General features: G+C 33.2%; 20 protein-coding genes, 2 long non-coding RNA genes, 2 other non-coding genes and 1 pseudogene across 39 annotated transcripts; 11 read left to right on the forward strand and 14 right to left on the reverse strand.

The window, feature by feature from the left end:
- Positions 1-254: 254 nt before the first annotated feature.
- Positions 255-203,818, reverse strand: N (neurogenic locus Notch protein). The gene is made up of 34 exons (XM_085946764.1): positions 203,477-203,818; positions 145,537-145,615; positions 49,537-49,811; positions 48,953-49,151; positions 40,371-40,504; positions 27,260-27,422; positions 26,838-27,031; positions 25,676-25,831; positions 25,073-25,255; positions 21,756-21,870; positions 21,523-21,644; positions 21,195-21,362; positions 20,047-20,185; positions 19,409-19,561; positions 18,684-18,790; positions 18,457-18,570; positions 18,162-18,318; positions 17,138-17,370; positions 16,484-16,629; positions 16,210-16,358; positions 14,974-15,123; positions 14,594-14,733; positions 12,434-14,506; positions 12,075-12,316; positions 11,293-11,531; positions 10,732-10,932; positions 10,417-10,585; positions 9,965-10,175; positions 9,658-9,838; positions 8,963-9,074; positions 7,604-7,735; positions 6,468-6,606; positions 5,335-5,517; positions 255-5,199 (listed from the first exon to the last, which is right to left on the reverse strand). Exons 1-34 carry the CDS (start codon positions 203,571-203,573, stop codon positions 5,003-5,005), a joined length of 7,452 nt encoding a protein of 2,483 aa, XP_085802890.1. The 5' UTR covers positions 203,574-203,818; the 3' UTR covers positions 255-5,002.
- A 7,450-nt stretch (positions 203,819-211,268) lies between these two features.
- CCDC151 (Coiled-coil domain containing protein 151) lies at positions 211,269-222,613 on the forward strand. Its single transcript, XM_085946416.1, has 12 exons — positions 211,269-211,338; positions 213,254-213,465; positions 215,067-215,237; positions 216,561-216,649; positions 216,740-216,830; positions 217,898-218,075; positions 218,424-218,618; positions 219,036-219,213; positions 220,060-220,204; positions 220,298-220,462; positions 222,234-222,375; positions 222,495-222,613. The coding sequence occupies exons 1-12, from the start codon at positions 211,269-211,271 to the stop codon at positions 222,611-222,613; spliced, it is 1,755 nt and encodes a 584-aa protein (XP_085802542.1).
- A 6,806-nt stretch (positions 222,614-229,419) lies between these two features.
- Positions 229,420-260,487, reverse strand: Pcl (polycomb protein Pcl). The gene is made up of 10 exons (XM_085946779.1): positions 260,188-260,487; positions 257,492-257,802; positions 253,659-253,846; positions 252,777-253,013; positions 251,671-251,801; positions 251,074-251,246; positions 246,191-246,386; positions 244,310-244,557; positions 241,955-243,593; positions 229,420-231,385 (listed from the first exon to the last, which is right to left on the reverse strand). Exons 2-10 carry the CDS (start codon positions 257,755-257,757, stop codon positions 230,891-230,893), a joined length of 3,573 nt encoding a protein of 1,190 aa, XP_085802905.1. The 5' UTR covers positions 257,758-257,802; positions 260,188-260,487; the 3' UTR covers positions 229,420-230,890.
- On the forward strand, positions 233,106-234,856 carry LOC147071846 (uncharacterized). The gene is made up of 3 exons (XR_015070607.1): positions 233,106-233,191; positions 233,540-233,745; positions 234,170-234,856. It is a non-coding gene; the product is annotated as an uncharacterized LOC147071846 (long non-coding RNA).
- Positions 249,058-632,588, forward strand: LOC147071847 (uncharacterized). The gene is made up of 4 exons (XM_085946786.1): positions 249,058-249,176; positions 611,008-611,152; positions 625,617-626,871; positions 632,387-632,588. The coding sequence occupies exons 3-4, from the start codon at positions 625,719-625,721 to the stop codon at positions 632,464-632,466; spliced, it is 1,233 nt and encodes a 410-aa protein (XP_085802912.1). The 5' UTR covers positions 249,058-249,176; positions 611,008-611,152; positions 625,617-625,718; the 3' UTR covers positions 632,467-632,588.
- Positions 267,374-270,000, reverse strand: LOC147071848 (ribosomal RNA small subunit methyltransferase NEP1). Its single transcript, XM_085946917.1, has 3 exons — positions 269,680-270,000; positions 268,821-269,064; positions 267,374-267,751 (listed from the first exon to the last, which is right to left on the reverse strand). Exons 1-3 carry the CDS (start codon positions 269,830-269,832, stop codon positions 267,426-267,428), a joined length of 723 nt encoding a protein of 240 aa, XP_085803043.1. The 5' UTR covers positions 269,833-270,000; the 3' UTR covers positions 267,374-267,425.
- Positions 271,916-342,859, forward strand: LOC147071849 (homeotic protein female sterile-like). Of its 6 annotated transcripts, none has more exons than XM_085946777.1 (23): positions 271,916-272,226; positions 281,403-281,569; positions 282,279-282,339; positions 284,320-284,394; positions 284,833-284,925; positions 287,204-287,398; positions 287,838-288,191; positions 288,932-289,033; positions 289,365-289,544; positions 291,575-291,778; positions 292,321-292,568; positions 294,878-295,031; positions 298,516-298,693; positions 298,804-298,905; positions 300,351-300,632; positions 302,864-303,034; positions 320,716-320,841; positions 320,950-321,072; positions 336,829-336,887; positions 337,580-338,902; positions 339,984-340,123; positions 340,224-340,707; positions 341,306-342,859. In XM_085946777.1, the coding sequence occupies exons 3-23, from the start codon at positions 282,301-282,303 to the stop codon at positions 341,369-341,371; spliced, it is 4,698 nt and encodes a 1,565-aa protein (XP_085802903.1). In that variant the 5' UTR covers positions 271,916-272,226; positions 281,403-281,569; positions 282,279-282,300; the 3' UTR covers positions 341,372-342,859. The 6 variants fall into 6 exon arrangements, with proteins under 6 accessions (XP_085802903.1, XP_085802899.1, XP_085802901.1 ...); XM_085946773.1 differs by having other exon boundaries at positions 282,283-282,339; XM_085946775.1 differs by having other exon boundaries at positions 281,420-281,569.
- Positions 365,420-527,981, reverse strand: LOC147071850 (guanine nucleotide-releasing factor 2-like). 7 transcript variants are annotated; one of them, XM_085946767.1, is made up of 25 exons: positions 418,360-418,472; positions 414,670-414,802; positions 397,133-397,322; positions 395,720-395,816; positions 395,436-395,544; positions 394,674-394,864; positions 393,967-394,135; positions 393,532-393,661; positions 393,336-393,419; positions 392,965-393,104; positions 391,810-392,788; positions 391,177-391,298; positions 389,679-389,702; positions 387,364-387,694; positions 387,082-387,259; positions 385,400-385,603; positions 384,724-384,861; positions 382,662-382,800; positions 378,974-379,139; positions 377,956-378,091; positions 368,894-369,126; positions 367,194-367,472; positions 366,511-366,642; positions 366,225-366,409; positions 365,420-365,755 (listed from the first exon to the last, which is right to left on the reverse strand). In XM_085946767.1, the coding sequence occupies exons 2-24, from the start codon at positions 414,719-414,721 to the stop codon at positions 366,274-366,276; spliced, it is 4,359 nt and encodes a 1,452-aa protein (XP_085802893.1). In that variant the 5' UTR covers positions 414,722-414,802; positions 418,360-418,472; the 3' UTR covers positions 365,420-365,755; positions 366,225-366,273. The 7 variants fall into 7 exon arrangements, with proteins under 7 accessions (XP_085802893.1, XP_085802894.1, XP_085802891.1 ...); XM_085946768.1 differs by lacking the exons at positions 414,670-414,802; positions 418,360-418,472 and adding an exon at positions 527,805-527,966; XM_085946765.1 differs by lacking the exons at positions 414,670-414,802; positions 418,360-418,472 and adding an exon at positions 432,339-433,120.
- On the forward strand, positions 439,460-825,895 carry LOC147071851 (uncharacterized). The gene is made up of 3 exons (XR_015070608.1): positions 439,460-440,693; positions 824,432-825,027; positions 825,214-825,895. It is a non-coding gene; the product is annotated as an uncharacterized LOC147071851 (long non-coding RNA).
- Positions 529,996-536,685, forward strand: LOC147071852 (uncharacterized). The gene is made up of 6 exons (XM_085946571.1): positions 529,996-530,210; positions 531,744-532,371; positions 534,044-534,212; positions 534,930-535,024; positions 535,955-536,133; positions 536,227-536,685. The coding sequence occupies exons 1-6, from the start codon at positions 530,082-530,084 to the stop codon at positions 536,443-536,445; spliced, it is 1,419 nt and encodes a 472-aa protein (XP_085802697.1). The 5' UTR covers positions 529,996-530,081; the 3' UTR covers positions 536,446-536,685.
- LOC147071853 (ADP-ribosylation factor-like protein 16) lies at positions 541,489-542,566 on the reverse strand. The gene is made up of 2 exons (XM_085946332.1): positions 542,207-542,566; positions 541,489-541,689 (listed from the first exon to the last, which is right to left on the reverse strand). Exons 1-2 carry the CDS (start codon positions 542,564-542,566, stop codon positions 541,489-541,491), a joined length of 561 nt encoding a protein of 186 aa, XP_085802458.1.
- Positions 545,490-552,196, reverse strand: LOC147071854 (uncharacterized). Of its 2 annotated transcripts, none has more exons than XM_085946736.1 (6): positions 551,712-552,196; positions 551,377-551,562; positions 549,354-549,679; positions 548,676-548,781; positions 547,589-547,728; positions 545,490-546,426 (listed from the first exon to the last, which is right to left on the reverse strand). In XM_085946736.1, the coding sequence occupies exons 1-6, from the start codon at positions 552,072-552,074 to the stop codon at positions 546,102-546,104; spliced, it is 1,446 nt and encodes a 481-aa protein (XP_085802862.1). In that variant the 5' UTR covers positions 552,075-552,196; the 3' UTR covers positions 545,490-546,101. The 2 variants fall into 2 exon arrangements, with proteins under 2 accessions (XP_085802862.1, XP_085802863.1); XM_085946737.1 differs by having other exon boundaries at positions 545,520-546,426; positions 551,662-552,196.
- On the forward strand, positions 552,613-560,189 carry MKP-4 (dual specificity protein phosphatase MPK-4). The gene is made up of 7 exons (XM_085946789.1): positions 552,613-552,652; positions 552,814-552,971; positions 553,110-553,241; positions 554,084-554,180; positions 556,499-556,734; positions 557,618-558,208; positions 558,702-560,189. The coding sequence occupies exons 1-7, from the start codon at positions 552,618-552,620 to the stop codon at positions 558,803-558,805; spliced, it is 1,353 nt and encodes a 450-aa protein (XP_085802915.1). The 5' UTR covers positions 552,613-552,617; the 3' UTR covers positions 558,806-560,189.
- Positions 560,899-563,492, reverse strand: LOC147071856 (uncharacterized). The gene has a single exon (XM_085946788.1). It carries the CDS (start codon positions 563,293-563,295, stop codon positions 561,055-561,057), a length of 2,241 nt encoding a protein of 746 aa, XP_085802914.1. The 5' UTR covers positions 563,296-563,492; the 3' UTR covers positions 560,899-561,054.
- On the forward strand, positions 595,211-598,523 carry LOC147071857 (uncharacterized). Its single transcript, XM_085946344.1, has one exon. The coding sequence runs from the start codon at positions 595,299-595,301 to the stop codon at positions 597,552-597,554; it is 2,256 nt and encodes a 751-aa protein (XP_085802470.1). The 5' UTR covers positions 595,211-595,298; the 3' UTR covers positions 597,555-598,523.
- On the reverse strand, positions 602,432-608,535 carry LOC147071858 (uncharacterized). 2 transcript variants are annotated; one of them, XM_085946519.1, is made up of 3 exons: positions 608,401-608,535; positions 603,996-604,136; positions 602,432-603,472 (listed from the first exon to the last, which is right to left on the reverse strand). In XM_085946519.1, exon 3 carries the CDS (start codon positions 603,454-603,456, stop codon positions 602,953-602,955), a length of 504 nt encoding a protein of 167 aa, XP_085802645.1. In that variant the 5' UTR covers positions 603,457-603,472; positions 603,996-604,136; positions 608,401-608,535; the 3' UTR covers positions 602,432-602,952. The 2 variants fall into 2 exon arrangements, with proteins under 2 accessions (XP_085802645.1, XP_085802644.1); XM_085946518.1 differs by lacking the exon at positions 603,996-604,136 and having other exon boundaries at positions 608,401-608,534.
- On the forward strand, positions 696,266-726,029 carry LOC147071859 (O-acyltransferase like protein). Its single transcript, XM_085946782.1, has 13 exons — positions 696,266-696,367; positions 707,808-707,968; positions 708,336-708,505; positions 712,997-713,157; positions 714,278-714,379; positions 716,736-716,997; positions 718,450-718,581; positions 719,535-719,700; positions 720,315-720,394; positions 721,847-722,072; positions 723,477-723,651; positions 724,538-724,680; positions 724,971-726,029. The coding sequence occupies exons 2-13, from the start codon at positions 707,882-707,884 to the stop codon at positions 725,097-725,099; spliced, it is 1,833 nt and encodes a 610-aa protein (XP_085802908.1). The 5' UTR covers positions 696,266-696,367; positions 707,808-707,881; the 3' UTR covers positions 725,100-726,029.
- On the reverse strand, positions 730,429-749,980 carry LOC147071860 (uncharacterized). Its single transcript, XM_085946333.1, has 15 exons — positions 749,977-749,980; positions 748,912-749,061; positions 739,908-739,993; positions 739,721-739,817; positions 739,344-739,483; positions 737,946-738,145; positions 736,023-736,813; positions 735,760-735,853; positions 735,423-735,551; positions 735,172-735,337; positions 733,719-733,894; positions 732,939-733,068; positions 732,567-732,741; positions 731,503-731,645; positions 730,429-730,648 (listed from the first exon to the last, which is right to left on the reverse strand). The coding sequence occupies exons 1-15, from the start codon at positions 749,978-749,980 to the stop codon at positions 730,505-730,507; spliced, it is 2,625 nt and encodes an 874-aa protein (XP_085802459.1). The 3' UTR covers positions 730,429-730,504.
- On the reverse strand, positions 753,289-759,980 carry LOC147071861 (zinc finger CCCH-type with G patch domain-containing protein). Its single transcript, XM_085946283.1, has 10 exons — positions 759,821-759,980; positions 759,269-759,526; positions 758,555-758,671; positions 757,545-757,688; positions 757,160-757,254; positions 756,865-756,979; positions 756,042-756,213; positions 755,403-755,572; positions 755,118-755,288; positions 753,289-753,793 (listed from the first exon to the last, which is right to left on the reverse strand). The coding sequence occupies exons 1-10, from the start codon at positions 759,866-759,868 to the stop codon at positions 753,320-753,322; spliced, it is 1,764 nt and encodes a 587-aa protein (XP_085802409.1). The 5' UTR covers positions 759,869-759,980; the 3' UTR covers positions 753,289-753,319.
- Adat1 (Adenosine deaminase, tRNA-specific 1) lies at positions 760,212-763,463 on the forward strand. Its single transcript, XM_085946785.1, has 2 exons — positions 760,212-761,463; positions 761,611-763,463. Exons 1-2 carry the CDS (start codon positions 760,436-760,438, stop codon positions 761,930-761,932), a joined length of 1,350 nt encoding a protein of 449 aa, XP_085802911.1. The 5' UTR covers positions 760,212-760,435; the 3' UTR covers positions 761,933-763,463.
- P5CDh1 (delta-1-Pyrroline-5-carboxylate dehydrogenase 1) lies at positions 764,814-768,057 on the reverse strand. The gene has a single exon (XM_085946783.1). The coding sequence runs from the start codon at positions 767,368-767,370 to the stop codon at positions 765,643-765,645; it is 1,728 nt and encodes a 575-aa protein (XP_085802909.1). The 5' UTR covers positions 767,371-768,057; the 3' UTR covers positions 764,814-765,642.
- Positions 770,546-773,264, reverse strand: LOC147071864 (delta-1-pyrroline-5-carboxylate dehydrogenase, mitochondrial pseudogene; annotated as a pseudogene). Its single transcript, XR_015070573.1, has one exon. The product of XR_015070573.1 is annotated as a delta-1-pyrroline-5-carboxylate dehydrogenase, mitochondrial pseudogene (transcript).
- bif (protein phosphatase 1-binding protein bifocal) lies at positions 778,007-885,375 on the reverse strand. 2 transcript variants are annotated; one of them, XM_085946781.1, is made up of 6 exons: positions 885,063-885,373; positions 874,245-876,552; positions 829,173-829,391; positions 784,058-784,175; positions 780,576-780,728; positions 778,007-779,894 (listed from the first exon to the last, which is right to left on the reverse strand). In XM_085946781.1, exons 2-6 carry the CDS (start codon positions 876,492-876,494, stop codon positions 779,725-779,727), a joined length of 2,910 nt encoding a protein of 969 aa, XP_085802907.1. In that variant the 5' UTR covers positions 876,495-876,552; positions 885,063-885,373; the 3' UTR covers positions 778,007-779,724. The 2 variants fall into 2 exon arrangements, with proteins under 2 accessions (XP_085802907.1, XP_085802906.1); XM_085946780.1 differs by having other exon boundaries at positions 778,053-779,894; positions 784,058-784,178; positions 885,063-885,375.
- A 1,292-nt stretch (positions 885,376-886,667) lies between these two features.
- On the reverse strand, positions 886,668-886,739 carry TRNAE-UUC (transfer RNA glutamic acid (anticodon UUC)). The gene has a single exon. It is a non-coding gene; the product is annotated as a tRNA-Glu (tRNA).
- Positions 886,740-992,371: 105,632 nt separating this feature from the next.
- Positions 992,372-992,443, forward strand: TRNAH-GUG (transfer RNA histidin (anticodon GUG)). Its single transcript has one exon. It is a non-coding gene; the product is annotated as a tRNA-His (tRNA).
- The last annotated feature ends 153,323 nt before the right edge of the window (positions 992,444-1,145,766 follow it).

Genomic DNA, 1,145,766 nt, shown 5'->3' on the forward strand with positions numbered 1-1,145,766 from the left:
TACACATAAAGTACACAAACTTCAGCATTATGCCTGATTTTAAAGGGCATGTCAAGCTTCAAATTGCAATTATTACTCCATAACATAATTTCGAGACTTACCAACTATTATTTTTTTATACTTAATCCAAATACCAACTGAGGGACTACTTTTAGTTGGGCGGGGAAGTGTAGTTGTGTGAGGGAAAAATCTTATGACAAAAGGGTTTATTTTTACCGACATTTGATTCAAAGAAAAAAACCACATGTTAAAATTAAATGTAGTACTTTATTTTTCATTTTTACTCATTCATAAAAATACATAAACAAATATTGATTTTAAATGTTTTAAAGATTTTCAACCGCAATAATAACCATAATACTTATCTCAAAATGAAATTCATATTTTATTGACCTAAAAAATAAACTTAAACCTAAAAGTAATCAATTAATAAAAAAGGTAAATTACTTTTCAAAAAAATTTGAGATATTTTACAATCCTGACAGAGTGAATTTATTACTTTACCTAAAATAAAATTAATCATACTAAAATAATGTACCTAGCCTACAGATTCATGTAAAAAATGACAGGTTACATATTTATAAAAACTAAAGCCAAACAATTACACGATATTTAACATTGTAGGAAAAAATAATTTGATCATGATTTCACTTTGTGATGAGAGAAATTAATATTGCCAAAGAAATATTTTAGTTTGAAAATTTATTAATTGTTTTTTTTATATACAATAAAATGAGGAACTGCATTTAATAAAATTCAATTACATAGGTACACCAAAGATCAATTTAAATATTTTCATATAAAATCTCTTAAATATTTACTACCTGCTTGATGCAAGTAAATCTCTCGTAAAATACGAATGGCAATATTTACTTCAATACATTGTATAAATTAATAATCAATTCAATTAAATTTGTAGAGTAATTACAAATAAATACGAATTCAATGTGAAAATTGTCATTTTTTATTGCTCAATACAACATTAAATTTAAAGTTATCAGTTCTCTTCTTGATCGAAATATTTTTTTTTTTTTTTAAAAATCACAACTTTGCCAAACGAAAAACACAACTTTAAATAATTAAGATTGTCTTTGAAGAATAGACTGATTAAAATTTTATGTTAATAAATATTTAAAAATTTGTACCCTTAAAATAATACAATAAATGCAGATTTTGTTACATTAGCTATAATCAATATGGACCTCAATATTATAATACTATTGCTGTTATTTATTTATTTCATAAAAATACTTGTCAAATATATTATTAACTATTTATCAGACAAATTATTCCGAGGTTGATTCAACGACTCAGTGTCCAATTTATTACTCAGTATTAAAACGTCAATAGGTAATCCATATATTTATTAATTCATATAAGTATCCATTTCTTTGAGAGAGATTAACCTCAGTTAATAAAAATATAAATTAAAAGATATTCAGATCATAGTAATTTAGATCTCAAGTTTTACAAAAGCAGTACCATCCAGTGTGTAAGATAATTTTGATAACACCTTGATTTATATTTTACCTTATTTAGAATTCAACTAAATAATGATTCGCTTTAGTAGACAATATTTTAAATTCTTAATCTGAGAAATCGTAAAAAAATTCTTGATACAAAAATTTAAGTCGATGTAAAACTTTTTTTTTATATACTTAGGTAGGTACCTTTTGAAAGTTAGCATCCAAATTACACTAGGTACACCAATCGATCAGATCCCCAACGCATTGAACATTGGATATACCTATTGACATCTTATACATCCCGTGTAATGAATTGTTTACTAAAATTGAAAAAAAATACAACATTTATTTGAATATAAAATCATAGAAGAGGCAATTACAATAATCAGTATAACTAACACTAGCATTAATTTAACAAGTGCTATTCTCTTAAATGTTTAAAAAAGCTGCTTATTTTTGACACTGAAAATTAAAACTGAATTATTGCATTTATACATTATATAAAAAAAAGTGTCTGTAAACATTGTCATTAATTAAACATTCACCTTAATTATAGTTCGGATAGTTCATTTTGATCTAGAATTAAATAATTATTAATTATTAATTGAAATAGGAATAAAATTATTATTGTTTCTATACATTTCAGTAAAAAAAAATCTGTTGACAGACCGACAAAGGGCAATGTCCAATTCAAACAAAACTCATGCATAAATACAGTTATCGAGTAACCAAAAGTACAATTGCGACTTTCAATCACTTTATTGTGTCCTTAAAATATAATTTTAAAACTAAATTATACATTTATTTTTTTAAAAAAACCTATGCGATACACTATCACAAGAAACATTTTTAATAAAATATTTTTATTTACAAAGGAGCCGTTGATTTGTATTTTGATTTATAATATTCAGATCTTGTGAGATCACTCAATTTTTACAATGTTAGGTCTCTACAGTCTTTAAGAAAATGTATTGTATTTTCTTAGGAAAGGTACACATTCAACTATAAATGTGCAATAGCATAAAATAATAATATTGAACGTTACGACATTACGTTAATCAAAATAATACAATCATTCTGTAAACAATGTAGTGTAAATTACTAAAAAAATATTAGTAGGTCCATTTTCTTAAAAATCCATGTCAATAGATCATATTTTTTTCAAGATAGAGAGGATATCGAAATACCATAATTAACGTAATATTATATTATACAGGTTAATATTAAGTATTGTCAATATTATTAGTTTATCCAGAAGTATTTTTTTTTATCATAGAGATTCGAACCGGATTAAAAAATATATTTTATTTACACAGTCTATGGTGAGTTATATATTCTGGCAACACCAGACAGCTTCCAGCGTACGAAAAAGGCACAAAATCTATGGTCGCCGTGATATAGCTCGATTAAAAACTATATACTATAAAAAAAAAAAAAAACATTAAAGCCTAACCTTAAAAATATGTCAAAAAACATGAATGCATAATATACATAACAAAAGAATATGATTTTAAAATGCTGAGAGTGTTTTAAGACTGTTTATGAATTTTGATAAAATTATGAGTGAACAAATTATTTGTATGTATTTTAGTCATCAATAAATGAATTAATTGGGAAAATGGACAAATAAATTCATAATGCACAAACTTGTTATGCTATCGTCCGTTTGATAAATTATCCAAAAAATGTATTATTGATTACCAGTGATTCATGGCACTACTTCGCAGCATTTCTTATTCGACTTTCTTTGTATGCATAGTATGCCTCCATGTAGAAAATTTATTAATTTATTTTCTATTACGTTACCTTATTAACAGGAAGCACACAAATGTCTTTTTCCAAGACACTATTTTTTTTAAAGTAATATCTGATATACAGAATAAAAACATTAAAAAAGTAATAAATGATATAATGTACTGCTACTATAATCTGTTGATATAATTTTAAAGATATGTTCAAAAAGTTAATTCGATTATTTAAAAATTAATTTCAATACATTTTCTAAAATTCGCAATAAGTTAAAAGAAAAAAAAAATGATTACATAAATCAGAATATAAAAATTACTTTTGATTAGAAATTATACTGATTTTTGACAATGTAAGTAATTCATGAAAAATAATATAATGTAGTCTTTACGACAACTTAAAATTAATATTATAGGAAAATATTTTACAGAAAAAACTGAGACCATGTGACAATATAAACTAATCATAATTATTATAAAGTATATAAATGTATTTTAAATATCACTTAATGTCAGCGTATGTCAATTTTAAAAAAATTGATTACACTCCAAGTTGTATATTTTTCATATAATAATAATTGCCAAATGCATGCCATTTAAATCATTAGCCGTGCAGTCTTCAAAAAATATATTTTTATCTATTTCATCCCCCTTAGGTATGTGTTGATACTCAGATGATACTTGATTTTGCACTATCAAATATTTTTGAAATGACAACAAATAAGTATTTTGAGAAATGTCTCAAAAAAAATTATTTTTGCAGAATAATGACCAAAAAAAAACATTTTAAATATATAGAATTGTTATCTAAACGCTATACGCATCAACAATTTGTATAATTATCACACTGTCAGATCACTCTCTACGAATGTCAAAAATTTGTAAAAGAAACTATAAAATGTCATGGCGTTTTAACATTATACTTTGCTATTACATAATAATAAAAAAATTGGCAAAAATCAATATTATACATTGATTCAAAAATGTCCAAATTACAAAATGAGTCTTCATTCAGATTACAAGTGCGTTACAATCAAGTGCTTTAAATTATTGCTATTCATAAAATCATGACACAGTTAAATGCATAGTGAAACCACGGCACTGTCAACAAAGTGAACACATAATGTTAACTTATACACAACACGTATGTGCGTCTGTTTACCAAAGTCAATTATTCATCTTCTGACAAATCAAAACATAATGGGAGATTAAAACCAATGAGCAGTCTGGCTGTTTATTAAAAACACATTTCACTGACAAATGCTTTGTTCCCGATTGTCCTGTTTAACACGCAGACTTATTTTCAAAAAGCTATATAGGTTTATCCAATTGCATTATTGTAACGTGGAATAATTTATTTCTAGTAAAATCATTTCTCGAAGAGTAGTTTCCTGGTCTACTTATACCAATGAAATTTATAACTCCAGTGAAAGTAAAAAAAAATACACTAAAAATGCATCACCACAAATCTAAAATATATATATATATAGTAACGTTTAGCAATGTTTAACTGATAATAAATATGTAATAACTAATTAGTTACAACTTTCAAGTTGTCAAATTGATAAATGAGGCAAAAATTCATGACAATAATAAAAATAATTTTAATTTTATGTACTGTGTGTGTATCTAGACTTGCGAGTTTTTCAATGATTCCATCATACTAGCATACTAGTTTATATATCCAAGCACTTACAAGTGAACACAAAGCATGGACAGTCAATTGAACCGGGAACAAACACATTGTTGCACTGTCAACTTTTATTTATGTGATAATCAGCTGTCTCCTTGTCAAATGTATATCGCCTCTGTGGGTCCTTTATCTGTCTGTCTGAGGTCAGTGGGCGAGAGGGTGAGTGCGAGTTCGGACCAATCGGAGTGCGGGCTGCTCTGCGTGAGCGGGGTTTGTGGACTCGGCGATGACCAGTGGCCCGGAGATTCTGGAGATGGCGTTGGATATGTGTCAGACGACCATACTCCGTACAATCCTGTAATAAAATAATCATATTAAATTTTGCAATATCAAGCATGCGTGAAATAATATTTTTAAAAATTATATTCATAAAAATTAATAGTCATAAAATATGCTAGAAGCTGAAACACATCACAGGAAAAGTACAAACCTCCAGGTGTAGCTGCAGCAAGGTGCGTTTGTGAGTGGCTGTGCGTATGATAAGGCTGCTGAGTGTTGTGCAGTGGCGGAGGGGGCGCGGGGGGCAATCTCTGCTGCGCGGCTCCCCTCAAGGCGGCCATGTGTGCCGGGCTTGTTGGGATTGACGGCCGAGACTTACCCGGAGAAGGAGATCCTGCACAAACCACCAAAATGATAATCAATTATCTGGTACAAATATATCAATATGAAAGTAAATTATCATTTTTGTGGAGACTATGGAACTCCACAGGGTGTAGGTTAATATTACCGACTTTTTTATGGGGAATGGTTGTTAACCGAATTTTCCCAAGCCATTGGGTCAAATACACATTTAAAAATATACAGGCGAATTGAATTGAAAGTTTGAATTTATTAAAATAGATACTATAAATAAATATACATAATGCCTGAAGATACCTAAAGGGGAAACTGTTTGGTAAAACCGATTATTATGGAAAATAAGTCCCGAAATTATTCTGACATGTACCACATAGTACTAGGAACCGTCATGAGGAGTGGAATCACACACAAATGATCAGATTATTTGACTGTTATCAACAAATTTTACACAATAAGTATACAGTGGTGCAGGGTAAACTATGTAGATTCTATTTTGCAATGCGAAACAAAATGAATGATACTTTTAGAGTTTATTGCAAAGTTATATTACTTTTATTTTATTTATGGACATTTGGTTTATTAATTAATAGTGTTTTCATATTTTAAATTGTTTCACTTTTCAAACCCTATTAATTGCAAAATTTCCCAAATCAAAATAAATAATAAAACCCCGTCAATATGAACATGATTAATTCGGAAATAAAATCTATTCTAGCGATTTCGAACAATCAAAACTTTACTTTTAATTTTACTATATTTTTACCATCCATTTTGCATTTCGTAGTTCGAACTTTTTTACGATTTCCAGTCCCGTAACTGAGTTTTACTGTAAATACAAAATACAATAATGTATGAAGACAATTTCGTAGATTAGACATAATATTTCTGGACTGAGCTGTGTTGCCAGAGTCTACCTACTGGGGAGTATCGTATACAATAATCATATGTGACAGTAGGTACTGATAGGTGAGAAGAACAACTTACCAATATACGCCTGCGGAGAGTTGGTATGATTGGAGTGGGTGGGTGAATGATTTGAGTACGGCGGCGACAGAGTTGTCGGTGGAACACCTCTCGCACCCGCATTGTACACTTCTAAACTCAAACCAGGCAATTGGCCGGGCTGAAAATAATAAAAATCACATTATTAATAAACATTCAGTTAGTGCAGTGGTCGGCAAACTCTTTAGTCAATAGAGCCAAATATCAACAGTACAACGATATTAAGATTTCTTTTGAGAGCCAAATTTCTTCAACTCAAACTACATAGGTAGGTACACTGTTTATGAACTAAATAAACTTTAATTAAAGTTTTTAAGTCTTAATTAAACTATAGGTACACTGATATCATACGTAATAATGAAATAATTTATTGTTAAAAATTAAATTGTAAGTATTTTTTTTTTCTGACCATGTCCGATCCTAACAGGATCATATGGGCCTCCACAAAGTAGAGGTTTATATTAACAGATTTTGTTTTTTACGAGAAATGGATGTCAGCCACTTGCTCAACCTACCATACCCTGATTCACACACAAATTGAAAAACAATATGTGTACTTGCCAGACCCAGGATTCGAACCTGAGACCCACGGCGTGATAGTCCAACGCTCAAGCCGCGCGGCCACCGTGGGTGTAAGTATGGTATCCATAAAATTAAATCATGACAATGACTGACAAACACTTAATGTGAGTAATGGCCTTGCATCTCCGTGGAAAGTTTGGGTAAGTCAGGTTTATATGTTGTTGTTTACGGTTCCAGGTTCTCATCAATAAGACGACTTGTCAATTTACTCTTGATATCCTCTCTTAGAAATCTCTTTACTAACTACAAAACTTGCAATATTAACATTGTTGGAAGATTGCATTCAGTAATTAAATACAGAACTTGTTTTTTCTTGACTCTTATAAAGTTCCTAAACTGCACTCTTCTTGTATCACCAACAGGATATTTAGTGCTAAATGACGTGACAGGACGTGTTTAGTTGTAAAGTGTCTCTCCAAATTTGACTTCTTGTTAAGCGCCAATTTTTCCCGACGTCGGTTTGCCGACCACTGAGTTAGTGCATTGTTTTATTTGGTAACAAGAAAAGTCATTGATAATCTTATAAAATTTATCACCTTGATGCAATCCTCATAACTGGGCGGCTGCTTGTTACCCATCAAACTCAAATGGTCCAAATGAGCCATGCTTTGCAGCTGAGCTCGCACATTCGAGTAGTATGAAGCTGCTTCAAATTGATTGGCAAAATACTGAAATGAAAACAATCAAACATTATTACATATTTTGACATATTTCAATAAATACATTAGGAATACATAAGAATATATAAGGCCAAATGCAAAAATCGATATGTTAAACAAACTAAATGTCATTCTATCTTGCAAAACTCACCAATCCCATGATAAAAAAACTAGTATTTAATAAAAATTACCCTCCTGCAACACATTTAATCATTTTAAAAATCAATCCATAAAAACCTTCTAAGCTGTGTCCACCAATCATTCTAGCTTGTTCTTTGTTTTTATTTTTTGAATTTCGAAACAATTGTAAATCAGAAGGTTTCTTTTTATCTGTCACCCGAAAAAAGGTTGTTTGGGATTGTGTGAAGTTTACGTTAGAGGATGATGTAATTATAATCAGTGGCAGTTCGTCCATATGCACTGCGGAACTGCAGCACCCCCAAGCAAATTGAGAAAAAATGTAATATTATAATATACATAAATTTATGTATATTATACAAAAATATCAATATTATTAAATTTAAGTGTGTGATAAGCTCGCCCTCGCACCGATACATCCAATGTCCAATAATATTATCATACACTGCGGCAGGTACTTGATTTTGCACAGCACCGTTTCCGATAGATTTTGCTAGAGTTGACAAAGGGGGGCGCGAGGAGCGGGGCTCGCAGCTGCAAGCTTCATCAGTACTGCGGGTCAGACAGTCCAATTTCAGTATTTTGCCCATAGACGAATATACTTTCGCCGTTTCTGCATCGCACGTGAGCACGCCCGCCACAGCGAGGAAAGAAATATAGCTATAATGATTTATTAACATTGTTAAAAATTATTTCTGCAAGCAATTTATGCAAATTTCTTTATTATAATTATTAATAATTAATAATTTATATTTAATTTTGATGCTAATAGTAAAATATAATCCAAATAAATATTTTTTTTATTTTTAATCAACCGCAGCACCCCCAAATATCTTATCTATGAGCCCCCACTCATTATAATACTAATACTTGTTGCATAATTGGCAGTTCAGGAAAACAATACATAATACGGCAACATTGCTACTTTACATTCATTACATCCAGACTATACTTTTTGAAATGCAACAATATGTCAAACCACTGCATTTTATAGATTTACTACTATTCGTTTTGTTCAATAAATGTCAAACTGCATTAATAATCTTTTTATGTTGGTGTTTGCAATGATAAGCATGTGGTTACGTTTAATAAACTTACAGGAATATTGTTAAGCGGTGATTCGACCGGACTGGGGCTCGACCCGATGGATTCTCCGCTTTGAATAACTTCTTGTCCCGTCTTCTTGTTATTCTTCTTCACACTGGGTTTTCTAGAGAAAAAAAAATGAGTAAGTAAGTCAACATTTATTACACAGCTAGTCTGACAGTAGATATCTACCTATAGATGACGAACGTGAATTACAATATTTAAACAAGTCAAAAATACACACAGTATGATATCATGCAAATGTTCATAAAGTTTAATGAAAACAGTGGAATTTATATAAATCAATTTCTTTTTCACATACTTAAAATGAACACAACGGAGCATGTAGCAGTAATAATTGGGCGAATGAAGGGAAGAAGTGTAATAAAATCAGAAACAAGTTTGCAACACAATTTTTTTTATATCTCACTAAAAAATATAATTCTGAAATATGCTAAATATGTAATGAATATCATATTCACGAGATGTAAGCAAAAATAAAATGCCAGTTTGGGTGAATGTGCTTGTGTTCAGGACAAAAGAGGCGAATATGTAATCTTTTCTGTCAAAAGAACTAATTAACTATCATTTATTGCCTTCCAACATCGCACTGCATTTGAGTTAGACAGTTGTATTCATAAAATTATGAAGACGATATAATGAATTTAAAGATACAAACTTCAAACAAATAAACCAAGAATAAGTACCTTCTAATCTGCTGATGCTGAACGGCTGCAGCAGCATCCTGCATAGTCATCCCTTCCAATGGACTCGTGGGTGACGCCTTGGCACCCCGGCCCTTCTTCGACTTGTTCTGTTTACCTCCCGTCACCCCGTTGCCTCCGATCACCGTCGGGTGACTTATCAACTGATGATGATTAGGAGACGCTGTAAAAAATAAAGCAACATTAAAATAAAGAAATGGGGCACGTTTGATTGAGACTCTTGTTGGTATTTCTAATTGATCGAGGGTTTTGAATAATATACACAAAATAGTTTGATTAGTGGACTCACCGACTAGCGCGTGGTGGTGATGATGGGGAGGCGCCCGTGGAGCATGTTCATTGAGGAGTTTTACGATGTCCTCGTGAACTCGCTCAGTGGCCACGTCTCGGGGCAGGCGCTCCATGTGGTCCGTGATTTCTCTGTTGGCGTGCGCGTCCAATAACGCTCGACACGCACTATAGCTGCCTTCTCTGGCCGCTAAGAATAGCGGCGTCTCATCCTGAGAACAAACAAACATCACGTCAATTAGCTGTGATCAATATAACAAAATAGGAAGTCTTTTTTAAACTAAATAATTAAACTTTCTTCGATGAAATGTCATACTTTTATAGAAAATGTACAAATAAATACTTACTGTCATATAGGACAGCATATTTTATTGGTGAACAAAGTTTTTTTTGTTATAATGATTCAAATGGGTGAATTTGAGATAATGGAAAATAAAGAGTTGACATAAATACCTTATCGTCCTGAGCATCCCGATTGGCCCCATGGACCAACAGGATGTTGACGGCTTCCACGTTGTTGACTGCAGCAGCCCAATGAAGAGCCGTCTTTCCACTGTTATCTGCAGAATTTATATCTGCATCCGCATTAATCAAGTCCTCCACCATTCCCTCAATTGCCAATCTGGAATATGAGAATATCGTTATAAGACACTAAGATAATATGAGACTCTAAAATATCATTACAGTGTACCTATTAAAAGGAAATCCTCGAGTAGTATTAATTATTGAATATTGGTCAAACCAACCAATACTGTATAAGATGCTTACCTAGCTGCCAATATGAGTGGTGTTGTGCCATCATGCATTCTTGCATTGAGGTTGGTAGCCCTGTTCCGGAGGAGGATTTGGAAAACTCCAACAGCGTCCGCGGCCACTGCAGCGTGAAGCGGAGTTCTGCCCGTGTTGTCTTGAGAGTTGGCCTCGGCCCCTGCATCCAACAGCCTCTTTGCTGCATCAGCTCTGGCGTATCTATGTAAATCACAAATATTTAGAATAGTGTAGTTATTAACACAAGTGAAATAATCACAAACACCCAGGCTTTGAGAAAATCACATTATTGTGATCTGACCAGGAATCGAACCCGAAGCCCCCGGATGAAAGGTCACTGCCTTACACACTGGACTATGAGGGCTGAATAATGAATTATCTACCAATATAATAAACTGACAATCAAACACGATCGTCGATTTATTAATACTAACAATAAAACCAAGAGAGACAGAGTTTTATTCTATTTTATTGTAAAGTAATTACATAATATGACTTCATAAACTTTCTTTCAAACTTCATAGACAATATTATTTAAAAGAAATGGAAGGAATTTGATACCTTGCAGCGAGATGCAAACTGGTCTCTCCAGTCCTATCAGTGACTGCGTTCAGCTGCGCCCCTTGTGCCACCAGATCCTGAATGGCCTGAGCCGTCTGCTCGTCTTCTGCGTCAGATGATCCGGCATCCAACCCGGAAGCCCCTCCCGACACCAGCCCCCCTCCTCCGTGCATGGCCGCCACCATTAGCGGAGTCATTCCACAAGGGCCACGAGCATCTATGTCCACACAACCATCGTGCTGTTAGAAAAAAAAAAGAACAATGAATATTTTTATGGTAAAAATAATGAATATGGTATATTTCATTTAACTGGTAAAGGGTAATAAATTATATAATAGTAATACTTCAAGGCCTCGAGTGTAGATTATTCTGGAATCTCTGAGGGATGTTTATTAGCTATTCACTAAACCCATTAACACCATACTCTGGTTGGAAACACACATTAAAAAATAATATGTCAATTTGATCAAGTTGTGGTATTCAAATCTGTGGCTGTGATTTAGAAGCATTCATTCCGTGTACTACTCCACTGCGAATGCATCAATTATGTACTGGTATATAATAAATGTAAAACTGATTTTATCGTAAATTTCAAGACATTAAACCAATCAACCAGAATATCCTTAGATTACTTTGTACATATTACCTGCATAAAAATTGCATTAAAAATTGTATAGCCATAAAACAATTTTCATAGATAGGATTGACTTCATAAAAATGCAAAATACATTAATTTATATCACAATGAATCCATTTTGAAAAGCATAGGTGATTGGACTCACATTAGCGGGTGGGGTCATCATACTAGGCGGGACCCTCAAATCAGCCGCATCCAGATGCTGTTGAGTCCAAACCCTGGATGGCCCAGTGGCGCCGGTGGGTTCTTCATATTCCGTAACAGCCGTGTGGTCAGATGCATATCCTCCCGCATTGCCCATGTTGTCTCCGGGACCGCGAGGTCTCTTTGCTCGAGGGGCTCCATTGCTCGCTGAATCTTCCTCGTCTGACCATTGCTGACTGTGACCTGCGCATTGAATTAATAGGATTATTTTATGTTATAGTCCAGGTCTAATGAAATTTAAAAATAATTCAATAAAGATTTCGTTGCTAAAATGCATAATAAAAACAATGGCATGCTCACCAATATGTCCTCCATGTCCACCGTTGATGTCGACGTCCATGCAAGCGATGGAGTTATTCTTGTTTAGATTTCTCATTTCCTGGCCATCCGGCCCACGTCTCCTGGAATGTCTCCTAGTGCCAGAATCAGCGCTCCGGAACCCTTCCGGGAACCAGGTGATTCCTGCAGCTCGCTTCCTTTGTGAGATGACCAGCACCCCGGCGATGACAGCAAGCACCAAGAAGCCGATAACCCCTATAGCCACGTACGTGGGATTGGCTGGCTGCTCGAAGTTGTCATCTCCGGGAGGCCCGACAACTCCTCGCACTTGGTAGATGGGGAAATCTGGCAACAGAGAGTGTCGAGCAGCAGAGGCGGCTAAAAATTCAGCCGCTTCGTTGGCAGACGCAAAGCAATCGGCATCAAGATTCTCAGTACATTTTCTATTGTCAATTTCAAAATAGGCTTTTACTCCGGATTGGCCGGCACGTTCAGTGGAAACGATGTTATGTTTGCGGCCAAAGACGGTGTCTTGGAGACCCGTGCCAGTGGAGCCCTTCCATGGGTAGATCATATCGCTGCCGAATTCGTCCTGCTTCACTCTGATGGTGGTCCTCAACTGCAGGCCCACCTCTCTCAGGAAAGACATGAGGCTTGCTTTGAAAGTTCTCATGTCCATCAGGATGGTCATAGAGATGGACCCTTCGGCCAGATCTGGAGGTTCATTAGTTGCGCAGTCAAGGCCGTCCCAATTGCATTCAGCGTTATTGCACCCATAATCGCAGTGGCCGTTGGCGTAATGCTTCCGACAGTAAGCTTCATATGTTGGATTGCACGGCAACAGAGACTTTTCACAGTCTCTACCGTCGAAGAGGCACTGCGCATTGTTGCACACATGATTGCATTTTCCATCCATAAACACCTCCCAGCAGTTTATGGGAGCTGTGCAATTCCTCCACGGGTTGATTCCAAGAGAGCAGTCATTTCCGTCGAAGTTGCAAGCATATGTGTTGCACTCTTCGTCGCACTGCAGATTGCCTTGCTTTTCGCGACAGCCTCGTTTGATACACTGCTCTCGCTGATACTCTAAGTCGGCATCATAGCTGTTACCTACGGACGCTCCTTTAGAACCCGCGATGAGGGGTCTTCCGAGGCCACCTCTGAACTGGGGATCGTACACTTCACAGCTTTTTCCCGACCACATGGGTGGACAGTAGCAGATGTAATCTCCGAGCTTATTTTTGCAGACAGCATCGCTGTTTTTGCAAGGATTTGAGTGGCAAGCATTTGATGTGTCGATTTCGCAATTGACTCCAGAGACGCCGAGAGGACAGTCACATGTGTAGCCCCCTCCATCAGCTATTCGGCAGCCTCCTCCATTCAAACAGGGATCCGAATCACAATCATAGCCAGAAAATTCACAATTTTTACCATAGAACCCATCAGTGCAGATGCAATGATCTCCGGTCTGCACGGCTGAGCAGGCACCGCCATTTTGGCAGGGCGAATTAGCGCACAAGTTGACTTTGGTTTCACAATGTCTGCCCATGTGTCCCATTTTACAATTGCAATGATAGTCGTTGACAAGTTGAACGCAATCTAGGGTACCGGGATTAGAGCAAGGATTGGACAGACACTCGTTGATGTCACCTTCGCATCGCGGTCCAACAAAACCAGGCGGACATTTGCAAGCGAATCCGCCCACTTTATCTACACATGTTCCGTTATTATGACAAGAATCCAGAGTGCAATCGTCGACATTTATCTCACAGATGATTCCCAAGGTACCGGGAGGGCACGAGCACGAGAAAGTGTTGACCAAATCGTGACAAGTTCCTCCGTTCTGACAAGGATTGGGTTGGCAGTCATCAACATTCAATTCGCAGTTCTGTCCTTGGAAGCCCTTGGAGCACTGGCATTGATAGGATGCGATGATGTCTTTGCAGTGGGCACCATTTTGACAAGGCGCTGAATCACACTCATTGATTTCAATGCGACAGTACGATCCCATATAGCCGTCCAAGCAGTGACATCTATGAGAGTTTCCGATATCTTCACACGTCCCATTGTTACACAGCTCTTTTGGTTTCACAGCTGTAAATAAAACATACACATTTATAATTCTCGCAGAATAGAAACTTGCCATCATTCATATGACTGATTAATTTCAATGACACCTACCTTTCCGAATAGCAGCATCATTGCACGAGACCATCTCCACATCGCATAGCTTTCCAGACCACCCCGGAGCACACGTGCAATGATAAAGATGTCCAGATTGAATGCAGGATCCACCATTCTCACAAGGACTGCCTTCACACCTGTAAACGCACATTATTGTATTCTTCTATGTCAAGATACACAGATAGTAAGTCTATACAGTTTGTCACGCATATTTAATTTTAAATGTAGCCAACCAATAAACTTTATATGGAAAACAAACACTCCATTGAAGTAAAATATCATAGCTTTCAGCTGTTTAAAACAGCAAACAATCGAATCTTGAAATTATAAATTAATATGGATGTATAAAAAGAATAGATATTATTCATTGGTCTTACCAATCCACATATGCATCGCAGTATTTTCCCGTGTAGCCATAAGGACAATGGCAAGTGTAGTATTTGCCGTGGTCAAGACAAGTTGCTCCATTCAAACAAGGTGCGCTGTCACATTCATTGATTTTGTACTGGCAATTGGATCCAGTATACCTAAAGAAAACAACTCACATTAGTGTGTACTCAATAGATACATCAAAATTATGCAACAAAGTTTTCACAGCTAAGTTGCTAGACACATTATTTTCATATTAAATGAATCTGTATATAAAATAAGAGTAACACAGTAAGCAAGCAAGTTAAGACAAGAGTAAGGCAGTAGAAACGAAAAGGAGGTAATTATTAAATTAACTTTGATATCACATATATCAGATAACTTTGATATCACATAAATCACAAAATGTATCGGGTTAAAATGAAAACATTATATATGTACTACATTTTAAAGCTTCTAAAATTGATCAACAGACATTCAAATTCATCAAAATAAAATGATTAGCATATTTCTATGTATGTACTATATTTTATTACTACAGTTGATATATTTTGAAATATAAACACTCATTATTTATAAAATATGATATCACCAAGAAAAGTCCACCAGAAACCTGATATGAGGCGTCTAATTACAAAAACCAACAAGTCCACACTTCAATATTTTCGGGAAACGTTTTTATGTTTCAAGCTTCAATTATTTGTTTTAACGTGAGATTACTTTTTCCGTTGTATTCTATGTCGAAATTAGAACCAAATGGCAATTACTTTCAGCCGATAAAGCCGGCAAAATAAAATTGGACGTAGCGCTACTTGTACCTCACTTTTTAATTTATTCCGCATAAGGCACATATTTCCCTGGCACTGTCATGAGTTTACCAGATGCTACAGCATGGGAGACGCCCTTCTCAATATTGAACGTTCCCTTATTGGTTGACTTAAACACGTGCGAAATCAACCAAGCTTTAAATAATATGAAACACTGACTTGGCGCTTTTTGTAATAAATCAAGACTTAAAATATTTTTTTTCGTAGGGTTATGTCGCGTTTTGGAATTTATAGATCAATACATATTGTGTAAAATTATACAAAGAATATTTGCGTATTTTTTTCTCGATTTTGACCAAATGTGGACTTATCGCTTTTTGGAATTAGATGCCTCATATTGATATCTCAAGGTATTTTTAGCAAAGTAAGCAAAGCCGATATATCGGATCTGTGGTAAGTGTTAATCGATAAACTTACCCTGGTAAACAGGAACAATTGTATGAATTAATCCCGTCAATGCAAGTACCACCGCTCATGCAGCTGGACTCAGTGCAATCTTCGTCATTTGTTTGGCAGTTCATGCCCGAGAAACCGAGAGGGCATGTGCACGTGTAGGAATTAACATACTGCAAAATAAAAACAATAATTTGAGTGATAATATCAATAACAGATATTGAGCTCACTCCAAAATAATCATACATAATATATTACAAAGTAAATATAAGATTGATATGAATATCTTTTAATTTACCTGATTGCAAGTAGCATGGTTGTGGCAGGGCATAGACAAGCACTCGTCGACGTCAAGTTCGCAATGCTTTCCTCCAAAGCCATCCACGCAGAGGCAGGTGTAGTCGCCAACCCCATCCAGACAAGTTCCGCCATTTTGACATGGATCTATAAAACAGTGAAGGTATAATTAATATTTCAAGACTCATTAGTCCACCCATATAGGAGGAAAGGTGTAGAAAATAGAAAGGAGACGAGTCACATTGTCACAGAAAATAAAAAGGTGGATCCTCAATCCATCCCAGCACCATTAGAAGATTAATGTACTACATGTAAAACTGCCACATGTTTTTCTAATATTTTTAAAGTGTTTCAAAGTCAATTTATATCACCATTATCTATTTTAATTCATTATTTACAAATATTTTTGCAAATCCTCATAATTCATTTACAGTCTTAAATGTGCTTGGCCGTTTTCTTGTAAATAACGATAGTAAACATGAGTATTATAAAATTTCATCTAGCTGATAAATAAAGCATTTTTGTAATTGTACATCCATGGTTGATTCATCTTAGAGACACGCATTTGCGTCGACTGCATATTACAAATTAGTTCACATCTAGTCGACAGCTTTAAGAAAATCTTTTATCATATTAATGTTGAGTAAATACTTACATGTAGCACAGTCATCGGTGTTGATGGCACAGTCCCTCCCTTCGTACCCCTTTGAGCAGACGCAGTGATATCCTCCGGGAGTGTTGGCGCAGGTGGCCCCATTGCGACAAGGTGCCCCTGCCGCACATTCGTCCACATCTCGTTCACACAATCGGCCCGTGTAACCGCCGCCGCACGCACATGAGTATTCTGAATAGGACTGGCTTGGAGAACATCGAGCATTGTTTCGGCATCTGTAATATTTAAAAAATGGAGGATTAATTAGAGTCTAGTTATCGCTAACAATTTTATTGCCTTCGTTTTAAGAATAAATACGAAACATCCAAAAGACGTATAGGTACATATTATATTGACTCGAAAGAAATGAATCCAATGATATAGCCTCCCAATTGGTGCGTGCTGATTGGGAAGTGTGCTGCAAGATATTGTGTACAGTAAAATTCAAACATTTATTAATGTCGTGAGATTCATTGGATTTGGAGAAATTATTAAAACTATGATCAGACCAAATACGGCAAATGTCTCGGTCTCAAAAATTGAATCAAAATCAATAATATTTAACACAGTGTTTTGTCCATAAAAATCTCACATGGCATCAGTGTTGTCATCTTTTTCAATGCTGATTATAGTACAAAATTGTAGAAATTATAGTATTTTACTTTTTTCACAGAATCAGAATTATAGTATGTATTGTACAATAATTGTAGTAGGGTTGATAACACTGCCGGGCTTATACTTTGCCACCAGAAAGAATTTAGTTATTAAATGATATCATAAAAATGATCATTATAAATACTTCATCAAATCTAAACCTTAACAGGTGACTGATCTAATGTGAGGTCTCGGAACGTCACTATTAAATATTTAATAATGTTGTTTTTTAATTTATTGCTATTATAAAATTCGTGAATTACAAACTACTATGTATGTAATAATTATAATGTAGGTAAGTATCCTTCGTTGACTCCGTGACTCGAAAAAAGTTAAGAAGCAGAGATTTGAATAATTCAAAAGAATGACTTACTTGTTTGGTGTACAAGGATCCAATGTCTCTTCACAGTTTCTTCCAGTGTGTGGCAGATCGCATACGCACTTGTAATCGTGGACCAAATCAATGCAAGATCCTCCATGGAGGCATGGGTTCTTAATGCAGTCATCTATATTCGTCTCACAGTTCGTTCCTGATAAATAACAAAAGTGTATCTCAGTATATTAATGCATATTGGAAATACAGGTAAAAATGTGAAATAACATCATTACAAGAGGTTAGTGATAATATCAGTAATCGGTTATTAAATTACATAACGAAATATTCTTACCGACAAATCCAAGGACACACTCGCATTTAAAAGCATTTAGTCTATCATGACAAGTGCCTCCATGTTGGCAAGGATTCGAGCCGCATTCATCAATGTCCGTTTCGCAACGTTTACCTGAAAAGATCACAAAATATTTAAACAAGGATAACATGAAAAGTGAGATATTTAACGTGGTTTATCTTCGAGTATCGAGTAGAATCAAAATAGGTAATCTAAATAAAACGCACCTCCATAACCAGGTAGGCAATGGCATATAAACTGGTTAACTCCATCTTCACATGAACCCCCGTTTACACAGGGGTTCGAAGCACATTCATCCACATCGGAGAGGCACCTGGAAACAAAAATATATTTATTCGAATCATTACTTGTATTAATATTACCAAGGCACAACGCCATCATTCACAAAACTTTACTTCAAATTGTGCAAATAATTCAAAATCAATCTAAAACTCGTACGCTTCCGTATGCATCGTTGTTCGCGTCCCAGATTTTTGCTGAAGACAACTTCATGCTTTATATAGGTATGCCTGGTAGGTGAATGACAGTTTTGAAATTATGATCAATTTCCATTGAGTATCCCTGAGCATCATCGTCCATAATATTAATGCAATTTTCTACACAACCTTCTACAATAATTTTATTGTGGATAATAAATAACCCATTTTAGACAATATTTTCTTCAAAGGTACCTACATCATTTGGTTACATCACAAAATAATATATTATATTATATTCCATACTGCTCAGCTAAGTAAAAAGACAGTGTTTATGGTTTTAGTTAAATGAGAATATAAGTTTTAAACTACATTTTCAGATTTCAGATTCGAATTATTGGATTGTTTTGACATAATCCCTAATTAATATACACTTCACACTAGACGTATTATTACTTAGCAGGGCAACATAGTGTATACATGATCAAATAGCAAGAATTGCTGTCATTTCTCACCTAGCATCATAATATCCCCTAGGGCAGTCGCATCGGAATCCGTTAATTTGATCAATGCAGTTTCCACCGTTGGCACAAGGATTGGAGAGACACTCGTTGATATTGGTCTCGCAATGTAGTCCAGTAAACCCGGCTTTGCACTCGCATGTATATCTAGATTCAGAGCGATAAAAACGTAAGTATATAATTTTGAAACTATACCAATGTACAAAAATGAAACAATGTTACGACAAGCATGCAGACTATTGTAAATAATTGAATAAGAACATCACTGCATTTTTTAAAAGAAATTATTATTCAATACAAAATGAATTTTTTGAAACATTTGTTCATGCATTTTCAGTCAATTAGGGCAATAAAAAGATTGTATTATTTAAAAATATACTTATTAAATCTTATTAATCTACCACAGATCAAATATCAATAAACAAACAATAACTGTAAACCAGCATTCATATTTTATCTCACTTACACTCGATAATCGCTGCGTGAAATAAAGATAAAAGACAATATAAGAAAACAACACGTAAATACATAACGGAGCACCCACCATGGAGCAGTGGTTCCTGATTATAACATTTGCTTGTTTTTTAATTAATATTTTTAAGATACAACTGAAATAAAAACACAGTATTTACCTATTAATCCCATCAATGCAGTGAGCCCCGTTTCTACACGGATTAGAGTAACATTCGTTGACGTTGATTTCGCAATTCTGCCCAGACGTTCCAGATTTACACCGACACTGATAGCCATTTATCATATCCTCACAGTGGGCTGCAAAATAATTCACATATGTATCACACATCGTCAGTAGGTAATATTCAAGAAAACATAAGACAACTACTTTACACAATCTTTTGATCTGCAGGATCAATGTAGTATCGATTACGGAAAGTACAAATATCATGTAATAATAAATAATATCCTCTATTTTACAACGTTTTTATTAGGTCGTATTCTTATTTGTCCGGTGGTTGTTTGTCCGGTACAAATCTTGCAATCGATTTTTAACTAACTTCCCGACTAGCCAGACATTTGAAACTTTTAGAATATATCAGAACAAGAAGCCAGCCAATGCATTTTTTTATACTTTTAGCCATTTTTAAGTAGAATTAAATTCATTTTCAGTTAATTCTGTTTTGTATGAAAAGTTATTTCGGAAGAAATCCGTAATCCAATCCACTATTACTGGTTGCTAGGGTAAATTATTAATATATACATACGTTACTATGGAAATCAATATGAGTGCCAAAATGACATTTCAGTATTATTTCTATCAAATACAATTTTCTTTGATCGTTTAAGCTAGTCAAGTCAAGTTTATATGATTCAACAGAAAATTTAAAAACGTTGTATATAAAAAGTTCTTTTTATCTTGTAATTATTTAGTCTCTGGTTTGATACACAAGCATACAAAACATGCTATTTATTTCAGTGAGATCATTTCATCATGTTTGTTTATAAGCTTGTCTGCCCATGCTTTTGATTTCTTTGAACTAACGTTACGTTTGAAGCAGGAAGGAAGCAAAGAATAAAATTTGATACGCATTCATCATTATACGAGACGTACCATTCATTCACACAATACATACGTCTTAATGATCACTTATTGTGGATATTAAGAATAAGAATAGAAAGCCAAAAAAGTATGGTCTATTTATTACTGGACGATCAAGAGGAATGTGGATAGGAGTACAATTGATGTAAGTGAACACAACTGGAATGTAATGTCTATATCCAACATTCCACAGAGAATGACCGATAAAATTTATCATTATCTAACCTCCAAACTGACAGGGATTCGATTCACACTCGTTGATCTGTGTCTGACACAAGTAGCCGGTGTATCCTGCATGACAACTGCAAGTAAAGCTGTTCTGTCCATCGATACATTCTCCCCGTTGGCACGGTGACGATTGACAGTCGTTGATATTTGTCTCACATGATGGACCTATAAAAGCAAACAAAAATGTATAATTTTAATACACAATAAGAAACATTACTATCATAATCATAGCCAGCAAAGCGTTACTCGCCAGAAGCAAAAAAACTACCCATACATTCAAAGAATATGAATATGTATACATTATTTAGAAATAATAATAGTTTACCTGTATATCCTGGTGGACATTCGCAAGAGTAACCAGCAATGGAATCGTGACATATTCCTTTATTACGACATGGGTTCGAGACACAGTCGTCTATGTTCACTTGACACCGGAAACCAGTAAATCTGAAAATTTTACATAACACATTAATTACCATTTTTTTTGTTAGGTACCAATAGACATATTATTGTGTTATTATTTTTAGGATAATATTAAAATTAATCTTGACAACTTACCCTATAGCGCAATTACACCTGAAGGTATTGATGAGGTCATTGCAGATTCCTCCATTGAGACAAGGGTTGCTTGCACATTCGTCAATGTCCACCTCGCATTGAGTCCCAGTAAATCCTATGAAAGGTAAAACATAAACATCAATTAAACATGAGTACTTGTATTCTTTTCTATAAATAGGTATCTACCAAAGATATTGGAGAAAACCTTCTAGTTTCAAGATGAAGCCTAAACGTACGAAACGTGAATCAACAAAACCACTAATTTTCATATAAACTCAAATCAGGAAGTGTAAGCGCAAATTTTTCAATTTTTCGATTTAAATGTGAAACAACTTGTAGATAAAGAAACGAATATTGCATAATGTACCTGTAAATCAAATATTGCCATTTTAATTTAGAATCTCCATTTTTCTTGACTACATGATATCTTTAAACCCTAATATGTATCTCCAAACTATGTCGTTTGCTCATACTATTGTTTCACACTCACGATGCAATATGACATAATATATTGAGTTCCATAGAGAGGAGCTTCTTTTGTATCTTGGTACAATCAGTATTGACGTATGTACTTGATTGATTATTTTTTCTCTCATGTTATTTATAGAGAAAGTAAGACAATTTTAGTATAATTTTAATAAACCAACGAATAATCAATCTACTAGAATCATATTATCTTGGCTATGATTTTGGTGCTGTATGCAGTATTAATGACAATAGTGGGGGTCGGAGGCGTCGATTTATTCCGCGGCTATCGTCGGTATATTGGTAAGATTGGTAAGGCTATAATTGTTATAAATATATAGCCAAAAATACTATTTATTTTCAGACAATCAGACTCATTTCATAACAATCATACAAATGCCTATTCCACAATTTAAAAAAAACTCACACGATTCACTATTCACATTTATCATATACAAAAATTGAAATGCAATATCAATTAACCAATAATAGCCAATTAATACATCTTGATTTGTAGCATTTAGCAACACTTTTTTTGTTCATATTAAAAATGTCTGAATCTTAATAAAACTGCTAATGCGCAAGAAATCATAGTGAATATTCCCACGCCACAATTTCAATGGAGAATGCATGATTTATATAAGCAACTGTTATGGGTAAATGTAACTTTTAAAGAAATTTCATTATAATAATAAAAAAACAAAACAATGGAGATAGTATGGGCAAAGTCTCACAGCACACCTAATGAATTGCATGCAAAACAGGCTGATGTAATGTCTTGATTGGGAATATATTATATCTCATATTATTATACTTTCTTACAACATTTTTATGAGTAGTTTTTTATTTAATTTTATGGATAATCATCCCATTAATGAAACACAGTAGGCAATGAATAATTTTATTCTACATAATATGTTAACTAGATAAAAAGTGTAGTTATGTCATTTTCAAACAATACAATAAATTTATCTTTCCTTTTTTCCTTGTTTGATAAATAGTTCGTAAAATTTCATTTCATACCACTAAAAACTAAATAAAGTCAGCCTTTTATTGTGTGTTTTTATACTAATAGCGCCTGTACTTCAATTTTATTCTACATAATATGTTAACTAGATAAAAAGTGTAGTTATGTCATTTTCAAACAATACAATAAATTTATCTTTCCTTTTTTCCTTGTTTGATAAATAGTTCGTAAAATTTCATTTCATACCACTAAAAACTAAATAAAGTCAGCCTTTTATTGTGTGTATTTATACTAATAGCGCCTGTACTTCAATTTTATTCTACATAATATGTTAACTAGATAAAAAGTGTAGTTATGTCATTTTCAAACAATACAATAAATTTATCTTTCCTTTTTTCCTTGTTTGATAAATAGTTCGTAAAATTTCATTTCATACCACTAAAAACTAAATAAAGTCAGCCTTTTATTGTGTGTATTTATACTAATAGCGCCTGTACTTCAATTTTATTCTACATAATATGTTAACTAGATAAAAAGTGTAGTTATGTCATTTTCAAACAATACAATAAATTTATCTTTCCTTTTTTCCTTGTTTGATAAATAGTTCGTAAAATTTCATTTCATACCACTAAAAACTAAATAAAGTCAGCCTTTTATTGTGTGTATTTATACTAATAGCGCCTGTACTTCAATTTTATTCTACATAATATGTTAACTAGATAAAAAGTGTAGTTATGTCATTTTCAAACAATACAATAAATTTATCTTTCCTTTTTTCCTTGTTTGATAAATAGTTCGTAAAATTCAGTCATTTCATACCACTAAAAACTAAATAAAGTCAGCCTTTTATTGTGTGTATTTATACTAATAGCGCCTGTACTACAATTTTATTCTACATAATATGTTAACTAGATAAAAAGTGTAGTTATGTCATTTTCAAACAATACAATAAATTTATCTTTCCTTTTTTCCTTGTTTGATAAATAGTTCGTAAAATTTCATTTCATACCACTAAAAACTAAATAAAGTCAGCCTTTTATTGTGTGTATTTATACTAATAGCGCCTGTACTTCAATTTTATTCTACATAATATGTTAACTAGATAAAAAGTGTAGTTATGTCATTTTCAAACAATACAATAAATTTATCTTTCCTTTTTTCCTTGTTTGATAAATAGTTCGTAAAATTCAGTCATTTCATACCACTAAAAACTAAATAAAGTCAGCCTTTTATTGTGTGTATTTATACTAATAGCGCCTGTACTACAAAACAGTTTACACGTAAAATTGCTGATTGTCTCACCAATCTCATTCTTCAAGCGTAAGCGAGACGCGTTGTTGTCATTGTATGGTGCTATTTGATAGGTTGTGAAAATTGGTAAACGTCAAAATGTTCTGCACATTCATGCATGCAATCTTGCAACTTGCACGATAATAAGTGTTCATGCATGCATTTTCTTGTTATGGCCGCGATAATAACGTACCGTCAGCAGTAAATCCATGCATGTGTAAACAGGCTACATATCTACATTTACAAGTCAAGCGTTTGATTATACCATTTTCTATATTCTAGAGACGTAGGTAAATAGTACATCGAAGTTGATTTCTCATTCTATCCAAAAATTACTTCATACAACCTACGCCCACGATTGACAAGTCAGTGTTAAAAAGTGCCGGAAGTTCGTACCGGAATTAGATGGCCGTATAGCATTGAAATCAAAAAATGACACATTCATGGAGAATTGCAAACAGTAATGTTCTAATTTTATTAGATTCAATAAAAACATTAAATTTGTTAGGTACGAATTGATACTTCTTATGGTTCTGAAAAAAAATCGGATGTAGCCTCTCTATTTAGACACTATTTTAAAAGATAAATCTCTTACCGGGCATGCAGACACATCTGAAGGTACCAGGGTCATCTAGGCAACTTCCGTCATTGTGACAAGGATGACTCTCGCATTCGTTAACGTTGGTCTCACAACGCGGTCCGGTGAAACCCTGCGTGCAGTTACATGCAAATGATCCAGGAGTATTGACGCAGATACCATCATGCTCACAAGGAGAACCTGCAACAGATCACAAGAAATGTTAATATCATGACATAACTATTATTTATAACCAAACAGTGAACTACCATAATAAAGAGAGTAATAAGAACTTTTTGTAATAAGTACAACACAGTAGCAATTTTAGTAGGGTTGAATTGGAAAGTACATAAATTAATATTTTGTGTCTGACAGCATTGAGTGCATCATTAGTCAACAAAAAAAGAAAGAAAGAAGGAGGCATATTGTTGACATCTTGCTGTAGTTGCTCACTTAAATATTATTATTTACATTCTTCAGTGAGTATTCATCTAAATAATGACAGTTCATCATAAAGAAAGCTTCTTTTAGGCTTGTAGCACTAATGCAGAGCGTTTTTATTTCAGTACAGCCCTAGAAAAAAAAATTCATAATCTAGCACAATGTATAAATTTAGCAAACCTTGTTCGCACTCATTGATATCCTCAGAACAGTCCATTCCCTTGTATCCGCTGGCACAGGAACAGGTGTAGGATCCGTTGATGGGGCTGGTATCGCAGATCGCATCCATGTGACAAGGATTAGAAGTGCAAGCATCATCCAAATGGCAGAGGAGACCTTAAAACAGAATTTATGATGAAGTTTATGAAACAAAATATCGAATAACCAAACCATTAAAGTAAATTTCATGCATCTATTGTAAATTTAATGATGCTGGATATCTGCTTCTTTGATTGAAAATAAATATCAATGATCACATGAGATGACAATAATATAATTTCAATGCGTTCCTGGTCAATATCAGCTGAGATCGGTCCACTAGGCCTCCCCTAGTTCTTTCCACTCTTATAGATCCCTAGTTCAAAACTGCCATATACATCCACCAAACTTGATAACTTTTCCAATCCGTCAAGTTTTAAGGTATTTGAACATATATTACATTGTAAGCCCATGTTTTACATACATGAGCATTAGTAGTACGCATTGGTTGAACACTATGCTTTAGACACAATAACAGGTAACTATTGAAGTTACAATTCTGCCGCCTAAATGAAGTCCATGCTGACTTATATATTAGTATTACAAGATTAATACAGTAATAATGCTTAGCTAGACCAAGAGGTTTAAAAGAGGAAGCAGTATATTATCTCACAATTTGACATAAAATACTTACCTACTAGAACAAATTCATGGTTTAAATTGTAAAAATATATAATATCTCACAGTGAATGTAAAGGCTACATTGGCAGATTCTCAAACCGATCGTATGCGCCGAACGTGAAATGTCACTTTTAATCGTTACCTAGGACTTTCGAGTGGTGGCCAGAAAAGTTTAATTTCTGTTTTTCGCAACGACTCACTCGACAGTCGTTAGCAGTTAGTTAGGTTAGGTTCCGTTAGGTAACGATTCCCTAGAACGTACGATAATTGTCGACCCAACCGTCAACGATCGAGCAAAAAATAGGGATTATTCTATTTACTACGATCCCAGGAAACATTTCACGATCAGGAACAATCAAAGCAGACAATCAGTGTGAGTAGTTGGATCTGATTGAATCTGCGAGTTTTACAGTGTAATTTAAGCTTTATGCGATGTTGACTAATATGAAAAAAAAATTGTTACCTGTCTTCCCAGGTGTACATCGACAGTAAAATGAGCCGACCCGATCGATACAAGTGGCTCCGTTGAAACAAGCTGCACCAGCACAGTCATCGATATTCACAGAGCAGTCGGGTCCCGTCCATCCATTCACACAAATGCATGAGTATCCTCCGAGAGAATTTGTACACGTGGCGCCGTTTTGACACACAGAAGGTCTGAAAATACATATCATAAATTAAAGAGACATTATTATTATTACTATTATGACAGTGATAATGCTAGCTTCCTTTTTATTGACAAGGCAGGGAAGATATTTATTAGGTAGAGATTTTATTGGTAATAAAAGATATTCTATAACAAAAGGCGCGGACATGGATAAAGAAAAAGAAGAAAAGATATACTGTATATGTGAATGTAATATGTATGTGTTAAAGTTTACACACCTCATAGAGCATTCATCCACATCGGTAGCGCAATGGCCTCCAGAGAATGTGGGCGGGCAACTGCAGCGGTACTGATTGACTTCATCTACACATGTTGCCCCATTCTGGCACAGATTACCGGGGCAGTCGTCGATGTTCTCTGCACAGTCTTTGCCTCGAAAACCTGGTGAAAAAAATATCGACGATATTAAAAGGGAATCATAGATTTAATTATAAAGAAGGAAAGGTTCTATTATTGGTGACAGTCACTAACCATAGTTTACTGATTGATGTATTTTGGCTATACAGTAAAACCTTGGATTATGAGTAAGTTGGTCTACAAGTTTTTTGCAGGAGCAAAAAATTTTAGAAAATTTAACTTGATAATGAGCGATGTCTTCTTACAATACAAGAAGTATATATACGCTTTGTCTCTGTCTGTCTCTGTTTCTCTCTCTCTCTCTCTCTCTCTCTCTCCTTGCTGAGATATCCTCAAAGGGAAGCCAAAAGAAAATTTCATTGGATAGTGTTCTCGTTAAAGTAACACAATAAGATTCCAGTGAGCCGACATTTTATAGCAGTGATTCAGTTAGTAGCAGTGAAAGTCGTCCTACACAATAATTATACATAAGGTAAGTCGGGGGAATATGCCTAATGGGGGAAGACGCCAAAGCTCAAATAATTTATTAGTCCATCGCCAAATATCGCTACAGTAACCATTTTTAGGATCGGTCATTAGTACCGGAGAACACATGCTAGGCGTTGGTCCTGTTAAATTTTAAATAAAAAAATACGCTTATAAATGGGGGAAGATGCCATTTCGACTATTTTTGGTCATTCACTACCACATATTTTAGTATTTTGCAAAGCCTCATTATTGCGCCATTTGCAAGGGATATTACATTGATAAAGAAGGTCATACGGTTGATTGGATTGCATGTGTAAGATGCCAACAATGGCTACATGCAACAAGCATGTCCAATTCGGACATTTGCGACCTGTGTTCGAAGTCTTAATTTTTTTTAGTTTGTGGCATCTTCCCCGACAAAGTGGGGGAAGACGGCATTTTTAGTTTTATTATTTTTTATATTTGTTTTTATTGTTCCAGTTAACTTTTTAATAGTATTGCTGCTAAAAAGTATAATTAAGTTTTTTCTAATATACCTGTTTTTATTTTGAATATAAATATATTATTTTACAATCAGTAATCCGTCAAAGTAAAAATTAGGCGTATTCCCCCGACTTAGCTAACATACTTTATATTTAATTTAAATAATAAAAATATAAAAAGGTATTTTATATATGAATATATTTTGGGTTTGGAACTAATCATCTGAGTTTCAAATATTTCTTATGGAAAAATTCACTTTGATATTACGAGGGTGGGTCAATAATTCCTTAGAAAAAAGCATTAAAACAGTTTTTATTTTTGTATTTTTTTTTATTTCTCAACATAATCTCCTTGGAGCTCAATACACTTGGTTAGACGTTTCTCAATTTTTTTTAAACCGTCAGAAAAATAAGTTTTCGGAAGGTCCTCAAAATAAGCATTTGTCCGATCGATGACTTCTTCATTTGAAAAAAAACGTTGTCCACTTAGCCATTTTTTTAAGTTTGGGAAAAGGAAAAAGTCACTGGGGGCTAAATCTGGCGAATACGGTGGGTGGTCGACCAATTCGAACTTCAATTCTTCAATTTTAGCCATTGATCGTAAACATGTGTGAACACGGGCATTGTCCTGATGAAAGAGGATTTTTTTCCTGTTTAAATGAGGCCGTTTTTCTTCAATTTTGTTTTTTAGCTGGTCCAATAAAGATGCATAATAATCCCCTGTTATTGTTTTTCCTTTTTCCAATCTCGGGAGTATAGTGGTGTATCCATGTTTCATCTACAGTCAGAAAGCGACGAAAAAATTCATCCGGATTGCGTTGCATGAGTGACAACAGGGCTTTAGAGGCCACCACCCTATTGCGTTTATTGTCGACTGTGAGCAAACGCGGCACCCATCTTGCAGAAATATTTTTCATGCCCAATTTGTCATGTAAAATAGAAATGACGCTACCTTTTGAGATCCCTGTAACCTCAATTATCTCACTCAACTTTAATCTTCGGTCACTTAACACCATATCGTGGATTTTATTGATCATTTCTGGTGTAGTCACCTCTACAGGACGTCCTGAGCGTGGTTTATCCTTTGTTGATGTACGACCACGTTTAAATTCATTTAACCAGTTATAAATAGTTGCAAGTGAAGGAGCAGATATGCCGTGAACTAAATCCAACTCATTTTTTATTTCCTTTGCTGTTAACCCTTTTATATTAAAATGTTTAATAACAGCTCTAAACTCAATTTTCTCCATTTTCCATTTTTCCATTTTCCACAAGCAAATTTTTTTTTTAAATGTACGAGAAACACACAACAATCCGACCAATCTGATTGAAACTTCGCAGCATACTGAATCGGTAGTACCGCTGCATGAAAACAAACCGCTTACAGTACTAGTCGCGCCACCTGTCGGCTTTTCTAAGGACTTATTGACCCACCCTCGTATATGAACGTTTTGGAACAGTTTAAATAATTTTATGCTCGCAATTATTCATATTAAGCCACGTTGCCACGATCCAAGTACACTTGGACCGAGTGCCATCCAAGTGTACTTGTATGAGACATCTTCACACTAATTATTCCTATCCAAGCTAACTTGGATGAGTAGGACGCGGTCCAAGTAGCTTGGATAGGAATAATTAGTATGAAGCTGTCACTTGGATGGCACTCGGTCCAAGTGTACTTGGATCGCACTTGGACCATGTCAAAGCGGCTTTATGCAACCTATATTTAAAAGACTTTTTAGTATAGTGTCGGATACATACTAATACAATTAAATTTATTTATTTAAACACATCAAAGTGAACATGTATGTCATAAAACTATGAGGAGCATACCAAGTGAGATCAACAGACCCTATTTGTAAAAATCGGTGTGTGTACTTATGTACGCGCGAAGTTATTTTCTTTGGCATAACAAAACAAAAAATATTATCCTAAACTGAAAAAATATGTATTTTTGTGTATGAAGTGTATTGTAAATTTACAACATAACATTGTTTGAATTATTTACCAACTCAACATTCACAAAATTTATTTATATATAATTTTACTCTTAAATAATACTTACATAAATATAGCCTGAAATCTTAATGAATAATCATAATAATAAATTGTGTTGCATCAGCGCGCGCAACTTCCGTCACACGCCAAATGCGTTACATCGGCGTCACACGCCAAAAATACACTGATCTGTTTTCCCAAACGCGCCAAAAGAAGTATAACTTCAATAAATTATAAAACAATGGAAATATATTATTTGGATTATAAATAAACACAAAATGATCTCACATACTTAAGTGGATATATCAATATGCATTACGAGAAAACAAAAAATAATTACTGTTGCTCCCAATTTCTTAGATTAAGAGCCACACAGATTAACACTAGCAAGAAAGGGAAAAGTTCTCAGCCATTATCAACCAGCTGCAGTAAATAATATTGCAGGCAAGATAATTTACTAGGTAAGAAAATTGTGTCACAGAATTAAAATGACTTGTGGTTCCATGTAATTTTATTATTCATAGGCCATAAAAATCGAAAATAAAAAAAGAATAGATTCTTCCCATAGGCGGCATAGACAAAAATTATGTATCACATTAAAATATGAGTGGGTGGGTAAATACATAATTCGAGGCATGTGTTTTCGAGTTCAAAATTCAAATTAAAAAAATAGTCATCTCATCACTAAGGCCTGACATGACAAGCGCGTACATTGTAAAGAGCAGTGGTTTACAAAATATATTTATTTATTATTATAATAAAATTGAAGAAACAAAATTATTTCAACAAACGCAAATGGACTGTACCCGAGAGGTAGAGTGAAATTGTGCAAATGTTTTCGTCTGTCATTCGTTTTTTAGCTATGAATTTATTTGAATTAAAATCGCGTTCGTTAAAAAATAGATAATTTCGTGATTTGACACGGCTGAAAAAGTTGCTAATTTCGATTAGGTAACCCAGATTACCCCTCAGCGGGACTATTCTATAAACAAGCCTCCTTTCGGTCCGCTACGGCAGCTAAATAGGGTAGGAAAGTATCGAATTATGAACACTTATTGTAACAATTACAATGAGTAAACCGTCTGAACTGTCAAAACTGTCTATCTCGGTCTAAAATTTATCACAGCCAAGAGAGGTGCTGTTGAAACATAGTACTTATGGTAACAATTATAACTAAATTATTGTAATTGTTACAAAAAGTGTTAATAATTTGATACTTTCCTACCCTATTTAGCTGCCGTAGCGACCAAAAGCAGCCTTTTGTATAGAATAGACCTGCAGGTAGATATACGCAGAAAATATATAATCACATTGACAAGTTGTCATTAAGAATAGGTTTTCTATTCAAATTTCAGAACCATACACCTGGTTTACAACATGATCTGCAATAGATATAAATTACCTAACTTTGTCAAAATATTAGTATTCTCAAGGTAGTAAGGTGGTTGTAGAACTTGTAGACCCCAAAGGCAAAAGAACACAAAGCAATCATTGATCTCTTTGAAATGTGGTATTGGCGACGAGTACTTCGAATTCCTTGGACAGAGCTCTGAACTGAAACACTCTTCGCTGTGGCCTGAACCCCTGAGGGAAGGTTGAGGGCCGCGAGGGGTGGATACTTGGTCGCTTAGATTGCTTAGAAGATGGCTGTATTCGGGGTGGATCAGAGTGGTTACGATCATCAGCAATGAGGAAACGACCGAAAAGAAGAAGAACTTTTTAATCTAATTAGCAATGGGCTGGTGGAAAATTATATTGTGTACATGGGAGCCTTATTTAAAAAAACACTTTCGGGAATAAGCAATTTATGATTTTTTATGTTGTTTTAAGAATAATTTTGTTGTGAATATAGAAACAAAGTGTCAATTGGGCAGACATGATAATTTAGATACGAAATCTGTACCTAACTCATTTTCGACAAATTTGAGCTTTGGTACAAATATTGATGTTTGACTTCATACTTTGAATGAGTTTTTAAAAAAAAAATAGAAAAATAGGTTCCCAATTTCAAAATGGTATGTGGTTACACTTTCAGATAGTAATCTAAGAAATATGTTACGAGCTGTGTCATAAATGGACATCATATCCCACACTTTAGAAACAGTTGCGACAACATAAAAAAATCCGTATGAGACATTTTATAATATGTTTTATGGGACACTTATATTATGAGAAACATTTTTTTGTGTCCCTTTCCTTGAGAATGAAATTTCAAATTCACGGTTCAGCAAACGGGTCCAGAATACGATTTTAATAAAATTACAATAAAATCAAACTCACGTAGTTACGTTAAGATCTAATAAAGATTACGGAAAAAATCATTCGCAAATAAATCTAACTGAAAACAAACATCGAGAGAAATCTCGAGGAAAATTTACATATTTGGAAGAATTGTGTGTGGGCGTTAAGACATAAAAATCACTTTATGTAGTAAAAATGAGGATTCTATGTCGTTTTTTTTATTAAAACTAAACCGCCACGATTGGCAATAGCCAATTAAATTAACAATTCAACTTTGGTTGAAAAACTTAGGAAAAGTAAAGTAGAAAAAGGAAATGAAAGAAGAGAGGTATGGGTAACAAAGAGATAACATCCTCCGGTTGCGTTTTCGCGCGAGTTGAATGCACTACCGAAATTAAACGTAGTGTTGAAAGGTATAACAAATTTGGACGGCAACCATCGTTCATATTTAATTCAACTAGTACAGGCCAAGATGAACATTGTACAAAAAATGTTCATAAATTTAAAATGTTTTGATACAAATGCTCACGTTTTTATGTATTCCGCCGTGGATGGAAAACGTGTGTAAAAATACAACCAAATGTGGCCATACTTCGAGGAAACTTATAAGTGTTTCATCGAAAAGTTATACGTTGTTCACTATCTATATCTAAACATTCTAAACTACAATATGGCAATGTTTGTAGGTTTGGATATATTGGACGATAGTTTCAAACAAATAATTTAGTACGAACATTTGTAGTTGGAGAGTTTTAGAGATATTTAGAGATATTTGAATAATGTGTGCACCGACAGATGTATCTTGGTGTTGGGCATTACGTAAGACATTGAAATCTCTAAAATTTTGGTTTTTTGCGCACGTACGTTAATAATGTTTTTATGTAATACTATTTTAAACTGCGATTTTTAAATAAATACTAAACAGGTAGGCGATGTCGTCTGTTCGTAAACATTAACATCATTAAAATATACCTATAGCATGTATGACAAAATCGCCGGAGCACAAAATCCAAACTACGTAGGTACCTACTTCAGAACGTCTTCATCGAACAGTGTAGTATTCGTGTCATGGTGTGGTATGATTATTGATTACAGTGAGCAATAGATACAGTGATACAATGGATGGACTATTTTCGAAGCAATTGATTGAAATTGAAAAATTCTGGCAGCACGAAATCGGGACCCGTGTTACCCCTTATCGGACAGAGCTAGACTAATACCGGTGCAGCGCTGAAACAATGCGGTAACGGGCCCTGTCATTATCGGTAATAAACATTACACACGTTTCGAACACAGGTAAGATCGGCTAAGCTCTGATATTAGAACAGGTAAAGCTTTGTTATTCTAATGATAACTATTCGTATTGTATTGTGTATGTAAAATTTCCAAACCTCAGTTGATTGAGACGCGATAAGAAAAAAATACGCGGATTTTACGTTTCTCTTTTCTACTGTTAAAAAAAGATTTATGTTAAATATTTACAAAATGCATCATGTTAGAATTATTATCGAAGTGCCCTGTGCTCCTCTGATCCTATTTTGAGCTAGTTTAGTAAAGATTCTTGGGCCACTCCGTGGTAAACTGCAGTGTCTGCAATGAGCTGGATATCGTGACAATTATAATGATACAGAGACTTCGAAGGGTGGGATTATATAGAAAAAATGTACAATAGTTACATAGTCGTCCGTTGCTCCTGAGATACTCTCGTCACAACATTCAAGAGCGCATAACAATCGTCACGCCACAGAATACGTGGCGGTTGGTAGAGGGAAAACGACGGGGGACCACGACTCCGGTGGTTGACGAACCATAAATGGACCTGCAGATTCTCGATGTGCCCAACTGGTGCTCCAGGGCAAGTGAGAGGAGACTGCGGAAAGTAATATTGGAAGCGACCAGAGCTTACACCAGACTGTAACGTCATTGATAATAATAATATTATATCTGTCAGATCTAGTTTCCGGCATAGAATTTAAAAAGATATCCATCGAATAGTGGTTGGCGACAATGATCATTCTATCAATACAATAAATAAATAGGAGATCATTTATATACTGAAACCGCATGTGGTTTTAAGCCGTGTGCCATACTAAACTAATGATTTCTGTTCATGGAAATATATTCACTGAGTATATATATACGAGGACACGATAAGAAATAAAACTATTAAAAGTTTCAATGAAATTCCTATTGCTGCAATTTGTCGGACATTATCATGTGGGAGCTTCTCTGTGAGTTGAGAAGTAACTTTGAGTTAGACGCGTTGATGTAACTCTACCCAGTAGTGATGATTTGAAGCGTGTTATCACACAGCATCCATCAAGACGGCTTCATCGCGGCATGTGATGATGAGTCGATAACTCGTCTGCACGCTGGAATACACTGGCATCTTTGTTTTATATCACTGTGGTAAATCCACGCGCATCTTCGCATTAATGACGGGTGGAAGGGTGAGAAATATTCAGTATATAAATTTGAGTCGCAGGCCAATAAAATACGGCTGATAATCAGTAATAAAAGGTTTGTTTTTGGGGATATCTGTATTAATATAATAAACTGTACCTATCTAAATTTACTCGATCGAACATCGAGATTGCACATTTGAGTAGGGTAAATAATACGCACTTAGTATTGAGTGAATTAAATGTCAATAATCAGACAAAATCATTATAATAATGTAATTAATTGAGGTAGGCATTTACTTAATAGAATTCCAGTTCACAATAATATAATATTGATAATATTAAACAGCACAAATTTATAATTAACAATTGAAGAAGATTTAAGAATGTAAAATTCTGATTATTGAACATACATAATTTCGAAAACACTTCTGTGAAAATATATTATAACCAATAGAAAAAATCTTTTTGAAAAAAGTAAGACACCACGCATGAATCGAACCTGCATCTCTCGGGCACCCATGCACAGGAGGTTCGATTCCTGCGGGGGTGTCTAAACGTCTTATTTGTTTTTGTTGAATTTAACTGTCGCGCGCAGGACAATCTATTTTTGCTTAAAAGTCGGGACGTCTGGCAACTCTAGTAGGTAATGTACCTACATTACATAAAATATAAGCCTGTGCAATACGACACCTGTGATTAGTAAAGACCCCACAGTAAAGATGGTTTTTTCTAACTAAACAGTGATTATCGGTACATAACTAATTTACTATACCGTACAGTAAATTAATGTAAAGAGAATCGGTACAAATCGAGTATTTAACGGGGAAGACAGACTTTAATTATTTAAAGATAGGTATTCAGTGTTTTATTTTTAGTTTGTAGAGCATTAGCAAACGCAAGACACGGAGTATTAGAGAATCGATATATTTATACGGTGGATGTGAAGCAGTTTCGATCGGACAGAAGTGGGCGTAGTTGCGTCGTGTCTCGCCTGGGGACACAACAGACCGAGGTTCGATTCCCGCCCGGAGAACATCTCAACGGTTTGTATAATACAACTTACCATTACCTACCGACCGGCGACTGAAGCGCTGATCAAACTGCGAGGAAAGTAGTCTAGATTAATATTCTGACTTCATTAATCATCTATTGATCCACTTTGATTCCATTTTACAATAATTATGTACCTATTCTATTCAGTATTTATATTGTTATTCACTCTTCGGCACAGTGTGACATCAATATTTGACTGGCAATGAACATAATATACAATTCTCAATCAAGGACCGCAGTTCCCCCACAAACTCGTCTCCGTCATATCCTTTTAACCGGCATGGCTTCCTTTATGAAGTTGACTGATTGGCCAATGTGATTAAAAAACTGAAAGACCCACAACAAGGTTGTAAGCTTCACGCGGCTGGTGTTGACAATTTCAGGTATTCGTATGCGTGATTATTGAGGCATGGTTAGATTCACAAACTTATTAGAGACCCTATTACCAACGGTTCATCGATAATCACAATACTACAAAACAATAGGTACTTGTATATTGGCGACTCTGTTTCCTCACAAATAATTCGATTTAGTGTCTTCTTCGTAATTTAAGTTTACCCACAATTAATGAGTTACAACAAATCTTGATTTTTCTTTTTGTCCTGAATTAAATATAATAAATAAATAATACATATTTTTTTAAATCCTGGAATTAGAATTATCGTCTGAGGCCAATTAACAACGATGTGAACCATTCATATATCGCGTTGTCCCTGAGATTCCCTGTAAAAGTCTATTTCAGACAGTACACTTTAAACACTTGTTCCGTTCATAGTTAATCTTCACTTTGGTATTGTTATTCTAAATTATGTATTACTATTTATTAAATTATTATGTTTTACTATTGTATAAGTTTATTATTGTTTTGGCACACATAATATTGTCTGCAGAAACAGATAAATAAATGGTAGCAATGGAGCCGAGTATTAGAAAACGAAATACAATACATCAAAAATATAGTCAGGGATCATCACACTACATCAAAATCAACTAAACATCACCCCTATGGATAATGATTTCTTTATATCTATAACAAGCCTACCATGGTTTCAAATAGTTAACCAAGTTTACTTGAACGCGTACCATATATTGTTTTATCTCAAATAATATTATATTAAGCAGTATCCATTTTAAAAGAAACTGTATCGCTTATATCTTACGAAACGACAATGGAACTGAGAGAAACAATAAACTAAGGTAACAGAACGGATAAAAAAATCAATGAATATAAGAAACCGACATTAAGTGCTCAATAATTCATTCAAGTCTTTTTCTCTTCATTATTTTATTATTAGTAACAAATAGCGTTGTTGGCCGCAAAGGTTGAAAGTCGCTGGGAGAGCTGAACGCTGCATAGTAAAACGATCCCCGAGGCGATCTCGAGCAGCAAGTCAGACTTGCAGAAAACAGCGGTGCGCAAACCAGGGCTCGCAGAATGCCGATAAATCAGTGTACCTATCTTAGTAATTAATATACATAATATATATTTTTTTAGTTATCCATATTCTATAGTGACATATTACGGCGATATTTAATTTAAGAAACGAGCAAACGATCTGTAAGTATTGTAACAAACAACATATCCACATGCCCGACTGACGATTATTGGATCGGCCATCAAATGTAACCCTACATCACCCGATTAAATAATGTTATGTGATCAATGATCATTGACATAAGTACATATTATTATTGTAATAGAGTAATAGACGAAATGATATTAAAAGATAAAATGGCTACAAAATTGCAGTCTATCCTGAAGTTTAGTCTGCCAGAATCATTCAATATATTTTTTATTATTTCCTAATACTATAGTAACGGAAAGATGAACTCCACCAGCATTGTAATAAGAGCAGGGCGTAAGAGCTGAATGTAACTGCGTTAACATAGATATATGTCAATTAAATTGCATCATTGGGTGTAAAACAAAATAAAATAATTTATATATTTTAAAGACAATTATTGTTATAAATACGTATTTTGACAATATTTTGACGTATTCTGCAAAACGTAGATCGCCTGGCATTGAGGTTAATCCCTCCAAACCAAAACACGCCCCGCACCACACTCGGTCTTAATCGAGCGTATCACGGGACCCTACAGTGGCAATGTGAAGCATATATTTCAATTTTGCCTGGGATTGCCCTGGAAGAAAATACCCAAGACTGAGGTTACTACGCTGAAAGTGAGCTCTCACTGAGTTTAAAGAATTTACTCTAAAAAAAGCACATGGATATTATGAAAAAGAAAATGAATTCAAGGTATATATAACAAAGAAAACGAAGCTAATCATACGGACAGCAAAAAAATATGTGAAGAGATCTTCACGCCCGCAGAAAGACGCCGCAATTTTTTTTAAATGCAAGATAATTGGCCTTAGTAGCAACCAAGTCGGACGGCCTGATGGGCCCAACAGGTCCTGATACCAACCAAATTGGAAGTCTGACTTATTAGAATGTAGATCAGCAGGCATGGCTAGTCAACAGTTTGGCATTCGTGCGGCGGAAGGCAGACATGGCCAACAGGCCGGTCCCCGCGCGTATGGCGAACGTGAGAAAGCATTGTTACGGAGAGTGGAGGGATCCGACCCGCCCCGCCCGAGCGACAACTTCCCAACGGAGCAGCGGACTTCTTGCATGCTCCTATTACTATTAGACGCTAATGCAATTATTATTATTATTGCTGGGATTGCAACAATGGACGGCGGAAAGTGGACTGGCTGCCAATGCGGCGAAAGGGCAGACACAGTTGCGGAATCATTATTTATTATTAACACATTTTTACAAGTGTGAAATTTTACAGCGGCTGTTATAAACGAACGGACTGTATTAGCAAGTACATAATACATACACAAGCCATCGATGGTTTTGCGTCAATACAATTAAATGTCCGTGCGAATATACTATACTAATTGGACGCGTTATGTATGCATCAGGGTTTGTTTACACGAGATTAGTACTAATCATTAGTACGTACTCGCTAGTCGCCCTAATACCAACACGTGGTAAACATTTATTTTACAATACAAATAATAAACTATAAATAACTTAATGATGACTACTCGAACTGTCTCATTTACTAATAAAACGGAATCCAAAACCTACACGCGCACTGGTTAAACCTAGGGCGGCAGGTTATATGAAAGTATGGTGAAGCAGGCAAGTATGGGGGAAAAATATGGTGAGGCAGGCTGGTAATCAATTTGCGGCAAAATTTCCACGTTAACATTATACTATATGGGTACGTTATAATGACCAAAGGAAAACCTCCGTGATGCCCTGAATTGTTTATTATCGTGTAGCTATGTCTCGTAAGTTGTCGGCTATTATTGGCCGGCTTCATTCAGTTGTATGTGAAAGCCGATTCCTTGCCCCTCTTTTTTTTAAATACCTCTATGGGTTAAGCCATAGAGGTATTAAATAAAGGTTAAACGTATACCCATCGACATTACTATGTCAACGTTGTACGTGCGTGTGGTGAGTATACGATTCATAACTTTGCATTCCGGCTCTAGAATAAAAATTATGTAATATATTATTATAAAAATAATTGTATTACAAATTTATTATCTATTTATTTATTTGTTACTACATAAAATAATCTTTTTTTTACTTTCTTTCGACCATGTCCGATCCTAATAGGATCATATGGGCCTCCACAGAGTAGAGGTTTGTATTGACAGATTTTGTTTTTTACGAGAAATGGATGTCAGCCACTTGCTCAACCTATTAGGTCCGTACCCTGACACACACAAATTGAAAAACAATATGTGTACTTGCCAGACCCAGGATTCGAACCTGGGACCCACGGCGTTATAGTCCAACGCTTGAGCCGCGCGGCCCTACCACACTAATACAAGTGAATATCATTTGATCTAATTTTATGCGAGGTAATCAGGAAAAGAGGCGTATCAGTGTAGTAAAAAGTGCAAAGTTATAAAACGTATATAGGTATATTACTCAACATTAGACTGGAACAGTAAACGCTACTTCTAGAATAAAACTGGACCGCTGGAGTGAAATGAAATACATAAATTTAAAAAAAAAAACTTAAATGCCAAAGACCTTCACTAAGAGGTATCTGGAGGAGAAAAAAGAAACTCATAATAAACGATCAATAAAAGCTAATGATTGATGACACGGTGACAGCCAACATCATTAGTACCTAATATATATAATACTGCTTCTAGCAATCACGCTAAAATATTTAGGTGAATGACCACAGACGATTAGCGCCACAACTAGAAGCAGATACATACTTTGTTTAAAACTAGCTAGTTATTTTGAAATTAGTTTAATAGATTCTGTAGTGGTGATGAGGCTTACCTTCAGGACACTTGCATTCGTAGGAGAGAGTTTCCACCGTCCTGCATTTGCCGTTGTTCATGCATGGAGATGGGTCACAGGGAACGTACTCACTCTCGCAGTCTTTACCGGTGTAGCCTGGGTCACAAATACACCTGTAAAAAAAATATTTAAATTAGTACACAGGTGATCAGAAGAATTATACAAAATTAACACCAATCATCGGAGAGTTTGTATGAATAGTAGTGGTCTATCTTTTGCCTCACTTTTATATTATTATATTTAGTTCCACATTATGGATTGAAGATTTCCGTTAACATCTTTGTACATAAAGATAAATTCAATGACTTACGAATTTAAGTTTTCGTAAAATCTTCACAATCTGATTTATATTACTTACGGTTAGTTAGTTATCTTATTCAAAAAGTGCGTAACATTCAAATAATGGTCGAAATAAAAACTTTAACCGTAGTAGGTAACTGTCGTAAGTAAGTATAAAATAATAGAAACACAAAGATTCATTGGAAGTTCGTAAATAACCAACAGCAATTAATCAGTGTAAGTAGTGACGGTAGTTTTCGTTTTAGATATCTACTATCAATGTCTTATTTTCGTATGGAAATTACGACAATTGGGATATATTATATTATAATATACATATTAGCATATAGGCTCATTGACTGGAGTAAAAATTTAATAAATGCGAAATCGTGGCATGTGCAAACTGACATGTGGATTTTTGTAAGTGGTTCAGCTTACCCTCAACGAGTATAAATATTTTTCTCTTATAGTCAATTATAGTGTATGGATTTACATATTCCATTTCTAACTTCATTCAATCATGCCAGAATTTTAAGTGAATATCGTGCCCTAAAATTGATATTTCTCGGCAGAATAACCAAATGGTGGTCGAAATAGTTTGTTTCTTAAAGTATAATAGGTATACGAAATATCTGCATGACGTGTATTGTTCAATGTTGTTTCTTCATCAAAATATGTTGATACGTAGGTACATTTTTATCATATTATGTATATGCTAAAAAGACGGATATATTACTTTATAATTGCATAAAAAAATATTTAACGGTTATTATTTTTAAATCACTAATTATATCCGCATAAAAAAAATAGATAGCAGTAAAGGAAAAGAAAACAAAACCTTTCGGCCATCCATTATAATCATTATGTACACTTCCATCAGATAACTAGATACGATACTTAAACTAAAAATAATAATTATTATTGCCATGAAAACTTTGCGATGCTAATTTATCACTAAGCATACTCATATAGCTAATGAAAATAGGTGAGAAAACAGCCCAATAGAGGGATCAGCGATATGTAAGTATCAAAATAAATGTGCAAAACAAGGCTTAAATCTAAATGAGAACCTTTATGGCGACAACCGTATCTTTGACTGTCTCCCCGTCCGGTCTCGTGTACCGAACATGGAAATACGTCAATCGACTGAAAATCATGGTATGGCACACCCAACGTGGCGAAATGCAAAGCATAGGACACAAACCATGCCTATTAAAATGCAATTTTAATGAGATACTAGGTACAAAGTACGAACTGAGGAAAACGGTTGCTTTTTCTAACTTCTGGAGAGCCATCCTCTAAGTATTTAAGACCCGCATCAATGAAAAACAGATTATATACGAAGGTATTTTAACGACACCTTGGTACAATTGGTAGAGCGGCCGTCTTTGTGTAGATAGATACGAAGCCGTGGACCCGCGGCTGGTCAAAAAAAATGCATATTGTGTTTTATGTGTATGCAAGGACCCGATGGGTTGAGCGAATGGATAATTACTATGTATTTAACGTAAAAAAAGTCTGCTGATACAGCCTCCATTGTGTGGGTACTGGATACCCATAATAATTATATTATGCTCTGCTTTGTAGCGAACATGGTACATAATTTACTTGACTTGCTTTTAAGAAAATGTGGGTGCCGTCAATCCTGATAAGATTGACTTTATACCAAGTATTTAGCTACTTAAATTAGTATACAAAACGAGAAAGTAAACTTTACCTTATTAAAATAACTGTCAAAATATAACTACCATATTTATAATGTTATATTGATATTGCAGTATTTTTAGTAGGTATACCTACAAGAAATTGTATTAAATTTCTCCATTGGAACCTTTGCTTGGCAGATATTATTATAATATTAATAAGGCAACCAAGTAATATGTGTATCGTAAAACTTACATCAATAATTTGAAGTTGAAATGGGCATAGCGTGTCCTGAACATTGAATTAGTGCCCCACAAGAAACCACACATCCTGTGATTCAAAACGGCCCAGTAAAGGTCGTCGAATGCACGCTTTCCATGTTACTAATATAATACAATGAAACAAAAATAAAAAAGCTGGTTTGTCTCGTGAATTAGGAGGAATCCCAAATAGAAAAACCATAATGGGCCTATCCGACTATATCAACCAGGGAGGTATTTGAAATTAAATGATCGGTTTAACTGAGGGATGCATTTTGCGTATTTACAAGTGAGTATTAATTACATGAGTGAATATTGTTAAAATGTGATTATTATGCATGCATAGGACATCATCCACACATAATGCCGGGTCCACATTGGCAACATGTCGCCGACAACCTCGTTAAATTTTACGATAATTATCATACTTATCGTAAAATTTAACGAGGTTGCCGGCGACATGTTGCCAGTGTGGACCCGGCATAAGACGGCGACTCCAAACAAGGTATTTATTTACTTCATTGAAATCATTTTTGGTCTTTAAATAGTATGATTTTAAAACCCCATTTCTATATAAAATAACTCGATTGATTCCACAAATTGAATTTGTAAAAAAAAAATGTTTACTACTTTGCAATTACTAGTCCATTTTTATAACTGATATCGCCTTTATTGGATTTAACAATATTTACAAAATTCTATATTTTTTTAGTCTGCATCTATTTTGGCTTACCATCATTATCAAATCAAACACATTAAAAAAATCTAAGATTGATGCATAGTCAAAACAAAAAAAGTCGAAATAATGTTGTTTTACCTACATACAAGAGGTTGAGCTGTCTAAATCACAGCACACAAAATTAAAGTGTAAAATATTTTAGCAACATATCAATTAATTGCTGTATGTGTTACGAATCAATGGCGTAAAATTTTCGCAAGGGATGCGTTGTTGGGATGTGTGTTGCAACCTTCAAATACATCAATATTGAATGAGCGTCAGTGCATAAAGTGAGAGCAGTTGTCAGAACGAAGGATAAGCGTATTTTTGACACGTGTTTAAGTTTATCCCATATTCTTCCACACTCGAGATCGGTTGCCTGTTACTCCACATCCGTTAGGTATTTCAGTTCCCATTATTTCTGAGTTTCTTAAATTGATATGGAAAAATTAACAATAAAAAAGGTTTGACAATTTCAATGAAATTTTAACTATTTGATGTTTGCTTGGCACAGTGAGCGCGTGAATTATCATGGAGGATGATATTGAAATGAAATAAATTTCGGAGTCTTCATACCATTTATATAAATATACGTAAATATTACAAGAACAAGCAAACAGAAGCATATTATTTTTACGCTGACCATCAAGATACCAACTTCTGCCCTGACGCGGTCATCGCAACCGGTAAAGCCGAAGCAGTAGGAGGAGGAAAGGACAATTAACGGCACGCGATGGACGAAACGAAGACGTGGAAAGTGGCGTCGTTACCTGGAGGGGCGGATGCGGCAATGGACCCTCTGGCGATAAATTTGGATAGTAAAATAATACCGTATCCACTCTCAGGTGCAACGACATTTTCATCTTCACCAATACATTTTTATTTCCTAGTCTTCCTGCACATGTACAATAAAATAATAAAAAAAAACTTTTAAAAACCTAAGTTAAGATAAAAAAAAATACTTAAGTAGGCATGTAAAAATGCATTTTAAAGATAAGTCAGTATAACATTTTAATGAGGATTTTAATACACAAAAAAAATGTTGACATTTATGTTAATTGATGCGCCGGTAGTCTTAATAAGGTCGACGCTTCGTTAATTCGGAATTATCACTACTCTACGTAGATTATAAAATAATTATTTTCTCTTCCGTTTTAATATTTAGATATTATAATATCATGCCGTATAATATTTAAGAATGGGAAAGAATATACATTGAGATGTCACCGTAAGATATAGGTATACCTGCATCATGGTAAATATATATTGCACTTATAAACTCCAATAGAAATTTAACCATATATTTTTAAGTAGGTACCTAAGCATTAAATATTTAATGCGCGTGTTAACAAAAAAAAGATATTTAAAAAAAATGATATAACCACGAATATCTATCTAATCATTCTAATGAAAAATATGGATATTTTCAAAATGGTGATTCGCATAAGAAAATATAGAACATCATAACGAAACAAATATCCAATAAACCATTTCTTTTATTCAAATGAATAATTCACAAGATTTTGAGAACATATATTGAACATACATAACATAAAAGTGAGCTAGTTCAAGTAGGCATTATATAAAATATTTGACGAGAGCCGGGCGTTGGTTAGTAATTAAGGTAATTAATATTCCTTGATTTAGTACACAAAAATCGATAGTCAATAATAAAGCAATTTGATAAGCATTTCATGTCATTAGATAGGAGGCTCGTAGCATAATTGCTTAATGCACAGATTGGCGTGACACCAATGGTTGGATATACGGGTTCAAATCCCGTCGAGTTTCGTATTTTTTTCAAATATATTTTTTCTAGTGGGTTTAATATCTGAGGTGTTTTCAAGTTATGTATGTTCAATACAAATATCTTTCTTACAAAGTTTACCAATTCTTAACAAGATCTACGTTTTCGACCACTTGCCCAGAGTGTATTCATTTAAAAAAAAAAAACTAAAATTGCACTTTCATTATTGATGCTAAATGAGTAAATACAGAAGTAATTCTTTCATTGAGGGTTTGTAACGCTGTGCTTATAAGTACGCCATTGGACGTGCCCCTCGCATGCGATACGAGAAGTTGTGATATTTTATGATGAGGCGCGAGCTACCTTTCCGTTTTATACCTGAGCCTTTGAACCACGAGATCAAATGGAATAAAATAATCTACCTTGCCGAAGGGATAACCAAGTAAATAAAAGAAGAATTCCGTTGTATCATGCGTACAAAAATAGTATAAAAATAGCTGAACAATGGCGTAAAACCAATAGTAATAAATAAAACCAATAGTATAAAATAAATGTATATGTATTATAATCTATGTCTTCTTTGTATGTATTGTATAAAAGAGAAGAGAGAGACGATTATAAAATGGGACACAAAAATAATTAGTTAAAAGAAAAGTTTAAGCCATCCATAAATCTATAGAGCATTACATCGATCGCCTCCGGCTTATAAAATCGAGTTTCTTAAAATTACAGGATTATCCAATACAATACCTAGATATTCCTTTTAATTCGTTTAACAGATTACTAAAAATAATATTACGTCAATTACCTATTATAAACACAAATTTAGCTTATGTTCATGGCAACAAAACGAAGAGCGAAGACAGCATAGAGGCCTTCATTCAGCAGTGGAACGAAAGTAGCTGAGATGGTGATGATGACATTGAGTGATCAGTTGAAAACCAATAACGCATATTATGTAAACGCCATTTGCATGTATCTAAAATTTATAACTCGATGTAATTGAACTTAACTCGAATATAAGTAGTCACTACTTTAATATAGACTAATGTACCTACTTGTAACAAATGTGTCAAATAGAATTTAACCAAACATCAGTATGCATCAAAGTAAACCTCAATATTTCCATGTAATAACATAATATCCTTCTGCGGATAATCATTCAAGAAAAGATGTCCGATAAGCGAGACACGGGCAGAAGAAGAAAGCCCTAATTCAAGAAAATCATAGACTGGCTTAAGCTCAGTTATTAGTAGTCCATCGTTTAGTTTACAGGGAAAAGATAGCCAGTCGTCGCCGACGTCAGATAACGAATATTTTTTTATTTTTTTGTTTCTTTGATAAACACCACAACAGGCCGTGAAGCCCAATTAGAGTGGAAAAACTCCCAGGCTTGAGGAATTTACATATTAGATTATGTAAATATATTTTGACCTCACCGGGAATCGAACCCGGAACTCCCGGATGGAAGGCCAGCGCCTTAGGCACGGCACCACGAGAGCACAGAAAGAAAGAAAAATATAGTATAATCTCCATATATTAATAATTACATCTCAAAAATATGTTAAATGAATGTGTTTAATGCTAAAAAAGAACAGCTTATAAGAAAAACATGGGTAATTAATACCAAGGGTATTATAAAAAAAATCATTCGAAAAATGGCCAAATAAACCCACATGTTTTAAAATCATTGGCATGTTTTACACATAATCAATAATCGGATGTCTTCATACAACATTATCTTAATGATAACGAGGCACCTTGCCAATAAACCAAGTTGGACATTATAATAAATAGTCCAATCTGTTTTTCGATTTTAATTGACACATCGTTACAGTGTTTCACAATATCAAAGAATGGTGCTAGTTATTTTTTTTAAACATCTCCCTAAGTATCCGTATCCCGATAGCAGGTGCGCTTAAACCGGTCAAAAATCATCTAGGTAAGTACTTCTTTTTCGATAACCTAACTTGCTCACAAATTGAGTAAACTACCGTCTAACTTGAGCGATTAAACGTGGCAGCATTTCGGGATTAACATACAGACGAAGGCAATAAATAATTAATTGGGAAAATCCGGACGGGGGGCGCAATCGTTAGGCCATATATCATTGAAATAAATGCATCTATCTAATCCAAACGGAGGAGTTTAACACTGTGATACTGGATTCGGCGTCATAAATCTTATTTTTCATTTAAATATTAATAGTAATATTGAAACAAGATGTATGCAGTACGCTGACGAAGCTTAAATAATTAGGTAGTTTCACGGGATAAATGGTATTGGAAAACAATTAGAAGACAATTTTTTGGTCTACAAAAATATGAATGAAACGATAATTAAATCAAAGACAAAAACGCCAACCGTATAACTGGCATTCGTCAGGTGATAAACGGATATGGTATTTGAAAATGCGAATTGATGCTTTAAGTTTAAATAAAACATATTTCTACGGTAAAATACACCAGTTTTACGTAGAACTAAATTCGACTACCATACTAGTGAACACTAGATGATTGCAAAACTTTTAAAATATGGTTAAACATGCTTGGTAACATTAATTGCATTGTTTCCAAATAAACCAGGCGGCGGTCCCGATTGCATTTGCTTTGACACCTACATACTTAGGTAACGATTTTTTTGTGATTTATCATCCGAATATTCTAAACTTAATGGTTGATATTGTATTTAAAAAAAAAAAAGTTTACGCCAATAATTGTAAGATGTCTTTATCTGACTGCAATAAATCTACTGAAATAACTTGCAGATAATTTCACCTAACATTAGTTTTTTTCAGTTTCATATCATTCTACCTAACTTCTGATAGAATAAGGGCTTTTCAATGTATTGGGGAATATAATATTATTATCAGACACCAAGTCTAAAAACTAAAGAAATGGGAGAAAAACTATGATTATTCTCCCATATAACGGACGACGGATCATACTACCAAGGAACACAAAAATTGTATTAATCTGTTCTGTGCATATTACACACAACTTTGGATGATCACTTTAAAAGTTGCAATTTCAGTAGAGACATCGATTGACCGAATTACGAACACACATCTCCCTCACTTATTATTAAAGTACATTTTATCACGAATTACCTTCGAGGTAACTTGACTCGATGTCACTATAATAATTAGAAATGATAAATATAAAAGATTTAATTATTTAAATACATTGTATTTTATTTCAACGGCGCTTGCTTTTTGGCATATTATTTTAAATTATGTGGACATAGCCATGATTAATGTTTAAACTGGTATATTAAAAAAAAATACATAAATGACTGTCTTGGATTAATCATCATCAGCTGGGGTCGATCTACAGTTAGATATGACGGCCTCCCTTAGCCGTGGGACCTCTCTTCTCTTCCCTAGTTCTTAATTACCACGTATAACTTTATTATTTCGTCTATCCAGCGGGTTTTAGTGAGTCCCTTTGGGCGTTTAGTGCCCACTGGGTACCACATTAATTTTTCAGTGGTTGTCCATTGCCATTTCACCTACCTAGTGACCTCTATCACATCGCGTAGTCTTTTCTACTTTCCGTATCCATTGGTTTCTTTTGAGATCTTTCCGCGTTATGCCCAACATGCACCTTCCCGTGCCATGTTACGTTACTCGTATTTTTTCATATCTATTACATTGAGAATCCATGTCCCACACGCATACGTGAACGTTCCTAGCACACATTTGTTGAACACTTTAAGTCACTTTTGAAGATGCTATACAAGCGCCCAAATACACTCCATGCCAGTTTGATTCTGCGAGCAATCTCGTCACAAATACCACTGTCAATCAACATAATAGCGGGAGTATTATGGCTTAGGAATGATTTTATTGTATACGTATTATTTTTGTCAAAACGAGATAGCAGATAATATATAAATCATGAAATTCACTCACTTGTAGCTGCCATGGGTGTTGACGCACTTCCCCCGTTGGCAGGGGTCAGTCGCGCACTCAAAGACGTCATTCTCACAGGCGGCACCCGTGAAACCAGCGGCACACGTACATGTGTAGGTTCCCTCCTCGTTCGAAGCGCAAGTCGCGCCATTCTTGCAAGGCTGAGACGCGCAATGGTCTTGGCTTTCGCATCTCGCCCCTGTGGGAATTCGATAACATTTAAAAAAAGAAAAATCATGATGTAAACAATAAATAAACATAATATTTTGAAAATGTCCTGCGATTAGCAAAAAAAATAATTATACACGTTGGTTCAACCATTAACCAAGTCCATCTAATGATATAATTGTTTTAAATATTAAATACTTCACCAATAGGATCATATGAACTTCCACAGACTGGAGAAACACATTGTTTTTAATAGAAATGAATATCAGCCACTTGCTCAATTATATTAGATTCAAACTCTGGGTCCAAACACACATTGAAATCTACATATGAATTTGAAACACCAGGATTCCAATACGGGACACAAGACATTATAATCCAACACGTTACGGCTCGGAAAAATATTGTAAACTCACCGGTGAATCCTGGAGCACACGTGCACTGGTAGTCGGTAAGACTCCTGAGCACGCATGATCCTCCGTTCTGGCAAGGCGAGGAGTCGCAGCTGTTCTCGACTTTGATCTCGCAAAGGGACGCGCTGTAGCCGAGAGGGCACTCGCAGACAAAGGCTGGTGACGATGCCGGCGCCTGCTTCACCCTACACGACCCACCGTTCTGGCATCGTGGTCCTGGGCCTGTGTAGCATGGGTTCAGATGTTGACAGTATTCTCCTACAAAGCGGGCAGTGCAACTGTGAAAGAAGAAAAAAATGTATTAGTAAGCAATTACATAATATATTACAATACCAAAGACATACCTAATGAATGATAAAGTCTTTATAAGTTTTTGTTACGATTGTAGGTACCCACTAAAATGTAAAATATATTACTTCGATCAACAAATTTCACCACGAATATCATTGTCGTTTTCCCTCCACGGATAACATGTGTAGACGTAAAAATATTATTATTTGAAATAACCCATTGTATTGTATTACCTATTTAAAGATGCTCTCTTTGTGAACGACAGATAGAGCATTCGTTAGGATGAAAACGATCATGGGGTGTATTATAATAATTATGGAATAAATACTAATATAATAACTTAATAACACACAAAATACTTTGAAGTGTTTGTTTTTTTTTTCTAAGAACGAATGTTGCGAAATATAAAAAAATAAGCTAGATCAATTCATTACAAAATGATCATTTATAATTCATTATGTCCAAATATGATCGTCTCACGAAAGCCCAAATAAAAGTTCTCGTATGTATTCAATGACAGCATTTTTCTAGGAATATTTTGAACAGAGTTTTTTTCTCTCAGATTTAATACCGTATAAATAATATGTTATCATGTTGTACAATAGTACTAATTATAGGGATCGTGGGATCCTTAGACGTCCGTGATTAATGAAGAATGCGACGATATCCTGAAATTATTTCTTCATTAGCGAATGCGAAATTTCTCAGAAACATGTAATCATAGTTAAAACGACGCAGTTGGTGTACCATGCCTATAACGAAAATGTCTGTCAGAATAGTCAACACAAACTAAAGCTAACCACAACATGTCAGACTCACATTAGATATGAAATAATAAGACACAAATAGTATAACATATTTACAGCCATACAGTTGTAAAAGTGATGAGATTAGTAATTATAGGTATGTGAGAAACAGTTACGTTGGATATGTTACAATAATGCTGTGATATTTTTCATCCAAATAGTGTTTAATACCATCATTATTACCTAAAATTAATAATTCTAATAAGTTCTAATTGATTTGAGGCGGGCTATGTACGCAAGCCCCGATGGCAAGAGAAGATCTGGATGGCCGAAATTGAGATAGCTGGACTGCGCCACGGAAGATTTAAAAATGCTCGGTCAAAGCAACTAAACTAGTGTCGGTACTGGATCGTCCAGGATGGAGGAAGTTTTTGAAGGAAGCTATGACCCGCCAAGGGTTGCAGTACCATAAATTGTGATGATTGATTTCAATTTTGTACAATTCCATTTTGAGTATTTTTTTGCATTGTAAATAAAATAGTGAAAAACTCGAATCAATTAGAATTTAAATTCAAATTCCATCAAGTATCCTCGGTCGTTAGTATTAATTTAAGAAGTACTTCTATTATGTTGGTCTGGCTGCATAATATTAATTCTTAAAAACGCCATCTGGCTATCGTTGTAAAATATGTTTAAAAATTTAAGACGAGATAATATAAAAATAGTCTATCTACATATCTACAATAAGTGGGTATATATTATTATTATATGTTTTGCATCTCCGGCTCTAGGAATAACAGTGACTAGGCAGCAAAAAACCATAGTCCACCATTTATTATTATGTAGACTTGACTCATGCAAACCGTTATGATTTTCGTGTAATAAAATAGGCGTTGACAGTATTTAGAACATGTCACGATTCTATATGGCGATACAAAGAATATATTTTATAATAAATGACTGCAGATTATTTTATTCCATGTTGGTCAATTCCGATAGATAGAACATAGATAAATAAACAACGTTCATCAGAATATTTAATGCTAATGGATTGCAGTGGCAGAAAATTATGTGGCCACCACAATATGACAATTCTAATAGATTTAAGTTTTTTTGCGACCCGGGTTTCGCATTTCGGCGTCTTCGGGCACTATACGCACTCAATAAATAAATACACACGTTAATTCTAACTTATAATAGATTAAGACAGTAGGTAAAAACCAGTGTGTGTTTACCAAGGTAAAAACACACTGACAAAACGACTCAAATGGAATAGTACAAAACGTAAATCCATTAGAATTTAAATTCAAATCCCATCAAATGCCTTCGGTCGATGGTATTAATATTACAATAACAAATTATCGCACTTGAGATCACCGTTTGCCGTGCCGTACATCTAGAACTAAAATTAAATTGTCCTTGTCTGTGATTTCGAAATATTTGCTTTTTGGTCAGCGTTTTGAGTATTTCCATAATACTTATAGCCGACATGTAGTTTTTTTTGTTCCGTTTTGACTTTAAAAAAAATCTATTGGACCGATACTTCCACAACGTATATATTATGTACCACCATGTTAGTTCCAATTTAATAAAGTTTCATCTCGATATCTCAAAAGATTCCGCAGTTACTAGATATAACGTCTTTAGAATAACGCAGTTAGTCCGATAATAGCGGGGGATCATGGGGTGAGATGCGGCTAGAGGGGTGCGAGCCTTTATACAAAAAAATGTTGTCTATAATAAATAATTAAATATCGTATAAATAAGCAATGGACTATTATTACCTTAAATGTAAGATATATTTACACATCTTAATATCCATTTTGATAAGAACACGTCATCCCATAGCTCATAACATAACATAAGGGTAGATAATAGAAACAGATGAAGCATTCATTCTTTCTGCAAACAATTTAATATACCTACTATGTATTTGAGAACCACTCCCGAATTCACTGAATTTAAATATCCGCTCTACGAAAACCATGTATTTTACAAAATACCTGCCTAAATAAAAAATTTAAAAAAAAATGTATTTTCTTTAATTTTTCTTCTTAATTCCATTTAAATAACCGTAAGACAGAGCAATAGAGGTACCTACTTATTATTTTATACATTCGCCAATATTATAATAATATGTCAGAGTAAATTTTCCGGATTTTTTAACCACTGGGCCATATTAACGTAAGTATGAATGATTTAGGTAGCTCTATAGTCTATAGCTTAAATCGTATGCAGTGAAAGTAAAGGCTAGAACGCTCGCCTTTTACCTTACCCCATGCGTCACAGGTTCGAATACCGCAGCTGGATCATATTCATTTCCTGTTTTCTAAAGCAACATATGTGTTTGGCTGTTCATTACCCGCCACTTCTCTGCAAATGGGAAGCGATCTTTAAAGTTGTGATGGGAGTGACCCAGGAAGAACTTCCCAGACTGTGTGTGGTTGTGATTGACGTGCGTTAGACTGTGCGAGATTCCTAGCTTGACTACTACTTAACTTAGTTGAATCGAGCCCAGAAGAGACCTTCTCCCTCATTGCAAGATATAGAAAATTTACTACTATCGCATGACCCCAATACATAACTAGGCATTGGTAAGATAACGCGCAGGGAAAAATAGAAGCAAAGACCAAAGCGTAGGTAGAAAGAATGAGATTATTTTGTCTACGCAGCCTCCGTAAGTGGCACAACACCAAAGGCATTGGCGATCTGATACGAATGGACCATGATAGGAAGGTGTACCTACTTCAATTTGGTAGCAAACCTTCGATAGGAAACACTGCCCTATATAAACTACAACTACTGATAGTTACATGAGTTCAACCAAATGATAGACATGTCTCACACGTTTTTTATTTCCATCACACACCTTTATTTTCATAGTAACAAATAAAAACAGCAATTTTTGCATTATTATATAACAGACCAGTAATCCCATCGTTTCTTCACACATAATTTATACGACAATAATTATTCATCTTGAATACATCGAAATATATAGTACCTATATTTGGTGTAAAATTATGGTATAACTTTTACTATTTAATTATACTTACGGTATGAAACATTTATACATACCGATACAGTAAAACTTGAGTACCTTTGTATTCAACGAAAATCTGGCGTCGTTGTATTGCATGAGTCTATCGGTTGACTTGATGTTTACGAAAGGCATCAAAAGTCAATACATTTTTGTTAGAAAAGCACTCAAGAGCAACAAGTACTGGGGGTACAGGGCATCACCTGCCTATCGTTCAAACAACGCGTCCTTTCATATTATTTGCCATTGTAATTGTCAATATGTCTGCGAGAACAGGTTATTTCAACCCAAACTGAGATTTGTTACTTTAGTCGTGTTAAAGAATGTGGAATGTTGTATAAATCGTCTAAAATTTCATATACTATATTATACCCATTGACTTAATAATATACGCAGCGTCGAAGTAGCGCTCATGTGTTTGACATATTCTGCTAACATGTACAAAATGGGAAGGGCTATATAAGGACATGTCTTGTATAGATCATACGTAATAAAATAATTATTGAAAACGATTTTACGGTAGGTAATTAAATACGATCAAATGTTTATCCATGTTGATCAAATATTATATTGGTTGTGTCGCGGTTATTAAGGAGCCATGAACTTCTAAATACGATCATTGCCAATGCCAAATTATCATCGATTATTTAATTAGAAACAAAAAATGGATAACTACATTAATCGCTTCAATCGTATTAATTAAAGGTGGAAGAGGAACATTGCAGTGGGTAATTGAAATAAAACACGTAAGTACCTAATATATTATATTAGTTGAAAATTGCATATCGTAGCGAACGAAACCTGTCCTGATTTTATATAATTATGTGGAATTGAATTAGCTGTCGGTAAATGTTAAAGGACCGTAAATAATGTCATGGCTTGAGGATGAATATTAATCCACCAGTCGTAGAAATCAGTTAACAATAAATTATTGTTATTTCTTTGTGCACTTGTACAACCAAGTAAATGAATGCACAAGCACAATTGTTGGTACATTTGTCAAATGCACGAAGGATTGCGCCGAAAGCCGGCTACAAACGTGGTTGCATACTTGTGCGGTATATCTGCGCGTTTTTAGCACAAGTATACATGATGGTCATTATAGCCTCCAAACGATACAAGTATTACACGTCATTTACACTATTGTACACTGTCAGCATGGTTCAACCATGTCTTCCAAAAATAAAACGAAAAATACGCGATTAGTTCAGACTTGCGCAAGTCTGCTACACACGTTCAATTATACCTGCACAAGTATACCTATAAAACAGAAATTCAAAAATTGTCGATCATTCAGTCAAAAGATTTGTGCAATATCTGCTTGTGTATACCTACTTGCGCCAAAAACTATTCAGCTGGCTTTAACAAAATATAGTGTTTTATGTTAATAAATGATTCGTCAATACAATAGATATCTAAATGGAAAAATGTGTGTTTACGAAAAACAACAATATAATCGACGTACTATTAAATTTATTTCAGTTATATTTAATTTATTCTCCACAATATCATTCTTGACCAGCGAATCGACAGAGATTTAATGGAAAGTTAATAAGCAATACTTTGTGATGTAAAACAGAACGCTTAAATCAAAATAATCAACATGTCAGTTGCCTACATTAAAAATATAGTTTTGCATAGTATAATATGATGCAGCGCATTTATCGGTATATTCAATTAGTAATGTGTACTTGTCTTCAGTTCCAATCGAAAATCAGCAAAGCTTGAGTGCAAGAGATTAACACGTAAAAAGCAAATAAATTCTTTTCGCTCAATACTAAATTCACTAGCTCATCATTTCGTTCAAACATCCTGTTAAAAGTTATAGATACACACTTCGACTACGTGAAAATCGGTACTTTAGTTACAATACACAGTGCCACAGTACACGTTTAGCATACGAAGTTATGATTTATTTTCATTGAATGCTACACGGACGAAACATTTGATTACAATAAGAACATAATAATTATATGAAAACGATATACCATTACATACCGTATGTGTAGTAACGTACGGCAATTATGTAGTTAGTTTTGGCATTTTCCACTTGACCATAAAATTTGTAGAATATATTGTTATAATTATTATATGATCAATTTGTTATAAATATTATTTTTATATGAAAACTTCTTTATTTCTCCAATATTATGCCAGTTATGTTCATACACAATTAGTTATGATTACAAACTAATGATTCCTTAATACCTAGGTACATATTACGTACATCGTGATGTCTATAAATAAGCTGTGGATGTGGCACATGCCTTAATTATTCTAAAATATGATAGAAATAATATCAATAAGCCAATAAAAAATTAAAGGCTTACCAGTTACCCAGTACTGCTCCATATGATACCAAATATGCAGTGGTATGGGACTTCCTATTTGGTAATATCTTTTTAAAGTCTTCAGTAAGGTCTTTTTCAAGGTAACAGTTTCCCATTATATTAAGACAGCGTTGTCAATGCGTAATTTCATTATAAAACAACACTACGTTCGTTTTTTATCTATCAATAATGTAAAAGGGTTCTCAAAATACGCCTTGTGCTTTAAATATAGTTAGGTATGTGATTTTAAAGAGAATGCTCTCAAAAAACACCGCAAGCCATTGATCTTCATAAATTTCATTGAGTTCCATGTTGTACATTGGTATAATAAATAAATTCGCTATATTATGTAATAGTTATTGCATAGTACCTATAGTATGTAGGTATTTAATTTACTAAGGAAATTATCGTGTAAATATTTAAAATATGTTTTGAAATAATTTTGTATCGAATCTTCGTCACTTCTACAAATGAACAAAAAAACATAGGAATACATTCAAATGCCGTTCATTTGTCGCGATACGGGGTGAATTGGAAATATTCCATGTCATGTAGACTGCGCACATGATGACAAAATAAGTGATGTGCAAGCCAGCCGATGTTGGTTTAAAAAATAATTTTCAAAGCACACATGTCCGCTTTTGAACACATCACGTGTGATCCATATATGGCAGGATTTGTTCAAGTTGTCACTAACCATTTATGAATTGAATTACACGACATGTATTCTGATTGTTTCTAATTTCGCGGGCGCGATCTGCTTTCTGATCTAGAGATACGTGAATAAAAAAACAAATAAGTACTTAGTATTATAACAACATCATTTTTTTGTAGAAAACTATGGCACAGTTGGATTGTGCTGTATGTCTCATGCATATAATATGTTAAATCAACCAGTCCCTCTAAATCAAAAAATATGCTTAATTATTAAGCTGTAATGTATTTTTTGAGAAATCGTCAACGCTTTGTATTCATTGAGAGAACAGCTAAATTAAATGAATGAATTTGCAGAATTACATTTTTTTATAACTTTATACACATTTGGTATCCATTATTATATTATATAAGTAATTAATTTACGAGACGTGTTTCGCTTACATGATAATCTTTGTCCGGGGCCAAGTGAAGATATATTTATAAATTATTTTACCAAATAATACCTAAATGTCTTAAAATGTTCAGGCATATTAAATTCCGTAATTAGTTCGTTCAGTTTTACGATTTTCGTACCATTATTATGAATGAAAAAACTTGTGTCTGAAATTCAATATTATATTATTGTGAATCTTTTGGATTTTAATCTGTCTTGGTCATAGTGATCAATATAAAATTGTGTGTAGATCAAGCTTTATCAAAATTATTAAGTGGGGAAAATATTAAAAATGTTAGTTCATGTTTATAAAACTATTCTGCATTATAATATTGTTAAATAGTAAAATTATTTAAAAATTACGAGTACAACATTTACGTATTCAAAAGTTGTCTGTCACTGTCGCAAGAAACCAGGCCGTCGCTGGCATAAAGCGTGTAAGTATATGAAATTCATAAACAAACATTTTTTCAAGTCCTTGAAGCAGCAAGGATCTGCCTAAACAAATAATATTATTTTTAATAAAACACCGGCGTATATGAACAAAAAAAAACGATGGGGCTTTGCTTTGCCAGACAACGTTGAAAACCAGTAGATAATGAAAGGATATTCCGCGCATTTTAAATATCTTAAAAAACATTCAAATAGGTATAATGTCCAATATTCAAGACGCAAAAAGATTTCTGTCGGGGGATAACCTATTTTTTTTAATAACATTTATTATAACTATTATAAGTTATGACGAGATAACGTTTTAGAGATGAGAAGGTAGGTAGGTACTAGGAGAGAATCGTAATAGGGGAGAATCTGTTAATTTCGCCCAACCAACCATTAATAACTGGGACTTATATTATGTTATACATATAGAATTTAAAGCGAGTTTGCAATATACACTATTATTGCAATATAGTTGTACTTACCTATATATCTACATGACGTGGCAATATTACACGTAGAGGTTATAATCGAAAATTCTCGAGTAATATTGAAAAAATTTAATTCTCGTTTCTCGAGAATGTTTTTGAATGAAATTTCGAGATTATCATTTCGCGAGAAATGGTGACCGACCTTAGGTAATTGGTTTGAATAAATTATAGAAAATTTATATTCTCGTACATATTTCTACTTATTTGTAGCTTAAATATAAATGTAACAGTTTCCCGGAATACCTGCATTATACTTCCATCTGTAGATGTTTCTCTAGGAATGAATAAAATATGTAAGAGCAAGTCTATGTGAAATTTCGTTTTATATATAGCATGGCCCTTTGTTGCATCTGCTAGTAATTCAATGGGCCGCATTTATATTGTAAATTTAATGATAAGCCTTATAAGCTAATGACCTATAAACAGTGTAAAAATAATCAATTTTACAATATTTTTTACCGTCCTTTTGTACTGGTTAATGATGACTACAATACATTGTCGTAAAAAATGTATTCCGTTATATGAAAATAAAATACGACCAAATCAAATCATTCTCATTCAAGTTTCGCAAAAAAACACCACTCAAAAGAGTAAAATAAATGCTAGAATATTAACGAAACAAAGTCGTGACTAATGTGATACAATTATTTAGGATTTACGTAGGTATATCATTATTTTCTAATGACTCGTCTGAAAGAAGAGACACGGCGTGGAGACGAACGGTGGTCATAGGCGACCGTTGTCGAGTCGTTTGTCACGCGATACCGGTGAGAATGCGATTGGCCCCGTAATATTAGAGGATGTAATATACCGCACAAGCCTACTAAGCACTTTTTAAAAGTATCAATATTGTTTTACAATGAATATTTAAATGTTGAACTTACCTATTTGTAATAATTAATAATGTAATAAAATAATTAACGGCAATGTTTTTAAAACGTTGATTACAATACTGTCGTAATAATTATGTTTTTAATCTGAATTTGAGTTCGTATATCCAGCAGGTTTTAGGCCTTTAGGGCATCCCTGTGGACATATAGTGCCCCTTGGGTACCACTGTATGAAGCCATTTGACCAGCGGTTATCCTCTCCACAAGCGACATTCCAGCTCATTGCCATTTCATCTGGTTAGTACTATATCGATATTAAGTATATTGCTAATATTCGAACTGCATGAAGTGTACTGCATCAGACAAAGGATTTACTTTAATGCTGATATACTAATTATAATGTTCAAAATAATCAGTATATACATAAAGTAGTGGGTACTTTGACAAAACCACGAAAATACAATCAAGCCCGGATAAGTTCCCCCGCTGTCCGAAATATACCATTGCGTTCCTGCGGCCGGAATCCGGTTTCCCTCGATAGGCCGGACGGGCATTATTCACCACGGTAACAAAAAACGAAAAAATCAAATGAAAATAATCGAACTGGCTCAAAAGACGCCCCGCTCAATCGAAGTGACGTCGATCGCTCCGGGATTGTTCCATGTTCCTCGGTTGACAGATTTCGGTCTTAAACATTCTTCAATGGGTCTGACAGAGTGACTACAAAAAGCTATCCTGTATATTTAAAGATTGCCAATAAAGTTTTTCGTGTGTTATTAAATTTGGTTGCATATACATACAGGGTAATATTTATAATGCATCAACTAATGCATTCAAATATTCCCATTGCACACATTAGGTAGATTTTTGATAACCAATAATTTTACACGTTCAGTCAGTTTTTTTACGGTACTGAATACTCATTTGAAGCATCCATACGTTTATGTATTAATATGTATATCGATTAGTTGATATATTTCTTATCGTTGAGAATCGTGGTTCCATTTATAAGACTCTCCTCGTTAGATTTTCCCAGGAGGCCTTTCGTTTTCCGCATGACTGAAAGTAAATGGATTGTAGCATAATTTACGTAGTCGTATGGATCATCGAGTAGACATTCCTCTTCCGTATTGATTTCGACATTTTCACCACCAATAAACGTCTTTAATTATCCAGATGTTTGCCAAAGAAATACAGAGCTATCAGAATATTGTGTAAAACTGATCATTCATCTTTATTTTCTCTAATACTGTTCATACGGAAACCCTTTTCCGTGTATCATAGTATCTACCATGCTCCTACAATATCATCATATCGTAATCAATGAATACAATATCATAAAATCTCCAATACACGTATTATCACTAAACCGTGATACCATTCCCCTTGTGCATTGTAAGTATATGAAAGCAATCAATAAATTGAAGCAGAGACATAAGGCATCCAATTATTGGGAGATGGTGCTGGCCAATACAATTTTATAATTATTTTTTTTTTGCCTGGAGCGTCCGTGGTATCCGTTGGAAATAACCACACGTGCTGAGACGATTTTCTTTTTCCAACGATTATTGAAAAATGCGCGGCCAATTTCCCGAAAACAAAATCTACTCGCCTCATCTTCTGCAACGAAAGAAAGAGAGATGGATTTCTGCAACTAAAATACCGACGATTTTTATACTTACATTGTGCGAAAATTGTTTCAATGGATACCACGTAAGGCCGCTTGCCGTGTGTAAATTGGAAAAGAGATAAAAGTAGATTTAAGACAACAGCGTAAAGAAGGCTATTCGAGAAGCGAGGCGCTTTATATTAATTAACATAAATATCGCACTTTGTGACATTAACGAATAGGGACGGTTATAAATCCTCCGCGTGTTAATGGTAACTCCTAGCTTGCGCTATTTCTAGGGACAATGTTGAACACAGATAAAAATACTTCATGAGAAAAAGAACAATATATTTTTTACGTAGGCAGGTACTTGTTTGTAATACTAATAATCAATGGTCAACGGTAATTGTGATAAATCCGTGGAAAATAATAAGGCCGTACCTGTATTAAATTCAAAAGAGTAAGCATCACATATCCATTTACATAATTTTAATTCTAGGAAAACATCAAAAAATACAATAAAGAATCGTATAAATTTTATTTTTCGAAATACTTACTAATTGAAGATAGAATATAGCGATCAATACAAATAGGTATTTAATTACTCAATAAGTGTCAATATCAATGATATTTTCATAAATCTATTGAACAACGAATTTGTTGTGCCATTAGAGATGGACATAAAAGTTTGCTCTGTTGTTTTTCCAGTACCTATGTGTATAAAAATGTAATGTAATATAACAATTCATACGAAATCCTTCACATAAAGATTATTTATATTATTATAATTGAGTAGGTACCCCCGAGAAAACAAATAAGTACCTACGCAATAAATTCTAGATTCAAGCCTTTTTTGAGAAAATATTTTTTTAAATCTTCAAAATATCAAGATGAAAAGTAATATTGACAGTAAGTTGCATTTTACATTAAGACGAGGATTACCGTACATCGTTTACTAATTAGAAACTATCACTTTCTCTAAGGTTATAACGTATATTATATATAACGTTTTATCAAAAATTCCGAAAATTTTTAATATATAGGTATGTTACGCCGAATGTGTGAAATTGCGTATTACATAAAATCGGCAAAATTTTGCCTATTTCATGAAAAATGCAAGCCCGTTGTCTTATTCATGAATTAGGCAAAATATCTGCCGAGTGCGTGAATTCGGCAGTAGTTTTTCTGCCTAGTTCATGCATTAGGCAAATTAAATAGTACCGCTACGGTGGTGTTTTTTGCAACTAAACCAAATGTGTCAAATGCTTTAGCATTGGTCAAAATAGATGGTCGCGCTCCGGTGGTGTTTTTTGCAACTAATCAAACTAACCAAATGTGTCAAATGTCATTGATTATATAAAAATATACCAATCAATAACTACAATGACGTTCATAACCATTTATAATGCCCAAACAAAATCTAGAACTATAATATGATAACGGAAGAGTTTTATTAAAAGGTATTTTCGCGATTTGATTCGTGCTTGGGTATCAGGCAATGGTCGATTGTTTGTTTGTGATAGTATGATAAGATAGTTTGTTGACACTTGTTAGCTAACCTCAAAATGGACATTCAGTTGAACTCAGAATTAAAAAACCTAACATAATAATAATAACAATATTATATTATGTCCAATTACAACTAATAAAACCATCCGTATTAAATTTACTTTTTTTACTGTCATGTTGACAGTTTAAGAATTCCATACCCTGCCGAATTCACGCACTCGCCAGATAAATTGCCTAATTCATGAATAAGACAACGGGCTTGCATTTTTCATAAAATAGGCAAAATTTTATAAAATATGTCTACTCAGATATACCTATCTCTTTTTTATGTAATACTGTTTTATATTTCTTTGTTTATAAATGTCATGTTGTGAACGTCTTAAACTTATAATTTGTAATGTCCATAATATTATGTTAAAAATAAAAAATAAATTGAAAATTGAAATTGAAATTAATTCATGATAATGCAAACCCGTTCGTTGCCTTATTCATGAATTAGGCAAAATATTGCCGATTTTGTGTAATACGCAATTTCACACATTGGGTGTAACATATATATAAATAAATATATAAAATCAAATGTGAAATCCCAGAATTTCACAATCAAGACATCGAACGATATTCCAGAATTAGCAAACACTAATACAAATGATAATGTTTGCTGAAGCATTAAATCCTTTGAAAAGTTGAGGGCATTTCGAATGCCAACAAAGGTGTTCCACATCGACTGAGGAATTATGGTTTCCATACGCATCGCCCATACAAACAAGATCAGTAGTCCCTGCGACACATAACTCAGTCTCTGATAACATCGCGCCAACACGTGTAATGTCTAATATTATTTTCTTTCGCGAAGTGGTTTGTGGCTATTGGACGTCGGTACAGTGATAGCATAAACTGCAAACCAGTAGCGTCATTATATTTTCATTTGGTCTTAAACATACCATTTGAGAAGTAAAGGGATAGAATATTATATAAAGCATGTGCCTACCGAATTTACAGTGGTAAGATGTTTTAATAGTCATCCGGGACTTGCAAAAAAATACAGAGTACCTAATAATTTGCAGATGGATTGTTTCGCAGACGGCCATACAACAAATGAGTCAGTCATCAGCTAGCTCCAAATTCTAAACAGACACGCATTCGCAGGCAGACGGATGTCATATACGTTTCAATCTTCTTTCATGAGGGACGAAGAAGAAATAATCAAACAAAATGAGTTTCTCGTATCGTAACAATAACACTACGGGACGATGGACCCGGGTAGGATGCAAGCTATCTCTGACACATGTGCCTGAAAGAGTCTAATATGTATTCGGCAAAATACATGAAAAGTAGGTAGGTAGGTGTAGGAGGTAAGTGATTTGAAATTATGAGATATTGATTGTTGGTATAATAATATCCATCTTAATAAAGGGCCACGTTATGAGTAAGATGATGGAGACTTCAATGGATAAATTAAATTTAAAAAAATCGGTTATGTACGCGCGTTAGAAGTTATACTTCTTTGGCGTAACAAAACAAAAACAAAACTTGTGATAAACTAGATTCTTCGACTAGCTCTTAATTATCTTGTTAAATTACACACTCAAGAATGGGCTTATGGGAACGCCGTTAGTTTATTTCTATACACTTTAACTTATATTACTAAATTATATAATTATTTAACATTGTTTTTATTTTTAAAGTAACAACTGCCACTATGACGTTTAATAGTTTGTTTACGTAAGGAATTGCAAATGGCGGACAATAATAAATTCGCTGCCTAGCAACGGAACAATTCTAAACTATAATATTATACTGTGTAATCATCACGATTGCAGTATAATTCTGTGGCGTAATGGTTGTGCGTTCGGCTGATAACCGAACAATCGTTGGTTCGAATCCAATCGAGTGTGTTTTTTTGTGTGAAAAAATAAATTATGTGTTTGTCACACGCCAAAAATAAAATCTGATCTGATTGTCCAAACGCGCATAAAGAAGTATAACTTCAAAAATTTATATTATTTTTCGCTTTCATAATATGATATATTTTTTGTTAATCACTCCATATAGTACCGGAATAAGAAAATATATATTTGTTTGCATATAAATTAATTTTTATTGATAATATCGTAATAGTATTAGTATAGAGTTATTTTCCTCCTGTTACTTTACTCCACTGGCGACGGCGTTGTTACACGATGCGGCGAATAGACGATATACATTTTTAATCGCCATATAAAGTCTTGTCGTAATAGTCCCCATGTAGGCTTTGCTTTCAAATGGTGCAAATGATGCTGGCTACAGGGTATTATTGCAAATAAACTGGATTTTCAGATCCTATTTTCAAATTTATAATTACCCGAGAATCGTTTTTCGAATCCACCGCCAACCATCGGTTATCAACAGATTACTGCGGATTGTCTTACAATATTTGAAATTAAAAAGACGTGTGTTTGTAGTAAAAAGCAGTGTAATTTTGAATAGTAATTTGAATAATAATCATGAGGTTAGCTATGTTATGGTTTCACCAAAAACTGAAAACAACCGAAACGACTGACTGACCGAAAATTGCTCAAATAATCAATATTTATTTTTAATGTTACGATTATTTATAATCAGTATCACAATACATATAGAAACGCTGCGAAAATAATACGGTAATTACAGAGCTGAAGATTAAAGAATCATTTTTTTTAAATAGTTAGGAGCAGTTTACATACAGTTTGGATTCAACGTAGGTATACAATGGATTTAGCCGTGCAACTGCTCTATGTGAAAAGCTAATAAACAACATATTCCTATTGAATTACATAATATCGTCAACGCTTATGCATAACATTTTTTTCATAGCAACGTATCTAATTTAAATGTTTTGTGTTGACATAAAGGTACCTATACAAAAACACTACAAATACTATTAGTAGTAATAAGCGTAAAGAAATATTATTTGTCATGGAATAGTCATAAGGGATCATCATTTGAGAACAATATACCACATGGCATATTAAAGAATTTAAAGAAAGCAATAATTGCTATGTAATGGTCTGTAACCGATTTTCACTTTCGATTCGATTTACGTAACTTCACCGTTTAAACATTCATCAATTATATTATGTACTATTTGGCTAAATATAATTTTATTCTCTGCGTCGCCATGTAACCGTTAATGTGGGATTAGGTTCTCCTGCACGAGCATTGCTAACTTCACTTGTGTGCCGGATAAAGAGCCAGTCGCACGGTCAATTTATAATAATTCAGAAGTGAGATAGTGTCCCAGGTAATTCGGACATGTCAGTATGACCTTTACCATACACATAATCTGATCACAAATTGATTTTAATATAAACCTATAAATAATCTGAAACGTCGTGGATTTTTCCTATGCGGACACGAAGGCGAAGCTATCGAAACCGATATTGCGTCACCCTATAATAATAATTAATGCACGACTTTATTGCTCATATTAAAAAGTCTAAAAGCCTTTTTGGCGACACATTAAAATATTGATCAAAACTACATCAATATTTTTAACGAGCGTTGAATAAATTAACGCCGTTAAAGGCATTAAATGGCTCTATAAGTTTTACTATCCTACTTTCATTTAAGCCCCGATACAAGAAAAAAAATTAAATCTGCGCGAGTATGCAGTAACAATATTTTCGAAATTAATATACAAAAACATAATAATATCTACATGTTTATTTGACTACATGAGGATTGGTGAATACATTATTAACCCACGTTATCGAAAACCTTGCTGACCTATGAACGGTGCATTATTAAAGCGAAAATATTTTGCATTAGTAGAGCCTAAGGACAAAAAATAACAATGTATATGAGATATCGATGATATTTTGTTCTGTAAACATGCATATCCGGAAAATTAACGCGGCGAACGAATTCACAGGCTTATCCAAGAAAACTTTTACGTAATCACTGCGGTATTGAAGCAAATTAATAATCACTATGAAATTGTCTACAATTGTGTATTGATCGCGAACGAGTACCTATGTCTTCCTGGATTTTGAATAATTCGAGCTTACAGCCAATTGAATGTGAGTTACAAACAGTGCACTTGTATTAATTTCTAAATAACCCAGTAACCCTAAAAGTAAACAAATGGTCAAAATATTATGGAATTTAAATACGCCTACCTAATTGAGTTTTTAGTCCGCGATCAATTGACCGATTCAGATGAATTTTCTGCCAGATATAGCAGATATTTTCTACATATCTATTGGATACAGAAATCAATAATACTGTCATGTCTTTCAGATAATGAAAACGAGTGACATTCTTAATTTGAATGCCATCGGAAGGGAGGTCTTTCTCGTCCTCCCCGACCTTCAATATGACCCTTGACCCACAAGTTATTCCAAATAATTGTCATTCTCCCTGCCGACTATATGACCAACAAAACAGGAGAGTCTTTGGTTCGTTCTCTCACGGGGTTGGTTCTCAGTATCAACCCCAAGAATCACATTTCAAAAGTATAGGTACATAAATAAATAACTAAAATGTGAATACAATTTAGATGAGATAACAAAGCTTGTCACAGTAACCAATATTAAATTAATTAATTATATTTTACAAGATGATAAATTATATTAAATTCTACAGGTGTTTCTCAAGTCAATAACTATTTCGGTTGATCAAGACTACAAAAATAACTATATTACTAGATACTATTGTATTGCTTTTACATTTTTTGTAAGACCTTAGCTATGCCCTCCATCCTCTTCATCTCTTGTGTGCTGGGTGAATAAGCTTTGGCTTTACAGATTTGAATTATACAAATGTATAATATACAAAAAGATTTACAATATACAAACATATGTTAAGAGTTTTTACAGATCTTCGCTCAGTAGTCGGTTTCAGTCCAGAGTCAGACTGCTCCGTGCTACGTAAGCGGTTGATGATGAAGATCTCTGATTGATATCTTTTTCTTTTCTTTCGACCATGTCCGATCCTAATAGGATCATATGGGCCTCCACAGAGAGGAGGTTTGTATTAACAGATTTTTTACGAGAAATGGATGTCAGCCACTTGCTCAACCTATTAGGTCCATACTCTGACTCATACACAAATTGAAAACCAATATGTGTACTTTGCCAGACCCAGGATTCGAATCCGGGACCCTCGACACTATAGACCGGCGCTTAAGCCACGCGGCCACAGTGGGTGATTGATATCAGCAGGGCGATAACCCTTGAGAAGTATTTTATCTTTTAAATATAACGATTTCGGTAGTAGAGATGGTAGGTATAATCTCTCTCCGTCACCATGGGACCATTTAAGAATAATACCTACTTAGATTAATTATCACCAATTTCAATCCTCATCCATTTCGTTTGCCAAATTCTGTAATTGTGATGCAGTAGGTAATTGATTTAAATATATATATATTATATCAAAATAAACAATCTTGTGCATAATTCATGTGTATTCCATGCATCCACAGATAGATGCTACAAAAATACGTAATTTATAGTGTGGGCAATGGATAGATAAAGGTTCCAAGGTTCCAATGCGTTAAACGCGTTTTCAACATTCAAGCGAATACATTTTTCAAGTCACCTTATATTTTTAGCTTCACTGTAAAGGGGGGAAATAAGAAAAGCGAATCTGAAAAGACATCTCCGGATGGTTTTATCGGCGAACATCGCCTCCAAGAGACGGTCCCGATTCCCGTGGGTGTTGGTTGGTGACCATCCCAAGCACTCCACTCATTAATCGCTATCTAAGGATACTAAATGAAATACTATATTTCAACAGAGATAATACATTTTAAATGATAAACAGAGCCTTGCAAACACGCAAACAATATTATTTTATCGTTAAAATGTGATTTAAAATTCGATTTACCTTAGGGTAAAAATTATTAGAATTTTAAGCTGTTAAAATTTATATATTTTCACGTTGAGGATAAAAGTTGGTAATAACTATTTATGTATATTCAAATCATTACAATATACACAAATTTCAATATTATATTGAATATAATGTATGTAATGTAGTTATATTTATATTCAACTGCAACCATCAGTAAATAAGGTATCTCATGTTTATATTAAAAATTCTCGTTAGTTGAGTTTTTACTTTTACAGATAGGTAGGTACTATCTTCCCACCAGTAGCAAAAACAATATCACAAAGTGTCCATTGCATTTCGAGCATTCCATATCACTTACACTTTGTAATTTAAATTAGACATATTTTTTAGAAATGAATGATATGCAATTGTTTACATTGTTGTTGCAAACAATTTACGTTAAAATTCGTTTATATTTCAACTTGACATTACTTCGAATACCATGTCAGATACTAATAAGATCGTATGGGCCTCTGATTGTATAGACTTTTTTTGCTTCTACGAGAAATAGATGTTAGCCACTTACTTAACCTATTAGGTTTATACTCTGGGTTCAAACACACTTTGAAAAACAACATTTGACTGTTTTGCCAGACCCGCGATTCCAACCAGGGACCCACGACATTACAGGCTGACACGTTACCCGTTCGGTCATTGTGGGCGAATAGGCGGATGGTTAAATAATTAGTATAATGATTACATTGCTTTAAGACTTAGTTTAAGTCATGTCAATGGTCTTTTTTGTGTTTACATCAGCAACCATTATCTATAGAAGTAACCAAAGTAGAAGTGTTGCCCATCGAGGTCTAGTCGGTAGCGTTGCGCTCTACCGATCTGAAGGTTCGGACACCGGCTACCGGGTGAAATGAATATGTCATTAATTCAATCAACTTGTAAATTTGAATCCAGGACATGGACATGGATATCTGTGATGTTCTTCATTTATATCTCTTAACTAAGGATTGAAAGAATAGTTAACAACAATTAATAGCTAAAAATTATATTACATTGTCCATTAGGTATGTTCTATCTATATGAGGTGAACACGATAATTTATATAAATCTACAAATTAAATAAATGCCAACTCAATTAAGTACAGATTAAAATTATTTTTCTTAAAAAATGAGGTTTCGGGAATAGAGAGAAGGTTGTCATGAGACAAAATACTAAGTTATAAAGACAAATGTACGTTTATTACGGTTGTATGTAACATCAATTAATATACGCCTTTATATTATGCGTAAGCTGATTAATAAGTGCGAGAGTAGTGTAATATTATGGACTGAGAATAAAATAATTATTGCAGCCACATTTCCATATCAGGCAGACCGGTCTTCGGGCCAGCAAAGGCTGGCTGAGATGTGCGAGAAGCGAAGGGGGGCAAGGATCTATCTTATCTACTTCGCCATATAGAAATATATTTATCATTTTCTTTGTATAATACTGGTCTTCCGTTCTGATTCACAGTATCATTAAATATAACTGCGCCACAACATATTTAGCTGGCTTCTTCCATATATTTGATTCGATAAGTCATTTCAAAATTTAACTCGGTTTGTGTAAGGCAAAGGTTGATAACAGAGGAGATTGTTGACACAGTGGATGGTGACTATCATGATAATCAAACGGGAAGCAGGCATAGAACGGAATAGAGAATACTTAGAGAGGCCTACATCGGAAAATGCATGGAGATAAGCTGATATTAAAAATTGTACTGCTACCACTTATTTGAAGAATAATATAGAAGGCGTTTGCATTAACCCAAGACCGAATATATTCAGGCCATAATCTGTGAATAGCGCAAAAAATGAAGATTTTCGATTGCATATTTCGTTCAAATTATTCTCATTTATTTCAATATGCATCATATTTTTACACAGTTAACCATATTGCATTTGAATTGAAGTATGAACAATAACTAGCACTACCATTTCGTATCACGGCCTGCCTATGGTGGACCTTGACATAAACCTCAGTCGTTTATATTAATAATTATATAATATTCGTCTTAAATTTAATAAGATTAGGTAGTAGGTTTTGATACATTCACATGTGTTCTTCGCCAAGATTATTTTACATCCACATTTAAACAATAAACATTTTCAAAGTACCTACAGTGTATGTTCTGCAAATAAAAAACTATGTCTAGTGTCTATCTATAAGAGAGATAGACGAACCTACAAATTCTACTAATATTTATCACAGTATTGATTGTCCAGTAGACAAACTGGGGGCTACTCCATTCGCAATATAATATCTACTGCGATATAAATGTACAATTTATTATTCCGAATCCGACTGCGTTTTCTCTCTATGGTAAGACGACTTACCACCACCAAATCGCTCCAAGAAGTCGCCGATTCATAATGGAGTCCATTTTTTTCTATATTCCGCATAAATACATGGTCGAATGCGAAAATTCTACACCTGTATAAGGACCAATAAATTCATTCAATACATGCATACTCATGTGAAAACTGTAGAGATTGTATAAAGAGGTATTTATTTCAAAACGTGCATTGCATTACGCTTCTACCTGTGGTAAACTAGACAAATTGTCACCCGAGCTTTAATCTTCGACGTTGGTATTTTTAGAAGACAGAGCAGAAACGAATCGATAAATTTTATTAAATCGATACTTCTACAAATAACTGAGTTGCAATAAAATGCACATTAATTTTCACAAACACCGCAAAATAGTTTTCATGTGTAATAAATATATTGCACAGAAATAAAAATATCTCACCACATTTGAAGTGGTCAATCAAACATGCAATAAAATATTGAACAATTAAATCAGATATAATAAATGTATTATACAGCAAATAAACATGAATATTATGCACATAATATTATGTGTACAGTGTAGAGCAGTATTTCTCAACCGGTGGTCCGCAGAAATTTTCTGGTGGTCGGCGAATTTTTGGCGTCTAAATGCCTATGATAAAAATTCAAATTACATCTTCAAAACCCGTGCAACTGCAAGTATTTGTGTATTGTGTTTTTGTTCTTAAAATCAACTACGATCAGTCGCTATTATACATTGTGTTACTTTATAAATAATATATTTTTATTTCTACGTCAGTGGTCCGCAAAACGTTTCTCCTATTATCAGAGGTCCGCAGGTGTAAAAATGTTGAGAAAGAACTCTACACTCTAGAATACTGGTATAAACACGCTTTGGCGTTATCATTCGATCGTAGTTCCTACCCTTTATTAATAAAATGAGAAGCTTAACTTAACCTGATGTATTTTTTTTAATAATAATAAAATTGCTGGTGAAACTAATAATGGTCGAAGTAACGTGTGTTTAGGTAAGTTCAGTTTAGTATAAGAAGATGGATTTCGTTAACTAGAGTCTGATTTATCTATTTACATTATAATTTTTAAAATAGCTATTAAATGACAAGGACGAAACCGGTCCTGACTAAAATAATGGGAACTATAGTTATACATATGTATTTTATTAATATTTCATGAATTAGGTACATTATCGTATGTCCACGTCATGTATACCTACTATATTCTACTTTGAATCCTTATTCTAGTTCCTTTCTTACTGTTGGTTAGATATCATCGTATAAGTAGAGTTGCCACGCTCTAGGATGAAAATGATGTAATATATTCATATAATTAATTTGTTTACCTATTACTACATATTATTTTATTACAAATGAACATCATTTGATCTAATTTTATGCGAGGAAATGAGGCGTAGAGGCGTATCAGTGGAGAAAATAATGCAAAAAAGTGTAAAGTTATAAAGCGTGTACTCTATACCTATAATAATATATTTAAATAATTTGGGTACTTATTAAAGATCACAATACTTAATAATTGTGAAGTAGTATATTAACGACCGTTTTTATGGTAGTTTCATTGCCTGCAAAATTAAATCTACTGCTGTACTGAATAATTGCATTCGTTTTATGTATTTTTTCATTATAATGAAATCACAAAGACATGGGCATATAATTAACAGTAAAAAAAACTCTAATAAAAATATTAAGCTAACAAATAATTTTCATTAAAAACAAACCGTTCTTTAACTATAATAGTCGATCGTTAATAATCCTATAAATGAAAGATGAAACGTCATGTTCAGTTTTGCATCAGGTTTGTCTTGCTTTTGCGTACTTATATGGTTTGTTTGCAAGTTGATGATAAGTGTTTTATGCAATGTTTTGATACATGCCTTCATCGATGAGTTTGAATTTAGTAATAATTGTTTGTGTGAAAAATACTATGAACTCGATCATAGTATTGAGAATATTTTCTTGTCTATTAGCTTTGGTCGTGTGATGCCTATGGCCCTTGTTTAATTAGGCGAATTTTTGCTGATGATCCATCATTCTGTTTCTGTGATCAAGATGAAACCTTGTCTGAAGTAGGTATGCGGAAATACAAAATAATGACAAATATTTACTATATATCAGACATAATAAATATAATGTTAAATATTCACAACAACATTGCATAATGTTTAATCTGTGAGGTCCAATTAATCAAATAAAATTCGTCAGAATCGCTCGAACAATTTCACATAAATGTTTGCCCGTACATTCTTCGACATTTGCGCCATCCGGAAGATTTACAAGCGACATTAAATACAACTTTTTAATGTGTTTCTCCTTAAAAAAAACACAAGAATTGACAGGTCGATGAAATTTATCTAGGCATGCATAATGTGTTTTACAGCGTTCAGCCGAAAACTGGTTCGGTCGACGACTATTCAAACATCCAACACACGACCAAGAAACGACGACTCATACTAAAAAATAAAATATTGATATTAAAATTAATTTTAAATCCGAGATGTGTAACTACTGGCCCGCGGTCCATAGTAGTCCCCCGATTTGTCCCTGTTAAACTTTTCATAATATGTCACGGTAATTCGTATCGTTATAGTAACTATCAAACATATCGGACTATGGATGACGTCTACGATTATAAATTCAATCGAAACGTTAACACAAAGCTCAACTGTAACTTTTGCAGTTACATATGAGTCTGGAAAATTGTACGCATGCAGTTGACTGTATAACAGTTCACTGTGAGCTGTTATATCGATATCGAAACCGGTGGCCATATAGTAATGACATCAAATTAAGATGTAAAATTAAAAAAAATACGTAATACAAGAGAAGGACAGAAAAATAGGTAAGTACGTAAATAAATTAGAAATATACGAATCATATCGTTTTTTATATAAATTTATGAATGATTCAAAGGTTAGGCCCGTTACAGACGGGACACCGGTGTCGCGCTCGATATAATAATTCACTGTGAGCTGTTATAATCGATATCGAAACCGATGGCCATATAGTAATGACATCAAATTAAGATGTGAAATAAAAAAAAATACGTAATACAAGGGAAGGACAGAAAAATAGGTAAGTACGTAAATAAATTAGAAATATACGAATCATATCGTTTTTTATATAAATTTATGAATGATTCAAAGGTTAGGCCCGTTACAGACGGGACACCGGCGTCGCGCTCGATATAATAATTCACTGTGAGCTGTTATAATCGATATCGAAACCGATGGCCATATAGTAATGACATCAAATTAAGATGTGAAATAAAAAAAAATACGTAATACAAGGTAAGGACAGAAAAATAGGTAAGTACGTAAATAAATTAGAAATATACGAATCATATCGTTTTTTATATAAATTTATGAATGATTCAAAGGTTAGGCCCGTTACAGACGGGACACCGGTGTCGCGCTCGATATAATAATTCACTGTGAGCTGTTATAATCGATATCGAAACCGATGGCCATATAGTAATGACATCAAATTAAGATGTGAAATAAAAAAAAATACGTAATACAAGGGAAGGACAGAAAAATAGGTAAGTACGTAAATAAATTAGAAATATACGAATCATATAGTTTTTTTTATAAATTTATGAATGATTCAAAGGTTAGGCCCGTTACAGACGGGACACCGGTGTCGCGCTCGATATAATATAGGAGGCCTTTGTTTTCGAATAAATGGACCTTTGTATTATGTTTATGAACGCCCCAGAGCTAATGAGTCAACGCATAATTTCGCTTTATAAATTAGAACATAAAACCAGCTGCGGTAATAAAAACAAGTGTATCGGCGGCTTGATAATGTAGCGGCCGACGAAAAAGTGTACCGGACACGCGTTGACTCATTAGCTCTGGGGCGTTCATAAACATAACACAAATGCCCCTTTATTCGAATACAAAGGCTTCCTATATTATATCGAGCGCGACACCGGTGTCCCGTCTGAAACGGGCATTAGTATTAAGTCGTACCTATCAAATATATAATTATAATGACGGCGTTATTTGATATCAACCAATATAAAATGAATGTTCTCATTGAATTTAATAAGATTGGAATATTTTTTTCATATCGATGCTATCTATGACATCTCAATAATACGTACAATTTACGTGTCACCAAAGGGCATCTATTTATAAATTATGAAATCAGTTCTTACTTCATAGGTAAGTATTTCATCCATTTTATATTTCATAAATCTGCACTTGACATGCATGGCAGTGTGTGTAGTGTAGCACGCATACAGAAAAACCAATACAAAATCACTTGTTCAACAACATAGAGTAGGTAATATAAATATAAAAACATAAGTAGAGAACGGTCATATTATGTGTATGTTAATGAAATTTGTGAAACCAATATTATTATTAATGCGGAGTGGACCAACTGCAGGCCAACTACATTATTAACAAGTGTTTTGGTCATCTTGTGTCCATCGATTTATAAGTATTATGTAAATAAGTAAATGATAAGTATTAATAATTATATTTTAAATGAATAATACTATCCAATCAACAACAATGGCGAGGGGTGGGGGTAGACTGTTAAGATCCGACATAAATAGTGCACACTAAGCTTTGTCAGTCATACCAATTTGTTTTCATTGAACAAATGCAATTTTTAGATGGTTACTGGTTAGATTTAAAGAATCCATTAACCTTGCCTAAACCAAACTATGATATAATACATAATTTTGAAAACACTTCTGAGAAAATATATTATAACAATAGAAAAAATCTTTTTTTGAAAAAAGTAAGACCCCCCCGCAGGAATCGAACCTCCATCTATCGGGTATAGCGCCCAAGCACATATTCCACTATGTTAAAGGAGTAAATGGGCGTGGGCGCGATTCCCGATAGATGCAGGTTCGATTCCTGCGGGGTCTCACTTTTTTCAAAAAAAAAGATTTTTTTCTATTGGTTATAATATATTTTCTCCTCAGAAGTGTTTTCAAAATTATGTATGTTTAATAATTAGAATGTTACATTCTTAAATCTTGTGAATTATTCGTTAAATAAAAAAAATAGTTAATTACAAACTAATATAGTCTAATTACATACATAAATAGGTAATTACAAACTAATAGTTTAGGTGTGCTATGGGCGATTCGATAAAAATAGTGCATCTTTTTAAAGTCATAATTAATATAGAAGGTGTTAGTTAGTCTTGTTTAAATTCATTAAGCACTGCTTAAACCAAACCATAATAAATAAAAAAAATATTCTTCCATCCATAAAATATATAAAATTGTGTATGATTTAATCAATTTAATGGCATAGTTTTAGATATTTTATAGATAGACGAATATTTTCTAACTATTATAATTATTATGGCTTGGTTTACGCAGAGCTGAATTTAATTTAAAAAACTAACCAACACTATCTGCAATTTGTAGTCTTAGTTTAATGAAAACAAATACGTAAGACTGATACAGTTTAGTGTACACTATTTATGTCGGATTTGTCATAAACCAATACAGGCTTTCGTATTTCTATCTTATCTATTGTGTTGCGTTTGTTACCTACCACTATATAGATGTATTTTAATCTATTGACAGTAAACTTGTGATACGTCATCAAATCAATAGACAAACATTAGGTACACTAGAATATATACTTATAATATGAAAAAGAATCAATCTACGAAATTGCTCCGGACATGTATTATTCACTACGTTTACTAATACAAAGTAAATAAAGCAGGTAATCTAAAATACAAAGAAAACAATGCCACGCCACATTATGCCTTCCAATAGAACAGTCCACCATTTCGTGATGGCGTCCATTAGAATATCTAAATTTATTTATATTTTCCTTGGTATTATACTTATTCCCATCGAATACAAATACTGTGCGACGTAGTGGTGATTTGATTCATCTCGTTTCTGTTCGGGGAAGTTGTTTTAAATAGCGTATCGAGAGATATAATGAAACCGTCCACTTTCAATCTATGACGGATAAGTTGAATATACAGTACGACTTATATCAAGTCTTTTAAGTCACCACGGTCGTTTTTGGAAATAAAACCCTCCCCCGCATTTACTTTCCCGCAGATACATTCTCCGCGTCCATAATTAAGTGTGTTCGATAACGCATGGAGTTTTATTGCCTAAACCTTTGCGGAAGCAGACGAAAGGCATTATTTTGAATATATAAGTATTGAGATGAGAAAAAGAAAAAAAGCTTTTATCTCCTCTCAATAGTGCCAGCGATAGAGTATCCGATATGACAAGTCAACACGGAAAGAGCACGTGACGTAACAGTGTCAGTGTATGCAGCGCTTTGGCGTAGACGACTTTAAATATTAGTAAATACCACTAGCCAAGTTTTGTAGCACTCCACAATAAAATTCAATAGATAAAGAAGGTGTGCTATCGGTGCTCCAAAACGAGGCATGGAATATATCCATCGGCGAGTGGGCCACAACTGATAATAAATAACCAAAGGGGCATCCTAATATCAACTGGAAGAATTAAGGATGATAAGAGTGGAAGAAGTTAAAGGAAGCCTTCATCCAAAAGTGGATTGACCCGAACGATGATGATGATTAAATAAGGGCTACTGGTACATCTCATTATCTTTTTTACACCGTTTTCCTAGTTTTATAAAATTTTAGAGAGAAAATCTCACTTTCAACTCAAAGGGGTAATATCATTATAAACAAAATAATACTTCTATCATGGGGTAATCGGTACAATAGACATTGAACATAGATAGGTAATAAAAAAAAAACTAAAAAGTTCCCCGAACAATATTAACATAGCAATCTTAATAAATGTGTATTAAACGAATTGATAAAAGAGGGTATAATCAGTTTCGCTCTTACTCCAGAGTGTAGGTTATAATAACAGAATTGTATGTGGAACGGTTGTTAGCCATCACCCCAACCCATTGGATCCTTGAATCACATTATAAAACACGTATTTTTTAAATTAATTATTAATCCTATTGTTGCATAATCCAATTTGTCAGTAATTTCTATTTCCATATAAAATACATCACTTATTCAGTTTACATACAATTTAATATTTCACTGGTACCTTCCATGTTATTGGTATACCTACTCCAGAACAGTAACAAATCAAAATATATATGTGCCTATTAACAACAAGGTACGAGCGGGGTTATTGCGCCGAACAGAAGCCGGCAGTATAAACAAAATTGTCTTCTCATTGTTGGTGTAATACAAATTGTGGAATTTGTATTGGCCGTGTACGATTTTGAGTAAATAACGTCTACCGATCGTATAACGTGGCGTAGCGAGAAGATTATTCATACCCCGGTAGTGCTTCTTGCCTACTTCGAAGGCGGTGGTTAAATTTATTATTGACTATCTCGTCGGTAGGAAATCAAACAAACCGTAATTGATTCAAAACAGGCAGAGTTCACACGGTCGGGATTTGGTATTATCCGACGCTTCTTGGATTAGTTTAAAGGTGGGAAAATGAGAGCAGAAGCTGATGAAATAAAATTATGCTGAATTAACAGAGAAACGCCGCAAAATATACACAAAATAATGATCGACCATACAAATTATAAATCATTGGATTAAGTTATAGATACTAAACATAATAATTATATCATACAAAAGGTCAATCAATAGGGTTGAAATTCCACTATTAATTCACCTTAACTACATTTTAATTGTCACGAAAATTAATTTAATTTGAGGGGTTTGTTTGTCTTCTACGGATATAAAATGCTGCTTAACAAAAATATTAATATTATGTCCGTTTTCGCGACTTTTAGGGCGTAGGTTATAAATTACAAATTGATATGAGAGCAATTTAAAATAAGGTTATATTCTTCATTATATAGCTATTTTTCACCAACTACTTACTCCACCAAAAAAAACATTGCGTAATATACAGTATATATAAATCAGTAAATAACCAAATCTTCACATCAACAACAGGCAATAGTTTTCTTTTTTATTTACAAACAGTATAGTGAAGGATCCCATAGACTTGTCGTATACATAATATGCGGAACGCATTCTGACAATTGGAATAGGTTTTAGGGGTCACCAAGATATATAATGTCGATGTTGCCAGGCGATATTAGTGTATGTTCAATTGTTCTTGCTGACCCTGCTTCGGCATAAATTTATTTCCCAAAATATTGAATTTAGTTTAAATGTGTCAAGAGTGATATGCACATATGATTCATTGTGTTTACACTGTTTAAAGGCTTCAGCATAAGTTTATTTATGGAAAAGCTCATCTGTTCCACTATTTGAGCCTCTTGATGTCCTACAACTTGACTATGAGTTACGAGAAAATAATTCGTATCCAAGACAAATGACGAATGAACCTCTACCAAATTATTTAATTAAACCATGCAAATATAATTCTAACTGCCGTACATTATCACGTAGTTATAAGAAATCGGCTTTGACATGTATATCATTGTGCAAATGTGTAAGTAGTGTTTGTAAAAACTGTGATCATGATACTTAAAGGAGTTTGAACACTTGACTTGTTGTTTCTTTTTTTTTAATAAATGTGTAGGTACTTAGTGTGGTTAGTGGTTATCGTTATTTCATTTATTCACCTACCTATATATGCAACCTACACTGTTTCTGGATTAACCATAATACTAAAACGAATGTCATATGCATAGATATAGTAAAGAAACCAATTTAGGTGATTATATACAAAAATGCTACTAAATAAAATAATTTAAGCCAAGAAGGGTCCTAAGAATCGATAATTTTGAACACATTTCACTACCCGCTATTTTTATTTTTTCAAACGGGACGGACCGTTCTACGACCATGCCGATGGCATGGTACAATTATTGCATTTTCAATCAATCCCTGATTCGTTCATGGTTTTATTGAAGAACTCAGAACAATTTTAGGTGGGTTATAAGAAAAAAAATTAAAACCTCAATAAAAAAAAATTGACCACTAATATCGCCTGGCAACATCGACTTTATATATCTTTGTGACGCCCAAAACCTATTCCAATTGTCAGAATGCGTTCCGCATATTATGTATACGAAAAGTCTATGGGATCCTGCACTAGTAGTTGATATTACTATGATGCCAACAGAGTATAATATTATTCTTTCTGTAGTTGCTAATTCTTACTCAAATTGTTCATGAGTCGCTATTAAGGATGAACGTAATGCCTTTGCGGTCGAATAAGGAAACTGCAAAAATACATTTTATTGATAATTTCCATGTTAAATACTCAACACGTAAAAACGTTAAAAACATGTAAATAGGAAACATTTTTTTTATTGCACAAAAATACGTTAAATCACCCTCTAAAGAACTCATTTACAAACTACATTTAAATGATAAAAATATTCATAAAACACGATGTAGGAAGTTAATTCTTAATTTTTTTTTAATATTTTTATAATTTAAATATTCTTACATGTAAAGTAGAGGAGTAACGATTACTTAAAACAAATTAAATCTATCTATTTTTGCTAAAAACGTTACTCTCACCCTTAAGTAGTGTTATAATCCAAAAGTTGTTTCTGCTCCCTCTATTAGAGTATTTCAATCTCTATGTTATTTATACGATTTTCACCTCTAATTCGCTGACCTCTCGAGAAACTACGGCCGTGCTAAGCATCTCTCGATCCAGATTGTACGGTTCACGGCATTGAGGTGCGTCCATAACAGCATGATGGCGTTGTGACGTAACATGACTTGCCGAAGCGGATACACTAAACGGCGATACATACCTCCATACTACATATTTGCATAGAAAATAATGCAATACATTTATATACATAGTACATACCATAACAGTCGTGGTCTAACTCGTGTCTTAGCGACCGCGCAAATATCAGCGCAGCACCGCGATTTCCTAACTCTCGTCTCGTGTGGCACCAGACGAGATGACGTAATTGTGTCGTCACGCTCGAGGCATGCCGACCGCGCACAGAATAACCATAGAAAATATTATTATCATACACCTATATGTGTATGGTGACAATGAATAGCGCCGCTGTCTGACCACTCGCTATTTTCTCGAATGCTATTATCACTCCGGTAGTACGTCATAATGATGTCATATGACGTCATCTCGACCGGGAAGCTTGCACTCGCAAGTTCTAACATAGAGCCCCAGGGCGTGTATGCCGACATTTCCATACATGAGGACTTGGGAGATGTCAGCCCTGAATACAATACCAATAATGATTAATGGTTGAATTTATTCAGCTTGAATATAACTATAAACCATTTTAACGGCACTGCAAAATAATCAGATAAATTACCAACAATAGCTGCATGACTATTAATTACTTAATCTATGCAAGTTCAAATAAATTTCTACAATTATTGATGAAATATTTTATGTATTTCAATTCTATACTTTGATCTAATTTCACATTAGACAAATAGATATGCATATATTGTGATTATAATATACATAGGTAACCTAAGATTAAGAGAAATAATATATAATTTAATATTATTTGACTTGTTAGATAAAAAGACGTATCTTTGTGAAATGCATCTGCCAAACCTATGCTCAGGGATATGACATTAACTCGGTGTAACAGATTGTCATGCGTTTGATTGTAATAATATTAATTGATAACTGTAGTGATGTTGTAGATGTTACGCTGTCAACCTCTGGAGTCTAGTAATTTCCATCTTATTTCGTTAACCGGATAAGATAGCAATTAAATGAGCACTCGCAGAATGATGGAAGTTTTATTTTTAGAAGTACACTATTTGAACTCAAATATGCCGTTTTCGTCATTTGCATCGATTCGCCTATTATCCATAATAAAACTATAATAAATGTATATTTCTCTCTTAGGGAGATGCAAGAAGGTTGGCGAGCAACAGAGATTATCGGAGGGACCATGTGGTGTCTATATGCGGGAGCATATAGAAGAGCGGGTTTGAAGAAAATACTCCTCCCATGAACTTTGATAATATACCTATTACCAACAAATTTCAATTGGAAAGTCAGTTAAATTGAAATAAAATGGTCCTCAGAGCAAGACATTGTGTCGATTGCTACTGTCCAAAATTACAATTTATGTGAAAATTCTCATGACTATACATTTTTAATTATTCAAACTACTATCACAAAAAATCGACTTTTTAATACCAACTTAATTTTAAATAGACATATATATTATAAATTTCAAATAAATTGATAATTCACAGTCGGAACCACAGTAAAATAGCTAATCGTGGGAAATACAAAATGATTTAAGAAATATAGTGAACTTTGTAAATATCGAAAATATTTTAGAATTCATTTGGACATATTTGTAATGTTTATAAGTATATAATATCTCGTCAGGATAGTACATAGGTACAAGTACAACGATACAATATGCGTGGCAGCAGAAGTACTAAGCAACCCTATGAAGTTTTTCAAAAATAAAGCACGATCTAAATATTTTTTCAACGGTCATGGTACAATCCACATGGTCACTTATAAAAGTTTCTCGGTCAGCAAGTGTTTTTTTTTTTACGAAATTAGGTACCAATGTAAATGTAACTATGTAGGGTACAACAAGATGGAACAAAAAATATGTACTTGAGAGTACTAGAAATAAATGATTTATCACTGTCTACAAGGAAGGTGCACAACACAAATAAGAAGACGATAAACACATTTAATATACGTATGAAATAAACTACTTTCTAAAATCTAAATAATCTAAAATAGTAGCAAAGCAGATAAGCGTATTTTTTTAATATCGCAGACCACATATTCGACAGCTAATAAAAAACTATAAATTGTAGTTAATTTATGTCATATGGATAAATAAAACTTCATGATTTCACACAGATTCACACCATATTATGAATAAATTAATAATACGTTACAAAATAGATTAAGATATGTACAGTTAAGATGCTGAGTATCCCATTAGCGAGATTATAACGTTTAATTTGGAAAGACTTGTGAATTAACTACAAAAGGCTTATCGTGAGCTTTGACTCATTCTGGTAATTTTAAGAACATACAATAATAAAATATCACAACCAAAGGAAGCATTTTTTTAATCTGTCCGATCCTAAGATCATATTGGCCCTCACAGATTGGAGGTTTGTATTAACAGATTTTGCTTTTAGGAGAAATTGCCACTTGCGAAACCTATTTGGTAAATTCTAACTCCAAACACAAATGAAAAACAATGTGTATTTGCCAGACCCAGGATTCGAACTTGGGACCCACGACACTATATATAAAACGACGCGTCAGCCGCTCGGCCATCGTGGGCGTTATGAGCAGCATAATAGGATTATCGTATAATTATTTGAAGCTTTTCTTTGAGGCAAAATAAAACTATCCAGCGCTATCTGTGGTACAGAAAAATGTCGAATATTATAATAAAAAAGTGAAATTTGAAAAAAAAGGAATTATTCTGAAAAAAAAGATTCTTATTATTTTTCGGTTATGCGAACTTTACGTTATTCAGATTCTCTTCATCGTCATTAGTCTGGATAATGACGATTCAACTGCATTATACAAACGATGTGGCAAGTCATTTTTCTAACTTGTAAGTGTGATTTATTAATTTTAAATTAATCGAGTATGAAAATTCAACGTAATGAACGCGACATCGGTATATATGGCAGAATAAATTCGGGTAGCAAAGACTTAAAATAAAATACATATTGCAATATTACACAGACAAAAACTACAGAAATTCGAATCACAATTCAAGAAATATATTTATCCATTTAATCTTAATGCGTACAATTAATACCATTAGTATGGTATAAAATAAATGTGTTCATATTATTTTAATATTAATGAGTGAGATATTGATGAATAAGAATATTGATGACGTAAATTCAGGGAATAACGTAAAACCGTAAAATAGTACACTATTAACGCTTTTCACTCCTTAGAAATAAAGTCCCTACCACAGCCTAGGTATTATGTAGGTACAACAGTTTTTTTCCGACATTTTCATCAAAAAAATTTAACTATTATCAAAAAAGATTTTCTCACCAAAAAAATTCCTTTTTTTTTTCATCCATTACTTACTACCTAAAAGTTCAGTAAAAATAAAGTAGACTTCTCACAAAAGGGGGGGGGGGGTTATAGAAATAAAGAAAATATTGCAAATATTGCAAATACACGTCATGTTCTCTACGGCAAATTATCCCTAAGTGAAAACTATATTTAAAATATGCCCCTTACATGAATAATTAAATATAAAACGTCTATAATGCACTTAATCACTAACATTTTAATACTATTATGATGTACAATATACATATTGAAGACGGATATGAAAGTATTCAGCATCTCGCTTCCGCTTTATTACTATCTATCTGACTATCTCATTTGCAGATTACTTATCCGATGAGAAGGGCACTGAGTGCTCGACTGCCCCTCCCGACCGAATATAAAAAGCACCTTTTTCCATCATTCGATACGCAAAAGTTGAACAATGACAAATACACGAAAAGCCTAACTAATCAAAACACAAATTTAATAATAATAGGTAGGTAAGGTACCTATTGTTATAATGAAATGAAGATTTCAAGATTACCAACCTAAAGAAACGTACCAACTAAAAAAACATAGCCTCTTGATTAAAGTGACCGCTAAGAATATATACACATTCACTTTTATTAATACAAATAATTTAGATTAGCTTAGATTAAATTAATGTTATATTAATACATGTTGGAGACCCTCGTAGTGCACTGTGTCTTGATTATCAGCCGGAGGCTCCAGGTTCAACCCGGTGAGGTTACATGATGTGATACTCGTATCTTCAAAGCCTGAGTGGTTATGCGATTGTTTCGCAGCTAATACGAAACTACTGTAATAGTTCATATTATTGTAGTATTAAAAAATGGAAAATTTCTATTTTAGGCATATTGTGTAATTTAACAGTTGCACATTGAAAATCGTTTCGACTCAGATATAGTCATAAATCAAAACTGGAACAATACTGCATCTTTCTTCCGGGCGCATATGCGAAGCCAAAATGAATGACGAAGTGCGACATTTTTTTAGTATACCTGTGCCACAAGTCAGTTGAAAATGTCGCTTTCGAGCTGTATTCGGGGGTACATTAAATTACGTGTGTTTTGTGAATAGCAACAAAATCATATCGACATACCTATTCGACTTTTAGATTTTTATCTGGTTTATTTATCTGAGTTTCGCACTTGGACATCTCATTAGGCATATTACCGTTTATAATTTAAATATTTAATCCATCGTAAAAATAGTATAAAAAAGCAAGAATCACGTTTTTTTTTAAATATAAGATTATCGCGTGACCAATTATATTCTAAATAAATTAATTAAACTTCTTGAAAATGTTATCAAATCAGAGGCTGCCGTTCGTGGAAAGAACTAGGATTTTGTAAATGAGAACAATTTATGGGCATTTTCGCCAAAGTTTGTACATGTTTGAAATTTGGGTAATATTATTTTTTCACTCAAATTAACCATTTTTATATAGCTAGCAGATTCCTTGTTCTATTGCTGAATTGGTGATAGCAATTTTTCAGCAAAATATTGATTAATACAATATTTATATCATTTTTATTATGAAATTGGGCATAATAAGTTTCCGTTCCGTGACTACGAAACTTAGCTTTTAAAACATGAATGAAACACTTTTTATCACTTAAAAGAGCTCTATTAGATTAAAAAAACCATACACTTCAAAATAAAACTACAAATAGTCAAAAAATATTATTGAATTTTAATTCTTGGGCACATTTCGTTCCCCTCCGTTACCCTATGTCTATAATGGCAGAGCATTTTTCCTTTAGTATTTGAAAAAACCAATCAATGTTCGTTCTGCTATTTTTTTAAAGACAATAATCACTTTTACTAAATTTTATTGGAAAAATAAATAAGTTTCGTTATTTAATAATCAAATGAAAAATAGTTAACGTTCAACTTTTTTGGGGACATTTTCGGAATGGAACGAAATGGTAACGGAGTGTAATTTGTAAAGCTTAAGTTACATGTTACCATAAAAACAAATTTTTGTTTTATGAAATTTATTTGAATTTTTTGATAGACAGATAAATATTCAACGTGCGTCAAAATAACAAAACAAATCAAACTTAATCACTAAAATAGATATATTTTATAATAAATTTCACAATACTTGTAAAATAAGGTAGGTAATAATTTTGACACACTATACATTACCATAACTTTATTTGGCATTTATATTATTTGTAACTCAGATAAAAAATATTTTTAAGCAAATTAACAATATATGAAAAAAAAATCAGCAAGGGATTCAGACGCGAGTTCCTAGCGCGGCACGGAGTATATAACTTTTACGAAAATAATTATAGTCAAACTCGGTTATTACGATCTCGGACATAGCGAGATCTCGGATGTAATAACGAAACATTTGTTGACAATTGGTTTATGATTTTCGCCATACATTTAATTTTTTCACTGTTATAACGAGCAACTTATCGGATATACCGAGCTAAAATACTGTTAATGTGTCGACCGTTTTAAAACATTTCGACCCTAAGCAATAAAATCCGATTGGACAGGATGCCGCCGGGGTCGGATTACGTTTATGACACTAGTAAAGTGTCTAAGTACCTACCTTATTGGTGTTTCACCGACAATAATAAAAAAGTATCCACGCATATGGTTGAAAAATCCAAGGTTTGTGAAGTCCGTAGGTACCTACCAGCGTTAATTACAATAAACAACTTCTTTTGTAGTTTATGAATGCCATGCTCGTTTCGGGGATTTTTACGATGGTTTCCAAATTTTTTATTTTCGACTTTTTGTGTAATGTGACATGCTCATTTAAAAATACCTATTCTCTGATATAACGAGTAACGCTTATAACAAGCAAATTCAGTCGGTCCCATCTTCCTCGTAATAACCAAGTTCGACTGTATGTTGTCTTGAAATTTAATTGTATTCATCAACATAAAATGTAGCTATACAGGTTGATTGTAATCAAGACGTACTTTTCTGACATTTCGTGAATACCTACAGTTCTAGGTATTAAATCTAATCGAGTACACATTTCTGTTAAACGTGACAAAAAAATACTTTTTCATACATTTTTATAAATTTCTATGCCTAAAATGTATGGAGAAGTTTTAAAATTTTGGTGGCGTATAACAGAAAGAGTATGACAGAGCCAGTGCCTGTCTCGCAATTATTTCAGTCTGGTGTTTTTTCTTTTCCTTCTGTTGTTTTTTTTTATCTCCATACTTTTATGTGCGCTATTTTTGCGTATTCAGATATATCACATACTTTTTTAATCTTTATTATATTATTATATTATAGTCAGGTTATTTTCTATATTTTTTAATGAAAATATTTTTGTTTTTCATACGAACAGACAAAATAAAATTTTTATAATCTATGAAGAACTAAACACACACTGTAAACCCAACTTTATGCATGCCATTTCGTTACTTTTACATTCCACATATACGTTACCACCAATATAGTTTCGGAATGGAAGTAACGGATTCTGTTTCAGAAGTGTTTGAAGCCAAAATTTAGCTTAGTTTTATTGTTAAACCTGCGATATGTTTTATTATATCTGTAGTATGAAAGATAAGCTCCATATGTGTAGTATGTGAAATAGAAATATGTGTTTTCTTACCTTATAAATCGTGGTAACAGTAGTGGAACTTCTTAAATGACCAACCCAGAAAGCAACCTGTTCCGATAGCGATACCGACACACACCAACAATTTAAAGTGTACATGGCGATCAGTGTTATACAAAAATGTTGCTACATTAAAAAAAAACATATTTATAGTGAAAATTTTTCGCCTTCATGCTAAAATCGTGGTAACGGAATGTGGAGTTCCACTTTTTCAAATATCCTGGGACACACTTTAAACGTGATTTTTTTTCAATATTGGTACAAATTTACGAAAAAACTATATATTTTCCAAAAATATATAATGTAAGCTGTTGAAAACACTACGAATTTAATTTTACACACTCAAAATTAATGACGAAATTAGACTTTGTTTATTTGAATTTATGGGTGGGACATGGTAAAAACGCACTACCTTTCGATCTAAATAATCAATTAAAAATATATACAGGTCAGATAGTTGTATTTAACTGATTGAATAGAGTAAATTAATAAATTTGCATGTTAAAAGTACATAACTTTCCAACATTTTATAATATAATAACTATGAAAAAATCAATCAAAGTCATGGGACATGCCAAAAACGCAATGTACAAACTTTGGCGAAAATGCCCTTATGCGAGCGCGGGTTATGGCCGAAGCCAACGCGAATGCACACCAGCTAAATTGAAGAGCTCGATCAGAACTAGAGTAGAATGACCCTGGTCCTCAATTAGAGAAAGATGAATATTCGATATGGTACTTACTGTATTTTTTGGCTTTTGGGGTGTCATCGTGTGTTCCTCCTCCTTGTTTCCTCGCCGTTGCGGGATAGTGGAAGACAGTGACGTCTCGTAGGGGTAGACATGTCATACGTTGCGTTGCATAGGGACGGCACATAATAAATGGTGGCGAATGAAGAAACGAATAAAAATATTACAACTTTTGAGAGCAGTGGCTGTTTTCCATGAAGCAGACGATGCGGTGGCTGCATTATAAAGTTTCGACAGCTTAGTTTAAAAAAATAATTGAAGCATAAAATATCCCGACAACATAACAATTAATTATTGTACTGTAATACCCACTGCGTTTACCCACAAATTTTCACAAGGAACCTCCCCTCCAACTCAATCAGCACCACAGATTTCCACGGAGGTATCTAAAGCCACCACTGTTGGAGAGCATGTTTCGTGGAAATGCTGATAATTCTCAGTATATAGATGGTGTATGTGTCAATTTAAGATTTTCTGTGTATTCATCTGTTTAAGATAGCCGAAAACAAATAATAAGATAGATAATTAGGTACCTACCTAACTATTTGAAATTAAAAATAAGAGAGGACAACATTCAAAGTCTGCTTAAGGACGTCACTTAGCCTAGGGACGTCACCAAAGAGGTCACTCTCAAGAGACAGTGTAGTAAAATGTACGTAAACTTAAACGGAGACCATAGAAAGACAATATTAATAGGGAACGACGACCCAAAAATCAAATACAATAACAACCAACCGCGAAAGACGCAAGCAAGATGACTTTTAACCTAGTTTTAATATGACGGTCAGTCCATAAAACACAATAAATACCAAGACCGCTGATTGGTCTTCAAATATTACCAATATTGAAGCGCGTTGCGCTTACGTGAAACTTTAATGCATGTTATGATACAGACGTAACTACTGAAAATAAAAAAATCTTTATTATGTTTATGTTTAACATCCGAAAATTGTACCTTTTTACACCCACACCCGGAAGGTAACCCACTTTCCATATGTTTGTAATCACTCGGTGCAGTGGTAAGGATAACAGGAGCAGAGCTGACTGATTGCAGAGACCCGGGGCTAAAAATTGGCGTTTGATTTCAAACAGTTGGAGAGGTGCCAAAACATGAAGTTGCTTTATACAATAACTAACCACATTCCGTAGTGGTTGACTTTGTATGTAATAAGTATAATATAATATGGCTGTCTTTTCTTTACAAGGAAGAAGGGCTCGGCCATTTAAGAGCACCAATTTTTTCGCCAACATCAGACTTTTTGGATTATGAAACATAGAAACCAAAAACAAGTACAATTTATGAGAGATTGGAAATAATGCCTATCAGTTTCTTTGTCGTGAGTGCGTCAAGTATGAGAATCATGACACCGATGATTTGAACGTCAGCTAGCATCCTCTACTGGTCGGTATTAAGTAACGAGCACCTCATGTATCTATGCCGTCTTCCTCATTGCTTCGTAAACACCGTCAGTACCGTTATGCCGACGTATACGTAACGAACGTTATGCGCCCTTCAAATTCGCTAAGAGTGATCCAGAAACAACCTCTAATTTGGTTAACGTACGGGATTCCTATTCAGATTTAATCTATAAATCCTTGACACGTTCAACATGAGCATGTGGCTTGTAATGCAAGATGCAAACCACACCCTCTGAGAGAGTACAAAAAGGAAAGAGTTAATCAAGTAGATCCAACCTGCTATTGGGACCATCGGACCGTCAGATCTGGTTGCAATGTCAAGCCGTGATTTAAAAGTCATGTAAATTCAGTAAAAGCACACTTGAGTGCATGGCAATTTCAGTCGTAAGTAATTGCTCCTGAGACATAACAAATACTGGTGCATCACACCAAACGCAGGGTCCCAAGATACACCATATTAAGACTGGGTGTCACGCGGGGTAGCTGTGGTTTGGTGTTCGATTTAAATATTAGTGAGACCATAAGAGACATTCTCGCTTGGCGTAAGATTTTTTGAAAGCTGGTCAAGAGAATCTATCTCAAATGAATTAACTCGTTTAGTTCTATAGCAGCAGTGGTGGTTCTAAAAACTAGATAAATGTCCAGGCATGACTGATACGATAAACGCCCCTCCATTTAATGCAATGTAAAATGTGTTGGTCAATAAATTAATCTGGCATAGAATCGTCTCGTCAGGCGAGTAACTGCATGGTGTATGAGCAAGTATTACGGAAACAAATTGAATGTATCTCAGTAAACACCATTGGAAATGGTAACATTTGGTGGGCATGTGCGGATGCTTGGTGCTCGCTCGCTCGCTGGGGCATTCGAGCCCTGCCCAGGTGGAGCGGCCGCCGGCGTTCAGTTCCCACGTTACGACGTCGCACTCACACACCCAACTCGGATACCAACACCACGACGTAAAAACTATCTCGTGCAATGAATGTAACAGCTCGCACACATTCGCGGACGGGTCTACCAACACTGTCAGCGAGGATACAGTCAGTGAATCTCATCTAGACAGATTCGTGACAATTAGATGATAAAAGCATCATACTATTCAAATGTATTTATTTACATGAGCGAACATTACAAATAAGTTAGAAGACTTATAACATAAAAATAGAAAAATTAGCAACAAAAAATGTAAGAAAAAAATATATAACAATGACGTGCAATGCATAGATGCTGTTGATGCGGAGCATCCCTATAAATAGTCAATGAAGTACTTTGTAATAATAGTCTGCGTTTATTGTACAATTATATAGTAAATTTAATTTAAAAGTACTTCTTATTAAGGTTATATATTATTATTACTAGCATGGGCCCCACATCGTGAAGCGGGCCCCCCTACCTATCGCTTAGGATAAAGGCAGTGTGACGCTTTACAGTAGCGTTTTCCAAATGGTATATGCGGAAAAAATAATGTGTATATTTAGTGTTTTATTGTATATTTTAATACATCCATTTGAATTATGGAGATGTCGAGTATTGATACACAATTAAAAATTGTATCGTACAACCACATAATTTAAAATAATAACAGTGTTGAAGGAAAATAGCGCATAGCATATAGCAGGCGACTTTTTTTTCCTATTAAATTAAATTTGTGATGTGTGTTTATCTCACTTATCTGGTCGACTCGCCTCGCCGGGCCCCTCCTGAGCCCGGGCCCCCAGGCTAGAGCCCTGTCACCCCCCCCTTGTGGGGGCCATGATTACTAGTATTATGTAAATATTTTCCGACAATCACTGAGTTTTCGCAATACCACCACACACCATATTACTTAATTGGCTTGGCTGTCTGCCACGACTCAATTAATTATAATAACGTAGGTATGATATTATGAATGTACCTAGCAAATAGTGGATGTTTATTTTTGAAATGCATCCCTACAAGCAAAAATAACTGCAGAACACTGATATATTATTATATATAACTACAAGTAAGTACCTACACCAAGTAGGCAAAATAAGCATTGTGGAAGAATTTCTAAAGCTGTCTACTCAATATAAGTGACATATATTGATATCTAGACCATTTTGATTAAACACGGCAGTTGCCCTTCCAATTGGCATCACCAATGGAAAGTTAGTTCTTCATATTGGGAGAATAGACAACTAACGCTTCCGGTTATGCCTTAACTCTGGTGTGATAATGTGCATTCTTCTTTCATTTGTTATTTTATAACGAAGGTAAACTATAGATTTCTTTCACCGAATATACTGTAAACATTTTGACAGCTAAATAAACGAGCCATAGATCACCTCTTGTGTGTCCTGTTATGCATTCAGCCACAGCATAAGGACACGCACACACCGAAGGAGGACGTACGCGCGAGGAACACAATCACAATGAAGAATGAGATAGGACGCGTGCGAGAGGGACGAACAATGCGATATAGAAAAATGAACATACTGGATCAGTGATTCTAGAAATTTAATCCAAGCATGATGATGTATCAGCACCTATTTCAGAAATTGGATGACAATACTCATAGGTATTTTTCGATGCGATTATGGAAATATTCAATAAGTAAGTATGCACTTAAATATAGGGTTAACATAAAAAATTGGATTTTGCAAAGATGTTCAAAGTCGGAAATAACAACAAAAGGGCAACCATTAGAAAAAAATCCTGGAATAGGCTAGAGCAGTCACCCAGAAGTTAGTTCGAGACCCGCTAGATCCAATTTTTTCCAATACTTAGATATGTTTCAGGTTTTTCAATTATTATTATAAAATATCACATTGTCGCCCACCGTGGTTCAGAGTTTAGTGTACGGCGTTGCGTTGCTCGTTTATATAGGTCGCACAATTCGAAACCCGCTTGCTGGGCCAAATTGACCAATTGTTTTCTTTTAAATCAATACCAGTATTTGGACCCAAAGCATGAACCAGATGGGGTTAAGAAAACAACCAATCCTCGTAAAAAATCTGTTATTGTGTCTGTGGCAGTGATCTTTTTTTAATTATATACAAATACCTACCTCACTCAATGCAAAATATATTCAATTTAATTATGACAACGATAGAGCCATCACTCAATTATAATAAATAATGTATTTAATAATAATTACGCTGTGAAAACTAGAACATATTTTTTTATGCAACTGTTTAAAAAAATAGTTGAACGCTCTCTTCTGTTATGTAAGCATGCAAGTCGGTAGTTAATTCACAGAAGGAGCAATTATTTAAACTTAAAAAAATACGAACGTTATACAAATTTATTCACGAGAGACACGCGGGATTCGAACATGCGCTCCGCAAGTACGACATGTCAATAATTAAGCGACATTGTCTATCCGTGCGTATTCAACATTTTTACACGTACGGTGACATTACTACACACCAGTGTGATATTTACATAATATCATTGGCACCCATACGTAACACATTCATCTTAATTTTTGCTGTAATGTTTATTATTCATCGATAATACATTACTGATATTAATAAAAAAATTGACACATTCTGACAAGAAAGCTGCGCAGCCAACTAATAAACGACATTAATCAATATGACCATGATCTTTTGAATATAATTAATGTATGTTACGTAATGTTACGTTTGATTTTTTTTAGTCTATTAATCTTAATGTAATGTCACTATGTGCCTATTTATATGATTACTGCACATACGAAAATTAATTATATAATGATAGTAAATACTTATTCCATCAAATATTCTCGGTTGATAGTATTAATGAAAGTAGCTGTGTGCTGATGACTGATAAATAAGTGAGTTGTGTCATTGTTTAGTTAATGATGTCAAATGGTTCTAATTGTATGAAATAATATTTTTTAAATAATTGCGTATCAAAAATCACTTTAAGGGCTTGCGCAGACAGAGAGCGGTCGGAGTTCTGCGTTCAACCGACCGTTGACCGCTAACGTTCAGGGACAGCAGACAGGTGGCGGTCAACAATAAGCGTTCCATTTGTTTACAAACGTTGTACTGACACAAGCGCTGCATAATGCTTGACCGCTATATTCCGACTGCGAGTGGAAGTGAGAAAGCACCGCTGTTGCGTACTCACTCCCCCGTGTGGTTTCGCTCTATGTTGTGTGACTGCTCAGCGGAGGTACGGCGTTCTTTGTAATTCCGGGCATAGAACTCCAGAACTCCAGCGTTCCAATTGACCGGCGCGGTCTGACTACCGGCTGTGTACCCATACAGTATGAAGTCCATACAGTACAAAGAACGCCGAACTCCGAACGCGGAACGCAGACCGCCTGACCGCGCTCTGTCTGCGCAAGCCCTAAATCATGCCAAGCGGGGTTCTTAGATGATCTAAAACACCCAGGCAGCAGGATTCAGGGAGCTGCGAAAGTCTGAAATACACATTTTTTTAAATGATTTTAGTAAGGGTATATTTTATTTAATTAAATAAACTCAATTTTACGTTGAGATTATGAAATGCGTTGCCTACTGCCGGAGGACAGCGGTTACCACAGGGCGGAAAATCCAAGAGTTAAAACTAAATAAATAATATATGAGCAAAGGATATTCTTATTTAGGCGTATGCAGAAGCGTACCACACCGAAAAGCATTCTTTCAAAGTTTCAATAAGATGGACCAGTCTCGTTTAAGTCATAAAGCGTTTCTATATTTGTTGTAGGTTTCATGGCGACAGAAAATTAACGTGCCATAATGGTACCTACTACTTTATTTTCAAGAAAAGAAATTTGTCTCTTAAGCTTTTTTCACAGATAGTAAATAAAGTGCTATTTATTATCCTTTACCTCATTAGATTTTTTTAAATAACTTATGGTCTATTTAGTTATGTTACATGTTATACCTAATATAGAATATAGATATAGAATGTAAAATACACCAAATTGTGTTATGTGAGTATTTTTTTAATTCGTTAATGTTTCCACTAAGAATATATATTTTTATTTGGTGAGGGGTGGCAATTCTCGGCCGGCATTCGGGCGGCTAGCACCATTGGCGCGGCTCTTTTCATACAACACAAAAATTTTCAACAATAAAATTTGAAATATGCGTAACATTATGTATAACACATGTAAGAAGAAGGGAAATAATCAGTCCTTCCCGGTGCTATACAGAAAGAAGTACATATGTATTATTTGCTTTATAGGTAACTACCCAACTGTATCAATAAAGATTACAATATAATATGATAAATACTAAATTCGGTACCGTACAACCAATGAAGACTCAAAGGACGTCTTTGTTTGTTATATTTACACATAAAAATATATTTAAATATGTTTGTAACGATTATTAAATTTCTTATCATACTTTGCAAAGTTATCCAAAATTGTTGATATCGATTGTAGGCTGTGATGTAGAATACCTATATTACACAAGACGAAGAGAAAAATCAGCCATTTCCAACGCTGCACGGAGTGAAATATTTATTATTTGTTTAAAAAAAATTTAGTTTTAGTATATCAATAAAGATGTAAGTAAATATGTACATTATTATAATGTTGGTGACGTGCAACCATGGGAATTACAATGAAGAATCAAAGGACTTCTTTGTTCGTTATTATATGTTTTATTTTTTAAATAAATATAATATACCTATTTGCATTAGTTATCGAACTCCTAAATAATTTAAAATGTTGATATCTCCTTCAAACACATCCAAAAAAAATCTCCAATAATCCATTTCTCACATTGATTATACCTACTCAGTAAGGCAGTGTTTAGACATTTTAAACGCCATTGTGAAATTGTAATAAAAAACAAAGAAAAAATAGCCAAATTAGCGCGACTTTAATCGATTCCCGTCCCTGTTTATTTATTTAGGCACTAGAGACGATGTTTCTTTTTTTTGTTATTTAGGTACCTGGCCAATGTGCATTAGCGGCGAAAAACTATTCATTGTATTCAAACTTCTCTTAAGTGACCGTTTATGAGTATAAAAATAAATTATTGATTCATGGAATTCAGATAAAACCAATGGAATGGGTAAAATACAAAAACGTGAATTTGTAATATGCAACCCACCCACATAGGAATGTACGTAAAGATCATTTTCCAATCCACCTGTGTTACGAAACAATTATAATATGTGTAAGAGCAGAGCCGAGTACCTATGAGCACGGTTGTTTACAGGGGCAATTTTAATTTCAGGATCATGTGCATTAATAGGTAAAAAAAAACAATTTAAATTGAAAAAGACAGACTGATAATTATGAGAATATTCATAATTAATTGTTGTAGATATAAAAAAGATTCGGTAGGTAGCTACCCCGTTACTTATATCATTGTATCGACCATAATAGGATTCGTTCTCGTCCTTCCAAGTATGTATGTAACAATTATTGTTGTATAAGTTGAAGGCATCAGACCACGACTTTTAATAATAATTACGACTAAATAAATATGATGTAAAGTGCTACCTGTTAACGTTTTATTTAAAATTACACGATCATGAACTTCTAAATATTACGAGTGGTTTACAAAGTAAAATGAACCGAAAACGTGAGTTCTGTGAAGGTAATTATTTATCGAAAGCAAAACGAAAAAAAATACAAATATGCGCACAACCCAACGCGCAGGACAGAAGCTATTATCGTGTAAAACTTTCGAGTGAAGAAGAGTGTTGAAGGGAGGGAGGCTGCGCGCGCATTGGCGCATGCGCACACTTCTCACGAAGCCGTGATCTATGGGTCCGTAGATCGAAAGCGGATACAGTTTTTTTTTTTGTTACTTTTATTTGATGGAGTGAAAATAGTACGCTTTATTATATAAATAAACACATAGTTCAGTCGACTTCTGCACTCTGATGTAATAAAAATATACTGTTATGTATTATGTTATCCTCGAGTGCATTGAGGTCAATAATGTAGGCAATTCGATATGTAACAACCGTAATATTCCAAATAGAATTAGGTACATCGCACATAATATGGCCCACAAGCATCACTGGTCGGTGAAGCGAATAATATAAAAAGATTTTGAAAGACCTCAGATAGCTTAGTTATTAGGAATTAAATGGGCACTCACCGGGACAGTGAAAGATATCAGTTCGAGTCCCACTTGGTTCAAATTTTTCTACGATTTTTTCTCGTAACTGTGTTTCAGCGGATTTTTAAATTATAAAAAAAACAACAATTGAATGAACGACAAATTGAACAATTGAATGTACGACTGATATACATTTTCATAAATACTATCGACTCATAGTGTTGCTCCAGAAGTTGGGCTTGTGTGATCTCATTGATGTTGCAACGTAATGGACAAGGCTTGCATGAATACAGGTCATTCATTTTCCCGTGACGTCTTGAGTACACCCCACCATTATCTGTGCTTTTATATTTGGCACTTGCTGGAGACTCTCTCCGGGAGGTAAGTGCTCTACTGGTTTTACCAATTCTTGAAGGTCCCTAGATGTTCAATCCACTTGCCATGAGGAGATAGATCTTATTTTTAATTAATGTAGTAATCACATATCAGAGTAAAAAAGATAATGTAATTATTGTATCATACGGTTGATTTGTTTACGATTAGATGACAAAGGGTCCAGTGTTGCCATCTTTTTCTATGCTGATTATAGTACGAAGGCGTAAAAATTATAGTATTTCTAAAAAATATATAGTACAGGAACATTTTTCGTCTTGAATCCTTTAAAATTATAGTATTTTGGTATATTTGGCGTAAAATTATAGTATTTTACATTTTTCGCGAAATTAAAATTATAGTATTGTACTATAATTATAGTACGGCTGGCATCACTGAAAGGGTCTGAAGATGAGACCTGAACATGTGACATCACAGTTGAGCTGTTTGACTTTGGAAAGTTTTCTGTTTGTACTAACAAGAATCAAGAATGTTGGTACGATGTGTGCGCTAATTGACTTCATATAAAAAATCTCAACCTGCAACGTAAGTACCTATTTCATTTCTAGCGTCCGCCGAAGTCTCTTCGGCGATATTAGGAATAAAATAATATTACCTTTCGATCGTTTTAAAGTGGGCGTGGTAGCCGGCGGACATTCATGGCATCGAAGCACGAGCTCGGGTCTTGCTCCCACACTCACCTTTTGCCCCCTCTCCCCCAAGCCTCGCCACATCTCACCTATTCTTGTCCGTTCCTCAAAGCTTCCACCCCAGAACCTGTCTCCAGGCATTTTTATTTCGTAGAAGTTTATTTCCAGGCTTCATGCTTATACTATTTATCGCTTCTTTCGCAGAATACAGAAGCTGCAATCGCTTTAATCACCGTCGGCTCTGGGCACCTGTACCTATACTTCATGAAACTCGTGTAATGATAAGAAACAAATTTATAATAACTATATTTATAATAGTGTACAATACAAAATGGTATGGATATATTATAATAGCTCAAATTTGTTGTGAACATAATATAAACACACAATAATTGATTTTTTTTAAATATACCTATAGGTAAGTATATAAAATTAACAATTATAATGGAGCATAAACGTATATAAATACCAGTTAATTTGAGAGCCCAGTATTAAAATAAGAACCACAAATTAATTGCTTCAATAAAATAAGTGTTAACTTCACCAGAACAGGTTTATAATAAAGTTTTAATGTGATAATTTGATTTGTCAAAATAAGCTTTTATTTATTACTAAGTATGTACCGTTTGTATTATTGTAATAAATCTAAATAATCGGTAGGTATATAGTTATTTAAAATTAGGCACAGGACCTGTTTCTGTTCCGTCCACTCCAAAATACAACTAAACTACATAATCTACCAATTACTAAATAAATACAAAGTTGCCAAAATATCGATTAAGTAGGTATGTACACACATCAAAGGTGCTAAACCTTTTTCTAGGTGGAGCCTTCTGTGGTGTCCCTATTAAAATAACCGAAGCGTGTCCCAGTTTGACATAATTATCATTTTGTAAGGAAGAAACAAACAGCGGGCTGTGTAATAAACAAGTATTTGTATGAAAATTAGAGGTCACAGAAGTTATTTTTTTTTGTCTCACTTTTATACGTTCAGACTCCAACTCTATACAAGAATATTTTCTTTAACATTTTGTATTAATGTTAACAAGAATTGGCAGTTATTATTAAGTACCGTTGAAGTGAGTTTTATTTGTTTATTTTGTTTTATAAAAATATGACGATCAGTACTTAACAATAATTAATACGAAGTTATGAGCAGAACTAAATACGCACTGAGAAGATTCTAAATCAATTACCACTAAAACCGTCTGCATTCTAGTGAACGTATGTAGGCAATTATTGCGTTATTTTGAATGCGTATGTCCCAACATGCCTTCGTTTAATTTCACTCGAGACTAAATTAAACCGTCAAAATTTGATATGAGAAAGTGACGAGATATACTCATCATTCCGTTTCAACGTTGTCCGCAGAACAGATCCAACGCAACCTGCGGTGAGAGAGGAATGCGTGTTGACAGCGTTGAGAAATGAAAATGTAAAACACTCAGCTCAAAACAAAAGCTAAGGACGCCGCGCCGCTATTTGTAGTACCTATTCCGGAAGATTGCAAACACGGTTAATTAGTAAGATAATAATATTCTTTTTGAGAAAATTTAAATTTTAAAGCCACATCAATTTATAAGTTTTTTTTTTTTGAATAATTGTCATAAAAGTTAACCAGGTGTCAGTTCAAATGTCAAATGAACCTATTCTGAGAAGTGATAATGATAACTTTTGATAAGAGTGGTTATCTGATAAGACGCATGAATAAATTACCAAATTGTAAGATTTTTTAAAAAGCTCTACGTTACATTAGTGTTGATTTATTGATGAAGATTTAGTAAATATTCGGAAACTACAACTTTTCAACAACATTTTTAATACAATATTCAATGTTTACCGAACCGGTGTATCTTGAACCGGAATAGGCATGAAATCTCGTTTTAAAATAGTCAACGAGGTTAAATACATGTAATATTAGGTATAGATACAATAAAATGTTGCGAAATCGAATAGGTACTAGCTCAATTAATAATATCATTTTTTTTAGTCCAAAAAAATGTTGGTGTCATATTATGTACCTTAATAATTGTGTGCGCAATTAACAATATTTCCAAATATTTTTTTTTAATTGAAAAGAGCGATGAACTGAGATAAATAAAAAACGGTCCGTAAGAATTTTTTTAGTATAGGCATATACATAGATTCATTATCATCTTTCATACGATTATAATATAAGAATAATATTTTTATTTCTGATAAATCGACACACGACAGCACCCATCAAGTCTTGCATTGAATACCATAAAAAAACCTTACAATATAAACAGATGGGATGGATTATCTCAGGCGGAATGTCGATCCTAAGTGCAATTTTTTATAGTTCTTTTTATGCAAACCTTTTTTCATCCACTATAAAATAATCTTCCGAGCTAAACATATTATGAAAAGCTCACAAGAACATCGTGATTTATGAATTTCAAAATAAGCTGAGTCAATAACATTTTGAGTAGATACTAGGTACTAATACCTCATCAGAAATCATCAAGCTACATGGCAATTAGATGAAAGCTTCTACGAGTAGGTACATTAATTCCCTTTTGTCCTCCTCTAGGTTATCAACTTTTATTTTTTTTAGAATTATTAATAACCATGCCCTTGCTTTTTCGTACAAGGTGGTTGTTAGTAATTTTGAACAATCACAAACACTCAGGCTTTGAGAAAAACACATAAATGTTTTTGTCATGACCGGGAATCGAACCCAGAACTCTCGGGTGGAAGGCCAGCGCCTTACCCATTGCACCCCGAGAGCCGCCTTTGGTTATCAACTTGACGTTAGATAAGAAGGCAAAAGATAGTATTTATTATAATAATCAAATATTACAAATCTTAGATAAATAACAAGGTGCATCAATAACGAATAAACGATAGTAAGCGATTATTTTATGGTCAACTAATACCACATAAATTAATTATTAATTTATTATTACATTGGTAAATTAGTATAAATTACAACGAGAGGAACTAGTGACACATTTAATTTAAACATATCACTTAACTCCAAAATAAACAAAGTGATAAAAATGGTATGTCGTATAACGCCGAGGGTTTATTATCTCGGGATATGAACTGTCAAGCGTGACGTTTTAACGCGGGAAAGGACGACCGCTCTACCTATTGAGATGCGGGGATTTTGAAAATTAATATAACACACGTCGGTTAGCTGTGGAATATCATTAATTACGCGAAATATTTTAACAAATTACAAAGGCAATGGCAATATAGGTACTTCTTTACAATGTAATATATACTATAAACGCCATATATAATACAACAAAAAAAACTAACTGATTTATAGCGCGCATACATAATTACAGTTCTTTTATTTAGGTTAAACATAGTCAATGTGACATAATATTAAAATGTCAGTGACATGGCGTTTTGGATAGCCGCTTTATATACGGGAATTGACCCAGCGATATTTGTGTTATATCGGATTAAGAAAAATATCGGACGTGTTATCGTGATATCCATGTGAAATAACCCTGTAGAAGAGGGAAATGAGGGTTCGGAGACTTAAACTGCGGTGGTTGGAATGTCAAAGAGAAGACGGCGTAAAGAGCTTGCGCAAGCGGAAGTGAAGACGGTTTCTGAAAGCAACCAAGACCCACATTGGGTTGTAAGTACCGATGACAATAAGGATAGCCGGTAGTACCGCTTAATGATGATGCATGGCTATATTCTTAAATGCAATTAGAACACCACACTGATAAAGTCAAAGAACCAGATCCATTAACCGCCAGCGAATTAAGTGATGTTATGCTGGTGATAGATAAACCACCAACCTCTTTTTTGCTTTATTTTAGTGTAATGGATCACACGAAATATATCTAGTCTACAATAATTAAATTGGGCAGGTAGATAAAGTATTAGGAAGGTTCTCTCCAGGATATGATAAATTACACCTGGTGGATTGGTCATCTCTGCTGAGTGAGTGAAGCGGCGCCCGCCTACGATGACTTGGCACTATTACTTCGAATACGATCAACCACTCCGACATCATTATTTTAAAGCCTAGTCCAAAATAACAACATATTGCCGTCCAACTAGCCTTCCAAAATAGTTCAAAAAATTACTAACCATATTGCTCTAAATTTATTAATACCTACCTACTTCTACACAACATAATGGATTAAAAAAAAACAGTCTAATCAATCAATATGCAATTGTGGTTTGAAAATCTTGTGTTCATTTACACGACGCATAGATAAAATAAAATTATAAAAAGTGGATTGTTGGTTTTATACCCATCAGCATCACTAGTATGATGCATTTCAATGGGAGAGATACCTTTCAAGCGGCACTTACCACCTTGAAAAGCTTTGAAATAGGTCTCAACTCAACCACGTGGGAATAAAAGAATTAATAAAATATATTAATAAATAATAATATGAGTGGCTTTTGAAATGCACCAGTAGTAAAACCGGTATAATTTTAAACTTATAAGAACAATACATTTAAATGAATGATGAATTAAAACGATGATTACACGACAACTGATGTACCTGACACGATTAATAAATTAAAAAGTGTAGACGACCAGCTGATAATATCGATAGGTACTCGGATCGAGTCATCGTTAATTGCTGGGGTCGATCCACTGCTGGATAAATCCCTCTCTAGATCATTGCTCTCTTCTCGGTCCCTAGATATTCGCTGCCACATGCATCCGCCAATGCATTGATTCAACGGATTTCACGGCGTCCTTATGGCCGTTAAGTGCCCCTTACGTACTAATGTGTGACTGCATTTATCCAGCGGTTGACTAGGTAAATAAATATCATCAACTATATAGGTGTGAGCACGGGTAGCACACATTGGTTGAACACCCTACGCTTAAGACATAATGGTAGGTCACTCTTGAAGACACTATTCAGACGTCCGAAAGCACTCCATCCCAGCTTTGTTCTTCGAGCAATTTCATCGTGCATGCTTCCGTCTATGGACACCTGCTGTCCGAGATAGACGTAGCTGCTGACTTGCTCGAGTTGGGTGCCAGAAATACAGATAATCGCAGGGTCCGAAAAACAGTTACTCATCACTTTTGTCTTTGAGACATTTATCTTTAGACCGACCGTTTGACTGACATCCGCGAGTTCTTGCATTCTACCTTGGAGGTCTTTCGGGTCCTGTGAGAGTACAACAATATCATCTGCAAAGCGCAGGTGACTGAGGTGCTCTCCATTAATTGGAACACCTTTTTCCTCCCAATCAAGTCTCCTAAATAAGTCCTCAAGAGTAGCGGTGAATAGTTTAGGTGAAATGGTATCACCTTGCCGGACACCTTTGTTAATGGGGAATTTAGACGACCGTTTGTGGAGTTTCACGCATGCTGTGGCATCACTGTATATACTGTTCAATATGTTTATGTAGCGTCTGGAAATTCCTTGGTTGCTAAGGGCGTCTATAATTGAGAATTTTTTGATGGAATCAAACGCCTTTTCATAGTCTATAAAACCAAGATATAATGGCAGTTTGTATTCCTGGTAGCGCTCTATGATTTGATTTCCCTGACGACCTGTATATGATCCATAGTACTGTAGCCTCTTCTGAATCCGGCTTGCTCTCTTGGTTGGTTCTCGTCTATAACTGTTTCGAGACGGTTTGAGAGTATTTTCGTGAAAACCTTATACAGAATTGGCAGTAGACTAATTGGTCGATAGTTTTTCAGATCTTCAGTGTCTCCTTTCTTATGGAGAATAATAATGGAGGCATTTTTCCATGACTCTGGGATGTTCTCTTCGTGCAGACAAGACGTGAACAGACGTGCGAGCACTTCGCTCACCGTCCTCCCGGCCCGTTTGAGAACATCGATAGTCAGCCCATCTTCTCCCGGGGCTTTCCCACTCTTCATGCACATTATAGCATATTCCACCTCTGTGGTAGTAACCTCGGGAAGAGGATCTCCATATTCTCCGTTCACCGGAAGATCTGAATTGATGTCAGTGTCATCTTTGTATAGAGCGCTGTAAAACTCTACAACAGTGTCCAGTAGATGATCCCAGTTACGCACGATACTTCCATCTTGCGCTTTTAGTGTCGTGATATGCCGTCTCCCTATTGACAGATGCTGCTTGTTCTTATGTAAGCTCCTTCCTGACGCAACAATTGATTCAACAAGGTTCATATTGAACTTACGAAGATCTTCTCGTATGTTTTTACGTAGAGTTTTGCACAGCGTGGAGTACTCGAGATCATTTTCTACTTGTTGCTCGCTTTTTGTACTCCTACGCAGCTTCATAAGATCCAACGTTTCCTTTGAAAGTTTGCTTACTCGTTCAACCACAGCAGCAACTGTCTCTTCCGAAGAATCTATAATGATTTTTGTTATTGCCTCGGTGTTTTGTAGGGAGATTGGGTCATTTTCAGCCTGGAAAGCCGCTAACCTGTTCTCCAGCTCTTGTTGGAATTCGACTCTGCTTCTCAAGTCTCTGCGGACTCTGGGCTTCTGCATCAGTTTGGATCTCTCACGTTTGATGTTAAATCGTACTTTACACCTTACCATTCGGTGGTCGCTGCCAGTATTAAATCTGTTAATGACTGTGCAGTCTAGAAAAATATCCTTCTTGTCGGTGAGGATGTAGTCGATTTCGCTGGTTCGTTTTGCTGGGCTTCGCCATGTCCATTTTCGGGAAGGCTTCTTTTTGAAGAATGAGTTCATGATGTAGAGATTGTGGTTTTCCGCAAACTCTACTAACATGTCTCCTCGGCCATCCCTGGAGCCATGTCCGAAGTGCCCGACCGCTACATCATCCTGGTGTTGAGATCCGATTCGTGCATTAAAGTCCCCCATGATGATAGTGAAGTGACATTTCCGTTTATTTTTCAACGTACTGATTTCTTCATATACATCCTCCACTTCTTCATCAGGTGAGTTTTGAGTGGGCGCATAAACTTGCAAAAGCAGAATCTGGTATCTTTTGCTGAGCTGAAGTGTTAAACTTGCTACTCTATCTGAGGAGAAATCAAATTCAACTATGCGATCTTTCCAGAGTCTGTGGATTAAAAATCCGACACCGCTTGTGCGTCCGGTCTTAGTCCCATTATAACAGAGTACATGTCCGCTGTGGAGATTGACGATATCGTCTCCTTGTCGTCTTACCTCGCTGAGCCCGACAACATCCCAATGGATTTTTTCGAGTTCTTCTTCGAGCTCTAGAAGTTTGGCGTTGCTGGATAATGTTCTCGCGTTATAGGTGGCAATGGTCATCGGTAGGCAGCCGTTACCGTCTCTCCGGGGATTCTTAGCACCCTCTGCCTTCCCTTGCTGATTGCTGCCGTGATCAGTGTCAGGTTGGCCTCCGGAGAATAAGGGCCGAGATTTTTGTTCTTGTTCCATGGGGGTATTTGGACATAACACACCACGCTGTCCAAACGGGTTGGTGTATGGTTTTCTGTCTGGGTTTTCCTTCCCGTAGCCAAGGGGTCTCTCGTTTTAAGGCGCCAGAGTTTCGCCTTTCACCCTTCTCTATTAGCTACAGATGAGTTATACTGTCACAAGACACACCACATCTGCATTGCCCAGGGGACGCCGCGTGGAGGCTAGAGATAGGATTTGTTGGCCATCTGTAGAGTAGCGTCTCAACACTTTATAGAAATGTACCTATTGGCATTAGTGCATTTCATTGAGGCCCTAGCCAACCATTTGCCCACGGCTGCGAGACGTGGACCCTCAACACGAGAGATGTCCAAAGGCTAAGAGTCACACAGCGAGGCATGGAGAGGTGCATGTTGGGCATCACGCGAAAGGACCGCAAGAGAAACGAATGGGTTAGGAAGCAGACAAGAGTACGCGATGTAATAGACGTTGCCAAACAGCTGAAATGGAGATGGGCGGGGCACATTGCTCGCCGAAAGGACGGCCGCTGGACAAGTGCCGTCATCCAATGGTACCCAAGGGGTACGAAACGGCCACAGGGTCGCTCTAAAAGCCGCTGGGTTGATGAACTGGTAAAGTTCGGCGGAAATACGTGGCAGCGAACGACACAGGACCGAGAGAGTTGGAGAAAGCTTGGGGAGGCCTTCATCCAGCAGTGGATTGACCCCGGCTGATAATGATGATATAGGTGTATAGGTACATTAATATTAATATAACCTAATTATGAAGCGACCCCATGGAGGAGTGATAAAGTGTATGCTTATGAAGTCGTGCATTATTGGCATACGTGGCAAATTCATATGTTGTTTTATGGATTTTACTCGTTAAGAAATCTGTTTGGGAGGCGACTGTAGATCGACTCGAGATTGTTAAAAGAGTAGAAAACAGCTATGTAGGTAACAAACAAACGAGAAACACGGCCCATAGAACTTCAACTATCAAAAACAACTCGTATTTTCACAAAAATCAAGAAGTTATCCTACAAGTTATTCCAGGAGCACAGAATCGTTAGGAGGTAAAAGACATGATAATGCGTTCAGTGTAAATGTGTCGATAACAACAAACAGTGCTCTGACACGAAATCACCGTCTCCGAATGTATCAGGGTAACAGAAATTTCAAAAGATCGGTAGAGAATGCGGGCGTTATACGCAGGCAAGGGTCGTTAGTCGTTACATAAATCAATACACCTCGCGACTTTACGATAATGCATATATCGCTACCGCAATAATAATGACAGTTTACCTGCAGAATAAAAACATTATGCCATAACATGTATTATTGGTTGGAACCCGTGGTATGTTAGTTGCTCAAATTTAATTAATGGAGATTTCAATCAAAAGTGATTAAGGGTTACGGAAGATTTTATTTTGTGTATTACATATTATAAAAGTTAAAAAAATAAGTTTTCAAAATACTAATGATATAAAAGAATAAAACATCAGAAAATAGAAATTTGTTGAACTAAAAGTAACAATAATTGTTTATTGAATCTATTTCATAGATTATATATAAAAAATATAAAAAATACACTTAATATAATAATATAAATCCAACCTAAATACGCCATCATCGTAGATTAGAACTTTCCTTTGCGCATTGGATCCGTTTTGCATAATATACGGTTGTGGCATTTTTATTAAATTCAAAATCTATCAAAAACGTACTGCAATTCAATTAAGTACTTGTCAGTCGTCAGTAGCACTCGTCAACAATCTCCTGACGATCTGACGTGTTTTCCAGCTTTTCAATCAAATCGCCGTAAGAGAAGAAAACTTAAATATTGATGTTACTCTTAAGGTAGGTACATAAGGATGAAGGTTCGTAAGAAGGCCCCTCAACACGATGGTCTTATCAAACTCGCAGAGATGGTACCGTCTACATTAAGTGTAATTTCTTCGTAGAACGCCATGCTTGGGAACACAGTTTGGGTAATCAATGACTTCATAAAAACTAAGAAAACACTCATCAAAGGAATCTCAAACAAATATGTAACAAACACAAGTCATCTGAGGTCAGGTATTTAAAATAATGTATATTGTTTCAAACTACATACTAGACACTTTGGAAAAGTTCATTAAAAAATAACGAATATTATTGTATCAAAATGTATCGGATGACATTTATCAATCAGCACGATCGACTACTGTGTAGACATCTTATAATAATGTGTAGTTTCGAGTACAGTGCCTAACTACAATCTCTGTGACTGCTGAATCCAGTAAAGCCTACGTTTTAAGTGCTCATGTCTCAAGATATGCGTGCATGGGTTGTGAATTGTGATATAATATCAGCAAGAGGGTACACAAGGGGTTGAACCCGCATGCCGACCCAGCGACCTCCGAAAGAGATGGCACTTAAGCATGACGATTCCCAAAACGTCTCCCTCACTCCGTCGTTTAAACCTATTCATGTCTGATAAATAATTTGGTGACATAAGAAAATAATGAAAAAAGTTTATAAGGTATCGACCGTGACACATTAGATATTCTTTAGTTTTTTTGTCAATCAAACTTGTAAATGAAATGATAGGTACAAGGAAAACGTTGTTACAGGTAAGCTGGGAGGGTTTTGCAACAACGCACATTCTGTAGGACGTCAGCGATGAAAAGAGCCCAATAACTAGAATGGCGGACGTCTGTAGTACGTCCTACTTTATTGGAGTACCTACTCTTTAATCTACGAGGGTGGGTCAATAATTCCTTAGAAAAAAGCATTAAAACAGTTTTTATTTTTGTATTTTTTTTTTATTTCTCAACATAATCTCCTTGGAGCTCAATACACTTGGTTAGACGTTTCTCAAATTTTTTTAAACCGTCAGAAAAATAAGTTTTCGGAAGGTCCTCAAAATAAGCATTTGTCCGATCGATGACTTCTTCATTTGAAAAAAAACGTTGTCCACTTAGCCATTTTTTTAAGTTTGGGAAAAGGAAAAAGTCACTGGGGGCTAAATCTGGCGAATGCGGTGGGTGGTTGACCAATTCGAACTTCAATTCTTCAATTTTAGCCATTGATCGTAAACATCTGTGAACACGGGCATTGTCCTGATGAAAGAGGATTTTTTTCCTGTTTAAATGAGGCTGTTTTTCTTCAATTTCGTTTTTTAGCTGGTCCAATAAAGATGCATAATAATCCCCTGTTATTGTTTTTCCTTTTTCCAAATAGTCAACGAAAATAATTCCACGTGCATCCCAAAATACAGTAGCCATAACCTTACCAGCTGATTTTACGGTTTTCGCCTTCTTTGGACATGGTTCGCCTTTCGCAATCCACTGCTTTGACTGTTCTTTCGTCTCGGGAGTATAGTGGTGTATCCATGTTTCATCTACAGTCACAAAGCGACGAAAAAATTCATCCGGATTGCGTTGCATGAGCGACAACAGGGCTTTAGAGGCCACCACCCTATTGCGTTTATTGTCGACTGTGAGCAAACGCGGCACCCATCTTGCAGAAACTTTTTTCATGCCCAATTTGTCATGTAAAATAGAAATGACGCTACCTTTTGAGATCCCTGTAACCTCAATTATCTCACTCAACTTCAATCTTCGGTCACTTAACACCATATCGTGGATTTTATTGATCATTTCTGGTGTAGTCACCTCTACAGGACGTCCTGAGCGTGGTTCATCCTTTGTTGATGTACGACCACGTTTAAATTCATTTAACCAGTTATAAATAGTTGCAAGTGAAGGAGCAGATATGCCGTGAACTAAATCCAACTCATTTTTTATTTCCTTTGCTGTTAACCCTTTTATATTAAAATGTTTAATAACAGCTCTAAACTCAATTTTCTCCATTTTTGTAAACAAGCAAATTTTATTTTTAAAATGTACGAAAATAAAAAACAACAACCCGACCAATCTGATTGAAACTTCGCAGCATACTGAATAGGTAGTGCCGCTGCATGAAAACAAACCGCTTACAGTACTAGTCGCGCCACCTGTCGGCTTTTCTAAGGACTTATTGACCCACCCTCGTATTAAACAATATGTGTAATAAGAAACGAGTAATGGATGAATATGGCATATTACCCGTACATGACATGTCGTATGTACCATATCGCATGGCCGAGGGGTTAGGCATCAGGAATATAATGTCGTGGCTCCCGTGTTCGAATCCCGGGTCTGTCAAATTCACATGTTTGTTTTTCAATGTGTGTTTGGACCCAGAGTATGGACCAGGTTGAGCTAATAAGCGAACACCCATTTCTCGTGAGAATAAAAAAATCTTAATAGGTAGAACCTCCACTCTGATGGCTCCCAAATGATATTATGGTCGGATGTGGTTCAAAATATATATTCTACACACATCAGATATTCTTCTCTAAACATGCTTATTACTTAGCAGCAATTCTTACTATTCTAGTAATTCTAGTAATTAATAATATTTTATCGATAAAATACTCATATATTTTTTAAGTTTAGTAGATACCTAAATAATACATCAAATTTGTAAATGCGCTTTATATCTACTAACGTGACTTATAATAAATTAATACTGCTTAGTTGATTGGATATTTTAATTGATATGACCACGCACTATAATAACCTATTAATGTGCCCAAGGCTTCAAACAAATTGGTTTCAGAAGTGTTATTCTTTGGCAGATATTTCAGCTCGCGGTCACAGGCACACACATCGTCCTTTTGTGAATGCGCGCGGATGAAAAAAAAAAACAAATCAACAACAAGAATAAGACGAAAAAACACCATCTCGAAGAGTAAAGAGGACAATATAATAAATAAAAGGACACGGGCCTATTGTCCTGCGAGAGAGATTGTCTTCGGATTGCGAGACTCTTCTGATTGTGTGAAAGGTTTTGCTTTTTTACGACTGTCGTGAGTTTATTTTTATTATCTAAGTATTTTTTTTATATTATCGGTGATTATTGAATTCGCAAGGCGCTCAAAAAAGAGTTCCCAAGTTTTCATTAATCGTAAACCAACAACGAATAAATCACAATTCATTATAAAACTATATTTTTTCAAACAAATGCAGTGGTAGGTAGATACATGCCATTTATGTCAGTGCACAGATTTAAAAAGTTTTTTTATCGAGATTTAATTATTATACACAATATGTCTGCCTTCTTTATAACACTATCAAAAATATTGTACGTTAAAATAGACTACTCACTGTTGAGAACATATTAATTCATATAAAAATAGATAAATATCAAATTCAATTTTGATTTTCAATCGCTTCAAATCTACCAAATTAGATTGTCGCAAAACATAATATTAAACTGGCATACAACATAACATAAATATGTATGGACCTACACACCGAATAATTAGTCGACGTTAGATCAAAGAGGAAATTTTATTGTCCATCTATTACATATATTTATACTACATGTTTCTTGTGAATGAACAGGTGAACAGGTTCACACATAATTCAGTTTTAACATAATTCTCAAAATTAATTTAAAATGGCAAATCTGAAAGTAAATAGATATGTGATAAATTCAAATCAGCACATTAAATCAAGGTACTAATCGAATGACGAATATTAATTTGACATTTCGTAATATTAATAAGTATTAAGTATTTACTTACTTTTTTATCAAAAGAAAAAAGTAATACCTATGACCTTTATCAAGGTTTTTTTTGTAAAATAACTTACAAGATGACGTAATGATTGCAAGTGCGTGTAATATTTAATAAGTATAAGTAAAACCAATTAAATAAAATATAGTAAACGCACAATTTTATTTGTAATGTAATAAACTATTTGAACAGATCTGAAGACCAATGATTCATGTTGATACGTAATTTAAAGAAATAAATCACGCATATTATTGCAATTGACGACAGCGCTTGTAATCCAAGGTGACAAACAATGCAGCCACATCTGACTTATTTCTGCATGTAGAAGAAGATCGAGTGTCATTACGAGCTGTAAAAATTAGCACACATTACAAAAGATCGGGGATGAAAAAAATGAACGCGGTCTCGACGATTTTCCGAGAAACATTCTGGGAGACATCGACGAGCGGTGACTATCGCAACCCGCCGTCTCGGATTCCAAAACAGAGATTTATTAATACTTCGGAAATAAGTCCGCGCAACCAGAAAGCGGTCCGTCAACGCGATTCCTAAATTTAATGTTAAAATCGATGTCACATTTTTATAAAAAAATAACGAGGAGTAGGAATGGTGGTGCCTGTTTACCACAGTAAATAACTGTCGGAAGTAAAGATAATACCTACAATTGAATGCGATATACATATATACTAAACTAAATTTACTAAATTCATTACTAAAAATTAAAAACATAAGTAGTAATTGACTAATAATAAGTAATATTAAAAGTACGAATTAATATGACTGAGACTGACACTTTTGAAGATCAGTAACAAAATAAACGAGGATTCGTATGTTCAAACAAACTAAATTAGGATAGTATTTCATTCGGACATAACGTAAATATTAGTCAAGTGTACCTACATACATATTTACTAATAATTTGTTTATATTATAATCTATTACCTGTGACATGGTATTCCCAGATTACATCATGATTTTTGGGGCCAACTTAGCCGAAAGTGTTAAACTACAAGAAGCAGAAATAAAGCAAAAAGCGATCGCATAAGAGACGTCGTAATGGGGCAATTAATAAAGGCGACATTTAATTTATAAATTGCGAAGACCATTTGTGCATACACACTTCATTCACGGTACCAGCTGCGGCCGTACGCTCATGATTCATAATATTACCGCTGTCTTACAAACCAATGTTAACCGGCCGCAATACTAACTGTATCAATAATTGAATACAAAAGATTTATTGAAGTGACAGGGTTCACTAAATGTTTTACTATTGACAGAAAGCGCATTAATTATGATTAAATTCATTGAAAATTGGTAGACTACTGATTGTGTAGGTTTACTTACTAATAATTTTATTGGTATCATTTTAAACAAAGGCCCAGCGCTCGAAATGGAAAAGTTTACGAACCGGAGCGCCCGATAATTTATATATATATGTTAGATATTTACATAGTTATCAAATTTTATGTGTACTTCATAAAAATAAATGTGTTAAATTTTCTATTATATGGCCTATCTAGCTCAGACGGTCAAAATATTTTTTCCACGAGACGGAGCGATACTTGTATCGATGTCACGAACCGGAACGGCGCTCCGGTCCATTTCGAGCCCTGAACAAAGCATTTAGGTAATTTGCACCATTTGAACATTACTAAGGAGCTTTGCTGGTGGAGGCGAGCAGCGGATGATTGAGTGCTGGGTAAGGCGGAATATTGAGGTGGTAGCGCTATCAATGAAGAAACATTAACCAACGTACAACGACAATCTTCAAACATGAATTCAACAGAATTTTCAAGAAAAATTCGTCTCATTTGCATTATTTTCTTAATTTGCTGCCTATCCACTAGTGACGTCACCGCAGCTACCCTCATTTTACCCAGACTATAAATCCAGGGGATTTTCGCAATATTAGACTTCTTATAAAATAAATAGTAGGTAGGTATACCTCTAAGATAAACATTTTTATCTGAATATTAATGTAGATTTACGAACATTAATAAATTAACACGTTGTAATGCAAATGACCTTGGATTTTTTTCCTATTCGGGTGGAAAATGAAGTTTATATACCTACAGTTGATGTTCCTGGTTTGGACTAGACTTACGATAGGTGATGTTCAACTTATACATATCGTAAGGGGAATCATTTTAGGTCACAAAGTGGTGCAATAACGGAATCTCTCGTGTGACCTAGCGAAATTTTTGATTCGGGGCGTGATCAAATTGGAAAACGAAAAATAAAAACCTGTCATCAATAACAATTCAATACATCCTAATTGACATAGCTACCAGTAAATAATCTGGCGTTATCACACAAAAACACATTTGCAAAGAAAATAAAGACGCTGATTTATTTAGATGTGAAGTATTCACGCACAGATATTTATTGGATACTCAAAATGTATTTGCATAATTACACAGACGACATCAAAGAGCCGCCGTCGTGTGAGAGTAAAGAAAATATCGGTAAAACTGGATTCCAAAAGAATAGATTAACCGTCTAATACACACCGTTGGCCATAAGCCCACAATCAATCAAAGGATTCGTGTTCTTATAGCTACTTCTATCGATAGTGAATGCACGACAAGAAAAAAAGCTTCAATATTATAATACCCGCAAAGAGAAGAGGCGAGGCGATCGCTAGATATGTGCATATATGCAATAAACGATGTAATATAATATTAATTCATTGCTTTAATACGTGTTTGCTTTCAAATATCCAATAAGGCAAAGCGAACATTTGAAAATTATAACTTATAGATAATAGCAAATTAATCAATATTAATCCGTTAAAAACAGTCAATGCATAAGTAAACATTAATTATGTGCTTGCACTTTTGAATATAATAGAAAGAGGGAATAAAGGTATATTTTATTTTCAAAAATCATCTACATACACAAAAAAATTAACCAAAACAAAATAGGTACTTACAATAAACATATAAGTAAAAATCATAATCAAACCTTTTAGAGGAAAAAAGCTCAAATTGGATTGCGTGCGGGTCTAATTTTAAAAACATTATTTTGAAGTGAACAACAGATGAATAAAACAAATAAAAATAGCGTTCCTTACATTCGCATTACGCATTAGTTTCATATTAATTAAATTTATAAGTCCAAATTAGATATTGCGGTGGTTCCTAGTAATAATGAGGAGAAGGGAACATTTTGCAAAGTTAGAAAAGATTTATTAGAAGGTTTCAGAAAACATTCCGGCCATTTGGATGACTCATTAATTGTTAATAATTATTGTGGAAATAGTACTTTTACATACGCAAGACATTTGGCAGGGCCATGGTAAAAAAAATGGTGATGGAATTAGTTAGGTACTAACTAATAGATATTTTTCAGTCATCTTTGGATGAGCTTTACGCCTAATTAATTACAGACAAACAAAGAAAATATGATAGCATATCCACACAGTACATACCTACGCCCTACGGCATAAGAGTCAGCTTGGGAATAAAACTAATCATGTGGATACATCACAAGAGGGTGAAAAAAGGTTCAAGTATCACATTTCGTAAATCGGATGTGCAATGTGCATCATATTATTTAACCAACGGGGAATAACGCAATTTGGCATACGGTCGATAAAAAAAACTGCGACATTTAGGAAACTCCGATAGAGCAATCAACAGCAGCCGACCAGAGAATAGACGTTTCACACGGCACGGTGGCGAAAGAAGTCGGTCAAGTGTGCGGATGTCATCTTCGAGACGGGCTACAAGAAAGGCAGATAGTTAGTTGCCAACGGTGTGACCAAATTAATGGTATCCAAGTACGAGCCCACTCCGTACTGTCATTTTACCTACATAAAATCTGTCATGATCTCTAAGCCTAGTTCCGTTTAGTTATATATGAAATATTTCACTTATTTATTTAAGTAGGTACCTACTGATGTTGCATTTTTTACCTTCATTTACATTTTACATGATAGCTAATATACAGTCTTCGGATATTGATTTATATCCAGTTAATAATAATATATTTCAACTACAAAATAATATTATGCAAATCTAATGATACATACATATCATAGAACCTTGAAAATGATCTTAAAGTAAATCAATATTTTTATGAGTATACTTCAAATGGCGCAGATCCTGTTCATTTTATACGAATCAGATAGCACGTTATCTAAGAATCAACAAAACCGTTATGTTTTATATCCAAATAAAATTTAAACCAGATCAATGATATATCGCACCACACAAAAATCTAGACATTTTATGGTAATGTGGATTCTTGATTAGCACTGATTTAAAAAAAAATACCTAGTACGTATTTAGAGAACAAAATTAACATTCAATAATAAATCGACTAAAATACGTAGGTATTAAAATATATTTAAAATAACAGTGCCAAATATTTATAATTTGATAATGTTACCTACCAAAAGATTTCACGAATCAACGTTCATTCTGATTTTGATGATGACGTAAAATAAGTAAATCACATGGGGGTCTCCATAGAGTGGAGGTTATATTAAGTATTTTATTAATGGGAATGGTAGTTACCCATTCACTAGATCCATTGGGCCATTGTTTTGGATCAAAAGCACGTTTAAAAACAACCTGTAATATTTGCCAGAAGCTGGATTGAAGCCGTACCCATGGCTCTGGAGACTGGCTCTACCAACAACACTACGATGGGGCATGCATGTAAGGAATTTGCATATTATTACATGTAGGTACACAATGGAAACATATTCGGGCCTAATTATGTATAATGTGAATCATGACTTCAAATGACTATCATGGTTATTATTATAAAATATAGGTTATTAGGGTTAGATACTTTGTCATAATTATTATGTACGTACCTACTTCACATTAGACGATGGAAATTAGCACTAACCGTCTAGCGACCCTATTAAATAGTGGCAATATAATCAAGTATACCATACACCAGCGGTTTCCAACCTGGGAGGCGCGCCTCCCAGGGGAGGCGCGATCTATTGCCAGGGGAGGCGCCAAAATTTTTGAATAAATTATTTTTTATACCATAATATCTACAAATAAATAAAAGTTCATATCTTAACGTAACAGTGAAAATTCAGTGCATGAATGTTTATTTTAATATATAATACATATATTTAAATCCTATTAAAAAAATATTTGGAGTGGAGAAATTTAAAAATGGCGCTTTTGCAAACGCTGTTTCGGTTATGCACAAAACGACCGCTGGTTGCATGAAAACAATAACCTCAAATTTAAATGTCACTCGTAGCTAAAGTGTCAACTGAAGCGTGTAGGCAGGGTGTGATATTTTTTTTTTAAATTGTTTTTGACGTGATTTCTTTAATATAATATAACAATAATACATGTCTCCACTTTTAAATGATTTCTACGCCAGATATATTGAAGCAAACAAAAATCTATTTCCTGAGTTCTTGGTTAGTTTGCTAATGCATTTTTCATATGATTTTATTAATAGTAAAAAAAGTCGCCTGCGGCGCAGCTTTGTTTCAGGGCTATTAAATATTTTTAATATATGGGTGAAAGATCCTGGCCTGTGGGCCCTATTCACTATGTAGAGCTCATGATAGAATCCATTAATTTTTGTCAATGAACGATGATGAATTTGGTTGACTTCTTTTAAAATTGATTGTGGTAATAAACAAGCTCATTCGTCGCATGAAAAAAAAATTAATTAAAAAATGAATTTGATATAAGTAAGTAGTAAAAACTTGTGTGTTAAAAAAGTGTCTGTATTATTTAATGAAATAAAGAGGGGGAGGCGCCAAGATTAGTTTTTTTTTAAAGGGAGGCGTAGTAACATAAAGGTTGGAGACCACTGCCATACACAGAATTCAAGCAAATGTGGTAGATTATAATACCATAATGACTCAGGATCTCAGATTCACTCTATCTTTCGTATGAAATACAACACTACATTTATATAATAATTAGTTCTGAATATGATAGTATAGGTACCTAAATATGTTGACAGCTGCCACTTACGTTTCTCAATTCAACCACTACTTAGCAGCGACGCCACTTGTGTAATAATTATGACATGTGGTCCTTACTCCTTACTCAGGTTAATTTAACGGTGACATGTCTGTATCTGACACCTACGTGCTCCTCTCTCACATGGGTAATCTAAGCCTAGTCATGTAAATTCAGTCACAGCAGATTCGAGTGCATGTGGGACCTGTCTAGGATAACTTCTCCTGAGATATTCCCAGTCATAAAAAAATGCTTAATATAAAACGTAGGGAACCTGATACGCGTGATCAAGACCGGGTATGGTGCGGAGCACCTCTGGTTTGGTGGGTCCATTAACTTCAATGTGTCACCTAAGTTTGGTTGAAGAAAATACGACGACATGAGAAGATGAAGACTAATACGCAACACGACTAACACGACAGAGAACATCAATCTATTTTTATTTTATATAATGAGATGCACAGCACACGTTATTAACCATTGTAAAACACTGGATTGTATGGTCACAGCTAGGGATTGCAATACCGGTTTTAAAAATCGAAAATACCGGAACTTTCGGTATTAAGAAAGCACACTCGTTTACGTTTTTGAAAATGAATTATAAGTTATGTGCTGGTAAAATGCAAATATATTGAGTTAATCCAACAAAGGTGAAGAAATAATAAAACAAATTTCAAACAGTAATATTATTTCTAACCTAACGTAATTGTGGCGATGAATTATCATAATATTATTTCGAAATAGAAAACATCCGTGACAAAAATGTTCAGTTATTTAATAATAAAATTATTGATTGACTGTACCTACAAGCGTAAAATTTAAGAAGCTTTTCCTAGAGCCGGACTTATTTGCATTCAATATATTCAAATTATTTGTAAAAAATCACTAGTGTTCTACAATTATGATCAATACATATTTTGTAAATGTCAACCTAATAAATGTAGGTATGTAGGTTTTTGCTATTAAATAATATTTTAAAAAGATTTTAATATCTATATTTATTGATAAGCACCTACTTCTATTATTTTTAATGTTTAAGAAATACCGGTATTCAATAATAAATACCGAAAAACCGTTATTGAAATTTTCATTCGGTATTGCAATCCCTAGTCACAGCGCGGTCAAGTACCGCTGAGACTGGTTTTTCGGTTGATTTTTTTCGCGACTCGTCAGGAGTCAGTCACCGGCACAAAGGCCGGCCGTCACTCACTCAATTACCCGACGATGCCGACGAGAGCACCGGTGCACCGCCTAATTCAATCAACGAGATCGGATTTTACATTTGTAAGCCATCAAATCGTATTGTGTTGCTGAGGCCATCCTACGGTCGCGCCTCCAACAGCACATGTCTGCGTACAAACAACGTGGAGCAATTGAATTAGTAATGCAGACAAAACTTCAATATTAAAGTGGACACGGTAGTACCATAAGTCAAAGCCACAAACGCACCTTTATAAAATTTATTTTGTATGTCGCAATATTTAAGGGTAGAATATGACAACAATCGAGTGATTCACAAGCATAGTGGAACCAAGTCCATTCTGATTATTTTTGAGTAAGCTATGTTTAAACATAATATTTGAGTATTGTATGAGACAAAGAAGTTGAAGAAAGCCTCCTTGTATGTAGATGGAGCTTGAACATATGAAAGCGAGGCGATAATGACCCCTTATTGATTATCTTCGAATGCAATGCGGTAACTTCGCAATAAATGAAGATTTTCTATTGCATACTTCGTTCAAATCATTACAATTTATTTCCATAATATGCAACAATAATCATTTTCTACAAACAGTTTACCATATAATTGCATTTGAACTATGAGCAAAAGAGTACAGTTTCGTGTTAATATAGCGGGCCTTGCACAAAACCGTCAAGATTTGGCATCTCGTTTGTTTCTGTCATACATATAAAAACGGAACGTACGTCAAACTGGAACTTGTTTGAGTGATCATTATAGAGAAAGAAAGATTAGGAAGATTCGACGTGTATGGTACGAGCAGAACCATTTTATGTCTGCAAAAATGTAGCCGCATACCTATTATGTAAGATTTTGTATAGATATCAATAATGTTTTGTCAACAGCATAATTTTCACGCATTTCTTAATAGGTAGGTAGATACTAAAAAATATTATTTACAATATCATATTATGGTGATATTCATGAAGTAAAATGTGCAGAATTATCGTTTTATTAAAAAAAAAAAAACCCCCCACAATTATACCAGATAATAATAGGTATGTTCTTTATTAGTTTGATATATTGTTATAGATATATTGTGAAATGTTTGTTATATAATGGTTTACTCTGTTTAAATGTAGGTACATTTAATATAATAATAATATGTTACGTAGACTGCGACTCTATATCGAGACATACACGTCATCGCGGTTGTTTATGGAACTAAAACTGTTACAATACCGCCAGAATGGAAAAACTACGTGGCATAATACTGTAATCATACACAGCGCCATGACGTAGATGTCAAATATAGAAAACGCACAATACTTTACGCCATATGAGCATAAAAGTCTATATATTAATAAGAATTATAGATTTTTGTGATTAGGTACTATTTTAAAATTAACCACTTTTACGAGAGAAAAACTCGAATGAAAATTAAGTAAAGCAGCTATCTTAATTTGTGAAATTGGGAACAATGTCAATTATTAATCTATTACGGTCAGTGAAAAATTAATCCATTTTCGAAAATTAAAACTGAAGTATTAATTCAGCATAACAAGAAATCCGGCGAAATAAGAAAACGGATTCCGTATACAAATACCGCAGTCAAAATATTAAATAAAACGGAATTTATTTAGCACCCATCGAGAAGCGAATCGACGAGGACTTAATCGATTTCTAAATAAAAAAAATAATCAAAACAAATTACCTTGTTATATATTTGCAGTTCGATTTTTAACACAATGCCAATTATCTCGCCCGGGAGTCGGGCAAACGGTACGGCTTACTTTTTGCTGATAAAATAATGTTGAATCTTCGCTGAATTTGAACAATCAATTATTATTGCATAGCATTTCACACTAATGGAGCGAAGCGCGTCCAATGTTTCAATACTACTAATTCTTCAAATGGAAGCATTAACTAAGCTATAAACATTGAGTGGCAAAAATCACTTTTGTTTCGTTAATTTTATTTAAGGGCCCGCTGAAGAGGCCGCCGTTCAAATATAATTCAGTATAAAAAGGACCTCGGCGTCGTAACTACGTCAATTTAAATCGATCTTTTCGCAAAAATCACTAATCATCGGAGATTTTATTTCAAGAAATATTATTATTATTACTGATAATTTCTGCCGCGCGGAGAATTATTATTATTTTATGAACACCTGCGAGATGAAGCCGATCAGAAAACAGGGCTGTCAAAATAATATTAAGCATTCATATTTTTTAAATGTTAATTTCATCATGGTTTTTAATCAAACCTGTGCAAGTACGTACTGATAACTTGGGTGGATTTTGTAGCAAACATACTATTGATATATATACGGGTATATTATTATTATAACCCAATTCAAATTGAACATAGGTTGATAATACTATTATAGTATGTTTATGATTTCGAGAAAATAATACGATGGTATAATTAATCCATATCAATTATTTGAAAACATTACATTCGCACTTTGCACAAAATTACAAACACATTCGAAGTTTGCCGCACACGTACAGACCACGTGATATTTGTTTACGCAAAATCGTCGCTTTTCAAAATGGCGAATTTGATTACCAGATTTTACTGCGATGAATCAGTATGTTCCTTTTTGTCTTTTTTTATTCGTAGGTTTGTTTACTATGTACACCGAGAAATTTCCATTTATAAACTCGGAAACGATTTTTACAGAAGAGTTTTGGAATATAATGCAACCAAAACTGGAAAAAATTCTATCATGGGTGTTGACTTCCTGAATTAGCTAACCCCAGGTCCATGCCACTACGTGAACCACAGTGGATATTAAGCCATTTCCACACTGGCAACAAGTTGCTGGCAACCTCATTAAATTTTACGATACTTACCATAATTGCTTAAGAAATTTTACAATAATTATCGTAAAATCTAACGAGGTTGCCAGCAAATTAACTTGTTGCCAGTGTGGACCCGGCATTAGATGCACAAAACTTAAATAATATATATTATAAATAAAAATTTAAAATTATAAATATATATTATGATTTATGTCTTCGACAGCCCTGATGAAATAAATGTGAAATATGAGTCGGATCAGTCACAGAGCAAATTTATTAACACAAACAACTTTGACACGACCTTTTTATATTAACTAGTAGACCAGATATTATGGACCACATGTTAAAAAATCATATTTTCAATTCTCAAGGCCAATTCTGTAGAACGTCCTCTTGTAAGGTACTTCCTCTAGAGACGGCAATGACAATGAAATTTGTTGTATATTGTATCAGACTTTAACGGCTTTTATCGATTCCTCGACATTGTTCAGCGGGTAGAAAGAGGGATGAAGAATAAATAGTAAACTATAGTATCCACAACATAGCTTGTCATTTCGCGAACACGAATATCGTTGTCGCTTTCCCGACCACAGATTGTTCGACATGTCATGGACTTACGTAGATAGGTACTATATTATTTGAAAGCACATAGTATTTTATTATTTGTAAATCATTCATTTCGGCAAGTGACGACATGATAATTTAGACTTTAGATGAATAAACTACAAACAAATTTTACCCTGCCTACATTTCGTACCCGATCCTATGTAGTTCAGAGTATATGGATTCCAGATAATCTATATTAAAAAAAAACTTCGCTTCCAGTCGCAATGTACGGTACATTCATTGTAAGCCTTTCAGTCGACACTTTCTATATAATTTAATAGATTAAAACATGTAAGTTGCGCCCCCGATGGCAGAGTAACGTAACGTATCCAATTGGCAAGTCGGGGGACTCGGGTTTGGTTTGACAAAATTCACTTGATGTTTTTCAATGTGTGCATGAACCCAAAGCATGGGCGTAGGTCATATATTGAGCTGGTGGCTAACATCCATCTGTCGTAAAAAAAAAATGTTACGAAACCTCTTCGTTCACGGGATTGTAGAGCCAATAAAAAAGGTTGTTCCTGATTCTTGTTAATTTTTTTCTTAAACAATGAATTTCTTAACAGAGGTTTTCCAAAACAGCCGTTGTTAACTAACTAATTGAGATTACAATACATTCACAAAATAATTAAGTCATTTAAAAATTTTGAAGAGTGGTAGACTAGACGCCCGCCTATAAATAAGGGGCTGAATGAAAATATGTAGATGTTGCTTCATCAATATGTGGTTGGATCCTGATTATTAGTTAAGCCGGTTGAATAGCTAACAACCATTATTCCCTAAAAAGAATATTAAATACCTACACCACACAGACATATTGATAAACAAATAAAAAAAAAAACAGCATACACGGACATCATAAATAATTAAATAAGATTAATTTGAATCATCCGGGTGCGTTACTGCACCTGGAGTTTTCTTTCAGGTCCCACTTATTTCATAAAGCTCACGACCGAGCCCAATATAACGTTTATTTTCAATATCAAACCGTTGTATATTGACTGAAACGTGTCGTGTAAACTGCGAGACTCGCCCGACCATTATAAATCCCATCCGATGGACGGCCACAGCCTACCTCTCCGTCATTAGCCGGTCCAATCAATTCGCAAAAACGGCCGCGGCCTGCTCGTATACCTGTGCTTGATGACTACACGTGATATTTCGACGTTGCTGTTCGTGTCCTGAGTATTAAATGACGGTGTATATCAGAATTCTCTTCGCCGGGCACTATACTCTATCCGGATACCATCTGACCGGGATGTACCGAATTTGTAAACGTTGTCTTATCGATCTTATTACCAGATGAGAATTAATGTAAATTTATCAAAAGCTCTTTATTCATAATATTTAGAAATAGCTTTCAAAGCACAACGTTACCAAATGATAACATTTCTTTACAAGTCTCAAAACACAGTAATTAACTAGGCTGAATAGTTTCGACTAAACTAGAGGATAAACTTTTTGTATTATAAGAGTTGACACGGTGAGCGTTTGTAGTGTGGTTGAATAAAATTGGTAGTCAAAAATATATTACATCCTATACGTTACACGCAATGGAAGATTGCAAGACAGCTTTAGACTTTTGCGGTATATTTATTATAAATAAAAGACAACTGATACTATTAATAAGGGGACACAGATAACTGGAGTCTATGAAGTATAATGAGGTAAATATTCGAGTGAGTTAGGTAGACCCTATTTTAATAACACTGGTACTACCGCGTTACAATCACTCGAGTTCGTGTGGGACACGTCAGACCTCTGCGATTGAAGTAGCCACGAAGAGACATTTTACGTGGCTTATTCCAGATGCCGCCAGAGATAACGACCCTCCTCGTACCCTTATGGCACAGCCTCAAAGATTCAGTCACCGCACCCGACCCTCTTTAACCATGTAGCGATGCCACAGAAGCGATTGAATTTAATTAAATCTTAAAAAGTAACCAATACCAACTGCAATTTATATTCTTGGTTTAATGAAATTAAATAGGTTTGACAAAGATTAGTTTGCATTATTTACGTCGGATCTCTAGTAAAGCCTACCTCCACCCTTCGCCACCGGTAGACACACACGGCACTCACATGGTCATTATAACCGGTGGCAGCAGTAAAAATGATTTATATAGCCGCTAATCATAAGCGGACAAATTCGTCCACGGCAACTGCGGAAGCAATGTGCGACTCCCGTGGGAAGCTCTTTGCATCTCTCACCATCTTTGATTGGTAATTAATTTACCGGAAATATTAACTGGTGGAATCCAACGTGTTTTGAATGAAATTAATGCCACACAAGGCAAGCTTTCGTTCGCTAAGTATCGTATTAGTAAGTCCAATGTACCCGACGTGTTGTATTCAATCAGAGTCAATATAATTCTATTATATTTACTCCCTAATTTATATAATCAAACTAATAATTTATTTGAACCACTATTATAGAAAATGACAAAATTTTTATTAAAGATATGTCAATGATTTAACATAATATAATATTAATACATTAATAGTAAATACGCGTGTTTATTAATAAAGATCAACAACATGATATAATGAAAGAACAAACTTGTACCTACATAAAAAGGTACCTACATAAAAATTTATAATAAGTATATTATAACTAAAAGCCAATCTAGGTGTAGATACCTACTATTTTGACCTTGCTCACTTCATCCATATTGTCCTAATATATAATAAATGTTATACTTCCACTCATCTCGGGACTTTTATTTAACCCATGAAACACAGTGATTTTAGCGTAATTCCAAGTACCTGCAACACGGAAATATAGTACAAAATTTAATTTCACAAATTTAGTTTCTTTAGCAATATCAAAGCATGTATTATAAAATTTAATTCCACTAACTAAATGCTATTGGCAATAATTGTATAGTAACAAAATAGCAAATTATACAACACGAAAGCTGACGAATTAATACAATAATCATAGAAACATTAGGAAAATACTATTTATGTCCAAATACGCCAGACAAATTTGTAATATATAATTGTTTCCATCCAAGTTATGAACTTCTTATGAGAGTAAAACAAAAATATATTGCGTACGATCGTAAAAATAATTACAAACAAAATCATCCGAATTAAAATTCATTTACGAAATTATTTTAAGTAATTTGAGCAATGTACATACACTCGAATGTTACTCAAAACATCGGGCAATCAAAACAATCTTGCAAAAAAGAAAACCTCATAAAAAGAGACAAGGAGAGATGAATTAATGTAAGAGAAGAACGTATTACACGGATGGGGTTAGAGGAGGGATAGAATGTGAGAGAAACAAGGCATGAGTGGTCAGAGGGAAAGGGAAATAATAGCGTGCAAAAGAGACGGCTGCCACGCAACATCGTCATCATAATAATAATCGGTGCACTTTTTACAATGCATTCAAGACGTACATACACAATTCCGCGAAAGGTGACTAAGCGACATATTAAAATATAAATTGTCAATATTATCATGTAAAGATAAAAAAAATGAGAGGTATTTACATTAGAATTTGAAATTTAAAAAACGTATAAATATTTACAAACCAATAAGGTACAGTAGGTTTAAAATGGCAACCCCCTCACTCGATGGTCAACATATACAGGTCGAGCATAAATCTTGTGAGGTCGCTACTAGTGACGTCAAAATAATATGGATACGAGTAGTAGGTATCAAAACTTTAACCGATACTTCGATACTTTGGTAGCGATCTTTTACATGAAACTTGAAACTCGATACTTTTTCTTTCGATATGACGTCCCTAGTTGTTACTATAATATGGACATTTAAGGGTTGGATCTGTGTGACGTTTTACTATTTATTTATTTGATTTTTTATGCATTCAATACTTACTAAATATCCACAAGGTTGAATATAAAATTATTTTTATTGGAAAATAAATAATTTTGAAAAACCTCAAAATCATACCCACTAGAAATCATCACGAAGAAACATTGTTTGTGGGTGGGTCGGCATCAAATTGTCAGGTAAAGATTTTTCAATAATAAAATATTAATGTAACTACTACAGAACTGTACTATTTTAATGTTTTTAATAAAATAAGGCAAGTCTCTGCAGTCAGCATACACACGACAACTTTGCCCTGGGACACGTCGCAGTGGCTTGGCTCTGAAAAAAATCAGCAGAAGTTTTCGTCGCACATTTAACCCCACACACAGCTCCAAGTCAACGCAGACCAGTGTTGCCATATTTTTCTATGCTGATTATAGTACAAAGGCGTAAAAAGTATAGTATTTCTGAAAAATATATAGTACAGGAACATTTTTCGTCTTGAATTCTTTAAAATTATATTATTTTGGTATATTTGGCGTAAAATTATAGTATTTCACATTTTTCGCAAAATCAAAATTATAGTATTGTACTATAATTATAGTACGGTTGGCATCACTGACGCAGACACAGATAGCTGCGCGTCAATCAGGGAACTCAATCTGTTTTGTGTCATCAACCACGTCGAGGGATGTGCTGTGTTCAGTATGCATTACTTGTTTCACCGACTACCTGTCCTAGTGGGCGAAGACACTAATATTCTAGGGAAATTTGAAGATGTATACTTTTCCAATACATTTAAGCTACACATAGCATTGTTTGACGGTTTTCATAATGCATGATCCTGTTTACTAGGTGTGTCACAACCCTTAACACGTTTACACCGACCGGCTAGATAAACGATCGAAGATATTGGCGACTAACGTTTCCATATATTTCAAAATTAGTGTAGGTATATTAAGGGGTGTTTTTATAACTGAATTAAACCAATAGCGCGACAGTCATACCTCATGTTTCATAAATGTTAACATTTATACAGCACGCACACTTACATCAGCGATGGTCCACTCTGTCAAGTAACTGCTTATGGGTACTTTGCGCTTATTCCCTGTGAGAAAATTTTACCAACGTATCGTGTTCGGGGAACGTTTATAGTTGAGACTCACAAAAATGTCATATTATACAATGTATTAACCATTATTTTTCTATTACAGACATCTACCACTTATACACGATGAGAGTATCATATTATTATGTACACTAAATTATTATAAAAACAAAGTATGCAAGAAAGTAGCAAAAACCCATAGTTTCTTTCGTACAAAAGTACCTGCATTCCTACCTGTCACTTAATCATAGATTTGCTACATTTTTACCACGTTTTTCATAGCTCGTATTCTTGTTTGTCCGGTGGTTGTTTATCCAGTACAAATCTTGCAATCGATTTTTAACTAACTTCCCGACTAGCTAGACATTTGAAACTTTTAGAATATATCAGACCACGATGCCAATGCACTCTTTTAATACTTTTAGCCATCTTTAAGTAGAATTGAATTCATTTTCAGTTAATTCTGCTTTGTATGAAAAGTTATTTAAACACCATTATTGGTTGCTAGGGGTCTGGGGTCTAGCTACTAAATTATTAATATATACGTGCGTTACTATGGAAATCAATATCACTATGATAGTATTATGTCTATCAAGTACAATTTTTTTTGATCGTTTAAGCTAGTCAAGTCAAGTTTATATGATTCAACAGAAAATTTAAAAACGTTGTATATAAAAAGTTCTTTTTATCTTGTAATTATTATCTTTGAGTTTATATAGATCTGAGAAGTAACTGCCTTCGTATAAATTACTAAACACGAAGCCACGTGAGTTCTCTGTATGGAAGTCTGTGAAGATGTGAATATATTTGGAGACAGTTAATATTATCATTCACGAGTAACGAATTCACCACAACACAAGTAACAGACGGTGGCACGTGATAAAATTATAACTCTGTAGAAGTTGTAAGTGTAATATACGTAAAAAAATCTTTGGTAACGAAATGAGTTTTCCCCTGCAGCGTCTGCTGTAAAAATATGTCGATAATTGTCAAGTCAAACACGGCGTGGTATCTCGGAGGCGAGGGAGGAGTAGTGATCAAATAAAGAAGTCACAACGGTAGTTGCTTGTTGGCTGAGTGACAACAGTCCAGCGATCCGGTTAGGCTCGGTTCAATGCCTACAGCAAACATCGACACATGAATAATGACAACAAAAAACGTCTACACTATACAAGAACGATACGGTCGAATTTACTTCACGAATCGATTTATTCTTCTGTACGGATTTTGAAACGTGTATAAATTATAAATGCATGGTGATATCGTAATCAATTATGTCTAATCCCACGGAACAAAACGCGGGCATTTTAAAAAAAACTGCAATCAACGATCCCTGTAACGCAGTTACGTCCCGTGGGGGTACGCAGATTGAGCGTCGCTTGGGGGCGGCAGTTACTCAAAGGGCGGCAAATCGAGGATAGTCATTTGGTATATATAGAAATAGCTACCTAAACTTAGTAATATCGAAAATATCTCTCCATTCAAAAATTCAGCTCACTGGTTGGAAACAAAATGTAATAAATTAACATAGAAGGTTCAACAGGACTGTATTTTTTTAATTTCTTTTATTTTGTTAACTGTCAATTCATGGTGGAACTGCATTGTATTGTTGTTTTTATTTAATAAAACGCAATGGTACTGTTCGGTTATACCGGAGGCAGCGGAAAACGCATTTTGAAAATAGCCGATAAACTGGATTATTTGTTAGTTTGGGTTAGTTTAGGTTCGGTTAGGTTGGGTTAGGTTAGGTTAGGTTAGGTTAGGTTAGGTTTGGTTAGGTTAACCTAACAAATAATTCAGTTTATCGGCTATTTTCAAAATGCGTTTTCCGCTGCCTCCGGTATAACCGAACAGTACCAACGCAATTTTTTTTATAGTACTTATAAGTAGTAATATTATAGTAATAATTATAATTATAGTAACAGGTAGGTACATATACATTTTTTTTTGATCCATAAGTTTTGTAATAACAATACCCTGAATATCATGTCGACAGGAATCAAATAGGCCTCAAATAACCATAATATCTATGGAGGTGTGGACAGTCGAAGAAAAGATTGTTGTATTTTGAGTGCTCATGATTTTATCATTGAACATTATCGGTCACACATTGTCTCGACGAGGATATTTTAGACATAAATCAAAACTGGGTGCAATAAGTTACGTGTTTTGTGAATATCAACAAAATCAAATCGACGAAATCAACGTGTTGCAGTAGAGACGAGTTTGTATGTGAGACCCGGCTTAGTGTAAACATGTTAGATACTTCTGAATATATGTATGCCAATGTATATTGATTGAAGTGGCATATATCCGGTAGAAACCATTAGAGTAATTAGTAACTACGGATTCTGATGACAAATACGTCGAAATAGCGATCAACATACCAAACTTAAAATGTCATTATTCGAATTCGGATCCATGTTGATATTTCACCTATGCAGTTTCAAGCTGGCCAAATGATAGCTTTAATGCGTAAAATGATAAACCACTGATATGGTTACATACATATAATACAATATGTATGCGCACCAAATTATCACATTATATTCCTACTTGGCCTATTTTAAGTGTTTTTAGTAATTTTTTCTAGTAGATATTGATTCTTTTAATGATTGCAGGTATTTATCTTCATGGCGTACTTATACTTATACTACTTACATCGCGCTATGTCAATACGAATGTAAGCTTTTCATTTACATCAAAATATATGCGGAATGTAGCCGTTTGTTAAATTAATTAACACTTGAGATAAATACATTGTAAGACTCTCACAAATTACCACTCAATTAATGGAAATTTCAAACGCTTTAAAATAATACATGTTACAAATGATTTTTTGTATATGCAATTACATCAGAAAATATAGAGTCGTATGTTTTAGGTAAATACAGTAAATATTTCAAATGCTAGTAAAACTAATTCACGAGAAAATATGCAACTGCTTGAAATGCTGCACTAAACACATTACTATGAAAAAGAAGGTTTAAGAAAGGTATTTTTTTATGCTTTTTCCTCCAACAGCCGCCATGTTTCCACACCCGTTATACAAGCGTATGCCGTGGCGTAACGGACTTTAGGCTCCCTTGAAATTTGTGGTGAGAATGTCCCAGAAGCAACTTCCTAAGACCTCGGTTGGCCTGAACCTGAGTGTGCGTGATTCCTGCTTTGATAATATAGTAAATTACCGTCAATTCTCAATCAGGAAATACTTCCAGCTCGCCGTAAAATACCGCAAACTTTTTGAAAACTGATACATTTTCCCTCGCAGATACCAAGCCGCAATGGCTGACCGGTCCAACTGAGGTTACTTAACAAATGTACTAAATATGAGTCAGAGTGTATATACCTATGCATAAGAATATAATTAAATAATAGAAAAGTCATTCAGCGCTGACTATTTTATATGAATTGTGTGAAATATAGCAAAATTTGATTAAAAATAATATTTGCTTCACATCAAAAATATTGTAATTTCGCCATGGAATGACTCTTAACGACTGGACTTTTTTAAACAATTTAACATCATAATATGTAGCTAATAATAAGAAGCTAATTTTCTCCGCAATGTCCCTTGCGCCCTTTTTGGTCTTCGTTTTTTTTATTTTTACAAAAATGGATAAACGGATACACACAACAGCATCTTTTGAACCGATTAATCTCGAGTTAATCCGGAAATCTCCGAACAGAAAAAAGGCACCAAGAAAATACTTCCATCTAGCTACGCAAGCGTTGTTCTTCTCAGTAATGGAAATGTGTGCGCATTAAAATAATTATTTTAATGCATTTGGTGGACGGGGTAATAATGTGAGGAGTAAAAAAATAATTACGGGTCCGTAGATAGCACATTCACTTTGACGAGTAACTAATGCTTATGAACTTCTTTTGACAAGTTAATACAGTTAATTATGAACATGATGGTGCATAAAGCTTTCTACTTCTAGCTATTAGTGACACATAAGTACGTGTCATGTCAGTAAAAGCAAACATAATTATTTTCTACCTAAATCAAAACTATATCAATTTTGATAATATTCTGTAATACCTTTTATTTATAGGTACAATAAGAAAATAGTTATCTGGCGGTAATAATTAAAAGGAGCATTGGTATTTTATAAATGACATGGTATCATGATAAATGACATGATAACTGGGATCATACCACTGAAGAGAAGTGTCAAGTCAAAGGTCATGGGACGGAGGACACTATAAAAAGAAAACAATGGTCTAAAGCTTAAGTCTAAACCTAGAAAACAGAACGAGAATTACGGAATGGAGACTTGGAAACAACGCTCAGAAAGCTTTCAAAATGTGGGAGTAGAAAACATAATATTATATGCATCCTCCATACCTACCAACCGGAAGGATTAAGTTGCAAACGTCGAAGTGTGATGACGAGGATGGAAAAGGCCAAAGAAATAATAAGTCAAAAAATATTAAAACTTGGCCACATCTTGCGATATAATATATAATACACCGAAATAGTTATATATTAAATTTCAAATCGCATTTCTGCATTTGCAGGCTTCAAGTCTGCACACAATAATATGTTCTGATACAATTGACGCTTTTACAACCTATATTCGGTTTTAACTCTACGCCTCAATACCCACACGAGCCCTTTTAAGGTGGCGCACGCAAGAAATTGATTGCCACAAATCATAATCTAATCGAGTTAAAAACCCTGATAATATAGTTTGTGAATTTAAGAATAAAATTTTAAATACAAGGTATTTTTATGCAGTATGTACTATATTATATTTTGTTATATTATATGAACTTTGTACAGTGTGCGCGCATCCAGATTTCTTCCCGCACACATGCAACATATTAGGATAAGAGGAAACATTGATTTACGTACCTATAATATATCATATATTTTTTTTAAATCTGAAGATGCCAAAAGGTCGTAGCTAGGTCGTAAATAACGATATATTCATATTGAGGAAGTATTGAATAGTTTTAAATCTACAATTAACAAATAAATTTAATACTCAATAAATTTGACTGTACCAACATGTTTATATTATTATTAGGTAAATACTTACAATTGACAACATATTCAATAAGATTTGGGACTCGGGTGAATTGCTTATTAATCTAATCTTGGGGTATGTTGTTTACAATGACAGACGATTTGACTTGTGTTATCTGTTATGTCTTATACTATACTATCAATCAGTCGATTATTATTGAATGATTTTTTAAAATATATTTTCAATGAGTTCAATTACGTATATAGGTACAATTTATAACATTTCCAGATAATGACTCAACTAATTTAAATCAAACAAGAAATAACCATAAACTCTCGACAAAAGCCATTGGATCGCCATCGACACTCCACAAAGTTGCAGATTACAAGTGCATGCATGATGCATTTTTTTTAAATAGCTTGCACTTGTTCTAGCCCCAATATATTTTGGGGAGATAATAAATTACGGTGTTATATTATAATACGAGGAGCAATCCTTTCCCACACTTTAACCCTTATTTATTAACAGTGGGTGCTGTGGTTTCGGTGACAGATGTAATGCATCGTAAAAATGGCTTCCTATAAATAGTCTGAAGAGTTCTTTATCCGTAAGAAGTTGTATATGGTAAAAAAGTACCCAAATATCCAACAAACATAAGTCGATTGAAATTTAAATAACTTAACGGCAATCCCAACAATGCCTTATAAAAATGCAATAAACCAGCTGATAATCAATTAAAATGACATTGACAATGATTGAGTCATTGACAGTTAGTATATACGGAACATAGTTTTATTTAAAGTAGGTAATTTAAAAGCATTTATAAATTTACACGACTAAAGTCCAAGTTTTGGTAACAAAACCGCAAATAATCTTTACGTATCTACATATTTGCGGTGCTTTAAAATTAGTAAGGACAGGTACAGGTATTTTAGTGTTTTTTTTTTTTTAATTTATTAAATTGAACTATCTCAATTTATAGTCGCAGTATTCAATAAATTAAAATAACACTATAAAACAACTTCAGATCAAACTATCTACACATCGGTTTATTATATTAATCGATAGATATTTCGTACAATTTAATTCAAGTTACTTATATTATCATTTTTGTAAATGAAATTCTACCAAATACTAACCCAGTTTATAATAAATGCAGATTATGATACATTACCTTAAAATGATATCTACTTTTAGCAAGATCTCAAATTTAATAAATTAAGTATATAACTTTGCATTGTACTGAAAATTGTATTTATGCTGAGGTTCTCGTGTGAAGGAGTCTTTATAACTTGACAAAGGTACAACTAGAAAATTACCATTAACCATATAAACTAAAGCTTTTGAAAATATTACTAATAAATACCGCACATTACAGATTAAAGTAGTATGTAGGTACAACACGAGCACTGCACGTGAACTATACCCATGTGCCAATTAATAGTAAAAATAGGTTGAAAAAATTAATGCAACAGATTGGAAACATCACGTCGCGTCCATATCCCTGAGTAGGTATAGGTATCATAGCTTCGCGGTCGGTCTAAGTGTCTCGTATGTAAATCACTCTACCGAATTGTGAATAAATTGTAATAAGTGGGGACGGGCCCAATTGACACACCCCACTCACTACTCCATACTATTTCGCGGCGGGTTCCTAATCTGGGTTACGTTAGCGATAATAATTTTAAATTATATTTCAGATTAATAAGAAAATCATATTCCTACAACCACAAGAAAAATCATTGTGTCAAATCGTTAATACGTGGTTTATTATTGAAACATCGTAAAACGAGATAATCTTTTTGATCGAAAGACTGCTGTCGATATTTTCTTATCACGGCTTTAGCAGTGTAGTCATAGATATATTATATTATTTTCGTAGTAGCTTATAATCATAATGTAAATATTGCACAAAAACATTGGGTCAGAGTAAACTAACCAAGTGACAACACAAATGATTTTAAAGACCCTTTAACACCTTCGAAATAACGATAAATCTTTGCGACTTTTGTAAACAGCGCCCAATGACAACCCAGAAAATAAACTTTATGTGGCAGCGAAGAATGGGGAGAGAAGTTAGGAGGATTGAAACAAGCCAATGGTGTAATATATTAAATAATCATAATATGAAAATTTTACAAATAAGTATTTGCTGGCTGAAAGATATAATATCGGTTGTCAAGAATATTGTGTCGGCTAAAAATATTTTAGAATTAACTATTATTGCTATTCGACTACTGTAAAATGGAATTCTATCAAGTAGCCTACTTATTAATAGTGTAATGTAGGGAAAACATAGAAAATATTTTAAACGTGTGAATATCATCGTAGATTTTTTTTATCACAATCTTATATGTAAATTAAACATTAACCAGGGAAGAATAAATACTAAGGAATAGATCCGACCGATATTCGATCCGTAAAATCAAAATAATGATACGAGTTATAAAAATATGATAAATATATATATGATAAATAAAAACTGTTTTAATGCTTTTTTCTAAGGAATTATTGACCCACCCTCGTACGTTAATGGATGTAAGTCGTTGGTTAGCAAAGGGGTTAAGTAAACTAAACGGTTGAGAGCCATGGAACTGCTAGATGCCCCATCCATGCATAATCGTTACAATTTAACAGCATTCACTCAAGCGCGTAGTTTGTATGATCAAAATAATTTTATTATCATCGTGAAGTGGATTGTTCCTACGATCCTGGCTTCATAATAAAATATGTCATCTCAACTCATCCATACTCCGTGGTTACAAATTATTTGTTTCACGGCTCCGTAGTTAACAGATTAATGGTAAATATGTTTTCAATATAATAATTTACGTTAACTCTAAAAATGGATCCATATGGTTCGCACATAGATTAATGTGAAATCATCGCGAAAAACTATCGAACAATGGCACATCCTGTGACAACCAACAAAAAATAAAATCTTATATAAAGACCATAAATATGTAACTGCCTATTTTAATTATTATATCTCAAATGTACTACCACCACCACTTATGTGTTAAACAAATGTGTGCATCCAGCGCTCACGAATGCATGTGAAACATGGACTCTTGCGTGGAAAGGGAGCAAGAGACAGTTAAGAGTACACGATGTGATAGAGGTCGGTTATCAGATTAAATGGCAATGTGCTGGATGGACACGTCGCGACAACCGCTGGACAAATTCTGTCATACAGCGCTACCCAAGGGGCACTAAACAACCACAGGGACACCCTAAAATCCACTGGATATACGAGCTCATATAGTTCGGTGGATGTACGTGACAGCGAATAGGACCGGGAAGAGTGGAGGGGGCTAGGGGAAGCTTTCATCCAGCAGTGAATCGATGGTACTACCACCATATTACCAGCCAAAATTTCGTAGCACCCGCCATAACTATAATATCGTACCATGGTCAATATAAAAACCCCATTATGACTTTATTTATTGAATTTAAGTTTCAGAGTATTGCCTACTAAACTATTGGGAATATAGTTTCATTCAGGGAACAATCTGTTATGTGGTTATATTACTGTCATCATTGACCATGTCCAATCCTGATAATATCATGTAGGCCTCCATAGGGTGTTGGTTTGTGCTAACAGATTTTTGTTTTTACGAGAAATGGATATACTGACTCCAAACACAAATTGAAAAAAAATGTTTATTTTGCCATACCCAGGATTTGAACCTGGAACCCACGACATTATAAGCCGACGTGTTATAATGACCAGCGGTTGAAGAATAAGCCTACTCCTCCATGTCCCCAATGGTCCAAGAGGTATACTATGTCAAAAAAGTAATTCTAGGGGTATATTTATTAAATATGTAGTACAATTTTTGCGGAGGTAGATAGGAAGGCAACGCACAAGACCGAGAAGAATGGAGCCGAAGAAGCATTCATCCAGCAGTGGATTGGTCCAGACAGACGGTGAAGACTTTTGAAATATTGTTAACTCGTAATGAGGAAGTAAACGAAATGTACGTTCTGAAATAAATTAATTTATAAATTTGGGGGGAAACCAGCAACACATACCGTTCGATACTCGTCGGTAAAATATGTAAAAAAAAAAAAAAAAAACTATTTGTACAAAAAATACAAAAGTGGCCCCTCGTGTACTACAACACAAGGAGCAGATTCGTTTAATATAAATGAACACTAGGGGAATGGGCCACTTGAAAATAATAACCGACAATTGGCCAACTAACCCGATACTCATTCAACATGCAAAACTTCATGATAATATACCGCACGTTTTTTTAATTGACTATATTCGATCTTAATATTATTTGTAGATTAGTGATAATAAAATATCAATTTTGCTATAATCCCAATCGGTTAATTAATTAGAACATGGAATACTTTTTTTCTAACAGCAACGTTACACTTGCGCCCTTTAATAGAGGTAATCCAAAAATCATGTAGGGTGCAACCGCGAGCGGAAAAGACAGATTATTTTGTAACAAAATGTTAGCAGTGGTTACAGAATGAAAATTTAATTGTTTGCTTATTGTAACAATTGCAAACTGCGAAGGGTGAACATACTTTTAAAAGATATAAAAATATATCATTAATCGGTCAATATATTGTGTAGACAGAGTTCACGTGCAGTTTACACTTAGGTCAATTCTTTAGGGGAGCTATGTAGTTATAATAAATGTTAGTATGTACATATTGTGCGTGGACATTACGCTCGCATCGGAATCCATGAAACGTGAGTTCGAATCCAACGATTAAATTTAGTTCACCGTGTATGGATGGGTTGAGAGAATGTATACATTTCAAATGATATTTGTCATAAAAAAGTCTGGTTGTGATACTTGTGATAGTGATTTACTTTCCTTTTTTACTTATTATTTAAAATGATATAAATGCGAGAAATTACTGGTGGCACGTGGATACCTTGTGCATTATAGATGCAGTATAAAAAAAATACAATCCAAAAGTAGTGCTTAGGGGCCATATCTCACCGGGAAGCTACGGCGACGTCGCTTAACATAATGTATGAAATTGTATGACAGGTATCCCACCTGGAGACGTGACCAATTTGGAATTTTTCATACATTATGTTTGGCGATATCGCCGTGGCGTCCCGGTGAGATGTGAAAAACACTTATTTTCAATGAATTTGATTAAATCTTGAGCTTTCTATAAAATTAAGATAATTTTCAAGGCCCATTTGTGTTGATCTGCCACAAATTTAGCACATGATTTTAAAAACAACTCCCTACAATAAAGATTGATTTGAAATGATTATAGACATTTCAAAAGGAACAGCGTTTATTACCATTTTATTCAACGAATATTATAAAATACAAAAGTTAAGCTTAACTCGACGCTTACTACAATATTATAACAGTACCTATATATTAATCACAATATCCAAGCCAATGCGTTATATCAACATTAAAAAACGTTCGCCGACTGACAGCAGTGTGACAAACAAAAATTATCACCCCCTTTTACCATTAACCCTCCCCCGTGATACAAAATGAAGGGTAGGTATGTGAGATATAAAAAAGTCCATCTGACAATGAAACAAGTGATTTATTCCGCCGAGCAAATGCGCGGATATTTTTTTTACAATAACCACTCTGTTTGCAGGAATACAATCGAAAGGATTTCTATTCAATTAGACGTAGGTACGTATCAAAAATGGTTCTCCATAGTTTATAGAACAGCAACAAAATATTGAACTAAGTAATATGTACACTGCTATAAATAAGCTCGAATATGTATAACATGTTCTTTAATACATTACTCGGTGATAGTTAACAATAATGTATAAAATTTATTTATCATTTGGAATTCAGTATCTACATATTCGGTAGAAAAATATGTGTGGTATTTGATGGAATTTATTGTATGATCACTACAATTGATCTGCGACTATCTATAAATACAAAAAAATGTTTTGATTTATAAGGCGGGACACCTGCAACGGGTAATCAACTCCCTCTTTCCGAAGAAGATTCTCGATGGATTCCCATGGAGGAAAAAACTCGTAAAAAGACCAATATTTCACTGGAGATGCGATTTATTTTTTTGATGGTGGATGACTGGAGGATAGCAGTCGTGAAGGCGGAGGATTGATGACGCCGGGTTCTGTAAGGTACCGTCATTGAAGAAGAAACATAATGTTCATTTTTTGCCGAGCGCATGGTCGAACGGCCGCTGCTCCTTCAACTCGACATCGAACATAAAAACAAAAATGTTTTGGAAATTGAAAAAAGAGAGCTGAGGGAACCGCTTGAAACCGTCCCTCGTGAAAAATACATTTTAAAAACAGTGCACAATATGACTACGGTATTTTTTTAAATTATGTTTATCACAATAACTGACTAACGGTAACTTATCGTATTGATTCATAATATGTATTCGCCCGTATTAATTAGTTAAGCGGAGTACATGAGCACCATACGGAGCCTCCAAGAACCAATACCAAGGCTGACTACCATCAGCAATTGCTACGACAAAAGAATTCTTCAATTTATTTGTAAACTTTCTCCTAGCTCCGGGGAGGTTCTTCGAATGATATTGTTTATTTATTTATAATTTATACCATTCATCCCTCACTGTAGACAGTTCCAGATCAGCGCACGAAGTGAAACATGTAAAGATTTATAGTTTAATTTCCTCGTTCGTTTATTTTTCCTAATCTATTTCCGTCAGTAAAAGTTTTAGAATCAGTGGTTATGATAACGCGAACAAATGCGTGAGATAGACAGATTTGCGAAATCGTCAACATCTGGCGGCCGAACTGTGTAAGTATTATTTATTTGTGCTTTTTGAGGGTTTTATTCTTATTGTGTGGCAAATGTTTATGCTACAAATACAATTCTAGCATACTGATAACGATAACAAAAGACACCCATAAATAGGGCATCATTATTATACGCATGAATAATAAATAGGTAAGTACTTATTACTGTTTTTTTTATGAAATAATCCACAAACGAGGAAATCTACGGTTTGTTGTGCACGTTGGAAAAAATATGAAAAAAATGTTACCCGTCAAGAGAAAACAATGTCACGATAAATCAGATACAATAATAAACTCCTACCAGGGAACACAAAAATAATGGGAAGTGCGTTACCCTTTGGGTGTGGTTGTAAGACAAAATGTAAAACAATATGGGATATAGTTTAAATACGTGTTAAAGAATATGTTATTTTCAATATTTACGTGTATGTCCAATATGCTTGTCACATAAACGAAACATGCTTTTAATATTAAAGGCGTTGAGTGAAATTTCGTATACATAATTATGAGAAACTCAGTTTTTTGTGAATCGTATATCTGAAACGACCACAGAACAGATAATAATTATTTCTGAGTTCCCTGGAAACGACAGTAGTATTTGAGGACATTCAGGGGGTTTACATTACTCTTGGCGTTTAATTGCTTCCTCTCATTACGTCATAAATCAAAACTGCCATCAAAGTGTTGGTTTACGCCATACGGCGACTGGTTTTCGCATTTTTACCTTATTAATCTGTTCTATCAAGCATTCTCATTTTATTATGAGGAATCTCATGATGTTATGTGTTCAGTTAAGTTGTCTATACATTTAATTAAATTGATCTGCATTCTGAATGTGTCTTTTGGAGGACGTCAAAACCGCCAGAAGTTGTACTGTGAGAAAATGGTTGTTTGGTTAAATCTACCGATTCAATAAAATTATTAGTATTAGTTGAAAGGGAAGAGCTCTGTCGGTCCGTCCATCAGTCAGACCGGTCGGTCATTGCGACCTAATATCTACGATGGAAAGTTTCTCAACTTTCAGTTTGCGGCATTAACCGCTATATATTATATTTAAATATGAATCACGCACACTCTAGTGCACGCCAAAAAAGGTCTTGGGAAGTAGTACTCTCAGCACGACTTTGAATGGCGCTCAACGTTCATTACGCCAGGGTATACGCCTGCATAACGGGTGTGAAAACATGGCGGATGGTGGAGGGAAAAGCGAGTAGGTAGTGAATATATTTTACAAGCTACGAACCAAAAACTAGAATGTTCTGTTATATTTATTCTCGACAAGCTTTCGTTGATTTTTACGAAAAATAATGATGGAAGGGTTTTGAATATCACAATCAAAATCATTACTTTATTAAGTCGACGCAGTATCACAGGAATATACTTACATTATAGAAAAAAAAACATATACAAAAAATCTTTTAATGTATCTGACACAACCCAAAAAAATGATAAAGCTTATTATCTTGCAAACAAATACCATCATACAAGCGAACAGGTAATCAAACCTCATTTGTATTCGAAATCAATCTGATTAATTTATTCCGCTGACTTGATGATATAATTAACAGCGAAAAATGGCGGCGAAGGCTAACTTCACCTTTCGATGAATAAACACCGGCGGATATTAGGAGAAGTGGATTAATTTGGCGTTCAATTCTGTAAGGTATTTAATACTAAATCAATCTTTTATATTGCTTACTAATAGAATTATTTTCATCCGAAACTACTATAAATAGGGAAATTGAAATTAGTCACTGTAGTAAGTAAAAATTACTTCAAAGAAACTAAATAATTAGTCACAACAAAAACACCCTGCGAAAACTTAGCAATCTCTGATCATTGAAAGATTCTTGGTCGTTTAGGAAATTAATGTAAAGATCAATACTCAATAAACAATATATACCTATATACCAGCATCATCAGCCGGGGTCGTTGACCCCACTCTTCTCGGTCCCTAGTTCTTTGCTGCCAAGTAGATACATCCACCGAGCTTAACGAGTTCGTCTATCCATCGGGTTTTAGGACGGCCCTGTAGACATTAGTGCCCTTTCATCTTTTTAGTGACCACTATCACAGCGCGTACCCTTGTCTGCTTCCTTATACATTAGTTTATTTGTGGTATTTCCGCGTTATGCCCTACATTTTCATGGCACGTTGCGCTACTCGTAATTTTTGGATTTATTTTATACTAAGTGGTCCATGTTTCACACGCATACGTGAGCATTGATAGCACACATTATGCTTAAGACACAATGGGAGGTCACTTATACATATATGTCCAATTTATATATATATGAATATTTAATTAAATTAATTTGTATTAAATATTTAATACACAAGCTATATTATAGCTGCAATAGCAAGGTAACATTCTTCATTGAAAGTAAATAATTTGTAACAGTCCTCAAAACATACCAGTTAAACAGTGGGATTCGAACCCACAATCTATCGCAATTCGGGCGAGTGTTTTTACCAATTAAATTACTGACAATACATATGTCCATAAATTTCCTAACTATATACAACGATTCGAGTATAGGATGTCTCCTTCCTATCATATTATAAATAGTGTTATGATGACGAATGAAAAATACGCAGTATATAATACCGGCAGGCGAGCATTCTACCACTGAAACACCGATGGACCCAATAGGTTGAGCAAGTGGCTGACATCCATTTCTCGTAAAAAAAAAAACAAATCTGTTAATACAAACCTCTACTCTGTGGAGGCCCATATGATTCTATTGGGATCGGACATGGTCGGGGAAAAAAATATAATACCGGTGTAGCTAATTTGAATTTTAGTTGTATGATGGCATTAAACATTTGCCGGTGGTAGGTACTTAGGTACTAACTATTATAGCCAAATTGATTAATATGAATCTAACTATGTATATGAATATATGCCTATGAAACGATCTCTACCTGTATGATTTGTAGTTATGCAATGTACTATATTGCGTATCTAATGTACGTACTACGTGTTTTTTTTCAGTCACTACAAATTTCCAACACTACATATACTCGCTTCTTTACTTAGTAATAAGATGTTCACGTATTCATTTTTTATTTAAACGAGAATTTGTAACTGTAGTATGTGTCAGTGTGCATCTGGCTGAAAATACCGAAAAGCGAAACCAGGGCCGTAAAAAATGATTCAAATAGAATAGTACAACACTTATTCAATTACAATTTAATTTAAAATTCCATCAAGTACCCTCAGTCGATAGCATTAATTTTATAATAGAATACCTTGTTGAATAGAATTTTAACTCCAAAGGGTCACAAAATCAACAGAACAGACATGCATAATATATTACATAGATTTTTGGAATCTAAACAGACAAGTCCATCAAACAAATCACAATATTGTATGACGTGATAGTCGTTGGTTTCATTCTCTCCCATTCAAAAAAAGTAAGTAGAATCGTAATACGATCATACTTAAATAGTCACTGGTCTCGATCAGATCAGAATTCAAGTTGACGATAGCATAGGTCAAGTTTATGCATACATGTGTGAAATGAACCATCATAGTAAGTGCTTACAGCATTTTTAAAAAGTCAATGCGGTTTTAAAAAGTTACTTTTCAATTCGATTGGCACAGTTCGAACAATGGCCACATACGCCAGGGCGTGGCGGGCCTCATTTCACAAATATATTATGAGTGATCCATAAATGCCAAGATGGGCTCAATATTATGCACGTTAGGGTTTGCGATCTCGGTATCTCACTCAATCCCGGGATTGATAATATTCTCTTGATCCGAAGAATTCTGGATTAGTACATGATAAATTATCAAAAATAGTGTACTGTCACCAAATTAAAGAAATATCTATATTCTATGACCAGTTCCAAAATAAACAAATATTGAAAGTATTTACTTAAATAGCTTTATAATTCAATATGTATGGCAAAAAAAACTCGGCCGTATCACATTATTTAGAAGTCAGTTTTCTATTGTTTTGTCTCCTCCCTCGTTGCATAAAATGTATTGTATTATTACTTAGTAGGGATACCCAAGGGCCAATAAACAGCCACATGACCGCCCTAGAACTGAACAGCTGAAAACCAAGAATCGGTAAAAATTGAAAGACCTATTGGTAGTTCTTCTTTCAGTGTTTAATAAAACATGGCTGATGATTATTTTTTATAGTTTTCTTTTAAAAATCATTAGGTAATCAGGCATAAGTATTTATTTTACATGACGACATACCAGCAATTTATTTTACCATTTTCTACCATTTTTTACCTACAAGTCAAAATATACAAGTATTATTATTTACTTTTCAACTGAAGAAAAAAATATACGTAGATAAAACTTCTAAAAGGATTATTATATATTCAGGCATTATAATTTCTTTGAATGTGTGTTTTTGTATGGATGTTTGTCTAATCTGTTTTGTTAAAAAAAAATAGGTTCCAACAATCCCGGAATCCCGGTATGGAAAAAACAATCATCCTGAATTGCCGGTATTGAATTCATTTTGCAATCCCTAATGCACATGTGTAAAAAGATAATGGCACTAATATAATGGGTGGCGTTGTAAAAACGAGAATTTTGGATCGACCGCAGAATCAATCAGCATATTATACGCGGACGGCCAATTATTTCTATTGCGGATTCGATCTCGATCACTCTGGGCTAAATTAAAGTTTTGTGTATTTTATTGACGTGAAATAATGAGGGCATCTATGCTCAGAGTAAGTGTATGATATACGCGTACGAAAAAACGCAGACCTTGCTTTCATAAGCAGGTAGAGACATAATAATATGACCGTGACGGGTAAAAAGATTACTCAACCAATGATAATTCCCATGACAGGTGATAGATGGAAAAAAGCGAATGAATCATGGACCTTTGAAGATAAAGAAATGTTTAAAGGCACTATTGCCCGGTGAGGTAAATGGAATCAATCAATTTTGCAACATAATATTAAATAAAGAATCAAACATGTTTTAGAAGCTTAATATTACAGCAGTCAAAATAATCGAATTTAATTATATAAGATAATAATATTATGGTAATTCTAGCGAATCATTTGTCTTGAAATAATTTAACACACCCACCCTCTCCTCGTTTTATACTCATTTTATAAGTCAAGTATAATAATAGTCTTCATTTCAATAAGTACCACAAATAAATAAAATTTACGTTTTACCTCTTTATGGCAAAAAAATGGACTTAGGAAGGTGCATGCATGTTGTTGACCATATCGCGAAAAACCCAGTACGCGATGTGATAAAATTAAGATTGGGTTTGACATGTATCTCGGGGAGTGTATGACTGCTGGATAAACGCAGCCATATATTTTTAATACAAAATATATAATAAACGACCACGGGGCTTCCCTATAGTCAGCTAAATCAACGAATGATTCAAGTTCGGCGGAACTACGCGGCAGCAAAGAACTAGAGACCGAGAAGAGTGCTATGGTATACTTTAATTTAGGATGCAAGATTTGATGAGGTGGTGACAGAACTTTTCTTTGGTAAAAATATTTCAATTATCAGTAGCGCACTAAAATTATAGTAATTGTACTATAATTTTTGTACGCGAAGATACTATAATATTATTATATAAGTATTACGCCAAGACAATATAAATTTGCATTTCCATGTCAATATAGTAATATTTTTAATGAAAAGAATGCTTCCGGAATTTTCACAGCATCATTCATAAAAATGACTAATAATTTATCTTTAAAAACTGTTAAAATGTCACTGTACGGCATGTTGTAAGTTTGGGAAACAGTGAATTGTAGCGGATTATTGTGTGTACAATAAAGTTGCCGAAACAGAAGTTTGACCTAAACCCATTGCCAAACTCTGCAAAGTTACTACACGTCATATAAATAAGTTGCTCCAGAAATACCGTCATCTCGAAACCACGGCGTAATAACAACATAATAATCGGCAATAAACCTACGATGAAGTCGAAGAATCGAACGCGTCTCCCCGGGGCGGTTTCCCAAGCTTCAAGAAACAGACGTTCTCAAGTAGATAATAGACACGCCTTTTATACCTAACTGAACCTGATAAATAATTTAATACATGACTCGTTAATAATTATTCAGTAACAGTTTCTTTCTACTGTCAGTAGATAAACCTAGTTGATAAATAATGAATTCATAAAATAATTCATGATAAATACGTTTTATAAATAAAACCTAGTTGTATCATTATTTTTAGTAACTGTTGTTGTATGTATGAAACCGGTTTCAATTGTTTGTTTTATTCGAAATGTATTCCGATCTTTTGGATACCGAAAGGAAAGTGGTAGGGAGCAACAATAAAATTGTTTGCAGAACTAACCTACCACTGGTGATGACGATTGGGAGGACAATAACTGTGTTCAACCAAATTGCTTCGGATATTGAATGTAGGTGGCCGTTGTTTTATAATGCCTATTTGGTATATTTAGCTCAGTTAATGTACTTACTTTACTTCCGTTTACTTTTTCATCATATTGTTATTTTTAATGCGTTGTCATGTTGCGAATGTCTTGAATTTATAATATGCAATGTTCTCTCGTGTAATTAAATAAATTTCGTAAAAAAATACTTGAAAAATTAAACCAATCAAGCGGTTTAAGGTGGCCCCAATTCTGATTTTTAATAATAATTGTGGAAAAACAAACGTTAAGTATGAATAATAATATTATATTGATCATAAGAATACATGCAATTATGCCTAAAAGGGAAGAGATGAAAGAGTCAAGAGTCATAGCACGCCGCTGATCATAATAGAAAAATATAGATTAACATACGAATTTGTCAAAGTAGACTTTATGACTTATTTCCCATTTTCTTTCGCACACATATTTAACCAACAATATCGATGTAGAAGAGTTAAAGCAGAAGAGGAACCTTTTGTACAAATTTATTTACACAGAACATACCTACGCATGATTTTCAGTTTTTTTTTTTTTAACTAAGTTTAATATTTGGATTAGTGGGTAAATGGCCCGGTTAGCGGACGATTCTCACCCTGATTGCTTTTTAAGTTTGTATGTCTTACTGTATATTTTCTTTTATACATATTTTTAACAAAACCCGAATAACTCGGTACCTATTCGTCGCTATATGAGACTTTTCTGAATACATAATACATTATGATTCCCACGAAATAGGTTACAATATGCTAAGCATTTTTTATTGGAAGAGTCATATTACTGATAAAAATGCGAATTGAAAAAAATGATGAATTCAACTTTTTAACGACTACATACTGGAGTTGGCAACATTATAAAAACAGCAACTCAGCTACACAAATAACGTAGGATAGAATAAATGATAAAAATATTTTATGGGGTTGCGGGAGTAAAAATAAAACTGCATGGGTATATACACATCCGAGTTCCCTGGGTATATAATATTATTATTTCGAAAATATTAATTAGCACCAAATTTATTTAATATATTGGCTATATCTGCCGTGTAGTAATGGACCCTTACAGACTTCTCGCTGGTTGAATGGTAGATAAACATTTACATGAACAAAATCACGAAGTGCTTCGGGGGTTCGGAATAATCTATTCGGCCATTTCCGATCGAATCCGGGTATAGATCACAAAATGATTTAGTAAATGTCATGGTGTAGGACGATCCACAAAAGCGAAACATTTCGCTGGGATCAACAGTACAATTTACCTACTCGGTATAATTCCAGTTCACAATAGTGAAATATATTTTTCAACTAACTTTTAACTAACTTTTAAATAAGTTTTCAAAACAGTTGAGATAATTGGAATCATTACTTATTGAATCAAGACGTATGATTATGAAGACACAATCACAGAATGTGTTGACTATAGATTAAAATAGATTTAAAATATAAACCCAATCTAAATGCATCGTTATAGATGAGAGCTTTTCTTTGCGCATTGCATCCGAGTTGACTTAATTTAGCACGAGATTGTGGCGTTTTTATTTACGTAATTTAGATTTTATCAAAAATACTCAAATATTGACTACGCTGGAAATCAAACAAGTCTCGACTGTCCGGGGACAGCGAATGTAGCAATCATGTCTCGTGGATTGACGATGAAATTGGATGTGTAAAAACTTGATCAAATAATGCTTGCATACAATCCTGATTTTATAACACATCATAAATCATAGTTATCTTAACAGATCTCATTCGCTACAGAAAAGTTCTCAGGGGGTAATTTTGAAATTTGGTCAAATCCACTTTTTGACAAAGTGAGAAAATGCGATATTTTCTCTCCTCCTTCCTAAAAGGTTTGTGTTTACTACCAACAAAACAAACACATCGTCACATTCATAATGTACGGCATTTAGCAAAATGCGATGACGTGATTGGATGAAATCAATTTGACATTGTTTGAAAATAAACATGCTGTGTTTATCCATTATTGAAAATTATTCCCGTATTTAGTAAGTTTTTTAAGTGATTTAATGTTGAATTTGGTGAGTTCTAAAAATCACACAATCTCGAACAATCTTTAGAATTTAGAGGGAAGTCTAGCATTAGCCAGTAAAAAAATGTTTTTTGGAGTTGAGTTAATTTTCAAAATTACCTCCTGTGAGGTAGGTACCTAATATAATGAAGGTATGAAACACTTACTTGCAGTATGACTCGGCTCTTGGTGATGAGACACAAGTGCCCCCATTCTTGCAAGGTGATGGTGAACAGGACACAAACCCTGAAAACAAAAATAAACGTACATTATAACCTGATAAGTAAGGAGTAAAAACAATAAATTAAATAAATAAAAACACAATTACTCGAGTAGAAAGTGAAGTATGTGCTATAAATGGAAAACAATATATTATAATAACTTTGAATTAGTTAGTGATTCCTTTTTTTAAATACACATCGCATACACCAAATAAAAAAATATGTAAATATATTAAATTTGAAAGATTGGTATCGGTATTAAAATTTGTGTAACTTACAAACGTAAACTTGGATATCAGAAAGACAAACTTTTTCTACCAAGACACTAAATAAAACACACTGGTGGACAAAAACAATAAAAATATATTATTTTTTGCCTCGACTGCAAACTTTGCGTTTTCTCATGTTACCTCGCGAATTCAGATATAATTCATAAATAAACGCGATAGCATATATAGTTTGATTAAATCTACGATATCAAAATGCTGACTGAAGTTTTGAAGTGAGTGCGTGTATGAAAATAGTTTACTGAAAAATAATGTACCGGTATTATAGCAATTGCTCATTTATTTTAAATGCTTTATTATTTAGTTAATATGTAAGTGTATCTAAATACACTCGCCGTTTACAACATATTATACAGCTAATCATAGCTGTTAAGCCACCACTTATATCAAAGGTACAATAAATTTGATAGAATTTTATTTTAAATCATTCAATTAATCGGTAATACCTACCCCGATATAATATATTTAATCGTGATACGCACTTAAACATACAACAAATACCCAAAAAACTCATAATTTAGAAGAAAAGATACATACAAAGGCAGCCTTTTAGAGACTAATACTAATATTATTAATAACGTTTACTTGATCCGGGAAACTTGTGAAATATTGTGTGAACTGCAAGTAGTGGATGTATAATAAAAAAAAGAGAATGAGTTAACGTAATTAGCGTGTTACCTGGGATCAGCACAGTAATATAACCGGAGAGTGATGACAACTCAAATCACTAAGAGAGGTGAACAATGATGGATTGAAATAATTAGTATTATAATATAATATTATGTACTAATTAGAACTATTCTCTTATGGAGTTTAGGCTTTGGTAGTACCGAGTCTCATATTAAATACTAAATAGAAATTCAAATAAGGAAAGGTGCAACATATTTACTAGACGCTGTACATTTCGCCGTAGCACATTTCACCGTGAGCTGTCCTTACCAGAGAGAGATGACCGTATAGAATTAAGATCAAAAAATATGCTTTGTTCATGGAGTATTGCAGACAATACGAACATCAATTTGATATTGATTGGTACCAAATATCTGATTAGAGACCGTCACTGCCGCGTTGCCTCACGTTAGACTTGACGGTCTCTAATAACGCTGTCATTGTTATCAGATTTTTGATAGGTACAACTTGATACTTAGGAGCACCCATCAGAATTTTATATAAATTATACGATATGATTCATTTATATTTCCTATTTATTGCAATATCTCACGGTGAACTATGACACGGCCAACTGTATACGTGTAATTTTCCGAATACGCAAAATGTATAGAATAATATTATAGGAAAAAATGACGCCGAATTTAATATTACATATTTAGGCGGTGCAACTTTAACGATTATGTATACAGGAAGAAGTTTCACCGTACGACCTAATAATGAATATTTTAATCCTTGAATTAGGACTCTAGAACAGTGGTTCTCATGTGCGGCCACCAGAGGATTTTCCTGCGGCCACCAACGCTTTACACTTTACAGAATATTTCAATTTTTTTTTTAGAAAATATTGAAATTGGCTGAATACACATGACTTGTATTAAATTTCCTTCCACGCTCAAATGATCCATAATGTGTTTTTGTGATTAGATCATGTGTGAAATAGTCCGTTTCTGAGAATAAAGTAAATTCAAAGAATTGGCGACAATTGCTTTATTAATATCGTCGATTTTTCCTACTACTGTATACTGTGAAAGATCATTCAGCGTAATGCAATTCATAAAAAAACAAATATCGACGCCAGTTTACAGATGTAAACTTAGAAGCAACCATGTGGCTCGCATTTGAAAAAAGGAGTAGGAATTGAGGAATTTCCATTTGCATTATTTTTTAAATAAATAGATATGTACTAAAATGTGAAAATGTCTTTTATTAAATGGACTTGGAAGGCAACTATGCTGACCATTACATGGACTTGTCTATAAATAAATCGATCCATTTTTTAGTAAATAAAATTTAGCTTTAATTTCTTCAATCACAACAAAAGTTTAATTTGGTGCGGCCACCAGACGTTTCCATAGAACTGTCAATGTCAATAATTGTGCGGCTACAGTTAAATTTCACGTGAGAACCACTGCTCTAGAACCAGAATGATACTCAACCACTTCATCATATTATTATCTCTGATGGACGGTGCCACAGTACCTACATACAGTAAGTTACCATGGCATGGCGGTTGCTAACCTGCGGTAGGAAATAGTGAACAATGAAGAAGATTTGATAAAATCATCATTCGTAAATCGCACGGTATGAATAGCACAGCACCACTTGCTTCCGAATTTCTGGCAGAGATGATCGATTTAAATTTCTGTGTTGACGATTGTCTCGGTCGCGGAGGATGATAGCGGATGGACCGCGGCCAATTTCACACAAAACCAATGTTCTCCACGCCTGTGTTGATTGAGACGCTCCAATGCTAAGTCAACAATAATTCAATGTTCAGGGAAGCGCAAGTAAAATAAACAAACGGACCATCTTTACAACCAAACATTATCGTTCGCAGAGATAATAATGAGAAATTTTGTATACCGAAATAATGGCATGCTGTTATTAGGTATTTTTTAGTCGCTGTCTTGAAAGAATGGTTCCGAAACGTGGAATGGGCAACATCGTAAATATCATTTTTCCAATATGGCAAGAATGTTTGTAATTTGTAATAAGAAAAAAGTTTGTATTAAGATGGAAACGAGACTAAATATATGAAAAATAAATTGAAAAAGAGTTACTATGGCCAAAGATTAAATTAGTTGCATTTTATTTTATTTGTACCTAATCCTTTGTAGCAAAATCACTCTTATATTCCGAGATATATGTAGCAAATTTATCCAACACGCAATGGTCAAAAAGAATTATTAATAGTCATTATCATAAATAACACTGGGTATGTAAGTATCAAATTAATCCACTTTTTGTAGTCCAAACTATTTGTTATAACGTTATAACGTCTACAGAAAAACTAAATATATATTTTTTTCTAACAAAGCCACCGACACTCTGAGCTGCATTTTTATAATATAATATACTTAGGTACACACTACACAGGAACTGCACATACAGAGAGTGGATCCAACGTAGAACAGTAAACCAACGTCCATAGTCGAATTGAAGGACCGCGATGGTCGTATAAAACAAGTCTGCAGTTGTAACCAAATCAAATAATGTGGCATATCACTTCCAAGCACGACGAACTCAAAAGCACTCTTCGGCCAATATCACAAGCACGACTGATTCGCACCGGAACTTAACAATTAAGTAAACAAAAAGGTATCAACGAAGCTTCGAACTCTTCAGTTTACTTTGGATTATTATTCCGATAAAATCTTTGTCCGTGAAAAGCTTGCAACTTTGTTTCCGCAATAGAACGAATCCTTGCGATTCCACGCAGCGAAATATTCATTGAAATGCCAATATTCAGTATTCGTATATTAAAGTATAATTGATTTAAGTTTTATATTATTCCACTTGAGTCGTTTTTACGATCCAGGCTTCGCCCTTCGGCATCTGCGCACTTAACCAATACACACGGGCATAGAATATAAATGTAGTTAATTCTCGTTTATAGAACAAATTAATAATTAATACTATACAAAAAACATGAAAACTAAACAAATAAAAAAGAACTATTAAAATCTAGTATTGGATAAATGGAAATGCCAAAGCAACACTTCCAACTTCCAAACACTCCAGCAGGGTAAAATGGGTAATCAGAATATTCCATTTTCACCTAATTGTCATTGAAAAACTAGGTTCGTGGACTCGGTATGCCTATCATTGTAATATAATAACAAGGTTTATGTTTATAGTCTCATTCTTGTATGTACTTTCAATATGGAAAAGGTAGAGTATATATGTATATAAATTAAAAAGTAAATATATTGCACAATACAAAAATGCAATATATTGCACAAAAAATGGTATCCGGGAATAATAAACAATAGTTTCTGTAACTGGCAGACCAAATTTACAATTTGAATAGCTTGATTGTCCCAATTCCCAATATATTATGTATATGAATATACTATTCAAAATACAGTGGATATTGAGCGTGTGTGGAATGTTTATACCCTATAGTAATTTTTCAACCTACTCTATTTATTACGGGATGAAACCCTTAAACCCCAAGATTCTTTTCGATTTTTAGTTTGTCTTTTTACATTGTTACACGTCTCTATCGAATATGAATAAGTCTTATTATCAACACCACTTATTATGTTTAGAGACAACTCCTTCGTGTCGTCATGAGACAATGGACAATAATAAATGATGTTAATCGAATGTTGTGATTGAATAAAAGAGGGTCGGTTAGTAAGCCGCGGGAAGTGAACAAAGTTACCGCATCGTTTCCCTACGGACTACCATGCTTCCTGTCAACCTTAACCGAGCTATACGTAGAATGGTGTCAATATTCTTGTGGCAGTACGGGCGACTCATTTAGGTGTTGGTATCGTTACTTTCAAATGACAGTAAAACCGTTCCAAAGTGATTTCATCGTGTCCGCAATGCCAGAAGAATACGTCCTTCCTCTGCCTATCTACTGACGAACATAATAAGTCATAATATGACAGAATGTACAATATGTATGTACATAATTGTTAAAATAAATTACTTTGCTAAGTATATAATTTTTGGACAAATCTTTTAAATATTCGTGGAAAACAACGTTCACTTAATAATAATATCATTAAATCTAACTCGGCGCTATCTCGGCTTTCCTTCATCTGTCTCAGTATTCAGGACCCAGGACCTCTTCAATATGCACCCTTGATTTGGTCTGTCCAACTAGACGGAGTCCTTCCCCACCCTCTCAAAAAAATGACGGCAAAAGCAAACCGAGTAGAGTCTGTAGATCTCTATATTGTACACCTTATATTACACGTTTGGTTTTTATCAAGGATTTTTTTAAATGACACTATCTGCATTTAAGTGCGTTTAAAATTAGTGTCATTCCTCATTCACATGAAACACACCTGTAGCCATTCTATAGACATTAATTGACCCATGATTTCATATTCACCTGCTATATGCCCCATATATATACATACATTGGAAAAAAATTAAAAGCTAATTAATAGCTGAGAGCATTTGGAATATGCGTAAATATCAATACCACACTACCACAATGTTGTATATTATTATGGTAGGTACTACATTATTGTATATATTCATACGCTGTCAGAAGGTAAGCAAGAACCGTGTGAAGATACCATCGTTAGGTATTATGACAAAACAATGAACCGTAGATGAATGAAGTCGAGATTCACGGAAACGACTTGACGATCATTATTCCACTCTCGTATGAGTCAGAACAATACCTAACACATAGCAAGATTTTAAACACACTTGGTAATATTTTCTTACAATTCGTTTACACAGGTAACAAACATTACGACAACGGTATTTTTTATTATTAAAAGAACAATTTTATACTATTTTCGGTAAAAAAAAAAAAGATTCATAGGAATTTAACTATTAATAAATTTTAGGATTTTTTTATCATTTTTATACGGTTTTTTGTTTTGCACTGTGGCCTTTGGAACGTTCCTCCGTGCAAAAAGAGAATCAATTGTATTTATAATAGATCATAGTTTACAAAAATGACAGGGTGGTGTTCTCAGTGCCATAAAGTGCACTGCTTACGGATTAAGATAAGTACCTAGTTTTAGTAAGTAACTACTTAATATTTTTTTTAACCATAGTGCATGTGAAATACTGACCCCACAGAACAGATAATAAATAGAATACCGATAGGCTATATTCAATACGCCGCATGCAGGGTTTTGAATGTGTGAGTGTCCTACGAAAAGCACGCATTATGCACGTGCAATAGTGTGTGTAATACACCAACAATAAATGAGCGTAAATGCATAAACCGAGAGCAGTTTTCAGTATTCGACGTAAAACGTATTCTTGACACGTGTGTAAGTTTAACCCGGATTCTTCCTTACTCGAGTCGGTTACCTGCTATCGCCTTACCCGTCATGTATTTCAGTCCCCATTATTTCTGAGTTCCCTGACTGACCCTCAATAAAAGAGAAAGATAAATAATGCGGAAAGACAACAACCGTCAATACAAATGGGCACGACACATATTATCAATGAAGAGACAATCGCTGGACAAATCTAGTCGTCTGGTAATCTGGTGGTACTGAAGAGGTAGAAAATATCTGATAGTCCAAAAGGCTGTTATCGATGAGATAGCTATAAAGTTAGAGTATACGTGTTATAACTTTGCTCTTGTTTGCACTGATACGCCTCTTTGCCTGATTACCTCATGTCAAATTAGATCAAATGAGAACAAATAAGAAAATAAATAGATGAAATAAGTAAAATAAAAAATTGTAGAATATAACTAGGTATCTGCATCATTTTCATCCTAGAGCCGGAGTGCAAAGTTATGAAGTAGCAACTCTACGTGGCTATGCAACGCATTGTATTGAGGTCGGTCCGAAAAGAATTAAATCAGCTTGAAGAGGTCTTCATTAACAGTGGATTACCACCCTACCCAGGTTGATAATGATTTTAATGAATATATTGAATATAATTACTTAACAATATTACTTACTGTATAAGTGTAAATTCACTGCGAAAAATCTACAAGTTGGATGCATTGTCAATAGTCATCAATGGAAGTGGGTAGGTACTATCCATTATTGAATGGAGCCGAAAATAAATTCATGTTTTATTATTTTTGCATAATATCCGCTACACATATCCGATGTAGGATTAAAAATATATTTTTATAATTTATTATTGAATGCCGATGGACATCCACCTACATAAATATTAATAATTAATAGAAAGCAGTCATTTATTTTGTTGATACGTGTTTCTTTTATGCAAAATCGCTGTTAATAGAGAAAAATGTTATATTTTAGGAGATCTCAAGACATTTTGGTAAAGAAAAAAGACTTGTAATGGTATGTCAATTCTTGGTGGAAAGACATTTTTTAATGGATAATAAAAATGTACATTGATAAATAATTTTTGATTTACACATATATTAATTACAGAAGTGTATTAATAGAAGTAAAATAATCACAAACACCCAGAAATTGAACCCAGAACCCCTGGATGAATGACTGGCGCCTTGCGCACTGGCCTGCGTTGGATTCAACTGCTCACTTGACAATGTCCTATTATATCGAACAACGCCGGTATGGATTATCATAGTGAAATCAGTTTTCAATATTATGAAGGTATGAGCTTTTTTTAAATAATCATTGCGAGTTTTACAATATGTACGATACAAGAGCATTGTTTATTTTATAATATTGTGATTTTTCCAAAGTATATAATATGCTTATATTGCCGTTAAATAATTGGGTAGGCACTTCATCAAATTTACAGTAAGTTTCCAGTTTGTGTGAAAACCGAAAATGCCGGATGTAACTGTCTCTCCGCTGCCGTCGTTATTATAATATATTGTGTTACGTATTACAACTATTATGAGAGGACATGACAATAATATTATATGACGAAACAACACCATTGACCAATCAGTGCGGCGATTGACAGTTTCCGTCATGATACATTTATAACATGAAGATGATTTTGAATGACAAAATAATAATTATACTCGTACTTTCAGAAGTTTAACTCACACATAAAAAAATATTACGAGTAATGCGATTTACTCATCAGTATGTAACTATATATAAGTACCTACTAGAATTTTTTGCTGGACCATGTCCAAATAATAGTCAACTACAATCCAATCTGAATGAAATTGAACAATCATTAAAAGAGACAATACGTGTTATCAGTTTTTTATTGACATATTAACTTGATAGTATTAAAAGTGTTTTTTGTGTAATCTCGGAGGAAAGAGAAACAGGGGAAGAGCGTCAGAGCGCTAAATGGGACCAAGTGAAAGACGCTACTGAGAGCGGTCTACTCTTTACTCTGAGAGAAGTACGGGACCGTTAGACGTGGAGTCATGTTCAAACAGAAAATTACTCCATTTCAGGTTGTTACAATCCTAACTAAGTCATGACAGAACAACTGAGACGATAGAGAAGAATTAACTAACACTAAATAAACTATTATCGAAAAAAATACATTTTCTATTATTAAGGCAGTGACCACCAAGGTTTCAGGAAAATAGTTCTTTAGACCTGCTATTTTATGTGTGAAGAGTATGTTTGACAAATCGAAAAATAGTATAAAATAAGTGATACTACATAATTTGTGTTTTATTTTAATTAATACTCAGGACTCAAATGGAATAGTAAAAAAATAAACATAAGTATATCCAAGCAATAGCAAGAAATTTACGGCACTTACAATGCAGATGCGACAAAGGTAAAAAAAAAACATGAGAAAATCTCAAATATCAAAACACTTAAATCTTCCCATGAAAATGATGCAGCAGATAACATTGCAAATGAATTTATCTCAAACATTAAAAAAAGTGTAATAACAAAATACTTAAAAATGCATAAAAGCATTGAGATCAAGGAACTAATCTGCATGAACGAATTTTTAAACTCAGCGTGGACGTATTGTGCGATTCAACGAAGACGAACTATGTACAATTAACAAAATACTCCTTATTCAATTCGTCGGTACACTCGGTACTGCATGCGTTTCTTCCTGAGATATCGCTCAACTCAGATGATGAATATAGCTAATCTCAAACAACTGACAAAATAGTAAGGCCGTGACACGAGGAATGAACGGAATTCTACAGTTCAACATTACTATTTGTTTAGCATTAGCTATGGCGTTTATTTTTTACAGATGCTTTTCCAATCCATCTTCGATACAAAAAAATGTTTATTTGAATTCGTCATACAAATTCAGGTATATAATATTCTCATTAAACAAAGAAAATTAGTGCAAACGCTCGACATTCGTATAATCAATTTCACCTTTTTAATTATCGTAAGATTTTGAGTAATTTTAAACAATGATTTTCAATCGAGACCCAATGAGAGAATCGCTTTTATTGAAATTAATTTAATTAACAAATTAATAATGACAAAAACCATCGTGACTTCTGATGAATTAAAAATAAACAAACGAGTCTACAAGAGACAATGATTGCATTGAAACTAAAATTAAGAAAACATGAATTTTCTAAGCTAAGATTTCATTGCTTGTTGAATTAATATATACGATTAGGAATCAAAAGCAATAAAATAAATAACAAGACTAATATAACTAGAGGAAATCACACAGTGATCTTCAGTATTAAAATACATAGCGATTCGAGAAAATTCTCAGTATGGTAAATTGATAGACATAGAAACATTAACCATGTTCACTGAAACATGGATACGACAGTAACTGTAAGTATGATTTAGGTACGTGTTGTTGTTTTAAGATTATCTTATGATTGTAAATCTATAATATTTTAAATGAGTATTGTGTTGATTTTTACACTTGTGACGCTAATGGACGGGCGTTTACATCTAGTGCAGACCTCGGAAATAAACAACAAAACAAGTGAGATGTTTCATATTATTATACATAAATCTACAAAACAAAATGTCATAGATATACAGCCAATTTAATCATTTACCATATTTCCAGCTTCGCTATAATATTTCTAGCATCTCTTGACCATATTTTCTAATCTCCCTAAATAGTATTTTCAACGACTTTGGTAAAGAAACATGTAAATGTAAGTAAACCAATAATAAATGCAGTGCCAATACACAATTTTCAGACCCGATGGAAATAAAACGCAAGCACTGCATACACATAGAAAATTAAAATAAACAATGAAGTATGTATGCAGATGGTATGTATCTACTTTTCAGCACATTGTATATTCGTCTCGTCATCGCTCAGTAGATAGGTTCCTTACATCAATTTCCATTTAGAAACGTCAAATTAATAACAGCAATTAATATGAAAAAAATCTGACTACTTTGTTGCATGTGTGCTTATTGTTAGTACATTTTAAAGCTACTGTAAAGATATCCATGTTTATGCGCACAATTGCCGGTCTATTCATCTCAATTGAGCCAAATTACTATGTAACGCGATGGTTCCTAATACTGTGCATAGAACGGTTATAAACTGTACCTCCGTAATTATCGTTAACAAAACAATAAATAGTATACATAAAATTTGTATACAGATGCGCATAATAATATTTTTCCTTAAATCTTGTAAATTTTGATATAAAGTATTAGGTTCATTTAAATATACAATACAATAAAAAAATGGTTTGAAGATACTGCATATTATTAAAATTTTAAATCGGTCACTAAATGTCTTTAGGATTTTCAAATTTTGTATTGATTTGATTGTATTGATTTTGTAGAAAACAGAGTGTGTGGAGGTACACGAACCGAATTTAAGCTTGTTTTCTTCTTCAGTGTTCATAATCTTTAACATTGCTGTCATCAGGACGGTTTCCGTGACTACGTAAAACTTAGATATTTACCAATACTTTTGAATAACGATGTGCCACGGATTCGTTTTGCAGAGCCCATAGTCGACATCGTCAGGCAGACCAGATAAGGCTCATAAAGTAGAAGAAGAATACCTATATAAAGTGAGTGAGTAATCCCGAAATCAAATCGGCGAGTCAGTGATAGAACGAACGCAAAGAGCGAAATTTTGCATTGTATCGACGAGCGGCAGCCGTTCAGCTAACAAGGCAGACGAAACCAAACCAATTAAAATCAATTAGGGTGTCCAGCGACGGAATTGAATACTGGAATAATGTGTAACTCGGGCATCATCCATCCGTCCATCCCAGTGAGCAATGATAATAATAATTAAAATTAGTCAAAGCGTATGCAGAACGCGTGCGGATAATTTAAAAATAGCATGTGACTTAGAACCATTATCAAACGTTGTACTATTTTACTCAATCGCATGGTGGCAGTGTATCAGTGGCGAAGAGTTAAGGTAGGCTGTGGAAATCCTACTTAAATATTACCGATACACTAAACTTTGTCAGTCTTACGTATTTTTAGTTATAAATAATTACAAGATAAAAAGAACTTTTTATATACAACGTTTTTAAATTTTCTGTTGAATCATATAAACTTGACTTGACTAGCTTAAACGATCAAAAAAAAATGTACTTGATAGAAATACTGAATAATGAAATGTCATTTCATATTGATTTCCATAGTAACGCACGTATATATTATTTAATAATTGAGTTGCTAGGACCCCCTAGCAACCAATAATGGTATCGAAATAACTTTTCATACAAAACAGAATTAACTAAAAATGAATTCAATACTATTTAAAGATGGCTAAAAGTATTAAAAAATGCAGTGGCACCGTGTTCTGATATATTCTAAAAGATTCAAATGTCTAGCTAGTCGGGAAGATCGTTAATAATTGATTGCAAGATTTGTACCGGAAAAACAACCACCGGACAAATAAGAATACGACCTAAGAAAAATGTAATAAATAAGTGCATATGACTAATTAACTGCGGTTTATTATTTTTTCGGGTCTTCATAGCCTACGTCTACTATGGTGGTTTATTCTAGGCAGGGTTCAATTGATTTTGAAAAACTAACCACTACAATCTGCAATTTGTATTCTTAGTTCAATAAAACCTGTTGTTACACGTGACTCGAAAATGTGTAATTTTTCATAAAATAATAATAAAACGTAAGGTTGGTGTAGTGGCGTGATACGCGTGAGGTGACTTCGGGTGGTTCTGATACATTTGAATAGGAAGAAAAACGATATTGCTCACTTTTTGCGGGGTCATGTGTGCTCACGTGACGTGACGGTAATGTGTACTTATGTAGCTTCACGTGTCACTCCATTGCATACATTTGGGCCGTTAATTTATTTATCATCCATTGAGCCCGTGTTATTTATTATTGCTTTACATAATGTTGCATACCCCGTGTACTAAGTAGGTACATATTATTAATTTAATATATTCCAAAACAATCCATTTGTTAAATTATATTATATGGATGAAAATTAACAAATTAATAATTTCTGAGCAATATAAAACTATGTTTGAAGGGCACTGTTTGGCGTGATGATTTGCACATTCCTCTGGTTCGGAGTAAATTCGTGACATAACCCCGGCGGGCACCAAAAAATATTCTTCCTTTCCCAGCCGTTTGTTGACTCTGGCCCGTTGTGATTCACAGCCCGACTACAACGAAACGAAGCTGATGATGATTCATTATAAAATTATAGAATTTTAAATCATCTAAAAACGGACTCGGAATCCTAATACGGAAATGTTTGCATTCTTTGATAACATTACGGAACCTACTTTCTTTCGAATTCGCCGTTTAGGACGACTTCGTGAATACGCAAAATGTATTATGTGCACTATTTTATAGGTACACCATCATAATAAACATAGCTACTTAAAGTAATAATGATATGATATGCATAAAGCTGTGGCGTGCGATCTATTGCCTAATACTGTAGATGCAGAGCATCCCCAGAAATCTTAAAAAAAACTTTCAATAATGTTTTAAATTTGTTGAGCAATTTTATGGTAAACTTTACTAAACCATACTGCTTAGAATTATTGTTATATAATTTATACATTGCTTGCAATGACATTATTAATGGACGACGCATTCAGTACAGTATCTAGCAAGTAAATTCGCCCATAGTGACATTCGCACGTTTAGAGGTAGACATCACGCAGTATCATTATGCGATATCACGCATCGGGAATTTATAGCAATATCACCTTTATTTTAACGGCGTTAGAACAGTGTTTCTAGTATCAATGTTCGTTTGAGCGAACCTGTTCGAACCGAACTATTCGGCAGACCCGACAAAAAGTTTCGGGAATTTATAGCAATATCACCTTTATTGTAATAGCGTTAGAACAGATTAAATATTATATTTAGAATATCGGATAGCTTCATTGACTGCTAGCCATGATCAAATTAGTAGATAATATTTATATCAAATAGTAGGAAATAAAAATATGTATTTTTCAAACAGAATTCTTGCAAGCAAAAATCACCGCACGCCGCTGGTATACAAATAGTTTCATCTTCGCAGTAGTACCTAATCATTATCCTCACTGTTGAGGATACTCAGCTTATTTCCTTTTGTACGCCGCCGCTCTGAGAGTTATTTGTAGATAAAAAACCCGCGGCGTACTTTGGCAGTCCTTGGTACACGACGGTGCAAAGATTCAAGGGAACCGAGGTATCCTATTGGAATCAAGTAAGAGACCAGTGGTCAGTGTTGCCATATTTTGAAAGTGGAATTATAGTAAAGAGCCTCCAAAATTATAGTATTTGGGGATAAAATATAGTACGCGTTGTCATCTGTTGAAAATGAAATTTTTCCCAATTTTTCATAGTCGGCTCGTTTTTTTTAGGAAAAATATTTCGCCGCGGGCCGCAGGTTCCCAATTTTTCATGGTCGGCTCGTTTTTTTTAGAATATTTCGCCGCGGGCCGCAGATTTCAAATTTTCGAAGACCACTCGATTGCGAGCGAATTGGCAAATGCGAAATTATAGTACTTTTATATTAAATTATAGTACGATATTCAAAATTATAGTATTTTGGGCGTACTATACCTATTTTATATCGTACATAGTACGCGGACCAAAATTATAGTACAAATACTATAATTATAGTACGGTTGGCAACACTGCCAGTGGTGCGGTGACGAAGTCTGTGTAAAATTGCAGTAACGTGTGGAGTGGCTCTAACTCGGACTATTCACCATGTTTACTAAAGATTAAAAGCTTACTAATATCGGTGGTACGGTATGAGTGTTTACTATCTGTTTATCAAATTTTATTAATTATTAATTAAATTTAAAACAAAAATAGTAACTAGTAACTAACTGAGTTTGCAGAATTACGTTTAAACCTAGGTACGTTTTTTTAATATAAAAGATAACTTCACTAAAAACTATTTTACCGTCCTTATTCAAATCACTTTTACTAGAATTTAGCTTTACGTGTTATTATAATAGTTAATTAATTTACACTTCTGAAATCAAACAGCATATTTATGAAGGAATGCTGAAAGAAAATAATTTATTACGTTATTAATATTACTATCTTCGTGTGAGAAAGTATGAGACTTGAGATCGGGAAAAAGATAGTTGTTTTTCGGAAATGTATTTCGATTGTGCATAATCAATTATTAATTAATGTAAATACGTGCATATTATTACGATGCATTTAAATGTAGTGGTAAAAATTTGCAAATATTGGCCACTGTAAAACTGGATACTCTTGTCTTGACTAAGTATGCAATCGAGTTTTTTAAAAGGAGAGAAAGCTCATTTTTTTTATTCTTAGACAAAGCGACGAGGTATTTTTTTTAAATAGTCATCTGCATACTAATATTGATCATCAAAAGATAAAGATCTTAACGTGTTCCGTAAATGTCTTCAAAAAACATATAAGTATGGCATACTTAATTATTCATAAATTCGTTTTATTGCGTTATATTAGAGTATAGACCAAAGAATAATTAAATTTATTTTTAAAATAATTTACTTATGTATATTATTATATTTCATGGGAAATTTAATTTTCTTTGACTACTTTGAGCTACTTCTAAGAAAAACTTAATAACAAAAACATAAAACGCCAATATCTTCTGAATTGCAATAATAATTATTGACTTTAAATAAAATGCCCATTGCCGATCATGTAACAAAATCAATCGAATATTCAAATAGCCGTGACTAATGAAAAACCTCAATAAAACACAAGTCTTTGGTCAGCTTCACTGCTCCTGAGAATAGACGTTTCTTGCTATTTATTTTTTGTTATTTCTAATATCCACAGAAGTAACTTTTTATGACAGAAAGTTTTTATATTAAGTATTGAAATGAGATTTTATGAGATAAATAAATCGATTTTAATGTGTTTACTGAACATAATTTAAAATAGCATATCATTAGATATATTAAATTTTATTTTATTCATTTTGATTAGGTGTCGTATAATATTACATAAATTAATCAGTGGTGGAAGATTTGCCCTACATATATTATAAATATTAAAATTTATACCATTTTTAATAGACATTATATTGAAGGTGTTTCAAAATTAATATAAGTATAATGTTCAATAAATAATATCACATTCTCAAATCTTGTGAATTATTCGTAGAACTTTACTTATAAATAAAGTACAAGTCATTTCGCATTGCAGATTAGCTTGTATAACTTTTCACAGTTACGTGCTTAATATCCATGATGTAATAATTTAATAAACTATATATTAAGTACTTGCTGCGGATAGAAGTCAATCGAGTGTCGTTACGAGCCTAGATGGCTGATTTAGTATGTCATAATATTTGTTTTTCTTTCGTTGTATCTAGTCATTCCATGTAAAACGTAACTATAGACGATATGAAGTTCATTGGTTCACGTATAACAAAACAAAATTGCAGAAGTAACGAACAAAGAAAGCTGACTAGGATCACAGAAAGAACACTGATTGTGATTGCGATACTAAATTTATTCGTAACTGTGCGCCACTATCGCTTCAACAACACAGTAGCGTATGCGTATATCTAGATAAAAACAGCAAAGCACGCGAATTTAATTATAAAATACAGGAATATAAAGTGGCTATAAGAATAAATTAATACTAGCTACTTCTATAGATTTCTTAGTCATTTGGTGGTACATATACTGGTTTAATCATAATATTATATCGATGTATTAAATTCACCACAAATGAAATAGTTTGAATTTCCTTTGATTAAAAAATATCTATACAAGTTGACAAACTTAATAATATTTAATGACTACGTAACAACACGTGTCATGTTAATTGAAACAATAATTATGAGTGGCATTATAATAACACAATAATTCGATAAAAACGCTAAATTCACTGAAAAGCTTTGTTTGACAGTTGTTCATTTGCCCCCCTTCATCAGTTAGTGGGTTTATTCTATAAACAAGGTGGCTATCGACGGTAGTTTATCATAGTTATGTATTGAGGTGTTTAATTAAGTTAACCGTCTCTAAACTTAACTGTCAAAAAGTGCTATGTTTTAACAGCCCCTCTCTTGGCTGTGTTAACTTTTAGAGCGAGATACACAATTTGCACAGTTTAGACGGATGACGTATTGTAACAATTATAATCCTCAATACATAAATATGACAAACTACCGTCGAATAGACCCACGACAGAGCCGATTCATCAAATCGATATTGACGATGCACTAATGACAAAATAATCGAATATTTAATACGTATAACATTTTAATACTTACATATGTTTGCTTTACCTCACAATACATACTTAGCTATATAAATTACCTATAGTTCAGAGTTGCATGTAAGTGTTTTATTTATAAATGAATTCACGATAAGCGGTGATACAGCCAACTGCATACGTACAAATTTCTGGACACGATAGTTTCACGGGTGGGTCAACGTGTTCGTTGGTGTGATCGACTTATAGCAAAAACATAATAATATGCATGGGCATCGGGGGTCCCGAAAATTGATTTCATTTTTGTTTTATATGTCACAATTTCAATACACACACCACATTCTTCATATCCACTGCACGCTACATTGTAGGTGAAGGGACGCCAATGCTAAATCTGTAAAAGATTTGAATTCAATACGTAAGTGTTTTATTTATAAATGAATTCACGATAAGCGGTGATACAGCCAACTGCATACGTACAAATTTCTGGACACGATAGTTTCACGGGTGGGTCAACGTGTTCGTTGGTGTGATCGACTTATAGCAAAAACATAATAATATGCATGGGCATCGGGGGTCCCGAAAATTGATTTCATTTTTGTTTTATATGTCACAATTTCAATACACACACCACATTCTTCATATCCACTGCACGCTACATTGTAGGTGAAGGGACGCCAATGCTAAATCTGTAAAAGATTTGAATTCAATACGTTACGTGCCTGATGAATGTTATAATAATAAATAACAATCCATTGTGCAATGGCGAGCAGAAGCCATTACGCTTTTCGGAATAGATCGAGTACCATTTCCATCTATTTCTACCACTGTGAAAATATAAACTTCCTGGTAAGTACGTACCCAAAATGACTTTTCATTCGTTCTCTCTGAAGTCCAATAACTACTCTCTTGGTTATGTGTAAAGATCACGTGTGCGTGTTATACCTTTTCATGTGTCATGTTATTTTATGGCTCACTTAACATTTAAAAAATGTAATCAATAATGAAGAATGATATGTTGCTAAGATAGCTCACAACCATGTACAAATGCAAAAAAAATACATGTAAACAACAGCAATGATGTCGTAGCGACTCACGACAGCGCGTCAAGGCGTCTTTACCATAAGCACCGTGTAGGTCGTTCGTGATTTTGTCACTGTTTCCACGCGCTCACTCCACGGAGAAATTCACATACCTCTTCCTCTTTATGTATGACATATTTCTGATTGTCTTCATATTTTTCTGAGATTTACTATATGAAGAGTTTACACATCATAATCTTCTTCTTCTTCCACCCTGTCACGACCCAGCATCGGGGCATAGGGCAAGCACAAGTTCACGCCACTTCCCTCGGTCCATCGCCAACTCTTGCGCCTCCCGCCATGTCAGACCTGCAGCACGTAGGTTGCTTTTGTAGCACCGCTGCAGGGTGAGGGAGGGCCGGCCACGGCGACAGAACCCTCGAGGCTGTGCCACAAGGGTACGAAGTGTCGCACTCTTTGGCGGCATACAGAACAAGTGTTCCAGCCACGTAAAACGTCTCTTCGTGATTACCCCAATCACCGAAGGCTGCTGTGTCTGCTCACGAACTCGGGTGTTTGTAACGCGGTCGAACCAATGTACCCATAATATAGTCTTAATAGGATATATGAAATGTTGTTTGATCCTGCGATCAACTGAAAATAGTGTTGAGTGAGCTCACATGACAGGACAGGACACGATAATCAATCCGGATTTATATTATGTATTGACGAATCGTACTGTTTTAATAGCCAACAATACAGAATATAATATAATCATATTATTCGACGTGTAGCATATTAATTGAACAATGACAATGGAAAAAAATACATGTTATCATATGCTAATAGATCTGACAGCATAATACCTATCACAATTATATATTTTTTTTAACATTTCGTACCTATTCTTATTTAGTTATATAATAAGATAATATTTTTAAAAGTATTAAACACATTCCTACTACATAGACGATGACTATATAATGAGTCAAGACAAACCTGCCAATAAAATACTTAACTATTTTTTGCGTTCGTATTTGACTTTATCAATAAAATCGATCATTATTGGAAGAGGATTTTCATCGGATTGAATAAAAAAAAATACTGTTCTTCGGTTCGAGCGAAGCCTTTTAAGCAAATAAATATGCAGTCTTTGGCAAATCGGTCACGTTTCCTAATGCGGTTGTTAACCCTGCTAGAGATGTTGAGCGTTTTCGAAACGGAACTGCGATAGATCATTCGGCCAATACAACCACGTTGTGATTTATGCTGCCGAATATTTTGAAGATAACAAGATGCACCACATCAATTAGACCCACATGTATGTACACAGTATTTGAGTTACATTCAAACGAATATTTACGTATACCAGTCATTCGTGAATAATACATGCTTTTTCATTCTAGACCGATACTGTTTGGGTATACCTACCGAAATTACTGTCGTCAAAATGCATCGTAAGAATCGACAAATTATTTTTGGTATTTAAATGAAAAAGTTATTTTTTTACAATAAACATCGATTGTATCGATCAGCGAATCAGATATTGCACCTCAGTGTTGTCCCAACTGTCTGCTATGTCCAGGGAACTCAGAAATTATCTGTTCTGTGGCTATGTCAGAGGTCGGCAAACCGTGGCTCGCGAGCCGCATGCGGTTCTTGGGGTATTGGCGTGCGGCTCTTTTTTGCCAAGCTCCCAATTCACGATTTTTACAAAAACATTTGCAAATTTTATAATTTTTATTTTTGCCATTGAAATGTACACTTGTCTTATTATATTATACTAGCTGACCCGGCGAACTTTGTACCGCCTCAGAATCAATAATCTTGTGTTAACTTATTAGCTAAATTAAATTCAGTTTTTTATTAAGTTAAAATGAATACTCAAAATGAATAAGTTCAATAAATGTGCAAAAATCTAATTAAAATAAAAAGTATTTTAATTAAATTGAACTGTACACCCACGATGGCCGCGTGGATTAAGCGCCGGTCTATAGTGTCGAGGGTCCCAGGTTCAAATCCTGTGTCTGGCAAATTCACATATTGTTTTTCAATTTGTGCATGAGTCAGCGTATGGTCCTAATACGTTGAGCAAGTGGCTGACATCCATTTCTCGTAAAAATAAAATCTGTTTGTACAAACCTCCACTCTGTGGAGGCCCATATGATTCTATTAGGATCGGACATGGCCAAAGAAAAAAAAAGAATGTAATTCACGTGGCAGCAAGGCATTTGCTTTATTGAAGCGAATCGAAATGATTCGCGTAGCATTGTTGCACTACTTTCTGTTAAACTGGTTGCTGGATGGGTTCCACTCAGGTCGATTCCCTTTATTGAAGCACCTTTTGATATACGAAATTTTTCGTTTTGTTGTCAGGTACGAAAACGAATAAAGCAGATGGTTTGCCGACACATGACCTTCAGCGATTGTCATATCCCAATGAGTATCGTTTTCAGGCAAATTGAGCTGTTAACATGAAGCACGAAATGTTGGGCACACTACACCATTGACAGTAAATTTCGACTATCATTTTTTCTTTTGTTTGTTTGTTTCTTGTTTCTGTCATGTATCAGATATGGCGTTGTATACTGATTTAAATTTTTTGTGATTTTCTTTTATTTTCGAATGCGCGAGTTCATTGTTCAAAATGTCAAAATGTATGACAAAATTAATTTTCTTCATAATTTATTTTTTCCGTGATTTATCCGATGTTTTAATACTTATTCTGCTATTCGGGGCTAAGACAAATCCAAAAAATCAAAGATCGTGAAAATCGGTCCAGCCGTTCTCAAGTTATAAATGGTGTAACTAACCCGACTTTCTTTTATATATCTAGATAATGACATTATCTCGAGCCTAATTATTCCTCCGTGATGCTGATGCAAAAAGGTAGGTACTATGATTTTTAATACCTTCCGAACTCATATGACCTGTTGAAACAAATTGCATTTGGTATTTTTACTGTACATATTTGAGTCTACATATGAATGTAAACAATCATTTTCATACATGAACAATATAAAGAGCATTTAAAGAAGCCAAATAACCGATAAGAATTATTGTCGTGCAAGAAATTAAAAACTACAAGTTACATACCAAACATACAGAGACTGTCGAAAGAAATACAATGAAGATCATTCATTGTTCACATTAGTTTTAAGGAATGCGTGAAAATTGTGTGTAATTCATAATCTGTAAAAAATATATTTATAATTTCAATAATAAAAAACATATATTTATGTTAGTTTTATTCGGGAAATCTTATATCCAATTATAACTAACATGTGATTAATTCACTTAAATAAATCATATATTTTATAAAAATATATGTATGGCTCTCGATTTTTTTTTAACCGTTGTTCTACTCATATTTGGCTCTTTTGGTCCATGAGTTTGCCGACTCCTGCGCTATGTCATAAGGGGTAATAAAATAATCAAGTTAGAAGAAAATAATGCTAGATTGTTTTTTTTCCCAAAAGAAAGCTAAATTCTTCCAGCGAAAACAATGCACGTACGAATTGAATAAATTCCGTCCTAAATACTGTGTCGCCTTATAACTAAACAACTTACAAGATTATATTATGAAGATATATTGGAAAGTTATTATTTTTGTTTTATGACATGAAACTAGAACGCTTGACTCGTACTCCGTCGATCCCGGGTTCGAATCTCGCGTCTGGGAAAACTGTCGTCCATGTTATCTTACGATCAAAATGTGTATATGCATGATTGCATATAAGACGCGAATATAGAACAACCAACAGTCATCAAATAATACACCTCCATTGACCCGTCTTGGACCAGACCAGACAGTGATTTACCGTTACCCGGAACTATATTATGGCAAAACGATCTAGTAACAGCAAGACTGCCCAAGTAAACGTGAATGAACTTCAGTAAAATAAATGATGATTCCTAATAAGTAAAAAAATATATGAGCCGTACATTATGTAAGGGCATCGGTCGAATTATTTCCTGGTGCGCCATGAATCATGATGGACCTAAGGTTACTCCTTAGATAGCGTAGAAGAGACCTGAACGATATTCGACCGATTTGCACGCTTCGATCTATAAGCCATGCAACGTTTGCTTTGGCCGATTTGGTGCGGTCTGTGTATTGATTTAGAATTTAGATTTACGAAAAACGTTTAATCTCGGGAATAAATAAATAAATTATTTCCGAAATGAAGGCAATAATAAACCAGTGGCGTGGAGTCATGGGTACCACAACTATATTGTACTACAATTAAGTAAATTCAATAGTTTTTTTTAAGTACGATTAAATTTACAGGCTGCAAGCTATAATTCAAGACGTTTATAACATGACACGTACTGCCTGGGACATACCAAGATAGATCTACGCGTAGACAAATAATCATAAACTGTTAATTAAAAAATAAAACTCTTTAAAAAAAATATAGTAGTGTTTTTTTTTTTTAATTCCGCTATGGATTGAAAATATATGCAAATAGATGTACTGACAAACAAGCATATGTGACCGTGTTTTTTACCGTTTCATCGGAAATGGTCTCAAGTCTCGTCGTATACTGTTTCGATTAAATCGCGAAAAATTGTACGATGTGTACTGGACTGTCCAAACTATATTTAATTTGACAGCAATGTTTGCAGGTGAGAACATGCAGTGAGTTTCGAAACAAATGTTTTGTGCACCTGCATTTGCGTAGCGGTGAAAAACTTAGATGAAGAGGGTATGTTACAAATACTAAGTTTGGAGTTTATTGAATGTAAAGTTTTTCTTTTGGATTCTTTTCTATAAATATTTCCATTTTTTTTATTATTCTACATGAGAGAACAGGGAGATTGAACGTGATATGATAAAATTCCACATAACATCTTCATTCATTCAAATACTATCATTCAAGTACTCATAATTAATAGTATATTATGTTCATTGTCAAAATAATATTATGTATTGCAACGTAATTTTAAAATAAACGGCACATTGCTAATTTAATGTTGGATGTTATTTTTATTACACTACCACTACGTATTGCAGTAAATACCTACAATAAAATTATTATGTACCCCGAGATTTCGGGCACAGTAAATACCACAAAAATAATGTTGTTTTTTACTGCGAGATAAATGATCTTTGATGTAAAATAGTTTAAATTAATTTATGTATCCAGCGTTCGGCTGCACACCGCCGAAACGACGGAGGAAGTGGTTCGACTCATTAAACAACTCTATCAAAGATAAAACAAAGCGAAAGTACCTACTGATAATTAATTAATTTATTTTTTATTCACATATGAAACCCACGGATCCGGTATACGGAGCAATAAAACAAGTGCCTGTGATTGTGACATGTTACTAATCTCATATCAGCGGCATTGTAAAATGATTCTCAGCCATCGGCGAATTGATCTGGTAGCCTTAATAAGTACCTATAGTCATATATAGGTCCACGTGCTTAGAATATCGAGATTATGTTGTTAAATGGAAATAACGACGGAACCCATGCATGGTATTTTTATTTAATTCCAATTTCCCGATACAATTTTTAATCGACAATACAAGAGTAAAAATATAAAAAACTGCACAATATAAATTGAATAATTATAATCTTATTGTTTATACTTTGAATAGTTTAATGTTTGCTCTATCAAATAATTATATAATTCAATAATTGGATAGGTACAATTTATCAGGGATCCTGAAGCAATATTTCGTTGATCGCAGTCGTATTCATTATTCTTGTATTACAATTATTATTACACTGTACGTTTGTATACTCTACATATCTGACCACAGAACAAATGAATAATATAAAAATTGTATTAGTATAGACAAAGATTTTGTCGAATTTTGTGGATGACTTAATATCGGTCAGCCCCTGAAATACAAAGCCTCCGGAATGTCCTTTAACGTTACAAATATTGAATTCGCATTTCAGTTATGTGACAACCATACAGACACAACTAATGAAAATAACATATTCTTTAACTTTAACACTCTATAAGTGTATCCCATATTTTCCTACACTAGATTTAAACCTTGTTAATACTACAACCTAAAGATAAGGCACTTCCCATAATTTCTTTGTTCCCTTATTCTAACAGAGCGTTTTGAAAACGCAACGAAGTTAATAAGACAAAAATTAAGTAACGTACAGTAGTTTGAATGCTTATAAAATTCAATACCTACTTAATATTATTAATCTAACTAAAATATCTTGTGTTCGCCTTAATCATGTCATTGTCCTTCGTGCAGCGCATAACATCAATAATATACAAAAACATAATATTCATAATAATATTACAGTTATAATACGGTGTATAAATCAGAATATGATAATTGAGTAAACGTTGTTTATAAAAAACGGTACCGTTTGTACCAATGTATAATGGTACCATGATGATCACTAAAGGAGAAGTTATGTTGTAATTACGGCGAAGCATTATGCGAGATTGAAATTAGCCTTTTGGAGGCAGGCGAGCAGATCCGGTACGATCTCAAAACCACTAATTCAATTTCAAAACTAAAATATAAAAAATGACTTCAGCCACGTTCGAGTGCTCAGCTGCGATAGTCCATTCATCATTAGCTAACAGACCTGTTGAAACAAGTTCTGACTCCAGCCTCTCCCACCACAGAATCTTTCTCTCGTCTAAATGTGAGGATCGCTCTATAAAGTCGGAATCAAATGTTGATGACAGGTCAGTAACTGTTTTTAAATGTCCATCAGAATATTACTAGGTCTGTTATTTAGTACAGTTTATATTGTATAATGTATAATACCTGCTCATTTATATGCAACCGCTAAAAATCTTCAGGTGCCTAACTAGCAGAGATGTGTGTGAAGTCGTATTCAAAAAAGACGACGAAATCTACCTCCGACACCGATTCCTCCTCCATTTTTAACAATATGTCGAACACACATGTGACTATGTCAATCCGTTTTTTAAAAAATCTCGCCTCTTCGGGTACCTACTTTAAATAGAAAAGACTGTCACATTTTCAAATCTAGTGTGTAAAGAATAATATTATGTCGAACATCAATGAATATGCCAGTCGGCCAAGAAAAATAGTTTTTTTTTAAATTATGGGTTCTGAAAAAAAAATATAAATATTTAAACAATGGTCATAGTCAGCTACATGATAATATATTCGAATCTAGTGGATGCAATTAACTGAAAATAATACACATTGATTAGGTATACGTATACATACCACTTAAAAAAAAAGGAACTAACTAATAACAAGTCCCTCAACGCGTTGCCTTTTATCTGTTCAAGTTATATCAATATCTCGCTCATAAATCCGTTCCATCTCTTTCTATAAAACTACTACTACCACATTATAAAGTGCACGCAAAAAAAACAAAATAATTCGTATAAATAAATTTGAATAGAATACAATTATAATTACATTTTTAAAGCACAATATGTTATTTAGACTTAAAGGCTATAGAGAGGCATATTCCCCAGATGAAATCCTAACATGGTGATTTCATCAGTCAATAAGACGTGTAATAGGTATGTATTTCGAATCAAGTTAGGCAGGCATGTACTAAATCAATTTTCTGAAATAGAAGCAATATTATTTAGTTAAAAAGTACAAAAATTATGAAGTACCTACACAAAAGTACCTACGTCGAATAGTCCAAACGGTCCAAAACTTTATGTGCTTCGTCTATCCTGAATCGATAATGATGATGGGTAAATAGTGTTATTTTAATTTATAAAATGCATTCAATAATAATTCGTAGTCACCACATATAAAGTCTAAGGGTCGAATTCGTATTTTTAATAATATTGCACTTCATTAATAATGACACTATAGTGCACTGAATCACTCACATTTCGGAAATTAAACCTCTCTTACACACACATTCTCAGATGACGATATCTAGTTAAAGTCACGTGGCCAATAATTTTAATGCCAAATTTGAGACAGGTTAATAAATCAAAAGATAAATAAATAAATAGACGCCAGCTAGCTAGCAAGCTTTGCCTGCGAATGAATATATTACCAATGCCTTAAGTTTGTACTAGGAAGTTTAGAGATAAATAAAATTTTAGCTTTTGTTAGAGAATGGTTTGTAAATGAAACGCCCGAACATATTTTAAATTACATTGTTATGATTCTAAATACACAATATTTCATTTACAGAACATTTTCTATTAAAAGCAGAAAGACGACACCTAATTACTTATATTACTTTAAACAGACGATTATAAATGATTCAACAATGGATTACATGAAATTGCAAAATATGGCTCCTACCAAGAATTGCTTGGGATCAGGTTTTAATGTTTAACGTGAGATCAGCGACCAAGAGAGAAATCTGCATGTATGGCAATTACGACACACAATGACTGCGTGGGGAGGCTAGCAGTTTCTCCCTCCGGAGCCAGCCTTGGGTACCGAACATTAAAAGTTCTTAGAAGACAACAAAGCATGGTAAGGGCGTATTCTAGACAAAACAGTGATTTCTAATGACCAAACCCGCATGTGCAATGACAAAAACCGCGAAATGAAATGGATGTAAGATACCTTTTTCATGAAAAGCATGCCGTACCTACTAAAATTCAACTTCCGACAAGATCGTACAAGCTGAGAAATTACGGAGTTATTGACGACGTGAAAAGAAGATGAACATGGAATGTGCATATACAATATCGCTATGTGATATAACAAAAAAATACGATCAATTTCCTAAACCGCTAATAATATGATCAAGTCTATAATAGTATAACCTGTCGTAAATCTGGATGTTTTAAGAGTGAAAGTAGCACTTCATTATCATATTGACGGGACCGTACATTAGACGAGATGTATAATAATTATTATCATTAATTTTATTTATACCGAATGGTGTACAAACGTTACATAATCCATATTTTACACGGCACGGGTTTTGTTTATAACAGGGATTTGTAGCCTGCGCGTCACGACCCAAAATTGGGTCGCTTGACATACTGAATAGGTGGTCGTCGAACATTTTTAATAATAGATACAATGATAAAATTGAAGTCTCCCCTCAATAATGATAGATACATTTGGGCATTTTGAGATAATCAAATGAAACTATTTTGTTTTGTATAATTAAAAAACCTCTCCTGAATTCCTTAATCACTTATTTTTATTCCTCTTCAAATTTTCCATGTGAATTTTTCTCTGTGAATTCTTGTGCATCCTCCGCAGGGTTAACAAAAACTTTTGTGCCATCCTCCATTTTGACAGAATATGCATATATCATTAATCATTATCAAAACAAGAGACTTAATCTTGCTAGATCAAAAAAATAAATATGCCAAAACAGAGGCAATGTGATGTAGATAATTGTTGCATAAAACTGCCAAAATGTAACATAGATCATTATTGAGGGGGAGGCTTCAATTAATGAGATAATATAACGCATAATATTGTGTTGCCATGATACACTATAAATGTTAAAACATAGTTTTAAAAACTTTTGGATTTTTTTTAAAGAAAATTGTTGGGAAAGTCGATAATTTTTTTTTTGTCGCCGCTTAAAAAGTTTAAGAAACCCCAGTGTATATTGTTATGGAATAATTAAAGCTGACGGCAGAGGAAGAAAGAAAGGGCGAAATAATGCGAGAAAGAGATGAGTAATAATGTTCATATCGATAAGTAGATTCCAACAAAAACGCATCAGAAGGTACCTACCTACTGAATTGTGACACATCCCTACGCGGTGCGGTCATTCTAATAATTATATAAATAAAAATATGAACAAAACATTTATCAGCCCATTATACAAAATAGAATAGATATGAATTACTTACTTACTTACTTTTGAATGGGTAAATCTTATAAATATGAAATGGTCGTGGATGGCATGGCATTATGGTAAGGTGAAATTCATTGAAATATACACATTTTTTTCGAATATCGATCACATTAGGTGGACCGAACCATAATAATTGCCATTGCATATTGATTGGAATTAAAGATTTTTGGTTAATTGCTAAGTGTATTACAATTTACGAACGATGAGTGATTATTTTGACCAGCCCACTATTGAATATTGTAAAAACTGGTTTATTTTGACCTATTGATGCTGACAAACGAAATTTTATTTTATTGGAAGTCTGTAGACGGTGTGAACCGAATTTTTCTTCCGATACTGACAATGGTTGTTACAATTACTACACTAGATAGTACTTAGGTAAGTACATACATGATTGAAGAAAAAACGACAAATTATAGATACCTATATGTTATTTTATTATTATTGTTTTTTCAACATTCTTTCACCAATCCTCTGGTAAGTAGTATAAACCATAATATTGAAATAAACACCAATGTACAATGATTACGCACTATCGTCCACCAGAGGGGTGCTGTCTACGCAGTATCGAAGGATATTATTTCCTCCGGCGATTGATACTGCACCAGTTACCAGTACCATTGATGACCAGGACGCTGTATATAGCATATACACTATAAAAAATGTACACAATCGCGATAGACTTAAATTAATTAGTAATATAATATAATTTAATCATTCATTCGAAGGGAGGATGTTTGGGTTGGCATACAAAATATGTATACATATATGATATATTATTACTTAAATTCCGAATGATCTGCGTAAACGTGGATTCACTTGGCACGTTCGAGAAGGTGAAAAAAGTTGTGCAAGCGCTTGTAAATACAGATACTTTTTCATAACTTTCATAAGTAATTTATTATACACCGATTGCTATTTAATATGACTGCCAATAATAGTAAATATCATACTATGTATTATGAAAATCAGATAACACAAGATTCATAGTTTTATTATTATGCAACTGATTATTGTGAATTTCGACCTCATGATTCAGAGACTCAACATTCATAAATTAATAATCACAGTGCCTACAATAATTATTTACCTATGCATATTAATCATTTGGCCGTTTATATCAATTATAAATTAAAGTATGCGATTTAGAGTTTAATACATTCACTCAATTAAACTAATTGCTATTGAAGTCTTGTGAATTGATTACTTCAGATTAGTTAGTTTGGTTTTCCAGTTATTGGAACAATCGAGCGATTACTACAACTGCAGAGTAATATTGTATTCAATTTAAAATTATCATTACATACTTTGAGAGATGCCCAACAGTTCTTACTCTGGTCTTATTTGGGTCGCCGTTTTGGACCCATTTCGAACTGGAAGAGGTGTTAATTCTACATACCTAGGAACACGTGAGGTTATTATTTATATCATTAATTATTAAAAATATATACTTACTCATTTTTTTTCAATTTACGTATGTTTGGAAATATTAACTGTCCTTTAAAAATTGCAGACTACATAAATTTCAATTCAGTATACAATTTGATTATTTAAATTAGCATTTAGTTACTCTATTATTCCCAACTTGGAGTGCAGAAACTATGGTCAACCAAATATCTTCGGATATCGATATATTCCACTTGCGTGGGAATAAATTTGGGCGGGCGTTGTTTTACACATTCTCAAATATATATTGTATTTAGTACTTTCATGTAAAAACACCATGATTTTAAATATTGTTATGAACGTTTTAAATTTCAAGATTGTCAAGATCATTATATAAAATAAACTTTAAATTCTAATGGATTTATGTATTGTACAATTACATTTGCGTCGTTTTTTTGCGACCCGGGTTTCGCCTCTCGGCATCTTCAAGCACTTAATCCATTAGAATCTAAATTCAAATTCCATCAAGTACCTTCGGTAGATAGTATTAATAAAATAAACTTTAATTGGGTTATACTTACTAGAAATGATGTAGAACCATTGGCATTCTCAAGACGGCGGATACATACTTAATTCTAATATTGAGAATTAACAAAATACGAGCGTATATCACCTAATTAATATGAAAGAAATCTTATTATTTGATAATACAAGATAATGTGTTTACGCCTAAATAACAGATGACGTGCCAAACGTCGATGTCAAAACCATAATAATATATATGTTCGACTTATTCTTTTTTAATATGTTTTCAGATTCTATTGGTGGAGATGTAATTAACAGACTGCCGACAAATAAATGAATAAAATAGGTTTATAAAAGTAAAAGTGCCAACAATGATGATACCGCCAACTACGTCAACCGTCGTTTGAATAAAAAGCGTTACATTCGACATAGAGCAAAATGGATGCGTGCGCACACATCGTTCAGCATAATACGCGGGTTCGACTCCGGCTACGGGCAGGTGTGCCCCGAACGCCGTTATTTGGGGTGAACTCATAGCACCAGACCAATGCGAACGCATAATAAAAATAGGGAAAACATTACTGAAAGCCAATCAGCTGTTTAGAGCCAAGGGTCCCTGCCCTAATATATTATTAATTACACATACGTGTATACTTGCGTGCAATTTAATTGTGCACAAGACATAAAAAACCGTTGTACAAAGAATGATCAAAACATACATATCTTATGAGATTTAGATATACTTACGACGATTAAATGTTGAGCAGATTATTCTTCTAACACACATTAGGTATATCGCTTGCCGGGCCAGTAATCGAAAGTCCGAGACAAATTAAGTTACAGACTCATTTTCCCAATATTTTTTTTGTCGAGACTTTTTTTTCAACTTTACTTGACAGAATGTGTAGACTACTCACAAGTTAACTGTCTTATTAAATAATGATAATTTTAAAAAAGTATAAAAGTAAAAAAGTTTTTTTTAAATAGATACTAAGAAATTTACTGAAACCAGAGCAATTGGAAACAATATGAATTTATTTATTATACTTACTTATTACTTGCATAGTAGGTACCGACTTATCTCCCCATTTATCAAATCAAATCAAATTTATTTATTATACATTATAATGAACATAACAAATTATAAATTCAAAGCGTTCACGACAAGGCATAAAATAAGTGTTAACAATTTTTAAAAATGCAATGAATAAATAGCAATGAGACAGGCACAACCGAAAATCACTATTCTTCAATCAAATTAATAAATACCATTTTAATGAATGTTCTGAACTGAATCACAAGTAGGTATAACATTTGGTAAGTGTTTCACATATTATCCATCATGCTTTTCGAGAATATGTACTGAAGCAACTTTCCTACCCCTGCAGTCCAACCATGAAAGTTCCATATCAGTGACTACAAAACAGCCGTAATTATGAATGTTACTCATAAATATTTCAATACAAGTAGGGGAAATACCTACACAATATACTCATCGACAGAAAATTGGCATAAAATAGAAAAGGTAAGTTTCTCAGCAACGATTATTGTTGATATTATTAAACTTTGAAATAATCCTCCATTCAGTTGCGACACAATATCCACAAGCAAAATATCAAAATATAATATTGCCGCCATGTCTACATACATAACGGAAACGTTTATCTCAAATAGGAATGTATCTACCGGACATCTTTGAAACTAACTGGCGTATGCATATAACAGCAAACTGCATTAAAGCTATTTAATGCAAATTTGCATGCATAAACCTAAATAGAGACCGTTGAATAATGACGTCTCGTTGCTGACGTAATACGCGTCATGCCGTGACTAATGTTACCAACTTTTAAATTTTGATTCCCCGATAATTAATTTAAAATTTTGAAATTGTGAATAGGTGTAAAAATGTGCAAGTACCATATAAATTTAATAATTATCATGAACTTTAAATAATTTATTTGCTATAATATCATATTTATTTTATACTTCAATCAATGACATTAATATCGACGAATCATCTGGAAAAAAAATGACACTCACTTTATTGTCGGGTCTGCCGAATGGCATAACCTGTTCTAACGCCATTACAATAAAGGTGATATTGCTATAAATTCCTGATGCGTGATATCGCATAATGTAAATTGCGTGACATCTACCTATACATGCGAATGCGCGAATTTACTTGCTAGCTACTGTATTGAGTGCGTCTTCCATTAATAATGTCATTGACTTCAATGCACAAAAGGATAAACTATACCCAGTAAACATTTCTATAATATGGCAATACAGCTTCGCGGGCTCATTGACAATATTGACATTTCCATCGATCCTCGATATCTGTATACATTTTTACAATTTTAGCATTTTTACCATTATGAATCCATCTTTAGCCCAACGACGACGGCAGTTAATTTCAATCAAGACAAACTAAACCTACTAAACGCTTGTTGTGATGAACTCATTTTAGATATATATTAAAGTGACATTGACAGATCGCGCAGATCGCCGCCATTTTAAGTTTGGTGCGCATTCCTGTACGCATCTTCGTGACGTATGCATTTTTTATAGTTTTCTTATTCGGCCAATAAACCACCAACTGCGTTGAGTGCGGTTCGAGATTGTATGAATACGGCTGTAAGATACTGAGAATGGTTTTCAGAGCTGCGTGTGAAGCATGCGTAGCATGGCGATCCTTTCATCGTTGACGAATTGTGAAATTGTAAAGAAAATTGTGTTAAACATAATATTATTAAAACCTCAGTAACTAAAAAGGAGTTAACTCAATAGTCTGTATGTACCGACATGTGAAGAGGACATAATAATGGGGGTTATTACAAAGATATAAAAGGATGAGGCGAGCATGGATCAAATTGCATGTGAACGAACATCCCTCTATGAAACACGTGTGATTACTTATTTTATCTGAGAGGACCAGATCAGGACATTGTAAATACGTGATTTTATTATAAATTAAGTAAAAGTAATAATATTATTACGTATTGAATATAACTAATTTCTTTTTAATTGATTAGTAGTAGAGAAATCTTCTAAAAAATAAACTCAATAGGTGCGTACCTATTGGATTATAATAACTAAGTGTAAAATCAACCACAACAAACCTATAATATTAGAGTGAATTAGACTGTCTCTGTATTATTATATAATACATATTAATTACAAAGTGTAGTGTACCTATCTACCTGGCTACTGTATAATCATACTTAAAATGTAAATTATAGTACAGTAGTAAACATATAATAAATCCTAAATATGTACATAAGTACTACATAGATATTTGTAGTCAGTATTGCATGCACCTATTACCTACCTATCCACCTACCATTGATAGGTATCGAACGACATATCGATCAGCTGTTTCGCAATCCATTGATAACCTCGTTGTCAATGTGAATGAAATAGGCAGCATGACAACCTGTTATTAAAGTAATTTGAAGTACCTACGTGAGCATTTACTTACCTTCATGGTCAATAACTAATCTATAATCGTTGCAACAATCAAGGCAAATAATAATACATATTATTATTGGTCTTGTCATATTGCATATATTTATAAAACCGACTGAATGTAACTAAAAAAAAATTAATTGTTTGTTTTGGTTATATTACTTAATTGTGATACTTTAGCAGAGGTTTGGCAATACCTTTTTGATATTATTTTGTAATCCAAAATATTGACCAAAAAGGGCATGGTTGTTTTAAACATATCCGCAGTTTAGATCGGAAAAGATCACACACCAATTCACAAAAAAGGAATATTTTACTTACGCCAAAATATTTCATAATAAGAAAACACGATGCTAATAAAAAGTTTAGATATACACAGGGTATGCCTACCTATAGGATGGTATATTTAAAATTATGCTCTTCCAGGAAAAGCATCTGCCTTAACTATATATAATTATTATAACAGGTGAATCCATCTGCATACCTGGATTTAAAATATATTTATGCAGATGGATTATCCTAGATACGAAGAAATTTGATTTAATAACACTTCACGTAGTTAAAAAGATACTTAGTGTAGGGCTTAGTATGCCTGAATTATGATTATGGCAAGCAGGTGTTGAAATTTTGGGTACTCCTAGAAAAATAACAGGTAAGCAGGTATATTATATGGGTGCAAAAACATAAATATGTAGGTACATAAGCCATAGGCGAATGATAAACTTTACTATTCGTTTGAAATAGCATTATAATAATATAAGTAGCAATAGTCTTGGTAGTAATCAATAGGGCAGTGAAATCTAAATTTAGTGTGTAATTAAAAGGTAAATAACCATTTTCGCTCATAAACAGCATCCACAGACATTACATTAGCAGGCATTATTATCAGCCATTCACCCAACCTACTGGCTCCTTCCCCTGGATCGCATCCACGGATTCAGCGACGTGCGATCTACCAACTAATCCACGGTGGGGCCAAAAATACTGTACACATACATAGTGTTGTTCGCGATACGGACTTCCCCGTTCCGGATATTTAGGATGATGAATAGCTCCTTCAAAATGGACAGACCAAACCAAGAGTGCCACAGGTTTCACATTGACAAAGGCCTGCGTGCCGCTGAATGCCGAGAAGGTAGATCAAAGCCGAAGGCTGTCATGGGGTCCCCATGAGGATGAAGACGAAATAATACACTTGCAAATACATTGGGAAAAAACGAGATTGATAATAAGGATGAATTTAAGCTAAATAGTGTACCACCGAGCAAGTGCTATAGCCTCATGTCGCCGTTTAATATTATTAGCTTTGTTACTTCAAAATACGTTGCAACCCGTCACGATAAGTAAAAAGTTGAAGTCGCCGCCATCAATGAATCAGTAGTAGGTACATAGCACCTGCATTTTCTATGCATTACAATAACATATTATCATAATAATAATATCGTAGTAGGTGAGTACCTAATCACAACACTGAGAAAAGCTAGGAAATAATTGATTCCACAATAATATTGTTAACTGTCAAAACATATTATACACACATAGCAGTGGCTAGAGGTGGAGGTAGGGTGTGAAGATTCGACATAAATAGTCCAAACTACGCTTTGTCAGTCATCCGAAAACAATAGTGCACACTTTTTCAGTCATACTTATTTGTTTACGTCAAATTAAGAATACATTTTATTATTACAGATGGTGTTGGTTAGTTTTTTTTAATTCATTGGGCCCTGCAACGCCAAACCATGAACGATAAAAAATATTCTTCTATCTATTTAATATTATCTAAGTGTGGTTTAATGACATAATTTTAGATATTTTATAGATAAACGAACATTTTTTTACTATTATCCACTATGGCTTGGATTAGGCAGGGTTTAATTGAACTTTAAAAACGAACAAACACTATCGACAGATTATAGTATTAGTGCAATGAAGTCACTGAAAATGTTATTGAAAATATCACTATAAGGCATAAGCGGACGAAACCGGTCATGATGGATATAAATTTTGAGCACAGGTAAACAGCGTTCACAATTACGTCGACGAGACCAATGATAAGTACCTATTCGATAAATATGTTTACGATCGGATTGGTCCGGAAATGAAACGTGAAAAAGGAGTTTTTATTCATTATGTAGTTACCATTTCAGGTTTACTGGACTGAATGCAGTTAAGCGCTTTTTTATATGTATTTAAAGATTGCGACCGGTTTTCGGCTGAAATAAAGTTAGTAAGTACCTACAATCCAACACTTGCAAAAATGTATTTAGTGTATAATTGAGACACTAAAATACTTATGTACCTATGTGATACAGTAGATACATAATATGTATATCATTTTCATCACTTTACCAATAGGTATACAATTGAAGTGAACAATAATAATCAAGATTATAATCTGAATAATATAATATAATGTGGTTAGAGATATTTAATTAGATGAGTTGAGAATAAAATTGATAAGGACATGAAATAGTATAAGCTTTCTAGATGTGGCTAAGAAGACAATTTTATTATCACTGTATGATGCGTTTACTGTCAAGTCAGGTTGAAGTAATCGCCTTGGCTGTTGTCACAATTAACTCTGTTTAATATCTACTTTCTTCAAGGGTGATCTAAGACAATTCCCAGTAAAGTTTCCCAGGTAAGTTTTAATTATCAAGTCGTCAGTGTGAATTCTGATAGATCAATAAAATCATCATCACTAATGAAAATAAATACAATGCACGCTTTACTCCGCAGCATCGGAAAACATAAAACGTTAGGAAAATTACCCGTCGTAATCAGGGTAACATATTAATGACAACTTAATACGGGGAGTTTTTTTACACGAAAAAGCAAACGTTATTTTCGGAGAGCAGAATATCGTTCTGGCACAGAGAGAGCTTAGGTATCCGGATCGCAGAAGTTGGATTATTAAACGTAATTCATTAGCACATGTTCAACAAGTGGGCATCACTACTAACTTACACGCTGTTTGTTGTGTTTAATTTAGTATGCCGGCAATAAAACAATGTCATGCGTGGCGGTGTGTGAAAATCTTTTAAGACTACACTCTGTAAGACAGCGTTTTTTTACCAAGACAATACATTTAATAGGATAAATAAATGCTATTTATTTTATTCCATGTATGTAATTATGTACATAACCCAATCTGGTTGGATTCAGATGATTCAGTGGATGGTATGCAGAATCTTTATTTAATTGTATGAAGATAATACAATTATTGGCAATGGAATTAAGGCCACAAATTTTCTATTTTTATACGATATATAATAAACGATGTTAAAACGTTCTTTCAAGTAAAAGAGAAAAGATTTGAATATGGGTGGTTCACAATAATTATGGATCAAGTCCAATTTTCATAAAATTCGATTTTTTTATTTCAGTGGCTAGATAAAACAGATTTCTATATTGTTAATATCACAATCGTAGCTCTACAATTTTCCGAATAAATGGCAATACTATAAACATGATGAAAACGGACCGATACCGTGTCAATCACCTTTTTAAAAATACGTTATACTATACTAGGTATACTGTATTGGAAAAAATTGCATGAGTGATGAGTTAGTTCTAAATTTTAAACAGGAAAAATAACTGTAAATGATTGCCATTTTAAGGTAGGTTTTACAAAATAACGTGGTCATTAGGTATTCATTCATTTTAATCATGACTGTGAGATACGCGTCTTCTTCAACACAATGAACAAAAGGGAGCATTCCCTTAATAATTGTGAAAAAGCAACATGAAGACATCTGACAGCGAGTAAAAAATATACGCAGGCGGCATATAAGATGTGTTTGCTAATAAAAGATTGTCCTAAATTTATAATTAAACTAAGGCACCCACCAATTTATACTATCCGTGAGATGTCGGTGTTATTAGTACACGTAATAGGCGTGTAAAACTTCATGAAAAGAGTAATCGCACCCGTGACTGTCGCCAGTAACAAGTCTTTAGTAACGAGCCGTAAATTGATGATCGGTTGGTTTTGCCTGGTGGGTGGTGGCGACCTGACTGCCCACGCGTTTTCACTCGAGGAGTCGTAGCGTCCCGTGTAAGTTAGTGTGCCGGTCTCCGGATCGCTGGGCGAGGATATAGATAGGATAATATTATTATAATCACTATGGACTCGTGTCTCTACCTGGTCGCAAAGCCGTTGAACTGCCTTGAAATCGAATAACATAATATTATAAACATATCATAATGCGAGATTTTTTACATTACAAAAACGCCCTTGTAATAAACCTTGCCGGTCGAAGAGAGTTTGTGTGCTTCATGAGTTTGCAAAGTTCAGTGTGTTGTAGTAGATATACTTGGCTAGTATGTTTTACGAATGCCCAATCCCACTTTGCATAGAGACATAATTTCTAATTATTCTGCGCAAATACGTAATAATAATAACACATAATTGTATACGTTTATGACGGCTGTCACATGCTGCTTCCACCGAATATACAATATTACAGACACAACTCGTATATTAAAAAAACAATAAAAAAATCCGGTGCTCTAAATTTTCCACGATACTTATTGATCATTTGCATACTTGTATATCCGATACCCGTAGATAAGTAGTTTGAATAATAATATCGTCATTTTGTACATACTTACTAAAATGAACAAAACATGTGTGATTTAGAATAAATAATGTTCGCACAATCGGTGTAGCCATCTAAAAAAAAAAAAAAGACTAGCAACAAAAGCTGTAGTTAACTATGAAATACCGAAGATTCTCATATTGTACCTACCTAGTGCCCTACGTCATTGGTTCTGATCATTAACGTATTATGGGCGAAATGAAATAAAATAAAAATTTTAATCGGGCCTGATATTTACTCTGCCCGAATCATTCGATAAAATCTTTATTTTTTCGGAACAAACAGATAAATAGTGCAGGATCCCATAGACTTTTCGTATACATAATATGCGAAACGCATTCTGAGAATTGGAATAGGTTCTAGGCACAGAACAGATAATAAATAGGTCTGAGTTCCCTGGTTCTAGGGGTCACAGAGATATATAATGTCGATGTTGCCAGGCGATATAAGTGGTCAATTTTTTTTTATTGAGGTTTTAATTTTTTTTCTTATAACCCACCAAAAATTGTTCCGAGTTCGTCAATAAAACCAAGACCGAATCAGGGATTGATTGAAAATGCAATAATTGTACCATGCCATCGGCATGGTCGTAGAACGGTTCGTCCCAATTAAAAACATAAAAATAACGGGTAGTGCAATGTGTTCAAAATTATCGATTCGTATGTATATCATTGTGCAAACGTGTAAGTAGTGTTTGGAAAAACTGTGATCATGATACTTAAAGCAGTTTGAACACTTGACTTGTTGTTTCTTTTTTTTATTAATGTGGTTAGTGGTTATCGTTATTTCATTTATTCACCTACCTATATATGCAACCTACACTATTTCTGGATTAACCATAATACTAAAACTAATGTCATATGCATAGATATAGTAAAGAAACCAATCTGGGTGATTCTATAAAAAATTGCTACTAAATAAAATAATTTAAGCCAAGGAGGATCATAAGAATCGATAATTTTGAACACATTGCACTACCCGCTATTTTTATTTTTTCAAATGGGACGAACCGTTCAACGACCATGCTGATAGCATGGTACAATTATTGCATTTTCAATCCATCCCTGATTCGGTCTTGGTTTTCTTGAAGGAATAAGAACAATTTTTGGTGGGTAATAAAAAAAAAATTAAAACCTCAATAAAAAAAAATTGACCACTAATATCGCCTGGCAACATCGACATTATATTTCTTTGTGACCCCTAGAACCTATTCCAATTGTCAGAATGCGTTCCGCATATTATGTATACGAAAAGTCTATGGGATCCTGCACTAAAATTTTAATATAGATGAAGTAACGGAAAAATGAAGTCTACTACCTGGGTTGCAATAGAGGTCGGTCAATTTCTAAACTGAGCTGTCTTGTATTCGTCAATTTTATGATTACTTTAATTAAAAACAAAAGAACATAATTATATTTTATCAGATAGAATATTGTTATAAATACATAGTGTACTCTACCTACATTGCAATAAGGACGATTCATACAGATTTTTATATGATGTATATTTGTAAATTTTCTAGGAAATGTACCCATTCTGATATTGAGTGTATTCTGTCGGTTATAGGGAAGCCAGCGGCTAACACATTTTGAAAAAAGTCGATATACTGGAGATATATATATATATATATATATATTTCACAAGGTTTAAGAGAATTAAAAACACCTCAGATATATAGATACATACTAGAAAAAAAATTTGAAAAGGGTACGACGCCCGACAGGACTTTCCTAATTAAGCCACGGGCGTCCTATCTAATTACGACGAAATTAACTAGCAGTTTTACATCTTGAGGTGCTCAAGATGCGTTCATTTTTGGCTATCAGGTTTTGTGTTTAAAATAAAAGGTATCAACCAATTACCTTGATTCCTAATCATAAATTCATAAATAAATTATGTATGTACCTACAAATAAATAATTCATAAAGCAAGTCCCAAAAGCATAAATTATGATACCACGAATACCACGAACAGAATATCAGACATGTTTGGAAATAAATTATATTGAAAAATAGTACGCTTTGCTCAAGACGTCGCATTAGCATAATATTATTACCCGTTTTCTGAGCTTATAAAGAAATAAGTGAATATGACACTGTAGCCATAGCACAAAGGACGGGGTTAAAAACGCCCCGGGCTTGCCAGCTTATAAAAACGGCAACAACGCTTTCGCTATAATAGGTTGACGACTACCGCAGTGATAGCGAACCCTCGCGTGGATTCGGCATGTTTTTTATCTTTCGAATTACTATTCTTGTCCAGCTGATAACCCATCCGACGCGTAAATAATTGACCCAAGCGAATATATAACAGAAGTTGCTTCAAAATCGAGTGAATGAAATTAAATAATAGTGTTTAATAATGCGGATTGGAAGCTCTCGTTTAGGAATAATTCGAATATACAACTACTACTAATACTAATAATTAGAATTTTTTTATTTTACCGATTCTTGAACCATGCAAACGCAAAAATTTATCAATTTACTTACTTGGAATTAAAATATTAGATAAAAAAAACGTTGTTTCATCTCAGAGATAAAGACATCCATCAAATCAAACCAACAGATATCATCCATTGCATCGCGAGACCTAAGTAACCGCCCACGTCAGTGAAGGGGATGAGTAGTGGGGAATAAAGGTTACAGAATAAGGGCCTCGAACAGGACATAGAAGTAAATATTGGAAGACCGCCTACTATATGAACCGAAACCATGTTCACATACAAGTAAGCATTCTCGATAAGTATATTTGAAGGTCTGCACAACAGACGCAAATAGGAACACATTGAACACAAATACCTACTTGAGTAAGTTGTTTAGTATTCATTATTGCATATTTACAAAAATACATGAATAAAAAAATATTTTTATGTAGCCCCTCTACCTATATAAATAAAAAAAGCCTTTGTATTTCTTACAAAGAAAAGTAAATGACAGTTAAATGACTATATCTAATGAATATATATATATCTATCTATGATTGTATTATATACTTATTTTCTAGTTTATATAATATTAATTATTATTATTTTTTATATTTTTGTATAATACATAGGTATATAGGTATATTAAGATTTTTTATTTTGTATATATTATAATACTATTAGATAATGTTTATAAATTAAACAGTGATAATATGTAATTAGTTTGTTTGGTTTGTAAGAACCCCTCTTCGGGTGAAGGCCTACTCCAAAGTGTTAATCTCTGGCCTCTCTGGTTTCTTTCTCCATACCCGTTAGATTTCGTAACTAAGTATTCGTCTTGTCTGGGTTGGCCTATTTTTCCATATAGGTCGCCCATTATTATAAAAGTTTTATGTGCTTGGTTAATAGCTTTGTTAACATTTGTATAAAAAGTATCAATTTCTTCTTCTTTCGCTATTTCTGTGGGTGCGTATACTTGTATGATAGATAATTCTTTTCCTTGAAATTTTAAATTCAATAGTGTTACTCTATCTGTTATACCTACGAAGTTTTCTCTGTTATTCTTGTGTTTTTATGTATTAAGATTCCGACGCCATACTTTCCAGGTGTAAGTCCTATGTGACATAGAATATGATTGTAATATTCCTCTATCGTTGTTCCTTAACGTCTCATTTCAGATATTCCGATTATGTCGAATTTTATATATATACTTACTATATACTTAAATAAAATTATCGACATTCAAGTAAGTACTTATAACCTAGAACTAAAATGAGAACCTACTTATTCATTAGTCAAGATTTTTTCACGTGCCAGATGTGAAGGATGGCTGCTTTACCAACAGCTATCGTTGATAATGCCATATTCGGGTAAATAACAACAAAAAACCGTCATATAAAATATGTAAACACCATACAAGTAGAAACGCTGAGTCACAGTAATACCACCTTTATCATATTGTTGCCGTGAGATCGTATCGGCAAGACAACGTATATGGCATTTACTATGATCGAGCCCATACAAAAACATTGAATCCGTCGGCCGCTCGTTGCAGCTGCCGGTGTGACGTCACGCATAGGATTGTGCCGGTGCGGATAGATGCAACCGGTGTTAGTTATCAGGAGAGATAAAACTGCGAGGAGGTATATTATTATATTGACAAGTATACATTGGTTGCAATTTATTGTTTTGTCAGGTTTCATCTAATACGGTTTTATGATTGCCTGATTGGTTGAAAACACGTTATTTTTTTTTGTATCAAGAGAACAGGAATAGCAACTAAATGAATATTCTCTAACAAACTCTGCATATTACAAAAAACGAAAATGTAGTTAGGTACCTCAGTCATTTTATTTTATTAGTATATAAGCCAAATTAAAGATAAGTAATTACAAATAAGTACTTACTGAACATTCTGTAACTTATCGCCTAATAATTTTAGTGCATCTAATAAATAGTATAGATACTCGTATGTTTGTTTTGTAAAAATTAATACCCTAATAAGTAACTAAGTTACTAGGTATGCGATTTTATAAAAAAATATCAGTTTAAAATTAACATCGTTTAATTAGAAATATTCAATTCAAGTCATTTTTATTCAAAAGCAACCATTCAATGAAACCATTGAAACCCAGAGAGATTATACAATGCCTTCATTTGGTATGTTTAAAAGCGTACTAAAATATTCTTAATTTATTTCGGTTGAAAACAACTGGAAGCAAAAATTCTAACAAAGCAAAAAAAAATCTAGAACAGATTTCAAAGACTCCCAAAGATGTGTGTTTATCGGAATGCCAAACACGAGAATGCTTCCTTTCATGTTATATACATGTATATTTATAATAATTTATTATACCTAAAACCTAAAATACAAATAAAATCTAATACACTGCATCCTTCAGATAATGAATTAATAATTAATCAGGTATTGAATAAGTACGTATTATTACTGGCGCAAACTTAAACACTTCGATAACATTAACAATAAATTGTGTAAGTACTTTCCTAAACACAAATTTAGATAAATAATTGTGGTATAAGTACCTAAATCTCTGTCGAGTACGTTATCAAATTCATGTTTTGCAATATGTAGAGTTTCTGCAACTGCAACTGATTTAAAACATTACACTCGACCCTCCTCCAAAGCAAAACAAGAACTAAAAACACATAGGTACTTAATTATTACAACGACGTAAGTGGTGTCAATATGATTTTTTGACAGATGGGATAAATGTGAAAAATATACAGTAGGTATAATGAGATATCTTCGGCTGGGTTAATTTCTTTAAAATGGTGTAATGATCTATCGAAAACTCTAGCGGATGTACTTAAATAAAATGTAAGTGAAAATGTGGAAAAAAATTAAAAGTGCTAATTGCATGTGAAATGTAAAATAATATTTTAGCAATACTTCTTTTTGGTAGTGTTGTTCCCCTCAGATATACTATTATGTAGTTCCTAAAACAATCGCGGCATTATAAAAATATTACGATTTTAATAATACGTACGTATATACCTAACCTTAATTTCAGTAGGTATATCATTGCAGTAATTTTTAAATTGCGATAGCGGGATCATATCAGCACAGCAGTAAAGTAGTGTGTTCATATTGTTACGAAATATTGTCTCTACATGGAGAAAATGTTGCTTTGAACTGTACTAGTAATTACATGAATGATAGAGAATGACACTCATTTTATGATGTAATACCATAGAACAAATTAATAAAATAGAAATACTGTGAAGGCCAGTCACCACGGACAAAGGTTTTGAAGCAGGGTTCGCTTACGTGAACTTTTATGCACATTATGATACAGACGTACCTATTGAACATAACATATTCTTAAAGTTAAACACGTGTTGAAGTGTATACCATATTTCACAATACCCGAGATCCGCACACTGTTATATTATTATTATAGGGAAAGCTCTATGTATCTATAGTCTAAGGAAAAGCTAGTTCCAATTCATTCTGTGTTCCCTGGTATTAACAGTTTGTCTCGAAAAGGAGTTAAGATCAGGATATTCTTTGTTTTCTAGTTGTATTTACGAAAAATAATACTATTAGACACGCTTTTACATTTCTTTAAAACTACTTGTGTAAAATGGAATACCACCTATTTGTTATAAAAATAATAAATAATTTACTAGTAAGTACCTATACTATCAAAATTTAATTACATCACTGCTGTAGATATATCACATAATATTGAGGTTATTTGTTTTGATAGGGCAGAATACACCTGTTGATATTGCATGTGATCATTGCTGTGACATATTTCACAACGTGTGGACGAGTACAACACTAAAAACATTATCTACATTTTAAGGAGTGAAAATTGGTGCTTTCTTCGTCTAGTTATAGTAATTCACGTTCTAAACTTCTACACAATATTTCATGTAATGCGGACAGGCTGCTAACGTAACGCTGTTTATATTGTTCTGGATTTATTTTAACTGACTTCCGGAGGAATAATTGGATCTTTTCTCGTGAGAATTTAGTTATTATTGTTTCAATAATGTAGTTTAATCACTGCGCGATAGTGTGATATCAAAAGCGCTAGGAAATCCAGCGGAAGGACGAAGGACCGAACGGACGCTGTTTTATAACACGTGGTCTTTGTGTTGTACGCTTTTATATTATCTACCGCATTAAAAAAAGGGCTCGGAAGTGGCCGGCAAGATATGAAGCCCTTATCGGGAGTCCACAGATAGAAAATTCCCAGGCTAAATAAGATGCTGTATAAAATGATATATAGCTAAAAATAATTAAATATTTTGACGAATCAATCATCATTCATCGCGTGATATAACATGGACTCCTCCTATCGCTATCATCTTCCAATCGGAGAAGCCGATCAGTCGCACATCCTGGGCCACGGCATCCAGCCACCCCAACTTGGGTATAATCATTAATACTCCTCCGACGAAACGGATTTATAACTTTCTGGGCTGGTCCATCCACACCTACTAATATTATAATATAGATCAATTATTATTAGATGTCGATCTCGACCGTATCGTTATTTTACATCATATTTCTGTGAACAATATAGCCAACAGATTATAATTTACATAAAATATTAAGCATTTTAATGTTAAACCTATCGAAGAAATAAGACAATAACAGTAAGATGGTTATTAGCTTAAATATGAACTAACAAAAATCAATATAGTATCAGTAAGTAATGTTTACCAAAGATGTCCACCAAATAAACCTATATCACTTTCCAAATTAATAAGTAGGGAATTAAAAACGTTACAGATGACGAGATTAAATTTAATAAATCTAAGATATTATTCAATATCTACATTAAATGTTTCCTTTTGAAAGCATATACAAAACATATGCACGAAAATATTCTGATTTTAAAACCATATCAATGTCATTCATCCGTTTCATTCACAACAGTTCATTCAAATGTTCGCATTTCGATAATCTGGAAAAAACGTGAAAATACATAGTCTAGTCTAGACTCTAGGCCCTAGGGGAAAACCACAGCAATTCCATGTTTCCTCACTTAATTTTTCGCAGTTTGCTTATTTCAAAACACAAAACTACTGATAAACCCCATATAAATGCGATATTTGCTTATATAACTATAACTTATATACAAAACACGTAAAATGTTTGCCGCTTGGTTATCCCAAAAACACAATACAATACTGAAACACTATATTACTTACATAATTCGATGTTTTCTCATTTAAATGCTCATATCTCGGAACGTTTTAAAAGTTAAAAAAATATCACATATCGGTATAAAACCTAAATTATGTATACCAATTCATTATTTTGATAGACAACCATATTTTTATGAAAAAAGTTAATCGCAACAACAAGCAAGTTAGCCACCGCTGCTACATATGCACCTGCATAAATATATCAAAAAATTAAAATGGGGTTTATATGGATTTTGATTCTTATTGCCTCAATTCTAGATACCTACCTACCCAGTACCCGCCCATATTTATTTACAAGAAGGTGCACGTCAGTGAGTACAAGAGGCTTAACAAGCCAAGCAAAAAACTAACTGCTAACGGAATGGTAAAAACAAATGTGCAGGTAGGTAGTTAGTAGAAGCGGAAGGCGTGTACCGTGTAATGCAAGTCATGTATTGTTTAACGATTGTAATTGCAACCAATCTAGATTGCAGTTGTTTGCATGCTAATTGTACAGATAAAGACACAAATACGAATGTACACATAGGATATGATAGTGGGAGAACCCTGAAGATCGGTAGTACACGCGGAAATCATGAATGCAAACATAACGTGACACCAAAACACTAGAATTACACATACATACAGCAAATATATGCGGTATATGTATCTAAACTCTAAGGGTACGCTATTCTGCAAAATATCTGAATAGAAAAACGAGAACTTTCCAGGAAAGGCAGAAGAAAACTGACAAAAATCACCCTTTTTGCAATGTGGGTATAGTTCGGTTTTAAGTACATGCAATATAATATAAGACTAACCAGACACATAGTGAGCAAAAAAACTATGATGGCGTAAGTATACAAATTAAGTACCTAATACAATTTGGAAATTGACCCTTGCAATTAATATACTAAGGTTTATTGTTTTTCAAAATAAGTTTTTGTTTTCAAAATAACTGTCAACGAGCTCGAGTAGACTAGTTTACGACGGACCTTTTATTTTTCATATTATAATTCATTCAGTTACTATAGCAATAATTATTGATATCAACACTGAAAAACAACCGTCTAAATCAGGGGTGGCAAACTTTTCAGATGAAGGGCCAAAATTCATGAATTCAAAATGAGCGGCGGGCCGCATGTAAAATACCATTTTTATATGCAAACTATTTGTTAACAAAAAAAAAAACAATCTAATGAAAGGAATGTAACTGTTTTACGTCTTTTAATATTTATTTAAATTCTGGTGTTAATTTTGTAGTTGAGAAAGGCGTTAAAAGATAAAAACGTGAATCTTTTTCAAAAATATAATATTGCTCGCGGGCCGCGGTTTTCCCGTGCCTGATCTAAATAAATGTAAGTATATTTACCTAACAAATAATATGAATTATTGTATAGTAGAAGACGTGTTTCGCATGAAAAGCAGATATTATCAAGGAAGACTATCATGAAGTCAAGTTACGTCTTATAGATAGTCACATGGTATTTGCTGTAGCAAACCCACAAAAATGCTAATGTGTATTTCTAGTAGGTACTAATTCCCACTTGATAATGTCGTATATACAAACGAAATACGTGTCGTAATAATCACCGCATTGCATCGACTATAATACGCACCCCTATTTGTAAGTATCACAAAATAATGAAAACCCTATCATGAAGATGAAACAGTAATGCAATAAAAAGCAATATACATATTTACTGATAATTTTTCAAGTTAGATTACTGATTTTTCTAAATACGATTTTGACTCAGGGTCTTTGATCCCTGCGATTTCCAATAGAATAATGTTTTGGACAGCGAATATAAATAAGACACCATCGATTATAACACGCATCATGAATAATTCAGAGACAACAATTAGGAAAAAAACCATGCACCTTATAATCGATGCATTACGAATTACGATAATACACATTTATTAAACACAAATCTACTTAATCAATATTGAACAAATTAGTACCGAAACATTGAGAACAACGGTCTTTACGATTCAAAAGACGTTTAGTAATACGAACCAATGATATCGCAGATAAATAAATGTAACTTCTACAAAATCTACAATATAACTATATTATACTGTGTGGGATGTAATAATTTTTCCACATCATAGCCATTATGATGATTATTAAAATGATGTCACTAACCTGACTCAATTGCAATTTGCAATGAATAGTATGCATATTCAACTATGAAACGAAACAAATAGCAAAAAACTAATGATAAAATGCACGAAGTAGAATTAGAATGTCATTTCAGCATGCTTTGTATCGTATATAACGTGTAATAAAAATCAAAATCGCGATACATAACATTCCGGAAGTAGCTTTGAGAAAATTTTCACAATTCCCGCTGCTAAATGAAAATGTATGTATCAGGGAAGCATGAAAGCTTGCAGGTAAAAAACAGATCGCATAATATTATTAATTAACGGACAATGCATGGAGAGTTTAGTTCTGAGAGCAGATTTTTCTTTTTTATTTTATAATACCAATGACGTCATATTTGTCATTGTAACGTCGTTAGTCGTTACAATGTAAGTTGTTGTTGACATTAACTGCAGCATAGGTAGGTTACTGTAAATTGTACTTACTTAGTATCTAATAAAGAAAGATATTGTCAAATAAAAGAATTCCTACTAGTAGGTACTATTCATGGTTCATGCCTCTCTATGCAAACTGAATTTTGACACTAAAAGAACTGTAAACTATATATAGATTATACCTAGATACTTCGAAGTCACAGCTAATTTACAGATCATGCAGATGATAATATATAACTTTACGTACGGTGTGTCTCAAGATATCCTGAAGCATGGCATACCTTGAAGTGTCGATATAACATATCGATTAGTGATTAGTACCTTGCATGCAAATTGCAAACCTAAATATTATTATGACCGATGATAACTTGAATTGAAAACATTGCTGATTTCATATTACAATATCTATATCCACAATGATTGGCACAACCAGTTCAGTGTAGTGTAGAAATTACTCATGATGCGTGAGTTCGTTAAAACGCTTCGAAGCCGATTGCTGAATGGCTCTGATTGATACAGAGCGTGGAGCATTGAACGAAATTATTAAATGAAAGCATTCGCAGATACATTTGAAAAAGCTGTCGACACTGCTGTTATTTGAATATTAAAAACACGTTACGAGATGTGACAGATCGAAAGTCGTGAACTGGAGTGGTGAAAAAGAAATGTACATTGCATTGTAATCTCAAGATTTATGTTAGAAAGGCGCCACGCATGACTTGAAGAGTGCATAGAATAAACACTCTTACGAGATGATTTTGATAAAGTGATAGGTATATATTATTAACAGTCAAGTCAGTCAGCCAAACAGTCGGTTATTCAAAACAAAATCAACGGTCAGAAAGCAGCTGGTATCTTCAGTCAGTCAAATAATAACTACAGGGGATGCGCAATAATAATATTATGATGTATGGCAAATGTCCCTCCGACTTCAGTCGATGTGGCATCAAATTATTGCGGCAAAACTTCATTTCCGAAGATATCTCGCGGTTACGTCAGCGCCCTATCCGCTATCGAAAACCAGGAGCACAGAAATCTGAAGAGAGATCAGTCCCCCTGCGCGACGTTATAGATCAATTCATATGACGAGACCGTTGTAGATATGCCTCGGTGGGTATAATATTATTAATTCAATGGCAGATTTCAGAGAATTCAGAGACAGGTTTTTAATGTGTTCTCGTATGGAACCCCGCTTGAAGATTAAGGGCCGTTGCGATTTCTTAGCGTGCGCGCAGTAGAAGGAAGTGGAAGTAGGTAGGGCGAATGTGCATAATTATTTATGTTTGCCATTGCGAGTTTTGATAAGATCGCGCATATTGTAGCGCCTGTGCGCCCTGCCCTTTTGGGGTTAATTATTATTGTTGTTTAGGACGCCACAGTTAGCGTCCCAAGTGCATCAGTAATAATTATTAAGTGACGAAGTTACAACTCATTTATGGTAAAGTGGTAAGTGAAAACTTAAAATTCGGACATTGTAAGTAAATACTGACTCGAAATATAAACGAAATGAAATTTATGCTATGTGGCGATGAGACTGTCTATAGATAGTATATTTTAGGAAGTATTACAAAAGTTTATGAAGAATAAATAGACTTCACGTTAAATTGATGTGGTTGCTTTAAAAAAATATACGCACCCACCTGCCTGAATCATTGAAGGCATCGAGCAGTACTCGCGGATCACTCCATAAGTCTGCTCCAGCGACGACCACTCCCTCGCACCCTGCCAGATTTCCTCTCCCCCTCGCCCAAACGCTACATCGCGCGCGCGCGGGCGTGGGAACTGACGGACGTTGTTGCGACACGCGGGAACAGATAGAATAAAACGTATACCTCCTGCAACATTATGCGGCCCTACTATCGGGAAAGGCGCATGGTCACACGTCACGGGACTGAGGATATTCTGCGCAAATGACTCTCGCGTGAGCCATTTCTTCCCTGAATGTGTATGCGCGCCTGGTAGCTTTTCCTTCAAAATTCACAAAAGCGCCACTGGCAATGAAGAAGAAAATTTATTGCTGCGCTGCGCTGCGCTTGCTGCTGTCATTTATGCATACGAGCTAATTATTTATCAAAAGTTGTACGTACAATTTGGTAACAGAATGTTTTTTTTACCAATACATATTAATAAAATTATTATCAATATTTCGAGAAACACAAGCATTATTTGGCATTAAAAAAACCAGCTCTCTGAGATTCCCGGTATTTCTAAAATAATTTACAAAAAATAATGTAGGTACAATATGCCACGATATGGACAGATTAATATAAATGCTCCATACCAGTATTTCCCAAAGTGTGGTGAAAACTACGCATAGTGATACGCAAAAAAAAATCAAAGGGTAAAAACAATCGTCTCAAAGGGGTAAGTACGCTAAGATTCAAATTTGGGAAACACAGATAAATTGAAACATCCTATTCCTTGATGAAAACATTATCTCAATACAGATAGATAATGATGTAGAAGCGAAACGTTAATATAGATGTGCGGCAGCTTGGTGTACTAAAATCCCTTCTCGCTCCCCTCTCATTATTTTGACGTTTCTTATTCGCGTGTGCTGGCGCTGTGTCGTTTAGATGTTTTATAATGCAAAACGTTTAAGTAATGGTAGGAAGATTTTAGTCGGCCAATAAAAAGTGCTGACGAAAGAATCGAGGGGATGACAAGATAAATCAGTTGATATTTCAATGTTGCCATATAACTCAATGGAAAAAAATAGCCGGATGTCATTGTATTTTCTATTTCTGTTTGTATCAAGGAAGTGGGGAATGATATTATATTCCTATCCTGGCAATAAACTCACAATACTTCGATAACACGGGCACCGCAGCCAAACCTCAAATTAAACTTTCACATTCTAGTACGGCACCGAGTACACATGGATATATACCTACACAATAAATTATACACATCTTTTCATCAGGGTAAATATGAAGATAAATACTTTATTGTGATTTCGTCAAATTCCGGAATAACCAGTAATCAAATCGACTGTGTTTAGGAAAAAGGGCGTAACCCACACAGAACAAATTTTACAGGAGGCAAAAAACGTTTTTTGAATGATTTTGGTTCAATATTAATAAAAAAAAAGTCACATACATTGGGTGCATGATGATTGATGATTTGGTGTAATATCTTTTCGATCTACTAATAATTAAAGAAGTTATTACAAAAAAATCATTGAAATTGAGGGTAAATGCTTTTTTCCTTAAATTAAAACTTAATTAAAACTCAATTAAAACCTGAATTTAGATAATAGATCGGCATTTGCGGCTTACTTCCTTTTTACAGAACGTGTATTTAGTTGTATACATTGTTAATATCTAATAAAAGCATTTTTTGAAAAATCGAGGGTTACGCCCTTTTTCCTAAACAAGGTCGAAATCATCTTATGTACTTTCTTACAAATCGTTCGCACAACGCAAACAGTAAAGTTGTACAAAATGCAGTTGCACAACAGGCAGTAAAGTTATATCTATTACTTTTAGGATCATGTTAAAAACACAAATAATCATAATCATGCACAAACTTGCGTGATTAAGAATCATTGCAATAGTAGAGTTCCACAATAAATTCATTCACGATGCACTGATTGCACCAACGAAAAAAAAACATTTAAAATGATACATCGATCGGTATTCGTGTTAATCGGGCTAATTTACATTTGCAATGATAAAGAATTAATAAAAAACTTTTATCCGCAATACACTATATTGTATTCCTGGGCGTGTTTCCCCGGTCAAATTATGATGTTGATTTAATTTATGCGATAAGTATTAGAGCTAAGCAGAAAAAAAACATGGAATTGATTTGAGAAAGTAATTTGCGTACGAGGTGGACCGGTTTGACCAATGGCCGGCACATTGACGTACAATTTTGATGCCACATATTAATATTATCGTATAATCTCTCAAAATGACCCAAAGCATCTTATAATCACTACTTGGCACAAAATCAAATTATATCTTTATATTGTGCATATAACATTATCAAAGAATTACCGAAATCACAAATAAACAACTATTATCTAATAATTTACTATAATACCATAGTGGGTTTAGGCCCAAGTTTATGCCGTTTAGTGTATTTAAGTGACAATCGACATAGATACGGCATAACATTATTCGCACCGCGTCGGTTTGAAGTTAAAAAAGGTTAAAAATGAAAAAATCAACGTTTTGTGCAATAGCACCTGTCCCAATTAAGAGTTCCTCCTGATAGAGACGGGAAAATATTGAGAGTGACCAAAAGCTTTAAATACATGGGGGTGCACAACACGGGAACTGGCAAAAATAGCTGGCTCTCCGAACGGGAATGCCTTGACTCTGGAGCAACATTCATTTCGATAAAAACCAAATGCCGCCTGTTCCACAACTGCATTCTGACGGTGCTGCTTTACTGTAGTGAGTAATAGCGCCTTACAACGTTTCAGAGTAACCGTACACCTACCCAGCTTCGAGAACAGATGATTGCAGCAGATACTGGGTGTTATGAATTTAGAAGTAACCCGGAGGTAAGAATTTAGACCGCATCATTTCGAAAGTGAAGAAGAGACGTTGGAGACGATTGCCTCAAAAGAATTTCAACCTGGCCTGCCTGTTCTTCAAACGAAGTGGATTCCAACGCCCACAGAAGGCAGCTAAATACCATTGATATGGTGTATAATACTGCAGAGTTACGAGATACTGGTATGGCCTGGGAAGATGCAAGAAAACTGGCGAGCGACAGATTCTTGGATGCTCCGCGTGGTGTTCATATTATGCTACAACTAAGCACCGTACATGATAAAAGAAGAAGTGGTTGTCCATTATGATATAATTTAAATTAGAACACTGAAGAACCCGCTAATTTCAATAAAAAGTGGATAGTTTACTAAAATTAATAAATGGACATTTAGTCACAATTATTATTGCCGGATTGAGTATGATCGACCACACAAATCATATAACATCATGAGGAATATAGATTGGTGCTTAGGTACAATGACATCATTATACACATTTCAGATAACATCTAGAAAGAATGCAAAAACTTGCAGAAGCAAGTCTGAAAGTTGAATTAAAGATTAAAATGCCTATAAAACATAGTATTTGTATATCTGAGAGTCAATTTACTACTTATAGGTGGAGGAATTTCAGGCGTGATTACCCTGCGATCTAAAGATGCATCAGATCATGCAAAAGTACATCATAATTATTACGAACACTTGAATAAGATATTCAAAGGTGATCTCCAACTACTTAATAATTATCATCGAAGAAATAAAAAGTGTTTAACCAATGTATTTTTCTAGTTCATGAGGGTAAACATGTAGGTACCTACTTAAAATTTCTAAAACTCAGAATAACACAGAGATGCATGGCGAGGACAACGCACGAAAAATAAATAAAATTGAAAAATATCAAACAAAACAGGCGTAATATAACATTGCGTCAAGACCTCGAAGTGGAGATTGACAGGACACATCGGAAGGACAGAAAATCGCGTCACCCACCGGTGGGTACACATTATATACTAAAGGAACTAAATATCGAGCGATGTGTAAGATAATTAAAATTAAATTCAGCAGTGCAGGTAAGTGGTAACGCATGAGTAAGAAGCGGAAAGAGTGGATACAGCGGGGGGAGCTCTTCATCCAGCAGTTGAGAGTATCTGAGATACTGATAATCTATGTCATACTTACTTAGTTGCAAGCTTTGTAATGGGTTATGTTTAAAAACATCACCGTTGGAGAAATAGTAAAAATACCAATCTACCAAAAATGTTGAAGAAAACCTTCTCATATAAAGATAGAGCCTAAACGTATGAAAGTGATAAAAAAGGAACGCAACTAATTTTCACATAACTCTGAAAAAAATTACATCTTTACATCAGATAGTACATGTCATGAAAGTGGTAGTTAATAATGTGGTTGCGGTTTCAGAAATAACACTTGATGATAATTGATAATAATTATTAGTGAGGCAGGATAACCACTGCGTGGGACCGACAACATAAATAATACGTACTCATGCATAGTATTATCCTATAGTTACATATCGGACGAATGATTGTTACAAACCCGTAAAAGACTCAAAATGCGACGTGACAAAGATAATATGCAGTCATTTTGAAATCTGGCGGCTTGTTAAAGATTGAAAAATATCCTAAAAGGAATCGAAAACTTTGTATATAGCTATTATGTTTCTGCGTAATTAATTGTTGATCAAAACAAAGATTCACTGTAACCATATTTTAAGCATGGCACACTACTTAATAAAAGGTATTTTTATCTCTCTCAAAACAAATTGACATGCAACTAATATACTCATTAGCCTCAGTAACAGTTTTTGAGCTACGCTGAAGAATGTTTTCTTCAATATAATATTTAGATAAGTACTTTGTAGTATAATTGATTCAAGTATTATGTATTACAACTGTGGCACAAAATGGAAGGGCTTCTGTGCAATTTTATTGTCGAAGGATAGTAAAACGCATTCAATATTGAACTAGAAACACCTTAACTAAACAAAATGGAAAATACAATCTCTGACACTCTAAGCCCAATCGTAGTGGTTCACAACCAGCAGCATGTGCTTTTGATTGTAGTGCACTAGTTCCAGTAATATAAACCAGTAGATAATGTCGCTTTGAACCAGACGAAACCGGTCCCGATCATTATTAAACTAAGTCGGATTACTTAGTACAACATATAACGTTTTATTTTAATTTATGCAATGCATTTCCACCAAGAATTAACAGTTGACACCGTAAAAGAAATGATAACAAAACATTCTGAATCACATTTTTGTACTAATAATCATTACCAAAGCATTTGAACTATAAATAAACGGAGCCTTATAACGTATATCTGTTATGGCATTTGAAATTATTTAGTAAACGCAGTAAGCATGGTTAAATTTGTTAACTCCACAAATAAAAACATCACTCAGTTGCCATTCAAATTTTCTTAATTCACGTAATATGATGGTCATGATTTATATTTATTGTGATCACTTAGGTACTCTCGTGCAGTTATAAACGTTTTTACACAAATTTTACAGGATTTTTCAACTAAATAATAAAGCCGAAGTGTAGTGTTACTGGCTGATTATCTACTCATCATGACGGATTGTCTTTTTATATATATACTCCCTGCAAATAGGCAAATAAATGACATAGCAGTGGTGTGAAGTTCTCTACAAATGAACTTGCAATGCAAAGGTATTTGCAGCTAACGTAATCAGTGGTCCTTTTTATTCTTCAATTTCATACATTTAGGCTCATATCTCTATAAAAGGAGGTTTTCAACATCTTTGATTAATACAAATAAATGTTATGGATAGTATTGAAAGTGTATGTAAAAATAATGTATATATATATATATATATCTTATGGTTTCAGTTATCGCCGCTATATAATCAGTGTAAGCATGATTTGGGTTACCCATCACTTCTTTGCGCCAACTGTATGCAGACATGTATTAATTATTTCAATCTGAGATTATACAAAAACAGAGCTGCAAATCAAAGTCAGTACATACACAAGTACGTAGTTAAATTGGCACCTGACAATACGTTTTACCTTTCCAGATTACTTAAATATCACGTTTGTACGATAAGAATATACATACCAACTTATAGTAAGTACTCGTACTTACGTGTTATGGGAGGAATCAATGACTCTAAATTTAATAAACAAATGAAACTATTTAATTCGTGATTGACTATTTTATAAATAGGTGTGAAGTTATGAATGTAATAAATACCAATCAAAATGTATTTTGTACATAAATTTATAGGTATTTATTATCAGTTTATAAATCGAATGTGACGTCAGTCTGCCTTACATCTGTGGTGAGGGTCGGAGGTAGGCGGTTAAGATTCGACATAAATAGTACACACTAAACTTTGTCAGTCAGATTTGTTTGTTTTCCTCAAACTAAGAATACTTATTGCAGATGGTGTTGGTTAATTTTTAAAATTCAGTTAAACCCTGCTATACCAAACCATAATAGTTTAGGTGTGTTATGGGCGATCCGGCAAAAATAGTGCACACTTTTTTTAGGCATGCTTATTTGTTTTCATTGAATTAAGCATACATATTATAATGATGGTTAGTTTTTTAAAATTCATTATGCCCTAAGTATCTAACCAAACCATAAAAAATATTCTTCTATCTATAACATATCTAAAATGATGTATAGTTTAATGGTATATTTTTTAGAGAAACGAATATTTTTTTACCATTATCTTCTATGGCTTGGATTAGGCAGGGTTTAAGGGGGATAGGCATGCCAGCAGAGGCACCTAGAGGAAAAATAGGTACAAAGCTTGCAATTTAAGACATTTTTTTGATAATTTACAATTTCAACTGTATTCATTGATAAATATGTATCTGAAAACATTAAACATTTTTTTTAGTCAAAGATAAACTTACAATTGTAAAAAAATGTGAATGTGTTACATATTTATGTCATCCATAACGTTAGTCATTATATTTATGGTCATATTTATTATTAAAATTTAGTTTAAGTTTTCAATTTTTGACCGTGTAGATTTTTGACTAATTCATCGTTTTAATATTTTTTTATATTTATTTAAAAAAACATCGATAAATGCGTATAACTTGAAATCCTTTTTATTTATATCAAATTTTATTTTAGGTGTGGTAAGTATGTATTAATATTGAAGCGAGAGTTCTGGGTTTATTTCCCGGCGAGGACATAATATTTATGGGTTTTTCTCAAAGCCTGGGTGATTGTGATTGTACAAAATTACCAACAACCACCTTGTACAAAAAAACAAGGACATGGTTATTAATAATTCTAAAAAAACTGGATAGGTATTAAGGTAAATACATAATCAAAAATATCTAAGAACATCAATGATAACTGATTCACATTAAGTACTTTCAGAGATTGGAATTGGAAGAGAATCACAAGCTTTTGACACTGAAGATTAAAATGTTGGTGAGACGAATTTTAGATAATCGATAACGACAAGCACACCATCAATATTTTCGTCGATTCTACAATTTTTCAGTTGGTCTCATTGACAACTATTTCTAGCTATAAATCCTTCTTCATAGAAATCAGTCACAAAAAGGTTCCATAGCATTATAATGGATCTTCGACGTAAACCCAATTTGAACCACAATTCAATTTCAATCAACACCATCAAGAATTTCAACTATAGTTTCAACAGCTAAGACGTAAACCCAATTTGAACCACAATTCAATTTCAATTAACACCATCAAGAATTTCAACTATAGTTTCAACAACTAAGACAGGCGGATTACTGACACCAAAAAGATTGATAGAAATATTATGTATCGACAGCGTGAACATAGCAATATACGGACACAGTTATTTTCACGTCATGAAAGAAATTTAATATAATGTGGCATTAAATACGTATTTGGTGGTAGTGTAACAAGATAATGTAAGTATGTGTAGGTATTAATACTTACGTTTTTATGTATTGTACACGTTAGTGCATTGAAATGTTTTCTTTGACTAAAAACATTAACATTACCTACAGTCGCAAAATAGGTAGGATCAAATTAATATAGGTTTAGAATTAAGAGTATGCAGTACATATTATAGCATTATTGTATATTAAATTATTCAATACTTAATATTTTTGGAGGGAAATATTATTTTAATTTCCTACTTAGTTACTGCCACGATGGCCGAGCGGCTAACGCGTCGCCTTATAACGTCGTAGATCCCGGGTTCGAATCCTGGGTCTGGCAAATATACATATTTTTGTTTTTCAATGTGTGTTTGGAGTCAAGAGTATGTACCTAATAGGGTGAGCAAGAGGCTATCATCCATTTCTCGTAAAAACAAAAATCTGTTAATACAACCCTCCACTCCGTGGAGGCCCATAATATAATCTTCTCGGGATCGGACATGGGTCAACAAAAAAGGTACAGTTATAGCAAGTATCTATATCCATCCATAACATAATATTACTTACTATTACTAATTACTATATTATTATGTAGACAGACTGCATCTTACACAACTTCAGCGTATGTATACACAAATAGATGGATAGGTAGGTACTAATAAAATTTAAGGTAGATACGCTAAGTTAGTGTCAACACTGTCAACAAACATAATATTATTATTATTAAATTCGTCAGTTACATAACATAACAAGTATACACATTCATTTAATCGAGTTAATGATAACATAAATTTATTGGATCATTACGAAATGTAGGTACACAATAACCACACACAACAGATTCTCATGGCTAATCTTTTGATTACATTACACACAAACATAAAACTCGTCGAAACGAACGACAAATTCCCACGCTTTCTATAAATGAAGAAACTTTTTGCAAGAAAATAATATAACAATCTGTCCAACATGCGATCGAACAGGAAGTTTTTAAAACAACACTTTCTGCCAGCGTTGAAATCACTGAAACCACGAAAGTTCAACTTGAAGCAACCACCGACTTGTTGCAAGACGAAGTTTACATACCTACTCAAAAGTTTACCATAGAAACGGGTTGAAAGCAAACTGTCAAAAAATTGGTGGAGTATGGAAACAAGTTATTCTGAAGGTACTTACCGGATGCTGAATGCAGTGTCGTCAGGAATACCAGCAAAACCAAGCAATGGAATCGAAACATAATCCCATAATCAGGTATAAATTTTCTAGACCACATTTTGTACTTCGCACACACACATGGGGATATCACACATTTATCCTTTGCTGTAGAAGCACTTTTAAACACTTTATATATTACACTAAGGAATAAGACGCAGAAATAAACACTTCATTTTGGTTTTTTAACACTTTAACTAAACTTTTCAATATGGTAATAATTTGTATCATGTTTCTTTAAGTCACAATGTTTCGGCGTAAACAAGAAGCACCCGCCACATGCGCGCTCGCGTCCCGCTAACATCTGAGGCTTTGTTCATAAAAATAAACTAGTCCATAAAATCAAAATGGCCGCCAATTTATTACTCCGCGCGCTATAAACAAATTGATAATTTACCTTTACCGAGGACGGTAAGTTTTCAGAAACAAACTTTTATCGGTAGATAAAAAATGTTTCTTTAATTTTCAATCACTCAATATTTACTTTTTCATTAAATGGAAAGTTTCCAGACGTGAGAAAATATACTTGGAACTACTTAACTACCATACGTTGAGGAATGTTGATGTCAGTGGCAAAACCACTGACTATAGCCGTTTTCAGAGGTAAGCGCTGACGGCAATGCGAAAAGGATGCATGTATTCAAGAAAGCTCTGTTTCATTCTTTCATTTTTACCATTGGTTTAGTAGTAGAATTTGAATCTTCAACCATTTCTCAACATAAACGCAAAGAAAAATGGGAAAAGTTTAATATAAAATAAAGCCTTTTGAAATATAAATAAAATAATTTTCTTAGATACCGACTTGATTTAAACCTTTTCATAAAAAAATACTTTTCAATTAGGTACCTACAGTCGATAATTTTTTACAACGCCTTCTGTAGCTAGCATATTTGTACATTGTCAACTTTAGAAAATAAACTTTGAAAGATGGCAGCACTTTCCATGGATAAACTTAAAATTTTGCACAACTGAAAAATAAATTAACTAAATAAAATACTTATGACTTTTTAACTATGTACCACGACAATTCAGAATTTTTATAAGATACTTCCTATTGTTTTACGTAACGTTATTTCTACCTGACATCTTCGCTAATCACTGTAAGTTTTAAATGTTTTTTTTAAAATGAACACTGAGCTTTATTCACTTCTACCTGTTTTCTTCGCGCGCCTACTCATTTGAATAGTTATGTTATCGTTATCAAATAAATACTTATATTTATGAGAACATCAAAAAGGATTCAATAAAATAAATTGTAATACCCACTAACATTATAATATTATATTACATGTCATGATACCTACAACACACAAAATATTGTTTTTCTGTCGTGTTTTTTATTCCGCTATAACTAAAAAACTACTTCTTCCTGGTGCTGAAAACCTAGGTATTTCCGTTTTGATTTCCTCCAGCATCTGCCTCCCTCGACACTCAGTGACGTCCCGTGGGGGTAGGCAGATTGAGCGTCGCTTGGGGGCGGCAGTTACTCAAAGGGCGGCAAATCGAGGAGAATCATAAGGTATATTTAGAAAGCTACCTAAACTTAGTAATAACGGAAATATCGTTCCATTAAAAAAATCAGCTCACTGGTTGGAAACAAAATATATATAAGTATTAATTAGATAAGTATGTAGGTACTATACAATTTTCAACAGGACTTTTTTTGTCGGGTTCGCGATGTCTAGTTTACTTCCGTTGTCCTTGGACGTCACGTTCTTCACAGTCACTCGCGAGTTATGGAAGTTGTTAGGTGTATTTTTAAATGTACTTACCTATCTGAAACAGTAGACTCGCAATATTGTCTATTGAAGCAGAGATGGCATTTAAGTTAGATTTAGTAGTATAGGTACATACATATATCTTGTTAGTAATGTATCCATACAACACAATTCTTAGATATTGGAGTCATGAAAGGATGATAAAAAGTACTGTATAAAAAAATGTGGCGGCATTTTGGCACTGCCTATGGGCGGCATTTTGTCTAGGGACGCCACTGTCGACACTAGCCCTCCATCTTGTACAAGGTTGACCAGGATATCGTTTTGCCGCCTTCCCGAACGACAGTTTCTTCGTCATGTGTGACTCGTCCATTCTGTGTACATGGCCCAGCTAATTAAGAGCGGCCCAATTTTATGGACTGTACAATGTGCAATAGGTACAGCTCATAATTATATTCGTCTCCACTCCAACTCAAAGAAAATCAAATGACAAAATGTCATGCACCAGATCTCCGAGTCATACAATAGGTATAACAACTGGTAGGTATTATTAGTATTTTGTAAAAGATAAATTTCCTGTGTCCAATTCATCTTTTAATTTCGATTTCTAGGCTACTCCACTGTTAATAGAGGACCCCTGGTAGGTACACGAAATTTAAATATAATAATTATTGATTTAAAATATCAAACGGTGGTGGGGATGGATTGTTCAACGCTAACTGGTGCCACAGACTTCCGCTCTCACCTCGTCTATTGCTTACCGCGCCTCTTTGCTTCAAACGCGGACTCCCGCACATTTCCGATCACTCCGCGCAAAAGCGCATGCATAAGTGAAACGGAAAATAATTTTCAACAATAGGTGGGACGAAATTTCGCGCTCGTCGCCAATCGGAGAGCGGTAGTCGAGGTGTGCGCACGTCAATTTGTTTTGTGATGGCGTCGGAGGAATATACTCGTATATCGTCTAAAGATGACTAAAAAATGTTACTCATGTACTTACTCGAAAAAGAGAACATGTCAATGAATATATTATTATTACTAATAGAACAATAAACATAACATTAAATGGACGCATGTTGAATTTTTATGACAAATTATATTTCCTTCGGCATTTACACAATCCGCACGTCGCATAGTCACGATCTTTTTAGCCCATGCCTCAGCTGAAGTATAGCCTTAACTGCAGCTATAACCACTGATGGGATGCTCACCTACGAGTCGCTGTCACCTGTCCCATCTACAAATGATTACCCCCGTTTTACTCGCAGCGACAATTATTGCTGAGTATGACACGGGAGGTTCGTCTCGGGAGGCGTTCTATTTCTTACGTTTAAAGGCCTGATCGTCATTAAGTCATAAACCAAAACTGACAAGTCTTGATCAATGGTGACTGACTTTCGCAAATCTATATTCTTATTAATCTGTTCTGCGGTCGGTGGTTTGGTAACTTCGCTGGCGGGCTATATGAGCTTGGTCTTGTCATCCGTCTACCATGTCCATGCGGCAGAGAAATATAAGATGAAAACCACACCTTCTGGGAATGTTCTAAAATGTGTATGGAAAGGAAGTGCTGCTTACTGCCAAAATATTTTTAAATCAGAGCACACCTAATTTGAGTACATATTTGCCGACCTTAATTTTGGGTAACTACTCGTGAGACATCTCCAGTCATCAACAAGCTGAGCTTCACATCTCACATCCAAACTTAGAGTCCTAAATACGCCTTATTGAGACCGTATTGTGGAAGGCGGGTTTGGTGTGATGGAGCCATAAATCGCGGACCGGCGGACATAGATCTTTAAATTTAATACTGATAAGTATCGAAAGACATTAGTATAAATTCCTACTTTCTTTCGATATAACACCCTTAACCATGGACTCCACATCCTGGAGCGGTGTTTGAACGATGTTTGCCAGCCCCCCCCCCACTCATCGCTAAGATTAAGGCCAGTGTGATGTTCTACAGTAGCGTTTCCCAAATGGTATTGGTATTCTGCAGAACCCTATGGTTCCGTCAGGTAAAATTAAAGATATTTTTTGCATTTAAAATAAATTCAGTTGAATTATTAAGTTGTCGGCACTTGGCATCATATGAAGCAATGATCGCGATCCCCTTTTGTGGCAGCCAAGTAACATGCGACCCCTCGCCATATTGGATAATTAGCCATTTTATTATAATCAGGAAACACACTGAAAATAATTATAAAATACGACATATTTTCAAATGTTAATTATATGTGAAGTAAAATAGCGTCATAGGTGATTTTTTTTTAGCAAATTTGTGATATGTGTTTATCTCACTTAGCTAGTCGACCCGCGACGACAGGGCCCTCTGCGCCCGGCCCCTGTCACCCCCTCGTTTGTGGGAGCCATGCTCCTAACTATGTGACAGCGACTTTGTGGAAGTAAGGAAATTAATTGATTAATTTTGCCGAAGACTGGCAAGCGACAGACATTCTTGAAGGCGCCTTGCAGTGTCCATATGATCCGATTAAGGATAGTACATGAACGAAAAAGAATTTATAAAAGGCAAAAGAAGACCGGAAGACGCATTAAATTTGTTGGTTGAAGAATCTGCGTCTATGATGGCGCATGGTCACTTTAACCGCAATGAATAAGACGGAACATTCGCAATGACCGCCATTTAGAAAGACACGAAGAAAAAATAACTTGGTCAATTGTATTGTCAGTTGAATTGTACATTGCCAGGACCTTTATACACTACCACTTACCTAGTATCATTTGTGATATTTAATAACCCTCCAATCCAGTGACGTCCCGGGGTAGGTATTTCATGCGTTGCATATGGACGGTACGTTATACAAGCCAGCGAATGAAGTAACGAATACAAATAGGAATTACAATTTTGAGAGCAGTACCTAACGGTTTTCAATGAAGTAGACGATGCGGTTGCTTCGTTAGAAAGTATCGACATCTTAGTAACCATCATAACTATTGTTGTAGTGTAATGGCAGTTTATCGCATAGGGAAAAAATCATAAGGGTGCCTCCAAACCTGTCCTCCACGTAGGTACCTAAAATCAGTAATGTAAATGGATTTTTTTAAATTGGGCTGTTTAAGATAGGTATCCGGAAATAAATATTATAATAGTTAAGTAGTTAGGTACCTACCTAACGAATATTAAAGTAAATGTGAAAGGGGGTGGCATTTTAAGTCTACTTAAGGGCGGCAGTTTGTCTACAGACGTCACTGCACCCCTCTCATATTGTACAGCACAGAGGCATAAAAGTTTGATCAATATTATGTTTGCGGACGACGTTTAAAACGCACCAGAAAAATAGCTGTGTTCATTTACTATAGGAAGTGTTAATCTTGTTAAATTAATACGCTTATAATATACCCAATATTCACAATTTTACTAACAGTCTGTGACGTGAGATATCCATTTACAAAACATGACGTGCTTTCAAAAACAGCCCATAGGACTAGAAACAGAAAACAGCTTGGCCACTATCAATAAAAAAATATTTGAAATAAAGAAGAAAATACAACTCTCAGGTCTGAACCGACTATTTTTTTTACCACATTTTTATTAGCTCGTATTCTTGTTTGTCCAGTACAAATTTTTTCTTGTTTTTCCAAGATTTGTATTCATTGGACGATTGAAGATTTTTAACTAACTTCCCGACTAGCTAGACATATGAAACTTTTAGAATATATCAGAACACGACGACAATGAATTTTTTAAATAATTTTAGCCATTTTTAAGCAGAATTTAATTCATTTTCAGCTAATTCTGTTTTGTATTGAAAGTTATTATTGCTAGTTGCAAAGGGGGTCCTAGCAATTAAATTATTAATATATACGTGCGTTACTATGGAAATCAATATGAAATGTCAAAATGACATTTCAGTATTCTATATTATTTATTCAGTATTTCTATCAAGTACAAAAAAAAGTATTGTCAAGTTTATAATTATTATGATTCAACAGAAAATTTAAAACATGGTACTTATATAAAAAGTTCTTTTTATCTTGTAATTATTTTATAATTAAACCCGACATCAAATTGTGATAAATTTTGACTGCTGATCAATGCTCATCAAAATAGTAAGAAATAATAATAATATTATGAATCGGCATGCTTGAGCAAACACGAAATTGTCTTGACTCTTGGCTGTGATTTTTTTATAATATTAATTTTAAGTGCTGCATCAAAAGTACACCACACGTTATCCAAGAAGTCGTGCTGATTTTTTATGACCTAGACATAATAATATTATCTAAGGTTACATTTTACATGTCGGTACTTTTAAAATGTGCAATATATAATAAATGTAAATCCATTTTTAATCTACATACAAGATTTTAGTACCCTACATATAGGAGATTTGAAATATTGTGATGATGCCATTAAAATATCGCCAAGATTTTTTCATCTCAACATTGTGACAGTTCAATTTTGCAACTTTATCGTGAAAATTAAATCTCGCGGTTTTTCAGAGTACTGAGTCTCCTGTTTGTTTGATTAATGCAATGAGGCCATAGACAAAGTTTCGCGCCAAAACTTTGTAGAGCTATTTCGTATAATTTGTCAACATCAAAATATTTCTAATTATGATGGAAAATAAATAGGTAATCTAACCTGATTTTTTGTATCATTATAAAATCACATTGTATGAAGCACAAATTTGGGACTTTCGTAAAAACTATTTGAGAAGAGTTGTTGCTTGGCATCACAAAACAAATTAATAAACTCGCTATAGACAGAGTAAAAAATTTTCTTATAATATACCTAATAGTTTAGTAAAATTGTTATATAATATCAATCAATTTATTTTCGGTAGAAACAAAGAGGACTCCAATCTCTTTGGGTAGAAAGACACTACATTAATTAAAATAAAATATTTAATAATAATATTTAAGTAAGTATATTGTATAAATAAATGGCTATAAAAATATTTTGTCCATATATACTATGGGTTCCCAACCTTTTTCAACTGGCAACTCCTTTATAATATAACAGCCAGTGGCGAAGGGTGATTTTTGGAAACAGGTAGGCTGTGGAAAAAGCACACTTGTTAGATGTATTTACGGGACATATTAATTATATAATGTTTGTAGACGTTTTAAATAGGATAAATTTATAATTGTATATATTATCATATTTCTTTAATATTTACACATGCTGTCTTTTCCACTTTCTTGTCATATTAGTTGTTATTTGTAATTAAGATATTTTTATATATTTGTATGTATTATGTATTATGGCGCATTGGCCAAAAGCTGTAATGCCGTAATACTCTTTTTTATAAATAAATAAATAAATAAATAAACTACTGATGAATAGGTAGGTACACAAAAACCGATGAAATTTCAAAAGCTCATTGATGGTATAAAATAAGACAATTAATTTGAATTATGTATTTTCTTAAATATAAACGCAAGATACGCTCAAAATATATTGAAAATATCCGTTGTTGTGAATCTGTTCCATAACAATTTATAATTTAACCCGTAAAATACTTCTATAGTTAAAACACAGACTTAGATACAATATCAGATTTCAACTTACATAATTGGCTGAATAAATTGTCTTAGTCTATGAATAAACTAATTGACAAATAAAAATCAAGAGATAAATTATTTATTATTTTTAACAACAATCAATATTTATATATAATTGAATCCCTAGAAATTATTTTGAATAAATGTGCAACTTACGTAAAATGTAAGCGCTCCTTAAATAGCTTACCAATTTATATGGGCCGCCACAGACGTCTTGAAATTATGAGAAACAAACTTCATATAAAAAAAGTTTTCGATTCACGCGAACGTAATCCATACAATATGTGAAGCGAAACGAGATGTCGCTTATTTTTTTTGCCTTCGAGATATGCCATAAATGGTGCTTATTGAAATATTGGAAAACATCGTAAAATTATTATGACAATTATACGATAGATGTCGTTGGGCATATTGAATATATTATTATGTGATTATATTATTTAATATAATCAAATAATAAATTAAAAAATATTTTTCTTAAGAAGGTAGGCTTTAAATAATCACCTAGTATGGAGTCTTCGCCACTGATAACAGCACACGTCCACTACAACGTTTGGCAACTTGACCCCGCTGAACCCCGTACAGAGCTCTCATAGATATTTGGCATATGAGGTTTGCAGGGTCAAGTTGCAATGGCGAGACATTCTAGGAGGCATGTGCTCTTATTGGCAAATAATGTTCAACCTCCCGTCATATTTTTCATAGGTACATGGTATTTTTATAGAATCATGAAAATAATCCTAACATCAAATTTTTTATGTTTTTCTCTCATTTTCACATCGCTGATTTTCAGTTGATGATGTTAATCGAGTGTTGATTTTCTGAGTATTTTTCAGGTACGCATACAGAAGAATGGTATGGGTGGTCCATTTCGAAAAATCTTCCATAATAATGTATTATTGATTTTTTAAATCAGCGAGATAATAAAATCTAACAGGTGCCATTGACTTCCACATTTACCCCGTGGGACCCCTTTTTCCGAGTATATCCCTCATACCCAGACACTCCGCACTTTCAGTCTGGCAATGAGCACCACGCATGCAGCTATAACTGCAGGTGCTCACCTACGAGTTATTACTACCCGTCGCATCCACAAGTGATTATCGAATGCACTTGGCGATTATTAGTATCGTTAGTCTCCGTTTGTGTCAGCCGCGCTGTCTTATTTTTTAGACATTCCACGTGAGAATATTGAATGAAACATTCGATGCCCCAGATGATTGTACTGACACAGGTTTTGCGTGACGTAGAATATTGAGAGGAGTGAGGCCCATTCTTTAAGAAGGCTGTTCGACAGCGAAGTCATCCGGGTCATCATATGATCCTCAGACATGAGGTCTTGATGAAGATGAAGAAGAAGGAATATTCCTTTTGTCTAAATTATTAAGTTAAGCTACAACATACGGCCGTAGCCATAAATTGACAAACTATAATTGAAGTAGGGAGTAAAATGATATTGACGCGCGTGTTTGAACATGACCGTTTAAAAAAAAAATAAAAAAAAATTCGGTTAGGTACATGTTCAAACATGCGCGTTAACATAATTTTACTCCCTACTTTAATTATAGTTTGTCAATTTATGGCTACGGCCGTATGTTGTAGCTTAACCACTAGGGAATGACAAAAGAAATGGCGTATTTCAAAAAAACACTACCTTATTCTTAGTTCAATAATTATTATAAAGCAATCATTATTCATAAGATGTTTATCACACTTGAATGGTCAAAGACATAGATTATAATAAATATCTTTAGAATTATCTTCAAATGTGTTAATCTTGCCGATTTTTTGAATAATAAAATGCCTAATTCTTGTCAAATTTGGGATCACAGAGATTATCAATATAATTTTTTATCGTGAATATTTTACAAAAATTATCTCGTAATAAATTATACTAATGGTTTTATAAATGCGTTTAAAAATTAATAAATGTAAAAAATCTTAACACCACTGCACAGTTATGTACCGAAATATGACTATATTCTAAAACATTAGAGCGAGAGGTTTAAAAGAATACTATTTTATGTAACAAAAATACTTTATGCAGTCATCAAATGTTTAAAATAACTATAAAGGATAATAAGGCTTCAAAATTATATAAATAGATTATCTACAACGTTTAAGGAGTGTTCAGGATCATGGTTTGAAAATACAATAAAAACTCAATTTTGACCTTCGACGAGCATGTCCCCCCTTAAACTGAAGAAGGTTCATACTATTATTATTCAAGCATTGAAACACCAAAAAAAAAAAAATTTTCCATCATAATTGTGAATGTTTTCTCTGGTTTACTATTTAGTGGTTGGCAACTTCTTAGAAAACACGCTTCGGTTCCCTTGGGGTTCGCAACCAATGGGTTGGGATCCTGTGATCCAAGTGGATGTAACTGGCTCTAATCATGATTTAATTATGTGAATTAAGTACCTACTACATTTTATTGTTTTAATTTAATTAATAAAATTATTTCATCACACATATTATTGTTGATGAGCAGAGGGCCAAAGAAAGGCCCATTACGAGGAAAATGACACCGAGACAAGAAACAATTCGGAGAGAATCAACAAGCTGAAAAAGGAAGTAAAGATCCTCACAGAGCAGTTGATGAAAGCCAAAAGTGAACTTGGAGGAGAAAAACAATTCAGACTTGTCAAGTATCTCCATGAGCTGGGACCCATTGGTAACAAGAATCACGATCAGGTAAAACATGCTAAATTTTCTTGTTAATAAATATAATTTAATATGGGAAAAATAAAAGCAAACCTACGACAAAAAACACTAAAACATAATAGTGGCCTAACTCCTGATAGAAAATAAAGAAGAACCAATCCATAGGCCAGTGGCGAAGGGTGACTTTTTGAAAGAGATAGGCTGTGGAGACAGCACACTTACCAATCAATATTTATATGTGATTTAATCCCATAGAAATTATTTTTTTAAATTATCTTATTAATTATTTTGAATAAATGTGCACTTAGAGTCCGACTGCTTTACTTAAGCGTGTGGTGCGAGGCATTGTGTGTATTTCATGTTTGAACACGTCACGGAAAAACGATTTCAAGACTTATAATTCTTACTTATATGTACTTGACTTATTTATAATTCCCTAATACTCAATAAATAAAAAATTCAAACTGTTAAAATTGTCTTTCTTTCATCTATAGTTTCAAAGGTCTACACAACTTCCGGGTGCACTGGTTAAAAAGTCAGACCATACCTATGTAGGCTTCAGGTCAATAGCTTACAGATTTGTATGGACGACTGTAGACATCTTGAAATTATGAGAAAAAAAGTTCATACTAAAAGCACGCCAAAATCATCTTGAAGTAATCGATATTTCAATGCTCACTAGAGGCGCTTTGAGACTTATTTTTTATTTATTCTAAATTCTAACAATAGATGGCTGGCTCCAATGACATATTAAATGGACGACTCACTTCATACCCGGCGAGCACGAGAAATTGTGCATGAAAGTCATTCACTGATGTATAGGTAGATGTCACGTGACCATTGATGTATCCGTTTCCATTATGCGATACAAGCTTCGAGAATTTATAGTAATATAACCTTTATTGTAATGGCGTATTAGTGTCATGACTCATTGCGTTAGAAACAGATTCTCGGTTACTTACGACTTCTCGGAGATTATACGCAAGTGAGCTCAGCGAATCACAGGCGACTGACTGTCCAATGGTTCCTGTCATTCAATTGCATTGAATAAACATTCATCATTATCTTAAAATGGCATTTTATAAATAATAAATAATACTAATACATGCAAAGTGATATCCCATCTTTCTTGGAGTGTTTAGTAGATTTTTTTACAATTTTTAACTAGGCACATTGGCATTTTGTAACACAATAATAACGGTGGAGTCGAAACCTGACAGTCAGAAATTTTGTATGGGCAGACCCAGCGGTGTCGCCAGACCGCTTGCAAGCAGAATGTTCATTTGAGCGTAGGATACCGATATTAAAATATGAATTTCGCCATCCGGCAGACCCGACACAAAGTGAGTGTCATTTTATTTTCTAGATGCTTCGTCCATATTAATGTCATTGGCTGGCTCTCATTTTTATTTTTTAAATATTAATTAATTATTCTGAGGATAGATTGGTTCCCGCACATTTTTTTATTTATTTGAATTTGTATACTTTCTATCTATTTTTCTTAGAAGGTACGCTTCAAATAATAGCCTACTATGGAGCCTTCGCCTCTGCCATGGGTATCATACAAAATATATTGATAAGATTCCACTCCATTTTTGATCCAGCTATGTTTTTCATTATGACTATCCCAGTTAAAGGAGATACTCGACTTAAAAGTGATCGATATGCATAAACAATTGGATATTGCACGATACAAACGAAAGAAGAAGAAATCAGAATTAGATAAATTGGAGCAGGAATATCAAAGACTTGTCGCTGAGAAGACTAAGGCCGCTGGAGACAGGAAGAAAGCAGAAAAACCCTCAAAAAAGGTCCATATAATTGTTTTCTTAAAACTTAAACTTTTAAAATCTCAGAAACATACCTATTAGAGTAAATTCTAGAAAAAAGTTGGGTTTAATGGGATTTGAGTTCACAACTTTCATTGTCCAGATGAGTGCAGAGATAAAGATCTGTAAAGTTACGGATCCGTCTCATGTAAATTATTTTTTAAAACTGTGCAACCTTCAAGAAAAGAGGTTTCAAATTTCCCCAATAATAAGCAACCAACTTTTTTATTTAATTGAGGTAATAATATTGTGAAACTAACATGATCATAGATGGTGCTAGGTGTCAATCAAATTCATTTTTGACGTCTTTCTTGTTAATATTTTTTTTATTCAATAGAGGTAGCTACCATAAAAGTGTATTACTTGAGAGACTTTTGGTGAATCTATCTATGGTCATAACTTTTTTAGTTAAAATCATACTAAAAATTGTATTACTTTGTTTTATGGCTAGAAAACTAATCACTAATCTATACTAATCAATAAAGTTTTTTAATTTTTTCATTTACAATTTTAAAAAACTACTTATCTCAACTTCTCCCCCCCCAAAATATTCTAATACTTGACAAAAAATGCTGTTTTAGCACTAAAATTGAAGAATTTCAAACAGTTATATTACTTAATACATTGAATGCAAAGTATAGGTTTGGAATGAAGTTATTTTGGGACTATTTTTCTATCTCTACTTTAATCAAATTACTGTGACTAAAATGTCTTGGGAAAATAGCAAATGAGAGGCACATAATATTATATTATACACTATTAGTCAGTCTATAAATGAAAAGCCACTGTGACAATAAAAAAAGTAAAACAAGTTATTTTGTCTCAAGTTACCCTAATGCAATGACATTATTAATTGATACAGTAGCTAGCCAGTAAATTCGCGCATAGCGACATTCGCACATGGATAGGTAGACGTCACGCAATTTCCATTATGTGATATCACGCATCGGGAATGTATAGCAATATCACCTTTATTGTAATGGCGTTTGAACAGTGTTTCTAGTGTCAATGTTCATTTGAGCAAACTCGTTCGAACCGAACCATTCGGCAGATCCGACAAAAAGCATCGGGAATTTATAGCAATATCACCTTTATTGTAATTGCGTTAGAACAGATTATGCCATTCGGCAGACTCGACTTAATGTCTCAAATAATAGAGTTTTACCGGTATTGAATTGTATACCTACATAAGATTATAAATATTTAGATTCATATTAATAAAAATACATAATTTTGAATTGGTACATATTCTTCTTTATGATTGATTACGTTGCTTCTTTTAAGAAAGTTTTAACAATATTTAAGGCAATATCTCACTTGGAAAACGATATTCATCGTATTGCTGTACAATGGATGGAAGCTGAACACGTCAGAAAGAAATACACTGGAATAAGGTAGACTAACATTATTGTACACAAAGTAATTAGAAAATGTATCAGTATGTAGACAATAAATTGTGATTAATCTATCTGAACTGTCTGCAGATATTCATTATTGAATGATTCAGTGAAGTTCGAAAGTGCCTTGGCTAATGTGGAACAGATGATTAAACAACAAAATGAAGAAATAAAAAAACTACAGGTAAAAAGGATAAAAAATCAATATGCACAATGTAACTTGGAATGAATGTTATGTAATTACGGTTGAAAGCGGTGATAATAGTTACCTAACATCAATACAATATATTATATCTTATTAAATCTACATTTTGTTTTAATGGTTATCATTTTCTGTCTTCAAGTCTTCCAACTGGTTTTTGATTATAAGTACATTATTTATGCAGTGAGACTTCTATTATAATTTCCTATGTAAGTAACAATTTCTAAAAGCTACCATCCATTTCAAAAGATTGAATGACTTTTATCGAAAATTTTTAATATTTGAGTAGGTGCTATATTTTTTGATTGAACAAGTTATGATGAAATATATAAAGCTTAGTATCTACCTACGTACGTTGCCTACTGCCCAAGCACAGCACTTACCACAGGATGGCAAATCGGAGATTCAGAGTGAATTATACAAATAACACGTATATTATTAATACTATCGACCGAAGGTATATACTTGATGGAATTTGAATTTAAATTTCTAATTCTAAATAAATTCACATATTCTATTATTCGAGTGTACTTTGCTTCGAAAATTGCACTTTTGTAGATAGTGTTGTTTGACATTAAGCCCTCGTATTATACTCTTAGAAGGTTAACCTTCTCACTGCCAGCTAATTTTTACTAAGTGGACACTTGTAGGCCATTGCAGGCCAGCTATTTTTTGAATAAAATAAATCCCTTAAAAAATATGAAATAGAAACAGAATGATAAATATTTGTGAAAACTTACCAAAACAACATGTTTTTGAAGTTTATCGTGAATATTTTCACACTAAAATGATGAATATTGTTTAGAAAATACACACAAACAGTTTATTCAGAAGATATGACGTTTACAAGTATGCACAAATTAATTCGTCCATGGCCTGACGCGATATACATGCTTCGACGAGTTAACTTGGCTCTGGCAGTGATCAGGTTAAAGACTTTAAAATCTCTATGACTAGTGCCACAATTTTTGGTTGCCACCCTTATTTATTAGTATTAGATAGTATTAGATACCTACATAATTATTTTTATTTTATCTTGTCAGGAAGTGAATGGTTCTGCCCTAGAAATGCGTGACTTTGCGATGAGCTCGCTACTTCGACAAGAGAGTGGGGCGGCAGGTGCGGCAGGAGTTCGCGAAGAAAGACTCACCAGAGCTAAATTGCGCTTGTCCGATAGACGAAAAGAACTCGATAAACTAGAGAGAAGAATGTTTCCTCAGGGTTAAGTATTTTTTTAAATTTACACTATTTCCAACACGCCCTTCTTTTATCAAAGGTTGGCTAACATTTTGCAGTACATCTTCATATTTCGGGCCAGTCTTATAATACCACCAATACTTTGAACATTGCGCCTCTTACATAACTAAGAGAATCTATTTTTACTTATGTCTCTCCTGTCCTCTACTTTTCACTGCATTGCCTATATTGTGACTTGAAGTAAATCATATTCCTCATCGCTGAATATACGCCCGAACTACCCAGCTTTTCTATTTGACGGTAGTTCTTTCAGCCTATTAGCTCATCTTAAACCTCCTCATGGCGACATAATCGGTCCATAAAATTTTCATTATACTCTGATAGAGCTACTCCACAGCAACATTAAAATATCAAAAATTACATATGTTATGATTGTAGCACGGCCAACCATTGTTCAGCAAGATTCTGTCGGCTCTGTTGATCTTACTCCGGTAGAAGAAGAAAATATATCGGTAATCGGTGGAGGAAATATGGAAGATGCCTTCCAAAAACTTATGAAAATAACAGGTAGGTATAGGAAACATGTCTTCATTATGACGTTATGAAATAATATTATTTAAAAAGTACTTCTTTCATATATCTTTCTACAAGAGAAAGCATCAGGACTTAATATAATATGATGAATTTGGACTCTTTAAATTGTCACTTTACTTGATGATTGATAATAACTAAATTTAAGCTCTATCGATGAACAAATGCAAGAAAAATACATCTATCCGCATTAAAAACACAACTATAATTTGAAAAAACATACTATTAATGCGGTAAGACATGGTGAAATGGGATGCTTGAGCTTTTAAATCCCATTAGTATGTGACAAAGTCTTTATATTATTATTTTTCAATCCTCCAGTCTACTCTGGGAAAGTTTCTGGACGTGTCAAGTTATTGCTGGCAATGTGTCATAAACTTTGCATTATTTCAGGTGTGAGTGACCCTGAAGATGTTTTTGACCGTTTCAAAGCACAGACAGCTACCACAGAGAGACTCTTCTACTTGAAGAACATAAACGAAGAGGAAAAAAAGAATCTGGAAACAGATCAGAATATTATGATTGCTGAACTCGAGGCATACAAATTTGCCCAAGTAAAGGATAAAGAAGAGTAAGGATGTATTGCTTCTATTCAGGGAACACAAAAATAAGGGAAGTGGGATGGTTACCTTCTGGGAGTGGCTGTAAGAGGGTACAATTCTCGGGTGTGGAGAAATATAGGATAAACTTAAGCATGTATTAAAGAATATCTTATTTTCAATAGTCATTTGTATCATAATATGCATTGCCACGTAAACGTAACGTGCATTCAATGTCGGTTATATTTGAAGAAATTGAGCGGGCTTTCTAATTCTTGTGTTTTATGACCTAGTCATCGTTAATTCATAATCCAAAACTGGCTTGGTGTATCTATGGTGACTGGTTTTCGCATTTATGTCTTTTTAATCTGTTTTGTGCTTTAATCTAATGATTTATAATCTCCTCTGACAGTAGTCTATGGATCATTTTTTTTGCTGATATTAAATAAAATATCACCTCAGCTAGAGAGTGGGAATCACTAGAATATGCCCGGGAAAACTACGGCTTTTGTGTTAAGACTTCCTTTATTTTTTTTACTGATCTTAACCTTTTTACTGCAGGTGCATGTATGGCGGTACCTTGCACGCTGCGAATTTTATTGCAAAAATAAAAAATTAAAATCAATTTACGTTTCAAGTGGTAAAAACGAATTCTGTTTCAATTCTGAGTATGTGACGATATTCCCAATATATGTCGTTGTGTGTTGGACATATTTGTATGTTTAAAATAATTGATTTTCGTTAGTTAAATCCCGTTTAAGGCGGGACGTCCAAAGACGTCATTTTTGTATGAGCGGCGTTCCGTTCACGGAAAAGATCGCATCTTAAGACGTCATTGGCAGCCATCCGGTTAAGCTAACGGAAATAAATTTTTACAGTAATATTGAAGAGATGGAGAAGTTGAAGGCGGGCATCGAGGAGGAAATTGAAAAACAAAGCAAATATGAAGCCGACGAGAAAACTGTTTTGGATGTGTTACTTGATATCAAACGATGTTTCTATGACTGTTGTATGAAATTGGAGGTAAGCAAAACTGTCACTCTGTCAGAACACATAACCAGTAAATTAAAATAAAAAAGTTTACTTTTTGAAGTGTTGATATAAAAAATGTTTCAGGATGCCGATGATGTCGCAGTTCCCGATTGGTCAGACGACACTTCTAATTTGGAAGACATCTTTGAACTGCTCAAGAAGAAATTCTTGGCTGCTCGAATGATAGCTGAACCGGCTGTAGATAAAAATCTTGAAGAATACCTTGGAGCAAAACCAGTAGAAGAAAGGGTAAGCTGTGCTAATTTCTTGATTTAGATTCCTACACAAACTTGAATGATTATTAATCAATATTCAAGAGAGTCAGTGTTTACTTGATAGTAATACGTCACGATGGTCGAGTGGTTCAAGCGTCGGCCTATAGCGTCATTAGTCCCAGGTTCGAATACAATTTTAAAAATAAAAAAAACACTAATAATAAACTTATTTACAAGTTTATTATTAGTGATGAATGATGAATGATCAAATTTAAATGTTCAATTATCCATTCCTAAGTATTTGCTCCTCCAAAGTACACCCGATCCTCTTTTTGCACTGTTTAAAAAAGTACCGATTATTTTTTATTTACACTGATTTTTAACAGTTTAAAAAAACTAAAAAGAATAAAATTACGTATATTGTATGTACGTATTTATCAAAAATTGCGTTGCAATGGACTGCACGCCACTGGTGCATACATATCATGTAGTCACCGGATATACATACATGGTGCCGCTAGTCAGTCACTTCGGGATCGATATTAGAGACGCGCCGCGCTGCGTGCTTCGGCATCGGCATCATTAAATATTTCCAGCAATGTGTGATTTTTCGCCAGCGAAAAACATCAGTAAACGGGCACCTTTATTCTCAAGTAGCGATACTGAATGAATATATTTCTCTTTGATAAATTTAATTTAAATCGAAAATTATGTATTGTTATATATTATGTTACGCCGAATGTGCGAAATTGAATATTACATGAAATGGGAAAAATTTTGCCTAAATCATGAAAAATGCAAGCCCGTTGCCTTATTCATGACAAAATATCTGAAGAGTGCGTGAATTAGGCAGTAATTTTTCTGCCTAGTTCATGTATTGGACAAATTAGATAGTAGCGCTACGGTGGTATTTTTTGCAACTAAACTAAATGTATCAAATGCTCATAATGTATTGGTCAAAATGTACATATATTATCTATGGTCAAAATAGATGAACGCGCTCTGGTGGTATTTTTTGCAACTAATCAAACTAAACAAATGTGTCAAATGTCGTCCTACAATGACGTTCATATCCATTTACTATGCGAAAAAAAATCTAGAACTATAATATGATAACGGAAGAATTTTATTGATAAGTATTTTCGCGATTTGATTCGTGCTTGGGTATCAAACGTGCAATGGTCGATTGAATGTTTGTGATAGTTTGTTGACACTTGATAGCTAACCTCAAAATGGACATTCAGTTGAATAGTTTAATTCAGAATTACAAAACCTAACCTAACATAATAATATTATATTATGTCCAATTATAACTAATAAAACCATCCGTAATAAATTTACTTTTTCTTCTGTCATGTTGACAGTTCAAGAATTCCATACTCTGGCGAATTCATGTACTCGGCAGAAAATTTACCTAATTCATGAATAAGGCAACAGGCTTGACTATTACATGAATTAGCCAAAATTTTGCGCATTTCATGTAATAGTTAATTTCGCACATTCGGTGTAACATATATAAATAATTAATAAATTCGATTTATTTTTATGTTCAAGAATTTCGTATTTTGAGTTGATAAGTAATGGAACCTATCTACCATTTTTGTATGGGCACCTTATCTTCTTTTACACGGTTTTGTTTTGGATGGTAGCTAGTCTTTGGAACGTATCCCCCGTGCAAAAAGAGGATCGGGTGTATACAATATACCTTAATTACAAAGAGAATATAAATAATTTACTAGAACATTATTAAGATGCCAAATTACTGAATATGAAACGACTAATGTGTAATATCTTTTCCATGGCAGAGAAACAGTCTAGATAATGCGCCATTGGAAAAGAATCCATCGGAGGAACGAAACGTCCTTCCAGCCGCTTATCAGGATTTAATGGCACCACGTACCAAGAGCCGAGGCACCGGTACACCTTCGGGACCCCAAAAAGCATTAGGTGAGAACAATTTATTTCTAAACAATGGATAACTAAATCCCAAAAAATTGTCACGGTTTCGGACACTTCTATAATTTGTGAAAAGGAATAAAACAGAAGTTACAATTTTTTTTTTGCAGCATCTGACGAAGAAGAAGAAATACCATCGAGAGGATTTCTCAAGAGGCAAGCACAACTTATTGTCGACACCAAATCAAGAAGGAAGGGGTACCGAATACCCCCACTTCCAAAGAAGTAAAACATAAAAACATCACTATGTATCTCTTTATCTTAAATTGCTATATTCCATTATAACCATTGGGTATTGGTGGTTAATAAGGCTGACTATATTTGGGCCATGGCACTAAATTGTGAATTACGATAGTGGTGCTAGTTATTGATTATCTTCGTATACAATGCGGTACCCTGATCGCAATATATGAAGATTTTCGATTACATATTCGTTATTGCCATTTATTTCAATACACAACAATCATCATTTAATACAAACAGTTTACCATATTACATTCAAAGTATGAGCATTAAGTAGCACTACCGGAAGTTTAAGTTTCATGTCGCGGCTTAACTACGGTGGCTCTTGGGTAGTTAAGTATAACTAAAAAATGTAGATTTACTATTTTATGTGATGTTTAACAAATTATATTTGTGATCAGGTTTGGTGACTGAAAAAATGTTTTAGTCTAGTATGTAGCATGTTGTGTTGTGGTTTGGATTGAACAATGGGTAATCAAATAAATGAAAAATGCATTTTATAATAAATCAGTTTTATTTATAAAAAATAACTATTTTATAACTCAAATAATAAACTTGTTTAGGATTTAAAAAAACACTAAGTAATTATACTGACCACTGAATTTTATATTGAAAATATACATGAATATCATCTAAAATACATATTGTAAGAGTATGCCAGTCAAAATAATTAATAGTCAATACAGAATGATACTTATAATACAATCCTTTATTATTAAGAGGTATACAACTTTTGTGGTGAATCTGGCAACTTATCATAGTTACTTTAGTTTTTACAAAAGATTTGATATCTTTATTATATTGACACGTTTTCTATGGTTTTATGTGTAGATATAAAATCATTTAGATCAATTTGAATATGGAATACTTCCATCAGTATTACCAGACGATCCAAACATAGATTATGAAAACGTGAGAAAAATGGGAGAAGAAAATGCAATTCGATATGAAATAATAGTTTGTCAACAAGAGATCCAGGAACTTCGAATAAATATATTTATTTATTTATAAACGGTGCATGCACCTATGAAACATGAGAAAAATGAAATTAAAAAGGAAGAATGGCTTACCAAATCTGAATTTTAATACTGTTATTAGCTTCTTTCTTCAACGGGTAAATAAGAAATAAAAAAAACATCTAAAATATATGTGCAGAAATAAAAATAGATTTATTTTTAAGCTATGCAAAATTTCTCACCCATCTTCAGTGTTACCTACATAAAAATAACAAGCACCCAAGTAGAACATATCAATATATCATATTATAAACGGATATTTTCTTTCACCTTGAATTTCCGGATACCTTGTATCAACTGCGGCAACATAGAACATTCCAATTGAATAAATAGCAAATTATATAGAAATGAAGAATACATGAAATAGACAAAAACTTCCGTGTTGATTAATTTTCTCCAACATTATTCAGTGTTGGCAATAAAGTCATCAACGCTTTTGCGAACCGGCTGAAAATGAATGCCATGCCAAGTCTATCTGATTGACTAAATTAAATGTTAGATTTTTCATGGCACTAAGAATATTGACATTCAAATTCAACTCAGAATTCAAAAGCTACAAAATTTAAAAAAACGAGTTTCATTTTTTGTTTCGTAAAAATGAAACGCCTTCTGTAGAGTGAGAGCGGCCTATGTTACGTTTTATTTTATCAATTTGATGGCGCAAATTAGATTTTAATTCCCATTTCATTCCCGCGTCATTTTATCGAAAGCGTTGTTTTCGTAACATAAACCATTCTTCCTCCGTAGAAGCCAAATAATACGTATCCCAACAATATGGAATAATAATTCATTACAGTCACTAGTTGAACGATTCGGGAATAAGTCATTTCCCCTGTACAAATGATTAAATCTACATTTTTTACAATTGTCGATATTATTTGGTGCTGAAAACACAATGGTGTCAGTCTTTCAAACGCTTCCATGACCCGTCAGCAAGCGTGCCACGGAGATGCATTGTAATTTGACTAAACAATCTTCCTTTATTACTTCCCGCGTCGACGGGAAAGTATACTTAAAATAACACACCTTGGATGGAGAATATCATAATATGGTTATAGACACGATACTATTATTACGATTCACTTGTTCTAATGTTAGACAAATAAATGCATAACACAGAGACGACTCTGTGAAAACTGATTCACGCATCATGTATATTAATTATATGTAAAATCAAAAACCCAACACATTTACATAATACCATATAAGAGATGTGTAAAATATTTTAATTTGTAAATACTTTTTCTTAGAACTTCATTAAGAAACATACTCGGTAGGTCACCAAGCTTCATATTGGACACAACCACTTGTGACAGGTCGCACAACAGTGTTGCCCATCTTCCTATTTAGAATCTCTCAAAATCGGTGTAGTATTTTACGCAAAACCAAAAATATAGAAAAATAATACAATAATAATTATAGTACGGTCGGCAGCACTGTCGCATGTCAAGTCTTCGATATTCCGATGACCGACCAGACGCGTTGCAGTGACCAGTCAGTATGTATACGCGACGATCTCAATGACTATTGTAGCAAATCACACATGTTTGACGTGGCATGTGCGAACATCCCATACAAACAGTATGGGAAATGTAGCTACAATGTATGGCAACCACATGTGGCTATGGTTACGTCTATGTGTGGATTTAGAACCATTAATATAATACATATTTATATATTGGAAAGGTAATAAATATCTTGCTATTATCTAATACTTTGCTAATCAATTCAAGATTTCAAAATAATATTTTAAACTTAACATTATAATAACATAATATTATGTTATGCATAATATTATGCATTGTAGACGAAAAAGTATTCCAAATTTAGAAATTCGATTAAACTAATATGTAAATTTATAAAGAACAGAAATAGAATGAGCATTACACTCAACAACCGGGTGAATTTTTCTTTTCTGGTGATGGAATAAGTTGAGTTAATCAGACTCTACTGGTGCAAAATAGGGTAGTAGTCAACTTGTCACAAGTTCAAATCCTGTGATGCAAACATCAAATTGGTGCCATTTTTAAACATGTGCATTTCGATATAGGTTCATCAGGCATGGACCCTATAGATAGAGTGAATGGCTAACTAATCCTCATAAAAATCTGTTAAAATACCTCCACCTTAATCTGTCTTGGAGTGAGAAATATGGTGATTCCAGAGCGTATTTAACGTCATTGAATTGGTAACTATAGAAACACTAATATTCACTGCATTGTTTGTGAAAAAAAATATGACAGCCTGATGTTTAGTCCTTGCTTTGGTCACTTGTTATTTGGAATTTAAAGGAATCATTCATCTAAATCAGGGGCAGCCAACCTGGTCTCCACCGCCCACTAGTGGGCGTTTCAGCTTTCGTGATGGGAGGTAGGGGTTTTAAAAACATTTTCATTATGTTTACATAAAATTCCCCATGACAATTTAAATTTCAGAAAATATACTATTTGTATTGCCCTCGCATAATTTTAGTTCATGTTGCGTACGTGAAACTCAGCCTCTGGGATCTCATTAATAATTTAATTAATTAAATATAATGTAAGACTTCATGCTTCTATGTATGCAACTATAAATAAAAAGATAGATTTAACTACAGTAAGTTGTTTTATAAAGATTTATTCTGCCAAACTTAGCGAAAGTCTTACATAAAGACATTTGGTAAGTAATAATTATTATTATAATATGATTGATGATATGGGTGATTTATAAAGTAGGGAAGTAACTTTACTTTATAAAATTTATGAAGTTAAGTTACTTCCCTACTTCATAAATCACCATTACTGTGGAACCGGTGGGCGGTTAGTAAATTTTACTACTAACAGAGATACAAAATTGGGCGGTAGGTATAAAAAGGTTGACCACCCCTGATCTAAATAATGGTAATTGATTTCATAGAAAACTTTTTTGAGGTAACTGAAATGTGAAAAGTGTTTATCTCAGCGCAGCCTAGGCGAATAAGTCTCAGACAGTGGGAGAGTAATGCAAAATGATTTGCAACCAATTGAATCACTTTAGAAAAAAAAATCTACTTTTAAGGGGGGACATCATGCTCGTCGAAGGTCAAAATTGAGTTTTTATTGTATTTTCAAACCATGATCCTGGACACTCCTTAAACGTTGTAGATAATCTATTAATATAATTTTGAAGCCTTATTATCCTTTATAGTTATTTTAAACATTTGATGACTGCATGAAGTATTTTTGTTACATAAAATAGTATTCTTTTAAACCTCTCGCTCTAATGTTTTAGAATATGGTCATATTTCGGTACAGAACTGTGCAGTGGTGTTAAGATTTTTTACATTTATTAATTTTTAAACACATTTATTAAACCATTAGTATAATTTATTACGAGATAATTTTTGTAAAATATTCACGATAAAAAATTATTTCGATAATCTCTGTGATCCCAAATTTGACAAGAATTAGGCATTTTATTATTCAAAAAATCGGCAAGATTAACACATTTGAAGATGATTCTAAAGATACTTATTATAAGCTATGTCTTTGACCATTCAAGTGTGATAAAAATCTTATGAATAATGATTGCTTTATAATAATTATTGACCTAAGAATAAGGTAGTGTTTTTTTTAAATACGCCATTTCTTTTGTCATTCCCTAGTGGTTAAGCTACAACATACGGCCGTAGCCATAAAATGACAAACTATAATTAAAGTAGGGAGTAAAATTATGTTAACGCGCGTGTTTGAACATGTACCTAACCGATTTTTTTTTTAAACGGTACATGTTCAAACACGCGCGTCAATATCATTTTACTCCCTACTTCAATTATAGTTTGTCAATTTATGGCTACGGCCGTATGTTGTAGCTTAACCACTGGGGAATGACAAAAGAAATGGCGTATTTCAAAAAAACACTACCTTATTCTTAGGTCAATAATTATTATAAAGCAATCATTATTCATAAGATGTTTATCACACTTGAATGGTCAAAGACATAGCTTATAATAAATATCTTTAGAATTATCTTGAAATGTGTTAATCTTGCCGATTTTTTGAATAATAAAATGCCTAATTCTTGTCAAATTTGGGATCACAGAGATTATCAATATAATTTTTTATCGTGAATATTTTACAAAAATTATCTCGTAATAAATTATGCTAATGGTTTTATAAATGCGTTTAAAAATTAATAAATGTAAAAAATCTTAACACCACTGCACAGTTATGTACCGAAATATGACTATATTCTAAAACATTAGAGCGAGAGGTTTAAAAGAATACTATTTTATGTAACAAAAATACTTTATGCAGTCATCAAATGTTTAAAATAACTATAAAGGATAATAAGGCTTCAAAATTATATAAAGAGATTATCTACAACGTTTAAGGAGTGTCCAGGATCATGGTTTGAAAATACAATAAAAACTCAATTTTGACCTTCGACGAGCATGTCCCCCCTTAATCAAAGTCCATTTACAAAAATTTTCTTTGAAACATTTGTAATTTTCCCTTTTTTAAACAATAATTTATGGTTTACGAAATATGCATGGGATTGCTATAGTATTGGTGGATATTACATATAACTGCCTCCTTGAGGTGACTATTTTATACATTATGATGGAATGTGTAAATGGTACGATATATTTTTAAGCCCTTGCCGAATGTTCTGTTTTACAGAACATGGGACATTTACTGATTTCATAATATCCTAACTAGCTATCTACAGTGTGGCAAAGCGAAGGATATGTGGTCATTTCTGATGAGTGCGAGATGTAAAAGTATTTTTTTCTCCTTTTATAACAAATGCGATAGTATTAAAATTAATTTTAAAAAATTATGAACCTGACCAAACGCGTCCGACACTGCCCCGCAGGAGTACTTGTCTCCGCACTTTGTGCAAGTCATTCAGCAGAAATGGGAGTAGTTAAATTAATGTGCCAATGGATTCAGAAAAAATACTCTCACAGGTCAAGGTCACTAAATGAGGCAAAATACTGAAGCTGACCAATCATATTATAAAAAGCATGCAAAAATATTAATGCCTTTTATATATTTTTAAAGTTTTAAGAATATTAATGATTGGCACTACAATTGAGTGTGGGTCTTGGCCGCTTCCAGGAAATGTCTGCACTCCAGTCAGTCCAATGTTTGCCTCACTTTCGTGTGTAAGATGACGATTGTATATATCATGGCCGTACCTTCCTCACCACGTGCCACCTTCTCAACAGCTTCCTCTCATCTCTTTTGATAAGGCCCAGCGTTCCAATCCATAAACTTTCAAAGAGTAAAAATTATTTTTCAGGTGATGGTGACTTTTGCTTGAACGCCGATGATACGATCGGGAGGTTTTTTGGTCAAGTATAAATACCAATTAGGATGATAATGTAAAATAATGTTTCTTACATACACAATAAATAGAGAAAGTTACATTATCAGAGTTGACCTTAATTTATTAAAAAAAAAACAGCTTAGCTAAGAATGAAATGATGAGTGACATTTGTATAATTTCTAAAATTCAGTCGATACAATGAGACCATTATAAAAACGAGCGGTCTCAGTGCATTACTAACAAATTAGTTAGGATATACATTCAAGTTACTATTAATATAATTACGTTTAGTGAATATTCTTTTTACAAAGTATTAGGTATTATTACATCGACAACACTGCAAAGTTAGGAACAAAAACCTTTTATAACTTTTCATTACGTGTTAATAGAAATTATTGTTTACAACTAAACGTATACAAGATATGGCTAAATTCAGAAAATTTTGAAGACTGTCAGAAATGAAAGAAAGACAAATATAAATTTTATATTAGTTTGTGCCGGAATTTATTCTTGTATGTAATACACTATAAACATACCACAGTACATATTAATAAGGTTTACAACTTCGGTACAGTTCATTTATGTTGGACAAGTGCGAATGTGTGGAGCAACACATTATAACCCCCGTATTGCACCCTTATTATTGCAATCTAATACATATGCCACTTTCATTTGAGGCTGACTGTAATTTACTAAATGTAGGAATAACTTTTCACGCAGCGAATTGCTCCTTTACAAAATTCACCTACATGAATTCATTAGGCATGTGAAGTATTATGTATTGCCTTTTGGTTTACTAAACAACGAGTGACACGTTAACCTAACCCTTTTAAATATTCAGTAATATTAAAAACAATTTCTCGCGCTTGTAAAGACTTTCCATAATCCCCCGATCGAGACAGTGTATTGATTCAAAATAATTTATAATATTGGATTGTGCACAATGAAAATCGCGTGCACTGTGAACAAAATAAACATAGTCAACGCCAGCGATATATTAATTATAGCCCGCCCAACCTCGGAGAAATTGGATATGCGCACCTTATTAAATACTGGGATACCACATTTCCACGTATTATTTCAATACAAGATACAATTTGACAGAGAGGTTAATTTAAATAAATGCATATGAAATTTTACTTCTGGAAAATGACAACACGGAGGTTATTCATCAACAAAGGGTGTATAATAATCACTAATAATTCATCAGACAGTTTGAAAAAAGGACAGCTCAAAGCGTATCACATTTGAGGAGAGCCATTCAAAGTTGTTGGCAGTTGTTTTTTGAAATAACTTCTTTTTTCTGCAGCCAGATTTTGAGAAGTTTTTGTGGAATTCTTTTTGCTTTATAATAAATGTTATATAATAATGTATACACATTTAAAACAAAACCATCAAAATTAGACAGGTGGGATTTTGAAAAGAATTAACTAGACATAATGATAGATTTCTTCAATCCTCCCACTTTATAAAAATAATTCCAACTCTCGATTGACACGCTATCTATTTAGTCTATGTGCAATTATTATATTAATATAAGATGGTCCAACGTTTTATATCCAATGCCGACTATGGAAATCGCATAGGAAAGACATATGCGCCGCTTTAAACAATAAAAACATTTGTACATTACGACACTGCGTTCACAGAGTCCGTAAAACAACCATACACAATAATTTAACCGTATTACATCATCAGCGGACAACAGAATATTATTAGGACACTTCCAAGCGAACATACACAACAATATTACTACAAAACAGTCAACGGAATCAAATTTAATAATGTATTTCTCTCCCTGTATTCCGCAATCCCCAAAATGAAAAATCAAATAGACTTTGGAAAACTCAAACGGACTCCCGCTGTTCGCTGATCAATTGGGAACAGTCATCGGGTGTCACCACTCATACGCGAAACGAACGAATAAGAATTATTTAAAAATAGTTTCTAAAACGCTAGGAGGCGTGCGCCTCCCAATCGATGAGGTAGTGCAGGCCGCCACTGTCGGTGATGCGTCTCGCCAAGACAGAAAACTTCTCCCCGCTAGAGATGCGGTTGGCCGCGCCGAAGTAACTGCGCACTGAAGTCTTGAGATCCTTCATAGCATCCGCCTGAGCTGCTTCCCCTACACTCGCCCCGCTACCGCTCTTGAACGGGCTCATCTTCTGGGGCGACAGATTCAGACTTCTCGGTCCGCTCCAATTCAGAGCGGAATTGGAATTAGCTGGAGAGTTAAGAGTGCCGGCGAGCATTTGAAAGTTAGCGTTCGGGTTGGCTGTAGAACCCCGCCTGCCGTCCGAGTAGTTCTTCTCTTGTCTCTGGCGGAGGCAACGTCCGTTCTGAGCGTGGTTCGCATGTGCCGCTGCTTCTAATTTGGCAATTTCTTCGAGACCCAGGGATGAACGGAGAGATTTTTGTCGTTCGAAAGCGCCATTGGCTACCGATGGATTCTGGAAAATATAATAAGATATTTTTCATGATTAACCTTTTCTACTCAAAATTTTTTTTATAGGTACATACCACTCACTCGAGACTTATTTCCGTAAAAAGCATAATTTCAATATAAAACATTTAATTGATGAAAAAAATGTAAAAAAAAAATTTTTTTTTTATTATTTCTGTAAATTAGATTTATAATGAATATACTGTACTTATTTTTAGTTTATTTATAATTCTTCATTGTGTAGTATTTCACAAAGCAATCTCCAATATGTAATCCTGGCTTATCACAGAATCGTAATGAAATAGCGGTATGTGGAGAAGTGGCTATAAAGTGTAATCGCCCATACATATAGTTATGACTGTAAATATGATCCAAATGAATTGCCTTCAAATACACATGTAATATAAGCGGCCGTCTCGTAAATTTCCTAAATTAGTTTCGGGCTCATAACAACTCATTCCCAGTGCGGTACATATTATCAAAAGATTTCTGAAAAAATAATAAATCGATACGTAATAATTTTCATTTGACTCATTAGAGTATTTCACATTATATTTGTAAGGTTCCGAATCGGCATAATATACTAGTAAGTATTGTCATCAAAAACAGTCTATTCAAATATAAAACTGTAAACTATACGAGACGCCCCTGCGCAAGCGAGAACCAATAAAAAATATAAACACACTTCAAAATCATGTGTGACAAACACTTCAGTTCACTCTAGTCTGGGAACGTTCAATAAATAAAATTTATGTGACAAAAAAACATTGCTTGCAAGCGACGACCTACGAATAAAAAAACGAGAAGATTCCGATAAAAATACTATGTTGAAATTACGCACGCAGTATTCTTTTGCCGACTTCTTTCTCAGATAAATGTAATAACCTATTATTATTCATTCTAACTTGATTGATATCGCATTATAAAAATTTCTGAAAATATTACAAAAAATGACTTTATAGATATAGTATAGTTTATACTATATCTATAAAGTCATTATATAACTATATACACATATAGTTTTTCAATTTGTGTATGAGTCAGGGTATGGACCTAATAGATAGAGCAAGTGGCATCCATTTCTCGTAAAACCAAAATCTGTTAATACAAACCTCTACTCTGTAGAGGCCATAAATGATCTTATTAGAATCGGACATGGTCGAAAAAAAAATATATGTAGAAATATAATTTATTACTGACACATCGACTGTTTAATCTGCAAACCAGCCAACTGCACTTTTGACAAAAATTAGATTATGAAGACATTTTGTTATAAACTCACACAAAATTTGGAACTCTTAAGGGCACACATGCTTACCTAGAGTTTCTGTTTTTTCATTTAAAGTTGAACTATGACATTGAATACTAGGTATGATTTTTAAAGTGAAAGTGATATTATGTTACATCTCTTTTACGCATGCTAATATGATTAAAAAGTTTTTCTTTCTCTTTCTGTCACATTCGAATTTGATTACCAAAGTTTAAACATTTACTATGCGTATTAGCTGACGTGCTTCGTCGTTTACAAATTATAACATGAATTTAAAAAATATATGTATTTATAATATTAAATATATTTTATAATGTACACAGATTTTTTTAACAACTATATTATATATACTTTTATTTATTTGTCGCATATTCAAAATGTTCTTGCTATATTAAAATCTTTTTTTTAGCCGGCCAAGTAAATCCGTATTTTTGGCCATAGACTAATAGAAAAAACTCTCTGCTGTCAGATTATGTTGATAGCAAATTGCAAGATACCTAACGAAGGAATTGTGTTTTATATCAGGAATAAGAAACACTATCTGTAAGTACAATATTATGTTATTTATTACTGTAGTAGTATTCTGTGTGTTTTGCATATATTATTCAAGTGTTAATTTATTGTTTTCTTAGTCTACATTAGTTGCGTGGTTAGTTTAGAGGTTATTGCGAGAATGCCTGTGATTTCATATTTATTTGTTTGATATAATCTAAGGCGTTCTAGTTGTTATTAAACATGTTACCTACCTGATTACTTTATTTTAGTTAATCAATCTTTTTTGATGCTTTGTATTATCACTAATCCGTTTTAATTACCATTCTTCAAACAGTCGCACACTATAAAAGATTAAAAATCACACTATTAACAGTTCATATGTTATGTTTTTTGCAGATGGAGAAAATGTCTACCGAGATCTTTGCTTGTCGACGGTTTCATATGAATAAGATGGAATGAAATAAATCTTTTAATTAATAATGAAATAAATCCAACTTTCGGCGTACGATCCGAACATGGCGTGATTCATATAATATTATTTATGACGTAGACCATCAAGCATATATACCCATTTTATAGATTTAATAGTACAATTACAAAAGGTAAATATAAAGTGACTAATGTTTGTAACCTATAGCTATGTCTATCTCGCATACATATTTAAAAAATAAAACAATTTTATAATTACATTTTTGCACTAAATTTATTATCGATAATGATATAAAAGTTGCTAAATTGATTCATAATATTCTAAAATATAATATAATTTTGCATATCAGTTACTTGTATCATATCAGGTATGTCATTTGGTAGAGCTTACTCTCCAAGTCTTTTCTTTTTCATCCTCAATATCACTTTGATATTAGAAACATTGTCTTTCTAACACCATTTCAAAGACTTTAAGTTTTCTAGATGCTGTATATTAATTCTTCTCTTCGGCTATATCTGCATCTTAGTTGCAGCATATGGATACAATGCGGCGCCTCCAAGAATCTCTGTCACTCTAGTTTTTTTGCATCGTTCCAGGTCATACTAGCAGCCCGTAACTCCGCCAGATATGCTATATAGATAGTATTTAGCGGCCATCCAGGACGCCGGAATCCGGTTGGCTTGAAGAACAGGCAAACCAGATTGGGATTCTCTTCAGGCACTCGCAGCACGTGGCCGGGCCAGGTACAAAGTTGCGTATTCACTCTCAACGTGATGCGAGGCTATTTGGTGCGTTCTTTTATCTCCCGTTACTTCTAAAATTACCGCACACCCAGTATCCGTCGTAAACATCTGTTCTCGAAGCTCAGTATACGGTTGCTCGGAGCCTTTGTAAGGTGCCATGACATAAAAACTAGTAAGATATTTAAAATAGCTGCTAGAATGAATACATTGTTGAAAGGAAATGAAAACTGATAATATGATATATCAATTAATTTGTCCATCTGAAGTTGTAGATATCAGTTAATAATTATGTGTTATACCAGTAATTAAATGCTGACTTCAAATGAAAATTGACTATTAAATATTGAAATAATATATTACCAGTTTTGATTTTTTTAAGTACTATACTATATCCATGGTTCATATTACAATGTCATAGTAAAACTTAGAAGAATAAAATATGTCGTAAGACGAAATCAATCTTGGGGTTTTAATATAAGTTAAATAAATAGTACACAGCTAATTTGTTATTACTTTGAATACATGCCATGTCTTTACATCAATAAAAAACAGAAAAACAATTTAATAATGTATAAATATTTATATAAGACTTAACAACGTCTAGTTAGACATCTAGTTAGACACGATGACCTCCATTTAATTTCCTCTTATTTTAAAATTCACCAAGATATATCCTAATAAGTAGGTAAGTATATTACATTTGTACATATAATAAGTAAATCAAGTACTTAACATAAATAATTATACTGTAAAATTAAATTACAATTGAAGCAGTATATATGGACCCCACAGAGTAATTAACAATATAATAATTTATATAATTATATCGGGTATATACTATATTGACACATTTTAATGAAGTCTATTTTTCTTGGTACCTACGTTCAATGATAAATGTTGTTTTATATTGTAACATAAACAATGGTAATATGCATTGATCTTTCTGATTTTTAAACTGTGATATCTATTTTATATATCTATTGATTTCTATGTGTATTATTGATACATTATTTATTTCAAATACAATAATTTCAAAACTAACAGTAAATAATATATAGAAAGCGTCATGTTGTTTAGTTGGAACATCTACTAGGAAATTCCATCCAATCCAAATTCAATTTTTACCAGGTGGGTACTTGTAGGTCAGTTATTTTTGGAATAAAATGAATCCCTTAAAAAATATGAAATAAGAATAGAATGATAAATATTTGTGAAAATTTACCAAATCAACATGTTTAACGTGAATATTTTCACACTAAAATGATAAATATTGTTAAGAAAATATACACAAACAGTTCATTCAGAAGTTATGACGTTTAAAAGATCCCGCGAGTTAACTCGTGCGTGGCACTGATCATGAGGTGATATCAGTTATAATCATTTATGAGGAATGGTTATAAGCCATTGGCACAACCAATTTGGTTTTTGACCTTGAGAACAAAATGTACTTTTTACACGGAACCAAAACTCACGGCTGCAGAGACGAATGCTTATACAAAATATGGCGCAGTGGAATCGCCAGCAAGATCAGGTATCATTATTTAGATGTAAGTATACATATTATTTTGAATTTCATAAAATTACACTCGTTCTGGGTGTCTCGTAACAGTAAACTATATTAGTAAATTAGATATATCTTGATGAACTATAAAATAGTGATGTAATATAGACTTGTTGAAAATATATTAAGCATAATAAAATTTAAAATAAAAATTTAGAAATTCAGCCTTTCTGGTTCTCTAATATTCATAGATCTACTGGTTCTGGGATCTACTATTTCTGGCAGTAGACAATTCATATAAAAGTGATATATCTTTTTTTCAATCTTTTCAATCCAAAATGTCTCGTCTTTTTTGATTAATTCTATTTTAACAGGAAAATTATGTCCCGTCCAAACTCCAAATAAAGAGACATCTTTCTTAGTAATATGAAGCTGCCCCTGAATCTGGAAGTACCAATCGTGATTTTTATCTATTACCATATTCCTGTCTTTATCTACTTTCCAAAATTTAATTTTTTTCTGTACAATAGCTTCATCTGCACTTATTCCAGCAGCTGAGAAAGGACATTTTATTTCAATAATTGTATCATCATCGCTGATGCCATCTGGCGTTGCACCGATAAAATCATACACATCATCGATAAACAATCCACATCTCTCAATCTTAATCCGTTCTTGTACACTAAGCTGTTGTAAAGCTATTGATTCATTTTCTTTACCATATTTTACCGCTTTCACGTTGGCTAATGATTGGCTATATAATAAACGTTTTACCAAAGGCCCAAATTTTGTATTTTCTCGCCGCTTACACACCTTACCAAAAACAGAGGCAGTAAGAAGGTTTCGTCGCCTTTCTAGCCATTCTGCACATTCAGATTGTAATACGGTGCGTCTTTCTATATCCCTCCTCTCATAGTTTGTCAGTTTGAGTTTTTTCAAAAAAGTTTCTTTTAACAATTGATATTGATTTTTGTCCATATCAGGTTTTTGGCAACTCTCTCCATAATCTGGATTAGATAAAGGAACAGTATGTATTGGTTTTCGCCAAGATTTTCCTATTTTTTTTTTATTTATTTTCAACCTTCTTGATTCTAAGCGATTTATGAAGGCTTTTGGGCTATTTTTATAAACTTGTTTTTGAATTGTGCAATGTAACTTATTTGTATTAAATGCGATTACCGCCGCTGCACATCGTCCCATGTACGATTGTCTTTGAGAGTAGTTAATTCTCTTGCCGCCTACAAATTTTGCAATCATGTTATTAAAAGATTCTGAAATATTAGTAGAAAAATTATAAATTAAACTTTTTGAATTTAGCACCAAACGAGAATTATATATCATTAATTGAGAAAATAGACTGCATTCTTTTAATGCTGGTACATAATTTACATCAAGCATGTCCTCTGTATTTGGTTCATTTGTACAAAAATATGGTAGACAAGAAGTATGGTCTCCAAAAACATGGTGCGGTCCATTAAATAAATCTTTTTTCAGAGCGATAACCTTTTCTTCGAAAGTACTATCTTGTAGTTTTCTATACTTGATTGCACCTATGACGGCTTTCCGCAGACGTCTTTTTCTTGACGCAATGATTTTTCTTACATTCAAGGGATATCTTGTGTCTTTGGTTAATGCCTCTATTTTGCCACAATAATTTCTAATTAAATGGTTTTTACATTCAACTTTCTCGACAGTTACATTCGGATAAGGGTGACAATCAAGAATTTTTTTGTATGTGCTGGAATCTCCATCAGCAATCAATTTTGAATAAATCAATCCATGTGTATTAATAGATTCTTTAAAGCCTTCTAATATTGCTGTAGATTCCATTCCACCTGACGGACCGGTATAATTTAAAAAGCATTTATGTTGTTGAGCAGGGATATTTTTATTTTTAGCTTTGGCGCACAAATCGCAATATTTATTTTTCACTGACATGTACAAAATCTTTCCGGTTCTTTGACCAATGATCGTGGCAGCGCCAGATGCTGCGGAATAATTGCATCTGTATGAACGTTTCGACCAACAGCCGTCTGCAACAACTGATATCATGGGAATACCAGAAGAATCGACGTCACCATTTTCGATTGCAAGTTGTCGCTCTTCTTTCGCAGCGTTTTCCATACTCTTATTTTTGGTTTCTTCAAACCACTCGTACACCTTCTGTTGACTCTTTCTGTATGTTCTTGCTGTAATCGATGGTACGTCAATTGCTGAACACATTTCTTCCAGATTTGAAAATCCACTGCCGATACTGATTATACTGGATACAAATGCGTCACACAGATTCATTTTGTTTTTGTTCATTTCAGTGGTATATAATTTTAATTTTTTACCACAAAGTTTACATTGAATAAAAAATGTACTACTAAAGTTATCCCGATTTTCCCCAAAAATTTCTAAATGTGATAAATTACAATTAAATGGAGAATCATGGTGGCTAATTAATTGAAGTTGTTGGAAAAAATATGAAAAGTCTATAATTCTACGGCCTTCTACACGGAATTTAGGGCTTGAATCTTCAATTTCATTTTCTATAATAAATTCTTCGTGTTCGTGTTCAAATGTGGGATGAAATTCTGGTTCAGGTAGTATGCTTTGAGGATTTCCATGCTCAGGCATAGTCTTCGGCAATATATCAATACTATAATACATTCAAAAATATTAGTTTAGTAGATAGTTAACAGAAAACAAAATGTATAGCTGCTATTAATTATTGTACCAGATTATAATTTTTGTCACAGACACACTAATTTCGAATAAGACATGGCACAAACATAATATAAAAATAATATAAGTACAAATGATCATTATACTTAATTGTGTGTATTAATAAGTAATACGCAAAACTTCCTTTTGCAAGATAAATAAATATTGTGAACCAAAATTTTCTGTGAAATGTGGTTTTTTCAACTATGTATAATTATGTCAAATTATAAAATAATAATTTCAAACCTTTGTGTTTTTAATGTATTAATATTTCCATCTTTTCTCCTACGTCTTTTTTTGGAACTTCCAGCCATCGGATAGTGAGTTCGTGGCATTTTTTGTAAGTACAATCGATATAAATAATTGTGATAATATTGTTAGGTACCTATGTCAAAAACCGAGGATGAAAATTTCGCATTCCCGCTGAAATAAATGACGTTCATAGTATTGCCAGGCTAAACTTTCGAAATTAAAGTTAGTTTTTAAAAAAAAAATTACATTGGAAAATATTATGTAAGTACAGGCATCCATTATTATGTTATTTGATGAAAGTATTCTTTAAAATCATCTGTATTATTATAATCTCGCAAATTCATAATTTAGTAAAAGTTAAATTTTCTGTAATATAAACATCAGTAGGTACCTAACCTATGTTGATTCATAATTTTGGCTAAGTAAAAAATATAGATATTTTTACTTCGCGATGTGTTTGGGGTGTTCTAAATTATGTAAGTATGTTTAATAACAAATGTGAAATTCGTAAAACCTCATGTGTATTATTTATTAAATAAAAATAGTAAAACTAATAGTAGATACAAATGGTGAAAAACTTCATTCTCTTATTTACTAAAATATCAATTCAATAATATTTTAGTAGATATGGCAATACTGGACGACCCGATATATGTCACTGAAATAAAATAAAATCTATCACAATTTATAAAATACATACCTACTACAATCATAATTATTTTGAATGTAGAGGGAGATAGTTATAGAAAGGGACAGAAAACTGATTGCTATGTTGCAATATTAGGCAAAATAGATTGCAACAGTGTTAAAAATTATAATGTATGATTTAGTATGACATAACGTAGAATTGACGCAAATACAAATTTCTTCAGATTTTTTTTTGTTTTGTCCTCAAATGTCAAAATATGTTTTCCTTTTGAATAATATGTTCGAATTTGTGTTTGTTTCGCCTATTTTTGTGTTCAATTTGTAGCATTCACTTTTATAAACATATTTTTGTACAATACTTGTGTGTTGGCGTATTTTTTTGGTCATATAAAGTTAAAATAATACCAGCTAAAGATTCCATACATCATACACCAATTCGCAGGTGGGTCTGGCGGATATCAAGATGGTCGAATATTTCGTGGAAACAGTTGTTTTAAAAAGGTCTCTATTTAGTATTACAAATTTATAACTAACAAGATATTTCATCATTTATTCAATGATTAATGATAAACCTTCTGATACGTAGCTTTATATTATTTCGTATGTCTATAATTGTAGCATATTTAAATAACAAAATGTCCACTCGCTTCCATTAGATTTAGAACCAATAGAAACTGCAAATATTATAATTATACTGAATATATTTTACTACATTATGTTTTATAACATTACAACTATCTATAATAAATCGTTTGAGATAATAATTAAGGGAAAAATTTGTCATCATCACAGCCTATTAATGTCACAAAAATATGGCTTCGTTCTCAATTATCACGTTTCACGGTTTCAAAGAATATTATTTTACGTCATAAAAATACTTTATGTAGTTATCAAATATTTTACATAAATATTTGACGATGAATAAGCTTCATAATGATATAAATAGTTTTTCTACAAATCTTACGTACTATTCAGGCTTAACCTCTGAAAATACCAGAAAATAGCTGACATGGAACACCTTCCCCCTTAAACCTATAAATAAATGCGTTATTGTCCTTCACAACAGGTGCAAAATTTCCAATATTGTAAATGGAACTGGTGGTTTTGGGTGGCCTCCAGGGAAGGCGAAGCAGAGGAAGAGCGTCTGCATGCTGGAGTGACCAAGAGAAAGAGCTGACTGGGGTACAATTCATTCTGCCCTGAGAGAAGCGGAAGATTGAGAAGGATGGAAAGTCTTGGTCGCTCAAAGGATGGCAAAATTAAAAAGTCGTCACGATCCTTAAAATTTTTTTTTTTTCCGTTCGGTACATGTTCAAAGACGCGCGTTAACATGATCTTACTCCCTACTTCAGTTATAGTTTGTCAATTTATGGCTACGGCCGTATGTTGTAGCCTAACCACTGGGAAATGGCAATAGAAATGGCATATTTCAAAAAAATACCTTATTCTTAGGTCAATAATTATTATAAAACAATTATTATTCATAGGATGTTTTATCACATTTCAATGGTCAAAGACATTGCTTATAATTAGTATCTTTAGAATTAACTTCAAATGTGGTAATCGTGCCCATTTTTTGAATAATAAAATGCCTAATTCTTGTCAAATTTGGGATCACAGAGATTATAAATATAATTTTTTATCATAAATATTTCACTATAATAATGTCAACATAAATTTTACTAATGGTTTTATAAAAGCGTTTAAATATAATAAACCTAAAAAATCTTAACACCACTGCACATGAATGTACTGAAATATTACTATATTCTAAAATATTAAATCGAGAGGTTTAAAAGAACACTATTTTATGTAATAAAAATACTTTATGCAGTCATCAAATGTTTAAAATAAATATAAAGGATAATAAGGCTTCAAAATTATATAAATAGATTATCTAATGTTCAGGCTAATGCTTTGAAAATACCATAAAAGCTCCATTTTGACCTTCGGTTCAAGTATTGACATAAGAAATCTGACGTTTATCCAGGGTGAGCGGTCGTAATATAGAGCCGAATAAGGTAGTGTTTTTTTGAAATACGCCATTTCTTTTGGCATTCCCCAGTGGTTAAGCTACAACATACGGCCGTAGCCATAAATTGACAAACTATAATTGAAGTAGGGAGTAATATGGATGATAGGATGATAATAGGGATGCTGGTTTGACCTGGAACGAAGCAAGAAGACTGCCGTGCGACAGGGAATCTTGCGCCGCGTGGTGTCCATATGCTGCAACTAAGGGGCGGATATGGCTTTATTCACACCGGTTTGCAGATTAAGCAGTCGACATGTTGTGATAACAATATAGGTGCTGAAGAAACCTTCCCTAAAACTTCTTACACATACATACCCTAAAATTTGCATTGAAAAAGTACTGTAGTGAGATGTCATCAGAAAACTATAGCACCGTAAATCAAACCTCTCTTCCCTGACAGGTATAAATGCTGCTGATTCACGTGGAGCTATAATATATTGTAGCTTCTAATAAAGTATGGTGCACAGGTAAAAATATGAAATGGTAAATTTACCTGGGCGGCTTTCCTGGGTCGACGGTAGCGCCTTCTCTTGACCACTCCGTCAGGGCCAATGATTATGTCCTTCTCGCTCAACTGCCTCTTCAATGGTCTGATAGGCTGAGCGATAATGCCATTCGGACCATTCGGTTGAGAAGTCCTATTGGAGAGGGCTTCGTTCCTTTTGAAATTGCCGCCCTTGCCGTTGAAAGACTTGGTAAAATCGGCACCCCTGGCAGAGCCACGGTCTGTCTGTAAGTGGAAGGGGTTGTTCCTGCCTCGGAAGTTAACCGGGGGAGGGATGATGGAGTCCAGGGTGCCCCGGCTGGAGGACTCATCTCCTGAGGAGTCGCGCTCTCGGTTCCGGATGAGGGTGGAGTAGGCGTCTGCGCCGCTGTCGTGCCGAAGTGACATTATCTTGGAGTGCTCGATGATGTTCTTGGTGGAGAGTTTGGAGATCTCCAGGTTGATAGCAGCTTTGGAGGGGCGGGCGTCAGATGCGGTGGGGCGGGCGTCGGATGCGGTGGGGCGGGCGTCGGGTGTGGTGGGGCGGGTCTCGGATGCGGTGGGGCGGGCGTCGGGTGTGGTGGGGCGGGTGTCGGGTGTGGTGGGGTGGGTCTCGGATGCGGTGGGGCGGGCGTCGGGTGTGGTGGGGCGGGCCTCGGATGCGGTGGGGCGGGCGTCGGATGCAGTGGGGCGGAAGGCAGGCAGACAGTTACTCTTTAGAGGAGACAACTTCACCTGGAGGAGCCGATTGCACAGGACCATCGGATTCTCAGCAGGTCGATCTTTAGCCTCCTTGCGATTACAATCATTGACAGGATCGACTGAAACCTGAGACAGTTGAAAGCGTGGGAGAGTGTCACCGGAAGAAGACGCACAGGACGGGGGCGTTGGCGGGATGGGAGGAGTGGGGGGGGTGGGAGGAGTAGGTGGGGTGGGAGGAGTGGGCGGTGTGGAAGGAGTGGGCGGGGTGGGAGGAGTGGGCGGGGTGGGAGGACTGGGCGGGGTAGGGGGGGTGGGAGGCAGGAGGATCTCTTGACTTTTCATTGTCACCTGGTAGGTGCTGCTCATGTCTTTGGAAATGTTTCTGTCGAGCAGGACAAATGCTCCTCCCTCCTGTGAGAGCGGGGTGTTGGTGCCCTTGCATGAGACACTCTTTACGCTCTCCGCCCTCTGCCGCTTGGCCAGGGTGTTCCTCAGGAGCTTTTTGGTTCTGGCGAATCTCTCGTTGTCCTTCCGGTTGAGCTTTCTCTTTTTGCAGCGTAGCTTGACGACCTCGCTCGCTCTCTTCCTCTTGGATGGCTCGGGGAATGGAACACTCTTTTTGACGAAGCCTCCACCCTGGTAGTCCATCTCGTAGAGCCGTAGCTCTTTTCTTTTATGGGGAGGGGCCTGCGGAGTGGCTGGTTCTGAGTCGAGGGGGTCATCATCATTGAAGCAGTATGGAGAAGAGGAGCTGTCGAAATCAGACATTCGGCTGGTTTTGTAGGCATAGGAAGGGCCGGGGACTGTCTCTGACGGAGAGACAGAGCCCAAACTCTCGTTGTCGGAAGAATTGGAACTGGACTGGAATCTCTTCCCCATCATAAGCGACAGCCACTCACCATCTGCTGACACGATCATTCTCTGCTGTGCCTGCTGCGAACTCGGGCTGGCGATTTAAAACATGCGATGATGAATGAATGCCAATATCAATACTTACTGTCACTTTGTAGTGGACATACCAAAACAATTCAATTATAAAAGGTACATATTATTATGTACCCATTATGATTTTCTATCTCATTAGTTTGAGATATTCCAATGAATTCATCCCTAAAAGTATTATAGACTCATCCGTGGTTTACACTGTTTTGATCTTATGTGGTTTATTATATACATTATATCCTAATTATTATCGGCGCCTTCACCTTCCCTGTTCATCAGTTCTAAGACTGAGCAAAGTTCTTCAATAAAGTGATAGATATCGTACAATATCGTCATCAATGATTTCTTCGTTATTAGGGTGATGAAATAAAACAAAATTACTGGTGAGTATTTATGATCGTCTACTAACACACGAACACCACTAGAAATTATTTACGACCGACCTTGAAAATTCAAATATTGGGCGGCGTGAGTCAATTGCCAATACACTCACTAGCACATTTAAAATAGGATATAGAATTTATTTTGTATGGCAAAGTTCCTGTGTCCAAACACGCCAATGTGGCATGTACGGTTCGTTATACTCGACTACAATAACACGTACATTGGCGGCAGCGGTAGGTAGAGTTAACATTACACTGCATAAATTGTGAGATAAGTGTAGTAGCAAAAAATTAATACATATTTCCGTAGAGATATTATTTTTGCTCCAAGTCATACCTGTCAGGCTCAGGTATGAAGGCAATCCTTCCGGTGGTAGCCCATCTGGCGGCAAGGGCATTTTCGGTGAGTGGTCCGCGAGGGGTCAACGCCAAGGGTGTGGAGGGGGGAGGCGGTGGCGCTCTCGCTCTAAGGCCCCAAATGTTGGCCCTCTTTTTAATTTCTTTACCGCATTTGAAACGATTGCGATGGTTTGTCAAAACCGACAGAATATATTCACGTCGCTCCCTTGGAGTCGCCATTTGCATCTACAATATAAATAAATAAGATATTTGACAGATAAAAAATGTGATGCGGTAATCTTGTTCAGTCAGTATTCTAAGGTGGAATTTTTGTGAAAGATTACATTTTCTCACATGAAAAAACAGCATATTATTTGTGGCTCAATATATAACTTCAGTACTGTTCGGATGAAGTCACAAATATCAACTTATATCATATGAGATTAGTTTTTAAAAATAAGCGGCATTTAGGCTACTTGTACACGATAGCCATGTGTGTGACATGTTCACTAGTGCACGGGTTTCCAACCTATGGGTCGCGACCCCGTAGGGGATCACGACGGGTTATCTGTGGGGTCGCCAACTTATAGTCAACTAAAAAAAATATTCACTATATGCAATATTTATTTTTAATGGTGTCTTGATGTTTGAATAGTTTTTTAAGAAATGTTGTGAACCGTGTCTTTGAATTGAAAGATGAAATCAAGTTGTTCCTGGAAATGTAAGGGAAACATGACCTTTTGGTATACTGTAACGACAAAGCTTGGTTGAAAAGAGTAGCATATCTAGAAGATATATTAGAACAGCAAAATAGGCTTAACCTGAAACTTCAGGGAAAAGAAACGAATATTATCGCATTTCACGATAATCTCGGGGCATTTTTATCCAAGCTTGCAAAAAAAAAAAAATCTTAGAAACATTGCCATGTTTGAGAAACTCTGCAACGTGGTAGATGAATCTGAAGGTGAAATAAATGAAAATTTGAAAGAGGAGATTACTGGGCATCTCGAATCCCTTGAAAACGAACTGCAGCGTTACTTCCCTGAGCTGAAAGAAGAAGAAACTACATTGACACGAAATCCATTTTCTGCTTCTCTTGAAGTAGCCAGCATTCCCAATGAATTACAAGATGAATTCTTGGATTTGCGGAATGATTCCTCAGCACGTAACTTGTTTAATGAAAAATTGCTCACAATTCTGGTGTGGTATGTATCATTCATACCCAAATGTGACGAAGCTTGCCTTTCGAGTTTTAGTTCCATTTGTGTCTACATATTATCTCTGCGAGAGTGGATTTTCAACTCTTCTTCGTTTAAAAACAAAAGAAAGAAATTAATTAAATGTTGAGAATGACATGAGGTTAGCGTTAACAAAAACTCACCCGCGAATTTTGAGGCTGCTGATACACAATTTCAACCATCGCATTAAATTGATTATTAAACATAATTTAAAATAAAATCATACTAAAAAAACTACTTTGGTTTTTTTTTTTAATTACTTTATTAAAAATGCCTTTTTCAATTGCATCGGGGTTGCGGGTCACATCGCTTTTATAAAAAGTGGTCGCCATCCGAAAAAGGTTGGGAGCCTGTGCACTAGTGGGATTGTGAGAATCATTACAATTTACAAAGGAAATTTAAAAAAAAAAATTTACTTCACAATATTTTTTTCTACTATGATCTAGGTATTCTTCCATGATCGTAAATGATATTGATGAAAATCAAAAAAAAAATTTAAAATTTTAATATTTTCCCCCATACATTTCATAATTCGTAATTCAAATTAATTTTCGATTTTCGGTCTAGTGGAATTCGTATTAACGAGGTTTTACTGTATCCATGTTCTTATTAACAAGGTTTTACTGTAAATGTTAAAGTACCTTCTGAGGTAATTGGAGAGCATGCCAGTTGTCCATGATGTAGGGAATGATGACGGAGTCCAAGTCGTAATACTTCTTGCAGTTGTAAGCAGTGAGGTTGAACAGCATCAGGTGTACCAAGTCTACCCACTTCAGTTCAAGACGTCGGATGAATTCATTACCGTAATTGCAGAGTGAACATACAAACATATAAAACCTGAAAATATATTTATGAACTATATTTAGCACATCCGACAAAGTGAAGAATATAATTATGGGTGGTAAAAAAGAATACATTAGTGTTTAACCTCTGGCGGAAAAAATAAACTTATCATCTCCGCCATTTCAGCTTTATATAGACATTAGGTGCCCATACACGTACAGTTTGAGTAGCAGATTGAACCTGGCACAGACAATAATGGTACGTTAGTGGGCACACCACAGATCAGTTCAAACTAGACCATTTAAATCTGTCAAACTATCAACAGACGTGTCCATATACGTACAGTTATTGTCTGTGGCAGGTCAAACGTCAAACTGGGGAGGTTAGGTTCGCGGAGACAAGGCGGCCATATACGTACAGTTTTCGTAAGAGGTTGAACATGCCAGTTAATACGTAATGGCGGCCATACAGTTATCTTTAGTAGATAATCTGCTGCGCCCATAGATGGGCACTTTTCGACCTGCCAGATGTGTGCCAGGTTCAAACTGCCAGCGACCCCCTACTCCCGTGTTTTTGTAAAACTGTTGGAATTTCAACTAGCCGAAAGTTCTCGTTTGACGTTAGATGTTGGTAACGTAAAGTAGAATATACCGCACGTTACAACTGCGGCTAGTGTTGCTTGTTATAAAATACAAATTCATTTATTATTAAAAATGTAATAATATTATGTACGCGGAGATCGCAAATATTATATTTTATTTATTTTTACGAGAGTAAAACAAAGTAATAGTTATTTTTGTAAACATATTATTTTATACAATATAATTGTTAAATATTTAGAGAGCATTATAAATATTAAGTTATGTGAAAATATAGACTAATAACTCAGTACTCAAATTTTATTTATTGTATGTAGTGAATATTACATATTATTAATTTAAGACGTTCACAACATAAATTAATATACCTGACAATGTCGCTAAATCTAAATAAAATTTAAGTATATATATTAATAATATCATAGTAATTAATTATTATACTGATGATTGATGTAAATATAATTTTGTGGCATGTTTAAATTTATTGTATATAAAATCAATACATTTATAAATATTACCATTAAGCAGGGAATAATTTATTCAAAAGAAAAGATTATATTTTATATTTACACGAATGTGAATAATATTGTTTCGGTGAATCGATAAAATACACAATCCACTACCGAAATCATGATTTATTTTACCAACGTCATAGGTGTGTATTTTATGTCAATTTGTTTCTAATAAAAACAATTATAACCATAATAAATTCAAAGTAAAACAAATTATTCATGCATCAATATCGTTCAAGTATACTCTACCTAAAACTAATTGAAACAATACCCCTGTGTAATATCTCCGCGAACCTAACCTCCATAGTTTTTGACACTTGCTCTGCCACAGACAATAACTGTACGTATATGGGCACGTCTGTTGACAGTTCGAAAGATTTAAATGGGGTAGTTAAACTGATCTGTGGTGTGGCCACTAACGTACAGTTATTGAACAGTTATTGTCTGTGCCATGTTCAACCTGTTACGAAAACTGTACGTATATGGCCACCTATTGATACACAGGAGTACCTGGTGTTTAAATTGGTTTGAAGTAGGGTATACTTGAACGATATTGATACACGAATAATTTTACTTTGCTAATTATTATAACTATAGTTATTTTTATTAGAAACAAATTGACATAAAATACCATGATTTCACTAATGTTGCGTATTTTATCGATTCACCGAAACCGAAAATCATAATAATCGTATGAATATAATATGATCCAGATTCTTTTATTTTGAATAAATTATTCCCTTTAAAATGGGCATGAGTCAGCATTATTTATCTATTTGGTCATATTATTAGAATACGGTAATATTTATATGTATATTGATTTTATAAGTACACAATTTTTAAACATACCTACCACAAAATTATATTTAATAATTAATTACTATGTTATTATTAAATATACATAAATTTTATTTAGATTTACCGACATTGCCATTTACGATTATGTATATTAATTTATGTCGTGAATTAATAATTTGTAATATTCACTACATAAAATAAATAAAATTTGAAAACCTACTCGAGTTATTAGTCAACAGCTAAATATTTATAATGCTCTCTAAGATTGAAACATTTATATATTGAATAAAATAATATGTTAACATAAATAATTATAACTTCATTCTACCCTCATAAAAATAAATAATTTATATTTGCGATCTCCGCGTACATATTATTACATTATTAATAAATGAATTTATATTTAACAACAAGCAACACCAGCCGCAGCCGTACACGCGGTATCTTCTACTTGACGACACAGCCAGCTTACGTCAAACGAAAACTTTCGTCGAGTCGAAATTCCAACAGTTTTACAAGAACACGGGAGTGGGGGGTCGCTGACAGTTTAAACCTGGCGCAGCAGATATATCTACCAAAGATAGCTGTATGGCCGCCATTACGTGTTAACTGGCATGTTCAACCTGTTACTAAAACAGACCGTGTATGGGGACCTATTGAGATGACTGGATTGCGCATAATCAGTATACTATCAGGTTCTAGATAGATTAGATCCATGACATTCACTCATTGTAAATGATAATAAACTATTTCTTTTATTTAACGAATAAGATACAAAATATCAGAATGTAACATTCTTTTTATACTGAATACCGAGGGTATACTGACAGAACGCATTATTTCAGTTTTTGCTGTTTTTCTGTTTTAAATGCCAAAATGTAAACAATTTTACGTTCTACGTCCTGGTAAAACGCACAAAGGCATAGGATATAATGGTGAGAAAATAGAAACATTATTAACCCTTTTACTCCCATTCGGCCGATATTTCGGCCCACCATACCTATGCGAAAACTCCATCTGGGCCGATCCATCAGCCGAAAGTTTGGAACCAAATTTACGATTTATTCCAAATTTTTTCCTGTCCTATTTCGTCTGGTATAGACAAAGCACTATATTCACTGTGTGTTGGGTGTGAGTAACATTTATTTTAGTGTCAGCATTGTTTATAAATTATGTCATACCCTAATAACTCACAAGTCATAATTGCTCTGCTGTCGAACTTGAGACCAAAGAGGGTCATAAAAATACTAAAACATTATTTTTATGACACATTTTAAATTCTGATATTTCTTTTAGTTGTTTTATGATTCATATATCACATTACAAAATGAATTTTGTAATTTTTATGAACTGACCGGAACAAACAATGGATGCCACTGTACTTTTGGTAGGATGGTGAAAAAATACATGAATAAATATTATTATAAATGATTTAGTGCTTTGAAACTTATTTTTTGAAATTACTTCATTCCCATATCAGTTAGTCCTCGATACTGTATGAATTCTATTGCGATTTCGTGAATTGAATAATATTCTTGAATACCTTGACACTATTCGATTTTTTTTGATTACTTTATAAAAATTTCATAGAGAAATAATGTTTATTTTTTTTCTGTTACTAGATAAGAATAGATTATATTATAAAATTTGATATATCAATTATAAATAAAAAAATGTTGTCACACTTGTTTTGTAGTTCAAACATAGTTTTATCCGTTCATTTCCAAATAAATATTGATACATTATTTTTTTCTTTTGTTTTATTGATGTAAACTTATCAATATTATTACTTATTATTGCTTTATACACCATTGAGAACACACAAAAAAAGTTTCAAATTTTTAAAACATGCGTAGAATTATTTATTTAAAAAAAACTAAATCGACGATTTTTTGTCAAAAAACCCTTGGGAGTTTTCACATATGCTAGGCTAAATCAGCTGGGAGTAAAAGGGTTAAATCATATTGTTATTTTTTTATTCTGATAGAAAGCATGATAATGACTTAATGCATTCTGCGTATACAAAATACAGGACTTGTAACATGTCGTATGTTGTGTTTGCCATAAAGGTTAGTCTTTATAATGTAAATTTAAATCTTTTAAATCATAAAAAAATCTACGTGGGAGAACGCTTTGAAAAAAAAATTAAAGTTCTTTTTGCGATCCATCTCAGAACTTGTTTTAATGAGTTAATGCTTTCTGTCAGTATACCCTCGATATACATAATTTGAAAACAACTCGTACATATACACACTAGAAAAAAAACATTTTGTAGAAAAAAGTATGACATCCGACAGGAGTAAATTTTTCTAGAAATAATGTTATGTGGGTGCAGGTAGGCTGTAGCCTGACAAAGTTTAGTGTGCACTATTTATGTTGGATGTCAACAGCCTACCTCCACTCTTCGCACTGCTACTGGCCTATAGTTCTCCACAGATGACTCTGTATCACTCCTATGAATTTGAGTACTCTTTGAGTTTCCACGTTTCCGGAAAGACAGTCTCCATTGTAAGATTAAAATATATATATGGGTATTTATAAAAATCATTACATCCCTTTAAATAAAAATTGAAGACATTATCCAGCCCCAAAGAGATACCCACATTAAACACATTACCCTGACAAATTGGAAGGATTCTCTTAGCTGAACATTAACATTGAGAAGCAAACATGTCACTTGTAATTTATCGTAAAAGTGTTGTAAAATTTCATCTCATTGTAATTCAATAAACACCAATATGTTGCGTACATCATATCCATTCATTACTAGCTTTAGAATGGTTTGTTTTTTCCAAACAATATAAGCACCGAAAGATGGAATATTATCCTCACCTATCGCCGGTATAAAGGGGAAATTTGAGACAGGAGAGACATTTTTGATGAAACCACTGCCTGCACCGCGCACACTGCAGCATCTGGCCAAACCAATCGCCCTCATCTCCGCAGTAGCAGTAAGTGCGTTCAGCGTTTATTCGATGATGAGGATCCCAATGTAATGTGCTTATCTGAAAGACAGACATACACACTTTTAACTAAGAATACCTTACAGTCACTGGAGATCTTCTTTGAAGCGCAGGAGGCGCTCACTTCGTCAGACACCAAAATCTTAAAATGGTCTATTTTTCAGAATCTGAGATTTTTAAGTGTAAAAATCATTGAAGCACAACTATATTATCCTAGTTATAATCGAATGGTAAGTTTAAGTGGCAGTAAAATTATGTTATTTATCAAACTATTGATATATATTAAGTTCACAACATTAATATGTGTAAAACAGTAAGTAATCCACCCGGCCATAGCATGCGCTAAAATATGTACACAAAAAATGAGAGTTCTTCACTTCTGAGCCTTTGTTAAAACTACAGTACCTACGATTAATTTAATGATTTGTTAACAATGTAAACAAACTTTTAAGTCACTAATACTCACATCGTAAGGTAAAGTGTCAGGCGGCCTTAAAATCTTTTTGGTTTTAAGCATTTCTCTACGGCTAGCTTTGTTTTCAAGGGCGGCAACTCTGTATCTCTGATGCACACACCGCTGACATTGCCACGACGCCCCTGTGAAACACAAATAATAATTTTATGCAAATCACCTTTTAGAAAATTTCTACTGAAAATCAATTTTGGAATTAGTACTGTTATCTGTAAGTATGGTCTTTTGTAATGTAAAATATAATGACTTCTCCCATCAGTATATCTTCCTTGACTTTGGCTAGATGTTGATTCATTATGACATACATAAATTAAAGTAGTCAAAAGGTTTTTTTAATCAGATAATTTAAATAATATGTTGTATGAAACTCGGTTAACAACTAATTCAACTTATGTTCAAAGAGTAAGAAATAACATCACAATGTCATCAGATGAAAATGTTCCATCACATGTACAGTAACATATCACTTATCTCTCCGGACATCCTTGAAGCTTTTTAATATATGACAAAAAGCTTGCTATGGGTAAATATTATTTTCAAAAAGCTAAAAATCAAGCAGAACTTGTAGGCACCGCTACCACACCACTACCTGAGTTCTAACTTACCATAAGTTGTGACTTATTATGTTTGGGTTAATTGGTAAATATATCGTCGTTGCGCCTTCAAAATCGGCTGTGTATTTTTCAAAATTTTACAGGAAAGGCTAAAAACAATGCAAATTACAATGCCTGCCACCTACAACATCGAAATATTTTTTCAAAGCAATTCCTGAATACATACATTGAATCATAATCATTATATTTTTTCCCTTGGTATAGAAGGAATTAATATAAAAATTTTGGTGCAAAAAACCTGTTTTGTGAATATGCACATAGCCGATTTTGAAGGCACAACGACGATATGCAATGTTGATATACATAACACAAAGTAAATTTCCAGTAGCAAAGGCTAATATAATATAACTACCTACTAAAGAGAAACAAATAATATATATATTTGTGATAACTGATGGGAAATTAAAGTCATACTTCCCTTACGGCAAGTTTAAAATGGAGTGTGTAATTGCCAACATTTATAATCCGAATTGCTCATTAACCAACCTTGAATCCAAGACTGTGGCGTGGGAGAATGACACATCCTATGGTAACCCCGGCCGCATTTATCGCAAGCCAGAATCTCTCCACCCCTCAGCTTGCAGACGACGCACATGGCAGGGGCGTCCTCCGAGCCAGGGGCGGTCAGAGGCCGCAGTTCAGACCCGCTGGCCCATCTTTCAGTCTCATCACCAAATCGGACCAGCCATCTTTCATTTTCCGCATCGGCCATTATTACTGTACCTATTGATGGATTTCAATAAAGATAAGCTAAAAGACTGAAAGCCATTTTCAATAATAATGTATCACCAACAATTTAACAAACCAGAGACAAAAGTTTAAACAACATGAATTATTTTAAAACTCAGTTAAGCTGACAATATATTACCAGAAACTGACCTCCATATAAACAAAATATATCACTGTGTGCTTAGTTTTTGGAAATGGTTCGATATCCATAGATGATTACACTTTAGAAACTGTAGAAAGCTTTGTATACCTTGGGTCAATGGGTACACATGACAGCTATATCAGCCAGGGTAAAAAGGCATGTAATATAAGTATTCAGAGCCATAGAAGAAACTGGCGTCTGACAAATGAGGTACAGCTTATCGCATGTGTACGACACTCGAAAATAACACAATTTATTAAAATGGGATGCTTACAATGGACACAATCCCTAAAAATACTAATGACAACAAATCCAGTAGAAAGAAGAAAATTGGAAGATGCAAGGTGAGATGGCTTGACTGCGTTAATAGACGCCACCATACTGGGTCTTCAAGAATGGAGACCCACAGGTCAGGTGAGGCAGGCAAGAGAGATATCTTGGTGGTGAGCAAGATCCACATGGGATTGTAGAACCAGAGATGATGATCATTATCTTACCCAAGTAATATCTGCCATCTCTGTGCTTAACAAAGACATCATCGCCGCAGTTAAACCTAGCTTTTCCGTCCAGCTGATTTGTGGTAGAATCTGGTACCAGTATGTGCTCATACTCAGCATTCAGCAGTATGGAATTCCTGCGTTCAATCAACGGGCCATCGCCATACATCAGCACCATTTCTTCTAAGCTGTAACAAATACAATATCATTACCCAGAGCTTTTCTCTACTAATTACCACACAGAACACAAATGGCAAAGGATTCAGAAAAGGATGCCACTCTCAATTTCTTAATCCTGAAAATCTGAGATTGCAAATACTGGAATTACCAAGTATTTCGAGATTGGTTTTTTAATCAAAAATACATACTTCTGTGAACTAAACATACATAATAATTGCTAAATAAAAAATAGCTTCAGTTATAGATTTGATATTAGTAAGTGTGCATAGTGCCTGAAGATGCCGAAAGGCGAATCTGGTATCATAAAAAGTTACTCAGATGGAAAAGTACAAAACTTATAATAATTCATTATTTATTTATTAATAAATAATAATTATGCATAAAAATTATATTATGCAAGACCAGGGGTGGGACACATGCACATGGGACGCATCTATCAATTTACGTAATTTGAAGCTTTTTATATTCAAAAGATGTCTAAAACAATACGAAGTTACGTTCGAATTATTATTAGTAAACTTTTGATTTATTGTGAAGAAAAAGAGTCGCATTTAGAAGGCGAGCCTATACAATACCATATCACGGGTTGCGGTCATTGTCAGGTATGTCAAAATTCAGTGTTGTAATACTAGAAATATTTCCCCAAATTCTGGGAAATATGTTTGTATATTATGAAGTTCAAGCATCATAGAAAGCGGCCGTGCATATCCACGGCTGTGTATATAATATGACGGGTGGTGGTGGGAGCTTTAACGTAGTTGTGTGTATCGTAATCTATATTAATAATATTTTTAGACATATAATAATTAAGTATAATTGATCATTTAAGTACACTGGCAGTGTAATAATAAATTGGCAAGAAGAATATTTTCAAGAATAAACATTACTGTCATTAAATCAATTATTACGGAGATGTAAAATTTACAAAAATGCTTAAAATTACGAGGGTGGGTCAATAAGTCCTTAGAAAAGCCGACAAGTGGCGCGACTAGTACTGTAAGCGGTTTGTTTTCATGCAGCGGCACTACCGATTCAGTATGCTGCGAAGTTTCAATCAGATTGGTCGGGTTGTTGTGTGTTTTTCGTACATTTAAAAAAAAATTTTGCTTGTGGAAAATGGAAAAATGGAAAATGGAGAAAATTGAGTTTAGAGCTGTTATTAAACATTTTAATATAAAAGGGTTAACAGCAAAGGAAATAAAAAATGAGTTGGATTTAGTTCACGGCATATCTGCTCCTTCACTTGCAACTATTTATAACTGGTTAAATGAATTTAAACGTGGTCGTACATCAACAAAGGATGAACCACGCTCAGGACGTCCTGTAGAGGTGACTACACCAGAAATGATCAATAAAATCCACGATATGGTGTTAAGTGACCGAAGATTAAAGTTGAGTGAGATAATTGAGGTTACAGGGATCTCAAAAGGTAGCGTCATTTCTATTTTACATGACAAATTGGGCATGAAAAAAATTTCTGCAAGATGGGTGCCGCGTTTGCTCACAGTCGACAATAAACGCAATAGGGTGGTGGCCTCTAAAGCCCTGTTGTCGCTCATGCAACGCAATCCGGATGAATTTTTTCGTCGCTTTGTGACTGTAGATGAAACATGGATACACCACTATACTCCCGAGACGAAAGAACAGTCAAAGCAGTGGATTGCGAAGACAAACCATGTCCAAAGAAGGCTAAAACCGTAAAATCAGCTGGTAAGGTTATGGCTACTGTATTTTGGGATGCACGTGAAATTATTTTCGTTGACTATTTGGAAAAAGGAAAAACAATAACAGGGGATTATTATGCATCTTTATTGGACCAGCTAAAAAACGAAATTGAAGAAAAATGGCCTCATTTAAACAGGAAAAAAATCCTCTTTCATCAGGACAATGCCCATGTTCACACATGTTTACGATCAATGGCTAAAATTGAAGAATTGAAGTTCAAATTGGTCGACCACCCACCGTATTCGCCAGATTTAGCCCCCAGTGACTTTTTCCTTTTCCCAAACTTAAAAAAATGGCTAAGTGGACAACGTTTTTTTTCAAATGAAGAAGTCATCGATCGGACAAATGCTTATTTTGAGGACCTTCCGAAAACTTATTTTTCTGACGGTTTAAAAAAAATTGAGAAACGTCTAACCAAGTGTATTGAGCTCCAAGGAGATTATGTTGAGAAATAAAAAAAAAATACAAAAATAAAAACTGTTTTAATGCTTTTTTCTAAGGAATTATTGACCCACCCTCGTATGTAGATACTTATATGAAGTGTATCATTAATTTACAGGAATATCCCCAAGGACAGTTTCTAGAATCAAGAAAGAAATGACTACAGCGAGTGCCTCCTTTTCAAAAATCGTAACGCCTGGAAAAAACGCCGCGGAAAAAATAAGATTGCTTTGGACAGTATGGACTTATGTACCATACGTCAAAAAGTGCAGGAGTTTTATACTGTCCGCAAACAAGTTCCGACGCTGCAAAACTTACTGGTTTCTTTAAGAGAGTGCATGGACTTTCAAGGAAACAAAGAATTTTTACCGTGTGGTTACATAAGCTAGGGCTTAAATTTAAAAAAAGCCTTTCTAAAAGAAATGTTATCATAGACAGACACAACATAGTTGCGTGGAGAGGTAGATATCTCAACACTATGCGAAATAATCGACTTGGTGATAATCGTCCTGTATTCTATGTAGATGAAACATACTTTCACGCATCCTATGTTATGAATAAATGTTGGCATAGTGATGATATTAGAGGAGTTTTGAAACCGGAATCCGCTGGTCCTCGATTATGCATAATACATGCTGGGAGTGAAAATGGGTTTATTAATAATGGATTGGTAGTATTTAAATCTCAATCAAAATCTGGAGACTACCATGATGATATGAATACAACTACCATAGCGTTAAAATAAATAACTGTCCTTGTATTTTTAAACCGATAAGTAAGTACATATTGTTTTAAAATTTATAAAAGTCAGGTGGATATAATTTAATTTATAGAAAATTATTTTCACAGTATGTGTTTTTTTTTTACTAAACACTTTTACAATTTTACTAAAAATACGATATAAAAGACATCATTTGTAAATTATAAAAAAATGTGATTGGGTCATCAAAATAATATTGAATATGTTATATCTTTCGCTTCTACTTATTTAGTCATAATTTGTGTTCTCCTAATTATTCAATTAATAAATACCTGCAGCAATATTATCAGTTAATGTGGGTTCAATGATATATTTCCTTCCAAATTTAATAATTAAGCTGTATTAATTAACCTAATATAATTGTAATAATTAAGGGGTGAAATTATTTGAAATTATTTTTCTATTGATACTTATCGAACAATAATTACATTTCTAAATAATTAATTACTTACTGAGAATAGAATTGATACTTATAAATTAAAAGCCTAATTTCGCGGGATTTGTTTTCTCAAAAAATGACATCACTGAGAAATATTCTATACGCGACAAGGGCGACTTCCTGTTGTCGCCTAAATAATGTTGTCGTACAGTACATAGTAGTTAAATATATTAGATTATATATTTAACTAACTATATATTAGATAACTTAACGTGACCTTTTCCAACATGGAATGGTTCCCCACCCGTATGTCGGAGTATAGGAATGCCCTTAAAATAAAATGGATACCTTGATTTCTTGGACACATCATCAGTCTTTTCTTGCATAACAATTTCAGTCAAGTGTCCAGCCAGAGGCATCACAAGTTTACTGCAATGCACCAGAGGCAGCCTGTCGAATGGCGCAACCATAACCGGATTGGCGCTGGCGCTAACTGAAGTGTTTCCCAATCGGGGAAAAGTATTTTGAGCCACCACTGCCATCTGAGAGAAGTTGGAAGGAGTTTTCTTTAAAGGCCCGTGAGAGGATTCCTCTTTGGATGTGAACTCCGACATATTGTCGGTTCAGTCCTGCAACCGATGGGGAGTCGTACATTCACCCTGAAAGCGATATGGAAAAGTGAAAACCGTATTTTTGCAAATAACTAAAAAGATTTGTGAGTCCCGTCTTAGTCATGGCAACTTGTATGAAATTACCGAAAGCAGGATGATTTTATTCATTGTAAAATAATAGTCAATCCATCCATACAAACCCCCAGACGCTCCCAGAGAAAATTTGTCAGTTTTAATAGCTCAATGACGTTATGTATCATAATTATGACAAGATATGGTGGGATATCATGACAAATTTTCAAAATTTATGAATGCTATGCTTGTTTCGGGAATTTCTACGATGGTTTTCAGATTTTTTATGTTCTATGCTTAAATAGAACGTGCCGCGAAAAATGTTATATAACGATATAACGAGTAATGCTTATAACGAGCAAATTCAGTCGGTCCCATTTTCCTCGTAATAACCGAGTTCATCTGTAGTAGTAGCACAATGGGTTCAGCATTGTCGATTCTTGGCAAAATACTTAGTAATATTTCTGTCCATCTATTTATTTAATACATCTATGATCAGAATTGCATCCATGGTTTATTTTCTATTTTGTGGGTGCTAAAAATTTAGGCAACTTTATTTAATTACACATTAAAACGGAGCCTTGCAATTAATTGTAGACTATATTGTACAGTTATCTGAACTTTAAATGGTTCTTAGAATGGACCAGTGGCCAAGGATGAAGGTAGGCTGTGGAGATTCAACATACATGTGCACACTAAACTTTGTGAGACATACTTATTTGTTTTCATTAAACTAAAAATACAAATTGCAGGTTGGTTAGCGTTTAAAATTCAATTAAACCTTGTCTAACCTATAAACTATAATAGATAAAAAATATTCTTCCATCCACAAAATATCTAAAACTATGGCATTAAAACATAACAATATGTATGTAATTTTTTTTAAATTGAAGATTGATTTTAAAAATTTAAAATCTGACCTACACACCATCTGCAATTTGTATTCTTAGTTGGATGAAAACAAACAAGTATAACTGATAAAGTGTGCACTATTTTTTTTTTTAATCTATGGTTTGATTTTGGCAAGGTTTAATTGATTTTTAAAATCTAACCAACACCATATTATGCAATTTGTATTCTTAGTTAACGAAAACAAATATGTATGGCTGACAAGTCTCCATTATTTTTGTCGGATCTCCACAGCCTACCTCCACTATTACGGTTTGGCTTAGGCAGGGTTTAATGGAATTTTATAAACTAACCAATACCGGTACAAGTCGGTTTACGGGAAGCCAGGCGGGAACCTCGCTAATATTCATAGCCGATTTTGACAAAATTCATGAATTCAAGAATGAAAACCTAACTTAACCTAACAAATAACCCAGTATATCGGCTTTCAAAACTTGTTCGCTGGCTTCCCTTAAACTGACAAGAACCCCAATAGCATCTGTAATTTGTATTCTTAGTCCAATGAAAACAAATAAGGATGACTAACAAAGTTTAGGGTGCACTATTTGTCGGTTCTCCACAGTCTACCTCCACCCTTCGCCACTGGCATGGACGTAATAAATGGAACCAGGGCAATCCTTCGGCATTGTTTGGATGGTACTAAAGGCCAAAGTACACCCTCCCTGTCAAATATTTCAGCATACTCACTGAAAATTTATTTTATGTAGATGTATACTGTGATGACATTTTACACTATTCGAGGGAATAGTCTGTTAAAATATGTTGACTTCTGTTTAATTCAACTGCAAACAAGAAAATCACAGGACTGCTGACACATAAATTCTACCATGGTTTAATTTAGATATTCAGGTAGGTAAGTTAACACAATTTTGGTGAGTAACGATTACATTACCATCGAATCCCTATTGAAGTACCCAGGTACCTATGTAAAAAGGTTTGCCTCCATTATCGACGTCAAGTTTATCATCATAATTAAGACTAATATTCTTGTATAAATAAAATAAAACGGGAAGAATCCAACTGTCGATAAATGACAAATTATTAAGCAATCTTAATGGTATTTATTTAGTCTAGGGAAAATATTTACATAATAAACAACCCAATTTAATGTCAAAAAGGCATTGCTGCCGCGAAAATTCGTTAACAGCTGAGCGATCAAATAATTATACTATGTGGCAGATGGGACTCGATGTTGTAGCTATTTAAAAAAAAATAACCATTTTTAAATCAATGTAAAGCCATATAATTATCGTGGGCCAATGTATACCGCATATACTAAAATTTTCTACCAAAATAAATGTGAAATCCGCAAACAAATTGTAAAATTCTGTCTTTGTTTTCGATATTGGGTGTGGAGTTTACATAAATTCTTGTCATTTTTCCGATAAATCAAAACACGTAATGAGTTATTTCTAGATATTCTTGCGCTCATTCGCAACACAACTAACTCACCGATTACTTAGTAAGGCTCGAACGTACACCAAATACCAACACCGTCTGATAACATCGCGGCCATTAAAATATTTTCTAACAGGCAGTCAGTCAAGTTTCCCGCGGCACAGTCGACTTGATAATTTTCATATAGTTACGACATTTATGCACTGGATTCATCTTAAATTAAAACCGGGATATTAAAAAGTTACGCTGTCCCGTTCCTATATTAAATATAATCCACATTTTTCTTCATTCTACACAATTTACTATCTATCTTTTGACGGCGATTCAAACGCTGTCGCCTACCATTTTGAAATCGTAGCATAAAGCATAGATTACAAAGTTGTCAATTCTTGATGGCTGTTTTGTATCTGAATAAAAATTATTAATGTCAAATATTTTCCATTCCATTTAAAATATAAAAATTATAATATTTTAAAAACTTCAGTCTCGTTATAAATGAATAAATCAGGTAATCATTCTCAAGAAATTCAGTACACCCGTAATATTATGGCAACACATTAGTTCGAAACTACTGTTGAGTGAAAACCAATCCAAAATCCAATTCAAGTCAACAGAATCATCACTGAAGACATTACAAGACCGATAATGTTACAAAAGTGAATGACATTGCTTATTTTTAGTTGACATCAGGGCTCGAAATCATGAAATCCACAAAAATATAAGGAGAGTCGGGGTAAGTGTAACATATAAGTCAATGGGATGAATTTCAACCTGGTTCATGATGAATAGGTGTGTTTTAAACACCTGAAAACTTTACCGTAGAGTCTACAAAAGCTTTACAATTAATATGTACAGAATGAACCCACTGTATTATCTTACTTTAATACGACATTTTAATATTTTTTGATCACTAGTCAGTTTGTTACACTTACCCCAATATTGGGGTAAGTGTAACTAAATTCATCTTTATTCCAAAAGTACTTCAAAACCATTAACCTATGTATTATTTGCATAGAAAAGTAATATTTCACTTAATGGATATTGAGTCTTGAGTTAAAACTACAGTATAGAATTTCAACAAAATGGACTAAAACATTTTCTTTTGGGGTAAGTGTGTCATACTAAGGTATGAAGCGCTAGTGATGTCCCGAAAGAAAAACGACGTATTTTTTTGTTAATTAACGTAGGTAGTTGACGGAAATACGATGACACTAACAAGTTTACTTTTTGAAGGATCATGGGAAAAACTTGTTATGTCAAGTTGACAGTCAACATTATATATCCTCAATCTTTTAAATTCAGGTTGATGATTGTACTGTTTAATAAGACAAGTTATAGTACCAATTGACTACAAAAGGATCGCAAACTTTTTTGCGAACATATTCTACGGCTTGCGGTTTTTAGCATGGAACATGCTTTTGTCTAGACCACCCGGGCGGATTCGTTACAAAAACATCGCAAAGGCAGCGGTAACGAAAACAAAATAATAAAGTCACAAAAGAAGCGCGGCGCCGGCCGGAGTAGCTTCAGTCGGCCGCCGGCCGCAAACGGCGGTTCGGGAACGACGTGTGACTTTTTGCATTCCTTTCGAATTTGGACAACCAGCATTCAGAGAATCAGTGGGCAAAGCATGTTCTATATTTAATAATTTTAGTCGTCAGGGTTTAAGTAACCATCACATTTAAATGATAACTTATTTCCTTTAATAAAACCTATAAATCAATTGTGTCCGGGTACTTTTTTAAATGGTGTGTTAATATTATTTTCTTTAATATACTGTTCAATTAATTCGAGGACTACCTACTTTTTTGTGAGACATGCTTTTCCAACGTATGCAAATTTTCTGCCAAAGATGTTTCAATCTCTTTGGGTAATATTATACTTTTGCTAAAACTGTCTTCTCTTCTTTCGTAAACATGAGCAATAATTAATTGTAGATCGTGGATCCTGTATTTTCTCGCAGCTTCATATCCTGTCAATAGATTATTTTTTTACACATTCAACTGTTTTTTGTAATTTTCCTTGGTCGTAAGCTCCTTTATCTGTCTTTCGTTTATATTTACATGTGGAAAAAATGCACATTAATTATTATCACATGTTAGATGAGTACTTATTTTAAAATCTAATGTATTAAAATTAAACACATGCACTTTTCCGAGTACCTACCTACTTAGCTAACATAAAACTATAATAATAAAATTATAAACCTTTTATTTCAATTACGAACATTTTTTCGATCGATATAAATAATGCGTCGTGTCCCATCACTAGTTAAAATAATGACTATGCGAATTCATAGAAAATATATGGAGGAAGTGTGACACAAAACAAACGTGCACTTACCCCACGCGTTTACTTTCGTGGGGAAAGTGTGTCTACTCGATTAAAGCTTTAAAATGCTTATCAATAAGTAAAACGATAACAACACGTGAAGCAGGGTATCAAAACACATATATTTACCAAATTTTACAACCATAATGTGCAGATTTCCGTGTTTAAAAAAAATAGTTTAGTAACAGCTACCATCTCACTCGTCGACTTCAAAATGTCGTCTGGAGAATAATCTATGTAGTCACCTCAAAAAACATGGTATCGACACCATTTATGATTATTTTTATAAATCAGTGACTCTGCTATCACCTTACCATACATGGCATCATCCAATTTGTAGTACTGATATATCTTAGTAGCTACACTTACCCCAAAGTTACACTTGCCCCGAATCACCTTATATATACATTTTTTTACAAAACCGTATTTTGAAAATAGTGCATTTTTTATATATAGAATAGGTAGGTATATAAAATTTAATAATGTAATCACTGAATGTTGGCCATTCGGAGTAAAAATCTCAATCTATTTGTTTGATTTTGATAATCATGCCACTCGATTACTAAGGGTCTATTGGGGTCTATGCATTATCTTCAAAATAACGGTTTTGTAAAAAAATGTATATAATATACCGAATAAAAAGTTGATGATTTCGCACCATGAGTGTAAAACCAAGGCATCTGAAAAAGACATATTTTGGATATATTAGGGTTTGAAGTCTTCGTTTTGTTGGGAGAAATATAGTTTCTAAAAAAAAACCATAATATTTGGTTTATATCTAGGTACATTATATTGCATGTTCTTTCAGTTACTTCACTTTTACATTATCAAGTTCACGACTTTTGCAGTTGTTTTGCATTTAATCTCAAAATCGAAAATTTGCAGATGCCTTGGTTTTACACTCACGGTGCGATTTGTACTTACTTATATAAACTTAATTTTTAAAAATTTATTATCATATTATTAATTCTTAAAGTATTTAATTAATAAATAGATTCCACAAAAATGAATGTTTTATATTTCCCCTGGCTGTTCTGTTTTGTCCGGTTGCCGGACGCTACATACTACAATGCAATGCTTAAACCAAATAATTTTGGCTTTAAATAGAAAGTCTTATATAGCACGGTTAAGTTGGTAAACTCCACCAATATTAAGATCGCTCAGTTGCCATTCTGATTTTCTTACATAGGTACTCAATGGCTGCCATTTTTTATGTTTGCTGTGATTACTTACTCGAGTGGAGTTGTAAATATAGTACTCTCTCAGTAATCTGCCGCTCGATTATCCGACAACTACTAGTTAAAATCACAAAATCAAGCTCTGTAATTCGCCGGTATTCGTATTTAAATTCAATAGTCTGCCACGTGCCTATATCAGCTATCCGTCGTTGTATTTAACGTAGCAGAGGCATGGAACAACCTACCGGGACGAGCAACACTTTAATCGTGAAAAAAGCTGTGGCCCTCCATGAATCAAGATGATGAAAACTGGGAACCGGAAGACTTAGTTCCATTAGAAGAATTATTGATTCTGAAATATTTAGAAGAATGGATAGCAGAAAGTTCTGAGGAGTATGCGCAACTTCCGACTGAAGACGAGCTCGTAAATACATGAAGAGGCTTGAATTCTAAGGATGAAGGCAATAATAATTGTCAACCGACCGCAGCTCATATAGTCAAATCAGAAGATGCACTAGCCGGGACTGATGCGTTACCGTTAAATGGGCAGAGGAAAATAATGCAACCGTCGTTCATGTTGCATAAATTACGAGATGACACAATCTTCCAACAATATTCAGAAAAAAATAAACAACACTGAACAAGTGGTTTACTGTTTGATATGTATGTAGTTAATAAACTTAGTATATAATTAATATGTATAATTTAATACATAATTGATTTTGATCATAAAAAATTTTCTCAATAAAAATTATTTTTACGAAATACCTGTCTTAATTTTTATAATATTTCGTATTTATGCACTATAATCTGCCGTTTTCACTAATTGGACACTTGTCCGGTTTTTGGGGTGGCGGATTACTGAGAGTACTGTAGTTTTTCACAAATTTTACATGATTTTGAAACATGGTAATCCAGAAGATTTGAATTCACACAAGAGCCATGTTCAGACTGAAAACCAATGATTTTTCACGATAATTGAAGTTTGATTGTGTTTCCAGAACGATTATAGTATAATTGGATTGGTAACTAACTATAGAAACATTGAGGCTGTACATTAGTCGCATGATCTGAAATCCTTCACGGCGACCTTAACTCACCATAGTCACATGCACGATATAATAATGCAGTTTCTTCAATCCAGCGCTCGAAACAAACTGGACCACAGCTCCGGTTCATGAAATCCTCGACACTATCTCCAATGGCTTAAGAGCATACTTCAGTGAAACGGCAAATAATTTTCAGCAATAGGTGGGACGTAATTTCGCAAGCGTTGCCAATCGGAGAGCGATAGTCAACCTGTGAGCACGTCAATTTGTTTTGTGATGGTGTCGGAGGAATTAATTCTTAAATCGTGTAAAGATGTTACGTTTTTACTCGAAAAACAAAACATGTCAATGAATATATTATTATTATTACTTAAATAACAATATACATAACATTAAATGGACGCATGTTGAATTTTTATGACAAATTGTTTTGTTCGTCACGCGTCGTTTGCACAATCTGCGCGTCGCGTAGTCACGATCGTTTTAGACCATGCCTCAGCTGAAGTATAGCCTTAAGACTCAGCTGAACAGGAACAAGGTCATTCATAGTTTAGTCAGAAATAAACCTCAGCGTTGAAAGGACGTCATTTTAATTCAGTCTAACCTCAAAAACCTCTAACCATCGGGGATTTATTTTAAGAAACGCAATAATTATTAATTACAATTCTCGGTCGAACGAACATCATTATTATTATTCCCTTCAAACATAACATGTATGCGACGTTACCTGAAACCGGCCGAACGAATACAGGGCTGTCAAAATAATATCAATCTAATTTTACGTTTTAAAGAGTTACAAATTTAAAGTTAAAAATAGCTTACTGTACAGATGGAATAATTACATACTTCCAAGCGTCAAACGGCATACAACATTCATCTAAAATAATTATGAAAAGACTAGCTGATTATGTTATGTTATTTTTGTATTGTTCTTATTTTTTTGCTTATCAAAATATTTCACATATTATCTGATGATGTGTATTTTGGATATATCGTAATATGTATCTGGTCTCATTAAAATTGCTATTAAGTTGATATAACATAGGAAAATCTGTAAATCATTAAAATGTTAATTTCGTTATAGTTTTTAATTAAACCGGTGCAATTACATATTAGATTTAAACACTGTTGTACTGTGTGACTTTTATAATATCAGATAAAACTGTAGGATGTCAGCAAAAGAGTAAACAAAACCCAGCTCATGGGATAACCGAATGGTAAGCAACTGTATATATTATATTTTCCCGCCAAATTGCACACAATTAAAAACAATTTATCATAAAAACAAGTAAGACGTCTTCGACAGCCCTGGGTGATTGATTCGATAAAGTCGGCAGTTTTTTTTGTCTTGCCTTGTCTTGTCTTTGTCTGCGATCGCTAGCTTTTAATAAAAAAAATCTATGGGTGACCACGTTAATAATCATTTTTTATGAGTATAAATTATTTCTTGCATTGGCTTTTATTAATTAATAATTATTGTACCTACCAACTAAAAGTAAAGTTGCGTTACTTGTTTGTAAAAGTGTCAGACTAAATTAATTAAACTAATCGGGTAAGTAATAAAAAGTCATTAATTGAGTTAGCATTTACTTGGTAGAATTCCATTTTAAAAGGAATGAAAATATAATTAATTATATTTTCATTTCTTTTAATAAAAAGTCACTTTCTTTTATAATAAACAGACATCACTATATTATTTTTTTTTAAATATGCATTAGAATTAAACAATATGTACCTATTTTTTTTTAATAGTTATGTAATAGGTCTTACATATTCAAAATAAATACTATTCATTAATAATGTTTTTTGGATAGCACATGAAATAAAAATGTAGGTAGATATGTATTTCAACATCCTCTCGGACAATTTCAGGTTAAAACGGTATTAATATATTATTATTAAGTTTATATCGTGGCTATCCATCATATTGGTTGCAATGTTTTCCACCAAACACCTGATTAACAAATTGAATTTAGTAACATTTACGTATATTAGAAGATATCATTTTTTGGTCACCCCATATTTTATACACTTTGACAGTGTTATGATTTAAATTAAATAAGAGATCATTATTATTACTTTAGACCAAAGCATTGTCGGCGACCTTTGCATATTACCAGTAGAGCAACAATTCCGGACCACATGTAAAAAAATCATATTTTCAATTCTCAAGGGCAATTCTGTAGAGCGTCCCCTTAATAAAGTAGAATAATAAGATTTTATGTCGTTTTGTCAAAAAGTTTTGTATCATTCCATAGGATTTGGGTTTAGTATTCCAGGATTCGCTTACCGAAATCTTCAATGTCTGGATATTGTATATGTATTAGTAATTGAACAATCATAAAAAAATATGTCAGTACAAAACTATGTCGTCTGTCAAAGTTAGGTAGGTAGGTATATAACAAAAGTAACTTACACTTATATTTTCTGAAAATTATCGAACGCACTAGTTCATAAACTTATTTAGATCGCTGCTTCAATCTTAATTTTGTAATATAAAGTAAATTTCATTTTCGTGCTGCGTGATCCAATTAGCATGTTATTTTTAATGCAGTAATTAAAAGGTACGCAGCGATTGTGTTAAGGAGGCCAGGCCAGCATGAAAATCTAGCAAAAAATCAAGAAAAGCAAAATGCTTACACTTTAAATATGTATATTTCCAAGCACATAATTAAAACTCACTTTGTAATATTTTTATGAATACTTTTATACTTGATAATTAAATTATTATAAATTAAACTACGCCCCATTCCTCTTCAAATGCGGAGCACAATTTTGTACATGCCAATGCAGCAGATAATGGATAATTACTAATAGACATTAGGGTTTCTGAGTAATCCACATCGACCTTTCCGTGGGCCATGGCTCCAATAATAATAGCGATTGGCTGGTCATCTTTTGGAACAACGTCTTTCGGTTTGACCACCTCTTTAGCACTGTAAGACATTGTTACTTTCTGTACTCCAACAGGCAGATGTTTGGTGATTGGGTTTGCAACGACTTTCAATAATTTTAAGGAACCATCTGTGGCCCTTATTGAAAATTTGTGTAAAAGTTGAACTGTAACAGAAAATGAAACAGATTACGATTATTAAGAGTGTTGAAGGACCACTCATAATATTATAAATATGACAAACCAAATATAATATTAAATTGTGGATTGTAAGCTCTAATCTAAAATTAGCATAATGTGAGTTACACTAAAGCAGTGGTGTCCAGGCCAGTTAAAATAAATTGTATGTATAAAAAACAATAGCATAAAAAAATATAAAAACATAGAATAGGCAGGCCTATAGTTTCCCATAGGTTTGACATATATATAATTTCTCATATTTTGCAATGCGATCGAGGCCATTCATTGGACAGCCTGATTGATATGAAGCAATTTGCAGCCAATGAGGTTTTATATCTTGTGAGGTGTTATATTTTAAGAAGAAAGAAGGTGAAGGTGAGTCCAAACTGAAAATAAGCTGTGAGAAGTGAGAAAAATAGATTTGTGAAAATAATATTATTTAGTGTTGCCAAAAACAAATTTTGAATAATTGTATGCTGAATTATTCCTAATAAAAATATCTAAACCAATATTTCAGATTGAATTTTTACTTTTATTATGATTTAGCAATGGATATTTTTTTTATTTAAAGTCAAAAAAGAGAGGGAGGAGGTGGAGATTCAACTAAACATTATTAATTGTTTTGAAATTTTCATCAATAAGTACAGTAGAATCTCGATATAACGGACAAAATATTCAATCAAATGTGAAAATTTAAATCCAATTGTCATCGCTTGTAAAAAAATGTTCTGGGCATGATCAAATAACATTCATCAGATAACAAAATTCAACTATATATTACACGCATTTTCGTAATTTTAGAAAGTTGATTATAAAAAAACAGCAGACTTCAAAAGTGAAAACAAAACTTGATTCTTTTTTCAAAACAGAATTACCAATAGCAAGCACATCGACATCGAACATTAACGTCACCCCACAACGGGTGTGTCTGGATATATCATACAAAGAGGATTTTGTTTGTTTTTATATAACTGACTTTTCAAACTGCCTTAATCCCTAATATGTCCATATAATCGAGGTTCTACTGTATGATGAAATGATTTCATTGAGACTCACCCATAAGTCCTGAAAACCTTTTGAACGTTCTAGGTATTCTGGTTTGTGGATTAATTTCAATGAGAACATTTTTCTCTGTATGAATATACACTTGCAGAAGACCAGCTCTGTTCAAAGGTGAGTCCATTAACATCAAAAGACATTGATGTGTGATGTCGGGTCTACACGAGCCCGGATCTCGAGCATTTTTCTTTAAAATATTGGCATGATCGTCACAGTTCAGAAGCTCAAAATTCTTGCCCACCTAGAAGAAAAAGTAAAATATAATTGAAATTCAAGATTTTAACAGAAGTTTTATTTGAATAGAAGTAATTGCTTTAATTGAATTAGCGTTTACATGGTAGAACTAGTAGTATTATGATAGTATCAAAATGAAGATTTTTGTCAATGCTATATTGGTTGTTTGTTTGATGTTGGTTGTTTAATTACCTTTAAAAAAATAAATAGGATGCGGATACATATTATAAAGATCATCTCTAATGAATTGTTAATATATTAATGGAATATTCGTGATGCTGTCTTTCCTACATTATTTGATGTAAATCTACAACCAAATAATACTACCTACCTACCTATATATTTTTCGGTTCATCGATATAACTTTATGTCACTTTTTAAATATATTATTTTAATCTGAAACTAGGCACCTGATGCATACATTTGTTTTGTCAAAATATTGTTTAACATCATTAAAGCTTTTCATAGTGTTTGTATTCATTTATGATTAATAAGTTACAATAGTATATTGATATGTGAAGACTACTTTTTCCATTAGTGGAAATCGATCATTTGAAAGTAAGTTTGTGAATATCATCCATTTCATCATTTCGGAGCATTATTCAGATTATTAATGACAAACCTTAACACTTTCCAATTGGGCACCTTCTAGAATTATTATAAGTCGTTTTTCCTGGCTTTTAACGTGTTTTACTACTAAATGTCGAGGTGTTGGTTCGAATTCACTTCCATTTTCAGTTTCATCACCAAGTTTGCGCTTTTTTCCCATTTTCATATGGTTTTGTAGATCAAAAGACTAAATCACGCCAGACTCTTAGAATACATCGAATGTTTAAAGTTGTCAGTGAATAAAACTATACGATATTTACTGTTGATGAAGTAAGTGTGATTTACTGTTGACGAATAAGTTGAGTGTTCTACTAGGTATAACTAAACTGTCACTATTTTGCTACACGTGCTGCCTCCTGCCTCCCATATTATCTATAGTTCAGCCATAGACTAACTCAATCATAGACATCGATATAAACCATAGATATGGTATCATTATTTTAAATTTAAAGGTACCTAGGACATCTTATTTGAACAGTTATAGGTAGGTAGGTACCAATCTAGGGTGGGTACATTTTACTTCAGGAATTAGTAAAAACTTATAGTATTCCCACAAAAATAGTAGTTACCCATTATCTGTGTTTATCTTTGGGATTTTTCCTTTGTTTTCTTCTGAAATCAATTGAAAAATTTCTCTTCGGAGCAAGATTCAATACCTATTTTTAAATAGGGACAACAAAATTTAATCGAAATTTTCATATTCAAGCCACAAAGAGTTTTTTATTAATTTTTACAACCGACCAAAATTAATGAATAGAATATCAAGCGTGGTTCAAATATAATATTACTAAATATGCATCTATGTACCTACCTAGTCATTTTAACACACATACCTATTCCATATGGATGTCGTTATATTTTGGTTTTCTAAAAAGGTGCCAATGTGTGCTAAAGTCTTTAATAACTTTGTTATCCGTCTATTTAACTTGTATAATATTGAGACGCTTATTCAGAACGGGTAAATAATCTGAATTTCTTATAAAAGTAGGTATCGGGAAATTTTTGAAGTAAATTGACATCATTCCTATTATTTAAAACATCAACCAATAATGAGGAACAACGAAACCTTCAAATGACGCAGATTGCAATTTCTTGTACCTACTGCACGCGAGTACACGAATTATATTTGGTAAATTTAATTATTGTTACCGTTAAGTCTATTGCATTGTTTTCTCTCGCTCGGCATCGCTCTACTACGTCATAATATATTCTATCAAAACTTTCACGCTTATGAGTTATTTTTAAAACAAGAAATTAATTGTTATTTTTTTACCATGCCTGTTCCTAAGAAGATCATAAATATGAGCTTCCACAGACTGCATTTGATTTCAACCCGGGACCCACGAAGAGAAAAGCCGACACGTTACGACAGCTCACAAAAATATGGTTTGGGGAGGGGTGCATTTTGAAAAATTATCCATATTTTTTTTTAAGGCGGTGGGAGGGAATGGGGTTAACAAAATCTATCAGAACAGGTGCCATGACTTCTATACTTATCTATGCTTCTATATCTACCAGCCTACTACCCCGAATACCACACCTTTCCAGGTAGGTACATTTTTCACCTAGGTAGTACCGACGAGATAGGATACTCGTTATAAAAATGTGCTTTTATTTCTCATCAATTTATATGTAGGTATAATATTGTGATAGGTATTGTTCTTGTAAGACATTTCTAAATAAAATCTATCATGCCACAATTTCACCCCAATTTACTTAGTCGTAAATAGCCATAAAATACACAATCCAAAAATGTGCATTTTATAATAAATCTTATATATGTATGTATGCATGCATAATAAATACGTATCTGTACAATGTTGTATGCATAAAATAAATTTGATTGCGCATGCTTGCCGCGACGCGCATGCGCAATGTACGTATGACGGCACATCCCTATGCACGCATACAGCCAAGATCTGTATACACGTCATGCTCTTCCAGAAATTGTTTGTATGGAATTTCTGAATGTGTGAGTGGTTTGTCTTGTGATGTGACATGACGAAAAAAAGACGAATGTGTGGTCGATACGCACTGTAAATTTGGGATGCTTTGATACTATAATGATATTACTCATAATGACAAAAATCTCAGTCTTGACGAATATCCGAAATGTTTAGGGAATCCGATGAATCTATAATTGAACTTGTAGTAATATACGAACATTATAATCATTATTTTAGAAAATATAAATTCAATGATGAGAGTTTAGTAGTTAGCAAAATTGCCGAAAGGCGGCACTATTGTCTGGTCGCCATTTGCCCTTTTGTTTGAGGCAGTCCGGGTTTCCTCATAATCCGTAAAAATATAAGATTTCACATGTCATCCTGTCATAAAAATACTCGTGAAACGTTTTTTAAGTTATGTTGAAGTACCGCATATTATTATTTTATTTATAAATGATCAGGGGTGATTATTGAGACATTTTCCTCAGGACGCTGGTCACATACGTCCGCCATCACTGAAGCCAGTCTCTCGGCTAGACACGTAAAGTGCTCTGTGTTGTGTCTCTGTGTGTTTTTTCTAGTTTTTATGCAGATTATCCCTCAAAGAAACTCAGGTAATTTGAGAAAAAGTATTTCTACTGCTTAAATTACAATTAAAACGTACTATTGTCCTATAGGAATGGCTAAATTGTCAAAAACCAAAGTGTTTGCATGCAAACCTTGTATTTTTAGCGCTTGTTGGCCCGCCATATTGGGTTAAAACGCTGTCTTAATCATTTTTACCACTTAAAAATGTCGTACTGGCGTTATTTAGGATTTTTCTACCTAAAAAACGAACCCCAGGTTGCATTTTACTTGGCGGCGTAGTTTTTCCCGCGTTCTTACCGCTGGTAAAACGAGTACGTAGTATTTTTTGTAACCGACCAAGTGACCGTTTGTGAATCTTACTTTGGGTGTTTGAATAGATCTGAAATACGGTGTTATTTTATTATTACACGTTATCCCCTCTTATATATAACCGTTTAATGTATCCTTATTGAGATTTTATTGATGACTTATCAACATTTTCACTAATGTTTCCCAACGTCCAATGCCCATGGATTTCTGCTCGTCCCTGAGGCACACCCACAATATCCAGAAAGCTGCGTTTTTACCGGAAAAATAGGTCTTTGCTTCGTTTTACATTATTTAAAACATGTTGACCCGAGGGTTTTACAAAATATTTTTTGACATTACACTGATCAAAGTAGAATGATAACCTCTTAATCCTGTCAATTTTTATTTGAAGGATTTTATGTTTTCATACAAAATTAATACAGCGACTTTCGTACTCATATATCATTGTTTTTAAAAATAGTTTCTACATTTTTTTTTACAGGATTTGGACTTCAAAATAGTATTGTGTTTGACATTCTTGATTTTGTACCTGTCTTTAAGTATCCAACAGTTACCTTTTTAAAATTGATATTGCAATTAGGGATATATTGATGTTGGTAATGATCATTAGGGGTCAATTGTCCTGTTAGTAAAGGATTTTATAATGGAGACTTAATTATTGTCAAGCGGGAAGTGTCATAACCACCCAGATTAGATTGTTAATTTAGTGCCATTTCTGGCTTTCTATTGTGAAGTTGATGTGAATACCATTATCGTCTACAGAAAAGTACACCACTGAAGGTTATCTGACCTCAATTATTAGTGTTTCTGAATTATAGGTAAGTAGGTAGGTACCTACACATTTTTGTTATTCCTGTTTTTAGAATTTTTCTGCCAGGCAAGCTCAAATAAATCTTAATGTTAAGATATTAGAATCATTTTTTCTTTCAAAATAAATATCCTGTGTAATATATAATATATTGTAATATGATGTTTATTGCATTTGACATAATGAGGATTATTGTAATATTTATAGATGGTATGTCAAAATATAAGAAATTATTTATCTTTAAAATTTATATGTTATAACATTATGTATTAGAGAGAATGTCAATATGAGAAGTTAATCGGTCAATGGAATTAAAACAGGAGTTGTACTTTTACGATAGTATTTTATGTATGAAAAAATACCTACATGGTTATTTGTTTATATCGTTTACATGTTTTTTTTTATAAAAAATCAATTACCAATCTTTTATATTTATTTATTTACCTTTTGTAAATTTTTTAATAATAATTTACTGCCCGAGCATACAATGTAATAATAAGTTTAATATTATAAACATTTTATGAAAACTGAAATTAAACTAGATTGAACGAAAGACTATTTTTTATTTATTATACTGTGCATACACACATGAGTGTCATAATTTCATTATACCTAATGGTGTACCCTACCCATAGATGAAAAAATATGTCAAATAAGTCTTAGGAACTTTAATTTAAAGATCATTTTTACAATTGAATAATGATTCGGCTTGTAAAAATTATTAATATAGGTACCTAGGCATATCATGGAATATTGGGGTATCTATTTAAATTGCCAACATAGGTGGATTACTTACCGAATCATTAATAGGTGTTATCTGAAGCATAGCATCTGGGCTCAGATCTTGGAGGCGGCAACCTTTTCTGTCTGATTTAACTACCAGCAATATACAATTGAATGATTTTATAATTTCACCATGATGCTCTGAATTTAGAATGAAGTTTTTTTCACTGCTTCCGCTTCACACTGGAATGCATATGCATTGATTTCCTCAATGAGGAGGTATCTTAACAGATTATACGATTGGTTGTTAGCCAATCGCTCAAACCGGTGATAAGGACTCATTGGGTCTGGAAGAGAGAAAATCAACCTGAATTTTGGCCCAACTGCCGGATTTAAACGCCGCTTTCCGCCAATATCAACATATACTCACACTCACTCAGTGGCCGCAAGGAATACTAAAAATCGATAGTACACGATAAAATAAACAAAATCATGTTTAGGCTTCCATAATTCTCACATTTTTGCGAAGCAAAGTTTTAACCTATTTTTTTGAGTTATCTCTACTTATTTAGTAGAGTCTGTTTTCTATAAGCTGGCGTGCGGTTTCCCCCCCCCCCCCCGCTTCAACATCATCTCATTCCCTCCCATTGAAAACCTGCAACAGTTGAACACGGTGGTACAAAGCTTTCCGTGTGACGTGTACACCAGTTTATAGAATACAGACTAGATATCTACAGTTTTGGTTAATTCGACTTGGATATATGTAATTTGATTTCCATGAAAGAATTATTTTTCATAAAAATATCCTTGGCATAAATATGATATTTTATTTGACTGAAGTTTAATTAAATAAAAACAGAACAGTAACAGTGAGCCTGCTGTAATAGATTTGGTTGTCAGTACATACGTAGTTTCATAAACATTGAATGCAGAATGGCCCATTCCTTATACATGATGAAAATTATTATTGTGATAACTAACTTTATTTGGGATTCAAACCTGGGAGCTAAGTAGCAGTCATGAATAGTCTTATTTGGCAACCGAGCTTGGTTCTACACTACCACAGTTTTCTTGAAAATTATAAAGATACCCAGCCCACAATAAACCATAAAATAACTGTTATTTCTTAAATTGTTCGACATAATTACAAAGTATTGCATCGCTGGTTGAAATCTATCAAATATAATACTCATTAGTTTATAAAACTTATGTCGCTCAATTTTTACCGATCTTCCACATTTTAAGCTTTAAATTAGATCTTTGGAACCCACTGCGTCAACTGTTTACACTTGTACGTCAAATAGTTTTTAATTTTTCACAGAAAGCAGTGTTGGTCATATTTTTATACCTAATGGTGATTTTAATACAATGATGTAAAAAATATAGTATTTTGAAAAAACAATAGTACACATAACATTTTTCGTTTGTAATCAATCCTTCACAATTATAGTATATTTGGTTTATTTTATATAGTTATATAGTTCAATTTGTGTATGAGTCAGGGTATGGACCTAATAGGTTGAACAAGTGGCTGACATCCATTTCTCGTAAAAACAAAATCTGTTAATACAAACCTCCACTCCGTGGAGGCCCATATGATATTATTAAGATCGGACATGGTCGGAAAAAAAATATAAATATAATACATTTTTCACTAACTCATTCGGTTAGCAACGCCGATGTGATGTCCAAAAGAAGTATATCGGTGATCGAGCTACGTGTGCTGGCACTTTCATGATGATAGACGTCCGTTTTGAAACCGGTTTGAGACAGGCGGTGCAAATGCAAATGAAAAAAATACCCGAATGGAGACAGGGTTTATCCAGCGAAAGACATTTTTTTTATGTTGCAAATACCAAAAGATTGATTAATTTTGTAAATTATGAATTACCACCAACTAAATGCTTGAAGAGGAAAACTTATTTTCTCCTATAGGTACATACGAGGGTGGGTCAATAAGTCCTTAGAAAAAAGCATTAAAACAGTTTTTATTTTTGTATTTTTTTTTATTTCTCAACATAATCTCCTTGGAGCTCAATACACTTGGTTAGACGTTTCTCAATTTTTTTTAAACCGTCAGAAAAGTAAGTTTTCGGAAGGTCCTCAAAATAAGCATTTGTCCGATCGATGACTTCTTCATTTGAAAAAAAACGTTGTCCACTTAGCCATTTTTTTAAGTTTGGGAAAAGGAAAAAGTCACTGGGGGCTAAATCTGGCGAATACGGTGGGTGGTCGACCAATTCGAACTTCAATTCTTCAATTTTAGCCATTGATCGTAAACATGTGTGAACACGGGCATTGTCCTGATGAAAGAGGATTTTTTTCCTGTTTAAATGAGGCCGTTTTTCTTCAATTTTGTTTTTTAGCTGGTCCAATAAAGATGCATAATAATCCCCTGTTATTGTTTTTCCTTTTTCCAAATAGTCAACGAAAATAATTCCACGTGCATCCCAAAATACAGTAGCCATAACCTTACCAGCTGATTTTACGGTTTTCGCCTTCTTTGGACATGGTTCGCCTTTCGCAATCCACTGCTTTGACTGTTCTTTCGTCTCGGGAGTATAGTGGTGTATCCATGTTTCATCTACAGTCACAAAGCGATGAAAAAATTCATCCGGATTGCGTTGCATGAGCGACAACAGGGCTTTAGAGGCCACCACCCTATTGCGTTTATTGTCGACTGTGAGCAAACGCGGCACCCATCTTGCAGAAATTTTTTTCATGCCCAATTTGTCATGTAAAATAGAAATGACGCTACCTTTTGAGATCCCTGTAACCTCAATTATCTCACTCAACTTTAATCTTCGGTCATTTAACACCATATCGTGGATTTTATTGATCATTTCTGGTGTAGTCACCTCTACAGGACGTCCTGAGCGTGGTTCATCCTTTGTTGATGTACGACCACGTTTAAATTCATTTAACCAGTTATAAATAGTTGCAAGTGAAGGAGCAGATATGCCGTGAACTAAATCCAACTCATTTTTTATTTCCTTTGCTGTTAACCCTTTTATATTAAAATGTTTAATAACAGCTCTAAACTCAATTTTCTCCATTTTTGTAAACAAGCAAATTTTTTTTTTTAAATGTACGAGAAACAACAACCCGACCAATCTGATTGAAACTTCGCAGCATACTGAGTCGGTAGTGCCGCTGCATGAAAACAAACCGCTTACAGTACTAGTCGCGCCACCTGTCGGCTTTTCTAAGGACTTATTGACCCACCCTCGTACAATATACATGGTCACTTCAGATCTACCTGGCTGTAGATGTGGTTTATTAGTTTTGTGGTAATCGACTTATTGAATTGATATACAGTACTCACTCTCAGTAATCCGCCACCCTAAAAACCAGACATGTGTCCAATTAGTGAAAGCGGCGGATTATAGTGCATACATACAAAATATGGTGAAACCTACCTAACATAATTTTTTTTTTTTTAAACGGTACATGTTCAAACACGCGCGTTAACATCATTTTACTCCCTACTTCAATTATAGTTTGTAAATTTATGGCTACGGCCGTATGTTGTAGCTTAACCACTGGGGAATGCCAAAAGAAATGACGTATTTCAAAAAAACACTACCTTATACTTAGGTCAATAATTATTATAAAGCAATCATTATTCGTAGGATGTTTATCACACTTGAATGGTCAAAGACATAGCTTATAATGAGTATCTTTAGAATTATCTTCAAATGTGTTAATCTTGCCCATTTTTTGAATAGTAAAATGCCTAATTCTTGTCAAATTTGGGATCACAGAGATTATCAATATAATTTTTTATTGTAAATATTTCACTTTATTAATATCGATATAAATTATACTGATGGTTTTATAAATGCGTTTAAAAATTAATAAACGTAAAAAATCTTAACACCACTGCACATTTATGTACTGAAATATGACTATATTCTAAAACATTAGAGCGAGAGGTTTAAAAGAATACTATTTTATGCAATAAAAATACTTTATGCAGTCATCAAATGTTTGAAATAAATATAAAGGATAATAAGGCTTCAAAATTATATAAATAGATTATCTACAACGTTTAAGGTATGTCCAGGATCATGCTTTGAAAATAGAAAAAAAGCTCCATTTTGACCCACGCTGAGCACGTCCGCCCTTAAGACGATTGATAAATTATAACAATTTCCACTGAAGAGATACAAAAATTACAAATAGTTCTGCTAACTCAGCAATTCAGGTAATTTTTCCATTTTAATTGGATAGAAATGGGGTGATGAAGTGCACCATGCTAAATAGTGAATCATTGTTGTGCCATAATTTCAACTAAAATATCCAGGATTGGATGTGATATCATGAATTTTTACCTTTAATTAAATAAAAAAAGTAAAGTAAACTTGATTACTCGAGAAACAAGTATTACTACTATAATTACATATTTTATTCACATTATTAAGTGTTTCAATATTATATGACAATCCAATTATTTACTTAATAATAGAAGGAATTAATACTAATTTCAGTATTTAATTTTTTAACCTATTTTAAATCCTTTGAAAGAAAAATATGCACACAGAAAGAAGTTTTTAAAAATTGATTACATAAATGCAAGATTCATACTTGATAAATAGGGGAGGGGGTTGTTGCTCATACAATATTAGTTAGATGTTGTGATTGAGAAATAATCAGAAAAGGCCGATTTAGAATCACAAGAAATTAATTTTCCAAATTTTTGAGAATTCTCATTTCTCAAGAAATAATCGAGACATTTTTGATAAATTTTTACTAAACGAAGCTGCTGACTGCAACTGGAATTAAAAAGAAATAATTACAAGATAAAAAGAACTTTTTATACACCACAGTGTTGCCATCTTTTTCTATGCTGATTGTAGTACAAAGGCGTAAAAATTATAGTAATTCTGTAAAAAATATGGTACAGGAACATTTTTCAGCTTAAATCCTTTAAAATTATAGTATTTTGGCATACTTGGCTTAAAATTATACTATTTTACATTTTTTGCAGAATCAAAATTATAGTATTGTACTATAATTATAGTACGGTTGGCAACATTGATACCATGTCACTTTTTTAAATTTTCTATTGAATCATATAAACTTGACAACTCTATGTACCTATTAATAAATACTTTTACTACTTGATCGAAATACTGAATAAATATAGAATACTGAAATGTCATTTTGACATTTCATATTGATTTCCATAGTATCGCACGTATATATTAATACTTAAGTTGCTAGGACTGGACACACAAGAAAGAATGTGTACTGGACAAACATGAATATGAGCTAATAAAAACGTGGTTAAAAATGGAATGAAAACAAAGATTTAAATGAAAAGACAATAAACTGATTTTATTAAAGTTCTCTCAGTAAAAATTTCTTTGTCAGAAGCGCTAAACAAAAGGTCTTGACGCTCACCGGAACAGAATTTTTAAAATTTGTTGGTAAAAATGGTTTTGGCCATAAATGCTTCGTAAAAATATTTGACTTTCATTCACATTCACATTCGCAAGCTCCTCTACTATTAATCAAATAAATAGTATCATGTACCTGTCTAATTATCATATTATAATATATTCTTGTGTTAACCGGATCTGGAGCACCACCGTTGTTATGTTATACAGAGACGGCTACTGTTGCGGCGGAAATAAAATGGAGAAACATTTTCCAAGTGTGTATTTTTGCCATTAAACAAAAGAACGTTTGAATTTGAATAAAAATTCTTGTAAATGGTTAGTCACTGCTGGTGGTCATTTTAAAATGACTCATTTGTAAAATGCGGAGTGCCGACGTTATCGACTTTTCAGCAGCATCTTTAACTATAATAATCGATAGACATAACATTTCATACTGACGATTATAGGACCATATGACTTTTTATTTCAAACTTGCTTCCATTTGGAGACAAAAGTGTAGTGTAGTGTCTATTATTTATTTTAATGCTCAAACTGTATGCAGTAGCAGTAACAGTAGTTATCCAGATTTCATTCATCAATTTCGTATGAAAAATTGTAGGAAAAATGTACAATTCAAAATATTATATTGTTAGTGAAAAAAGTGAAATTTTCATATATTGCTGTTGACAATTTATTCTGGGAGTAAAATAAACGTTTTATTATTTTTTCGGTTATCCAGATTTATTGTTATTCGGACTATCTTCAAACCCCGATTTGTCTGGATAATCGAAGTTCTATTGCAATTAACAGCCTAGTTTAAATGTGTCACTAAATTTCAAAACCAGCTATAACACTTTTTTGAAATTATTAAGATATATGTTTATTAATGGTTCGTTATTAAAACAATCTCTACACGAAAATTTTATCGCCTCTTTCAAAATCCGCTATGAAACAAAATCAATTCTTTGTTTACCTTTCAGATTCTCAAATCTCAGGTTGTCATGCACAATTCGTTCATCCTACTTGCATGACCTAACCACCTAAGGCAGCCCAATTTGATGTTCACTGCTATATCTCACTCCCTCGACTGCGTGTCATTGACGAGTCCAAAGATACCATGCAGCAAATTCTGCTCAAGTGAACCGGTTCCATATTTTTGATCAATGCATTCCAATACATGCAGTTGATTAATGCCCAGAATTCGTGTTTTCTTGCTAATTATGTGTGGTGTAGTTCCTGCAGTCTCATTTCATTTTAGTACATTAAATATCCAATTTTACATTTTTATTTCAATTCAATTTCAATTAAATGCACGGTGATCATTGAAATGAAAGTTAATGTGCAGATGCATGTGTGCAAGCCTATGTTTACACAGCAGGATTGGTGGTCAATATTTTATTTTAGCTAATTAGGGGTGGGCACACAGTATTGTTCGTCATTTTGTGTTTTGGCTCAAATGTTATGGACGCGTGTTGCTGATATAGTTTTTATTGTTTATATCGTTACGTTTTTTTTTTTGTAAGAAGTAAAACATAGTCAGTTCAAGAGAAAATGAACATTCTCGAATGCATGAAATAATGTGCTGAAAAATTAGTTTACATAATATATTCATTTTGTCAGTCCCTTTAAAAACATAAAATCAGGCTTTCACTGTATAGCGAATCTACTATATTCATCCACCATACTCTCAAAATCAGAGGTTTTTTAAAATTTGATTTACTATTTATCATTTTATCCTATTTGTTGGAAATATTCATGTTTAGTGTAATGGTCATATAACAATTGTCCCTGCGTTTTGTAATAACATCAGTACATACGATAAGCCTTGGGGCATTGTGAGAAAAAGAAAGAACATACTTAGTCTTGGCAGTGTGAAGACATTTTCCACATAATAGCCACCTTCGTTTGGAAGACATCATGTAAAGATGAAGAAGTCGGTGCTTCTTGTTTGTTATGGAATCTGTTTAATGCAGCACAGTGTTCCCATTGTTCCAGGCGCTGCTCGTAGCGTGTGAGTGGCAGAGGAGTCGACGCGAGTAGATGTGAATAGATTATGTTGGCGTTGGCACTGACGCAGGCTGAAAGAGCGGAGGACAGCTGATGCCGCTCAGTCAGGATTACGACGAGCCGCTCGTTACTTTTGAGGTGTGTACCATATCATTTTTTTTCCATCATCATTTCATCTGTTACACTCCAGCTGAAATCTTGACAGAATGATTTTATTTCATTAATATATCGATGTTATGTTAGGTATTAATATTTAATACAATTCCTGATTATTTACGTGATAATTCGTTTTGTACCAATATTATATCGAAGATTTCTTGTATTTGAAAAAATATCTAATATTATTTATGCAGTTGTAATGTATGTATTCTATTTACAATTTAACACCTGTTATTGAAGTAGGGAGATATAAGTTTCATTTCATTGGTGTTACAATAGCGATAATCATATTGAGCCGTGGACAGACAGTATTCATACTATTTTGTTATGCAAAGGCAGTGTTGTTCTGATCGTAGTACGCTTGATAGCGGTGGCGGAGGGTAGAGGTAGGCTGTTAAAATCTGTCATAAATAGTGTACACCAAACTTTGACATTTGACTATGCAAAAACTAACCAGCAACATTTGCAAATTGTATTCTTAGTTCAATGAAAACACAGAGAAAGTTTAATGCTCACTATTTATGTTGAATATTACCAGCTTACTTCCACCCCTCGCCACTGCTTGACAGGGTTGAGGACTCACTCCATTAATCCATTTACATGAAATTGATAATACGAGAGGAATGGATTTTGTAATGTGCAATTTCTTATTATTACCGCAATGAATATGGCAGTATGCTTTTGACAGGTAGATTGCAGACTCTAGCACCATGCAGCAGGCGGTGGATCCTTTGGCTACTACCAGCACGGTGAGACATTCATTTTGCCTTTTCATTGTATCATTCAATAAGCAAAACCATCGCTACTACGAGAAGATTAAAACTAAAATATATTGTGTAGATAGCCCTATTGGATTATTCAAATATTACTAATGCTTTATTTGAAATTTGCAGTTTATCAGAGGAAAAATATGACATACACCCGATCCTCTTTTTGCACGGGGGATATGTTCCAAAGACTACCGTGTAAAAAAAGATAAGGTGCTCATACAAAAATGGTAGATAGGTTCCATTACTTAAAATCAAGTCAAAATACGAAATTCTTGAATTCAAAAATAAATCGAATTTATTTATTTTTATACATAAAAGTATTTATACGTAAAATTTATTTATTATTATTTTCGATTTAAATTAAATTTAGCACAGAGAAATATATTCATTCAGTGTCGCTACTTGACAATAAACGTGCCCGTTTACTGCTGTTTTTCGCTGGCGAAAAATCACTCATCGCTGGAAATATTTAATGATGCTGACGCCGAAGCATGTGGCGCGTCTCTCGTATCGAATCCGAAGAGACTGACTACAGGCGCCATATATGTACATATGTATGTCTGGGCGGCATCCGGTGAAAATATATTTATGCACCAGTGGCGTGTGGTCCATTGCAATGCATTTTTTCATAAATACATACATATTTTTATTCTTTTTAGTTCTTTTAAACCATGTTAAAGCAAAATAATCTGTGTAAATAAAAAAATATTCGGCACTTTTTTAAACTGTGTTATTTCGAAACCGTGCAAAAAGGGGATCGGGTTTACTTAGCACTAGATCAGTGATGCACAACATATTTGAAAAAGAGCCAATTTATCCATTATTTAATTTTTCACGGGGTGCAGTGGGTAAAAGTGTTGTAGAATAATGATTTATTATTCTAGTAACTAGACGATGCATGCATTTTATTATTTTAATTTTAATAGTTACATAGTATCATCTACTCCAATTACTCTGCAATCTGCATTACGTACACAATTTTGTGCGACTAGAGACCAGGGCACCAATCTCAGCTCCTTCGGAGTTGCCTGGCGCGGCTTAAGCATCGGCCTATAGTCTCGTGGGTCCCAGGTTCGAATTCTGGGTCTGACAATTACACCATATTGTTTTTCAATTTGTGTATGAGTCGGAGTATGGACCTAAAAGGTTGAACAAGTGGCATCCATTTCTCGTAAAAACATAATCTATTAATACAAACCTCCACTCTGTGAAGGCCCATATGATCGTATTAGGACCGGACATGGTCAAAAAAAATAAAAAAAATATATAGGAAATATCAATGACAAATTGGGTGAATTCTCAAGAAATAATCATAAATAGGTCAAATTCCGAATCTCTAGAATAGAAATGAGAAATCATCAATGAGAATCTCAGGAATTTAATAATTGTCACTTGGCAAAAATTTAAAAAAAAGTTGAAACGGAAAAAGAAAGCTGCCAACTAAGCTGCTGAGCTAAAAATCGTCATTAAAAAAATCATTTTGATTCTGAACTTAGGATATTCTTATTTAACTGAATTGATATTCCAAATTTGTTGGCCTGAAAAGTAAAAAAAAAAACCATTATGAAATTCCATTCAGAATCAAAGTCAAGAGTTTTCTTTATGCCTTTCCGCCCAACAAAATTTAACATATTCTGTTCAGAATCAGAAATTCCATTCAGAATCAATTTTCCAGTAATTTTTTTTTGGCTGGAACGGCTAAAACGTTTGAGAAATTAACATTGTAATCTAATTTCTTTGATTCTCGAGAATTCAATAAACCAATCCCCAATTTTCGAGAAAATAAATATTCTTGAATGTGAGAATTCTCAAATCTCAAGAAATTAGGATTTTGAACCCAGAACCTTCACCACGGTTGGTAGTCTGATGCACTACTGACATTACTATCAATTGTATGATAACTTGAGTGTTTTGATTGTGGCAATGTTAATCATGATGGTTGTTCGTTTATTCCATCAGCCTGGAGTTGAGGCTGTGAACGGCACTCCAAATGCCACTCCGCACCGACAGGGGCGGATTACCAATCAGCTTGCTGTAAGTATGATGTATTAGTTTTAATTAGTTATATTTATGTCATTTTCAACTAATGAAGGGGTTTTTTTTATTATGAAAATGATTCATTTTCGGAGATTTAATCATCTTCTCATTGTGTTGTATGTTATCAACGTAATAGTCGAAATGACAAGATGGAGACTTACTTCATAACTAATTGTTTGATTACACTTGTTCGATTAAAAGTGACAGGAGTGAAAGCTAATGCAAACATTTTTTTTTTATAAATAATCAAGTTTCAGCTAGAAATTTTCAAACTATCTCTGTTTTGTTTTTGCTAGTGTTGGTGTGTATAGAAATGCCAAAACAGTTGTAATAGGAACAAATCTAATACAAATGCCATTTGTCAAGTATTCACTGTGTATCTTTACTGCCATCCTACTTACTTACTTATTATGACATTTTTTTGATTGCTAATAGTTTCTTCAAAAGAACGTGATGAAGGCAGTATGGAAACACCAATTTGCATGGCCGTTTCACCAGCCTGTCGACGCCAAGAAACTCAATTTGCCGGTATGCTATGATCTCCGCCACATTTATTATGACACTTGTCAGTATAAGGTCCAATTTGCGTGCACTTACACTTTTGCGTACAAAAATTTTAATCCGCACGAACGTTAGTACGCGTAAATCATTCGTGCGCGCAAATTTCCTAAAGTCAGTACCGACCCTAATGTTGGACGTGTTAGATATTTTGCATTATACCTGGATTAGCTGGCATCTTTTATTTTGAAAATTGATTTAATTTAATTCGTTTATACTTGGTATATTTTTTGACAGAATTTGCTACTGTAATATGTATAATAAAGTTTAGCTCCGAATCATGATAATCATAAAAGTTTACAATGCATACATATTTTTTTATCTTTGTGCCAGAGCGTTAATTTTACAATAGCTTTTGAATGAAACAAAGTCCGCGTGTTATTAATTTTATACATTGTATGCATTTACAAGGTCAATTGATAAGAACAATCATATGAACCTCTTTTTCACCTCTTCTCAGTGAAAAGGAATTTTGCCTTATTATGTTACCGAATATTATATCTTTCTATATTGAGTATATCTTTTTAAATGTATTTTATCATAGAAACTTACTTTTAGAGCCGAGCCACACCGGGCGACTCTGGTCTCGAGACCAGACCGATGTATGCTTGCTTGCGCGACTTCTGGATGACCAGGTGTGGCATGGTCCATATAAATGCATACATCTGTCTGGTCTCGGCGACTGGTCTTGAGACCAGAGTCGCCCGGTGTGGCTCGGCTCTTAGTAATGGGGTAATGAATAGGGAATCCAATGCCGAGCAAAAATTTTGATCCCGGGATTTCGGGATTTCTATTTGACAATCCCGGGACTGGTCCCGGGATTGGGGTTTTTTAATAGTTAATATAAAATTCTTATATATACAAATAATATGATAAAATCGGTCAAAAATAAATTAGTATAATTTATACTATTTAAGACATTTATTGTTAATATTTTTACGTTCAATCTTGGAAATACATAGGTTTAATGGAGTAAATAATATTCTAATATAAATAATTATGTCAAAGTAAAACAGTTTCCTTTATGTATGAAAAGATAACAAACACAAATACAGTTTCAATTAAAATTAAAATAACATATTATGTTGACAATAATGACAATATAAAAAAATAAGTATTTAAGTAATTAAAACATTATTCTGAATAATATGCCCGAAGTAATCTCCAGAATAACATTTTGTGGTAGTGGCGCAATGGTTTACTAGTTTACTTACTAGACTGCTTAGGTGTCAATGGCTGAAACGTCTAACTAGTAACTAAATGTTTCTTGATTTATTTATTCTATTTCTCAAATTCACTTCACCGATAATATTATGTGGAATTTAATTTTAATTTATGTTAAAACTATTTACAAATCTAAACGATTTTCATTTATAAAATGTCATAGAATCAATATTGTGTTTAGTGTTTACATTTAGGTATTATATGAGATTGCTGTTTCTAATAGTAGAGACTTAATGAATGGGTTAGCGAGATTTAAAGTAGTAAAGTAAATAATCATGGTTTATGGCCTTTTCCGTTTCATAAATCTAATTAGTCAGCCAAATATGAAACTGCCGTAAAATGTATGAGATTTGGTGGAATCACTTTATTAAAAGTGCGTAGCATTGTTTTTTTTCCAAGCTTTCTCATTTTTATTAATTTATGTGAAAAAATAAAATGAATTAGCAACACAAGGGTGAATCAAACTGCACTCTGAATCAATGTAGTTATTTGTTATTAAAAGTATTTTTTGATATATTTTCGTTTTTATTTTATTTTTCGTAAACATTGATAAAAAAATCAATCGGGATTATGTTTACCAATCCCGGGATTCATAGGTATCGAAAATAGTTCAGGATCCCGGGATTGGAATCCCTAGTAATGACTAATGTTGATTAAAGCGTCAATTACAATTGAACTACTTTAAGAGCTGTTTGTTGGCGAATTTACAATCTGCCTGTAAAATCGCCTAGTGTAATCATCGAACAAGCTAACAAGCAGATTGTAAATACTCTACCTAGAAAAGTTGAAAGCCGGTCAACTTTACACGCTACACGCCGGCGTGTGGGCCTACTGCGTCAGCGCAGTAGCAACCTCCCGGTAATAAAACGAACTATGTTCTGTCAAAATAGTCGCTGGCTTGTGGAAAGTTTTGTGTGTCATCATCATAATCGCAGTAGCTGAATCGCCCGCTATTAAATTCGCCAACAAACAGCTCGTAAAGTAGCTCAATGTAATTGACGCTTAATCGTTTGAACGGTTGCAGGATTATCACAAGATAATAAAGCAACCGATGGATCTGGGCACAATAAAGAAGAGGCTGGAGCAGAACTACTACTACACGTCCAAAGAATGCATTCAGGACTTCAACACCATGTTCACAAATTGTTACGTGTACAACAAGCCTGGCGAAGACGTCGTCGTCATGGCGCAGACCTTGGAGAAACTCTTCCTCACCAAGGTATCACCTCTCTCTTGATATATTATTATTAATGAAATCTTCATTACTGAGGGTAGTTTTATTTAGTTAATTTTTTTTTTTTACCATATCCGATCCTAATAAGATCATATGGGCTTCCACTGAGTGTAGGTTGTATTAACAGATTAACAGATGTCAGCCACTTGCTCAACCCCTTAGGTCCATACTTTGACTCATACAAATTGAAAAACAATATGTGTATCTGCCAGCCGCGGGATTCGAACCTGGGACCCACGACGCTATAGGCTATAGTGGAAATAAATTTTAAGCCTTGGAAGATTGATTAAGGCGGATTGTTATCTATAGTGAGGGAAGAAGTAGTCATCATATACTGTTTATTGTAATATTACGTTTTTATGTCATTTGAGAATATCCTCTATTCTTAAAAATGTAACATGAATGGTGACAAATTGATTAACAGGTGGCGCAAATGGACAAGGACGAGAAGGAGGTGGAAACGCCGGGGGCCAAGAGCACGAAGAGCAGCCTGGGTGGGGGAGCGGGAGTGACAGTGGCCGGGGGAAAGAAGCGGACGCCTGCTCCCCTGCCTCCGACTCCCCGCCTCACCCCCTCGCCGTCACCCGTGACCCGACCACCCCGGCCCACCCCCTCGCCCTCTACACCTGCCGCCACGCCTGTACCCGCTCATGTGGGTTCGACCAATACCACCACTACGGGCGCCAACTCCGCCACCTCCTCCAGCAGTCACTCACACTTTGCGCACGCCAGCTCCACTAGTGGCGCAAGCGTTACGCACTCTGGTCTGCCGCAGCAGGTTTGTAACTATTGTAAATTATATCAAGTTTGTAAGCCAAAAGAATGTTAAGGTTGTAACAATGAAAATGATTATTTATTGGGCTAGATTATTCAGCATCACAAAAGTCCATCCTATGGATTAGCAGCACCAGCAGGATCATGGCAGCAGGATTTATTTCATGACAAAGTTACAATTTTGGCATGAAAATAAAATGCTTGTTTCTAATTGCCCCTCTGTTGTATATTGTCTCGAATATCCTTATGGCTCAGTCGCTAGCGCTCTTTGGCTATTGCAGTCAATATTATGTATTTACATGCTCGCCTTTCTTCATGGATCGTGGATTTAAATCATCCCAACTGCTTTTAACGGTTAGTTGGGAGAATGCTAATAACACAATATGCACAATAAGGTTCGCTGGCTATCCAGAGGTAATGTACTGTAACGCTTTGCTTCATGTTTAGAAGAAATAAAATTGTTCCTACGTGAAGAAAACATCAAACATCAGGAATTGGAAGACGACACGTGGCTACAAAAATTACATTTTATGGTCGACATTACTTCACATCTTAATGCTTTGAATATATTGTCGCAAGGGAAAGGAAACATAGCATATACATTATTAGAGTACTTTGAAAATAAACTACAAGTTCTCACCTGCAGACTGCAGTAATGATTTATGATTTACTTCATATTACAATACATTAATCCCGACAGAAGCCGTAGAATTTTGTTCTTATTTGGAGTCTGTATGGTTGTAGGTGGCATCGCAACCCACCGGTTTCCATGTCGCACAACCCGCCTCGCAGCACGCCACCCCCACCATCACCACCGTGCAGCTTCCTCAGACGCAACCCGCCAAGGTTCGTATCTATGTCAGCCCTTTATCTTGTCAACTTGTACATCTCAAATCCACAATAACCGAATTGCTGACCATATGAAAACATAATTTAATATACCTTATTCTTCACGTTACATAAATATTTGAATGGATGATTAGAGCTATAATGGCTAACTTTGGTCAAATTAAAAAGTACAGCGCTCACTGAGAGAAAAATTCAATTTTGTTCCGTCGGGCGTTCGGTTTGTTCGATAGGTCTAGTTTGGTCAAGGCGCACCCATTTTTTGGCGTGCGTCCATTTTGGTGTAATGCTGTCTGACGTATTGTCTGTGCATCTGTCCCACCTGCATAAGGTGAAAAAGGGTGTGAAGAGAAAGGCGGACACCACCACCCCGATGGGCAGCGCGTTCGACGGAGCCAGCGGAGGCACCGCGCCCAACACTTACCACGCCACTCAGCTCGCCCACCCCCACCCGCCCCCCAAGTCGGCTAAGATCAGCACCAGACGAGAGAGTGGACGACAGATCAAAAAGGTAAGTGACCCATTCCTCCCTTTCATTGATCCATCTTGATGATTTTTACAATGTTGATTTGTCAGGCCTGTGACATGATATCGCCGGAATCCCTGTGAAACATGATCGGAAGAGTGTGATTATTATTTTTTGAAGCATGGCTGTCGTCGATTCTGTAGTGGGAGAAACCAACTCATTTCAATTTTTCATTCGAGAATCTTTTCTTTACTTGGATTTCATTTATTTAAAAATATCCAGTCTTTGAGCTGAATTTTATTTTACAAAAGTCAGCATAATATGAAAAACAGTATTATAGTGCCTGTACACGTGCATGGATTTACTTGCACCAATAGTGTGTGTTTTAAACTATCGCGATAATAACTGTTTAAACGTAAAAGTATTGACTGTCTTGCCAATCTCATTCTTCAAGATTATGGTTTAAAATACACACTATTGCTACAGGTAAATCCATGCATGTGTACAGGCGCTACAAGTTTTGTCAATTCTGCCACAGCAAGACGAGAGTAGTTCAAATTGTGATATTGTGAAGGGAGTTAGGTTGTGCCACCAAAATTAGAGCTGACATAAAATTCAATTTAATTCAAATTCACTAATGTGTTCAATGTAAGTCTAATGTGTTCAATGTAAGTCTTGTCAATTTTGGTGGCTTGTACAAAATTCACTTAACGTCATGGCCCCCACAAGGGAAGGGCTGACAGGGCTCTAGCCTGGGGACCCAGGCTCAGGAGGGGGTTAAGTGAGATATACATACATCACAGATTGCTTTAATAGTAAAAAAAGTATTAGTAAATACTAAGGCGCTATGATATATAAAGAACACTTACATGATGTGTGATGCAATTTGATGTGATATGAAAATTGATATAGTTAAGTGATAATTCATGTGTAGAATTTCATTTTATAATTATTTTTAGTGTGTCCTGACTAAAAATGGCTATTTATCCAATATGTCGAAGGGTTGCATGCAACTTGATGCTGAGTGCCGACAACTCAATAAATCAACTGAATTTATTTAACAATACAACACTCGCTAAGAATACACCGAACACCCTTAATTTGACCTCAAAGAACCCTGGGGTTTCGCGGAATACCATTTGGGGAACACTAATGTAAAAAAAATCACACTGCCCTTAGCGATAGGTAGGGGGGGCACACCAAATATCTGGGTCTGGGGGCCCGCTTCTGGAGTGGGGACCATGCTTTATGTAATATTATTATGGTTTTATATTCTTTCCAGAGTTAAATTTGTAACATGATAAAGCACCATCTGAGGTGGCTAAAGCGATAAATTATATTTGTATTAAAAATTGGCACTAGAATCTGGTGTGGATTCAAACATACATTGTAAAATAATATGTGAATTTTGTCAAACCTGGAATTTGAACCCGAGACCCACGATTTAGCAAGCGGATATGGATATATTACCACTCGGCCATCGCGGGCATAACTGGTTGATTTTAACGTTAGTTTCTTTTTTCATTTGTATTTGGCCATAACATTTATTTATCACTTTCAACGCTATTATTATTTTAAAATACTCTGTATAATTTTGGCGCATTTTAGAAGATGTGATGTTGCACTAAGAATGTGAACATATTTTTTGTCATCTTTTGACCATACGTGTGACTTATCGATTTCTGTTATTAGATACCTCACATATATTATTTATTATGTGGACATGCCATTTTAAATTCCCTAAGGTCCCTATCTCTTTATTATTATTGACTCTTTCTTGGTTATCTAACATGGGCTCCTGAAAATGTGATTTCCTGTACAGCTGTGGATTTAAATAAATGCTTATTCACGAACTACATAAACATTAATTTATTTCGCTATGTGGTTTAAAGTCCATTACTAAATATTATATTGTTTTTTATAGTATGTACATACAAACATTGACTGAGTAAATTACTAATCAATTACAAATTACTAATTTAGTCGACAGAGAATGGAATTTAGATAAGTAATTTTTATAATTTAAATAGTGGCGTGTGTTATTTTTAATTTGATGGAATGTTTGCAATTTGCAGCCGGCGCGGGTTCCCGAGGAGGGTTTCGTGGGGGCAGGTGCGCTGTCGCCAATGCTGGTGGGTGGGGCGGCGGCCGGCGCCTCCACTTCGCAGTCATCCGCCTCACACCAGAACCACGCCCAGAAACTGCTCAAAGAGAAACTCTCCGAGGCCCTCAAGTCCTGCAATGAGATCCTCAAAGAACTCTTCTCCAAGAAGCACTCTGTGAGTTTATGTTATATCGTTCGTTTTATTTTTATTTCACATTTTTGCTGATGTCTGTAAATTAAGCAACTGAGTTTGATGACGTTTATCGTCAAGGTAATAATCCGTACTGAAAGTTAGTTAAAGATTATTTGACATGGTGATAAATAATTTTGTGAATACGTTTCACGAATATTTTTGTCAAAGATGATAGTATCTACATAGTTCTATAGTTTGTCATGTCTGAGAGACAGCCTTTTTAAAAACGGCCTGCAACCTCCATATTTTGTTTTAACCTTTACTCAGTTTTAAGCTGCTTTTAAAAGAATTCATGTATCAATTGAAAAAATATTATTAATATTGATAAGATCAAAATCCAGAATAACATGAACTGAACTAAATGAAAATAAAAATGTATTCAAAAAAACAGGTTTATTATGAGAATTGTGAAACTGTTCCTTTCCGCTGACAATATGACAATGTAGTGTGGTAGACTTTCTAGTGAGGGTTAAAGATGTATCTGTAGGTATATTTTTCTTACAGTGTAGATTTTTGTTCTCCAGGGTTACGCGTGGCCGTTTTACAAACCTGTGGATGCGGAACTCCTCGGGCTCCACGATTACTTTGACATTATCAAGAAGCCTATGGACTTGGGCACGGTAAAGCAGAAGATGGACACGCGGGCGTACCGTTGCGCAGCCGAGTTCGCGGCCGATGTTCGCCTCATCTTCACCAACTGCTACAAGTACAACCCGCGGGATCATGACGTTGTCGCCATGGCTCGCAAATTACAGGATGTTTTTGAAATGAGGTATTTTTTTACATTTTTTCTTTTAAAACAACAAATATTGCTCTCTTGAGCGATATTCGCTGTTTTTTATTATTTATCGTATTTCCTTTTTGATGGGATATGCTTTTATAGGAGATCTATAACCTGTGGTGACCGAAAAATACTTTTGTTACTACTAGGCTGGTCAATATTGGAAACGTGATTGTCGTCTGGCGGTAGGTGGCTGAAATTTGATTGGGATGTAGCCCTGCGAATAATACTGCTCGACAACAAAATTGTTCACCGACGGAGGCAGATCAGGTGCTTTCACATTGAATGGATTTTACTAGTTTAGGCACAGTAACAAACAATCATGGTAGGTAAATAAAATAAGTGAAGGAGTAACAATTACAAACAAATTGGGTAAGGTAATTCTGTAAGAAGTGTGACCATATTCGCTGTGTGTGAAAGTGCTCATTGGGTCACTTGTACCGACACACTAGTAGTTAGAAACGGTTGAGGTTTGTGTGACATAAAGTCCCCTACTATGTAATCATATTAGTATCATGTAAAAGCTTCTACACGGTTTCCACGCTTTAACATTTTAGTATCTAACTATTTATTTAAAAATAATGCAAATGGAAATGGAAACTCAATACTCCTTTTCCAATGTGAGCCGCGTGGCTGCTTGTAAGTTTACATCTGTCTACTGGCTTCGATGTTTGTTTTTTATGAAGTGCATTACACTGAATGATCTTTTACAGTATACAGTAGTAGGAAAAATCGACAATATTAATAAAGCAATTGTTGCCAATTCTTTGAATTGACTTTATTCTAAGAAACGGACTATTTTACACATGATCTCATCACAAAAACACATTATATGAGTGTGGAAAGAAATTTAAGACAAGTTATGTGTATTCAACCAATTTCATAATTTTATAAATATTATTCTGTAAAATGTTGGTGGCCGCAGCAAAATCCTCTGGTGGCCGCACATGAGAACCACTGCTCTAGATGGACGTAGAAGATGCAGTTATTATTTACCTCTTATGACGATACATCAGTGAAATGGCAAATAATTTTCAACTATAGGCGCGACGAAATTTTGAACTCGCTGGCATTCTGAGTCAATGAATATATTATTTATTGTTACTAATACAACAATAAACAGAACATTAAATGGACGCATGTTGGATTTATATGACATGTCATATTTCGTTCGGCATGCGCCATTTGCACCCGCGACCCGCAATCCGCGCATCGCCTAGTCACGGTCTTTTTAGACCATGCCTCAACTGAGTATAGCCTCAGGGGCCCACATGCCCAACGAAGGTCAAAATGGAGATTTTATAATATTTTCAAAGCATTAGCCTGAACATTCCTTAAACGTTGTAGATAATCTATTTATATAATTTTGAAGGCTTATTATCCTTTATATTTATTTTAAACATTTGATGACTGCATAAAGTATTTTTATTACATAAAATAGTATTCTTTTAAACACGTCAATTTATGGCTACGGCCATATGTTCTAGCCTCCTAACCACCTGGAAATGCCAATAGAAATGGCGTATTTCAAAAAAATACTACCTTATTCTTAGGTCAATAATTATTATAAAACAATCATTATTCGTAGGATGTTTTATCACATTTGAATGGTCAGACATAGCTTATAATCAGTATCTGATATCTGGCCGTTAAACATAAGGGGAAAAAAAGGAACGTTATTGGATTCACCCCCTACTTCTCGAGCGGCACTCAAAAGGTGTATTTGAAAGTTACATTAAAGATCTTAAAAAACACCCAGAATCTTTTTTAACTATGCAAGAATGTCAGTGCAGTCGTTTAACAAGCTGTTGGACATATATATTGTGGATACAAACTGATACTTGAATGCGAGCTTGTATAGCTCCCGAAGAAAAAATATTTGAATCATTTTACAAATTGTATATATCCCGATATTCCACTTCTCTAATCAAACTCTCTGTATCAAAAGACATCATACAATTTGTCACAAAATACGAGAAACACCTGGCTGCCGCGACAAGTGCGCGAAGATTTAGACAGCCACATATATTTTATCGTGTCGTATTGGCTGCCTGTGTAATCGGCATGTTTCGACTGGCTCCCGCGGCCGATGATATTTGGCTGCCTAGTGCGTTTGCTTGAATACATTTTAATACAAATTTGCAGATCGTGTTGGCTCCCTAGTGCGCTGGCTGTCTAATTCACGCTTTATACAGTTTTTCTCATTAGTTGTGATTATTTTTGATTGCACAGATAAATCCTCATAATATTATGTGCACGTTATGTAATTCTGTATTTATCGCTTGGTTTGTATTGATCAGGTATGCCAAAATTCCGGATGAGTCAATCCACTTAGGAATGGGAATGGAAAAAGGCAGCTCTGCCTCCAGTTCTGAATCCGGCTCCGAATCCGAATCTGAATCCGATGTCTCCGAGGAAGAGAGAAGCAAAAAACTGATAGCGCTGGAGAAAGAGGTTGGTTGTCATTATTTCACTATTTATTATTTTGAAATATATATTTTAGCCAGGGTTTCGAACCGAAACTAAACCGAAAACTAGAAAAACCATTACTTTTGTTGGAACGAAAACCGGAACCGAACCGAAAAAAAATACGGTTTTTTTGATTCGGTGTCATGTTTGGTGCGCATTAACATGATCTTACTCCCCACTTCAGTTGTGATAATTGTCATAATTTTTAATATATTATTTTAAAAATTTATGTTTACGGCCGTGTGGTGCAACATAACCATTGGTTTCGGAGCATGGCGCCAGGCTATCATACCATAAAATGTTCTAAATTACAGTAGAAAATAAATTTTTAATATAAATAAAAACAATTATTAAAACTTAATCAGTCGGAGCTGAACCGAAAACCAGAAAAACTAATTTTTTTCAGAAACGAAAACCTGAACCCAACAGAACCGATTTATTATACAATCGAACTTGGTTATTACGAGGAAGATGGGACCGACTGAATTTGCTCGTTATAAGCGTTACTCGTTATATCAGGGAATAGGTATTTTTAAATGAGCGGTCATCGGAGGATCCCATATGCCAACAGAGAACCTACCAGAAAAATACGAAGCTTGCAATTTGAGAATTTTTTTGATAATACACAATTTCAACTGTATTAATTAATAAATCGTACCCCCGCAACTAAACCGCCACAAGTCCAAAATTACGTGTTTTGAGTTAATTACTACGTTTCATTGTCTACGTTCATAGTATATGTACTGAAAATTTCATATCTCTAAGTCATCAAATACAAGTCAAAAATTTATTCAATATCTACGATATATTTTAAAAACACTACAAAAATGTGAATGGTAAAAACTTCAAAGCCGATTTTCTCTGACGTTTTTTGGATTGTGGCAGTTTAGTTGTGGGGGTGCGAAATATGTATCTAAATACATAAAAATATTTTTTTTTATTAAGTAATGATAAACTTACAATTGAAAAAGAATGTAATAAAATGTAAATTTGTTGCAGGGTCACATCTTATTATTACATTATATTTTATGGTCATATTTATTATTTAAATTTAGTTTATTAAGTTTCCAATTTTTTAACGTTTAGATTTTTGAATTCATCGTTTTAATATTTTTTATATTTATTTCAAAAAACATAAATTTTTATAAAAATATAAATGTGTATAACTTGAAATCCTTTTTATTTATATCAAATCAAGCATCAATATTGGGACCATACCTAAAATAAAATTACTGATAATTCGAAATTCGCCGTAATTCGAAATTTTCGCGAAAAAAAAGTCCCCTGAACATTATTTTCGTATAAAAACCATAACTTTAATTCGAATTTCGTAATTCGAAATGATATTTGAATCCTGGCATATAAAAATATTCAATAAATCGTAATAAAGTACTAATATTTCATGAGCCAGGCATTGAAAGTTGTGACAGACTTTTCTTAAAACATCAAAAATTACTTATTTTATGATGGTAATAAACATAACAACGATATGTCAAGAGAGGCATAACATAACTGCGGAGAATCGATGCCAAACAATTGTGTTGACTAATTGGAAAAATTATATTAATATATTTCGTATTTTTCTATAATTCTAGCTACTTGGTAACTTCAATTTATGGATTTAATGACACATGGTTTTTGCACAGATTTTAATTTGAAAGAATTGTATCGGAAATTTAGTAGGCACATCTATGGTCAGAAACGAAATTAATGAAAATCATGTTTTGAAGTTATACTTCTTTAGGCGCGTTTGGAAAATCAGATCAGAGTGTATTTTTGGCGTGTGACATGTAAGACATAATTTATTTTTTCACACAAAAAAACACACTCGATTAGATTCGAACCAACGATTGTTCGGTTATCACCTGAACGCACAACCATTACGCCACAGAATGATACTGCAATCGTGACGATTATACAGTATAATATCTGTACCTCAGATGCAGACGGATGCAACTCCATTTTTGGGGAAAATGAGTTTTTTTATGAATCGTCATGCTAAAGGCTTTATTTATTAGAGGCAGAGAGATGGAAATCCTAGTCCAAGATATGCATAGCATAAAGATGCAAATGCCATACCTACCTTAGAAGCAGAAGGATGCAAATCCAATAATCCACTAAGATAAAATTCTCTCAAACCGTCTACGATATGTACTAGACGAGAACAAGCTTTAGAGGAGGATACAGCACTATGGACCATATCCAAGTCATCAGAGAAATCAGAGCGGTAACAGGAATACAAGCTGCCGCTATCCATGTGTTTTATAGACTATGAGAAAGGGTTCGATTCCATAAAGCAATTTTCAATACTCGATGCACTCAGAAATCAAGGAATCCCCGGGCGCTATATAAATATTTTCAATAATATATACCGTAGCGCAACAACATCTCCATAAACCATCGCACATTTCTTATCAGCAAAGGAGTCCGACAAGGTGATACAATCTCACCTAAACTATTTACAGCTACACTTGAAGACTTATTTAGGCAACTTGACTGGAATGACACGGGTCCCTATAAATGGGGAATACGTGAGTCATCTGCGCTTTGCCGATGACAATAAATAGTAGTTTGCAAGACTCGGAAGATCTTCAAAGCACAGTGCAGGAACTCGCTGGAGTAAGCAACAAAGTAGGCTTGAAAATAAATGTATCAAAGAAGAAAGTCATGTTCAACTGCTTTGCGTGCCAAAAAAAGATCCTCATCAATGGCATTCAGCTCGAACAGATGAAAAACTACATCTATCTGGCACAACAAGTGTCTATAGATGGATGTATATTTGATGAAATTGTTCGCAGAGTAAAGCTAGGCTGGAGTGATTTTGGCCGCCTGAATAATTTCTTCAAAAATGACCTCCTTCTGTGCCTAAAGTGCAAAGTGTTCAACCAGTGTGTACTTCTCGTAATCACATGCATGTGAAACATTGACCCTAAGTAAAAGAGAGATCCAGAAACTTAGAGTAGCACAACGTGGTATGGAAAGGTGCATGCTGTAAACAAACTATTAAACGTCAGAGTGACAGTTGTTACTTTAAAAATAAAAACAATGATAAATAATTATATAATTTAGTAATATAAGTTAAAGTGTATAGAAATAAACCAACGGCGTTCCAATAAGCGGTCCTTTTTCTTGAGTGTGTAATTTAATCAGATAATAAGGAGCTAGTCGAAGAATCTAGTTTATCACAAGTTTTGTTTTGTTACGCCAAAGAAGTATAACTTATAACGCGCGTACATAAGTACACACCGATTTTTTTTTTCCAAAATTTTAGGTTTTTCGGTCCCATGGAATTCGTATTAACGAGGTTTTACTGTAATTATATAATATTATATTACAATGGTACATTATCATCGGCTTGAATGTAAAAGATTTTTGAGTTTATATATGACGGTTGTCTGTGATGTGCTTATAATAGGGATTTGGTAATTTTCATGTCTTAAAACTCAGCTTCAATATTATTATGCTGCAGTTGTCTGCGATGCAGGAGAGGATGAGAAAGCTCGTAGCGGAGTCTGGCCAGAAGAAAAAGTCAAGTAAAAAGAAAAAAGAGAAGCCGAGCAAGAAACCTTCGGCCACCATGGTGGGCTTAGGGAAACCTAATGCCGCCACCTATCAAGGAAAGACCAACTCTATCGGAGACAGTATAGGTACCATATTTTATTAGTTTTAATGTAATGCTAGTATCTATTAATGATTATTTGTTTGTTTGGTGGTATTTATTTGACGCCATCCAATATTAACCGGTTGCATTTTACAGGAGCTCCGATGGCGTCAGTGGCGATCAGCGCGGGAGATCTCAAGATGGTGGACATGAAGCAGATCAATGCTGGCACGCCCGCCACCAAGAGCAAGGCCAAAAGTACGAGTGGTCTCATTTATGCATCCATTTATAAATAGTCAGCTCTTGATGTTACAATAGCTTTTATTTATCAATAAAAATTATACCTGTTCTATTGAAACATCACGAATCTGTCTTTTGAATGATCTGACACTAACTAAAATCAATTAAGACCAAAACAGAAAATGTGTATTCCTGGTTCAGATGGATGACCCATCTACTATATATACTTCTATAGTGTATGCAGTGTGGTAAGCTACATAGGGAATGGAAACACATTTGTTTTGTCCATTCAATTTAATGGTTCATGGGTTGCACCCGAAAACAGCTACCGATGTCACTTATTGTAATATGGTTATATCCCAACTTAGGCGAAGAGTTATGCGGTTCTTGATTTTTTCTTTTGGCAACACTGCCGCTCACTATCATAAGAGGGCTCGCACATCAGAACTCGCCGCATGCGTCTTACGACGAATTCGTCGATGTGACGTCATCGTAAACCAAGAAACAAACGTTATCAAATGGAGCTTCGCAGATTGGCCGATGCAACTGCAACTCTGCGACCCTGCGACATTCGTCTAGTTGCATTGGCCAAAGCCTGCATGTCGATGTCCGGCCAATATCGACTCCGCACATGCACACAGCTGCAGAATCGGGCGAATCGGCCATTTCTCTCCAGACTGTCGCTGCGTTTGGTAGAGCTAGAGCTAGCAGCGCTAGACAGATGTGCGAGGTTGTGATCGTGCAACATTCGCCGGCAGTCTCGAAGGTTTTAATTTATGGCCGTCAGGCACACAAGGCGAGTTGTGATGTGCGAGCCGGCTAAGTGTTTGTCTTGATAATACACATTGGACCCGTTTCGCATGTCGTTACATGTTTTCTAAACCCCTAAAAAACTATGTCGTCCAAACAAAGTAAATCTGATTCTCCTGCACCTAGTAAGATAAGGAAAACGATATCTTTGGAATTTTAGATGACATAACATTATCGAAGATTTTGATGGCAGAATGAAAAGGTCGAGACGAGTTTTCTGAATTTTATGAAGCCATCGATGTCGAAATAACTTTTTTATGTAACTCATTTATTTATTTAATATTTAAATAACTGCAATTTTTCTTCTAAACCTGTGTTTTTGTTTAATCCTTAGTCCCAATTAAACAAAATTTATATGTATTTATATGCAAAGTTGTCACCTACTTAACGCAAATTCGACTTTCGCGATTTTCATTGGACCCACGTACTATCGCATAACTTCGGGTTATTACTGTATTAACTAAAACTTCAATGTAATGGAGTTCTACTACATATACGCCAGTTAAATTAATAGAATAAAAATTATATAATGAGATACATAATCTTTGTCAAATTAGGATTGTTTTGGAATTATGTTCAATGTATTATAATATATTCTAAGTGAACCGATTTGAAGGTAGGAAAAGAATAATAATTGGATAATTTATGTTCAGGCGGGAGCGGCAATGCTCGCGGGGCGAAAGGAACAGCCGGGGCAAACAAAAGAGGAGCGGGCGGAGGGGCGGGAAAAGGGGCAGGCGGCGCAGGGCTTGCGGGAGCGGGCGCAGGCGGGGCCAGGGGTGGGGCGGGCGGAGGTGCCGGAGCAGGGGGAGCCAAGAGAAAACAAGCTCCGCCTCCGCACCCCCACCCTCCCGATTCTGAAGAAGAAGACACCGCTCGACCCATGTCCTATGATGAGAAGAGACAACTCTCTTTGGATATCAACAAACTGCCTGGTGAGTTTAGATCTCTTCATCATGCTATATAATTTCACTACTGGTATTGTAAGATGCAATGAATATGTAATATTTGGTGTTAAAATTTTGATATCCTGATCCAGTCACTATCACCACTGATTTATGTAATTTATTTAATTGGAAGTTCGAGAAACAAATAGTTTTGGTTCTCGAGATTTTTTTTTTTTTTTTTCGACCATGTCCGATCCTGATAGGATCATATGGGCCTCCACAGAGTGAAGGTTTGTATTGACAGATTTTGTTTTTTACGAGAAATGGATGTCAGCCACTTGCTCAACCTATTAGGTCCATACCCTGACACACAAATTGAAAAACAATTTTTGTACTTGCCAGACTCAGGATTCGAACCTGGGACCCACGGCTTTGTAGTCCAACGCTTATGCCGCGCGGCCACCGTGGGCGAATATTTTGTTATAAAACAGGCATGTGCAGTTCGTAACACTTAGGCCCTCCTCCCACCTAGCAATTGAAATCCGATGGAACTCTAAACTGGCCTGTGACTGATGCTTCGGGGCACGGGGCTACTTAAACCTAATAATCTCGTAACCTCAAACTGTCAAACCCATTGTCTTTCCTACTTAATTCTAAGCTTTTTCCGTAATTTCTTTATGGGAGTATTTCACAACATTGCCACATACAGGCGGACCTCGACTTACGAACGTTCGACTTTCGCACAATTCGCTATTTCGCACATTTAAAAAAAAAACGTTTTTTTAAAACGTCGCGCTGGCCGTGGGGTTAAGACATAATAAGATTTATAAACAAGAGTGAGAAACAGAAAAACTGCAGTGTTGATAGGTACGAACAAAGAGAAATCAAGGACTTATAAACTTCGCACGACGTTCTGATTGCGGAGAATCTTTTTCTTCAATCGGACGTTCGTATGATACAAACAGGTCTACTACTACATTATGTTCAATTTTGAAAAATAAAATAAAAATTAAGGAATACGTTCAAAATTGTGGAAATATATCTTTAAAGGTTGTTTCCAAAAGACACGGCATAGTTATGGATGAAATGGAAAAATATTTGTCATCATGGATCGACGACCAACATCAAAAAGATGTCCCTCTGAATATTTCAATTATTCAAGCGAAGGCTCTTAGTTTGCACAGAGATTGGAAGGCTAGATTAAAAGAAGATTCTAACACAATTTTCAAGCAAGTAACGGTTGGTTTATATTAAATTCACTGGAGAATCGGCTGATTTTTGCGGAGAATTTATTTCCTCATTATCCAAAATTATTGAAGATGGAGAATATTCCTCTAGCCAAATATTTAATGTAGATGACACAGGTTTATTTTGGAAAAATGCCTAGTCGTACATTCTTATCTAAGGAAGAATCAGTTGCCCCTGGGCATAAACCTTCTAAAAACCGATTGACATTGCTTCTTGGTGGAAACTTGGCTGGTGATTTAAAATTGATGCCAATGTTAATTTATCAACCAGAAAATACCAGGGCATTGAAAGGGAAGGATAAAGAATTGTATCCAGTTATCAAATAAAGATAAAAAAAAACCTGGGTTTACTGCGTTAATATTAAAAGATTGGTTCACTTTACATTTCGTGCCAGCAGTTAAGCAATATTGTAAAGTTAATAATTTACCACTTAAAATAAGAAAAAGAATAGTGGCAAACAGTTAACTCTTGATAACTTTTTAAGGGAAACATCCGCAAACCCCACTTAAACATGTCTCTTAAACATCTTATATTTACTTGATAAATACATATTTCAAAATACACACAATTAAATTTTTTTTTACTTCCCTCTACTTTCGAACATTCAACATTCGCACACCTTTTCAGGAACCAATTATGTGCGAAAGTCGAGGTCCTCCTGTATTTTAAATTAAAAATCGGTTCGCCCATCTTTAACTTTTGTCGTCTTGGCTTGTTATCATCTTGTTTGTCTTGTATGAAAATATGATTTTTCATGAAATCTACTGATATTGGCTATTGGCTAAAATCTACTAATATAATTATATTAACACTGTTTAATGGCTGACTGGCAACTGAGAGACTGGGAGACTAGCATGTTGCGTCTCCTCTTAGCTACATAAATACTATACTACACACTGTGTTGGCGGGGGAGCCATAATATGTAAAGTGTTACAATAATTTATTTTTTGTGTAAATAGAATCAAACAAGATGTTGGGAATCCTTAATATGTATGTTAATAATGCAATGTTTTTTTTTTGTTTGGTGGTAGGTGATAAATTAGGCAGAGTGGTTCACATAATCCAGTCAAGAGAGCCTTCGCTGCGAGACTCGAATCCAGACGAGATCGAGATTGACTTTGAGACGCTGAAGCCGTCCACGCTCCGGGAGCTGGAGAACTACGTTGCATCCTGCCTCAAAAAAAAAACCCGTAAGCAGTACTGTAAGTTCCACATGACATTTTTATGGAATCCGTTGATCCCCCTTTCCCCGCTGTAAATCCTCCGCCCGCCCTGTCTCGCCACTACACCACCTTCGCACGATAAAATTTGACTTTGAATTTTTGTTATTTCCCTGTATACTCATTTAAAACTTCCTTCGATAAATGCACGAATTGATTATAATAAAATCAAATTAATGAATATGCTCACCTCAGAATACATTAATTTTGCGTGTTGATTTCCCGTGTCTCCTGTCTTATTCGTTATGAAAAATGTTGTGTGTGCATTTTGTCTCTTATTTTCTGACCCTACAGTCCTAACAATATAATCGTAATTGAAACAATATTTGTTCTGGTCTCTATAAAATAATCCTAATATTTTTTAATGATGCTGCATAAACTGAGTCAATGGTTACCGAAAATTATTGTCGTGTATCCGGTTAAATTGGGCAATAATTATAACAAAATTGCACTGCAAACTGAGTGTTTACTTGAAGCTGAAATTCATCACGCTTTATTGCACGCTGAACTCTTTAACAATCATCTCCTTGCATCGTCATCGCTTTTATGTTGTGTTACAGAATAAATATTCATTTACGTATACGCATTTCTCAAATCAAAACATATAATGGTCACTTTTCCCCCTCACAAAACCTCAAATGTTCATTTTGCTTCACAAGTTGCTGTGAAATACTTACCTTCCCCTCAATCCATAAAAATGTGAATGTCATTGGAACTGAAAATTTTTCTTGGCATGCTAGATTTTGACTTTATTTGAAACTGTTGATTTTAATTTTGTGAGTGATAATCGCCTGTTTTCTTTTTAATCCAAACAAGATAATGCTACGTAATTTAATACCTATGAAGTAATTTTCATCACAAATATGTCCCATCTTTTCACAGTTACATCCGACCATTTCAATTTATAATCTCAAAGAGAGTGTACAAATTTTCAATAAATTGTAAATCGAAATGGTTGAGAACTAACTGGGGTTGGATGCTTATGTACTGTGCGTCCTATATGATTCTATTTTACCTACAGTGAAACCCGGATTTTATGTTTTTGAAGGGACTGACAAAAAAATAAAGGGAAAACATATTCGGGGTATTGGCCATTGACATGTATTTTCATCTATTCGATAATTCTCTTCAACTGATGAGACATTATTTGACCGGATATCAACATATCACTAATCAACAACAAAACTTATACAGCCGCATTGTGTAACCTTGGTCTTGTCACCCACCCATATAATTGAATGTGTTCAATGAGTTTTGAATATTTCAGAATATACAGTTTGGAGAGTAAGGTTTTACCTTATTTTGGAAAATACAGTACCAAAATTTAATACTAAATAAAAATAATAGTATGGTAGGATGGGATGGACTTTCATGTTTTTCTTTAAAGGTTTTGTTGTGAGTAGAGTATTTACAGCCTCGTTCATCTTTGTTTTCCTAATAATGTTTAATGACTACACACCATTTTTAACCACTTTTATTATAAATTTAACACAAAAAACATTTTCTTTTCAGAAATAATAAAATAAAACATTAGTAGCTATCTACTTAAAATAAATATCTAGAATGTAAAATAAAATTGTGCGAAAATATACAGTAAAACGTCCGTAATACGAATTCCATGGGACCGAAAATTGAAAAAAAATTCGAATTACGAATTATTAAATGTATGGGGGAAAAATATTCAAATTTTGAAAAAAAAATATTTTTTTATTTTCATTAATTTTGTTTCCGATCATAGATGTGCCTACCGAATTGGGTAATAAAATGTCAGGATTATTTTTATTACCTTAAAATAAGAATTTTTGATGTTTTAAGAAAAGTCTGTCACAATTTTCAATGACTGGCTCATGAAATAGTGTACTTTATTACGATTTATTGAATATTTTTGTATGCCAGGGACTCTGAAATCATTTCGAATTACGAAATTCGTATTAAAGGTATGGTTTTATATGAAAATAATGTTCAAGGGACTTTTTTTCAGGAAAATTTCGAATTACGGGGAATTTCGAATTATCAGTGGTCTTATGGGTTAACCCAGTGGTCGGCAAACTCATTAGTCAACAGAGCCAAATATCAACAGTACAATGATTGAGATTACCTTTGAGAGCCAAAGTTCTTAAACTGACATATAATATGTAGGCACACAGTTAATTAATATCATAAACTTTAGTTAAAAAATGAAGTATTAATAATTAAACACTGAATAACACTTGATATCATACTTAATAATGATCTTATTTATTGATAAAAATTAAATTGTAAGTAAGATACCTATCCATAAAATTAAATCATGACACTGGCTGACAAACACTCAATGGCCTTGCATCTCCTTGGAAAGTTTGGGTAAGTCAGGTTTCTATGTTATTTTTATTTTAAAGCACGATGCAGGTTCTCATCAATAAGACAACTTCTCAGTTTATTCTTGATTTCCTTCTTCTTCTTTCTTTGGCCATATCCGCCTCTTAACTGGAGCATATGGACACCACGCGGCGCCTCCAAGAATCCCTGTCGCTCGCCAGTCTTCTTGCTTCGTTCCAGGTCAAACCAGCATCCCGTAGCTCCGCCATATACACTCTGTAGATTGTATTTAGCGGCCTTCCAGGTCGCCGGAATCCGGTCGGCTTGAAGAACAGGCAAGCCAGGTTAAAGTTCTCTTCTGGCATCCGCAGCACGTGGCCGAGCCAGGTCCAACGTCGCCTCTTCACTTTCAGCGTGATAAGAGGCTGCTTGGTGCATTCTCTTATCTCCTCGTTGCTCCTAAAGTCATACCACCGCACACCCAGTATTCGTCGCAAACATCTGTTTTCGAAGCTCAGTATACGGTTGCTCTGAGCCTTCGTAAGGTGCCATGATTCGCTACCGTCAGAATGCAAGCGTCAAATAGGCGGCATTTGGTTTTGACCGAGTACAATCGTGAGTCCCAGACATTTCGCATCGAGTTGAATGTTGCTCCAGTCATTCCCATTCGGATAGCAAGCTCTTTCTGCAAAATGCCATCTCCCGTGATGTGTACCCCCAGGTACTTGAAGCTGTCGACACTCTCGATGTTTTGTCCATCGCTAATTAGAGGGAAATCTGGATCAGGGCAGGTGCTATTGCACAAGACGTTGGTTTTCTTCGCATTGATTTTTAAACCAACGCGAGAGAAGTTGTTATGCAACCTGTCGATTGTTTCTTGAATGCCCTCGATTGAGTTGTCGAATAGGACAGCATCATCGGCGTATTCCAGGTCGCATAGCTTCACCGTGGGGGTAACAGGTATGCCTTGGTTGGGTGGTATTGACTTCCGTAGTATGAAGTCAAAGAGAATGATAAAGAGAAACGGTGCAAGGACACAACCCTGTCTGATTCCGGTCGTGACCCCGAACCATTCCGTGACAGTGTCTCCAATTCTGACACAGGTTTTGTGTTTTTGATTTCCTTACTAACCACAAACCATACAATATTAATAATCTAAAGTTCCTCAACTGCTTACTTCCTTGCATCACCGACAGTGCTAAAAAATGACGCGTGCTTAGTTGTAAAGTGTCCCTCCAAATTTGACTGGTTATGCGCTAATTCTACCCGACAAATAATACAGGTCGATAGGCCATTTAAGTTTTGAATAAACGCGAAAATCTCGGTCCATTCAACTTTAAATTCACGGTTTGCGTTATCCATTTTTCTTTGCTTTTTCTTTGTAGACATTTCAAATAGGGCAGAAGGCATTTGTGGCAGAGCCGCACTCAAGGGGCCAAAGAGCCGCATGTGGCTCGCGAGCCGTGGTTTGCCGACCACTGGGTTAACCTATTGGCGACCAAACACGAGAAATTCTCGTGTTTGAACATGTACTTCGTAATGTTTTTATTTTAGTATATTAGGGCATTTATTGAAGATTTCTGGATTTAAATGTGTTAAGAGATAAGTTCGCTACAGGGCGAATATATTAGATAGCAGGGATTCTTAGCAACCAGTATAAAATATTGCATTTTAAAAACATCATACAAAAATAATTACAAGATAAAAATAACTTTTTATATACAACGTTTTTAAATTTTCTTTTGAATCATATAAACTTGACATGACTAGCTTAAATGATCAAAAAAATTTGTACTTGATAGAAATACTGAATAATGAAATCTCATTTCATATTGATTTCCATAGTAACGCACGTATATATTATTTAATAATTTAGTTGCTAGGACCCCCTAGCAACCAATAATGGTATCGAAATAACTTTTCATACAAAACAGAAATAACTAAAAATGAATTCAATTCTACTTAAAGATGGCTAAAAGTATTTAAAAAATGCATTGGCATCTTGTTCTGATATATTCTAAAAGTTTCAAATGTCTAGCTAGTCGGGAAGTTAGTTAGAAATCGATTGCAAGATTTGTACCGGACAAATAAGAATATGACCTAAGAAAAACGTAAAATAGTACAGCATTTTAAGTAATTTTTTTAATTTTGTGAATTCTGGGCATGTAAAATCGGAGCCTTCAATTCATTAATTCGGTTTCCTGTCTATTTCTTAATTCAAGGTTGAATAATACGTATCAGAAATAATTATTCATCTGTGCTCTGGAAAAGTTAACAGCGACTGGTAGTTTTCGATAATGGGAACTGTGCAGTCTGTAGAATAATTAATGTTAGTTTCAATATTGTCAACTTCCATTTTTACTTTTGTGTAATATTTTTCTTGGGTTATGTAAGTAGTTTTCCATCATAATAATAACATGATACATAAATTATATATTGTTAACCTTTTTACTGCCGGTAGGTGTATGTATGGCAGTACCTTGCACGCCGCGAATTTTATTGCAAAAATAAAATCAATTTACGTTTCAAGTGGTAAAAACGAATTTTGTTTCTATTCTGAGTATGTGACGACATCCCCAATATATGTCGTTGTGTGTTAAACATATTTGTATGTTTAAAATAATTCCGTTTCCCGTTTAAAGCGGGATGTCCAAAGACGTCATTTTTGTATAAGCAGCGTTCCGTTCACGGAAAAGTTCGCGTCTTAAGACGTCATTGGCAGCCATCCTGTTAAGGAAGGCGTTTATGTCAGAGGGTTTGTTTTGATTTTAATTAAAACCACTGATCCGGGGCAATTGAATGTTAGGTATATTTTTCTTTTCACACACAATATAAAGACATATATGTTGATGGACAAAAATATTGGTGAAAGTTTGTGTAATAATTGTCAGTATGTCACGGAGAAGTTGTCATTATTAGTATTTCGTCACTGCACGCGAAATACCTCCAATGTACTAATTGTGCAAAAATGAGTTTTTGGTGTCATAAAATTCCTTGATTTTTTCTTTATCGTTGACAAAAACATCCAATATCGTCGTTGCACAAAAAAAACCTCCGATGTGCAAAAATCTTGTTTTGAGATAAAGACAAAAAACAGTAAAAAATCAAGAGAATGATTTTTAATTTAATAGTACTGCAGTTTATCGGAGTAATATTAATTACATTATTTCAGTTGTTAAAATGATAATGTTCATCAGTTTTACAATAGAAGAAATAACATGTTTACACTGTCACATAGGAGGTAAGTGTTGCACAGTTTTGGCACATTGGAGATATTTATTATGCGTTGTCATCGTTGTACAACACTTTATACCATAACTTTATAAGAAGAATCGATGAGAAAATTGAAAAAAGCCATACTATTTTTTAAATTGTATTATTCCATTATCCTTATTTATTCGATAATTTGGAAAGGCTCATTGTTAGTGGAAATATCGAGGGTCGACACGGGAGAGAAATGTCGCCAACAAGATGGTCCGACCAAGTGTAGGACACTACGCGGCTTTCAATACCTTCAACTATGCAAAGCGCAGGGATCGCTGAAGGGATATTACTAGGACATTTCCAAAGAGTTACGATCTTAAACAATGAGGGATACGAAAACGAAGAATGTGTTACCTATTCAAAAGTATTGCTCTCGTTGCTAAAATTGAATAGATACTAAAAGAAAAATTGAAAATGTGAATTTGAATATTAAAAGAAAAAATCTAATATTAACGGGGAATACTGGAAGTTATCTATTTTTTCTTATCTGCCTTATATTTTAGAGTGTCATAAAAGATGTGATGGTTTCTATCAATTACATCCTTCAACTCTTGAAGGTGCTTATATTTTGATTCAGATATGGATAGAGGCTCAGTATACAATGCAGGTGACTCAACAATTGGACATAATTTGCGTCTTTGAGATAAAGTTTGCCACTCTTCAGAGTAATTGAGTTTAAATAAAATGTCTCCACTCGGTAGATATTTTAAGCCACGAATGTCAATAACTGCTGGATCACCAACTTTCATTGCTGGGCGAAGTGAAGATAGATTTGTTTTTAATTCGTCATATTTTTTGAAACAATCGTAATGTGTAGAATTTACTTTGTATGGCTGACTAGGCCGAGCTAAATGCATTCTCGCAATGTAATCGGAAGGTGAGAAAATTGGTGGCTTAAAATAATGTTCTAAAGTTGAATGCACAGCGTCTGCCTCCATTATAGTGTGCCCTTTTTCTAGATACAACTGTTCTATCACTCTATTGTGGGATTTTGCGAAATCGCTCAATGCACTCCCAAGAACATTGTTCCTATTTTGATAGTTACAACCATCCGACATCATTACAATTTCTTCGTATTCGTTTGACAATTTCCTTAAATAGTCAATAATGCAAGATGTGAATTTGTTACATCACCATCTGCTTCATGCCAAGCATAAAGAATTACATCTGCATCATTTAACTGATAGATGGTAAAGTTGTGAAGAAATATGCGGATTGCAATATGGATGGTTGAAATATGCGAAATATTTGTAATATGCGGATGACGCTAATATCTTCGGACATAGCAAAACACTGCAAATCCATGGTGATAAACATTCTTTTGCTGTTGGCACATTCTTTGGCCTTCACCTTTGGCAATACGACATTCTTCCTTTTTCTTTATGTGTAATTCATAATCTTCTTCGTTTACATTGCCGAGCTTGAATCCGAAACATAAATTACACTGGTCTTTTCTAGGCCTGTGGATTGAAATTTTTTCTTCATGTAGTATTTTACTAAAAACATTTCGATTAACGGGGTCAAGATTATTCTCCAAACACCATTCTTTATATATGTTATGCGTATGCAGAATGGATATAAAATTTGAATCCACATACTTTCTATTGGAAGAAGCTCTACAATAGTGGCTGGGTACTAATGGTATTAGATTGAGCCATTTCCTGACGTCCTTGATTTTATCTTGTCGATGTCCCTTGGTAAATGATACTTCATATACACTGCTTGGAGTACTTTTTTTCTATATAGTTATTTGGAAGACGTATTATATCATTATGTTTTGTCCATCGTTTATAAATATCTTCATTTATGCCAAGTGTGTTAAGGAAAAAAATCCGATACACTTTGTATTTTTCTCCTTTTTTGTTTGGAAGGTAATTGTCGTGCCCATCCTGTTTGTTTTGCACAAGGATGATGACGTACCCTTCGTTTTTTTATATTTCGAGTGCTTACAAGACCTTGGACATACGACTTTTTTTCGGGCCATGATTTAATAGCCCAAAAGAATTTTTTTATGCTGTTCGTCAGAAATATTTCCGCAAAGTAAAGAATATTTACTTTTAGGTGTGGTCATAATACGACCACAACGGCCCACAAGCCTTCTTCACGGTATATCTTCTGTTTTTTTCCCTTCTACAACCTTCTGTCCGGTATACGATTTTCCGAGAAGTCTTTTCGTTTGGTTTTTTTTTTACTTTTAATGTCCAAATTAAGCATTAAATCAAAAAGAAGGACTACGAAATTGATGAATAATACATGTAAATCATAAAAATAACTTACTTCAAAGTATCTCTGCAATAATATCTAGAATAACAGCTTATTTATATCACGAATAACACACATTTAGCAACTGAAAGTTTACCGGCGCAATGTTAGCGTATAACTCATTAGCTCCGATGTGCCGAGTGCGTGCACAACAATACCTCCAATGTGATAAGTCAGCACATCGGAGATTTATCCACTTTTAAATATGAGACCCATCACATTGTTTCGAAAATAACTTTAAACCAAAAAGTGATATCACATTGGAGGTTCTTGTCAACGATGCAGAAAAAATCGTAGAATATTTCTGCATCAAAAACCAATTTTCGTAAAAATGGCACATTGGAGGTTTTTTTTGTGCAACGACGATATCGTCGGTGTTTTGTAAAAAGGGCGAATTAACCAAAATGCTACTTTACAGGAGGAGGATTTTTAACTTATGACATTTATTCGTTTTTTACCTGTAGATGATTATAAATATCTAACAAGTTTATAATAAAGCTTAGAAAGAATACTCCCATTATAATAGGTATTATTATATAATATTTTAAAAGGCCTAATATGTCACATTTGCTTTTTATTTCGTAATTTTAATTAATTTAATTTTAGTCGATTATCGTTTTTAAGTACTTTCCTGTCGAGATAAAAATTCGCCGTTTTTACACAACAAAGCTAGTGGGGTACATTTTGTATTTTCATTAAAATCTCGATTTCGCCAAAATGGTTGATTCGCCCTTTTTACAAAACACCGACGATATGTTGTCATTTTGGTTAAAAGTTATAAATCTCCATTGTGATGTATTCCTACCAAATTTTATGATGAACATAGCTAAGTAACTCAATTGTGCGCATCGGAGAAGTTGTGCACGCACTCACGGTGTTCAATTGTGGCAAAATATATATATAGACTGTGTGAAATAAACCTCCAATGTAAACGTGAATATGTTTTCTGCAAAACTTATGAAAAACTTCTAAAATTTTAATATCCAAAATAGTGTGAATAATATTACTCCACTAAACTGCATTATTATTTATTTAATTACAGTAGAACCTCGGTAATTCGAAATCCAAGGGACCCTGAAAATTTGATTTCGAATTAGCAAAATTCGCTATAAATCGAAATTTTCGAGGTGCAAAAACCCCAAAAATCTCAAATGTAATTTTGGCAGGCGAAATAAGAGTGATATTTAGTATTAAGTAATCTAGTATTAAGTATTAGTAACGCGCCTACGCTGGACAGGGCCTAACCGTAGATGTATAATAATGTACTAATCACTGATTTGCCCACAGCTGGCGGGAATATGTATGAACATTTTGCAAACAACAAAAATTAATTTCGATTTATATGAATAATAGTTGCTCGTGCGACCAAAATTCATTTAGAATTATGAAATAACGAATATTTCGATTAATAACGAACCTTTTGTATGATAAAACAATTTTGGGGGGTAAAAATTGGGAAAATATTCATTTTAGAGCGAATTTCGATTTGACGGCGTTCGAATTACCGAGGTTCTACTGTATTATGCTCTAGATTTTTTAAAACAGTTTTTTGTCTCTTAGTTCCTTAACAGTTTTGTCACATTAGAAATATTTCACGTGCAGTGACCTTTTGTTTATGCACTGGTTTAATTAAAGGCTTTATGTTCGGATTACAATTTTTTTATTAAAACTTGGTTTAGTAGGTACACACACTTTGGCACGAAAAAGGTAGCATATTTTCTGTTTGAGATGTACCTTGACATTCAAGGGCTGGTTACCGACTGCCAGTTATCTTTGTTTTTCATCCCCGCAGGGGTGACTAACATAGCGGTATTATTTTCTATCATGATGAAATTCGAAGAATTATTTGTCATGTTGTGTCAGACAATTATATTTACTGGTCTCGGACTTTTCAATCGTTTGGTGTAAACTGACAGATTTGATTAAGAATTAGAGCGCGATGTAGAACCATACTTAGGCGTGTAAGTCCCAAAGATATGCACTTATCTTAAAGAGGTCATTATCGGCATTTTAGATTGCATCACCTAAATTATTCAAACATAATAAGTCATTATTTGAGTCGCTTACTCGCTAAATCTGCTCTGGAGGTTTTTTTGAGTAAATCACAAAAAACTGTTTTTGAATTCATGATAATATTGATGCTAGTAGTGGTGATGTTTGTATAGCGATTAAAACGTATGCTAAAAATTATTTCAGATTTCAAATTTATTTATTCAGAGATTTAGCGATTTATTAGGCTAACCTTCCAACAGCCCAGCTGATGATACTAGGTATTATCTCCAGGGCCCAAGAATTAAATAGAATATAAAAAAATTAATTATCAGTGGAAAATTTTATATCTAGCACTTATTATGTATTATGAGCCATCATTTGACGTTTGTCGAAAGGGTTTTTCGCTCATAATTTCATGAAAATGTCGGAAAATTTGCAACAAGGTTTACGAATTTACAAGAAATAGTTAACAATATTTACAAAAATTCAAAAAAAAAAGTTTGAAATTATAAATTTAACAAATACACTTATCTTATTTTGTATTTTTTACAATATTGTAATATTGTACAATGTATAACAAAAAAAAAAAATCATTTATTTTTCAACGTTTATTTTTGCTAAAAAATTCGCGGCTGCTCACTTGCCGCCATACAAAACCTCCCGGCAGAGATCAGGTTAATTAAATAGAATGTGACGCGAAAAATGTTATAACGAGCAAATTCAGTCGGTCCCATCTTCCTCGTAATAATCAAGTTCGACTGTAAATGCTTAAATTATTCCCAAGATATCAATAAAGAACGTGATAGAATATTAGAAGCTTACCTTATATAGTTTTTTTTAGATACAACGTGAAGTCTTGAGAAATCACTCTCCACTCTGGAATGTAGACGTTCATTAAAATCACAGTAAAATCGTGTGAAGTAAAACAGTTTGCCATATTAATTCCTGCGAGCGTTGAACCCTTTATAATATCATACATGAAACATTGATATATACATTAAAATAAGAACTTTGTGAGCAGTTTTATAAAAATAAAGTGGACTAGGCAAAGACACCCATGGGAAGGCAGAGTAACCCCATTTGACGGTACTCTCAGTAATCCACCGGTCGATTATCCGACAACTACAGTAAAACCTCGTTAATACAAATTCCATGGGACCGAAAATCGGAAAAAAATTCGAATTACGAATTATGAAATGTGTGGGGAAAAAATATTAAAATTTAAAAAAAAAAATTTGATTTTCTTTAATTTTGTTTCCGATCATAGATGTGCCTACCGAATTGCGCCATAAAATGTCGGGATTATTTTTATTACCTCTTAAAATAAGTAGATAATTTTTGATTTTTTAAGAAAAGTCTCACAATTTTCAATGACTGGCTCATGAAATAGTGTACTTTATTACGATTTATTGAATATTTTTGTATGCCAGGGACTCTGAAATCATTTCGAATTACGGAATTCGAATTAAAGGTATGGTTTTATATGAAAATAATGTTCAAGGGACTTTTTTTCGGGAAAATTTCGAATTACGGCGAATTTCGAATTATCAGTGTTCTTACTAACGAGGTTTTACTGTACTATAATCCGCCACTATTTTTACTAGCAGAAAGCATAAAATCAAGGTCTATAATTCGCCTGTATTCGATTGTCAAATTCAGTAGTCCGCCGCGTACAAGTATACAATGCAGAAGATGGGTTTATTTAGGAAACTTCTCCTTCGTAAAACGTACGTTCATCGCGAAGAAAGTGATGTACCAGGGTGGAGAGTGCCCAATGACCACATCACAATAATTATGCCGTGCTCCGATGCAACTGGGACACACAAACTGAAACTTTTTGTCATAAGGAAAGCCAGGAACCCTAAGCCATTCAAGAATATCTGCCTCACTGAACAACTAGTTTTGTCAAGTGATTTACTGTTTAATATTTAATAAACTTAGTTTATAAATATGTTAATATCCCGTTAATAAACTGTTTAAAAAAAAAAAATTCGGTTAGGTACATGTTCAAACATTCATGTACGCGCGTTAACATCATTTTACTCCCTACTTCAATTGTAGTTTGTCAATTTATGACTACGGCCGTATGTTGTAGCTTAACCACTGGGGAATGCCAAAAGAAATGGTGTATTTCAAAAAAACACTACCTTATTCTTAGGTCAATAATTATTATAAAGCAATCATTATTCGTAGGATGTTTATCACACTTGAATGGTCAAAGACATATGAGGCGCTGAGTCGCTAAACTGGCTCCTGGCGATTTTTTGATAAAATTAGTTTTGAATGTACATATGAGCTATATTGATAGATCTACCAACTTTTCCAGTTGAGAGTTTCAAATTCCTTCCAATTTCGTCAAAAAATCAAAATAAATATTGATGTGAGTCGCCAAGCGCGCTCTTTGAAAAAATAACGAGTCGCTAAATTGTCTCTTCATAACCGACCAATCAGACGCCGCCATTCAAATGCTGATTTTAAACGTACTTATTCTCTATACAATCGTGTCACACTGGTCACGTGTGTACAGTGAGAAAGTCGTGATTTTGCTTCGTCTATTTGATTGTTTTTATTAATTCATTAGTTAGTGTAAGAGAATCTCAACCAGGAGAAACCAGCTGGCTGGAGATGTAATGCGTTACGCCAGGAAAAGTATTTGAAAATGGGCATTCCAAACATTAATTTTTGCCATAGTTTGAATAATCCAGTGGTGTCACATATTAATTTTTACTTTCGTATGCGTTTTTTGAAGTATGCCGTAAATATTAAGCGTGATGTAATTAAGATTTTTAAATAAAAGTTTTTAGTTTGTGTCAAAAAATATTATTATTGGGACCCTTATTAATTTAATATTATTTTTGAATCATTTGACGACTTTCTAAGCGAATCCATAATAATTATGACAAATTAATCAACATAACCGTCTTAAAGGTCTTTATGTAAATATTTACATATCTATATTAAATGCTGATAACCCAACCTGTGTATAGGTTTGGTTGGGCACTGCGCTACCCTAATATTGGTTTATGCCATAGACCAGAGGGTGGCAAACTGCGGCCCGCGGGCCGCATGTGGCCCGCCGGGTATTTTTTTGCGGCCCACCATCATTAATTGTACTTCTGATTACGAATAACTTTTTTATATATATTTTTTTAATATTGACAATAGATTAAAATTTGAAGAATTTGTTGTTTCGTAAATGTATTATCACAGTACGTCTTCCTTGCGTCTCGTCTCACACTATGTAATCACTAATTTCTACGTTGAAAATCGATTTCAATAGATATTCATAGTGTGCCGACAGAGCTGCAACTTGAGATTCTTGATCTGCAGTGTGACACTGATTTAAGAGAATTGCATCGTCGCGAAGAAATCTCTAAATTTTACAATGCCCTTAATTCAGACAAATTCGACCAACTTAAAGATTATGCAAGAAAAATGTTCGTTATTTTTGGATCAACCTATATATGTGAACAAACATTTTCGATCATGAACATCAATAAAAATTCTTTACGATCAAATATCTCCGATGCTCATTTACAAGCAGTTTTGAGAATATCAACTACAAAATTAACACCTGAATTCAAAAAAAAAATTCAAAAATGGTACAACAGTTTCATTCTTCTCATTATTTTTTTTTAATGTTTGTTTTTCGTGATAATAAATAGTGTATATCTAAAAATGGTATTTTACTTGCGGCCCGCCGCTCATTTTGAATTCTTTAATTTGGCCCGCCATCCAAAAAGTTTGCCCCCCCCTGCCATAGACCAACTCAGATAATTTCAATAAATCATGGGAAATAACTTACATGTTGATGTGATTACTCATAGGATTGCGTTTGGTTTAAAAACATACTTTTTGGGATGTATTTATTTAGTTAAAAGTAGACACATGTTTCGACTTACATCATCAAATTCGTTTTTTGGCTTTATTCCAGCAAACACTGATTAAAATTATTTTTCGTTACCTACTTCATACTTAATAGTCCCCATACAAGTTACGAAAAAAAATTATAATAATAAGTACAGGAGGACCTCGACTTTCGCACATAATTGGTTCCTGAAAAGGTGTGCGAATGTTGAATGTTCGAAAGTAGAGGGAAGTAAAAAAAATTAAATTGTGTGTATTTTGAAATATTTATTTATCAAGTAAATATAAGATGTTTAAAAGACATGTTTAAGTGGGGTTTGCGGGTGTTTCCCTTAAAAAGTTATCAAGAGTTAACTCTTTGCCACTCTTCTTTTTCTTATTTTAAATAAAATATTTTAAATGGTAAATCATTAACTTTACAATATTGCTTAACTGCTGGCACGAAATGTAAAGTGAACCAATCTTTTAATATTAACGCAGTAAACCCAGGCTTTTTTATTTGATTACTGTAAGCAGTTCTTTATCCTTCCCTTTCAATGCTCTGGGATTTTCTGGTTGATAAATTAACATTGGGATCAATTTTAAATCACCAGCCAAGTTTCCACCAAGAAGCAATGTCAATCGGTTTTTAGAAGGTTTATGCCATGGGGTAACTGATTCTTCCTTAGATAAGAATGTACGACTAGGCATTTTTTTCCAAAATAAACCTGTGTCATCTACATTAAATATTTGGCTAGAGGAATATTCTCCATCTTCAATAATTTTGGATAATGAGGAAATAAATTCTTTTGCAGCATCTTTATCCGCATCAGCCTATTTTCCAGTGAATTTAATATAAACCAACTGTTACTTGCTTGAAAAATCGTGTTAGAATCTTCTTTTTCTAGCCTTCCAATCTTTGTACAAACTAAGAGCCTTCGCTTGAATAATTGAAATATTCAGAGGGACATCTTTTTGATGTTGGTCGTCGATCCATGATGACAAATATTTTTCCATTTCATCCATAACTATGCCGTGTCCTTTAGAAACAACCTTTAAAGATAATATATTTCCACAATTTTGAACGTATTCCTTAATTTTAACATATCGTAGTAGACCTGTTTGTATCATACGAACGTCCGATTGAAGCAAAAGATTCACCGCAATCAGAACGTCATGTGAAGTTTATAAGTCCTTGATTTCTTTTTGTTCGTATCAACACTGCAGTTTTTCCGTTTCTCACTCATGTTTATAAATTTTTAGGGTGAAATATTTCAAATGAAGAAAATTAGCAAAACGCACAACATGACACGCCCGCACGCGCTTCTGCGCAAGCCACCTATCCTAGCTAACTCACAAGTAAAGTGACGGGTGCGAGCAGGATGCAAGTGACGCAAGAAATGCACTTGCTTGTGAGCGAGCAAGAAGGGGATATCTTAACCCCACGGCCAGCGCGACGTTTTAAAAAAACGATTTTTTTTGAAATGTGCGAAATAGTGAATTGTGCGAAAGTCGAACGTTCGTAAGTCGAGGTCCGCCTGTATATGGCAATTATTGGAAATCAAATTTTTAGGGCCCTGTAGTTAACGAGATTATACTGTACTAATATTTTATTTAATAAACTTTTTTCCAATCATCCCCAGAAATCACTTATTCTTTTATTTTATATAATTCTGTAATTTCTTGCTTGCTGCTCCTTGATAAACAACGATTCATTATTCCGAAAAAATGCTTTTTTATGTATGTATGTGTACATGTATACCACTTTAAAAGCTAAATAGATGCAATGTAAAAAAAACCTACCAACTAGTAGGTAAGTATGGCTATGAAATATTTTTTTGGCAAAATAAATTCTTAAATATCTATATTTAATTGAAATAAATACAGGCCGTTACCGAGCTGTCATTTCCGGCCGACCATGTTCCCGCAAGTGCCAAATTCGACTCTATTGACATGGAATGTCAAAATGTGAGTAACAAATTTTGCTCCTTGCGACAGCGAGTGACTCAAGTCCGCTCTCCGGACAATTAAAATGCATTTATTTGGAATATTGACACATATAAATTGAATTTGAGGTTTTATTTTACTTTTAATATTAACCTGGAAGATACAAAACCAATTAAATTACACGTAAAGTTAACACACTGTCCATAACAGTTTTTCGTGATTTACTCAAAACTCAAAAAACCCTCAGGAGTCACTTTAGCGACTCAGCACCTCATATCTTATAATTAGTATCTTTAGAATTATCTTCAAATGTGTTAATCTTGCCCATTTTTTGAATAATAAAATGCCTAATTCTTGTCAAATTTGGGATCACAGATTATCGATACAATTTTTTATTGTAAATCTTTCACTATAATAATGTCGACATAAATTATACTAATGGTTTTATAAATGCGGTTAAAAATTAATAAATGTAAAAAATCTTAACACCACTGCACATGCATGTACTGAAATATGACTATATTCTAAAACATTAGAGCGAGAGGTCTAAAAGAATACTATTTTATGTAATAAAAATACTTTATGCAGTCATCAAATGTTTAAAATAAATATAAAGGATAATAAGGCTTCAAAATTATATAAATAGATTATCTACAACGTTTAAGGAATGTCCAGGATCATGCTTTGAAAATACAATAAAAGCTCCATTTTGACCTACGCTGAGCATGTCCCCCCTTAACTCCTGGCACGAAATGTAAAGTGAACCAATCTGCAAATATTAACGCAGTAACCCAGGCTTTTTTATTTGATTACCAAATGACTGGAAGCAATTCTTTATCTTTCCCTTTCAATGCTCTGGGATTTTCTGGTTGATAAATTAACATTGGCATCAATTTTAAATCACCAGCCAAGTTTCCACCAAGAAGCAATGTCCAATCGGTTTTTAGAAGGTTTATGCCCAGTGCCTTCCTTAGATAAGAATGTACTAGGCATTTTTTCCAAAATAAACCTGTTTCATCTACATTAAATATTTGGCTAGAGGAATATTCTCCATCTTCAATAATTTTGGATAATGAGGAAATAAATTCTTTTGCAGCATCTTTATCTGCATCAGCCGATTCTTCAGTGAATTTAATATAAACCAACCGTTACTTGCTTGAAAAATCGTGTTGAAATCTTCTTTTAATCTAGCCTTCCAATCTTTGTGCAAACTAAGATAAGAGCCTTCGCTTGAATAATTAAAATACTCAGAGGGACATCTTTTTGATGTTGGTCATCGATCCACGATGACAAAGACTTTTCCAATTCATCCATAACTATGCCGTGTCTTTTGGAAACAATCTTTAAACATATATTTCCACAATTATCACATCATATTGTAGACCTGTTTGTATCATAGGAACGTCTAATAATTTCCATCTTTGTCTCGATCGTGTGAAGTTTACGAGTCCTTGATTTCTTTTTGTTCGTATCAACACTGCAGTTTTTCCGTTTCTCACTCACTAAACCTATCCTAGCTAGCTCACAAGCAAAGTGACGAGTGTGAGCGGGATGCAAGTGATGCAAGAAATGCACTTGCTTGTGAGCGAGCGAGAGAAGGATATCTTTACCCCACAGCGCAAAAAATTTTTTTTTTTAAATTTGCGAATGTCAAACGTTCGATAGTCGAGGTCCGCGTGTATTCTAAAACATTAGATCGAGAGGTTTAAAAGAATACTATTTAGTGTAATAAAAATACTTAATGCAGTCATCAAATGTTTAAAATAAATATAGAGGATAATAAGGCTTCAAAATTATATAAATAGATTATCTACAACGTTTAAGGAATGTCCAGGCTTATGCTCTGAAAATACCATAAAAATTCCATTTTGACCTACGCACGTGGGCTGTTAATTGAGCTAAACTGAATGGATTCAAAACACCCAGATTCTGCATTTAAAAGTCCGTATGCCAGAATCACATAAATTCTATGTGTAGTTGAATTGTGACGATACCGTTAGGGTTGCCCGGCTATCAATTCAATGGATGATGATTTGTTTATTGTTATGTTTCAGACAAACGAGTGTCGGGAAAGTCAAAAGATGAGCAAATGCAAGAAAAGAAAGTAGAATTAGAAAAGAGACTTCAGGATGTTGCCGTTCAATTGGGCAGCTCCAATAAGAAGCAGCAGCCTAAAAAAGGTTTGTCTGATTGTTGTTTATTTTTTAAAATGGATGCCCTCATTCCATAAAACTTAAAGTAATAATGTAAACAACAGGTTTTAACGGTGCTCTGTGGTAACTGTGCAGATGGCGCTAAAGAGGCAGTGGCCGCATCGGGAAGACTGTCATCCAGCTCCAGTTCGTCCGACTCGTCCAACTCCTCCTCCAGCAGCGACACGTCTTCCTCGGACACCAGTGACAGTGAAGCAGGTTAGAACAGAACAGAACTAGTCTTCACATCACAACACCAACTACACCCCCCTCCCTTTCGCGATTACCATAAGTGTTTTCTTTTCGTTATTGTACAAAATTGAGCCGAGTCTCCGAGCATTCATTCCCTCGCGACTCGTTTTATTTAATAATAATGATTAATTTTCGATGTAAAATGTAAAAATCAATTTTAAACTGTGAATAGTGAATGTCGACTCCGTATGCGGATAATAAATTAGTCGAGTGAGTCGTTTGCCTGCGCGGTTCGGCCGGCGTGTCGGTTTCGGACTCAGGCGATCTCGTTTAGACATCCCCGTCGCCTGGGAGGAAATAATATTTATAATAATTTTAAGTTAGATACGAAATGTAGCTGTAAAAAAGTAGGAAATTTTTTCTTTATAAATGACGTAGCTAGAGTAATATGAGGCGTGCGCGCGCGTTCAAATATGGCCTTTTTATCAGTTTTATATTTAAGCCGATCGAAAATCGACGGCTCGACGAAGGAGGCGGTCCGTCGCAGTATCGTCGAGAGTTTTCTTTGCGGAACGTCAGCCTCGGGACGCGCGAGGTTTTCGAAATAAAAAATTTTAGCCGATAAGTTATATTATAATATATTCTACCTATTCTACAATACTAGGCCCGATTCGTTCTGAATAATTTTTACTGTAAAAAATGACAAGTGACGTTATAGTCTCGACATTTCTTTATGCTTTTCGTAAGTGATATTTAAATATTAGTGATTTTTTTAGTCGAGTATGTTTTTTGTATATTTAGCTCCGTCGATAAATCTTTTGTAATATTGTTCTATTATTTCGTTTAGACTATGTTTTGACCGTACATAATAATATATAAACATAACATAATACTTTCGTTGTTAGTGTCTTTAGATCGAAGGAATATCTCTAAGATGCGAACCATCAGTTTGTTGTTATAAATTGACATGTACTATGAATCGATTGTTTTAATCCGGGATAATGTAATTAAGAATCATGATCTATTTCTGATTCGAATCAAACAATTAATAAATTAAATGAATAATAATAAAATTTTATAAAAGAAATCAATAAGCAGTTTTTAATAATAATAATAATGGAATGCTCTGCAATTTTGGAATTATAAAGTGCATCATGATTACTGTTATTTTTTTAAACCAAAATAATTTTAAACTAAAATAAACAAAACCTTAAGAGAGGTTAGAGGTGACCGAAATCCTAATGGTCGCCTCCCGACTGATCAGTGTGATCACTGGATGACATGTTCCTTTGAAATCATCTCATTTATTTGTTTTCATCGTGTTACATTCGAAATATGTATCAAAGAAAGCTATGTCAAATTTCAGGTGTTTGTTTATATGTATATTTCCCAGCCAATTTATTGTTCTTCCCTTTAACGCTTATTCAATAAAGGTATGTGTGTTGTCTACTGCCGATTTGAATACTGCAATCATCGTAATAATAAGTACACTTTAATATAAATGAAGGATTGCGGGTTAAGTGTCAATTTTGTGCAAACCGTCAATTGTATTTGACAGATGAAACAACTGAAATATGGCAAAGCTATCGACTCTGTGCATGTTCTTATTGTGATCATTGTTGAAAAAGTTGCTTTGGTACATATGTGATCGGCCAGTGCAGAATGTGTCAATGACAGAGGCCAGCTTGAAATCCACCGCCACCCTTTTGTATGTGCTGATTCTGTTCAATATTAGTCTGTAAGACTGCTCACCATCCGGGAAGTGACTCCTCAGCCGTATTTAGGGATGCAGTTGTAACCCGCTCCGCCGCGTATTTACGGAGGCCGGGTAACAGGTGGCGGTCAGTAGAGTCCTAAGAGGGTGTTATTTTGGAGCTGACAAACCTTTTCACCTTGCGTTCATTATTTTAACTATATCATGTCCTCTCTTGTCGACTTGGTGCTCATCCACACATATATGTTTATATATCAGTATGGAGAAACTGAAACCCGACAAATTTTCTTTACACGAATTGATAAAATCGCAAATGAAATAAATACCAGATCTCTACCGCTCTCGACCAGACGGACCCCGATTTGTTTTGTAAGATTTTTTTTTGCATCCTGTCTGCGGACAGAAATATCTGTGATTCCTCATAATGTATTGAGGTGTGCGAGTTGATGCGAGGCGAGATTGCATGCGTGCGAGTGCGAATGAAGAGTGGAATAATTATCATCACGACGTATGGAGGTTTGAATCTTTTGGTTGCAGCCGTGTCAATGACGTATGCAATGCAAACAAATGTGTAAGGACGGTCGCTGTTTTGTTTATTTTCACTCTTTATCTCTGTATTAAACGATTGGGTTGTTGGCCCCCCTGCGCCCCCACCTGTCCATCAATGGACGGGGCGACGGGAGCTTGCAGCTGAGACTTTGGCGTTTTGAGGTGTGCGGGTCGGTCCCGGCCGTGCGAGTCATCAGGTTTTTGAGTGAGACATGTATAGTTTGAAGCTATGGACGCGTATCAAGGCAGAAAAGGTTTATTACTGCTTCATTTCTGCCCGAAGACGGTGAAAATATTCACATCGTGTTTTCCTGTTGTTTTACTTGATATAATTTAAAATTGATTTATTAATGTGTATCTATCGAAAGCTGGCCTTCCTCCTTCACACATTGTTTGCACTCAGGTCTAGTGGTGAAATGAAATGTATGTAGAGTATACACATATGGATATATGGACATGTGTATCTATAAGCGGAGTGTTTGTCGCCCTCGCAATTTGTATGAAGTGATATGTCGCACATTTTTTTAAGTGAAATAATTGTCAACGATAAATTGATGCATTAATTGTAAAGAATGTCTCTTAGACTTAAGGTTGACTCGGTCGATTGTAAGACTGCTGTCGACGGTTTATCATTGTCTTATTTGAAGGGTAGTTTTAATGGCCGCAGTCTGCTGATCTCTGATCTCATCTTTTCATCTTTGCCGAATACATGATTACCGATTACCTTGTCACTACCTTAGTTACTCTCTTACTGTGTTACTCTGTTTTGGCATAGAGTAGCGGCTAAATGATTTTAAATGGACAGACATTCTTGTCAACATTATTACAATCCTGAAATATGAGAGTTTTAAAATATAAAATACCAAGGAAGAAGGCATGCGTGCAATTGTCAATTTAAATATATGTATACATAAAGATACAATTCTCTTAAAGTCATATTTCTTCTCAATCGTTAAAATACAAATACACAGCATCTGTGGAATTCTTTATTTATTAAAACTGCCCTGAAATTTAAAGAAACAGCTTGCTTTTTATATTGTGCTCTATTCAGTTAGTATGATGCTATTCTGTCGATATTCCTTAAAAATCAATTTTTGTCAATTTGACAATTCTATTACTTCACTTAATTGATATGTAAACTCTTTCTCTCATTCCGATAAAAAAACGTTATAGAAAGCTTTGCAATTTGACAGCTCATGTCAATGGAGAATTATGTACCTATTTATAATATTAAATAATCGGACTGCTTTGATTAATTATTATTACTCTAAATTGAAAATTTAAATTGGACTTGACATCTCTTTTATCTTTTCCTAAAAATGTGTGCAATCCACTCTTCATCAAAACTATCAAAGCCACATGCCATGGTTCAATTCAATCATTGATTGACCCTAAAAAAATTCTTGAAAAGTAAAAAGTTTCATTAGGATTTGCAATTTGATAGTTATTTTGTTTATATTATGTCATTTGACCTGTTTATGCATTGTGCTGTCCAATTGATCAAATTACTTACATACCTTAAATGTAAAACTTTTTTTTACATTGACTTTTTTATAAATTATGTATCTAGCAGCGCCTTTATTCCATTGTAGCCAGCGCGAGTCGAATGTGTCACACTGGGAATTATTGAGTTATCACCTCAGTTGCTATAATGCGACTAGGCCATAGTTAGCCTAAGCTAGATATATTGGACTTGCAGTGGGTAGAATGGAATAAAGGCACTGTGTAATCAATCACAAGGCAGATGCGAAGCGTACTATTTATAACATTAAATTTATAATCTATTATTGCCAATCTAAAATTATTTTTCTACATTCAACATAATTGAAGTATTTTCAGTAATATTGTGGATTTAATTAATACCAAATTAATTTATCGTTAATAAAAAATATTATTTTTGTGTGCATTAAGTATATTATAAATCTTTTTTTGTCAGTAAATGGCAGCTTTGCATTATATTCTATAGAAATCACATCCTCAGAATTATCAAAAAACATTGATCTTCAATAAAATTCAACAATCTAAAGCAGCTGTGTTATTGTATTATGTATTAACAATCTACTTGGTCCATTTATCATTTTCAAAAGAATAAATCACACTATTGCATTTAAAGAAATCTGATATTTATATTTACATATTAGTTCAATCATAAAATCAATTGTATTTTCTCATCAATGAATAATTTAATTCATTGATATGGTTTCTTTTAGCTCTGTTCAATCATGCTCTGAATAAACCAAACCAGCTAGTCTATGTAGACTAGAATTTTTTCATCCTCACCTCAGTGCATTGTTCAGTGTGTGTGCCGGGTTTACTTGAATCATATTTTTAATATAGTATTTTCCGCCTTTCGCATGCACACCGAAAAGGACTAAAATACTACAGTATTACATTTCATCAAATTTCTCCCATTTAGCCTATATCAATGATGGCAGATCCATGACCTGCTGGCAATTCCAAATGAACAATGACAGTTTTTCCATTAAATAAAATATTTTTTCCATTATAATCATGTTATCATTTTCTTTTCACTTTTATAGTGTATTATTCTTATAAAAATTTAAAAATTAAAGAACTTAAAATCTCTGCATTATAATTTCTTTTTTAATCACTCAAATATTGGAAACGCCGTTTCGTGCAGCAAAATTTTGAACCCGTCTGCGGAAAAATGTTCGCCATCGCTGATCTATAGTAACCATTATGTAAATATTACTATGTTCATGATCTTTTCATTTTCACATTGCAGCCTAATGAATTGATTTACATATTTGCTATATAAAGTTTTAAAAAATATGAATCATGTGAATATTTCAAGTATAATTTTTTTTAAATGTTCAATGTGGCAATTCAATCCATCACTGAATCTGTTTATTTATGTTGAAAATATTATTAGCAGCTTCCCATTTCTAATGCAATTCCTTGGTTATATACAAATTAAATAATTGCAGCTAGTCAAACCTTGTGTTTTCTTTAATCATTTAATTTTTTTTTATCCAGTTCTCATATAATACGTCTATGCCTATGATTTCATTATTATGTAAACGTATTTATTGTACTCTATTTTATTCACAAATAGAATTGTTGGTTTGAGGTATTCGTGACTTTCAACAACTGGTGATTATGAGTTGTGAAAGATATTGCGATTACTGTTAACGAGAACACTGCTGCCAGTTTCACACACTTACAGTAAATTATCATATCAAGTAAAAGGTTCAACATCAAAAAATTGTGAAAATGTTTTATTTAACAGCAGTATGGCCATAAGTAAATATTTTTCTTGGAAAACCAAATTTGTGATTATACCTACTCATTATTGCTACTGTCAAAGATTCAATCGATATTTTCCTGATGGCATTTTATATGCAAAACGATAGAAATGTATACCATATATTTTTTCCATTTATCACAAAATCAAACTGCATTTCTTTTATTAATCGTAATTAATTTTGTGGGAATACAAATGCTGTTTATTTCTATATAGTAGTAAGTGGTAAATGATGGATTATGAAATTATTTAAGTAAATTGGCCATATTAGGTTAAAATTTCAAATCTATCTTGTGTTTAATATTTAATGAGTGGATAGTGAACACATTTTGAATATCACGCACCCTTTGCCCGAAGCGTATAACTCTGTATTTACATAAAATATAAATAATTTTGTGTCACTTTTATGTGTATTTTGCTGTGCAAAAGAATACATCCCTCAGGGAGGAGGCATACGGTTAATGTAAATTACAAACTCGACGGTTACCTGGAGAGCAATAGCATCTCATGTTAGATAATTTCATAAGTTTACTGCTATTTGGCAACATAAATACATATTTCGGAGAAAAGTTCAAATCAAAATTTAAATTAACCGATACAGTTAAGAATCAGTAATCGATAAATGAAACTATTATTGCGATACATACATTGCTACTATTACTATGGTCACACTCAAATTACACCTATTTGGTATCGGTTACATTTATTTTGTCAATTGATTTTTGAGACATGGAATATTAATCCTATATGATGGCATTATTCATAAAAACCATAATATGTTGACCATTTTCAAATTCAAAATTTATATCTGTATTCATATTCTATATGAACTGTTTCAGGTTTTTGTCAATGAAAGATTTTTTTTTGTACATTATAGGCTGAAATATAATGGTAACAGGATGATTCATATATATATATATATACATATATTATATTGTATTGTACACACACTCATGTAGTATAATAATATATTGATTGTTAATTACATACAGTGGGCAAACACTACTTTTTGTTTCAAATCACTTCAGATAATTTCTCTGCTACATACATTAGTGTATAAAATTGGTTTAATTTTATAATTGCGATATACAATTTGTAAATTATGAATTATTAATAATCGTTACTTGAATGAACTTTAAATAGTGAAAAATGAAGTGAGAATGGAGGACTGCATGAAAATAATTTTTATTGTGAGAAGTAAAGGGAAAAGAAAATGACAAGCCTGAATTTGTAATTTTGCTTATTTCAAGATGAAAGTAAAAACTATGTTTTTAAATGTACATAATTATGAAATATAAAAGTATGTAAGTGTAGCCTACATATTCTGAAATATCTGTGTTTTATTCCAACCAAATTTGGTAGCTAAAAAGTTTATTGGAACTTTTTATTTCCGTGTATGGAATTTGACTACATTCATTTAATAGCATACGCAATCGAATCACTCCTCTTGAGGATTTCTCTGCTCCTGAGTTTCCAGTTGATATGAAGGTCGTTGATATTTATTGTGTTATTGTCAAAATGCTTTATCTGAAACTCATAAAATATAGCAACATTTGTCTTCAGTTTTGTTTACCCAAATATATTTTAGGGGCAACAAATGTATGTACATACATTAATAAGTTAAGTTTACTGTTAATAATTTACAATTTTGATTACAAACAAAATGTCAATCGGTAGAGATCTGGTATAACTAGTATATTTTTGCGGTAAATAAATAGTACATAGAGTTATTCTAGCCAATGAAGGGGTGGAATAATCAACATGCTGTATACATCACAGAGTGGTTTCATAAAATTATTATATAATATTGAACACAGGGTGAATTCGGTGTTCAGTGAGGAATCGACTGTACGGTTTTTAAGGTAAGTGAAAATTTACACATTCTGCATATTGCCAATATCAAAAATCAAGAAATACTAATATAACAAGTACCTAACTAAGTAGGCATCCTGATATGACACAATGATTACAATTAAAATATTTTTTTTCAAGTGTCAAGCGGTGGCGTGCGGTTTATAGATGCTGTCGATGATTAGCATGCTTATTCAACGGAATAGTTTGTAATAACAATATATTGTTTATTTATTGTCTGATAGTCAACCAAGCGATTCGCATGATTGCACAATATTCTAAATTGTCCAATGGATCCATAAAAAAATTAATTCAAAAAAATCACATATCGGAAGTTGATGCAAGTTTATCCACATATAAAATCTTCGATTTGGTGGGATTCAAACACATCTTTCACTTCGCGGGCGAGTGCTCTTACTATTGGGCTACCACCGACCCGAGTGTCCTTTATGAATATTTCGTAATACTGACATAACTAGTCATGTATTTTCAATGAATGCTACAGTATCAGGCTATATTTGACTTGTCTTGGAAGAAAACATACATATTCCAAGCATGATTAAACCAAACTGATATACAATTTAGTCATTTTATTTTTTAACCTTTTGCACTCAAAACAATTTATGGGTATGCATTACCGGCAACTCGGAAACAATTTTCTATAAAAATTGCTTTATAAGTGACATTAAAAATTCTTGTAAAAATTGTTTAAAAAAAATGGAGTCTTTTATACTTAATTACTGTTTTAAGTATTTTTTCATCGTATACTATTTCTCAAAATTGTATTCTCCAAGATGTAGTAGGTTTACGTATGCAGTTATCGCAATAGAGTCTCGTTTCTTGCATTCCACACACTGTCTACCAGAACATACACTACAATCTTTTTTTGTTCCAGAATCCGGAATGCAATATATCGATGGCTTAATTCGCAAATTTGCTAACTCCACTTTTGAAAACTTTTCAGGAGAGAGTAAAAACATGTTATTTTGTTACTTTTTAACCTATTAAGAAAATTTAAAATGACAGATTGTTTATTTTATCAAAACGGACATTACTGTCTCATAAAATTAAAAATATAACCATTCGTTTATTTTATATGGACGTATTTAGGAGTTACCAAAATTGCAGGTTAAAAAATTTAAAAAATAATTATGTTCAATGGAGTTATCAACTTTTATTCTTAATTTTTATTGTAATTCAAACATGTTATTTTGTTACTTTTTAACCTATTAAGAAAATTTAAAATGACAGATTGTTTATTTTATCAAAACGGACATTACTGTCTCATAAAATTAAAAATATAACCATTCGTTTATTTTATATGGACGTATTTAGGAGTTACCAAAATTGCAGGTTAAAAAATTTAAAAAATAATTATGTTCAATGGAGTTATCAACTTTTATTCATAATTTTTATTGTAATTCTAAACAACATAATGAGTATTTTGAATAATATGTACTTAATTAATTACAAATATTAACTTAACATAACCTATAGGTAAGTAACACATCAAAATCTTATTTTTTTTAAGTTATTCATGAGGTATTTTGAATACGTAATCTACTACAAATTTAACTATATAACTTAAAATCAACACAATATTAAAAATAATTAAATTAAACATTAGGTATTTATTACAAGGGATAATTTCATAAGTTCTTCATGTGGAAGATTATCATAGAACTCGTGGTTATCCCCATGAATCGTCATTTTTAAGTCTTGCAGGTCATTGAATTTTCTATTTTTAATTTTCAATTGTGTCATGTGTAAACAGGCCAAAGTATCAATAGGTTTTGATAGTATGTTGATATTCCTCCATTGGGGTAAAATTTTCCAGGCCTCGTTAAATCGTAATTTATAATATAATATCGCCGCTGGATTTATATTGAAGGCCACGTATGTCAGTAACCTTAAATGATACAGAAAATTATTAGAAATAAAATGGTAATATCATTACAATATGACGCAATATTGAACACGTAAAGTAAGATGGAAATATAACAATTCTAATGCACTATGTACCTTTGGATCACCTTTCTTTCCTGGTTTTATGGTTGTCTGATACTGTACTTCATCGAAAGTTTTGAAAAATGTGTGATTCAAATACTTAACTTGATATGCTGGATGTTTTTTTGCTGCTTTACAGATGTTGTAATATTCTGCAGGAACAGATATATCTTTCTTTTTTAGTTGTCTTTCAATGCATGCGTGTATTGAATCGGCTACCATTTGGGTGTGGACTACCTCTAAGTATTTCTGCTCTATGGTGATTCCATTCACCATCGCAATATTTAACAGAGCATTAGCCAGCACAGAATTCTGGTTTTGGTAGATGCATCCAACCTCTATTTGGCATAAAATATTGTCTACAATAAAACTTCATATGATACTGGTGAACTCCTCTGCGTTGAGGTCACCTTCAGTCTCATTCAATAAATAGCAATATCCTTCTTTGGATTATAAATTGAAGAAACAAAAATTGTGTACGCATAATTTAGTTTTGTAATATAAACTTGAGACATTAGATTTAGGAGCCAAGAGAACGGACCGAAGGTCCATTGTAAAGACATATTGTTCAGTTTCTTTTTCTTTATTTTTCCATCTCTTTCGTCTTCTTTCTTCACCGAATGTAGCTGATGCTTAATATCCAACACATGGCCGACTTTGAAAGCTGCTCATTTTTCACACATATCTTTCTTAGGCTAGAATACAATTTTCTCTATATCTAAGTATTTATGGAAAGAACCGGTTGAAAACGCTTTTAAATTTTTTGTTACACACCAATCAATCTTATACAAATTAAAAAGTGTAGTTTTTGAGGTCCTTTTGAATTTTATTTGAACACAACGGAAAAAGAGTAACTCTGTTAGTTGATTTAGCAAGGATATTATCTAACACATATCTATAAAAAGCGTAAACATGTTTATGGAAAACATGGTTTGTACTCAAAATTACAAGTTGAGAATGTTTTGTTTGTATTATCGACAGAAATAAACGATTTATTTGTAGAGTTGCTTACTAATGACACGCTTCTGATAGATCTGGGTACAAAATGGCGGAGTTATACATTTTGCAGTATAGGTTTTGGAGCCCGATGGAGTTGACAAATTTTCTTGTAACGTTTTTTCGATGTATTAAAATAACTTGGAGTTGTCAAACTTATACAGGACATGCGCAAAGCATAATACAACAAGATGGCATCATTAAGTCATTTTCAGCAAAAAGTGGAGTTAGCAAATTTGCGAATTAAGCCATCGATATGTAGCATCTCACTTGGTTATTTGACATTTTTATTATTCAGTTAAAAAGTAAATCTCGGGATGAAACAGAAATTCAACACTGACCATCTAATGTTTCAAAGTAATCTAAATAATGATATTTACATACTAATGTAATGTAAAAAAAAGACAAAGAACTGAACTGTGATTGGTGTAGATGTTACCTTTGTTCATAAAGATATTGAAAAATTAAATACATAATATAAAAAATAATAATGTAATTCACACCCAACCAATTTGTAAACAGGTTGGCGGCATTCGAGTACAAAGTTTTGTATTTGTGAAGCGTATTATTCTTAACCTGATAGCTGCCCGTAACGTAACGAATACGTCATGGCCGGCCACGATGTACGATGTACGTCGCATGAGTCAAATATTTATTTATTCAATTTTAAAACTTGTAACTACATCTATGATCAAACCTTGCAAGCAAAAAACATTTGTAAGACGCATACATCGCGAGAATAAGGGAATTTCCCGAGAGGCCAAATCAGGGTTACCTCAAAGTTCCCCTGTACACTGGTATTTCTTGTACTGTAGGTATGATTCAATACTGACACAATCGGCGAGTAGTTATCAATTAGTAATGTCGGAATGCTAATTTTCTTATTCAGATTTGCGTTATAATTGAACTGTTTTCAATGTTTTTATATTGAAATTTAATTTCTGTTGAGTGAGTTTTTATTTATATTTCACATACAATTTGCTTATAAAAAAGTGTTATATTTACGAGTTTTGTTTTAAATTGTACCTACTGAAGTTGAATGAAAAGAAAGATTTTCGATGTTTTTAGATAGAAATTGATGAAAGACCAAGTGTTGTGTGACTATTTTTTATTTGTATTTCGGATTCAATTTGCGTATACGGAGTGTTTTATTTACGAGTTTAGTTTTACAAATTTTATGATTCAAAATGGATGAAATGACGATTTTGGTGAAATCAATAACCTTATCGATACCATATCTTGAGAATTTACAGACATTTTCACGAAATTGTGTATGAAAAACTTTTTCGCCGAACTTCAACAATTGAGGTCTCATATATAAGCTATTTTTCTTCTTATTCATTCATTGGCAGGGATCAGGGATTGCAATACCGGAATTTGAAAACCGTTATTCAATTATTTATCGATACCGAAATACCAGTTTCAAAAATCCAAAATACCGGTATTTTCAGTATAAAGAAAAATTTATGTTTTTCGAAAATGAAATTATTTTTAATAAATCATTCTTTACTACTATATATCGTCGCCCTCAAGGAAGAACTCACCAAATACAGTTTTTGCTCAAAATGAGTTATTTATACAGAAAATCTTGCAATTTTTAACTCTATCTTAGAAAAAATCACCAAAATTCTATCTATAGGTTTTATGTTAAAAATTACAAAAACAAAAATTCACCAACTACATAGAAAACATATTTGTGTTATGGAAAAAGTCAGGAAAAAGGTTACATTTTTTAATGTAATGTACATAAACATAAAAATAACCAATCAAACAAAAAAAAACGTTTCCTTCTATGTATTTTCGTTTTCTAATGAGAGCAATTTAAAATTTTCAAAAAGTTTAAAAGTCGATTATCTCAGGATTTTACTTTTGTTGGTTGGTGAGTTCTTCCTTGAGGGCGACGATGTATATACTTATTTTATAATAAATTTAGTGTAAGTTTAAGTTTTATGCTGTCAAAACGCAAATTGACAAACCAAAAAAAGTTATATAAAACTAAAATAAAATCCCTCAAATATACTGAATGAATTGTCGCAATGAATTAACAAATTTTGAAAAAGAAACCATTCATGACAAATATTTCCAATTATTCAATAATTACTATTGATTCAATGTTGGTAGTACATCCAACAAACATGAATGTGAGAGAGATTTTCCTGTACCAGTGGGTCTATTAGCAGCAAGATAGGTGCTGTTAAAATATAGCACTTATTGCAACAATAAAAACCAACTTCGTCTAATTGTTACAATAATTGCTAATATTTTGATACAAACCTACCCTAAGTTTGATAATATTTATCACTTTATCACTTAAGCGGTCGATAAGTATAGAATAGACCCACAGGACTTATAAATTAGCAGTTTTATAGTATTATGATCTATACAGTAGGTACAAGTTCAATTTAATCATGCTTGGAAAATACACATTTTTACTTAGAGAGTGAACAAATTACACTACCCATAAGTTTTTAATAAGAAAAGATTTAACAAAAATGTTTACCTACTATTCCATTGTGAATCCACACAGCGTTAGGTATGAATATAAATTACAGAGACAGTAAGTTTTGGTCAATAATACAGCTGAAACTAGTTTTAATTGTGTAATTTAATTTTATCGAGCGATTTTTATCTTTACATCTTTCAACAATTATTAAATGTGTAAAATCAGCAATATTCATTTAGCTTAATTAAATAATCAAGTTAGGTAGTCATAAAATTGCGAGTAAGTATATTTTTTTTAAATGCATGCCCATAATCGAAAGTCATCGCACGCACACCACTGATGTTGATTATTGTGTATGGGACTAACATAATCTATAGACATCAATCGCATGTGGTTTTGAACTGTGTTCCATACTAAAATTATGATTTCTGTCATGAAAATATATTTTTAGTATATATATTATTTATTCCGTAAATAGACGGTTAATCACGTATATAATAGAAATCACATGTTTAGTATGGCACATGGTTCAACCCCACATGCGGTTTCAGTCTATGGATGGTCTTTAAAAAGGAAGCATGATGATTGTGTCGAAAAATTTATAAACAAATTGTTCTATTGTGCTGTATCCAGTGGCGAAGAATGGAGGTAGGCTGTTAAGATCTGACATAAGTAGTGCATACTAAACTTTGTCAGTCAAACATATTTGTTTTCATTGAACTTAAGATTACAATGTATCGATAGTGTTTGTTAGTTTATAAAATTAAATTAAACCCTGCCTAATCTAAGCCATGGTAGATAATGGTCAAAAAATATTCATGTATCTATGAAATATCTAAAGTTATGCCATTAAACGATACATCATTTTGGATATTTTGTGATAAAAGTGTGCACTATTTTTGTCAGATCGCCCATAGCATACCTGAACTATTATGGTTTGGTTAGGCAGGGCTTAATTGAAATTTTGAACTGCAAATTGTATTATTAGTTCAATGAAAACAATTGAGTATGACTATTAAAGTTTATTGTGGACTATTTATGTCGAATCTCAACAGCCTACCTCCACCCTTCGCCACTGGCTGGTATCCTTTATCTGTCTAATTTTGTGGTATGGACGGATTCGTTATTTAAAATCATTTCAAAATAAGCACCAAATCCACGGAATTCACTATACATAAATCACAGTGAAACCTCGATTTTATGTGCCCGAAATTCATGTTTTCTTGTAACATTGCGTGTAATTTCTGCAGTCCTGTTTTATTTTAATACATTTAATTCCAGCAATTTACATCTGAAATATTACATATTCCAAATTAAACTTATTTTAATACTTTCAATTATGTATGTGTGTAAATAATGCACAGTAATTATTGAAATTTTAACTTACAGATGCATAGGTCCGTTTCTTTTTATAAAAAACGCCTACAGTGTCCAAGACCAAGTTTACATTGCGCTCGATTAGGATGCTAATTTTTCATTCATGTTAACATTTTTATGCTTTGTTGAATTGTTGTCTTGAACACAACAAATAAAGATGCTATGAGGTACATTGAAGGTGTAAAAACTATATTACTAGCACCAATGATGGAACAAGTCATTTTATATAAAATATGTTTATATCCCTCATTTATGTTTATCGTCAGTGCCTTAAAAAACATAAAATACGGGGTTTCACTGTATTTACCTCAAATCTGTCATCCGTAAATTGTACTCGTAGTGGAAGAAATTAAAAAAAAATAGTTTGGTACTGAAAAATCTTGCTGAATATACAGACATGACATGATAAAAGTACTCAAGAGAAACCGTTACCCTACTGTACCAAAGGTAATATTTCTGTACCTGAGAGTCCAAAAAGAACACTTTCGGTGAAACTCAATTTAAGATTTTTCATGCCAATCCAATTCAATTCAAATGCAATCCAATTGGATTTGGATGACACTCGGAGGAGGTACAGATTTTTAAACTGAAAATGCATAACTTAATGAAGAGTGGCAGTTCAGCAATCAATTAATTGGCAATAATTGCATTCCAGTATAAGTTGGAACCTAAAAATGAAATACAATCGGAACATGGTTATTACTATCACGGAAATAGCGAGATCTCGGATGTAATGAGGAAACATTCGTTTAGTTTATGATTTTCTCCATACATTTATTCACTTTTATAACGAGCTACTTATCGGGTATACCGAGCGAAACTGTTGAAGTGTCGATCATTTAAAAACAAGATTTTCAACCCTAAGCAATAATATCCGACCATGAGTTAACTCGACCGTTGCCGCCGGGATCGGATTATGTTTATGTCACTAGTTAATAAGTACCTAATGGTATTTTCGCCGACAACATTGAAAAAGTATCCATGCGTATGGTGAAATTGCATGTAAAAAATCCAAGCTTTGTGAAGTCAGTAGGTACCTACCAGCGCCGGCGTTCTTTTGTAGTTTATGAATGCTATGCTTGTTTCGGGGATTTTTAGGATGGTTTTCAGATTTTTTATGTTTGCCAAAGCGAACATGTTCGCGGATGTGGCGGGTGTACAGTGCCGGCCATACAAAAAATGGAAACTTATTCGCCTGTCTTTGGAAGACAGAATGCCAGTCTCAGGCTTTTGTTTTGAATAACTTAAAATTCGGAAGAATACTGGTCCGATAATGAGACATTTAGCATATTATGATTGGTAAGTGTTTATGATAAACTTTCAATATATTTAAAAAAAAAAAAAACAAGGTTTATTTTTGCTAAAAAATTCGCTCTCACTTGCCGCCATACAAAACCTCCCGGCGCAGATAAGGATGGAATGTGGCGCGAAAAATGTTATAACGAAATAACGAGCAAATTCAGTCGGTCCCATCTTCCTCGTAATAACCAAGTTTGACTGTATATCTTATTTTTATTATCGTTTATTATTATATTCTGGTGGTTTTTTCGTCCTTTTTAAACTGATCCATTGTTTGTTTAGGTTCAGGAAAACCGGCCAAGAAAAAACTGAAAAAAAATTTGATTCTTCCCATAATAAATGTGAGTATCGCTTCTTATTCTCCAATTTATGCATCAAGTTTATAAAGAAGTTCACAATAAATTCAATATTTTTAAATTTCAATGTTTTTGTGTTTCAAGTGGTAGTCGTATGTCCATTTTTATTAGTCAATAAGCCCAAGCCCTTTATTGTAATGAATATAATATGCGGAATAAAATTTGGACATTCAGTAAAACCTCAGTCATCAGGATTTTCGATTATCTAGATTTTTTTTTAATCAGTTTCGCATGATTACAAGATAAATGTATAATTTAAAAAAATGATATTTTATAAGTAAAATTTTATTGATGTTTTATTGTTTATTCGATTATCCAAACTATTGTCATCCCAATTAGTCCGCATAATCAAGATTCTAATGTATTGACATTTTAATTAATTGATTTCTACAAGTCTTGAGTTTACAAACACTTTTCTCTGATGTTTTGACATCTTTTATCATGTGAAAATTTCACAAAAGATTAATCTATTTTTTGCTGGCTTTTGACCAAATTTTGAAAATAGACACTGCTTGATGAAAAAAATGATAATAATATACTTACTTGGTGGGTTAAGTTTCATATCATTTTAAATTACTCTAGTCTCTGCTGCATTATAATTCTTGACCTGACAGTCAGTTTCCTACTTAGTTACAGTGAAAGAATATTCTGTTATTTTGTACGCATCATCTTTTCAGAAACTACCAGCGATTCAGGTTTCCAAAGTTCCCACACCCGCCAAAAAGCAGACACCCCCAGCTCCTCCGGCCCCAGTCGTTCCTGCAACTCCGGTTGAAGTGCCCCCGAGCCGACCACAAGCACCCCCTCCGGCTGCGCCCCAGCCTGTCATCACCGCCGTACCCACATCCTCCCTCCTTGCCGTGCCGCCTGCGCTCCCGTCGCCGGCTCCCGCCCCGGCCCCTGCGGTCTCTGCTGTTGTCGATCCGGTTCCGGCAGCACGGGTACAGCCGCCTGCGTTCGTTCAGGAACCCGCCGAGCCTCCCATCGGAGCCGCTGCTCAAACTGTCCCGTTGACTACAGCCAGCGCGATTGTTACCAACGTCGTCCCGACTGTCACCGCTCCCTCTGATCAATCGCCTGCTCTCGGAAATGTCCTCCATCACAATTCCCACTCAGGAGCCGCACAGAGAGTTAATCATGGCGCTCTGCCGCAGCAAAACGGACTGAAGAAAACGAATGAGGTCCAGGCAAGTGGACGGCAACAGTCTTACACTGATCCCCTTGAGCAGTCCCTGGCCGGCCTCGAGCGCAGCCTCTCCAAGGCTGACTCGCCTCTCTCCGTGCCTCACCGCGAATCTTCCCAAGGCCCCTTCGGGTTCGGGCCCGACCTGGCATCTGATCTCAAGCCCGAGTTGGAAATGCAGCACAATGCTCTCATCGCTCAGCTGCATGACTGGGCTCCAGATGTGCCTGGGTTTCTCCCTGGATTCAACTCGGACAAGCTGGATGGCTACCTGCCCCAGAACGGGTACATCAAACCAGACGGAGTCCATGATTCAGTTTTGATGGGTGGGGCCCTCTCAACTATGGGCACGACGGGGGCGGGGATGCCCTCCGTGGTGTCCATCTTCGATCCTCTGCCTACCCCGCCGCCCCACCCCGCTTCCAACCGCCCGCCCTCACTTGTCATGCCTGGTGTGGGTGCACCACCTTCCGCCAGAGAGGAGAAGCCGCTGCTCACCCCCAAGCCTATAGAAGACTTGATGGGGATTCCTAATGTCAATAGTTCCTCCATGGAGCGAACAATGAAGTATGACATGGAGAAGAAGCCCGCTGCGGCCGCTCAGCAGCAGCAGCAGCAGCAACAGCCGCCGCCGCCGCAGACAGAAGAGTCAAAGAACCCCGGCAGTAACTTTTTCCAGGCCTTCAAACCAAAGCAGGAGCAGAACCTAAAGAATGCAACGTCGTGGTCGCTGCTGGCCCAAGGGGGAAGTCCTCAAGGGGCAAATGTCGCTGCGGCCGCTCACTCCAAGCCAAAACCGGTCATGGATAGTTTTCAGGTGAGATCTTGATCTTAGAATACTTCATATTCTAAAACCTACTTCCTTTATTCATGTCTTCTATCTTACTCTAACATGTATTGCTGTGATGATAATGTGTGCTGAATGCTTTCTCACTCACACTTATTTTGTCGTCAGTTTTTGGTCAGGCCAGGCAAATGTTTCAAAACATCTATCGATATTATTATTTCAAATTTATTTAATATTGACAAAGAAAATATTTCAAATTATGAGTTTAAGACATTGACAATGTGATGAAATATGGAAAATATTGTACACACAAAACAAAATTTGAAATAAAAATAGCATAATAAGAAAGATATAACTTCTACAAAATTGTAAAAAGTACAAATACACCTAAACTTACCCTCATGCGAATGGAATACATCAATATAAACAAAGCTATCCAGTTGAACAAGGTTATTGTTTTTCTGACCGTCATTGTCGATGACAAATAAATTCTGCATTGTTTTACAAACAGCTAAATTTAATTTATGAGAATTTACTTCTTGCATCATATTTAAATAGTTAGGTAATTACTACGTATACGTATTTTAACCAACTTGCATACGTGAGATGTTTGATTTCATGGTAGATTATGTCATACATGATAAATTGCAATAATTATTCCATTTATGGTTTTCGTCAGTATGGATCATTTTGTGTAATTTCATCCAATCAGATCGTGCACATGTGAAATTACATTTAAAGAAAAAATATCTAAGAACAGTTATCTGGGACATATTAGCAAACATAATTGGCATGTGATGTACATAGATACAATGTTAACGAGATCTGGGACATATTAGCAAACATAATTGGCATGTGATGTACATAGATACAATGTTAACGAGAATGGCAGAGCTCTTATTTACACCACTTCAAAAATACTTACCGAATAAACATCTCTTTTAACTGCAGTATAAGCATACCTAAGAGAAAGACAGTCGGGTAAAGCCACGGGTAGTATCCATACGGCCTGAAGTAAAGAATCTCGGAAATTTCCTCTAAACTCTCCCACCGGAAGGTGTAATACCTTAACCCGGAAAAGACCCAGAACTAAGACTTGCGGTTTTTCCAGGCTTTCAAGAAACAAGCCCGTGAAAAGATGGACAGGCAACGTGCGTTTGCTGAGATGCGAAAGAAAGAGCAGGCAGACAGACAGAGGCAAGAGAGTGAGAGGAGAAGAGACCCCGCCGAAGACGATGCCGACAAGACCAGGTAACAATTATCAACTGTCCTTTACAATTATCCTGAACTAAATTACTATTTTGAGGTTCGAAATCACTCGTAATACTGATTGATTTTTTTTGTCGCACAGAAAGCTTTCATTGCCCGGCGGGACAAACTCATCGGAGCCGAGCGTTCCCGCTGAGCGAGGGGCTTATGACAGCTCTTCCGTCGGAATCCCCCCTGCACTCGCTCCCGGAACGATGGTATCCGGTTTGCCTGCCAGAGTTCAAGTGTCCCTGCCCGCTCCCTCTCCCCCGACGCGGACCCTCGCCCCTCCCCCTGCAGTTCTCCCGCCGCCTCAGCACCAACATCAGCACCAGCAGAGGGAGAGGGATCGGGAGAGAGAGCGAGAAAGGGAGAGGGAGCGGGAGAGAGAGGCGGCCAACAGCGTCGGCCCGCCTTCCGTTCTGGTGTCGGCCCCTCCTCTCTCTTCTCCCGCTCCTTCTCCTGTGCAGCCTCCCCTTATCAACTCTCATTCCCACCCGCACCCGCACTCTCACCAGCCTGATAAGGCTGCTGCAGAACGGGAGAGACAGAGGCAGAGAGAGCAAGAAAGAAGGAGACGTGAGGCGGTGAGTCATTTTACCCATTTCTTCTTTATATGTGCACCTATTCCACTATTACTCACTATACTTTCTAATATTCTATGACTATTATTCGTATATGGGTGATCTCAGACCATCTCTTTGGCATTTTTTTTTTTTAAATACTACTGTTATGTGCTGCAATTGTAATCCACAGAATAATTCTGTGTGAGAAAGGGAAAGGGCAATCTTAAATCACTACTAACTAGTTCATTGAGTAGTAAATTAGATTGTGCTTTGGACAAATTAGTATGGCAACATGTATTTTTCTATGTGAAATTTACCAATTCAACAGCATCAATTTGACTCTTCTCTTTTTCCTTTGTGCATAATATGTGCATTTGTGATTAATTTGGCATATTGTCAATGATTTTTCAATATTTTAGACATATCACCATCACACTTTTCCTTTCGCTCATGAAAATTATTGTGATAATGAGACTACTATGACCGATATTCATTTTAAAGATAAAAAAATGATTTGTTCTTACATATTATAATTATTTCATCAAAATTATTTATTCTTCAGTTTATTCTAATTTATTTTGAATATGTTAAGTGTTTAACCTTTTTCTCAATCCTACAGATGGCAGGGCAGATCGATATGAACATGCAGAGTGACTTAATGGCCGCTTTCGAAGAGTCCTTGTAAATTTCTTCTGACGAAGTGACAAATTTTAAATATGAATGAATTATAACGCGAGTGGACGTTATCGTTAACCCCGCGTTCCGCCGCCACGACCCGACGCCACGGCTGTGCCGCGTTTTTGTAAAAAGTTACTTTTAATGTAATATAATGAGTGGAATATATAAATTTTATTTAATTTATAAGATGAGATTTTTTTGTACAAAATCGTTTGTTTCTTTTTATACGTGCGAACAATTCGACCGCAGAATTCTCACGGTGGCGTTATAATTTTGCGGGGAACGCTCGTGTGAAGACTTCAAAATTCCATTGGCGGGCGGCAGCCGCCCTGCGGATAAACAAATGAGTTAAGTGTTTTACTGTTTTATTACCGATGCGGTTATCGTGATATTGAAAAAAAAAACACTAAAGTTTAGTTAAATGTGGTGAATTGACAGGTTATATTTATATATTATACATACTGAACTGAACACTAACTTATATAAATGTGAGTGGAGGATTGTTGTTACTGTTCTATGTTATTTGACGAGAACGTCGCACGCCTGTTGTTGTGACACTACTGTCTATTTTTCTATTTATGATTTTTTTTAACGGATTCAAACTAAAAAAATAATGAAAGCATTTTTGAATTTTGTAAAAGAAATAGTGACTGAATTGGAAATATCTTTGCCTGTTCAATTTTTTATATTTGTGCAAAGCTCGTGATGAAGACCGACCCACACTTATTATTGACCTCCACCAATCCCAATAAGTATAATTAAAACTTGAATGAGCTTTTTAAAATGGACAACAGATCGGAATGATGCAGCCAGCCAAGACAACTTACAGAATTGTAACACTGCCATTCCTTTTAAAAACCACACAAAAAAAATTATCTCGTAATACAGAAAATAATTGTACAGTATTATGGATGTTTACTTTCAGTTTTTTAACATTATGCCTTTATCTTAAGTAATTGACAATGGGTTTCGATAGAACACAATTTGTAACAACTAATAATACAGTTATTAGTTTATTAATTCAGTTGACATTGTCATATCTTCAACCGATGTTTTATAAGTATTGTGTTGTAACTGTATTTCTGGAGATGATATTTTTGAAACTTTTAATTGACATTTATATGACGTCCCATCGTTGCCGTTGAGGATTTAATGCATTATGAAAATTGATATACATTATGACATTTAATCACTGAACCAAACCGAACTGCATACAGTAAACAGCAATGGTAACAAATAAATAATTTGATGTATTAGTTACATTTGTATTTAGCCAGTATTATGTAGGTTCATAATACTGTACCTCAGAGGCAGACGGATGCAAATCCAAATACCCAATTGTTCAGGAGAGCCAAAAAACCATTTTTATTTTAAACGAATACTCATAACTTCTAAGAAAATATACATAGAATGATCATTATTTTTATTATTCTAATTCAATTAAAGTACTTCTGGAATATGTAAGAAAGGAATAAATATAATACAATTTTATATCTAAAAAAAATAAAATAAAAAACCTAGTGTGGATTTGCATCCTTCTGCCTCTCAAGATATTTTGTTAATGTGGATTTGCATCTTATTTACCTAGCCAAAATAAAACAATTTATAAGTTAAAAAAAATTATAGGTATAAATATAACAAAGCAAAACACATTTTCTTTTAAATTTTTTATTATGTCATCTTCATCATCACCAGCCTGAATCTATTCACTGCTGGATGAAGGCCTCGCTAATCTCCAAGCTGATTCCACTTCTCTCGTTCCTGTGCGTTGCGTTGCCAAGTTTTTCCGCAGAACTTTATCATTTCATCGATCCAGCGGCCTCTAGGTCTACCTTGCGGATGTTTTTTACCTCTTGGATATACCACTGGATGACTAAATTTGTCCAACGATTGTCCTTTCTTCGAGCCATGTTCCAGCCCATTTCCATTTGAGGTTTTTAGCAAACTCTATCACATCATTAATCCTTCTCTGTTCCCTTATCCACTCATTCCTTTTTTTGTCCTTTTGCGTTATGCCCAGCATGCACCTTTCCATACCACGTTGTGCTACTCTAAGTTTCTGGATCTCTCTTTTACTTAAGCTCAATGTTTCACACGCATGTAGTTACGGGAAGTACACACTGGTTGAACACTTTGCACTTTAGGCATTTTCGAAGAAATTATTCAGGCGGCCAAAAGCACTCCAGCCTAGCTTTACTCTGCGAACAATTTCATCAAATATACATCCATCTATAGACACTTATTGTGCCAGATAGATGTAGTTTTTCACCTGTTCGAGCTGAATGCCATTGATGAGGATCTCTTTTTGGCCCGCAAAGCAGTTTAACATGACTTTATTCTTTGATACATTTATTTTCAAGCCTACTTTGTTGCTTACTCCATCGAGTTACTGCATTCTGCTTTGGAAGCCTTCTGAGTCTTGCAAACTACTATTTATTGTTATCGGCAAAGCGTAGATGACTCACGTATTCTCCATTTATGGGGACCCGTGTCATTCCAGTCAAGTTGTCTAAATAAGTCTTCAAATGTAGCTGTAAATAGTTTAGGTGAGATTGTATCACCTTGTCGGACTCCTTTGCTGATAGGAAATGCGCGATGGTTTATGAAGATGTTGTTGCGCTACTGTATATATTATTGAAAATATTTATATAGCACCCGGGGATTCCTCGATTTCCGAGTGCATCGAGTATTGAATTTTTTTTTATGGAATCGAACGCTTTCTCATAGTCTATAAAACCCATGGATAGCGGCAGCTTGTATTCCTGTTACCGCTCTGATTTCCCTGATGACTTGGATAATATGGTCCATAGTGCTGTATCCTCCTCTAAAGCTCGTTCTCCTGGCTGGTTCTCGTCTAGTACATATTGCAGACGGTTTGATAGAATTTTATCTTAGTGGATTATTGGATTTGCATCCTTCTGCCTCTAAGGTAGGTATGGCACTTGCATCTTTATTCTATGCATATCTTGGACTAGGACTTTCATCTCTCTGCCACTAATAGATAAAGCCTTTAGCATGACGATTCTTAAAAAAACTCATTTTCCCCAAAAACGGAGTTGCATCCGTCTGCCTCTGAGGTACAGATATTATGCCAGTGCAATTCGAGGTCTTAATGTCAAACAACACTACCTACAAAAGTGCAACTTTACAGTAGAGCCAAAAAATGTTTTTTCAGTTTCTTGTAACTCAACAAAGGGGATGTTTATTTAAAACCTAATGTTCATATTTTATAATTTTTTGTGTATTGTATCTTGCTTATGGTGATGTTAAAATTTATATGTAGGTAAGGTTTTAAAAAATATAAAAACAAGGGTAACTTTATACAGTTAACGTTAAATTTTACTGACGATTTAAGAAGAAACTAGACAAGATTGACATAAAGTTGTTTGACTATCATGTAGCCGAGAATGTAAAATAATGTTATCTAAAAAACCAACACTTTTGTAGATAACGTTGTTTAATTTTAAGCACTCGAATTGTTTCTATGATAAACAATATAGGAAACACAAGACTGCAGTGATTATTTATTTATTGGCTTGACAATGTCTCACGATAAACTCATTCTTGGATATCTATTGTATAGTACTTTTATATCTTTATTTATTCATTATGTTTGGAAATTGGAAAAAAATCAAATTATGTATTACAATTTCTTTATAATATTTATTTTTTCTGTTTTCGATTCAATTTATTTTAAAATATAATCAGTGGCGTAATTATCATGCTTCAACAATAAAATTGAACATTATGAGAAGGTATCAGAATAATATGTACGTTCTGTAATTTGTAAAATGTGAAAATTTGGCAAAACAAAGTTTTAATAATCTTATTCAATAATGGCGTAACAAAAATATGGATCAGTTCCATTCCAGCATTCTATAATAATTATTATAATCCCTACTGAGAGTTTATTGTGAGCATAAATAATATCAGCAGAAACAATTTTGGAATAACAAATAATAATAATGGGAAAAATGTTTAAAGGCATAATATTAATAATTAAGTTTTGAAATTTTGGCTCCGATTGGTCAGCTTCAGTATTGTCCCATTTAGTGTCATTTCACATTCCACGAGTACATTTTTATCTATTGGTATGTACTTAATTCAAAACCGCCATTTCTGCTAACGGTTGTGATGTCAGTATAATCAGGTAGTAAATTTTCTTCTGCATGGGATTTATATCTACACCAATTGTATAATGATTTTCAGCTGACACGGTCAATGGTTTATGCTTGCTGTACAGCCGTTCTTATGAACCCTTTGCACATTTTACTTGTTAAGATAATATTTTTTTGTAGGATTAATATTAAATTGAATTGAAAAACTCTCTGTAATAGTCATATTATTTTAAAACTATAATGTCAAACAAAGATGTTTCCGATTTAGTTGTGAAACTGTATTTTTTTTTTATTCAATATTGAGGAGGGAGGAGTGCAATGGATTGTGATGATTTGGCATGAAATTAAGCAATAAATATTTTTTTTACAAAGCTAAAAATTGACTATTATTTATTTTTCACTTAATTTTTTCAGCCATCTCAAATTATTTCCAAATCTCACGATGATCGTTTCGCATAGACAATATTAAATAAATAACTCTACAGAATCCAAAAAGAAAGGATGACTGATTGACGGCACTTTTAGTGCTATTTCAAAATCTTGATTACATACCATGCAGTTTGCTGTGAGTAATATCAAAAACTGCCGATTACCCGTTGATTTGTTTTCGATTCACATATAATTTCATGCCAATACATTTGAACATGTTTGAGGAAACTCTCCCAAATCAGTAATGAATATTTTATCGGTTTTATCCATCGGAAGCTAATTACATAATAACATAATCATACCATTGGAGTCCACTGTCAAAACAGAATTCTCCAGCAATCCTTTTGAAAAATCTTCAATCATATCCTTATATTTAGCGATAGTTTAAATCATATTGAAATTCTTTGTAATGCAGAGGCCATCCGTACACGGAAACCGAGTGCAGTCTTGTACCGTGTGTCATACATACTTTACTTATGATTTCTGTTCATGGAAATTTACAGTCAATTTACAGTCTGGCGCTTATATACTTGGTGAAAACATATTTCCATGAATAAAAATCATGAGTTAAGTATATCAAACGGTATAAAACCGCATGTGGTTTCAGTCTATAGATGGGTTCAAAGTATTTTTACTTTATTTATTGTCTAAAGATATTGGAAATCACATATAGGTGTGGGTAAGAGAATATACTGAAAAAGTATGCAATTACATATTTATCAATTGACCTTTGTTACACTTCGAGTGCTTAAAGTCAGACAACGTTATCTACAAAAGTGTTTTTTTTTTTTTTTTTGAGATAACATTATTTTATATTTACGGCTACATAATAGTCAAACAACGTTATGTCAATCTTTTCTAATTTCTTATTAAATCGTCAGTAAAGTTTAACGCTAACTACATAAGTTACCCTTGTTTTCATATTTTTTTAAAACTATCCCTATAAATTTTAACATCATCATAAGCAAGATAAATGTACAATACACAATAAATTATAAAATATTAACATTAGGTTTTAAATAAACATTTCCCTTGTTGAGTTACAAGAATCTAAAATAACGATTTTTGGCTCTCCTGTAAAGTTGCACTTTTGTAGATAGTGTTGTTTGACACTAAGCCCTCGACTTTACAGTATCCTCAGATGTGCCATTTGTTGTAAAACATCAATGGGTGACATCTATTGATTGTTCAATAAATGATACATAGTACATATTGCAGCATTATTTTATTTATGTTATGTCATTTCCTACATTTCTCTATATAGATCTTTTAATTATGTTATGTTACGTACAAAAAAATCCTGCAATTTTGTTTATCATTTTTTTTAATTTCACCGTATTACCGAATCAGTTTTTAGGGATTGCTCACTTAGTAATTAGCCGAATAAACACATACCTACTATAATTTAGAACGGTTGAAATTTATATGTGAACCATGTATAGTTTTTGCATTACTACAGTTGCATTACAACGCTTATGCCGAACGGCAGTGGTATGTTTGGTGTGAGCGTTTAACAAGCTCTGAGAATAAATGTTGATATTTGATTAAAAAGAATTAAAAATCCTAATGCAATCTTCACATGAGGAAGTAATTAATTCTATAATTTATACATTTAATAATAATACCTACACGGAGTAGGATTTAATTTCTTTAATGGTATTTTTATTTTAGAAAACCGTATTGACACACTCGCACAACGAATTGGTCAATATTATGGATAATGTTGTGAGAGAGATGACCTGTTTTAATAAAATGCGATAGCTTCTTTTTATTTACATTTACAAAAACGGCGAAATCATATAAATACTTATTTAGTTAAACCGGACCCTAAAATGTTACCATAGCACCCACCGCACCTGTAGCAGTTTCTTTTATGTTTGGTAGAAAATAAATTAAAATATCAGTGCTTAAAATGCACTAAAATGCACTAGAACATATTGTAATAATGACCAAGAGGCGGAAGTTGTTTTAATGATCATAATAATTAGTAAATTTCCCTACCTTTCTAATATTTTTTATATTTTATTGCAAAACGTATAGCATTAGTACCTATTTAATGTAATAGTATATTCTTATCATCATGTAAAACATTAGTCAGTTTGACTTACTCATCGTATTCATACATATTTAATGGTGCTTTCTTTCACATATTGTCTCCATTTTTTTGTATTCCATTACATTACATTGGTATTATTTTTATTACCTATCTAACTACCATAAGATGATTTTTTTTATTAATTGTTTTACCAAAAAATTACAAGGTATTGCAATGTATTTAAATGGGTCACTGAAAAGTCAATCCAATCAAATTCTTACATTATTTTGTTAACAATTTAAAAACAATTGTTTACAACTTTCATAAGATATCACACAAAACAATAACACTTATAGTGATTGACATATGCCACCACATGGTGGATTAAAATATTAATTAAATGCAATTAGCATATCTCATTACTTGTTTAATTTATTCCCTGCATAGTCACATAATATTACAGTATCTTGTAATACTTTTTTGGTGAAGTTAATTGGATTATACTGGTTTCTCTAAATATATCCTAATACTATTTAGGGTATTAGGTTTTCGTAGTGTAGGTTAAAGGACAATTCAGAAAAATGTGTACCAAAAAAATAATAGATTTCCCAAGCTAAGCTAATCACGATAATTTAAATTTTCTATATCTTTATTCTATTTTTATACTACGGCTATTTGGGAAGTAGGATTTTAGTTAAAAATGGGATTTTGCCGCGTCGAAATGGTTACCAACAAAACAAAATAACTCCGTTTAGCAATTAATTGATCATAGTAGTTAAACTTTATATTGATAGTCAACGAGTCACCGTGGATGGCAACATTGTTTTAATTGGCAACTATTTGTTAAAATGCCACAATTTAATTATTATTGTACATAAACCGGATATCTGTATTATATTATTATATGTATTGTATTTTTATTTAAGTAGCTAAGATTTAATGCATTGCGTTGACAGTGATGATCATTTTTAAATGAAAAACAATGGCAGAGCAAATATCCAACATATTTTTGGAACATTTCTTGAAAGTGTTTTTCATTCTAGCGATTTTATACAAACATAAATTTTTGATTATGCTTTGAAATCATTTAATCATCAATCCTAGAATTGATAACGTGTATAATATCTTATACGACTTTTATGTAGTTTTGTCGAAGTGTGATTTCTTTCAGTTTGACTCAAAAGCTTTTGTTTATGTTTAACTATTTATTTTCTGAATAATTTAATTTTTAAACTGATCACCACGGTACGTTCTTGAAACAGAAGTGTAATTGGTGGATATTGAAACATTTCAACACATGCCACGGTGCCAGAACAAAAACTACCAAAGTCTTCAGCATGTACAAACTTTAAAACTGGACATTCAATTAATTTGAATGCTTTCCTTTGACGTGATAGATTTCTTGTTTATCGCTCCATGGATGCATCGCAAAACCCACTTTAGTATTCCATGGAAATGAATGAGGGAAATCCAAATACATTTGGTGAATTTATATTGGGAGCTTCGCAAAAGGTCAATTTTATAAATAATTTAAATCTGCTCAATCAATTGTCTTATAAAATGAAAATGATAGAAAATAATCTTACAATTTTTTTTTGCATATTTTAGAATAGTCCACTCCGTAATTTAATCATTTGAACACTTTGCTGAACAGTAGTTCACCTCTTCAGAAATTGGTTTAATAAACTTATTGTTTTATTACGCTGTCTTTTACAAAAAAAAATTAGATGCCTTATGTTTTGCAGTTTTAACAGAATCACTGCTGACCTTTTAATTACCACATTTAAATAACACGTTAACTATATCTAATGGCCGAGAACTCCAAACGCGCCAGTCGCGGTGTTAGCACTAACTAAATGGATTAATATATATATTTAATGCATATTATAACTTACCCCGGAATCCTGCCGTGAAAATTGAATGGTGTGTAGATTTGAAAAGATTTCCCCATTCAATTTACTGCTTAACATAATACAATATTGATATCGAAGATGTCACCATACCTAGCCTTACGCATCTCAGCTTTTTCAATTTCATTTATAATATTTTTATAAACAACGTGTCTGTGTTCAATGAATAGCCCTAGCAGATAGTTCTACCTTGTCGATCAATCCTGCAGATAAAATTAAATGCCATTTAATTAATTGTTAATTACACATTAAATGATAATTTGTTAGCTATTTGATAATTTTTGGCACAAGAGAAATGCCCCGTCTGTTAACGATACTTTATTGACAAATCGAAGATTAGTATATAGGAAGGAGTTTACTCGAACCGGATTGGTGAATTAGTTAAAGTAGCGTGGAGATATAATATATTCTAAAATTATGACCGAAATGTTTGGAAATAGTTTAAAAATGTAAATTTAAATTGTGAGTGCTGTGTTTTAATTTAATTTTTGAAGATTAGAAGACACTAAACTTGTACATTATAAAAATACCTATTACATAAGTTGAACATAAAGGATTCGTAAAATTCGTAATAGGTCAAATTAACAAATTTTACTATACCTAGTCGAGGACTATTTTTTTTTGCAGGAACAATGAGTATTTATTGTAGGACATGTTTATAAGCAAACTGTTACAACCGTTGAATGTAAATCTTTTAACTTTATTTCCGGTTAGAAAAAGTAATATCTCATTCGGATGTTGGAAGTGAATAATATTATGTATAGTTTCTTCATCTCACTTACAAAATGTGACATCCTGAACATTTTTTTTGTAAATGTAAAGAACTGAAAACAAAACACTGTTATTGTTCATTTAACTTCTTTGTGTTGTCAGAAGTGTTTCCGTTGTAAAAATATTTTTTTTATATGAAAATAAATTTATTTATTTTAAACACTGTTTTGATTTAAACCTCTTCCCATACCTACCTTATTCCGTGTATGTGACCATAATATTATGTTAAATTTAATCTTGGAATCCGAGCATTTTCATACTACGGTTTAAATTTTAAGGACTTCAAACAGTATCTATAACTTTGTATAAAACAAGTTAAACTATAGTGATTTTGCGCCTTTCAACAAGTCAGTTATGTTTTGTGATCAATAAAATCTGGAGCGAACTGTCATTGCCATAAAATTTACAGGTGTTTGTTTAATATGCGGAAGGATAATTATTTCAGTTGCATAGACCACAAAAAATCTCAGGTGAAAGTAATAAAAGTTGTAAAACAAGGAGATAATTAAAACAATATTGGTAGTCATTAATTATTTATTTCATTTAGAATTACATCTATACATCCATTAGGCCTTTGGATTATTATTCGCTTAAAAAGATTTATCATTCCAAATAAGTATGTTTTCCATTTTCTTTCAGACACAAAATTAAAGAAAGAAGTAAATTATATATAATATTAATTATTGAACAGACATTTCAACTAAGTAAACTTAAGCTGCATAAGTATGAATGTGTTTAGATTTTAGATGATCTGTTTTACAATACTATTGCTGTATTGTTTTTTTGAGGTGGATACTATCGACACTACAGAGTGCAATAAATACAGTGTCAATTGAAATAGTTTCTAGTATTGTCAGTAAAATTAAAAAATAAATATTAAATTATTTAGCGCTGTACAGGGTGTAATGCTAATTCCAGACAATGTATTCATGTAACCTTTTCCCTTCTGCAATGTCAAATCACGTTACACAGGTTCTTAAGTACCTATTATACTTTTAAGTGCACAAAATTATTTCCATCCATTTCAGATTTTAAGGATTCATAGAATCGTTGACAAATAATGATGAAGAATTATTTATAAGTCACCAAAACCAGCATTTCCATTTTAAAATAGTGTCATATAGTGGAACTAGTACTGTTGTACCATACAGAACAGAATTTAATAGTACAGTAAGAAAAAGGTTGAATGAATATCGCGTCGTAATGACAACATGCAGAAGATACTCGTCACACACTCATCAAGTACATCGTACACATTGTCAGGATACAGCATAAAAATATCAGTTCCGGGCACACTAATATTCCTGTATATAAAATCAGATCTTTTGGATCCTGAAAATAAACAGGGATTTAACTAGACAGTCAATTAATTATTGGTCATTTGAATGAAATAAAATACATTTTCTAAGCTCCACTTCATGCCTAAATAGTTGGCCACGACTGGTCAGTGATATTACACAGATTTCATTCTCTACTCTTCATTATTTACAAAGACAGGAAATTTTCTAATTTTTGGATTACACTTTGGATCTCATCAACCATATCGGACATAATAGTGATTTTTTGAAAAATGTGATTTAATTTGGCCATTTTTAGATTTCTGTGAATAAAATAATGACATTTTCTGAAACATCGGCAATAAGAAAATCTTCTTTATTTATTAACATTATTGGATAAAATTTTATTGATAAATTGTGTGGTTCGATTTCTATATGAAAAAACATTTTGTATTTCAATTTGACTTTCATAATAAAATTTTGTTTTATTAAAATGTCAATCAATGCCTAGATGTTTTCACCAAACTGTTATAACAATACCTAGGTATGATGCAGAGTAAAAGTGAAGACTCTTCTTCAGTCACATAGTAAGAAGAGATAATGTTAATATGAATGGATAACATTGTCAGCAAAAACATCTAGGGTGTACATAAGAGGCAGATCACCTACTCAGCGGTCCGACCTCAATACCTTCAGCTATGTGGACAGCAGAATGTAGGGATCTCTGGAGAGATATTTAAAAAGAGTCACGATCCTCAACAGTGAGGAACGCAAAAATGAAGAATAAGAATGATGCAGAGCATTTTAGTTGCGTCATTATAGAATCTAGATCACGTCATCGATACAAGGTAGGTGGTTGGTTATCTACCAAAGATATTGAAGGAAACATTCTATACAGATATAGATTTATATATAAAAGTGGAGCCGTAAAAGAAGGCATCATAATTAACTTAATTAATCACACTTGAATCTGATATATTTTCGAAAGCCGCACACATAAAAACACCTTGTTAGAAGTTTTTTTTACAGTGGACCATCATTATTTAATTTAAATGAACACACATGAAATTGTGAACACATGAACAACAGGTAGGTACCTAAAGTAAACCATAGGACGTCAAAAGCATGACACCATTTTATTTTTTGATGACAATACAGAAAATAATAATTTTTCTATAGTATATTCAACCTCACTAAAACAAATTCATATAACTACCTCCTTTTCAGGAGTTCAATATCTTTGCTACCTACTCATTTCATTGAAGTGATCTAAACAAAATGGCGTGAATTTGGTACAATACAAAGTTTTGTCTCTGCTGTATCAAAAAGCTGTAATGATAATGATGATGGTCAATCTGAATAAGGATTTATAAAAATACTGTTTAGTGTTTAGCGTATGCGTTCGCACACAAAAATTGGCAAGTCAATTTCTAATGTCAGTTTGTAAATCGTCTAACACATTTTGGCTTTAAGTTGTATGTATAAGACCATAGAAAAATATGTAATATTCAATTGGAAATGATAATAACTTATTATATTTGAGGTTGAAATGTCATTTTATAACAAGATCAAGACGTATTCTCCACGTAATCTTCCTCAAGATAGCAAAATACACGCAGCATTCATAATATTTTATAATTAATCGATTTACAAATGGATAGATTAAAAATAACCCATGAATAATTTACAAAGATGGCGTCAGCCAATATTCACACTGGTGAATAAAAACTGCACGTGAAGACAAAAATATATAGCAGAGAAAAATATTTAGATTTTATAAATATTAGATAAATTTAGTAATAATTATGATACATTATGTCATTCACTTAAAATAGGATAGTCCGTCCATACGATAATTTCAAATCTTTCATCTTCAACTAAAAGATGCACTTAACATATTTTTCACAATATTTAAAAGTTTCACAACATTTATAAAACACATACAAGAAAATTTCTTTACCATAATAATTACACAATTATTAAACTAGCGCTACATATATTTTTTTACATAATATTACTATCAATTAAAATGATAGCAATAAACTACGGTAAAGCATTCTCTTTATGGTAGTATTAAATAGCCTAAATTATTAAACATATTTATTTTCATAAGCAAATTGTCTAATTAAGTAATGATACATTTATCATAAAGAAGCGATTGCACATTTATATATTGTGAAACTATTTATACTAAATTCTAATAAAAACAGTCAATTTTCTAGGTGAACCTTGACAGCTCTTGAATGGTATTATTCCTTTTGATTCGTTGTGCTAAATATTACCTAAATAAAATTATTATATAAGTACTATATACTAGGTGTACAAGTACAAGATAATCAAAATAAGACAGACGGAAATTCGTAGACAGTTCCACCGGTAGTTTGATTAACATTATTATATGTTTAATTGAATTTGTATCTTTTACTAAACAGATATCCAGTTCACGGTCAAATCATCAAACGTAGCAAAGAGTCGGAAAACAAAAACAAACAATCAAATTTTAATAATTTTAGGAACTACGAACATAAAATATTTTTCAATAAAATTCATGTCACTCATGTATTATTATGTTTTGTATGAGAGCGTCTTACATAATATTATAGTCAATCCAAGATAATTGTATCGGTTTAATTAAATGATGGGTTCAAATAAATACATATGTTATAAGAATACCATCATCTATCATTGGTTCCGCAGGTGTCGTGCAATGACATCTTTAATTCTGAAATACAATATTTAAAATAAACCAATAAACTTGGTATTGCTGCATTTTGGAAAAGAGCTGTGAATTGAACCTAAACTACTTAAAAATATCAGGGGTTCATTGTTCACTCATGTCTCTAGTTATTCCAAAAAATATTAAGTAATACACATATTATAGACAATACATAGTACTCACTTGCGGTTTGAAAAAACGTCCATAATATACAGCCTAGGTAGGTAAATAAATAAATTGATTGTTTAACGGCCCACATGCCCAATGTAGGTCAAAATGGAGCTTTTATGGTATTTTCAAAGAATTAGCCTGAACATTTCTTAAGCTTTGTAGATAATCTATTTATATAATTTTGAAGCCTTATAATCCTTTTTATTTATTTTTAACATTTGTTGACTGCATAAAGTATTTTTATTACATAAAATAGTAATCTTTTAAACTTCTCGATCTAATGTTTTAGAATATAGTCATATTTCAGTACATCCATGTGAAGTGATGATAAGATTTTATAGATTTATTAATTTTTAAACGCATTTATAAACCATTAGTAAAATTTATGTTGACATTATTATAGTGAAATATTTACGATAAAAAATTATATGTATAATCTCTGTGATCCCAAATTTGACAAGAATTAGGCATTTTATTATTCAAAAAATAGGCACGATTACCACATTTGAAAATAATTCTAAAGATACTGATCTTTGTCCATTCAAATGTGATAAAACATACTACGAATAATGATTGTTTTATAATAATTATTGACCTAAGAATAAGGTAGTATTTTTTTGAAATACGCCATTTCTATTGGCATTTCCCAGTGGTTAACCTACAACATACGGCCGTAGCCATAAGTTAACAAAACTAAAAAATCTTAACACCACTGCACATGGATATACTGAAATATGACTATATTCTAAAACATTAGATCGAGAGGTTTAAAAGAATACTATTTTATGTAATAAAAATACTTTATGCAGTCATCAAATGTTTAAAATAAATATAAAGGATCACAAGGCTTCAAAATTGTGAAAATAGATTATCTATAACATTTAAGGAATGTTCAGGCTAATGCTTTGAAAATACCATAACATCTCCATTTCGACCGTCACTGCTTACCTTTTAATTAATTTTTATTACCACATTTAATTAAATAACATGCTAATTGCATCTAATGGCCGTTTAACGGGGACACAGCAGCCGTGTCGTCCGTGTCGAACGAGTTAAAGAACTGAAACTATTTTAATTTACTAATTACAGTGAATTCAAATAAAGAGCAAGGATCAAAATGCTACATTTTTACTCACTTTATGCATATTTAGAAAATTGAGACATGAATAAAGATTGAATATTATAATGCTCAACTCTTCATGTTCTCTTAACTATTTCACTGTCATACAAAACATAACATCGCCAGACAAAATTCAGTACAGACCTGTTGCTAAATGTGCGTACATTTTGTTAAAATAAATCAACCCACAAATATACTGTGAAATACATATTCAATACTATCACCTTAACGAAATGATTAAGATTTTTCCACGTATCAAATTAATTACACTATTCATAAATGAAAAAAAAAATGTTCAATGCTATTTAATCCTATTTTTGTATTTCAACGACCCTTGAAATCAATTATTATGCTTGTAGATAAGTACAATAGAATCTTACTAAACTGAGATTTGTTTTTTAGACCATGTCCGATATGGGCGGGCCTCCACTGAGTGGAGGTTTGTATTAACAGATTTTATTTTACGAGAAATGGATGTCAGCCACTTGCTCTACCTATTAGACAAATACAAATACAAATTGAAAACAATATGTGTACTTGTCAGACCCAGGATTCGAACCTGGGACCCATGACACTATAGGCCGTCGCTTAAGTCACGCAGCCATATCTATATCAAACCAGATCACGGAACGTGACGGACTTCAGAAGCGCCGGATAAGTGAGATTCTACTATATTATGATCTCGCGAGACTTCTTTCAATCTCGCAATGCTGTAAATTCTCAAAATAACTTTTATATAAACTACATTGAAATGGTAAAAATATGTTTAATAGATATTGTATAACTAGTACCTACCTACATGAAATATTACAAAAACATCAACATCATAAGCATCTTTGAATGGTGTGTCTGTATTGCAAGATTTTATTATTTAAAATAGTTTGTAAATTTACTTTAGCTATTATAATTAATAGTAAAACTACTGATTTTATTTTAGTTTTTAATATTGAATCTACAACATTAAGATGTAAGTTTAATTCAGTCATCATAAAACGAGCACAGATTCTTCTAAGTTTAACAATTATGTAGTACACAACATATACTGGAATACTTCTGGTGTTTAATGTAAACTTTGCAAAGTAAATTGTACACAAAGAATGGATCTTTAGTGCGGGAGGACACGTATAAAGGTAAAAAATCAAGAATTTTACATACCTAAGACATGGGTCTAAAGTCTGAACAATCTGTATACTTTGTATGAGAATTATTTGTGTCATATTATTTTTATACCATAAGATAGTATGTTTTAAACATTTCAATTCATAAGATATCCGTGGTTAATGGCAGTTTCTGAAATATTATTTTGTGAACACATGCAATTTAATTCAATGTTAACTTAGCAATAATATAGAAAAATATATTCAGTAAAACCTTCTATCGGTGTTTGCAATTGTTTAAAATTATATTATTATTGAAACCTGCTTGTATAAGAACAAACAATGCAATTTGACTGACATTGCGTGGGTGGTAGTCTGAAAATGTTTAGGAGACTGGTTTATTGCATAGTGCAGTCAAATTGATTTCATGTTTAGAATGTTAAGATCGATATCTGAATAGACTGGAGCTCGCAGTTCTAATTAAAAAACAAACTACATTCAATGAAATACCTATTACATGTTTTTATTACGGTGCGTTCCTCTGTTACAATTTACTTTGCAATTATTTTGATTTAAAAATGGTATCATCACATAAATTTATTTATTATCGATACCGGCCTCAAACATGAGATCGATACTTGTCATTTACCTGACATTGTACATAACTAGATTATTACAAGATTGCGTTGTACAATCTTAATCAATTGAATATTGTTTACTTTTACTACATGCATTGGGATGCATGCAGATGTTGATATGTTACTGAACCAATATCATTCTAATTATTTATGAAGTTATTATTATTATGTAGTTGGGTACTGTCTTAAGAATAAAAACATAACTGTCATCCGAGGCTGAAAATTTGATGGAGAGATGCAACAGATAAGCATGGGTCGCAATTTGCAAGGATATTAAAACACGTGTAACTCTCAAGATGGTGTGGATGGAAACACAATTTATATGTCATTTCTAAATTGCAAATACTAAAATAAATATTGACAATACATTATTATTTATACAGTCAGTATACACTTGGGTATCTTTTTATGCGGTAGATGCGAATAATAAAAAGACAAACAATTAAAAATTAAACTTCACGGACTCACACTTAAGGTGATACATCAGTGAAACGACAAATAAATTTCAACCATAGGCGTGACGAAATTTTGGACTCGCTGCCATTCGGAGAGAGAACGTCGAGCAGGAAACACGTCAATTTGTTTCGTGATGGCGACGGGCGTATTAATTCTTAAATCGTGTAAAGATGACTAAAAACGTTACCCATTTACTTTAAAAAGAAAACATGTCAATGAATATATTATTAATGTTACTGATAGAACAATAAACAGAACATTAAATGGACACATGTTGGATTTATATGACAAATTATATTTCGTTTGACATGCGTCATTTGCACCCGCGACCCGCAATCCGCGCATCGCCTAGCCACGATCTTTTTAGACCGTGCCTCAACTGAGGTATAACCTTAATAAAAAGAGTCAAAAAAGCTGTTCATATACGTCTGGTCTGTCCGGATACAAGTGCTGTTATGTAAAAAATATGTTGGTCATTTATCTTTAGAAAAGAGAGTGAGCGATATCGCTCAGGGACACCCGATCCTCTTGGTTTTAGCCACATTGAAGTGGCTGCGACCCGTGTTTGCATAAAGCGCTACCAGTTGGGCTTGTCTGCCTCAACATCGAAGGCAACAGATTGTTCAAAAGATTTTAAACAACGTACTAACGTCCAAAATATTTATTTTTTGAGAATTTGCATTGAATTGATTGCAAAACCTGCACAAAAAAGAGACCCGAGTGTATTGTGTAATTTTTGAGTTACATGGAATACGTAAATTATTATTAGGTGTGTTACTACTTTACGTTTCTTCCTGTAAGAAGTCTGTATTATTTAGAGAAAAACAAATATAAAGCGAGCTAGTAGTAAAATAGCTTGTCTATACAATAAATTGCCATCATAGTAGCCAAGATATGAATGCTAAGTGAAAATTTTCTAGACGCATTGTGTAGTATTTCGATCTGAGATAAGCAGTCATGAATGGACCCTATTATTGAAATTTAGGTGCATCAAAAATACACTTATACAAATTAATCTAACAATGATGAACATAGTGTTTCCTAATGCACACTTACATAATAGCGAGGCCTACATTGACAAACATCCAAAACAGTCTTATGTTGAGATATTTCTTTAGCATTTTTCTAATAACATAGCTTTCGATTCAAACCGCCCTTTTCTCACCTATTAAATTCCTTAAATCGTTAGGACAATCACAACCCTAAGAGATTGCCACAAAATAATCTCAGAAATTCAATTTATAGAATACTATTATTCTCTAGCTTAGATATCCCATGAAAGTTGGTTCTCAAATACATACAACTTATACAAAATTATTGTGCATACGTAATACAGCTCTACCTATTAACATGTTCGCAATGTATATATCTTTTCTGTCAATAATAATCATGTTTATATCTTTGATGCGGTCTTTTGAACAATATTAAAAGGTCCTCACCATTTAAATCCAGTCGATGTCTAAACTCATTGCCCGCCTGTTATCCATCGATTAATTTTAAAAGTAAACTTTACAAATAATCTAGCACTCACTATTCCTAAACATTTAGCACAATTTGTACCTACATACTGTAGACACCAATTTGCGAGATTGTGTTTCATTTTGTTTTTATATTTTAATTTGTTTTAGGTACTGACTGATCGGAATTTTGAAAATCAAGAAAATTTAATACAACGTGCACGCAAGTTATCAATTTTTATGCAGAGCAGTTATGTAGCACATAGAATCGATAAAAGCATGCAAAAACCTTATGTTAGACATCCATTTAATATTATAAACATTTAGTTCGGTTTGAGTTTGTAAAAAAAACGAAGGCATAACCGAACCCACTCAGGATTCTACAGTAATAATTACCAAAAAGACAAACTTGTATTGCTTTAATTCTCTTAAAATTTGGTTCTTTTTGCACAATTATTATTTATGTTTTTTTTGAACATTTAGATTTTCATAATGTGATATCATACCAAATAAGATTTATAATAATTATAGCAAACAAATAATAATTATTAACATTACATAAACAATATTTACTATTTGGACCTATTTATCAATGAGTAGGGATAATTAGAGTAAAAATTAGGATATTATAATATACGAGGGTGGGTCAATAATTCCTTAGAAAAAAGCATTAAAACAGTTTTTATTTTTGTATTTTTTTTTTATTTCTCAACATAATCTCCTTGGAGCTCAATACACTTGGTTAGACGTTTCTCAATTTTTTTTAAACCGTCAGAAAAATAAGTTTTCGGAAGGTCCTCAAAATAAGCATTTGTCCGATCGATGACTTCTTCATTTGAAAAAAAAACGTTGTCCACTTAGCCATTTTTTTAAGTTTGGGAAAAGGAAAAAGTCACTGGGGGCTAAATCTGGCGAATACGGTGGGTGGTCGACCAATTCGAACTTCAATTCTTCAATTTTAGCCATTGATCGTAAACATGTGTGAACACGGGCATTGTCGTGATGAATGAGGATTTTTTTCCTGTTTAAATGAGGCCATTTTTCTTCAATTTCGTTTTTTAGCTGGTCCAATAAAGATGCATAATAATCATCTGTTATTGTTTTACCTTTTTCCAAATAGTCAACGAAAATAATTTCACGTGCATCCCAAAATACAGTAGCCATAACCTTACCAGCTGATTTTACGGTTTTCGCCTTCTTTGGACATGGTTTGTCTTCGCAATCCACTGCTTTGACTGTTCTTTCGTCTCGGGAGTATAGTGGTGTATCTATGTTTCATCTACAGTCACAAAGCGACGAAAAAATTCATCCGGATTGCGTTGCATGAGCGACAACAGGGCTTTAGAGGCCACCACCCTATTGCGTTTATTGTCGACTGTGAGCAAACACGGCACCCATCTTGCAGAAATATTTTTCATGCCCAATTTGTCATGTAAAATAGAAATGACGCTACCTTTTGAGATCCCTGTAACCTCAATTATCTCACTCAACTTTAATCTTCGGTCACTTAACACCATATCGTGGATTTTATTGATCATTTCTGGTGTAGTCACCTCTACAGGACGTCCTGAGCGTGGTTCATCCTTTGTTGATGTACGACCACGTTTAAATTCATTTAACCAGTTATAAATATTTGCAAGTGAAGGAGCAGATATGCCGTGAACTAAATCCAACTCATTTTTTATTTCCTTTGCTGTTAACCCTTTTATATTAAAATGTTTAATAACAGCTCTAAACTCAATTTTCTCCATTTTCCATTTTTCCATTTTCCACAAGCAAATTTTTTTTTTAAATGTACGAAAAACACACAACAACCCGACCAATCTGATTGAAACTTCGCAGCATACTGAATCGGTAGTGCCGCTGCATGAAAACAAACCGCTTACAGTACTAGTCGCGCCACTTGTCGGCTTTTCTAAGGACTTATTGACCCACCCTCGTATATAATATATTTTTTCCTATCATAATGCAAACCTGTGAACCTATTCTAGCAGTCTTGTTTACTGTGAAAACAAAATCTATAACATGCACTTTTCATAATAATAAAAAATGGGCATATAATTTTATGTCAATGCAGATGTAAAATTCTGCTTCAACAGTAACTATTAACTAGTAGGATAGGTCCACTGACTATATTAGGACATTAAGCGAACACTATATTGGGTAATAGTTCGACGATGTGTCTGTCAATTGGTGTCTTCAAAAGTACCTGTTATCATTATTGCGCCTGTACATGTGCTTAGATTTACTGCCATCATTATAACATACAAATTCAATTTTTACAACAATAACTGTTTACACACAAAAATGCTGATTGTCGCGCCAATCTCAGTATTCAAGCATCAGCGAGACGCTTTTGTTATTGTTGCATGCTATGTACTGTGCGGAGTATTATGTATATTTTGTCACCTTTATTAATTGTTATACCATGAATGCGTATATATCGCGAAAATCATAACTGTTGCATGAAAATTCAGAATACACTAAACTTTTTTGGTCTAGTATGCAATATATTGCAACTTGCACAACAATACGTGTCTACATTTGCCTTTTATTTGTATGGTGGCGACAATACGTATGCACCGCCAGCAGTAAATCCGCACACGTCTAAAAATGAGCTACAAATCACATGAAAAATGCATGCCTCTAAAGTACAATTTTGGTGGTAATCATATTATATGTATCCAAAAAATCCACACTAAAATATTTACATTTTCAAATTAAGAGTAATAATAAGTCTAATATAAAATTAGTAACTTTAAAAGAATCAATATTGGTGCATATGAAAAAATTGTTCATCTAACAGTGGAAGTATAATATTGTGACGTTTAGTCTGATACTTATGTATTAACCTTATCAGGTAATAATAACCTTATGATTTTAAAGCCAAAAGCAAAGCAATATTGCATTGCCATTGTTAACAAGCACAGTGTAAAAATCATTTTTACACCTCCATAATTAGTATTATCAGGGAAGGTTTACTGACACCCACATTCTATTTATCATACATTTCTTTCTTCTGTTCCTGTCTCCTACAAGTATTCCTGTCCTCGGCAGCTTACTTCTAGTATCCTGGGCAGCGTTGGCAAATGCTTGAAAGATGTGGCATATAATTCAACATTTTTTTCATATCATGATTAGCTTCGATGTTCTTATAAAAAACTATTTGTTTTAAGGAATTAACTCACTGGCACTGACAAATTATTAAGTCTTAAAAATGAAATTAAGCAGTAATTTTTTACAAAATAGTAAATTTTAAAATAGTTACGTGAAAAATAATGTACTTCAAAATGTCATTTTTTTTACAGGAATATTTTGGATTCACTGTGGACTTTTCTCGAGCGAAACTAAAAAAGGTTCTCACATTTCTTCTTGAGCTCTCTGCGTCATTGACAATTTTTCCCCACTAGAGCCGAAATGTTTTATGTCTGACTCTCCAATCTTTCCACAGAGATTTTTGACCTTGTATGACCGACGATAATTGCTATTTTTCTGTTTTAGAAAATCTAGCATTTTCTAATGCCGATTCTTCATACCCGATCTGACATTTTTTTGACGGGAAAGGCAACACTGATCCCGAGGTTGTGTTCAACATTATCCATCCATATTGATACAGTCAGCTAATACTTCTTCTGTTTTTTGATTAAAAACAAATTTCGAATTATTTACATGAATTTTACTCGCTTTGTGGTGGCAATAAATTTTCCCTGATGTTATTGCAATCATCAAACTGTGATTTTTAAATGGTAATAACTGTATATTACTCAAGGTGATATGTATGACATCTCTCATACAACCTACAATTGCTAATGTTTACTGTGCCCATTAATACTTTGTGGATTTTTTAACATACAAGATACCACAAGTGAAACTAGGGAAGTGAATATTTGGTGTTCGGGTTTACAAGCTATCCATTCTAAAGGCTACGGGGTCGAATAATTGTGACTTAAATAAGTCTGTAAACATCCGTGAACTCATAGCCGTACCGTCCCGGTGATAAGATAGGTCTTTCAATGATACACATACAATTTATAAACATGCATTACTAGCAGCTAGTGATGATTATGATATGTGTGCCTAATTAATATTATACATCAGAGGTTAACCAACAAGGAAGAACATAAAACAATGAAAATAAAAAAAAAAAACCAAAAATAATTTCTAAAATAATTAAATTTATTGATAAAAAAATGTAAATAAGAATAATATACTCAATATACATAAATAAAATTAAAATCTCGTCTAATAAATCAATAATAAATATATGTTTCAAAACCATACTCTGCATACAATGTAAAAAAATCTACTAAATTTTTCTAATATAATACACAAACATTTTTTTATTTATTTCGATCTATACCTAACTTACATATTAATAATCATGATAAATGTAAATTGATAAACAAAACAATCAATAATTTCACATTACCATAAAGTGTACATGTTATTATGACAAATGGTAGGTTTAAACTAGAATATAATGTACTACTTCTACGCATGTACAACATAATATTGCGTACATTCGTTTAGTATCTTACTCGATCACTTCCTGCGCGTCTTATTCTCTATTTTTATAATACAATACACGGGATTGATGAACCATATTCAAAACCAGTATTTATCACAAGATTATAACGCTATCTCCTCATTTCTATGGTTTGACATTTCACATATATATTTAATTATAATATGATCAAACAAGAGATGTCAAATCATTCAGTAAAATTCCTGTCATATTCAAATGTCTACTGCACAGTTTCTATACATAGAATTTGATGAAGTCAGTTTCAATTATATGTATAAGTACATTACTTAGGTTTTCAAAGATTTGTTTTTTTGATAATCTCACAATGGTCCGGCGACGTCAAATATGAGAATGTATTAAAAATAAATCATATTAAAATGACAAAACTAGATCAGCGAGTAGTAAATAGGCACATCAGTTAGTTGTCACTTTATATATGGCACAAGAGTCTATTATTGTATTTTACACAATATATATAACATCCTATAAGCCAAATGAATAATCTAACTACAGACTGATGCAACAATTTTTAAACATTATTTTCAACGAAGGCAAACGGAAGTTCAATAATTAAAAAGAATCATCGTCTTCCAAAATGTTGAAATAAAAGTAAGGACTAATTTTACTGTATGGTTACGGTCATATTTCAACATTAGCGGAAGGAAACATTATTGACCTATATATATATAGCTGGTAGAATATTTGGCAATATTTAAAACAAAAATCCTTCAAATTCATTGATTTAAAATAGGTTTGGGTACATCTATATACATACATAACACACCGGATACCTCAAATATTTGGATAAAAATAACATTATAAAATAGATTTAATAATAATATACTCTTTTTAAACATTCAGGTCAATGATATTATCAATAGACTGTTTGATCAAAAGCTCAGTAGAAAGTCATATCCCTCTATTCTATGTTTTATCGAGCATATTAAAATAATACATCTACAATATACAATAATATAATTCTTTAAATTTAATTTCAATCCCTATTACTTTTAATGTTGCCATTTATAAATTAATATAAAAAAAAAAACAAATCTTCGGAAAACATTGAAACAGACAGGATAAAAACATTAAAATTAATTTATCCTAAACGAAGAAGCGATTACGATTAAATTTGAAATTATCTACCTATCGATAAAAAATCGTTAAATTGTATCATAATATAATTAGACAAATTTGTTTCAATAAAAATATAAACACATATAAGCAATTAATATGGAGTTCAACTCGCGGCTGTCGTGCATCCTTTTACAGTATATTGTGTACATTTGACATAATATTATAATAAACATACTATTAAAAACAATTTGGTTTTTTCGAATACTAAAAATATGTCCCCATCCGGGTGACAAAAGTTTATATTTACACAAAACAAAATATATATAACAGTAATTGAAAAAAATTTAGAAGAAAATAATTATTCATTGTAAATACTGGTTCTCAAGAGGATACATCGTTTCCTATCACTTGTGAGCATATAATCATAATCTGATATGTAGAACAGCAGAAGGGTGACTGACCATGAATTGGTTCACGTTCTAACGTTTCACATCAATCTTTCAAATCTTTTAATATTTTTTGGTTTATTCTTATTCAAGTCCCACGGGACATCTTGAAGCCGTTTTATTCACTGGATAAAAGCTTGCAAACAACCTGGAAATTAATCATCATCTATTAGAACTGATGTGACCAATAAAGTTGACAGTGATTCTATGAATAATGTGAAAAATAACATATCATCAAAATAACATTATTTATTGTTAATCAAAGTGCTCCAATCTTATCAAAAAGATTTAAATAGTTAAACACTCTATAGTAGCCCTACGGTGGAATACTGCTAAAGTGCATGGGTGTCTCTGAAACGGTGGTTGCACGTTCAATCCCGCATTTGGCAAAAATCATTGGCTTTTAACGTGTTTTTGATCCAGCAAAGATTCTGCACGTACAATAGGTTCGCCATTGACTGCGGAGGCCCATACACTCGGCATAGGAGCAGTCAATATTTTTTTTTACTGTATCAGAGACTATGCTATGCTAGATTTTTAGTAATACATAAAATAGTTTAACAATGACACTTTTAATGTATTATGCTTATGTGTAATCAATATAGAATTGCGTTTACCAATTTTGCCATGGCAAGCGATCCGGCGAGTGCGCGGCTGCTGTGTCAACTAAGTGCTGGTGGTCTTCTTTCCGCCTCGCGGCTTCAGGGATTCGGAGATCTGCCACATGGCCTCCTCGTTTAGCACGTCATCGAAGCCGTTGAACATTGATATAATGCGGTCGTTCTTCTTGAACGTGTATTGTCTGCAAGAGATAAGAAATAAGAAGCAGATCGTTGACAAAGTTTCATATGCGCAATTCAATAATGTGAAATCACAAATTATGTAATTGTTATAAGTACTCACGCTTTACTGAATCGTTTCATATTTTCTAAAATGTGATATTGTTGCCACCGCTTTGAAAAATTAATACTGCCGTCAGGTAAGAGGTCTGTATTGCCGATGTGCACAAACGTCAGATCTTGCAACACCAGTCCACTGAAAAGAATTACAAAATAGAAATTGATTAATTGAAATCAGTTATGCATTTCCTATTGTAATACACACTGTATAGAGACAGGTTGCATAATGCTTTTCCAGATGGTGCTGTTATGCCAAAGCAAGTAAATGGTGAGTTACAGCAAAGTATTAATTCTTGCACTCCACATACTCAAAGCAGCAGGATGTGCTTGCAGCAAAATGGAGTTTTCGATCCTTTCAAATTGAAATTCAAAATTCCTTTTTATTTAAACAACATTTGAATCTTTGTTTAGTGATAATGTGTTAACAATTGTGATTAACCATGTAAACCTAAAAATCAACACTGGACAAATAAATTTTCTAAAATAAAAATAAAATATTCTAACAAACCTTCTAATGGCTGGCTATATATAAAATATTGAAGATAACTGAAGCCAAATCTCAATTTACATACGCATAAATTACCTAACACTAATAAATGATACTGATTGATGCTTAAAAATGGGATTTTTTGTTAAGAGTAGATAAATGAGTTGACATAAAAATAAAAGTGAGTTGGTTTTACTCACATGTAAGGTATACACGGAGGCTGCGTTTCACCCAAAGCCAGTCTGTAAGCTCTGAAGCTGGAGCTGCTGTCGATGAGGGCACAATATTCCTTGAGACTATCGGTGATCTGTTTCTGCCATTCCAGGCGTCTGATCGGTGCTGAGTCCAGAGCAGACAAAAGTGCCAGGTAAGAATTGAAATTGTTCATTTTTCTAAGGTGTTTCATGACTTTTATGAATTTAGTGACATATTTCTCTCGTTCACGTGCCTCCTGTTGCTCCAGTATACGCGAGCGAGCCCTGTTGAAATAAGTAAGTAAAATATTAGATGTTATGTTATAATTTAATTTGACTAGGTTTTATTTAGCACAATAGATAAATCTGATGAATGATTGAATGATATACTCATCATAATTACTATCAACGACTATAAAATGTGAGACTTACACTATTTTGATAATCAATTTTAATATAACGTTTGCGGAAGGTTTATGCGAGAGTCTATTGTTATTCTCATGCTTTGGATTAAAAAAATAACATAATTACGATCTATATAACAGTGATAAATAGTAATTCATAACAATCTAATACTCCGTTTACACGTGCATCGATTTACTACTGACAGTACCGTATTATCGCGGCTATAACAAGAAAATGCACGTGTAAACATGTATTATCCTGCAAGTTGCAAGATTGCATGTGTAAATCAAAAAAGTTCGGAAACTTCTGAATTTTCACGTGACAGTTGGGATTTGTTTGATATCTGCGCCTGCGCAGTAGAACGATGGTGGCGAACCTACCGGAAAAAAAGAACTAAACCGCGCACTCATATTGAGGTTAACTGATTTTTACGACTGTCAAATAGTACCATAAAATGAGTCGCGTCTCGCTTACTCTTAAAGAATGAGATTGGAGAGACAATGATTCGAGTTGCCCCATCTCCACCCGCCATGTATATGCAGCCGAGGTTTGTGCACGGCCGCCTTCCATGACGCTATAAACGTGCCAGAATGAAAAGATTTTAGTGCCACACTCCTTGCCCCGAAGCGATGCTGCACAGAACTGATGTAGCAACCATGCACCTTAGTGCTTAAAGAGAAAGAGTTTTAGAAAATAAAAAGAATCTTGACTTGCTCTGCCGTCATTTATCTTTAATGGAGACATGATTTGAGTAGCCCCATCTCCACCCGCCATGTATGTGTGGCCGAGGTTTGTGCATGGCCGCCTTCCATGACGCTATAAACGTACCAGAATGAAAAGATTTTAGTGCCAAACTTCCTTGTCCCAAAGTGATGCTGCACGGAACTGATGTAGCAACCATGAACCTTACTGCTTAAAGAAAGAGTTTTAGAAAATAAAAAGAATCTTGACTTGCTCTGCCGTCATTTATCTTTCATGACATGATGTGTCCTCTGTATCCGTGTACTGAAACTCTGCCGAAACAGAGGAGTCAGGAGTTGAAAGTGATGAGTCTAAAGAGGAGATCGGAATTATTCCGTCCTCCATATGACGCAGCAAAATTTTTTTCAAATGCCTCAAAGTTGGCTTTGGTTGTGGTCAAGTTGGCGTGGCCAATCGGGCCCGTGTGTGGACGGACCCTGGCAAACAGACTTTTACGTAAAGAGTTATTATCGCGATAGTTTAAAATACACACTTATACACAAGTAAATCCATGCACGTGTACAGGCGCTATAAATATATTGTTTCGGAAGTGAACAAACCAATAGCTCATCTTGTTAAAGTGTTCGGTGAATCTTGTAAGGTTTGGACTTCTCTCCTCGCACTGATCCCTGGCCCACAGCAGAGCCTCGGGCGCAGGTATTCTGGTGAAGAGTTCTGCGTCCAGGAGAGTCATCTGTTCGGCCACGGCTTCCGCTTTCTGCTCTAATACTGAGTCACGCCGCGCCGACAGGACATTGTTTTGAAAGGTGCTGTCCAGGTATGCCTGCTGTTGCTATCGTAAAACAAAGAAAAATCATCATCTCTTAAGTACGAGGGTGGGTCAATAAGTCCTTAGAAAAGCCGACAGGTGGCGCGACTAGTACTGTAAGCGGTTTGTTTTCATGCAGCGGCACTACCGATTCAGTATGCTGCGAAGTTTCAATCAGATTGGTCGGGTTGTTGTTTTTTATTTTCGTACATTTAAAAAAAAAATTTGCTTGTTTACAAAAATGGAGAAAATTGAGTTTAAAGCTGTTATTAAACATTTTAATATAAAAGGGTTAACAGCAAAGGAAATAAAAAATGAGTTGGATTTAGTTCACGGCATATCTGCTCCTTCACTTGCAACTATTTACAACTGGTTAAATGAATTTAAACGTGGTCGTACATCAACAAAGGATGAACCACGCTCAGGACGTACTGTAGAGGTGACTACACCATAAATGATCAATAAAATCCACGATATGGTGTTAAGTGACCGAAGATTAAAGTTGAGTGAGATAATTGAGGTTACAGGGATCTCAAAAGGTAGCGTCATTTCTATTTTACATGACAAATTGGGCATGAAAAAAGTTTCTGCAAGATGGGTGCCGCGTTTGCTCACAGTCGACAATAAACGCAATAGGGTGGTGGCCTCTAAAGCCCTGTTGTCGCTCATGCAACGCAATCCGGATGAATTTTTTCGTCGCTTTGTGACTGTAGATGAAACATGGATACACCACTATACTCCCGAGATGAAAGAAGAGTCAAATCCGTGGATTGCGAAAGGCGAACCATGTCCAAAGAAGGCGAAAACCGTAAAATCAGCTGGTAAGGTTATGGCTACTGTATTTTGGGATGCACGTGGAATTATTTTCGTTGACTATTTGGAAAAAGGAAAAACAATAACAGGGGATTATTATGCATCTTTATTGGACCAGCTAAAAAACGAAATTGAAGAAAAACGGCCTCATTTAAACAGGAAAAAAATCCTCTTTCATCAGGACAATGCCCGTGTTCACACATGTTTACGATCAATGGCTAAAATTGAAGAATTGAAGTTCGAATTGGTCGACCACCCACTGTATTCGCCAGATTTAGCCCCCAGTGACTTTTTCCTTTTCCCAAACTTAAAAAAATGGCTAAGTGGACAACGTTTTTTTTCAAATGAAGAAGTCATCGATCGGACAAATGCTTATTTTGAGGACCTTCCGAAAACTTATTTTTCTGACGGTTTAAAAAAAATTGAGAAACGTCTAACCAAGTGTATTGAGCTCCAAGGAGATTATGTTGAGAAATAAAAAAAAAATACAAAAATAAAAACTGTTTTAATGCTTTTTTCTAAGGAATTATTGACCCACCCTCGTATGTTACGAAATTTATAAACAGTCGAACTTGGTTATTACGAGGAAGATGGGACCAACTGAATTTGCTCGTAATAAGCATAACTCGTTATATCAGAGAATAGGTATTTTTAAATGAGCGGTCACATAACACAAAAAGTCACAATTCAAACAAAAATACAGAATTAGAATTTTTCCCCAAAACAAGCATGGCATTCATGAACTACAAAAGAAGTTGTTCATTGTAATGAACGCTGGTAGGTACCTACTGGCTTCAGCTTGGATTTTTTACATGAAATTTCAACCAAATATGTGGATACTTGTTCAATTATGTCGGCGAAATAACCACTATATAGGTACCAATTAGGTACTTAGACACTCAACTAGTTTCATAAACATAATCCGATTCCAGCGACATCGGTCTACGGTCGGATTTTATTGCTTAGGGTCGAAAATGTTTTTAAACGATCGACACATTAAGGGGGGACGTGTTCAGCGTGGGTCAAAATGGAGCTTTTATTGCATTTTCAAAGCATCATCCTGGACATTCCTTAAACGTTGTAGATAATCTATTTATATAATTTTGAAGCTTTATTATCCTTTATATTTATTTTAAACATTTGATGACTGCATAAAGTATATTTATTACATAAAATAGTATTCTTTTAAACCTCTTGCTCTAATGTTTTAGAATATAGTCATATTTCAGTACATGCATGTGCAGTGGTGTTAAGATTTTTTACTTTTATTAATTTTTAAACGCATTTATAAAACCATTAGTATAATTTATGTCGACATTATTATAGTGAAATATTTACGATAAAAAAATATATTGATAATCTCTGTGATCCCAAATTTGACAAGAATTAGGCATTTTATTATTCAAAAAAGGGGCAAGATTAACACATTTGAAGATAATTCTAAAGATACTAATTATAAGCTATGTCTTTGACCATTCAAGTGTGATAAACATCCTACGAATAATGATTGCTTTATAATAATTATTGACCTAAGAATAAGGTAGTGTTTTTTTGAAATACACCATTTCTTTTGGCATTCCCCAGTGGTTAAGCTACAACATACGGCCATAGCCATAAATTGACAAACTATAATTGAAGTAGGGAGTAAAATGATGTTAACACGCGTGTTTGAACATGTACCGTTTTAAAAAAAAAAAAAAACGGAAAAAGTGAGAGGTTTAACCCGGCCGGCGCCGATGTCACACACCTTGTACAAATCGGCCAAATTCGCAATGCGCATGTGTATAAATCGATGCCACCGCGTCCATATTTATCATACGGGACTGATTTTTTCACGTAAATTTGGCCTGATTTGTCCTTCTCCTGCCACCTATGACATATTTTAAAAGCATTGGTTCTAAATATAAAATAATCACCAAAGTTTCGAACCAATTCGTACGGCCAAGTTTTGCCGGTCGACAGAAATCAGTTTGAACTGCGCGCCGCGACTGCGCAGTATACGACAGACTTTCAACCGAGCGGGCCATTGCGCGGGATTGTATTTATCGCATACAAGTTGAATATTTACCGCAATCGTTGATAAATACTTTTTTTGCTGTCTGGTGTACTTATCACATTAAAACTGGCATGATTAACTATTGAACGTATGATTTTATTTTACCGCGATTTTTAAAATACTTTTTGTACTGTCTACCGTGTCCCATTTTAGTGAATGTGAAAATTAATACTGATATCAATAACTATTGTGTGTGAGTTTAATGGTTTCTGTGATTTGGCGTTCCCTAATACTGTAGTTAAACATTTTAAAAACATTTCATAGTTTTATAGTGCGTAAATATGGAGGAAGAAAATGTGCGTACTAATGAGGAATTGGACTCAGATTATGATATGTCGGAAGAGGAATTGGAACAGCATGAGACTGATCATGACGTCGACGATACGGACTCTGACGAGCCAATTGAATTTTTGCGGTCGTGGAGAACTGGCCCGTATATTCCAATAGTTCACGAATTCAATGATTGTCGATCTGGCGTGACATCGAACGACTTGAACGAATCCTCTCCCGAATGTCTTTTCTTTGAACATTTTTTGAATAAAAATATAATGTCGGAAATAGTGAACCAAACGAATACATTTTTTAACCATTCGTACAGTGCGGGAGACCTTGGACCGAAATCGCGATCACACAATTGGACAGACACATCAGTGCCGGAGTTGTATACATTTTTTGCCGTATCAATGCTGATGACTCGAAATAAGCACACGTCGATAGAGGAACATTGGAGTACCGATCCTTACCTGCTTGCAGACATTTTTGGGAAAATAATGGCTAGAAATCGATACCAACTTATTTTACAAATGCTTCATTTTTCTGATCCTAGTGTGACCGCCTCAAATGATAGACTAGCTAAAATTAGATTACTGTTAGAACACACAAGAACAATTTTTAGGGAAACGATGATACCGTATCAGAATCTTTGCATAGATGAGAGCATAATCGTGTTTAAGGGTAGATTAATTTTTAAACAATTCATTCCTTCCAAAAGACATCGATTTGGAATAAAAATGTTTGTGATGTGTGACGTAATGACAGGATATATTACTGACTTTATAATTTATTGTGGGGAAGGGACTGACATACAAGACAATGAAAATCTCGGTATTTCCGGTGCGGTAGTGACAACGCTAATGAAAGACTATATCGGGAAAGGTCACACCTTATGGTGTGATAACTGGTATTCGAGTCCGGCGCTTTTTAAATACCTTCACTCTCACAAAACGAATGCTTGCGGTACAGTGAGAAAAAATCGTAAAGATATGCCAGAGTTCAGCAAACTGAAAAAGGGAGATACCGAGTCTAAGTACAATAGTCCACTTTTGGCTCTGAAATGGCACGATAGGAGGGATGTTCACATGCTATCCACCCTCCACGATGCATCATTTGGACCAACGGGAAAAGTGAACTATAGAACTGGCGAAAACATCGAAAAACCAAAATGTGTTATAGATTATAACAAAAATATGGGTACGGTAGATAAGTCCGACATGATGCTTAGCAACTTGTCGTGTATGAGAAAGTCGATCAAGTGGTATAAAAAGGTCGCATTCCACATGATCGACTTATATTTATTAAATGCTTTTTATTTATATAAATTTATTAAATGTGACAAAAAAACATTGGGCGATTTTCAACTCTGTGTAATAAAACAATTAGTGAACAAATATTGTGTGAGAATTTCAAATGCACCCCTGCCCAAGCCGACAGCGTCAACTAGCGATAATCCCGTACGATTATTGCCCAAAAGTGCAACGGGACATTTGCCAGAATACATTTTACCGACACAAAATACCGATAAGCCTAGAAGGAGATGTTTCGTATGCGGGAATTCTAAAAAAAATCCGAAAAAAACAAAACTCTCTCGCTATATGTGCCCAACGTGTGATGTTGCGTTATGTCTGTCACCTTGCTTTAAAATATATCACACGTCAAAAGAATTTTAAAATAGGTTTATTATTGTATTTGTTTTTTTTTTAATATGTGAGTTCGTGTTAATTTATCAATAATATTCAATAAGTTAAGTGTTTGTGTAGTTTAAATATATTAAAAGGGTCCCCTTTATATTTGTTTACGACTCAACCCGAAGACATTAATATGTGATTTATCGATATGCACTTGAAAATTAGTAACACTTCAATTCGTGGGAACGTAATGCACAAGTGTCGAAATAGTACACACCGCGCAGAGCTCTAACTATTGGCTACAAAATGGCGTCTTACGGTGAGTTCTTTCAAATTTGGATAGCATTCGTTTGTTCGAGTGTTTCTGATATTATAACTGATTTATTACGGTTTTTTAGTGTGTCGAAATTATTTTAATGGTTTTGGGTTCTCGACTGGAGCTGTGACATATTTTTTATTGCTTTTTTTAGTATAGAACAAAGACGATAATGAAATTCATGCGTAGTTATGGTGCGTCATACGATTTTTGAGGCAGGTGCCGGGTTAAAAGAATACTATTTTCATCATCATCATCAGGGGCGCGACGACCCGGTGTGGGTCCTAGCCTCCTCCAACAGCTCCCTCCACCTGTCCCTATCCAGTGTGGCCGCTTTCCAATTTGGTACCCCGAGAATACGGCAGTCACTGACAACTCCATCAAACCAGCGATTCTTTGGCCTCCCTCTTCTTCTACGTCCTATTGGATTGCTGGACATCACTCTCTTTGCCGGTTCATTGTCATTCATACGGTGCACATGACCTAGCCATCGCAGTCTCCCAATCTTAATTGATTGAACTGCGCTGCAATCTTCGTACAGCCCCTAGAGCTCAGCATTGTATCTTCTCCTCCAATTGGTGCCATCCCTGATCGATCCATATATACGGCGGAGAATTTTTCTTTCAAAGATGTTCAGGGCTCTTTCATTTCGCAGAGTTAATGTCCAGGTTTCCGATGCGTAGGTGAGCACTGGCTTTACAAGTGTCTTGTAAAGAGAGCTTTTAGTTCGGCGAGATAGTAAGCGGGACTTAAAATGTCTTAACAGACCAAAGTAGCATTTATTCGCAGACATGATTCTCTTGTTGATTTCTTCTGTAATATTATTATGTCGAGTTACAAGAGATCCAAGGTATATGAAACTGTCGATCGTATCAAACTTGTATGCACCAATATCTAACTTTGGTGCGACTTCTCGTGGTGTGACATAGACAGGCATGTATTTAGTTTTTGCCTCGTTTATTTGTAAACCCATTCTTTTGGCAGAGGTTTCTAGTGCTGTGAATGCCTTTTTCAGCGCCAATTCTGATATGGCAATGATGTCGATATCATCGGCATACGCCAGCAGCTGCACAGGCTTAGTAAATATCGTGCCACTGCCACGGGCATCAATCTTTTCATCCCGTATCGCCTTTTCTAGCGCAATATTGAAAAGAAGGCATGCCAGAGCGTCACCTTGCCTCAGGCCATTCAGTGATATAAATGGCTCGGATATTTCCGCTTGAAGCTTTACCCGGCATTGTACTGGTGTCATTGTCATCTCTACAAGTTTAATTATTTTCGTCGGAATTTCAAATTCTCGCATTGCTTCGTATAACCGGTATCGATTAATGCTATCATAAGCTGCCTTAAAATCGATGGACAGGTGATACGTGTTAATATTGAATTCAGTGGTCTTTTCTAGAATCTGCCTTAGAGTGAATATTTGAGTAACACATGATCTCCCTCGTCGAAAGCCTCCTTGGTAGTGCCCGAGTATTCCTTCTACAATGGGTTCCAGCCGCTGGAATATCAGAATCGACAATAGTTTATATGCAGAGTTAAGGAGTGTCACCCCTCTGTAGTTACTACATTCCAGTTGGTCTCCTTTCTTGTCTAGGGGACAAATCAGCCCATCCTTCCATTCCTCTGGCATCTTTTCTGAAGTCCATACTTGGTGGATTAGGCAATGCAAATGTTTGAGCAGGCTTTCTCCCCCACATTTTATCAATTCACTCTGTAGGTTATCTATTCCAGGCGATTTTTCTGTTTTTAACCCTGACATGGCACCTTTTACCTCATTTAATGTCGGTGGTTCTTCGTTATCATCCATGCCACTTTGTACTGATTCCTGGTCATGAGTATTAATGTAAGTGTTGCCGGCATCATTATGGGGGGTATTTAAATGTTGATCAAAGAAACCCACCCACCGGGCAAGAATACGGTGCTTTTCTGTGAGTATCATGCCATTGTCATCCTTGCACATTGTGATACGAGGCTTGAAACCCTTCCTAACATTATTTATCTTTCTATAGAACACCCGACTTTCTTGGGCTTTTTCTTTGAAGTCTACTACTACTGTTCTACTACTGTTCTTGGAGTAGGATCATTTCCTTTTTTAAATAATCATGTTTCTTTTTCTTGTGTAGTTTCTTTTCGTCACGCCGGCGCTTTTTATACTCATCGTCTGATGCCCGTGTTTTCTTCTGTAGCATCATTAAGTAAGCCTCATTTTTTCTCGTAGTGACTTCGCGGCAATCTTCGTCAAACCATTCTGATCGTTCACCTGTTTTTCGGCGTCCTAAGGTATCATTAGCTGAGGATACTATGGCAGTCTTGCACTCTTCCCAGTGTTGATTCACCTCTTCATGGTCTCCAACCTCAACATTGTCGCTCAGGTAAGTGTTCAAGGTCTCCTGGTACCGAGCCAGTTCCTGCGGAATCTTCAGTTTCTCTGTGTCAAAGGGTATTGCTCTAGCTCCCATTTCCTTTTTGGTGTTTGAGATCTTTGCTCTAACTTTTCCACACACTAGGAAATGGTCTGAGTCTACATTAGCCCCTCTGTATGTCCGGACGCTCATTAGATCCGATCTGTGCCTGTTGTCTATCAAAATATGGTCTATTTGGTTTATTGTGCACCCATCCGGGGATTTCCAAGTTCTCTTATATATATCCTTACGGGGAAACATTGTGCTACCAATAACCATATTTAGTGACGCTGCACAGTTAATTAGTCAGGTACCATTGTCATTACTTTCATTGTGAAGACTATGTTTTCCGACAATGGCAGTGTAGATCTCCTCCCGTCCTATTTTGGCATTTAGATCACCGAGTATTATTTTCACATCGTGATTTGGGCAACTGTTGTACGTGCTTTCTAATGCATCGTAGAAGTCCTCTTTTTCCTCATCCGACTTATCCTCTGTAGGGGCATGTACACTTATAAATGAGTAATTGAAGAAACTTCCTTTAATTCGCAGTCGCATGATCCTTGGGTTGACTAGTTCGAACCCAATAATTAAATGTTTCACTCGTTTGCTTACGATAAATCCAGTCCCAAAGTGATGTTCACTATCATGGCAGCTATAGAGTATAGTGCAGTCTCGTTTCTCCATCACTCCTTGACCTATCCATCGCATCTCCTGTAGGGCCGTAATATCACATTGGTATTTTATGAGTTGTTCTGTAAGGAGTTTAAGTGCTCCTGGTCCATAGAGTGATAATGTATTCCATGTTCCAAATCGTAATCGTAAATCGAATACTATTTTATGTAATAAAAATACTTTATGCAGTCATCAAATGTTTAAAATAAATATAAAGGATAATAAGGCTTCAAAGTTATATAAATAGATTATCTACTACATTTAAGGATGGTCCAGGGTCATGCTTTGAAAATGCAATAAAAGCTCCATTTTGACCTACGCTGAGCATGTCCGCCCTTAACAGTTTTAAGAAAATTTTTGACGATATTTGTGCTCGGTATATCCGATATGTAGCTCCTTATTAAAGTCAATAAATGTATGGAGAAAATCATAAACTAAAATGTCAACGAATGTTTCCTCATTACATCCGAGATCTCGCTATGTCCGTGATCGTAATAACCGAGTTCGACTGTAATTCAAATAAAATTATTGACGGATTAGTTATATTATGCCGGTAGTTCAATCAACATCGAAAATTTTGGTAGAAAACCAAATCTTTAAGGTTTTAAATATAGGTGCTAAAAAGGTTAATCTTAATAAAATAACAGATACATATAAATTAGAAACATTCAAATGTTTACTTACCATCAATTGCTTGTTTTTGAATTTGTCAATAATGATCACCCGCAATACTTTAGCCATGGCGAGGTCTCCGGAAGCAACGAGACCGTAGATAAACTCAGATGTTAACTGGAGAAGATCACTTTCTATATCTGCCATGCTGAAAACAAATATCAACAATTTCATTCTCAAATAGCATCAATGTAATACAGTAAAACCTTGGATCGCGAGCATAATTCGTTCCGGACACATGTTTGTAATCAAATTTTCATTGCTCACACTGCTATAGCTTTACTCGGATTGTGATTTTCTACAAAATTTTGCTCATATTACAAGACTTCACTCATTTATCAAGTTAAAGTTTATTTAAAAAATCGCTTGTCTTGCAAAAAACTCGCAACCTTTTACTGTAGATGACTCATACAGGGGGGTTTATTCAGCACAATGTAATTTGATTAAAATTAACAATTTAACAGTAGGAAACTAAAATTAAGTGAACGAACAATACCACGACAGATCACAATTAACCGAAGCATTACTATCAGTCATTATTGACAATGATGGCAGACAAGCCACTCGAAATCCACGACTCATATTCTAACATTTGCCAATTGGTGTAAGATAAAAGTGAGCAGAAAATGTAAGGGTGTCATTAAAATCTGAATTAAATTCAAATAAGTCCAAACAGGAAATTTTAGTTGGGAGTGATTAAATGATAGCAAACCTGGTAGATTCTGTTGGGAGCATAAGGCGCTGGTCTTTCATCCAGGGGCTCCGGGTTCGATCCCAATGAGGTCACAATATATATTTATGTGATTTTTTCAAAGCCTGGGTGCTTGTGATACTTCTACATATTATTAATACTCATTAATACTTGAGCACTCCGGTTCGTTAATTTTTCCATTTCTTGTTGTTATTATCGTTATTGGGCCTCATGGCCTGTCGTTGTGTTAAAAAGAATTCAATTTATTATATACACAACCATTATTCATCAATGATGTGATCAGCTCGGTAGGTAATCTTATATAATAATTGTACTAACGTGAGATCGCCAACAATCCTGGTGAGCAACGCTTGCACTTCTCTGGCTTTGGTATGTTTACCTAGGCGGGCGAGGAGTGCGTGCCGCCGGCTCAGTTTCTCTATCAGCTGGATGGGCGGCACAAATGTGCGGTATGTTGTCAGGAATGCCTCTTGGTATGAGAAATCTACGCAATCAATATAACACGTTACTACACAATCGATTAAAACAGATTAACAGATTAAATAACAAATAATGTACAAACTTATTATTAACAATGACATGTCGACAAAGTCCCATGTCAAAGATCGCAAATTCAAACCCCGTGTCTGATAAATTCATGTGTGATTTTTTCATTGGGTTGACTGAGTAGTTTATCATTTTTAGTAAATTCTAGAAATCGATTAACCTTTATGGGAGGCGGCCAAGATCTATATTGGTTTGTAGAGCCACTACGTATAAAGAGAAAGTCCTGATAATGGCTTACAAAGTCTACACACGGCTCAATAAGTATAGTGTAAGTTGATTTAAAATATTTGGGTGCACAGAGTTGAGACTTTTCCATTAATAATATATACTATACTACTATGCAATTCTAATACTTATATGATATTCTCAAATTCATCAAACATGTACATACAAAATAATGATCAACATCTTAACTTAAATAGAGTAAAACCTTGTTAATACGAATTCCATGGGACCGAAAATCGAAAAAAAAAATCGAATTACGAAATATGAAATGTATGGGGAAAAATTTAAAAATATTTTTTTTTTTGATGTTCATTAATTTCGTTTCCGATCATAGATGTGCCTACCAAATTGGTAATAATTATATTACCAATAAGTAATTTTTGATGTTTTAAGAAAAGTCTGTCACAATTTTCAATGACTGGCTCATGAAATAGTGTGCTTTATTATGATTTATTGAATATTTTTATATGCCAGGTCTCCGAAATCATTTCGAATTACGAAATTCGAATTAATGGTATGGTTTTATATGAAAATAGTGTTCTTACTAACGAGGTTTTACTGTATTAGGTTTTGGGAAGATAGATAGATAATTTATTAAGAAAGTTGAAGTACAAAAAAAAAATATTTTTAATGTAAAACAGTAATTATGTTAACATAAAATCAGGAGTAGTTTGATTGGATAATTCAAATGATTTTCGAAAATCCACTATTTTATATCACTCTCCTGATGATATTTGGAGGTATAGTAAACTATTGATTCCCCAAGTGCGGATTGATTATCTGTGCATGAAAAATGAACAATTTGATGGCAGTGGCTGAGTGTTACTTATCCTGAAGGGAAAAAGGATGAGGATGCATTTGAAGAAGAAATTATCAGTCCAATCGCATTAGTCACAAAATGACACAAACTTTTCTTGATACTTAAATGGAGTACATTGACCGATGGAGATACCAATTAGGGTAGGGTGGTACAAGAGCGCGCAGTGTGCAAGAGTACGCATTCGATTTAAACTTACCGTATTTGATGTTAGCTGATAAATTCAGTCGCTATATGTTAGCATGAAGTTGTGATGTGTCGCCGTCGCGAGCTGTGTGTAACTAGGCGATTATTTACGATTCCAGGTAACAAAATCGTTTTTTGCTTGTGGAAACTATCTCACATGGAGGTTCATTGCAATAGAGTGTTCTTGTATTATTATTTATATTACAAATCTACTTGTCACACGACAAAAGTTTGACAGTTTGCCCTAGATGGCGATAGTAGTATGTTTTTGACGAAATGTTTGCCTGCTGTGCATGAGTGCACTGGGACGAAATGTGCAAGAGTACGCGCGCACTCTTGCACGATACGTTAATTGCTACTGTTATTATTGTTTACTACTTTGATTTCAGAATGTCCAGAAGATGAAGCAATTAAAAATACTAAGCCGAAGAAGAAGCCCTGCGCCTTTAAACAACATACTCCAGAGAAGAAGATCTGGATATGCCCAGCTTGCGGAGAAATATTTAAGGAGCCAATGCTGGAGGACTGGATTCAGTGCAAAATATGCCAAGAATAGTGGCACGAGAGATGCACTGGTTATTTGGGATCTGGAGATTATATTTGTGATCTTTGCCACTGATTATCCCATCATATAGTGTGTGCGCACTGGTGTACACCCTCCTGCGCACTCTTAGACTGCAGGGTGCTCACGGGTGCACACATTAAGTTTTTTTACTTTTTTTATTATGTGTTGTAATAGGTGAGAGTTCGACGATTCGTATTTTTTCTTGTAACAGATAGATAACCAAGAGTTGAAATAAACTTACTTTTGTTTTCCTAAAATGTATAGTTTTATTTGCAAAAATTCCGAAACACAAAACTGCGCGCTCTTGTACCACCCATTGTACATGTACCTGTACATGTACCCATGTCAGTGTTGCCATATTTTTCTATGCTGATTATAGTACAAAGGCGTAAAAATTATAGTATTTCTGTAAAAAATATAGTACAGGAACATTTTTCAGCTCAAATCCTTTAAAATTATAGTATTTTGGCATATTCGGCGTAAAATTATAGTATTTAACATTTTTTGCAGAATCAAAATTATAGTATTGTACTATAATTATAGTACGGTTGGCAACACTGACCCATGTACATATAAAATAGATCTTTGGAAAATTCATACTTTAATTAGAAAAAGTTCTCAAAAACTAACAAAAATCACAGATTTACATATTACAACATGTAAAATAATAGTCAGGATTAGAAACGTGCTCCTTCCCCCTCTTAAATAATTTAGAGTTTACAGTATTACTGTTTTTACTCTAGGTTATTAATTACATAATTTTATTAAAATACAGTAAGCATCCACAATTAAATGGACGGTTATGCTATATGGTTGTTTAATGCATTTCTAATTTAGAGCCACAATAACAAAAGCATTTTAAACAACTGCATGAATTACACTTTAAACTAAAGCTAAAACATTAAATATAATATTCAGAGATAATAAGGTTTCATGTATAGAATTAGTCCTTGATGAAAAGCCACTATGTATAATAAAATAAAATGCTGATCACACATCATTACAAACAATAAATTCCAATCGATTCCGCCTACTGTATAAGATTTGTTCGCATGATAAAAACAAAATGTTTGTCGATTGAAGAAGAAAATCGGTTAGGTTTTATTACAATGCGATCTCTCGATCATTACGATTAGTACTATTTACAGCATTGGATTACTTACAGAAGGGAATACATAATTAATATAAAGAAAAAGCATTGTGAAATATTGTCAAAGTCAATACTCACTCGAATCCTTGTCTATAAGGTGATGGCATGAAAATGAAAAAGAAAATAAAACCATTATGCCAATGCGATGAATGAGTGTAAAAAGAAAAAATCAATTTCCAAAAACCGACCACATTGCAACACAAACCAAAATACAATATTATACATTATGCATGAAACAAAATGTATCGAAGACTAAAATGACAGTAAATACCCAGATAATTGACGCATATAAATATAAATGCATAAAAATATGTTGATATTACGGTGTTATATTATGATATATTATGTAGGTACTAACTAACATACTACTTTTTGTATCTGAAGAGCAAAATGGAATTAAAGAAAAATAAACAAAATCGCAATGTGAATGCATGTGTTATGATGAATAATGTTCACAAAAGAACCAAACTACACCATGGCAGAGTTAAATAGTATAAGAATTGAAGGAAAAATGTACCTTTGGTTGACTTAATGGCGTGCACGACGAGAGCATCAGGGTGCCCTCCTCGGATGTCCGGGCCGTCTTCTCCGCTTCTCTTGTAAACCAAGCGCGTTGACACATCCATCTCCAGCATCACGTCAGGTTCACTATCAGTCTGGAATCATTTCAATAATAATCCCCTTATAAAAAATCCAAATATTTAGTGGTTGGATTGGTGCTATTGAAAAGTTAAATATTCTATTGGCAGTATTGAAACATAGTGGCTTGTTTTGACATTTGGTTACAATGTACGTACGACCTACTGTTGGCGGTTCTTAGTGATCGATCAAATGCATTCATGTGGTCCTCAACTTTACTTTAGTACAATTCACAATTTTGTGCATTTATTAAAATTTATATTTTTGTCGATAATGCAAAAAAAAAACTGTATGCTTCCTTCCATGCAGTTGCTCCCTGAAATATTTCGCCTTTTATAAATTTATATACATGAGTGAGAAATGGAGAAATTGCAGTGTTGATACAGTCAAAAAGAAATTAAGAACTTTCTTCATACAATTGAGACAACGATGGAAGTAATTAGTCATTCTGAAAGCGGCGAATCTTTTGCTTCAATTAGTCATTCGTACGACTTAAGATGGTCTATGATAGAAATATATCTTTAAAGATTGTTTCCAAAAGACACACCATAGTGATGGATGAAATGGAGAGATCTTTGTTATCATGAACTGATGAGAAACACCGAAAAGATGTCCCTCCGAGTTTTTCAATTATACAAGCTAAGGCTCTTAGTTTGCATGGAGATTGGAAGAATCGATTAAAATAAGATTCCATGATAGGTTGGACAAATTTAAGCTGAGGTATTCTTTACATAATATTAAGTTCATTGGAGAAGCTGCCAGTGTAGATAAAGATATGTACTGCAAATGAATTTATTTCCTCATTCAAATATTTAAAAAGACTCTTTTTGATAGTTTTTTTTTTTTAAATTACTCTACTTTCGTACATTCAACATTCATACACATTTTCAGGAACCAATTATGTACGAAAGTCAGAGGACCTTGCCTACTCTAAATTATAAAAAAAGTTTTTTACGTTTGTTACATTAACGCTTTCGCTGCTGAAGAGATAATGAGATTTTAATTGCCACCTTTAAAATGCACGTTAATTACATCGATCGGCCGCCTGGTCATTACGCGCCGTATGCGTCTTCCGCGTCCAAAGTATTAATAATATAAGGAGCTATCTTAAATTATTTCAATAAAGCCCTGGTAAATATGTCAAAGAGCACAAAAGAGTGATTTTGCTACAAATGAATCTGTAATGCAAAATGACTTGCAAATAATTCAATCATTAGCCTTAATAACCCCTTTTCAGTTTCACTTCCATTAAATCTCCAGGCTCCATTCAAGCTCCATTTCAGCAATTTGAGCAATTCAGGCTCCATCTTTATAGAAGAAAGTTTTTTGCAATGTCTTACATTCAATGCTTTTAAATAGATTTGTTTACTTACGCACTAATGATTTTGGGTATTTATTTTGAAATTTGATTATTTAATGGCAGGTCCAGACGCCTGTAATGTAACGCAAATTTGTATGGAAGGCACATGATTTCGACGCCAATATTTATTCGAGTTCTTGAGCACTGCAAGTGCCTTTGTGTTCATATTAAAAACCGACAGTCGATGGATCAGCGCGAACGTCGCTACGAGCATTACATATAAGGATCATTGGTCCATACGACAAATTCGCATTACATTACCTGATATTTCTGGTTATAAGCATTTTCCTTTAAAAAGTGACGTGTACATATTTCAGTGTCAAATAAACAGTGATTATTCAGCAGTATGGATATGAGCAGTTGCAGGCTTTGCAAATAAATAATATTTCAAAAGCCACAAGTAAAGAACAGTGACATTCAAATCCATGATAGACCGATGTTGTGAATGCAGATGCTTAGTATATTGCTGCCTGAAATTTAAGTTTCATATCATAGGACTATCAAACCCGGAGAGTATTGATTGATTTGTAGTGTCATATATCATGAAATAATAATTTTTGCAAAATGCAAATGTTTTTACCTCATTTTCGAGTGGCGGTTCAGCATCTCTACTTCCAGGACTAGAACTAGCGTTGGTCGTCAGTTCCGAGTCCAAATCTTCAACAGGGAATTTGCCCAGTTTGTTCGGAGACGATTGCCAAGATACATCTTCCATATTCTGAAAAAAACAATTGAAATTATATATCGAATCGTCTTTAGAACATAAATCCATAGGGAATTTAGATGGGAAAAAAAAGAGATTACATGCCATAGAGTTTGACATGGGAGTCCCCCACCATAATTAGAGGACCTCTTATGTCTCCTTGAAATTGGCCCATGGCCGGTAAATGTCAGCCACACTTCAATACTGTATCAGTGTTTCTACACACATCGAAGGGCGCCAATATTTGCGGTGCTTGGCCTAACGTGTGGTTAAATTGGTAGCCGCAATAGAAAAATTAACATAATGTACGTTGAAACATTAAAAGATGGCGGTTATAAACTATTACTTATACTATAGCTCGCAATCTTTGGCAGCAGTCGTTTTGAGTATTCAGGAATTATCTTGGTAATATCTACACATTAAATAATTTACGGAGACATTCTACAGTTGTGTTGAAATGGTTGCAATTTTCAGCAGATGTGGGAAACTGCAATATGTAAAGAGCACATGATTTTATTATTATATTTAGTAACCTATTTTCACTTTTACTTACAGATAGTAAAGAATCTTCGGTGATTGGTGGCGGGTCAAATTGAAACCGGGGGGCGGGACTAATGGAAGTGGGTCCCGCGGCAGGTGTGGCCGCCGAACCTGGCGCAGTGATGGGGCCAGGGGTGGACGGCGTACTCATAGCTATCGGAGTTATCGATAAATTTTTCGGGCTCAGCGGTGGCTTTGCCGGACTGTGATTGGGAGTCTGAAAATAAATAATGATATAACAATTAAATAGGTATTTAATTTGTCTCAAATAGGGTACTATCTATACAAATTAAATTTGGTAACAAAGAATCAACCACTTTCAGTAATGCAGTATATTATAGCAGTGCTCCGCAACCTTTTCTCACCCAAGGCACACCAAAGGTCTTCTCAGAATTCCACGGCACACCACACGTAAAACAATTTATAAACAAAAACATAGACCCCATATCCTGAAAGAGGACCCCAAACCAGGATTTTTGGCGGGCCCCCTACCTATCGCTAAGGTTTAACACAGTGTGATACTCTAAAATAGCGGTTTTCAAATGATGTTCGTGGTAAAATTAATGATATTGATTGTATGTTTAGCCATTTTTTGTATTTAATAATACATCCACTTGAATTATGGATAGTTGTCGGGCTAAGAATAATTTTATTATTTGTCGAGTATTGACATAATAATAATAAATTGTATCCTACAATTGCATGTTTTAAAATATTTATACCAGCGTAGTAAAATACCGGACTTTTTTTTTACTATTAATGTTTATTTGTATTTTGTGTTTATCTCACTTATCTGGTTGACCTGCCATGCCGCCCCCCCCTGAGTCTGGGCCCACAGGCTAGAGCCCTGTCAGCTCCCCCTTGTGAGGGCCATGCACCAAAATTACTGAGGTTGTTTCAATGAACGTAAAAGTTGTATATATTTTGATTTGATATTTGAAAGAGTAACCCGAAGTTTTCGGTCAAGACCCTTCAAGCAAGACAGCTAATTATTTTTAATTATAACTTGAGTTGAAAAACTTTGCCCACCTAGATATGTCGTGGGAAATGGGAGCTGAATTGCGATAGCCTTGTCGGAAATCCGAGGATATTCTTTATTAACCGAAATCCAGAAAATAGCCAATGGAACATCGGTGAAGGTCAGTTTTAGCGTCCCGTCGTTGTTTCTCAATCCAACTAATTACTCTCGAATTTACAGGGAAAGCGCTTCTATAGAATTTTCAGCATTGATTTCAAAAGCGTTTCGAATCCAGTCAAATTGATTGTATGAAAGTAATGATAAAATTTATTTTGCACCAAAGTTAAATGTTTTTGAGACAAATCCAAAATTAATTGTTTGTTTTCAATGGTGGTCTGGTAGGTCCTTTGGTACATTTGTAGAGATCCTTGTCTTAACTCCTTCTAATTTATCACAGCACGTCAATATATTTTCATTCTGACCTTGCATTGTTTTATTAAGTTAATAGAGGTGCTCAAATATATTACCAGCCAAAAACGAAAATTTGGCTATTAAGTTAGTATTGTATAATATATAGTATAGTATAGTATAATAATTTGTATTTTTTTGGGAGCAATGCGCCGCGGCACACCTAGCATCATCTCACAGCACTCCGGTTGTGGAGCACTGTCTTATAGTATAAGATACAATGAATTTTGTCTGCAGAGTTATCAGTATTGACTTTCATTTGTTATTACCTGTCGGATCTTGGTTCGTTTCGGAGGCAAAGCGGGTGGTACTGGAGGTCCCGGCACCGGACTGGGTGGAAGTTGAATGATGGGGCCACTCGTCGGCACGCTGCTTATCGAAGATGCATCAGATTTGATGGAATCTTCACGGGCTAAGTGCGGTGATCTGAGAGGAGACGAGAACCCGCTGTGCACAAGAAGTTTTTTTTGAAGAATAATCAAAATATTTTAAACAAAAGAAGTTTGCAATTTGAACATAGGATATTTAGAGTGCAAAGACAGTATTATCACCTCAAATTCTGTTGGCTTATATTGTTTCCGACTGCGGTGGACGGCAGAGTGAACTGATGCAGCGTGTGACTCTGCGTCAAGTGTTGGCTGGCGTAGCCGAGCATGCCGCCCGACCCGGTGAGAAGCTGCCCGTTCTGTGCCACCATCACCTGACCCTCCATAGCGCTGGTGCCCGTCATCGTTCCGCCGGCCAGCTGGTGCAACTGGGACGAGGAGACAAACGCGTGGTGATGTTGGCCCGCGTTGTACGCGTGCACCGAGTGACGCAGGAATTCCGTCGAGCTCTGCGGCGAATGGCTGCAGTTGCCGAACATCTCCATGTACGCCATGACTAATTTATTAACAGACAATACATATAATAAATGAATGGTTACCGAATACATGCAGACAATTTGTTTATAAGAAAAATTCTAAGTTTATTTAAGAACAGATCATAGGTAAAACAAGTGTAAAACTAAATAACATTACACACAACAAAATTGCATGACTTTTATATTAGGAATATATTCAAGAAATATATTTTGATTATGATTTGTATTTGTCACAATCTGAAACTTTCACAATCATACTGATTGATAGATATAGAGAATGTTCACACCATAATGACATCATAGACCTATAAATTTATAAATAGAAAAAAGTGATTTTTGTGATACCTTAACTGAATTCAAAGACACATAACTATTTTCATTATGAATATTACAAAAAAAAAATGTCCATCAATAATGTTTAATTGGCATCATATTCTATTATTTGTAAAAACACATCAAAAAACATATTACTTACATATAATTAACATAGATATTAAATAAAACAAAACATGTCGACAAATAATGAAAAAAACTCTTCTGATAAGTACTTCCATATAAAGTTTTGATTGATGTATTCATTTTCATGCTAATTATTATAAATCAGTGATTGCTTGAAAGTGCATAAGCAATTAAAAAAAAAATAACCAGGCGAAAATGCAATCCTGAAAGGGTGTCTTCAAAATTCTTATCACTAAATAATTAATATTATCACCATTGTTCAGTTGGCTCGCATCGACTGATGTTTTCGTGAAACTGACATGGGATAATATACTAAGTTTTCTCAATGTGAAATTAATGATATTGTGTGTTAATAACCAAAATAAAATAAAAAAACAAGCAATACGGCTTAATAATGTGAATGTAAGCGCATAAGTGTTAGTCAAGAAAACGATATAACATAGATAGGTATTTTCAAGATTCACCGTTTACAAAAAATTTACATGTTAACCAGTGGTGTAGTGCTGAATGAAAAAGTTCTGGAGCGTTGATTAATTGAAATATTTTAGGAACCCGCCTGCCTTTCATCTTAAAATTAAGTATTTTATGAATTTTAAAATGATGTCAGTCAGAAGTTGGCCATGTGGTCAGTGTGTCAACATAACATGAGTTTGAATGACTGACTTGGGTAAAGCGCTTAAAGAAACATATTTTTTGTATTTTTATATTATATTTTTTCCCATAATTACTTCAGAATTAGACTATTTAATCGGTTTTTTGGCAGTTTCACACCCAGTTTATTGGTTATGAAAATATATACTTACATTCTCAATCTAAGCTAAAAATAGCAACAACGCAATTTTCTATATTCATGTGATTCATCATTACTGTATGTAACATAATATTGATCAGAACTGTTGATGTGCCGGAGTGCCAACCCTACACCACTGATGTCAACCCTAGTCAGCAAAGTCAAAAAGCTAAAGATAAACACAGTAATCAAATTGTTAGGGTAAAATTAACCATTCAAAAATCATGCAAGGGTGATAAAATCTCATTACAACATAATCTAACAGTAAAATAAAGCAAAAACTTCATGTAATCGATAATATAGAAACATAATTTTTAATAAAATTACTTACATACTCGATTTGAATGTACATATTACAATAAGAATATCTCAAACCAAAAAATATTAATTTATTGTGATTAAAACATGAATCGAATTGATTACGCATCGTTATATTATTATGGTCAATGGAAAAACTTCTGACGATAAATGAACACCAGAATACAATTATTTCAAGCACTAAAATTAATTAGATTAGATACAACACAAGCAAAGTCCCTGCTCAATACAAAAATCCCTTAGTGCGAAACACAAACATGATATGACTATAATTCCTGTGATTGTTTAAAAAAAAAACTTATGCATATTAAAAAAAATCAAGCCATGCGACAAAAGCAGTGTGACAGGTGGGGGCAGGCGGCGGCATTTAGAGAGAAAAATAAGAGAATAAAAAAAATTATAAACAAGTCTTGTCTGGTTTGTAATTGTGGACTCACCCGAGTAAGCGACACTTTGGAACACTGAAGAGGGCACAGTAACGGTAATGCAGTCGGGCAGGGGGCGGTGGAAAAGGGGGCACAAGATACAAAACATCTAGGTTAGCTCACAACTTATTATATCCAGTATTAGTTAAGTATGTATATATCAAGTAGTACGGTGACACGGTACAACCCCGATCATATTGATCTGAAAACATCCACTCTTATATAATCTGAAAATGTTGTATCCAGCATAGGTATCCTTTGCAGGCTATGTTGATATTAAGCATTAATAAGACATGAGACAATCAGAAACATTAAATTATATACGCTTTAGAGTGTTTATGGTGTGAATATACACAGGTTTTTGAATTGATAATATGGCCAAGCGGCTTCACGTCAGGCGTATATTGTCTTGACAAAAAATTCACATGTTGTATTTGGACCCAGAGTATGGACCTAATAGGTTGAGCAAGTGACGTAACATCCATTTTTTGTAAAACAAAAATCTAGTAAAAAAACCTCTTCGTGAGGCGGCCGAGATCCAGATTGTAGAGCCAATTAAAAAAAAAACCAAATTAATTAAATATAAATCTTGACCATATTGTATAAAAGAATATTTTTTTTTTAAATTAATCAGGAAAAATATAATAATATGAGTAAGTTACTATCAAATATTCGAGGTTGCACACAATGTGACATAGGGGGGAGGTTGATTAATCCATGTAAAAATAAATACGATAATGAAACGAAAGATATCGGGGAGTATCGGTATTGAAATCACAAAATAATTAATTGCCTTGCCGCAATTCAATTAGCAGCCTTAGTTGAATTTATTGGAAAATTGAAAAATTAATCATGGTAACAAAATAACACAATTAAAGCAAGGTGATGTTTTATCTTTGTGAAATCAATACGAAATCTAAATATATATGAGGTACCAGGTCACCATAGATATTTAAACATGAAAATGTAATATTAACATTTAGCGTTAGACCCTTAACCAAAGAACATTTACCCTCAACAATGAGTTAGATATTATTGCAATAAAGAGTAGAAATGCCATCAGCTATAATTAAAATATATAACACTGTGGTGGTAGGTATATTTGAGTAATAAATACAACTGCTATTTATTACAAATACAATCTCAATCAGCTTATCTCATTTTTACTCTTCATCAATAAGTAATAAATGCCTTCCCGATATGAAATAGTTAACAAGATATGTAGATTAAAACTAAAATAATGATATATGGCTAAATATTGTACAAAAGTATTTATTCCCAACCAACCAGTATTTAGGGTAGCAATACTTTGTAGAATAACTCCTCCAGGAATTTCAGCAGCCTTCGATTAGATATCGCGAAACTTTGATTTACAGATATCGAAAAATTCAACCAATATATTGCTGTAAAAAATATGCCAATTTTAATGGGAGATTTATGTGGTGTTCTTTAACGCCGTAACCGAGAGAAATTGAATATAATAATATAATTTAGTGGAGAGTGGACTGACTGTGTTTTTTCTTCATGGGGAGCGGAGGAGGTTGTCCGCTGGACTGGTCCATCAGAGTGTGAGGTCGCTGCATGAAGCCTTCTATCGATGTTCCATGTAAGGCGCACGTTGTGCTGTGCTCTCTGAAAAAATTATATTCCAGATTTATAAATAACATGTATTCATTGTAACACAGCTGTCATTGTGTTTTGATCTACGCAACATGCGGAGAGTCAGTCAGTTCAGTCATACAGCACAGGGTTTAAATTGAATTTGAAATCTGAAAACGTTCCTAATCATCCCGTTTTACAGTACCTACTTCAAAAATTATCGTTGTTAGTGTTATTATTATATAAAATTACTGTAATTAATAAATACCTTAAAAATATAAGTTTAAATGAAAAATTGTATGTGTGTTTGTAGGGGAGGGGGGGTGTGTAAGTTTACAGCACCGGGTGACACCAACCCTAGTTACGCCACTACTCAGACGCGTTGATAATCCGCACACACAATAGAAAAATTAGAGGGAACGTTGCTTGTAATCATTTAAAGTTCAGCCCAAAATTATTACCATAACAATCTAAAATAAGTTCATTGGATTTACGAGTAGTATATAATGTAATAAAGTATATAATTAATTTTTGAATAATTTACCTGTATTCAATGGTTTGATCATCCACCGACGGAAGCAAACTGTTCAATCCGATTTCATTGAGATTATCGTATTGAGATCCCATTTTCATTTGCTGCTTCCTCGTTTTCACAGGCAGAGCCGGAGGAATCAAACTGGATGCGTCCACCGTATCGTTTCCCACATTGTTCACATCGCCAATCGACAGATCGGCAATATTGGATCGCAACGAAGCAAAGCTGGCAACACTCGATGAATTATTGCTCACACTGGAGGAGAGATTACTAGTACCCAGCGATGACACCGTGGTTTTAGAAACTTGCGTCGAACTCTGCGTCTGCGTGAAGCTCTGCACTGATGATGACTCCATTTTGAATGCGGACGCCGACTTCTGAGCGTCGAAAGCCGACGATTCTATGCTGTGCTGCTGTTGTTCTATGCTGCCTTTGGTCAGAGACGATAGGTGACTGAATGCTTGCGCCGCTTTACCATTTGACGCCATCATCTTTGTGGAGTTTTCGAAAAAATTTGTCGATGACGAAATCTGCTTCATGGACTGCTGGACTACGTTGGACATACTGGTGAGGTGTTTGGTTTGGAGCGATGCTATTTTGGGGGTCTTGTCATCCGCAAAGTCGGTGATGATCAACGGCGGCATGTCTCCGGGAGTGGGTGTGGAGTCAATGAATGAGAATGATGCTTTTTGCTGCGTACTCATGCTGTTGAAGCTCGAATAGGAGGTCTCGGAGCAGCGAGCGTTGCCCATCGATTCGAATCCGGACTCGTTGGAAAACCTGTTATTGTTTGTAGTCTGATTGGAGTTGATTTCATTCGAAAGCCTATTGTTAGATTGCTGCGTTTGATAGGGTGCGATGACATTTGAGAATCTATTGTTGGAAATGCCAGCGCTGGAATTGGTTCCGATTGTGGAGTTTGATTCCATGGAGAGTCTATTGCCATTCGTTTGTGAGAAGCCTTCTACCGAAGGACAACTGCAAATGCCTGAAATCCCAGTAGAGAAAAATAGATGACTATTAATTAACGATCGTATGTGACCAGCAAGCCGGATCGAGAAATTGAAACTAATAAAATATATGCAAAAATGAGTTATTAAAATTTACATTTAATGAATTTAATGAAAGTATGCCGTCTCATTAACTAAATTTTGTTGTTCTTACCCATAATATCAGAAGCAGTATGTTGAACTGAGTCCTCCAAATTGGTAGAACTCCGATCCATAATAGCTCTTATCTCCTCGTCATTGGAAGTGTTCAGCATGGAGTCTAATGAACCACTGCTATGGGATTGCAATGAAACCCTACAGAAAAAACAAAACATTACAAGGTATTGTTACCCTTTTCATAAATTAATCTAGATTAAGTATTTTTTTTTCCGACCATGCCTGATCCTAATAAGATCATATGGGCCTATATTGGAATGATGAACGTAAAGAAAATAATTGGAATAGCAGATAGTAAAATCAATTGAAAAGTTACCTAGTTAATGATAATATAATATGTTAATAAAATACTGACTAAATGGGACTTACCTATCGATGGCTGATAATCCAAGCAAAGAATTATTATCATTAGGTTTTCTCTTTGGCGGTAAAGGAGGTGCGACATCACACGTTCTGAAAATGTTAAAAAGAATTAGTGTAATACATTTTCCAGTGACAATGCAACCACAGCAGTGTCATTGTGCCGTGTATTGTACATAGTAAACTAGCATAATATTTTTATTACCTGACAGGTCTGGGCGGTTTGGGAGGAGGGTCTTGGTGGCCAGAAGATGTGACGCTATCCAGAATAGACTCCGTTGAATGGGAATTTCTAACAGTCATCCCGACGCCGTTTCCCTCAGTGAGGGAGATATCTGGAAACATTCAATGCGCAAATTAGTAAAAACGATCTTGAGTAACACACTCGCCTGATCGGATTTTAAATAATTTAATTATTATTATATTTTTCTATTCTTCATACATGAACTTTCTATAGACTGACAACGATAACTTGAGGCGCAGCCTTGGCGTAAGTGTGGAGATGTGAGTATTGCGCCACAAACCGCCACATATCAAGTTATAGTTGTCACTACGTGCTGGTTATGATGGGTAAAAAAGTAAAATTAGTATACACAGCAGATTCTTTAAAAAAATAATAAGTGTCGAAATATCTCCTTACCAGGTAAAGAGTTTCGTTGTCCTTCATTAGCCGAGCTTCTAATTCCATCGACAGCGGGTCTGACTTGGAGTTTCATGTTTTTGGATTCTGTTCCCGAGGTTCCGTTGGTTTTGTTCGATTCTCCATTTGAGCCGCCTGTCATTTTTTCAGCTGCTATTGCTGCCAGATTCTGTAAACAATTGTCAGAATAGCGATTTAAATATGATTTGATTTATAACATAGATAATTTTATTAATCATTAAAACGACTCTTTTTTCTTATGCTTCTTTTGATTTAGTTTCAGTGATCTAATTTATGTGACACATTTAAACACTATTTATAATATGTCCATTAAAGTAAATAGTTACGATTTGTCATTGTTTTATGTGGTTAAAGTTACTATGATTTATATTCACTTGAAATTTAAACGAAATGTTAACAATGGCATTCTCAGTAAGCGATTCATGATTCTTCAGTAATAGTGGTTTTTAATATACCATACCTAAATAACAAAATGATCTTACATAACGATTCAGAGGCTTATTCAAAAACTAGCACCTACTGACTGTGATAATAAAGAAAATCAATAAAAAATGTATTGATTTTATTTCACCACATTTCTAATATAACATTATTTTATAATTACGTATTTATAATCTTGAATTCGTTTGAGTTCACTTAAAGCGAAACAAGAACGAACAGTTTTTATTTATATATGATTTTGTTACCTCGACAGCTTTCTGTACATCATTGGTGACGTGTTCCACCGTGACTTGCAAAGTGGGAGAAACCTCCCCGGCCAGCATGACCTGATCGCACACCCTGATCAGCTTGGCGAGGGTCTGGCAGAGTCGGTTTAGAGCAGCATTGAGGGATGCCGAAGGTGATGCACCCAACGGTGAAACATACGGCCTGATGGCTGCAATGTGACAACACACAAAGGTATATTTCCATTTGAATTATCGTAAACTAGCTGGATAGCCCATCCAAAGTTGATTTTATACAAGAGATTGTTGTTAGCCATTTATACTCAACCCATTAGGTCACATGATTTCAAAGATGCATTAAAAAAATGACATCAGAGGCAGAGGGGTATGAATGCTATACTCACAGCTTTGGAGACAAACATTCTGCCACTACTCTGCCACAGGACGATATATTTGTGATTTTTCTGTCATGGTAACTCACCAATTAACATAGTATTGTAATTATTGTAATGTCTTATTCACGATATGGGTAAAAATAATTATTCATACGCAGTTTAGTTGAACGTCAAGAATTTTAGGAGTCTCTTCTAATTTGGTTGTCCAAACCGAGGATAAAATGGAGGTATCATACTAAGCAGTTAGGGTTTGTTGTGAAAGAGACTTTCTGGAAGGCTTTAAGATGAACATAATCAATACTGCCATAATGCCATGTTGATTTTTATAGGAAAAAATGTCCTATAATAATTTTAAATATGTCTCATATGAATAAAATACTAAATTTACCTGTGTGTATATTAGTAATTGTGTCCAACATGATGGTTCCATTTCCAGGTAACATTTCCAATTTATTCTTTGATATGACATCACAGAAATGCTTCAAGTCAAATTGTACCTGAAATTTATACAGAAAAAAAATGCATGAGACACAATGACAGTAAGTTTTCATTGAACATTCATTTTTTTTAAATAATAAATTGTCATATTAGGCAAAAGCATTTAGCGACATGTCATTCGAATTGTGCACGAATTTAACATTATCAGTTGACGATTGTAACTCAGTTCATTACCTGTCGAACTAATATTTCTAGATCTTTGGCCGGGTTGGTTTCCAGATCGTCCCCTTTCGATTGACCGCGTGACTTTGGATTAAGAGGGGAATGTGATCTGAAATTATAACACAATAAATATATTAATTCAGTGTTTGTTGACACGGCTGGTGTTATGCTGCTGAGCCTCAGTCGAATGTTTGAATGACTTTTGGGGCATCTTCGACTTGGTATGTCGATCGGTGAATATTGAAGAACATCGGCTTTACTTTAATTTCAAGACTGGGATTTTTTTTGTGCATATATTATAATATTTGATGACACAATGATGCGATAGTTAAAAACAAAACCAAAAGAACTTATAATTAACGTCTTTAATTTTGGTGAGACTGTCGAACGTCGAACGTCGAAAATGGGTGGCTAATGAAGTGGTTGTCGAATGCCGGTGGAGTATAGAAGACATCTTGTTGTTGTGGCGTGCGAGTACGTGTTCATACTCTTTACTTTGATGCTATCAGTTATTATAGAGCAGACTGATTTTTTGTAGACACGATGACCATTTTCAATGTGCACTTTATGTGTCACTGCGACACAATGATTTACCTTTCTTTTAAAAAATCTTTTGAAAGGGAATCATCTGTGCGAATATCATGTGAAATGTGTTATATTAAAGTGACCGTGTTGATATAGTTAATAAAAAATCGCAATTAAATGCATATACCACTTCATTATTAATTATTGTCAATCAAATTGAATTTGGCTGATAAATGTGTTGCTGAATTCAATTTATTAAGATTTATGCTTTTATGTATGCAAAGTATAAAATAAATAAAAAGATGGGTTTAACTACTGTAAGTTCTTTTATAAAGATTTATTCTGCCAAACTTAACAAAAGTCTGACATAAAGTATATGGTAAATAATTATTATTATATGCTTTAACTTGCTGTAACTCTGATTTATAAATTTTATAAAGTAAAGTTACTTCGCTACTTTATAAATTACCATTAAAATGGAACCGGTGGGCGGTTAGAAAATTTTACTACTAACAGACATACAAAAGTGGGCGGTAGGTATAAAAATGTTGACTACCCCTGTTCTATAGAGATGGATTCTTTATTATATTATGAACTTGACGCTGAAAACTACCTAAGGCCAATGATTAAGTTGCTGCAAGTCATTTCACATTGCAGATTCATTTGTCGCAAGCTTCACAGTTGTGCTCGGAGGTTTAGTTGTCAATTTTTTTACAAAATGAACTAAGTAAGTACTTATCATTTTTTCAATGAAAAATCGCAGAGTAGCACAGTTGTGTAAGTAAAGAAAAAGCTTCAGTAGCAGGCAATCGTTTGTATTTTATTTATAAACAATGAATTCAGTTGTCACATTATTTCATGTCATAATCATATTGTTGAGAAAGATAGGTGGATGTTGACCTGTTAGTGAGGAATTGTGTCTGTCCCGAGGCGGCCGACCTGAGCGACATGGTGTGGATGCGCTCGAGAAGGTCCTCCTTGAAAGACTTGGCCCGGCGAGCCAGCTTGTTGGCCCCGCGGAAGGACGCCTTGTGACCGCTGCTCCCGCCCCCGCTCGACTGGGATACGCCGCCACTCTCGCTCTCGCCGCCTACGATAAAGAAATACACAATCAATTATTATAGTAAAGCAATTGGTTTTCCTTTTTAAAACTAACTGTGAAAATTTCATATTTTAAATAATGTGCAGTGACGTGAGAAAGATTAGGAAGCACTGTGATAGGTGACTTAAGATAAATATGGCTATTGACTGGACTGAAGTCACATCATAGAACTGCATTACCTATAACTATTTGCAAATTCTTAGAACTCAAGACGAAACCGATTTGTTTATTATTATCGTTCATTGATTAGGTTAGAAAAAACCCAGTCCAAAACGAGCGTGATCATCATAAGTGTGTAACTACTGTATTATATAGAACCAATATAAAAAAAAATCAATCCGGATCCAAATAGATTAATTATTATTATTAACACCATAATATATAGGTTATTTATAAATAATGTTAATATTGCAACTGTCAATAATAGTGTCAGCCGAAAGACATAGTATCTAACCTACCGATTGTATGTACCACCAAACAGATATTTTCAAGCATGACGTGTGTTCATACAATATCCATCAAATAATAAATAAGGCTAATTAGTTTTCTTTTCCGTTAGGCTGTACTTTTTTTTTAGGAAAATTATAAATATTCAAACCGGAATCGAGATAATTAAGTATTAAGCGTAAAATAAAAATGTTACTGAAAATTAACGACGCATCGTCAAATACGGATCTGTAAAGAGACGCTGGCGAAAATTTTAATTGAATGTATACAAACTGTCAAACAATAATGTTAATTTTGAGGTCGTATCAAAGAGGGGGATCCCGCCGCAGCCGGAAAGAGCGCGCGCAATGCATTGGCGGGATTATCATTACGGAAACGGAAGTTAACCTATTGAGCGCTCGGAACACTACCATCATGATTCAGAAAATCTTATAGCCTAAAATTGATTCGTTGGCTATTTTGAACGAGGCAGTAGCAACAAAAATAGCAGTAAAAATTTTAGTGATTCGGACAGTCAGAATAGAGACAAGATTTAAGAATGTAGCATTATTTTTATAGAAAATACTTGAAACGGCTCGGAAATATATTATTATAGGTATATTTATTTGAAAAATCCTGAAATAAATCTTAGGAAGAGTGGGATTTGAATACACATGTTTCACTTCCCAAAGGTGTGTGTTCAAATTGCAATCTGTACAAGATTGTATCTAGTATTTTTATAATAGGCATGTTTCCGAGGCTTTTCAAAATTATGCATTAGTTTACATGTATACTGTATTTAGGTAAGTACGTATTTTTTATCACAATTAAAACTCTACTCACTAAAGAAATCATATTAAACAAAATGGTTATTTGATTAAATAAACAAATAAAATTAATGAAGAGAAAAGATAATCTTGGTCGATTAATCACGTTGGTATCACGATTCAATATATTTTATTATCATTCGATAGATAATCCACCCATATAATAATTAGTTATTTATGGAAAATGATTGACATTGTTTTTGTGATAGTTGGTATAACCAGAAGAGGAAATAGATAACCTCTTTATAAATAGGTTGATTTTACTAATAGAAATAGCAGTGCACTGCATGTCCGATATCAATGAGTGACGTAGTAACGCTAGCTGCACTATTGAACCGTCAAACCGGAAAAACACAACTCATTATAGCCACAGAAAATGACGTAAATGTACTTAGTACCTATTAAATTGATCGGTCACAAAACCAATAAACGTCGCAAAAGCGATAACATAGATATTTACCTACCTATCACTCGATACCGGAATAGAATAATAATTATTATAAATAAATAATAATCTTACATATTGATGGCCATTATTGGCAACAAGTACACATTTTTAAAACAAATAACATCAATGGATTTAATTTTTAGACAAAATGTTCATATATTAGGTATATATGTAAATTAATCAACTCAGTAATGGGATAAAATTTAATTAAAGTATAAGACAATTCGTATTATGTTGATAATTCATTTAGTCTAATAATGATCAGGACAGATTTTTTCCGCCTACTTCCGGTTCCAGAAAGACATTTCCAGCATCTATAAAAAATCGTGACAACATGCCTACTATAATAGTAAATCAAAACTATAAACAAACAACTTCCCTTATTTCTTCACTAACTTTGTTAACTATGTATGTATATTATACGAATGACGTGTGTTGACTCCATTCATGTTATGAGAGCATTATATTAAATAACATTGTGATAGCTTGAATTATAATATAAGATAGTATAGCTTGTAGTAGTGGAATCTTGAATGTCCATAATTTCGTAAGTATGTAAAACATCAAAACCACAAAAAATCCCGCGCAATTCATACACCGAAACCATAGATAACATTGATTCATAAAATTAATATGTTTGGCGCGTTAGAATTTCAAATATTGCTTCCCAATTTGCATACAATAGCGCGGGGAGCGTGCCCACTGCCCACTGTTCATCTCGTAGCGTAGAGCTACTTCGTTACATTCAAGCAACGTATATGCAGATATTGTAATCATAATGATAAGTAGTTAGGGTTATATTCAATCGATTGACCATAATAATAACAAAATAATAAAGAGTTATTCAAAAGATACAAAGATGACAAGTTGATTGAAATGAATTGTTTACACTTTTGACGTAAGGCGACATGCGATAACCGCATCCGTCGACCGCGGCGCCACCTCGACGTCATTTTCAACATTTTCACAATCGCATACCCTAGCATTTTGTTTATTCTTCTGCACATGTTTAGCTATTTTCTGGCATATTAATAAGGGCTTAATCAACCATGACATCGAATTTGCATATTATTGTAATATAATAATATTTTAGCAAGTTCCAAGTTATTTTGCTACTTACTCTACATTTATTCTGTCAATATGAATATTCAGTATTCACTCGATGTGCGATAGCTGACATTGCTCTCTCTAGTAGTCTACTAAATCACCTTTAACCTTATCTTATAACGTTACAGACGCCAAGCGAATAGAAATGTTAATATGTATACATAATTTAATGCCGAACACATTTGAGGCATAATGAATTTTAATTCAATCTTTAAAAGCACTATACATCGTATCAAAGAAAATAGAAGTAGGTATAGTATAGGACATAGGTAATAAATCGAGCAATATCATACAACATTCAACATATTATCAACAATAATTATTCCATAATTATATGTTGAACTAATACGCCAGGAACAGAGTATGGTTGTTTGTAATACATTATTCAAACTTCCAGCAAGGCGATTGTATACATGGAAATCCCCACAAGATGATGGCAATAACATTGTAAGAAATCAAATAGACTATATATTAATTCGCAATCGTTACAGAAATAGCGTAACATCTACTAAAACTTATCCAGAACGACAACTCATCTGACCACAATCCTGTTGTAGCTACAGTAAAAATTAGATTAAAAGGCTTACTGAGGGAACCACGCTCAACCCAAAGCCCCATCCCCATGCATACATAGGGCAGAAATAATAAACGCAATACGAAATTCTAAAAATGGTAAAGCTGTCGGCCCTGATAATATTTACAACGAAATGATAAAATTATTAGAAGAAGATCAATTAGAAATTCTCGTTGATTTGTTCAATAAAATTTACGAAATGGGCATAATTCCCGATGATTGGTTGAAATCGACATTCATCACTCTACAAAAAGGCGAATGCAACGGATTGCAGCGAGTTTAGAACAACAAGTTTGATGAGCCACATGTTAAAAGTTTTATTAAAAATCATCCATAATAGGATTTCTCGAAAATGCGAAGAAGACCTAGATGACACGCAATTTGGCTTCAGAAGTGGTTTGAGCACTCGCGAAGCACTTTTCAGCTTGAATGTTCTAGCGCAAAGATGCCTAGATGTTAATGTTGATGTTTATATGACGTGTTTCATCGATTACGAGAAAGCATTCGATACTGTTAGGCATCGTAAACTTCTCGAACTCTTACAGGAGAAAAGCATCGATGCAAGAGACATTCAACTGATAGCTAACTTATATTGGAATCAAACAGCGAATATTAATATCGAAAACGAAATCGGTGGGGAGGTAAAAATTCGTCGCGGTGTAAGACAGGGGTGTATATTGTTACCTCTGCTATTTAACATGTATTCAGAAGCTATTTTCAAGGAAGCCTTACAAGGTGAATCGGTGAGTATTTTGGTTAATGGCAAACATATTAACAATATACGATATGCCGACGATACTGTGCTGATTGCTGATGGTTTAAAGAGTTTACATCAATTAGTAGAAAAGGTTAATGAGGTCAGTAATTCTTATGGTTTAAAAATGAACCTCAAGAAAACAAAACTATTACTAGTATCAAAAATAGCGACACCAGACACCAACACAAATTTTGTCATTAACAGCGAATCAATCGAACGTGTGACCCATTATAAATATATAGGTACATGGGTCAATGAGAAATGGGACCAGTCTCAGGAAATAAAAACTAGAATTGAGATCGCAAGGAGCGCGTTTCTCAAAATGAGACGCCTCCTTAGCAATCGAGATCTTAACCTAGGTCTGAGACTGCGTATGGTACGTTGTTATGTTCTCTCAATTCTTTTCTATGGTATGGAAGTATTCACGCTAAACGAAGAGATGTCACGGAGACTTGAAGCTTTCGAGATGTGGCTATATAGACGCATCCTCAAAATTCCTTGGACTGACCGGGTGACAAATCGTCGCTATAGTACTTGTTTTCCGAATATCCATTTTTGTCAAAATCGACATTTTAATGCAGTTATATCTCTTTTGTCTAACTACACCGAAATCATTTATAAAAATTGTATATTTTCATGTAGAAACAGAGATATTTTTTTAAAAACTCCGAATACGCCATGTTTCGCAACGATTGCTTTGTGCTTATTTTCCGAATGTCAAATAGAATAGCTCGGTCTCACTCTCGCATATCGCTTTCATATAGCGCTGTCTACTTCTAATGTCGCTCACTTCATATGTGACTGATGTCAGTTTTTCGTCTTCCAAAGCGCGCGATCTTGACTACTATTGTGTTATTTTAAGTTTCTATCGTTTAAATAGTGAATTTATCAAATTTAACGTTATCAATCTTGTCTGGTACATCACCAGTTCGCTCTGAACTTACAGCGGAGTTATGGAAGTAAGTATTTTAACCTAAATTACTGTATTTTGTACTGAGAAACAGAGATAATATCCCAACGGTCATACGAATTGTACAGTGTGACTCGGTAACTACTGTCATAAAAAATAATTATTATTAATGTCTATAATCAAAACTTTTTCTGTTTTTAATTTACTTTTTATTTATTCATGCTAAAATGTACGCGAATATTTAATCTCATTTATTAATAAGATGTATGTTTATACCTATTTTTTTTTTTTTGGTGGATTTCCATTGAATAGTACATTTGATTGTATTTTCATTATGTATAATTATAATACTATTGGCTATCCAATAGATATTTTAGTAAATGTACGATCTATTAAGATTAATTCTGGTTTCGTGAGTGAATATTTTATATAATAATATTATACTCAGGATAGAATATTCGCAATCAATGGTTATTAAATAACACATGCCCCTATTTTTTGTTCCATGCCAATAAAACATAATACCTAATATGCAATATATGGTTTGTAATAAGTTTAATTGTATCAAGTTCGATTAAAATCCATGATGAAGCATTATTTGTGACCAATAAAAATATCATTGCCACCATTTTAATATAGAAATTAGGAAAATTTTACTACCTACATTATTATTAGGTAAATCTATGGATACAGATTTTTTATAACTATAATTAGGTATATAATTTTATGTTGATTCCCAATTTTGTAAACAGAAAATGGTGAATGGCATATTTTATAATTACCTATGAAATTAGGTAAAAACGATCATTGATACAACTTGATCACTTATTTACAAAAAATCATGTACCTATCAGTAAATTTATTAAAAATTACGTAAATAAATATTAAGTTTTTAAGTTTGTACTTTTTGACCACACGGTATACCGTGGTCCATGCAACGATACGCTACGGTCTTACATTCCGAATGTCCTTGTTTTGTTCCGAATATCCACTTTTCGGAGCCAGTGCTGAGAATGATCCGTATATCCACATTGCTTACTTGTAAATAAAACGTATTTTCTCTTAGTTTAATGAATTATACTAATATATTATTCATCAAATCTCTTCTTGGATAATGTGGCAATCATAAAAAGGAGACAGAGTGCTTGATATATAAACTGATATTTAAATATAAGACAGGGAACTTTGTTTTTCGTTTCCTGAACAATCGACATTTGGTCTATAAGGAAAACAAGTACTATAGCGACGAAATGTTGAAGTTCTCAATCGAATGGGGAGGGACCGAGAAGTTCTACGTAGTATCAAAACCAGGAAACTACAGTACCTCGGTCACATTATGAGAGGACAAAAATACAGCATTCCCCAACTTGTCATTCAAGGAAAGATCAATGGGAAGCGTAGTAGAGGACGGCGCCGCATTTCGTGGCTTAAGAACCGTGACCAACGTACGTGATTGGTACGAGTGCAGTTCCACTGAACTGTTCCGGGTAGCAGACGACAAAGATAAGATCGCCTTGGTGGTGACCGACCTCCGCTAGGGGATGGCACAATAAGAAGAAGACTATACATACAATGAAGAAAGAATAATACGTAGGTAGGTATCCGTATTATTAACCGTTCCTTTTGATATTACTTGGCATATAATACATAGTTTAGGTTTTACAGCACCAAAGAAATAAACAATTTCACAACGATATCCTACAATAATAGATATTATCTTCTTACAGATGGATGTTGACTACCACTGTTTTAATCTCAGTCACATTTATTGCGACTCTGAAAAGTGACGATGTGCTTTGGTCGATCGAACCCCTAAAGCAGGGGTTCGATCCCCGTGCCCGCGGGCACCATGGCGCCCGCGGAACGATTCGCATGTGCCCGCCACTATTCGACAGAGACAGAATTTTCACGCTAGCCTGACACACGCAGAAAACCCGAAGTGAACGAACGCCACGAACTGAGCAGATGAACGCCGAAGCAAATTATGATTATGATTATAAGAAAATAAATTATGGGAAAATGAGAAGTTATGGAAGGAGTTTGTCGATTAAAAATAGGTGGTGCCCGCCACCCTACCGATATTTTAGAATGTGCTCTAGAGTACAAAAAGGTTGGGAACCCCTGCCCTAAAGAAACGCGTCTGTTCCGTTATCTTTTTTTCTCTTCCAATGACTTCGCTGAACCAGCATAGTTCGGAAAATTCGTGTTTCCGTTCCATCGCAGTCACGTCACGTCAAAAGTCACTACCAATATACTACCACTTAGTATCAATAAAATTCCGCCCCACAAGAAAATGTAGAAGACACAGCTCCAATATAACTAAATTAGTGTAATTTACTTGAATATAGTTATACCTAATAATATTTGCTGCCTTTGCAATAGTGTTTCCTGCTATAAATTATTGCAACACCGACATATTATCACTGATTGAATTGATTATCGGACGAAAAACATAAAATAACTATCGGGGGCAGAGGAAAATATCGAAAGAAAAAATAACTGAAGAGAGAGGGCACATAAGGGCCAATTGGGGAAAACACACATCGATAAACATTTAAAAAAATAAACACATACATATTGTTGTGTTAATATAGCAATTTAAATGTAGACAAAAGTTAATAAAAAAATAGTTCTTACATTCAAGTTATTAATAAATAGATTTGTATCTTGACATCGGTACGAAACTATGAAAAAATATTCATAACAAGCACAAACAAAGCTACCAGCGAAAGTGGGATTGAAATGTCGAAAGTGAATTCTTGTCGTGTCTGAAATATGAAAAAAAAACAAAGACAATAAGGTGCAAGCGAAATTATTGTTATTTTTTTATGACGCTGGACTTTCTAGTGGGAAACGTAAAATAGCATAATGACGTAATATTAATTATTGTGCATTTTCTATACGAACAGGGTTATTTATTCCGTGAACATAGCTTGATATGAACTAAGTGAGATAAAATTGTTCAAAAATAGTAGCCAAAATTTGCTAGAATTATTTAAATATAGTACACAAAAAACTTCTTCAAACAACACAGTGTCTTTTTATTAATCCACTGAGCTATTGCTACCATGTTAATGTGGGAAATTTTTTACGTCGATTTGTGGCTAAACTTCGATGTGTTTTCGGGAAATGGGGAAACTACCAAACGTTTCGTCGTTGGTTTTCGAAATACGAAACCACGGTCATAAATGATAAATAATATTAATAGCGGATTGTATCAAATTGCAAACGCTGGAATTTAGATGGTAATGAAAATGATGTACCGAATGCATTGTTGACGGGCGAATGGAAAATAAGGGACATAAATGGGTTAATGAAGCGGTCGGGGCGAAAGGGCAGCGTCCGAGACACGTCTCCGAGTCTATTTCCGTCCCTCGCGACGTCTGATGCGTCTGGTAGGCGAGGCGTCGGCGGCGTCGGCCGGATATCAACGATCTCCACAGACGCCTGTCAAACGCCGCCTTCGCGCCGAAGAGAAAGCTATTCGTGACAGTCGATAAGTTTGAGGAAAATTCACATAAGTACACGATTATCTTTTGCCGGTATCATTACTCGCAAATGTGAAAGATGCCACAGAAAAGATTTACGGTAAGTAAATATTTTTTTATTCGATATGAATTAAGAAGGAAATGTGGTTTTACTAAACACCCTTATGCATGACCACGTAGTCGTAACAAGATAGAGAATGCCTGCTATAGAAATTTACATGTTTAGAATACCTAGTGGCCTGCTCAGGTAAAGTTAGTCGTTGTTTTGAATATGTTGTGGAGTGACTATCGAAATACATGGGTATCTACAGATATATGTACCCAACAACATCTACCAGGGATTATCCATGCAATTTATATTATCTAATTGGGGTGAATGGTCGAAATTAATTGAAGTCTCGCCTTAATGTTCTGATTGCCCTTTTGCTCTTCTTTACAGCATTTCGGATGTACACCGTGCATGACGAAATTGAAAAATATGACAATTCAAAGATGTACCGGGAATAAGCTGGTTGTGAATGTCGTGCACTAAAGTGTGCAAGATTTCTATCGTCATTTCAATCTAATCCAGTTGATAAAAAAGAGACACGGTGGAAATAGCCGATCGGACCAACTGAGTTTGATACATAGCATTGTTATGATTAAAGCCTGAAATGCATATTAAATGATTTAAATAGTGGCAATTATAATTATTTTAATAATAGTTATTCCAGACAGGACTAAGTAGGGAATAATAACCAAATATGTGCCTATAACAAAGGACTTAGCTACGCAAACCATACAAGGATGAACCGGTCTTCAGTCCGCCATATGAGGAGTGGATTAGTGACTGGTGTAAGGAGATCAGTGCATTATAAATCCGGCAGGACAGCCTGACTCAGCGTCTTAACAATCACGCTCCGATGCTGTTGTCATGTTTTGTGTCTCAAGTGGCGTGGGATACGAACTTTTTACTAAGGAGCGATATGCATGGGTGTCGTATTTACATTTACCGGCGTGCCTTTTTATTTTACATCGTGTAATATGACCTGTCGATGTACAAAAAATGCGGAGAAATATTGCATTGATATTAAAATCTAATACAACTTATTATTTAAAGCTTATTCATAACTTCACGGTAATGATAAAAAATGGTATTAAATAAAATAAATCGAATTTACCCAGCATAATGACATTTGAATACCGAATATTTAAAAATCATTATACGGAAACGGGTACGAATGAAAGGTTTTTTCATGAATTATAATTATATTATCAATGGCGATCAATTATAAACGATACAAAAAATATACGTTCAGCTAAAAGGGTGAAAAAATATAACAAGTGAGCTCATTGAATCAATAGTTTCAATCATTACGATATAAGAATTATTTAAATAAACCCGATATGATAAACAATGATAAACCTGTCAAACATAACCATGGTACCTAATTAGGGATGATCACGATTTCTCATGTCAAGAAATAATGAGAAAATATGATTCTTGTTAAACGATCATTTTTCTTCAGACGTTTCGATATTCGTTAGAATATGATTTTTCTCGAGATGCCATTCATAAGAATCTCGACAATTCGAGATTTCTATATCAGGAATATATTTTTTTTTGGTAATGATTGAAATTGATTTATTTTCTTAAAGGGAGATAAAAAATTCGACTTAGGATTCGGACGGGTTTTTTCCAACAGCTAAAAAGGTCTCGACTTTCATTTCTGGAAGAAAATTCACAAAAATTTGCTCGCGTAAGTCGCGTTTAGTCAGAGCACTCGCCCAGTAAGCGAAAGATATCTACTCTAATCCCACTCGGTCCAAAGGTTTTCCAAATTAATTGTGAAATTGCTATTACATACTTAACATATAAAATACTTAAATTGCATTAGCGTATCATTTTCGCAGGACGAGAGGTATCGTTGTCAACAATGTCAACACGGCATTTTTGGAAAGGTAGTCATTTAACTCCACAAACAGCATTTGGCATACGGCGTTAAATCTTATATTTCTTGGCATCACGTCCAACTTTAAAGATATCATAAAAATGGCTCTGATTTTAAATGTAGTGTGCGAGTTTCATGTAGTAAATTTAAAAAGAAGGTGGTTTTGGTCTACGGTTCTAAAAACATTGAGGATATCGCCGATTTACCGATGATTTCTTTCTCTCAGAATTTGTTTATCTGGAGACATTAAAAAACTGTATTTTCATTTCTGGAAATCTTTATAATATTTTTCAGCCAAACTAGCTTGTTTTTATAGCTTGTTAATATTTTTGTTGACGAGCGTTGACACTACTGAGGATGGGTGAGTTAGTGTGACAGCAGAAGAGATCTAAATTTCGAGGATAATGATAATGCACCTACGGGTTTTTTCGATTCAAAAGACAGACGCGAACTGCTGTCTCGTATGACGTCACTACTGATGATATCACGCATACTGATTTGACAATTTATTACACACCACAACACAACACAACACTGTATTGGCGATATATTTCTGCAGCTGCTACGCGCTTAATGGTGGCAAACTTTGTGATACCTACTAAAATAAAAAAAAAAAATATACGGACCAAGTTAGGATGCAGTTAGGACGCATTTACAAGGGTCACTTTGAATGATCATCGCAGATGAATCATCCAACTTCATAAGGAATTCTTTTTTGTTAACACGTCGCATCGAAAGTGAAATAAGTACTCATTGAATGCCTTGCAGGTTGAAATTCAAACATTTTTTTTACTTATATTTTATATTAATGTAGAAATTTGGCATTTCATGAACTGGCTGCATTTCTTTCATTGTTCACGACAGAAGATCACTTCCAATGATTTATTGTTTAAGGTGCATTTACACGAGACGCTTTGAGTGGTATAATACGCGCTACGATCATCCAAAATGAGCTGTATAAATATCAATAAAAAATAACATTGAAGATTGGCTTTCATATGATTTTAGTCATTATTCAGATTTTTTTTTAAATTACAGAGTACAGTCATTGTCAATAACATTATGTCCATACGAGTTATTTAATAGTTGGTCGTAAAATCTTTTCGCTATTTGCATCACACGTTCGTAGCCAAATCTATTTTTTTTTTACAAACTACTTGTGCGGCCATAGGCATCTACAGACTAAAATTACAATTCATGGATATACCTATAATATATAATTAATAATTATGATAAGTTTTCACACATTCGTTAAAGTACCTATACCTATAATGTGAATGTTGTGAATTCTCACAAGAACTATATAGCGTTGGAAGACCGCAGACGACCGGACGTAGTGGTAAAGAATCTAAGAAGTTTTGAGAGTTAATATTACTAATAACAGCGACATACATGCCGCGTCGTCACAAATTTAGTTGGAGGTGCAAGCTATTTTTCCTTAAACAACGATATTACGTCTACTCAGTGCAACATTACACGTGTTTTGTGAAAGATTAACCCGTAATGCAGATTTATCGTGACACCATCATGATTATAGGAGGTAAAGATAATTTATGAAGGCAATAATAGGAATTTCCCACTATGTTTTCTCAAGTCATTCCAAAGTATTGTAGTTTTAGGCGCGTAATGACATACAGACGACACCATAAAAACTAGCAACTGGTAAATATTAAAGTTTGCGGCTAGATCGAAATGTGGTACGACGATAACGAGCCGGGAATCGACTTACACCAGCTTCAGTGGTAATTATTTCAAACATAGTAACGGGTCGGTCGACTGACCAGTGACCACACCGTATATTATGTTTTAATGGAAAGTCCACCACAAAGCCAGTCTTGCCTATTCGCAGTCCGTGGTCGGTGTTCATGGCAAATTATAACTTTTACCAAGTAGGTTGAAGCGGTAGCGGAAACATAAAGTCAGAATGCTTAACATAATAATACAGGTTGATCAATAAGAACTAAGTTTTGTTTTTTGGTTGAAATTAAAGTAACATGAAAATTTGTGTTTTTCTTATCTGATGCATGGGAATTATGTACATTATGTAACACTGATCAAATAGCCTTCTCCGCTCCCATGACAGATGCGCATTCTTTTGTATACGTTTTCCATGACTTTTGCGCATAAATCCAGCTATATATTATCACCGATGAGGTGCCGGATATTATGTTTCAGACCAGGAATTGCATAGCGTCGCAAATTTGCGACATTTCAAACTATTTCGATATAGCCAATGCCATCTGTGTAAATTATCAAATAATATATCCTTTTTCGATGCCTAGTAAACTGTTTTACCATAAACATCATACTTTACCGATTTTGTTTGGACATTTCAAGAAATAAAGCATTTCTGCATTATAGTCTATGCATTTCTGCTTTAACAGTTGACGAATTCGTATGTAGGTACGCGAAAATCCGCATTTGTAAATAAATAAATAAAAAATGCACAGAAGATTGAAATTGGTTAAATAAAAATATCTACACATCAAATAAGTTGTGTACATTAGTTTTTTATGATTGTTATCATTTGGTTTTATATTTTGACATACTGAATTCTTAATGTCGTAAATCTGCGGCACCACGCAGTAACATACAAAATTTAATGTAATTTTCGAAAAAAAATTTTTTATTATTTTTCCATCATTCACAAGGCACTTTGACACTAAGAAAAAATAAAAATTTTCAAAAAAAAAATCATGCAGTGAAGGGTTAACATCGTAGAGTTTAATTTTGAGAAAAAGACTCCAAAAGAAGAAGTCCGACAGTGTTAAGTCACACGATCTCGGAGGGTAGTTCACGTCGTCAAAATGTCAAATACACGACCAGGTAACAAGGTCTGCAATAATTCGCGTGCACGATAAGAGCCTGCTGAAACCATATTTTCCATATCCAATATTTCCGCCCCATTGGTGCAAAAAATAAATCATATCACGGGAATGGTTGCCATCCAACATTAACGCAATTCCAGTAGCATGGTCCGATGACACCTCCTGTCTAGAAGCCACACTAAGCCGTAAACCAATGTGTGAGTATTAAACATATATATCAATCAGCATGGCGGCAGTTTGTCACTGACAAAAAAACCGAAACAACACGGCGAAAACGTCATGACACACAGCATTACATCAAACATCAGTCAAGCTTGGCAAGACGTCTTTCCTACGTATTATTGATTCGTTTATTTTTTATACAAATTATTTTATAAGTATTTCTGTTTACAGAACAAAAACCACGAAAGCTTTAATAATCTTCGTTGCTATTATTTAGCATAATTTAATATAAGTTATCAGAATAAATCAGGTACCTACCTAACCCGCGATCAAATACGAAAATCACGCCGAAATTTGTAAGTACATGTAGTACTCTATATATTGTGGAACTGTGACGCACTGACGAGGTTAGTCCATGTGTATTTCGTCACTGTTCTGGCAGAAAACACTAATTCGAAAAAATTACATATTGAGTTAGTACCAAAATGTTCCTTATTTCAAACTTTACCCTCTGGAAACCTTCTTAATAAATAAACAGTCTTTATTTTAAAGTCATCCTTTTTACGATTACTTAATAAACTCACATGATAGACCATTATTTCAAACATTTTAACAACTTCAAAGTCAAATTACTCAAAACCAATATTCTCCAGTTAGTGTGTTCTGCCAGAACAGAGACGATTTATGAAAGATTCAAAAATACACAATTGCAGTGGTTAACTTTACACAATAGTAGTTGTTTTTTTCAGTGTGTGACATGTAATGTAAACAAAATAATTATAATTGCAAAGGTGGCAGCGGCAGTGGAAAACGGCCAAGGCAAACCGGCGAACGTCTGTATAAAGAAGATCACGAAATGGGAGATCAAACGAACGTGTGTTTCCCACAGCTAAGCGAAAAAAAAACCTGTAAGTATAATATTTTATTGAACAAGGAAAATATTTTCAATCGATTAAATGTCTTTGTCATGAGAAATACATAAGATCTATTGCATTCATAAGAACATCGGAAGACGTGTCAAACATTGTACGGTAAATCTGTAACTCGCCAAAATAATAAATATCTTGGCATGACAATCGATATATAAACTGTACAAGTCTAACAAACTGATTCAATTTGGTAATGCATATTAAAATTTTGACTCATAAAAGTATTAGCAGCGAGACGTTGAAAATTAAGATAAGGTTTAATCTATCATTTGTAAGGTATGAATGGTACTTAACGACCTGGTTGATCTTTGATTTCACATTTTAGTTTCAGACCAACCAGTGACACATTATACGCCGCAGAAATGAATCAACAATTATTAGATAATCAATGTATAATGCAGGATCACACTCTCGTTGAGTCGCTTGGCGAGACTTTCCCTGATACTATTTGGTGCAGAGGGGTGCCACGCGCGCCTACGACACTGTCGTGTTCGGCCTTGCACGGATAGTCTCAGCGAGAGTGCGTACGGCATAATATTATCTTGTCAAAGAAAATTATCTTACCATTTTCACCGAACATGGTAATTAACGGAGTATGCGTGCAGATACATGTTATGTGCTGTGCAATTTTATGTGATTGCAAGAGTAGTAGAGTAGAGTAGAGGAGTAGAAGAGACGAAAATATGATAATATAATAAAATGGAATGTTAACTATTACGAATGTCCTGCACTTCACCGATTGCATATCAATTTATTATATTATGATTCCCAAAGCAGAATCTTGGGTCCCGCGAGAATTAGCTCTTGGTAAAAAGTAAAAAAGTATAAGTTTACCTATTTTTACACAATGAAGTATTTTAAATATTATGTTTGATTATAGATATCGCATACAACGTATAACTGAAGTACCTAACGAGTGTTTGTACTTAGGTGAGGAAATTTCGTGATAACATTTGGATAAAGGAATAATACGCAAATATACACCAATAAGAGATGAAATAGTGGTTTGTTTTGAGAGAAAGATCCTGAGGCGGATATACGGACCCATGAATGATGGTGGGGAGTGGAGAATTAGGTACAACACGGAACTACTTATAGCGCTTATACCAAGATTCAAAACTCTCCACCTTCATAAAACTCCAGAGGCTAAACTGGGCAGGCCATGTCCAGCGCATGCCTGAGTCACGGATACCGAAGAAGATCCTCGAAGGAAACCCAGGGGGGAAAAGGCCAGTCGGAAAGCCACGCACTCGATGGGTTGACAACATTACAAAAGATGCCAACCAGCTGCTAAAAATCATGAACTGGAAAATACGTGCGGAGGACCGTTCCGGCTGGAGGACGGCGGCGGAGGAGGCCAGGGCTCGACTTGAGCTATAGCGCCATCGAAGAAGAAGAAGAGATGAAATAATTTCATCAAAGAAATTCTTTTAAATTTAGTAACGAGAGCGACGTTAAATCGCTGTAGACTTGTAGGTACCCAACTACTTCGAGATTATGGGTAAGCACTGCAGAAGCTGAAAGACTATTCAGTTGCGAGTGGTTTTATCGTGATTTAGTCACGTAATTTTATAACAATGTTTTGTTACAGTGATACAAAAAATTACAATACATATAATTTATTATTAATCAGAATCACCTATCTTTGTTATGTTATGTGGACTGTTGTGCTACGCATTTAAATCGTGCAGAATAGCTTAATTATTCCTTTGATTAATACGTTTGAATCACTCGACCGTGATACTATTACAAAATACGATAATAATGACATTCTTGTTTACTAAATGTATGGCGTGCAAGGAAAATAATTAATAAAATAGATAGGAAAATACGTGTAACGAGCATGGAAATCCACAATCAGCGTAAACTGCAATATAAAGGCATCATCAATCACCTCACTAAAAGAAACTAAATAGTCAGTAATCAAGTTTGCCAACGATATGATCATTGATCGCCATTACGGAGAGAAAATATTGTAAGAAAACTCTTAATTACTTCGGCTCGAAAAGTAAGCCATGTTACTACTTTTTTTCTTATGAACCAATACTTTTAATGAATGATACAATTAAGATATACCAAATCGGGTAAATAGGTACATTAGGAGAAATTAAATGCACCAACAAAGCCAACATATCGACTGAACTTGATTTCATATTGGAAATTATCTGAAATGTTTAAAGATAGGTACACCCCATCAATTGATTTTCCCAACCGGGCTTTCACCTTTCGCTATTTTGAGGGGTTATGCATACAGCTCTTCTTTTAAAAAAATCCAGATAAAAAATATACTTATTTAATTTGTAATGTTATTGATTTTCTTATACATAAAATACACGAAGACGCAGAGGGGCGAAACTCGTTCCTACAAATTCCAAATAATTTTGAAAATGATACTTACCATAAGTAGATCGGCGTAATTGATTATCTGTTCATTATATTATATAATTCTTATTATCTGCGTAATCTTATTTTTTAACATTAAACCGTAGGTACTACATAATAAATACATTTTATATAGGTACAACATGGTAATGAAATGCATTAAGAGAAAAGTACCTAAAGTAGTTAAAATAATACATTAGTACTAAGTACTCGCACTAATACAGCCATGTGAAAACAGATACTTTAGGACGGCATATAGCTGGAATATACATGCTATCCCGCTTTCACATTTCTCTCGCGCAGTGACCAATATAATTTAGGGCAGTACCTACAACGTGGTAGGTAGGTACCTAATATCAATAATTTTGTCAAAACGGTGTAACATTTTCCAAGCGAGATATCATATTAATTTAACGGTTTCTATTTAGATTCGTAGTGTTCTTGATCTGTGCTCTGATAATGATATCAATTAAGAAAAACCAAGTTATTAAATTAATAACTTCTTATGGGGTATTAGGCTGCTATACTATACATTTAATAACTTAGCTGTTTTCGGTCTTACTTACCTAAGTCTTTCTGTATCTTCTCGAATCCAGGTTTTAAAACGTCTATATACATGAAAGAAGATCTTCGAAATGAGCTAGAGATGACGGAGCACACTGCGAATATACGATTACACTTTCACTGTGAATAACACATCTATAATACAAAATCTATGAGTAAAAATATTTTAACAAACTAATATAAGAAGTAAGTTATTGCTTTAACTTAAATTGTGTGGAAATTGGTTGTTTGGATAGGAGCAGTTTTGGAGCCAAGAGTGTGAATTTTCTAATTTAATTAAGCCGTTTAGAAATCCATGAATTAATGTCATCCATTGGAAGAGAAGGTACGTGTTGAATATATATTTATGAAACACACATAATAAGATGACATAATATGATTATGATATTATGTAAGTATATTATATAATATAAATATTAAAATTCTGATGGATTTAAATTAAAATTCCATCAAGTACTTTCGGTGGATAGTATTAATATTATTAACATAAATATTATTTGCATAATGATCACGAGATTTTAAAAATACCACTTATTTCTAACTGTTAACTTGTTTTGCAAGGTTATCAGTTTGGTAAAAAAGAAAACATTATTCGAGGCTTTGGTATTTTATTTATGCATCATCGAGCCAAAGTCATCGCGACTAGCGTTTCTCAACGTTTTAATACGTACAATAACAGATAAACGACTCTGAAAAATACATTCTAAAATTTGTGCTAATCCAACTAGTTTACTGGTGAGAAGGAAGGAGTGTTTAGTTAATCGCCGTGTTCTAATCGAAATAACAAATTTGAGTTGAATGTTTGTTATGTAACCTTTTATATAGACTTCTTTAGGTAGGTACCTACATAAATGATTGAATACGTAAAATGTCATCGATGACACAATACCACCAGTAACTACGTAGTTAAATGTTTGATAGAGATTCTAACTGTAATAACCCAAAATAAAGCAAACAGTTGAAAAAAATATGTCAATCTTCCGGATATGCGAGTATTATCAAGTAATTATTTTATCATTAAAATAGCCGCCATGACATTTTATTACTACTATTGTAATATGCTTTCCCAGATGTGACTGAAAGATAATATACTATGTATTTATAATTAGACGTATAGGTACTAAAGATCAATAAGCTACTTTCAAATATATGTACCTATTAGACAGGTACTTAATTATTGATGGAAACGAAATCAACTACTAGTCAATAAGGGATAATATTACAGGAATGTATAAGAAGAATAGAAACAAATTTCCAACAACCAGTAAAATATATTCAACATCAATTTATTTAAAATATTGGTGTAGGTGAAAAGTGTCACATTAAAAACCGCAATAATGATAATATGTACTATGGATTGCTTAGTTATTTTATTAGTAAGAAGTTTAGATAGTAGGTACCTAAGTATATATTACAATTTTATTTACTCGTAAGAAAATGACGCACTGATGTAGTCACCATCCTGCAGGCATAAATAATGGTATGACTAATCATATTTTGTATTAAAAATAAAAATAATACATATTTTCATTGTTTACTTAGTTTTGGGAGTGATGGGTCAAATATCTGTGCAAACATTGATTCTATTCTATCGATCTTATAATAAATAATTTGTAGTAGATATCGTTTTCCAATAATCGCCATCGATTATCGATCTCGATTATTGGAAAACGATAGGTAGGTAGGTACTACAAATTATTTATTATAACGATGACTAAAAATTTAATTTCAATTAGAAATGGTAAATATTGAAAAATGATTATTACATTATAGATTATATTAAAATATAATATAAACATCTGGGTGTAAAACATGGGGTATAAAACATTATGTTTAGTTGAAAAACGCAATTTAATTGATAATTCGTAATAATATATAAACGTAAAGAATATTATATATTAAGATACAATAGTGTACCTACCTAACTACAATTTATTTGTGATAGTATTATTTATTAATTCAGGATATAGACATTACGATAGCTACGAATGTTCGTATGATGTAAGTGCTTTTAGAAAGGATGCATTGACATCCAAGGATTTTATTATTCATAAAAATAAACATGATTTTAGAAAACTTGTTTTCAATTTGACTGGCGACTTTTTATAATAAAATTTTATAATTTTGTGCTATACCTACGTATACCAAATACTGATCGAGCAAATGAATGTTTTTAATTTTAACAACTCAGTTTCGAACATTCAGAGATTATGGAAAATTTTCATTATACCTATGTTTAATAACTAACAAATACGGTGGATTCTCGATTATCCGGATTATTCAAACCAAACACAAGTTAGTTTTCTAAAACGTTTATTTTCGCGATTTAAATATTTATTGTGAATAGTATCGATATGTCATCGAAAAGAAAGCGTGTTGTACTGTATTAAAACACAAAGTGGATATGTATAATTAATGCTTTGAAAAGGGGTAACTCAGGACGTTTTTTGTCTAATAAATATGGCATCGGCACATCAACGATCTCGTATATATATATATATATATACATAAAAACAATATAAGAATTGTACATTGTCCAAGGGTGGCACCGACGGCAGCATAGTGCGGAAAGTTATGAAAAAATCATGATATGAAGAAGTTGAAGAGTGTATTTTGATGTGGTTCATTCAAAAGCTATCATCTGGACAGCTAATATATGCTCCATTATTATGTGAAAAAGTGAAGTTTTTTAACACTAGTTTGAATGGAGATTTAAACTTCAAAACATGTTCGGTTTGGCTGGAAAATTTAAAGGGCAACGTTGGTATTGGAGAAATGGAAGCCTTCAGCTGACACGTTTAGCAAAAACTTTTATAGACATGTTAAAGGTGTTTTTGGAGAAAGAAAAATACGACGAAGAGATTATCTACAATGCTGACGAAACAGGATTAAGTTGAAGAAAAAAACCACCCAACAAATCTTTTGCATCAAGAAGTGAAAATACTACTCTGGGGTACAAATTGTGAAGGGAAGGTTCTGGATTCCAAATTTGGAATGATGAGGAAATATCTGCCTCGGAGGAACAAGATCAAGAAGAGAAAGAGAAGATTCCCGAGGAAAATATTGGTCATACACATTATAAAGCTTTTAAATGCTTATACATAATATGTCGCCATGAAGTGGTTTGAGAGCCTATAAGAATGTAACTTAAGACAACTTATAATGTCTTAAAAGTATTCGTGATTTGGTAGCTTCGAAGAAGGACAACAGCTACCTTTAAGCAAAAATCAATGGATAATTGAATTTATTACCAAAATTTTTTTTTTTAATACAAAATGTACTTTTCTTTTTTTCCGATTGTCCGGATTTACTACTATCTGGACTACCTTCATCCCCAATCAGTCCGGATAATCGAGGTTCTACTGTACATCAAAATGTTTAGTTATTAGTTTATTGATATGTACTCCATAATGTTATTATTACTTCTTTTGGCTTCATCAAAAAGGATATTTATTTTTAAATAAGTATCATATTATACACAATTAATAACAGTCAGAAATAGTTAAACTCAAATGTATATTACGACTAGAAAGGCATGCAAGAATATATTTATGAATTGGGTTTGACGACTTCAAAATATAAATTCATATGGTGGAAACGGGAGTGGGGAAGATTTTCTCAACAAGAGAATAATATTAAACATTGCACGTATTTTAAACACCAACGATACATTAATGGTAATATCTTCTTACACTATGCACTTTGAAGTAAAAATGTCTAAACAGAAATACTGCACAAAATAATATGTTTCAGTAAACAAACGCGCTTCGGCACGCCCGATCTGTCGCGTTGTCGGCCCGACACTAAACGACCAAACCTGGTTAAGCTAAACACAATTTATTTTTAATGAATACAAGATGCATACAATAATATACAAAGCTTGCACAAAAGTCGAAGCGAAACGCAGGCTTGTGGTGAGGTGTTAATTGAAACCGCAAACAATAATAAAGTGATGATTACATTGGAATTTCATGGATATCATCCACATAGTATAATTCAACAAAATCTTAAATTTTTCCCGACTTTTACGAGGTGTAAGTGAAAGATCAAAGACGTGTTCACCAGTGTCCCAAGTCCCTGAGAGCCATCTAAAAAATCGGGATAATCAGAGGTGTTTGTTCTCGAACCAATCTCTTGTCCGTGATGTCACGGGAGGGCTATTATAGATGTGTCAAAGGGTTTGGGTTTTGCACTTGCGTGCGGTGAGTTTAGGTGGGACGTGGATTATGAAATCTATGAATTCTTACGGTATATTCAGTTTATTATGTACTTAAACCTCCCTGTACACATAAAATTGTAATACACTTGTGTCACACTGTATTTATTGTAAAAGTATGTTAATCTCATCGTATTTATGTAAACGTAAATATGTAATTTTCAGACTGTGTAAATAATAATATATTATTTAAAAGTAAAGCACGAAAACTATTATTTGTCCATACTTTCTTTAGTATTTTCATACAGAACAATATAATATAATATTTTATCTTGAGGTTTCTGAGAAAGTAATACTTACAAGTAGATAATAAAAATGTTTTTATTTAATTTACGGCCGTGATCCAACATTCTTCGATCTAGGTAGATCGTCCAATTTATAAATTTAAAGTACCTATGTAGTGTTTTTTTTTATAAATAAAGTCATAAAACCAATAAATTGACACTGATTTAAATTTATTAGAAACCGACTGTAAAAGATACGGTTCAATTTCTGAACAAGGTTTACCCAGTAATAGAAATATGAAAAAATGTAGATAGCGCAGCGAAACTGTTGATAAAGAATTAGCAAGAATATCATCAGGTTTGATTTGGCGGAATCAAAATATCTTCAAATAGCTACGGTAAAAATATCACAACCGTTATCGTAAATTATATGATTGTTAGCATTTTAATCATGCTATTATAAAATTGCTAAATACCTATTAGAAATGCAGAAACGAAAAGTGAAATTAGTGGGATTTAATACAATAATACGAAGTATTTAAACACTACATACACGGCGAGGTAGATAATATGGGTGTTCTATAATTAGTGTTCTAAGATAAAGTTGTCATTTATCGACGTTACAAAGTGAGGCGAAGTGTCGCTTGAGCTATTTATGCGCCGCGACGCCAAGCGCCGTGCGTACCAACATCAAGTCGCTGAATTTGGTGAATAAGATGTTTTTGAAGCGATTCAACAATATTTATACATCCCAATTAAAGCATTCCCCAGGGGTCAAATCAGGCGCGCGGAACATTTTCATTTCACCAATCAATTTCACCGTTATTTTCCCATCACAATTTGCTAGTAGGTAGTTAATTCAAACACGTGAATTAAGCGAACATTAAACATATTCTACGGTTAACTGTGTACGTATACTCCGACCACAAAACCGACGTGTTATCATAAGATAACCATCAGTTCCTGCCACGTCACTTGAAATGTAAATTGTCTCATACGAATTCACCTCAAGTTTAGTTTATGATACAAAATAGCGAATGGAAAATATCACAGTTGATAGTGTTGATACCTTGAAAAAGTATTATGTACTAAGAAACCGAGTTTCAACTTCCGTAGCATCATTCATAATTCATAAAACATGCGGTCATAAAAAATAAATTCTCTCATAGAAGACACAAGTATAAATACATTTTGAAAGTGCATGTAGTTATTACATCGGAAAATTTGGCTTAATGGTTATTTGAGCATCTTTTAATGCAAAATATTTGCTTGAATCACCTGCTTAATTGAGGTTTTAGACAACATAATTCCGAAAAAAATGTAATGAAACAAATAAATGCCTATTGTTAATTAGTGACTATCAATTTATCAACGTGTGTTAGTGAAACAATGTGTTTTAGCAACCTGCATTGTAATGCAAAACAGCTACGGGGTCAAACGATGTACTCTTGCTGTTGTCTGATATTTCATAAAATGTCGAACAAAGGTGAATCCAAGGAAAGCAATATTATTTAGCATAAACAAACAAAGGGCAGTTGCAAATGCCTCCACTTGATAATTAATTATGCGGTGAGAAATGCGGCAAATAAAATTGACCGGGTCAAATCGTGAAATGAAAATGCAGACATTAAGTCACTGGAGCACGGGTAAAAAATCAATATTTTTGGCAGGTTTCCAATGAGATAAACACAAATTTAATGTATGTAATGTGATAATATAGATGGAGCACCTACCCGCAAATAACTTGATATGAAATGGCGCCAATATCACTATTTATAAAAGAAATAATTGTAAACGTAGGCGCGCACACAATCCCCCTTCCCCGGTTGGGCTTCTGGACCAACCAAAGGAACAAAAAAAATACTAATCTATTAAATGAATGGAATATTATTTCTTCTTCTTCTTCGTCAGTACATAACTATCTCAACGGCTTAGCCCCTCTCCTCGGTATTCTACGCCACGCCCGTGCCACCCATAAATTGGTGCAACCATCTGAGGCATCAAATGTTCGTTTTAATATTCTGGCGTGGCATGTCTAAAAGACGAGACAAACGGATCTTAATAATAGTGTTAATGACCATTAGGCCACGTGCATTCCGCCACCACTTGTGAATGCAACAGGTCGCAATGACTCGTACGATAACATCAATAATAATTGCTGAAGACCAGGTCTTCATCGCTATAATCTATACTGAATGCGGAGTGTCTGGGCATGGGGAATATATTCTCAAACGTGTAGGAGTCCGCGGTTAAAGCGACGAGAAGATACTTCTCGTATTTATACGTAATAGTCGGGGTAGATGCCGAAGTCCGTGGCCCTGCCCTCTACCGCCGTCTTAAAAAATCAATAAATCATTATGAATATTTCTTCGAAATGGAGTGTATTCGCCGATAGTATCTAATGATGTGCTTTGACCTCATTGTAAAAGGAAAGGATGTACATACATAGATAGACGAAAATAAAATAAATAGTATTGTAAAAGCTAAAAGGAAACTAATTCACTTCTGTGTTCGTGGGTTGCGTTATGATTAAGTTATATCCGTTCTATTTCCCGCAAGACATCATTCACACTATTGTCCATATTTCAACAAGGATGTGGAGGGCGTTACAGTAAAAACTCCAAATATGGTATCAAATAAAGCATATGATATTTAATTATTGCAACATATAAGATGGTTAGAATAGTTTTCGATAAAACCAACTTTTCCATCGCTGCACAAGACAGTATAGGCCAGTATTTCTCAACCGGTGGTCCGTGGAAGTTTTCTGATGTTCCGCGAATTTTTGACGACCAAATGCCAATGCTAAAAATTCTAATAAAATCTTTAAAACCCGTGCACTTGCAAGTGTTTGTATAATGAGGATCCTCGTACAGGCAATGTATGGACTATTATTCGACTACTTCATGGAATACATAAATTCATGTGTAGGTACTCAATACTGGAGAGAAAAAAAAACCTAATCGATTTGTCTTCTGATGCCACTCTGGTTTCCAGATATAAAATAAAAACATTGACTCAGTGTTGGATGACACCGGAAGAGGAATATCCATATCTTAGTTACAAAACCATTGTCCTCATTTTCGACTACATATTCATGTGAGAAGACTTTTTCAGTCATAAAATGCGAATGCAGCATTTCTTCTCCCCGAAACAACGCTGAAGCCACGGATATCAAATAAGCAGCAACAGATTTCGCATTATTTTTTTAAAACCGCTTTTTAATATTGTTTTTTTCCTTGGCGGTCCGCAAAACGTTTCTTCTATTTTCAGTGGTCCGCAGGTGTAAAAAGGTTAACAAACACTGGTATTGACAGTATCATGTCGATGAATATCATCTTATAGTACACAATATAAACGGACTTGCAAGAAATTATTAGGATGGCTTCTGCATAAATTGATCAAGTATCAAATGTTTCTGCGATTTTGTTGAATTATTCAATACACGCATTCCGCAACCGAATGAAAACGACCAAAATAGACACATTGTATGGCGTGCAACACGGAATTTACTGAACCGAAATTATTTAACTTATAGTACTATTTTATTAAAATGTAAATGTAAAATGTTATTGCGCTTGTACCTATATAGGGAGTACAATTCCGAAAAGAATTTTCAATCAGGCCCTTCGGGATTAGATAAGAAAGTAACATTTTGCTATTTTTGTGACTGGCATCGAAATAATATTAAAATGTGCACTATCAAAAGCCATAAATACTATGAATTTTTAGGACAATCGGAACCGAACCGATATAATTATATATGTAGGTATATATTTTTACTTGAATCGGAACGAAAACTGAAACGAAAGAAAATAACGGTTCGAAGCCTTGGTTATAATCGTTTAAAAGTTTTATAATAATGTTTATTTTATTAATTCAAGTTTCAATTCATGTAGTTTCGTGAAAGTAACAGTGAGATTAATAGATTTCAAAAATTTTATTTGTAAACTGACCTTGTGTTATTTTAGAATAATTAGATTTCTTTATCTTAAAATATTTCCACATTACTGAAAAAATGTAAACTCTAAGGTCTAAGCTGTATGTGTGTATGTTATATAGGTATATTCCAAGAAAAAAAATCAACATTGATATTGTCTATGATGATAAATGAGAATTAGACATTTGAATATTAACTTGCTTCTATTGGTAGGTATAAGCGTTTTTATGGATAGATTTTATCAATTTAATAATAAAGATATCATTCATCTAGTAAATAGTAGATCAAGTAAATGTAGGAAAATACTTGTCACAATTCCTGCCAGTGAATAATACAAATGGGCGACGTAGCGTCAAAAGACCCCAACTTCTTGGATCAAGGGTACAGCCACACTATTATACACCAATTAAAAATATTTAAATGAAATTGACATCTCTGCTTGATGAGACTTCGAACACATTAAAAGGGGGAATACTTATTATACTTGTCAGAATTTTTTATATATGAATGGATTGCATTTGAGTCAATGGAATAGTACAAAATTTAAATCAATTAGAATTTAAACTCAAATTCCATCAAGTACCTTCGGTCGATAGTATTAATAGTAATTTTTATATTGATTTCGAACACCTGATCGGGTACAGACAGTTGCGATTTTCTTTGACGCAGATGACGCAATCGATTAGTCAGAAGATTTAAAAGGGGTCTTAAAACAGTTCAAATCATACTTAACATTAATAACTTATACATAAATCATACAAATTAAATTATACCTACCTATCAAAATCTTAAAATATGCTTATTTCTCACAAATTGAGTGTACAATATTATTTCCAAGAGCACAATAACATCAATGAAATTAATATCAAAGAGGTTTGTAACATAACTACTCAACCTGATAAGTAGCTACTTGTATACAAAAATAGACCACTTCTATTATTATGTGTCATCTCATCAGTCATCATCATCAGTCATCAACCCATCACGGTTAACTTCGATAATAATTACTTTTAGTTAGAGGTTGATTTATGGTTTTTCTTTTTTTTTATCATGCAAGGTCTCAAAATCAGTCATATCATCGGGCCTCCACGTGCCTACAGAAGAGAATCATAATTGAAAATGACAGTAAAATTTGGTTTACATTACACTAATGTCGAAATAGGTATACTTACCTGTGAAATGAATGATGGATGGGTCCTAAAACGACATTTCCTTTTATTCTCAGGAAGATCATCATCAGAAGGGGTTATTAATTATTTTAGATCTTCGGATAAATCGATGAGAATTCCGTAATGAGCGAAGAATTCGTCATCATCAACATCATCGTCAGGTATCATTAATAAATTTGAATACAAAACATAGTCGGGCGTGGGAGAATTATTTTTTTCTACATAATTCATTACAACTCGAAACATGGATTCTCAACCTCGTTGTACCTATCTATAATTCTATGAGAATGTTCGAAGTGTTATAAAACTAGGTAGGTATTTTGTTTCTACAACGTAGTTTATAAGTTAGTTGTAAACGCCTACAAGGCTACCTTGTGCAGACGTTAAATGTAAAAAATAAGATCTTTAGTGCGAGAACTAGGTACCTACACGTCATACCTATACTGTTAAGTATGTAGGTATAGCAAAATTATAAGTCTATAAACTCATCATATTATAACGATATGTACGCCAAATATTTCTAAAAAATTGGACTGTGGAAATAAGTACCAAAAAAGTAAATTTCCAGTATCGCTCTTAAGCAGAGCAGCATAATATTATAGGCCTCCGCCCTCCATAGAGAGGAGGATATATTAACAAATCCCTTTTAGATTTAAGAATGGTTCTTAGCCACTCGCCCGACCTATTGAGTCTTTGCACTGTAGCAAACACACATTAAAAAAGGCAACGTGAAATTTTTACCCGAAACCGCGATCCACGGATTCATAAACTCGGCAACAGTGAGTGCATAGAAGGTACGGTAAAATTAGTGTGTAACATTGTATCCGTGAAGATTTATAAAAAAATATTATTTGTCTCACGTATTCTCTTCAATAGACCAGAAGGGGGAAGATGGGTTGGGAAACTTAGACCGTGGTAGTTGAACGGTATAGTTACCTACACAGCATTTTATGATACACAGCAGGATTATGTGGTAGGTATAGGGAGCTTGCAGCAGATATAATAATATGGGACTGGAAACGTTTCTTGTGGGTGACATTGATGATAATTCACCACATACGAATAATCCATAAGACTTTTATAACTTGATCATTGATTGTTAGGTAGGTACACAGTACAAAAATATAAACAAAGACGGTTATAAAATTTCCATACGAACTATTTTCTTTGACAGTGATTGACGTTGCTTTAGCAATAGATTTTAGAATTTTCCCAGAGGCACAATTAAAAAATATTATTGATTTTCTTTCTGATAAACCTTTCTTTAACGTGTTGTTAAAAAGACCTAAATGTAAGGAAGCGGCCGTTGGTTGTTAAAGTTCTTTTACGGTAAGTTAATTAATTTGAGAGGCGCTGGCGCAGATCTATTTTCCACGGCTGCGTTTCGGTGTAAACAGATCGTTCTGCGGAAACAATGGCTGGCAGATTGGCCATTAAATTGATTGTCGAGAACGAATTTAATTTAATGGCAATGCAAACAAGACAGAAACAAAAAAATGGAATAACACGCTTCTTCTAACACTCGTCTGATGCCAACACGCGATCATTGCGCCGGATCACTGTTACAATAAATTACTTACATAATAACTATGGAAAAAAAACATTCAATTGTTGTTATTAAAATGGTGTTTCACGTGTATTGGCAGTCAAGTTTTCCAACCTGTCATTATTTTATTATAGACTTAGTTGAGTTTCAAAGTATGACATGATTTACGTAGGATTTAATTCACGATGTAGAATGTAGATGAAAATGTCTTACTTTAAAATAACGGCATGCTCGTAGATAATATATTATAATAGTTTTAAAAAAATCGACCGCCATCAAAATAATAAGTCCATTCAAAGGGTTGTATTCAATTGGTTCAGAACAGGCCTTCGATTCCATCGCATCACTAAGCCGAATCGAAAGATGAAGACAGAGATAGAAAGAAAAAAGAATAATACATCACACTGATTGCTTCTTCTTCTTCTTCCTGTTAAACATTTTAATGGTTACAGGTTGTAGCGCTAGTCTAGAAGTTGGTTAAGGCATTCTGGCATTGTTAACAAAGAGGGAAATTTTCAAAACAAAAATAGGTAATGTTATAGAAAAATCTTTTCACCGTTTTACAAGCACAGTTTTCCATCACGCTAAGTTAAATATAACTCGATTGCGAGTGGTCAATCAATTATTTATTTATTTATATTTATGAGGTCTGAATAAATTTCACACCGGTGCAGACAGCACCATCTCTGATGCTAGCGTAAATTACAAATTGACTCGATATTAATACGTAAAATTATCGATGGGTGGAGCTAGTGGAAAACTGTGATAATATTATTATGTATCCTTTCTTTCATTGTATAGAATAGAATAGATTTCTACATATTATTTTATTCAAACCAAGGAATGTATTTATATTGTGTTGTGTACATAACTGACAATAATTTACCTATTTATTACGCAAATGGTTTTGCAGTTACGATTATTAAGGATTTAGCTAGTGTCGATAAGAATGATTGACTCTACTTTCATTATTAAAAAGTAATAATACCTATATCCGTGTCCGTTAATTTGTATAAAAACACCTGTACGAAGGAAAATTGGTCGAAATCATCTCTGGTCGGTTCATAAAATGGCGTAATGGGAAAAAACTTAAGCCAAACGAAGTTTTCATCGGCCAGTACATCGTACAAATTTTAAAGATAAGTAGCATTCATTGAGTCAGCATTTAGTTGGTAGAATTCCATTTTACAAATGATAATTAGTTATATTAAATTTTACACGTTTTTTAAGTAGGTAAGTAGGTACTATTCTTGAATAACAACATGGTGAGAAATTGAGAGATCATTTTGTCTCATTATATGAGTTTTATACTTATGCGAACATAGACAAGTCGTTTATTTTTGTAGTCTCGATAATGGTGTTACAATCGAAATAGCTATCGCATTAAGAAAACATCTTCTAGAATTTAATATAATTTATAAATATCATTTTTGAGATACAATATTATTACACAATTGAATACAATAAGTCCTACTTAGATTAAATTAGAGAATTGAAGATATATTTAAAAAAAATATATATATAACATGTAGATATAATAGTATAACAATGATGAAGGGAGGATTTTAAATAATTTCGGTAAGTACTTAAAGAATATATGCGAGTAAAAAAGACATCCACCCTAATTATTATCAAATATTTATTTTGAATTTTCAATGTTTTCAAATAAAATGAATCAAATAAATTGCACTTATTTAAAAAAAATGTAAAAATTATTCATTAATTATTATAATTCGGCAGTGCTGAATCCATTCGGTATGAATACTTATCTGCTATGTGAATCGACCTACTGATTTCGGCCATATTTCTTCGTACAATTTACATTAGAACATATTTTTGATTAGTTTCAAATTGAAGAATGGAAAGTTCATCCAGGTTGCTACTAAAAATTCGAGTGACTGCTTGACTGGGTCATACGGAGAGAGATATTTTGTTCATATACATGTTTCAATGTTATTTCAATTAATCAAATACCTAATAGTAAAACGCCTGCTAGATTGAAACTGTCGGCAAATTGGCATGTCAAATAACTTTCGATTGCTCAATAGTAGAATAAATTCTGCAGTTGGATAATGTGTTGTGAATGGAGTAATAGTCTCGCTGTTGGGCACCAATGTGTGAAATCACAAGATTGAACAACTACATAATATATGAATAAATTCCTGAAATATTTGATACCTTTTCTAGCACACATTAGGATGTAACGGTGAATGACAGCACGTTTGATGTGCTTTAACATAATTTATTGCGAGAATTGATTGCCTAATACGTTAGGAAGAGATACACGTCAGAAAAATTTAAGCACTTGAGTCAAATAATAAACTCACTATTATGTAAATATGAAAGAATTTAAAAAACTTCTTCCTAATCGGTGGAACCCCTGGCACACAAAACACATAATAGGTTACAAGATCCAAAAATGAAAAAGAACACAATATAGTCAAAAATTAAATGGGGTCAATAATATTAAATGTACGAACTTAAAATGATGAAATGATGAGATGAAAACATCATCAACATTAAAAAAATCTCATTCCGAAGAGCTGATACTTACCATATATGCCATATGGGCATACTAAAATAGTTCAATAAAAAATGTACTTTTTATTATGAATTATAAAAATAGACGTTCTCGATTAAGGAAGAAATTTAACACAAACTAAATAAAAATAAATAATGGTAGATACTTATGAATAAAAATCATTGTAAGCACACTTTGTCCACTGTGGAGAACACAAAAAATATGATAGATAAATAAAACAGTTTGTTGCTGAAAGGCAGCACCGTGCATTTAAGGGTGACACAAGTTTTTCCTTTATACAGATGTACTAATACCGTTCCAAAGTGATTTCATCGTGGCCGCAATGCCAGAAGAAGTTGTCCTACCTCTACCTGTATTGTTAAGAAATGTACCGACATTTAAAAGATGACATTTTAATGAGGATAGAAGACAATGATATATCATTTAAATTAAAAATGCAGACACGTGCATGTCCTCCTTTTGATTACCAGTTGCGACTATTGGACGGAGGTAAATTTATAACAAACGAAAAGAATAGCAACATACACATAGACAGTGATCAATAAATTATAATATACTTGAAGTATATACTGCATGCCCCCCCACATTCTGAAGCGGATCCCTAGGCGACGATGCTTGCTGCCCCCCCCCCCCCTCCCTACATACCGCTAGCTTCAAGGACAGTGTGATGTTCTACAGCAGCGTTTCCTAAAACGTAGTCTGCAGAACTCAAAGGTTTCGTCAGATAAAATTAAAGATGTTCCGTGTATTTTTAGTGATTTTTTTGTATTTTAAAATAAATCCACTTGAATTATTGAGTTGTCGGCACTAGGCATCATATGAAGCCATTAATCGCGATCCCCTTTTGTGGTGGCCATATCAATCATCAGAATATTACATCAAATGCAGTTCCATCAAAATGATAATATAATATGTGAAGTAAAATAGCGCCACATGGGACTCTCTTTTGGACATCTCACTTAGCTAATCGACCCGTCACACCGGGCCCTCCTAATCCGCCCCAAGACTAGGTATCAGCCCCCCCCCCCCCTCTGTGGAGGCCATGATATACTATAGTAACGCCAAGTAATACACCGTAACTTGTTCTATCATATTCGGTATAGCTAATTATATTATAGAAAGTTACGATTACAGATCCAATAATTTCGTAGTATTTAAAGACGTCCCTATTTTCTAATGTTGTAATTTCTTTACTTACGAATGGAATGTGCATTGTAGGCAATATGTGTAACAATTTTTCGAATTTAAACGTTAAATAATCGTTCAGTATCAAGTCTTCGCCAGTGCTGCATTTATATCACTCGACTATGACGGGCGGTTTTATTATTGTAAATTGATATTATCGAGTAGGGCGATAGTTATTAAGTACCTATTAATATTAACACTATTACAATAGGTACGTAGCTTCTGTTTACTTCACATTGTCAAAGTTCACGGAACTTATTATAAAATAAAAACATTAGGTTCGGAGCATGCTGAATACAATTTAATATAGTTAATTAATTAGTGGTTATGTTCAACCGGTTCAGCACTGGTGGTCAATTAAGAAATTTTACTTAACCCTTTCATTCACCAGCAGCGTGAATTAATTATTGTGATGCGGTGAAACGGAACTGTAAATAGTTGAAGAGATAAGCCACTCTTGTCGTGAGATGCTGCAACGGCCAGAGACCACATGTGCGGTTTGATGAATGATAAGGCGCTTCGCTAACTGTGGTCCGCGCATAGTTTATTTTTGTTTCATGTCCCCAATTTTTCTTAAAGACAATCCTTTTTCTTTCATGGATAACTTTTATTCAAAATAAACCGTGGAGTTACCACTTGATAGATTAAAAGCGGGTTGCCTAGTAATACTTAATCATTGTTTGTGGGTTTTGGGTAGGTACCTATTTCGGATTCCATTCCTGGGATCCAGATCTAGCTCATTTTTTTGATCTCCGAAGACCCGGGATTGAATGTAATAGTGTTTATGCGAAACGGTTTAACGTAGTTGAAGGATAGGGGCTAGTTTATACATTAAAAAATATTAAAATGTAGGAATACTACGATTTCCCTGTTAATTTTCTTAGGATTACGGAGTTGGCAAAGTGCGTAAAAGTAAGTCATTCTAAAAAAACGTGACACATGAATTTTTGAATGTGGTTGTTTTTTGATATTAACTAATTGGTTGACCATCGACATCAAACAAATATTTTTGTTTAATCCCAGGATTCAACATTCTGACTGGGATTGCAATCCCCAGTAGACAAGATTATTTTTATTAAATTTATCTTAAATTTAGGCAATTCCATACAATAATTTTATAAATTTCTTGTTCATAACTTCAGTACCCAACATGCTTGTGTATAATAAAGACATTATAATATATTGCATACTAAAGGCGAATTGCTATTATTTATATTATATGAAAATTTACAGGTAGAGTTTTATCAAACTTCCTCAGTTGGCGTATCAATAATTTTCTTAATATTCTATCTATGTGTTGAAATAAATTAGTAATGTTACTAATTTTAATTCAATGGCGGGCAATGAGCTTTAAAAGCTTTGAGCAACAGCGGAAATAGTATCGAGTACGCCAAATGCAGCGGAAGTTGTGGACCGATTGAGTAAACAGTGCTCACCAACGCACTGGCCGAATTTGTTTATTTATATTTACTATTTTCTCTGTTGTAAACACAGAGTCTGCGATAGGAGTGGTTTGGTGATAATTTAGGAAGCTTATCGGCCAGCGGAGTAGTAGTAGCAAGTGTGATATTAATTGATAACATAATAAGGTTATTCAACTAATTATTTGTGAATGAATAGATTACATGGCACGTACGCAACATTGATGACAATGTTATTGCTGCATGTGTTGCGCAATTAAATAATTAATAGATTGTTTGTAATATTTGTATTACAAACAAATAACCGTGAAAGTCTCAAACAATACACGAATTTATTACTTTTTTCAATGTATATATTGTATGTGTACTATGTATAATAAATTATATTCAAGATGATATTGATGTTCTTAGATCGCAATACAATGTAGCAACTCAGCTTATATCGGGTCCAGCATCTCTTATAATGTTGGATGTAAATCTGGCAACAAACGGAGATTAACAATGGCAAAAAACGGTCTGTCAGAACTGCAACCAATTTGGAAGAGCAAAAACATTAAAAAAAAACCTACAAAAAGTCGTATCTATTTCCTAATTTCTATTAATGCCTCCGAGACTTGGGGGTCAAAGTCAAGAGAAAGACAAGACAATAGAAGCATTTACTGTGCGGTGCTGAGAGTCACATGTCCATCTCCATCATCAGCGGACTCTAGATTAGACACCGACACTTCTCGGTTTGCCGTCGCCAGATTTGGATTTTGTCGATCATACAACCCGCACGGACGATATCCTTGATAAACTGATGATACACTGAAAAAATGAAGAACTGATAAACGGTGGCATTTAGTAAGGTCAAAAGACAGAGAGGTCGAAGAAGACCTCCCTAAAACGGAACAAACCAAATCAACAATACCACAGGTTTTCTACGGACATAATACGCTCTTTGTGCGGTTCAATTCCAACAACGGTGAAACCATGCCGTGGATAAGGCTACCGGATATTAGAATCATTCTGGTTTCGGTCCTCAGCTTTGAGGTCCCGTCGAAGAGAATTAATAGGAATAAGTATGCTCAAAATGTAAATAGCATTTTTTATATATGGAGGTAAGTTGGTAGTGAAATAAAACTTAGATATGTACATAATATAGTCTAAGGGTACATACCTTTTTTAATACAAATTCTCAACAGTAAGTGAAACATTAATATTAAACAGTAAAAAACCAAGCATATTTCAAGATATTGTAGATATCTACAATGTGACGCACACTTGAACTAATATCTGAAAATGTACATACTTAGGTACTATATAAACATTTGCTGAATGCAATTAAGTGGTAAGTATTCCTTTTGTTAGACCTACGTAAAGATGGAACATGGAGCTAAACAGGTAAATAAATCCATAATAAAAAAATAAATAGGATAAAATACGAACTCGTTAAAGCACCTCCACTGCTGGGCCTAGTCGTTGCTCCTGCACCAGCCGTTTTCTCCGCAGACCGTCTGGCTCCGTTGAGGCGCCTGTAGAAGCCAGACGCTGCCGAAGGCCTTCCTCCGATAGCTTTCAAAGGCGTCGTCCCATCGCATTTCTCTTCTTCGCAAAGTCGCTTGTTTTTAACTCTACCATTACGCAGAACAACGTCGTTGTGTAAGTGTCCGTTGAGGTTTTGAAGACTCACACCGCGCTGATGGCTGTCTTTCAACGCACCATATTTACCACGACACGCCAAGTCTTCCAAGCTTTTGCCGGCGGCGAACGAATAATAGTTATTGTTTTTCACGTAAACGTCTCTGTATCCGTTGTTATTATTGAAAATATATTTCTCCTGTGGCTGATATCCGTAGCTTTCATCCAAAAGCGATGACAGACTTTTATTTGTAGGTTTGGAGTAATAATATTCACTTCCTATAGAATTCTCTTTTAAGGTGTGATTGGATCCGAATTCTCGGTTGTGCTTGAGATTCTGAATGTTGTTTTTCAGGATGTAGGATCCGTTGCACGATGGCGAGGATTTCTGGTCGTCTGACGCACCATTTCTGCAGCCTTTTTTGTAGACTCTGTAACTACGTTTGTTTCGCCGCTGATTTGCACTATCATCCGATATAAAACTGTCATCGTACTGCGGCATTTTGAGGGAGTTTGCGTCACGTTTGCCTCATTTTAACCCGTTTCTATTCATTCACTGATTGATTTATTTAATACAATTTTATCGCATTTTTATTTTATATGCCTGATTTAGTAATAAAAATTTTGGTTAATATTGATAGAAAACATTGTTTGATGCCAAACCGAAATGTCAACTACTGTTCGAATTCGTGACAGCGAAATAAAATCAACTATTACAAAAAAGAATGCCGGAAGTCTGCAAAAAAATTATATTACCTACTTAATATTATCAAAAAGGTATTTGCATACTACGTCAAAAGTTATTTGGCATTAATGACATGTATATGTCTATTAATTATATGTCGAGTAGAAAAGAACAAAGGCATCTAGGCATAAGCGATAGATGTACAGATGCATATTAGAGAGCCAATATTCAAACAAAATATAATTGAGACATACGTACTCAATTTACATAATAATTATTACGAATACCTACGTATAATGAGAATTATCCTCATTTGCATAAACTACGAACACATATTGGAAAGGGAGACATCTTTTGAATAATTTTATGGTAAATAGATATTGTTAATTTGTTAAATTACCGGCAGAACATAATTAACGAATTAAATTAACAAATACGTATTGGGATGATACGCAACAGAAAATGCTAAAAACGTAGGCAATTAAAAATTAAACGTGGGTTTAAATTAAACATTTTCCATTTTCAGCGAACATCTTTAATAACAAGGTGCGATATACGTTTCTTTTTCTTTTTCGATTTCTACTCATACATAGTCGTAAAAAGCCCACGAAAAATCAATGCGTACGTTCCCATTTGGCGCACAAGTGTGTCAACGAAAATCCATTAGCGACGACTTTACAAGTTGTCGGCCAAATTAAACAATAAAAAAAATAATATCAATGCATTAGTTGAGTTTAGTGCCTACATACAAAAAGAATGAAAAGTAAGAGTCGAGATAGGAATAACTTCGCGTAGTGTAAATAAGAAAGCGAGCCCGCTATGAAAGCGGAGAAGTTGAAAAGAAACGAGGACAAAAAATAATAATTATAATTGCCAAAGGTAGGTAAGTGGGTAGTTTACTGGTGATGAGAGTGGAGAAAATCACATCTTGTAAAAGACATTTGTGTACTAATCGTGTTGTGGTTAGTTAGCAAAGTGGAAAATTTCTTGTTTAACCGTCTGACGTCTGAGGTAGTGGATTCACTCAGTCTCCTAAGATGGCCACACTATTGTCACTCTTGATTTAAACGTGTGCATTCACAGCACGACAGTACAATAATAAAATATGAAAGATGTAATTGGTACCTAAGATGGATTACATAACGAATTCAAGAGTCTTGTATCCGCACATTGATAGCAGGTTTTTTTTAACATATAGTTTTTTGTATTAACTGATTTTGTTTTTACGAGAAATTGATGTTAGCCACTAGCTCAACCTATTAGGTCCATACTCTGACTCCTCATACACAGATTACAAAAAGAATATGTGTACTTGCCAAACCCAGGATTCGAACCTGGGACTCACGACGTTATACACGGACGCTTAAGCCGCGCGGCCATCTTGGGCTACTGCGTAGGTCTTTTTAGGCCTCCTTAATTTTATACAGACGAAACAATAGAAGAATATTACATCTGTGTTGTTTGGACAAATCTTTTATTTGAAAATATTGTAATATTAATTTATTTACAAATTATAAAGAGTTTTGATGTTGTACCCAGAGATATTGTATTGTATTTGATAACGCACGAAACGCAATGATTCTCTCGTACAATGTAAACAATCTATAGTATTTTTAAATTCTAAAATAATTGCTTCCCTGCTAACATACGGTTTTACAAACAACGCCGATATGAAATGCCGAATCAATAACGAGATTTTCCAAGTTTCCTGGAATATTCAACTTCCATAAAATCGGTACAATTGATTTTCTTGCAGGTACAATACTTATCGTTCAACAGTTATTTAGAATACATACTTTGATATTTGAACTACCACTTATGGTCGCTGTTTTTCAATCGGTGAGCCACTAGTGTCCACATAATGTGCAACCGAATTTTAAGTTAAAAAAAAAACTATAAAGCGCAAATTTTCCCTCTAACATCACACCCCATGACCAATGGTCGGCAAACTAAGAACAATTAGGTAATCATTGTTTTGGGCTTGCCAAGATCACTGTTTCAAATCGAAATTTAGTTTTGGAAAATAAATATCATTCACTTGGTGTTATTTAATAAACTGTTTTTTAATTTTATTATTTTAACAAATTTTAAGTTAATTAAATGGTTAATTTTAAATAGAAACGTTACTTCTGACAACTCGTTACCATTTGAAATACGGAAAATATGAATTATTTAAATAAGGTTAAACTATATGTGTCGCCATTTTTTATAGTAATCATTATGTCGACGTACCAGCGGAGTTTCACAGAGGGTCAAGTGTGACGTATTGGTAAAAAGGTTGAAGAAAACTGATATTATATCCCACTGTTATGAGAGCGATATGTTTTAACCAAGAATGAATCTATGAGGTTTGGTTTGATGCATATGTCACACCACGAAGTCTGCGAGTAATTTGGGGAACCCAGCATAATCCAAAGCATAAAAATTCCTGACCATGGTGGGCTGATCAAATACAACAAATGTATGTGGATCGACCAGCTCAGTGATGCAAAGCATCTCGTCGAAGGAGTGTTAGGAGGCCCAAGTGAACATTCGGCATCTCATATTGGAGGACGACGACTGGAGAAGACCAGGCCCCAATTCGTGCTGATACGCTACGAATGATGATGATCCGTATCAAGGCATTTCAATGCAATGTACTAATAACACTTCATACGCATTTAACAATAACACGTGTATTCAATTAATTTTCCAATCTCCGATCTCTATAGTCGGACAGTAGATACTAAAGGTGAATGAATGGTTTTGATTTGATTTCTCAATTTATTTTGCCGCTTCAAAGTGAAGATCATGACGATGATGATAGCCTCTGCGTAAGAATCCAACACAATGCGGTTTCGTAAGAAAAATGTTTTTTTTATTGGTTGGTAAATAATGGTACGTCGTCGGTTTATGAGGAGCGGTCAGTCGAATTGCACAATGTTCGTTGACTGATCGATATCCCAACGATTATTGATGATGATAGCATGGGAAACGTATCATGGAATATGCCAACGGCGCAGCTATCCTGAGTTATAATAAATACACCGAGGCCGCAAAGCACATCAATATGCTTCGACACCGGATTAGACGTCGAAAACATAAAAGTCTGAGATTAATTATTAATAAAATTTTAAATTTTAAAAATTCCTTTCACAATATATTAATTATGAATTTTTCGGTCATAAAATCTTAAAATTATAAGATGAGGCCGACTTTATTCTGTGGTATAAGAACATATGTATTATTATGTCACAATTTCTATAGATTAAAAAAATATTATTTCTGCGGTAGGTAAAAAAATGAGGTAGGTATCATACGTAGGTACAGAAAGCAAAAAACAGCATAGTCTTCACGTAATACCTAATTGTAATTTAATCATTTCAGTACCACGGACGGAATCAACATGTACTAAAGACACCTCGCGGAAAAGTCGACACGCTTCTTAATAAGTATTTGTTCCTACAAGACGGGAACAAATCAATGAGGAGACTTACGGCAAAGTTAAATGTGATGCATTGATTTTGTAACTCATTTTGCCTCGGACTTAATTGTTGGTTGTCCGTCTTTGGGCGGCCTTCACAACAATCATTTTGCTACGTACAACAAGCATGCAAGCAGACCAAATCAAAATAACATTATTATTCACGAGATAGGTACTTAATCATTTTCATTTTAATATTATAATTGATACGTTCGCAGGCAGCCTAAAATGGCTGATGCAAATTATTTACCCACGACTGTTAGGGAAATGGGAGTGGAAAAGTATTAGTCTCGCCATTAAAAATAGATAAAGTTAATGATAACACAATGGAATGGTCAGGCAGTTTGTTAAAAAAGCCCACCGATATCAAAAGCCTTGAATTGGAAATAAACACTTATTGTGATTGTCGATCAACATAATGTAACAAAGCCACTACCCGACTACAATATAATTGAAACTACTGATTGTAGATCTAAGGCCAGTAATCTATAAAATATATTTTACCATTATAAAAGATAAGTTTTAAAAAAATTGACGAATGTTCTATGTTGGCCTGTACGTTTATATGTTTTGTATCTTTTAATTTATATTTTTTGTGTGGCGAATATTAAGTTACCTACCTAATACTAGTATTTCATATATTTCGGATTCTACAATCAATACCTCGACATGACGCAATTTTACTGTTTTCCGTTTTGAAACGAACTGTCAAAGCAGCGGTGACCGAAAACACTTTAAACCCATACTAAATAAAATTTTGGTAAAAGATAATATCGTGCTTCAATAAAAGATATTTTATAAAATATAGACTATTATAGCTACCTACTGAAAAAGTTTTTATTAATTTATAAAATACATTTGAAAAATATCTTTATTTTATTGTCTAATACCGGCCAGAGAAACAGTATAAATGAGAAAAAATGATACAGAAAAGTAACACATTGGTTTTTAATTACTAGATATTTTTTCTCTTCAGTTGTTAGATTGTTTCAAGGGCGTTTCAACATTATGTAAAATTGCCAGACCTTCACAGCTACGAACAATGATTGTACATTGAGAAGTTTCAGTTAAAATTTAAAACCTTTTTTATTAAAAACTAAAAAGTTGTTGTGAAATGATGTTGATGAAGATGATGATGAAAAAATGTTGTAAGATAGCTCAATTGTACCTATTTAATAATTCATGAAGAATTATTGTATTAATATAGAATATATATATATTATTATATAGGACAAGAAAAAATGCCTGACAGTATAAAGGCACGCAATTTATATGCTTGTATCAATAATATAAAGATCACGATTTTATGAAAGATGATTATTATGTCTGAGACATTGTGTAAAAAAGTATATATGTAGGTAATTAATACATTGGAGATAAACCATTTAGTAATAATTATTTTTGAAGAGATAATTACGTGACTTGCAGCAAAAATGGACGTGAGAATCAAAAAATTAACCTTTACATTGAAAATATTCCATGTATGGAATGAGTATGTAATGTATGTACGCAAACGCAATGAATGTCAAATAAATGTTTTTTTTTGTAATATCACCGTGACATTATACAATAACGTCGATATAGGACTATAGGTAGATACATGTTTAATAATTTGCACGATATAGAAGCGCGAAAATACAAAGCAGACAAATAATAGTAATTATTAAGTAATAATATGAATTTGAATGTTTCTGTTTCACATAAAAGATTAAAAGTTTACATTGCTCCCCACAACAGTTGAGTAGAATGAACCAAATGTAGAATTGTACTAAATTTTAATATTTAGTGATCTATGAAAATCAATTCAAATATTTCAATTAATTCATTTATTTTACGATACATTTTTCGCAATTATAGAATATTAACTTTTATTATAATAATGAAAAATACTAATACTTAATACCTAATAATACACTACGTACTCTAATCTAAATATGGGATTAGGTGCGGAGAGTTATATTTTATTTTCATTAAATTTTATTGATGGATGCGATATATCAAAATAATAACAAACGAGGTAAAGGACAATATTATCAAAATTAACAAACGGTATTCTCTAGCTTTAAAATGGCAGTTTTAATATAAAAGATATAACCAAAAAATCAAGAATAGGGTGTGGAGACTGGACTGACACACTTGACATAAATTTGGCGCATCGAATACCATTTTACTGGAAAATTAAACAACAAATTAAACATAGCAGGTGTAGTAAATAAATATTATAAAAATTCTCGTTCACTAATTGGTGACATATTATGTGCTAAACAAATATGAATATCCTATCCTACCAGCATTATATTATAATAAACAGGATTACAACAAAATAAATGTTATTTCATCTGTATTCGATAATGTACACCGTATAATATAGAAAAATTCCCACCAGGTAATCGTATACATGTTACGTGTTTTAAATAACACACTTAATACATACCTTTCATGCATGTAATTGGTATTTAACCGTTTTTTGCTACGTCTACTGCAATCAGGCGAACTGAAGCGATATACCTAACATTCAAACAAAAATATTATGAACGCAAATACAATTATTAATAAGTACATATCTTATTTAACAACATAATAATATGTATGCCGTGAAGATAATAGATGTAGGTAGGTATAGGTACCTACTTGTTCTGATTATAAATCTATCATTTTATTTTATATCTATATATCCAAAGATATTTTGCATTTCATTACGAACAAAATACGAGGGTGGGTCAATAATTCCTTAGAAAAAAGCATTAAAACAGTTTTTATTTTTGTATTTTTTTTTTATTTCTCAACATAATCTCCTTGGAGCTCAATACACTTGGTTAGACGTTTCTCAATTTTTTTTAAACCGTCAGAAAAATAAGTTTTCAGAAGGTCCTCAAAATAAGCATTTGTCCGATCGATGACTTCTTCATTTGAAAAAAAACGTTGTCCACTTAGCCATTTTTTTAAGTTTGGGAAAAGGAAAAAGTCACTAGGGGCTAAATCTGGCGAATACGGTGGGTGGTCGACCAATTCGAACTTCAATTCTTCAATTTTAGCCATTGATCGTAAACATGTGTGAACACGGGCATTGTCCTGATGAAAGAGGATTTTTTTCCTGTTTAAATGAGGCCGATTTTCTTCAATTTTGTTTTTTAGCTGGTCCAATAAAGATGCATAATAATCCCCTGTTATTGTTTTTCCTTTTTCCAAATAGTCAACGAAAATAATTTCACGTGCATCCCAAAATACAGTAGCCATAACCTTACCAGCTGATTTCACGGTTTTCGCCTTCTTTGGACATGGTTTGCCTTCGCAATCCACTGCTTTGACTGTTCTTTCGTCTCGGGAGTATAGTGGTGTATCCATGTTTCATCTACAGTCACAAAGCGACGAAAAAATTCATCCGGATTGCGTTGCATGAGCGACAACAGGGCTTTAGAGGCCACCACCCTATTGCGTTTATTGTCGACTGTGAGCAAACGCGGCACCCATCTTGCAGAAATATTTTTCATGCCCAATTTGTCATGTAAAATAGAAATGACGCTACCTTTTGAGATCCCTGTAACCTCAATTATCTCACTCAACTTTAATCTTCGGTCACTTAACACCATATCGTGGATTTTATTGATCATTTCTGGTGTAGTCACCTCTACAGGACGTCCTGAGCGTGGTTCATCCTTTGTTGATGTACGACCACGTTTAAATTCATTTAACCAGTTATAAATAGTTGCAAGTGAAGGAGCAGATATGCCGTGAACTAAATCCAACTCATTTTTTATTTCCTTTGCTGTTAACCCTTTTATATTAAAATGCTTAATAACAGCTCTAAACTCAATTTTCTCCATTTTCCATTTTTCCATTTTCCACAAGCAAATTTTTTTTTTAAATGTACGAGAAACACACAACAACCCGACCAATCTGATTGAAACTTCGCAGCATACTGAATCGGTAGTGCCGCTGCATGAAAACAAACCGCTTACAGTACTAGTCGCGCCACCTGTCGGCTTTTCTAAGGACTTATTGACCCACCCTCGTAGTACCTACAAGTTTTGTCCGTTTTTCACAAAGAAAATCAAGGCTTTGTACCTATATTACTCATTGATAATTTAAATACAAAGAGTACTTTACTTACTGTCACGAATGATTGAATGAATTTTTAAATATGAATAATCAAATTATACGCCATAAATTACATAAGTTACGTAAGTATCAGAAAACAGTAGTTTGTATTATTTAATAGATTTTACAAATTCAAATTTCTCAAATCTCTTGCGTGGAGATAAATATATGAGGTACTTATAATATAGTATTTAAATACCGATACAATATACCTATTGATTTTTTGACAATGTTCGATCCTAAAAAGAACATATGGGGCTCCAGAGTGAAGGATTGTATCAACAGATTTTTGATTTTACGAGAAATGGATGTTAGCCACTTGCTTAAATTGGGTCATTACTCTGATTCTAAACACACATTGAAAAATAATGTGTATTTGCCAGACCCAGAATTCGAACTTGGGAACCACATTATAAGTTGACACGTTAGCCGCTCGAAAATCGTGGGCCAACGTATTATGAAATAGACGAAACATGTGAAAAATAAAATGACACCAAAATTTTAGTCTGCCCTAAAATTTAGTCCGCGAGAATTATCCCATATTTTTAAAATTCTTTTGTAATAGGTACTCTACAACAAAATCTATAAAATTAACACTACTCGCACTGTAATAAGGGTCAATTTCTGAAATTCATTGCTTTGTATGCATCATTATGTCTGTATCCTAACACCAGATCTTATAAATACACATACATAGTACCTATACATGTACTGAAAACTGAACTCTAGGTAGATTGCAATAAGGGTGATATTAGGTACAGATTTTTATAAGATGTCTGTCTACATTGATATAAATATAAGTATCAAAATTTTTCATCTCATTTCTGAAAAAAAAGCATCCATTTTTCTATTCAGATATTGTATAGAATATAGAATTCGATATTATATCAATAATTATTGGTAATAAGATACAATGAAAAATGTGTAATCATGAAAATAATTAATGACTTTTCTATGACCAAGTTTACATTAAAAAAATAAGTAGGTAAAACAATAATTATTATGCCACCAAAAATCACGCCAAGTAATAATTGATTATAAAAAGCACACACTAAAAAAGTGGAAATCTGGTAAGATAAAAACATCTCGTACGTGCTCCACGATACAGCTTCAGGCATAGTTAGATGAAGCCCTAAGTACAGGTAATGTAGGTCATACTCATGTATTACCTGATAATTTCGGGAAAATGGTAAGACAACAGTGTCAGTTACTTATGTTCTTTATGGGTTAAAAATAATTTACGAATAAGAAATTTACTTATTTATTTCCAAACTAAAGTTGATAATAATCAAAAATGTTTTTTGTAACCTTCACATAACTTAGTTATGTAGAGCAGTGGTTCTCATGTGCGGCCCTGGTGGCCACCAGCGCTTTACAGAATAATATTTCAAACATTAATTTATTATTATTTATTTTCGTGACAGAAGTTAAAAATGACAATTTTTCTATTTTATCTTCTTTTAGCGATTTCATAGATAAATGTTACGAACACAACTTCTAAATTAAAATTAAGGCTTAAAATATTAGAGTGTCTTCAATATCTAAATCTGGAACGTGATAAAAGGTTAAAAGAATTGATTTTTTAAGTCTTTCCTTCGTAACTTCGCCTTTTCAGATGATGAAATGAAAATTTCATAGGACTACAAACGAGATGATTAACATGATTTTCAGTATTTAATTTAATTAACTGGGCTAACGTTAAATATGCTATATTGGAAATGAGTCATGACCAAGTACTTAAAAACCAGTTTAATAATACCACGGTTGAAAAATTTTGGTCGAAGTTATACTTTGACCAAGAATCTAGTCAATTCAAAGAATTGGTAGAAAACAATTGCTTATTAATATTGTCGATTTTTCCTACTACTGTATACTGTGAAAGATCATTCAGTGTAATGCACTTAATAAAAAAACAAATATCGAAGCCAGTTGACAGATGTAAACTTAGAAGCAGCCATGCGGTTCGCATTCGAAAATGTAGTATTGAAGAATTTCCATTTGTATTATTTTTAAATAAATAGATATGTACTAAAATGTTCAAATGTCTTTTATTATATGGACTTGTCTATAAATAAATTGATCCATTTTTTAGTACTTAAATAAAATTTAGCTTTAATTTTTAAAATCACAACAAAAGTGAAATGTGGTGCGGCCACCAGACGTTTCCATAGAACTGTCAATGTCAATTGTGCGGCCACAGTTAAATTTTACGTGAGAACCACTGATGTAGAGTAAGTAGTATTAAAGTATCAGTGTCAAAATACTTATATATTCCTACTAGTGTGCTGTTAGAATGTCCCATTGGAACCTAGCAATCGAAAATCTTTGCTTATAAAGAATCAGGTTGTAAAAAATAATAAATTAGGTACAGGTTTACTATAGATAGAGAATGAAATTATTACATAAACCTCAAATTGGATTTGCATTTTTTTATTTACCTAACCACCGTGACCCCAATGAATTAATCTAAACATTTAACGGGTATGACGCATTGCCTCTCTAAAAATAAATAAAACGTGTCTAAAAAACTAACTCTTTAATTACGTATATGTTAAAATATATTTGTAATGCAAGAAAGAAAACTCAAATATGCTGGAGAGACAATAAGTAACTAACATATTGTGAAGAAAAACTATGGAGTCGTAAAAAATCAACGTCACCAGACAAGGATAGTAGACAAGAGAGTACTGCAGATTTGGTCAAGGCGCATAAATAGTATAAGGAGCTAACAGGGTAGCGATTATCAATGCTTTCTTTTAGAATGTGTGTTGGGCATTCGTCAAGCCCATTCGGTATAATCATGTCCGGGACACGAACATACGTTGAATATAACACGTGAATTTGAATTGAACTAGTGATTTGGATTTAGAAACGGAGAACTACGGCCGTTGGATTGATGAAAAACAACTTATATAATCAAATAAAATGAATATCAAAGAAGGCGGACAAACATTTTTATACAGAATATATGTAAATGTAGCTGAGAAAAAGTTTACTGATGCTACTGATAAATTAACAAAAAGTCATTTCGCATTACAGCACACTTTTATATGATGACATTTCATTATGACTACTGAGATAAGAAAATGCGTTATAGTAGTGTTACAACTGTAAAACATTTTTTTTTTATAAATGACCAATCATTTAGAATATTATTTAGACGAAAAATCGAACATAATAAATAGTACATCATAGTGTATAAAAAAAGTTAACAATACTTGTTTGTGCAGCTATGTTTTAATCCTGCGAAGGTATAGAATATTAATTTGTCTATTGCTACCAATTCAACATCGTTCAAAATTCTGGAATTAATATGCGACTCCTTCTAGAAACTAGTTAATTATCCTTCATTAATAAACATTTTTTTAAATCCATAAAATCCACATAGGTACATATAATATGGTTTGTTTAATTTTTAACCAGAAAAGCTGGCATATATAACGTATGTTAGTAAATTATATCCGATCAAAGTTTGCAAAAGACAGTGGAAAAAAACGTTCGCAGCCAGTCAGGAAGATTTATATGTTTTGTCGTCACACTCATCACAGTATTGATACCCTAGTTATAAGTATACGTAAACAACTCAAAAATTCAAGGTTTTGAGTTAATGACGCCATGTCACAGTGGCCATCTGTATTGAAACACGCCAAAAAATTCTTGAATCTGTCGAAAATTCAATAACTCTTTTTGGGAGTAACGAATATTTTTATTATATATGTTAGGTACAACGAATGTGCGAAATTGACTATTACATGAAATGGGCAAAATTTTGGCTAATTCATGTAATAGTCAAGCCTGTTGCCTTATTCATGAATTAGGTAAATTTTCTGCTGAGTACATGAGCCAGGGTATGGAATTCTTGAACTATCAACATGACAGAAGAAAAAGTAAATTTAATACGGATGGTTTTATTAGTTATAATTGGACATAATATAATATTATTATTATTAGGTTAGGTTAGGTTAGGTTTTGTAATTCTGAATTAAATTATTCAACTGAATGTCCATTTTGAGGTTATCTATCAAGTGTCAACAAACTATCACAAACATTCAATCGACCATTGCACGTTTGATACCCAAGCACGAATCAAATCGCGAAAATACTTTTCAACTTCAAAACTTCAATAAAATTCTTCCGTTATCATATTATAGTTCTAGATTTTTTTTGCGCATATTAAATGGATATGAACGTCATTGTAGTTATTGATTGGTATATTTTTATATTATAATCAATGACATTTGACACATTTGTTTAGTTTGATTAGTTGCAAAAAACACCACCGGAGCGCAATCATCTATTTTGACCATAGATAATATATGTACATTTTGACCAATGCATGAGCATTTGATACATTTAGTTTAGTTGCAAAAAATACCACCGTAGCGCTACTATCTAATTTGTCCAATACATGAACTAGGCAGAAAAATTACTGCCGAATTCACGCACTCTTCAGATATTTTGTCTAATTCATGAATAAGGCAACGGGCTTGCATTTTTCATGATTTAGGCAAAATTATGCCCATTTCATGTAATATTCAATTTCGCACATTCGGCGTAACATATACAAGAATGTCTGAGTTGGTTATTTATTAAACTGTAGAATTTCATTAATCGTTTGTTTGTTAGATTGTGTTTGGCTAATAAAAATCCTGAAAAAATTAAGGCTTTTAAATTAAAATTAAATTTTATCCCAAAATTTCAAACGCCTTTATCTTAGAATGAGGTATTTTCAATTGTCTCCGTACAGAACTTGCGTATCGATATATTATCAGAAGTTAACAGAAATCAGACAGATAAGACATACTTAAGTATAAATAACAATAGTATGTTTCTTACTTTCAAAAGTTAACAAAACACGGGCGCTGTATTAAATATTGCACAAATCCGGTGGTAAATCAATTATTGTACCTATGTAACGAAATCTTTTTTCTTTAAAATCAAATTTCCTGTGTTTGCATATAGAAATTACACACCTAATGGGTGTGCTTTGTAAATAATTGATTTTGAACATTACATTTTAATTATAATCTTTTTCGTAATGGAAATAATTATGAAGCCGCGTAAATAAAATATAATCCACGGCCTGGCGTGTTGTAATTAGGATTAATCGATATAATTTAATCTAGATGAGTACACATCGCGGATATAAAACGGGGAGTTTGAACCCAGTGCGGTACAAAACAGAAAACCACTACATCGACCGCCTAAACACCGGCCACAATTTAGTAACCATGGAAGTAATTTAACGTAACCATCAATTAGCAGGTTTATCTATTATTCTTATACCATATACTTAGAAAAGTAAAGTCGAATTACTGTCAATGTGTTTCACAGATTTAAAGTGATGTGAATTATTCACCCGAAGACGTAGAAATAGACATAGAGGTCGTTGGATTGACGAGATATTTAATTCCTGCAGAAATAAGTGGAAACTGAACTCATAAGACTAAGAGGATTACAATTAGCTTGAAAAGGCCTTAAAGATAGAAGATAATAAAAATATTGACAGTTAAGTAGAGTATAGGTATTTTTAATTTCATATTATTCCAACATATTATTTAAGCACCTACCTAATTTAAAATATGTTGCTGTATAAATTAATTAACTTGGAATTAATCTGGTAAAATTAATCAAATTCTATAACATTTGTTTTTTATTACAAAAGAGAGTGAGCGAATACAACTAATTCGTGATCTTCATTTTTTTTTTACTACGTTTTTCTTAGCTAGTATTCTTGTTTGTCCGGTGGTTGTTTATCCAGTACAAATCTTGCAATCGATTTTAACTAACTTCCCGACTAGCTAGACATTTGAAACTTTTAGAATATATCAGAACACGATGCCAATGCATTCTTTTAATACTTTTAGCCATCTTTAAGTAGAATTGAATTCATTTTCAGTTAATTCTGTTTTGTATGAAAAGTTATTTCGGAAGAAATCCGTAATCCAATCCACTATTATTGGTTGCTAAGGGGGTGGTTCTAGCAACTAAATATAAGTGCGTTACTATGGAAATCAAAATGACATTTCAGTATTCTCTATTTGTTTGTTTGTTTGTTGCAAAATAGCAAAAACATGATTTGTTGACAATTGCCTTATTTGTCCTAAATTATTAATACAGAGAATTGTCAAGTTTATATGATTCAACAGAAAATTTAAAAACGCGGTATATAAAAAGTTCTTTTTATCTTGCAAGTATTATTAAATGATATACATAATTCAGAAAAGAAACGACAAATATTTTTTTTTAAATCCTGATAATGGAGTGAAAGAAGCATTCTTCACTGTCAATACAAGGCCAAGGAATTATTAAATATTTTAAAATAATTCATTACGTCTTATATTATGTGTAGGTACTCAAATCATTTCTATAAGATATATCGTATTAAGAGTAAGGACCGATATCATTAAGAATTTTACCACTATCGACAATCCCTGAATTTAATAATAAGCCACCCCTGTGCATTCATGATAACATCGTAATAACAGCTTTCGACTAAAATAATTAAATTTTAAAGTCAATAGAATAGTTAAGGTCCCACGACCGAATAATCGATTCCACCCGAGGTCCGAGGTGATCGTCCGCTGTCGGGCACCTGTTGGAATCGTGCGCAACTATTTTGTTTTATTAGTTTGTTATACGGAGGTAAGTAATATTAGCATCTACCTGTGGCGGCTTATAAACGTCCGCTCATGATAGAGATTTGTTACGATACAATATACATTATTCTGTGAAGGCAGGTGTGCCTTTGTGGGGTAACACTAGACCTCAAGGTGACGCTGATAAAGATATTCATTCAATACTCATACTTTCGATACTGAGTTTTTTATTATTAAACGTTTACAAATGACACATGGTGTGCTAAGGACGCCTGTCATTATCATTAAAATATGTATCTACTGCCAAAAAACAATGATTGCCTGCAAATCTGAAAGCTTACCATGCTTACAACAGAATGCTGCATTGGGGCTCGCCGTCTATTTACGTCGTCGCATGGTTGCGTTTTTATGTATGTATTCCTCGCGTCTTTTATCCCCCGAGCAGGCACAGCGTGCCAACTGGCTTCTGCATTTCCTACGGTGGAAGGCTAACGCTACGCTCCGCTCGCCAATAGACCATTTCGCTGTAAGAGTCTAGTAACTAGAACCATTATTTATTCATCTTGGCTACGATTTTATAGCGCTGTATGCAGTGTTACGGACTATCGGGGGTCGGGGGCGTAGATTTATACTTGAAAGTGTGGGGGAGTTCGTAGTTCCCCAGATCATCGCAATGACGTCGGTAGTCAAGATATAATGGTAAGGCTATACACGCCAGTCGGCGCGGTATGCCTGCGCGAGAGATATATGGGTAGACATACATAAACGTATCCATGCGACGGCGTTAATGGGCGCAGAGTTTTATGGAGTACGCCATATAGTAGGTACTTACATTATGTTGAACAAAATGCTTGATTATAATATTGACGATTAATTGTGGAATATTATGACGTTTTATAATATTGTTTTATGCAATAAATTCCTGGATTGAACAAAATTAATAACTAAATTAAAAGATTATCAATTATCACCGACACAACAATATAAAATAAATGAATGAGAATTAATTAACTCAATTACATTGTAATTCTACAATTTAAAATATTTTTTGAACAAAATAACTCCTTCCACTGAAGAGATCGTAATGGTCGTAATGAATGATTTAAAAGGATGTCAGAAGAATAGACTGTGTACTAGATAGCGACATAATTTTTATACTTATATATTTTTTAACGTAAACTATAATGATATCCATTCCATACTTGGCCATGTGGGAGGTCATAATAGACATAGTGGCGGCGAGCCATGACGCCGGTGAAAGGAGCCTAATAATACGCAAAATACGTAACAAATCATACAATATTAATAAGTAGCCTCAGAAAATGAGCCTTCCTCCTTCTTGCAATCCAAAAAGAACTACACATATAAATAAATAAATACATATTCCGAAAGCATTGTTCCGCCACTTGTAAACGGACACGGTCCGGTCCGCCCAAGTATGCGATCAGTTTTTTTAATAATAATGAAATAATAACAACTGTTTCCGGGTAATAAATAGCTACACATCTAGCAATGATCAGTAGAAGGAACATCTTAGCAGTAGAAAAATCATCGTTGAAGGTATCTTACAAGAAATGGTACTTTATGTTACAAATAGAAAATGAAATATTGTAGGTATGAACACTATTAAGTAATAAAATTAGTGTGTACTGACTCCTTATAATTTGGAAACTGTTCATGAGTGTTAATTTTATAGACCGAATCAACACGTATCCGGATTTTTTTACGTAAACAGTTGGCCGTATTACAGTTCATCGTGAGCTATATTGTATATGAAATAGATGGACGTATAGTATTGACAATAAATCCATGTCTAAATGAAACACATACAAATACGTAAAACCATCGGAATACAGGGGAAAGACAGAAGAGTAGGTGGGTAAGTAAATTAGAAATACAATCATACTTATCGTATATATTTATATAAAATTCGGGTGGGTGCTCGTAAGTATCAAGTCGTACCTATCAAATATCTGATAATAATGACAGTGTTATCAGATATTTGATATAAATCAATATAAAATTATTGTTCTTAGCGAGTCTAATAAATTCGAAACATTTACTGTACGCGATGCTGCACAAACAACGCGTCATTTTGTGATCTTAATGCTATACGCTATACGGCCATCACTCTACGGTAAGACAGCTCACCGTGAACTGCGATACGGCGAAATATAATACGCACAATTTACATGTAATCTAAAAGGCAAACGTAAAACGCAGGAAGGCATATTTCTATAAGTACCACAATCAAACAAACCGAGGAAACGTATGGCCCACAAATTTGGGCCGAATTCAATGCGTGTGATATAGTCATGATATAAATTATATAAATTGATTTTGCTTCTCCTGTCAAATGTGGTTACGTTAATATGTCGCTGTGCACCATTAGAACATGGTTCAATTTACCTTATGATGGGAGCTTTGATAAAAATTATACATGATACGGATTGACATATCTAGTGCAATTTGATACGACAATCTACCCACGGTATAATTATATCAATATGGCCAGAATGGCAGAATAAGATATTTACCGGATTTAAATTTAATTTAACGGCTCTAGACCTAAGGAAAATTTGTGAAATAATTGCCATCAGCTTGATTTACAAAGAAACGAAGGCTCACACTGAACAAACAGTGTTATGATAATTTATGTAAAAAAACGGTAGTTTTACTTTTTACATCAAATCATCATGTAATTTGACTTACTTATTCATCGAAGAGTGAAAGGTAATTCAGTAAATTATCACTGCTTCAGATAATACGCAAAGTTTAACCGTACGCATCGCACCAATTACACATTAATTTAGATATTATCGTAGAAAAAAAAAGTGTAATTTGATTTCACTGGGATATTAAAACGTTACATGAAAATATGAATGTACTACAGTACGTAAATACTCTGCCAAACGTTAAGAGAATATGATGATGAATGTTTCAAACAAAGAAATAACAAATTTTGATGAAAACATTGAAGAATCTATTGGACGCATTTTTAGGATATAGCAGTATTAATCGCGACAAACCTACGACCACAAAGACGGGCTGACGGAAACAAAAATTTTATTGTTGATCTGATTTCAGCAAGTCCACAAAAGTTTAGGTCAGTTTAGTGATTTATAAGTGAAGCATGCAATGTCATATTGTATGCATATTATAGACAGTACTATAATTTTATCATTATTAGTACATTGATTGCTATGTGGCTAGTGTTTTGTGAAGGCCTATGGCGCCCATTTTTCGGAAATGATAATACGGGACATTTTCTGGAGAAGTTTAAATTTTCAGCATTATCAACAAAAAAATGCATTGTTCAATTTATTAAATATTTTTATAATGTAAAATGGATCGATAACACTTATAATCCCACAATCTGGAATGATTTTGTTTGTATTTTGTACTCTCCAGACCAAAATGATTAGTGATGTTAATTATAATAATATGCAACAGAAATTACTGTTGCCTTCTTCAATAAAATTATGTTCAATGAAAATCCATAGGTTTTGACGACTAATAGTTTGAGCTGTCGACGATTACGGTTAGAACAATAAATCTCGTAGAGGTAAATATATCTTGTAAAATAAACATGTAGTATCATCATCATCATCAGCCGGGGTCAATCCACTGCTGGATGAAGGCCTCCCCAAGCTTTCTCCAACTCTCTCGGTCCTGTGTCGTTCGCTGCCACGTATTTCCGCCGAACTTTACCAGTTCATCAACCCAGCGGCTTTTAGGGCGACCCTGTGGCCGTTTCGTACCCCTTGGGTACCATTGGATGACGGCATTTGTCCAGAGGCCGTCCTTTCGGCGAGCAATGTGCCCCGCCCATCTCCATTTCAGCTGTTTGGCAACGTCTATTACATCGCGTACTCTTGTCTGCTTCCTAACCCATTCGTTTCTCTTGCGGTCCTTTCGCGTGATGCCCAACATGCACCTCTCCATGCCTCGCTGTGTGACTCTTAGCCTTTGGACATCTCTCGTGTTGAGGGTCCACGTCTCGCAGCCGTATGTGAGCACGGGTAGCACACATTGGTTGAACACCCTACGCTTAAGACATAATGGTAGGTCACTCTTGAAGACACTATTCAGACGTCCGAAAGCACTCCATCCCAGCTTTGTTCTTCGAGCAATTTCATCGTGCATGCTTCCGTCTATGGACACCTGCTGTCCGAGATAGACGTAGCTGCTGACTTGCTCGAGTTGGGTGCCAGAAATACAGATAATCGCAGAGTCCGAAAAACAATTACTCATCACTTTTGTCTTTGAGACATTTATCTTTAGACCGACCGTTTGACTGACATCCGCGAGTTCTTGCATTCTACCTTGGAGGTCTTTCGGGTCCTGTGAGAGTACAACAATATCATCTGCAAAGCGCAGGTGACTGAGGTGCTCTCCATTAATTGGAACACCTTTTTCCTCCCAATCAAGTCTCCTAAATAAGTCCTCAAGAGTAGCGGTGAATAGTTTAGGTGAAATGGTATCACCTTGCCGGACACCTTTGTTAATGGAGAATTTACACGACCGTTTGTGGAGTTTCACGCATGCTGTGGCATCACTGTATATACTGTTCAATATGTTTATGTAGCGTCTGGAAATTTCTTGGTTGCTAAGGGCGTCTATAATTGAGAATTTTTTGATGGAATCAAACGCCTTTTCATAGTCTATAAAACCAAGATATAATGGCAGTTTGTATTCCTGGTAGCGCTCTATGATTTCCCTGACGACCTGTATATGATCCATAGTACTGTAGCCTCTTCTGAATCCGGCTTGCTCTCTTGGTTGGTTCTCGTCTAGAACTGTTTCGAGACGGTTTGAGAGTATTTTCGTGAAAACCTTATACAGAATTGGCAGTAGACTAATTGGTCGATGTATAACATGTAGTATAATAAATAGTATTTATACTGGTTCGGTGTCGCAACGTCGATAAACATATTCTCAAACATGCTATGAATATAGACTGCTAACGATAATAATTACGTAAATACGGGACAACGAAGTCTCCCGCTAGCCTTTATCGAAACAGTGGGACAAAATGTTAAATAACGGGACGTGTTCCATAAATAGGGGTCGTCCGGACACCCTAGTCAGGTCAAATTAAATTAATAATCGATATTAAGCAAGTCAACGGCTACTTTTAATACTCCTTGGTATGTACTAATATATCAAAACTTAAAAATATAAACCAGTATACAGGACATTGCAACAGTAGGAAAAAAAGTTGCTCGCTTCCGACTAAACACATTGTGCAATCAAAACTGCACTTTCCGCAGATGAAAGTTCACCCGATCGTAACCGCGAGTCACGACTCACGACGTCATCAAGAGATGAGAAGATCTGTCTCTCTCTTTTGCGTCCATCAAACTGATTAAAGAAAGAGATGGGAAGGTGAGGGATGTGATTTTTTGTTAATTAAAATATCGAATTAGTCACGGCTCGCGGTGCAATGGTGTGTATTGACACCTTGAGACCCGAAGGCTTTAAAATAACAATAAAAATTATGTTCATTATAATCTAGTTATACTCTTCAACAGTATAAAATAATTTTAAAATGCATCGCAGTTATATTACTCAATAGTGTGTACGAGAATGTAGAAAGAAATTTATGGGATCAAAGTGTACACGTGAATAAAATTTTGACTAAAAACAATGACAATTATTTTTTTTTAGGAAAGTGTAATAACCGCAAACAGTATGACGCACCTATTAATACTATCGGCTTGATCGAAATTGAATATAAATTGTGATTGATGAGAATTTTTGTACTATTCCTTATAAATAATTGGTTATAGCGACTCGTGTTACGCCTTTTTTAGACTATGTAAAAGCACTATTGAATCGGTGTTTACGCGGTAGAACTCCATTATAATGGCTTTGAATTAACAAAACTTTGTTTCATACCTAAGACAGAGAGTGCATATGAAAAACTGGTACTGTTCGGTTATACGGAATACAGCGGAAAACGCATTTTGAAAATAGCCGATAATTGGATTATTTGTTAGTTTGGCTTAGTTTAGGTTAGGTTAGGTTAGGTTAGGTTAGGTTAGGTTTTGTTAGGTTAACCTAAAAAATAATCCAGTTTATCGGCTATTTTCAAAATGTGTTTTCCGCTGTATTCCGTATAACCGAACAGTACCGAAAAACTTTAAGGTTTGTAAGATGTAGGGTATGTTAACTGTCATAGATACATATTATATAGTGCTCCGGATGCGAAAATGTGACATGCGAGTCGTTCGAATCATTTCATAATATGGTACAGTGACAGTACAAAACTGTCGTAATTTATTAAATGTTTTTACATAATTATTACGCATTTTGAGAAATATATACCGAAAAAAACCAGATTATGCCAAATTGCTGTCTTTGGTAAGTTAAGATGATTTTTATTAGAAATCAGATTCAAATAATCATGGGTCAACGTCCTGTATATAATATTTTCCGTTATTTTTTATCTAACGAGCAATGACCACACTACTAGCATTATGACTAAACTACAGGGATCAACCCGGAGCGTAACAGTAGATTAAATTAGTCTCGGTTATGGATTATGATAAAAATATACCGCCGGCAAGGATCCGAAGCGTTAATAGCATAAAGCAGTAATAATTGAAGATTTAATGACGAAAGGTAGTGCGGCTGATGAGCGGGTCGAATCGCACAAAAGACGTCGGCTCCATAGCTCTGTGAAATCATTACCATTATGTCTACGAAGATGTTCGACGATAAGGCCGGCCGGCAGGCAACCACGGCACCGGGTTTTAATTTTGAAACGTTTCAGCAGGCCAATAATAATCATTTCGTAATTGGAAAATGTATTGAAAGTGTTGCATCTAAAAAAGATCGCGCGGAAATCGATTAGGCGTGAAATCGAAACGTTTCGCTGACGCTTTTGTGTGAAAACGCTCGATTCTATCGATGGCTCCCCATAGCTTCGGTATTATGATAGCGTTGCAAAAATTGGTCAGAATACAATATGTAACAGTGGGATAGAATGTGTTGTGATTCAAACAACAAGACGACTTTGTAGTTCGGGAAATCGCTCTAGCACATTGTTACGTTTAAATCAGAGCACATTGAAAAGTTAAACTGTTTACTTTTTTGCATTTTAACTAGGTAAGTACCTACCTACCTATGTACTGTTGGGCATTGTGCAGACTCTAACAGTGAATTGATGACACATTATTTTTTTAATGAGAATCATTTCCCAACCATATTAATTTATTTTTAGAATTACTATCAAATTCGAAGGATTATAAAATAAATCAAATACACGGCGTTGTTGATCTGCTACGACGGGCCCAGGATAAGGGCACTGCAATTTAGTCGTCAACCTTCGATAGAATAGAGAAAAGAATAAGTTAGATTACTTAAAAAAACCAGTCGAACATACTCTTATCCTCATGATGCGTTTTTCGATCAATAACGGTATAGTCCCATAAATTTATTTCAAGAGCGGACAGTAATATACCACAATAAATAATATAAGTATGTTAAACTGTATCGACTGTTGCTCCCCTATCAATTAATTCTACAGATAAGTTAGTGGCACTGTAGTTTGAATGTTCTCATGATGTTATTGAATATAATAATTCATAAATTAAATTCTCCTATATTAAGATGAAAAAGAAAGAAAATAAGCAAACTAATAAATTTAACATTGATTATAATTTAATAAGCAGTCAATTAGGGATTTAAATACCGAATGAATATATCAATACCGCTATTTCAGTATTGTTTAATGAATACCGTATTCGTAAAATTATATTATAGAAAAAAAGAAGCACATATCAATAAATATAACTATTAAAATATATTTACAACACTATTTTATAGCAACTTAAAGTACCTACCTTCATTTATTATGTAGCTTTATAAATATGTATAATATCATCATATTTTATAACTTATACTATAAGTTACAATACAAATACTATAAGTTCGGGTACAGGAAAATATCTCTCAAATTTACCGTTTGTTAGAAGTATCACGTTGGATCGATATTATTATTTAACTTTTGTTGGTTTCAGGCAACATATTTGTGTTTTGGCAGTGTAAAACTTATACACTAAATTTAATATAGAAAATAGTATTAGGTAATGAAAAAATAACATTAAATTCATTGTCGAAAAACATAAACGTGTATGTTTTCTTAATACCAAAAATACCGGTATTTTGTATCTTTGAAACCGGTATTTCGGTATCGATTAATAATTATTGAATACCGGTATTGCAATCCCTACAATCAATCAGTTAACATTCAATACCATCAAAAAGCCAATGAAACATTTTGTCGAGCCTTCAAAAATATTTTTATTGAACGATTCAAATGTTTAGATGCTTTACCCATTCGTTATTGATCTACAATTAAATTATTAATATACCTACCTAATGGAATCTATATAAATGATATCGAAATTTGTTAATTATTTACTTGCCGAGAAATCATAAAAAAATATGTAGGCAGGGATTTATAATAATAATTATAGAAGTCTGCCCAAACGGAACTATTTGTGATATGTACAATAATTGCCAACAAGACAACTAACATGTTGCCCAATATGCACATGGGTAATCTAATTTCCGTAGTGCCGCAGGCGATTGTACAATTTCCCACAGCACCGCGCACACTTTCGTCAAATAACTCGGCACACCGCAAATGTGTCAGGTGGCATCAGCTGACTGCAGTGGCACCCTGAAAATCTTTTTTGTCAGATCCTCCTTGTAGTATATGTACATAGTTAGGTTTATAACCATAAAATTGTCTATAAGATCACATAGTTTTATAATATGTTGAAATTCTAAATTTCAAATAAATAAATACGTAGGCGCGTGGCGTGTATGATTTCTTTTGGGTTAACTTGATAATTTAACATAGGAGGGAATGGGACGATTTGACGATCGAAAAACCCGTTTTCCGCAAAAAATGGGATTTGTCTCTTCCAAAAATTGCGCAATTCACGATTGCGCAATCATTGATGTTTGTATTTTAGATTTTTTTATATTTCCACAAAAAATGGGTTTTTGTCTCTCTTGCAAAAATTGCGCAATTATTGATGTTTGTATTTTTTTTATTTTTCGGGATTTCGGCCTTCGGGATTTCGTCCGGCACCCATCACAAGTAGTTTATCAATCAAACTACTGAAACATTTATACTTAGCAGATAACTTACTTAATATTTTGTTTGTAATTTCATACTATCTTAAAATACGCATTTATGCATAAATTTAATATACATGTTTAAGCTTTATTATAATATTAAGTCGATAAAACGCTGAAATATAATGTTATTTTCATTCTAACATCTAACATTATTTTTAATATTTGTTGTAAATATAAATAAGTACCCATGTACAGACAATAAATTAATTGATTATGCACATCTTTAAGTTTTAACGAGGGAAGAATTATTTTCTTTTAATAAACATCATAAGGCATAATAATTATTCTCAATCTATATTAAAAATGTGTCAAGCGCGAAATGTATAAGGTACAACTACTGAGAAGATAGAAGCATATTAAACTGACTTGCTTATTTACTCCAACTAGTCGTAAAGTATGTCTATTCCTTTGCGCATTTAATTCAACTGTGCGGCGTCCAATCCTCCCGGAGGCCAATTGGGTTGGCGTCGAATTGGGTCGGCGTCCAATTGGGCCGGTGTCCGATTGTACCGGCGGCCAATTACCGGAGGCCAATCGCCGGAGGCCAGTTCGCGGTGACAAATCGTCCTAGACCCAATATAGGACGCCACATTATATTTGATTAAATTATTATATAACTACAATATTTAGATTTCACAATATTGACACTACTTTTTTTCTTTTACCTGCGATGCATTATTAATAAAATAAGCATAGTACGTGTGTGGTATCCAGTTGACTGCCTGCATAAATCCAAAAAATAACGTAAATTACCTAGAAAAGAAGAAAAATATATATTTAATACATGTGAAGTAAAAAAAATAGTAATTTAATTAATATAAGAAATAATTTTACGAGTGGATTTATGAAGGAATTCAATACGATGCCACTGGTCGTTTAAAATAATACGACAACAAATAATAAAATACATAACCGGTCCTATTGACATCGATATTGGGCACGCTGATTGATGCCGCGTTACTCTCTCTAGCCTAGACCGCCAACGAATAAAAAACCGCCTATTATAATTAAATAGCCACTAATGAAATCCGACATTAAAATATTTAATTCCTACATCTGAGTTATCTTTCAATAACGCTAATATCCGTCGATATAAAAGTAATCTCAGCAGTAAAAATCGAAATGTATGTGGATGACTTTTGTTAGGGAAAAAACTGGGTGTGTACGCACGCCACTCACGTCAGAACATTTTTAAATTGGGTGGTGAAATAAACAAATGGTTTTGTGATTTTAATAAAAAAAAAATGGGTGGTGTCAATCTACTATCTGAGATATTCGCCATTAACGCCACCAAGAAACCCCTAGCAATAACATACGTATATGTACGAGTCGGGTTTACAACTCTTAACTGAGTCCCTATAACAAAAACCAAATTACGAAGCAGACTGCAGCCCAAATAAGACCTACATAAAGTGCAGCTGATTTTACTTATATTTCATATATTATATTCCTATATTTTATAATATATCAGATATGACGATGTCTTCTATAGTATATGTACTGATTTGAAAATGTGAAATCTATTTTTATCGTCATTTTTCAATTTTATTCTAAGTATGTGTTATTTTATTAATCTTTTCCTTGATCGCCGAAACTACTACCCTAATTTGGGCGCAACTCAAAAATGTTAAGAAAACCTACAGCTTTATTCAGTGTACCCACCGCGACTGCAATCTACCACGCTGAGATTAGCGAGTAGTTATCACTTGGTTACTCAACTTGAATTCGCGGCGCGGTAATCTATCGCAGCGATCGCGCAACAGGGTAAATTAGTTGCGCAAGGTCTCTTACGCATGCGCATTTTAATAAATTATTTACATATTTTTGTAATGCGAATACGCACTAAACTCCAGAGAAAACGAAATGTCATTGGGTAATTTCTATTGCAATTATGTACCTAACTGTTAGCTTTACATTAATTAAATGATAATATATTTGCAGATGACGGATTAGTGTGATAATATTATTATTTCCATACATTTCTCACATTAGGATGTCAGTCAAACGGAATATTTGTATAATGAAAACGATATTATGTACTAAACAACGAACATGCTTGAACCTTTTGACATTTAACATTACAAAAGCATTGTTAAATTTAAAACGAATGAAAAATTACCTAAACCACGCAATTTTAGGCGACACATTTATGAAAAAAACTTTTAAACATATTCACAGTGGAATTAATACAATTAATTTCTATAATATAATTTTATTTGTCGGTAAGACTATACGAATGTAATCGTTACACTGCCTACAGAGGCCGTGGAAAATACTCGCGACAAACATCTCGACTAGGGAATCCAATCCCGAGCCAAAATTCTGATCCCGGGATTTCGGGATTACAATTTGACAATCCCGGGATCCCGGGACTGGTCCCGGGATTGGCATTTTTTCCATTGTAATATAATTTTTTTATATTTACAAATAACATTGATAAAATCGGTCAAAAATAAATTTAGTATAATTTATACTATTTAAGATATTTATTGTTAATATTGTATACGTTCAATCTTGGAAATACACAAGTTTAATGGAGTAAATAATATTTTAATATAAATAATAATGTGAATTTAATATGAGATTGCTGTTTCTGATAGTAAAGACATAATGAATGGATTAGCGAGATTTAAAATAGTAAAGCAAATAATCATGGCCTTTCCGCATCATAAATCTAATTAGTCTCCAAATATGAAACTGCCGTAAAACGTATGATATCATGGTAGAATTAGTGCGAAGCATTGTTTTTTCTTTCTCATTTTTAATAATTCATGTGAAAAAATAAAATGAATCGGCAACCTACACATGGGTATAAATCAAACTTCATTCAAACTCAGTTTATTTCTAATGTAGTTATTTTTTATTAAAAGTATTTTTTCTGTTTTATTTTTGCTTTTATTTTATTTTCCATAAAAATTGATAAAAAATCAATCCCGGGATTCATAGGTATCGAAAATAGCTCGGGATCCCGGGATTGGAATCCCTAATCTCGACCCACGGAACTATGCGCGGATGGGTTGAATAGAGATACCTATCATTTATCGTGGATATAACCACGTTTTAGAACGATTAATTGATTAATGCTATATTATTCGGGAATGGATAGAAAGAAAAATCCACGGTGCAGTCCGCTGACTCTAAACTAGTGTTATTGAAAATTCTAAATGAGACAACAATCCGTAATATTAAGGGCGGACGTGTTCAGCGTGGGTCAAAATGGAGCTTTTTTTCTATTTTCAAAGAATGCTCCTGGATATACCTTAAACGTTGTAGATAATCTATTTATATAATTTTGAAGCCTTATTATCCGTTATATTTATTTTAAACATTTGATGACTGCATAAAGTATTTTTATTACATAAAATAGTGTTCTTTTAAACCTCTCGCACTAATGTTTTAGAATATAGTCATATTTCAGTACATAAATGTGCAATGGTGCTAAGATTTTTTACATTTTTTAATTTTTAAACGCATTTATAAAACGATCAGTATAATTTATATCGACATTATTATAGTGAAATATTTACGATAAAAAAATATATTGATAATCTCTGTGATCCCAAATTTGACAAGAATTGGGTGTTTTATTATTCAAAAAATGGGCAACATTAACACATTTGAAGATAATTCTAAAGATACTCATTATAAGATATGTCTTTGACCATTCAAGTGTGATAAACATCCTACGAATAATGATTGCTTTATAATAATTATTGACCTAAGAATAAGGTAGTGTTTTTTTGAAATACGCCATTTCTTTTGGCATTCCCCAGTGGTTAAGCTACAACATACGGCCGTAGCCATAAATTGACAAACTATAATTGAAGTAGGAAGTAAAATGATGTTAACGCGCCTGTTTGAACATGTACCTGCTGTATATTTAAACCGTTATTCGTAGGATGTTTATCCCCCTTAAAGGTTTTTTTCAATGTAATAATACGATCAAATAATTGGTACACAAGACAGTATTGTTTTCTGCGCATCTATTATATACACAAGACTGCTATCGGCAGCTATCGAGGGTATATTTTTGTATCGAATTATTAGCACTCATTGTAACAATTACAATAAGTTAGGTGTAATTGTTACAATAAGCGTTATGTTTCAACAGCACCTCTCTTATTCGTGTTAAATTTTATATCGAGATAGACAGTTTTGACTGTTTAGACGGCTAACTTATTGTAACAATTATAATACTTCGATACAAACATTACAATCAAAAACTACCCTCAATGGCTGCCGATAGCAGTATTGTGCATAGAATAGATGCGCAGGTACAGTAATTATAAATTTCAATATCGCAGTCAGTAAGAAATAGTTTTTAATATGCTTGTGAAACTGTCAGCATTAACAGATTGTAAAATTAACAAATAACTCCGTATCACGGCAGAAACTTGAAAACTTGTAAGCTTGTAAAACAGCATAAAAATGTTATAACTCCACGACATTATAGTCAATCAGGATCAGCCCATAACTATTAGAAATATTTGACAACAACCTTACTTAGAATACTTTATAATGATGCTCGATTAAACTAAATAGGCGGGTAACTACTCAAACATTTAATTGAATTCCATTGAACTCTCAAGATATATGTATAAATAAATAAGAGTAGTTAGGTAAGTATAAAATAAAATGTGACTGCGCAGGCGTTGAAGAATCTCGCATCAAATACAGACCCACACATCGTCGAATAACTCTAGTAGTAAGAAGTTAAATGCTTTTATAAACAGTAATTGAATGTAAATATATATAAACAACCGGTATTACTGACATCGATTTTCAGGTAAGCAACGATGTCAAACTACTCCGCGTACCTACTAATATGTACTTTCTCTGTACATATTTTCCCACCGAGCCAGCAATAGATTCCGCAAATTAAAGGTAAGCGATCAGTATCTAGGTGTCTAACATAATGACAGCGAGTGAAAAATTTAGAATATCACTGTCAAAATGGAAAAGCATGATCAAATATTTATAAATGAGATACGACACGAAATGGAAACGCAGAGCTGTTAGCAAACATTTTTGTTTATTTTATTTTACGCAAAAAAGAAACGCAAAAGGAAATAACAGATCAATTACTATTATGTTGTCAGCTATGCCTAATGACGATGAATATGCTTTTAAAAAAATATGTGACCACTACCCACCTAAAAAAAGTAAATTAACATTTTCACTCCTAAGCGAAGCATATGGGACTTCACGATATGGAGGTTATATTAATTATATTGCTTATACGTTTGATTCTTAAACATGTAATGCTTTAATTTCTCAGCCCTCGATTTGCAGCAACATGCTATGGTTTAAAAGAGACGGGGCGGATTTGCGTCTAATCCATTCCGTCTTGAATTATAAACATATTATTATAACATTGTCGTGAGTTTCGATAGTTTTGGGACGAAACAAAAAATAGTTGGAGGGGCGCCGGGCAATTAGCGTCATTGGCGCCAGGTGAGAGAAAGCGATGCAGCATGCTTTATGCAAGTACAATCAACACTACCAAATATGACAATAATTACGTTAGCTTTGTTGAATTTCTGCGCAAAGAATTACACCTGCACGTATTCATGGTTAAATTGTTTCACTATTGACTATTGTGTGACATTCTCAATATGAATACACGCGATGCCACTCTATCAGAGCATATGAGCAGGTTGTTAGCTGTTCGCCAAACCTATCGCATCCTTAAAAGAGTCCAAAGATTACGACATGACAAAGCGGGTGATAATAATAAGAAAAAGTATCTGACCATAGTTTTATAGTTAGGAATGTTAGGATATGGCGCATTTGTCTAAGTTCTGACGAATTTGATATACCTATTAATAACATATTTATAGTAGGTATTAACAACAAAGGTGTTAGTTGAAGTGCTATTTGTTATGCAAAATCCATCAGATAAAAAACCAAAACCTGCAAGCTATATATGGGCTGCCCAGTGGTGTCACTCGAGTTTACAGCCGGTTTGATAACTTTGTGCGGTAAAAATGTTTTTCAAAAATTTATAACTCAATTTTAGAGCGTAACAATAAAAATTTAAACAAATTTTCTTTAAATTTATGCGTCACATAAAGGAAAAATAACCTACGCAACAGAAATATGACATAATTCTATAGATAAAAGACATTCAGAATCGATTTTTATGACATCGTGATCGCTGATCAATGGCCGTTTGATGAAAAACTGAAATTTCGGATGACAGTTAACAAATTTATAGAGTATCCAAACAGAAGAATATAATAAAATTTCAGGTCGCCTTTACATGACGCGTGCCTACTCAATTATAAAGCAAATATGCCAACATACATACAAGGTCTTATTTTATAACAATTTTCATCTTAAAAATGATAGCCTTGATGATTCGTGTAGCATATTTCGGAAATATCTTCAATAAATCATGACCTGCCAAGTCATATTTTGGAAATTAAAATAATGTTGAGATGTTCTCCGATAGGATTTCGGCTAATATCATGAACATAAAAAAACTTCGAAATGGCACAAATACCTACACTTTGCAATAAACATTATTAGATTGAATATACCGCTTCTGAATAATGATTACCTATCTCTAATGCCTAATAGAAGTCGAAGATAAAGATAATAATTGTTAAAGATATATAATCGAGCCATAAACTAATAAAATATATAATCGATTTGTAAGTTTTTCTCACTATTTTATGACCAACATTAAAAATGAAATACTTTCAGTTCTACAAATTTAGTTTAGTTAACATTTATCTAACTAAGATTTGCGAACTTTCTCTGTGAATGATGGTAAACGTTTTACAAAAAGGACAGCATCCACAACGGATGACATTGCACAGCTCTTTGTGCCACATTGTAATGCTAAGTATTTCCAAAACAATTCAGCTTGGAATTCAGTTAAATTATTAATATCCTGTTGATAATATTGATTATAAATATTCCATTCCATTTCATTATAGATGCTGGAAGCCACGGTTCATTATAATTTTATAATCCCTAAGATCCCCGAAACGCTAATGCTATCTCCCTTCAATCTATGGAAAAAATCGTCATATTTCCTCAAGTAGAAGGTCGGAGAGGATGAGAAGGATGTCCCCCTAAAGACGAGCCAACGTAACTGGTTTTACATTGACATCGACTCTGCATACCGCTGGGTGGAGCAAAAAAATGGAGAAGGCTGCTCGACAATCGAATTATCATAATACTCAGACAAGGAAGAGAATATAAAGCCCAGAATACTGGAGTATTTCTAACACGTGATGCGTGTGGTGCAACTTCACTTTATATAACTCTTATAAGGTACCAGTAGTCCCAGAAGTACCCGACCTGACGTATAGATAGCAGTTGTTGTTTGGAAATAGTGACCATGATAGGAAGTACCAACCTTATAAAGCCCAAGTTTGAAGTTTGACGACGCTACGTTGTTCAGTAATTATTTGTCAGCCATCAACAGTGAACGCTCTCAGTGAATTTGTAAATATGGAAAAAATTGGTCCTATTTATGTGATACAATACTTTCATTTGAAAATTTGGAATGACTGATAGTGTTTGGCGAAAATCGCCAGATAGTAGAATCATTGCGCCTCCAAAACTTCTTGAGTCATTGCGCAGATCTTTCATAGTTCGATTGAGTGCTTTCAATGCGCGTTTGTGCGTCATTGTGCATCTATCCCAGGTGATGATTTTACTTGCTAACAAAACTTTGGCCATTGCTGAGTATTTCGCAGTGTTGCATGTCGGTTTTTCAGTCGGCAATTTCAACGTTGAATGAGGCGTTCGGCATCCTTTTAACAACGTGGCCGCTATCCCAGAAGAAGCAACTGCTACAGTATTTTCGGATCTCGCACGAACAGTAGCCAAAATCAATGACATGAGGAATGTCTTCCCAGTTCCATCGGGCGCGTCGAGGAAAAATAAGCCACCATTTCCATCATCAATTGCCTTCATTAACGTATCGTACACTTTCTTCTGTTGAGGGTTCAACAGTGGTACATTCGTTCGAACTGATTGGTTCAATGCATCTCGATTATATTCACGATCACGTTCCAATTCTCGATTGAAAGCGTCGTTCATTCCACGATGTGGCGTTGGCATTCCTAACTTGACTAAAAAACTGCCGCACATGAGGTAACACATGTATTCGATCAAAAGCAAAGCCTGATTATGTATCTCCTCATTCACCTCGAGATCGGGATTCCCTGAACTCACACAAATTTGATGTAAAATGTCTTCTGACATGTCATCCTTTCACTTGTTCCATAGTTTAGGTGGATTCGATGGGAAGCATGTCGAAATAATGATAGCAAATAATGTGCGTATCTGATTTAGAGATGCAGAAACAATTGCTTCAGCGATTGTCATATCCCAATGAGTATCGTTTTCAAGCAAATTGAGCTGTTGACATGAAGCACGAAATGTTGAGCACACTACACCATTGACAGTTAGACATTTCGACTATCATTCTTTCTTTTGTTTGTTTGTTTCTTCTTTATTGTTTCTGACATGTATCCGAGATGGCGTTGTATACGCATTTAAATTTTTTGTGATTTTCTTTTATTTTTGAATGCGCGAGGTTTTCATCGTTCAAATTCATCGATGTCAGTCAAAAGCCTTTCCATACAAAATGTATGAGAAAATTAATTTTCTTCATAATTTATTTTTTCCATGATTTATCCAATGTTTTAATAGTTATTCTGCTATTCGGGGCGGAGACAAATCCAACAAATTAAAGATCATATAAATCGGTCCAGCCGTTCTCGAGTTATAAATGGTGTAACTAACCCGACTTTCTTTTATATATATAGATTTCAGTGGTCCGGTCGTACGGGTATTTAGTATCAAGATTTGTGTACTTACGAATTGTCATATTATTGTTTACGTTGTTTTTCAATGATATAATTTGAGGAATAATGCTTACTGTTTTTCTTAAATCATAAACATACATACATGACAAAAAAAAATATAAATAAAAAATAAAATAGAGAATAGAATCCTCATCTACTGAAAGCTTACGATTTCCACAGTGTGTCATCATTCACAATGACGTAGGTATTTCGTGGGAAATGAATGAAACACAGCGCAAAAAAATAGACTGGCAGTGAAACGAGATTTTCCGTTTTTATTTTTCAATGACCGCGCACGAGGAAAATCTATTTTCATCGCGGCACAGATCTAAGGTCGGATCTATTATCAAAAATATATTATGTGTAAAAATAGTTACCTATAATGAGACTTCTATTAAAAGGTATTAATTAGCACAACACCAGACATTTTGAATAATTACGACAGAATAAAAATGCGTTTCAAAGAACCACCCACGACCTTGATTATCAAACAATTTTATAGACGCATTTAAATTAACGTACATACTACATTAACTTTACTATTCGATTCAATGAATATTCCAACTTCAGACCTGACGAAAAAGGTTGATTTCTAAATCATAACATAAATTTCGAACATGTATTCCCTAAGCGGCTGGTTATCAGTGGCGACTCTGCAAACTTGGTGAAACTTTGGGAAAAAGTAATAGATAAACTTCTTATTCTTGAGCACTCAATTCTTGTTGACAGAAGTTAGAAACCGCTCGCCTCGTCCCAAGTTGACTCAACTAGTCAAATCGTCACGGGAGACCAGCTCCGCTTTCATGCAAATGCGATTCGGAGGTCGTAACATGCATAGCTTAGTTTTACTAACCTATTTTTTCGGACACAGTAATAATACATGCCGTCATTACTAGTTTACAATATAGTCATTGGATCCATAATAGGTAGATTTAACTATAGTAGTTATCTACCATATTATATAGATACCTATAGTAACCATAATATCATATATTAAAATAGAATTGGAATCACACACATGCTATATAGCACATCAGTCAAGGTATTGGGAAATTGCTTCTGCCCTACTCCCGGTATAACTTTGAAGAGTGTTCGTTACGCCACTGTGTAAGTTGGCATGTAGTGGAGAAAGGGGAAAGTATACACATTAAAGCTTAAATTAAAAGGTATGCCAGATATATTTTATTATATTCAATCCCATTGAATATACATAAATTCAGTATTCCCAAACGACCGAGTTATAAGATAACTTTCACCGAGTGCTGGAATAATAATTATTAACGATTTATTTCGCTTTACTAATAAGATGTTTTCATGGATAATAGGCCCTTGCTTTACTTAATCCGGCAATAGAAAGTTGTTGGCTGAAAGCTTGCATCCAGACTCAGAAATATAGTTAACTTGACCGGAATGGTAGATCTGTTCCAGGCAGTAGGTAGGTACACAGAGACATTCGCCATAAAACAGCCTACTTCAGAGAAATTTGACAAAAAAACACAAGAAACTGAAGGTAGCAATAGATTCTTTTCGCAAATAGCAAATAAATTGACAGAAAAACATAACAAAACTACAAGTACCTAAATATTATGTATCGGTGCTCAGACGATATATAGTGAAAAAATACACATTACACCAACAGTGAAGTAAATGCATTTACTTACAAACATGCATGTAGAATATTCATACTTGATAGTGCAAAAAATAGTGATTAATTTTGAAAGTCTAAATGCTAGTCTTGCTAATTGACCAGCATTTACCATCTGGAGTACTAATCTTGAAGACCTGCTAGCTACCTATCACCCAGAGTAGTAATGGCATGCGCCACAATCAGTGCAACCAATACAACCGTTTCAGGAATTAATATGCCAGCCGGTTCAATCTAACTATTTGCACTATTGAGACACCTTGTGTACCTGTAGCTTTGGCTGTAATACATACGGACATCAGATTGCTATACTTATGTTAATTGAGCAAGTGGTCGACTGACTGAGTGACTGGCCGAACTCGATTGCACCAACAGAAAGCGATCTAGTTCTTTCTAATGGCATGTGTTTATGTTACCGGTTATCAATAATTACAAAAAATATATATATAGGTATACCGATTTCCCGCATTTTTTTCGTCATGCCGATTGAATATAGTATCACTGTAATAGGAATGTAATTAATTTTCAGATACAAAGACAATAATATGTTGCATTGTTGATTACTGAGTAGCTATAAAAATGTAGATACCTGTTCATGCGTGTACCTACAGTGGTCATAATTTAAAATTCTCTTCCACACATAAAAAGTCGCCTTTCCTTTTGGTGAAAAAATCCATCGAGATCAAAATACGAGTACAACACATTTTTCTAGCTCTTCCCAAAAATTTCACCCTGTGCGAATTTAATATATTTCATCCAGAATCAAAGACGACTCGTTTTTTAACTTTCCCCCAAACAAAATCCACACAAATTTATTAATGCATTCAGAACAGAGGACGAGAGCTTTTAGTAGGTAGATACATACACGAAAAAGCACGACATTCGAAATCACTGGTTGTTTCGGGCAGGGGTCGCATTACTAATCCACCCGAAGCCACATGCGGGCCGCGATGGTGATTAAGAAGTGAGAGAAGAGATTAAGAGTGAAGCAATACAATTTGTCAGAATTTAGTAATTTTAAAAACATTTTAAAAGATAGTTTAAATGCATTTAAGTATACATTTTACCGAAATTAACACATAACAATCTTAAATTTTAACCGTATGTTATAGCAATTTAAAAAGTAGACACAGTCAAATTAGTACCTAAGAATATTTATGTTCGGAAGAATAACCGAAACACATAAGAATACAAATTTATTTTTAATGTATTACAGTCTTATAATGTGATACAATAAATTATACTGAAGGAGCTTTCCAATAGCACACGCTGTTATCATTTAAGCCATTTAAGGAAATGCCTCGGCAGTGGTGCCCAATCCGCCATGCCATTTGTTAAGACTCACCGACTAAGAAAATCTTAACATATTCCAATAATCACCAACACTGAATTTTCAGTGAAACATGGTAAAATGCTTTTGTCTGTCACCTATAACTTTTAAAGTTAATTATACTGCGTATAATGTGGTACACTGCATATAGGTATATCGATGAATTACGTTGCGTAACTATTTTATTGTTTGCTAATAAAGATACGTGTTGATTTAATTCTTACATAATATGTATTTATGATGGCAGTGAACATTAAAAAATAACTAAGACACATTGAAGAAAAATAAGTTTTTTATACCCCATAAAAGTACTCTACAAACAATAAAGCCTGTGCATTACTGCTATACTCGCAGCCACGTTGATTAGGGGATGAAGCCGATGCAGGTATACATAATATTTTACGACAAACATTGTTTTTGACGTATATAATTGCAGGATTTCCGAAACGCGAAGTGTTCTGCGAAAATATGGAATTGTATTATAAATGTTGCAACAAATTCAAACATAATTGACTTCATATTTACAGGTGAGTGAAAACTAGTAGATAAGAGATTCCTGGGTTTGGAATCCATTTTCCGTGACAGTTAAGCCAGTAGGCTTGGTACAATTAAGTACTTCCGTTTACTACGACATATTTTATGCAAAGCAAGATGATCTTATTATTATGCTGAAACAAAGTCAACTTTCTAATAGTGTGCCTGACATCAAGACGATTTGCAATTCATTTTTTTTTAACCATTAACGATCCTAACAGGAGCATATTATGTTCCTCCACAGAATGGAGGTTTGTATTAACAGAATTTGTTTTTACGAGAAATGGATGTCAACCACTTGCTTAACCTAATAGGTCCATACTCTGACTCATACACAAATTGAAATACAAAATGCGTACTTTCCAGACCCAGGATTCGAACCTGGGACCCACGACACTATATATGGTCCAACGCTTAAGCCAAAATCATCGAAGTCATAAAAAACTTCGTTCACTTCTATTTATTGTTACGTTTAAAAAATAATTACTAAAGAAATAATCATTGTTTTCCCATTTTTTCAAAGAATTTAATTGCTTATGTATACCTAATTAGATACATACCTTACAAAATAAACAAGTTGTTCCGTTAAAATTTTAGGATTTTCAAAGTGTTCCATTTCAGAAAAAGTTTGAGAAACCTGACGTATTGCATTATTACGAAATGAGTAGGTACTGTAATCGTATGCACCTACGTGGCAGGTTCTACGAGAAACTTATCTTCTAATTTTCATTACCAAATTCGACGCTAAAGAAACGCCAGGCCGGTCTCTACACGATAACACTTTCTACGTGATGAATTTGTATAATTATCGTTGTTTATTACAGGACCGGGTTGTTATACATCGCGAGAATAATATATCAAGAAACACCATATGGTGAGTGTTAGCAGTCTTGGCATAAAAGGAAATGCAAGTATTATTGTTTCTATGTGTGCCTGAACCATTGCACGTATTGGACAATATTTCACAGTTCACGCCCTGTATGCTGAGGTGAAATCGGATGATTATTGAATCGATTGCGCCAGTCAATCCGCACAACTGATACGCAATTTTCGACGACGAATGAAAAAAAATATAAACAATACATTCATATAAACAACATAACATAAAACTAAATACAGTACTGCATATATTATTGTCTACAAGAATGCTCCTTAATTTTTGATACTTCACGAATTGAGCATGCTTTAGAGTTTAGAGGGCTATTACATATATTCCATAGTGTAGAAATCTGTCACAAAAAGGGAATACAAAAGCAATGGGAAGTGGGTTGTCTTCTGGGCGAGGCTGTAAGACGTTTTAAATAAACTTATACGTGTTAAGTAATATGTCATTTTCAATAGTTACGATTGTACCGATCATTAAATGCATTAAAGTTTGACACGCAAACGAAACGCGCATTCAATATTGGTAATATTTGAAGATACTGAGAGCGCTTTGTGTTTCTTGCGATCTATGGCTGACCGACATATAGCAATCATCGTGTATATCTTAATACTCTGGAATGTGGTCTGAAACCATTCTGACGTTCACAAATCCTTGAAAAATACTACGGCGGAACCACATAACCAGAAACCCATATATCCTGTAATAAGCCTATAATATTCCCGTATACTCCATTAAGAGCAAAATGATGTAGAATGAGTAGAAGTGATGTATAGATGTGTAAAATCATATAGGCATTTTTTACAAAGATGATCGGGAAATGGGTAACAATGAATTTTCTTATATTTAGCAAAACTTATCACGATATACATATAGATATAGTCTAGATTTATTTAACTGTCCTTTTGACATTAAAACATTTTCCGTTGTACCTATTCCTTTGCATGTCTTTTAGTAGGTTCCATTCGAACTATAATATAGTTAGTATTGTATATTATTATACATGTTCTAAGACAAAAAATATCACGTTGTGCCGGTTTGTTACACGGAAGGTTTCATATCACCACAGATGTTACAATAAATTTAATAAAGGTACTCGATGGTCACAGGAAATTAGACGTGGAACACGTATATTACAGTATTTATATGATATAGGTACCTACTTATTCTGATCAGATGTTTAATATTTCTTTAAAAATTCGTCTCATGAGAGAGAAAATTCTCGCTGCGGAAACAAGTCGTTTACAAAATAAACGTTAAACTACCAATTAACTCATCCTTACTTTATGATAGGTTAAAAATAATTTGCCGTATTTACTATCATCCAAAATAACAAAGCAATCAAATATACTAATACCATAGTAACTAGAAAATAAACAAACAGTCGGGTAGCGTGATATAATTTATTAGCGATACCTATTAGTTATGTCCGCAGATCCATCATGCGGTTTGTTCCCAGCATCGCAGCCATCGATCTATCGATCGATTGCACCGGTAATATTACATAACCGCAATAAAAATGCAATATATATATAAGAAAAACATAACAAAATGTTCGATTCCGCTATTCGAAGCCAGCGAGAATGTGAAACTATTTGACCGACATAAATACAACGATCGGATGAATGAAAATTTCTGATAGATTTTCAAAAAAGATACCTACGAATAGAAGAGAACTGTACAATAGACTTATAAACCTGATATACAATGTAAATTCTGCAATATATTCATTGGTTCAGTGACGTATCTATGAAATTATGTGCCGAATTATGAATAAAACGCAAAGGTACCTACGAGGAACGGGTTATTAGATTGGACTAGCCAAAAAGATTATATGAGTTTTCCCCAGATAAGTAGCATTCAACTGGTTCTCTACTAATCCTACTCGACAGACAGACCAAAGAATAGGATTTTGAAGAGAGCCAGCCCATTTTCAGCTATTGAACATTATCACCTTCAACAACAATAATTTACAGCATAGTAGGTATTGAAACTGACATAATGTGAAAAATGATTTTTCAGATATTTCGATATTCTCATTTTTCTCATCAAGGAAAATTCGAGAAAATTGTTTCCATGATAAAAAAAATGATTATAAACAGAATTCCATGCCCGGATAAAAAAACGAAAGCTACTGACTGATTTGAAACGGTATTGTAAAATTCATTGTTTGGGCCGAACAAGTTAAAAAAAGTTCTTGAGTTTCATTCTAAAAAGGTTATGTTAAAAATTCACCGGAAAACTTTGACACTGGAAGGTTTAATAAAAAAAATGGACGGAAATAGTGTTCTGAAAGAAATGAAATGGACGGTAAAGAGAAATTTTCAAAGAATTCACGAGATCTCGAAATATCAATAAAACAACATTAAATTCTCGAGAATCGAATATTGTTAAAATCGAAAATTCTCGATTCTTGAACATTTACAAGCTCTACATAATATGACACTACGTTCAACAACCCCATATGACGTGACTCACGTGAAATATTATGACGTACTATTGAGATAGGTAAAAATGTATTTAAAAAGGTTAAATTTTACATGATTATGTTACCGTTTTTTTATAATATGTACTTACTTGTTTATATTATTTTTGATTTGCTTTAAATATTTTTTATATAAATATTTAAATATTATATTTACATGTGATTTGCTTTAAATATTTTTTGTATTAACTCTGTAATAGTTGACTACCAATCCATGCCACAGAAAAGATTTATCTGAGGGATTTGTTGCCATATAATTTAAACTATTTTAACTAAACTTGAGTTAATATTTGAGATAGTTAATCATATATTGAAGTTAAATTTGAGTGAACATAGTGAAGTTCGTTGTTTATGGGAAACATAGTACATACAATAATCCAAATATTATGATAACATTATATCCAACCATTTATATTATATCGCAATACGCAGCAAATAAATTGTAATGGATAAAAACTATTCTGTACGCCACTGTGTTAACACGAATGCTATTATTGAATGTGTACCTCGAGTGAACTCTAGGTTGAAAACCGGACGGTGCAAGATTCCACGGATTTAGAAAAATATTTTCAAGTCTCAGATCGTTGCCGATAAAGATCGAAACGTTTAAAATAAATTATACCTTGATTGGGAAAGCTAATATTCTGGACATTATATAAAGATTTTTGAAGATCGTTTTCGAAGTGATTTAAGTCAAATTGTCTATCCTTACGACGATATGATGCTGACAAAGTCAAATACAAGAGAGATATTTATACAGATTTTTTTTCTTTTATATTAATATAGAAAGAAGTGCACAATTTCTTAACAGAGAATTTATTCGGTGTAATTCCACTTTACAACGATATAATATTTATAATATTAAAACCTACAAATTCTGTTTAGTTGAAAGCTATTTATTTCGGTTGTAACACCACTACTAAGAGTGTTAATGCTGTATTATTATTAAACGGTTTATTCTTGCTAATAATATATGACTGTTACATACAAAAGAAGACGACATATTAATTCTTAATCATTCCAATTTATTCCGAAAACCAATTTACGTAATACATTCTGAGATTGGTTTTTTTTATTAAAACACAAAAAAACACGATATTACCCCTTTCTGGAAGTATAACAATATATTGTATATAAGAACAGAAAGTTTATTCATAATTATAGACCTATGATAACGACCGAAATAGCTATAAACTAAAAAAATCGTGAAATTTAATATTATACTGAGCTACTTTCTCACAAGTTTTGATAAATAATTTGATTAACAATTCATACCCCATACGTGGTTACACATGTATTTTTGGGATTGATGATACGTAATTACGATGTTATTAAGACTTAATGAAAATCTTGGTAAAAAAAAGAAATAAAAATCAATGATATCAAAATAGGCAGGAAGTGAATTGGCAATTTTTAACTTTTTACGAATTTTACATTGGATGAGAATAAGGTACCCATCTTCACCGACTATTACGTCTTAGAAATTAATATTGTAAAAACAACACCGCTTTGATACCAGTGATACCAAGGCTGACCAGCTGTTTGATACCGTAGAGATAACCTGCATTTATAACCTGTAAATAAGCGAAGGAAATAATTTGTACGTAATGTAGCCGGCCGGCAGGCACGACCGGTTTACGAAGCGATACCTCCTCGATACCAGACAGATAGCTCGATCTAGCATCTAGTCGCTAGCGGGACTTCCCGATTATTTTTTTATCATTACATTATTATCATTTTCCAGCGAAATGGCGAAGGTCTTCGTTAGGCTACACTCGACGTGATATAACGGGAAGACGAGAATGTGCGAGAGGTTCATACATTGGACGGACAATACTTCACGAACTAAGTTACTGTTATTAATTAATTAATCAATTTTGATCTAGTATTATAGATATTTATCAATGTTTTCGATACAAATGTTTGTCACGCGACGGATACATGTGATGTGTGATGATGACACAAACCGGTGGATGGCAATATAAAACGCTATCTAAAGATTGCGATATAGCCAGAAAACCAAGTCTAATTAAACAATTAGAAATGAATTTATTTTTTTGATTTTGCGAATACTGACATGTCCAAAGTGAAATAAATATGTTCATTCGGGGGTTTATACGTCTATTAAATTGGAAAATATTAATTACATCTTATTTATCTTTACAAGTGGATGTGGAATACGCACATTTTTTTGATCCACTGGTAACCAAAGTATTTCTTACTGTCCACTTACTTCGCAACCCTAAGTTCATTCAGCGCCACTTTGGGAAACAATGTTCTAAATAATCTAAATGAACATATACACTGCTCGACTCAATTAGAAAAATGTATAAAGCTTAAATCAATTGGAATTTATACTGTATTGATGAAACAATTAACAATAATACAACATTCTAAGAGGAAATCTTCAACGCACAAAATTAAAACTATCGTTGTTTTTTGCTTCACCAAAATAAAAACAACACATTTTGGTAACGAAAGCTTTAGTTGTAAGTATGGTAGTGTAATCTTGTGAATGGCCCACAAAATGATCGTGCTTGCTGGCCCTGGAGGGTCTAAATTCGCCACTGGATGTAGTCAAGAGTACAATTATAGAAACAAAACAACGAAGCAAAATATCGCAATATTATAATGCTACATTAGCTCGCTTGATAGAGTTCAAGTGAAATAAAAAAACGCAATCGTTCGATAGGTACTTCCTTTTGTCTTTTTTCTCCCGGCCTGACACGGTGGGAAAATGTTCCCAGTATGCTATCACGCGAGACTGATCGTCGATACAGCCGAAAGTAATAATTAATTCATTGTTTACATATGTAAATTCGTTTTTAAAGGAATGCTATAATAATGGAAGAAGCATGTCGATTACATAATTTACAAGACTTCTTTTATAGAGGATGGACGGATTATTTCAGTATGTTGGGCTATTAAACAACTTTTTAGCTGATAGCTGATAACAGTGGCATCAGAAACGAAACAGATAATATGAAAAACATGCTGCAGTAGAAAGACGTTTAAAAAGGGTATGAGTATATAAATAAATGTATGAATTGAGATCTGTAAAGAATGACTTCCTACCTATCCCACATTTCCGTTATCATATATAAAGTGAAGCAGAATACGTTGACTACTCTATCTACATTGCAATATAGATGATCATTGAAAATCATCTATATTGAAATGTAGATAGAATTTGCTTTTCAACTTAGTACATAAAATGCATTTTATGTGGACGTTATAATATTTCAGCGAACACCTGCAACCGTGTCGTAAAGATGTCGTGGATTTTCAATACATAGTATACCTATAATATAATACATAGAGTTTATTTTTCAACGACATTAATATATATGACATAATTCAATTTGTAAGAGAATACCCATATGTCTATGAGCTCGTTTACGATTAACGTTCTACGTCTATTAAATGGGAAATATTAATTACAGCTTATTTGTCTTTATTAGTGGATGTGGAATACGTAGGTATATATGTTTAATCCACTGGTAACCAAAGTAGTTCTTACTGTTCATTTGGTTCATAACCCTAAGTTCATTCATCGCCCACTTTGGGAAACAATATTCTTCTAAATAATCTAAATGATCTTAACTGCTCTAAGTAAAAAAAAACTTACGTATATTGTATACATATTATATTAAATTTCATCTTCTCAAAAAGGAAACGTCTGTCTTGATTAATTATGAGTTCACGCAATGAGATTGAAACTATATTCATTTTAAATTATGTTTGTATGACCGAAAAAATGAATATGTAATAGGTTAGTTAATATTACATATTATTTTGGTGTATTTAACAATTGGTTGCTGTAAACAACATGGTAGTGTGATTTAATTGAAATATGGTAGGGTGGAGTGATTATACAATTTGCTACAGTTTTACGTAGGTGGATAAAGTTTGGAAAAATATATCTGTTATGAAGATAAATAAATATTGTGATATTTTGATGAGAAACGGTCATATAAAAACGAGAACATGCCTAAAATTTAAGAGATAAAAATAAATGGTTGCAATAAAAACAATATTAAGATGATGTATGACTGCATATTATATCTCACAAATTATTAACATCAATGAAAAAAATGTTTAATAGCCAATCGAAAAATTTCCATATTATGTGTGGTGTAAATTGGTCATAAAACTCATAAATCATGTCCAAATTAATGTGGGAAATCTTCTCCATACGTATTGCAAGAATAACAATTACCCAATTTGATTTAAAACGGAGATGAATACACGATGAGGTCTGTACTTTTTTATTCATGTTTGATAAAGTTAGATTAATTGGAAGATTCACTTTGCGAAATTGTTTTAGGCTAATTTCAATGGGCTGTATGTTGATGAGGTTGTAAGACGAGATGTGTACATTTAGAATTTTAATTAAAAATACGAATCTAACTGTAGAGATTGTAACGTTCGTTATAAGTGTCTACGTCTGCATATCGATATAGGATGGTATGTGAGTTTTTTTTACCAGTCTCTATTATTCTGTTCTGTTTTTTTTTAAATTAATGACCATAATCTGTCTCTTTTTTTATTCACGGTTATGGCAAACTTAATCAAGTTTCCATGTTTCGATTACCATTCTTCTAGGTCTAAAAAAGATAAACGTTTTATGGAAAGTACACATACTTAGGTGGCAACGATATCTTTTGGTACCTATCAACCATCCATTATTCAACTGTTTTCATTATACTTTTTATTCTCCTAGAAAACATTGTAACGGAGCAACATTCAATTCAAACACAGTTTATTTCATCAATATATAATATACATTATAATCAACACTGACTCACTTTCCAATTAATAATTTAAGTATTACCTATATATAATCAAATCATATAGTCATATACCTACTATTTACACTAATCCTCGTATCTACAACAGGCCATGAGGCACAATGAAAATAGTGTAGTGAAACATTGGTGTAGTCGTAGAAATGAAACAATCACATAAGCACCCGGGCTTTGATAAAACCACATAAACATAATAGTGATCTTACCGACAAACAAGCCCGGACCCGGTGGACGAAAGCCCGGTACCTTACGCACTGGACCACGAAGGCCGCGCGAAAACACGGGTCTGTTCTTGGTCTGCTTATTATGACAAAAAGCCGTTCTTACGACTTCTTGCCGATTTCATTGTCATGCAGTTTTCATAAAGGTTACGACCATTGATGTACTACATACATGACGTAGTATAGAAATTTGCATAGTAGCGAAATCAACTTGTTGTCAGAATTATCTTTTATCCTATAATATACCAACCATATCCTGATACATTCTTTCAATCTCTTAATAAAGCAATCAAATCTAAATTGAGTTATTATTCCTAGGCGCCAAAATATTTTTTGTGACTGTCTCAGACCTGTGGGTTAGAACCACCTTATATGCACGTAGACACTCCACCAACAGTATTTAATGTTTTATAATAATATGCAGTCCAGCATGTAGAAGTGCAGGCTTCTTGGTACAAAATATGAATGCAAGCAGCCCACTCGAAGACACGGCAATAAATTCTGCTCCGAAAGATATGCGGCAATGCTAAATTTAGGAATGTGAAAAGAAATCCGTGGTTAAATTAATTGTATCAGCCAAGAGCAATTAATATGAATCGGTATGAATAATTCAAATGTGAATGAGTATATGAAAAAATATAAATAATGCATTTAATATATCTATTGTTATAATAGAAAATAAAAACATACATAATTAGAATTAATCACGATGAATTGCTTCTTAATAAGAACTTACGAGCGAGTCAATCACACGCAGGAAATCCGTTCTTTTTAGTTGTAATTTTTGAAGTGATCATTGGAATACAAATATATATATAAAAAGAAACAGTTTTTGATTAAATTAAATATACAAAAACTTAAATAGCTACATATGCCCTATACTTAATTAAGTAAAGACGTGTATATAATAAAACTAATTCGATAAAAAATAGATGGGTCATGAAATATAATTTAGTTATTTAGTACAATAGACTTATACCTATTAGAAAGTAGTACCCAACTTCAATTTGAAAGCCGTAGCGTAGGTGAGGCAATACTTGTATTAAATAAAATTTGAATACATTGAAGATATGTTTGGTGAAGTGTATGATGATGACGAAATTTGAAAAGCAAGCCTGTAAGCCAATAAGATGCTATTCGAATTATAACATCTAAGAAAATATAATAAAGATTTTCTTTTCATTGACAGGCATCACTGGTATTTATAATTCACTATAATGTCAAGCAGGTAATTAGTGTCATAAATTCATTTCATATAAAATCACTTTGTGTACACATGTGTGTGAGAAAGAGAGAGAGGGAGAGAGTGTGAGTGAGTGTGAGTGTGTACAGGTACATATATATATTATATATATATATGCAATTATGTCTGACATTAAAATAACGAGTGACCTTTACTTTTTTATTTATACACTAAAACAAATAAACTGGCGACAGGTTGTCCAATGTCCATATAAGAGAAGACCTGACATACATTCGCGGACACAAAATACATTTTTATTTTTTCCCAAAGCAGAAAGTCATAATCACATGGTCATAATTGTGATAGTAGTCAAAACAGCTTGTAAATTATTCCACTCCGACTACTAACTGTTACCAGATTCTATAAATGTTCACTATTTGCCGATTCGATTTATGAACTGCGGTAAGATTATCTGCAGAAACGTCTTGAGGTAGGTACATATTTTAAGCTCTGGACCCGAGAGTTAAAAAGTGTTAGTATAAAAAAAAATTGTTGAAACAAAAGAAAAATAAATTTTAATATCTTTTTCATTCCGAATTTTTTTATATAGCGATGAATTTTGGTACGTAGCTTTAATTAACTTTTCAATTAACCCAGTTTACCTCTTATGTCCAGGAATAATTCAATTTTGAGTTTTAGTCTTTAAATAAATTTAATTACATTATTTAATATCCTGTATACACAGGATTTAAGAATGTAGCATTTTTTTCATTGAAGACTATGTTTCAGATACAAAAGTATATTGTATTTTCAATAAAACACTTAAATCTTGTTTAAGTATAATTACAACAGTGTAATTTAAGTGACCTTCAACTAATGATTGAGATCAATAGTGTGGCATTAATTTCAAATGTAAATTTTATGCTTCAAATCATTAAATTAAATAAATCAGAATAGTTTAAAAAGAAAAATGCATTCGGGCATGATAATGTTCCTATTAATAACAATTAAAACGTAAATTGCAGAAATAAACTGCACAACAATGAAACAATGCGTTGATTTTTCGAGTCCTTGTAAAATAAAACACGGCTATAATTCTATTATTACTGCGGCAACGGTTGGAAGAATGCCGGAGATAATGTTACGGTTTACCTTTACATCCTTGCCTTCCGCGTGCTGAGCCGAAGCTCACGATCTGGAATGGGTGGAGGCGAGACCATCTTCCGGCATGCAAGAGGCAAACGTATCAATGAATGTATCGGTCAGTCGTGCGAAACGATCTGATTCTATTAACCCTTTACGCGTACATTTTTTTTTACAGAGGTTTAGATAGGTACGAGGGTAGCCGTTTATATTTCGGGAATAACAAAAACAAAAACGATTTTTTTATAAATGAAAATAGTTTTATTGTTTTTAAAAATATGTTACACGATAATTTATACACTTTTCCATGCGTTTGAACCAATCTGGAAAGCATTTTTGCCACTTTGGCATAAGGTAACTCCAAAACATGGTTTTTGAATGCATCAACCGCCTCTTCTAGTGTAAAAAATCGTTGACCACGCAATGTATCTTTGACTGTCGGGAATAAAAAGAAATCATTCGGTGCCAAATCGGGGCTGTACGGCGGATGACCCATCAATTTAATGTTTTAAGTACTCAAATAGCGCTTGTTTGAGCCGATGTGTGATAGCTCGCATTGTCTTGATGAAGGATGATTTGACGCCGATGATTGCTTTTCCTTATTTCACCAAAAAAATCTGGCAAACAAATGATTTTGTACCATTCAGAATTGACTGTTCTACAATTCTCTAAAGGCATAGTTGCGATATGGGCCGTTTTTCCGAAAAAACAGGCGACCATTTGCTTCGAAGTGCTTCGAGCGCGAGAAACTTTTGTTGGTTTAAGCTCATTTTGGAAGACACATACGGTCGACTGCTGCTAAGTTTCGGGCTCATACGTATAGATCCAAGATTTGTCACATGTAACAATCTTATCAACGTTTTTTGAAGCACCTCAATCGTATTTTTTGAGCATTTCCTACCACAAATCGACACGCGCCTTTTTTGTGCGATTGTCAAATTATGCGGGATCCAACGCGAACATAGCTTTTTCACGTCTAAATGTTCATGCAAGATCGTATACGCGCTGGTGTTACTGATGCCCAGGGATGCCTCAATCTCACGGTATATCACATGATGATCTTGCATTATCAGTTCACGCACAGCATCGATGTTTTCTGGAGAAATAACCGATTTTGGACGACCTTCACGCGGCTCGTCTGTGAGCAAACGACGGCCATGATAAAAATCGTTAAACCAGCGATATACCGTAGTTTTTGATGGTTTTTCATAGCCATATAAAACACTAAGTTCAGCGATGCACTGTTCTCGCGATAATCTACGTCGAAAGTTATGAAAAATAATCACACGAAAATTTTCACGAGTTAATTCCATTTTTTGGCCGAGATAAATTTTTCAACTGAATTTAAAAAAACAAAAAGCGTCCGTTTATTAAAACGTTCAGAGTAGTTTTGCCGTTAAAAATGTCAAACTTCAAAATACAGAAGTCAAATTGCACCTAGCAACACCAGTGTTGCCAATTCCCGAAATATAAACGGCTACCGATGTACAGATACTGATAGAAACAAAGGACGCACGATAAAGTATTGTGCACTGACTATTTACCATCATCATCCACTACGATTGTTTTATAATGTACAAATATATTGAAGAAGTTGAGAATGTTGTATTTTTTTTGGGTTTCATGCTTTAAATTTCGGTCTTGGTCATACTCATCATATTATCCCATTTCACAAATTTGTCACAAGTAACTACGTCTTACTATGGAGTTTTAAGGGCTTTCCATGTTCGATACACGATATTGGTCATGGGGGGAAGAAGTTGACGCACTGCTGACATAATATACCCATTATTTGAGGTTTTCAGAAACTATATCAACTTCTCGTACGGACACCCTGTCTTCATTCTTCAATAAGGAATGGTTAAAGATGGGATTGTTGCTACTAAGTGTAATTTATGTAGATCAACAAAAAAAATATTAGATAAGTACTTTAAGTTCCAACTGATGTAATGCCACAGCGCGATTCATCCATACCATGCTGAATTCAACTATACATGAGAATTAACCTGCTTAGCGTGCTTTCAGATAAACCTCAATCATCTTCAATGTGGAGTTTAACTTTGAAATGTTATGCTGATAATTCCGCTAGACTGGACTCAAGTATCATTCGTCAGATAGTCAATCACAGAATAAGGGTTACATTAAATGAGAAATAATTAAATTATTATATTGAAAATAAATAGTTACAACACGTATGTACCTATTAATTGTTTTTTTATTCCTATTTATAAAAATAAAAATGTTTTCAATTAATACAAGCAAATCAAGGTACATTAATTAATTGCTCGTACACAGGTAGGCAATATAGTAAAGTTAAGATAGTAAAACACCATGAACGAATCAATATCGTTGCGAGACTGTGTGTATGATTTATTAATAACGAAAGGTTTACTGTAACTTTAGTAGTAGGTATCGTAAAACATGTTGTACTTAGAAGTGCAGACCAAAGCAGTGAAATAAAATGCCTAACCGTTAGACGTGGAGCGCATGCGCATAACTGCACTCGTGCGCTTAGCAGGGAGATCTTGGGCGAATCTTTGCTAGGTATATGAAAATATTAAACTCTAACAAGTAGCTAGAAGTTTACTACCGAAACATTAATATAATAATGTTGAATTATTACAAAGAAAAGTTAAAATTATCGGGCTCTTAAAGATTAAAAAAATCTATTAAATAGAATCTAAAGATGAAAATAGGATCACTCCGACGACATATTTGGAAGGCATTGCTCCAGCTATGTAGATCGTAGTTGGTGTTGACGGTTAATAAATTAAAATAATATCAGCTAATGAAACAGCTAGTAAAAGAATATTTAAGTTATAATTTCTTGTCTTAACATATAATATGTACGATTAAACAATTAATACATCATTACACACCGTACCTGCATGCGTACACGAAAATTATTAAATAATTAAAAATCAACAATTTTCAAAAATAATTTTACTAGACCGTAAAAAGACTAGGAGAAAAAACAAAACAATGTTTTTCACAGTCTGCCTCTGCTATTAATTACACTATTTACAAGACCGTTCGTTATAACTTTAATAATACAAATACAATGATTGCTAAGTACTTGCTTATAAAGAACGAAACTAGATAACACTTATTATAAACGATGTATTTAAAACACTCGAAAATGCTCAAAGAGACATCAACGCGCACGACGTCTGTAACGAAACCCGGAAATTAGGGCCGCGCGACGCCCACCTCCCTAATGTCGCGGGGTGAGGTCAGTATTGAACCACAGTGGCCTAGCGGGCCGAAGTCAGGGCTAGGGGGCGACGCCCTGGAGCGGCCTACATAAAATACCGCCACGAGAATTTATTGGAGGTCGTCCCGGAAAGATTTCGGATGCAACACGATGTCAGTTGCCGAACTATTTATTCTTATAATAACCATACAAAATAATATTATTATGACATCAGAACATTTAGTTGTGTATTCGGTTTGCAACACTAGGTACTAATAATTAATACATAATGCATTTTGAAAGTGGTCATAAGGTTCTATTATTGTATTAGATAACTAGATTTCTACTTTTCATGTAACTTTATTTAGATTCTATAAATGTAGAAATACAGTATACATTTCTATGGTTTACTGGTTCGAATATGAAATTAAAGTTAACTAAAATGCAAAGAAATCATTTACTTACTATGAACTAGAAACTGAATATTATTAAGTTATTTCCGACAAGTAGGTTTAGGGAAAGTAATGTTCATTGCATTTTTTTGTAAATAATTTGCTGTAACCATACATATTATACTTTATATATGAATATTATGATTATTGCATTACAATACGTTATGATATTACATACTTTAATAATGAAAAGACATTGCATAACAAAAAAAAAAAGAAACCTACGCATATTCAATATTAATTACGCAATCGCATTCCTAAAAAACATGTGAAAATTTGATGAGCAGTTTAAAAACAAATTTAATAAAACGAATCTCATTAGTGATGCTAAAAAAAACGCTTTTCAATTGCGCAATAGTGCTATATACCCGCGTTCAATTTACTTTATTGTTCAATAATAATTTATCGCCACTGGAAAATTTAATTGCTAGAAAGGGATAACGGGTTGTTTTACAGAATAAATAAAATTTACATTTGTGGTTTATCAATCAAAGCCTTATAGTGTCCAACGACGACATCTACTCAAACAATATATATCAATAATTGTTTTATATATAGGTACGAATAGTTTAACTTGTTGGTGTATTTTTTTACCTGACAACACTTGGAAATAATATAAATTATGCTACATATTATTCCGTTGGAGGATTCAGAAAAACCCTCGTACATAAAAAAAGTAACAATACATTGTAGTTTTTTCATTAATCTTTGGACAACCTGACTGACTGAACTCATCTGACTTGTGGTTTTTTGTTAGAACATCATATTTGTTATCCATTTGTGGAGATAAATATGGCGGTATTTGGAGAATATTTTCTATTAAAAAATTACGTATTGTTGGTTTATCCTTTAGTATAGAGCACAAAAAATACAAACAACACGACAAATAACAATATAGTTGTCAACACGGTAAAAATCCTTCCTCAATACGTATTGAATATGCATTCAATATTCAATTTCTTGCAACATTATTCAAATAAAATTAATCACGATGCGAACTGATAGAATAACGTGATTCAGAGTGCATCTCATTATGGGCAGGTCAGGTCCTGATCAGGTTTCGTGGCAGACGATGGCTCCGTCTCCACCCACTCGAGGACACGCTAAGGTTGACAGCGTACTTCCAATAACAAGTCTGTAGATAATAAAAATACAATTTATGTACCCATATTGAATTTGATATCACCACATTTTTGTGCCCGTTGAAGGGCTATAAAGATTTTATTGTTGTGGTTAGTTATTATTATTAGTAAAGTGAAACACGGAAACATTTAATAGATTCAACATTTATAAAAAATCTGTTTTTCAAGTAACTTAACCAATAGGTACTTTCCCAAAATTTATGTCGCATTTTTCTTTTAAATATTTATTGCAAGATATTTAGATATTAACTGTTTTTAAATAAGTTTTAAATGAAACACATTCCGTGCTAAAATAAACTTTCACGGCGCTTGGTTATGGGGGTTGGTTTGGTGGTTAGTTTCTCATTGTGCCAAGCATCAATCATAAACTGATATTAGAGAAGACAAACAACGGTAAAAAAACAAGCAAGCCAACCAACTGAAAGGCAAATAGGTAATTCATTTTACCTTGATATTGCCGACTTCATAATAGTAATCTTAAATATTTAAAATTATACGCCATACAGACATACCTACATAATTTACCAAAGTTCTTTATAAAACTTACATACAATTTATGATATTACTAAGTCCAGATAATAAATATGTGTATCGAATTGTTTACGTTGTAAGTATTCTTTCAAAACGTCTCTGGAAACTTTAATTCCTTGATATATATCGCGAGAGATTAAGTCAGCTTATCTAGTAAGAATAGAATAGGAATAGACTAGCTTAGCTATTGTCAATGGATAATTAATTGGTTCCACGGCTAGTCGAGCATCTGAGGGGCCGCCGCAGAAATAGCTTTCTTTGAATTCTTACTAAGTCTATTGTCATCGGTATAGATCGGATCCGAGACAACAGAAATGATGCGAATTCCAAAAGCTCCGATGAAAATTCAAAGTAAACGACGTTCAAGCGCATACACAATACCAAATTTTCACTTAATGAATTCAATATCCCACTCCATTATAACGTCAAGAATTTTACAAAGATACACCACACCACACTTTTCGTCGAAATGGTGATTACCTATGCATGGGATGATATTGCTAAAAATAAATATCATTTAACAAGCATTTTGCTTTCTGCATAATACGATGTAGTTACCACATATGCATACTGTTCTCCCTTACTTTACTATTTTGTTGTAATTCAATATACTATTCGACTCATATGTATGTTATTATCTACTAACTTAGATGTCATCCACCAGTATCGAAAGGCCCTATATGTAAAGGAGCCAAAACGGGTAGTTTGTGGATGGACGATAATGAAAATAAAGCATTACAAATTTCGGGTGGGTTAAAAACTCACAAATTTAACACGATTCGGTTTTATATTATGCATTGAAGTGTAAATCAACCTATAGTGGTCATATACTTGTTCTAGTCAATAATGCACATACAATGGCAAATAATTTATTATTTTCGTAACATGGGGTATTATACGACTACATGTCTATGGAATGGATGGGTATTTATGATCATTAATATACTCACTCGTAAGAGAATATTTTTGGCTCATATTTTTATTGACAATAAAAACCACATAACGCCTCGTCTTGGGAGATACTGCGCCAAGATACCCAATAAAATTAATGAATATTATCAACATGTAACGCCAACTCAAGCATTTTATTACATACAGAATTAATTAATAGAAAAAAAACAATCTTGAATAAATAAGTATCAAATTAATTATTTTTCTTGGTGACCTTTAAAAAAAACACTTTCATTGCTGAAGCCTTTAATAGAAAGATAATAATATTCTCCAGCATACGTGGGTGTACATTTTACTATCCCTAGAAAATGAAGATAAATTCTGAATTTACAGTTACCGCCGCCCCCCATCGAATTTTATTGTCGACACAATTCCCGGTACCAAGCGAGAAAGATGTATTTAAAATTTGCTACAAAAGCATAGTTATCTGGTTGGCGATTATAACGACAGTAAAATGAATGGCTATTAGGTCATCCGACTAGAAAGACTATTTTTTTTAAATAAAATTTTACGAGGTAGTTACACAAATCAAACGAAAGCAGGTCTAGTGACAGACAGACGTAGGTACCTAATCACTAACTCTTGATAGTAATAAAGGATCGTAATTTGATTCTCTTGCAGAGAATGCAAAATCATCGTTCAAATACGATCATATCTTTGCTATATATCTTAGTATACTATCACAGTATTGGTTGTTTTGCAACGTTTTAGTTCCAGAAACGATCACGATTACGCGTATGTCGCGATATAGAAGCCGCAGTCTATGTCGGTATCCGTTATACAGACATTAACCTGGATACTATCATGTAGCAAGTGAAATATTTATGTAATAAGTAAATAAATATTTCAAATAAACTCAGGTTGTAATTGTTCACAAAGATGTATGATTGTATGTATTAAAAAAATACGTAGATACATTGTAAGTGTAGTAGATACTATGTAGTAGATATTTTTTTACGTATTTCATTATACAATCCTGTCGAATAACAGCTGTAGTTTGATGGAACGTAACATTGTATGGTAATGCTATATTATGTAAATATTATCTAGCATCATCGTCTGTTGTGAGTGGGACCTGGAATCCTTCAGTCATATATATAACCAATGACTAAACACGCAATTCGAGTACGTATATACTTATTGTTATTCTTCTCGTATGGCGGCAAGTGCATAGTATAACACAAAAATAAATATACACGCACGTCTCTATTATTGGAATTGTCAATTTTAATTTTATGATAGATAATATTTATTGCAATATTCCTGCCAAAACCGGGAAACTTAAGTATCTTCAATTATTGGCGACATTACTTTAGTAAAACTATGTGAAGCCGCTTGGCAAATCTTCGTCACAACGCCATATTGACGTGACAATATGTTTTCGCGTTCACGCTAAAGCTAGAAAAACATTGCCACCACGTCACGTGAGCGCACGTAAGCTCACGGTAAGCTCGCCCCACGGGTAAAGTTGTGCAATGTTGGTTTACTGATTATTTAAAATATTAGCAGGCAGATGGTCGCATTTTGTAGAACATTTTCAGTCGAAAACGAATAGTGTCGATAATAGAATAGTTAACAAAACCTGACAAAGTGTATTGAAGCGTATCACGGCACATAACCATTCTGACGCGTGATAAACATAAGTATATATTTTTTGCACGTTTTCACATTTTGAGTCATTCGGTCTCACGTCTTTTTCACCTACAAATTATATTTCACGCTGTTTTTGTAGGTCGACGGTTTATATTATTCAATGTTCTGATTGTTATAGCATAGCATGTGTGCTCACGTGACGTGCTGCTAATATGTTTCTAGCATAAGCATTACGAAATTACATCCACCTCGCCCAACGGTGAACCGAATACTATGATTGTACTTGAACAAACTCATGGGTAAATAAATAATGGTATATTGATAACTTCAGATCAGAAGAATATGTAGTATTGAATATGAAATGTATAAAATATACACGATATATTAATTGGAATATGTATGTCCATATATTTTTATTATTATCGACAGTAAGTACCTACTAATGGATCCCAATGAATAGAATTTCAATCGGCATCGTTTAATTGGATCAGTATTTAAATTTATCTTCATGTGCTGATGATTAAATTGAACATGAGAGTGCTGTTGTACCAATTAACAAAGTAATGATAAAATGTATTAAGGTATGTAAGGAAAATTTCCGGTCAAAATCGTGAGATTTCTCAATTTAAAAAGGGGGCCATTAGTGAGGTGTGTATTTTTCCTATGCGGTAATATGTGCACATTTAGACAAGTGGGCACTAACTACAGTAGGTACATTTATCGTCTTCAAACAATGCACTTAAGGAGAAAATCTCCGAAGGCTTCTTAAAGGTATTTAGTATTATTTATCGTCTTGAAACGCACACATCACGACCATTGCACACTTCATGTTAATTATTATACACTATAATTTCAAAATCATATGGCAGACAGTATGTACCCGTGTACCGCATGGGCATAGCGGGCTCTGGGTTAAACCGCATCAAGGCATAAAACGAACATAGAGCAGTCCGCTGTATCATGCCTAGTCCAGGCTAAGTCTTTTCTTTCTTTTTTCGACCATGTCCGATCCTAATATGATCATATGGGCCTCCACAGAGTGGAGGTTTGTATTAACACTATTAACAGATTTTCTTTTTACGAGAAATGGATATCAAAGAAATGGATCAACCTATTACGTCCATACTCTGACTCATACATAAATTGAAAAACAATATGTGTACTTGCCAGACCCAGGATTCGAACCTGAGACCCTCGAAACTATAGACCGGCGCTTAGGCCACGCGGCCATCGTGGGTGTCCAGACTAAGTACATAAACAAATTATACCAATATTCTGTAAAGATCTGTCCCGATAAAATTTTCTTTTATAGTCGATAGTTTCAAAGTTTTGAAACTCAACGCACGTTGCTCAACGCCTGAAAACATTGCTCTCAAATAAATGTAGTTTGGACAGTTACGTCGTAAAAATTGGGCGTTATAGGATGAATAACGTTAGAAATAGTTTCAAAAGGATGCACGAAAAATTATCTTAACGACTACATGCGTGGATTAATTCAATATTACAGACCTAATCAAATATGATAATAAATTACCATTACATGGTTCTCCACAAAATGATTTTTTTATTAGCAGAACTTGTATGAGGAATGGTAGTTAATCATTCATACGGTCATTGTAATGGATCAAACATCATATATTGAAAAATCAATATATATATAGGTATGCAGTGTTTCCTACCAGTGGGGACCCACCGACCTATGTTATTAGGTCGGTATTAGATTATCAAAGATCTTTGACAAATATATTTTATAAAATATAATAAATTGCACATTATCCTTTATCAACGATTATCAACGATCAGTCTATGCCCTATGGTAAAGAGTGTTTTCAAATGTTTATCGATAGTCTAATACCGGCCTTTGAAACGTCGGTACGTTTTTCCAACTAAGCCACCGTAACTGATAATTTACAAAAACTGATAATTTATAAAAACACAATACCTGGATAATGGTAGTAGAGATATACTGTGCATACATATCGACGATCTTAATGTGATATTGGAATATAATGAAACGTTAATAATATTAATGTAATAAAACTTGCAGTAAGAGAAATTTTTGTTAACACAATAAATTGTGATGAATGATGTGATGTAGTGGTACCGAGTGCTAAATTTTATTATTGAGTGAGCGACCGAGTATCAAATCTCAACTGAAAAATAATCAGACCGGGGAAATATAAGCCAGTTTTGTTGCATACTTTGTTGGAGATGTTAGTAGACACACCGTAAGGTATTAAATTGTATTGCGATAAGTAATTTGACGGAATTTACGTAAATAAGATGACTACAACCATATACAAAACACAAAGAAGCAGGCCGGCCGAATCAAGAGAATTTTGAGCCCTCGATACGATTTCAAATTCGGGCCGCTCGAAAAATCAGAGCATCAGCTTATCTATTCCTTCAAGATAATCAATTGCTCACTATTTACCTAATATATGGTTATTCATGCTAATCCTTTTCTAACATGACTCTTTCTCTACCTATACCTCACAGCATTGACAATAATAGAATTATAATATTATATTAAGTAAAACGTAAAATGTATACGATAAGGATTACTATGCAAGCGAAACACGTATCGTAAAATGTTCATAAATACATTTTATTAAAAAAGTTACGGTGACCAAATCAAAACAAAATAATAATTATTTTGTTGTATTTTTTCCGCTGCAACCCATTTAATATTTTCAGAGGTCAATTGGGAATTCAATGTGAGCGTTATTTTTCGATTGCCAATCAATTTTTTCCTTTCCCTTCACCAAAGGATTTTTTCCCGGGGTAAATCTAAACTCAATATTTTTTTCATTGCTCTCCGATTTACAAAAACATACATATTTCTTAGGGAGTGCATTATTTACAAAGCTTTAATTTTTATTAATCTCATTTCACCCCGCTCCATATAAAACCCGAGCTATGTGTCTGCCTCTGCCACAATCCGATTTTTAAAGTTCTCAACGAAAAAGAATATTGGGAAACCATAATCATAATAATGAAAATGGACTTGGTGGACGAACGAAGAAGAAAACGACTAAAGACATGGTGAATCTAATAGTCTAAAACCCAATAGTGGCGCAACCTGCTCGACGCGTTTAATTGGGTATTTCATTACCCACCGCGTAGAATAAGATACAATCGATAAATTAGAGAGAATTTATTGAATTTCGCAACATTCACAAAAAGTATAATTTATTACGTTGTAAAAAGTATTCCTGACTAGGTAGGTATTATAAAAAACGAGCAACAGATTAGAGTTTAAATACAGTTACACAATAATATGTTATTTAAAATATTATCAAAGAGCATTCACAATACAAAAATAAATTCAAAAAGCTCAAACTCGATCGCATAAACCTTTCATTCCGTGTACTGATAATCATTTTGTATAGTCTGATAGATCATTGGCGTACATAATGGTAACATCGTAACGGGTTTATTTACAATGTTTAGAAAAATGCGCGTGGTTATACACGGGAATTGATCAGTGAAATTATCGTGTCAAAAAAAATCCTACATATTGCAATGAGGATGATGATCCTAATGTTGGAGAATGAATGACACTGCCTTGAAGACCAGATTTACGCACATATTTAAGTCTAAACAACTGAAAATATCATATTGTATAATTTTAACGTCCACTATGGCTGAGCGGCTAACGCGTCGGTTTATATTGTCGTGGGTCATAATATGTTCGAATTACCGGGTCTGGCCAATAAACTTATTGTTTTTTAATGTGTGTTTGGAGCGAGAGTATGGACGTACCATGATGAGCAAGTGACCAACATCTATGTCTCGTAAAGTCAAAAATCTGTTAAAACAAAAACCTTCACTCTATGGAGGCATATACGACTTTCGATCGGACATGGTCAAAAAAATGTTAAAATTCAACAGGGAAATTTCATAATATGTATACATAAATTACATTTTTTTCTTAACACTAGAACGGGCCACGAGGCCCAATAACAGTAGTGTAGTAGTAGCAGTGAAATAATCACAGAAATCAACCGATAATTAATCTCGGATATGATAGTATTTTAGATAGATACCTACTTCTTATTGTAGTAAAACAAAGAGTGCCGTTTTAGAGACATATAAACATTGATTACGAATAAAAACATAAAATTTTGTTCTATTAACCCAATAATTATTATTAACTATGCAAATATTCGCTGGTCTTTAGCACGTCGCTGATATTCGATTGTGCCTGCCTTTCTCTCGGCCGAGGCAAAGCATTTCAACTTTCGTCAAAACGACTTTTAATCGAGAAGTTTGGATCTTTTGTCCGAATCACAACCGGCCAGTAGTATTATGTGCTTTATTGTTCGCGGGGATAATAATTCGTTATCCGATCAACTGTTGCACAACAGTCTTATGCATTACATTATAAAAATGCGCCACGCGGCTACGGTCAGAACGGCCGGGAGATAAAAAATATTATGATATTATTAAACACTTTGGAAACGTTACTTACATACTACGACATAAACTAGTATCTAACATATCGTCGAAAATAAATTTATTTAACAATTATTTAAAATCTACACACCTATGGACATTCCAGTATATTTACATCAGCATGGAGTGACACCAAAGGGGCGGGTGGATGATGCCTCACGATGACAAATATAATAATAAAAGGTAGAAACATAAAATTACAGTCATATAGAACTGTTTAATTTACATGTTTCTATATGTATCAGGTATGGCACCGTGTTTTTGATATTTTTCGACTTCTAAAACTCTCAGTAACAACATAGGAAGTCGAATCATGGTAGCCGTTGCTATGTGGGCTAAAATATATTATTATCGTTCGCTTTCATGATATAAAATTGGTAAGAATTATACATTATGGCAAATTAGATTTTGCAAGCAGGTAAGTAAGTGTGTACCTACGGATAGCGTTCGTGCGCCTCGAAAATGAAAAAATAAAGATCGAAAAAATAACAACACACCCGATGCTGAAATCTAATTTGAGAGAAGTCTCTTTATTGCAAAATGCTAAATTGATTTTCGGCCAGGAGGAAATGTCAAAATTGATAGAGGCCGGCGCTTCGGACGATTTCTCAGAATATAATAATAATAAACTAATAAAAGTCAAATCAATTTGCGAGGCTGCGGAATACAATGACCAATATACATTTTGTATATGTATAGAAAAAAATTGAACGAATAAAGTATATGTAGGTAGTAATACTAACTTTTTATTACTGGCACTTGTATGCCTAGGAATTCTCGCACCGGCCCATAAAACTTAATCATTTATGGACCACCGAAAGCTTGCCAAGACCTCATCCTAAATAATTATTTCAAAATCAATATTTGCTTTCAGAGGGTTATGACGTTATCCGCATTCTCGATATTCATCACTATCATTACGCACATTATGCTTTAGGTACATTGTTTTTACGTGTGACATCAAATTGTTTTGTCGCCTTTGTAATTTCTACTGTGTGTTTGTCAATCTGAATAAAGCAGTTGTGAATTACAACATCAGTTCTTCATCTTGATAGCAGCCTCACGCACCCTCCTCAACAATATTTGTGACATTTAATTCCGCGATTACTCTCTATTAGTCTATTCATATGGAGGATAGTAAACGGTTTGCCTTAAATTCATTCCTAAAAAATTACGGAGAAATATCATTATTCGAAAAAATCACCCAAATAAAATAATATACGTATTGTAACCCTTAAGTTTTAGGATACTTCTCAATGGACGGCAGAAAATTATATGTCGTGATTTCGTTTGAAGGGTAGGTATAGAGTGGTAATTGATTGAATAAAATTTCTAAATAGTTCTCTATAACAGCCGTCATCTTAGTTAGATAATGCTCTCATCCAACTAACATGGGTAGACAAGAAAGGGTTTGCGCATCAAGAATGGCGCGTGAACTTTCATTAAGAACATACTTCAGTGAAACGGCTAATAATTTTCAACAATGGGTGGGACGAAATTTCGGACTCGTTGCCAATCGGAGAGCGATAGTCGAGCTGTAAGCACGTCAATTTGTTTTGTGATGGCGTCGGAGGAATATAATCTTAAATCGTGTAAAGATGACTAAAAAACGTTACGCATTTACTCGAAAAAGAAAACATGTCAATGAATATATTATTATTACTAATATAACAATAAACATAAAATTAAATAGACGCATGTTGAATTTTTATGACAAATTATGTTTTGTTCTGTACGCGTCGTTTGCACAATCTGCGCGTCGCGTAGTCACGATCTTTTTAGACCATGCCTCAGCTGAAGTATAGCCTTAAACTATACAAATCAAACGAGCCTGTGTCTAGTTATCCCCTTCATAATAATGCATCGGTTTACATTGTTTATAAGTTCCATCGACGCATTGTCATGTGCGGGCAATACGGTTTATAATGAGATTTAAATATAATTAGTGACGGGTTACAACATTACGGAATACTGGATTAATAATAATTCTATGATTTAAAAATAATAATGATTGCATTTTTATAATACGTACTTTGTATGTCATGTTTGCAACATACATATTCCCATATAGATCGGTATGCAAAATAAGACATCTATGCAGATAAGTAGATGGCAGGTATCTACGTTGTGAAAGTTATATGTCGTCCTACGTTGTCGACTGGGCAAAAATGTGCAGAAGGTATTGTAACAATGATCGCCGGTGCATAAAAAAACGCTTATGTAAAATAGTCATCAGAATACCTTATTCTGAATAAGTAAAAGTATAATGGCAGTCGGCATCGGTACCATATTGGTTAGGTCCGTGAACTGAAAAATAGATTATTGCAAATTGACTGGCCATGCATTTAATTAAAGATACCATTGCTGTATGTATACCTACTGTATAGAATACAAATGATTATTGCATTTTGAAACAGCCACAAAAACACACTTATTAGAAAAATCCATGAAAAAATATTGGACGGAATGGTTTTAAGTTATCTATTGCATTCGTGCACGTGCACTTTATTGTAAGTATTGTCATGTCGATATTAAATTAAGGTGCTATTTTCCCGCGATGGACAAATGACAAGACGTCCACTTCTAAGATATGGGTCCAAATTTCAATAGCATGAGGAGAATGCTGTTAATATTATTATTTCAAAACTCAGTTATTTTAGCTACGAATGTAATTCGTCTCTGTTCTGGCAGAACATACTAACTGCCTAACTGGAGAATACTAGTTTTGAGTAATTTTACTTTGAAGTTGTTAAAATGTTTGAAATGGTCTATCATGTGAGTTTATTAAGTAATCGTAAAAAGGATGACTTTAAAATAAAGAATTTATTTATTAAGAAGGTTTCCAGACGGTAAAGTTTGAAATAAGGAACATTTTGGTATAACTAACTCAATATATCATTTTTTCGAACTAGTGTCTTCTGCCAGAACAGTGACGGTATCTATTTTAAGATTGCTGAATGATATTGAATTTTCTTCTCAGAAAATATACGGAAATTTATTGTACATTGCGATAAAATGGTTGTGTTTACATAAACACGTCCAGCATGACCTCTGTTTGCAAAATCCAACCAAACAAAAGCAATAAAAAATGTCGGGATTATTCAGCGAACTGACAACACAAAGTCATAAAATATGAGATCACGTCAGAGGAGCGTCAAAATAATATATTTTTCTCTAAAAAATATTAAATTATTGCAGATGAGCGAGCGCATTGCGGTGATGCAGAAGTTTCATGATTATACGACAAGCTAAATACGATTATAGATTATTATACCTAATGTATCATTTAATAATAAGGGGACAAAACTGACCTGCATCGTTATTAAAGTATGTGAAGTATGTATTGTATTATTAAGTCTTTCCAGAAATAATTGACAGTTAGCAACATTGAATAAATTGAATATCCAAATCCATAAATGAAGCATGATACTACCGCGCTCGTTTATGTTCAATATTTCCATACATCATTTGAACCACCACAGAAACATAAATATTAGGAAAAAAAACTTTCCGGCGCCACATATCTCTTCTAATAATTATGTTTCGGGGGTGTTTCCAAATAATGCAGTTCAATAAAGAATGTCACATTTTTACATCTCGTGGATTATTCGATAAATGAAAATATAATATATTTCCATTATGTATTTGTATCAGTACAATTAACCCATAAAATCACTAATAATTGTACAAATTGAAAACTGATAATAATTTGAAAATGTATTGATATAGATAGTATGTAACCTGCTGCTTCATTGCAATGCACTTATTGTGGACTATGTGAAGGAGTTTTTATACAATCAATGTAGGTATTATTTTCTCGTCAAATTGAAAGTCTATTTCACACCAATTATCGTGGATGTACGCATGACAATTTTAATGCTAGGTACGCATTTAAACATAAATAATTAAAATTCTAATTGATTTAAGTTTTGTACTAGTCCATTTGAATAGTTTTTTGCGACCCGAGTTTCGTCTTTCGTCATCTTCATGCAGTCACGACGGTAAATGCACACTGACGACGAATATAGTTAATTCTCGTTTATATAATAAATCAATACAATAAGCTAAAACAGGATCAAGTAAAAAAAAAACAATTTTGTGTGTAAAACCCCGTTCGAGTTTAGAGTGTTTAGAAAATACATTCAGTAAGTACATTAAAATAACATTAATAGTAAACAATGGTAATGTGTTGGGAATTTAATAAAATTAGCTAATGAGAAATTTCACTGAATGTATCCACATACTGAATAAAAATTAAATACATACATGTTAATATGTAATTTAATAAAATACTACTTACAATATTTTGTACTAATTCAACTTTTAAAATATTATTCTTGACTGGTTTCATCCGCTGTGACATTGTCAACTAGATAATGTGTTTTATTTAACTATTAATACAATGCATTTCCACCATAGCTAAACGAAAAATATATAAGTATATATTAATCTGAATGCATCAACCTTTATAAAGATAAAAAATGAAGAAATCTTTGACACAAAATATCTTAAACGTTGTTAACTACTTTGTTAAAATCATCGTCCATATAGTTGTTGCCAACGAAAATGGTCAGTCATTAACTTAACAAACATATAATTACGCCCATTTATTACATAAAACGCTCCACAATAATGCTTCTGCTGTCTGATGTGCCTAGTATTACAGAATACAGTTGAAGTAGATGGAGTAATTATAAGGTACCTATTAAGAGTTTTATTTATAAAATACCTGCATATGCGCATGTATTATAATAATGGAAGTTCGCCATTAAAACAACATATTATAATTATGTATTATTTAATAAAAAAAACTAATAATTAGTATTAATTCAAAGATGATTGCGCAATTTAAGTCTGACAAATCTATAGCAATATGTCATCGATGAAAAACGAGTCCAGTCCGTACCTACATTATAGTAACATAATTATATTGGGCAATATTGTTATTATTAAGTCACCTTAAACATCGGTGTCCATGCATAAGAGATCGTCGTCAAATGGGGCGTTTGGACGGTTACCAAAAAAACCTACGATTTATCGCATGACTATTTTCATTATGTTGCTCATCTCTGGGAAAACAGAGCATTTAAAATTGAGAAGAAACTATACTGTAGAAACTGCCAGTAAGTAGACAATAAAAACAATTTCGTTAGCTAAACGATTGTTAAAATGACGTTTTTGTATAGTGGAAGTAGTACGATGAAGTTATGCTGGATTAGCACGTTTTTCAAAGATATATCAAGTGCTTTTATACTCTGCACAATGATTTCAAGAAGCACAAGAAAAACGATTCAAATACAATAATTATTATAGCGCGAACAACAGCTACATTTAAAACAACAACATCGACGCTGAAAAATTCATTTGCCGTTTGAATCATCATAAGTAATTTCTTGATCAAAGTAAAATCGTTTTTTTTCATCAATACATTATAAGTTGGCTTAATCTTATTTCATTACTGATAACACCACCATTTCCATTTGGAGATTCGCAAATCAATAATTTTTTTACTGAAGAGCCACAGTTTTACAGAAAATGTTATTCTCTAAATAAATTAATATTTTATTCAACGTTATAACTTTGTGTAATTAAATGCCGCCCCCTGCCACTACTGCTACAACGTGTATCCACCCCGTGCGGCAAGACCAGAAAAGTAGCGGATATGGGCAATCAAAAGAACACTGTCAAAAGTTTTCTCATGCAGCGCTAATATTACCTGAAATTGATCTCATTTCATAAAATCTTTCAATAAGTATACCTTTCAATATTATATGTATTAAATAACACATCAAATCATAAAGATAATACTTTTAATAAAGTATACATTTTGTACCGGCCCGTAGTGGGCAATAAGAATTTTGTAAACAATGCTATGATAAAACGCGTATGTATATATGTAATATATGTATAAGTAGGTAGGAATGTCATTTGGGCTCTAAAACATTGAGAACGACAATATCGCAGTGGTAAAGTCAAAAAAATGTTTAAGTCCTTCCTACGCCGTCAATTGCAATTAAAACAAATATGCAGTAGGTACATTTTTTTAATCACAATATTTTAATAAAAATATGTTGAACAAAATAACGCCCCCGTAACTATCGAGGTATATGACGAGTGTATATGAAAATTACTAAAATATTCAAAGGTATTTGTAATGACTTAATAGCCACATGCGACGAAAATTGCTGTATTTGATAACAGTTTAAAACTGTATTTTAACCGATTTTCAAACTAGTAATGCATAGTTTAACTGTACCCGCACAGAGTTCATTGAGAGCAACTGAAGTGTAAACATGTTCATAGTATAATCGAGTGAAGTTTTATGCTATGGTCAATTATAATTATGCAATTTTTGCTGTTTCGTTACACGTAATGGATACAAATTACACACGAATTAAATTCATGCAAATACTAAAAGATTGCTGCTTACATTACTAACATTTCTTATTAAAGATATGATGTGTGTTGAAATAATTAAATAATAGGGTTGCCATGTGAAATGTCAGTGGAAAATATTAAAATTGAAGTGCATACCTACAGGCTTAAATAAATTTAATGAACACCTTGATATTCAACAGATTGAAATATATAAAATTCGAATACCGCATGCAAGTAAATTAGTCGAATGTTTCGCACCAAATAGGTTCGTAGATATGGATATTTTAATTATCTGTACATTTCTATGGTATAACACACATATGAAAGGAAATAAGTAAATATACGAAGTGTTGTGTACAAATGCCATCAAACATATTATTAACAGTAATGATCTGGGTATGTCGCTCGAAAGGTTACTAAATAATTTCGGTGGTCAGGTCACTGGATTGTAGAACTGATAAAATTTGACGGTGCTGAATGACGGCAATAAGCAAAACTGCTATCAAGGGAAGTGTGTTCTAAAAAGTGTAAACAGTACAGGGAAATCAAATACAATGTTTGCAAATTAAGCAAACCCAGTGCAAATAGTGTGACGTTTATCTGGTAAAAGGATACTAGTAAAGAAAATCCATGTAATGTTTGTTAATAAAATTCAAAAATAGAACCACATCAGTGCGAAAAAATGTTTGATAATAGATAGGTACTGGTGAAATGAATAGAAATGTAATGACTATTAATCCATTAAAAAAAACTGTATGATTGCAAATTTTCGTGTGTTTTCGCCTTATTAAATAATATGCCTTTTATGAAAATATGGCGGGCATCGTGAAGCAAAAACGTTAAATCCATTAAAATTTAAATTTAAATTCTATTAAGTACCTTCGGTCAATAGTATTAATATTAAAAACGTTAATGTACGGAGCACGTGAGCTACTCTAGAGTCTAGATGATACCTTCATCAAGAAGTGGATTTAAGACCGCTGACAACAATGTTACTATAAAAAAATAACGATTCTGCATGATTCAGTGTTGAATTCGTCTACGAAAGATTTTGCCAAGGATTTCAAAACGAATGTCTACAAATTTCATCACATATGAGATTATCAATCATCATTTTTACTTTATATGTATATTGAAACAAAAATAATGAATTCTTAGCAATTTTATTTTAGAAGAGCCGATTTTATTTAATATTATTATAATCAATCATTATTCAACCTTCACCTATAAACCGTTCAATGACTCGCATATCAGCTATAAATCTCATTGACATTTTCGTGTTTTTGAGAAGTTAGTGATCATCCTTTTAGGTAAATACGATTACCTAAGTGTGTTTAGTGTTCATGGTGAAAACTATTAGGTACGTGTAATAAATAATAACATTAAGTTATTAAACCATTTGATTCTTTTCGTTATACCCTAAAAATTTATTCGGCTTCTCTTAAATACGAAAAAAATCAACATTAAATCGATTTAGTTGATCATATAGTTTTTATCTATAAAATGGATAGTGTGTCAACTATACTTAAACGGTAAAAATATATATTAACGATTTTTAAAAAAATGCTCAAAAGAAACGAGTTAAGTACATGTCCATTTAGTTTAGAAGACATGCACATAAAAAGCTCGATGAAACATCCACATTAAGTGGCAACTTTGCCATTTAGGCGGCAGGAAATTAAAATCCAATCCATCAACCAGAAGCCGAGAGTCCATCATTACGTTTCATCACAAGAAGTGAACTTGGAATTATTACCTAACGGGGAATGCCTGCCTAGACAATCAAGAGTGATGGGGGAATATGTTTTGTGGAATGAAAATAATATAATACCGAGCGAGAAAAAAACACGGACAAAAAGTTATGCAACGGAGGAGAGAAAAGCCATAGCGGTAATTATTTGTTATTGAAGCAGCAGATTCGTTCTTTCTTTACCATTGTGGTGAATAAATGATGTATAAAAAAAACTATTCGCTTCGAAAGATATACCTACCTACTTTTAGATGGATATTATTATTTTTAACTGAAGGCAGCGAAGAGTTAAATTGATAGTTAGTAGGTAAGTACTGCGAGTTAATTTGGTAAATAGCGACGTTACGTAATTGCGAAATCTATTATAAGAAGAAGCCCGTAAATTGGTAGAATCTTCATGACGCAGTAGTGCTAATAATAAATCTATCTAATATACTTAATAACTAAGTGCTAACAAAAGTAACGAAAACGTAAATAAAAAATGTCATTGACAGAAAGATGACACTGTGTCGCTATTTACTGCAGTGAGTGACTCTTTGTAATTAGCAAGAAATATGTATGATTATTATACATATAATATGACTCGTGAGATACGTCCAAACAGATAATTTGACAGAAAATCAAGTTTTACTATAATAATAGACGTATTTTTAATAAAAATCACCTCAACTGCAATAAATGATCAATCGATTATTATTATCGGCTGATTTATCAAACCTGTCTAACATTTATATATATATATATATATACATATACATAAACCGGTGGCATTCCATGTTGGTATACCAATAGGTGCGTATTCAAAACATAAACTGTTTTTAGTATATTTAAATTTTCAGTGAAAATTTTAAATATATATTATGTGTAAATGGAAATTTATGTACTCAAAGTGAGCTCTACAAAATGTAACAAATAAATCTAGTGTTAAAAAAATCATTCAACAAAACTATCGTGTGTAGGTACAACACGTCATATTATATAACGAAAATTACAAATTGGTTGAAACTATCATGTCATCGGGTAAAATTTTGACAAATAAAATATTCAAAGCTTGCGCGAAACGACAGTATTGAGGATGAACGTCCTCTGCAAATATTAAGTGCTGATAAAACATCGAACAGAACAAATTCGAGCGGCGTTCAATGCAGACAACCGAACAATCAATGGTACTAGCGTGGTGTAGTTAAAGAAAAGAATAAATTCATAAAAAAAAACTAATTATATTTCTTTATATCCCTCACAAAGGACCATTCAATCTTTTCAATCCTACGCAATAGCTTTAGCGACTAGTGCACTAGTCTATACAAACTGATCAAACCAGAAGTAATGGTCAAAACATCAGCTGATAGGTACTTAGCAAAGGTGAATCACCACTTCCGCTTTAAGAAGGATATTTAAAGTGTGGATAGATCTTTATATTATCATTATCAAGTCGCTTAACTCTTCAGGACCATGCGTAACCAAACAAAAAAATACTTAACCAAGGAATTCTTACTAAATCTGGCCAAATCAATATTTCAACGCTCGATATACTATTGAATTCACCACCGTACCAACCAATATAGGTAACACGCGAGAAGAATTTTTGAAGCTGTTTTAGAAAATAGCATTTGGTGGTCGAGATATAATTTGAAGTATTTCATGGGGATGAAACATTGAAGTTAATAAACCACACCCACCCCGCACCACATATACTCATAATCAGGCGTATTACAGGACCCTACGTTTAGATGTAAAGCAACAGTATTTTTTTTATGACTGGAAATGTCTCAGGAGCAGTTACCCAAGACTTAGGTCGCCATGCACTAGTGTGATTTGACTGAATTTACATGACTTTAAGTGCACGTGGGAGATAGGAACACATAGAGGCAAAATTAGAACTTAAAAAAAATGGTGAATACAAAAGCATCACAAAACTGGAGAACAATCTAAGTAAAGAGATCTTCACGTTGACAGTATGACGCCGACGAGGGTGAAACTATCAGGTGACATATTATCAAAAAGCTGCACTGAAATACCGGGTATGCAGGTAAGACCTGGAACCGTCGAAACTGAGGTGGCAGGACAACGTCACTCACAGGAGATTTGAAGACAGCAAAGCCGAAAGAATTGATAAGCGGCAGCGATGAATCGTCCGGAATCAAACGATTTTTTTTTACAGAACCCCACGAGTTGTATAGTCAATAATAATGATAAAATGCGATACCGCAGTAGATTTTTGGGTTTCCACCGTGTGTCCTTCTTCCTTCTTTACTCGACGTTTCGGGCTCGTTGTAGAGGCCATTATCAAGAGATGATGTGATCTCTTGATAATGGCCTCTGCAACGAGCCCGAAACGTCGAGTAAAGAAGGAAGAAGGACACACGGTAGAAACCCAAAAATCTACTACGATAAAAAACAACCATGAAAGCCTCAAGCATTATAAAATGCGATACTTTGACCTTTCACTATTGAAACAATTTAATAAAATATTTTCGAGCTTTACAAAAAAATATCTACTTTGTAGGTATAATACATTAAAATTTTTATATTATACTATAAATAGTTGACTAAAAAAAACAATTTACGAAGGCGTGAGATAAACATGGGTTATAAATATACACCCATTAAATCGGCGGACCATTGCGAATTTAAATCACGAGTGGCTATTTTTATTTGCACTATCACAGTACTCGGAATAGACGAGCTTTTTCCTGCCAGTCTGATTGCATTTTGTATTATTATTATTTATTTATTTATTTCATGTTTGCCTTACGCTTGCTCGATATGACATGAACATGACATAAGACACGTCACACGTAAGTGTTACGTATTGCCCAACAGTTATCAAATTTAATACAATGTTAATTAAAATTACAATTTATTTGAATAACTACAATAATTATAATTACGAACACCGATATGAGCACATGCTATTAAATCGCAAATTAGTATGTAACATGCAAATTCCCTGATACGTAATATCTAAATAATGTGTGAATGACAAAACAAAACATTGTAGGCAATGATACAATTAAAGGCACGGTGTATTTTTAATAACACACTAAGGTACGTGAATTAAAATTACTAACAACGACAGTTTAATTTATATTGAATTCCCAAAAATATATTTTTTATCCGACATGAGACGAGATCCTCTTTAGCACTCTATTAATTATTTCAAAATAATGATATCGGTCACGGTACGTCTTTACGTAGTCAACTTTAACATGAAGTTATTTATTCATTGATCGCCAACTTAATGCTCTATCTATAGTTCAGTTGAAAATGTCCCTTTGAGGCAGACGAAACCGGTCCAAATGTTTTAAATAAAAGTGGAATAAGTACAAAAAAATTGCGTTTTATTAATATAAATCAATAATATAATGCAGTTCCACCATGGATTGACAGTTAACACAATAAAAGAAACTCTATCGATAGAATTCAAAATAAAAAGCACAATATTGGATAGAAAGTACGGAATTCACAAGTTAATATTTGTAGTATTTATTACTGTAAATTTCAAATTTATTCTAATAAATGTGATGAATGGAATATTAGATTTTTATTTATCGAACTGTTCTAATAAAATTAATTCAAGCCGTTACAGAATATGTTTACTTCTGTAGTTCCTATCCGATATTACATAGGTACTTACAGTTTTTACATGTGAATAATTTTTGATATATGTAATAATTCAGGAAAGAGCGTGTTTATTATGTGAATATAAAAAAAACAATTGTAAACAGGTTTGGTTTACAAGTAATTACACGAAATGAATAGTAGTTTGTTTATATTTTTAAACAGGCTTCGTATAGTATAGATAGGTATCAACAATGTATCATTTAAGCATTGTTAACCTATTAACAATAAAATTAAAAAGTCACAGTTAAACGTGGAATGTACATAATATGTACAGTTTTCTTACATAAGCTAATATTATTAACCAGTGTTTGACAGGAAACTATAATTAGAAATGCACACGGTAGTTATCAGAGCGTACACACTTAGCAGTTCGTTACTTACCCAATGCGCGTTCTAAATATTATGGGGGTTTAAAATATACATAGATTTTTAATTGCAACACTTTAATTTTAATTAGAGAAACACTATTCACTGTAAAAAAAAATATCATTCATTATAGATGGTAACATTATTATAAGCGGATATTATGATAGATAGATATTTCACATGGATAATTTCAAATTTATCGTTGGTTTAAATTTTCAATTATTCATTATTGCGATCCGATACGCACCTCGAGACCGTATCGATGAGTTTTTTTAAACAATTTTTCAGTATTAAATTATATTATTCGCGAATAAATACAAAAAAACATGTCGAAATGATTAGTTGGATTATTGGAGAGTGAAATCGAGATTTTAATATAAATTTCGTATGAAATTCAGACTGTACTCTATCAAATAAGTCCGTGGCCTTTGGGTAAAATATGAAAATAACTAAATTTTTCACTAATATTTTTATAAGTTCCCAATATAAATTTTTGATACATTGTAAGTTCGTATCCAGGTATTGCTTGTATGCCACGTTCTGAGTAACGTGTTGGTTCATTTGTCAAATATATTATGCAGGATCTCGTCTCGAGAAGATTGCTCTCAAACCAAACTGGCATGGAGCATGGTGTGCATTTGGGCGACGGAATAGTATCTTCAAAAGTGACCACCCACCGCGGCTTAAGCGTAAAATGTTCAACCAATATGTGCTACCAGTGTAAAACATGGACTCTTAATATAAGAGAAATCCAAAATTTGCGAATAGCGCAACGTGGCATGGCAGGTCGCTTATTGGACATGCTGCCATTCAGACTACTGGATAGACGAACTCACAAAGTTCGGCGGATGTACGTGGCAGCGAAGAATTAGGGACTGAGCAGGGAGCTAAATGATGCCTTCATCCAGCAGTGAATCGACCCTAGCTGATGATAATGATGATAAAACATACGAGTGTTACTTAGTCCTGTAATATTATGACGGAGATTTAATTATTGCTGTATTTTGATTAATTAATTGAGTTAGCGTTTACTTGTTACAATAATATATATTTTGAGTATGCACAATATAAGGCTTAGTTGGTACAGTTAATCGCTGACCAAAGAGATTTCCTTATCGTATTCCGTTGAATACGTAATTAATTGACAGGTCGAGAGAGCGTAAAAGCGGGTATTCGCACTCAAACCAATACCCAATAGGATATCGAGAGTCGGATTTACATACCCGCCAGGTATTACGGTAATATCAGTTAGCTTTTTTACGTTCTGCCTTCAGAATCCCAGCAAATAACTCGATGACTTTGGCATATCACGTCCTCGTTGACCAACTAACAACAACACGATCTTTAACGCAATCAAAATAAACAAGTGCAATAAATTTAGAAGTACATACTATATATATAAATAAAATTCAAAGTCGACAGTGTATATATAATATATGTACATAATAATATACCGAAATTGAGTCGCTTAGAGTCATAACTCACATATTCCAAAAATCAAGTTTTGAGATCAACGCAAAAAACTACTAGAGTATTTTTTTTTTTGCAATTAGAAGAAAAGTATTGAACTCCCTTGAACATTAATGAGTGAGTGAGTCGATTTACATTATTTAATATATATATATATACTACTCCTAACGCTGCAGACATACAGCATACTATGAGAAATAAAGCTCCCTGATTGATTAGAAAGGCCATGGTGACAAAACTCACATTATTCCTTGAAATATGTGAGTTATAATACCAACAGTGAACTTTGTCAACGATTTTCACATGGTTTGAAGTAACTTTTGATACCCAACTATTTTTCTGTATATAGATTAATGCAGTTAGAATCACGTAGCATATTTAATTCAAAAATATCAAAATTGCAATATGTGAGTTATGACTCCAAATGTCAATTATAGTGTTTAGTTTTTAAATTTCAGATTCGGCTATATATCAGTCGCTTTAATTACGAGTACATTAGTGTCAATCTACATAGTCGATAAATTATTATTTGAAATGTGAAAATATTCAAGTGTTAAAATTTCGAAACAAGTTTCATACTATTTTCGTCGACGCGTTAATTTCTCGCCGATCAACAGGTATCGAGTGGAAGGTAAGAAGCAAAGATTTCGCATGAATAAAGCGCGATAAAAATTAGTTTCGTACATGTACCTGTATTAATGTTAATTAGATATTTTCACACATTAAACTGTCCCCGGTATAAACTGTGTACCGTTATGTGAAAACGCTGTACCTACTTGTCACATTCAACCAAAGGTAAATAAATATGTAGTTTCACAGACTTCCAGCACCTACAGTTTAACATTTTTTTCGGTTTAGACTTTAAACTTTGAATATCTACAATGAATAAAGTTGATAGTACATACTCTATTAGGCTGTTACTGAGTAGTGACAGTAACAGAATAATAGATATTCATCTGCCTGCGTATACATACTATTAAGTTACACTACGGAGGATATCAGTGTTTTCAATAAGAATATAAAAAATACATTTTATGTCTACAACACATACGAGTAATGAGTATCCGGTTCTTCTTTCGTTGTCATTAAACAACCGGAAAGTGGAGGTTGAATGCTATATTAAGTATGCATCGGGATGCAACTCGTAAAACATCTTGAAGGTTTAAAAAAAGTTATAAAACTTTTCGAGTATCACTTTCCAAAATAAATTTATCACATAACATTAATTACTATAACATCACTTGACTGCGTTATCGGTACAGGTAACACAGTAAATTGTCAATTGTTTATTTTATATAAAGATAGCACTAAATTAATTAAGGTGTTTCATGGTTACTTTGCCATGTTTTAATAATGTCACTGCCTGTAAAAATGATTCAGTGAAAAACGTCACAACTTTCAGCAATTTTCAATTCGGTATGTTGAAGATGCGAAAATTTCACAATATTGTCTAAATGTCACTAAACGGCGCGTCCGAAAATCACAACAAATAAAATCATTTAATTAGTTTGGATTTAAAAATATAATATTATTATTTGTTATTATAGCCACTGACCCACCCGGCAGGAAAACACAGTGGACATACTTAATAAAGTTTGTAATAACAAACTTTCAACACATGATATTTTACGTACCATACACAGTTATTAAATAACTAATATTTGTTCACAATTTATTTCGAAACTATGTTTCCACGATGCCAACACGAAACCGGCGTATTTTTCGGAAAATGTCCTGAGTGGCGATTGGACAACATCGACCGAGAAAACTGACGTATGAACGGGTGTCGAAAGAAAATTCCGAGCGGCGACCGCTCCACGTCTAGGCGGCCGAAGCAATGAAGTCGATTCCGATACGTTCACGTTGTTCGCCCGGTGAAAGGTCCGTGATTGCCTATGTTGTGTTTCAAATAATATGATGATGATAACCTGGGCCCGCGCGTTTTCAATAATAATAGCCAGTTAGAAAGATATCTTAGTATGTAGATGATTTTTGATATGATCGCAGGAGTGTTTGTTTGAAAGCCGTGGCTCGTTCGGACATTTCCTTTCACTATACTGATTTGTGAATGGTGTTTATTGCGAAACACGACGATTTATTTTAGGATAAGCGTTATATTAAAATATATATTTTATCAGAGCACACTAACTTTTACTCCTCGTACGTACTAGAACTGTGTAGACTGAAAATCTATAGATCATAACACATAACTATATAATTATTTACCAATTGATATCTAAACGTAAACAACGTAAATATTTACAAATGGAAGAAGCACTCTGTGCTGATCATAACCCTAAAACCATCTAGGGTGAAAATCTTGTTGGCTCGGTGAAAAACCTACATACACATTTTCTTCAATCAATATATTATATGTATCTCAATGTTTTCCATTTCCACAACCAAGAATACTTGTTGAACGAATTGTTTTAGAATCACGAATCGGTATTATAAATTAATGATGATAGATAAAACGTATCTTGTAAAATAGTAATTTAATATTTATTATTAATGATTTCCTTATTATTTAAAAGTTAAAATTTCTTCTTAAATCTTAGCCATAGTAACTTAAAAAAAATAGAACATTGAGTTGAAACGTCCAGGAATGTATTGCAATTCGTAATACATACTCTGACGTTTCAATAACCTTCTATTTATTTTATTGTGCAGAGAAATGTTTAATATTATATTTCCAACGGTACCTAGGCAACTCTGACAAACCGCACGCTGCATAGACGTCGCACCGTGCCGCAACTTGCAATATGTACACACGTGAATTTAGCGAAGGTGCATCGTAACCAACACAGAGGAAACTCCGTGCGCTTTGAAAACTTTGCATATTATTATATAATTTAAAATTGCCGACATTTGTAACCCGGGATGCACATCGGTCATCTGCGCAGTTCCAATTTAAATATATTTCGAGGTCGATGACAAATGAATAAAAGAGATGAAAATAGCGTTGCTGACATTCCCATTACGTATGTACTGAAAAATAGTTATTTAGCAAATTATACGTGCATATCATATTATTATATTGTGATGGTTCCATAAAATAACGAGGAACTGCTTGTAAAAGGTTTGGAAAAGGTTTATTGGTAGCTTTTAGAAGACATTCTGGCCATTTTCGTATGACTGCATTAATTATTAATTGTGGAAATAATACAATTCCTTGGTAGTGGTAAAAATGGTAATGGGATAAAGTAGCAACCTTATAATGAGACTTAAGACAATCTTTTTTTTTCTTGATTTACGTGAGGCATAAAGTCGCAATAATTAAAAGAATAATTTATTATATTTTCCGTATCCATGGACGTAGTGGTATTGTAATAAACCATTGACTTGTTGGAACAATAGCCTCAGTTTAAATGTTATACCTAAGCTTACAATAGTACCTATCTATGTATACGCTATGTTTTTGGCCCTGCTCGCTCGCTTAGCCTTTGTTATTTATTTTTATCTGAAATAAGTTTTATTGTTTCATTCATCTTGGTACCCTGATCTTTTTGTTTAAGCTATCAAACACTGCAATAAGTTCAGTGGTTTTCGAATATGATTTCAAGTATAATTCGGTCTTACTACTTACCTATAGATAAAAAAAATGCTCGGTGTAGGTAAACGACGTTGTCTTCAAACAATTTTCCGTATTTCGTATAAATTATTGGCAAAAAACTGATCGACGAAAACTCCATTCGGTCGCACCAAATGTCTTGGTAATGGTGTTACAACCGAAATAGCTATCGACAAAAGCTTTCTGTAGAATTTAAAATTATTGATAATTTCATTTCTTGTAAAGCTTTTCTGTTCTAAATCTAAAGTTCTAAATCGACCCCACAGTTTCAGCCAATTTTCTTTTGTAAATTTCGTGTTTGTACACGTTACATATTATAAATAACCATAAAAAAATAATCAGGTAGATAAATCACAATTTAGTTAGTCGCAGTGTTAACACCCCCCATTTTCCATGTTTATTTATACATAATAAAAACAACTTCTATCTATATGGTGGTGGCAGAGCATATTCATCTCTTCATCACAATCATACATTGGTAAATTTATAATCTTGTAAACATGTAGTCGTTTGATATTTTGTATCCATTCTAACGCCAGCCTACTACTTACGTGTATTAAAGTGAACGCATCCATGTCCGCTACGATTCCAACCATTTTGTTCCGGCAATTATATTTTTAGTGGTGGCAATTAACTTTATCACTGAGATTATTGTAGTAAATGTCTAACCATGAGACCGGTGCAATGAAAAAAATGTTCTATCAGCGAAACATAACGGTATTCACGTCTACCGAAACCCATTCAATAAGTAAAGTTACACTTACATTGACGAAAAATAGTATTTCAGAGTTTTCCTGGTGCAAGGGCTGATTGGGGGATTTTCAACTTGCAGATTTCGCTAAACTTTAGCAAACCATAAACAATAAACTAACAAAAATAAGACAACAACACAATAATTGTTACAAAGTCAGATTATGGTACAATTTCGGATCAATTATTGTTATTTTCAAGTTATATTGTATACTAACGTACAAATTGACATTAGGGTTTGCAATACCGGTATTTCAAAACCGGTATTCAATTACTTATCGATACTGAAATAGCGGTTTCAAAAATCCAAAATATCGGTATTTTCGGTATTAAGAAAGCATACACGTTATGCTTTTTCGAAAATAAATTTAATGCTATTTTTCCATTACTACTACTATAATAGGCTATAGGTACTTATTGTATAGGTATTCTATTTAGTGTATAAGATTAATACTGCCAAAACGCAAATATATTGACTGAAACTAACAAAAGTTAAATAATAATATAACAAAATCCCTCAAATATACTAAGTATAGAATTGAAATATTTCGAAAAAGAAAACATATTCTATAACTATTGATCCAACGTCGATAGTATGTACATCCAGCAAATGTTGAATTTGAGAGAAATTTTCATGTAGCATGTAAAAATTAACAGTTCTAAAATATTATGATCATAATAATGATCAACATTATAAATGTAGATAGGTGGATACTTTAGGCTGCTATAAAATAGTGTTTTAAATAGATTTTAATAGCTATAACTATAGATAGGTACTTCTTTTTGTCTATAATATGTTTTGACGAATACCGGTATTAAATAAGAAATACCGGTATTGATATATTCATTCGGTATTGCAATCCCTAATTGACATACAATATGGATCCTACCGAGAAATTGGAGCACCGGCCAGAAGGCGAGTGGGCTTTCGGGGGTAGTACCGCAACAAATATAATAATATTTTTATAAGCTATGCTAGTAGGTATCTACTAAAATATGTATCAGGGGCGTAGTTAATAAAAAAGAAAATAATATGTATGCTATTACAATTAAACCAAATTAATATCATAAAAAGAAAATTGTTTTAGCAAAACACTTTCATCTCTGCTATAATTTAATATTCTATGAAGAGAGAGTAATAAATACTGCGTACGATTTTAAAACGATTTAAAAAATAAATATCATTCATTGCCTACCTAACCTAGATGCACGTGATTTTCATAAACTGTGTAAATTATTTTTACTTGAGCTGTCTAGCACCCATATTCTGAGGTTACTAAAACGAATATGATATACCTACCTTTTAAAAATAAGCAATTCTTATACAACTATTACGAGTTAATGAGTTAAATGAGGTCGCTGTCCTTCGTGATGGAATTCCATTTTAAAAAAATGGTAATATAAATTATATTAAATTCTACAGGAACGTCGATAGCTATTTCGGTGGTAACACCATTATAAAGACTACAAAAATAAACGACTCGTCTACGCTGAGTATAAAACGGCATGATCTCACTCCCTCTCCCTGGGACTATTCAAGAATAATATCTACTTAGGCTTGGAAACCGTTAGGATAAATTTAATATAACATGTATTATTAGCCACAATTTGGTACCTATCAAGAAAACGTTTGGCAGCTTTTTTTGGAGTTTTAGATACGTAGCAACGTTTTCAATTGCAAATTAGGCCGGCTAACTTTTTGAATGGAGGGCCAAATTCAAGAATTCAAAATGTGCGGCGGGCCGCAAGTAAGATACCATTTTTAGATATACACTATTTATTATCACGAAAAATAAACATTACAAAAAATTAATGAGAAGAATGAAACTGTTGTACTTACATTTTTTAACATTTTTTTTTTAATTCAGGTGTTAATTTTGTAGTTGTTATTCTCAAAACTGCTCTTAAATGGGCATCGGAGATATTTGATCGTAAAGAATTTTTATTGAGGTTCATGATCGAAAATGTTTGTTCACATATATAGGTTGATTCAAAAATAACGAACATTTTTCTTGCATAATCTTTAAGTAGGTCGAATTTGTCTGAAATAAGGGCATTGTAAAATTTGTTTTGGATTGACGTAGTTTACAAGATAACAACGTTAATATGTTTCCCAGCTTGAAAATGAATGGAACATTCAGTTAAATACTTAGAACAAACTTTCATTTTTAATTAGTTCACATTTTTATGTCGTGTTTGATTTGCGACGTTTAGTACTATAATTTCCACGATTTTAACAATCAATGAAGTTGTATCGATTCGATGATTATTGTTGGACGAGTAGGCTATTTATAGAGCAGTTGAATCCAATACTATGATATTAACATTGTTCACTAAGCATTATTTAATTAATTGGTTCTGACTTCACTTGCTTTCATACATATAAAGATAAAAATATAAAAATAGGTGAACGCGCAACCATATAGAGTTTAGTAGGTTCGGTGGTTGAAAAATATAAATACATAAATGCTGTCCAAAAGTCCTGAAGCCGATGGTGATTTGTGACCCGTGAGACACAGGTAAATTGGTCAAGTCATTAGTGACATGTCCCAAGCGGGGAGACAAGTACGTATTTATTATAATTGTGTGACGCAAATTAGCTGATTATATTCGGAGTAAGCGTTTTAATTACACTCCAAAAACTTTTAAATTCTAATTCTAGTAATTATACTGCGATTACAATTAAAAGTGGCACGCCACTGATATTAGCGGGTGAACAATGAGTAAAAGAAATACGTGAATATTTTCCGAAATAATTAAATGCAAGATTATGAATAATTGTTGTGGGTACCTACATTTATTATTTTTTAGAAACATGAATGCCAATCCTTAAATCGCAACTATTACAACAGTACCTACAGTAAACAAATTTAATTGATATACAAACTATTTATTTTATTTTAAAAGTAAAAAGTAAATTAAATATTTTTGGCGATCGACTTTATTGACATCCTGTTATACACGTCATCCCCAGAGGCGGATTGAGCCAGAAGACCACCGAAAAAAAATCCGGTAAATGACAGCCAAATTCAAAAATTTTACTGAACATTGTACATTGCAAGGAACGCAGACAAATCCAATCATCCAATATATCATAGACATTTTTAATTGTTGAATGAGATCGTATGCAGTAATTCCTAGTCGTGTTTATTAATTTTATCGTAAGACCAGTTCAATATAATGTTTTACAATATAATTTATTGACTATGTCAACACTCTCAGCGGCGATTTGGCGTCCCTCGTTGTCAAAAGCGCAAGACACTGGCTTCCTACCAAGGGTTCCGAGTTCGATTTCCGGTGAGGTCACAATACATATGATATGTGATTTTTAAACCTGTGTTTTGGTGTGACGTGTTTCACAACTGTAATTGGTAAGTGTCTCGTGGGTCGTTTTACGGTTTAAAACTCGATGTTACGTTATATATCTTAATTTAATTTTGGGCTTATTGACTGGAAAATTTTCCTAGCCGATCTCAGGTCGCCAATCCGGTCATTCAGAGTAATTGCAGACACTTTTTGTGAAAGATAATATTGCAATTATTAATATCATATAATATCATCAGCTCATTTATTTATTATCATAGTTATTGAGATAGCGACTAAATAAATAAAATGTAAATAAGAATTGTATTGATTCACTATATTCAACTAATAATAATCATTATTAACTTCATCATTCATAAATGCGCCATTAGTTGCGATAAGATAGTCAGTGCTTAAAACTTGACTGTCATTATTATGTACTTATGTGTATTTTAAATCAACGTCTTTCGGAAAAGGTTGACTTATTTTAAGTCGTTTTAGATGGAAATGAAATGCAGCACAGTTTATTGTACGACAACATCTTCTTGGCTACACTGCTAGGCGCTGTTGTCTACTAAATGGGAGGAGCTTGTTATTATATAATGGGAATGCGGTTAACATGGGTGAAGCATGTTAGTTCACAGTTTTAACACGTAGCCAAACAGATGCTGTCGTACAATAGTCAATTTAGTGAGACGAAAAAAAAGAAAAACGATTAGATAGTAACTGCAAAAAAGTACTGAATAATAACAATCGAAAAAAAATATACATATTTATGTGCAATTGACAGTGACCTTATCAGCTATGGAATATTGTATAAGTATTATTTACCACTAGCTGAAGTATCCGGCTTCGCTTCATTGGTCGATATACGTTTATCTTACTTAACAAAATAATAATAATTACATTCTTCAATATTAAAATATCTGTATCTAGGCATACAACATGTCAAAATTAAAATAATTCTGACAGCCAAGTCACTCAAAAGATATTAAAATCGAATTCAAAATAACATGCAAACTCTATCCGTCGTGAAAATTCAAAATTGGAATTGGCAGGAAAGGTAATTTGAACAATACATACAAACAAACTTTGTATTTTACAACGTTTTTATTAGCTCGTATTCTTATTTGTCCGGTGGTTGTTTGTCCGGTACAAATCTTGCAATCGATTTTCAACTAACTTCCCGACTAGCTAGCTAGACATTTGAAACTTTTAGAATATATCAGAACACGATGCCAATGCATTCTTTTAATACTTTTAGCCATCTTTAAGTAGAATTGAATTCATTTTCAGTTAATTCTGTTTTGTATGAAAAGTTATTTAGGAAGAAATCCGTAATCCAATCCACAATTATTGGTTGTTAAGTGGGTGGTCCTAGCAACTAAATATAAGTGCGTTACTATGGAAATCAAAATGACATTTCAGTATTCTCTATTTGTTTGTTTGTTTGTTGCAAAATAGCAAAAACATGATTTGTTGACAATTGCCTTATTTGTCCTAAATTATTAATACAGAGAATTGTCAAGTTTATATGATTCAACAGAAAATTTAAAAACGCGGTATATAAAAAGTTCTTTTTATCTTGTGCAAGTTCTTTTTATTTTACCTATACGTGCTTTACTATGGAAATCAAAATCACATTTCAGTATTCTATATTTGTTTGTTTGTTTTTTATTTACTTCATATCAAGTACAAGTGTGAGCATATTGAGCATAATAATTCAACAGAAAATTTAAAAACGTTAAAACGCCAAGTAAGAAAAGGATATCAAACAAACATATTTTGACTTTTATATTAAGTATATATAATATACCTATATTATATCAGCAACCGTTAATATCGTAATTTAGAATGGTGTAACTTGCTGCTCCCGCTTATATACAGAACAGTTGTATAATATACATAAAAGCGTTGTTGGTAGGTTTTGCCGGAGGGAAATTCTTATGATGGATGTATTTTGCCGTAATACTATGCTTCGTTTACGTTGTTGTATTTCGATTTTTGCGTCTTACGGTTTGAATAAACATTTTTCGATTTCTCGAGTACCTATCTCGTTCAGTTTCTCGAAAAAAATATAATCAAGTTTTCTCTAAATTTATCCAAAACTCTTCATCACAATCTTTACTTATCGTGACATTATAATCAGTGTGACTTATTATCTGTACGATATATAAACACGACGAGACAATCGCATACAAACATCACAGATTTCCGGTAATCCTGCTTGACAAGCGAAGACGAGGATCTTGATGACCTAGGTCCTAGAAGAATGCAAGAAAATTATACGGGGAAAAAACTGGCATTAAACGCTGCAAAACAGTACAACCCACACCTTCCCAATAACACATGTATTAGACACGAGACAGAAATCTAATTATCACGCGAGACTAGAACTTCAATACTCTCCAGGGAGCTTGATAGCTCAACGCTAAGAAAACATAGATTACCAAGATGACGCTTCAGTATCTTTTGGAATTGTATCTATACAATATAAATTAAATTAAATTACAGTAAATAGAAAAAACGTGTATATATCATTAAATTTGGTAAAATTATCTTACTTATTTTAAACAAAATAATTGTTGTGCAGACAATATTACAGTTGGCCACTTTCCCTGTATTTCAAAAAACGGGCGACTCTCGTTTTCTCAGTTAAAATTTTATTGTGCATTTAAATTTCGGCCGTGGGACTCGAGCAAGTATTATTATTACACTATCATAATATAATATGACCCAAGGATTTCAAGATCAGCCCAATAAGGCGCTCCGAAGATCCCACGCCCGCCTAACAAAACATGGTGTATGCGTATGCTTCATACTAATTTATTTATTTCATGGAACACAAAACACATGTTGGGCAGTTGCAGTAAACGAATACACACCAGCTAGTTACTTGACGCGATAATCAAGTAACCACTACAGTTATTTGAAAACTGCTAAACATATTATTAGTATTATTATACTGGCGAAGAGTCGATATTAAATGACTATTTAAAGTATACCTTGACTGCTAAAACATAATATGTTAATTACGTGATGTCATATAATGGCTTTAATGGGGGTAAGGAATAGGTATGGATGGGAATGTAGGATAGGGATAAGCATGAGACTCGGTGAAATAGGATGCAGGGTCGTGGATGGTTTGACTTATTACCTCTAAGACCTCAGTTACCTGTCCGGTTACTTCGCTCATTCGTGTAGGTTCCTAGATTAATAAAAGGCATAATGAATATGGAATAAATATAAGTATCTCGGATTGAGCGCCACTCTATGATGATGCATAGAGACAATAGTGATAAGGAAAATTAAATGAAAAGCAAGTAGAGAAATTTCAACAATTGTATATTAATAAATAAGATAACTTGCGGGCTACAGTGTATAAAAATGTATAATTACTTAAGTGAATCACGAGCACCTAATGCGATACAATATTTAATTAAATAAGAACAAAAACCCAAAAGCTAATTCGAAACAAAGACTAGTTCGGTGGACCGTAACATAAAATAACAATAAATACCAATTATACAAAAGGCTCTCCAGCCTTTTCGCTGCCCTCGATTCCTTCCAGGACGGAATCGAGGAGTGCGTCTTCAAACGTGTGGGGAACGTTGAGTTACTCCGATCTCCTGGCGTGGGGGGGACGTCCTTCAGATGATCATCGTCCACGTCTCCAAAACGTCAGGAAATCGAAAGCCCTGTGCCCAGGGTCCGAGGCTCGGAACTGGCCAAGACGTCTGCTTCCTTCGAACGATCAAGACTGAGAGATGGACTCCCGCTTCACCTTTGTGTAAAAAGCCCGCTATCTCCCATAGCGCCGGAAATAGTGTCACGAACTCCGTACAAACTATCCCGTGCGCAGGCGTGATTCGGTCGTACTTTTGCGTAGTGTTGCCCTCGTAAAGACTTCTTTGGCTTAGTGTGTTATGTTATAAAATAACATGACAGTGAATTTATTAAACATATTAATAATTATCATTGCCACAAATGGTACAAATTGGTTTATTCTTCTATCATAAGGGATATATTGAAAAAACAAAGTTACATAATATAAAATATATTGCAAGGGAACAAGTCGACTGTTCTAATTTAGAGATTAATAAAGATAACTATCGTTCAGTGGCGAAGGCTCCATAGTAGGCGATTATTTAAAGCCTACCTACTAAGAAAAATAAATCTTCAAGCAAATAATTTAAATTTAAAAAAATAAATACACTGAAAAATCCAAGATAATTGATAGTCATCTATCGTCAAAATTCAGAAGTACATAGCTTTATTTTATAAATTAGTAAGGTTTATAACCATAACTACTACCGCATGGATTCAACTATGTTATGAAATATTCGATGGGAATTTAAGATGTGGTTTGTATGCGTTTTAGTCACGTGACGCCACTGACGCCAGTCTCTGTCTGGCTTTTTATTCCGAAACCATAGGCTGTTTAGTTAGCGCTTACATCCGCAAATTTATTCAAAATAATTAATAAGAAGATAATTTAAAAAATTATTTCTATGGGATTCAATCACATATAAATATTGATTGTTGTTAAAAATATAAAATAATTTATATCGTGATTTTTATTTATCAGTTATTTTTACCTAAGTCTGTTTTTTAAATATAGAAGTATTTTAAAACGTCTAGGTTTACGGGTTAAATTATAAATTGTTATGGAGCATTTATTATACACAACAACGGATATTTTCAAAGATGATAGATAATATATTTTGAGCGTATGTTACGTTTATAAATGTTTAGGAAAATACGTAATTCAATCTAATTGATTATTTATAAACTAGTTATCAAACTAATTGAGATTTTAAAATTTCATCGATTTAGTGTACCTATTCATCAGTAGTAATCTTCTTATTAGTAGGGTTATCTTCTTATTTCCCGTATCTGACAAGCTTAGTTACTCCACACCCTACCTCTTTCCAAAAGTCACCCTTCGCCACTGCTATCGTTCCACTGCGGTACTTGAATATGTGAGATTCAGAAAACTCAATAAAAAAAGGAATTTTCCACCCACCTCAGTGAGTTGAAAATCTGTAGGCATGCAGAGCATAATTAAAACACGTTCATCGAATCATGCGGTTGCCGATGTAGTGCGGTACGCGTGAGGTGACTTCATTGCTGTTCTGGCGATTTCGGACGATTTTGCTAACTGAGAATGTTTGTTAAAAGGTTTAAAATGTGCTACGGGATGGGAGCATCATTTCGCTTTCATCGACACTACACACTTTTTGCCGTAGCGGCAGCTTACTGTGATAGCACGTGACAGCACATAACGTGATGGTAATGTATTTTGAGGTATTAGGGGCGTCAAAAATGTATCGATACTATTTGACCGTAACTTCGATACTTTTCTTTCCATACCAATACCGGTATCAAAATTTTCCATCGATATGACGGCCCTAGGCACTCTCTATACAGGGTTATGGTCATTGGTATAAACATAAACTAATAATGCTCACTTGCGTAGACACGCGGTGACAAAATACTGACCCTATGTCAAAAAAAAAAATATTAATTGTAATCAAGGAATCAACTGAGCGACAACGATAACAATAATTCTCTTTTCCATTCAAGTAACTTGCTAGTATATAATACAAATAATAATTGCAGGGGAATGACTGTAGTTTTATCAAATCAGTTATGGAAACCCACACCAGACAAATTAATATTTATTAATTTACTTATTAGACGCTATTCAAACGAGCTGGTACTTGGTAGGCAATATAACAACGTGCGAAGGATTATTAAACGGATTCCAAGCTAAACATATGGATACTGTCAACATGGATATAATTTACCTGACATGTACATGCAACTTTTAATACTTTGTATGCACCAAATAGATACATGACCTATTTGGATATTATTATAAAACACTTGAGTTCTTTAACCTTCGAGATTTGAGCGACATAGAAACAATATGCAAATATGCTAAATTAATATGTAAGTATATGTAAAATATACACGCGTATACATCTAAAGATATTAATAACTATCGACGTAATTTTCTTAATGTCAGGTATAAGAAAGTCAGCTTATATCAATTAGAAAGCTGGAATACGTTGGCCACATCAAGCGGCATACCGAAAAATGTCAACTTATGCATCTTATCATTCAAGGGAAGATTTCTGATAATCGAAGAAGATCATCCTGGCTCAAGAATATCAGAGACTGATTTGAACAAGGAAAATATAGCCAAAATCATCTCCGAGAAGAAGTCTTACAAAAAAAGTTTCTTCAAGTCTTAATTCAAACTTACGGTAACCGTATTAGTAGAAATAGTGGGCTTGACTCTTTCCCCCTATTATTCCGCATTATTGAAAATTTTCCTTCGTCGAGAGTGAAACCGAGAGCATTTTATTGCAATAGTTTTGAAACGAAGTTATTTTTGTACAAAAATTACTTTATTTTAAAACCATTATAATGGAGTTCTACAACGTAATTGCCAGTGCAATTTATACTTTTTATTCTAGGTACCCAGCTCTCCTTTCCTATTTTTTATTTTTCTTTTAGATAAGTACATTGCCGTCCAATTTCAAACAAGGCTGTACTCAATCTCTAGGGTGACTTAACATGTTTTCAAAATAAGGGAGAAAGTGGGATTTTCAGACAAATCCAAATGACACCATTCTCAAATGAAGGAATGTCCTCTTAAATAAAGAACGGATGGTCGCCACTCGCCATACATCATATTATAATTTTACAATAAATATTAGACAAAGAATATGGCGAGTGGCGACCACATAGTAGGTATCGTAAATTAACTTATCTCCACTTGACTGAAGCAATATTCACACAATGCGGAATATCTGGGAATGCCGGATGGTCAATGTTTGTGTTCTTACGGTGCTGCTTTACGGTAGCGTTTTTCCTCGAAGACAAATACTTACGGCGGATACTGAGCGTGCATTAGTCTGAAATAACGAGGAGATAAGGGAGCGGACCATGCAGTCTCTCTTCACATCGAATGTGAAGATTCGAATTCCTCAAGTTAATTAAACATGACCTGCCTCTTCGAAATACCGTAAGGCCTTCAAATATCATCCACATATTGTATACGTCGGAGATACGGGATGCTGTCATATCCTGGAAAGACACGAGAAGACTGACAAGCGACAGGGATTCTACCTAAGAAACATCACATAGAATAGGACTAGACAAAGAAAACGGCAACGTGTTGTTGGTCGTGTGATATTGAAAATATTATTTTTATTTAATTGTACATTTATTATAGATCGCTAGGTGCATACTGTCATGTCAGTTATGTTTTATTGATTTTCAAAAAAACAAAACAAAAATTAAGACCAATCTGTTTGAAGCAAGTGTTTCATAATATGGTTAAAAACCAATGCCTCGAATTAATTTATAATAATAAAAAAAATGTTTATTGAGATCCAGGTAGTGGCACCTAATGGCTAATGTCGGCACCCGTATCACTGCCCTATACTTAATACACTGTGAATGATATTTGGATGTAGGAATATAGTTGACTTGAAAAAGAGGCAGGTGATGACTGGTGGTCCCTTTACTTTCAACTTAGACCGACTTAATATGAATGTCTCATTCTTCTTATTATACATAATATAGATATTGAACTGAGCGCAACACCCTGTCCAGATTGATGTGCGGTTTTCTTTCTTCGCTCTTTCATATAATATAAATAACATTGCTACGACCGAGCAGCGAATAAATAATAACGAGACAATGGCTTGTCATATACGCCTCCGCAGTTCAAAAGACACGGCTACAGGAACGATATTACAATATAGGATGGCTCCACTATCGCGTGTGCAGTTGGGTTGTGCAATTTACAATAAGAAAGAATAGGTATTATACATTACATTACATCTACAGAGCATAGTGAAAAAGAAAGTGAGCAAGAGAAGCGATCGGCTGTGTTATGTTACGAAGCTAAATTGTAAACACGGAACAAAAAAAAATATATCCAAGACCATATTGATACAGGTATATAATTTTACTTATACAAATTTAATTAACCACAGTTATCCATGGGAGCACGGGCGGCAGTCATAAAATTAGCATCGATATCTACCATTTTTTAACTATAGATATGGATTCCTTGCGTCGTCCTTGGAGTTCTTGCGGTTCGATTTTCGGTTGATTGACTTTTACAATATAATTCGGCAACTTGTTATCGTATTCTACACAGTGGTGTGGTGGGCAGTGTTGCCAAGTCAAAATTTCAGTAGATTTTGACAAAAAATTCAGTAGATTTCATAAAATATCAGTAGATTTTGGAAAATTTAGTATAGGTTGATATGATTTAAGACTAATAAGAATAAAAATAACTAATGACATTAATTTATTGTAAACAATGATGATATTAATGGGTAAAATGGCGTTCTTGGGTAGAGTTACAATGCTTTCTTCGTCAATTTAGAAGTGTAACACATCAAAAAAGGTCGAGCGTAAATCATTTCAAGTTTATTATTAAAATAATCATCAGTAAACTTACAATTATCGAAAAACACAAATATCAGTAGATTTCATGAATTTCGAAAAAAATCAAAAATTCAGTATATTGTCAAAAAATATCAGTAGATCTACTGAAATTTCAGTAGACATGGCAACACTGGTGGAGGAACTGGACCGCGCGCCGGCACTTCTCCAGACAGTTTTATCAATATTATGTTACACGTGTTACACCCAATAATTATGAGTCACGTGAAAAAAGAAAATTACGAAATTAGAAAATTATTTATAAATTAAAAAGAACCGAGAACCAGTACGCTGAGCAAAGCTGAGGAAAACAATTAGTCAGTTCTATTTACACGTCATTATGGGAAAAGTATAGATCTTTAGCATCCTGTAACGATAATCGCTGTCGTTGCTGTTACGAAATTGTCAGTATGTAGGTATCCATCTAAATCTAAATATTAAAACATGTGCTTTGGAAACTGCAATCCGGCACCATTTGATTCGGCACTACACCACTACACTACGAAAGAGCGGAGGAATTGTAGTTCAACAAATCGCCGCAAAACCCTCCATACCGTAGTCTCGAATCTAGACGATACGTATGGTTAAACTTTTTTATATATAGATACCTATGCATTATAAATAATCTAAAAAAATCTATAGACGCTGTCAGCAATTGATAAACCTAATGATCCACAATTAATTCCTTAGTGAAAGAACTATATAAGTATCAACTTCAACCTATCCTTGCAGTTCATTATTACCCTGCCTTGACTACATAAATCAGATGTGTCCAATCCGTGACACGCGGGCCGCATACAGCCTCGGCTTGGGCGACTTTTTCTTTTTATATGTGGTCCAAGCGAAGCCAACGAGTTGGACACACATGTCGTAAACACAATATTATAAATGTACGAGTAAGTATTTAAGTATATACTCAAAGTAGGTAGGTACTTAATAATATATTATAAGTATATAACAATTAAAAAAAAAATAACGATCACCAAACCCTTAGTTAAGATAAATCACCACTAAAATAAACAAAATTGTTAAAGCACACAAAATAAATAAACTTACTTACAGACGCATGTCATCTTCAGAAGATGCATCTGGTGAAATAGTATGACAATGACACTGTTATGTTGTTATAACTTTTAAAAAGGTTACTTATTTTTCAATTTTAATATTATAGTAAATACGTGGATAGTCTTAAAAATACATACTTAATACCGAAAGCAAAAAGTTTGGAGAGAAGAATTTATACAATTTCAACGCCTTTCAGAATAGTGTCGTAAAATATTTTTTTATTGTATTGAATGTGAAAAATAAATACATTTGCCTCGCATACATACATCGCTTGATGGATAAAACAGGTGAGTGCCGTTCAACTACCTGAGTATCTGATATATAGATATAAATCCAAAGAGGTAATGCAGTCGCTGTTTTGGTTACTCGTATTATTATTATAATTATTGTTTACCTATTTACTAATTCTCCGTGTATTTTCTGTGTAATATTATGATATTTATATCTGAATATAATATCTACTTACATTATTACTATTACTATTATTAATATAATATATTATTATATTTATCCCATAACTCAAGTTTTTTTTATCATAATTAATTCCAGCAAAACATCGATTGCGTTGGTTGAATTCACAAATTCCGATGTAGCCGTTTTCAAAGAGAGTAGGTATATTGAGGTTTTCAAATTTCTACTAAGTATAGCTACATAGTAAAGCAGCTTAAAACTGTCACCATTTCAATGGGTGACAATAATAACAATGAAATGATAATAATATGAGAAGTTGTGGAGAATAGTAAAGGCTATAATTCAGCTGAGGCATGGTCTAACTAAAAAGGTCGTGACTACGCGATGCGCTGATTGTGCAAATGACGCGAGCCGAACGAAATATAATTTGTCATAAAAATTCAACATGCGTCCTTTTAATGTTATGTTTATTATTATATTCGTAATAATAATAGTATATTCATTGACATGTTTTCTTTTTCAAGTATATGCGGAACGTTTTTAGTCATCTTTACACGATTTAAGAATATTCCTCTGACGCCATCACAGCCAACTGCCAACAGATCGACCATCGCTCTCCGACTGGCAGCGCGGCCGAAATTACGTCCCACATTACTGTTGAAAATTATTTGCCGTTTCACTTATGTACGCTCTTAATAAAAGACACACAAGACCGTCACGGCGTAACAAGATGGACTTTTTATTTCCAAGCCCAATGACACCTTGCAGTTGAAGTTGTTAGTACTGGAAGAATATATTGGTTAAACAGTTTACCCTTCAGGGATAGTGGGAAATCAATCTTGAACATTTTAACACAATGTTAGGCATAACCCGCATAGGGATCAAACAATGCGCAAGACAGCAAACAAATGCGTCAGGCATAACACAGTGGAGATGAGTATGGGACATCGCTCAAATAAGAGTTCATTACGGACCAATTTCATTATCCAGTGTTTTATAGGTACTTGATAGATATTAAAATATTTCAGGGCCGACCAAGAATACACTGGATCTATCAGATGATATAATAGGCTGTGCGTGGCAATGAATGACTAACAACCAAGAAAAATGGAGGCAGCAAGGAGAGGCAATCGTCCAGCTGTGGATTCAGCGAGTCTGAGATGATGATGATACCTTATATATTTACTACTAGTTTTAGGCTACCCACTTTATTAAAAGTGTGTAGCTAAATACATAGTATGTAAAGAATAAGATAAATTGACCGGAAATGCAAAATACACTCAACAATTTATTATCCACGCTACTTGTTTTGTGAAACTACCGAAAACAAAATGAAATCAATTTTCAACATTCCCGATTTCACTTGTTTTCAGTTGTTTTAAATTAGAAATGAGAGCTCTTCGCGCACATACCTAATTACCTAATAATAGATAAACATTATGCAGCGCACTGTCTTCAATTGAAACAAAAATTTTATTCGAATCCTTGGCATACCACTACCAGCATCGCTATGGGAGCTGTTGCATGATTCAGTGCTTCAAATGTAATTTAATATTTTTACATATACAATTCTCACATTCTGTAGAAGGGGGAAAATATTGTGGAAAGCCGACATATAGATGCACACCTGCGCCATTATTCCATTGTTGTTATTATTACCTTGGTTACACCAAGCAATCGCTTAGACCCTAATAAAAAATCCCTATAAAAAAAGAACTCAATAATCATGTCGCGAATAATTCCACTCGCTGTTGGTTTAATGGAATAAATGCACACGAAAAAATGAAAGAAATTTGGGAAGATCATCAACACAGTGGACAGACAATATCGGGAACGATGTCTGAATCAAAATTGATACAGTAGGATCGTGTTCAAGATACTGATAATGTTTTGGATCGCCTGACACCTGTATAATATGTTTGTCCAGCCCGTTGGTGTGGCCGATTAGACAAAGATGTCAATTCTAAGAAGATCGCAGCAACTTACGGCCTCGCACACGGCTCTTCTTTATGGCGAAATTTGCATAAAGACATACACCCGTTTAACAACGGACCACGGCAACGTCACAGATTCACCGATTGGGTCATGGAAGAGCAGACAACCGATGATGATTTTTCAAGGAAAATCATCTTGTGGCAAATTTTCTTCTCAACTTAGCTTAACGTAAGCAAAACTGTCGTATTTGTGGCGAGGAAAACCCACGAGCGATTCAAGAGAGGCTGTCACGTGCTGCGAAAGTTATTGTTTGGTGCAGTTTTTGGACTGGAAGCGCCACCGGGCAGTACTTCATCGAATTGGCCGGAATTGGAAGGTTTCGATTTGGAAAACATGTGGTTCCTACAGGATGGGGTACATGCCATACAGCCCGTGAAACACGGGCTTTATTGCGTCAACATTTCGATTGCCGTTAAATTTCAAGATTTGACACCGTTGGATTTCTTTTTTGGGATTTTTTTTTTTTTTTTTTTTCGACCATGTCCGATCCTGATAGGATCATATGGGCCTCTACAGAGTGGAGGTTTGTATTGACAGATTTTATTTTTTACGAGAAATGGATGTCAGCCACTTGCTCAACCTATTAGGTCCATACCCTGACACACACAAATTGAAAAACAATATGTGTACTTGCCAGACCCAGGATTCGAACCTGGGACCCACGGCTTTGTAGTCCAACGCTTATGCCGCGCGGCCACCGTGGGCGGGATTACGCGAAAGGAATCGTCTTTGCCAACAATCTGAAAACTAATAATAACAAAAACTTAATAATAAGGACAACATCCGTAACGTTATGGCCAAGATAAAGCCAGAAATGTGTGATAAAGTCATCGAATAAGTCAAATTCACATAATATTTTATCAATCAATGCGTGTATGAGTCGAGAGAAAGGTCAACAATAAATCCTCGTACAAAGATACTTCTATGCTGTGGAAATCCATACTATGCTTATTCTTGAATGGGAAATGGGGATTCGCTTACATCGATTTATCTGTATAATATATATATTTAAATTGCTAGATTAGTTTAGCCATTGAACTTTAAACACTGATTTACAGTAAAAATAATAACACTAATGGTTCACCTGTCTTGACTAATTTAACGCCCTGTACACTGTACCTACAGTAGGTATGTACCACAGAACAGATAATAAATAGAATACCGATAGGCTATATTCAATACGCCGCATGTTGATGCAGGGTTTTTGAATGTGTGAGTGTCCTACGAAAATGAAGCACGCATTATGCACGTGCAATAGTGTGTGTAATACACCAACATTAAATGAACGTAAATGCATAAACCGAGAGCAGTTTTCAGTATTCGACGTACAACGTATTCTTGACACGTGTGTAAGTTTAACCCGGATTCTTCCTTACTCGAGTCGGTTACCTGCTATCGCCTTACCCGTTAAGTATTTCAGTTCCCATTATTTTTGAAATCCCTGGTATGTACCGACGGTATCGTAATTTGAAGAAGGTGGGATGAATCATTGTTACATTTCAAAATATTATCAGAAGCATATTACTTGGAAATTTAATAATCAATCAACCAGAGGCATTATAATAATATGTAACTGCTAGTCCGAATTGTATGGCAAATTACGACAAAATCAATATCCGGATAACCGGGAAAACATAATATTGTAGAAACAGTTCGCGCGATAAGGCGGAAGATGAAAGGTCAGAGATCAGCTGGTTGAATTATCTACTATAACCGTGTACGCTTTAATCATCCATTTGAAGTCCTGTGTCTGCTTACTACAATAATTAATTAGGATTAAATTCGTCACTGGCGTGTGACTCATTCGATACCTACCGAATAGAATACTCCTATAATAACTTGGTATGCGATTATTTCCTGTAAGCGGCATGGTATTCTCTTTTCAACTTTGTTATTCATATTTCAGATTATTCTACACACAATAAACTGTTCGTTTGCAGGTATAAAAGGGGCTTTTTATTGTATGTGCCTACATATTTTTGCCTTTGAGAATGCACGGTGGAGGAAGAAATAGAATTAATAAAACACATTTTATATACCTAGGAAGTATGTAGGTACCTACTGATTACTAATAACAGTAATAACTGCTGAATAAGTTTCATAAAATACCTATTAGAACTGTCAAACTACTCTGGTACCTACCTACTAATCTTACAGATTTTCAAGATTATACAATGTTATCGTTTTGAAATTGATTTAAATTTGGAACGTTTGACATCGCCGAGCAATTATTTTGTATTTAACTAGCCGGTTAAAATATTACAAATATTTTCAAGAGGATGAAAGAAGATCTTATGCAAATAAGCTACCTACTTCCTTGTCCGTGCGTATTTATAATTTTAAAAATAATAATATGCTCAATTTTCCGATAAAAATAGAGTCGTTGCATTCGACATAATAAAGAGAGGTATTATACTACAAACTTAGCGAAGCTTAATAACGTTCAATCAAAAGCATGAGACGGAAATTAGTCATAATTAAATAGTAAATAAACAATAATCTTTCTGCGTGATTTTTGACATTTCTCGATATATTTGAATGACTATCACGCCCGAGATACGTCTCAATTGTCACGGCAGACTTCCGATAGGCGTAAGTACGTAATTGATACGACAATTAAATGATAAAAATACCAAGTCTCTGTATAAATAAGAATCATTCCTCGGTCGGAATCATAAATCCACTTGAAAAATAAATAGGAAATATTACATAGTTATCGAGAGAAATAGTCTTACCTTGGCCATACTTATCGCTTTTCGGGGTAACAGACATCTTTTATATACACATTTTATCACTACATAACTTAAAACTTGCACTTTTTATTGTACACCAATTATTTTTATTCATATTTCGTCTTGTCAATACGCGGGGCACAATCTGCGGCCATTTTTGTATTATTTTACTTCACTGTTGGCATCTGGCGCAATCTATTGGCAAATGTTTGAATCACAACTTGTGATAAAATAAAATACCTATGTACCTATCTCTTCTTGAGTGTTTTGAACTTGTACGTTTTAATTTGTACGTACACCTACACGAATAGGTATGTCCAGACAATCCATGAATATAATATTTATATTGTATTTTTACAACATCAATAAAATTAGAAACCGACTAAATACGTACCTACGTATCTAGTGTGTGAATTTAAAATTGATTATAGTTAAGGTAAATTAGATGGATAACAAGCAAATAATGTTGACTTAACACGCGCGTTAACATAATTTTACTCCCTACTTCAATTATAGTTTGTCAATTTATGGCTACGGCCGTATGTTGTAGCTTAACTACTAGGGAATGACAAAAGAAATGGCGTATTTCAAAAAAACACTACCTTATTCTTAGGTCAATAATTATTATAAAGCAATCATTATTCATAAGATGTTTATCACACTTCAATGGTCAAAGATATAGCTTATAATAAATATCTTTAGAATCATCTTCAAATGTGTTAATCTTGCCGATTTTTTGAATAATAAAATGCCTAATTCTTGTCAAATTTGGGATCGCAGAGATTATCAATATAATTTTTTATTGTGAATATTTTACAAAAATTATCTCGTAATAAATTATGCTAATGGTTTTATAAATGCGTTTAAAAATTAATTAATTTAAAAAATCTTAACACCACTGCACAGTTATGTACCGAAATATGACTATATTCTAAAACATTAGAGCGAGAGGTTTAAAAGAATACTATTTAATGTAACAAAAATACTTTATGCAGTCATGAAATATTTAAAATAACTATAAAGGATAATAAGGCTTCAAAATTATATAAATAGATTATCTACAACGTTTAAGGAGTGTCCAGGATCATGGTTTGAAAATACAGTAAAAACTCAATTTTGACCTTCGACGAGCATGTACCCCCTTAACATTGAAAATATTGTTCTAGTGGTCCGGACCCATTGGAAAATACGTTTTGGCATCGTCAGACTTTTTGCGGTCGACGATACCGGCGAAAGATTGTAAATTTATTGAATTTCCAAAATATAATAATGCTTAAAAGTTGCTAGAGTACGTCTAAATCATGTTCCTTACTATGTCTATACTTACGTCTGCAATATTATCGATTTTAATTTTTGAATAATCTGTCAAACGCCGCCATTATTTTGGGCTCGCAGTTGACAATAGTAACAAATTATATAATTTAGGGTTTATTGTCTATGACAATATATTGACGTTCAGCCCAGTGTTTCCATGTCTACTGGAATTTCATTAGATCTACTGAAATTTTTGTCAGGAAAAGAAGGAATTATGATATTTGTGATGAACAAAAGTCACTTTTTACATGATTTTTTAAAAGACACTTGTAAGATTATGTCAATATGCATGCTTTCACCAAACACAATCTTTGAATTTTATACATTTTTGTCAATCTACTGATATTTTGAAGAAAAAATCAAAAAATCTACTGAACTTTGAAATTTTTAGTTGGCAACACTGGTTCAGCCTGTTCATTATTACCATCAGCGTTGCCATGTCTACTGAAATTTCAGTAGATCTACTGATATTTTTGGCAATATACTGAATATACTGATATTTTCTGAAATCTACTGATATTTCTTCATTTTTACAAAATTCCCACCAGCCGGGAAAAAAAACTAGTCATTTTTAGGCCTGCGGCGAAATTTTTTCTCCTAAAAAAACGAGCCGACCATGAAAAATAGGGAACCTGCGGCCCGAGGCGAAATATTTTTCCTAACAAAAACAAGCCGAGTATGAAAATCTGGGAACCTGCGGCCCGCGACGAAATATTTTTCCTAAAAAAAACAAGCCGACCATGAAAAATTGGGAACCTGCGGCCCGCGGCGAAATAAAACAGAAATCTACTGATATTTTGTCGAAACTACTGAATATTTTTTACACATTCTACTGAAATTAAAAATTTTGACTTGGCAGCACTGATTACCATAGACAATTTAGTCTATGGATAGAATAAAAAATTTTGGCTGTCATTTTGCGTAATCAATATAAACTTTTGGATGAACTTTTGATTCTGATTGACAATGGAAATGAAACTATTTCACGTTTGCCGAGCATGCATGATAAGCCTCGATAATCTTTTACAATACAATGCTTTCACGAAAATGACCGATGAACTTATCAACATGTTTACTATATGCACATCCATCAAGGTACTTTACAGAGAAGTTTCTCTTCGGAGACTTGATACTGACTACAACACGTTTATTAAATGTATTCATCATTCAGTTTGCATGCTTAATTCGTTCTGGTTCGGCGAAGCCGATGGATATTCAGAAACATTCATTTAAATCAATCGCCCAGGCTCATTAGGTTAGGTATTTTGTTACCTTCTCATTAACACGATTTATTGAGTAGGTATCCTTGTAAGCAAGAAATATTGCAATCATTCTCGGTTCCAGTTAATAAACTCACCTAAAAATAACTGTTTTTCGTTATGTACTATTGACAGTAATTTGCACAATAAAACTTGTTATTATCCATTATATTTATAATATGGTACAAAATTCACTGGCAATGCTAGTTCTTTTAATCCCAAAAAATGTAGTAGGCGCATATAGTACCTATTCTATCATTGTAGTGGTAATAATATTTTAAGAAACTTAAAAAATTTAACCTTTTTCATTGTAAACGCCCAATCTGTTTCCAAATATCCAATATGCTTTCAAATTATTGAAGTTTTTCTACAAATCTATCAATGAAATAATAAAATTTGTTTTGACGCAGGTTTGCGGTAGTAAGTATGTCTAAGAAATGAAACTAGTTCTATTTTATACTTCTGCAATATCATCTTATGTAGTAGAAATCAAACTGAGCATGGGTTAAGTAAATATGCCACACAAGTTTATGAAATTTAACATAATTCGATTCGACATATTGATAGCAAAAGCAAAATGGTGGCCGCCATTTGTTTCAAAATTTAATAACAAATCAAAACATAACAACCTATTTATTTCTGTGGTGCAGTAGCCTGTGGTAGGTTTTGGTTTGTGTTTAGGTCTCAAAAAGCTAAAAAGAATGGTGAAATCGTGTTTATTATTGATGAAATATAATTACAAATTAATAATTTTTATATTGCATAAATTGGTCTGACATACATTCATTCTACAATTCAAAATGTGCATATCGGGCCGTTTTTCTAATTATTTTTATGATGTGGAGTAATACTGTTTTTTTTCTTCTTCGTTGGGACTTCGTGACTGAGGATTCTCCATGGCTTGGCTCCGTCCCTCTTGGCATTCATTGGCACTCATAGTTTTTGTTATACCTGTGGTAATCTTGATTTGGTACGTCTTCTGGAAAGGACTCTTTCCTCTTTCCTCTGTCCTATCTAACCTTAAACCTAAACCAATTTTATGAGTTTTTTGAACTTCCTTTAACTGCCGAACCTAGAAGAGTGTGGTTTGAATCTAGAGTTCACAGATTACCTATGTAGTTTTTGGTACGTTTGGCAATCCACGAGACTCAGTTTTCACCTCCAGCACTAAAGGCGTCTAGTCCTTATCTTTAATTGGTTGAAAATGATTTCGCTGTGTATGGAAAATCCAGTATAATGTGTGGCTGGATTTTCACACATATTTGCATCACTTCAGTTTTTATGCAGAGTGCGCTATCGGGAAGATATCTGTAGGATGTTCTAAATATTCACATATTTTTAATTAACTAATTTCTGCTTATCTTTTAAGATTGCTGAAGACGATGGTTTGCCTTCCAACATTTGCGTCAAGTGCATGGACAACATTCACAGTTGTTACAATTTCATAAATGTTTGCAAAACCACGGATGCGAATCTCTGTGAATATCTTCGCGAGCACAACAAGAGATCAGTGAAGCAGGAGGCGGCGTCACCCGTGAAAGAAGAAGGATTCTTGACCAACTCGGTCAGTGAATTTCCGGAGGACGACCCGAAGAGTGACCTGCTCGACGATGACAATGATAATGAAAACTTTGAAGTCAAAATTGAACCGGATTTCTCACCTAGCGACGATTCCGATAATCTCGTCTCGTTAGCTGTAACTAATCTTAAGACGACCAGACGACTCAACCGATTAAAGTCTGGCAAAAGTAAACTGAAAGTCAAACACAAAGATAGGTTAAAGAGTGGTAAAGTGAGGTTGAAAAGTAAAAAGTCAAAAAGTAAGAAGTCATCGAAGCATGAGGAATTGAAACCTGTGAGGCCTTATAAGGAACTTAAGAAAGAGTACACCTGTCCTGTATGCGACGAAGCCATCCTCGGCAAGAGTGCTCTCAACCAACATCTGACAGAGCAGCATGAGGAGTACCGGAAATATGTTTGCCAACATTGTAACAAAGGTGAAAATTATTTAACGGTTGCATTATATTATTATGTAGATATATTGTGGTAAACACCATTATAATAAAATCAATGGTACTTAAAAATATTTAAATATTAAACTTATTAAAAACTATGAAGTTAGGTTAAGAAGAAGTGATACATTGACATGGGTCTTTATCCCATAAACCTCATTTTATTATAGGTTGATATTTTATATTAAACTTGATTACTTGCTAGTATTCCATGTGAGTTCATATGAGAGGCATCCAAATATCTGTCAACCAGTTGTCCCGTCTTGACATCCAATCGCCGGTGCCAAATTGGCCCACTACTATCTATTAGGGTGGAGACAATTTACTATGTTTCATTGATAAAAATAATCATAACGAACAATAGTTCATTTTATTAATTTTCATAGGATGTTTAATAATATTATTTTGTTAATATTTTTAGATAGGTACTTACAAATTATTTTTAACACTATGTATTGAAGTATCACATAAAGTAATTTTCAGTCAATTGTAATTAGTTTAATGTCTGGTAAATTGGTTCACTAGATGTTTCTAATACCTCTATACGCTCCCCGCAAAGATTAAATTTACTTTTTATTTGAACTAGCACCGAGTGTAAGTATAGAAACAAGGTGTAACTAGGTAAGTCCATCCTTTTGTGTATGTTATTATTTATTCAAGTCAAACTTAAATGGAAAAATGAACTGAAACATTCTAACATACCCTTTGGCGGCACCTAGCTAAAAATATTAATTAAACTTTGTCTCACCATACCTATAGTTTAGATTTGAATCATGACATGTTGAAGTAGAAGCAGGAAACTGCTGAATTTCAGCCAATTTTACTCGTAACACTACATCTTAGGTCTCTTAAAGGTCTAGGTTTCTTAAAGTCATTTAAAGTTATTTTGGGTAAAGTAAAATTTCGACGCCATGTCGTACTTGTCTCGTCAACTTTTTATTGTAAATTTATGTAATGCTATTAGAACTGTGAATAACGCAAAAATAATTTAACCTTTTCCTCTTCAATAAACCTAACCGCTTACACGTCCAGTAAATAAATAACCTTCGTAAAAGTAAATATAATACAATGATTATCATCATTTATGGAACTACAACCACGAGCAGGTCTTGGTCTCCTTCAAAAACTTCCCTCATTCTGGACGATCCAGCGCCGACACTCTCTTGTTGCGTTAACCAAGCATTTTTTTATTTCCTGTGGTGGTCATGCCATCAATTTTGGCCGCCCAGGTCTTTCTTGCCCTTGGGTGTTATGTACCTAGCCTGCCTTGCTAGTATATCCTTCGGTATTATATGCACGTGGCTTATCCAGCACAGTCTGCATTTTTATACGCCACATGATCTTTTCGCCCCTATAAAGTGTGAACAGCTCCTCATTATACCTTGTCCTCCAAATGACACTTTCTTGAACAGATAATACAATGATTAATAGAGGAACTTTTGACTTTAGTGATTAGCCAGTACATATCTTATTGTGTCCCTACTGATGTTCTAAACTGGCACACTTTGTAAGCACTTCAAGCGAAAAAGTTGTATTATTCGCATTCCGTCCTTTATTTGTCACCCTTTAGAATGTCCTGCCCCTGAGAAGCACATGATCTACCTTATGGAATATCACTGAAATATAAATTGATTTAGTCTATTCATTTTCTATGCAGGTTTTGCTCGATCCCACTATCTGACACAGCATTTAATAATCCACACGGACAAAAGACCATTCGCATGTGACCTGTGCACAAAGACGTACAAACAGCGCGGTCAATTGATCACACACAGAAGACTGCATACACAGGAACGACCTTATAGCTGTGACAAATGCGGAATGAGGTATGATTATTTGAATTATTTTTATTACTTTCATTTTAGATGGAGCCACCGTATTTAGGTCTGTATTAAAATTGCTGAATTATGTTCTTGCGTGCATGAGAACTGCCACATCCAACTACAGATTGCTGGAAGTAACAGTCTACGTAGAACTGATATTAGGAAAGGAAGAATATGAATATCAGTGAATTCATTTACTCACCGCTGCGAAGTTGGGTTTTCAGCGGTAGCTGTAATTAAAACCGAATATTAAGAGAGACACGGAAATTGAGAGTAGCTGTGTGTACTTTGATTCCATGATTTGACAATCTATGTAGTGAACAACAGGTTTACACATCTCACTAATTTGTCTTTAGGTCGCTGTGGGATGAATAAGTTTGAAAACCTATGGCATAGGGTGTTGAATATATCACCATAATCAGCCTCTTTCAATCCACTACTGGATGAATGGCTCCTCAAGCTCTTTCCACTCTTATTGGAGCTTTGTTCTTCGCTGCCACGTAATTCTGCCAAACCTAAATATTTCATCAACCTAATGTACCCTGGGGCAGCTTTTCGGTCTTCTTATATCAATCAGATACCAGTGAATTATCACAACACTGTTGCCCAGTTTTACTTATTGGTGTTATTACCGTGCTGAAACCCCTTGTCACCGCTTTGCCATTGTTTGCATCTGTATTATTTTCATAGTTTGCGATTTTTATGGTTTTCTATTTTCAGTTTCAACATGAAATGTGCCTTAGTAAATCACAGTCGCCTTCACCATGGGGATGAGCCAAACCTGTGTCATCTCTGCGGAGCAAGTTTTGCCCAAGGTATAAAATAATAACAATGTTCATATTATAATAAATATAATGTAAAGAGAAATAACATGTTCATCAAAGTAGAGGTTATATTACCTTTTTTACGAGGAATAGCTGTCAATCAAAATCACAACCCATTAGGTACTTGCACTGGATCAAAAACACATTGAAAAACAACATGCAGTTTTTTGACCAGTTGCAGGTTTGAACCTGCAACCCACAGCTTTATATTTGTACAGAAACGGTTGTTCTACCATTTAATCCAATGTGGCCCACAGAATAATAATACTCTGCACATCGTTAATGTACCTGCTAAATTGGTTATGTATTTTTTGCAAATAATAACCGGGAAGACAAAAAAATATACGAAATAAACTGTTTGCAGTATGCACAATTGAGGTGTTGAGGATTAAAGGAGTGCAAGTAACATACAAGTAAAAATATTTGTACATTAAATTGGATTCAAACATGTAACTGCATTATAATATGAAGAGTTATAATGCATAAATTTCTATTATTGAGTTACACTGCTGTGTCTTTTCAAAGCAACTTCAAACACTAATAAACATAAAGAAATATCAATAATATTTTTTCTTGGTTTAATAATACTTGTTGATCATTTGAAAAGAAGACCTAATTCTAACGAAAGTAGAATGTTAAACATGCAGGATTTACAATCGCATATATTTAACTTTGAAGTTGATTTACTCTCATCTCTGTTATGTTACTTGGATTACAACAATGCTCAGCTCCTCATTTTTTACCTCTGTATCATCACCGTCCTTGATCAAACAACTGCAGGATGAAGGTTTCTCTGAGCTCATTCCATTTCTCTCAGTCCTGTGAAAGTGTTGCAATATACTATCTTGGGTACCACTAAATTAATTTGGACTACGTCTTTATATATTATTTTGGTTAGTAATAATAGTTGTTTTGTTTTAGTTGGCAATTTAATGGTTCACATGCGTGTCCACACGGGTGAGAAGCCTTACTCGTGCTCCATGTGTCCGTTCCGGTGCTCCGTCCAGTCGGGGATGCGGAGGCATGAGCACACGCACACTAATCTCAGGGCGCACGTCTGTACTGTCTGCCAGAAAGGATTTAATAACAGCAGTAGTCTTGTGAGTAGATTGACAATTTTTTTTTAGAAGAATCATTTACAAAATTAAATTTGGAATCTAATTATTTTATGATGCGTATTTTATGTTCTCCAGGCGCGGCACCTGCGAATCCATACTGGTGAGCTGCCATACAAATGCGACTACTGTCCAAAGGCTTTCATTGACAACTGGAAGAGGAAGAATCATCTGGTCAAAGCTCACAATATTTCATTAGATACTATACCCCGTATGATACCCGGAAGAAAAAGAACATATGTGAAGAAGGAGAAAGAAGCCGAAGGTACCATTGTCATGCAAATCAATGGGAGCTGATTTCTCCAAACCTGATTTACTCAAATTTATTGGAATTTGGGTTGCCTCTGTGTTTTCTTTCTCCTCCTTCCTTTCTCTCTGTTTCGGGGCCCATTGCAGAGATAATTCAGAGGTAGTCGACCTCCTTCTTCTGTAGCGGCCCTCGATATTGAGTCTTTCGAAATTATTGTTTTCCCTTCTGGCTGTGTGGCTAAAGAATTGCAGAAGTATCCGGCGACATATTTCAGAGTCAGTCGATTTATTCCATTCATAATAAAGTAGTGCTGTTAAATTGGACCAAACTTAGTCTGGTCAAGACTTTGGACTTTTCCATCTTTCTGTATGGTGTTGACTATAAAAGCAAAGGAATATTACATTACTAATCAGTAAGCTAGGTGGTGGTAAACGGGGTGAATAGGAATGACGTGGTGAATAGGAACAGTTCCTATTAAAACGATTCAGAGTGGTGCAATTGCCAAAATGCTATCGTTTGCATTCTAATGTATGTTATTTGACAGTTAATTTATTTTCCTGCCTTTTGGAAACTGCGATAGGACAGGAAACTTGACCATTTGTTATTCGTCAGACGTGAAAAAGTTTGTTGTGATTCGCATGTTTTGCATGTCTGAAAAACTTTGTCGAACGTGGCTATGTCCAAGAATGAACATAATTAAATAGGTACATAATTGTGTTCCAGCTAATCCACTGATTAAAGAAATAATACAGTTTCTGTTTTCTAAATAAATATATTTTATTTAATCATGTCAAATTTGCCGTTTTTGGCTCCCCGTTCCTATTGACCTCATTTCATTGGTGAATAGGAACAGACCATAATTTTGGTAAAATATCGATAGCCAGTGAATATTGAGTGTTCCCATTCACCAAACCATACTGCTGAATCACAAACACAAGTTTTGGCAAGCGAATTTAGCTTTTCAGTTATTCATTGAATTTGAAATCTGAAAACGTTCCTATTTACCCCGTTTTACGGTAATTGATATTTTTTCCGCTTTCACTGATCATAAAATTTTTCAATACATTTCTTTGATCAGCTTTTGCATTAATATACACTTAAGCATATTATCTTTTGAGAAAGGCGCCTGTAAAAAGCCTGAAATGTTGAAGAAGGGAGGAGTAGAAAGAACACGTAGTGACAACCAGGGATTGCAATCTCGTGATAATTATTTTTAAAATCCTAGGATTAGATAAAAACAAGTGAAAATGTCTAAAAAAATATTTTTATTGCCTGATAGTGACATAATAATTTGATTTTATACTAACAAAAAACCACACAAGAAATTTCATATTTAATTTCACTTTCTTGCATGATATGAACATAGCTTAGTTTATAATAAATGAAGGATAACTTTGCATATTGTTTCTGATCTCATAAAATTTGGTCATATTGAGATTTGTCCCGCCTTCTTTAAATCACACTTTTTTAGTTGATAAAAACGTGTCTTGCCAACAATCTTATAACTAAAACATTCTGGGTTTCAAAATTTTTGAATTGAGAAATTGAGCGGGAATGCAAGCCCCAGTGACAATCTAAATACGAACAAATAAGTCTCAATCACTAATTTACTCATTTACATAGTGTGATATGTAATACATATTATGAGCTTTACACATGCACGGATTTATTATCGTCAATATGAACTGTAGACAATATATATTGAACGTTTGTGACAATAAAAATTAGAAGGTTTTCTATAAACATATTGACACCGGCCTTTCTCTGTCTGAGAGAATGGTGAAGGCCGTATCAGTAACAGGCCAAGAAGCGGGGTGGAATAGAAACGCACGTTGTAGCTTAGCAGGTGTTTATTGTATGTTGAAAGTTATTTGCTGGGTAGTTTAGTATTCGAGTCATCGGTAATGACGGTTTGGCAGGCCGCAGACGCGGTGTGGCTGGCTGGAGGTAATGGCGGGATTGTTTTCTGGTACCCACGCAGGTCGACTCTGACTTTTTAGGCGAGGGAGATGTTAGCGGTTCGACATCCGAGGCGAGAAGGAAAAATGGCGTGCGAAAAAAAGTGTGGCCTACACGGCGTCACTCAGTGAATGTCCGCGCTACTTGCTGCGGAGACATCCTTTCGGGGCGGCAGTCGGGACGAGAAGCTGGTAATGGCGGCTTGGTTTTCTGGTGGGTAGCAAACCTCTTTGTCTCGTGGCGGCGCTATCTCGAGCTGCTGTTTTCGGCAGCTTCGCGTCTGTGTAAGTATGTCTGAATTTTGGCGGGGAACGCGAACAAATTTGAAAGTTAGCAAAATTTGAGTGAAGGTAGGCTGTTCTTGGCTGAGGGTTGCGAGCGCTGCGAAGGATGTAAGCGGGCTGTGGTGCTTCCAACTTTCCAAGTGGAAGTAGGCTGTGGTGCAAAATTAAAGTGGAAATAGGCTGTTTGTATGCAAGTGTGCAGAAGTAGGCTGTGGGTTCTGGGAAAGTTGATGGTTCGGTCAGCCCCTTGAGGTAGTCTCCTGTGGGAAACGTTCATCTGGTATCAATATCACATTACCTACTGTGAGGTTTAATAGTTTTCGCACGAAACAAGACAGTTGAAGGGGCGCCAAGTGAGAGAAAGCAATACAATATGTTAGATGTACTAAAATTAGTCTTGCCAAATTTCTGTGCGTATGAAGGGAAATCGCATCAGATTTTATGCGTGCATATTAAATTTGTTGTGATAGTCATGACGATAGTATTGTCGACAATAAATCCGAGTTTGTGCAAAGTCTCTATTTCATCGTTATAGATTATGTTGTAAATAAATATTAATTTAGATAATTTTTAAAGAATATATTATGTTCCAAATCTTTTTTTAATTAATATCAATGTACCTAGTGTGTTACATTATTATTTTTTTACTTTTATGCCATAGGGTTGTATTAAAATTGTCAATTTTACATAAATATGAGCTGTGTATCATTTTTTCATAAGTTATTTACTGTTATCATAACAAATGTACTTTTTTACTATTTAAATTAATAACATGTTGTGTTATTCATAACAGTTAGTCTTACATACCTAATATTGTCAGAAAGAAGCAATATACAAACCGAAAATGTGGTAAGCATTTGTTCATAAATACCGCATTATTCGACTTTTAAACTGTTTTATTTCACTATGTAGTTTTTCTTTGAAAAGTAATAATATAACCCATTCACTGCGTCCAATGCAACTGGTGCGTTGCCCACAGGTGATCATTACATATAATTAGCATGTTATTTAAATGTGGTAATTAAATATTAATTAAAACGTCCGCAGCGAATGGGTTAAGGCTTATGTTTTTTATGTTAAATTGAAAATTATGTAATATACAGTCATTCCATTATAATATAATTTGATTATTTACCTTGACAATGTCTAAAATAATCTCAAATAAAGATTTTTTATAAGTACAATATAATATGTCTTATTATTCGGAAAAGCTGGTTATTATTCATTATGATATGGTTTTAACAAAAAAGGTTAACGGTAAGCGTTGATGGCTTAACATTGAAAAATAAATATTCTCTATTGATGCTATGACAACATTCTAAAAAAAATTACAAATGGTAGCCTGGTGTTGACACTACTTGGGTTCGATTACTTACTTATAGTAAAAAACGCTTGTAACATTTATGCAGCGAATGTAATTATTTTTAAATTGAGAAACTCTTGAAATATGTTGTAGAATCTTGGGAAACCCCTTGTCAGGCATAAAAATGGCAAAAATTTTAATTCAATGCTTGGCTTAATCCAGCGATTTCAAACTGGGAGGCGCGAAAAGTTTAGCACAATTAATGTAGCCACAAGTTTGCAGTTTGCAAATGCATAGTTTATAAAACGGCCGCTAGTTATAAACTACACAAAAAACAGTCCTATAAAAGGTTGTTTGCAAACCTGTCTGAAAATATGGAGACTAATTTTATAATACCTCACTTCTATACCTACTATTGTCAAGCGCGCTGGCTATCATGTGAAAAAATTAAATAAAAGGGTCAAATCATAATGTTTAAATTTGAGGCAAATTTGTTTACGAACGATAATTTTGTTAAACTTAAAATTTTAAAAAAAACTGAGTGAATAAATCAATGCAAGGATGCATTCACTGATTTAAAAAGACAAAGTGAAGGCATTCATAAAAAATTGGAGCTTTGGAAATCAAAATTACAAAAAAAAAATAAGTTTGCGATGTCTCCCTTTTTAAATGATTTCTACGCCAGATATATTGAAGCAGTGAAGAGTTCTTGGTTAGTTTGCTAATGCACTTTTCACATTATTTTATTAATAGTAAAAAAAGTTGCCTGCGGCGCTGCTTTCTTTCAGAGCTATTAAATATGTGGTTTAAAGATCTTGGCCTGGGGGGCCGCTACAGGATGTGGGGCCCATGATAGAATCCATGTGTCAATAAAAGATAATGAATTTGGATTGACTACTATTGAAATTGATTGTGCTAATAAACAAGCACATTCGTCGCATGAAAAACAAATTAATTTAAAAATGAATAAGTATAATATAAGTAGTAAAAACTTGTTTATTTGTATTTTTTTTCATTTTTGTATTAATAGATACATTGTTGACTATTTAAAAAGGTGTCTGTATTATTTAATGAAATAAAGGGGGCGAGGCGCCAAGATTAGATTTTTTTTAAAGGGAGGCATAGTAACATAAAGTTTGGAAACCAGTGGCTTAATCATTACAAACATGCAAATACATCTCAGACTACAATTAGTGTGAAGCCTGCTTCAAATAAACCCACACTGCAGAATGACTTACAGCTAATTCAATAGCTTCATTTTCTTAATATATTATAAAGGTTCTATCTCCACGGAACAAAGTTTTTCTACAATATCTTTGGTCAACGCAAATAGCTTGAAATTCAACAAACTTTCCTACATTAAGTGAATCCTGCTGAGAAGAGTACACGGTCGGCTTTAAATGATTCTTTGACTTGTAATTGTATTGAAGAAGTGGATGCTTGACACACATTGGGTTTAGTACCATCAGTGTACAGTGTACCAAAACAAGAATAATAATAATAAACTCCATTAAACATTGAACCAACAATGATTAGATATTATATCAATATAGTTCTACTACTTTTTTGATTCCAGTTACCCACTCGTAAAGTGTGTCAATGCCTTCCCCATTCATGGCAGATGCTTCCAGAACTATTATATTCTGCCTCACTTCTCTCTGGAGTCGTTTAAGCTGAAGCATCAGTAATGCTTCATTTCGCATCTGTCGGTATGCCACGTCCATCTTTGTCAACACCAGTAGAAACTTGAAAGAAATTTATGATTTAATAATAAACTTGGTATATTATTACATACTTAATTACATACATTCTTAAATTCATTTTGCGTCGAGGGTATGTTTAAATTTGAGAAATTTGTGATGAATAAGAATAATACAATTATTGCCGTATCCGGCTAGTTAATGTTTTGATTCAAAATAAATAGGCTCCAATTAATTCCCTGCAATTATTAGTTACGTTATAATGTTATATACATACGACCATTTACACGGCTAGTGTGTTATCCATTAAAATTGTACACCATGTTATTTAAATTAACGATTGTACTAAAACTGATAATGCAAACGGTCAATAAACTATTGAACTTCGTACACACCTGCATTACGTCTGTCCTCAAAAATGTTTAAACATTTGCATAAAAACATGTGTGTATGATGTACTGACAAACAGATAAATGTGGAAATGATTGTGAATCATGGCGAACAGTTCAAAAAACAAAACTGTATCATTTATATGCGGATAGGATAGATGGGTATTGGTTACCTTGCAATTTTTCAGCTTTGGTTCAGCGAGGAGAGTGTAAAGCAGAACTCCTGCAGCAGATATTTGACAGAGATTCGAAGTATCCACAACAAAGATGATCTTTCTAATATTGTCAAAATAATGTCTCCATAATGGTGACATTTCGCCGCCGACCTCCCTGATGAACAGGAAACTGTTTCTGCTCTTCTCGGGCATGTTTATTCGGAATATGTTGGTGCCAATTGTGGGTACAGAGCTGTATGTGGTGTCTATTAGTTCCACTTTCTGTAGTTTTTTCATCAGCATGGTTTTTCCCGTGTTCGGAGGACCCAAACATAGTATTGATATGGGAGTTTCTATCATACTCGGCATGTGAGACATTGTTATACATAAGTCCACTAAAATGTGTTTGATATGTTTAATGTTGAATATCGTTAAGTGTCAATACATCCCACTAATAAAATATTAAGACTTCAAACTTTTCTGTTTAAGTAGAAGTAATATTTTCCGGTTATGGTTAATGTTATTCCAATTGTATTTTGGTCCCATTTTCTTAATAAAATATTATTTGACATCTCACATTGAAAGTATTGCTATAAGTGTAGGTATATATTACATATTGTTGGGTGTTTTATCAATGTTTCTATGGATACTAATTATTTACTTGTAGGTCATAAGGCTGCTTTGTCTAATGTAAAAATAAAAACTCCATTTTAACAGAAATATTACTTTATTTGGTAAATTTATTTATACTGAAATATATAGGTATGGTATATTACATACGGGTAGAATATCTACTTAATAGTTTGTGTTAAGTAGGTACCGAAATATTATAATTTATTCTAATAATATAATAGATATGGAAATAATAAATATATTATACTTATTGTTGAGCAAAACATGTAAAAATACATTAGGTATATTATATATTTAGCAGTGACCTGCTGTTAATAGATGCTGTGGATGTGGAGCATCCCTAAAATATTACAAGATATACATTAAGTAAAAATCATGGAAATGAGCAAATAATATTAAATAGCATATTAATAGAAAACATATTTACTATAAATAATATACCTACTTATTTCGTTGCTTGCATTGTCAGAATAGATGAGGCATGGATAAAGTCAGCGTTACGCTGTTATGTTACGTAACGTCTCAAAATTCCACCTGGAATGCTGGTGAGTGAAAGCGCAGGGACACTGCTTTCTATAGTAAATCTATAGAGCACACTTCTACATACAAAAATTTGTTCACCGCATGCTAGCGAAGAGTGCGCAAGAGATCAAGGATTTTTTTTAACCATGTTTGATCCCATGAAGATCATATGGGCCTCCACAGGGTGAAGGTTGTTTGTTTGTTTTTATGAGAAATGGATGTTAGCAATTTGCCCAACTTATTAGGTCAAACTACATGTGATTTTTTGCCAGTCCCAGGATTCAAATCCAGGACCCATGACGGATTATAGGTTGACCGCTCGGTCATCGTTGATAAAGAATTTTATGCGCGTACAGTTATTTGCGTGGTTTTGTCGGTATAACTATGTTATATGCATAAATTCCGCATAATATACCAGTTCACATAAGGAATATTTTAATAGGTAACAAGAAATACATAGCTTTTTTGATAGATAAAATCACTAAGAGCATTTGTCCGATATTCAAAGTCATCGCATGCCACTGATTTATGCAGGTATATTATAATTTACCTCTATTTCAGTATATAGCATTGGTGAGGGGTGGAGGTAGGCTGTTAAGATACGACATGAAAAGTGCACACTTTTTCAGCCACACTTATTTGTTTTTATCTAATTGAATTTTAAAAACTAACAAACACTATCTACACATTATAATCTTGTTCAATGAAAACAAATACATTTGACTGCTAAAGTTTAGTGTGCACTATTTATGTTGGATCTTAACAGCCTACCTCAACCCTTAGCCACTGATATATAATACATAATATTATAAAAAAAATAGTATAATAAAATATGGCAATTGATAAATATAAAAAAATAAATATAATTTGTATGTATTACTTAAGTATAAAAATTTGTAAATTTTTCACAGATTGTTTTTACTAAAGCTACTTACTTCACAGACATTAAATATCTTTGGAATGAATATTTGGTATATTAGGAATTATTTTTTCTATCTATTAACTAATTTACAATCAAAATAGATGTTGGAATGCGAATGTGGGTTCAAAGACAATAAGTACTCCTATACTTTATTAACCTGATATAATACATAATCATTTAAAATTAAATATACTTTTTCTGTTAATGATCAGTTGGTACACGTCATGTTCACTTAGTGAATCTGTCAACGGATCAATGACTTTATTATTTTACGATTATTTTGAGATTATTAGTGAGTCATTTAGGATTTTGTTTGGGCAACTATAGTCAAATAATGACACATCAATGATGCATGAGCGCGAGAAATAAACTGATTATTAAAATTAAAGATAAATATACAAGAATGTCATTTATCGCAATTCAATTTTGTCGATTTCAAACAGCCAACCATCACAGTGACACTATTGTTTCCATAATACGTATAAATAAAATAATACTGATTTGTCAATATTATTCTGTGATAGTTAATGAAACATGTTGCACCGACTGCTGAACATTTATACAATAAATATGAATGTTATCATTAAAATATTGTAAAATATTATGGCTGATATATTATGTGGGTTCTAGATTAGTGATTTTCGAACAGGGTTCTGTAAGAATTCACAAATATTGTGAAAAAAGTACTGAAGTCTGTCTCTTCAAAGAAAGAATATTCTTAATACTAAATACTATTTAAATAGTTCCTTTTTCAAAAGTATTACTAATTATTTATCATCCCTGCTAGCAGTGGGTAGGCATGTCATGTGTTACTTAGGGGCGACACATTCTAAGGGGGTGATCAATTAAGGAAGGTATGCAACTAATACTATTTTTTAGAACAGATCTATGGAGATGATTTTTTGGTTACATGTAAATTGTATGTATTACATTTCGCCGTAGCACAGTCTACCGTGAGCTGTCTTACCAGAAAGAAATTACCGTATAGCATTGAGATAAAAAAAACCCGTTGTACGTGGAGCATTGCAGACAGTACTGTTCTAGTTTTATTAGATTCCATAAGAACATTAGTTTGATATTGATTGGCATCAAATGTTTGATAATAACGCTGTCATTATAATCAGATAATATTTGATAGTTACGAAATACCTACCAGAATTTTATACAAATTATACGATATCATATTATGATTGCATTTCTAATTTACTTACCTACTTATTTTTTCTGTCTTTCCATTGTATTCCTTTGGTTTTTAAAACGTATTTTTAAGTGGTTTATTTAGGTAAGGAATTGATTTCAATATTTTATTCGGTCATCTATTTCCGATAGAACATCTCACGATGAACTGTGTTACGGCAAACTACATGCGTACAAATTTCTGGACATGCATTTTTTTATCTGCGACGCTCAAGAGCCATGAATATTTATGAGTTTGAATATTAGAATTTTAAATCTTTTCTTTGCACATTTTTATTTAAGATACACATACAATAATAATAATATGTGGTAGGTAATGAATTTGGATAAAATTTAGACTAAAAATGATAGTAAGAGGCGGAATTTTTAGTCTGCTCAACGGCAACACTTGCTTTGCAACGTCTTAGAATTTACCCGTCTGGATATTAGTGTGTATCGGCCTGGTAGAGATTTCTTGAGATTTTATGAAATGCTTCGAGGCTTCCGCGTAACCAAAAAGGTTAAGATTCACTGCAACCCCAGATGGAAAGATAAGCCTAAATTTATTTCGTTAGGATTTATTCTCCCTTAATATTGACAGTGCATGACTGATCCGGAAAAAAACAACATATTATAATTATGGTAACAAAGTAGTACACATTATCCACTATGCCAAACCCCGTGCTTGTTGATCATGTGCATCTGCAAACGGTGCTGGCTGAAGTACCGTCTCGTGCAGTATTCACAGTGAAATGGCTGTTCATTGGTGTGGATTCGCCGGTGCAGTTTAAGCGACGACATGAAATTAGTGGTGAAGTGACAGAGGTCACAGGCGAAGCGCTTCTTGTCTTCGTGCTGTAAACCATGCTTTGCCAGCCCTGAAGAAGTTTTGGCGGTGAAAGAGCAGTGCGGTTGTTTGCACGGAAAACGCGCCATCTCCATGTGCTCCTTGCTGTGAGTTTTCATGTCACTGGCCGCGTAGCATCTGCAATGATTACCATAACACTAATCGTTAATAACATAACCTTGCGCGAACTGACCATAAACTTGCGGGTTACAAATCAATAACTTTCAGCAATTAACCTACAATATTTATACCTGGAAGTAGGTATTATTCTTTAATTGTCCAATGGTGAGGGATGAGATCATGCCGTCTCATTCTGTGAATTTTATACTTAAGCGTAGACTAGTCGTTTATCTCTGTAGTCTCTGATAATGATATTACAACCGAAATAGCTATCAACAATCCTGTAGAATTTAATATAATTTATATTATTATTTTGTAAAACGAAATTCTACCAAGTAAATGCCGACTCAATAATTTAATCAACAGAGTGAAAATGCATATCAATTCTCATTAGCATGTTTACTATTTAAAATATATACCTATATATACTTAATATATATATTTTTTAGTACTACAACATGCCATGAGGCCCAATAACAGGAATGAAACAATCGCAAACACCCAGGCTTTGAGAAAATCAGATAAAAATATTGTGATCTCAACGGGAATCGAACCCAGAGCCCCCCCCCGGATGAAAGGCCAGCGCCTTACACACTGGACTATGAACTTGATACATAATATGGGAGGGAATCTGGCTAGCACGTGCTGGAAATCAAACATGTTCGCGGATATGGCCGGGCGTACTAACAGTGCCGGCCATACAAAAAATGCGAACTTATTAGCCTGTCTTTTAAGACAGAATGCCAGTTTCAGGCATTTGTTTTGAATAATTAAAAATTCGGAAGAATACTGGTCCAATAATGAGACATTTAGCATAATATGATTGGTAAGTGTTAATGATAAACTTTCAATATATTTAAAAAAATAATAAGGTTTATTTTTTGCTAAAAAATTCACGGGCTCTCACTTGCCGCCATACAAAACCTCCCGGCACAGGTACCAGGAAACATAATTTCAAAATATATCTTAATATCAATAATCATATGAAATTTTTAGTAATCTTTTCACATTAGAGACCCACAACTATAACCTGGGGTAAGGTGTTCTGGAAAAACTTTCAGCTCGCAATACTCTGGTAATACTGATACCGTGACACTAGTACCGAGTTATAGTTGTTGATCTTAATAAAATTGTATTTACGAAGAGAGTAATTGTAAGTATGTGTTTAGTGATAACTTACGTGTATTCACAAAAAGGGCAAGTCAAATGCCTGTCCTTGTCGTGTTCTAATATCTTATGTCTCTTTATTTTTAATGGTTGATAAGAAGAAAAGTCACAGTTTTGTTCTGAGCACACCAATGGAGGACCTTTGGGATGATACTGAAAGATAATAATATTATAGAAATATTGACGACAGTTTGCCAAATAAAATAAATACAGCCAAAGTAAAAATATTATCAATATACTTCAGCAAGATGATAGAATTAAGTTTAACCAAAGGTGTTAGAGAAAGACCTTTTTCAATGTCAACAGGTTTTTTATAATAGGTATATGAAAGCGAATCTGAAAAAAGATACTAATACCGTTTACACATGCACATACATTTACTGCTGACAGTAAGTATTGATGCGCGGCTATAACAAGAAAATACACGTGTTATCGTGAAAGTTGCAAGATTGCATGCATGGATCAAAAAAAGTTCAGCAGCTTCTGAATTTTCACGTGCCAGTTGGAACTTGTGTGACATCTACGCCTGCACAGTATTGATAATAAGTAATTGAGGTCCTTCTTGATGGGAAAATCGACTTCAAAGTTAAATAGGTACTTGTTTGTAAATCTTACATGATTGCTTTGAACATTCTGTAAATGAGATCTTGTTCTAAAATGATCCTTCATTATTCCATGAAAAATAATTAATATTTCTTTATGTTTATTGTTTAGGGTCAAAACATTAAAATTATATAAGGTTGTGATGAAAATAATGACATTTTATAAGAACACATTATTAGATTAATAGGTAAACTATTGTTTTATTCAACAAATATTAGCAAGTGCAAGTACGTTATAACAAAATTTTGGAGTGATCCTGACGTTGGTTAGTAATTAAGCTAATTGTAATACAAAAGCCGATTGTCAAAAATTAATGCAATTTAGAAAGTGCTTCAGAGTATTATAAAAACACTAGTTAGCTTCATTGCAATTAGATGGGACACATATAGCTTAGTGGTCAGATCATATGGGCGCGTATCCCGGGGGGTGCAGGTTCGAATCCTGCTGGGTATGTTGGTTAGTCCCTTTACTGTAGTAGTTCATTCTTTTGAGTTTACCTTGTTCTTGTGATAGTCGAAGCTACTTGAATGTTTACAGCTGAACGTGCATCCATCTACATCACATTGGTATAAATTGACGCCTGTATGCTTCACATAATGTCTCCTAAAACACAGTAATGCATAAATAATTCACCTTTAAAATCTGTAGGAAACCTACGTTTACAGAAACAATCCATAAATGATCTCAGCATCCTTCGATACACAAACTGGCAGGATATAATTCTATGATTCATAGGTTGGTTAGCGTCATGAAGTTGCCGAATCTGTGAAGTTTTAGCTTTAAATGGCATAATACAATCATACATGAAAGGTAATTAGGAATTATTTTCAACTGAGTTGACATTATTAATTAATTGTTATCTGTTATTCGGGATTTGGCTGGTTGATATACTTCATCTTCAGATTCGTTAATATAGGAGTATGTGTTGTCAATTAATCAGACTCTTAGTATAATACCGGTAAGCCTATAATGTCATATATCTATTGTTCGTAATTGGTGGCATTGAGCTGCCATATAGTGAGTGAAAATGCGATACAGTATATCACAAATCAAATCTTCGTAATATGGAATTGAACAGTATTTATTTATGATTGGGCAAGTGGATTAGGTTATATGTTAATTCGAAAGAACTTAAGCCTGGCACTACCAGCACATTCAGTGGGCTGATTACAAACCTTAGATTGATCGGTTGTGCTCCGACATAGTCACATTGGTCACATTTGTATTCTTTCTTGCCGAAATGGATTTCCGTTTTGTGTGCATTCATGTCCTTCAACGCGTGGCATTGAAAACTGCAGTTGGGACGGTTACAGATAAGCATGTCGTCTGGCATTCTCTTTTGCCTTTTTGGCTTCAGGCAAAGTTGCTCCTCATCTCTCGATCTCTTGTCCTTTTTTATAAACATCCGCCGGCCTCGATGGCGTTTTAATTTTTGTATTGGGCAATTCGTTTGCAAATCAAGTTCAAGCTTTATTTTTATAGGTGGTGCAGCCAATGTCATCTATAAGAGATTAAGTTAAGAATTAAATGTGAGTTTTTAATCAAAGTTCTGCATTGATGGTTCCATGACAAAACAGAACATGTCAAAACAGAACATGAAAAACCAGAAAATAACAAAACAGAACATGACAAAACAGAACAATGATAAATATAACTATAACCTTTCAGGTCTATTATGTTGATAGATTTTTAATAGCACAGATTTTCAATACGCCATAATAAATCAAATTATATACATAATTTCTGCATTCCTAATCGCTAGAAAGCCTCAAATAAACGGGACACAACTCGGTGTTGCCGGCAAGCTTAGGATATCTCATCTTAATCAATATAATATGTTCAAATTGATTGGGTAACTAAGTAAAATGAAATAATGACCTAATCTAACCTAAATAGATTCCACAAAAATTAATGTTTCATTTTTCCCCTGGCTGTTCTGATTTGTCATGATCTGTTTTGTCCGGTTACCGCATTGATATACCAAAGCATACACTACCATATAAAATCTCAATAGTAAAGTGGACAAGTAAGTAAGTAATATGACCCTTATTGCAATGTTGATAGAGTTTATTTTCCTACCACGTTTATCTGTTTGAAATGAAATTTGTTTCAGCAGGCCCAGATGATTTTGCTTCTATCAGTATGTCAATGAAGTCATGAAATACAGTGAGACTCCGATTTTACAATTTTGAAGGGAATGACAAAAAAAAAATTTAAATCAAGGGAAAACATAAATTGGAGGATTTGAAAATGTGTACTTTTTCCCTTTCGAGAGTATTAGTTTTCTCTGGAAATGTTTTACTTTGCTGAGACATTATTTCAACGGTTTAAATTAAGAAAAAACACGAAACAACAAAAAACTGTTTGCCATGCATTTAATTGAATGTGTTACAATATAAAATTTTTATATATTTCAGGCATAAATTGCGGGAAATAAAAACATAAACCTGGGAATTAAATGTACTATAATATGCTAAAATGTAACAGGACTGCAGAAACTATGTATACGTAAATTGCGGGATAATGTAAATTCCAGGCATGTAAAATAGATGTTCCACTGTAAATTTATATTTTTTCAATGTGTGACCCATGCAAAACAAGGACCCAATGGGTTGAGCGAATTTATAACAACCATTTCTCATAAAAAGACTGTAATATAATATGTCCATCTGTAGAGGCTCAAAAGCTCTACATATTGCATAAAGTGGTAGTTTACCCTTTTTATGTAAAAATCTATTAAAAATACATTATGTGCTATAATATACCTATACTGTGCAGAAATGCAGAAACAGATTGATCAATGCATTTCCATTGTGTATTGATATACAATTAATATTGAGTAGTATACTATTTCTCGACGGAATGGGCTGGACTCGAAGTCACTGCGTCTCTGTCGGTGTTCGTAGCATGATGCGAAAATAAAATTAATTTAATAGCAATTGATGGAAAATTTTTAATTATGATCAAAATCATTCGATGAATGAAGTTTCAATGATTGGTAAATGGTTTTTTTGGTACAGTACGGAAATGAGGAATACACCCGGGATGTAGCCCTCAACTTCTCAAGAAAGCCAGCAGAGGGTAGGGCGTGTCATTGGCGTAGTGACAAAATCATTGGTGATTCCTCATTTCCGTACTGTACTGTTTTTTTCTAACAAAGTTACAGAGATAAAATGCTTTGAAATATTCCACAAATACCTTATCATCAGAGATGGTATCATAATTTTTTAAGGATTGTTTTGCGTCCATGATATTTTCATCTTCATCATTTTGGAATTCATTGATTTTAATTCGTGGACTAATAATATATGGATTGAATTCGTAGATTTCTTTTACACCGTCATATGCTTCACCATCATCAGCAATGTTGTCAGATGTCTCGTTCTTAAAACGAAAAAAAAATATTAGGAAACTGCACATATTTTATTTTACTGTTAGGTACTTAATGTAAAAAATAATATATGAAATAAAATTTATACTGACAACTTAGGATTCCTATACTTATTAAGGTGTTCCCTTGACCATTGCCTCACCTTGACATTGACAACAGATATGTCTAACTGCTTTAAATCGGAAAAAAGTTTGTTTTTAACTTTTTCAATGGTCTGAACATTACGATCTTTTGTCTCTTCAGTGGACGCCCATACAATCGCCTCTTCTATTGTCGAGGGAAGTAGATTACCATCAAACAAATTATTTAAAATACTACTTCTGTCAATGCCCAACAGGAATATATCACGTAACAATATTGACAATTCTGACCCAAATGAACACTCGTTTGCGAGAAATTTAACTCTGGCAGCCCATTGCAGCATAGATTCGTCGGTATCCTTTTTTGCATTATAAAAATCATATCTTGCAGGGAAATAACATCGGTTCGCAACCGACAAAATCATGTTCAATAAAAAATATTGTAATACAACTATTGGTATGAAGGACTGTAACAATCAATGTCGGCCAGAGAGCAGGTAAATGACAGATCGAAACTAATGTTTACAATCAAAATCAATGGCTGAACAATTTGACAAGTTGACATTTGAAGCTGGGGTTGCTAGAGATAATATCGCCTACTAAAAAGTTATTGTGCTTTAATATCAAAGAGATTGTTTCTCTCTGTTTCTAATCTCTTTGTATAATATGGTAAAATACTGTAGTTTGAAAGATTCAATATCTACATCCTTATCTCATTTTACGAGACTGTAAAAAATATTATAATAAGCTAAAAATCATCGTAGTATTATAATATACATAATTTTTCAATAAATAGTTAGGTACCTAAAATATTATTATATACCTACCTATTATAACGATTGTGTGGTTGAAGTAACATATTGTGCCAAAGAATGCGTTCCCTTCAAAGAGATTCAATCTCTTTGGTTCCCTTTTACAATCTATGCAAATTTTATGAAACTGTCAAAAGTAGTATAAATAATTAGTCTATGGTCAAAAGTGACAGAATAAACGCGGATATTGTGTCAGTATATCTGTCAAGATTTTTTTTCTTTGCAAAGTGTGAAAAATACCAAATAATCAATTTAAATTTAGAAGTCATGAATGAAAACTCTACGTTCGACCATTTTTATGAAATACTTAATTCATAATTTGCCTCATTTATTGAACATTATTGATTTTTAGATTTGCGCAGATGACGACCGACCCATCGCACAGTGTAAACAACGAGAGAAACACGTCGAGGATGACTTCAAAACACAAAGGTGGAAGCAAATTAGAAAGGGATGATTTCGATTCAGGTCCCGTAAGCTTGGATATGATTGAGGAAAACTTATGGCTTGGTAATTTTTCATTCATTATTTCCTAGTACGTCGCAAGTTTTTTTCGTATGCATCAATATATGTAATTATTAAGAGAATGTAAATTAACGTGTTTTATATTATAATAACTTTAACGCATGCATATTGTTGTCTTTTTAGGTAATTTGAAAGCAGCTTGTGATATTGCTACCCTAGAAAAACTAAAGATAACTCACATTCTAACTGTTGATTCAGTTCCTCTCCCTCGTGCCCTAACTGAAAACACGAAATACGTCACAAAGTTTGTAAAAGGTATTTTACTTCTACCTCTTAATCGTAATCTCTTAATAGTTTTCTTGCTTGGCCGATGATTTCTACCGAAAACTGACCTTATTTTTCGCAATACGACCATCAAAGATTTGCCATTCTCGTAGTACAATTTTACGATTTTTATACGTTGTGCAGTGGAGTAATGATCCATTTCGTTAAATGATAGATTTTCAACTGATGATATGTCAAAAAAATCGGTGTGTGTACTTATGTACTCGCATTAGAAGTTATACTTCTTTGGCGTAACAAAACAAAAACAAAACTTGTGATAAACTATATTCTTTGACTAGCTCTTAATTATCTTGTTAAATTACACACTCAAGAAAAAGAACCGCTTATTGGAACTCCGTTGGTTTATTTCTATACACTTAAACTTATATTACTAAATTATATAATTATTTTTAAAGTAACAACTGCCACTATGACGTTTAATAGTTTGTTTACCTAAGGAATTGCAAATGGCTGACAATAATAAATTCGCTGCATAGCAATGGAACAATTCTAAACTATAATATTATACTGTATAATCGTCACTATTGCAGTATCATTCTGTGGCGTAATGTTTGTGTGTTCGGCTGATAACTGAACAATCGAATCCAATCGAGTGTGTTTTTTTGTGTGAAAAAATAAATTATATGTTACATGTCACACGCCAAAAATACACTCGGATCTGATTTTCCAAACGCGCCTAAAGAAGTAAAACTTCAAAAATACGCATGATATTTGACAGATAACAAATGTGAAATTGTGAAATTCGTATATATGAGTTGGATAACCCTGTACATACTCAATGATCTTTATTTCTTCTTCGATTATAATTTCAGTGGCAGATGTTCCCAAAGAAAATTTAATAAGTCATTTTACAGAGACTTATAATTTCATTGAAGAGGCGAAAGCTGCAGGTAGCGTGTTAGTACATTGGTAAGTACCCACACCTAGTACGGAGCATAGATTCATAGAAAATGAGGAACTGAACTTTTAGCATGCCTTCGGCATTGACTGGCAGAGTGGTGTGACAAATTGTCCGTTTTGAAAAAATGACACCATGGCATGTTCTGACCTATTCAGAATTATGATTGTCGGAATTGGCTTCAATTCTATAGCAATCTATTTTATAGCATATTTGTACAAAAACACTACATCTGTTAATTTAACTGAGACCTATACTGAAAAATAAATACCTACCTATTCTATTAATATCAATAACTCTCAGTATAGCTTGGTTTTTGTGTTAATGGTTTTAAAAATATTTTAGATAAGTATTTTTATTATTGAAAAAACATATACCATTATGTGTAGAGGTAACTTAAAAGATTTCTTACAAGAATTGGTAGTTGGTCATTCATTCAACTCTTTGGAAGTTGTGTCCGAAAAAATGATGGTAACTAGGTAGTCTAAAATCACCACTTTTCAAAAGAACTAAAAGAAAATTGATTTTTGGACAACTTTGATGGAACCTTGTATATTTATTTTTTATGTGAAATTTACTAAAATTCTTTATGCATATGTCTTCTTCTACGTCCGTAGCTGCTTGGTGCGTTCTCTTATTTCGTTGTTACTCATATGGTCATACCACTGCACACCTAGTATCCGTTGCAAACATCTGTTTTCGAAGATCAGTATACGGTTGCTCTGAGCCTTCGTAAGGTGCCACGATTTGCTACCGTAATGCAGCACCATCAGAATGCAAGCGTCAAATAGATAGCATTTAGTTTTGACCGAGTACAATCATGGATCCCAGACACTCCACATCGAGGTGAATGTTACTCCATCCATTCCCATTCGGATAGCGAGCTCTCTTTGCAAAATGCCATCTCCCGGTGTGTGCCCTCAGGTATTTCAAGCTCTCGATGTTTTACCCGTCGCTACCCGGATCAGCACAGGTGCTATCGCACAAAATGTTGCTTTTCTTCTTATTGATTTTCAAACCAACGCGAGACGAGTTGTCATGCAACCTGTCGATTGTCTCTTGAATGCCCTCGATTAAGTTGTCGAATAGGACAGTGTCATTGGTGTATTTCAGGTCACATAGCTTCACCGTGGGGGTAACAGATATGCTATGGTCAGGTGGTATTGACTTCCGTAGTATGAAGAGAAACGGAGCAGGGACACAACCCTGTCTGATTCCGGTCGAGACCCCGAACCATTCCGTCACAGTGTCACCAATTCTGACACAGCATTCGCTATTCTCGCGCAGGCATTTGATTATGGCAGTGATTTTGGGAGGTATCCCGTATGCTCCCAATATCCTCTAGAGAGAAGGGCGGTGCGAACTTCTCAATAATTTTGTAGAATAGATTTTGAAAAAAATTAGTTTGCAGTGTTCCCATATGATCCCATTTTATTATATATTTTTTAAATTATAATTTTTGTAAATGAAATGTTTAATAAGTCTTCTCAATGGTAAGTACAGAACAAAATTTTGAATAATTTTTATAGTTTTGGTTATAGTTTAGGTATAGTTTTTATACTATAACATGTAATTAGGGATTGCAATAACCGTATTCAATTATTTGTCGATACCGAAATACCGGTTTCAAAAATCCAATATACCGGTATTAAGAAAGCATATGCGTTTATGTTTGTCGAAAATGAATTTATTGTTTTTTGCCATTACTTACTATTATATTGTATATTAAATTTAATGTATAAGTTTAATGATTCCAAAATGCAAATATATTGACTGAAACCAACAAAAGTTAAAAAATATTAAAACAAAATCCCTCAAATGTATAGAATTTTCGCAATGAATGAACATAAGTATTTTGAAAAAGAAAATATTCGTGGTAAATATTTCCAATTATTCTATAACTATTGATCCAACGTTGATAGTACATCTGACAAACGTTGAATTTGAGAGGGATTTTCCTGTACCCGGACTTATAGTATTTGTACAAATTAGCAGTTCTAAAATATTATGATCTATACATATTATTTATAAAGGCCAACATAATAAATGTAGGTAGGTTGCTATAAAATAGATTTTAATAATTATATTTATTGATAGGTGCTTACTTATTTTTTTCTATAATATATTTTGACGAATACCGATATTAATAACGATATTCAATAAGAACTACCGAAATACCGGTGTTGATATATTCATTCGGTATTGCAATCCCTAATCGTAATGTATCAAAGGTAATTTTTCAGGAAATTGTATTTAACTGCATACACTAGATGTCTCTCTGATACTTGTTAAACTCCACCTTAATAGGTCATGTTTTTATTCTTTATAGTTACTTTGGAATGTCCAGATCTGCCGCTGTAGTAATAGCGTATTTAATGTCCAAATATTTTTACACATATGACAAAGCGTTCAGTGTCGTAAAAGAAACGCGAAGTATAACTTGTCCAAATAGTGGATTCGTTGCGCAGCTCATACTTTACGGAAACATGGAATGCATTCTTGATAAGGATAATCCAAAATACAGAAAATTCAGACTCAAAATGGCAGCAGAAAATGTCCGCAAAGGTAAACGATTCGTTATTTTTAGTGTAATTTGGTTCTGTTTTTTTTCAATCATTGTTTTTAAAATTTAATTATTGAAACACTTTGGCTTTATAATTATTTTGATAATTACTTAGACAATTTTGTTGACTTATTCTGCTTGGCCCAGTACAACTTTTAAAATTATTTTAACCGCACTGTTTTCATTAAGATAATCACTAATATCTTGGTGTAGTCTATCCACCGTAAGAAGTTAGGTAGTTAAATTGGACTTGCTGTTCGTGTCTTGTGAAGCCTTAACATTGTATGTAAGTATCTTTGACATTATGTAACATCCATAAATCAGTCAATGATATAATTTTAACTATGAATTCACGACGATGTCCTTTAATATTTTTTGAATTTGAATTAATTGAAGTCATTATCAGTACACAGCTCAAGAGCACTACAGATCAAAAATATAAACCGTTAAAATTAATATACTACTGACGTTTGTAAAATGTTACATCATATTAACAAATGTTGATATTAAATAACACGACGTAGTGTGCTAAATTTTATCAGCCATTACGCGAGAGAAATTTCAAAGTGGAACAGCATGTATATTCCAGCTATATGCTACCCTAATTCGGATCGAGTATACTATGTAAACAAATAAGGTGCGTAGACCCAATTTCTTCCCGTGTGTAAGAAATAGACTAAAATATGTTTATTTTCCATGAGTGCTAAATTGTTGACAGTATTTAGATCACTTATATTGTACTGATTTGTGTAGCTCGGTGCCACTTCCATTCTTTCTTATATCCTGCTCAGACTATTGAACCTTATTTATATTATGGCAATGTATAGGCTAAGTAAATTTAATAATGCATATTATTTATTTTTCAGTATTTTCTTTCGTTTTCAGTGAAAATTTTACCACAGATAAGTGCCGACCTGGTGAAGCCTGATCCGGGGCTCACAACAGAAAGGCCGGATCCCCGAGTGTATCGATGCAGGAAATGCCGACGCATTGTGGCCGTCCATCAGAATATTATCCCCCATGTTCCGAGATCTGTGAAGATCGCTTTGAGTTTTGAGAGGAAACAAAAGGCGGCATCCATTCGAGATTCTCAGAAAGACAAGCACAGCAAGTGTGACCTCGCCTGCGGGCAGAAGGGCCAAATCTTGATTGAACGTCTCAAAAGCCTCGCTTGCGGCAGTGACTCCAAAATAAATGAATCTGTGGACATCGATAGAACGGATGAACCAAATAAAGATACAGTTGATAGTGAAGATATCACCGAAGGTACTGCTTTGGATTCGAGTGACAGTTCTAAAGAGGCTAAGATTGATGGTATACGAACGGGTGCGACGGAAGATGAACTCCCCGAAATATGCGTACAGACCTATTTTATTGAGCCCCTAGCGTGGATGACCGATATACACAAAAATGTGCAAGGGAAATTGCATTGTCCTAAATGTGCTAATAAACTAGGAAGCTTTAGTTGGACCATGGGTAATTATGTCTCCTATTTCTTTATGTTTATTCTGCTGAGTTTTTTTCTAAAATAATTTAATTACTTAATTAGATAAATTGAGTAATTCAATAGTCATGTAAAGATACTATGGATTTTATGTTATACACATTTTAATATTATAAAAAACAAATTTTTTTTAAAATACTTAAATATAAAAAACCTTAAAACAATGAATTTATCAAAAATCTTTCCTTACGTTAAAGAAAACTAAATTTTAATAATAAACATGACCACAAAATAATATGTAATAATGAGATCTGATTCTTTAACAAATTTACTTTTTGTAACGTTTTTTAAATTGTAAGTTTATCTCTTAGACTTTGAAAAAATAATGTATAATCTGAAAAAAATATCTCAAATTGAATGCTTCGTATTTTTCCGCTAGGTGACTGGTAGGCAGATTATTCACCTTAATGTCGGCGGATTACTTTGTATTGCAGAAAGCACATAATTTAATATTTTTTATTTTAGGTTGTCAATGCCCGTGCGGTGTGAAAGTTGCTCCAGCGTTTTATCTGGTGCCATCCAAGGTGGAAAAGTCCAATGTTGTACAGAACGTACAGTTAACAGTTTAAATCAATACAATGAATAATAATAATATTACCTATAATTGTTATTATATAATGGCTGTCTTCAGACGATGAGTGAATTCATACGAATATCAGAGAAGAGGAGGCTTAATGAAACTAATTTGAGCGTCTTCTGCATATTTACATATTGTCACCTCACTAAAAGAGTTCATACGACTCAGCATGGACCTTACTGTTGTAACAGTAATGCTTCAAATACATTATGATCACGTCACGGTAATGTCACATGCTGGTACGGCGACAAATGTAGTCTATGGTTTCATCATTATGCAGAATATTTTGAATGATCACTATCTCTATAAATTCAATGATGGAGAGTGCCAATTCAAATGTATTAGTATTTTGAATTATTATTATATTCATGCTGATTTCAATTAATTTTAACAGTTTCTACGTGTGCGTACGTTAAAATTACTTGCGATATTGCATCCATTGATAATATTTTGAACAGAACCCAACCTGCAGACCATAGATAATAATCCACAGAGAAAACACTAAAAAGAAAGAACATGCAATTTTGACATGAGTCAAAAATGTGTAGGCAAATGTGTCTACAAATGATAAAAAAACGTTCATTGAGTCGTGCGGGTATCGATGTAGCGCAGTACGCGTGAGGTGACCTCATTGTTGTTCTGGTGGTTTCGGCAGATTTTGCCAACTGACAATGTTTGATTGAAGGTTCAAAATGTGCTATGGGATGCGAGCATCAGTCTGATAACATTTTAAATACCAAGAAAAACACACTTTTTTCCCGTAGCGGCAGCTTACTGTGACAGCGATCATAATATATATTTAAACCTTAAACATTCATAATATGACATATTGATTATTGGAAATATAAACTTATTGTGATTTTATTATTGTCTATTATTAGAGATTTATCCATCTATATAAAAGACATCCAATTTATTTTCTGTATTACCTTTTTCTTGTATGTACAGTAGGTTTATTATGGATATTCGTTATTTTATTTAAAGACATGTGATCCCAAAATATTTTCTAAATTATCCTGCTTTGGGTCTGATCTCATCAAATGCAAAAATGAATCACTATCCCTAATCAAAGACTTTGGGCCAGTGGTTAATTAATGCAAAAAATACAGAGCATTGCGAATGTCAGTAATTTTTACCGATATTGAATGTGTTTTTCGTTTATGTGACAAGCTTTAATGCATATTATGAACAGGCGTAAATGTTGTAAATGATACATGTTTAAGTATATCCTATATTTCTCCACACTAGAGAATCGTACCTTCTTACTACCACACCAAGAAGGTAACACACTTCCCATTATATTTGTGTTTCTTGGTTCTCATTCAGCACATATTGATATAATTGTTTAGTACTTTTTTATAATGTTAATAGACAGTAAAATCTAAAAAAAATATTGTAGCAAAATTCAATCATAAATTAATGTTATCAATCAAAATCCACATACATAATATTAAGTAATTAATTTTTTTTTTACAAATTTATTCAGTAGGTAACATTGTACAATTACAGATTTTGGCCAATGGGCCACTTATACGGTAGGACAATGTGTGTTTAAATGAATATGCGATATTTTATTTGATAAATGTATCTTTAATTTTGCTAAAAATCTTACATTATAAAGTGTTTCTTGTATAATTAAAAGTTCAAAATAGCAGCTTGTGTGTTTCCAAAAATATTTCTATTATTAAACTGTAATGGTGTGAAATCACTTCTTAATAGCCATTTTTTAATCACCGTACCATACATGCATTTTTTGTACCCGTACGTCTTTTCAGTTGACGTTGACTTAAATGATGAAGCTGGTCTTGTTTTTAAAAATAAAAGTTATGGATGAAATACAATAAAAAATAGGAAACGAAATTAATTGTACATATTATTATTTTGTCTAGATTTTCACAATCTGTAATAGAAATGAAAAATATTGGGTCATTTACCATGCACACAAATCTGCCATACTATTATTTTTAGTTTATTTTACTAGTAATAAATTCCTATTCGCATATAGTATGTTTATAATAATTTTATTATTAAAATGTTGCTATTTATAATATATACCTATTGTAAATTAAAATATTGATAATATGAATAAAATAAAATTATAATTCGATATAAGTTTTTGTATATTTATTCAATAATTACATCTGTAAGCCATATGGATATTGGCTATAATAATATGTATTATAATGTTATGTCTCGATTCACAGTAAAACTTACCTGCAAGTTCTTCTGCTAGGAATGTGTTTAATTATTTGAATTGGCGTTGTATAGTCGACTGTCACTTACATCAGTTGCCAAAAGTGTTGCAATGACTGACGTACGGTTGGCCAAATTGTCATACCTTATTACTGTAGCTCCATACTTCTCCGAGATAAAAGTGCATTTCAGAGCCGAGCCGTCTTGGGTCCACTGAATGTCTGTGATCGGCCCTCCTGCCATTTCCGTAGCTATATCGAAATACATCTCGCAACTCAAGTTATTTAGCGGATCGACTTTGGGGAAGAAAGGATGTTTGTCGTAATGATTCGCTGCAGCTATGGAATTGTCGAATTTTGGGTGGCCTGTGTTGACGGCGTCCACTTCTGCTCGCAGTTTATTGAAAGTGTCATTGATGGCATTCATTTTAGCATCATCTTGAAGAAGCTCTGCTACAACTTGGGACTTGTAGAAATCTTTCGCTTTCACACCGGAAGGTCTTGATGGATTCGGGTTGACAGCACGTCTCTTAGCGATTTCTGCCTCCACTTGCCTTATGACATATTCTCCGGTGGCACAGTACTCCGTAAAATTTGATGCTCCTTGCTTTTGAGCAAATTTATTTGCAATTTTTATCAATTCCGCGTCACCATTGTGATATGAATTTTTGACCACTTGTTCCAGCCGGTCAACATCAGTCGGTTTCAACGCTCCCAATTTAGTATCACCAATTTTTATATCGGCCAGATCGTTGACTCCAAAAGTTTTCTTGAGATAAATTTCAGCGTCCACCCTTTGCCTGTCAAGACGGAGCCTGTACTCTTTTTGAATTGGGCCCATATCTTTGTTGAACTGCGCCATTGTTATTTCCTTTTTGTTCAAGCTCTTTGACAGATTGAGTATAGTCTGCCTGTTGGATTCAGACATCTGCAGGAATGCACGCGGGTGGATCGTCAGTTCACTATTGATATATAATTGTCCGTCGGTTTTGATTTCGAAATGACTGTAGAATTCGTCAATGTCATCGATCCTTTTGAGTACCCGAATAAATTTGGCCCGCCCATGCATTTCTTTGACTACGTCAATATCCACAACATCTTTCGATCCGTTCAACAGAGCGTCGTGGATAATTTGCTGCTCAGGAGTTAACGCTTCCCTCATTGTGGCGATTTGTTTTTCCTGGGCATTTTTGATCATTCCATTGGCCGTCTTCAACGTTACTAGGCTGTGCGAAAAGAAGAAGATGGATGTCGTCAGTTGAAGAATGTCAAGGGCAGTAACGGATTCCTTCTTTGACAACTCGTATATGGAGTTGATGATGCCGAGGCCCGCCACCGACGACGTGGTAACATTGAGTGCCGTGACTGCTGCTCTCGTTATGGCGGAAGCGGCTTTTCCTGCTGCTGCTGCCGTGGAAATCACTTTGGAAGCTGCGATGGGAGTGACCGCCAGAAGACTCGAAACCGATAGCAACCAGCACTGTCTGGCATCCGAATTGGCCAAACCGATGCTCTGTTCATGTTCTTTTCTGTCAACTAACTGTTCGATGCTCCTTCCCACTCCATATATGGCTCCCGGAGCCCCCACGACAGTGCTCTCTAGTACAATAGTGGCTCCGATGGGCGCTGTCGGCGGAAAGAAGCTAAGGATGATGCCAATCATCATGGTCAAACCTGTGACAATGCCGGTAATAGAAGAAATTTTGTCTAATGTCTCCACGACTTTTCCTCTGGAGCTTTGATCATGGATGTCGAAATTTATTCCCGATGAATAGTAGCCGTTTTTCGGAACGCACATCCACGACATGTCCCATATGTTTCCGTTTAAGTATTTCTGCCAGTCTTCGTAGACCCTTCCCACATGGTCGATGAAAATGTTGTTAGGAATGTTATCAAAGTCCTCATTTTTATGAGACATCACTCTGAACAGCGGGACCAGCGTTGTTTGCTTCGTTTCGACCAAATAAATATTCACAAAGAGCACAGCTATGTGAATTTCATTTTTGTCGACACTGTGAGTCAAACACTTTTCGAGGATCTCATCGATAGTTTTTTTTTGTGCATCTGTGAATTCAGACTCTATGTTGTCTTCCATGTGCTGCCCGAATAGAGGAATGGCAATCTTATGATAGAGGTATTTGCGGTCCTGTGGATAAATGAACTTATCCCAAATTCTGTCTCCCAGTTGGTTGTAGAAGTGGCCTTGTTGGGAGACACATTCTTCTTTCCATTTTTCTAAACAAACATCCTTTTGTGGATGCGGAGCAGGTTGAGATTGATGGGATCCCATTTCTTGTGTAAGTATGTATAAAAAGCGTATGAGGAATATTATAATATTGAATGATATTAAAAAAATCAAATAATTGTCTCAACCTTGGCACTTAGTGGTCACTGCCAGACAGTGAAATATCAAAGTATGTTACAGTGTAACTTGATTCTTATGGTCAGTATTTACAATAGTTATCAAACAAACATACACAAGCAAAACAGTCTGATAAACTGGTATTGACACAACTGATACAAGCCACATTTAGTAGGGTGAGTATGAAATATAATAATTGTACTGATTCATTATACTTACCTAATAATTATATGAAAATAAATTGACAATTCAATAAATGTATAAGGATATTACTATCTATTTTACTCTTTTAGACAATATATTTTAACATTTTTAGTATTTTGTGAAACTACTATTTATTAAAATCAACAAACGTACCATTTAATTCCTTGCTTTAATAAACCTAATTTATGTATTATTTACAGGGAGTTTCTCGAAGAATATCAATTGTCATCTTCAAAAAATATGGACCGATGACTCTGTCGGCCATAAGTCCACACCATACAGTGCATCTAGGTGGGTGTAGTTGATGCTGATGCAACATTCTTGAATTCTCTGTGCCCTAAAATGGGTGATTAAGTTTCTAATCATCTTCTAATCCAACTGGGAGCTGTTGCAGCATTAAAATGCTCACAGTATTCTTTTTGCGATATAACAATACATCGTCGAGAAACATGATAAAATAAAATAATTTTGACCCGTTCTTGCACTGGGTTGTAGCCACTATAAAATTTCATATTTTTTTTATATTTTGCAAAAAAAATAAAATACAATGCAAAAGTTACAAAAAAAGTTGGTCCAAGTAGGACCCGTCCGATATATATATTATGTATAAAAATGCTTAGTTTTAATACATACACAATATTAACATAGCAGTTATTAGTATTCTTTTTTTTCCTTTTGACCGTGTCCGATCCTAATAGGATCATATGGGGCTCCACAGAGTGGAGATTTGTATTAAGGCGAAGTCTTCACTGAGCCTTTTTTAAAGAGGCGCCTAACGGAAAAATACGAAACTTGCAATTTGAGACATTTTTTTGATAATTTACAATTTCAACTGTATTAATGAATAAATATGTATCTGAAAACATTAAAAAGAAAAATATTTTTTACTTTAAGTCAAAGATAAACTTGTATTTATAAAAATAATTGATTTGATATAAATAAAAAGGATTTCATGTTATACACATTTATATTTTTTATAAAAATCGATGTTTTTTAAAATAGATATAAAAAATATTAAAACTATGATTAGTCAAAAATCTCTTAGGTGATGCTTAGAAAACTTAATAAACTAAATTTTAATAATAAATATGACCATAAAATATATGTAATAATAGGGTGCGGTCCGATTCAACAAATTCACATTTTATTACATTTTTTACAATTGTAAGTTTATCTTTGACTAAAAATAAAAAATATTTTTTTTTTAATGTTTTCAGATACATATTTATTCATTAATATAGTTGAAATTGTAAATTATCAAAAAAATGTCTCAAATTGCAAGCTTCGTATTTTTCCGCTAGATGCCTCTTTAAAAAAGGCTCAGCGAAGACTTCGCCTTAACAGATTTTGTTTTCAGGAGAAATGAATGTTAGCTACTAGTTCAATTAGATTCATAGTCTTGACTACAAACACAAGTTGAAAGACAATATATGTATTTGCTAGACCCAGGATTCGAACCTGGGGCCCACAACATTATAAGCCAACGTGTAAACCGCTCGACCATCGTTATACTATTATAATATAAATCGAGAACCCTTCAAAATTGGTTTCTTTATTCCTTTGTTTAAAGAAGCAGACCAAGCCATTGTTGAAGTATGGATGGAATTAATGATTCATCTGTGTATACGAATGTATATTCACAATTATTGGCCTACAAGACATCTTAAGATTTCTCTATCACAATTCACAACCTCGAATCATAGCCCTTTTGGTCATTACTATGTTTTACAGAAACAAAACGATGGCTGGAAAAATAAAAAAACTGGATAAGTACATAAATTACCAAAAATAACGATAACTTTACCTGCCATTTACATAATTCGGAATTCTTCATATTTTTAAATAGAAACGCCATCTAAGAATTAATTGGTGCCATTTGTTAATTTCCTTGATTCAATATAACAAAAGATGGTCACTAATATTAAGGTGACGCATCAGTGAAACGCCAAATAATGTTCAACTGTACGCGTGACGAAAATTTGTACTTGCTTCGCATTCATTGAGAGAACGTGGAGTCGGACGCACGTCACTTTGCTGCGTGATGGCGACGGGCCAATTAATTCTAAAATCGTGTAAAGATGACTAAAAACTTTACCCATTTACTTTAAAAAGCAAACATGTCAATGAATATAATATTATTATTGATACTAATAGAATAATAAACAGAACATAAAATGGACGTATGTTGGATTTATATGAGAAATAATATTTCGTTTGACAGGCGTCATTTTCACCCGCGACTCGCAATCCGCACATCGCCTAGCAACGATCTTTTTAGACCGTGCCTCAACTAATGCATGGCCTTAACAAAATTTGATAACACCTTGAACGCATAGTTTATAGTAGTGAATACAATCTATGTTGGAGGTTTGTTCGGCACCAATGTATTTTCTAATAGGTAGCAGTGGGGAGGGGTGGAGGTAGGCTGTTAAGATTGCGCATAAATAGTGCACACTAAACTTTGTTGTCATACTTATTTGTTTTCATTGAAATAAAAATACAATTGGTGCTGGTTATATTTTAAATAATTATTTCGTTAACCTCCAATTTAAATTTACTTTCGTAAATATATAGGCGAATGTCAAAAACAGCTGACTATCCGTCACTCGTTTCTTATATCAGATGTTCCCTGAAGAAAACATTGCGTGATTATTTTTAGAAATGAAACTTTCACAATACGGTTTTAATTATTTATTTAAATTATTTTCGATAAATAAATTTATTATATTTTAATGTTCATTAACAATTCAACAATTTATTTTAACTTTAAATAATTATTTAATTATTTTATAAACTTATTTAACTTAATTATTATATAAAGATAACTAATTATAACTATTTTTATATTTATTTAACCTAAAGTTGCACACTTATATTCTAATGAGTCGCCGCCTATAAACTTTAGGAAATTATGTTCCTTTTATAAAAAAAAGATCGCGGACTGATGACGCGTGGTGTGACGATTCGTTTGTTTACGAATATCGACTGACAGCTCAAATCGCTACGTCATCCGTGCTTAATGACAAGACGTAATTTTTCGAAAAGATCGCGATTATATTTCAAAAACTTCGCGAATTTGCTCTGTGCTTCGGCACAACTTAACGCTACTATAGGAAAATCGACGACTGACTTGTATCGAAAAACACGTTCCTTTATACCCTCCAGAAGGGACTTTCCCGAAATTTGACGTCACAGGTGCAAAATTCCCCCACTCTAAATTTATGTTTTCTTTGAATAACTAAAGGATCATTCATAGTTTTGATTAAGAGATTACGTTTAGGTACGTGTAAAACTTCGAATACTTGTCATTGAAATATGGATTTTATTAACTTAAAATACAGAAAAGAGTCGAAAAAGGTCTTACATGACTTTTCGGGGCGTGTTCACACGCGAAAAGTGGACCAATGGGGCAGTTTTTATACCCCTCCATGAGACCAAGCGCCAAACTCTTGGACCAATTACAGAAAAGATGTTTATTTCCCGGCTTTCCGGAAAATTATGATCATTTAATTAGATAAAAATATGCGGCCTATAGATATCTATAGGTGGTACAAGTTTAGTAACAATCGCAAAAGTTCCTGTGGTACTTTCAACATAGATTGGCTAAATATCTTCTAATTCATTTATCGGGTTTGCGGTTATGAAAAATGAAAATGTATCTATTCAAAACCGTGCGTATTACTAACGCGAATGATAAAAATTACTGCTAGGATATATTAGTGCAAAGGCAGCGCTCGAAATGGAAAAGTTTACGAACCGGAGCGCTTGACAAATGTTCTGAAGATATTTACATAGTCATCAAATCGTATGTGTATTTTATGAAAATAAGTGTGTCACATTTTCTATTCTATGGCCTGTCTAGCTCAGATGGTCAACATATTTTTTCCACGAGGCGGAGCGATAATTTTACAAATTTCACGAGCCGGAACGGCGCTCCGGTGCGTTCCGTTCCATTTCGAGCCCTGTGCAAAGGGAATGAGGCAAAATCGAATTCAGCCGTTTCTTTTATACCAAAACTTTGCGCGCTGATTCTAATCAGCTGAGAGCAGGTATGATCAAAATTTATTTAATTACATTTATAAGATACTTTAACTTAGGGATATAACTTTAGATCCAAACTAGATTTCTACGACAAGTATTTATTTATAAGGTTTGAAAGTTACCTATTTAGGGTAACTTTTTACAATTTAAAATTGATCTGTCGGGCTTAATTGACAGATCTAAAGAACAATTTCTATTTGTAAATTAGCAAAGTAATTGTGTCCTTGGACTTACATTGTTAGAATTTCTATTTCCGAAATTCCTTCATCTATCTTTTATAAAAGTAGGTACTTAAAATTTGTACACTCCTTATTACAATTAAGAACATTAATTTATTATTTAAATTAAGTGTGTGCAATCAATAGTTACAAAACGTTATCATTAGATTTTAATTACGACATTATCTGATATCATAATTTATTTATTTAAGATATTTCATATTAGTCGCCGGAAAATAGATCGCGACCCAAATTACGTAAAATAAAATTTGATTTCATATAATTCAAAGTCGAATTAATTATGAATGGACATTTGTTTACAATGCTTAGCAAATGATATCACATAAGTCGCTTACAATTTATTATCTATTTTTAACCTTAATTCTATACATTTTAATTACTTACATTTTATCTTGTAAGCCTTCCTGAAAGAAATCTCATCCATAGTTCAGTAAGTCGCTCAGACTGTACTATGGGACTCATTACATAATTGTTATAGCTTTGTTTAGAGGTAGGCCGCGTAATTTCAAACAAAAATCGACATTTATGGTTGGACCGAAAAGTTGTGACGTCACAAATTTATTGCAAGAAATGCCAGCTGAAGGTATGCATTTTATGGACATGTCAGTTTAATGGCATAATTTTAGATATTTTATAAGTAGATAAATGAATATTTTTTGACTATTACCTACAGACATCCACAGTGACCACGAACTCTTGGTAGGGAAATCCCGTATAGACCTCAAACGAGTCCCAAAACCCAAAAGGACGGTCAGACTCGATGTGGAAAAACTGAAAAGTAGGTACCCGTGTGCGTGCAACCTATGAGCTGGAGCTGCAGAAGCGCTTATATGATGCTCGAACTCTCACGTCTTCCATCGACTCGGATCCCTTGGAAGGAAAATGGATATTATTCCGGGATGCTATAATGAGCTCCCCAACTACTGCCTTAGGCGAGCGGCATACGCACAGGCCGGACTGGATGTCACCTCATACATGGGAGATGATTGAGAAGAGGAAGCTCCTGAAAGAATTGCGAGACAATGGTACATACGACCCACAGCGCAGCGCGGAATACCAGACAATGGACCGCGAGGTAAAGCGTTCTGCCCGCCGCGATAAGCGCCGACGCCTGGATGTCCTCATTCGGGATGCGGAATCTGCTACCTGCAAGAATAATCCAAGTGCTCTCTTTCGCATCACCAGAGCAATTTGCGGTAGGAAACGTCCAGTGGTCACTTCATTACGCAACTCTGACGGAGTGACAGTCACTGAACCTGCAAAGGTCCAGGAGCTATGGCGCCAACATTTCAGTGATGTCCTGAATCGCCCACCTCCATTGCATCCCTTCGATATTCCGTCGGAGATCACCGCCCTCGGAATCACTACTGCATCGGGATTCTGCGAAGATCCTCCGACAACTGCTGAAGTTAAAGAGGCTGTCAAAAGACTGAAGCGCAGGAAAGCTCCTGGAGATGATGGCATCCATGCAGAATTTCTGCTCTGCGGACTGAGCGCTGTATTGCCGTCCTTGTGTGACCTTCTGCACGAGGTGTGGGAAAGGGAGCAGTGCCCCAAAGCCTGGAGGGATGGTACTGTTGTTACTCTGCACAAAAAGGGTAACCCACAAGACTGTAATAATTACAGAGGAATCACTCTCCTCAGCGTTCCCGTTAAGGTGTTGGCGTAGATTCTCCTGTACACAGCGCTCGAAATGGAAAAGTTTACGAACCGGAGCGCTCGACAAATTTTCTGAAGATATTTACATTGTCATTAAATCGTATGTGTATTTTATAAAAATAAGTGTGTCAGATTTTCTATTCTATGGCCTATCTAGCTCAGACGGTCAACATATTTTTTCCACGAGACGGAGCGATAATTTTACAAATTTCACGAGCCGGAACGGCGCTCCGGTGCGTTCCGTTCCATTTCGAGCCCTGCCTGTACAGGATTAAAAGTCCCATGCTGGACGTTTTGCGTGGGCAGCAGAGTGGATTTGTCCCGGGGAAGTCCTGCTCAGAGCATATTTCAACTCTCCGATGCCTTCTGCAACAGTATCAAGAGATGAATATACCTGTCGCCTGCCTGAAAAGGCATTTGACAGTCCTCATCGTGAATCTCTGTGGCAAATTCTGCTAGGCTATGGTGTACCACGGAAACTGGTCGCCGTGATAAGTGCTCTCTACACCAATACAGAGTGTCGCGTGAGAGCAGCCGGAACATCCTCTGACCTCTTTGAAATCACGTCAGGAGTCAAGCAAGGATGTGTACTTGCGCCCTTTCTTTTTATCATCATGATGGATTTCATAATGTGTAAGACGGTTTGCCCCGACAGTGGGATACGCCTACATCATTATGACACAAGCGATCTATGTGAAGAAAGACTGTGCGACTTGGAGTATGCAGACGACGCAGTCGTGTTTGACTCGACGATCGAAAGGTTGGAGGTGACCGTGAACAGGCTAGCCACGAACTCGATGCGTGTGGGTCTTCATCTGAATGCCGCTAAGACCAAATCCATGTGCAGTGCTGCTTACATCGACGCCGACACTCCTCTGCGGGTTTCTGGTCTGCCCGTCGAGCTGGTGTCCAGATTCAAATACTTGGGTGCCACGGTTGCCGATGATGGTGGTATTTCTAGTGAGCTTGGAATCCGCATGGGTGTGGCGGGCTCTGCGTTAAACCAACTTGAAGAGACGATTTACGTGGCTGGGACATGTATTCCGGATGCTGCCAAAGAGTGCGGCACTTCGTACCCTTGTGGCACAGCCTCAAGGGCTCCGTCGCCGTGGCCGGCCCTCCCTCACCCTGCAGCATTGCTACAAAAGCGACCTAAGTGCTGCAGGTCTGACATGGCGGGAGGCACAGGAGTTGGCGATGGACCGAGGGAAGTGGCGCCAACTTGTGCTTGCCCTATGCCCCAATGTTGGGACGTGACAGGGTGAAAGAAGAAGAAGAATTACCTACTATGGCTTGGATTAGGCAGGGTTTATTTGAATTTAAAAAAAACAAATAAACACTACACATTGTAGTCTTAGTTCAATGAAAACAAATACGCTTTACTGACAAAGCTTAGTGTGTTCTATTTAGTGCTAACACCGCGACTGGCGTGTTTGGAGCGGTTGGCCATTCGATATAATTAATGTGTTATTTAAATGTGGTAATTAAATTAAAATTTAAGCAGTCAGCCCACCTCCACCCTTCTAGGTAGGTATGTTTTTGAGGTGTTCCGAATTATTTATGTTCATAACGAATGCTACATTCTTAAATCTTGTATATAAACTATTTTATTAAATATCATTGAATATAAAAAAAATAGTTTTATTAATGTATGGTGACATTAGTTAGTTATTAGTCATTTCCTCACAATATATCTATATTGCTCTTAACAACATAATATAAATATAAATGATGATATTGACACTGCCAGCTATTTATAATGTTTTTATGACTATAAGTATTATCGGTACTGTTCGGTTAAACCGGACACAGCGGAAAACGCATTTTTAAAATTGCCGATAAACTGGATTATTTGTTAGTTTGGGTTAGTTTAGGTTAAGTTAGGTTGGGTTAGGTTAGGTTAGGTTAGGTTAGGTTAGGTTTGGTTAGGTTAACCTAACAAATAATCCAGTTTATCGGCAATTTTAAAAATGCGTTTTCCGCTGTGTCCGGTTTAACCGAACAGTACCGTATTATCTTGTGACTTTATTTGAGTTCAGGGTTCAAACTTGGGGCCATTGCTGTTCACAATTTTTATAGATGACATAGCATTGGTAATTAAAAATGCTATGTTTTTGTTGTTTGCTGATGACTTAAAACGTTTCATGGAAGTTGTCACATTTGACGATTGTCGTCAACTCCAACTTGATGTAGATAATATATAAGATTGGCGCAGGCAGTGACGTCCCTAGACAAAATGCCGCCCCTAGGCAGCGTCAAAATGCCGCCCCATTTTTTTATCATCCTTTCATTACTCCAATATCTAAGAAATGTGTTGTATGAAGCATAGCCCCCGCATCCTGAAGCGGGCCTCCAGGCTAGGATCTTTGGCAGCCCCCCTACCTATCGCTACGGATAAAGGCAGTGTGATGCTCTACAGCAATGATACTCAACCTTTTTTTTCTTCGGGCCAAATACATATATTTGTAAAGTAACGCGGGCCACGTCACTAATGGTTTGACGAAAAAATCATGAAACCCCCCCTTTTTTAAAGCACTTTTGAGATTTTAAAAATTATAAACAAAAGTAATGGGTATCCAAGCGTTTATTTCAAAATTGAAAATCATGTTCCTGATAATAAATGTGTTTCGGGCCGCACATAAAAGCTTAAAGGGCCGCATGTGGCCCGCGGGCCGCAGGTTGAGTATCGCTGCTCTACAGTAATGTTTTCCAAATGGTGTACGCGGTAAAATTGATGTGTATATTTAGTTTTTTTTTGTATATTTTAATACTTACATCCATTTGAATTATGAAGTTTTTGAGTATCGCTACACAATTATTATAAATTGTATTGTATAACCATATAATTTTAAATAATAATGTTATTGAAGGAAAATAGCGCCGCAGGCGAATTTTTTGCTATTGGAACAAATTTGTGATATGTGTTTATCTCACTTATCGAGCCCGGGCCCCAGGTTAGAGCCCTGTCAGCCCCCCTTGTGGGGGCCATGGTATGGATACATTACCAACAAACTATATACCAACCACTAAGCTGAAACATACAAAATTAAATTTAGATATTACCTATAATAAATATTACCTATATAAATAAATGTGTAAGCGAATAAATATAATATTAGTTAGACACTTACCCAAATCACCAGAGTCTGAGATGCTATTTGGTTGATATGTCTGACACATTTGTATCATCATGTATTATCATTGTACCCTACAACATTTAAACAACATAATTTTCCTCATTATTTATTTAATATAAACCTACTGAGATCCCCGGGGTTCCAGCGGCTAGCTCAGGTGTCCATCGAACCCCGGATTCACAAAAAAAAGAAATTCAAACGGTTGGAGTATAAATAAAACACGGTCTTTCGTGCTCGTAACGTGGTCTTCTTATATTTTCTTAATTTTTAGTTTTACAAATTATATTTGGGATTTTTACAGTGGTAGTCGTCAGGTCCGTACCTATCGGAAAGGGGACGCTTACTAATTACTTTTTTCTTTTTCAAACTTCGCGTACCCACGCCATTCCAGCAAAAAGGACTCTCGTGATTGGCCAAATTTTATCGCGTGATCTTTGATTCGGCGAATCACGAGCCTGACCCTGGCGCAGGCGCGTCGAAATTTGGACGTTGCCGACAAGCGCGGCAAAATTTATTATATTTCAATCCTTATATTTAGTCTTAAAATTATCTCTTTCATCCATCATCATTTTTACTTTTTAAATTAAAAAGAAATACTTACGTGGTTGAGCAAGGAATCAGATTAGATGTTTTATGAAGCCGTTTCTAGAGGTCAGGGTTACGTTTCGACTTAAGCTACTAAATGATTATTTTACACCGGGAGAAGCCCGCCTGTAACAGGGGTGTATCATTCGCCCCATCTGGATTAAAGTCGAAAGGTACGCCCTGATCTCATCGGCCACCCATCCAATTCCTTGTTCATCCGTTAAGTACATGGCATGATAAACAGTTTATAAAAGAATTCAACTACAATCTAACTATTCTAACATAAAACTCTATACTTTAGCTCTATTTTTATTATTTTCTATATTTATTTTGGATTATTATTTTCAGCTCAAAGCAATGCTTTCGCGATACTTTTGAATAGGTCAGAGTTTGATTTAATTTCAGTGTAGTACATTTATTTTGTGTTACTTTGTTTTAATTAGGTTTTCTTGTTATTTTATTCGTTTTTATTAGTCAGCGGAGGGGTCGCGGGGCTATAGTCTTTGACTCTTGGGCTGTCCAGTTTTTTGTATTCCGAGAGGCTACATTTGTAGACGTTTGGCCCTCGTTCGGAATTATTATTTCGTGTTATGTTTTTCTTCTTCTGGTGCAATAGGAGCGTACCTCGTTTGGCGTCGTCTGCCTTTGCAACCAGGGCGTGGTAGTGGCGTTACTATTGAGCCAGGCTCGTTCCGAGCAGCGGATATCTTTCTGTGGAAAGTTTTCCACTGATCTGCTGGTCTCTGGAGTATCACCTCATAGATGGACAGGCACTGTGTCTCCATCTGTTCCTATTACTGCGGGCAAGGCATCGTATAGCGGTACAACGGCCAGGCTCGTTGACGGCGGCACGTCTTTCCCACAGGTACTAGGATGGATTTTCACAATAAGTATCCTTTTCCCTTTCTTTTTTTTTATAGATGGTTACACTTCGGAAGTACCTCTTGTTGTTTCACGATATCTTTCAGGCGTCACGTCCCTAGTCTCTCCATGAACCTGCGCGAGAAAGGAGAGTGCGCACTCTCCACACCATCAAGCTTTGGTATCATGAATTTTCGGCTACGCTGCCTTTGGATGCGCTTACTTCGAGAGGTGGCTCCCTTTGTGCTTCCAAATTGTCTTCATCTGTATTTATTCTTTTTCTTTCTTTAGTAATTTATTCGTTCATTAGACTTCCTGTACTTTAAATTTATTCGAATTTACTTTATTAATTACTCCTACCCCATACATTAAATAGCTACTAATTTTATATAAAATCTTCCCATTGTACTTATGGTACTTACTATCACTTTTAATATTTTACCCTAATACCCATAGTTATTTTGCAACATTGTATTGACTGTATAAATCACATTGATATTAAAAATTGAAATATTCCACCCTCTCATTATATTTATTTACTAGCAAAACCCGTTTTATTTAAAAAATTTGCTATTTCGTTTTACGCGCGTATGCGACTCGATTTTCTGCCGCGCGTCTCAAAGTTTCTAGTCCAGACGGTTTTTTATGTTTTTCGCGCCCGATCCCGGCGTTATCGCGTTTAGTCGACATGTCATCCGATTCCTTCTCGCCAAAGGCGCGCCGCACCGATTTGCGGGGCCTCTCACGTTTTATTATTAACATTTATTTTTCACATTATTTAATAATGAACGTTGGCAGCTTCGCTTTTTGTTCACACGATTATTACAATACATATCATCTATTTCTTTTTCAGTATTAAACAAAAATTATAAAAGTCCTGAAGGGTATTATAATACTGTATTAAATTTATATTTTTTTTTATAATGATATGCGAGGCGTTATCATTTATTTTAGATTTGAGGATTCTTTGGTAATCTCGCCAGTGTCGACTCCGAAAGAAATAGTTACGAATACTTTCACAAACGTACATCCTTTCACACATTATTATATATGTTTATATATATTTTTAAACAATATTTCTTATAACTAATCAGCTCGCCGAGCAAAGTTGATTCGTTGTATTTCGTCTTACCGACGTGGCGTTATAATTGGTTTTGAATTTAATATTTCCGAGCGTCGACGTACTCTTTTACCGCGCGGATTTACATTATTTACTCCACGCCACTGGCCGTTGTACGAATCGAAGGCGTGTATTTTTTTTTTGTTACTTTTGCGGACGGCATTTCATTACGTATCTAAAATTATTCTAAATCAACTTTGCTTTGCGTTTGATGCATCTTTTATATACTAATAATAAAACTTAGTTTGTGCTTGACGAGAGTTCACACTTAAACATTCACTATTTCCACTAAATTCACGTCTTTTGCACCCGCTCCTTCGAAGATCCACGGTAGGGGGGCATCCACAGGATCCAGTGTCTTCTTCTTGCTCCAAGATGACCACCAGCTCGCGGCGCCTCCTCCATGTCTCTCTTCTTCTTCCATTTTACTTCCGGTCGGATACTCCGTACCATTTCGTGCAGGTGGCATTGTTGTGCCACCCGCCTGGCCTCACATTTCCAGGAGTTCTAGGGCGCTCATGGCCATGTCCTTGGTTTCCCTGTTACATGGTCCTAGGTACTTCAGGCGCCTGGAACTCGATAGTTACCAGTTGTTCTATGGTCTAGATGTAGAACACTTTAATTAGATTTTTAGAGCTGAGCAGGGTGTGATGTCGGGAAAACCATGCGTTTTCCGAGCCTCATGTTGCCAGGGCGCCATTGAGATCCCCGGGGTTCCAGCGGCTAGCTCAGGTGTCCATCGAACCCCGGATTCACAAAAAAAAAGAAATTCAAACGGTTGGAGTATAAATAAAACACGGTCTTTCGTGCTCGTAACGTGGTCTTCTTATATTTTCTTAATTTTTAGTTTTACAAATTATATTTGGGATTTTTACAGTGGTAGTCGTCAGGTCCGTACCTATCGGAAAGGGGACGCTTACTAATTACTTTTTTCTTTTTCAAACTTCGCGTACCCACGCCATTCCAGCAAAAAGGACTCTCGTGATTGGCCAAATTTTATCGCGTGATCTTTGATTCGGCGAATCACGAGCCTGACCCTGGCGCAGGCGCGTCGAAATTTGGACGTTGCCGACAAGCGCGGCAAAATTTATTATATTTCAATCCTTATATTTAGTCTTAAAATTATCTCTTTCATCCATCATCATTTTTACTTTTTAAATTAAAAAGAAATACTTACGTGGTTGAGCAAGGAATCAGATTAGATGTTTTATGAAGCCGTTTCTAGAGGTCAGGGTTACGTTTCGACTTAAGCTACTAAATGATTATTTTACACCGGGAGAAGCCCGCCTGTAACAGGGGTGTATCACTACTTTTAATCAAAAATACACTATTAATTAATAGTCTCAACACTCAACCGTTGATGAAATAAACCACAAATCTACGCTATTATCAGTAAAAAATATGTTCACAAAAAACGACTTAAAAGAAGGTATTTGTTATTCACAGCACGATAAATACGATATAATCTAGGTAGGTACCTACTAGTGTACATTTGTATTACAATTAGCTGGTCCTTAACGTAAATACCTATTATATGCACGAATATTAATTGATTATGTCAAATGTCAATGGATTAATAATCATTATGAATATCGGTTTTGCAATAGGTACATCCGGCAACTTTTAAATCTCGTGAGTGACTGACAAAAATGTTTGGATAAATTAAAAAATACAGAAGTATGTACCTACCTATAAATCACTACCATAATTTTCCTTGTTTCTTTACCAACGTTGACATCTATATAATATTATTTTGTTTCAATACCTTCGTCGTCAATCATAGCTCATTCGGCGCCACCTATGGCGCGACATAATTGGCTTTTGCACAGTATACCTACATATAATATCACTGTTATGAAAGGAAATCTTTAATCTGAGTAAATGGCATTATATTATTATGACTGATTTATTATGGATTTTTGGTGTTTTACCTTTATCATAATTTTCATAATGTGTCTACTAGGTTATTATTATTTTTCCCGTATTCAATGCATGGTAGAGTTCTCTCGCGAATATCATCTGTAAAGCGTCAATGACATTGAGCTACTTTACAAGCTGCTCGTTGGCGAATTTAAAAGCGGGCGAGTCCGCTAGCGCGATTGTGATGATGACACACAAAACTTTCCACTCGCTCAGCTGTAGCCAACAAGCTAACGAGTTGTAACCGTCATTTTTGGTACTATTTTGACAGGTCGTATTGAGTAGTTCGTTTTTTACCGGGAGGTCGCTACCATCGCTCTACTGCGCAGATGCAGTAGGCCCACACGACAGCGTGTAGCGCGTAAAGTTGACCGGCTTTCAACTTTTCTCAGTAGATTATTTATAATCTGCTTGTTAGCTTGTTCGATGATGACACTGGGCGAGTTTACAAGCAGATTGTAAATTCGCCAACAAGCAGCTTGTAAAGTAGCTCAATGTCATTGAGGCTTAAGGGATGTTGGCATTACGTTTGACAGTAAACTGACTTTTAGTGGTCACATGGATACCATTTGTAAAAAGGAGCTAAAAATGTTGCGCTTTGTCTTGCGTACTTCCCGGGTCTTTTCGGATGTTATGGTACTAAAAATTCTCTATAACTACTTAGTTAGAAGCAGACTTGAGAGTGGGTCTATTGTTTGGGCTGGTATGGATATTATCCGTGGCTCTATCCGACTGACTTTCTCTTAGGTATGGTTACATACTGTAGCTTAAAGTTTAGAAGGGATCTTTATTTAGCTACATATTTTTTCCGACTTATACATAATAAATACAAATTTGTCATTCTTGGTGGTATTGGCTTGTGTGTCTCTGATAATAAAATTATCTAGGAATCGAGGGCATCCGTTGTTTGTTCTCCCAAGGTGCAGAACTAACCTGCCATTGGTAATGCCAATTAGGAGGGCAATAACTCTGTTCAACCAAATCACTTTGGATATTGACATATTGTTTACATTGTTTTATAAATTCTTAAAATAGGGTCTGCTTAGCTCATTCGGTGTATTTCCTTGTATCCAATCTATATTTTATTGTATTTACACTTTTTCTATTTTTTTTTAATATGACTATACTGTTTTATTAATATTTCTTTTCTCCTAAATGTCATGTTGTGAACGTCTTAAATTAATAATTTGAAAAGTTCACAGATGTGTACAGATGTAGGTATAAGTGCAAAAATCACATAGGTCACTCCATGGTCACTCTTTGTTTATGGCTAATACTAGTTCCTTGTGGTACATAGTGAAAAATAAAATTTGTGTAGTCGAAATTTTTGTTTTAATACAACAAAAGTATCATGGCCCCCACAGGATCTTTAAGTTTACTTAACGTTAAAGGCAATGTGACACTCAACAGTAGCGTTTTCCAAATGGTGTTCCAAGTAGAGGGTATTCACTGTATTTTTAGCGATTTTTTGTATTTTAGCATGGAACATGCTTTTGTCTTGACCACCCGGGCGGATTCTTTATGAAAACATCGCACAGGCACAGCGGTAACGAAAACAAAAATAAAGTCACGAAAGTAGCGCAGGCCGCAAGTGGCTTTATGAGTTCAGTCGGCCGTGAACAGCGCTTCGGCAATGACCTTTGATCCGCGCCCCGCAACCTCAATTCCTTCGACAAAATTGATTCGAAAAATTACATAACTTATTTCAGCTATCATAAACCCATGTCAATTACTTATAACGATTATGTGGAACAAAAATAAAATAAAACTATTTTACATTTTCTTTCGAATTTGGACAACCAGCATTCAGAGAATTAGTAGGCAAAACATGTTTAATAATTTTAGCCGTCACGGTTTTTTGTAACCATCATCTGAGGGGCCCAATACATCTATCTGAATTGTGGAGTTGTCGAGTATTATTACACAACAATATAAAATTGCATCGCACAATCGCTTATTATGTTAAAATTTTAATATTCTTTAAGTAAAATAGTGCCTTATATAGGACGGCATTTTTATTTTTAGAGTAAATTTGTGATGTGTGTTTATCTGTTATCTGATCGGCCTGCCAAGCCCCTGAGCCCGGGCAGTCTGGCTAAAGCCCTGTTAGCCCCCTGCCACCTTTGTCAGGGCCATGAAAAGCATACACAGATACCATTATTAGGCATTTGTTATGTCCACAATGTTTTGTTTATAAATAAATAAATAAATTATTGACAAAGTAATAATTTAAATATGATAGGTGTCAAAACTTTGGATTGCTTGTATTTATGAAATGTAGAAATAATATGTACCTACTGAGTGAAAAATCTTGAGTAATCTTATTAAACATTAGAACATAATAATGTTGATAATATTTACTTACCTACTGTGTATTTTGAAATAGAAGACATATGAATACGTGTATTAATTAAGGCGCTAAGTACCAAAAACAAGAAAACTGACATTTTTATGAAGTGTTCTACATACTAACGCCAATAACTTCAACTATGGTCTAAGTGCCTCAAGCAAGTCAAAAAAATACAGCAAAATATTTAAACCTGTCGACGTTGTAAGTCCGTTGGCCTGTTTTATTTATAATGGTGTAAATAGCACTACAGTGGTCAACCTCATTCAATATAAAATGGCTGACGATGGTGTGTTGACACTTGCGAGTTCTTAATACCTAAAATTATAGAAGCTGCCGTGATTGCTTCACACTGTAAAACCACATTTTTCAAAAGGTCTGCTTCATGAAATTTTACTGCAATGACTCGGTATTTTGTAACTACAGGCAATACTACTTTTTGGTACTTGAAGCCTTAATTAATACACGTATTCAATATTATGATTAGGAATCATCTTTTCAGCTGTTTGACATACATCTGCCTGCGGTCAAATAAGCATAGTATAAAAACTATTTTTTTTATGTAGGTATTCCGCTGCAAATATGGAAAACATGTGCAAATCCACTGACAAACAAGCAAGGTGGCTATGTTTGCATTTTTTTTACTCTTTCATCGAAAGTAGCAATAGGTATGTGGTCTCATGGAATATACTTTTGATTAAAGTGCACAATTTTTTACGATGTGGACTGTCGAAACTACATTTAATTTTAGAAGAATAATCTAGATGTGGCAATTTAGAAAAGTTCTCGATCAATTAATGTATATTATAAGGGTAAATGTAGGTACTTCCTTAATAAATTCGTAAGGGTTCGTTGTGTTGTTGAAGGTGTAACTATGTCGAAACCTGAGCTTGTGCCTGGCTCACCACAATAGCTCACTGTACACTGATAGAGTTACGGGAAGCCGTGTATAACGTTTTCAGAGTAAGCAAGACTACTGTGTTGAGCTGGGTTTTGCAAGAATAGCTTACTGTGGTCTGATAGGGTTGCGGGAAGCCGCGTATACCATTTTCAGACCAAGCAAGACTACTAAGTTAAAGCTGAGTCAGGGCCAAGCTGGCTCAAAGTTAACTGATGATTCAAGGCCGTGTATCGCCTTATATAGCAAACTAGGCAACCCTTTCCTTGCCGTCCAGCTGATAAGGCCGGTGCGCTTCGGTGGGAACGCGCGGTGGTGGGGGCGCCCGCGCCAACTGTAGGTGACGTTCGATGTGCGAGCGAGAAAGTATTCGGAGCCCCGCGCTATAATATTCATTAATAGTAATATAATATTAGTATTTTTCTCGTAAGGATGATTGAGTGTGCACTATTTTTTAAAGTTAGGTACTAATAATTAGTAAATTATTTACCTCCATTGAACAAGTAATCTTCGCCACTGGTATAGTGAAACAATTTAATCATGAATATGTGCATATGCGATTTCACAGCAATTGTGCGGGGTGAATGTGATTATTGTTACAGTTGCCATTGTGGACTGTAGTCACACCAAGAATTTTGTATTGCTTTGTCTCACTCATTCCCTCTCCGACTATGTATATAGTTTGATGTCAAAACTATAAAACCTCACATTAAAGTGGTATGTTTCTGTTGTTGGGGGGGGGGCTGACAGGGCTCTAGCCTGGGGCCACGGCGTGAGGGTTCGACCAGTTAAGTCAGATAAACACACATTACAGATTTACTCTAATAGTAAAAAAGTCGACTGCGGCGCTATTATACTTACAAATATTAACATTTAAAAATATGTCACTGTGCGATGCAATTTGATGGAATATGATTGATAAAATTATATGATAATTCATTTTATTTAATATTTATGTGTGTTTTCTGACTAATAAAAATTGTTATTTATCCAATATAGTGAATGGTCGCATATTACTTGGCTACCATAAAAGGGGGTTGCCATCTGTGATTTATAATATGATGTCGAGTGCCCACTCAATATTTCAAGTGGAACACCCTTAATAATTATTATACCTCGCAGAACCATTGGGTTCCGCGGAATACCATTTTGGGGAACTCTACTATAGAACATCAAACTGTCCTTAACCTTGGCGATGGGTAGGGGGCCCTCCAAACATCATGGCCTGCGGGGCTACTTCGTAAAAAAATCAAAATTCTAAAATTTTTCATTTTGAGCACTGACAACTAGGCCACTTAGTTTGAGATTGTATCCTAAATGCTTAAATTTTTAGTGTATATAATTTTGCCTTTGCTTGCTTTCGTAATAAAACATATAACGATAATTTTGACTATCGTAAATTTTGATTGGAGGGTATTCGTATTTTTTTAACAGAAAGCAATCTTAATTTCTATTATTTTTATCACCAATTATTTATTATGTTTAATGTTGGAAGCTAATAACACAATGTTTGTTTAACAGGAATAAACCATAAAAAACAATGTCTCTTGGCTGCAGGCCGAAACTGAATAGAAATCTCCTAAAAATTATTTAAACTAAAAATGACATAAAAACACATTATTGCTTGTAATAGGGGTTTACGACATGTCAATAATATTATTTTTTACTACATATCTGACAAGTTTCGTTTAAAACGTTAAGTAATAATAATTAGTAATGTAAATTAATTTGTTTTGAATATACTTTACACACCGGAACACCGTTTTAAATTTTTCACAAGCGATAATCTCGAGGAAAACGTATTTTTCAATTGCGCTCTAGTCTATTTTCGAGGCCTGACCACATCCATGGGATACGATACTATGTTAGGAATAAAGTGATTATAGCCTTTCATAGAAAACAGATACATATTTGAATCTTGCAAACATAATATTTATGTTTTTCATGATGTGAAAACTGCTCCTAACTCATTTTTAATTATACATAATATTATGTCACTTGTATTTGTTTAATATTAAACACCTCATTCGTATTTTCCATTTGAATAACAGCAAATATCTAACGTTTTACTGCACAACCAGTAAGTAGTTCCAAGAATATTTTTTTTTCTTTAAATTCAATCCAAGTCACATAAACAGTATTCTATTCTTTATTCTTTAGACTTTCACCTTGCCTTCAACACTATAAGTATACGCTGTCCGTTGATGATACATGCTAATATTTGGCATAAATCATTCAGTACATTTTGTATTGTGACAAGCTTTAAATTGGAATAGCAGTAATTTATATTGGTAGGTATACCTATCTATTGTAATGTGGTGGTCTTATCATGGACAAATCATTGAGTCATGCAGATAGTCATCAAAGATTATCAGTTTTTTCATGTAAATGGTAAGTGATGATTATTTATGTACACAAGAGTCATTTATTTTCAATATCCACTATTTCGATAAATATGTAGAAAAAAAACATCATTTTTTTGATTTGTAATAAACAAGAAGCATTACCCACTTATGTAACTGCCAATCTGTTTATTTCATTCATAAAAATATACTTACTAAAAACATGAGATTCGAAAGTTTAGAGTTTGTTCCAAACTTAAACAAAAATAAAACACAAAATGGCTTTTTGACAATAAAATTACGAAGCTATGAATTTGACAAATATTGCAACTAGACGACATATATTTGTGAACGCTGTATACCTTTGATTTATTTAATATCTGTGAAACCTTTTACCTGTGAATATTGTTGCTGTCAAAAAGAAACTCAAACATTAATATAATATCCTTGTTTCTTTGTGGTGCATTTTAACTATTTCAAATGTCACTCGTCATTGGTGATCACAATTGCTAACAATTTATAACAATGGGATCTCATCACTCACATGAGGCGCACGCGAATGGAGTCCAGAAGGAGAGAATCAAATTAGACGAATGGAAGGGGTCGTGTGCGACTTTACACGAATACTTTTACAACCAGCTGGGAGATAGAATTTGGGATGCGTTTAAATATCCATCGCAAGATGGATACATCCTTCAGAAGATAGCGATTCCTCTCTTCGGGAAAATCATGAAAGAAAATTTAGACTTGGACCTCACTGCTGAGCAGAAGGCGATCGTTCTTCAAATCAGAGATAAGTGCGTTGAGCACAGTGTTGATAAGTCGAAAATTCACATCTCTGTTATATTTGCATTTGTTTATGTGAATGAAATGTATCAAACGGTTTTTCCTATAATAAGAGTCATGTCTCGTGTGGGTAAAACACTTGAAGATATTCACGACAGTACATTCATCGATCATTATGGGAGAGTTTATAAGAATTGGAGAAGATACAAAAAAGAAAACACTTTGCATGCGGCTTGGATATGTGTCCCTCGAAATGGTTATTACGGTTCGCAGAATAATTATGAGATTCTCGATCAGAGCTCACGAGGTAAAGTAGTGAATGCGATCGATTATTACTCCAATTATGCCAATATAATCACCGGGTTGACTATGTTGGGAGGCATTATTTTGACATTTTTCCCACCAACTGCTCCAGTCGGTGCCGCTGTCATATTAGGGAGCACCGTAGCGGGTGCGCCCGGTGCAATTTACGGCGTCGGAAGAGGCATTGAAGAGTTATCCGATAGACATACCCACGAGCAGAGTATAAGCCTAGCCAATTCGGAAGCAAGGAATTATTGGTTGCTCACGACGTGTAGTCTCCTGGCCATCGGGCCGATGGCAGCGGAGAGTGCGCTCGTTGAAGCGGTGGAAGCCGGCATAGTGTCTTCCGGTCTTTCGCGGTTGACAATCGCGAGCGTAAACGTCACGACGTCAACGTTGACTGGTCTCGGAATTATAAATTCAATATACGAATTATCCAAGAAGGGGAATGTCACTTCCATGGATATTTATCAATTGACAACGTCTATTTTCTTCTTCTCTCTCGGTCTAATAAGCGTAGCGACGGCCACCGAAGTCATTGACAACGTACGGAAAAGGCAAATCACCAATATGGAGAATAATCCAATGCCGGAACAGCGGGCCGTGCATGATGCTTTATTGCAAGGCTCTAAAGTAGTTGTGGAGTTCGGGAAAGCAACGCAGGGGCATGGACGACCCGAATTCATCAGGGAGTTGAAGACTATTTCGAATGTGAATGAATTCTACTGTCTCTTTGCGATTAAAAATGACAATCAGCTTTACATCGATAGCGATTTGACTATTCACTCTAAAGCGTTTGCAGAGATAAGCGATGCCGACAGATCGACAATAGCGGCATTATCAAATCGGGTGAAGAACAAGGAAGTGAACCTGGGAGAGTTTAATGAGTATCTTCGCCCCTTCCAGAAAGAGTGCAGACTCAGATTTGAGCGATACAGAGCAAACTCAGAGAGTTTTCTAAAAGAAACTTTTGGTGTTACCGATTTGACTGATATTCAACTCGGAAATGGACGATTGGGAAATGTCAAACCGAAAGAAATGGACAGGCTCGAACAAGTCGTGAAAAACTATTTTCACAATGGTAACGAGGAGTTAATGAAATTAGTCAACAGATTTGCTGAGACATTCGAAGCATCAAACATTACAGAATATTGCGCCATTGGAGAGTACGCGGCTCGGCAAGTGGACATAGAGGTGGCCAAGAGACTGAATGCCGATCCGGATCCGCCGAGAGAGACAGGCGTCACGTCGCGAGAACACTATACTGATGAAGTGGCAAAAGAACTTATGCAGGATGAAGAAGAATTTAATTATATGCGTAACCAATTTAGTGAACTTCGTGATACGGTTGAGACTGTGAATACCGGTCATACCAGATTCAATAACTCTATGGCTGCTGCAAATCAATATGATAAATATAGCTTGCTCCCTAATGTAAATTCGGAAAATAATTTGAGTATTGAGATGTATTTCAATATAGCCACAGAAATGGCAGGAGGAGCGATCTCTGACATTGAGTGGACTCAGGATAGATCTTCTCTGAAATGCACTTTCATTTCGGAAAAGTATGGAGAGACAGCGATAACATTCGATAACTTGGCCAACCGGACATCGGTTATCGCCACTCTTACAGCTGCAAATGAGAATGACTGCATATGTATTATACTCTGTTGAACCAAATAAGGACATAATATACATAATGACATACCACCCTGGTTTTTGTTAGGCAAAAGTTTTATTGGAGGTTGATGAAGTAAATTTTCGCTATTTATTATTTTATGGAATAATTAAATTTTCATATCATAGTTATTGGAGATAACAACAATTTGTTATTTTTTCGAAGTGAACCTTTTTTACATGTGACGAACAAATGTCATTGTCGAAAATCGACAGAAAACAGAAAACGCTGACAATAATGAACATTATGAAAAGAGGTAGCAAAACAATAAGTTTCACTTTGGTTCCTTGTGCTCACATATATTTTTTTTATCAAATCTTTTATTTGAAATGTTTTATTATCTTCTTCGTCAGAATAATCAAGATTTACTTTTCAGTTCAATGTCAGTAGATTACATTATATTTTTTTGAATCATAATATATTATAATATAAAATTATGTATAAAACGATAATAATTATCTTTTCTTTTACTGTTACAGCCATTATATTTTTTTAATCTTTCTTAAGCAGTTTCGTTAGTCGGTTTCCAACTGAATTTTTACAGACGAAATGTGTATTTGGTTTATACACAGAATGTGTGATAGAAATTAAGAATTAGGTTGTTATCAAAATTTAATTACCTACCTACTGTGTCTGTATGTATTCTTATCATACACGACATTTGGAAATTCAAGGTTCAAGTCTCGCATTGGTTTGAAAATTGTCACAAACAAAACCAACGTTTTGTGTAATAGCACCTGTCCTGATCCAGATTTCCCTCGGGATGATTAGCGACGGGCAAAACATCAAAAGCGTTGACAGCTTCAAATACCTGGGAGTACACATCACAGTAGATGGCATTTTCCAAAGAGGAACAGGAATAGCTGGAGCAACATTAAATTAGATGCGGAGTGTCTGGGACTCGCGACTATACTTGATCAAAACCAAATGCCACCTATTCGATCCTTACATTCTGATGGTGCTGCTTTACAGTAGTGAATCATGGCATCTTAGGAAGACTCAGAGGAGCCGTATACTGAGCTTCGAAAACAGAAGTTTGTGATGGATACTGGGTATGCGGTGGATGGTATGACTTTAAGAGTAATGAGAAGATAAGGGAACGATCCAAGCGGACTCTCATCACGCCGAGAGTGAAGAGGCGACGTTAGGCCTGGCTCGGCCACGTACCGCGGATGCTAGAAGAGAATCTCAACCTGGCTTACCTATTCTTCAAGCGGATTGTATACGGCAATGCTAAGAAGTCTGGCGACCGACAGTTATTCTTGAAGGCGCCGTGTGGTGTGGTGGCCGAAGAAGAAGAATATATGATAATATTATATAATAGTACCTACGTATAAAAATAAATAGAACGGTAAATACCTACATATGAGTAACGATTGAGATAATAATTGATAAAGTAGCTACTATGACGTAAGTTATATTGGTATGTATTTATTTTATAATAAATTAAACATAAACATTTTTTGAATATCGCAGTTGCCATCTTGGCTTACATATCATGCTACTTCATCTGCCAAGATAGAATTAGTCACAAACCCAATATTATAAAATTTCAACAGTATCCCTAACTGTAAGCATATATTCTTCTTTTTTTTTCTTTTGACCATATCTGATTCTAATATGATCATAATATGGTCCTTCTCAGAGTTGAGGTTTGTATTAACAGGTTTTTTTGTTTTTTTTTTTTAAGAGAAATGGATGTTAGCCACTTGCTCAACCTATTAGGTATATTCTCTGACTCCAAACACAATATGTGTATTTGTCAGACCGAGGATTCGAACCTGTGACCCACGACATCTTTATGCTGATGCGTAAGCCGCTCGGCCATCGCGGAACATATTTAAGAATTCAGTCAATATTAATTTATAAAATGAGAAATAGGACCAGGCTCAGGAAATAAAAACAAAAATTAAGATGCCTTTCTGAAAATAAGACTTCTCCTTAGCAATCGAGACCCTAACCTATATCAGAGACAGTGTATGGTTCGCTGTTATGTTCTCTCAATTCTTTTCTCTGACATGGAAGAATGAACGCATTGAATAAAAAACGAAAATAATTTTACTTGAAAAGTAGTTTTTTATAAGCTTATTTATTATGCAATAAAATTTCTTGTTTTGATGATATAGCTGTCATCATTTTATTTACTTATAAAAAAAAATATTATCCAAAAAAGACAAACAATTATTATTTGATTGCTTTAGCTAGGTTTCCACATTCTATATCATAGGGAAATAATAAAGAAACCACAACACCACATACTGTTTTGGAATTTAGTGTTATTTGTTTATTTTAAGACCATTGGGTTTTTTACTGTTATAAATATTTTGGACAAACCATACAATAACAACATCCAATCCAGTGATGTCTATAGTTGATTTACTTTAAATTTTGGATTCTTTGTTTCTTCTAACACCTACAATCTTCTTCATATCGATGGGAATGGGAAGAAGTAAAAAATGTTTCACTGTGCATAATATAATAACTAGGTACCTACTATCGATTAACGATTAACGCATATTGTTAATTATTGCAGCTTGAATTATTTAACCATGTTTCTTATGCTCACGATAACTGAGTGGTAGGTGCATGGCCCCCACATCCTGAAGCAGGGCCCCCAGGCCAGGATCTTTGGCGGGCCTCCCTACCTATCGGGCAGTCTGACGTTCTACAGTGGCGTTTTCCAAATGAAATTTAGTGTATTTTAACACATTGAATTATGAAGTTGTCAGCTATCAACACATAGCAACCAAAAATTGCATCGCACAACCATATATTTTAAAATGGTAATAACCCCAAAGTACAATTAATAGCGCCTTTTATTACTATTAGAGCAAATTTAAGATGTGTGTCGACCCGCCACGCCGAGCCCCCCCTGAGCACGGGCCCCTAGGCTAGAGCCCTGTCAGCCCCCCCTTTGTGGGGGCCATGGGTAGGTGTCCGCTTATAATATTGTGGGTCCCGGTTCGAGTCCCGGGTTTGAAAAATTAATAAGTTGTTTTTCAATGTATGTTGGGTCCCTGAGTCGAATCGAGGAAATTGAGAAACGACTGAGAAATTTTGCAAAGTATTAAAAACACAAAACTACAGTACCTCGGCCACGTTATAAGATGACAAATCTACAGTATTCCACAACTTGTTATCCAAAGATAGATCAATGTTACACAGCAGAGGATGATTGGTACGAGTGCAGATCCACCAAACTGTCTAAGGTAGCATATGATAGAGAAAAGATCGTAACGGGGGTAGACGACTTCCGACAGGGGAAGAATCAATAGATATTTAATGGTAAACACTAGAGGTGAGTTAGAAATACTTCAGTCACCAGTTTGCGTACTCAAATTTCGGAATATACTACCCATACTCAGTACGTGTGGCCCAATATAGTTGTTACAAAATACTTAGAAGTTCCTTCTCGCCGTCCGCTAGCTAGTTGGTACTGTTGGTACGTATGACATCATCGCCGCGGACGCCGCGACTCGCTATGACTCGACTATGTTTAAACAATAGGTGATAAATTTTGTGTAATTATTGGACCAAATTAATATTCCCTTGCGAATACGGTGATGTATTATGATGATTGATGACAGCTCAAAACATGTTTGAAATAAAAAATCCATTGTATATTCATTCATTCAAGAATATTATATTTTATAACCTAACATAAAAACAATTCATAAATTTAAAATGTGTTTAAAATCTATATATATAAAACAAAGTCGGGTTACTTACACCATTTATAACTCAAGAACGGGTGGACCGATTTTTCTAATCTTTGATTTGTTGGATTTATCTCCGCCCCGAATAGAAATATAATATCATACATTTGATTGACTGATTTTGATGAATTTTTTTTGTTCATCTCGGCCTCAAGAAATTGCGCGCATTGGAAAAGTAAGAAAATCACAAAAAAAAACAAAATCCAAAACATTCAAGGCGCATTGCAACGTGGAGTATTGCAATTCAGTGAAGTCCATCAAATACATCTGCAAATATGTCACCAAAGGCAGCGATATGGCGGTTTTTGGCATTCAAACTCCCAATACCAACGATGAAATCACGCACTATCAAGTAGGTAGATATGTGAGCTGCAATGAAGCGATTTGGTGTATTTTCCCATTCCCCATTCATTAATGTTATCCTACTGCCGTACATTTGGTGGTGCATCTGGAGAATGGTCAACGAGTTTATTTCAATGCATCGAATGTTGCTCAACTTGCTGAAATACCTCCAGCGACAATATTGACCAGTTTCTTTTCGATTTGCCAAAGTGATCCGTTTGCACGAACGTTGCTCTACTCTTCATCGAAGAAATTTCAACGTCGGAAGCAAGGCATCATCCGGATGTACGTTCTACTGATGCTCTTGGTCGCATTTACACAGTTCATCCGAAGAATGACGAATGCTTCTACTTGCGTTTGTTGCTGGTGAATGTTCGTGGGCCGACATCATTTGAATCACTTCGAACTGTCAATGGTGTAGTGTGCCCAACATGCTTTTGCTTTTGATCGAAGACATGTGTTACCTCGTGTGCGGCAGTTTATTAGTCAAGTTAGGAATGTATTAGGTATTCATTTTAATTGTTCAAACACGCGCGTTAACATCATTTTACTCCCTACTTCAATTATAGTTTGTCAATTTATGGCTACGGCCATATGTTGTAGCTTAACCATTGGGGAATGCCAAAAGAAATGGCGTATTTCAAAAAAACACTACCTTATTCTTAGGTCAATAATTATTATAAAGCAATCATTATTCGTAAGATGTTTATCACACTTGAATGGTCAAAGACATAGCTTATAATGAGTATCTTTAGAATTATCTTCAAATGTGTTAATCTTGCCCATTTTTTGAATAATAATGGCCCAATTCTTGTCAAATTTGGGATCACAGAGATTATCAATATAATTTTTTATCTTAAATATTTCACTATAATAATGTCGATATAAATTATACTGATGGTTTTATAAATGCGTTTAAAAATTAATAAATGTAAAAAATCTTAGCACCACTGCACATTTATGTACTGAAATATGACTATATTCTAAAACATGAGAGGGAGAGGTTTAAAAGAATACTATTTTATGTAATAAAAATACTTTATGCAGTCATAAAATGTTTAAAATAAATATAACGGATAATAAGGCTTCAAAATTATATAAATAGATTATCTACAACGTTTAAGGTATGTCCAGGATCATGCTTTGAAAATAGAAAAAAAGCTCATTTTGACCCACGCTGAGCACGTCCGCCCTTAATAAAAAACTGAATTTAATTCAGCTAATAAGTTAACACAATATTTCTCGATTCTGAGGCGGTACGAAGTTCGACAGGTCAGCTAGTTTTATAATAAATGGACATTTCAAAAAGCCCAGCTCAGTATATATTTAGCGATTCTATTGAAGCCGATAATATTTGAAATACTAATATGGAGTTAGTTTTAGTTCCAGCTGAGTACGAAACTTATGTTATATCGTATACGAACGCCAAACGCTCTATATCATGGGTGGCCAACCCGCGGCCGCATGCGGCCCACTGGGTGTCAACTTGTAGCCCGTGGAGCAGTGAGAAAATAAAAATAATATCAAATGCTGCCGTTAGATGTGCTAATTTCGCAAATTGAGATTTGTATAAGCTCAAGATTTTAAAAAGCACTGTGCTTTTTGCTGCATTTGCAACGCCATTCTCGGTAGACGTGAATTTATTACCGGGAAATTTGCAAATGGAACATTGTGAAATATGTTGCGATGAATAGTTAAAGGAGAAATTCCATCAGGTTGATTTGGAAGAGTTTTACAAAACATATTTGGATAAGGAGAAATTTCCTGCACTTTACAAATATGTTCTAATGATGACTTCGCTATTTGGAAACACTTACACGTGTGAACAGCTTTTTAGTCGGATGAAGCATATCAAATCCCGAGTGAGAACACGAATCACTGACGTGCATTTGGAAAACTGTTTGCATGTAGGAACTACCTCACTCGATATCGATATTGATGCACTTAGATCTGCAACACAAAATCAAACTTCTCACTAAAATTTATTATTATTACAACGTTTTTCTTAGGTCGTATTATTATTTGTCCGGTGGTTGTTTGTCCGGTACAAATCTTGCAATCGATTTTTAACTAACTTCCCGACTAGCTAGGCATTTGAAACTTTTAGAATATATCAGAACACGATGCCAATATATTTTTTAAATATTTTTAGCCATCTTTAAGTAGAATTGAATTCATTTTTAGTTAATTCTGTTTTGTATGAAAAGTTATTTCGATACCATTATTGGTTGCTAGGGGGTCCTAGCAACTAAATTATTAAATAATATATACGTGCGTTACTGTGGAAATCAATATGAAATGACATTTCATTATTCAGTATTTCTATCAAGTACAATTTTTTTTGATCGTTCAAGCTAGTCAAGTCAAGTTTATAATATGATTCAACAGAAAATTTAAAAACATTGTATATAAAAAGTTCTTTTTATCTTGTAATTATTTTTATATTAAGTATTTTGTTTATTTTTTATTATTTAAAAAAAGTCTAATCTAATAAATATGTTTGATTCTCATTTTAGTTTTATTTTATTAATATATATTTCTTTTTTGTTTTGTAAAATAAAACAAATCGGTTGTGTGGCCCGGTAGGATATCTCATTTTTAGAATCTGGCCCGGCTGCTGAAAAGGTTGGCCACCCATGCTCTATATAGTATTCCAAATACTAGTAAGTATTTTGGAACAAGTTTCGATACTAGTATTTTTTTTATACTGGTAGTAAGTATACTAAGTCTTCAAAATCGACCAGTTTTCCCACCTCTAGAAACACGCAGATATAATTTGATCAATGAATTAGTCTGATGATTAATTCTTTTGAGGTTATCGCGAAATAAAAAAATATTTTTTTACTAAATTATCTTTTCCCTGTCTTTATCTTAAAAAATCACAACCACAAGTTATTTTTAAAAATCATAATAATCTGTGGTATTATAATTTTTTTGCACTTGCAAAAAAATAGATATAATGTCGACCACTTGCAATAAAAGTGACACAACTCAAATATTATATTTAATTTAGTTATTAAATTTTCTTATCGGTGCTAGTTGTTGATAGTCGTCATATCTTGTGGTGCAATATTCTGGAGTCAGCATTAGCTTTTTCAAGTCGTTTTCTCCAGTTCGTTCTTTCCTCCTCCAATCTGAAATCCCGATCGTTGGCACATCCTGGTCCACGCCATCCAATCAGCGCCAGCAACTAATCGAACAACGAAAGCAACTAACCAAGTTGGGAAATTTTTATGGGTTAAATAAATCATCAAAAAACAATAATCATATGTGTGGTTATTACTAGTAGAGACCAAAGTGATGCAAGCACCATCCTTCATTTTTATACTTGTCTCCAAATATTGCTCTCAGGATCTTTTGTTCATTGTTTATGGTACATTTACCTACCCGTTATAAATTAGTAGGACCCGGTAGAGCCGTTTTAACCAATAGTGAATAGATTGAGTAGACGCAGTGCCTGGGACCTATGAATCTTTTAGGGTCTAGAATATTAAATTTCACTTAATTAATAAATGCAAAAACAAATAATCCTAAACAAGAAAAAAATTGGTGTGTGTACTTATGTGCGCGCGTTAGAAGTTATACTTCTTTGGCGTAACAAAACAAAACTTGTGATAACCTAGATTCTTTGACTAGCTCTTAATTATCTTGTTAAATTACACACTCAAGAAAAAGGACCGCTTATTGGAACGCCGTTAGTTTATTTCTATACACTTTAACTTATATTACTAAATTATATAATTATTTATCGTTGTTTTTATTTTCAAAGTAACAACTGCTACTATGATGTTTAATACTTTGGACGCGGAAGACGCACACGGTGCGTAATGACCACGCGGCCGATCGATGTAATTAACGTGCATTTTAAAGAGGGCAATTAAAATCTCATTATCTATTCAGCAGCGAAAGCGTTAATAGTATGTTTACGTAAGGAATTGCAAATGGCCGACAATAATAAATTCGCTGCCTAGGCAACGGAACAATTCTAAACTATAATATTATACTGTATAATCGTTACGATTGGAGTATCAAACTGTGGTGTAATGGTAGTGCGTTTGGCTGTTAACCAAACAATCTGTGTTTCGAATCCAATCGAGTGCGTTTTTTTCATGTGAAAAAATAAATTATGTGTTACATGTCACACGCCAAAAATACACTGATCTGATTTCCCAAACGCGCCAAAAGAAGTATAACTTCAAAAACAAATAATTTATTTTATACAGTAAAATAAAGTTTCAAAAACAAAATGCACAGGACACCATTGAAAATGTCTGTCTTTAGGGAGCGCATTGTCTAGTCTTACACCCCTCGCGAATGGTGTTTGATATGCTTGAGTTTAGGAAACAGTTCTGACCCAGAATAGGCACGTAGGTAATTGACAGACGCATATAAATTTTAATTCTTTAGGGCGCTAGGATTGGATACCATCCCTCCTGATAGCAGGCAAAAATGTCTCAAGAGCAGAAGTGGCGTATGATATTCAAGAGAGTGAAAAGTGAGCATGCCTTGTAGAAAGGCAGTCGGAAAGTAATCGTTTGACGAATTATTGAAAGGAAAATAATTATATGTCTTAAAATAAAGAAATCGAAAAAATTTCTTCTGGACACACTCTAAAATAAGCTTTTAGGAAACTTCATAAGGACTCCAGATAATAGACCTGTATTCAAGAATACTACGCACTAACGAGATGTAGGGTATCCGTATGACATTTGGATTCTTGAATGGTTTGTCTTGTCGCATGATGAATCCTAGAAGCTTGCTTGCACATAGAGTTGTATGTGAGTGAATAATAGCATTAATCAGATATCACTATTTGTAGGCTCATGCGTTTAAATTACACGCTATAATACACGCAAAGTATACACCTTCCAAAAATTGTGTCAATATAACTAAGGACCAAGAAGAGTGGAGGGAGCTAGTGAGGCATTTGAGGATTGACCCGACTGATATTTTGTAATCATGGAAAAAGAGCAATATGTTTCATGTTAAATTATTATTAAATATGTACAGCATCTATTATTATGAATCAATGAAACTGTTTTTCTACATTTTTCAGTAGGAGTATGTTCATGATACCTACACAACTCAAAAGTTTAACTGGCATTACACTATAATAATTACAAGATAAAAAGAAGCAACGCACTCAACCCTGTCGCGATTAGTCGGAAATCTGTGACTGGACACGTATTTAAAAATCGGCCAGTTTTTGCGATCGTTAACAGTCATTAACAGCCATAACTACCCGATTGTTGTCAACATCATTTTTACGTTTTGTTTGTTAAGTTATTTTGAGATGAAGCGGAGTAAAGTGGGAGTACTGCTGCGGAAGTAATAAGATTAGGTAAGGTACACATGAGGTCATAAGAGGTGTAAGAGAGAATCACAGTGGGTCGAAGACGTATGGTGATTAGTCCGCCCATCAGCCATTACATTAATTGCAGTGGCTGGCCGTAATAATATGCCATTATAATAAAAATAACAAATAATAAGAAGGTATAATATACAATCTGGCGAGAATATTAATTAATCACAGAATAATCATAATACAATATTCTTGCTATAATCTGAGTTGAAAATTTTTTCAGTTGTGGCACTATTATTGTGATAGATGATATGTATGTACTTATATGATATTTATTATTCAGTGTATTTAAAGAGTATTGCTGTCAATTGGTTTCATACAGTTGACAATCAGTATTGTATTAAAAACCCTTCATCCACATAGTGAAAATTTTCAAACATAAAAGTTAGAAATGGGCTCCAATAATTCGCACCACGATATCAACCTGAATACTACTGACATTCCAAACGACAAAGAGTTTATCAACGAATGGAAGGAGTCTTGCAAGAAAAAGTTTCGAAACTTCTACTACCATTTGGGAAACAGAATTTGGGACAAGTTCGATTATCCAGCTCATGACCAACATCTCCTTCAGAAAATAGCTATACCTCTGTTTGGGAAACCAATGGATGAAAATTTAAGCTTGGATCTCACTGATGAGCAAAAGACATTAGTTCATGAAATCAGAGACAAATGCATCACGCACAGCGTAGATGCGTCTCAAATTCGCATGGCAGTCATATTTGTTTTTGTCTACGTGGATAGAAATTACCAATCAATTCTCCCAGTATTTAGAATCATATCTCATTCGGGAGAAACGTTCGATAATATTCCTGATAATATATTTATTGACCATCTGGGGCGGGTTTATGAGAATTGGGCTAAATATAAGGCCGAAAACACCCTCAACATGGCGAGACTGTGCGTTCCTGAAAACGGATATTATGCGTCCCAAAGTAATTACGAATTTTTAGACCAAAGTTCACGGGGGCAACTATTGAACACGCTAGATCATTACTCCACAGCTTCTAATATAGCGACGGGACTAGTCATGGTAGTAGGCGTTTTATTGAGCTTCTTTCCTCCTACGGCTCCCATTGGAGCCACTGTTATATTGGGAAGCACGATTGCCGGGGCACCGGGTGCCATTTACGGTGTTGGGAGGAGTGTAAACCAACTGGTCGACAGGGCTGGTCATGAGCAGAGCATCAGTTTGGCTGATTCTGAGGCCAGGCAGTGTTGGCTACTCACCGCTTCGAGTCTTTTGTCCATCGGTCCGATGGCTGCGGGTAAAGTACTCGCCGTGGGGGCGGAGGGCGGTCGGGTGGCTTCCGCTTTGACCAGAGCGGTGGTCACAACGCTCAACGTCACCACCTCTACCGTGGCGGGGCTCGGGATAATCAACTCTATATATGAATTGGCTCACAAAAACGAGATCACCTCACTCGATATTGTTCAATTGACGACATCCATTTTCTTCTTCTCTCACAGTCTGGTCACAGCGAAGACAGCCAGTAGTATGATTCGTAATGCGCAGGAGAGGCAACTCACTAAAATGAGAAACGGCCTGTCAAGTGAGCAACAGGCTATACATGATGTGCTCTTACGAGGTACTAAAGAAGTCGTAGAACACGGAAAAGTACGAGAGATGCATGGACGAGCTCAGTTCATCAGGGAGATGAAAAAAATTGATAATGTGGATGAATTCTACAGTCATTTTGGAATCAAAACCGATGGCCAACTATATATCAACAGTGAACTGACGATTCACCCGAAAGCATTTCTACAAATGAGTGAAGCCGACAGATTGTCCATGCTGAATCTATCGAGGCGTTTAAAAGACAATGAAATAACTTTACCACAATTTAATAGAGAGGCGGCGCCTATTCAGAAAGAATACAGACTCCGGCTCGATCGCCAAAGGGTGGATGCTGAGATATATCTCAAAAAACATTTTGCAGTCGAAGATTTGGCAGATATTGAACTCGGAGGAAATCGATTGGGCGCTTTGAAGCCAGCGGAGATTGACAGACTGGAACAAGTGGTGAAAAATTCATTTCATAATGGTGATCGTGAATTTTTGCAGTTGGCTGACAAATTTGCTCAAAAACAAGGGGTATCAAATCTTACAGAATATTGTGCCGCAGGAGAGTATGCTGTCAGAAAAGTCGAGTTAGAAGTGACTAAAAGACGAACTGGAAACCCGAACCCATCTAGACCGCCAGGTATCAAAGCAAAAGACTTCTATAAATCCCAAGTGGTAGCGGAGATATTGGGTGACGAGAGTAAGATGAATGAGATGCACGATACTTTTAATCAACTGCGAGCGGAGGTAGACGCTGTTAACACGGGTCACCCGAAGTTCAACAACTCTATGGCTGCGGCGAATCATTACGATAAACATCCCTTCTTCCCGAAGGTCGATCCGGTGAATAATTTGAGTTGCGAGTCTTATTTCAATATTGCTACAGAAATGGCAGGAGGGCCGGTCACCGACATTAAATGGACCCAAGACGGCTCAACTCTGAAATGCACTTTTATCTCGGAGAAGTATGGCGCCACTGCGATAAGATATGATAACTTGGCCAACCGCACTTCAGTTATTGCAACACTCATGGCTACAGATGTAAATGAGATTAGATTAATCAATCCGACAACTAGTAACTGAAGGTACAAAAGGTCTCACTCTAAAATCATAAAAACCAAGACAATTAATTGCATGACTATGGATTGAATTGAATATTACATAGGTAGGTAATATACCGATATAATTATGTAGTAATAGGCTAAATAAATATGCTTCGCTTCAATCATTAAAGTTTTCAATTTTATTCTCCTCTTTCTCTCTGGTTTCCTGATAAATAATTAATGTAATAAGTATATTTTTTATTTCTCGCAGGATAAATTTGTTACAGAAATGTTGGTGATAGTTCGCCATAGAAAATAAATACCTATATACTGCCAAAGTAAAAATAATATTATCCAAATAATTTAGTATTAGAAAAACAATTTGACCCAAAAATTTGGAAGAAAAACCTTCTATCCTGTGATTCTCAATGTTTCAAGTATCAAGTTAGTTATCAAGTCTACATGAAATTCATGTTAATACTCAGAGATTGGAGACTCAGTTCAATCTCTTTGGTTATACAAATATTAATTTTTATTACCTACATTTTAACATTTTATGGAAAAAAATAATTCAATAAGTAATTAATTTAGGAGTACTTAAGTATTTTGCTTACAATTTATTTGCGTTTTGTTTATAAGAAAATAAAACATAATAAGTATACTTGCAAGATTTTCTGAAAATTCAATTTACTACAAATTTTTTTCAGTTATTAAAGGCATCATATTTAAATCGTGACATATTTTTCATTTCAATTTTTTTTTCCTAGTCAACATGTGCAATATTGTTCATGTAAATACAGGCCACGACAGTAACCGTAGCAATAATCCTATTTACTGTGTCTAATACTCTAATAGCTGCACACTCGAAGAATTCTCATATGTGCATGTTCAACGTTCAATTATTGTTTCACAATGTTATGTACCAGTGATGTGTGGTCCACAGATACTGAAGATGCGGCACATTCTAAGATATTCATATATTATTCAATAAAGAAACCGCTAAACTACAGTTTTTTTTATTAAAATCGGTGGAAATGAACCAATGTCATTATGAAAATATATATAATATTAAATATTATGGACAAAATATTTACTATAAGTACCTACCTGTATATTATTACTGTGTAACAATGTATGAAATCCGTGAGTCCGCATGACGCAAGCAACTCACGATTCGGATCCATGCACTTCTTAATTCCTTTCATTAGCTATATTGATTTCATAAGATATATTGTACATCAATCTTCTGTAGTAATATGAAGTAAGCCTGCATAAGTGAAAAAATCTATCAATGCAAAATGATATTGCTCGATGTCTTGTATTGTTAGGAACGTGATAAAATAAACATATTTATAGCCTTGCCATTATATCTTGGTTATGGACATCATAACGGTGATCTGGGGAACTACGGACCCCTTTTAGGTATAAATCTACGCACCTGACCCACTAGTCTGCGCATACAGCGCTATAAAATCGTAGCCAAGGTATGATGGTTCTAATAGTCTGTAGTTGCTAATTCTATTACAAAGCTTCTTTCATTTAAACAACTAGGTATAATATACTATAAAGTTTTTAGTTTATTTTATACAAAATAATAATAGTTTGGTGATTACCCACCTAATAAAAAAAGTTTGTTGATGGCCGAGCGGCTTATAATATTGTGGGCCCTAGGTTTGATTCCTGGGTCGGGCAAATACACATACTGTATTTCAATTTGTGTTTGGAGTCAGGGGTACGGTTATGTTCAACCATCGCATTAAATAATATGTCTTAAGTTAAAATTATATTGATTATTATATTAATTAAGGCGTCGCGAGTCACTTGGTTTCTATAAAATGGGGTGACGACTTGAAAAAGGTTAGGAATGTGACTTGCGGAAATAATTCTCTTTCTAAAATCACATAAAATGTGCTCATTTTCCGTTTCGAGCAAACTATTGAAATTATTCCAGTTTGGGAAAAAAATGTGGTAAGTCTATGTATGTTATTTTAGAGAATATCTATTCTACACATAAATTCATTATCAATAGTAACTGGGTTGATCGTCTGCTCTCCACTCTTCTCGATCTCAGTTATTCTTCCATCAAATTTGATGATTTCGAAGATCCAGAGGGTTTCGGATGAACATGTGTCCCTATCACTTACGACAATATTTGTTCAAAGATTATTTACTCGCCGAGCTACATGCCCGGCCCACTGCCAGTGTTGCCAAGTCAAAATTTTTAATTTCAGTAGAATGTGTAAAAAAAATTCAGTAGATTCGACAAAATATCAGTAGATTTCTGTTTTAGGAAAAAAATTTCGCCGCGGGCCGCAGGTTCCCAATTTTTCATAGTCGGCTTGTTTTTTTTAGGAGAAATATTTTGCCAGGAAAAATATTTCGTCGCGGGCCGCAGGTTCCCAGATTTTCATAGTTGGCTTGTTTTTTTAGGAGAAAAATTTCGAAGTTCCCAAGTTTTCAAAGATGGCTAATTTTTTTCCCGGCTGGTGGGAATTTTGTGAAATGGAGAAATATCAGTAGATTTCAGAAAATATCAGTAGATTCAGTATATTGCCAAAAATATCAGTAGATCTACTGAAATTTCAGTAGACATGGCAACGCTGCCCACTGCCATCATCCGAGGTGTCCGGGTGCGATTATCAGTGAAGTCACAATAATATCCATGTATATGTTAAGTCTAAAAACATGAATTCTCAGGACAGCTATTTGTACATTTGGCTTTCTGTGGTAAATCAGATTATGTTTTTAAATTTTAGTAAAATGTTTGTAAATTCTCTACAAACTAAAACTTAAAAAACATTCCTGATTTACCACAGAAAACCATCCAACCCAGCTGCCATGAGAATTGATATTTTTAGACTTATCTAACACATTCAAGCCATACACTCATATATTGAAGTAATTTTTCGGGGCCTGTTCTAAAAGTCTGGGTGTTGTGATTATTTTACTTCTATTACTACTACACTACTATCATTGGACGTCATGGCCTGTTGTAGTGTTAATAAGTGGAACTAATACTACATATTGTTTTATTAAATTTTAATACAATGCATTTCCACCAAGAATTGACGGTTAACACAATAAAAGACAAAACTTATTAACTATTTTGTATTTGTACTATTGCACACCATTATATTATTCATCTCGATTCAACTGAACTCCGAGTTGTTCCACTGTGGATCAAACTCTCCTTTGCTATTTCTTTTTATGTATTTATGTATAATCGAAATTTTCCAAATAATACAACTGAAAATTACCTTCAGTGAGTTTTATAACTCATTATCACTGTCTATTGAATGTAAAGGAAGGGAGGCCAGGCCGTTGGTAAGGATTTCTGTTACCCAACACTAACTGTAGACACCCACCCACATTGAGGTGCATGTCGCGGACTATCATGTGAACTCACGGCGATAAAAATGTCTATGGTTTCATCATTTTGCAGAATATTTTGAACATGCACCATCTCATAAATTCACTGAATAATGACACTGATGAAGAGTGCCTACTATAAATGTATTAAATTTGAGTTATTAATAATTATTCATGCTAATTTCAATTAATTTTAACAGTTTCTATGTGTGCGTACGTAAAAATACATGCAGCATGACATTCATAGATAATAGAACACACCTGCAGACCATAGAAAATACATGGTGCCAACTGCTAAAAACAAAAAAGAACGTCGGTTTGACAGTTTGACGTGACATTCGAAGAGTGCAGGCATGTGGAATATGATAAAAACGTTCAGAACGTCATGCAGGTGCCGATGCAGTAAAGTTCAACGTGAAGTGTGCTCATTCTCGTTTTAATGATTACGGCAGATTTTATCAACTGACAATGTTCGTTTAAAGGTTCAAAATGTGCTACGGGAAGGAGCATTAGTCTGATAAGATTTTAAACATCAGGAACAACGACATTACACACTTTTTTCCCGTAGCGGCAGCCTGTGACAGCAGACGACAAGCACCTCAATGTGGGTGGGCCTTAAAAATGAGATTGGTATAAACAAATGAATTTCAATACAGTCCTTTATTTTTTTAATATCTATAAATAATACAATAATATTAATTAAGTTTGAGGTGTACATATCCATGCTTTAAACACAGTGTTGCAAAAATTGTTATTTTTTTTGTAGTCTTTTGATACAGATGGTAAATAAATCTTTCCATATTGTATGACACCAAGCCAAGATAAAAATAAATAATATGAAAGCATGAAGATTCACATCACAATAATATTGATTAAATTTAAGTTATTATATTTTGAAATGGTTAAGTCGTTATTCACTTATCATTTGCAACGAAAAATGAATACAATAATAATTGTAGACTTAAAAAAACAGAATAGACATACTGGATAAAATTGTAACTTCGATTGGAGAGGACAGAGAAGATTTCAAGAATGTCTCGATTTTCCACTGAAGCGGACTCTGCGTGTGTCACTGAATGCCCGATAGCCAAATCTTCCAAGTCACGACAAAGACGAATACAAATAAAGCAAAACAAAGGTTTAATCATACGTCTTTATAAACCAAGCATCGAAAAGAATAAGTAAAATTAAGTCATAAAGTAGGGTGAAATACAAAACAATATAATATCTACATACTAATATGTAGATATAATTTTTATCTAAATATTCGATTATTTTTATAATAAACACCTGTCATTGTTTTTTTATAACAAGAAAAGGAGTAATGTTAGTGAACAAAATTTTAAATATTTTGCTAAATCACAAATCAAGTTTCGTTTAATATAATAATTATTCTATCTAATAATTATATATCTAATAATTATATATCTGATGGAAATCTTATACGCAAAATAAAATGAAAGAATACTTTTCTAGCAGTCAGCAGTGTTATGCAAACTCATGTGAATATTTAAAAAATATTATATTAAACAATTAAAACAATACATAAGTAATAGTTAAATAAATTAGTATAAGTTTATTGTAATTTTCATATTATCCAATATGGTGACATTGTCAAGTTTAGAATTTTTGGTACACAATGAGAAAAAAATAGAGAATTATGAAAATATATTCTAAATACTGTACATAGAAATGTACATAATTATTGGTTGTTGATATATGATAATAGCAGGTTTGATAACTGGAATAATATGTATGCAGCACTTAATTCACGTTCAGTAAATTATGATTTCTAGTTTAATTTACAGCTGCCCTTTATGCAACAATACTAGCTTCATACAAAGTATATAATACTAATCATAGTTATACAGATACTTGATTATAATATTGCTCGAATACAATTAAATATCCAGACTAATAAGTGTTATTTATTAAAATTTTGGAATAAGGTACATAATATTCTCTGAAATTTGTGACTCTGTTAAGGCTTTACATTTAACTTCATTGTAATTCAGGCATTTTTGTCTCTACGGTGTCAGATTAATTAACTTTCTCCCCGACTAATGTTGTCAAAACCACCAGGTGTGAGATACAGGAATGTCATCAGGTCTTTCAAGGACGTCTCTGGTATGCCCGACGTTTCCGTAACCTACGGTAGTATCATCTTTCCACTTTTGCAGGGCTTCGTCGAACGTCTCCAAACTCTCCGTCTCGATGAACACTTTAAGGGTGTTATCTTCCAGCAAGTCCCCTTTGCCGGTGGGAAATCCTTTGAAGTTTTCGAGGATGTATTGCAGTCCGGACCTGTAGATGAGAGCCGACGGTCCTTTGTCGATGTCGAACATGAAACCTAGCTGAAAGATGCAGTTGTCCAATTTCTTAATATTTTCACTGAGGAGCAGGCCGATCTCGAGTTGTTCTTGATCGTCGAATTTGGCATTTTTTCTACCGGCATTGTAGCAAGCTATGAAGACATTTTCGCACGCGTAAGTGAAATTCGGTTGCTGGTGATCTACAGACTTGAGTTTGTTGAGCGTGTCTATTATGGGGGAGACGAGGTTATTCTGCGACATGTCTGCAGTGATGGGTCTGAAAAAATAAAGGTATGATTTTTATTTCTAAGTGGTCATTAAGTAGTCAAACTATTGCATGCGATATATTGTAAGGCAGTGACCGATTATGTACAAAAGTCGAGGACCACCTGTAACTGTGTTTTCGATATTTCATCGAAAAATATTGACACTTCCTTATCTTTTTAGTATTTGAAGAAAGACTAGTCACAAATTATATAAATGCCATTTTATACACTGTGTTTTTTTATGTAGTTCCATTGCTGAGTAATGACATTTTAATAAGCTTGCTAAATATATGAACAGTGGGTATCTAACGGGTGATGGTATTTCTGAACACTAGATTTTAGACTTGCTTCTTCACTTAGTAATGTATTTTTGTTCATTTATTGTATTTTTTTTATATACGTTTTTATATGTATTGCCTGAAGATGATCCAATCCAACTACAGGATGATACATGTTTCTCTATGCACATGCAAACGGGATTTTTTTTATTTCTATTATTTTAAAGGAATGATAAACTGAGACAAGATAGATAACCTGGAGCAGATGGTTGGAAAAATAAAGGACGAGAGTCTTAGAGTCCTTCTGTAGACGGATGCTGCCGGGTTATTGGAATAGAACAAGGAGCAGTTACAGGCAATGGTCACAATGTTGAAGAATGCCTTTCCCGCCAGCTTTCTATAGGTCAAACAAAATCATTACGTTATAAAATAAAACCAACTAAATTGGATGGATTAAGTGAGGGAAAGATAGTTAATGGTGTGATTGTGAAATGATTATTCAAATAAGATTTTATTGTTTGTTGGGTAATAAATTATCAATCAAATAGACTAATACTGTTTTATGTCTTTAACAAGTGTTTCTTTTTTACACTACGGTCTGCAATAATACTAGAACTTGCAAAAACTATAAGGGATTTAATAATAAGGAGTATGTAAGGGAAGGATGGCAACACTGTTCGATAGAAAAAAGGAGAGTAGAGGGTCGCCATTGGAAGAGGATGTCGGCCCTCATGACTCGGGAATAAAAAGAAACGACATAACCACGTATGGACGTGAAAAATTAGTCAGAGAAACGGATATAGAGAATTAAGTTTAAAGTTAAAGCAAATTAGAGATTAAGCAGTAATATTAAGTGGCGGAAATGTGTAAGAATAATATTGTGAATTGATGGTGTGTCGATACAGCCAAAATATAAAAACCACGTTCTCTGAACGAAACAATCAGGACATTTTCATTTTACTACTACCTATTTATATTTATTATTTAATTTTTGTGAATCCCGGGTCCTACCAACATCCCGAGCTAGCCACAGGACCCGGGATATCTCAGTAGGTACATGACTAGTATGAAAAACAATAATGTTTACCTTGATAAGGTGTTTGTTAATAATTAGTTGTTGATTTAAAAAAAAAATGGGTATGTGTATAAAAAGTCTTGTGGTTTGCTGAAAAATACAAAAATAAAAATACATTATATTGATCAATAATTCGATTGCTTATCGCAGTAGGTATTTAAAGCGTGTGCTGCAGATTGCTGGAAAATAATAATTCCAGACAAGTCAAGAATCTGAGACTAGTTTGAGCTCGGTACTTTAGCCCTGTACAATGACAGACAGGGAAAAGATTAAAGGGTACACGTCAGTTATGGGGAAGCCAGGCGTGAACCGCTGTAATTGTCATAGCCGATTTTGGCAAATTTCATGAATTCAAGAATGAAAACCTAACCTAACCCAACAAATAATCCAGTATATCGGCTATTTTCAAAATGTGTTTGCCGCTGGTTTCCCCATAACCGACTTGTACCGATCAAAGCCAAAATCATCGATGACGTCAGATAATCGATATTGCTGGAATTGTCCAGGGACGAAAGGCTCAGAAAAGTAGTTAATGTCTAGGATTCCGAATTGATTCCGGCAAATCATCATCCAATAAAATATATCACAAATAGTGGCAAACTCATAATTTTTACAAACATTGATCAACATAAAAAGACAGATTGTTTGTTACAGCTTCCGCCTTATCTCGTTTTGTGAACATACAGTAAGGTAAATGTACCAATTTCCGTCACTGCTCCAATTATCGGCAATTTTAGAATAGATTCCAAAAAATAAGAATGGCAGGACTTCTATGGCTGTAAGAATGTGTTAACCGAAATCCACATTTCTTATGCGATAGAAAGAGATAAAGTTTTTGCTTCATGCTTGTAAGTACTTTCTGAAATTCGATTGTTTCCTGCCACACGTCGAGTGATTTAGATGTACTGGGATATTTGAGGCTAAAGCTTGACAAGTAAAAATTTCGAATATCTAGTGTTAAGCATTTTCAAACGTTTTTTAAACTGAAGTATTAGATGTAAGGTTATATTTTAATATTTAATTTGTTTTTTTGCCTAAAGTGTAAAATATTTTGCGTGTTTTTTAGTTAGTTTATCTAAAAATCAAGTAAATTTTGCTGCCGGTAATTGGCACCGATACGATTTGCACTTGTTCTTATTATCGGCAAAAAGCCGATAATAGGTACAAGCAAACAAACTTTTAAAAGCGCATTATTGTTGGATAGAAATTAAATAATTTGATATTTTAAAATCTTTTTAAATTATTTAAATATTAATTAACCTCCTGGCTAATTTTCGGCACACCAAATTTATATCAGGAGAATCAGAAATAATCTTTTAAAATTCGGTGTGCCGATAATTAGCACATAATGTGCCGGTAATAAGAGATATCGATCATTATGCAAAAATATTAAATACTGTTATTAAATTATTTTTAATTACACAAGTAGCAGAGATTTTATTAAGAAATACTGTTCCTTCTTAATTTAAAACCTTTTAAAATAAGATATAAATTATAGTTTACTTTATAAAATACGATTACAATGTATGCCGATAATAAGCACGAAGGGTGCCGATAATTGAAACATTTTTATTTTAAGGATGAAGAAGGTGCGAAAATTATACAGCCGGCAGTCGCTTCAAGATGCAATTGAAGCTGTTAAAGGAGGAATGGCCACAATGGCAGCTACCAAAAAATTCGGAGTGCCCAGATCCACAATCCAGGATAAGGTCCTAGGCAAATCATCATTGGACAAAAAGAGTGGACCACCAACAATATTGATCGCAAAAGAGCAGCAACTGATTGTTGAATTGATTCACCATATGGGAAAAATTGGCTTTCCAGTAACGAAATAACCCCAACAGAGAGTGTAGCTTTATTACTGAAAGAGCTACAAAAGGCAAATTGCTTCACTGGTGGCATACCTGGAAGACATTGGTGCAAACTATTTTTGAAGAGGCATCCAACTATAACAACAAGGGTCTCCCAACATTTTTTCATCCCATTAAAAGCTTATGGAAAACTTCAATCCTCAATTGGAAAATACAAAATAACAATTCAAAACTGCTGCGAGAAGATTTTGCTCCATTACTCAAAACTTGCTTGGATCAAACAAAGAAGGATACCATCAAAAACGGATTTAAAACAAGACTATACCCTACTAAGTATATATTATATTGTAGCAAAGTATGAATGAAGAAAAATATAAATTTTACTTACAAAGTAATTGTTGTACCTATATTTTTTAAACTTAAGTTTTAAGTTAAGTTTTTTTAACTTTATAGAAATTTCCCGTATAAGTTTAGTTGTGCCGATAATACGAACATAAGCTGCCGGAAATTAGTACCTAAAATTAATTCAGATGCCGATAATAGGACCAATTGGCCTTATGTTGTTAAAACATAAGAAAAATAATATTAAACTTAAAATATTGTTGATATTGAACTTTTTTATTGTTAACAATATTTGTAAATATAAATACAAAAAAGGAAATATACAAATATATTTAAGCTGAGCCTTTTATTTTAATCCCATGACCACATTTTCCTACTGGTGCCGATAATTGGTACATTTACCTTAGGTACGCCGTATCATTTTTGTGGATATTTTGAGACCAAAAACTAAACCAAAACCCATCACAATCTATCGTAACCCAAAAATATGTAGGTTGGGTTAGGTTTAGCATCAAACTTTTCCTTTTTTAGCATTCTCGTTTATTTTAATCAAGAAAAAATCAATTATTTTTCTATTTAATTGGTTTGTACTTTTCAAAATTTTGCTCCCTTTACATTTCAGATTTGGGTAATTATGCCGCAGATGCCCGCATAAGCTTTCATATTTTTTGTTTACGAAAACAGTTTATTCGATGTAGACAATTATAAGGAATACCTTTTTATGTCAGCACAAATGCTTTTCGATCCAATAATTGTTAATTTAAAATTTGAAATTTTCATACATTTTGATGCATCATTATCACAAACTAAGATTATATTAGTAGGTTGGGGTAGGTTAGGTTATGTTAGGTTTGGTCTAAAAAGAAAGTTATAAAATTTCATGCGCGCATCTACGGCACATTTACCCAGATTTGTTTATTACTAATATAATATTGTACACAATATTATTACAATACCTACATAATTTCGTCATTCCTAAAAAAATGGCACCCTATCAGTTTTGACAGATGTGTTTTGAAGTTTTGAATGGAAAAAAACTGTTTGGTATAAAATATTTATAGACATATTTCAGCATCCATATATTATAATAGCATCAAAATATGTCTGGAAAAATGTATTAATAAAATAACAGCATAATTGTATAAAAAAGGAAAACGTATTAATTTCATTTTCGAACCAAAATATTCATGACTCGTGTGCCGGAAAAGTGGATATACTTATTCATATTTTTGGTATTTATTACGGTGCAATATGACGTGCATGCGACTTTTAATGATATTTATGTCTAAATTACACAGTCTAAATAAATATTAACAGTAATATGTATCCTAGCTGTTTATATTAACTGGAAATAATGAGTCACTAGCCTACAATGCATTCAAATATCTAATGAAATATTGGCTAGTATACATTGTTTACGAGTTAAAACTCACCTCAAGTATAAGTGTGCAATATTTTGATAAAAATGCTTCCGAATTAACTAAATTAAAGTTCGATATTTTATTTTGCCAATCAAACAGCATCGAGCGGAGACACCACAAACGTCACTCGATAGCGGACAGCGGTTTCATAGATAATATAGCGTAGTCTATGATACCATCAGTGTTGCCATCTTTTCAAAGTGGAATTATAGTACAGAGCCTACAAAATTATAGTATTTGGGGGAAAAATATAGTACGCGTTGTCATCTGTTGAAAATATATAGATTTTTTGTTTCTCAGAAAAAAAAATAAAGAAGAATTTGAGAAACTCTGAGACGCCTTTTCATGTAGGTACCTCTTCCGACCAAAAATGATTATCGAAGAATTCAAGAAATATCATTTTAAACCAAAGTCAAGGGATTTTTTTACGTTTTTCGAGCAATTTTTTTTCCAAGTTCTTCAAATTTTCTTATATTGATAAACTATAGTACTGTGCACCAATTTATCGAACGAAAATATCGAAATTTCAGTGCTTTTTACATATGTTTTCCGATATTCAAAATTATAGTATTTTAGGCGTACTATACGTGTTTTAATTATATCATACATAGTACGCGGACCAAAATTATAGTACAAATGCTATAATTATAGTACGGTTGGTAACACTGGATACCATAGATAATCGGTTTAGTATTATCTATGAATCACACCTGTACATTATTTTGTGTATGCTTTGTTGGTGCTACCAGAAATAATGCTTCAAATACACTCTATGACGATCGGTCACATATATGTCGAAAAACCCGTTTCTTATGTTGGCGTCCTGTGTCACAGAGTGTAAATACGATGTCATAGACTGTCACATATATGTCAAACGATCTATGACAGCCTTCTATGTCATAGATTTTCGACTCAGTGTAAACACCTCGGTAATTTTGTGTGACACTAGTTCCATGTCTGTGACATCTATGCCAAACATGTTGTCATATATTATTGTTTATGAGTCATAGATCGCGCGGGAAGTGTTTTTTCTGTCGTTGATTTCAAACGCCAATTTTGACATTCTTGACTTATGACAACGAAACAGTAAAGCTAGTAAAAAAAATGGAGAAAAGAAGTCGCAAAATCGTGTTGGAGTGGACGGATGAAGCAATTATTAATTTAATCGGATTGGTGGTCACTTGTCTGAACTTTACAATTTAGAGCATGGGTGGCCAACCTTTTCAGCAGCCGGGCCAGATTCTAAAAATGAGATTTCCTACCGGGCCGCACAACCGATTTTTTTTTATTATACAAAACAAAAAAGAAATATATATTAATAAAATAAAACAAAAATGAGGAACAAACATATTTATTAGATTAGACCTTTTTTTAATAATAAAAAATAAACAAAATAATAAATTTTAGTGAGAAGTTTGATTTTGTGTGGCAGAACTAAGTGCATCAATATCGATATCGAGTGAGGTTGTTCCTACACGCAAACAGTTTTCCAAATGCACATCAGTGATTGGTGTTCTCACTCGGGATTTGATATGCTTCATCCGACTAAAAAGCTGTTCACACGTGTAAATGTTTCCAATTAATAGGGAAGTCATCATTAGAGCATGTTTATAAAATGCAGGACATTTCTCCTTGTCCAAATATGTTTTGTAAAACTCTTCTAAACCAACCTGATGGAATTTCTTCTTTCACAATGTTCTATTTGTAAATTTCTCGGTAATAAATTCACGTCTAAGGAGAATGGCGTTGCAAATGCAGCAAAAAGCACACGGTCCTTTTAAAATCTTGAGCCAATATCGAATCTCAATTTGCGAAATTAGCAGAACTAGCGGCAGTATTTTTTGATATCATTTTTATTTTCTCACTGCTCCACGGGCCAGAAGTTGACACCCAGCGGGCCACATGTGGCCCGCGGGCCGCGTGTTGGCCACCCATGATTTAGAGCAATACCACGTCTAAGTTTCTTATTTTCGGCATTTTTATTGAAAAAAGGTCAACTACTGATACATGGTCAACTAGGTACCGGTAAATTTACCTTAGTTGGTTTAATTTTTGTCCACTCTACAGTACAAAAACATTTTTAAATACCTACGTTGTTTGAAATTTAAAAAAAATCTCTCATTTTGATAATATTGACAATAAATTTCTACAGCTCTCGTCCAAAGCATGTTATAGGTATTATGTGATGGATGTTGACAACAATAAAACTGCACTATGTTTATGTTAATTCAATCATTTTTGATTTTATTTTTGAAATTATACATAAATATATTAATATAATAACTTAAACATATTAAGTACCTATATGAGTAAAATTTACTTTGCCAACAAAAATATTGTGTAAAAGAAAAAATATACTCACACGTTATAAACATAATATATCTACATTTACATCTACATCTATTTACATAATATATCTACAAATAGATAAATAAATTTAAAATCTCACTAACAAGCCTACTGATTTATTTCGTTTAATATTATTATCTGTTTGACGTTTACGAAGGCGTACCAACCATAAAGTTTGTCAAACGTCATGTTGGTAGTATTTATCAGTGGCAAATATGTGACACAATAGATTTTACGGCATCGTGTGTAAACGGATTTTTTTTTTCCTAGATGCCTTTATGGATACCTCGCATTTACTATCGAGGTTTCTTAAGGACTTTGGCACGCAAACTACTCTACTTGATGCTAGTCAAATGAAAATTGTGCCGGCTGAGAGAATATGCCTTATTGAAAACTGTTCTTCTACCCGCATCGGGTATTGCTAATTTGAATTCGGCCAGGGCCTATGAAACCGCCTTGCAAAAACCCTGGAAAATTCTTAGTAGCGCAAGGCGGAGGTGATTCTGATGAATATTTTGTCGTATTCATTGGGAACTGAGATTTTACGGCATCGTGTGTAAACGGATTGGCACATACGGGTGTCATAGAATCTATGCCCACGCCTCTGTCATAGATTTTTTTGACATATATTGGCTTATGTGTAAACGGGATGGCATAGATATGATCATAGACACTAAAACGCTCTTGTCACATATGTGCCCAATCGTCATATTATAGTCTATTTGAACCTTAATGCAATTTTCGTTTTGCTTCTTGTTAGGTACCTACCTATATTGTTTTCGTACTAATAGTTAAAAAAATATATAAAAAGTACCATAAAATTAGGTTACATAATAATATGTTACATACCTAATTATCATTTAGGTAGGTAACTAATGCGAATTCCTAATCTGGCCTAAAAGTTAGATGTATGATATTATTTTTGGATAAAATATATTATATTTTGAGTACCACCTATATAATAATATTAATTTATTAATTGGCTTTACAATCCGGTGTGGATCTTGCCCGCCTCATAAAGAGGTTATAGTAACATTATTATTTACGAGAAATGGATATTAGCCACCTGCTCAACCTGTTAGTTTCATGCTTTGTCATGTCCATTGGCGCGTAAATCCAGGATTTCAACCCGAGAGTTTTCACTTACCAAGCCGGGATACGTTACCACTCGGCTATGTGGCGTAAGCCGCGTTGACACGGTCGTCCAAGTACCTACACTTGGACCGAGTGCCATCCAAGCGCACTCGTATGGGACAGCATCATACAAATTACTCCTATCCAAGCTAACTTGGATGAGTAGGACGCGGTCCGAGTAACTTGGATAGGAATAATTAGTATGAAGCTGTCGCTTGTTTGGCACTCGGTCCAAGTGTACTTGGGCCGTGTCAACGCGGCTTAAGCCAAAGTGCAGTGCTTCTGTGGATTTATTAGAAACATTTGGCGACAAAATGCGAAAAATGAAAATTAATGCATTTTACTGAAAAATGTGATAAGAGACCGATTTCTATAAGCTGGCGTACACGTCATCAAGGTTCTTTTATGAACTAGTGGAACTAAATTCCTAAATTCCCCCCGCTTCATCATTTTAACACTGCATTACGTCCGCCCCCCCCAACTTGATCGTCAATACGACGCTGGGGACACGATTACGTGTACGCCAGCTTATAGAAATCGGAGTCTATAATATCTCGGACCTATCTGTGCTTACAATATTAATAAAATAGTGATCGTTGAAGGGTCTCATCTTATATTATGTTTTCAAATTTTCACCGTTTAGGTTTTTGACTAATTCATAGCTTTAACATTTTTTATATATATTTTAAAAAACATCAATTTTTATAAAAAATATAAATGTGTATAACTTGAAATCCTTTTTATTTATTTGTCCCAATATTTAAGCTTAGTTTGATATAAATAAAAAGGATTTCAACTTATACACATTTATATATTTTATAAAAATCGACGTTTTTTAAAATAGACATAAAAAAAATATTAAAACTATGAATTAGTCAAAAATCTAAACTGTGAAAATTTGAAAACATAATAAACTAAATTTTAATAATAAATATAACCGTAAAAATAATGTAATAATAACGAAAGCTATGTACCAAATATGTGACAAATTCACACTTTTTTTACAATAAATTAGAAGTTTATCTTTGACTTCAAAAAATCTTCAAAAAGTTGAAATTGTAAATTATCAAAAAAGTCTCAAATTGCAAGCTTCGTATTTTTCCGCTAGGTTCTCTGTTGGCGAGGGCATACTGGATACGACTCGACATGCCGCTTGAATTTGTATTCGTGTTAAAGTATATTATTTTCATTGAATTTTAGGACGAAAATTTAATAATCATAAAAAAAACATCCGGAGCAGTGGAGCACTACAAATTTTCGGTGCTCCGGCTCCGCTCCTGCTCAGGCTAAAACCCCATTGCTCCATTGCTCCGTGCTCCTGCTCCGAGCTCCGCTCCAACGCTGATTTAAGACAATGTTAGTTTATCTTTGAAATACAATTTTTTTTTGATTCTACCATAATTTTTAGACACACATTGACCAAATTATTACATATTATATTATAAATTATAAGCCTCTTCCCCATCTAGAAAAAAGAATTAGGTACACTGACGCAAAATGCATTTAACCTTGCTTACTCACGCTATAGCTGAAACACTGTACATATTATTATTTAACAAGACGTTATATATTAGGTACTACGTAATTACAAGTAGGTACTAATAATAATTAATTATTCATATATGAAAATAAGTTCATTTAAAAAATGTCATAAATGTGAAATTAATTTGATTACAAAAGTTTTTGAATTGTGAAGTAGCTGCCTAATTTGATTTTTACCAGTGCCGTAGTTACGTAAGTAGCTACTGGGGTAACTATTTTGTTTATATATTTTAACGTAGGTACCTAGCGACGATTTCTGATTTATTTATTCGTTACTTCTGCATTATTAGGGTGGCGCCGTTACAATATAGGTAGGTACCAGTGGCGAAGGCTCCATAGTAGGGGATTTGAAGCCTACATTCTAAGAAAAATAGATAGAAAGAATTTAAATTTAAATATTTTAATAAAAAAATGCGCGGGAACCAATTGAATATATCGTCAGATTAATATTTAATATTTAAAAAATATATATAAACGAGAGCCATATATTGTCACAATAATGAAGAATAAATAAATAATAAGTGACAAACCAGCGCCTCTAGCGAGTATTGAATTAATATCGATTCACTCGACGATAATTTGCCGAGCTTATCGTATGAACTGCGTTCCAAGGGCATCAGGGCGGTCTGCTTTTATTCACACGAATCTATAGGCTTATAAGGCAAAGCTTATATAATTATTTAGTGTGGAGGACTGTCGCTTTGGCGCTTTATTCAAATAATAATTAATAATTTAAAAAAAATCTATTTGTTCAATCACGTCATATAAAGATTATAAAGATAGATTATTTTTATAAATAATTAATAATCTTATCTCGTGATTATTAGTTATCATTAATTAATTCAGTCATAGAACATAATATAAGTATATTATTTTTTTTCGTTTAGTTCTTTGTCATATTGGGCTGTTGATAATATTTACCGATTATATATTTTTAGGCGTATGTTACGTGCAGGTATAGGAAAATTCATAATTTATATTCATTGCTCAATTCTATATCGTCAGTGAGCTATTGAAATTTCATCGATTTAGTGTGACGTTGACATTAGTATGTACCTATTCATCGGTAGTAATATCGTCTTATTTCCCGTGAGTATACCGAACAAATGTGTTTTTTTTCTTTAATCTCCACAGCCTACCTCTACAAAAGTCACCCTTTGCCACTGGTAGGTACTAGGGTTTGAGCCCAGCTTCGCTTAAGGGTTTTTCTTGGCGTTTGTGTATTTTTACTGTTGGATTTTACTTTATGAAAAACAAAACACCTAATGAGTGTGTTGTTAGTTTTTTTTTGTCTAGAGATTGTTAAGACTTATAGGTTCTGATCGTGCATTTACTTGATTAGATTACATTCTTTCCCCCAAATCTTTCATCATTAGACACATACAGTTTTTTTGGATATTATTCTTATCTGCCAATAGGTTTTTAGATTGAAGCTATAGGCAAAGCGCAAGTAAGTTTCTATTGATCGGTCTACTCTCGCTGTTCAATCTTTGTAGATGACATGTGTTGGAGAAATCAGGCTGTACATAATCATATCAAGAACATTTGCTGGTACGGAGACTACCAGCCTGTAGTTCTCCACTGATGACTCTGTAAGCAGGGTCAGATTTACGGTTAAAGGGACCTTGGGTTAAAACGTATTGTGAATACCAAAAAAACGTACCAAAACGTATTTAAAAAAACAATTGTCAAAGTTTCTTTATGAACTTTATGAACTTCGATTTATTTTTGGGGGTCTGCGGCCCCTATCAACTCGGTGGCCTAGACCAGTGCTTCTCAAACTTTTTTATACCACGGCCCCCGAAATCAGAAAAAAATTCAAGGCTCCCCTCCCCAACAAATTTAGTCTTTAGTGACCAACAGTACAGTATTTACAATTAATTATTATTATATGTACATTTTTATCATGATTTTCTAGATTATGGTGGATCTACTGTTGGTGTTGCCAAAAGTTCCCTACAGAAAAGCAAACTGTCATGAATTTGGGAATCATATTGGTATCTTTCAAAAACCGTTAACCGAGCGTGAAGGTTTATGGATGTGAGCATTATTTGATAAAGTCAATACCACTAGATATTGTATATAAACTTTTAGAAAGTTGTATCAAAAATATTTCCGAACATTTAATTTGCTATGATGATATAAATAACCTTTAATTTTTATTTCCTAACGCGGAAGGGAAACATTGTAAATATGTAGATGCTCCTGTGGGTCTATTCTATACTTATCGACCGCTTAAGTGATAATGTGATAAATACGACGGCTAACTAGGGTAGGTTTGTATCAAATTATTAGCATTTATTGTAACAATTACAATAAGACGTTTGTAATTGTTGCAATAAGTGCTATATTTTAATAGCACCTCTCTTGGCTGTGATAAAATTTAGAGCGAGATAGACAGTTTTGACTGTTTAGACGGCTGACTTATTGTAACAATTATAATACCTCAATACAAATATGTAATAAATACTATCACTTTATCACTTTAGCTGTCGATAGTCGCCTTGTGTATAGAATAGACCCGCTGGTCTGAACTGAGACTAACTACGTCAATTGTACCGATAGCTGATATAAGTCGCCTACATATTGTATAGAAGAATTGTATTGGGAACAATCACGCACGCTACTGGTGAACGAAAGGTTAAACGAAAAATCAATTACATAAAGCAATTCATTGCAAATCTGTGATATATAATCTCTTTTTGGACTACATTTTATGAAGCTATAATGTTATGCGCATTTCTAATAAGAAATATTGCGAAAAAAGCGGAATCTAGGTCAAATTATACAAAAATCACTGATGGGTACGCAGCAATACGTAATATGTAGGTAATTATTTGAGTAAACATTACAATTTAACATTAGAAAGCATTTTGAATACCACCAATATGTTGGCCAGACATTTTTATGAAAATAATTTCGAAACATCAGCTTATAGAATGATTTGGCAGTTTTTTCAATTATTATTCATTAAATCATTATATAATTCTATTATCTTTATGGTAATGTACCTACTTAGTAATATTTCGATTGTTTACTTCCTTTCCAACTTATTTGAAATACGCAATGACAGCTCACGAAATTAGGTTTTTTATTAGTTCCACAAACAAATCAAGCTTTGTGAAATCCTGGGATTTATCATGAAGGAAAAGTACCTACCGTCATTTCCATTTCGTCAGTTCAGTAGGCAGGTAGTTAGGTAGGTTCCCGGCTGTCAATAAATTACCATAGGGATTATTATTGAATTTCATTATCCACATAGGACGCGTAATCGTCCGTCATTACATTCCACAGTACCTGCTTGTTATCTAGGTTTTTAAAATATTTCGTCTCGCGGCGCCATTTTAGTCAAAATATTTTTTCAAAAAAAATATTTTTTATATTAGGTACTTAATAATAATATTTAAAAAAAATAAATATCAATCAGTGCGATGGGTGAGCATGCCACGAAGTTTCTCAAGTAGACTCAAAATATCGTTCATATTATTTTTAGTTTCAAATTTTATGTAATTTGCATTAATAATAACATAATACATGAAAAATTTAAAAAAACTGATAAGTATTTACGCATATAGGTACATAGTTAGCGCTGTAAGTGAAAAAAATGTCGACTATGGTGAAAGGTTGTATCATTCATATTTTTGTCTTCATTTTCTATTCCGAAGCAACGCATGACTTCTTAACTTCACGGGACGTAACTGCAGAAATCTTAATTTCTTTCAAATGTGCCCATATTATCTACCTGAAAATATTATTGAAACTGGTTAGTAAACTGAGACAAGCGGTCATCAAAACAATGCAAGATGGGATCTTACATGGTGATCGTGCATGTAAATTGCACGTAAAACATTTCACCGTGGCACAGTTCGCCGTGAGCTTTCTTATCGGAAAGAAATGACCGTTTACTATACGGTCTTCAATTTTATTAGATTCAATATGAACATTAATTCAAATTTTACAGCTGATTTTGGCAAAATTCATGAATTAAAGAATTAAAACCTAACCTAACCTAACAAATAATCCAGTTGGTATATCGGCTATTTTCAAAATTTATTTGCTGCTGGCTTCCTGTAAAGTGTAAACCGACACGAACCGTGTTTTATTTAGATATGAATTTTATGTCAGTACTATACGACTCAAAGAGGTTGGACGCTCTTTAATATACGGCCATATATTTCCAATACAACATTTCACGGTGAAGTGTGATATGGCGAACTGCACACTTACAAGTTTCCGGACACGGTGCATCAGCGCGATATGTTAATATTGTCTGGAATTATTATTTTTTCAAACAGCTTTACGGCGCCCCTGTGTATTAATCGTGCCGCATGGGGTGCTGCAACGCACAGTTTGAATACCACTGACCTAACTGATCTATTAGTCATATTATCGAGTGGTCAATCATTTAAAAAATAGTCTCACTACGAGTTTCCTCAATAACAAAGCGATTCCAAACTTTATTTGAAATTCAAATTTCGATCTAAGTAATAGGTATTGCTATGTTGCAGTAATTATTAGGTAAATAAATTATCACAAGTAAAATAAATATCGATAGGTAAAAATGTATTAAGTACACAAATGTATAGGGTTTGAAGATATTTTGCGATATTACTGTAATAAAATTATCTAAAAAATATCTTATAATGGAAACAATATAATTTGTCAGAACCGGTTTAAATTTGATTAAAAATGCAATAATTATTATATTAATTTTATTTATTCATTTTCGAATACTGAATTACAAGTTTCAATATGGATACCAACGAATTATACAATTATGAACAGTATTAGTTTAGTAGTACCTAGGCACCTACCTATGAAGCTATGAAACTTTTAGTACTAGAATCCAGTTTAAGTTGCTGTTCATTTACTAATGGATAAACCAGTGGTATTTAAATCCCTACATGTTCCCCCTAAATCCCCAGAGAGCCGTAGATTGTTCGAAAAATATTAGATCTCTAGATAATTTTCATACTATTTGCTGATGCCCTAACACAATGACAAATTCATATGCTTTAGTCATTAGTGGTTGTTTTCTTTCTTCTTTGACCATATCTGCTCCTTAGTTAGAGCATATGGACACCATACGGCGCCGCAAGGATCACTGTCGCTCGCCAGCCTTCCTACATCTTCCATCGTCATGCCAGCATCCCTTATCTCCACGGTATACACTATGTGGATGGTATTTAGCGTCCTTCCAGGAAGTCGGAATCGTGTTGGCTCGAAGAACAAGCAGGCCAGGTTGAAATTCTCTTGAGGCACCCGCAGGCCTCTTTAGCGTGATGAAGAGGCTGCTTGATCCGCTCTGTTATCTCCTCGTTACTCTTAAAGCTATACCCACCGCACACCCAGTATGCACCGCTAATGTAGGTATATTCAATTACACACTGCTGTTATTTTATACCTACATTGACCGTTCGTCGGACAATCCTTTATTTCAGCGTCGTGTCATCTAAACTATTTTTCTTTCAAACCCAATATTTATCGTCTATTTTAAAATTAATATTTTATATTAGTCTAAATTTTGACAAATTGGAAAGTAATATCTATCCAATATATATATATTTTTTAAATATGACACTTTTGGATGGTAGCTCGGAAAAGCGTAATAAATCTCTCGAATGTCTTAAGTGTAAATTTTTGAATTGGGTGCAAGAACAATATTTAGTTTTAAATTACTTGAAAATAATGTTATTTTATACACAAAAGCACCGCGAAACTACGGGATTAAACTAATATTTTGTATAATTATATTGATTACAAGTCACGCTTGTGTAAGCAGTTAATAAATCAATGAATAAAATTTTTGTTTTCATTAAATAGTATATGAATATTATATAAGTACGTATTACATGAAAATTATATTTAAAAAAAAACCAATAATAAACATGAGTGTTCATATTTTATATTTTTCCCCCCCATCTTTAAATATGTGATGGCAGAATGGCTGACGACGAAATCTAGTAGAAAATTTTACTCAATTTAATGGGTTTTACCTCTGTTATACATTCTATACACACCCAAGTATTTTCCACATATTATATAATTTATTTATTTATTTAGAAAAATGAGTATTACCGCATTACAGCGATTGGCCAATGCGCCATAATACATAATAAATACAAAATTATAAAAATATCTTAATTACAAATAACAACTAATATAACAAGAAAGTAGAAAAGACAGGATGTGTATAAGTAAATATTAAAGAAACATGATATTTTTTATACAATTATAAATTTAACCTATTTAACACGTCCACAAACATTATAAAAAATAAATCAACTTTATGGTATAATCATAATGTAATTAAAAATATCCAAATATCTATTGTGACGTGTTTTAATGCTATTGGATAAAATAGCAGTTTTTTGATGATGTTATTATCCGGATTTTTTCATTTAGTTAATCGATATTAAATAAAAGATTTTTTTGACTGGATTTATATTGGTTTTGGTAATAAATCCATAAGTCGACAGCGCCGAAAAGTGTGTCACGCCAATTCTGACTGTATGCCACGTGAAATCCTATAAAGCTGATAATTATTTTTGTTTCACTCTGTAGCGGAAGGTCAAAGAAACGAAAGTTTGGATTTCGAACTGTCGCCGGTAAGTACTTGTCCGTGGATACTTCCGAATAATTTACTTAATTCGAATTAAAGTAAACATTAACCAAACGACTCGTTTCAACGGTAAGAAGGTAAAAGTAGTACGTACCATGTAATAATAATAATAGAGGACTGCGGATTAAACGAGTACTTACCTGTATTAATTGAAATATAATTAAAAAATGATTTAGGTGAAGTTTTCACATCATATATTAAATTCAAGCCTGAAATATAATTAAAATCTGTAACTGCGTTAGATGAAAAGCTATAATAGTACTTAATTATATCCCAGGGATATGATTTGTAAAATATTGTTATTATTGTAATAATGTAGATATTTAAATGTTTTCGCCTGACTTGTCCTTCTACAAGCACTAAAACATTAATACACATAGAGAAATATGTCTACAGTCCTACAAACTCATCAAAAGAACGGTCAAAAATGGACATACGAATTACCATATGGACGCCATTTTGAAAACGTCATTCGAATGATGCATTCTGTCCAGTTGCTAGTCTTGATTGGGTGGTTTTCGACTGTGGCTCCCCCATCCATTCTACAGATAAGTTTGTAGGTCTGTACTTCTTAGAATAGAGTAATGAATCATACGAAAATAAGACCTCATTTACAGTTCCAATAAACTTATCTGTCGAGTAAACAAAAATGGAATTACAGTGACGCCATATTGAATATGTCATTTCACTGTCAGATTATATTCAGTTGCGAGTTTTGATTGGGTAGTTTTCGACTGTGGCTCCCAAATCAATTCTCCAAATAAAGTTGTGGCACTGTACATAATAATGAAAATGGTTGTGAAATTTACAGTCACATTATTTGACTTTAAAGTCGATTTACAAAGGCTTGGTCACCGGTGCATTTGTATTAATTAAATCCTCAGAGCCTCAATCATACAAACGAAGTACCTATGTGCCAGATTAAATAGACCGAGTTGTTACATATCATAGTATAATTTATGTACCTAATAGAGATAGAATTTACTTGGTATAATTTCATTTTTGTATTGGCTAATAAGACCCTGAGACAACCGTGACGAATGTTCACTCCAGACTCCGTTTTAAAATTATATTGACTATTTTATTTGTCTTGAATTATCTGTCTGTTAGTAACGCAGTGCATATAGCGCAGCACACATATGTACATACACTCTCTCTCTGTCTGCCAGTGGTATGCATAACTACCAATAAGCGGTTTCTCTCTGAAGCACGTACACTTCTATGTGTAAGAGTTTGCGTCTTTATTGCACGATCGTATTGACATAGCACCCACATTGCATCCTCCTCATGCGTGCTGCACTTAATCACTTAGTCACATATATATGCATTTCGCTCTCATGCTTCTTAACACATTCACTGTATTACCTAAAGTTTCGTTATTTTTATATATATTTTTTTAAAGAGAATACTAATGAAAATACAGTGGTTTTATCGAAATACATAACTACCAATCCATATTGGTATTCAAATCGACGCGTTCTTTAACTATTTATATAGAAATATTTATAATAAACAAAATAAATTTGTTCTAGTACCTACTATACTATTAATTTTAATTATTAGTTAATTCTATTATACTAAGAGGTTTAATCTAATTGTAATCGGAGTTACCATAAAAACGAGAAACTACCTTCAATCCAGGTTAGACTGTAATACGAGTAGAAGTTCAAATTTCCATTAGGGCTTGCTTTATTCTGTGTTTATATTTATGAATCTCTTTATGCTGTCTTCTTGTTTAGAATAAGTACCGTTTTCAACAAAAAAATTATAAACAATACTGAAACATATTTTATACTTTTGACTTTATGTCGAATGGTTTAGAAATAGAGCATTATCCGTACACCACCTAACTCAATTTATAATTTTTGTTGAAAACCTGCCATTTTCGTTATGAGGGATTATATCATATTATCCCAAAGATTATAAAAGTATAGTAGAGAATATGAAATAAACAAACACATAAATAGCAAATTACCACCCCGGACGGTAGCGTGTTGGATCGTGGGTTCCGGGTTCAAATCCCGGATCTAGCAAATTCACGTGTTGTTGTGGGTAAAACGGATTGTATTGGCAGTACCTATACCTATAGGTACGCAGAAGAAAGCGTGTGGGGAATGTCTTTTGACATATTATTTTTTTGTCATCATATGATTTTTAATAAATACTATGTCATTCCACCAAGAGGTGAAGGGTATTTTTTATACGAGAATTATTGGTTGTACTTAACCATGAATCCTAACAGGCAAATAATTGTGTTTGAACCCTCAGTCAATCGACCAACAAATTTGTTTCACGTGGACAGAAACACAGGCACTAACGGCTAACTGGTTAACTTAAAAGCATATTATCGTATCAGTCAAAGAATTAAAATATAATACGTCATCTCACTCTCGCTTTTAACTGTATGACTGAACCGAAAAATTTTTCACCTGACATTCGTCCTTGTCTTTCACCGCATTTGACAGGGGTAGTCAAAGATGCTATTTTGTGGGCCAGCTTCGGTTATACAATATTACACTTATAACATATTTTTCATATTATCATTTTTGCGCCCTAAGCTTAAGCTGAGTTACGGTCATCACGCGATGCATTCACGGAACCCTGACGCATGGTTATTTTTTGCTGTTTTCCACATAATTGTTAATGCAGATGATATTCATCATCATCAGCCGGGGTAGATCCATTGCTGGATGAAGGCCTCTCCTAGCTCTCTCCATTCTTCACGGTCCCTAGTTCTTTGCTGCCACGTATATTCATCGAACATTATGAGCTCGTTAATCCAACGGGTTTTAGGTCGTCCATGTGGGCGTTTAGTGCCCTCTGGTTACCACCGTATGACGGAATTTATCCAGAGGTCGTCTACTCGTCGAGCGACATATCCAGTCCATTGCCATGTCATCTGCCTAGCGACCTCTATCACCTCACTTATTCTTGTCTGCTTCCTTATCCATTGGTTCCTTAAGATTAAGTAGTGATTTTTACGCGTTATGCCCAACATGCACCTTTCCATGCCACGTTGTGCTACTCGTAATTTTTTAATTTCTCTTACATTAAGAATCCATGTTTCACATGTATACGTGAGCGTTGGTAGCACACATTGGTTGAACACTTTACACTTAAAACACAGTGGGAGGTTACTTTTGAAGATACTATTCTGGCACCCAAATGCACTCCATGCCAGTTTGGTTCTGCGAGCAATTTTGTCATAGATACCACCGTCAATTAACATTTGTTGTCCAATATAGATGTAGTTGTTGACCCACTCGATTTGAGTGCCATTGATGAGGATTGCTTTTGGTGCAACAAAGCAGTTTATCATTAAGTACCTTTGTCTTTGTGACATCTATCTTTAAACCTGCTTTGAGGCTTTCATTTGCAAGCTCCTTCATCCTGTTTTGAAGGTCTTCTGGGTTGTTTGCAAAGGCAATAATGTCGTCCGTAAAACGTAGGTGACTGAGATATTCGCCGTTAATGGCGATTTCACTGTTCTTTCAGTCAAGACGCCTGAATAGATCTTCCAGATTGGCGGTAAATCATTTAGGTGAGATCGTGTCGCCTTGTCGGACACTATTGTTAATAGGAAACGTGCTAGACGGCTTATGAAGCTTTACACTGGCTGTTGCACAACTGTTTTTATAATATATCAATAAAAAAAATCTCTGTTTCGTTTTATGCTTTTCATTTATTTAATAATATTGATATCAAAATGATATTATGAAAAATAAAAGTTTGGCAGTTGTTAAAATGTTCCTAAGAGTTAAATATTTAATACGACTGTCTGACACAATAAATCGCAGAGTTTATTGTTTTGTAGAGCGCTATCTCTATCGCGTCTTACACGTCACGGCGAGGCAGGAATATTATTTCGGTAACAAAATAACGCAATACTCGATGCAATGGAAAGTGGCGGGAAGGTGCAATCTTGGGAAGGGGCTGCAAAGAAATTCGATTTCCGTTTCACTGTTCCAACTTAAAATTTGGTCAGTTCGATTTTGGAAACGCGGGCGGAAGGAGAAGTCCGATCGCGTTCGAATTTTGAAAAGAGGTTATTTTTGTAAATTAAATTTATCAGACGTTAAATTAGAATTTTGTAATTCGAAATTATTTTTCGTTTATTTTGAAGTACATATTTTTTCATAAAAAATATTAAAAATCAAATAAGTACCTAGTATTTTTGAAATTTTTTTTTTTGTTTTTTTAATGTTTTTAAAATATTGTGATAAGAAAACTTGTATTATGTGATAACAATAAAAAAAATTCAGTTAATTAAATATAAGTGAATCGTCTAATTTAACCATATTTAATTTAATGTCGTTGTTTAACTGAAATATAATATTTAATATTAGGGTGTCATCATGAAATCGGTAGAAAATGTTCACATCCGTACAAGGATAATATTAATTAATATGTATAGTTTATAAAAATTAGTTAGAATGTCTAGTATCAAAAAATACAGCCACACTATTAATATAATTGATAAGCTAATCATAGCCAATAAAAAATATTGTTTAGGTATTTTTACTTAACAGTACTAAACCAACTTTTTAATTTTTGGTTAATCACGAGTTATGTCACATTATTTAGCATATTTTAATTATAAAGATGCTGTTATCATATTATTAATGTACATAAGGTTATGAAACAAAAATACTTATATTAATAATAACGTATTCGCGTAAAGTAGCTATTGAATATTAATGAAGAAATTGAAAAGTAAAATTCTACCTACTGTATGTAAATAAGAATTTCATTTCGTTTCAGTGAATGAATAAATTAAGAAATCTTGAAAATAAACTCTTGATTTTGCAAATGACCATTTTGGATAAGTTAAAAATATATACGTCCAAGTGAAATATTGTTTTTGAAAGGTTTTCAACAATATACAAAATCTAGATCGTGCTAATTATTTTGGACCGTGGAGATAATTGAAGGAGTCATTTTCAATACTTACATTCCTAATAAATTTGTGGCGTTTTTTGTGGGTCAAAAGATCGTTAAAACATTACTTTTGGACACAATTGTGAAATATTGTCTTGTAAAAAATGTAAAGAACCTTAGCGTATGTTACGTATATATTATTTGAATCACACTATTATTTATAACGTATTTACTAAACATACTATCTTATAATAAAGACTAGTTTAGTTTTAAACGTTGTTCAAATAGAAATATAAACTAACTATTTTAATTATGCTAATATCATAATTATTTTGTATAATATTTTGTTAGAGAATATATTAAAAAATTATTTAAATATAATAAGTAAATATTATATTGTAAAGGGAAATGATCTTTGTATAATTGAAAAGTTGATTATAGTTAGGTTCCTTCTGGTAAGTAGGCATATATATTATATTAAATTACCCCTTGGTGATCCATATGATGGACAGCGATGTATTTTATTATTTTCTACAAATACAGTGAACACTTTCTACAAATTTCATTTCATTACCTAAAGTACTTAATATATACCTACTACATACTACTTGAATAATTATTGGTAAATAAAATAGGCTATCTTGGCGGAAAATGTTGGTATAAAAATGAAATTATAACACAAAAGTAACATATAATTTTATAGGTATCTATGAGACAAAGACTATTTTAATACAAAGTTCAACTGAAGTAATTTGTGCTAATTTGTTTCCTGTTGAAACGATCAATTTGTAAACATTACTAGAAAATGGCGACGCTTCGAAAGTTTGACCTGAGAACACTTTTAACGGGCGTGCTAATTTGCATTGCACTTCTGTCAACGGCTAACTGCAAGACTGATGAAAATGGAGCAATGGAAGTGACTACAAAATCTTCCAAAGTTATCGAAAAAATCAACGTAGAAACCACGACTAAAATAGCTAAAGTAAACGAGACAACAACAGAGAAAGAGGACGACGATGATGACTTCGGATTTTCTGTATTCGACGAATCTCCAAATGCCCAAAAACCAGATACGCAAACCAAACTAGCTGATTCTATAGCAAGAGCAGTTCGATCTTTTGTTACGAATCGTAATAAAAATGGCAATTTCAACTTGGGCGCTTTGTTATCAAGCGGAAACATTGGAGGCATTTTTGGAATAAGGTCATTATCAACCAGAAGTCTACCGGACAACGACGAAGTTCCAAAAACAGCCGATCCCGATTCGCCTGAATCGTTTTTTGAAAATTTTAAAAGTAATACAGCAGAAGACAATGAAAAGGTCACATCATTCTCCAACGATGAAGATGAAATCTTAAATTTCGATGATTTTTTAAGTGACGATGAAACGCCTGTTACAAATGACGCCAAAAATAGTACGAAAAAGCATTCTACTGAAGACGCTGTGGATTTTGACATGTTTTTGGCCGAAGATAAAATAGAAAACAAAACTGTAAATCCAAAACTTAATGATACCGTTAAAAACAATGAAGTTAAAACGGTGTTCAAGCCATTTCACGATGATCTTAAAGGTGTAAAGGGTGTTTTTGGTTTTCCGCTGAATTTTGACGACAATCAAGATATTTCAGACATGAAGAGTACGAATATCAACAAAATACCGAAGAAAGTTGAAATTTTAAGTAGACAGACTAAATCTCTGGACGAGAGTACTGCGCCGTCAGGTTTGGACGCGGAAAGGGGCAATTTAATATCTGATGATGTCATAGTGGATGAGGATACGATTTTAAGTGGCTCGTTTTCGAAGAATGTCGGAATAGAAAATGTTCTGAGTGTCTACAGTGCTCAGAATCTGATTGAAAATTGGCGGGAAATTCGAAAAAACCTGTCACCAATTTGCAGAAAACAAATGGGGGAGTTTTTGGTGGGCATAGCTGGACGCAAGATGTGGGCACTAAAAAGTAAGTCCATTTTGTCATTTATCTCTATGTTACTAATCTACTTGAAATAATTTACGATAACATATAAAATAATAAAATGGAAGATTTAGAAGATCAGATCTCGTTTGCAACTTACGAGTAAAACAACAGTTATACAGTACCTACGTTTTATTTATTTATGTCACCGTGAGTTGAGAAGTGCCAAGTGTACATAATGTATGTAAATAAGAGTCATTTCGATTATGCCATAGCATAATATTAGAAATTAAAATTTCGTCATTTGGAGGTGAAATTCTTTCTTTTTATGTAAATCATTGTACATACGACATAAATATGCGTAGCATGATATTATTTATAATATGTGTATGGGTGCATTTGTAAATCTTTTATTGCCTTTGATATATCAAATTATTAACGTAGAGCAACATTTTAATCACATAACCATTTTACTGAATAATAGAACCGTAGTATAGTTTCGATCCAAATAAAAGAAAAAGTGCTTAAAAATATTCTTGATATTTTTCTCTACAACCGAAATCCAAAATTGTAACTACAAGGCAGTGAAAATATTGTAACTTTCGAATTAAAAATGTTTACTTTTTTCATTAAAGGGATAAGTTTGTGAATTTATCGGCAATTTTGGATGATCACAAAATGTTTGTAAACTGAAATCTATGATTCATACAATAAACTATAGATACCATCATACTAAAAAACCTGAACCAATTAATTTAAAGTTCATAAAGTTAGCGGTATTTATTTTTAGTTAATTTAGTAGACATGTGGCTAACTACGGTTTAAATTTGGTATGCGTACTGAGAAGCAACATGACGGTATAACGTTCTGATTGAGATTCTACTGTGCGTTATACGCAAGAAACACGGCTTCATTTTGCCGAACAATACCACTCTCTTTATATTATTATCTTGAGGACTAGATATACCTCTTAGCTCCACAGGTCTTTCGTTATTTTATACAGCCACTATTAACAGCAACTGATATTAACAATGTAAATGTAGAAAACATGAAAAAACAGAACAAAGACAACATATTTAGATAATTTACAAAAAAATATGCCGAACTGGGAATCAAACTGCGTTAAAAAATCCTACGGGTTCGTTCGACCTCTTGTCCTGTAGGACATTCGGAGTTTGCGTACTGTGCACAACATAATAGAGCCAATGCGCGAAGGTAGGTAGGCTTTGTCATGAAAGTAATATAATGTAATATAAGTCATATAACGAAGTAGACAGTCCTCCGATATTAAGGACAAACACCATAGATTTACATACAAAAAAATTTGGAATATAGGTACCAAACCTTTGTTTGCATTTGTTAGTAGAAGATTTGATAGACTTAGATACAGTATATGTATGTGTATGCAGAGTCTATTATAGGCGGGTGGCTGTGGTGCTTACAGAATAAATATACCTCTTTTGGTATTTTGTAACCTTTTAAATGTTTTAAGGTTATTCAAATTTAAATTTCTTAAGAAGTCAGTCTTTAGATAGTCACCTATAATGGAATTTTCGCCACTGACTCCCCTTCAAGATTACTTTATATAATTAATAATTATTACCATTTCACGAATACATCGTTTTATCTATAACTATATAATATACTAATATAATAATATATAATACTACTATAATAATATATAATACTAATACAATAATATATAATACTAATATAATATAATGCCGTCCATTACGATATGAATGTTGCATAAGACTGGCATTTATTTATCTTTATGCTTTGTGTTGATGAAAGGTGGAAAACTGAATAGAAAATGCATTAAGCACACGCAAAGTTTTTTAATGCAACGCATGAGAATAAAGCCACATCGCATCATTATGATGGCTGCAGCTGAGATCTATTCAAACCCGACTGTAGACTAACCCACGCATTGAAATCTTTTTACCATTATTTCTCAGATTTTACTGCTTAAATATGTAACTGACGTATGTAATTTACGCTTTTTGTGTATATTGAATACATTGTTACAGCATGTTATTATCGTCGCATATGAAAATAGATTATGCAATAATATTTTATGACAGTTAAATGAAGATTATATAAATTAATAAGAATTATATATACTACTAAACATGTAAAATAACAAAAAAAGATTTTATCAAGTCCCTTTAAAAGCCGTCATCTAATCCCATTATAATTTTTTTATTACTGCCAGAAAATGTTTTGCTTATGTATGTAAAAGTATTATTTCCACAATAATAATTAATGAAGTCATCCAAATGGTCAAAATGTTTTGTAAAACTATTTTCAATACAACTTTATGTTCAGTCCTTACTAAAAAAAATATATTTGTCAAAGTTTGATTAGTCATTGAAGTTCTATTTTCAAAACTTTTGGATACGTTTGGATTTGATTCTATATTTTATACATTTTTAAAATGTATGTTTGCTTATTTATGTAGATACTGTTATTAATATAGAAAATTGGTATACGAGAAAAGGATTGCATATAAGAGAATACATTTGATACAAGAGGTTAAGTCAATGTTTGATTAGTCATTGAAGTTCCATTTACAAAACTTTTGGATACGTTTGGGTGTGATTCTTTATTTCATACATTTTTAAAACATTATGTGGATACTGTTATTATTATTATTATTATTATTATTATATAAAATTGGTAATTCAAGAGAAGAATTGCATATAAGAGAATACATTTGATACAAGAGGCTAATTATTACGAAACAAAGCAATGGACATATTATTGCAAAAGTGGGCCATATCACTGCTGGTGCTGGCATTTCTTTATAGCGCCGAAGGGTCAGAAACGTACGAATATAGAAACTATCAACTGGCGGTCTCTCAATTTTTCAAAACGATGTGATCATTTACAACTTTTACCGCTGGATTTTACCTACGACTTTAAAGTTGTTGCGGAATTTTTCCTACACATTGCATGTATTTATTACTTACTATGCAATGAGAACACCGTTTTGTTATTTATTAGGCAACCATTTTCTGACGATTTCATCTGTGTGAAGTTTTATACAGAAATTGAATTCTAGTGAAATTGGCCAATTATTTAAAAGTAAGAGTGAGTGTACTAAGCTCTTACAAATTTGTTTACATTATGTTTAAATGAATCGACGTTTCTTATGGAAATTTTCATCAAAATAAACCGTGAGATGTATTGACTCATATTTACGTTGATTGGTATACGAAATGCCTGAATCCAACGTGTCCTGTTTAGAAAATCAGGGCGAAACGATTATTCCACTTTCCGCATATGCCGCCCAGATCAAGAGACTCGATTATTGCAGATTAAAATTGTATATAAGACGGAGGTAAACATTTAATATAACAAGCGAATAGAATACCAATACACATTTCGATACATAACTAGTAATAAAATGTTTTATGATAAACATAGTGGATAGTAACGCCAATTAACTTGTACTGGAATATTTAACAAGATAAGTTGAATAGGAACATCCGAATCTTTTATATTTTTTTAAAAGTACTGGTTATCTTATTAAGCTGGTAATCTTAATACATAAATGCTGCTTACGATTACAGTTCAGTGATTTTAAACTATTTAACGATGTCGCAAAGTTTGTCCCATTATAATTTTATTACCTCTTATGGATAGAATAATACACCCATTCCCACACTATTATGGCAATTAATACCTAGTATTTTTAACAAATTATCGTATTTTCAATAAACGTAATTATTAAATAATAAATCTCATACAAATATCGCCACTGATAATTAATAAATACATAGGAAAGAAAAATTTGTTTACGTTGGGAAGGAAAATATTTTATTATTACTTATTATATTTTTTGACTAAGTATACTATTATCTAATAAATATTTTTTAAGTAAATAAAGGATTATTTCTCATTTTGTTTACTTAGATAAATTGAAAGGTTAAAATAAGAAATTAAAAAATATCACTCTGCCTGGGCATTCTGCCTAATGTGTCCTTTAATTACTAATAATATATAATATATTTTTTCATAAAATCAGTGATTTAAAAAAAACTGTCATAATTTTGTGAAATACCTATAAGTACCACTTACTTTTTTAATGAATTTAAATTTTGAATGAATAAAAAATTCAACTTATCGCTTGGTAAAATTTCAAATTAAAATGATCAATTATTTGTTTATTGCAATTCTTTTATTAATAAAACTTTGGGAAGAATTGCAGTAAGATAAACAAGTTGTGTAATGAATTTAAATCATAAACAATTAGATTGGAATCGCTTCTGAAAACGTTGGTTAACTTATTTGGGTAGCCAAGTATTATGATATATTTTCATTGTTTTCTGATTGCCCAAACAAGATATTATCAGTTTCAATTTAGATCAAACAACTACGTGGATAATTTTGAAATTTATTTCGATCTTAGGTATTATTGCTGGGAATATTTGGTTATTTCATAGGTACTTTTTTTCAAATATATGTGGCAACACCATTTTTATAAGTAGCTGATATGGAACCCAATTAAAATATTTTGTTGTAACTATAATAATAGTTTAAATATTTTACTTGAACTGTTTACTTGCTAACTTTGATTAAAAATAATTAAACAATAATACTAGGATTTATTCAACGATAGACAAAGCAAAAAGGGCATATTTGTGACAAAATTATTTTAAAGCAGTTTGTGTATTATTTGTGAAAAATATAGAAAAATGGTATAATTTTACTATGGAAAAAATACAAAATTATATAATCGTTATATAAATTTAACACAGTAAAGTTAATTTAAGATTTGTATGTAAAAAAAAAAAGTAAGAATGGTCGACACCAATGACAATGAATCCATATTTGTATATAATCGCGCCAAATATTACCATATGCGGATGACATTGACATCATATGCCAGAATGAAAATACTGTCACATAACTATTTGTGGACCTTGAGAAAAATTTAGTATACTAGAACTAACTGTTAATGTGGACAAAATCAAATGTATGGATGTATCCAAAGGGCCAGACAGATCTTGTAGCAATTGCAGGCTGCATAATAGCGTACCTATTTGAGAGGGTCAACAATTTCGTACATCTGTTATCATCCATTAAAAATGAAAGTAGCCTAGAAATTGAAATTAATAAAATTGGTCTAGAACAAAAATATAATGTAATGTCATTACAATCTAACGAAGATCCTACGATCCATAACACTAATAAGACCAGTTGTCATTATATGCCTCTGAAACCTGATACATACATGAGTAAAAATAAGGAAAGAGTGTTGGGCTCAATTGAGCGGGCGTGTTATGAGGTATTTTGTACCCATCAATGACATATAGTCGGAGTGGAGACGGAGATATAATAAAAAATTGTGTAACATTTTGTTTAGGAGCCTGCATAATGTGCAGTCCATCAAATTGGGTCGCCTTCGATGGTTACGCCATGTTCACAGAATATACATGTTCACGCATAACAAAGATATGCAAATTAAAACTTGGTCTTGCAAGGTGGAAGAGTAGTGTCAAGTTGGACTTCAAGACCTTTGATCTTGAGCGGTTATAAACAGATCTGAATACAGCAGATACTGGAGGAGGCCAAGACTCACAAGCCAGAAAGAAGAAGAAAAAGAAGATACAAAATATTATTTTAATGTCATAAAACAACACTGTGGGAATACCCGTGTCTGAAGACGTGGGTTAGGTGAACGACTTAGGCATCTTATATAATTTTCCAATCTGTAATTGACTGTTAAATTTAAAAATAAACTCTTCTCTTATTGCCGTATTCTATCTGTAGTTTGTGACCAATTTCCAATATCTAATCACATCTCGTTATCCTGGGTTAGTTGTATCAGATCAGCAACACTTTGGGTATTGACAAATTTACGAAGATAATCTCATTCTACCTACACAATTTCTATATTATACGTTGACGTCCATTATTAGTTGGAGCAAATCATATTGCTAACGCGAAAAATATGACTGGTTAAAAATAACGTGACATATTTTCAAAAGGTAGGTTAAATTTGTGGAAAGTATTTCTTAGAACGGCAATCGGTAACCTCATTTTTTGAATAAACCTTTTTATATTAATAAAAAGGCTGATCAAATAGTATAATATGTTGTGACTTGTGCAATATAAAATATAATACTGTACTCATTTCTAAATTATGATATTGGTTATGATATAATAATGTTGCCCGTAAGTTCATATTTCGGACGGTTAAAGAAATTTACTTAACCGATAACTGGTTCGTAATCAAGCTGCCCAAATATTTCTCCGATGCTTACAACTTACAAACGAGTATTACTTTTATCTATTCGTGTTGTAAGGATGCAAGAGGTTCATTCAAAATCGCCAAAAAGAGAAAGGAAGTCAAATCGAAACCGTGTCAAACGGCTCTACATGTATAAAAACAATAACAATATCAGATGTATATTACAAATTTCGGTTTAAAAAATTATGTCAGGAATGCCGATTGCAATTGCAAGTTTACTGGTTAGCTAAAAAATGTGATATATAAAGAAACACAACGTTAATATAATGTTAAGTCAACCGAATACAGGTCCCTTTTTTACAAATCTTACATTAACTTCACTTAAAGCAGTACTTAAAATCTTTATAAGTTTGCAGGTTCTTTCAGAGAAATTGCGAGCTCGGATAACAGGTATTTTTGAGGCTCTTCATTCAAAATTAAAACTAGTTTTTCTTCATTGTACATAAAATTATTTTTAACAAAACTTTTCGCACTTTATCATTAAGGCTGTACCTCAGTTGAGGCATGGTCTAAAAAGATCGTGGCTAGGCGATGAGCGGATTGTGCAAATGACGCGTGCCGAATGAAATATAAATTGTCATATAAATCCAACATGCGTCCATTTAATGTTCTGTTTATTGCTCTATTAGTAACAATAATAATATATTCATTGACATGTTTTCTTTTTCAGGTAAATGGGTAACGTTTTTTAGTCATATTTATACGATTTAAGAATTTATACCCCCGTCGCCATCACGAAACAAATTGACGTATTCACAGCTCGACGTTCGCTCTCCGATTGCCAGCGAGTCCAAAATTTCGTCGCACCTATAGTTGAAAATTATTTGCCGTTACACTGAAGTACCGTTTTAACAAATTTGGAAATTTATGATTAGTCCATTCAGTCGCTCTTTACTCTTTGATTCGTAGAAAGTTTTTAATCATTTTAAGTAAATACAATAAAATTATCTTTTTTCTTTTGCTACACTCACACACATGGTTAAAAATCAAAGCTTATTTGCAAAATATTATATATATATATATTTGTTATAATATGCGATGCGGTGTTTAATTGCAAATTGAGGTGCCTAAGATAAATTGTTCGGCCCATGTCACCTGCCCTTCCAGACCTCCTACATACAATATTTACTCGTATTAGTATGCTATTTTGGTCAATTTATGATAGGTGCAAAGTTGATAGTTTCGAGATAGGTGTACATTTTCATTGATTTCTGAGTACGTCTATGTGTTCAATCGAAACTAGTGAAATAATGATAGTATTTCGATTAATATAATTTTACCTTTCAGTTTAATATCTGTAATATTTGGTTAAATTGCATACAGTTTATCAAGAATTCGTATAGTTATTTGAAACTGTTATAAAATATTGAAAGTCTTTATAAAATTGAGCATTGTAGTATGGTTTATTTTCTCTGTTTAGAAATTCCCGAACTTCTTAACAAGAGGTTTCTTAATAATAATAGCTAGATTTTCACTAAACATTTTAACTCCATGATGTGTAATTAAATATATATTTAAAAAAGACATCGTGTAAATTAAAAATTCGATTTAAAACCAAGACGTCAGAAGCAGATAATATAATGCCACCAGGTTACTGAGTTAATGGATAATGTATTATTCGATACGTAAAGCCCCCTCGAGAGATTTAAGTATCACGTAGTATTCCTGTATTATCAGCGCTCGAAATGGAAAAGTTTTCGAACCGGAGCGCTCGACAAAATTTCTGAAGATATTTACATAGTCATCAAATCTGTGTATTTTATAAAAATAAGTGTGTCAAATTTTCTATTCTATGGCTTATCTAGCTCAGATGGTCAACATATTTTTTCCACGAGACGGAGCGATAATTTTACAAATTTCACGAGCCGTAACGGCGCTCCGGTGCGTTCCGTTCCATTCCGAGCCCTGTAGTATTATGAGATGTTTTAACTTTGATTGTTTGTTTTATACTTCGATTGCTTTTTACAATCAGATTATAAAAATATACTTATTATATCTTTTAAAGATTATAATATTTGATGACGAAGTAACCATGATTTCTGCTTAATAAAAAACTGAGTATTAAAGATATACACACACAAATTCTAAATTTGATAAATCGGCGTTATTGTTTATTTTAATCGGGCCGTGAAAGGAAATAAATAAAACTCTCATAATAGTTTTGTATATGCATACATTTCGGTAACAAGTGATAAGAATATCGAGAGATTAGTATATTATTATCCAAAAGATTTAAGTATAGTTATAATAAGGATGGGGTACTGTAACTAACCTTATGCGATATGTAGAATGATTAAAAAATAGATACATGGATGAGGATGGACCGTTCAGCTAAGCGTCGCCAAGTCATTGACAAGGTAAATCATATTGCCTGAAAAAAAAGAACATAGACAGTAAGACAGAATAATACACGTAAACGCTGAGAGACAGGGAGACAGTAAGAAGACGTATGAGAATGTTGCCGGGTGCTAGCATATAAATATATATTTTTTTATTTATTTGTACGGGCGTTGAGTATTATGATTACTATTGTTTTTTTGTAATAAACTTTTGATAAACGATGAAATTATTTGATATTAATCTATGAAAGTAATAGTATATATTGCAAAACTATGCCAAATGTCTAGGAAAAAAAAACAACTAAAAATATTGCGATATAATTATTGCGATGAAAAAAATGGGCAAAAAATTGATAATGTGACATGATAGAGCAGTTCCTTAATTAAAAAAGTGACAGATAATATTACTGTAATTTACTGGCATTAGTGTGTACCTATATCGCAATATTTCTTAAATGTTTTAATTATTTTTATGTGTTACTTGATAATTAGTTGATATTCGACTATTAATGTTTTTCATGATACGAGGGTGGGTCAATAATTCCTTAGAAAAAAGCATTAAAACAGTTTTTATTTTTGTATTGGAGCTCAATACACTTGGTTAGACGTTTCTCAATTTTTTTTAAACCGTCAGAAAAATAAGTTTTCGGAAGGTCCTCAAAATAAGCATTTGTCCGATCGATGACTACTTCATTTGAAAAAAAACGTTGTCCACTTAGCCATTTTTTTAAGTTTGGGAAAAGGAAAAAGTCACTGGGGGGGCTAAATCTGGCGAATACGGTGGGTGGTCGACCAATTCGAACTTCAATTCTTCAATTTTAGCCATTGATCGTAAACATGTGTGAACACGGGCATTGTCCTAATGAAAGAGGATTTTTTTCCTGTTTAAATGAGGCCGTTTTTCTTCAATTTTGTTTTTTAGCTGGTCCAATTAAGATGCATAATAATCCCCTGTTATTGTTTTTCCTTTTTCCAAATAGTCAACGAAAATAATTCCACGTGCATCCCAAAATACAGTAGCCATAACCTTACCAGCTGATTTTACGGTTTTCGCCTTCTTTGGACATGGTTCGCCTTTCGCAATCCACTGCTTTGACTGTTCTTTCGTCTCGGGAGTATAGTGGTGTATCCATGTTTCATCTACAGTCACAAAGCGACGAAAAAATTCATCCGGATTGCGTTGCATGAGCGACAACAGGGCTTTAGAGGCCACCACCCTATTGCGTTTATTGTCGACTGTGAGCGAACGCGGCACCCATCTTGCAGAAATTATTTTCATGCCCAATTTGTCATGTAAAATAGAAATGACGCTACCTTTTGAGATCCCTGTAACCTCAATTATCTCACTCAACTTTAATCTTCGGTCACTTAACACCATATCGTGGATTTTATTGATCATTTCTGGTGTAGTCACCTCTACAGGACGTCCTGAGCGTGGTTCATCCTTTGTTGATGTACGACCACGTTTAAATTTATTTAACCAGTTATAAATAGTTGCAGGTGAAGGAGCAGATATGCCGTGAACTAAATCCAACTCATTTTTTATTTCCTTTGCTGTTAACTCTTTTATATTAAAATGTTTAATAACAGCTCTAAACTCAATTTTCCATTTTTCCATTTTCCACAAGCAATTTTTTTTTTAAATGTACGAGAAACACACAACAACCCGACCAATCTGATTGAAACTTCGCAGCATACTGAATCGGTAGTGCCGCTGCATGAAAACAAACCGCTTACAGTACTAGTCGCGCCACCTGTCGGCTTTTCTAAGGACTTATTGACCCACCCTCGTATTATATAATATATAGTATCAAATACTTTATTTATGTATATAATTGGACATATGCACAATAATTATCAGATATGATAAAATGCAATCGATTTTTAGTATGCAAAATTCAGTGCCTTATCTGATTGAAAAATATGTTCGTCAGAACGTACTTATAAATAAACATTTAAAAGCGATTGTTATTCGTAAAAGCATGTCGTTCCTTCAAAAATTGAACAGTAAAAATATTTAATAATGACATACTAAATACCTACATTAAAATAATATAATATATAGTTATGTACTATATAGGGAGGTGCATTTCAGATTATTGGTAAACATAAGCGCCGATTTTCTTTGACGCAGATGGTGCAATCGGTTTGATAGAATATTTAAAATGAGACCTTAACATAGTTCAAACCAGTCATAAAATTATTGACTTACACCGTAGACTATAGACACAAGACTTACACCAAATTGAGTACCTACTTAAAAAATATTAGTCAAAGCATAAAAAAAATCCCTGCAACTAAGATCAAAAGGGTATAACCACTCAAACAGATACGTATCTAAATACAAAAAAAAGCACTAACATTATCAAGAATCTGTTATAATTGTTTTTAGTTACATGGTGTGATTTTAGGAAAGAGATAAATAATTGATAGTTTACATGGTTACCTATGATAGTTACCTATGGGTCTAAAGATCAGTCAGTGACCAAAAATGATCTAACAAGTTGTTGCAAGTTGATTGCATGAACTTATTGGGAAGTAATTTTATTTTTCACACAACAATTTTTTTTTTTAGAATTATTAATAACCATGTCCTTAATTTTTATGCAAGGTGGTTGTTAGTAATTTTGATCAATCAAAAACACCCAGACTTTGAGAAATACACATAAATATTGTGTGTCTTGACCGCGAATCAAACCCAGAACTCCCGGATGGAAGGCAAGCGCCTAACGCACTGCACCACGAGAGCCGCTAGCTGATAATATTACAAGCCGACCACCAATGTACGTCTCTATTTCCTGACAAGCATTTCACTCTAAAGGTGGCCATAACATTATTCGATAGTAGCAATGCAAATATATGCTAATTATTATCAAATAATGTAAAATAGTACTGATGTTTAAAAACATATCACATTTCAGATGTTTTATTAACATACCCACTAATCGTTTAACCAACAGTCACTCTTTGATACTACATACATAGTATTCTAAATACTGATCACAGATTTAATAACTTTGTGAAGATTATATTGTGATTATTTATAATGTTTTGTCTCCCTTTTTCACCTTATCATACTGTCTCGTTACTAATTATATTATACCCTTGGTTGGTAGAAATGAAAAAACCATTTAAAATTTAACTGTAGTCCAAGTTTAGCTTCAATGTTTATACGAAATTCGTTCTCTTGACAATAAATATCTCATTATTATCGATTGATGTTGTATGCTACTGAAGCTGATCTCTTTTTTATCTAAAGTTGGAATATTTTTATAGTTATTATCAAATATGGAAAATACTTAATTGGCAACGTAATCAAATAGCTGATCTCTATTTTTATTACCTACAGATAGAAAGTGAATGATGCATATGAATCAAATGACATCTTTTTGCCGGTGCTATAATATTCAATAGTGATAGCATAATATATTTAAATTAGAGAAAGATGTTTTAATCTTGCAAAATAATTGAATGGCAGAATGATTCAGCAGTAAAAAAATAATATAATACATAAATTTATACTGATAGTAGTGTGAAGTTTATACACGTGGTAGTCTTCAAAAAGATGGATCTGAAATTTGGCAGGAATGTAGCTTTATTTATTGACAACATAGTGAAATGGGGTTGTTCAAGTCCCTATTTCGATATTTACGAAATGTTGCCTGGATAAACTTACATTTATCATATACTTACAATAAATATAGCAAATTAAAGCTAAATTAATATACTTAATTACATTTTTAAAATAATGGCTTTTCAAACAAAATATAGTTTTCTGTCGTAATTTTAATAATACTTATTTTTTTTAAATCTATTAAAACAACTCATTTATTTCTCATTATTTAACACTTTAACACTTTAATAATTAGCTCATGTTTATAGTGGTAAAAAAAATATTTAAAAAAACAATGTCAGCAGATAGACACTTAGTCCATTCACACAGAGGAGTAAAATATCCATATTCAAGGTAGGACGTTGAAATTTAGTAATATTGAGTTTTAGGCCTCGTATATACAAATTAGTAGTAATAGTGGTTTATTCTATTAAAGAAGGTTTTGTTTTTCTTTCGTTGGGTTTGATACTTTTGTATTAAACATTGCTATTGTCAAATATTGTTTCCATAAAAAACCAATTTGACTGATACTGTACGTTCATAAAAAAATATAATTCGAATTCGGATTGACAAACAATAAATAGGTTTAAAAGAACTGAAATCATGCCACGCGCCTACGCTATCGTTAGTAACAAAATAACGTATCTACGTGACGTAATAGTAATAGCGCTGGAAAAAAATTAACGCAAATTGAGGTGATGAAAATCATATCGTGGTGTGCAGATGATAATTGCTTCATGGAAATGAAATTAAATAATAACAATATTACAATACAACTAAACATAGTTGACGTATTAAAATAATATATTATTGCATAGTTAAAAATTGCGTAAGTAGCTAAATAAATTATAAAGAAGTGACAGTAGCCAATCAAAATTTATGACGAGTTGTTGGTAGATGCGCGTAATAAGAAAAAAAAATCGGTATGTGTATTTATGTACGCGCGTTAGAAGTTATACTTCTTTGGCGTAACGAAATAAAATAATCGCAACACCGCGTTAGTCAAAATTCACATCAACCAAAAATAACAGTTAGAAAATAGTTTTCACATAAACTAAATATGTAATACCAAACAAAAGTAACCTACCTATCACACTTAAAATATTAAGCTTATTTTTGACAGCTAATCACATATAAAAAGGAGTAGGTACAATTCACAACGCGAAAGAATATTTTTCACCAAGCAAAATAATCCATACTTACTCCTTATTCTATGGTTACTATGGTCGGCTATGATCACATCATTGCGAGAGACGTCATGTTTCAGATCTGTCAAATAATAAAGTACGATATAAGATGGAATTGACGTTTTAATAGCCCCATATTAAAAAAAAAATCAGTATGTACTTGATTGTACATTGTACCAATAGGTTGAGAAAATGACTGAAAACCATTTTACCATAACTATCTATTAATCTAACCTCAATATGTTCCGTTGAAAGTTGTTATTTATCAATATTTTAATTACGAATCAAAATATTTTAATTTAGATAATCTATAACTCATATTGTAAAATCATATTATATCTAGCGTTAGAATAATTTATTCAATAAAAGCAATGAGGTATTATTTTTAATACATTAAAAATATCTATATTTTTCTTAATCTATAAAAAATAATAAAGATAATGACTGGTTTAGATTGCTCATTAGAACATTGCTAATTATTTTTGAATTATGTGTTTGGTTAAGTACTACATATTATTTGGTCTCCAATATTTCTAGCAAAAGCTGATAATTAACACTCACGAAACGAGAAGAAAGAAATATATATATATATATAGGTATGTAGAATTTATAGAAAATACTTCCAAAATAAATTAAATTTTATATTACGTAAGTACCTATACAATAGTACAATAATTAGAAAGCTGTAAAGTGTAAAAATAATAATTATACATTAAAATTATTCAAAAATTTTATTTTGATACAGACTGTTCCCAATATAGGTTACTTTATAATAAACAGGGGGAAACTATTAATCGTGATTTCATTTCAAGGGAGTGATGTGTTTGAAAGAAAACAAAATTCTTACACAGTCACTACATTTGTATTTATTTATTTTACAACGTTTTTCTTAGCTCGTATTCTTATATTTGTCCGGTACAAATCTTGCGATCGATTTTTAACTAACTTTCCGACTAGTTAGACATTTGAAACTTTTAGAATATATCAGAGCACGATGCCAATGCATTTTTTTTAAATACTTTTAGCCATCTTTAAGTATAATTAAATTCATTTTCAGTTAATTCTGTTTTGTATGAAAAGTTATTTCGACACCATTATTGGTTGTAAGGGCTCTGGGGTCCTAGCAACTAAATTATTAATATATACGTGAGTTACTATGGAAATCAATATGACATGTCAAGTACAAATTTTTTTGATCGTTTAAGCTAGTCAAGTCAAGTTTATATGGTTCAACAGAAAATTTAAAAACGTTGTATATAAAAAGTTATTTTTATCTTGTAATTACTTTTCATTTCATTTAATTGTTTTTAATTCTCACAGAAACATGACATGGTTTTATATGGTTATAGTAATGGTAGGCCGAGAACCTGACTAATATCTCCTTGGACATATAACACAGAATTTCGGGGTTTTAAATTGTACAAATAATTAAGGAGCGTGAGTTTCAAATGTTGGTAAACGTCAATTAGATGAGAACAGGTTTAGTCAATTAGGTCGGTCGCTTCGCCTAATCGGATGCCTCTCTTTGATTTAAAAACATGTTACGTGAAAATGGCGGGACATTTAAAATTTATAAAATTTATTGTGGCATGCTTTGGTTAAACAATTACTATCCCGACAATAATATTTCATCGGTTTACAACGAACGTATTACCATGATGGTGACACTACTTATTAAAAACTGCATATTGTGTAATAAAGCGAGCTTTAATATGAGCTTTCATAAAGTTATTTATAAAAAATCACTAACATATCATGAGTTAGACTATAAACGATTTCATTATGTATCACACGACCCGAAAATGAAAACTATTTTGAGTAGCCTGCATGATTCGATTTAGATTTGTTTGAGTCACATTTTGTCAAGTTACAAAATATTTGGTAAACGTTAATACCTAACTGGTCGCTTGTTTTTATATCTATTAAGTAGTAATCTAAGAATTACAGTTATCTACATAAATCTGTTCATGATTGTACTAACATCCCATAAGGTGTTATGTAGAGTATGCAATGCTTAGGTAGGTACTGAAAATATTATAATTTATATATTAGGTTTCGTGAACATGATTTTTTACCTACGCTTAACCGAAATCAATTGACCTGAATGTTAAAAAAATAAAAACTTGTATTTAATTTCTCTCGACGCCTACTATGATCAGGCTATGATACGAAACTATAAAATTTCAATCGTAGTGCTAGCTGTTGCTCAACCTTTGTGGTGCAGTATGGTAAACTGTTTATAAAAAATGATGATTGTTTCATATTATAAATGCTAATACGTTAATTGATTTGAAAGAAACATACAATCAAAAATCTTCATTCAGTTATGAACTTCTGACGATTAAAAGGATGAAGTAATATTCCATTTACCTAAATGTATTTGATATTTATTTTTTTCATTTAAGGGAGGGGGGTTGGATCTGAATACCAGTTGTACGCATGTCTGAAAACACACAAATAATAATAAGAATCAATAATTTTCATGGAACATTTTAAAAGATTACATTAGGTATCCACAGAATATTGTTTTTATAATCAAGTACGTATGTGATGATGTCACTATGAGTTTATTGAATACAATGTTTATATTATAATATATCTATATTGTAAAACATCCTATTAGTGCAGCGCTCGAAATGGAAAATTTTACGAACCGGAGCGCTCGATGATTTTACGAAAATATTGACATAGTTATCGAAATTTATGAGTATTTTATAAAAATAAGTGTTAGGTTTTTTTGTTTTATGGCCGATCTAGCTCAGACTTCTGACAGTCAAATTATTTTCCTACGAGATTTTATTAATCGGAACGGCGCTCCGGTGCGTTTCGGTCCATTTCGAGCCCTGTATTAGTGTTAATAAGTGAATTTGATAAAGTATTTCTCTTTTTTTATTAACCATAACGCAAATTTTAATTTATTGACAAAGCAGGGTGTTGTAGCCTTACGATTATATCTTTGTTTATGACGGATGTCATAACGTACCCCTCGTGCTTTCAGGTATAAATCTATGCCCCCGACCCCTACCATAGTCCGTACCACACACTATACAATCGTAGTAAAGATATGATTTTTATAGTATATTCGCGATGACTTCATTATCTGGCGCAGTGGTCCATTCAGAGAGCCCTGATATTATCTCAATAATAATATTAGTATATATATACCTACATACTTAAATGACATAACGTTACATGTTCTCATATATTATTAAATATGGCATAAATGTAAGTATTTGAAATGTTAGAAATGAGGTTGTTCACTTTCTATCTGGAAAGCCTATTGAGCTGGAGATGACACTTAACATTTTATGACATCAAATAAACGCACCTTGTCATTACAATGTTATTTGCGCAACAGAAACCTATAGTTTAAAGTCATCTTACATAATAATATAAACGTTCATACATTTATGCTAAAAACATTTATTTATTCATGCAAATGATTGTAATAAGTGAATGCATATTATTCTTTGTTTTTTTATATTTAGGTACCATTCGAGATAAACGATTCCAATACAATATTTTAGTATACCTATTTTCAGTGGTGTAGTGTGATCGGAGTGATATTTACACAGATCAACAGACTTTAATCCATAACTTGGGCTGCATTTTGGTTTTCGGCATTACGAAGAAGAAGAAGAATAAAATGAAATTGAAATAAAGAAAATGAAATAAAGAATGAAATTATTACCAATATACAACCATATGTATAATCGTTTGATTAAAAATCGAATTGTCTTCAAAATTTCTAATACGTATAAGAATCCTTCTATATAGAGTACTAATTCTTTGATACTACCTGACTGGTCTACAAATTTGGCTTGCTTTTAAAAACCGATCATCAATAGTTATGCAATTATTATTGTGTAAATCTATATCATCATCAAGAGATCCTCACCAATGGCACTCAGCTCGAACAGGTGAAAAGCTACATCTATCTGGGACAACAAGTGTCTATAGATGGATGTATATTCGATGAAATTGTTCGCAGAGTAAAGCTAGGCTGGAGTGCTTTTGGCCGCCTGAATAATGTTTTCAAAAGTGACCTTCCACTGTGCCCAACCAGTGTGTATTTCCCGTGATCACATATGCGTGTGAAACATGGACCCTAAGTAAAAGAGAGATCCAGAAACTTAGAGTAGCACAACGTGGTATGGAGAGGTGGCATGCTGGGCATAACGCGAAAGGACAAAAAGAGGAATGAGTGGATAAGGAAGCAGACAAGGGTTTGCGATGTAATAGAGTTTATTAAAAGCCTTAAACGGAGATGGGCTGGACACATAGCTCGAAGAAGAGACAATTGTTGGACAAATCTAGTCATCCAGTGGTCTCCAATAAGACAAGTACAAAATGTCCGCAAGGTAGACCTAGAGGCCGCGGGATCGATGAAATGATAAAAGGATATGCTTTTGAATCACCTATCACTAACAAATGGGGCGTAAAAACTAAAAAATACAAGTGAAGCGATTAGTCAGTTCAATTTCGAAGTGGTTATCAGAAAATTTAGTTGTCAGCACTTAGTGCGGTAGTAGTCTATTTTTAGCATCCCATCATCGGGAAGAGAAGGGAGTGATAAGGTTTAAAAAATAACTGACATGGGTAATATATTTATCTCTATACAGTATACACTAAAACTGATCACGTGGCTATATAACTGTATTTTTTTTTTCACCTTGAAAGCGATTTAGTCAGTCGAATTTCGAAGTGATTGTTGGACAATTGATTGGTTATCTATTTTCTTGACTACACTTAATTTTTTTTGTTTATTGAAAATCGTTGTCAATGCTTATAAGAAAATTTTGGTAGGTGCCTACCTATTCGGTGAAATATTAAGAAATGTACCTACTTCAAAAATTTGTGGATAGGCGTTAATTAGAAAAGATGTAATTATCATAGTGTGATTCGACATATAAGTAATTTATATGATACATATGATTTCGAAGTCAATCCTACGTTCAATCACCCAAAGTTATAACACGTCAATTATTGGTTGATAGAGGATGTAATTGGGTATCATGGCGTCAATGATGAAGAGTTTGGGCATTCATACGATGGAGAATAACTTTATAAACAATTTAAAAGGAATGGGACACCAAAGTTTATCATGAAATATCATAAGTAACAGGGTAGACTGTTTTGCGAGGAGGTGTTCGATTTTGAGGTAAACCTGATTAATGTAATTAATCTAAAAAAATAAAAACAACATTCAAAATAAGTAAAGTGAATTTTTCTGTTAGACTAATGAATTGATTTATTATGTAATTCATTCTTAGGTGTGAGATGAATAATTATTGATATTCTTCATATTTTAGCATATTTTAATTGGTCAATTTGCACTTTAATATACATATTAAGTTTTACTTCAGCTATGCGTGGATACCACATGACATTTAAAAATATATTTTATTTTATAGAGACGATAATAATTATTATTATTTAGTTCGGTGCTACGATAACGTAGACTTGGAAACATTAACGGCCGGGTAAGCGGCAAACCCACCAAATATGATGAAATTCCCCCGATGCTGTCTGTCTTATCACCATGCGGTCGAATGTTCAGTGTGTATTTTGGCTCCATTATTATCATATGGTGATGATTTTGGCGGGTTGTCAGAGATGATAGAAAGATTGATACTATCACTAGTTTCAGATACAAGTGTGAAGGTGTGCATTACTTGAGATTACACCGTCAATTGTCAATCTTCTGTCACTGGTAACAGATTTCTTCGATTAGGTATACCTGTTGAGGTTGATTTTTGTAATATACCACAACTCGGTTGTCATAGTTAATTTTAAATTATAAAAACTGCATACCTACTCATTAAATTAGCAAAATATGCAAGAAAATCCAATATCTACCGTTAGTTTCATGCTTCAATAAATTTTGCAGTGTATTTTTTCTAATCTTGCAATTATGTGAAATCGTGGCAATATTTAGATTTTTTATATGAAGTAAATCCAAGTTTTTATCTACGCTAGGTTTTATTTCCTGATCGACTGAAGTATTTATTTCCTTATTAAACTAAAATGAACCTAAAATTTATGCAAAAATCAACTAAATAATTACATAATTTAATCGCCAATATATCTCTACGGAACGATATTTCTAAGTTTAGTGTTTTGCGGAATTCGAGAATTTTGAAGACCAATCATGGGAGTACGGAAAATATTGCTGAATCTATATTATCGTAATCGGAATAGATTTGAAGTTCAGTATTGAAAGCCCTAAACAGACTGAGAACCATGGTAGGGCGCACTCGAGACAACATGGTGAAGTGGGGGTTCTCCGATGACTAAACCTGAGAGTGCGGTGAAATGCAAAGCATGGAGCACCTTTTTTCATGCAAGGCTTGCCCAGTAAGCTTCAATTTCGACGCGATCCTACAAGCCGAAAAAAATGGTGTTGCCTTCGCCAACTTCTGGAGTGACATGTAGCTATTGAAGTCACGACATGACGAAGAAGATGATCGGAATAGATACTCAGTAATTTGGTGTGATTAGCTTCATGTAGAAATTACAACGCTTCATTTTTGTCAAATGAATCACATGTTCGAATACTGTGGCTGAAATACATGCACACTTTGCTATTTCAGTTATTATTTATATTAAAGACACGTCTACGTCATTGTAAACGTATTACATTATTATGCTCCACCTTGGAGCGCGAATAGTGATTTATATAGTATTATCAACAGTAAGTTGTAGTTGCGAAATTATAATTATATAATATATATATACTTATACATATTTAGAAGCGTACTAATTATAATGCGAGAAAATAGAACACAATAAGACGCATTATTTTTTTTGATGATATATTATTCAGTTTAGTAGAATTCTCAATTGTTGGTGGTAAAACACCAAAATAATAATATATAAGTCTATAAAATAATTTTAATAAAAGTTAGGATCAGTTTTGTCCACTAACAGGGATATTATAAACTGAAGAACGAAAAATTCATAATCGTTATTAAAATTAGCAATAACATAAAAGATAAGTCAAAACCTGTAACGTTTTTCTGTTAGGTTAGGTTAGGTTAGGTTAGGTTAGGTTAGGTTGGTGCTAATACACTGACAATACATTCTTTTACAATTCGAAGACGATTCAGTACAACAAATCGGGGGTCTTCATAAAACATTTACCTATTATAAACCGAACTTTCCTTTATTAACGATTCGTAGAGCTGGAACCTTCATTAATATATTTCTCATGGACAATTTCCAAGTAGAAATGTAAATATGTTTTAGAGATAATGAAATTTTATATACCAATCTGGGTCACTAGAGTGTGAATTATATAATATTTTGGACGGTATGTGTTGAGTGTCTTTACAATATAAAATTTTACATGCCGTGCACCTTTCTTGGCGATTAGGACTGATTAAGGAATACATGTCACAGTCTTTATTAATTATACAAATATATTTTTCTTCTTATTTTTCCTAGTAGTACAATCATACGAGGGTCTTATCATTCATTACCATTTTAATTCATCTACATATGTATGTTCAAAGCTGCTTTCTTACAGTTTTGGACGTCCAATGTATATAAATCTATCCATTTTGTAGTCCATGTGGTCAGTTGCTTTTTGGTTTCTTACATGTATGCCATCTTAGGTTACCTAACTAATTTGATAAACTGTAGGTACGATGTACGGGCACCCTTATAATATAGCGTTTAGCTTGTTATTGTATCTCCACCCCGACTATGCCTAATGCAAATATCTACTCTTTAATAAATAGGTTAGACAACTGCATAGTATACTATACCTAACAGTTTGTTACTCGCCTTATGTATGACACATCAATAATTTAGAATAATCTAACTCAGTAATCCTCAATTAATTTCTGTAACAAATCCCTTTTATATTTTATATGGCATAACGAAACCCTACACTACCATATTATAATATTTTAGCGTAACTCGCTGAAAATTTTTCTTACATATTCAAGTACGGGTGCTGCAAGAAATAAGTTTTTGGACACAGCTCAGATCCAAAATTTTAACTTTAGAGACTGCGAAAATAGTTTATCTCTCGTATAAAAAATGTTTAAAATTACGAATAGCGCAACATATCTGCATGGTGGGCATAACGCGTAGAGATCATAAAATAAATAAATGGATCAGGAAACAGACAAGCGTACGCTATGTGATAGAGGTCGCTAAGCGGCTGAAATGGAAATTGGCTGGATATGTCGCTCAGTGGGTGGACAACCGATGAATAATGCCTACAGGAACGCCCTACATGAACTCATAAAGTTCGGTAGGTGTACGTGGCAGCAAAGAACGAAGGACCGAGTAAAGCTAGGGGATGCCTTCATCCAGCAATAGATCGACCCCGGCTGATGATGATGATGATTGAAAATGTTTTCTTAGGTGTCATACTTAACTTTATTTAATTAGTATAACAAATATACGTACATAATATACGGCTAGATATGATATTTTGGATAAACACAAAAATTTATCAATCGAAATCTATTATCCATTGACTGATAAAAATAATTAATATGCCTAAAATTTTTATCGCAGCTTAAAAGTTCTGATGATATCGGAATTCTCAATAACAAAGCAGAGCCAAGTGGTGATTCTAATTACGCATATCATTATATATATGCAATTTTAAACTATTGTAACTGATAATCTATACCGCTCCGTTTAATGGATGATTGAAATATGTTTTAGCTAGTCTTTTAAAATTTATTGGTCTTTAAAATATATTATGAAAGCCAGTAACAATCGCGGAATCTCATTTGAGAATCGCTGTTCTAACCAGATATTAGACAAGAAGATAAACCACATACTTAAGAAGGTGGATATTATGTCATAATAGTCGTCTATTGTTTGTGAGTAGTTTAAATGACAATTTAAAAGTCGTACGCCGTGGTGTTACCATTATACACTCTAATACGTCCCTAATTACGATATTTAAATTGAACTAGAAAATTTTAAAAGAAATAAACTAAAAATCAGCATAAGTAATTCGATTGTAGACACGTACGTGTGCTAGTTAAATCGTTTCAACACTGAAATGTTAGATAATAATTTATTAGAATATTACGCGTTTGGATAAATAACTAATCAAAAGCAAATTTATGTTAACACATTATTTATTATACCCACTGCGGTATCCAAAGCTATTTCAACTGATAATATCGGTAAACTTTCAAATAATCAAAAAGTGTATTTTTCTGTAAAGTAAAATAAACCATGAAAACAAATGCGATTGATTAATTTTATCAAAATCATATTACACTGTAAATAATTATATTGCAATAAATAGTATAATAAAATATTTATATGTACCAGTCAAAATTTAATAATATCCTGCAATTAAAAAATCAATAACTTAGTCATACTGATCGGTATATTCTAAATACTTATGTTTTACACATACTTTTTTGACGAGGTGGCTTACACTTAATACGTACGAAGTTATTTAATTATTAAAATTCCGCTAATGCTACTTATATTTTTACTATTTTGATAGATTTTCAGAATGATTCAACGTAATAATCAAATAATCTAATGAAGTTTAACGTATAAGGTAGCATTTTTAAATAGTATATATTAAATAAAATATGTTTAATAAAGAATATTGTATTCACACATCTTGTGTAGTAAATTCATAAAAAAATATTGGCAGTAAAAATGCCGTAAATCCAAATTTTCCAGAAAGATCCAGATGCGCCTAAGAATAATATGATAGTATCGTTATTACCTTAATTTAACAAAGTAAATGTAGAAGAATCCAAATTAATCATTAAAACATGACGTATCGATTCAATTATGAATATAGTATTTAAAGTAAAACATTGTAACATTGATAATAATATAATTAAACAATAAAATAATAACTATATCCCTATAACGATTTTTGTTACACATTTTTTTCAATGTTAATGTCATCCTAGGTAATTCCCAACAAGAAGAATACCTCCACTAACCCCCTTGTAGCATTTAATGTAGTGTCGATACTCAAGATAACGGATGCATCCCCTTTGAATTTTAATACTAATCCGCTGCCTCAAATACTCACCCGACAATACATCAGTTTTTATTCCCCAGTGACAAACGTCGTAAAACTTCCACCCGATAGCCTACGTGGAAAAGCTCACTGCTCGCTTTATAGTGGATGTAGAATTAAGTCTCATTCGGAATAAGTTTTTTTTTCATATGTACGTGTTTCTCAAGTTGTTCCAAATTATGTAAATGTATTTAATTTGTTTGTAGATACAAGCGTTTTTTTAAGACAACAGCTATCATTTCGTTACATTGCGTGATTCAGATCATGCGTAAACGCGGCATTAGAAAAAAAAAATAATGAACCATTGGACTATCTAAAATGAAATAATATTTTTACTCATCATAATATACTTACACTTTTTTTTATTGAAGTTGTAAAATCAAAAAAGTACCTATCAGGTCAGAAATGAAAGTCGGCAAACAAAGTGAATTGCTTGTTTATTTATGTTTTCTATAGTTAAATAATATTACGCAATGCTGTGGAAGTATTATTGTCTTCTTCGGTAATAATTATGTATTCAAGTGACTCGGATCTTGTATAACTCACTGTCATATTTATGTCATATTATACTTACCTATACAAATTTCGCAATGATGTACAACGCAATTAAAACTACACAAGCTGTATAATAAAAGAAATAAGATGATTAAAAAAACTTTCAAACGATTTCATAAACAGCAAAACATCTATCTGGTTACAGTTTTGGATTATATCTTATTTTTATATTTCTTTTTATAAACAACATTTATATTTATACATATTTTTATTCAGTACTGAATACATATAAGATTTAAGAATGTTAGATTCTTTATTATAGAAAATACATAAATTTGAAAAACCTCATAAAAATTATATTACATCACCGTCGTCGATCCTAAGATGATCATATGGGTTTCTACAGAGTGGAGGTCGTATTAAAGGATTTTTTGTTTTTACGGAAAATGTTAGCCACTTGCTTAACGTATAAAGTCCATATTGTTATGGTTTAAACACATATTGAAAAAACAATATGTGAATTTGCCAGACCCGGGATTCAAACCGATTATAAGCCGACCAATAGCCAGTGAATAAACCGGGCATGGGGAATCTTTCTGGTTCTGTAGTCAAATTATTATTCTCTCTCGGAGTCAGGTGTCGAAATAAATAGATTTTGGCAGGCTCTATATTAGAGTATCTTTAATGTTTTCTTTAATATACTCGTATATGATAATTTGTATAAGAATGTACTCGTGTATGTACTTGGGAATGTACTCTTATCAGTTTGTTGGGATGGTCTCAACCTCAAGCATGTGTATACTGACTGTTGTGAGTCATGAGGATAGGACAAAACAGTTGCTACCTCTCATTTTTGCATCTCATTAATTATCTTGTCCTTGTACATTTTTAAGCATATTATATAATATATATATTTTATAATCATATAATTACGAATACCATATTAAATATAAGTGATTGATAGGACCACAAAAATAATGGAAAGTGGGTTGCCTTTTTGGTAAGACTATAACAAGATTTAAATCTCGACAGTGATATTGAAATGTGGACTAAATTTAAACCCTTGTTATAGAATTTGGTATTTTCAATAATTACATATGTATCATAATATGCATTCAAGTTTGTTAAGTAAATGAAACGCGCATTCCATATTGGTAATATGTTAGGACACTTGGCTGGCTTTCACATTTATATTTGTACTTGGATTATAAGACTCTCAATATTGAAATTAATATTATTTATGTTTAAGTTATATTTGAAAAAGATACATTGAATAAGGCTGCATGATTTTAGAGGGCGGCCAAAAATCCATCATAAAATAATCAAAAGTTAGTGTATAACAAAAATATAACCGACCGTTTAAAAAAAAAACAGATTTACAGTTTTATAATCAATGGTTTCAGGAATATACCTACTAAGTTAATTTGCATTTTCCCCTATTATACCAACTGTAATTATTGTTGTATGCATAGAACATTCAACATTTTCACCTGTTATCGTTGTCCGAGTTTTTGGCTTGTTATGGTTTCATCCTCCAAAAATCCATTCGGTACACTTAAGTGTATATATTATGTGGGCCGCATCAAAGGACTTCAAGCCTTGTATCCGGCCCGTGGGCCTGGCGTTGCCAATGCATGCAGTAAACATTATTACTCATTCATTACCAATGCACCGAAGAGGAAAGAAGCGGGAAACTATACAGCAAAAGAAAGTTCTCGATGTTTTTGAGCGTTCAACCTTGTGGCGTGTCTCGTCATTTCTTTTGGAGAACGAGTCAAGTGAAATCGAAATTCGACTCGTATTACGATTCAACCAAAGGTCAATCATAATGTAATGCACGCGCAATAGCCTTATAGCAAGGTAAATTGCTGACCACCAAAACTGTGTGGCAGTACTACAGTAAAAATAAGAGGATCTAATTCATTGTATCAAAGGTTTTCATGTACGTAATGGCATGACACGCAATCATATACAGGGAATGGGACAACTGGGCACCGCACTGTCGAATGAAATCAATAAACGTTCATTAGTGTGTTATACCTAAGGTAGACGAGGAATTTTAATCAGTCTCTATCTACTACTTACTAATTTTAATTTATTTTCCTCTTAACTTTTTTTTTTATTGCGGATTGAGAATTATATCAAAATAAAAGAACTCTCTTCTTGTTGGAAATTAAATATATTCACCATAAAATTATTATTTACGTGTGCATATTTAAATTCTTAAGTATTTAATAATAAATTATATATAAATAATATTATTAAATATATATTTTAAAAGTAGGTACCTATAATTCAATAGAAGTTCATTTGATTGCATGGCACCCAGTTGTCCCGGCACTGAATCGTCCTAGACCCTCATATAGGTACATGCATACATAGTATAGAAATGTGTTAATATTATTGTCTATATTAATTATATTAATAATAATTTAATAGTGGTGTGTAATGAATTTTAATACCTGTTATCGGACACAATCGTGAAAAATCCCACAGAAACATGGGTGTCTTATATAAAAAATAATTGAAACATATTTGTATCATTGATTGAGGTCTCCTTATGAATTGCTAACTAAATGTATACTAATAACATCGTCGTTCCTTAAGAATACCTATCTGAAATCTGTAGCGATATTTCAAATCAGTGTGTTTTAGAAAAAATAAATATAATTATAGTTGTATCATATTTGTTAAAATATTTTTATAATGTATAAGTCTAGTGTATTATTGAGTAAATCGATAAATAGTTTAAAATTAAAAATGTGGAATACGGAAAATATTTTTATACATCTTGTAAAATTATGACAGAGTCGATTTGATTATTTAATGATTATTTTATATTTAATTAAAATTCTTTTGATCATGACAATGGCTTATTAAAAATGAAATCCACTTTAAAACTACGAGTAATTAATTGGTCAATTTTACCGGACCACTGCATTCCGCGATTCGTAATTCCAGGATTTCTAATCTTAACAATAATTATGATACATCAATAGTAATTAACTAATAATATTATTTTTAAACTGATATGAGAGGCGGCTCTCGTGGTGCAATGGGTAAGGTGCTGGCCTTCCACCCGAGAGTTCTGGGTTCGATCCCGATCATGACAAAAACATTTATGTGTTTTTCTCAAAGCCTGGTTGTTTGTGATTGTTCAAAATTACTAACAACCGCATTGTACGAAAAAGCAAGGACATGGTTATCAATAATTCTAAAAAAAAAAATTGATATGAGATGTTACACAGATTCAATATTTTACAAAAAACAAGAGACAATCAAGTTACTTAAAATTGTCTTAACCTAATCGAATATTGTCTTCGGATAATAAACATAGCAGTCCTGCTAAGAATTTTATGTTTGATAAATTATCATTTCAACATATGATAAGTAAATTATTGTAAGAATTATCCAGTCACTCGAAGTTATTTTGATAAATTTCAACATCAGAATTTGCGCTTGAATCATCCAATCATGATAATATATCACTTTCATCGCGAATTTCTCATTTTCAGTCTAGCAATGCAAGCCATTATAATATTGCAATAAATTATAATATAATTTAATATATATAAAAAAGTTAAATTATGAAAGCGCTGTAAGCAGATGATGTTGTTATTTATTTAACCAATATTATATTAAAATACTAAAATTTTGAACATAAACCTTCTTCTATACGGAGATGATTTAAATATTTTTTATTATACGAAAATGAAGCCGATAAAACGGTAGGTATATAACTGCAATAATATACAATAAATAATGCCCCGTTTTGAATTTTTCTCTCAATATTATGATCAAAGTCGACCGTCAATGTACATCCTACTCGCTAACATGCAGGTCTACGAGATTTTGAATATACAATTCATTAAGGAATTGGTCAGAAAAGTAGGCAAAAATTAGTGCTCCGGGCCTTCACGTCCCTAAACCCGCCTCACGATCACTCGCCGTTTTGTGACGCTATCGTCTGTGTGATAGTTAAAATTGTTAAAAATGTAACTTCGTTATTTTTGTTGTTTTAAGAGCTAGGAAAAATGTGCAGCCACCCCCGTTAGCAAACTTTCCATATTTAAATATGTATTTATAATGTTAAAGTATTAAATAAATAAATTGGATATTCGGGACTCGTATGAGACTCGGGAGTAAGGAATCCAATCCCGAGCCAAAATTCTGATCCCGGGATTTCGGGATTACAACTTGACAATCCCGGGATTGGCATTTTTTTCCATTGTTAATATACAGTTTTTATATTTACAAATAACATTGATAAAATCGGTCAAAAATAAATCTAGTATAATTTATACTATTTAAGACATTTATTGTTAACATTGTATACGTTCAATCTTGGAAATACATAAGTTTAATGGAGTAAATAATATTGTAATATAAATAATAATGTGAATTTAATATGAGATTGCTGTTTCTGAACTTAACGTATGGGTTAGCGAGATTTAAAATAGTAAAGCAAATCATGGTGTACTTATGGCCTTTCCGCTTCATAAATCTAATTAGTCAGCCAAATATGAAGTGCCGTAAAACGTATGAGATCATTGTGGAATTACTTTCTTAATAATGCTAAGCATTGTTTGTTTCCAATGTTTCTCATTTTTATTAATTTATGTGAAAAAATAAAATGAATCGGCAACTTACATATGGGTATAAATCAAACTTCATTCAAACTGAGTTTATTTATAATGTAGTTATTTATTATTAAAAGTATTTTTTCTGTTACATTTTCGTTTTTATTTTATTTTCCATAAAAATTGATAAAAAATCAATCCCGAAAGTTTTGGGATTATGTTTATCAATCCCGGGATTCATAGGTATCTAAAATAGCTCGGGATCCCGGGATTGGAATCCCTACTCAGGAGATGGTACCTATATAAATAAATTTATCAACCAACCAACCCTTTATGAAAATTTCAACATTTTCTGATGTGTAATCTGAAGTAATTTCTGAACTGAGCCCAGAAGTGTCAGTAAGCAGTTAGTAGTCTGTATAATTTGTATAATTTATCTTTTACTTAGATTTAACCATGTAATATTAAAACAACGTTTGAGCGAATATACCCATATATCTTTTTTTGACCATGTCCGATCCTAATAAGATCATATTATGGGCCATTACAGAGTGGAGGTTTGTATTAACAGATTTTTGTTTTCATGAGAAATGGGTGTTAGCCACTTGCTCAACCTATTAGATTCATACTCTGACTCCAAACCCAAATTGAAAATCAATAATATGTGTATTTGCCAGATGCAGGATTCGAACCTGGGACCCACGACATTATAAGCCGATGCGTCAGCCACCGAAACCTAGGTCTAGCAAATACACCTATTGTTTTTTTGTTTTTCAATTTGTATTTGAGTCAGACTATCTGACCTTTTAGGTTGAGCAAGTGGCTAACATCCATTGCCCGTAAAACAAAATTCTGTTATAACAAAACCTCCACTCCGTGGAAGCCCATATGATCTTATTATCATCGGACATGGTCAAAAAAATGTTGAATATCTTAAATTTTAGGTTATTTTCATTGATTTATTAACGACGTATGCGCTATCTGTTGTGGTTTTATTGAATTGTGTGATAAAATTGTACATAGTTATTGGCTGGCGTCCATTTTAGTATTATAGTATTAGTAATATATTATGTACTTATTATTTGGTATTTTCTAGGAAATGAAGATATTATAGTCGACGTTCTTTAAAATCATTTTTTTTTGGTCGATAGTAAATACATTTTCTCCCAAGTAATTTATTCTTTCTCTATCGCATCTACATCTACACATATCTACGAAAAAACCCATTTGCCTAAATATGTATATAAATACATAATCACTTTAAACGGTCTGTGATTTTGGTCTCTTATGAAATTATATGGCTGATGAATCTGTCGTAATATCGGCATGATGCCACTACCGGAACCAAAAGAACCAACTATCTACTTACTAAAAAAACCACGATGATTATTGTCTTTGTGCGACGTTAGCCAAAATATTATTACATTATGAAACAAGCTGCAATGTCACGAGAAAAAAGTATTATGAAATAGATAGCCCCATTCGCATGAACTCACAAGACCAAAACAATTATTTTATATGGATACAAAAATAATCGTGAATATAAAAATAAATATTTACAAACTGGTATGGCTGGATCGGTAGATTAGCAATTCGATTCGATTTCAACGTGTGATTGGTCCAGGGCAAGGATCTTAAGGGTTGGGAAAATAGCTAACAACCGTTCCTGGCAAAAAGTCTATCAATAACGGCCTATAAGCACGGTTTAGGAACGAATTTGGTAATTCAATACTATATTTTTCTTGTGAATTTATTATTGTAATATAATATGAAATTTTGAATAATTACGAAATATTTGGTAGTCGAAATCTTTGATTCAGAAAACATAATAAAATCTCTTGCTGCAGTTCAAACATTCTAATGAGGATTCGTGATGCTATCGGAATTTTTAATTCAATTCAATTACCATCTTTCATATATAATTTTGATTTATTGTGACTGTAATGCTAGAATTAATAAAATTAATTAGCTCGACCGCTTAATCTAGCACAGTTTTAGGTGTCATTGCAATATTTTAGCTAGTCTTCTTTAATACATTCGCCAAAATCATAACATCATACAAAACCAGCAACATTCGAGCAAACCTAGGATTTTGTGGAACATCATTTAGAAACGCTGCACTAGAATAAGGTTAGAAATAATATTTTAAGATTGTAATATAATCTTATTACACCTGAATACGCTTGTTCCGATGACGTAAACAGTTCACCGCAGGGCACTTATTCGTGCACCGCAGTACGTGAAACATGAGTTCGTGTAACATTTAATCAAATGACATGAAATGAGTTCTACGTTGAACATTTCACCGTGAAGTATATTTGTACGTATGCTACAACATGTGGCGAATTTTATGAGATGTCTTTACTAGGTTAGGTTAGGTTACGTTAGGGTTAATCAAATTGGAACAGTTCTATTCGCAAACTATCGCCGCATTTTGTAAGATACGTACAAATGTGTTCCACGGTGAAATGTTCAACGGAAAACTCGTCGTTTGATATAATGTTATACGAACTCATGTTTCACGTACTACGGCGCACGAATAAGTGTCCCACGATGAACTGCATACGTACAACTTACATGTAACCCTCACTTTTATAGAAGGATTCGTAGTCTTCGTATACAAAATGTATTTCAAATCATATTTCATTAAATCCTTCAAGATGTATTTAAAATGGTTACATTTATAAGGAATAAAGTTCAATAAAACTTTACATATTTTTATTAAGAATTTAGAAAATCTATTTATAAAGCTGGGATATCAGCACCGTTGGGAAAAGTTTATTAAAATTCAAGGAGATTATGTTATTGAAAAATATGAATGTTTGCAATCTTACTCGAGTGTGTTTTAACGACACTCTAAAGTCTAAGTCAACTATATATCCTGAAACCAGTGTCGCATTTAGTGATGTAGAGGCCCAACGCCTTGAATAATTTCAAGCCTTCCTTACGATAAAAAAGTTAACAATCGAATTTTAATTTTAAAATCATAACCTGCCTATTTCTATGGGACGTCACTGATTTTAAAATGGTTGTATGATAGTTGAGAGTTTATTCAGTGAAATCTAAATCGATATTATTAAAAAACAACAACGTGAATTTGTGATATAATTTAATAATAATTTTATGACTAATTAAACTAAATAAACTGCTTTGAGGCTCTTTTTTAAATTTTCTGACGAATCGATTGCATCATTTGCGTAAAAAAATCGCCGCAGCCTGAAACCGTCTGATCTTTCGGTCGATACTATTTTGATCGGGTCATATCAGCTGAAACAAAAAGTGAACTTGAATATATGTAAAGAATATTAATCATTATAAAATAATTATTTTTTAGGTACCTACCTGCAAAAAAGTTTCTAACCGCAACCATTAATCATTATATGCACTGTATGTGCTCGGATAGTGAAGAAAGTATTAAGACCAGCAATTGCATTGTCTCAAGTTTAAACTCATGGTACATATTACGTGAGCTGATAAAAACAGGTTATTTTTTTAGGAACAACCTCGTAAGTATTTACACGTGGATACATAGCCCTTCTTTCCGAAGGCGAACGCTAACGGGAATTTTTCAACGTGCAAAATATCGCGTAAAGGGGTATAAGATGTATTTACATATTATTATGAAAGGCTTAGCCATATAGTTACCATTTGTAACAAAGCGCTTAAAATATTGGGCTTCGTCATGCGTACTTCCCGGGTCTTTTCGGATGTTACGGTATTAAAACTTTTATTTAATTCTTTAGTTCGAAGCAGACTTGAGAGTGGGTCTATTGTTTGGGCACCGCATCAGTTGAAGTATGGTCTTATGGTGGAGAGGGTTCAGAAGAAATTCTTGAGACTCCTTTATTTGAGGTTGTACGTATACTATCCGTGGCTTTATCCAACTGACTTTCTCTTAGGCATGCTTACATACTGCAGTTTGCAATTTAGAAGAAATCTTTATTTGGCTACGTATTTTTTTCGACTTATACGAGGTATAAATGAGAACTCTGCCATTCTGGGCAGTGTTGACCTGTGTGTCCCTGATAACTATCTTAGAAATAGATAACATCAGTTGTTTATTCTCCCAAGGTGCAGAACCAACCTGCCACTGGTAATGCCAATTGGGAGGGCGATAACTATGTTCAACGAAATTGCTTCGGGTGTTGATATATTCCACCTACGTGAGGATGAGTATAGGTGGACGTTGTTTTATAAATTCTTAAAATAGGGTCTATTTAACTCATCCGGTGTACTTCCTTGTACGTACCTAATTAATATTTTTGTATGTACATATTTCTACGGTTTAATAACATACTATCTATCTCTTTTTTATGTAACACTTACTGTTTTGAGTATACTTCTTTGTTTCTATATGTCATGTTGTGAACGTCTTAAACTTATAATTTGTAATGTCCACAATATGTTAAAAATAAATTGAAATTGAAATTGAATTGAAATTAGAAACAAAAACGACAGTTTCCATTTTCGTAAAATGTTGGTGAGTCATTAAAAATGTGTTACTTTTTTGGTATATTTATAATTTCTGAAAAAAAAAAAAGTACTTTAAAAAAAATGTTTTCTGTGTATAAATGAGAAAATATAGCTATACATAAGAAATAATATATTTTTATTGACTTACCAATATTTAAAAAAAAAATGGAAACTGCCGTTTTTGTTTCCAGAGCTCATATTATACGTATATTTAGCTCATATAAAATTAGTGGGACGCGAGCAGATTTTGAATAGGAAAAAAATCAATAATGAATATGCATAAGGTTTAACAATGTTAACGTCTTTCACTCTCCACGTGAGTGCTTTCACATCTAAGTAATCGACCCGTCTATGATTCGTGCGAATTATTTCTTACATTCACGTTTAACCTGACTCCTGAGGTATTTCAAATTCCACCAAAGGTGTGACTTCGAGTACCATCTTTTTTATATGTATGTAACTATGTTTCTGAGGTTTTAAAAAATTGTGCTTTTCTATATTTTAATATAATATTTTAGTGTACTTATCGGCTTAAAATATCGTGGATTCCAGTACCCACGGCTTTAGAGACAGGCGCTTTATCACTACTCCACCGTGGGATATAGTGTTGAAACTTAACAATATAGTATTATTGAATAAAACAAATTTTATTATTTTCAATACTTTGCGGTGATCAGTGACTATCCACAGAGTGATTTGTCGAAATTAAATTTAAACTTAATACAATAATTATTATTAAACATCGTATACCTTGACATCAATTTGAAAAATATTATTATTATACCTATTATTATATAGATTTTTTTACAAAAATAAAACTTTCCTTATATCACTCCACGTTCATCAAATGATTAATATGAATCATATTCGTCTCACCTGTCATTATTTTAAAGGTGTACTAGATACTAGGTATATTAACAATTCGTCTCCGGATTTTAAAAAGTATTTTTTATTAATAATGTTTGAGGCTTTATCTAAAGGTAACGTAACGATATTTTGTAAGAATACATTATAAACCATTCGGTTACATATTATAGCAGGGGTACCTAATGTGTTATATGCCCCGCACCCCTGGGAAATGTTTGATTATTTATGCACCCCTACGTAATGTCATATTTTGAAGTATACAGTGCAAGATTCATGATATTAGCAGCATTTCAAAACGAGTGCATTTTTTTCAAGTACCTAAAGTAGAACTTATAAATCCATTATTATCAACCACCTTTTCAATTGTAGGAAAATTTGAGAGATTGTTCCAAGGAAGTAACGTTCTAAGTTACTTTTATCTCTTTATATTTTTACCTCTTATATGTGTCTCTTTTCGTTGAAGATATCACTTTTGTGGGAACAGATTGGGAATATGCCACGCTACAAGACGCAACGTGGCGACGGATTTTAATAATATGTTTATATCCCATAATATAATAGAACATGTTTATATATTATGATGTCACTCCATATACGAGTCGTTTCAATGTCAGCAAAGATATGGGTGATTTTTTGTGTTAGAAATGGCCTAACCAGATCAAGTTTACGCTCATCTAAAAAAACTTGAATCTCTAATCACTGTTCAAAGAGATGGTTTAATACGATTTTCCTGTCATAAAAAACATCTGCGTGAAAAAGTTGTCGCACTCTCTAAAAGGGTGCGAGATGGTAATCTCGCACTCTTAAGGGCCCATGCTCACCATACTCACCTTTCCGTAACAATATATGCTACTTGAAGTTTCAAAAAATCTTTTTTACTATAAGTCTATGTATTGCATCTACAAACGTATTATTACCGGTTAGCCAATTGACCAAAACACATCTGATAATTCGTTTATTTACAAGTTGACTAATTTGACAAGCAAAAATTACATTGTAACGAAATCAACACATTAGTCTTAATGGATTTTCGCCATAGTTTACAATGTTTACATCCTTACCAACCGCGCACTTTGTACATACTCTTTATTTATTGCATCCATGGGGTTTGACACACTTGTGATATTTTTCGGAGGAAACTTGTCGAAGTGCTATTATCTGTGACAGCTGTCGTGAGTGTTTACGACTTTAAAACACAGTTTAGCGCTTCGTTTTCCTCGACCAACTCTTACTTTCACTTTGAATTTTTGAGCAAAGAAGGAAGTTCAAGTATGGACTGGCTATTAGAATTTCTTCATAAAATTCTTCTAAAAACTTTAATGAAGAATTACATATTAAAATTAATAATTAGAAACACCTTAGTCGCTTCCATATTATCTCGTTCTAAAATAAAATTGTTTCACTACAATAATTTTGAAACATTTTTTGTTAATTATATTATATCTGAGTTATTAATTGACAGCTGTTTTGGACGATAAACCCATCATTGAGATGGTCGAATTTAATTATAACATTCCGAAGATATGGGTATAAAGCTCTAATAAATTTTAAACACACATAACTCGGATAAAGTAGAATCAACAAAAAATATATATTTTAAAACCATGTTACCATAATATAATCGAGTGATCTGAGAAGTCGGAAAAGTCGAGAAACGTGATGGTCTAAAACTCTATATTAACTATATGTAAACATTTGAAAATTGATTATTTTATCTAAAAATTTAGAATTTACCTACTTAAAATAGTTTTTTTTTTTCGATTCAATCGGGATTTTCCAAAAATCGCAGAGGATGTATTTAATATATTATTATATTTACCACTCACTAAATTTTAGATATTAGAATAATTTGTCAGTAATTTTTGAAACAGATATGTATTTCAAATAAAATTTTCCTTATCAACCTAACCTTATCTAACCGATTTTTCGTGATTTTAAACGTGAGGATTTTGATTGTTGGGATTTCATCGGATCGTTTATTAAACAACACATAAAAATGCATTCGACTATTATAAAAAAAAACCAAGTTGATACTTGTTTATTAAAAAATAATTATCTTAAAACAATATCCATATACTATGTAATAAGTACTCGTCATTTGTATTTGAAGATTTTTCCATCACTTTCATTGTTTTCAAATTGTGGATTGCGTAAACACAATTGTTAAAAGTGTATTTTTATTTATAGTTTATCTCAAATCGGTATTTAAAATAGACTAAATGATATATCTAGGATAATAATTATCTGACATTAAAGTTTCACAATATAACAATGAATAGTGCACACAATATTTCATTACGTAATATTATTAAACAATTATAAAATATAATGCAGTTTCTTAATGACAAGATGCGCAATTATGTTTTATTATCAAGGAAGCTCCACCGATACGTAGTATTATGAAAGATTAAAGCTTTTATGACAACTGCAGTGAGAGTGAATACGTTCCTTACATACTAAATTTAATGGGATTATTCACATAATAAATTCAAACTATAATACTCTCTTATTAATTATGTGATTATGAAGTGACATAATATTATAAGTTAGAAGAGATTCGGTGTTTTTTTTATTAACTAACCAGAAAGCATAATATTAAGAGCATGTTTAACGTTTATGCTAGTAAAAAAATATTTAAATACAATAATTTTCAACGGCTCTCGTGGTGCAGTGCGTAAGGCGCTAGCCGTACATCCCGGAGTTCTGGGTTCGATTCCCGGTAAGGTCAAAATATATTTACGTAATCTGATATAATGTAAATTCCTCAACCCTGGCAGTTTTACCGCTATTATTGGGCTTCACGGCCTGTTGTGGTGTTTAATAAAGAAAAAGGCCATAAGGCGGATGTCACGGATAAGGCGAAATTGATTTATTATTCCATCTATGACAACGTTGAAACTTGTTAACACTTATATAGTATGCTAATAATATTATGGAATCACTGCCGATCGTTAGAGAAATAACACAGATAATTCAAATATACGTTGAGTATAGCTCATCTTTAGATATTCGAATGTATATTTATTTATCTCAAAAACGCAATATGTCGAAATGTTTCAAATGTAGATTTGAAAATATGTAAATAAAAATAAACTGTATGAAAGGTGTAAACGGTGAGAATAAAGTTTTTGGAAGTAAACTTAAATTTAATGATAACTTTAATTTTAATATCAGATTTTTTTAAAATGTGCTTTCCTTGAATGACTTCATCTTATTATCTACACATTAATTTGTGGCTATTTTTATCATTATTATTATTAAGTTCTCTTCAACGCTGTAGAATTTAAAAAAAAATTATATAAGTAGTAGTTTTAATGTATTTTTCTTTTAATATTTTTTTCTGGAAAACAGAAATGTGAATAACATGGTACTTTTTTAAAAATTTATATCGAATTAAACTTTGATGTGGTCACAATATCACATACTTATTCGTGGGGTTGCAGCCAAAAGTTGGTAAGTCGATAATTTAGGTATTTGAATTAACAACGGATTATGTGTTCAAACAAGTTCATTCGATACTTATATTGAACATGCACAGAGAGCACAAAGCATAAGCACTATGCATAATTTTATAGGGCATGTCAAACTACAAATTGCAATTACTCCATAACATGATTTCGCAATTTACTAACTTTTGGCAGACATATTATTTTGATGATACAAATAACCACAATATAAATATGTAATAAAAATGTGAATTAATTCAAGAAATGCACATTTATAACAGTTTTTAAGGATTTTAAATTAATTTTTGTATGTCTTTCATTATTGTACTTAGATAAGTATTGATTATTTAAATTGTCAGCAGTTTTCAAATGCACTCACATTACGGTCACCCTTAAGTACCTACATACTTATGTAAAAATAAAATAATGATATAACACGATTATTTTGACTATAATAATATATATGTAAGTACACGATAAGTAACCATTTAACCTAACTAACCACAATAGAAAAGATTGCAGTAAATAAGTATCTCAAGAACATTAAAAATTAACGTGGTGAAACTTGTTGTTTTGTTCTTTCCTGTATTTGTGGTTGGCCCACTGTAGTAGTGGTGGTCACGTTGTATTTGCTACACGTGGAACTGGATTCGATGTACATGCTATTTTATCAATAAATATTTTGTGTATCATCACCAGATAGAAAAGATACACTGTCTTCTGTATATTGTAGCACCCTTCTCGATCATTAGGTTTTAGCTATTATGTATTTCTTCTAAACACAATATTCAGATTTTAGGGCGATTCTGTGACTATTTCGTTTAGTGGCCTTTGAGTACCAGTATATAACTACGTTCATCTAGTCACTAGTGTTTATCCATTTACCAAGTGCATTGATATTTTATTAGTTTCATGACGCTTACCGTATCATGTAATCTTGTCTGCCTTCTTATCAATCGGATTATTTTTCCCATCATGCATCTTTCATTGTCACATTGCTGTATTCTTAATATTTGAATATCTTGTAGGTACATTAAAGGTCCATATATCTTAAGCACTGAAATCATAATACATTTTAGAAGCATTTTAAACATAATAAGAGGTCACCTTTGAAGATATAGAATTATATAGACTATTCGATTGATCGCATATTTTGTTTCATGCTAGTTTGGCTCCGCGAGTAATCTCATCATGCGCATTATAATACTCCCGGCTATAATAGGGTTAGGGTGTTCTGGGTATTACTAAAATATATGGATATTAAATGGTACTATCTTAAATTGAAAATAAACAAAAAAGCTAAGTAATGGTCCTTAAAATGAAAAAAAAACTTGTTTTAAAGCTAAATAATAATAACACACCAAAAAGACACACATGCTGTAATAAAAATAGTACACAGACACAGAACTAGGTAGTAAAAATGATTGAGTAACTGAGAATTCATTTTGCCACGTCAGATTTTTGAAAACAGTGTTTAATTTTCGGTTATATTATGTGAATGGTTTTTAAACAAATTATTTTTCTTAATTCTACAATGTTCGAGTAATTTATATTGTCAGCTGTTTCGAGCTATAAACCATCTTTAGAACTACACTAAGTAAATAATAGGGTTTGTTTACGTTAGAGCAATATGTTGTTTTTAGGAAAGAAATTCCTTGTTCACCGAGGTTATTGTAAAACAAAGCAGGATCATTATCGCTTCCACCAGAGCAATGTAAAATAAATATATAGATTTTAATTAAAAAAATTTGGGTTTTGATTAATTTAAGAATGGCCACGTTTACCCTAAATTTGAGATTTCTTATCCTATATATACTTATGTAGTAATTGATTCACACTAGCTCTTGGACCAGCTAAGCAGTTAATCACGTTTATCACACGTGTCAGAGAAAGGGTGCGCATGTCAATTTTTTTCGCAAATCCTACTATGTGTGACGGGGTGAAAAAGCTCTATTGCAGCTTAATTTACGCCGCAAGATATTTGATTAATCAACGAGCGCCACTTATGCCACTCAAGGTACTCGCTAATCTTGGTGTTATTGATTTAACTGATTGAAATCATCTTTTCCAATCGATTTTACAAATGTAAAAATATATGCTGTTGGTCTACTTTTCGAGATAATGAAAATCAAACATTTCGCTACTTCGTTTATCAAATGGGGCAGTGTAGTGAGAGTGCTATTTTTGTGTGCGTTGAGTAATGTTACGTAACTCTCTCACCGTGCCGTTTCCCGTGGGCTTTCTGATTGCGGGCCCATAAATTGAATTATACCCGAAATAATACTGTTTAAAAAAATATTACACACTATGACTATAGCAATTGTCGTGGGTGCAAGTCCCATTGATACAAATATTTGGCAAAGGGGTTCCATATTAAATAGGTACTCGTATAATGTTCCATGAAACTAAATTTCGTGTATTAGTCATTACATAAAAATACATAAATTAAAAAATATTGTCAAAGTGCGTTAAAATTATAATTTTTAGAGATTTATAAAGTATTGGCCTTCGTAATACCTTGATTTCCCAATTACAAAAGATGGTCACCAATGTACAACCTAATTGCATATTGTTAGAATATTTCGGTGTCATTAGTGATTGCATCGATAGCTTAACCTCTTTTTGCCTAGTGATTCACTGTCAAATCACCTTTCATTATATTTTGTTGATTTTTCCGTCTGGTTTTGAGTATTCATTTTGATAACATAATAAAGTTCATGGATATAACTTATTTATATCTATAATATAATTAAACATATTAAATATTATTTACATTTCTGTCACATGACGAGATATAAACAATGATTTTTTTAACAATATTGATTTAGACTATTATTTCGTGTGGTTTATGATATATTTTCTTATAAGATTGCATGCTATTTTATATGCATTAATTTCATTGTTCTAGTTGCTAAGTAGTTAAAACACTCATTTTTATTCATAATATATAGATACCTATATGTTATTATAAAATTGTTTTTAAATTTCTTCCATTTGACAAATTTGATGTCTTTAGGGCTGGCAAGTAGTACCTATATCACACTAACTGGGCTGTGTTGGTTATAGATTAGTCTCATCCGAAACATTTTTTTCGTACATGTGTGCAATATCCCGTTTACACGTACATGTATTTATTGCTGACAGTACATATTATCGCAGCCATAACAAGAAAATGCACGCGTAAACATGTATTGTCATGCAAGTTGCATGATTGCATGCATGAATCAACAATGTTCGGAAGCTTCTGAATTTTCATTCGACAGTCGGGATTTTTCGATCTGCGCTTGTGCAGTAGAACGATAATGGCAAACCTGCCGGCAAAAAACAAACTACACCGTGGAGTGACTCATTTTGAGGTTAACCGATTTTTACGACCTGTCAAATAGTACCATACAATGGCGAACGTCGCGTCTCGATTATTATTGAGTCTTAAAGAATGAGATCGGAGAGACAGTCAGCACTTTTACATGTAAACAGTTATTGTCACGATAGTTTAAAATACACACCATTGCTGCCAGTAAATCAATGCACGTGTACAGGTGCTATAAGGTTTTCCAAATCATGTATCTACATAAATATGCCATAAATATTTTTTACAAGAATGCGCATTGCCAATGTCGGAAAAGTAATAAATACATCCTCTCTTCATTGGACAGTTTTAATACACGCAACGTGTGCAACGAAATATTACAAATTAATATACGTGTTCTTAAACATAACGAAACGGACTGGTTATTTTATTAAGTAAAAATATAAACTATGTATTTTGTTAACAATTCGAGATGAAAATTTGACCCGAATTCAGTCGGTTTAATTTCGTAAAGATCGACGCCTACCAACAATACAACCAGGCACTAGAATCAGCCCGAGGCAAATACAATGAATCTTATAATAAATACATTACGTTACCGCATTTATTATTATTACGATAGGTTTTTTTTTGAAGCGCAAAGTAGGCTATTCTCGTTTTCGGCGAAGCAAAAAAATCCAATGATTTAATGCCAAACAATTTAGGTTGATTTTTTTGCAGTATTATTTTATTATACTTCAGTAGAACCAGAAGTGTTTTTCGCATATATTATTGAAGTAAATTACTGAATTGTAAGCTTTTTTTACATACGGATAATTAGTATTTACGTAAAGATTGCATCAATGAAAAATACTGTTATGACATTGTGGGTTATGAGTGGTTAGTATGACGTATCAAAATTACGTTGAATGATGTCTGAACTGTTTCCATTCATTGTTTTAAGCGCAAACTACACCGTCAGACTTCCAACCTAATTAATTGTCCGTCCCGATTGCCATTCCGATCGTCTGCACCGATTGTCTCGGTCTAGGACGATTTGGCACCGGACAACTGGACGCCACGGAATTCGAAAATATATAGACGTTAGGTACTTATAGGTACTTTAAAAAAAATATTCAATATTATTATTTATACTTCAATGATTATATTATGATTTAATAGTTGGTAAGAATGTCCGACGAAAAAAGAGTTTTTTTATTTTATATAAAGCCTAAAGGCATGGTAATTCTCAATCCGCGATAAAGAATACATTATGTTAAGAGTAAAATGAATTCAAACTACTAAGTAGTAGATAGAAACTGATTAAAATACCTCGTCTACACGTATATACGACAGTGCGGCGTCCAATTGTCCGGAGACCAGTCGTCCCATTCCCATTGTCTCCGATCGGAAAATGTCATTTTGGATCGTTCCCTAGACTCCTGATGAAAAAAGGATAATTTTTATTTTTCGGACATAACTCAATCAAAAATCGAAGACAGTTCGGTCGACTTTTATCGAGAACACACAGTAATTGTCGAATTGTCATCAATTTTCGATTCATTCATGGTCGAAAAATAGGAATTATTCTTTAATGGCCATGACACCAGTGAACGATCGAAAATTACTCGTACATTTCACGATCGATAGCTGTTAAAACAATCTCCACTATGTGGACGTTCATTATGATCCTCTTAGGATCGAACGTGGTGAAGCAGTTGATTTAAATATTTAAAATAATGACGAATTGCATGTCGCTGCTTATGTGCATATTACTTATAATATTTAATGCGGTATGTTCTTTCACATACAGTGAAGTTATTAGTTTTCGTATAAGTCGAACATTTGTTTTATGTAATTAAATACTTAAAGTATGCTTTCGTGCGTCGTGCAGTATAGGATTTTAGTGTTGCACATAATTTCTATGTGTTTATAATGCACTGCATTCAAACGTTTTATTTTTTATTTTCCCTATCAAACCAAATTTCACAATCCATTTAAAATGTAAATCAATGTATTATAAGGTTAGAATGTAAGTTTAAATATATGTAGTTTACATTTAAAAAAATGTATTAAGTATTAAAAAGACTGAACGACTGTAATCAAGGGACGAAACTATTATTACAAATAATAGTTTAGAATATTTTTAGAACATAAATTGGTAACTATTAACAAATATATTTTCTGCGTTGGTAGCATTATATATGTTCTTATATATTATATATATATATATTCTTTATAACACTACAACAGGCCAAAAGGCCCAGTGAAAGTAGTGTAGTGAATCAGTGATGTATTTAGTAATCGAAGTGAAACAATCACAAACATCCAGGCTTTTGAGAAAAATCACATAAATATATTGCGACTTCATCAGGCATCAAACCCGGAGATCCCAGGCGAAAGGCCAGCGCCTTACACACTGCACCACAAGAACCGCGACGTGACTATTTTAATCTAAATCTAAATAATGATGTTTGAATTTATACTAAAACAAAGTGTTTTTAAAATCTCAGTGCGATCCTGGAAAAATAAATCTCAATATTCTCTTTCATCATAATATATTATCGTTTTTGTTATCATCTGGAACAAGTATTTTTTTCTGACAATTAAATTGATGCAATGAATATAATGCATTATTTCATTGCAAGTGATCAATCACAATTTTACGAAATTCGTAATATCGAGTTTGCCAAATAATGCAATCTGATTGTTTGAAGAGAGAAACCAGTTGCGATTGCAATAGTAATTTTGACAAAATTAGAACAATTTTTTTCAGCATGCAAACCCGCTTCAGATCAATTCAAGTGGGCGAGTAATAAGTAGTTGCGAATTAATGTATCGTAAAGTTTTTATTCCAAAATCAGAATAGGATTAATGACCTCATAAATTAACATATTTTCGATATGTTTGGAGTTTCATTATCAATTTAAAATACGAGTTTTGTTAAAAATCTATATCTATATTATAGATTCTTCATAAAATAGGACTTTCTAAAGGGCCTTTCGCTCACGAGAATACTCAAAAAAGACAAGACTTAAATTAAAATTCCAGCCAGTATCTAGCTAATGTATTTCAATGGCGGCACACGCACGGCAAGACTGGAATCTCTCAGTTTCAAAACGTTCGCTACTAAACTGAAGGTACGCGGCATGCTAGTATCCTAGTCTCTCAGTTTCCAGTCTCACATAAAAAAGTGGTGCCAATATCAGTAGATTCGATGAAAAATCATATTTTCTTACCAAAATTGGCAGCACTGAACTAAACTGAACAAGCAATAATAAGACGTCAAAAGTTAAAGATGGGCAAACCGATTTTTAATTTAAAATTTTTGGCAGAAGTTGAGAAATACTCCTGGCTATATAATTACAGGCTGCCAGAATATTCCTGTAAAGATATTACGGAAAAGGCTGGGAATGAAGTAGCAAACACAATGGGTTTGACAGTTTGAGGTTATGAGATTGCAAGTGGGTTTCAGTAGCGCCGTGTGCGAAGCACAGTCATTGGCCGGTTTATGAGTTCCATCAGCAACCAGTTCATCGGATTCTAGTTTCTCCATGAGCGAAAGGTCTAGGTCTTTCGTGTATTCTACTATAACTCAAACACTGTTATGTCAATTTTGATCAAAATAACTTAATTATTATAGATACAAAATTAGTAGAGTTTATGTGATCTAGATTCTAGATAACCCTAATGTTCTGAATTTTTAAGATACAACTATTTGAAAATAACGTATTATTGTGGTCAAGTAGCAGCATCGTTATCGAATAACGTACTTGCAACAATTTTATACGAGTAGGTAAAGTAATTACATAGCAGTGGTGGAGTGGTGAGGTGAGGTACTGATAGAGGGGCGCGTGTCTAGATCCAACTGTTGTATATCTCATCGATTTAAAAATAAACAAATGAGTTTATTTCTTCATTCTGTATGTATATCCGTATTTCATGCAGTCGTTAGACGCAGACTATCACTAGTATTAGAGTAGTTTTCATTCGTAAATAATTACCGTGAGTATAAAAACTAATAGTTTACACAATATTGTTAAAGATAACAGCGAAGGGAAAGAGAGAGTAACTTACTATGTCTCAAATAACTTCAATTTACTGATAGGATCTAAAAAATGAGTGCGGTGTATTGTGGAGAAATATGATATTAATTGTTGTGGTGTTAATATAACTAAGTACCTAAACGAAATAGGTGCCGTAAAAAAGCAAAGAGATGTCAATAATAAAAGATAAAACAAGTAAATTACCATGGTTTGGGAATTAGTGGGCCTTTGCTAAATACTGTGACAATAAAAGAAAAAAATACATTACCCATAATACATATAAAATATTGTCACTATTCTTTCTGATATTCAAAAGAATATCATTTAGCAATATCCGCCATTATAAAATAACTACTCTCAAAATATGTATTAGGTAACTAAAAAATAAATTGATATTAAGTTTTTATTATAAAAATGATCATTTTTCTGCAAAAATATCTGAAAAGGTATTATGAAAAGGTCAATTAAAATTAAAACAATATATAATACATCATTTTCATGCGCTGAAAAGACCAATGTCAAGAACTATTTACACAAATAGATTTTTCGTCCTAGATAGAAACTATCCACAAAATAAATGTGTGAAGGTTTAAGAGCTTAGTTAGTTTATTTATTTCTATAATCAGATGAAATCTGTCCGGATAGTTTTATAAATTATGGGAATTAAGAATACTTTAATGTTGATGCATTTTATTAACGTAGAATTTACACGCCACCTGGATTTACAAAATTGATTAATACTATTAAATTTCATGTTTTTTACAGTTAGCGTCGTTCAAAAGTGAGTATTCAAAACATGCAGACAATTTAAAAAAAAATTAACACGTGAGCGCTTTAAACCTAATTGCAAAATAGTATGCCCATTATGAGACACCGATTAAAAAAATGTGTGGTCTGGTACCATAATGTTCTATGGCATACTTTTTGAGCATACCTGCGTGCCACTTTTATATTACATCATTTATTATAGCTTCCTCAAATCTTGTTATATTGAAACAAAAAATATCACAGTACGTTGTGCTGACTTACCCATTTGAGATAATGTGTTGCCTAACTTATGTAATTGATTTGTATGTATAATTCACGTGAAATATGTCGTTCTTCATTCTTGGTATTACATAATGATAATATTAACCGTTACAATATCACAAGCGTTCACACACTTTGCGTTACATATTAATGTGCATTATTTATTATTTTAGTTAATCAGTGGCTAAGTCTAAAATTAACTAAAGAATATTAGTTGAATAATTTAACCTTAAACGTGCGTGGAAGCACATTCACATTGTAATAAAGACAGCGCTCGAAATGTAAAATTTTACAAACCGGAGCGCTCGATAATTTTACGAAAATATTACCTAACATTAATATCTAATTGTATTGTATTTAAAAAAAAAATAAGTGTGTTAGATTTTTTTATTATATGGCATATATCGCTCTGACGGTCAAATTAATATTTCCACGAAACGGAGCGATAATTTTCGGGATGTTACGAACCGGAACGGCGCTCCGGTCCGTTCTGATCCATTTCAAGCCCTGAATAAAGATAAAATTGCAAATATACGTTAATTTATATACAGTTTATCATATTCTAGTACATAATGTAGCTACAGTTGTATCGCTGAATGTTTATTGTAAAATACAAACCTACTTCATTATAAGTATTGACCTAAATTTCAATAAAGGTGATTTTTACAGATAGATATTCGTCAGATTTATTTGATCTCTTCTGCAAAAGTTTACATTTTTGTGTTGATATTTTGGGTGTATCCTATAAATAGTGTAAATCAACATTTCAGGTTGTCGTCTTTTGTAAGATATTATGATATTCGCAAAGGGATTGAAGCCAGCTAAAAATATTTCTGTCACATTTAAAACTATGCTTTAGCGGTTTAGATTATTAATGTAACTCGACCATTGCAACCACGAACGTATACAATTATATGTGAAAATATGGGTATTTAGTGATCATCACGACCTGATTTTGCATTGAAAAGTCCGGTAGCATCTTGAGATAAAGTTCTTATTAGAACGTTTGATCACTTTTTGAATGATAAATTTCGATAAACAAAATCTTATATTTCGTTGTTTTCCGAATTTGCATATTATGTCGTCAAAAGAAAATATAAAAGTATTTCTACAAGGAAAGATATTTTTTTTAATGCGAGAGATAAAATATTTTCACTGTCGAATAGATTGCGATTTTGGATCTCATTTGTGAAGAATCGGAACTTGAACTTGAAAACTAAATTCGATTTTTTGACGCTACGCTAAGCTAAGCTAAGCTAAAGTATTTAGGAGGTTACATTACGTTGCAATATACATATATATATATATATATATATATATATATATATATATATATATATATATATATATATATATATATATTCTTTTTAGTACTACAATAGACAATGATACCCAATGAAAGTAGTGTAGTAGTAGATATGAAACGATAACATAAACACACAGGCTTTGAAAAAAGAACATACATATATTGTGAACCGGAAGAGAGCTCAGTGCCTGACACGGTCCAAGTACGATCCAAGTACACTTGGACCGAGTGCCATCCAAGTGACAGCTTAATACTATTTATTCCTATCCAAGTGCACTCGTATGACACACCTTCATACTAATTATTCCTATCCAAGCTACTTGGACCGCGTCCTACTCATCCAAGTTAACTTGGATAGGAATAAATAGTATGAAGCTGTCAGTTGGATAAGACATCTTCATACTAATTATTCCTATCCAAGCTACTTGGACTGCGTCCTACTCATCCAAGTTAACTTGAATAGGAATAAATAGTGTGAAGCTGTCACTTGGATGAGACATCTTCATACTAATTATACCTATCCAAGTCTACTTGGATCGTACTTGGACCGTGTCAACGCGGCTTTACGCATTGCACGAGGACCGCCAAAAAAATGCCCTCTGCAAAATATAGAAGAGTTTCGTGAGTTCAATTGACTGGGAAGCGCTGCTGTAGGTACCTATATCAATGTGAATAATTTAATAGTATGTTGATTTTGATTAAGTTTTATTTTTACTAACATAACTAACATAGTTGATTGACACCCAATGATTGACATAAAATTTGATTAACTTTTTAATTGAATATTGTAAGTGTCAATCTCAGTGAATTATAAAACAATAACATTATAATGTACCTACCTATCAGTTACATAATAAATATAATATCATAATCAATAAATAACATGTTTTTGATTACTTTGAATAATTCTTATACATCACTGCATCACCACATTTCCACATTGTTATCCTCATTCTCTCAAATATGCATTGCTATATTAATTCATCAATACTGACGCAGCATTCAAAATGACCGCGAATGAGCGAACCGTGAAATTCCGGTTCGTCAAATCTTCAAGACTACCACTCCGTCTTGTGGAAAAATTAGAAATATCGTTCCGGCTTGTGAATTATTATTAAAATAATTATATCATTTACATGCTATTTTTCAATGTGTATTTGAACCCAGAGTATGTACCTTATATGTTGATCAAGTGGCGAATATACAATTCTAGTAAAAACAAAAATCTGCAACAACAACCTCCACTTTGTGTCGTATTCGAACATAGTAAAAAAAGTTTGATAAGGAACTTTTTCGACGGAATGGTAAAAAATAATATTTATGAAATGTCGTAAACCGCTATTTCAACTTGCAATAATGAGATTCTGTGTTGTTTTTTAGGCAAATTAGAAATATTTAAGCTAAACTCAATGTTTATGATTTATGTTTCGAACTGCATATGACACGCCAGGTGAGAGAAGACGATGTCATACGTTTCATGTAAATATAATCAACAATAGTAATCGTAACAATAATCGTATTAGCACTGTCTAATTACTCACAAGATCACATCCACAAATATTTTAGGTTATAAGTTCATATGTTAAACTATCTTAGCAGCGGAAACGAATCTATATTTTTTATTATTATTGAAGTTATACTTCTTTTGGGGCGTTTGGTAGAGTGAAATTGAGAGCTGCGCCCGCACACCGTTACGAAAGTGCGCGACAGTATGAAATTAGCTGCGAATCAGTCAGCTGTATACAAACGCAAGTTTGATAGTAGAATTTTTCCGTTTATTAGATATTGTCGGCCATTTGCAATTTCTTACGTAAACACACGCTTAAACGTCAGAGTGACAGTTGTTACTTTAAAAATAAAAACAACGAGAAATAATTATATAATTTAGTAATATAATATATTAAAGTGTATAGAAATAAACCTACGGCGCTCCAATAAGCGATCCTTTTTCTCGAGTGTGTAATTTAACAAGATAATTAAGAGCTAGTCGAAGAATCTAGGTTATCACAAGTTTTGTTTTTGTTTTGTTACGCCAAAGAAGTATAACTTCTAACGCACGTATATTAGTACACGCACTGATTTTTTTTATTAAGGTCAACCAATAATATCAATCACAGAGAATAAGTATAATGAGAATAAAAAATAAAATAATATGTGATGGTCCCAATAACAGTAAAAAGCATAATAAATCAAATTTAAATACGGTTATAAAGACTATATTTAAGAGTTATTGAAAACGACTAAAACACTACTGACAAATATAAAAATATATTTATGAAGAAGATAGGCGAAAATACTATCAAAAAGGTTATCGTTATATCGTAAATTTTTGAGCAACTTAATTTGAAAGAAGCAAGAGGACAAAACAGTTTCACTCGATCACTGTGAAGATTTATGGTTCTGCAGAGTTGCGCCACCGGAAAATGATACAATAATATTATATAAAATATGTACAAATGTGTTAATGCATTTAAATTGCTTTTCCATTATTTTGTTGTTCTGCATTAAAATACTTATGCAGCCTATGTCTGTTTCATGCTTATATAAGACTAGTTATTATTTCCTTATTTCCATTACTATATTTTATAATATTTATAGAATATATTATGTTATTGGAGTGGTAATTCAGTAATACACAAGTGTTGTGGTGATAGTTAACTGCAACTCAACATACATTGTCCTGACTAGTTGAATTGAAAACGCTGTTAAAAAATACTCAATTGTATGTAAATGCATTCAATACTAATTAAATGTTGTTAAAATTATAGTAATGTTACATATTAAAATAATAGGATAATTCCTACGGATCGACAGATTTGAACATACATGATTCAGAAAACCTCAGGATTGGTGCCAAACAGGACGTCAACATGCATCCATAAAATTTTGGTTAGAGTTGAGGATACCAATAGCTATTTCGATTATCAGAGCAAATAAAATCGTTTATCAGTGCAAATAAAGTATATCGCATCTGACATGTATCACTCTTCAAACGACTTCTGCTAAAATTTCAGTCAGATTCGTATCTATTAGCGCTTGTACACGTGCATAGATTTACTGGCACCAATATTGTGTATTTTAAATTATGGTGACAAAAACAGTGTACATGTAAAAGTGCTAATTGTCTCGCTAATCTCATTCTTCAAGCGTAAACGAGACGCTATGTTGTCATTGTATGGTTCTATTTGTCAGGCTGTGAAAATTGGTAAACGTGAAAAATGTTTTGCAATTTGTAGTTCGTGTTTTTCGGTAGGTTCGTAGGTACTGCGTACGCGGATATCATTGTTGCGCGAAAATTCAGAAGCTTCTGAACTTTTTTGATCCATGCACACAATCTTGCAACTTAATCGTAAATCCACACACGTAAAAACGAGGTATAACGTCATCTAAAACTGAATCATACATTTTTGCAACTGGGGCAGTAATGGTCGAACTGCATAAATATGACCTCAGATTGGTTTCTGATTCACCATATTTCCCGGACTAGATTCAGTGCGACTTAATTAATTTCTGTTCATGGATTTTGAAAAAATGAGGCTCTATGGAAAGAATTGGTTGTAATAAACGCAGTCAATGCATATATTTTTGTAGAGTTCGTTAAAACTATTTTTAGGCTGAAAAAATTGGTCGGACCAAGTCTAAAAAGAGACTATGTTGAAAATTATAACAGTTTTATTCCGAAAAAAGTGTTTTGATTTTATAGCAAACTTTTCAAACTACCCTCGTATATTTCTCCACGTATATGTAACCTTCTCTATAATTATATAGTCTATACCTACATAAATATCTTTTCAGGATGACACACTTATTTAAAATAATCGCTTGCAATTTGTGTGACATAATAATATCGCACCGATAAGATTGCGAGTAATGCTTTTTACTTCCTTAACTTTAATATGAAATAGAGGAAGGTGTCTTTTATAAAATTCATTTGAGACATGAGCACATAATTTAGAAAAGTGTAAATAATTTAAACCATTATGCAGTTTTTTGTTTATTACCATAAACAACTATAAAAAAATAATTACTTTATCTAATTTGCGGAATTCTTAAATTTTTGCAAATAAAACATTTTTATCGTTAAACATTATCTATAGAAATGGGAAATTGTTATTGAGAATTTGCGTAATGGTTGTAACACTGAAAAAGATCGTCTTATTACGTTCGTTGTGCTAGTAATTTTTTTGTATGCTTTAATACACGTTAATTAAGTTTGGTGTTCACGATACTCGAAATACGAAATTTATATGGATTTAATTAAATATTTTATTTCTAAACAATGATTGTTAAATCATTGACTTTTCATATAAGCACAGGTAATGGAATTAATTTGAACTATTATTAAATGATTAATAATATGCTATCCTGTGGAAGATTCAAGATGATATTTTTAAACTAGATACATATAAAATATTAGAGAGATTATATTTAAGGGAGGACAAACTGGCGTATTCAAAAGTATCATAATTAGTTCAGTTTTCAGAAATATTCTGCTGAGTATAATGTCTAAGTTGTCTGCCTTGTGTCAATATATTTATTAACCACTATAGGTAGTTATAATTTTTATATATTTTAAATATTTTCATCACCAAATTTTTTTAACAATGAATAAATCAACCATAAATTTCGTTTTGCTATAATTTTATGGATTCGTACAATATCTTGAAAATCATGGTAGGTATATGTGTCAATAAATGTGAGAGATTCACATATTCCGATTCCAAACCATTTCTCATTTTAAATACAATAAACTTAAAATTATGAATGTTTTACAAAAAAAAATCAAGTGAATTTTTTTACAATATTTACATACGATTGGGGCTATATTCACGAAATATTTTTTCTCACTTTTACACATTCATACATATAAAACCAATTTAGGTTACAATTATCCGGTGGCTCGACTCTGCAGAATCTTGAATCTTCACACTGATCGAGTGGATCTGTTTTGTTCTTTTGCCTCTTTCAAATTAAGTTGCTCCAAAATCCACCACTGCTCATTTTTATTATATTTTTTTTATCTTTTCTTATATTGCCTGTTTTATCTATGTATATACTTTTTATATTTTACTGTTTTTCTCTCTTTATTTTTCATTAACGATTTTCAATAACATCTCCAATTATATTCATTACAGCACATAATATTAAAAATGATCTAATTTAATTTGATTTATTATGCTTTTTGTGTCTGCCTGTTATTGGGAGCATCACATATTATTTTTTCTATATTATATTTACATTTATCCTCTGTGATTGATCCTGTTGGTTGACGTAAATAGATAAATAAAAAAAATATATCAAACATGTGTTTGCTCAACCTACTAAATATATGATATTATTTACTCTATTGCGGTTACCTTATCTGTACTTACTATACTTTAAAATAACGTAAGTATATGCTATATATATATGTAGCCACAAGTATGGTTAGAAATTCAAAGTCGTCCCTTAGTATCTAAAAGGTTTATGTACGAGTCAAATTGGGTGGTTTACATGTAAACCATTATGTATTTAAATGAATGCAAAGTCGGCTGCGTATGCGGATGGGTAAATGCACGAAGCTTATGTTAATAAAAAAATAAAATTTGTAGGAATGTTAAGCAACTATTACGGAACTAGAGTTAAATTAAATGAAGATGAAAAAAAGTACGGACAATTATGTAAATTGACAACATAAACTAAACTCAATTTTCAATTCCGGTTTGATTGTGATGCAGCGGTGTGCGTCTTACTTTAGCGTCGCGTCCGTATAAAGTTTTTTTAATCTCTGTGGTCATTGTAACACTTTCGACCAAACTTGTTACGTAACAATCTCTCTTTCATCAAATAGTCTACGAGATAAGTTACAGGCTTATTGGGTTTTCTATTGGTTACAATATTGTGATGTATCATCGTCAATGCATAATGTATATTCTATTTATTATCTCAGACGGTTTATGAGTAATGACAGAGTATTTTATTGTTGTAAATTAGTCATACAAAATATATACTAAGAGAATATTCTCTGCCAAGGGCTCGTAACCTTTTCTATATACAAATCTCGATCAGTGCTCGAGATAGAAAATTTCACAAGGGAACGCTCGATAACTTTCCAAAAACATCAATATTTTGCGTGTCCGGAAATTTGTAAGTATGCAGTTTGCCGTATCACACTCCACCGTGAAATGTTGTATCGGAAATATATGGTTATATATTATATTAAAGATATTCCAATCTCTCCGGGTCATATAATACTGAGATAAAATTCATTTTTAAATAAAGCCTGTTTCTTGTCAGTTTAGAGAAAGCCAAGGCAATTTTTTTTTTGAAAATAGCCTATATATTGGATTATTAGTTAGGTTAGCTAAAGTTAGATTAGGTTAGGTTAGGTTTTCATTCTTAAATTCATGAATTTTATCGAAATCAGAAATAACCGTATAGTATACGGTCATCTCTTTCCGATAAGAAAGCTCACGGCGAACTGTGATACGGTAAAATGTAATACGTACAATTTACATGTAGCCAAAATTTTGTTAAACCTATATTATCTATCTTCAAATCATGCAAGAATCTAAGAAGTTTAAAAAAATGTTAAAATAAATAAAATCTTGGAGAAACCATCCACAAATGGAAATCCACAACAGTGCATTATAATCTTTTTTTGGAAAAAAGGAGTTTATGCCATGGTATGGTATACTTATTATTTTTTTTTACCATGTGTTTGACAACTTTCGTACTAGAGTTTAAGAAAAATTTAGTGAAATTAATTATCTTATTAATCTCAATTTACGGATCAGAGCCGTAGTTCTTATTTTTTTTACAAGACAGAACGATAGTTTCATGAATTGTATGAACTGGAACTCCGGTCCGCTTCGCTCCGATTCATTTCCAGATCTGTAGGTAGAATTTGTGTTTTTCGCCTTTTTTGGTTAATTCGAGAATTCTCCAATTTAACAATATGTTTTTCTCGATAATTCGAGATTGGTTTATTGATATTGTATCCCTGCGTATCACAGAAAAAAGTACTGCTGCCCACCGTAGTACGGGCGTAAAGCATTTCCTAGTTATATACCATACCATAGGTACAGCAAAAGTACCCAACCCTTTTCAAGCTGCTTTTATATATTTATGGAATGCCTTCTTCACATAATTGGTTTAAGGGACATGTCATATACAATATTTTCAATTTGTTATTTAAAATTGCATACGTTCGAATGTTCATTATTCATAATGGAGCGGTATTTGAGTATCATGTAGGATGAATGGTATACCTATCCATATATTTTACAGAAAACGTACTGTGTGCACATTGTAAATACCTGAATTGAATATGAATAAAATTAAAGACCGCAAGGTACACAGTGGACGTGTGACAGAGTGTTGGAAGCAGTAAAAAATACTTAATGTGATTTATTATCCAATTTTGACGCAGAATATTTATATTATAAAAATGTATATTACTCAATGTTGCTTTATCTTAATTTTCTAATAAGTTTGACATTTTAAAAGTAAATATTATTTGACACAGTATTTATAAAACAAACACAACGGCCTTGTCTTCATGCTACTCGATTCTTTTAAATGCACTCAACATGAAGGGAATTAAGAAATGTCTCGCAATAATAATTATTATTTTCGAATCTATTGTGTGTACTTGGCCCACTTTTTATCAATATAATATTCGCACCATAGTGACAAATTTTTAATGACGGATATTTCAAAATGATTACTTATTTATGGTTTGGCGTTACACACAAGTTGCATTTGATATGTCTGTGATGTTGCTCAAATCATAATGCTTTAGACGAGAGCTTCATATAAACGCAGAAATTAGTATCAAAATTGTTGTGTACGGTTAACCAAGAGTCGGCTTGATGTAATGTTGTGCAAAAAATTAAATGATGATGTACCTTTGCTCAATACTGAACCATCATGTCAATGGCCTGGATATTAAATATTTCATTGCAACGAGTTAAGTTGATTAATCGATTTAACATTGAATATGCATTGAATATCTGTCAATAGTAACTATTCATATTCGGAATTCGCAGATCAGATTTCAAAAGACAGCTAGGATAATTATTATTAATATACAATATTTTAAGGTGATATCTGCTTCTTCGTTGTTGAGACTTTACGATTGAGATTAGGGACTTGAATTCTAGAATTCAAGTTTTTTTCTGGAGAATTCGAGATTGGTTTATTAATTTCTCGAGAAATATCTTTATTTTTAACTCATATGACTCAAAACAATTACTGGGGCGAATTCATTTGAGATCAAATTCGAGATTTTTTTTTAGCATTTCTGACTAAAATATTTTTTTACGAAACACGTTTCGGTTCAAAGTCAACATCGTGTTTTTTAACTTTTCTAGCCTAATAATTTTTTCATGGACGGTTTACATATTTCGTAATCAACACTTCTCTTTCCAGATACATGATGGGATATTCTGAAGGCTATGTGGCTAAATAACCAGAGAGTTCGCCGCAGCCATTTGTTTGTACTTTCGGCCGTCCACGAGACTCCGAACATTTGCCTGAAAGACTACGTTTCAATGTGTCTAGTCTCTATGTTTATACTGTCTCCATTTTTCAAATCTTGTAGGCTTACATTATATAATTTGCGAAAACAAAAGATTTTACAAGACGCTAATTCGTTGCTTTGGTAATGTGTTTTCTCTATCAAATTGGTTGTACTTTCAATATTGCTATTCTTCTTTTGATGCAATCTTGGTCTTCAGCATTATCTACGATACTGTACTAGAAATAGATATTAGTTAACCACATCATTTATGTATATGCTGATGTAAAGAAATATAATAATATTATATATCAGCGCTCGAAATAGAAAAGAACCGGAGCGCTTGAAAATTTTCTTATTAACATATTTGATGTGTATTTTATAAAAATAAGCGTGTTAGATTTTTTATTATATATGGTCTATCTCAGACAAATTCTTTTGTCAAATTATTTTGGCGCAATAATTTTACCGATTTCACGAACCGGAACGGCGCTCCTGTCTATGTTGTAGTATACAATTTTAAAGTAAACCAGAAAAAGACCTATGCATTACAATTTGTATATAAACTTTGAAGAGAATTAGCAGCAGTTCGTCGAGCCTGTATTAAAAAAATGACACGCACCTCAAACTTGTTTCTGATTTCAGTTGGTAAACTAAAGAATCTGGCAAAAGAGGAGGTTTTTTAAGATATTTGAATTTACCATTTTCGTCCAAAAAAGCATAAGTAAAATCATTGGTAGTGATAATGTTATGGGTTGGAATTATTAAAAGATATTATTATTGTATTTAATTGATATCCTTTATTTCCGGTTAATAACACAAAATCACATAACATATTATTACTGGTATACTAATATAAGTATATTATTACTAGGTACAATATGTGTTTTCTGTTGGAAGTCCGACTGAAGAGTGTTTTATATATTGGAATACTACTAGAAAGGAACAATAGAGATGATGCAATAAACTTAAGAAATGAGCAAGATTTAACATGTAAATAGAATAATGAACTCATTTCAGCCGGTCGAATTCGACTGGCTGACTCACTAACAGTTACAATTTTGAATGGCACATAACATCTCCCTTCAAAAGAATAAACTCATGGTACACAATTTTTACCATGAGTTTGGTTAAAAGAAATTATAATCATGTTAGTACATTGGTTTTTGAAAATAGATTTTGTTGTGAACAATAGATTGTGATGTGTGACAAATAGATTTAGAACAACTGAAGTCATATTACATATAATTTTTTGTATATTTTTTTTTTACATTTAGGAAAACAATAAAATTCTTAATATTAGTACATAATATAATAATGTAAATAATAACATAAACCTTTGAATGAGATTATTTATTGTGAGGGATCTAAATTAGCTTGCTTAATTCTATTTGTGTGAACCTTAACTAACTTATTCTGAACCTTAATTGTTACATTTAATGGACTGTTAACCTTGACAATTTCGTAAGGTCCTTGGAAATTAGGAGATACCTTTTTTGATTTATTTATTTTAGTGGCGTTATTGGTTAAAAATATTTTATCACCGATTTCAACTGTTCTTAAGTTCTGATTAAGGTTCTGTCGAGAGATTTTATTTTTCCGACAAGATTCACATTGTTTAATGTAATCTTTGATGTCTTTTTTCATATTCGTCCATTTGTATTTTAGACGTACGCGATTTAAGGTTCTGTGATATCCGGAATGTTCGCTTATGGGAGACTCATGATATTCTTTAAGTATTTGTGGAATTTCATTGTGATTAGGGTTAGTTATCGTACTTATTTCTGAAGCTATTTCCTTGGACATTGATTTATCATTCGAAATATAGTGTGCAATCGATTGTTTTTGATTTGTAAGAGATTCGTTGGTTTCATTTAAGTTGACATTGACATTTTCATTTTGTTTCTCGATGAAGTCATTGTATGAATACGAAGGATTACACGCTGAAGATTTATTTATGAGAACATTACTTTGATTGTCAATTTGAGACAAGGCGTTAGTATTTGAGTTTGTAAAATCAACGAAACTTTCGTGTTTATTAAATGGTTCGAGAGTTATTTTATTTGATAAGATATTGACTGACTTAATACTGCTATTGACGATTGTGGCATATACTTTATTTCCTGGAAGTACCTTTGCAAGAGTACGTGATAAGTATACGTCTGGAAGTATTTGGATATTCGGTATTACACCTTCGTTAATTTCAGGATTTTGAACAACTAATTCTATAAGGGTTTTAGATCTAGGCTTTAAAGTATAGATAGGATTGATTTTAGTGAATATAGGAATAATTTCATCATATATATGTAATGTATTTGTTTCGTGGTCAATCTTTGCATTATTATTGACGAAAAAGTCATGACCTAGTAATCCGTCAAAAGGAATATTAGTGACATGGCTTGAAATGACGTGGATAGTATGATGAAGTTGCTTATATTTTAAAGAAAATGTTAAATTAACTGTTCCGATAGTTTTTACTGGATTCGGAGACTTATCGATACCTTTGAGCATGACAAGTTCAGTTTCATTAACAAGTTCGTTTCCATTTAGGGAACTTATTTTTACTAATGAAATGTCGGCGCCCGTATCAATCAACAATTTTAGATTGTTTGTCTCTGTATATGGAAATTCAACATATGCTGTATTTGATTCTAATGAAAATATTCTGCCTGAATGCTTTGCACGTACCGGGAGGAGGCAGGTCTCCTGGAGTGGTGGGAGTTGATAATTTTGCGAGTTTTAAGAATTTTGCGGAGATTGACGGAAAGAAACATTTGGATTTGTTTGATTAGTTTGAAGCTGAGAAGGATTTGAATTATTTTTAAAATGATTATTGTACTGTCGTTTTCTGCACTCTTTGATTAAGTGTCCTGATTTTTTGCAATATCTGCACACTTTATTTACTGAAGTTTTGAACTGATTTATGTTTTCATTATTGTAATTGAAATGATGCGACTGATTATGATAATTATTTTTAGTGTTTATGTGCATACCTTTGAAATCGTTTAAAATCTTATCCTCGTCTATAGCCACGTTTGCTGCTTCTGTTAATGTTGTTGGTTTAGACAATCGAACTACCGTAGACGTTTGAGGATGGATTCCTAGCATGAAGGTATTAAGAGCGCTATCCTAGATTTGTTTAATGCGACCAATTAACTCGTCGTCATCCTTGTGTTTAAGTCTAATTGCGTTGATGAGGTTATTTCTGCAATTTTCTACACGCTGAATAAATTTGATAATAGGTTCTCATAGGTTCTTTATAATTCTGTTTGCAATTTCTGAGTTCTAATTCTAATTGAGATGTATGTTTATTTTCACCGTAAGTAGTGTTTAGGAAAGATTTGAAATTTTCATAAGATTCAAATTTATAATTTGAAATTGTATATTTGGCGTTACCTACTACGCAGTGAATAATGTATTTTAACAGGACGGGTTTTAATTCATTCGCACATATCTCAAAAGCTGTATCACAGTCATTAAGAAATAGATAAAGATTTTTCTTTTCTCCATCGAAGGTTGAAATAAATTTCATCAAGGTATCTAAACTTAGTGACGAAATTGTATTATTATAGTGATTGATAATTTTCATATAAATGAAGAATAATTAATTTACTGTTCTGTTGTGGAGAATAAATACCTACACTTTACACTGTCACTGTTACAGACACTAAGCACTTGACACTCGGAGATTATATCTTGAAGATATTGGAGATTTGAAGACTTGGAGACTTGAAGATCTGATGGACGCTTGAAGAATATGAAGTTGTAGCTTGAAGAATATAAAGCTGTAGCTTGAGAATATAAAGCTGGAGCTTGAATATTTGAAGTTGGAGCTTGTAGAATTGGAGTTGGAGCTTGAAGAATTCGAGATTTGAGTTTGACGAATTCGAGATTTGAAGAATTCGAGATTGGAGTTTGAAGAATTGGAGATTATTCGTCGAATTCAGGAATTTGAAGATATTTGAAGACTCTTGGAGACAGGAGTTTGTTGGACTTCTCTTGTGGATTTTAAGATATAGAAGATTCTTGATTTAATGATTTTGAAGATTTAGGAGAATATACAACTTTATATTATTAATTAGATTTTTAATTTCCGTTCGTTTTTCACAACGATGTACCTACTTAAAAAAAAAACAATTAGTTTATACGTAATATTATTATGTGTTTTATTTTTAGGATTCTTGCTATTTTTAAAGAATTTGAATTCACCGTTAATTTATTTCACGTTATTTAGCTTTATCCACACTTCCTGACACCAATTTTAAGTTATGGGTTGGAATTATTAAAAGATATTATTATTGTATTTAATTGATATCCTTTATTTCCGGTTAATAACACAAAATCACATAACATATTATTACTGGTATACTAATATAAGGTTGAATATTACTAGGTACAATATGTGTTTTCTGTTGGAAGTCCGACTGAAGAGTGTTTTATATATTGGAATACTACTAGAAAGGAACAATAGAGATGATGCAATAAACTTAAGAAATGAGGAAGATTTAACATGTAAATAGAATAATGAACTCATTTCAGCCGGTCGAATTCGACTGGCTGACTCACTAACAGTTACAATTTTGAATGGCACATAACAATAAGTGTTTTATCTGTTTCCCTTAATGTTAATATATTGTATATGGTTTTTATTTTATTTTTAATGACAAGTCCATCGACGGTAAATGTAGGTTTATACGGATATGTTCACGAATTATGTACTACCCACTGATTTATTTATTATCATTCCTCTTCGACAGTCAGTGGCTTTCACAAAGATATCGTTACACGTTTCGAAATAAATTAAATTAAATATCTGAGGAAATGCATAATATCTTAACAAGTCCATTATATTAAACGCATTTTTGAGTGGTATTATTTTTTTATTAATATTTAATCATAATAATGATATTGGTACATTTACTGATAAGTGGCGTGGCTATAAATATTAGGCCCCTATGAAAAACCCACGCAATGGGTGCTTATGGGATGACATAACATCTCAGTGATATTGCTACGTGCATGAATAATGTTTTATGACTAATATAATAAACTATAACGTACGTGGACAACGGAAATTGCGTATGGTGTAATTTAATACCATATTTCGATTTATACACAAAGAATTATTACATGTTTCACAATTCAACTTTTAAAGTAAATTACAATTTTAAACGAAGCATACGGGCTTCCACATAGATGAGATTATATTACTAAAAGGTTTTTTCATAATATGGTGGCACTACAGAAGATTATAAGATGCGCATATATATTTTTACTCGTGTGCCTGAACGAGGTTAACTTTATAGGTATTGCTTATCATAGTTTTTTCTGACAATGTTTTTATCGCTCTTATTGTATCGGTTAACCTCGCTCAGTTTCGTAAACTCTTTTTTGTCACCTACCCCTAGCGATTGCGGTGCATGTGTACAATGCAGTGCATTTTATAATTAGTATTATATTCGAACAAATATCGGATTGTAATTTAGAACCCTTGATCCGGTTAGTCTCCAATGTTTTGAATTCATTACATATTGTTACAAATTTTATCATATTATGATAATACTTATTATAATGAAAAAATACCAACATTACTGAAAGCTGAAAAAAATATTTATATATAAGTTTTGATATAAATAGTGTACACTAAACTTTGTCAGACATAAATATTTGTTTTCATTGAACTGAAAATACTATTATTTGCAGATGGTACTGGTAAGTTTTTTAAATTCAATTAAGCCCTGCCTAAGCCAAAACATAATAATTTTGGTATGCTATGGGCGATTCGACAAAAATAGTGTACATTTTTTTCGGTCAAACTTATTTGTTTTATATGAATTAAGAATACATATTATAGATAGTGTTGGTTAGTTTAATAAAATTCATTAATCCCTGCTTAAACCAAACCATAATCGATAAAAAATATTCTTCTATCTATAAAATATCTAAAATTATGTATTGTTTAATGGCATAATTTTAGATATTTTATAGATAAAAGAATATTTTTTGAATATTATCTACTATGGGTTGGATTAGGCAAGGTTTGATTGAATTTTAAAAACTAACACATTATCTACACACAATTCAATAAATTCAAATTCAATAATATGTTTGACTGACAGAGTTTAGCGTGCACTATTTATGTCGAACCTCAATAGCCTAATTCCATCTTTCGCCACTGATATAATATGTATAGAGGCACAGTAGTAATACAGGATTTAAAATATTTAATAAAAATAATATATGTAATATGTTTAAAAGTGTAATTATTATATAATGTTTGAGGCTTTCACGGTTGTTTTTTTATCGTAGTATATTCTTAGGTTTTCACCGTGTCTCCTTTTTCCTTCTTTACTCGACGTTTCGGGCTCGTTGCAGAGGCCATTATCAAGAGATAAAGTCGAGTAAAGAAGGAAGAAGGAGACACGGTGAAAACCCAAGAATATACTACAGTGTAATTATTGATTATAAATTATCAGTAAAATGAAAGAGTTTTAAATTGTTAAGAGTAAACATTTGTTATGTATTAACCTACCAAAAAACATAATAATATTATCTTGATAAAGTGGATAACTGTAAAAAGTTGATTGTGTTGCAAGTTGTACGCTTCCGTGATGGAAAAACCAGGGGACTAAATCTCTTCTGATGCAGCATTAAAAAGAGTAGGTAGTTCAAACGATTATGAAACTTCTAGCAACAGTAAAAGTTAAGTATTCGAATAAAGTACCTAACTATTCGAGTTAAAAACAATTAAATTACGGTGCATTTAAATAAATTGGAAGTGTATCACGGTTTTTATCACTTAATATTATATTACGTGATATTTTTTACGTTTCGAAATAAGTATATTTATCTACTTCAAATGATCATGTGTGTCAAATTATATCACTAAGAATATTTAAGAATATTTATTGATTCCACGCTTTCCCAAAATGTTGGAATTTTTTTTTATGTAACAAAGTATTTAGATTAATTAATATTTAGGTCAATTAGAAACGGATCAGTCTCACGAAATAAAAACTAGAATTGAGATTGCAAGGAGTGCTTTTCTCAAAATAAGATATCTTTAGCAATCAAGACCTAGGGCTGAGACTGCGTATAGTTCATTATTATGTTCTCTAAATTATTTTCTATGGTATTGAAGTATGGACGCTAAACCAAGAAATGCCACGGAGAGTTGAAGCTTATAAGATGTGGCTGTATAAACGTACCCTCAAAATTCCTTGGACTGGCTGGGTGATAAATGTTGAAATAATGCGTAGTATCAAAACCAGAAATCTACAGTAGCTCGGCCACATTTTGAGAATAAAAAAGTATAGCATTCCCCAACTTATCCAAGGAAAGATCAACGGTTAGCGTAGCAGAGGACTGTACCGCATTTCGTGGCTGAACCTCCGTGATTGGTACAAGTGCAGTTCCACTGAACTGTTTCGGGTATTAGATTATAGTTCTAAGATCCACCCCCACCACCTCCGCGAAGGGAAAGCACGTAATGAAGAAGAATATAAAACATATATATTGAAAGTGGACAGTCTGATAAAGGGTCAACGAACTTACCTTATACCGGAAACCACGTGTGCATGAATGGAATAAGAGCTTATGGTATTTCTAAGTCCTTGGAGTAATTTTATAAAATGGGTAAGAACAGATACGCATGTATGAAATTTATATTATTAATATAATATGAATTTAACTTGCGTGGTTTATTTCAGGTGAAATATTTTATATTTATTAATAATAAAATAATATATTATACTAAAAGGGACAACGAATATAAATCAATAGGTATCTCAGGAATTCCATTTGTATAAATTCTTATATGCATGTAAAAAACCCAACATAAGCGTGAAGTTCGATAGTTTTGACAGAAAATATGACGCCAAGCAAAAACAACGATGCAATAAGCTTCATGTAATAAATTACAGTCGGAAATATTAACGGTAATAATTTGTTTTTAGTTACCCTATGTCAGGGATGGCGAAACTATGGCACGCGAATGTTTCATTTAGAAAAGAAAAGAAATTACTATTTTATATATTATACCTGTAAAAATGTTTTTTTTATATTTTTTTTACAAACAAATATATAATTACTTAAGTACTTACTTATATATAATATTAAAAAATAATGACATAGCCATGCGTATTTTCTTCGGTGTTTCATATTATGTTTGCGCAAACGGAACGACGAAATTCATGCATAAATGACAAATCGCATTGTATAAAAAATAGCAGACAAATCTTTTACGTTTAATGTAAATATACAATTGCGTAAGACGGTCCTTAGGATCAGGCAATTAAAAATAAAAATATTCAATCAACAAACCTTATGAAATTAATTATCGGCAGTCATTCAAATATAATAACTGATTGTTATTTTGACTCAAACATAATATCTAAAAATGGAAAACCGTTCAGTGATGGAGAATATAATGCAAATGCTTCCAAAGACAAAAATATTCAAAGAATAAAAGATATGCCTTCGGCTAGAAATATGGCGAAAGATATAATATCAAGAACTCAATTGTAATTTTTAAACTTTTTTTAATTCTTAAAAACAATTTTTTTACAAAACTTTTTTTCGCCATGAAAAACTGCTTAGCACGTCAGACAGTCAAAAAATATTATTTGGAAAATTTTGGCACGCGTTAGTAAAAAGGTTCGCCATCCCTGCCATATGTTATTCGTGCGCAGTAGAAGAAATCGCGATCTACGCAATTTCAAGGTTAAGTTGTTTCATTCTAGTAATACGTTTTACTTGTATAAGAAGAACACACATCACGTTTTTTTGGTTTTTTATATTGATATTTAATTTTTAATGTGTCATTTTTGACAGACTTTACGGGGAGTGCTGACGAAATATCTTCTCAAAACAGTAGTGGTATTCCGATTTTTTTTAAAAACTCTAATATAAAACGTGTTGTTTCGCAATATTATAGCGTTATCTATATGAGTATGGAATATGGTTTATTATGATACAGAAAACAGCAGAAAGGCAGAGTTCATTTAGTTTCCGCAATTCCGCTCAAGTGGTATATTCACTTGTATTTATATTAATAAACTTATGTACATTTTCTTTATTCATAAACGACGATGTCTAAAATAGATATAAAACACTATTACTTTCTTTTCTGAATTCTTTGTCAATTATTAGAATATACGTTTCGTGTACATTACAAATAATTTCCCACAAATTGAATGCGTGATCAAAAATCAACCACAGAAAATTGATTTTATTATACTGTTTAGGTAGGTACTTAATACATTTCACACTGCAACACTTCATATATCTTTAGTTAGAGAATAATGAAATATAAAATAATATACTTAATATTATTTAAAAAAAAGTTTTTCAGTAGCTACTTATATGTTTTGATTGTAAAACCATAATAAAATTATATATTAGCATTTAATATGATTATAGTTATGGTTCTTATACTACAACTGCTACAAAAAGGTAGTTATTGTCTAAAAAAAACAAATTATATAGAGTTTAATATTATCAATATCAATTCTACTATGTATTAATAATAATGAAATAATTTTAGTGAATTTAATATAATAAAGTACATTATAAAACAGTACAGTATGATAAATAAAAATTAATGCATACAAGAATAAACAGTTTAATCCCAATTTCTTTCTTCTGAAATTTATAGTAGTATCAGACATATACCATTTTTTTATTCAACGAATCATTTACTTGCATGATTTGAGAAAGTAACATTCTTTATTGAACATAGATACTTCAGAAAATCTCAAAATCTTAAAAATATTTGGTGCAGATTTACATAAACCAATTTCCAATATTAACGCAACAATTTGAAAAGCGCGTCAGTTAACTGTTAGTTAATTTCTGGTAGCTAAATTGGTAAAGCACATTTATCGAAATTTGTTGAATGCGACTTCGAGTCTCGGTCGGCACCATGTTTTTTAAAGATTTTTTCTAATATGCAAATTTCTGAGGTTGCGAATTTTGTATAATATGGTATCAGCCATATTTTTTCTTGTGTATTGATAACTCCTTTTATAATTGATATTTAAAAATTTATAATAATATTATGTTACTATAATAGTATATCTTATTGATAAGATATATTTGCAGGGTATATGGTAATGAATGATTAGTATCTCCATAGTCGACTACGTTTACTGATTGTTGTTATGAATGAACAATATATCATGATAATAACGTGGTAAATTAGTATTTTGAAAAAAAAATATTAATATGATAAAACATAATATTATGTATGTATACCAATTATTTAGAAACACATTTTAATATGTAATTAAAATATATTTTTACAAAACACTGTGTTTGTAAAGCTCTTTTAACTTCAAGTAAATTACTTTTAATGCAATCACGTAATTTGATAGATTGGTAAAATTATCGTGCGTCTCGAAAACATAGATTCAAATTTGAAATAACCTATTGTAAGTAATAAAAACTATTGATACTCTTGTGGAAGTAAAAATGAAAACAAAATTGTCTGAAGTTTATACACTATAAAATTGATTGCAACTAAGCAAATGATTCACAAATTATGTTTAATTCCCACACGGTTTGAATATAAATTCAGTTTAAATGAGTGCCTTCTAACTATTGCTAACTAATATGCTTAGGAAAAAAATCTTTTATTATATGAATTTAGATTTAATAACATATAAAATTACAGGAAGAAATTACCTAGTTACTTTCACAAAAATAAACGACTATGACAAATGCCAAATTGGTCTAACATCTATTATTTGTATGGAAAGTTTTCTCAATTAGTCAATATTATATCTATGGGGGCTGCTTAGTATGAAAATGTGGACAAAACACCAAATTTTTTTCACATTGCTTTCAATTTTTGGTTGGAACCGCTTCATTTGGCGGCCATCTTGGATTTTATAGCGGTCATTTTAAAATAACTATATTATTAATAACCCGGGTTCTAAAGCACTCAAAACCACAGGTGGCACACAGGTTTGGTGAAAAAAAATCTCTTGCATTGTTTGTGGAAATATTATTAATATATTTATATATTTGATATTATTAACTTTACAATATAGTTCAGGAGACACTGTTCGCCAAAGACTAGATATCATTGAACGACCAATACTTTATAGCTATATTACCGGGAAAAGCGTAAACGCATGATGACAATCTTACACGCGGATAAATTCATAAATTCAGATCACCATTATTCACATCACTAATTCACCACAAACAACGTTTAATAATAGCCACGGAACAGATAATGCATACGTAATTTACAATTTTGAATAATTATCTATCTTCTAATATATAAAAATTAATATTTGTGTGTTTGTTTGTTCGTATTTAATGTGCAGCCATACCGTTCATCCGATTGCAATAAAACTTTGTAAACTTATTGCTTGCACTTGCGGTAAGAGTATAGGCTATACTAATATATAAAAATGAATGTCTGTCTGTCTGTCTGTATGTCTGTCTATCTGTGTGTCTGTCCCGTATGCGTTCCTATACCATTCATCCGATTGCAATGAAATTTTGGTAAGTGGTTGTATGTACACCCATGAAGGTTTCTAAATTAGAAAAATCATCATCTTCTTCTTCTTCTTCATTCTATCTTCTTTTATTCGTATGATCCCTATACCATTCATCCGATTGCAATGAAACCTTCGTCGGTTGTTGTGGTAACACCCGCAATGGTTTTTGAATTAGTACAACCATCTTCTTCTTCTATTCTATATTCTTCTATTCGTATGCGTTCCTATTCCATTCATCCGATTGCAATAAAATTTTCGTCAGTAATTGTGCCAACACCCGCGAAGGTTTCTGAATTAGTACAACCATCTTCTTCTTCTTCTTCTTCTTCTTCATTCTATCTTCTTTTATTCGTATGGTCCTTATACCATTCATCCGATTGCGATGAAACCTTCGTCAGTTGTTGTGGTAACACCCGCAATGGTTTTTGAATTAGTACAACTATCTTCTTTTTCTATTCGTATGCGTTTCTATTCCATTCATCCGATTGCAATAAAAATTTTGTCAGTAATTGTGTCAACACCCGCGAATCTGAATTAGTACAACCATCTTCTTCTTCTATTCTATCTTCTATTCGTATGCGTTCCTATACCATTCATCCGATTGCAATGAAATTTTGATCAAGTGTTGTGCTCACGCCGCAAAGGTTTCTGAATTGTTACAACTATTTTCTTTTTCTTCTATTCTATCTTCTTCTATTTGTATGCGTTCTTATATCATTCATCCGATTGCGATGAAATTTTGACCAGTTGTTGTGAGTACGCCCGCGAAGAGTTCTAAATTAGTACAACCATCTTCTTTTTCTTCTATTCGTATGCGTTCCTATACCATTCATCCGATTGCAATGAAAATTTGATTAAGTGTTGTGTTCACGCCCGCAAAGGTTTCTGAATTGATACAACCATTTTCTTCTTCTTTTTCTTCTATTCTATCTTCTTCTATTCGTATACGTTCTTATACCATTCATCTAATTGCGATTAAATTTTGACCAGTTGTTGTGCGCAAGCCCGCAAAGGTTTTTTAATTAGTACAACTGCCTTCTTCTTCTTCTATTCGTATGCGTTCCTATACCATTCATCCGATTGCGATGAAACTTTGGTGAGTTGTCGTGCGCACGCCTGCAAAGGTTTCTGAATTAGTACAACCATCATCTTCTTCTTCTATTCGAATGCCTACCTACACCATTCATCCGATTGCAATGAAACTTTGGTGAATTGTCGTGCGCATGCCCACGAAGATTTCTGAATTAGAAAATCATGTGCTACTTCTATTCGTATGCGTTCCTATACCATTCATCCGATTGCAATGACATTTTGATCAAGTGTTGTGCCCTTGCCCGTAAAGGTTTCTGAATTAGTACAATCATCTTTTTCTTCTTCTATTTGTATGCGTTCTTATGCCATTCATCCGATTGTGATGAAATTTTGACCAGTTGTTGTGCGCACGCCCGCGAAGGTTTTTGAATTAGTACAACCATCTTCTTCTTCTTCTATTTGTATGCGTTCCTATACCATTAATCCGAATGCAATGAAACTTTGGTGAGTTGTCATGCGCGTGCCCACGAAAATTTCTGACTTAGAAAATCATCTTCTTCTACTATTCGTATGCGTTCCTATACCATTCATCCGATTGCGATGAAGCTTTTGTCAGTTGTTGTGCGCACACCTGCGAAGGTTTCTAAATTATTATTATATAAAATACAAAGTTTGTTGTTTGTTTGTTCCATCCAATTTAATTTTTTTTTACTACATATTAATAACATTAATATTGTTTTCATATTTTGGATTCGATTTTAATTTAGTGTTCTTATGTTTGACCTTTACTCCTATTAGAATTATTTTCATATTGCCATATTGTATTACAAAGATATTTTAATATTAAAAAAATAATTACCTATTATTATTTTTCAAATATCTAAGATAAATATAACCACGAAGCGACCCTGTGCGAAGCCGGGTACTTCAGCTAGTATTATATAATAAATTAAATGTGTTACCACTACAGTACTCTTTTTAATCCATTTACTCATAATGCCGTGAAATAATAATGTAGTGAAAAAACCCAAATGCAGTAGATGAATAAGACAAAAGAAATCAGTAAAAATCACTATAAATCTCTGACTCAGGGTAGGGAAATATCAAATGAAAACGGATAAAATTGGTAGGTCAGATTAAGTTATGCGGTATTATGGAGTGGTCGCGGTGTTCAGTCACGTGGAAGATATGCGGCCTTTGTAGTTCAGTGCGTAAGGCGCTGGTCTTTCATCCAGGTGCTTCGGGGTCAATTCCCGATGAGGTCACAATATATTTATATGATTTTCTCAATGCTCGGGTGCTTGTAATTGTTTCACTTATATTACCAATTATCCTACTGTTATTGGATCTCATGGCTTATTGCAGTGTTAAAAATAATATAAGATGGCGGATAGATTATGTCAAATACAGCTTACTAATTTGTTTTTTTTTTCAGTGGACGATGCAAGCGGTCGCTACACAACTGGATATTACTGGGGAAATGGATATTGGGCAGGTTCTGCTGCGTTATGCAATAAGGTGGCAGAGGACAGAGGAAAAGATGGTAAATTATATTATACTATTAATGTGAAACAAAATACAGTATAAACCTCAATAAATTCAATAAATAAATAGGTACATATGGTCACATTTTTAAAGAGCTACTTGAAAATGTCCCTCTAAAAGCGGATGAAATGATGATTATTAGAAATATGTGGATTAACTATCAAATCTATTATTAAATACTACTTTATTTTAATTAATTTATTGTCATTATAATAAGAATTGACAGTTAGTAGATAGTTAGTTTATAAATAATCTCCTGCTGGGCACCATATATTAAAAATAAAAAAGATATTTTCTAGTAGTTATATATTTCTCAGAAGTGTTTAAAAATTATGTAATGTTCAATAAAAGAATTTTACATTCTTAAATCATGTAAATTATTCTTTGAATAAAAAAATAGTATAATGCACCTTATCCACTTTAAAAAACTCAGTAAGTACCTCAAATATGTGTAATTTTGTATTTTTTAAAACGCAATATAATGACGTGTCGACGCACATGTGGTTAGAATCTTTCATATGCATTCGCCGGCCTTGACTCTCAACGAAACCAAAAACGAATTACGGAAAGACACCACACCACGGCTCGTGAATTTAAATGAATTCTGACGATATCTTGTGAAACTTTCTTTTCGTGGTCACCAGCTTAGGTGATATTATTCAAAACTTGCACGTATAACAGCTTGTTGATATTCATCGATCGTGATCGAAAAAATATAATTTTGTTACCTAACTAGCTTTTTATACAGAATTTCATTAAAGTAATTAAATGTTGAATACGAACTATAGTGAAATTAAAAATTATTAGACCTTTGAAGATATTCTTAAGGTAGGTAAGTATCTATTTAGGTATTATGAATCTGGCAGTGGGGTAGATTGACCGCCAGTCTATTATATAATATTCAATATTCATAGATTGAATCCTGCGGCTGGATAGAATGATAATTTTTTTATCGTTTGTTTCATCGTCAGACATCTTAATAATTCTTGAAATATATGAGAAATTTCAAGATTCTTTTATTTAAATATCGTTTTTCAAAAAATATTTAGTGATGCGATTCTCTAGAGCTCGAAAAGGTCATAGAAAGTAGTAAAAAATTGTTTAAATTTTGTTCTGAAGAAAAAATTGTAATTCTATGTTTTTGTCTCGGTTTTTCAAAGAACCATTATTTCTTCTCAAATCTCGAGAATCAAAAATAGTCGAAGAACCATGATTTTATTTTTTATCCTAGTTAGCTAAGAAATATTTGTCAAAATGCTCCGCTTTGAAGTAATAATAGTAGCTAGGTTTACTAATTAGAAAGTAGACATGTACCTACGTACTTTTGTAGAATTATTGTAGAAAAAAGAAATTCTAATTTCAATGATAATTTTATTAAGTACCTACGCGTACTTCCAATATTTTTTTCAAAACATTAGATTGATAATAAACATAGGTTTTTGGTAATTTGGTGTTGGATGTTTGGCTAGTTTTAATTATTCTTCCAGAACTGAGATGATTTTTTAGGAAATAGAAAATCCAATGCCTTTGGATATCTAGCACGCTATTATAAAATGTTAATATGATACATTTTCTCAATCAGGATAGTAAATTACATTTAGATAGTAATTATTTGATTAAATTTATTACATAGCTTCAGTAAATAGAGGAGTCGTGAATATCTGGCATAAACAATTTCTAATTTTTGAGAGTTTTAATCTACAATCTCAGCGTATCAATACATCGAGAATTTACAGTCGATTTTCGTGAGAAATTTTCCGTTTGAAACAAAACGGTTTATTAAGAATGGTTGTAATAAATCACCATTTAAAGATCCGATAAAAAATTTATGGAGATCGTCACATAGCTTACAGTATTATTAATTCTAAATATCATTTGTCTCAATATAGAGGATAATTTAATTAAAATTAAAGGCTTTACCAACAATATTCGTCCATTTTGAGCGATCATGCACTGAACTTCCTGTTTCAGACATTGTTAGTTGAGTCAATTTCTTTATTATGATGGTATTCTTACAATGTTCTTGAAGAAAACGAAAACCATGTTAGTATTGTATAATATGTTCATTGCTTGATTTCAGGTTATCAGTCAATTACTACCAATTGCAAATAGTCATTTACTTGACAAATACGTATTCTATGAAGCTGTTTTTCAATTTAAATTTATTAAAATGTTTACAATATAATATAAAGACCAGTTGATACAAAAAATCTAAATTTGTTAACCATAAAGATAGTTAGCATTTGAATCATAATCTAATTTAAGAATTTTATAAAACAACGTTCATTTAATCGAACCCTATCGAAAGTGAAATATATAAATCTTTGAGTTTGTGACGAAGACGTGGAGACAAAGATCTCTTTCAAATAATATTAATTATACTAAATAGTCCTACCTATATATTTACTAGCGAAGTAGCGAAACTGTCTTGAGATCAGTAGAGAAAAATTATATTACCTAACTTCTCGTAAATTTTCAGAATAATTTATAAACTCTCGTTGACCTTTGATATTTTTTTACTGCGCGGGTCAATGAACGCAGTTTCCATCGGATACATTGTTACCATCATTGCCACAAAAAGATTTTTTTTTTGACTTCCCGCCAATTTCTCACGAGTTCAAACATAATGAAAGTGACAGTATTTTTTTTATTGAACTTCAGTAAACGAAGAAAGAAAAAAAAACATTCAAGTTATATGATCATTATTTAGGCAAATCATTAGAATTATTTTACTTTAAAAAATAAGAAGGTTTAATAATTATTTTTACTGACGAAAAAAGAGCTGTAACTTTCGAGAGATTACTAGAAATACAAAATAATAATTTTAATTTATTCTAACTGAAATTACAACGTTTTTGCGAAAATGGATGGAAGAGAATGGAAATCTCGAATTCACTGTTTTAATTAGGTTGAATTATACTGAAGAATGAAGATTTTACAAGTTTCAAGCTACATAATAATTATTTAGGTATACATTATACATTATGATAGGTATTATGTATGTAATATATAAAATAGTAAAATAATCGTTAACTTTTGCAGATACTTTAGTCGAGAGAGAAGTTAGTCAATCTCATTTAGTTTTTAGAAGAGGTATAATAAAAAATATTATGTAGCTCAATTGTATTAGTTTTTTGTTCATAGCTAATTGACAGATGTAATACGCATGTCAGCTCAGTTTCAATTACATGTACATATATTTTATATGCATTTTTTTAGTAAAGTTCGTAATATCCGAGGAATTCTTTCAAGATTTGAACCCTTAGTAAAAGAGTTGTGATTTTATTTTGTCAATTATCTATAGTGATATAATTACAATCTACCAACCTACTAACTTACTTCACCCTGTTACGCTTTAATATAATTACTGTTGGTATAAATGCATTACAGTTATGTTATTTATTAATATATTATGATATTAAAATACACTTTGGACTGATATAAGTAATTTTTAAGAATTTCTCTTGCAATTGCACTCAAATGGACAATCAGTAGGTAATAAAATCATTCACAACAATAGTGTTTCGTTTTCCGTATAAAATTATCCATACCAACAGTTGTAAACATCGAGGAGCTATAGTCAAATAATAATATTCTTTTGTGTTCTAGTAATATTTATGTCGATGTTTTAAGCTTTATAAAGCATTTTATTACCTCGAGTAAAAGTAATCATCAGTAAGTAACTATTTATGTACATAAGTAAAATATAGCTATTTTCACGTCGAGCATAAATTTAATTATGATCATTTAGCGATTTAGGGATAGCATAGGTATTAACACTATTGAGTAACGTCATAGTCAATGATTCAAAATGGTTATCCAGGAAGTGAAACGTCATTAGTTTGATCGAGAAAGCGAACAATCTTACATTAAAATTTATATTTCACTCTGGCACCTTACTGAGAGAATAATATTTTCACACTCATACTAATAACCACTCATAGTAATTAAAGTACAATCAGTACCAAATAGTTAGCAATACTAATTATTAGTTTCTAGTAATTAAGGAAAGAGCGGGAGAAATGATTTTAATATTAGTTTTAAAATTATGTTGAATAGATAGAGGGAAGCTATGTAGGCTTCGTCGTAATAATCAATCGACTGTTAGATGATTGAATCCACAGAACAGATAATAAATAGAATACCGATATGCTATATTCAATACGCCGCACGTTGAAGCAGGGTTTTTGAATGTGTGAGTGTCACGTGCAATAGAGTGTGTAATACACCAACATTAAATGAGCGTAAATGCATAAACCGAGAGCAGTTTTCAATATTAGACGTACAACGTATTCTTGACACGTGTGTAAGTTTAACCCGGATTCGTCCTTACTCGAGACGGTTACCTGATATCGCCTTACCCATTGGGTATTTCAGTTCCCATTATTTCTGAGTTCCCTGATTGAATCCTTACTCTCCTCTCGGGAAATACTGACTATACGAGGTAAATAGCTTACATACTTAGTATTAATCTACCACCGTACACAATTATTTTAGAGCAACTTTTTTTAAATAATATGAAAAGTTTTACGAAAAAAATAGATACACATGATCATGAGATTGGTAACATTTCAGGGCTTGAAATGGAACGGAACGCACCGGAGCGCCGTTCCGGCTCGTGAAATTTGTAAAATTATCGCTCCGTCTCGTGGAAAAAATATGTTGACCGTCTGAGCTAGATAGACCATAGAATAGAACATTTGACACACTTATTTTCATAAAATACACATACGATTTGATGACTATGTAAATATCTTCAGAAAATTTATCGAGCGCTCCGGTTCGTAAACTTTTCCATTTCGAGCGCTGTAACATTTTTTATATTATGACTATACCTTCATATTATGTACCCTACTTTATTAAGTACATATCATAGGGGAGAGCAGGTAGGATTCGTACACAGGGAGCATTCGTACAGTGGCGATATCTTCACTATCCAATTCATTGGCGTGCTCGCGTTTGTGTGTGTGACTCCCGCTCATACGCATAGTGTAACCGCGGGGCAGGGCATCAGTGCGGCCAACAGCTTCGACGGAGCACGCCGATACATGTTTTCGCTCTACGTAAGTATTTTTTGTATTCACTTTTGAACACGCTTAACTGTTATAAGTTTTGCACGAATGTTATAAGTGACTTAGTATAGTTTATGAAGTGATCACTTCGTTTAATATGTAAATAGTCATTTTAGGCTAACTATAGCGGTTATTTTTATTTTCAATTAATTTGTTGATTTCTCGGTTTGAGGTACCTTCGTGCAGTTATGAGTGGGGTAGATTCGTACTGTACGAATGCTCCCCATTCCTAACTGCGTGGCAGTAGAAAGATTGTTCACCAAAAATATTATTGTTACAGAACCATGCCGCGAATATATGTGAAAAAGGGGACAAGAACAGGAGACGTTGATGAAGATGCAATGATGCAAGATGCAGCCGTTAGAATCCACGTAAGGTGGACAATCAACTTCTACAGCGGGCCAAGGTGCCAATGTGCCAGAAAATCTACCTGCAGAAACAGAGATAACTCAACAAGATCTCCCATGGAGCTCAGCGCCAGTATCACCCTCCTTGCTATCACCTTCAACTGCGCCTGCATCTTCATCAACTATAGGAGTAATAACTCCAGAAATTATCCAGCCCTATCCTAGAGTGGACAGAAATGCGTTAAAAAAGTCGAAGACAGGAAAACTACCAGGAAAATTGAGAATATATACAGATACCCCTGAAAAAATAGACTAGAAGAAATAGAAAAAGCAAAAAAGTTGAAGAAGCAAGAGCAAGAGAGGAGACAAAGGGCTAAGGAGATGAAGCGAGCATTACATTTACTGTCAGATACAAGAACCAAAACAAAGAGACAGAAGAAAACTTCAAGGACAACTAAACCAAAGAGGCAAAATAAAACTGTAAATACTGATAGTCAGGATGAAACTGATTGTGAGGATGAGGCTAATATGAGTTTAAGAGAAAGTTTTTGTTCTCCCATCGAAGAGACGTCTGAAGGATCGGATACTGAGAATGAAACTCCAGTTACGTCAGAGAACATCAAAGAAGAACGCTTTGTGATAGTAGAGTTCAAGAAAACAAAGACCGTTTTATATTATCTTGGACAGGTGCTTAAAAAATATAGTCCCGTTGAATACAAAGTTTTATTTTTGAGGAAGAAGCCTCATACCTGGAAATTTGTCTTTCCCACTACCAAAGATGAAGGAACAGTTTACATATCAGATGTGGTATGTGTTTTCCCGCTATCAAAATCTGATTTTACAGCAAGAACAGCCCGGATAATATTTAGCTTCGAAAAAGACCTATCTATGTATAATGTTGGATAGTACAACTATTAAATACATAAGATTAAGACCTATTACTCTAATGGTAAATTTTATAATGTTGATTTATTCGTTCCTTTATTAACAAAAAAATAAATAAAAGTGTTATGTTTTTATGACTAAGTAGTTATAAGCACTTCAAAAACAATAACTGTTATTATTATTACATGAAGGCTGATTCTGTGTTAGCTTTGATCTCAATACATGATTATATTACATTGAATAAATAGCATTTTCTTTGACTGTACGAAGGTTCCCCATTATGTACGAATGTGCCCCACACTATGTACGAAGCTACCCCACGTGTGGGGTAGTTTCGTACGTTTTCCATTTTTCAGAAAAGTTACCGTAGCTTCGCCATGCTGATTTGTATCTAAACTACACTTCACTATTATTAAAGCCAAATATATTGGATATATAGCAGCATTGAAGTTATTTTAAAATATCTTACAGTTTTGTTTTTATACGGCTTAGAGTAAAAAGTGTACGAATCCTACCTGCTCTCCCCTATACATATAAAAATATCTCTAAAAAATATGAAAATGTCTGTATGGATCACCAATCCGGGGAACCTGAGATCGGGACAATTCCGGGTTTGAAAAATTCATTCCGGATTGCTATCTCGAGTAGACACAAACATATTATATCCTTATTGATTTCTTGATTTAAGTTATCATTGTGAATTATTGGAATCGTATAATTATACATAGTTACTTCAGCATATTATTACCAATTTAGTAGTAGATAATTGAATAGTTAATATGAAATAACGTGGTACCTAACACAATTTTTACATTTATTATTAGAACATTAGAATGTATTGACATTGAGTCGCTTGAAAGCATGATAATAGATGACGTAAATTCTGCAACTCATGTATTTTATGTATGCAAAATTTAATACTAAATAGGTAGGTATATAACTACATTTGGTGCATTAATACCAATAGTAATATGTATCGTAAATTTATAATTTAATTGTAATGCATTGCTTCAATTATTATTCTATAAAAACTGGTTCATACTGTGAAGGTCAATAATATGATATTGGTATTATATAATAATATTATACATAGTTAGTTAGGTACTTGATAAAATCACATTTAAAAATAGTTGCATGCGATTTGTTATTCATTTGAAAAATTGTTGAGACAACACAATTCACTGGTTATGTCAACGTATAAATTACTCCCTTGGTGATACAGACCATTCGAGTCCATGGCCAACTGCACACCACCATTCAATTTTAATTTAAATTTCAATTAATTTTTTAACATACCTATTGTGGACATTAGATACAAATTATAAGTTTAAGACGTTCACAGCATGACATGAAACATTATTATAAAGTGAAAATATAAAAGAGAACATAATATAAACATAAAAAAGCAGTGAAAATACAATTATACATCTATAGAAGTTTAAAGAAATACACCGAGTTTGCTAAGGAAACCCTATTTTAAGAATTTATAAAATAGCGTCAACCTAAACTCACCCTCACGCAAGTGGAATATATTAACGACCGAAGCAATTTGGTTGAATATAGTTATCGCCCTCCCAATTGGCATTACCAGTGACAGGTTGATTCTCCACCTTGGGAGAATAAACAACTGATGCTCTTTATTTCTAAAATAGATAAGATATTCTAGAGATACACAGGTCAACACTGCCCAGAATGGCAGAGTTCTTATTTATACCTCCTATAAGTCGAAAAAAATACGTAGCTAGATAAAGATCTCTTCTAAATTGCAGACTGCAGTGTGTAAGCATACCATACAGGATCTCTATCCCAAGCTGTCTATCTCTTTCTCCAGTCGGTCAAATTCAGCCTCTTTACGTCCCTCTTGAAGTTATCCGCGCGTTTCCTTCGGGTGCGACCGAGGGGTCGAGTGCCTACAGGGGTTTCTTTATAAACTTTGTGGATAACTCTAAATCAGTCGCATCTAATAACGTGACGGGCCCATCTGAGTCCTCGCGCCCTCAAGACATTAACTATGGACTTAAATTATTGTTTTCAGAGTTCAGTATTAGTTCAGTAACCGGCCCAAGTATTCATCGAATTATTTTGTTTTCGAATTCTTGAATAGCCTTCTCCTGTTTCTCCATTAGTCTCCAGATTTTACATCCATACGTTTGTATAAATAAGTATACTATTTATATATTATGTATCACTGTGTTTAAATACTTACAAGATTATTACCAAATTAAGCTAAAACATTATAATTTTGAATCAAGTAATGTGAGATAGAGTTGTTGACTGCTATTATTATTAGAAATAAATTAGCGAAATCAATCGATTCTAATAAGTACAAAAAATAACAATGTTCAATGTAAACAAGAAATATTTTCTCTTTTTTTATTCGCTGTCATAACAATGCTAGGCATGAAAAAGCAAATAATCCATCTGTAAAGTTTTGATAGCAAGAGTTATGTTAATATCTAACTACTTGTAAATAAACATTGGAAAATTTAGGTATATGTACTTGAGTTTGTTGAATCCTACTATTTTATTGGAATGAACTCGTTGAACCAAATGGGATAAGATCCCACTACAAGATGTTTCATCATCAACTCTATACTGTGTTCGTCTTCCAGAAGTTTTCTTTGATAGAGATGAGCCAGTGCAATCGCTTTCCAATTATTTGACTAAGCATCTTCAAATTTCCATTGGCTCAATCCTGCCATATAAATCTAGGCCATTATTCTTTTACACGCAGATAATGACGATTCAACAAAGTCATTACTTATATATATGCCAAGAGCGGCATGCACAATCTAAGATTTAGATCCTATGGATAAGTCGCCGAAAAGCATGACTTAACTATAGACAATCCTGAGTATAGAGTTAATGAATCCTTAACCATAGACTACTTTTTTTATGAACACGCCCCTTCTGTATTAACATTTACCACTGACAGCTGCTGTCGAAATAAATTCGCATGTCTATAAAACAGTCCATACACTCAAATTCATTTAACAATGTATCTTAATATGGATATTGATAGTGTTAATTCGTTTGGCATGTACTTGCAGAACATTATTTTATTTTTATACGCCAGCCCGCAGAAATACAAGATGCCAGGTGATCAGGACACTTGACGCTAGTGTTACCATCTTAAAAAAATATCTTGCGGTGCCCGTGGAATCACGTATAATGACTTATAACGGAAACATAAGAGTATTATAATTTATTTATACTCGTAGTTATTGCATGTATAAAATGCAGTTGTCATATTTTTGTCATCGTTTAACAATTATAAAATAATTTACCTGAACTATAGGAAAAAGAATTTTTAAATATGGTATTATTTTCAACAGAAATGATCTTAACTAAGGACAATGTTTCTGCATAGTGTTTTCTGATAAGGAAATAATTTTAGTTATCACAAATGTTTCTGCATTCCGCTCCAAGTTATCGTTTCACTGGCTAAAGTAAATATAGTTCGCCATTATATTATTATCTCGACCTCTAATTTGCATTTTTACAACTGTTCTACTCAGCATACTCTTGTTGTAGATATCCATCCTTCTCTCACATTGTTTTGCTATGCCTAGTATTCTGATTCATATTTTAAAACCGGGGGTAATAGAGTTTTATTTTTATTTATGAGGGATATCAGGCAGTGTAAATATTGAAGAGAGACGTTGGTATCTTATCATCATAGTACGATTCATGAATTGAAATGATACACGTACATCTTTACCTGCCTGGCATAAGGTAACAATACATTATTATTGTTGCGCTGGCTATCAGCGGGTCTATTCTATACGTATCGACCGCTAAGGTGATAAAGTGATATATAGTGACATATTATCAAACTTAGGGTAGGTTTGTATCAAAGTATTATATTACATTATATTATATTACATTATTATAAAATTCTGAATTAATGTCATGAATCATTGAATAATATAGTGAATACACACGAGTAAGTAAACTGACTACCGAATAATAATTATCGATGAAAACAAAACAATGTTATTTCGTCCAACGAATGGGTGAAAGTTAAACGGAGACGTTACGGATGATTATAGAGGCGAAATATTTGCAAATGATATGCTTCATTGGTTTGTTTCCTAAAACATTGAAATTTAACAAGAAATTATCGAATTAGATATGGCAAACCTCCGACAGCTATTGAATTTTAATATCATTAAAGCTTGTAATGTGTTTCACGCCAGTGCTGGAAGCGTGATGGAATGTCTGCGTCAGCTGACACTGTGGGTCCACTTTTTAATTAGACGTCTAACAAATCTACATGTATACAATAACATGTAAATATTGTACGTATTACATTTCGCCGTATGACTGTGAACTGTGATACGGACAACTGCATACGTACGATTTTCCGGATATTGAACTTTCATCAAGCCTATTAGATATTACATCGCCTTTTCTCGTTTGGCGCCGCTCTGACCATGTCTTGTTTTCTGTCAAATCTATTGAACTTCCTAGGCATTTAAATAACCTAAGTATCTGAGTAATATTTATTTAATTTAGTGGAAGTTATAATCATGAATATTTCATTTAATTTAATTATTTATTAATTTTGAGAACCATTTGTTTTAATGTAAAGAATATTCCGGTATATTCCGTATACCAGTGGTTTTCAAATCCAATTCCAAGCCAACAACTAATTCAATATTTTCCTTTCACTAGTCAGATTTGAAACCCTTTCTGATCATTTTGATCTGCTAATCGGAAGTGTCCCTATCAAAATTAGTGTTTTTTTCATATCTGTCTGTTTTGGGCATTTCATTACCATATTATTTTTATTCAACAACAATAGTGTACAAAATTTGTAAGTAACGGACAATGTGGATTTTTGAAAGAAAAATAAATCCAAAGAGCAGCAGTTTACCGATGGTTATTACCTGATGAATATAACCACCGAAGCATATGAATCATGAATCGATTATTGCAATATGCATCAGCGTATTGAACTAAGATTATTTAGGATAGTTGTTTTTTTCGAACAGCCCGCGGATTTTGAATACCAACATCACTACGCTGTATTCTGTCATCTCAACAGTTCTGTAAATATTTATAAATACACAAGATACTTTAGCAAAAAACCAATGATACTATTACTGATCTTTTTTTCTCTCTATTTCAGGAAACCAGGTTACTAAGCCGATCACAAGAAATGATGGATTTAGCCATGCTGAAGGTTATCAGCATGATTATTCTATGGAAGGCGAGGACACCGAAGCTCCATTTTCACCAGCTTTCTATATGGCGAAACTTCAACTAAATAATAATGCATCGATAGGAGGCGTAAGAAAATAAGTTTTTTCTGTCTCTAATAGCGCTTGTGCACGTGCTTAGATTTACTGCCAGCAATAGCGTGTAAATTAAACTGTCGTGGATACTGTTTACACACAAAAATGCTGAATGGGGCGCCAATCTCATTTTTTCAGTCATCAATCAATCCCATCTGGCCTAGGGGCCGAGTGCTTACAAGGGTTCGCATCTTGAACCGGTCCAAGCATTCTTATATTAAACCAATATTATTAAATTTGTGAACGATATTATATTATTATGTCAGTCATTTATATTGATGAACCACATACAGTGTTAATAAATAATGCTAGACGAAGAAATATAATAAATTAATATATTATAAATAAATCTACCTTTTCAGCCAAAAATTGTCCAGCTTGGCCTTTGCTTGCCGATGAACTGCACCGCTGATGATATCCGTGTGATTCTGGAGCTATCCAACTCCTCTGCTACACAGACTGTGCTCAACATCAAAGCTCCGTTCTGGAATAGATACGATATGTTCAAAGATATGACTTTTCAAATACTTGCGTAAGTACTTATAAACACATTATTTTCTCGCCCATTGTATATTCGGGAAATTTACATTGTTATTTTAGTCAATTCAATTGTATTTATTTTTAAATTCATTTGTAAAAAGGTTCACACATAAAATTTGACATTTTCCTATAGCTATATATAAGTTTTTATACAATGAACTATTATTATTTAGATCAATAACATTGCCAATGTAAAAAAAATAATCTAAACGAGACGTCAACAGAAGGTATAATTTTTTTATATTGACAAACATTGCTATAAACGAAGGGAGTAAAAAAGTAATTCAACCATATTAAAATTGGTTTGGAAAATTTCTATCAAATGTTCCGTCTCACAAAGGTGTGTGCGTGTACGCACGTACTCTTGGAAATAATGTCGCCACAAATGTTTTCAACATCCGTACACATAAATTTTGTAAAAACTGGTGTGCGATAACGGATTTTTGATTTGCCTAAATAGACTAAACAGTGACCAACATTTTATTTCATCCACAAAATTTGGTCTTCACAGAGTCAGTTGCTTATTATTGTCAATTACAGGACAAATGACGCCACGCTATTCTATTTTGGTTTTCACATTTTTTGATTGAATAAGATAAAAACACAATATCTCTTTTCCTTGTGTCTATTTTGATATTGTAAAAATGAAAGAAACAATCTTTGTTACCATATTTTCTTAACGTAATTTCTAACTTACTAATAATGGTATATAGTAGCAAAATTGAGTACCTATGTAAAGAGTATTGTGCAATTAACATAACAATAATTAAAAGATGAAAAGAACTTTTTATATACCACGTTTTTAAATTTTCTATTGAATTGTATAAACTTGACAATTCTATGTATTAATAAAAACTTTTTATTGTACTTGATAGAAATACTGAATACATATTATAGAATATTGAAATGTCATTTTGACATTTCATATTGATTTCCATAGTAACGCACGTACCTATATATTAATAATTTAGTTGCTAGGACCCCCTTAGAAACCGACAATATTAACTTTCCATACAAGACAGAATTAACTGAAAATGTTAAAAATCTTCAATCGTCCAATACAAATCTTGGACAAACAAGAAAAAAATTATACTGGGCACACAAGAAAAAATCTCTACCGGACAAACAAGAATACGAGCTAATAAAAACGTGGTAATAAGTAGGTACATTCTTGTTTCTTAACTTGACGCAAAAATAGTAAATAAATATATAAAATATACTGCTCAGATGAGTTTATGATCCGCGCACATAATAAAAAAATAGTTTGCTTGTAGGTACATAATGTACTTTAAAAAAAATCATATGACTGTTACGCTGTTAAACCGTTACGCCAGTTTTAAATTCGATTGACAGACGTCAGCTGTTAGAAACGATCGACAGATGGATTATCTATAGACGATCAGTCAGCGATGAAATTGAAATTTATTCACGAAATGAAGGAAAGTGGAAGGTGACCGAGTTAAGTGCGTATTTCTATTTAGGAAAGTGAAAGTGTTGCGCAATGCGAGGACTGTTTTAAACAGGGCTCATTAGTCAAAATAGTTACATAGATAATATCACTCTACATAATAAATAATTATAAAATATAGGTAAGTATAGGAAATTAAAATAGTAACATAATCCATATAAGGCGAACCATATATGTCGTTGTCATGTCAAAATCTACTCTGAAAAAGGCATCGCGAAAATCGATAATAATCATTCAAACTTGAACTGTGCTGAACATTTTATTATTATAAACAATATGTAGCTGTAGAATGTATATTTTATATTGATAAAGATTATTCCTTTCAAGCATATGAAAGGTACCCAACCTTTTTGATGTTGGGAGCTACTTTTTATCGTAATTTTCATGGCGGTCGACTTCTAATAAGAATCTTATAAGAATTTTTGCTGTTGCTTTTAAGTTAAAAATATTCATTTTAAAAGGCAAAATGTCGTCAAATATCTGACAAAAACAAAATAATTTGAATTTTCTCGTATTTTTTTTAGATATAAAAACAAGGAAGAATAAAAAAAGCTTCGTGCAGTTTTTCATTAATTAAAATATATTTTTATTAATATGTATAAGTTATCGCCCACGGTGGCCGCGAGGCTTAAGCGTTGGAATATAACGCCGTGAGTCCCAGGTTCGAATCCTGGGTATGGCACGTACACATATTGTTTTTCAATTTGTGTGTGTTTAGGGTATGGACCTAATAGGTTGAGCAAGTGGCTAACATCCATTTCTCGTAAAAAACAAAATCTGTCAATACAAACCTCTACTCTGTGGAGGCCCATATGATCCTATTAGGATCGGACATGGTCTAAAGAAAGAAAAAGAAGAATAATTAGTTAGATATTGGATATTGTGTATCATTTGTCAATCTTCAAATAGTTTGTCTTATTTGGTTGCAAAACACAAACAGTTATCAAGGTGGTCTACCGTCAAATGAGTTTGATATTTGAATTTAATAAATTTTATATGAGAAAATGAAGATTCACATAAATATGATAAAATCATCATAAAAACGTCCTTTTTATATTTATTCATATTTTCTGAATTCAGTAAATTCCATATATCATAAGATTTCAATCAACTGTATTTCGAAATTCACCATTGGGATCGACAAAATTTTGTTTCGAGGTCGACCGGTTGGGATCCCATATTATATTGTGTAGAATATTTCTTCTGTCTCCTTTATCTAGGTTTGTTCAAAGCCGTTTGACTGAAATTTTGGACACCCAATGCATTTAACTACAACTCAACATTATCCTTCCATCTTATAAGTGGACCATCAGGTCTTCGTATGCTCTTTCGGTTTTACGAACGTCAGTTTATTTATCATGCGTGACTCGCCCATCCTATTACACAGCCCAGTCATCTAAGGCGGCCCAATTCAATGGACTATTCAGGGGTAGTCAACCTTTATATACCTACCGCCCACTTTTGTATATCTGTTTGTAGTAAAATTTTCTAACCACCCACCGGTTCCATAGTAATGTTGATTTTATAAAGTAGGGAAGTAACTTTACTTTATAAAATTTATAAAGCAGAGTTACAGAAAGTTAAAGCATATAATAATAATTAGTTACCAAATACTTTATGTCAGATTTGCGTTAAGTTTGGTAGAATACATTTTTATATGACAACTTACTGTAGTTTGCATCCGTTTTCATATCCACCACTATCGAATTTAGATGCGCGAGCTATTCTGGGACGAGGCTCTTTTATTTGCGGTCGCACTATATCGCAATTTAGTTTCACTTACGCAACGTGAACAAATAGTATATTTTCTGAAATTTAATTTGTCACGGGGAATTTTATGTAATCATAATGAAAATGTTTTTAAAACCCCTACCGCCTACCATGAAAGCTGGAACGTCCACTAGTGGGCGGCGGTAGGGACCAGGTTGACTACCCCTGTACTATATGATAGATGGGATCCTGTACAACGGGACAATATTATATGTTATATGGTTATTGTATCTCCATCTCCACCCCGACCGTCGTCTGAAGATACCGCGCCATATAACTACGCTTAAAATGATCCAAACACTCGTTCATTGTGTTCGGTCATGCACCAGGTTTCTGAGGATACATAATAACCAGTCTTATTATTTTTTTGTAAAAGATGCATTTCAAGTTTGAAACATAGCACGTTCCTGAGATTGAAGAGACATATTTTGTTGCCCACCTACCACAATTATTCTTTTCTTATTTATATTTTTAGATCTGTTAATGTAGGATTCTTGGTATATTGTTGACCATTTCAAAAGCGCTGTTATACACTCTAAAGGTGTCACAAGGCCTGTCCGGCCCTACGGATAGAAGATAGAAACATATTTATTTGGTGTTTTCCAAATTAACAGTGTCCTATTGCGCTGGCGTCTTTTTCAAAGTTCACAAAATACGTCTTGTTTGACAGCATTTTCGTTCTAGCCTATGATGTAAATATCATCTGCATAAATGCTAATATTTGACTCGATTATATATATGGGTTTATTGACATTGATGGCGTTAATTCTTAATGCCTTCCCCAATGCTATATTGAAAAGAAATGCTGATATTGGATTTCCTTATCTGAGGCCAGCTGTTAGTGATTCAAATTACGTCTATTCACAAATAATAATAATAATAAATAATAAATCACAAAATACATAAATGACGCAAAATGTTACTATTTCTCAAAAATTACGGACATTTACAGTCCAATAGAAAAGTTGCCGAAAATTTTTGATATTTGATTTTAATATTTAATATATTTTCCTGGATTTCATATTTTAAAAAAATCTTAATTTAAAACAATGACATTTTCAATAATACATATTTATCCATTACGATCATGAAATGTTGATTTCTAGGATGAAAAATTAAGGCGCACAATAATAACATAAATGTACATCTACAGATTATTCAAACTTAGGTCCCAAATATACCTACCCCATATTTTTAATTTAAATAACGACACTAAGTTTATGATATTGAATTAATTGTTTCCAGTGGTGTCAGCATAGTCGTCCTCGCGCTGATCATAGCCGGAACTATTTACGAGATAGCTTTGGGATCCCGTCTCCAGCATCCGAAGAATATTGCACCTCCTCAACATCATAAACTCGAAGCCCCAGTCGTCGCCACCATGCCGACAGTGAAGATGTCAAACGGTAAAACTTTTGGAATTCACATGAAAATTTTACCAATTTCTTATCCACCGTAGAATGATACATGATAATATTTCAAATTTTATTACAACACAACAAGATCATCACTATAGCTGTAATATATGTGAAAAATTAAGTCATACGGTGTCATACAATATAATATAATTATTAAGGTAGCTAAGCTGAAAGAATGTAAAATACGTAATTTTGGGGGAAATTAGTTGGAGTATGGATCTAATAAGTTGAGCAAGTGGCTAACATCCATTTCTCGTACACACATAAATACAAACCTCCACTCTATGGTATTGCAAAACCGGGTTCCAGTAATTATATATACCGAAATAACGGTTTTAAGTAAGTATCTAAAATAGAGATATTTTCGGTATTAAGAAAGCAGACACGTTTACGTTTTCGAAAATGAGTTTATTGTAATGTCTTCATTACTTTTTACCGTGTTTCCTATTCAATTAAATGTATAAGCTACGTGGTGCCGAGACGCAAATATTTTAGTGCAGTGTCCACTCTGCGGTGATCGATCAAAATCTACTATTCTAAATTCATGGTATTTGTAAATATCAGCAGTTAGGTAGCTATATCATATTATATATTGCAAGGTCAATAGTGTAGTATATGTAATTACATATTTTTGCTATATCAATGTTTTTATTATTATGTTTATTTAAAGATTATCCTGTTTTTTATGTTTTAACGAATACCGATATTCAATAAGAAATACCGGTATTGATATTTTCATTCGGCATTGCAATCCCTAGCTGGATGGAAACGAAGATTTCATCCATGACGGAATGATTCACTCTGGTGCCATTGCACAGAAAATGATGTTCAGACCTACAAACATATCTGAAGAATTGATGGGGGAGCCACAGTCGAAAACTACCCCGTCAAGACTCGCAACTGGACAGAATCTGACATTCGAATGTCGTTTTCAATATGGCGTCCATATTATAGTTCGTAGAGTACTATTTTGACCGTTCTTCAGATAAGTTTGAAGGACTGTACGATTGACTTACGGGCAGCCTCTGACGCACGTGATTTAAGCCAGTCGTTCATGAATGACACATCTCTACAGTGCAGAAGTATTCATTTAATGATTTTTTTTTAGGTAAATCGATTTACAGTCTCAACGGGGCTGCCAACAATAATAACAATAGCGAAGAGAGACTGAACATTGATATTCCATCCTTGCCAGAACCAGTACAATTGAGTAAGATTTATTTATAATATTTATTACTATAATAATAATAGAAAGATCTATTTACCGGTTAATTAAATGACCAATCAATTTACATAATATTCAAAACTAGTTAGACATAATTATATTCTTTCACAAATTCATTCAAACTCAAATGTTTATTTTACTTACATACTCGTATTATAATGAACATTATGAGATGTTGAACGTTTAATGAAAGCAATCGCCACGACAGGAAATCAATCAATCGTAAAATGATTATAATAACAATGGTTGATCAATTAAATTTAATTCGAATAGGTATATAAAAAATATTTTTTGCAACATATTTATGTAGAACAACATAATATGCGTCTTCTGGCAATGTAGACGACTCATTTCGATGTTGGCAACGTTATTTTCAAATGACACTAACACCGTTACAAAGCGATTTCATCATGACAGCAATGCCAGAAAAATTTGTCCTACCTCTACCTACTACGAAGCTAATCGCTTGGAGATATTATATCAGGGATATGAGGTCAACGAGAGCCACATTCTAGATTTTCAAATATATATATAAAGAGCCCTACCATACGTTCTCATGTACCTAGTTTTAAATACACAAATTCAAATTTAATTACATTTCTACACAAATATTAATTGCTATATAAGTATGAAAGATACATATTATACGTTAAAGTTCCCACCACACCCGTCATATATGCACAGCCGTGGATATGCACGGCCGCTTTCCATGACGCTTTAAACGTGTCTGAAAAAAGTGATTTTAAGTGCTCATTCCGTCCCGAGACGGAGCCGCACGGGACTGATGCTGCAACCATGCACCGTATTGCTTAAAGAAGAAAGATAAGAAAGAATTAAATTTTTTTTGGACTGGCGAAAAATACATATATAAGAAAATAAAAAAATGAGAAAGGAAACACAAAATAATGGGGAAAGAAAATACATATATTTTTATCAAGAGGTATTGGAAGCCACACTTAATCCAACGAAGAGCCGCATTTGCCCACGTCTGTATTATATCAATGGTTCTAACTTCGAAGTGCAAAAATAATTTCATACTATTCTTGATTGTTATAAACAGAAATGTCTTTATCTCCTAACTAAATAAAATATGAAACAGCTATGTACAACCATGGATAAATTCGTATTTTTTTTTAATGGATGTTTGGTCCAAAGTAAGGGCCTATAGGTTTGATCCAATTTCCTCGGAAAAAACTGTTAAAACAATCGCCACTTTGCTTTGGACTAAAATTAGTTGTTTTTAATAATTATTTCTTTTAGCTCCCTCACCTTACACTCATTCGCGGGGACACTCCCATGAGTTACGGGGTTTGAGCCCCTGCGGATTTTATAAATCCACAGACCGTTTTTTAATGGATAGAACAGAAAAAGTATTAAGGTGACCCTATTTCTCCGCGCGATAATTATGTGCTGTCTAGGTTTCTGCATGGTCGCCTTCCATGACGCTCGCGCCAGAATGAAAATATGTTATAGACTGACAATGCAACATGCACCGGTGTACTTAAAAACAAATTTTAAAGTAGAAAAGTGTATCGATTTCCTCAGCTGTCAGTATAAATTATATCGGCGCAAGGTGTCTCCTGAGTGCGTATACCATTGCTATATCTACAGCAGTGGCGTGCGGTGACTTCTGCTTCTAGAGATGCAGCTGTAAAGAATACGTCATAGCATCTACTTAGAATTTTAGAACTGCTGCAGAAGTAGTATGGTAGGTTTTTAATATTTTGGAGTAGGTAATATCTCTGCGTTATTTTAAACATATTTACTATAATATTTAGTATGAAAAATAATGACCAATCTGAATTGAAATTCTTCTTCTTTTATTGAAAATTAAAGTCACAATAAAATTGACGTATATAAATTAACGCGATTTGGAAATTGACCTTTATTACAATGCAGGTAGAGTTCATTTTCCCGTCACTTTAATCTGTTTATTATGAAAGAATAAAAATTGTGTGGATATTTTGTTTTTTACAGACTTCGTCAATTGCGTATATTGAAATTTTTCCGGGCAGACCAGCGTAGGGTTGAACAAGTTTTTTTTATATAATGAACCATATTTATTTATAATTTAAATAATATACAATCATGTAACGCAATAGAGCAAGTAATCAACATGATACAATACCACCATTTCCTTTTTTTATTTGCAAAAAAAAAAAAAAAACAATTATGGCCAACGGAAAAAAAATGTTTTTTTTTATGATTACCAAGTCAACCATACTAACACTGTTCTGAAATTGTAATCAATCTTTAGTCATTCTTTTTCGGTGAAAGGCGTGAATAATATATCATTGTATTTTTTACATTAATTAATTTTCGAATGACTTTGTGTCGACAGATATCTTCTCAGAACTGATTCTCTCATTCTCTGTGATCTCAAACATGCGGTCAATCTGCGACCAGACAGTGGGCAGTGACACAATTCCGACAATTCATGGCCTCAGAAGCATGTCCATGATGTGGGTAATCCTTGGACACACCTGCATCGTCGCTTTCAAATATTCTGATAACACAGAGTTGAGGAAAATCGTGGAAAAGGAATTCTTGTTCCAAACCGTAACAAACGGTGCATTTAGTGTAGATACGTTCTTCTGTATCAGGTAAGGACATCGTATACTGTTATATTTAGGCATGATAAATATAGTAAGTATGAAAATGAGATGCACATTATAATATGCGTTGCAGCATCTTACAGTTAATTATAAATTTTGGAGTAAATGAGATATTCCACTTGAAATCAATAATTGAATTTATGTTAATTAAGCGTCAATTACATTGAGCTACTTTAGGAGCTGTTTGTTGGCGAATTTAAAAGCGGGCGATTCAGCTACTGCGATTGTGATGATGACACACAAAACTTTCCATTCGCTGAGAAGCCACAAGCCAGCGATTATTTTGACATAACGTAGTTCGTTTTTTTACCGGGAGGTTGCTACTACGCTCTACTGCGCAGAAGCATTGGCCCACATGCCGGCGTGTAACTTAACTTCTGTTAACGTTCAACTTTTCTCTGTAGATTTTTTACAATCTGCTTGTTAGCTTGTTCAATGATTACACTGGGTGACTTTACAGGCAGGTTGTAAGTTCGCCAACAAACAGCTCGTAAAGTAGCTCAATGTAATTGACGCATTACCGACAACATCTATTCGAATTTATAATATGTACCTACATAATAATATGTACATAATATGAACTTACCTACAAAGTAATATGTATGTACATAATTTTATCAACTTTACTGACTACCTTCTAAAATAATATTATATTAGTGAGAGAGAGGCTAGTGTCTTATTCATTTTATATTTGCTCCTAAAATCTGTTTGTCTTGCTTAACAGCAATACAGAAGTGTTGAAGCAATTGCCTAAACTTACGGGGCAAAGATGTTTGTCGAAATAAATCTGAACAATGCGTACAAAATAAACGTATAAAACTTTTACCACATACAAATCAAAGTTATTCCAGTTGTTTTATATGAACATAGTTCGTTATACAGCCACCATGAAATCATACTACATATTTAAATATTAAGATTGTAAGAAGCAATCAGAAAGTAATCATTGTTTATAGTCAATTTTGCATGAAAGAGGTGACATACTATACTATGCATATCATCCCTTCAAGTCAATAAGGCTTCAGCATTCAGTAGCGATAACAATATCTGTCGAATATAACATACAGGCATATAATATCACATTATCACATATACTCACAATCATTACACAACCAATAAACTTGCAAACCTTTCACGAAAAACCCTTGATTACGAGTGCATTTTAAATATAAATAAGCATTAGGATAAAATAATAAGAATATTTACATGCAAACTCACACATACAAATCGTTTTTTATAAACCTAGTATGCAACAGAACGGTGACAACCTGAAATTATTCAGTTATGAGATTATTAAATATCTTCTCCCAGAGATTGAATAGGTACCAAAGTCTACCCATGGAGAATTATTCCACTTTAAAATCCAAGTATAATAATTAAATCTATGTTGTTAGTGATATTATTATTTATATAGGGATTCATTCATACATTTTATTCCAGTGGCATCCTTGTCTCATATTTATATTTACGAACAAATGCCAAGGGTGATCTGGATAGGCTTACCCAAGGCACGAGAGGGTTCACGTCAGGTGTTTTGCAATTCATTGGACTTCTGGCATACAGATTCGCAAGGTAAACTAACCATTTTTATTGTATTTACTTGATATTATTTCATCTAATACCGCTGAATGGGGTGAATAGAGAATTTCAAAAAAAAAATACTATTATCCAAAGCAGTTAAATTTACAATACGAGTGTTTTTTTTTAAATGATGCCATTAATATTTTTTTGAATGGTAATATTAGATCAACCTAGTAACTACAGCAAATATTTAAATGAACTTGTAATTAAAACAAATTTAAAGAATTTTATTTACATGACTCAATAGTGCAAGATTATCATCGTTTCAAATAATACATATCGACTGTGTTTAGGAAAAAGGGTGTAACCCTCGATTTTTCGAAAAGTGCTTTTATTAGATATTAACAATGTATACAACTAAATACAAGTTCTATAAAAAGGAAGTAAGCCGCAAATGCCGAATTATTATCTAAATTCAGGTTTTAATTGAGATTAATTAAGTTTTAATATAAGGAAAAAAGCATTTACCCTCAATTTTAATGATTTTTCAGTAATAACTTCTTGAATTATTATTAGATCGAAAATATATTACACCAAATCATCAATCATCATGCACCCAATGTTTGTGCTTATTTTAAAAAAAATATTATACTAAAATCATTCAAAATAAATGTTTTTTGCCCCTTCCGTAAAATTTGTTCTGTGAGGATTACGCCCTTTTTTCTAAACACAGTCGATATTGATATAAAGAACCCCAACGTTATTGGTAATAATTATCAATGAATCGAGAAACGTTTATTTAATATTAAGAATAAGTTAGTCACAACAATTTTAGCAATTTTATATGCATGTTGATTGATAATGACAACACCGTGATGGAAGAATTTTTTTTTTTTTTCTATTCTTGCAAAAGTATTACATTTTTGGGTGAGCATATTACATATATTCGTAAAGACCAACAATTTACTGTTACCTACTAATTTGATGTATTTAAAACTTTTCAGACTAACAGCCCCTTACATGTTCATGTTGGGAGTGGTGGAAATTTCTATGAAGTGGTTCCACTATAATTCCTTGTTTGACCCACCAACACAAGACCATATTAACTGTCAAGAATATTGGTGGAGAAATATTCTTTATATCAACACATTGTTTCCTGTTGATCAAATGGTAAGTAAACTATTACGGTAATAGGTAGGTACTAATTAACTGTCGAAACATTTTCATTTGAAAACATTCCGGAACCCACAGGCAAAATGTCATTTCCGATGAATTTTACTATTTTATTTTTTTATATATGTTGGCTTTAGGTATTCTAGTTATATTTAATGGTTTAATGAAAAAAAGAAACGTCTCGTAGATATATTATGATCGTTTCTTGTGCAACAGCTTTAGAAACTAATCGGCGTAGGTAGCCATTTGACAATGATTATTGGTCTTCATCTATACATACATCTTCCAGTGACTGACACGACGGCTTCTGCAATATTGTTATAATTTATAATATAGTATAGTCAACTTTACCTTATTCGAGTTGACAACGATATCGCAGACAATTTTGTATATAAAAAACCTAGTTTTTGCAATTAAAAAGATTTATTAAATGGTTCTTAATATATATCTATAATATATATTGTATGGCAGACAAGAAATGCATCTTATATTTGTATACACTACTTACCATTTAAAAATATAAAAAATCTATATTATATGGTAACTTCGTCCACAGCATAATATACAAATTGCTGAAATGTGGTGGCTTATTGAATCATATTTTTTTTCAGTGTATGCTTTGGAGTTGGTACTTGGCGGATGACACTCAATTCTACGTGATCGGGGCAGTAATTTTGATTCTCGGCGCCAGGTAATACTGACAATTTATTATGGCGTCACGGATGGAAGGGAGTATCTATTTATATTTATTACCACTCTGATTTTAATTTAAGCACTTAAGTTAGTTTACTTCATTTACCAAAATGTATGCCAATGCGGTAGATCATTTGGATCACCATGTCTGAGTTGTCAAATAATTAAAGATATATGCAGTAGACAGTCTCCCATCAATAAATTTATTTGTTTAACTGCTCATTTGTACCATTAAAAACACCGTCGAGACTGGAACCTTTAGAGGTTTCTTGTCAAGATTGTAAAAATCCTGATGGTATTACGAATGTATCACACCGGAGCCACAAATCTGTGAAGTTTGCACCATCCGCATACTTAGACAAAGAAAGTTTAAGAAATACAAGATCCTAAGACTGAATATTATTTTGGGTATCGAAACCATTTGATCATTGGACATGGGGGAGTGGGGACTATCCGAACTAAAACAGTAGCGAAACATGGGCGTCATTTGGCGGGTAAATAATAATTGGTGAGTATCGTTTGGATATTCAAAGGAGTAGGAAAGCTGCCGCTGTCACACTCGAGTGCGTGATGACTTCAGTCTTGGGTAACTGTTCCTGCGATATTCCCAGTCGGAAAAATGCTTATACTTCAAATCAAAGCGTAGAGTCCGATTATACGCCCGATTAAGATCAGGCGTGATTGGGTGGGGCCAGTGATGTCACGTGGGGGTAGGCAGATTGAGCGTCGCTTGGGGGTGGCAGTTACTCGAAGGGCGGCAAATCGAGGAGAATCATTCGGAATATATATAAATAGCTACATAAACTTGGTAATAACGAAAATATCTTTCCATTAAAAAAATCAGCTCACTGGTTTTATCGGGTTTGCGATATCTAGTTTACTTTTATTGCCCTTCGACGTCCGACGTCCGACGTCCCTTGGTGACCAAAAACGACACGTGCAGATTTGAGAATAATTAGTCTGATATTTTGTTAGTAATGTATCCATACAACACATTTATTAGATATTGAACTCATGGAAGGATGATAAAAATACTACATAAAAAATGGGGCGGCATTTTGGCGCTAGCTAGGGGCGGCATTTTATCTAGGGACGTCACTGGGTGGGGCCCTTACATTCAATGTTCTGGGTACACTAGATGCTGCAAGGAGATTTGAGATTGTAGTTGACATACTTAGAGATAGAGTAGCCACATTTATTCGTGGTGTTTGCGAAGAAATTTCAGTATATGAATTAGGCATAGAAAAATCACTGTAAGTGGAAAAACAGAACCAATGTACATAACTCAGTTGGATACAGCCGTTCGATGTGAACAAGATCATAAATGTATATCAATTTGACATTTAATACTTAATTAAATTACTTCAAGTAATAGTTGTCGATATCTAATAGATATCAATAATAATGTTATATAGATCAATAGATCATAAAATCTCTTATCGATTTTCAGTCACTTCAAAACAGCATCAGCAGCTCTTGGAGTGTTCATGGTATCATCGTGGGCAACTACTGGTTACATTGCGTGGTCAAATAATCACATGCCCTCCACTGACGATCCCTTTGCTCTGTTCGACAAGATTTACGACAAGCCATGGACGAGGTTAGGTCCTTACTTGATCGGTATGGCCACCGGATGGCTACTCTTCAAGACCAACTGCAAGATAAGAATGTCAAAGGTAACTTAAAATTTCTTTCGTTATGTGCTATCGAAAAGATTTGCACATAATGCAGGTAAGAAAACTGCTCCAAAGAAAGACAATACTGCAGATCGTCTTCCTAATATTTTGTTCTCAATTGGTCTTCTTCTGAAGTCGATAGACTCCAGCTGAAATGATCGATTGGCATCATCGAAGGATGCTGAGAAGGGTTGGTAACTATCTCGAAGAGAACTTTGTCACGATTAAACGTTTCAAAACTTCAAAAGATTTAGTTTATTGTCGAAAGAATTATGTGCCGCGGGTTGTACATTACTACTTATTTAGCGTGAACATTGGAAAATAATTTTTAACTACGAACATTTAACATAAATTGGTTATTACGAGGAAGATGGGACCGACTGAATTTGCTTGTTATAAGCGGTACTCGTTATATCAGAGAATAGGTATTTTTAAATGAGCGGTCACGTAACAAAAAAAGTCGAAATTAAAAAACCTGAAAACCATCGTAAAAATCCCCGAAACAAACATGGCCTTCATAACCTATTAGACATTTAACTAGTGTCATAAACGTAATCCGTCCCTGGCGGCAACCTCTCCGGTCGGATTTTATTGCTTAGGGTCGAAATGTTTTTAAACGATCGACACATTAACAGTATTTTAGCTCGGTATATCCGATAAGTTGCTCAATATAACAGTGAATAAATGTATGGAGAAAATCATAAACCAAATATCAACGAATGTTTCCTCATTACATCCGAGATCTCGCTATGTCCGAGATCGTAAACACCGAGTTCGACTGTATAACATGATAATGAATGACATAATGATAATTGTTATTACTAACTCAATTATGCTCCAGCCTTGGAAAATATAGAAGGCACGAGGTCGCGTCACTTCCCTCGATCATTGCCACGTGAGATACGCAACGCGTAGATCGCTTTTATATTACCGCTGCAGGGTGAGGGAGGGTCGGTGACGGAATCCTTCAGGCTACTTTTCAGTGTATAATGTAAATGACAGCGAAGTTTTTCACTTTTCACTTGTTTCTTTATTTGTCATGTCATAATTTGATTTCAAAATAATGTTTTTGAATTTGGAACTGCGCAAAAAAATAGTACGCATCTCAGGATTTAATGTTTGGATAATGAAAAATTATATAAGTATAAGATATTTTTGTATTTGCAGATTTAATTTATTTCATTTTATTTATTATAGTGCAGATGTATTTGTGCTATTATATTAGATTATATTTTCATATCAATGTGTAGGTACTGTCTGTGGAAACTTCACTGGCTAGAACACTTTTGTTTGTGTCTAGTTTTATAATATGTAGTGGGTTTGTTGCCATCAATAAAATTTAAATGAAATAAAGAAAAATACCAATTTGGCGGTTAATTATTTTAATGTGATTTTCCTTGACAGCTTGCCGTATTTTCTGGATGGTTCACATCCCTCTCGATACTGGCATGCATGGTATACGGATTGTACAACACAGAGCTGACTCCAATTACAGCCGCAGCATACAGTTCACTTTCACATACTGCTTGGGGAATCGCGATTGCCTGGATTGTCGTCGCTTGCTCGACGGGATATGGAGGTAAAATAATATTTATTTAATAAAAATGAGTCGCATAAAACTCTGTTGAACTACCTATGTATTAAAAAAATACACACCTATAGACCAAATTCTAAATCAAGTTTTATGTGAAAAATATAAAATAATTTTTTAAATTAAATCAAATAGCGTTGTTATTTAAATTCTAAACAATGGTTGAGGTATGTAGGTACCTATCTCAGTATTAGTACAACATGATAAAACTTTAATGTAGGTGAAAACCCTACAAACTGTGTAGTTAATAAGTTTTATATGCATATCTCAATCATGGAGAGAAACAATTTGGCTTTTAATCTACCGACTGATATATTGTATTTAAACTGCCAACGACCTTTTCGCTTATTTTTCGACCCAGATACTTAATATTCGGTATTATAAATGTACATCTACTATTACAGTAAAATCAATTCTTTAAAATTATTAGGATATTCCGATATCTTTTTAATAGAGATACCTACTATCGATCAGAAATATTTAACAATTTTGAAAAATTCTGAATTCAATGCAAATGCCACAACGTTATAATATTTAGTCAATAATTATGCAATGCGCAAAATTAATATCCTCATCTAGTATTTTTGTAGATTTTTTGACACGGTTTTTTTCATTGTTTTAGATTTACCATGTGTCCTAATCGCGATGATTGAACTCATTTAGAATTGGATATCACTTCAATGAGCAAAGATATTTCTTAGCTTAGAAAACATATTAAAAATTGTAATGAATGCTGTTAGTAGTACTTATAATATACGTTAATATTATGTTTGTAACCAACTGACAACGTGTTTTATAAAATGTTTCCAATTTAATCGTTTCATATTGTTGTAATAAAATATTAATAATAAACTAATTCTATTTTTATTTTTAGGATTTGTCAACACTTTCCTCTCGGCAACATGTTTGTATCCATTCTCAAGAGTAACGTATTGCGCATACTTGGTTCATCCAGTCCTCATGAGATTCCTCGCGATGCATTTGGATCATCCATTTCACTTAGGGAAAGATATGGTGGTATGTATTTGAATTATAAATAATAATTATACCTGAGAGTAAAATATTGCCATAAATCAATCTAAATACAATATAAATGTTAAACCTTTCGTTTTTTTAATTAATAAATGATAGTATTATAACTACAAAACACAACAATAAGTTACCTTCTGGGTGTGGCCATAATAAGGTACGATTCTAGAGTGTGGAAAAAAATGAGATACACCCAAGCACGTGATAAAGAGTACATAATTGTGTATGTATAATTTTATTATTTTAATATTATAATGTTTCTTTCTGTCTCTTTTCAGACGATAATTTTCCTGGGCCAGATGATGGCGTCGTATTTCATTTCATTCATAATTTCATTGGCATTCGAAGCGCCAGTAGTCACCATGCTAAAAATTCTCTCGCCAAATAGAAGGAAGAAGTTGCAGTAGGAAAATATTAGGAATTTAAAATAGTATACTTTTAATGAGATATTTATGAATTGTGTTAGAACATTAAATTGGATGCGTGTTCGTTTGAATGGATGGTGAAATAAAACAGGGAATGTTATTTTTATTTAGTAGAAAACTGAGATAATATTCACGATTGCCAATAGTGAGGTTTTCTTTTCATGTGTATTATTAGATATTAGAAACAGATCCTTCCATACTTTCAAATTTACAAAAAGTTGCCAGCTATAGAAAAGAGTGGTCATGTAAAAAAAAAACAATTTGAAATATTTAAAAACCTTTATAATTTATAATAATCATAAACGATAACTCAATTTTTTTTTCGACCATGTCCGATCCTAATAGGATCATATGGGCCTCCACAGAGTAGCGGTTTGTATTAACAGATTTTGTTTTTACGAGAAATGGGTGTCAGCCACTTGCTCAACCTATTAGGTCCATACCCTGACTCACACACAAATTTAAAAACAATATGTGTACTTGCCAGACCCAGGATTCGAACCTGAGACCCACGACGTGATAGTCCAACGCTTAAGCCGTGCGGCCACCGTGGGTGTAACTCAATAGTATTGTAATTAAGTATTACGAGAATTATTTTGTATCCAAACGAGAACTGTAGCTGATTTTTTGTAAACGGAAATGTATCATAATTGAATTTATATACACTATAAAGTCAGCTCCAAACCTCACGATAAAACTAATAAGCAATTTGCTGGCAAGACTAATGATTTTGAAAATTCACATAAACTATTAATTGTACCTAAAGAAATAAGATAAATTATAATATCTACTACGTTTGTTAAATATTGTTATCTACAGTATTTTTCCACATTTATAAAATATCAGTATTTTTGTTCAGTCTTACTTTAACAATCGTAAGGACTCTTTAATAATAATAAAAGCTAGAGGATGAAATTAAGAAAATATGGAATATCATAAAAGTAAATATAAAACCACTGTTAACTTTCGCTATCGGTACATTTTCACATACACCATAGAAACCGCTGTGGGAGGCAGTGGCGAAGGGTGGAGGTAGGCTGTTAAGATCCGCCATAAATAGTGCACATTAACCTTTTTCAGTCAAATGTATATGTTTTTATTGAAATAAGACTACAATTTACATATGGTATTGGTTGGATTTTAAAAATCAATTAAAATCTGTCTCAACCAAACCGTAATAGTATTGGTATATTTTAGGCGATATGACAAAATTGTGCACATTTTTTCATTCTTACTTATTTGTTTTCGTTAAATTGAGAATAGGTACGTATTACACATATTGCTTGTTCATTTTTTTAATTCATGCTATGCCTAAACCAAACTATAAAAGATAAAAATTATTATTCTATCTATAATATATCCAAATTTATGTAAGATTTAATTGCATAATTTTATAAATTTTATAGATATACGAGTATATTTTATAGATATATGACTATTATCTATTAGGGCTTGGTTTTCGGAGGGTTTAATTGAATTTAAAAAACTAACCAACGCCATCTGTAAAATGTAGTCTTATTTCAATGAAAACAAGTATGTATGACTGACAAAGTTTAGTGTGCAATATTTATGGCGAATCTTAACAGCCTACCTCCACCCTTCGCCACTGGTGGGAGGTGAGGATTGGTTATCTCTAAAGGATGCTATTAAAAAAGCGGTCACCCGGAGATTCATAGCACAATTATTAGTAGTTGGCCACAGTACGTACTTATGAGAAATGGCACAATTGTGAGGAAAAATAAAATACCGAGATATTATGTTATACTTTCTTAAGGGTATTTCCACTAAGAAATCAATAATATTGTTGAAGCTTTGTTTTTTTTCTCACAAATTTTATAAACATTGACGACACTCACAATAATTAAAAAAAAAAATTTGAAGTTCGACGGATTGTCTGGAGCTTCCTTTATAATAGATACTCTCTTTCTCTATAGTAAACAATTTTGTAAAATATCACAATATGTTATTTTAATCATTCAACTTGTATTATATTCATACATGTAATCGAATATTTTAAGTGCGAATATTATAATTGCCTTTACCTTTCAAAAGCGCGCTGAATGCTTTAAGGTGACTCGGTACATTTTACAGTTTGCTTGTTTTTAAGTTTTTTATACATAGCGGAAGATTGAGAAGGATGGAAAGTCTTGGTCGCTCAAAGGATGGCGAAATTTAAATGTGTTCACGATCCTCAGCCATGAGTGCACGGCCAAGAAGATACATATTAAATTAATCAACTAAAGTACCTATTTACGTATACAATTTATTATTCGTGTAGTTTAATTATACATTAAGTAGGTAGCTTTTTATGTGAATGATATCCGAAATCACTGTCACAATGAATGTTATTGTTATCATTGTTTTTGTTTCTCGGTGATATTATAAATATTGTTACATTTCATGGTACTAGTTGCAAAATCAGCTACCTCCAATTTTTATATCATTTTTTTTTAGATTTAAGACTTTTTTTTCTTGAAATACTCACTAAAGTAGGTACTTACTTTTTTTACCAAGTGTCAGTTTGTAAACTTAAAAATAGGACTCTTTCCGCTTTAATTTTTTTTTTGTTGAGGGCCGTTCATATAATATGACGTCATGCTCTAGGTGGGTGGGAGGTATGATATAATGTGATGTTTTGTGACGATGAGGGGGGGGGGGGTTGTAAAGAACATGTGATGTCACAAAGTGAACATAAAATATAAAAGGTTCTGAAAAACAACATTAGGGATCGGGGATTTAAGGATAAATATTATAAAAATATATGGGGGTGGGGGTGTAAAAATGTAACGTATTATAGACAGGGGTGGGGTAAAAGGTTATGTGATGAAATGTGACGATGGGGGGGGGGGTTAAAATAGCCAAAGTCATATATGGACGGCCCCTTAGCAATTGCTTAGCATAGTATATCCATTACCAAAAATACATATTATTAAAGAATTATAAAACGTTATTTTCTAATATTTATTTGTGTTCTGCAATTAGCACTTAACCGATAATTTGTCAAGTTTTTATAATGTTTTTTGTTAATTTATATTCCAAAATTCAAATATAATTAATTATAAAATTTCCGATCTCTCGAAGTCTCATTTTAATAAGATCGTAATATTTCAAACTTGTGTAGTTACAAGCATTAGAATTATTACAAATAGGTACTCGTTGATTATGCTACTTGAGATTTAGATAAATCAAATTATACACAGGGTTAAAAAAGATGAAAATATACTTTTATGTTTGTGCTTACAGACAAAATTTTAATTTTGTCACATCGGATGCCTAAAAAGCTCATTGACGAAACACTCCACTTACCCATTATTATCACAAGTTCTTTTTATATAAATATTTCGGAACAAAACTTTATAGAGATAACTGACTTTGCGACTAGTAGATACCCTCATCATGTATGTTATGCAATACGCATGGGAGTCTTGCGAGATTTTGATTTTAACGGATTTTTAATAAATATTTATAATTAAAATGTATCTTATAATTTTAACAATACTCTTGACATTTGAATATATAGATTAAAAACTACATAATTTAGCAAAGGTATTTAAAAAACGCATCGTTCCATAATAAGAAAAAAATCATTATTTTGGAAAATAATTGCTAGTCCCGGTATTGGAAAATCATAATTTCCCAAATGAAAAAATATGTATTTTTATTATCGCATACCTATATATTATCTAAAATAATTATAATGTAACATTAATTCAAAAATCCACTGCAAATAATTATTTTCATGATTTTTTTAATTATAATAATTATTCAAAGTATTATTATAAAAAAAGTATCAACTCATATTAGATAGTCAATGAGTTGAATAACTTGCCTTATTATATTGTGTGGTATTTGGCCAATTTAGTAGAAAACTATTTTTTTCATTAGAACATTAAATTTCTCACTTGTAAACCTAGAAAAGAACCACTCTAGTGGTGTGTTGTCATAATATTAATTAAAATTTGATCAACCAAATAAAAGGGAAAATAGTTCAGAAAACTTAAAACTGTCTCGTAATTACCAAATTTCAATTCACATAATATATCGTCAAAAATTGGCCAAAGATTATTAGATGTTTTTCCGACAAAACGAAGCATGAAAAATAATACAAAATAAGTACATTCGATTACTGTGTAATGCTGTGTAGTTATTTTTATATGATGTGTAAATAAGTATAAATATTATGTTAAAATAAAATAAATCTTTGCTGTTAGTTATACATAGATTTTTTCAGATTATTATTTTTTAAATCTGCAATAAATTTGAAGAAATCTTTCCTCTATTTAACATAAAACCTCCAAATTTATAATATGATATTGTCATTTATTTGTATTATTATAATATTATGTAATGGTTTGTTTTGGTAACCATGTACCTACATATATTATTTGTATATTAATTACTCCTGTAAATTAATTACAAACGAATTATATATAGTTTTTTTTAATACTACTGTTAGCATTGTATTTACACAGCTTTATATGATAAGAGTGAATTATTTTATAATTTTGTTACTTACTTAATTAAAAAAATAAGATTAGAAACACTTTTATAAAAATAAATGTAAATAATAATAATTGACGTTTATTATTTCATCCTCAATAATAAATGTATAGGCGGCTCTCGTGGTGCAGTGGGTAAGGCTCTGGCTTTCCGCCCGAGAGTTCTGGGTTCGATACTTAACAACTTAACTTAACACAATATTTATGTGTTTTTCTCAAAGCCTGGGTGTTTGTGATTGTTCAAAATTACTAAAAACCACCTTGTACGAAAAAGCAAGGACATGGTTATTAATTATTCTAAAACAAAAAAATATATGCCTTTACAGACTGTATTTACTAAAGCGCAGGACCCGTGAATTGGCATGGGGCCTAGGCCCTGACAAATAAATTAGTTTCCAGAAAAGAGGAAAAGGATTTTATTTCAGATTGCCACGAATTAAAAACACCAACAACGTTTGCACGTCTCGTCACCAATCATGTTCGCTTTCTCTGATGATACAATCTGAAATAATAACTTTTTTTTTTTTAAATATATATTTTTTTAGAATTGAATGCTAGAAAATGTATTATATATATTGTAATTAGGCTCGCTCTAATATTTGTGGACCCGTAATATGTATTAGACCAAGTCCATTTAATAGTAGGTACTTACCTACTTACGACTGTAATATTTATTCATTCCATATACATTGAAATAAATTTTAATTCACTCAATACCAACCAAGATATCAAAATGTTAATTACCTACCTAAGTACTCACTTCTTAATGCTCTGTCAAACAATTAGGGATACAAGTAATTAATACGAGATTAACTTCTTAGAATGGTTTGTAATATTATATCGATAAATTATAATGGTAAATAGTTTGGTATTTTTTTATTATTATGATCAACTATGGTTTTCTTCTTTTTCTAATGATCTCCTCATCGGATGTGCCAGTCTAAGGAGCGAAACAGCTGGTGCCTCAAACATCAGAGAAACCACAAGAGCTGCTCCAAATGAAATTAATACGAAACCCAAGAAATAGACTACCTGAAAACAGCAGAAAATATTGTATTATAACATGGAGAGTTTCATATTACTGGCAACTAACTTGCAGTGATAGTAAATTACCTAACCGGAGCTTATGGAGTTAGTATTTTATCAACAGCCTTTTTTTATTACTAGAATTTTTTTTAGGAGTTTTTAGTTTACCAATGAAAAAAATTGCATGTACTTTTGGCAGACCCTACAAACACGGGCGATTTATTAACTAAGGCATTCCACTGTATGATAAAATACCATATAGGTACATACGTATAAAGAATGTAATATTCTTATGGAGCTTGTTAACAACGAATGTCGAGTCTTTAAAATATATTTCAAAAGAACCTGAAAGTTATTTTGTCAGATAACCAGAAACGCTGAGGATAATTTGAAAAATTTCATCGAGGGTCAATGTGTGTTTGCTTGATAGCAGGAACCAAATGGTTGGGAAGATACAGTAGCAGTTTCCGTGTAACAAATGAGACGGTCACTTTGTGTTTGTAGAACATATCAAAATCTTTAAAAAATCCATATTTTTAACAATCTGGATGTCAAAAATTAACAAAAGTGTAAAAAAATCCTGGCATTAAAAATATTGCTGTGTTTTTAATACGCAGTGGCCGGATATCGCATAAGTAAAACATTCGCAAAGAGATTTCCACACCTTGAAATGCCTCGAGTTTCCACATACTTAAAACTGTCACCAGAAAAAATAAAAATATTTTTTCTTAGTAAAAATCACCTTTAAATAACTCTACTCTGTGCGTAGCTCCATCGGATACGTCTTCATTTAAGGAGTGAAAAGGGTACTTCACTATGTTCACTCATACATTACATAGGTATTTGAACAAAGAACTTACCAGGGTTTCCGGTGCAATATGTTGTACAGAATTGGCTGATATGAAGACAAACTTTAAGATCATTGGATGCAGCAGGTAAGCGCAGTAACTTAGTCTACTGAAGGGATACAGGTATCGGCAAGACAATAAACCATTCACAGCACCTGAAAAACGTTAAAAATACAATATAATATTGCACGGAGAAAACTGTATAATTAAGATTTCGAAAATTCGAATTTTATTGACGGTTACAAGATCATATTATGGTAGTTCAAGGAAATGTTGATTTGTGGTCCAGTACTCCATTGTATGAGGCGGTGGCCTTTCATCCGGGGCCCGAGTTCGATCTCGGTGAGGTTACAGACGTTGCAGTATATTATATATATATATATGTGATTTTCTCATAGCCTGGGTGTTTGTGATTATTCTTCTTCTATTACTAAATACACTCCAGTTTCACTACACTACTGACACTGTGTCTCATGGCATGTTGTAGTGTTAAAAATACCCGTTGTTCAGGGATGTCCATAATATCATATATTTTAATTAATTATAAAAACTTTTTTGTTTCTAAAATTTTCACCACCTGCATTAGATTATTCAATCCACTTATAAAATATAATTCCAAAAACATAAAAAATACATGAATGTACATCCAAAAAAAGTGTCGAGTTTGAATCTGGCGGGGAAAAATCAGAACGGAAATATGCGTAAGAACGTAAATTAAGAATCTCGAGAAATCTATACTTAAACCAATCTCGATTTTTCGAGAGTTGAATAAAGTCAAGGAAGGTATCATAAGCTTTAGCTATACAAATTATGATGTTTGTCGTGCAGTTAAATAATTTGAATTGATATTACATGACAACATTTGGTTTAAATTTTCCCTAATATTGTTGATCGATTATTATTTTTTATGTTCTTGATAACTTGCATACAATATTTTTAGTATTACACTCTATGACAAAACTAATAATATTACTGAATATATTGACATCATTATAAATTATGCATTTGTTATAAATTGTACACATCTTATTTTAACAGCACCTATACCTAGTATTTAAATAAGAAATAGTTCAAACCTCCATATCCAGCGACACAAGCAATTAAAATCCAAGAAATTGCTAAGCCCCAGGCTGTATGGGACAGAGATATATAAGCCACAGACCCATAGAGCCCTAACTGGGTTCCGTAGAGGCCATAGATTATGCTCAACAAAGTGGTCAGGGAAAGAGTCCACAGCGAAATGGAAACTGTCTAAAAAGAGAAACAGTATATTAATTGATTGACAAAATAAAATATTATCTTGGTAGTAAGTAATAATATAGTTTGGTTTATTTTACATATTCTTCTACATTTTTGTCAGACATGTTTATTTAACAATTTTCATATTAATTATAAATTTATCGACAAAAGGATCCATAAATATTTATTGTGATGATGTATTATAATACCTTTGATAAGAGAAGGCAGCAATTCTTTTTACTTAAAAGCCATCCCGTGGATAATCCAATCAAATATGGACCGACTCTGGTCCATGGTTTGTCGTAAAGTTCATCATAGTATGCCAAAGGATTTTCAATACTTTATGAAACAGAAATAATAAAGAAATTTTAAATTATTTAAATTATTATAATAAAAACATTTTTAAAGATCCACCTATGTGCATGCATGTCTAACACAATTCTTGAATGAAATGATGTTGTATTATATCATATAGGAGAATAACGGCGTAGCTCTACAACCTCTTTCAATAAGACTGTATCTTCGCATTCGTTAAACTTAGTAGATTTCGTTGGTCAGAGCCATAAATAGCAATAATGGACAGTGTTAAACTGCCGAGGAGATTCCTGCATATCAGACCGGACGGTCAGACGTCAGACCCCGGTGGTTGTATGGTGTCAAAAAGGATGTTAGAGCGGCCAGCGCAAATATCTAGAGGACACTGATCCAAGGTAGGGAGAGATGAAAGAAGTTCTTGGAGGAGGCTAGAACTCACCTGGGTTGTTGGGCCACTTATAATGAATTACATCATAATTGTATACAACGTATATTAAAATGTAATATGAATCTTTCATTTTATCTATTCCTGCATAATAAATGTAGCAACCACAAAATAAACAAATAAGTGATGAAAATCGGGCTAGTATTAAAAATATTATTTAATTTTGCCTGTATATTCTCACTTCTTCGTGGTGACAAATTTTATAATAAAATAGTCCTCACGGATTTACCTTGTAATATATCCAGCTCGTATTGAAACTATGGCCGTTGTGCTCCATCCAGTTACCAGGAATGCCATGACAATAGCTGCTGCCAATCGTACATGCCTGATGCTGATCATCAAGATTATTACTCCGAATGTGTAGAACTGAGTATCGTTCGCTAGATACCATGACCATGACATGCACTGAAAGGGAATTCAAAAAAATGTATCAATTAAAGATATTGAAAATCTTGAATAGGTATGAGTAAGTGATGCGAAAAGGGGTACTAAGACTAATGATTAATTTATCTCCGAGTAATTTCTTATTACAGAACTTGAAAAAACTTTTAGATTAACCCAATTCACCAATTAAGGGGGTACATGCACGTCGTAGGTCAAAATCGAGTTTATATTGTATTTTCAAACCATGATCCTGGACACTCCTTAAACGTTGTAGATAATCTATTTATATAATTTTGAAGCCTTATTATATTATAATAAAAATATAGCTATAGCTGCTTACGAAAGTACGGAGCATGTTAATTATAGTAGTAGGTAAGTAGGTACCTACATAGTCAAACAAACTCAAGTATGGCAACGTACCTACATAAAAACGAAGTGTTAAAACAAGTAACCATTTTTAATGTGTCAACATTCTGTGGCTACCAATTCAGTCGCACAAAAAATATTGAGGAATCGTCATCGAGTATTGTAATTCAAAAAGTTCATAAGGATCCATCTTGCATTGGTTTAAACGCTTTGGTTAAAATATATTGTTTTATGTTACATATTATGAAACGTATAATATTATCTGTAGTCAAAAAGCGAATTTGACGAAGAAAATGAAATGTTTTTCAATAGAAGATATTTTCTTGTAAACCATTATTATACAATGTAAACGCCAATGCAATTAATAAAATATCGTAATATCAGCACTCGAAATGGACCGGAGCGTTGCTCCTGTTCTTGGAATCTCTGAGATTATCGCTCCATCTCGCGGAAAAAATAAATAATAAAGTATTACATTCCAGTTCGCGAATTATTAAAAAATAATATAATAATTATTTACTTACTTTAAATATACTTTTAAAAATTTCTACAAAACTTATCGAAAGCATAGTAAAAAATAATGTTTATGACGTGACATAAATCTCGGTTTTCGTTTGCTCCGCCGACAACATTATGCCCTAATCTTGCATGCCACAAGACATTTATTCCATTTGACCGTCTGAGCTTGGCAGGTACAGGTATAACAAAACAATTAATACGTTTGTTTTTATATAATATATAAAATTATAGCATTAATATGTTAATATTTTCGGAAAATGATCGAGCGCTTCGGTTTGTAAAATTGTTCATTTCGAGCGCTGCGTAATATAAATAGGAAGAGGTTTGTATGCGTCAAATAAAATGGATTACTGATGGTTTGGTAATTTATTGAAAGAATGTGATTTCTGATAAATAATAGAGAAAAAACTTACTGTTTCTCTCAGAGGGTAAAACGTGTTGACATATAAAGCATTTCGCCACCAAAATTTATTACAGTTACTGTAATCTTTGCCAGGTAACTCAAGCAAGTTGTGTGCATTTAAATATCTTGCTGATAACTCCACCAATCCGATTGTTAATAAATACGGCGGAGTAAGTCTGAAAAACAAATAATTACGAAAATCAATATTTTTAACACATTGGTGTAATACATTTGATTAAAATATTATAATACGTTTAATACCTGATATAACGATAGCTGACTATGGCTACAAGCTGGACAAGTTTTCCGAAAACACCGCTAAAATTTATCAGATGGTCTGATGAATATTTCTTCAATGTCTGGCAGTATAGATATGACACAAGGAGACCACTAGAATGAGCGAAATAAACATATTATTATACCAGTAAGATTACAATTGAAATTTGAACCATGGATGGATAGAAACTATATACTGGCATTTGATTCGAAATGTTTAGTAACCGTTTTCTACGTGAGTAAGTGTCTTGAACTGTGCAATATTTCTGGTATTTCAAAGAAGCTTCCTCATAAAAATCTAAATATTATTTATAGTATTTACCTTAAGACGAAAAATGTATCCACTGAATACGTTCCATTACTGATTGTTTGATACAGAAAGTTTTTTTCTGCTTTTCCTCTAAAGACTTTGTTATCTGTAAATAGAATTTACCAATATAATAATAATACATAACTATATGGGCTTATTTTGCAATAGTAGATAATAAAATATCACATTATAATGTTAAAACATTTGAAAAATGAATTAGGGAATCTATTTTAGATTAAGTTTTTCGTGATATAAAAATTAAATTTCATTAGTACCTGATATTTGAAAGACCACAAGGCAAGTATGAATTAATATAACCCACAGTAAAGTGATAACTTTCATTCCATGAATAGGCGCCAATGTATCTTCTCCAATATCCATATAGAAAATTTTTCCTAAATTTGTTTTTAACGAAAAGCACAATAATACTTTCGCCAATGAAGTATTTTTATCAATGTAGGCAAAATAATCCATTATATTAGTATTTTTGTAACAATAGACCATCTTTGATAGCGGAGATAGTTCTTCAGTTGATAAGACGTATTTTGTTTTATTTCCACCTGTTTTATGTTCAGAAGTTAACGTTCCATTATTGGTGAGACTGTTGTTTTTCATAGCTATGATATCAAGAGTGATTGTAGGCACATTATCATTCTTTACAATCTTTTTAACAGTTACCAAATTCACGTGACTCCTGTTATTCAAATTACTGATTGTTAAACTGTCTGTGTTTGATAATAGATTCATTCCTGTTACTATTTCTGTGTACCTGTTTGGTATCAGTCCATCTATTGTATGGAACGGTTCCATACCTTTTCTGTCGATTAAATCAGATAAGTTTAGGCACTGTGAACCTCTAATATGTCTGGGTTCTAAATTGTTGTTGTATTCCAGTGATTTCTCAGACTCTTGAGAATAGGTTAGCGAGTCTATCGGGTCGGTCTTGATGAATGATCTGAATGATGGTGGATTGAAGTCAAGTTCTGATTTTATTTCGTTGTTTTCTGAACTCATATCAATGCAGGTTCCAATTATAATGAGTATAATTATGATTAACGATATGGAACTGAAATAAGCCAATATTATTAAAATTAGAATAAAATTATAATCGAGATAAATGATTGATTGCCTACAAACAATACTTTGCTACATCATTGTGATTGCAATTGTAAGAACATAACTATACAAATCATCAAATAATAATATAATAATAAAATTATAGTGCTGTTTGTAAATAATTACAAGATAAAAAGAACTTTTTATATACAACTTTTTTAAATTTACTGTTGAATCATATAAACTTGACTTGACTAGCTTAAACGATCATAGAATACTGAAATGTCATATTGACATTTCATTTTGATTTCCATAGTAACGCACGTATATATTAATAATTTAGTTGCTAGGACAATCCGATTAGCAATCAATAACGGTGTCGAAATAACTTTTCATACAAAACAGAATTAACTGAAAATGAATTCAATTCTACTTAAAGATGGCTAAAAGTATTAAAAAAATGCATTGGCATCGTTAGTGTATTCTAAAAGTTTCAAATGTCTAGCTAGTCGGGAAGTTAGTTAAAAATCGATTACAAGATTTGTACCGGACAAAGAACCACCGGACAAATAGAAATACGAGCTAAGAAAAACGTTGTAAAATAGAATTTGTGAATTTATTTTGTATTTGATGTTCCAAAATGACGAAAATTTGTCATGATAATATAGCTCTAACTAAATTACACATTTATTACTACAATGATGTGAATTATTCAATTTCAATAATTAGGTAGCTAGAAAATGCATGCATGCTCATTTATAACATCATCATCATCAGCCGGCGTTGATCTACTGCTGGATGAAGGCCTCCCCCAGCTCCCTCCACTTTTAACGGTTTCTAGTTCTTCGCTGCTATGTACATACACTGAACTTAATGAGTTCATCTATCAAGCGGATTTAAGGATGTGATTATTTATTTATATCATTATATTAATACTTTGGACGCGGAAGACGCACACGGTGCGTAATGACCTGGCGGCCGATCGATGTAATTAACGTGCATTTTAAAGGGGGCAATTAAAATCTCATTATCTATTCAGCAGCGAAAGCGTTAATGAACTGCTAATGGATTATAAGAAGAAGAAAAAAAAACATATCCTTTTACTATAATACTAGTGACTATTTTAAGTTTTAAAATCTTACCATATCAAAAGGACCTTCGGATCGCGATAGAGATTGTACTCTCCATCTAGGGTTCTTACTCGGATAACTCTGGCCGATCTCGGTAAAGTTCCTGAAACCCGAAGGTTCTGGTAAGTCTTTATCGAAAAGTCGATCAGCTCGTGGACGTCATGAGACTGGCATGCTCTCGGTAAGCATATTCCCATCGATATTTTGTGGTTCTACAAAATAACATTGTATTGATGAAACCGATATTAATTATTTTTGTTATTAATCAGGCGCTACAGTCCTTTCAAATCCATTGCTGACCCTATAAACGATTATATTCTAGGCTTCTTTCATAAATGCTATGAAAAGCTCTAGGTACCTTCAATATATTAAATACAATAAGAATACTTTAAACCAATTCACGTGTTCTTCTGATCATTTTTCTATTTTTTATTTTAACTTAGATTTTCATTGAAAATGCAAAATAGTGAATTAGAGAATATTACATGGCATATACATCAATATGTCAACTTAAGAACGGTTGGTTCTTACTTCCTACGTACTTCTTCTAAAATGATATGAGCTCGCCAAACTTAAAGTCATACTGTTCGGTTGTTAATTAATGAATCTTTGAAAGTTTTTCGTTTAATTGTTTATATCTGCGTATACAGGGATCTATAGTGATATACCCGAGGAAAACTCTGTTATTAAGCAGATAGAAAATGCCAACCCTTACAATGTATACATATGCTCAATAAATAATATATTGAGAAGATACCAACAATTATTAGATATTTTATTGTTTTTTCAAAGATATCTTTATCAGACAGGACCATGTACGATCCTAATACGATCATATGGATCTCCACAGAGTGGAGGTTTGTATTAACAGATTTTTGTTTTTACGAGAAATGGATTTTTTTAGAATTATAACCATGTCCTTGCTTTTTCGTACAAGGTGGTTGTTAGTAATTTTGAACAATCACAAACACCCAGGCTTTGAGAAAAAACACATAAATATTGTGTCCTGACCGGGAATCGAACCCAGAACTCTCGGGTGGAATACAAGCGCTTTACGCACTGTACCACGAGAGCCGCCTAAAAGAAATGGATGTTAGTCAGTTGCTCAACCTATTAGGTCCTTTCATAGGACTCCTAACACAAATTGAAAAACAATACTTATGTGTATTTGCCAGACCCAGGATTTGAACCAGGGACCCACAACATTATAATATATAATATATATTAAACTACTAATGTAATAATTGCACACATTGTCAGTGCCGTAGGTTAATGTGTACACGTAAAATGTTGTAATTTACCCCACGTGATGTCACTGGACCATGAAAAACGTATTCTCAATCATTTAATCATAATATATCGAATTAAATTATGTATTGCATACATATATCGTTTAAGATTGTTGCTTACGCTATATAATGTTGTTTTTGTGATATTCAAATGAAATAGAACCGATGAGAATCCCATTCTGAATGGTGGCGTATTATCCAAAAGAACCATCTTTGCTAATATCTCATGGTTCACTTCATCATCACGAAAACGATGAGAACCTGTAACAAAAATACTTATCTTCATTAAAAAATAAAATAAATAGGTACCTAGCTTAATATTAATAACAAGGCTATACAATTATGATAAATATAATACTAATAAGTAATGACACATTCTAGTAGGTATCGTTAATGTTCAGAAAAAAATATTAGATGGTATGACAATTAATAGCTATGTTATTATTTGTAAGATATAGGTGTATAATATGTATATTATATGTTTTACTTTGCACTTACCGGTATTTTCATTGTGCCTATTAATGGTAGATATATATTTGATGTGGCCGAGTGAATTAGAGGTTGAATTTGTTATAAGATCAATGTATCGGTTATCCTATAAAAATCATTAAAAAATAATTAAAATACTTATTTAAATTTGGAATGTAATATATGCTAAAAATTACACAATGTAATTACAACTTACTAAATCGTTACACTGATCGTGAGAACCAATCCAATAACGGTTTCCCCATAGTAGTCCTGAAGAGAAACTGCCAGTTGCGTCAACGGCTGTAAAATAAATGAAAGGAGGAAAATGATATTGCGTCTAAATTTTATTATTAAAAGTTAATACACAACTAACCCAGATGTGTACTCAAATAATATTGGAGTAGGTTTGAGTGTAGAATCTTGCGATATTTGACTTAATCTTTGAGGGTAACATCTGGCAATACGACGTCACAATAATCGTATAGTCTGCAAGTTTCTTGATCAGTTATATTTATCAAAACCCATGCATGCGATGGGCTAGTCATGTTCCTCGACAAAGTATCTCACGTTTAATGGACTATAAGGAAAACGGAGTGGCTTGCTGGAAAACCAGGGCTGATTGCGAATGACTGGACGTGGAGTGCGATGACCGGGATTAATGCGGCTAAGGTCCACCACTAGCTGTAGTGCCATAGAAGAGCTTTGTGTATCTCTTGTGATGTATATAGATCTTTTATATACTATGTCGTATGGTGAAATCTGTTACGACATAGGTATATTGTGTGAATAATTATATACCTAATTCAATACTTACTTCAGTTCTAAATTATATTTTCTCGTATATATTACATAACGCAATTTAGCAGCATGATTACTGTTTTTTTACTATTCATTTTATTCTTCATTTAATTGATGTTTGTTGAACATTAATGTCATTCATAATCCGAAAATCCTGTATTTGATCGGTCCGGCGGTATAACCATCCAGCATTTTGGGACAGGAGTACAAACGATTGCGGCGTAGTTGTGGTACAATATTATAATAATTCAAGCGTCTTTTATGTTGTTTGGATTTGTATTTTTTAGCCTTTTCAGATTGTGTGTTTTTTCTTAATTTAAGAAACCTACACTTACGCATTTCAAAAACAATATAGGTATTTTTGGTGAATTATAATTTGGAAAAATCATTTCAATTAAAAATTATGATATCAGGATACACGGCAGCCAAGCCAAACTATATTCAGATCGTACACTGAATTACGAAGTATGATGGGTAGAGTGTAGGCCGTGTAGGGTATTGATTATCTTTGAATCTTTGGAAGCTGTTCGCAATAAATGAGGATTTTTGATTACATATTATTTCGTTCAAATTACTACCATTTATTTCAATATGCAACAGTCATCATGATCTATAAAAAGTTTACCATAATATTGTATTCGAAGTATCAGGAATAACTAGCATTACCATTGAACTTTACAGTTTCGTGTTACAGTCTGACTATAGTAGATATTGACGGTAGCGGTAGGGAAGATTTAATATTTTAATGGAAGGAGAGAATAAATAAATTTTAAAACATTTAATGAATAATATTATTATCGCTTTATCACATTATTAGTAGGTTTACAAGGTAGTAACAAGATCTCTTTTTATTATGAATATCTCAAAGAATGAATAAGATGTTATTATTTTACAAAATAATCGCTTGTTTATATGTTTGGGGCACCCAGTTTTTCTTTTTTTATATTTAATTTTGATCTCGTGAAAAGAACGGTTGGTCATCAGAATTTTCTATTTCATATTGAAATAATTATTTTTGCATTACTTCAAAAACATATTTACTGAACTAACGGGAATAGGTTGAGAATAACCGGTTTAAATTTGAAGAGGAAATAGCAGGTTTCATGGAGTCGATATTGCATGTCTACTTGTCTACACAGAACTAGAATTTAAACATAAAACAACACAGTAAACCTATTATGGGTCTGATATTATTTTATTGAATGAAAAAATCAACAGCAAAACACTATATTAATAATTGTTTAGTTTATAAGTTAAATCGTTTTGCTAAGGCTTATCACAGTTCCAGACATTTTCAGTGAAATCTACTTTTACGATAAACACCGATTTATTTACCTGTCAATTCTTTATGGAAAAACATAGAGTTTTATTTTAATTAAACTTCTGATTATCTTTATTTAACTTAATATTATCGTATATAGTTATTAGAAATTTAAAGTACTGGTAAACAATAACAATATTTTATAGTCAGTACCGGATTTGTACCACTGGGGTAATACTTATTGGGACCCTCAAAAATCCAACTTTAATACAACGTAATTAAGAAAAGGGTTTATTAATTTTATATCACTTATTTTCCTAATAAAAACTATTACATATTTGCTTAATTATAATTTGAATTACGAACATTCGAGTAAAAAGAACAACTGAAACGCAACATGAGACTTTACATTAATTAATTCGCCCATAAATCGTATATGTTTGGTCATGAGTGACTCATGATGTTTCATCATGATCAATGATCATAGATAACAGACGTATATACATATATCATGATATAATAAGAGCATTACTTAAAATTACTTTTTTGTTTCTGGGGCCGCTAGCGATTCGGGCGCCTTTGGCTATAACCTGTATATAGTAATTTTTACCACTTTAAAAATACTAAAATATGCAGTTTACAAATAATAAGTAAATGCCATGGTATTATTGACGTTTATTGAATCACAGTAGTGGTTTAAGGTACGAATATTTTACCTATATACGATAAACCACTATTCGGTGTTCTTCGGTCTTCAAGATACGTACCTCGTCGCAGGACAGATGTTATGTTTCATGATGCTGTGTATCGTGCAATTAGCTTATTTGATGGCACCATAAAGGTTGATTTGTTTTTTAATAATTATATAATGTTTGTAGACGTTTTAAATAGGATAAATTTATAATTGTATATATTATCATATTTCTTTAATATTTACACATGCTGTCTTTTCCACTTTCTTGTCATATTAGTTGTTATTTGTAATTAAGATATTTTTATATATTTGTATGTATTATGTATTATGGCGCATTGGCCAAAAGCTGTAATGCCGTAATACTCTTTTTTTTATAAATAAATAAATAAAATAAATAAAATGTAGCAAAATAAGTTATTTTGGAATTGTTGTTTTTATTTAATAAAAGTACTTATTCCCACTTTTAATCAATAGATTAGGACCGGTTTCGACCGCCTCAGAGGGACATTTTCAACTGAAAATGTGAAATTAAAAGTGGAATAACTACTACAAAAAAAATTGCGTTTTATTAAATAAAAACAACAATACAATGCAGTTCCACCATGAATTGACAGTTAACAAAATAAAAGAAATTATTTTGGAATGTTTTTTTTTATTCTTGGGATGATTGTTTACAGTCGGGTTGTGAAAAATATGTGTATATTCTGAAGATTCTGGTACTTTACGATAATGCTACGTGGTCATCTTCTCTGTGGAAAACCTCGACTATTGAATGTAATCCCAGCTTACATATATGAGCATGTCATAGATTTGATAATAATAATTATCTCCCAGCCGCGAAAAAATGTGAAGGAAAGGCAATAAATTATTTTATGAATTAATCTAGTCATAGGAGACTTGGCTACAGAGTGTTAAATTTGTAGCAAAGCTTCGCAATTTGAGGTAACATAACAACGCACGTACCCATAGACAAATCCGTGCCTTCATGGAATCCTGTTTACTTCCTTGTTTAGTACAAGAGTGCATATTACGAATAAAAATTCCAAATACTTCAGATATTAATAAAACATGGATTATTCACAATATAATAAATGATAAATTACCACATTTATCGCAAAGATTAAATAATTGTTTATAACATAATATATTATTAATTTATAATATAGTACTTATTTTAAATTATTAAAGTATTTAGTTGAAACATCTGCTTTAAAATATCGTAGCCATTTTGAAACTAATGTTCACAAAAGCAAAGAAAAATAGGTACCTAAGTAAGTACAACACATAATCTAAATTGTGTTCCATTTTCAGTTTCATGTTGTAATAATTTACTCTCGTTAAAAATGGCAGCCTACCTAACAAAGTACTTTATCAATCTGAATTGGCATGAATGCCAACATAATTTAATTAAATTTGCTTGATGAAAGTAGAAACTGTATACGAATAAACTGTAGGTAAATTATATAAGGTATTATCATGGTAAATTTAATCATGTACGAAATAATTGGATGATTAAGGAAAGAAACAAATTGGATACCTACTTTAAGTAGATTCGACCGCGTGGTTTTATAATGACGTTGCACTTTCTTTAATGTATTATACTAATAATTATTATGTTTGATTGCGAAAATTGCATTTCATAAGAAATATACCAAGAAACCGCAAAATTATTTATGTATTAACAGTTATCTCACTAACCTGCGCATCTATTCTATATACACGGACACGACTGCTTTCGGCCTTTATGGCAGCTAACTAGAGTAGGAAAGTATCGAAATATTAACACTTATTGTAACAATAATTACAATAAGTTAGCCATCTGAACTGTCAATACTGTCTATCTCACTCTAAAATTTATCACAGCCAAGAGAGGTGCTGTTAAAACACAGCTCTTATTGTAACAATGGAAACTAACTTATTGTAATTGTTACAATAAGTGCTAATACTTGCATACTTTCCTACCCTAGATAGCGGCCGAAAGCAGTCTTGTGTATAGAATAGATGCGCTGATAAATCAGTATGGACTTTTGAGATTAAGGATACAATTCTTTTTAGTAGGTTGAATTGAACAATTGAAAGCTAATATTCTCTGCGTTGGCGGCATTCTTTATTAAATTTGTAAACAAATAAGATTGCGGCTTACTTGATTCGTGATTTCTCGTATTCTGGGGATGGGTTCACAGCCCGAAACAGCTGTTAATCTAAATATATCATTATTATAGAATCAACAAAAACTTTGTTTCCAGGCCATTGATAAGTCTGTATTTACTAATTCATATGTAAACATCTATGTTTCGGGAGAGTAGATTTATTTTTAACGTATTTTTGTTAATATGGTAATATAGCGTAGAGGAGGTGGCACGCGGAGTGTCCAATACTAATATAAAATAAAAATGTGTCAGTTCAGTCCGTGCAGGTTGGCGTCTATTTCATTAGTCTCTAGAATTCCTATATTTTCCTGAACGTCGTAGCGGAAAAATCTTTTTATTTCTTCGAAACCTTCTCTCAAGCGTTGTAATATTAGGGATATTTCCTTAATTTGACGGCCCTTATAATAGTGCCGCCTATAAACAGTGCACGACCTGCCAATTTCCACGGGACGTCACTGCATATATACGTTATTCAAATTGTCTTAGCGACTTTTAGAATTATGGTATTCTTCGATTTTGTTCTTTGGAATTTCAATCACTATATTCGAAAAAATATTACTGTCTATTAATTATTCAAATATCTATCAGTCTAATCGGATCAATTAAAAATGGCAGATATCTAAACATCAAAATGCCTTGCTCCGATGCTCAATCTTCACTCATATTTTCACGAATGAATGCGTTGATGAAAGTGATAATTATTGATAATTTTTATTAGATTTTTAATTACTTAATAAAGCGTTAAAATGTAATGTATGCTCATGTAAAAGCACCCGATGCATATCACGATATGTGAAGGGTTTGTTTCTAATAAATAATTGAAAGTGCTTATTACAAAGAAAAAAAATTATTACAATAAAATATACATATTAGTATGTATGTGTATACTATATAAGTGTATGTATACCAATGGTATCGAGTGCTTCTCACACTGTGCTAAATATATATCTATCAACATCATAATATGAAAGTCTGGTGTAATTTAATATGGGAGGCATACGAGCAAGGTAGTCGAAACAATAGTTGTTTTATTATGCACCTGTACATTTTTTTGGTTATCTATTGTACATATTTTAGTGATGGATATTCAGCATCATACAAAAGGTACATATTGTGTAAACTGAAAATCATTCAGATCAGAACATAATTAATTCAATTTAGATTTTCGCCGCCATCTTGGTATTTTATATAAATTTTTATTTCGAATTAGTATTCAGTACAATGAAATACATCTCAATACTGAAAATCCATTATCACACGATAATTATTCTACAAAGTACCATGTTATTTTGGCCGTATTCATTATTACAAAACAACAAGACTATCTACAAATTAGGCTAAATTACCATGTGTCTAAATTGAAAATCATCAAATCAGACGATAACTACTATTGGAGAATTAAAATTTTAATCGCCGTCTTGTTTTATACATAAGCCACCAAATTCATTAAACCTTGAAAATTTCGGAAAATATGAAATAATGTTAAATTTAAAATACGACGAATTTTTTTTGTATACATATACTTCTGTGTATATTTAGAAACTTACAAAACTCTTCAACGGAAACTTGAAAGAATATAATATTAAATAATAAGATGTAATTCTGAACTGATTTAAAAAAAAAAGTTTGATAAACGTTGGAGTATCATAAATATAACACAATGTAAATACATATTATTATGATTATAAATACGAAACAAATTTATCTGATATGGTGATCTATATTGTAATGTTAATTAAGTAGAGTGTGAAAAAATGGTTTCTTTTAATTGTTTACTCACAAATCGTAATATTTACCTATTTGTAGAAAACGTAAACAATATTGAATGAAAGAGTAGATAATTGTGTGTGTATTACTGATATACTGCAATCTGCACACTAGCTAACCGCATTTTGGCAAATTGTTCAGGAAATAGAAAAAACTTAATTTAACTATCGAAATATACTTGGATTTTTTTTTTACAAATAAGTTGCACCATGAATTAATACCTACACTATTTTTAGTTTCCCTTTTACATACAAAAAAAATATATAAAGAGCGGAGTTGTTCCATTTACGATATTGGAAATTTTGGCATCTGCGTGAAGAATGATAACGCATTTATTTATAGGTTTAGGAATTTGACGAACTTGTGTGAACATTGAAAACAATATGCTTATAACAAAATGCCATCAAAATCTCATTTTTGGTCAAAAGTGAAGTTAACTAGTTTATCCAATCCCGAGCCAAATTTTTGATCCCGGGATTCCGGGATTGGCATTTTTTGATAGTTAATATTAAATTTTCTATATATACAAAAACATTGATAAAATCGGTCAAAAATAAATCTAGTACTTATAATTAAATTATTTCTACTATTTAAGACATTTATTGTTAATATTGTGTTAAGTGTTTACATATACCTATTATAATATGAGATTGCTATTTCTGATAGTAAAGACGTAATGCATGGGTTAGCGAGATTTAAAATAAGTAAATCATGGTTCATGACCTTTCCGCTTCATAAATCTAATTAGTCAGCCAAATATGAAACTGTCGTAAAACATATGAGATTATGGTGGAATCACTTTGTTAAAAGTGCGAAGCATTGTTGTTTTACAATCTTTCTCATTTTTATTAATTTGTGTGAAAAAATAAAAAGAATTGGCAACACACGGGTAATAAATCAAACTCAGTTTATTTCTAATGTAGTTAAGTATATGTTATTAAAAGTATTTTTTCCGCTATATTTTCGTTTTTATTTTCTTTTTCATTAAAATTGATAAAAAAATCAATCCCGAATGTTTCGGGATTATGTTTACCAATCCCCCGGGATTCATAGGTATCGAAAATAGTTCGGGATCCCGGGATTGGAAACCCTAGTCGTGATGTCACCCATTCATAATGGCAGTGTCTGCCTTTGCAGTTTTGGGCCCGAACTGTTCAATACAGAGCAAAGACCCAAAGGGTTGGGCGAATATTACTATTTGTAATATACCTACCTCGTTTATACATTATTGTTATTGCCGGATAACTCTCGTCATCCAGTGACACTCAAGAGGTGCAAACTATTCAAATGGTGAACCTTATACGGGATAGTTAAGTTTAGGAAGCGGACAGGATCAAGGGCAATCAGCTTGGGTAGACCTTCATCTATACTGTACATGATTGTTATTGGGAACTAGGGAACAAGTAGTATATGGCATGAATCATTCATTTCACCATTTAGACCTGAAAATGGTTTACACTATTGATTGACCGGCCAAAATTGATGACTACACTAATCGACATTAATAATGAAATTGTAAGCTGATTTTTTTTTTTAATCCAATCCCATTTCTCGATAGTAAGTATGTAATACCTCACACAGTTATCTGAAATTTAGTGAAGTGGACGATTGATGTTGTGCTGATAATCATAAAATGTATATTTTAAAATTAGTACCTAGTTTTTACAATTTAACTTTGAACATGCGCATAACCGATTTCTTCCAGTGCGCAATAATTAGGTAGCGCAAATGTGATTGTTGTTACGGTTTATACAGTGAACTGTATTTAAATTAAAAATGTTGCATTGGTTTCTCTCGCCTGCCGCCCCTACGACTATCTCTAGTTTTATGTCAAAACTATCGAGCTTCAGGCTTATGAGGTATGTTTGTAGTACATCTGTCGAGTGATAGAGTTCCTGTTGGACTCCACTACTTTAAGGATTTCCGAGCTGTCAATCGAAAGAAAATCTTTCAGAATCAATGCTATTATAAACTAAGTATACAAAAAGAATACAGATACGAAATATAGGGTGGCGCAAATGACACCATTTTCATCAATATTGTGATCATACCAAAACTAGATTTGATAGAAATATAAATGATTTCGTGTTAAGTATACTTCCATATTTTTAATTTTTATAAAAAAACTATATTTTTAAAAAACATCAAATTAAACTTGTGAATAATTTAAAAAAATCCATTCGACACTTTTTAGAGAAAATACATTGTAATGTTAAACATAATCATAAAACAATATGTTATGAGATGAGACGCACTTTCATATGGGGTTTTTTTAATTATAGGTAAGTTTATCTTTCATTTAAAAATATTTATTTTTATTGTTTTTAGATAGGTAGGTTAATTAGGTTGGCATTTTTTTTTTATCTGGATGTGATGAATCGTTTAATTATTTTAGTTTCTATGTCACTATATACTAATATATTATGCCAAATATAAATGTTATTGCTTCTTATACGTAAGTAGATCATTTGAATATAAATATAGATAACTACTATTTACTTGTATTGCTATCAGAAACAAAAGTATCATATAATATAGGTAACCTTACCATTTAGTGCCCAAGCTCTTCCGTCCAGCATATCTTGAAAGAATACCGTCAGGTTTTTCCAGCACCTATCTTCCATGTGAAGATGAGCACCATTCCTCAACTTCGGCCAGAGGCTTGCCAGCCAGACTGAATCGTAAACTGTCAGCAGCTCTTGGTAATTGTTCGACACCGGTAACTTCACTTGGTTTGAATAAGGGTTGTTATCTCCGGGTATGAGAAAGGCGTCAGATTCCAAAAATCCAGAACTCAATGACACACAAAAGCTTGATATAAAAATGTAAACTATCGATTTCATTATGTATATTTTTTGCGGATGTATCTTTTTCAGTTTTGAATTGGTACGAAATCAATATGTATTAATAATCTGTTTTAAAATTTTAAGCAAATATTTACGAGCATTATTGTTTCGATTGAGTAGATATATTTATCATAACACAAAACTTTGATTTGATATTTGTAAATTCGGAATGGAAATGGTTCGTATTTTATTTTATTATATAGTGGATTATAAGTTTAATGATAATATTACTATTTTTATACTTATATATTACTACTATTATTTATTATTTAAATGAATTTGGCAAACCACTTAGACAATCTTATAAAATTTACTATTAACATCTTTTGGGGTATGCACTTGAATATTAGATTGATAATTAATTTATCATTTATTGTTTTGTGGAGATTTATATATTTTTACAATAATCGTACATTTAAATAAGTATTAATTAAAACGATATTATTTTAATAAACGCAGTTAATATTGATGCTAGTTTATTATTAAAACTATTAATAAAATAAATCATTACAAAGCTTGAACAAATGAGAGAAACTATAAAAAAAATATTTTGATTAGTAAAAGGTTTAATTTAGTGTTGGAGTTATTAAAATATGTTTTTATTGTATTGAAAGAATTTAACAATCGAGCAATAGTGTTGCAAAGTGCACGGTTGGATGCAACATGATCAGAGATGCATTTATGTACCATTACCTTACCTATGCAAAACGGTAGAATCTTGTTTTAAGGCGGGAGAAATAACCATCACGCAGTTGATAGGTACCTACCCATCTAGTGTGGTTTTCTAAATATGTACAGTGACGTCCCTAGACAAAATGCCGCCCCATTTTGTATACAGTATTTTTTATCATCCTTTCATGACTCCAAGAAATGACAAAACATATAGGTACCCACTAAAACATAAAAAATAAATTTAAAATATTTTCCTCTAAAAGTGGGGATTTTTTGATGATGGTAATTCTTATATGTTATTTTTTAAATACATACCTACATTAATTTACTGTCTTGAGGAATTAAAGGCGATCCATGTCGCTTTTCTTCTTTACAAAACTTGGCAACATTTGTAATGATATTATCTTTTAGCCCGAGATCGATATAATGACGGCGCGACACTTCGATACAGACTAAAATTGTTGACATCTTTAGTTTTGATGGCCAACGCAACTTCCATGAGCACTGGTTACATAGTCAGACTGTAATAATTCGCAAATCTGCACGTGTCGTTTCTGGTCACCAAGGATGTCGAAGGGCAACGGAAGTAAACTAGACACTGTGAACCCGACAAAAAATACAGTCATATTAAACCTTTTATGGTAATTAATATATTTTGTTTCCAACCAGTGAGCGGAGTTTTTTTTAATAGAAAGATATTTTCGTTATTACTAAGTTTGGTAGCTATTTCTATATTCATATACCAAATGATTCTCCTCGATTTGCCGCCCTTCGAGTAACTGCCGCCTCTAAGCGACGCTCAATCTGCCTACCCCCACGGGACGTCACTGAATATGTACATATTGTTACGTACCTTTACCACCCACGCAAATAACCAGTATATCTTATTGTAGGTACTAATTAAAATATTTGTCAAATGGCGTAGATACGCATGTGGCCACCTAATGTTTGAAGTAGGTACCTACACCATACAATATTTTTATTAAAATCTCGGGTAACTCCTACCTGGCGGAAAGATAATTTGTTACAATTAAGGTGTGAAAAAATATGTCTGGCTTATGCTTAGAAACAACTGTTGTGTAACTACAATACTGTGTATAGATGGCATGGCCCCCACATCCTGAAGCGGGCCCCCAGGCTAGAATGTTTGGCGGGCCCCCATACACATCGCTAGGGTTAAGCACAGCGTGATGTTCTATACTAGTGTTCCCTAAATGGTAGTCTCCAATGGAACCCTAGGGTTCCGAGAAGTAAAATTACGGGCATTCCGTGTATTTTTTTTATAGATTTTTAGTATTTTTAAATAAATCTACTTGAATTATTGGGTTGTTGGCACTCGGCATTCTATTATGAAGCACTGATCGCGATTCCTTTTTGTGGTAGTCAAGTAACATGCGACCCTTCAATATATTCGATAAATAGCCATTTTTATTAATCTGGAAACACACTAAAAATACTGAAAATAAATTTAAGCGCCCGTCTAAGCCCTGGCCCCCAGGCTAGAGCCCTATCAGCCCCTCCCTTGTGGAGGTCATGATAGATGGTATTAATATTGTTGTATATTATATTTTTTCAGCAGTGGTTGTTTTAGGTATGTGGAGGTCCCTCGCGAGGATTTTTAATGAGCGACAAATCGCTATTGTCTGTTTAAAATATGTACAGTAGGTAATAGTTATGTATCCAATAGGTATTTAAAAAAATCATTGATTGATTTTTTACCATAAAAAATACGATTGTAGTTTCTACTTAGCTAGTTTAGCTTAGTTAGCACTATTTCCCAATAATAACCATCGCGCGAATATTATTATAACCAAACTAAACATTCGTTAAAATGCTGTTCGGTTTTTCATTATTTTTAGTAAAATAAAATGACGTGTTGGCATTCTTGTTATGAGCATGTTGTATGTATCCTTTTTGCAAGCTTTTCCATGTTAATAAATACCTAATACCTACCAAAAATATTATAAATTGGAAACTTTTCAAAAATAATACATTTGAAAGAATGCGGTGAGGCGCGGGTAGAATAATACGAATCAGTCTATTTTGAATCGTTCCATAATACTTACAAGTATGTAAAGATTTCGGGCGTAATGCACAGATGTCGACTAATAAAACGCGTTCTAATAAGAATAATACCAATAAACCAAGGCCCACTATAATATTATAGTCAGTCTGTGACACGAAACTACAAACTTCGATGGTAGTGCTAGTTATTGCTCATATTTCGAATGCAATCTGGTAAACTGTTTGTAGAAAATCATAATGGTTGGATATTGAAATAAATGCTAATAATTTGAACGAAATATGCAATCTAAAATCTTGAGGTAACCCATCGCATTCGAAGATAATCAATACCACTACCATCGTAATTCAGTGGCAGGGCCTGAATATAGTCGGCCTTATAATAAACACATCGCATGTTCTTTCTAATTTCCACTAAGGTGTTCTAATAAGAATAATATGATTTTTTCCCTCGAACTTGTAGGCCATCCATGGACTGAAACCGTATGCTATACTAAGCTTATCTTTTCTGGTCATGGAAATATATTTCCACAAAGTATATTATAAGCATCTGATCGTATCCGTTTATACCATACACATTTAGTGAAAATATATTTTCAATATGTTGAACAAAAATCATAAGTTTTGTATGGCACACGGATCTAAACCGCATACGGTTTCAGTCCATGGATGGCCTCTAAGTCGCCGATTTCGTCATTGTAAGTTAGAAATCAATTTTTTCTACTTACGCTTTAAAGTGTGATTCTGCATAACGCTATTAGTAGAAATTATTGTTGTCAATCAAATATGAAGCTTATACGATTCTTATTAGATGTTATTTATGTTATGCAGTACCGCCTGTACTGCTTTGACTACTTAAAATTTAGATTTTTGTTGAAAATCTTGTTATGTTGTGCGTTTTGCCAGTTTATTTATGTGTGTATATATTTCCCCCTAATAAATTTATAAGCATAATTGAGAAACTGCAGTGTTGATACGGACAAAAATAAATTAAGGATTAAACTTCTTATGACTGAGATAAAGATGGAAATAATTAGGCGTTCTGAAAGCGGCAAATCTTTTGCTTCAATCAGCCGTTCGTATGACTTAGGCCGGTCTACAATATGTTCAAATTTGTGGTTTTTAAATTTTGTAGCAAACACTGGTTTGACAAATTTAAACTGCCGAAGCTGCCAGTGCAGATAAAGATGCTGTAAATGAATTTATTTCCTCATTGTCCAAATTATTTTAAAGTACACCTTTTGACGTTTTTCTTTACATTGCTCTACTATCGTATATTCAACATTTGTACACATTTTCAGGAACCAATTATGTAGGAAAGTCGGGGTCTGCCAGTATTAGGTTTAGGACATAAAAAATAGAAATATGGAATAAAAACAGCAATAGCATGTATGTACAAATAATTTATTAATTCATTTAAAACACGGTCATCTTTCGCTTATCTTTTCTAAAACCTTGCTCAGCCGATACATTGGTTTGCCGAGCCTTCAATTCCTCAATTTCTTTTAATTTTAGGTTTATTTGTAACGAAACACCGTTGTAGACACTCGATCCTTTATCATTTCTACTGAGGGTGCTTTTCAGTTTCATTAGATCCCTCTCTAACCTTTTAATATCCTCCGCAATCTTAAACTGTTCAATGTTCAAATTTTTACAAGTCGACGATTTAACATCTGTTATTTTGTCCGCCTTCATTTTGGGTTGCCCGAATGAAAAATTATCTAAATTGTTTTGACCATTTTTTTGTTTTGACTTTGAATCTCCTGTTCCTGAGAAAACATCATTTAATATATTGAAGACATCGTGGCGTTCCTTCTCTTTCGCTCGCTCATAAGCCTTCTTTTCTCTCTCTTCTTGTTTCCTTTGTAGTTTGCGTAGCCTTTTCTCCACCTTATTGAATAAAAGAAAATGGTATAAAAAAATATCACTAATAATTATAACTTTCATTGGTAAAAGTACAGTTCTACCGAACTGGTCTAAGTAACAATCAATAAAGTGAAGATCACCTTGATGGAGCCCAACTTCCCATAGAGGATGGCACAACAAGAAGATATTTTGATACCCAGTGATGAAAATGGTGCAAAAATATGATGCAAATGCAAAAAAATGTATTAAAATGATATATAAAAGAGAAGTTAAGGGGGAGAGGCATCTAGCGGAAAAATACGAAGCTTGTAATTTGAGACATTTTTCTGATAATTTACAATTTCAACTGTAATAAATATGTATCTGAAAACATTAAAAAGACTTTTTCTTAGGTCAAAGATAAACTTACAATATTGTAAAAAAATATTATAAAATGTGAATTTGTCACAGGACCACACCTTATTACATATTACATTATATTTTATGGGCATATTTATTATTAAAATTTAGTTTATTAAGTTTTCTATTTTTTCTAGTGTAGATTTTTGACTAATTTATCGTTTTAATATTTTTTATATTTATTTTAAAAAACATCGATTTTTATAAAAATATAAATGTGTATAACTTGAAAGCCTTTTTTTAATATCAAATCGAGCTTCAATATTGGGACCATACCTAAAGTAAAATTTGATATAAATAAAAAGGATTTCAAGTTATACACATTCTTTTGCAACATACATAATATTTTCATAAAATATCAAATCCAGATTCGTTTGTTTTATAGTTTTTTTAATTCTGTTAATGATGTCAACACCATTTTATTTCACTCATTACTATTTGTAATTATTTACTAATATGTTTGCAATTTGCAGTCCCAAATGTGCTCAACAGTTTTTTTTCCGATTATTTCAAAATGGCGGAATATGGAGGTTACCGATTTTTTTATTTATTATTTTTTATTTCAGAATTAGTGATAGATATTAAGTAAATTATATACAACTATGAATAGATGATGTCCATAATGTAATACCACTATGTAACTCTTTATTGATACAGTAGGCGCTGGGTAATCCGGCGTTCACCAATCCGGCATTTTGCTATTCAGCTCTCCTGCTCTATAATCCGGCAGGTTTCACAATAAACTGCCGGATTACAGAGCGGAGAGCCTTTCGGTCGGCAGTTCGGTGCCGGACCTTGACAGATTATTTATTATTTCCTATAGAAATCCAATAATCCGGCATTTCCGACAATCTGGCATAGGTGAAACAATATAAATGTGCCGGATTACCAAGCACCTACTGTATATGGATCAAACTATTCATATTTTGATGGAAGTACTAGTATATACCTTGAATGGATCCTCAGTTTCGGAATGTTCGCGTATTCTCATGCAGTGATCCAGTGACCTTCCTTGAGGCACCAATCTACAAGGCACTGGTTGGACACGCCCACTTCCTTGTGGCCCCAGTCCGGTTCCGGCTACATAGCCCATGTTCATCATCAGCTTGGATCCAATGCCCTGTAAAGTATATACATATTTTAAAATAAAAGAAATTCATCGGAGACTGACAATGAAAAACGCATGAAAAATTAATCGTAAAAATTTTGTAGTTGACATAGCAAAATGTTATACCTTTGTATGCTTTTCCCAATCTCCCAATTTCACAGCACCTGGGTGGTTCATCAAACTCTGTCCAACGAGATGGCTTCCGCTTGAAGTTCCTGGTTTGTCTATATCCTCTTCATAAGGATTTTGTGTGTCAGCGGATGAGGAATCACTATCTGATTCAGAATCACTGCTGTCTATAATAGAATAATTATATAAGATACATTAATGGGTGAAAGATGTTTCATACTTTATTACTAAACCAGCATAGAAATTCGTTAATTAAATTAGTATGATACCCCATTTGAATAAGCCAATTTAGGTAGTCTGCACGTAGAGAATTATATTAATCTAGAAAAACTAATAAAATATGATTTTTCTATCACATGAGCTCGTGATTCCGGATTTTTTTATTTTTGAGATTTGAAAATTAAGGAATATTTAATTCTCAAGAATTCGATATTAGTTAATTGATTGCACGAGATTCTCGACAATTTCTTTTTAAAAACTTTGTGTACAAGTGTTTTCTGAATATCGATTAAATTATGTAAAAGTCGATGAGTTGCGATTGTGTCAAGTTTAAGCATGCGAGACAAATTAAACTTTTTCACATCATGTATTAAACTAATAATGATATCAATGAAATAACTGGATAAGGTTACATACCTGAAAGTGGAAATATATTACAAAAGTCCACCACGTGATATTTCATGTTTTTGTTTTTCATAACCGTGTCTTGTTCCAATTTGATTTCGCAGATGTTCTTTTCATTATCAACACTTTTTACAACTCCTCTATGCCAGAGTAAATACACTTCGGATTGTTTACTGCTGGTAGGCTAGAATTTGATAACACAGACACATTCAAATTACAAGTCAGGTAATATTATCTCTCAAACAGGTTTTGCAATCCCGTATTTCCGCTGAATTTACTGATTCTAATATCTGCAGATTGAATAAACTGAAATTAAAAAAATTCTGGATTAGCTTTTCTATGATTTTCATCTGAACTATTTTTGTGGACTAAAGAAATATAATTTTAATAAAAATTGTTAATTTCTCAACTGAAATTCAGCATAATAACATACAAAATTAGCATTTACTTTTTATTACAAGTATTCATTTTCTCATAATTTATGGGAAAATGTTATCTGCTCTTTCATATTTTACAAATAACATAAAATAAATATAGAAACTATTCCCATATACTTAATTATTACTCATGGGGAAGATAGCTTAAAGATTGTCTTAAAAAGTGCTAATAGTATATTGTGACACATTATGTACATATGATTTTTTCATGATTGCAATATTTGAAAAAATTAACAATACTGTAACTTGTCGGACTCTAAATTCAATAAAATTGTTACTCATTAGCAAAAACTAATGTTTTCACTAAGACCGATATTGAAAATAATATTTTCTGGATATAATCTCTAGTAATTATCATTTAACTTACATTTAATTAAGTATTTAGCTCAAATACCTACCTCGTCAAGTTGTTTTAGTTTAGCTAATACTCTACATCCCGTTTTCAACATTGAAAAGTTTGGTTCAATAGCTTCACTCAACGATGAGAGTAAACATATCTCTCCATGAGAAAATCTAAAAAAAAACAACAGAATGTAATACAAGAAATGTAAAATTTCAGATTCTATAGCAAATATCTTTTGAAAGATAAAAGCAAAGTGACGTCTTAAATTGAATTACACATACAATTGACAACATTGAAGAATGCAAACCGATGAGTAAGAGAAATAAAATAAGAACTATGATCGTACTCGCCTGCATTGTTCGTCGTCAAATTTGCAATCTCCATCCAGATAATACGGACAAGGCGCCATCTCTCTGTGGGTAGGATTGGTGAACATTACGCGGACCTGTAAAATTTTGACAAGATTAGATGCCAACATTTTCGAGAGGATTAAATGGAAAAATTAAATACAAATTAAAATTTATTTAAAAAAACCAATAGGTTCCAATGGAAGATTTCCAGCCATGTTAAAAGTGCTGTTCCTTTATAAATCTTTAAAATGGTTTAAAACAAAAGACTACCTGCCATTTCTCATAGAACTCAAATATAATGTGAATGTTTTGAATAGAAAATTATTTACAATAAAGCATTATATTTGTGACAATACAGTAGTCACTATTCAATATAATACTCTACCTTTATGTCGTAGAAATTGGTATGGCCATCTTCATCATCTTTAACGACAGAACAGACCATGGCGTTGTGAAGAGATGGCGCTCCACCCCAATTGGGACAATACAGAGCTGAACATTTCATACCTTCGAGAGATGAAAGTTCTTCCTAAAAAAGATATTTGAAAAAATTATATAAACACAGTAAAGAAAAAGTAAGTGCCAATAATATTTTTTTAACAGATGTAATAATGTTTTGAGAGACCACTTCCAGGTGTGTGTGGCCGTATTGGTCCAATGACAGTATTTTTGTATCTGAAGCCATCGGTCGCGGACTCAAATTCAGTGTCTGACAAAATCATGTTATTTTTTTGAATGCGATAGGTTGCTTAAAAAACTCTAAAAAATCTCCTCGGGAGGTGACCCAAATCTAAATTGGACTGCAAAGCTTATGGAAAATAAAAACTTCCCGAAAATACTTCTTCAGAGTCCAAGAGGCTGACACCGTAATCGGGCAGGCTATAGAAAGAGGAAGAATATTTTATTGCAAATAATTTCCGACTTTGGTATGTCTTGGTATATTATGGGATGGTAATAATAAATTAGATTTGAAATTTGGCACTGTTGCTGCCCATATGGACAAAAATAATGGACGAAAATAAAAACTTCCCGAAAATACTTCTTCAGAGTCCAAGAGGCTGACACCGTAATCGGGCAGGCTATAGAAAGAGGAAGAATATTTTATTGCAAATAATTTCCGACTTTGGTATGTCTTGGTATATTATGGGATGGTAATAATAAATTAGATTTGAAATTTGGCACTGTTGCTGCCCATATGGACAAAAAACGTACAGAGTCCACTGCCAGTTTTGAATTTGAGGTTAGCTACACGATATTATTAGAAAACCTAATTAGCTGCAGACCGCTTCATATGAATAAGCCGACCAAAGAACGGTCCCGAATATCTTATGCGAAGCGTCAAATACTATGAACACGTCAAGCCTATGCTATTGTAGCTAAAAAGTAGTAGCTTACCTCAATATTCACGTCAGCACCTTGGCTATCTTCAGAGTGTGATTTTTTTTCACCCAATTTTTCAGTTTGACTTGAAATACCATTGTTTTCACCACCGTCAGCCTTAGAAATCTCGGACTGTAAAGAAGTTGCACAAAATATAAAAATTCATTGTTGATAAAATGAAGAAACATAGGTATTAAAAATAATATTGTATATAATTTTAGATGTTCATTATAACAATCATCTATTCATTCACTTTTGCTTAAATTAGCAAATAATAATATAACATTTGGTTTCATTTTATTAGTTGGTCGATAAAGTTAAATCAGTGTTTATTTTCCGAGTGTCACATAAATACACAATATATTTAATTATTTACATTTACACAAAATAAAAAAAAAACATGTAAACATGAAACTCTGTCTCAAGGTCTGTTAAATCAAACATTGAGAAACTAATTAAAAAATAATTTTGATGTTGTATTTTTCATCATGATGAATATATCTGTAGTTTACACTAATATCTCCCTTTACAGCTGAGATACGCTCCTGGAAAGTCTGCCGTGAAGCAAAATACCATGTAATGAAATCATGTTTCCATAGTATAGGATCCAATTTGCTCTTCTATAGTCGTTGTCAATGAAACGTGTCTACATGCCCGTCCCTGGTTTAGTGCCTGCCAATATGGCCAATGTAATAAATACCTATTATAAATTGAATGACGTCCTCTTACCATAAACAACGCATATTCATCATCAAATGGATCATTTGTTTTTCCTTCTACATGGTTTGTACTGTAAGAATTAGAAGAGGAGTCAGAATTACTGTCACCATGTTTGGCATCATTGATTCTTTCATTTTTGACAGCAATGGTATCTAGATTCTCTTGAGTGAGTTCTATAAGTTCTTGAAGATCCGATTTCAGATTAACCAACGAATTGAATTCATCACCCTTTGCAGTCACTTTGAGAGCATCCTCAACTTGTGATAACTTGAATAAAAAAAGACAATGTACCTATTATAATAGCTGCTTGTATTCATGGTAATTGATAGCAAAGATACTTAATAATATTAATTTATTGTAATTGGCTAACCTTAAGAGCCTTGTAAGAACAACCTTAATCTATAGAGTTGGATGGTTTTTAAAAAAATAATATGGAAGTTAAGCTTAAAATAAAGTTATTAAAGCTAGCACTAAATTACATCAAAAGTGCCCATCCAGTATGCCTGAGAGGTAGATACATTGCACTAAAAGAAGTAACTTAAGCCATAATTCAATAAATACCTGCAGTTGGTATTGTTTTAATGAGTCTTCCAAGCCACCAGTTTCCATACTGAAACTGCGATCATTCGACAGGAATCAACGGCATTTAATATTGCAAAAAAAAGGTAAACAAGATTTTTGACAATGCACCGCATCGAGCAAGCTGTCATTTTCAAGGTGTGAGCGCAATAAAAAAATAAATCTCCTGAACGTACATAATTTGGGTTAATCTCAGTAAGAAATAGTTTTGGTTTTATTTTTTTTAATGGACTTAAAAAATGATGAGTCGCTAATAGTATTCCAAAAGTAATATTAGAACGAGAATAAAATTAACTACAACCATAAACAACTAAATAAAACATATAAAACGGAAAATTTGACTCTTTGGCTGGCAACTCCAGATAAAATCTGTCTTTTGAGTTGAGTTTTGACAGCTGTGCAGGCTGCTGTGATAATAATTGTCTGTGGATGTATGTGCGTCAGGATTATTGTTTTCATTTATTTATTGTACATACTATAATGAATAACAATAAATTAACATATTGAATAAATAAATAATCATTGAATCAAGGTAGTGATGCGGTAACGGCAACGCTTCATTTTAAAATACCTACATTGATTATTTATAACCTAAAAATGTGTAAAATTTTTGAGTCAGATGATTTTGTTGACACTGTTACTCAATTATGTTATGATTTTTTTATGAAGCTTCCAAAGACTGGGAAACCTGATGAGGCTTGTGAATGGACAGTATTAACTTGTATCGTTAAATCTGACATAGAAAAATTAGAAGTCGTAGCATTAGGCACTGGGTCTAAATGTATTGGAAAGAATAAAATGAGTCCCAACGGCGATATATTAAACGACAGTCATTCCGAAGTCATCGCTCGGCGAGGCTTTCTCAGATACCTGTATGAACAGATCGAATCAACATTTAATTCAAATGAAACCATTTTCAAAATAAATGCATTGGGGAAGTGTGCATTAAAACAAGGAATTTTATTTCATTTATTTTCTACGCAAACACCTTGTGGAGATGCTTCAATTATTGAAAAGGATATACATTCAACAGAACAAAAAAATATCCCTGTTGGTGGTTGTAAAGATTTTAACAGAAAGCGGTATGCAGATGATATAAATTTAGAAATAAAACAAGCAAAACTACGAAAGCTTAGTGATGAAAATGACATATATGAATTTAAAACTGGTGCCAAGCGTATTTTATTTGATCCTGAAGATGAGCATGATAATAATACAGCGTTTGTCTTAGGACAAGTTAGGAGAAAGCCGGGCCGAGGTGATCCAACTTTGTCGTTGTCTTGCAGTGACAAAATGTCTCGATGGGTACGAGTAGGGATGCAGGGGGCGTTAATTGACATGCTGATTGCTGAACAAATTGTATTGCACTCTATAACTATTGCGGCAGGTTGCCCTTTCAAAAAAAAATCTGTTTACAGAGGAATCGTAGACAGACAAAATACTGAAGAAAACAGCACCGATGAAAAGAATGATTTAAGAGTAAATCCACTCGAAAAAAATAATGAATGCCTAAGACCTGTAGTTATCCCGTTAATTCGACAGTCAAGTATCACTTTTGACTTTCAAAAAACAGAATGCAAGAAGCCGTGCCCATCGAGTATTGTTTGGTGTAACGTCAAAGAAAAGTAAATATTCATTTCATTTTTGTTCAAATAGTAAAAATAATATAGACTCAATGCATCGATTGGCTTATTATAAATTTTATCTTTACATACATAAGTACCTATATTCAATATTATGTATTCATGAAAAACTTCTTTTTTTATTTATAGATCGTTGGAAATAGCTGTGGACGGAAAAAAACAAGGCATCACAAAGAAAAATGCAACAAAAATATCTTCTGGTTTATTAATCAGTAAACGATTTCTACTAAAGAAATTTTTATCCATCATTGAAACAGTGCCATCTTTAAATTACGTTATACCCGACAGTTATTCTAAGGATCGTGAGAAATTGACATACCAAAATATTAAATTGCTTTCAACTAGTTATTTGAATCGATGGAATCTTGTTAAAAATAATTATTTCGGTGTTTGGACTATTAAACCAGATAATATGTTGAATTTTACAATAAGTTCATCGGAAACTAAATAAACTTTAAAAAGAAACTACAAGTATTTCAATACTCATATCCACATTTCCTTTAACTAGTAAAGACCTACAGAAATCCATTCATATTAAAGTGAATGGCGACGAATTTAAAACTGATGTCAATATGCTTTATGATACGAATCCACTGGGGTTTCGTTAGCAGAATCTATCCAGAACCATATCATCATGTATTGTACAACAATCCTATTTGAAATTAGCTTTTCCAACATTAACTTGAAAATTCATGATTTCATCTGAATCTTAATAGTGATTTGTAAAAATATCAGTTTGGATCAATCTACTGCTATATGAAGGCCTCTGCAAGTTGATTCCATTCATCTCGGTGTTGTATAGCCGTGTACTTCCGCAGAACATAACTATCTCATCAATACAGCTAGGTCTTCCTTTCGGATATTTTCTACCTCTTACGTATCACTGGATGACTCGATTAAATTTGTCAATCAATTGGCTCTTTTTCAGGTATGTACAAAAAAACATTTAAGGAAGAAAAAATAAGAAAACGGTCAATTATTTAGTGTGATGTATTTTTTAAACCATCTATATATCTCTCAGAGAACTAAAAACATAATAGCGTTTCTAGATTTATTATAACTAACATTATTATTTTCATTTTAAATGGCGAATTGATTTCTAACAAATATATTTCAATTAAAAAACACTGGTACAACACAAATTACTCTGTCATACTTTATTAATTAAAACTCAATAAAACATAACAAAACGTGAAACACTGATTTAAATCAGATCTAGCGAAATGAGAAATCAAAAATATTTTTTAGGATATGCAATATTGAACACTTACGAATTAATAGTTATTAATAAAATTATCTTATTATTGTTATATATTTGGTATGTTGCCACTTCAGAATTGGAGTGTTCCATGTCTTGGCTAGCATAATAATTACACTTATGATACATTTTCACTTACAATGGACTAAAAATTATGAACGCATTTATAAGTAATGTTTATTCCAAAGAGTGATTTGAGTTCCATGCAACTGATATAAAATTTACTTACTTATTTTGAAAAAAATAACTTCCATATAATTGACATGTCTTATGTAATTTTCAGTACATATTATGTTAAAAATATAAAATAAACTATAGAATTAAAAATATTTTCCAATACCGAATAGTATAAACTATAAAGCATCATAAAATTTGTCCAAAATTCTTTAATACAAAGCAAGTGATCATTAAACAATTTTTTTTTATTAATACAAACGTTTTACAAAAAATGCAGATTTTTTCATTTGTGGTACATCAACACTTGAAAACGTATTGAATTTTAGAAAAATAATCTCCTTTTTATTGATATGCTATCATAGAACTAAGGCATTTATTTGTCTCAATTTCACCTCAACAGGCTTTTAATGTTATGCAATTAAACGGAAATTCTTTTATTTTCAGAGAAATATTCTGCAAATTATTATTTATTCTTATTTGTTGGTAGGCTAGCAACAGCATTGCGCTTGAAAGACAAGACTAAAATAGCTACTAGCACATTCTATTTTGAAATGAGTGGATTGCAACAAGATAGATGCATATTTTGTTGCATTGCAATCACATTAAATTTGCATCTTAATGGTAAAGTGCATAATTATATTCAGCCTAAAAATCGCCTCTCGTATTATTATGCAATAAGAAGACATGTGTTTGCAAAAAGACAGACGGATGGAGTTACAATTTTATGCTAACTGAATTATTTAATATAATAAAAGTTGAGGTACTATTCACACCAATGTGATTATTGTAAATATTAAGTTGAATTTAATGACTTTTTTGCAATCTCATAAAAGTACTGTAGGTACCTATTATGTAAATAAGTAGTTTGCTTCTCACTTCACAGTCTGATTATATTATTGTTATTGAATATTGTAAACTATGTTATCGACTATGTTATTGAATATTGTCAACAAAACGGTTAGCAACATGGTGATATTCTAACAATACTATTATAAACGTGAATCTAAAAAATAAACGCTATTTCGATTAATACACATGAGCTATATGAAATGCTTTAGTTCAGAACACTTCAATCCTAAGAGGCAGTATGCTAACTTTCACCGTTCACAAAATGCATTAAACCTAATAAAAAAAAAATACTTAACACACCACTCTACATTTATAAAAGAGCTGGGCTCATACGCACGCACTGCCTTAAAACATATTTATAAATAAATAATTCACTAGGCAATTAAAGAAAGCAATCACATGTTGGTGCATTTTTGCAGCACTCAAATAGTCAACGACATCATACATAATAAAACAGTAAATCTTTGAAAAGAAAATGTGTAAATTTTATCTCTATCACATGGTATATTCGCCAAATTGCTTTAGAAGCCGTTCATAAATGAGCCTACAAAGATTTATTTCCATGGTTGCTAGATAATTATTAATATTTTACAATAATTATAATATTGAGTTTTTAAAACTCAGTAACTTGTTATCGACTGTTTCACCAGTCTGTATAAATATGTAAAAAGGGACTATAATGCATGAGAGTAAATGATTAATTATCATACCTTGGAGGGTTAAAAAGAATTATTATAATTGATATTCTTTGCGCCTAACTACAGACTTTAATCAAACAGTTCCAAAGCTTTCATACATTCACACAAATTTCTCTGTCTTACGATGTGATTAATTTTCTAAGACGTCATTTAGGAGCGGCTTCTTATATAACATAACAATAATCCTTACATCCTAACATTAAACAGTATTGTATTTAGGTGACACATCACCGGAAGTGTATAATATACCCTTAAAAGTAATTATTATCATTTTGACCATCCATTCGTGTACGAGTGACTTAAGAAAATAAACATCTAGCTCAATTGACACATTCTAGATCAGAATCTAGTCGGTGTTGAATGACGACAGTAGATTTTTTATGGCAGAACTTATTACTGCCATCGCAGGATTTGATTAAATTTTCCATCTTTAAAATAAAGTCTAACATACTTATTATTTCTCATACTGCATCGGTTTAAATTCTTCTCAGTTCGTCAAAATTCTTAATCTAGCATATTGTTATGTAAATCATACATAAAAGAATATTCAATAAATAAATAAAATTAATACTTTGTTTATAAAATTTAGTACGAGAGCAAACTGACTGTTGCTCTTGAAAGATTTTGACAGTCTCTTTGAGATTTGGGAAATGCAAGGTTACTTTGTGCAAGTAAATGTTGTAATAAATTATTATGTAAGCACCGTCGGTCGATAAAAATATTAATTATTTCATGCTCGGTCGGTCTACGGCTAGGAACCGTTTGAATTGTATGATTACTACAATATAATAAATAGTCAACGAGGTTGTATGCCCTGAGCAATATTTTGATTCATCAATTTAAAATTTAATAGGTCTCAATCTTTTGGCATTAAGTAAAAATACTCGGGCAGTATTCACTTCTTGGTGAATTTTATATAGGAACAAATAAATCTAAGGCTGGTGGGTTTATACCTATCATCCGATAAGGTATTGATATTCTGTTACATAAACAGACATTAAGACATGCTTAATTGACTTTTTTTAGAAATCGATTGATAAGTGTTAAATTAATAATGAAACTATTTCTTGAAAGCACACTATCTATTCCAAAACCCGCAGACTAACTAGGAACAAAGATCTAGAATGTGTTTCATCAATATAAAAAATAGGTAACAGTTGCGTCTCTGACGAAATCGGTTTACTCATTCATGTAAGGGTACGAATACTCAGTAAGAGGGACGAATGTCTCCTTGATGGCTTGGGGAGTCGTCCAGCGCAGAATGTAGTGAGGACTTCCAGCCTTGTCATTGGTGCCGGACATGCGGCCGCCCCCGAATGGCTGCTGCCCCACCACGGACCCTGTCGACTTGTCATTGATGTAGAAGTTACCGGCTGTCATCTTGAGCTCCTCCAGAGCGTGGCGCAGGAACTTTTCATCCTGAGCGAACACTGCCCCGGTCAGAGCGAATTGGGTACTCGAACCGACCAGCTGCAAGGCCTGTTCCAGATCCTTGTCTTTGTAGACGTAGATCGATAGAACAGGACCGAATATTTCCTCCGTCATAATTTTATCCATGGGATCTTTGGAAACTACTATCGTCGGATCGATGAAGTATCCTTTGCTGTCATCATATTTGCCGCCTCCGATTATTTCAAGCTTGTCAGATTTCGCCGCGTGGTCAATGTAAGATTTGATGCGGGCGAAGGCTTTCTCATCGATGACGGCCGATGTGAAATTGCTGAAGTCTGTCACATCGCCCACCTTCAATTTGTTTCGGATTTCGAGTAGTCCCTTCTTGATATCGCCCCACAGAGATTCCGGCACGTACATGCGAGAGCAGGCCGAGCACTTTTGGCCGCAGAATTCGAACGAGGATCGAATTGTCCCGGTCACCACGGAGGTGACGTCCGCCGAAGGGTGAACGAAGTGATAATTTTTGCCGCCACACTCTCCGATGAGGCGAGGGAAGTTGATATATTTATTGATGTTCTGCCCCACCTGAGTCCATAGCCTGTTGAAGGTGGGAACGGACCCAGTGAAATTGATGCCGGCCAGATGTGGGGAAGCAGTTATGGCGTCCCCGAACACGGGGCCGTCGGCAGGCACGAAGTTGACCACTCCGGGTGGGACTCCGGCCTCTAGCATAATCTTGAAGATGACCCAGTTGGACAGTAAAGCGGTGTCAGACGGCTTCCAGAGCACAGCATTGCCCATCATGGCCGGGGTATAAGCCAGATTGCCTCCGATGGCGGTGAAGTTGAACGGACTGACTGCGGCTATGAATCCATCGATCCCTCTGTAGCGCATTGAATTTTTCGTCACTTTCTTATCTTCCGAGATAGGCTGGTATTTGCTGTTCTCTTTCAGATAATAGGCGTTCAACCGAATGAAGTCGATCAATTCTGCGGCCGAGTCGATTTCCGCCTGAATCGCGGTCTTCGCTTGGCCCAACATGGTAGCCGCGTTTAACTTCTGTCGATAGGGACCAGCCATCAGATCGGCTGCCTTTTCCCAGATCTTAATGCGGTCCGCCAGAGTTGAACGGTCCCATTTTTTCTGAGATTCGACTGCATTTTCGATGGCCTTTTGCACTGTTTTAGTATCGGCATAGTAAAACTTCGCGATTTTCTTTTTATGGTCGTGCGGCATGACCTGATGGCGAACCTCCGATGTGCGGATTTCTTTATCGCCGATGACGATGGGAACGTCCTCGATCTTGGAGGCCACCTCCTTGAGCGCGGCCTCCAGCTCGGCTCTCTCGGGCGACCCTTTACGATACCCCAGAACCGGTTCGTTCACGACGGAGAAGTCAGGGAGGTTCAAATCGGGAATCATGGATCCCAGCCGCCTCTCCGCGGATTCCAGCAATTGGACGTTGCCGGCCCGGAGGCCCGCGGCCAAGCCTTGCTTGCAAACGGAGAACATTGCACAACACTGTTATAAAAACTCACAGTGGACGCGAATCGACCCGCCGGTAAACCGCCACCGACTTGCGCGAACAATCGAAAGTCGCAGATTAGGTAAGTGTTACGTAAATATTTTCCTATTATTTTGTAACGATCGTCGCTTCGGCGGGGTGCCAAACTGACGCACGCAGACAATTTGACGAGAGACGTGTTTGAATTGGCAGAGGGATTCTCACGTGACGCAGCTACTCGTTAAAGAACGGCTGTCATCAAAATAAAATCGACCGAATGTCAAATTGATTGCGCGCTCTGCGATTTGCACTGGCGGTTGCGTGGGCACTAATTTGTTTTTAAATATTTTTGCTAACGCGTACAATACACATCGTTCGGCCACCGGTCATAAAAAACGACAGAATAAATCAGATCTACTATTTAATTTGACCTAATTTGTGCAGCCCCTCCCATGGCATTCACAAATTTATTGGCCAAATGGTTGAGAAAATCTGAAAGGCCATGCGCGAATCGTCGTGATTGCTGATTGGTTCGATTGTTCACCGCGAGAGTTGAAACGTCACATTTTTGTTTTTTAGCAATAGGTACATGGCTGTCAATTGAGAGGAAATTTATGATCCACAATGATAGAATTATCGACAGCTGTTGCTACTGTCAAATGAAAAACAGTATTTTCATGCACGTGCATTCCTCGAGTCCCATGCATATTGTTCAATATAGGTTAATATAATAGGTAAATATGACCAAATTACATTGAAATTACATTTTTTGTGAGATAAAAACTGTCTAATACCATATTAAAATGAGGCATCAAAAATCATAAATTACGTTTCCCCGAAAGTGTTCTTTCTGGGAGATGAGATACAATTCACACAATGGCTCTGAGGTACAGATATTAAATAGGTAGGTAAACATGGGCGAATGGCCTAGTTTTCCATAGAAAATGTTAGGTACCTATTGAAGACAACTACTGGACTTCGACTTCTATATTGAGACTTAATCGTCAATACGGCCGTTTCTGGAACTAAAACCATTGCAATACCGCCAGCATGTAAAAAGTGTGTGACATATTCTGTCATCGCATACAGTGCTATGACGTAGATGTCAATATATAGAGCCGAACATTATGAATACCTAGTATTTTATGTATGTAGCGAATTGTACCATATGCATACCTATCTGTTTTTTTTTTTAAACAAATGGTCTAATAAATTCTCAAATAATAATACTAATATTATTTGACATATGATTAATTGATTAACTTCTTAAACACACTATAGTCAAAGATTCACCTGCATTTTCTTAGACAGATAACACAGTGATGATTCACGATTTCTAGAGGGTCACGGTCGGTCGGTGATGTTTTACAAATAATTGAAATAGTATTGATAAGACATTTGTAATATTTCATTGAAGCTGAGCTTACAATTCTTATCTTTTATCGATAATAAGAAGTATTTACTTCTTATTAATATTATTTGTAGGTATACAAAATCATGCACTGGTTCATCAATTCTGCAGATAATATAAACATTTCTTTTTCAAAAAAATCGGTTATTTAATAACTGTTAATTAATTTTACCATGCCAATAATGTATGAAAATATCCACTGAGTCAAGTCTATTAAATTACAGGTTTATTTTTCATGGACGCATTGTGTATGTGTGACAAGTAAAGGAGAGAATTACATCTGTAATAAAATTCAGAGTTACATACAATGAGCTTTGATTTTTTCACTACACTCATGGAGACGTTCTTACAAACAACAATCGTGCATTGCCCACCTTAGTTTGAGCAAACCCAATATAAAATCTCATTGGATGATAACCACACCTTAGTAATCAGGCGATACCTCATTGACTGCATACTGTTTAATACCAATACGCCGACCAATCAATGGCTCCGAATGCTTTACATACTATAAGAAAATGTGTAAGCATTAAATCTGAATTTAATTAAAGTCCTATGCTATATAGTAAATCAATGGTTACATACAGGGTTACAATAAACATGGAAATCTTTTTGCTCGATTGGTTATGGAATTAAGTCATTTTCTTAATTTGATGCCATTTTTCACATTGGTCGACTGTATAAGCACCTTTACATAGATTAGGCAGTCTTATTCAATGTATTCCACGTAACCCATAGTATGTTATGGAGTACTATCATCAATAATAAATTAATTAATCAAAATCATTATGTTAATTACTGTTGCTAAATATGAAATTAATCTAATGAACCTAATGAGAATAATAATAACCCATTCATTAGGTATTAATAGCTAATAATAATTATTATATAACAATGAACTATTAAATTTTGACCTACTTCCTAAATGGTATGTTAAATGTACCATCCTACTTGCGACCAGTTTTGGGATCCTCTTAATTCATTGGTGTAGAGGCGGCTGGTTCCTTTGCCTCAGGGTTTTATCATGGAATTAAATTTTTTTGTTTCAAACCCTTGGGTCTGTATTAATTTGGGGACCCTTAAATCCAGCGTATGTACGGGATCCGTTTGAAACCCTATCACTAATGTGTGATGATTTTTTCTTACACCGAGCACAAGATCAATAAATAATTTATTGATTTGCTTAAATTTTCTTTATGGTGCTACATAGCTATAAGAAAATAAATTAGCGGCTTTTATTCTATAAATTAATTTCCCTATTATATTGCAACGCTGATAAAACCGCTGTAATCATTTTATATTCTATGTTTTCTTCTTTATAATCACTATTTCTCACTGCCGAGGGTCGCTACATCCACTGACTGAAACATTCTTTCCTGTACCCTGGATGTCCAAGTCTGGTTGACCGGAAATGGTCTGTATAAAAATAGGTATAATGCAGCAATCCGCCTTGGTGCAAAATCATACTCCCTTTTCATTCTTATAAACAGTCATGTAAAAGTTTAGAGAATTAAATAAAGAAAATTGTAGAACATATTTATAAGTCAATAATGAAACCATACAGCTACTTATTTTGACGAAAATATTTTTTAATCCAATAAAAATGTTCTAAATATAGACATTACATAACAAAAAAATAAATTGTAAATAAGTACCTATACTGAAGTAAAATTTCAATGAAAAGCGATCCACCGTTGAATCACCTCTGACCAATCCAGTACTTATGTTTGTATTTTCCTTGTCAAATGAGTTTGGCGGTATATATTTATTTGTTAACTAGGATATACACTTTTCATATGAGGGTAATTGTAATGACTTAATTCTACGAAACTTTGTTTGATAGATTGTGGATTTGTAAAGCGTAGTAAGTATTGAGGTCCTCCAGATTTGTCATTTGTTCCAGAACGCCGTGTTCCTCCAAAAGGCTGCTGTCCTACAACTGCGCCTGTTGATTTATCGTTTATATACATATTTCCAGCGGTCATTTTTAATGCATCCAGCGCCTTGACTAGGAAATCTTCATTTTTACTATAGATGGAGCCCGTCAATGCATATGGAGAACTATTTGATATCTTCTCCATTACTTCATCAGCCTCTTCATCATTATAAATGTAAACCAATAACACTGGACCAAATATTTCTTCTTTCATCATTTTGTCATTATGATCTTTACACAATATGACTGCAGGTTCAATATAATTCCCTGTTTCATTCGAATAGCACCCACCCGCTAGTATTTCTAATGATTTTGATTTTTTAGCATATTCAATATATTTCACTATTCGTGTGTACGCATTTTTGTCAATCACGGCTGATGTGAAAGCATTGAAATGTGTTGGATGACAAATAGCTAGTTCATTGGTTGATTTTATTAATTTTTCTTTTATTTGGTTCGACAAGGATTTAGGTACGTAAATTATTGAACACGCTGAACACTTTTGACCTGCATATTCAAATGCAGAACGAATTGTTCCATTTACAACAGTGCCGACATCGGCAGAAGAATGAACAAAATGATAATTTTTCCCTCCTAGTTCTCCAATGAGTCTGGGAATGTTGCGATATCTATTTATATTTCCACCTACTTGCAAATATAGTTTTTCAAACGTATTTCCAGAGCCTGTAAAATTAATACCAGCCAAATTGGAAGAGCTCGTTATTATGTTTCCGAAATTTTCACCATCTGATGGCATGAAATTTAATACTCCTGGTGGCAAACCGGCTTCTCTGAATGCTTGAAATATAATCCAATTTGATAAAATAGCAGAATTGGACGGTTTCCATACAACAGCATTTCCCATCAATATAGGACATGATGCTAAATTTCCGGCTATTGCAGTGAAGTTGAAGGGACTTATGGCGGCCCAAAAGCCTTCACAACCCCGGAGTCTATAAAAATTTTGAGATATGTTAGGGTCTGGGGATATTGGTTCATATTTCAAAATGTCTGTCAAAAATATGCAATTCATTCTTAAAAAATCAACAAGTTCACAGGTTGCATCCAATTCTGCTTGTAGAATAGGTTTTCCTTGACCTAATATAGTTGCAGCATTGATTTTCTGTCGGTATTGTCCTGACAATAAGTCGGCGACTTTTTCAAAGATTTTAACTCTTTCTGCCAATTTTGTTCTGTCCCATTGAATTTGAGCTTTCGTTGCTATTATAATACTTTTATTTATCATGTCTTTATCAGCGTAGAAAAATTTTGCTACCCTCAGATTATGATCAAATGGAGCCATTTGGTAATGAATCTCATTTGATTTTATTTCATTGTCACCAATAACTATAGGCACTTCTGTTATTGTCGAAGACATTTCATTTAACATTTTCTCGAGTTCCTTTTTTTCCTTCGAATCGTGCATATATGAAAGTACTGGTTCATTTTTCAATTCTTTAGGTGGTATAGTCTCTTTGGGGAAAAGGTTTGAAACAATTTTTCCTTTGCTAAATAGTCTACCGGTAAAGCGTTGCATTCTATAATATTTAATTTAGGCAATACTAATAAAATTTATTCTCAAAACATAAATAATTAGTGGAGAAAATTTAACGCATACTTTCAAAATAGTTCTGTCAAAATAATGATTTTTCAAATGTTAGGATTTTGGAAATAGAACATTAGTTTTTTTTTTTATTTATACTTTGTGGCTGTACTTAAATATGAATTATTGGCCAAATACGCTTTACTGCATCAAGAGGCTGTGAGAGGAGTTAGGCAGAGGCGTATATTGTCTCCATTAATTTGTCACTCTTCCATGCATATGTGGCATATTTGATGAAAGCACTGCATGATAGATCGAAGGATTATTAATGAAGTGATAATAGATAGCATAACATATCGTTTTACTTGCTAGGTAGGTAATATTGTGAAAGAACTTTAAATTCTTACAGAAAGCATATTGTGGCAAAAATAGCTTGAACATAAACAGAAAAAAGATTAAGATGTGTCGCAAAAGAAATATACACATAATTATAGTACATACTCGGTATTGAAAAAAATATACCAGGTAGAGTAAAAGTAATAAGATGGAGCAGGAAAAATATATATACCTATCTAGAAACTAGCATTTTAAATAAATAATTCATAGCTATGAATTTCACTACATATTATTTTTCGTTTCTTAAATTAATTTTGTCGATATAAGGGTACAAGAAAAGGCCGGCATATTAATTTTCAACTAAATCTGGCGTTTTATTCTAGCCTTTTAATGAGAAGTTTTATGCTGCATATTGTTAATTAAGGCTAGGTGCCTACTAATCAAAAACGCTAAATGCTAGTCCTCTCAGCATTCTTGGTTTCGTTCCCCTTCAACGTGTTGACAAATCATCATCTTAGCCAGGGTCGATTTACTGCTGGATGAAAGCTGTGATTTAAATTTATGCTCAGGGACAAAGTTTGCTAAATGTTGTATCTTATCTATTTTCCTGAACCGATGAAAGTCCAATAAATTGACAGAGAAATGAAATAAACGTTCCAACATTGAATAATTAAAATACTGCATGGGTACTTTTAAAAATTTATTAATTATATCACTTCATAAATAGTACAATACTTAATGAGTAAGTGGGCAGTACAATATCATAATTTCTACATAAAGGTAAAACTAAAATCAATTCATCTTGCTTTAACATTGGCCTTTTATTCTTAAATCTGCAAATAGCAGATATATTGTCTTACCATCATTCCTCATGCTATCAATTACTAAATCATACTTCTTTACTGGTTCGCTTCATATGAAATTTATATAATAGAATAACACACATATTATGAAAGTTATCAATGAAAGCTTTTGTTACAATGTCAGATTAAGTTCTTAAGTATTTATAACAATGCTACAACTACTATATGAATATATACAAAGTAGAAAATGCAAGCACATTATGAATAAAATATTATTGATAATGGCAATTTATTCATCCATTGTTTCATTGAAAAGTAATGGTACCATTCTACTGGGGTTGATTGGGAAATTCAAATTATACCTTTTTTTATAATGTGTTTTAACACTTTACCTGCCGCGAAGATTACACAAAATACTAGCAATATTTGATAAACATTAGTAACTTTCGATCGTAAAATAAAAAAATTATATAATGTTTAAGCCACCCGATATATTTCAATTACATTTTAAACGTGTACTGTCATTAATCTATAATATAGATATAATAGAAATATTTATTACTGCATTATGCAAAAACACAAGCTTATTCAAGGAAAAAATGACAGCTTTAGTTTAATTGAAAAGGCATTTCTTTCATAGTCACTTTAGAATGACATTTACAACTGTGCTTAAAAATCATATCTGGCAGGCATATAAATATATATATATCAGTGGCGAAGGGTGGAGGTAGGCTGTTAAGATCCGCCATAAAAAGAGCACATTAAACTTTGTCAGACATACATATTTGTTTTCATTGAAATAAGACTACAATTTACAGATAGTGTTGGTTAGTTTTTAAAATTCAATTAAACCCTGAGAAACCAAGCCATAATAGATAATAGTCAAAAAATACACGTGCATCTATAAAATATCTAAAATTATGCAATTAAATCATACATAACTTTGAATATTTTATAAATAGAATAATATTTTTTATTTATTATAGTTTGGTTTAGGCAAGGCTTAATGAATTAAAAAAAATAACCAACAATATGTGTAATATGTATTTTTAATCCAACGAAAACAAATAACTATGATTGAAAAAGTGTGCACAATTTTGTCGTATTGCCCAAATTAGACCAAAACTATTATGGTTTCGTTTAGGCAGGGTTTAACTGATTTTTAAAAACTAACTAACACCATCTGTAAATTGTAGTCTTAGTTCAATAAAAACAAATATATATGACTAAAAAAGTTTAGTGTGCACTATTTATAGCGAATCTTAACAGCCTACCTCCACCCTTCGCCACTGATATATATATATATATAGACTGTATTGAATGTCGCTCTGCGTGCCCGCAGGTTTGATGGATAAAGATATATACGGGTGTATTAAACATGAAACTTATGTGAGTAAACACATATCTAAAGATGCTATATCCACAAGTGTTTGGCCCCCGACAGTGGCAGGAGCAGTCAGTAAAGTATTAAAATGTATAAATACAACATGGCTTTGCTTTACTTACTTTTGCACATTTCATTATTGACAATTGTGAAAAGAAAAACTGTCCTATTTAATATAAGTACCTACATATTATTATTTGACAAAAAAATATATGTGTAAAGGGCTCGTTAATCTTAATGCAAATCTGTAAGCAAAGTAGGTTTTTCCCATTTATGAAGACCATCTATAGTTCGATATTGAGTTACAAGTGAGTGTGCACCTTTTCTATTGTAAAACTTTTGGGTAAGTATTACCGTTTTATTTCTAATCTTTATATGGTTATTAAATATTTCCTTTCAAAGAGTATCATCATATTGCATGCATGTTATATATTTTGTTTTGTTTGATTTGTCATAAAAAATTTCCTGCAGGATGTCCCATGCACAATAAGCAATAATATTACTACGTACGCGAGAAAGATAATTCAATATTTACAAATTTCACAAGATTGCGAGGGTTATAGTTCCAATTTCCTCTTTATTTCCATTTTAATAATACATTTATGCAAAATAAAATGAAGCCAGCTATCACTACGGCCACTACATATTGCCATCTCACAACAACACATTTCACCATTCGAATATTCAATTAATCACATTAATAAAATTAAACACATGATTCTTATAGAAGATGGCTTGTAATTAATTATTTCATGTGTCTTCTCCTCATAATAAAATCAAGTAGTACGATTTTATCAATGAAATGGTATTTTCTGTTATTGGCATTAAATTAAATATGACATATTATAATAGCTGACAAAAGCCTCTAAAATACAACATATGCTAGTATTTTAAAATAATGAAATGGAAGAGATTAACAAGATAAAACAATGAACTTCTCTAATCATAATGTTTAAAGTATTATTAGATTATCTGACTGACACTTAACTATGTATATAAAGCGTTATTCATTACCTCTATTATTAATAATAGCCTTCTTAGCTCAGTTTTAATACTATAAATACACAATTGATATTATAGTAAATATTGAACATAATATAATTTAGAATACAGCTTTGATTACAAATTTGACATAAGCTCTCACGCTAATTAAATGAATATGAGAGATTGTTTATATTATAAGATCCCATAATATTGTGACAATAGTTAGGTTAGGTTAGGTTAGGTATATACATATTATGCTTTACTTTTTTTCTTTTAACATTAAAGAATTATTTATCCATGTCCAATGATTATTAGCATATAGGTGGTACATGGATTGATAATTCCAATGATACATAATACAGGTAAAGTAAGAACATGCAGCATTGTATTTATATAAATCTGAGATCAAGTTTGATAGTTATAAACTGAAATAACATTGGGATAATGCCAATTAATAAGAAACATCTTACCAAAAGTGAATTTAATTCTAATACCAAATGTTTTAAGATAAAAGACTAAGATACATAATAAAGTTTCTCTCAATCGTGACAAATTTACAAAGGGACCAAAAACGTTCATGTGCTTGCCATATATTTTTACAGTGCAATAAAGTGACAGTAACGATTCTCGTAAATACATTTCGACACATGTAATATACGTCAATTAATTTTAACAAGTAACTATTTAAATTTGGCGTTCATTATCTTCACATGAATAAAATTCACTATTTCTAATTCCAATGCACGAAACACAAACACTTTAAATTCTGATTTGACTTTTTCAAAACACTGACTCGCAAAATTTCAACTTGCAGCGTTATCCACAAAAACGTTTGGCGAGATAAAAGGTACTTCACACTAAAAACATTCCTGTAAGAATTGTGGAAAGTTAATCCTTTAGTTTCGCGTAGCTTTTAAAAAGTGTTGACAATTTACCGTTTTTTGTGAATCAACAAGGCACACCATATTGCCGCCATATATAATATATTAAACTTCAAAAATTTCACTTGCATTGTTAGCACCTTAAAATATTATAGCAATCAATGTATTATTAAATTATAAAGGGCTACAGAGAGAAGTTTTTTTTTATTACGACAACACATTGAAGAAAGTTTTCTCTTCGAATGAAGAACTGCCATTAAAAGTTTCTAGTAGAATTGTTGATTTATTATTCAAATAAGCTCACGAATGGCAAGTAAACTATTTATATTTTTAATACATACAGTTTTGGTCGAACAAGCTTTGTTTTTGTAAAATTAAAGAATTTCTTCATCATTTAACATTTTTCTTTGTGATATACTTACTCTGCATTTTGGTCCACACAGGAATGTTACGTTTCATATATAAAATCTTCAAAATTTAATGAACCTCAAACTTTCTACCAATATTATAGAGAAAACCAGAGCCTTTAAAAATTTGGACATGATAATTTTGAAAAACAAAAATGTTATTAAAAATAACACTGTTCTGTTTCAAAATAAGTAGATACTGAAAAGGTCTATGCTAATTTATATTTTCAATGTTTTAAAAAGTCACTGTAAAAAAAAAATATATTTATAATGGTTTACCGAGAAGTAGCTAACATAGTGAAGTTCTTATAGTGACCAGCACTCCTTGTGAAGGCTCAAGAAGAAGAAGAGTAGAAGAAAGCTGTAAATGTTATATTAAACAGTCTTCATAATAATAATTATTAAACTATCTTTACATTTTGTCTCATAATCTCCAATCAAATGACTTTAATCGTAGTAGGTATTAAAAACTACGCAATCATCTGTGCTTCGATACGTCAAATATAAAATTACAAATTTTCATGTCTTTTCGGCATCAGTACAAAATAGTTGATATGTTTACTTTTATTATAATAATACAAAATTTATGACATGTATAAGTACACAACGTTATTTAAATCAGACTGGATATATACCTTGTATGGTAGACGGTTGGGAATATGAGAAAAAGTTGTTTGAATATTTAATGCTATGTTGCAATAATTGAGCCCTTCTTCGGAAAAGTAGAGTTATCCTGAAATCATGATTTTGAGGTGATTGTGATTAAACATGATCAAAAATTATGTGATATTTACTGCACGTGCCACATTGTCGAAATTGAATTTCGCTGTTGTGTAGACAAATTAAGGCGCATAATTTGAAAATAATGATCTCTTCCAGAGAAGGACTGAATAACTAAGATGACAGTTTTTATTTAATAATTGATTAAATATCATCATATTTTTATAAGCAATATTTTTCGTATTGATAAATTTTGATAGATTGATGATTTTTGATTTTTAAATTGACATTGAAAATATTTATAAAAATGTGTTTTTCTGTAATAAAAGCTAATTAAAAATCAGACTTATTTTATGCAACATTAATTATTAAGAATTTATTTGCAATTCTTAAATGTATTTCACATTCATTCAAAGGAATTTAGTTTATTGACCGGGAAAAGATTAATTAAAATCATCAAACCTAAATCTTTAGTCAGAGACATTTCATTGGAATGGGTACTTACTCAACTTTTGGAATACAGTATTTATTAAACCTAATAACGTAAGAAACGTGTCAAATTCTGAACGTCATGCATCTTTATTAAGTAACAATAATATTAAAATTTAATGATATCTTTGAATGTATTGGCTATCCCTTTTGGCCATGTGGAATGAATGACATAACATTATTTAAATCAAGGTAAACCAAAGAAGGTTTTTTAACAAAATTAAAAGCAATCAAAACTTGAAATTACTTTCAATGTATGAAGTTTGGTCAAGGAGGAATGAATAGTAAAAAAGGAATGCAGATTGGACAATATTTTGACAATAGAACAAATGAAATTACACATAGTTTCAAACAGCCATGTATGTATAAACCGAATTAACAGTATGAAGTAAAAATAAATACTAAAATTGAATGAATTGAATTAAAATCAGACTAGATTCAGTCCTAGTTTTGTTAATAGTTTTTAGTTATATTTAAAAATTGTAGTTACATAAAAAAGGTACCTATTTAATTTAAGTAAACGAAATTTAAAATTATAAGACTTACCACTATGTTCAATTATAAATTACATTATTAATTCGATAATCATGACATCTGCATTCATACCTGGCACTAAATACACATAAAGCAAATAAGAAAAATCACAAAAATATACTCGTATTTCACAAAAAAAAAAAAAACGCACACACACACATGTCAACCTGCTTTAACAAGATTCCCGCAAGTTATTCACACCAGTGGATACTACTTCATATAATATTTTCAGCACTGCCCGGCATGGCTAGGTTTGATTGATATGTGGACACATTTCACAATAAATTAAAAAACAAAATTCACTCAATGGCTTTGCTGTCGCTGTCAGTAACCTCTTTTTGGCAATATGAAGGAGCTGTTATTTCAATAGTTTTGTTTCACTACTTCATTGACAGAGGGTGATTCCTCAATAGGGTTCCACCAAAGAAGACAATAATAATTGAACGAAGCAAAAAGATAACAAAAATAATTCACAATTTATCAAAGCTGTCCTGTACAATTTTAATTCAATTATGAATGTAAGTACTTGTGAAATCAGTACATTAATTTGGAGAAGATTATATCACAAAAAAAAAATTCACTGGGTACATTCTGTAATGTAAAATTTAGCTCTTCTATTGAAACCGATGGATAAACGTTATACTGGGTTTTTAGTGAAACCATATTGAGGAGATCTATTGAATCATACATACATACATTCACATAATTATAAAAGTCAATAATAATACATTGTTAAATCCTATTTTACGGCATCTGAGAATAGTGAAAAGACATTCGATCGGCTCATTAAGAAGCTTGCATTCATTCAATCCTGACTGTGCCATCAGTGACGCATGCGGTTTTCCATTATGGTATCTATCACGTAAATATATTACGAGGGTTCCATAGATTATTCCGATCAGTTCTAGGTATCAAAAGCTGACGATAAATGCTACTAGAATAAGAGGTCTCCGGCGCCTAAATGCGTTTCGTGGCTCCAGTTGTGGGATTCTGCTTCTTGGCAGGGCTTGAGGTAGTCTTCTTCTTCGCTGTTGTTGTGAAGGGATTTAGTGACACCCGAATTGCTGAGCTCCAGCGAGGAATCGTCTGTGCTTCCAGCTACGTCTGAAATGTAATAAAATACAGTAAGTATTTAATAGTCAAAGAATTAATTATTTTTATTAAAGTATAATTCAGATGCCCTCGGCATTTCTTCTAGGTAAGTAACCTAGAATCTGTTTCTAACGTAATGAGTAATGACACTAATACGCCATTACATTAAAGGTTATATTACTATAAATTCTCGAAGTTTATATCGCATAATGGAAATGGATACGTCATATGGTCACGTGACGTCTACCTATACATCTGTGAATGACTTTCATGCACAATTTCTCGTGCGCGCCGATATGAAGTGAGTTGTCCATTTAATATGTCATTGATCTGCGCATATTCAAATTTAAATGGTTCCACTATATTCATTATTTATTGAAATAACGGCTGAATAGTTACACTATGAATGAGGGCCTAAGTCTTGTTGAACGAAGGTAGTGTTGCGAAGCATTTCTTATTTATAGGATATATTGGAGTGAATGTGGATTTTGAAAGAATTAAATAAGATAATAAACAGAAAGATAAGAATGTTATAATTGATCAAGAAACTGTTACCAAGTTATCAATCATAAAGCATTAATAATTGGAAAACAAATTATTTTAATATTAAATACTTGATAGATAATTATTTTTTTGCATTCCTTTTACAGGTATTAGCGAACGGTGAACTAAAGAATTATGTTTTACACTTGCCTCCGTTGGTGTTGATGGCATCACTGTCGTTCATTTTCTGGCCATTGGTGGCAGGCGGCGCACCGGTGGAGCTCTTCGTCACGCCCAGCTGGTAGCTATCCACTTGGAGTTGCACCTTTGATGGAGTGTACGTCGAGAGGGAACCACCCATCGCTATATAGGAACAAAGTAAGCGGAAAATGCTGATGACACAGGGAAACTACATGGTGCTAGCAAATAAATAATACAGGAACACTTTATACATTAGGTTATTTATTAAAAGGTATTAGGTTGGTATAAAACTGGGTTTGTTTAATATTTAATTGGTTATGAACATAAATATATGTATAGATGTTCTAAGTGTTTATAGATCCACCAGTATAAGTTGTCATAACATTTGACATATCATTCAATACTTTTTATATTATGATGAGCTTAGCTTAGTTCTGAATTCAAACACCGGACGATTTATGATGATATATCTATGTGAGAAAATATGGACAATGTTTGAATGTTCAATTAATAAATATCTCTACTCAAACTAATGCTAGAAACGCCAATAATATTGACAATAGTGTTATAATACAAGATTGTTTATAAATTTACTGTTTTGATATTAAATAATGTTTCAGTGTACTTGTAAGTAGATTGTCTATAAAGTTAGTGGCAATCGAGGATCAACGGCTATCACACTCGCTTCCTGACTGTTAAAGGGTTTTCAGATTTGCAAATGCGTTGTCGTTATTTATTTTCTCAAATTAATGTACAAAAATATATCAACATATTTTTATAGATTTAAAATCAATCAACATAATAATGAGTCACCCACGATGGCCGAGTTGGTCCCAGGTTTGAATCCCGGGGCTGACAATTATTAAAATGCAAACATTATTAGTCAGATTATGCTACTATGGTCAAGTCAACGCACCTCAGAAGAAAGTCTCTCATCAGAAAGATGCTCATCATACCCTTCCTGGCCTATATAGCTCAAAATATTGGACATCAACGAAAGTAATGGGAGAAAATGCCATCTGGCCTACGAGGTACACCTCAGAGCCCTATCGCCTGTTTGCGGAGCTACGATGAACGAAACGCCTCTAAAAATTCTAATTAAAACAAACCCGAAAGGAAGAAGAAAAATTGAAAAACCTTGACTGTATTCATAGAGATGTCAAGACACTGGGCCTTCTTATAATTGGGAACACTTTAATTACCTACAGTCAATAGTGTATTCATTTTGAGTTTAAATTCACAAAGGGAATACCTAATGTTAAGAACCATCAATAGAAAGAACAATGTAAATATTTGTTTCGATTTTGTTCTGTTTGTGTTTTTATGATTGCTTTTGATTGATTCACAATACCATTGATTGAACAACAATGCATAGAGAAATTATACGCACTTGTCAAACATCCATTCATACGTGATTGATGAATATATGATGGTGATTGATGAAGCTGTAACAAGCTGTCTTTTAAAGCTGTTAATAAACATTTAAACAGCAAGTTGTTGACAGCCGTGGCATCAAACAAACATTAGCCCTGCAGAATATGCGTAAAATCAATAACATTATGATTCGACATGAAATATTTTAGGAATAGTTCGTTAAATGTATTTTAAACAGCTGCCTTAATGTAACTAAGCAAGTCTCTTTAGAATCACGGCACTGTCGAGTTGACAGAAGGTGTTGTCGTAATATAAAAGTAATTTATCGCTAGATGATTCCATGGTTTATGCAATCTAAATAGCTAATTGTATGGAAAAAAAGGGGGGGGGGCAGTGGCGAAGATAACTACTTGATGGATTGAGGTATAGGTTCGACTATATCTACAGTAGATAAACTCTGATAAATAAATAGTTCAATAATTCTATTAAAATAAATAAATGTTTAGTATTGAGTCTTCGCCACTATGGGATGACAGTAACAAAAATTAAAAATTATTATTTACTGTCCTATAGTCAAACGATGGATTCGGTATTCAGAGGAAAATTGGCACTGGAAAAGGATAGAGTTATATACGTGCTTTGAGTTTTTGATCGGAAAACTGAAAAAATAAAACGCAATTTAAGAATAATTCGTTCATTTTCATTCAAGTATAGCGGTGTCCTTTGAAATTATTTTCCAGTGTAATCTGTAAGCCTAAAAAGGGTTTTGCAATATTTTAATGACATATTTCAACAACATACAAATTACTGCTATAAAATAGTTTTATATAAATCGAAATGTGTGATAATACTATCAACAATTATTGATTAGACCTCTTCAAATATTTATGATACATAAAAAAACAAGAACTATTATCAGAAATTATTACCTGTGATAAGACAACACATTGAGTTATGTCATGGTTTGCCATAGCCCATAAACATGCCCTGTACTCCTCTGAGTTTATTTACCAGTTAAAATGTTTCTTTAGGATGACTAAGAACTGATTACTATCATCGATCAATAACACAGAAAATAGATATTTTTTGTAGCTATTTTACATTTCATTATAAGGATTATCAATATGAGTCAAGCAATTTTTCTCAGTGGTAATAAATGACTTTATGATTCAACATTAACATAGTTATTTTTATAAATTGATAACAATTATGCTGTAGAAACCTTGTCTCAGTGTACTATTTCACCGAAACAAGATTCTACTGCACCGTGCAGTAGAATCTCACTACCTACTGTCCGACAACAATAAATCGGCGATAACAGGAAGTCGCTGTAGTCGCATATAGAAGACTTCTCAGTAACGTACCTGTTATGGTGGCAACGCGCGCACGGCAGGCGTGTTTAAATAACGTATCGGCTCTCTTTTTAGATGTGACTCCTTTTCTTCTTCGCAATACACCAAAAGTTTACTAACAATAATTCTGACATCACTACTGATCGTTTTAGAGATATTATTAATATAATAAACTTCAAATTACATAAGTTAATTGACCCGTACACCATGGGAGCGTAAAATGAAATAAATTTGGGGGCGTTCCTCATTTGAAAACGAAAGTGCGATTAGCTGCACTGGATGGGATTGTTAGTTCATAGTTTTAACACGTGGACAAAAAGTTCTTGTTCGACAATAGTGTGGAACTTCAAAAGTCTGACATGACAACCAGTAATCAGGCAATGGCACTATAGTTTTAGAAGTTTTAAACAAGGTTTGAGTGTGACAAAACAATCAGTGGAAAAACGTATTTTAGAAAATAATATAAACACAAAAATCACATCCATGTTTTTTTATTTTTTAGTTTTCCATTTATCCCATTGAACTATTGTAAATATTAATGGTTCATTGAATAAACCTGTTTTTCTCAATGCAGACCTGGCAAATAAATCTCAGAGCATTAATGTGTGAATTTGGCTACAAATTGATCTGCAACACGAAATGACTTGCAGCTAATTTAATCATTGGCCCTAGTAACCTTTTTTTCGGTGTTACTTTCATTATTTAGGTTCTGATGGGAAAATAATTGACTGCGTCAAAATAATGTAATGTGTATGGGGTTCTCACCAAGAGGGGAAGGGTTTGAAACTGGCGAGGCGGTGATATTGGTGAGGTCCTCGCCCAGCGACGCCTCTGAGGGGTATTCGAAGGTCTGAGTCAGGGAATCGTCAAACTGGATCTTCAGCTGCTGAAACCAAACAAAACAAATGGTCAGATGATGGAATGAATATTTGGAAAATAATAATCAATTGAATGGCTGTGTTGTAAACTCACATTTAAGTTGTCACTGTTCACAAATGACGTCACACGATTTTCGAGGTTTTTGACAATCCCACCCCCATGCGTAAATTACGTGACATTTTTTAACTCCCACATACATTAAAAAAACCATTGAAAATAAATATTTTCAGTAGGTAACCTAGGTCCTGTAATGTTTCAAGTAAGTAATATTTTATTCTCTAAAAAATGAGATCATTTTTTGTTGGTTTTCTGACGTTACATTGTAATATAAAACCCCCCCCCCCATACCCCCATCGTTACATATCATCAGATTATATCCGCCCCCCCCTTACAGTATCACGTCATATATAGACGACCCCTAAGAGCTATTTTCAATATTCGCAAAGCAGGAACACTGCATATCGATTTACTTCTTAAATAAGTAATTACTCCTAATCTGAGTTTTTAATGATTAGTGTTTGTATCACATTTTAAATAGGCGTGTACCGAAATTTAAAGCCCTTGGATTTGACCGATATTGGAAATATTATATTGTCGATTTAATGAAGAATTTTATTAATTAATTGAAGAATTTTACTTTTTTGTGTCACAATATGATTAAATAGGATTTAAAATAAACAACATTCTAACGTGCGCTCATCTCTTGAGTTTTTAATGTGTAAAACTAAATATTAAATTGTATGTTAATGATTCAGGTGGTAAATAAACTAAGTACTACTATGGACGTATTAGAAGATGTTTCAGAAAATGTCGGAAATGCTTTAAAATGTCGCAATTCAAGAACAGAGGAATTAAAATTGAAAAAAAAAAAATTGTGATAATTTCGCGCATTCGTGAACCGGGACGCTTCGGCAAAGTGAACGTTTCGGCAAAGTAAACGTTTCGGTCAACGCACATGCGTAATTTAAATAACTTTGTTTACGTTGCGCGCGCTTTGACGCGATTCCATCTCACGCGCACGCATTTCCGTGATATCGCTTTTCTTTACGGCTGGATTGGATTGTATACGACAGGCATGTCCAACTTCAAGCAGGCTATTTTCTACTAATCTACCACACTCTCCCATTGGTATTCATATATTTGAACGAAAATACTATATTTGGTTGAGGATACTGAGGGGCAGTGACGTTCCTAGGAAAAGTGCCGCCCTTAATCTCCTTTAAATTTAAATGCCGTCCTTTTCATTTTTAGTTTCGAAATGTATGTAAATTCATTAGGTACCTACTTAATAGCGTTGCCAGACGTTCAGCTTTTTAAGCAAAAAATAGATTTTCCCGCGCGGGACAGCTAAATTCACGATTATTCAACAAAAACAAATAAAACATTTAGGTTAAGACAAAATAACGCGATAGATGCATGCACACGTGTTTACACACTAATTTCCGAACGGGTATTTTCTCAGATGAATTTAAAATGGTCAAATGCAAGAAACAGAATAATGTTCTATTGAGTTGATAAAACCGGTGCAATGCAACATGATACTCATGTGATAAATTTTACGAATACATAAGCAGCAGAAAGAAACTATTCAGGAAGTAAGGAAGGAATGTCGGGAAAATATCGTCTCTGTTCTGGCAGAACACACTAACTGGAAAATACTAGTTTTGAGTAATTTGACTTTGAAGTTGTTAAAATGTTTGAAATGGTCTATCATGTGAGTTTATTAAGTAATCGTAAAAATGATGACTTTAAAATAAAGACTGTTTATTTATTAAGAAGGTTTTCAGACAGTAACGTTTGAAATAAGGAACATTTTGGTATAACTAACTCAATTGCCGGCCACAGACGGACAGTTCTCGTAACAGGTTGAACATGCCAGTTAATAACCATACAGTTATCTTTGGTAGATAATCTGCTGCGCCCATAGACGGACACTTTTCGACCTTTCAGAGGTGTGCCATGCTCCCGTGTTTTTGTAAAACTGTTGGAATTTCAACTCCCCGAAAGTTTTCGGGTGACGTTAGCTAGCTGTGTCGTAAAGTAGGAGTAGCTGGCGCGATTTGGCGGCAAATTTTGACAGTTCTGTCATAATATTCTAAGTTCGTTCGATAAGAAGTATATTATTTTTGTTGCGTATTCTTTTGCTACTCATATTATATAATTACGAATATTGTGAAGTGTCAACTAGGTACCGCAAACAATATTTATTGTGTGTTGTTAATATGTCTGTACCAAATTAATATATTATATTATTCAAAACCAATAAGTAAATTGTTTTGGTGATTGAATAAAACATATTACATAAATTTAATGTATATAACCCTGATTTAAATAAAACAATACGTATGTATTTTATCTTAATTAAATTTTATTAAAACAACAATTAGTATACTATGAATAATTTATTCAAAATAAAAGAATCTGGACATATATTTACACAAACAATAAATTGTAATCATAATAAATCTAACAAAGTAAAAATATTCGTAGATCAATCGTTCGTTCAAGTATACCCTACTTAAAACTAATTTAACACAAACATGGTACCCCTGTGTATGATCTCGGCGAACATAACCTCCATAGTTTTTGACACTTGATCTGCCACAGACAATAACTGTACGTATATGGGCACGTCTGTTGACAGTTCGACAGATTTAAATGGGGTAGTTAAACTGATCTGTGGTGTGTCCACTAACGTACAGTTATTGAACAGTTATTGTCTGTGCCATGTTCAAACTGCTACGAAAACTGTCCGTCTATGGCCGCCTAATATGTCATTTTTTCGAATTAGTGTCTTCTGCCAGAACAGTGACGATATATTGTTTAATATTATTATTTTGATAGTCGAAGAGTTTTGTAATTTGTTTTGTATCATTTATGATTCATATTATAGAAATAAACGTCTGTGAGTAATGTAATGCAAATGAAGTCATTTGATAAGTTCACACCGGGTTCCACACGGTTAATTTCACTTATGGAACTGCTAAAGTTAATTTTATTTCTTAGTTGTGGACTGTAGTCCGAATTCCGAAGCGAGTCGCATGCATCCGACGTAGCCTACGCAATGTGTGAAAACGTCTTACACAATATACTGTAGATACAGTATGCAAATGCAGACCGCAGTGTGTGGTTACCACCGGTGGCTGTGTTTAGTGGTAGTATATGCGTGTGGGATTAAATAATATTTGGTTATTACGATGGCCGAGCGGTTTAAGCGTCGGCCTATAACGTCGTCGGTCTGGCAAATACACATATTGTTTTTCAATTTGTGTTCAAGAGAGTATGTGCCTAATCTAATAGGTTGAGCAAGTGGCTAACATCCAATTCTCGTTAAAACAGAAATATGTTAATACAAACCTCCACTCTGTGGAAGCCCATAATATGATCTGATTAGGATCGGACATGGTTAAAAAAAATATATATATATTATGTAAATAGGGTTGCCAAGTTTTTTGAATCAATTCCGGGTCATGAATGAAATAATGCCGGAAGCTTTTTTAAAGCTCTTCCTGCGTTTTTTCTCTCAAAGCCGTCCAGATTTTCCCTCCAGACTCGAGAGTTTTTTAGGTTTTCCTGACGTACAATTTTCATCGTCGTCGGACTGTTATTTTTTCTAATTTTGCTAGGTCCTAGTTTAGTTTCATGGCATATAATATTTACATAATATAACATTGAGTGTCTCAGTCGAGGTTCACCTTAGATCCGGAACAAGACAGGACAGTTGGAAACGTTATACCTACCTATCTAATTGATCCGAGTTTGGATTAATATACAAAACTATCCTTTTCATAATATTTATAGTACAAATGCCATTATATTAGACTCATCGCACAAAACAATGGAAATGTGTTGAAATATAAATGGCAAAAACAGTACACACACGTGGTTATATCAGCTACCTGCGAACTTTATTTACCCACACAGAGCGATTCGTGAATTCCTTTGTCTTATTTCTCCAACCAACAAACAGCGTTACGCAAAATAATAATTATTACGATAAAAAAAAAAAAAAAACAATGCTCTCGATAAATTCCGACGAATAAGAATGGTTCTCTTCAAAAATTAGCTCCGAGCATATTTTGTATAGAACAATAGAGTTGATTAACAAAAATACCGCTATCCTGTGATAATGTTATAAATATGGGGGAAATAATTAGTATTGTACCTGTCTCTTGGATGAACAATAATGCTGTAAAATTCCTAACGAAGAATCCAGTCCAATGTCAGCAAATAAGGTATTATTCGTTTCAATTATCGTATTGTAGTGAAAATTCGCCAAGAATCACAGATTGTAAAAATTAACTCGATTTAAAATGTAATAAAATATTCACCGTTATCATGGCAGCCGAATGAAGGTTTCGATTATTTATCATTTACAAAATTTAGTAAATAACTCATTTAGTGCTAACACCACGACTGGCGCGTTTGGAGTCGCTGGCCATTAGATATAATTAACGTGTTATTTAAATGTGGTAATTAAAGGTAATTAAAAGGTTAGCAGTGATTGTGTTACTTATTGTCTGAGATTTTCACGGTTATTTATCGGTTAACTATTTTTGTTGTTAAGTTGAGACCGTGTGTTGTTACTTCCCTTTTCTTCATTTCGTTCTCGTTGCAGAATGCAGATACCATTCCCAAGAACTAATATTATATTATATCGGTAGGAACACACATACACATTTAGAGTTGGGTTTCGGGAATTTCCCGACGGGAATTCTCGAGAAATTTTCAAGATTTCCCATCCCGAATCTCGAGAATTGAAATTTTTAACATTTCGGCAAATCCCGAATCTCGAGAAAGAGAAGAATCCCGAGATTCGGGATTTCTTTATTATCAAATATTCATTGAAAAAAAACGATTTCTATATGAAAAAAGTGGACATAAAACACAAAACGTTCAAAGACTGATCGGGGCATTTAACACAATTATTAAGCCAACGTCGAATCAAAATTTGCGCAATTTTTGCAACATCAGGGAATTTTGTGTCTCAAAAGCGTACGCGATTGTCAGACGCAGCGATTGAGTCTGTGTTTTTTGAAATTCTATTTTAATAAGTAATGTTTTGAACTATTTTTGTTTTCCTACTTCTATTTTGTTTGTCTTCTTAGATAAATAAAAAATTTTTTTTTTTTGGAATTTGTTTTTACACTGATTATTGAGATCAAATTCAATTTTAAATAAAACAATCCACAATACGTAATATAACCTACCGGAATGCATAGGAAATTGTCAGAAAATTTAAGCAAGTAATAAGTAAATTAGAAATACAATCATATTTATTCACAATTCTGGTTCAATGTTCTTATTGATTCTAATAAAATTCGAACATTACTGTCTGCGATGCTCTACGAACGACGCGTTATTTTTGATCTCAATGCTATATGGCTATCTTTTTCGGTAAGACGGTAAGTTTAACCTTGAACCATTTTTTTTCTTCGTGTATTATTTTTTTACATTTGAAATAGAGGGAGCGCCAAGTTTTAAAATTTGGATACCACTGCTCTACAATCTACAAAATTAGTCTATATTATATATAAATATATCTATACTCTAATTTTTTTGTGAAGAAGTCTACGTCTACCAAATACCTACCCCGACTATGGCATTTTAATTAATACTGGAAAATACGAATAACATATTAATAATAACGTTATAGGTATCTGGAGACGAGGACGACATGATTGGCTAAAACAAAAGGTGTGTAGATTATGTGAGGTTATGTGATCAGGGTACTAAGTATTCATTCCAATTTTAGTTTTCATAAACCAAAAATGGAAACTGAATATTTATTTTACTAAAACCAAAACAAAAAGTTCTGCACTAATCTACGCGAGCGAATACAATTCCATGGCAATATTTACACAAAACTAATATTTAATTAGGTAGTTCAAAAAAATTGAAAGATTTTCGATGTACGAGAGGGAAACCGGCAGCCCAAAGGCCGTCGGAAGTAAGTAAGGTCGCACACTCCCAAATGTAGGTGTAAATATTATACACATTATTACACGACGAGCACACGCTCATACAAAGCAAGGGTCATTATTTTCTCATCAAGTGCAACAAACTGTAACGGACCGAGTCTGCGCTCTGTTATAGCGTCGGCCAAACACAAAATTAATAACGTATTTTATTATATAAAACATAATACATCATTAGGGATTATAGTGTTTTATTGGGGACAATAATATAAACAAACGGGCGTATGTGGGTACAAAGAGGCTGCTGATTCGAACGTTTTGGCAAAAGAGTTGACATTGAGATGTAATCAACTGGACAGTTAAAATTGTATGTAATGAAATCACGAGATGAAATTTATAAAAAAGCCTGGGAAATAAAACAAAAACATATATTATAATAAGTAATGTTAGGAGACGAGAGGAGTATGATAGTAGGTATATCCCGCTCTTAAGAGCATGATGGTTTGACTTGGATTCTCTTCTTGACGTCAAAATATTTAGATGTTATGATCAGATAATAATATATACCAACGCCAGGTAATGTATAGATGGAACGATGGAAGATACATTAATTATCAACTGCTTTTAAGTCTATATTGAAATGTAAAGCAAAAGATTTACCTTGATGCACTTTTATTTGATTTGATAACTGATACAGATTTAGAGGTGGCAAAACAACACAGAACACTTGAATATTGCTTACATTATTACAAGAGTATCCACGATACCTACTCTAGTGACAAAAATATAAGTAGTATTATTTGAGAAGTCATTGAATTACATCTTATATAGTATAAATTGCATACTTGATTACGTGTGATTATTCTAGAAACGTCGGTGGTGTGCGTCCCTATTTTCGAGTGCAATTAGTGATGGGAGCAAATAGATAATTAACTATAGACAATCCTGAGTATAGAGTTAAGGAATCCTTAACCATAGACTACTTTTGTTATGAACACGCCCCCTTCTGTATTACCATTTACCACTGACAGTTGCTGTCAAAATAAATTCGCACTATTCGTCTATAAAACAGTCCATACACTCAAATTCATTTAACAATGTATCTCAATATGGATATTGATAGTGTTAATTCGTTTGGCATGTACTTGCAGAATATTATTTTACTTTTATACGCCAGCCCGCAGAAATACAAAATGTCAGGTGAAGAATGACACTTGACGCTAGTGTTACCATGTTAAAAAAATATCTTGCGGTGCCTGTGGAATCACGTATAATGACTTATAACGGAAACATAAGAGTATTATAATTAAATATTAATATGTATTTATAGTTATTGCATTTATAAAATGCAGTTGACATATTTTTGTCATCGTTTAACAATTATAAAATAATTTACCTAAACTATAGGAAAGAGAATTTTTAAATATGGTATTATTTTCAATAGAAATGATCTTAACTAAGGACAATGTTTCTGCATAGTGTTTTCTGCTAAGGACATTTTAGTTATGACAAATGTTTCTGCATTCCGCTCTTACAATGTTAAGTTCATGAAGTATATTCTGTGTATATTCTAGATAATACGAGGGTGGGTCAATAATTCCTTAGAAAAAAGCATTAAAACAGGTTTTTTTTTTGTATTTTTTTTTTATTTCTCAACATAATTTCCTTGGAGCTCAATACACTTGGTTAGACGTTTCTCAATTTTTTTTAAGCCGTCAGAAAAATAAGTTTTCGGAAGGTCCTCAAAATAAGCATTTGTCCGATCGATGACTTCTTCATTTGAAAAAAAACGTTGTCCACTTAGCCATTTTTTTAAGTTTGGGAAAAGGAAAAAGTCACTGGGGGCTAAATCTGGCGAATACGGTGGGTGGTCGACCAATTCGAACTTCAATTCTTCAATTTTAGCCATTGATCGTAAATATGTGTGAACACGGGCATTGTCCTGATGAAAGAGGATTTTTTTCCTGTTTAAATGAGGCCGTTTTTCTTCAATTTTGTTTTTTAGCTGGTCCAATAAAGATGCATAATAATCCCTTGTTATTGTTTTTCCTTTTTCCAAATAGTCAACAAAAATAATTTCACGTGCATCCCAAAATACAGTAGCCATAACCTTACCAGCTGATTTTACGGTTTTCGCCTTCTTTGGACATGGTTTGCCTTCGCAATCCACTGTTTTGACTGTTTTTTCGTCTCGGGAGTATAGTGGTGTATCCATGTTTCATCTACAGTCACAAAGCGACGAAAAAATTCATCCGGATTGCGTTGCATGAGCGACAACAGGACTTTAGAGGCCACCACCCTACTGCGTTTATTGTCGACTGTGAGCAAACGCGGCACCCATCTTGCAGAAATATTTTTCATGCCCAATTTGTCATGTAAAATACAAATGACGCTACTTTTTGAGATCCCTGTAACCTCAATTATCTCACTCAACTTTAATCTTTGGTCACTTAACACCATATCGTGGATTTTATTGATAATTTCTGGTGTAGTCACCTCTACAGGACGTCCTGAGCGTGGTTCATCCTTTGTTGATGTACGGCCACGTTTAAATTCATTTAACCAGTTATAAATAGTTGCAAGTGAAGGAGCAGATATGCCGTGAACAAAATCCAACTCATTTTTTATTTCCTTTGCTGTTAACCCTTTTATATTAAAATGTTTAATAACAACTCTAAACTCAATTTTTTCCATTTTCCATTTTTCCATTTTCCACAAGCAAATTTTTTTTTAAATGTACGAGAAACACACAACAACCCGACCAATCTGATTGAAACTTCGCAGCATACTGAATCGGTAGTGCCGCTGCATGAAAACAAACCGCTTGCAGTACTAGTCGCGCCACCTGTCGGCTTTTCTAAGGACTTATTGACCCACCCTCGTATATTGATAACAAATGCAAAAGTGATGGGAGTATTGAGAGAGAAATGGTTGTTAAAGCGGATGTGGTAGATAATTAAATTAAGGGAAGAACATCCTTATTATTGCAGTAGTATTAGGTACGAGTTTTAACATGATAACATTGAAATATGAATTTAGAAGTTACTATTAATTTATTAAAAAATGAATAAAATTAAACTTTAAAATAATAACAGTACAGTAAACACATTGTCAATAAATCTGTTAGAACTATTAAAAAACTGTAAAATTTAAACAAAGACTGAATTGAAGAATAGGTAGGTACCTCAAACCGACATCGATGGTGCACAAGTTCATAATTTTATTGGTAATGTAATACCGTCTAGGTTGTGAAAATTGGCAAACGTCAAAATGCTCTGCGCGGTATAGGTGTGGTTTTTCCGGCAGGTTCGCCACCATCATTCTACTGCGTAGGCGCAGATATCGCACGAGTTCCAACTGTCGCGTGAAAATTCAGAAGCTGCTGAACTTTTTTATCATGCAACTTGCTCGATAATACGTAGATAGGTACTGTCAGCAGTAAATCCATGCACGTGTAAACGGGCGATAATGCCATGGACGTGCGATAAAACCAGAGATTGCAATACCGGTTTTCCAGTATTTTTCGATACCGAAATACCGGTTTTAAAAATCAAACAATACCGATATAGGATTCGGTATTGAAAGTGGAAACAAATTGTATTAATCAACATAAAAGGCTTAACAGGACTGTATTTTTGTCGGGTTACGCGATGTGTGGTTTACTTCCGTGGTCTTTCATCGTCCTCGGTGACCAGCAATTACACATGCCATAAATATTGATATTTTAAAATGATTTTAACATAATATGTATATTATATTTATTTATAAATAGTTTTTCCCCCAATTATTTTACGAATACCGGTATTAATACCGATAGTAGGAATACCGGTAATAGGAAATACCGGTATTGGTATTTTCATTTGGTACCTATTGCAATCCCTAGATAAAACCCAATAGGTTTTCGAATAGGTACATATTATCTATATTTTTGAGGCTACTCTAAATTATTATGGTAAGCAGGTAAGCAATGGTTACCTACCACTGTGATTTTTTTGTATTATGTATTTTGCATCAATAATGGAAAGGCCTATCAAAATTACAGTATCAGACTGTATTTTCTATTGACCGGAGAAAAGCGGGTAATAAGGCAAGAGGTATGTACGATAATAAATATTTTTGAAATCCGCCCATCAGGGGGGTATCGTCTTTTTCCCACATTTTGATACTCATATAATCTAATACATAATTATAGTCTCCCCACCAATAATCCAGATTAAACGACATTTATTAATGTGACATAGTTATTTAGTACATTTACAGTCACACGGTTATAATGTGTTCTGACACCAGAAATCAGCACCGAATAAATCAAAATAAGATACTTACATAATTACCAGCTAGGAAGACGTCTAGCGAATCACATTTGTCATCTCAAGGAGATGTTGGTTTAAGGCAGAGTTGTGACTTTGTAGAGAAATGATATCATTAATGCAAACAAAACCAGTGCCTAATACAAATTTCAAAATGACATCATAATAAATTTTATTAAACTGGCATACGACTTGTGCGGTGTGATTTTGTGATAATAACGGGGGCGTAGTTAGATTGTAGATCGACTAGTATATCTATCAGTGATCGAAGACATTTTACACGAACTGAGATCTTGATATCTGTGATCGTAATTGTAGCTACTTACATCAATAAGAGATGAAACATAGTGTATTATAGTGAGGAAATTAGTTTTAGTAACATAAAATATCCATCTGATTTAAGCAATTCATAGGTATCCTATCTATAAAACTATCCAAATTTACCTTTGTTTTCGTATGTACATACACTGTGTCGAATATATGAAATTTTTGTTCAAAAGAGAAGACGCTCCAATTTCCACTTACGTAGTGTTTGGTTAGGGGCAATATAACCGTGTAAATTCATATTTCCGGGCCTAGAAAATAATTTTTATAGCCCGGAGCCTCAGCATTTAAGGCTATACCTCAGCTGGGGCACGGTCTAAAACGATCGTGACTACGCGACGCGAAGATTGTGCAAACGACGGCTGCAGAACAAAACATAATTTGTCATAAAAATTCAACATGCATCCACTTAATGGTAACAATAATAATATATTCACTGATATGTTTTCTTTTTCAAGTAAATGGGTAACGTTTTTAAGTAATTTTTACACGATTTAAGAATTAATACACCCGTCGCCATCACGAAACAATTTGACGTGTTCACAGCTCGACATTCGCTCTCCGATTTGCCAGCGAGTCCAAAATTTGTGTTTCAATTGTGTTTCATAATAAATAAATAGTTTGATGTAATTGATAAATCCTTGTAGGTATAAATAAATATATTTCCGGGGCCAGCCAACCACTTGGTATACTTTGTTACTATTAGATGCACACAATTTCTAATTGTAATCTAGCCTGGTTGCTGGGTGTAAATGTGTAAAATAAATAAGCAGCCTCCCGATATATTATTATTTGGCACTACACTGCTGTATGTAATGGACTGTAGTAGATGGAGTGGATATGGTGATGCTGACATTGTGATAATATTATGCAAAAAGTTACGTATTACTGACAAAGAGAGTGCCCAGATTGATATAAGAAATAAATTGACAGAATTTAGTGTAGGTGTGTCTAGATGCCTTCCGTATAATAAAAACTTCACAAGGACATAACACACAGACATTCAACGGACGCAATTTTGACCATATCAGGAAAGTTGAAGTTGCAACATCGGCCTCCACGTCCGTCGAAATCTGTTTAGGATGTGTACTCGACTAATACCTACTTTTGTCTTGATTGAGTTATTAAATATTGTAACTTGTAGCTCAGTAAATTAATTGTGTTAAATTAATACGGTTTCCAAGTAACTAGGTATTGTTATTCAATAGTCCCAGTGTGAGGGAGAGATGCTTAATATGCTTTATACTTAAGCATAGACATATGGTTCAACTTTGTAGTCTAGGTAATGATGTTATAACCAGAATAACTATCGACTTAAAAATAACATGTAGAATTAAAAATAATTTATATTATCATTATGTAAAAAACGGAATTCAACCAAGTAAATGATGACTCAATTAATGAAATTGATAAGACTATTAGTTATCTGCTTAAAAATGAATTGATAAAAAACTCGTAAAATGATGATACATATTATACATAAACCTTGTCCCTACTTAATTGTATTCATTTCTTATAAAATAATACTGATAGACAGGCAATCATAATTATTTTGTTAAGAGCTATTCTAGCATTTTTAATCCCGACGGTACACACACATGGACCTATTCACAATATCGAGTAGGTATAGCTTTTCGTCCTTCTTACAGGGTGTATCAGGAATATCTATGTAGTAAATACCGAAGACTCGTTTGCTTTGGAAGATGACTAAAATATCCTTCACAGTAAACAGTTAAACGTTATGCAAAGATGCGGTAAATCGAACAAATGAGCCAATAGTAAAAATGACTAAGATGGCAGTTAACTAGTTTTAACCGCACTGCCAAATTTCAGTTAGGATTGCAAATTGTCATCATTTGACAGGTCGACGGTTTTCTAAAGTAGACCATCGCCGGTCGCCGATTTTCGCGCGTTACGTAGTTTTTTGTGGTTTCGTTTTTCTTGTATTTCTTTTCCCGATCGAGTGCTGTCTAATAAAACTCAATTACTGTTGTGAAATATATAATTTGCGAGGACGCAAAAGAAACAGTAGAATATATTTTCTTTGTCTTCACATACCTACACAATAAATCCACTTTTAAAGATGTGTCAGTATCGTCCATTAGTTTGATAAACAAGACAAAAAACTAGGTAGGTATTTTATTAATGATGATAATAATATGTACGTATTGTCACCATTACGGTTGACCCAAGCATGACCGGTCATTTTTCATAAATTGAGATTATCACAGGGATTTGTCACGACATGGTTCGATGAGGGACTAAGACACGTTGTCCAAATCCGTTTGAGATCAGTCTTCGCTTTGCTACGCTTTTGTCCGTGTGACAGTTAAATATTTAAAAAAAAAAATGTAACCCCACCATTTTTCACTGTTGGTAAGCTAGGAGGCATATAAAACCACCCCACTAAGTCCTCCCTAATCAAATGTGTTATGTTTTAAAATAAATTAATTAATTCCATCTCCGAGACTCCATAAATAAACTATGCATTATAATTGAACACCCAACCACTTGTAATAATGAAATCCTAACACTCGGCTTTATGACATCCATTCTAAAGTAACCCCCAAGCTTGAAGGTGTCAGTACCTATCTGTTAGTTGAAAACTTTTAAAAGCACAGTGAAGTTCGATAACAATTTCATGGAAGATATTAATGTTCTGTTTCAAATTAGCATTGTTATCATCAGTACCTAATGAAATGAGGACTACTCATAATAATTAGGGTTGTCAAGAAAGTATTGGCACTTAGGTACTGTGGTATCGATAGGTCACGCGCATCAATACTTTTATATATTATGTAGGATTTAACAGAAAGTCTCGCAGACACAGTCATTCCATACGAATCCGAATATTTTCTTATACGCATACTTCTTTTGCTTTTCCCAGCAATGTATGTATTTCCAATGAAGAATAAATGTAGTTATCGTGAGGCATATCATTTATCAATGTCAATATATGTGTGCTGTGATTTTTATCGTTGCGAAAATAACTAATGAATGTACATAGCAATCTGCCAGGTTTACTGTATTATTACACTAAAATATCAATTTATGCTATCATGGCCGCGACTCCATCGATTACCGAATAATGAATATTAGGTACTTACTAATATTGTTTGATTTGAACAATTCAGAATTTAAAGCATGGCTAACGTGGTTATGCCGCCGTCGAGAGATTTTTTGTAGAAAGCGAAGATTTGATCCAGGTGGCGAAATGAATGTGACCAAAGCGGAGACAATTGAAATTATTCGGGACGATCGATTGTGACCAAAAGATTTGATGGCCTAACAAATTTTGTTTCTTTATTGCATTCAAATCAAAAGAAACTCACGACAGGAAAAAGTCATAATTTTCTATTATAAATACTAACGGAACTAACGCTGTTGTTAAAAATTTGGGGAAATGTTTTCGTAAGATGCGAAAAAATAGTTTCACTGTCCAAAACCGGACTTGAGCGCATGGGCTACCTGCCCTAGCTTTGTTTGGATCACATCACATTTTTGTGAATGTTATTTTTTTCAAAGGATGTGAAAAGTAATATCTATTACAGGTGTGAAGGATTCTCCCAGCTCGTCCCACCACCATCACTCCTAACTTTTTAACTGACACGTATTTTCGTATACACGAATCAGTTAGACAATCCGGCGTCTAATGATAATATTATGTAATATAATGAGTCTTTATTTGCCATTAATATTGGCACGTCATACGTAAAATTATTATACATTATTTCCACGAGTTTTTCTTTTTTATGTGTAAGTTTAAGTGTCGGAGATCTAAACATAATTGGCGCATTCTGATGAAAGTTTTTTTAGAATAGTCGATTCCTTATTTACTTATCTGTTCTGTGCATATTTGCCATGTTACCAAACATCATTGAATGTCAACACGGTGGTGAGCCGTATACGCTTAACCGTACCAAAATGTTTGACTTCTATTCAAAACTATTGTTTAGCATTTTATGAAATGATCAGGTACCATGATATTATGTAAATGCAAAAACTGCGCTGTAAGAACTGCCACCAAGGTGAGACATGTGACCTACACGTATTCCTGTTTGCAAAAGGACATTTGTATTGCACTACAGGAGATTTGAAAATTCTTCTGAAAAGAGAATATTATTCTGGACTCGCCAAGGGGTGTAGAGGCAAGGAAAATAATAGTTTAGCACGTATAACCTTCTTCTACCCAGCTACTCAATGATTTATAGCAATTTTTTATAAAATTATTATTTTTCAATTGAATATTGAATAGACACAACTTTTCAGAATGTTAAATTCTTCTTTTAGAAGAAGAGTTTGACATTCTTAAATCTTGCGTGTACCACCTATTCAATATTGAAGAAAACAATATAATTTAAAAATAATTGTTCACAAGTATAAAGACGTCATTAATTACAAAGCAGGTCATTTTTTTTATTCGAATGAATCATAGTCAGGTCAGTAGCTCAAGAGATAGAGTAGTCATTCAGCAGCAGACAGGACAGTGAAAAGGTGTGAGGTTTGACTTAACCACCTCTTTTCTAAGATTCTTTCTAATATATGTTTTCTGAGGTATTTCAAAATAAGTTTTTATTTCAACGCAAACGAAACGCCCATCACATTTCAATGAGCGACAACTGCAAATTAATGGGTGGCAAAGATATCAGATCAGCTTATTCACATATAGTCTGAAACATCAATAAAACAACTTGACAGCGGCACGTTATACAAAACAGGCGGCAAAAAAGATCGGAGCGTTCAAATTTAGAAGACGCGGCAAAAAAAATAAAATTCAAAAAGTGAACGGATACCGTGATTGATCGGCGAGATATAATAAAATTCACTATCCCTCTGTCGAAAAAGTCAAGAGTTGGATGTAATCACCAGCTGTCACCTGGCGGTTCGAGATAGGGTGGGATAAGAGTTTCTACACCACATTATCTGCTGTGTCGATCTTGCATTTGACAGGTTAATAATTATCAAGATAGAGAGAGTACTTTCTTTTGTCGAGTGCTGAATATCGACCGATACGTTCAAATGAAATATGAATTAGAAGGTGGCCAATAGTAAAGTTGTCATACAATAATTGACATTTACGCTTTTACCTGAGAATATTTGCATAAAAAGCATAATATTACGCTCTTTTTAACAATGGTTCCAATACCGCTGTAAATAGGTGTAACAAACTGATTATTGAGTAACCCGTTAACCGGTGCCCAAATTTAACAGAAACTGATGCATCATATTTCAGACCTAATTCACCTTTTGAATTTGTTCATAACAGAAACCTTAAATTCTGAAACAAGAAGCCGAATGTCAATGTCCGTGGACATTAAAAATCTTAAACTGCGTGTTGTAAGTGTGTTTTTCCTCAATATATACACTGGATCCGAAGTGAATCTAAAATGCTTCCAGTTTTTGAAAAATCTTAGTGTGAATTTTCTACAAATGATTCTACAATTAAGCAATGCTTGCAGATAATTTAATCACATTAGGTCAGTGTCACATTAAGAATAATCAAAATAAAATATTTACAGTTATTATAATATGAAGTACCTAAGTACTTATTTCACGTAGTTTAATAATCCTCATGACCTGTTTCATCCCGTTCAATTCATACAACAGTAGCGAGGGCTGGAATTAGGCTGTGAAGATTCGACATAAATAGTGCACATCAATCTTTGTCATACCTAAGTATTTAAAAATCAATTAAACTCTACCTAAACACAAAACCATAATAGTTTTGGTATGCTATGGGAGATCCGACAAAAAAAGTGTAAACTTTTTCAGTCATACTTATTTGTTTTCGTTGAATTAATAATACGTATTACAGATGGTGTGCACGTTTTTTTAATTCATTAAGGGCACACATGCTTACCTAGAGTTTCTGTTTTTTCATTTAAAGTTGAACTATGACATTGAATACTAGGTATGATTTTTAAAGTGAAAGTGATATTATGTTACATCTCTTTTACGCATGCTAATATGATTAAAAAGTTATTCTTTCTCTTTCTGTCACATTCGAATTTGATTACCGAAGTTTAAACATTTACTATGCGTATTAGCTGACGTGCTTCGTCGTTTACAAATTATAACATAAATTTAAAAAATATATGTATTTATAATATTAAATATATTTTATAATGTACACAGATTTTTTTAACAACTATATTATATATACTTTTATTTATTTGTCGCATATTTAAAATGTTCTTGCTATATTAAAATCTTTTTTTTAGCCGGCCAAATAAATCCGTATTTTTGGCCATAGACTAATATAAAAATCTCTGCTGTCAAATATTATGTTTGCAAATTGCAAGGTACCTAAAACAATTGTGTTTTATATCAGGAATAAGAAACACTATCTGTAAGTACAATATTATGTTATTTATTACTATCGTAGTATTCTGTATGTTTTGCATATATTATTCAAGTGTTTATTTATTGTTTTCTTAGTCTATACATACTTTCAATGTTTCATAATTCCGACGTAATACAATCCTTTTTTTGAGGTTAGTTACATTCATTCCAGAATTATATAAAACCTGTGATTTCATATATATTTGTTTGATATAATCTAAGGCGTTCTAGTTGTTATTAAACATGTTACCTACCTGATTACTTTATTTTAGTTAATCAATCTTTTTTGATGCTTTGTATTATCACTAATGCGTTTTAATTACCACTCTTCAAACAGTCGCCAACTATAAAAGATTAAAAATCACACTATTAACAGTTCCTATGTTATGTTTTTTGCAGATGGAGAAAATGTCTACCGAGATCTTTGCTTGTCGACGGTTTCATATGAATAAGATGGAATGAAATAAATCTTTTAATTAATAATGAAATAAATCCGACTTTCGGCATACGTTTCGAACATGGCGTGATTTATGACGTCGACCATCAAGCATATACACCCATTTTATAGATTTAATAGTACAATTACACAAGGTAAATATAAAGTGACTAATGTTTAAAAAATAAAACATTTTTGCACTAAATTTATTATCGATAATGATATAAAAGTTGCTATTTTGATTCGTAATATAAAATATAATATAATTGAGGCGCCGAGCGCCAAAGGAGCTCAAGCGCCATTTAACAAAAGTGCTACAAAATGGCCGACAAGTTTTCAGTGAATTTATTTTTTTAATTTTAAACTCGAATGTTGAAATGGACAATTATTTTCTAAGCAAAGCAAATTTAAAAAAATCAAAGTATTATTTGCAATAACATTTAATGAAAAATATCTATTGGATTCCAAAAAAAATGGTGTTTGAGCCCCTTTGGCATATAGAAAAATGAAAAAAGGTGGCACTTGATACTTTTTTTTGTTGCATAAGTTTCTGTGGCATTAACATTTTCAAACTCAAATAATGGCATTAATTTAAAAAAATAAATCATTTAAAAAAAATGTTTTAATGTAAGGGTTTGAATAGCAATAAAGAAACATTTTGATATAAACAAATTTTATTATGCCAAATAAACACTGAAAAAATGGTCAAATTTGTTATGATTGTTACATGAGTTTGTTTGGCATAAAATTTGCCTTATAATATTAAATACATTTTTGCCATTACAGCAATGATTTCAAAGCTTTTGGATGGTTTTTTTGTAATAACCGTCTATATACCCAATATTATTAATAATACTAAATCAAATCGTTACTCCAAACTGGCCAAAATAACAAAATCATTATTCAAATTTAACACCATCATTTTTTCTCGAGGATTCGGGTGATTTTTTAAATTCTTTTTTTAGTGTATATCTTTCGTAATTAGATATAAAATAAGAAGAAATTAGAAATAAGAGTTATTTTCCTTTATGGAAGTTAAGGTTTAGTGGACATAATTACTAAAATGAAGTTAATAACCATATTTCAAAAGTAATCTAAAATATTTTAAACAACAGCGTATGTGAAAGAAAAACAGATAAAACATGTTAAACTTACCATGATTTTCCTCGTTTACAGGTTTAACACACATCGAAACTATTTTTCTAATCCTTCTTGAGCTCATTTTTAGTTTTTTTCACTGTTGAGAACTATATTCAATAAAACAAATCTGACAGCTGTTTTGGTCTCGCGCTCTCCATAGAATATTGGCGGATAAGCTTCTGTGGCGTGTCGACATAACGACCAAAACAATTATGCCACATAAAATAAATCTCTATTGTAAAATATCTATAATTATTTGAGCGATAAGACTTTGTGGCATGATACATATCGATTTATAGAAAAAACCTACATTCAAATGTCAAAAATCGTAAAGTTGGCGCTTAAGCTCCTTTGGCACTCGGCGCCTCAATTATGCATATCAGTTACTTGTATCATATTAGGTATGTCATTTGGTAGAGCTTACTCTCCAAGTCTTGTCTTTTTCAGCCTCAATATCACTTTGATATTAGAAAAATTGTCTTTCCAACACCAATGAAAGGTGCATGTATCTATACACACACATTTCAAAGGCTTTAAGTTTTCTAGATGCTGTATATTACTTCTTCTCTTCGGCTATATCCGCATCTTAGTTGCAGCATATGGATACAATGCGGCGCCTCCAAGAATCTCTGTCACTTTAGTTTTTTTGCATCGTTCCAGGTCATACTAGCAGCCCGTAACTCTGCCAGATATGCTATATAGATAGTGTTTAGCGGCCATCCAGAACGCCGGAATCCGGTTGGCTTGAAGAACAGGCAAACCAGATTGGGATTCTCTTCAGGCACCCGCAGCACGTGGCCGGGCCAGGTACAAAGTTGCGTATTCACTCTCAGCGTGATGGGAGGCTATTTGGTGCGTTCTTTTATCTCCCGTTACTTCTAAAATTACCGCACACCCAGTATCCGTCGTAAACATCTGTTCTCGAAGCTCAGTATACGGTTGCTCGGAGCCTTTGTAAGGTGCCATGACATAAAAACTAGTAAGATATTCAAAATAACTGCTAGAATGAATACATTGTTGAAAGGAAATGAAAACTGATAATCGTCACCGTTTTAGCAAATCCATCTATGTGCACTTTCTCAAATTGTGCAGGAGAAGGATAAAACTGAATAAAAAAATAATGTTACATTTAAACATTAAAATTATGAAGAATGCTTTATTATAATCAGAAAATGGTCTAAGATTATTATTTTGTTTACAAAAATCTTTTATTTTTAATACTAAAATAATAAAAATACAGTTTGTGATGTCACATAAGTTGTTTTGACCGTTTTGTAAATACACATAGTTTAATTTATTCATCAAAATGTGAATAATAATAAATTCATGAAAAACTGTTACATAAATAATAGTTGAAATATACATAGTGCGTTAGTGATAAATTGCAATATCATTTTATTAATTATTAATGCAATACTGAGATGATATTATATTTATAAGTTCGTTTACTTTCTATTAGCAGGTTTAAATGTTAGGTTATCGTAGAAATAGTGGTGATCTTTCTCTATTACACTTTTTAATTCCTGAAGATGTATGTATTTCGACTGCGATATTGGCAATGATTCATTATATATATTACAAAGGCAGTCAAACGGTTGCACTGATAAAGTTGAGTTTGTAAAAGATTGTTCCATCTGGTAGATACTGTAACATTTTAATATCATATACAACAGGATCTCCGGTTCGTTTTCCTGGTCTGATTGAACTTAATCCAGATTTAATCTTATCCATAATTCTTAAAAATTAAAAATCAATGACATTAATTTTATAAGGTTGTGTTGGTCTTGCTAGCCGCATATGTGCTATATAATCAGATGGTGAATATATTGGAGGCTTAAAATACTTGTCTTAGGTGGCATGTGCACTATCGGCCTCTATCATGGTGTGGCCTTTTTCCAGAAAAAGCTGTTGAATCTCGATGTTTTTTCTCTCTAAAGATATAACTTAGAGCAGTAGCGAATAATTTATTTCGGTTTTGATATCCACACCCATCCGATATTAGAATTATTTCATTGTATTGTCCTGCTTTCGATGAGATGAGACAAATTCATTAGAAGATACATTATGAAGAATGTATATGGTGAAATTGTGTAGTTGCAGCTTTTGTTTATAATAAATTTGTGCCTGTGTTTTGGACATAGCAGCACACTTTGGAGATCCATTGTGATTACTAACCGTCCACGTTCTGGTACTCTCCTTCATTTCATTTTTGGTCTTCTAGCATCTTTTTTTTTTAATAATGTGGCTATTGTATTCCATTTCTGAAACATTCTTCATTTTATAACTACAGCAGATGGCAGTGATGGCACACTGATCTTTACGTGGTTGGTGGATACTGATTTTTTGGTGGTAAATATACTGGAGTATATTCTGCTGCTTTATGACCATTTTCCAGAGACCATTTTTTATATTCATCATGCATTTGTATTTTGGATCGGAAACACGATTCCACATATACCCTGGAGGTATTTTCTCTGCAATAATGGCTGGGAACTTTGGAATTAGATCCAACCATAATGTAACATTTTTCCACAAATCTCTCCGTTTTGATTTTTGGTTGCACTACCAATTATTTATCTTCAGTCAGATTCTTATTACCTGTCATTGTTGCTTTCAATTGGCCACTGTCATCGAGACGTTTGTAGTTGTTTATCCAACTTTTAAATTAATTCTCGCCTATACCCTATTGACCATGTAGGCATCTTCCAGAAATTATTGAATATTTCCTGTCTCTTTTTTTGAGGAAGCATCTTTCAAACCGTCGTGCAAGACCATAATGCATAGCATATAGCATAGAAACAAACTATGTTTAGCCAAACTGTAAAAAAACATTACACTCTCGATATCAAAATACCATCTATATGTTACTATAATATACACATAGTTGTTTTTGTGAACCGTGGTTTTTGAACCTTACACATAGCTGTTTTTTATTTTTTGAAATAACTTCGGAGCGAGTTTACCCAACACATAGATCATTTTACTGGCCTATAGAGAAAAAAATAAGGAATGACTTGGTATTTAAAAGTCATTTTTGATAAAAGTGACACATAGATGGTTTTGCTAAAACGGTGACGTAATATGATATATCAATTAATTTGTCCATCTGAAGTTGTAGATAACAGTTAATAATTATGTGTTATACCAGTAATTAAATGCTGACTTCAAATGAAAATTGACAATTAAATATTGAAATAATATATTACCAGTTTTGATTTTTTTAAGTACTATACTATATCCATGGTTCATATTACAATGTCATAGTAAAACTTAGAAGAATAAAATATGTCGCAAGACGAAATCAATCTTGGGGTTTTAATATAAGTTAAGGTGACGCATCAGTGAAACGCCAAATAATTTTCAACTGTACGGGCGACGAAATTTTGGACTCGCTGCCATTCACTGAGAGAATATTGATCCAGGAACACGTCACTTTGCTGCGTGATGGCGACGGGTCAATTAATTCTAAAATCGTGTAAAGATGACTAAAAACGTTACACATTTACTTTAAAAAGAAAACATGTCAATGAATATATTATTATTGTTACTAATAGAACAATAAACAGAACATAAAATGGACGTATGTTGGATTTATATGACAATTAATATTTCGTTTGACAGGCGTCATTTTCACCCGCCACCCGCAATCCGCGCATCGCCTAGCGACGATCTTTTTAGACCGTGCCTCAACTAATGCATGGCCTTAAATAAATAGTACACAGCTAATTTGTTATTACTTTGAATACATGCCATGTCTTTACATCAATAAAAAACAGAAAAACAATTTAATAATGTATAAATATTTATATAAGACTTAACAACGGCTGACATCTACTTAGACACGATAAGCTCCATTTAATTTCCTCTTATTTTAAAATTCACCAAGATATATCCTAATAAGTAGGTAAGTATATTACATTTGTACATATAATAAGTAAATCAAGTACTTAACATAAATAATTATACTGTAAAATTAAATTACAATTGAAGAAGTATATATGGACCCCACAGAGTAATTAACAATATAATAATTTATATAATTATATCGGGTATATACTATATTGACACATTTTAATGAAGTCTATTTTTCTTGGTACCTACGTTCAATGATAAATGTTGTTTTATATTGTAACATAAACAATGGTAATATGCATTGATCTTTCTGATTTTTAAACTGTGATATCTATTTTATATATCTATTGATTTCTATGTGTATAATTGATACATTATTTATTTCAAATACAATACAATACAATTTAAAAACTAACAGTAAATAATATAGAAAGCGTCATGTTGTTCAGTTGGAATTTCTACTAGGAAATTCTATCCAATCCAAATCCAATTTTTACTAGGTGGGTACTTGTAGGTCAGCTATTTTTGGAATAAAATGAATCCCTTAAAAAACATGAAATAAGAATAGAATGATATATATTTGTGAAAATTTACCAAATCAACATGTTTAACGTGAATATTTTCACACTAAAATGATAAATATTGTTAAGAAAATATACACAAACAGTTCATTCAGAAGTTATGACGTTTAAAAGATCCCGCGAGTTAACTCGTGCGTGGCACTGATCAGTTATGAGGTGATATCAGTTATAATCATTTATGAGGAATGGTTATAAGCCATTGGCACAACCAATTTGGTTTTTGACCTTGAGAACAAAATGTACTTTTTACACGGGACCAAACTCCACGGCTGCAGAGACGAATGCTTATACAAAATATGGCACAGTGGAATCGCCAGCAAGATCTGTAGGTATCATTATTTAGATGTAAGTATACATATTATTTTGAATTTCATAAAATTACACTTGTTCTGGGTGTCTCGCAACAGTAAACTATATTAGTAAATTAGATATATCTTGATGAACTATAAAATAGTGATGTAATAAAGACTTGTTGAAAATATATTAAGTATAATAAAATTTAGAAATTTAGCCTTTCTGGTTCTCTAATATTCATAGATCTACTGGTTCTGGCAGTAGACAATTCATATAAAAGTGATATATCTTTTTTTCAATCTTTTCAATCCAAAATCTATTTTGCCACAATAATTTCTAATTAAATGGTTTTTACATTCAACTTTCTCGACAGTTACATTCGTATAAGGGTGACAATCAAGAATTTTTTTGTATGTGCTGGAATCTCCATCAGCAATCAATTTTGAATAAATCAATCCATGTGTATTAATAGATTCTTTAAAGCCTTCTAATATTGCTGTAGATTCCATTCCAGCTGACGGACCGGTGTAATTTAAGAAGCATTTATGTTGTTGAGCAGGGATATTTTTAGCTTTAGCGCACAAATCGCAATATTTATTTTTCACTGACATGTACAAAATCTTCCCGGTTCTTTGACCAATGATCGTGGCAGCACCAGATGCTGCGGAATAATTGCATCTGTATGAACGTTTTGACCAACAGCCGTCTGCAACAACTGATATCATGGGAATACCAGAAGAATCGACGTCACCATTTTCGATTGCAAGTTGTCGCTCTTCTTTCGCAGCGTTTTCCATACTCTTATTTTTGGTTTCTTCAAACCACTCGTACACCTTCTGTTGACTCTTTCTGTATGTTCTTGCTGTAATCGATGGTACATCAATTGCAGAACACATTTCTTCCAGATTTGAAAATCCACTGCCGATACTGATTATACTGGATACAAATGCGTCACAGAGATTCATTTTGTTTTCGTTCATTTCAGTGGTATATAATTTTAATTTTTTACCACAAAGTTTACATTGGATAAAAAATGTACTACTAAAGTTTTCCCGATTTTCCCCAAAAATTTCTAAATGTGATAAATTACAATTAAATGGAGAATCATGGTGGCTAATTAATTGAAGTTGTTGGAAAAAATATGAAAAGTCTATAATTCTACGGCCTTCTACACGGAATTTAGGGCTTGAATCTTCAATTTTATTTTCTATAATAAATTCTTCGTGTTCGTGTTCAAATGTGGGATGAAATTCTGGTTCAGGTAGTATGCTTTGAGGATTTCCATGCTCAGGCATAGTCTTCGGCAATATATCAATACTATAATACATTCAAAAATATTAGTTTAGTAGATGGTTAGATAGTTAACAGAAAACAAAATGTATAGCTGGTATTAATTATTGTACCAGATTATAATTATTTTTGTCACAGACACACTAATGTCGAATAAGACATGGCACAAACATAATATAAAAAAAATATAAGTACAAATGATCATTATACTTAATTGTGTGTATTAATAAGTAATACGCAAAACTTCTTTTTGCAAGATAAAAAAATATTGTGAACCAAAATTTTCTGTGAAATGTGGTTTTTTCAACTATGTATGATTATGTCAAATTATAAAATAATAATTTCAAACCTTTGTGTTTTTAATGTATTAGTATTTCCATCTTTTCTCCTACGTCTTTTTTTGGAACTTCCAGCCATCGGATAGTGAGTTCGTGGCATTTTTTGTAAGTACAATCGATATAAATAATTGTGATAATACTGTTAGGTACCTATGTCAAAAACCGAGGATGAAAATTTCGCATTCCCGCTGAAATAAATGACGTTCATAGTATTGCCAGGCTAAAGTTTCGAAATTAAAGTTATTTTTAAAAAAAAAAATTACATTGGAAAATATTATGTAAGTACAGGCATCCATTATTATGTTATTTGATGAAAGTATTCTTTAAAATCATCTGTATTATTATAATCTCGCAAATTCATAATTTAGTAAAAGTTAAATTTTCTGTAATATAAATATCAGTAGGTACCTAACCCAGGTTGATTCATAATTTTGGCTAAGTAAAAAATATAGATATTTTTACTTCGCGATGTGTTTGGGGTGTTCTAAATTATGTAAGTATGTTTAATAACAAACGTGAAATTCGTAAAACCTCATGTGTATTATTTATTAAATAAAAAATAGTAAAACTAATAGTACTGGTGAAAAACTTCATTCTCTTATTTACTAAAATATCAATCCAATAATATTTTAGTAGATATGGCAATACTGGACGATCCGCTATATTTCACTGAAATAAAATCTATCACATTTTAAAAAATACATACTTCATCATAATAATTATTTTGAATATAGAGGGAGATAGTTATAGAAAGGGACAGAAAACTAATTGCTATGTTGCAATATTAGGCACAAATGGTTGCAACAGTGTTAAAAATTACGATGTATGATTTAGTATGACATTACGTAGAATTTACGAAAGTACAAATTTCTTCAGATGTTTTTTTGTTTTGTCCTCAAATGTCAAAATATGTTTTCCTTTTGATTAATTTGTTCGAATTTATGTTTGTTTTACCTATTTTTGTGCTCAATTTGTAGCATTCACTTTTATAAACATATTTTTGTACAATACTCGTAGGTTGGCGTATTTTTTTGGTCATATAAACTGAAAATAATACCAGCTACAAATTCCATACATCTTTCGCCAAATTGCTGGCGGATCTAACATACCTTCAAGTTGGTCAAATATTTCGTGAAATGGTTGTTTTTAAAAGGTATTTATTTAGTATTATAAATTTATAATTTACAAGATATTTCATCATTTCTTCAATGATTAATGATAACCCTTCTGATACGTAGCTTTAGATTATTTGGAATGTATATAATTATCGCATATTTTAATAACAAAATATCCAGTCGATTCCGTTAGATTTAGAGCCAACAGAAACTGCAAATATTATAATTACACTGAATATATTTTACTGCATTATGTTTGATAACATTAAAACTATCTATAATACATGGTTTGACATAATATTTAGTGGAAAAAACGGTTATCAACACAGTCCATTAATGTCACAAAAATATGGCTTCGTTCTCCATTATTACATTTCAAGGTTCCAAAGAATATTATTTTACGTCATAAAAATACTTTATGCAGTTATCAAATGTTTAACATAAATATTTGCCGATGAATAAGCTTCATAATTATATAAATAGTTTTTCTATAAATCTTTCGTAAGATTCAGGCTTAACCTCCGAAAATACCATAAAATAGCTGACATGGAACACCTTCCCCCTTAAGCCCCGCCTAAAACAAACGATAATCGATAAAAAATATTCTTATATTTATCAAATATCTAAAATGATGTATGGTTTAATGGCATAATTTTAGATATTTTATAGATGGATGAATATTTTTTATCGATTATGGTTTGTTTTAGGCAGGCTTTAATTGCATTTTACAAACCAACAAACACCATCTACACGTCATTGTAGTCTTAGTTCAATGAAAACAAATACGTTTGACTGACAAAGTTTAGTGTGCATTATTTATGTCGGATCTTAACAGCCTTCATTCACCCTTCGCCACTGTGATACAAACTATACAATTTGATAGCAATTTATTGAAAATATGGACAGTAATTAAATGCAAAATTCGGAGAACATCTCTGTAAATAAATAAATCGATTAAATTAATCTAGCTTTTCAGAAAATATACGCGTAAATAATTGCGTAAAATAAATACTATCTTGACGATTATTAAACTATGCGGAATAAGTATGTACCTACTACGTCTTGTGATTTATTTTAACTAATAAAATGTCTTTCAAAACTGACAATACTTAACATTATAAAAGAAATTATATTTATATATTTAGGCTTCGTCTTCCAGGAAAGGTTTTCATTGGCAGTGTTGGGCGATATAATTTTTTGGCAATATCTGCCCCTTAGTTGGTGCATATGGAGACCACGCGGTGCCTCCAAGAATGTCGCTCGCTAGTCTTCTCGCATCGTTCTAAGTCATACCAGCATCTCCGCCGTATACACTAGATATATAGTAGTTAGCGGCTTTCCAGGATGCCGGAATCCGGTTGGCTTGAAGAACAGGCAACCCAGGTTGAGGTTCTCTTATGGCATCCGCAACACGTGACCGAGCTAGGTTCAACATCGCCTCTACACTCTCAGCGTGATGAGAGGCGGCTTGGTGCGTTCTCTTATTTGCTATGATTTACTCGTATTTATTCAAAGTTTCGTGGAGTTACGAAAATAAAGCTGGTATGTACTAGGTACTTGTTACAGTCATATTAATTTCTCCTACCCATTATAGGCAATTCAAATGGGCAATACTGTTTATTTAAGGAGATACTTAAATGAAGCTATGCGGCAATAGCAGTCGACACACATCACTTAATGCGGACATCCTTGATGTGTTAATCAAATATAATTTTTATTTATTCAGTTGGTGTATGTATTGTTGCATTACTTGTTCCACTTTCCGATACCACTGGTTAATAATTCATAATTATTTTATTGTCTCGAGCGGCTGATGTTATCTTTCCACTCTAGATGGAGGCGTCCTTGGTTGTTTTTTTTTTAAATTTTATTAAGGAGACGGATTAATAAAAATAGTCATAAGACCCACCACGTGGGTTAAATTTTCTTGCGTTCACAGTAAAGAGCTTGCAACAGGCGTAGGAGAGGCGAACTGTTTCCCGTGACCCAAATGAAGTTCTTGATCGTCTTCATTCTCCCTCTTGTCTGTTGTAAGCTCCCCCAGCTGCCTTAACTTTAGAGGCTCCGTATCACTTTCAACGTAATTTTATCACCCCAGTATATCCTCCATATACCTTTGGGTATATTGGATATTTCTTGATATTCCGTGTTTTTCATCCTTGAGAGATGGCTTGACGCCGTACTTCTCGTATGAAACAAGCAAGGAATCACCGTACAACGCATGCAGTTCACAGGTGCATATTCTCGCCACGTGACATCTTCATCTTCGTTTCAAAGACGGTGGCCATCGTAACCCGATACGTAAGATAACGGCTTCTACACATTTATGTGATTTTTAGCCACTACTACACGGAGCCTCATCCCTGATCTTGTGCTAACAAAAAAGTTATCTTCCTCTCATCTTTCTTTAAGGCCCAGTATAATGACAAATGTGGCAACAATATAGGCATCGTGAGGGTTTTATGGATATTTATTTTGGTTTTACAGGAGTCCTGGTCTAACTTAAGCGTCTCTATAAACCCTAGTAAGATTTGTTCACCAGTGTGATAATGTAATAATGTGTAATAATTATAATATTAACTTCTTGACTAATATCGCTTTGAAGAGTGAAACGTCATCCAAGGTATATGAAGTCTTCGATTTTCTCAAATTCGTAACCGTTGATCAGGCTCAGGCATGGGTTTTATTGTAGTGCCGGTGACTTTGTAATTGTATAAAAAATTGTGACAATTTCGCAACTAAGTAAAGATATTTTTAATATAATACACTATGTTAAACCACATATATAATTAAATATAGTCTCTTCGTTACGAAAGTTTCATTGCGTACCTAGATCGACCCATTTTGAATAGATTTGTTATGAAAAAAGAAAATAAATTAAACATCCGAGTGCAACGGTATTTCGCTGAAGCTACGCGCGATCGCCTATGCGTTTTAACAAGCTGAGTAAATTGCGATAATCAAATTACGATACAATTGCAACCTCTGTTATGCAACGTATTTTTTTCTCCATAATACCGCTGAAGGAATATTGATGGATTTAATGAACCGCGAAGTGGTTAAACAAAATCTTCCGGAGAGCGATGCCGACTAGATTTCTTCCTTTTTTCGCTTCGCCGGACTTTTGCTCAACACTATCTTATTGCAAAAACCGTAGCACACCGAGTGGACTCTGATATAACCATTTAATCTAATCATTGACACTATTCACTTACACTAATAAATATTCATTGACTTTTCAATTCAATGGCACAAAAGAAAGACAAAATATCAACGAGGAATATTATATTTTATTTAATTAAATGAAATCGTAAATTATATCAATCTGGAAAACACAATGACAAAATACTAATACAGAAAAGAAATTGTCTGATGAAAGTATCGTTACTTAAAAACACATAAACGACACATTCTGGTTAATGGTAATACCCGTAGTAGGTTAATAAGAACATTTTTTTGGACTACTTTGTATGGGAACTGTAATATGTCTGTCAAATTTAGTAATTCAAAGGCGTTGATTCGATTCATTGTCTGATTTATGCATACTTTTATGACGTATTATGGTTCATTTGGCATATGAAGGAGGCAATGAACATGTTGTCACATTTTTGATTTTATTAAACTGGCAATGTGGTCTCTTAGATCGAACCGAGTACTACAAGATGGTATTTTAATTTCGGAATTAACAGTAATAATAGTCAAAGCATTATAGAGTATTGAAAATTATTATATAGGGTAAAAACAAGAAATGTCATTTCACGTTTAGCGTCAACACATGTACTGTCTATCTATGGTCTAAATTCACGTCAGATTTGACACTTTTGATAGTGCATAGGAATCGTATGCCAAAAGTCTCCCCCTGTGAAACACCGGACGAACGGATGAGCACTATATAAGCAACGCCAGACAAAAACCGACGCCCTTTAGTCATTGACATTACAGTCTTTAATCAACGATATCTCAGTTTGACATGTGTGACATAACATGTTCTTCTCCTGTACCCTTCATATTCAACAAATTTTTCCAAGTTTACAAGACTTATCGCCGTTTTCCTTCCAGATACGGACTGCATGAATATTATACTTCATGCCGATAGTTCCTATTGAAATTTAAATCATTTGAGTTTCATATCGGTTTAGTGCGCCGGATGCTTCTGTGAATTAAATATTACGATTAGGACATCCGCGTATGGTAACGACACCGCGTGTAGACATCTCGGCGTGACTTGTACAATGTAAATGTGTTGCATTGTGTCACACAACATCTTGGCGACATATGCATAACAAAAACACAACTGACTAAATTTGTGATTCATAAAAGAATTAATAATACCACTCATGAATATATTACAATAATTATTACAATATATCAACAAAGAATACACATGTTACAATGGCTAAAACACTGTCGAAACGATGTAGCCTAGCTAGAGTGTGGAACATGCTTGTCAATATTTCTGGTTCATTATTTTGTCAGACGAGTAGGTCCATAATTTGGTGAAAATTAAATACCAAACTCTGCTGAGCTGAGCTTGCTGAGCAATAATACTAGAGAGAGGGTTATTCTCTGGCTATTATGAAGCCGTTTTCTTTGCGGATGATGCACAGTAGAACGTCAATTTTATTATAAGTAACTTATCTATGAAACGTTGTTTCTCAGTACGGTTACCAAAATCAAACACAACCCAGTTAACTATTTCTTCCACTAATTTAATGAAAAATATTGACTAATAACTTTATACTTTGCATTAAAAAAAATTCCAAATTATGCCCTAAGTACATAGGTCAAAACAAAATTTACGGCTTCACTTCAATCTTCACAAAATAGATTATTCATGTCTTCTAGCTTACTCTAACGCATATTGCGAAGAATTTACGCATGTCGAATACTTTTAGCGAACTGAATAAGTCCTCATTTGATTAAATTTCATACATTTATTCGTTTGATAGATATATTGATGAACGCATCGCAGTGCATGCGTAGCCTGCGCACTGCCTGCCTCAAACCGAGCCGTTTTACGTGATGGAAGTACTAGCGCACGTAGCTCCACTGCCAATCGGTTTCTGATCAACATCACTTCAGTGTTGCCAACCGAATGATTCCGCGAAAAATGCATAACAGTATAGTGTCCTATAATTTTACGTAAGCCAAAAATACTATATTTTTTACATATTTGTATTAAAATCAGCATTATAAAAAAGATAACAAAATTGTAAACTATTTGACGTACAAGTGTGGACGCGGTGCGTAATACACTTTCAAAATAAAACATGCACAATACTCAGTGTTAAAACCAGATTTTTAAAGTTGAAGAAAAGTGATCAAATGTATAGTTTTTGGTAGTGATTCCCGGTTTGGTAACCTGCACTATCGGATGATGGGGAATTGTACAAAATTAACCGATTAATACTTGGCATTTGTAATCGGGTTATTATGTGTGTGCTGATTGCTGGATGAAAAACAGTATAAATAGTGTGAACAAAATGTGTGTAAGAAATTCTTACATGAATAATTGAGTGTTGCAATCCGCAACAGAATCTGCACGGCGCAGCGCACTGAGAATATTTTTCGATGTCATTATTATTTTTAATTGCGGCAATATGCGGCGAGTGTTTCACGCGACCCACAGATTCGAGGCAATAAATAAATCAAAAGTAAAAACGGACGCCGTTTGACGGATAAAATTCTCAAACTAAGAAGTATTCATTTGATTATAATATGCGTATCAGTGACTCTGGTTATCTACTATAAAATGGAACGTAGTTAAGAGTGTGACGCTCCACGCCCTTGTACTACAGCCACACGTAATAATATGGCGTCGTTGCAGGCCCTGCCTCGTTAGTCGTTTACTATAAGAACCACTTACGCGCAAGTCTGACATGGCAAGAGGCGCAGAACGTGGCAGTGGAGCGCAACAGGGTGAAGTAAGTAAGTAGGCACTGTATACGATTCGCGTGTAGTATGTATTGAACGCAGTAAGCATGATTGGACCCTTATTTTGTAAACCGTAAATAAAGGAATTGCTTCGATATTGCACCATCGCACACCACTAGGAGGTTAACTAACATATTAAGTATAAGTGATATGGTATTTCTGGAGGACTGCGGAAAAGTGGGCGTGGGGGTAGATGAGCCAAAGCCGACTATACTCGGGCGGTAGGCCGTGACACTGAAATGAGAATTACGATGGTAGGTTACTGTATTGCATTCGAAGATAGTCAAAACAACTATAGTAATAACTAGCACTACTATCCTGAATATAGTGAGCATTGCGATGAGCTGGTATTACATGAACTTATTAATTAAGACATTTAATGTTTTCGTACTTTAAAAAATTAACAGATGTATACGTAAAATTGTGATAAGTATCCAATTTTTTTTTTATATAATATAAAGCATATTGGCGGCTCTCGTGGTGCAGTGGGTAAGGCGCTCGCCTTCCACCTGAGAGTTCCTGGGTTCGATTCCCGGTCATGACAAAAACATTTATGTGTTTTTCTCAAAGCCTGGGTGTTTGTGATTGTTCAAAATTACTAACAACCACCTTGTACGAAAAAGCAAGGATATGGTTATTAATAATTCAAAAAAAAAATATATATATATATATATATATATATAAAGCATACTTTGACACTGTCGACGCTAGCTAGCTCCATTTCCAGGTGCGCGTCACAATCGAGTGGGATCGGTGTATTTATTGTGTATTGTTAGAGTTATTAATTGTAGCCTATCTATATTTTATCAATATGTGTCGATGTCGTTATGTCGATGTATTGGCCTCAATTAACATCACGTAAAGCACGCGTTTTCTTAGATGAGAAGATTATTTATTTAATGTCACCGAAATAATGCTAGAGATTAACGTGTAGTGCAAGAAGTACATATTAATATACAGGGTCTACATTTAGACGGTCGAGCATAATACAAGTGGTAATAGTTTGAGAAGCATAATAGAAAATCGCATAAAAACCACGGGTGTGAAAGAATCCAATCTCCGTTCAATGAACAATCTTCAGGTTTTATAATATCGCAGTGTTATTATTTCCTACCTAGATGGAGATAATAATATTCCAAATTTGAAATTGCGACTGCAAATTTTCTGGACGGTGACAACTCACAGGTGTGTTTAAAAATTACGAAACAGTTTATGACGAAAGTCATCTTCACTGTGAATATTTATTTACCCATGTCCACCCAATTAGGTGACGTATTTCAAGTAGATTGTTACACAACAGTATCATATTATTTATATCTTGATGGTAAGAAAATCAATAATGATTGGCTTATCCAGTTAACTTTGTATTAAATGAAATCACGTCAAAGAAATTTTTTGTTTGTCACCCCTTCATGTATAGTTAGTATTACTCATTAGTCATCGCATGAGGGCTGAACGTAAAAAGGGGGTATGAAGCATTGGAAGTGACGTAAGCATCGTACTAGGGACTGCTTATTGAAAAACAAAGGGGGTGCTCGCTACAATGACGCCATTATAGGGACTGATAAATAAGGACAGATTGGTCCAGCGGGACAACGATAGACCGAGTTCTGATTTTTTTCTGACCGAATGATTTTTTTGCAAATCGTTAACATCGCATGCACCTACGTAAGTATAAGTTACAATTTTTTTTTTAATATAAAAAAGATTTGATCAAACACAAATGAAACCTGACGCCTTGACATTGTGTTTATTAAATGTTTATCACCCACCGATCCGTTCAACATTGTTTTGAGAGAAATATTTTTTTAAAAAGTTATATGTACCTAAGCATAATTTAATTTAGGACTGATTGTGTACAAAAATTCTCATGCTACCAATCCACACTTGCTTGGAAATAGTTATTATATACATATATGTTAGAAGTTAAATTGCACGTGACATTTAATTTTCCATCTATCACCTGTGAGGTCTGCTCGTTCGATATTTACGTGTATAATATAACGTTGGGCGACTTTAAGATTTGTGCCTGGAGTTTCGTACAGAATCCTCCCTCACTCCTGATAGCCATTATTGTGTCATTATTATTATAGGTATACATTAATTCATTAATAAAAAGAGAAAAATGATACGACACAGTATTTTGGATTTAAAAAATACAACATTTCACTCATCTTATTAAACTTGACCGTGCCTGATTGAATTATTAGAGTAGGAAACAAAATAGTAATGCACGACAACTAAGGTACGCTAAACAAGTAATGCATTTTTGATCGATTGACTGTGTGTTCTGTATTATTTATACATGAGGAGCGTTTACAATGCCCTCGATATGATGCATCTAGCTAAAATTAGAATGTCACGAAAAATAGGAAATAACATGTAAATATATAAAATAGAAAACACATAATATGGAAAATCAATAAATGTGTTGTGTACATATACGACTACATGGCGAGGGCGTCAAAGATAAGTGACAGAGGATTCGATTACTAAGTGAATTTATTGATAACAAGAACATTGATTGACAGGTAAAAAAGACGTTATCATAAATATTCTGAAATGTTAGTGTCAATTTAAATATGGTAGCTACAAACACAATAGGTACTCGATTACAAATTACAATTAAGAGAAAAATTACTATCAATAGAATATATCAATTAATTAATTCCCACGCGCCCTCCAAGATATTCGATTTAAGAAATACTTAATTCCATGCAATCTTGGTACATTCATAATATTTCGGTGGCTATTTTCTTCAAGCGATAACAAAAGTTCAACGTACCTACCACAAATTTGATATTAGGTACTACAATTCTCTTCTTCTGTCTATTGGGATTAAGGGGAATGGGACAACTGGACGCCAGGACAATTGGACGTCGCACTTTCGTAGATACGTATTCAGAACGTAGACGAGGAATTTTAACCAGTTTATATCTCCTACTTAGTAGTATTAATTCATTTTACTCTTAAGCATAATGTTTTTTTATTGCGGATTGAGAATTACCATGCCTAAGGATTTATATAACATAAAAAAACTTCTTTTTCGTTGGAACTTTAACATATGCACGATTAAATCATTATTTACGTGTGCATATTTAAATTATCACCAACTATTAAATCATAATATAATAATTTAAATAAGTAATAATCTTAGATATTTTTTTTAAGTACCTAACGTCTATTTAATTTCGAATTGCGTGGCGTCCAGTTGTTCCGGCGCCAAATCGTCCTAGACCCGGATTAAGGGTAACTGTGTCTAGTTTTGATTTCAAGATTTGAGAAAATTTAATTTGTCATTAGGTGTTGTAAGGAACTATAAATAATAAAATTAATAGAACACGTCACGGGTGCCTAATTATCTGAATACAATACATAATCATTTCTATATGATTGTAAGATAATGATCGCACAAGAAAAACGCATGACTTGCAAAAAGCAAAACAGGCAAATTTAACTTTTTTATCATAAACATAACAGAATCAACGTGTTGCTCTTAATTTCGTTGTTATACATACACACGGTACGTCATGCTGTTACAGTAGCAAGAAAACGGTACTTGCTAGGGATTGCGATCTGGGACAGAATTTTCAATCACGGGACTTGTAATACGAATAATGAATTTTAGCCTATAAAAATAGATATAAATAATTCTCAAAAAGGATCGACATGTCTTATCTTATTACAATTTAACAGGTAAAAATGTTAATAGTCATATACTTATGTATAATATGTTTTCGATCCAAGAAAAAAAAACACGTATGTCAAGATGTAAGTACAATCAATAAGCCTTATTTCAAGCCAATTTTTAAGCTATCGTTCGTATTATCAAGAAGAAACTGAACAATGTCTACGTTATTTTAAATCTAGGCAGAGAAAAATTAAAAATATTGGTCTTACAACCGGAATTCCTATAGATGAAAAAATATGATGTGGAAATTTATATTAATATTATACTACATAATGTAAAATGAAATTATACCAAGTAAATGATATCTTAATTAATAAAGAAAAACATTATTTCACACAATGACCAATAAGCAGGTGGAATTTTTCCATTACTATATAAGTGGATAAAACAAATTGTACAATAATTATTGTTTGTACAATTTTCCCACTGAACAAATCGTCAGATGAATGCAGATCTATAGTGTATTTTTTCTCATCACGTTTTCAATAACACGGATATTATTGAAATAAACATGTTTATTTGTTTACGGGCATATATTATGTATGGCGGTCTGGACTAGACTTTAAAACATAATTTACGTAGGTAGGTATATTATTTTTATATTGATTTATTGGAAAACCATTTTTCAGAGAACAATATTTTCTCTTAGGTACCTACATTAATGCTTATTTATGTCACACAAGTTGGTTATATTAAGCAAGAACCATAATATGCAAGCCAAACACGTCTTTCTAAATAAACAATCCCCAGATTTTGGGATCGACAAATGAAACGGGATCCCGGGATTGCAAACCCTCAGCCTAGTAGCTAGGTACAGTCGATGGCGTTACGCATTCATACTCTAAACGACGTTTTCGCGTAACTGGGATAATTTACTATACAGTTTGTATTTTTATTATGTGCAATGGCGAAAAACCAAAGAGAATGGACTTTATATTGGAATCGGTAGCTAAAGAAAAATAATATTACATGCATTTCAGCATCATTGGAATTATTTGTTAACAGAGATGATATCGACCTATTTTGAGGTATTTATCAGTTTCTTTCAATTACGACAATTATTATTACTTACGTTTTTTCCTAATTAATCATCAAACTATTTCAGAAGCATTCGAAATCTTTTTTAAATTGTCATGTAAGCTCTATCTGGTTAGGTTAGGTTTCTTCAAAAACTTTAAGTTTTAAATAACTTTGACGCATGTGAATTTGTATTGGACAGGATTAATTAGCGTCGACATGTTTATACTATTTTGTTCTCTAGGGAAATATCTATTTAATGCTACTACTTTTATTACACATAGGTACCTGATATCAAATTTTATTTTTGGTATGGTCCCAATATTGAAGCTCGATAAACTTAATAAACTAAATTTTAATAATAAATATGACCATAAAATATAATGTAATAATAACGTAAGTGTGGACATAAATATGTAACGAATTCAGATTTTTTTACAATTATTGAAAGTTTATCTTTGACTTTTATCAAATAAAAATCTCAAAGTGCAAGCTTCGTATTTTTTCCGTTGGTGCTTCTGATGGTATAAGCATCCCCTTAAGAAATGCAATAAATAATAACCTAAAGACATTTCATAGGTAAAAAAATGCCAACGGTGAACAGATACACATATTTATTTTCTAAGCAACAAAGCCATTCATCTCGTATCTTATAGGATTCACATACACACAATGACATTAATATGGACGAAGCATCTGGAAAAATAATGACACTCACTTATTTGTCGGGTCTGCCGAATGGCATAATCTGTTCTAACGCCATTTACAATAAAGGTGATAATGCTATAAATTCCCGATGCTTTTTGTCGGGTCTGCCGAATGGTTCGGTTCGAACGGGTTCGCTCAAATGAACATTGACACTAGAAACACTGTTCTAACGCCATTACAATAAAGGTGATATTGCTATAAATTCCCGATGCGTGATATCGCATAATGGAAGTTGCGTGACGTCTACCTGTACATGCGCGAATGTCGCTATGCGCGAATTTACTTGCTAGCTACTGTACTGAGTGCGTTGTACATTAATAATGTTATTGCATACACATTAATAAAGTATGCATAATGTATTCAATTCACAACACATGCAAACAGAGGCTTGTTATAATCGTATAAGTAATCCAAAGTTTTTTTGTTATATACTTTGGTGGTGTTTGTTCTTGGGACCTGACGCACTGTCTGCCTCAATATAATGAAATGGGTGACGCTCATACAGTACAACCAATCTTTATTAACTATTTGTTTATGTTATTTTAAATCTGTTAATAAAACCTCCATTCCGTGTATACCAAAGTATGGACGTCTTAGGATCCAACATGGTAAAAAATGTATGTTACCTACCAGAGCCCACCTTCCTTCAACAGGTACTCTGGGCCACTGCTGAAAAGAAAATACAATAGGTATTTGCCGGACAGATCGACGGAAAAGCATACGCAGTAATCTTTCATAACTAATTTCACGAATACAGAATGGAAAGTGCATGCGGGTTTGTAGGAAAGATTCTACTAAACACGGTTGTAAAATGTACCTACATAGAATAATATACAGCAATCGCTAATGAATTATGATTTTAACGATCAACTGAGAGACTCGGTTTCTAGTCGCAAAAATCTCAACAAGTACGCATTTGCGCCGACCAGTTTAAAACGCAACAAAAAGGCGATTTACCGCGCTATTTGCGAGTAGTGCCACTTTCGGCGGAAACGAAGAAAGTGGTTTGTCTCGCGGATTACCCCTCGGTAATTTAATATGCGCTGGCGGGAGAAAATCGGTAAATAATAATATGTAGCAGAACAAAGCGCCATTGAATTTAAGCGTTTTACATGTTGTCACCGCGGAACAGTTAGAGGCTGCCGCGAAAACTATTACCCAAAAACCCACTTTAGATTAGACACTTAAAATAATGACACCTAAATAGAAAAATAGAAAATGTATCAATAATACCGTACTACATCTACTCAGAGATGCCTATTGTGGGATGGTTTTAAAAGAAAGTGTCTATTTCCGACAACCATTGATTTAATCTTGACTATGGCCAGGGGCGGATCAAGTCAAACGGAGGCCCTGAGCGCTAAAAAATTCGGGGCCCCTAAATTCAAGTTAGAAAAAAAAGTTTTATACATAGAAACTCTCAGAAACATAAAATATAACAAAGGCATTAGAAATAAAAAATATTTTTTTTTAAATAAATTTTCGTCTTGCTTTATTTTTTGCAAATTTGTCAATTATTTTGGCAGTGTCAATTCGGTTTAAAATTTCTTGCTCTATATACAAAATGGCCCTACCATTTAATTTTTATTCTCCCATAGTACTTCAACAAATATTTTTTTTCACGCTTTAAAACAGAAAACGATCTTTCACCTGACGCATTAGATAAGGGGATTGTTAAAAAAAATCAATAATATTTCTACATTTAGGAATGTACAAGACATTTCTTTGGCGGCTCGATAGATGTCTGGTGTGGTTTCAATAGTGGCGTTGTTTTCTTCAAGAAATATTAAAAAATGGTCAAATTCATCTTCAAAAGTACAAACATCAATGTCCTCTTTGTAAATATCCATCAACTTTTTTATCGCGTTCTTTTTTCTTCCATTGATAGATTCCGATCAAAAAATATTCGAAAAGGCTCTATAACTATTTCATATGTTTGTATTCTTTGCGTTAGTTCTGTCTTGGTCTTATCACATATGACATAAAATGAATTTACTATTATAGATTTATTTACAATAAATTAGATCCATGGACATCTGAGGTACCAAATATTATTCTCTATTTAACGCGACGACGTTTACAATAACACAATTTTATGGTATGAATATATTTTATGTGGTCATTAAACGTTAACTACTAAGATAAGAAAATAAAAGATATCGTAATGACATAAATACGTATTTATTGCAAAATCCACAGATTATGTAGGCTAAGTTTGCTAAGACACCATAAATTATTAATTTTGGCCCTTAAAGACTTTTTAATAGGTTTAATAAAATGAAAAAATATTTTGAGCTCAACTAAAATACATACACATCCTATATGGTAGACGAACATTTTATGAAAAATAACACATCGAGAAGATTGAAATGCGGTAATTTGGAAGGGTGTTGTATTTCCTATGATGGTTTTCTAACCTAGTCAACTCAGAATGCTCGGACATGCTCAAAAATGTAGTCTGTCAATTGCCCGGAGGACGAAAATCTGCATCCCGGAGAAATCGACCCTCGAGGACGGAATGTAGAGCGAAGAATTGGCTTTGCGAGTTCTCTTTCAAGGCGAACCGGTCTATGCAGTGCAGCCTAGACCGGACGAACCGGTGGATAGCCAGGTGGGTTAGGTATACATAATAATTAGCGGACAGCCAAGTGTAAGTAAGTTGTGCAGGCATACATTAAAACATCCAACCGAGATTCGTATTCAAATCAATTTGTCGATAAACATACAAACTACATTCGATGGAGAAATATTCTCATAAATTTAATAAATAAATGGTCAGTCATAAAAAATCGTTTATCGATCGTAAAGTTTGTGGGTTGTGTGTACGGAAAACTATTCACGATTCCGACAAATTTACGTGTGTAGTGCTTTCCAAACTTTGCTGTCACAGGGGACACTGCATATTTTGTATATTTCACATAAAAATATATTGATGCAATTTTTTGTAATAGTAACCGTTCTTCATAATAGTATAATGTTTTGTAGGAACTACAGAAATGTACGAAAATCGAATATTGGCAGGCATGTTTCGTAGAAATTATAAGTGTTATAGTTTATGTATGAGTACGTATACTTTTAAGTAAGAAAAAAACGAAATTTATCATTGGACCATAATTACAAATGTAAATAATGATAGATGCCTAGTAGCTACTCTAGGGATTGGCAACGTGGCGTCCACGCACCTTCGTAGACATAGGAATATGTCAGATGAAGTTAGAAAAGAACCCATTTGACTTGAATAATGCTAGAAATATAGATACGTCTGTAAAAAAGTCAAATAATTTATACTTTTCTTGAGCAATTTTATTTAGTTATATAAATTTGAAAATTCTGTTTGCGCTATACCTACTAGTTACAGTTTTAAGTTCTAAGTTTTCAGTTAAACAATATATCTATGTGCCACCAGTCACCAAAGAGGCACTTGCGCTTGGTTTTAAAGATAATCTTTGTGGATTCTAAACAATGAATAATATACGTGAAAGATAGCTTACAGGGATCTTCTACAGCTAATTAGCAAGCGAACAACTATACATCATCGAAATGAACTTCGACAGTAAGTTGAAAGGGTACTGTTCGGTTATACGGAATACAGCGGAAAACGCATTTTGAAAATAGCCGATAAACTGGATTATTTGTAAGTTTAGGTTAGGTTAGGTTTGGTTAGGTTAACCTAACAAATAATCCAGTTTATCGGCTATTTTCAAAATGTGTTTTCCGCTGTATTCCGTATAACCGAACAGTACCGTTGAAAGTTTTAAATTCTTGATCCTTTCCATTTTTCATTGGAAAATCGAACACTATTTGTGGCTACACCGGTTGGGAAACTGTGAGCTAAAAGGGTATTATCAATTTTAATAGTTATTATTTATTACGATCTCCACCGGATACACTTTATAAAGTCGACGATGTTTATTTGCCTGTAGCAAACAAAGCGGAGATAAACTCTTTATCGGGTAAATCCGATACAAGAAAACACTTAGGCGAGATTTGACTTCGTCTGAGAAATTAATTTTGTGAGACGTTGGACGGGAAATTAGCACTGCACTTGTTAACCTTTCTGTGTTGGAAACGAGTTTACAAATCCGATCGCAGATAAGTGAAATCTTTAAAAATCAAGGCGAAATCAATTAAACACTTAGATAAATTGATGTATACGCCTAGAATTAGGAAGTGTATATTATTATAACAGCGCGTCTGAAAGGTGCTGAGAAGAAATAGAGAGGTGAATTTTAATGTTTTTAGATACGTATCGATTATTTAAAATGAAGATAGTCAATAAAATTCTTTTCTTTGAAAATATATTATATATAAACCAATGTAAAAACTCTTTTTTGAAAAAAGTTACTTTAAAAAAAAACTTTTTCTATTGGTTATAATATATTTTCTTCAAAATTATGTACGTTCAATAATAACAATGTTATATTCTTAAATCTTGTGAATTATTCATTGAATAAAAAAAATTAATTAAAAAATATTAGCAAATTCAAGTAAATTACAACAAAAAATCTTGGAGTGATCCGTGACGTCGGTTAGTAATTAAAGTGATACCTACTTTGATTTAAAAATACAAAAGCCGATCGCTAATAGTAACTCAATTTGGAAAGCGCTTCAGATAGTATTAAGAGCCACTAGTTAAAATTTGTCGCAATTAACTATGACGCCAATAACATAGTGGTTTATGTGCATGGGTGCGAAACCCGAGAGATGCAGGTTTGATTCCTGCTGGGTGTCTTACTTAAAAAAAAAAAGATTTTTTCTATTGGTTGTAACATATTTTCTCAGAAGTGTTTTCAAAATTATGTATGCTCAATAATTAGAATGTTACATTCCTAAATCTTGTGAATTATTGAATTATGAATAAAAAAATAGTCAATTAAAAATCAATACAATGTATTAAGGGGGGACATGCTCGTCGTAGGTCAAAATTGAGTTTTTTTGTATTTTAAAACCATGATCCTGGACATTCCTTAAACGTTGTAGATAATCTATTTATATAATTTTGAAGCCTTATTATCCTTTATATTTATTTTAAACATTCGATGACTGCATAAAGTATTTTTATTACATAACATAATATTCTTTTAAACCTCTCGCTCTAATGTTTTAGAATATAGTCATATTTCGGTACATGAATGTGCAGTGGTGTTAAGATTTTTAACATTTATTAACTTTTAAACGCATTTATAAAACCATTAGTATAATTAATGACGAGATAATTTTAGTAAAATATTTACGATCTAAATAATCTCTGTGATTCCAAATTTTACAAGAATTAGGCATTTTATTATTCAAAAGATCGGCAAGATTAACACATTTGAAGATAATTCTACAGATACTAATTATAAGCTATGTCTTTGACCATTCAAGTGTGATAAACATCCTACGAATATTGATTGCTTTATAACAATTATTGACCTAAGAATAAGGTAGTGTTTTTTTGAAATACGCCATTTCTTTTGGCATTCCCCAGTGGTTAAGCTACAACATACGGCCGTAGCCATAAATTGACAAACTATAATTGAAGTAGGGAGTAAAATGATGTTAACGCGCGTGTTCAAACATGCGCGTTAACATCATTTTACTCCCTACTACTAACTACGACGAACTACTTACTACCTACGACGAACATGTCCCCCCTTAAACTTGTTTTCAAATTCACTTGCAATGTCATTATGATCACCCTGAAAGACGACTTGTGATGATAATTAATTAATTACGGTTAATAGATAAGAGAACGAGATTACGGTGATTTATGTATGAGGATTGGTTATTGACTATTCGAATAAACCGTTTTCACGGGTGACCTTCGAAGAACTGCTTTAAACATTTCAAGTTAACATATTTTGCAGTCTGATTAATAAAGAATTGTCAACACAGCTGCCACAGTCAGAGAGCGTAATTATTCTATAGCGGCTATTAATTTAAATCAAATTTACGATACGAAATGGATCTTTCCTGCAATAGCGAGTACAGTAATTATAATTATTACATCTACGAGGCATTTGCATTACCGGCTTATTCGCGTCTGGCGTCTCGCTCGTGATTGTGAGTGATACGATTTGATAGTTAGCCGCGAAAGTAAACCACCTGTAATTATCGTCTTCGGCCAGCTAACCGCTTGAACACCGTCTCGCATCTCTTTGTGCTGCGCCTAATGACTGTAATCTCGCATCTCTTTATCCGCCCATTATCATTAAGCCCACGTTTACAGTCTGCGAGTGCACGGATTGTCATTCACGTCTCAATATGCAGCCTACCAATCTTGTACATATTGTATATTAGACAACAGAAATCGTACTGTAATTCCATGTTATATAGATCAACAGAACAGTCTGTGACTGTTGAAAGCTAATACAGACTGGAAAATCCGATGTACAGAAACATACAATATACATGTAAGGAGTATGAATGAAATTCCTTCAATTAAAATATCAAGAGCGCTGGATAAATGATTGATCTTGAGAGCAATATGATTTAGTTGCTACATCTGGTTGATTATTGGAACAACAGAACAGATTAAATGCGTTAAAAATGTGAAACTCATATAATATAATATTATCATGACTTTCGACGTAAGTTTAAAACAAGAAATACAAAACACACTGAATGTTCTTTAATATTTACCAATATTGTATGCGCGTTACGTTTACATGACAAAATTTAATGTAAATACATTATTATATAGACATAAATATTGAAAATAACATTTGTTAATGCATATTTAAGTATATCCCATATTTTTCCACACTTGAGTATCTCGTACCTTCTTACAACCACACCGAGAAGGTGACGCACATTATATTTGTGTACCTATTCCATACGACGGTTTACAGGGAAACATAATATTGGAACAAAAGACAGTAGGTATATAAGATGTAGATTTTCAGAAGGGTTTTCGGAGTCTGTGCGATGAAAATAGTGGGTGGTAGAAATGTGTAACCAGTGACGTCCCGTGGGGGTAGGCATATTGAACATCGCTTGGGGGCGGCAGATACTCGAAGGGGGGCAAATCGAGGAGAATCATTTGGTATAATATGGAAATAGCTCCCTAAGCTGAGTACTTACATAATAACGAAGATATCTTTCCATTAAAAAATTCAGCTCACCGGTTGAAAACAAAATGTATTAATTAACATAAAAGGTTTAACAGGACTGTATTTTTTTTGTCGGGTTCGCGATGTCTAGTTTACTTCCGTTGCCCTTCGACGTCTTTGGTGACCAGACAGTTGGTGACACGAGCGCGGATGATAAAAAATATTGTAGAAAAAAATGGGGCGGCATTATGGCCCTCTGCCCAGGGGCGGCATTTTGTCTAGGGACGTCACTGTGTATAACCACGAACAAAGCATACGTCGTACAGTGATTCCTCCGGCATCTCACGTGTGAAAGTGGGGCGACTCCGTTGGGCAGGCTACGTCTCAAAGATAGAAGACACAACCACTAAATAGGCTATTTTAAACAGGCGAGAGTCGGGAGACGCCGGTAGTTGGACTGTGTAGAAAGAGATAAAGGTGTGGTAGAGAATGGGGTGAGGAGAGTCGGGTTCTAGAAGCGACGGTGATAAGTTTAACAGAGCCATAAGGTGACAAATGACAGCGATGTGGAAAGTATGTTAGAATGAATGCTGGACGCTAAACATGGAAGTTTGGTGTCGGAAAGTCAAATATTCATTTCAGACAATTGTGGGATGGCAAAAAAGTAATGATCTCACCTTAGCCCTGCTCTTGGCCCCCATGGACATGTTGCTTCGGCCGTTGATGAGGACGTTGGCGTTCTCGAAGTCCACGTCGCACGGCGATGGAGGGCCAGCCGTCCACTCGCCAAGATATTCGAAGTCGCCATCGTCGTATGGGGAGTCGTCGAAGCCGTCCGTGCAGCTCTCTCCACCGCTTACATCCCCTCGCAAAGACACTCTGCATTCCACCTGGGGCTGAAAGAGATGAGAAGAAGATTTTTTTAAAATACAATAATATATATATATATTGCAAGTGATTAGTACCTATCTAATTATTGTTGGTGTATATCTTTGATATATCGAAACCAATGTTTTTATTACACATATGATATGGAGTACCTACCTACCGTCTTCCTCTAATATATAAATATGTATAAATTAATCCTTACAATTTAACATTACAGGCGGATGGAAGACAAGAGGAGACAAAACTTTAGGCGTGTCTTGAGCATAATATGTAAGTTTGAGTCGGTTATGATAATGATAGGGTACCTACCTATATGCATGATATAAGTATTTAGCAGTAGCGACAATTTGATATTAAACGATTCTTCAACATAATATTTATCTCAACACAAAAAAATAATTTAAATACGAGGTTTTATAAACATAATACATACGCGGCAATTGCCCACTAATAATAAAAAAAATATTATTCCTTTGGTAAATAACGAAATTACATCACACTAGTGACACTTTTAAACACTATGAAATTATCAGGTTTGTAATCGTAATAAAACTAATATTAAGTATGAAACCACACTTTTTAGAAAGTTCAGTTTCAAAACAAACATAGCTACTATTTTAAATAAACATAACACATTAAGTTAATTTTAGTCCCAAATTTCGGTTGTAGTCATAGCTTCTCAATCGGTATGCTGTGACTGATGTGAGTGATTGTGATTGGAAGACTTCTTGATTGACTGTAAAAGAAGAGTTTTCGTCTCTCGAAAAAAACCAAGATCAATGATAGCTCTTCTAACATTTGCCAGGTCGGAGAAATTTTGATTTTGTATTGTATTAAGAAAGGGTTTTATATCAGAAGTGTGCGTAGCTCTTCCAAGCATCGAACCAGATATAAAACGTTGTGTTCCCAACGACAACGAGTATCTCATTGAAAGAATTGACTAGGTATCTATTTATAATAACTTAATCTGTAAATGTTTTTAATAGTGGTCCAAAAATATTCTGGTAAATTTAAATTAAGTATTTGTTATTCGTAAAATAAACCTACGATAAACATTATTACCTATACCTATTCACCATAAAAATATTAATTATTATTGTTATTATAGAACATGTTTGTCGACTACATACGTTTTTAGATTTATTTGTACTAATATAATATTATGTACCTACACTTGTGTCTAATTATATTTTATGTGAAACAAGCAAAATAATATACTAATATGAGTTTGAAGAAGTGACAGGTACATTAGTACCTATTATACAAGATTGTGCCAGATTTAAAAAATAGTGTACACTATGCAGGGACACGAACAAGGTTGGAAAGCGCTGGACGTTCTTACAATAGTGTATAATATGTCGCTTAATTTTTCATCCGATTTGAGTACCTAGAAGCCTAGTCTCGATGCTCCATAGAATTAAAGGAAATGTCAACGTAGATATTATATCATTATTTCTTTCGTATTAAGATGTATTCTGATGGTAATAATACATAACATCATAAATCATCATCAACAAAACATCACTGTGGATCTAAATGCGTTGCGACGTAGATGACTGATGGTGACGTTGATGAATGGCGCCGCGTCAAATGAAAATCTCTGAGAAAATTCAAAAGCGCGCACAAAAGAGAAGAAAATGCCGAGTTTCGGTTTCGTCCGCATTCCGTGCGATTAGAGGAGAGGCGACGCGGCGCGACCGCCCGTCTCCCTCGCTCGCGAAAAGTGTCATGGGAACGGCACTTGCACAATGAAATGCGCTTCACGCACAGTGCTTAATTCGACCACAGATTCTGAATGAGCCCAAGGGTTTTTGGACTATAACTTGAGGAACAACACTTTTAGTATGATTGAATAAATTGGTACCCATACAAAATAATTATGTATGTTAACGTGTTGAAACAAGGCAGCATGGTAAGCAGCATGTCGGTTTTTTGATGTTTTGTCATACTGTACGTATGATCTGTGATTGTTCGTCTAAATAATAAAAATATATAACAAAAGATGGGTGCTCTTGCACAGAGATCTGGTGACTGATCTTACCAATACAAGAGATAAGACGCTCTCCAAACAAAACAATAAGGCGCTGAGGGTTAAACTAATACAAGTACACCGGTGATCACGACGAGTAAATCGACTTCAAAGTTAAAAATATACCAGTGTCAATTCTACATAGCCGTTTACAACATTCTGTAAATGAGGCCTCGTTCTCAAATAATCATTATTTTTTATAATCCAATGAAAAATATTAATATTTCTTTATATTTATTAGTGTTTGAAGGAACACAGGCCAAGCCAAAACATTTAACTTACATAAAGTTGTTATGAAATAAATAATGTCATTTTATACAGTCGTATTGATATACGCTAATGCTCGAATAGAATGGTTATATCTATTCATAAGAAGCAGTTAAACGTTTGAATCCTGTTTGAAAATCCTGAAAATTGCTCCTAATTCAATTAAATATACTTATATATGTCACTTGTACCCTTTTTGTTTACTAATCGGTACCACAAACGTTCTAAATAATGATAGTAAATTGTATGTAAGTATTGTTTTGGGTTTGTAGTGCAAATAGAAGGCAGATTTTTATCTCAGTGCAGCCATACCAAATACATATGAAAACGTCTGACAGGCAATACCTGTTAGCTGTAGTACGCTGGATCTACGAGCTAGATAATATTATGAAAGTAGTGCAAGTAGCAACGCTACGTATTATAGGACCAGGGGGAACAGAATCAGTTTGGAGTGACTTTCATCCTGCAGTGGATTAATGATCGTGTAATATACTTATAGTTATAAATGTATATAATGTGTAAATACAAAGTGATTTAAAAAACCTATTCGATTATTTTATGAACAGCGAAAAAATAATTCGTTCTGTGTTTATGGATTACATGTAAGTAAATGGAGAATTCATTGAGCAGACGAAACATATCATCACTTTCATGAAAATTACAGAGATACCATAAAAAACAAATAGTTTGAGTGCACCTGTTTCTTTAAGCGAATTCCGTAACCGGACAATGGTGGTATGCCGTCCCGCCAATTAGACAATGGGATTCTGTTTGCGCGTTTCGCCGGATTAATCCGAAACTTTGAGGTCACCACCGACGATTACAATAAAAATATTAAGTTTATTAAAGAATAGCAAAAAAAAAATACACAATGCGAGGTTATCGTTCTTGTAGATGTAGATACTGTAATAATTAAGGCGATGAGAAAATTTTCGCTCGACAATGAATGAATGAATGAATGGCGCTTGAATTAATTCAATTCATTATTCTGGTCTATCAAAGTTGGATCTTGATTTTCACAAAGATTTCAAGGTACGGAACATTATTTTAAAGATGCAATCCTAGACGACAACGAATATTTTTTTTTGGCTATGGTTATTAAAATTGTTCTAAGGAACTAAAATTATTGTTATTGCCATTATGGACCTAATTTAATTAATTTTTAAATTAATTTTCACTTGCCTATTAATGTTGTTAAATTAATAATAACTTCATTATATTATTATATTATGTCTGTAGATATGTATTACAAAATGATTGTCGATTTGGTCAACCAGACGACACGTAGAAATTCCACCAATACGTAACGAACTATATAATATCTAACAAAAGATTCTAAGTTTGGTACATTCCACACATACAGATACATAAAAGTGCGGCCACACCGGCAACAAGTCGCGCGACAACTCGTTAAATTTTACGATAATTATCATAATTGCTTAAGAAATTTTACGATAATTATCATGCTTATCGTAAAATTTAACGAGTTGTCGCGCGACTTGTTTTCGGTGTGGACCCGGCATAACACACGCATACAATGCCAAAACTTGAGGCTATATGTATATAAGCCTGATGTATATATATATATTTTTTGGACGGGATTTGATGCAAAACGGTCTTCGACAAAACACTATCGAGACTGTAGAATTTTCTAACCCGAGATCGAATCGCAGTTGGGCATTACCTTTTTATATACATTTTAATGCCTTCATGTCTTTTTTTTGTAAAATATCCATTATAAAAACCTAAAATATAATATTTTTTTGTTTAGTATATTGAAATGAACGAAATTCAAATTTAATTCGTGTTAATTTAATTTAAATTTAATCCTAAGACTTTCTTTTTGTTACCTACCACAGGCAACCTTCGCCACTATAATGAAGATATAGTTGGGTGTTATATAGGTAGGACCCAGAACTTATTTACATACATACTGAGTACCTATCAAAAAGGTGAGACAACATTAAATTTTTACTTCACGAGACACTATACGTGGCTGAGATGTAAGTATCTTTCAACTACCTACCGCTCTAAAGTGGAATACTTCGGAAGATTATGGTTTAACAAAGAAACACAAAAAGGTGTGTCATCTGGGTGAGGCTGTAAGAATATATAATTCTTGAATATGGAGAAATATGAGATGCCAAAGATTGTTATTTTCAATAGTTACGTCTGTAGGTAAGTTTTTATTGTATACACCGTATTTCATAGGATGTATATATTTAGATAATACTAATTTAATTATCTATGTTAATTTAGTATTTAATAGTTTAATGTCAAATAAGGACAAACACAATATGCGTGGAACGACGATTTAACCGATGTGTTAATTTTTAACTACTTGCTTGAAAGGTTTGATATCGACCGAATATTATGATAATTTGATAATTTATAGTGACGAGTACTCAATTCTCCTCTGAGCTCGTTAGTTATACTATAATGTCTATATCGATGAACAGCTGTTTTAGAAAACCATAGCATTATGCACTGTATTATCTTAGCATTATCACAATATTATCATGCGCATTCTCAGTCGGCAATATAAAATAGAGTTCATTCTCTATAGTCTGTACAGGCAGTGAAATAATGCGAGTCTTAAAACAGGTTTGCAGGAAATAAATAAATTATTATTGGCATGACTGTCTCACGGTGAGGAACCCAGAGGGGAGACACGCGTGCGATGGTGAATAAGAAATGTGGTCAGGCCGGGATATTAAGTTAGATACTTAATGCATGCGGAATCTTAGTAAATATGAGATAAAGAAGAGCAAACAACGACTATAGAGTCAATCAAGTGATTTGAATTAATGATCCGCAAATCTTTAATTTAGTATTACTCATGTAGGCATGTCCAATATGTTCCTAATTCATTAGTTTTATTTGTGTTAGAATATTAATTTATAATATGTGTTGAGACACACTAACGAGATTTTTTTTATTGTTAGATTGTGAATGAGATCAAAATAAATAAGATATGGGTATTAAAATTATAGAACTATTGAATTAAGGAGACAGTAAACAACTATGATTTTCGAAGACTTCTTGACAGCAATACATTTGTATAGGTATGCAAACGTAACTATATTTTAACGAGAGGAAAAATGATGTCTTTTTCAGTTTCGCTGTATTGACCGTTGTTTTTAGGTTATAAACCCATCTTTAAAAAAAAAAACAATATTTCGCGCTCAAATACTCGAAGCGGAGATTTTGATTACTACTGATAGATCGTACTGAAAATTGGTTAGCAAGACGAAAACAGTTGTCAACATTACCAACTCAAAGTTAAATAAAGGCATATTATACTAAAAAAGAGGATTGAAACGAATTCTACGACAATAAAGCCAGTTCAATCGATACCTAGTTATTAATTAAATAACGTTAGAAACTCAGAAAGTATTCTATCAAATTATGAAAGCGTGGATGGGAGGAGGGAGATTTTTACGAATCAAAAAGTCAACGATCCCGGCAGGAATTAATCAACCAATTATAATTATTGCTAACACGTCGCACGACACATTATCATAGCATACATTTATTTACAATATACGGAGTTCTACGATCGATTCACTATTAAAAATTTCATTGTCTGCTAATTACAATGAACAATAAAAAAAAAACAGTTTATCATCAATAATTGACAGTGTTGATTATAAATAAATACTAAGTTTAAAGACCTCTTCTTAGCGTCAGTATTGAGTATTTATTTTTCCGGAAAATTCCGTCACGGCTGAAGGCTGACGGATGGGAAAATCCGAAGAGCCACGAGGCGTGACGTCAGCGTCCAGTCAGCTGTTTCGTAGTACCGTTAAAAGACGCGGGTTCAACTGTCAAAGCGTTTTTTTTTGTCTGTGAAATGGTTAAGATGTACTACGCGAATTTGTTTACAACTGGACTATTATATAAAGCAGTGGTTTTACTATTTGAGCAGATAAGAATGGCAAGAAATAGACCAAATTAATATCAATTTAGTGACACATTTCGGTTTTTCGTCGTTTTCTGTACGCATTCAATATTTTATAGTTCACGGTATTTCGCAGTAGAGAATAGGTTTGCAATCTGGGAACCCGAACAACGATATTAACATTTATTTAGTTTTCATTTGATATAAGGAATTTTGTTGTAAAACTACACAACTTTAAGAACATGGCTACATCCGCAGTACGCAAATGAATAAAGTCCAGAGAAATTATAAATTACGTATTAATTGTATTATTTTAAGAAATTCAACGAATAATTCACAAGATTTAAGAATGTAACATTCTTTTATTGAGCATACCTACATGTAATTTGAAAACACTACATACTTTAGAAAGCGCATCAGAGTATTGTAAAAACGTTAGTTAACTTAATCGTAATTAGACAGGACACGTACAACCTAGTGGTCAGAGCACATGGGCGTGAATCCGGGGGGCGCAGGTTCGAATTATATTGTGTCGTATTTTTTCAAAAAGATTTTTTTCTGTTGGTTAGGTATATCTATATATTTCTTAGAAGTGTTTTCAAAGTATATAAATGTTCAAAATTTATTATCATGTATAAGAAAGTTACATTCCATACAAATCAATAATTAAATATGTTCCTAGATAACATTTATTATCAAATATATCTGATAAAACACACTACGAGAGCGAACCATGTATAGTAAAAAAAAACTATTTTTTATGAACACCACGTGATGTAGGTACCTACGTAGGTAGGTAGGTATATATTATATATATTTTTTTTAATTATTCAAGTGAACGCAGACTCTTTTGAAAAGCATTGTCTTGCTTAATGTTTTTAAAGGGAATTGTATACTTTTATCATACTATTTGACATAAAAATCTGTATGTTTTTTCAGCACTTTTCATATTCATCCAGACACTTTAATTGTGGTCAAAAAATCTTATTATATTAAAATCCCGAGAACAGAATTAGGTTCGGGATAATCCATGGTAGAGAGAAATTTATTATTACTACATGACAAAGTAAATTATCAAGTATGCATAATATCTTTGCAGGGAAAAAAAATCGACTACCTACCTAACCAAACGGAGCATACCTATGTATTATATGCCGCAGTCTGAATATTTAATATTGATTATTTAGGATCGCTTGTTAGTAATTTTAACTCATTTGATTGCGGGAAGAGAAAAGGCATTGAAAATAAATAGCGACATATGAATTATTATACACACTCTACCGTCTTCGAACCCGGAACAAAGCTCGCCCTGAGGGTGACTGATGATCATGAAAACATTTAAAAGGCTCTATTATGTACTTTTACACCTGATATTTAAGTTTCCAAGTTTAAGATTATGGACATCGATTTATATTTTTTTAACACACATTTATTTATTTTGACTGTGGCATCATAAATAAGTAACTTTTTTATCTATGGATGGATACGAGATACCTTCGATTAAACGACACGGCAAGACATTTGGCATTTAAATCGGGCATGGTTATTGGCTACTTATGCAGTCGAACTGTTATTTATTATCAAAATAAGGTATTTAAATGATCGCTTTTTATAGCTACTACCTAATCTAAATGTTATAAAATGCGTGGGTAATAATAATAAGGAATAACGAATGGCCAATACAAAACACAAGGTCGATTTTTGTTGTAACACTCAACAATGTACATTGCTTGACCAAGCGGAGATTGAACTTCTATAGAGGTTTCATGATATTTTGGGATAGCTGTCGAAGTAAACTATTATTAAAACCTTTTTAATGAATTGAATTCATTATTCTTTGCATTTTGTAGCAAGTATAATGTGTCACAATTAAAATTTAGATCAATTCCGACGCCATCTATGAATCGATCTCTGTGATGATAATACATATCTTGATTTAATTAAATAATAAAGATAGTAGAGGGAACACATAATTAATGGGAACTGGCTTACCCTACCGGGTGTGGTATAACAAGGATTTAGAGTGTGGAAAAATATGGGATAACCAATAAACGTTATGCCGGGTCCACACTGGCAACATGTCGTGCGACAACCTCGTTAAATTTTACGACAAGTATGATAATTATCGTACAATTTCTTAACAAATTATGATAATTATCGTAAAACTTAACGAGGTTGTCGCGCGACATGTTGCCAGTGTAGACCCGGCATTACGTATGTGCATTACATTAAACTAGTTGATCACGCATACAAAACGCACATTCAAATTGAGGACAGTCGGCACATTTTGTATTCTTTGGGTTGGGTCATAAAATAATAAAGGTAGCCCTGCTCAAAACCTTGGTCCATGGCAACTGGGTTTCACATTTCTGTATTATTAATCTGTTCTGTGAGATAGTAGCTATATTACGTTGAAGGAGTTTGAAAAAAATCCTCAGTTACATTATACAGTTAAAGCTTGGGTCAGTAGCTTAATCGTTACACCACTCGACCAGCTCTAGCGAAAGTTGCGAATTCGAATCACAATTATTGGCCCTCGACTTTATGACAGATTTTTAGAATTATATGCAGGTACACCTATATGTCTGATGCCGTCATGTATTATAATATTATATTATGGTATATGGACTCAATGGTATAGCTGGGCTAACAGTAGTATGGACTTATTCAGTCTGAAAACGTATTACTGCGTAGTACTGTGTGGTAAGATACACCTAGAAAATCTGTATTATCACATAATAAGCACACACATAGTGACCTCACCGGGATCGAACACGGAGAGTCTGGATAAAAGGCTAGCACCTTACGCACTAGACTACGAGGGCCGCTAAAGAAGCCAAGATAGGATGACAAACTACTTTTCAATTTTTAATGCATATCAAAAACAAATTAAAATTTGTCTCCCTGAGCCGGAAAATTGAACGAGTTGCGCACGTGCAAGAATTATTTTGAATAAAATATAATTAAAATCGTCGGTTCAAATTTAAATTGAAGTTTCAACAAGCAGTGGAGATTATTAATGGTAATTTTGGTGGATAATATAGTGATCGGCACGGAATCTGTTGAGTCTCAAAATAACAACCGTAGTATATTTTCTGAAAATAAAAAAATCAAAATGCAAATTAACCGAGTGAGATTTTATTCAGATCAGATAAATTCCGCGACGCCCAGTATTATAATCAATGGACGGACATTCACTTGACATTGGGCGATGGCGATCGAATCGGAGATCACGGGCAACTGATTAAAGCCTAACACGAGGAAAGTAAGGCGAATTGAATCAAAACATTGGACAGACTAGCGGGAAACGTAGCCACTAAAATACTTAGGTAGGTACCTACCTAACTCGAATTTAAACAGGAGCAAATAGTTTAGCTGGGTACGAAGGGATGTTTTTTTAATTAATATATTTTATCAAATACTTATCAAACTACCAAGTGAAGGATGTACGGACCTCTCAAATCTTTCATCTATTCTGACGGCGGAATCCATTGATATTTAAAAAGGAGAACACGGTAAGCAAGAAGCATGTAAAATTGTCATACATACTTTGGAAACACCTTATAAACATACCGATTAGAAAAATCTTATGGTACCGGACAGGACTCATCCTGCATTCATTTGATTCTGGCCAATGAACATTACCGATTTAGCCACTTGGACCCTATCTAATTAGGTACGCGAAATTAACGAATAATCATGTAGGGCTTCTCAAGCTTCGTTAATATTAGCTAAGTACCGGCTTTTGTGGTTTGTATCAAGGTACTAATAATAGGTAACAACCCCCATTGATTCCTAACCATCTTCAGAATCTTTCCAAATTCAAAATAATATGTATGTTCAATAAAGAATGATCCATTATTAAGTGTTATAAATTGAGAATATCCTCGAGTGCTAATACATACAGTGAGTAATTCATTCGACCGAATGTGTACAATATGCTTTGTATACATGCCTAAACATTGTAACAAAATCATGTGAATTTGAGCCATCGACTCAAGTGTCATAAAGTTAGCTAAATAATTGAGATAATGCCATTTTTCATAAGTACGTCACCAAATTTAAATGTTACTCACGATTCAGATGCTGGCCAAAAAAAGAGATAGATGTTAAAAATTGGAGACACGGTGACGCATATTAGATATGATTTTTTCCCCGGAATTATTTAATATGAAAAATATGTAGTAAAAAACCAAACAATGCCAATTTTTCATCATGCACAGCAGTAGTTGGTTGACATTTCAAACGCCCTTCATGAAAGCAACGAGCCGCGACGGCCAACGTACCCGGCGTCATCTCGTCCTGCTGTGACTATACGCTGCCGAATGTTTGTCGAGGGTCCTGTTCCGTTTACATACCCATTTAAAAAAAAAAAAGAAATAAGTGTGCGACTACAATTGGAGCATTTTAATGTAATTGGTATTTTAATTCACATTTGACACGTAGGTAATAAAAAATATAATTTTATTATTTTTCAAAAGACCTGAATTGAATATAATTTTCTGCTACCCACCATAAATAGGTATAACACAATGACACACAAATTAATTATTATCACTTGTTTTGTGATTATCACGTGTTTCTTCTCACATTTGATAAAGTTCACCATTTGAGCGAAACACGTTATCCAATACCTACCTACAAAAAAACAAGGGTTATTAAATTAGTAAGTATTATAAATTGTCATAGCAGCCATTTTTTCCTGCTACCAAATACCAAAATTGATATTTGTGTTCAGTGTTGTTTGGCAAATCATTATGGAAAGATACCTACACAGTTGTACAGCGTATACAAATCTATTCTATTCGAGCTATGTTTCGGGCATTACGTCAAATTTATGATCAAAATAATCAACATACAGAGCATGCTATTCGCAATTTAATTGGAAAATTTGAGTCAAATGATATTTTTTTTTTTACACAAGAACTTAAACCGAATGACAATTTGGTGGGTCTTAATTTTGCTGATTAGGCTTTAGAAAAACTTGAAAAAATTAAATAAAGATATATAATAAATCTTATTTAATAATCCTTTATTTCACTTAGCACAGATTCACAAAATCTACATTATTAGCAAAAATAAAGACAGGCATTTGGAGAAAAGAAAAAAATCATTGCGTATAATATAGTACTAGAATAGGCTCATGCTCGTGTGTAATTCATATGAACAATCAATTCTGGGGGTAGTTAGTATTAGGCACGCGAAAATGATATAATCAGTAAATATACTGTTCGTTTTCGACACGACATAATAGAAGCAGAAGTCACCGGAGACACGACACCTGGTCAAAAATATTCTTCGGTGTATACTTACTAGGTAAATTACATCACCTTCGTCAGGTAACGAGACATTGAATTATTTGTAAGCACGCAAGAGTGCGCGTCGTCAGATATTTGCATTTCGAGAAAACAAACAAGCGACGGCCCTTTACCTTACACTTGAATATTATTTTTTTTATTAAGCACTTATAATCAAGTTCAATGCTCAATGGCAAAATATGAATGTACATTGAATTTTTGAGTATAATTTTATTTTATAATAATTGAGAGTCACAAATGTTTTTCTTCTGCCACGTGTGCTGTACAGTCAGTTGCAGACAGATTCCAGACCCCAGACCAATATACATATTATGTCCGTAAACAAATTATATTATTTTAATGGTTTGTAAACTTTTGCCGCTATACAAATGCACTTGCACAATAATTATGTGTACGCATGTCCACACCTGTATACATTGTTATAAATTTTAATTCAGTTTCGGCAGTAGGTAGGTAAACATCGTACAAGTTTGCGCGATGTAATCGAAACAACATTCCCAGAGACCACGCATCGCTGCTTCCGACGAAATAATATTTTTCAGGTAAACATGGCCAATGTAGCTTGTTTGCCAGTGCATTCTATCCACATAAAACGTGGTCAATTATAAAGTGTTTATACGATTTTCCTAATCCTCGAAAGGAAAAGTAAAAAAAAGGATTAGGAAACAGACAAGGGTTTACGATGTAATAGAATTCGCTAAAAACCTCAAATGGACATGTGCTGGACAAATATGTCGAAGAAAAAACAATCGGACAAATGTAGTCGTCCAGTGGTAGGTACCCAAGAGGTATAAAACGTCCGCAAGGTAGACCGCTGGATCGATGAAATGATTTTCTGCGGAAGTACGTGGCAACGTAACGCACATGACCGAGAGAATTGGAATCAGCTTGGAGAGGCCTTCATCCAGCAGTGGATAGAGTTTATTTGTTTACGGGTAGATGTACCTACATAATAATATGATGTTGGTCTGGATTTTATATAGAGACATGATTAAAAGGTCTCATCTTACCAATGCTAGACCTAACTAACAATATGAATTATCAAGTTAGGAATCCTGAACACTCGAGTGCAGTGGCCTGGGAAATTCTTCCTGATTTTCGTTCGTTACGGCGTATTCGCCCACATAAGGGTTGTGGAGATATGGCGAGTGGTGGAGGGGAAATCATGTGACGACATTTTCATTATGTTTATTCGTTGGGCGGATGTTAGTGTTCTGTGCCTTGTTGACGTATCTTATCTATAAACTGAGGACTTCCGCAACGCAAACGGTCCTGCAACAACATGCAAAAATACTACTTACAGCAGTGTCGATAAGAGATAAGATACGAGATATATTAGAAATATACTAAAGTAAGTATAATGAAATCACTAATTCATAATATATATTGACATGTCGCAACAATATATTGCCAACACTGCATACATTTTCCTTTCCGTTTTATACCTACTACCACACCAAGCATAACTTGAATATAAAATATCCATAAAATAAAACTTGGAACAATTGTCTCCGAAATTCGTTTAATGGGAATACTACATACATTTAAACGTAGTGTGACAGTACCAGTGAAGAAACCGCTATCATTTTCAGTAGGTACCTATGTATAAAGAACATGACACTATAAAATTCGGATATACTACAAAATATAACCTTCTTCTAACAAATGCATTCAGTAAACGATTATTGTAAACCAATGGCGTGCGATGTCTTTTGAGATCGGGCATGCACTTCTAAATCATATAGATATCTATTAAAATCGCAAGGAGTATTTTGAGATGTAACATTTTTGTCAAGCTGGATATTCTAGTGTTGAAATACATTAGTTCTACTGAATACTCGATGTCAGATTTTTAAAAACAAATGATTTTAGTGTTGCTGTCATTGGTTCCTAATTAAATTATACGTTGACGTTGCTGTCTTAAAGAAATGGAAAACTGTTTGCAAAGCACGAAAGATACTATCAAATATAAAATCCCACGCCATGCCACATTTGCTCCCATATGGAGCAATACGGAGCAACTAGTATGTTATTAAATGTATGTATTGGTTATACTATCATAATATGAATTGTTTGAAATAAGTAGTAGAAATGCTTCAAATACACTCTATGACGATCGGTCATATATATGTCGAAAAACCCGTTTCTTATGTTGGCGTCCTGTGTCACAGGGTGTCACAGAGTGTAAATACGATGTCATAGCTGTCATACAATATGTATGTATAAATGTCGGAATGGCATATATTTGATCATAGACACTAAAACGCTCTTAGCATATATGTGCCTGATCGTCATATAGTCTATTTGAACCTTAAGGCATGCGCGGATCCACAGCATGTATGAACCGCACGCCACTGTATGTTTTCAATGAAAATATACTTAAGTATATCTGGTAAACTGTATCGAAAAGCTGCAGCCTTTGTTATTTTGAATACTTATTCAATATAATAAATTTAATGTTTATTTTATCGGATAATTAAATACGTGAACGATACGAAAATACGAACGTGTCATCACTGTTATGGTGTTTAATAGAAAGATTGATCTTTTCGAAGGATTGCCTAACCGAGCGGCACAGATAACAGGTGACAGAGGCAATGACAGCCGGATGCGAACAGGTATCCCGCATAACTCCACCGTGTCAATTCGCATTCGAGTATAAGACTCTAACGTAAACCTCTAAACAAAGATGAGACAGTATGCTGGAAAGTCAAGTATGCTATACGAAATATAACACTCCGGTTGATAGGTATGAAGGACAAAGAAAGATAACCGAGAAAAATATATGTGTTCCTATTTCAAGTATGTAAATAATTGTAAGTTATCAATTATTAATAATTATGCTTAGGTGTAAATGGAACATATTCCGTACACCTCTTTACGGTACGACAGCTCACTGCATATGGACACGATCAAACACAGGAATCCGTACTAATGAATTCGCATATATTTTAGCTGGTTTTAGGTGGTAAAACAGTTTTTCACTCGCATTAACCTCACTAATGTGATTGAAAGCCATTTCTGATATTGCGCTTATACTAAAAATCGTTTGTGCTGTGTTTTTAATAATATCCCAACGATTTGTTTAGACAGTTTGGAAAAAAATACTATACACTGTGTGTGCGAACGTATGAGAAATTCCCTTCGAAGCCGATGGCAACCACGGGTGGCTGTGGTATGTGGTTGCATCTGCGCGTGGCCTAAGAAATCTACTAACACTATATACCCCTAAGCAACAATCGCTGTAAAAACATGATTGATTAAACAAAGTTATATTTCATGCACTGACGCAGTTCAGTTGCATTTTGATCTGACATGAGTACGCAATTGACAAAGTAGGTAGGTTATGTTGGACTATGTTGAAATGCAAAAAAGTGTAATTATCATCCGCTCAAATCGATTTTAAAGTGCCCGGAATTCAATATATCTACATAATAGAAATATACCAATACAAAAACTATTTAGGTTCACACGGCAGAGAAATCAGAATGCTTGATTATGGTGGCAAATTATTACGATTATGCAATTTCAGGTATCTAAAGTAATCCACAATTATTTTATGTGTAATAGGTACCCACGTATTTAAGATTCCAATTGACTGACAAAATTGGATATAAAACTTAAACAAGTACAAAAAAGTGTTCTCGGATATAAGTAAATCAGCAATTTATTAATGTGTAGTGTATTACACCGTTTTTCATGCATAATTAACAATACGTAAAAGCAATAAACGAACAAATAAGCTATTAAAAAACCTTACATTAAGTACCTATATTATAGCGACTTAAATGGTCATTGTATTATATAGGTACGACTATGACCAGAGAATAAGTTGAAATAAGATTAAAATGGTTAAGTCAATGAATGAAAAACGCATCGTAAATACGTCATCGCCAAAAGTAAGGGATGTTAGCAAATTCCACACGAGATGCATTATTATGGTAGTTTATTCAATTCGTAGTAATTTATTTCACTCTGTTGACGTCTACACATATATTTATATAATATATATATATCGACACCGTATTGGCATTTACACTAAATAAGTACAAGTACTTGAAGAGTATTTAAAGAAATATAAATGAAAGTGCCAAAGTTACTTTCGTCGGGAAATCCATTAGTATTTTTTGATATTTTATTCTGGTCTTTGGGACTCATTGATCTTCTCTCTTCTTGACACCCTTATTGAAATTAATTATTTTTCTCTTAACAGTATTAAATTTCAGTGCTCGGTACGTCGGCCTCATTCCACACATCCTTTCTATATCGAATCAGACAAAGAATATTGATACTTTTTAACATTCCTATTTATGACAGAATTAAACATAGTATTTTCCTTGTGTATCGATAAAATGTTGCTTTAACTGTTAACACTACTTATGTATAGATGTTATATCGTAAAAAGTTTCAGATTTCCGAGGATCGACCGCAAAAACAACCGCGATGCTCGTGAAACGAGATTATATTGCACGTTGCAACAACGCGGATACAAAAAAAAATGTCAACAAATTGTGTTCACTAGTATGAATCAACAAGAAGTTAGTTAACAATTTTTTGTTATCGAATCAATACTGGTTTATGTTCATGGGCATATTATTATCAAAAAGGGAGCGGCATGCATTTTTTTTTGGTAATGAAACTTATGTGAATACATATTCAGATCTACCAGCTTCCAACGATTATAGTAATAATAATAACTTACGATATCTCGACTTGGTATGTCGTTTGAGGTGTAAAACATTTTTAATAATAATTAAGCGAATAATGATATCATACTTCAGACTTTAAAGACAGCAGCAATACAGCATAAGATAAAGGCCATCGCCTGTTACAAAGCTATTTTACGGGAAAATTGAAAAAGAATACACCCCACAATTCAGTGCTGGACGTCCGCCGTCCTCAAACCAAATAATTAGTGTTATGATTACTTGCTGTGTATTTTGTAATAAAAATTAAAATATAATATTTTTAAAAATATTGGCTTTGATCGATGCGACTTATATCGCAAACTATGGAACCAAGAATGGCATTTATGAAAGAATTGAATGAATTTTAGGAAGGGCTATTCCTATAATTTAATCATTTGAGATTTGGTCGATAAAATAAATGGAGATTTCTTACTACCTTATATCACTGAAACTAAACCAAATACAGATATTCAACGACATAATATGGCCGAAATACGTTCCTACACTTCGGCCGTAGTAAGTTGTTGAACATAAATTTGATATAAAAATCAATCGATAATATAATTTTAGTAAGGATACGTCGTTAAAAGTCAAGGAAATGATAAAATAATAATAAAATTTTCACCGAGAGTGTATGTGCTGTATGTAAAAAATTACCTTTTCACACCACATTAAAACACGAAACTTATCTCATTTAGAACGCATTCGCCATAATAGCCATACCTTGTTTTATCTTATCAACACATTACCACTTGTTCACTTAGACAAAGCAAAAATGCATGCTTAAATACAATTTTATTACCTATTGTGGGAATAAAAAAAAATCGAACTTCTGTGATACAATATAAATCCGACCGCAAGCTGCGATATAATCTAGATTTTCAGCGGCAATAATCTGACTGACAAATTATAAAATCTTCACATTAGGTGTTTTTAAAACTGGGTCAAAATTAAAAACACAGTAGGTATAACATAAATATGTACCGTGGTCATTTATTATACAATCAGTATAATTTGAAACCATGTACCGTATTCGTTACTAAATGAAAATGTCGGCTAACAGTGAGAATATGTATATAAAATAGTGAGTATCTTATAATTTATAATATATCGCACGTGAGAAAACAATACCTCGTATGCTACAAAATACGAGATAAAGAAAACTCTCTACAGTCACTGTCAATGTATAAAAATTCTTAATTTTTTGTATTTATAAGATTAATAGTTGAATTCGAAAAATACGTGATAAATTTGATGGAATCATAGAGATTATATAATTTTTTTTCATCTCATGTACAAATAGGGTCATATGGCATACGAGGTATTGTTTTCTCATGTGCGATATATTATTATGTTTTTAATATTTTTAACTGTGCACACGGAGATAGTATTAATACGTAGATAATAATAATGGCAAAGAACTCAATTGTCTGACGACATTCATAATATGTAAGGTTTCGCTGAATATAACTTAAATAATCAGCCAAAGTTTAAAAGTGACTAGGTAGCAACTAAAATTTAACACAAATAATAATTAATGCATACTGGTGTGGTCTATCGACTTTCCTTTTATGAAGGATCAAAATGTGTGCTAAAGGTTTCGTACATGATATATTTAAATAGATGATTCACACAAGCAAACTTTTTACGTTTTTTTTTGTAACCTATGGTTTCCGCCTCGACGTTCAGCTATTTACTAATTTATTCACGGTTGATATCTTAAAAGATAAGATAAGAATTTTACTATTATTAAAATGCATTAAGATATAATATGAGATAATAAGATTTTAGGTTACATATAAAATATATGTATTAAATTTCGCTGTAGCACACGTATGCAGATGGCCGTATAGCACTGAGATAAAAAAATAACGCTATGTTCGTGGAGCATTGATTGCAAACAGTAATGTTCCAATTTTATTAGATTCAATAAGAACATTAATTTGACATCGATTGATATCAAATAACTGCTAATAATGCTGTCATTATTATTAGACATTTCGTAGTTGCGGCTTGGCTTGATACTTTGAGATAAAGATCTACCAGAATTTTATATTAATATACCTATTACACAATGTCTTTCCCTTGTACCTATATTCCGGTGGTTTTTATTACATACAAGTGTAAATTGATTTATGTGCTCACGATGAACTGTGATACGGCCAACAGCATACATACAAATGTCCGGACACATAAATTTTCTTCTTCTTCTTCTTCGGCCATATCCGCCCTTTTAGTTACAGCGTATGGACACCACGAGCTTCCTAGAATCCTTGTAGCTCGCCAGTCCTCTTGCATCGTTCCATGTCAAACCAGTATCCCGTAGCTCCGCCGTATACACTCTATAGAATATATAGTATTCAGCGGCTTTACAGGACGCCGGAATCCAGTTGGCTTGAAGAGCAGGCAAGCCAGGTTGAAATTCTCTTCTGGCATCCGCAGCACGTGGCCGAGCCAGGTCCAACGTCGCCTCTTCACTCTCAGCGTGATGAGAGGCTGTTTGGTGCGCTCTCTTATTTCCTCGTTGCTCTTAAAGTCATCGCACACCCAGTATCCGTCGCAAACATCTGTTTTCGAAGCTCAGTATACGGTTGCTCTGAGCCTTCGTAAGGTGCCATGATTCGCTACCGTAAAGCAGCACCGTCAGAATCCAAGCGTTGAATAGGCGGCATTTGGTTTTGACTGAGTACAATCGTGAGTCCCAGACACTCCGTATTGAGTTGAATGTTGAATTATAACATAACTTAACTAAAAACTGAACATTGAAGACACTAAAGCCATTTTTAAATTAGACTTTTGTTAGATATTACAGAGTAGGAAGAGTTCAGTTTAATTACAAAATTTGCGCCCATCAGTACCTAAGTCAATTGTTAGCAATAAATCCATGTCAAAAATTACAGGTATGTATTGAAATGCCACCACAAGAGGTATCTACGGGGTGCCAGAGGTGAGAATTCTGTGACGCCACACCATGTTGCATACAGGTAGGTAAACAGTGTTTAGCGAGAACAAATTGCACAAATTACGGCGAGGGGAGGAGAGCGGGAGCAGGAGATGACGGCGCTGCGGATCTGCGAGGGGTGAAAGGAGTATCTCTCATTCCTCCCGATGAAGAACCGGTCCGAATTCCACGGCATACCGGTTCAGTCTGCGGCTCAGGTCCACCGTAACGCCAATCGAGATTTTTGTCATCCGACTCTTTTCGCAAAGCGGTAATCATGTAACGATAACGATTTTATCGTTATAACAGCTGTATTCAATTTTATACCATATCTATATCACAAATGGATTTATCGCTCTAGTCGTAAGGTCAGTCAGTGGCAGTGGCGAAACTAGGAATATTGTGATCTTATGCAAAAAACATGCTAGGCCCACCCAATGTCTGTCAAAACTTAAATGCCACTATTTTCCCCGGCACGATATTACAAGAGACAATAAATTGAAAATTATTTAATAAAAAAAATTTCTTCTTCGCTTTCATATTTGTGAAGAGTATAGGTACTTAGGTACGTTTTATTATTTTGCACTTTTGACTAGACTGATACGCCTATTGCCTGATTACCTCGCATAAAATTAGATCAAATGATATTATTCATATATTATATATATATATATATATATATATATAAGTATGTCTAAGGGCAGTTAGTGAATCAAACCGTCCACAAATTACCGGAGTTACCTGATCATTTCGACTTATTGGCTCATTTGTCACTTACTTGATCATTGTCAGGTATAGATTTATATGCAGTTGTGACCAGCTCGACGAGCTGGTACCGTAGGTACCTATAACTCAATTTGATAAGGTAAGTGATAATTTCGAAGGCAGTAAATAGGCTCCTATATACTTTTTTATCCCTGAATATAGAACGTGACTTCGTTGATTATTTCCGTTCATTATTAATCGCCTTTAGCTGATCGGAGAGTGCGACGTTGCCACTGCAAGGAAGAGGTGATAGGAAGGTGAGACGTGCGTGAAATTTTATAATTTCAATGATATGCGAAAATATCCTTTGCGTAAACTGCATAAGAAATATTTTTTACTGTAGGTACAGGTACTGGAGACGGGTCCATTGTTTACACCTGAATGAAGTGACACCATTATCAAGACTATTCAGATAGGCCGTTTGCCTTTGCTTAAATACTATACGTATAGATGAAGACAGAATACATTTTCTTATTCGTTGAAACAATATTATGACTTTGTATACTTATTATTAATTGTAATATTATAAATACTTTGAAAACCCTAAGTGGGTTTTTAATGGATATCAAAATACTTTTAGTATTTTGATACTTTTTTGTTTAGTATTTGGACTAGAAGTCATTTCAAGCAACGTTTCGATTCTGAATTGTTGTCTTTCACGATATTGAGAGTATCCACCGCTCCGGAACTTGCCGCAAGTATACTATACTATATTATTTTATAGTAATTAAACGTAAAATAACACATATGAATCAAATAAAATTGACTTAGCACGCCGCGTTCGAACACGCGATCTCCGGATTCGTAGACGAGAATCTTAACCGTTCGTCCACGGAGGTCGTCAAATGATTTGAATAGCAAAAAAAGTACGTAATAATTGTATAGACTACATTTTAGTAGATATGTGCTTAACTATAAGCATACTATTAAAGTTGAAATAAATGGCACGACCTACCAGATGTTTTATTTTTTGCTTGCTTGTATTGATCCAATATGAATACATAAATACACTCAATAAATAAACATCTTTGAATTAACCATTTCTTTTATTCAATGAATAATTCACAAGATTTTGAGAATGTAACATTCCATATATTGAACATACATAACTTGAAAACACCTCAGATATATACCCACTAGAAAAAATTATATTTGAAAACAAATACGAAACTCGACGAGATTTGAACCCGTATAACCATTGGTTAATGCATTTAATGCAACTTGGCGCGATATGGAAATTTCGAAAATTATTTCCGAAGAAAATAATTACATATATGTAATCAAAATAATACCAATCACTTTACTTACACACACGCATCACTAAAAAGGTATTTTGTTTTTCACTTGAAAAAACAAAAATTTTACAGTTCGTGCACTATTGAAAAATGATGTGAAAAATGTTTTGTTTTGGTACCTGTAAATTTGACTGTATTTAGGGTTTTTAAGAGATTTTGGCTCTCATGTTTTTTCAAATATTGCATATTGGTTAAAATAACAAAAAATATAACTATTGATAAATAATATTATAATCTCTTGTTTTTAATGATTTGGGTTCTGTAGGTAGATACATAAGCTAGATAACATTAAGATCTTCGTTGTTTTTTAGGTTTGCATTTATCAACAAAATAATAGTACAAAACAGGCATAATCTTCACTGTCTGGAAAGCCCACGAAAATACTCTTGGTATTCCTCTGGTATGTATTTAGCGTTGTCACTAAATCACGATATTTTAATTTAGAAATATGATTTCTTTGGATTCTTAATTATTATAAGTATATCTGGAACAATAACAGGAATTCTTTCTATATTTCGTCGTTAACCAACAACCATAAAATCATTTTCTTCAAATGATGTTTATATAAAAAGAGTCTCTCAAAATCATCTCTTCAAACGTGAAACCACGCCATATTGTATATGGGAACTATTTTACCACACAATGTTTTTTTGTAATATAAATTAAATGGTGCGTTGGGTTATCATATTTAGATGCGAATGATTTAAAAACCTGAAACGTCATTGATACAATGAATTTCCGCATTCTTTGACAAAATTACACCAGTCATTGAATGTGAAAATTCTCATCGTAGACAGTTTTTTTTTTGCTTTATTATGCTTTGGCCATGGTCCCCACATCCCGAACCGGGGCCCCATGCCAGGATGTTTGGCGTGCCCCTTTACCTATCAGGTTAAGGGCAGTATGATGTTCTACGGTAGTATTCCCCATATTATCCCCAAATGATATTCCGTAGAATCCCTGGGTTTGGCGAGGTAAAATGAATGGTATTCTGTGTATTTTTTGTAATTTTCAAATAAATCCACTTGAATTATTGAGTTGTTGGCTTATTATGAACCATTGATCGCGACCCCCTTTCATGGTAACATATTAACATGCGACCCTTCTACATATTGGATAAATAGCCATTTATATTAGTCAGGAAACACACTACAGATAATTATAAAATAAAATTCCAAATGTGAATTATCATCAAATCTAGATAATTTATTATATCACATAAAATTGCATCACATACATACAAATATTATAAAATCTTGGGTCAAGTTGACGCTAAGGTACAGATTTGGATTTCGCGTTATACACATTTTTATTTATCTAAAAAATCAAAAAAATGAATTATTCAAAATCATTTGAATTTGTGCTGCACAAGAGAAAAACCAATAATCATAGGGTGAAAAACATAACCATAAAATAAAAATTAATAATAAGATGGTATCATTTCACAAATTCAAATTGTATAGTTATTTTATTAATATGTACCTTTTAGGTGGAGAATTTATATTAATAAGTTATAAAATAGTTGGGGTGCATCGAAAAGATTAACAGTAGGCATAATAACAGAATGATTTAAAATACGCCAAATATACAATTTAATACTGTTCTAAAATCTAAAAAGTTTTTATGAATAAACACGGCATAAAATGAGAATCTCGTAAAATGAGTAATTTTTCAATTATTAGTAAACAAAAAAAGGTAGCCATTGTTTAGTGGAAAAAAAATAAGCCCAAGCAGTACAGTGGTCATAATGCTATGTATTGTTTTTACATGCACTTCACAAGATAATTTTATTCATACAAAATATTATTTGGTAGTATGGGTGCCACTGGCACTGGAGACATATTTATAATTGCGGAAAAACTAATTAGAATTATTACAATTCACACTTATATAATATTATCGATAGTCAAATTTCATTTTTCAAAGCAACACACTCATTCCAAAATAATATATCAACTTGATTTTTTTTGTAATTGTCAAAATACTTATAATGTTAGTACACAAATTTTAATTTTATTTATTTTTCTAATATTATTATCTTGTAATTTACATTCAAATATAAAATGGTCTTAAAAACTCTCATCATAACAATACAACAGCTGTAAACATTAGTTGAACTAAGCTAGCTCTCAGTTCTGTGTATTCAGAATTCAAGATAATTTGGCAACGTTGCATGAACGAACAAGTGTGTTGATCAAAATGATCAATGTAGAGACATTAAAAATAGATGATATTTTTTTGGGTATAAACATAATATTTATAGTTAAGTGATAGCTGACCATGTTTTAAATATAACGAAAAAGACAGCAAGTTGCTACCTCATCCATGTCATTATATATGACATGTGAAATAGTGATCGACGAAGGTCGTCTATTCACACATGAGCCGCTAAATGTGGTCGGATATAAATATATATATATATATATATATATATTTTAGAATATATTGCATCATTTTCATCCTAGAACCGGAGTGCAAAGCTATGAAGCATATTATACTCTAGGCCAGGGATGGCGAACTTATGGCGCTCGAGATGATTTTGCACGGCACGCGAGTGTTTCATTTTGAAGAGAAAAGAAATTACTATTTTATATATGAGAATTTAAAAAAAGTTTTACAAATAAATATAATATAAGCACTAAATATAATGACGACATACCCATGCGTATTTTCTTTGGTTTTTCATATTATGAAATAGATGCGCAAACGAAAACGACGTAATTCATGCACACCAATATAATATGATAAATCGCATTGTATAAAAAATTGCAGGCAATTCCTTTTCAAGAACAATCATTACGTTTAATGTAAATATGCAATTGCATAGGTCGGTCCTTAGGATCGGGGAACTAAAAATAAAAATATTCAATCAACAAACTTCATGAAATTAATTATCGGCAGTCATTCAAAATTTGATATATTTAATATAATAACTACTTGTTATTTTGCTTCAAACATAATATCTAAAAATGGAAAACCGTTCAGTGATGAAGAATAATATAATATGAAAGAAGACTGGTTTAAATGCTTACACGATCTCTTTGGCTCATTTGAAAACAAGGAAAAAAATCAAAGAATAAAAGATATGCCTTCGGCTAGAAATACGGTGAAAGACAGAATATCAAGAACTCAATTGTAATTTTTAAACTTTTTAAATAGAATTCTTATTTAGAGTATTTTTTATAAAACTTTTTTTCGCCATGCAGTCATGCCGTCAGACAGTCGAAAAATATTAGTTGGGAAATTTTGGCACGCGTGCATAAAAAGGTTCGCCAATCCTGCTCTAGGTATTATCATTTGGTTCTGCTTTGACACGGTTCAGCCCACAGAACCGATTGATAAGATACAAGTAATGCGAAATCCATTAGCCACAGATCAAGAGTTTGATGGCAGTTTTGGTTTATGACTTAATGAAGCGCGCGCCATTAAACATAAGAAATACAAAACTTCATGTGTATATTGACGAATATTATCAATATTGAATGCGCGTTGCATTCACACGCTCTAATGCAGTGTTTTATAACCTTTTTACACCTGCGAACTGCGAACCGGTAAAAATATGACACATAGTTCGAGGACCGCTTCCAGTTATTATAATATATAACAGTTTGATTTCGAAAACAAAAATATAATATACTTAAGAATTGAAATAATTAGAAACCGATCAGTAAATAAAATAGTGAGAAATCTGCTGCTGCATCTGCTGGAATAGTTAGTTGATAACCGTGGCTTTAGTATTGTTTCGGATAGACGAAGTACTATCTACTGCATTGGCATCCATTCGGTTTCTTTGTTTCGTTTTTATTACTGACAGCGACTTTTCACGTGGATAGGTATTCAAAAATGTGGACAATAATTTTAAAAACATTGGTAACTTCACTATCAATGTCTCGAGTATTAATTGAGCATGGATTGACGTATTGATGCCATAAACGGGCTACTTTTATTGAATGAGGATATGCTTGGAATTTTTACCATACTATGCATTTTACAATGGGGGAACAACCGGAACGACTATTTGCGGACGGGCGGTTGGGAAATACTGATACAAAGTACAGGTATTATGATACTTACAGACATTGTAAAAAATCTTTAACACGTTTATCCCATATTTTCCACATTCGAGAATCCTACCTTATTACGACGCCCATAAGGTAACACACTTTTTGTGTTGGCTGGTTCAGCCATACTTGATGACTGATTTAAATAATCATTTGTAAATTAAAATCGTATCTAATAGATATTTACTATCACTGCTATAATGAGCCATGACTTATGATTATAATATTATACAGATGCAGTGCACATGATACGAGTAGCAATATTATATTATACTTACACATGCTTTAAATCCGGGAGTAATCCTTAGTAAGTTAAGCATTTACTAATACAATTAAATAGTAGAACCATGCATACGAATACAAGCTAATCACGGATGTCAGATTGATTGAGTAGGTACTGGATATTAATGTATAATTAATGCGTAGAATGAATATAATATATACTTACTCATTTACTCACTTTGATTGTGTTAAATTAAATTACTGTTTATTAAATTAATGAATAACACACAAACATTATGAATGTAGCACTCATTAGCGAACATAAATATTTCAGAATACCTACATCAGAAACATACCATATATTATATTATACAAAATATTTTCAATCCTATAGATAGGTGCAGTGACGGATTAAAATCTGCACCTATCGGATCGCACAATGCATTTTGCCAAATAAGCAATCTGCACTATACCAATATTACCAATCATGCACGCGTCGGAGACATATTCAAATTTCGTTAATATTGGAGACATTTCTTGTATCAAGGTTTTTACCTTGATTCCTAGATGGCGTCAGCATCTATATTATACGAATTTTAGTGAGTGGCTGTGTGTACGTTAAAACTAAAATTTGGATAAGTATTTATTTCAAAGATTTTAAGAATGATTGATAATTTTAAGTTAATTAAGTTAATTTAATCTCTTAACCAGTACCAGTCCAAGGAAACATATTACAACAATAATTATAATTTATTTTAATCAAATATAGCCTTTATTTATACCTATGTGAATTATAACATGTACTTATGTAAATTTCAGTAGGTATAAATAACTCCTGAAAAACTATGTGGGAAGGATTTTCTTATAGACCGATTATGGGGAATACTAATTAACCATTGCCCGATAAAGAAATAGCCAAATCGTATGTGGGAAGGATATTACCATGACTTGGTAACTCTTGTTATTTATATCGAATCGGTATGGCTACAGTCGATTACCTAAAGACCTACTTAGCTAAGTTGCATTAATAGGTAATCTAATCGTAATCCGATGCAATTAGTTTATGTTTTATATGATCCATTGTCTTGTCATAATATCGTCGCAACGGTGGCTTGCAGTATACCGTAGACAACTTCCACGATAATTAGCTATTATCTCATGATATCCAATTTAAATGCATAACGACATTTAACAGTCGATCGCGAACGCGAGTTCAATAAACCTACCAATAAACGTAAACAATCCAAATTAAAATATTTTCGAATAAAAAATATTACATCAGAATGTAGAGTATCCGCCTACATTTTAATGGCTTCATTGACCCTCTGTAATTATGGAAAAATTATTCAACACACTTATTATTTATATGTTGACTTCATCAAACAATGACACAATTAAATTGGGATCTCGTTTATTTTCGTTATCGAATCAACATATTGAGGTGAATGAATACTCCGCCTACCAGATGCACCAAGCGGAAAAATTCGAGGCTTGCAATTTAAGAGCGGAATGCAGAAACATTTGTCATAACTAAAATTTCCTTAGCAGAAAACACTATGCAGAAACATAGCAGTTAAGATCATTTCTATTGAAAATAATACCATATTTAAAAAATCTCTTTCCTATAGTTTAGGTAAATTATTTTATAATTGTTAAACGATGACAAAAATATGACAACTGCATTTTATAAATGCAATAACTATAAATACTCTTATGTTTCCGTTATAAGTCATTATACGTGATTCCACAGGCATCGCAAGATATTTTTTCAACATGGTAACACTAGCGTCAAGTGTCATTCTTCACCTGGCATTTTGTATTTCTGCGGGCTGGCGTATACAAGTAAAATAATATTCTGCAAGTACATGCCAAACGAATTAACACTATCAATATCCATATTGAGATACATTGTTAAATGAATTTGAGTGTATGGACTGTTTTATAGACATGCGAATTTATTTTGACAGCAGCTGTCAGTGGTAAATGGTAATACAGAAGGGGGCGTGTTCATAACAAAAGTAGTCTATGGTTAAGGATTCCTTAACTCTATACTCAGGATTGTCTATAGTTCAAGTCATGCTTTTCGGCGACTTATCCTTAGGATCGAAATCAGATTGTACATTCCGCTCTGAGACATTTTATTGATAGTTTACATTTTAAAATGTATTAATTAATAAATACATATCTAAAACCATTAAAAAGATTTTTTTAAATAAAGTCAAAAATAAAAAAAAGTTACAAAATGTCCCATCTCATTTTATTAAGTATTACAGAATATTACTTTATGGTCATGTTTATTAAATTGAATTTATTAAGGGGGATCCTTATGCCAACAGAAAACCTAGCGGAAAAATACGCAGCTTACAATTTGAGATTTTTGAAGTTAGGGAAAACAGATCAAGTGTATTTTTGACGTGTGACGAAGTTGCGCGCGCCGATGCAACACATAATTTATATTTATTATATTTATTTCGGTCTCAGGGGTACATGCGCATAGTGTCATTTAGTTAGTCTTTCAATACACCCAAGTAAACAGCATGTGTTGAATACATAACCAATATTGTACTATAATAAACATATATGTTTTTAAACAAATTTCTGGAGACTAACATTCTACACTGTTAATTTTTGTTTTGTTACGCCAAAGAAGTATAACTTCTAACGCGCGTACATAAGTACATATACCGATTTTTTTTGTTGATAATTTACAATTTCAACTGTATTAATTAATAAATAATATGTATCCGAAAACAATAAAAAGATTTTTTTAAGTCAAAGATAAACTTACAATTATTGTAAAAAAATATGAATTTGTTACATATTTATCTCACGAATAACGTTATTATTACATTATATTTATGGTTATATTTATTATTAAAATTTAGTTTATTAAGTTTTCAATTTTTGACCGTTTAAATTTTTGACTAATTCATCGTTTTAATATTTTTTATATTTTAAAAACATCGTTTTTTATAAAAATATAAATGTGTATAACTTGAAATCCTTTTTACTTATATCAAATTTTATTTTAGGTATGGTCCCAATATTGAAGCTTGCGACTGCCGTTTTGTTTTATTTAATAAAAAAGGATTGTTTAAACTTATGGTAAAATAATCATTTCTATTATCATCTACCTACTCTATTCCACACATAATTAACCCATCTATATATAAAACTTTAATTTAATTAATACGACTTTAACGCTGTCCACTTACAAAAAAAAGTGTAAATAGGTACGATAATGATTTTTTGTTAATAAAAATTAATTAGTAAATTCGGTCAAGTGAACCGCTCTATAAACGGAGGCGATTTGAAAGTAAGCAGCATCGCAAAATAATCACCTCAATAATAAATACAATAATCCACATTCTTATAAAATGTAAGCCGTCTTGTCATTTAGCTGGCTCCGTAAAATGTGGAAGAAAGCGCCTCGGATCTCTCAGTCAGAGAGAAGAGAGACATAAACAACTATATTCTGTCACTTTCCACGAGGCGCCGACGGACGGAGCGAGGGAGACGGTCGAAAGCGAAAGCAGACTTTCTCGCTCAGGCACCAGGTCTTGCCATGATGGAGAACTGGCACACCTGCCTCTTGTGACGACACGAAATCCATGTTTCGGCCGCATTTTATTTATACCGGCGATGTATCATTAAATCATTATTTACATTGCAAATAATGTGTAATTTAATTTCAATGGAAACAGAATGTATCGAATGAATCACCAATGCAGACAGTGTTGCATAAGCGTTTATTTAAAAACAAGGATGTGTTTTTGTTACAGACATCGACAAAAATGTTTTTTGTCATATTTCACGCAAAAACGATATACGATTTTTCTTCGAATGTACCTAGTTATCACAATAGAAGAAGACAGCAAATTCTTATAAATAAATTTTATTGTTTGGGGGGATCTGCATTACAGTATAAAATAGTCAGTACAGAATACACCATTATACCTATAGAACTTCTCTATATCAAAGTGGATAAAAGGTAAGCTGAATACATTTCCCTAGTTATTTAAAAAAGAAACAGCCTTACGAGTGGATATATATTTTTGCCTATTTAAATAATTAGTATTGGATATAAATGATGATGATGATAAATATTAATAATAAAACACCAGGTTCTGCTCATACAATATATTTTATTTCATAAACAGATATAGGTATACAGCTGATGATCCAGGTTGATAAATGAACTCTACATAGCAGTGGTGAAGGGTGGATGTAGGCTGCGGAGATTCGACATAAATAGTGCATACTACACTTTATCAGTTATACTTATTTTACATTGAACTAGTTACTAGTAGATACAAATTATTGAAGATGGTTTTTCAAAATTCGATTAAACCCTGCGTTACCAGACGATATTGTATGATTTAATAGCATAATTTTAGATATCTTATAGACAGAAGAATATTTTTTATTTACTTAAGGTTAATATACCTACTTACTTATATATACGTAGGTATATTATGATTTGCTTTAGGCAGGGTTTAATTGAGCTTTAAAAACCAACAAAATACCATCTGCAATTAGTAATCTTAGTTTAATGAAAACAAATAAATATGACTGACAAATTTGCACTATTTATGTCGGACCTCTACAATGCCTCCATCCTTCGCCAGGGTCATTATTGCTTATTTGCATGCATGTCTAACGTGGATTTATTTTTATACTAATATTTAATATACTTAGTAGGACATTTCCTGCGTAAGCCAAAATCAAATAATTAAAATCCTTGAATTAAATAATTTTTGTGTTTTCCGTCTGCGGTAAATTTTTCGTGAACCAGTAGGTGTCGATTCTTTACACAAACAAATACAGGGATTAATTTGTTGTCCCAAATTAGACATTTACGTCAGATATGTGTCTTCCTGGACAAACTGCGTCCTAACTATGGCGATTTTCATATAATCAAAAGGATATGTCGGTTTCGGGGAAGGACGCCACACAAAAATATGGCGATAAGTAGCCGCCATATTGACATCCGCTCCGTTCGACCGAATCAATATAACAGTCCGCCATTTTTATTTAATTTATCGGGTCCACCAGGATGTGGCTTTTCCGTGCTTATCGCCATACATTTTTTTAAAACATTAATATTATTATAATTATTTATAGTTGCGCAATTGGTTTTGAATGAAATACGAATCGTATCAGAGTGGAAAATACGTAAAAATATGCGTTTTGAATTTGAGATCTATGTCAATGTGGCTTACTAATTAAATGACTAATATTGATACAACGCAAATTAGTATCACATATAGGTATGTATGGTACTTACATATTATGTACATCAGTTAGATTCGCCTACCTGCAAGTATTGTCGATCAAGAACTTCTTGTCGACGTATTGATTATTATATACGATTATACGCGTTGCGATGTTTGTTCATATACAAGCATAAGTTATTACTTGTAAAATCACATGTTTTTGTTTCGATTCTTATTACTCCAACATACTTCGTAGTCTAATGCGTAAGGCGCATGCCTTTCATCCAGGGGCCCCGAATTCGATTCGGTGAGGTCACAATATGCACGGGTGTTTGTTTCTCTTTTATTACTAAATACTCTACTGTTTCATTACACTACTGTCGTTGGGACGCATGGTCGGTTACAGTGTTAAAAAAGTGGTACGGGTCTCGAGTTGTATTATTTACCCCCTTTGACCATCCTAACGCCCGCTGCCGAGCCTTTGGCTTCCACCACCCATCTCAAGTCTTCTAGCGGTTATGTGGGGATAATACGACATATTAAAAATTGAGCATACATGTCGGGCAACGACCTATTTGTATTCATTTCCCCCTCGAATAAAATAAAACTAAAGCAGTAACAAACCACTATGTATAATAATTCTGCATATTGATCAATGATCACAGAGCAGCATTGAGTTTTTAAAATATATAATCGGTACTGGGTTAATGTATTTTTTGTTTGCCTAATTGCAGCAGCACGCGCGATGAATCATCTCAACGCTATCATTATACGTAGGTATATATTTTTTTACATTTCATACAAAATAAAATACACATTTAACAAAATAATGTGCGTTTTTGCTTATCACCGTGAAGTAGAGGCATTAGCATTATACAGGTGGCTAGTCTTATCGACGAGAGAAGAGCTGTGATATATATCATCGGATTAGTAACAATATCAATATTAATATAAGTATTCGGCCTTATCAAAAAGATATCTTCAATTTAATAAATTTTCTTAATACTTTTCATTTTAAATAATTAATACCTACGTAATCATTTTTTTAACTAAAAAATAAACTAACGATTTAGAAAAATATATAGGTACCATTTACGTTTTTGAAAGTTCTGTTTTTATTGGTATAAAACATCGTATTTTATAAATATTTTAACGTCAACACGTTTGATAAGTTCTTTACAGGTGACAAAAAGATTTATTGAAAAAGTCATAGTTTTACGATATTCTTCTTTAAATGTAAACAATAATACAAGTAATGCATATTATTATGATACAAACGTAAATATTAAAAATAACCTACTTATTCTATAACACGTGTTTAAGTTAATCTCATCTACATTCAATAATATTACATTATTACAGCACAGCCACATCCAGAAGGTAACCCACTTTAAAATTATTTTTGTATTCCCTCGTTATATCTAATATTAATTCAATCAATACAAAACAAAAAAACTATATTCCCCACAGCCTAGCTTGTCACAACACGAATATCATTCCTCTACGGATTATTCGAAATAGCATTAAATTTAATGGACGTAAAAACTATGGTAGAATATTTGAAAGCCCCATTTTATTAGTGAACGAGAGATAGAAGATTAGTTTCGACAAGTGACATGCTATACAAAATTACTATAGTGTAGAATTATCCATACATCACCTTTCAGTGCGCGGTCATACGTATGAAATCTCGGCATTTTAGCGATACAGTTTCAGCATTTCACCCAAAACGGCATGGCGAAATGAGAATAATATACGTACTTATGTATGTATATACAATTATGGTGCATTTAGTGGCGTGGGGCGGGTATGTTACATTTTGATGATTCGCTATGCGACGCTATTATTTTCATATTAGCCCGTATAATCAGAGCGCCTTGAAAAGAGCGAAAAACCGCTGGATGTGCGCAAAACGACAAGTCGTGTGAAACGTGCCGTATGAATGATAGATATAAAAAAAATATTCATATATTATGGTATGATATTCAAATGATAATTTTGCATTTGGAACGTTTGAAAGTCAATAATAATACTTAGGAACGAATTGCGCTCGCCGAAGTGGCTTCAGAGAAACATTACAAACAGATACAATAAACAATAATAATATCGTGTGTGTCCAGTAGAAATTTTATATAAACTTATGTAGGTAGTGGGTACTCATATTATATTGTTAGTTTATTGCCAAGGGGTAAGGAAAATATACTTTGTAGCCCCTTAGCGGTCACATATTCTCATACAAATATAACGCAATGTGGCTGATCAATTATTATCGTATGTAGTGTGCATATACATATATACAATTACGTAATCATATGGCGATAGCATAGGAAAAAATGGATAAAAAAGAAAACAATGACAAAAGAAAATATTAAATTAGTTATGCATACAATATCAATTAGTTAATCAACCCGGGAAATGTTTTCCATGTTAATAAAAAAGACTTTATTTTATTAAATGTAAAAACGTATACGTCAATCTACCAGTGGCGTGCAGTCCATAGCTGCTGGAGATGCGGCGTACCCCCAGAAATAATCGACAAAGTACAATGTAATTAAAACTATTATTTACGTTGCTATTTGCTTGTTTTTGCAATTGCTTGATAGACTTTACAACACTTTTTTTCTTCTAAAGGTTCTATATTATATAAATATGTTTAGAATGTATGAAAGCTACGAGTATCAACAATATACTATATACCATACTACTTCATCGACCGCACGCTAAGATTTAATTAGTTACAAAACACTAAGTAGATAATATATAGAAAATATTAGGAACATATGTACTTTTCAACCGCCTCAATTTTGAGTCCACCACCACGATAAAAAAACAAAATAAAAGTCGTAAATTCTAAGATGCCAGTGATGGCTTAATGACAGATAGGTCTAAAAATCTACCTAATAATATTAGTGTTTTTATGTAGGTACAAATACGTATCCGTTTGTGTGGTTGTGTTATATGCCCTTTTGGTGACAGCTGTAGGGACTCAATTTGTGATTTAATAATTGAATGATAGGTTTTAACTGTTTCGAGGCCCGATTTTAAATATTCTAACGAATCGATTGCGTCACATTTGTCAAAGAAAATCGCCGCTGATAAGAATGATATAATAATTTTGGTAGATTCACCATAGTATGTATGTTATCTACTCTAAGTAAGAGTTACCTATCTATATTTAAATTACTTACCTATTGTAAATTTTTATTATCCAACTGCTCGAATGGTATATAATATAATATAAGTAATATTCGGTTTTCATTGAGGTAGGTACATATACTTAATTATTTTTATTAATCGACCTAATGAAAATGAATTAAAAACAGCGCCGAACAGCTGGAATAAATTAATATTGAAATAATAATATGACAACATACCTACGCAATACAGAAGTCTATGTAAGAACATCTCATTTTGTGTACAAAAGATAACAGTATAATATATATATGTATAGAAAATATTTCAAATCATTTCAACAAATCAAATTCAACGAGACATAAGTAAGGCAGGTAAAGGTAAGTAAGTAGTTAAATCAGCGATTACCGTTCATCTCGATCATCATTCGAAATGGTTTATAGCTATTTGGTTAGTCTAGAATTCAACGCTTACATAACGCTACAGTATCACGTACCGTTATGTATTTAGACCTGGTAGGTATTCAAATTACTGTTCAGGTAACAAAAAAAAGTAATAAACAAAAAAACTCCACGAGTCAATCTCGGAACAGGTGAAGAGAATATAGACACACAATGCATGGCTGTATCTACACATATCGAGAGCAGGGATGCGATCTTCCATCGTCTGGAGATGTGTCTGAACAGTAATACGGAAAAGTGAGGTAGATAGAGGAAGGGTGCCGAGATACTTTTTTTTGAGACATTCTCAAATCTAAAATAAACGCATTGCAGGGTATCTATTATTATAAATACATCAAACATACTGTTTACTAATAAATTTGTAGTCATGAGATTTTTCTTTCAGCCAGTTTATTTTAGATTCACATTTTAGTGAAAAATGTCAAATAAGCTGTTCTCCAAAAAGTGTTCCTAATTTGAGATAGTCACTGTTCCTAATATGAGACTATCTCATATTGGGAACATTATGAAAAAAAAACAATAGCTGTAATTGATATGAATAATTATATATTTGTTTACATTTCACATGGTCTCATTTAATCCATATCCACCTTTTATTCAAATATTATCATAACAAAATACACAAATAAAAACATCTCCTGCTGTTAAATTACCACAATCTTCGTGACTCCATTTCAAACACCTGCGTCCATTTTTCTACTCTTGTATCTTCCATAAAATTCCAACTACAGTAAATAAATACACATCGCATTATTTTCTTCATCGTCGTCATCAGCACTATCATCTTTTCTCCACCTTCGCTTGACGACGACTCAGATTCCTCCTTCTTCTTTCTTTTAATTTATATCTAATTTTTCTTTCCCATCGCTTTTTCCATTCTAGTTTTTTTTTCCTCAGCCGTCTTTTCTTTTTGTATTTTGATTTCGTTCGCTTACTGGGTCTCGATCATCTTTGACATAACGCTTCAGTGTGCCTTTTGGTACTCCGAACTGTTTGGCAGCTTTCAGATAGCCCATTTCTTTCTTGCAAACGGCATTCATAGCTTGAAACATAGACCCGGGGTCCCAGCTTTTCTTTTTTGACGGAGGCATCTATGGACAATATAATATAAAACATACACACGTTATAAACGTTGATATGGTTTCAAAGTAAAATGTGTCCCTAATATGAGATATCTCATATTGGGCACACTCAAGTATCTCATTTTAGGCACATTCAAAATTTGACATAATAAAATTAACTATTCTTCTTCTAGAGTCGATAATGATACAGAAGATACTCAAATATAAATTTAACTACCAAACTACGTGTTTAATTAAGAAATAAGCATAGTACGATACCTTAGAGATGTTCTACGATCATCAAAAGTAGCATGCGGCAAAATTTCTTGGACGAGTGATCGACGAAAACACACATACATCACCAAAGACAGGCGCTGCACCCTGCGCACCGACAGTCGTTTGGAGCTATTACTCCTCGCTACCGTGTGACACCATCACCATATTTTATTATCGTCCGGTTTCTGAGTTATTGCTATATCTCATATTAGGCACCTATCTCATAATAGGCACCCTTCCTCTATAACTTACTATTATGTTTGCAAAGACGGTGTATGCGGAAAATATGTCTACTTTCCATGTTTTTTGAAGACAAAAATAGCAAATTACAGTGTATGATGCACTTTAAGAGTAATAAATGTCCTTAAAACGAATTGTTTTGTGCTGATAAAATTGACTCCGTTTTTCGTAAGATTGAGTAACAAATCAGCCAGGTATTAAGGCTATACCTCAGTTGAGGCATGGTCTAAAAAGATCGTGGCTAGGCGATGCGCGGATTGCGGGTCACGGATGCAAATGACGCATGCCGAACGAAATATAATTTGTCATATAAATCCAACATGCGTCCATTTAATGTTCTATTAGTAACAATAATAATATAATCATTGACATGTTTTCTTTTTCAAGCAAATGGGTAACGTTTTTAGTCATCTTTACACGATTTAAGAATTAATACCCCCGTCGCCATCACGAAACAAATTGAAGTGTTCCCAGCTCGACTTTCTCTCTCCGAATGCCAGCGATTCCAAAATTTCGTCGCGCCTATAGTTGAAAATTATTTGCGTTTCACTGATGTATCGTCTTTAAAGATTTTATTCACAGCCGTTCTTTACAGGAGACAAGGTAGATATAATGAAACTCCCTTCCACATAGGCAAAGAGCCTGTATGGGAATTTTTAATATTAGGTTGGATGTATTTAATAACATAACGAAAGATTCATAGTGGTGGGTCGGCCATAATTAATAAATTTATTATAACTACATGGATATGGTAATTAGGTAGATATTATAACAGTTCACTGGTAAGTAGGTATATTATTTCTACGATCACGTAAGTATTATAAAATAAAATTAAAGCTGATGGGTGGTAAATGACTCCACTTCCCTACACCGGAAACAAGGCGAATGAATTTACATGGTGAGATTGGACTGCACGGGCAAAACAATATCAGAGAAAGACGACATAAGACACAACAATTTTGGATGTCTCTGCTATTGCATTCTATTCATTATTGTGTGGTCAAAATTACGTAGTTATCATCGTAATGATTGCGATCATGGCCATCGTGGCCACAGTTGGCTATCAATCGCAGCAGCCCTGATTCCGATGGTTGCTCGGCGGCAGACCGCGATAGCAATCATCTCCCCGGCTCACCGGTGGTTTGTGCGATGTTATGTGGGGTCAGACGCGAATCAATGACCGCCGAGACGCGACTATCTACCTACATACCTCACCTTGCCACCAGGTGAGAAATCATTTCGGCGTCGCGATAAAAAAATCGACGAGGAAAAAGTATACCAACATGCCTTCAACATTGGCAAGCCAAAATTCCTTTCGTCGTAGGTTATATTATTATAAAATGCACGAAGACGAGATCAAAGAGAATAATTGTCACAAAAATGCTAGACACAGTCTAGTAGGTACCTAATAAAATGTGATAATTCTTATAAAAGTTAAATTTCACAGCAAGATTAATTAAAATTATTGAGAAGGTACTGATTATGTAAAATAAGAAATATAATAACAAAATTTTAGTTACCTACCTATTCTCTTAATTTTGTTTGTAAATAAGAAAGTATAGCCACACAAATTTCTTAAGGCTTTAGAAAATAGAACATTTTTTACACAATATGATCTGAACTACCGAAGTGATCTGGCGCTGCACACGTACAGAATGCAAAAATACACAATATAATATGATTTTTTTAATCTTCACTAAATATATCCGTATTTTGATTTTCAGACACTATTTTCGTGCTGGGATAAATATTGATTAAATTGATTTATTTCCCAAGGACAAGAATAAAGTTTAAGTCATAGTTAAGTAATTTTGTGTTTCAAATTGCGATATGTTGCCCGATTGATGACTGCCAAACTCGCGGAGTAAATTTTCCCGACATGTGCAATATTATTATTGTGTGTTGGCGATCGAATTTCACATTGATCAACTGCATATAGGTTAGAATCTTTTAATATATACTTAAGAAGGTACTAAAACTATTTTTATATTACCTACTATAAAATATTAAGATTAAAACACAAATACAGTCATATTATTACATTATTAGTAGGTAATAAATTTTATTAGTATTATTCTGTCATAAGATTTTGGAAAGTAGAATAAAAGAGTTAATGCCTAGAATCGAACCTAGGTATCTGCCATCAATTTGGTAGTGTTAAAACTTAAAATGGTGGGGTAAGTAATCTCGGGTATCAACTATCCTGTGATAACTTCTTTTAGAATAAGTATTTCTCAATATTATATTATTTTCTTTGGTTTTTGATATGCACATGACACGTGGAAGTATAGGAAGAATGATATTGTAAATTGACTAACTGATATTATATAGGAAATTTCGTTGGATATATTTATTTTTATGCCAGTTCTTGGTGTCGTATAATTTGGTACATGTGAAAGCAGTAATTATCATTCAGTAGGTAGATACACCAGCAAACTGTGTTAGGCACGACCAGTTAGCACTGCATGTCGAAGAATGCCGTGGTGAAATCGCGCCCGAAAATAGTGACTCGATAACGATTGATATTATCGGTAAACAATGCAGCACGCCGCACTATTGATAACCAATCGTCAGATAGTAGGTAGGTACTCGCGCACGTGTTTGTACAAAGAAAACTCTGGAAGTGCCTACCTAGTTTTGAGAGACGAATTAATTGTGTTTAATCAATGCGGTTACTGACCTTAAACTAATTACAATTACTAATGTGTTTGATTACAAAGAGTACCTACACAGCCTATCAAATTGATATATTATCCACGTGCGGACACGTGCTCTATCAATATATGCGGATAATCAATCAACGGTAACCCTAGCTAGTATAACTGAACCCCTCCATAACCTCACCCTAAAGGCAATATTCCTAATAAGTATTTCTTACAGTAGGATACGTATAGTAGGTGAAACCTAATAATAAACTGACATTGATTGATAACCAAAGAGAATAGTAGAAGAATGACAATGTTATCGGTAGAATTTAAAGTCTGTGAAGCATTACCTACAACACTCTAAGGTCAGTATTTTTGTCGATATTAAGTTATTATTAAGTAATAACAGTAACCTCTAAAATGTCTAAAACTACAAGTAGGTATTTACTTATGAAAGTATGTGCAGATAATTTCCTGTAGGTAGGTACATGTGAACATTGATTAGAAAATGTTTGCATGCATTGACGTATTAGAGCAGGGATTAGTATTGGGTATTAATTACTCCAAAATATAAGAATTTGTACATATAAGTACAAAGATTTTTTCATAGATTCCACAAAATTTGGAAAAATCAAAGAGCATTCAAATAACATTACATGAAGAATGTTTTTTTTTTATATATATATATATATTAATAACCATGTCCTTGCTTTTTCGTACAAGGTGGTTGTTAGTAATTTTGAACAATCACAAACACCCAGGCTTTGAGGAAAACACATAAATATTGTGTGACCTGGCCGGGAATCGAGCCCAGGAACTCTCGGGTGGAAGGCAAGCGCCTTACGCACTGCACCACAAGAGCCGCCTACATGAAGAATGTTGTAAGTTTAGAGGAAGTATGTACCTACATAATATACCTACCAGTGGCGCAGGGTGACTTTTGGAAAGAGGTAGACTGTGGAGATCTGATAAAAAGAACACACTTGTCAGGTATACTTGCGAGAAATAAGAAGATAATACGATATTACTACTAATGAATAGGTAAGTACACATTAATGACAATGACACACTAATTTAATGAAACTTAAAAAACTCACTGACGACGTAAAATTAAGCGATCAGTTTAAATAAAGTACAATTTTTTTCAAAACATTTCTACACATCAAAAATCATTAAATAAAAGTTCTTTTTATTTTTAAAAACAGTCTAGGTATATTTATTAATATTCGATTAAACACCATAGAAATATTTTTTTTTAATTATCTAATTATTAATTATTTAGTTTTAGGCTCTGCGATCGGAGCTTACCTTAGTTCATACAATTCGATAGAATGGGCGGGGATACGTCACGTAAAGTCCATAATTATGAAAAAATTGAGAATTGTTTGAAACATAATCCGACCTTTATTTACGTCAAGACAGATGGCGCGCTGCGGTATATTTTTTAAAACCTTTGCAGATTGTTTTATTATTATCGGTGTAATACATTCATTTTATAGAATATATACATAATCCAGTGATTATATAAATAAGTAAAACTACCATTTTGTGAGAAATATACCTACACCTTTTTAGATTTTGGTATAATTTAATAATTCCATGTGAACTATTGGAGGTCCCCTTTTAAATTTTCTAATGAATCAATTGCGTTAAAGAAAATCGCCGCTGCGATGAGCCCCTGCTGTTGGTTAGCTAATTGACAATGCCACCAATGACAAAGTCAACGAAAAATAAAAAATACATAAGACATTCTCATCCAGTAGTCAAAATACATCAGGTCCGCTGATGATTTCACTTCGAGTAACAAAGACATGCGTTACAATATCGGAAGTAATTTACCGACAAACAAAATGCGTTAATTTAAATTAATTATTAAACGGAGAAAAAAACCTGAACAAACAACAATGATGGCCAGTGGATCGGAGAACAAAAATGTCTAGGCATCGCATCGGTTCGGTTCGATAACCCGCCGAGCGAATCCAATCGAACGAAAAGAAAGTTACTATAATAATATACATTTCCATTATGCAAGATTGGATCATTCATTTGAATAATGTTAATTATTTACCCATTATCTACAATTCTACACTTGCTCAGTTTGAACGGCAAGTGCGGATGCATTGCGAATTTTAATTGTAGGGACATCAAATCAATTTATATAAGAAGCGCATATCGTGAATGGTATACCCAAGTTGAAAATATACATCTGAATCAATTAGAGAGACAATAAGGCAGGTATATACCTAATCATTGTTTTAGGATTATGCTTGTGCTGCAGGTACAGAGTATCTATCTATGTATATGAGTATCTAAGTAAGTTCGACGAGTTGGTACACGCCAAACTTGAAACTCTGCCATAGCGTGAAGTGAATCAAAAATGAAAACATGTGGGGTAGAGGAAGGACATATTCTTTGGCCACAACGAAATCACTTTGGAACCTATCAACACATACATAAATGAGTCGCCTACACTGCCAGAAGAATCTGATACCATTCTAACTATGACAACCAACTCTGAACAATCTGTAGAATTTGTTGGAAAGATGTATAAGTATGTCATTACAATGTCATGTCTTTTCCCATCTCCGGCATCAACATTTCATGATCACATAATAGGTAGGTACAGGAAAAGACAACTAGGTATCATTATTAGGTAGGTACCTACATAAAATATTAAAGCCATAATTTAATACATGAGATGCCCGTGGGACCATAATATTATGATCCAATAATTAGGATCGGACATGGTCATAAGAAAAGAAAGAAATATATTCAAGAAAACTTTCCATTGGAATTAGCAATTCACGCGGATTTTTTGAGAAATATTTTGCGTACTGTAAATGTACCTATTTTAAAGAGTGTTTAATAATATATTTCAAGCATTTATTATTGATTTAGAGTACTTATGTTCTTTTTGGGCATTTACCGTGTACTAATTACGTATCATTTCCCTCGACGTTTCAAGGGTGTCAATATCAAGCAATATATTATTGATAGGTAGAATAATACAAGGAATAGGTAGAGTTGGGTATTTCCCGAGAAAATCTCAATTTCGAGATTCGGGATTTCCCGAAATGATGAAATTTTGAATTCTCGAGATTCGAGATTTCCAGAAGAGTTGTCGAGAATTCTCGAGATATCAGGAAATTACAAAAAAAACCTGTAAAAATACTAGATTCAGTGTAAAGACAGACAAATTCCAAAAAAATATGATTTTTTTTATTTATGTAAGACAAACAAAATAAAAGTAGGAAAACAAAAGTAATTCAAAACATTACTTATTAAAAGAGAATTTCAAAAAACACAGACTGTCAATCGCTGCGTCTGACAATCGCGTACGCTTTTAAGACACAAAATTTCCTTATGTTGTAAAAATTGCGCTCATTTTGAGTCGACGTTGGCTATCACTGCTGACCTTTTAATTACCTTTCAATTACCACATTTAAATAACACGTTAATTATATCTAATGGCCAACTGCTGCAAACGCGCCAGTCGCGGTGTTAGCACTAAATGAGTTATGTTAAATGCCCCGATCAGTCTTTGAACGTTTTGTGTTTTCTGTCCACTTTTTTTCATATAGAAAATCGTTTTTTCAATAATATTTGATAATGAAGAAATCCCGAATCCCGAGAAAAGATTCTGGAGATCCAGGATTTCCCGAAATGTTAAAAATTTCAATTCTCGAGATTCGGGATGGAAAATTTCGAAAATTGCTCGAGAATTCCCGTCGGGAAATTCCCGAAACCCAACTCTACTCTTTTATAAAGATATATTGGGTCACTACTGTGTGTACTTGGAATATATTATTATTGCAGAATAATTTGATACGTTAAACAATAGATATTTGATCGCTACTATACTACAGCTACAGATATAATATGGCAATACTTATTCAGTAAATAGTTATTCAAGACTTGAAAAACTACACACATTTATGAGAGATAACTATGGCGATTCCAAAATGTAATTTTCCCCTTATAACGTTATAAGAACGGGGTTGTACGATAGTACGATGATAATTATATAGCATTGTTTTGAGATTGATCAATTACACTCCATTGCGCTGATAAAGTTTTTTTTAAAAGAAAAGCAACAAACCTCAGTTGAATAAGACTTGTGATTATTTTTAAATACAAATTCTCATACATAAACTAATAAAAATACAGTGGCAGAGTACTTAGGTAGGTACCTACTGTCGTTTAATTTTCTAGTTAGATTTTCAATCAATTAAATAACGAAGTAGGTATAGGTGCATTACAAATTATTAGCGTTCTTCAGCACAGCAAAAGTTCAACAATGCGATCTTTCGTTATTTGGCTTTAACGGACGGACATTTTCTAATCGACAGCGAGTTGATTGGATTAGCGAAAATCGATTTCGATAATTTGACGAAAATTGGTGACGAATCGCGAACTCGGATTGACCGACCGGTCTGCCGGGGAAAAGTGACAGCGCAGTCTGCATTGTCTGTGTAAAGAAATTGAAATAATAATCGCTGCGACGAGTACTTGCCTATTCACGCGAAAGTTTCAATCGGACAAAAAGAAGAGCGGGCGTGGCAGATTTCGGACAAAACTTTTAAATCCGATAATAACGAAAAAACTTTCTAGTTACATTATTTGAAACCTTAGGTTCAGGACCGAATTTAGGTACTTACACCTTGTACGGGCCAAGGGCTAATAAACATCGCCCCCCAATAATCAAACATATATAGAATACATTTATTTATTGTAACGTGGGAACTTTTTACTGTTTTTATTATTATTTCATGTAAATATATACCTACGTCATTCATAATTTTATAACTGAAACTAAATACTAAGTAAAATTAATGTAATATTCTTTATACCTACTAGTTATCGTTTTATTGATTTATCAAAATCTATTATTTTTACCATTTCACATTTAATTGACATTAGAGCCTACATACCGGGTACATTACCTCAATCGATTTTGACAAATACTTACTTAGTGTCTCATAGATAATTTTGAATTACTGATAATGTCGCCTTGTCAGATAGTTACTCAGAAAATCTGATATAGGTAATTAGTATGTCTGCATCGTGTATACTATATTCATATTATAGTTACGGTGCTATATTTTTTGCAATCGATTTCAATTAGTCATTTTATATCTAATAATTTATTGAAAGTAGGTACATACATAACCCCTACTTAAATTCACTAGCAGATGCCATCACTTACTTCGTGAGGTTTGAGTTTTTTACTTATTTTTCAGGTCCTACAGTTCCTTTAGTAATTAGCGGTAAATTCAGCCCTGCTTAGGATTATCGCTATAATTTTTAGGATTTCAGATTTTTTTTTCTCGGGTGTTCGAGATTGGTTTATTGATTTCTCAAGAATTTTCGAGAAATATATTTACATATTACTTACTACTTTTACTTAATCTGCCGACTGAATCCGTTTGAGATCAAACAAAAAAAATCAAAAAAATAGTTCACCGGCGAATTTAATAAAATCCGTTCCGGTTCGACGTCTTTCCAAAAACAACCGAAAAATTAACCGTTCTAGCCTAATATTTTTTTGAGAGTGTTTTTACCTCGGGGAATTTCAATTCCCTTTGATATTTTTTTAACACTTTTCGAATTCACGAGATTCTCCTTGATGATTTCTCAAGAAATGAAAATGGTCGAAATTTAGGGAAATTTAATTCTCGAGTTTCACCACTTCTGTTTATCACAACGTCTAATCGCAACTAAAAATATCATGCCTTTAGCTGTCGAAGATTTGTCTAAATACCTACATAAGTACAATGAAAAAAATTGTGCATATAAATACTATGTCATGTCATGACAAAGCAAACAGGTAAACAACGGAATACCTATAATATATTATGAAGTATTCAACAAAATACTTATCGGAATTGATAACATTTATCTACTTAATCACCATATCACTTACTTCGCTGAAGAATTTTAAATATGCCGAAGTAGGTAGGTGTTACCTTATTTACAAGTGTGTACAACGTTCCTTAAAATATTGATATTGAACCATAGACTGAATATGTTGACTTATCGAAATGTGTAATACACAGGCTATAAATATTTACCAAATGATTACACACACATTTGATAGTAGGTGGGTACATGCTTACGAAATAATTTTATGTTAATTGATACCCATTTAAGATTAGCGGATATAGTAATAAATTAAAGCACCGACTGTCCAAACCAGTGCAGCAAAATATCAGATTAATTCATACTATATTGTGATAGAAAGAAATAAAGATTGACCAACGAAGTGTACGAAAATTTACAACGAAAGGATCGATAATAGTCCACAATTTGAAAAGGAAAGCAAGGCAAATAGGTTAAAACTCACCCGAGGCTTGTCTCGCATACTAGTCCTCAGAATTACTCCATCATTCTCCACATAGTCGGGAACCTCCTTCCGTTTGGAGAAGTCGTACACTGTGGAGTTCTGCGACTGCTGTCGGTCAGGCCGCTTTCCCGACACCCTGGAAAATCCGTTCACGCCACTGGACGGCGAAATATTTTTCACTTCACTCACTAAAACACTGTTCACAGAGCCACCGACATTGGAATCTTTCGACTTCACAACAACAACGTTTTCCTTCACTATGACCCTCTTTGGTTCGTCGTTAACAATTTTCTTAACACTTTCTTCTTTGACAACTTTCTTCGCGTCTTCCTTGACGATCTTTTTCACGTCCTCTTTAACTACAATCGGCTCTTTCTGGATTGAATTGCTGTCCACCATAGTAACGACGACTTTCTTTAAAGGTTGCTCTAAAGATTTGGTGGTGTTTATCAAATTCTTTTCAATCTCCCTACTCGTCAAAGTGGTGGGTGACGGCGAATTGTAGTGAACTAATGCAGGACTGCTATCGATGGACAGTGTTTGTGTGATTTCTTTGATTTTAGGCGGTGATACGGGAGTTTTCAAAGCAGGAATAACTATATCACGTTTGGGAGTCGTTATCAAAACAGATTCTTCTGAATTCGCGCCTGGGTACAATTTGGGAATTATCAATGGAGACAGAGGTGTTAAGATCTTCGTATTAACTGCGGCGATTGGATACGTCGGTGAAATAGTAGGTGTAGTTTTTATTGGAATTTTGATATCTTCTTCTACAGGTTTTTCTTTTACTTTAGAAACAATGGGAACGGTGACGGATGGTAGGTGTGACTTATTAGACTGACCATTGCCCATAGATCCATTGAAAGAAAAGTGTGTGGTTGTTCCGGCTTTGGATATATTTTCAATAACTGATTTAGTCACTTGTTTGGTCGCTGGCCGTTCATCAGGATCTCCGTTAACTTCAAACACGGCATCATCACTTATGTCTGAAGAAGAAGCATCGCTTATTTTTCTGGCGGAGTCTATCCTCGCGTCCTTCGTTGGTGTAGAAGAGATGAGAGATATTTCTGTAGTAGCCGGTCGTAATGCAATATCGGGGTCTGGCGTTGATGTCCTTATGTACATATTGGAATCATTTACATGTCGTTGACTATCACCGTTGGCTGACAATCTATCAGGCGAGAATGCTGGAGATAGCAGGGGAGAATTATCTTCATTATGCACAAGCGGTGAAAGTCCTCTGATTGGAGGATATTCCGATTTAGGGGACTCAACTTGTGCTAACATCACTGGGTGTTTATTTACATAAACTGGGCTAAGGGATCTATCACGGTAGTTGATCAGTTCACTGACACTTTTCTTGGGTGAAGGCGGGGGTCTTGTCAAAAGCGAAGGGGTAGTCTGTGTAGAACAAGTATTTCCCTTCGAATCCGGTGACAAAAGCAGACCTGGCCCTCTCGGCGGTATTGCGGGTCTAGGACCAGCTCGTTTCGCCTTAACTTGGTCAGTAAAAGACTTAACTTTATCAGCAACCTGCCCAGTGTGAGAATTCGTATTCTTGGTTCTCTTTCCATTACGACACTCGAAGATTTTCAGAGTGGTCTTTACCAAATCAGCTGGCGGCCGCTCTGTTTCTTTAAGCAAAGGCGATGGCCTCTTGGGTCTGACGGTTTTATCCGTCGGGGCATCGAGTTCAATAGGCGAGATCGGTAAAATTTCTTCATTTTCAGATCGCGAGTCGCATCTGACAAGCGCGTCGACGGATCTGGCTCTTTTGACGGCTTCCAAATTTCTACCAACCTGCCTATACCTGGTCGGTCTGCCAGTAGTGATGACATCATTCTTAGGTTGATATTTTCTCGCCGGAGGGGAAGGTTCTTCATCCAAGCCGTGCTCCAGACTGGCTGCACGTCTGAGTCCGTTGATTGACGGTCTGCATTTGATTGTGGCTTCTCGCAGAGTGAGGCTCAGGTATCTGGACTTGAGTTTCTTGACTATGCCCGGTCCGTATGTGAGTTCCTCATCCGGGGTCGTCTCCGAGTGGTTTGTATCGTTCGCGTCGTCGCGCAGCAACATGTCGACGGGCGCAGGGCGCACAGACGATTGTGAGGTGTTCGCAGCCTGGCGGCGCCGGCGCAACAGGTCCCTCTTCCACTGTGGCACTCCCCCCGCGGTGAGCATCACTCCCACTCCCAGCACGACGCTGTCGCCCCCCTCTGGGTCGTCCTCCCCTCCTACCCGCCCCGCCATCGGAAGGCTGCGATCGCTGATATTATGCACTGCGGTCACTCTTGCAACGCCGCCCCTCCTGCGAAAAGAAAAATACCGTGATTCAAACAGATTGTCAATCTGCGGCTCCCTATCCAATGCAATTAAAATTGTCGAAAAATTACGAATTTGGATCGAATAGTTTATAGAACGTACTTCATATTTTTAGATATAACACAATTTGAAATGTGGAGAATTAAAAAAAATACAAATTTAAGAAGAAAGAAGTTTCAGTGTATGCTGACATTGCCGATTGTCTTGCCAACGGTAGGTCCATAACATACCGTCGCTATAGAATTGGTTTGTCGAATATCCGTTTTTGTCGAAATCGACCATTTAATGCAGAATGATTTTTTGCATCTAAATGGACCAAAACTATCCATTTCTTTAAATTTCTTTGTAGTGAAAACAGCATTCATATGCTGTAAAGACAACAATTTAAATACCTCCATGTATTTAAATATAGGATAATGAAATTTGTTTATCGTCTCCTGAACATTTCGCATTTGGTCTATTCGACAAACCAATCCTACAGCGACGATACATCTTACTATCATCTAATGGCGAAGGGCACCCGTTGAAGGAAGATGAGCGGCTATGGTAAGTAATATAAAACAGTTCTGTTTTATCATGTTTGATACTAAGAAGATACTATTGGCTTTCACAGAGTGGTTGTTGTATTAACAGATATTATTGTACGAGAAATGGATGTAAGCCACTTGCTCAACATATTAGGTCCATAATCAAGGTCGAAACACAGATTGATAAAAAATGTGAATTTGAAGGCCCCGGATTCGAACCTGGGACCCACAACATTATAAGCCGACGTGGTAACCGCTCGGCCATCGTGAGTATGGACGGCCATATTTACAGGAATTAAATATGATTTTTTTGATCTTCAGTAGGTATTTTACTGTTAAATTTACAGAACATAAAATATTATATTTTACATACAAGATCTTATCACTAAAAAGACAATATGCTTTAAAATAGATAATTTACAAAAAAGTGATGCCGAACCGGGAATCAAACTTGTGCTACAAAACTTTATGGCTGCGTTAGTGCACTTTTAAGCCAGTCAGATATTGCCTGGTGTGTATAAAATAACATAGACGGCGAGTAAAAATAGATAGGCTTTACCGTCGGAGCTTTACCTATTTGGGTTAATAGTAAGACTTTGTAACTTAGATATAGGTACTATGACTATAATATAAATGCGTATATGCATCCTATTAGATATGTATGGCTCTGCTACTTAGAAAATAAATAGATGGCGTTACTAAATAAATATATTATCTCCGTTCACGGTCGGTATATTGTACTTAGGAAATGTCTTTATGTTATTATTTATCAATATCATATATCGCACCCCGCGACTAAACTGCCACAATCCAAAATCGTCAAACAGAGATAATCAGCTTTGAAGTTTTTACCTTTCGCATTTTTGTACTGTTTTTGAAATATATTTAGATATTGAATGAATTTTTGACTTGAAGTTGATGACTTAGAGATATGAAATTTTCGGTACATCGACTATGAACGATAGACAATGAAACGTAGTAATTAACTCAAAACACGTAATTTTGGACTTGTGGCGGTTTAGTTGCGCGGGTGCGATATCTTTTTATTTATTAGGAAGGCTTTAAATAATCGCGCAGTATGGAGTCTCTGCCCCTGCTATCATCGATTGGTATCGAAGACCAAATAAATGAACACGCTATGTTGAGGCTATAGATATTCAGGTTTTGAAGTATGTGGAAATGAATGGAGGAGGGTTTTACGAAATTGGGTAAATGATCGATGGATCCATTAGTCATTACACGCATAACTCATAGTGCATGGATAAACAGGATTAATTTTATTTACTGTCACCCGTGTTGAATATAATCTTGTCAGGTCAAAGTAAGAATTAAAAAAAAAGTTTTTTTTTATTACATTTACTGTTCCATATTTAGATAAATCAATGCCGGTCACGTCTCATAAGAGATGTGAAATTTGAACTGTTGAAATGATGTAGCCATATTAAAAATAATATCCATAAAACATGATTAAAATCAGTAAAAATAATATTATACGAAAAAGAGGTGCACCGATCAAAAATGTTGATAGTAACTAATGGATGCGATAACAACCAATCGAATCAAATTCAATTGGCGGAATCATGCGACCCAACAATATGAAAAGAAAGTTAAATAAATTTGTCTGATACGTATTTTCATTGATGATTAGTGATTACTATTGATTACAATAGGTAGATATATCAGAAAAAGTATGGCTTAATTAAGTAGGTACCTAGGTACCTTGTTTCTTCATTTATACAAAAAAAAATACATAACTCGTTTAATAAGTCGGTATTTATGGCGTACTCTACCTACTATTTACGTCTACGGGTTTCCAACCTTTTTCAAGTTGCGCCGCCCTTTAAAGATAACATAGTAACCTTCGACTGCCCCCGCCAGATTAGCATGAAAATGCAATTTAATACCTAGATAAGGTTAAAAAACCACATACGTTTTCCACGAGGATTAACAATAACCACAATTTTGTCTGTGTAAAAATAAAAATTGAATGTCATCACGACACGTGTTTCGCCAAATAGATCAGCTTTATCAAGTACGACTTACCTATTGACATTTTACTTATTTTAAATTATTGTAAGGAAAGCGAAGAATCACGACTAAAATGCTGTTTAATACCAAGTGACGCCATTTTTAATAATGTATTATGAATTATCACCAAATAAACGCTGAATCAATTGAAAATATTAGCCACTGATAATTTACTGCCAAACTTAATTTTTTTCTAGTTTCTTGAAGCCTATTTTTCAGATTTTCTTCTCGATACGTTATTCCCTGTACCTTTATACTGAAACTTTTAGCCGAATATTCTGTAGTTAATTGAGTGTCATATATATATTAGATACACATGCACATATTTTAGTGGCGAAGGATGGATGTAGGATGTTGAGATATCGAAATAAATAGTGCACACTAAACTTTGTCAGTCATACATATTATATATTAGTTTTTATTGAAATAATAATATAAGTTGTCGATGGTATTGGTTAGTTTTTAAAATTCAATAAAATCCAGCCTAAAGCAAACCATAATAGATATTAGATAAAAATTATTCTACTATGAATCACCAATGCTTAATTAAAAGTGTATTTTGCATCATGCAATATATTTTTCAGTTTTCTTACATTTTAGTAGTTAGCGCCCCTTGTAAGTTGAGACCCATGGGTTGAGCATCCGTCTATTATGCGATCAATATCGACTACTCAACTAAATGTGTAGATACAGGTAATAATTTAGATATTCATATCCCATTTCACATCAAATTTGTTGCCCTCTTCAAAAAAATGCAGTGCAAAACGTTGCTTGCAGTCAACTAATGGGTATCAATATTACACATAGTCACATACGGTTGGGTTTTATTAGTTGCCCTGGAAGTAGGTACATATATAGCTAGCTACATCGTAAATTTATTATACCTATTCCACACAAGTCGTTATTCAAAATCTCACATTGATAAGAAATGCTAAGTACATACTTACATACAAGCATATCATATTCGTATATATTATGACAATGCTACTTTACTGTGTTGCATACGATTTGTACGAAACCATACGACTAGAAGTGTTGTAATAATTGAAATATGTTTTCTTAAATTTTCAGAATTCTCATTTTCCGAGAAATCATTGATGAGATCTTCCGCAAAAAATAGGGAATCGTCGGTTAAAAACATACAATACTTATATTTCACGCTAAAAAAATTCAACATGGACGGTGAAAGAAAAAAAAATGACGAGATATCAATGATCAAACCATTTAATTTATTCTACACTTTTTGAGTTTTTATGTTAACAGATGTTTCGAGGCACAAACCCATCTTCAGACGATCTGTCGATAATTTGGAAAGCGTATTTACAACCCTAAGTATTTTAAATTTATAAACGAAATATATATATACATAATATGAAATGTTTATACATACTCAATACTGGAATGCATACTAAATCTACAAACAAAGAGATATAAGGAAGTACATACCTACTTAATACATACATACAAACATACATAAGTATACCAATAATATTGATACACGTTACTTATAATATGAAGTACTCGATGTATGGAAAGAATCATAATTTCATAATATTTACTGATAATGATAAAATGCTTTTATAAATAAATTATGACGTACGTATGTATAATATTTTGATAAGAACATCTCGTTTCGACCAGCGTTTCCCAAATGAGATTTCGCTAAGTTACCTTAAGAGTTCTGCGCGGGTTTTTGGTTTTTCTAAGATATCATTTTGACGTAGGGATTGAAGAAGTAAATATATTGTAAGTAATTACATTTAAAACTCTGCACGACGACGGGGTCTAGATTATTCATTTTATATATTTTTAAAGTCGATAATTTAAGATATATTTGTAATGATGGTAATCATTATTTGTTCCTGTTTTTGCATTCACAAGCATTGCCGGGTTTATCATGTTAAATGGGGATATATCTCAGCGGCCCCGAATTGGTAGGGGCTCCGGATACCTAACAATAAATCGAAAAAATTCATAAAAAAACATTTCTCTAAAATCACGTTTTGACCAGTTGCGTTTTTGGGCTCCTCAACAAGTTTAAGCCCACTGGCCCTTCCAAGTGTAAATCCAATATTGTACATAAGTTCAGTTCTCGTGAGAATGTTTGACCTACGGTAAGAGTTGTTGAATTGAATTGAATCGAATTTCCATTTTCTGATCGATTAATATAGGTAACTAGGTACATTCGGTGGTTATACAAATTTACATGTCTCGCTAAAATTAAATTAAGTACCTACTTACCTATGAATTGGGCGTTATTGATAATGTTGTAGCAAAGTGTAAGTAATATTCTTGAATAACTAACTTCTTAACTCTAACTGTCTAAACTTATATCATGAATAGGGACCGGATTTATATACTCCAAGGAAAATCAAAGATTTTTAATCGGAGAAAAAAAAAATGTTCACTACCTATATCACAAATTGCAAATTCGAATTTCAGTTGTCGAGAAAAAAATCTTTTCCAACACATGAAGCATTCAAGAGTTCGTGATCAAAAACAGATTGGGAAACGCTGGTTTGGATTAACAAATGTCCATTGCCATAACCATAACATAACATTTTGTAAGTATCTACAACTGTTAAATTTATATCAATTAGCTATAATATAATACGTATAGGTAGGTATATGTGGTACCTAAATGTAGTAGAATAATAAATGGTGGAGAAGAGCCGTTATATACTAAATGATTATTTAAAGTTTCATATATATTTAATTACGAGTATTTAGAATAGTACTCAAGTACCACGAATTAATAGCGCACATAAATAATTAGTCTTTATGTATATGCATAACTAGCGACACCTATTACAATATTATGGATACATATCGATTATCGAACATTTATCATTGAAGAGCCTGGAAAACAAGGATAATTTTAGTGTAGGTATCTATTTTTTTTAATAGGAGCATTTGCGGTAAATATTCTATTAAATTAGTCACCTATCAAACGTACATAAACCTATAGAGTTCCGATATTTTGTCTCTTATAAAATAATACATCGAGAAAATATCGTTTCATTTATAGTGATTGGGTTCGGAGATCATCAATGCTTCTTTAGCATTCGGGGTTTATTTTTCAATATGGGTAATCATTAACCTGTCAAGTCAGAAAATTATTATTAAACTATCATATTATTTACCTTCGTAAGTCGCAAGTATGGATTACCCATAAGCAAAGCGTTTTAAAATAGTGGTATAAATAAATTATGTATGTATATTGGGTTCGGAGATCATCAATGCTTCTTTAGCATTCGGGGTTTATTTTTCAATATGGGTAATCATTAACCTGTCAAGTCAGAAAATTATTATTAAACTATCATATTATTTACCTTCGTAAGTCGCAAGTATGGATTACCCATAAGCAAAGCGTTTTAAAATAGTGGTATAAATAAATTATGTATGTATCTCAGCAGACAGTATGAATTCTCAAATATTTATAAATTTTAATTCAATTTTAGCCAACCCTATTATTAATGAATGTATTAAGGAATATTCTATTATTGTTAGTCAAAAGAAATTGTTTTATTAAGAACCTACTAGATTAAAAAAAAAAACAATTTAAGTAGGCGGTAGAAATTGTATGAAAAAAAATCCTCTTGACTTCTCCATTCGTGTTTCAAAAAAGCTACTAAGTAGGTACTTATTTTGATAACTAGAATGGAAACGAATTCCTACCTGAACATAATTTCCCTGGTAAGTTTTCTTTGGTTTCTTTTGTATTTCTTTTTCATTATTATTGCTTGAATAAACAATTATAAATAATTCACTTTAGAGTGCACTCACAGATTTTATTTAAATAAATTATATATTAAACAGTGTCTTCACAAATACAGACAAAATGCTTATTTATCTTATCATAATATGCTAAAGTATTTTTGCAAATTGTTGAATTTATTGATAAATAATCAAAGCTAAACAGCTAAGTAGTAGTATCGACTGGGATCCTTTTAAAATGTTACTGATAAATGCCTCGATTAATTAATTATTAAACAGAAGATAAGATTAATAAATGAAAACTTATCAATAGAAAAAAACAACCAGTCCACAGTACAGTGTTTCTGTAAGAAAACAAAGTATCTACTGACCCAGCCTAAGATATGATAACATTGATAACAAATTGAACAGATTAATTTTATTCTAATATACCTATTATATTCTTCATAATATCCCGTCTTTTAAATATTTAAATGATTGTTGGATAGCATTGGTTTAATCTACGTGCTAAAATCTAAATGGTGTGGCTCTGAAAATTGGTACAGATTCTTCAGTCAGAAATGGATATTATTTTTGTGATCTTGTTTTGCCTGTCTATATAAGTTGTCCGCTGAGTGAGGGCGCCACATGCTAACATTTGATTTTGTTATAATATAATTTATAATAATATCATTTACTACTTTTTTTATACAGTGATGAGCTTAGTTCTTAATTCGAACACCAGACGATTTAGGATGGTATCTATTGTGATGGTGATGATGTATTTTCGTTTCCTCAGATTACAACATATTGAATTTTTGAAAACATATTGATACTACACCAAGAGCTTGTCTATTTATTTTTCCATTAAGTAACCATTAACTGGGTGAAAATGATAAGTAGGTACACGTAGTTAGTTGTCTAATTTTTTTATTATAGCAGTGACGTCCCTAGACAAAAAGCCGCCCCTAGGCAGCGTCAAAATGCCGTCCCATTTTTTATACAGTATGTTTTATCACCCTTTCATGACTCCAATATATAATAAATGTGTTGTATGGAGACATTATTAACAAAATATATACCTACCACTAAAACATACCAAATAAAATTAAGATACAAACAGCGAATATATAAGGTAATAATGTTAGACCCTTGCCCAATCATCAGATTCTGAAGTCCTAATTGGTTGATGCTTCTAACACAATTGGTTTATACCATTTAGCAATACACAGATTTATTATGTTCACACCATTTTCACTATGCTATTATTGTACAACACATAAACAAAATAGTTTTAGCTATTTTTATATATTATACGAAATGATTCTCCTCGATTTGCCGCCCTTCTAGTAACTGCAGCCCCCAAGCGACGATCAATCTGCCTACCGCCAAGGGACGTCACTGTATTATAATGGTGTAGAACTTGAAACACATTGTTGCCAGAACACAAAATATAATAATAATAATATGTAGGTATTGTTGACTTAAGATATAATATTGATTTAAGCATGAAGATAAAAATATGCAATCAATAATTATCATGACATGTAGAAATATTATATAAAATACCTAATCAAGATAATCTTTAATAGAAATAGTAAATACTAAGATAAATGGTTAGATACAATTATTAAGAAAATATACTTTTAATGACACTAAAAATGTTTACAATTAAAACAAAGAGAATTGAACAGACATACATTTGTGTATCAAAATTAGGTAATTACATTTTGGTCGGTAATTATTTATTTGTACCTACTTATATATTTAATTAATATCTATCTATACTAAGGTGGGTATAGGCAATTAAAAATAGACCAAAACAATTCAGTAAAAATAATTGAATAATACTTATTAATCGATAGGTACATATATGCATATTATATAGTATTTTTAGGATGGTGGATAAAATTAATATAATCAATCAAAAAATGCATCAAACACAAGTAGGTATGTTGTAACTAAACAGATTGCTTGACATGTGTGATAAAAATATTGATTAATTTGGTCGAGAGGAAGTTGTCGAATAAAAATTGACGCTCTTGTATTGCATGTCAACGACATGCGACGTATCCGCTAATTGAAATAACATCTGGAAATTGAATGTTGTATCAATAAATTGACTCGGGCGAATTAGCAAAGTGACATTTACACGCACTTCTATCGAGACACGGCTGGGCAAAAAAATACAACAGTGGGATTAAAATACAATTATGAATTGTAAATAAAAGAAAAATATTATTACCAAATACAGATAAGCACCGAGAGTATATATCACATTTGAGATTGACTACACACGCCTTCCACGGGAAAGCGAAAGTATTTTCGATTAAAATCGAACGCGAAAACTTGTCGGCTGATGTAAATATGACAATTTGTCAATATGTAGACGCAAACACGGCAAGAATTTCACTGATGAATTATAAAAAAGATATCACTTATCGACTTCGGACTTAAAAACTTCGAGGACTAGATGCACTATCTACATTATCTACGTTAAACGAAGCCGATTATTTGAATATCAATCGGCAGCCATGTTAAAATCTCAAGTTGTATGTATTTTGACAAGTTAAAGGGTTGCCACATACAATGTTAAAAGTCCCAATTTTTTAAAAGTTTTACTTGTTTTAACGAATGCGATATTATCAGAATCTAATCTTTTTGGATATTATATATTTTTATCACTGTATTCAGTACATAATCTAATCATATAATAAAAAAAATATATATCCAAATTAAATAAAATCTCAAAGTTTTAAAATGTTCGGAAACCATTGGTTTCAAAATTAAAATAACAACCAAAACCTAACACAATTACCTTATTTATTTTTGGTTTAGGTACCTTCAGTACCTAATTTATGTCAAGTTTTGGTTTAATTTTTGGTGTCAAAAGACCACAATCCAAAAACGATACCACGGAATATCTTGGTCTGTATCTACGTCATAATTATTGCGACTGACGATTTGCAGTGCTTTATATTTAAAAAAAATATTAAATAATATTATAAAAAATATTGAAAGCCATACTTTCTTGGTGTAATTCATCTCTATTTACAATAATTAGTATTGATTTCATATTTAGTGGTGGTGTCCACATTTCGTTAAACAATATATTTTTTTCATGTAATATTAAAACTTTTTGGGGTGGATGTTTGTATATATGGCAATTTCGGTAATACATATTTTTTTGTTTGTGATATTGTTCAAATTTCTATAGTGGGTAGGCCAAGAATCGTCGTTACAGGGATCTGCCAAGTACACCAGTTAATTTAACAAGATTCGACTATTCGTTCATAGAGGTCTATAAGTTATAAAAAAAAGAATATAAAAATTCTGCACAAAAAAAATAGATGTCACTAAATACTGGATAAATAATAAGAAGAAAATCATAATTATATAAAGAGATTGGACTCCTTCATCTCTTTGTAATTATACCTATAATAATAATTTATTAGGTGTGTAATTTTTTTCATAATAAATATTTTATTTGGAGATTATTATTGCGCTGTGGAGACTTAGAGGCATCTAGTGATATGGTACGAAAGAACCAGATTAATAAATTTCAATGATAACTCTCGTGTGTTTTCAAATAATTCTTTAAATTAATTCAAATAAAACTTACCTAAAATAACAGAAAAAAAAGATATGCATGCTTACAATAAAGAATCAAGCGGTGATAAAATTTGTTGAATATTATTATTAATTTGTAAATTCTCTAGAAATGTTTTTGTATAATAAAATTCATAGTTTATAAAAAAAACATTGATATTTCTAGAAAATGTGTTCCTACAAATAAAATGTAAGTACATACATAAATAATATAAAACTATTAGAAAAATGCAAAAATAATTTCCCGTACCGGGAATCGAACCCGAGCCTCCTGGGTGAAAGCCAGGTATCCTAGCCACTAGACCATACGGGAGTGTACGTGCTGAGAGGTAAATTAAATATAAATACCTAATATTACATTGTAGAGCTTCAACAGCTTATTATTTTCAAAATTATTGATTCTAACTTAGTGATTTCAAACCTTTTCGTCTGGCGCATACCCTTGACGCTTAGATTATATTTATTATAAGTATATAGAACCCATACTCGGCTGACCCGAAGGGATTAATCATGAACATATTCATCAAAATAGAGAAATTAAGCTGTAGACAAGTACCTAGGTGATTACAAATACTTAACAAAATCTAGCAGGTGCTACCTACCTACTGACTTCCACATTTATCCCGTCGACTACTTATAACTTCTCGTCACTGCAACCGCGGACCCCCTACACTTTTACGGGTACATTAACCATACCCAGACATTCCGCACCTTGTTCCTGGCAATAAACACCTGGCTTATAGGTATGATTAAAAGTCGTCACCTAGGAGTTATTGCATACTGTCGCATCCACAAGTGGCTACCGAACACGTGTAATTATAAGAATCGTCAGTGCCCGTTGGTGTAGTCTGTGCTGCTTTATCTTTTAGGCATTATCAGAATATTAAAGCAAACATTGGACACACGACAAGCAATGGGTACATTTTTTATTCGGCGGTTGATTGACCGGTGGGGTTTTTTTACAAGGGGGGGGGGGGGGTGGGGGTAAGACGGGGGATTTTAAGCCAGGGGTTATTAATACATTAAGTACATACACACTTATCAACATTGATTTATTGTGTAATGTCAGGAAATTAGTGACGGGACTAGAATTGGAGTGGAAAGTTTTAGTTTCAGAAATAACCGTGATGACGCCGGAGACTCGTTATAGAGTAGCACTGTAGTTAAAACAGACCTACCAAAAACCTAACCAAAACCTAAAGAGACAGCATACGTAATGTGACCAGACGTCCCGTTTTCAGGCGGCGTGTCCCGGTGTCCCCGAACAAAGCTTCGGGACGCCAAAATGTCCCGTTTTCGAAAAGAAAGAAACTTGTGACCAACATACAGAAATTTTTGATGAGTAGGTATTCACTTTTTTCTAATTACATTACACCACAAAAAGTGTCTGAGGATGGTTTCAACTGAAAGTCGTTGGGTGGAGTTGTTCAAACACTTTCGCGCCAATAATTTGGATCACAAAAATTTTCGTATAATAAATTATTGAATATATTTTATGTCTGCCCGGCACTAATGCACCAGTAGAAGGGTCTTCTCTCTTATGAATTGTAGACAAGTAAAAAAACACAGTTGAAAGTAGATTAGTATTATAAAAGTAGTTAATTACAAAAGTAAATTCGAAAAAATCCTGCCAAGAATTTCATTTTTTTTTTTAAATCTTTTGAAAAAGATTTTGAAATCAACACCAGATATACCTACTAAATTTGTTCTTCGGAAAAATATAACATCAAATAAATTTTCATTTATTCATACCTGTGTGTAGTTTTCATTGATAAATAAAATAATATGTACCTACTATTAAAAAATATGTAGGAACTCAAGCGTTGTATGCGCCTACTCAAACATACCTACCGATAATCTTCAAATAAATAAATAAAATAGGTATGTAACCTAATATCAAATATGACATGAAAAAACATTACTATCTTGTCAATTGTATTGAATGAAAGTGCCTGAAGCGAATGAAGGCGCCTAAAATGGATAAGTACTTTTTTTTAGGTGTCCCGGTTTGGGGTAAAAAACAAATGGTCACTTTAGCCATACGGCATAATGGTTTTCCTGGCTACCGGGTGCTCATAATCAAACGTTTGAATACCCCTGCCAATTATGTAATGATTTTATTAATATTGTAGGTTAGTTTGCGGTATTGCCATCCCAATTTTTTACAAGGAAAAACAGCACGCCATTAAGTATTTATATCAATCCAATATCGAGACGTGACTAGAGTCTGATGCTTTGATTTAGGATTCGATTTCTTCGATCCGACTACGTGTTGAAAATAATATTCTTCAATAATGAGGGACTTGTTGCGTATTTTCTTTTATTGTGCTAATAAATTTATTTCCGCCCTACGCTGTCACATTGCGTTACCGTGTTTGTATTAGATAAGACAGTATTTTAAAATGGAAATGTCGGTTTTAGTAACATTTATGTAAGTTTTCTCATTAAAAAATTATTTTCATGACTAGACAAATAAGTAAAGTTCATTAATTATTCTGGTTTTAATGATATTTTGATATATAATTAAACACTGCTGATACGATGTGCAAAGTGTGATAATCATCTGAAAATTATAATCTAAATTGCTAAGTACACAAATAACTTTAGAATTTAACTTTTTAAACAACTTTGTTTTTACTCTCCTGTAAAGTTATCTATACAAGTCCGCCCATTATAGCTAATATTATAGTAGCACTCAACAACTAACGTTCGATAATTGCTTTGTATACCTACTTGTTGATATTTTTTATGGCTCGAAATGATCGGAGCGCACCGGAGCGCAGCTCACGGCAATTAAATATCCAATATTATTATCGCTCCGTCTCTTCTTCTTCTTCTTTGGCCATATCCGCCCCTTAACTGGAGCATATGGACACCACATGGCGCCTTCAAGAATCCCTGTCGCTCGCCAGTCTTCTTGCTTCGTTCCAGGTCAAACCAGCATCCCGTAGATCCGCTGTATAGGTACACTCTATAGATTGTATTTGGCGGCTTTCCATGACGCCGGAATCCGGTCGGCTTGAAGAACAGGCAAGCCAGGTTGAAGTTCTCTTCTGGCATCCGCAGCACGTGGCCGAGCCAGGTCCAACGTCGCCTCTTCACTTTCAGCGTGATGAGAGGCTGCTTGGTGCGTTCTCTTATCTCCACGTTGCTCCTAAAGTCATACCACTATCCGTCTCTAGGAAAAAAATATTCTTTTCATCGGGGGGGAGGGGGGTTAGTTAGGCCATATAAGAAAAATCGAACACACTTATTTTTATAAAATATACATACATAAAATTATTAATCTTTCCGGTTCGTAACATTTTCCACGTCTAGCGCTGATATTATTCACTTGCGTGACAGCAAGTACAATTATTATGTAGACGTTGTTTTACAAAATAATTCAATTTCAATAATTTTTTTAAAAATATTGTGGACATGACAAATTATAAGTTCAAGACATTCACAAGATGACATGAAACATTATTATAAAATATAAAAAGAGAACATAATATAAACATACAAAAGCAGTGAAAATACAATAATATATAGAAGTTCAAAGAACTACACCGAGTTTGCTAAGGAGACCCTATTTTAAGAATTTATAAAATAGCGACCACCTAAACTCACCCTCACGCAAGTGTAATATATCAATACCCGAAACAATTTGGTTGAACATAGTTATCGTCCTCCTAATTGACATTACCAGTGGCAGGTTGGTTCTGCACCTTGGGAGTATAAACAACTGATGCTCTCTATAAGGTAGGTATATCTTGCTCACTCGGTATCACTGTCATTATTATTATCTCAGCCATTTCCACTACTGAATAAAGTCATCTTCTTGTCCTTTCCATTCATCTCAGTCCTCAGTTGCCACGTATTTAATTATCGTATCAATCTAAAGGAGTACTCCACTGGATGAATGTTTTTCGAGCGATGTCAACCGCCCATCTCCACGCCGTTATATTATATAAAATTTACTAATTTACTCCATTTTAAATCATTCTTATTTCGTACGAAAAGTAGTAAATATTTTCATTTATTTGTATTACCTTATAATGTGAGTGAAAAGAAATCATTTCATTGTTAAGAATAATAAAAGATGTTGATAATATTGATAATAAATAATCTATAAAACATCCGCTTGACTTCTCCATTCAAGTTCCCAAAATGTTACTACTCAAATACTTCGTAATACATAATGTAATAATCATTTTGGTTACAGCATAAACTTACATCAGCTTTTTTCACATGTTTTCCGGAAACTATTTATGTTTATATTGTCAGGATGAATAATTCTCTCCTGTACTCTGGTTTCCTTTGTTTTTTTTCTATTTTATTGCCATTGATTGAATAAATAATCATAAATTATCTTCGGGAGAAATTGATATACCTACTTAACATAAGCTTCTTTCAGAATTTCTTTTTAACAGAACCCGCCCACGCAGTATTGAAATTCGCGTATTCGTATTAAAATTTTTATACAGTCTACAGCTATTCTGGCCTATTTTAATAAATAATATTGTAAGACTATTCAAAAGTAAAAGTAAATTTAGAAAATATTCCTGCAAACAATAATAGAGTAGAATTTTAGATAATACGATGATATAAAAATACATTGCTTAGATTATTGTGCAATAATAATTTTAACTAAAACAAAAATAATAATGTGACTTGGTCTTTATAATTTTTTAAAAGCAATATCGCTATAATTACTGTCGGGGGGACATGCTCAGCTTAGATCAAAATGGAGCTTTTGTTCTATTTTCAAAGCATGATCCTGGACATACCTTAAACGTTGTAGATAATCTATTTATATAACTTTTAAGCCTTATTATCCTTTATATTTATTTTAAACATTTGATGACTGCATAACGTATTTTTATTACATAAAATAGTATTCTTTTAAACCTCTCGCTCTAATGTTTTAGAATATAGTCATATTATGTCATACATAAATGTGCAGTGGTGTTAAGATTTTTTACATTTATTAATTTTGAAACGCATTTATAAAACTATCAGTATAATTTATATCGACATTTTTATAGTGAAATATTTACGATAAAAAATTATATTGATAATCTCTGTGATCCCAAATTTGACAAGAATTAGGCATCATATTATTAAAAAAATGGGCAAGATTAACACATTTGAAGATAATTCTAAAGATACCAATTATAAGCCATGTCTTTGACCATTCAAGTGTAATAAACATCCTACGAATAATGATTGCTTTATAATAATTATTGACCTAAGAATAAGGTAGTATTTTTTTTAAATACGCCATTTCTTTTGGCATTCCCCAGTAGTTAAGCTACAACATACGGCCGTAGCCATAAATTGACAAACTATAATTGAAGTAGGGAGTAAAATAATGTTAACGCTCGTGTTTGAACATGTCAGGCAGTCATCAAATGTTTAAAATAATTGTAACGGATAATAAGGCTTCAAAATTATATAAATAGATTATCTGCAACGTTTAAGGTATGTCCAGGATCATGCGTTTAAAATAGAAAAAAAGCTCCATTTTGACCCACGCTGAGCACGTCCGCCCTTTTTTTAGACTAATTTCCTATCTAAACGCCACTTTATTGATTTTTAAAACAAATTCAATTCGATTTGCACACTCCCGAATTGTACTATCCGTCAATCTATCACAATTTAATTGCAATGTCATCTAATACTCGATATTCTACCACTATTCTCAAAAATATAAAATTATGGCACCAAAGACTACAGATAATATAATTATTATATAAGCGTTACGTCAAATAATATCGACTATCCACAATTTAATCCATTAATTCCCATCGTAGCCGTAGGGATTATAAATTGCCTTCCTGGTGATATCAGGAGACGTAAGGAATGTACTGAAAGGCAAAGGTACATTGGTGAGAAGACGCTTGGCTAGTTCTTGGCTTAATGTATATGTAAGAAATGAATAATTATGAAAGGGGTAGGGGTGATGGTCGAAAAAGTTTTGAAAACTATTATTTAGATTATTTAGTTAGGCACATACTTACTTATTTTATCAGAACTTACATAAATAAATAACAGAAAAATCAATTGAATGCATTGTAATCGTCCGGATGTCGTTTCATAAGTTTTTTTATGAAATTCTTAGTAATATTTGACAATGGAACAATGTCTTTTGGCCAGTGGCGAAGGGTGACTTTTGAAAAGAGGTAGGCTTTGGAGTAACCACGCTTGTCAGATATATTTACGGGAAATAGGAAACCCAACCTAAAAAATAGTGTTCTATTAAAATTTCCGCGTTTGCGAAGTGTTCCATTTCAAAAAAAATTTGGGGAACTGCTGCGGAAACCGTCCACTGCCACCACATTGAATACATATTATAAATACAGTGACGTAGGAAATAATATTATTTATTTTCCCCCGAAGCCTGACCGGGTGCCCAATGTAGTGGCCGTGACTATTCATGTAGTTTATACATAATTCTGAATGAGAGGAACTCTGTTGATTCAAACACTTTATATCAAGCGGGAAAATTGACAAAACCAAATGAGCATTGGCGTTACAGTAATGTTTCATATTAATAAATTATCCTTTTTTATTTTTTATTACAATGAAGATTTCTTAGACTGATCACTATTGATGAAGTCGCAAAGCTAGAATATTAGTGACAAATTAGCTAATATTTCTGAAAAATGAGGCAATACATCAATTCGAGAGCTTTTTTCATCTCATGTCATTAATTCCTAAAATAAAATGTGCTGCAATAAAGAAAAAATACTAAAAATGCCAATTCTTTGCTCAATTAGCCACCTACAATGGACCCGTATCCAGTGGCGCACCCTGGGGGGGGGGGGGGGCAAGGGGCCCTGGCACCTCCAAACATGAAAATTATCAGAATGATTTTAAACATTGAAATTTCAAGCCAGTAAACTATACCTTTGGGCTTAGACAAATAAGGCTTAGGCAAAAAAATGATTTGTAATTCTCCCCCTTCAATTGCACACTTTTTAGAAAAAATTCTTAGATTTTAATTTTTAACACAAAATTTCGAAACACTAATGTCGGGTTGTTTTAGAAACCCAATCCCTAATGGAACTGTCAAAAAATTCTCGGTGTCCACCTGAATTCCGGAGTGATGTAGGTCATGGCTGGGGAGGGCTGACAGGGCTCTATCCTGGGGGCCCGACGTGTCGGGTTGACCAGGTAAGTGAGAAAAACACATCATAAATTAGCTTTAATAGCGAAGCTAAAAAACGAAGAACGACTACACCCACTAGTCAGTGGTGGTGTAAATCAAAAGAACATTTTTTTCAGTGGAATTCGGCATAAATATTATAGCTCTCTAGACCAAGCGGGTAGCACAGCCGATAATATTTGAGTAATGTTTTAGCATACTAGGCGCACATGTACAGCATGGTCGCTGTTAGTCACTTCCAATCCGCCAGTCGCTGATGACACCTGCTCAACGGTTACCGCCGTTATGCATCCAATTTAATAAAAACTAGGAGAAACTGTATAAATATGCCGCCGTGTATTAATTGTGAAAATATGTAAAAATATGAAGAAGAAAAAGAGCCTATGGGACTAATTTACATTCTCCTCCTTGCCCCCCCCCCAATATTAAATCCTGAGTGCGCCAGTGTACCTACTTGATTTATGTATTGATAATTCAAATATCTCTAAAACCAGACTTGATGATGGTATATCAAACATAAATTTAAGTATTGTAACAATCAGTATTGTAAACGGTTTGTGTAATAATATTTTCCATAAAGAATAATTGAAATTTACTATTTTTAACAATTTGCCAACAATCAGTTTAAATTTATTATAAATATATTATGATTCGTAAGTCATCGGCTTGTTATAAATGCCTAGCAAATACTGCATCTCTCGCAAACACTTCATTCGAACCATAGCAAACATCTGGTGGGTCATTGATCCTCAATTTGCGATGCAGACGTTAGCCACTCCCTTTTCCCCGGCTCTCATATCTAAACTCGCCTCGTTTGTCCCACAGCCATAAGTCAAACCTTCTATGAACGTCGCTCCGATGGTGCATATGAAGACCTAGTGATGTATAGGATGCGGCGACCGGTGAGCTGGTATAGGAATGACCAATTCGTAGCGTGTGCGTATGCAGTATGCATACTGGTGGCTTCAACTTGCATCTCGAAATGTATGCGATTTGTTGCTAGAAGCACTAGATGCTTTGTTTTAAAGTAAAAAGTCGCACTCCACCAATGTGCGGAGCTCTATTTGGCAAGTGTGTTTTGTGAATAATGATGACGTCACATCGTCGTATTCGAAACGTTGCAGACGAGACCATTTTAGGTGTGAGAGCCGGCTAAGAGTACATCTCGCCTTTTTTTAACATAGCATTAGCAAGCAGCTTGGTTTCAATTTTCGTTTCATTTCGATTTCCAATAAACGAATTTACACCCGTTGCTAAAATAGTTTCACTAAAAAAAAGCTTTAACTTATATAATATTGTGGATATGGGTAGGTAGGTACCTCTCAAAGTTTATAAGTTGAGCGAAACGAGAAGAATTGATATTTGTAAGAAAATGTGTTCATATAATTTATCTCCACATTCTATTATGTACCTACTCAGTCCTGAAAAGGAATTGGTCACTCATTATTTTATCTTTATTTAATTGATTGGAGTTCAACGGTCCTTCAAAATAAAGGTTCGTAAGTAGATACCCAAGTGCCATTTTATTTTCTCGGCGTCACTGTTGACGGGGCAAATATTTGCGTTTATACTTTGAGCAGATTTAGCAAAGCTAAAATTTGTCACATTTCGAAAGTGCCTTTTGCCTGTGAAGCGGTTCTTTTTGGGAATCACTTTGGACCATTTTAAATATCAAATTGAGTTTGAAAACCCCTCGATTTAAATAGAGGACACATACATATTTGCTCAACTTACGTATGTTTTAAAAATGATATTTCTGAGTAGATGGGTCAAATTTAATTTTCAAGTACTATATTATATTTTAACATGTTTTTGCACCCTGTCAAAAACCTTTTTGGTAATTATATTTTTGAATAATATATTGCGTGTTATGTTAACATCATTACGAGAATGCTTAATTGAAATGCAAAAACATACAGGGTGTTGGTATATTTGTTCGCATAGCAAACATCTTTCAGTTACTGGACCGCAGACATGATTCTCTTGTTGATTTCTTCTGTAATATCATTATGTCGAGTTACAAGAGAACCAAGGTACTTATATGAAACTGTCGACCGAATCAAACTTGTATGCTCCGATATCTAGCTTCGGTGCGCCTTCTCGTGGTGTGACAAAGACAGGCGTGTATTTAGTCTATCGACAACTTAGTGGTTTTAATTCATTTTGTTCTTAACATAATGTTTTTTACTGAGGCTTCATATAAAAAAATATAAGAACTCTTTTCTCGTTAAAACTTAAATAATATGCACAATTAAATCATTATTCACGTGTGCATATTTAAATTCTCACCAAGTATTAAATAATAATACAATATACTTACATAACTTTAAAACACCTCAGATATATACCCACAAGAAGAAATCATATTTGAAAAAAATACGATGCTCGACAGGATTTGAACATGTCGTCGGTGTTTTGTAAAAAGGGCGAATCAACCATTTTGGCGAAATCGAGATTTTAATGAAAATACAATATGTACCCCACTAGCTTTGTTGTGTAAAAACGGCGAATTTTTATCTCTACAGGAAAGTGCTTAAAAACGATAATCGACTAAAATTAAATTAATTAAATTTACGAAATAAAAAGCAAATGTGACATATTAGGAATTTTAAAATATTATATAATAATACCTATTATAATGACAGCATTCTTTCTAAGCTTTATTATAAACTTGTTTTATATTTATAATCATCTACAGGTAAAAAACAAATAAATGTCAAAAGTTAAAAATCCTCCTCCTGTAAAGTAGCATTTTGGTTAATTCGCCCTTTTTACAAAACACCGACGATGTATAACCGGTATAACTGGTATCGCGCCAATTGTGAAATTTGTTAATGATGTGGATAATAATTCAAATATAAATAATATTATTAAATATATATTTTAAAAGTACCTATAATTCACAAACGTCTATTTGTTTTCGAATGTCATTCGATTGCGTGGCGCCCAGTTATCCCGGCGCCAAATCGTCCTAGACCCGGCAAACTGTCTGTAGCGACAGCGTAAGTAAGTTTAGACGTTTCTTAAAAGACTTATCAAACGAGGGTGATCAAAAATTCCTCGCACGAAAATTCCACATAGGTAGGTACCTACTTATAGAAAATTCAAAAACCTAATGTTAATTTTTATGAATCTGAGTTGGTATATATTTTTTGTTGGTGAATTTGTAACCGTCCTATGCGCAGGACTGCAGTTTCTTTGAATTTGAATATAATATAATGACCTAACGTACGTCGAGAATCAATGACTATTTTAGTGTTCGGAACCACTGGTATACGAAAGGTTTTTCAAAATAATAATAATAGCTAAATATTTTTTGAAAATACCAAATAAAGGATTATGTATTGTAATAACAAACAAATAACAAACGTATTGTAATTGTTAAAGTTGGGCTAAATTACAATATTTTTATTTTTTAAAGTTCTCTATGAATCTGTTTAAAAGTTTGGCTGTACCTACACGTCGTGTTTTTTTTATACATGAATGTATATAAATTTTGTTTTACCTAATAAATACATGAAGACAATGTATTACTATTTAAATCTGTTATTAGTAACTGTGTACTATTGAACTAGATATGTATAGATATTAGTGGCACAACGTAAAATTAGTTATTTATTATGCTGTAATGTCAAAAACAGCTACCGCCCGGGCGCTAGCCCAAGATCTCCGCCTCTCCAAATAGAAACTATTTTTTTTATTGAAAATACGACTGAATCAAAAAAAAGTTGAAACAATTATTTTATTGTCATCAAAACATTGAAATAATTTACCTATTAAATAATATAACATCCTGAATATAGGCGTCTTCTTCATTAATGACGTCCATTTAATGATATGGAAGCGAATTGCGCCGCATGCAACTTTTTTCACCATAAAATTCATTTTATGTAGACACCTAACTGATAACATATATTTTTTAAATAATACCATTGAAAATATCTTTTTCGGACTTTTGCCGACCGGTGTTTCGCACCCATTATCACCCCCTTTGGCGCGTGTCTTTTTATCGCCCCAAATGCTTAAATACCTAGTTTTGCCTCTGGAAACATGGTCACTACATTATTATAGATAGTATCTACCTACGCCTAGTACTAACAATGTTAGTCACAAAAGTTAGATACTCACTCTTTATGTCGTCCTTGTAAAACAATTTTCGGACCGCGAATAAATTGACGCGAAGTACTTTTTTTTCAACAAAAAAATCGCAATAACATTTTATGCTCGGAGATTGTGAGATTTTGCATGCTAAAAAAACTTTTTACCTTTTATCTAACTTCCTATACTTCATGGTAAACTTTTTAAGATCCTAATTTGAAACGAAAAAAGGTATTTTGAATAAGTGAAATATAAATAATTTGATATAGGTATGCAAGTAAAATACTTAATGAATGTAGGTAAGCACTATTGATTCGTTCGGCATACAAGCAATCTATTAGATAATATACTGATTTATAAAATAATTGAATTGACTGTCTGTCTTTTGTTCCCGTTTGTTCCTTTATAACTCAAAAACTACTACACTATTACTGATGAAACTTGCGCAGATTATGGAATTCATTGTTGGTACCTCAGAGTAATAATATAAAGAGAGTGGGTATTGTTCGGCAAAATGAAGTCGTGTTCCTTGCGTGCAACGCACAGTAGAACCTCAAGTTTATTATTATTAACTTATCTATAAAACTTCATAGGTACCATCGTGTTGCTTCTCAGTACGGCTACCAAATTTAAACACAGCATAGTTAACTATATGTTCTACTAAATTAACTAAAAATAATTACCACTTACTTTATATTCAACACAAAAACAATAAATTTCAGCAACACGTGCTCACAGTTTTTAATGACTGTAGTCATCCAAATTAATATTTACCGGCGACGTGTACATAAAATATTTAATTCAGCCGTATAAATTTTATCCTACTCTAACGCATATTGCGGAGATATAAGCGTACCGAATGCTTTCTCACTCGCACTTATGGTTCGTTTTTGTTCAAGCCTTGGTTGGTAGGTACCAATTTATTAGAGTTTTTTCTTTTTCTTGTGCTCCAAACATGGGTCCCCATCTCCCATACTATCTTATTTTAAAAAAATAAGTGATGCCATCAATTTGAATTTTTCTAATAAGCTTCAAAATATACAAAATGAAACTTCTCAAAAATAACGCACTAGGTAAATCGGTGATCGGATAGCAGCGGTGGAGTGGTGAGAGACGGTGCGGGTAAAGTGACGCGCGCCTACGCCGAAACGATGTCAAATAACACATTTGGGTCAATTCATTACGAGTAGGTAATATAGTTAAATGGTAACTGTGAATTGGTGAGGTGAGGTGCGGGTAAATGTGCACGCGATTAGGTCCTTAGATAAATCGAAAAAAAAACAAATGAAAAATAACTTGGACAATGGACAGTCGTACTTATAATTTTGTTTCATCTTCAGAATTTTACTGATTAACATAATCATTTTTTTTCTTGTGATAGTAATGAATCACATTAGAACCAGACCTCATTTTATAGAATGTTAAAATCCGTCAAGTATGTATAATTTATAATCGTATATACTTAGTTAACTTATGCACTTTGTTTTGTTTTTAATCTTCCAAAAATTAAATCGCAAACATCCACTTTGCCTACGATTTATTTCCAATATGATGTTATTAAAAAACGACTCGTTTCTTATGTATAATAAAATTATCGTATCTAAGTAAATGCTCATATTATTATTATTTCTACTTCGCTCATTGCTCTGTACTATAGATAGAGTACCTACCTACTTACACAATATTACCAACTTAGCTTACATTAAACTGTGACAAGCTGAAAAAAAATGTGTGAAGTAATGACTGATTTATTCGAATCCCAGGGTATTTTATCGTAAATTTATACGAAGTGTTACGAAATTTTTCGCTATGGTGACACGAATTTTACGCATTTTTGCGTTACTTTCAGCAAAATAATATATTTTACGTCAAAATTATTAACAGGCGGAAAAATACGTAAAAAAGCACCAACCATTATGTCGTTATTTATTTCGTCTCTATACGTGGAATCACATTTTACGTTTGCAGATTTACGCGGTAGAGCTTTAAAAATATACATACAAATTACGTCGGCTCTGTTTTTATTTATTTATCTCGTAAGGAGTTGCAAAACAACATTATATTTTCAGGCACGCACAACAGTTTTAACCAATGGCGTCTCAACATTCAAACAGGAGTGGGGTCCAGAAGGGACTACGTATATGAACGTATGTTAAGTATAAAATCATTGAGGGTCAGATTATTAAAGGAGTACGAGTGGCATAAAGTAAAAAAAATAGCAAGGGGCAGTTTTTACAGCAAGCATACATAATATTTATGAAAGCGTAAATACTGATTCGATTTTTTTTTGTCCTAAAATTGGATTACACTTCATGATAGAAATGTTGTTATATTTTCTTAATACGTCTCTGATTTTTATATTTTGATCTGAAACACTAAAAACTTAACTAATAAGTAATGAATAATTTTAGAACCAAATACTAACAAGCACTCATTTACATAATGCTTAGCGTTTTCTAATCCATATCAAAAGCAATCTACGCGTGGACAATAATTTCCCAGCCTGAGACGTTACGGTCAATCCTATCGCATATTAAACAAACATCCTGCTTAGCGTTTTGGGTAGGTATATTTTACTCGAATAATTATTAATAATTGTCTGGCAGTGAAAGTGATACGCACCAAACAGACAGGCACACATATTATTTGTTTTCCTATAATATTCAATGGCGATTGGAGATAGCCGCAATATCTACTAACCACTACAACACTAATAAATTTTTACTGGACACGGTAGATTTACAAGTCCAAGTTTCATAGGCTTAAACTCGTTACTCGACCAACGTGTACATGTGGTGAAAAAATACCGGACGCAAACTACATCCAATGGGAATGTCCTGAAATGAATACGGAAGGTCCAAGCTGGTGGAGCCAATTGTATTACATTTAAAAATCGGCGTCTTACTGTGGACACGAAAAATTTGAATTAGCTTTGTTTTGTATTATTTTTATATTATTATTATTTTACTTTTTATTGTTATTAGTTATCCGTCCCCCCTCTCTCTCTCTCTTATGGGCACATTTAACTAAATATGTCAATTGAAAACCAATCAAAGCACACTTGCGTGCACGGCGACCTCATTATTGGGAAACTGCTCCTGAAACATTCCTAGGAGTAAAAAGTTGCTGATGCTCACATCAAACGTAGGGCTTCATGATACACTCAATTCAGACTAAGTGTGTTGCGGAGTGGGTTGCATTTGGTATATCCATGTTTGTATTGTATGTCCGATTGTCAGACATAGATTATCATTTAATTACACTTGCGAGAAAGTACCAGTATATATCATAATTAATTATTGATATCATATTATCTAAAATCATAGAAGTAAATAATATTATGTTGTTTAAATTTAAAACGCCAATGTGTTTACGTTATATTCCGATAAATCCAATATAGAAAATTACCTATGGCTTCCTTTCGATATGAAAAATATGACCTCTATATTGACGGCGCCGTGTTCTTACGATCATATTTATAAAACTTTTTTTTTTAATAAGTCATTCTGTTAAAAAAATATATCTCAAACACTGGAAATAACTTAATATGTTATGTACAAAATAACATAATCATATATGCGAATTTTCTATCTTCATATTCTTTTCCGATGTTACATCTTAGTCTCCTTCACAAGACATGTTCTCTACTGGCTTCTGTCCATCACCAATCTTCTCCAGTTCCCAGGCTTTTCCATCCTGTTCCAGTCGTCGTTCTCACGGTCAATACACCACTTAATTGCTGGGGTCGCCGCCTGGTCAGGATCATGGCCCCCACATCCTGAAGCGGGCCTTCAGGCTAGGATGTTTGGCGGGCCATCCTACCTATCGCCAAGGGTAAAGTCAGTGTGACGCGCTGCAGTAGCGTTATCGAGATGGTGTATTTTTAGCAATTTTTTATGGAGTTGTCGAGTATCGGCACACAGTAAAAAATTGCATCGTACAACCAAAAGTTTTAATTATTAATATCATCAAAGTAAACTTTTTTTACTATTTTAGCAAAGTTGTGATCTGTGTTTATCTCGGTATGGTCGGCTCGTCACGCCGGGCCCTTCCAGAGCCCTGTCAGCCCCCCCCCCCCCCCTTGTGGGGGCCATGGTCAGGATCGTTGGATATCATTTGTAATTAATTCCCTTAGCATTATTAATAACTCTACTATTGGTTTGCTGTTCTCGTATGTTTGCCAGCAAATAATTCACTTTTTTTATGTAAAACACTCTTTCTAAAGTGTGTACAAGTGATGTAGGTATCCATTAATTATAACACAATATTTATCACTCCAATAGTGGTAATTTCTAGAGAGTTGTTTTTAAATCTAGCCTATGCCTAATCTATGTCTGCCGAACTGTGTGCCACGAGAGGTTCCAGGTGTGTCGCATACAAAAGAAAACATCGTTACAAGCTTTGTTTGCACTTTTGAAGTCTACTGTTTATAATTAACTCTCTAACATTACGAAATTGCGTGTAATTTAGTTGAATTTCGTTATCTGACGAATAGTCAATATATGTACGTTATTAGATCGTCGAGATGCGATATTGTCACTGATGACTTTGTTTTTGTGCGCGTTGTTTCTTCTTCCTCGTTATCTTCACTTTCATCCTCATTTTCCAAGATCATAACTTTATCGCTATGTCACTTTCAGTCATGATGTGACACCCAGGGTCACCCTCATCCTTTTCTAACCATTCTAAACTTATTGAATGGAATAAAAAATGCATCCATTCACTTCGAATAAACAAATAAAATTTCTGTAAGTACAGCTGTGTGAATTAGCGGCCAGCGTTGCAAACGTCAGTGCTACGTTCAGTCTACGAGTAGGACGGCATTATGACTCGAATTCGAGTACAAGAGGTATGACGTGATTATCATGCGTAGAACATTGTTTACAAGCGGCGACACTTGGATTTAAACATGACGTATAACATTAACAGGATATTTTCACATTTGACCGGATATTTCGTCCGTTATTTTCGAACTCTGTTATATCAAGGTTTTACTGTAGTTTGTATCTCTAGATTATTAAATGTACGAGTGGGTCATCAATCCGTTAGGATGATATTATGACGAAACACACCTGGGGCCCTATGTTAGAACTTGCGAGTGCCAGCTGCCCGGTCGACATGACGTCATATGACATCATTGTGACATACTACCGGAGTGATAATAGCGCTCGAGAATATAACGCTACTCCGACAGCGGCGCTATTCATTGTCACCATACACATATAGGTGTTTCATCGTAATAATATCTACGGTGGGCACTGCGCAAGGGGGCATGCCTGGGAGCGTGTATTGGCTGACGTCACAATTACGTCATGTCGTCTGGTGCCACACGAGTCGATAGTTAGGAAATCGGGGCCCTGACGTTACCAATGGAAGAAAAATTAATATACCCGAAAAACGATCCTATGCACTAAGTCTCATTTTATGAGCTAGAGTTGTCACCATTTTGGACTTTGGTGTCAGATTTTCTATTACAGCCACTAAATCTCTGTTGCCATTTGTATCGTCGTATCTTTAGCAATTAGGTTTCTCAGTGCTCATGGAAATGGTATAAAAATGGTAACGATAATATTAGGAACGATGAGGAATTACTTATTGTCGTAGTAGATTTTTAGGTTTCTACCGTGTGTCCTTTACTCGACGTTTCAAGTTTTCACTTTGACATTCTTAGAGCAACGTTTACATTCACATACCTACACTACATTTTCATCATAATACATATTATCTCTTGATAATGGCCTCTACAACGAGCCCGAAACTTCGAGTAAAGAAAGAAGAAGGACACACGGTGAAAACACAAAAATCTACTACGATAAAAAACAACCGTGAAAGCCTCAAAAATTACTTGTTGGTTTATCTGATTTAGACCAGCGTTTTGGCATAACTATTTCTCAAAATCCATTACATTCTTCTCACCAATAAAATTATAATCTATATTATTTACGTGTTAATGTAATGTATATTTTTAATTATGTAATTTTGAGTATATTTATTTATTTGAGAGGTTTTTATTTCGTGTTCTACAAAACAAATTTCCTTCATGTAGTGTCCTGGCAGATAAAAAAATGGCATACACTGAATTACTAAATCATAGGTGTCCCTTTGGCTTTTTTCGAGTTAATGGAAATTGTCTTTCACCGCACACAAAATATAATAAATATGATGATGCATGTATACAAGTACCAAATAAAATTGTTTATTGGTTTATCTTTTTTATTATAAAATTAAAAGAAGGGATAAAACTAGTGTGAAATTTTACATTGTTTTTGTGATGTTTGATCTAATTTAACTTTTCGTGTGCTTCATCCGGTATTTTATTTCATTTTATCGTCGTTTATTTTATGGGCCGCATTACTAGCTGTCTAGAGTGGTGATTCTCAACCAAGTCCCGCGAGAATTCGTAAAATCTTACGATCAAAAAGTAAAATTAATTTACCTTGGTTAAATATCGTGCCATGATTTTGATTTAAGTAGCAAGAGCTAAATTTGTGTTGCAGTGACGAACCAAGTAATAAAACTTAATGATGTGATATCTTCCTTTTTTATGGTAAATAGTTTAATGACAATTAATGTCAATTGACATGTATAATATGTATGACGAGATTGCTTGCAGAACCAAACTGGGATATAACGTGTTTGGGCGCTTGGATAGTATCTTAAAAGGTGACATTAGGCCAGTGTTGCCATATTTTTTAATGCTGATTAATTATAGTATTTCTAAAAAATATATAGTACAGGAACATTTTTCGTCTTGAATCCTTTAAAATTATAGTATTTTGGTATATTTGGCGTAAAATTATAGTATTTTACATTTTTCGCGGAATTAAAATTATAGTATTGTACTTTAATTATAGTACGGTTGGCATCACTGCATTAGGCCCTTAATTTAAGAGAAATCCAAAAATAACGAGTAGAGAAACGTGGCATGATAAGGTGCATGTTCGGCATAACGTGGAAAACTAAAAAAGAAACCAAAGGATATGGATGAAAACATGAGTACACAATGTGATAGAGATCGGCAGTCATACGAAATGGCAATGGATTGGACATGTCACTCGGTGAGTGGAATACCTCTGTACAGATGCTGTCATTCAGTGATATCCAAAGGGCACTACACGTGTCATACGGGTTTCGATGCAGCGCGGTACGCGTGAGGTGACCTCATTGTTGTTCTGGTGATTTCAGCAAATTCAGAGCTGACAATGTTCGTTTAAAGGTTAAAAATGTTCTATAGGATGGGAGCATCAGTCTGATAACATTTTAAATACCAAGAAAAACAATAGTACATACCTTTTCCCTTAACGGCAGCTTAATGTGACAACACGTGACTGCACATAACGTGACCATAATATTTTTTTTTGAACCTTTAGAGTCTGCGAGATTTAAAAAAATGTTCGGAATCACTAGTCTAGGGCGATATGGATTATTTTGCTTTAAATTGTCTCAAACGCTTGTAGTACCACATATTTTTTTTATATTTTAAAATCATTTTCTTATCGCGTACCGCCAAACACAGAAAAGCACACGAAAAAGCATAAAGCCTAATTTATACCATAGCCAAATCTCGAACAGAGCAATGTGGTGAATAGAAAAATATGTGAAAGTAGGTATTGAATTGTATTTGTCGACACAAGTGAATTTTCATTTTTTTTTTCAATTTGCCTCCACCTCGATTTGAACTTTTACTGACTCTAATTTTTTTATGACCGCGCGCCATTTTTCTTTAAGTATATTATTTTATCGACATAATAATTGTCTTACACCGTATTTTATTTCACGCTCGCAGTATAGTCGTAGACATCCCTCGCATCTTAGTCGAAAACAAATAGCTAATACCTGTTCCTCGTAAGAGTATTTATGAAGATACCTACAACAAATCTATAAATTACGGCTACTCCGTCTTTGTAGCGAAGAGTCGGTTAAAATCGATTAGGTATATTCGGTAGGTAAATAACATTTACTTTTTCCTCGACTTATAAAAAATAATTTACTTAATTACAAGAAATAATTATTTTTCCGTCTGCATGTACTTATTGAAATATAACGGTGTCCCGTCGAAAGTATGCAATTATTGTCCAGGAATCCTATCCCAAAAATGTATGAAATCAACTATCGCCGCAAATTAATATGACCATTTTCACATGTATAGTTTTATTCTTCAATACCAATGATTCATTCTCGTTCGTATTATTCTAGTATTGATATGTTCAATACCTCCGTTCTGTCACTCGATCACTACATTATTATTTTTTTACTGTGCTCCTACTCAACTTATCTTTCATAGTGATATGATACACAGGTTTTTTTAAATTTTACCTTTTCTTTTTTATTTCTAATTTAAATAATTGTATTTTGTTAAATACTTACCTACCTATTATATTTACCTGGCATTAATATTGTATTATTATTGCTATGTGTGCTCTAGTTTACTGTTGTGATGTTTATAAATAAATAAAGTACGGTACCTACATAAATAAGATTTTTTTGTAAAATTTACATAAAACAAGGTAGCTAATAAGAAATAATTGGGTAACTAAGGTGACAAACAAAAGTGACGGACATAATAGTATCAGGTGTTAATATATATTGTTTTTTACAATTCGCGTTTCAACTTTTTGTTTATACACAAATGGTTTTAATAATACTATATAATATGTGGATCAGAACCAGACTTGTCCAACCTACAAAAATGAAAAACCTGCGTTAGACATCTCATCGCTATTAAATATTCATTTTTTGTCAGGTTAGATTATGACTATCACTAAAAATTGTCTTCTTATGACACTACCATCTACAATCATTTCTTGCAATCACATAAAATAATTCATTATGAGTGCCACATTTATCTGACAAGTCTGATATTCGTGAAATGCTAGAAGAAACAGATGAAGATTATTCAACAGATAACAGTGAATACAAAACAACGAATCTATGACTTCAACACTAATTATCTTAGAACTGAATAATTGTGGGTTGGACATGCCTGGTTCTGGCCCACACATATTATGGAAAAAACACCCTGAGTCCAAATGTGATTTAGAAAATCAGAAACCGAATCTTAAGAAGTTTCCAACTCTGATAATGATATTTTTATTACATCACACACAATTAGGGTGACTATTATTTTCAAAATAAATGATGAATCAGTTTCTACTTAATAGAAAGAACAAAAAACTGAGCCGGAGCCAATATAAAAAAATAGCTAATCACGCCGAAATCTACATCCGAGGTATTATCAAATTTTGTTTTGTAATATTGGTGACATGTATCTCTCGGTGTTAGAATGTGCATGTGTGTAGTAATATTTTTTAATAAAAATATTTGTTAAAGTATTAAAAAAAGAGGGTTGGAGCGGACCCTTTTTTGAGTTGCTTCGCTCCAGCTTCGCCCCGGGACCTAATACTTGCTCCAGCTCTGTTCAAGGGTCTGCTCCCCTCAAATATTAAAATAATAAGTAGTTTAAAATAAAGTTTATTTTTCGTCATTTTCATTATTAATTATGATAAACAAATCCGACAGCAAATCGTCTTTCAATATCTGTCTCTTCTTACTTAAAATTAATTTTAGGGCGACAATTTAATAATAATAAAAAAACACCCAGAGCAGAGGAGCACTACAAATTTTCGGTAACTCCGCTCCTGCTTCGTGAAAAATTCCATTGCTCCACTGCTCCGTGGTCCTGCTCCGAGCTACGCTCCAACGCTCTGTTTAAAAATAAATAAAACAATATTTAAGAATGTAGCATTCGTTACTGAACTGTTCAGTACTGAACATAAATAAACTGGAACATCTCAGAAATATACCCATTAGAACTACCGATCGATAGTAATATAGGTAGATATCTGAGATATTTCCAATAATGTATGATAAATTACGAATCCCGTATTCTTAAGCTGTGTGTATTATTCATTGAATAAAATTAATACTTTTATTATTTTATTGGTATTTAGTATTATGATCGATGGTGTCTTATAATCTATGCAATGCGGTAATAAGGCGAACTGTCACGTCTCACGACCACGCTTTAAAAAAGAAGGGAAATCTGTTAATATCTAAAATGCCAGGAGGGGTATTATATTTGGGTCCCACGCAATGTACTTTACAGACTTTGATGATGAGGCAGCGAAGATACTCCTACACATATTCATGAGACTTTGTTTTCTGGGCTAATCGTCCGAAATCATCGCCTATTGTGCCAATATTAAAAACAGCAGTGGTAAAATTTGCTTACGAACAATATTCGTCCCACAGACTTTCTCGTTGGGATAATAACAGCATGATAATCTAGTACATATTTTAAATTTTAATACCGTAGCAGCCATGTCACAATTGCCAACTTTCTTTTCGGGAATATTGTAATAATGACAGCCTGATAGCTCTAATATAACGTAATATTTTTATGTGGAAACGGAAATTCGAACATAAATATCGCTTGTCTGTGGAAAATGAATTGATGGTTTATATTAGAAAGCAGATGAGGATGGGTTGACAATAACCAGAGAATTAAAATAAAGTATACATTATATTGGAGATACACATACAACTATCTTTCTTTGTCTCTGTAGTCGTTTATTGCCCCCTTTTATCACTGTATGGTAGTACTTGTATAGCAGTTATCCACTCGACAAGCGACATGTCCAGTCTTTTGTCATGTCATAAGCTTCGTGACCTATTTCACACTGTGCCTGTCTCTTCTCTGCCTCCTTATTTATAAGTTTATTTTGTGGTCTTTTCGTGTTATGCCCAACGTGCACCTGCTACTCAGAATTTTAGGATGTCGCTTAATTTAAACAATTAAGGGTCAATGTTTCACACAAACCTCTACTCTGTGGAGGCCCATATGATCCTATTAGGATCGGACTTGGTCGAAAGAAAAGAAGTTTCACACACATGTGAGCACTGGTAGTATACATTAGTTGAACACTTTATGCTTAAGAATAATAATAGAAGGTCACTTTTGAATATACTATTCAAACACCGAAATGCCCCCCATACCGGTTTGGTTCTGCGAGCTTTCTCGCCATACCTAACTTAGGCATTTAGACATTTATACCTTAATAATGTTATGATAATGATGAAATCAGGTAAGTACCAACTTTATAAGAGGACTTTCCTCGTTCTAGCACGTTACTAATTTATAGATGATCACAATAATTAAAAATAAGTAATTTAGATTAAAGTATTTCATTTCTTCGACGCATAATTCGCAAAACTCTTTTTGAGACGCTTAAAGATGTAAAAATTAATAGTTAATTTTGTTGTAATTAGATAGGATGCACATGGGGTCAATTGTTAAAACATATTGGCGCGAATCCAATTGATGCGGGTTCGTGTCCCGCTCGGCGTCGTATTTAGTAAGTAAAATATAATATCTGAAGTGTTTTCAAATCACATTGTTGAATGGGCTTTCCACCTAGTACCTACTACTCAGTTAATGTTCCTAAATATTGACTTACACGTGCTGTGGTTTGCAATGGTTTATTGGTTTAAAAAAAATAGCTGAATCTCGCTAAAACAGATGCAATAAAAACGCACCATTTATATGATTACTCATGCGAATTTAAATAAAAGCCAGTTATTAATATCAATTGTTAACATTTGTTACATTTTATGCAGCGTGTTTTATTGTTTGTTAGTGTGTTTTTAGTATGTTATAATAATAAATTTGTTTGAAACTGACCAGCAACGGTAGACAATAAAATTTATCATTTTAGCAATAGTTTTTGTTCTTTTTTTGGTTAAAATTATGATTTTATTGGTCGAATACGGCATAGCAACTGTTCACAATGGCTATTTGCACAATACATTAATTTCAGCTTGAATAGACGAACATATAACATTCTTTTTTTAAAACTATTTTAAAATAAAACTATTTATTTTATGGTTTTTTTCCTCATGTCGAAGGAAAATTTCTACCGTTAAAAATGCGTATATAAGTACACATATTTATTAGGTATGTAACAAAACCAATGTCGGAATTTAACGTGACAAGAAATGTGACTCAAGAAATTGCGTTTTTAACATAAGCCTCTTTATCTCTCAACTCTAGAAATATATATTTTAGAATCGTTTCGACAGATTTAATAAATGGTAGGTACATGCTAACATTTGGTTTATCATTCTGCATTTTTTTTTATATTGTGATGAGCTTAATTTAAAATTAGAATAGCGGACGATTTATGATGGAATATCCAGTGGCGCGTTTATTAACGTGGAGGCCCGACACACCAACTGACTTTGAGGCCCCCTACGATAAAAAAAATCAACAATTTCATGATCACAAAACCTACTACTTATAGAAAATATAGCTATATAATATCTGCCTACTTTCAGGTGACGTCGTTGATTTTATCATTGTTGAATGATAGTTAAACGTTTGAAATCTAAATCAATATTATAAAAAAAATACTAATTGGTGAGAAATACAAATATTTTTATAAATTTTAATATAACTCAATAGTCTTATGACTGGTTTAAACTGTTTTGAGGCCGCCTTTTAAATTTTATGACGAATCGGTTGCGTCATTTGCGTTAAAGAAAATCGCCACCGGGAATATAATATATAATGTGTTCTGACTCGATTAACAATATTAAGCGAGATAAAAATGATTTTTTGAATGATGGATACAAAGCTCCGGAAAGTATGGAATTGTGTAGAACAGTTGATATTATTTAAAAATTGTGATAGTTTTGAATTTATAAATTTACTTTGCAAAAAAGAAACTGCTGAAAATCAACAAAAGTAGCGTTAAATGAGTCCATTTTGTTAAAAATCTGTTAGCGTTATAAGAATAATGATGATTTTAGTTCTAATTTTCAATGAATATACGTTTTAAATTTGGAAAAATCTTCTCCATTAAAAATACGTAAATAAACATGAGCTTAATTAATAAAATACTTACTATAATCTTATAAAATTGAAAATTCATAGCCTTTCAAGGGGTGCGATCTGCAAAAATAAAAGTAATTAACCCTTTAGTCATTATAAACAGTATTTCTACAAACAAAATGAAAGAAGAATTGCCTTTAGACCTTCATTTACTTATGAAAATATTAATTAGCGTTCGTTATAATGAAGAAAAAATTAAAAGGTAAATTTACACTCATTAAGCGCGAGGTTTCAGTTCAGCCCTTTCGTGATCCTATAATGATAAATATTCATCATGGAGCAAATTTAATAAGGTCTCTTTTTGGTTCAACACCTCTCCGCGAATATCCCTACAGCTTGATAAGAGTAAACCGAATCCCTGGTTGGCAATTACGGGCCTTAATGAACACCTTCCCTTTGGATTCGGATTAGGACTCGGATTAATTAAACGTAAGAACACTTTCTTAAATACACACTCTCCAAACATTTTGTAAGGACGTTACTAGAGCCTCACTATAATGGAAATCGTAAAAAGCGAAAGTTAACAAATTCTTTTTCTTAAACAGAATAATGAAATCTATTTTCACTTAAATAAGAGTGTTATTATTAGGTAACTACTAGTAACAGAATTATGCCACGTGTAATTAAATATAACTTACTGAAAAGCGCCTGTACACGTGCAAGAAATTACTGTCGGCATTTGTCCTTATTTTAAACTATCATGAAAATAACTGTTTACACGTAAAAGTGCTGACTGTCTCTCCAATCTCATTCTTCAAGAGTAAGCGAGACGCGATGTTGTAATTTTATACTACTATCTGACAGGTCGTATTGAAAATCGGTTAAGCTCAAAATGAGTAGTTCGTTTTTTTACCGGCATATTCGCCTCTATCTCTCTACTGCGCAGGCGCAGATCGAAAATAATCTTACTTGCGCGTTGAATTTGGAACCTTACAAACTTGTTTGATTTATGCACGCAATCTTGCCAACTGCAGATAATACATGTTTCCCCTTATGCTCTGATGCATAGAATAACGACGTTACGTAAATAACTAAAGACGAAAGTCATTTATAGATAGATATAAATAGTAAACGATAGACAGCAAAATAGTGACTACGTTACTTCCCGCAATCAAAATTATTGCCATTTTTAAAATTCAAATTTTCCGAAAATAAATTAATAAATTATTTTTTAATTGACAAACAATAGTAAACATTTATAAAAACTGTACAACATAAATTCAATAATTATTGGTTTATATCTCATCGTGAAAATTATAATATTATAGTGTCATCACGATTCGTATATTATTTTATTGACGTGACAATGGAGTTTATTTGTTTTTAAAATCAGTTGACGAATGCGCATAATATACATATTAATATAATTTCGGATAGTTTCAATAATATAGCATAATATTATTTAATACTACTAGTATTTCGTGTTTACATAGATAATCAGTACTACTTCAAATAATATTGATGTGTCAAAATCAAATGGCACACCGGTTGTGTAATAATATTGTATTACTATATTTTGATGATAACTAGCCATATAGGAGTAGACGGCTATATTAGCCATTTCAAAACCTTTGGCGGGAAAATAATACAGGAGTGAATACTGGAGGTTCATCGATAGTGATGAAGTTATTCTGGTCAGTGTAGGCCACGACCCTCAGCCATGAGGAACGACCCAAAGAAGAGTAATCTAAAAATAATAAGAAATATAAGATTTTTTTAAAACTCAAAGATAAACTTTAATATTTAGAAAAAAATATGTAGGTTTGTTGAGGTGTAATTTGAATATTGCTATTAATTTTAATGAATATAATAATAGTCTTATATTAATATCGTATTGTATATCGATAAATTGCCTCCAAAATACCTAGTATTTTATTTTTTCTTAAAATACCCCAGCACGAAAATAACGATACTGAGATAGGTTTTGATTTAGTGGACAAGAAATCAATTTAACAACCAAATGTAATGGTGAATTTTTCATTCATACATTTGAACGCGCCGAGGGTAACGGATCATTTCGCGATTAGTGGACAGTTTTAAAATACTATATTATGTATTGTAGTTACATATTTGTGCTCTAAATAGTCTATATATTGAAATATAATATGGCTTCCTATTGATTACCGTCACTGCACAGTGTACATGTTAAGCATTTAAAAAATAATCGTCAGCTTACATTTAACATGTCTTTAGGGAAAAATAAAATGAATAGCTCTTCAATAAATTATCAGTGAAAAAGCTGCTTAATTTATCAATGCTGGCATTTTTATATCAAAACAAGCAATTAATTTCTGTAAAAACTCATTTGAATTTAAATTTAGACAACGGGTCTCAGAAGAATGATATTATTTTTAATTTTCGCATTATTGAAGTTCGTTGTTAGTTGTTACAAAATAATATTATATATAAAAAACTGTAATTTATCAACAAATCAATATTCCACAATATGGTGTAGACAAGGGCTGTATTAATTGATAATATCGTCACTGTCCAGGCCAATTGGCGTAATCCAAAAATATAACATTGTTCAGGAAATGAAAGAAACCGTGGGCATTGGATTTACTTACCATTTTATATATTATGTAATATTTATTCATTATTTTATATAAATACTATTTTATTACAAATTGAGAATTTTCTTTTAATGACACACCAGTGGCTTGCGTTTAGGGGTTATAGCATTTGCCTAGAATATATATTGTCAAGTTACAAATGGCTTAAAAATAGTCTTGAATTATTTTAATATGAAATATTTTTTTGGGATTTACGATAGGCACCTACTTGGCCAGTTCGTGTGTATGCAATAAGTCTATTGCCATCAAAATGTTATTTCGGTGAAAAACGAGGGTTACGGCAATTGGCCTGTACAGTGACGATTCTAAAAAATCTCATTGATTACCATTGCCATATTATTATTGATTGAAATTCGACACAGCATAATAATAATTTCAGTAAGTACCAACACTTACATATGTGGTCACCTCAGTATTGAATGGTTGCTCCTGAGACATTTTGGCCAGAGCTAAATGGCGATGGCCAATAGGTAAGTAACTATCAGTATATATCGTGTATCGTATGGGTATGGCGAGAGATGAAGTGGAATAAAGCTTCAATAGAGTCGTATAGAATCATATGTAGAACTGTGCACTATTCATCGTTTCGAGAAAATGACGAAAAACGCTTTGTTGGATTTTTGAGTTTTATAAAAGCATAAAATATTTTTCTACTTTTAGAAATTAGAAATACACAACAGAATTTACGTATGTCAGAATTCTGATTGTTGTAAATAATTAAATATACATGTTTTAAAAGTGAAGAGTGCTACATTTGATACTCACATAGTATACAGTTCTGTCTTTGTTACCAAGGTTGTGTAACGTTCTGTATTTGATCCCAAACAATTGTGGATGACGTCACTAAGAAGTAGTTCAAATTTACCAGTGCAGTACATCATTATAATAAAAATAATGTATTTTTTTATTTATTGATTTCAATTTTAATAGGTACCTACATAAAATTTATAATATTTTAATTTTAAATTGATTAAATATTGTGGGTATTAAAAAAATAACATGAAACCATAAACATACAGGGAGACAGAGATATTATTGTATGACATATTTTATAATAAAGAAAATAGGACATATTTTCCAATGTATTAGGTATTAAGAATAATAACGGAATAGAATCTATACTATAAGTTCATTTAGAATGTCATCTTGTATTTCACCTAAGTTCACGTCCCCCGAATCTCGTAAATTATTCCGGGACTTATTTTCATCAAATGTTTTTTTTATAGAATTGGAGAGTACCCAGGTAAAGTTCACCATTGTGGCCCATAATGCTTAGTTAATAATTTATTCAAAAACTTCTTTCACTTGCAACTGTAAATGGACGAATCGTATCAATGTTGTCATTTTTCTTGTATAATATTCTTTAGTTTCCCGTAGTCTGATCAATATAAATTCTCTACCTGGACTAAAATATTCCCCTAACGTTTTGAACGCTTCATATTTTTTTGGACTCAGAAAACTTAATATGTCATCGATAAGAAAAAAGGAATGAAATAAGCAGTTCACAGAAAATAAATAAAAGATTTAAGAACACAAACAAAGAGTGAACAAAAACAATCCAAATAATTATAGAAACTATTCTTGTTGGTGGAGAGAGGGGACATTGTTTTAATCTAGTTTTAATAATATAAATAAAATTTCATAAAAACAATTGTACTAAAATCCACTTTATTAAATGAATCAGGAGCGGTTTATCCTTATAGGAAAATTTTCAACTGAGGTTTCATTCTTCCGAGGATGAAAAAGAATTAGCACTATGTTTTTGAAATACAGTATAACCCCTATTTTACGCTTTTTAAGGGACTGAAGAAAAAAAACCTAATTGGAGGGAAAATGTAAAGGGGGGTATTGAAAAAAAGAACATTTATATTTTATGTTTCTAAAAAAATAACGTTTTATTAAAAAACAACATTCAATTAAAATTTTTATTGAAAAATCGTTCGAATGTCACGACCCAATCATTGTCAAGTGCGCGTAACTCGCATATTTTGAATATTTCCGACGTAAATCGCTGGAAAGAAAAACGTAAATGCGGGTATTAAATGTACTGAAATACATCAGGACTGAAAAAAATACACGCGATTGCCGGGAAAACGTGAATTCCGGGCACGTAAAAACGAGGTTATACTGTAGTTGAAACTTGGATAAATAAAATAAAATTAAAATATTTAATAAGTAATATTTTCAAAACATTTGATGTAGGTACGCCTATGGATTTTACACGCACTGACCTGCCAACTTTGTCGATTTTTGCCTGTCATTTTTCAGGATTTCTGCTTCTCTTGCGACCTTTGTTTATTATTACTGGTGTTGGTTGGTACTCCATGAGGGGACTAGCCATCAGTATTTATATGTTTTGGTAAAAAAAACACACGGCATGTAAACAGTCACAACTGAACGATATGTATGAAAGGGCATATTGTGACGTCACTTAGGGCAACTCTGTGATTGGTCGAAACCGAACAGTTCTACTTGTGTTTCCAAAGACGTGAACAGTTCTAACTTTGATACCAAGCCCTATTTTCTTTCACGATTTTATACCACACAGATATGATTTTAATTCAAATATTATATTGCTAGTCATACATTATGATCCGAAGAATAATGTGGCATACTTAGTTCAATTTCGACATATATGCGACAGTTCTACTTTTGATACTATACGACTCAATAATAAGGTGACATATTATGGTAGGTACGTACGGAGGTAAGAGGATCACTTTGTGTTGACAACGTCTGGTGGTTAGCTCACCGACCAGCCTTTTATCGGGCATTGCGTCGCGTTGCATCAGCCTGCTGTTATCATGGGCGGTGGCTCTGATTGAATGGAGTCTGAGATTTAGTACGTTTTGTGTTGATAATATCATTACGTTGAATTATTTCAGTTATCTATCACGTTGAGAACAATATATTTGGTTAAATTTAGTAATATTTATATAAAAAAGATCTGAATGTAAATTGAATGTAAGATGAAATATTGTAGATAATTTACTACTGTGTACTACCTCAATGTTTGCGATAGTATGTACTTAATCAGAAAGGGTTTACGGATAAAGGTGAATGTTACCTATAAAAAACTCACTTGAATTTTCACAAATAATGTGATATTATTCAGATATCCTTTTTAGAAAAAAAATGGGACATTAAGAGGCTTTCGTTCAGCCCTGGATTTAGGTGGTGTGATAAATAAAATTGATGACTATTATTATGAAACTATATGTCTATTATGGATCTTTTTACTTTTTTGATACGAAGAAAAATTCAGTTGAAAGCTTCCTATCTATCTCTATTTTTATTGAACTTTCTAACAGGTGCTTCAATTGCGAGAAAGGCAATTTATCTTTATCATCCTTTGCCATTTTTGCGCTTATTGCAATGTTGTTCTCTTTCGTTTAGTTGGAAAAGGAAAAAACTTTAACTGACCTTAGTATTTTATTTAATGTTAGAGAATGTTTCTTTAACTCATTTAGTGCTAACACCGCGACTGGCACGTTTGGAGTCGTTGGCCATTAGATATAATTAACGTGTTATTTAAATGTGGTAATTAAAAGATTAGCAGTGATTGTGATTTAAAATGCCCTTTTTAAAAATACAATTTTTTGGAATTACAAAATTTGTAAGATGGATAGATATTATCAACGTCCACTAGATGGCATTCAAAGTCAATTTTCGATTAAAACGGAGTTACACAATTTTCTAGTTTCAACGATGAAATGTACTTTGATAAAAAAATATGTTAGTCAAAATGAAAATAGACAATTTGACTATGCAATTACAAATTAAACATACATAATTATTTGTAAACATCTCATGCATATACACACTAAAAAAAATCTTTTTTTAGAAAAAAATTCGACACCCGATGGGACCTTAAGACGATACATCAGTGAAACGGCAAATAATTTTCAACTATAGGCGCGACGAAATTTTGGACTCGCTGATATTCGGAGAGTGAACGTCGAGGCGTGAATACGTCAATTTGTTTCGTGATGGCGACGGGGGTATTAATTCTTAAATCGTGTAAAGATGACTAAATACGTTACCCATTTACTTGAAAAAGAAAACATGTCAATGAATACATTATTATTGTTACTAATAGAACAATAAACAGAACATTAAATGGACGCATGCTGGATTTATTTCGTTCGGCATGCGTCATTTGCAGCCGCGACCCGTAATCCGCGCATCGCCTAGCCACGATCTTTTTAGACCATGCCTCAACTGAGATATAGCCTTAAGGGGGGACATGCTCGTCGAAGGTCAAAATTGAGTTTTTATTGTATTTTCAAACCATGATCCTGGACACTCCTTAAACGTTGTAGATAATCTATTTATATAATTTTGAAGCCTTATTATCCTTTATAGTTATTTTAAACATTTGATGACTGCATAAAGTATTTTTGTTACATAAAATAGTATTCTTTTAAACCTCTCGCTCTAATGTTTTAGAATATAGTCATATTTCGGTACATAACTGTGCAGTGGTGTTAAGAGTTTTTACATTTATTAATTTTTAAACGCATTTATAAAACCATTAGTATAATTTATTACGAGATAATTTTTGTAAAATATTCACGATAAAAAATTATTTTGATAATCTCTGTGATCCCAAATTTTACAAGAATTAGGCATTATATTATTCAAAAAATCGGCAAGATTAACACATTTGAAGATGATTCTAAAGATACTTATTATAAGCTATGTCTTTGACCATTCAAGTGTGATAAACATTTTATGAATAATGATTGCTTTATAATAATTATTGACCTAAGAATAAGGTAGTGTTTTTTTGAAATACGCCATTTCTTTTGTCATTCCCCAGTGGTTAAGCTACAACATACGGCCGTAGCCATAAATTGACAAACTATAATTAAAGTAGGGCGTAAATTTATGTTAACGCGCGTGTTTGAACATGTACCTAACCGAATTTTTTAATTTTTTTTTTAAACGGTACATGTTCAAACACGCGCGTCAATATCATTTTACTTCCTACTTTAATTATAATTTGTCAATTTATGACTACGGCCGTATGTTGTAGCTTAACCACTGGGGAATGACAAAAGAAATGGCGTATTTCAAAAAAACACTACCTTATTCTTAGGTCAATAATTATTATAAAGCAATCATTATTCATAAAATGTTTATCACACTTGAATGGTCAAAGACATAGCTTATAATAAGTATCTTTAGAATCATCTTCAAATGTGTTAATCTTGCCGATTTTTTGAATAATATAATGCCTAATTCTTGTAAAATTTGGGATCACAGAGATTATCAAAATAATTTTTTATCGTGAATATTTTACAAAAATTATCTCGTAATAAATTATACTAATGGTTTTATAAATGCGTTTAAAAATTAATAAATGTAAAAACTCTTAACACCACTGCACAGTTATGTACCGAAATATGACTATATTCTAAAACATTAGAGCGAGAGGTTTAAAAGAATACTATTTTATGTAACAAAAATACTTTATGCAGTCATCAAATGTTTAAAATAACTATAAAGGATAATAAGGCTTCAAAATTATATAAATAGATTATCTACAACGTTTAAGGAGTGTCCAGGATCATGGTTTGAAAATACAATAAAAACTCAATTTTGACCTTCGACGAGCATGTCCCCCCTTAACCTGTATTGAACATCTTTGATTTTAACTGATATTTTATTGTATTTATCGATAAAAATGTGTCACGCTATTACATACGACCTATCGGTAAGGCCGCATTACCTCTCTCACGTAGTTAGCGGAAATGGCTATATTATGCAGAAAATGAGAAAGTGAGGACCTTTTGTCAAATCGAGCTCGCATAAGAAGTCATTGGTTGTGATATATGCGGTGGTGTGTACATACGACCTTCACAAGTACCTAGTTGTGAGCACTATCGTAGATAACCTCATAAGTTGCTAGTCTGTCGATAAATTGAGTTACGACCTAGCAAGCAAGTAAGAAAAGAAGATAGATTTATTATTATCAAAATTTGAAGATCTGTAACAAACACAGAGCGATTACGAGAATCTAATAACATACAGACACAAATCTACAAATTAGAAAGCTTATTGGCGTATTGGGTACAGTACAGTCCCCACATCCTGAAGCAGGCCCTCAGGCTAGGATCTTTGGCGGGCCCCCTATATATGCTAAGGTTAAAGGCAGTGTGACGCACTAGATTCATTATCATTTTCCAAATTGTGTTTTAGGTCAAATTAAGGGTACTTATTAGTGTATTGTTAGTATTTTTTGTATTTCAATATATCTAATATCCTTTCCACGCGGACGGTACACCTGTTGTACACTAATTAATTGGCCATTCGATATAATTGGCATGTTATTTAAATGCGGTAATTAAATGCTCCGTAGTCAACAAGTAATCATGGAGTTGTCAAGTATCGACACACAATAATCAAAAATTATATCGCACAGAGATATAATTTAAAATTTCATGAAGTAAGATAGCGCCGCGCCGCAGTCGACTTTTTTACTATTAAAGCAAATTTGTGATGTATTTATCACACTTATCTGGTCAATCCGCTAATAATGAATATTAATAAGAAACATTTTATTCCGTTACACTTTCATATATTTAGGGACGATATAATGTCTTATAGTAACCCGGAAGTAACGTATATCAACAGAAATTATAACTAACGAGCTCAAACAATAATTAAGTGCTCGTAACTCGAATATCATAGTAGTCAGTCGATATCAAATCTTTGAATGAAGTAGTTAAAAAATAACCTCTCAATTAACTAGTTATTCCTTGCATTATTCTAGTTGTCCAAGAATGACGTAAAACTATTATATATTAAATCAACATAGATAATTAAATTAGTATAATTTAAATATAATATATCCTCAACATGTAATACAGTGTACAAGTGGATACAATAACATAACCATTGTAAACAGTTCTGTCTATCAATCAATTATGTAATATGTATTCACATATCAAATATTAAACTTAGTAGTTGAACGACTATAAATAGTAACCCTTTAAATGAATTAACAACTACAGTTTAGAGGGTTTATTCACTACTTTTTTTGATACTATAATATGTAAATACATATTTTGTTATTAGTATAGAAAAAAACAAACAAGTTTACAGCTTACTGTTATCAAGATTATATTAAAATGTAAGAATAAAGAAGAATGAATCTGGGTTACTACTTTGATTGATGAAAACTGATTAATATTTACTTGTAAAATTTTGGTGTTATTTTTAATTGATTTCATAAACCATTTATTAAAGTGATTGCCAACAATGAGTGAAAAGCCCAGTATCCATTATACATGTCGTAATAAGCGTTTATCGTGGAGGATTTTCACACGAGGCTTATAAATTTTAGTTGAATAGGCTTAAATTTAACCACTAGCTTGTGTGAATTTTCTATCATAGATACATTAAATATACGTTCATCAAAACTGACAAATTAATATCGAAATTTAAATCCAGCTTGAATACGTGACTATATTGAACTCTAGTTAAGAGTTTTAAAGTCTTTCAAAAAGTGTCAAAAGTTGTCAAAAAATAAAACTCTGTTGATCCAAAAATACTTAAGACATATAAGAAAAGAAGAATAAGATGAAACTGATATTTTTATATAAAATCGCCCATTTAAAATTTAAATTTAATGTCGTTAAATATACATAAGTACATAATAGATGAGTAAATAATTGTTGATTATTTATTTAGAAAATAATTAAAAAAATGTGGGACAAATGGTAAATGGATCCTTTCATGGTTTATTTCAACAATGCAAAAGATAAATTCAATATAAAAAGAAACTTTCACAAAACTAACTTTGGAACAATATTATAAGCTTAAACGAGATTTCATAATGTTACAATCAACACTTGAAATGTAAAGCAATAAACGGTGAGCCATCAAATACGTAATCGTCATAGATGTGGAGATTTATTTTCTCATTGAATTTCTAAATATTTTAATTGGTACAATGAAAACTCTAAAAAAATACTAATCAAATATGGTCACCGTAGATTACAGTAATAAAATGTAAGGGTCTGTATACGATTTTTAAATATTTCCCGTTTGATTTGCATTTTGACTATTTTCATATTACCTTAGCACAGAATATAGTTTTATTAAATTTTTGTCTGTAATATGTTTGTTTGTTCTGTTATAACTAAAAAAATATTGAACCAATACTTGATAGATGATAAGCCTTTTTGAAAATAACAAACTTGCAATAATTATTTATAACGAGTACATAAAATGGGCCTAAAGTAGTGGTGTAGTGGTAAGGTGAAGTGCGGGAAGAGAGGCATGCGCCTACATCTAACCCAGAGGGGGGCAAACTTTTTGGATGGAGGGCCAAATTCAAGAATTCAAAATGAGCGGCGGGCCGCAAGTAAAATACCATTTTTAGATATACACTATTAATTATCACACAAATAAATATTACAAAAAAAATTATGAGAAGAATGAAACTGTTGTACATTTTTTACCATTTTTTTTTAATTCAGGTGTTAATTTTGCAGTTGATATTCTCAAAACTGCTTGTAAATGGGCATCGGAGATATTTGATCGCTAAGAATTTTTATTGAGGTTCATGATCGAAAATGTTTGTTCACAAGTATAGGTTGATCCAAAAATAACGAACATTCTTCTTGCATATTCTTTAAGTTGGTCTAATTTGTCTGAATTAAGGGCATTGTAAAATTTGGAGATTTCTTCACGACGACGCAATTCTCTTAAATCAGTGTCAAACTGCAGATCAATGATCTCAAGTTGTAGCTCTGTCGGTACACTATCAATATCTATTGAAAATGGATCGCGTACTATTGCTAAACAAATTTTAATCTATATAAATATATTTTTTTTTAATTATAAAAAAGTTATTCATAATCAGAAGTACAATTAATGATGGCGGGTCGCAAAAAAATATCCGGCGGGCCACATGCGGCCCGCGGGCCGCAGTTTGCCCCCCTCTGATCTAACCGTTGTCTATCACGTACTCTCACTCGAGCTTACAATTTTAACTGTGGTACGCGTCCACAAGCAGTGACTGGATATTCATAGAAATGGAACGGCTTGATGAACGGGTGCACTAGTCAATTCAAATGTTATCCATCCCATTATCTACTTAAATCGTGGGTCATCGCAAGTAATAATTATAAAATACTTAGTCAATATTAAAATTACGTTTGTAAAGTTTGTACTCCATTTTTTTCCATCCGGGTTTTGCCTTTCACTTGAATAGCACACAATTTAAATCCATTAGAATTTAAATTCAAATTCCATCAAGTACTCTCGGTCGATATTATTAATACTCAATATTAAATATCATCATGGAGATCTATTGTAATATTTTATAATGATTTATTTATTTGCATCAAATTATCTCGAGCGTGATAAGTTTTAAGTAATATGAATTGATGTAGAAAAATTCTTAATTGCTACAAACGCAAATTACAGTATTTTTGCGCCGATGAGACGCCGAAAAGTTTTCATGTATAATTAATTAGAATCAGTCAATTGAATTAAGATGTATTACAATATCAGTAATTTTTACAGCGTAATTCGAAGACGTTCTCGCATCGTCCATAAAATGTCGGATTAGGCGACATCTAGGTGTGCTGACTATAACCCCCGTTTCAATATATCTAGTATATATTTATTTATATGTGTCCTATATACCGGGAGCACAAAACGTCTCAATATACCAGCGAGGCAAGGTCCATCCCGAGGGACTCAGACGCCCCCGGGTAAAACCCTGAAAATCTGTCTCTTTCCAATCTGAAAAAAGCACATGACGATTGTAAATAACGACGTAGGATTAAAATTTTTGAAGTTATACTTATTTTGGGGCGTTTGGTAGACAGTGAAATTGAGAGCTGCTCGCGCACACCGTTACGAAAGTGCGCGACAGGATGAAGTAAACTGATAATCAGTCAGCTGATAGTTGAATTGTTCCGTAGCCTAGGCAATTTATTATTGTCGGCCATTTGCAATTCCTTACGTAAACAAACCATTAAACGTCAGAGTGACAGTTGTTACTTTAAAAATAAAAACAACGAGAAATAATTATGTAATTTAGTAATATAAGTTAAAGTGTATGGAAATAAACCAACGGCGCTCCAATAAGCGGCCCTTTTAATTGTGTAATTTAACAAGATAATTAAGAGCTAGTCGAAGAATCTAGGTTATTACAAGTTTTGTTTTTGTTTTGTTACGCCAAAGAAGTCTTTTAACGCGCGTACATAAGTACACACACCGATTTATTTTAACGACACTTCTATTCTAAATAGACGTTAAATTTTAATTCCCCAGATATTATAATTATTACCTAAGTCTGTCGCTAAATATAGACTGCTGAATTCACACTCTCGCCGAGATGTTTCCCAGAGCTACTTAGCGAGATTTTCCCTGATATTGTTTGGTACACAAGAGAAGCTGAGCCTCAGCCTTGTTGGGTTAGTGTCAGAGAGAGTGTAGATAATGCATGAGGTATTGTGAAGAAAACAGCAACTATTATTTCATATAATTGATTTCATTTTTGTAGGGTTTCGGTTATTAGCATTTTACCATTGTTGTATCGAATAATTCCCATCAGTGATATATTTACAAGTGAATATGCATATTGCCTGTAAAACCAGAAGGTAAAACCCGGTCGCTAAAAACGATTCAAATGGAATAGTGTAAAACTTAAATTAGTTAGAATTTAAATTTCATAAAGTACCATCGGTTGACAGTCTTAACTATTTATTATTCAACATTCTGGATTATCGAAACATAGTCAAAATATAAGTAGTTCATTAATGGCAATTTTGAAATAAGGTTTCATTGTCAAAAATGAAAAAAAAAATATTAACCAGCATTCGCAATATAATATCTCTGTCGAGTAGGCGCACGTTTTAAATGAATAAAATATATTAAAACATAATACAGTACCTACTTATAATACGTGTGTTATATTATTTTGTACTTAATACTAATTATTGTTTCCGGCAGTTTGGGATTATCTGTCATTTTTGGTTATTCGACTGTACCGCAATCCTGTTTAGGTTGATAATCGGGACTCTACTGTGATTAGTTTGAAAAATGGCATGAAGTGAATTAAAATACATTAAACATTTTTAATCCACACATTGGTTCAGTGAATTTTATTATATGTGTGTATTTTATTAAAAATGCTCGGCTGGGAGTAGGAAAATTTCAATAATGTTTTATGGGTTTGTACGGGACGGGCATTGTTAAGAGAAAATAACTTATGTGGTGTATTACAGTAATCTAAATCATATGGATACGAAATGTCATTCAATGCGTATGTAAATTGTACACAATTGATCAGTTTTGATGGATTTCAGTACCAATCTTCTAATATATAAAAATCAATATTTGTTTGTTTGTTTGTTCGTATTTTATGCGCTGCCATACCGTTCATCCGATTGCGATAAAACTTTGTGAACTTATTGCTTGCACTTTCGCAAAGAGTATAGGCTTATATATAAAAATATATAAAAATGAATGTCTGCCTGTCTGTTTGTCTGTCAGTCTGTCTGCCTGCCTGTCTGTCCCGTATGCGTTCCTATACCATTCATCCGATTGCGATGAAATTTTGGTAAGTAGTTTTATGCACACTTGCAAAGGTTTTTGAATTAGAAAAATCATCATCTTCTTCTTCATCATTCTATTTTCTTTTATTCGTATGGTTCCTATACCATTCATCCGATTGCCACAAATCTTTCGTCAGTTATTGTACGCACACCCGCAAAGGTTTCTGAATTAAAAAAAAATCCATCTTCTTCTTCTTCTTCCTCATTATATCTTCTTTTATTCGTATGGTTCCTATAATACCATTCATCCGATTGCGATGAAACCTTCGTCAGTTGTTGTGGTAACACCCGCAAAGGTTTCTGAATTAGAACAACCATCTTCTTCTTCTTCTTCATTATATCTTCTTTTATTCGTATGGCCCTATACCATTCATCCGATTGCGATGAAACTTTCGTCAGTGGTTGTGCCAACATCCGCGAAGGTTTCTGAATTAGTACAACCATCTTATTCTTCTTCTTCTTCATTATATCTTCTTTTATTCGTATGGCCCTATACCATTCATCCGATTGCGATAAACTTTCGTCAGTGGTTGTGCCAACATCCGCAAAGGTTTCTGAATTAGTACAACCATCTTCTTCTTCTTCTTCATTATATCTTATTTTATTCGTATGGTTCCTATACCATTCATCCGATTACGATGAAACCTTCGTCAGTTATTGTGGTAACACCCGCAAAGGTTTCTGAATTAGTACAACTATCTTCTTCTTATATTATATATTCTTCTTTTCGTATACGTTCCTATTCCATTATTCTGATTGCAATAAAATTTTCGTCAGTAATTGTGCCAATACCCACGAAAGTTTCTGAATTAATACAACCATCTTATTCTTCTATTCTATCTTCTTCTATCCGTATGCGTTCCTATACCATTCATCCGATTGCAATGAAATTTTGATCAAGTGTTGTGCTCACGCCCGCAAAGCTTTCTGAATTGATACAACCATGTATTCTTCTTTTTCATCTATTCTATCTTCTTCTATTCGTATGCGTTCTTATACCATTCATTCGATTGTGATGAAATTTTGACCAGTTGCTGTGCGCACGCCCGCAAAGGTTTCTGAATTAATATAACCATTTTCTTCTGCTTCTTCTTCTATTCGTATGCGTTCCTATACCACTCATCCGACTGCAATGACACTTTTATCAAGTGTTGTGCTCACGCCCGCAAAGGTTTCTGAATTGATACAACCATTTTCTCCTTCTTATTCTTCTATTCTATCTTTTTCTAATCATATGCGTTCTTATACCATTCATCCGATTGCGATGAAATTTTTACCAATTGTGCGCTATCCGTGAAGGTTTCTGAATTAGTACAACCATCTTCTTCTTCTTCTATTCGTATGCGTTCCTATACCATTCATCCGATCGCGATGAAACTTTTGTCAGTTGTTGTGCGCACACCTGCGAAGGTTTCTAAATTAGTATTATATAAAAAACAAAGTTTGTTGTTTGTTTGTTCCATCCAAGTGTGATTTTTTTTACTACATATTAATAACATTAATAAGGTTTTCATATTTTGGATTCTATTTTAATTTAGTGTTCTTTTGTTTGACTTTTACTCCTATTAGGATTATTTTCATATTGCCATATTGTATTACACAGATATTTTAATATTAAAAAAATAATTACCTCTTATTATTTTTTTAAATATCTAAGATAAATATAACCACGAAGCGACCCTGTGCGAAGCGGGGTACTTCAGCTAGTATATTATACAAATCGAATATCGCTATTAAAGAGGATGCGGCTTAAACTTTTTAGACGGAAACTGATTTTGAGGGATCTTGATAAAAATGGAGGCAGAAAAATAATCCCACGCTTACATTCATCTATATTTTCTGCATTGATAATTAGCTATCAAGGGAAGTCTTACAAAGCTGACTTATCCACTAAAGTATACGCTTCATAACTTTGCACGTTTTACTTCACTGATACGCTTTGTGCATAGAGCATAAAATTAGATCAAATGATATTGGCTTATATTAATATATTATGTACATAGTAATAAATAAATAAATAGATAATATTTTTTTCTCAGAACATATTACACCAGAGCATAATATAATATTATATATTGAAAATGAAGCAAATTTTAGTATACCGATTGTATTGACTGGATTGATTGTATTTTTCACACATCTCATAATCTACTCGCTGGCTTATGGGCCGATCTGCGTCTGCACAGTAGAGCGACAGTGGCGAACCTGCCGGTAAAAAAACGAACTACTCAATAAGTCCTGTCAAATAGTACGAAAAATGACGGTTTCAACTCGCTAGCTTGTTGGTTTCTGAGTGAGTGGAAAGTTTTGTATGTCATCATCACAATTGCACTAACTGACTCGCCCGCTTTTATACTCGCCGACTAGCAGCATGTAAAGTAGCTCAATGTCATCGACGCTTGATAGCGGTTACCAAATTTCTCATCTAGTGATTATTATTATTTTTTGGTTTCACAAGTGCACGTAATAAATTACTAATGTGTAATGTACAACAATAATGTATCTACTAAACAAATTAAATACAATGTCAATGCTTGTATGTGATTTGTGACGTAGTGTTCATGTTTCTTGTATAATTAATATTCTGCTGGCGTTATAATAATATAATATTTATTATAATATTATATTATTATTACTAAAACTCACTCCGTTTCTTCTTGACTATTCTAGAGAAACTCGATGCAATTATTATAAAGTATCTACGTATATCCATACATACCTAGCTTTTGATTGTACATGTTTGGTTTTTAATTTTCAGCACACTGTACCTTTTTCATTCCGCAGCGACATTGTGTCGTGGGTTCAAATCACCCCACAACAATAGGACATCCGGGATTTTTACCAGCGCACCGCTTTATGCAGTTTTACTGCGACGTTTTTACGGAATAGGTTTTTTTCTAATTTTCTATTAAAAAGGGAAGGACTGATGCGAAAAATCCGGACAATATTGAAGGTTTTGTGGCATACTTTTTGGTATAAAAAAACGTGTATTGTTGTTGGTAGACGTGAATAATTTAATTTAAAAAGCTTTAATAGAACATAAAATAAAAAAAGTAAAAATAAAGCTTTTAAAACTTTCACGTCATATTTTTATTATCGTTAAAAACGATGTTTTTATTAAACAAAAAAAGGATGAAAACTGTTAAAAATATAATTGATACATCTCGGTGAGCTTATTATGTTACAATGTTATTGGAAAACACCTTAGATACCTAAGTACTAGAAAAAAACTTTTTTGATAAGATATGACGCCCGATGGGACTTGAACCCGTAACCACTGGATTCGCGCCAATGTGCTTTACCAATTATTAAGCTACGGGCATCCTACTTAATCATAACGAAGTTAACTGTTAGTTTTTACATTAAATGTTTATCAAATTGCGTTAATGTTGGCTATCGGATTTGTGTTTTGAATCAAATAATTAATTAAGTGCCCTATTTAATAATCGATGCCCGGATTACTCCAAATTTTATTGTATTTTATTTTATCGTACTTGCACTAATAATTTAATAGGTTCAAGTTCCGTATCGTATTTTTTCTAGTAGGTAGATATATATCTGGGGTGTTTTAAAATTATGTATACTCAATATGAAGAATGTTTCATTCTCAAATCTTGTGAATTATTTGTTTAATAATAAAATAAATAGTTAATCAAATTATTAGCACGTGCAAGTACGTTATAAATAAACTTTGAAGTGATCCGAGCGTCGGTTAGGATTGTGAGAATCTAAAATTGTGTTGTTGTGTAGTACAAAATTACTTATAGTTAATTTAAACGTTAGTCTTAGTATTTAACAAGCTATACTTTTTTCTATATTTTTCATACATATTGGCTCAACATTCCACTGTGGATCTTGATTGCCTCTCAACGTGGTTAAATAAGTTTATTTTGATGATGAATGGATGTTAGTCACTTGTTCTAATTATTAAGTCCAAACACACATTTAAAACACGATGTGGATTTGCTAGAGCCGGGATTCAAAACTTAGACTCACGTTTTCATCAGCGAAAATAATATTAGGTACTACTTGTAGAGAAGGTTTTCTGCAATGTATTTGAGTAAAATCATGTTAACAGTTTAAAATAGAATCATATGGAAATAGAAACGCTTTGTTTGTCATAGAAATTTTACCACAGCTTACTTTAACAATTAAGGTAAACATAAGAAAACGCCGTAACTCACAGTCACTTAAGTTTGTTGAAAAAATCTCGACGGTCTTAACAGAATTACAAAGAATAAAAAAAAGGATACAGCACTTGGTGAAAGCTTTACATTTTCATTTTGCGGAAACCACAGTGCCTAACTTTCTTTTGCATGTTATTAAAAAAACGAAGCAAAAAACAAGAAAGGACATTTGCATATAATTCTATTAGGCGGTAATTGCTTGTTTTCTCGCCGACAAAGTTGTTGAAGATAACTCGAGGACTAAGTAAATACGAAAGGATTTAATGCTATTTAATTATTCACTCACAGTATAAATTGAAAGAAGTAAGGTAGATATAAAATTGTACGACTGGTGTAATTGACAAATTAATGTAGTATTAATTGTGCATTCATAAATTTAGTACAGGCTATGAATAGCTGTATGTGGCTTTGAGTCGTCGAGTCACAGAACCACTATAGTAACATAACATCTATCGACAAAAACTGCAACCAACGCTCGCAGTTAATAATGAAGCACTCCTCAGAAAAGACTTACTTAGATCACATTGTAATTTAGTCGCATCACATAAGTCAGTCAAGAAATATATCAATTAAAAGCAGTTCTGATTATTAATTAATTCTGATTCCACATCTCAAAAACGTAAACTTAACTGAACATCTACAGGACAATTTTAAAACCCACTTTATTATAAATTGCCTGACCTTTCCTCTGGGTTACTTGAGATCATCGTTTTAGGTCAGTAAATATGTAAAAATAATTACAAGATAAAAAGAACTTTTTATATACAACGTTTTTAATTTTATGTTGAATCATATAAACTTGACTTGACTAGCTTAAACGAAAATTGTACTTGATAGGAATACTGAATAATGAAATGTCATTTCACATTGATTTCCATAGTAACGCACGTATATATTTTTTTAATAATTTAGTTACTAGGACCCCCTAGCAACTAATACTGGTATCGAAATAACTTTTCTTACAAAACAGAATTAACTGAAAATGAGTTAAATTCTACTTTAAGATGGCTAAAAGTATTAAAAAAATGCATTGGCATCGTGTTCTGATATATTCTAAAAGTTTCAAATGTCTAGCTAGTCGGGAAGTTAATTAAAAATCGATTGCAAGATTTGTACCGGACAAACAACCACTAGACAAATAAGAATACGAGCTAAGAAAAACGTTGTAATAAATCATGTATATTGAAGTAGTAGGTACTTAGTGATTTTTTCGTAAACACAAAAATCGCCATAACGGGTTTTGTGACTTGATGACTTGTTTATTTGGGTAATACTCATGTGCAAGTCATGAAATTATTCGCAGTTCTTCGACCGCTTACTTACCAGCGCTAAAATATTAAAATAAATAGGACAGACTAGAATAGTCGTAGAAAAATATGGTTTTTTAAATATATGCCTGATCCGGTGCAAGCACTCCATGGGTAAGGCGAATTACTAACAACAGTTCATCGTAATATTGTATATTAATAATATATAACCTCTACTACGTGGATGCTCGTATGTGAAACCATAGTACCTACCTAATGCATTTTTATTTTATATATTCATGATGAAATTTATCATTGATCGATATGTCTGTTTTTATAGAATTATCAAGAGTGTTGATTTTGCATGTTAATTTGAAATTGACTTGTTATAATAAGATTTCTCATAATAACAAACTTTACAATATAATATTTGTGTTTGCTCATACATTTATTTTTACAAATGATCGTGGTTGAACCTATTGTAATGCATATCGCAAAGTCGCATTCACAGAACAGATAATAAATAGAATACCGATAGGCTATATTCAAAACGCCGCATATTGATGCAGGCTTTTGAATGTGTAAAAATGCACGTGCAATAGTGTGTGTAATACACCAACATTAAATGGGCGTAAATGCATAAACCGAGAGCAGTTCAGTATTCGACGTAAAACGTATTCTTGACACGTGTGTAAGCTTAACACGGATTCTTCATTACTCGAGTCGGTTACCTGCTATCGCCTTACCTGTTATGTGTTTCAGTTCCCATTATTTCTGAGTTCCCTGGTCGCATTTATGTGTTTACAAGCAAGTTTTATTATTTGTTATTGTTTATATTTTTGTGTTATATTAATAATTTAGGATATTTGGTTTAGTGTCCTTAATGAGGTATTATGAAATATTAATATCCAATTTTTGGATGGATAATTCAATGTATTGGTTGATTATTTGTGACACCTTTTGAATTTGCTTTGATAAATGCCAGTTGTATAAAGATTATTTAGTTCAAAATGTCCCTCTGAGGCGGACAAAATCGGTCCAGCGCATCTATTGCACACAATACTGCTATATACCGATATCGGCAGCTATCGACGGTAGTTTTTCATTTTTTTTGTATCGAAGTATTAGCACTTATTGTAACAAGTGAAATTTTAATAAATACCTTAAAATGTAAGTTTTAATGAAAAATTGTATGTGTGTGTTTGTGGGGGGGAGGGGGTGTACATTTACTGCTCAGATGTGTTGATGATCCGCACACACAATATAAAATTAGAGGGAACGTTGGTTACCTGTTAATGTAGAACTAGGGTTTGAGAAAAGTGGCATGGGTTATGGAAGAACTTCTTCTAGCAGTGGATTGAGCGCGGTTGATAATGGTAGATTATATAACACCAGGCAATGCGTTTGACTTACTTGTTCCTCCGATCTCCATTTCATTAAACATGACGTCCGCCGTCCAGTCAATTGCTACTGTAAATTATTATTTACCCAATTAAAATTATCGTTAGTAAATTTTGTTTAGTAAATAAGTAAAGTTGGCTTGGGAAACCTTTACATATATGTTGATTCGCTAATTTTCCGAGGCTTGTGCCCAATTAATTGGATTTATGGAGAACGGCACACTCACTGGGGGTTTAATAATAGATTTTTGGTCGAAAACAATTTACGAAATTGAATATTTAAAGGCCTCCCCCTCCACGCGCGCTCGGATTATTTTATGTGGATAAAACAAATTAATATTTTGTTACTTGTACTTATGCTACAATTACACTATCAGACTCGCGGAACCGACGATTGCCTATCGGCGTGAGCAATCGTCAACCTTATGCCACTTTTCTACTTCGATTTTTGTCGTCCAACTATCTGTTGAATACAAGTAGAAACTTAATTGATAAGTATGATCATCATTTCAACAAAGTTGTAAGTTGGATTGTATGAGGTCACAGTTATTAGTTATATTAGTCGATGAAAATGTGAGTCGACAATGCATCAGCGCTCGGAATCAACTTATTTCGATTTTACCGTAGCTAGTTGGCTATGGCGAGCCAAAGAGAGTCTTTCTTTTTAGTATTTGAATTGAGTATGAGGTTTCCATGAAAAAAAGTTTTACATGTAAATTGTACGTATTAGATTTCATCGTATTCATTCATCGTGAACCGTCGTAACGGAAAAAATGACGTGTTGTTAGTGGGACATTGCAAGCAGTAATATTTAAATTATGTTAGATTTAGCAAGAATATTATTTTGATATTGATTGGTATCAAATAACAAATATTATATAGGTACGATCACCTACTCTACTTGCTAACCTACTTTTGAATCATTCATAATTTAATATAAATATATACGATATAATTATAGTTCGACTTTAATTATCTATCTGCTTTCTTCTGTATTTGCCTTGTCTTTCTGTGGTTTTTATTACTTACTTATTTTTAAAATGTTTTATTTATACATGAATTTCTTCTAAATGTTATACAGGCATCGGTTTCCGATACAACAGCTCGCGGTGAACTGCGATATAGCCAGCTGTATACGACCTACTCATAATTTAGTGGTTCACAAGCATAGTGAACCAAGTCCATTCTGGTTATTTTTGAGTAAGCTAGGTTCAAACATAATATTTGAGTATTTCTAACTCTGTAAGGGTATTATTGCAATTCTGAAGTTCATTTTAAGTCCATTTGATTTATTATTGTAAAGTAAATCATAACTTTCACCACCCAACAGCCCACCAACCAACCAACAATCCACAGCCTTCGGTGATTGAAGTTATCACGAAGAGACGATTTACGTGGCTGGGACACGTATTCCGGATGCCGCCAAAGAGTGCGGCACTTCATACCCTTGTGGCACAGCCTCAAGGGTGCCGTCACCGTGGCCGGCCCTCCCTCACCCTGCAGCGGTGCTACAAACGTGCTGCAGGTCTGAAATGGCGGGAGGCGCAGGAGTTGGCGATGGACCGAGGGAAGTGGCGCCAACTTGTGCTTGCCCTATGCCCCAATGTTGGGACGTGACAGGGTGGAAGAAGAAGAAGAAGAAATCATACCTTTACAGAATAAGAAATACTCAAATATTATGTTTGAACCTAGCTTACTCAAAAATAACCAGAATGAACTTGGTTCACTACGCTTGTGAAACACTCAATTATGGAACTGCATGTCATGGAAAATCTTGGAAAAAGGTTGGTTGTCAATAAAAATCTGTATTATTAAAAGTTGATTTTGGTTAAAAAGTATTTTTAAGTATAAATGCAATAATTATTATAGTTTTAGAAGAACGATAATTTTGAATTATCTTAGATATTATAAAAAAAATCTTGAAAAAAAGTTAGACCACGTGGGACTCGAACTCACGTCTTTTATTTTCCACGTGAGTACTTTCGTACTTTTGTCTCTAAGCTATCCACCAATCGGGAGGCAATCTGCTTTGTGATGCCTGTAAATTAATGTGAATGACATTACATTACTAATTTAATCGTAAGAGATGTCCGGCGCTACCCAAATTTTATTTTAGTACTTATGAATGATGAAATGATTATTTTGTAATGTGGTAGTCTTTATTAATGAATGGATCTTAATATGAATAGAGAATGAATCAAATTTGTAATCATAAAAGAAACTATCCTCAATTATGAAATTGAGCACGGAAAATGTTGGAAGAAGAATAAAGCTAGAGGTTTAAATCTACGGAGAAAAAGAATTCGACAATTTTCCAAACAATATCACCGGCTTTTAAAGTAATTTGCGATTTTCTCCCATTGAAATAAAGGAATAATAAAATTTAAGTATGTATCTCAAGAGAATGCAGATAGATTAGCGAAAGGTTAAAGTACTTGTTTACCGCAAATGACAGAGCAAAGAATGGGTTAACCTGTATGTGGTGACACTTTAAACCTTCCCTTACCTCAGATGTTTAATTAAATTCAAAACAACTGCTTGTTGGCACACACAGGGTTAAGATATATTACACTTGGTTTACACGTAATATGAGGTATTCAGATATTTGGTTCCAGAAAATTGGATATTGATTTTATTAGGCATAATTGCTTACATGCCTTGAAGTTTAATCTAGATTAGTTTAGCTACCTATATTCAAACTTGATAATAAAATTGTTAGTAGCTATATATTACTTGAATACATATAATTTAAAACTTGATAATACGTACTAATACCACTATAAAGATACCTATATCAAATTACATAACAGTTTAAGGAACGGATACAATATACAATGTCAAGTTAATTATTTTTGTAATATTCATTTAATATTTACTTATAAAATAATCACGGTTTACAGTATTGCTAATTTAACAGGGTTTGATTTTATATAACTGGGGTAGGATAAAACACGGGGTCCCAACATTTTTTTAGTCGTGACCGTCTTTTATAATAGCCAAATAACGTCCAACCCTCCGCCACATTAGCATAAAAGGATTTTTAATAGGGTGAAGAAAACACATTAATGATAATAATGAATTAGGTATGTCGTTATCAGTAGTCACCTTTTCTCTTACTTTGTTATGTTTACATGTGAATTCACAATCATCATTTCTTTCAAGTTAATACTTTTTTTATGGATTATCAATAATCACAATTCATTTTATTTGTATTTTGTTACTGTTAATTATTAATGGTTTTAAATTGATTAGTAAACATTCCGTTTGGACTTTAGTTTTCTATTATACTTTTTGTAGTCACCATTTTATATCTTCCCCACTGGTAACTGACTGTATTTGTATGTGGATATATTTTTCGTATTTTTTATTTCACTGTATAATAATTTGACCTAAATAGACCATTTAACAAAAATATATCACATTTATTTTTATAAAATACATATACAATTTGATGACATGTTCATGTTTTTAGAAAAATATCGAGCGCTCTGCAGCCCTATGTTGTAACTTGTGACATGAAGTCACCCTACGACATGACGTAATTGTAACGTATGCTCAATACATGCATCGAGGCGAGCCGCCCAATGCACACGGCTCACCATAGATATTATTATGCTGAAACACCTATTTGTGTATGGGGACAATTATTAATAACGCCAGTATTAGAGTAGCGTTAATTTCTCGAAGACTATTGACTCACTCCGGTAGTACGTCACAATGATGTCATATGACGTCATGTCGCCGGGCGACTTCAACTCACAAGTTACAACACAAGGTCCCTGGTTTGTAAAATTTTCCATACGAGCGCTGTTTGCTGTCCTGAATGTGCTTGGCGGTTTTTGGTGATTATCTCAAAATGGCAGAATATTATGGAGGTTACTGACTTTAAAACTAAGTTTATTGTCGATGTCGAGTGCCGTATAAATACATAAGTAGGTATACAAGTACACGAACTTCACATAAAATAAATATGAAATTCTGAATGAAGTGTCTGTCCCTTAATCATGATTTTATTTATCCTACAACTATAATCTTACCTATTGATTCGATGAGTAAAAATATTTCTTAGAATAGACACTTTTAACCTCCTGATATTGTTAGTTAGCTGCCAATCAAAAACCAAAAAAATGGCAATAGAAACCAGCAATGGTGTTGGGGTTTGAGGTATTTCAGAAAAAAGTGTTATCTTTCTTGTTCTGAAAGGAGACTCGCAGATCAGCTGTTTTAAATGTTCACCCCAGAGGACTGGCTGAGGAAAAAAAACTTTCGTGAAATACGACAAGAAAAATTATTACGGCATCTTTTTCAAGATGGGGGAGAGAAGTATTACTAAGCTAGGAAAACCGTTTTATTTTTTTTACTTTTCTTAGGTAGGTGCGCAGCGCAAAAAAACGGTATGAAAAACTTCACGGTCCAGTGATGGCGGACATGACAAGAATTAGATTTTTTAAAAATCATATTGTAATAATAATCACATTCACTGCCAATTTTAAGTAAGTAAATTAACCATTACGTATAAACTAGAATAGTTGTTACAAATTAATAATGTTGTGTTTGATACATAACGCTGCCTGATACGACATACGAAATAGGTTAAAATTTTATAATCTCGTATACCTAGAGCCTAAAGCTGTTTATCTTGCAGATAAATAAATACGTATGTTATAAACCCGAAATCAAGTCGTCGGTTGCTTTCATAATCTATATAAGTCTACATGTTGAGTGAGTGGGCAATGATGTATTATTGTAAAGATCTCGTACAAGAAGTGGCCGTATGCAATGTGGTAGGCAAGGAATTATTGTGAATATAATATACTTTTTTGTTACCGCTGGATGACGTCACCATTTTTCATACATTTTAATCACGATAAAAACAGTCGAACATTACAGAATGTACCTATCAGTAATGAAATCATATTAGACGTCCCTAGATTGCTTACGCAGATTCTCACTTAGGTACAAATAATCGTGAATGTCGTACAAATAAATCTTTTTGTATTATTTGTGACATAATGTTTTTTTTTATTGCGGATCTAGAATTATTATGCTTGAGGCTTTATATAGAAATAAAAAAAATATCCCTTCATTGGGAATTCAACATATGCACCATTAAATCATTATTTACGTGTGCAAATTTAAATTATCACTATAACATAATAATATTATAATTTAAATATAAATAATAATATTAAATACATATTTTTAAAGTAGCTATAATTCACGAACGTCTATTTATTTTCGAATTTTATTTGACTGCGTGGTGCCCAGCTGTCCCGGCGCCGATTTGTCCTAAACCCAAATATGGGACGTGTGCAGAATGTTTGGCTCAGCTGGCGCTCGGGTTGATTAGCGTTACAAAATTAAAACGTCACCAGATGATAAATTAAAAAAGTGTGAGATTATAACGAGGAAACTTACTTCTCCTTTAGTGATTTTTACGTGGTAGGTAAATAATATGAATACAATTAAAATTATGATGGGTACACAGTAAAAAACGGGTATATTTTTACAGGTGGTGGGGTAAAATGATATAACTCAAAATTAACTATTGTCAAGGAAAGTCATTTGAAATGTTTGTAGTAGCACAGATTTTTTTGATGTAGTCATGAAATTAGTTCTATTCTATTTCTTGCTGTAAAAAAATGTTTCAAATGACTCTCGCAACTGAGTTAAACCCTTTTAACCAAGGCAAACAATAAAAATTATTATACTTTAAATGGATGGAAAATTGCTATATAATATCGTGCACTGTGTATGTTGGATCTTAAAAGATTACCTCCACCTTTTAACGCTGTATTATACAGAATCAAAAAAATATGAATACTTTATTATAATAATTAGCAGAGAGAGTGTTACGTTTTTTTAGTAAGATTAAAGTTAGAACAAATTCGTGCGAGCTTGTGCACTGCCCTTTTTATAAAATTGTTAAGCGGATTAATTTATTTATTTTTACGTAAAAAGGGTAATCCGATATTATGGAAAACGTTTTTATAAAAAAAAACAATTTTAGAAAAACCTCAGACACACACACACATACTTATTAGCGAAATTCTAGGAAATAAACGTAGACTGAGTTGAGATATTTTCACGTTCCGTCAACAAAAGCAAGCACATGATTCCGAAACCTTTTAAATTTCATTGATAAATCAGACTCAATATTGCGATTTATTTCATTGGCTAATTCTCGTCTACACGCGCAATCGATATTGACGTCAATGTTATTAGATTAAAAAATAAATACTTATATATAATGAAAATTATAAAATCACCATTTCTACTTAACACGGTTTGTAATATTTATTTAATAATACATATTATTTATTTTGTTTGACATATAAACCCAAAAGAAATAATCACACACTTACGCAATTAATTATAAATTGTTGTGAATGAACTATTATTTCTATTCAATTAATGAGATTTTACAATGTAACATCTTGATAGAACACACACAAATTTAAATTATGTGTGTTCAATAAAGACTGTTATATTCTCAAATATGTATTTCACCAACTCCGATCCTAAAAAGACCACTGGCCCTCCACAGAGCGATTAATAAATTTTTGTTTTAACGAGAAACGGATGTTAGTCACTTGCTCAACTTATTAGGTCCATACCTCCAAACACACATTTGAAAACAATATGTGTATTTTTCAGTCAGACCCAGGGTTCGAATCTAGGATCCACGGTGTTATAAACCCACGCGTATGCCGGTCGACTTTTAATAGTCATAGTTATGTTTATTACTGTACTGTTTTGTCACCGTTATGTATCTTCATATTTTGTTATATTATCTTGTTCTGTTTATTCATATTGTTCAGTTTATTAATGTTCTGTTTACGTATTCATAGAATCATATTATAATATGTAGTTATAAATGAGAAGAGACAATTAGGAGTGTGAAGCGTAGACTGCCATAGACGATTGTGGCTAGACTACATAGACAGATACAGTCAGTGTTGCCATGTCTACTGAAATTTCAGTAGATCTACTGAAATTTTGGTCAGGAAAAGAAGAAATTATGATATTTGTGATGAATAAAAGTCACTTTTTACATGATTTTTTAAAATACGCTTGTGGGATTATGTCAATAAGCATGCTTTCACGAAACACAATCGTTGAATTTCATACATTTTCGTCAGTCTACTGATATTTTGAAGAAAAAAACAAAAAATCTACTGAATTTTGAAAATTTTAGTTGGCAACACTGGATACAGTATCCATGAGGGTAATGAAGTGGACAGAGCTTGTGGCAGACAGCAGAAAGATGTCTGTAGAAGACTTTTAAGAAACAATTTGGTTTGTAGTGACTACAGAACAGACTAATAAATATAATTCCGGTAGGCTATATTCAATACACTACCTTTTGACGCAGGGGTTTGAATGTGTGAGTGTCCTTCGGAAATGAACCACGCATTATGGACGTGCAATAGTGTGTGTAATACACCAATATTAAATGAGCGTCAGTGCGTAAACCGAGAGCAGTTGTCAGTATTCTTGACCCGTGTTTAAGTCTATTCCGTATTCTTCCGCACTCGACATCGGTTGCCTGCTACTCCTTGCCCGTTGGGTATTTCAGCTCCCATTATTTCTGAGTTCCCTGGTAGTGACGATGGTTAATGAATAATAATATGTCGTTAATTAATATATACATTATAATTTTTTCATTTAAATCCTGAGGATAAAATATTCTATATGATAATAATAATTTGATCATACGCCTTTTACCGTAATTAAATAAGGTTAGTTCTAAACGAGCGTGTGGATTGGATAATTAAAATGACATAAGCCTATTTCATATGCCTAAGTAACACATAGGCTCAGTGGCGTGCTAAATATTGAAAAAAGGTACTTAACAATAGTTTATTATTTCGAATTTTCAGTTTTAACCTATTTACGCAGCTCAGATATTGCCGTCTTATAATAAATAATATTTGTGTGAAAAAATAAACATGATTATATTTATCCACAATAAAGGGATAAAATAATATTTTATTTCTTCTTTCTTTTTTTGACCATGTCCGAACCTAATAAGATCATAATTATGGTGAGGGTTTTGTATCAACAAATTTTTGTTTTTTACGAGAAATGGATGTGACCCACATATTCAATTCATTAGGTGCATACTCTGACTCCAAACACAAATTAAAAAACCATATGTGTATTTTGCCAGACTCAGGATTCGAACCTGGGAATCACGACGTTAAATGCCAATGCGTAAGTCGCTCGGTCATCGTGGGCGGTTTTATTTAATTATTTATTAATTATGATAAAGTATAAAAATATTAGTTAGTATTTAATTTATGTAATTGAAGATTATAAGGACACTATTGCCAGATATTTATAAATATAATAGGCTGATATTGATATTTTTGGTAAACTTCTTCTTCTTCCACCCTGTCACGTCCTAACATTGGGGCGGGGCATAGGGCAAACACAAGTTGGCGCCACTTCCCTCGGTCCATCGCCAACTCCTGCGCCTCCCGCCATGTCAGACCTGCAGCACGTAGGTCGCTTTTGTAGCACCGCTGCAGGGTGAGGGAGGGCCGGCCACGGTGACGGAACCCTTGAGGCTAATAGAAATATGATATAGAAAACATATAATTTTCCAACTATGATTCCATTTTGACAAAAAGGTATGAAGGCATTTCATTTTATAAAAGCAGTATTTATTCAACAATTTATGATAAAGACCTTATTTGTAAAAACTAAGGTTTACAATAAAATTACGAAGTTGTGTCAAAACAAAGTGGTAATAATATTAATTAATTATATTTTAAGGCTTTGATACGGATCAAAAAACGTAGAATCTTAGAAAAGTCTTACAAGTTTTGAATCGAATACAGACATTTAATTAATGATATCAAGAAAAAAGACATTATAAATAAATTGAAACTGTATTTTGAACCGATTTTAAAAATCTTTATTGAAAATAATAAACTTTAATAATTACATTATTCTTTCTCTTAATAAATCGAGAAAAAAAACAGATATTTAATAAAATAGCATACATCATAAAGCATAGCACCCGACCTGGAATGCGATAGTTCTGTCTTCGAGTTATATTATGTGAAAATAATATATTTCATTTATTTTTATATGTTTTGGTAGTAGGTGCGCGCCTATGTATAATGTGTTTAGGAAATGATAAGCAATTCTTATTTATTTTTAATTTGTTTATTAATCTATTATATTATCAGAAAACATAAAATTCCATCTAACTCTAACGGATCTGAGACGTGGACATTTACTATCAGTGATTTTCAGAAACAACACGTGTTTCAGCGCAGTGTTGTGAAAAATCTTAGATCTAATCTGCAATGATGGCATCTGATGACGTCGCTATAATCATGAGATATACAAGCTCTGCGATGAGCCTGATGTCGTCAGATTAAAATAAAAATAATTACAAGATAAAAAGAACTTTTTATATACCATGTTTTTAAATTTTCTCTTGAATCATTTATAAACTTGACAATTCTATGTATTAATAAATACTTTTTTTTTGTAATTGATAGAAATACTGAATAAATATAAAATACTGAAATGTCATTTTGACATTTCATATTGATTTCCATAGTAACGCACGTATATATTAATAATTTAGTTATTACGACCCGCTTAGCAACCAATAACAGTGTTTTACTTTTTACAACTTTTTTCCGAAATAACTTTCCATACAAAACAGAATTAACTGAAAATGAATTCAATTCTGCTTAAAGATGGCTAAAAGTATTAAAAGAATGCATTGTAATCGTGTTCTGATGTATTCTAATAGTTTAAAATGTCTAGCTAGTCGGGAAGTTAGTTAAAAATCTTCAATCGTCCAATACAAATCTTGGACATACAAGAAAAAATTTTTACTGGACAAACAAGAATAAAAGCTAATAAAAACGTGGTAAAATAACGTCTGCTATGGACCAGCGACGTGACACATATTATGAGCTACCGATAAAGCGTCTCACGTTTAATGGTACATACATGAATAAAACGGAGCGCGGAAGCCTACGACGCAAATTTGATGGCCTGCAAGAGACGTGCGAGAAGAAAAGCAGTGGACTGGGTGTAGTAGAGGAGTCTGCGTAAGGCGGATAAGATCCACCCCTAGCCGTAAGTAAATGTTGTGATATGAATAATACAAGGGATAATTCAACAAATAAATTAAACCGTTTATAGGTAAACTACGTCACTGAGTGTAGTTTTAGATTACGTTATACTTATTGGATTAACCTACATCTCGAAGATTTGTCGCATTGCACTGGGTTGAATTTCATCAAGTTACATGCATACTGTACGATAGATCTTAGATTAAAAGTAACTCAACGTGGTACGGAAAGGTGTACAATGAGCATCGTAAAAGAAACCAATATATACTGGAGCGTACAATACTGTGAGTGTCTAGTCTAAGTCTAAAATCATTACATTTCAGGGGAGCAAAAAGAAGATTCTGTTTTGCATAACTTTGTAGGAGGATTTATATGTTTCTATGTTAAATTTACTAATGCATCGAGGTTAATAATTTATTGGTCTCATCTTTTTTTCTTTACACATATATGCATTGTAGATACTGTACCAGTACTGTAATGCTATCAAAAGCAAAATAAAAGTATTGATTGAATACTAGCAATTATTATTGTCGGTTTTAAAATATGGTCGTTGATGGTGAAAGATTTTAAAAAATCCCAAGAGGTGAAATAAAGTACTTATAATATTAAACCTACATGTTAGTATAGGTACAAGGTTAGTATTAATTGGTCAAAGATTAACGATATTTTTGAAGTTATACTTCATTTTACGCGTTTGGGAAAACATATCAGAGTGTATTTTTTACGTGTGACTAAGTTGCGCGCGCCGATGCAACACATAATTTATTATTATGATTATATTCATTTCGGTCTCAAGGATACATACGAATGCGTTATATTGGAGTGTATATTTATTTTTCATTGTAAAGATTGTGTATCAAGACTTGAGGCTATATTAATGTAAGTATTATTTATGAGTAAAATTATATATCAATAAATAAATAAATTTTGTGAATGTTGAATTGGTAAATAATCAGGGCACGAAATGGAACGGAACGCACCGGAGCGCCGTTCCGGCTCGTGAAATTTGTAAAATTATCGCTCCGTCTCGTGGAAAAAATATGTTGACCGTCTGAGCTAGATAGGCCATATAATAGAAAATCTGACACACTTATTTTTATAAAATACATATACGATTTCATAACTATGTAAATATCTTCAGAAAATTTGTCGAGCGCTCCGGTTCGTAAACTTTTCTATTTCGAGCGCTGTAAATAATTCAAAAAATATATTAAAAATTGATTTTTTATTAATTCATCTTTGGCACTTCTGAATCGATTATAACCGCTGTATGGCAAAGATCAGTTTTGGTCCAATACAATAATTAAATTTCAATTATCATGTCCTATATGAGACACAGATGCATCGCGTACGTTTTCATCGACCTAATCCACTGAAATGTTAGTAGACTCAGGTAACGGCTTATTTTGTTTTATTACGCCAAAGAAGTATAACTTCTAAAGAGCGTACATATGTACACACACCGATTTTTTTTACATCCATTATTATGGGTAATTTTTGGCATATTGAACTCATTTGAAATTATTCATTACATTCAAGAATCTTCAATGTATAGACAGAAGAGCTACAGAATATAGTTTTCTCATTAAAAGAGTGCATATTGTTGTCACATGTTTCAATAATTGTACAACAATTATAATCGCATAGAATTTATTAAATCTTGAAACACTGCCTAAGGGAATTGGTGGGTGAAACAAAGACAATGATGCCGTAAAGATGCGATGTATATTCGTCCACATTATTTAGTTATTTACGGATGATATTATGCTATTATTCTACATTTTCTACTTTGATATAATCGCATTCTCATTTTGGCTATATGGGAGATATGGATATTGCGTCGAAACACAGGCTCTACTTTCACTGTGTTTAATCTTTTGTGATAAAGCGCCTGTACATGGATTTACTTGCACCAATAGTATGTATTTTAAACTATTGCGAAAATAACTGTTTACACGTCAAAGTGCTGACTGTTTCGCCAATTTCATTCTTCAAGAGTAAGCGAAACGCGATGCTGTCATTTTATGGTACTATTTGGCAGGTCGTGAAAATTGGTTAACCTCAAAATGAGTCTCCGCGCAGTGTAGTTTGTTTTTTTACCAGCAGGTTTTTTACCTCCGCTATCGTTCTACTGCGCAGGTGCATATATCGCACAGTCTAATTGTCACGTGAACCTTTTGAACTTTTTTAATCGATGCATGTAATTTGCACGGTAATACATATTTACACGTGCATTTTTTGTTATGGTCACGATAATACCTACGTACTGTCAGCAGTAAATCCATGAACGTGATTAAACAATTTAGATTTATATTTTAGTATGTATTAGCAAATTTATGAACGAAGAAGTATGTGGTAAGTTGGGAGTCAAGTAAACTGGAGTGCTATTTCCAAAAAACTAAAAGGGAACTGATGCCGGATGCGGTAGATGCATGACGTATGCATCGGTCTAGTATTGTCAATAATATTAGGGATACATGCGTACGAATTATTCTTTACCGACTTGCCACACCATGATGAAAGTAAATAGTTGTATTTGAATACGTATTATAACATCGATATTTTTAATTCTAACGGTGTACGACGATTATATTACCACGTTTTTATTAACTCGTTTTCTTGTTTGTCTAAAATTTGTATTGGATGATTGAAGATTTTTAACTAACTTCCCGACTAGCTAGACATTTGAAACTTTTAAAATATATAAAAAACACGACGACAATGCATTCTTTTAATACTTTTAGCCATCTTTAAGCAGAATTGAATTCATTTTCAGTTAATTCTGTTTTGTATAGAAAGTTATTTCGGAAAAAATCGTTAAAAGTAAATCACTAGGTTATTGGTTGCTAAGGCGGTCCTAACAACTAAATTATTAATATATACCTGCGTTACATTTCAGTATTCTATATATTCAGTATTTCTATATAGTACAAAAAAAATATTTATTAATACATAGAATTGTCAAGTTATGATTCAACAGAAAATTAAAAAACGTGGTAGGTATATAAAAAGTTCTTTTTATCATGTAATTATTTTAATGTAAGTAATATACTGTTGATAATACAATCTGAAAGTACATAGTATGAAGTCAATCGACTAAGAGATGCCATTTACAGGTTTTTATATATATTTTCCCCCTCACGGCACTATACCTTGAGCAATAATAAAGTATTTTCTTTTGGAAAAAATATGACGCTTCAATTCGGTATAGATTTATTCCCTACGATTATGATTCAAGCGAAATAGAAGGAAAAAGACAAACTATTTATATATCCGAGCAATTTTGCCGCCAAAAATAGGAACGAAGTTTATGTCTGGTAAAGATTTTCTAAGTATTCTTTTTATTTATGAAAGTTTATCTTCTACTCGAAGTAAGTATTACTAAAAATATACCTATGCATTTTTTATCAGACACACTTTTATCTAAAAATACTCATATTATTATTATCGACATTATCGACATTACTAACCGACGTCGTGGAATTTTCCACCAAAAGCCAAAGTAGCTGATTTGGAAGGAACGCTGATGGGTAGGTATAGTAATTGACCAATAGTTAAAATTTGTTCGCTATTAGTATGTCACGCCGTAGCATAATGGTAATGCGACGGATGAGGCGTATACTCGGGAGATACAGGGTTCGATTCCCCGTCGGGGTGACTTACTTTTTTCAAAAAAGATTTTTTCTATTGGTTATTATATACTATATCAGAAAGTGTTTTTTTTCAAAATAATATATGTTCAATAGTCAGAATGATATATTCTTAAATCTTGTGAATTATTCGTTGAATAAAAGAAATAGTTAATTAAAAATATTTATTATGAAAAAACATCTGGAAGATACTATATAATTAAGTAGGAACTCAAGGCCCTACAGAAGAAAGGCTTACATAAACAAATTAATGTGCAAGCCGTTGAGTGCGAATAGATTAATGGAACTCTATTTTATGATGCAGTAAAAAATAATTGGACCGCCAGCGAGTATATTTTACATAGTTAAATCACTGCTCCGGTCCTTAGGGTGTTAAAAATTTAATAACCGACGAGAAAATTAAATAAACCCTGGATGAAATTTATTGATTTATGTTTTACCGAAGTTGAAGTTGGTTTTATATTGTACCGAAGTTGACGTTGGTTGTTTTCTTTATTCATCGGAAAGAAATGGGAACGCGACGAAGGTTACTAATATTATACTCTTGGTAGGTATGTACGTATTTATGTTACCCACATCAAGTCGTAACGAGTCGTAATTTAGCATCTCACCTGTGGTTATTATAAGTATAGACCAGGTGATCATTTTTACGACGGCTCTCGTGGTGCAGTGCGTAAGGTGCTTGCCTTCCACCCGAGAGTTCCTGGGTTCGATTCCCGGTCAAGGACATACAATATTTATGTGTTTTTCTCAAAGTCTGGGTGTTTGTGATTGTTCAAAATTACTAACAACCACCTTGTACGAAAAAGCAAAGAACATGGTTATTTAATAATTCTAAAAAAAAAAAATCGCGGATCTCATAGTAAAATATGTAAGGCACTGGCTTCTTATCCGGGGATTCCTGATTCGATTCACAGTGAGATCACAACACATTACAATGTATTTGTCTCAGTTGGGTGTTTCTGAGATTGTTTCATTGATAACAGAATACTTCTATTTAACTATTACTGTGCTTCGAGAACAGATGTTTACGACGGATGCTGCGTGTGTGGTGGTCTGACTTTAGGAATAATGAGCCATAAGAAAACGAATCAAGCAGCCTCTCATCAAATCTCTCATCAAGCAGCCTCTCATCAAGCACCCTCTCATCAAGCATCCTCTCATCAAGGAAGTGAAGAGGCGACGTCGGACCTTTCGGACCTTGTTCGGCCATGTGCTGCGGATAACAGCAGATAAGCTCAACTGTGCTGTGTGCTGTTCATATGCTCCAGTTAAGAGGTAGACTTGGCCGAAAACTACGTTTAACTATTAATATACTATTCTCATTAGGTCGCATGGCCTGTTGTAATGTAGAAGAAGAATATTCATGATCTGTTATTCCGACAATTGTATGGAACTGTTTATTACAAATAAGTATGCAGTCAGTACATATCTGAAAACAATAGCTGCTTAATTATTATTGTATTTTGTAGAATTATTTATTTAACTGTTATAGAAATTTTGCAATTGTATCACATTTCGTTTGGACATGTCCCCCAACAATATCAATGAAGTAGTGTGACAAGCTGACAAGGATACTGATTACACTAAAATAAATTATTTACTGGGAATATTGTTAACTTTGAATTACGTAAAATCAAAGTTAAGTTAAGTAAGAGATAATATCGTCTGTATTTTTGTACAAACACGTATCTCAAAGAACACAACTTTTCAGGAGAGGTAAATAACAACTTAGAAATTAATTTTATTCTATAAAATATCCATTTAGAATGGTTACATAATTATATTTTCATGAACAAAAATGTTATGTTTCTTCAATTTATCACACTATACTTTCTACCGATCAGTCATATTGTCGGAGATACGAGAATGCGTTGCAACTTTACTGTGAATATTACTGCAGCAAACACGTTTCTTGACTTCCGAGAAAGATCTTCAGTACAATCATCTGTTGGAGTTCAGTATTCTGTATACTTACAAACACGGAACTCAAGATACGAGTTTATAATATTTATAAAAGTCTTTTATTGTGATACGAGTTTTTGTTATTGCTTAAATGTATTATGTTGTAAGGTATGTTTTGAGATACGTATTAGTGGAATATGAGCGTATTCAAATTCTGAATTCATTACATCAAACAACTCAAAACTGAGATTGAGATACGTGTTTGTAGAAAATTAGCGACGATATTTAGCTTTTTTAATCACTTCGTTCATTCATTTCACTCACGGTCGTCATAATGTGATGAAATTGGGACACGTAGATTGTGCCTGCAAATTTGATTTTTCTAGATTTTAAATTTGGGACGTTGGGCATTATCAGTACAAATTGACAAAAGTATTTTCTTAAATGCGTGTTATTTTACGATACTGTTGAGATAAAAATATATTTTAATTGCTTTAAATTCTTTTTAAATTTAAGATTCCTGGATTCGTAATTTGTTATGAACACAATGTTTGTATTTTTTTTTTAATAAATCATTATCATCAGCTGAGATCGATCCACTTTTGGATGAAGACAGTTACGTCCCTAGACAAAATGCCGCCCATAGGCAGTGCCAAAATGCCGCAACATTTTTTTATACAGTACTTTTTATCATCCTTTCATGACTCCAATATCTAAGAAATGTGTTACATTAATAACAAGGTACGAGTATATACCACTAAATCTAATTTAAATGCCATATCTGTAGACAATGTTGGGTATTAATTATCATCTCAATAGAAAATATTGCGAGTCTACGGTTTCAGATAGGTTCAGATAGGCGAGTAACTGGCTAACATATTTCGATAATTTTAAAATTAGGTGTGCACGTGTCATTGCTGTTCACCAGGGAACTCAGAAATAATGTGACGTCCAATGACAACGGAAGTAACCTAGACATCGCGAGCCCGACAAAAAAAATAAAGTCCTGTTAAAACTTTTATAGTAAGTAGGTACCTAATTAATACATTTTGTTTCAAACTAATGAGCTGAATTTATTAATGGAAAGATATTTCCGTTATTACTAAGCTTAGGTAGCTATTCTATATATACCTAATGATTCTCCTCGATTTGCCGCCCTTTGGGTAACTGCCGCCCCCAAGCAACGCTCAATCTGCCTACCCCCACGGGACGTCACTGGATGAAGATCTCCTCTAGCTACTTTTTACGGTCCTTTGTTATTTGTTGTCACGTACATTAATCGAACTGCACACTCGCATATTGACAGTCGTCTCAACTGGGGCCTTATGTTGTAACTTGTGAGTTGAAGTCGCCCGGTCGACATGACGTCATATGACATCATTGTGACGTACTACCGGAGTGAGTCAAAGCATTCGAGAAATTAACGCTACTCAAATACTGGCGTTATTTAATGTCCCCATACACGAATAGGTGTTTCAGCATAATAATATCTATGGTGAGCCGTGTGCGTTGGGCGGCTTGCCTCGAGCGTGTATTGAGAATACGTCACAATTACGTCATGTCGTCGGGTGACTTCATATCACAAGTTATAACATAAGGCCCCTGGAATATAGTCATAAATCAAAATTGCATGTACCATTTCAACTTTCTTTAGTGTGCATAGCCGACGACATGCTGGGATATTGACGTCACTCGGCAAGTCAAAATGAATGGCGAAGTTAGACATTTTTAGATTATACTTGCGCTACATGTCGGGTGAATTTTTTTCATGCGACACCAGTTGTTTTTTTTAAGGTTCAAAATTCAAGATAAACATTAATGTTAAATAATGGTTTAAAACCGCTGATATCGTCATGGTTTAACAAAAATAGATAGTGGCGTATTACGACTTATGAATAATATTCCATTATTTAATATTCCTCACAACTGTTTCAAAAACGATAAACAAGGTTGAGTTTGGACTGTAAAAATTCCGAACTGTAAACTGGAATAAATATTATTTACGAGAAAAGTTTGCACTAGGTTGTAAAAACTTTTGAGTACCCACTACGTCGATGTTTTTGTATTCATTGGTGTATTTTTTCTCTCAGTGTATTCATAATATAGTAGAGATGGGGTGGTAAATCTTTGTATGCAATATGCATATACAGATACCAAAGACTGAAAACTATTTCTTGTAATGGGAGGCGTCCCAAATGGTTTAAAAAAAATCAGGAACAACATTTTCAGCTTCAACAAAGCGCTTTCCTCACAAATAAATTTTCAATTCATAATTTAGGTAAAAAACCTTTTCAGGTCTCATTCCCAAAACAAAAAATTCTATTATTGAAATTTATACATACGAGTAATGTAAGAGAGAACAGAAATGAGAATAATAAGGAAAGAGAAGACACATATTTGAAATTCGATTAATGTCAATTAATAAAAAAATTGGTGATAGCGTGTGTAAATGAAGTAGGTGAATTATTGAATGGATCACCGGTGAATAAATAATTATTATCATAATTTAAACAAGAACGCCGAATAAAGGGGGTTTCGTGTAAAATTAAAATCACTACGGCTGAAATAGTATACAGCTTGGATGCGCGTAATTAATCTTGACAATGGAAATCCACCCTTTGTAGTAGGTTTGGCGAGTCAACTTCAACCATTGATAATTTAAAAATTAAAATACTGGTCTGATCGAGAACATCGACTTTTAAAAGATGGTTCCATGACAGACGTAGTGGTTGAAGAAATATAATTTAGAGAACATCGACTTTTAAAAGGTAGTACCATGACGGACGTAGTGGTCGAAGAAATATAATTTACTGTTGATAATTTTAAAAATAAAATACTTGTCTGATAGAGAACATCGACTTATAAAAAGATTGTTTCTATGACAGACGTAGTGGTTGAAGAAATATAATTTAGAGAACATCGACTTTTAAAAGATAGTACCATAACGGACGTAGTGGTCGAAGAAATATAATTTACTGTTGATAATTTTAAAAATAAAATACTTGTCTGATAGAGAACATCGACTTATAAAAAGATGGTTCCATGACAGACGTAGTGGTTGAAGAAATATAATTTAGAGAACATCGAAGAACATAGAAGAATTTTTAATACTTTGTAATGATAATAGGTATTTTTACCACGTTTTTATTAGCTCGTATTCTTGTTTGTCCAGCACAAATTTTTTCTTGTTTGTCCAAGATTTATATTAGACGATTGAAGATTTTTAACTAACTTCCCGACTAGCTAGACATTTGAAACTTTTAGAATATATCAGAACACGACGACAATGCATTCTTTTAATAATTTTAGCCATTTTAAGCACAATTGAATTAAATTTCAGTTAATTCTGTTTTGTATGGAAAGTTATTATTGTTGGTTGCTAGGGTTCCTAGCAACCAAATTATTAATATACACGTGCGTTACTATGGAAATCAATATGAAATGTCAAAATGTCAATGTACAAAAAAAGGAATTTATTAATGCATAGAATTGTCAAGTTTATATGATTCAACAGAAAATTTAAGAACGAGGTATATAAAAAGTTCTTTTTATCTTGTAATTATTTTAAAAGTAAGTACATAATATTTTTATTCAGTAAATATGTAAGCATCAATGAAATGGTATTTGGAATCGTATGCGATCAAGACGACACGTGGTGTGAAAAATAAGAATACGAACACAGTAACTTCCTTATAGTATCACACGTAAAAGTAGAGCGACTTCGTTGGTTAACCCATGATTCAGGATAGAATGCACCCAATCACCTGAGAGGCTTATACTTAATAGACCAGAAAAGAAAAATCGGCCCACAAGACTTACATAGACTGCGGTGAAAATTTTATAGAAAGAGGCACACTGTAGCAGACTACCTGGTATAGAGGGTAATGATATATAGATATAATTTGAAATATATATACCTACCTACATATTCATTCTTTGGTTCCATGACAAAACAAAACATGATAAAACAGAACATGACAAAACAGAACATGACAAAACAGACCAGTGACAAAACAGACCAGTGACAAAACAGAACAGTGACAAAACAGAACAACGATAAATATAACTATGACCTTTCAGGAAAAATATAAATTTAATATTGAAATTGTCCTATCTCTATTATGTTGATAAATTTTTAATAGCACAGATTTTCAATACGCCATAATAAATCAAATTATATACCTAATTTCTGCATTCCTAATCGCTAGAAAACCTCAAATAAACGGGACTTAACTTGGTGTTGCCGGCAAGCTTAGGATATCTCATCGTAATCAATATAATATGTTCAAAATGATTGGGTGACTAGGTACAACGAAATAATGACCTAACCTAACCTAACCTAACCACTTAAAACATAATTATTTTTATATTAGATACTTATTGTACTAAACTGTAAATTATGTAAATGAAATATGAACTATGTAATATTTAAGTAAAAACCCTTGTACGAAAAAGCAAGGAATTCAATAATCGAATTTAAAAAAAAAACTTACCTAACCTAACCTAAATAGAATCCACAAAAATTAATGTTTCATTTTTCCCTTGGCTGTCCTGTTTTGTCACTGTTCTGTTTTGTCATGTTCTATATTTTGTCCGGTTACCATATTCTTTCGTACCACTACCACAGGCCTAGAGGTCCAATGACAGTGTAGTGTATTTAGTAAAAGAAGTGAAACAATCAAAAACACCCAGGCTTTGAGATAATTACATAAATATATTGTGTTCTCATCGGGAATTGAACCCGGATCACCCAGATGAAAGGCCAGTGCCTTACACACTACACCACGATGTTATTGATATTGGTGATACCTACTACGCACTGAATATAAGACATGTTAATATATTAAATTTCAAAGCCGGAGATGTATAGAATATCGAGTTACTTTAAACCTAAATAACATCAATATAATAAATTATATATATTTTAAAACACTTCAGATAAATATATTATAACCAATCTTTTTTGAAAAAAAAATACAACACCCAGCAGGATACGAACCTGCATCTATCGGGAATCGCGCCCATGTATACTGACGACTATGCTATATGTATCCTATGTAATTGCGATAAATTTTAACTAATCGTTCTTATAATACTATCTGAAGCGCTTTCTAAATTGCGTTACTTATTGGCAATTGGCTTTCGTATTTTAAATCAAAGTATTAGATTACGATCCGATGTCGGGATTGCTCCAAGATGTTTGTTACATCGTATTTGCACTTGCTAATAATTTAATTAACTATTTCTTTATTCAACTAATAATTCACAAAATTTAAAAATGTAACATTCTTTTATTGAACATAAATAATTAATGTATAATCTGTAAAATTAATTTACAGAATTGCGAAATATGTTGCACTGCTCATTTTATGGATATACGTGCTTATTGGCATAAATAAGTTCTCATAATTAATTTTTTTTTTATGAAACATGCAATATTTTCTGTTGTGATAGTGATAGCTCAAAAAAAATAATGAATAAAAAAACATGTAGTCATACTGTTACTCTCTTTAACACAACTCTACTTAACTATCAAATAATATTCTCTCAGAACGGTGAGAAAAATATTATATATTATAATAGATTTGAGGTTTATTGCCAGTTAATATGTGTATCACAGTTGGGTAAGTAAGTGATTGTGACAACTCCGCAGGTTTATATTATTCAGGATTTCTTCCTTCACGCGCGATCGGAAATGAAACCATCCGTGATATAGGATTTTCGAAAAAACCTTGGTATCCCCTCAGTGTTGAAATAAAATGTAGGAATTTTCCTTGATAACTTTTTTCGGACTCGCAATGAAAAGAAAGCTTTTCTCAAGTTTATGTGCTTTTAACACGTCGAAATTATTAGTAAATCTGCGTAGGTACTATGTACGAGGGTGGGTCAATAAGTCCTTAGAAAAGCCGACAGGTGGCGCGACTAGTACTGCAAGCGGTTTGTTTTCATGCAGCGGCACTACCGATTCAGTATGCTTCGAAGTTTCAATCAGATTGGTCGGGTTGTTGTGTGTTTCTCGTACATTTAAAAAAAAATTTGCTTGTGGAAAATGGAAAATGGAGAAAATTGAGTTTAGAGTTGTTATTAAACATTTTAATATAAAAGGGTTAACAGCAAAGGAAATAAAAAATGAGTTGGATTTAGTTCACGGCATATCTGCTCCTTCACTTGCAACTATTTATAACTGGTTAAATGAATTTAAACGTGGTCGTACATCAACAAAGGATGAACCACGCTCAGGACGTCCTGTAGAGGTGACTACACCAGAAATGATCAATAAAATCCACGATATGGTGTTAAGTGACCGAAGATTAAAGTTGAGTGAGATAATTGAGGTTACAGGGATCTCAAAAGGTAGCGTCATTTCTATTTTACATGACAAATTGGGCATGAAAAATATTTCTGCAAGATGGGTGCCGCGTTTGCTCACAGTCGACAATAAACGCAGTAGGGTGGTGGCCTCTAAAGCCCTGTTGTCGCTCATGCAACGCAATCCGGATGAATTTTTTCGTCGCTTTGTGACTGTAGATGAAACATGGATACACCACTATACTCCCAAGACGAAAGAACAGTCAAAGCAGTGGATTGCGAAGGCAAACCATGTCCAAAGAAGGCGAAAACCGTAAAATCAGCTTGTAAGGTTATGGCTACTGTATTTTGGGATGCACGTGAAATTATTTTCGTTGACTATTTGGAAAAAGGAAAAACAATAACAGGGGATTATTATGCATCTTTATTGGACCAGCTAAAAAACAAAATTGAAGAAAAACGGCCTCATTTAAACAGGAAAAAAATCCTCTTTCATCAGGACAATGCCCGTGTTCACACATGTTTACGATCAATGGCTAAAATTGAAGAATTGAAGTTCGAATTGGTCGACCACCCACCGTATTCGCCAGATTTAGCCCCCGGTGACTTTTTCCTTTTCCCAAACTTAAAAAAATGGCTAAGTGGACAACGTTTTTTTTCAAATGAAGAAGTCATCGATCGGACAAATGCTTATTTTGAGGACCTTCCGAAAACTTATTTTTCTGACGGTTTAAAAAAAATTGAGAAACGTCTAACCAAGTGTATTGAGCTCCAAGGAAATTATGTTGAGAAATAAAAAAAAAATACAAAAATAAAACCTGTTTTAATGCTTTTTTCTAAGGAATTATTGACCCACCCTCGTATTAGTACTAAAAATTAACTTATTTAATTGAAATAAAATACTACATATTATATTACTTATGTATTCCAGTTTTTTTTTGAATATTTTGGACCGGTATCGTCCATATCAGAGGAACACTGTCAACCAGTACCAGTTAATTAATTAGTTAATATTACTCTTATTGTAGACACAAATGAAGAATTGTTAACATGATTTTATTTATAAAGTGTTTATGTTAAATTAAGAAATCTAGTTATGTATATAACTGCCTAACGAAATAAATAAATAACATTATGTTGTTAAACATTTTGTTACTAATGTGACAACGTTGTAAGATGAAACTGGTCTTGTCATAAGCTATGATTAAAGCATAAAAACAATGTTTATTATTTCCACTAAAAACAATTAATGGTAAATGATGTTAAGTAGCAGTAACATCATTCCGAATTGTATAAAAACAATAGCATTTCAGAACATCCCTGTGCTATTTTAATAAATATCATCGCCAGATAAAGTGTACGTATAGAATTCTCACGTTGGTCTGTTATTTAAAAATGTCTCCATTATGATACGATCATTCGATCATTCTCATCGAATATTTTTGCGAATAATACGCGGAAATGAAATTGGTCGACAATATGATTTTCACTTGAAAACGTTTCCGGGTTTCCTTTTTTCCTAGGGAAATGGCGCCGCGCAACATTACCAATAGCCGTCCAATAGCTCGCAGTTTATTTTGTAATGGACGTTGGCGTCGTTATGCCACAGCCTTAAAAATATAAAGAAACAGTAACGGCGCTACTTCCGGAAAAGAGAGTTTTCAAAGTGCGCATTGGCGTAATAGTTAATCGCACCGAAGTATTGGATGTAAAAAATCCATTTTCATAAAGAATATTTATTACCTACCTACTCTAATTATTATCTCCTATGTTGGATTGAACAACATATGAACTGCATAATATATTACAGTTTTTTTTTTAGAATTATTAATAACCTTGTCCTTGCTTTTTCGTACAAGGTGGTTGCTAGTAATTTTGAACAATCACAAACACCCAGGCTTTGAGAAAAACACATAAATATTGTGTGTCCTGACCGGGAATCGAGCCCAGGAACTCTCGGTTGGAAGGCAAGCGCATTACGCACTGCACCACTAGAGCCGCCTATTATATATTACAGTAAAGTTTAATGCAGCGATGGACAAGAGGTGATATTAGTTTTGAAGATTTGATTTATTATATATTATTTTTCAATTAACTATATCTTTTATTCAACGAATAATTTACCAGATTTAGGAATGCACCATTCTAATTATTGAACATAAATAATTTTGAAAAACACTTTTGAGAAAATATCTTGTAACCAATAGAAAAAATCTTTTTGGAAAAAGTAAGACACCCTGAAGGAATTGAACCTGCGTCTCTTGGGTTTACGCCCCGTGCCCCGTACACTATGCTACTGGGTGACAAACTAATTATGACAAATTTTAACTATTGGTCCTTAATACCTGCTCATCAGCGCTCTTCCAAATCAAGCTACTATTGGCAATCGGTTTTTGTTTATTAAATTAAAGTAGGTAGGTACCTACTCCTTTTTTCAAAATTATGTATATATATTATTTTATTATATTTATGATCGCAGATAGAAGGATTGGCAAGTTTACAGATTTTTTCTGTTACCTTTTTTATGAAAAATATTTATAAATGGATTTTTTCAATCAAAATCAGCTTCCTTTTGTACATAAAATGATCAAGTATGAACGAGTCAGCGTCCAGTAGTAGTGTTTTTCATAGTATTGATTAAAATACTGAATTTGAAATCATTTGGAATAAGTTTGTCTACATTCCAAAGTATTGTTATTTCATCGTGTGTTTTTGTAAAATTTACGAATTATTGTTTTTCTTGGTTTCCCTTGTATATATTTTTTTATTTTACAAGTAAGTGAATATATATTTCATCCACGGTGGCCGCGCGGCTTAAGCGTTGGACTATCACGTCGTGGGTACTAGGTTCGAATCCTGGGTCTGGCAAGTACACACATTGTTTTTCAAATTGTGTGTGAGTCAGGGTGTGGACCTAATGGGTTGAGGAAGTGGCTGACATCCATTTCTCGTAAAAAACAAAATCTGTTAATACTTTGGACGCTGAAGACGCACCTGGCGCGTAATAACCAGGCGGCCGATCGATGTAATTAACGTGCATTTTAAAGGTGGTAATTAAAAAATCATTATCTAGTCAGCAGAAAGTGCAAACCTCTACTCTGTGGAGGCCCATATGATCCTATTAGGATCGGACATGGTCGGAATATATATTTTTATTTTAAGGTGCACGTTTTTAAATAATTTTATTTTATTTTATTTTATGGCGCACTCCCGTTTTTATAAGCAGACTGCGCAGTAACAAAATTTAAATAAAACTCAGGCGCCTTCAGGAAGCAAACGAATTATAATACTATACTTACTAATTATTTGTCATTAGTTCGTTTTTTTATTGACTCTGCAATACGATTTGAATCTTGACCATGTCCTGCAGAAGTTTATTTTTTTGCAAGAAATGTTTGAAACTTATTAGAACATTAATTAATAACAATTAATGTTTAAAACATGTGCGTTTGATAGTTGGGGAATTTGAACACAGCAGCCTGGCTCTAAGAGTTGCAATTTTATTACACTTGCTTTTCCCTCCACCACTCGCCACGTTTCCACACCGTTATGCGTATACCGTAGCGTAACGAATGTTAGACGCCCTTCAAAGTTGTCCTGAATGTGTCCCAAGACATTGGTCGGCGTGCACTAGAGTGTACGTGATTCATTCTTCGATATTATAATGTATTACGTTACGGTCAATTCTCGTTAAGAAAAGACCTTCTCGTTCGACGTAAAATGCCGCAAACTTTTTAAAGACATTTTATTACACTACCGTAGTCAATATTATTCAACGATAGTATTTGTAATGACAATTTAAAAATTGAAAATTACAGACATTCTGACGACAAGTGGCAAAATTTTTAGTCACATACGGGATTAAAGGATTGGATTTTATATATTTTTTGTCAAAGATACCATTTTTTTTAAATCAACTAAAGACATGTATTTTTCAACGATTAACCTTATCACTGCCAGCCAATTTTTACTAGGTGGTCACTTGTAAGCCAGCTATTTTCGGAATAAAATAAATCCTTTAAAAATATGAAATAGGAATGGAATGATAAATATTTCTGAAAACTTAGCAACACAACATGTTTATCAAGTTTACCGTGAATATTTTCACACTAAAATGATAAATATTGTTTAGAAAATATACACAAAATTTTTATTCAGAAGTTATGACGTTTAAAAGAACGCGCGAATATATTCGTCCATGGCCTGACGCGAAATACATGCTTTGGCGAGTTAATTCGTCTGTGGCACGGATCAGGTTAATACAGAAGATTTGAGAATGCAGCATTCCTTATTGAACATAATAATATATAATTTAGATTAAACACATCAGAAATATTCCTTTTAGATTTATATAAAAACATATTTGCACACACACAACTAGAGTTGGGTATTTCCCGAGAAAATCTATATCTCGAGATTCGGGATTTTCCGAAATGATGTAATTTTCAATTCTCGAGATTCAGGATTTCCAGAAAAGAATTCTCGAGAATTCCCGAGATATCGGGAAGTTAAAAAAAACCTGTAAAAATCCTAAAACCATTGCAAAAACAGACAAATTCCAAAAAAATATGTTTTTTTTCATTTGTGTAAGAAGACAAACAAATAGAAGTAGGAAAACAAAAAAAATTGAAAAAATTACTTATTAAAATAGTAATTCAAAAAACACAGACTGTATCGATGCGTCTGACAATCGCGCATGCTTTTGAGACACAAAATTCCCTGATGTTGAAAAATTGCGCTCACTTTGAGTCGACGTTGACATAATTGTGTTAAATACCCCGATCAGTCGTTGAAAGTTTTGTATTTTCTGTCAACTTTTTTCATATAGAAAAATCGTTTTTCCAATTAATATTTGATAATAAAGAAATCCCGAATCCCGAGAAAAGATTCTCGAGATCCGGGATTTCCCGAAATGTTAAAAATTTCAATTCTCGAGATTCGGGATCGAAAATCTCGAGAATTTCCGTCGGTAATTCCCGAAACCCAACTACACACACTACCGTAATTAGGATGCTGTGATTTAGTTTGTGCCTGTGTGCCCGGATCGTGATGGTCATCGGTTCAAATAGGTATCTACCATTCGATGCAAATATTGTTCTATTCTTTTTACAATATTACTTTATTTAATTAGTGTTTCATCCAGGATATCACCTCAATGGGTTAAGAAAATGATAAGTATATAAATATTCTTTATAAATTGTTTATTCATGTAAACACTTCTCTATAAAGCCACACTATTACTTACTTTATTTATGCATTGTAATACTATGCAACCTGAGCATAGAATTCATAACGCTTTAATATCCTCGCAATATGTTACAAAACTAACTCGTTCTGACTATTCATTACAAGTAGGCGGAAAAAAGAAAAGCAAAGGAAATTGACTCTCTCTGGGAGGGTCGTGAAATATGACCGCTACGAGTGATAAGTGCCCTAAGTGTAAATCTGCCCTCTGCGAGCTCTGGCGGAGAAATAAAGCAACAGTAACGGCGCCATTACAATCCTAATGGCGATAAAGCCGGCGTTACTGACCTCTTGCACTTTGAGAACCATTTTTATATACGATTATTTACTCATTTTATATACACTATACACGTATGTAATAATAGGTATGTTTTGTAAATGCGTTTGTTTTGTTACTAGCTCATGCTACTTATGTTACAGAATAATACATACTATGCTAACAATAATAACGGGAATCATTACCCGGGGTCAATTCTCTAGTTTCTTCCACTCTTCTAGCTTCCTAGTTCTTTATTGCTACATACTTCCATCGGGCTTGGTGGGTTCATCAATTCACAGTCCATAGCTCGGAAATTCTAATGAATTCGTATTAACTAATGAATTTTGGTAATATGAATAGGCTCATTTTCAAGATATTATGTCGATTAAAAATTTACCCAAGAGCCCCTAATACCAACGGTGTCCCAATTGTAAGACAGCTTTGAATTAGTATTCAGTAACATAAAATACATGTCTAAAATTCTATTCTGCCATATATTTGTATATACAAACGCCGCATTTGGATCTATGTAATCGTAAAATTTGACAAACCAAAACAAAAATCGCAGTTATGATAAGTTACAACTGTGTTGACGAATCGCATCTTACTATATTATTGTATCGACATTTAATATCCAGAATGTGAGGAGGAACGCCATGTGCTCGACTGCCAAAATGGATGCCGTTTTCCATAATGTCTATTCAAATGTAATTCCTGTTTTGAATATAGAGATTTAATCCGTTATTTATGTGAGACGTTGTTGCACGCAGTGATCCCATAATCTCAATGATGCCATGTTAGGTTGGTAATTTCCCGATGAGGTGATTATGTAATTGATACTTATATGGAAACAACTAAAAAAAATCAACGTTTTGAGTTAATAACGCCATTCAGTAGTGAATTTCAGATGAAGAAAAAGATAAAAATAACTCGGCGTCAGGTTGGAGCTATGAGCAGGATGACAGAGGAAATCCCATTTGAGTGAGCCCAAAAGGTTCAAAAACACCTAAGCGCTTTTCACACGATTTTGTTTGTGAGCTTTCGTCAGCATTTTGGGCACCCAATGAGCACACCTTTGCATACCTCAATTTTCCCCTCAAAATCGTTTGTATTGTAGACTTACTGACGGATCAAAATTTCGAGACGGACTCACGGACTGTCAGACGGCGATCTTCACGAACTTGATCATTGCTTTTATTCAACAAAACGTCACTAATTGAGGACTTCCTTCCTCTCCTCTCCTCATCATGAACACTCGTTCTACCACTCGAAAACTCAGTACACCACTTCCTGACATTCCACTGGTTTATCATATTACCATAATTGGATGTGAGACAACGATGGATTTCAGCAGGGTGGACTCCTTCCTGGTTGAGAAACCGAATGATTGAACACACCTCGCAGGCGGCGGGATTCGACACCGGAGCATCCACCTCAAACGGACGCAAAGGTCATACTGAAGCAGCTACCGAGCCGGCTTACCACTCGTCCTGGAGAAGGAAGTCTATGCTACCCGCCAGTGCTGCCGTCTTTTGAGAAATAACATCCGCATCGCCAAAAATGAATAAAGGTTTTTAATTCTTGGACAACCCTCGTATAACTTCTGATCCTTCTATTATACGTATGATATTATATAAAGATAAAATGTTTAAAAAAAGTTAGTGATAAGTAAGTTTATATTAAGTTTTTTTTAATTAAGAAAAAAAATACTAAAAGAAAATAATTTAAAGTGTTTGGAATAAATTTTGTTGAAAAATTACAAAATGCTGTTGTGTTAAGTGAATTTTTAATACCCACTAGTTCATGGGACTTGTTTTTATAAAAGTAATAAAATTATTTCGAAACAATCCGTAAAATCTTATACCTACGTATGCCGCGTAACTTTGCATGATAAACTTTGAAATGTTTTATTATTAAAAACTTGAACGATAAGTTTTAGACTTTCAAAGTAGCTACTAGTAAGGATGTCAAAAGATTATCGATACCTTTTAGGCTACGCTTCGATACTCTGCCAATACCGATTAGTCTAGTAATTTTATTTTTGACGGAATGAAAAATAAGGTTTCCCGGAAAAAATCTTTCAATACAATACAATTTATTGATAATTTTTTTCCAATACGGTAGTTTTTTCAAAATGACATCCTTCACAGTACATAATATCTATCTTTTGTATGTTATTAAAATTTTTCTACCTATTTGTATTTGTGTATAAATGTTTTTTAAAGCGGACATTTTTTAAATTTGCCTATTTTTACGTAGCGCATGTATATATATATATTACGTATCTCAGAATATAAAAAAGGAATTGTTGTTGGATGTAATAATTATTATTGCGTAGCTGTTCGATAGTAGTAAATGTGGTGGTTATTAGTCTCTACGTATCTATATATTATTGTATATTTTTATAACATTATCAAATATTAAAATATTAATCATCATATTAATATCATTATGTTGGTACATATAAAACGTAAGATAAACACGTTATATGACTAACTGGTTAGGCCAATTATTTATTTAAGAAAATAAAACATTGTGGATATAAAAAAATTCAAATTCAAAACGTTCACAACATGGGATTTACATTATAACACATATAACCCTCACAAGAGAGAAGAAAATATATCATTAAAAAAATACAATACAAACAAAATACATAGCGCGTCACTGAAAATGTTTATGTCTTTGGGGAGCGCATTGACTAGTCTTGCACCCCTCGCTAATGGTGCCTGATAAGCTTGACACGAGGAAACGGTTCCGACCCAGAATATATCATGGCGACGACCACATAGGTAATTAACAGGCGCATATAAATTTAAATTCTTTACCAACCAATAATAACAGTCCACCATGAAAAGCGCAACTACTAAGTAACATAATCCTTCACATATTATCTTTCTAGGTGCGATACTTAAATATTGGTTGTCTATTTAAATATTATAATTTTGTGAAGACAATCCTCGTATAAGTTAATATTATTAATTTAAACCGGTTTGTATGTTACCATAAGAATGTATGTATGTACTGTGACACCCCCGTATGGTCCCCATTTGGGGATGTCTTTGTGTATCTGAAGAGGCCCGAATCGGTATCAAAGCCAACAAATAATAACGGCTGATTGCGAAAATAATTAAATAATAATAACAGAGCCGAACCGGCAATGCCGTAGAGTAGATTATAACCGTTGGAGATTTGCAACGTCGCTTTTTTTTCGACGACGGCTTTCGTTGACACAAGATGGCGTGCAGAACGCTACAAACAGCTAAATCGCCAACACGCCGATTTCGTCCTCCGCAAAATTAAATTATAAAAAAATGTAACGATTATAATATTAACGTTAAATAAACTCGCCGTTTCTGATCACAATTCCGGTGTGTTAATTATCTACCTTCCATCCCGAATCCAGACGAAAGAACCATACTAAAAATAAAAGTGACAGTTTGAAAATGCCATTCAAAATGGAGGGAAGTGATAGTACCTACATATAACATAAACTCTTGATGCCATTGATAACTGTTTTCATAAGTTACATGAAGAAAATACACATGTAGCCATTATCTATTCTTTTAATTCAAGCATCTTCAATTAAATAATGATATTTACACGTATGAGAAAATATAAGTAGAGATATCAAAAATAAGGATAAAATATAAGACGTCTTGTTTAAAGGGATGGACACAACCTGGTCTAGGAGTGCACTTCCCTATGATTTTTCCTTGGATAAAAAATTTCAAGAGTCTGTACTTGTCGTTTCGTATGATATGTTCAGAGTATTGTAGTTTCTTTTGCGTTATAATATGAGTGAGTTTTTTTTTAATTTTTTAAAAAACATTTATATACGAACCATACCTTTGCTTTTCCGTACAAGGTAGTTTGTAGAAATAATTATTGAATATAAGTGACTATGTATTTGCGAGAGATTAGGATATTGAAATATTTGCTAGATTAGATTTTTATGTGGTCTGTGTTGAGTTACGTTTTTCCATATATTTTCTTAATTTTTGTAATCGCCAGAATCAGATAATTTGTGTCTTCTTGTGTTATTTTATTGTTTAATATTTCATGACGTTTTTGGAGATAAATTTCGTGATTATGTGGTTTAGTTCACTTTCTATGATATGCTACAATGTTTGAGATATTTTGCCGCCACATAGACTGCAGTCATCGTTCCTCAATTTGAATTTCTTTAGATAGGCTTTCAGATATTTGTGACCTGTTAGTATCAGAGTCAGTGTGATATAATTGTATATTTAGGTGCCCTTCGTAATCCGATGAGAAAAACACTGGCTTTTTATCCGGAGGCTCCGGGTTCGATCTCCGGTGAGGTCACAATGTATTTATGTGATTTTATCAAAAGGTTTGAGAGTTTGTGATTGATCCACTTATTATGATTTGCTACAGATACAGTACTTACTACCTACCTACATTAATGTTTTACTATAACACTGTCATTGGGCCTCATGACCTGTTTATTGTTAAAAAGAACTACTAGACTAGGTACGTCTAATTCAGTGGCGTAGCTAGACATATTGAACATCTACACAGAAATTGTCTAGTGCACCTCTTAGTATTTCTAAAAATTAAATGCCATGATATCCCTTCATATGTTGTTATTTCTATACACACATAATTAATTTTTCGGTTTATAAAAAAATATACTTTCATCTTCCTTGCTTTCATGTTTCGGATTAATGGTAAGTAATAATTTAAACATGAGGGTTATAATATAATTAATATTTCAAAATAAAGTATAATATACATTGAATCATAATGGGATTCATTTAACGTCTTTTAAGAATTCATAATAATTATTATACATGTCATAATCAATTGGTTTTAAATTCTGTGCGATTTATTTTACCACGTTTTTATTAGCTCGTATTCTTGTTTGTCCGGTACAGATTTTTTTTGTGTGTCCAGTATAAATTTTTTCTTGTTTGTCCAAGATTTGTATCGGACGATTGAAGATTTTTATCTAACTTCCCGACTAGCTAGACATTTGAAACTTTTAGAATATATCAGAACACGACGACAATGCATTCTTTTAATACTTTTAGCCAATTTTAAGCAGAATTGAATACATTTTCAGTTAATTCTGATTTGTATGGAAAGATATTATTGTTGGTTGCTAAGGGGATCCTAGCAACTAAATTATTAATATATACGTGCATTACTATGGAAATCAATATGAAATGTCAAAATGACATTTCAGTACTTATTCTATATTTATTCAGTATTTCTATCAAGTACAAAAAAAAGTATTATTAATACATAGAATTGTTAAGTTTATATGATTCAACACAAAACGTGGTATATAAAAAGTTCTTTTTATCTTGTAATTATTTAATGTAAGTATATATTTTTATGAAGGATATATTTGTAATCTTATACAATAAGAAATTCATTACAACTATCAGATTTATGATTTAATGCCCCTTGTGTTGTTGGGCCACAATGCTTTGCACATCTTACGCATGGGTTCAATGTATCTATGATGTATCTATAGTCTAACTAAGGGTTCAATCAAGGCCTGAACAAATACGATGCATAAGTGCGAGTGAGAAACTATTCGGCACCCTTATAATCTATGCGACACGCGCTAGAGTAAGATAAAAGGTTTACAGATGTGGGAGATGGTTTGCTACGGTGTAGTCGTCAAATCTTACCGTATTGCATAACTAAGCGTCGATAACCGTGTTGCTAAAATTAATATTATAATATAATAGTAATAATGTATCTATAGTCTAAGGGTTCAATTTTTTTCTGGTTCTCGACAGCAGTGTCCATGTTTCCATAGTGAAAAGGTAGGTATATTATGGTGAAAATTAGAAGTTTAACAGGACGACATTAAGTCAAGTTATATTCTTGATCGTCCAAATTCTGTCTTAGTATTAACTATGCATGACACGAATAGAAATAAAGAATACGTATTTACATGTAAATAACTTATATAATACAGTAGAGCCTCGATTATCCGGATTATTTTCATTAAAAGACAAATTGGATATAATCGATGTTTTGAAACGCGGTGACTCGGGACGTTATCTATCTAATAAATAATATGGTGTCGGAACGTCAACTATATCGGATATAAAAAAAACAAAGTGAAACTATTATGAAGTTTACTAATTGTTTAACGTCAGAAGATGGAAGCTCAGAGCGGAAAGTTATGAAAAAATCAGGAAATAAAGAAGTTGAAGAGCGTATTTTTATGTGGTTAATGCAAAGACGAAAGAGTCACGTTGGTAATATAACCGATGGATCAGGGTGTAATAGAAACATTCAAACGTTTATATAGAAAACATATGCTTCGACGATTATTGCTAGCAGACGAAAATAATGAAGAAACAGTTATCAGCTTCTACAAGAAAATAAATTTAAAAGATTGTCGCTACATAACTTTGAAAAAATCATGGAACAAATTTTTGAAAATACTATAACGCGGTAGAACGTGCTTTAAGCTTAAAGCAAAATTTTCCTTATCCGGACTATCTTCATCCCCAATTAGTTCGGATAATCGAGGTTCTACTGTACTAAACTTGCGCATGATACCTAATACTATATTGAATACATTTTAATGATGTTAAAATATTATTTATATATACGTATATAGTGAATATAATATATTTTATTAATAATGTTATATAATATCAATAAATAAGAATAATTATATCAATAATAATACAATATTAAGTTTCTAACATTCACTATAATAGTTATAAAGTACACGAAAAAAACGTGAAAATATGAAAAGAATAAAAATAAGTCTTATAGAGGGCTTTATAAAATTTGCATAATCTTATTTCGGAACGATTTTTCTTAGGATTTGAAAATAAATTTTAATTCCAACGTTCAAGTGCTTACGTCAGATTTAAACATTTTTTAAATAATACGTGAAAGGCACATTGTAAAGTGGAAGTCATAAAGTTAACATGAGTGATACTTGAATAATTTATATTTGCAAAGAGCTTGTCGTCACAAGTTTAAAGCTTTTAAATTTTCTCAAATAAAAGTTTTTCATATATTTTAACGATATAGAATTTTTTTAAACTACTTATTCCCATAGGAAATATTTTTTATAAAATGACAGAAATATGATTTGGGAATAAATCATATTATGAAGTCATATCAACTTTTAAGATAAACTTGATAAAAATAACGTCGAATAAATTGGATAAAAATTTACTTTAAGTATATAGTTATTAGTTTTTCTAAGTAGATAAGTCCATAATGTTAATAGGAGGAAAATATGAATGTCGTCTTGAAAATATATGTCGCGTTTTATTACATATTTTGGAAATTGGTTAATGTTATAATATTAACTGTCTTAATCTAATCTAATCTTAATATACTACATTGCTGGTGAAATTATTTAAGTAAGTTTTACTGGATTTGAAAGCTGCTTGTCAAATTATTTAGACGCACCGCAGAATGTTTGTGCGTACGCGTTGAGTGTTGCGTATTATTGCTCGACTCTTGAGATGAGATTCTACAATTTATCAAGATGGAAACACGCGTTTGAATTAAATGATTGATGCTTAACCGTGGTATTGTTTCTGGGAATATATTTTGTATGTTGTAATTACACCCTCCTGCGATGCAAGCGAATGAATTAGTCGAAGTATGTAGCTATGTAGGTTTTAATCATTATTTTATTTGAAGGGTAATTATTGTTAAAAGATATTATTTAACACGTTGTTTCTATAATCTGAAACTATTAAAATTACTACAGAATGGTGAATTACAACTTTTAACCCACTAATTACGTACAGTAGTATACAAAGCATGAAGATATCGTAAGTTCAAACGCCGGATATGAGTATTTAGGTCTTATTTCAAATAGATCTAAATAACAATTCAAATCACTTCTTAGATTAGAGATAGTATTATTTTTAAATTCAAATATTTTGATAATAGTCGTATTGGTTACGAGTTATGACATTTTAAAAGACCTCTAAGGTTTTTATATAAAATCTTAAAATTATATCCCTACCACACAGTCAAGAAGAATTTTTTTTTTTGTGTAGAACATTATTTTAGTGTAGTGGTAGTGAAACTTACGTATTCAACGACGCCATTTTGGCTCGTATAATTAAGTATATAATTAAGGAGTTGATAATTTACATACGAGTGTAATAATCATACTAATATATGACATTAAAAATAATTGATAATTTAATTCTATTAGGAAGACGTATTAGTTTTCGAATGGTTTATGATAACAACAATATGATACGTAAATCATCGACTGTAATAAATTGTTATAATAATCTAGCGAATACTCCCAATTTTTGGATGTTCGTCCACCTCATTCAAACCGTAGTAAACCATGATAAATTATTGGTCTGAAATCCGTGATGCAGATGTTATTCACTACCTTGACCGATTGATACTGGAATTGTAACAGAGAGAGCGCAACGCAAACTTTTTAGCGTTTTGAAATTTTTGTTTCGTTTTGATTTCTATTGAACGAATTTAGAGACATTTAAAGTAGTTCACTACAAAAATGCCAACTAAAATGTCACCCTACGTGCACCTCCGCTGTTGTTACCTGCTCGCAATAACTTTCAGCGGAATTTAGCTAGGCCTGTTGATCCATGCTTTAGCCGCCGCAAGGTGTCGTAATTTCATACCTTGACGTCTCGACCTAGATTTTTGGTTGAGAAATTGAAATTCATAAAATTAACTTCGTCCAAATAAAATGCAATAAGTCTTTCCTAATTCCATTCATCTTCTTACATCCATCACTCGATCGTGCTCATCTCCGCTCTTCCCACTCATCAAATTCGATTACTATCGATGAATCCAAAGAGAAAACTAGTTATGTGCAAACAAGGATGCCGAAAAAACCTTTTTTATGCCAATATAGCTCAATTATACTATAATACATGTATAAGATGAAAATGTGAATAAAGTTACCAAGGTTAATAATCTAATTAGAGGCCATCCATGGACTGAAACCGTATTCGGTTTAGATCCGTGTGCCATACTAAACTTATGATTTTTATTCATGAAAATATATTTTCACTAAATTTGTAAGCGTAAGTGTATGGTATAAACGGATACGATCAGATGCTTATAATATACTTTGTGGAAATATATTTCCTTGACCAGAAAATATAAGCTTAGTATAGCACACGGTTCAAAACCGCATACGGTTTCAGTCCATGGATGGCCTATTAGTTACAATTGAAGTCGAAATGCAGATTCATTTAATGGAAAATTCACACGTATGAAGTTGAGATTTTTTTGTAAGTATCTTGCTGAGATCAAAACGTCTTGCATTATTGTTATAAGCTTAATGTGCCAGATTCTATGTGAAGGTCAAAAATGAAAAAGTCGGAATATCTTTGCTAGCAACGATGCTTGAATAATCTGTAGACTTTATAGGTAAGATATGTCATCATAATTTCGTATATTTTCTCATAAGAGAATTTAACATCTCTCGACCTCATAAAATATATTAATATCGTAAAAGAGTTTTATTGTAAACATTGTCGTGCTAAAATTGAGAATAAAGCAAATACTTGGTACATCAGTGATATCCGTATTTATAGCGATTTTTTAAAATATTATTTTATCAAAACGTGCATTATATCTTAAATTTTAATGGTAAATAACTTTATATAGTCAAATATATTCGGTAATTACGGCCAACACCAGTTTAAGATGCCCAAAGTGTTAAATCAAACTCGACACAATCCCTTCATCTTGTACGATGTCGACCAGGTATTTGTTTGCCTTCGGGCTTCCTGAATGTCAGTTTCTTTCAAATTCAAATTCAAATGTAGCTATTTATTTTTACATACAATGAACATGATAAATTATAAATTCAAATCGTTCACGAAATAACAATATAAGTAAGTGTTAACATTTTTTCAAATGAAAATACAGGTTAATGTGAGTAAATAATACAATAATAAAATAAGAAATAAAATAAGAAAATAAACGTACATAGAAGTACACAGAGTGAATTAGGTTGATAGACCCTATCTTAAAAACTTATAAAACAATGTCCACCTAAATTCACCTCACGTATGTGGAATATATCAATATCCGAAGCGATTTGATTAAACATAGTTATTGCCCTCCTAATTGGTATTATTAGAGGTACACAATCCAATTCCACCAAGAATGGCAGAGTTTCCATTTACGCCGCGTATACGTCGGAACTCATGCATCCTATATAGGTACATGGCGCATTTGATGGTTTGTATAATGTGCGGGATCCCGTACAAAACGTACAACTTGTTATGTATCTCCGTCTCCATCACGATTGTGTGTCATTGATGGGTCTAAACTAAAGGTACAGCATAGCACGTTACGCTCATACATCATGTTTCCAAGCCCTACATCATGACACACGGTCTTTTTGTGTTTTATACAATATGTATGTGTAATATACAAGTGTCATTGCAATGCTTTGAAACGTAGCACCGTCATTAGACCGAAGCAATATTTGTTGCCTAGCACCAATTATTCTACTTATAATATTTAGAATTCTAGGCCAGTATTTCCCAACCGTTTTACACATGCGGACTGGTAAAAATAGGAGAAATATTGTCGGGACTGTTAACGCAGAAAAAAACTATTGTTGATATATTTTGTTTATTATTTTTTTAACTTATATTATAACATAATATAAAGAAACGATAACGATCTGCTTTTTCTGAAATGACCGAAAAAATATATTACATTAATGGGTACATGGTGGAAAATGTGGACGATAATTTTGTCTAATATCTTCGTAACTATCAATGTTTGTATTTTATGTCTGAATACGAAAGTGGCGTCAAAAGACAAATTGCATAGTTTTAGTTATTATCGGCTATCCGAGCTCGTAAGTGGTTATTTTTTTTTTGTAAGACGATTTTCTTGGAATTTTTGGAATATGCATTTTAAAATGGGAGACAACTATTTGCAGACCGGTGGTTGGGAACCACTATTCTAGGCCAGTCTCACTATTAATGAAGGACCCAAGGCATACGAAATTGTTCACACTTTTAAAAGCTGTTATGTATTTTGAAAGTATTACAAGGTCTGTCAGCCATCTGAATTCAACCATATATTTGGTTTTCTCCACATTAAAACTGAGTCCTACAGTGGTGGCGTCCTCCTCAAAGTACATATTATCTACCTATTTATTAGGTTCAGTTAACGAAATAGTTATACTACGTAATTGTGATAAAGTTCTTCACTCATGATAGAATATATGTTTTTTCAGTATATTAGAAATTTGTGATAATAATAGTGCTTAGAACGCGACTGGTTTTTACCATGCATCCTTTAATTTTTTTCGAAATTCTAGTCGGCGAGAAGAAAAAATGCGATTTAATTTCAATTTGGGTCGCCGGGGGAAATTCCCTTTCGAATAGAAAAATGATTAATACACGCTACAAATTATATTATGCTTTGATTTTTTTTTTGTAGAAAAGTTCCAGAAACTTATTTTGATATAAATTTTGTACAGAACGCTTTTAGGAATACTAATCAACTAATCATTTTTCGTACGGTCGACAAAACAAACTATAATGTTGATTTTGTTTTGAGATGGTATCGCATTAAAAGATGTTATACATGTATCAATCATTTTAAAATTTATATTCATAGGTACTGAAATAATTAATTTGTCTTAAGGGGGTACATGCTCGTCGAAGGTCAAAATTGAGTTTTTATTGTATTTTCAAACCATGATCCTGGAAACTCCTTAAACGTTGTAGATGATCTATTTATATAATTTTGAAGCCTTATTATCCTTTATAGTTATTTTAAACATTTGATGACTGCATGAAGTATTTTTGTTACATAAAATAGTATTCTTTTAAACCTCTTGCTCTAATGTTTTAGAATAAAGTCATATTTCAGTACATAACTGTGCAGTGGTGTTAAGATTTTTTACATTTATTAATTTTTAAACGCATTTATAAAACCATTAGCATAATTTATTACGAGATAATTTTTGTAAAATATTCACGATAAAAAATTATATTGATAATCTCTGTGATCCCAAATTTGACAAGAATTAGGCATTTTATTGTTCAAAAAATCGGCAAGATTAACACATTTGAAGATGATTCTAAAGATATGTATTATAAGCTATGTCTTTGACCATTCAAGTGTGATAAACATCTTATGAATAATGATTGCTTTATAATAATTATTGACCTAAGAATAAGGTAGTATTTTTTTGAAATACGCCATTTCTTTTGTCATTCCCCAGTGGTTAAGCTACAACATAGGGCCGTAGCCATAAATTGACAAACTATAATTGAAGTAAGGAGTAAAATGATATTGACGCGCGTGTTTGAACATGTACCGTTTAAAAAAAAATAAAAAAAAATTCGGTTAGGTACATGTTCAAACACGCGCGTTAACATAATTTTACTCCCTACTTTAATTATAGTTTGTCATTTTATGGCTACGGCCGTATGTTGTAGCTTAACCACTAGGGAATGACAAAAGAAATGGCGTATTTCAAAAAAACACTACCTTATTCTTAGGTCAATAATTATTATAAAGCAATCATTATTCATAAGATTTTTATCACACTTGAATGGTCAAAGACATAGCTTATAATAAGTATCTTTAGAATCATCTTCAAATGTGTTAATCTTGCCGATTTTTTGAATAATAAAATGCCTAATTCTTGTCAAATTTGGGATCACAGAGATTATCAAAATAATTTTTTATCGTGAATATTTTACAAAAATTATCTTGTAATAAATTATGCTAATGGTTTTATAAATGCGTTTAAAAATTAATAAATGTAAAAAATCTTAACACCACTGCACAGTTATGTACCGAAATATGACTATATTCTAAAACATTAGAGCGAGAGGTTTAAAAGAATACTATTTTATGTAACAAAAATACTTCATGCAGTCATCAAATGTTTAAAATAACTATAAAGGATAATAAGGCTTCAAAATTATATAAATAGATTATCTACAACGTTTAAGGAGTGTCCAGGATCATGGTTTGAAAATACAATAAAAACTCAATTTTGACCTTCGACGAGCATGTCCCCCCTTAATGTTGTACAGTAGTCGCGATAATTCCATATCAACGCAGAATGTACATTTCATTCTGGCATTAATATTCATTGAAACGCGCAAGCATAAAGTTGTTAAGTTTTAATTGTTTAAAACGAAATATGTACATATATATTGTAAACTATTGTTGTGATATTCTAGATGTAAAAAACATACCGCTTTTAAGTCTTTAATATTTCGAAACAAACAATTAATATTTTGTTTGGCGTGGGTTTCAAATAACTTCTGATTCTTTGATAACTCTAATCCCGCGGGATAAGTGAAAGTTACATACGAGTACATTTTTTAATCAACATAATTTCTTCTTCCACCCTATCACGTCCCAACATTGGGGCATAGGGCAAGCACAAGTTGGCGCCACTTCCCTCGGTCCATCGCCAACTCCTGCGCCTCCCGCCATGTCAGAACTGCAGCACGTAGGTCACTTTTGTAGCACGAAGGAAGGGCCGGCCACGGCGACGGAACACTTGAGGCTGTGCCACAAGGGTACGAAGTGCCGCACTCTTTGGCGGCATCCGGAATACGTGTCCCAGCCACGAAGAGACGATTTACGTGGCTGGGACAACATAATTTAGGCGTATTTTAATATGATATCTTTCCATCTTTTTATGAGAATTTCTAAATAGAAATTTAATAGATATCTAACGATCGATCTTATGACCAAATGCAGAAATATCACCGGTAAGTTTGCCTATAAATCGCGACTTTGGCGGCGTAATATTAAACGTCACTAAACAGCACATGTAGAAATATCATTAACGAGTGACCGATACTAGAAAAGAAGAAATGAACCATCGGAGCTCTATGCACCAACATAATCATGAAATTGACTTTCAAAAACTTTACGAAATACTAAACAACAAAATAACACAAGACTACACAAAATATTCAATTATGACCATTAAACAAATAAAAGAAATGAATGTGGGAACATAATGACACAATAGTGAATACAAACTCATTCTGAAATCTCAATAGAATAATCTTGTTATGAATTAAAAAACAACTTACATAAAGCCACTTAGACACATAATATTATGTTTGACTTTGAATTTAGCGCTTAGTGAAAAGCCATTGATTCGCGGAAGCAGTGATTTGATATTTTTACCACTAAATGACATATTATTCCCCCTCTACTTACGCTACCTAAAGATTGCAGTATCGGTATTTTAAAACAACCAAGATTTCAATATTTACATACCGAAATACTGGTTCTAAATTTTCAAAATACCGACATTTGCGGTATTTATAGCAGACACGTTCACTATTTTGATAATGCAATTGATGTTATCTCTTCATTACTGTCTACTTTACCGCCTATTAAATTGAGTGTAAAAGCTCTGTGCTGCCAAAAAGCAAATATTTTGGATGGAGACGCTACTTTGCACTTTAATTTAAGGAGTTGACCGTTTAAAAAAAATAAGGACACAGGATAGGCGGACTGACATTTCAGATGACTTAAAATACTTGCACAGCTAAAAAAACTATACGGACTTCTATTTCAGAAATATTCAATTAAGTCACGCAACAAATTCAAGGTATTTGTACAAATTAGCAGTTCTATCTATACATATTATTTATCTATACATATTTTTAAAGTACAACATAATAATATTATGTACGTACTTCTATTTTTCTATAATACTTAGGTACCTACTTATATAATATTTAAAAATAATGACGACATATCCATGCGTATTTCCTTCGGTTTTTCATATTAGGTTTACCATTCGATGCGCAAACGGAAACGACGAAATTAATGCATAAATTTGACAAATCGCATTGTATAAAAAAATGCAGGCAAATCCTTTTCAAGAATAATCATTACCTACGTATAATGTAAATATACAATCGCATAGGTCAGTCCTTAGGATCAAGTAATTCAAAATAAAAATATTCAATCAACACACCTTGTGAAATTAATTATCGGCAGTCATTCGAATAGCTAACCGCTTGTCATTTTGCCTCAAACATAATTTATACTCTCTAAAAATGGAAAACCGTTCATTGATAGAGAATATAATATGAAAGAAGAGTGGTTCAAATGCTTCCACGATCTCTTTCGACTAATTTGAAAACAAGGGGAAAAAATCAAAGAATAAAAGATATGCATTCGGTTAGAAATATGGTAAAAGATAGAATATCAAGAACTGAATTGTAATTTTTAAACTTTTTAAATAGAATTCTTAACTATTTTTTTAGATACTTAACTTTAAAAACTTTTTTTTGCCATGAAAAACTGCTTGACACGTCAGACAGTCGAAAAATATTATTTGGGAATTTTTGGCACGCGTACGCAAAAAGGTTCGCCATCCCTGCCATATCGGATGTCGGTTACCATCAAGGAAATATTTATTATAATGACTACCTGTTCAGAGTAGTTCGGAAAAGCTGCTATCGTGACCTTTTATTGAATAATGAGCCGTGAAATGCGATACTTTTGTCAACTCTGAATGTAGCAGGGGTACTTGTAGTCTTTTTAAAGTACTGAGTCTACGTAGACGTTCTCGGTTATTTTCCATTCCCTTTAGAACGTCAGCATAAAGACACTTTGTCAGTCCAAAAGATGTTCAGTATATGTCTCACAAGAGCTACACGTTAACGGCAACAATTTCTGATGTATTAATATATCAATTTGATGGATATGAGATTTTTCTTCCGGCGAACTTTCGAATTTAAAATATGGTTGAAAAATAAACTTTGATCCAAAATTAATTTAAATATTTTGAAGCAAAATTTTTATACCCAGCAATAGCGTATAATCGACCAAAGGAAATAAAATGTGAGATACCTAAATTTGTCACTAAATATGATAAAGTATCAAGATAAGATGAAATGCAGGGAGGTGTATAATTATGAGGTAAACGATCCTAAAACACAATGACTAGGTAATATTATAGAAAATTCAAACTAAGTGAATTAAATTGATTATATTAAAAAATATTTAAATCGATCTTAAATCTGACAATGAGACTATTCTAAAAATATATTTTTTAAAAATTAATAGGTTTATTTCGTTTCCAAGTTTATGAAGGAACCCTTGTAGGTACTCGCCTCCTGGGCCGCCCCCGGAGGAGATGGGCGGATAATGATAACAGAGAGGCCGAATGTGACCGACTGGAGAGAGACAGGTCGAGATAGAGATTCCCGGAGGACAGGTGCAGTCGGCCATTAATCTGAATCGTCTGTAACGCCAGATTATGTAAGTAAGTAATTATGTTTCTTGCGTAACTTGCGATTATCTATCATAATTTATCGCGTTTCGCAGCAGCGTGGAATTGTATGGAAGCTTTCACATTACACGTCGGCGAATAATGATCGCATGATAATATTCGCTGTCTATGAAACAGGAGTTGGCGGCTATCCTCGGCGACCTCGGTAGAAATGCGCTTTCACATAACGAATAATTGTCACAGTTAAGTTATCATATTAGTTACGTATGAAACAGGGGTAATATTCATTATTAAGTGTAACTTCTGCAGCGAGTTCTTAGCTCCTATTCTTATTTGTCCGGTGGTTGTTTGTCCGGTACAAATCTTGCAATTGATTTTTAACTAACTTCCCGACTAGCTAGACATTTGAACTTTTTAAAGAATATATAAGAACACGATGCCAATGCATTTTTTAAATATTTTTAGACATCTTTAAGTAGAATTGATTTCATTTTCAGTTAATTTTGTTTTGTATGAAAAGTTATTTCGGAAGAAATCCGTAAAAAGTAAAACTATTATTGGTTACTAAATTATTAATATTAATATATACGTGCGTTACTATGGAAATCAATATGAAGTGTCAAAATGACATTTCAGTATATTTATTCAGTATTTCTATCAAGTACAAAAAAAGTATTTAACACAGAATTGTGTTTTTTTTCACACATTTTTTTTTTGATCGTTTAAGCTAGTCAAGTCAAGTTTATATGATTCAACAGAAAATTTAAAAACGATGTATATAAAAAGTTCTTTTTATCTTGTAATTATTTAAATTTTACTTATATACTACACCAGATTAAAATTCGGAAGCAATAATTAATATGGTAACTGTTGCCAAAATGCAACATAATAAAATGTGTATAAAAAATATGCCGAGGTATCTATATTATTTTAATTGAATAATATAATGACGTCATAATTTTAAACTATCATTTCCGCGTGGCAGATGGCACTGCTTAAAGTTCATAATTACTTGTGGCATTTTTATTTTAAAATTCGCCGCAGGCCATAATTTTGTTTTCAGGAATACTTATGTTAGCAAAAGCTCGAGTGCGACAAGCTTTTGCGTCTGGAAATTTTCAAATAACTTGGAGGCGCTTTCTTCTCTCTATGTTTTTCGTATTAATAAAGCTTTAATATTCATTTCAGGCGCTGTAGACATTTATCTAATGCTTAAAGATATAGAAATTTAATTAGAGTGTCTATTTTTTAATATAATGACACTGGTCGATATTAAAAAGAAATTAAAAATCTAATTCGATTTACTATTGAATTTGATCTTATAAATTTGATGGTATATCTAATCAGTTCTTGAAACATGATTTTTCAATAAATAGTAATTGTGTATAATAAAAACGTAGTATAAAGGTTTTTTTATGTAAAAATGTCAGGGGTTTTATCGAACTGACTTTTTCAGTTAACACGTCAGAAATGCATTGTTTTTAAAGATATTACATTTTCTAGCGACGAATATATTTCATATATTACTTAAAAATAGAAAATCATATTTCGATGAAAAAATAAGTTAAGTAATTATTAAAAAAATAAAAGCACTTCTGAATATGACTTGCCATTGAGATTTTTCAAATATATTATAGCAAAAATAATTTAAAAAAATCATTTTTTATAAGTTTTATACGAAAAAAATTAAAATAATATGTAAATCACAAGCTCTGCATAAAATACCAAACACTACATAACTAGACAATAATCAAATTTTATATTTAAGATTATTATTATCTTGATACACCTCTTGATATCTTGATATATTTGATATTTAAATGATACAGTATTACAGTGTAACGAATTTCAATAAAATGTACGGGGACCCAGATGGAGACTGTCCGTTGTGGCATCGCCAAGTTGACGCCACAAAATCGCCCTAGACGTTTGATGTGGTGTATTTAATTTAAGGTATTAATCAATAAAAAAAATCGATCCCATTTCATTGAGTCTAATAACCTTGAAAGTTACATTTACCTGGATATATAAATATTTCAGCACGATATATTATGTTATTATCGAAGATATTTGATTATCCAATATGGCGTCAATTTCGTGAAATTTAATAAACGCCATTCGATATTGTGACATTGTATGGAGAGACGTCTTCGAAGATTACATTAAAGTTAGATACTTACCTCCCCGCGTGACATACTTACTACATTTCCAGTTCGTTTGGCTCGAATAGGTTAGGTAGTAAATAATTTTATGTTTTTGTCTTATACTTGATAATATGTCTCGGGTTTTGATGATAATATTAATATTATTTGTATTTCAAATATATACAGTTTTGATATAGGCATTTAAAGGTCATGAATTCCAATGCTTTCTGCAAACGAAGCGCCTAGTTTCAAAAGCCTCTAAAACGGTTTTTGAAAATTTTTGAGTTAGATATGTATTTAGATGGATATTTTTGTTACCTATATGATGGCCAAATATTGAACTTGAAAAAACGCCAAAAATCGTCAATACATAATATTATCAAAACTTAGGGTAAATTTCAAAACCCGTTAAAATAGTTGGGTGTACTTTTCAAATACCTCTAAAATGGAAAGCTAAAATACTCTTTAGAATGCAACGAATTAAAAAATAAATACATAAAGTTCACAGATTTAATAGATGTGATTTTTTCTCATTTTTCTCAAAACTACCTAAAATGGTTTTAGGGGCTTTTGAAACTAGGCGCTTCAAATGATATTTATTAATTAGTTCGGAAAATTCTAAGCAAAGCACAGTTATAATAATCGAAAGTATGAATTCTGGAAAAGGAGTATTTTTCAAAAACGTGCAAAAAATATATAAAATTATAAATATAGATACATGTTGAGTAATAAGACTCGAAAAGATCACGTACAAGCATATTTCGCTGTGTTTACCTACGTAATATGAATAATAAACAATACATGATAAAATGTCATACAAGCAATTTGAACTTACCACTATGTTATGATTTAGTATGTACGATGTTGTATTATTGATACTTAAATATTGATGTATAACGTTGACGTAAAATATCTTACATTTCGGTAGGTACGTCATATAGATGGGTCAGCTTTGAAGCTCACTATGTCAGACTTACACGTTACTTACACACCTACATTATTTTGTTAATAGTGTTCCGCGCCTATTTCAACTAGAGCATAATTTCCTAAACTTATATGGCCCAATACCCCTTTTCAGAAAAAAAATACTAAATGTCCCCATGAAAATATATCTTCTTTCAGTTCACTCAGTTCTTTTCAATCGACTTGGCAGTTCCTTTGCGTACATATCTATATTTTGACTTACGGAATATACATAGTAAAGGAAATTTGCTACAATATTGTTACAAAAACACAAAACTTTCGAGCAGACCAGGTGAAGAGGTCTTAATCGCTCGCGGTATAATCGCATATTAAAAAAAATATATAACAATATAAATAATAAGCTTTGTGGTAGGAATTGCAATACCGATATTTCAAAACCGGTATTCAAGTATTTATCAAAACCGAAATACCGGGTTTATAAATCCAAAATACCGGAATTTTTAGTATTAAGAAAGCATACTCGTTCACGTTTTTGAAAATGAACTATAAGTTATGTGCTGCTAAAATGCAAATATATTAAGTGAATCCAACAGAGGTGAAAAAATAATATAACAAAATTCATCAAATATATCTATATAAGTAATTGTCGCGATAAATTATCATAATATTATTTAGAAATAGAAAACACCCGTGACAAAAATGTTCAATTATTCTATAATTATCGATTACTGTACAAGCGTTGAATTTAAAAAGCTTTTCCTGCAGACGGACTCATTTGCACTTGATGAAATTTGAGGGCTTTAGTTAAAATTGTCAATATATTCGAATTATTTGTAAAAAATCACTAGTTCTACAATTATGATCAATACATATTTTTTAATGTAAACATGATAAATGCAGGTGTGTAGGTTTTTGCTATAAAATAATATTTTAAAAAGATTTTCATCGCTATATTTATTGATAAGCACGTACTTCTGTTTTATTAATGTTCAAGAAATACCGGTATTAATACCGGTAATGACATTTTCATTCAGTATTGCAATCCCTACTTTGTGGTGACCAGGTGGACGCAACGGTGCGCCCGATGTCTGGTTATACTGACTCGGATATCTCGTAACTTTTCGTACACATTTGGCACATACTATCTACATAATGTATATGATGGAGTTATGAGATGCAAACATAGACTTTTAGAGGTACCGCGTGGTGTCTGTAATATGCTCTAGCTCAGAAGTTTTCACAGGCATCTTGGAATCGGTTTCGGTTTAGGGCGCTGTGGAAAAATCTCGATGCAAATCAAAGGCGCCGCGAACCGAAGATGTTTGGTAATCTATGCATTTACTAAAAAGCGGACAAGAACAAAGACAGAAAGAAATAATAAATTATTTTTTAATTATGATGTCGAGTACAAAAATAAATAAATAAAACACAATAATATTTTCACACGTTTATTGTGGTTAAGCATTTTATCATACGCGCAGTACTTAACCTGTGTTAATGTTGTTTGTGCTATTTTTCTTCATAATTATACTGTTTGTTAGTAAAATAATATTTATCATACGACGTTATTTTAATATGAGGTCAACATAAAGGTTGTGTATTCAAACAATTTAAATTAATAAAGTAGGTCGGTGTGTTTTGTATACATGTGAGATTCCAGTCGCAAAATTATGTTATGGGTAATGGTTATTATGAATACTTCGATAATATTATTCTCCGCATGGAATTTGATTTGGGTATTCGCGACCGCCGACCGCTAAATATGGCAACACTTGTAAAGTTTCACAAAACTGCCATACCAATATAGTATGGTACGTATTTTGAAATTTAAGATATTAGTTGCAAATATTTTTGCTTTTTTGATTTTTAAAATTGGGTAAATAATTTTGTTCTTGCCCCCACCCCATAAGATGCGGCCGAAGCAAATACACGAATGTACGAATTTAGGTAACCATCACGATGTTTTACATATTTGGTGTATTAAACTTAACGCACTTTTTTATAGTTACATTCGTTCTAAGATAACTTACTCTTGATTTTATTCGATTCGTTTTCGAGTGAAAGCATAGTATTTCATAGTAATGTATTTGATCAAGCGAATAAAAAAATGGTACCTAATGAATTGATCTGGATGGACAATGACACCATATTGTGCTAGTTCATAAACTGAATGACTTACATGTAGACACGTTTAGTTTTTTATACTTACGAGTAGGATATTGGCAAAAAAAAACTACAATATATCTATAGTCGAAAATATCTCAGAACTAGAAGAAATTGAAAAAACTGTAGCTGCCAAATGGGATTCGACCCTATCCATCGAATTCTGGTTAATGTGTTTAACCATTTTAGTCACCTGCACTTCACTTAATTACGACGAGGCATGCGACTAAAGCATTTTTATTTTTTTGTTAATATATTGATAATTCATAATTGCCAATATTGGCGACCGGATTTTAAGGTATGAATTATTAAAGTACCAATAAAATATATTTTCATACATAACTTGAAGAGTAACTCCTCGAGGAGGACACGAGGCGCGACACCAATGGTTATACGGGTTCAAATCCCGTCGAGTTTCATTTTTTTTTTAAATATGATTTTTTCTAGTGGATATATTATATCTGAGGTGTTTTCAAGTTATGTATGTTAAATATAACAAGCTAATATCATTCCAGTCCATTTGTTGTATAAAATGAACTGTTCTGGCCATCTTGTGGAGAATTTTTAATGTATTTTTCTGTGTAAAAACATTTTCGGAAAAATAAATCTGTGTCCTCTAAAAACGTGTTTCTAATAAAGATGGTCAAGTAAAGATCATTGATCAAAGCATGAATCTCTTCTTCTTCCTCCCCCTTATCACGTCCCAACATTGGGGCATAGGGCAAGCACAAGTTGGTGCCACTTCCCTCGGTCCATCGCCAACTCCTGCGCCTCCCGCCATGTCAGACCTGCAGCACGTAGGTCGCTTTTGTAACACCGCTGCAGGGTGAGGGAGGGCTGGCCACGGTGACGGAACCCTTGAGGCTGTGCCACAAAGGTAAGAAGTGCCGCACTCTTTGGCGGTATCCGGAATACGTGTCCCAGCCACGTAAATCTGGGTAAAACTGGGTAATATATATTGTATTTTTTATAATTGAGTAAATTTTCAAATAAATGGTAGTGTTTATAATCATATTTTTATGTTAAATAATTATAAAATTCGTTTAAAAATTATAGTGAACGATTAATTGTAACTTTTTGAGTTTGAAACTTGATTTATTCAAAATAATACAGATGTGACATAGAATGATATTTGCTTGTGGTCTTCAATATTATGGAATGTTACATTTTGAAAATCTTGTGAATTATTCATTGAATAAAAGAAATGGTTTACAAAAAAGGGTATTTTCATTGATTCCTTGCTGGCGATAGGATAGGTATATTGTAATATCAGCGTTCTGATTAATATTATAATAAGATACATAATTAGTACCCGTTATAATATATTTTAAATTCTTAGTATTAATTATTACTGCCGATTTTTGAGAATATTTTGAAATTAAAGTTTATGGAGGTAAATGACTTTGCAACCAATGCATTCTATTCATGGTAAAAACAGGAGTCAATACCATACAACATTATGAAAGGCTATTTCACGAGTTTAATAATCAATTGATTGAACTGGCGGTAATATGGTAGAACTCCTTTACAATAGTGTGAAACAAGTTTCTTTGTAACGTTTACAATTTGTAGGTAATGATTTTGATATGTATTTTGCTTTATAAATCCGTCTTTAGAATGATTAGTCACAAGTAAGGTTATGGAGTAGAAAACATGTCATTTTTGAATAAGATTTGCGTGGGGTGTGCGGTCTTCACATAATAATACTAATAATGTTGTGTAAGACAATTGTTTTATTATTATTATTATTATGTAAATTTTAAGAATACCACGCTACCGAAAAGACAAAATTGGACACTAATAACTATTGTATAATATTATAATTTTTATAATATTAAATAAAAGTGTTTGTATGTGTTATATTATTACAATATTATCTATTTTCTTCAAATAAACGAAAGATATTGTATTTTCCCAAATTCACTTATACATATATTTCTTAATTGTATTAACTAAAAAAAAATCTGTGCTGATATTTGATCAATTTAATTCACACACGAGTTGTAATACTGATATGGATTCTAAGCGATTTGTGAGTAAAATTTACCTCTTTATAAGCTAAGTATTTTCCGTAAAATACTTTTCAACTTATAAAAATACATACCACAATATAACCATTTGTCTCTTGTCATTTAATTGGGTTGAATCGGCGTAATCACCAACGTGTTGTACTAGTACTTGTTAATTTACTTAGTGAGAGAAACATTAAAATTTCTAATATATATGTGGTGATCGATTGGAATATACAAGAATAGATGAGATAGATTAGATTTTTATAATACATTCAACCATGTCTGTCCCTTCGTTGGATACCACATGGAACCTTTAAGAATCCCTGTAGCCCAATAGTCTTCTTCCTTGTTCCCAGATCATGCCAGTATTCCATAGCTCCGCCGTATATTGTTGATAGTATTTAGCTAACTTCCAAAATGCCGGAATCCGGTAGGATGAATAACAACACAAACAAAAGCCCTCTAAATCAACCCGCCCCGCACTACACTCGGTATTGGATGTGAAGCATCAGCAGTTTTTTTACGCCAGGAGCAGATACCCAAGACTGAAGTCACTACGCACTCAAGTGTGCTTTGACTGAGTTTACAGAGACGTAGTAATAAAAAGGGTAAGCCCATGGTAGTGAGGAACACGGTGAACTAATAAATATAAATTATTTTTATTAATAAATGTATAGTACAATAAAACAAAGCTTAAACAAAACGGAAATATAAAAATATACGCTCAAAAAAATTATCGTCTGTGACGACCAAGTCACACAGTTCAATGAGCCTACCAGCACGTTGGACCGACTTGGGCATCTCTTCCCTTTCGGAGTAAATTCTCAGACATTCCGAAAGGATGTAGTTTGCATCCTGTATGCGAGTCAGGTAAAAATTATCTTCAGGCATCCGAACCACGTCCAACAGCTTAGTCCGCTGTTACTCCTAAAGCTATACTACCGCACATCCAGTAGCCGCCGCAAACATCTGTTCTCGAAGATCAGTATAGAGTAGTACCAGGGAACTCAGATCTAAGCTAAAATAAAGAAACTAAAATCCTGCTTCAGTTTGAAACGTTTTCAGGATAGGGGATGAGAGTTCTATTTATTTTTCTTTTCTGTGAGTAGTACAGACGGTTTCTTTGAGCCTTCAACAAGTTTAGTGTCATGACTTACTATCATAGACCAGCACCGTCAGAATGCACGCGTCGAATTAACAGCATTTTTAAAAGAATAGTTATATTGAATCAACACCTGCTACAATAATTAGTTTCGTGTTGGTTTGCAATTCAACGAGAAGAAAACAAAAAAAATGTACAATAGCAGGTTTCGCGTCCCTAGTAAACTTAACATTTGGATTTTAACATCAAATTGGAGATTTAACAGTACCCCGACGTTATGTAACATTATGTTATATAAACACAATTCATTGATGTTTTTCAGTGTCAACATAGAGTTCTTCGTAAGTTTATTGTGCATAAATATTAATTCATTTATGTCCACACATTCTTCCCATCTCCAAATGAACATGCACTTCATTTTAGAAGGTGTGATTTATGTTGTCTTTGGTGAGAATGAATCTTAAACGGCATAGCAGACACGATAAAGCTCTTAAGCCGCCCCGAGATATAGGTATAATATATATATTTTCATGCAATCTTGAAAAAGTGTTTTTCGATTTCACTTTACCTTTGTTCGAGAGGTCTTAAAAATATTCTTTTAAGTCTACGGTGCGTCGCGAATATTTACGCGTGATAAACTAGCAAAAAATGAAAATATTTCAACTTATAAATGACTGTAATAAAATAATATTATCTTTTTCAATTTTCAAAGTTTAATTTTATTTATTTCACGGCTATGTTAACATGTGTTAAAAATTGTAGCAAAGTAACAAAAAGACCACAAAAGTCACCTTGCATCTACTCGGTTTTCTCGAAGGCTTCTTTGTAATAATAACCTTTCATTGTTATTTGTCTAATTTTCCATGTTAAGCAATTATTATACATACACAAGTAGGTACAAAACATAACATTCTGAATCGTTGTATAACATTTGATTAAAAATAAACTATATAGTGATAGAATCACTAAAGAATTATCTATAACATAAGCAAATTAATTATTAGCTGGAGTCGATCCAGTGACGTCCCTAGATAAAATGCCGCCCCTAGACAGCGCCAAAATGCCGCCTCATTTTTTATACAGTATTTTTATCATCCTTTCATGAGTGCAGTATCTAAGAAATATTCTGTATGGATCCATTACTAACAAAATATCAGACTAATTATTTGCAAATCTGCCCGTGTCGTTTCTGGTCATCAAGGACGTCGAAGGGCATCGGCAGTAAACTAGATATCGCGAACGCGAAAAAACCAGTAAGCTGAATTTGTTAATGAAAAGATATTTTCGTTATTACTAAGTTAATACATTTACTGCTGACCAGATAATTACTAATTAAATACAAAATTTAAATATCATGTTAATTATATCTAATGGCCAACTAATGCAAATGCGCCAGTCGCGTTCTCAGCACTAAATGAGTTAAGGTAGCTATTTCTATAAATTCCAAATGATTCTCCTCGATTTGCCGCCCTTCGAGTAACTACCGCCCCCAAGCGACGATCAATCCACCTACCCCCACGGGACGTCACTGAGTCGATCCACTGCTGGATGAAGGCCTCCCGTAGCTCCCTCCACTCTTCTTAGTCTTTCACCGTGACGGAAATCTACCGAACTTTTTGAGTTTGTCTATCATGCAGATTGTCGGGCGTTATTGTGGACATTTAGCCCCTTTGGGCACCACTAAATGACTTACTTATATTTATCTGAAAAAATTAGCTATTTGAGTATTATCAAAACTACGATGAAAGCAGAAAAACATTTAGTTTGCATTATTTATTAATTTAATAAAACGCAGTTTTTTTTAGTACTTATTCCACTTTTATTATTTAATAAATCTGGACCAGTTTCGTCCGCCTTAGAGGGACATTTTCAACTGAATTTAGTTGACATTGCGTTTTATTAAATTGATCAATAATACAATGCAGTTCCACCATGAATCGACAGTTAAGACAATAAAAGAAATCTAGTTGATGTTGTAGAAATGTTTGATATTATGTAATCATGAAAGGTTCACCAATTCTTATTTTAATGAATTTATTAAAAATATATTTATAACTATATAACATTTTTTTATAATGCTACACAAGGCTATGAGGCCTAATGTTAGTGTAGTGAAACAGTAGTGTAATTAGTAAGAGAAGAGACACACCCAAAAACCATCCAGGCTTTGAGAAAATTACGTAAATATTGTGACCGAGAATCGTACCCGGTGCCCTTAAATGTGGGGCCAGCGCCTTATCACTCGACTACTAGGGCCATTATGATGGGTGGGCATTACTATTTTATATAATATACAGGTGGACACCAAGAATGTAACATTGTATTTACTATAAATCGAGGGTATACTGACAGAACGCATTATTTCAGTTTTTGCTGTTTTTCTGTTTTAAATGCCAAAATGTAAACAATTTTACGCTCTACGTCCTGGTAAAACGCACAAAAGCATAGGATATAATGGTGAGAAAATAGAAACATTATTAAATCATTTTGTTATTTTTTTATTCTGATAGAAAGCATGATAATGATCTAATGCGTTCTGCGTATACAAAATACAGGACTTGTAACATGTCGTATATTGTGTTTGCCATAAAGGTTAGTCTTTATAATGTAGAAAAAATATTTTTAAATCACAAAAAAATCTACGTGGGAGAACGCTTTGAAAAAAAATTAAAGTCCTTTTTGCAATTATCTCAGAACTTGTTTTAATGAGTTAATGCTTTCTGTCAGTATACCCTCGAAATTAATATAAGTATAATAAATAGGTATTATAATGTTTCCAATGAGAAAAAATAATAATGGTAATATTTTTCAATATTTCTAGTATTGGTCACTTTTGAGAGTTGTGAAAAATTGTGCCATTAAGCGGCAATGCATTTTCATTTTTTTTAGAAACGTGCTGGTGACAGATTCGCTTGTGTGCGGGGACTCCAATTTTATTTTTTTATTACCGCAATTAATTTTTATCGCATTACTTTAATCAAACTAAATGCACTAGTCAGAAAAACGTATTTGGCATATAAATTACTCAAATTGCCGTACGTCATAATGGTTTCGATTCCATTTTCATTTCTCTCCCCCTTTTCAAATGTCAACTCATCTAGAATTCTCTTATTTCAGTATAATAGTATACAATCCATTACTAGTCCCAAGAGCATTATTTCCCCCCGATATTCAATAGATGGCAGAGTTCTCTTGCGAATATCGTCTGAAAGGGATCTTAGAATTATGTTTGAGAGGGAACTGACGTTTAGTAGTCATATAGATGCCATATTGTAACAATCGTTGATGTTGTTGGAAGAAAAATAATACTAATTACATACATAACGAAAGTAAAAAATATCTATAAGACTATATAAAAGTCTGAATAATTACAAGATAAAAAGAACTTTTTGTATACAAAGTTTTTAAATTTTCTGTTGAATCATATAAACTTGACTTGACTAGCTTAAACGATCAAAAAAAATTGTACTTGTAATACTGAAATGTCATTTTGACATTTCATATTGATTTCCATAGCAACCAATAATAGTGGATTGGATTACGGATTTCTTCCGAAATAACTTTTCAAAGATGGCTAAAAGTATTTAAAGAATGCATTGGCATCGTGTTCTGATATATTCTAAAAGTTTCAAATGTCTGCCTAGTCGGGAAGTTAGTAAAAAATCGATCGACAAATAAGAATACGACCTAATAAAAACGTTGTAAAATATCACTTTTGGGAAAATGAAATTTAAGAATTGGCAGTTCTGTTATTAAATAGTCAAAGTGTGAATTGAACCTGATAATATCATAATAATTTAACGGTTACCTACGTAGGTATAAACAAAACTGTCAGATTTGAGAATTTGAAAATTATTTCTGAAAAACCAATTCATACTGAAAAAGTTAAGATTTGGTGTGGTTTATGAGTCGTCGGTCTTTACTTTTTTCAAAATGCGATTGAAAGTGAGCTGATGGTGTATGGGAACTATTACCGTGACATGATTAGGTATATTTTTTATACGAATTGGATGGAATCGGCGTAAAAAGCATATGGCTTCAACAGGATCGCACCACCTCACATAAAGCGCGCGAAATATGAGAGTTACTGCAGACCATATTTACTAGTCGTGTTATTTGCTGCTTTGGCGACCTCCGAGATCATGTGATTAACACCGTTGGACTGGAAAATCTGATCTTATACATAATAATATCTGGAGCTTCATTGGCAGAATACAGCCGAATTTATGTGCAAAAGTCGTGAAAAAGAGCCAAAAGGATAACCGTATTATGTGAAAGGAGCCGTTGTGGCTATTTGGACGATGTTATATTATACTGTAGGTACATAATTTCCATACATCAGTATACGATGGATAAAGAGAACCAAAAAAACCTGTTACTTTACTTTTGATCAAAGACACAAAATAGTCAGTTTTTATTTAAACATCCATTATATTCTGCAAATAGTATGGACAACATTGTGTATGTAAATGATATTTTGAATTCCAACATGTAATTTTTTTGTGATGTAAATATCGCATTGATATGAATTTTCATCAGTACATAATATGTGTCCTTTAATATAGAAAAACAATCACAAATGTATCACGCAAAATATTTCAGATGTATCTGATTTAAAAGAGAAACACATTTACAATAAATAATATCTTGGATTTAAATCTGACAAAATCCTCTATAACGTTTTCAAAATAACGCAATATTAAAATGTAAAATTTATGTAAATGATTATCAATAATTATTTGGAAAGTGGTAAAGGTTTTTTTTATTATAATTGAAAACTGATCGAAATTCCATATAAATTTATATTGACTAATAGTTATTTTATTTCTCCGTTGTAGTATTGAATTCGAAATCTTAAATTATTATTTATCGTTAATTTGAACTGAGATAGCAAAAAACGCTTAATTCCACTTGCGTGAGGGTGAGTTAGGTAGACGCTATTTTATAAATTCTTAAAATAAGGTCTCCTTAGCAAACTCGGTGTACAACTTTGAACTTCTATAGATGTATAATAATTGTATTTTCACTGCTTTTGTATGTTGTCTTATTTATTATGTTATATTTTTATATTTTCATTTTTATCGTTTTTATTACCTTTCTTCTTTATAATAATGTTTCATGTCATGTTGTGAATGTATTAAACTTATAATTTTTAATGTCCACAATATGTTAAAAAAAATTAAATTGAAATTAAATTTAAAAAAATTAACATTTATTCTGTGCTCGAGAAATATTTGGATCGGTTATATTTATGGTTCTGGGCACTCGATGCAAGCTCCACTATAATCGGGCTATGGCACGAAACAATTGTGATCGTAGTGCTAGCTCTTGCTCATACTAAACTGTTTATAGAAAATAATGATTGTAAATGTAAATGGTAATACGTCAATTGATGTGAACAAAAAATGCAATCGAACATTTTTATTTACTGCGAACAGGTTACTGCATTGCTTTCAAAGATAATCAATAAATAGCTCTACATATTTTGTAACTTGCAATCCAGTACCGCGGTCTGACTATAGTCAAGTTTAGTTGGCCTTGACTTGACGGAAGTCGATCAGGTGGTACATCATATCCGTAATGATATACAGAGGCGAAGATTGGACGTTAAAAGAATGGACAGTAAGATTACTGAGAGCTTTCGATATATTGACAATTATATGGGCGTACCATGAAATTATCCTGGGCTGAACATATTATTTTTATAATGAAGAGTTTTTACGATAAGAGAACATAGCTACTATCAATCGCAGAAAGCTGCATACTTCCGCCATATTTTCCGCAACAGGAAGTATAATTTACTCCTATTCATGACAGTAGAAGGCAATATAAGTGTAGGTAGAAATAGATATTGTCTACGCGACCTACGAAAGTTGGCGTTCGTGATCTGATATGATTAGGTAGGAAGGTGGATCGCCAACTTTTGATGGAATACGACACGAAAAGAAGAAGATTAGAAACGTAGATTATGATGTGTATACAGAATGCGATGTTATAAACAACGAATACGGCAGTGATCGACTAAAAATTGCTTTGCGATGAACATTGATATAAAATAACTAATAGGAATATATTTTTTTTCCATAGGCTTGTAGTTACCAATAAAATAATACCAATTGTTTTGGAATCGCTATCAAATATTGTAATACAAGATCACTTACAGATTTTTTGGTGATTTACTCAAATATATCATCACATAAATATCACATATAGGACTCACATAAATCGTTGGACAAATTTAGTCATCCAGTGGTATCCAAGAGGTACAAAACGTCCGCAAGATAGACCTAAAGTTCTGCGGAAGTACGTGGCAACGCAACGCACAGGATCGAGAGAAGTGAAAGCAGCTTGAAGAGGCCTTCATCCAGCACTGGATGAATTCAAGCTGACGATGATGATGACTCACATATAATTCAATTTAGTAGAAATACTTGTATCAATATTATAAATGACATAATTTATGCATATAGTAATGTTTGTAAAAGATAAAGCCAAATAAATATTTTATATAATAATTATTTTGGACTAGTTCCACATTTAACTTTTCCATTATATTCGCAGACCGGTTTCACCCAACAAAATAATAACCATTGTCATATTATTATGTTACTTTTGTGTAAAGCATTCCTTTAGAAATATCCACATCAAATGCAGCCTTTGATAAAATTACAAATAGTATGAAATTATAACGAAACCCTTTTCGCTTCTATCTATAGGTAATAATTTTGACCCTTTTTTCAAAGTGTAGTATTTCTACCATATAAATCTGTTTTTGTGTGTAAATATTGTTGTGATACTAGGTCTTATGGTACTTAGCGGAGAATGGCAGGAAACTCGTATCTAGGGATAGTAATTAACAACCGGAACTTTGTTTTCAAACAAATACAATTATTTCTTTACTAATTAATTACACATTTGAAAAAACCCATTTATATGATAATTATACAGCATATTGCGCGGTTATGGAATTGATTTATTTTGCGTCTTGAATGGGGCTCGAGATGAAAATAATATATTCTATCGTCCGAAAAAATAAGCCTAGGGAGACTACATACATTTTGGATGGAATCTTGTTCGTGTTCCCAAGAGCGGAGGACAGCTATACTTTTTTTCTGTAGGTACTTGCCTGAAATCAGACCGATTATGTTAGGTACCTACCAAGGCCTGAACAAAAACGATGCATAAGTGCGAGTTCGAAAGTATTCGGCACCCTTATAATCTCTGCGACACGCGCTAGAGTAAGATAAAAGGTTTACAGATGTGTGAGATAGTTTGCTGTGGTGTCGCCGCCAAATCTTAGTTTGTTGCTTAACTAAGCGTCGATAACCTGCGAGCGCATGTTGCTAAAACTGATATTTTTGTGTTAAACATAAAGTCAGTGGTAAATATTTTTAGTTAATTAAGCAGAAAAGATGGTTCTGTGTGTTGTATTAAAATGTGGTAGCCGTACTGATAATTAGGAAGATGGTATTACGTTTCATAGGTAGTTGATACATGTTCGTGATAATTTATTTTTATATTATTATATATTTTAATATCAGTGACCTAGTGTTTCTTTAAAATAACTCAAATTATGGATATATTTACCTAATGGTTGCATTTTGACCGCTTAAAAATACTATATAACGTAAAAAAATAGAAAATTATATTTTAATTCTGAGCGTCTAGTGCGAGCACTAGCGAAATGGTCAATGGTCTCAAACATTTGTGTACGAATGCGTTCGCTCGCCCACAAACCAACCGCACGGCACGCAGCTTCATTTAGCAATGCAACAGGTGGCGTCTAGATGTATCCATAGTCTAAGGTACCTACCGTTTTCGTACTTTTAATTACGTAACGTAATTTAAAATAAAATCAAACTGGCTCTGTTTTGGTGAATCACTCACTATTACAAAAATACATTGATTTGATGGTTACAAGTTACAATATGTTATTACAATGATAATATTGTACCTTCCGTAAATAAATAGTCGGTATAATGCTGGGTGAATTGATTCATAGCACTCACCTGAGCAGTGAACCGCATGCTAGTATCCCACTTAATCTATATTTTTAGGTCTGGGGTTTTTCAGTATTTAAAAATTATATAACTATATTAAATAACACAAATGATATTATATTCATCTTAGCTGTATTTAGTAGTGTCTTCAAAAGTGACTCCCCATTGTACCCTGAGCGTATAGTCGTGCTTTGAATCCCAGTGATACCTATGAGCCCAATAAAAAATTTAAACTAAGCAATATACTCACATATTGTGCAATATCTAAACATGTTTATAATACAAAGTATATTATAGTGTATTTGTTCCTTCCAATTTTGAATTTTTGAAATTGTTTATTAATTCGATTTCAATTTAATATTCTTTTGTTTGACTGTCAATATATATGTATATACAGTTATTTTGCTATGGAAAATATAATTATTATTACTTTAATGAATCTGATTAATGTGTATCAATCAACGAAGTGAACTCGTATGAAACCGGGTACCTACTTCAGGTAGTATTTAAATAAAATATTAATTCGCACAATTATATTGAATAAACCACAATTTAAAAACAATAATTCTTCGATTGCATATACACTACCAAACAATGTCGCAAACACGCACTCTGTGATCTTGTAACAGTATTGGATGAATTTCATTTAGTTATTTAGCCAGTATTAACTGTATCATTTTTTTGATAGTAGAATGTGAAAGTGAACGGCCTTAAATTTGACAGTATGCTTATTATTAACTGTTCATTTGTCGCTTGCGATATCAGCTTCGATAGCCGTGATCGTCTAGTGGTTAGGACCCCACGTTGTGGCCGTGGTAACCCAGGTTCGACTCCTGGTCACGGCAGTGGATAATACCATTGTCATGGCAAAGTTGTATATTTTTAATATATTATCATACCACATATTATTTTGGACCATTAATAAAAATAATTACTTGTCTTTTAATTACTAGAGATGGTACTTAATAGTAATAAATCAATTGATATTGAGGGCATCAGTACGTGATGTGATATAAGTCATAAAACTGAATGCTAATGTGACGAATATGTCACCAGGCGAGTGGAAAACCTCTGGAAAAATGCTTTTATATGGTTCCCAAGAGGCACACTGTCATTCGCTGGATCGAAGAATTCAAAAAGTCCAATAAATGCCAGAGGCAGCAAATAATAACCGTGCACCAAAAATACTTGAAGGTGCTAAGGGAAACTTTCGTCCAGCAGTGGATCGACCTTGGCTGATGATGATGATAGTTTTCTTCTTCCTTTGACCATGTCCGATACTAATGCAATCATATGGCCCCCGCAGGCTGGAGATTTGTATTAACAGATTTTTGTATTTGACGATGGCCGAGCGGTTTAAGCGTCGGTCTATAACGTCGTGAATCTTAGGTTGTAATCCTGGATCTGTCAAATACATATATTGTTTTTGAATGTCTGTTTCGAGTCAGAGTATAGACCTAATAGGTTTAGCAAGTGGCTGACATCCATTTCTCGTAAAAAAAAACAAAAATGATGATAGTCAGTATTGAATAAAAAAATACTTTAATTCATAATCATTAGCAAGTGCCAGAAAATCGAAAATAAAATTTGGGTAACCTACACTATCGATACATTTTAATCATGCTAGTAATATCATTACCTTATTTTAAATAATTACAAAGATGGTACTCGTAGCTTATTAGAATTTCAAATATAAATAATATGTGAAGAAGGATAGGAATTGAGCTTTAATATTGGGACCATGCTTAAAATAAAATTTTATATAAATAAAAAGGATTTCAAGTTATACACATTTATATTTTTATAAAAATTGATGTTTTTAAAATAAATATAAAAAATATTAAAACGATGAATTAGTCAAAAATCGAAACGACAAAAAATCTAAAACTTAATAAACCAAATTTTAATGATAAATATGACCATAAAATATAATGTAATAATAAGATGTGACCCTGCAACGAATTCACATTTTATTACATTTTTTTTACAATTGTAAGGTTATCTTTAAATAAAAAAAAACAAAAAATCTTTTTAATGTTTTCAGTTACATATTTATTAATTAATACAGTTGAAATTGTAAATTATCAAAAAAAATCTCAAATTGCAAGCTTCGTATTTTTCCGATAGGTTCTCTGCTGGCATGCCTCTCCCCCTTAAACGAATTCAGATTTTTTTTTTATAATTTTAAGTAATTAATTGAAACACTTTAAATTTAAATTATATAAAAGAAATGTCTCGAATTGCAAGCTTCGTATTTTTCGCTAGGTGCCTCCGGTATGTAAAATATTCACTTTAATTGGTTCTTATCACTTACTTACCCGGAAAATGAAAGAGTTGTGCTCAAATTCGACTCGGTTTGATTTATATTTTAAAAATGTAAATTACCATATACCCATACTTTTAAGTGACTCATATCAGCTATTATACGGATAATGGCTGTTAACAATTATTCATCTAACATAAAATATTGGGCCCTTATTTTGAATAAAAAAACAATGTGTTTTTTTTTCCAAATGGAAGACCAGACACGTATAAGACACTATAGCATTACACTACCATGGATTAGATAATACACTACCATGGATTAGATAATACATACTATGAAATAGGGATAAAAAGGGTTCCACATGGTTTGGGCATGTTTTTTTCAGCACGCTCCGCTCAAATGAGCACAACACTCGTTTCATACTTTTGGTCATGCACCACGTTTCCAAGTCATACATGACAACTGGTCTAATAAGTATTTTGTACAAGATGCATTTCAAGTGTCAACACCTTGGAACATAGCACCTTCATTAGACCAAACACCGAAGTGACGAATTTGTTGCCATTAGTTCGAGTTAATTATTAGTAGTAATTATTATTAGAAAATAAGTATAATAATATAGAGTATCCTCCACGTAACCTTGCCATTCTACACAGTGACAAGGATTTGTGTGTATATGCAACCGTATAATTGTATTAGTAAAAGCCAGGCACTTGATTGGTTTAGTCAGGTACGCTGTATAATTGTATTAGTAAATTCCAAGCACTCGATTGGTTTACTCACGTTTAATTGTTTTATTGTTAATTTTAATTGAAAAAGAAAATATATTCCAAATGGCAACGTTACGTGACGGCTACTCTACTGTACTATGTTTAAACCTCATTTTCTAAACGAAATTATATTATAATATAATATGTATCTTGTTGTATTGAGGTATAGCTTTATTTATCTTCTACAAAGATAAACTCATTTTAGAATTTAGGCTGTGATGAGAATAAAAGATTTTTTTACCGATATTATATACTAAGTAATTATGAATAGAGTTCTCTTTGTTAACGCGAACTTTTCATAAAGACCACTAATGAAAAATGTTTTCGTATTACTCGTATATCAAAATAGAAACCAAAAAATAACAATGCAAATTTACACGATTAGCAAAATTTGAAAGCTATTTTGTCTAGACAAAAATATGACGTATTAACGCAAACAAAAATATAAATTCAACATGAAATAAAATCAAAGTTATTTAAAAGATTTTTATTGTGATGTAGGAAGTAGCATTATGTAAAGAAAAAATATATTAGGTGCCACATTCTTTATTGTTCATAAGGGTGGTTTTTGTAGATGGTTTATAAATCGCATACGATAAACAATTTTATTATATTTATTACTATTTATACTTGGCCACCATATTAAAGTAAATGATGGCAATCTTTTTAATACAATTGGAATCCGAATGCGTACGGCGGGGTCTGTATTCAGACAACTTAGTGTATATTCAATGAGGACTAGGGAATCCAATCCCGAGCCAAAATTTTGATCCCGGGATTGCTAGATTACAATTTGACAATCCCGGGATTGGCATTTTTTTCGATAGTTTAATATTATACATTTTTAAACATAGAACTAGCATTGATAAAAATGGTAAAAAATGCATAGTCTAATAAAATTTATACCTAGGTACTATTTAAGATATTTATTGTTAATATTGTGTACGTTCAATCTTGTAAGTATGTAGGTACATAGATTTAATGGCGTAAATAATATTGTAATATAAATATTGATGTGAAAGTAATTCAGTTTTATTTATTTATTCAAGAAAGATAACAAATACAAGTTCAATGAAAATAAAAAATAACACATTGTGTTGGCAATAAAATACAATGCATAATAAAATTCACAAACATTCCGAGATTTTAACAATTGCTATTCATTTGTAGATATTGTGTTAATTAATAATTAATAATTAAATTCAATGAGAAAATTAAAACATACATTTATTATATATATAATATACATATATTTGGCATAGAAACAAGTGCGTGCCTGCACTCCGTGGCATCTAACTGATGTTAGGATTGCGTATGGCAGCAAAGCGAGGCTATTTATTACCCATGATCATCCGGAAATTCCCCCTGTCCCCGTAATCCCGGGATTCATATTTATCAAAAATTGTCCGGGATCCCGAGATTGGAACACCTCGTCAGAACCAATTAATGCCCCTTGTGCAACATGTGTGGCTGCGAGATGTGTGACTTTATGAGATTCGATGTTTCCGCCGAATATTAGGAATATCTATACTGGTACTACCGCTACAAAAATATTCGAGTTGGTATACGAAGAGGAGATTCACGTGTCTTGTAAATGTGTTCCAAACAGAATTTTGTTTTTACGAGAAATGGATGTGGGGCTGTTAGGTCCATAACAATACTATGTGAATTGTTTAGATCCAGGATTTGAACCCAGGACACATGACATTATAAGCTTGACGCGTAACCTCTCTACGCACTGCAGGTCTCAAAAATTACACAAGTATACCGACGATGCGACGAATGAAGTAGGTAGAGTGCAAGGAAAGATGAGAGATCTAAGGAACCGATAAGCTTTGGTACACTGCGAAACGCATGCATTAATTCCATATAAACAAAATGCAGTCCGCAGCGCGTGGTTACTAACGCTTGCAGTCATAAGTTATTGTATATATGGTAAACCTTAGTCCGGTTTCACATTGAAAAGCGTTTTGTCTAGGATATGGTCATAAATCAAAACAGGATGCAATAATGTAACTCTCTTTCGTGCGCACAGATGATGTCATGCTGGAACAGTGACGTCACGGGGCTAGCCGAAACGAATGAAAAATCAGCTCCTGCATAATATGCGCCGATGCCCCATATCAAATGAAATTTGATACACGCGATAAGCAAATGTTTTTTTTCTACCAAAAAATGTCCTACCGATTTTATGCGCGGTAATCAATGACATTATTAATGGACAACGCACTCAGAGCTGGCAAGTAAATTCGCGCATAGCGACATTCGCACATGCACATGTAGACGCCACCTGACAAAATTTCTTAATTTCCATTATGTGATATCAAGTATAGGAAATTTATAGCAATATCACCTTTATTGTAATGGCGTTAGAACAGTGTTTCTAGTGTCAATGTTTATTTGAGCGAACGATATTGATATTAAAATATGAATTATGGCCATTCGGAAGACCCGACAAAAGGCACCGGGAGTTTATAGCAATGTCACCTTTATTGTAATGACGTTAGAATAGATTATGCCATTCAGCAGGCCCGACAAAAAAGTGAGTGTCATTTTTTTTCCAGATAATTTGTCCATATTAATGTCATTGACGGTCATACATTAGCGACCGGGCTTAGTTTAGATGCTAAATAAACAGCCTTTATTCTGGCAGACACGACATCACGGCCTATTGGGAAACTAAAAATGCCTTCCTATACCGGGCCACATAGCGGTCAGAATATAAAAGTCACACTGTACAATATTGCATGTCAGTAGGCAAGGTGTCACACGTACATTGTAAGAAAGCAGTAAAAATGTAGTAAAAAGAATTCGCGATGCGACGGTATATTGAAGACACTTTACGAATTCCGTATTAGTATGTGTTTAGGGTATATTGAATAAGTTGCATTATTTATACTTGGTGTCAATATACAAACATAGCTAACAAGTGAACAAGCCCTAAACATTTTAGAAGGATAAAAATATTCCACTGTGAGCTATCGTAGTAAGGCTGTATGTATGAAGATTTCTTTATTCAAAAAATTAAGATTGAGATGGGTAGGTCATGATAAAATTGTACACAACGATATTATTTAACTAAAGGGAGTAATTCCAGCATTCTAATAACGGGAAGCGGAAACAAAAACTTGCTGGGTGGAATGACCAGCTAACTGATGAGTTTCATAATATGCCTAGGATATTGAATTGTAATGTAAGTATTTTGTATAAGGCATGAAAAATAAATAGTACGTATGTAGTTCACCGTATTATAGTTAACCGTCGGTTGCCGTACCGGAAACATATAGCCGTAGAGCATTGCGATAAAAAATGACTCATTATTCGTGGAGCATTTCACGAGAGCCTAATTATTGCTAACCTACTTTGAATTATTCAGGATTCTATATACATTTATATATACGATATGATTGTATTATTAATTAACTAACATGTGCTTTCCTTGTATTCAGATGATTTTTAAATGTTTTATTTAGGCCAGGGGTGCCCAACCCAAATCGTTTGGTGGGTCATGGAAAATATTACTGAGCTTAGGTGGGCCACACATATAAAAAGATAAATAATTACAAGATAAAAAGAGCTTTTTATATACAACGTTTTTAAATTTTCTGTTAAATCATATAAACTTGACTTGACTGGTTTAAACGATCAAAAAATTGTATTTGATAGAAATAATACTGAACTGTCATTTTGACACTCATATTGATTTCCATAGAAACGCACGTATATATTAATAATTTAGTTGTTAGGACCCTAGCAACCAATAATAGTGTATTGGATTACGGATTTCTTCCAATATAACTTTTCTTCCAAACAGAATTAACTGAAATTGAATTTAATTCTACTTAAAAATGGCTAAAAGTATTAAAAAACTGCATTGGCATCGTGTTCTGATATATTCTAAAAGTTTAAAATGTCTAGCTAGTTGGAAAGTTAGTTAAAAATGGATTGCAAGATTTGTACCGGACAAACAACCACCGGACAAATAAGAATACGCCCTAATAAAAACGTTGTAAAAAAGAACGTTCATGTTCAAAATATTTTATTACCTTATAATTAATGTGACGCTTGTTTTTGTATATTGTTTGATATCTTTTTCATATCGACTGGTAATTTAGCTGACGCGCATTGCAGTTGATTGGTTGTGTTTTTATCGAGCAACCTGCTGCGACACTTTGTTTTTACTATATTTATTTTTAAAGTAGAACGATTTGCAGCAATATGTAGTCTCAAATGCTGCTGTAATGCACATTGCCAGTCGTTTTAATTTTGGATATTTATCTTCGAGGATATATTTCTGATAAAACTCAAGCTAATTACCTTCGAACATGCACATTAACCCTATGCTTGATTGCAGTTCTATTTGCTCCATTTGTAAATTTAGAGGCACCGATTCCATCTCCACGTTAAATGGAGTTAAGAATATTTTGAACATTTCCTCATACTTTTGCATAAATGCGAATCTGGTATGTATTTTGTGATTTCATTAGAATATTTAAAAAAGTCTTTACGGTCACCATTAAGTACGGAGTGCGTGGAGCCGGCATAAGCATAAAACAGGTACTAGCACGTAGCACAACAAGAAAGTTCTAATTTCACAAAATATAATTAATATAAACATGTGGTAAATTTATGAAGATCTTTTTTATTGTATGAATACCAAAATATCAAAAGCTGAAAACTTCAATTGAGCCTTGGGCCGCAAAAAGTCTTCATTTGGGCCGCGGGTTGGGCGTGCCTGATTTAGACAATACTTTGTTCTCAATTCTATGTGGTCATAATATTATGTTTCTGATATATCAGCTCAATGTGAAATACGTACGTACAACATAACACAATTATTATAGGGATGGATGGATAGTAAGCTTAAAAGTAGTACCTGTAATAGTAGTGAAACAATCGCAGAAACATCCAGATATTCAGATCACATAAATATATTGTAATATCACCGGGAATTAAGCCTGGAGTCTCCTGAAGAGTGGATAATAACCGGTTGTACAACGCGATGTATGGTCTAGCAATTTACATCTGGGACAGAATGAACGGCGTTTTTATTTGACGCAAATGACGTAGTGACGTTCGGTGGGAGTAGGCAGGACGTTCGTTGCATAGGGGCTGTGAACGAAGGAATGGGTACAAATATGACAACTTTTTAGCGGTTAGACGATGCGGTCGCTTCATTAGAAAGTATCGACATATTAGTTTTAAAAAAATAATCAAAGCATATAAAATTCTGACAAGATAACAATAATTGTTGTATTTAATACCGATTTGTAATATATACTGTAATGCCGGTTTACCGCACAGACAAATTTTTCTTAAGAGTACCTCAAAATCTGTCAGCGCCACAGTTCTCCACGTACCTAAAACCACCACTGTTTGAGAGTATGTTTCGTGAAAATACTATAATTCTCAGTAAATAGTTTATATGTTTTGTGTTATGTATTTTTTTTTGTACTTGTATTTGTCTGCGTAAGATAGCCGAATATAAATATTAAAATAGGTAAATAGGTAGGTACCCAACGAATTTTCAAAAAATTGAAACTAAAATGAAAGAGGGTGGCATTTTAAGTCTGCATAAGGGCGGCATTTTATGTAGGGACGTCACTGTTCAAAGGGACTTCGAAACAGTAAACACAGTTATACGATCACATTAAAAAATATATCCGCATTTCTTACAGATTTAGTATAACATATTACTAAAAGCATAACAAAATTCTTACAACTATCATCAAAGGGACCTAGAACATAAAAAATACTGATATTATTCTGTCATAACCTTATAACTATCATCTTTAATAAGTGATTATCATTTTTAGTTACAGGTGTGATTTTAGGAAAGTGTTAGGTACATTGATAGTTATATTATGTATTACTCGTTACTTGCATTGGTAATTAGAATTTATATATTTTTTTTATTTTTTAACGTAGGAGTGTCTCGGGCCTAAACGTTCCTAAACCCTCCATTCGACAGCATAAACACATGTCGTACACTGACAACTGGTTCGGCCACGTGCTGGGGATGCTAGAAGAGAACCTCAACCTGGCTTGCCTGTTCTTCAAGCCTACCGGATTACGGTGTCCTGGAAGGCCGCTAAATACTATCTATAGAGTGTGTACGGCGGAGCTACGGGATGCTGGTTTGACCTGGAGTGAAGCAAGAAGACTGGCGAGAGACAGGGATTCTTGGCGGGTGTCCATTCCGACTAATGGCCGGACTTGGAAGAAGAAGAAGATACATACACAAGTGAACTCCTAAATATCTTAAATATTAATATGAACATTTCACGATATATAAATGCCGAATAATGCTTATCATCACTTTGACAGATCGTCATTAGTCTATGGATCATCAATCAGAATTGGTTTGACGTTTCATTCCAAACCATTTCTGACGGTCCGAGAATGGTTTGATTTTCAATGGAACAATGAACCAAACGTCAAATATCGGTTTACTTTCTACCCATACAATTTGTACGTATATTGTCTATGGTTTGGTTTGATTTGTTTCGTTCAGTTCCAACGGAACGAACCTTCGGTCAAGCCATGATGACATTTTGTGAAGTAGTGATAAAATGCCCATCTTCGAAGCCGTAGGCCATGAGTTACAATCACACGGCCTGTTCACATATTGGTTTTGCATTCCAGAACTAGATATAATGGATTTTCTAAATACCCAGCAAACATTTTACGTAAAACCTATGTAATCTTCTTATAACCTACTGGAAAAATAATTCGATATGCAATGGCTGACCGGTTCAAGCGAAGGTAATTAAGTCGAGCTGACAAAGGTTGGTGGCACAACCAATTTTTAATTAAGCAGGTGAGGATTAAAATGATCTAAGTTGACTAATTTTTCTTAAAACTAAATATGTATGTATACGATTGTGAATTCTATATAAGTAACTAAGTAAGTTTTTTAACATTCTGTAAATTATATCTGGTTATCATAAAATGATGCATCATTTATTATGTCAAGAAAAAGTGCTTATGATGAAAGGGTGGATGTTAGATAATACATTCAAACTAATTACATTTCTATGAAAATAATAACAAAATTGTATAAACGGTAGGTAGTTCATGAAGAAATGAGTGTTTCACAAGCATAGTGAACCAAGTCCAGTCTGGTTATTTATGAGTAAGCTAGGCTCAAACATATTATTTGATTATTTCTTATTCTGTAAGGGTATTATTTCCCTTAAGTAATAACTTAATAGATATACTCAAAATAACACTTCAGAATTGCAATCATACCCTTACAGAATTAGAAATACTCAAATATTATTATGTTTGAACCTAGCTTACTCAAAAATAACCAGAATGGGTTTGCTTAACTATGCTTGTGAAACACTCAAATAAAACTTTTTATAGAGAGGAGTGACATGATTTTTTTCACTTACCTACATATACATTATGATTGTAATGATACGTACATAATACACATATTCAAGTAATTAAAATTGTATATTTGTCTTGATGTATTTGTCTGTAACGCAGTATAGTACACATACTCACCCTTTTTGTCGGCGTTTTGAACACATTGAATGCATTGGGCGTATCGACAAGAATATTGACAGATGCCCCTGCTACCTGGTATTTTTCTAGTATATATTCGTTATAACACTACAACGGGCATGAGGCCCAAAAGAGGTTATAAGTAAATTCTCCTTTCTCGGGTACCTACTTTACCCTCTTCCATGTTTAAGAGAATGACAGTAGTGTAAGGAAACAGTAGTGCAGAAGTAGAAGCCAAACGACTACGTAAATAACTATGCTATGAGATAACCACATAAAATAATATGTTCTGACCTCATTGCGAATCGAACTCGGAGCCCCCGGATGAGAGCCTAGTACCTTACGCACTGGACCATTGTACCAACTAACTCATTTTTGGTTTATATGTCGCTTGTACACTTTAAAATATTCTTCATTTTATTACTTTCGGAGCAATAATTTTTAATCTGACATAAATATCATACTGTTTATAGTTACGTTATTAGTGACTACATCACTTAACTTAACTTTTATTTACTTTCACCGCTTTCTTGAATACTTTTAAGTCACGATAATAGTTGAATTTTGAAATACATCTAAAGTTAATCTGATAAATTTCCAACAACCCTGTACCTACCTCATAATATGGGACGCCAATGTCGAAGCTTTTAACTTCATTTGGCATATCAGAGTTAGGCCTGCGAAAACTTTGGCATGTAGTTTGACTTGAAAGCTTTTCTTATGATAATAAGCTTTACAATTTGAATATTTAATACTCTTCAATTAAATTTGATTAGGAGTAGAAATATTATAATAGTGTGTGTATGTATACTTCGTTACCTACCACAAGAACATACCCGGTGTTACGCGAATTGAAAACTGAACTAATAATTTAAATAATTTAAATTGTTTATTAAACCATATACATATATAAGATTTGTTGAAATAATTTAGTATGGATATATTTAATGCAATAATATTACAAAGATAACACTTAAGGCCAATCCAGACAAGACGAATACTTACATACGAAATCAAACGGGTATGGAGAAAGAATCCAGAGAGGCCAGAGATTAACACTTTGGAGGAGGCCTTCACCCGAAGAGGGGTTCTTACAAACCAAACAAACTAATTACATACCATTGTTCAATTTATAAACATTATCTAATACAATATAAATCTTAATATATATCTATATGTATTATACAAAAAATATAAAAAAATAATAATAATTAATATTATATAAACTAGAAAATTAGTAGATAATACAACGATATATAGATATATATACATAACAGATATATTCATATGTTATATTTATATATTCATTAGATATAGTCATTTAACTGTCATTTACTTTTCCAGAGTGGATTTTGGCCGCCTTAAATAGGCACTTCTGTTTTACTTAGGTGCTAAACATTATTCATTATTTAAACACAAAATAAACAAATACATGTTGTTGAAGAAAAAAACAAACTTTTAAACTTTATATACTATTTCCACAGTTCAAATTATATATTTTAAAATCCCAAATCATTCCAATTATAATCGGGTGAAACCAATCTCAAGGATAACTTATTTTTATTTTTAATATAATATATGCAATAGACATAGTATTGTACATTATTTTTAACACTACATCAGGCCAAGCATGAGGTGCAACGGCAGTATTGTAGTGAAACAGTTGTGCTGTAGTATAAGTGAAACAATTACATAAGCACCCAGGCTTTGAGTAAACCAGATAATATTTATTGTGATCTCACCAGGAATTAAACCTGGAGCTCACGGGTGAGAACCCCGTGCCTTACGCACTGGACAAAGAGGGAAATAAATGTAATCGACAAAATATGTAGTTAATTGCTATGTTTTTACATTATTATAGAATATAACTTAATTTACATTATCACTGAGTATAACCATGCTGCGCGTCTTTCCAGTCTAGGTAATAATAATTATGTTGTAATAAGTATACATATTGTAAAATCCACATTTTTAATAATCACGGCCAGGAAACTCAGAAATAATGGGAACTAAATACCTAATGGGTAAGGAGTAGCAAGTAACCGGTCTCGAGTAAGGAAGAAACCGGGATAAACTTAAACACGTGTCAAGAATACGTCATACGTCGAATACTGATAACTGCTCTCAGTTTATGTATTGAAGCTCATTTAAAATTGGTATATTAATGAGTAATGCGTGTTTCATTTTCGTAGGACGCTCACACATTCAAAAAATGTAGCGTATTGAATATGGTAAAAGGACAAAACAGAACATGACAAAACAGAACAGTGTCAAAACAGAACAGCCAGGGGAAAAATTAAACATTAATTTTTGTGGAATCTATTTAGGTTAGGTTAGGTCATTATTTCGTTGTACCTAGTCACCCAATCATTTTGAACATATTATATTGATTACGATGAGATATCCTAAGCTTGCCGGCAAAGTCCCGTTTATTTGAGGCTTTCTAGCGATTAGGAATGCAGAAATTAGGTATATAATTTGATTTATTATGGCGTATTGAAAATCTGTGCTATTAAAAATCTATCAACATAATAGAGATAGGACAATTTCAATATTAAATTTATATTTTTCCTGAAAGGTCATAGTTATATTTATCGATGTTCTGTTTTGTCACTGTCAAGTGTTCAAGAAGTTAAGAATATTAAAAATATAACAATATCACAATTTTTTGTGGGATTTTGTATGACGGTAGCACGTATACCAATAGTTTATAAGGTATGTTGTCAGCCCTATCAAGAATCTTCCACTGTACATACAAGCTATTTTCATAAATTATGTAGACAGTGCGTGCCGGCAAATGGACCTTAACCCTTAAGGCTTAATGGGGTCCATGCTATTAAATATGCGGAGTTTTTGTATCACTTAGATTAATAGGTATACAATGATTATTTTATGAGAGAACCAGACTACGATAACGGGGAAGTATTGCATATTATAATATACTATATAACAGATATACATAAGTATTTATAATACAATGGTGTGTGAATAAATTACATTTAATTAGTTTTTATTATCTACTAGAAACAATACTAGGTGGCAGTGACACATGTCAACATTATTGTCAATGCGCTCAATATTAATATTATTTAGCTAACAAAGAAATAGGTTTATGGTAATAATATTCATATTTGAATAACTTGTCGATTTGACTACCAATGTGAGCGAAATAAATATGACTAGGCGTTTGAGTGCTGCGCGTATGAGAGGGATGTAATGTGGGTGTTCTATTTATGTGATCGCGCAACAAAGATGCGTGCGTTGACCAGACAGAGACAGCTTATGCGTTACAGACAAAGTGTTGGACAGGTAGATAAATCAAGATAATTATATAATCTAATCGCAATAGAAATGTTACATTGCAACACGCTATAGAGTCATAATTCATTGAATCTTTACACAACAAACATGAAAGAATATTCGAAATAATTTTTTCTTCATGTCGTCACAATGATATGTCCAAGTGGGCGACCTGTGCCCCAGGTGTGGGTTGCTTTATGCCCCAATGTTGAAGCGTGACAGAGTGAAGTAAGTAAGGCAATTTATTAATTAAAACCCTTTAAAATGTATATTATCAAAAAAAATATTTCAAATTACAAGCTTCGTATTTTTCCGCTAGGTGCCTCTACCACCATATGGAAGGATCGGGAAATTTCGATTGCCACAAAAATGATGCTTGTGCAAACATAAGTATTCTCTATATTTTTCTACGGAGTCAAGTCATGGACCCTGAAGGCAAGGGAGCGGAAGGCAATCGATGCCTTTGAGACGTGGCGTTGGTACCGAATGCTTCGTATTTCTTGGACAGAACACAGGACGAACCAGTCAATCATCCAGAGACTGCAGATAAAGAAACGGCTCTCGACAATATGTCTGAGACGCATTCTCTGGACATATTGTCCGGCGCGGACCGGACAACCTGGAGAGACTGAAGGTTTTGAGAAGAGCGTCTGCACGCTGGACCGACCAAGTGAAATAACCGACTGGCATTATTCATTCTGTTCTGATAGAAGCGGAAGATCGGAAAGTCTTGGTCGCTTAAAGGATGGCAAAATTAAAGTCGTCACGATCCTCAGCCATGGGTGTACGACCAAGAAGAGCTTCTGGTAGGGAGTATTCAACTTAAATTAACTTTACTCATCTCATTGGTTATCGTGCATCAAATTACCTAAAATATCAATGATTTCATTAAAATTTCACTTTTGATAGAGCCGATTTGCAAAAACCTTTTAAAGTTGTATGCTTCTCGAGGAAATTGGACTACATAAAAACATTGTTCTATTTGCAATAGTCGGTCTAGATGGCATGGTAGCTTATCATTAAACCTTGAACCATTAAGACTTATGACACGCATTTCATTGTAAAAACAGATCCGAATTAGATTTTTATGTTTTTATTATATGGGGGCCCGGCCGGCGGTCGGTATTTAAGTGCCAAAGGAAGAGTGTAAAAATACTGGTTTTATTGTGGCGAATAAAAGTGTCACTTTTGCCGCAAAATTACTTTCTTTATTTCTCGCTTTACTCTCGGAGTGTGGAATGGGCAATATAAAACTACACGCTATACTCTGTGTTGTGTCGTGCATTTAATTAAAAAAATCAATACTTTTAAACGAAAGACCCACTCGTAGAGCGCTCGTCTCTGAAGCAGTAGGTCACGAGTTCGACGCCGCTCCTACAAATTAATGGATGTTAAGCTATTCCAATCTGTGTTTGATCTCGAGTATGGGCCCGATGGATCATGGGAAGTTGTCCAGCAAGGATGTTTGTTATTCTTTGCTGAGTTGAATAACTTGTATTTATGTGAGTTATGTTATGAGTTTTATTTTCCTGTATTTATTATTTTATTACCACGTTTTATTAGCTTGTATTCTTGTTTGTCCAAGATTTGTATTGGACGATTGAAATTTTTTAACTAACTTCCCGACTAGCTAGACATTTGAAACTTTTACAATATACCAGAACACGACGACAATGCATTCTTTTAATACTATTAGCCACCTTTAAGCAGAAATGAATTCATTTTCAGTTAATTCTGTTTTGTATGTTTCGGAAAAAATTCGTTAAAAGTAATATTTACTACTATTATTGGTTGCTAAGGGGTCCTAGCAACTAAATTATTAATATATACGTGCGTTACTATAGAAATCAATATGAAATGTCAAAATGACATTTCAGTATTCTGTAATATTTATTCAGTATTTCTATCAAGTACAAAAAAAGTATTTATTAATACATAGAATTGTCAAGTTTATAATGATTCAACAGAAAATTTAAAAACGTGGTAAGTATATAGAAAGTTATTTTTATCTTGTAATTATTTTAAAAGTAAGTACATAATATTTTTATTCAGTAAATATGTAAGCATCAATAAAATGGTATTTGGAGTCGTATGCGATCAAGACGACACGTGGTGTGAAAAATAAGAATACGAACACAGTAACTTCCTTATAGTATCACACGTAAAAGTAGAGTGACTTCGTTGGTTAACCCATGATTCAGGATTGAATGCACCCAATCACCTGAGAGGCTTATACTTAATAGAGTATAAGTTCTTTTTATCTTGTGATTATTTAACTGTTCGTTTTCTCATATTATGGTTCACAACAATATCATGTTTATCTGATGTGACCTTATCTTTTTGCGAGATTATTAATATTTTAGACAAAGTATGTCCAAATATCCAAAAATTCAAATTTTATAACGATATCTTCGTTTAGTGTCTATGATTATATGCTAAATAATAGAGGTGGCGATTCTCTTTGTGCTTAAGTTACAACTAACAAAAAATATTTGTAATAATGGGTGGCGTCCCAAGAGGTTTAAAAAAATAAGAACAGCCTTTTTTATTTCTCTTTTACTTAGAGCGCGTTTTCACAAAAAAAATCGTTCATAATCCAGACCGAGAACTTTTTTTGTTACGTTTTGTCTACAATATCTTTTGACTTTATAGGGCAACATTGAGAGAAGAAGAAATCTTTCGGGTCGGACCACAGAAAAAGTCGCCTTTTTCAATTCTAATTATTCTAATAATAAAAAATAATTATAAACTTTAAAATAGAGATGACGAAGAAATTTTTTCGGAACACGCTCTAAAACAAGCTTATAGGAAACTTCATAAGGACTCCAGATGATGGAGCCATACTCAAGAATACTCCGTACTAACGACACATAGAGTGTACGTAAAACAGTTGGATTCTTGAATGACTTGGCTTGTCTCATGACGAATCCTAGAAGCTTGCTCGCACGCAATGCCGTAGAAGTGATGTGCGAGCGAAATGATAAACGTGAGTTAAACAATATGCCAAGATCTTTAATTTCTGATTGACGCTTCAGTAATCTATTTGACATATTATAGTTGAAAATAATTGGAGATCTTGATTTCGAAAAGCTAATACACACACATTTATCAGTATTAAATTCGAGTTTATTTTTTTTTCGCCCAAATTTCAATTGAATTGAGATTATTTTGTAATATGTGACAATCTAATTTACTGTGAATAGACGCATATAATTTTAAATCGTCTGCAAAGAGCAAAAACTGGATTCCATTTGTAACATTGTCTATGTCATTAATGAATATAAGAAACATAATTGGACCAAGATTTGATCCTTGGGGAACACCTGAATAAGTTTGAAAGACGTCGGATCTACACCTTGTATACTCCACATATTGACAGCGATGCGAAAAGTAAGATTTCAAAACGTTGATAAAATTTATAGATCCACCTACTGCACTTAATTTTGTTAATGAGAATATCATGATCTACCCGATCAAAAACCTTTGACATATCTGTATAAATTGCGTCCACTTGACAATTTACGTTCAGCGAATGAGATATGTACTCAGTATAAGTCATAAGGTTTGTAACTGTTGACCGAGCTGATCGAAATCCATGCTGAACGTCAATCAGTTGACCGTCTACATGTTTATAAATATACCTATGCAAAATAGACTCAAATAATTTAGCTGGTGCAGATAGAACTTTGTTTTTTCCTCTACCTTGTTTTTTCTCTAGTTAATTTACTTGTACTTTTTATTTTAAATGTCATTTTCTGAACGTCTTGAATTAATAATTTGTTATGTGCTGGTCAACGTTTCTTTTTTAAAATAAATAAATAAATAAATACGATTACCTACTTTTTCTGATAAACTTTATAATTTCCATGATGAAAACATGATTTTCAATATAATTGTGTTTTTGACTGCTGGTTTAAGACCAGATCGATTTTTTTAACGGTTTCTCTGTTTTCTGATTTCCTTTAAACATTTATTTTCGTTTTTGCTTAGCGTCCGTTTTTTCAATCAACCTTTTCATCGAAAACATAATATTATCCCTCCAGAATCTGACTCAATTTCCCACGTTTCTCAGTTTTCCACCACTGCCATACAGGCAGGATATAATATTATGTTGGATTTGTGTATATTTACTTTGATTTCAAGTGAGAAGTATATTGCAGAGCACTGTAGTCATATTGGAAAAGGAGCTTCTGATTTTTTACACATGTACAAGTCTTGTTTACTATATTTACTAAAATATTATAAATTAATAATGATATTTTTATAGTAACATAGTATTTAGGGTCTCTCATCGCACAATCATTCAATTAACGTAAGCAATGTACATTACCAAGACAATAACGTATTGTTTAAATAAATTATTATCAATTCAACATTCCATGATACATGGAAATAATGTCTGGCGTCCTTGAAAGTACATTAATTATTATGTGACGTGACAATATGTCCACCCAATTACAAAGCGAATCAATTATCACGAGTCAGCAGATAATTCTGTTGTACATTACGCCCCATCGAATATCAATATAAATAGCCTTTGACAGGGTGCCATGAGCAGAAGCTGACACTCAAACACGCAGACAAACACATCGTTAGAGATCGAATACAATACGGGTGCATTTTACCTTCGTTTTTACTATTACGATGAAACCGCTGTAAAACACCATACAGTCAGACCATTAAAATGTGGTAAATACGTTATAAATTAGATGTTCTGTAGTAATTATTACATCCTCATAATCAGTCATTATTAACGACATCCATATCTAAAGCGATAGATAAGGGGATGTATTATCGTGATAGATTTTACAAAGTACCATATATAACTGTAAACTTGCATGATATTAAAAATGTGAAATATGTGATGTAAATGGTCATGCTTCACCTTAATGATAAACATTAAATAGACTTTATAAATATAGTAACTATTCTTTTTTTTTACAATTTAATTTGAAACGAAAAAGTTTGGTAATATCATGACAAGCACAGTTAATACCGTGATACTGGTAAGGTAATATCGTGACAACTAGAATAAAAAGGAAATAAGCGAAAATATTTATTTATAGATGAAAGAGATGCTGACATTGGTATTTTTATCTACAGATTGATTAATTAATTGAATAGTTAAATTAATAAATTATATTTGAACACATGATGTAAAGTTCATCATCGTCTGGTGCAATATTCAAGCAATCGTTATGATATGGACGAATGCAATAAGAACACTGTACCCATTTTTTCCAATTCTTCTCTTTTGCATCATGGGAATATATTAATCCACATGCACCACAGATCCAATATTCATCAGTATTTTTTAGTTTACTGGCGTTTCTGTTTGATTTTTCTTTGTTTTGGCTATTCTTTTCTTTTTTAATAGCCTCTGTTGAAGTAGATGCATGACCGATGATCTCTATATCATTCACACATTTTGCTGACGAGTCGGACTTTCTTTTTGTTGTGGTTTTGGTTTTTTCAATAGGCTTCGGAATAGGCAATACATTTTCAATGTTTTGATCAGGCATTACATTTTGCTTGTTGCTTTTGCTAACTGAAATGCAATGTTCCTGATCTGATATACTGTAAGAGCAGATCTTAATTCCTGCATTGTTGTAATGTAATTAAACAGCTTAATTACCAAGTCACTTGTTAATGCAAATGGTCGTCCCAGTTTAGTTAGAACAGATTTGTTTTCCCTGTTCATGTAGTCTTTTAGTGTACTCCATGGTACACCTGATGATTTTGAAGCTGCATAAATTGTCATTACACCTTCTTGTACTAATCATAAAGCACGATATATATCCAAAGATGCGTATTTTTTTTGGATTCTTTCGCTGTCGCAGCCATGTCTTAATCAAAGAAATTATACTAATATAAGCAATATCGTGATTAAAAAAAAACAACGAAAACCGGATAAATAACTATCAAGTAATACTGCCAACCGTATAACCTGTACGTGCAAATTATATTAATATATCAGTAAAAATGTGTTAAAACATTAAAACAGTTCATTCAAAAATAGGTCTTCAAAATAACATGTGATTTTTTGAAAACAACCTAACAAACTCATCGACTAACTTAAGGAATTTTGTTCAATATATTATTAAATTTTGAACAAATACCAACAAATAAAGTAAGGTTGATCTATTAACTATCAATGTTGTGCAGAAAAACAATAACTTACCGGTTTCCAATTAGATAATTATACGAAAAACTGAGCGTATATGTTGTAAAAATTAGTTGGACACGTACCTACCAACAGGTTCGCAAATTAAAAGTTTTTACACTCGCTTGACAGCGTCTTATGCCGGCGCTCCATTGACACGCAAGTCAGACGATTTACAGTCTTCGGACTTTTTTTTCGCGTGGAGCACCCCAGGTCTGCGGACTTTTTAATCCGCAGACCAGGCTCGTTGGATTTCAAACATGTTTGATATTTTACCTCCGAGTTGCCAGACTTCGTCCGTCGATCGCAATGCAAATTCGATTTGACATTAATACGCAATCATTCGAACCGCAAAAAATCTGTAATTGTTTTAAACATTTTCATTGATTTATTTGTTAATTTACACATTATAAAATGAGAGATTTACCAATTATTTTTTTATTTGTATTTATGAAATTCATAAAAGAAAACGTAATTCTTGTGTTGTTTTCACTGCTATATTATTTTACGCAAGTCTACATATAAATAACACAAAATTATAGGGTTATCAGAAGACATTACGATAATCGCAATTTTTTACTTTTGACAGCTCGACTTTTTTATTCGTTCATTGATCAGTAGCAGGGCATAGACAAATCGGACGATTTATTGTCCTCGGACTTTTGGCTCGCCAATGGAGCGCTGGCATTAGCGATCAATGTGAAAATACCATTATCCTTTTCACTCCTTTGACTCATCGTATGCGTTGTTTCACATTCGTCACCAGGCTAGGTAATATCGTAAAATCGAGTTGAAAATGTATCACGATAATACATCCCCTTTCCTACCTATAAACATACTCAAAGTGCCGCTTCTAGAATTCCAATCTATGATTTTATTTAAGAGCGTACATAAGTGAAACGGCAAATAATTTTCAACTGTATGTGGAACAAAAATTTCGGCCGCGTTGCCATTCGGAAAGCGATAGTCGACCTGTTTGCACGTCAATTTGTTTTGTGATGGCGTCGGAGGAATATATTCTTAAATTGTGTAAAGATTACTAAAATACGTTCCGCATGTACTTGAAAAAGAAAACATTTCAATGAATATACTATTAATATTACGAATATAATATTAAACATAACATAAAAAGGACGCATGTTGAATTTTTATGACAAATTATATTTCGTTCGGCTCGCGTCATTTGCACAATCCGCGCATCGCCTAGTCACGATCTTTTTAGACCATGCCTCAGCTGGCGTATAGCCTTAACTTCATTTATTAAAAATAAGCGTCAAAAACTTTTTCAGAAGTATTTTTTTTAACTTAATTTATTACGAACCGTGCCATTGTTTTACCGTACAAGGTAGTATTATATAGAAATAATTACATAGAGTCGAGAGACGTATTTGATTTCTTTAATTGTGTTAACTGTCAATTTATGGTGGAAATGAATTAAATAATTAATAATTTTAATGAAACACATTTTGTTGTACTGAATCCATTTTTTATAATAATTGTACCGGTATAATTATTCAGTGGATTTGATACAAAACATGCGTTTTATTAAAATTATTAAGATGTATTTGAATTTGAGTTGAGATGATCAAAAATTCTTAGATTAGAGTCTCACGAGATTTCTTTAATTTCTTTAATGGCCATAATTAAATATTTCGAGAGGTTTTTCGATGTCAATTTCTTGATTATGTTATTTGCACAAAGCTTCAAGAGCCCATCGATTCTTTTTTTAAATATTGGGTAGTCATTCATGACATGCCACACTGTTTGAGACGTGTTACCGTCACATGACCAGCATTTCTCTTTCCTCAATTTGAACCTCTTTAGATAAGCTCTCAGTGATCTGTGCCCTGTTAGTATTGTATGTGGCTTCGTGTAATATTTTTATGTTCCTGGCAAGAGTGGTGACGAAGATTATGGTTGGAATACATTTCTGTCAGCGCTCAAAATGGTAAAGTTTACGAACCGGGCCCCCTATGTTAGAACTTGCGAGTGCCAGCTGCCCGGTCGACATGACGTCATATGTCATCATTGTGACGTACTACCGGAGTGATAATAGCATTCGAGAAAATAACGCTACTCAGACAGTAGCGTTATTCATTGTCACCATACACCTATAGGTGTTTCATCGTATTAATATCTATGGTGAGCACTGTGCGCGGGCGGCATGCCTCGAGCGTGTATTGGCTGACGTCACAATTACGTCATGTCGTCTGGTGCCACACGAGTCGATAGTTTGGAAATCGCGGTGCGGAGCGCTTGACAATTTTCTGAAGATATTTACGTAGTTATCAAATTTTATGTGTATTTTATAAAGACATAGAAGAAATAGATTTTCTATTATATGACATCAGACGGTCAAAATATTTTTCCCCGAGACGGAGCGATAATTTTACCGATTTAATGAACCGGAACGGCGCTCCGGTCCATTTCGAGCCCTGATTTCTGTATCATTAATCCAGTGGCAGTTGTGTATATATTGTTGCATAGCTATCTATATTGTGTCTTCGATCAGTTTTTTTGCGTAACTTAAGTACTGATTATAATTAAGCCGCACGTTGTGTACTATCACGAGACGTCACAATAAGCTGCCGCTACGGGAAAATAGTGTGTAATGTCGTTTTTCTTTGTGTTCAAAATGTTATCAGACTGATGCTCCCATCCCGTATCACATTTTAAACCTTTATACAAACAATGTCAGTTAGCAAAATCTGCCAAAATCAACAGAACAAAAATGAGGTCACCTCATGCTGTACCGTACTGCATAGACACCTGCATGACTCAATGAAGGTTTTTTTATCATTTTCTACATGCCTACAGATTTTCGACTCACATGTCAACATCGCGTATTTTTTATTTTTAGTGGTTGGCACTATGTATTTTCTATAAGAATGTTGTCTATTATCTATGGTCTGCAGGTTGGGTTCTATTCAAAATATTGTCTATGGATGTAATATCGCAAGTAATTTTAACGTACGAATACGTAGAAACTGATAAAATTAATTGAACTTAGCATGAATAATGAATAATAATTCAACATAGGTACTAATACATTAGAGTTGGCACTCTCCATCATAGAATTTATAACGTAACGTAACATAAAATAACGAAACCATAGGCTAAATTTATCGCCGTGACAGCGTGACAGTACGCGATGTGCATCTCAATAAAATCACAACTTTAGGGGGAAGTATGTGGAGTTGAAGGTCCTAGAAGTATTATGGCTAACTACAGTAAAAATTTATACTTCTGCATAGAATGACAAACCCCAACCTACTCTATAATTTATATTTTATTTAGAATGGATAATGAATTAATAAAATTAGTTCAATAATACAGATTATTAGGTTTACGTCCAAAACATTGACATCGTTCGGTTTGAAATTCACATGCTTCAACGTGCATCTGATGTTTGAAATATTGTCCCTGGGTCAGAGCTATAATAATATATTAATTGAAATTAACTATCTACATAACATTGGGTAAATAAATTTATTCATGATATCAATTAAATATAAATAATTACAAGATTTTTTTTGTATACCACGTTTTTAAATTTTCTGTTGAATAATATAAACTTGACAATTCTATGTATTAATAATTTAGGACACATAACAAATCATTTTTTTTACTATTTTGCAACAAACTAACAAATATAGAATACTGAAATGTCATTTTGATTTCCATAGTAACGCACGTATATATTAATAATTTAGTTGCTAGGACCACCCCCTTAGCAACCAATAATAGTGGATTGGATTACGGATTTCTTCCGAAATAACTTTTCATACAAAACAGAATTAACTTAAAATGAATTCAATTCTGCATAAAGATGGCTAAAAGTATTAAAAGAATGCATTGGCATCGTGTTTTGATATATTCTAAAAGTTTTAAATGTCTAGCTAGTCGGGAAGTTAGTTAAAAATCGATTGCAAGATTTGTACTGGATAAACAACCACTAGACAAACAAGAATACGAGCTAAGAAAAACGTGGTAAAATGAACCACTATCTAAAATTGATCAACTTCGTTGTTTTTACTTAAAATAGCTTTAATTACAATAGTTTATTATTTCTCGAATAAATGCAATGACTATCTTTCAACTTATGATATAGGTAACTACATGTATAGTGATTATTATTATAGCTTGTTAGCACCGCACGTGAAAAAAACTTATCTCCACGTGACTCACTATTAATTATTGCGATATTTTTACATTCCTTCCACAATTTTCCGCCTATAATTTACCTCACAGAATATTATGTCTTTGATCGATAGACTTTTAGATGTTTATGCAAAGTATTTTTCTCAACCATAATACATTTTATTTTTCTTTGTTGAGTGGAATAATAACTTTGTATTCAGTTGAATATAGTGTTTGTGTTGTGAGCCTGATTCATTTGTTTATTTTAAATATAAAACAAAATATTTCGAATTATTTTCTCTTTTTATAGTCATGCATCCTGAAAAATGTCACATCGTATATTATAGCTATGGCTATTATCTGGTCAAACATGTCGATAAAATTACTTCTGACATGTAAACAATCTGTCAGAAGAGAATTTTAATCGATAGTTATATCAATAAGTATTGAAGTTGTAACAGAATGTAAATGCACATGACATGGCTTTAACAACATGGTATGGGAATGCTAATAGCATTCATTTATTTTAGCGGATATGCCTTGTGCAATATTACATATTCATTGAGCCAAATTTTAGTCAAACGGACGTTTGATTAAAGTGGGAGTATATTATATAACGTAATAAAATGTTTCCATTTAATATATTTCATACTATTTTTATACATTTTATTTCGGTTAGTAATAAAATAACATACTATTAAAACAGGGAAGATTCATTTTATCCCAATTAAATAATAAAAGCTGAAAATTTAGAATAAAGGATAAATATAATATTAATTATTTTTAATTCTATTCTATTCACTTATATATTATGATGTTACTAGATAGATCACAATACATATTCAAATAGCTAAATTTCCGTTTTATACATATATTACAATCTTCATAAAATTATTAATTTCATTATTTCGATGCATGTTGAATAAATTCGATTTATTAAGATGACATATAGCTTCCCGGTAGCACCGAGATGACTTCCTTTTAATTCAGGTTTTCTACCAATCAAAAATGCACAAACAATATAAATTGATTTTTTACGGTGTATTGACAACCTATGTTAATAGAAATCTATATAACATAATATAGAGATACGACTATTTAAATATTAAATGTTATATTTCCCCCTATTCTGAATCTTCATAGTTCTATATTGTCACAGTTCTGTTTATTCATGGAACCATTAGACCATTGGCGGCTTAATCCGGAAAAAACTAGCAGGTCAATTTTGAATATATTATTTTAATTTGCCTTTTCGTTGTATACTGAAAAGACGTATTGCAAATTGACTTTTTATACATTATAGAATAAGTGCTAGAAATTGTTATAGGTAGGTACCTACTTACCCTTCAAAAAATGTCCGTTTTTCATAACGCCAACCCATCGTTAACCGAAATTGCGCACAACGCGTTATAATTTTTTGTAAATTAGGTCCACTTTTCTTTCTTTGCTTTTTGAAAAATCATCAATCACAAGATTATAAAAATTGTCTATTTTTCCCACATATTTTTTTTCAATACTGAGCATTGCAAGAGCGGTCAGTCTATCCTGGCCCTATTGCGTAGAAAGGTTTTTATTCTTTTGAGAGTGGAAAAACATCTTTCACTTTCAACTGTTGTCATTGGTATGACGCAAATAAATTGGAGAATTTTGATCGACTCGGAAAATGTTTCGTTGAAATTATTGCTGAGTAAAAAATGTAGAAGAGAAACTGCATTATTAGCGCCATGCAAATCATCTCGTTGATAAAACACCAATAATTCATTTTTTAACTTGATTATGTTTATTTCTTCTAACAGTTTTACCAAATTTACTTGACGTGTGGGAAAATTATTTTTAAAATCAGTGTAATTTTCTTTATTGAACAAATCGGATATAATGAGATAATCGTTGGATCGTGATTCCATTTCCATTATAATTGTATCACAGACTTCAATTGCTACTGCGTGCGTACTAACTGCTTCACAAAAATGTTATAAATCACTAAAAACCAAACGTTGTGTGTATATGCAATAACTGCACCAAAAACTCCTTACATATGATTAAAATAACCAAAGGCATTCGTCAAAACCTGTCAACGAATCCGAACCGCATACACAGTTGCGTCTTGAGACCAATTATCTAGTCAGTGTTATCATTCTGTTTCATTTAATTAGGTGAAAAAATCTTTTGTCTCACACTCGGGCATTGCCGATATTACAGTAATTCACGCACCGTTACAAGCTTCGATCTCGTATTTTGTGTTATATCGATCTCTGTCTTATGTATGAGAAACGAGAGAGAAAATTTTATAAAAATATTCAATTTGGGTCAATTTTCAGACTGCCGGCGAACACAATATTTTTGTTCGGGGAATTATCGCCCAAACAAAAAAAAGCCCAATAGACAGCGTCGACACAATATCGCGCGCCCTATAATTTCAAATCCACCGATTATTATTAATATTATTATATATGACATTGCACATATTATTAATATTATTATGTCGATTGTAAGGTATTTATTTTGGCAGGTCAATGACCGAATGACCTAAGCAGGGAGCCGCCAGTGCATTAGACACATTTTATAAATGTAGGGAACTTTCAACGTACCAGTACTTTTTAAAATCTAAGTTTTATTAAAAATAAAATATAGTAGATAAGTAATTTTATTATTGTGTATAATATAATTTTCCAGTTCATTCATCCACTCATCTTAATGCTATGTGTGATAAACATGATGCAACTCATATAAAAATAAGACAGACACCAATACAAAATGCTTAATATAGAAATTAAAATATAATAAATGTTATTATGTAGGAAACCATTCAGTAACATCAAATACAAATGTATATTTTAAAAATATTTTTAGATTATCTAATACCTTCTGAAAAGCTTATATTAAAATCACATTGAAAAATATAAACGCTTTCAAAATGAATTCATTATTTATTCAAAATGTGCACAAAGCATTTTTATTAAAGTATATCTGGTTGTTTATTTAAAAAATCATAGACTTGATTCTCCGAATTTTCCTATAGTTATTTTTTTTTTCGAAAAATCATCTGTTCAAACAAGGTACCAAAACCATTGTTATAACGGTCCACTTAATTTAGGTTTCATCTTATTTAACTTTTCATTGTTAAATGTGGGCATGAAAATTACAAAGAAATATTATTTTACTAAGAACATGAATAAAAAACAAACAGAAAAATGTATTGAAGCAGTGAATGAAGAGTTTTTAAAAATTTGCGCGTACATTGTTTTCAGATGTTTTCAATCAATAGAATTAATCTTGTTCAATTTTAGTCAGTTTGTCTGGTCAAGGTGTAATGAGGAGCTGTACACACTTTATGGGAGTGAAAAGATCACGTGGCATATGAAAATGCAGACTGCGCTGGATCGGTGCATAGAATGCCGGAGGATATACAAGCAAGTCGGGCTATGTACGCAACCCCCGAAGGCAAATGAAAACTTCTTCTTTCTTCTTTGGCCATATTCGCCCCTTAACTGGAGCATATTATGGACACCACGCGGCGCCTCCAAGAATCCCTGTCGCTCGCCAGTCTTCTTGTTTCGTTCCAGGTCAAACCAACATCCCGTAGTTCCGCCGTATACACTCTGTAGATTGTATTTAGCGGCCTTCCAGGACGCCGGAATCCGGTCGGCTTGAAGAATGGACAAGCCAGGTTGAAGTTCTTTTCTGGTATCCGCAGCACGTGGCTGAGCCAGGTCCAACGTCGCTTCTTCACTTTCAGCGTAATGAGAGGCTGCTTGGTGCGTTCTCTTATCTCCTCGTTGCTCCTAAAGTCATACCACCGCACACCCGGTATTCGTCGCAAACATCTGTTTTCGAAGTTCAGTATACGGTTGCTCTGAGCCTTCGTAAGGTGCCATGATTCGCTACCGTAAAGCAGCACCGTCAGAATGCAAGCGTTGAATAGGCGGCATTTGGTTTTGGAAATGAAAACTTGGACGGCCGAAATTGAGATGGCTGGACTGCGCTACGGGAGATTTAAGAATGTTCGGTCAAAGAAACTGGAGTGAGTCAGCGCTAGGTGAAGGAAGTTTTGAACGAGGCCAACTTATATAGTCCCATTAATGTTGATGTCTTTATAGTATATAAATTATTATCATATTTGCGCGAATTATTTCGAGGATATTGAAATATTTGAATGCAATATGAATTTAATTTGCGTAAAACTGAAGGCTGTAATTAAAGACGTCATATTATCGAAAGAAAAATTAGTATCAATACTTGGTATCGGATTATCGGTTAAAAAGTATCGACAACTTTTTGACGTCCCTATAATATGTAATGAAACTGTCCGTGATTTTAAAAGGTTATACAGCAGTGTCAAATTCATATGCCAGTGAAGGCGACTTATTTATGTGTTGGTATCGTTACTTTCAAATTACACTAACACCTATTCAAAGTGATTTCGTTTTCAAAGAATATTATATTGTATGATAAAAATATTACCCTAACAAATTCGTTTCAACTGGTAATTGTACCGTTGTTTAAGCCTTTGTTTACAATAATATATTATTAAAATTCTAATTGATTTAACTTTAGTACTATTTTGCCTTTTTATATGCGATTACTAAATGCATTATTACTGAATATTTAATTATCTACGTCAGGTTTTTAAAAATATTCAACATCTTTTTATATACTCAATCCTTTACTTAGTAGGTAATATGGTTTTCACTTTATTTTATTGTATTAATTTATTATGTAAGTGAGAATTTAACTATTTTCGTTGTCAGTGTGCATATTTACCATTTGTTATAGCCGTGTTGCAAAAAACGACTCAAATGGTACAAAGCTTAAATAAACTACAATTTATTTAAATTCAAATTCCATCAAGTACCGTCGGTCGATTGTTTTAATAACATATTAGTTTTTTAGTCTTAATACTCTAAAAATACTAAAATGAGTTATTTAAATAAATAGTCATGCATGTTTTTAATAAGTAAGCATCTGTAGAATATATTTATTCCAGGGTTAATTTTCAAGGGTAGTTTACTTCCGTAATACATTTTTTCTGCAATTTACTTCAGCCGTGCTATCCTGCCCCTTATCAAAGGAAAGCATTTCGAATGAGATATGACACGCGAGCTTCTCCATGCTGAGGGCCAAAGTGAAATGTTAAGGTTACTTAATAGATACCTCTCTGGAAGAATGGCTTTTCTGCGTGGCCAGTGACGGATTTGGGGTAAACTTTGTCTAGGCCGCAAGCTCTGAGGAACCGCAGCCAGGAGTATGGATGGATGTTTTGATACTATTTAGGTAACGGTATTTATAATAGTGCCGTGGCCCAATTTAAATAAAACCATTGAGACGTAACTAGCTTTGTAGGTAGGTATGTGAAACAATATTTCCTTTAATTTAATTATGCATTTTTAATCTGTAAATTTTCTTTATAAGACGTATTTAATATCTACATACCACAAAACTGATAAATAAACAGAAATTTAAAAACTATTTCCATGAACTAATATATTGATTCAATTTTTAATGGTTAGGACATAAAACCCAAGTATAACAAACCATGCCGACTGTCTTCAATGTTGAATGGACGTTACATTTACGTGACAAACTTTAATGCATATTATTATCATAAAGACGCAGGTAACTATTAAAAATAACGTATTCTTTAACACGTGTTTAAGTTTATCCCATATTTTTCCACACTCGACATATTCTGTAGCTAGGACCAAAACCAGTAGTGTAAGCCGGTTCTCATTCAATTTGGGTTTCGTGCTATTTATTATAGACAGACGTGAAAAATGTCAGAATTCGCAATTTTGAGTTACGCTTGTAGTAAACATAAATTAACATAATATTAAGGGGGGACATGCTCGTCGAAGCTCAAAATTGAGTTTTTATTGTATTTTCAAACCATGATCCTGGACACTCCTTAAACGTTGTAGATAATCTATTTATATAATTTTGAAGCCTTATTATCCTTTATAGTTATTTTAAACATTTGATGACTGCATGAAGTATTTTTGTTACATAAAATAGTATTCTTTTAAACCTCTCGCTCTAATGTTTTAGAATATAGTCATATTTCGGTACATAACTGTGCAGTGGTGTTAAGATTTTTTACATTTATTAATTTTTAAACGCATTTATAAAACTATTAGCATAATTTATTACGAGATAATTTTTGTAAAATATTCACGATAAAAAATTATATTGATAATCTCTGTGATCCCAAATTTGACAAGAATTAGGCATTTTATTATTCAAAAAATCGGCAAGATTAACACATTTGAAGATGATTCTAAAGATATTTATTATAAGCTATGTCTTTGACCATTCAAGTGTGATAAACATCTTATGAATAACGATTGCTTTATAATAATTATTGACTTAAGAATAAGGTAGTGTTTTTTTGAAATACGCCATTTCTTTTGTCATTCCCTAGTAGTTAAGCTACAACATACGGCCGTAGCCATAAATTCACAAACTATAATTGAAGTAGGGAGTAAAATGATATTGACGCGCGTGTTTGAACATGTACCGTTTAAAAAAAATTAAAAAAAATTCGGTTAGGTACATGTTCAAACACGCGCGTTAACATAATTTTACTCCCTACTTTAATTAGAGTTTGTCAATTTATGGCTACGGCCGTATGTTGTAGCTTAACCACTGGGGAATGACAAAAGAAATGGCGTATTTCAAAAAAACACTACCTTATTCTTAGGTCAAGAATTATTATAAAGCAATCATTATTCATAAGATGTTTATCACACTTGAATGGTCAAAGACATAGCTTATAATAAGTATCTTTAGAATCATCTTCAAATGTGTTAATCTTGCCGATTTTTTGAATAATAAAATGCCTAATTCTTGTCAAATTTGGGATCACAGAGATTATCAATATAATTTTTTATCGTGAATATTTTACAAAAATTATCTCATAATAAATTATGCTAATGGTTTTATAAATGCGTTCAAAAATTAATAAATGTAAAAAATCTTAACACCACTGCACAGTTATGTACCGAAATATGACTATATTCTAAAACATTAGAGCGAGAGGTTTAAAAGAATACTATTTTATGTAACAAAAATACTTCATGCAGTCATCAAATGTTTAAAATAACTATAAAGGATAATAAGGCTTCAAAATTATATAAATAGATTATCTACAACGTTTAAGGAGTGTCCAGGATCATGGTTTGAAAATACAATAAAAACTCAATTTTGACCTTCGACGAGCATGTCCCCCCTTAAGTACGTATTATAAGTGTCAAAGAGATTTAAAAAAACAATAGATAAAAGATGGTTCAATACGCATCTTCGAAAATTACTTTATTGTGGAATGTAAATTTCTAAAAAAAGTTTGAATGGTTTTAAAAAAAGTATTTTTTATTAATTCTACGTTAATTGTGCTATTTACGTTGAGAGCTGTTTCGGGCTATAAACCCATCTTCGGAACGGTTTACTATTATCCATCTCGCACATCAAAACTCGTCTCGTCTGCATCGTGTCGAATACGTCGATGTGGCGTCATCGCCATAAAATTCACAAAAGACACGTTACCAAATCGACCCCCACAGATTGGTCGAATGCGAGTTTTTAGTTTGATGTTTGTTTTTATGGGCGCCTGATGTTATCGTTTTGTATAGTATCAAGAAAGACAACATACTACGAGGCTAGTAATAATAACTGTTTGTTTGTCCGATATGAAAGGTCTTTCTGGTGGCAATGTCATTGAACTAAACATCGTAGTTATTATTCTTGTTATAATGTGAATGTCTGACGCTTTCCGAAGAAGTGTTTTTATTGTACCTATATCATTGCCCACTAAAGAAGGAAGCCGATACATTAGACGACTGGTCCTACTTTTCGCCCCTCCCGTTGTCTATGGATAACCTGTCATTGCTTGTCATTATCTATAGAGTGCTCATACTGACGCGTCTGTCGGTTTAACTTGTCGGAGTATGCTTAGTTTCAGATTTCTTTCAGTATATTTTAACGTATCTTGGAGACCTTGGAGTTCATCTGATTTAGTGGTTATGTATTACAGTGTTATTAATAATTGGAAGTGACGATCAAAGTAAGTAAACTTCTTCTGTGTATAATATCATAATACACTAGGACGTTTGTCAATGTGACAGTCGATTCTAAACGAAAATTTAGAATAATAATCAGTCATTATAGAATACCGAACTCTGCTTGCAAGTACATTATCAATAAATAGTATCGCAGTGGACCACTCGTTGCTTGTGCAAAAAGCTATGCTCAGGCTATATTAATCTAAAAATGGTGGTGACCTATATACAATCAATCGTTTCGTTAACACGGTACGTGTAAATGCGTTGACATCCGAAAATATTGTCGGTTTAAGGTTTAGTTCTAGTCGGAAAGAGTCCTTATGTGCTGCACATCTAAAGCTACCCCTGTCTATGTCAGTACATAAACTGAATCAAAAAGCGAAAGTGATAAAAGCGACAAAGATTTATAAAATGATAATTTTTAATGTAATTCTTTATCTGATAACTGTTAACCGTTTACGTTTTTCGTTAATTAAAAAAAATGGTGTCGGTCTTTTTTCATTACGTGACAGAAACGTACTTCTATTTCATATCAGACGATGGTGAAGGAAACCATGAAGATCTAATCGTTATATGTAATATTGCATGCATTAACGCGTTCCTTCCAACGAATTTGGAGCATAAAATATAGAGAGAATCTCATATTACGCTATTTCTGTTACTTATGAGATTTCAAATTATTTTGCAAGCGCATGAAGCATCCGTTAAGTTGGTAAACTCCACAAATATTAAGCCGGAATGCACATCTAAACTAGTCTCATATGTAACGTACCAAATACGTCGATGTGACGTCATCGTTATTCACAAAACACACGTTGCCAAATATGGAGCTCCGCACATTGGTGGAATGCGAGTTTTTAGTTTGAAAAAAAATCTAGTATTGCTAGCAACAAGTGACACGCGTCTCGGGCTGCGAGTTGAAGCCGCCAGTATGCATGCGCACACGCTACAAATTGTTCATTCCTGTTTAGATGTCGAAACATGCTGGTCGCCGCATCCCATATATATCCACGTTTCGAAAGGTTACGCGCGACTATCGCTAGGTGCCTATGTGCGCGGTCTTCATATACTACATCGGTGCGACGTTACTAGAAGGTTTGATTTATGGCTGTGCGGCAAACGAGGCAAATTTAGATGGGCGAGCCGGCTAAGATTGCTCAGTTACTATTATGATTTTCGTACATACGCAATGGCATACGAAGGGTTAATATTGTCTGCTTACTAGTCATCGTGACGAATTGTTTTTTTATACGCCCTGAAAATAGGCAAATAACATCATAGCAGTTGTTTGAAGTTCTCTGTAGATGAACCTGTAATGAGAAGTCACTTTATATAACTTAATCAGTGGCAGTGGCGGCCGGTGGTTTCCAAAATTGCTTTCATTGGGGGTGCACTCAAAATTTTCTTACCTTATTTAAAAAGCATATCAATTCAGCGTTGTTTCTGTTTAGCGAACACCTCAATCACTTCTCATTAAAGTCTTGAACTGTTTGTAAAAGTTTTTTCTCAATGCTTAACACAGGTAGACATGTTAAGTCAGTCTTGATTCATGGTAAGTATTTCTGAAAGACGATTTAATTCTTTTAATGGTTGAAAAACACTTTTCAATTTCCACAGATGTCATCGGACCATCCTTTTTTTATTCTGACTCTTATTATTATTATTGATAAAGTCTACGTTTACCGACATCATTTTAAAACACATACACTTCACTGATTGAACTATAATTATAAGTATTAAGTATTATAAATCTTTTATTCAAAATTTATCATTTTAAAACACATACACTTCCCTGATTAAACAATATGTATATATATATTGTTATGAATTTATTTTTATGAACAAAACTGTCGAAATAACGTGACAAAACACCTAAAAAAGCCGACTAAAACGACGACCGCAGAAATCATACTGAATTGTATGTAAGAAATAATATTTGAAGAAAATATTAAAAAAACAAAACTATCGATTGTTTTGAATAGGTAGGTACGTATTTTTCGACTCTCGACAAATCGTCAGTTTCTTCGTCTACAAAAAGCAATAAAACTCCAGCAAAATGCCTGCATTGTTAAAAATATGACATCATGTTATACATATTCACTCACTATGAGAAAGAACATGGTAACTGAGATTTTAATTTTTTATAAATTATATTCAAATATTTACAAATATAGAAGGAATAAAGGATCGCTCCAAAATATTTATGTTGATAATCAATTTTTATTCAATATCAGCCTATTTTCAATGAATTTATATGAGATTTAAATAAAAAAAAAATATTTTTTTATCAATCCTGCTAAATCTCAGTTACTACATTTTTCCGCGTAACTTTTGAGCTGCGTCCCTAATGGTCATAAAATTTTATGTATTCATGAGTTATTTATCGTTTTCACGTGTCGGCTTGAACTGTTATTACCCAATGTAATATGAACGGCAAACTAAGATCCATATTTGTGCGTTCCGACGAGCGCACAAATTTGGTGACTGTTTACTGAGTATTTATGCTTTTGGTATAAATTTACATGGATTAAATTGCGATAAACGAGTGATGAATTATGAATAGCATTGTTGCACATTGAGTGATGTTTAGGAAAAAGCAGTGCAGCGCACATGCATGGTGTTAGAAGAGCCGCCGCTGATCAGTGGATCAGTTTTTTGTTTCAATTTCTTACATTTAAGCTCCATCTCTGTAGGTGAATTATAGTAGCTTATTTTCAATAATATATTATTTGATATTTCGAAATATGTTGATGAATAAGATATTAAAAATTATGACTATGTAGTCGTTATATAATATGAAAATGAAGCTGAAAAAAAATGCTTTTGAAGCTCGAACAAGGGTATGTATCGACGGCCCCAGGAAAAACCGGTGTAAGTCTAAAATCATAAATGTTCAGGAGAGCGAAAAAACTAAAATATTTACGCTATTAAATTCATTATATAAAATGAGTAAGTTTTTTCTTATCTTATTTAAGTAAATCAGATAGACTATTTTATGGTCTATATTCCTATCAAAATTGAATGGTGATTAATTAATTAACAGCTGAGATAATGTCTAAAAATCGTTTTTATTTGGAATAATATTACGCACTTTATATTTCGACTCGATTCAACATGCTTTTGCGCGGACGAAATAGATTACTGACTCCTCATAACAAATTCATATTCTGAGATAGAAACCTTGTTTTACGTCGCATTTTTCTTACTCTATACGATTTTATTAATTACAACTATAGTTATAACGCTCTTTTACGGAAAAATTGACATTGCGCAATATTTAACTCGAAATAGTACAGCGTGTCTATAAAATCTTAACAAGGGATATAGGGACATATTGATATATATTTTTTTATACGGAGTTTTCATATTTTAAATGTATTTAAGTATGACTTTTTATTTTTTTTTGCAAATTATTATTGATATTTTTATAAATAATCAGAATATGTACATTACGAAATAATAAACATTCAGGAAAAATGTTTATAATGGAATAATAAAGAAGTTGTGAGGAAATTAGTACAAAACACTATTTACTACACCATCAATAAAATATCTATTTTTTATACCTACTTCGTAACAAAATTTTCATTAAAAATATAGAATAGATAGAAAAAAAACAATATAATGTATAAACAATATAATGGTCATGTTTATCGCTAGAACAATTTTAATTTAATTAATATTCAATACAATTATCGAAACCAGAGAGATAATATATTTCATTAAATAAATCATTGTAAGTTCATTAATAGTTTACATAAAGGATATACTGAGTGAATTAAATTAGTAATTATCACTTTAGAACACACATAATTATTATTGTTCAATACAAAAATACAAAGATATTAAATAACTAGTGGAATATAATATTATACATAACAATTTGACCTACCAAAGCATCGAAATGTTGGAAAAAATATATTTAAGTAGGTTTATTAGTTTCAAAAATTTTACTACTAATAAATCTAAGGAAAGTGTTATTTATAACCTAATAATTATTATTTAAAGACAGCTGAATTCACTTTCGTTATCAAATGAGATCGCATTATTAAACTGTTCATTAGCAGAAGTTAAATTCATATAAATTTTATACTAGGCTTGTATTACATACACATTCTATAATCACGATTAGGTAATTACCTGTCTAAAATAACATTGATACAACATTATGTAGTTCTTATGTAACAAGAGTGATAACCTTTTCAGTACCTACCTTCTATTCTCCTTTTTCATTTCAATTTTTGCAACATAATATCTTTCTGTAATTGATCTTGTAAAATTGTAATTATAAGCTTATAAATACTGATCCAGTGATCATATTAGCTATCGTTGTGTTTTTCTAATGTTTATTGTTGATATGAGTTTAATTACCGATTAGTAAACATACATGGATTATATTTAATTATCAACATAAATCATGACACATCAGTATAAGTACGTCTTAACTGAACTCAGTTATGTTAATTAATACGAGGTGTCATGATTGCATTAATATAATTGGAAAGTTAAAATAAGTATGTACCTCCCCAACATTGTAATATTTAGTTTAAAATTTAAATAATCGTGGCACGAATCTGCATTTTTCTAAACGGTTGGCTTTCAAGTAGTATTTTCTTTAAATGATACATTATGTTATCTAATCCAATCGATTACGTAGAGTTTTTTTATTTATCAACAAAACATCGTTTAATATCCGTTGTCATTCGTATCACTTTATTTAACTTATTTTGATCGATCTACAAATTGTATAACTCCGACCGATTTAACTAAGATAAAATAATAATTACTATTTTTGCTAGTTTTCATATTTTAAAACAATCATATTCAATAAATTAATACGAGGTATGTATATGAGAGTAGGTACTAGATTTAAAAACCAATTGATATTTTGTTCGATAGTATAGGTACCTACCGGGTACCAAATTTTATTCTCATCTTATATACATTACTTACTTAGATTCTAGACAACAATAAATGCTTCATAAACTGACTATTATCATACACGGTTGTCGGTAAAATTCTATTGAAAATAATAGATAAAATAAGTTTTCAAAAAACCCGGCCAAATCTCTATTTTAGGTGACCGATGCAATAATAATTTATAATCCACAGAGCTCGTTTTCCAGAAATATTCAATGTACAAAGTAATAATAATATTTATACCCTTTTATATTATTGCAAAAATACTATTAACACGTAGGACGTATTTTTTTATTTTTAGCCGAACTCATATTATTATTACAATGAGCTTAAGTCGGTCCCAATCAATTAGTAAGCCTTTCGGAAATTCTCGCCATTTCAAAGTGTAGGTAATAAAAATGATTTTTTTCACTTTCTTAAGTCATAAATATTATTCCGTAATTAGTAAGAATTTAACTAAAAGAATAATAAAATAAACTCTCTTGTATTTGCTAGCTAGGTAAGTCCTTCCTTTTAAATAATAAAATATTTTGTAATTTATACATGAAAATACTGCCTAGTTGTTATTATCGATGTACAAGACTAATTTAATCAAAATGTGTCATGCTGTACCGAAAATAAAATAATGTTTTGAAGTTAAAACATAATATTATAGGTATAAGCATCGGCCTATAACATCGTGGGTTCCGAGTTCAAATCATGGGTCTGAAAAATAGATACAAATTGTTTTTCAATTTGTGCTCGGAGTCAGAGTACGTACCTAATAGGTTGAGCAAGTGGCTGACATCCATTTCTCGTAAAAACAAAACCTGTTCTCCAATCTGTGGGGGGCCTCATTAGGATCGGACATGGTCAGATATTTTAAGTGGGTACATTTTTAATTGAAAAACAATTTGTTTTCTAGTGATAGGTAATAATATTTAATTAAAATATGTCGTTTTCTGATGGGTATTTATTTAAATTAAGTTTATTTATAATTACATACTTTTTTTACTCATCTAAATAATTGAAACAGTGAATTATTATAATGATATATCCATATCGTTTTCTATTGGATATTTGTTTAATATCAAATAATATAAAAATTTTAAACTTAAACATTACATCCAACATTGTTTTTTGGGTATCTAAGTAGAAGAGTAATTAACCGAAAATAGTCGAAGAAAGCTTGTGGAGGTCTTAATTTTGCAGTGGATTGAAATTGGCTGATGAATCAAAATTAATATTTAAACATTATTACTGTGTCCTAGTATAGTATAAGTACCTACCTATCTTAGTACAAATAATTATTTTCTATTTTGTTTGTTTTATTCATTCATTTATTTATTCATTCATTTATTTTTTAACATATTGTGGACATTACAAATTATAAGTTTAAGACGTTCACAACATGACATTTAGAAACAAAGATATATAAATATAACAGTATTACATAAAAAAAGAGATATATCAGTAGATGAATTAGATAGGTACAAGGAAGTACACCGGATGAGCTAAGCAGACCCTATTTTAAGATTTTATAAAACAACATCCACCTAAACTCATTCTCACGTAGGTGGAATATATCAACACCCGAAGCAATTTCGTTGAACATAGTTATCACTCTCCCAATTGGCATTACCAGTGGCAGGTTGGTTCTGCACCTTGGGAGAATAAACAACTGGTGGTCTCTATTTCTAAGATAGTTATCAGGGACACACAGGTCAACACTGCCCAGAATGGCAGAGTTCTCATTTATACCTTGTATAAGTCGAAAAAAATACGTAGCTAAATAAAGATTTCTTCTAAATTGCAGACTGCAGTATGTAAGCATGCCTAAGAGAAAGTCAGTTGGATAAAGCCACGGATAGTATCCATACAACCTCAAGTAAAGGAGTCTCAAGAATTTCTTCTGTACCCTCTCCACCATAAGGCCATACTTCAACTGGTGCGGTGCCCAAACAATAGACCCACTCTCAAGTCTGCTTCGAACTAAAGAATTAAATAAAAGTTTTAATACCGTAACATCTGAAAAGACCCGGGAAGTACGCATGACGAAGCCCAACATTTTAAGCGCTTTGTTACAAATGGTAACTATATGGCTAATAAATGTCAGTTTACTCTCAAACGTAATGCCAAGATCCCTTACAGATGATATTCGTGACAGAACTCTGCCATGCATCGAGTATTGGAAAAACAACACTTTTGAGGCTCTGGTAAACGATAAAAGATTGCATTTATCAATATTGAATTCTAGTTTGTTACGCCTGCCCCAATTTAATACATTATCTATATCAAGTTGGAGCTGACGACAATCGTCCAAGGTGACAACTTCCAAAAAGAGTTTCAAGTCATCAGCGAACAACAAAAACATAGCATTTTTTATTACCAATGCTATGTCATTTATAAAAATCGTGAACAGCAACGGCCCTAAGTTTGAGCCCTGGGGGACACCAGAAAATGTGTAAAAGGTCTGTGACTGATAAAGGCCGTACGATACGTATTGTTGACGGTTCCTAAAATAACTCCCGAATAGTTTCAAAAATCGATCCGACAATCCAATAAGTTGGAGTTTTTCCATCAGGATGTCATGATCGACCTTGTCAAATGCTTTCGAGAAGTCATTGTAAGAACAGTCAACCTGGTGGCCTCTATCCAGAGCCGATGACACATAATCGGTAAATACCATCAGGTTAGTTTCCGTTGATCGGCCTGCTCTAAATCCATGCTGTTCATTTATTATGAATGACTCAATTTTTGGATAAATCATGTTGTGCATAATCATCTCAAGAACTTTTGCTGGTGCAGAGAGAACAGCTACCGGCCTGTAATTCTCCACTGATGACTCTGTACCACTCTTATGGATTGGAGTAACCTTCGACATCTTCCACGTTTCCGGGAAGATACCTGTCTCCATTGCGAGATTAAATATATATGAAAGCGGGCCTTTAACGAAGTCAATACAACCCTTTAAAAAAAATGTAGGAACATAATCAGGTCCCAAAGAGCGAGTATTCTTCAGTTTTTTAATAAACTGAAGTACATAGCCCTCATTAATTGAAAAAATATCGACGGATTGGGCACCACATGACGGTTTTCCTGACGTTGAGGCAACATCCAGATTTGGAATACTACTTGCGTAGACAGACTTGAAATGACCAGCAAATGCTTCTGCCACTCCATGTCCGGTCACCTCTTCGCCTTTCCAACTCATCCTATCAGTAAACCCACCATCTCTTCTTAACGATTTTACGTAATTCCAAAACAATTTAGGATTTTCGCGAATGGAATCTCCTACCGTTTCCATATATGTTCGATAGGCCCGTCGAACAGCTTGTCTCACTTTCGAACGATAGATGCTAAACATGATATAGTCAGTCTGATCATGCCCAGCCTTCCATACTGTATGATATTTATGCTTGACCTTAATGTCCCCAATAATCTCCCGAGAAAACCACCTCGGGTATCGCCTTCCACCACGACATGGCGACTTCCTCGAAAAACATTGATCAAAAATATTATACACAATATTGTAAAAACATTGTACCGCCTCATTCACATCACAAATTTCGAGCAACTCACTCCAGTCCACTTCACTCATCAATGAGTAAAGTAGCTTGAAGTTTCCGCCTTCAAACCTCCACCCGCCGAATTGGTTGGTTTTGTAAGAGGGAATTGGAGTCTGAAGCGGACGAGTCGACCGAAACCTGAGCAGAAAAACTAAAGTTGGATGATACACATCTTCGCGTACAAGAGGAGATATGCATCGTGAAAGCGATAAGTCGATATTGCTAAATACCCTATCCAAAAGTCCATTGCTAGAGTTAGAGACATCATTGTGCTGAGAAAATCCAAAAACAGAAGATAGAAATTCAAGGTCATCGCTGACTCTTTTACCACTACGTGCTGAGTTTAGATTAAAATCTCCCATTACAATAATCTTTCTATCTCCAATTAAGTTGATATTAGATAGCATACTCTCAATAAAACACTTATACACCTCCAAGTCACTTGCTGGTGGAAAATAAATGACGCAAACGTAAATAGTGTCTCCGTCGTAGGTCAGTTTCACCCAAAGGTCCTCATTTTGAGTCTCCAAAGCACGGAAACGTTCGGCCTGTAACCCTTCCATACTTCTAACCCCCAAAAGACAACCCCCACCCTGCCTGTGGCCTGCGCCGGAGTCTCGATCCCTCCTAAAGACTGAGTACTCACTTCCAAAATATTCACGACTAAAAACACTATCATTGAGCCATGTTTCAGTTAACCCTATGATGTCATAGTCATCAGCCAAAACATTGCTCAAAAAATCGACAGATTTTGTTTTCAAGCCCCGAACATTCTGGTAGTAGAATAATAATTGCTTAGGGCAATTCTTATTTTTATTGTTATTATTAAGTCAGCTACTCGGTAGCCGTGGTGTTTCCATCCTGGCAACCCATTCTTTAATAAATGAATGGCGGGGCCAATTTTCCGCCTTCAAAACCAACGTACTTAGCTTAGTAGGGATCCCTACCTTAAATGAAGCGTAATCACCTTTTGACTTCAGTTTAACTACTGTGAAATCAGCAGTACAATTAGTAATTTTTTTAATATAGTCGTTCAAGTTCGCAACTGTGGTGTCGCGATGAAAGGGGTAGAAGTGGTAATTTTTAACCACCTCCGCCCCCCTCACCGCCCCACCAAAGCTACCACGAATCGCAATGGCTGCCCTCTTCCTCTTCACTACCGTTGACCATTCTTCACCGGTAGTGGAGTTTCCAAGAGACACATCATTTGCTGATACCGGTGTCCCATCAGATTTCTGAGACGTCGAGGCCTTGGGAGTGACATCTCGCTTTCCCGCTGAAGTCTCCTTTGCACGAGTTGTGTCCTTCAAATCTCCGGCAATTTTTTGTGATCTTGTTATTATAGTTGTTGCACGGGTCATTGAGTGTTTTTGAGCTGTCAGTGGTTTGGGCTCATTAACAGCTGCATTAACGTCGATTACGCCGATTAGCGTCGGTGCAATTAGTGGCTTCGGTTTTAACTGCGGAGTGGCAGGCGGTAGCGGGGGAAGACGTACGCACTGACACATACACGAATAATTATTAATTTTTTCTTCCAGCTGTTCCACTTTTTTCATTAATAATTCCACCAAAAGCAATGTTCTCTCAGGAACCGACACATCCTCACACTGAACATATTTGTCATTAGTTGGCATTGTTGACTGACTGTTAATACCAACAAATGATAATACGTATTCTTTAAAAATGCTGAGAGCGCAAAAAAGACGTTGTTACAACGAAGCGGTCGGTACAATGAATTTATATTCAATAATATAATATTTTGATAATAAAACACTAATACTAGTGACTAGTGAGTAGCTTTTTAACTAAAAATGCATTTACCTATTGCAAATTCCAATATTTTCCGAAGATAAACCAATTATTTTTCGAAACTAATGTGATACGTCAATATAAACCATGCCGTATATTAGGATCTCCGTTAAAGACTGTTATAGCAAGTATAACAATCTTCTTATTCGTAAAATAAAACGCAGTACACTTTTTTATTGATATATGACTAATACTACTCGGATATTTATGTGAACACAAATTTGGTCGATGCGATATGTAGATATAGAGCACCATTATCGAAAACCTAACTTTGTCAATTTTTATGCTAGAGACCTGAAATTTTTACAGGACATGCACAAAAATATGATATTATAAAAAGCTAATAAAACTTAAAACGCTATTTTCAGACTTATAATGGTTTTTATAGGGCACGTCGGTATGTATATCAAGTATAATAAGAAATTTCTTCTCAAATTATTGTGTTCTAAATATAAATATGTTTACAGGGTATCCATGGAATTAAGCAAAACCGAATGGTTTATGACGGTCTCACCTTACGCCGGAACCGTTTATTGCCGCAATAAAACTTGTCGAGTGTTCACCCACTTGTCTGCGACTTTGTATATTCGGGTGCCGCGGTGTTCTATAATGCTCCATTCAAATAACGGTGTTTGTACATGCACGTCTAGGTAAAACAAGTACTCCTTATATTAAAACAGAAACATATTTTTTCTCTATGGTCAGTTTTTGATGTCTATGTGCACTTAACTGTCAAATAAACGATATTTTTTCATATTTTGCCGCTAGGTAGCCCTAGTAGTCCACATATTTTCAACTCGCTATTCAATGACATTAATCTGTCATTGTCGCTATTACATACTTTCATATTATTTCTTTTATTTTTCGATTACTACTATGTACATTATGGCCGGATAATCCGAATGACGAATAAACGTGATTGAATAAATATAATCATTACATTATAAACAAATGAAAGGAAATGGTTATCGTGATAGTATGCCTACCATATAATTATTATGCATAAATCGATTCCAGCATAATCATGTGAATTGAGTTGTTAAAAATATTATATTATATTTATTTGATTTTCATGAATCTGCGTTTGATGTGTGTTTACTAACGAGACTCTTAAATTCGAAAGCGTCGCCGCTTTTACGAAATCTGCGGCATTGTAGATTAGCTTCATCTACGAAAGCAAAGTTTAGTAAGTACCTATAAATAAAGCATTCATGATTGAATAAAATGAAGCACTAATTATAGGATCAATTGTAAAATAGATAATACCATTAGACAATAATCAAAATAATTCACTGAATCATAATGAAATACGGAAGAAAACAAGTACCTAGGTATGACAATTATCAACAAACGCGGGCTGTCAGTTGATCTGTCAAACATCGACTCTGACAAATTTAGCAATCGGTTCGCTAAACTTATGGTAGAGGGGCATTCGGTGTACGAATTCGGCGAGATGCTTATATACAAAATTTGGATGAACGCAATTATACGGGCGTATTATATATCTGGCGTAAAATCACATTCGAAAATATTGGATGAAAGGGGCCTAGTTGTAGCCCTGTACTATGTCGGCGGTTAACAAAATAAAAACGAATGATACAAGTTCCAGACCATATCAAACAGAATGGTTTGATAAATATGGTGTGATTGAAAAAAAATAAAATGCATGTGTGTGTAATTTGCCATGTAAACAATTTTAATAAAATTCAGGACCGGATTCGTCAGATTAAATAAACATTCTTAAATAAATCTATTGGTATCCAAGTGGGCAGTAACCAAGTTAAGTAAAGCGACTTTAATGATAAACTTGCGTTTATTTATTTTATTCTACACAATTATTTTAAACAATCGGTAAATGAAAGTTTGTACATAAATAATACATTATTCCTATATCGACAAATACTATTATTATTTCTGTATGTTTTTTAGTATTCGGAGGGGTACAAATAGCCCGGGTCGACTAGTTAAGCGAGATAAACACACCACAAATCTTCTCTAATAAAAAAGTCGCCTATTTTCTATTATGTATATATTTTTAAATATGTGACTTAGTGACCCACGAGCTAGTACTAAAAAAATAACAATGAACAAAATTTGACCCACTTCTCAAAAAGGTTCGCCATCCCATGCCTAGGTGCTGTGTGAAAGTAAAAAAAATAGAGCTTGGATTATCTTTGCGAGATTAGTTTAAGCGATAATTTAAGTGCACTGTATTTGGACGAGATCAAGTTTGGTATAGTAAAGCAGACGCAGGAATGGATTCCAGGCACTAACCTTTGATGATATTACTTCTGGATTCCCGGAGCACTCCTATATGCTGGATCATTCGCTCGTACCTGTTTGTTATGTTTATGGTGGGGCTAAGTTAGTTTGTCACTCGCGCGGTGTCTTACTTTGCACTTGAGTTGGCGCTGAATAATGAGGTGCCCAGAAGGAATTAAAATGTTTGGAAGGAGGAGTGGAGTAAACATTGGAAGAAATTGGTTCAAGCAAGGTTAAATAATAATCTGTAGATTTTGTAGAAAAGACGTATATTATGTTACTATGATACCTTGTCTTTTTCATCTTATAAATTAATTATTATATGTATAGACTGCAAGATAATTGCGCATATCGGAAGATTTTTTTCAAATAATTGTAGGTACATAATAATAACAGTGTTCAAAAGGTTATATAAGTATTAAATTATATACTAATTAAGCACTACCATTTATACACTTTGTAAATGAGATATTTATTAGAAAACTGATTATATGAAAATGTAATTTAGTTCACCTTTGATGGTAATTACCTTTCATTGTATGATATAATAGCAATACCATATCAATAGAAGGCATAGAAAACAGAAGATACGGTATTCATTCGAGGCTGAACATACAATTTATAATATATTTTGGTAAAGGTACAATATATAATAATATGGATTTGTTATATACTGCGGTTTCATCAGGAAGTCAACCTATGTCAATAGGTGATTAAGCTTTTGATCAACAATATTATATTAAGACGTATATTAGTTGGTACTGATTGAAATATGTAGTAGAATTTTTATATTACCTATATCAAATGGTGAGAAATCATATTATTAACGTATTAATTTTCTTAGTATTAAAATTACATTAAAAAATAATTATAATTTTTGAAAAATGTAAATTATCATATTAGATTCTAAGTCAAAAATTATGGTCCTCCACAGGGATGGAAAGTCTTGGTCGCTCACAGGATGGAAAAATTCAAAGGTCGTCATGATCAGCCCTGAGGGTACGACCAAAAAGAATAGAAAGGGCTGAGGTTGTATTGAACGATGTTTGACCCGCGGATATATGGATAAAGTGGGTCGCTCGATGCGCTAGCTAGGCCAACGTGGGTGCTTATGTAGTCAAGACATTGAGCTTTCGTAAGAAACCTCTCACAGACGTATACATACGCACGTATTGAATAAACAGAATTTGTTCATCAACAAATACAGTGGTGGCCTATAATATGCGACTGTACGATGTCTGAATGCATTCCAGCCATGACTTGAAAGACTGCCATCATCAGCAACCGTAGAACTTATGTATTTAAAATTTTCACCAGCTTGACAGCCAGACCGGAAACCTGCAGAGAAGCGTCGGTATTAATGTATGAAGTACTGCACATATTTGGTTTTAGCCACATTTAGATGAAGCTATGGTTTGAGTTCTCCATTGGATTTTCAAGTCAAGAATGACTGCATTGTCTGCATACTCAAAACTCAAAATGAATATTTATTAGTACAAGTTCAGTGTACCTACTGTGATAATTATTCGCAGTACATTCGAGTCAGGCTCAGTAATTATTAGAAATTTATATTCTAAGGAGCTATGGTTATTATAAAAGCGCCATCTATCGTTGAACAAAACAACGACTATCTACCCATTCAATGTCGTTCTTAAATCTCCATCCCTTTCAAGCGCGGCATTTGAATATTCCAGTTTTACCTGCAGATAAATTTTCTGTCAAGTGCCTTAACAAATAAATGAACCTGACTCGAAATAAGCCCCGTTTGAACTCGTTCAGTGGATGGGACTTTCATTTCATCCGATGCAGTGAACTATTTTATATGTTTGGTATAAACTTGTCTGTGGACGCGGTGCAAACTGTCAGTACAGGCTGACTTGCGGATGTACGATTGCGCCGGTTTACCTCTGAGAAAATAGTAATAAAGTATTGAGAAAGAAGTCATTTCGCTGTAATATACTACAACTTACTTATTTAGTGGTTGAGTATTACGAGATATCTATATTACTTAGGTATATGAGACTATAAAAATGAAATTGAGAGATAATATAGTGAGTGGGTTGAGTGGGAAAGGAAGAGAGAAAGGTTTACTTTAAAATAAATTAATATTTATAAACAATGAACCTATCTACATAGAGTCCCGATTATCCGACAAACGATTATTCACATTACTTAATAATGATATGACTATTGTTAATATGTAAAGAAATACTATGTAGAGAATATTGATAATAAAGATTTAGATAACATTTATTATCATTTGTTTACATAATAAATAAGGGGTCTAAATAAACGGCAGCTTCTATTTTTGTAAAATGGTGACAATTCATTAAAAATGTATTTTTTTTCTTATAAACTATTTGTGTAGTAATATTACTTATATCATTTTACAATACCTTTTTTTGACCATGTCTTATCGCTATCCTAATAAGATCATTTGGGCCACCACAAAGTGGAGGTTTGTATTATCAGATTTTTGTTTTTACGAGAAATGGATGTTAGCCACTTGTTCAACCTATTACTGGACCATACTCTGGCTCCAAACACAAATTGAAAAACAATATGTATATACTCAAATTATTCAGACCCAGGATTCTAACTTGGGATCCACGATATTATATGCCGACGCATAAGCCGCTCGGCCAACGTGAGCGGTTACAATATACGTTTAATAGAGAAATCAGACAGTAAAGTTGTATTGACTTACTCTTACTAACATTAAAAAACAGAAATTGCCGTCGAAAAGATGAACCGATTAAGACCGAGGGTGATGCGGGACGGGTTGGTTTGAAGGGTCTTTGTTTGTATTGACATTTTTATAGAGCCTTCAAAATATACTATTTTTGATGGAAAGGTGTGATTTTAAGTTTTTCCAGAATAATTTATTTTTTAACCCCAAGGTCTGTTTCATTGATGACATTTTTGCGATTGTGAAACAGGTCTTTGGATGTTTATATAAACAACTAGGAAATTATTGTATATTATTTCATTTATTACCTACGTTTGATAATCTAACGATGTGATTTTATGTTGGTGATTGTGGTTTTGTAAACATTATGAACTTGATCTGAGTCAATCCCAATCTGGGCTTCAGATTTTAGCTTTAGGAGATTTGTTTGTCTTCTAAATATTGTCCAGTAGCTACCCATAATAATTACATTAAAAAGTTCAACACCAATTGGTAAAAGAAGTTCGGTTTCTGTTAATTTACTTTGACATGTCCCGGAAGTTACTTAGTAATTTGTTAATCAAAACTTTCTCACCATGCCATTAAAGAAAATGTTTATAAACATTACATAGTGTGATTATATTATTATTATAGACATTATAATGAATGGGCATTAAGAGCAGGTAATTAATAGTCAACTGAATGAGTCAGACAGACCTTTTTTACCACTTTGAAACCATTTTAATATTGATCTACATACTATAAAAATTATCGACCAGAGAGTATTTGATGGAATTTGAATTTATCTATACATTTTTAATACAATGTTTATAATATAAGCTCACTGTCTTATTAAAAAAAAACAATTGTACTTTAAGTTGTATATTTTCTTGGTATTTTTTGTTTTGTTTTTATTAAAAGCATTGTTTCATGAAATGTCGATTTTTACAATAAATGTTTTTTGAAACGTAAGTAATTCACACAAAAAGAACGCTTTGCATATTATTGTATTATACTATTATACTTTCCAGTAAGTGCCAGTAGATTGCCGCCATATTGGAAATCAGCAGCTGATTTTACATGTTCAACCTATTTTTAAACAGTGCAATTAATTAAAACATATTTTATTATAATTATTACATAAATAATATTTTTTGCATTTTTATTCTTACCATAAAGATCGCTAACCATTGCAGACATAATATAACATATTCTTACTAAAGATGTGTATTTAAAAAAAATATTTTTAATATTTTAGATATTTTTGGCTGTTAATGAGATATACATTATAAAAAAATGGAAATCATCACCCATTTTCCAAGATGGTGGCCATATCACAGCATGTAAGTGTGTTGATATCTGGTATGTTGTTACTGCACCTAGCACCAATACCTACTTATGCAGTCTCTGGAATTATTTACAGATACAACTCAAATATGACTGGGATAGAGGCCAGAAAAATATAACATACAAGGAATGCTTTCATTGATAACAATTTACGCTGTTATCATTGACAGATATTTCTTACATAGGTAGTTTACAATATTATCAAACTGGCTTAGGTAAGAATACGCCTAGCGGTTATCCAAAGTATGAAATATGTATATTGGTTTCTCGCTGTCCTGTATAAGAGCTTGCAATACCACGCTGTTTAACTTTTGGCCCGGCCCGGCCAATACCCGAGGGCATATAACACCACCGGCAAGCGGTAACTGGTAAGTGAGACAAGAAATAGAACGAAAAGAAAAGCAAAGGAAACCACAAGAGTAAAGCCAAGAAACAAAATCGTCATATGGATGCAGAAATATCTTAATTCGCAATTTTAAATTAAACATAATATTATTGAGTTTATTATTCATTCAATCTTATATGTCAGTGGTATTTAAACGTTCAAAAAATCTTAATTCAATGCGCTGATGTACAATCTCAATGATAAATCCATTATTGCACCAATTTATGATTTTAAATGATACCTCTCATATAAAAACAGTACACATCCCAACAAATAACTGACTTCAAGAAAAGTTTCAAAAAAAATATATGGTAAGTTTACATGAATTAAAGAGTTATAGTAGTTGTACTGACCTCCTTTACGGATAGGTAAGTGTGTTGCTTGCGATGGAAAGTTATAAAAAGCCGGCAAATTAAGGAAGGAATGCAAATAATAGTAAATAATACATTATGCTTATTGTTAAATTAGATATTTAAATTTAGAATATTAATAACACAAGTACAATGTAATACCTAATTACATTCTAGAATTGATGTGGTAATATTTATGTTAAGGGGAAGAATTGAGTTTAAATTAATCAACACGTTTCTATTAAAAAAACATTAAAAAGGAAAATAAATATTTTTTAAATGGCTGGATAAACTTAAAAAAAATATGAAAAATGGTATATTTCCATAATATTTACTCAATATTGATGCAAAAAGCAAAAAATGACCACAACATATATATTGGTGAAGAGACAGATCGATTAAAAACATAAAAAAAAGTTTTTTCAAGATTATTGTATGATAACCAATTTTTTTAAGCTAGCGGTTACTCTCAAATTTTAATTAAATATACAGTAATTGCAATAGCACCTTTATTGTAAATTTAAAGCAACTAGGCTAAGAAAACGTTGAAGTCTTGGTGTACCCAATTTGTAAAGTTAAGGAATGAGAAACTTCTTTTAATTGGCTCGTTAATCCATTGTGGATCTTTTCACTTCACAGGTTATTTCCCATTTGCTCAATTTATTAGGTTTATGATCTGTGTCCAAATACAAATTGGTTAAATATAATTATATGTATTTGACAGACGTAGGATTTGAACCTGCGACTCACGACTTCAGATATGAACCATTTGTTTCTCTAACACGATGGGCGTAGTAAAATAAAGAGTATAAATAATGAAAAACATCACAACCGCTCAGATATTTACGGAAACAAAATACACTACAGCAATTCCTAAATAAAATGCTCATGAAAAAAACATTTTCCAAAACTTCAAATGACTGTCTCGCAAAATTTCCTTAAACGAGTTAAGCCAGTTTTGAATTCAGGAAACGAACTGTTGGGGGAGCATTAAACTCTGTTGAAAAATTATTTTTGTCCGTTCGCCGGAATTACAACTTGATAAAGCGTATTTTTAGTTGTTGCTTAAAGTAGAGGTCAGTGTTTTACTTTAGGGGTAATTTTGTCTACTTATAAAAAGTTCTAAGGGCGGATAAGTGAAACGTTTTGCATGAATGAATATCATTTATAATAAACATACATAATTTGAAAATACCTCATGTATATCACTGGATTCGCGCCAATGTGCTTTTCCAATTAAGTTACAGGCACCCTACTTAATTACGACGAATTTACGTGGTGATTTTTACATGAAATGCTTATAAAATTGCAATAATAATGTTGGCTATAGGTTTTTGTATATTAAATTATGATAGGTATCAATTAAATGCCTTAATTACTAACCGATATCCGGATCTCTCCTAATTTTTAGTTGTAACGTACGAGTACTTGCACTTGCTATTCAAATTATGTGTGTTCAATATATTGAATTTTACATTCTCAAATCTTCTGAATTATTCGTTGAACAAAGGAAATAGTTTATTATTTATTATAATTGATGTCCTTGAAAGAATACGAGTAATTAGTCTAGCATTGAATAGATTCAGATTGAATGATCATAGTGTCAGATAGTTTCTAGTACAAAATCTAATACCTACTATTAATATAATATTATTATGTTAGTCATCTGAAATCCTATCGATTCTGATCATACTATTCATTTACATTTTCCAAGTGAATAAATTCAATAGCTCGTGTCCATTTATCACATTGAGCAGTATGAATACAGTGACGTAGAAAATTAAATTATGTAAGTATTTTCCTCTCAAACCAGTGTAGTGATAGTAAGTACCCCAGTACTACATAATTATTATTATCTATTAGTGGTACTCTATAATATATTATCTAGTTATTGAGATTTCACTTTGTTTGTCTGCAATGTTAATGTTTAACGTTCCGAAATTTTCAATAACTCCCGTTTATTAGTCTAATTATTGTAATTAACTATAAATCTGTAGATTTGCGATAAGAAAGTAAAAATGATATATTATAATATAATATAAAATATGTTTTAGTGACAAAAACTGCCTGAGGGTAAAAATAAAGATTTATTGAACGAATTTTCGTCTGAATTTAATAATAACAAAACACACAGTGAGTCATTATTATACAGTAGCGCCAGATACAGATTGTTATTGCATCACGTGAGCTCAAGTAGTGACTTTGGTTGTATTATGAGCGAAAATGTGACTTGGTATTTAAATGTATCAAAAACACACTCAAGTCACGTGTATCACACTCACATCATCACGTAAGAATATTTTTGTTTTCTATAAATTTTTGACATGTTTAACTACACTTTAAAGAATTTTGTTGGCTTACTTTTATTTGTAAATTAAGGAGATTTTATTTGAAAAAATCAGGGGACCTACTTTAGCTGCCATATTAGTATTTAACGGGATTCAAATTGATAATTATCAGGTTTAACTTTTAATTAATAATAATTATCAAGACCACAAAATGCATGTCTGAACTGAAAATCAATCAAACAATCATAGAAAAAAAATATTCTCTCTGCCATTTTGAAATTTGAAGGCTTCGGTAAAAATTTTGAAGCAACTCAATATTTTAAAAAGGACCCTAATGATATGCTTATTCATTATGGCAAAGTTCATGTTTTTAGATAAAAATGCACACTTAATTGGATCTTCCGAGCGCTATGCCGCCGCATATAGAATTATGGAGCGCCTGATTATCACGATCAATATATTAATTTTATTTATTCGAAATTTGAAATGATATTCTTCCGCAGATATACTATCGATACAATAAATAAAAATATATCCATTTTCGTTATAATTTATTCAGTTGTAAATAGCTTTCTTAATAATATGATAAATGATTTTGTTTTTAAATAATATATATAATATACTACTTCTTAAGGTGAAGCCTTTACTGAGCCGTTTTTAAAGAGGAACCTAGCGGAAAAATACGAAGGGTGCAATTTGAGATCTTTTTTGATAATTTACAATTTAAACTGTATTAATTAATAAATAGGTAGGTATCTGAAAACATTAAAAAGAAAAATATTTTTTATTTTAAGTCAAAGATAAACTTACAATTGTAAAAAATGTAATAAAATGTGAATTTGTTGAATCGGACCGCACCCTATTATTACATATATTTAATGGTCATATTTATTATTAAAATTTAGTTTATTATGTTTTCTAAGCATCACTTTAGAGATTTTTGACTAATTCATAGTTTTAATATTTTTAATATCTGAGGGTAAGGGATGGTGTGATGAGGGGTAGGTATTGAATAGAATCAGAAGGTTTTGATGCGTATGAAAGTATCCCTTAACAACAAAATACAAGTTCAAATTACAGTTTGTTACAATGCGAAGCTTACAAATAGGATTTACGAAGATTGTGTTTGTAATGAAAATTATCTTTATGTCGAAGCGAGAAGCGTGTAATTAGTTTGAACGATTTGAAGATACTATATCCTGTTGGATTGTAACATTTGTTTTTATATTAAAAGGAGACAAAGAAAATGCTATCGACGGCGTGGGTTCATTACTGTTCTTTTGTTCCCACACTGCGGATTGCTTCCTAGAATTTTGTCTGCGAAATTTGACTATGACACAAATGTTATCAATCCAACAATGGATTTCTCACGACACAGTGGCAGAAATGCACTATTTACTTGTTAATTCCTGTGATAGGACGAATGAAACCCGATACGTAAGCATTCCTTCGGCCTGCGGGAAATTCTCATATGTCATTTCGCACGGACGAGTTTACTTATTGTAAAATATTTATATTGTTGTAAATTTCAGGTTTGCAATGCACTTTAAGATTAGTTATTAAGATGTACTTATTTCTAGGTTTTCTTAACTGTACTTAACTACTATTGACATATTGCACTTGTCTGCGGACTTTCTTCCACCCTCATTACTCCCCTTCCAGCGATATGCGGCACGTAGATCGCGATGAAAGTAGGTAGAGGTGGTCGCTTAAAGGTCCTATCACATCTGTCTCGGTGGATGCTGCGGTGGTCTGCATCCCGGGACGTCTGCTCTCATGTCCTTGATGACTCTTTTGGTGATGTGCTTTTTGCAATTTGTCCATAGCAGGTAGCTGGTAACTGCGGCGATGATGACGATAACCAAGGCAAGCGTTGCCCACGACAGTTGGCCTGTCGACGTGTCGTTGGCAATTGCCCCCCTTGACGCAGTTTGTGCGACGATGATCTCTTCCTTCGTCTGTTGTGCACCCATTATCGTATGCTGGTGTCTCCTGGTGATGACGATTGTAAAATACTGAATGATCCAGTTGAGTTCTCAGTATTTATTATGTATGAATTGTTTACGCCTGTGTTTTCTGTATTGCGTTCGCACAACTGACCTACATTCTAGGTCGGTGTGTGCCCTCGCAATCATTGCGTTGCTGTTTTGACATTGGACACTCAGCGTGCTGTTTCGTAACATGACACTCATTGCATTGTTTTGCGCGTGGCTGGTGTTGTTAATCATGTTTTTTCTACTGACCCAGACGGTCTGGAAAGTGTACGCGCCTGCCGGCTCGAGTTACAATATTTCTCACGGTGTCAGGATTTTTTTCATGCTTATCCATTGTTTCTTTGAGCACATACGCTGGTTTTAAACGTTTGATAGAAACGGTGACGTTTTTTCCTCTCTTGCAAATGACATATGTCCACGTATTGCGCGTGATGACCTCATATGGTCCGGTAAATGGAGATCTTAGTAGAGTTTTAACTGTATCATCGCGTAAAAAGACATGTGTTGCTTTGTTGAGGTCTTTGAAAATGAAAACGAGTTTCTCGCCGTGTTGCTGGCTTTTCACAGGTTGCAGTTGTTGGAAATGTTTTTTTAGGATCGTGACGTAGTTGCTTGGGTCTTGGTTTGTGCTGGTTTGGTGGCACAAAAATTCCCCTGGTAGGCGTAAGGGTTCGCCGTACACAAGCTCAGCTTCTGTCGTCTTTAAATCTTCTCTCGAAGCTGCTCTGATTCCCATTAACACTATCGGCAATGTTTCGGTCCATCTCTCGTTCTCGTGGCATTTTATAGCGGCTTTTAATTGACGATGCAGTCTTTTGACCATACCTTTTGCGGCCGGGTGATATGCTGTCGTGTGAATACTCGCTGTACCAGTCAGACGATTTAATTGTCTGAAAAGGTTCGACTCAAATTGTTTGCCTTGATCCGTTGTCACTCTCAAGGGCGTTCCAAAACGGGCAATCCAACCATTGTAGAATGTACGGGCGATTGTTACCGCTTCTTGGTCCTTAATCGGAAATGCTTCCGGCCACCGCGTGAATCTGTCAACGCAGGTGAGGCAATATCTGCAGCCTTCAGACATAGGAAAGATGACGATGTCGATGTGGACATGCTCAAATCGTCCTGAAGGTGCAAAGTTTCTGAGTGGTGCTGAGATGTGACGTGTGATCTTGTTCTTCTGGCATTGAAGACAGTTGCGGGCCCAATGTCGACAATCCGTTTTAATCGACGGCCAAACAAATCGTTGTGTGACAAGTTTGACGATCGCATTAATTCCGGGATGTGAAAGTCTGTGGATATGATTAAAAGCTGCTTGTCGGTGCGGTTTGGTGGTGAAAGGTCTTGCGATAGGTGTTGACAAGTCACATAATACTTTTATGTCTGTGTCGGGAATAAGTACTTGTTTCAACTGAAGTACCGATCCGTCACGTAAAAATGTACTCATTTCCTTGTCAGTTTCCTGGTCGGCTGCGAGGTTGGCATAATTCAGTGTGTCTTCAACGACTTCTATCCTAGACAAGGCATCGGCGACGATGTTGTCTTTTCCAGCGACGTGACGTATGTCGGTCGTGAATTGTCCGATGAAATCGAGGTGTCTGAATTGTCTTGGTGAGCACTTGTTGGATTTCTGTTGGAATGCGACCGTAACGGGCTTGTGGTCGGTAAATATGGTGAACGTGTGAGCTTCTATCATGTATCGAAAGTGTTTAACAGCCAGATAGATAGCTAAAAGCTCGCGGTCGTAAGCGCCATATTTTCTCTCCGCTGGACTTAGTTTCTTCGAAAAGAATGCCAGCGGTTCCCATTGATCGTCAACTCGTTGTTGTAGTGCTGCGCCAACGGAAGTATTGGATGCGTCACTGATTATCGCTAAGTAAGTCCCCTCACTTTTCGGATGTTTCAATCACGTCGGGGTCACCACTGAGGGTAAGGGATGGTGTGATGAGGGGTAAGTAATGAATAGAATTAGAAGGTTTTGATGCGTATGAAAGTAGCCCCGAATTTATTATCCCTTAACAACAAAATACAAGTTCAAATTACAGTTTGTTACAATGCGAAGTTTACAAATAGGATTTACGAAGATTGTGTTTGTAATGATAATTATCTTTACGTCGACGCGAGAAGCGTGTTATAAGTTTGAACGATTTGAAGATACTATATCCTGTTGGATTGTAACATTTGTTTTTATATTAAAAGGAGACAAAGAAAATGCTATCGACGGCGTGGGTTCATTACTGTTGTTTTGTTCCCACATTGCGGATTGCTTCCTAGAATTTTGTCTGCAAAATTTGACTATGACACAAATGTTATCAATCCAACAATGGATTTCTCACGACACAGTGGCAGAAATGCACTATTTACTTGTTAATTCCTGTGATAGGACGAATGAAACCCGACACGTAAGCATTCCTTCGGCCTGCGGGAAATGCTCATATGTCATTTCGCACGGACGAGTTTACTGATTGTAAAATATTTATATTGTTGTAAATTTTAGGTTTGCAATGCACTTTAAGATTAGTTATTAAGATGTACTTATTTCTAGGTTTTCTTAACTGTACTTAACTACTATTGACACATTGCACTTGTCTGCGGACTTCCATCCACCCTCATATCTATTTTAAAAAACATCGATTTTTATAAAAATATAAATGTGTAAAAAATGTGTAAAAAGTGTATAAAAATGTGTATAAAAAATATAAAACACAGTAGTGTATTTATAAGCATACTAGCATCATTTAATTTTGTCAACATGACAGCATATGAGTTCACGTCACGATACTAGTCTGTTTATGGTTTAACGCGCCAAGTAACGCACGGTAATTTGCTTTAAAGTACAATAAAAATAAACAGAAAATGTTTAATCATTATTAATTTATTTATTATAATTTGACCTTTTATGTATTTATTTTATTTGATTTAATTACATTATTATATGTTCACTATCATAATTCTCACTCTTGTCAGATGTGATAGAAGTTAGGTCACCAAATTGATGAAATGGCGGTGAGCCGGAATATCGCACGGCGAACGGACAACCGCTGGACGAATACAGTCATACAGTGATACCTAGCGGCACTAAGCGGCCACAGGGGCGCCCCAAAAACCCGCTGGATTGGCGAACTTGTCAGGTTTGGTGGAAGTACGTGGCAGAGAAAAGCAAGGAACCGAGAAGAGTGGAAGGAGCTGGGGTTTCATCCAGCAGTGGATCGATCCCGGCTGAAAATATATATACATATGTCACTAGTTTCTCTCGATGCATTTACATGATGACGGAAGAATGCACAATTTTACAATATTTTGTGGCAATATTTCTATATTAATTATTATTAATTTGATTAATTTTTAAAGTGAAAGTAGGTAGGTACACATTAAATATATAATCATTTAGTTGCAAATATTCGCCGCTGAACGGTAGCAATAATGATCAAAGCGTTGAGATAAAAAAAAATTAACACTTCAGTCTTCTTTTTAAAGAGTTCGCAATCGGTTCAGTCAATTAAAAGGGCACTCTTAACTGCAGCTATTAAAGAAATATCGCTTTACAAAGGGACACTGTAAAGCGAATTTAATCTTTAATAATACACAGAGTTAAAGTGGAATATTTATCTCGCTTTCAAAAATCATAATTAAATATATACGATGCTAAAATATGTATTTAATTGTTTAAAAGAAGTATATAGAACAATAAATACGTTAAATACAATTTTGTAAAATATTTTAAACAAAACGTCCGCAAGGTAGACCTAGAGGCCGCTGGATCGATGAAATGATAAAGTTCTGCGGAAGTACATGGCAGCGCAACGCACAAGACCGAGAGAAGTGGAAGCAGCTTGAAGAGCGCTTCATCCAGCAGTGGATAGATTCAAGCTGATGATGATGCAAATATGTCTCACTTATGCACTAATAGTGTGTAAATTAAACGATCACGAAATCTACTGATTCCACGCATGGGCGTGACTGTCGAACCAGTCACATTTTTCAAGCGTAAGCGAGACGCGTTATTGTTGTTGATGGGATGGTGCTATTTGACAGGTTATGAAAATCGATAAACGTCAAAATGCTCTTCGCGATGTATTTTGTATTTTTTTCTGACAAATTTGCTACTATCGTTCTACTGCGCATGCGCATACGTCATGCAAGTTGCAACGCGTGAAAATTCAGAAGCCGCTGAACTTTTTTGATACATGCATGCAGTCTTGCAACTTGCACGATAATAATTTTTGCATGTTGGTTGTTATGACCGCGATAATACGTACTATCAGCAGTAAATCCATGCACGTGTAAACGGGCTATATGTATGCATATAAATCATTTATTTTCGTAATCGAAAACGTAAAACAGTTTTAAACTTTATTACAGGAGCAACACCAACCAATTTTAACTTTGAAAATACGCAGGTCTTTGTCAATTTGAAATTTTATGACATCAATAAATTTTACCCAAGTTTTGAAAAAGTATTTAAATTAAATTCACTACCTATAAATTAATCGACTTGTCATTGTGCTCTATGTAAAAGAATAAACTATTTCTAACTCACATGTCAATTAGGTACCTACCTAATATTATCAATCGTCATCAAAGTTATAGTTTGACATACTGTGCTAATTAAATTCTCATCATTATATCTGACTTCTCCAAAACTTTTCGAAGAGGGTGAATCACGGGCGCATTAAATTGAAATATATATGGGCAGTATATAAAGCATAGTCCACATTTATTGAGAAATTAATTATACTTGGTTAAACAGTGATTTTAATTATGCGATGATAGTATGTACTGCAGAAGTTTCTCGAAACAAAAACGGCTATTCCTATTTTTTTAAAAGCTTCGTAAGTTAGTCAACAAAAATGTGGTTACGATTGAGGAAAAAATAAAATAGAAATAATACCAACTATTTTATATGCCAATAAAAAGAATTCACTTGAATTTGAAAAATGCATACGTCGCCTTTGTTTGTCGGAAACAATGGAACACATTTTTTGGGAACTTTTGGAGCCAGATCACGTATTGAAAAAATGATACCGTCGGAGGATTTGAATACAAAAAATATTATGTTGCTACAAGTTTTTTTTTGTCTCAGCGGATTAAAATTATTGGAAACATGCGTTATTTCCGAACACGTATGAAGAAAAATATGTTTACCATACCTACATAACATGCCAACACTCTAAATAAAAATAAAATTATTTCATCTGATTGATTGAATTTAAAAAAAAGATGTAAATCAAATTGTATTTCCGACTCCGAAAATATTTTATTTTTGACGTGTTTGATGGAACTTTGCATATTAAATGTAATACGATCAAGTATGTAGATTTATATTCTCTTCTTGAGTACTACATATTATACTTTCAGCAGATGTCATGGTTCAGATTTTTCTCTGATCAGCGACAGATAGATCATCGATAGCATGGACAGCTTAAGGAACCTGGCGGTGCACATTTTATTTCATGTCACTTCGAAAAGAAATCTTACTATCTAACTTATACTAAAAATGAGTGGCTGCTCTTCTTTGGGGCAGTGAATCATGGCGCCTTAAAACCGTTCAACTGCTATGATGTTATTCGAAGTCGTTGAGATAAATGCTACCATTTATAATTATTATCATTGTTGAATTGAATTGTGTATTCACATTGCGTGCGGGAGACTAATAACAACAGCACTAGTTGTTAAAAATACTGACCATCACAACATATTCGATAAACAATTCACACAATAACATTGAGACTTTTTACAATAGTATTTATGTTACTGAAATATTTATTGCTTCAAAATCGAATTAGGATTTTGTGACACTATTAGATGAAAAATAATAGAGTATTGCTTAATACATTGGACGTTCAAGACGCGTTTAGCGCGTAACGATTAGGTGGCCATTAGATATAATTATCATGCTATTTAAATGTGGCAATTAATTAGTAATTATCTAGTCAGCAGTCAATGTTTCTTTTATTTTGTTAACTGTCAATTCATGGTGGAACTGCATTGTATTGTTGTTTTTAATTTGTTAAAACGCATTTTTTTTGTAGTACTTATTCCACTTTTAATCAATAGATTAGGACCGGTTTCGTCCGCCTCAATCGCCTAAGCAGTCAATGTGTTAATTCCTCGAAAATTTTCCATTTAGGCTCGGTTCAGACACGGCGGAATGGACCGCGCGGTTTTATTAAGGGTAGATGTATCTATAAATGTGCTGTTTTTATAATTTGTTACACACGTATTTTTTCTTTGCTGGACTTCGAAAGTTTACGTCACTGGTTGATTTTTATGTCAGCGGAATTGAATAAAGTTGAAAATAAGTTCCTGGGAGTATAATTTCGATCGATATACCTATTGATTAGACAATTTTATTGTCGATAACCTAAATAAACCAGCTAACCCGCAAAAGAATAAAATTAATTAAATGTGCAAAACCAACAGTTTAAACATCGGTTTGATATAAGAGTGTAGAAAGTTCCCGAAATAATTTACCATTTTAAGCGTCACGATGTCAAACATCAATTTTCGTTAGTAATCATAACAATAATGAACTGGTAAAAAGAGTAATTTCAAGCAATCCAATAGGTTGTGAAAGAAGAAGCAAACCAAAAATATTCTGGCTAGATGCTAGCTAACAATGACTACCATATATATTCGGGGTATCAAACTGATCTGAGTAGTTGGAGGAAGTCCAGATTCACCCAGATTGTAGCGCCCTTGATAATTATGATGGTGACGTAGTTACTTCATTAAAGCATAAAAGCAGTTAGCGTAAATGGATTTGAAATATTAATATAAGATTAAATGTACGGTTGCACTGATAAATTACTTTATTTTGTTAATTCCAAAAATGGAAAGATTTTGTCAGAAAGTAATGCAAAATATTCAAAGCGAAGGAATTGTAACGTGTGAATATTCATTATAATTAATGAAACCATTAATCGTAGTGTTTTCTATTGAACGAAAGTCTGCAACCGAATAGTGGTTGCATTTTGAAAACGAATATGTATGCATTCAAATTGCCTGTCAACTCTGGCTTTGATCGTCTATGGCTTTAGTAGGAGGTTTTAGGCGAATACCGAATTTTCCAATTAGGATTATCGATTCAAAGTCAATTTGTCACTCAGCGGTATTTTAAAAAGTCATCAGTTTAAAAATGTTAAAATAATTTTAAACGTTTCCACAGAGGCAAAATAACGAGATTTTCTGTGAAATAAAATGATTCTCAATATTTCGCTTCAATTAAAATGTATTGATATCAAAAAATAATATTATTGATCAATACAGTAGACTGTAGAGCACTAGTCTTATATAAATTGGCCAACTTACTAATTAATTTTGCTAAAGAAATAGATATTTTTAATAAATATGTGAGATACCCATTTATTTAAAAAATCTGATTACTTATTATTTACTGATTTTTGAGTTTTTAAAATCGATTAGAATGAAAACAAATAAGTTAGTATGACTGACAAAGTTTAGTGTGCACTAGTTATGTTGGATCTCTACAGCCTCCCACCTTTTGCCACAAGCATGACGTAGATTGCAGAAACGGAGGAGATTATTGGAAGAAACTTTGACCTATCTTGGGTTGTCTAGTCATCAATGATGAAAGGTGACATATTTTTAGGGTTATTATTAATTTAATGTAGTTTTTTTACGTCAATATTTTAGAAGATGAAATGAATATAATAAATCAAAATATCACTTTTGTCTCAAAGAGTGCCAATTACAATTATATAAAAGGTTCTTATTAGTACCTGGACTCCAATTGAATTGAATGATGTCGCCATCGGGTGGTTTCCCCTACGACGACGACTATAACTGTGTGTGAAAATGTTCGTAGACAATAGACTTTTTTTGGTTATACTTTTATACTAGGGATTTTAATACCGAATGAAAATATCAGTACCGGTTTGTCGGTATTAATTTTCGAATACCGGTATTATTACCGATATTCGTTGCAATATATATATATATATAAAACAGCAGAATTATTTATCAGTACAGCTATTAAAATATATTTAAAACATTATTGTATAGCAAAAACAAGCCTATATACCTACATTTATTAAGTTGACATTTAAAAATATATCTTGATCATAATATTGTAGAACTGCTGATTTTTACAAAAAAAAAATATTTTTTTGGTAATAACTAAAACCCTCCAAAAGGCTTCACCAAGTGCAAATAGGTCAGGCTGCAGAAGAAGCTTCTTAAATTCAACGCTTGTACAATGTGATTGAACATTTTGTCACGGATGTTTTCTATTTCGAAATAATATTATTATGTTAATTCATCTCAGCAATTTTATAAATATATTTGATGTAAGTATTTTGTTTTATTATTATTTCACCTCGATTCAGTCAATAAATTTTACATATTTTATAGGCAAAACAGTACAAAGTAATTGAAAAGAAACATAAAATTCATTTTAAATAATTTAAACGGGCTTTCTTAATATCAAAAATTCCGGTATTTTGATTTTTTAAAACCGGTATTTTGGGATTGATAAATACTGGAATACCGGTTTTGAAATACCGGTATTGCAATCCCTAGTTTATACGGTTATACCTTTGAGTTGCGCACGCCGCTAAACGCTCCGCCGAAAGCGTCCACCATGGACGGGACCTTACAGTAAAGTTGATAATCTATTTACAGAGCAATTCAAAATAAGTGAACATTGCACGGCGAAAATATTATTTCTCGATGAATTGAGATCTTTATTTCAATATGGAATGTTTGATATTTTTCGTGTTTAAATACTATCGTTTTTAAATTTGTATGGTAAGGTGGAATAGTTATAGATATAATAGATATAGCATATAAAAATATAGATGCGTGGTCGAATTCCACGTTATCATAATACTATTTAGTTTTTATATGTATGTATGATCCATTTAGGGATTATTATATGGACGAATCGTGAGCAAAATACAATGACTACAAAAACTAGTCTGTCATAATCATTCCATGAAGATTTAATTCTATCATATTAAACATATTATATAATATACAGATGAAGATGAAAGTGAGAAGTGAGGAAAAATTAACTCTAACTGTATTGTATCAAAGGTCAATTTACAAATAGTGTTTCTATTTCTATTCTAATTTACAAATCAGAAGTCAATAGTATTTTCTGGAAAAAGAACCAGTTTCTATTTAGTTATTGTATGAAATGGTGTATTATGTACATATATCAATGGTATAATCCAGGACAAGGCTAGTGGTTAAGGCTATACCTCAGCTGAGGCATGGTCTAAAAAGATTGTAACTATGCGACGCGCGGATTGTGCTAATGACACGTGCCGAACGAATATAATCTGTCATAAAAATTCAACATGGATCCTTTTAATGTTATGTTTATTGTTATATTAGTAATAATAATAAATTCATTGACATGTTTTCTTTTTTGAGTACAGAAACAACGTTTTTTAGTCATTTTCCCATGATATAAGAATATATTCTTACGACGCCATCACAAAAAAAATCGACATGCTCTCACCTCGAATGACGCTCGGCGATTGGTGACAAATGCAAAATTTCATCCCACCTATTGTCAAAAATTATTTCCCGTTTGACTTATGTATGCTCTTAATAACTATTCTATCTAAATAAAGTCTAATTATTTTATTCCAAAATATAATATTATACTCATATACTGCGATTAAGAAAGAAACTTTTTTTTTAATATCTCTATATAAAAAATCTCGTGTCACGATGTTTGTGGTCGAACTCCTCCGAAATGGCTCGACCGATTTTTATGAATTTTTTTATGTATATTTTTTAGGTATGAGAATAGGTCAACAAGTATATTTCATACCGCTAGGTGATTAGGGTATCTCTATCCAGAAATTTTTTTCTTTTATTTTTTTGAAAATTTCTTTTTGTATTTTTTTTTATTATTTTGCATCAAAAAATACCTACAATCCCAAATTTTCACCCTCCTACCCCCACCCTCCCATTTTTTAATCGCGATTTTATTATTTTTGTGTGAACAAATTTAACCGTCGTTCGTATTTCAAACAGAACAAAATTATTTATGTTGTTGAATGACAGATGGCGCTACGTCCGAAAGGAATTCAAGAGAAGCGTTGCGTCATTTTGACATTTCATTCGGCATATCACAACGCAGTGCGTGCAAAATTTTGTATGATTTATTTTAATCTATCTATTTTTGTGTGCGTGTATTACAGTGCACAATGCCAGCAAGACGGAAGGGGGCCATTTGGGCCGTCGAACAAATAAAGCAACAGACATGCGAAATAGTAGAGCAGAAAAAATAGACGAACAAATCCAACAAGATAACAAAAACGTGCGTGTGAGCATGTCGCAATTGCGTGCATCTCAATCACAAGAGGCACGAGCTGAACGAAATCAACAACGACAATTGTAACGAAGCCAAGCGCGCCGGTTCGTAGTTAACACACGCATAGCAAATGACCGACAATGCCAACAAGTACATTGAGCATTTATATCCGCTTCGTTCCTTCGTCTCGCATTCGAGTACGAGCCAGATATTGAATATTCCGCTCATCCAAAAGTGCTGATTGGTGCTATGGACAAAGAATGTCCACATTGTCATGCTCTCAAATTCAAACATGAGTCAACCGGGATGTGTTGCGCATCAGGAATAGTGCAACTACCAGAAATTGAGATACCACCAGAACCATTGAACGGCTTGCTCGTCGGCACGGTTCCAGATTCAAACCTGTTCCTGAAGTCCATTCGCACATTCAATCCATACTTCCAAATGACTTCGTTCGGAGCAACAGAAATAGTTCACAATACTGCGGCAAATGGTCTACAATTCCATTCTACGTTCAAAATCAAAGGCCAAGTATACCTACCACAAAGTAGGCTCATTGCTGCCAATGCCAAACGAACCACATAATTTTTTACAAATCTACTTCATGGACGGTGAGGACATCAATCATGTGGATGCACGTTGCGGCTACAATAACCTCAATTCGCCTAATGCCAGGTGCATCGTCGGCAAACTGGACGCTCTATTGAATGAGCACAATGAATTATTGAAATTCTTCAAAGCATACATGCACAAATTGCAAAGTGACAATCACGCTATTGTCATCAATCCTGGTAAAACACCAGCTGGAGAGCACGTGCGTCGATTGACGACATTGCTGGAATCATGGTTGGCGACCGCACATCGACGCGAGAAATCTTGATTCGAAGAAGAAACAATAATCTGAAGTTCATCGCTGACACACACCGTTCATACGACGCTCTCCAATATCCGCTAATTTTCTGGAAAGGACAAGACGGATATGGCATAAACATTAAACAACGAGATCCTGTCACAGGTAATTCATTCATTATGAACATCATTACTCATTTTGAATTGAGAAAATGAATGGATGATGTTTTTTTGTTTTTATCGGCGGTCATCGTTGTCACCAGACAAAAAAACCCTTGGTCCGCAGTTTCAAATTACAAATCCGCAACCTAATCAAAACGCTCCCGGCTAAATGTTTAGCTTCCCTGATCCACGTAATAATAATTGCAAAACGCATTCTGTCGGCCGAAGCAGCGCACCGACGAGGGACAAAGGTGCATAATTTTTTTTCCTAGGACGGGATCGAGCGGCCATGTGAAGTACCGTTGTTCAGTAACCTTCCCCTCTCTCTTCCCCTCCGTAGGATAGACCCGTCAAAATTAAAAGATGCTTTCGAAAAATAAAGTCAGTCCAGATCTACCCTACAATGGAGTGATAACAAAAATAAGTGTTACGCCGGCGGGTGGCGTCGCCCGCGTAAATCGCAAAAATCAACCGCGCTTCTAGCCAATTACTAAATCAACTTTTAATTAATAATAAATATTGTGGTAAATAACAAGTATCCTATAAAGTGTATCGATGGCGCTCCCGGCCCATTTTTAAATCAATCGTTAATAACCCGGAATCGTTGTAATACCAATCGGTGACTCGCGCAAAAATCCAATGAAAGTTAATCAATTCCCTAGTGAGAGAAGAAGTGAATCAGTGCTTAGTGCGCGGGATAATAATGATAAACCGACCCCTAATATAAAGACAGTGCGGTGACTAATTTAAGACCTCCTTAGATGTAAATGATGTAATATTATCAATGTTTACCTATGCCCTAGCGTAAATAAATTTAGTTCCACGTGGAACCGTCGAATCAAAGATGTGTTTTATATAAATTAAACCTCGTGATGTCACACCTCCCTCAAATTAAGTGATGCCTTTGAAGAATGCCGCCAGCATACATGTGAGTTCTCTACCATTCTTCTCGGTATCATTCTGGCGCCCAACGTGGGGCGAACGAAGTCAATGCGACTTCGGGAACCACGACCCTGAGATACTCAAGTGTGTGACATCAAACCCATAGTTTTGTGAATTTTATAAATAAAAATAAATTCTCTGGCGCCCTATTAAAAAAAAAACCCTAAACAAAAATATATTTCGCCCACGCTACCGTTAAAACAAAGTGAAAATTACGAGACAAACCCAGTAACAACAAATTTGCGCGTAAACCAAACAAGATAAAAATCAAAACCAGGGGCGTTCAACCTAATACACAGTGTTTTAAAAAAAAAATGCGAGCCGTCAAAAATTAAAACGATGCGAACTACCATGAAAAGAAATCGAGTGCCACGAAACCCGAAAATGCCACGAACGTGGGTTCTCACAGAACGGACGTTCCTACGATGCTGCAGCCACCCCGTTTACTGGCAGCTGCCGGGGACCACCGACACCGGAGGTCCTGGAAAAGTCCAGGGTATAACCTGCCTGTCAAGGTCGCCCCCCTCTGCCCGACGACCCCTAGCACGAGAACTCAGCCCTGTCTTCGCATACCCGCGTCAATCTTGCGACGGAGTCGCCACACCCCAGCACACGTCCAAATTGCACCTCCCGCCGAACGACACCTAATCTCCGCAACCCCCCGCCTACCCCTGAATAGGCAACCCAACCCTGACTGCTGCAGCAGCCGAAAGAAGCCTATGACGTGACGACACCCTACCGGAACCGGCTACCCCTCCAGAATCGTTGGCTTTTTCCGAGAAAAATCTCGCAAGACGAACTAGAAACCTCGACGACACCCACCCCATAACCATAAAACTTGCCTAACGAAAACCCTATCAATGTGTTACCGACGTGAACCATTCAAAACCCCCGCGATTTATTAGTGAGATTTTCTTTGTTTTATCAATACACGCTCCATTCACATTACGTGGTTGCCGATATGAAATTTGAAACAAAAGACGGCAGGATGGTTTGTCACCAGACAAAAAAAACCCTTGGTCCGCAGTTTCAAATTACAAATCCGCAACCTAATCAAAACGCTCCCGGCTAAATGTTTAGCTTCCCTGATCCACGTAATAATAATTGCAAAACGCATTCTGTCGGCCGAAGCAGCGTACCGACGAGGGACAAGGGTGCATAATTTTTTTTCCTAGGACGGGATCGAGCGGCTATGTGAAGTACCGTTGCTCAGTAACCTTCCCCTCTCTCTTCCCCTCCGTAGCATAGACCCGTCAAAATTAAAAGATGCTTTCGAAAAATAAAGTCAGTCCAGATCTACCCTACAATGGAGTGATAACAAAAATAAGTGTTACGCCGGCGGGTGGCGTCGCCCGCGTAAATCGCAAAAATCAACCGCGCTTCTAGCCAATTACTAAATCAACTTTTAATTATTAATAAATATTGTGGTAAATAACAACTATCCGATAAAGTGTATCGATGGCGCTCCCGGCCCATTTTTAAATCAATCGTTAATAACCCGGAATCGTTGTAATACCAATCGGTGACTCGCGCAAAAATCCAATGAAAGTTAATCAATTCCCTAGTGAGAGAAGAAGTGAATCAGTGCTTAGTGCGCGGGATAATAATGATAAACCGACCCCTAATATAAAGACAGTGCGGTGACTAATTTAAGACCTCCTTAGATGTAAATGATGTAATATTATCAATGTTTACCTATGCCCTGGCGTAAATAAATTTAGTTCCACGTGGAACCATCGAATCAAAGATGTGTTTTATATAAATTAAACCTCGTGATGTCACACCTCCCTCAAATTAAGTGATGCCTTTGAAGAATGCCGCCAGCATACATGTGAGTTCTCTACCATTCTTCTCGGTATCATCGTCTACAGCGCTCTATTCCTCTTTCTGTCATATATCTCATCCCCACACACTTACGATACATTCGTTATTTTTTATTTAACAACCAAAATATTCACTAGAAATAATTTATATGGCAGAACAACGTTTGCCGGGTCAGCTAGTATAATATAATATGATAGACTCGATAACTTCGATAAAATTAGAAGTACTTTTTTACTTGTCAAAAATTGACTACGTCTGCGTTGATAATTAAAATATGTTATTTATTACATATCTCACGATCTGTATAGTAATCGCTCCCCATATGATGCTGTCGTTTATTGAATGAAATTTGGATGTATTAACACGCAAGAAGCTAGCTAGGGTAGCCGATCACTATGGCCGAGGGTTAAGCATAATTAACTAATTCTGCCCTTCCTTTGTTCGTCACAGGACATTTCCAGAGAATGTGATAAGCGTCCTGTAAAATATTGCCACACTTAGTTACAATGTGCCCTATCTATCTAAGAGCCAAGGCAGCTAAATTATCATCATGAACATTAATGGACTAGCTGGCATGATATTTTAGATTCAAAACCTTGGATAACGAAAGCCTTTATTTTAGAATTTTACATATTGTTTTCCCTCTGAGAATTTTCTTTTACTCACAGCAATGAACGATCGAGCCACCCCATACAAAAATGTATATTTACATATTAGGTACATAATTTGAAAACACTTATAAAAAATATATAACCATGAGAAAAAATCTTTTTGAAAATAATACGACACGCAACGAGATTCAAACCCCGCTCCCAGAGATTCGTACCGTGTGCTTAACATCTAAGCTATGTGTGTCTTATTTAATTGTCAAAAAATCAACTAGCAGTTCTCACAATTCTCACTGAAGCGCATTCTAAATTATTGGGTTATGGTTTTGGAAATCGGATTTTTTGTATTTTAAATTAAAGTAATAATAATGTGCCTTAATTATAAACTGGTATCAGGATTTCTCCAAATATTTGTTGCAACGTACTTCACTTGCTAATAATTTAGTATTACTAACTCCTTTTTTTCAACGAATAATAGGTATTTTCAAATTATTGTTCAATTTAGAATGTTACATTCATAAATCTTATAGATTATTCGTTGAATAACAAAAATAGTTTAGTTTTTTTGACCATGTCCGATTCTAAGAAGATCATCGCGTTTGTATTAAAAGATTTTTGTTTCTACGAGAAATTGATGTTAGCCACTCGCTAAACCTATTTGGTCCATACTCACTCCAAAAACATTGCAAAATAATAATATGTATATTTTCCAGACCCAGGATTCGAAATTGACATTATAAGCCGACGCGTGAGTCGCTCGGCCATCGTGGGCGTCATAATATGTTAATAAAAAATATCTACTTAAAATAGATACAGATACAAAAAACCGTATTTCATGAATATTATTATCTCTAATGAAGATATATCGAATATAATAATGAATTGATATTCTCCAATGCAATAATAATAAATTGAAGATACTAGCCTCAATTTACTTTGTTTAATAGTTATTTTGATTATGTGGGTACTTTAACATCGTATGTATATATTCATAAAATATCGAATTCAGCTCTTCTTATTAGTTATCAGTAGGCTTTCTTCTTCATCTTAGGTATTTTTTTTTTTTTTGAGTGGCCACACAACCAAATATCAGAAATATCTATCTGTTTCAGAAAATTTTGAAACATTTAAGCCCTATTTGTTAGCACCTGTTCTTAAATATTTTTGGATAATTACATATTTTTATGTATTCTATGTTTGAGCACATATTTTTACATAAACACAAAATTTCATTGTTCTTGGACCAATTAAATAGTGTTTTAAATAAAAATACTGGACAAACGCTGCAGAATATTAAAGCTCTTTTGGAAAATCCATCAGATTCATCAGATGTTTTAATTTTTTCTACTTCAGAAATACATTCGCAATGATAAAATCTGTAGAAGTGGAAAGAAGTTTTTCCATGTATAAAAATTTGCTAATATCAAATCGTCAAAGATTCACTTTCGAAAATTTGAAGCATTATTTTATTATTTATTGTAATAAAGCGTTTTCTGTTTGTGAATAAATAATAATTTAAACTGTTGAAATATTATATGATTTATTGTAATAGGTACTTATTAAAAAAATTTGCACGTATTTTTGTTGTTTAGCACATATTTATGAAATTTTAATAACGTATTTTCCAATTATATCTGCATATTTTAGGTATCTATTATTAATTTTTTAGCACGTAAAAATCCAAGTCTAGTTATTAGTTATTACCTGTATAATATATCGAATTAAACCGGACTTTGATTAATAAGTCGTTTATATCTTATATTTATTTATAGTTTATATCATCGATCGCCATTAAAAAATATATTTTACGATGTACCTACTGTAAAGATGATTTTTTGTTAGTTTTAATGAGGTTAACGACATTTTGTTTCACTATTCTAGTCATAAAATTATCGGCTAATATGTTTGCGAGAAGAAAATATTCCATTTGCAGTCCTAAATAATGTGCTTCACGGTTTTATGCGATTATATCACAATTGCGGAATACGGATTTAGGTAAATAATATAATATATCGTCTCTGTTCTGGCAGAACACACTAACTGGGGAATACTAGTTTTGAGCAATTTGACTTTGAAGTTGTTAAAATGTTTGAAATAATGGTCTATCATGTGAGTTTATTAAGTAATCGTAAAAAGGATGACTTTAAAATAAAGACTGTTTATTTATTGAGAAGGTTTTCAGACGATAAAGTTTGAAATAAGAAAAATTTTGGTACTAACTCAATATGTAATTTTTTCGAATTAGTGTTTTCTGCCAGAACAGTGACGATATTATATTTGCAGTAATTGCAGAATATTTCTGTAATTTTTACAAAGTTTTGACAACGTTTTTATTAGCTCGTATTCTTCTTTGTCCGGTGGTTGTTTATCCAGTACAATTCTTGCAATCGATTTTTAACTAACTTCACGACAACCTAGATATTTGAAACTTTTAGAATATATCAGAACACGGTGCCAATGCATTCTTTCAATACTTTTCTAAGTTATTTCGGAAGAAATCCGTAATCCAATCCACTATTATCGGTTGCTAAGGGGTATTCCTAGCAACTAAATTATTAATATATACGTGCGTTAATATAGAAATCAAAATGACATTTCAGTATTTTATATTTGTTTGTTTGTTGCAAAATAGCAAAAAAATGATGTGTTGACAATTGCCTTATTTGTCCTAAATTATTAATACATAGAATTGTCAAGTCTATATGATTCAACATAAAATTTAAAAACGTGGTATATAAAAAGTTCTTTTTATCTTGTAATTATTCATTTATTGTATTGAAGGGAATACTCTAATGAAATTTAATTGAAAATAATTTTCTGATTTTCTATCGCAAAGTTAATTTAAATCGACAAACACTAAGTGGCTTAGAACGATAACTGCAAAATAATAGATTTAATTCTGCAGGCTTGAGGTTTTGTTTGTTTAATTAAGTAGACTTATAATTACTTCAATACTTTACAGCACTTTACGTACTACCGCATAGCATTCAAGTAGGCTTTGTTCATATTTACCGCTGTGTACTGAACTGTTCTAGTCAACAATAAGCACTTAGGTTATTATACATGGAATACTTGGAGCCTTTGATGTACTTACACCCTTCTCTAATACATAGAGGTAGAATTTAGAACTACTAAACGTCAAACCGATTCAAAGTTCTAAAATCCGGTTTTCACAACTGTTTGTTCTCTATAAAAACGTTTATATATTATATGATGTAGACCAGTATTTCTCAACATCTGCTTGGTGGACCGGTGCCAGTTCGTAGAAATTTTTGATCGGTCCTCAAATAATATAATATAAATAATAAAATTAAATTTTCTTCCTTTAATTCCAGAACTTCTATTATTAACAATTTATTTACTGATCGGTTCATAATTATTATTTCAAGTACCTAATCATAGAAATCTGTTAGAGTAAACGATTTAAAACTAATAAACAAAATACTATTTCAATAATTTCTACGTTAGCGTACCGCTAAATAATTTTTCTATTTGCGGTCCGCAGGTGTAAAAATATTGAGAAACACTGATGTAGACAACGGTTGATGCGCGCCCAGTTGTTCTATTTTTTATGAAAACCCTGTCAGTGCTTTTAGACATATGCATTAGTATAATACTGGAGTGAGAACTCGATTGATCGTCAACAGTTGGATGCAGGTGCTCGACCCTCTTTCCACACCTCACCTCATCATTCCATCGCTACTATAATATCTGACAACTTAACTTGCTGGTAATGAATTGTTGTAAGTGCGTTAAACAGTGTTAATATATTGTTGGTGCCCACAATGGCCGAGCGGCTTAAGCGTCGGCTTATAATATCGTAGGCTATTTTTCAATTTGTGTTTGGAGTCAGAGTATGGATCTAATATTTTGAGCAAGTGACTAACATCCTTTTTTCGTAAACAATCTGTAAATACAAACCTCCACTCTGTGAAGACCCATATGATCCTATTCAGATCGCACACGGTGAAAATAAGTCACCCATCCAAGTACTATCCACGCCTGATGTTGTTTAACTTCGGTGATCGGAAGAGAGCGTTCAACCACTCGACTGGTAATATTCTGCGTTACATTTGAAATTTGTGCACAGAATTTTATTTTCATAGTCATGGCGAGCGGTAAAACATAATAATATACATGTTAATACTGATAATATCTTAAAAAGGTGCCGGTCGGGACTCGAACCGGTATTCATCGGATTTTGATAAATGTGCGTTACCAATAATTTAACCATTTGCATTATGTTATTAAAATTAGTTATTAAAAGTGTATATTAAATTTCGTTAATATTGTCGACCGCTTTTCGTGGTTTAAATTAAGGGACCAATAATAAGTACTTACCGTAATTTGTTGCCGGCATCTGGATCTTTCCAAATTTACTAGAAGATGTATTTGTGAAGTGTTTTCGAATTATGTACGTTCAATAATAATAATAATGAATAAATTTTGTGAATCGGATGAAAAATAGTTTATTATATTATTACGATAGTCAATAAGTTATTACGCTATACATACTAAGCACTCTTACTAATTTGATGCTTTGAATGATTTCCCGAAACATATTAGCGTTTTATATAATTATTATTATTAATGTTATGTTTAAAGTATCTCTGACATTAATTTTAATAGCATACCTAATCAATCTATCTCAATCAATGGCAGCGTATTGGGTAAATCATATTAAATAGATTTTGTAAGCTGCGAGGTTTAAGTACTCACGAAGCAGTTTACCGTGTAAGCAACTTCCTGTCAATGGCAAAGCATCACTCCGGGCTTTATGGAGTTATCGCGTTGTGGGCCAAGTTTCTTGGAGACAATTAATTCGAACTTAGTTTGGTCTACTTGGAAACTTAGTCCGGCATTATTTTGAACTTTGCAGGTCAAATTTTGGACGTGTAACTTCATTATTTTGTGGAAACATCAAGTGTGAAATAAATTCAGGTGACAAAAAGATTCAACCAACTTGGAGTCGCATGGAGGTCAAGGCTGTATTCTGTGAGGATCAAATGTCGTTTGTTTAAGGCTATACTTCAGCTGGGGCACTGTCTAAAACGATCGTGACTACGCGACGCGAAGATTGTGCAAATGACGCGTGCAGAATAATACATAATTTGTCTTAAAAAGTCAACATGCATCCATTTATTGTTTTTTTTTCTTTTCAAGTAAATGGGTTACGTTTTTTAGTCATCTTTACACGATTTAATAATTAATTCCCCCGTCGCCATCACAAAACAAATTGACTTGTTCACAGCTCGACATTAGCTCTCCGATTGTCAGCAAGTCCGAAATTTCGTCGCACCTATAGTTGAAAATTATGTGCCGTTTCACTGATGTACCGTCTTAACGCGTACGTGCTACCTGTGTAGGCGGTGAGACATGGCATCTTACTAAGCTGCAAGAGTCTCGGTTTTTGAGCTTTGAAAATCGATGTCTCCGCCGAATCTTAGGTACATAGGTACGACCGCGTTACAAACACCCGAGTTCGTGAGCAGACACAACAGCATTCGATGATTGAGGTTATCACGAAGAGACGATTTACGTGGCTGAGACACGTGTTCCGGATGGCGCCAAAGAGTGTGACACTTCGTACCCTTGTGGCACAGCCTCAAGGGTTCTGTCGTTGTGCCTCATTCGGTGTACTTCCTTATATCTAATTTACATTTTTTTGTATTTACACTTTTCGACTGTTTAATAACTAATTAATACTGATCTATTTCTTTGTTTCTAAATGTCATGTTGTTAACGTCGTAAATAAATAATTTGTAATAAACAAAATACCAACCATAATTTTTTTTTATTATAAGTAAATATAAAAATATTTTACTATTTTTGAAAATATCTATACTTAGTGTATAATTTTTTTCATTCATAAAATCAACAGTTTTCTCTTGGCATCTGATAATACTAACTAAGACTAACACTTTTAATTAAACCCGAAATAATATTGGTTAGCGTCTATAATAATAGTTTTCTTTTATTTACAAATGAAAAATGTGAGTAACCCGATGTCCAGAATGCCCGATCCGCAGCTTGCACGTTTACTAATCGATTACCGATGAAGTTATTCATGATGACCTTTCATCACTGATCAAATGTATTCACTAGAGTGAAGCTGTAGACCGTAGACAGCTGCAGACGCTGTAGACAGCGCGCAAAAAATATTCAATTCAATAATATTAATGTGGTAAATACAAAGTGACGAATTAATACTATCAAGAAAACAGTAAATCTCTTGAATAGTCCGTTTTATAACATCATCAATTTGAAATGTAAAATTATTAAATTTATTCAGGGTCAAGTTCGAAAATATAACAATTTTAAATCAAAATCCTACGCTGTGCCTTTGACAGTGAAAATGTGGAAAATGAAATCAACGAAAAAAATGTATTGTGCTACTCCCTCCCGTCTTGTAACAGCAATGTAAATTTCCGCGGAAAATAAGATTTCCACTCGTTTTATTTACATAAGTGAACGATTTTTCCGATCCTTTGGTATTGACAGGAACAAAAAAGGTTACCGGAAAAAGAGAATATTGCTCGAGTTGCGTAACATTTATAATATTTCTTTGACAATGTTTTTCTCGGGAAGTGGTTTAAAATATTGACTGGAAAGTGATTTAGGAATAGTTTATGCCAAACAAATAAAGATTAATGTTAATGCTCTATCTCTATCTCTATCTCTATCTCTATCTCTATCTCTATCTCTATCTCTATCTCTATCTCTATCTCTATCTCTATCTCTATCTCTATCTCTATCTCTATCTCTATCTCTATCTCTATCTCTATCTCTATCTCTATCTCTATCTCTATCTCTATCTCTATCTCTATCTCTATCTCTATCTCTATCTCTATCTCTATCTCTATCTCTATCTCTATCTCTATCTCTATCTCTATCTCTATCTCTATCTCTATCTCTATCTCTATCTCTATCTCTATCTCTATCTCTATCTCTATCTCTATATATATATCTCTATCTCTATCTCTATCACATAAACTATTTAAACAATATAAAAAATATATTGTAAGAACGAGCTTTCAAAAAGTAATCTTATATCCGCAGGTACGTATTGAAATAGTAAAGGTAGATATGATTCATTATAGGTGCACGTATAATATACATTTAGTGAATGTATTTATTGTGTTTATATAAATAATAAAATAACAATTATTATGCCATTGATTAGAATGGCGACCAATCAAATGAAACAAACGTTCGTTTTCTTAAAGTCTCCTTACATAATATTTATTATGATGCGTGCTTCTATTGAAAAAATTTAAAAGGTTTAAATTTATTTAGATATTATAATAGTTAACCAGGTGTGACGTTTATATTGAATAAAAACTAATTGGCACAAAGAATGACATGAAAATAACCCATAGGTGATTACAACATGTCTCAACATTAATGTCGTCTGAAATGTCAGGCGAAACAAGATTGATAGGCATGAAAAAAACAGAGCCTAAAAGACATGAATTTCATCATTTTCACGGCATTTTATTTATATTTTCCCCCGTACATTGTTATATAAGGTTTTTTATAAACTGCTTGTGTGTGTCGCCTTGCGTTACGTTTTTAGACTTGACAATCGATGGGAGAGAGAGAGAGAGAGAGGAAATCTCGAAAAACAAATTGTTACTCATCCAAGTTAAAGTGAATTTTTCAAATTGAATTTGAAATTTGAAAAATTGTCCGCATCTTTCTACATTATGCAAAGAAATTCAGTAGGTACCCAACTGAAAAAGGTTTCACTACATATTTTTGACACACAAACATAATATAAAAAAATACTGCCCAATATTCACAGAAAAAAAACACAACGGTTTGTTATATAATAAACTATTTTTTTTTATATAACAAATATTTAAAAGTTAGGTATCATGTATTGATTGTTTATTTTAAAATTTGTATGAATTAATGATGATAATAACCAAATATATTACAATTATACCATCTATATTAAGATAGACGAATCCTACCTTATATGCTAATGATTAATAGAATTGGTGAATTTTATGACTCATTGCACATAGGCAATTTCTATTATTATCATTATCAGTGGCATCTCGTGAGGATAAACAAGTCATGTGCTGCTCACAAGTGGTATATTCTAGATTGTGGCAAGTTAGTCGGCAAAAAGGACGTACCTAATTTACACAAATCAAATTTTACAGGAGGCACAAAAACGTTTTAATATGGAACATGTTTTACTCATGATCTTCAACGCAAAAACGTTACGAAAAATAGACGTAGAATAACTATAGGCGCGTCGATTACTTACGCGCGCCGATTATTTACGGTCAGTAATAGCCTTTATTCTGTGCGACGTATTGTTCGTCTGTTATTGTTACTTCTTTAGTTTTATTATTGTAATTACATAATTTTCAGAAAAGTAAAATTGTTTCTTTCTTTGGATTCGGTTAAAATAAATTTTCTTACGAATTTGGACAACCAGCATTCGGGTAATCAGTAGGCAAAGCATGTTCCATGTTTAATAATTTTAGCTGTCACGGGTTAAGTAACCATCACCTGGCGCAAAGCGCCGAGTTTGTTATAGTTTTCGGTCAAAGTTAAAATACAAAATAGACATAACCTTAAAGTGCATGATAAATTAATAATTTGGTTTATATATTCCTAATCTGATATTAATTACTGAGTTAATTAAAGAAACTCCAACAAATATAATGGTTAAGTCATTTTCCCCACTTAAATTCCATGTTTTTCTAAAAATTTCCTACTAAATTTAGACAATAAATTGGCATTTGCAGCTTACATCCTTTGGACACGAGTATTTAGTCGTGTAAACAAATAATTCCATTTTCTATTGCAGATTCATAATATGTAGAAAAATTTACGCTCTTAACGCTAAAAAACGTTAACAATATTATTTTATACTCATTCAATCAGTAAATTATGAACATAATTTATTAAATACAAAATATGCACATATTGGCAATATAAGAGCTGAAATTTGTATTTGTTATGATTGATAGTGATAATATTAAAATATAATGATTGTATTACAAACTGTATCTTGAGTATGACAAATATGTGAACCATTATTTACCAGTACAAATTTGTCCGCAGCGTGAGAACGCTACATCCTAAAATTTGGCAAAATCTTATTTATATAGTACGATTATAATTTTACATTTTACGAAAAAGTTCTCGGCACACTTCTAAGTTTAAAAATATTATTTCTAAGCCAATAACAGAAGAATGAAAAGCGTTGTTGTGATTCGTATTACGCATTACAAAATAGGTATAAATTAAAATTATGCGTGCATATTTATTATACAATTATGGTGGTGTTCTAAATTCAAACATCGTATGACTTATAATATAACTAATGTAATTTTACAGAAAGCAGCCAGTGTGTTTGCAGAAAGAAGCAGTTTGTGTTCGGTGTCATTATTTAATACTAGAATATCGTACAAAGCATATTAGTTTTTTTTTTTTAATTAAATACACACAGATATGTATTTATATTATACATACATATCATTCTTATGAGATAAATATAATATTTACGTAGTTTTTGTATAGTTTGACTGTTTTAAAAAAATGCATTGGGGAGCCTGTCTTATTTTACCACGTTTTTATTAGCTCGTATTCTTGTTTGTCCGGTACAGATTTTTTCTTGTTTGTCCAAGATTTTAACTTACTTCCCGACTATCTAGATATTTGAAACTTTTAGAATATATCATAACACGACGACAATGCATTCTTTTAATACTTTTGGCCATCTTTAAACAGAATTGAATTCATTTTCAGTTAATTCTGTTTTGTATGTTTCGGAAAAAAAATCGTTAAAAGTAATATTTACTCACTTTTATTGGTTGCTAAGGGGTCCTAGCAACTAAATTAATAATATATACGTGCTTTACTATGGAAATCAATATGGAATGTCAAAATGATATTTCTGTATTCTATAATATTTATTCAGTATTTCTATTAAGTAAAATAAAAAGTTTTTATTAATACATAGAATTGTCAAGTTTATAACAGAAAATTTAAAAACGTATTATATAAAAAGTTCTTTTTATCTTGTAATTATTTATGTATAATATAGTAAACACAAAACATAAAGTTAAACAAGATACTTAATACCTTTTTCGCCAAAATGTAGAATGGCTGTTGTTGAATATTATAATTGTGCATTATTAGACTCAAATATTATGTTGGTATATATTATTTAACGTTGTTTATTTTACGAGATAAGTACAATAGTCCAATCTCCATAATATTTTAAACATTGTGGCAGGAGTATATAGCTATATTATGTATGACAAATTTGATACGATCAATTATTGTTATGTAGCCACAGAACCCGATCAGGAAAAATATATGGCAATAATTAATGTAAGGCAAGGCAATCTGTATACGCCTTACAATTTACTTTGACATAAAGCGCGATCATCAATAACGTCAATAAATTATTTCGAAACAGTCCAATAAAAGCGAGATTCGGTAATCAATTATAAAGTGTGCTTATTGGATTGCTTGATTTTGCTGTGTAAACAGGAGATTCGAATAATATTATTATTGTTTGCGGAAAAACTTGTGTATTCCGCATATAGCTTGAGATACTGATATATATTTCAATTCTCGAGATTCGAGAATTCGCCGTGAAAAAATACGGTTTATAAAATAATTGTCAAAATAAATCTGTCGCATTAAGCACAGCCATATAAATGTATTTTTAATTTTTTGTTTTATGGTAGTATTTTTGTATATGTATACGTACCATTTTGTATATATACCAAGAGATGTGACGGAGACTTAAAGTTTTCGAGATGTGGCTGTATAGGCGCATCCTCAAAATTCCTTGGACTGATCGGGTGACAAATGTTTAAGTTCTCAATCGAATGGGGAAGGACCGAGAAGTTTTACGTAGTATCAAAACCAGGAAACTACAGTACCTCGGCCAAATTATGAGAGGACACAAGTAGAGCATTCCCCAACTTGTCATTCAAGGATAGATCAATGGGAAGCGTAGCAGAGGACGGCGCTGCATTTCGTGGCTGAAGAACCTCGTGATTAGTACGAGTGCAGCTCCACTGAACTGTTCCGGGTAGCAGACGACAAATATAAGATCGCCTTGATGGTGGCTGACTTCCGCTAGGGGATGGCACAGTAAGAAGAAGATGGTTGTATTGTTTCTTTTTTTAACTGACAGAGTGATGAAATGTACGAGTAGTCTCGTTAAAAATCATAAAATATAGTATCTAACCATAATATTATGAAGAGATAAACATATAACATTTTCCAAGGAAAAATTAAGGCTATACCTCAGTTGAGGCACGGTCTAAAAAGATCGTAGCTAGGCGATGCGCGGATTGTGCAAATGACGGGTGGTGAACGAAATATAATTTGTCATATAAATCCAACATGTGTCCATTTAATGTTCTGTTTATTGTTATATTAGTAACAATAATATTATATTATTCATTGACATGTTTTCTTTTTCAAGTAAATGGGTAACGTTTTTTAGTCATCTTTACACGATTTAAGAATAAATACCCCCGTTGCCATTACGAAACAAATTTACGTGCTTAGAGCTCGACGTTCGCTCTAATTGCCAGCGAGTCCAAAATTTCGTCGCACCTATAGTTGAAAATTATTTGCCGTTTCACTGAAGTACCGTCTTAATATAGGAGCATTAGATGATGCGCCGCATTCCGTTGCTTAAGAGTACGAGTGCATCTCCACCGAGATATTCTGGGTAGTAGACGATATCTATAGCAAGAATGACCGCAATAGTACCTAACTGCCAATAAAAGGTAACACGAGAAAAATACATTTTGTAGGTCTCACTGATTCAATATTCAACACATACATTATGTAAAAGATTCTCGAAATATCGTGAATCTCATTTACATTTACATCCCTCGTAATATAACTTAGATTATAAGCATATCTATCGATTTAATGAGCAGAGAGCTCATCCTTTAGCCTAGGTATATACATACCAGCTGCCTAATAACTTAAGATTACAAGATATTAGAAATATTTATTGAAAGATTTTTTTTAAATGAATATTATACAATATATAACTCTGAAACCATAATCTAACATACATAACTTGAAAACACCTCAGATAGAAACCCACTAGAAAAAATCATATCTGAAAAAAATAAGAAATTCGACGGGATTTTGAACCCGTATAACCATTGGTGTCGCGCCAATCTGTGCATTAACCAATTATGCTACGAGCCTCTTATATAATTACGACAATTTAAACTATAGTACGAAAATATTTTCTTGGCTACGTGTTAAAACTGTGAACTAACATGCTCCGCACATTTTTAACCGCAATTCCATTATAAGCTTCTCCCATTTAGTAAACAACAGCGCCTGGAAACGTAGCCAAGAAAATGTTTTCGTACTAGTAGTAGGTAATACATGACATGCTTATCAAATTGCGTTATAATAATTGACTATCCGCTATGGAATGTTACATTCGCAAAATCTTGTGAATTATTTATTTGAATAAAAGGAATGGTTTATTAGAAACCATAATCATTAATTATTAATAAAAAAATAGTACATACAATATTTGTTATTCATAAAAATATAGAATTTTTAGAAATATTTTACAATATTTTGAATGCTAGCTATTAAAAAAATGGATTCCAATCACTGAACAAATAATAAATAGAATTCCGATTGGCTATATTCAATACGTTATATTTTGATGCAGGGTTTTGAATGTGTAAGTGTCCTACGAAAATGAAACACGCATTACGCACGTGAAATAGTGTATGTAGATAATACACCAATGTTAATTCATCGTCAATGAGAGCAGTTGTCAGTATTCGACGTATTACGTATTCTTGACACGTGTTTTAGTTAATCGCGGATTCTTCCTTACTCGAGATCGGTTACCTGCTACTAATTCATACCCGTTAGATATTTCAGTTCCCATTATTTCTGAATTCCCTAATTCCAATGAAAGAATTAGTCATTCTTGATCAATATCCAGCAAAGAAGAAATTTATAAATGTAAGAGTCATGGCAAAATTTTAAATAATAAAATATTAAATTAATCCATAAATTTTGCTACCTACCCAATATTGTTCCACCATTTTAAATTTTAATAAACGTAATATAGCGACAAAGGTTGGGAGCCACTTGTGTAAAGGATAAATAATTAACTTAATCTCGGCATGTTATAGCATCTGGTGTACTCCAAGTTACAGATGAAACGCATAAATTTGGCCTAGCTAAATAACCATGCTCTGACAATTAATATTTACCACTGTAAGCGTAAAAGTTAAAACGAGAAAGTATAAACTAAAATATTCTAAGCGAAAATTATTTAAGAACAACCGATAAAAATGATAAAAGATCTTTGATGTAAGATAATTTTGTGTTTTTAATATAATTAAATTCACGTGTGTAATATTTATATAGTAAGTGTAATGTGCTATTGCGATGACAATACATTTTTGTTAAGATTTGGCGGCTTCAGATTGCTTCGAAGATCTGGTCCCCATGTGTCATACAATGTTCTTTAAAAAACTTTATAACGTACCATATTATTGGTGTGAATGTTCATAGTTTTGACAGGCAATACGTCATAGTCAGTAGAGAGACGGCCATACAATAGGCTTGATGTGCATGCAGTTGAGAATTAATAATAACCATAAAAATAATCACATTGTTAACCATACCAGAGAATAATTTGGAAAAAAATTAAGTAATAATCAGAGAAATTAAATATTTACTTGGCACATATTGTTAGTAAAGATAACTTGGATTATAAATATTAGTGATACCAATAGGTGATTAGCCCAGCGCTCCCGAGGCCTGAGCCACGAGGGCCTTGAGGGTCGGCTCGACCGGGTTTTTCTGTCGGGGATTTCCTTCCCTTAGCCAGAAGGCCAGTTTTATGGCGCCGGTCACTCGCCCTTTGCCCCCTGCTGTAAGCTACAGCTTACGCTGCATTGCCCGGAGGTCGCCGCGGGGAGGGCAGGTTAAGATGCGTACTTGGTACGTGGTTTTGGTAATCTTCCTTGGAATGCAAATTAGAGGAATAGAGTCAAGGTGGTGAAACGAAGTTAAGTAGCACGCTGGAGACAACATTCAATCTGTCTTGAGAGAAGCGGATAATAGTGGACCCGCAAAAAATGGCTGAATTTCAAACCAAGAACAAGAAAGCTTTTTGGCTATTATATAACCACAAAAGTACCATAGTCCTTGTGAAATTTGGCAGTCACAACTTTATATCCTAGTTAGTCGGTACTGATGCAATTAATAAAAGAACAGACTTTTCTATAACGATGGGTTTTATTTAATATTTAAAAATAGATCTTAATCCCGATTTAACCTTGTCTAAAATTATATTTGTACTTATAAATTCAACGGGTTAAGATATCTCTTTGCTTATTATTTCTAAATTTATGTGTCTCCTCAAATAAAGCTAGTTCTTTTAAAACGTTTTTTATTAGTTTACTAAATAATTAAATAATCCGCCTAAGCTTACAGCCTAAAAGTATATTAAAAAGTTAATGATAGCTTTTTGATGGCCCTTGAGTTAAGTTTATCGAATCATATTGAAATAAAGGCTGTTTAGGTTGTGAATTCAAGTCAAAGAAACTTTAGCCCTGTTTAGGTCATTTAGGGAAAATTGTAAAATATCACAGTCTATGAGCAATAATTGAATGGGGTAATATAATATACTATAATGTTTAATGTCCATTACATTGAAAATCACGCTTTGTTGGAGATCATGTCGAAAACGAGTGATCAAAGTAAAATATTTCGAACAAAAAGCTTTTTTTATGTATATTTGACTCAGCTACTTAAAGAACAATTTTGTTTAAAGCTTTCTGTTTTGTTTCTATGACAATAGATAGTGAGTAATAGAGTAATAGGTTGAGTCTTGACTACAAAAAATATTATTTATTAACAAGTTTTTTGTATGTAATAATGAATATTATATTATATTAATCAATAAATAGGCGATTCAATGTATTTTGTTTTCTGTAGATTGAAAATATTAGTAACGGTACTCTTATTCAAATGGACCTGGTTAGTTTTTTTTGCTAATAAGGTAGTACATAATATATCCAACCATTTATCACCGTTAGAGTACTTAGTGAGTTGTAAAAAAATCATATATCTAAGAGAATCCCTCGTGATGACCCTTATAGTACAAATACGCAGTATCTTCTCATAACAGAAGTCACAATTTGATAAATGCAACATCGATTTAATTTCTTCTTCTAAAAAGAAGGAGGAAAGTAAAAAAGAGAAAAGGAAAGTAATCCTTCTTATGCTAAGGTGCCAAAAAATAAAAAAAATATTTTTAATAATAAGTGGCGTGACTATGGTATTTTTTAAAAAAAATAAGGAAGCGCATTCTTTGCTTCAAACAAACGCTTTCTCTCCAAATAATTTTCAATTATAGCATAGATATTCAGTCTTTTGACTTTGCTGGACTGCATTGACTGAAGAGAAATCCTTTTGAGGTGCACACATTTTTAGTTCTATCCAGAATTAAAGTCGAGAACTGTTTTAAGCTTTTCTTACCAACACAGCATTTTATGTGCAATAAGTTATTCCGCTTAAAATTTGTCACGACTGCTTAAAAGCTATTTTTAGGTAGTATATTTCAGATCAGCTTGTTAACTGAAAAAATAATACATTCAGAGACTAATGAATTTTTCCACATTTACTAGATACAGTGGAACCCCGATCTACCATTCTCGCATAAATCGTTTTCCCGCACGGATCGTTCATTTTTGAAAGTCCCGCCAAACACTTATAAGAACAATGTTAAATAATCCAGCATTAACCGTTCCCCGATTAGTCGTTTTCCTCGATCTATCGTCTAAATATTATAATACCGTCACAAATAATATTATCCCGATTGACCGTTTTTGTTGAATATATTTCATTTCGCTTTCGTAGAATTGTTTATGATTATAGACTATTACAGACCTTTCAGTCGCGCCACTTTGTTTGCACAGGTCGGTCGACGCTCAGGCTTGCCTTGCATCTCGTATCACGATTTTTCATAGGTCGTAACTAAAATTCCCCTCATGAAGAAAACTAGAACTCTACCTGAGAAACTGAAAATAATTCAAGACGTCGAAAAAATCCAGGAGAAAAACGAGTTTTTTTTAATTTTTTTTTATATATCCCGCATTTATCGTTTTTTTCTAAGATCCCTTGAAAATCGTAGAATCGGGGTTTCACTGTACTACGTTTCGTCGGTGGCCTTTAAAATTTCAGTTATGCTTCATCCCAGTTGACATTACACAATTATTATTTCATATACTTACTTACTTACTAGCATAATTTCTGTGAGAACTAACAACCCAAGCCTTGTCAGCTGTCAGCATATAGGTCTGCGATATACGAGATCAACTTAATTATACAATATTCATCAACAGTCAGCGCAGCATCTAATTATCACATACGGCAATAAATATCCGACCTCAATTTATTGAATATCTATTTTCACCTACAGTCAGCCAATATCCAATTATTGCGTATGAATAAAATAGCTGATCCGCAATTTTATTAAATATTCATTTCAACGCATTATTCAATTGCGCGTAGTTCAATAAATAATGGATCGCAATTGATTGGATATTGGGTTTCTCATCGCGCCTCGGTCTGAACATTCTCTTGCACTGTTTAACTGTCGCAAATTTCTGTATGTATACCAATAATAATTGTATCCAGTAATAACGTCACAAAGCTCGATCCACTCGAACAACAACTACCAATCTTTAATCAATAACACCTGAATCTAAATTTTATATGCGTTTAAAACGTGTTTTTAAATTCTCATCCCCTCAATATTGTACAATTATTATTGGTTATGATAATTTATTCTGTGATCATTCGATGCATCGTTATTTTGTCAAAAATTTTGGCTGTGTCTACTCTGCTTTTGATCTCATGTGATAATAAAATTGGTTAGTAGACATATTTTTTTTTATATTATGAAATATAAATGTGTGCTATGTTCATACAGTCTAATAATTATTTATATAAATTGAGTTGAAATACTTTTATATTCCATTATACAACAAAAAATGTAAACTAAAGAGTTAACTTAAAGAAAGTAGTGAAATAGTCCTTTTATCAACTATTTCTAAAAGTTTCTGTGACCTCTTTAAGGCTAAAAGCATTTTCAGAATAAAAAAAACCTTAATCTATTTTTGAAAGAACACGACCAATGTACGTTTTATTACCATTTCTCAATGAAAAGCAAGTATTCGTTAATATTTCAAGCTTTGAAGTATTGACTCTCAGTGACTATGAACAAAAGTATTTTACCGTCCGATGGAAATAAAATGTTTAAAATTAAGTAAAGTGCTGTTAAAAATTAACAGAGTTTTTCGTATTCCTTTGATACTTTTTAGGTGCGTTAACCCTACTCAAAAATTATTAAAGTTCTTTCTACGAAACATACAATGGACGTTTTATTATTTTAGCTTAAAAATGAAAGTATAAAAGATTTGATAGCGAAATTTCAAAGAATTTTGAGTACAATAGTAGGTACATATCAGATTTTTTAAAATTTATTTCGTAAGATATCATAAAATTTTAGCTTTTTTCAATAATCTGTCATAATAAACAACTGTACAAAAACTGTAAATAATAAAATAGCAATATAATACATATTGTACATATAAAAGAGAGGAAAAAAGATGCCTAAATACTACACTATTAACAAAAAGTCAATAAATATGATAAATCAGTAAAAAAAAAACGAAATGTGAGATGAAAATACTATTTAATATTTTTTATGACTTATAGTGGAATAATTTATAGTGCAGGAGTTTAAGGAAAATAAGAGTTTTATACGTGTTTCGTATTAGAATAGAATCAAAAGCATTTTACGTGTAGTTGTATTGATAAAAAGTTTAGTAGTATTGTAATCTTGTTTTAGCAGCTCCGACAACAAAATAGCGGCTCGCGTCCTGGTTTGAAATCTATTGTTTTGTTAACATAAACTATAAGTATACGCATTTTCGGTGTTTGATGTGATTATTCATCTTAAAAGAACAATATTTAATGTATTGCTTTTGGCTGCCTAAATAAAATTGATGAGGAAGTATCTTTACACAGGAATTTATAGTTACATTTTATACTATCAAAACGTCTACTTTAATACGGCAAGATGCATACAATGTCCAATTGAAGTTAAATTTTATTATATTCTATCCAATTCTATGAATTTATGAACAGCAAAATTTATTTCGGTAATATATGAACAAATAATCGTGTATATAATTAACTAATTCGGTGTATCTGAAATTATAGTGGACTGTCATATTAGAAGTGTAAAATTCTTTTCAAATGAGCCTGCAATACAAAGTAACTTGAATCTAACTTAATCATTATACCTGAGATTCTTTTTTTGCTTCAATTTTAAACATTAGGGCTTTATCTCTACGGAAAAAGTTGTTGCTTAGCGCCTAAATTTAAATGTTCAGTGCATAATAGTAGTTATTTAAATATCTCCGCTTATATAGCAGTAAAAGAAGAGTTAAGAAAAACCTAAGAACGAACTTATAACAATAAACTGGTGGCGTCACAAGCGGTGAAAAACTGACATAGCAATGACAGCAACTGTCAAACAGTAACGTTTTATAGATAGAAAAAGTAAATATAATCTCGGACAAAGAATATTGTATTGAGTATCTACCAATATCTACGCAAGTAGAAACTATTAAGGAATGAACAATTTTTAAGCATTTAATCAAACGATTGATTGTACATAAAATTTATTGAACACGGAAAATGTGTTGTCATTTCCATTATAAAAACAAATATTACAAGGAATACTTAATCCGCGATGCGTGTATTCACAATTCAGACACCGATAAAGAAGTAACCGTTTAGTTTATATTATGCAGTTTTTATGATTCTACCGTTGCATGTCAATTAAAACATATTATAATATTTTACGAAAAATCTTAATTAGTTGCTAGTCACTGTTTCGATTATCTGTCATTGTATTTTAATCTATGCATTTCATCATTAACTTGTTTATTAACTTAAAAATCAGGGCTTTGAACTGGAACTGAAACGAAAACTGTAAATACGAAAAAAATATCGGTTTTTTCGGTTCGGTACATGTTCAAACACGCACCGTAATATGATTTTACTCCCCACTTCAGTTGTTGTAGGCGCAACACATCTTACGTCTTGAATTTTTGAAACATTTAAAAATTAATCCTCAGAGCTGAACCGAATACTGAAAACCGGAAAAAACCGTTATTTTTTCGGAATGAAAACCGAAACGAAAAACAAAATAATGATGGTTCGAAGCCCTGTTAAATATCGTTAATATTCAATGTATCAGTCCCGATATCTGAAGGTACCTAGTATTATAATATAAAACAGCAATTTTAAGTTTATCCTAATTAAATCTCCATATGTAACCTATTCAATAAATATTTCAAATATTCGATGTTAAATTATTATTCTGAATTGCATATACATAAATTATATTCAAATAAAATAATTAAAAACTCGTACAAAATTTGTATGGTGAATGTTGTAGACGTCTTACTTGACAAAATTATGCGATTAGTTACATCAATTTCCATCAATTATTTTAGTTATTACTAAAATAGTATTCAGTATAATATAGTATTATATTTTATCTGTTTAAATGAAATAGAGAGAGCTTTATATCCAAATAACTTAAGTTAATTACTCGTAAATAGGTTGACTTTTATTACTGTAATTTATAAGCAGTTCAAGAAATTTATTTACTTTTGAGTGGTGTAATAAAGTAATTTAGAACTTAGACCTTTTGTTTTGAAAATTTTAAACCCATTTTCGAAAGAAAAATCTTTATCTTTATAGCTGGTTTTATCACATGGCTCTATTGAATAAAATTTTAAGAGCAAAACCAGCTTATTTTAAAGAATAAAAAAATATATTTAGAGCTGTAATAAACTATATTGCAATATAAATCTTTACAAACTTTTATTTATAGTAGATTATAAAAGTACAAACTATCGTTACTTAAAAAATAAATCGTCGTTACTACTATAGATCCTAAATCTCTAGTTCATGCGTAGACCCAATAGTTTTCGGTGATGGATGTGGATCACGAAGAGTCGCTTCACGTGGCTAAGGCATGTATTACGGGTGGCGCCTGAGAGTGTAACCGACACCTTGAGACCTTGTGACATAACTGCTACATAGATATTTGGCAGTGAAATGGTAGAAACTTGCATTTAAAGTATTCTCAGGGTACAGTAAGTAGTAAATTACGAATAAATACACACGGTGGAGTAGTGGCGGAGCAATGGGTTGTTGAAAACTGTTTCTCATAAAAGTCTGTTAAGATTTATTTCACCACTGGTAGGAACATAATATATTATTTAACTAAATAATTATGTAGATATTTTTTTTAATTCTTAGAACGTCACCCATATTTGGTTCAATTGGTATTTTGACTGGGTGTCAACATTAACAATTTTTGAGAAAATAAATATTACACTAAACATTATTTTAAAAAATTGGTAAAGAAAAGTTTCTACTTAGATTCTGGACCGAATTTTGTAAGTATTGAATTTTTTTTTGTTATTAAGTACTATCTGAAGTACCCGGCTTCGCACAGGGTCACTTCGTGGATACATTTATCTAAGATATTAAAAAAATAACAAAAAGTTATTATCTTTTTAATATTAGAATATCTGTGTAATACAATATGGCAATATGAAAGTAATTCTAATAGGAGTAAAGGTCAAATAAAAGAACACTAAATTGAAATCGAATCTAAAATATGCAAACGTTATTAATAGTAATAATATGTAGAAAACAATCGAAATTGGATGGAACAAACAAACAGCAAACTTTGTATTTTGTATAATACTGAAACCTTCGCAGGTGTGCGCACAACAATTGACAAAAGTTTCATCGCAATCGGATGAATGGTATAGGAACTCATATGAATAGATGAAGAAGATGATTTTCTAATTCAGAAATCTTCGCAGGGATGCGCTTGACAACTCACCAAAGTTTCATTGCGATCGGATGAATGGTATAGGAACGCATACGAATAGAAGAAGAAGATGGTTATACTAGTTCATAAACCTTCGCGGGCATGCGCACAACAACTGGTCAAAATTTCATCGCAATCGGATGAATAGTATAAGAACCATGCGAATAAAAGAAGATATAATGAAGAAGAAGAAGAAGAGGAATATGGTTTTTCTAATTTAAAAACTTTTGCGGGTGTGCGTCCAATAACTGACGAAAGTTTTGTCGCAATCGGATGAATGGTATAGGAACCATACGAATAAAAGAAAATAGAATGAAGAAGAAGAAAATAATGATGATTTTTCTAATTCAGAAACCTTCGTGGGTGTGCATAAAACCACTTACCAAAATTTCATCGCATTTGGATGAATGGTATAGGAACGCATACGGGACAGACAGACAGACAAACAGACATTCATTTTTATATATAAGATATAGCCTATACTCGTCGCGCAAGTGCAAACAATAAGTTGAAAAAGTTTTATCGCAATCGGATGAACGCTATGGCAGCGCATAAAACACGAACAAACAAACAAATATTGTCTTTTATATTATAGATATCAAAATCTCAACTTTGGGTCGTGAAACTAAAACTGTTCCCTCAAATAAGGGTCATGACACAAAAAGGTTATGAAATCCTACTCTAGGGTATATATTTTCTATCTGCAGTGAATATGCAGAAGATATTAAACTAATTCTTCTTCTTCGTCGGAACCATATGACAGAGGATCATGATCTGTCATGTCAGTGAAAAACTCATGGTATCCGTTATTGTTTTTTCAAATGGAATAAACTTTTGCTCACCTTCTCCTCCGAGATCTTCAACCTGAATAACTACCATGAGTTTTGTAAGATCATCATCCTCATTATATGTTGTAATACAGCAAACAACTGCTTTGTTAATTTAGTTTTCGTTTAATAAATCTATTCAGTATGACGTATAATATTTTACAGTTTATATTACAAATTTTAATTAATTAAACTATTTTTTTCACTCTGAAAAGTTACTGTTAACTTACACATTTTACGTTGTGTGCTGGAGCAGTCTCATTCCGGAACATGTCATTTCTAGAACTTTGGCGATTTCCGTATGAGCGCTGCAGCGTTGTAACGGATGGCGTAGCAGAATAGATATTTCCCGTAGCAACGTAACGGCGTAGAGGCGTAGCATCACTACATTTCTGCAACACGAGTAGGAACTATGCAGAAATCTCCTGTACTCATCGAACTGTAAGCTTTTAAGATTATACAGAAGTAAGTAAACATAGATATGTGAACCAAAACATAAAAAAAGGAAAAATTATTGACTAGGAAGATTGACTTACTCATCATACATCATACATCAATCCTTAAAATATTTTTCAAGAGCTTTTTACGAATATAGTTGACTATTGTGAATCAATTTGTGTTGTTTTTGTGAAAGTTCCTTCACACAAGCACACTTCTTTTGTTCCAATACACTATATAAACGGAGGGGCAAAAGCCCGTTTAACACAGTGTCATCAAATCATTTCTCTACGTAACATCCGTGAAAGTTAGAGTTGTTGGTATCTAGTATAAGTCAATACATATACTTATTATAAGTATATTATTAAGCTTTATATCATTATTACATATATAATTATATTATAGAATTACTTTTAATAGTAGGTACTGCATTAAGATTATATTTAAAAAAATAAGATAAAGACATGACAATAATACACCTTCCTCTTACCTTCACACATCCACCACGTCTCCACAGCAGTTATGAAAACATATACCATGGCGTAACGAACATAATGCGCTCTTCAGAGTTGTAAAGAAAGTGTTCCAGGAGCAACGGAGGTTGGCGTGCACTAGGACTAGAGTGTGCGTGATTTCTACTTAGGTATAATGTATTACGGTCAATTCTCTATAAGAAAAGACCTTCTCGCTCGCCGTAAAATGCTTCAAACTTTTTATGAGCTGAGTGATTTTACCTCGTAGATACCAAATCACAATAAATCGTAAATAATTTTACTTAAGTATATAAAATTAACGGTACTGTTCGGTTATCAAGAATACAGCGGAAAATGCATTTTGAAAATAGCGGATAAACTGGATTATTTGTTAGGTTAACCTAACCAAACCTAACCTAACCCAACCTAACCTAACTTAAAATAACCCAAACTAACAAATAATCCAGTATATCGGGTATTTTCAAAATGTGTTTTCCGCTATATTCCTGATAACTGAACAGTACCAAATTAACTATTAGGGATAGTAAATAAAAGAATTACTAAATACATAACTATTACATTTTAAATCTTAATAGTAGGTACATTAAAAAAATCAAAAGTCTTACTTTGTTTAATGTTAAATACATTAAAACATTATAAATTTCAATAATTCTTAACACACATATAATATAGATATATTATATACTTACTTATATACTTTAAAAAAATGTTGTTTTTTGCCTATAATTATTCATTATTTTTCCTCATTTTTCTTATCTAATTTCTTTATATTTATGTTCTTCTACTTTCTATCTTGTTAGGCTTAACTATATTATAATTTATATATGGAAACTTTGCTAGTTGCAATAACTTTTCACTATTCTATTTTTAAACATATTTTTGTAATCAAAATATAACTGTTTGTTTGCTTAATAAATAAAATAATTATTTACGTATTTTATACGTGAGAGAAAATATTATTAGAAAACCCAATGTTGATGTTTACATACTATATCCTTCGCCGGATATGCAGACTTTGCAGTGGGATCTAAGGTAAACCACTTTTTTCGCTTGGGCTAGTGGACCGCACACAATGTACAAGTATAACACTAGACTGACTTTGCAGAATGCGCTCAGACTTGCATTTTGCGGACTCAAACAAATATATTGTGGAAACATCTGATACAAATAATGCTTTCAACCGTAAATTTTCGACACCACTATTCTCCATACTATTATATTATTATAATGTTGGTGTATCTATATTTAATTATCATATTATAAAGAATGTACGAAGAAATATCTAAATTGTTATTTATTAGAAAGTTTATGTTGGCATCTATAATTTATTTAGGAACGTTCCACATGTAAAATAATAGTTTATAAATAAAATTTTCCTGAACTCCTCCTATAAAGTTCAAACATAATCCTGTCATATAATTTTTTACCACTGTTAAGTAAAATGTTTTGACTATCAAATATCAATAATAAAATCAGTCATCTAGATTCTAGATGGCCAGAATGTCTATCCGCAATGACGCAATGCGAATGACAACAACGCTATTTTTATTGATTTTATTCCGCGATCATCGAATTTAAAAAATGTTTTAAAATTTGGATCGGTGCAGAAGACCTGTGCGTATTTCAGACTCCATCTTTTGGAAAATGTCAAATTATGTATAAGATAATTTTATATAGTTTTTTAGATGCCCCACGATAGCCAACTGATAATTGCTTGTCTTTGGTTAAATATTTGGTTTTTAATTTCAAAATGCATGGGAAGCTATATAATGTGATAGAGATATAGCTTGCAATTTTCCAAGGTAATTAATGCAAATATTATAGCCTATTTACTAAAACATACTGGTTACAAATCTATGGCCATATCTGCCCCTTAACTGGAGCATATGGACACCACGCGGCGCCTCCAAGAATCCCTGTCGCTCGCCAGTCTTCTTGCTTCGTTTCAAATCAAACCACCATCACGTAGTTCTGCCGTATACACTCTGTAGATTGTATTTAACGGCCTTCCAGGACGCCGGAATCTGGTCGGTTTGAAAAACAGGCAAGCTATGTTGAAGTTCTCTTCTGGCATCCACAGCACGTGGTCGAGCCAGGTCCAACGTCGCCTCTTCACTTTCAGCGTGATGAGAGGCTGCTTGGTGCGTTCTCTTATCTCCTCGTTGCTCCTAAAGTCATACCACCGCACACCCAGTATTCGCCGCACTGTTTTCGAAGCTCAGTGTACGGTTGCTCTGAGCCTTCGTAAGTTGACATGATTCGCTATCGCAAAGCAGCACCGTCAGAATGCAAGCGTCGAATAGGCGGCATTTGGTTTTCACCCAATAAAATCGTGAGTCCCATACATTCCGCATCGGGTTGAATGTTGCTCCAGTCATTCCCATTCGGATAGCGAGCTATTTCTGCAAAATTTCATCTCCCGTGATGTGTACTTCTAGTTACAAAAGGGATGATAAAATCAAGTAGACTGTATAGAAATATAGTTGGGTTTCTGATCACTACGCAAAACTGTGGTATGATGGCTGCTGGCATAAAGCTTGATATCACATAATGACACAAATATATGATTAACACACGATATTTAACGCCCACGATGGCCGAGTGGCTTAAATGCCGGCCTATAGAGTCGAGGGTCCCAGGTTCGAATCCTGGGTCTGGCAAGTACACATATTGTTTTTCAATGTGTATATGAGTCAGAGTATGGACCTAATATGTTGAGCAAGTGGCTGACATCTATTTCTCGTAAAAACAAAAATCTGTCAATACAAACCTCCACTCTGTGGAGGCCCATATGATCCTATTAAGATCGGACATGGTCAAAAGAAAAAAAAGATTTAACACAACGTAGACAATCATTGAATTTTTGATAATTACTTTCGCTTTTGAGCAGGTGTCACACTGCACTAAGTGAGTTTAAATAAATTGTGATATTTATTGTTGTATTTGGCAATCGAATGATGGTTCAAAACAGTACGCTTGGCTCAAATGCTTCATGCTTTTTGAAAGCAGTCCCTCTTAACTTTGTCAATAAGGTATCACTAATTTCTTAAGAAAAGTACTTCAGTACGAAAACACTGAAATATACTTGTAATGTATTATTTGTTAAATATACAATAGTAACTTAGAATTAACTCCGACATATTTGCTCTGCCCAGTACAACTTGTATGAAGTATTTTGCTTTATTGATATCCTGGTAAACGACTCGTGACATTATTGAGCTAGCCACACGCACCCAATTCAAACTTTTCCATTGTCCTTACTAAGTTTTGGAAAGCCAAACTTTCACAAAATAGTGAACAAGCATGACAGCTTGCTTGAGATGTGTATTTTCTGCTCATCTCCAATACAGTGACACGCATCCTAGACAAATAATTTATTCAATATAAAGAAAAGTATTTTTCTCATAAAACTATGAATATATTTAAAAAAAAAATTATCCTCTCTGTATGATTTGAAAAAGGAAAGAGTAAAATTATTTATAAAAATAGATATTGATAATAACTGGATATCGAAATATAAATCATTAGTGAACGAAAATATGATACCTATTTATTATTCATGCACTTATAACTAACTTAATGCACCCGCGACGATCCGCTTGCCGTGTAGGTCTTGGGTTATAATCGTGGGCTTGGCAAATTCACTCAGTCAATGATGTAACTTTATAGGTTTAGTTGAAAGAAATAGAAATATTATAGAAATTTGTTATTTATTTATAGTAAGTAACTTTTTGACGTTTATATAATACTAAGAGCGGTTACTTATAATATTTCTGATTGGAATATTTAACTAACATTATTTTAACCTTCTCGTTACTGTAATGTCACCTTAGGTTACCTAGCCCATTAAACTACAAATATTTTAGTTAATATGCACTTCATATTTCGATTATTTCAATTAAAATGTTATTATTTTCAAAATTGATAGCATTATCCAGAAAATATAATTGATAGATATCCGTAAGATTTCATTTACCTATCATATAGGCTTTAAGAATGTATATAAATACTCGTATGGGTATAATTGAGTTTTGATAACTTCTTGATCATGTTAAAGATAAAAGAAATAGAAAATGATTAATGATGATGAAACCTTATTAGACCTAATATTTATGTTGCCAAAATAGGCAGTTAGGCAAATAGGCATCAACTAATTTATTTTAAATAATACTTTAATATCAAAATTTTGGTGTGTATTTTGGTAGTTTTATTCAGAATATTACTTAAATATTTATTAGTGACGATTATTACGATGATTATACAATCTATATTGTTACCAAATAATAATAATCAAAAGTTAATTAGATATAATAAAATATAGGTAACATAAAATTTCATTGAAATTCACAGATTTCCAGTATAATACAGAAACAGTATAATAATTTCAAAATTAATAATTTTAAAGCTCTTTTGGTATAAAATAATTAAATTATTAACACAATGCTTACGGGCCCTTTTAATTAATTTTGTAATTAACGTGTTAATTTGCATTTGAAAAGTAATTAGCAAAAACACAATTTTGTGCGGCCCGTAAGCTATGGGTTAAGAATACATAAGTAGTACTATCAATTTATTGATGGTAAGAGGTTTACGACCCTTATAATCGTTTATCACAATTTTATAAGAATTACCTGTAGTAATTTTATGAAACTCGACACTTACTTACTGAAATGTCAAAATGACATTTCAGTATTATTTCTATCAAGTACAATTTTTTTTCATCGTTTAAGCTAGTCAAGTCAAGTTTATATGATTCAACAGAAAATTTAAAAACGTTGTATATAAAAAGTTCTTTTTATCTTGTAGTTATTTTTTCTTTTAAATCATTGGTCCCATGTCCAACAGTGGTAAGGGTTATATTATTAAGATTTTGGGTATATTTACGTACGTATGATATTCTGTTTTAGCATTTTTTAATATAATACTCGTACTTTGATTCCAAAACCATTATTGCACGTTACTGTTATTTTGAGGTATTATCGTGAGCAAAGGCTCTGTGTCGAAAAGCGAAGGCAAACTAAAACAAGTAGGAGGTGGTTTGCACTTTTGCGGTCAGAGAAAAACATCTTCTCTCATCCAATATAAGCGAACCACACGGAGAGTTCGGGAAGTTTTTAACAACCACAAAATGGATTTCGCAAAGTTCAACTTCTTGCCGACAAATATAATCTATAATTTTATTCTGTTGGACTTTGAAATATGGTACATATCTGTCTGGCAGACTTTTCAGTCTACGGGCATAAAAATTGTAGGAATATAGTTTCGAATATTTTTATGGCAAGCAATATACTGCAGATAAAAAATGTATTTAAATAAAAATAAATATCAAAACAATTTCACTTATTATCTCAAATGAAGTTAAATAAAAAGATGCACCTAGTGTTTAAGGAAATATTTTGTGTAATAGACAAAAAAGTACGAGATTGTTTGCCAGAGGATTTCAACCAATTCCGAGAATTAGCCACGCGGTTCTACTTACCTACTATTGTATTTTGGTTCAAACGGTATACTAAAAGTTCTCTCATTTTTAATTGATCTAAATGCGCCGGATATGTTTATTAGTAATTAATAGGTAATTAGGTTTTAAGTCAACCTAAGAAGCCATGGTGTGGGTTGAAATCTCACGTTAGATATATTTTTTTCAATGTATGTTTGATCCATTGATCTAGAGTGAGAAAACAATGGGTTAGTAAAATCATTAAAAAGCATTATTCGATAAAAAAAATGTTAATATATTCTCTTAATTCAGTATAGAGAGGTGCATTACGCTTTATTTATGAACAAAAATTGTTATTTTAACGTTAAACTAGTCTTTGGTGGAGTATTAAAAGAATTTTTGCCTTTGAATCTATGGTTCATGGGTTTAGATTATTTGTTAAAAAAGTTTGGTTGTTATTTTTTAAATACATTTTGCAATAGAATTTAAAAAAAAAAACTGTGACACCGATGACCCCATTATGTAAAACTAAACCATCATACTTTTTGTATCTGCTGTTTGTAATACTTTATAGTGTTTATCGAACACAGCTTTTATTTATTTGTATTTTAATAGTCTTTACTACTATTTTATACCTTTTAATATATATGTGTTCTGCATATTTTTATACGATGCCAAATCATGAACTCTGGGGGTAAGGAAGCGTAAGGCAATTATTGGTGACTTTAAAATGTGGTGTTCGCGCTGAATCCTTCGTATTTCTTGGACAGAGCACATGACGAATTTCGCCAATAATATGTTTGTTACAAATTCTGAAGTTTTTTGACATATTGTTCGACGCGCAGTCTCTGGAGAAGGCGAAGCAGAGGAAGAGCGTCGGTGCGCTGGAGCGACTGAGTGAAGGTGTTGATGTGGGGCATCCTCCACTCACCCTGCGAGAAGCAGAGGATCGAGAGAGGTGGAAAGTTTTAGTTCCTTTTTTTACCATACCCATGCTTTTTCTTACAAGGTCGTTGGTAGTAATTTGAACAATCACAAAGACCCAGGCTTAAAAAACAACACAATATTGTGATCTCACTGGGAATATAACCCGCAGCTCCCTTATGGAAGACCAGCGCCTTACAGACTGTACCACATGAGCCGCCTTTCTTGTTATGTTATTAATAACTTGAATGTGTAATATAATGTTTGAGACTTTCATGGTTGTTTTTTTATCATAATAGATTTTTGGGTTCCCACCATGTGTACTTCTTCCTTCTTTCTTCAACGTTCCGAGGTCGTTGCAGAGGCCAATATCAAGAAATGATATGTTTTGTGATGAAGTGTAGGTATATGAATGCAAATGTCGCTCTAAGAATGCCAAAAGGAATGTGTAATTTATAAAGTTCATTAATTTGAATTCAACCAATTTGTTCGCATGCTACATAGCATAGAGCGTGTAGTGTCAGTATGATAAACCATTTTTGAGATACAAAGGTACATGTTTGGGCCATATGCAGACCGCAGGCCGGCGTTTGGCAATTACTGATTTAGATCACCGAGAAAGATTACGTGATGCAGATATTCGTTGTAATAAAATCTTCCGAAAGGTACTAAGCGACACAGAAGTTTCTGCGTAATCTATAAAAGTATTTCAATAATCCGAAGTCAAAAGTTTTAGTGGAAGTTTAATGGTGTTTAATTAAATACCTTCCAATTTAGAGCACTCTGACATCTTAAAGGGTAGAATATAAGATTACGGAGAAGCCATTTTGCGTTGATACAGGACTTATGCAGTGTTCGTGAGATTTTTTACGATTGGAATCTTGGATTAAGAAAAAGACCAAGTGTTAAAATTTAATTAAACGTTGTTATGAAAAATGTAATAATATGATCGTCTGAAACTTTTATGTAAGTGAAATTCTATGAAAGAAAGTTTTTTGCGATAGGTCTTTGTTAATATAACAGTATGAAATAATAAAATATTATAACTTAGGTATACCTTCTAAGAGTGAATTTCAATTTTTTCACGACACCCTTCGTGAATGTAACGGTGCCTCAAATAGTAGGTACATAATATTTTATTTTATTGTAAACAGTGTTTGTTTTTGTATTTTTTTTCTTCTCTCTTGTGAGGGTAATATTTGGTATATTATATTAGACAAGTATGTATATTTATTTAAATTGTTTGATTAGAACCAGCATTTTTTATTATTACACTCCAAAATGCTTTTTTGTTAAATAAATGTATTTGACAAATCTGAATTAAATACAAATTCTACAAACTCCATATATATTACTCTAGTTATATTACCATACTTATGATACTGTTCCGAGGTACGAATCTCGGGAGAATGAGCTGTTGTGCTGAGCGATACAGAGACTGAGATACTAACAGACCACAAACTTATATTCGAGTGACATGTCCAATGAATTATGATCCGCTATTTATTGACGTACTCACAATCAAAATAATATCTTAAAAAGAATATTTAGTAAAAAATTATTATAATTGAGTCAGCTACTATATGGAGTATGCGGAAACTATGTGCAAAAATTGAGAACGCGGAAATAATCATTGCAGTCAGCTATTTACTGAATTTGCCATAATTGAACACTACGGGGAATTGATATTACGAATTTGTAATTTAGGTCAGTTATTTAATATCGCCGATCAATATGCTGACACGGATCAAGTTATATATCCCCATATACTTGCAAGTGGCGTGCGGTGACCTTTGTTTGTAGTGATACTGTTAAAAATACGTATATTATATAAAAGTACTAGCTGACCCGGCAAACGTTGTTCTGCCATATAAATTATTTCTAGTGAATATTTTGGTTGTTAAATAAAAAATAACGAATGTATCGTAAGTGTGTGGGGATGGGATCTATGACAAAAAGAGGAATAGAGCGCTGTAGACGATGACTGCCGATAAAAACAAAAAACATCAACCATTCATTTTCTCAATTCAAAATGAGTAATGATGTTCATAATGAATGAATTACCTGTGACAGGATCTCGTTGTTTATGGTTTATGCAATATCCGTCTTGTCCCTTCCAGAAAATTAGCGGATATTGGAGAGCGTCCTATGAACGGTGTGTGTCAGCAATGAACTCCAGATTATTGTTTCTCCTTCGAATCACGATTTCTCGTAAAAGTATATACATATTATTTGGAATCTACTTGGGATTTTGTAATTAATTGAATCTTGGTAAGCGATCGGTGAAGAAGAATTATAATATAGTGTATGGTGTTGCAACGTCGTGGGTGTGATATATTTGTCTGACAATATGTACATAATATGAATAATATAGAACCATTAAAACAATCAGTAAAGTGAAAATTACTTTTGATTATTATCAATAATTAGCACTATATCGATTATTTATGGGTATGATTTGCACCGACAGAATCTATAGACTGAACACTACTGATATTCACATAATACGATTGGTATGTTAAAGATATAGAGAACCGGACAGTTAACGAAGCGAGTTTGAATACCACACGATTTTTTTGTAATAGGCATGTTTGCAAAAAAAAAATATAGAAATACTAACACTCTTGTTGTGTTTAATCAATTTTATTTGATAAATAATGAATTATACGTTTATAGTAATATAAATTGTGTTATACAATATTAATAATCATATTTCAAATAAGTATTGAAACTTTATTGGGTGAGCGTTTATTTGGCAATTTAGTACTGAGTAATTAGTACCTATGTTATTGGTAGATAGAGCATGATCTATATATAATAACGTATTTTTTAAAACCACTTAGCTTAGTGGATTAAACTCTGATAATATCGTTAGACAACTTCCTATTTAAAAGTTGTGCGCTATTTATTTTTCGTAACGAAGTAGATTCAAGATCATAAACCAGATGAGAGAGCGGACATTTTGGTCTTTTTTCAAATAAAAAAAACTATTTCGAAGACTCTTGCTTAAATAGTTTGAGTAAAATAAAGTTAAACTTTGCAAATTCATTTCCATTCTAAAGACTCGTAGTCTCCCGCCAGATGAATTCGTATGACTACACTTTATTTATAAAAAACGAAAATGCATTCAAAGGTATAAAATGTAATGAAAATACATAATTTGAACACATATAATGCATATACCCATTAGAAAAATTCATTAAAAAATACTATTTGTACATGTAACCTTTGGATTCGCGCCAGTGTGCTTGTTCAATTAAGCTACGGAAATTCTACTTAATTACGAAGATTTTAACAAATAGTTCTTACATTAAATGTTTATCAAATTGCATACATCTTGTGAATTATTCGTTGAATAAAAGAAGTAGTTTTATACAAAATAAAATTGTGTTAAGTATGTATTTTTGACATACTTACTAGCTAGATCTGTGTGTTTGTATTCTGTAAGGTAGATCATCGACCATTCAGTAATGAATTGGTTATAACTTGAGAAGTGATAACTCACTGAACTACTACATATTAGGTTTATACTATTATCAACTGTCAAAAAAATTTACATTTTTATTTTTGAGGCGTTTAAGGCCACAGGAGGCAAGCATCGTTCGTTTCACTATACTTTCACTATAATTGAAAGCATGGGCCCCACATCCTAAATCAGGCCCCCAGACCACGATATTTGGCGCCCCTTTACCTATCGCTAAGGTTAAGGGCAGTGTGAAGGTCTATATCAGCGTTTCCCTAATGGTATTCTGCGGAACCATTAACGGTAAAATTAAAGGAACTCCGTGTTTTTTTGTATTTGAAAATAAACACTTGAATTATTTAGTTGTCGACACTCCTTTTGTTGAAGCCAAGTAACACGTGACTCCTCGTCGTATTGGTCAAAAATAATTACAATATAAAAAAATAATTAAAAACATATACACGCGAATTATTATTTAAGTATGTAAATCATCAAAATACCGCATACATATTTTAAAATCGTAATATCGTTGAAGCAAAAAAGCGCCGCAGGTGTTTTTTTTACTATTAGTGTAAATTTGTGATGTGTTTATTTCACTTCGCCTATTGAGCCGCCATGTCGGGCCCCAATGCTATAGACCTGTCAGCCCCCACCCTTTGTGGAGGCCATGGAAAAAGTATGAATATATAACGAAAGGTAGAAAGAAAACTCTACAGATAATATTATTATCGCACATTATATTACTGTATAATCTAAAAAAATAGTAATATTATTTGTATTAAAAGTAGGTCGAGATTATAAAATTATTTTGGAATATTGTTTTCTTCAAATCAAATATTTATAATGATCGTTTCGATATAAAGCAATTTGTTGTTGTCTGATTAGAATTTTATAAAAGAAACACCGCCTACTGATAAACAAACGAAACGGCCTGTTTGAATTTCAAAATAATCAATATTTAAAGATATTGTTTGTGTTTGAAAATTTTCGTCCCATGTTTTGCGAGAGGTAAAAAACGACGAGAAAATTAAATATTATTTTATACAAAATTCTGAAATTGTTAATGGGGTAATAGGTATTATTATTAATTGTGCTCCAAAAATAATTATTAATTATTGATACACAAAATTTATACATTGACCCAGATCAATGTCAGCTTTAATTAGAAGTTTATAATAAATTATTGACTGGAATGATTAAAACTTAGGATTAAATTTCAATTTTCTATGGAGTCAAAATGACTCCACTTCGAGAGAAGCATAATATGTTTATGAGCAGTGGAAAGTCTTGGTTACACGGAAGATGGCTGCATTTAAGGGTGATCAATATCAACAACCCACGATAGAACAACCGAGAAGAAAACCGAAAAATCATATATTTACTTCACTCTGTCACTCTCCAGTATTTGAAGATATTATGGCAAGCACGGACAACAAAGCGATCCATGATTCATGTCATCTTAAATTTTTGTCGCGTAGCAATACTTCAATACAATAGGATGCGGTTACAATGCCAGTATTATACTAGTAGTGAAGTAGTATTGTAATGATAGAAAATATTAGAAAAATGACCATGCTTAATCTAAGACAGAGCATATTATGTGCCTATATAGAGTAGAATTTGTATAAGTAGGTCTTTGTTTTTATGATAAATAAATGTTAGGTACTTGCAAAACCAATTAAAAACCAATTACAAAACAGAACAGTGACAGAACAGAACAGCCAGGGGAAAAATAAAACATTAACTTTTGTGGAATCTATTTAGGTTAGGTTAGGTCATTATTTCGTTGTACCTAGTGACCCAATCATTTTGAACATATTATATTGATTAGAATGAGATATCCTAAGCTTGCCGGCAACACCGAGTTAGGTCCCGTTGATTTGAGGCTTTCTAGCGATTAGGAATGCAGAAATTAGGTATATAATTTGATTTATTTTGGCATATTGAAAATCTGTGCTAATCTATCTATCAACATAATAGAGATAGGACAATTTCAATATTAAATTTATATTTTTCCTGAAAGGTCATAGTTATATCATATGATCATATAAACTTGACAATTCTATATATTAATAATTTAGGACAATCATTTTTTGCTGTTTTGCAACAAACAAACAAATATAGAACACTGAAATGTCATTTTGATTTCCATAGTAACGCACGTATATATTAATAATTTAGTTGCTAGGACCAAGCGCTTAGCAACTACTACAACTAGCAACACTAACAATAGTGGATTGGATTACTTCCGAAATAACTTTTCATACAAAACAGAATTAAATGAAAATGAATTCAATTCTACTTAAAGATGGCTAAACGTATTAAAAGAATGCATTGGCATCGTGTTCTGATATATTCGCAAAGTTTCAAATGTCTAGCTAGTTGGGAAGTTAGTTAAAAATCAACTGTAAGATTTTTACTGGATAAACAACCACCGGACAAACAAGAATACGAGATAAGAAAAACGTTGTAAAATAAAAATAAGTAAATATTTTTGAAATTTTGTATTGGTCACCCTACGATTCTTAATTTTTCTCCGAAGATATGCGGCAGCGAAATAAATCTTGCAGGATTTATGTTCAGTAAGTGTTCAGAAGAGATTAGTTTATACGTTGAAATCTTTAAGTGGATACATCTATCTAACTAGGCGTTCTGGCAGGGCGAATTTATAGGAATCGCTGAGTGTTTGTGGCAGTAAGACTCCAGTGTGTTGAAGACAGACCGAATTATTGATATGGGGTAGGAACTCATTTACCAGCTGACGATGGTATTGAAAGGGGAAACACGGATATTGAAGATATTACGTTAATTATCCCTAAAAGCTTTCCTTCGTTATACTTGACTTTTCCCCTACCATCATCTTACTTAGCAATGCCAATATTTATTTCAACATTAATAATTATTGAAGTTGGTATTTTTTCAGAAAATACTGAAAACTGTAAGTAATAATTAATCAAATTAATTGACTATGAACTAGAATTACCCCAAAAGATTTTTTCGTAAAATTATTTTCTATTTGATTTTTTCTATTAAATTAAATTTATATCTCAAAATAGATAAAACAATGTTACATTACGGTGATCTAACATTGACATCTCGTATCTGACGTTCAATATTTTTCATAGGGGGTAGTTAAAATGTTATACATAAACTATTAAATGATAATAACTATTTACAAAAATATATTTATATTGAAAATAAATATTTTTTTTTGCACTAAGCGTATTTTTGTTTTTATTTAATATAATTTAATAGTTTTTGTATAACATTTTAACTACCCCCTGTCAAAAATATTGAATGTCAGATACGAGGTGTCAATGTTTGGTTAGTTTATGAATAAGTAGGTAGTAAAAACTGTTTAAAATCAACGGGTTTACGATTCAAATGTATGTTATAGTATTCTGATTATACTGAAGATCGATTCGATATAAATAAAAACGATTTAAAGTTATACAAGATCAATATTTAAAAAAAACATATAACAAGTTTATATTTGAATTTCAAAAACAACAGCCGAGCGGCTTACGCGTCGGCTTTGTAATATCGTGGGTCCAGGTTTGAATCCTGGTTCTGGCAAATACTTAAACATTTTGTTTTTTAATTTGTGTTTAGTATGTCAATACAAACCAAAATCTGTTAATACAAACCTCCACTCTGAGGCGGTCCATATCATCTTCTTAGGGTCACATAATCAATTAATTAATTATTAATGTCTTAGATGCGTTAATGCATAATAATAACATGTTAAAATGAAAATGATCATATAATTATATTTATTACAAGCTTCGTATTCTGTTGCTACTGCTAGTGATATTTATGATACCTCCAAAGAAAAAAAATTAAATCACTATACTTATTTAAAATATCTTAAGTGTATATCCTTTGCATAAAAATAAATCAAATTTTGATATTTATAAACAAGAACAAAATATTCAATCCATAAATACACGTATTTTGATAAATCTAGTTTAATGATTGACAATATTAATCATATGGTTATTATAATATTTTGTAAAACAAAATCAATCGATTTAATATATAGTTGATTTTGATGTATGTGTGTATGTATGAATGTATGCATGTATGTATTTATGTATGTATATTGCTAATTTTATAAATCTAATAAAACTTAAAAAAAAAAAAAAATATTTTTAAATATTATACGAGGTTTAGCAATGCATTTTACCTATAATAAAGTAAGTACACGCGTGCGTCATATAGATTATTATAAGTAATTAGCTGTTACGAAACAAAAGGATTTTAATTAAAACCTTACAGTTCAGGTTATCTGTCAAATGCATAACATTTTCAGTAATAGTTAATAGAAATTCAGGTGAGTAAATCGGAACCTGTAAAATACTATAATTAATTCAAGAAATAATATCACATTCAGAGGATTTCTGTCGGAAAATTTAATTAAAACTACTGAAACTGGTAGAGTTTCATACCTATAGGGTTGATTTTCTTTTTTCTCTACCGACGGAGATGGCATAGTATTTGAACTTGAAATATTGGTCAAGTAACTTCCCGTAAATCAGTTTCCCGGAAATGGATATTATTCAACCTAATAGAATGTTGTTGTAAAAGTTATTATTTCCCGCTGTAATCAAAATTTTCGGAATCTGGATTTAAAACTTCTATGAAAATTCCTATAACATAAATAATTTTTATCATGTTGTTACATTTCTTTAGAATTAAAATAGGGTTAATGGTATTGTTCAATTTATAAGAAAATAATATACCACTATTATGCTTTATTTAATCCTTATAATCTTTATCAATTTCAGCTTGTTTTATTCAGAATCTGTAATTATTATTTTATTAAGGATTTGAAGTTTAATTTAATTTTATTACTATGGTGTTTTTCCTTTTACAAATATTATTCGTATACCCTGAAGCTATTTACAAAGAAACTTTACGAAATAAATCGACGGGAATTATAATTATTGGGAAATCTTAACCAGTGTGCCGACGATACACATCGAATAGTAAACGAATAGTAAATCATATAATTTATAAATTAACATTAATTAAAGCAAATTATTAATACCCAATTATATATTAGTACCCAAAGTAGAGACGACAAACAGAAGTTTTGTAATTAACAGCGAATCAATTGAACACGTGACCCAAACTAGATATTTAAGAAATTAAAACAAGAATTGACATAGCAAAAAGTGGCTGTCTCAAAATAAGACGACTCATTAGCAACCAAGACTTTAACTTAGACGTGATACTGCGTATAGTTTGATGTCCTCCCAATCTTTTTTTATGGTATGACAATATTAACGATAAATCAAGAAATATCACGGACAGTTGAGGCTTTCCAGATATGGCTGTACGCTGCACGAAGGTATTCATAAAACTGAAAAGAAATGACCGATTGGATTATCAAAACTAGAAATTTTCAGTACGTCAGTCAAATTAGGACCGATGTTAGGCATTCCTCAACTCATTATCCAAGAAAAGGTTAACGGTAAACTTGCAGATGACGATGCCGTATTTCGTGTGATAAGAACCTCCGTGATTATTGGTACGGGTGCAGCTTCGTTGAATTGTTGACGGTAGCACACGATAAGTAAAAATCATCCTGATTGCGCTCAATCTCCAATAGGTGATGTCATGAGAAATAGAAAACTTCATTTCAGATGTAAATAAGTTGTTTGCAATTAAATTTAATATCGTCGCAGCCATATTATTCTGTACGTGAGAGTTGTATTAACATAATTATTTATTAGGCATGGTTTTTAGTCATGTGGGGTTACTCCCAAAAGTCTCGAATTATGAAGAAATCTCTATGTTATGGAGAAATAGTTGCAATTTGAAGTTTAACACGACCTCTAACATCAGGCATAATGCTAATTTCTTTGTGATTTATGTCCATGTTATATATATATATATATATATCGGATGACTTTGATTTTTTTTCTAGCATACATATTTACATAATATAGACACATAAATACCGTTGTTAACTCTAAATACCTGAATTATCGACTTTTCGCAGCAACATCACGAATATTTATTTTGAATCGATTTTTGTAGATTTAAAAGTTGTTATTCAGTCTACTATTGTGGGCAAAAATGATAATTTAAAATAAACTACAAAATAATTCTATTAAAAATATTTACTCACACACATTACATACCTACACATTTATGTACATGTATTATTTATTTATACAATTATAACAATATAGTACCCATGCCTACCTAATTAACAATATTAGATTTATTTTAAATATAAAATAATTACTGCAGTAATACAAAATACTAGAAATGCCGTTTATTAGAATGTTACCACAAAATACGTTTATCAACATTCTATTATTAAACCAGTTGAATTTTCCAGCGTCGATCATGTGATTAAATTTTATTTGCGTGATTTATCCGCTTTCTTACATTCTCAATATGTTATATGAAAACGGTGAGTATAGTTTAATTCACAATATTGCATGATTCAAAATCCTTTTTTGATGAATAATATACGAGATTAAAAACAACTTTTATATTATTCACTGAAAAAATATAACTAGGTAAGTATACAAAACTTAAATATTTAGATGTGGTTAGGAATTATATTGATAGCTTAATCGGTAAACTTCACCATTCAAACTGTGATAGACGTGTGTTCAATTCCCATTAAGCATATTTTAAAAAAAATAATGGATACGTATGTTTCTGAGGTTATTACAAATTGTGGATATATTATTTATAAAAATATATATATATATATATCTCGTACTCTCATAATATCCAGTACTCGACACTGATGTGTATGAGCTTCTACAAAGTGGAGTTTGTATTAACAGATTTTGTTTTTTACAAGAAATGAATGTCAGCCACTTGCTCAACCTATTAGGTCCATATTCTGATTCAAAACACTATGTGTATTTGTCAGATCCAGGATTTAAACCTGGGACTCAAGACATTATATTTGTATACTTAAGCTGCTGGTCTATCGTGGGCGTTCTCACACTATCATCATCAGCTTGGATCAATTTGTAAGTGGATGAAAGCCTCTCCCTACTGAATCCATTTCTTAGTATGTTCATTACCATACACTTTCATAGAAGTGAACTATTTTGCGCGTTGTTAGAGTTTACCTTCCTGACATTTTCCAACTGATGGGTAATAGATTATAATATGATAAAATATACCCAATAATTTATAGTATATTCGTCATCATACAAAACATATATAGTAAACTTTATCAAGTATACGTACGGATGTTTAACGTTTTAGAGTATATTATTAAAATTATTGGCAATGCTATGAGGTTATATGAAGATAGTTGTACAACGTAGCAACGGGAAAGTTTATTAAAAATACCAACATTATAAATCCTAATTGAAAATTCACACTTTCTTTAATCAATTGTAATATGGAAATTTTATAAACTATAACGTACTCACATTAAATACAAATCTTCCACCGTCTCCTCAGCCTTGCATATTTACTACCTTAACCTATGCTCATATCATAGTATTGACAATAATTTTAAACTAATATAGGTATGTATGTACTCAAATGTAAAATCGTGGAAATTAAACTTGACACAGCCATCAATTAAAAAAAAAAATAATATGTACCTACAAATCCGTAGAAAATTTTTACAAGAAACGGATTAAAATACACGATTTCAACTGCTAAATTTCGTGGAAAGTGGTATACTCAGTAATTTTTGTAATACTTCCGCTTCGAAGAAAATCCATCAATTTTAAAGAAAATAAGAGACAATAAAAAATTACAGCGCTTTTTGAGTTTGCAAAGTTTTTGCATGTCACCGTATTTAAGTGAGGCGACAAATCCTCTCGATATTTTACAGAGTGTCACGTTCGCACGTCGACCCAGCTTGAGGATCACTGAACCGCTGGATTGCATGGATTATGCAGTTATGCTAAACTTCATCAAACGAAGAAAGTGCATAACATATAAATGATATATATTTTATACTTAAAAGTACCAATATGAAAATATTGGTTTATAACACATCAGTTGTTACGGCTAAGCTTACATAATATTATATAACTATGATGTTAAAGAAAAAAACTATACGTTTATATTACTTATATATTAGTAATGATTTATAACCTTTTTTTATTGGAGAAATCTTTAAAATATTTTCTTTAATCTCAGGAACCTGGCTATGATGCTGTTAGGATAGAAATGGAAAAAAATAAAATATATAATATACCTATACATGTTCAATAGCAGAGTTAGTATACGAATCATAATAATCTCATATTGTTGAATAAAATATTATACCATGTATTACTTATTTCCTGTTCCAATTTTGATCTTCATCTCGGACCGTGGTTTAATATCTGTACCTCAGAGACGGATGCAAGTGCCAAATAGCCAATTGTTCAGGAGAGCCAAAAAACAATTTTTATTTTAAACGAATACTCATAATTTCCAAGAAAATATACATGGAATAATCATTATTTTTTGTATTCTAATTCAATTAAAGTACTTCTGGAATATGTTAGAAAAGAATAAATATAATACAATTTTATACCTAAAAAAAATTAAATAAAAAACGTAGTGTGGATTTGCATCCTTCTGCCTCTAAAGATATTTTGTTAATGTGGATTTGTATCTTATTTACCTAGCCAAAATAAAACAATTTATAACTTTAAAAAAAATATACGTATAAATGTAACAGAGCAATTTAAATTTTATTATTTCATCATCATCATCAGCCTGAATCTATTCACTGCTGGATGAAGGCCTCGCTAATCTCCAAGCTGATTCCACTTCTCTCGTTCCTGTGCGTTGGATACCACTGGACATGGCCCCCACAAAGGGGGGGCTGATAGGGCTCTAGCCTAGAAGCCCGGGCTCAGGAGAGGCCCGGTGTGGCGAGTCGATCAGATAAGTGAGATAAACATACATCACACATTCTCTCTGATAGTAAAAAAAGTCGCCCGTTGCGCTATTTTTCTTCTATAATGTTATTTAAAATAATGTGGTTGTACGATACAATTTTTAATTGTGTATCGATACTCGACAACACCATAATTCAAAGGATGTATTAAAGTATACAAAAAAACACTACAATATAAAAATTAATTTTACCGCGTACACCATTTGGGAAAAGCTACTGCCGATCATCACACTGCCTTTATCGTTGGAGATAGGTAGGGGGCCCGTCAAAGATCCTTGCCTGGGGGCCCGCTTCAGGATATGGGGGCCATGCCACTGGATGACTAAATTTGTCCAACGATTGTCCTTTCTTCGAGCTATGTGTCCAGCCCATTTCCATTTGAGGTTTTTAGCACACTCTATCACATCATAAACCCTTGTTTGTTCCCTTATCCACTCATTCCTCTTTTTGTCCTTTTACGTTATGCCCAGCATGCACCTTTTCATACCACGTTGTGCTACTGTGTGTTGTGTTGAAGCACACACTGGTTGAACACTTTGCGCTTTAGGCACAGTGGAAGGTCATTTTTGAAGAAAATATTCAGGCGGCCAAAAGCACTCCAGCCTAGCTTTACTCTGCGAACAATTTTATCAAATATACATCCATCTACAGACACTTGTTGTGCCATATACATGTAGTTTTTCACCTGTTCGAGCTGAATGCCATTGATGAGGATCTTTTTTTGGCCCGCTAAGCAGTTGAACATGACTTTCTTTTTTGATACATTTATTTTCAAGCCTACTTTATTGCTTACTTCAACGAGTTCCTGCATTCTGCTTTGGAGGTCTTCTGAGTCTTGCAAACTACTATGTATTGTCATCGGCAAGGCGCAGATGACTCACGTATTCTCCATTTATGGGGACCCTTGTCATTCCAGTCAAGTTGCCTGAATAAGTCTTCAAGGGTAGCTGTAAATAGTTTAGGTGAGATTGTATCACCTTATCGGACTTCTTTGCTGATAGGAAATGCGCGATGGTTTATGAAGATGTTGTTGCGCAACTGTATATATTATTGAAAATATTTATATAGTTCCCGGGGATTCCTTGATTTCTGAGTGCATCGAGTATTAAAAATTTCTTTATGGAATCGAACGCTTTCTCATAGTCTATAAAACTCATGGATAGCGGCAGCTTGTATTCCTGTTACCGCTCTGCTTTCTCTGATGACTTGGATATGGTCCATAGTGCTGTATCCTCCTCTAAAGCTTGTTCTCCTGGCTGGTTCTCGTCTAGTACATATTGCAGACTGTTTGAGAGAATTTTATCTTAGTGGATTATTGGATTTGCATCCTTCTGCTTCTAAGGTAGGTATGGCATTTGCATATTTATGCTACGCCTTATGGCAACTAGGACTTTCATCTCTCGGCCTGTAATAAATAAAGCCTTTAGCATGACGATTCTTAAAAAAACTCATTTCCCCCAAATTGGTCTGCCTCTGAGGTACAGATATTGATAACAGGTATTTTATTTATAGCTGACTCTCCACCAGCTGTTTTTATTTTAATACCAACTTTAACATTTGACAAAGCATTTTTATAATATCTGGTTGGGCCAATTATTCAGCCAATTTATGTGTGATGTTTTTTTAATGATTGGAATTGATGAATTTACTTGCTTTCCATACATATTAAGGTTATAACATAAACTAAAACAAAAATAGAGATGTCTGAGTTTGATTCACATTATGTAATGTTTATCAATGTCATAAAGTTCTTTAGAAGCTCTTTATGAAGTATCAGTGTACGTATATTAAGCCACTCGCACCATTACTAATCACACAAAAAAATACCAATAACTATGCATCCGAGGTTTACTCAATTATTGTTAATGGTAAAGCACGTTGGCCGGAATTTTATGAATATTGGAGTCGCTCTAAGCACCAGTATTTTTTATTTTAATCTAGTGTTTCAATATAATCATTGATGTAACTATTTAATTGCCATCATAAATGATAGTTCCCAATAACTGTATTACGTACAGCGGATTTCGCCTTGGAGTGGGTTGTGTTTTGGCTTAGTTTGAAATAAGTTGAAGTCGTACAAAGCTGAGCTTGATTTATCGTACATATAAAACGGAAACAATGCAATTATTTTAGATCTAAAATTGATTTACAAAATGTATATGAAACACACAGTGGTAATTTGATTTAGGTATACGATGTAAATCATTTTCATTGACTTTAAAAATATTACTTTCTGTACATATGGACCAATCAGGGAAAGCAATAATTAGAAGTGTATATACAATGATAAATGCAGTTTAATCAACTAAGATATGGAAATAACGGTAAATAGATTATGTGCAGGTACTATATCAACAATAATGAATCCATAACGAGGGTATGGGTGAACAATACAATCAGTGACGTCCCTAGACAAAATGCCGCCGCTGGGCAGCGCCAAAATCTCGCCCCATTTTTTTCTACAGTATTTTGTATCATCCGTGAACGGTGTCGTTTCTTGTCACCACGGACGTTGAAGGGCAGCGGAAGTAAACTAGACATCACGAACTCGACAAAAAAATACAGTCATTAATTAATACATTTTGTTTCCAGCCAGTGAACTGAATTTATTAATGAAAAGATATTTTCGTTATTTCTAAGTTTAGGTAGCTATTTCTATATATACGAAATGATTCTCCTCGATTTGCCGCCCTTCGAGTAACTGCCGCCCCCAAGCGACGCTTTATCTGCCTACCTCCATGGGATGTCACTGAATACAATCAAGAGTGCAGAAAAAATGGAGATTAAAAATTTGCTAATTAGATGGAGCGAGTAATCATTATGCTTGGGGTACAGAATTATAAAACGATTTTGATTAGGGAAAGGAGGAAAACAACTCCAAATACCCATAATGATAATGGTAGGCTTCTTATTATTGTGCCATCCCCTAGCGGAGGTCGGCCACCATCAAGGCGATCTTATCTTTGTCGTCTGCTACCCGGAACAGTTCGGTGGAGCTGCACTCGTACCAGTCACGGAGGTTCTTAAGCCACGAAATGCGGCGCCGTCCTCTGCTATGCTCCCCATTGATCTTTCCTTGAATGACAAGTTGGGGAATGCTGTATTTTTGTCCTCTCATAATGTGGCCGAGATATTGTAGTTTCCTGGTTTTGATACTACGTAGAACTTCTCGGTCCTTCCCCATTCGATTGAGAACTTCAACATTTGTCACCCGGTCAGTCCAAGGAATTTTGAGGATGCGTCTATACAGCCACATCTCGAAAGCTTCAAGGCTCCGTGACATCTCTTGGTTTAGCGTCCATACTTCCATACCGTAGAAAAGAATTGAGAGCACATAACAACGTACCATACGCAGTCTCAGACCTAGGTTAAGGGGGAGACGCAATGGCATGCCAGCAGAGAACCTAGCGGAAATATACGAAGTTTGCAATTTGAGATTTTTTTTTGATAATTTACAATTTCAACTGTATTATTTAATAAATATGTATCCGAAAACATTAAAAAGTTTTTTTAATTTTTTTTAAACTTAAAAATAAACTTACAATTGTAAAAAAATGTAATAAAATGAGAATTCGTTGCAGGGTCAAATCTTATTATTGCATTATATTTAATGGTCATAATTATCATTAAAATTTAGTTTATTAAGTTTTAGATTTTATGTGGTGTAGATTTTTGACTAATTCATCGTTTTAATATTTTTTATATATATTTTAAAAAACATCGATTTTTATAAAAATATAAATGTGTATAACTTGAAATCCTTTTTATTTATATCAACTCGAGCTTCAATATTGTGACCATGCCTAAAATAAAATTTGATATAAATAAAAAGGATTTCAAGTTAAACACATTTATATATTTTTTAAAATCGATGTTTTTTAAAATATATATAAAAAATATTAAAACGATGAATTAGTCAAAAATCTACACCACATAAAATCTAAAACTTAATAAACTAAATTTTAATAATAAATATGGCCATGAAATATAATGTAATAATAAGATTTGACCCTGCAACGAATTCACATTTTATTACATTTTTTTACAATTGCCAGTTTATCTTTAAATTTAAAAAAAAATAAAAAATCTTTTTAGTGTTTTCAGATACATATTTATTAATTACTACAGTTGAAATTGTAAATTATCAAAAAAAATCTCAAATTGCAAGCTTCGTATTTTCCCGTTAGGTGCCTCTTTTCGCCTCTGATAGTATAAGCATCCCCCTTAAGATCTCGATTGCTAATGAGGCGTCTCATTTTGAGAAAGGCGCTCCTTGCGATCTCAATTCTAGTTTTTATTTCCTGAGACTGGTCCCATTTCTCATTGACCCGTGTACCTAAATATTTATAATGGGTCACACGTTAGATTGGTTTGCTGTTAATGACAAAATTTGTGTTGGTGTCTGGTGTCGCTGTTTTTGATACTAGTAATAGAAATAGTTTTGTTTTCTTGAGGTTCATTTTTAAACCATAAGAATTACTGACCTTATTAACCTTTTCTACCAGTTGATGTAAACTCTTTAAACTATCAGCAATCAGCACAGTATCAAAGGCATATCGTATATTGTTAATATGTTTGCCATTAACCATAATACCCACCGATTCAACTTGTAAGGATTCCTTGAAAATAGCTTCCGAGTACATGTTAAATAGCAAAGGTAACAATATACACCCCTGTCTTACACCGCGACGAATTTTTACCTCTCCACTGATTTCGTTTTCAATCTTAATACTCGCTGTTTGATTCCAATATAAATTAGCTATCAGTTGAATGTCTCTTGCATCGATGTCTTTCTCATGTAAGAGTTCGAGAAGTTTAGGATGCCTAACAGTATCGAATGCTTTCTCGTAATAGATGAAACACATATAAACATCAACATTGATATGTAGGCATCTTTGCACTAGAACATTCAAGCTGAAAAGTGCTTCGCTAGTGCTCAAACCACTTCTGAAGCCAAATTGTGTGTCATCCATGTCTTCTTCGCATTTTCGAAAAATCCTATTATGGATGATTTTTAATAAAATTTTTAACATGTGGCTCATCAAACTTATTGTTATAAACTCGCTGCACTCCTCTGCATTCGCCTTTTTTGGTAGAGTGATGAATATCGATTTCAACCAATCATCGGGAATTATGCCTGTTTCGTAAATTTTATTAAACAACTCAACGAGAATTTCTAATTAATCTTCTTCTAATAATGTTATCATTTCGTTGTAAATATTATCAGGGCCGACAGATTTACCATCTTTAGAATTTTGTATTGCGTTTATTATTTCTGCCCTATTTATGCATGGGGCTTGTATTTAAAAGTATAGCCAATAGGTCCCCTATCATCATCAAACAGATTTTCAATATATGTCTTCCAACGAGTCAGTTTCTTTTCTATATCTAATATAATACGCCCATCTTCGTCTTTCAAGATAGTTGATGAGGTTCCTTTCGTAATTCCCAATGTTTCTTTTATCTTCTTGTGCATATTAAAGGAATCGTATTTTCGTTGGAGACTTTCAATTTCTTTGCATTGGTCGGACATCCATTCTTCTTTAGCTGTACGAAATTTACTTTTTATGGTATTATGAATTCTCCTATATTGAGTTTCATTTTTTATTTTTCCATTTTCTTCTTTCGTCCATTAAAGACAGAATCTCATCTGTCATCAATTTTTGCTTCTTAGATGTTCTTTTATATTCCAATTGATTATTAGATATAGATGAGAACACATCTTTTATCCCGTCACACTTGTCTGTTAGTAGGTAGCGAGTACTCAATGGTAGAGAGTTTTTTTTTTAATGTAGGTAATTCGTTAATTCAATGTTATAGTGTCAATGGTTCAATAAAAGTCTTTATAGAGATGTATCAATAAGACTAGTTTTAAATTTAACGCCATTTTGAACTGTTATCACATTGCCATTTAAAATGTGATATTAATGCATTGAAGGGTTATGAGAAATTAGTCATGGAAAATTATACAATAAGACAGCGGAAAGAATTTTAAAATCCTCATGTGGTTTATGAGAAACCAATACATTGTGAAAATCTTACGATTTGGTGTGGTGTGTGGGTAGGAGGTATCCGGCCTAACTTTAAAAAATATGAAATTAAAATAAGGCTAATGATGGATAGCCACTATGATTTCCATGACATTTTTTAAACACATCGGATGGAATAGACTTGTAAAATATTATATAGTTTTAACAAAATGGTATCATCTGTTACAATGCGCGTGAAATACGGTAAATATTGCAGATCGTGTTTCCTTGTATATATCTCCCGTTTAGGAAACGTTAATCTCTGAGATTATGTGATTTAATACCGTTTGACTTCTTCAGTTGAAGTTTTTTTTAAACTTAAGTTTACGCTGATAGTCTAAAAAAGATTTCTGATCTCAAACATAATATCCTTAATTTTTTCGGAGATATGAAGCCGGATTTATGGACAAGAAAATATGGCTAAAAGAATGACAAGAAATGCTAAAGAACGATACACATATTTGAAAATCCCTATCATGTGAGCGAAACATGGTGTGTTGTTAACCAATATTTATATGTAGTAAATTTAATACTAAAATATAAACTCGTATAAATACTGGTAAACAAAGTATGAACGAGCACCGATATTATTTCAATAACTACCAACTGTAATTTACTGAACTTGTTTTTAATCGTATTACCAATATTGTTTACCTTAAAGCTAGTTAAATACAAATTGAATGTAATCAGTTCTTAATAAATTATATTTAATTACAGTTCTAAGCGTACTGTGGAAATTGTTTGTTATTTTTTGTATAGAAAAAGTTTTCATTATAAATTTTAAGATATAACACAGTTTTTAGTAGGTATACAAAAGACCTTGGAAATGGTTCGAAGTAATAAACAGTATTAAAGTATTAGGTACTCTGCAATAGTCTTATACGAAATGAAAATTCTTTGAATTGATGGAATTTAGATAGAGTAAATAAAAATATAAATTAAAAACCTTTCAGAAGCAAATGGAAATTTAAAAAGGATTAATAATAGTGATTACTTTTCAATCTGATTTATTTCGAACTCAACTGTTTAAACATCTATAAAAGTTAATGAGGCACGTATTTCTCGTTAGTTACTTAGTCCTTATTGACACCACAAACAGTTATGCCCTTCTAGATGTGAGTATACAGGCGTATATTTAAAATTTCTTAGACTGACAATACACACAAGGAGCCACCAAACTAACCCACCCGTACCACACTCGGTCTTAATCGAGAGAATCACAATATCGTACATTAGTATATAAATTGTAAAGCATCAGCAGTTTTAATGATCGATAATACCTATCTTAGAAGCAGTTACCAGAGATCGAGGTCACAATGCACTCAAGTGTGCTTTGGCTGAGTTTATATTGATGTCTTTACATGATAAAAATACAAAAATAATACAAAGCTAATTCAAAACTGGCAATAATTCTATTTGAAGAGATCTTTATATACGAAGATTTTTTAAATACATTAATATCGTCTTTTGTGGCTTCCGGATCGGACGGTCCGGTTAGACTAACTTGACCATTTATTTCATTTCCTTACACATTTCAGGATATTCCCAGAGGATGCGGTTTGCATCCTTCATTTTTCCGCCACACGAAAATGGTAACAAATTCAAGCTCATCAAATTTGGCAGTGAATCCTTTATGTTCAGTCAAAAATTGATTTGTGTAGTGGTCAACAGTCGGTATCGTTATTGCATTATTAAGATGATGTGTGCCTAACCTGATTTGATGCATCCCGATTTCGTTATTTATTTTGGTCTTCAACGCCTCTTTGGACTGACATGGTGATTGAAATGTAAAAACAATGTGTATCAAACAAATTTACAGTTAAGTGTAGAGGTTTTATACAATCTTACAACGGAAATGACACAGTTGTCATAGAGTGCTCCCAAAATGTAGTCGATACGAGCAGCTCGTGCATTCTCTTTTAATATCTAAATTCAAAAGTATTATTATAAACTTTTTCACCCAAAACATAGTAATTTACTGTCATTTAATAGTGCCGTGTAAAACGTAATTGTGCTTTATGTCGCCCCCATGTGTTACAGTAAATATGCCCCGAACCATATCACATTCCACACACTCAACGCAACCGTCTGAACGATATATAACATCGGGAGTAAGATACTAACATCGTCTTCCACCCCCGATATAAGGTCATATTATGAGATGAGGAATTCCTGAAATCATAACCTAATGAGAGACTAATGGTACGTATAGCAGAAATAGGTGCCGCATGTTATGACATAACTATCTCGGAAGAAGAAGACTAATATAAAACTGCTTTCAGTTGCAATTTGTCTTGGCTATTTTGATTGTGAATTAAATTTAATACTATCGAGATCATATTAGTCTTTAAAGAAGGAAGGTTATATTGACTGAATAATTTATAGGGTATGTTTTTTAGCTATTAGCACAATATATTGTTGTCCTTATAGTGGACAAGAGTGTTCCAAAGAACTACTACATATAGAAAGTCTATCTCACACATGAACTACTCGTGACAAGAAATTATTTCATAAAGGCTCGAGTAATTTGGCCAATGATGGATACAATAAAATTGTGTAAAGGCTTATGTTTGAAGCTTTTTCCCAGTCAGCATTGAAACAGAACGAAAAATACTACACGTGTAAAATACCAGACAAAATTTTAAACGTGAAAAAATACCAAACGTAAGCAGAAAAATGCCACGTAAGTAAAAAAACCCTTTTCGTTTTGTTCTTTGTTAAAAAAACTTTTTTTGTTACAACCGTTACGCACGGCTGACGACGCAGTTATTTCATAATTAGTTTGCTACAATTAATCACTGTGATGCTACTTCAAATATTTGAATAAAATTCGACTTAATTTAAAAATAATTTTAAGATTTTAGAACATTTTGTAATAAATATTCAATGACTACGCAGATAGCATTAAAAACTTTCAATCAAACATAAACTAGCCTTGGTTAAATAATAATAATATGAGTTGGCGAAAATTTTATAAAATACAAGTGCACGAGTGAAAGTTGGAAACGGCCAAGCTCGAACCCGTATCTACCAGATTTCGGCCAATGTACTTTATTAATTGAGCCACCTACGTTGTAAATAATTATGAAGAAATTAAGTAGTCACATATACTTACATTTGAAGGACTTATCGAATTGCGTTAATATTTGTAATCGGCTTTTGTGGTTTACCAATAACATTTACTTAGGGTGATTCCTGGCCGATGTTAGGATATCTCTAAAGTCATAATAGAAATACTTATCTTCTTCGGCCAAATCCGCCTCCTAGTTCGAGCATGTGGACACTACGTGGCGCCTCCAAGAATCCCTGTCCCTCGCCAGTTTTCTTGCTTCGTTTAAGATCCCGTAGCGCCGCCGTATACACTATATAGACAATATTTAGCGGCCTTCTAGGACACCGAAATCCCCTTGGCCTGAAGAACAGGCAAGCCAGGTTGAGGTTTCTCAGAACCAGATCTAAGATCGGCTCTTTACTCTCAGGGTGATGAGAGGCTGCTTGGTGCGTTCTCTTATCTCCTCATTACTCCTGAAAGCACACTCAGTATCCGTCGCAAACATCTGTTTTTGAAGCTTAGTATACAATAATTGCTTTCAGCATACGTAAGGTACTATGATTCGCTACCGTAAAGCAGCACCGTCAGAATGCAAGCGTCGAATAGGCGGTATTTGGTTTTGACCGAGTACAATCTTGAGTCTCAGGTATTTCTTATCGAGTTAAATGTTGCTTCAGCCATTGCCATTCGGATAGCGAGCTCTATTTTCGAATTTCCATCTCCTGTGATGTGTATTCCTAGGTATTTGAAGTAATCAACGCTCTAGATGTTTTTCCCGTCACTAATCAAAGGGAAATCTAGATCAGATACGTCTTGTACTTGTTAATAATTGTATCAACTATTTTTTTTTATTCAACGAGTAGTTCACAATATTTGAGAAAATAACATTCTCTATTGAGTGTGTTCAAATTTTGTAAATTATCCGTTGAATAAAAAAAATAGTTTATACAATTATTATTAGCAAGCAAAACATAGGAATTGTGAATTCAATATTCTTTAAATGAGAACCTGTCGTCACATGGTCCTATAAAACAGATTTTTGGATATTCCCCTTCCCGTTCTTGTTCCTTCTTTCCTCGGCGTTTTGGGCTCGTTACCAGTGACGTCCCTAAATAAGATGCTGCCCCTAGGCAGTGCCAAAATGCCGCCTTATTTTTTTATACATTATTTTTATCATCCTTTCATGAGTCCAATATCTAAGAAATGTGTTGTATGGTCGTTTCTGGTTACCAAGGACGTAAAAGGGCAACGGAAGTAGATATAACAAACCCGACGAAACCAGTGAGTTCAATTTTTTGATGTAAAGATATTTTCGTTACTACATACTAAGTTTAGGTAGCTATTTCTATATATTCCAAATGTTTTTCCTCGATTTGCCGCCTTTCGAATAAGCAACGCTCAATCTGCCTACCCCCGCGGGACGTCACTGCTCGTTACAGAAGTCATTCTCAAAAAAATATGTATTCAAGTATGCTGGTTGTAAACTAATGACCTTAGATCAGCTTATTACACAGCAGACCATCATGCGAGATTTCTTAGAGAGGATAGATTTAATGTATTCAAAAACTGTATTTAGCACGTGGAGGTCCTTTTCAGATTGAAGTTTTTTAATTTTAATAAGTCCTCACTGCAGATACTAGCAATCTTGAGACAGGGCGACTAACACTGCTATCGGTATATTTTGAAAATATGTTCCAAAGGGGTGGGAGTTTTGAATAAATAAAGGAATACTTTGTCTGTTTAGGTCATCCAATTATTTACCTAGGCCGTAATTTTATAATTGTAACCGTATATGAATGCAAACGCTGTACTAAGTGTGTCGAAAAGGGGTATGTTTATTTGAGACCAAAATGATTATCAGGGTAAAAAGATGTGTCAGTTTTGACGACATTGTGCATGCTATTACGTTGACCGATTCATAATCCAGATTGACTGCCATTTGCGTACTATTTATATTTGATTTAGTGTCCATTCAAAAGTACCCTTTGTCTAAACACGAAAACGGCCAATTCATCACGCTGTCATGCAAACAATCTGATATACGAGTCGCGTATAAATTTAATGCTATGAAAGGGCAGAAGTGATAAATCTGTCCCGTAATAGCCCGAATCCTCAACCATTTATGAAAAGTCACTCAAACGAAATAATATTAGTCCGCCTTAGTACATTTCTGAGTATATTTATTTCAAACAAGGCCTCAGTAAAGTTATAGTCACTTTGAATACACACTAATATATTATTATGTAAAAATGTGAGTAAAATTAGTACCGAGTTTCATGTTAAAGAGTTAAAGCGTAAACATTAATAAATGTTTTTTAAACTGTTATCAAAACGGCCCTCGTAGTCCGATGCATAACTGTTTCTCGTTAGTGTCCTCCAGGTATCGATTCCCAGTGAGGTCATAAAACATCTGTATAATTTTTCAAAGCCTGGGTGTTTTTGTAATTATTTTTCTGCCACTACTAGATTACTACAATTTGGCCTCATAGTCTGTTATAGTGGTAAAATATTTTCAAGAACATTCGTCGAATTTAAATGAGTTTCCTTCAGTAGGTATGTATATAACAAAATATAATGATTTCTAAGGATCACTCTCATGACCTCGTGTGCAGTCAATAGCATAAAATTGAAGTAAGTTTTTAACGATAAGCTGATTCATGAAAATGGTGTAGGGCGTGTAGGCCATTCCCGTTTTTGCATTTTTTTTATTTAATTTAAATTATTTAATTGAAAACGTATTCGTAGTGTTTAATATACTTTGTTTGAAAAAAATAAAAAAAACGCGTGGTAAATACAGTTTTTAAATTACTCTAACCACCCCTAAATATATTACACTTATGATTATTATATTAGGATTAGGCCATTTGTCATCCTTATGAAGATAACTCTTTAATTAACGTATGGTAAATATACGTATTCAAATTTTATGCAATATTTAAAATTAATATGCTCAATAAATCAATACACAAACACGCATGTTTTTGTGTTTGAATTACCTTTATTGAATCTCATCTTCGAAAGCAAAAGCGAAAGCAACAAATCAATCAATATCGTTAATTAGCAAACAAAAATAAATAACGTATACATTAATCAAAGCGCCGCGACGCTCAGTTGAGTACCCGAGCTTTAAGCTGGGTAGGTGTGAACACCTGTAAGTAACGTTAATGGCTTCATCTGAAGGGCTGCGATGACGTCACGGGGAGGTACAGCTATGACGTCAGATGCGATGTTAATCTAACCTGATTCAGGTAAATACTAACCCTGAAGCCACAATCGGATGGTTTATTAATATACATATTATAGAAAATATATCTTTAAATAGTTTAATAAATATATATAGGTATATCTAGTATATTATATCTTCATTATAACCATTACAATTTAATAGGTCACGATGCTCAATAACAGTATTGCAATAGTAGAAATGAAACGATCACAAAAACACCTAAACTTTGAGAAAACTATATACATATATTATTATACCACGATGGTATAGTTAGTCATTATTATTAAAGATACGTCACAGAATTGTAGTGCAAGGAATAAGTTACGGTAAATTAATAATGTATATTTAATAAATAACGTTACTATTATTTAATAAAGAAAGAGAATCGATTTTGATTGTGTTTTCAAAATTGCCATGATGTGTTTTTTTGTAAAAATATAGGAGCAGCAAAAAATGACTGCATCATGGAACATAGACACATTTTTTTAAAACAATAAAATTCCAGAATACATCTGATCGTTATTAATAAAATTTTCCTTTGTTTATCAGTTTTCAAAAATGATATATTATTATTGCTTTGCTTTTGACGTTTTTATTCAAACGAAGCTTCTGACATATTAACTTCACAAATACACAGTTTTTATGAACGGTGCGCGTTGAATTAAATAGTTTTTTTTTTGTTTAAAAAGCTTATTTCATGAAAAGTGGCTATATAGGTGAGTTTGAAAGCGCGAGATGCAATGTTCTTGAGATGTGATGTTAGAGGCGTATACTTATTATCCATTGGACTGCCAAGGATATCAATAAATATATTCTCATCGTTACGGTACGGGGGGAAGAAAGAGATAACTTGTACGATGTATGGAAAAAAAATTAATAAGATTTTAGCTGACTCCATTTACAATTATTGGAGGAGAATTCTTATAATTATGATTCTCAGTACTGAGGTATTGAGACACAGAATAATAATTACCTACTACTCTAATATTTTAATTAAAATTTACTAAAGTACTTACTTTGAGAACGTTTTTTTTAAATGCACTCAAAATTTTGTACGCTATTGAGTGTCCTTAAGCTATGAAATAAAATGTATAAAACGTTTAATTAAACCTGTAATTATATATTTTGTTCGCTTTCTGATATCGTGCTAGTACTAATTTAAGTATTTATACTGAAGCATTTTCTGTTGATGACAATAATTAATTTCCTTAGAATAATAATTATGCTTATGATATAATATATTATATTATACATTCAATTGGTACTACATATATAGATAGGTACGTACCTAATTTTAACTAGACAATTACGAATATGTTGGAGGAATTATATTTAGGTTTAATTATTGGAATTCGCCATATAGAATTATTAATCGTTTATCGACAATGTGTGTGTATATAATAGAAATCATACTGATACCGCCACGTTTATACGTGTATGGAGAACCCCTTAAGGGCAAAGTACTAGCAAAGCTATGGATGCCACATTCATGTTTTTTATAGTCCGCCAAGCCAAAGTCCTTCTATCGCCGCTGTATGAATACGATGATTTGTATTAATTAACTATAAATGTTGTTTCTTTTGGGCTCAATTCTTTGAAATCGCTGTAACTTTCAACTACCTGTCAAAAAAGTGACTTGGACGACCCTTAAGGTAAAACCCAGGCAAAGGTCAAGCATTCTGCTGCGGGCAAGAATGATAGAGAGGGGTGGACGTTCAAGGGTAGATTGAAAGGGACAGCGATAAAACCAAAAGAAGGACACATAGCCGCGGCACGCGGTAGGTGTCCAAGCTGGCAAGGCAGTAAGCCCAAGCCTCCGAATCACGACGGACTTTGTGTCCCGCTGAATATCAACTTCGCAAAGAATATAATTGGTTGATTGTGTACCTACCTTTTAAAAACGATTTCTGTATCGACAGGAATCGATCAAGTAAGCCGAAGCCTCCGATACGCAATGGACTTCGTGTCACGTTGATTCTTAAATTTTAATTGTCACAGTCTACGGCGCCCATCATTAATAAATTTAGGGCTGTTGAAAAAATATAAACCGTGTAAAACTTAATATTGTGTATCTGTGTGTTGTGTACGTACCTTTTTTTGTGAACTATAAGTTAAAAATAAAACTTTGTGCTACGAACAACGTGTGTTTCATTGTGAAGATCCACCATAATCAACTGTCAAGGCCTAACATCTACCCAAACACAAAACCCAGCTTCAATTGACCGCCTTAACCAATTTAAATCACTGAGCTAGTCGAAGGGTGGAAGCTGGTCGTGTAACTCCCACGTGCCGACCGACGGCACGCTACCAGGGCGTCATCGACGCCCGGTCGACCGGTGAGCTGAGTGCGGAGGTCGGATTGGGCTGTGCGGCCCCGACTCCCTTCCCTACCCGGACTTCCGGGGTGTCAATACTATGTACAATGAAACTGTTTATAGATCATTTTGAAAATACATCAGTAACAAACCAACCTACTAGAAAAATCCTAGTAGAAAATAAAAACGGAAAACAAGGTATGAAAAAAGCTAAATGACTACACGCAAATAGCGGGAAAACGTAAATTTCGGGTAAGTACGCAAAATCGAGGTTCTACTATAAATGGTAAATAAATAAATCGTCGCTATCTAAAATACATATTATATTAGTCATAGATAATTATTGCACCGAGACAGTGAATTATTGGTTTCACTCGTCGCCTGCGTTTTATTGGATTGGTAGATATTCGTATATTCCCCAGTTATGTATTGTCCTTTATACTTGCACATGACGTAGATATTATAATAACATCTACCTACCTATTTATTGTCTTCAAATTTTTATTAAAATGATTTTGTTCAATTCGACTGTTATACGGCGTGTGAAATTAACTTGACATCGAAAGAAATTAATTGCAAGGCTTATTCTGGACTGCATAAGTATCAGTGGCGAAAACTCTTTGCGATTATTGCAAATCTCAGTTAAGTGATCGGAAATATACAGTCATAAAAGTGCCATGATATTTAAAAAAAAATGTGATACTTTTGTGCACGTGGGTAGAGGTGGGTTTCGGGAATTCTCGAGAAATTTTCAAGATTTTCCATCCCGAATCTCGAGAATTGAAATTTTGAACATTTCGGGAAATCCTGGATCTCGAGAATCTTTTCTCGGGATTTTGGATTTCTTTAGTATCAAATATTAATTGAAAAAAAAAGATTTTTTTAAATTGAAATAAATTTTATTATTATTATTATTATAAATTTATTTCTTAATTAATTTATAATATTATTACTTAAAATTATTATTAATTATTCATAATTAATAATTATTATTAATTATTAAAATTAAAATTAATTTATAATATTATTATTATAAATTTAATTTCATTAAAAAGGTTAATTAACCAATTTTGAGTTCGAGTGTGTGATTGTAAGATTTTATAATGAAAAGAAATAGATATACGATTACATCTTTTCTTACTCGGCAACGACGACACATTTTGTGTAACGTCATTAGCTAATTTCATTTCATTTTGTATTTTGTGTTAAGCGGCTGTACGCTGTTAGTACTGAATGAACTCAACAAACTTCTTAAAAAATCATATTATTTTTTGGAATTTGTCTGTTTTTTATAGATTTTAGGATTTATTAGAGGTTTTTTTAATTTTCTCGATATCTCGAGGATTTTCGAGAATTCTTTTCTGGAAATCCCGAATCTCGAGATTGAGATTTTCTCGGGAAATACCCAACTCTACACGTGGGTTGCTTCGACCCTCCGTGTACCACCTTCTCCCCGACTACATTAGCATAATATAATATAATCAGTGAGAAAATACAAATACAAAAGTTATCATAAAATATGAGGTACGTGTGGGTTATGAATCATCATAATCTCACTCAGTTTATATAATATTATATTATATGCATGTAAATTAGCAATTATCACATTTTCTTTCATGTGACAATTTTTCCATTTGGTTACCATTAGTGCGGAACTAAAGTTTTGTTATTTCTATAAAATTCTCTTCTGAAGAAGATTCTCTTCTGGAATCTGCAGGATGTGACCGAGCCAGGTAAAACGTCGCCTCTTCACTCTTAGAGTGATGAGAGGCTGCTTGATGCGTTCTTTTATCTCCTCGTTACTATATATATATATATATATATATCATAACCACACCAGTATCTGTCACAAATATTTGTTTTCGAAGCTCAGCATACGGTTGCTCTGAGCCTTGGTAAAGTGCCGTGAGTCGCTACCGTAAAGCAGCACCGTCAGAATGCAAGCGTCAAATAGGCATAGGCGACATTTATTTTTGACCCTGAGTCCCAGACACCCTAATTACAATACAATTATACCAAGAACTCATCCTATTTCGAATAGTTTTTTTATTGATATGTTTAATACCTTCGTTCAAGTACTGAATCACTGCATTAATAGTTTTTTTCTGCCTATTGTCTACCAATTCAACTTGTTTTCATAATTTGATATTATGCTGCTTTTATGTTATTGTATATTATTTTCTTTTTTATTAAAAATTGAACGATACATTAGTTGTTGTTGTATGAATTGTATTTGCTTAGAATATTTTATTATTATTATTTTCTGGATACTCTGTTTTAATTTTGTATTTTATATATTCTCTTTTACACGTGAATATGTTGATTATAAATGAATAATTATATCGGTTTCATTACATAAGTGTTTTAATTTTTTTCTTTTATCTACTAATACTTTATCGCTTTGAAGATTATATTAAAAGACTATGAAAATCAAGGAATAAATATAGAAAATGAATACAATATTATGACGATAATATAAAGAGTTGTTAGATATATATTTTTAACAATGGTAGCGCTTTGTATTGAATTGATGTATTTCACCACAGAATGAGAAATTCAATTTTGGAGGTGACGGAAGCATCACTCAGATATCGACAACCCAGAAAACACTTCACACTGTAAGACATATGCCAAGAAAATAAAGACAAAAAGTAATCTCAAATCCGCAAAACATTCGTTCGGTCGTCACAATTTGTTTTCCGTCTATACCCATTTCAATTTTTATTCTCTTGATCGAAGACAGATTCTCAACCATTGACTTGATATTGGACGCACCATCTGAAAAATAAAAGGTACTTCGTAACAATCCTGTCTTAAATAGATATCTGGACCATCACCAAGATTGTCAATATAAATCAATGTGGATCCTGGTCGCCTCCCGGAATCTTTCACATTTTTTTCACTCCTTAGACTCACTGCAGTAGAATCACGATGTATGTGATTCTTTATGTCATGTCATGTCGTGGTCACCACTTCGGCTTAGGTCTCGAGATCTGGACGCCGGAACGTAGGCTAGTTTTTCCACAACAAATATTGGCGGTATATAGAAAATTTGCGACGTCATACCGCGAATGTAAACATTGTAAGCATTTTTACCACGTTTTTATAAGCTTGTATTTTTGTTTGTCCAGTATATTTTTTTTCGTGTTTGTTAAATACAAATCTTGCAATCGATTATTAACTAACTTACCTACTAGATATGCATTTGAAACTTTTAGAATATATCAGAACTTGATGACAATGCATTTTTTTAATACTTTTAGCCATCTTTAAGCAGAATTGAATTCATTTTCAGTTAATTCTGTTTTGTATGGAAAGTTATTTCGGAAAAAAAACGTAAAAAGTAAAACACTATTATTGGTTGCTAAGGGTGTCCTAGCAACAAAATTATTAATATATACGTATGTTACTATGAAAATCAATATGAAATGTCAAAACGACATTTCAGTATTCTATATTTATTCAGTATTTCTATCAATTACAAAAAAAGTATTTATTAATACATATAATTATCAAGTTTATATTATTCAAAAGAAAATTTAAAAACGTGGTGTATATAAAGTTATTTTTATCTTGTAATTATTATATTTATTGTTGTTTTATATTTTAGTATTAATGTCCGTTCTACATGCTTATTTTTTTATGTATAATCAGAACACATTAAGTGTGCGGTGATCTCAGTAGTCCTCAATATTCCCAGTCATTAAAAATACCGATGCTTCACAATCAAGTGTATGGTCCCGTAATATACCCTATTAAGATCGAGTGTGGTTTAGAAAGGTAATTAACTTCAATATCAAAAGACATCTTTGTATACATATTGGTATATTTTTTTTGTCGCTATGTTTGTTTGATAAAAAGTTACAAGTGATTCTAAATAGCATTTTTTTATTTCGCTGCCAAGCAGTTGGATAACTACATTAAACAGTATAGTAACGTAGTTTAACGTTCCCTTTTCTCTCCTGGTCTATTGAAGAGACATGTTTTGAGTGGTTGGGTATCTTTTATTCTTAAAACATGGCCTACTGCCATTTTCGATGATATGGTGATCAGCGTACAATGCTTATAGTCAACACTTGTCATCTTCTAGGCATACGGCTTCGTCGATCTTCTCTTTTCTATGATATATAATTTCCTCTCATTTTTTTGTGAGCTCTATGAGCACTGCAACACATTGAAAGCATCCCCCGAAAAGGGGTCTATATGCAAAAACAAAATTTTTCAGGAGAGGAAAAAAAAACGTTTTATTCGATCATGCAGACTTTTGGAGAATATTTGTGATAATAATTATGTTCATGAAAACACTCTTTATCTTTGACAATTTTTTTTATTTTTTTTATTTTGGATAATAAAAATAATCATATAGATAGACCCCTCTTCTACGGTAAGCATTTTAGTGTTGCTAATATCTCAAAAAGTGTGGCAGTTAAAATAATAAAACTTTCCAATAACGTGAAAAATGCTATATAGAACCGTTTTAGTCAATAAAATCACTTTTTGACATGATATATTATATAGACCCCTTTTCGGGGGACGCCTTCATTATATCAATATGGGGCTATGTCTCTGTTAACTATTTGTAGAGAACTCTTTATATTCCTGTAAAATATTCACTACAACATGCCAATGACAGTAGCGTAGTTAGTAATAGAAGTAAAACAATCTGAAACACCCAAATTTTGAGAAAATCACATAAATATATTGTGACTTCACCGGGAATCGAACCTGGCGCACAAGGAAACGAGGGCTGCATGTATGTCTCTGGAAACCAGATATTTGAGTCGACTAACACAATATATTTTGTAAATAGATAAATATAGATTGATATGGTGAACAAAATGAACTGTATTTATACTGAAATAAGCGTGCATCAATTGCGAATTTGCATTTATGTCTTAGACACATTTTGAAAAAATTAATAACCTTATCTCCAAATTCACATCGTTTAATATATTGTTCTAGACTGGTTTCATCTGCTTTAAATGGCGTCGCCAACAGCTATTAATATACATAGGTTTTGCACTGCATATACTATGATTGAACCAGTTATGGTCGCTTCATCCTTCCTACCTCAAATCCTCAGTATTGTCGCAAAACCAGACGACCAGCAGTCACGGGTCATAAGTCACCCGTGATTAAAGAACATTTAGTTAGCTCAAGTTACCTGAAGACAGCGGGCGCGATCTAGGCTTGTTACAGCTAGACCGTCGCGAATAATTCAAAGCGGTTACAGACTGACTCAAAAGTTATTCGTAGACTACGGCCGGGTCAACTTGTTATAGTGTGACCGTGATTCAAGCGATAATTATGAATACCTGGCAAGCCATGATACCGGCTCTTATCATATTCGTCAACCTCATTTATCATCTCATTCGTTAACAGTGTACCGTCAAATGCCATATGCCATAAGTCAACCATATTAATTTTTTTTGTATTTTTGGTAACCAGTTTTGTAAAACGATAAAAAATAAACCATCAATTTCCCGAATTTAATTTTATTTTCACAAAAATGTGAGATAAGGGCAGTATCATATTAATGTTTAGATTTTGTATGACTGTAAGGGTGTGTCATGTAAGAAGTCTATATTCTAAATCGACTATAAAGAAAGAAATTTTATTATTTATAAATATGGTTTCTGTAATACTCAATTCTTGGAATAGCCATTATGTCAATCGGTTCAGAGAACATTATTATTTATATTTTGCTTTGATGTCAAACTTTATATTTATAATAGAAGGTTAAGGAAAATATAACATAATACACTACAGAGGGATACACAACATGGGGATCACTACCCTAATTTGAGTCGTTAATTTTTTTAATAATTTTTAATTTTTATCAAAATAAGTTAAATAATTACAAGATATACAACGTTTTTAAATTTTCTGTTTAATCATATAAACTTGACTTGACTAGCTTAAACGATCAAAAAAAATTGTACTCGATAGAAATAATACTGAAATGTCATTTTGACATGTCATATTGATTTACATAGTAACGCACGTATATCTTAATAATTTAGTTGCTAGGACCCTAGACCCCTAGCAACAAATAATGGTGTCGAAATAAGTTTTCATACAAAACAGAATTAACTGAAAATGAATTCAATTCTACTTAAAGATGGCTAAAAGTATTAAAAAATGCATTGGCATCGTGTTCTGATATATTCTAAAAGTTTCAAATTTATTGTCTAGCTAGTCGGTTTCAAGATTTTTACCGGGCAAAGAACAACCGGACAAATAAGAATACGAGCTAAGAAAAACGTTGTAATAAATGGAGACTAAGGTAGCACATGACAGTTTCAAACGTTCACCATGATTTTCTTTCAGCTTAGGATAAATCATTGTCTAGCAGTGGAAGGTCAAATAATATAATCATACCCAGTGACGGTTTGGGTAAGCGAAAAACCCAAACCTTGGCGCGTTTGAAGGCATCCTTCCGAAAATGTTGCTAATGCTATGAAAGCCACCGTTTGACGTTAACAATAATAACGATACTTTGTTGTTTTTCTCACCATTCGTATTGTAAAAAAAAATACGCATCTATTAACGATTATGTTGAACCTGAATTTCACGGTGTTGCCTTTCAGCAACAAACTGTATAATTCTTTACATATATTTTTTTTTGTGTGAATGAAATTTTATTTAAAAAAAATTGTAGTTCTCTGCAGTAAAAAAAGTGTGCTGACAAAATAGTTAAGTACATTTTTTTCACAGGTGTTACTGTTAATTTATAATAATACCTTTTCCACGCGGACGGTACACCTATTGTACACCAATTAATTGGCCATTCGATATAATTAGCATGTTATTTAAATGCGGTAATTAAATAGTAATTAAATACTCCGCAGTCAACAAGGGTAAATAAGGGATTGCATTATGTGCTTCAGGGGAAATCGCCATTCACCATTTCCATGTGTGTTTTTTTTATATAATTTTTATAATTATTGGGAGTAAGTATTAAATAAATTATAATTGCAATGCTCATTTCTATATTTTAATGTTATATATAAGGTTTCTAACATAATTTGATTTAAAGAATTACTAAACAGTATTTATAGATAGGTTGTACATCAGTTATTTTCAAGATAAACATTAACCTTCTAATGATATACTTGAAACTAGAATACATAAGTTTGTATTTAACTGACACTGAATCAGTTTCCCTAGTTACTTACTATTGTTATTATAATAATTCGTATATTACAGGCTTGTATCATATATTTATGTAGAGGTTGCCGACCCCTGAATATAACAGACGATGTACAATAATAATATTATATATGTTTAAATATCTTTTAAAGTTCACAGTTATCGATTTTACTGATGCTTTATTCTAGTGGTTATATTATATTTCCAGGCTAAACTCAAATACATCCGACCTGAAAATACCAGAATGACAGTTTTTGATATAGTTTGAGTCGGATTGTGCTGCAATTTGAAACACTTAGATATAAATCAAACAAGACCCAAATCATTTCAGTTCAAAGATACAGGATGAAGTCAGATACGAAATTTATGACAATGTAAGATAGTATTGATGGTAAATTGACAATATACAATGCATTATGTGATTTGCATAATAATATTATATTATTTAAAAGATTAGTATTATATACTTTGAATTTCATCGCACTTGCAAGTTTTGCAGTACGTCCTATCATGGTTATTAAGATTGGGGCTGTATGAGGTAGGTAGCGTTGTAAAGAACCTTTACGCTAGTACACTATGGAAATTATGATAAACACTATAACCAGATAATCTCAGCGCTATGGTTGTGCTAAACTTTAGATTTGTTTTTACAAGAACTAGGTAATAAAGATTATTACATAACAGAAATTAAACATTCAAATTATAATGCAAAATGATATTACTATTATTATCTACATGGTCACAGCCATGATTTCTTCTAAGAGGCCATCCATAGAGTTTGAAAGTGTATTGTATAAACGGATACGATTAGATGGTTGTGTACTTTGTGAAAATATATTTCCATCAACAGAAATCATAAGGTTACGTATGGCACATGGTTCTAAACCTCATACGGTTTAAGTGCAAGGTTGGCCTCTAAATCAAAACTGTTTTCTCGTGTCAGGCTTGTCAGGAACCATTAGCGATTAGTGATTTTATATATTTTTTTATGTTTGTATTTTTTCTTCTCTTTCCTGCGGATACAATTTTCAGTTGTATCAATTGTATTATAGTAACATAATATAACAACGTAAAATAGGACTAACAATCTCAAAGGATAATTAAGTACCTACTCGTCACTCGAACTTATCATATTACATTGTATTAGATATAATAATTAGTCGATATCAAACCTTTCAATCAAGCGGTTTACAAATAATCTTTCAATAGTCATTCCATACATACTGAGTTTGTCCGAGAATGTCGTAAAACTATTAAATATTAAATTCACAGATAACTTAACTAATAAATGAAATATTAAACAACAATTAAAATAGTTATGTGTTTACCCATTCGTTTAATTTTTAATTACCACATTTAAATAACATGCTAATTATATCTAATAGCTACCTTATGGGTAACGCACCAGTTGCGTTGGACGCAGCGAATGGGATTTATTAAACAATTATGTATCCATATTAAATTAAACTATGTAGTTGGACATCATACAAAATTAAAATACCAAAGAACTACAAAAATGGTGATCATGACGGAAAGTAATGAATAACTACTGTAATAGATATGTGTATTCATATTTGATTCGTTTACTTACTAAAACCAGTTCTTATTCAATTTAAATCTCATATTGTAAACGTCCTGAATTGTAATTTGTCATGTCCTCAATGTTTTGTTTTTCAATAAATAAATACTGAATTATTTGATAAGACAGACCACATCAGTAAAGTTATTGTATTGTATTGACATGCCTGTTATACGCACAGATAGATGGTGGCTATAAATTTGATGACTATTTCAATACGCCAACGGAAATAATACTATTTATTCTGGGGCTATCAATACAACCACGCTAAAAACATTCTAGAAGTCACACGTAAAATTTGGTACTCAGACATGATACACCTCACCATATGGGTAAAACACGAAGCATAAAGTAGTCTACATCAGCGTTGTCCAACTTATTTAGGCCGAGGGCCATCTTTAGCAAACATTTCGGGGCCAGAGAGGATAGGTAAATGAAAAGTCAGTTAATGTCAATTCAAAAGTTATTTTTTTATACAAAAAAATCAAAAATAACACATAACTAGAAATAATAAAAACAATAATATTATAAAGTTATTTAATTTAATTTTTGTAAATTTTTTCATTCATAAATTACATACTTACGATTACAAAACAAAGATTATACTTATACGTAGTTATAAGTTATTTAATGGGAGCATTGTGGCCTTAGTTGTTCAGCAACAATTTCTTTTATGTCAATATTTGTTGTGGCAAGTCTAATTATATTTTCAAACGTGGAGTCCTTCAAGCTGTTTCTCTATTTTGATTTTATGTATTTCATGTCAGAGAAAGCACGCTCGCAGATATATGTACTTCCGAACATGGAAATGATTTGAAGTCCAAAATCTCTCATTTTTGGGTATTTTTCTAAATCGAAAATTTTGAACACTTCTATTCCAGTTGCTCCACTAGATGCAATAAATGGGTCAGTCTGAAGCTCGCATAATTCCAATTGATATTTAGGATCAACAGAGCTAATACAGATATTTAATGGATCACTGAATAAATTAGTACTCAGCTTAAGGTTATCAAATTGATCTCTCCTCAATGTTTGATGAAAAATTTGCTGTACAGCTCGCGGGCCTCTAGTTGAACAGCGTTGGTCTATATAATGTGGTGAATACAAAGTATCCGGATCAATTATATGTTTATTGATAAAAAAATATCCCGGACCAGATAGTTTTAAAACACATCGCCATAATCTTTTTGGTTAACTTATTTGGAAGATAATATAATAAATTAATCACATTATTGATAAGGTACCCCAACCTCAATAAATACCCCGGAAGTTATTTTAATTGCCATATTATTAAGGGACTTACCAAATACGGCAAGTATAATGATTATTAATCTGGTGGATTTCGTTGAATCAAGTATAAGCTGGGAGATCAGATGAAATTGTATGCAAAATTTTAGCAGTACGGTCCATAATGTGAGTGTATTTAGTGCGATAAAATGAATGCTATTAATATGTGGATTACAAAGATTATTATTACATAGCTGAAATTTGATGGAATTACTAGCAGGACTTAGACTTTAGAGGCTCAAACATAATAACTATTAATATTCTAGTAGTATTAATTCACAATACTATAATATCGTTACACAACATAAAGTAAAATAAACATAACATTAGGCAGAGTTTATAAAACTTTTTCGCAATCAGTAATGCTTTATTTAGACCATAAAATTTTTATCCACATACATAATCAGTCAAAAATTAAACATAGAACAAAAAATGAATCAAAGAACTATTTTAAGTGCGATGTTTGTTGTTAAACAAGCGGAGCGTATAAACACTTAAAATACATAATATGTGCAGTGTACATACTAACCGAATTCATCTTGCTATAAGTATATTGTTGTTTAATTTAATAAAACGCATTTTTTTGTAGTACTTATTCCACTTTTAATCAATAAATTAGAACCGGTTTCGTCCGCTTCAGAGAGACATTTTCAACTCAGTTTTCAGTTTCAACTGTATTGGATTGTTGTTTTAATTTTAATAAAAAGCAATTCTTTTTGTAATACTTATTCCACTTTTAATCAAGATTCAAGATCAAGATTAAAAGAGGAACAAGTACTACAAAAAAATGCCTTTTATTAAAATTAAAACAACAAGAAATATGATTATCTAAGTAATTACATTTTCATTTTTATACTGTAAATAAACAATGACAAGTTTTTTTATTGTCATTTTTTCACATAACTTTATGTTAATTAGTATTTTCTGTTAGGCTGTTGTAGATTTTGATAGATTGATTAATTAATTTATTTTACGGAAGTGCTTCATGACATTCATTTCATATTTAACCTGAAGTTCATTATTAACTATTTAATACCAGGTAAATAAAATGTATTTTTTAATACAAAATAATCTTTGAAACGAATGTTGACAAATTAATTGACATCATTAGAGATAGACAAATAAATGGCAGTAAAATGTAGTTTTGTGTCTGTTGAAAATGATGTAAGTGGATTACAATGGTTCTGATCAATAATAAATTATGTTAATGTAAAATAGTAAACAAGACACGTATTCAGGATACTTGGCTGGGAGATTAGAGAAGTTTTAATTAAATAAAAATATGTCGGTTACGTGCGTCTTACATTCGGTATTGTTGTCTTTGAAAAATACATCAAGGATATAATGCAAGGATTGACAAATTAACGCCGTAAAATTGAAAAATAAAAATATCGAGGATTTAACAAATGATAAACTATTTGGCTGATTCTGAATTTATAAACACATAATTCGAAATTATATCATGCATATAAACACTAGAAAAAATCTTTTTTAGAAAAATATACAATTATACAAAAAATACAATAGACACCCAACGGGACTTGAACCTATAACCGCTATATTCGCGCAAGTGTGTTTTCCCAATTAAGCTACGGGCATCCTACTAGTTAAACTTGTTGTTATTAAATAAGACGTATTTTTTTCCAGTGGGTATATGCATGAGATGTTTTCAAATTATGTATGTTCAATATAAAGAATCATTCTATTAGAATGTTACATTTTTAAAATCTTGTGAATTATTCGTTGAATAAAAGAAATAGTTTATTATTTATTAACAGTGTATACACGTATGAAACACAATGGCATTGCAATCGAGCCGATCTTGGTTACCTACGTATATATAAGATAACGCATGTCTATTATTTAAAATGGGATTGATTGTAGCAACAAACTGACATAAGACGCATTTGAAATGACATCTGAAGGTACATGTTGAGTATATGATGCAGAAAGACTACAAAATAAACAAACAGAAAAAGAGGAAAATAATTGGAGTACACGATATGACAGACGAGAATAAGGTTAAAAATGCATGAAGAGAGACGCATTATAGCAGTGGATGATAATAATATAAAAATCGGGAACAATAAATCAAGAGCGCAGGATGTTTGGTCTCCAAAGGTACAAAACTAACGTATCATTGAAAAGACAATAAATATATTCCACCAAATTGTTTCGGATATTGATATATTCCACTTTAGTAAGTCTAGTTTAGGTAAATGTTGTTTTATAAATTATCGAAATATGATCTACTTGGCGTATTCGGTTTACTTCCATGTAGGTACAATTTTCTTTAGATATTCTACTTCTTATTATGTTGTTGTTGTTGTTTTTTTTTTTTTTTAAATTAGTTACTTATTCTCTTTATTTTTTATGCCATGCTGTAATATATATTACACTATATATTGTACAATAAATAATAATTTTGAAAGCTCACTATTGTAAGATAAGTTTGATATGCCTTGAATATCGATATTATAAAAAGAAATCGGTGTGTGTATTTATGTACGTGCGTTAGAAGTTATACTTCTTTGGCGTAACAAAACAAAAACAAAACTTGTGATAAGCTAGATTCTTCGACTAGCTCTTAATTGTCTTATTAAATTACACACTCAAGAAAAAGGGCCGCTTATTGGAACGCCGTTGGTTTATTTCTATACAGTTTAACTTATATTACTAAATTATATAATAATTTATCGTTGTTTTTATTTTTAAAGTAATAACTGCCACTATGATGTTTAATAGTTTGTTTACATAAGGAATTGCAAATGGCCGACAATAATAATTTAGTTTCCTGGACAACGGAACAATTCTTCGTACATATAATAATAAATTCGCTGCCTAGGCAACGGAATAATCTAGAATATTATACTGTAAAATCGTCACGATTACATTATCATACTGTGTAAAGGCAGTGCGTTCGGCTGATAACCGAACAATCGTGGTTCGAATCCAATCGAGCGCGATTTTTTTCGTGTGAAAAAATAAATTATGTGTTACATGTCACACGCCAAAAATACACTGATATCTGATTTTCCAAACGCGCCTAAAGAAGTATAATTTCAAAAATCTTATAACTACAACTTTTCAATTGTATAAATTTTAAAGCCTGAAATGCTCACTGATCTTCGCGCACTTTTGTTCCTGAAAATATTTGGGATTGTGTTGCCATTTCTTTTATTTCATTAAAATAAATATTGATTCTGGAAATAATACTTTTACATGCATAATATATTTTTATTGGCAGTGATAAAAAATGGTGATGTGATTAGTTACCGTAATCAAAGGAGGATTAATTTTGGGAAATCCTTTTCTATTATTTTACATTAAACACGTCCCTGCATGATATTTTCATTTAGTTAATACTGAGATTTATGGTTTATGGTTTCTTATTGTGTAATCGTAATTGAACAATTACTTAACAACATCAAATAATTTATCAGAAGCTCTCTATGCCCAACAGGGTACCTTATTAAAGTATAATTACTAGACAATAAAAATATAAAATACGTGATGACTGTACTGAGTGAAGTTTAATCTCCGTGAAACATTTTACAAAAGCGGAAGTAAAACTTGAAAACCAAAGTACAATTTTTCGAATTAAATCGCACAGCTAGTCGGGTACTTTGTAAAACACTTTGCCCCAGTTTGTTGCCAAATTGCGCCCGTGAAAGCCTTATCCACTCCTCCAAGTCAGCAAATAACCGCAGGCTTTGAGGGACTCAGCTTCCACTTGAATAATATTTAAGAATCGTTAAAAAGCTCTCAGGCCGAAAGCACACCTTTGGTGACAAATATATTTTTTGTCAGATTGTGGGAGTAAGCGATTATTTTGTTTGTTAGATTAGACAAGGGCTGCTTATCAATACACAGAAGAAAGAAAATATCACAGGAATATATTATCATTATTATTATTATTTAGATACACAATTATGTATTTTGCAATTTTATTTCTTACATAACATATGAAACTTGTTTATTTACTTTATTGAATATGTTAGTCTCACATAATAATGGTAACCGTAATACTTATGCGGGTGAAATTATTTAATGCACTATTATAATAATTGAGAGTGGTAATTTTTATTTTAAATAATCAATACGTATAAAAAACTTTAAAAGGCTCTTTTTTCATTTTTGTGAATTTAAAAAAACCGACATAATCATTATGTGTTTTTGAAAGTTGGATTTTTTATTAAAATATCATAACGATTGAACGTATTGAACGGTAACAAGTCAAAAATTCTACATTTCGCCATATTAGTATCAACATACGTAAAAATGAGCTCTTGTCGGTATTATACAGAAACAATTAAAAAAAATAATTTAGATCCCTTGAGAGTCAAAAAACCCATATGAAATTTTGCAAACTTTCAAACAAAACCAGTTTTGTACAAATCCATTTCGAATTGTTTCTATTTAAAACTGGCGGTTGACCATACTTTTTAATTTAGAATAGATAAATTCTGACATGTATCGTTTTAAAACATGTCAAATCTTGTGTATTGTAAAATATTAAAACATGATTAGGAATCTTAAAAATACATTTTTTGAGTTGTTACTGTTTAATACTGGGTCATCGGTAATATTATGAAAATATTGTTTTTTCTAGATTCTGGTATATGACTTTAGATTGTGACTATAGAATATGACCTAATGATACTTTTGATTTTTCTAAAAAATTAAAAAATATAGTTTGAGTTTAGGTATTATGGTCGCATCAAAATCAATTCGATATAAATATTTTTATTCTTTAGAAAAATTGATAATTTTTAATTAAAAAAAATCAAACTATAAATTTATCAAAAAAATCGCAGTTACCCATCGAAATATCTTATAAAAATACATTTTTTGTCACAATCACTGCTGTTCTTTTAATTACCATATTTAAATAACACATTAATTATATCTAATGACCAACGACTCCAAATATGCCAGTTGCGGTGTTAGCACTAAATGAGTTAATAAACTAACTGGTTTCAAATATTTTGACAGAAAATATGACGTAGCTGAAACGACGCTGAGTGATAAAAAATAATGCAAGAGTTTCATGTAAGAGTAGTTGGAAACAATTATGGTAACAATAATTAAATTTCCCTTATGTAATTCGTGCGCAATAAAAAAAATCGTAGTCTGCGCAAGATCAAGCTTAAGTTGGGCCACTATTATAGTTGACAATTTTTTTTAAAATATTTTAAAATGTGTATCGATTATATTAATTGCAATATTTGCCCAAAACGTTTTTCTCACTTTCTAAATAAAGAATAAAGTAACGTTATCACTACCAATAACCGAAATTGTCAATTTTAGGCTATACACGGACACAATATGTGGCTTTTGGTCTCCACCAGACACTCCCTCAATACTGGATACTTAATTGTAATTATTTTAGCTAGGCATCTTTAAATATCTTGTAGTACAGCCATCCTGGTCTTCTCATGTCGACAGTACCAATAAGTGGGATAGGTCTATTGATATAGTTACATATACGAATGGATAGGTCACTGTTAAACTTACAGTTTCTCAAAATGAACATTGAAGTCAAATTAGACACAACTATTTAGTATAAAGGCAAAATGATACACCTAATCAGACTGACATAATATTATATTATCCCGTGACTGAAATTTTATATCATTACCTGCCTTTTGGTACTGCATTATTTTGCTATATTAAATGGATACAGGAAAAAAAATAAAAAAAAAATCTTATAAACATTGATTGGGCCGATTGTAATCCCCAATCCCATCCTTAATCATTCTCGTCAACCAGGCATGACAATCACGGGTCATCCTACAACGGTGAGTGAGACATTAAGTAGACAATTTATCTACCAATTGGGTGAGTGTATGACCCGGGACCCATGCCAGTGCGCGACAGACCTCATCACAACAAAAGACCAATGCCTGGTATTCTTGCTCATCACCCCCTCCCTTATATCCGGAATTCCCAGCATCTTTCACCAAAAATTACAGTCCAAAAATGCTTAACCAAACATTTTCACAAATAAATACACACAAATTATAAGCGTCGCAGCCAAAAAAATCCAACTCCATCAAGTTTACTCCATATAGTAATACTACAAAGGTTTTAATATAAATTAACTAATTACGTACTACTATATTATTTTATAATTTAAAATGAAACAATAATTATTATGTTGCTTAACAAAAATCTCTTTAATTCGATAACATCTTTTATTTTATAACATTAACCCAACTCTCTGTGCAAATCATTTATTGAAATCCTACAAAAATAAATCTGCAAACATACCATTATTATCTCATTTAGTTCAAACGAATTTTCCAAATGGCGGTGTGTTACGAGAGCTTTTTAATCGGGCCGTCAATTATTCTAATTATTATTTTGACAGCGTAATTTTTTCCCAATTAATTATTTATCGACATCCAAAATACAACGACAGACAACAAAATTGTACTAATACGTCATATTGTGGTTACCAAACACAAAAGAGGATTATAATAGTAATTATTTTAATAGAAAATAATACTGGGGTATTGAAATGCATTAATAATATGCAGGTGTCTACGTAAAACAAAGCTTTTATAAGCTTAAATAGGTCAATTATTAATATTTTATTAATTTATTTGATATTGTGTGTTTCATTTTTTGTATGAACTTAAATAAAGCTCTATAAAGCTCTTATCGGCATATATATTCGAGGGTTCAGCATGCAGATATGAGACGAAATCGATATCTTCAAAAAGATGATATTGGGATGGGGAAGATGTCGTGGAACAACTAAAGTACACCCACAAAATAAACGCACTGTACAGTAATCAATTGTTTCACTCCGTTAAGAACACAATGTTGTAACAATTGAAATGAGTAGTTTATTATCACAGGGAGAAAAAAGAGTTGCGAGACATACAATATGGTAATGAGACTGTGTAGAAAAAAATTACAATACAAAAAGAACTTTTTATATACCACGTTTCTAAATTTTCTGTTGAATCATATTATAAACTTGTCAATTCTATGTATTAATAATTTAGGACAAATAAGGCAATTGTCAACGAATCATTTTTTCGCTATTTTGCAACAAACAAACAAATATAGAATACTGAAATGTCATTTTGATTTTCATAGTAACGCACGTATATATTAATAATTTAGTTGCTAGGACCACCTCCTTAACAACCAATACTAGAGGATTGGATTACGGATTTCTTCCGAAATAAGTTTTCATACGTTACAGAATTAACTGATTATGAATTCAATTCTACGTTAAGATGGCTAAAAGTATTAACAGAATGCATTGGCATCGTGTTCTGATATATTCTAAAAGTTTCAAATATCTAGTTAGTCGAGAAGTTAGTTGAAAATCGATTGCAAGATTTTTACTGGATAAAAAACCACCGGACAAACAAGAATACGAGCTAAGAAAAACGTGGTAATATAATATAGAGTCCTCATATATTTCTAGGGATGAATAGATGCTAATATTGATCCATTTACTATCAGCTGCTAAACTGCTAAAATATTGTAAACTTATTACTCATAATTCCCAGAAAAGGGTGTAACCATGGTGTAACCATAGACTATATATACATATAGACGCGGTGTAACGATTTGAAAAATCATCTCTTCTTACTGAGAGCGGATAAATAGATTAGCAAGAAAATAAATTTATAATTATTAATGTAACTTTTTAACAATCATTGAAAAGTAGTGTGTTTGACTTCGTCCCGTAACAATCGATCTTTGAAAAGACAATTTTCACACCTGATTAAATCTTATGTACTTGCAGATTAAAAAGAAACGTAACGTTTATACTTGTAATGACTTTAATTCGTGAAATTATTATCGACAACATAGTACAGTGGTGGCAAATCTTTTTTGATTATGTGCTAAAAGTATTCATAATGTTGCGTAGCGTGTTAATGCATTAAAAAATAAGAACAGTTATTAAGTATAAGCCAAGAACTCTAAAAAAAATTTCCATTTAAAAATGTCAAAGTCATGGTATTTTCAAGCCTTTTCTTCCCATTTTCTGTGTGAGTGCTATACTTAACTTTAAAAAAATGTCCCTCCAAAATCCAAGTTGAGTTTCCTTTTTTTATGTTTTCCTATCCCAAAAGGATATTTAAATCTGAACAATCCGAGTCTATTTTACATATCGATGGTCTAATGTCAATACCCCGTATCTGACCTAAATGACGAATATGACCTTTTGATGTACTAAAACATCAAAAATACTGCCCATCGACTGCAAAATTCCCATATCTGTATTTATTTTAACAAAAATGATACGGCCATTTTAATAATATCCCGTATCTGAACATTGCAGAAATAAGCTAGTAATAGCTCATATCTTGCCTCTAAGCTGTCAAGCGCGTTATATGACGTGTAAGACAGTAAGTAATATAACAAATTTGGATGTTTATTTTTATATATAACTAGATGAAGTACCCGGCTTTGCACAGGGTCGTTTCGTGATTATATTTATCTTAGATATTTAAAAAATAATAAGGGATAATTATTTTTTAATATTAAAATATCTGTGTAATATAATATGGCAATATGAAAATAATTCTAATAGGAGTAAAAGTCAATCAAGAGACACTAAATTAAAATCGAATCCAAAATATGTAAACGTTATTAATGTTATTAATATGTAGTAAAAAAAATCAAAATTGGATGGAACAAACAAATAACAAACTTTGTATTTTATATAATACTAATTTAGAAATCTTTGCAGGTGTGCCCACAACAACTGAAAAAAGCTTCATCGCAATCGGATGAATGGTATAGGAACGCATACGAATAGAAGAAGAAGAATATGGTTGTACTAATTTAGAAACCTTCGCGAACGTGCGCACAACAACTGGTCAAAATTTCATTGCAATCGGATGAATAGTATAAGAACGCATACGAATAGAAGAAAAAGAAGAAGAAAATAGTTGTATCAATTCAGATACCTTTGCGGGCGTGAGCACAACACTTGATCAAAATTTCATTGCAATCGGATGAATGGTTTAGGACCGCATACGAATAGAAGAAGATATAATAGAAGAAGAAGAAGAGGATAGTTGTACCAATTCAGGAACCTTTGCGGGTGTTGGCACAATTACTGACGACAGTTTTATTGCAATCCGATGAATGGAATAGGAACGCATACGAATAGAAGAATATAGAATAGAAGAAAAAGATAGTTGTACTGATTCAGAAACCTTTGCGGGTGTTACCACAACAACTGACGAAAGTTTCATCCAAATCGGATGAATGGTATAGGAACCATACGAATAAAAGAAGATATAATGAAGAAGAAGAAGAAGATGGTTGTACTAATTCAGAAACTTTCACGGATGTTGGCACAACCACTGACGAAAGTTTCATCGCAATCGGATGAATGGTATAGGGACCATAAGAATAAAAAAAGATATAATGAAGAAGAAGAAGAAGAAGAAGAAAAAGATGGTTGTACTAATTCAGAAACCTTTGCGGGTGTTACCACAACAACTGACGAAGGTTTCATCGCAATCGGATGAATGGTATAGGAACCATATGAATAAAAGAAGATATAATGAGGAAGAAGAAAAAAAAGATAGTTTTTATAATTCAGAAACCTTTGCGGGTCTACGTACAACAACTGACGAAAATTTTGTGGTAATCAGATGAATGGTATAGGAACCATACGAATAAAAAAAATAGAATGAAGAAGCAGAAAAAGATGATGATTTTTCTAATTCAGAAACCTTTGCAGGTGTGCATACAACCACTTATCAAAATTTCATCGCAATCGGATGAATGGTATAGGAACGCATACGGGATAGACAGGCAGACAGACAGACAGACAGACAAACAGACATTCATGTTTATATATGTAGGGCTTAGCATTGAATCTCACCATATTATATGATTTATCATAATAAATTTAAGTACCAAATAATGTATGTTACTATGTAAGAAAGGCGTGTTTCATGATTCACACAATTTAGTTGACGGCGCAAGCCATAGATCAATCAACCAAGAGCAATTTGCCAGCTATCAAATTTCGTAATAACACATTGCTTTCTTGATAAAATGTTATTATTCATAAGAATTACATAGCAACATTGTAACGAAGAATGCGTGATTAAGCATTGCATTGCCTTATAAAGCAATCTGGAAATGTGCTAAACTATCAGATTTGCTTGTACCTAGGCAACTTACACAGTAAACAAGTGACATGTGGTCACCGGTCAACGCTCTTGACCTCAGATGAACCTTTTTTGTTATAAATTTGTATAAAAGCTCAGAGCGGGGCAAATCTGATATCACACGATTCAGCTAATTTTTCTCATAGAAACACGCCAGTTTAACTTAACTTTGTCAATTTAATATCATTTAAATATATCGTCTGTAACTATTGTATCAATTAATATTGTTGGGGGGATTAAATTGTATTTACTCAAACACGCATCCACCTTCGATTTATTGAAGTCCATCTACCTACCTCTTCATCCTCATCATCCCCCTATCAATATATATAAGATATAGCCTATACTCTTCGCGAAAGTGCAAGCAATAAGTTCACAAAGTTTTATCGCAATCGGATGAACGGTATGGCAGGGCATAAAATAGGAACAAACAAACAAACAAATATTGATTTTTATATATTAGATAGATATGTTACATTTTATTGGATGTTATCATTATATAAGGCGTTATGTGCTTTGCTTTACCAATTTTTACGTCACGGTTTACTGGCATGCTACGTAGTTACAACATGTGTGAACTAATGATAGTCAGATACGGGATATTACATATTTAGTTTTTTAGCTTCTTGCACAATTTGTAAAAAGTCACTTACGGGATATTGTGACTAGACCATTGATATTATGTCATCAAAACCCTCAATGTGGTACGAGGGCCATAATTTAATTATTTTTGGAAATTCGTTTCTTAAAATTAAATGTTTATATTTTTATAGGCTCATAGGCTGAGAATATTTATATGAATAAAAAAATATTGGTTCACTTTTAAGAATTAATGTCCAAGTTTCCGAGCAATAGGTACATGAGCATCAGATTAGCAAGTGTCTTATAATATTATGTGCTTTTGGTATATCATGAAATAATATAATAGCGTCAATATTTTATGAAAGATTGTTTATTTTAATTTTTCACTTGTGCATGTTTCCTGTAAATGAATTTTACCCAAGAGCTATCTAATCGATCACTGCCAAACCAAAATCTGAATTATTCAGCATAACGTTATCTCATTATCATAAAAACACAGCTTGCTTTCAATATACTGCAATATGACTTACATAATATTATTATAGTTAGGTGTATATAAGTGTATACTATGACAAAATGCGCTTCAACATGTTTTTGTACTTACTTACCTACATATTTAAAATATTTTTTTATTAGTTAGGGATTGAATATTATTATTTTAATAAGTGATTTGGAATTAAAATAACGTACTCGTAGATATATTTTTCTAAATGTATTTTCTGCAGATAAATAATTAGTTTTTTTAACAAATTTTATTTATAATATCACAGAAAATTGAGTCCTGTGGTTATAAAACGGTGAAATAATAAAATATTCATCGTTACAAGAATTTAACAATTATAATGTATAATGTAATATTATAATTGTTTCAAAATACAAAATAAAAATATGTTATCTTAAATAATTGGAAAACCTTCAAATTGGGCATTTAACAAATGGTCAAATTAGATTTTGTCATACTAGTTTTAACTGTTGGAATTTAATACATGAATATGCTGAGGAAACTAAGGTGACACAATTATTTACATTCTATAATTTATTATCATTTTAATTGCTTAGAGAAAAGCTAACACCTTCTGTTTAAAACTTTCAAGCACAGTTAACAATGTTCGAAAATAACTTTTTCAATATTTTTTAGCCAAACGAGATTTTTTTAATTAATTGGGCTATTGCTTATTAATTGTAGAGCCCTAAAAGTTTTACAAACTGGCATTCCTAATTTCATTCATAATAAAAGTAGAGTTGACAACTTTTGAAACTGTATAATTCGATTAACGTTATTGTTCACAATCAAATATAATGACGATAAAAAGAGATGTCAACGAAAAATTGACATACTTTCCTATATTAAAAAAAAATGTAAAATTATAAATACTTTATTGTATGTTGGTATCCCCTGACATGTAAAATATATCCTTCAGTCTCTTGAATTTAAGAGTAGGTACTCAAAACAACAATTGAAATTCCTGTTTGGATTTATATACTAACACCAAATAAGCCCCTCCCGAAAGAATATCTCTAATTCTGCCTCAAAAACCTAATTTAATAAACGACCTACATTATCGTGCAACGCCTACTTTGCAACAACGAAATAAATATAAGTGAAACCCCGAGCAAGTGAACCAGTGTTAATGACGTCAGATACTAAACATGAATCAACCCCTAACCAGCGCGATGCCGTGAAAGAGTGAAAATCCCCGTTAGGTTGTTTTAAAATAATGTAATAAAATCAATGATTGTTTATTCGTAATAAAATTTAACTGTGCGCCGAGTTATCAAATTAAAATCTGTGTTTATTAATAATATATTCTTGTTGACCTACAATGTTATACAAACCACCAACACACAACTAATGTCTCTCTCTCTCTCAATATGCCCACAGTACCAGAAACGAAGAGAATCCTCACACGTCAGTTCCATGTAGGTATTAATACTTATCCGCTGCCTCAGGTACTCAGATGAGTAGGTATCACGCATTTGTTTTTACAAGTGATAAAAATAGAAATATTTCCAATCAAAATCTCGAAATAGATTCCATTAGCTACATTTTGTCCGCAATATTGACGAAGATTCGTGTATGTGATTTTTGATACTTTATTTTATTGTTGTTTTTAAAAATATCACGGAATTGTGTTCTAAGTATTATATTTATTTAAAACGAAAGCATTTTTAATTTCATATATTGTTTACACAATATTTTACATAATTATACTAAATTGTAAATTTTATCATATGGAAATAAATATAACATTGCAGAGGGTCCGTCAAAAAATATCTAAATAGGAAAATACATAATTTTGAAAAACACTTTCTGAGAGAATATATTATAACCAATAGAAAAAAATCTTTTTTTGAAAAAAGTAAGCCTGGGCATTGGTGGTGAAAATTATGTATTTTCAATAATTAGAATGATAAATTCTTAAATCTTGTGAATTATTCGTTGAATAAAAGAAGTAGTTAATCTAAATAGGACTTTATTAATAGTTTAAGAAATTAAGACGATTTTGGTTTTTTTCTATATTTAAATCACAACAGGCCACGAGTCCCAATGACAGTAGTGTTGTTAGTAATAGAATTGAAACAGTCACAAATACCCATGTTATGAGAAAATCACATAAATATATTATAACCTCACCGGGGATTGAACGTGCCCATATATTTTTAATACGTTTGAACCAGCTCAAGTAAAAACTATAATGTATTGTAGAAAATACACATTTTTGAAAAACTCCAGAATATATAATTATATCAGAAATAGATCGGCTTTGTTATTAATTAAGATAAATTATATCACTGATTTATTTTTAGCCTACCTCCAGTGCGAATTTTTATTATTCATGTCGATCGCGTTTCAATTCATCTGAATATAGAGCACTCATCCGGATTTTGAACAATCTGAGTTCGAGTTTCACTCTGATCATTTTTCATGTACTGTGTTTCTGATAATATTAAAAATGAGGTCTTTTCTATCTAAGAATCTAAACTTCTTACATTTTGTGTATTTTCAGTAATGAATATGGAATGTATTCATTCTTAATTCACCAGTTAGTAGTAAACTATATTTATTTATTAAGTACCAATCTCATTGAATTAGCATTTAGGTAGTAAAACTCCATTATAACGGCTTAAAAATGGTAAATTTTTGACGTTTTTATGATGATTTCAGACTATAAACCCACTACCAAAACTATCCAACCATCCCTAAAATTTAATATTTTAATCACAGTCTCAACAGTTTAATTTTTAGCTGTTATCCATTCTCTGAACGAGCCAATTATCATTTCAGCAATACGACTAACTCTACCGACAGGTACATTAAAATGTAGGTGCATCAAAATAAATAATAAAAAGTTATCTGTTGCACCTAATATGAGTTTTTATGGTGAAGGTATATAAATAAAAAGATTAAGCGTTTGTCATAATAAAAAAAGTACTGATTTGTATATTACTATTTGTAGCTTTCTAGTATTCTGTAATATAAATAATATTATTCACCCTGTAAATTTGAACGCTTATTTCCAGGAGTTTATAAGAAGTGCAAACTTCAATGGTTGGTTTCCAATTTACTTTAAGTTCGCAAAATACGATTTTTGCAGATTGCAAAACGTTATTGGTTACCTTACAATTTACTTTGGAAAAATGCAGTTCGGTGCAGACATACTATTTCTGTGTATTATGTAGAATGTAGATATAAACGTATATTGCTTGTCCAGTACATAATATGAAATCATTTTCAACTATGTTATATGGAATAGTAGTATATATGTTACGCCGAATGTGCGAAATTGATTATTACATGAAATGGGCAAAATTTTGCCTAAATCATGAAAAATGCAAGCCCGTTGCCTTATTCATGAATTAGACAAAATATCTGAAGAGTGCGTGAATTCGGCAGTAATTTTTCTGCCTAGTTCATGTATTGGACAAATTAGATAGTAGCGCTACGGTGGAATTTTTTGCAACTAAACTAAATGTATCAAATGCTCATGCATTGATCAAAATGTATATATTATATTATGTATGGTCAAAATAGATGATCGCGCTCCGGTGGTGTTTTTTGCAACTAATCAAACTATACAAATGTGTCAAATGTCATTGATTATAATATAAAAATATACCAATTAATAACTATATTGACGTTCATATCCATTTACATATGATAACGGAAGAATTTTATTGAAAAGTATTTTCGCGATTTGATTCGTGCTTGGGTATCAGACGTGCAATGGTCGATTGAATGTTTGTGATAGTTTGTTGACACTTGATAGCTAACCTCAAAATGGACATTCAGTTAAATAATTTAATTCAGAATTACAAAACCTAACCTAACCTAATAATAAGAATATTATATTATGTCCAATTATAACTAATAAAACCATCCGTATTAAATTTACTTTTTCTTCTGTCATGTTGACAGTTCAAGAATTCCATTCCCTGGCGAATTCATGTACTCAGCAGAAAATTTACCTAATTCATGAATAAGGCAACAGGCTTGACTATTACATGAATTAGCCAAAATTTTACCGATTTCAAGTAATAGTTAATTTCGCACATTCGGTGTAACATATACAATACACGTAAATAATACAAAGGAAGGACTGCCCAATGTTGCACAACAAATTTAATGATAATGCTATCAAAATGAGTATTAAAATATTTGATGTTATTAACAATACAAGATTTATTGTAAAAAACGTCTATTGGTAGGAACTACGTTGAAAAATCATTACGCGACTGTGTCACAATTTTTGTTAACATCTTTTGTCAACATCATGTAGCGCAGCGACGGAGACGTTGATAGGACATGGTTGTCTATCTCCGTTTGCCCTTTACTGAGTGCATGAGGCATTTGGTACCCGATTGATCTACGATCACTGAACAGTTCCATTAGGTGCCCTTGTGAAGTTGCAAATAATAAGAGGAAGAAAGTTAAACTTCCATTTCTTTTTAAAGTATTGGAGTATTGGATTATTTGGCAGCAAAGTCACCGTGAATATATTTTATGGCTTAACTCATTTAGTGCTAGCACCACGACTGGCGCGTTTGGAGTCGATGGCCATTAAATATAATTAACGTGTTATTTAAATGTGATAATTAAAAGATAATTAGAATGTTAGCAGTGAATGTCGCAAAACAAAAATGAATAGTCTATGATTTAAGAAAATACATTGATACAAAAATTGAGCGGCTGAAGAATTAAAATCATCTTTTAGATTTGAGTTCTTTACTCATTTTATTGTAAAAATGAGTCAAATCGGTACAGATTTTGTACCTAAAATATGATATCTTCCAAAGACAATACATATTTTGAGGCATTCATAATAAAACCTATAATTCCTAAAACACAAAAGCCGAATTTTCCGAAAGAGGTTGAAAAAATATAAAAAAATGCTCGATAGTGTTTACATTATTATACATTAACTCTTAGGTATAGATATTAGTCATAATAGTAATGAGTGCCATAAACAATAAAAGTAGTAAAAATTTGCAATTATAATCAGATAAAAAGTAAGAGTTTAACCGCTACCGATCACGGTATTGAATAGAATCAATATATTGAATTGTCAGACGCGGAATGAGGAGTTCAAGAAGCGGGCGGCAGGCGAAACGTATTGAGAGGCGTTATTCCCGCATTCGGAAGAACGGCGACTTAAAATTCATGACGCAACAGCGATTGGTTAAAATTTTTATGTTAGTTTAATTTGAATATTTTATTTACTTGTAATATTCCTACAACCAGTAACGTTTTTAAGCAAGGTGATGCCCTTAAACTGACTTAGAATACCGTACTATAACATTTTTAGTCACAAATTGTATGCAAATTTACATACTTACCTACTATTTTACTATTTAATTTGGGCCATATTAGATAACAATAGATAAATTCAACATCAATCTGTAAAAAATTGACACAGACATCGAGAATATGCAAGTGACGCAACTTACACTGAAATGGCAGTGATTTTATGTACATGGAGATCGAAGGCACTGGTAGGCTTGGAGGCTTTCTTGTAAAAATTTTGCCTGTCTAATAAAAACAACAATAGTAACTTTGCTAGGGTTTGTTTATTTTTTGATTATTTTTAATACTATTTTATAACAAAATGACCGCGCTCTATGCCATATGGGAAACCGCTACTGGTTTCAAAAGTTGTAATATTCAAATTTATTCTTTCATTTTCCGCCTTTTATAAAAAATGTGTCACCCTGCGCAATGCATGACCTACCTACCCTCACGGAACGTCACTGCCTAAAAATGTACTGTTTCATGTCTATTTTGTTACTCATATACGCGGTTTGATTGCTTGTTTGGAATAGTATGCGATGTTGGTCGCTCTTCATCCACCGCGTTTTAAGGATGGCATGTGTAGTTTGCAAAATTTAGGGCGATCAGTCACAGCTAAGCCAAAGATTTTTACCTATTTAACTGTGTAGAATCGCCCATGGTTAATAAGATTATTTGAAATAAGAAAATAATGATTTTTGACAATAACAGCCATTTAATAAAAATAGTATAATATTCTTATTTTATGAATAAATTTACATACATATGTAATATAAACTACCCAGACATATTGTTTTTTAAGCTTCGCTTATCTGCGTCTGATGACATGCTTAAATATTTTGTTTGGACACTTTATTTTGTGAAAAAATATCGAATTCATGTCAGCTTGTGCGATATTATCTTTTAGCAAGCTTTTGTCGTTTGGATTTAGAAGCTCGTGCACGCTTCTCAAAATTTAAATATTATCATCGTTTAAAAAAAGCTAAAAATTTTATTAATGGAACTGCCACTTCTCTAAGTGATTTTTTTTATTATAGAGTTTCACAACAAGCACTTGGTAATATTATGATAGTTATTGATGAAATGCATTATGTAAATCTTATGCGCGTGGGATGGTCGCTTGGCAAAGTGTCCGCTTTGTCTAAAAATATCATATTTTTTAGAAATATGTCTTACTCTTTGTGAGGTGGGAAAGGTCTAACTGGATTTTGCAGATAATAAAAGCCTTATTACTACTAAGCATTGATTTAAAATATAACAAATAATTACAAGATAAAAAGAACTTTTTGAATACCACGTTTTTAAATTTTCTGTTGAATCATAATATAAACTTGACAATTCTATGTATTAATAATTTTTTTTATTGTACTTGATAGAAAAACTGAATAAATATAGAATACAGAAATGTCATTTTGATATTTCATATTGATTTCCATAATAACGCACGTATATATTAATAATTTAGTTGCTAGGACCCCCTTAGCAACCAAAAAATAATAACTTTCCAAACGAAACAGAATTAACTGAAAATGAATTCAATTCTGCTTAAAAATGGCTAAAAGTATTAAAAGAATGCATTGTCGTCGTGTTCTGATATATTCTAAAAGTTTCACATGTCTAGCTAGTCGGGAAGTTAGTTAAAAATCATCAATCATCCAATAACAATCATGGACAAACAAGAAAAAATGTGTACTGGACACACAAGAAAAAATCTGTACCGGACAAACAAGAATACAAGCTAATAAAAACGTGGTAAAATCACCATTGAAACATTGGATTGAAACTTCAACTTTTATTGTTAAATATTCATATACCTACTCGTAGAACGATAAGTATGAAAAAAAGATGTAAAAAAACAGGACTAAAAGAAGAAGAAATTGCTGAAACCTCTTAACGGCCCACGTGCTCGTCGTAGGTCGAAATTGAGTTTTTATTGTATTTTAAAACCATGATCCTGGACACTCCTTAAACGTTGTAGATAATCTATTTATATAATTTTGAAGCCTTATTATCCATTATAGTTATTTTAAACATTTGATGACTGCATAAAGTATTTTTATTACATTAAATAGTATTCTTTTAAACCTCTCGCTCTAATGTTTCAGAATATAGTCATATTTCGGTACATAACTGTGCAGTGGTGTTAAGATTTTTTACATTTATTAATTTTAAACGCATTTATAAAACCATTAGTATAATTTATTACGAGATATTTTTTGTAAAATATTCACGATAAAAAATTATATTGATAATCTCTGTGATCCCAAATTTGACAAGAATTAGGCATTTTATTATTCAAAAAATCGGCAAGATTAACACATTTGAAGATGATTCTAAAGATACTTATTATAAGCCATGTCTTTGACCATTCAAGTGTGATAAACATCTTATGAATAATGATTGCTTTATAATAATTATTGACCTAAGAATAAGGTAGTGTTTTTTTGAAATACGCCATTTCTTTTGTCATTCCTCAGTAGTTAAGCTACAACATACGGCCGTAGCCATAAATTGACAAACTATCATTAAAGTAAGGAGTAAAATTATGTTAACACGCGTGTTTTTTGAATAATAAAATGCCTAATTCTTGTCAAATTTGGGATCACAGAGATTATCAATATAATTTTTTATCGTGAATATTTTACAAAAATTATCTCGTAATAAATTATACTAATGGTTTTATAAATGCGTTTAAAAATTAATAAATGTAAAAAAATCTTAACACCACTGCACAGTTATGTACCGAAATATGACTATATTCTAAAACATTAGAGCGAGAGGTTTAAAAGAATACTATTTTATGTAACAAAAATACTTTCATCATCAAATGTTTAAAATAACTATAATGGATAATAAGGCTTCAAAATTATATAAATAGATTATCTACAACGTTTAAGGAGTGTCCAGGATCATGGTTTGAAAATACAATAAAAACTCAATTTTGACCTTCGACGAGCATGTCCCCCCATGATAACAAAAAAATACGTAGCAGGCTCTTTCTTGATCTTTTTCGAGAGTGTGGTATGTATTTGATGGATATGTTTAAATTTAATTAATTTGAGAAGGTATCGGAATATTTTATACACGACTTAA

Source organism: Rhyacophila brunnea, unplaced genomic scaffold (assembly GCF_057557595.1).
Source record: "Rhyacophila brunnea isolate RB1 unplaced genomic scaffold, BYU_Rbru_1.0 scaffold_2, whole genome shotgun sequence".
NCBI lineage: Eukaryota > Metazoa > Arthropoda > Insecta > Trichoptera > Rhyacophilidae > Rhyacophila > Rhyacophila brunnea.

Excerpts from the sequence above, each read along its gene's own strand:
- Adat1 (XM_085946785.1), top strand. The coding sequence starts at position 760,436 with ATGTGTAAAATTTTTGAGTCAGATGATTTTGTTGACACTGTTACTCAA. Across the intron at positions 761,464-761,610 it reads TGGTGTAACGTCAAAGAAAA|ATCGTTGGAAATAGCTGTGG; the intron begins GTAAATATTCAT and ends TTTTATTTATAG.
- LOC147071858 (XM_085946519.1), bottom strand. The coding sequence starts at position 603,456 with ATGTCGCAGAATAACCTCGTCTCCCCCATAATAGACACGCTCAACAAA.
- LOC147071848 (XM_085946917.1), bottom strand. The coding sequence starts at position 269,832 with ATGAAAATGGGAAAAAAGCGCAAACTTGGTGATGAAACTGAAAATGGA. Across the intron at positions 269,065-269,679 it reads CCCAATTGGAAAGTGTTAAG|GTGGGCAAGAATTTTGAGCT; the intron begins GTTTGTCATTAA and ends TTTTTCTTCTAG. Across the intron at positions 267,752-268,820 it reads AAGGTTTTCAGGACTTATGG|TTCAACTTTTACACAAATTT; the intron begins GTGAGTCTCAAT and ends TTTCTGTTACAG.
- LOC147071847 (XM_085946786.1), top strand. The coding sequence starts at position 625,719 with ATGGCGACGCTTCGAAAGTTTGACCTGAGAACACTTTTAACGGGCGTG. Across the intron at positions 626,872-632,386 it reads CAAGATGTGGGCACTAAAAA|CAGATACTGGAGGAGGCCAA; the intron begins GTAAGTCCATTT and ends ATCTGAATACAG.
- LOC147071859 (XM_085946782.1), top strand. The coding sequence starts at position 707,882 with ATGGAAGGCGAGGACACCGAAGCTCCATTTTCACCAGCTTTCTATATG. Across the intron at positions 722,073-723,476 it reads GCAAGATAAGAATGTCAAAG|CTTGCCGTATTTTCTGGATG; the intron begins GTAACTTAAAAT and ends TTTCCTTGACAG. Across the intron at positions 723,652-724,537 it reads TTGCTCGACGGGATATGGAG|GATTTGTCAACACTTTCCTC; the intron begins GTAAAATAATAT and ends TTTTATTTTTAG.
- LOC147071860 (XM_085946333.1), bottom strand. Across the intron at positions 739,994-748,911 it reads AAGAGCTTGGGCACTAAATG|CCGTTGACGCAACTGGCAGT; the intron begins GTAAGGTTACCT and ends TTTATTTTACAG. Across the intron at positions 736,814-737,945 it reads CCGAAGGTCCTTTTGATATG|TTCCATATCGTTAATCATAA; the intron begins GTAAGATTTTAA and ends GGCTTATTTCAG.
- LOC147071856 (XM_085946788.1), bottom strand. The coding sequence starts at position 563,295 with ATGGGATCCCATCAATCTCAACCTGCTCCGCATCCACAAAAGGATGTT.
- LOC147071857 (XM_085946344.1), top strand. The coding sequence starts at position 595,299 with ATGGGCTCCAATAATTCGCACCACGATATCAACCTGAATACTACTGAC.
- LOC147071861 (XM_085946283.1), bottom strand. The coding sequence starts at position 759,868 with ATGGAAACTGGTGGCTTGGAAGACTCATTAAAACAATACCAACTGCAG. Across the intron at positions 758,672-759,268 it reads ATGAATATGCGTTGTTTATG|TCCGAGATTTCTAAGGCTGA; the intron begins GTAAGAGGACGT and ends ACTTCTTTACAG. Across the intron at positions 756,980-757,159 it reads TTTGACGACGAACAATGCAG|ATTTTCTCATGGAGAGATAT; the intron begins GCGAGTACGATC and ends GTTTTTTTTTAG.
- bif (XM_085946780.1), bottom strand. The coding sequence starts at position 876,494 with ATGGCGGGGCGGGTAGGAGGGGAGGACGACCCAGAGGGGGGCGACAGC. Across the intron at positions 829,392-874,244 it reads GTATGCGAGACAAGCCTCGG|CCCCAGGTGGAATGCAGAGT; the intron begins GTGAGTTTTAAC and ends CATCTCTTTCAG. Across the intron at positions 784,179-829,172 it reads GGGCCAAGAGCAGGGCTAAG|CAGCTGAAGATCCAGTTTGA; the intron begins GTGAGATCATTA and ends GTTTGGTTTCAG.
- CCDC151 (XM_085946416.1), top strand. The coding sequence starts at position 211,269 with ATGGAGTCTTCGCCACTGATAACAGCACACGTCCACTACAACGTTTGG. Across the intron at positions 218,076-218,423 it reads GAGAAGAATGTTTCCTCAGG|ATACTCTGATAGAGCTACTC; the intron begins GTTAAGTATTTT and ends AAAATTTTCATT. Across the intron at positions 218,619-219,035 it reads AAAACTTATGAAAATAACAG|GTGTGAGTGACCCTGAAGAT; the intron begins GTAGGTATAGGA and ends GCATTATTTCAG.
- LOC147071854 (XM_085946736.1), bottom strand. The coding sequence starts at position 552,074 with ATGATTTTGTCGGTTGCGAACCGATGTTATTTCCCTGCAAGATATGAT. Across the intron at positions 551,563-551,711 it reads TATCTGTTGTCAATGTCAAG|AACGAGACATCTGACAACAT; the intron begins GTGAGGCAATGG and ends TTTCGTTTTAAG. Across the intron at positions 548,782-549,353 it reads GCACAACCGATCAATCTAAG|GAGACATTATGTGAAGCATA; the intron begins GTTTGTAATCAG and ends ACTGTGTTTTAG.
- LOC147071853 (XM_085946332.1), bottom strand. The coding sequence starts at position 542,566 with ATGTCTCACATGCCGAGTATGATAGAAACTCCCATATCAATACTATGT. Across the intron at positions 541,690-542,206 it reads CAAAGCTGAAAAATTGCAAG|TTTCTACTGGTGTTGACAAA; the intron begins GTAACCAATACC and ends ATTTCTTTCAAG.
- LOC147071849 (XM_085946773.1), top strand. The coding sequence starts at position 281,525 with ATGCCGCTCAGTCAGGATTACGACGAGCCGCTCGTTACTTTTGAG. Across the intron at positions 295,032-298,515 it reads TGATAGCGCTGGAGAAAGAG|TTGTCTGCGATGCAGGAGAG; the intron begins GTTGGTTGTCAT and ends ATTATGCTGCAG. Across the intron at positions 298,906-300,350 it reads CACCAAGAGCAAGGCCAAAA|GCGGGAGCGGCAATGCTCGC; the intron begins GTACGAGTGGTC and ends ATTTATGTTCAG.
- LOC147071850 (XM_085946765.1), bottom strand. The coding sequence starts at position 433,032 with ATGCCGCAGTACGATGACAGTTTTATATCGGATGATAGTGCAAATCAG. Across the intron at positions 397,323-432,338 it reads CAGTGGAGGTGCTTTAACGA|GCGGCGAGAGCGAGAGTGGC; the intron begins GTTCGTATTTTA and ends TCTTTATCGTAG. Across the intron at positions 395,545-395,719 it reads TAGAAATATTAGTTCGACAG|GTACAATTTGACTTGAAGCA; the intron begins GTAATGAACTGA and ends TATAAATTTCAG.
- MKP-4 (XM_085946789.1), top strand. The coding sequence starts at position 552,618 with ATGGTCAAAAGTGACAGAATAAACGCGGATATTGT. Across the intron at positions 552,972-553,109 it reads TGAGGAAAACTTATGGCTTG|GTAATTTGAAAGCAGCTTGT; the intron begins GTAATTTTTCAT and ends TTGTCTTTTTAG. Across the intron at positions 558,209-558,701 it reads AAGCTTTAGTTGGACCATGG|GTTGTCAATGCCCGTGCGGT; the intron begins GTAATTATGTCT and ends TTTTTATTTTAG.
- LOC147071852 (XM_085946571.1), top strand. The coding sequence starts at position 530,082 with ATGGAAATGAAACTATTTCACGTTTGCCGAGCATGCATGATAAGCCTC. Across the intron at positions 535,025-535,954 it reads CGGAGCAAGTTTTGCCCAAG|TTGGCAATTTAATGGTTCAC; the intron begins GTATAAAATAAT and ends GTTTTGTTTTAG. Across the intron at positions 536,134-536,226 it reads TTAATAACAGCAGTAGTCTT|GCGCGGCACCTGCGAATCCA; the intron begins GTGAGTAGATTG and ends TATGTTCTCCAG.
- N (XM_085946764.1), bottom strand. The coding sequence starts at position 203,573 with ATGTGGTCTAGAAAATTTATACCTGATTATGGGATTATGTTTCGATTC. Across the intron at positions 10,933-11,292 it reads AGTTTGCATCTCGCTGCAAG|ATACGCCAGAGCTGATGCAG; the intron begins GTATCAAATTCC and ends TGATTTACATAG. Across the intron at positions 5,518-6,467 it reads CTCTCCGCAGGCGTATATTG|GATCTCCTTCTCCGGGTAAG; the intron begins GTAAGTTGTTCT and ends TGGTTTGTGCAG.
- Pcl (XM_085946779.1), bottom strand. The coding sequence starts at position 257,757 with ATGTCGGAGTTCACATCCAAAGAGGAATCCTCTCACGGGCCTTTAAAG. Across the intron at positions 246,387-251,073 it reads CCCCTTTATACCGGCGATAG|GTTTTATATGTTTGTATGTT; the intron begins GTGAGGATAATA and ends ATATATTTTCAG. Across the intron at positions 244,558-246,190 it reads CTCTCCAATTACCTCAGAAG|ATGCAAATGGCGACTCCAAG; the intron begins GTACTTTAACAT and ends TTTATATTGTAG.
- P5CDh1 (XM_085946783.1), bottom strand. The coding sequence starts at position 767,370 with ATGTTCTCCGTTTGCAAGCAAGGCTTGGCCGCGGGCCTCCGGGCCGGC.